This window comes from Cuculus canorus, chromosome 1, assembly GCF_017976375.1.
Source record: "Cuculus canorus isolate bCucCan1 chromosome 1, bCucCan1.pri, whole genome shotgun sequence".
Classification (NCBI taxonomy): Eukaryota; Metazoa; Chordata; class Aves; order Cuculiformes; family Cuculidae; genus Cuculus; species Cuculus canorus.
Window position 1 is genome coordinate 136,993,859 of NC_071401.1, and position 1,153,433 is coordinate 138,147,291.

The 1,153,433-nt window shown below is 39.4% G+C and overlaps 5 protein-coding genes across 29 annotated transcripts; 1 reads left to right on the forward strand and 4 right to left on the reverse strand.

Annotated features, from left to right (window-relative positions):
• Positions 1–237,076: 237,076 nt before the first annotated feature.
• On the reverse strand, positions 237,077–888,794 carry SOX5 (SRY-box transcription factor 5). Of its 19 annotated transcripts, XM_054078746.1 has the most exons (19): positions 887,583–887,671; positions 728,045–728,131; positions 693,648–693,710; positions 598,851–598,915; positions 580,641–580,801; positions 497,611–497,842; positions 463,728–463,938; positions 403,883–403,969; positions 390,158–390,330; positions 387,463–387,531; positions 342,043–342,166; positions 328,903–328,988; positions 299,760–299,906; positions 278,086–278,263; positions 273,086–273,258; positions 253,908–254,016; positions 252,877–253,050; positions 246,208–246,424; positions 237,077–242,853 (listed from the first exon to the last, which is right to left on the reverse strand). In XM_054078746.1, the coding sequence occupies exons 6-19, from the start codon at positions 497,839–497,841 to the stop codon at positions 242,550–242,552; spliced, it is 2,283 nt and encodes a 760-aa protein (XP_053934721.1). In that variant the 5' UTR covers position 497,842; positions 580,641–580,801; positions 598,851–598,915; positions 693,648–693,710; positions 728,045–728,131; positions 887,583–887,671; the 3' UTR covers positions 237,077–242,549. The 19 variants fall into 19 exon arrangements, with proteins under 19 accessions (XP_053934721.1, XP_053934711.1, XP_053934694.1 ...); XM_054078736.1 differs by lacking the exons at positions 598,851–598,915; positions 887,583–887,671 and adding an exon at positions 888,677–888,759; XM_054078719.1 differs by lacking the exon at positions 598,851–598,915.
• A 103,311-nt stretch (positions 888,795–992,105) lies between these two features.
• On the reverse strand, positions 992,106–1,058,746 carry BCAT1 (branched chain amino acid transaminase 1). 5 transcript variants are annotated; one of them, XM_054083407.1, is made up of 13 exons: positions 1,058,597–1,058,746; positions 1,047,085–1,047,303; positions 1,035,333–1,035,404; positions 1,018,870–1,019,070; positions 1,017,607–1,017,663; positions 1,015,440–1,015,550; positions 1,014,115–1,014,234; positions 1,011,683–1,011,846; positions 1,009,171–1,009,313; positions 1,003,095–1,003,180; positions 1,001,080–1,001,220; positions 999,472–999,546; positions 992,106–994,033 (listed from the first exon to the last, which is right to left on the reverse strand). In XM_054083407.1, the coding sequence occupies exons 2-13, from the start codon at positions 1,047,223–1,047,225 to the stop codon at positions 993,992–993,994; spliced, it is 1,353 nt and encodes a 450-aa protein (XP_053939382.1). In that variant the 5' UTR covers positions 1,047,226–1,047,303; positions 1,058,597–1,058,746; the 3' UTR covers positions 992,106–993,991. The 5 variants fall into 5 exon arrangements, with proteins under 5 accessions (XP_053939382.1, XP_053939394.1, XP_053939409.1 ...); XM_054083419.1 differs by lacking the exon at positions 1,058,597–1,058,746 and adding an exon at positions 1,054,104–1,054,291; XM_054083434.1 differs by lacking the exon at positions 1,047,085–1,047,303.
• Positions 1,058,747–1,065,919: 7,173 nt separating this feature from the next.
• On the reverse strand, positions 1,065,920–1,080,243 carry GOLT1B (golgi transport 1B). 2 transcript variants are annotated; one of them, XM_054055955.1, is made up of 6 exons: positions 1,080,108–1,080,243; positions 1,075,141–1,075,232; positions 1,073,231–1,073,409; positions 1,069,821–1,069,902; positions 1,068,837–1,068,870; positions 1,065,920–1,068,478 (listed from the first exon to the last, which is right to left on the reverse strand). In XM_054055955.1, the coding sequence occupies exons 1-5, from the start codon at positions 1,080,130–1,080,132 to the stop codon at positions 1,068,862–1,068,864; spliced, it is 387 nt and encodes a 128-aa protein (XP_053911930.1). In that variant the 5' UTR covers positions 1,080,133–1,080,243; the 3' UTR covers positions 1,065,920–1,068,478; positions 1,068,837–1,068,861. The 2 variants fall into 2 exon arrangements, with proteins under 2 accessions (XP_053911930.1, XP_053911928.1); XM_054055953.1 differs by lacking the exon at positions 1,068,837–1,068,870.
• Positions 1,080,244–1,080,417: 174 nt separating this feature from the next.
• On the forward strand, positions 1,080,418–1,096,663 carry RECQL (RecQ like helicase). Of its 2 annotated transcripts, XM_054066815.1 has the most exons (15): positions 1,080,418–1,080,730; positions 1,082,274–1,082,340; positions 1,083,559–1,083,756; positions 1,085,274–1,085,453; positions 1,086,305–1,086,411; positions 1,087,105–1,087,303; positions 1,088,425–1,088,591; positions 1,089,108–1,089,189; positions 1,090,139–1,090,287; positions 1,090,373–1,090,490; positions 1,092,079–1,092,217; positions 1,093,014–1,093,105; positions 1,095,289–1,095,508; positions 1,096,150–1,096,279; positions 1,096,468–1,096,663. In XM_054066815.1, the coding sequence occupies exons 2-15, from the start codon at positions 1,082,325–1,082,327 to the stop codon at positions 1,096,654–1,096,656; spliced, it is 1,986 nt and encodes a 661-aa protein (XP_053922790.1). In that variant the 5' UTR covers positions 1,080,418–1,080,730; positions 1,082,274–1,082,324; the 3' UTR covers positions 1,096,657–1,096,663. The 2 variants fall into 2 exon arrangements, with proteins under 2 accessions (XP_053922790.1, XP_053922800.1); XM_054066825.1 differs by lacking the exons at positions 1,092,079–1,092,217; positions 1,093,014–1,093,105.
• A 6,038-nt stretch (positions 1,096,664–1,102,701) lies between these two features.
• Positions 1,102,702–1,117,430, reverse strand: PYROXD1 (pyridine nucleotide-disulphide oxidoreductase domain 1). Its single transcript, XM_009560071.2, has 12 exons — positions 1,117,261–1,117,430; positions 1,116,084–1,116,164; positions 1,113,821–1,113,940; positions 1,112,315–1,112,443; positions 1,110,444–1,110,517; positions 1,109,280–1,109,440; positions 1,108,180–1,108,280; positions 1,106,752–1,106,881; positions 1,106,064–1,106,176; positions 1,103,890–1,104,012; positions 1,103,465–1,103,602; positions 1,102,702–1,102,961 (listed from the first exon to the last, which is right to left on the reverse strand). The coding sequence occupies exons 1-12, from the start codon at positions 1,117,339–1,117,341 to the stop codon at positions 1,102,713–1,102,715; spliced, it is 1,500 nt and encodes a 499-aa protein (XP_009558366.2). The 5' UTR covers positions 1,117,342–1,117,430; the 3' UTR covers positions 1,102,702–1,102,712.
• Between the last annotated feature and the right edge of the window lie 36,003 nt (positions 1,117,431–1,153,433).

The following is a 1,153,433-nucleotide window of genomic DNA, read 5'->3' on the forward strand; positions in this document are numbered from 1 at the left end:
GAGCAATTGTTAAACAGATCTCCTTATTATATATAATTACCTCACTGTCTAAGCAAGCAGTCACACAGAGCAGCTTAATTTTTCTTAAATTTAATTGAAATCTGACAGTATAGCAAACTCTTAGAACACGGTAACAAAAGGGCTTGGTATTCATAAAGTAATTTGTTGCTAATTTTGCTCAATGCTTTAAAAGGTTGCGGGAAGCAGGGGACCACAAAAGTGAATATACTGCTCTAAGCTGGGATTTTTATCACTTTCTAAATGACACAGTGAATGACAAGGAAAAGCTGCATGATAGTGGCTGAGTGGGTATTGATAGCTGCTGTAGCGTTAAATGATGCATTGGCACTGAAATATGGTGAAAGAACAAATCATCAGTGACTTTTTAATTTCATTCTTTCAGGGAAAAAAAACCCCACATCAAGAATTGCAAAACCTGAATTAGATTTGTTAAAAAAATTAGCTAAAGGAAACACGCAGCAGACAAGCCTGGTTGTGTGCCCACACTCTCTCACCCATAGCTGTAACAACACAATAGGCGAGGGGTTCTGAAAAGCACAAGAACAGTTTTGAGGAGATCCAAGTTGTGCTTTTCACAAACCTGACATGCTCTGGAACATGGCTGGGAAACTGCTGAAGGGAAAAAAAATCGAAAAACTGCATAGTAAGAGGACAGTATTCTTTCCACCCAAGTAAGTACACCTAGCTCTGGTGCATATATTGAAAAGCTAGAATTACATTTTTTTAAAAAAAAGCAGTCAGGAAAAATAGTTCCCTCTGATCTCTGCTGTCCAAACCAGACTGAATGCAATTCATGATGCATATGCCTAGTACATGCTACTCTGACAGTAGAGCAGTGAACTTGGAACCTCTCAGGACATGGCACAAGTATTTCTCCATTTCATGGTAATACACTTGGGTTGTGAGAAGTGTGACCAATTTAGTTGCTCTGTGGTTTAGGCAGCTTGCAACTCCTAACCCATGCCAACCAGATGCTACCAGTGCATGTGCTGGTGTTTGTGGGTCAGGTTTCCAAGTTGGCCAAGTTCAGCCCTGCAATTCGTCAACGGCACAAAATGTGCAGAAAATAGGTGGATCTAGATTTCTCTTTAAGCAGAGAGGGTCCAGGGACTTGTAAACAGCGTCAGCTAGGGGGACGGGCTGGACTGATGAGTGGTCTGGAAATTACTGACACTCTACACCCCTTGGCTGGCAGGGCTGAGCTCAGTTCCTGCTAAAACCACAGTGGTTGTGCTCCAAAAGTACGAAGAGTGTGGGATTAGAAAGGAGATGACCTCACTGATGAGACCTGGACTCCACCCTTCTTTCTCCATTGGGGGGTCATAGCTGCCATGTGAACTACTGCAAGCTCCCTGCATCTCTACATGGTCTGGACATGATGAGTGACCTCATTGGCTTCTTATTGCCTCTTATTTCACTTGTATTTTTTCACTCGTGCTTTTCATTTACCCATCCGATATTTTAATATTTGTAGTATTTCTTAAGCTACCCTTGAGTCCTATTATCAGCAAAAAAAGGGGAAACTAAGAATAGTTTTGCTTATACTACTAGGGTAGAGGTCAGTCTTTGGCAGCAAAGATGTTTGTACTAATAAAAAAATACTTTTTTCTTTTAAAAAAGCAACAAATCATGTCTCATATCTGCTAAACAAAATCAGAGTTTATTTGCAACACCCTCTGTCTAAGAAGGTCTGTTTCCTGGCAGACCTTTGAGGGGACATCACAGCTCACTGTGAGGATGGTCATAGACCACATGTAAGGAAGAGCCAAAAAAACCCCCACCAGCGCCTGTGTATTAGAGTGTTCCTTGGGGCAGCAGCTAGTGATACATCTGAAGGAGTCCAAGGAACAGCACTGATGCAATGTCCACACTCTTAGTAGCATCAGGCTGAGAGATGGAAATGCATATGTTCAAGCAGCATTAGAGCTGCTGCCTGTGCTCTGTGGAGTAGGACCATCGACACAACTTTGGAGCACACTCAGTCAACAGAAATATATGGAAAAAATGCATGGCAAGACAGGGAACAAATGTTGTGGCACAGCTATGACTAGAGAAAGGGATTTTAGAAATCCCTTGCTTCTATATGGTACCCTGCTTTAATTTGTCTCAACTAACCAATATCCTCACAACAGGAATTAAGGGTACATATCGATAAAGGTGAATGAGCACCTACAACTTGGGTAGGTCAATAAATCTTTCTTAAATAAATCACTAGATTTGCTTCAGTAGCATGTAGCAGCTCAGAAATAACATGCTTCACTTTGAAGACCTACACACTTAAGGCAGCCATTGACAACGCAGGAATGCGTGAACCGACTGCATCAATACAGAAATACTTAGCACACTTAGTCAAGTCAGTGTAGATCAGAGCAATGTCCTTTGCTCTGTCCTAACATATGTCCTTTCACACTTCTCCTGAGTTGTGAGGAAACCAGAGCTGAATTGTGACAGCAGCATACCTGTCTGAGAAACTAGGTGTGCATTCATATGAAACTTCCATCTTTTATTGGTTTTATATTTTTAAATAACTTTTTATACTGTATACAATCTTGTTCAAGCACTAAAAGGGATGTGGAGCAGATTCACCCTGAAGGTGAGGTGAATTTTTTGCCCCTTACTGTGCAGTTGTAAGGTGGCAGGTGTGTCTACCTGCAGTACCCTCAGTACCCTGCCTAAAGACACAAAGGGGTACAGCAGGTGTGACAACCAAGTGGAACATTTAAAAACAAGTGTGCCACCTTTCCTCATTTCCTACCAAATTCATCATCACAGGAATCTGTAACTGGCAAGTTCATCCAGTAAGCAAAACAAAAATGAGTCAAAACTGTTGGATGGCAGCACCACCATCTTGGCTCCAACCTGAAGAAGCCTTAACTCTAAATTTAAATAACCTCCCTCACTTTCTGGGAAAGAGGACAACAAAAAAGTAACATGTAAATTGGAAATGAAATACCCACACACTAGAGAGACACATTCACAGAGCTCAGAACCTGACACATAAAAGCATCAGGGCAAAGGGCTTCAGGTGGTGAGAGGGGCTCTGGGGGTTGAGTAACACAGGTGAGGATCATTAGAGACCACGACAGGGAGGGGTGAGGAAGGAGAGGTTTTATATAGTGTGGTCTCCCAGCTACCACCCCCAATTTATCTCTCTCTGGGTTTCCACCTGGAGTCTCCCTTAGAAAAGCCAATGTTATGGCTGTTTGTGTTAATCCTTGGCACACCTGAGAGCCAGCATTTCTCAGGTTCTTCTCCTGAGGACGGCGGTGCATGAGGCCAGCCTGCCTTGGCCTGAGTGAAGCGCCAGGGAGAAACAGCAGCGGGAGGCAGGCGTGTGTCAATCAGCAGCTGGCGTCGCGGTATCATTAGGCAGAAGAGGTTAAAAATAGGATTTTGCAATCTAGTGAGCGGAAATATCAACCAGATGGCAGAGGAAGGAAAGACATGCTATTCCCACCCTCTAGGTAAGGATTTCTGTTCAATCATTAGGTATCAGAAAGATGGAGAGTAAGAAGGCACCATGCAGCCCTGTGCTGGCAGGGCAGAGGTTCAGCAAGGTCCACTCCACAATCCTGAGCTCTCTGAGGGGGGTCAATGCCGGTCTGTCCTCTGTAGTGTGGCTCACAGGAGCTACTGTGTGCCTACTAAATGTTGTAATAGAGGTGTGAGATGCAGCAAGCAACTTCTGCCTGCTGGGGTGGGGTGTTGTGGCTGAGCAGAGCTGTATTGGGGGAGATAAGTGGCCTTGTTTTGCTTGCTTGGTGTCTGCCGATGTTGTGCTCAGGCGTGAGCATTTGGCTTTCACCTGAAGCACATGATTAGATTCTCAGCCAAATGCTAATAGGTCTGAAGTTGCTCAGGTCAGACACCTTTCATGTTGTGCACTAGCATGTCATGGAGAAAAGCTTGGCTGGGGAACCTCAGTGCCAGGTTTCATTTCACTGGCAGGATGAGCCTGTGGTCAACCAAACCAAGCTCAGGTCGGTCTTTGTGATACCAAATGGATGACAACTTATCCTGTGGCAAATAGATTAGCTGCTATTACTGGTGGTGATACTGGGGTATGTCCCCTCTCACTGGGAGGTGAGGGGTTTGTCCCATTCCACGTGCCAGCTAGGAAAGGCTACTGCTTTGTACTGGTTTGAACAGGTGTACGGCAGCCTAACTGCCTGCCTGAAATTAAACCTGCAACTGCTGCCACAGAGAGGGACAGGTCTTCTGTGCCCACTGCCCTTCTCCTTCCCTCTGCCCCCACTGCTGCTCTTAGCCCTGAGGCCTGCCTTCTCACCTGCAGTGTTTTTTGTTAAGCCAACAGAGAGAAGATCAAAAAAGCTGTCATGGGATGAGAGTCACATTCTTATCCAGCCTAATTTGTGCTTTAAATTAAAATTCTCAAGTGAAAACTTGGACCTAACATTTACCTAAAATAAATTATTGGAATAAGGAAGCACTTCATGCAATAGGAAGAGGTGAAAAAAGAAATTGCTATTTGTTAATTCTGTTATAGCGTGTTGTATCTCTACATCATTTGGACACTTCACTGTCACTTCCCTCCTCCCCCGGTATGAAATGACATAGCTGGTCATGTTGGGGAGTGCTGAAATGATGGGAGATGAGGCTTTTTTGGAACTTGTCAGTTGTGCAAAAGGGTCTTAGTCAGAAACAGCATGACAAATTAGCCTGCATTTTGAACATACTTCTTACAGCTTTCTTTCTCTTAGTTTATAATGGATTTGCTCTATACAAGTAAAGCTGTATAGTTGTATGTGAAAAGATGCTATGATGAAATGAGTGTTGCTTAATGGAATCAATAAAAAAAAATCTGATATTAATTTTCCAGCTACTATGATGGAAAATTGTGGAAGGAGGAGGGATCCTCTTGCAGATGGGCAAACCCTATGACTCCTGCAGTTATCCCCCACTTAAAAGCTATCAATTTAGAGCTGTCCTATGTATTGCCCTGTGAATTGAACAAGCCTTTTCAGTCTTTAATTAAGGGTGACAAACTCTTTGAACATCACAGCATTCATCTGTTCATGTGTGGAAAGCCTGGTGTAACAAAAGAATTTAATCAAACTACAAGCCTAATAAAGACTACATTGCCTGAACTAAATGATGTTATTGCTGCTGCAGCTCATAGTTTTACGTTTAAAAAAGCGGGTCAGAGTGTTCATTCATCTTGATTAGCAATGCCAACCTAATTACTTCTGGAGGAAACAGTAATTAGCTGAAGTCTCACCTCATTAATCATGACATTCTTCTAGCAGACTATTTTTATCTGATAAATGGCTTGGATTGGAACAAGGTGTATATTTGAATTCTAGTTAATTGTACACAGCTTGCTGCATAACATTTCACATTTTTATCATTTAACTGCTTCCTTCCTGTGAACCTCTCAGCCATTTTTGTAGGCTGTTCGTGTTGAATAAAAGGTGAATGGTCCACATAAGATATGTCAGCTTTAATTATGGACAGAATTAACTGAAGGTATGTTCCAGCAGCAGGGAAATGGTGAAGTCCCTGCCTGTGCAGGAGAGTAAAGGGATCTTTTCTCAGGCAGAAACTGGTTCACAGTTACTATTGTACGAAGGCTGATGCTGGTTATTCTTTTCAGAAGCCTGGGTCAGGACTTTTGATGGGGACTGATGACTAAACACATCGTTGCTCTTAAAGCCAAGATCTTGGAGATCTCTGCATTTAGGAACCTCAAAGTCAGTGCATCTGAATTGCTGGTCACTTCTGCCAGTATTGACTATTACATGGTTTCAGATTATGTACTTTTGAAATGTTAAGTTTTGTATTTATTATGCATTTATTAAAACCAATGAGGAAATACTGACTGGCCTTTTTTGGAGTAGGTTGTTTTTTGAAGAGTTGCTTTAAGCAACAGTCAGAGATGCTTCTTAATTTTGCAATGCATGATTGCCTTATTTGTATGAGGAGTAAAAACTGGAAAAGAGGAGAAGCCTGGAAACTGTAATTCCAGATTCAGTTTTCTAATAAAACTAACAGGTTCTAATTTTCTATGGAGGATGACTACGAGTGCATTAGTCTGGCAACATGAGATTTTCAGAGGTAGTAAAGTAAATGAATCTTTGGATGCTTGCTTCTAAAACCTATGCCCAGTGTATCCCTATCACTGGTCTACCATGAAAAAAGGTCCCCTGCATAAGGCAATGCTTTATTTATTTTTTTAATGGTGAAATAAAGGGTATATGTTTTCTTTGCCTACAATCTATCCTTTTTAATCTATCTTTTCATCTTTGTCAACCTGATACAATGGCAGAAGATTAACGAAGAAACACAGAAAAAATAGAAGTTGCTCTTTCATTTTTCATAACCAATACTGATAATTTTATACTTGGCATTAGTTGTATGCAATGCTTTACATTTTCAAGGCACACAAATGTTACCATCAGCTATTGATTTGGTTTGATTAAGTACAGAAATCTACTGTATTTTAGGAGTTGATGTGTTTTAGAAGTCGCTTACTCTTCCATAACCGAGTAAATTTACTCTTACTAATAGAAAGAGGAACTACTAGCTAATTCTGAATGCTTCCTGCAGGATCTTTAGCTATAGCTGCCTCACTGACTAAGCTGCAACCTAGCACCTGTTGGGGTACTGCTGGAACTTGCCAATAAGAAAACAAGTATTGTTGACAGTTCTTGAGAAACCATCAAATTATTTTCATTTTAATTGTTAAAAAAATACTCTGCACTTTCATGCAAATTTGTCTTAAAATAAGTTTTCTTTAGGTCTTCTTTCCTTGTCTTTCAACTACAAAAAGAAAATGGAAAACACAAGAGGAAAAAAATCCAGTGTCCCTATAATTAAACAAACTACCCTCCCCTAACACCCTGAAAAAAATATTGTAAGAGCATGTTCAATGCATGCTTTTTCCTCCTAGAAGAAGAATTTTGTGTAAGAGACAACTTTCATTCTAAAAAAATGTCAAATTACAGTCAGCTACCCACAGTCCTGATATAGCAATAAGATTCTTAACTTCTCTGGTAGAAGAATCCATGTTTTTTTGTAGATGTAAAATATCCGCAGAAAAGAGCTGTATTTGATGCATACATACACTACATCTAAGGCGCTTTTTGATATTAGAATTATTGATGTAAAAGTCTGTTTCAATAACTGGTATTGTTTCTAATCTTTAACTCTGTTATTAGGATCCAATATGCTCTTGGCTGATGCCTTTGATCGTAGGTTCCAGTTACAGTGTTATGCTAGAGGCAGTACTTGTCATGTGTTAGAAATGTAGGAGTTTTGTTAATCAGTATACACTTAAAAATTAACACAACCTTAGTAAATCTTTAATGAAAATTGTAGACTTATTTGCCTGCATATTATTTGTGTAGCTATCAGTAATGCCTCAACTTCAGCCATAGATCTCTTCTAGATGATTCTGCAGATCTGGAGAGAATTGCTTTCCAACTTCTAGTAGGTTAGAAGGAATTAATACATATTTTTTTAATATTTAAATGGTAGTTTTCTTCTGATATCTTGAAGGAATTTATAAAGAATCAGTTAAGCCACTCTTGCTGTTCTTCTGATGGATGTTGGCATTACCATGCCCAGCATAGAGAAGGAACTGAAACCTAAGCTGTTTAAGGACAATTTTCTCAAAAGGAGGTTAATGTACTTAGGGCTCAGAATAACCAACCTCGTCTGTATCTACAGATCAAAATCTCTGTCTATCTTAAATTTGAGATTTGTGACTTACCAAGTTGGTCAGGTGTAGAGCTGAGAGTAGAGTACTAAAGTCCTTGCTACAAACATTCTTTTCCAACCATGGAATACTGACTCAAACTCTCCTCTTGCTATAGCCCTCTCCACTTCCCGACTCTTTCTTTAGTCAAAGGTGATGTGGTATCCCAGTACAGCACTATTTCTTACCCTGAAATCCATGACAAAGGGATCTGAGCCTCAGTTGTGTTGTTTCATTGAGGAGTGCTGCAGAGAAGTGGGGAATGAGTGCCAGCTGTTTGGCTTCCTAGCCCTTGTGAGTTAGGTGAGAGGCAAGAGAGAAGGAATGAGACTGGACTTATAAACATAGGTAAGGGACCCAAGTGGTATAATTTCTCTCACTGTCTATTACCTCCTATGTCTGTCCTTCAGGCTAAAATTGACCATATGGCCATTAAGGGATTCCTGCAGGTGTTTGCTCTTTGTTGCTGAACAGAAAGTTAACAGAAACCAGAGCAAACTTTTGATCAGTTTCATTCTTTGTAACTATTATTCTTCTGTTTCATTTTGTTTTGGTTTTTTTTTTTTTTCCCTAGCAATGTAAGATGGACAAAATATGGTACTGTAAGCAAGTGGTTTGTGAGGAAAAATAAAAAAAAAAAATCACAGAATCACAGAATGAACTGAGTTGGAGGGGTCCCACAAGGATCATCAAGTCCAAATCCTATCCTTGCACAGCACAATGCCAAAATTTGCACCCCGTGTCTGAAGGTGTTGTCCAAATGCTTCTTGAATATTGTTAGGCTTGACACCGTGACTACTTGTGCCTCAGGGTGCCTGTTCCAGTGCTCCACCACCCTCTGAGTGAAGAACCTTTTCCTAATGTCCAACCTAACCTTCCCCTGATGCATCTTCCTGCCCCTCCCTTGGGTCCTATCATTGTTCACCAGAGAGAACAGCTCAGCTCCTTCTTCTTCCCTTGTGAGTAAGCAGTAAACCGCTATTAGGTCCCCCCTTGGTCTCTTCTTCTTCAGGCTGAAAAATCACAATGCAGAGGCAGGGTGACTGTGCATTAAAAGCATGGATGTCCTCCAGGTATAACTATGCATTGGCATGATGATAATCAGATTTCAGTATAAGACACTTTTCTGGAAAAGGCAAGTTATGTGATATTTCTGCTTCCCAAAGACGAACTTGTCTCCTAATTTTATATTGCTTTGAAGTTATCTAACCCACATGAGAAAATACACATAGTAAAACAGTTATTTAAAAAGTTTCTAACACATTTTAAAATAAAATCTAAGGCACAACCTTATGATTGAAAGTTTAAATCCTGCCCTAGCCAGTAAAAATAGATTAAAAAAATGTGAAACTATTTTAAGCACAGTGTTGGCTGTACTAGACAATTTTAGTTAGGTCTGTGTCTCAGTCTTGTCAGAGATTAGCATAGTCCAGAAGGCTGCAGTCAGTATGCCAAAAAATCATAACAGCAGGGGTGATAAAAAAAGTATTAAAAAATTAATAGAAAGCCCATGTCTATAAATAAAATAAGAGAGTAAACCTGTACCTGGAATCTAGAAGTAAGATAAAGATAAACCTTGGAAACTCGTCACAGATGAAAAATAGAAGAAACTCTCAAGGACAATATACAACCCTGTTGAATGCAGTGGGAATTCTGCCGCTTTCATCTTTTTGGCCAGGATTTTTTTCATACTGAATAGGCCCCCAGCTGGCACAAGCTGTGGCAGTTTGATGGTTTTCCATGAAATTATGACATGTTTTTAACAATGTAGAATGGACTCGGTTCAAGGCTTTGCACCTTCTGCAGCCCTTCATATCAATGTGAGGAACTTGGATCATTGAAAATTTTACAGGAGAAAGAAAAACTAAGATCTCCTTGTTGCTGTAATGGTTCTCACTGGCAAGAGAAAAAATACTAAGCTAAGTTTTGAGTGCTTTTTACTCTTACTTTTTCTTTTAATTTTCTATTTGGTTGCTTTTATGTACGGGATTTAAAAAACTAATTTGTGAAGAATTTGCAGGTGATCTCTGATGTTTTGTCAACCACTGATAGCATCTAAAATGAAAACACTGTCATACAGGAACATCCATGTTGTTGTAATAGCCTCATCTGTGAATAGAACCTCATGCTGTACAACTTGGGCATCCAATGTAGTCTGAGTTCCAAAGATTTTACAGTTACAACCCAAGAGAAGAGACATGAAAGCATCCAAAGAGTTTGCAAGGGCAGAAAACCTCAGTATCTATGAGCTTAGATTGACAGAGGCATCCGCTGAGTAAGAAGTAACTGATTTTTTACATAATGGCTTTTGAGAATATACAGCCGTTTGAAAAAAGAAATTTTTCAATGCAGTCTTGTGAAATCCTGAAGAGCTATTACGTCCCAGTTATGGTGGTACACCACTGTTCTGGGGATTGGTACAACTATTTCTTGTCAGGTGTCATTTGTCGAGGGCATCTTGATATACCACATGTGCCAAGGCAATCCTTGGTAACTGCTTCTCTTTTTAATAATATATCTTGGCTCTGGCTTCTTCTCTGTGAAGTCATATATATGTTTTCATTTTTTCTGGGAGAGGTAGAGGTAGTTCTTTCACTGCTCTAGATTTGTCTCGTATGCAAAATGTTTCTATATGTCTTCTCTTTTTCTAACTTAGAAGCACCTCAAAGCTACTGCCATACCATTTGAAGTCTGGCTTGATTTGGTTATTCTATTCATTTGTCGACAGTATACCGTAATTATTCTTTGCCCCAGGGGTTTGTTTGTACTGAGTCACTGAAGCTGAATAGCCCTTCCTTATGCATATTTTCTTTGCAGATATAATTTGCTCACTTGATTTATTAGTGTGTTTATGCTACTTATGTTTGATCTTGATTATAAAAAAGTGCTCATTGTTGCTTTGAGTTGTAGATAATGCCTGGCATCCATTAACCAGCTTAATTTAAAGTGTAATTTTAGACTGAATCTTGTAAATAGGTAGAAGAGGCGGTGTATGCTGAAGTGGTACAAGTGAACACCTTTTGCTTGGGATTTAACATGCTAGAAAATGTGCACAAGATCGGTACCCTCATGTCATTTGATTAGCTACTGCAAAATTGGTTGATGTTGACTCTGTGCCTGTGTTTGGACCATAAAAGCACTTGGAAGGACAGAAGATCTGAAGGTAACTTTAGTTTAATCAGTATACCCAGCAGCGCTACAGGGCTTTGCACTTGTTTAAACTGTTTTGCAAAAATTAGTCTGAGGCTGTGGTTTCATCTGTGGCAGTTTTGCTTGCATCTGCTAGAGGGAGGCCCCAGTGCTCACAGCCTCTGCTTTGCCTTTCTGCTGCAGCCGCTCCTAGTGATTTTGTGGTCCTGCCCTCTCCTCCCACTGCACCTGGGGCTCGTGAGAGCTTGCTAAACTGCAAAAGATTTTTTTTTTCCCAAAGTATTACAGTTTTCTGTTAGGTTAGTGACATACATTGGCTCCTGGTAGGGGTCTGGCAGGAAAAAAGAGGAGCAAAAATAAGGTTGATGTTCAGCATGTACAGTCTGGTGTATCTTTGTATACATCTGGTATAACCAAATCTGTGTGTGCAAGGCACATATGATTTTGAAGTGTCAATTTGATTTCAGGTAACAGTCAATAATCTCTTCTTGTTTTCATTTAAAATCTGGCTTAATTAAAATGGACGGAGTGTTCCCACAATGGGTACTTTTTCTAAGCTGTGTGTCTCTTTCAAATTCCCAGTATAAACAATCCTGTAAATAGCTAATTAAAGCCATCTGATTCTTGGTAGCTCAGTTACCTTTGCAGCATCGTTTAAATTTTTCTTCCCTTTAACTCAAGGAATTAAACTGCCTTAAATTCTTTCCTTGGTGAATGAGCCTTTACCAAAAAGACTTGTGGCACATTATTTGTCAAGAAGAAAAGACATCTCCTATTAAATTTCTATTCTAAATAAACTGTTCTTCATGACCTCACAAAATTGTGCCTTCAGTGGATGATGAACTTCAATTCAGCACAAGATACTTAAAATAATGCACTTGCAGTTCGTGGTCTTTCATTCCTCCTTTTCTATGAAAACCCTGCTTTTTATATTGTCATCAGCAGTAAGTACTGATGTCTATGGAGATATTTAGAACTAAAGATATGGCCCATTTTTTTTAGACCCATTTCACAAAGGAGTAAACTGAAACTCAAGTTTTAAAATAAATGTTGGAAGTGGAAAAAAACATGGTTCTGCCCCTTGGTTACTTCTTTTTAAACAAGAGAAAATGAACCTATTTTGCAACAATCTAACTGATAATGTTAGGACTACAGGGAGAAAATAGAAATACATTGAGGTAGCCGCAAAAGTCTAGATCGTACTGCTTAAGGGTACTTGTTGAGGCCTTGAAAGATGTGTGTTCTCGTTAGTATCTCTTTGGACCTGGAAGCACACCAGATTGATGTAAGCATGTTGGGGTTGAGCTAGTTGTGCAGGATTAATGCTGGTATTTCTGTCAAGAATTGAGCTCTCCTGGGTTATGTGACAGAGTTTAGTCAGTGAGACAAACCCCATATCCTTACTGGATGAATTTGAAAGAGAATGAAATAGAATATGGCATTTCGTTCTTTCCTAAGGTCTTGCTGCTCTGGCTGCCCTAGTTCCCATTGTCTTATGGCTTAAGGAAAGCAGGAAGAGCTCTAGTCTCCTGCCCCTTTGGAATGTGAGAACTGAGGTTGAAAAGGAGCAGAGTCTTCTCCATTTTATTTTAAGATCTTGGGAACTTCTGTGTGTTATTTCTGCGAAAGAAGAAACTTTTTTTTTTCCTCCAAAATAGTAAGATCACTGCTAATTACTCACTTGCAAATTCTGGACTGACATTGTAAATACTGGAACATTGTCATATAGAGTTTGCTTAAAATGACATAGAGGCCACTTATTATTGCAACGCATCCAGGAACCTGATAATTAACCCTCATTGTCTCAATGACACTTCCTAAAACCAACAACTGAGCCCAACACATTTTCAACAATGAAAGAAAGCTATTTGTGCTCTTTTATCACTTACCTCCTTTTAGAGAACAAAGCAAGGGATTGTTGCACTGTTTGCTATTAAGAGGGTTTATTCTGAAGCTGGAACAAAACCAACCCCAAAACAACAAGAGAGAAAATGTGTTCTGTTGGCCTTGGGTTTTCTTTAAACCCAAGGTGAATTTTGCTGGTGAAGGGAGCTGGTTGTGTGTAGGTGTAACAATTTATTGACACTTTAGGCAGGCAATAGTGGGAAAACAATATCAGCTGTCTGCAGGATTTAGAAATACCATAAATCACAGAATGATTGAGATTGGAAGGGACCTTAAACATTTTCTAATCCAGCCTCCATGCTCAAAGTCAAGCCAGCTGAAAGAGGTTGCTTCTTGTTTTGTCCAGTCAGATTTTGAATATCTCCAAGACTCTACAGCCCCTCTGGAAACTTCTTCAAGTGTTTGATGATCTTCTTGTCAGAGAAACAACAACAACAACAAAAGAATTTCTTATGTTTAAATGGAATTTCTTGTATTTTGTCATGCCCATTGCTTCTTGCTTTTTCACTGACTACTGTTGAGGAGAACATGGCTTGATTTTCTTTACTGACCTGGTCAGGTATTTACAGACACTGGTGCATGGAGTTATTTCTCCTCAGGTTCTGGAAGACTTTGCATTTTCCTTTGAACTTCATGGGGTTCCTCTCTGCCCCTTTCTTTCCTCATGAGGTCCCTCTGAATGGCACCACAACCATCTGGTCTATCAACTACTCCTACCAGTTCTACATCAACCACAATCTTGCTGAAGAGGCTAAACATTATTTGCCCCAGTCCTGACCACCCTGAGGCACAGGACTAGTGAATGGTCTCCGTTTGGACTTCGAGTTGTTGACTATGACCCCTTGAGCCCATCAGTTCATCCAGTTTTCAGTCCATCTCACTGTTCATTTTTGTTACCTGTACTTCATCAATTTGTTAAAAAAAATTATGGGAGATATTGAAATCTCTGTGGAGAAAATGACTTTCCTTCTTTTTCTTTCTGTGTATTCTTTCGCAAAAGGAAGAGTCTGTTTTCTATAAAATAGGGATGATCCACTTCATTTGGGTACTAAGATAGGAGTACTCGGGCTCTGAACAAACCAGTAGACCACTACTTTCTATGGCCATGTCAGGGGAATGTATGAGGTGGCTGCAAGAACAGAAACACACTACTTGGTAATGATCTAAAATTTTGTTCTTGAAGTGATTTGAAGATTTTTAGCCTGCAAGGCTTGTTCCCATTTCTCTCCCTCCACATACTTGCGTGGATCAGAGTTTCAGCTTAGACCAGCATCACAGATGCAGGTGAGCGGGACCCTGTGGCTGGTGTATACAACAGGCCACCTGATCAAGCAGAGCCTACCAATGAAGCCTTCTTCCTCCAGCTACAGGAGGCTTCACGCTCGCAAGCTGTCATTATACTGGGGGAGTTCAACCACCCTGACACATACTGCAATAGTAGCACAGCAAGCTGTAGGCAATCCAGGAGAGTCCTGGAGTCTGTTGAAGATAATTTCTTAACCCAGCTAACAGACCCCACCCACCCAAGGGGATGGAGTATTGGACTTGATGATCACCAATACAAGTGAGCTCATCAGTGGCATCAAGATCGGAGGCATCCTGAGCTACAGTGACCATACACTGGTTTAGTTCAAGGTCCTGAGGGATATGGAACAGGGGAGGAGTATAGTCAGGACCCTAGATTTCAGGAAAGTAGACTTCCAGCTCTTCAAGGAGTTACTCGTTGGGATATGGTTCTTGGGGGCAAGGGAGCAGAACAGAGCTGGCAAGTATTTAAGGATACTTTCCATAAATCACAAGAGCACTCAGTCCCCAGATGTAGGAAATCAGGCAGGGGAGAGACCAGCATGGCTGAAACCTGCTGGTCAAACTGAAGAGCAAGAGTGAACTGCACAGGCAATGCAAGCAGGGACAGGGATCCTGGGAAGAGTATAGGGACCTGCCTGGTTGTGTAGGGATGGGGTCAGGAATGCCAAAGGCCCAGTTGGAGCTGAACTTGGCAAGGAAAATGAAGACTAACAGGACGGTCTTCTACAGGTATGTCAATCAGAAGAGGAAGATTAAAGAGCATGTACCCCCACTAATGGATGAAAATGGTGACCTTGTGTCAACAGACGAAGAGAAGACTGAGGTACTCAACAACATTTTTACCTCAGTCTTCACTGACAACCACTCTTCTCACTCCTTTTGGGTCAATGGACAAGATGGGGACCAAGAGATAAAGCCCCTCCCACTGTAGGGGAGGATCAGGTTCTTGACTACCTGAGGAATCTGAACATATATAAATCTCTGGGACCTGATGAGATGCATCCTAGGGTTCTGAGGGAATTGGCTGATGTAGTTGCCAAGCTCCTCTCCATGATATTTGAAAAGTCATGGTAGTCAGGAGAAGTCCTTCATGACTGGAAGAACGGCAACATCATGCCCATTTTTAAAAAGGGTAGCAAAGATGACCCTGAGAACTACTAACCTGTCAGCCTCACCTCTGTGCCTGGGAAGATCATGGAACAGATCCTCCAAGAAGACATGCTAAAGCACATGGAGGTGATTAGTGGCAGCCAGCATCACTTCACCAGGGGCAAGTCCTATCTGACCAACTTAATGGTTTTCTATGATGGGGTAATCACATCAGTGGGCATGGGAAAACCAATGGATGTACTATATCTGGACTTCCGTAAAGACTTTGACATGGTCCCCCACAACATCCTTCTCTCTAAATGGGAGAGATACGAATTTGATGAGTGGACTGTTCAGTAGAGAAGTAATTGGTTGGGTGGTCATATTCAGAGAGTGTTGGTCAATGGCTTGACGTCCAGATGGAGATCTGTGACAAGTGATGTCCCTCAGGAGTCCGTACTGAGACCACTGTTCTTTAGTATCTTCATCAGTGATATTGACAGCGAGATCAAGTGCACCCTCAACAAGCTTGTAAATAACACTAAGCTGAGTGCTGCAGTTGACATGCTAGGAGGGCAAGATGTCATCCAGAGGGACCTGGACAAACTGGAGAAGTGGGCCTTTGTGAACTTCTTGAGATTCCAGAAGGCCAAGTGCAAGCAAGGTCCTACACCTGGGTCAGGGCAATCTGCAGTTTCAATACAGAATGTGGGATCATGTGATTGACAGTAGCCCTGTGGAGAAGGATGCGGGGTTGCTGATTGATGAGAAGCTTGACATGAGCTGGCAATGCGCGCTTGCAGCCCAGAAGGCCAAATGTATCCTGGGCTGCATCAAAAGAACTGTGGCCAGTAGGTCGAGGGAGGCGATTCTCTTCCTCTACTCCGCTCTGATGAGACCCCACCTGGAATATTATGTCCAGTTCTGTAATCCTCAACATAAGAAGGATATGGAAATGTTGGAATGGGTCCAGAAGAGGACTACAAAGATGATCAGAGGGCTGGAGCACCTCCCATACCAGGACAGGTTGAGAGAGTTTGGCTTGTTCAGCCTGGAGAAGAGAAGGCTCTGAGGAGACCTTATAGTGGCCTTCCAGTACCTGAAGAGGGTTCCAAGAAAGCTGTGGAGGGACTTTTTACAAGGGTATTTAGTGATAGGACAAGGGGCAATGGCTATAAACTGGAGAGGGGCAGATTTAGACTAGACATTAGGAGGAAATTCTTCATGATGAAGGTGGTCAGGCACTGGCGCAGGTTGCCCAAGGAAGTTGTGGGTGCCCCATCCCTGGAAGTTTTCAAGGCCAGGCTGGATGGGGTCTTGGGCAGCCTGAGCCAGTGGGCAGTGTCATTGCCCACGGCAGTGGGGTTGCAATTAGATGATCTTTAAGGTCGCCTCCAACTGAAACCGTTCTGTGGTTTTAAACTGCTATAAACTAGTGCAGCTACAAGCTTTCCAGTGAAACTACTTTTGATTTGCATCTGCAAAAGATGTGGCTTTCTTGGTTCAATGATACTACAGACTTCCTTTGTATGATTCCTATTTAAAGACTTTCTCCTGTATTTATAGCCAAAGGATTTGTTTTCTCAATGATATACACAAAAATGTATGGGCCAAATTCTGTCTTTATGTTACCTCACTGTGAATCACAGTCATTGTAGTGCTTTATTTGCTATCCAGCTATGTAGATGAAAAAGAGACCATGATCCTGTTTGTCCATAGAGTTTCCAGCATGGGCTTCTGCAAATATTTTTATAACCGGTGAGCATCTGCACATTGGTTTAGTAACCCTGACTACAGTGAAGCTATGCCTGTTTACATATATTTACACAAAATTTGTGTAAAGATTCTTAATATTGTTTTCTAAAAATAAGTGATTAGATTTTACAAGTAGATATGGAATAAATTAAGATCTTGTAAGTGGGAGCTCTGGGTTCTTTGAGAGAATCGTGTGATTAAACTCACTGGTATAAATTGTATTATCTATAAATTGTATGTAAGAGAAAGAGACACTTTTTCCGACAGTTCATATTCAACATAATTTTCCACTAAGGAGACTGCAGCAGCTTGCCAGAGTTGTCACACGCCTTGATGTCTTTGAACTTCTTCCTTGGAAGCTGCTGAAATCCTTCATGCAACTGCTCCACTTGGGCGTAGTCCAGGAAGAGCTTTCTCCAGCTGCTTTGGTTTATTATGTATCGGCTCCCAGAATTTGAGATCACAAGTCAAGCAAAAAGGCTAAATGTAGATGCATACAGAACAGCCGGCACTCTCTGAGTCTGTGTTCCAGGAAGCCCTCCTGACCTGTTCTCAATGCTAACGTTCCTCAAGTTGCTTTCAAGACCCCTGGGATTTTGGCTGTTGATGATAACAGGCCAACAAATGTCATGCTGCATTTATAGGACAAAGGGAAAGCAAGCAGTAAAACCCCTCCTTTTCTTCTGTATTCACTCTATGGGGAGGGGGGCCCATTCCATATATCCTCCCTTGCAAGCTGGCAATTAAGTGCTAAGGCTAAAATCTTGGGACTTAGCTTTCCACTTTCCTGTTTTCCTGAAGTCCAACACAGTGAGATACATCCATATTTGATGTAAAACTATCCCTGCTATTGCTTTTGGTCATAAATATCTATTTGTATGCTCTGGATAGTTTTTTGTTTTGCAGATTCAGGGCACTCAAGCTCATCAAAACTTTCTTATGGGAGAGAAGCTCCTTCTTTCAATTTGATAAGAAAACCAGTAAATTATTCCAATAGCACAACTGTCAAGTATAGAAATACAATTGAGGTAAATAACGTTTTCCGAGGTTAGAGTGGGCTCCCTATTGCTGTAGATATGGTATGATGGCTATACACCTCCAGACTCCTCCTGCCAATGCAGGAGGTATATTCTGCCAGGCTACAGTATCTTCCACCCTTCAGCCTCCAGGTATTGGCACTCGGGTCTGCCTCAGCTCTGCCATTCCAAATAGTCATTATTTAGTCTGGATTTTCTTTCTCTCTCTCCATCCCTGTTTCCTCCCTCTTCACCCTCCACTTGCTTTGCAGATGTGTTACGGGATCAACCAAGTGAAAACTAAATCATTGTGAGGGATGGTATTTGCTCTTCATTGCATCAGAAATCCTGAGGTAGTGTGGAGAAATGTAACGAAAAGGCTAAGGTTGAGATGGCTGTGTATCAGTGTGAGGGTACCAGATGGGAAATTGGGCAGGCAAAGATTCTACGAAGACGTGTGTTGATGGCTTGCAGGCTAGCAGCCCATTGAGGCCCCACCATACCTCCCTGCAGTTTCACAGAGCACCCAGCTGTGCTGGCCAAAAGCTGTGAACAAATCCCAATGACTTGCAGAGGTGAGACAGGATGAAGGCACGGATCATTGTCAGCTCAGTAAGGGTGCAAAAAGGCACAAACCCTGCATACACATGATTGCCCAACAAAGAAGAAACTTGGAGGTGTAAGGAGGGCTTGGTTTTCCTTGTCGTCCCTGGCAGTACGATGGATCCTGGACCTAATACCTGAAGACAAACATTGCTGTACGCAACAGCTGGATGGACTTGACACTGCCTACATCCTGGTGTTTCTGAGTGTTAGAGTCTGAAAGCAGTTTCATTTCAGTGTTTATAATTAAAAAACCCCAAACTTCCCTTCCTATGTTGCTGATACAATGTTGCAGCAGTATTTCTTACAAGATGAGGAACATTAGAAATGGATGATGTCAGGATTACAAAGCTCCAGGACTTCAGCCTAGTCCAGTCAAGTGTTCAGGCAGATGCCTCCTTTTGCAGAAGTGAATAATCCCAATTAATTAAGAGATCCTTAAGCGCTTTCCTGGAATGTGTCCTGCAGGATCAAACTCCCTCTCTTCTTGGAGCCCTGATTTGTTTTTTTTTTTTTCGTTTTATTCTATCTTTTATGATTCAAAATAATGCTTGAAAAACAGCTGCTGTGAAGACTTAAAGATCTTCTATAATTCACATGTTCTAAACTCAGCAATCTTAGGATACTTATGTTCTTTTACAAAGCAGGGGGAGGACATGCAAAAAAAGATGCTATTTAAAAAAAAAGACTTCAGAGGAAAAGGGAAAGTTTTATCCTTTCATAGCTCAGGAAAAATATGCCAGATTGTGCAGATAATCAAACATTGTACTCCCACTTTTTTTTTAAGAGATCAGAATGTGATTGTCTCTTTCAGTAACATCTCAACGCTTACAACTTGAAAAGCTATTGTCATGTTTTTATAAGTATCATGGGGAAGCTTAGGAGAGTTAACCTTAATTGTGTTTGTACAATTTATGTGAGATATTGTACTGGTTAATTATAATAAAGTCAGTTGTTCTTGTGCTCTTCAGTGAATGGTATTTTATGTGTAACTGACAGAGGGACGAGTAATGCATAATTCTTGCAAAAAAATCCCGTATTTTTATTGAGTGGAATTTGAGAACTTCATACATAGTGGGGTTTTCTTTGTTTAACTTTTCTTATAGTAAGTGAAGCAGGTCTGTCTTTGAGCAAATACTCTCTTTGGGAATGGTAGTACTTTCTCACTATACACAGAAGTTTTATATGGGATATTTCTCCATCTTAGTCTGAGCTACTAACTATTGCAGCTCTTCTGCATACAAGAGCCCACATACAAACTGCATGCCTACCACACATCCTAGTTTCCTATAGATCAGCTACAGTGCCTCTGGAAGGACTAAGCAGTACTGGCTCAGAAGAAAGAAGGTGAACAAGGTGTGATGGGGTATGGAAGAGATAGAGTGGGTGACTGCAGGTGATGCAAGTCCTGTGTTTGTGGGCATGCCCTCCAGTACTCAGGAAAGATACTTGCACTTCATGCTGGCAATGAAATATAGGCAAAGAAGCCTAAAGAACAGTAGAACAAGTCCTTTTTTATGTTCCTGAAATAGAGAGCTGCAAAACATACTATAATGGTAATCTTGGTTCTGGTGAAGTCAATGGGAGTTAGAACTCATTTTTGTCCTTTCTTTGTTCATGTCTGAAAATGCTTTCTTTGAGACGTATATAGGCACAGTTATGAGTCTGTTAAGGTAGCTCATACTGTTTAGCTCATTGCTAAAATACTCTAAATTCTCTTACTTTGCAGTCATTAAAGTACTGCCTATAATTTGGAAACTTGAACCTCTCTTCTGTAAGATACTTTCCCTCCTTTATTGCACCAATAGACTGCATTTTTATCTACTTGACAGTGATGATCAGGAGCAGAAGTGGGCATTTGAATGTAGCAGGTCAAAACTCAAACCCATCTTCTAGTTGTCCAGTGTATTTGTCCCAGTGAGCATGCAACACAGATCTGGCATCTAGGACCAATATAGAAAGACATCTTTCTATATCTGAAGCTGTTTTGTCACTTCTGATTTTGATACTTGCATCTTTAATCTGATCAAAAGAATTTGCCCTTGGGTAAATAATATCTTACTGCTAACTTATTCTTAGTGTCAACATTGCTTTTTTGTTTCTGATTGCAGTTGTTCAGCATCTTTTGTTACAATTATTTTTTTCTATGTGGTTGAATGCTTGTCTGGTAACTAATATCTCTCAAAACCCTATGGTAATGTAGATGTGCTAGCTATTGCTTTTTCTTCCCTATTTTACTTCACAAGATAAGGCCATCCCCCACATCTTTTTGCAAACTATGTTCAAAGCATGTGTGCTGCAGTGTGATTATATTTTTGAAATATTTTGCATTTATGAGAAACAACACAGACAAGTACACATTCTGAACATGTGAATACCCACAATTCTTCTGGTTTTGATGCCACAGGACTATGGTATCTTAGGGTCTCTATTGTAGTTTCACATTTTGTAGAAAAGACTTCAGACTTATGGGCTGTGTGTTTTTACTGAACTTCATATTTAGAGGATTGAAACACTTTTTTATCCTCTTTTAAATATTTTTAAACATAGATTAGTTAGATTGGAGATCTGTTTTATAATTATTCTACACTTATTTCCATACTCAGACCTTTTCCTGTACACTAAGACACAGCACAGGGATGGTTAATGTGTGTTTTTACTGTTGGCTTTGTTTTCTGAATAGTTTTTTTGTTTTATGTGCTGCTGTACCTTTAGACTGCAGCCGAACGATTCCAATACAAAAGCAAAAGCTATTTTTAAGGTTGGCTTGCTAGTATTTCTTTACATAGAATTTCCCGAGAGTAGGCATTTTGGACCTGTTTTTTTACATTTTCAAATAATTCAGGATGCACGTCAGAACATTTTTATGCCAATTGTGCAACAAAGGCTCTAAATTGTGGGATAGAAAGCTAACTCTGTTAATCTCTTTTACCATTCCCCTCTTTATTTTATAAAATTGGTTCACTTTTTCTCTCACCTTGGACACTGCTTTTACTTGTGCTTATGCAAGCAAGTCTCTTCTTCCATGTCGTTGGCAGAATAACTACAAAGTATAATGCTGCTGTGAATTAAGACAGTTGCTTCCAGGGAGGTATTTGTAGTGTTCCCTTGTTGTTGTCCTTCCTGATGAGACAGTCTTTGGGCCTGGAAGTTCTCCCTGTCCTTAGTGTGACTAGCTGCAAGAGAACCAACATCATGCACTGTATTTAGTTTAACAAAGTTCTTGGTATGTTTTCTATGTCATTGTTCCTCCTGTAACATATTTGTAATGTAAATCAGGAAATCAGAAGGACTGAAGAGTCCGCAAAGATGGCAGAGCTGCAGACCAGAAACAATGAGCAAAGCCCTGTGGGCGAGGCTTTGCAAGCCTTGGCTTTGTGCCCTTTCAGCATTCTTTAGGTAATAATAGAGAACGATGCTCATGTTTTGTGGCTACTTGGGAACCCAGGGGAAAAAAACATTACCAATGGATAGGACTAGAGTGGATAAAAAAAATTATTTTAGCTGAAACTAGTTGCAGTCAGTATTTAGCTTTTCTTTCTTGGCCTGAGACTAAAGGTATGGTCCTGTACATAAAATTTGCTTGTCTTATAGGTAAAACCCCCTTGTTTCATGCCTGTAGTAATAATGAATAATGTTCAGCTCCCTGGCTTGCAAAAATGTTATGCAAAACATTTCCTGTTTTCTGACTAGCTCTAGTTCAGAGCTTGGAGAAAGCTTTTGGCACTACTCATCTGAAGAATTCAAACAGATTCACAGCATGCTTTTGTGGCCTGCTTAATACACAGGGACTTGGAAGCGAAAGTGGGTGTAAACCAGGTTTTAGGGAACATGGCTTTACTAATTTTTCTCTGAGTATGTCACTGCTTATGTATTGTATTGATCACTGTTAGTGGTAGAACACTCTCAATTTCAAACAGCCATTTTCAGATATCTCTAGTCCATCTCCCCCTCAAAATAAAGAACATCCCGCTTCCCTCTCCCTCAAGTAATTTTGAAAATAAGATACCTAATCACTGAATGAGTGGAGTTATAGTATATTTATATATGTGCACCCTTAAAGAGTTCGTAATCTTGTCCTCTATCTCTATAAAGTTATTTTTCTTTTGAGATACAGTAATTCTACCCCTACTTGAGCCAGATACACAGAAAATCTCAGTCTCATGTGGAATGAAAATTTCCTTGCAGTGTATATTTCTAGAAGACAGCAGATGTTGGGAATGTGTTCTGTTAAAATTTTAGATGCATATTCAGGAGAGTAGGAATGTTCATGCTTGGTTCTGACCCACAGTCCATTCATTACAGGGTGCTGCCATGGCAGGGGAAGAACCAGACATTTCAGCATCAATTCCAGAAACTCCTAAAGAGACAATTGTTACATAGTCCAGCTTATAACAGACTATGTCTCTTCTTCCTTGCTTGTGAGTGATGGATAGCATAAACCACAAGACTTTACTTACTCATACTGGTTTTAACATCTGTGCCTCAGTAACACTCATGGCAATGAACTTTGCAGAATAATGAAGTATTTTCTTTTGCTTGCTTTACTGTCTGGGTGCTTTACCACACCAAAACAAACATGCGGTTCAGCCCCATGTAAGACTTGCAGATGTGACTCATTGAGATGCCTTTAGCTGTGGTGAACCAGAGGTGAGTTGTGAGGCTACCCACGTAGTTCAGAAGGCCAGAGAAAATAAGCTATTAAAAGCTTTCTAGGATAAGTATGAATCCTAGGCTGAACTTAAGCTTTGGAAACGATGCAGATCATATCAAGTTGAAAATGAAGATGGCAAATGTAGCTCAGGCCTCAACGAGGGCTATAGTACAGATTTCTGCAGCTGTGCTGTAGCTGATTGCAGGTTATTCCATTTGTGTAATTTTCTAACTTTATTACGTAGCTGACCTACCAAGCCTGAGCAACTAGTTAGAGTTGATGTATGGATCCTGCAAGTGGATTAGCAAAAAAAAAAAAGAAAGACTACACAGTAATTTCATTATATTGGATCAGAAGAGAGGATTGTATAGTGGATGTGCAGGGAAAACTGACACTGAAGGTGTAGGTTGCTGTGGCAGTGTTGTTCTTCCAGCTACCTCCCTTGTCAATTCTGCCACTGCAAAATCCCTGATGCTAATTTTTATAACAGTTAGAGAGGATAAATAGTTCAAAAGAGGTCTGGCATATTCCTCTTTATGCATCACTCCCAAATTTGGCCTCTTTAATCCATTTGAAGGGCTTTGATTTGTGAGGATGATTACTGCAGAGACCACCTCTTCTCCTGCAGAAACTACAAATCGTGTAGTTCACAAGATCTCTGTGCCTTGCTGTAGCTAAAATGGGGGAAGAAGGGGAATCTCTTTCATGAAATCTGCCAAAACTATTGCTACAACATGCTGTGACAGCCCTTCTCAGCTATACATACACACTGAGGACACAGGCTAATCCCATGAGTCACTCTGCCCTTTCTGGAAAGTTATCACCATTCTGTTCCATTTCAATCTTTATTAGTAACTCTCTTTATGATTTTAATTGTCTATTATTAGTGTTAGGACTATCAAAACTATGGGCACCCACACTAGCCTGCACTTTCCGTCAGAAAGGCCAGTGTAGGCAGAGAACTATCTTGTAAGATGTCTGAATACAAATAGCCCAAACCAGCCCTGCCCAGTTAGTGGTAAGGGTCCTCAGGGGGGCCTGGAGGATGTCCTAATGGTTTGGGCATCAGGCTAAATACAGTTGTTATGAGTTAGTGCTTAAGTGACAGACATGATGAATTATGAAGAATCAATGAAGAGAGCAGAGAGAACAAAAGTTCTTTACCGGAAAGGATAAAGCCTTGTCATCATTGCACAAATCATTCATGAAAACATTGCAAAGGAGGCGAGTTACTGTCCTTTAGGATGGTTTTCAGTAGTGTCTGTATATCTGTAAACAAATCTTGGAGGTTAGAGCATATAGATTCCTTTTAAGAGTAATGTAACCACAAGTGATATGTAAGAAATTATAATCCCTGTCAGAAGTTATAACCTATACCTCTGTCTCGTAAGAAGCCTCTGAGACCTGTAAAATTGTTTTCCAAATGTTGCATGAGAAAAATCATAAATCCGATGTGTTAAATGTGAGAAGACCACACTACAATTTAAAATTTTTTTAAAGTAATGTGTGGAGTTTTCCATATTTGCTCTTTGAACATGAGCTATTGCTATTCATAGTGGTTTTAGCATCTTCCCATTGTAACTTTCTGAAAATTGAGTGGCAGGGAGGAGTGTTTTGCAGTAACCTCCCTTATTCCCTCCCAAAAATCTTGCAGTGTTGCATGTTAAAAGAACTGAGACTTTAGGATGAACACCCCTGTGTAAGATTTGTTATAACATTGCAGAAATAGGCAACATTTCAAAGTCCTTTGAGATAAAAACTTTAAAAGTTCTTATTTTAGTGTAGATTCCTCCTAAGAGGATCCTCTATCCAGATAGGTATTATGTTTATTTTTTGATGGTATATTTTTGGTTATTAAAAAGCTGGTATTTTTCTAAGGTCATTATAGTCTGCTGTAGAAATGCTGACATTTTTCTAAGGTCGTTGTAGGCTGGTGTTTAAATGAAAACTTGGTGGCTGGCAGTGAAATGAACGTCAGGCAGCTGCCTGACTTCTGGCCACTTGGAAACACCACTCTTTCTACAATTATTTTTCATGCAACTCCCTATCTACGGGTGGGATTTACTTGACTTAATTTCAACTCTCCAGCATTGAGTCTAAGCTAGTTATCTGGAGTCCCTCTGTAGTTAGTGGAAAGAGATAAGCACTTCCAGACAGTGTTTTATCTCAGAAAGATGAGATAAATCAGCTTTTGGAGATGCATACCCCTCTCCATTGGCAACAGAGGAATCCTAGAGAGGTAGTTCAGACTAAATACCTATCTTTAGATGGCTGAAGTTAGGCAGGATGTTTACTGTATATCCCAGGTGTTGTTGAATTAGATGTTCTCCCTATAGACTGATAGTAAGGGTAACAGTGCCTCTAACCCAACACCTTGGCACACCATCAGCCTGCAGTGGTGCTTCAGGTCTTTCTGCAAAGGCTGTCTGGGCTGTGAGGCAGGCTGAAAGTCTAGCTATGAACAACAGCTAACACGAGGAAATGGAAGATGATCCCATTACTGCAGCACTGGTTTAGGGAAATGTGAGTTCCAACTCTACCATGCATTTCCAGTCTGACTTGGATCTTGTTTCCTTAACCCCCACATCACTACCTAGGCAGACAATACTATTTTCCCTCTCAGGGAGGAATGTTTGAGAATTAAGTCTCTGAGGTGCTAAGAGCCCACAAAACTGGGAACAGCGTAAGTAGTTGGAGAGGCAGAAGTAAGAGCATGGTGAGTGGACAGGAGCTATGTATTGCTAGCCCAGACTTTCAGTTACTTTTTTATATCAGAGATCACATCTTTATAGAAACAGGAACCATCCCCAACCCATTTATAGTGCAGCCCTGTGACAGCTAGACATTATTGACAGGCAAATGAAGAAACGATGACTTTGAAGATGCCTGTGATGGGAGACAGACCTGTTGACATCAGGCTGCTTGTTGCACTTTGCATCAGATCTCCAAACGCACCTGGGCATGCACCCCCTTGGCTATTGCTCTTCAATCCTCTGCTGATCTAGAGCCCAGTTATCACTGTGTATGCCACAGATGAGCATATTACCCTGAGAATTACTGCACAAGCACTGTTTCTCCGCTGAGAAAAATAAAGCACAGACTTCTTCTTAAGAATGTAATACAATCAGAACACGTAGAGAAATAAACGTATGACTATGTAAAGATTACTACTGTATATGTATCTGCTACTATTCAGTCTTATGGTTGGAAGATTATCAGCTCTATATCCCATGACATTATACAGTAGAAAGAAAATTTTCACACGTTATCTTTTCATGTATTCTTTTTATCATCTGGACCTCTGTAAGCCAATGAAGCTGCTGGAAACAGATACAGGTTTTTTTGCCATTTCTGTGTATCATTCTGTAGTCCCAGGAAATGGACAAAAAAGAAAAGAAAAACAAGAATGTTTTAAAGGCCACTCCTTAATTTTTACTAACATTAAAATGAGAGTAACAGCCGTGCAGACTATGAACACCCCCCCAAATCTACCATCTTGCAGTATAAAACAACATCTTTTACATCTCTGTACATAATTTAAGTGGTTCCTGAAAGGAGAAATTAAAGAGCTGTGGGTTTGGGTTTTTTAGGGGAGGAGCACTTGCAAAAGATTAAAGAATACTTAAAATCGAAACTGCCTAAAAGGCTGATTCTCATGCCATTTAAAGGTGAATTTCCAAAACCAATTTAATGTGAGACAGAAGCCCCTATTCACACTAAATAATTGTGGATTATAAAGATACAAAAAATGTCCATAAGGAAATTAGTAAATTCACTGTTAAATGCAATGTAAGAGCAATAAATACCTAACATGACTGGCATGAGGAATATGAAAAAATACTCTTACAGTCCAAACCTCTAGATTACACTAGTAATAGAGTTGTGATTTTGGCTAGTATGATTTCTTTGTAATTAAAGTACCTAAGAAATGTTAAATGTTGTTGAAGTCTGCACGATGTAATTCATTTTTCTTTGCACATTTTCTGTACCACAGCAGTGAGCACTTACGGGAAATCAAACCAGTAGCAGTGGGTAAAAATTCCCACTAGATGTCACTACTAACCTGGCAAAACCGGTGCCAATACTAAGCTTCTAGACAACATGCTATTAATTTATAATAAAAGGTATCTGACAGCTTTATTCTGATGAATTATGGGAATCCAAAGCATAATTCCAAGTCTTTGGTTTAGAAATTGTCATTGATTTTAATGTTCTTTGTAAAGTTGTGGCACGCAACAAATTTTCCTGCCAAAAGCTGTTAAATAAATAGTCATCCTTTGCTCCGAACAGTACATTGAACTTGTTAGAGTGATGAGCAGAACGAATTGATGGTTATCCATAAACCATTTATGACAGAATGCACAGCAGCAATTCAAACAATTATTGAATGCATTCATAACAGGGTTTTTTTTTTTTTTTTTAATTCTCAACTGAACTGAGGGGAACAGGCACAGGTAATACAGTAGCAATTCCACACCGTTCTTTGCCTGACACTTCGTCTTGAGTGACACATGGCTGGGGCTGCTGCAGAATTTCTGAGCAGCACATCTGCCTCCTCCCTGGAATTGTTTTATTTCCCAGCATAGTAGATCTGGCACAGGAAATGTGTACTTCTCACCCTCTGGATACAGACAGCTATTGTAAAGATGCGCTTATTTTCCTTTCTAAACATTAACTACAAACTCTTATATTTTCTTGAAAAGCTTAAAAAATGGATCTAATATTTGCAACTAATTTTAAACTTAATGCTATTCAAAATATACAGATTTATCGGTAGAATCAAAGCTGTGGAAACTGTACTTTCCCTTACGCAATGTCCATCATTAAATCCAACAACCACACCAAATTACCTTTGGGGTAAAAAACCCCAACAAATCACCAACAAACACATTTCCAAACCTTTGCCCTTATCCACATCTGAAGTGAGACCAAATTCCATTTAGAGATTTAAAAAGCTAGCAAAGTGTGCAAGCAGTTTGGACGTGGAAAGACCGAAAGACTGCTTGAAAAAACAAAAATCAGGTTGCTTATATGATCCTGCTAACCAAAAATAGAAAGTGGAGGTGCTAGAAAACTTGCAAGTAAGCCTGGTAAAGTTTGCAGCACCATTTTGTAGAGACAGGGACAGATCCCCAGATTACATAAATCAATATAGCTCAGACTTCGGGGAAAAAAATGGTTTACAGCAGCTGAACACAGGGAGCTAAGTATGTTTTATCAGTACACTGAAGCAGCATGTACACATACTGCTATGCTTGATTAAAGGAATTATAACCTTAAACTTTGAGATTTACACACCCCTGTTTTCAAAGATTGTGGCAAGATTTCAGTTCGTATGTACAAAACCAGAAGAAGCAAAGTTCTTGCTTGATATTTTTGCTTTTTGCAAAAGCAAAACTGAACAAAGAATTTCCTGGGTTCTGCTTAGCTATGGAACTGTCTTTTACAGATACACAACACCAGCCTTAAATTTGAATGTATTTTACCTGAGAGGTTGCCAAAATGTGAATAATATGTACCTATATTTTTAAAGGAAGTATAACAAAAAGGTGGGACTAGAAATAAAGAAACAATTAGAAAGTTTTTATAAAGCTGACTCCTACTGACAGCATCTCTGGAAGCATTGTGGTCTGACATATAAACACTGTGTTTACCAACATTTCAAAATGCAGCCTATAATCCATGTACACTGACAAACAGACAAATGTTTGAATACAGGCTACACAATGTGGCTCGTAGGTATGGACAGATGCCGACACACTTCAAAAGCTTTTAGTTGTATAGATTCAAAATACATTTGGATTTCAGTTCTGCCAAACTACAGCAGTGAGGGAGAAAGATTTGTCAGTATACATTTATGCAAATTTTTAGTGTATGGGAGGTTTTGGTAAATATGTTTAAAACAGAAGTTTTTCGAATGTACTGATACCAAAGGCTGCTTGCCTTTTCCTGGTGTGGATGCTATCTGTAGCCCGCAGAGGGTACCTCTGGGCACTGGAAAGTGCAGCAATGCCAGAAGAGGGGAGATGCTTTGTTGTTTTCAGGAACAGGGGGAAGGTTGCACTAACACTGAATGCTTTGCCAGTAATTCCTCTGCACTTGGGATTGCAACAGAGGGTAGGTTTGTGCAAACCCTTTCTAAAATCCCTGCAAGAAAATACAGCTGATTCTCACAATTTAACATCTGATAACTAAACAAACAGAACCTTCAAATCCTTAGACATCTAACCAACGTTAGCAAAATAAACAAACCCCACAAAGTAGACAGGTTGAGTGAGACATGATTTCTAGAATCAGAGTCTCTGAGGAGTACTTGGAAGTATTAGATCTCACTTCTCTGTGCAGCTTTTAAAGGAAACGGCTAGGGCAAGATTGGCTGGTGGTGTAAATCATCCTTGTTTCTTACAGACTAGTGGAGCTAGGATGATTTACTCCAGCTGAAGCTCTGGTTCCCTTGAATATTGTTAGATTTGTCTGGAAGTCTTTCAAGTTCATGGAAAAAAAAGCAATTAAAATCTTTCTATATATGTCTTTCCATTGCATGTGGAAAAAAGGAAAGAAAAAAAAATGAAAGGACCCTCTACCCCACTCTGCCCCCCCCTGAAAAAAACCCAACCCTGAAAAAATGTTCCACACAATTTTTATGGGACCTCTGAGGACCTTGAATTTTTAAGTAATCTTTTTTGATGATTTTAGACAGACCATTAAGCTGAGGATAAAAGTCCCTCTGTTCAATATCTGGATACATTAAGCATTAGGCTTAAAATTTACAGCTTTCATTTTGACAAGGAAAATGGCACGTTTGGTCTCAAGTGCTACCTTGAACTGTTTTTCAACATTAAGACAGGTTGTCAGTCCGAGGGGAGGAGGTCTGTGCACCAGTGGCAGCTGCTGCTGCTCTTGCTGTGTGTACATGCAGGGACAGAAAGATGCAGCATTGCTGCCCGTCAAGAGCTACAACTCGGGAATGCTTTGTTTTTTTAAAGAAAAAAACCCCACTTACGCTGATCTAGGGGAAGGCAGAAAGCAAATGGGTGTCACTTCTGAGTGCAAAATGAGTACTTCATCCAAATATTCGAAAGAATCAAAGACTGAGGAAGAAGGAAAATTGAGAATCATATTTCTGAGAAAGCTTTGGGGATTAGAATAATGAGGAGTTTGACTTCCAGCTTCCCTGGTGCTCTAATTCCAAAACTTTCTTTTACCAACATCCATGAGGATATTTTACCAAGAAGAAACCGCTTTAAATTTTATCCTCTGTCTGAAAAGGAGAAAGAAAAGCAGACACGTTTGTTGGAGGCATCTTCAGCTTGTTAACTGGGAAGATTCAGCAAGATCTGGTTAGGAATCCGAGAAGGGTACTTCCACTATTTTAATTCAAAGCATAACTATGTGCAGCTGGTTTTAATAGTATTTTGTATGAGAAGAAAAGCAGCCCAGGACATTCAGTAGTGGAGGATCACATTTGCTGTCTCTAGGCTTTTCTTTTTTCTAGGTTTACCAAGGCTAGCAGTTACTCCTGGTTTGGAGGATTACTACGGCCTTGAATAATCTCACTGATTACACTGAAAGGACAGAGAAGTAGTGACCATTTCATGTGATGGTAAACCTGTGCAGAATCATGTTGTTGGTTTTAGAAAGGCACAGGACTGTCTTGGTTAGAAACATCCCAAACTCACTTACAGGTGACAAGCCAGGCTTGCTGAACAACATCACAATAAGCAGTGCTGACTTTCTGTTTTAGTAAGGCAAGTTTGAAGCAAGTTTCTAAAAAGTTTAGTGAACTGGTGGTAATGGGTGAAAAGAAGAGACTACCACAAGATAAGATTAGCTTTTTGTTGCTTGGCTGATGTCAGTGAGTTTAAAGGAACAGAATTAAATCCATTGATTTAGCTTCACCTAAAAGTAAGTAGAAGGTTGTAAAGTAACTGTAGAAAAATGCCTGTAGGTTTTTCTCACGTGAGCAGAGCTACCAACAACTGCCAGCATGTATGTCTTGGTAATCGTCACAAAACCTAGAGCAAAAATCTTTGATAACCACAGTCAGAGTATCTCAGAAAGATCTGCAGTACCTACATCCTATCTAGCTGCAGGAGACAACACATGATCAGGCCATATAAAAGCAAGAAGCATATGACTGGATTGCTGGCATTAGTTTGGTCTTATTGTCTCTGTTTTTACTAACTTCAAGCATCTTGTGATATATCTGATACTTGAAAAGAAGGACAGCAAACAAAAGGAGTTGTTGCTTGTTTATTTGTTTTTAGTTTTTTTTCTTGGAGGCAGTGAAATATTAACACAGTGCAAGTACACTAGGCTGTTGTCTGCGATTCTTCACACAGTCAAGCGAGAGCTGACCTACCACCACAAATACAACTCACATGCTTTTCAGAGACATTAAAAAGGAAAATATCATCTCTGAAGTCACAAGAGAGCTGAGAAAGCAAGCAGTAACAGGGTCAATTAAACAGGCTTAATTACAATGGAACTTGTGAGCACTTGCCACCCTTTGGGGTTCAGGCTTGCAGCCTGATTCTGGATCACAGCTTGGGTCAAACTTACAAATACTTCCATGCAAAACTGTGATTTGATGATCAATAATTTAAAGTAAAGAAAGCTCTCACTCCGTTTCCTCTATTTCTAAAACTTGACAGAAAGTACTTAAATGATTTAAAGTCAGCTGGGCTTGATGAACTACTTCCTGGGATGGATGAAGTAGTCTTAGAACTGTCACTCTCTTGTCTTTGAGAGCTGGATGAGACACCAAAGTCTTGGGAAAGCTGCATGTTGTGTAAGTGTTAGCATGGGAGGAGAAAAAAAATGTTCAGCCATTTTTGTTCTGTTGTCTTTCTTTAACTTCCAGAAAAAATCTGCAACAAGTAACTAGTGAAACGCTGAGTAAGCACAGAGAAGCTAACAAGATGAATAGCCACCAAATGGATTTGTCAAGAACAAATAATGTCAAACCAATCCAATTTCCTTTTGGGAGAGGGTATCAGATCCTGTGGAAAAACGAAAAGCTGCAGATGTCATATTTTCATTTTTGTTAGGCTTTTGACACTGTGTCTTGTGACATTTTGATAAGTAAGCCAGGGAAACCTAATATGAAATTACTGTAGATCAGGCACAAAATCAATTAGAAAACAAAATGTGGGGAGTTTTCAGGGGTTTACTGTTAAAATAAAAGGGTGTATTGATGCTGTTCTACAGGAGTCTGTCCTGGGTTCAGGGCTATTCAGTATTTCAGTTGGAATTTTGGTAACAAAACAGAGACCATGCTTGTTAAATTCCCAGAGCACATGGTACTTGCAGAAACATTGGAGAACTGGATTAGAATAAAAAATAACCCTGATCAAAACAAGTTAAGTTCGAAAGAAATTAAATGCAGTTTAATAGCAAGAACTTACAAGTGTTACACTCGGGCTCATATGATTGGCTGCAGAATTTCAGGGTGGGGGGAAAAGCCTTTAATAGGAGTTCTGTAGAACAGGGTCTGAGATATATGGTAGAGCATGAGCCAAACATAAGTCAACATTGTCATGAAGTTGTAAAAAAGCAAATGTCACAGTGGGATGTATTAACAGGAGTATAGCCTACATGATGTATGAAATTTTCCTGCTTTATTTAGCATCAGTAAGACCTTAGCTTTAAGGCTTTATCTGCTTTTGTGTAGTGCAGTTCAACTAATACGTGGACTGACTGGAGGAAATCCAGAGAACAGTGATAGTGATTGGAGGTCCAGGAAATGTAACCTACAAATGAAGAGTAAGTGAATTTTCTTCAAAGATAAAGATGCAATGACAATTGTATGCAACTATATAAAGATCAGAGGGAGCATGTGGAAGAGGTTGTGGAAGCTGCATCATTCAGTCTCTTACAGAAAAGTTAGACAAACATCAGGAAATATACAGGAGGAGTAGATCCTGCCTTAGGAGAGTAAAAGGAGCAAGGTGACCCTGCAAGTTCTTTTCCATCTCTCTTAATCTGTAATTATTTGAAAGTGAGCATGGCATATTCAGGAAATTCAGAATCAGAGTAAAATAAAAAAAGGTCTCAAATATATGGAGAAAGAAGAATAAACTCTGAGCAAAATTGTGATGACCAAAGGTGTTCAGACAACGGCAGGGAAGGAAAGGGCAGTTTAAAGAGTGTTATCATGGCTTTAACTTAGTTGGAGTTTTCCAAGGTCAGCAAATATTTTGCCCTGTGTCAATGATTTCTGTAACTCAGGAGACAAAGGAATATTAGAGGTTTTTTTTTTTTTTCAAGAATTACACAGGTCTCATCGTGCTACCACTGCTGAATTCCTTTTCTGTTAATGCTATTTGAAATGTAACTAACCTTTTCTCTCCTGGGTGCAACCATTCTTCAGTATGAACCTGTATGTACAGTTTCTTTAATTTTTGCTAGGTAGAAGATACTTGTCTGACTTCAAAATACTAGTGTTATATGGAGGATGAAGCACGACTCATTTCTTTTTTTCTAAATGTTCTCCCACAAATAGTTGTAATTAACTTTTTCCTTTTAACATTCATGTTTCAGCTATATCTAAAAACTATGTTGTATCAATCTTTAATTTCTTTTTTTCCTTGATCTGTGAATTTTCATAGATCACATAGGAGCTAGCTTCTGGTCACTCTCACCCTAAACAGCAAGATTAGTGTGGAACATCTGATACATCCAACAGGAAAAGATACAGGAATGGGGCAAACCTATGCCTTTTCCCTCAGAATTACTTTGATAATTAGCTTCAGACCAGAATGAGGCATTTTTCTGTATCTATCTCTTCGTCAGGAACCCTTTCCTACTGCTTGCTGGAAATGTGCCAGCCTTTCATTTAAGCAGTTTCAAAAAGGGGTTAGACAAAAATGCGGGCATCAAACCTGTAAAGATACACAGCAGTAAATGGTCTGGGAAGTTCCTTCTAACATTGTTAATATAATAGTTGGGGGTGATGGGGGAGTGAAAGGAATGCGGGTGGCACAAGTGATCTGACTGGCATGTTCTTCCTAAACAACATCTACTCTTGCTGCTGTCCCAGCTTGAATCTTAGGCTGCATAGACTCCAGAGGGGCCCAGCAAAGCATTTCTTAGGCTCTCATGTCTCACCATCCTTGAACACTCAAGGGAGACCCTCCTTCCACTCTCACATTTCTCCAGCATGCAAGTTGCAGAATGGATAGGATAGCCACTGAGAATGGCTGAGTTCATCTGACTTCATATTAATCTATATTAACTGCTCTGGTGTATGCAACTGCCCTGACAAAGATGTGACAAGTACCAGGGCTTTCTGGCTGTTGAAACTTGATTAATTTTTTTTTTCATGAAAAGGGATGAGTAGGGGGAAGATGCTTTTATACTGCAGAGAGCACTAAGGTCATTGATGAACTGACCGAAACCACCCATTCCCTGTCCCTCTTGTGCTACTCAAGGGGAGTGGAGGTAGAAAACTGTTGTCAGACACACAGTCCCAGAAGATGTGCATCCCCAGCCAGTTAAAACTTATCACAGATCAAACATGACTGAGCACAGATGGGGTCCTGCTGCAGAGCTGATTTGAATCAATTCCCCCTCAGAGCTGCGAGTCTGTAGTCGGAAGCCTTCCCCTGGGACTGGAATACCATGCGAGGTAACTTCCCTGGGACTGAAAGCATTCACATCACATCAGGTGAGTGATTGTGGATATTTTAGGTCATTTTTCTAAAGCATTGTTAGCAAATCCTAGGAAATCTTCAGTCAGTTGTGTAGGAATATTCCCACCTGACATCCGAACTTGTGATTTACTTGTTTGTACGAGTGCTGAGTAGTTTCAGTTAGAATGAATCTTCATTTTCAGTGGCTGGTTGTCTTGTTTTGTGAGTGCCTCTGCAAATAGTGAAGACATGAAGGTGGGTTTCCTACAGCCCAGCAGCAGTGATGTGGCTATTAAATAGGTCCATGCTAAAGATTCAATACCCACAGGACTGTTAAATAAAAATATATATGTACATGTGCAAGCATTCAATTTTACTAGGCCCTAAAAAGCCCTTAATCTGTCTATGCCAATTGTCCTTGGTGGCTTGACGTGCTGTTTATGCTCTGTGGACAGTTCCAAGAATGGGACCTTCACATGAAATATATATGCTCTCTGGAAAAGTCTGGGGACTACAGCATTAGGTGGAAGCTTCACCGAGACAGTATTTCAGTCACGCCTAATTGGGTTTTTAGTTTACTTTTTAGTTTTTAGAAAACCTTTGGATTGACACATTTGATAGTGACAGAGATGGACCTCCTAGTTCACACGGCTAAAACACTGGGTGTCATTATGTAGCACTGATAAATCAGGGGAGCAGTGACATGTGAGATACACACATACAGAGGCTGACAATAATATTTCATTTCTAGAAAAAAACTTTAGGTCTGACAAATCTGTAGCTAAAAGTAGAATTTGGAATTTTTAGTTTCACACATTCAAATATCACAGAGTGGAAAATAATGTTGAGCAGTGTTGATACTCTTTGCTCTGCAACATTGGTCATGGGTCTGAGCTAAACTTTTATTATATGCAAGGACAGAAAAAAGAGGAAGCCTAGTCCAAGGAGGGTAATATTAAAAAAAAAAACCAAACCCTCCTAAACTCTGTTTTCAAAAGTGATTCAGGCACTCAGGAAGCTGTTCTCCTTTGAATTTCAACTCACTTTTGAAAGCGAGATGGAGATGGGCTATCATCTTTGAAAGTATGGCAGATGGTGGGAGTAAGCTCTTGCAGTCCCTTTGAAGACAAGTGTTTAGTTGTCTGGAAGTTTTATTTGCCATCCAATCCTAGACTGACACTTGCAGGAGAGTAAAATCAGAGAGAGTGTTAGCAGAGGAGCACAACTGAGGGCTCTAAATCACCAAAATCAGTGATGTAAAATAAGAAGTATGAGTAGTCGTTAATGTCCATCAACGTGTGCTTTACTGTTTGACAGTTTCATTCCAGCCAATATAAGACAAGTGATCCTTACAGGGAAAGGCAATGGGAGACTCTGGAAGAGGCTTCTAGATTCCCAAGGATATTTCATAGGGGAAGGTGAACCTGGAGAGAAAGCTAAGCAAAAACTAGCAGAAGTGATAAACTAAACAGGCTATGAGGTAGGCAGGATAATAAAATGCTGAGACCTGTTGGATCAGGATTTTTTTACTTGTGGTTTCAATCACAATATCTATTCCACACTGTAAAGGGAAGGAAAACAGAGGGGGAAATGACACAGAATAGACACAGAGGCAGTAAAGGAAAAACAGAGCCAGATTTTTCCAGAGAGGAGAACAGGAAGAAAGTGGAAAGATGGGACTTTGCTTAGTACTAATTGTATTGAGATGGAACCAGAATTCCAGAAAATTAAAAAGGAGGAGGAGAGAACTTGGAAGAAGAAAGGGTGCTTATGGGAACATCAAGAGGAGAAGAGCATGTATTTTGTATTGGAAATGTGTAGGTTAAAACAGCAGAGATATAACTCATTGAAACAGTCAATCCTTGTCTACCTTCACTAGGATTTAAACATGTCATTACACGTGCTTATAAACATCCTTCCTGTTTCCTATCATTGTTGTCTCTTCATTTGATGAAGTGAAATGCCATGAGTTTTCTGCAATTTGACCAACATCAGATTACTGAGGCCAGAAAATTAATATCTGTCTCACTTACAAACATGCCAGCTTGTCAGACTGCTATTACAGTAACCAGCATGAAACTGCTGCTTTTTAGGAGACTTGTTTGCTGTACAGTTCTGCAGCAACTCTGGGCATGACAATAGAAGGAATGGCACATACCTCTGTAACTTGCATTTGGGCAAAGATACCAACCTGAGCAAAGCATTTATCTGCTTTTCTGTGTGGCTTTACTTTTTTTTTTCTGATTTTGTTGAATACAATGTATTTTCACTTTGGACAGAAAGCTGGGGTCAGTTGGAGAAGTTTCAGTAGGCTGACCATCAGTGCTAAACAGCAAAGAGAAATTCACTTCAAAGCAAAATGCATTTTAATAAAAAAAATGAAGAGGAAGGAAATAAGGGACTTACCAGGGTCATAGAATGAGAGAAAGAGAAAAGTAGCTAGAGGAAGCAGTACTTTGTTTCTGGTGTTTTCGGTAGATAAATCCGAAGCGTGAGAAACTAAAGATTTTAGAGGTTGTGTCCTTAGTAAGTGGGAAATCATTATTACACAGGCTGAGCAGTTTGGAGCTGCAGTAAATGATGCAGGTCTCCATCTTGATGATGGTCTTAACTGCAAGTGATTATGTGAGAAGCAACCTCACATATTGTAACTAAATAAACTTTACAATATAATTCTAAGGGAATAGAAAAAGTGCTACGTATTTCACATATGTACGAATTGAGGAAATATGTTTATGTTGCCTATGGTCACAGAGTGATTCAGGCAACAGTCCTGAATGGAAACAGGTAACAGTAATTACTCTACGATCCTCTTCCAGTAACTAAGCAGCTCTGCCTCTCATGAGTGCTACATGGTTCTTCAAACAAATCTTGGTTTTGAATATTATAATGGGACTTTCAAAGAAATTTGCAGGAGTTAAACATTCATAATGCAAAGAAATTAAAAGACAGTGGCAGCTTTGAAATTCCAGCTCTGACTCCTAAAGATAGCAATTGTGTTATTTTTTAAAATGCTAATGGGGAGTTTGTGAATCTAGATATCACACCAGGATGTTAGACTATTAGAACCACTTGTTTGCCTCCAGTTCTGCCCAGTATAGCAAGATCATGGCTATTCGTTATCCTTTGTGAAGACCTTTCATTAGCTCAGCATTTCTTACATTGCATTAGTACTTTCATTGGGGATTTTCTTTGTGCTTTTCCTGATATTGGACCTTTAACGTTACCCTTCTTATTGCCTGAGTGACATGGGAGGTAGCTCTTCTGATGCAAATGATAGCAGGAAAGATAATAGCTTGTACTGCAAGGGATATATTTAGTGATTCAGAGGGTCTTTCCCAGATCAAGTTAGTGCCTTATCGGTGGGTGCAATGCAGACTAGCATTAACTATGTTTACAATGGCTTATATTGATATATTCAGAAGCTGGAGATTCCAGCTTTTCCATAAATGAAAAATGAGTCTGTTTGCTTTCTGGGCTAATGACATTGCTCCTAGAAGCACGGTTTACCTGAAGAAAGTCAGAAAAGGGAAGAAGTAGCTCCTGCAGGAACAATAAAAGATGGATGAGTGAAGAGGTGAGTGTCCTTTAATACAGAAAAGGCTCCTAGGTAGCCTTCTTTTTAAGGAATTAATAATTGCAAGGTAGTATACTTGCTGTGTGATGCAAAAGAGTTGGTGAGAGAACCTGCTGTTGTAAATGGGTTGTTGGCAGAAAGCTCCCTCTCCAGCACAAAAATTGTGTGGAGCAGGAGGAAGCAACAACTATGGACTTTGAAGGAGAACACAAAGGCTGCACTGTGGTAAGAAACAGCAAGCCTACCTGTACAAGTTCAACATTTGAGTGCTTTTCATCTTCTGTGCATGTAGCTGTCTTTTATGACACATTTATGACTCATTCTTCTAGGGTGCCAACATCTACACTAGTTGCTCCAAAATCTTGATTGAGACAGTTTTCCACATTATGTGACACCCCTACCTGCAGTAAATGTTACTAAATTTGGGCCCAGAAACTATAGACAGGTAGGTAACAAGTTTTGCAAGTGGGTTACAGGTCAGTCCTGGTATCATGTTGCCCAAGTTTCACCTCACTGTTTGGTGTAGCTTTCTCTTCCTTCTTTTTCCCTTGCATGTAAAATATTTAAGGGACTTTTTTTCTTCAAGCAGGTTGAACACTGCAATATCGTTTCTGTTCATGGACCAGTGAGCACTCCAGCTTGTCAGTATTCAAATTACTATCAAACTGTTTAGTACCTGTCTAATTAAAACAGAACTCAGTTGCTGATCTCTTCATGCTAAAGCAAATTAAATCCTAATAGGAAAAGTGATATATCACTTAGATCAAGAGAAAATGAATAATGATAACATAGCCACCTCTTTTGTACGTTTGTTTGGGTTTTTTTTTCCAGAAGTGGAGGAGGGGAATGGCAGGCAAGTCTGCTTTCAGATAAAAACATATGTACTGTTGCAATCTCCTACTATTCCTGGTACCAGCAATATCCCTGCATTCTACTGTAGAGAGATGGAAATTTCCATTGCTGAAGGGAAGCATAGTTCCAGACATGAAGCCTGGGGAGGGGAAAGGGAGGCAGCAAATAGAGGAAGAGAATACTGAGTAAGGGAAACATAACCTTAGAATGTTTTGAGCTGAATGGGAAGCTTTTGCGATTACTTTGTTGACTAAAGGAGGGCAAATGCTCTGTGGAAGTCCCCTAGGATCCTTTTGTTTGGTCCCACTAAATTGTTCCCAGTATCCTAGGGGAAAGGGCTGTCGTAGTCTGTCTGATACTCTTGGGTTATTGATAAAAATAGAATAGAGAGTATCTCCTTACTTTCAGTCTATTTGCATAGTTCTTCCTAGAGCAGAATGGTCTGTTCTTCTCCCGTCAACAAAGGGACCACTTGTCTTGGGGTATGAGACCTTCAATTCTTTTCCCTTCTTTTTACTTTTTTTTTTCCCTTCCCCTGACCCTTCCTCTCACTGAGTTGTAGCACACTTGCCTCTGGCTAGGAATATTAATGAGCATTTCTTTTCAAGAGCTTATGCAGATTCCACTCTGTGAATCAGCTGGCAAGGGGTGCTGTCCAAGCGACTTACTCAGAGTAGTGCCCAGGGGCAGAGCATATGAGTGCATGGCATGTCTCATTCCCTGGCCTGAGAATAAAAGGTCAAAGAATCAAATTTCAATGTGGGGTGCCTTGTACAGACAAGGGACCAGACAGAGCCCTTCATACAACAAAGGTTATTCAAATAACTATAATTTAGGAATGACTCCTAAAAATGTAAATTTGCATCAAGATGGGGAAATAAGTGGCTCAGGTGGTTCATTATTAACTGCATGAGCCTTTTTCTTCTGCTAGGGCAGATCTGCCGCAAGTCTTAAAAGACATTGAACATTAAAACTGTCCAAGTAGGGTTCACTATCAGGCATGAAATTAATTTAGTTGGCTAAATGGAAGTGCACTTTCCAGCAGAAGACTCTCAACCACATTGCATATATCCATTGTGGATAGACAAATGAACGCAGTCAATGAAAACTAAAAAATCCTGAGCAGACTACATCACAGAAATGGAGCACTCCATTTTCCTAGAGAAGATGTCTCATTTGACATGAGGGGTGTCAAAGCGACAGTATAAAGAAATGCACACTGCTTAGTAATTGAATACAAATTTCTCTCTGTTCTCTAGTGCATGAAGCCATGATTACTGTCCTCCTCTGGATGCTCCTGCAATCTTGGCCTTGATGATGGCGGTAGCTCAGAACATCGGTCTTTATGTTAGAGACCTTTTCTGAGATAGTGGATTCTGCTCACCACTCCCAGCTATGGCATAGGGCTGGCATCGTTCAGCTCCCAGTTGACACAAAAAGTCTGCAAGAACCGACATTCTGTGAAATAATTTTTAAAGTTGAGCCCAATCTGATTCTAAGTTACACGGTAGTTTGAGTTGTCTCTGGAAATGCTTCTCATTGGGGTACTTACCACTGAGGAGAGAAGTGAGCATCATTTGACTGCAAAAACATGGGTAACATTTTCCCTGTGTAAAGATAAGTCTAAACCAATCATGTGCTAAATTGAACCACCATCATTTACTTTGTCTAAAAAATAGAGACAAGATCATCGTTACAGTCAGCATTCTTGAAGGATTTACATGGTCTCATCTCATGTCCTAGACAGGATTATGACAAAAACGGTCACTCTTTTTGCAACACTTTGGTATTTTTAATTGTTGATCCCACTGAAAATGGAAATATATATGAAGAGTTATTTTTATACAGACAAGACTGCAGAAAAAATGTAATACTGAACTGCAACTACTGGAGTTTCTTTCATTTACATCTTCCCATCTGCCAGTATGGGTGAAATCCTATACAAACTTTGTTCTATTTCTGGGCCTGAGACATAAAGAACTCTCCAAATTGTGTAAGGTTTTCAGAAAGCCAATAGATACATTCTTCCTTTTCACTGTTAGAAACAAAGAAATGATGATTCAAAGAGTGCTGTACTTGGCAGACTGTGGAAAACTAAACTTTATTTTCCTTTTCTGCCACAGATTCCTACACAACTTTGAGTAATTTGCTTAATCTATATATATTGATGCAGCTCCTGCAAAATTAAAGTGATAGTATAAACAGGCGTGTTCTGAGAGTATGTATAAATGTTTTGCCAGGAATTGATTGAAATTACCAAGACACAGGCTTAAATTTAAGGAGATTTTTACTAATATGTTACTTGAAGCCCTATACTGAAACTAGCAAAATTCAAATTTATGTTGCTCAGTGAGTTAATTTTCCAACTGAAATATGAGTCATTACTTTAAAACTGGTATTATTTGGAAAGGTAAAAAGAGAACTCTGTGAAGCTTTTGTAGCCCAACCCTGGAAGCTATTGCCATCCATTGGGGTGACCATTCCCCAGGCGCATTTATACAAAACTACTTCACCTAAGGCTCACAGCACTTTTACAGCTAGCAGATTTTCTTCACTTCATGGCACAAATCCCATTTTAAGAGAACTGCCTCTCAAGTCCTTCCCTCTATTTCTGCATCATTCTATATGCTGGCAGCCCAGGGCACCTCTGATTTTGGGAACACTCACTCCAGAGTTCCTTCCTGGGCTTTGTACTTGCACTGGGGCCTGGCTGCCTTCCCTGCCTGCTTGCAGTAAAGGCTTTGCAGTTGGATGTTAGGGCTATATGGACATCCAGCTTTGCTAGGGCAAATATCTGGATGAATGACTTTTAAAATTTCTTTTCCTTGTATAGTCCTTGGCAAGTTACTTAGCTTCTCTTCTGTTTCTGCATTTGTAAAATTGAGGAAAAGTTTTCTCTTCACAGTATGTCACAGTGCCAGGATTTTCAACATGTTCTGCCATCCCCGTATTCTAGAAATTAAAATTTTTATTACCTTCAATACTTTAATAAAAGCTTACCAACTAGCCTGGATAGACACTGCTTTTAAAATATTAAATATTTCAAAATATTAAGTAGCAACCTCATGTGTGGAGGATAAGGCTTTTTAAATGCTTTTAGTGTTGCTTTAATGTTTTATTCTTCTGACTTTTGCAGGAGAAGAACTAAGCTAACATAAAGAACTGATTACTCTAAGGAAAAAGAGTTATTGGATTACTGCTATAGTGGAAAGTACAGGAAAAAACATGGGCAAAGTGACTAAAAAACATTGTAGGAGTTCAACGCAGCATGTAAACTTTAGATGTCTACTGTAGAGGTAGAGATTAAAAAAACAGTAGTTAGGCAATGGCAGAAATATCCTTCACGTAACTAGCCCTCTCCAGATCTGATTTTGTTCTTCTAGTACTTGAAAACCTTAACCTTCCTTCGCTTTCTTAAGAACATAATTCTCTAAGTAAAATGATTTCTTTGCTCCTACTGCAGATTCTCCACCCTACGATACAGTTACTCTTTGTGATGCACCAGGAGCACCCCAACTGAAAGGCACTTATGTAGGTGCTATGGATTTTAGCTGCCTGTGTAACATACCAGAATGGAATTACTCTAAAAATATTTCTGAACATGAAGCAGATTTCTTGTAACTGCTCATGACACTCTCGTCTCTGAAGTTATTGTTACTTTCTTCCATTTTACTGAAAAGCAGTAACAGGAAAATGGATCACTGTGATGTCTGGTAACATTTAGGAGTTGTATTTTATTTTGATTCACACCCTAATGCCAATTAATGTCAGTTGAATCATACAAGTTAGAGATGGAAAACACCTATTAGATAATGGCAGGGCATGACTGTTCCCCCAATAAATTCTCAAGTGCTTTGTCTCATCTAGTTTTAAATTACTCAAGCAATTGAGGTATCTCTAGGGAGGCTGCTCCACAGCCTAATATACCTTGTCATCATGAAATATTTCCTACTATTCAGACTAAGCTTTTCCTTTGCTTATTTTCATCATCTTGCTGTTAGTTCACCCCTTGCTCTTGCTAAACTACTCCCATTCCTGTCATGTGTTTACTCTTTTCAGACTCCAGTCCATAAATAAACATTCCTGTCTTTTTTTATTATACACTCATATACTCACCTACATTTTTTTCCTTTCATGTAATCTCATAACAGAGACTCTCTTGTCCTGGGACCTCTTTTTGATGTCAGGAACTCCAAACTGAAATGGTTATTCTAGGAGCAGTCTCATTAGTACTCTACATAGACAAACTACCATGGTTTGTGGTGATGGGCCATTTTGACTGACAATGGCATTTCTTGCACTCTCATCACTTCCGAACGTAGGCTATGGTCCAGTCGCCATTGGTCATATGCTTAAGTACTCTGATGCATTGTTGCTAGAAAGATACGAGGCAGAAAAGATATTTGAGAGTTTTATGGAGGAAGTAGGGTTGGCAACTCAAACTGTATAACCGAGGTGAGGAACATGATAGACATCCCTACAGCTCTTTCCACTGGAAAAACTCAAGCCATTTAAAACATAAATCTGATGAGGATGATTTCAAATGCTCTTATGAAAAAAATTAAACATTTGATACTAATTTATAGTTGAAAAAATAATTGTGTAGAGATCTCTGCCAGTGTTTGCAAAGAGACTACAAATATTGAGTGGCTAATGGTTTGCATGCTGACCTTGAATCAATTATTTCAGTTTGAACATCCAGAAGAATTTTGAAGTTTATCTGCCTGAGCAGATGAAGATGAGGAATGAGCAGATGAGGAAGGAGATTCAGTGCCAGATTAACCCTAAACTGTCTGTGTTATGCAACAGACAGTAATAATAAACCTACTTCTATTGCTGTAAGGCAGCCTCTCTTTGTAACACAGTTCGGCCACAGTCGTACAGCAGAATAGCTGTAACATATACAGGCCTCCATGCTGGCCATCTCTTTCTTCTGAGGGCTGTGTAATTCAGGAACTGGCTGCTTCACTTCTAAAGGCTTTGCTGAGCTCTCCTGCTGTACTTCATCCTCAGCTAGCAAGGCACACTTTTAATTCTTCGCTCTTAATTGTTTAAAATGCAGCCAACCTGCAGATCCAGGGCTGGAATACAGAACCGGTCATCTCTGTGATTAAATGAGGCTGTGGTTAGCCCCTGAAGTGACAGTTGAAGTTGAACAGCAGGTTAGGGCTAATTTTTATTAATCGTCCCTTTTATGTTTTTGTTAATGGAGCATAAAAGTTTGTGAGTCACATTCCTTAGTCCCTCAGATCCCAGGGAAGAGTAGTACTTAGACAGCTGATCTTTTTTAAAAAAAATCCAGAATAAAAAAAGAGTGATAAAAACTGCTTTTTACATCTTTTTTCATGGTAAGGAGGAGTGTTGTTCTGTCCTACTTTCTTTCTCTGTCTGTCTTTGTCTGCCTATCCTTAATTCTTTCTGAGTGAGCAAGTTTGTTTCAGTGCTGTACAAAAAGACTGGGTAAATGCCTATATGTATTGTGTACTAGTCTTTCTGCCTTTTAAGTATCTAAAAATCCTCTAAAGTTAACTTAGAAATGGCTGTTTATGTTAAGAAAAATGGAACTATAATGCTTTTCTTTTTCCTCTAACTTTTATTCCTAATAATGGCAGACAATTAGAGCATTTTATAAGGAGGGTCCCAAGTGCCCTTGTGGGCCGTCAGGCTGGAGCAGTGCTGTAAAGCCAAAAACCTGAATTGGCAGTGGTGCTGGGCTGCCGTCATGGAGGCTCCAAAGTCCTGCTGCAGACATTCAAGCCCAGGGCAAAAAAAGCAGCAGGGGGCTATGGGGAGCTGCTGCTCAATCCCTCAGTGGGAGATGGCTCCACAGGAGGGAAGTGGGGGAGCTGGGCTGAAGGAACTCTTGCCTTTTCTGGACAGCTGGTGGAGGAAATTCTGCTTTGAGACTGGGGATGGGAAAGAGTGAGAAAGGTCATGAACTTGTGTCATGAACCTATGTATGGAACGAATAGCATTTTGGCTTCTTGTCCTCTAAATGGAAGTTGGAAATTATCTGGAAAAGAGTGCATTTACAGCAAGAGGTGACTACCAGAGTTGAATGCTTACGGTTTACTTGGTGAAAGGAGAGAAAATGATTCTTCATTAATTTAAGTCTCTCTCTGAATGCAGGTATCTTCCTGCAGATCTTGAGAAACTTATGACAAATATAATGCTTTGCTCATTGCTGCAGTTAGTTTAGGAAGTGTTTAACAGGTCCCAACAATAGTAACTTCAGCAAAATGCAAAATTAATCAAGAACTGGAGGAGGTTTAAATAAAGTGAATGAGTTTTGGATTAATAACTACGCCTAGCTAACAACCCAAACCTAAAGCCATCTCTGGCCCCCGTAGATTTACTTAAAGCTGGTTTCTACGTTTCAAAATTCAAGGGTTTTAAATTACGTTTATTGGCCTGTTTTGGGATTCAGGCAGGTACAACTGTATGCAGTGTTGTTAACTTCAATAATGTAGTGTAAGTGGAGAAAGAATCCACTTAGTTGCCCATTCTTGGTTTGCACTTCACGTACTCTGAGTGCTGTGTGTAGGCTAGATCTAAATTCTGCATCAAGGCCCTCTTGTTCCTGAAGCACCCTGGGGAATTCTGTGATAAAGTGGGACTTCTGTGGCAGCTCAAATAAATTCAGGTGGAGTTCCTTTTTACTGAATTAAATATGCACATGAATAATACAATTGGTACAGTAATCCTTGTAGTTTACATTATCAAATGTAATGTGTTCCCTGCATTTTCAACATGCTGCAAAACTTTGTTATGATAATGTATGTCTGCATTGTAAAAGTTTTCAGCAGAAAAAAAACCCCAAGGCGCTGTGCAGGATACACTTTAGTTTCATTACACCCAGTTTGAGAAAATTTTGATTTTGGACACCTAGTACATGTCCTGTCACCCTCTTTCATTTGCTTTAGGCAAAAAGCCACTTCTCTGGGACTGCTTAAACTCATAAAGTCAAAATGTCCCATACTGTTCTTGAATGCTCAATACTGTGTCTTGAATCATTAGTTTTCTAGTTGTACCTGAAGGTGAAAATAGTTGGTACTGACATTTAAATAGCCATAGTTCACTTCTAGACCTAACATAGTCTGTATTTCGCAATTTTTTCAGAGATTGCTAACGCAATGCTATGTGGTGTAACACTGTATTACTTGATACCATAGGGACCCAAGCCAGAGTAGACCTTAATGCCAGGAGTAACCCATCTATAAATTCACTTCCTATGCAAAGGTTGTATGGAAAAGAGAAGTGATGAGGAACACAGTGACTTGTCCACAACTATAGTGGCAGAGTTGACTGCACAGAGCTAGTGGTTTCAGAGTCTTTCAACATGCAGTAGGGTGACATGTTCTCTCTTTAACTCCCCCACCCACCCTCTTTCTTTTTAAGTATAGATGATGTCTTTCACAATTACTTGGTTAGGGATAATTTTAGAACATGTTTTGCAATGTAAATTGCAAAATACATTGGAATATGCTTAAAAGTTATCAAAGTATGTCTGTGCTTTTCCTAGTGGGACAGATACTTAGCATTTACTGATCCTAGTGGGTGGCCATGTAATTAATGAAATCTTCCCAGGACTTCATAATGGAGCCTATAATTTTCTTTCCAGTTAATAAGAAAATGACTGAACTTATAAAAAGTTCAGCTGGAGACCTCTGGAGCTGAAAGCACAATTTTGAGTCTTCCTTTAAAGTAAGCATGAGTTTCAATGAAACACAAAGCAGAATATGTCAGTCTCAGCAATACAGTCAATGTTTTGCCTTGAAATTTTATATCATTAGACCAATGTAATTTTGGTCCTAATTCTTATGCCAGAGCAAAACACCCATTTAGGTTTCATTGCTCTATGTTTTCTGTTATCTTGGAAGATAAAGATATAGTCAGGTCCTATCATCTATCCTTCTTGATGAGAATAATAGTTTTTTTGGTGGACATGGTGCTCATGTAAACAAATCAGCCTCTTTTTATACTGCTATTTTAAATTTATCTTTAATAATTAGATTTAAATTTAGAGAATGAATACAGATGGAATGTTAAATTGTGTACACTCAAACAGAATGCAGGAAGAGAATATTGATTGACGTATATCTCATGGGTATCTGTATCAGAATACACCTTTCACAGTCAGGATGCTTGGGGTCCTACCTTGGTGTTGCTGTGAGTCACTGGCTCTGTACATACAGTTAGTTTAAGAAGAAGAAATCTTTGTTAATGGGAAGGCAAATTCATCTTTTGTGTCAGTGGGTGGAACTTCCTATGATTTCAGTGGGAGTGCCCCTTGCCTACACACGGGCGCATTTTCTCCTTGGGAAGGAAGTTCTGACACAGTTTCAAAAGTGGGTTTTACACTTAGTATAACATTTTTACACACATTTCCTAACATAAAAAGATGATAATAGGCGATGGTACAGGCAGGACTTGCTTACACAGATGCTATTGGTATTTTAGATGAAGAGTAGCACCTAGAACGCCAGATGTTGTTACTCATCCCTAGTGCTTGCCAAACTGTAATTCATATTACATTAGGGGCTACTGGTTATTTATTTTTTCAGCCCTCTAGAAGTCTAATTGACTATTCCTCCATCTCTTCTCCCTCCTCTACCCCCACTCTTTCTTTCCCTCATTTACTTTTCTTCCACCCATGTTAATACTCATTTTGGCCTAAAGCACAGAGAAATCCTACTGGCCATCCAGGGTTCAGGTGCCCTAGGCCAGAGCACACTAGTTTTGCTTAATGGTTAGTGATGGTATGCAAATAATTTCCCATTTTCCTGTTGAGAGGTGAGTGAGGGGAAAAGCTGAAAACCTTTGCCAAGAAGCTCTCTGTGGTGGATACTAAAATAAATCAGGTAGCAGATGTCCAATCTGAACTTTGGTGGATAATTAGCTGATTCAATATCCAAAAGAAGCAGGTAATTGTTGTGATTTGTGAATCCTCTGCCAGGGCAGATACTTTACAGCTTGCAGATATTTCTCTAATGAGGGAGGATATCGTGAGCTCTGAGCAGTAAAACACTGTTTTCTTAGTATTCAGAAAGAATGGCTGTTTTTTTTCTGTAGGGATGTTCTTGGCATAGACCATTCCTGTTCTTTTCTTTGTTATTTCTTGGAAGTCTTCTGAAAACTATTGATGCAGTATGCAAATTCAATGCAGGAAATGTAACGTTATATAAGTGTAATTGGCCTTTTATTCAAAGGCGTTTTTATTCCTCCTTGCATATTTTAGCCCTTTTTTAAAGTGAAAAAAAAAAGATCAAAATAAGAGAAAGAAAAGGATGATCTATAAACACAATTGTATATTCATTCCAAAAAAAGTGAAAGGAAGATGCTCAAAAGATCAGATTGAGGAATTAGAGAAACACTAATAAAAACAAAAATATAGATATCACTGGAAATGCAAAGAATGGGACTGTTTCAGGAAGAAACAAAGTGTGCCTGGTTGTTACCGTTCTAGGAGAACTAGACACAGAATGAAGAGAATGTAAAATAAGGGCAAAGCTGTAAAGGCACCTCTCTTCCCTTTTTCTTTTCAGTGTCATTTCATAAGTAGATGAGGGAGAGGAAGAAGTGAGGGGAAGGGGGCCAGGAATCCTAGCAACCAAAATGCTACAGATGCAAACACCTCAGAAATGTGCAACTGCTAGTGCAGTTGTTTAAGAGAGTAGGTTCACTACTTCCATTCCTGTGCTTAATAGAGCAGTGTATGCTCACAACTGCATCATGAGTCTTGTTTCCTCCACCTCCTAAAGCAGAAAGTTATTGTTTTCATGGTTGTAGTACTTTCATATACAGAGGTGCTTGCTCAGTTTGGGGAATTAGGACAAAAAACCATCCCAAACCCTAGAGGATATTGCTTGGATGTAGTTAGTTTGAAGAAACAGCTGGAGCAGCGCATGAGAGAAGAAAGCAGCATTTTGCAGTAGTCATTAGTATTTGAGTTATTTTTTATAGTAACTCAGGATTTCCTTTTCCTATCTAAATTATATGTATTTTCTTCCAGTTTCTTTTTTTTTTTTTGTGAACCTCTCCTTATTGTTTTCTTTGAAAACAAATGTTTGAACAGAATTCATAGTAACTCTGCTGAAATCAATGGACCTTCTCTGGTGTAAAAGATAAATTTCCTTTGCTCTTCATTGTCCCTGTTCAATTAACCTCATTTTTCACTGTCCACCCCAAACATGACCTTCCCTACTAAATTACTTCTTCCTTCTTTTTTTTTCATTCTTTCTGGTTTTTTTTTTTTCCCCTTCTCATCTTTTTCCAGTTAGTAAGTCTTCTTGTTACTGGCAACACAAATGGTAGGCCGCTGTTGGTTCCTTCCATTTGCCATCAGGAGGAACATTTCATGGCAGAACTTAAACCTGGCCAAACAACAAGACCACAAATGAAATCATGACCATCATAAACTCCAGTAACAGTGAAAGCGCCAGTTACCCGAAGCGATGGACTTGGAAGGAAAAACCTGAGACATAGCTCACCACTCCATTGCAGCTCGACTCATCTGGACTCTAAAATTTCTTTATTAGAGCCAGTATTTTAGTAACAGAGTAATAACGTCTACTGATTTGCAACTGCATAGAAGAAGCAGCTGAGCTGTATATACAGTGAAAATGGACACTGAAATTGTTGCTTAGTTTGAACAGGGTTCCACCTATACTAGTATAAGTGAAACAATGAGAGAAGATTTACATGCAAATAATTCCAGTTCAGTGTGAATGTTGATTTACTGAGGCTAATAAGAGTTCAGCAGATTGTAACAAAAAATAATGGAAGAAATTTCTTCTGGAATGACAAAACTGAAATCTGCTACAGGCCTTTTAAGGTCATGTAAGCAATGTTTGTCATATTGCTAAGACACTGACATAATCTCACAATCTGAATCCTAAAATTCCTCCTAGAACCCAACTCTGTTTCTCACTCATAACAATGCTTCTATATTCTCTAATTGCATAGAAGTACAAAAAGTACTTCAGCCATTTCACAAATTAATCCACATATTTAATGCAAACCACTTATCCAGGTTAAAAAAGATCTAAGCTACTGAGAGTATGATGTAGTAGTATTATATTATCTTTGAAAGGATGACTGATTCAAAGAAAATGAAGCATAGTCTTAGCTGAAATGCTTACTTTCCTCCAGTCTATTGCAAACAAACCTTTACCAAAAGCTGATTTTAGGAAAGTTGCATTTGAGAACAAAATGATGGTATTGTTAGAAGCTGTTTGTTCTCCTTGCATTCTTGACCCCTGTGCTTAAGGGTCTTCCATATGTCAGTCAGAAAAGGTTAAAAAACTATAGTATTTTTCCTAACAAAACACTGAAGTGATAATATTACAGAAAGAAACAGTATGGACAACATTAAAGTCTAACAGGACTAAGGAGAAAGGAGCAGAATGAAAACAGATTAAACCCTGGTGTGGATTCAGACTCAGTCATACTTTTGTCTTGTGACATGCCCACTGATAAAAGCCTCAGCTTTTCACTTTTTTCATCCTGAGTGGCTGGGAAAGAGAAGTTGTAAATTAACTGCAGCACAATTGACATCTGGAAGGCACAATGCCTCCCAAATTGGTTCGGTTGCTGGGAACTGTGAAATACTTGCGGCATTTAATTCAACCCTGGATTCAGCAAAGCAATTTTTAGAAAATGAGTGTAAAATTTTGGTTCATTTTTGACTTTTAGAATGCAGAAAACGAGAAAAAATAAGTTCTGTGTAAATACAGGGTATGCAGAATTAGGACTTGAAAAAGAAGGGGAGAAAAATATTTTTTCAGGGTTTTTTGTGTGTTATTTTTTCCCTAAAGGTGAATCTTTTCATCACTAATCTTCTATGAGGAAAATAGTTTTCAAACTGTGATCCACAAAACCACTTTAAGAGCATGAGCAGGATAGAATAGTTCAAGAGCAAGTAATAGAAAGCACAACACTTTTGTATCTGTGGGAGCTGAGAAGAAAAAATGGGGGTGTGAGTTGACAAACCCTCTGTTGACAAACCTTGCCAGCCAGCACAGACCGAGGATGCAAGGGGAAGCCAGAGCTCCGACACTAGGGAAAATCTCCCTGCTCCTCTGACTCACTTGTGGAGGAAGAAGTGTTTTTCCAACAGCCTTCTTGTTTTACTGGTTGTCACCCCCCACAAAATTTGTACTGAAAAACAAGACAAAACTGTGCTGTCATTTTCTCAGTTGCAAGCATGGATGGTGTCCAAACCAGGCACAAACCTTATTAAATTTTGTGTGTACCCATCGTCAAGCCTTAGTGCTGTTTCTAAAGCACTGACAACCTTTCTCATGTAGATTGTATCTTTGAAGTTGTAGTGTAACTGACAGATGTTTCTATGTACAAAGTTATTATGTGCATGATGAGCATGATTACTGCTAGGATACACTGTTTGCATTTTACAGTGCTATGTGTAGGATTTACAAAGCCCAGACTATGTCACATGTATCCAAAGTCCAAATAAATTTTGGTTTCTGTGTTCTTGAAGAAGACACTTTGACAATAGAAGAAACAATTGCTTAGAAACAGTATATACTTTCTAAAAGATGTGCTGACCTATGAAAGAATATATTTCTTAAAGTTTACACTGTTTTTACAATGCTTTTGATATTTTATGCAAGCTGTCATCTAATGGAAATAATGACCTCAGGGACATGTGTTTATCTTGGTTTTAGCCCACTTAAAATACATTTAGCCTTTAGCTTTTCCTTAGGCCAAAACCACATCAAATGGGCCAAAGATGGAATAAACACACACATACACTCCTGAGGTCATTATCACTTCATTGTAGTTTTGCAGAAGAAAAGGAAAACAAACTGTGTCTCTTTGCATTACTTCTGAGACTCGATATGCTCAAATGGTGGTGTATACACCATTTTATAAATGTTTTCTTTTCAGGGATGTGCTTTGCTTCTCTTTTTGCCCCTGCTGCATATTAATTGTAAACTCTTTTCTGTTAAAGCTTTGAATTGAACTTTAAAACATTGAAAAGCTGGAATTGCAGAAATTAGAGCTGTAGTTGCCAGAGTATAGTACTCGTAACTGGCATTCTCCATGAGCAGAGATTCACAGATGGAAATATTTTAAGAAGAGTTAACATTGAGAATCTACTCCTTATTTGAAGTGAGTCCTGGAACATTGGATCCGTAGGTCTTAGATGAAGTTATGTTTGTGAAACAGTTAATGAACTCCACACCCCAATGTTACTAGGGTTTACTGACCAGCACAATATATACAGACCAGTGCTGTTCTGCTCTCCAAATAATGCTAGTGGCAAACAAAACCTGCCAACTCACTGTGTGGAAAAACTTACATGTTTTTACTGAGCCCTATTTTTAACATGAATATTGCATAGCTTACTTCTGTCATGTTCTGGTATAGTGGCTGTAGACTACAAGGGATAAGAAAATTTTACTCATCTCTTCAGAAGCTTTAGTTCCCTTCCCAACCTTTAGTTAGGAAGAAGGAGGAAGACAGATTTTTGTCTGAAGCATGTGACTTAAAAACAAAGCCCCAAATAGCCATTCTGTTGATATTTTTTATTATTGGCAATTTAAAAAATAAGCTTAGTATAGTGAAGACTTCATCCTAAACACAAATGTTATTTGATCTCAACACTGTAAAATAGAGATTTTTGGTGGAAATTTTCAGACCTTGTCTCTGCAAAGCCATCCACCACAATCTGAACTACCATAGACTTTAATGGAAATTAATTTCAAAAGTGCTGGGCTTAAGCACACACTTAAGATTACCCATGTGTTTCTCTGTTTCAGAGGTTTAAAGATGAAAACGACATGGTGTGAATTCTGGGAAGAGAAGATGACCCTGGCAGATGTACTTTGAGTGGAAAGCATGTGTTTTGCGCACACACATGTATGTTAATAGGAAATGTTGGCGCTCTTGGTTGAGGCAAATTAAGGAACTCCAAAGCTCTGCGCTGCAGAGGACGGTAAATTACTGATTCATACACAGGCCTGCCAAGGGACCAAAAGCAGCTGGGAGGTGGAGACATCTCTCCAGGTAAAGCCTAGAAGCAGCACAGGGTGCTTGAAATCAGACTCCCCGCAAGGCTGCACCTACTGTAATCCCAGCAGCACTGGTGAAACACACCAGCTACCAGCAGTAGCAAATACATCAGTTGGTTTCCTTTGCTGATAACAGCTTAACAAAAAAGAAGGCTATAGTCGAAGGGGCAAGGTTTTACTAACACAGATGCCCGAACCAGATGTCTTTCCTCATCTGTACATGCAGACACAGCTGTTGTTCTTTCTTGTTGCTCTCATGGTAGATTTCAGGTGGTTCTTCTGGGCTTGAATCACTCTTTCTGGATGTTTTAGACTAGCAAGCTGTTTCCTGTGTTGCCTTAGCCTCAGCTGCCTGTCACTTCCTCCACTGATCAAATCGTAACCATAAAAATAATCCCTTCAGAGCTAATACCCACCCTGGTTAGAGGCCCTCATTTAATGTGGAATCTTCGAGTTGGTTGTAGAGATACTGGTATCAGGCAACATATTAATCTGTGGAGTACAGACAGTGGAGGCTGTTTGCAGTACAGTGCTTATCTGAAGGGGAGAAGACTTCCCCCAAGTGGACTTTTCCCTTCTAAAAACCAGGCAACACACTTTTGTAGTGGGTTTATGTGACAAAGTTTAGGTAGCGTTACAAAAACCTTGCCACATAAAACCACTACAATTTTTTAGTTTAAAAAATGAATCCATAATGTTGATATCACAATTTCACTGGTAGAGGACCTTCCCATTTGAGTAATAATATCTGACAAATTACATCAGTCAGGTTTGAAAAACGTCATACCCTGGCATGCAGCTGAGCAAACAAAATGGTCACCCTAACACCCTTTCCTCCTCCTGCCTCCCCCTAGAAGGGTGAAAAATGTAGAAAGGGAAGAAACAAACAGATACGTAAGGAGAAGCAAATAAAAGTACATGGCTGGAAGCCTTCCCTTCCTTCCCCAAAAGTTCCAGAATTCCTTGGGCACCCTGATCTAGTAGGATGTCACTGCCCATGGCAGGGGTGTTGGAACTAGATGATCTTTTAAAGTCCCTTCCAACCCAAACTATTCTATGATTCTACGAATTGCAGGGTCATGGCCCTTGCTGTTCAACATGGTGTCTGTATGGGGCAGCTCTTTCCCCTTCAGGCACCCCCTGCTCCCCAGCATGTTCCCTGAGCCCCCGCTCGCTGTGTGCACACCTAAGGCCAGTCTCCATCCCTCTGCTTTCCTCACCTTGCTTGATTGTATGTCTTTACATCCTCCCTCTTCCCTGGTTTCACTCTTCAAGGCTCCCTGTCCTGATTTTGCATCGGACAAGAAGAGGGCGGTGGCTGGGCAAGAGAGGGGAACAGGGATGCATCTTCCTGGAGGGCAGAAGGAGGGGGAGACTGTGGAGTGCAGACACAGCTGAGGAGAGGAACTGGGGACTCGCCCTGCAGAGCTGCTTGGAGCTGTGGGAGGGTTTGAAAACGTCTTTACACGTTGGACTCATTTTCATTTCCAAAATTCAGTGTTTCTGGCAGCACTTATTTTTAGTTTGAAGTTCTATTTAACAGTTTTTGAGATCGGGCAGTGTAGTAGTTTAGCAGCCCTTATGTGAAGGAGAGAAGGCTGCAGCTTCTGCACCACTTTTAATATTTGTTTACCATTTCAATTTTGTAGCAGGCCAACATTTAAATATTCTGTTTGCTGTCATTTTGACACCTTCCCTTTATTTGCTTATTTTTAATCTGTGAAAATGTAACACTCAGTGCTTGCTATTTAGAATCTGGGGATTAGAGCTGAATTTTCTTTGAGAGTAGAGTTGAATGTATCCAAAACGTCGGTGAAAAAACTGAGCTGGAGATAACAGGAAACCGTATCTTCTAAAGAGAGGTGACCAATCAATATTTTCTTACTTATAACCAAAATACATTTCAAAGAGAAAGACAAGTTAAAATTATTGTTATTCTATAATAATGAAAGGGTCTCCAAAACCACAAATAAGTAGATAATAGTTTTTGAATGCCAGGATTGTTTTGGGACTGATTGTTTCAGATTGGAGAATGAGTGGAAGTTCATTACGTTGTATTTATCTGAGCCATGTGGTGTGATTCCTCTGAGAGTTTTTTCTTAAAATAATTTGTTTTGATTTGAAAATGCCTCTTTCTTGTCTCAACCTTGATACATTATTTACACAGAACCATATAAAGCTTTGACAACAAAACATGAAACCACACATCATTACAATCCTGAATCTCAGTCCAAATGTTTGAAAGTATTTATGAGTTATAAAGCTTGGCAAAGTTTTATATTTGGTTACATGCTTCCAAGTCTGACCACATAACCTTTAGAAGGCGAAAATTAGTTTTCTTCATGATTTTTCAAAATCAAAATTCAAAATAAAATTCAGAAATGTGGCACCCACTAAAAAACTCAGAAGAAAATACCTACACAATTCCCTGGAATGATCTGAAAGCAGAATTATGCAGAACTGTGTTTGTGAGAAGTTAATGATAGGGTCTTTAAAGGCTACCAGATATATTTCCCTACAGGTAGTGAAAAACCTAGAAGATCATCTCTTTCATTATTTGTTTCAGTTTTTCTCAACATGTGTTTTTCTGTGGAAATCTGTACTATGTTATCACTTTTCTTTGATTTCACTGCTTTACAGCAGGTCACTATGGACCATCTCTGTCTTTGTTCAAAAAGCAAATGTCTCTTACATTCAAGAATTGTTATAACCTACATCTATCATATATGAACAAATGAATGTAAGTAAGCAAAGTAGAATGGTGTGGAAGGACTGAAATACCTGATAATAGGCTAGGTCATTGCCCAGCAATTATCTTGTATATGATATTTAATCATGGCTGCAAAGTTAGTAGGTATAAAATCTAGTTTTCAACCTTGCATAGAAAGTAGATCAGAATGGCAAAATTAGGATTCGGTCTGTTTAACTAAAAATATAATTTCTTCCTAGAGAAACCATATCCTGGTACACAGAAATGAATAGTCCTCTGTGGAAGGAAGATGGATGTTACCTGAAATTTTATGTTTTTTATGAAAACAATTTTTTACTGCTATAAGGGTTTCCATAAGGCCATGCACATCTTTAAGATCAGCTGGCACCTCTTATCTTCTTTAGGGATATGTCATCAAAGATTCACTTGGGGTTTTACCTGCATGGCCGCTATAGTGTTGACAGGATCTGTAAAGTTAGATCAGCTTGCTGGTTTAAAAATTTACCCTATTTTGTTTTAAACTGTGCTGTCTCATTACACAGAAATGAAGAGGATTTTTCTGATACCTTATTGAGATAGCAGATGTGGGGTTTTGTATGTTTTTATTTTTACTGCAGTTTCTTTTGATTAGCTGCCTATTCCTTGTTAAGCAATAATAGGAAAACATTTCTTCAGGGTTTTTTTTTTCTGCTCCAGTCTTCTCTGTGAAAGTACAAGAAGGAGAATTTTAAAGATCTGTCCTGTGAAACTGTTATCTCTTTGATTAACATTCAAAATTCTGTTGCTTGTTTTATCAAATTAATGTAACTTTGAAGAAAGGAAAAAGGCAATACTGATTTGTAATAATAGATTTTAATTAGGATGAGTGTTTGAGTCTCAGGAGTCTGTCCCGTGTGCGTTTTCAGATCTCTCATCCTCCCAATGTCAGAACTCTAATTACCACCCTTACAGATCAACTTGTATTTTGAAGATATCAGAAAATACATCATGAAAGATTCTTCTTTTTAATTGCATCTTTATACCCCCTGCTATATGGTTTCTATTGCCATCAATATTCCTCCACTGCTGTTTCTGTGTTTTTACTTGCTTTGTTATAGGTGAGCCTGTCGAGTTACACTTGGAAGTGGATCTGTGTTTAAAACTCTCTCTGTTCTCCCCAGCTTCCATCAGAATTTAAATTGTTGGACTCCCTGTGCAGTGCTTGGCATGTATGAGGCATTAGATCAATATAATCCAGCCTCAGCGGCGGCAGCAGCAGCCATCTCGGGGCATGGGACTCACCGCAGGTTATAGCTAACTCCTCAGGCGTGGCTGCTTCTTGCCTCTCATGGCAGCAGCCTGCATGGACAGCCTTCACTATGGCAGCAAGTACCAAAATCCTTGTCCTTCGGTCACCACTGTCAGTGCATTAGGAGAAGGGTAGGAAATGAAGGGTTGGTAATCTCCAACGAGAGAGCCAGCATGAACAAATACTGATCACGGACCCAAGAGTTTCTGTCCCAGGCCAGATGGGCTGGGGTCTGTCAGGGGGTTTCTCCCTCTGTTGTGCAGGCATACCTTTTGGAAGAACAAAGCATGAGTCTTGGATTCTTGAGACATTAATAGATTTTTCGCATCCTGAAAAAATGCTTTGGCCAACTGTTTTTTGGTGTCACTTCTTCCCTTTTCTCCCTTTCCCGTTCAGTGCCAGGCTTAGTGCCATGGTGCACTCTGAAAACCTTTCAGCACCAACAAAGACATTTAGTATTAACAGCTTTTGGTTGAGCTCTGAGTGAAAAAGAGTGTGGGTCAGCAGGGAATTGAAATTAAACTAATCTCTTCACATACCAAAGCAGAAACACCACAAAAATCCTGTTAAAGCCTAAATGCGTGGTATCAGCCCTGCCTTGCTCCCACTGCCTGATGGTTTTGCAGCTGCCTCCACCATCATAGGTAGACTTACTGTGCCTGTCAGAGTTGGTTCCCTCTGAGCAGGGAAGGTTGGATCATGAAGCTCTCCACTTCTGCTTATGTGGTGCTATTCACTGTCGGTCTATCATGTACAGTTAGCTGGCCTCAGAGCTAAGCGGGCAAGTCTTTTAATTCCTTGAGAGATTTTTAGGTCTGCATGTAGATTTAGTACCCTGTAAAGTCCATCTACTACAATGTCTGCATTAATTTTTTTTATATACCTCCTGCATCTTGGATCCATTGATAACGAGGTCCATTAGATGGAGAAACCCGTTATTTAACAGTCTTCACCTGAAGTCCAAAAGGTGAGATGATGAGAAATGATCTGTGAGATGTTCATCCTGCCTACTGTCACTAGTTTCAGAGTGAGATGTGAATTGAGATCAAGTCCCTTACTTCTTATGGGACTTCATACTTCATATAGCAAGAGTTTCAGCAGACTCAGAAGAGTAAGCCAAGGCTAAGCCACATTTATATTCAGCAGCACAAGAGACAAAATTAACAATGTCAATGAACTCTTAATTTCTTTTCAAAGGCTAATGAGATGTCTGAAAGAAGTGATATTATTGGCTTAATTGGATCCTTGTCTGCTGTGCTATGATCTGCAAAACTTGATGGTAACAAGGAGTATGCTGCCTATACAACAGAGCAGGATCCTGAACTCCTCAGTGGGCTCTACAACAGCGAGGTGGCCACATTCACTAACCTCCACTTGCAAAGGGCCAAAGCAACTACTGATTCAGTATCCTTGAACTTGTTTCCTGGTTAGAAGCCCTCAAACTATGGCTGAATGTCAGAAAAAGCATAATATTCATTTTCCAAACGTCATACTTCTTTTAGAAGCCTTGAATTTGGCTTGACAAAAGCTAAAAAATATTGTTACGATATTAGCCACTAGTAAATCCTGTGTGCAGAGTTTTTTTTTTGTTTTAGTTTCAACAGCTACATAAAGCAAATATAAGCATACTTCAAAAATCTTGAACTATACTATTGATCAACTTAATGGGGAAATAGGACATATACATTTAAGAGAAATAAAACAAGTTTTTAAAATGTAGAATTTCATGATAAATATTTAGATATTATACGTATTTCAAAATGCCTTGTGGAACATTATTTTGTGGTTAAACATTCAGCATATTTTGTGGGGTGTTATTTTGACTTTCAAATCTGATGTTAGTGAAATATTCATGATGTAATTTCAATATCTAAATAAGATTCTGGTGGATTTTAATTGCAAACTTGTTTATGAAAAGTCCTTTTTTCTACTGGAAAGACAGTTATAGAAGAATCATGTTAAAGGTGTCTGTTTTCTGTACAAAAAAAGTGCTGTGGGATCTTTTCCTGGATGATTAGCTGCAGGGAGGAAGGTGATGGCTGTGAGGCGTATGTTATGCGGCTGTATGTGCCTTGCTGATCAGTCCTCTGTGCAGCAGCCCTGACAGCTTGTAAATATCTACACAGCATCCCAAAAGGAAGAACCTGAAAATATAATAGAAAAGAGATCTAGAAAAGACTGTACAGATAAGCTTTGTTATTTAAGGTAGGCAAAGGTATTTATTTCATAGTGTATATATATATATATATATAAAATCTAACTAACGCAAATATACAATTTACAAAACCCCTTAGTAGTTTTCTTTCTGCAGAGTTTTTGACTGAATATATTTCTCAGATCAAGGGACTACTTAATGCTCCCTGAAATCAACAAGACTACAACGGACTTTTCCTAAGCATTGTCCTGTCTGCAGTAAACTCCTTAGAAAAAATGTTTGTCTTCCTTTAACATATGTTTTACTTTTCTCTGTTATAATCATCTAATATTTACAAAGCTTCTTATGTGCTTCACTGAGAGTTTGATCTTGTTATCTAGAGGCAAAGTTTGGCTTTTAATTACTGCACCATTTACCTACTGTAGTAATCTAGTAAACTAGAACAAGGACAGTTCTTTATATTTAATTCCTCATGTTGAAAATTATGACGGGGATCATTTTTCAATGCAGAGAAAGTAAAATATTATGGTTTTCTTAGGTTATTTCTGTCAGTCCATTACAAGTGCCTAAAAAGCAACCGGCAAAGTTTGAATTTACTTATTTTATTACATATTGAAATGTGGCATATCTTTCATTTGCTTTGGTTTCCTGACAGTCTGCATTTTCTGTGCCTTTAATGATATCACAGAACTGCCATGATAGTTAGATGCCTTTTGATTCATACTGAGTTTTCCTTTTTGTGTAGATCAATATGGTTATTAGAATATATTTTTCTTAACAGGGAATTTTGGGTTATTTTAATGGGGATTTTTGAATCCAACATCTTGGGGAGTTTGTTCTAGGAACTTTGGTTAACAGGGAAAGAGGATTGCACAGTTTTGGTGTCATGGTGATAATGTGATCTCAGCTATCCTATCTAGCCACTATGATGAAAACAACACATTAACTTTTTAAGTGCTGGAAACCCATAAGGGCTTTCTATTTCCAGTACTTTCTCATAGGCTGCTAAAAAGATAGAAGAGGAGGGAAGGAAATTGTCCACCCACGAAAATTAGGAACACTGAAAGGTCAGAGAGACTCAGGTAAAGTGCTGTTTTTTCACAGAAAGAAAGAAGGATTTAAAAAGCTTATTTTAGGGGAAAAGATTGTAAGAAGGACAGGAAATGGCGCGAGATTTGAATCTTGAGATAAGGTTGTAAGAGAAGATTAAAAAAATGGATAAAATGTCATAGGCAAGAAACAGCAATAAGGAAGTCTAATCTGCACTTCAGAATTGGCACAGTATAATCAATTCTATTTTGGTTGGCAGGAAAAGTCTGTATATTAACTTGCTCTGCTTTTTCATTTGAACTGGTTTCTACAAAGTGGCAGTGACCACATTGCTTTTCTTTACAAACATGTAATTTCTTCTTATACCCTGAACTGCATTATGATACAGGTGAACAGTTATTTACATGTGAACTTCTTGACACGTACTCTTGTTCTGTAAGAATACCTAGGCATGATCTTTTTATTAGATGATCTGTGATAATACACAATCCTTGGACTTTTGTCAGCAGAATTTTTAATTCTTACGACACTATGATTCAGATTTCCACATATCATTTGCAAATGAATGAATTTCAAATCTATGCAATAATTCCCCTAGCTTACATGAAGTCTGCATTTGGCACACAGAGGAAGTAGTCCACAGAATTCAGCAGACTTTGCATCATTTTTGGAGTGCTAATGAGGGCCCTGGAAATGTATATATCGCTATAAACACAGAAATACATATATGAACATAAGTACATATATTCATATGCATATATATGCATATGTACATATATATAGGGTTTTTAAGGATAATACTGACTTGCTACCTGGAGGATGTTATACATATTCCACTATATAACTTCTTCAGAGAAGTACTTTTTCGTAAGTAGGATTATTCAAGTCACTTACTGAAATGGCAATGCAGAACTGCTCAACATAAATTGAAAAATTGGCAGACTTTAGTAGCAGCATCTATGTGCACCTCCAGTCAATGTGGAAGAGAGGAGCTTTAAATTCTTGGCTTTAGAGGAAGTCAAAGGCTGTAGGTAGCATAGAAGTTTGCATTCAAGAAACGTTAATTAAAATTCACTGAATGAAAATTACAAGATGGATATTGAAAGTGTTCAAGGCATCTTGTTGTCCAAGTCAAACTTCATTCAATGGCCTCTGTTTTGAAGGGAAATAATTTACTTCATAACAAACGTGAGTAGAGATTCAGTAATGTGAATTGCTTAAATAATTTCACATTGTGAGCTGACGTAATAGCCTTATTTTGTAAACACCACTGAAGAAACAATTGACCAGCAGGATAAGGACATAAACAGCACTGAGCACGTCAAACATTCTCAATAAACTTTGTAAGTCTAGGAAGAAACCTCTGATTCGGGAATGAGCCAGGTATGTCTGAAGAGGTCAAAATAGAGAAAAAGAAGAGTTTAAAATCACAGGAAGGAGCAATATCCCTAGCACACATAGGTGAATGCTGAAGAATTGAAGACTTGACTTTAAGAAAACAACAGTGTAGTCTCCTCACAGAGCTTCAGAGCCTTTATTTTCTGCCAAGGTTGCTCTATTAGGTCTGTTCTTTGTGGAAGAATAAAACATCAGAGGTGCTTCCACTGAATGAGCAAATGACCTGATAAATACTGATACTATTTGTTATTTTATTGTAGTGTTCTGTGAGTGTCTTGTGGGATTACATCCTACCAGAGCTTTCAAATGAGGCATAAAAATTGCTACACTTTTGAACAAGAAGTTCGTGGGTAAATATTTATTATTTTAATGGTTGTAAGCATGAAGTCAAAGTCTTGAGTCTTTTAGGACATTGCTGAAATCTTCAGCACATCTCCAGAAGGCTAATGTGCATGTCAAATTCCTGAAGTCAAAAGGTGTGCTGAATACCAGACAAAACTTAATAGCTATGATAAGGCAATGTATATGCTTCACAATATTTCAGAAAGAAATATACTGCTAATACATACTGGACTTGATTCCATTCAGTTTTTCATTCCCCCACTAAGAAAAAGGAGATGCACTATTCTTTCTTATTAATCCTCCTTTCAAAAAAGTGTTTGTGTCTTCTGCAAAATTTCTTTGTCCCTTTACATTTTTTATTCACTGAAAAAAAGAACTTACTGCATTTAACTTAAGGAGTCAGAATTATGCATTGAGGTCAATGGAATTACAGAAAAGATGAACTTACCCATAATATGTTTGTAGCTTTTTCCTGTTATCCGATTTGATCATGTTGATAGGACCCATTTATAGATGTACTTGCTAAGTAAGAGGATATCCATAATTTTAGAGTCTTTATAAGAGGCAGATAAAGCTGTGTTTCAGATTTAAGCTTTTTCATCTTTGTAGTTTCTGCATTGAAATGTACCATCAAATGACTGTCCAATTAATTGATTTCAAAGTTCTCCTATTGGTAAGAAAACTTTCTACTTCTTGAAGTTACTTTGCTGTGTTGAGACTCTCAGAGGAAGTATGGAAAGGGGATGTTCCACAAAATCAGAGGTGGAGTGGAGATCTCCTGGTATTAAATGAAGTAAAGTACCTCAGTTTGGCTTGCTTTTTCCTACAGTGTAGGATATAACGCAGATGGTACTGGCCACTAACCAAACTGGCTGTTGCTTGAATCCCTCTGGCAGGTGCTGGTGGGGTATATCCAGGATAGTTTTCTTTCCTCCTCTTTTTCTCTTTTACATTCTGTTCCTTTTGCCCCTGCTCAACTGCTTTTTTTTTTTAGCAGAGCATGCCCAGCATAATTAGTAATATTGTTTGTGTCATGCCTAACCTTTTACTTTGATTAGATGTTTCATCTTTTGGAGGGTCTTATGTCTTTCCAGTGGCTTTACTTGGCAAATCTCACTGTCAAGATGACTGTATGTCATTATGTACCCACAGAATTCCTTACTTCTTCAGAAAAGGTCTGATGGGCATCTCTAAAACTCATCTACATAGGGAGCTGTGCTATGCCTAGAGAGTGCCATGAAATTCCAGCAAAGCTGGAGCTAAATTTTATGGTAGCTTTTCACTTTCAGGCTTTTAAAGAACTTGTTTCTAGACATTTTTTGTAACCTCTGACTATGTTATACTCTTTCCTCCTAGACTAATTAATAAGAATAATGTGGAGCTTTGGAAGTTATTTTCTATCTGGCCAAAATAGCTGGTGACATAGAGTCAGTGTATTTTCTTAGCATAATTGCCATATATTTAAAATGTAGGGAAGAGTCTGATCCTCTGAACAGAAGCAGCACATTCAGCTCACAGATGGTTTTCTTCTTGCCAAAGCCTCGGGCTAGGCATCTTATCCTAGCAGACCTAAACTGCCTATCTTGCCTTGTTTTCTCTCCAGAATCCATGCAGGCCATGTGAAAAAACAGCGTGTTTGGTGATTGTTCACATAGCAGTGTTTGAAGCTTGGGAAACTCAATTAGGTTTGCATTCTCTCCAATCCACAAGCTCATTCCCAGCATCAAGATTTTACCTGCTTATTCATTTACCTCTTCATTCAGATAGACCTACAATTTTGTCTGCTGCCAAAAAGACCTCAAAGTGCAAAAATTGTTTTATGTGACTATTCACCCCTTTAAGGAAGAAAAGAGACAGTTGGCACATTCAAGAGCACTTGATGTGTTGCCAGTATTTTTGCCTATATGACTTTTTGACCTACAAACCAACACAACATTAGTTGTTTTGAAATAAAAACCATCTCCATTCCAGAAAACTCTTGGCATTGTATCTTTATTTTATTCATTGTTTTATACTAACTTGGACTGTTTTACTTTTGTGACTTGGGAATTAATTTATCTGTTTGTTTCATTGTACAATGTCTAGGATACTGGAGAAGTGATAGATAAATATTATTGTTGTACATCTTTGTGTATTTCAGAGTGAAAACTTGAAGTTGCATTTGACAAAGAACTTTTTGTTCCTCCCTTTTATGCTCCTTGTTGGTATTTTCCATATATAGAATTTTGTTAGACCAGTGAACTCCTAGTTATAATACCAGCATTAGCAAGTTGTAAGAATAGTGACAGATGCAGATATCTTAGGATGAGATAACTAAGGTAAAATAAATCTTCTTCCAAAACTCGAACTAGGTTTTGAACTAGTAGTTTAGAAATGTGCATAAGAACATTGCCTTTGTTAGTGTGTACTTCAGAATCTCTGGGTAATGGTTGGAAGGGGAGAACACTTTTATTAGAGACATTTAGACCTCCTAAACTTAATATGCCTATGCATATAATCAGTGAGTTCTTGTATTATCAGTTATTTCCAGTTTTTTTTTCACTTACCTGCCCCCAGAAAAAGACACACTCCCCACCCCACCCCAATCTACTGTCTCTTAGCACTCTTTATCTAATCTCCTCATTCACTACAACTGAGTGCAACCTACTGGGGAAGCTGCAGAGGTGCTTGCTCTGGGAAAACTGGGAGTTGGGAGTAGGCGCTTCGACACCCAGTGCAGCTCTCAGGTGCTCCCTGAAGATCTTACATGAACACAAGTCAGAGCATGAATTAGTAAAAGTCTACTGAAGTTTTCTGATTGATTTTGTCAGACAAAACTTTAATTTCTCCAGCAGCAAACCTCCAGAAGTTACTGAAGCTTAGGTGTCATCAGTCAGCATTACACGTTGCCCTGTGGTCTCACAGTGCCCCATAGCTTAAGTGGCAGCTTTGCCAGGGATCACATTGATGAGTTCTCTATGGAGTCTCATCAGAAGGTATTCATTGCTTTATGTTTTTTTCTCCTGCAAACCACATGAATGAACCCCAAACTCAGCCTGGTTTTCACTTTCGTTAACTTGGAAAAGTTTTCAAGGTTGAATTAGCTAAAAATACTGACACCTAACATTACCTGGAACTAATTCATGCTGTTCATTTTACTGGTAACCAGGGGAGAGATACAGGGAAGTTATTGCCTTTCTGTTACACAATAATTCAGTGCAACTAGAAAATCTGCTATTTAGGAGATAATTTTAGCTTGCTGTTGAGGTTACAAGGCAATAAATGGCTCCTTGCTGTACCCTCAGAGTTTACCCAGCACATTTATGAGGCTATTTATTGCTCAGTGTGCTTAGAACCAAGTTAAATTATCACTACTGTATCAAATCTACATTTGAAAAAACCTCTTTTTTTTTCATTCATCCCTTCCTTTATTTCTTTTATTTCTCTTTCTTTGCCAGATATAGCAAAGAGCTCGCTTCCTTTGTATTACTTTTTCAAATAGAATTAAGCCAAATCATATTAAAAGAACAAAACATTTTGCATGTTAATTGCTACTGGATTTTATTAGTTCCTTGATTTTAATTGGTTAAAATTTTGTAGGTCTTTTTTTTCCTTGGGGAAAAATGTGCTCTTGCTACAATCAATTTTGTTAAAAGGATAATTAATTGCTTTAGTATATAAAGTGAAGTGGTTCACTTACTAAAATACTCTGTTTTGGATTATAACCAACTTATAAAAAACTGTTTATATGAAAATTGTTGAAACTTAAGATTCCTTTATGATAGTGGAAAATATTATTCTAACAGTCCTCATACCTTTGCTTTCTCTCGTTTTAGATAAACACTGACACAGTGTAGGCAGTGTTGGGATACTTTTTTAATTGTACTGATGCAAAAATTTTCTTTTATAGTTAGAAGGATAGTTTCTATATTTTTGTATACTGTGTGGTATCACCTGATAGAATTTGTGTAAGAGTACTTATGCTACTGTTTGCATACCACTCACATAGACAGTGGTTTTATGATTACAGTTTATTCAATATACCACAGATTTGCGCCTTATTTTACATGCCTTTTATGAGGGCTGCCTGCACATACATAGCTAGCATATCCAACTGATATCCAAAATATAACCAATTTTGACAGGTGTTATGGACAGCAGTCATGGGGCAAACTAGAAACTCTGTCCCAGCCACAGAGCTGAGTATGTGGTCTCTGCCATTCTCCGAGGCCAGAAGAGAGAACTGACAGTCAAGAATTCTGTGTTTTAGTTATGATTTACCTGCAAAGCTGGAGATCAGGACACCTGGAAAGCTGTACTTGACGAAAGCAGGGGTGCTAGCATCCATGGGAAGCAGAAGCAGAGGAAACCAGAAAGTGTGTAGCATTGAACAAGCCTTGTGGCCTGTGAGAAATCCAGCTGTAGTGTTCTGGCTCTTAGGTCCTGACTAATTTTCTCCTGGGCATATCAATGTCACTTCTAACAGAGTGCATCATACCTAACAAATCATGCCCTCCCTGAGGAGACTCTCTCCAGGGCTTTTTATTGACATCTGCATGTGGTGTATCCAACAGTGTTGTAGAGTTTCTTCCTGCTCTGAGGTTTCTTGTTAAGTGATCATGATGGGCATTAAAGCAGTGCCATGGCAGTATTGCAGTGCTTCATAAGTATGCTACCAAAGCTATCAGGTACAGGTAAGATCGCCATAATTGTATTGCTAGTCTCATGCTCTGCTCTGCCTCTGGCCAAACTCTCATTCATGGGCTTCTGTGTGCCTTCCCTTCCCTTCCCTTTCACTCTCTCTAGCCTTTCTCTGCCTCAGCCAGAATCCTTCCTCCTTCTCTTCAGCAACACCTTTCGGACTGAGAAGGGCTCTGAGGACATCCCTGGGCCCCAGGCAGTGGATGAGAAAGATTGCTGGTCTGAGATGGCAGGACCTGGGCACCAGATAAGTGAAAACCCAGGCAGCCATCATGGTGAGAAACCCTAAAAGGACTACAGACCCCTTAGTAAGGTCTCATGAACTTCTATGCAATGGGAACTCGTAAGAACTGTTTTGACGTCTTGTTCTCTTCCTTGCTTATCTGTAATGTTTCCTAATGTATTGATATTGTTAAAAATTAATCTGAGATCAGGCGTATCCCAGCCCAGGCTACCTTTCTCTGAAGGCAAAGATATTATGTTGGGTTTTATGATTTAATGAGTATTTTCACTTTTACGTGAAATTGAAAAAAATTTCCTTCTCCTCTTAACTCAGTTCACATCTGTAAGTGATTGCAATAAAGCAGCAGCTGAAACTTAGCCACCTTAGAAACTTCCAGCCCATATTAAAGCAGCTCTTAACTGAGTTGGATGATGCTGGTCCTGACTTTCGCAACATACTGCTGACATTCAGTAAGTACCGGAAACTAATTTGTAAAAATAGGTTCTTTTTTAAACTCTGGTATTTAAAGTAACACACTATTTATAATTACACATCAGGTGGAAACAAGAATCAAGTACAGAGTTTCAGATACTTACATGCAGAATATAGAAGGTCTTTCCAAGAGGATCTGATGATGACCTGTGTCTGTAACGCTTTCCCAATTTCCAGATGCTGTCTCTATTGTTACTTATGGTTACAGACATTTTCAAATGTGTGCATTTGTTTAGCTAAGACCATAGCGAGTTGATTTTAGTAAATTTGTCTTTGTAGTTTGCAGACTATGATAAGTGTGATTTAATTGTGAACACCATTGATGTGCCATTGGGAAATGTGAATATGTGTTGTCAAATACTTTAACCACTAAAGTCTCCACAGTCATCGATAATGTAAACTTTCTGTGTGGGAGGGCATTTGTGTCTGTATATAAAGGAGACTAACGGAGACCACAGCAAGGATGATATGTTGGCAGGTTATAACATCTCTATTTTAGTAACACTGACTGGCTAATACCAGACATACACTTCATAGTGTGCTCATGCAACATACACAGCTTTAATCACAGTATACGATTTGGAGACATGTGTTAGCAATTATATTATCTCATTAGACTGCAATATAACTTCGGCAACAGTTTGAGTTTATGTGAAAAGTATTTTTTTAAGGAAGTGAAGATATTCTGACTCGTGGATGATTCACTGAAGGGAACAGTGGCCTCTGTTTGTCATGGTTACTAACCCCAACTCTCCCATTTCTCCAGTCTCCTGGACTAAAAGGACTTCTCTTAAGACCTCAAGTATAAGATGAAGTAGTTTCTCATCTTATAAAGGTTGATGAAAAAAGAACGATATGGTTATTCAAGAAGACATATTCAATAATTGTTTTAAAGTTCTCCAGCAAGATCTTCCATAGACTTCCCAAATGGATGTCAAAAACTTGGAAAAATTAAAAAATTCTTCTTAGAAGCTCTTATTCTTTTACAGTAGTATTATAAAGAGGCACAAAAAGGAAAAGAGTGATTGCGATTTAGGAAGTACATTCAAAGAGTTTTATATGCAAGGTGAGGGTTGTTTTCAGAATTGTTAATAAAGATTTTGATGCAGCGAGATTGTTGTTTCTATTGTATAAGCAACAAGTTGGTGTTTCTTGGGTAGAAGTGCAATGGTCTTCATTCAGGGATGACTTTTAGGGTGATAGATCTCTCCTCATCAACCTCTTCAAGTTACTAGCGAAGGATAATGTTATTCTGGTGGTTGACTTCTTCAGCATAGGACTACCTCCTAAGAGTATTCTTTGGTTGGTGCTCAGGTAGTGTTGGTTTTTAACTCAATTATTGCAGTAGAGATGGAACATTCTTCATTGGTTCTAAAATGGAGTTGGCAGACAAGGGGGAGAGTCTGTTTCAGAAGGCATTTGAGCTCCTTCAGCGAGCCACAGATTCATATCCAGGCATCATTCCCATCAGGCACTATGTTATTAGCACCAAGACATATGTGTTAGTGTGGATCCTACTATGAACTCTATTGAAAGAGCAGCCTACTAACTGCTTATGGTAATCCACTGGTTTATATGGTGTTTTACAGAAGAGGAAAAGAGACCAAAGGCAGAGTCTCTGAACCAGTGTTTTAAAATATATCTAGTAGAGTGGCCTTGAATCCTTTTCTGTAACCATAAAGATTGGATCCTCATTTGCAGTAAGCTGATGTAGTTCTACTTTATGTGAGTTGCTTTACATCAGCCTTGCAGGATTCTATACTTTCTGCTTTTAAGAAGCGGGATATTATAAGATCTTTGGGTACATGGATCACCCAAAGAGTGAATAAAGATCTTCAGAATTGCCAACAGAGGGGCAGGCAGGGGAGCTGCTACAACTGTTGCGTACTGATTCTGTTTCCTTTCTTAAAAAATGGGTGTGATTAAGAGAGAGCATAATTGCATGAAGAGATTTAATAGCCAGCTGTGGCTGGGGAGGCTGCATTCCAGAACATAGGCATGGATTTTTGTCATGTCCCTGTACTCTGTAATTAAATTTTCATTGAATGACTGAGTCTGACTATTATAATGTAATCACTTACAGCTCTTGTGTGTAATTCATTAGAGCAATAATGAGTTTCAATGAACAGGCTCCCCACCAGTGATGAACTCTGAATGATTTCTATGATAAAAATTCATTTGGAAGGGTGGGAGATGTAAGACAAACCATGGTTTGCTCAAGCTCTGTGCACACCTATGTAAAATAGATACATCTCAGGCAAATGTAAAATATTGCAGCTTTTTGTGATGTCATTGGGAGAGGAGATTCTCAGCATACCAGAACTTTAAAATAAGAGATGTCTCAGCACTCAAGCTATTTACAGCTGTGCATATGTTACCTGTAAAGTTGTAGGAATATCTTTCAGCCTGTTACTGAGTCTGAGGTATAAGCAGCAACTATTTAGTGAGTATCTGTGGTGTCTACTCAGTTATCTTTCCTGAATAACGTGGTTTCTGCTTTTTGCGGGAGATGGGTTGTGGAGGTGGGGGGAAATATAAAAGAGCTTCCAGGAAGGCTACCAAATACTCCAATACAGACGTTTCAAAGTGTTCTTGTTACTGTATCTCCCAAAACCTAAACTATCGTGAGAAGTGTTTGCAAGAAGTGCAAATACCATATGTGCTATCTATCAGACAGAATCTGAACACTTGCTTGTAAGTGAGCATTGTGTCAACACTGGTGCTTTCAGAAGCTGAAGTATCTGCAGAGCTCTGTGCAAGAATCAGTAGTTTGTTTCAGGTTATCATTTCTTTTTTTTTGGACATTCATGAAATTCAGTTAAATGAAAACTATTATAACCACCTTTTTTTTTTTTTCATATCTACATTGCAGGAAACAGTCTTCAGTGCATTAAGATGATAATCTGTCAGCCTTGCTGGTGAAAATGAATTTGCCACAAGTTGCTGGACAACTTCTAGCAGAAGAATTTTATTCCAAGATTTCCTGAGTTGAACTGTTCTGCAGGAATGTTCAATGGAAAATGCCCGACAGTAACCACTTAAGTAGGCTGGCCAGCCTATCTTCCTGTCACAATTCTTTTATAAGAAAGCAAGATTTCCACCTACCTTGCAGCCCAGACTATAGGTTATCTTCAGATATTTAGGTAACAATTTCTCTGATGGACTCTACTGCTTACCAAGTGGACTGCCTTGCTTGTGGCTCCCCCCATCCTCCTGTCAGCTGGTGCCTGCCATCTAGATGAGGGAGCTGCCTGTTTTCCTTCTCCTGGTTTCTTTCCACCAGTTTCCCCAGGAGCTTTGTTACCTGGGTTCTACATTTTGTCAAATGTAGGGAGCTGAGCATCCTGCCAGCTGGGCAAACAGAAGCCAAAAAAATCTGAGAAGCATATTTCTTTTCAGATTGTTCCTACCTTGGGAACATTTTGGAATTTCCAAATTGAAACTGTCTTTGTAGGGGTAATGTTTTTTTGGCTTTTTTAGTGATTTTCATGAGTTGGGAGTTCCATTTTTATGCAATCTCTGTGGTTTAATTATTAATGCCTTGGCAACACAAACTTAAGAAAAGATCAAGAATTAAAACTACAAGAAGAGACAAATTTCTTCATCTGGTGTTCTTTGATTTTGCCCACAAAAATACAAATGAACAATTTTGTAAAACAGATGATGCTGCAGAAGATAATCTCTCTAATGTATTTTTAGATTTTTCTATGGAAAATGGGAGTTTTGTGCTCTGACAGTCTCGCAGCACAGATATCTCTCTTTCTAAGGCATTAGGAAGTCCCATAAGCCACTGAATGCAGACATTGGTCAAACACTATACATCGTTTAAGTTTTCTGATAGCTTATGTTTCAAGATGACAAAAAACCCTCATAACATAGTGCTTCCCATATTTGGAGGCAAAATAAATGATGGATAAAAGCTAGAATATCATACCCTGTACTTAGAGGGGCTGGATGAGTTCCCTGTGCTAGGATCTGTCCCCAAAATATTTAACTGGTTTCCTCGGTTAACTAATCTAAACCAGAGAGGGCATATTTTAAGTCTTCTGATTACAGTTTCCACTTAGACACTACTTCATTATGTCCTATTAGCGATTGCTAGCTTTTGGCACAAGATGGTGAACATCTAAGAAATGAAAGTCATGCTGATGCTTGTGTAGGAAAAGGAACTATGTTGCAGTCCACAAGACAGAGGAAAGGAAGCATTTGAGGTGACTTTTAAAAAACCTCTCTGTCCAAAAAAAACCATTTTGTTTGGATTTGACATGTGTGCTGGAAATTTTATGCTGCTACTTCCAAAAGGTAAGTTTCTAAAACTGGTAGCATTGGCACTGCAGCCAAGCTGGGACATTCCTTGTTACATATTCTGACAGATAAAGATGAATTGATCACTGAACTAGATGGTTGCCTAGGTGCAAGTAATCATGATCTAATTTTATTTGTTTTGTGCAAACACTATTATAGTCTTGGTGCTTTAAAAAGGCCAATTTCCCAAACCAGAAAACAATCATGAGCAAAATTGAGTGGGAGGAAAATTTTAAACACAAGAATGTGCATGATAATTAGGAATTGTTTAAGAATGCTTTATTAGATGCCAAAAACCCAGCTCTGCAATCAAGAAAGGTTTCTATAGCTGAAAAATATCCAGCTAAAAAGAGAGATGAAGACAATTACAACCCCCCTCTGAAAATGAAAAAAGAATGTTGAATTTGAATACATGAGCAGGCTAGTTAAGATGGCAAATCTGGAAAAAAATGAGGAAAAGTTGAATTGGATTTTGCCATTATGGAGTGAAATGAGTGCCTTATTACTGCCTGTCGGAATGATTGCGTGTAAGAAAATGTTTCCTCAATAATACCTGATGTTATTTTAATTTTGTTGTGTATTAATACAATGTAGCTCTGCTAATAACACAAAAATTATTGTAAGTATTTGACACAGTCTGCAGAAAAAATATAGCAAAAACTTAAAATAAATCATATTGAGTTAAATTAACTGCATCCATATTAAATTATTTGTATACTTATAAAATTGTCCCAAAAGGAATTATAAATAGGAATCACCATCTAAAGAATACTTTTATGAGTTTGTATTTGGTTAGCCAGTATCTTTTGTCTGGAAAACATAAAAAGAGCTCTTGGCTGGCATCATATTACAAGTGTTTGTGAAGCGAAAGGCTGTAATGGAAGCAGACAATCTAGACCTGTTACACTGAGGTCTAGATTGCTTGACATAATGGGCATATTTAAACAAATATACCTTTTAACACTGTGAGGTATATGTTCATTTGTCCAAAACTAATGTAAACCATGTTTACAGTTCAAGAGTTTGTATGCAGGATAGAACTGCAATAAGAAGTCTTTAGAATTAATATTGAAAAGTAAGTCCTAGTATGAAATTTGACTGAAGAGGACAAAATGATCTTTGTATGCATGTGCTGAAACTGTTATGTAGGAGCAGGAATGTAAAATTAACATTGTATTCAGAATTAGTGAGACTATTCAAAGAAAACTGTGAGCTGGAACACTAAAATAGGAAAAAAATCAAACAGTGGTCTGGATAACGTGCTTCTTAAACTTCAGAAGGTTATTTGAGACAAGTCTAGGAGTGATTGTTGGCTCTACACATCTGCGTAAGGAAAAGACTTCTAGCTGTTTAATCTAGTAAAACAAATCAAAATGACTTGACAAATGGTACTGCAAGATCTTCCCACCATTCTCATCAAAGCAGCTAGTAGGGACAATAATATAACAACTCACACACTTCTTTGATAGTGACAAAGCCTCATTATCTTACAGATATATGAATTGAAAATGTTAACATAGTGACTTTTCTCTGTCCTTCCCCACTTCAATCTTCTCCCATCTTTCAGTTGTCATATCCATTCGAACCTTGGTCTTGCAAGTAGGCAAGTAATTCATGCTAAATTCATGGGGGGTATTTGTACAAAGAGTTTGTCTCATGCATACTTAATAATATGACTGAGACTTAAGCCAACAAATCCCTTAAATATCTGTCCATGTTTTGTCAGGTAAAAAATCATCAAAGCCACCAGGTCTCTAGGCTTATATGCAAGGACTGAAGTGCATCATACTGGTGGTCCCTTCTAGTTCTTAAGAAGCTAGGAGGACAAAGATGCTTGCATAAAATTAATCACATATTTTAATGCTTTTCTGAATGTAAATAATGATCAGTTAAGGGATGCATTTGTCATTATTCAAACTTTATAGTGTTTCACGCATTTTTATGATTTTGCCATGAATCTTCAAGAAATAACAAGAAACAGAATATTCCATCTCTGTAGGGTGCTGATATGTTTATTTGAGACTGGTCAGATGTGATCTCCATTATTTTAGAAAACTATTGAAGCAGTTCCATAGGCCTAGGACTTTCTGATCTATTGACTGAAGAGAAAGCCAGAACTTTACTAAGAAAATTCAAGAAATGAGATAAGCACCCAAAAAACTTTTTTTGCACTTACTTCCTATAGACACTGTAAAACCAAAGAGCTGGGAACTAAAGCTTCATTTTAGGAATTCCTTCTTTAATTTCTGTGTCAAATAGATCTTTTGATAATGATCAGAGAGCTTTTAGGCTGTTTTATTTTCCTCTCAGATCAATGTAAGGTTTGCCTAGTGGTCAACTTTCTAAGCTATTGCACTTCCCATTTAAATGTGAACATAAAGATCATTACATTGCAATTGTCACACATCAGGGTTCCCTGATATTCTACCACCAGTTGAGATTTTAGAGATTTTTTGAGCTGTTCAGGAGTTGAAAAGAAACCCAAAGAAGTCATTTTATCTAGCTGAAGATAACTGATTTTTCCACAGGAAAGGTAAATGAAACGTGTGTATTTTGCATAATGAAACAGATGACAAACTGGGCAAACTGATCTATTAATGAGCTTCCTGTAAAGCAGGAATGCAGGAGAATGAGCAAGGAGCAGAAGGAATCACTCTGATCTTAAAATTTAACAACCACTTCTAATCAAACCATCTTCTGTGATATGGGACTTCTTCAACTCCCTCCAATGGTCAGGACTATTTGAATAAAAAAAGGTATAGTAACTTTAGAATGTAAATCTCATTACAAGCAACTTGTTCAGATATGCAATATTATTTGGAGGCAAACTTATCCATCAGATGCTAAAAGTTTTGTATGTTAGACATGGCCATTTGCAATGCTAAGAAACGCAGCCATGAAGCAATGAGTCTGGTTGAATTTGCCACACTAAATACTTCCGTTCCTTCCTTCTTTGAGTGCTTACTGTCTTTGTGACAGCCCTTTGTCATTTGGTTTACTATAATCTACCTCCAAAAAGCGCTGAAATGAATGAGGATCTTTCCCATTACTCAAATGGTCTTTCAGTCAGGCTGTATCATTTTAAATTGCAATCCTATCCTTTGCTGAGTGTTCTTATGGAAACTTGCTTAAATGCAGGTGCTGTTTTCTTTGGTCTGGTAGCATGGAGGACTGTGCCTTTCCTCCTGCGAAGGAAGTGCAAGACTGTCTTCAGCAGGGTACGTACGCGATCAGTGTTGCACAGTGAGCCTGTGGATTTGTCCTTGCAAACACACTATGCTGATGGAGCATCTGTACCCAGGTTTGCTATTTGTACTGCAGCCAGCCAGAGCAGCATGCTAGCTTTGATCCCTTTTGATTTCACTGTGAGCTGTCACTTCAAGAGGAGGAGTTTTCTGATAGACATATACTGATGGACAGTTATAAACTTTTTCTCATCTAGGTCCTGGGGTCTCTGGGAGCCTGCTGTGCTCTGTGCTACACAAATGCATGGTAAATGACAAATGTTGCCACAGAGAACTTTAAAGCCTTTAAATAGTCATGATGCTCCCATCGCTATGGTGTCCAGGCATCATCTAGAAAATAAGGCTATCAAGTTGATAAATCTAATACCGTGCTTTCCTTAAAGGAGTGGGGAGACCCGATATCTGGCAATTGCTGATATAGTAAAGTCCAAATACAGAGCATGCTGTTACTGGAATTACAGACAACACAGAGCTTTCTTTTTAGGATACAGTACAAGCAAATTAAATATCAAATAACAAAGCCTATAAGAAAGATCAACACCTTCAAAATACTTCCAATGCAAGAATTAAGAAAAGAAGAAAGAAGTCAGGTAATAATGTTTTTTTCCTTACAGCTACATGCTGTGTTGACTGCTGTTTTCACCCCAGGTGTGGCTGTATGAATCCTTCTTGAACATAATCTGGGTTTATATGGGCTGATATCTGATCTATATGTTAATGCTTTTATGTCTCTGTTTCATACATTGGTAAGATCTTCCACAAATACTTTGCAATAATTATAGCAGTACTAAATGACCCAGACTTCTCAATGACACCCAAGGCTGTACTCTACTCCACAAGCTTAGAAAGTCAAGAAAAGGTGGCTTATTCAGGGTCATTGAGCAACCACAAGCTCCTTTCTCCCTTTTCTCTGCAAGTGATGACGTTGGAGGGAGCAGGAGATGAGCCACGACTCTTCTAGGGAGCATGGAGTTCCTGTTGACCAGGACAGGATCCAAAGGGAGCAGGGATGGGTGGATAATTTTGGAGGTTAGTGATAGCAAAAACCAGGAAGCCCAGCTGTGTTTGATACTATACCTGTGCGGCAATGTGCTAGTGAATTTTGTTTTAAGATTTTTGCTGTTGGAAGTAGAGCTATACATATTCGCCTTTCTGTTTAGGAAGAAAAATAACAGTGAGAATAGTAGGGTGTGTTTATGAAACCATCCCTTTCTGGAGGTTTTACATAAGGTAAGAAGACAGGGCGGGGAGGTGGGGAAGGCTTTGGCTATTCCCAGATTGGTAATTCGGGAATTCTCATAGGAGGCAAAAAAAGACCCGAAGCAAACTGAAAGCTCATGTTCTGTCCTTAGAGCATGTTGAAAGCAAAGAAATGTCTTTCAAATTAAAAACAAACAACATATAGAGGATAAATCACAGATATCTCTACCTCCTGTACAATCATATATATACGTACCCTTAAATTCTATTATTAAGTATTTAGCTTAAAAAAACAATGCTGAAAGAGATATATAGGAGGTGGCCGCATTTAAAATCTGGATATGTTCCAGTCTTTTTAAAATACTACACTTCCTTTTCTTCTCTTAGCTTAGACAGTTTGCTTTCTTTACAAGTGCATAAAACCTTTGAATTAAAATTGAAACCATTATTAGATAAATAGGATGTGCTACACTCCACAATATTTTGAGGGCCAGATTCTAGAAAAGTGCAATGAAAAAAGAAAATTTTCCTTGCTAGTATTCTAATAATTCGGTGGTAAATCTTATATATTTATATAATATATATATATTTATATAAAATATAAAATATAAAATATAATATATATTTTGCAATATGGTGAGAAGCTGTGATAGGGAAAGGAGGGGACTTCATATCATATTAGTAGGAAAAAGTAGCTGCTTAAATGGACACAACATTTCAACTCATTTTTAGTTATTGGTTAAATTGTGAAGATGCAGTAAGTTTTGCTCCATGGTCCATTTTCCATCCAGAATATCATACCAGAAAAGAGGTGTAGGGTATGAATGGTTTCTAGTATTTAGAGGTTTTTTTTTCCTCTAGAGATTACATTTTTCCCAAAAGAAGGGTAAATAGCAATAACATCAACAACGATAATTTTAGGTGTTTTGCAGTACCCAATAACCATATATTGATTCTGTTAACAACTTTCCCTTTACAAGTGCAATACTGTGTTGGACAACTGGGGCTCCTGTACACTGCAGGGAAACACTAGCATCTTTACAAAACTGTGAAGGACATGATATTAGCTGATCAAGTCCAGGATTCATACTGATTTTAGTGTGGATTTGGAGAAATACTGTTTGTGATTGAAATGGACATTGTAACATCAATTAGCTGAACTTAGATTGGGTTTAGCCAGCAATGTGTTTAACATGTTTTTTCCATACTTGTAATAGCAAAGGCATGTTTGTATCATGTATATTGTCCTTATACAAAAGGGAATATATTCCCTGCTCAGTTGTCTTTCAGTATTTACTTCAGAAAACACACAGCCAACTAAGCAAATTTCAAAAAAGGTCAGCTTTTGATTTCCTTTACGTTTTAGTGGTGTGGGGGTTTTTTTGTTTGTTTTATTATTTATTTTTTTTTAAGTTTCCTTTAAGCTCCCACAGAAAATCAATTGAGTTTGGTCTCTTTTTTTTCTAGTGTGAATTTTATGTCTGCGCACTTACATGCGCTCAAATATTCTCATTAGAGAATTATTATTTTTAGAATTATAATGCAAATTGAATCTCAGATTGGTCTGAGCCTCCAGCATAGCTGCATATTAAATGAAATGCCTCAGCTTGCAGCACTGCATTTAAATGTATCTTATGCTTTATATGTGTTTAATTCTGCAACAGGGAAGACCTTGTTGCTTGAGGGTGAAAGGAAATCAATTTTTACAGTGATTCCTCTGTTAAAGACAGATGTATCAGAGGTCATTCTTGATCCATATGCTATGATTGTTTATTCATGGGGGGTAAGGTAGTTCTTAAGTTAGGAGAGAAATTTTCCATTAGGACTTAATGCAGCAGCTCAAGACATAAAAGCCTTATATCTTAGTGCACTCTGGGAAAGTGGGGAATTTAAGTCATTACAGAATCACAGCAAGGTCTTGGGGGCCTCTGTCACAATGACTTGGTGTCATCTGAGGTAAAATGGAAAGCAGTTGTCCAGAGGAAGAACAAAAGAAATGAAACTCCAGTTACCAATTTAGACTATTTACACAAAGACCCAACATTAATGGAAAGTGCAGATGAGGAACTCTAGCTCAGCTCAGCCTTTGAACCGCAGTGGGAGTAATTCTATTTTTAAAGTCTGGATTTTTCTTTTTTCTCTCTCATTCTTTCTTTAATCTTGTTGTTTTGTTTTTATGCTCACAGAAAAATGAAAAATAAAAAAGCTGCAACAAGTCTTTCCCATCTATTGGGAATCACACAGGTCATAGACCAAGGAACTATATTACTATATTATTGCTGAATCTTACCAAAATTAATTAAATAAGTACTTAAAATGGAATAAATAAGGTAGAACTTGCTATAAGGTTTCTAAAGAAGAAACCTTGCAGCTAGCAGTGACTTTGAAGTTTAACTACTTTTTTGGTTTTTTGTTATTATTATTATTCTGTGCTGATGTGCTGGCTTTCAGAGTCCATGACCTATGTGCAGTACCTTGAGGATGTCAGAGATCTGAGAGCCATTGTTGTGAATATGTTCATTAGGTATGAAGAAAAAGATACTGATCTACATGCAACAGAATGTAAACCTCTCCAGATTTTGTTGTTGTTGTTGCTAAAGACAGAGCAAAATAACAGTCCTGCACTGGCAAATCTCTATGCTTTGTTTTTGCAGAGTAAAATTAAATATATTTTTCTGTAAAATTCAGAAACCAACTGTATTTTTTCAGGGGTTGATGGCAATAATATTAAAAAACCATGTAAATAAAAAAAAACATACAAAAAGATAATGCTTCTAATCTTGTTCTTAGAAGTCTATCTCAAAACTAAAGCTGGGCCTTCTTGTTCTTTACATTTGCAATGACGCTTTTCAATATGCTTTGCAAATAATCAGTCTTGTACAGTCACTTATCTAGACAAGGTCCCTAGGTATAATCATGCAGGACTGCTGCTGGTATTTCTACTAATTTTCATGTAGTGCAACTGGCCTCATGACTCCCTTTTTGGTAGTCATAGTATGCATGTACTTGTAGAAAGCATGTGCCTCAAAAGACTTAAAATCTAAATGCATATGACAAACAGAGGGAGTATGATTATCCCTAGATTATAGCTATAAATGTGAGATACAGAGAAAGAAACATTCTCCCATGCAAAACAATGTATAAGATCACCACCCACAGTAGAATCATAGAATCATAGAATAGTTTGAGTTGGAAGGCCCCTTAAAGATTATCCAGTTCCAACCTCCCTGCCATGGGCAGGGACATCCCCACTGGATCAGGCTGCCCAAGGCCCCATCCAACCTGACCTTCAACACATCCAGGGATGGGGCATCCACAACTTTCCTGGGCAACCTCTTCCAGTGCCTCACCACTCTCATCATGAAGAAATTCTTCCTTATGTCTAGTCTAAACCTGCCCCTCTCCAGTTTATAGTCTTTGCCCTTCGTCCTATCACTATTTTGTAAAAAGTCCTTCCCCAGCTTTCTCGTAGGCCCCCTTCAGGTACTGTAATAGGTACTTAGGTATGTGTTCAGTTCACCTTGAGATAAATGGAAACTAGGTGCCATTCTAGTGTTTTTGACACTTAGGTACAGATCCAAGAACATATAAGGACAGAAAGAGGTCATTGTGCCCTGTATCTTGTATTAGCCACACAAGCTTACTCCTGGCTGTTTGAGCACCCTGCTTCCCAAACAAGCTACAGTTCATTGGTTTGGAGTGCTTTCAGCCAATTAAAGGAAATTTCCTTAAAGTTTTCAACTATGTGATATGCTTCATAAGCATTGATATTTGTATATCTGTCTAGCTCACTGTCTCCTAACTCCTTTGGATGTACTTATTTCTTGTGTTGCTCATTAAAGAAAAAATCCCATGCTCAATGTAAACAAATGAAGAGGAAGTGTGGGGCTTCGGTACAATTTTCTTGAACAGAAGGTAGGAAACATTGGTATTGATGCATTCCAGGACTTGCTAGCAAAGCACAACTAATTTTAGCAGCCAGAGATATTGATTTGATTAAAAATGGTTTAAGACTTGTAAATGTCACTGGAACTTAGCAAAATGAACATTATTAAATCCTTCTGGTGATGGGGAAAACTAACAAAGGGATTTGCAGTGGTTTCTGTAATTAATTGCTCTGTCATGATTTATATTAACTTACAGTACAACTCCATTAGCTCAGACCTGTCATCTCTGCTCAAGGAACCACCAAGTAATCACTACCACATTAAAGAATAAATTAGTTTTTGGCTTGGAGCCTAGTTGTAGAATGTTTCATTTGTGTCTGCTGTAGACATATGTACCTAATAAAGTTGGGAAGAATGAGTTGAAGTACGTGTATATCAGTGTCGACTGACTGTATTTCAGAGATGATATGATGAGCATTGTTCATTAGGCCTAATGGATGACTTAATTTCTATTGCTAGCCTCCTATTTTGGTGAACACCTTTTGATGAACTAAGAAGCAGGAGATGACTGAAAATAGGTAGGTCTCCCGAGATCCTCCTCCCTTCACATTCTGCGGCCTGTGGTTGTAGTAATAACTTCATATGGTTTTTGTTAACACTTCATTACCCCAGACTTGGATAAATTACAGTCCTGTTTCTTCCCCAGTTGCAGACACATGGGTGAAGCCAAAGTCTTAGCTACTACTTAGAGTAGATTAGGGGATTTGTGTGGTTCTATCAAATCACCTCTGACTTTGATAGTTTGAACATGTTTTAAGTGGTTTTTCTGTTTGTGTGTTATAGTTTGCGCAAGAAGTTTTTTTACATTTTCATGTATGATGTAATTGTCTTAGGAGTCTGCAAGCTAAGTCTTTAAGCAATTTATATATATATTTTTTTTCTTTTTCTCCCAGGCACTGGATAAACCCCCTCAGTATCCTTGAGGTGTATCAGTGCGCTGCTACGAAGGCAGCAGTGGCACTTTGAACATACAGCTGTCTGTTCAACTGAAGTGTCATGTGGTTAAACAAGCATTGTGGGCAGACCTCATGACTTGTGAATGTGCATCACGTGTAAATCCTCAAAGGGTTTGTCGTGCTCTTGAAGCTTTCAGTCTTTCAACTAGCTACTGAAATTCAAAATGTGTCCTTTATTAGCTTTGTTATTTGAACTAGCACATTATCCCCTCCCTTTAACCAGTAACGGAAGCCACACTGACAGGCTTGCTGGTTTTACTGTTTCTTAGTATTTATGGGGTGTTGCATGGGTCTCAGTTCTCCTCCCTGACCTCAGAGAGAATGTTACCTTTGGAGCCAAAATAAGGACCTGTGTGTCAAAACAGTAAGCAGGACATGCATTTGCTACCTAACGACAAATGCAACTAGGTCCTAGATGCTCTTATATCTAGAAGTTTGGACCTAGGTTGGACAAGAAGACCTAATATGCCTACAAGCAAGCCAGGCCCAAGAGAACTGACTAAATTAATACGCCAGGCTTAATATGTACAGACTTAGGAGTGGGAGACGAGTCAGCGTGGCAACAAAAGCAGAGGGAGTAAACTGACCAGACAGAAGAGATGTGGGCTATCAAATGGGTATTTGGATGAAGTGTCAAGGACACAACTGACAGATTGGAGTGATGTCGCATTCTTCCCAATCAGCTGCAACTTGAAATAGTTACAGCTGCAGTAGGGTCAGCTGCAGGACACGCATATACCAAGAGCGCTTCTAAAATATGCAGTGTTTTCACAGGTTCTACTGGACACTGATTATAGGTAATTTTAAACAATTATAAATTTTATATTAATGGTAATTTCCTAGCATCCCAGAAAAAAGCCAAAGCTGTGCTTGGCACTTTCACAGAAGTGGTCAGGGCACAGATTGTTGTGAGCCTTCCATCTGTTGATGCCAACACAAGGACAGGAAGGAGTGTGAGTTTCATACTTCCTTTCTACAGAGGGGTTTATGCCCCCCCACACACACTGTTTTCAGTAGATACCTACAGTAGAACTTAACTTTTATTTTAATCTGTGAGTTTATCAGATCTCTTGGCATGATGACTACTGTGCCTTTATTTGAATGCCGTAGCACAAGCATTAGGTTCAGTGGCAAGAGACACTGTCATTTGTAGTGTCCCAGACTGCTAATCTTTAAATATTGTTGCATCAGCCAGCTCTTTTCTACACATGCCATCATGACTGGCAGTGCCAATCTACTATTTATGTGGATTATGTTCAAACCATCTGTTTTAAAATAATAGTAATGATCTCTTGAATAGAAAAATGTATGTTGACGTAAAAGTACAGGGCAGTGCAGGAAAAGCATTACAAAATGGATGGACATTAATTTACAAATGTTCAGTGATGGAATAGATGTGTATCTATTAAGTAGTCCCAGGAGGAAGAGGAAAACAAGCCAATTACACCCCTCCTATTATTTTGTTGGAGACAACTTGGATCAGAGTTTGCTGCAGTGTTTGCAGACAAGCCTAGTTTTATTTTTCAGTTCAGATCTAGTGGGAGTTATTCAAATTAGAGCATTTGGGATCATAATCCCCCCAGAAAACTTGCGAAAAGTACAGATTACTATCCAAACTTTGTGGTTTGATCTTGCATTTCTTGTGCAAGTTTTGCCATGAAATGAGGTAGTGCTTTTGCAAAAACGTGGTGGAAACTGGAAGGTACAAAAATCTCAAGAGAATATCAGTTGTCAGGAGATATCAGTATGTCCTGAATTCAGTGGGAATAGGAAATCTGTGACAATAGCTTTTCTTTCAAAGATCGATCTAAGCCTCTATCTTTAAATCTAGTCTTCTAGACTTCTGGCTCAAATCCATCACAAAATATTTTAGCACTTCCCTTCCTTGTGCCAGGCAAAATCAGGCACTGTTGTCTAATTTGCATTTCCAAAGAACCTATAACTGCAGTCTGTACAGTGAGTGTTGAAGTGCAGAGACATACAAAACCAATTTGCTTTTAATTTTTTTTTTTTTTTACAAATCTCAGAGAATATCATGATCTAGTTTAGGTCAGTTCTTACTTTATGTGAACATACTGGTTTTTTAAGCAACAGGGTTCTTGGCTGTACTTTTCTATTGCTAAAGCTAGCTGTTTAAGTTTGGGAACATATTTGCCAAGTTAGTGTCCAATATAATCATAACAAGCCAAGGGGCTATACTCTCCTCTCTGATACCTTCCATTAACATCAGAACACTTCCTTACTTGAAGAGGGTCTAAATAGTGACCACCGGCTTTGTCTGTGGTAATTTATAGTCGTTTAGGTTGTTTGAAATAGAGGATGTACTTAAGTACGCCATGCCGCATAGCCCCCTCTGCTGCTGTGGTCATTTATGTTACTGGTGAAAGTTTCCTAAAGAGCAGGTTCCCAGAAGCCTGGGATCATTTGCTTACCTTTTTAACTCCTGTGACAGCACTGGGATAAGTGGTGGGTAGTAAGAGAAAGACAGGACCAACAAACACCTAGAGTTTATAGTAACCAGAGATGAGGTGTTTCTCCTCTCCATACTCTTATCTCTGCATTGCAATTATCTGTCACAGAAAGAAACCTCTCTTTGGAGGTTTAAGAGGTCAAAAGAGAGGTTTTTCTTTTGATAGATGGTTGCTTGTGAGGCTTGCTCCACTGTTATCTTCTTCCCTGCCAAGGTCTTCCTCTGTAGAAATGGTGGTGAAGATCACAGAAGTCTTGTAGCTGAGATCTGTGTAAGGTTCACAAGGATATCTGCACAGTTGTTTAGTGCTCTCTACAAATGGAGATGTGGCAAAATTTTAGATGAGTAGCTCTTGTGTTCAAGATTTCCTTCAAAATCATAAAGGTTGAGATTGAGCAAAATGACACATGAGACAGTGAAATGACTAACCCTACTGAAATGACAGCACCTTTGACCCCTAGCCGTAAGCAGAACCTCTCAGTAGGTGTCTTCATCTGTCTCTGTGTTAAGTCTTTTACACCACCTGACCCTTGGGAAAACCCCACAGCTTTCCAAATGTTCAGAAATACATAGATGCTGGTGCCTGTGTCTTTGCAAACAGTTACAAGTAAAAGAACATATAATCTTAGTTATAACCTCTTACACATTCATATTTTAGTATAAGTGGGAATGGTTCTTACAGGCAGAATAATTGATATTAATATTACCATTATAAATTATTATTCTGCAATCATTGCCTTTTAAGAATGGGCTGATGATTTATGTGTTTTATGTAAGTATAGGCTTCTTCTAATGCAAAGCAGTCAGTGAAAGTCAATCAGGTTTTGAACACGTAAATTTAATCACTCATCACGCAGTAATTGATAATCTCACCCATAAATATGCCATATTACCTATTCAAAGATGCAAACTACATATGCCAAATGAAATAGAATCCTCACTTACAGTTTAAAAAATTAATCAAGATTTAAAATATGTTTCTCAATGATCCTACAATCCAGTAAAATCCTTGGCTGTAACCTGACACCAGGTCTTTCTCACTCTAGAGATTGCTCATTAAAAGAGCTTAATAGATTTTGTTACATGAAACTGAAATTTATTATAGGTCTTGTTGATGCTTCTTTGCTTCCAAGACTAGTAGCCTGATAGCTCGAAGATGAAAATGTTGCCACTTGCCCAGAACTGTCTTCTATTTCAGTCTCTTCCTGAAATGACATGGTGTCTCCATGTTCTTCATTTTGCTTAATGAAATCAAGCTTGAGAAAGTAAAATGCATCTATCATCTCAGTTCATTACATTTGCCACCTCCTATTCCCCCAACTGTTTCTCCAGTCTTACTTCATGAGCAGAGATGATTTACTGTCATTAATTAACTATATGGATCTATTAAGTGTCTAAACTTGATCTGAGGATCCCAGCAGCTAGATAGCTTGGAGGCATGTGTGCATAGTTTCAGAGTAGCAGAACTAGAAGTGGTGCACCCACATGACTCAGCAGAGAGCATTTTAGAAAACTGTCATCAGCAGCAGAGTTGATTATTTTTACACTACACCATTTTGATACATCAACACGATTTCTGGTGCTCAGTTTGGCTCAGGGTCTTGTAAAACCTCCTATTGCACAGTCTGTGTAACCTTGCTACTTCTCAACTCCAACATCAGTCCATCTTCATGCTAGCACATCTTTCTGTAGGGGCTTGAACTAGGTACTGCCCAGACTGAAACATTGTTGCTGTGATTCATTCATTAGGTATTTCTATATGCTCAGTAACCTGATTTCTGGGGTGTCAGTACCTGTCAATTCTGGAAGACAGCAGGACTCTGCCAAAAAGGGCTATCAACCAAATTACAACAAACTCCTGTGGTCAAATGCTTAGATACCAGCATTTCCAAACTTTGAACTAAACAGAGGATAAAAGATGTAAATCATGCAGATGCTCCTGAGCTTTGGGGTGGTATTTCCGCAGTGTTCTAGCAGAGCCTGTCAGATCAGATATTTTTGGACTTGATCTTGGAAAAATGAACTTAAAAAAATATTATAGTAACCCAGGACAGAAGCCTAAAGCTAAAATAACTGGGAACACTGTGGCAAGGAGACCTTTTAATGGTGTGTTTTACATTGCTTTATATGGATAATCTTTGGCTGGTAGAGTACAAGGAAAAAAACTTGATGCTGAAAGGCATGTACAGAACCAAAGAACAGAATCTCTGCAGAGCAGCTCAGAACAAATGCTAAAAGTGCTTTGGCAAGTGATCGGGCAGTAAAGCCGTGGCAAAATTATATGAGATGATGTCTGGAAGACTGGAGCAAATGGGGAGAAGCTGTGCTCTTCCAAAGCAGCAGCAAACACAGACACAATGGTACTGGGAAAAAATCATAATACATTTGAGAGACTGTGGCTGCTTCTGCTGCATGGAAAATAGTAGCTGTCTGGGAAAGAGATCTGTTAGTGGAGAGTAAAGGGCAGGAGACTGAGAGAGTTGTAGCCAACAAAGATGAACTGACACATTATATTGTGGGAACTACTGAACTAAGCAGGCTGCAGCAGACGGGCAAACTGTTGATTAGGCTGCATCCAGGATACAGAAAGGAAAGTATAATTTTTTGGATAGAAGTAATGAACTGTATGCATTTCCTACTGAGTACTTGCTCTTGGCTACCTCTCTGTAAGAGAGATGGCGTGTACCATGGTTCCAGCAGCTCAGTTTTCCCCACTTAAACTCTGATCTGGTGGACCCCCACAGCGATGGCTTGGATCTGTAAGGAAATAGGCAAAACCGTCTGCTTCGGAAGTGTGATATGTGTGTGTGCACCAGCACCTCTGGGAACAGCTGATAGGAAAGATAGGAGTATCTTAGGAAAACGCACATGCAGTGTTGTAAACCTACTGCTTTCATTGTGATGTGCTACGCTTTCTTAATGTTTTTATTAAAAATGAACACACTCTTTACTAGCAGAAGAATTAAGGAATATATGCAACCGCTTTTTCTGGTATGTGGTATCACTAACTCTAGCAATTAAAGAGCTGCAAGTTAGAACTAGAAACTGGCCCACCTAAAATTTTCAAGGCTAGTTTAGAAGTAACAAGCATTTTCAGCATTGGATAGGTCAGGCTTTTTTGTGGTTTTTTTTCATGCATACTTTTGAACATACTTACAGATCACACTTGCAGTCTTTTGGTCTTTTTAAGGCTAAAAATTTAGCATGTAAAAGCCTGAAAGTATAGGTCCTTATATCATCTTTTGATGGCAGGACACAGAATTTGAAATTTTGCAACTTCAAAAGCATTGTCAGCAAAGCTTATGACCTTCCTGGGAGCGTTCCTGCCTGCATCTGCCACCCTTCCCCAAGATGCAGAGCTGACAGAGGGTGGTGGTGGATGGTTGAGCTCTGTCACATGGAGAGGGGCAGTCATGGCTGTGTCTCACCAGTTGATGTTTGTGAGCACCACAGAATCAGCACACAATCTTCTGCTGTGACCCTTGGTCCTGCATCTGTACCAGGCATCTTCTCCCCCATGCTGACAGACAGACAGATCACCGCATTGCGTAGCCTTCTTAGGAAAACAACAGAACTTCCAAAACCAAATTTTGGGCTTATTTTTTCCTTTTCCCTCTGTGTTACAGTAAGAATGAATGGACTCAACTGACTCATACTGTCTGTCCCCTTTACTGGCAGACATATAATTCTTGCAGGGCATTGTTCTGAGTCCTGAAAACTGGTGAAATGTCAGGTTTGTTTTCCTCTCAAGCACCAGAAAAAGCTTGTCCCTTTCTTGGTCTCACAGCCAGCACAGTAACAGTTTCTGCTGTCTCCGTGCTTCTGCTAGGTCAGTTTTTAACTGCGGTGCTCCCTTGCCAGGGTCAGGATGGCGCTTTCCCTTTGGCAACCCCTGACAGCAGGGCCTTCTCCCTCAGGCTGGCCTATGTCCCACTGGTGCCACCGCACAGCAGCTCCAGATGTGGGCAGAGGAGGTCAGGGAGGGGTTTCTGGGCAGAGACACCTGGCAGTGGTGTGTGCCTCCCTCCAGGGATCTGTGGGGGCGCACCATGGTTTGTGGCCAACCCTGCTGCTCGCTGGAGGACGCAGAGGAAGGATGAGGAGCCAGACGTGTGCCTCTGAGTCACCTCGTCCCCTGGGCTTCTCCAAGCCTGGCACAGCTTAGTCACCACTGCTCACCTGGAGCCGTACCCTGGCTCCCCTTGGCTGCTGGCGGCACCCACATCTGCTTTCCAGAGGAAGCCTCATGTCCTCACACCTTGGGGAGGGCAGTGGCATGACTGCAGTCCTCAGTGGGCAGCCCTCTGGGTTTGGTCACACTGGCACAAGTTTACCATAGCCAGGGGGTTCACTGGAGAAAGTTGAGGCCAAGACCTTCTGCCAGTGCCAGCCAGTGGGGTGCTGGGAGCCCATCCTGGACTGCCTGTGTGAATCCCCTATACATTGTGCTAAAAGCGTATCTCGTCAGGAAACTTGTAGCAAGCCGTGGGAGAATTTGGCACCAGGTACTGGAGTGGAAAATATTAACAGCCTGGAAGAAAGTCTGGCTTGTGCTGCTGCGGGGAAATCAGCAACTGGCGGGGGTACAATTAGTGTAGGAAACTCCTGATCTGCACTATGAGAGGGCTGCATTCATAGCGTTCGTCGGGATGGGAGTTATTGCAAAATAACGAAAGCTTTTGTGATCACCCGGAGACACTGGCTAGAGCCAAGTTGCAAAAGAGCACTACAGTAACTATTTCTCCAGTCGAAAAGAGTAACATTTAAAAAAAAACCAATCCAAATTAAACCAGAAAAAAAAAGAAAAGAAGAAAGGAGAAAAAAAAAAAGGAACAAAAGAAAAATAAAGGGAAAGCAAGACCAGCTCCACAAAGACGTCACCTTTAGAAAGCTGTGTTAGCAAAGTTGCATTGAAATGATCATGCTAAATGTAAAATACTGCTTCTCTTCTACCCTTGTCCTGCTCAGCACGTGCAGAAGGCAGATTTTCAGAGGTGTTGGTCCAAGTTTGCTCCTATTGAAGCCACGTGAAATCTTTGGAGTATTTTCTTCAAGGGGAAGTTACATCAACACAGGATGTTTTTAAAGAATCCCACTCAGAATCATTAGGATCATAAACCACCCATTAAAACATTTATGGCAGCAGTCTTCACTTAGCTCAGTGTGACAGTGACTGTGGTACTGCTAAATGTCCATCTGGTTGCGTTTGGTCTAGGACTCTGATCAAGCAGCTTGGCTGGATGTGACTGTGGCAGCAAAACACCTTCCCTCCCCAGCTATGTCCCCTGCCTCTGCAGGAGATCACCTCCACAGTGGCTGCTCTGGAAGAGGGGACCTTTTCTTTGCCCCTTCTCCTTGCACAGAATTAAAAGGAAGATTATGGCATTTTCCATTAACGAACTGGGCTGTGAGCTGTCATGGGTGAGTAGTATGTACCCTGCAGGCTCCTTAGTGACGGTTGACCTTTGGCAGGGGGTATGTCTGACAGTGATGGCAACTGCTTCATCTGCATCCAGTCCAAAAATAATTGTGTTTACTTTTTTCCTATGGTGCTGTGCAGACGAAGAAATCAGTGCTGTTCCTCTTCAATTCTGACCACCATCAGCAAACTGCTTCTTGGAGAGGGAGCAATGCAGAGTCAGACATTTGAACTTTCTGAAAAACTTCATCTGACTTAGAAACTCCAGGTGTGGCTTATTCTTTTCTCCCTCCAAGGCCAAATGCTATCAACATCCTAATGTCTTCAAAATATAGAAGTCAAATATTTGAGTTGCTTGGCTCTTTTTATTCTGTTAAACATCTGTTGCAGTTACTAAAGGTTTTGTTGGTTGTGGATGACTTCGTATGTTAATTTACAGATGATTCAAGACAAGAAGAGGTTTTAAAGTCCTCATGTGATCCAGTCATTTATGAGTGCTTTAGAAATGTCTTCAAAGCACGTACTGTCTTGGAATGCCAACCTACTGACATGGAAACATTGTTTCCACATATTGTTATAAAAGTCGCCCTCAAAAACGAGTCCCTGTTAAGAACTTTATTAAAAAAACCTCCAGGTTCTACATAGAAAGTCAATGAACGATGACATTTTAATGTTGCACTAGATACACAAAGTATACTTGAAAATTATGCTAAAGTTAAAGGCAAAAGCCCCAAACCCAAAATTGTTAGCAGGAAAGTTGGGATGTTGATCAGACAAAATTGTCTAACGATAATCACTCGATGTGCTAACTTTAACAGTATTTTGAATTCTAGCCTAATTAAGATTTTCTTAGGTAATGCTAATAGGCATTGTGCCAATAACTTCATTTATCTAACTGGAACACTGCAATTATCCAATGTAAGTTACACTCTTGCAACTTCAAATAGCAGCCTGAGGGATATGGCAAGCCTGGAGTGCTGCTGTACCCCAGTGACCACTGACTGCTAAGCCACCTACTTACGGATGGTTTGCATTTCCCTAGAGTCTGGAGCACAAATCAGCTGAAATCCAGGGATTAGGCAGGGAGTCAAGATGTGCAGACACTTTTGTCCTCTCTTTCATTTTGTGTGCAACGTATCCCACATCTAAAGGCCAGTCTTGCAGAGAAGGGGCAGGACCTGGATGGTACCCACCTCAGAGCCTCTGCAGCTTGTGGTTGATTCCTCTGGAAAATAAAGTTGTAGATACTAATTTTGCAGACATCTGTGTGGTGAATACATTACAGGCTTCCCAGCTGCTTGGGAGGCTGTCTACCAGCTGTGTGCTCTCACTTCTGCCGTCCTGCCTGGAGAGTCCAATGTGAATGCACTCCAGTCAGCCCCAGTGCAGACTCAGCAAGGTCAGTGCAAACTGTCCTCATCAGCAAATTAAACTAATCTGTCTAATTCTGTGCTGAAACAAATGAGAACTGCTCATAGATTCCCTGCCCTGGATCTGCTGTAGGGTTGGTCACCAGTGGAATAAAAATGGCAGCAAGCAGCAAAGAACCATTAATGTCTTGCCACTGACATTAATAAACTGGGCATATACCCACAGCCTAAGAAATCACTATATGGCAGCCAGTAGGTAGTGGTGACTCTCAGGTCTCTGAGTATACACAGTTTGATGTGGATTGTACCACCTGCGTCCTCTGCCTACCTCTTTGCAACCTTCCAGCCTCACATATCAAGAGAGTTGTTGGGGTCAGGAACAGATTCAGAGCTTCCTCTCTGCTCTCAGGCTGACAAATGTATAGATTAACTCAAATGTGTTTTCTTCACCAGCCACTCTTCTTCCCTTGCACAGAGATTATAGATCATGGTAGTGAAAAAGCAAGCTCCACTACTATTATTGATGAAGAGAATTTATGGATAAGGATCAGATTGTATTTTATTAATTCTGAATGATGCAAGGACCTGTCTGAATGTACCAGCAAATGCTCACACTTTTTTATCACACATTTTTGCAGATTCGAGGAGACTTTAATTAATTGATTTGGTCCAGTCCACAAGGCTGCCATGATCCAGGAATAACTCACACATATGGCTGATTGCATGAATGGATATAGTCTATTTGAATTTAACAGCAATATTTAATTTCTGTGCCCAGTCCTTTCCAAAGTGGTGCTTAACTTTGTTTTCATGCTAGCAGTTATGGACCAACAGATCAGCTGTAGTCTGGAGGTCAAATTCTAGGAATAATGATAAAATTTACTTATGACAGAATGAAAGGGAGGAAAGATTGTTTCTTCGAACAAAATTCACTGAACAACTGAGAATCAATACTAATTTAGACTTGAGGGGAGCGGGGTGGTAGAAAATAATCCTTGCAAAGAGTGACCATGAGTTGACAGAGCTTAAATTAAATGGCAGAATAAGTCAAGGCTCAAAGGTTCAGTTCAGGAGGACAAACTCTAATAAATGTAGTTTTTTAAATGAATTGGGCTGAGAAACTATGGATTTAAATACAGAAGAAATTTATATATGTTTTTAAGCCACACTTCAAAATAGGTTAAGGATTTGTATCTTGGCAAAAAAGGAAACATTATCTGACAAAAAGCATGCCCAAACTACATATAGAAATAAGCAAAAATCCTAAGAGGAATGAAAGAAAGGAGTGAATAGCAAAAAACCCTCTTTCTTAAAGTTCAGGAGTTATATTGATAAAGCAGGAATTGCCAGCTATCCTATGCTTTACAAAGAATATAAACCCAAATTTTTAGGGATTTTTTTCCTTCAGGTATATGAACAAGAAGAGACTAAGAAAAGACAAAACAGTATTACTCTACAGTAGGACGGGATAAAGATGAAAAAGAGACTAATGCCCCAGAAGGGGGAAAAGAATTGTCTTTTGCTATTAACATAATAATATTTAATATGGAAGGCAAAGATTTGTCAGCTAATAGAAACATAAGTGTAGAAATGAAAGCAAAGAATATTGCATGGAAGGTAACGACAAGGCTCAAAGAATTTAACCTGTTCAAGTTTTACAGTACCTGAAAAATTCCACTCCAGTGTTCTGAAGAAATGATGTCTGATTTCTCATGTGTTGTGGTGGAAACCACTGCCAAGTCAGGACAGTACTGTATGAAGAGAGAATAAAAATACACATACGTATACACACTTATACACAGATCTATTTACATACACATTTGTAATATACATATTTATTTAAGAGTAGTCAAAAAGAGTATCTGGACAATTATAAGCCTAGTTGTCTGGCATCAGTTGCAAGTCAGGCTTTAAAGCAAAGTTTGTAGAACAGAAAAAGGATGTGGGGTAAATTGAAAATGAGATAAAATACAACTTAGGTATAGAAAAATAGATTATGCCTGACTAAACTGATGGCTTGCTTTCGTAAAATGGTTGGTCTTACAAGTAAAAGAAAAGTGGTATATCCAAACTATCTGAACTGACAGTAAGCTGGGTGGAAGTGTCGATCTGCTGGAGGGTAGGGAGGCTCTCCAAAGGGATCTGAACAGGCTGAACCACTGGGCTGAGACCAATGGCATGAGGTTTACCAAGGCCATATGCCAGGTCCTGCACTTGGGGCACAACAACCCTATGCAGTGCTACAGAGTAGGAGAGGAGTGGCTAGAAAGCTGCACGGTGGAGAAGGACCTGGGGGTGTTGGTTGACAGCCAACTGAACATGAGCCAGCAGTGTGCCCAGGTGGCCAAGAAGGCCAATGGCATCTTGGCTTGTATCAGAAACAGTGTGGCCAGCAGGTCCAGAGAGATTATTCTTCCCCTGTACTCATCAGGGGAGGTTCAGGCTGGACATCAGAAAAAATTTTTCACAGAAAGGTTCATTGGGCACTGGAACAGGCTGCCCAGGGGGGTGGTGGAATCACCATCCCTGGTGGTATTTGAAAGACGGGTGGATGAGATACTCGGGGACACATTTTAGTGATTGATAGGAATGGTTGCACTCGATGATCCAGGAGGTCTTTTCCAAACTAGTGATTCTGTGATTCTATGACAGTGCTCCAGTAAGTAGATAATACTTCATTAAATTTTAATACTTTTTTCAACTAGACAAAGGAAGGTAAAGGAAAGAAATATAGATCAACACAATTTACTAAGAAATATACTACAGTAGGTTATAGCAATGGAGTAATGAATCTACTATAGCAGATATACAAAGGAGAGGCAGAGGCTGAAAGAAATTATTAATGCAGTTGCCTTACGAGTTTTGGGTTGATTAAATAATTTTGTTATAGAATTTGCAAAGAAACTTGTTGGTGGAAAAAAGTAAAGATCAGCAGAAATATCTTACAGCCAGAACTAGATCTTGATGTCTTATGTAGCGGTGATGGAATAAAATCTGAACACTAGAAAATGCATGATCATAAAGGGTGTTCTAGATGTCACCTGGAAATGACCACAGGTGACAAGCCACCTATATGAAGAGTTTATGGAAAAGGCAAATCTAGACATAACACACAGTAAAGGAGATATTTACCATAGGAACAATGAAGGATTTATGCCACCACAGAGTCTGTGGGCAATCCATCAGGAGCACCTTGCACTGTCCTGATAAAATTCTGGTCTCCTCTATTCCGGAAAGACTAACTCGAGCTGGAGGGGGTACTCAGGCAAACTGAGACTCTGTAACAGACAATTGTCTGTTTCACTTAGAAAAATGAAGGCCAGGAAGGGAGATCTTTATTATCAAGCAATCACATCAGGTAGCCCAATGGCAGGGGGAAGAAGGAACTTTTTAAACCAACACAAAATGTTGGCACAGAGGCAGGTGATATAAAATGACCATGACTAAGTGCTTCAAAGAAACACAAGGAGGACAAAGAAATGTAATCATGAGGCGGCTTGTAAGTATTAATAAACAGAAGCACCTGAAATTGCTGTTGTATTCAATGGTTGAGTCTGGTGGGTCTGACTGGAAGAGTGCAGTGTAGGGAAGCATGCAGCAGCTTGTCAAAGGATGGCCTACAGTCAAAATATCTTTTGAAAAAAAAAATTGATTTCTTTCCTGTCAGACAGTCTTTGTTTGAGGAAGCTCTTTTTTTCCTCCTTTGGCCAACCTAGCTAACCTAATTTTGGCCATTTCCTGTTATGTGAAAGAAATAAGTGGCAATGTAAATTTAGCACTTCATTAAGAAAAAAAACATAGACCTAGGTGTGATTTGGTAGATAAGACCAGGATGGACTGATTCCTGCACTTTTTTGTTTATTTTCATTTAAGATGTAAATATTTTAAGTAGGTGGTTTTGATTTATTTACCTTTTTTTAATTAAAAGAAAATTACAGCTAAAAGATGTTATAGCAATCATCTTCCTACAAAAGCAAAATATTGCAATGTAATTAAAAGGACTCCTCAAATTATAATTAGATTTGAAACTTAATTATGACTAGAATACTTTATCCCTATGCACAACTGACACCTTATTGATACATAACCTTTATTGTAATTTTATTACATTTCTGCTGAGATCTTAATCTATGGACTAAATAAGATCATCAGATTTCTATGAAGACTTAGATTTAGGTGACGAAAGCAATGTAATATTGTCTTCTATATATTATAGTCTGGTTCTTTATGGACCTATTTCCTTTGGATCAAATGCCTTGAACTTTATTTGTGCTTACCTCTTCCACAAAAAGAGAACTGGACCCTAGTGTTCAATAAATGCAATATTTTGCCTTCAGCTATGAACTAAAGAAAAAAAAAAAAAAAGGAATAAATGCTACCTGATCTGAAACTGGTTTATCTCCTTTTCCACCTAACCTTTCGCCATTTGGTTTGCTGCCTCCTGTGGCTAAATCTCGTTATGACAATGTGTCTGCATTTGCTCCACATGCATTTTTCTCAAGTGAATTCTTCCAAATCCATACTTTCTGTAACTGTCTCTCTAAATAAGGTCTTCATTTCAGTGTCAGACATATCTTCTTCTGGAAAGAGCAATGCAAGCTGTTGAGTAGGGCACTCTCATTGTTTTTTAGTTGTATTCTAATTTTGACCAGAATTTTATCCATATCAATGATTATTTTTCTGTTAGCAACTGGAGCAGAAATGAGGGACCTGGCAATCAGTCACACGTCCTGTTAAGAAAACCGAAAATACAGCACACAAGAATGTCTCTTCTTAAAAGTAAGACAGTCAGATTGAGGATCCCTTGATGTCAATAGCCCCAGAAGGGAAAAAACCTGTTCAGTGGAAGGGATTGTAGATCTCTGTATGTCTCTGGTTCTTCACTAAAAACTTACAACTTGTTTTAACATCCTTTTTCATCAGCTTTTGAGCTGATATTTAGTTTAATTTTGTAGGAGAGTTTGTTCATTTTAGTGGAATGTATTGTAAGTGCCTATTAAATAACATTCAGCTACGAATTTTGGAGTAAACAGGTGCGTATTCATTAGTAAACCACTAAAATCAAAATGTGCCTGCAAAATGTGGAGTAAAATAAGGCTGATAGGCTGCAATTTATAAGCCCTTCTCCCTATGTTAATTTTAGTACAGATTAACAGTACCCAAACACAGAAACCATGGCTGACCATCTGGATAGGTCATGAGTCGTATCATGTTCACTGGGTGGTACCTTGGAGCTTGTCCTTGTGAAGACATACAACTATGCAGAGTCTGGAAGGGTAGGCATAGCTATGGAGACATGGAAGTATGGTCCTCAGTGTGGAAACACACATGAATGGGAGCTGCCTACAGGGTATAACTCTTACTCATGTGCTTTTGCAAAAAATTGTGCCACTATTTCTACATTAGTCACTATCTGAGTGATAGTTAGTGAGAAAAGAACTCAGCATGTCGAATAGTAACTATTCAATCACACCCTTCAATTTGAAGTAAAACATACCACTATCTTTCTACTGTTATTCCCAGATACTAGTATTTCTTATGACTGCCGTAGACACTGACAGCTCAGTTAGTGTAAGACTTATGTGACATTAAATATAACATAAAATTGTTAATATGATTAACAAGTTGATAGTGTAATAATGTATTATAAAAAGAATTTCTTGCTAACTAGCATATGATTTTATTTTTTATTGCTTGTAGTTTTAGCATATTCTCTGTCAAATCTGGAGATACACGTATGGTAAGTGTGAATAGTTTGTATTTATTTCCATGTTTCTCTCATATTCAGATACGGGAAGGTAACTTTTCAATAATATCTGACTGTTTAACTGGTTTGAATAACATCATAAGGAGTTTCTCTTTTAACACTACTATTCAATGTTTCCCAGCTAGGCTAAACAATTAGCAATAAACATAAATTTTATATTCTTTTTGTCCAATCATATAGATGCAAGTGTAACATATAAGTGAAATATAGCTGTTTTCAGCGGAAGATCCAAAAGCATTTTAGGTAGATAGGTTACACTTTTGTTATCCTTATACAAATTTGGGAACATAAGACAAAGACCATCACCTGGCAGGTCCATGGAAGAAGTCCTATTGATTTCTAGGCTCTGCCTGAGTGCTCAGGACCAATGGTCTCTTGGGGTACTATTGTAATTTTCTGCTTAGGAACTACGGTGGTAATAGCCCTATTCCAGTATATCTGGGGCAATTATGAATTGCTGGAAAAAATACCCAAACCAGTTTCATATATAGTTGCACACAGAAAATAGTTAAGACAGTTATTAAGCCCAAGTAGAAAGAAACCAGAGGATGGTTGGCTAAAGAGCCATTAGGTCTTACAGTGAACCCTCTATGAGCCGCTGCAGAATAATTCCCAGGAATATATTCTCCATTACTGCACTTTGTCTAGGACTCAGCCTATTGAAAAACCCTTCAAATGTCTCATACTTTTCCTCACTGTCATGAAAAGTCACTGAGATAAAAGAGAAGTTGTCCTTCTCATTCCTTCATTTTTTTCTCTCGTGGATAGGTATCGGAATGAAACCCTGGATGAGACCTGAGCTTCCCATAGCTTTAACTCTGTCAGTTTGTCTGCTTCATGTGCAAGACCACCATCCCTCTGGGGAAATAACCTACCTTAAATAAGAGGGGTGACAGAAGGAGCAGTTGGGATGTGATTTTAAAGACAGTCTCATTTAAAAACTGGCAACTTGCTCCTCTGAGGAGAATGTGAATACATTGGGCCTGAGATACTTTTAGGTTATATTTTAGAAGGGTTATAAGATTTTAAAAACATAAAACTTCACATCATTCAGCTAAATGGATGGAAAGATGACAACAGTTGCTGTTATTACAAACTGACACAAATTAATTCATTTCAGTTTTAATGTCTCAATTATATTAGAGTGAAGTAGGTTATCAGCTTTTTAATTGGCTTTAAAATAAGTTTGAGTTGTTTTAAATTGTCATTATGTCATTCGAGTTTAGGTACTGATGTAAAAGGCCTTGTATACTTTCTACACTGAGTGCTTCAAGGTTACAAAATGGTTACATAATGTAATTCATAGGTACCCATGTTAATCTATTCACACTTGGATTAGTTTGGCTGGCCATCATAAATTCCCACGAATTTCTTTCTCTCTCAAACAATCTAGAAAGCAGAAGTAATGCAAATGTATTTTCAGTGACCAACCATTCTAAATATAAAATAGTGAACAGTGAAAAGTAATACACTCATTCAAAAGCCCCCAGAACACAGACTAAAATGGCTTTTTTCACAGTCTATTAATCAGACAGGATCAAATAACAAACACATTAATGAAAAATCAGTCAATGACAATTTGCAAACAGAAGAATGGATGACATTTATTGAACATATTCTTTGCAAAGCAGAGTCATCCCTGCTCTGCCTAGGGAACATGTAGGCCTGTGCATTCTATTCGACTGGACTCAAGGGCTCAGTCTAAAGTGTTAAATAGAACAGGTCATGATGCCAGTATAAATAGCCTTTGCACATGCTACCCATGAGATGTACCTAGATATTGACTGGGAGATGCTAGTGGGTCAAAGACAGTGTGCTAACAACAGAGCGTGTTGCCTGCTGGTACTCTGAGCATGCCTTTCCCCTGTTTTATTTCCTAGCAGAGATGCAGCCTTGGAAATGCTGGTGCAGTTCATTTCTGATTAGCAAGCTGTTCCTAATCACAAGCAGTTGATGCAGGATAAGGAGTTTATTTCTTCTCAACCCAGCCAGTGTCACTCAGTTAATCTTGCATTCCCCCATTCCCATATGAAGAGCACTTTTTTGAATAAGCAGAAAGAGTTGGTGGTTTAATCTTGCATTTTGCTTGTATACTTAGCTTGTATACTTAGCTTTACCTTTCCTTACAAAAAGCTCATGAAAATGTCATGTCAGTCATCTGAACTGCAGTGGAGAAACCGAGTCCACAAAAAAAGCAGCCACATTTCTCTCAGCCCACCTTCTAGTCTGCGTGTTAGCCACTGGGAACATTACCCTATGTTTCTTTAAATACCTTCTATAAGCTCTTCTCAAACCTGTTGCTGGATCATTATTATAATATCTACTTTCTAATTTGGGATAACCAACAATTTGAAATGATGCTATAGTAACTCTGTTATACTGCCCTAATTATAATCTATTTGTGTTTTCTCTGTTTTCTCCCAATTGCTCAAAAATTAATGAGCCTTCCTTTCAAAGATAATGTATTGACCCTATTTTAGTCATGGTTTTGGCCTGCTATATTGCTCTTTTCAAGGTAACCTTGATATTGTTATAGACATACATTATAATTTTTTTATGCTGGAACTATCTATATTGATTTGACTGTGCCCTTTGATCCAATAAATCATAACATATTGCTATCTAAGTTTCCCTCAATTTGGCTGAGTTAAACTACAGCAGAATGGTTCTCTGGCTACATTAGAGAGCAAACACCAGTCATTTTGTTTAATGGTGTTGAATCTGGGGTGAAAATGTTACATGCGAAGTTACCTCAGGAGCTAATTAGAGGGCTTTTACTTTTGCAGTTTTTATTAATGACTTGTCGAGGCTGTATAGTTCATGAAATATTCTGTACATCTACATGCTGATGATGTGACCTTGTACACAGTAAGAGCACAGATAAGGTATCAGACCTTGACTGTTCTAACTCAGAATTTATGGAGTGATTTTCACAATTTAAAGATATAGTTCTTTGCAGAAATAATTTGGCTTAGAATCTCAGTAAAACATAAAACATGTAATTAGAGCAGTTGTCTCTTATACTACAAACAGACCTAGGTGAACTGGTGTGGAAAATAATAAGATCTCCCTCACCTCAGAAAATAAATCAATCTCTGAAAAAGCCAAAGTTTTTCCCTGTTCTCAAAGGAAATATTGATAAATCTGGAAGGATCTATGTCTCAATGTTTCTAAATACTAGGTTCTTTGATATCTAGGAATGTCTGTCAGCCTGCTACAAAGATGGTAGTTACTACAGAATAAATCTCTAAATACAAAAGTTATTAAAACTTAGCAGTGCAGGGCTCAGGCTTATTTTTTTTCACAGGTTTAAAAATGTTTGAATTATTTAGTTTTGTGTCTAGTTGCTACTTGGGACAGGAACTGTAGTATGGGAATTGCAAAAGAAAGAAACCAATATCATATTGCACATGAACCTGAAAACAACCCATGCCCTGCTTATTGCAGGTTGGACTTTGGAATATGAGAGTCTCTGATGGTTTTTTTGTATTAAGCTTCTGTCTGTATGAGACCCCTTTTCTTCTCTCACTATTTGAACAGAGCACAAATGAGATGACCAGATCATATCCATGCTTACTAGTATAGTCAGAAAGTGATACACAGGTTGGCAAGGTGTAGGCTTTCAGCATGGACCCAGGTACAAGTGATGAGCAGCATGATAAAGGTAACATTGGTTCAAATTCAGCTCCAAAACATAATGCTGTCACCATAACAACTCAGTCAGGTTCAGCTGGACAGGATTGCTCTATGCCTTATATAAAATTTTGTTTTACGGCATTTAGGAGATATCCACTGAGAATGCAATCATTGGATATTTTGCTGTTGACTTTAAGGTTTCAATCCACTTGCTCAAACATAGCTGCTTAGTGCCATTTTAGGTATTCTGGTTTGTCCTGTTAGACCTCCACCTGTCCTTGCAGAGGCAGATAGGTCTCTTGTGTCATATCCTTCCCTATAATATCTTCAATAAGCCAGCGCATCTCAAAACAGCTGTGGCAACAGTGCAGTAGACCAAAACCAGCAATCTGTTATGAGAAGAGTTAAGAGGACCAAAATGCTGAAGTGCATATTGAAATAGATAAGGAGGAATAGTAAAAGGGATTGTTAGACTGGGTAGCCTTCCTGATTGATGCTTTTGAAATTGTAACTCCTCTTTTCATTGTTGCACAAATTACATCAGCCAAAGTTCAGCTGTGATTTAGCCCCACATTTGACCTGGCTCTATTTGCAATTGTAGCAGCAACTGTGACCATGCTCTAGAAAAGAGCCAAGCATATGCTTGCAAAGTTGTTTTCAAACCATTACAATTTAGCGTTTGGAGTTGTTTTTTTTTTTTTTAGTACAGAAATCCACAGTGACAGCATTATCAGTACTTGGCTATTCTGTTTGCGGAAATGCCAATGATTTGCAATGTTTACTTCATTATTGTTTTTAGACAGTAACGTTGGAAAAAGATCCTCAATAACAAAACCCATAGTATTTAATTCTTGGCCTAGGCTACGTGTACTGTACAAAGAACTATTGACCAATTGTGTAGGTACGTTACAATGATATATTTTTTGATTCCTGTGTTTGAGAATGATGCTTGGAGTTTCTAAGCTTGTTTTGCAAAACTCATAGGAATCTGGTTCATTCTTTAAATCTGCTGATGATCTTGTTCAAGAACAAATTATTTAACCATGCCAGGCTGATTCTTTCCTCTTTCTTTCTCCCTGTCTTCTTTTCCACTGCTCCTCTAATTTTTTCAGAGAGTTAAAAGCTTGCTTTACTAGCTTGCTTTACTACTACTTGCAGATTTTGTCTCTGAAATTGAACATGTGTACATTTTTCCTCAGGCATTCAGAACCTATGGTTGCATTTTCTGGCTAAACAATTTAGGAGAGTACATCTTTTAACATACTTTTCAGTTGGACTTGTAATCCAAAGACACTTTAGCAGTTCTGAGAACCGCGTTTGATAGTTGCTTGTACAAGCCTGTATTGCTGATGGAGGGAATTCTTTATTTAAAACCCAGTATGCCAGCTCACATCTTCTCTAGCTTATCAAGGGATGAATCACTTTCTCATTTTCCCCTGGCCACTTGGATTATGTAAAAAGTTATACTGCTTTACACAACTGCAGCCCAGGAATCATACTCTAGGCAGTTTTGAGGCTTAAACTGTCAGAGAAGAGGGAGACACCAGGCAGAAGTGCTGGAAGGTAGCACTTGTGGAATGAAAGAATGGAAGCCTAACAATTATCTCTTTCCCATTGACAAAAAGCTCATCCTCTAATATTTTCAAATTATTTAGCAACATTTGTTGAGACACATCATCCGCTTCTATCTAAACCCTCTCTCGTATCACAAGTGAAAGAATGTACTTCTGTTAATTGACATGATACAGGCCACACGTTGTAATGATATTGTGTGAATTTAGGACTACAACTAAGACTCAAACAATGGGAGCTCCAGTATAAAAAAGTTTTAGAAAGTTTTATTTATTCCAGGTGTTACCTGGTGCTATCCAGTCACATTGGCAGTACCACATCTCCAGAGCTTTAGAGGGTGAAAAATATTTACTCAGTTTCTCTTCTCCAGAGCTGTTACTACAAACAACAACCACAAAAGGTAGAAGGGAGGAAGAAAAGGAAAAAGTAAATTGAGGAAATGATTTAGATACTGAAGAAGAGGGGGAGTAAAAAACCTGAAGGAGAGAGAAAGCAAGATGAAACCGTGGAAGTCAAATACATGTTCAAAATTAATTTGAGTAGCGGGTGTAACAGTTGACCACTGAACAATGTGATAATGTATTATCAGCTCTTGAGAAGAGTGCTACATCTGTTGTAAGACAGGAGACAGACCAGTCTGCTTCAGGAACTGTGCATCTGGCTCTTCACATAAAAACATTTTCTTTATGTAGTACTGCTTCCTGTAGTTACTCAGTCCTTGGTAGTGAATCCTAGAAGTTCTGTTCTGGACAAAACTTCTAAATGCTAATTGGATGTATGAAAAAAGTAGGGTTTGTTCCAAACACAGTTCAATGTGTAAAGCTCCAAAAACATGATTAGGTTGCAGTGGTCCAACAAGTTGCCACGATGACTTGCTGCATACATACTTTTAGCTGTCATAATATAAACTCACTCTCTTAAACCCATTTCACTAAGGTTTAAGTTAATGCACCTTAATTTGCATGTGTGGTGGCTTAAAACTGTGCAAATGACTACTTTGACTCAGCTAACACGTGGTACTCATTAAGCTGTGGCAATTTGGTTATGCATCTGAGTCCAAGATGAGAGACAACATACGGCTGCAGACATAGCTGAGGGTATTTCAAGGAAACCAAAGGACAGTATCGGTCAGCATGGTAGACAGTGGTCTTGGTACACTATGAGTTTAACTATTGACAAGTTTTTCCAGATTTCAGAGAGGAAGAATGTGTTAAAAAGAAGTCTGAAGAAGAACGGAGAAATAATATTTATTTATGACCATGAAAACTTTTTCTTTTGAAGACTCTGAGGAGAACTTATGGGACAAGCCATGAAAGTGTTTGTTTGAAATTTTAGTAGACAAGAGAGAGGAGTAAACAACTCATTAATGAAGAAAAGCTGATAGGAAGTGTGAGTGAGATCAGCTATGAGGATCCTTTAAAATGACAAGTAGTTTTGTATTTGATATAATAGGGAAAGTATGCCAACAGAAGAAAATGAAAAGAGTGAAATAGTTAAAAGAAATGGGCTATAAAATAATTTTTGCCAGGCATATTCATAATGGACATGAGGATGATAGCTTTTGTCAAGGCCAGAGAAAAGGATGCTGCAGTAGTCAAGATGTGCACTGATTAGTGGATGGGAGGAGCTATGTGTTAGAGCTGTATGTAGAAAGAATCTACCAGATAGAGACCTAGCCTGAAGGGGTGGTTGTAGAGAGATATTCAGCTGTAGGATGAAGCATCTAATACAAGTAAGTTTACAGGTAAAGTACAGGTTTGTATTTATGTTGTCTGTCCTAACAATGCTAATAAATCATAGTTTAATATGCAACAGATAGGTTTTCCTGCTCAAACCTGAGTTCTGCCCCTGAGGTTTACCAGAAATAGAGCATGTTTATTTCTTTATTTTTTCCTTGTTTCCTCTGTGTTTATTACAAACATCTGTTTCTTCTTTTATCATAAATTACAAGGAACTTTTCTTTGTTGCTGCTCTTTTAATTTTATATCAATCACGTCGTGTTAATCATGCGATGTGCTAACTATCTTAAGTGTAACCCTTCTAGCCTGGGTGAGTTCAGGGTCACCTTTTGGTAGATGTAACATATACAAGAGCTATGAACTCATGCTCGCAGGGCATCTCCTCCCATCAAGCTCTTGTGTCATGGGTCTGGCAGAGTGCACAGGTCATGCTCTATGTATGTCACATACCGGTTGCTGCATGATAAAATGCAGTCAGACCAAGATAACTACAGGCACACACAGCCTACGTGCCACAGTTAGTACTTATCAGAAACTGGGAGAAAAGTCATGGTACACTGATTCTTTTAGGTGAGCGTGGGGCTGGAGTGGGGAGATATAAGGAGGAAGAGATGTGGGACAGAGAGAAAGAAAAGTTGAACTGGTGGACGGAGCTGTGAGGGTGTCAGAAGAGTCAGAAGAGATGGAGAGACATGAGGTTTTGAGTGGGGTGCCAGTTTGAGGTGAGAGGAGATAGGCCCTGGGTGGGGAAGCCCTGTCAAAAAAGGGCATTTGTTGGCTCCCAGATAAGAGAAAAGGAAACTAAAGCAATTTTAAGGAAATGGATTTCTGCCCTTAAACTGGCTTAGGACCCTGGTGGAACTGGGGAAGGAGAGATATACAAGCTGTGCCAGGACTGGGACAGCAGGATGCACTGTTGGGGTTCCACAGCTCTCGAGATCCTTTAGCCAAAAGTCAGACAAGGGACATTTTTAAGACAGCCCTCTGCACTTTTTGCTCTGAAGTTCTTCAGTGTGGGTAGTTACATAGATGCTTTTGCAAATGTCTCTGGATTTCATTTATAGGTCTTCGGAAGAAATCGTGTAAGGAGGCTCACACAGCATGTAGAGACTGATCATGAGTCCTAATCCACTTCCTGTGAAGCTCATCAATACTCACAAGGACCAGCCATCCCTTTTGGTTTGTTGTGCTAGTCACAAATGACTGGAGTGTTTTTAAACATTCAAGCTGTAACCTTCCCTTACTTCAGGAGCTAGAAACATGCAGAAATCATTCATAGCAGGACAGTTTGAGCAGGATAGGTTTTAGGTAGAACTGCTAACAAACTCATCTTCCTAGAGCTAGAATAAAAATACCACTATGTTCAGGGTAGGAACTAATTTCAGCACAAACATGGAAGTGCCATGCAACATTCAACACCACTGAAATTCTATGAAAATATGAAATGTAAAGAGCATCCTAAAATTACACAATTAAATGAAGCAATGATTTAGTTCTCTAGAATTGAATTCATAACAACAGACGCCAAGACCTGCTTATCCTTGATATGGGTTACTTTGCATGAGTCAGAGAAGGAGAATTTCAGCTGATGAGGGTGAAAACCTAACTGTAATAAACATAAAGAGGTGTAGGACTACTTATTTATAGACATGCATATTAGAAACGTGATAAAAAGTCTCAGTAGATACTCAGTAGACAGCCTTCAAACACCAAAAATGGCCAGCTCTAAGTTGTTTCTGAATTATGGCGAGCCCTAAGGACGGCCTAAACCAATTAACTTTTTTTTTTTACTCTTTTTATGTTTTAAAAATGACCAAAGAGATCTCTTTGAAAATATATTACCACCAAAAAGTGCTTCTAGAATTAAACCTTTTGTGAGAAGCTTCAGCCTGGAGCAAAATTTAATGGCTGAGCTATAAAGCACTGAAAACTTTCATGAAGGTGTTCATAAAGAAACACCAACTGACCCTGAACCCAAGGAGGTCTTGCAAGCTCCACTGTAATAAACACAGGGCCTAGTTAATTTTCACTTAAGGAGTGTATGACATTTGAGTAAGATGTGGTTACTTTATGTTCACTTGCAACACATATGTCCAATAGATATAAATGACGGAACGGTATACTGCAGTCGAGAGGTCTACTGTAAGTTACAGCTATTTCTAAATGAGGTTGTAAACTCTGTTACCCAGGGACATTGCTTTTTCTTGTGGCTGTAAGGTGCCTAGCATGACTGGACAACGAGACCTTTTTTATCTATGTTTCCTACCTCTATGCCTCCTCTATACTAGAAATTGTATGGGATACGTATACAGCTCATTTACAGAGCAGTTACATTAAAATATAAGAACTGCTGTTACACCTGCTTTCACTGCTTTAATGTTCATCCCATAGGTACTGCCAAAATATAGACCATACTATATAGCCTTACCTGATTACATGACTTAAGTTAAATGTAACATTTAAAAAAAAAAATCCATAATTTGGTTTAAATAGAAGTAACTGTATGCTCACTCACTCTCTCTAGAAACATGTGTGTTGTCTGTATGGAAATACTCTGTTCATGTGTTTCTCTACATTTAATAAAGGCATAAACACATGCAATGTGTGAGGCATGAATATGAGGCAGAAAATCCTTCATTGTTTGTAATCACTCAAATATCGTCCATACCTTTGTAACACATTTTCTTACACCTGTTTTTCTATTTTACTGCTATTAGTGGCTTCAGGATTACTATTTCATCTGGAAGAGAGGCAAAACTTATACTACATCATTGCCTCTTCTTGACCATTGAGGGATGCTCTTGCACTAACAAGACATCCGTGCAGAGACTTCAGTCACATCCTCTCCCTTCATCACCACCTCTCCCTCCCTCACCTCCTTCCTCTCCCCTTCCAACCTCAGCCACTGTTGGCCTTCAGGCTAGATCTCCCAGTGCAAGTGAAACAGAGCTTCAAAAATGATCCAATTTTTCAAGCATCCTATGTTTAAATTTAAATCCCGCATCTTAGCATTGGTCAGAATTCATTCCAAAACCAGACAGGAAACTGAAGGAAAGGCAGATATTTGACAAGAGCCATATTTAGGAAGCAGTTGCTTAAATGTGAAGATCAGTTATATTTTAACCATGAGTGAGAAGCACAAAAAGCATATTGCTTCCTCTATATGTGTTTGCAGAACACTTCTCTCTTCTTCACCTGCAATAATAGTATGTTCCTTTACACTCTGCCTCTACTTGGTTATCAGAAATGTATTGTGGGTCTAACAATAGTGCCTGTTTTCACAATACTTTGTGGAATAATGCCATCCATCCCCATGTATTCATTGGTTCATGAAGGTATTGATGAAAGGTGGGATAGATTTACTCAACTTTTCAGCATAATATTGCTATTGTTCACTGTTAGGGCATGCATGACGAATGGCCTTTAGTGTAAACAGCTCAGCCACTGAGCTTAGTGATTACTATGAGGGGTCTGTTTGAGGTGGGTATTTCTAGTTCTTTGATATATGACTCATTAAGCCCACTCTAAGTAAGTATTATTTACAGTGCCTGCTGTGCTGGTGGCTTGCATCTGAGTACTTGTATTTAATTTGAAAGGTATTTTGCCTACACTTAGAAGAAGTCTTTAAGTGCCTAAACCACACATATTTTTCATTATACACCATTGGCAGTGGAGTGAAAAGGAGCTGGGAGTTTCTTATAACAAGAGAAATGACCTTTTGTCTCTATAGGCTTCCCTTTCAAGTCACCTCCTGTCAACAGAAAGCAAACAGTAGGATAATAATCTCTTCTCAATTTCTCTAGCCTCTTGTCCTCCCTAAGATACACAGGTTGGGTTTGCGCCTTAGTGCTTGCCTTGCTAATAGGAGGCAGAACTCAGAAAGACGACTACACAGGTCCGTCATGGCCTAAGTTTATTACATATCTAAGTTCATATTAACTTCTATGCTTTGACACCCGCACTAAAAATGATCTAAATTACAGATTGCCATTTTTTCAATAGGTTGTGATTACACAGGACCATTGCTTTTACTCAGAAACAAAACTACTCAGATCATGATGGGGCTATAACAACAAAAGAATCCATTTAATTGGTGGCTTGTTGAAATACACTCCTCCACCTGTGATGTGATTGCTGTGGAGCAGAGCCCTCACCACTGACTTAATTCTCTTGAATAAATGGATAAATGGCATACCTAGTCACTTTTAATGGTGCACTTGTCTATATTTTATTCACAATGTTTAACAACTATGAATGAATGCCTGCTACAATAAACTTATTTGGCTGGCATATACTAGTTTCATGCTGCTACTTTACTCAATTACAGCTTTAACTTCGCCTTTGCGGTCACTATTTTTATAAATTTAAAAGGTCAGTGTCTAGGAGAGTGAGCAAAATAAGAAAAGAAAGGAAAATGGAATAGATGAAGACAAAGAGTAGAAATAATGTTAAGAGTTCTAGTTCCATTTCTCTCTGTCTTTCACTGTGGCCACGCTATCGGAGGTAGATTTGATCTTTTCATATAAGAGATAGATATTATTAATATTATTTTTATATACCAGTGTGAGCACTTCTATTATTATGATTTACTGTTACAACCGTACACAAAGGCCCCTGTTCAGGTAACATGGGAATAACTTGTTGAAACTTTGGTTAAGAACTCCTGTATATCTGAAAAATTTGTCAGCATGGATTAATTGTTCTTCAGGAGAATTGTTAGCCGTACAGAGCACACCGTTTGAAGGAACATTCAGAAGAGAAAGCCAGGAGGGAGAACCTTATGCTTAAAATAAGTTTATGGTCTTCTGCCTCAAAATCTACAAATTTTGAAGTTCTTTTGTAAGTTAAATTTTACATATCATTACTAACTTATGTTGCTTACATTTCAGCTGAAGTTAATGTAGGCTGCCACTGTTAAAAAGCAGTACTTGTTAACAAGAAGGAACAATTTTTTTTGCACAACAACTTCTGTGTAAGAACTACAAACAGGACACTGTGAGACTGTGTTGTGTTTGAGACCTGTCACTTGTTAAGTGCACATGCCAGTGGTCACTGGACTATCTCCACCTATCTGGGGGCTTTCCAGTGTCCTGAATTAATAGAGGGTGGATAAGACTGTATGAGACAGGTTTCCAGATTGCTTCGTCACAATAGAGTAGTACTTACGATCTTGATAGCCAGAAAAATTTAAAACAAGTCAGACAACATTTTTTTCATTGGAGTATGCTTAAACACATGCAAATTCAAAGCCTGCCCAAGGCTGAACTGTAAATTCTAATGGAGCCCAGGTAAGATTCTGGCTTGGATGTCTTTCTGAGATTTTTGTTCTTCTTTCATTTTGCCACTTCTGTGCTGTTTTCCTCATCAGTCTGCCTCTGAGTTAGGAACCCCAAACTTCCTAGGATCTGCAGCTCCTACTCATAGAAAAATATATGAGTTTTCTCAGTTTTGTTTCAAATCTGTGCAGAAAAGAAATGTTGACTTCTCAAATCCTACATGAACTAGACTTATTCTAATAATTTTGAATTATTAATCATCATAGGCAGAATACACATTTCTCAATGCTGTTGAAACAAAGGTTGGGATGTAAATCCATGAATCTATGAACAGTAGCAGCAGTATGTAACTATATCACAGTAATACCTAGGGACACAGTACTTCATTGTTTATCATGTTATAGCCTCTGTATACACAAAAGAAGTCTCTGTTGCAAGAATCATGCACGAAAAGTTTAAGGCAAGATTAGGGGATATATCTAAGGCAGGTAGACACAACAGATGTTTTAGAATTACTGCAGAGTAAACAATGTATATAAAATATTAGTTACTGGTAGAATATTAATTGAATATTCATATGGCCTGTGCTATGTAGTTTTCTCTGGCTTCTGGGTTGAAAAGTAGGTAAGTGGTGAAAGTACATAAAGATAATTCCTATTCATTAGCTATTGTGTCCATTTTATTAGACAGCAAGACACAAAGGAGGTTATGATGTGCAGAATAACAAAGAATCAGACTAGAGTATAACATTCAAGACTTGTGGTTTCTTGCTCTCACACCAAGATGCACCTCTGTTAAAGAATTTTCTTTGTGATTTCATATTTGATTGTCCAGGAACACTCAAAGGCACCTATGCTGCTGACTGCCAGAGTGTTAAGCAAACAAGAGAGGAGGTGATATTCCTTTTTGTGATCATCAGTAATAAATGGATGAGCTCTTCACTTCCGCTCTCTAGGAGAGCAAATGTAGTTATCACTGTTGGGGTTCATTTGGTTTGCAGGGGCAGTGGGGTCTTGTCATTCTGCCGTTTATTCTGAGTTCAGAATAGGCCCCATACCTGTTCTGTGATGGTCTGTAGTGGCAAAAGATCGGTGCTCGATAATCTTCAGTAGGACTTGATAACTCTGGGACCTTTTATAGTTCCTGTATTCCTAGTAGGTTTGTGTCTGCAGTTTCCTTGTGCTGCCAGAAAAGAGAAATCATTTTGTTCCCCTGCAAACAGTAATTCAGAACCCGTCTCTATGGTGGTTTGTGTCATTCTTTTACTTTACTTTTTCACGGCTTTCCCTTTTATTTTTGTTTTGCTACCACTGAATAATATGCAGCCCCACAGCTCTGGCACGGAGAACCTGATGAAAGTGAAGATATAAGAAAAATATTAGTGGCTGCACTCTTCATTGCAGAGGTAATGGCCATTGACATTAATGGGAATTATGTATGTGTGGAAGAGGAGTATGACCCCTTTACTTAATAGAGCCCTTAATATGTTTTAGTGAGCTGTGGTGGTGTTCTAAATATCATGAAACCCAAAGGAGACAGAGAAAACAGCCTCTGGCACTGATGAGCTGGATTCATTGCTCTGAGGTGGATGGCTTTTCAGGAATATCCCAGTTTCTCCTCCTCTGGTAATAGCTGTGCATGCACTATTCATTGCATGAAAGAGGAAAAGGTAAGGAGAGTGGACAGAAAATTGGGAAAGGAAATAAACAGTGATCTAAGTTGTCACATGTCAGACTGTCATGTAAAAACATTACAGTCTGAAATTCAGCATTATACTCTCACACACACGTATGTGTAATTTTACACGTGCAATATTTTTGTCTGCCTTTTATTCAAATTCTGGTCTAGCCTTGCGTACACTATGTTCTATTTTATGAAAGTAAAATGTGAAAATCTACTGATAAGCCAAAATAATAAAAACTTTATGGCATGTCAGGGCTATTTTTTATTATTATTTTTTAACCTTGATTGTGTTATAATAGTGAACATATGTATCCTTGGCCTTAATCACCTTGTGGAGTTAAAGTGTATATTCAACTTCATTTACATGACATATGATCTAATGCTGGAGAACAACAATACCATTGTTGTGCTAATTGAAAACTGTGAGCAGAGAGCCAGAAGAAACCACTGGTCTGATTGCTGAAGGTCCCAGGGAAAGGGATTTATTCCCACACCTGCAGTTGGTCCATAACACTAACATTGTTACCAACATCTGGGTCTAATCAGCACAGAGGCCTTGATATGCTGCTCCTGTGGCACATAAATTTAGCATTATATTCATTTTAAAGGCCCCCTCTTTCAGTTTTTTAAGGACAAGATAGATTCATGGCTCCACAGAGTCTAACAAAGTAGAAACCACAAACAGAGTAAGTTACTGCCAGGTTTCTTAGACCATACCTACCTAGTATATGTCACTTAAATAATGGAATTTTATGCTCAGTTCTGCTTTTCAAAAATACATTTCCTTAGAATGCAAAGTTCAGCTGAAAAACTATGTTTAATGTAAAAAGCAAACGCTCAGCCAATTTGCATATATCAGGTTTTATTGTGACATCTGAGCTATATCAGCCACAGGAATGGCTGCAAAACCAGTGATGGTCTGTGGTGCCATCTTCCTGTATGTGGCCTTGTGTATATGAAAGGCAGCGGGGTGCACAAAGTGAAGATGCTCATGGTACACCCTTGGGGGCTCAACTCGGTGATTCACGGTCCACTCCTTTCATACACAATAACCTGTGGTGCTCCTGAGCTGCAAGAGATGATCTTGTACATGGAGTGCTGCTTTGGCACACAAGAAGACTGATTCTCTCTTGCAACTCAGCTTCTGTGATTTACACATGAAAATACATCATGCCTTACTTTCAGGATTCTGAAAGTAATTTGCCTTATAGGCTACTGTGAAGACAAAACCCCATTCAAAAAGGTAACGAAAGTATCCAGAGCAAACAGAAATTTTACAGAGAGAGAGGGAAAAAAAGCCAGGCTGCTTAGGCCAAAGAGCAAATTTTAATTCTTCATTTGTTGAGGATAACCAGTTATTATTTTTGCTAATGCATCCCTTGGCTGTCTCTATAACTATCTAGCTAATTGGCTGTTTGCCTCTGTATCTTCGTGTATTTTCCTGGAAAGTCTATATAAACAATGGGACAGACACAGATAACATTACAGAAGATAGGTATTTTATTTCTGTCATTTTTCAATATCTACATATCATTAATATCTGTAAATGGTGAATATAATTACACAGAAAAAAATTTCTTAGCAGATCCAGAAATTCACGACTTTTGATCCTACCCCTGGCACTGATCTTTTGTAGCAGCAGGCAGTTGCTTTAACTGTTTCCTCTATTACCTATTGTGCCTTTTGGGGATAAATAATGGTATAAAGGGCTATTTACATAAGGTTTCAAGATATAAATGTGTATAATGGAGGCTTGACATTGTACCACTGACTAAAGCATAATTACATCAGTTGGCTGAAATGCAGGGGATTGTCTTGGGTCATCCTCCTGTCAAGAAGAATGTTCATTCCATGAGAAACCTGTTTAGTGTAAATGCACAAAATTTATATATTTTTTTTTTTTACCTCTGCAAACTTCTTGATACCAGTAGGACAGTGGAAGGGAGAGAAATTTCCTCTTTATTACTAATTAATCCAGGTGGAATTTTTAAACTGGGGAGTCGTAAGTTAAAATCAAAAGATGTCAATAGAGATTTTAACACACTGAGCCAGATTCTCAAGCACTATAAATTGGGGTAGTGCTATTACTTTTTGTAGAACTACATTTCACCCTAATTGAGAGGAAGGTGCATTATTTACAGCATGACTGCAAAATCTGTCATTTGATTTACCATAGAAATATATTCTGGCACTAGTAACCGGTTTTGGTAATATGCCAGTTTGCTGGCTTTGAAGGACTTCCAGTATCCAAAGAGGAATTTTATCACCCAGCATTGCCCCACCCCCATGCTCTGTTTCTGCAGATCCTCTGCAGATTTGCCCCATTTCCCTTCCAGCTGCATTGATCCATTGTCAGCTCCACTGTTGTTCAGCACAGTCCTGTGACCCCAAAGTCCATAGAGCTGCCAACTCTCACCTAATGTGAACAAGAATTGTGCTCAGGGGGTCAGGAACAGTATTTGGAAGAGAACCATGGACTAGGATTCTCGGAGGCATTCGATTAGTACCCTTCTTCATTCCTGTTTCATTTGCTGCTATGAGGGTGAATGCCTCCTGTACTGTGTTTCTGTACTCCTGACCAACTTTGTAACCTGAATGAGAAATTTGACTTTCAATACCTGTGGTCTAAGTACAGCTTCCACATGAATGAAAATCTCCCATGCTGCCAATGGAACGTGCATAGGAGGAAGAAATGAGATTGCAGTCTCTCGATTTCTATGCGAAGGACTCTCTCTGCAGCTGTTTTGGCTTTCAGACTGTTCTGCATTGCTATGTTATTGGAAGTGCTACTTAAATGAATTAAATGTTGATTATTATAATAATTGGTCAATTTTTGTAAGTTTTTCTTCATAAGTTGCACGTATAAATGCAAGGATTCTAGCAAAGTTAATAAAACCAAGGAAGTTAGAGTAATGCAATGTGCTGTGGGTTTGTTACCACCACACCTGAGCCACACAGAGATCTCACATTTGTATTCAATGTGGTAAAAATGGCATAAACACACAACCAGGTCACATAACTGTACAGACTCTCTGTGGACATCATAGTGTCTAGGCTTGTATTTCAAGTGCTTTACAGGCACATTACCAAGAGGTTATTATATTTGACTTCATTACATGTACTTCATGGTGATGTAAGTAAGATGCAACAGCTGTATTGGAAATTTAAGAGAAGAATAAAGCTATGGAGGAGGCACCTCATTTCATGTTTTTCAATCAGGGTGAAATTGGTGGTGCATCACAAGTAGAAAAAAAAGAGTTAAGTTTATGCCATTGGAACATCCTGATCATTCAGTCATATTTATTTTAATATGTGAAATGCAAAAAAAGATCAAATACAGATATGTTATTATTTTAATCATAATATCTTACTGCATTTTATGTAGTTCCTTCTAATGTGGTACCAGGAGATCTAATGAGCTGTTTAGGGTATTTTGCATTTCAAAGCATGACCTCCTAAAAATTAGGATGTGTCTTTCATTCAGGATCATTTTGCTGAAAAACAGCCAACTTTTCAAATATTAACATGTATTTGATGTGGAAAGGGACATTGGATGTATCACAACAAATTATTGTAAAATGCATCCATAAAATGTAGAAAAAGTCAACAAATGTTGCTCTGATACTTTCTCAAAGGACTTGTGATGGCAATATACAGCTAAGGCCCAGTTTTGCAATTCATAATATGACAGTCTGCTAGGCATAGTAGTATATCCATGTGGTGCTGACTGCAGACCTGAAGACAATCACCTGAGGTGTTTTCTAAAAATCATCATTTTTTTCATTATAATTAAATAAGCCAACATTTTTTTTCTCTTTATGAATCATTCATAAGCTGAGGCCAGTTTCTATGACTCTGTCTGTTATGTGCAATGGGTATAAAAAAGTTAATACAAAGGAATATCTGACTAGATGATGTTTGCAAGTTGTACGTTTCAATTGTCCAGTATAGCCAGATATTCAAACCAAACTGGAATCACTGCAGAATTGTTGCTGGTTTGTGTATATCATCCTTAGGTTAGAAATCCGCTGCTGAAACGGCCGCTGTCACATATTTGTCCTTGAAGATCAGAGCTCTGTTCTACATGACTCTGATGATTCACCTTAAACACACGTTTCTGCTTCTTTACCCTCAGTGAATGAACAAAACATGTTAAGGATCAAATTCAGAAACACGAAGAAAAAAGTTAAAGTTTTAGTGTCCAAGTAAGGCACTCAGTTTTTGCTAAGTACTGTGATGCTCATGCACCGAATTTCTCCAGATTTTTGAAAATCCTGGTTACACTACTGATTGTTGCAGCAGATAATTTTCGGACTTCAAACACTGCTGCAAAGAAAAGCAAATGACATAAGTTTTAGAAGTAAATGTTAAGAAGTATAAGTACGAGGCTAAATCAAATATTCAAATACATGCTCAGGCACAGTTTTTGCTGGTATTTACTCACTTCTAAACTTCTTGTAAAAAGGATATCTATATCTGTGTTCCATACAGCTTAATGTCCATTCTGTTTCAAGAGATTTTAAGATTCTTGTCTTGTGTACCACTATTTTATTAACTGGAGCAATACTTTTTCCTGAGTATTCCAACTGGTGTTTTTTTAATTCATGAAATGACAAATTGTCTTAATTTGCAGTGTCAGTCTTCTTCAAAATTCCATGCTTTGAAACTGTGCAGATGATTAAAGGCTGAAAGACCATAATGAATCAGATCTGCACTATATGATTTTTGCATTCCTCCCTTAGAAATGTGTATAATGTATAAATGATGGCTGATCTAATATATTGATAGGAACAGAAGAAAGCAAGTGTTTCCATGTGATAATAATTCTTAAGTATGTTTTGCAGTACCTCAAACAGCCCATGCATCAGAGCTTTCATTAGGGTGTATTATAGGAAATGTGGCATGATTTCATTGCCAACTTATTACGTAGCAGTTTTACTTGCGTCATATGCTTAATTACCACATTAAATCATGGTTTCTAAACATCACTTCACAGCAGGATCTTTCTCTGAAATCTTATCTTCTATTTTCTTTGACGATATAACCAATAGCATAAAGGTTTCCTCTTTTTCTCTTTCTAAACTAAATTCCAATTTTGTGTCTGTAATACTATCCCTGCCTAGTGCAGCAACTTACTACTTATACGAGAGCAGAAGGAAAAGTCTTTTTTTTCCCTTAAATGTGCATATTCCTGATGGAGCTTAAAAACTTCCATAAATCAATAAAGTAATTGCTGCATAATGACCTATTGTTGGTGAGCGTGCCCAGAATGATGTCATTGGGGGGTAATGGAGCTACTGAATCAAAAAAATGGCAGCTGTTTCCAATTTATTTGAGAGTCAGTTGGACAGAAAATTAAATAAACACATAGACAAGCAGGACAAGGGCAAGTCCTTGCATTATTCTTATGATAGTTTTAATTCAATCGTAGAAGTCAGCAGGCAGCTGATATTGTGGCCCAGAGTTTCTGTAATTGCCTCCTATCTCAGTCAGACTGCACATGCTCATTTCATCATTTTAAGCTTTTGTGACTCAGATTAAAAAAAAAAGACCAATGAAACAAAGATGAAACTTAGTTCTTTTTTTTTATTCCTGCCCTCCCCCCTCCCTTTGCAGCATAGCAGGCTATCTAAGAGACATATTAATAGAGAGAAATTTTCATTTCTTCTTCCCTCTGCCTCTACGGGGCCTCTACCCTCCTTTCCCTAGGATACGAAGGAGAGTTTTCCTTTTTTTTTTAATCACTCATATGTCCTTTGGGAAGCCCCCTAAAGTTTCATATTCACAGGGGAGAAAAAAAAAAATGCCACCCGGCTTCACACTCTCTTCTCCGCTGTGAATAACAGCTTTGATGTGCTCCTTTGAAGTTACTGGCTCAAGGCTGCATTAGGAGAGCATCAAATGCAGCCTTAGCACTGCATGTGGAAGCTGGTAGCATGTAGTGTTTGCACACCAGACTTGAGGGCATCTAACATGCTCATGGCAGCCAAATGAAAGCAAGGGAACACAACAGCAGGTTTCCATCACAACGTACTCTTTTCTTTTGCAGCCCTTATTCCCATTTCCTACTGACAATGCATTGAGAACTCAGCATCCTTGATATTTTCCAGTTCTTACAGCTTCTCAAGACACTCTTGCAGCCTTGCTATGGGTAATAGCGTTGGAACATCACATCCGACTTCAGTCAGACAAGGGCAAAATTTAAGTTTGGTTCTGTTTATCATTTCAGAGCAATATGGCTTGAAATCAGCTATTGTTGCACTACAATAATTAGAATGATTTCTTTGGACACTAAAAGAAGTTTGGGTCATTGATCAGCTATTTGTCTTATTGTAAGAACTGAAATATTTATTCCTTAGAATTTGGACTCTTAATATGACAGTCTTTGCATTTTTAAACCAAGTCTGGGTTTTTAAAATCCCTCTTCTTTCATAACCTACAGATGGATTTGTGTGTGTGTGTTTTCTGTGTCTGCATAACCAGACACTGTGAAGTTGGTGTTTGTCTCCAAGATGAAGAATTGCTTTTCCATATTTGTCATCACAGATCTCTTCAGATCAGACATCTCTTTGATCATTCTAACTGTGTTTTATATGCTTCGTAATTTCCTTGCTGAGTACCTTATGTTACATGTTACTTTATAAATCAATAAATAATACCAATAATTAAAAGAGTGTTCCATGGTAGGGAGCTAGATAAAAAAATAGGTTATTCCATTAACCTTTTACCTCTGGAGACAGGAATTTCAAATTTGTGTTAGGTCACAAGAGCAAATCATTTGGTCTCTCGTGAACTTTAGTCCACATCACTAACCACTGCATCACTTCTCACAGTCCCTGCTGATTGACAGCTTTAGTCTGGAAGAATAACAGAACATCTGCAGCTTGTAAGACTGAGATGCAATGGCAATGGCAGCACCTACACCTACTGTTACTTGTTCTGCACGAAACCATTTGTAAAAAAACCACAAACCCTCCAATGCCTGTTATCCTCACATACATCTTGAAGAAGTTAATCTAATATTTAATTATCAAAATTGTAACTGGTATAAGTAGGAAGTAACTTCTGCAAGTAGAAATGTTGGGGTTATTTTAGCCCTGTCCTACAAAGTAGCTCTCAGTGAGTGCAAAAAGTTTATCAAAAGAAAATTAAGCGGAAGTTGATGGTGTGTCATTGTATACCCAAGTGTAGGCAACATAAGTGTTGTTGAAAAACTGTCTGTTCCATTAAAAATCTGACTGATTACATGAACTAACAAACAGATCTTCAGATGATTATTACTGTCATCTCCTTTATTTCCAGTTCTGTCTTCCTCTATCAGTTATTGATGCAACTCCACTGAATATACTTTGAAGAGGTCTAAATGGCCAAATGAGTTCTAAATTAAATAAATACTGAACATTAACAATCAGATAATGTCACAGTGCAACAACATTTTTTTGTGAACTCCTTTGAGACCAGGAAAGCAAATTTTTAAGTAAAATCTCCGTTTTAAGATAGAAACTCACCTTAAAAATAGAAGTTAGCATGGATTTTTGAAGAATGGTTTTTATGCTAGAAAATCGGCATTTGTGTAATCTGCTTGCGTGTTGTACAAAAAAAAAAAAGAGTTAAAAATGTGAGTTTTCTCTTATTTATGCAATTTGAAAACAAAAGGGACTCAAATTCTGCTTTTTCTAATTAACAATAGAATTCTAAAAATCATAAAGATGGTAAAAATTCTATTTTTTGACTAAGACATTTTAGCCATAAACAGTACTTGTTGCCAACTCTCACTCTTTCTTGTTGTTTCTCGACTCTTTGTCCACTAAAATGTTTCTGTTCTGTGTTGTAGATGAAACTGTTTTTGTTAAATAAAAGTTTTTCTCCTATTTCAGGTCACTATCATTTAAAATAATATTTTAATTAAACTGGACCTTGTCAACTTGAACTTGATGATCTCAAAGGTCTTTTCCAACCTAATGTTTCTATGAGCTATATGTGTGAGTCATTACACATGGTACTTCCTGAGCTTCAAAAGTTTGTATGAAGTTTCTGGTTTTTTTTTAACTGGAATTACATGGGGGTTTTTTTATTAGTTTTATGTAAATTTAGTATCACAATTTCCTACTAAGAAATGCTCTAAGAAATGCAATATGTAGACATAGTCATGGTGGAGGTCTGTGAAACACTCTGGTATTTGAACAACTGCTTTCTCTCTTCTGTCTGAAGGTGAGACATTCATGCACCAAATAGAAGAGTCACACAGAATCACAGAATCACAGAATCACCAGGTTGGAAAGGACCCACTGGATCATAGAGTCCAACCATTCCTAACACTCCCTAAACCATGTCCCTAAGCACTTCATCCACCCGTTCCTTAAACACCTCCAGGGAAGGCAACTCGACCACCTCCCTGGGCAGCCTGTTCCAGTGCCCAATGACTCTTTCTGTGAAGAGTCAGGGTTAAATCCAGTTATAATTACTGCATGTGTCTGCAGGTAATGAAAAGGGAGAGATGGAGTGCTTTTTGTTGACACTTGCAAAAGGTGCCCTAGACTGGACTGCACATTTTTGTGTATGCTGCTTCTGCTGCTAGGATCTCACAGACCTTTCCACTGCTGATTCTTGGTGAATATTGGTATTTGCATTCCTGCAAACTGTTTTGTATCTGGGCAGGATTGTGCTTTGTTTTGAAAGTGGAAAATTGCTGAAATTTTATCATTTCAATACCTTCAGTGTCTTAACCCCTTCTTTCTACTTGTACTACTTATTTTGGAAGTATGACATTGGCTTGGGGTGGCTTTACAAGGATGCTATTTTATGGTTTATGTTGCTGGTCATCCTAACAATAATCTTAGCAGACATCAATCTTAGTAGGCTTAGTAGAGAAAATCAATAAAAACAGACTCTGTATGTTTTAATCCTCAGCATTGAAATGTTGTCTAGAATAGGGATACAAAGCTGTTTATGATGGAAATGGAGTCTGGGAATGTTGTGTGAGGTTTGAGTAAGGGCTAACAGGGAAGCTGAAGAAGGATATACTGAGAATCAAGTACAAAAGTTAATGTAGGACAATAATTTTTAGGGGTAGGAAAGCAAATGTGACTATAAACCTTGCCTGTTGTACCTCCACAAAATTCGTTTTCCTAAGAAAGCGTTGTGAATTTGCAAAAATTCAGTTTTCTCATGATGTTATCCAGTACAGTTTATGTGAAACATGCATCTCTTAGAGCAGAAAGGCATTTTTAGAAGAAATTTTTGCCTTTTTCCTTTAGATGGTCAGGTTCTATATAAGACTGAGAATTCTCTGGAAAATGGCTTAATAAGTGGGCTTTTATATTTTGACCACAGTTTTTGTGTTGTTCTGTGTCTTGTGATCTTCATTGCTGCAGAGGGATGCATCTATCACTTTGATTCAGAGGTCAAATTTCATTCATAGGGCTTTAAGCCAAGCTTTTGAAGACTAAGACTAAAGCATTAAATAGCCAGTAGGAACCAACCAAAGATGACAGGAGTCAATTGAAGTTGACAGGAGAACAGACTTGACATATCGTGTCACATGGAAAAAACAGGAAGCTCCTTCTTCCTGGAGAAAGTATGGAAAAAATACTCAGCTCCAGTTACGACACTGAACTAACTGAACAGTTACTGAACTGATAATAACCCAGCTAGAGAGCGATAATGTAAATGTCTCCCAGAGTTAGGTCTCAAGCCTTTGCACTCATCAACCTCATAGAAATATTCCTCTATACCTGACCTCCAGGCTTGGTAGAGTCAAATGTGCCCTGTGGCTTCAGACTCAAATGTCTTCAATAAAGACATTATTTTGGAGCTCTTCACAGCATTTTCCTTCTGAGAAGAGTGGTTTCAGTCTTGTGTAGATCCAGCTCTGTTTTGTGCCACCATCCAAACTTCATTGTCAGACCCTAAGGATGACAGGAACTTACTGATCACTCCCTTTGCATGTATTTTGGGCAGAAAGGAGAAACTGGAAATGGAGCAGTAATGAAGAAGTGTCTGGTGGGTGTAATTCTCTTTCAGAGAGTGCTTCTGACAGAAGCACAATCTGTTTCCCGTTGTGAAGAAGGTAGCTGTTTTTTGCTGGCTTTTGTCAGGAATGTGGGTGTATAGAGGACAGCTGTAATATTTTTCAGTATATTTCAGTATTTTTCAGTATATTTCAGTATTTTTGAAAGCTTCTTAAGCTGCTCATGAAACCTTTTAAGAGTAGCTTAATTTTCAGCTGAACCTGAAACAGGAAGAAAAGATATTCCTTCAGGAAGAAATCCAGTTAGGTAGTGATAAGCAGCTCTGCTGTACTCTTTTATAGTACCAATGCAGAAAAGGCATCTCAACATCACTGATTTCTATATTACTAAGCACTGGAAGTGAAGGCATGGAGATATTTTGACAGACCAGTGCTGGTGCTAGAGATCTTGCTCTTCTTCTCTCCTTGGTCCTCTCTACAGTTCCATTTAGGGCCTCTGCCTGGCAGTCCTTACCCTGGCCCTACAGCAGAACTGGCAGTGAGGATTCTACTACATTTTTCTGCTGTGCCCTCCCCATCGGGTCTGAGATATCCATGTACTTGAACAAAAGCTATACAGTTTGCTTTATTGCACCTATGGCTGCCTACAGCTGTTCTGCTCTGCTGCAACATATCCAGGAAGAGAGAGGTAATGGGGAGTTGGCTGGAGAGAGGGAATGGGAGATTTCTCCTTCAGGTCCTCCTCTGTCTTGCAGCAGAGAGGCTCAGCAGGTAGCACTCTTGATCCTCAGGAAGAACTGGAGGCAAGAGGAGGAGGCAGAGCAGCACACAGGAATATTTTTATAGTTATTACACTTTTGCATCTAATGTGGTTGGACATGTTGGCTTCACATCATGTATGCTCATTTTGTGGGCTGTTACCATTAATAAGGTGGAGAAAATTCACTAGTGACCACTGTCAGCATCAGTCAAAAACCAGGAAATCCCACCCATGTTGAGGAGAAATGAGGGTGAGGTGCAAGGTGGCATGAAGGAATAACAGAGTCGGACAGAATCACAGAAGGGTGAAGGTTGGTCATCTTGTCCAAACCCCATGGTCAAGCAGGGTCACTTCAACCTGATTTCCACCATCATGTCCAGTCAGGTTTTGAATATCACTAAGGATGGAGACTTCACCACATCCTTGGGCAATGTGTGCCAGTGCTCAGTCATCCTCACAGTAAACAAGTTAAAGAGGAATTAGAGACCATTTCTGCTTTCACATGCCATGGCATCACCAGGCGCACTGGAAGAGGCTTCTTGGGAAAAAGTGTGCTAAGCCAAAATCTCATGATGATGACAAGAAGCCAAGGATCTAAAGATTTTGTAAGAACCTCAGAGGAAAAGCCAAACTACAGGCAAGTCCCTGGGACCCTTATCCTGACAAAGACTCTGAAGCATCTGAGTTTCCAACTCAGCCCTGAGCCTGGAGTTGGTGAGGAGCTTCTGGATAGCTTTCTGCATGTCAGTAGTGTTTTCCTCTAGGTACATGCATCTAGGGGAACAGCTTCCCAATCATTCATGCATACAAGACTGGAATACCTGGCATGAAAATATTCAGCACAGTAACTGCATATGGCTAGAAAGCCATTGGAATGGAAATGGAACTCATTCATGGGTTTTAGCAGAAGCTTCCTGTAGGTCTTCAGTCTTAGATTTTTAGTTTCTTTATTTTAGGATTACAGGGTCTTTTCCATTACTGCAAAGAGGTTATATCTATAAAATTTGCTAGGCAAATAGAAGACATGTAATCAAGATGTAGCCAAGATAAGGAAGGTTTCAAAAACTGATACCAAGTTATCTTTATGGATAACTATGATGAACTCAAGCATACCATTTAAAGCCTTAAGTTCTGAGCTAAAAATAGTAAAATTTCCTTGAAAAAACATTTTAAGAGTAGTACTCTGTGTAATCACCCCGCATATGATACATCATCCTGGAGTTTCAAAAACTCTTTGCTTGAAATTTTAACAGCTCTGCTTAAGAAATGCTAAACAGCAAATACTCTTTCCAGAAATACCATCCACTGTAAACCTGTCAGACTATTACTTAGCTATTAACATTTCTAGATGAAATTGTAACAGTGCTGTTTAAAAGAATGCTGAATATCAGAAACATTTCACTAATACATAACAGATGGATACCATATCCAGAAATATTTATACTGTAAACCAAAGTGCTTAGCAGTTTTACACTGAGAGGTCAGAGATGGGCAGGAAACAGTTTTCCCATCCCACAAGAATTTTAGTTTTCATATTTTCCTACTCAGATGAATATACAGAATATTAAAGAAACTGGAGTTTCTCATAACAGAGCAAACAAGGATTAATTTTTCTAACTTTTAGGGTTTTTTTTTGCTTTTTAATCCAAGCACATTACACACTTATCTAGCTTATCCTCCACACGTTATGTCTTTGTTATTTAACACATCTTTCTTGGGTACAATCATCCTGCCCTGAGAAGGCTTCACATTCAACAGTTAATAGGTTTTCTTTTTCGTCTCTCTTTTCTTGACTGAAAACCATTTTCCTAGTAGGTTAAAAGAGTAAAAGAAAGTGTTAGAACAAAACTGTGACCTAACCGAAATACAGATTCCATATGTCACATACCTTTTATAACTCTCCATATGTGAGAATAACTGATTTTTCCATCCTGTTTACATGGCTGATTTCACTGTTGGACTTGGTCCTGGGTGTAACCTTTGTTTTTAAATAAATGAAGGCTGGGAAAACATCTAGCTGCTGATTTCCAAGCAATTATAAGTATGGGGAGGGGGACACTTGTATTTGGAAAATCTTTGCAAAGATGTGCTTTTTTTTTTTTCGTCTTGTATAATAGTTATACCCATGGCTTTAGCTGGCAGTCATGTTTCTATAAAAGGATGGAATGTGTTTCCAAACAATGTCTTAGTTCAAAATAGCTGGGCACTTCCTGTGAAATATAGCTACCACAGAAAAAAAGGACACTTTGTCTTCCATTTCAGAACTAGCAGACACCCAGCTAAAAGATTATGTCATAGGCCCTGACGATTTGGATGCAACAGAGAACAAACTATTATCTTGTATATATCTGTAATATGAGAAAGTACATTTTATGATTTTTTAATAACTATGAAGTAATATGTTTTCAGAAAATTTTGATTTGGTGTGATGGAAGCAGAAACCTTGTGTTAAAAAATGTTTCATACTTCTACTAGAAGAATATGATGTAGCCGAGATGTTATAGCAGTGGTTTTCTACCACCGGCAGCTTGTGCAAAGTATCTTTCCTGATTGACAAATCCATGTAAGAATAATGCACTGTGTTGATTTTTTTCCTTTTTGTTTGTGAATTGCCTTGGTGTTTTCCCCTCTAGATTTATGACTAGAGATTTTAATTAATTAAAGTATGAGCTCATGTAAATTTTAGTTCTTCTAAAAGAAAAATTTGTCTGTTGTAACTTTTCTGTTAATTAAAAGCTTTAAATCCAGATGGGAATCTTTATAAATATATCTATACTTTAACGCAGATATACATTCAGCTTCATTTATGCCTTCTATATTTTGATTCAAGAATCAGTAGATAAAATTATGGCCTATATTATTCAGACAGTCAGTCTAGTTTTCATCAATAACCCTAAAAAGTACCAAGATACATTAAGCCATTTTAAATTTTTGTGTAACCAGCTTGCCTTTATTAAATATTAATTATTTGTGCTGTTAATTAGTTTTAGGGATGCAATCTAGTTAATATTGTTCTCTAAACACTCTGATTTTTACATATTTTTTTCCAAAATACAATTTTGTCAGTGACAAGAATCAATTAAAATTACCAGGGAGTGTTTAGCGTTTGAAGCTAACAGCAAACCTGGATACATTCCTTCAATATCTGAAAAAAAATATTTCTAATTTTTTGAAAATCTTGAAATTAATCCTGTTCTTTGAATCCCCATATGCTAAAATTTCATTGAACTAGCAAACCCAAGAAATATTCTAAGTAAAGTTTTTTTAAAAGTCTACAAAAATACTTTTTTTGTCCAGGGAAAAAAAGCTCTTTGGAGACATTACTTTCCCACCACCACCCTGTAACACAGACATCTTTTTCAAAATTCTTTCTGATGACACTTAAAATTAAATTTAAATAGGTTTTTTTCCTCAGGTTGTCTTGCCACTGTAAGGACTGTTCTACAAAGTCAACCTACTGCGAAAAAAACAGTGGTAAAATTTTAAAGCTGAAAAGCTATTCCATAGTGGGGTTTTGGTTTGTTTGTTTTAAGTTATTATTTTAAATTTTATTAAGAGCTGCACACTCTTATGTCATAATAAATGTAACCCCCTTAAGAAATACTTAATTTCCTTTGATATACTTTAATCAGCTTTTTTTCCTGGTGGAGCGCAGTACCTCTGTCCACATGGGCTGATGATACAGGGTTGTTGTTTCACAGTAACAGCCAGGCAACAGTCGTTCCGGCTGTACGTTCACAGAGACATGCTCCTGATTACCATGCCTAAGAAGTCTTCTTAGCTATTGTTAAAACTGTGTCTGGTTTATTTTATCTAAAAATGAGACATAATTTCCTCCTACTGAGGGAAGCTTCCATTTTGTTTTGTCATTAATTATGACCTCTTCCTCCAGTTGTGTGTGGAATCTTTATGTGTGAGTGGGAAATGAGCCTTCTCAGTGAACTCTAAGCTTTACTAGCAAATTGTGGGTGTATTTTCTTCAGCCGCACAAAGTTTTTGCCCCATGGCTTGTTGGTCTTCTGCCTAACCTAGTTCGCCTATCTTAAATACTGTATCGTAACAGAAATATCACTGTATCATATTTCTTCCCTTACCGCACCCATTTGTTTGTCTCTGACATCTCCAACTCCCTTCAAGCGTGAGATCCTCAGGTCCCAGGCTGCAACCCTCCCTTCCTGCAGCTGGGGCAGTTGCCTCACCTGCCACTCCACTCTCCCCAAAGCTCACTCTTCCCCGATCACCTCTCTTTTCCCACAAGAGCCTTTTTAACCTCTTTATCTGTTGGTTTCCAGCACAGGGAGAACAGTCCGTGGTGGCTAGAGTAAGCAAGGACAGACATGGTTGTGTGTGCTTGTGACCTTAATGTTTTTTAGTAGGTTGGTCCTCTGTAGCTGATTGTGTTGTTTCCTTCCTTGATTTTTTCCCCTAGCTTTCTCTTAAGATACAAACATACATTTATACAAGGAAGTTTTACAATTATTTTCCCTACTTCCCTGGCAAAACATTAACAAAATGTTAACACAGCACTATCCATAAAATTGCCAATAGTTACAAGCTTTTAATCTGATGTAACAGATATTGGTCCTGCCAATTTTAGCTAATTTGCACTTTGCGTGTTTGCAGTATTTATGAGCGTGAGGAATGCTGTGCCATGCTTTTCTATCCCAACGGATAAGGCCCTGTGCTAAATCCATGCTGAAACACATGTCCATGTACTGTATCATGTTTGAATTGCTGAAAGAGATTTTCCTAGCTGTTCCTAGCCAGCCTTGTTACCTATGTTAATCTGGATGGTAGCCTAAGAATGTCTCATATTCTTAAATGTGGGTGACTTTTAAGGCAAATTTTCTTTGTGAATCAAGAATGAAGTGCACAATCTCTCTGAAGCAGCATGGATTGCTAATTTCTTTTTTTTTTAATGTATATATAGCTTTTCTCTCTTGCACTTGTGAGTTCATACACACAGAGATACTGTAAGCTTTTTGTAGTTAATAGGGCGCTTGGCATTTTTAAGCCTTCATCTTGACTAGACTAATTTGGGATTGTTTCTGTTTTACTTCTGTTGTAGTTTGGTAAGCATTTGAGTTTAGTTTAAGTGAAGTTTCTTGTGATTGTTCAGCACAAAGGATACCGCAGAAGCAACAGAAGAATGGCTGTACTAATTGAATAAATATACTTCTCCCTATGTTTTCCTCTTCAATGGTATTTTAAAAGAAGAGGGATAGAGAGCTTTGTGGATGCTATTTGGGCTGCATATTTTTGTTGTGCTCTCTTTCTACAATTTCTGTACTTACTGCATCAAAATATGTAACCAATGGAATCATCATGGAACATTGCCTATCTGTTATTGTATAGCTTGTTTTTAAACTAGAGAGAAATCACCACAGAGGCAGAAGAAGTGTATCAAGGTTGATGCTCTTTCTCAGGACATCTTTGTAGCAGGTCACTGTAATCTGACAGGAAAGTGCAAAGATTAAGTCTTTCTATAGCTCCCTAAGCGCCAGGATACAGTGTTTACTTATAACTTCAGAGTCCAGCAAACCAACCACAGGAGCCTTAGCAGGTTTGTGTTTCCGGTGCAACATAGGCAGCAAGGAGAATAAGTAAGTGGGCTCTTGCCAAGTAACTCAGAGGAGATAAGGACATACTAATGTGACTGCAGTGTATGAGATGTCACCTGAAACACCGTGTACAGGTGAGGTCGACCACATTTGAGAAAGGGGAACTCAATGCAAAGACACATTCAGAGAAGGGGCACCAGAAGAGAAGCAGAGAACCTATATTTTGAGAGGATACTAAAAATAATCTATCATTTTTAATCTATTGAAGAAATATCTGTGAACATATTAGGAACGCATATGCCAGGGAGGCAGAAGAGAGAGTTAAACTCAGTATCAAAACAAAAGATTAAATGCATTTAATCAGTCACAAAAACTGCAGGTAGTTAAAAGACAAAAGAATGTCCTCAAAAGTTAAATTATTATTGAGATTTTGAACAGCATTTCTAGAGTGGTAGGGGGAATAAAAATGGAACTGCTTGTAAAATGCAGTTCAGCCAATCTCTTTCTAAGAGATGATATGATGTGATTGCTTATGATAGTTGGATGGTTGTCTGGCCTTCATTCCGGAGGTCTCTTCCAATCTTATGTTTAAGGACACATTTCTATTTCATAGAAAAATGGTTCCTGTTGGAGTAATAGAACAAATGGAACTTTCACATTTATTGATAAATCCTGCAATTTTTATCCATGAATTGTTGGTCTATTGGAATAATGCTCTGAATATTATTAACTCTGATTAAAAATCATGTCCAAAACATTTATGACTAAGTGAGCACCTCTGGACTTCTTCTGACATCTGTCATACAGTTCTAGTCAGTTTTCTCATCTCAGCTTGTAAAGGAAGCCATTTTGAGTGAAGCTTGAAGTTGAATAATGGGCATAGAGAACTGCCAAGTGGATCTCTGGCCTTCCTTCTGAATCAGTAAAAAGTAAATGTTTAGCTGAACAAATGTTATCAATGGATCTGCAACTGCCAAGAAGGTACATTTCCAAGTAAAATATAAAATGAACTTCTGTATTTTTATGGTTATTAAAATTTATGGGGTGCTTGGAGATCCTACCAACCTGACCCTAATCTGTCATAGGTAATATTATTCTGCATATGTTCCTGTAGTTCCAACTATAACTTATTTTTCGTTGTTATTCTCCTAAGCCAACTGCTCTCAAGATTTTTTGGACAGGTGAGACAGTTCTCAGCCTTTATGACACCTCAAGTACTTACCTATATTAAACACACTTGTCAGTTTTAAATACCACTGAGGCAACTATGACTAGGTATGCTGCTTGTGTACCACTTATTAAGACTTTAAGAATCACTGTTAGAAAGCTATTGTGTTGTATTGCTGGAACTATTAAGAAACAAATCTTTTCTTTCACAAAGTGGCTCTAATTTGTGATTGACTACAGTAGCCAATGTTTTCATACAGTTAGTAATTTTTGTTATTTTTTGTATAAGAATACATATAATTTATGTTGCTTGTACTCGTGTTTATAAATCTGACGGTGCATAATTTTTATTGATGCTGTTGTTACAATTACATCATGCATATAAGGGGCATCTTTGGGATTGCTCACAAATAAAGTCTACTTCACCTGTGCACTTTCTTATTTTGGTAAGTAAGGCTATTTTTATGGCTTAGTACTGTTTTGTTCTCCAGCAGGCTGAGCATAACTGCATGAAGAAGAGTAAAGCACAGTTTGGTCCTCAGACCTTTGATGAGCTAAAAACACAGAATAGGGAAAGTTTCTTGCTTTAGTGAACAAGGCTTGTGAGAGTAGAGAATACTCAGTACCTATTTTAAAATGATCTTTTCCTGCCTATTTGAATAAGGCTTTGCCAAACACACCACTGCTAGAAATACTAGGCTATTGTAATACTAGAGCCTGTGGTCAGATGTAGAATTAATCTTCTGTCAACGCATTTAGACGGAGCAATTGTGTGTGATGCATGAGTGTATTTTCCCTGTCACAAAGTGTGAGGTCAAATCCTTGCCTGGCATAGTCAATTGCCTTGATTAGGTAGGGTTTGTGTGGTCCTCATGAAGGTGTGGTTGCATACTAGGGTCAGTCCCATTCAGTTGCAACTGAAGATCATAGCACTTGTAATACAAGTTATGTTATTAACTGTTATTAAGCAGCATGTGCCACAAAATAGTCACTGATGATTCAGACTGACACATGTATTTGATAGATTTACTCGTCTTTCTGTCCTTTTTCTTATTTAACAGATAATTTGTTGCAAAATACTGGTGTATGTACAGGAACCCACCCAGGAAGGGCGTATTGGACCTGGAGATGAGTCTGTGCCTGGTCAGGCTCTGAGTAACATGAAAAGATCCCTCAGGATGAGGGATGTTGCGTAAATACACGGTGTTAACACAGTACTAAGACTTGTCAAATTTACACTTCTAAGACAATAATGATGATAGTTTAAAAATAATGGTGAGTAGTATACGGCAAGTCTAACTTTTGTTTCCTAACCAGCATTTAAAATTGCATTGATTAGTAGGACGCTTATTTCTCAATGAGCATGATTTTTTTATTAAAGAAAAGACAATGCTGACTGAGGATAACCTACTTCCTGAAAGTTAATCATAGACCACCCAGTCATAGTTTGTACAAGGCCCAATTTACTGAGGAATGCCAGAATGTTATCTCTGGGGATTGTTGAAGAAGAAATTTGGTGCACCAGAGTCTGTTTGTTAAGTTATAGCACAAAAAGAAAAAAAAAATGGAAGCAAGGATGGTAAATTAATATTATTGTATTTAAACTATGATTCTCCATTGACTTTGTCAAAATCTTTTATGGGAAGTGCAGCATTACAAATAAAAATGCAGTCAGTAGAAAAAGCTACACTACCATGAGTACACCCATATGGCATGTTGCAGTACAGGCAAATACATAGATCTTACCGAAAAAAAGATCAGACCACAGAAGCTGAATGATACAACTGGCAAAGCTTATTCTTCTGTAGGGATATATACTAAGAACCAGCTATCCAAACAATGATGTTGCTGCAGATGTTTATGAGGTAATTGACAGTCATGATGCACAAATGCTACTTAAAGAGTATTACAGAGTAAGATGGAAGTGGCCTTTTTAACTCACACAGGACTGAAGCAGGGAAGCAGGCAGTACAAGAAGAACTGACAGGATTTGTTACTACTGCCTTTTGCTTTCATCTGTGGCTTCTCTAGTGAAATTTCATGAGGCTTCATGCTGCGGTAATGCTGAAAAAGAGCCAAAGAGGGTATTTATTATTTTGTTAGGAGATGATTTGAAGGTTGTTTGTTTGCTTGTTTGTTTATAAATAAAAAATTCATACATTTATGAAGGCCCACCCTGCCCAGACTGTCCCCAGTGGGCTGAGGAACAGCTTGCCTGCACGTGGCTTGCAGTAGGTTGGAGGCTCCCAACCCTGTCAAGTATCTGACAGTTTTCCCTGGAGCTGCTTTCTTCCATGCAGAGTATCCCCAACACGTTTCAGGCTATTTCACAGCCTGACAAATGGCTGGCTTGGAAAAGAAGCCTTTTGATTTCATGATAGAAGGTGGCATGATTTTTGGTTGATTTGGTTTTTGGTTTTTGGTCTGGTTGGCTTCTGTTTGTTTTTCCCTTCATATGTCAACAGCTGGCCAGGATTATAAAAAAAATTACCTTTTTGGGGTATAAATGTTTCCTGGAAAATTTGTACTCTGCAACTGTAATGTTGAAAATGTTATGAATGATGGAAAACAGGGGCTTCTATTGGAAACTCTTTGACAGCTTTAACTACAGCTGTCACTAACATCCCAGCTCTGACATATGGTCCTCTACTGTCACAAGAGCTGGTACTGCTGATGCAGTAATAATAGCCTATAAGCAACTGTATCCAATATCTCAGAGAATACCAATTACAGAACATCATCCTGTAAGTTTTGCAAGGTACGCTTCCCTTAAACCACAACACCAAATGAAAAAATCACCACACATGCCAAAAAACTCAATCCCCATTCCAGACTACACCTCTTCAGTCACTATCCAGTTCAAAACATTCATTACAAAGAATACAGCCAGCTCTACAACAGCACACACAGAATACACTGCTTGCTGCAATAATCTCTACCAAGGTTTTATTACTGCCCTGTGTGGATTTAAAAAAAAAAAAAAGAAAAAATAATCTGCAGCAGCAAACTTGCAGAACATAAGGATCAGTCTCATTAAGGAAGAAAGGGGAACTTTATGAAATGTATTTACAGAAAAAGAAGGCGAGAAAAGGAAGAAAAGAGTACTGTACTAACTCCACTAGGGAAATAAAAGTGACGACCGGCCTTATACCAACAGAAAAAGGCATAGAATTACTAGAAAAACAACTATAAAGACATCACAAATCAAACAGCATAGAGTTTTAAACATCAAAAACGCAGAAATTTTCATCTATTATTAATTATGATAAAAAATTCTATCTCAGAATATTTTACACAGCAGCTGTTGCCAAGAAAATCTACATCTTCTTGAGCTGAAAAACTCTAAAATCAGAAGGAAACCTTTGCATAGCCAGTGAAGATAGGGTAGATATTAACACAGTATTTCAATGTCTTCTTTCCATTTTCCAGTCAATTAAAAATAAAATATGAAAAACAAAACCTATTTTAATTTTATTTTGATCTTATTTAAATATTTAACTGGGCCCCAACATCCTGATGTCTAGTGTCTGTGAGTGCACGTGTTATAAAAATCCAGTAATCCTCTGAAATTGAGTTGTGGCTGTTAATCCATGTGGATTAGTAGTTCTAAAAAGTAATTTACCTGTTGTTTTTATCTTTTTCCTTGCAGTAAATTTGATTAGGTAGAGAACCACTTTTGAAGATTGTGTCAAAGGTAGGATACACCAGATTTGCTCCCTCCTGAAGCCTATTAGCACTGACTCTAGCAGCTAACCTACAATGACAAAATTGCTATCGTTATCTTCCTATTAATATATTTCTATATTTCCATAGATTTTAAAGACCTGGTCCAGTACTTAAATCCCTAAGTATAGAGGCTTGCCTACGTTTCCCTAAACAAGACTTTGATTTAGCATTGCATTTTGGATGACTTGTGACATTGGCCTCTATAATTCACTGTATCTCTTCACATGTTTTGTTGTGTGCTAATGTAGATTGCAAGTTCCTCAGAGTAGGAAGCACATCAGGTATTTGTGTGCTATATATATTGGCAACACTTAGGGAAATAAAATGGCTGTATTCCCTGTTTCTTCTCAAACCAAGAAAGAATGGAAGTAGCTGAAATTGAAATATATAAATATATAGCTGAAATGTGATGTTACCCTGTCCTTGTGTTTCACTGTGGACTAAAAGGATCAGTTTTAATGGTAGGAGATAGTATAGCCACCATGTGCACTCAGTGTCTGGCCTCTCATCGGGGAATTATTTACAGCCATTTAAGTGGCAAATTATAGTTCTTGAAAAATGATTAGTTCTTATTTATTTAGACAAAAGATAAGGCATACAAAAAGATTGTTAAAAACTAGCTTGATGAAACAGAATGCTCTATTTGATGGGTGGGAGGAGAGTTTTCAGGGGAAATACCAGTTATAGCAAACAGCAATAGCCAAGTCAGCTCTCATGGTTAGTATTTGTCAACAGTGTAACACATATGCATCAGTCAGGAAAGTCATCGAAGCTGTTCACTTGGAAGAATTGCAGTCTCTTGTTCTGGAAGCAGCAGCGAAATGACAACCTATAAAACGCTTGTAAAGAGTTGAAAGGAAACATTTCAGGCATTGCCTGGAAAACGTGTGACTGAGGCTGTGAGAATAATTGTGTTTTTTTCAGCTAGAGTGCCGAACCTAAAAATGAGGGAGAAAAAATAAGTTAGAGTCAAACCAAATGGAACTTCATTTTTTGTTTTTCTTGCCAAAATGGAAATCTGAAAACATTTATTTAGTGTAAAATGCAAACATACATTCCATTTAATCCAAAACAAAAAATGTTCACTTTGAAGCATGAGGAGGAAAAGTAAAGGAAATAAAGGGCTGGGATTTTCCAGGTTTTCAGAGGTGGCAGTGCTTTTTACCTAGCAGCTGGTATGGGAGATGTTATATATACACATAACTATTATTTGAAAAGCAACCGCCTAGCTCATTGTGTGACCTTAGTGCAGGGACAGAAAGCACAGGCTTTTGCAGGAGCAAAAAGGCTCTTTCCTGGGTGTCTTTGTGTCCCCAACAGAGTAGGCAGAATATAAGTTTCCTTCCACACATGATGTGAACCTCTGCATTCAGCAAATGCTTCTGCTTCACCTGGCTACCACCTCCTGTGAAAGCAGGTGTGCTCCACGCTTTGTGTGTGCAGCTCTTCCCTTTCATCTTACAGACTGTTTGGAGCAGGATGTTGAACACAGCTGCCTCAGCCATTAGGCCGAAAAGCATTTTTCTCTGTAGCTCTCTCTTGAGCCTTGTCACAGTGATTATTTAAACTCATTGTAATACTTCAGCTTCATGATAACACGGATTTAGAGACACTTCCCTGAATATCCTGTAGAGAGGTGGTGAGGGCACAGGCATATATGTTGGATCAAGATCTCTTTCAACTCTGTACGAGGGAGGGTGAGTTCTCAAGTGTGTTGTAGTTGTTTGTGACCTGCTCACATATTCAACGTATGTGCAATGAAACAAGCTGAATGAAACTTAGTTTGCAGGTACATGGTATCTGCACTGTGAGTTCAACATAATCTGGGATGTACACCAATATTTCTTTCCTGGAGTCACAGGAAGGGGCACAGGAGCTCTAGCAGAGGGCAAAAGTGCACACAGTGCACTCCCATTCTTCACTAAGGATCTAATTTGGTGCTCACTGGACCTTGTGCCATCACGGAGTATGGATGTAACCTCTGTTGGTCTCTAGTCCAACCTCCTGATCAAAGCAGGGTCAGCCCAGGCTGCTCAGAGCTTTATCCAGCTGGAATTTGAAAAACCCTGAGGACTGAGACTACATGGCCTCTTGGGCAGTCCCAGTGAGTGCAGCTTTCATGAGAAAGAATTTTTGCCTTATATCCAGTCCTAATCTCTTTTTCTTCAACTTAAGTCAGTTGTTTCTAATTCTCTCACCGTGTGCCACTGAAGATCTGGATCTGTCTTTTCAGTCAGCTCCCTATAGGTACAGATAGGCTGCTGTTATCTCTTTTGGTGGTAGTAGGAAGAAGGAAGTGTGTGTCACGTGTAACAGCCTGCGCATACCTGACATAGAAATTGATACGTATAAGAAAATTTTAACTTCTCTTCCTTAAAGTTCAAGCTCATGATTTTTGCTAGTAAGGCAGGAGGCTGACAGATTGGAGACACAAGAGAGAGAATACTCTTAATCCAATAGAGCGCCAGACTCTCTAGTGTTGATGTCCACAAGTGAAGCCACATTTTCAGAAGTCTTTTCCCCCAACACTTATTTTGTGAGATTTGTGGCCTTATTTGTAAGAAAACTTTGCCCTGTTTTCTTGGCTCTGTTGAGAATCTGACAACTTTTTCTGTTGATTTGTGGATGGATGCTCTTGAAAACCCATCCTAAGGAGACAGCTGAAAAACCTTGACTTCTGACTGATGTCAGGAAGATGAAACATATTTTATACAGAAATATAACTTGCAGTAAAGAGGTAGCAACAGCCTTTCCCTAGTGGGTCTAAGCTCCTGTTTCAATGCAGTCTTTAAGGAAGAATTCCACAGCTGTTGAGTTTCACAAACGAGAAGTTAAGGGCTGGATCATTTAACCCCTGGGCCCATTGTGAAATCACAGCTAAAGACAGAAGAATTGCAGTTCGACTTTTTCAGTGAGCTGCCCCACTTGAATGATGGATGCACTGAAGTCCAGGTAGAGTTTCCATTCAATTTAGTATGTCGACTTCATCCTTACCATCTATCTCTTAAACCTCTGGGGTTTTTTGTTGTTTTTTTTTTTGTTTGTTTGTTTGGGGTTTTTTTTCTGGTTGCAGTTCTTGGGTAACAAAGAATTTGACTGCATATTGGGTCAGATAAGTGTGGTCACATTTTTGTTCTATTATTCAGTGATCATGGAAACCTCCATTACATACATACATACATACATACATACAAAAAATTGCCTGAAACTCCAATAAATGGGCTGATAGGGACATGCTGCTTCAGAATGTGAAGTACCAGATTGTCTCCTAAACTTTTGAAAACAAAGTCCTACTACATTAAGCAAAAAATAATTTTGCTTCTCCTGCTAAACTATCACATGTTGTTAAATACACACCCATTTTAATGTATTCATCTTCCATAACCCATTGTTAGCCCTTCATACCCCACAAGGGGATATGTCTCAGACTTTAGGAAACAATGATCTGTTGTGACTCAACTGCTTAAGCCTTGTATTCATTATTTTCCGTTATACACTTAACTAGTGGGTATATATTTTTGCTTGGCATTAATCATAATTGAATAAATAGTAATTTATTCTGGGTTAACCCATAAAAACTTCAGTGGTTTGAGTGGCTTTCAGTAGGCATCTGAAACCTACTTATCACTGTAGGAAAGAGGAAAACGGGATCTGCAGATTATGCGTATAAAACTAGAACAGTCTGGATTGCAGCAGGAATGGAAATTTGAAAACTGGTTTGCTAATTCCTCCCACCCACATAGAAATGCATGGTTCTGCATCTTTTTTTTTTTTTTCCCTTAGAAAATGTATATAGAAATTTAGCTTTCTAAGAAGAAAGCTGATACTACCCCAGCTAAAGCCAGGACACCTTCTTTTTCCTAGGAGTGAGGCAAAGGGAAAATACAGAAAGAGAAGGGAAGAAAATTTCAAGAGGGGAAGACTTGGAAATAGGAATACAAAAATACTATGTAAAATGCTTTTCATATTTCAAATCTGACCTAACCAAGAAGCATTAGAAATGTCAGACATCAGTCTGTTCATGGGAAAATTCCCACTCAGTCTAAAGAGGAAGAAGCCTTACAAGTTTGAAGAGCACTAGAACAGATCCTGTCCTACCTCACTCTGTGAAATTCCATCACTACTGAAGTTGGCCCAGTTTCTTGATGGTAAACCAAAGCTTTCTGTCCTCTTATTGTTACATAGAAAGAAAAGATTGGAGTGGCTGTGAAATCGCCCATGCAAACTTTAGGTAAAACACTTTAGGGACTGGTTAAATGATTAGCCATTTAGCAACAGCAAGTTTGGGGCTTTTTACCTCTTCCAGTAGATTATTCTAATTCCAATATTCATGAATCCTGTCTTTATTCTTAGTATTTAGCACTGTTTTCTTTAGTGTCTGAAGACTATAAGGATCAGAGATCCAATCAACACAGTGCAGATTTGTAGCAAGTTACCTTGTTTCTTGTATGTAGATTGACAGGACAGTTTAGATTGTAAGGGATCCACAGAGCCCATGTAGTCCAATGTTCTGCTCAAGGCACTTCAATTTTGGTCAGGTTGCGCAGGGGCAAGCCCAACTGAGTTTTGAATATCTTGAAGGCTGGAAATCACACAACCTCTCTGGCCAGTTGTTCCTGTGTCTAGTCACTTTCATCTTGAAAAAGTTTTTCCTTAAGTCTGATGAGATTTTTCTATGTTCTACCTTGTGCCCAGTGTCTTTTGTTCTATCACAGCTGGGAAAATTTTTGATCATTTTTAAAATGGCTAGAATCACAAAATGGCTGTAGTAAAACCAGCATAGCTACCTCTTATCTAATGAGTCCTTCATATGAGATCAACTGAAAATCCTTTGCAATCTACAGCAAAACTTCTGTTAATCTCAGGAAGACTGAGATTTTGTTCAGCCACCTTTGTAGCAAACGCAAGTGTTTTTCTTTTTTGGATGGTATAATTTCTGAAGCATCAAAGTAGCTATGAAAAATGTGATGGATTCTAACTTTGTATTTTGACCCTTTTTCATCAGTGCATATACGAATATGAGTGAAAAAATTAGAAAGAAGCTGGTCTGAAATTCACTGCCCCTGGAAAATGCAACACACTAGTAGAAGATAAGTGTGTAGAAAGAGGAATTTTTGTTACATCTTTGACAGAGAATGAATGTGTCTCTCCCCGTTGTCATCATAAAAGGTACCTTTTCTTCACTGTAACTACTTCTGGGGTAGCTTTCAATTCTTTGTCATAACTGCCCTTACCATGCAGATGTGGCTTCATATACAAAGCAGGAGTCCTTAAATAATAGATTGTGCTGTGGAAAATTATTAAGAGAAAATCTAATTTGATTGGATTACTGTTTTGTCAAATATTTAAAAGACTTATTAGATCATTGAGCCATTCCCATTGCCAAGATACAATCCAATCCCAAGCAAAGAATGTCTCTGATTTTCAGATGAAAATGCCTTTGTAGGGACGAGCACTGTAGAAGTCCCTTTCACTTGGAAAGCCAGAGAGCCCCACAGGCTTGTAAGAGAAGAGGTCTCTAGAGTGAGAGAAGAGGAGATTGATGGCCATTGGGAAGCCTTTCGGCAGGTCAGTGAGGAGTGTGCATAAGTGTGCAAATAATGTCGCATCTGTCCCTGAGTGTTCCAGCATTCCCTTCTAGCAAGGCAAGACAGTCTTTGCATTGTAACGCATCTAATTTTTATCTTCACTTTCTTCCCATGCTCACCTACATTTTTCTAAGTCTTTGCTCAATTTTAAACTTCTTTTTTTAAAAAAAATCTTCCACTATGCAGCTGCTGGGCTTGTAAGCCCACTTCTACAGCTCCTTTTAATGAACCTATCCCCTTTTTGACTGGTCCTAGCCACAAAAACAAAGGAAGATGGGGGGAAGCAGACTTGTTGCTAAGCCTACTCCCCTGTTGCAGAAGTCTGATGTCTGGGGTATTAATCTTCATGTTCTTTTGATATGAGTAAGGATTATAGGTTGTTTTTCAATATTGTTTCTGGTTCATTAATATGTATGTTGTCTGTTGCTTTTTTCCCTTGCAGAACACCCTTTGAAGATACCTTTGTAGCCTCTCTTCTGCTCCAGGCCTAACTTTGACTTTTCTACTCTTCATTGCTTTCCTCTGCGTTTTGTGCTCTTACTCCATTACAGCCACTTGGCTGCTGCAGTCAAGGCTAAAGCATCATCCTGCTTTCCTTCCGAGGAGAAGTCTATGGCAACAGTACCTTCTGCTGCAACCTCTCTCTGTGTAGAAAGTTATGCTAGCCATGGCCAGGCAGCACAGAATAAGCCCTAGAAATAATGCTAATGTCTCAGATGGTGTCATGTTTTTTCACAGTCTCTCATACTGAGCAAGAATCAAGGATACAGTGTGGCAGCCAGGGCCAAAGGACCTGAGACCCCAGCTGCACTGATGGTTTAGGAAGCCAGATGACAACATGCAGTGGAGTTTTTGCAGAGTACATGAAACCTATTGCATCCATGCAGCATGGTTTACTTCTTGCGTGCGTAGCAGACTCCAAACAGCATATAAGTTAGTCCCTAGTCCCCCTGCTATGTGGCACAGTTCCTTCAGGACTCACACTCAGTGTGATAGCTAAGCCCCCCTGATTTCTGTGTTTGGCCCTGGTGAAGCAGGTGTCACTGAGCAGACTAAAACACGAGATCATCACTAGTAGATAGTAATGTATTTTAGGCATCCATGTTTCCCCCTGCAGCGAGTATTGGACGAACAATCCTTCATTAACTTCTAATGTCTGGTTGATGTTGTTTCTGCATACATTTAAATAGTTGTCCTACTGTACCCCATGAAAGGGCAAGACAATCACTATCTACTTTTAAAGGCTTTGTGTCATGAAAAGAACATCAGATTATTTGATTGCTATTTTTCTTTGGAATACACAGGCATCTATACCTTCTTTCATTGAATTTGTGTTTATTCATATGTTTTCATGTGCTTTGGGGTATTTCAGTGTTGTTGCTGATCACTTTTTTCCACCTGCCTTCTCTTCCTCTGTACCCTCTCCATATTTTTGTGGTATAGTTGGCAAAGCTGTGGGTTACACCCATGTTACATCTTGTTGTTTTTGTCATTTATTCACCAACTTAGCTCAGAGGAAGGATTTATTTTTCAGTAAAATATGGGGACTTTTTGTTTTTTGTCTTTTAATAATTTTATAGTTTTGTTGACTAAAGCACGAGAAAATTGAACGGCTTGTTCATGGTCACACAGTGAGTCATTTCTTCTGTCAAAATAAGGATCTGCCTAGAGCTGCCATAGTTTGCATCTCCTCATTCCAGCCATTAAAGAAACTCAGCTTTCTCCGAATTCGTCACAGATCTAAATGAAAGCTATTTTTTACATCACCTCTTTCTACGGCACCAAATAAATTGCACAGACATAGCTATTGACCACACTGTGTGGCAGACAATAGCAGTATGAAGCTCTGAGATAAAGCAGATGATTTTATTTCTTGGCCTCCAAAGAGTGGATTAATAAAGACCCATGAATCTCAACCCTTTGCTCCAGGATTCACGTGGGAGAAAAGTCTGGGACAGTGAAGGAAAAGGTTTGGAGAATCTCAAAGTTTTGCATTTATCCTACATTGTCACATCTTGTCACAGCCTGAGACCAGAGTTCCCACGCATAATGTGGCTGACAGCTGTTCTCTCCTCTCAGACCCATGGGTCAGGCTTTGGTGAGATGAGCCCTGAATGAAGAGGGAACTCACTAGTGATCACTGTTTCAGTATAAATAACATAACAGCAGATGAAAAGAACGAACATTGCCTGCAGAGATAGAAGCTCTGTAGAAACAGAATCTATGAGCTTATTGTTTTATAAAATAAACAGGGAAGACAGGTGGGAAACATTCCCAGTATTCCCACTACTCCATCACTTTACTGGCTGGGAATTCAGTCACAGAAAAAAAATAAAACTGTATTCAGGCATAAAGGCCTTCAACAAGAGGACATTTTTTTTTGCTGGTCTTTTCACTGACTTACAGGTAATCTGACTCTCTTTAGGGTCCTCCAGCAATTTTCTAGTGATGGTGTTGCTTTTGGTACAACCTGATAATATATTTGTCTTCCTTCATTAACTGTCACAGACTTTCTGACCCTCAGGGTTCCTCAAACCACAGCTTGACTGTGCCTGCTTCAGAGGAGTGGGATTATAGAAAGAATAGTTATCTCCAATTGGTGTAGTTGCTTGCCACTACCTCCAAAGGCTGCTGAGGCTGTCCGTGACAGAGCTAAGAGCTGAAACCACCAGCTCGGATTATAATTTCCAAGTGTAAACCCTAAAATAATTACATTTAACAATGAAAGCCAAAAAAAGCCCCAGGTGGAAAATAGTACCAATGTACCTTAGCTGTTCTTGTAGGCTGAAAAAAATTCAAAGTCTCTTCCATTACTCAAAGTCACATCTCTTGGTGGTGAAGAACTGTAGGCAGGGAGACAAAGAAATTAGAATATGTCAGGGAGTATAACAGAATTATCATGGGCCAAATGAAAGACTAGTTAAAGTCTTATTTACAGACCGTGTGTAACATTCAAATTTCACTTCATCTTTTTTAAGTCTTTTACTTACTAATTTTTTGAAAGGAAGACTAATTAAGAAAAGAATCCACTTGGCATCTTATTGGTTTTAAAATCTTTCTTCTTTACAGCTTTGCTCACTACTGTTTCCATAGTCTTTCAGAAATTTTACTTCAGTTTATTGAAGAGACTTCAGTTGCCTCAAACCTTTTCATTTTAGCTCATTTAAATATATCAGCCAGTTTCAAGACTTGATAAAGATGAATGCAATTAAGCTTAGAGGCCTCATAAATGTTAGGCAAAGAGCTTTTATTTTGAAAAGGCAGTGGAGCCAAATTAAAAGAATATCTGGTAACCTTCTGAAAATAAGCATATGGGAAATTCTGACGGTAATTAATTTTGTATGGGGATTATAATGACTTACATTTACATACAACAAGGAATGCTAAAGAATGCAACCAACTTTGTGCGTGTGAATGTACATTTGTGTGTGTATATGGATGTACTGCAATACTACAATGTGGAAGTGTATGATTTATCATTAAGATTGGTACTGAGTTTCCATTGTCTTTATCCACCCCTCTAATACCACAAAATAAATGAATACTAACAACCAAGTCAGTAGGCAAGCTAACCCCCGTGTGCAATTTTCCAGCCAAATGTGAGGTCAGCTGGAATGGCAGATCCTAAACTGTCATGTTCCATGTGATAATACCTCTGTAAAGTTGGCTTTTCAACACCAATCTCAAACCTCCCTGCAAGGCAGGACATTAGTATTTTACCAAAGGGAAACTACAACAGCAGAGGTAGAAACAGAACCTGTGACTTCTTGAGTCCAAGTCTGGTGTTCATAGTTGCCTGGGAAGCCATACTGCTCCCTAATACAAGCTTTCCCCAAGAGAAAAACAGTAGTCTGGTGGCTAGTTTTACCTTCTTTGCCACCTGAGAAGGAGGAAAAAGCAGCAAAGAGGTTCAGAGTGGGGAGAACAGTCTACTCTGTAGAGGACAGAGATCTCCATCATTGAACTTCATCAACAGAGGTTTGAGGAAATTCTTTAACTGAAGTCTGAGATGGAAAGCTGATTTCAGTACACTCTGATTTGTGAAGTCAAAGTATTTTTGAGAAGCAAACCATGAAATAGTGTTCATAAACAAGGGAAATGTCAGACACAGTAGACGTCATTTGATGGACATCTACCTTTATTTTGTTTTGTTTTTATTTTTAGGAAATAATATCTACAGCAGTTTGGTTAGGAGTAAACAGAATGACAGTGGTCTTATTTTTTGTTTTCTTTTGGAAATAAAGATCAGTTTTCTCAAGAAAAATATGCTTTTCTTTGGAGAACATCTGGTCAGAATTCATAATATAAAGTAATAATTAGGAAGACTTCTGCCCATTGGAAGCCATAATAGGACTGAGAGGTCTCACCGAACCTTGGTAGGAACATCTGTCCTTTGACAAGCCCAAAGATGATCATAAAGACCCAGAGTCTGACTTAGTGTTTATTTTTCCTTCCTTTTAGGCATTTCAAGTGGCTGATGATCCAGTCTTAGCTTGTTAAGGATAAAGCCTTACAGGGCTGTTTGGGGCCTGAAGAGCATCCTTAGGCTAAATTGCTATTCACTAGCTTTCACACAATTTGTTAAGCACATAGTATAATTATTATGGGAAGAGTAGTGGTACTGCTTAGCAACTACAGAAGGGAGGACTGAAAGCCAGATGTATGCTATTTTCTTTACTGTGCTGCTAAACAGCTCTGTGACTATGGATCAAATCAATGCTTTTCCACACCTCAAATTCTATAAGCCTGATTCTCCTGACATATGTAACAAACTTGCACCATTATCTCTGCAGTAGTACCAGTAAAATTACTTATCCTATCTTCTGTGAGTGTTTCAGAGCTTTTCAGGTACTGGTGCTGAAGGCATTGGCCCACTTTTACAGACACTCCCTGGAGTCCATGAATGCAAGGTACTATTGAGTTGATTTTTTGAGAGAAACACAACAGTAGTATGAAGTGTTAGGACTTTTTTATATTTGCTAATTGTCTGCTCATTTGCTTTAGCCTTGACTTGGCAATTTAGCAACTCAGTTTGTAACTGAGATGTGAAAACTTAGGGAGGGAGGTTGCTGGACCAGAGTGTGGAGCAGAGCTGACCTTGAATAAGACATGCCAGTTCTGCAGAGAGAATACAAACGAATTACACTGTATAATATGCAGAAAGGTCTTGAGGTCTCTCTCCTCTCTTTAAACATCAAAGATGGGATAATGTGTTTTCATCCTTTGACATTAAACATTCTGCTACAGTCTTGGCAAAGGTGGAGAATTGTCTCTGGGATCTGCTGCCACATGAGGTCATGGCGTCAAACAGTATGGCTGGATTTGAAAATGGAGAGGAATAATTTTGTGACGAGCAATGAAATGTGTAACTTCACACGCTAAAATAATGATAGGGTTGTAACCTGAATGCAGAGAGAGTCAGGGAACAATTTCCCTCTATGCCATTTGGAAGAACAGCACATGTAAGCTTGTGGGTTTGGGAGGTGAACAGGTGGGGTCACCTTGTCTTGAGGTAACAGATAAATCAGATTTGATGGAAAAGGCCACTTTAGGTTTCTGAGAATAGTGGTCTCAAAAGTGGGAAAGTGCGAAATAAGTTAGGTAAAGATTTGCTATTCAAATGTGTCTGGGGGAACAAATAAATTTTGTAAGAAAAGGAGAGTACTACAGGGAGGTGGACTGAAGACTGGCTTCCTTTCAGTGAATTTATAAAAACTTAAAAATGCTTTCTGTTAGAATGTTTGTTAGAAATCAGGAGGTGGAATTGAAATCTAAGCTTTACAAGTTTTATGGAAGAATTTGAGTTACATTATAACCAAGCAAGAGGAGCATGGAAAGACTGTTTTTTCAGGGAAGAATTAATACAAGGTGAGACAGAAGTGTGGAACTGGTACTTCAGGAAAGAATGGCGCTAGAAAGAAGATTGCTGCTCATTTTCATAGAGCTGTGGAGCTGTGTGCTAAATAAGCAATGGTGGCTCCATGAGGCACTTTGCTGTCCAAGAGAGTGTTTTGCCACTTAAGGCAGGGTGGTGGCTATGAGAGTGGGAGCAGACAGTGTTGATCTGTTGTTCCAAACCACATCCCAAGTGAAGTTTTTCTATTGTTTTCCTTCCAGACCTGTTGGCAACAGCTCTAGCTGCTTCATGCCTTGACTTAATAGCGATCACATCTCCTCTTTGTGCTCCAGTCAGTTTTTTTCCTGTCCAGTGGGACTTGGTACTAGATATTTTGTCGATGTGATAGTGTTACCATACATTCATAGGCCTTAATTTCTTGGAGGGCTGCCTCTGAGAGCTGTAACATTCTGTAATTGTTCAGCACACCTGTTTTCAAATACCTCAGTGTGAAACTATTTGTTTTTTCCTGTGAGAAGACTATAGTACAAGTTCTGTTAAGTCTTTGACACCTAGCCAAAAAATACACCATTCATTTAAACTTGAGCATTAAAGGCTCTATTCACACACCTACAAAAAAAAAAGGGTATTTCACACTTTTCCAGAATAATTTTTAATGGAAATGAGAGTACATTAAAAATATCACCTAGCCGAGCATTGCAATAGGTAGCTACGGGATGCTGTGCTGAAAGTGAATGCACAGAAGATGGAAGTTCTACATTATATATACAAAATAGTCATTCAATATAGCTTTACAAAAATTTGCAACATGAATTAAGAGGACAAAACAGCGATCTTAAGCCTTTGCCTGTACTCAGGGAGTACAAAGGAGAAGAAAGTACCTTTTGGTGACAACTTCTAGAACCACCAGAGGGGCTTATGATCTGAACAGGATCACACAGTATTACCTCTGTATCACAAAGTAGGTCTTCTTATACATGTTATAGGGGAGCAACAGCATTTCCACTAAGTGCCAGGCTTGCTGTGCATCTTACAGAGTCTTCCTTTTATACACCAGGGTTGCCTTGGAAAAGTTCAATGATAGATGAATCTATGCTTATGTGCATATTGAGAAGTTTTTAGATCCTCCCATGCAAAAGATTTCACTTAAACATAAGGTGGCTATTAGTAGTAGCAATACCCATGAAGTTATCGAGCCTTTTCAATATTCAACCATGCTGTTTTGTTTTATCACCTCCTAATATAACAGAAGAAAAACTGTATCTGAGAGCATTACAATTACAGTTCCCCCGCTGTTAGGCATGCTGATGGCCCAAGGGCAAAAAAGGGGTTAAACACACATCTATATTTGCTCTTTTAAAATGAAAAAAAAAAAGTGAGCTAATTGGCTACCAACATTACTTAATTGCAGGAGTTATTAGCTCAGCAGAAGCTAAACCAGGTTGCATTCAAAATGTGCTTGTTAAACACATGTACTTCTTCTGGCTGGGAGGATGACTATATGTCTATGATACATATTCATATGTGCCCTGAAGCTCATCCTCTTCCATACAGGAGGTGTCTTGTAAGCCATCCTAAACCCAGTTACTTCACCCTTAGGAAAGTATATTTTCCTCTCTGTTCAGAAAGCGTATTGATATTTCAGTCACTTCTTGAAGACATCAACAGTAAAAGGAATGAGAGATTGCAGACCTTCTGTCTTCCTAGAACATACACTCCACTGTTAGGTGCATAAAGAGCAAAATATATATACCACCACTTCAAGTGACCTTTCTTTTAGGTTGAGAACACGAGGAGAGGAGAGGAGAGGAGAGGAGAGGAGAGGAGAGGAGAGGAGAGGAGAGGAGAGGAGAGGAGAGGAGAGGAGAGGAGAATTTAAATTGAGTGTAACCAGTGCAGAGTTGAGCTTTAAAAGAGTTTGGATAGTATTTTGCGTTTCTCTCCATGAGGTTTTAGCTCAGATGATCACTACTTTAAAAATATCTGTATTGATAACAAGGTCATATCTTTTATAAGAAATTAGAGGGATGATCACAGGCTTGCATATGATATTGAGACTGATTTATTTTATGATACAAGAAGCTGGGGGCAGGGCAAATTTGAGACATCGTGCAATTATTTTTTTGACTAACCAAGGAGTCAAGCTCATGAAAAATGTAAGAGGAAACGAAATCAAAGGGCTCAGGGCAAAGTTTCCAAACAAGCCCAACAGTACTAACTGCACAGCTTATTTTGAATGGGTGCATTGCATGTGGCCACAGAATGCAATTTATTTTTCAAACCTAATTATTCTTTTGTTCCATTTTCCCACCTAGGAGAGACTCAGATGCTAATACAAGATGCATACTTTTTAAGACAAATGCACACTTTTTAAGACTAATGCACATATCCACTCTATTCTGCCATATTTTTTAACCCATGCTAAAATATTGTAAGGTTAGAAAATGCAAATTCATTCCAAATAGAATGCATTTCAAATACAAACTCATTCCAAATAGCATACATTTCACAGCAGTGTTCTTCAGGAACAGTCCCTACTGCAAATCTGCAGTAAGATGGAAGCCATTCAGCAGTGATTAAAGCCAGATATTGCATTTTGTAAAAGCATCCTGTGGCTCCTTCTACAAAGTCAGTGAGAAAGTGAGAAGAAAGCAGGAATCTCTTAGATACATCATGGCTCCAAATATTGCTGGATATATTTCCTGATCCTCTCTAATGTATACCTCTGTTTTCTAAATAAGAGCAAAAACTACAACTGGAAAGAATACAACTTTCTCAACAAACAAATAAAACTTCAGATTCTTTAATTGAAAAAAAAATAAAATTAAGACTCTTGAAAAAATTTGGCAGGAAGGTGGTGAAAGCTGAAGTCATTTGTTTAGTCCCAGAACAGGTATGGTACTGCTCCAAGAACGTACCTCATTTCTGAGCTGGAAGGACCACCTGTAGGAATTAAAGTGCACTTCAGGACCCAGGTCCATTCAGTCCTTGGCTTCCCTGCTGAGAGTTCCTATATGGGTGCCAGTGAGTGCCAGTCAAGCTAGTGGTTTTCATGATGTAGACAGGCATCCAGCAGGGACTTGACTGAATTAATATTTTTTAATAAAATTCTTCTGGTATATAAAACTCTACTAAAAACTCATAGTGCTATGCAATCATCAGCACTTCGAGTCTTAATGTGTCTGTGGAGAAGTCTGATGAAAATCTACCTGGTTGGGATCAAATGTTTTTCTATATACCTTTATCAGATGAAACTTATAAAACTTACATAAATGTAATACATTTTAACACTGAAACAGATAATTTCTTACACGAGGAAGGCCATTAAATCATCCTGCCATTAGCAAATGACAATATTTTCTGATACAGTGGAAGACAGAAAAAAAGATGAGACAATAGAGCAACTGGGAAGTAAAAAATTTTCTTTCCAAATCCTAAAACACTGAACATATGTCCTACAGCATGGACTTTGCTTGACTTCCATAAAAGATGAAAGTTATTTACCAAAAAATGCCTTCCTCTGCCGTGATATGCCGTTCAAAACTCTTCTAGTGTTCTACTCAATTAGATTAGCTTCCAGTAATCATAAAGAATAATACTCAGCCTTTTTCATCTTCAACTTATATAATAAAGAATTGTTCCTTTGAAACAATGTGTTGTAGATATTGTTATATGCAGGAGGGAAACTGAGGACTCTAAGTTGTTATTCCAGAGGGAAAAAATCATGAAGTAGTCAGAATTTCATGCTAATCTCTTTCCTCTAATTCTCTCTGAAAAGCGGTGATTAAAGCAACACAACAAGATTTGAGCATTTTACTGCAATGACACTGAATTCATTTAAATTCCATTGTTCCAACTGGATGTCTGTACGACTTCAGTCAGATCACCAAATTTAGCCCTGCTGGGAGCTTGTGCAACTCCCACATAAGTCACTGGGAGTTACGACTGGGTTATACCAGGCCTTGACTTGGCACTGAAAAAACATCCCTCATGATAATGAAGCAAACTGATTTAAAGTGAATGCTAAAAATTCCTGGCAAAGTAACATTTCTCTCCTCCTGCCAAGCGTCATCAACATTATTATTTTGGGTGGATTCAAACCTCTGAGAGCAGAGTTTTCCATTACACGCTCCTAATCGTTAAAAATTGGGCCTGCTATAATACTTGAGAACTAGTCTGTTTAGTTGTACTTGTTACCATAACACCAGGGTGAAATACTGCTTTTCTCTCAGCTGGTTAAGCCGCAGAATACAGTAGCAGCCATCCTAGCAGTGTCAAGGCATTAAATGGAGGCAAAGCAATCCACAGTCAACAGAATGAATGGAACAATTCACACTGTTGTACATAGATATAGAGGTTAAACCCAAACACATGAAAAAGTGATGCTGGAAGCACTTGGGAACAGCTGGGCTAGATGAATAACTCAATTGGATGCCATGAGGAACAAATTAAACAACTGACTGGAGACCAGGCTGCTCCTGTGACAGACACTTTAATCAGGAAGTCAAAAGCTGATTGACAAGATGAAAAGCTGGATGACATGAAAAATGGAAACAGAAGGAACAACACAAGAAAAGGGCACCCTGGGTCAGCATGCTGACAAAAATAATCAAGTACGACAGGCCATAATCCAATCTTCGAATGTTTGGCATGGTGCTAGTTATGAGAGTCTGCAGCCAAGAGGAAAGAAAACTATTATTAAGTGAAGGAAATTATCTGCCTTTCTAGAGCTCACTAGTATGTGTTCATCAGAGATTCTCTTTCTACCCACAATACATTATAAATACATACTAGAAACAGCTTATGTTGAACAATATGAAATAAAATTAAAATAAATCGTTTATGTAGAAGTGAAGTACCTTTGCAGCAATATTAAAATAAGACATTGCATTTTAAAAATCTACAGCTAGACAGGTGTTGACACTGAGTAGGTGTGAAAAGTGAAGACTCTCACAGTGTATAGGTTTTTTCCCTCCCTACAGCTGAATGTAAAATTACTGTTTCCAAGTTTTCTATAGGAACGCGTTCTGATTAATCTTTGAGACTGTCTGTGTTGAATGCTATATTTGCAAAATTGAGGGAAATTTCAAATGCCCCAATTTCCAGATGCTGCTACTTCTGGAAATGAGGTCACTTGGGAATATTGTTTTGCACACACGCTACCACATACCCCCCCTGTGCCCCCACTGTAGACTGTGTTAATTGCTGCAAGGGGTATATGAAAAGAGATTATGCTGTAAAGAAGGTAAATCCCAATGAGTTTATATGGATGTGAGAGGAGTATTGGGTGACAACTTCTGCATGACCTCTTACAAAATCAGGATGGAGAGAGCTTCCGTGAGGGAAACCTGGATCTTGAACTCTAATGCTGAAAATAGGGAGTGAGTTGGAAGGTTAGGTGGCCCTTGCAAGCAGGTACTCATGCACATGATTGTACACAAATGCTTGTATATATTGGCAAATAAAGAAGCATTAACCACAGCTGAGCACACCTTGCTAGGGTCTCTTTTATTGTTGCTTCAGCTTCTTGCTGAAGCTGTATGTTGTCTCCTAATTGAACCAATGATATAGTTTTTGTCACTGCAGTACACCTCCATTTCTTAAAGAATAATATTAAAACAATACTGTGAGTGTTAGGCTGAACATGGAGCACTTTCTTCCCAGAAGAAAGCTACCGGTAAAAAAACTCACCACCAACAAAAAAAAATGGTAAAAACGGAAAATTCTAAATTGGAGATTAAGATAAATCTTTTTCTTCTATCTGTTTCCCCTTTTCTCATGCGTGTCTCTGGGATTTTTGTATCTCTGCCTTTTCCTTTACTTCCCTCTCCTCAACACTGGTCTTCTAATTCAGTGACAGCATGGATGCAGAAACTTGCTTTGTCGGTTCCCTGTCTTTTATCCTAAACAACGCCAACAATCATCAGAACAACAAATTCCCTACTGATACTGAGCTGTGAACAGGTTAATGTTTACCACAAATAATGGCACAAAACTTACTGTAACTCCCAAAACTGTTGTTGAAATAGAAAAAACAGTGTTTCAAAGGGTGTGTTAGGTTAAACTATTTCCTTCTTTTAACTTTGTCTGCTCTTGCCCTGGCATCTGCCTTTGTGGTGTCTGTCTTTAAGGCTTTCTATTCTTGATTTTCCTGTAATGTGTTGCAGAGACAGGACATGCTGTGCTTTCTCCCCTCTAGGAACTTTGTATTTGTTCTTTTCTTGTTTTTCTGCTCTCTTACTTGAAGATAAAGGTCATCCTGACGGGAAGCATGGACTATGCTTGTTTCTGGTGTTGGTAGAACTTAGGATAAATGAGCTTTGCTCTTGATTTAAATCCTGGTAGACAGATGTTTCTGCATTAAAGAAATACTTGAGACAAGTATATCTTGTCTTGTCAAGAAATACTTGAGACAAGTATTTTTTCCTTTCTATGTGAAGAAACTGAAGTTTGTACAGGGAGTGAATAAGATGTTTGTCCCTACAAGCAGATCTCACAATGCACAGCCATAGTGTAGGAGAAGGGATTGTACTATATCTGCCCTGAATTAAATATGAGCAAGGTGAAATAAGACTACAGGAAGGCTCTTGAAAGCAGGGCTCATCGGCTTGTAGCATATCCTCATGAGACAAACCCAGCAGATCTTTCAACAAAATGTATATAAAATTATTTTAGCCAAGTATCTAGTAAGTCTACACTATAATAAAAAATATTCTAATGGCTGAATAGAAGGGAGGATGTCAACCTCCTTTCTCATACAGTTTCAGGGTTATGAGTCCTGTAGCCTGAATCAGCATGAAATTTGCATTTAAAAAAATTGAGGTGGGGGGTATGTGTGTGTTTGTGTCTATAGGTATGCATGCATATGTGCCTGGAAGGTAAGGAGAAAAGGTATTCATAAAGTTTTTCTCAAGATTCATCCAGGGTTCATTCACAAGAAAGAAAGGATGCTGACTATGATGAGTTCAGATTAACTCAGTTGGCTCTTTTTTTTAAGTTAAAATGAGCTCTTTTATATGGGCGCGACATTCCAGAATTTTTAGTTTATGAATAGTTTTATTGGATGAAAGTGAGTTTTTAGTATATGGTATTTTAAATTCCAAAGGAAAGGAGAGTTTTTATTAAATTTTGGTTTAGAGTATATTTACTAAAATGTAAGTTTTACATACTTTTATAAATAAGATGTATAAAGGGCTGTAGATCCAAGGACAAGCCAGGCTTAGTTCAGAACTGAAATCATGCCCGAATGCAGGATCAGGACCAGAGAAGTGACCTGGGGCTAGGAAACAAGCCAGTGCTGAAAGGACACAGGATCTTTGACTGGCTCAGATTAGCACCAAGTTTGTGACCAGCTGTGTTGCCAGCAGGCCACCAGTGTTCACACAATGAGCAGGTGAAAATGTGACGGTCAGGGAAGAGATGAAGTGTCAGAGCAGCACAGCCTTGCACATCTTTCCTTTGATTTACAGGTGTTAGGGACAGCATCACCAAGTCTAACTCAGCCAACGTGTAATGAAAAATGTTCAAGAGATCAACATTCACCAAAGTGCAAAAAGGATATTATACTCTACACACATATTTAGTGTGATTTTTTTAGGATCTCTTTTACATTTTGAAAAATAAGCATGGCACAGTAATCCATGTTAAGCAATGGATGGAGATCTTTTTGCAATGGAGTTGTTAAAGTTAGTTTTATGTAATCACGTTTAGTTACAAAAATTGTCTGCATCTATTTGACTGTCTATCTATAGATCTTTACTGACATTAGGCAGTGTTGTTAACATTAACCATGAAGGATGTAGAAAGACATATGTTTTTTCCCCCAGCAAAACACAGACATCTTTTTGTTAGATTGTATTCATAACACGTCTGATTCATAGCTCTCACACAGCTTAGAAATAAAATAGAGAAGTGTGTGTTCTCAAAGCTAAGGGAGATACATGTAGCCATTGCCTTAGATGTGGTTTGTTCAAGATCTCACCTTTACAATTTTTTAGAGCAAGTTACACTGCCTTTTTGATGAGACCTGGTAGCCAGACCCCAAGAAGTTTTAAGATTTCAGAGAGTAACAAATATTCAGTCACTGATTCTCATTTTGGTTCTTTAGTCCAGATACTCTGGCAGGAGCATCTTTTACTTCTTTTCTTCTGAGAACAGTCATTTGCAATCTGGCTACCATGACATCTGGCCTGGGTGCCTGCCATGGTGCTCTACACCACCATCCCAATCTCATATACACTAGATATCCCAGAATCTCTAAAAGGTGAGAACTTTTTGATATAAGCTCCCTTAACCAAAGCAGAGTAGGTACAAGGAAACAAAACTTGTAGATTTTACAGAATAATCATGTGTATCGCTTACTATGGGTTTGGTAATGCAAAAAATATATCCATGCTTATGCTTCACCACCCCTTGTCCTGTAACATGACAGAGTATTCTCTCTCTGCCTTTAGCTTCACATAGACTTGGAAGTCTGTTTTTATTCTGTTAACTTTTGTCTCTGTCTTGCACGGACTTTTGCCTGTGAGATATTTACTTAAAGCCATGCTTTCTACTCAATATCTCTGTGTGTTGTGCTCTTAGTAGCTATAAAAAAAATGCATTATAAATAATCCATTGTCCCAAGGGCTCTCCCTAATGACATTCAGTTCCTCCTGGTTTACCCATGTTTGTATGTCTATGCTGGGTCAAAGACTGGATAGTTTTTAGACTGACAACCTCATAATATCAACCATGATTCATAAGCTGTGTGATTACAGATACCCCTCCCTAAAATATTGCAATCACTATGAAATAATTTTGAAAAGCCTAGCAACATTATCACTTCGATTTTCCTCTGAACTCGTCCATCTGCTTATTAGCTAGACACAGATCTGCCTAACTTGAGAAATTAAATTAAAAAGAGGAAGTATGGTCCAGAATTTAGGACTCTGCTTGGTTTAATAGACTGGCCTTAAGGCAGGTAGCTTTGAGTTGGATGCAGAAGAGTTCAGGTAACACAGCATTCAATGCTTCTTCAGCGTAATGGCATTTACAGTCCTGCATTTTGTACCCAGACAGCCTGTGAAGCACTAGACTTCCAGCATATACTGTGGGAGGAGAGTTAGGTGTTTGAGGTTGAACACCACAAACGTCAACTCACAGAGCAAGGCTGTCTAGCAGGTACTGCTGAGGCGGAGCCATGGGGGTGAGAACACCATCCCTCTTCAGCTCAGTGGCACTGAACTCACAGAACTCTAACCACCAGATTATAGCAGACTGCAGGGCCTGAAAACCTCCTATCAAAAAATGTTTCACTTAATCTGGAATAATTAAATGTTAATTGGCCAGAAAAAATGATTGAAAGAATAAGTGTGACTTCATAGTCCAGTAATTATGGCACCCCATGAAGGTTAGAGGTAGAAATCTGGGTCCCAGTCCCTGCTTTTATGGCTATTCTGCATTTTCTTCACGTACATGTGTGTATATGTAATGTAAATTATGTTCATATAATACAGTATAATCTAATGATATAGCATTAAACAACCATTAAAGTAGGGAAAAAACTTAGGTCTTCTCCCTTGGGGAATGCTCTAATCACAGAGCAACAGTTATGCTTATTCTCTCAGTTGTACTCTCTTTGGACCAATGAATACTTCATTAATCTGAGCACACTGGAACCACTTGAAAAGAGGTTTGCGGCAGCCCTTCTCGTGTGTACAATATGGTCCCATGATTAGAGAACACCTAGTGGGAGATGTGGGTTCAGATCTTCCCACACAGGGGGTAGAACGAAATCTGAACCTACTAAAGCCTCTGTGGAAACCCCTAACTACTAAGTTTTAGGGTGTTTGGGGAAAGGTGAGACGGTCATTTTCTGGATCTTCCTTGGGGTTTGTGTGGGAGGGCTTTATCCCAGAGAAGTGCTCCAAAATGCCATCCCTATTCAAATCTCAAAGGGCAGGGCAAGGTGTCCTTCAGCTCTCAATTCCATAGCAGACCTGGCTACTTGCTGCTGTGGAAACTCAAAGTCCTGGGTAAGTCAGAGTTTCAAATACCTAGTAGGTCTGCTGGATAAAACATAAGCACTTTGCGTGCCTTTAAAATTGCATAAGGACTGGTAGCCAACAGGAGATTTTGTGGATAAAGACTTCATCATTCACAGAGGCAATGAGGCAAGATTTAAGCAGCTAAATCCTATTGAAAGTCTGCCATTATGCCATGGACAGACATTAATTTAGCAGACAACTGTGTGCTTTAACAAATTGGTATAATTTGTGTGTTTACTTTTTCCCTTTGCCAGTATTACTACCCTCATTAGTGTCTGTGAGCACTTCTTAAGCTGGAATAGGCAAAATTTAGCTTTTAGAGCTTTAAAAAGTGGTTTCAGATAGTATGTCTGAGCTTAAATGCCATAGGAAGTGTGAGCAACTAGTCAGCCAGTAGTAACTTATGGGCTTTGCGTGTTCAAGAGCACATGAGGCATGGTATTAAAACACAACTGAATCAGGGAGAAACCATTTGTCTAGAACCTTGTTATGTCTCTTAGTTCTTTGATTGCAGAACAGGGTAATAGATCTTTCTGGTTCCTTTTACTTTTGATAGGTGTTAGAATAAGTACACCGTGACTCTGAGACCAATCTGGAGGACAAAACATATAATACAGTTCAGGCTGGTGTTGAAGGAGAGTTTTTTTTTAATTGGGAATAGCTTTGTATTTTGTGGAAACTTGTGTCCTCCATATACAACACAGGCATCAGTAGGACAAGCTTTCTGCACCTAAATTTCCACTGTGGTTCAGAAGTTTAGTCTAGGAATCACTCCTGAGATGCTAAAAACAGTTCAGTACATCGCTGCTTCTACCACAGTGCCTGCTTATGGCCAACTGAGCTGCAGACAAGTGTCTAGTGAAACTGGGAACAAGGGAGCTGCTTGTTTCTGACGGGCTCCCAAGAACCACCAAATGGCTGAGACTTTCAGTCACTATGATCTACTACCAGTGAATGTGGAGAGGTTGTCTGGTAGAGCTGTTCTGGAAGAGCTTGCCCTGCATTTCTTCCAGAATAATGACTCTACCTGAATTGCTAAATATAGCAGAATGGATAAGTAGTCTTAACAACCCTGTAAAGTCAAGGTCCTAGATGAAAAAAAATCTCTCCCTCTCTGAATTTGCTTTGAATAGACTCATAGTCTCATTAAAATCAAGAAGCATGTGGCCATTGATTTCAGGGAAGGATCTGGTGTTTTGCCTATATTATGAACTAGCATCAGCAAAAATTCTGACTGATACAGAACAGTTACAGGAAATGTTACTGACTGTAAAAGAGTCCTGCATTATTTTAAGCACTTGCTGTGATTATTTTATAGTCTTTCAGTTTTAACTGGGACTGGCTGTAACATATGGCACAAGGCCGAGATAAGAAAAACTCCAAAGGTGATATGAATGCTAGCTTAAAGAGCTGTTTAGAAAGGCTACCTTTGTTACTATCCTTGCAACTTCACTGTACAAAGGGCTGCCTCATTCATGTTCTGCTTACAGCAGCTCAACAGGGAAACTTGTGTTTGTTTAAGTAAAAAATTTCAGAAATTATTTCTACTTTTAGAGGACTAACTTGAGATACATTGAGCCTTATTTTGAAAGGTGCTGAGACCTCATCAGTCCCCATTATTGCCTTTCAGTAGTGGGTGCTGAGACCCACAAGAGGCAATTGCTGCTTGAGCTCTTACCTCTGCACATACTGCTCCATTGTGACTTCTGAAAATTTTGAAAACAAACTGACAAATTAAAGAATCGCTCAATAAAATCAGGCCAAATTTACGTATTGTTTTACTCTCTGAAGTGTTCTGAGCATGCAAGGAAGTGGAACTACTTTGGTCCTGGCTCTGAAAATGAGTTTTTTAATTATCCATTGCAATGGAGTAGCCGTCTAACTATAAGAGAGAAAAGCAACAATACGTAGCTCAGGACAGTGAATATAAGATTTAAATTACAGAGGCAGTCACTGTAGGAAAGTGACGGAAATGACCTGAAGCGGAATTTTGGCCAGGACAGCTTAAGCTAACAGCTCTTTTCTTGTGAAAAAAAACCACAGGACTTATAATAACCATTGTTGGGAGGAGGGTGACGGGATGAAGTACTCATAATCTTATGTCTGTTCCAAATCAAGGCATATCCAGCCCTTTCAGCATTATGCTAGGGCAGTGGCTCAGTACTGACTCAGGCATTATGGCATCAATCAGCACTTTAGGCTTTATATGCCAGCCTGGCAGACAGCTCTCTCTTGCTTCAAACTGTCAACGGAAATACACGTTACTGAGCTTGAAAAGTTTTTTGCAGAAAATCACAAGTAGTGCAACACCCACTGGGAATGCAGCTTTACTACAAGATGTGGAGTACCAGCTTTGTTGGGCAAAGATACCGGGGCAGGTGCTGTAGCTGGGAATGGTGGCTGTGAGACATATACCTTCTCTGGTGACCACCTGACACTGCACCTATGATGTTTTTGTGACATTAGAAATATGTAGGGAGTGCTGGACTGGATCAGAGAATGTTTTGTCTCTCTGTCAAGACTGGAGAAGTGTTGCTGTCCTGGCTTCCAGAAGAAAACTTTTGTCAAACTTCTAGCTCAAGCCAAAGTTACGGCTTGTCAACACAGGCTGTTTCTGTATGCTTGTGAGAGAATATTTATGAAAACAACATTTCAGCAGTTTTGCAGTTATAGGATGGACAAAACAGTTACTTGAGCAGCTCAAGAAGCCTTCTGACCTTCAGCAGCTCTACAAAGTCTATTTATCTTTTGCTTTGTAACATCAATTATGTTCATCAAATAGTATGGAGGTCGTAAACGTTTTCTTAGTGTGAACCACTTTTACCAGACCAAAATGTACAAGCCACTTCCTCCCACAGCCGTTGTTTATATGGAAAATGGACATTAGGAAAGTATTTAAGGTATTTTCATCTGCCCTTTAATACAATTTAGAAGCTAGAAACAAAAAGCACTCTGTGGTCTAGGTGTATGATGATATGAGCTGATGCATAGCCATGCAGCTGCAAGTAGGCAGAAATGGCCAAGATCCTTGGGCAAGTTTTGCCTCCAGTTATTCACTAGCAAAGCAGTTTCCAAGCGGTGAGGCAGATCACCAGGGGAGTATGAGCACACTGCTGTGGGGGAGCAGGGCAGGACCCTGCTGCTGGGAAGATCTTGGGTCTCGCCCACAGCTCCGAGAGAGGGACCAGGGTGACGGCTCACCCAAGCAGCTCTGGAGGGTGTCGCCATAGCCTGGGTGGGTGTAATTGGTCTGGCTCGGCTCTGCAGATGCTATAGCAGACCACAGAACTGGCAAGAGTGGACAGGATCTTACGAAGACTCTGGGGAGGAGGGAAGAAGCAGTAGCAGTGACATCCCCAGAACGTTAGAGGAAAGGTAGAAGGCTGAAGCAAGCAACCCATGAAGATTTTTTGAAGTGAGGACTACCTACAGATTGCTCATCTGCACATAATTTACTTTGTGGAAGATTAGCTGTAGCAAAATCATGGGCATAATTGATCTGAATATATACATGGAGAAGAAAGACAAAAAATCCTAAAATGCTTTCCAAAGCTAAGAAACTGACTTCTGCATTTATCTGAATGAAACTACCCACTTCCACATCTTCCCTAACACTTCATCCTCTCTATAGTAAAACAGTAGAAGACACTAGAAGGGAGAAAAAGACCCAGCAGAAACTGAAAATGGGTATTACATTGGCAAATGTAATTACTCATGCTGGAACTGACTTGTAAGACCCATAAAGTGACTCATAAGGTGGTTTTTCCAATTCTCACCAGAGCAGCTTTGACATCCCTTTTACAAGGTGACAAGCTCCAGCTGCATTCTTTCACATCCCGGAACACTGTCGAAGGCAGTTAAAATTTTTAAGTTAGTTACTGATGAGTTGAGAGAAAAGATCAAAGTGATGACGGAGTAGTCCCAATAGCTCATTCAATATGTAGTCGTCTTCTTTGTTGTAGTTAAATCTTCTGAGTTTCGAGATCAGCTGTCTAAATTAGAGGAGGAGAAGCTTGTCTTTTTTTTGAATACATGTCAATACTTACAGAAGATGTAGGTGCATTTGTTTTTCTATTCTTCTCAAAAGCAGTAGTTCTAGCAGCCTGGCATTTATTCCACCCACATCAGATGTTACTGAGAGTATTGTCATGGTACTATTTAGGCTTCCTAAGAGAGTCCAAGGGATTTTGAATCACAAAAAGCTTGCAAGCAATGTTACCATTTGCTAAATTGCCAGCACCTCTCACTGTGACAGCAGATGTACCACAGGGTCTCCTGGATAGCAGCGTATGGGGGGAATGTGCTCAAACACACCTGCCTTATTGTTTATGATCATTTATTATAGGTACCACTGGTCTGTAACACAGTGCCTGAAGCAGCAAAGCTTCAATATCAAAATGGGCCTTCTAAGAGGAATGGAAAGTTTTAGCATCCAGAATTCACCTCTATGGTCCTTTTTCATTGAAGTCTTCTATCATTTTTAAATTTGAAGTGTTTTTTAAAGGAAATAAGTCTACTTTGCTTTCAAAATCAGAAGGATGAAAGTACTTAAAGTATGTCTTTTCTGGGGCTTTCCCTGACAATAACCCCCATAGAAGGGAAGCATGGTCTAGAGGTAGCTTTTATGTTAGAACAAGTACCTTGTTATTGTAAACTCTGGCAATGAAGTTATAGAAGTCGATCAACTTTTATCAAGCTGCAACAGCCCTTTCCATGGTTGTCTGAAAATGCGATCAACATCAGTTGGATGGGGAGGATGGGGTCACATATTCCAACAAGTTAAATTTGTCAGCCTGTAATGCACATAAATGACATAAAATATAATTGCTTTTCAATTTGGGCCCCTTCAGGCTTCATGTTGATTGAAGAAAAAAGAACCAGATGTTTCTTCAGCAGGAATCACAGAGGCAAGATAAATATTCTCTGGTCCATGACATTTTATAGAGTTTCCAAAAGAAACCAATTCATTATTTAATTATTGGGTGTGTTGATCGTGTAAAATATAATTGGCCCAGGGCAAATAGCAGTACAGTCCTGGGAGCTGGCTGACTAAGCTTGTATAATATACTTTTTGCCAACTTTTTTTCTGCTGTGAAAACATTGTAAGATGAATTAATGCTACTTAATCTTTCTTCCAGTGTTTCATAAATAAAAAAGGCCAGAAACACAGACTTTTCTCCTTTCCGATCACCACCTTGCACTGGCAAGTAACAGAAGAGCTAGTAGCAAGCATAAATATTGTGATAGGAAATGATAGCTTTGTTTAACTAACATCACTTTAAAGAAAAGGCAATCTGTTTAAGCCAGCCACATTTAATCCTCAGCTTTGTGAGGAATTCCTCATGGTATGGACAGCAAAGAACCAATTCTTTCCCTGTCAGCACCAGTGGGGTGGGTCTGGAAAAATGAACATTGTGCAAATCTGGGTAATTGATCTGATTGCACTGAGTTGAATTAGCAAGCTGATGTAGTGTTTTCCCTTATGATGTTTTATGAGCAAATATACAAGAAATAATATGTCATTTCATTAAATCAGTGCCTATTTCTTAAATAATATCCATTGCGTTCTAAGCTTTCTCTGTGTCTATGGATTTTCCTGCACTCACTCTGTGGTAGCTGTTTTCCTGTTAAGGGGCAGGAAGTAGTTGAAATGAAGACTGAAAGAAATTCGTGACTCATGTCCTCATGACTCTTCGATTCTAGCTTTCTTTTGTGCTTGTTCAGCAGCTTCTAATGTCTGGTAAAGGCACACTACTTCCACTGGGTTTGCTATGATCATACCTTCAGGCAGGTTGTGGGGTAAAGCCCACTTGTTCAAGCCTAGGGGAAAGAAAATGCAGAGAGAAAACAAACTGTGGTCTCTGCAGAAAACAGCTTCAGATTGTTGGAATCTTTTTTAACTCTTCATTCCAGACAGAAATCTTGTAAGTACTCTTTCTTTTCCTGGTTTGAGGTCAAATCTTTCCTTCACCTTTCTTGCAGTCTCTTCGCCAGACTCAGTGGTTCTTGCTGGATCCGATTTGTTCTGTAATAAGAAATGTGCAAAGCCACAGCCACTTGAAAATGAAACAGCAATCCCTACCAAGGAAAGGATTGCCTCGTGAGCCATCCTCCTGCCCCCAATGAAAGATGAAAACTGTTATCTGCCTGACTTTGCCTGCCCTGTGCCCATTCTTAAAATAACCTCATGGTTGAGTTCCACAGTCCTAAGCTGAACAAACTTCCCAGAAAGTCAGATCTATTTATTCATCGGTATCCAGAGCAAACTTGGGAGTTTTTTCTCAAAGGACTTCAGCCAGGAGGAGGTTGAAGGCAAGGGATTTAGACCAACTGGGAACGTAGATGCTCAGCTACACTCTGACGGCCACAACTGAGACACTCCAAATCCCAATTTAATGCTGGAATACACACCAATGCTGTTTTTTCCCAGCACCTGGAGTCACGGGCAGAGATTGCAGAGGATTAAGGCCTGCATTTTCTACTAGCTGATATAAATTTGCTCTGCAAATCTCATTGACAGGCACCTTGCTCTCCCCACCACTGCCATCAAGGAGCTAAATGCCCCCAGAGTAAGGGCAACCACAAGCTGGAGACACTAATGCTGAGCCTAAATCCCATTTGTGAAGTGAGTACTGATACCCTCAACCTACTGACATGCATTGTTTCTTCTCTTCATAACATGGGAGCCCCTTGACTACGAATTCTCAAGTAAAATGTTTTCAGTTTTGTCAAAATGTATTAAAAAATTAAGTTCTGTCTTTCACAAGACTGAACTTCACATCTAAAATAGCTTTTGATGGCCAGGCAAATCAAATGTTTCCACTGTTAGAGTTTTTTCAGAATGTATAAACAAGATGGAAACCTGCCTTCTAGATGGCTGAATTTTATTCTCCACCTAAAGTGGCTATCATTGACTACATCATGTGCAGCTATATTGAGGAAGGAACTGCTCTCCATTTCACCCTATATATCATCTTACGGCGACATTTTCTTAGCTGGGAATTGCTTGGTGATTTGCCAGCAGACAAATCAGTGCAGGAAGGGGATAAATTTATCACATTCATCCAGCTCTGGAGGTAAAACCCACATCTCAGTCAGAGTCCTGCTTGCATTAAGAACCTGCCTGTCCACTTGGTAAAAATGTTTCTGAGGAGCAAAGAATATGAGAATGGGGTGGAGACAAAAATATAATTCTTATTGCTATGGCTAATCTCCCTCCTTAAATTATAAGTCCAGCAGAAGATATTACTTATGAGTTTTGAGCAGTAGTTCATGGCACTGGGCCAATTTTCTTATTTCCTATATGTCCCTCTTCAGAAACATCAAAGAAATGGCACTGTGAATGCTAACTAAATGTCTCTCTGTACAACTGGACAGTAGGCATAGAGCCAGATAGAAATAATAGCTACCTGGAGTCATTTAACTGAAAATGAAAGTTACTTCAACCAGTCTGAGGATAAAGGAAAGGTATCAGGTTTAAAAACGGTCGGCAGTGTTACCGCTCACAAATAATACTTTTTCAGCCAGGCCTTGGTCTCTGAAATGCATTTAAGTTAAGAAAAAAGGGCAGTAGTCTGAAAGGGAATCTGCAGATCAATTTTTAACTTCACCTGGCCGACTGTCGAACACTTTATGGTGATTAAAATGATAACATTTAGTAATTAATGCTCCCAAGGGACTTTGCAAATGTTATTCGTTATTACTAGTCTTCTGCACAGTGGATAAAATATATTGTATCCAATTGGCATGCAATTACACTGAGGAAGAATAAAGTTCAGTGACTTGCAAGCAGGCATCTGATGATCCAACACCAGCTATATTTCTAGAAGGCAGAAATTCCAAGGCTTCATTACTGTTGGTGAAGTCTGCTACTATTAGCAGTTCTCTAATTATTTTACACAGTTTCATCATCTCCAGTGTCCAAATGTGGAAACTGAGGCTCTACGCAGGAGTAAGTCAGCTCTAAAATTGCTGTAGTCTAGCAATAGATCCAGGCCAGGAGCTGAGCGTGAGTTTCCCAGATCTCAGCTCAACATCCTGTCAGCTTTTCTTTTTGAAACTTCATTAGCTGACAGATTAATATACTTTTCTGGGTAAGTTCAGTGTACGAGATTTGCATGGTCTCAGCAAAGCTTTAAGTCTCGTGCTTTCATAGTAGTTGGAGAAGCAGTGATTTTCCAGTGGTTAAAAAGTTTATTTGCAAAACAGCCTGTTGGAAATAATGGTTCTGGTTCTACGGCTTGCTGCTGCTGGTATGCGGGTTAGCTGTGACCTTCCTGGCACCAGGGGAGTTTCATTGATGTACACTCACTGTAACACAGTCAGGGATCAGGCCCTGGTGCATTCAGTAAAACAAACTGATAACAACTACCAGATCGACATGGCCTCACTTGAACAAATTAAGCAAGGAATCTATTTAAACTGGGAATTAAAAGAAGCTATTAAAACATCCCCTCTGGTATTTTTATTTTGTTTACTCATGAGACCTGGCTCATGCCCCTCCAACTCACATTGAGTCCATATTTGGAGAATTCTGCACTCGTTAGCATACTTACGCTCAGGCACATTTTAGAGAGTTTTTTTTTGTATATAGAGTGCATTTTTCTTATTATTTTTCTTTTTTCTTAAACAATTTAAATCAGAAGTTTGCCCCTTTCATTTCACTTTCGTAACATGTCCAAAAAGGGATCTAACTGCTTTCTTCAATTACTTGAAGCTAGTGTTTCTTTTGTACTTCTTATTTCTTTCTGGCCACCACATCCCATCCTGTGTCTCCTCATGGAAGAAGTCCAAGCTGCCCAGGATGTTCTAGTGAAAGGGAGTCCCATGGGGCTGGGCAGTAGGTCTCCAGAGAGGGTGTTGGGAACCTTTTCATATTTCCAGGACTTTCTCTTCAGGCCCAAGAGGTGACTGTTGCTGGAGCCAGTGCACAGCAACAAGCCTCTCTCTGTAGGAGAAAGAAAAAAATAACAATCCCATGGGATTTTTTTCCTCTGGTGTGATGATGCCTTCTATAACTTCAGTGTTATGGCTATCAATGCCTAATGCCAGTCACTCCCATCTATTAAAGACACCACAAACATATTCAGACTGAATGGTCCACTGGGAGAGCCAATGGATCTTCAATTACAGGGAGAAGTAGGACAACTCCAGCAAGATGGAGCTGCTGACTTTTTCTTATTCACAAATACCGTTTAGCCTAGCAGTCAGAGCTTGCTCTCTGTCTGTAGAAATGCAGGAACTTCAAACCTACTGGCAAGGGGCTATAGGCAGCTGCCCCAACTTCTCATCCCTTTCATAGTCTAACTGCTAAAGAGACATAACCCTTTCTCCTTCTTCACTGTATTAAGATGGTCTCCCCTGGTCCTTATCTTGCATGAGGGGGCCAGTGATTGTGCCTCGCTCCAGGGCAGGGGTCCAAGTTCTGAGTTGGAAAGGTGTGTTACTGCCTGCTGCCTGGCCTGGGCAGCAACCCCAAAGAACCTCCTGGTGTAGCTGGGCTGTTGATACTGGGAAAAAGGAGAAAGGTGAGTGCCGTAACCAGCTACACTTCCCTGTTGTGTTTGTGGATAGGCTGCTCTCCCAGCTCCTTTGAAAATATTGTCTAAAGTGTCCCAGGTATTGCTGGAAGCAAAAATAGACGCCCAGATTTTTTACAACTATTCAGCTCAAAATTTTTGTCTCTAAGGAGGAGTATGTCCAACTGTCAGAAGAAAAATGATTTAAAAAATTTATTTATATTTTGAGAAAATTTAAGCTGTTAGGTAGGGAAGCTGTTCACTTAAGCTGTTCAATTACATGTGGGTACAAGTACAAGCAAACCACCTTATCCATATTGTTAGTGTAAGGTAGTATTAGCCTTAGTCCAAGTAAAGAATGTGTTTTAATAGATTTTATACCTAAGACTGTTACAGCCTAGACCGGTTATTTAATTTGGTACTTGCATGTTGTCGTTACAGTAGTCTCCAATTGTCTCACATTTTTCAGTATGTTTTCTGCTCATGTTTTTCTTGGTCAGCAGAAAGCACTTATCACTTCTCACAAGACTCATGCAGTTTCCCTTAACGCAGCCCTCTGCAGTCGAGAAGGAAAATGTCCACTGTATTACTGTTCTGCAGTTTGGGAGCAAAGATGGAGAAGTCACTCCATCTTTACAGGATGAAGCTGTATTCCCTGATGTTCATCACATTGTGAGTAGGAAGCTACTGGTTTTGCATGTATTTTACTGGAAATCCTATTGCATTGTGGGATGCACACAGCACACCACACAAATTATGAGGAGCTAAGGTAAGTGCTCCAAGCCCTTACTTTGTTTCCCTTTCCTTCGTCTTTTCACAAAGCTGCTCATACCTAGGTTTAGAAGAGTTCTTAGCTGTGTAGAGATGTCATGGATATCCAATGGAAATTAAGCTAAACACCAGTTCTCATGGTCTTCAGTGGGAGTTAGCTGTTTTCCTGGCCTGCTTTTTTTCCATAAATCTGGCTAGACAGCTATTTGTACTTTTAGGCATACATGGTATGTTAATTATAATCTAAATAACTTGGGCACTTTCATAACAATAAGAATTAGACAGATACTTTGAAAATGCTAGCTACTGACAGGTGAAAATAGACAAGCAGGCATATTGGTAAAGGTCAAAGTATTGTTACAAAATAGTATAACTGAATATTTCCACCTATGTAGTCAATGTGTCTTGAATGGTTTCACCAAAACTATTCCCTAAATTAATTTTGTAGAAGGTGAAGTATCTGTTCTCTGATTTTATGAGGCAACGACAACCTTTCTTTCATACTTCTGAAGTGTCATAATACAAATATTTTCCTGCTTGATGGAATTCAGAAGTACTGTTATGTTACAAATGTGGCTACTGCTATGGAAAGTCTTCCCACCAATCTCTGAGCAAAATTTCCCACATTTTTGAGGCTCATGCTGTGCCTCAGAGGCCTTTGCCAATATATAAAATATAAAATGTAGATTTGCATGATAAGGTGACCAAAAAAAAAAAAAATTGCTAGTAAGATCACTTACAGAGCTTTAGTACAGTAGAAAACTGATTTCAAAACAAAACTTCAACTAAGGATAAAAATAATTCTGCGAATAATACTTTATTTGCATGGGAAATATGCAAAATATCATCATGCAATTCTTAATCAACCAGAGAGCTGTCAGACATACAAAAATAAGTTAATTCTGCTGTTAATATTGCTGCATGTTATAAATATTAATTGAATGCCATTCAACATTAGTTTCATTATTGTTTAGTGACTGTTTTACCTCCCACCCTACATTTTAAATTGTCAAATAATTGGCTTTCTTTTGCTTAAGTCTGTTCTCATAAAGTGGATTTATGTGGAAAAGAAAGAAAAGATCAAATAAAATAACTGCAAGAATCAAATAATTGTGCTTCTAAACACACTGCAAGATTGCCCTTTTTACCTAAGTTTGATAAACCATGAAGCAAAGTTTTGGACTCCTGGCCAACCTCAGTCTGGCTCTAGGCATCTGTCTGCACTGAGGAGAGTGTACACCATCCTGTGCACCTACTGTGTATCATAGGCTCTCTGACCAAAATTCATGAAATGCCTGAAGAAAGCTGACAGACTGCCTGTGGGAGAAACTGTCTGGTTTTCTCATTAGCAAGAGCTAAAGGGTCTGTATCAGGACCTTTCATGTGGTAAAAAGAACTCATTAATTGCCTAATTTGGTAGTTGCTATTTATGTCATTATTTATTAATTCTAGATTCTGTCACTGCAGCAATTTCTAGTCTTAGTTAAATCAGTAAGTTAATAGTAAATTTTAAACTGCCTTGATTCACTATTGTTCTTTTGAATTTCTTCTAATTAAAATTAAACCCTAGCCCATTATAGGGTTCCTTCCCTGTTATTACGGGTGCATGTTTCTCTTTTTGTGTTACATCTCAGTGCTGTAGTGCAAATTTCTTCACACATATCAACGCTTTGTATTGAAACGGAAGGTGAGCTTGATACATACAAATGCACTTTGCAGACATGAAGATGAAGGTACTTAGACAGTAACCGCATGATAGTGGGCACCATACTGAGTCCATGCAGAACCCAGGAAAGAAACCAGAATACCAGCCCTTGCTGAACCAACATGTTTTCTTCGTCACTGGACTTTATTAGCTCCTCAGCCGATATAATCACATAGGCTAGCCTTGTACAGCCATAAACAACTTGGCTCTTATTTCAAGCACAGGCAAAACATCATGTTACAGGTTATGTGTGTTTTTTTAACACTGAGGAATCCAGTCATCACCTTGAAGAGTGGGTTACATTTGCACAGTTCTCCCATCAGGGATTATTAGATCTCTAGGGACTGAGCACAAAGTGCTGAAAAAGACTGGACAAGATTAAAACAACCTCATGTGAGCCAATCGGTGTGAGATGGTGCAAGAGTTGGAACACTGTCTTCAGCCCAGGAAACAAGCAGATAAGATGCTTTAGCCAAATACGTGATATTGAGCACCATACAAGAGTACCTAAATGAATACTTGGTAAAGACAGGTGATCTGAGAATGGACACTGAAACATATTTCACATAAAAAAATTCAGTGTTTTTTCCTTGACCTATTTTTTTCGTTCATCTTGGTTCTCCTATGATTATTATAAAACATGCAAGTAGCACAGGGACAAAGGCTAAGGATCCCCAGACTCAATGAACTGGGTTCTCTGGAAGAGCAGACAATCACTCTACATGAACTGTTTCAAAAATGCACCCAGAGTGCATTGCTGCTCTTAAAGTTAATAATCTTGCCTCATTTTCAGGCTAAAATTATTCAAGCCAGATTATAGCAACTTTTTACTGCACTGATTTTATCATTTACTTAATGAGCTCTTCTCTCTCCCAGTGTTTGTCCTCAGATGTAGGCAGAGAGTAGTCATCACCTTCACAGAATTATTTGGGAATGCAAAAAAAATTAAGAACTTAGTTTCTGTTCATATGATGTGCTCTTCATTTCTCTCATCTTCCTGGCAGTCTTTCTTTGCTTGTATTTTAGTTCATCTTGCATCTTTTTTCAATGCTTGTAATTTGGTTAATTTTATATCAGAAATAGTGTGACCAACAGGAGTAGGGAAGTGATCGTGCGCCTGTACTCTGTTGCCGGAGATGCACCTTGAAAATTGTGTTCAGTTTTAGGGCCCTAAACATAAGCAAGACATTGAGATGCTGGAGCATGTCCAGAGAAGGGCAACAAAGCTGATGAAGGTTCTGAAGAACACATCTTATGAGGAGCAGCTGAGGAAACTGTGGTTGTTTAGTCTGGAGAAAAGGAGGCTGAGGGGAGACCTTATTGCTCTCCACAACACAAGGAGGTTGTAGTGAGGTGGTTGTTGATCTCTTTTCCCAAGTGGCAAGTGATAGCAAAGAGGGAATGGCCTCAAGTTGTGCTAGGGGAGGTTTAGGATGGATATTAGGAAAAATTATTTCACCAAAATGGTTGTCTAGAATTGGAACATGCTGTCCAGGGAAGTGGTTGAGTCACCATCCCTAGAGGTATTTAAAAGATGTGTAGATGCGGTACTTAAGTAAGTGGTTTAGTGATGAACTTCGCAGTGTTAGGTTTATGGTTGGACTTGACAATCTTAAAGATCTTTCCCAACTTAAATAATTCTATGATTCTGTCTTTGCAATCTTTGATGTCCAAAAGATATGTTCTGTATTCCTTATGGAGCCTCAGCAATGCCTTCTAAGACGGCAATGATAATTCATTGTTTCTCCTGGAAACCCCTTCCCTGACACATTTAGTGATCACATTCACTGTCCATCACCTTGCACATGTTGTCAGTCTCAACCTGCTGATTTTCTTAGAAGCTGGGATAGTATTATGTGGTGAGACCTGCTGCTTTGTTACGGGGACGATAAAATCCAACATACTCTTTTTACACGATTTCCAAAGTTCGTCACAGTGACAGACTCTGGCATGATTTCAGACAGTCACTTTGTATTTCTTTAAGACAACACAGACTGAAATATACTTGGAAAGGTGAGCATAAGAGAAGGAAGAAGGAACACAGTTGATGCCTGTGTTGTGACCTGGTTAACAAATGTGACTTTTAAGAGAAACTGAGAGGTACAGAAATTGATGGTTATCTTCTCTCCTGAACTGTCATTCCTTGCCTGAATGACACACTGATTATTATTTTAAGCACAGATGGGCATGGATGACAGCTTCAGGGGGGACTGTGCAGTGCTAAGAGTAGAATATGTTGTGTGCATAGTGGTATTAGCATGGAAATGGAATGATGGAGGCGTAGTGCCTCCATCACTTCTGCTCTACATGAGCAAAGATACAGCAGTTTCAGAAAGATGTTTGAAACACATAGAGGTATTTCTTTTATATATATATCTATGTGTACATCTATTTGGCATTCACTGCATGACTGCCTGTATAGTGTGCCCAGTGGCTGCAAGAATTAAAAGTCCATGTGGCTGGCACATCTGCCTTTAACAAACTGAGGACTTTGTCTCCTTCTATTTGAAAATGGATAAAAACAAGAACAGGAACACTGTAGTTAAGGCAACAAAAATGAATACTTCAGGAGTGAAACTGTTCTTATCATGAGTTCTACCAAAGCATAATGCTACTTCATTGACATATTTTCCTATTCTTTTGCTCATGCTTCTTTCCTTTCGCATATAAATGGAGCACAAATTCAGCAGCCACCCTAGCCACCAGTATATTTGAACTTTGACTGACCAGTGCATGCTGAGCACTGAGACCTTCACCCATGAAAGATATACCCAGGTCAGTGTATATTAGTGTGTACCCATGAAGGTGCCAGGATGTTTCTTCTTGAGGATTCATGGAGAGATCCTGATTTGAAAGACATAGAATCATAGAATCACTGGGTTGGAAGGGACCCACTGGGTCATTGAGTCCAACCATTCCTAACATTCCCTAAACCATGCCCCTCAGCACCTCGTGCATGTAGGGATGAGGCTTGGGGGGAAGATGTCTGAGTTATCGTTAGTAAACAGCACTGAGAAATATATGGGCAACACAAAGCCCAGGAAGAAATTTAGTAAAGCTGCCAGTTATGTAGAACATGGAGCAGTGTGGATTTCAGTGGGACAAAAAGTCTGTTCCTGAGATTCTTTGTTTTCTCAAGGCTTCTGACCTTCCAAAAGTGAGGCATAGATATCACTTGCTGCTTCTTATTTTGCAGAGAAAGATATCGCACACACATGAAAGACATAGAAATCCCCAAATTGTCAGGAAAATCTACTAAATATAAATCAAAATACATTAAGATGCCTATTAAAACCTTATATGTGCTACTTATTGTAAAATTAGGTTTCTCTCAGATTTGAGGTGCTAGAGCTCTGCTTTTGCATGCGTTTACCCCCATACCATTAGCGCAAACCCCTCCAGATGAGCTGGTCTAAAGCTGAGCAAGCAGAACATGGCATGTATCCCAGCAAGGCCTGGCAAGGCTTGCAAAATGCCTCTTCCCTTTCTGAGGCAACTCGGGTGGGAATGCCTGGCTGCGAGACTCCCAAGACCCAGTGCCACAGCCTGCCCTTTTAAAGCATCAGGATGTGCCAGGCGCCTTTGCCTGATTGCTGTTCTCAGACACAAATATGCTGGGCACTGGACTGAGGTCCATAATTGGAGTCACGAAGGAAGAAAATTAAGAGTCCAGGAACCAGCTCAGAATGTTTTTCTTTGTGCAGATATATATCATTTATCTCCATTGCTTGTGGCAAGGGAGGGGGGAAAGCCATCATGGGATCAGCATTCAGTGACATGAAGCAACAAACAAAGAACCTTTTGAGGTTCTGGGAAACTCTATTCTTTCAACTCCCAACTAAGGACAATGAAATTTTATTTTGCTCTAGCTCTTTTTATTTCTTCCCATCACACACTTTTTAGCAATATTTGCAAAAACTTTGAGGCAATATTGCTACAAATACATATTTAAGATTTGATTACTCATTCTCATCCACTATCATGTGCCAGACACGCAGCCTACTCTGACAGATTACTGTTCTTAAAGTTGTTACAGGAAGGTTAAATAAAGTGTTACTTTTATGACACTGAATATCTTTAGGATGTTTTAGCTAAATCATAAGCTGTTTAGTGATGCCACAGATGTGCCAGGTATTAAAATCAAACCGTCAAAATGTCATCAGTCCTTTACTCAAGCTACAAGGTCTCTCATCTTTTGAGTGTCTACCATTTGTTGTACTACACCTCAGGAGCCTGTCTCTGCCACACTTCCTCTTGCACATTTAAGGACACAAGGCGTAATCAAAACATGACAAAACTGCTCCAATAGGAAGACTGACGTCTGAACTGAAGCCACTAAAAATCTTGATTTACCAAATTCCTGACTGCTGTGGTTATTAATCACAGGGTTCCCCTTTCAGGAGCCCTCTTCACTAATTTATTCCGCTTTTGAAGTCTCAGGAAAAGGCAGGTGCCATCCTAAAGTGGTAGCTAAGCATGTGTATATGTGTGTGTATATATATATATACGGATACATATATACACACACTACTGCAAAAAATAAATAAAAATAAAAGATGAGGCTTCCAAAACAAAAGCAGTACCATAAAAAGAACAATTGATGCTGCTGTCTTTATGTAAGCACAGGGAACATGCAGATTAAGAAGAGGAGGAAAGTTCAAAATCTTGGTCTTGTGTCATCGAGCTTATTTTTTAAAATACATCTGGAGGTGAACAGTGGGGTTGAATGAGAAACTTTGACATGTTCTTGGTGAAAATTTCATATTTAAATAGGAAAAAACCAGACTGAAACGTTTGCAGGTATTTTTGCCTTACTTGTTCTTGGTGTTAAAAAAACCCATAAATAAGTGTTTAGTCAACACACTTTAAGGGAAAAGAGAATTTTTCTTGAAATTATAGAAGCAAGAAATTACAATGCAAATACTCTAAGGAGTTTAAGGTCTCAACAAATTTTGCAAAGTAATTCAAGCATAAAGAAAACAAATATATTTTAAATATTTTGAAATCTTGATTTTTTTTTAGTATTGCAATCTATTTCTCAGCACATCTGAAATGTTTCAAGAGATGAAAGCATCTTATTTTTAAATCATATTCTCGTGCCAGCCTCTTTTTTCAAGACTTAAAGGAAAGCTGGGGCTGCATCTGGCCAGCTATTCAAAAAGCCATGTTATGAAGGTACTGATGAAAAAAGGAAAGATTTCATAGTGTTTTTATATACATTATTTTGAGAATATGAGAACAGCAGAAGAATTGTAAACATAGACTGCTGACATCTCCGCACCCGCTTTCAACCCCTTTCCCTTGATGTATTGCTGTGAAGTGGTACCAGTATGGATTAAAACCAGGTCAAAATAATTATTTGCCAGCTTTAACCTAATTACATGTGTTGTGCTGCCTTCAAATATTTGTGATTGACTCACAGTACTTTCCTTAGCCAAATAATATAGAAACACACTTTAAGTAAAAAGTTGAAACAAGTCACTTAGAGAAACACTTTCTACCTGCTGCACTGGTTACACCCAGATCTCTCATTAATGTTAATGCCAGTTGTGCAGCTAACATTTCACACCAGGCCCTGTAAATCTGCTTTTAAAACTCCAGAAAAGATAAAGATTGCCTCACTTTTACAGGACTTGCCAATTTAGAGCACTGAAGCAGAGCAAGTGTAATCATGCTTCGTGTTTCAGAGCAGAAGAAAATTGCTTCATGGCCTGGAGACAAGACTTTCCCCCCACAGGTATTGCACATTTGGGCTGCGACATTATGGGTTCCCTTCTGTGAAGTGCTAAGTACTGGAGTACTGGGCATCATGAAAACCACAATGGGCAGTTGAGATACCAAGGGAAAAGCCACATATTCTAAATAGTTGAAGGCTCATTTTTGTTGGTTTTCATGGTGAAATAATCCAAATAGTCTTTTGCCTGGCTATGGCCAGCTGTCCTGAGTCCCCCAGCACCCACCCCATTCATGGCAGGTGGCTGCTGAAGGTGGTGTGCCAGCTTAACTCATTACTCATGCACAAACCTACAAAAATCTTTTTAAATAGTATTTAACCGTTCTTCTCCCAGCCCAGAAAAACTATGTAGGTAGATAGGACTCCCCTCTCTCTTGCAAACCAGGAAACAGATTTCCACTGGGCGCAGTCTGGTGAGTTCTGTACGGAAGAGAAGGACCTGGGGGTGCTGGTTGACAGCCGACTGAACATGAGCCAGCAGTGTGCCCAGGTGGCCAAGAAGGCCAACGGCATCTTGGCTTGTATCAGAAATGGGGTCACCAGCAGGTCCAGGGAGGTTATTCTCCCTCTGTACTCGGCATTGGTGAGACCGCACCTCGAATACTGTGTTCAGTTCTGGGCCCCTCACCACAAGAAGGATGTTGAGGCTCTGGAGCGTGTCCAGAGAAGAGCAGCAAAGCTGGTGAAGGGGCTGGAGAACAAGTCTTACGAGGAGCGGCTGAGAGAGCTGGGGTTGTTTAGCCTGGAGAAGAGGAGGCTGAGGGGAGACCTTATTACTCTCTACAACTACCTGAAAGGAGATTGTGGAGAGGAGGGAGCTGGCCTCTTCTCCCGAGTGACAGGGGACAGGACAAGAGGGAATGGCCTGAAGCTCCATCAGGGGAGGTTCAGGTTGGATATCAGAAAAAAATTCTTCACAGTAAGAGTCATTGGGTACTGGAACAGGCTGCCCAGGGAGGTGGTTGAGTCGCCTTCCCTGGAGGTGTTTAAGGAACGGGTGGATGAAGTCCTGAGGGACATGGTTTAGGGAGTGCTAGGAATGGTTGGACTCGATGATCCAATGGGTCCTTTCCAACCTTGTGATTCTGTGATTCTGTGATTCTGTGATTCTGTAAGTGAATAATGACATCTGTATCACTATTGGAAACCTTTCCTAAATGAAGATGCTACAATATGGAAACTATTTCTGGTTAAATAATGGCTAATCTACTTGGCCATTATGTAATAACATCAGCACTCAAGTTGCTAGTAGCCCCAAAGAAATCAGATACCTGTTTTCACAAAGGATCTTTACATTTAAATAAAATTGAGGGAGAGAGAAAATCCAGTAATGGGGTGCTAACATTCAGTAGGAAACTGATGGATTCAACAAACTTACTGATTTTGAGATGCACAGGAGGTTCTGTCTGAACATCAGGAAACTTTTTCACTGTGTGGGTGACTGAGCACTGGAGCAGGTTGCCCAGTGAGATTGAGGAGTCTCCATCATTAGGCACATTCAAAAGCTGTTGGACACAGTCCTGGGCAACAGGCTCTAAGTGGCCCTGCTTGAACAATGTCGCTAAGCTAGATGACCTCTAGAGGTCCCTTCCAGCCTCAACCATTCTGTGATTCTATGTGTGTCATAGCACTGCTTAGATATTTCATTTTGACTTGCTTTCAGCTGGCGTACCTCTGTACATAGGGTAGGCTTTACTGACTTGAACTTCTCTTTGCTATTGCCATATTTATTATCTTTTACTTTGATTTAGCTGTAAAAATCCATGTTTAAAACAACTAAAATGCTGAAACACCAATGTGAAACTCCAGTTTATGGCAAAGAACTTCTGGTTTCTCTGCTTTTATTTATATTGCTCCCCCACTGAGTTTCTTGCCCACAGATCTTGTGAGCTTATGTTCAGTCTCACAGTTTTCCCAAACTAATTTAAAAAAAAAAAAAGTAAACAGAAAAAAAATCCAAATTCAGTTAACTTTGAAGTATAATCTGTTGTTTTTTTCAGAAGAGAAAAATAACGGTCTCATGCTCTAATGAAACGAAGATGCATATTCATAGCTACCATTACAATGACAAAAAAGAAGATCAGGAGAGATAAGGTTGCCGAAGCAGACATACTTTGTTATTTTAAGCAAATTTTCTCAATTTTCAGCAACTCACACAGCATTATTAGTAGAAAAAATTTAGCAAAACCCACATCTACAACAGATAATACTTAGATCTTTTCATCCAAAGCTATCAAAACACTTCAGAAAGGCAGGCTTTGTTACTACCACAACACAGATGAGGAAACCAAGGCATACAGTTTATGTGTCTTGATCTTGAGTGTAACATAAACTCAATCACAAACTGAAGAAACTTAGGCTTTATGTTTCCAGTCTACTTAGCTTATCTACATGGTGTAATTGTATTTACATGCTGACACTACTATGCAGATTTAGGGCTTGTTGAGTGTCTAACATAGTATATAATGATTACTAAATTATCTGCTGAATAACAAACAGTGGATACAATAATAAATGATAGTTAATTATGTGTAATAGATTTGATCATTTATGGCTACAGGATGTCAGTAATAAAAATAATTTTAAAAAGCTAATCAACTTCATCATCTCACAAACCAAAACATATTAGCTATCTATTACCTTCCTTTCATGTTTTGTTATTAATTTGCTATTGTTATCTTAATGCAGGACACAACATAACACAAACCCCATTCTATTCTATGTAGAAAATATCCTTGTATTTCAAGTAAGTACATGATTATTGACTCATACTAAACACTGGGATTTTTCTGCTGTTTTTCAGGGTAGAAGACTGAAATAAGAAAAAGATGTGTGTGAAAGGAGAAGCTGGAAAAAAGACAAGAACTACTAATGAGTGAATAAAACAAATGGGAAAAAATGTGAAATGTAGAATTTTATTATCATTTGGGCCACAAATCCAGCAGCTGGATTTGCACTTCTAATTCAGTCTTTCAGACTTCTTGGGCCAAAATTGTACTTACCTTAGAACATGCTTACACAAGTCATTAGAAACCCATCTTCTTGTAAGTGAGAAATTGGGTCTAAAAACTCTGTAGATTTTTAGGTCTCTCCAGTAAGCTGTCCAAAGCTGTCAGCCCAGTCATAAATTTGTGTCAAATGAGCAGTTGCCTTTCTACTTCTGCAGCAGTACACATTTTTGTTTAAATTCGGTATTGGTTTAATGAGGGTCTTTTCTCCTCTTTATTTTTTTCAACTGTCTGACAACATTTTTAACAGAATTTTTCAAACAAGACATCAAGTTAGCAGTAGTTTATAGTTAATATAACTAATACAGTGGTATGAATTTACCCAGAGAACTACCATTTTATGTTGAAGAACTCTGGTTGTCCATAAATGTTTCTAAATGAATTTAAGGGAGATCTATAAAAGAGTCAGCAACTAATAGTGTAGACCTGTCCTATATTGGCTTGAGTCACCTGATTAAGTAGCTTTTCACTTTAGTGTTTCAAGTGAAAAATGTATTGGTTAGAAAATTTGGACGGTTTTCCCATTTACGATAGAAATCCTATTAAAATGAATCAGCCATTCAATTTTAAAAAGCCTGATAAAAATTTAAATCATGAAAATGCTATGCTATATTAAAACTATCATTCAGTTAGCTCATTAATGAGATCAAAAGTTACCACTTTTTGTGACACTTGATCATTTGAAAACATGTCAAGAGCTAAAATAAAAGACCTTTCAAATGCAGCACATTTCTATGGAAATAGTCATATCCTAGCCAAACTTAATACCTTTTCTCTCAAACCAGTGCATTTGTCCAGAAAATAAAATGATGAATGGAACAGGAACTAATTCTTCACCCCAAAGCTGCAAGCACTCAGAACAACTAGTATATGGCCTGGAAGTTATACACAGTTTAACAGAAGTACATCTGGAGTACAATTCCTAATCAGCTCTGGTTTTACAAAGAGATTCAACTGCTCTTTCTCTTATATACCACACTGACTATCACAATGCCTGTGTGTAGTGGCCATCATTACAGGCGTATTAGGTGGTCTCACTATTTATGAGAAGCAAACAGAGGTGACTAATAACAATCTTCCTAATCAAATGGTAATAATAAATTCATACTTCATTGCTAAATACTTTATTTCTGTTATCAGTCTTCTGTTCTGCCATGTGTCTGTGAAAGTTTCACCCTATTCTCCATTTAAAATGCCTTCACTACTACAGAGAAATTTCTACTCCAGTTTGAAAAGTTCTTTCTTTGTAGATGAAGCAACAGCTAAAATGTGTTGCTTAAAATGTGCAATAGGTGCCAGACTTTGATCCAGATGATTATCAGCGTTGCACTGATGTGAATGCCTTTCAATGAAAGTCTAAACCAGACATTAATCTTTAGAGTGGGGCATTAGTTTGCAGTTTATTCTACTGTCAGTGAAGTACCATTTTGTCTGAAAGCAGTGTACATCATTGCCCTTGGGTTTGATTACTATATATGTTTACATTACTATGTATTTGTGAGGCAGAAGTAGGTTTCTTGGCAGCTAGGGTTCCCCAGACTTCAGTAACCCTGATAAAGGGGTATCATTTGCTGTCAGCCTGCCACCCTAGTTCCCTCTGTCTGCATGGTAAGAGGCAGAAGAAACACAAAAAGGGGGAAATTGGAGCCCATGGCAAAACCAGTGGGCCAGGAAAGCCAGGGGAGAAAATGGCCCTACGGTGGAGAGGAGGCAGGGTCATTTGGGGATACCTGCCCAGGAAGGTCAGTTCCTTTGTGTCAGACAGGCTTGGCATCTGTATCACTTGTAAGAAAATCTGATTCTTGTCCCCATTCCTTTGATCACAGTGTGGGGATGGAGCACCTTCCTGAGGTCCACCCCGTCAGTAGGAGCTGCAAGAAAGGTAATAAGGGAAGAGCAAGCTGTGGGGAGTCCCTCCATAAGCCAGAAGAACCCATTGCTGAGCTGCTAGGGTAAAAAGAGGGAAGCATGAAAGCAAATAGTGTAGCCCAATATCTGGGGTTTTCAATCTGTAGATAAATCTTTACTGTATTCTGTCCTAAGTATGAGGCGAAGCGTTATTCACTGTCTGCAGGGCATCCTGGGATTCTTCAAAGTAATGCTAAATATAAATTCCGGGAAGAATCACAGAGCGCTTATATAAAAACAACACGTGTGAAGAAAGAGTTCACATCCTAAAACCCCCCTAACAAACTACAAAATATTCTATAATTTTGACAAGAGGTTACTAAAAATCATACATTTGCCTCGGTTTCTCTCCAAACACCTTACAAAATCCAAACTTTGCAGCTGACTTATAAAATGCAAGCATGTATTGGAGCCATGTTGTTCAGTAGGTTTGTTTATCTTGGGTTCAGTTGATTTGTTGCAGAAATATGCTAGACTCTTAATCCCAGTAGGAAACTGAAACTGTGAGAAAGACAAAGTCTGGCTGACCCCCTACAAGAACAAGCAGCAAATCCTGCTGAGAAACAGCAGTAGCAAAAACAGAGGGTATTACCAGAGAGTTTTGTCTTGGAGGATGACAACTGTTTAAAAAATGCAATGACTGAAGGAGTAATTCTTCTACACCCTCCCACTTTGTCTGTATTAAGCATGTAACAAATGGTGAATTGAAATCTATACTGGTAATAGTGTCAATGAGGGATCAGGATTATACATGATACTTCCTCAATTTGTTATGCCTCATTAGCATTGTGGCTTATTGCAGAGAACGACACAGTTCCCAGGCATTCCCTCATGGCTTGTCCTGATGGATAATGGAAATAAAGAAAGGCAAGGCACGGGTGACACACTGCTCTCACGACATTTATCAGGGGCATAGTTAGCTGAGTTAGGTATGCTTCATGTTCTCCGTCAGAGTCACATATTGATCTGAATTAATTGTCGTGCTCAGTTGATACTTTTCCAAGGAGCACCCTATGTGGAAGGGGCCGTGGTGCTAATGAATACACAAGTTTATTCTCTGAAAGTATATTTATGGTGCCATGAGAAAAAGCAACAAGCATGGTTCTTTGCATCAGACATGCAAACTCCCCTCTGTTTAACCTGTTCATGCTGACCTGGTTTCACTAAAGGCAAAATCCTGCTGGCATGCAAATTAAATGGATATATTTGCCTTATCTAATTTTAAAATTTAAGAATGGCTAAATGATAATTTTAAAATATAGGGGTTTTTTGCCATTCACGTGGAATCCATAATTCATTTCTGTAGCATATCTTTGCCACAACTTGGCACACGAGCTAAAAAACAGCCTCAGTACATGTATTTTCACTCAGGAATCTTTGATTTCAAGTAAAATTGAAAATTTAGGAAGAAGTCAGGGACTGAAATCCTTCATCAAACAGAAAGATGCTGAACACTAACTCACGGTATGCTCACACCATTAATTAGGACCAGTCTTCTGCCCAAATGAGAACCTGAATTTTCTGACCACCCAGGCTGCTCTGATTGCTTCCCGAGAGAGTACCTCTGCTGGGAAACCCACCAGGAGCTGGTCTGGCCCTCTCGGGAGAGCACTATCAGCATTGCAGGGGAACTCTTGTGACCAATATATTGCACTTGTTGTCTCTTTCCACTCCCCACCTGAGATTAATGCCTGATGGCACAAGAGTTTCCCCTCCTCCACTCCTCTCCAACAAAACGTCAAAGAGTATACTATAAATTCTGTTCAGAGGGGTGTGGCTCCAGCTGCTGGGATCAGCTGGTAGGTAGCTTTAAAGTCATCTTGCCTCCTGTCTGCTACTTCTCTGATGAGAAGATTGGTTGTTTGCATCCGAATGCGATACTGGTTGCATCCTAGTTGCATCCTATTTCAGACATGCTCTTAGGGCTGGGCTAAACAAGCAGGTTAGAGGTGAAGGCCTTAAGGCTTCTGACTTTTAAAACATTAGTTCAGGTCACTATCATAGGCTTAAAAGCAAGCTAGGACAAGATTTTGTGTTCAAGTTCAGTACTTCTAATGCCAGTCCCAGGCAGAAGCAAGTCAAGCCACTGTCAGAAAACATCCTTTCCCTCCTTATGTTGTGGTGTATACTACTTTAATAACAAGTTACAAAGCAAAGAATTGAGATTTAGGAGAAAGTAAATCTTATCTGTACTCCTAAGATTTTTGTGAGAAATGGAACTTGAAGTTAGTAAGTGTTAAAATGAGTCAAAGGTGAAAAAAAAAAAAGACTTAAATGAACAGATTTGTAATTAATGTTAGTTACCAGTAGACATCTTGTAAGAGAAAGAAAATGGTGAGCAGTTTTTGGCTTTATGTGTTGAGAAAGCAAAAAGCAGACTGCTGTGAGATTCAGTCTGGAGCAATGGAAACCAACAAAAAGAAAAGAAAAACCCATTCATTGGCATGGAGCTTGTAAGGAAAAGAATTCAAGCAAATTGAATATATATGACCAGTGGATACACAAAGTATCTGCACTCAGGCTGGCCCACAGAATGTTTGTACAATAGGTAGAAATCTCTACTTTATCTAGATTTTCAATACTTAGAATTTCACTTCCACTTTTCATAGCGACCAAGAAAATTATGGTGTGTCCCTCTGATCTCAGTGAGATTTTAGCACTGATGATGTGAATGTCAGCACCTGTTCCATGTCTTGCATGAGGAAATATGAACACTAGGGAGAGCTGTACATTTCATTACGAACTGGGTTTCACTTCAGTGAAGCAAAGGTTTGGAGTCTGCAAAACACCATCAGTGAAGAAGGCTAGACCTAGAAGCTTAGTTAAAGCCATATGTGTATTTAATATCCAGCTGCTTGAGGGCTGAGCTGAACCTTAAGGAGACGAACAATCATAACTCTACAGAGGCGGTAGTGCTTCATTTTAGTGACCTGCATAGGTGAAGCTCAAGTATTGGGAGAGGCTTAAAGTGTAATAAAGCCACCTGTCCCATCAAACATCAGTTTTGCTGAAGCATCAAATTCTTGAAGTACTTTCAACAGTTCAGCTGATTACTCACACGAGGATTACAAACATTTTGATGTCAACAGTGCCTGCAACCCTGAATACATATGGAGATATTATTATTTCTGGGTGTAGAGTATTTGTACTCTTCCTTTCAAGACACCTTAAAGCTATACCTGAATGTTCGTGACAGTAAAACGCAGTTTCTTGGCACCAATCATAACCTGTGAGGTGGTCTGTCAGCAGCTGGGTTGTGCTTATATAATCCTAACTGTGAAATTTCAAAAAAGGTAATTAAAAGAACTCCAGCTAAAATCTGAAAATGTAGACAGTGAAAAATCTTTCTTGTGCTAGAATCATCATTCAAAGCCAGTTCTAAAAGTAGCAAGAATAGCATTAAATGTATATCTATATATCTTTTTAACCTTTATACAGACAGCAGGAGCACTGCAAACTAAATTTGCATTTCATAGTGGGAAACAAAACCATCCCACAAAGATATGATAAATCATCAGAGGAACAACGAGGTGCCCTGACACATGCATATGTTTTTCTAAAATCACACAGAATGAAGATATGAGACCCACAACCCAATCTCCATCTCAAAGGTTTATCAACTGTAACCAAGCCTGACTACATCAAGAGCAGGTTCACTGAAATTTGAAATACAGATTTGTTTTCAACAGTTATTCTCCATTCCTTTTTATTATTATTTTCTGGACAATTAGCTGACCTAGTTTTCAAATCACAAGAATTCTTAAGACAGTCTTTGTTATATAGGTGCAATAGCAACACAAATTTACTTCTAGTGATGTTTTGGTTACAGGGAGGGAACAAAGGCTGTCATTTCTGCAAAGCATGTCAAGTAAGAGGATTATTCATTCTCGTTCAACTTTGTTGACTTCCATGAATGTATAGCAGATGCAAGACTGGATAAGTAATTTTTTTAAAGTTAAACCAAAAGAAAAATTTCTATAGAAATGTTATTTTGACAGAAGAAGCAATTTCTGCAAAAGAAATATAGGCTGAAAAATTTCCATAGGAAAATTTCAATTCACATTTTAAAAGTCTTTTTTTTTTCCCTGTAGAAAACAAAAGCAAGACATTCCAGTTTGTTTGACCCAAGTTAGAGGACTAGGGGGTGGGCTGGGTTTGAAAACCAAGGCAGATTGTCTTAAATCAACTGACTTGGCATAAAACTGCATTTGCTACCAATATATTTACTTTTCCAATCATAGCTTCAGTCCCCCACTTCTTTTGGGCCAGCCTTCCCAGAAGACCACATATCCTATAAAGTAATAAATGGATTTCACTGACACATTGCTTGTCTACAAGATAATTAATTCTCAATAAGCGAGAATATGAATTTACAGTGTACTAGCTATGCTGCACTGACTCTCCATATGGACATCCTAATTGCATTGTGGCTTATTCTATCTAAAGCACATTAAGGATATAACTACACAGACTTGTTACTGGGAAGAAAGCGAGGATAAGACTTTACTACTCTCCTATGGCATTAGCTGCTATGATTGAATTGCCTTGGTGAGGTTTCATTTCTTGCAGCAATGTGAGAGAGCACTGAGTGTCCAAGCTGGACTTATTGCAAATTTTCTACTATGCTACAAATCCACATACTGACTTGCTTTTCCTTCTCTGGCATCTTCACTGAAGTGCTGATCTGTGCAACGCACCACACTCCAAATTTCTTACTTCCTCCGCGCACTTTGAATTCCCTCCTGTGTGGCAACATATGGAAGACAGACATCTATATAGCATCCCTTGTCAAGACTTAATTCTGTATGCATTCGCTTCCCAGTATTTTCGTTTTATCGGCAAGCGCTGAATGGGGGCTCTGTTCACTCCTAACACCTTTAGTCCTTACTGTGGTTTGATCACAGGCTTACAGAATTGTTTAGGTTGGGAAACACCTTTAAGATTGTCAAGTTCAACCATAAAAACAACACTGCCAAGTTCACTACTAAACCACATCCCTAAGCACCACATCTATGCATCTCTTATATAACTCAGGGGATGGTAATTCAACCGCTTCCCTGGGCAGCCTCTTCCATTTCTTGACAACCTTTTTGGTTAAGTAATTTTTCATAACATCTGTCACAAACCTCCCCTGGCACAACTTGAGGCTATTTCCTCTGATTCTATCACTTGTCACTTGGGAAAAGAGACCAACACTCACCTAGATACAACCTCCTTTCAGGCAGTTGTAGAGAGTGATAAAGTCTTCCCTCAGCCTCCCGTTCTCCAGACCAAACAACCCCAGTTCCTTCAGCTGCTTCCTGTAAGACTTGTTCTCCAGCCCCTTGACCAGCTTCGCTGCTCTTCTTTGCATATGTTCCAGCAGGTCAATATCTTTCCTGTAGTGAGAGGCCCGAAACAGTATTCAAGGTGTGACCTCATCAGTGCCAAGTACGGGGTGATGGTCACTTCCTTGCTCCTGCTGGCCACACTATTTCTGATACAAGTCAGGATGCTACTGGTTGCCTCGGCCACCTGGACACACTGCTGGCTCATATTCAGCTGGCTATCGATCAACACCCCCAGGTCCTTTTCCACTAGGTATCTTTCCAGCCATTTTTCCCCAAGCCTACAGCACTGCATAATACTGTTGTGTTCCAAATACAGGACCCAACACTTAGCCTTGTTGGACGTCACATAGATGGCCCTGGCCCATCAGTGCAGCCCATCCAGACCCCTCTGCAGTAGGTCTTTCCCTTCTTTCCCTTCAGCAGATCAACACTCCCAAACAACTTGGTGTATCTGCAAACTTACTGATGGAGGACTTGATCCCCTCATCCAGATCATTGATAATGATATTAAACAGAACTGGCCCCAACACTGAATCCCAACACTGAGTTCCAGGCTTTGCAGCTGCCTGTTTCCAGCCATGTTTAGGCCCGGAGGTGATAATTGTCAGTAGGTTTGGTAGGAGGCATGGACTCATCAAGCTCAGAACCTCCTCCACTTCAAGCACAGCTGTAGAAGCTCATGCTTCCAATTCAAGTTTATACTCTGACTCTTCTCTTCCTCCAGCAGTTGGTGTTTGGCTGTGTGATTTGTCTCTGCTGCTGAACCCACCTTACATCCCCACTCCTCTGAGGAGTGGGTAGAAGACGATCCCATAGGTGAATCCTGCTCATCCGTACCAGTCAGAATACTTGCAGTTATTACTGCGTTGTTGCAGCTTTTCATGTTTGGTGCATCAATTGGAAATCTCACTGGAGGATTTCTTGTGAGATTTCTGCAGAGTTTTCTGCAAGTGCTGGCTTGCACCCAGGACTAAATTATCCTGCTGGAGACTTGATTGCCTCTGAAACCTGGAGCTGCTATGACTGGAGAGATCAAAGGTATCAAAAAGACAGAAGCCTGTCTCCTTGCTGCCTTTGAAACAAATATTGTGAGTGAAGGAACAAAACCCACAGTTTTCTGAAGGTCTGCATCCACTCCCCTGCTTTCCTCTCCCCAAAACCTGGAGTCTCACCCCATCTCCAGGAACTGCCCACTGCTATTTAAACACCTCTTTCCCATATTCCATGAACACTTTCCTTTTTCATGCCTGGGCACATGTGATGTCCACAGTAGTACTGAGGCCTTCTCGCTCCCTGTTTTTCCCTGCCACTTAAGGGACAGTTGCTGTTGGATCAAGTTTGAAGCTCGCTTTGCCTGTACATGTGTTACCCTTTGTCTTGCTAGCCATTCCATGCCATTCCCAGCGTGCCATGAAAAGAGAAATGTTTGCTGTATCTGGCAGTCAGTGATCGCTTCTTTACCCCACTGCCGATTTTCACTATCTCACAATCTTTAAGACTTTTGACAGATTAGGCTGACAGTAGGTGACATGTTCAAAACTTATTGGGGAAAGACGTGGGGGTAGTGACAGACAAACAGATGAACAGATTCACATATGGGACAATGTGATAAGCCCCGTTTTCCTAGAAAATCAGACCAAAAGTTCCCAAGATTTTGTTCATTCCATGTGAGTTTCTTCATATATGCTAGAGACTTCCACAGGTTTGTGCTTACTTGCACAGTATTTTTATTTTTCAGCCAGGGATTATCATATCCTATCAATGTAGGGAAAATGGAAAAATTCCACAGCCAAATGTATTTACAGTGAGTAGTCATCCTAAACATGCAGTTATACCCAAGCAAATATTAATTTGCAAGCTGTTTTAAATCTAAAATTAGACCTGAAATTTAAACATGTATACATATCTATATAGGTAAAAAAATGTATCAATATGAATAGCATAAACCAGTATTTCCAAACTTTGGGACAGCAGCCTGGTATTGCAAAAATAATAAATAAATCTGCAGCCAAATTCCTCAGCATCAATTCATCTCAGATTTAGACCACCTAAAGCGTGCAGCACAATGCTGGGGACATTTGATCAGATGCAGTTATTTGATACAGCAAAGACATGTTATCAAATCTGACATTTTCTAATGTAAGGAGTTCCTTTTTGTTGAAATAGATTGTAAAACTGTTATTTTATGAGAATAATCTACATAGCGAATATTGACTTAGAAGTCAGGGTCTGAAGCAAGAGATTCTCAGATAAATTGAAATGGCTTTTTTTTTTTTCTTTCTCCCCCTTGCAAAATTTGGCTGTTCAGTTTTTCAGCCTGAGGAGAAAATAGGAGTCTCTAGGAATTAATTTCTAATGCGCTTGAAGAAATCTCTGTTCATGATTCATTCATAGAGAAAGAAATGTTGAAAACCTTTTTCCACATTGACTTGCAACTCCATTCATATTTATCAACCAGTTCTTAATCCATTTAATCCAGCCAGAGTGCCTGTGAAAAGGAGAGAGGTATGGTGTGAAATGTGACAGCCACCAGAGCAGCAGGAGGAATCTGTTATCTCATACCCATCCTTCCATGTCGCATTAGTTTTGTGGCTTCTTGCGCTCGGTGGGTTAGGCGCCTGCTTAGCAGTGGTTCCCAGGGAGCTTGTGTCTGTCTGCAGTCGCATCTCAGTGCTGCTTCCTCCACAGCTCCTCTGAGAGTTTTCTGCTACAGCTACCAAGGCAGTGTCAGGCATGGGACAGGTGGAGGGTGGGTGCTTGGAGGTGGGAAACATTTTCTTTAGCTAATTTGTTTTATTTACTCAACTTTGCTACTTCTCCTACGTTTTAACTTAGGAAGTCTAAGAGATTGGCTTTGTCTCTGTGGCTGTCCCATGACCTTTACAATGACACACCTGTACAGATCAGTTCAAAGGATGAGTTTGGTGCAAGCAAAGGTCAGCTGCAGATTTAGAATTCTGAAGATGCGTATATTTGAAGTTCTTGTGTTAATAATGTGTTTGAATCATGAGCCTTGTCTGAAGCTGTAATGCTGCTGTGCTCAGCTCTGTGCTTCGATGGCATTACAAGTTTCATTCTAGTCTCTTAACCACAGTCTGCAATTTTTTTGGCACTAAATGTGTGAACAAACTTGAGATTTGGTGGATTTTTTGGTGGAGAGATGAGCTTCACCATGTAAGAAAGGAAAAACTAAAAGTTATGCTTGTTAATAATAGAAACTCTATTAATTTGGGATGCTTGCTGTGGAGTTTTAAGATAAGTGTTAAATTCCCCAAGCTCGGAAAAAAAAAAAAAAAAGGACATATTCTACATATTCTCATCCATCCAGATTCTAGTCATGGCTGAAATCTGGAATTGGTAAAGGCTTATCACAATGGTACAGAATTGTTCCAAGGTACTGGCTTTGCCAGTCACACAAGCACAATACAGTGCAGGGGAAGAAGTCCTTACCATATTTTTGCGTTTGATTTGCCTGATACTCAGCCTCACAGCAGAGCTCTCTGTGACACCAAGGTTAACGCTCCCACCCTGCTTGCTCCTCTTATCTCTTTATTTCGATGGATTCCTTTGCTTTCCTGCTGCTGGTCCACTGAGAAGGAGAGGATGCTTGGATCCCTGGGCAGAGAGGGAAAGCTGTCGTTTTGTCTTCCCTCCATTCTCTGCCACAAAATTGGCCTAATTAGCAAAAGGAAAAAGGAGGTAAAAAGATGGGCTAAGGGGGGAGGTTATCAGGGCAGCCCAAGCTCAGCAAGGAGGGTGAAGAGAGCTGCACCTGGCAGGAACAGAGACATTTTATCTCCTGCTTGTTGGCAATCTCTCCTGAATTGCAGAGACTTAAAATTAAAACAGAGACTTCATTTCATGTGGGGGTGCAACATCTAATGCTGGTTTTATAGAATTATGTGTGAACACCACACAAATTTGCCTTCAGGCTTTTCTGTGGCCTCACACAGGCAGCTCTTTCCTCCTTATCTCTGCGCTTAGTTACTTATATTTTGCTAAACAACAAATTAGTATAACACTAACACACAGTCAACTCATTCCAGTGCACAACCAAATTTTGTTTTATATGTAAGCAAATGATACAGAGATGCTTGGAAATTTTCACTTGAGATGCTCTTCCGCCAGAAGGCTTAAGTGCAAACCACTGCTCACAGAGTAGAGGCAGACTGATTCCAGGTTCTCTTGACCTATTTCAATTAGCTAGCCTAATACAATCCCTCACTGAACATTTCTGATCTTCAAGGTGTTGTGTTTGCAAGAAAGCAATAGGGTCAAGAGGAGGTATGTTTGCTTGCCAGATTAAAGAAACTAATTAGATTAAAGGTTTTTTAGTACTTAAAAAAAAAGAAGTGGATCTTAGTTCCATATCAGGCTACAAAACATCAACATGGTGACCTCATTTAATTATTTCCCTCTTTCACACAGCTCCTAGATCCACGACACGTCTTGCATTTCATAGGGACAATGGAATACTTCAAAGACAAAAGAGGATATATAAAAAGAAAATACATAACTAATTAGATAACAAAGCTTTATTTAAAAAATGCTCAGAGGAAAACTAGTGAACTTTCCTTGAGTTATAACAGGAACTGTAAACTTTTAACTATGTACTTCCAAATCATACATCTACTCAGAATCTAGTCATTTATTCCATGAGCCAGCCTGGGTTGCATTGGGGTGGGTGGGTGTTAAAGTCCAAGTTAGATATGCGCATTTGTGTGGTTTACTGTACTTTTTTTAACATGTGGTACTATGCCTTTTTTATATATGTGGTTGCTTTTCTACTTTAATAGCTTTCCCAGGATGATTGCTGAAATTACAATTGTATACCACAATATCAATCATTCTGCATGTCTGCTACTAGTGCTTCTCCTTCCACAATACTGCTGAAATTTTTGTTCATAATGTACAAATTCATGCAGTTTTCATTACAGTTCTGAAGCAAAGATAGAGAAAGATGAAAAATAAGAAGGCACCAGTGAGTACCTTTCTGAGCATGCACATGGACAATATGTAATTCAAAGCATTAGTAAGACCCAGGTACAAATGTAGTGTCATTTTAAGGCATAAAATCATAGAGTAAATTTCTTCAATATTCAGGGTGTGGTTATGGCTGAAACTTATATGCTGGTGAAATACCACATATGTTATCAGCAATTCTGCAGCATAGCTATAAGGAAAAATCTTTTGCATATTATTACATCAAAAGAACAAAACAGCAGCTCTCTGATTCAGAAGACACTCCTAGGCAGTCACTGAGAAAAGCTCAGAGTAGAGGAATAACATATGAGGTGAATAGTATCATTTTCAGGGAAAAAAACCAACCACCCCAAAATATAACAAGTGCTTCAGACTAAGGACTTGTGAAGTGCTGGTAATACACTACACGGAGATTCAAAAGTGCAAAATGCTACTAGAAGATGATGACAGATCTTTGCTCTTGTCACCAAAGAGACAGTGACTGCAGCAAGTCATTATCACCCAAGTTGTTACTGTGAAGTGTAAACAAAACAAAAATAGCGATGCAGAAAATTGTAAGATTGTTAATCCAGATTCTAGGTGTTCAGAAACCAGTAACAGAAGAGTCAACTAAGAAGCACCTTCATCATAAACTGGAAGCAGAGTTTAGAAGTGTGCTATGTTTTACCATGAAAAGAAAAATCATCCTGTATCCAGACAGCTTGTGATAAACCTGACATGGATAACCTAGCACTAAAGACAGTCTAAAGCAGCCAATTCAAAAGAAAAATACCTTCAAGTGGTTCTGAGTAGAACAGCTTTACAGATGAGAGATGACATCAAAGTAGAAACTGTGAAAGATTTGTTGTCTTCTTGATGCTGAGAATTCAATCACGGTTCACTAATTATACCTATTTCAGTCACAGTCTCTCCTGCACAGCATTAGCAGAAGAAAGATTTAAGCCTATCAACCATAATACTTCATTCACTTGAAGTTCTACTGCCAAGTTTTAGTTTATGCAGTCACCTACTGAAAGAAATCCATCCACGAAAACACATTTTGCTGCTATTTGTTGTTCAGTCTTTAAGAGGCAATGTGGAGCTTAGTTGACTCTGATATGGCAAATATAAAAAGAAAGAGGCTGATACAGCCCTTTTTATCTATAAGCTAGGATCAGTCTCAGAAGAGGAGCTGGTGCAGTCACCATACATTGTCTGCCAATGTGTACGGTGTTCTGGCTTGTGATCATGCTGATAGACTTGAGAAGACAGTATACAGAGAAGATATATCACTCCTCCTCAGCCTCTATTCACTAGGTAACAGCAAGAAAAGTCCCCTGGGTAATGCTTTCAAGAGTAAATGAGAACAATTACCACTGCTCTGAGAGACAGTGGTGTCTGGTGAAGGACAAAGGATTGCAGAGCTTGAAGAGCCTGGTTTAGGTGCTTCGTTGCTCACGTACGAAAATAACATTTAGAGACTTTGAAATTACCTAAAAATGCTGTTTGTACATATATACTTTGTACATTGCTAGTCTACCATATACAAGTGAGTCTTCTGAGTATTTGCTTTTCATTTATCCCTCTCTGTCATAAATGTGGACAATTCTTGCTTTAAACTGGTTCCCCAACACTCCTTGGGGGAAAAGCCCACAGTGTATTAGATTATCGCGGATGCAATTATTAAAGTTACTCAGACTGAAATTTATAAAGAGATTTCCTATCAAAGCAAGGGTAGTTAGTAAGTACTATAATGGAGAAACATAACACAACTTGATAACTGCAATTCAACTAGATCATATTTTTAGATATTTAGGTTTCACTGAGGCTGAGCAGATGCTGAATGTGTACTTGCCCTCCATAAAGATAGTTGGATATGTACAGATAGTCTTATCTGGACAGGTTTTGTCTAATCGTCAACTGGTCAGCTAGCTTGCAAAACAATACAGATAGCCTGTAGATAGCTGTTGAAAGAACATAGAGAAGTAAGCATACACTGATTTCGAGAAGAGATTGTATTAATGACTTGTCTTCATGATGTTATGACCAATTGTCCAAATAGAAATTCTGAATGTTTCAGGCATCAATAATAAGAAAGTTATTAGTAAGAGCTCAGAAGAGGCACACATCTTCTGAGTAGACAGGAATTAATCTTGAAACTTGACTGTTGCTCAAAGGAGAGAATTAGAGATCAGAGAAGTACTGTCATGCCCATATAGATCCTGTTCCCTGAGTAACATGGAAAAGCTATGAAAAAACAAGCATGGCAACTTTAGAAACAGAGAAAAAACCAAAATGCAGACACTGCTGAAACGATACTCAGGCCATCTGTCTGCATTTCTGTGAAATGAATGGTTAATATGACATTTGCAGAGCATGTCCCGTTATTAACTCAACCTGGCATTGCAGAAAGCTACAGAACGAAGTCTCTTTTTATTATATCCCAGGAGATACCACAGGTCTGAGAGAAATACCAGAGGATCCATTGCAAGCTAATTTTAAGAATGTAAAGCTGGGCACAGCATCCAACAGGAGGAAATATTTGAGTAGGGCATCAGTAGTCAAGCCCTGTTGAATACTTTGTGAAGGAATGGCAGCAAAAAGACTGCAGAAATAAGCTGCACAACTAATGTTCTCCATTTCCCACAAGATCTGTACTCTATATGTACTCCATGTTTCAACTGCTGAGGATAAATAAAGCACAATCATTTCTGAAGACATTTTTTTGTTCTTCCACAGACGGGTTTATCTTGTTTGATACATGAGCAGGCTGGACCATGGGTATAACCAAGTTCTACTTCACTATATAGAACATAGTACAACATTGAAATAAATATCCAAAAGCTGTGCACACCTTTTCCGTAGTTTTAGTAGTCTTATCTATGAGAGAAAGCTGGGAGTCTTAAATAAGCTGTAAGGAGACTATAGTTATTAACAAATCTCTAAGCTTGGATAAACACAGGAGAAACAGATTTATTTCTGTAATTGAAAAATTGTGCTGTCTGTCTGTCCCTAAAAGGGCAACAAGCAATATCAGTGAATATTGTTACCAACATTTCATTGTCAGCTGGAGTTAAGCATTTTCCAGTCAGCTCCCGAACGTATAGACTCACTTTTCCAAAAGGCACTGTGCGTATACTATCAAGCAGGAATTGGAAAATAATTCCCTTCTCTGTCAACCTCCTTGTGTTGATCTCTGCAGCACTGGCCAGACAACTGATTCCAAAGGGAATCTGAACCATCCAAAGCTATCCTGAAGCGTAGTGAATGGAAGTCCATCCTGTCCATGTCACACCAAAGTATGCATAAATTGTGTGAATGACCCCAAGTACTTGTACTGTGCACTTAACAAAGCTGTACTAAAGCAGATTGAAGAAGAGCTCTACAAAGTTGAAGACTTGTAAATGAAGATTTAAGTGAGGAAGAAATCAGTACCTTTAGGAGTATATGTCTACTGTCTTGCATGTTCCTGACAGCACAGCTAGTATTCATAGACTCATAGAATCACTAGGTTGGAAAAAACCTTTGAGATCTTCAAGTGCCACCATACCTGTCCACTACTGAATCATATCCCTAGGCACTTCATCTATCCATGTTTTAAATACCTCCGGGGATGTTGACACAACCATCTACTTGGGCAGCCTGTTCCAGTGCTTAATAATGCTTTCTGTGAAGAAATTTTTCTTAATGTCTGATCTAAACCTCCTCTGTTGCAATTTGAGGCCACTACCTTTCATCCTACCACTTGTCACTTGGGAGAAAAGACCAACACCCACCTTGCTACAACCTCCTTTCAGGTAGGTTGTAGAGAGCAATAAGGTCTTCCCTCGGAATCTTCTTCTTTAGGTCTAACGACCCCAGTTCCCTCAGCTGCTCCTCATAAGACTTGTTCTCCAGCCCCTTCACCAGCCTTGTTGCTCTTCTCTGGACACACTTCAGGACCTCAATGTCTTTCCTATATTGAGGGGCCCAAAAACAGTATTCGAGGTGCGGCCTCACCAGTGCTGAGTAAGGGGGAGAATCGCTTCCCTGGTCCTGCTGGCCACATCGTTTCTGATACAGGCCAAGACTCTACTGGCCTTTTCGGCCACTTGGGCACACTGCTAGTTCATATTCAGCTGACTGTGAACCAACACTCCCAGGTTCTTCCCCACCAGGCAGCTTTCCAGCCATCCTTCACCAAGCCTGTAGCGCTGCACAGGGTTGTTGCGTCCCAAGTGCAGGATTCTGCACCTGACCCTGTTAAACCTCATCCCATTGGTCTCAGCCTGTTGGTCCAGCCTATTCAGATCCCCTTGGAGAGCCTCCCTGCCCTCCAGTAGATTGACAGTTCCTCTCAGTTTAGTGTCATCCGTGAACTAACTAAGGGTACATTCAATTGCTTTGTCCAGATCATTGATAAAGATAGTAAACAGGACTGGACCCAGCACTGAGCCCTGGAGACACTACTTGTGACCAGCCTAGAACTAGATTTAACTCCATTTACCACGTCTCTTTGGACTGGCCATTTGGCCAGTTTTTTACCCAGCATAGAGTATGCCTGTCCAGGCCAGTGGTAGCCAGTTTCTCAAGCAGAATCCTGTGAGAAACTGTCAAAAGCTTTACTGAAGTCCAAGTTCACTATATCCACAGCCTTTCTCTCGTCCATTAATCGGTCATCAGGTTAGTTTGGCAGGACCTGCCTTTCATAAACCTATGTTCACTGGTCCTGATCACGCAGTTGTCTTGTGTGCACTGTGTGATAGCACTCAAGATGACCAACTCCATGACCTTCCCTGGCACCGAGGTGGGACTTACAGGGCTGTATTTCTCTGGATCCTCCCTCTGGCCCTTCGTATAAATGGGCATAACATTTGTTAATCTCCAGTCAAGTGGAACTTGCCCACTCAGCCAGGACTGCTGGAAGATGATGGAAAGGGGTTTGGCAAGCACCTCCACCAGCACCCTTAATACCCTTGGGTGGATTCCACCTGGCCCCATAGACTTGTGAATGTCTAATTGGCTGAGCAGGTCTCTAACCATTTCCTTTTAGATCATTTGAGTTTTGTTCTGCTCCCTCTCCCTGTCTTCTGACTCATGAGGCTGACTAGCCAGGGAACATCTTACCTGACTACTAAAGACTGAGGCAAAGAAGGCATTAAGTACCTCAGCCTTACCCTCATCCTTTGTCATTCTTGTTGCCGCTCCATCCAGTAAAGAATGGAGATCTTCCTTGCCCCTTCTTTTGTTGTTGATATATTTGTAGAAACTTATGTTATCTTTCATTAAATCAGCCAATCTAAGTTCTAGTAGGGCTTTAGCCCTTCTGATTTTCTCTCTGCATGATCTCACTTCAACCTTGTAGTCCTTCCAAGATGCCCACCCCTTCTACCAAAGCTCATATACTTTTCTCTTTTTTCTGAGATTCACCAAGATCTCTCTACTCAACAAAGATGGTTTTCTCCCCTGATGGTTCGTTTTTCAGCACGTAGGGGTGGCCTGCTCTTGTGTTGCCAGGATTTCTTTCTTAAAGAGCATCCAGCCCCCTTGGAGTCCTTTGTCCTTTAGAACTGCCTTCACGGAACTTTATCAACCTGCCTTCTGAGCAGTCCGAAGTCTGCCCTCCAGAAGCCTAAGGTTGCCACTTTGCTGACACCCCTCTTACACTTACTTCTTCTAGCACTGAGAATTCTATCATCTCATGATCACTGTGCCCCAGCCGTACTCCAGCCATCACATCTCCCAGAAGGCCTTCTCTGTTCACAAACAACAGGTCCAGTGGGACCTTCCCTAGCTGGCTCACTCACCACTTGTTTCAGGAAATTGTCTTCTGTGCACTTCAGGAACCTCCTAGACTGTTCCCTCTCCACTGTATTGTACTTGCAGCAGACATCTGGAAAGCTGAAATCTCCCACAAGGACAAAGGCTAGCGAACAAGAGAGTTCTCCCAGTTGCTTGAATAATAACTCATCAGCCTCTTCTTCCTGGTTGGGTGGTCGATAATAGACTCCTACCACAATATCTGCCTTTTTGGGTGATCTGCTGACTTTTATCCATAGATAATTGCTCAAGGCAATTAAAACTCTCTCTGACACAGAGGGCTACTCCACTGCCTCTCCTTCCTTTTCTATCCTTTCTGAAGAGTTTATAGCCAGCCACAGCAGCACTCCAGTTACGCAAGTCATCCCACCACTTTTCTGTGATGGTGATTATAGCATAGTTTTCTTGCCTTACAGTAACTTCTAGTTCCTCCTGTTTGTTGCCCATGCTGCGTGCATTGGTGTAGATGCCCTTCAGCTGGGCTATAGGTCCCTCTGTGCTCTTGAGGGGAATAGTCTTAAATCTTAAGTGACTACTCAATGAATTTTCTAACCCGTCAGTAATCCTTACATCTGTGCTGCCATTTGAAGTGCTATCCCTCACTTCCTCTGAGGTGGCAGCCCAAAGGTCCTCACCAGCACACCATTACTCAGACACTGGAGTGCCATTCCCAGTCTTTTTTTATATCAAGCCTGGTTTTGTCCCCTGCCCTCTTCACATCTAGTTTGAAGCTCTAATGATGAGCCCTGCTGGCTTCTTGGTAAGTATCCTCTTGCACCTTGGGCAGAGGTGTACCCCATCCTTGGATAGCAAGCCTGGTGATGTGCAGGCCAACTTATGTTCAAAGAATGGAAAGATTTGCTCCTCACACCAGGTTTGGAGCTGGGTATTTATTTCCTACTCCTTCCCTCATCATTTCCTGTAGAAGGAATGACACACTGCCTGTGCACCCAATCCCTTCACCATTCATACCAAGTCCCTGAAGTCTCTTTTAATTGCCCTCAGGTTTCTTGCTGGTATTTCATTACCACCTACTTGGAAAAAGCTTCTATTAAGAAGGATTTGGTTTTTTTCCCTTCCTCTGCCTGTCTTCTTCTCCTTCTCCTGTATCTTGGACCAAGGAAAATTTCTTGGACATTTTGCCAAAACTGATGTTGTTTGATTTCAACACAAACTCCCTCACAATAAAACTCTGCCATGACTCATATCTCTCATGCCAGACTTGGGTGACTGGAGGCTTGGACAGTGCATGGAGCCAGGTGGCTGTGCCGTGCTTCAAGAGCCTGGCGCAGGCACTTTCAGTTCAAGAAAGGCCTGGATGTGTTTTTGTCCATTGCTCATTCAAAGGCCAGCAGTACCATCACTAACAGTACCCTATACTCCACTGCTCCTCAATGTCATATCATAGACTGCTAAAAATATTCCTGGTGATTCCTCTTGGATGAAACAATGAAGACATTTGCTCAAATTGAGTAGAATATTGAACATCTGCTTTCACATTTTAGAGAAGAACCCAAATCCATACTTTTAAACTTTCCAAAGATTTGTGATTTACTTCTAGTCACTGCAAACTTTGCTAGATTTGACAGCCAATCTAGTGATAAAATGATTGGTTGCTCCTTTTAGTACACTCCTGACTTAACTTGAGCAGTGTCTACAATTACTTACAAAAAGTAAGACAGAAATAAGAGATTTCTGCCAGATTATGACTGAAATCCTAAGTAATACAGAGCTCTGACCAGGCCAATTCAATGGCAACACCAGCAGTTTCAATTGTAACAGTGTTACCTGAGGAAGGAGTGCAGAAAAGGGACATTCCACATTCATTTCTAACCCTTAGTAACACTACTATGAATGAATTTTAAAACTACTGGAAATTTGGCTCAGAAGTAATAATGGGAACCCTGACAAATCTGAAGTTTTTTCACTAGGGATAGTTCACAGGCAAAATTATTTTAAAAGTAGTTTAATACTAGTAGGAATAGTCAAATACAGAAATTAAGATTTTTTTAAAATTATATTTAGTCTAATTCAAAACTTTTCATGTTTCTGTTAGATAATCCTTCAAATATTGTAAAGTATATCTTCCAGGAATTTCTTCAAATTTTGTCGTTCCCGAATCCAAAGGAATTTGAACTTTCTGGGGTTTATTTTGTATTTCTTTAAAAGTGAACTGTCTTACAGTCTAATGTATTATCATTGAAAAATGTGTTGCGAAGAAAAACAGTACTGAGTGGTGCTCTCCTCTAGTTACTTTCTCCAGCAGGTGGTGAGATTATTGTCTTCTGTAGCATTATCTACTATAAACTACAAATAACGCAGTTGTAACTTAATATGACATGAACATTAATGCTCTTTCCTGATGTTCTGATTTTTTTTTCCTTTTGATAATTGTGAGAGTAGGGGACAATAGAGTCAGGAGGACCAAGTTTAATTTAATAGCTACATAGCTGAGATACTTCCCTTCATGCATCATACATATGCACCTCATTATCCTACATAGTAGAATATTAACAGTGTACGTTATATGTTTTTACTACAGGGTCAAGAACTGAATGGAATATGGAATGATCTCAAATTAGGGTCCCTTGATGTATTTTCAAATTAAGGTTCCAGTGCTACAGATATTACGTCTGGGGTAACTTTCCTTTTGAAACCTTGAAGTCAATAGGATGACCTTTATGTCCACAGTTAGATATAGATTCAAATCCCAGAACTTCTGAACATGTCTAATTTGAAATTCCTGCACTTTTTGCGCTTTGAAAATGGGATATGAGCTTTTTGTTAAAATAATAATTATTTATAAGAACAGAGGAGGTTTTAAACGATTCAGCTCTCAGCACTTCAACACTAGATTTGGTACCAGAAACCACCAAATAACAATGTCAGTAAAAGCAGATAAAAGGATGCAGTAGGCAGATATAAGTATCTGTAAAACACCATCTCTCTCTCTCTCTCTCTCATTATACATACACACATATCTCAAATTCATGAAGGACATGTTCCAAATTACGTCCACAAAAGTAATTTACCAAGCTCCTATTTTAAATGATACAACTTTCTACTGAATCACAGCAAATGAACTGCAGAGTCAGGGACGTCCAAAGTAATCAAAGCTCTTTAAAAAATGTTGAAGAAAACTTAGCAACTTAAACATGCAGACAAGCAAATTCCTAGCTTCATTGTTTATGAAGGACAGAGTTGTGAAATTCTCCATAAAATACCAATGGAAATTAAAGTTGTAATAATTACATCAAGATTCATCATTAGTTACAATTGCTAACTTCATTCAAAGGCTATCATAAAGAATGTAAAGTCAAACATTAAAAAGCTGGGAGATGCAAGAATTAAGGCTGTCTGTGTAACCTCAGTTTAGCCCCCATAATGAACGCACTATGCAATGCAAGCTGCAATTATGTGATAATATATTATTTTCTGTAGGATCATTGCCTCATTCAGTTCATAGCAAGGATTAAGTACATGAGAAAACCAAAAGCAAGAGGATTTGAGAGCTTTCAGAGCTTGGACCTGCTTCAGTTGAACTCAATGACAATACTTTTCAAGATTTCACTCCAGAAATATTCTTGAACGGGACTGTTAATTTTGTTGTGGAAGTATGGCTAACAATAATTTGGAAAAAAATCAAAGACATTGAAGAGGAAAACTTCCCCAGCCTGCTACCCTTCCTCCTCCTGCTACGTTCCTGTCCCATCTGCTGGAGTTATTTGCCTCCTCAATATAACAATACAGAAAAAACAACTGGTTTGACATTGGGCCCACAGAGAAGGCAGAGGCTCCAGGGGAATTACAGGGGCACGCAGCTGGAGAAAGAGCTGCTGTTTCACCAGGCGAAGAGCTCCTATCACATCAGCAAGGAGCATGGATCCTCCCTCCCCATCAGCCGCTCCTTTCCCAAGGACTTTCTCCTGACAAGGTTTTCACATGCTCAGTTACGCCAAACATAAGTTTGTGTAGCTGCTGTCTATTGTTGCTGCCTCATCTTGCCACAGTAGGAATGAGCAGCTGGGGCCTGGAGCTAGGCTGTAACCTCTCTAAATAATAAAACAAATAGTCTACTCTGAAAAAAAAAAATTAAAAAATCTGCAGATTAATTACTATTTCTCACTGCTACTTTCAGCTACCATAGATTTCAGAACTGCAAGCTCAGAACTGCAAATATTGTTTCCACATTTCTCTTTGAGAAGAATACACCAGGACCATGGAGCCCCATGTGGCCCGTTGTCCTGCTCTAGTGAAGGTAGGACATGAGACCTGGCTGCTAAAAATAAATCCATCTTGTAAAGGGTGAATCTCGTCTAAAAAAGCAGAGTAGCATTTTTGAAAGAAGATAATGCTGTGAGCAGCTAGAGGTGAAGTTATGAACATAATCTGCTTGGATTATGAAGATTAAATGGCATTTGACATACTTCTGCATATTACACTGGCACATAAGGTCAGGAAGTGCAGGACGGAAAGTACTGTCCTTGTCTGCTTACAAAACAGTCCAGAGGCAGATTTCCCCGATTAAGAGTTGCAAGTTAATAATCCAAAGAAAGTGAGGGAGTGGAAAGGTGCATATTTATTCTGGTTGGTAAATTTGCCACGGTGGGTGGGAGACAGTAACTCACCATCTAAAGAACAGCTGGGGTGCCTCAACAACATGGTGTACTTACCTTGCAGGGGATGCTTGGGAATAAGAAAATTGTTCGTGAGGGTTTTGCCTCATGGTAATATGCTCAGGCTAGCAAATGCCATCTGGAAGGGCCATCACCAGTGGAGGTAGTGATGTCTGGTATAGAAGTGGCTGTAGTGTCCTTCCATCTGCACTGCCTCAATGAAGGGTGTTCATCTCTCCCCAGGCTACAGCAAATTTCTACCAGGCTGACTGCAAAGCTACTCAATGACTAAAATACCCTTACTCTTCACCTCCCACACTTTTGTTCATAGAATCATAGAATCACCAGGTTGGAAAGGACCCACTGGATCGAGTCCAACCATTCCCAACACTCCCTAAACCATGTCCCTAAGCACTTCATCCACCCATTCCTTAAACACCTCCAGGGAAGGCGACTCGACCACCTCCCTGGGCAGCCTGTTCCCGTGCCCGATGATTCTTCCCGTGAAAATTTTTTTCTGATATCCAGCCTGAACCTCCCTTGGCGGAGCTTGAGGCCATTCCCTCTTGTCCTGTCATCTGTCACTTGGGAGAAGAGGCCAGCTCCCTCCTCTCCACAACCTCCTTTCAGGTAGTTGTAGAGAGTAATAAGGTCTCCCCTCAGCCTCCTCTTCTCCAGGCTAAACAACCCCAGCTCTCTCAGCCGCTCCTCCAAGACTTGTTCTCCAGCCCAATCACCCAAAGCCTTTTTATTTCTCTCAAGATGGAGAGAAAGCTGCAGTGTAGGTTGTTGAGGTTAGTGGATTTCTTTGCATTCAGAGGAAAGGCAAATTATTTCAAGGGAGGAGAGGAGTTCTTGAAAGGCCCAGGGGGGTGGATCTTGAAAGGCCTGAACAAAAAAGTCATACCACTCCTACGTTTCACTGCCTCTATGCAAGTGGGATGTTACATACTTAGGAAAAGGGTCTGAAAGACAGATGCTGTATCTGCTATACAATTGCAAAGAGTTTTCCTACAACTGGATAGAAGAAAGCACCTTCGAATGACAGGAAGGATAACAAGAAATCAAGGAAAATTCAGGGAAAATACGGGGGGTATCAGAATTATTCTGGCAATTAAAAGACTCCTAGAAAGTGTGACCTATTTCCTGAGGGAAATTCAGTGTGACAGGCTACCCTCATCCTGGACCGATGCTCTTGCTGAGAGCCTCTGTCTCATGTGGCAGGCACAGGTCAGTGTTAAAAAGGGGAGCAGATCTGTAGGCTGCTGGACCACAAGAAAAGCTGGGGCAAAAAATTTCAAAGCAGAAGCTTTAAGATGGATTTGCCTTTAATCCTCAGACCAGCACAGGCAGAGAGAGGCAGCAAGAAGATGGCTCTCCAAGGCAGCACATAGGCACCTGGCAGGTTTTCAGAGGGTCTACGTCTCCCTGCTTTTCCCCTAGAGCATGCTGTAAGCTGGCAGATGCCCAGCTCTTGTGAAAAAATCAGGCTGCTTCTTTACAAGTGTAAGAAACCACCTTTAAGAGGCCATTTTTAGAAATCTGGCCTTTGTTTCTCCATCAGTTTTTCATTTCCTTGTACATCTTTAACTACAAACTATGTTTAACAGCAATAAGAAAAAAAATTCTTAGCAGTAGATGGGGATTTTTGCAGGATCATTTCAGTAACAACTATGTATAGTCCTAAACAGTATGAGGGCATGATTCAGTGATCCAAACAAACTTTTGGGTTGAGACCAGCTCTTAGAAATACTTTTTTGCTCTTTTTAGGAATAGAAAGAATCTATGTGTATATTATACTCAGGCTGAGGCTTGTGCTGCTTCTTGTTTGCTTTTCATAATGTTCATGCTTATTCACATTGTTATTGTATTCTTTCATCTTTGATAAACAGAATATTTTTTTAAAAGCCCTATGCTTCTTGTATCTGCAGTTCATGATTCCTTGTGAGTTGGCATAGCTCAAAGAACTGTAGTCTGAGTTGCTGACCTACCCCAGATCTGCTTGCTTTCTGGTTGCTGCTTGCATTTTTCAGTGGTAGGGAAGTGACAGTAATATATATAACCTGAGTTAACATGTAGCTTTTTCATTCTGCTCTGATAGTTGAGCTACCAAACAATGAGTGACAGGAAGCAAACAAAGCTAACAAAGAAAAGGAAAAAAAATAAAGAAGGCATGACATAAAGTAATAAGAAATGAAAAAAAATCAGAAATTCAGGAGAGAATAATAAAAGCAAATCCTAAAATAAATGGCAGGATTTGATTTTGCAGTGCTGGCTTACAGCCAGGTAACTGTCTGAAAAGTAAACCAAGTGAAGCAGATACACCTAAGTTAAAAATAATGTGTGTATTCTTTCGAGGGAAAGATGAACTAGAAGAAAATAAAAAGACCTATCAAGAAGGATAGAATTGTGTGACTTTAACCCCATCAGTTCCATGTAGGATAGAAAAGCTGCTTCTGTTTCTCCCTGCTACTTTTGAAAAAGGCACATTAGTGGTAGCATTAGAACAGTAGTATGTTGTGAAGAGACAGAGGAGTTGGAAACATTTGAAGTTGGATTCCACTTCCTTTTGTGCCCCTCTATGATTTATACAGAGTCATGTCCTCCCAGGCCCGCTCCAGTGATAAGTCCTCTGGTCCTCTTAATCTGGTCAACAGGCCTTGTGAAAACATTTCAGGAGGACAGATAAAAAAAGATCTGATCTTCCACAATTCAAGTATTTTCCTTCACATTCCTGAAAGCCCCATAAAACAAAATGTCTGCTGAAATGGATCCAGTCACCACTCTCCACTACATGGTTGAAATCAGAATCTGACCCATGACAGGGGAACCATTTCACAAGAAAAAGTGCTTTCTCAGCCGCAAGCTTTCAGTAGTAGCTTGTTTGGATTTTGGCACAAATATTCCAAGCCAATTCTAATTCTAATTCCTTCTGTCCCACAGGGATTTTATTTTTTTTACCCCTTGACTGGGAGCTATATTTCCATGACTACAATTCTTGAAATGTTTAAAAAGCATTCAAAATTAAATGGTCCCCATTACTTTTTTTTTTTTAGCAAAAGCCAATCCTAACATGATAGCCAAATCTAAAGCAACTTTTCTATGGCTGGGAGAATTCCTTTCCTCTAATCCCTGGAAGATGTGAATTTTGCTGCTATTACTGTCAGCTGTCAACTGATATGAGTGGACTGGTTGGAGGAAGCAGGCAAAGACGAATAAGGCATTCTTCAGTCATAAACTCATCCTCTATATACACATCAATAGAGATAGAAATCATCAGTTGCTGAGGAAAGGGAAGCTCCCACAAACATCCTTCGCACAGCAGGCTTTAGCTCTCATTTTCTGGGTGATGACAGGCCACAGTTTTGATGCACAATGAACACAAATCACAAATGAAGTCCCTCCCTGAAGGAGCCTTTACAAATACCCTTCTGCAATGAACGCTGCCTGTCACTATTCTTCACAGCAATAACAGAGGCCAAAAGAACTCTTACAGTCTTGTTAAGCTTATATGAAATAAAAGCTACTTATATGTCTCTGAAACCACTTCATAGTGAAGATGGGGAAACATTGACTTTTTTATGACTATCGCTGTATATATTTTTCGCTTATCTCAATGCAGATTCTCAGCATATCTGTGTATAAATAAAGGCAACCTATCCATTTCCCTTCCAGATTTCCAAGAAAAGTTACAAGCCAATTAGCTTTGTATCATAAGCTTTATTGGCAGCAGAAAGCCAGAATCACAGGAACATTTGGTTCCCAGGAATTTGGATCTCATAAGAGAGGGACAGTGCCAACACTAACCAGAGTGTCTGCCAGTTGTTGTTCTTCACAGCTACAGCTGGCTGCCATTTTCAGCAATGCTGTAGATTAAAGATCAATACCTGATCAGATTCACTTTGTAAGAGCATCAATGGGACAAAAGGCTCTTTATAAGAAAAAGAGATAACTGCCACTCAGTTGCCCTCTAAAGATAGAACTTACAGAGAGACGAGCAAAACTCCAGAACCTGAGGTGTGTGCTGAATTTGAAGGCAAGCTTGCAGGGTCCCTCTGGCAGATATCTGTAAGGTATAGATAATGAATGTATATTAACCCTTCAGAAACTAGATCATGTGGCTCTCATTAATGAATCCTGCACAATTTGCCTCCTTCTACCTTGATCTTGGGATCCTTTCTCCCTCCTCTTGTCTGATTTTCTCACAATATAAGAGTGAGGTTTCTGAGACTGTCATAGCCCCTGAAACACGTGAGAATGTTATCCTTGTAATAAGTACATCTCAATATTCCTCCTGTGCCGTCTCCCAGAATATACAAAATACTGACTAGGAATCCATATTTATGTCTCTAAAGCAGAAGGGCAAGGTTATAGCTTAGATACATGAAGTGCCCTTCTCCTTTTGCCTTCAGTGTCCCCAGCTATTGTCTGAACAGAGAAGCAGAAGAGAATGTTAAAGAAATACAAATGGCCTTTGTCTTGTTTAACATTTTGGGTCACTCTTTGTAACACCTTTATATGTAAGAAAGCATTCATCTTTGGACTGAGACCCCCCCAGCCTCACACTGATGGACTGATTTGAGTATTTCATCTGTGAAAAGGGGGTAGTAAGAGTTCTCCAACTCACCGGGATGTTGTAAGGGAAAAACCAAACAATGTACTTAGCATGCCCCGAACACAACTGTCTTGGTGTAAGGACCAAAGATTATTCGTGCTTGTGGATATTGTTGTTTGTTGACACAGCACTGATCCGAAAGGAAGCATTTCTGTTTGCTTCATAATTAATTTATTGCTAGACTCAGCTAAGACAATCCATCCAAGCGGTATCTGAGTTGTGCAGTTTAGTGTAGATTTTGGGAGGCCTTACTTGTCACTGTTTCAAGCTGGGTTACTTCAGCAGTTTCCAGGGAACTCTGTACTGTGGCTCCCTAAATCTCTCCTTGAGCAGCCAGGCCACAGGCATAGAGCAGAGAGCGGAAGAACTGTGCCATTTCCCAAACACAGTAATTGATTTAGCAGCAGTTTAAAACAATGTTGAGCATTGTCAAGGATGTTCCTTTGTGGTGCTAAATCAAGGTCTTCAAGATGGATTACATACTAACCACATACTATCTAAAAATCTCAAGGGCTGTTTACTGTTCAGCAATTTATGATAGCCTTGTTAGAGTACTGCATATCAGGCATCTCTAGAGTATGAGAGGAAACAGAGACAAATAGCATACAAACTATATTGAACAATTCATTACATTATATTGTCGAAACCTAAGCACAGCATGCAGATAACCCTTTTATGCATGCTGCCTTATTGAACAATAATCACTCTATAATGTTTCAGATATTTAAATCATATTTATAATCACACATTTTAATGCAACATCCCTCATAAAGTTCTCAAGGCATTTTACAGGATGCATAAAGCATGGAAAAATACAAAATTTTAAAATGCAGATTCACCTACCACAGGCCCTTGAGGCAGACTAATGAGGTAGATATACAAAAATCTAAGCTGACAGTTTAACTGTTTAAGTAGTGTATATAATAATTCAAATGCGTTTTAAGATATCCTTCGTTATAAACCTGTTCTTTAACTAAATATTTGGGCTAGGTTGTATAAGTGCTTATTTTCAGTTTACAATTATGGTGAGAAACAGCAACATTTTTTGGTTGCTTATTTAGAATCCTTAAAAGCTTTCATGAATACCAAGCTGAAAGATAAATTACCGGAGGAGGTTTCCAGTGTCTTTACTGAGCAGTACTGTATATATCAACAATTCTCCAAAGAGAACCAAAACTCTTGCATTGTCCCATGGCCCACAGGATCATGAGTCATGTCCTCAAAATGAGGACACTCCACTAGTGATATGCTATGTTGTCTGGAGCGCATCATCCCATGCTTCAGTTTCCCAGAGTATTTAGACAGATTTAATAACACTTTTGTTTCAAGCTTCTGATGCATATGTGCATATGTGTGCATGGAATATCCCATATTCTTGGTCACTGGTGCTATTCAGACAAGGCTCTAATTTGTCCTTTTCTAAAACAGCAGTTAAGAATGTTTTCCTGAACTGGAGACCAGCACAACCGGCACTACACTGGCCAAGTGAAATGTGAGGTCAAATGATGATCTTTTGGCACCCCACTGCAAACAGACACCTGAGGTGAACTTGGTTTGCCCAGTGGCATCTTAAGTCTTATTACAGAAGTGTTGTTCTTCCCATCATAGCAGGTAACAGCTAGACTAGTAAAAACCAAATTCCTTCTCTTTTATTTGCATTCTTTTTGGTAGACCAAAACTTCTAAAAATTGGAGTTAGGTTAATGAGCTGCCATGAAAAATTTTCTGTGCAATAACTGTGCTTCTCTCTGTAGAAAATTCTGGCAACTTTGTAGGGGTGTTATTTCTTTTTTTTTTTTATTTTAACATATTTCACTATGACCAGAAATATTTTTTAATATGTTGTAATGTGTAAAATGCGTGGGAGGGTTGAGATATTTTTCTTGATGGCACTGTGTGCATGTGTCTATATTCTCATGGCATATTTGTGGCTTGCATTCAAACTATAGATCAATTCTCATTTCTTTACCTCCAGACATTTCCCCCTTCTTTTAAGTTAGCACTTGAAAATAAGGATCAAATGGCAGGAAATTTTAAATAAAAATACGTGGTATTTTGATGTTTAAGGATCTCAAAAAGAGTACTTCATAGTTTGATGGGAGGTAATTAAGCAAATAGAAAACCAGAAGCCGAAAACCTTAAGGAAGAAACAAAGCAGACAGAGACCCTATGGTGGGAGAACAGCTGGCTAACCACAAAGTCTAGCGATAGGAGCAAATTTGAAGGATTCATGATTCTTAATGGTTTTTTTTTAAAGATTATAGTTCTACCTTTGCGAACCAGTTATGTTGTGAGAGATGACTAAGGAAGCCCAGTGAGTTACGGGACATCTGCTTTTGGCTAATGTTCCAAAGGACAGCACCCGGACAATGGATGGGAAGGCAGCAGCCAAGAGCAGCTGGTGTGGAAAAACCTGGTCAAAGCCTTAGTACATGCCCCTGAGTCAGGTGTGAAGTACAGTGGTCCAGCGTTATGCCACACAGCCACATTTTTATCTTGATCTTCAGCATGTACCTTGTTTCTTTTGGAAATGTCTGTGTCTAGAGTAACAGGAGAAATACAGCAGGAGTCACCGCTGTGCACAGAGGCCAGGCACACACAATCAGCTCCTTGCACTAGCTTTCTACAGGCTCTGTCAGGCTGATTGTCTAGGGAGACACTGTCTTTCACAGGGTAAAACTAAACCAGTCTGCTTTTTAGTGATGTCTTACATTTCTGATAGACAGCAGCCCTGACTTACAAGTTTTAACGGATCCCAGGCTCAGCAGGAGCCGGGATCCCCAGTCAGGGTCATAACTTGTATTTATGCCTCAGCCTTTGCCAAAGGTGGGATTATAACCTATCCTCATTCTTTCACTTCAAACGATGCTGCAGAGAAGAGTTTCATTATCCTTGCAAAGCTTCTATATTCAAACATATAGGAGAGAGAGGGAGAAAGGAAGCTGAATGGGAACTGACTTTTCTGGACTGTTTTGCTAACAATCAAGAAAGAACGCTCATACCCACAGGTCTCATTGGCTATGGAATGTATAAATGATGTGCTACAGACAGCAAAAAGGGCTAGAAGGACTGTTTCTGTGTCGGCGTGAAGGTACAATTGGAACTAAAACACAGGGCATCAGTCATCAGCAGGAACAAGTGCAAAGACAGTCTCAGTGACTTTCCACATCATTGTGCCGACACTTCCTCATTTCTGTCTGAGTAAAAAAAATACTGCCATTTTTAACACAAACCTATATTGAGCTTTCTTTCATACTTTTCTACGTGTTTTTGTTGTCTCTTTTCCTGTCTAGTCATAATTTTCACCAAAAACAACATGTGAGGATGAGTTTTATTTAGTGGCTTGAGCACATGGTAGATTATAGAACTGTAAGCAGAGACTGTCAGCCTTACCTAATGGAATAACAGATAGAGGGCGAGAATAATAGGTCCCTTGTCTGCTAGTCTATTAATAGAGGAACCATCAATATTGCAAAATGACTGGTAATAAGAATATTTTAAGGATGGGGGTGAATCTTGAAAATAAATGAACTTTCATTGCTAGCAGGATTGCTACGGCATAAATTAAATGTTTGAGAAACAGTTTGTTTGGTTGCCAGGCAGAAATATAATATCAAATGATAGTTATTGTTGTTATTTTTTATTATTCTGCTCTTTTAATGTTTAGTCATCCTTTTTTCCCTTTAGCATACATGTCCAAAAAATACATAGAACTTCTGACCTAGGAATATATTTATACAACATCACAAAGCTTTTCCATGGTAACAGGCCTTGTCAAGCTGTCACAAACACCATAATGACAGATTTCCAAGCAGTTCCCAAATAAACATGATCCTAGCATGTAAATGGAGAGAAACACTTTTTGTAAGAGACATGTAGTTCTGTGCTGTGGGCCCTGAGATAGAATGCAGGTAGAAGAGCTAAGAGCCAATATTGCACCATGAAAACCAGTAGGAGATTCAATATTCAGTGTAAGACTATGGACCATACATTTGCAAAACAAAGGAGAAGAAATTCTAGTTCTTGAGGCCTTTTGTTCACAAAACTTAACATGGAAACCTCAGTCAAAAGGGCTTCTTAAATGATTAAAATACCGTTTCTCTAAAGCTGAAGGACTGGATTCTGCTAAGCGAAGAACGACTTAGAATGAGAGCTGGCACTGGCTCTGGGATACAGAGAACTTCGAAAGTCCCAAATGAAGTCAAGTTGTTCAGGACTGGGCACTCTGATCTGAAAAATTATCTGGAAGTCACATTCTGCCTTTGACATGTTTTCTGCTTCTTGCTGAATTCCACTGAAGTCAGCAGAACTAGTAGGAATAAGGACTTTGGGAAAAATTTTGTTTAGAAATGAGCTGCATCTATGACTCATGAGAAGTGGGTTTAGCCTGTCCCTCCCCTCCATATTTTACAAGCACTTACATTTAAATAGGATGTCTCTTAAGGAGGCATTCTCTCATCCCCTATCAAAAAAGTACCTGGGCATCCCAAGTGAAAGCAGATGATGTCCTATGCGTTATTTTAACTTAATGATCATAACAGTTGAACTCTGATAGTATCTTTTTTTTGTACTATTGTACACATCTTCTTCCATCTGCCTTCTCAAAATACCCTCCAATAGGCTCGCCCTGCTGTTTTCCTCCCCTTACTCACTCTCAGCTTTATGCCTTCACTCCTGCTGCTTCCTAACATATTAAACAGTCTCCATGACCTCATCTGTCAAACGTTCTTTTATTCACATCCAAAAAATCTCCTAAAACCCACTTCTTCCAGTAAGCAAGATTTCTCCTTTTATCATTTATAATTCTGTCTGTCTTTTTTTTCTTCGTGTCTCTCTTTATTTTTCACGTTGTAACAGACAGAGCTGGTAGTATCATCAGTAGCTAAAATAGCCTGACATTTCCCATTACAAGATTTTTGGGTTTAGTTGCTTATAATTTTGCAGCTTTAAATTACTTGGACTGAATTTTTCCATGCCAGGTGTCTCAAGCAAAATTTTTCTGGAAAGTTTCAGCTAGACTGGTTTAGACAGTTCTGAAAATGCAATTAAGGAAAAATGCCATGGTTTAGCCATTTCAAAAAAATTCTTACAGGTTCTTTGTTCAAAAGCACTAGCAGGTCTATGTCGTGGTGTAAACTTTTCAAGGATTCAGTGCTTGTTTTTCTCCTGGGATCTACCTTTGTCTGTACCCCCAGAAAACTGTCAGTGTGTGTCCCTACCCCCCAAACCCTCACTTCAGCTCATGCTTAACAGAGAATTGTGATACCTTGGCAGCTAAATTCTTTAACACAGTAGGGTCTAGAGTGGAAAAAGTTAGGAAATTCCAGAATTAGAGTTGCTTTGGTAGCCTTAATTAAGCCTACATTTTGTGTGTAAACCTTAGCATAATATATTTAATTGCATGATCACATACAGATTTTTTTTCACCACTGGACCCAGCCTCATGCAGGGCATAGGATGGGCCCATGCAGCTCGTGGTGAGGAAGGGTTCATTTGTTTAATAGCTCTGCAAGTCAACCACTCAAGAAGAGAAGGCATGGGAATTAAGAAAGAGGAAAAAATGTTTGTATTTTGCATACTTGAATGTTTCCTAGAGATTTGGATGTTGCCTTTGTCCCTGCCAAAAGAGGGAAGATTTGAAGAGGTATTTTACTGGATAGCTCCATGGAAAATATTCAGTACCTACTGTTCAGCGAACAAACCAGGGATCTTAGAAAAACTGGAATCTGATCATGTATAATTTCTTTATATGTAAGGGCAATATGAAAGTACACACTTTAGAGAGGGCTGAATTAAAATTGCAGAGGCTTAGTATCTAGGGAATATATCTTGTGCTCTATCATTTTTAGCCTTCTTTTCAACTACAAAAGAAAAGTGTATTAAACTATTAAGCATCCACAGTAAGTTAGATTGGGACCCTACCCCTCCAATTTTGCACTTCTGGATGAGAATGTCACTAGTGGGGCAGCTTACACCTTGAATATCTGTGCACAAATAATTACCTTGTTTATCCTTGTTTAAAACAAACTGCCACAGCTGGTGTTCAGAAAGCAGTTCATCACAAACAGCAGATAACTTCAGCACGTTCACACAGAATTAAAAGGAGGAGGTATCAGGATATTACCAAAATTGAAACAAAAGTATCATTCTCATCTATGTAAATCCAGCTCTAGCAGTGGAAAGGGATTCTCAGGTTCTGTGCAAATGGTATTGCAAGGACTGTGGGATGGAGCCTTTTTGTGTAAATGTGAATCAGTGCTACGGACACAAAAATGTTCATTTCAATAAAACACTTGGTAAAACAACTAAAGAAGACCTATGGCACTGTAGCAGAGTTTTATCAAACTACAAAGTCTTTCAAGGTTTTCCATGAGGCCCTGGACATACTGCTTATGTAGTAAAAGAAAACAAAAACTAGTAATGTTTGGTAAGAGCAAGAGCTATATCTCAGTAGATACCAATTAATTGCCAAAAACTACTAAATACATGACAGAGGTTAATATAGCTCAGAGGGTTTTATTTCTAAAGCTCTTCTCTTTATCACATAATTTATTAGTCATACCCAGTTAGCACTTCCCTAGCAGTGAACCTGACATCATCACATTAAAAGCTGAGAGTAAAAAGGATAACTAACCAAACAACCAAGAAGAAATGTCTTCTATTTTAGAGAAAAGTAGCACAGAAAAAGCTTCTACATGGGTCAGTCTGCCAATGCACTGAAGTCAGCTCTTTGCTTTAAGATATGTGGATTGATGCACCACTCGCATTCATGTTTCTGTACACAGGAAGGCAGAAAATCACTGTGAATTGCGAAAAGGTAAACCTCATTCACAAAGGCAGAAGTTTTATGAACCCTTGAATTTATCTAATAAATATTTTCCCTGTACGTGTTTTCAAGGATTGATGACAAAAACAGTCTAAAATTATCCCCTGAAACTCCATCATAAAATTAACTCAGAGCTGCACATCTTTGCTGTGGAACAAAGATCCCTTATGAATGCTGGGTGTTTTGATAGAGTTGGTATTTTGTAAAGATTTTTTTTTCTTGCTGTGCTTAATATGAACTTTTATTGACCAAGCTTTTTTCTTGTCTGTTATGCTTGTTTTCCTGAATCTCTCCTAAGCAGTCTGAGAGCTCAGTATAAGCTCAGCAGTGCCCAAGACTGTAGTCTTCCACGGAGTTTTTAACTAGGTTAAACATGTTCACCCACCCTTGTTCTGAATTGCCATATGCCTGCAACTTCAAGTGAGCTTTGATGGATGTAGCTGTGAGAAGGCATTCCATAAAGAGTCTCAGCTCTTCTGTTCAGTTAATTCCCCACCAACGACCAAATTGTTTACCCACACAGCATTTTGCAGTTTTTGAGAATTTTTGATCAACTGCGCTGAAGTTCACAGAATTTTTGCTCATTGTTCCCAAAACAGGGACAAGAAGTAAAAATTTTATTAACTGTTCTTTACAGGCTACAAGACTGAGGTACAAAAAAATTAAAAGGTTTGTGCAGAGACGCAGTGAGTCATTTTTGCCGTCATCTTCCAGGATTTGTGACTTTCAGGATCAGTCTCTGGCTGCTACCTGATTGCATATTGCAACCTGTACTTGTTCTTTCATCATTTTAAACTGTTACACTGGGCAAGCATGGATTTTATTCCTGTACTTTTCCTCCCCAAAGATGACATAGAAGTGCGGTATCCTAATTCAGCTGTGACAAATGTTTGTTTGTGCAAGAGGACCCAAGATCATGGCAGTTACTCCAGAAGATTGTTTCACGGTGGATTATCACAGATGATGTCAAAAAAATGCTCTGAATCACACATGGGCCAAATTTCACGTAACTTCTCCTCTGGATGCTTCTGCCTGTCACATCATGTTTGTTATCACCTGTAGGTTAGCACCTAAAGGAAAATGGTGGCAACTACCATGTTTTGTTTGAGCGTTGCATGTGTATCAAGGAGGAGAAGAGCATGTGACCCAACTCATGTCTCTCCATCTGAGGTGGCTTATGTACAGACATTGCTTTATCTAAGGCGTGGAATATTTTTTCTGCCTGACACAGTCTTCATTTCAACAGATTTCAAGATAGTACAAGCCACATTTGTGCTGTGAGCTAGAAGTGCCAGGCTTTTCCCTGGGTAGATATTCTCTGGGAGATTTCTGTGATCCAGGCATCATTTCTGTTTCCTTATCTGGAACGCAGAACAGTCTGGAGATGCTGCACTTCCATGAAGCAGAAGAAATAAGTTATCAATGGCTTACCTTACACAAACTGTGTAGAAAGAGTCTTGACTTTAATGAATCAAGATAAAATATGAATAACTGAATGTCTAAGTCACTGGATGACCTACTATCTAATACTTGTGCTTCAACTTGCCAAAGCCCAGTATGCTATTACATAAATTTGAATGACCAGCTTAAAACTCACCTCTGCAAACCTGCAGATATTCATATTGTCCCCTCTCACAGGTCACAGATATCAAAGGATGTGAAGTTTCTATAGAACCTATTCAATGACCCTAGATAGTTCTTTAAACATGAATGCCTCTCCTCCTCATCTGTGAAGACGTTTCTTACATGGTTATAGGAAGGTTGATTGGACAGTCATGTTTTCCTTAACAGAGTGAATATTGTTAACAATGACAAAAGGCATCACAAAACACTGATGGGAGATGCTGTGCTGCTGAAGATGGCATTGTCTGTGCCATAAAACTAGAGCCCCACTAATAGATTGTCTGTACGCTGTTGTTTTGGCACATATTCTCCTAGAGCCTCATCTACCTGTGAGCTGCTGCCTTTTGCAATGTCTTTACGAATGAGACACCTGCTCCCTCTATTTGTGATTTTGTATCCTACATTGTTGTTTGGTTTCACCACATTCCTGCAAGCCACACTCCATAAATACAAACCAGTGTTCAGTCTTCAGCAGAGTCTGACTAGGTGAGTACCAAAATACACTCATGTATGATGGTGGGTCCACTCCTGCTCTCCTCTGTTTCCCCAGTCCCATGCTCACCTCATGGGGTGAGCTTGAACCAAGACTTTGGTGAAGTTCTGCAGCACTGTCAGGTCTACCTTCCCTTGCCCATCCAGTCCTGCTGCCTGCTGCAATTGATACAAGGTTTGGGATTTGTTTCTTGGATTTTCAAGCTAGTTTGCTGGTAGAAAGATGATTTTGAGGGGGTGAAGGTTGAGTACTTGTCTTTTTTTTTTCTTTTTCTTTCTTTTTTTTTTTTAAACAGGACCATTCTATGCCTCTGAAGCCTTCAAAGGACAGTCTGGTGGCCATGGTTAAGCAATGTGTCTCCCCGTTGGTGCTGCACATGAGCAGACAGTCTTCTTGCTGCCTAATCCAGGATGCTCTGTGGTCTATTTCCCAACCAATTTTAGAGTGGAAACCCCCACATTTTCTCATATTTCCAATGCATTCATCAGGAGAGGAGGTTCCATGCTAAACTTAAGCATGTGATGCAAGTGGGCACTGGCAGAAGATGTACATACCACAAGTGTAGTTTTTGAACAGCCAAAAATGACATACATTTCTTATTTTCTGTAACGGTCTGGGAAACCCACTAGTTACCTTAAAAACATATACGTGCATGATGTATTTTAGAGCAAATCAGCCTTCCCTATAAAGCCAGCTCAGAGAAATCTCCTTCCTACCTCCTTAACTGATGGAGCATTCTGCTTTCTGGATACTCCTGGAGCACGGTTGGAGGTGGACACTTCACTTATTCACAGGCCTCTTCTTCTTCTGTCCCTCTCCTGCCCTAGCAGGGTCCTGCAGGGCCCAAATCCCTGTGTGAGATTTGTCCTGTCCTGGGCCCTCCATCAGCAGGACTTGGGAAGGGGGTAAATGTGACAGGATGTGGGGGTCCTCTCACAGATAAGCAGCAGTGGGTACAGCTGGATACAGTCCTCCCCCAAGAGGACTTTGGCATGAAACACAGGCATAAAAAATAGCTAGGCTGGAGGCTCTATGCAGAAGAAACACATATTTATTATATATGTGCTTTACTGTAGAATTCCTTTTTATTAATGCTCAATACATTGACATTTACTGTGAGAATTCATGCTTCATAAACATAGAATTGTTCTGTTTTCTCAATTTGTGCCAGTTTCCTATAAATACAGAAATTAGGTAGTTATCCCTAAAGCTATTTCATAGAATTAAAAAATAGATAAACAAAGAATAGCAATGTAATTCAGTCATTAAAATTCAAAAAAAAAAAAAAGAAAAAAAACCAAACAAAAAATGTATCTGCCCATTATCCTTTTGATGAATCTGGCCTTTTGCCTCAAAACCACTACCAATTTCAGCTGGCATAAGAGAAACATTTCATGAATACTACCCAACGTTCACTGCACTGAACTGGAAATACTAGTCAATAACAGCTCATTATCATTATCCAGATGAGAGGCAAATTAAGCATGGGAACACTATGCTAACGCAATATTAAGTCGAAATGCAAAACAATAAAAGCAAGAAAAATTTGGGCTAAGACTCTCTACGCAACAACTTAAAGACTTATGACTGGATCTGAATCTGTATTTATCTTGCAAAGATATAGGTGGAGTACCAGATGTATTCCTACAGAATTTATCTTTTCCAAAGAATGTTGACTATTAAAATAAAAATGTTTTGCAGGAAAGATGGAACACAGTCAAAGCTCTGTCTAAAATTGGCCTTCTTCCTTGGTAATTTGTCTTCCCACCACTTAAGCAGCCCACTTGCATGGCCTGCTTCCTCAGATCGTATCAATCCCTCCGGCTAGTTATTTCTGAGATACTGTCAGTTTTGCACCTTAAAGACTCAGTAGAACTCATCTGCCATACCAACTTAGTTTTAAAAACTCTAATTCTTCAGTTTTTCAGGTGGTAGGAGAAGGACCCAGTTTGCAGCTCCCCACAATTTTTCCCTTCTGCTGCTTTGTTCCAGATTTTCCTCTACAATGATGTTTTGTGGTTAGAGAGCCCAAGTTTCAAAGTCTGAGTGTCCAACCTAAGCACACCAGGTAAGTCTGAACTTTGTGATCATTTTTCTTCATGATTTCAAGACCTAAGTTTGGAATAAGCGTGAAGCCAGCTTCCTTGAATATAAAATTTTTCAAATAGAGACTGCACCTCTTTCTACATGTTGTGTCAGAGCAGTAGCATCAGCACTCAAGGCAAATTCCTCATTTTCCCCTATGGGCTGCACATTGTTTTTGTTCATAGTGCAGCCATGGGGATTCCATGGGGAGACAGTTGGCCTAGATGACCCTCCTCAAATGTGTGTGACAAATGCTAGCATCGAAATTGTGGTTTCTAAGAAGACAAAATCCCACTCATGCACACAAATGAGTGGAAAGTCTATGATCCACATACACGGGAAAGTAATTTGTCCAAGGGGAGAATTCTAAACCTCATCCAGAGAAAAAACGTGCACCACACATAGCAAAACGCATGGACCTCACCATTGCTTTCTTCAACCCACTGATCTGCCCCAATTGCACCAAACTACCTGTTAATGTAGAGGTAGGTAGACTTACCCACGGCCAGAATCAAAACACTCTTGATAACACTGAATGCAATAATGTCAGCTATAACTGGGCTGAGGAAGGCAGAGAGCTTCAGTGCTCTTCTTGATTGATTATAATTTAGATAATTACATGTTATATTTTAGAGCCTTTCATCGATAAGCACAGATATTTTGCTTTGCAAAGTAGGGCTTATGGAGAAATTTAACCTTTACTGCACCAAGGCTGCTGGAAAGTTGAAGTGAGCCATGATTTAGTTAAGAAGGCAGGCTGGGCCCAAAGTAGAGGGGAAACATTTCATTTTCCTTGGCATCCGAAACATCACTGCCCTAAAAGAAATTACTCAACAATTTAGGACATGAAGGTTTGATTGGCAACAGGAGGGCTGTAGACAAAACTAGAAATTACTTGGACCCAGAGTCTAATAATCTTATACTTAAGAAAAATAATGAAATGTATACAAATTAAGTTAATTTGGATATGAGGCCACATTTTACAGAAGTGTAAATCATGTGAGGTCACAACTGGAGCTTTCTCAGGCAGAAATACCACACAATTATGAAAAAATATTAATCTACTCCCACGTCAATAACATTACTTCCCCTGGTCATAGGTGATTAGAATTCTGCCTGGGCACACATGTGTGCATGCATATATCCATGTCTTTTATAGGCAACTTAATTTTACTTCTGTCTGAGGAATTCAGTGAAAGGATAGATATCCAAATATTGGACCTGTTAATTCCAGTGTGGATATAACTGGTGTTTTTTTAGTCGGGATTTTGGTTCAAACTTGGTTTTATTTTAAATAAAATAAGCCAAAGGTAAAAAGGTCAACAGTACTTGTTTCACTTATGGCAAGTAAATGAAGCATTAATGTGGAAAAAACCCCTAGATTAACTATAGGGTGAATCTAAATAAAAAAGACAGTCAGTGCAAAAAATGACAACACGTCACTGTGGAAGATGAGAATCAATGCAGCTATTTTACATGACAGATTTTCTATTCAGACTAAATATATTCTGTCTTGAGCATATTGTGTATTGCCCTGACATCGTTTTGCCTTTATTCGCATACTGTGGTAATGCTATCTACAGCATATAGACTCCCATTGACAGCATTTTGCCTTTCCTCAAATCATAACATTGTCTATGCAGACATCCACTGACATTGTTTTGCCTGTATTTTCCTCTATAGACTCACAGTGACATTGTCTGGCGTTTCATTATGGTACATCTCAGCAGGATTCTGTAAGATTTTACACTGATCATTAAGTTGCACTCAGGCTCCGGAGCGGTCTATTAGAACTCCACTTCCTATTGAAGGACCACAAAATGGTGCTTTCTAGGGTATTTATAGGTTTCTTAGTTTTGAGTTGGCCAACGAAGTGGGTTCCAGATGAGGAACTGGAACTCAACCTCTGAATGAAGAGTATGGCCCCTCACCAACTGCCAGACTGCTCTGCCGAGTATTGCTTCAGGTGCTCTCTGCCATAATTTCTCCGCTGCCTGAATTACCGAAATACAAGTGCTGGCCAGGCCATCTGCCATAATACTGCTTTCATATCCCCAGATACAGAACAGGAAATTAGTAGGCAAATGAAAGCTGGTTTGGAAAGTGTTTGCATCTGGAGAGTCATACTGGTTCTCCTGTGCTTCCCTGGGGGAGCAAGGTGAGCTGGGACAGGTGGGTCTTGGTGAGGCTGGGGACTGCAGACTCCACCATGCTTTTCTCCTCTGCCAGACTGGTAGAGTCACTGTTGCAAGGTACAGACCCCTCAGATCAACAGGGCTCCTCTTTATCCAGCTCCATCAATACTGATTAGATTTCTTCTTTTGAATGTATACTTTTCCAGGTGCTTGAAAGAAAGCATTTTACTAATTTGGGAGGACTTTAATGATATAGTTAGTGTGACCATTGAAATTTTGCTACATAGATGGAGTTAATACATCGATAACCACGCTTTTTCTTATTTAATGACTTACAACTTTTATTGAACCACCTAAATGAACAAATTGCCAGCACAGACAGGGTTATACTAGTGAAACCATGGTCTCTGCTGACACATACACTGTGGGACATCATATCTTCTCCGAGCTGTCCAGGCACACACGTCCATGCAAATGTATGCAATATAGACCTTTTTTGACTCTGCAATAAGTGTGCAAAACATCTGAAACAAGAAATAAGATTAAGACTGTGGCGTGCCCATGTGTCTTGATATTTATGACATCACTGGAATCCTTTGTGCCATTCCCAGTGTAAATGAAGCAATGTGGAGAATGTGAATTTAGTGGATGCAATGCTGTATTGTCAGTTTGCCCCTTTTTTTGTTATTGTGTTATACATGTGAAGTATTATCATGGTTCGGAGATGTGTGTATCTATGGGTTAAAGAAAGCCTCAAATAATTTTATTTTGAGAAGAATTCTACGTTTTTTTAATGCATTCATTCTGTTTGGTAAACAGAAAACTGGTGTTGCTTCTTTTTATTTTCTCTAAGCAAGAAAGCCTTTCCAAGGTATAAAAATCATTTATCTGCTTCAGTCAAGATGATTTCCATACCAAGGCCATTGTCCCTGGAGTGAAACTGTGATTATGTGGAAAGTAATTGTGAGCGTGCATGTCTGTATATCTTTAAATAGTTTTCCGATAAAACTAATGCAAAGGCCCACAATGAATACAATGAAATGTGCTTTGCCTGTCTTTAAGAGCAGCATTAGTATCTACTTCATATTTTTATAAATTACTTTGCTATGTGAAATTTGTAACTGTCCATCGTTTGCTGAGCCACAATGGTCTTCATTATGCTGTAGACATTTTGCTCACATAAAGTGCAACACAATCCAAGGCACTGCCGTCATCAGTAGCAAAATAAAAACTTGTCATGTACAATACTGATGGCAAAATAGAAATGCTTGGAAAAGACAATTATCTATTGAAATATATAGTCCAGAGGGCAAATTTCATTCAACATATTTGACGATGAACACATAACATCTTTTATTGAGGCTGCCTTTCCAGTTCTCCTGGTGTCTTTGGATATCTCAGCATACGTGCAGGGCACTATTTCATCTGTTGGCCCAAATCCTGAGGCAGCATCAAGTGCCATTTCTCTGCAGAGTTTGCAGATGCAGTCACCTGGCACTGGTAAAGGACAGTGCCTGGTAATTGTGTTTTGCCTGACATAAACTTTTAATTACTAGTCTAAACTTCAAGTTAATATTAAATTTGTTTTGTTGTTGTTGTTTTCCTAAAACTGTTACTGTTAGCAAGATGGTGTACTTTTATTTCCTTTATTTCTTTTTCTAACATGCATTAGAAAGATTTTAAATGAACTTTTCAATACAGCAGCATGAAGACCAGATGAAGAAACATTGTACAGTAGTCACTTTTTTTTTTATATGAAGCCACATTTGACTGTGTCAGAAAATGATTAAAACAAAGTGAAACTGTCAGACATTAAATTGGGGTTTAATTTCTTTATGAGCTTTGTCTATCATCTGATTCGTAATTATTTTATTTCATACCCTCTTCTTATAAGAACTTGTCAAAAAGCTTTTGAAATCATAATAAGTAGGTTCATGGGGTCTTCTTTAGCCACAGTTTTATTAACCTTTTCAAAGAAGACAGAAAGCCTTTAAATTAAGCTGATCGGCAACCAGCTAATTTTTGTAGTGTCAGAAAATTGACTTCTGTAGTTTGGGCTATTCTTTTATATATAAACATTTAAAAAATAAAACTAAAATGGCTTTTAATGCAATCTGTGTTTACGAATACAAACTAACAAATTTGCATATTACTTTGTATTGTACTAATAGGCATTGCATTACGCTATATGAATGCTATATTAATCGATGCTATTCATCACTACAGCACTTACTGTGTAACCCAGAGGAAGAACAATTCTTGATTTTGCCAATACAGTAAAACTACCAAAGCTGTAATAAACTTTGGAGACACAAAAATACGAAAAACGTATTGAAAAGGTTTGCTTTGCTTGCTATGGCACTACATTAACCTGAATTCAGTATGCTATGTAAGAGAGGCATTTCCTACCTGTTTGGAAGATCCAGATGCATTTATATATAGGTCTTGGGAGAAAAATCTGCCCTTCAATCTTAGCTGTACCTGACACAACAGTGAAAAAAGTGGGAATGAAGTTGACTTTTGTCCTTTTCAGTTATATAAACATATACATACATATGTATATAATGTGTATATAGACATGTATATAAATGTACAATATCCTGTAGGTATATATCATATATATGTGTGCATACACACATATATAAAAACACATATGCAGACAATGCAGGTGTATAGTCAAGCGTCATTTAATCTTGCCGTTTTGTCTAACACTTGCAGCATAACTGCCAGAAGCTAAGTGCTCATAAACATCTTCCCCATTCTGGACCTGTTACTTTGCAAACCTTTTGTAATTATTCCCCAAAAAATTAAATTCAGGTGAAACCTGCTTTGAGCAGAGCAATGTCATATGGCTGTAGCCAGCTTAGCCTGAGATTTAAAGCAATGAGGTACTGAAAGTTTGCAATGAATCCCTAGCATCCACTAAGAGGGTTTATTCCTCCTTTGATGAAATGGAGAACAGGACAACAAGGTATGATTTGAAAATTTCTCAGCATACACATTTGTCGAAAATTTGACTGCTAACTGCAGCTGCACTTCCAGTGGTAGTCAGAAAAGCAAACTGAAGGAATAAAGAGCTATGCTAGGTGTAAAATTACCTCAATTATTAACATAGTCTTCAACCCACAGGTAAAACTTTAGCACTGCAACAATAATTTTGCATTGAAGCTCAGCCAGGATAGATTGAACTTGGGGCAAAAATTAGCTCAGATTAAGCTTAACAGGAAAACTGTACCATCATCGTTTTAAATTCAAGTGCTGGAGAAGCAACAATGGGCCAGGAGTAAGAGGTGAAATTTGGGTGTCACCGCATACTTGTGTGCAAAGCAAAAAAAAGATCATGAGGGTGAGAGGTGGACTTCATAATGTCACTTCTACAGCGAACCTCAATTTACCACTGCAAAGATAATTTAAAAAGAAATAAGGAACCAGACTTCTGTGTTTCCTTGTATTTCAGAACTAAAAATAAAATGAAAAAAATCCTAAAATCAGATTACCTCAGATAAGACTATGTTCAACTCACAGTAGCAATAGACAGAGGGAAACTTTGCACACAAATCCCCCAAAGAGCATGGATGTGATCTAAATCTATTTTATAATCCATGTTGTATTTTGACACTAGTATTGTTTCTGTGTTGTGGATTTTGAGCAAGCAATAGTTAAGCAGACTTCTCTGAAATTCAGCATGAACACAATTTAGATGCATATTTCTGCTGAAAATCTATGGTGGCAATGATATAACCTGACCTATTACCTTAATAATTTTATGTGCCCCACTATGCAATCCATGCACGGAATCACTAGCAACAATTACAGGAGCATTGGGTGAGACATAAAATGATGCACTGTGACAGCTAAATGGTAGTTTTGTTTGTTTGTCATCTTGAAGAAATTGAAAAAACAGGCTTTCCATTTTGTTTCTGCATAGAGAAAGTGTGACACTCATCATCTACTTGTATCCATGCTTTGACCTGGATCTTTAGCTGTGTAGTGGCTGCCTGACATGTTTGACATATCTCAGTACTGAAAATGGGCATTGGTTTTACTCTGTTGTTCTAAAGGTAATACTTCGTTGTAGTGACAGATAGTTCATAGATAGTTTTATTTGATGGCTTCCCACCAAATCTTTAATCTTACATCTGGAACACAAGATTACAAATACATATCTGGTACAATTTGCACTTATTTAGTTCTCAGCTGCTTAGTATGCTCCTGCTATTCTATCTAAAAATTTGAAGAAAATAATTAGAACAAAGTTATGCCACCTCTTCTACTTTCTATGAGTCTTCAAGAGTATTTAAAAAATACTCTTATCTTACTTCAGTTCACAAACTCAACTGCTTTTTTGTTACCTCATTCTATGGTCTCAGAACATTGTCATGCTTGAAAGACATGCAAGCTTCTTGACTCTAGCTGTCTACAGAAGCCAACCCTAGATGAAATGGGACAAACATATTTTTATTGAGTTTCATGGATGGTTGGAAGGATGACCCTATGTACGATATTTCTGGGAGATATCAGGCTTACTACTCAATATACCACCAAGTCATCTGCACAGATGCATTAGTTTTAGTGAGTCTGCAGAATGTCAGGCTTACCACACCACATGGGAGCAGCACTAAGTCTGCTACTTCTCTGACGTACCTGGCTTGCTGGAGAGGTGTAGGAGGGTGGCCTCACACACTTAAGACCTCTGAAAAGCCAGTGGAACAGTGGGAATAACTGTTCTGACAAACTGATGGACAGATGTATGAAACCCTCAAATTCTAACATCACAAATATTTGAAGTAAAAAAACACGACCAGAAAGCTCATCTGTGAGATAGCTCTGAACTCTATGGCACAGTCCTTTCACAAATTAAAAGCCATGGGTCCACATTTTGGGCTATCAAAATACTTTCGGCACCTTGAGCAAGCAGAAATTCTTACACCTCAGAATACCTTTATTAGAAAAGTATCTCGAAATATGTGCAAATATCCACTATTATTTTTAAATTACTTCAGTTTCTCCTCCTCTTTTGGCAAGAACACTTGTAGCAGATAAGGTTTTGGCATCTCCAGTGATAAAACACAGACTTTTTCTAATTCTGTTCAGCTCTACATTATATCATGAAGAATAAATTAATTTTGCAGCTCCAGATCAGAGATCAGATGAGCAGCAGAAAGATAACCACAGAATCTTTAGATCAAGAAATTCTTTTTCTTTAAATATGCACTCCATGAAAAATACAAATACTGCCCTCAGAATGGTAATTCATACTTATCCAGATGTCCTTATCTGCAGCAGAAAACATGATTGTCCTTCAAACCCTCACACTAGTTATTTACTCTGTGTTTTTTTATGGCCTGGGTCCTAGGACTGGAACAGTTGTAGAGTGGAGAGATTAGGTAGCCCGTGGGCAAGCACTCTTTGCATTTGCATTAAACAACAAGATAGAGCCTGAACTTCTCCAGGCACATCAGTGTGCATCAATTAACTTTGTTTCTCTAGTGTGAATGTTTGTTTAAATATCCTCAGCATCAGTAATGTTCCTTCTTGTGAACAAGCTTATGTAGGAAACAAAGTTATCCTTTACTTTTGTAGATATCGTGGTTGTCTTCATGGATCATACCAGAAAGCAAGGAAAAAATGCAGCCAATACATAAATAAATAATGATGAGAAAATCTGGCAAATAATAGCTGATTAATAAACAGAGGGATTTGTACTGCAGGTGCTGGGCGTGTAGCTTCCATGAGTACAGATGAGAAATGCATGTATGAATGTAGAACCGCCACTCTCCGGTGCTGATAGTCTTTCCAGACAGCTAATACAAATGTTTATCCCTCCAAAAGATACATTTTCTTTAGCTCTCTATCATAAATAAGTTCTAGACACACATTGCTCGATCTCCCTTCCAGAAAATATTTATTCCAAAGTGAGGGGATTTTGTTGCCTTTTTTTTAGGAGAAAAAAAAGGAAGAGGGGACAAATTTTTGGCTGTGGACCAATAACAGCAAGTGAGCTAAATTAATTTGAGAAACAAATTGTGTTAAGGGTGGGGAGCTGCTAGATAAGCAGTCATGGGAAGTCTATCTAGAGGGAGGACAAACGAGCACAACTTGACTTTCATGTAACCCTTAATCTATTTATAGGAGGAAGAATCGAGAAATGAAGTACCTCTCAACAGCAGTTTAAGTCAACAACTAAAATTAATTGCCTTCACTTTCAAACTACAGTACTTGTGCAGACTGCACATGAACAGCCAATTTCACACTCCTAGACTCTGGAAAAACGTTGACAAAACAGTCTCCTCTCAGAAATGCAGAAAAAGTCAGCCCTGCCTTTCCTAGCTTTTAATAAGCTCCCTGTTTGTCAAAGAGTGCAGAAAGTGATCTTGTTCTGCAGAGACAGGAGACCATCATTAAGATCTACACAGTTTAGCCTGTGCTTCTTGAGGATATAAAGTGCAAATATTTGCTTACATCAGTTTGTGAAGGTCATGTTGTGTACCAGTATAACACTGCACAGCTTACACCAGAGAAGCCCAGCAATGCCAGAAGAGTAGCTGAGCACATAACTTGGACCTCACTCATGGTGAAACAGCTCTTTTTTAACAAGGACAAACATGATTCCCATCCCACTTTTCTGACCTCCAGTGAGATGTCAGTGCACAGGACTACCCAACCTCTGCACCTAATCCTTACACTGCAGGGCCCTGACAGGCACTGGTGCAGACATTGTCAACTATGGGGCTCCAGCCCAGGCTTTGGGACAACAATCATTTGCCAGCTCCTGCAAGCTTCAGGGATGCTCAGGATAACCGCTGAGTGGTGCGTGGAACTGTGCTGCTGCCAGTCTTCCTTCACCTGAGCTCACCTACCTTGGGCCAGGCTGCAGCCCCTCACCGCCTCCCAGCCCTCAGTGCCCCAGCTGCACCTCAGCATCAAGCTGCAGGGCAAAGCATGGGTTCACATAAACAGTCTGTAAACTTGAATGGGTCTGTTAGTCCCACCGCTTTTGGTTGGACCTGATTTAACGAAAACAGGTTTGCACTGTAGAACCATTATTATTATTATTATTATAGACTGAAAGTTGGGATGGTTTTTAACTTTTTGGATTTTCCCCTCTTTGCAAAACTTGATAGTACATCCACTCACTGTCTGACTGCTCAGCCCACTGCTGCTGTGGGTATTTCTTATTCGTAACAGTACAACCCTCTTCCAAATCTTTTAGGTAGGAAACAGATGAACTAAAAGCCCAGTAGTCAGCAGACTGGGCCCTCGATGCTGCCACTTATTTGCTGCCTACCCTAAGCTGGGTCACTTAAAAGCTCTGTGCTTCATTTACTACACATGAACACTGAAGCTTGATCATGTCAGTACTGCTCTTGAGCCCAATTTTTACACTGCATGTGTTTATTTCTTCAGGCTGAGGAAACACAAGCTGGGCATAAAATAAGATCTTTTTTTCATTTGGCTCTTAAATGAGATCTTTTTGATGTACCCACAATCTGCAATTGGAAGAAAAATCTTGTCTGTCAGCCTTAGCCTACCTCAGATCTACTAAGTAACTCTTAAAATAAATGGTAGTAAACATGGAGTATGTATATGCTTATTTATATGCTGTGTTTATGAGAAGTTTTGAATTCCATCCCATTGTTTGTAAATATTCTATATAACTCATCTGTTTTTATGTATTAATTTGTATGTGTTCATTTATTTTTGGTAACAACCTGTTTTATGGAAATATTTTAATAAAAATCTGTGAACATGAGGAAAAGTAGAGCACAATACAGATGCACAAACAAACACTCGCTGCATGACTCCGAATAAAAAAAGTGTACATGGAATTCACACATCATCTAAATAGAGAAACATATAAAACAGTAAAGCAGAATGAATTGAGTGTGTAAAAAAAGGCTATAAAGGACCATCAGTGATTCTACTTTCCTTCTGGTCTGTCTGCCATGCCACAGAAAGAAAGTCTGGGGAGCCAGCAAGATAGAGGTGTGTGGGTAAGCACCTGCATAATGGGCAGCGAGCAGCCCAGCACCAGATCAGTCCAGCACCCAGATGTTTTGGAGGGTAGCACTGGGTGGAGAGAGGAGGTGGCATGGAGGTGATACCCTACTAGAACGCTACCCTGACATGGCAGCCTCACTGCGCTGCCGGTGCTGCTTCAGAGTGTCTTGATTCATCAGTTTGGCTGGGTTTAATACGGCTGTCACAATATTTCCAGACTCACTGGGCGTCATGTGTCTTTATTAAAGTTTGCTTAGCATTTTGAGATCCTTTAGCGAACTGTGCTAAATGCCAGGTGTTATTTTCACTTTTCCCCAGTCGTAGTTAATACAGTTGTCTGTTGTTTCACTGATTGCTACAGTTACTGCAGATATAAAAACGTGCTAAGTAATAAGGCTATCAATCAACCAATGCACAGAAAAGCTTAAGGGTTACTTAAAAAACTAGCAGACTGTTTTGCTTTTGCAGTGACTTAACCTGATCCAAGGGGAGAGGGGGCAGGTAGGAGTGAGCAGCATGCGAGGCTCACAGAGATGGCTTTACCCCGACACACAGTGTCCTGCCCTCGTCCTTGGACCTCGAGTTTGGATCAGGTCAGCTTCAACTCAGGCATTTAGTAGGAATCGTGCCTCCTTTCTGTCTCTGCCTATTCCTCACACTCATAAGGGATCCCTGTACAGCTCTTGGAAAGTATTGAAGGACAACAGAGGGTGTTCTGACCCAAAAGGAGCATTGGCTCTTTTTTGTTCATCTTCAGCAGCGCAACGTGGAAATCCCACTCCGGATTCTTCAAATCAAATCCTGTTGCCAAACTAAAGCTGGATGTGAATTCTGAAGCACTGACTCCTGTGGTTTTGACATTCCCTTTCCTGGCTCCAGTGCAATGGAGAAGACTCCACCTGGAGCTGAAATGGTTACAGGGGGAAGACATAAATGACCTTGAAATTTATAGCAAGGAGTGTTTAGGAACAGAAAACCAAATTTTGTTATGAAATGCCAGAGCTGTTTATGCTTCAAAGAGGATTTTTGACAAAGTTCCACATCCAAGGTTAATAATAATTTTATGGGCACAGGAGCCACAGAATAAGTAAAAAATTGGCTCAGAAATTAATGATGAAGAATTGGAAAACAAAGAAAAGAAGTGATATGAGATGAATTATAACAGGAGTAACTGTAAACTAGAAAATAATGCATGAAGATACAGAAGATTGCAATTACATCAAGGCTAATAGATAACATGATTTGAGTCCTTCAGCATGCTGGTTTGACATTAGTTCTGCGTGTGCCATGAAACACTGGAGGAAAAAAAAGGAAATGGAACAGTCAAGACTAAGGCTTTGGTCAGTTTAAGTATATATCTGATTAAAAAAAAAAAAAAACCAAAAAAAAGCTATTTGAACATTTGCCCAGACCTTCGAATGAACCCATCTGCAACTGCTTTGTGCAGTTAGGTAACATTTTTGTTTTGTTTTTCAATTCCTGGTTGATAAAAGAGGTGATAAATGAAGTGGTATACATCACTTGTGAACAGGGTTGTTCTGGCTGTTGTCATTAAATGGAGCAGAGCTGGAAGAGAAGAGGAATTGCCCAGCCACTGCTGCAGGGCTTGGGTAGCACCAGGTCACTTCCTTTTTTTCCCCAGATGGCATGCAAGAATGGGTCATCTGAGTAGTTTTACCTCCACTTAAACCACCAGCTGTGGACAGTCACACATCCAGCTCTTTGTGTCCCTCTTGCTACAATTCAGGTCCACCTGGAAAACTGAGCTAAAGTTCCTCTGTCCTATGCTGAAGAGCTGGGATAATGCAGTACTAGCTCTCAGTCTGGAACAAAAATCTACTGTGCAGTGATACACGCTTGCGGAAGAATGGCTTGAAAGCTGCCTGGCAGAGAAATCTGGTCAACAGCCAGCTCAACGTGAACCAGCAGCGTGCTCGGGTAGCCAAGAAGGCCAGTAGCATCTTGGCCTGTACCAGGAATGGCTTGACCAGCAGGGCCAGGGAAGTGATTCTGCCCCTGTACTCAGCACTGGTGAGGCTGCACCTAGAATACTGTATTTATTTTCGGGCCTCTCACTACAAGAAAGACATTGAGGTGCTCGAACGTGTCCAGAGAAGAGTGACAAAACTGGTGAAGGGCCTGGAGAACAAGCCTTACAAAGACGACTGAGGGAACTGGAGTTGTTTAGCCTGGAGAAGGGGAGGCTGAGGGGAGACTTTATTGCTCTCTGTAACTACCTAAAAGGAGGTTGTAAGGAGTTGAGTGCTGATCTCTTCAACCAAGTGATAGGTTAGCGGACAAGGGGGAATGACCTTAAGCTGCATCAGGGGAAGTTTAGATTGGGTATTAGCAAAAATTTCCTCTCAGAAAAGGTTATTAATCAATGGCACAGGCTACCTAGGGAGGTGGTTGAGTCACCATCCGTGGAGGGGTCTAAAAAGCAGGTAGATGAGGTGCTTGGGGATATGATTTACTATTAGACTGGTACAGTTGGAGTTGATGATCTTTAAGGTCTTTTCCAACCTAAGGATTCGATGATTCTACATCTGTAAGTATGGTCCCACTCAAAGTGGTACTGGAAACGTAGACGTCAATCATGACAGCATGAAATGGCTAGAAGAATAAAAGAAATTATGCTTTCCCATACAATGCTCAGGCCAGACAAACAGAGTCACTCTGGTTTGTTTCTAAGTCATGGTAACTTCTGGAGCAACATGATATTTTTGCATTGAAAAACTCTGTAGAACAAAAATGTTTCGTTTTAATGCAGAAGTAAACTTTTGGAAGATACCTGTTAGAAGGGCAGACTTGAAGACACAGAGAATGTTATATTTCTCTTTCTTTCTTTCTTTCTTTCTTTCTTTCTTTCTTTCTTTCTTTCTTTCTTTCTTTCTTTCTTCCTTCCTTCCTTCCTTCCTTTCTTCCTTCCTTTCTTTCTTTCTTTCTTTCTTTTTCTTTCTTTCTTTCTTTCTTTCTTTCTTTCTTTCTTTCTTTCTTTCTTTCTTTCTTTCTTTCTTCCTTCCTTCCTTTCTTTCTTCCTTCCTTTCTTTCTTCCTTCCTTTCTTTCTTCTTTCTTTCTTTCTTTCTTTCTTTCTTTCTTTCTTTCTTTCTTTCTTTCTTTCTTTCTTCCTTCCTTGCTTCCTTCCTTCCTTTCTTTCTTTCTTTCTTTCTTTCTTACTTTCTTTCTTTCTTTCTTTCTTTCTTTCTTTCTTTCTTTCTTTCTTTCTTTCTTTCTTTCCCCCAGAAGAATGTCTTGTAACGTACAGTTACCTTCAGCCAGCTTTCGCTTGGAAAATAATGTGACCTGCAGCATGTATCACTTACAGCAGGGTTAACCAGGAGTTACTCCACTGACATTAATACTTACATCGGTGTAAATCCCAAGTAAGTGAGGCCAGAGTGATTTCAGAGTAACAAAGAATGTGACAACAGCAGCTTTCAGCCGGTGCCTACTGGTGGCCCCTACCACATGGGCTTTCTGGAATCAAAGCCTAGTGTGTTTGAACCCATGTCGACTCAGACAGAAAAATAAAGCAGCCTTTCTAGTCTGCTTCTCAGCATAATAATGCTACTACAGTATTCCTCTAAGGTCTTCTGAGTAGCTGCATTTAATAATGCTTTACAGTAAGGTTCCATTTATAAACACTTCATTATTAATAAAGCATGGCAATTTGTAGCATGCATAAAAATTATTTATATTCATGTGCTAACCAAGCCCATAGATTTAATAATATTGACGTCTTATAACACGCGTTGTAACAGCTTGTCACAGCATCATCTGTTAAGCATTTCTTACTAATGCATTTCATACCATGCCTTATAATAATTTGTTAAAGGATGCAGCTGCATCTATTAAGCCTTTCATAAATATGAATAGCACATTTTCTAAAATGGCACCATATATTAAATTATTACTAAATAGTCTAACTGGAAACAGAATTTCTCTGCCTTGCTTCCCTTCTTTCCTTCTTTTTTCTCTCCTTTCCTCCACCCAGTCTGTCTGTCTGTCTGTCTCTCTGTCTCTTTCTTAGTTCAGCTAAAACTCCAGATTTCTCCTTAAGCTTGACAGGGAGCTGTTTCAGCTCAGTAGGGCTTCCTGTTCTGGAGTATCATAGAATACGGACACCTTAGTGTGAAAACAGCTTTGGGACAACTTTAAGAAACGGTGAAGTCCACTCACTAGGACCAATAAGAGATCCAGCTGTGAAAGGAAGAGAAGAACAACATATAAGTTTCTCATAGGTATGGGCTCACAACATGGTGCTAAGCCAGGCAGCAAATGAGCAAAGATGATAGCAGGGTTTCCCCTTTACTTCTCAGGCACCACCAGTGTTTAGTCTTTTTTTTTTTGACAGTAGTCACAGAATGATCTATTTTCATGCAGAAAATTAATATGGATTAAGAACGAATATAATAATAAATTGTCCTGTTGTCATGAAGGTCCAAATACAAAGGATGTGTTTGTGAATTTTCCCAGCAACAGAGGGCCTTGTAACTCACTGGAATGCAAGTGACAACAAGAACACAGTGGTATACTGGAGCAGGACCTTGTGCAGCTGTTAGAAGTTATCCAGGTTTATGAAAAGACATGTTTGCTTGTAAATGTGAGGCAAGTGGAGTTACAGAATCTATGAGCACAGGTTAAGTGCTAAACAGACACATCTGCCTTGAGACCCACGTGCATTCCTGGGACCTACCAACCATCTTGCTCCTGTTTGATGCTGCTGTCCTTTAGTGATTTTTATCCTCACCTGTCACAAAAATATGTTTCCTGATGGCTCTTAGACAGAAACTTCCACCCAAGTGACAGCTCCTTACCCTAGCTCTGACTTTGGTCCATTGACTCTTGTTCCTGATGAAACGTTGCTGAATGCTGTTATACAGCACTTGCTGATATTGCTATGCACACGTACACAAAATACCAGCTTATGCTTTGAAGCAGTTCATTTTTGCACTGTATTCTTTTTCAGGTAATAATTCTTTACTTCTTTTTTTTTTTTTTTTTCCTTTCTTCTGTGATATAATCTAAAAATGTGGCACCCTGCAATGTTATTAGAGATTAAATTCTTAATTATGAATTCCCTTGCTTTTGTGAGTTTGCCTCAGATCCTTAACAGTTTTAATGTCTTTTTTATGCGAATTTCCATGCTATTTTAATTCATTAGTCATGGGCTATCATTTTTCGATGTAATTACTGTAATTTCATCAAGTGACATAATTACAGTAAATACTTTGAGTAATTACTATGCATATGGAAAAAGATATCTGGAGGTATAATAATGTCATATAATAAAATATTTATGATGTGTAAAGAAAATTATGATGACATATTTACATCACGTAATGGCATGACAGCATTCCGTATTTATCTTGGGTGAGGATAATGACATAAAAATAAGTTTCAGTGACATCATCTGTTGGTAATGATTGCAAAGAACTGTGCAGCATCCAGGTATTGCAAATTCAATAACTGCCGCCTTTTAAAAATAAATAATCTTCTCCCACCCTCAGAGTAACCATGTAAAGCCAATGAGTTGATCTATTGCCAGCTGAGGTCAAAGGAAGGATTTATGCTGACATCAGATGGCACTGTGTTGGGCTTGGAGATTTTTCTGTGCAACCACCTGCCACTTCTTGCAACTGCAGGTAGAAGGGAGACATTTTTGAGCCAAGAAGAAAACTGGCTTGAAACACAGTTTAGAAAATGTTCAGACAGCATGAGGACTGTGCATACATGTATGCATGTGCGTGTGTGTGAATGAAATGATGGTTAGGTAGCAATGTTAAGAAGCTCTTCGAAGCTTGCAAGGCCAAGCCTTCTGCAGTTTGGAAATGTAAAATTTTACCAATACAGACTCAACGTGAAGTTTCACCTGCAAACTCTGCTGGGCATGGTTATGCAGGAGCAGAGTGACATCTCATTTCTACTACAGCAGACCTGCCTTGCTCAGGGGCTGCCTCCACTTAAGCGAGTGCTATACGGTAAAGGAGCTGCCTTTCATTTCTTGTGAGATCTCTGCCTCCTCTATTGCAGAGTGTGGTTACAATGGGATATGAGAAGCAAAGATATTCAATGGTGAAAGGATGAAGAAACAGCTGTGTGAATTCTCCTCCTATCTGGGTTATTCTGTACAAAAGAGTCAGAATTTCCCGCTGGTTCTATAGTCCACATTTTCTGTGGCTTAATCTGCCTGGTGAAAAGGCTTGAGGTAGCAAGGCCAAAGAAACCAGTCTGGCAATCTTAAACCACTCTAACCAACATGCAGTTTCAGGGCCTAGCCACGTGCATGCTTAAAATCGGTGAAGTTATTTGACCTTAAATTCAGTATGTCTTTGCTGTTCACCAACAAAGCTACGCTTATCCTACTCTCTGACTCTCCAGAGATCTGATGAAGACAGCAAACAGCTGAGAAGAATGCAAATAATGTAGTAGCGTGTGCCAAAAGGAGTCAATAGATCTGCCTTCACGGCAGGGCTTGCACAGTGAGCTGTGGCGAAGGCCAGGAGTTACGATTGCAGCAGTGGGTTCAAGGAAAACACTGGACCTGGGTCCGTACTGGAGTCGGTCTATCTTGTGCTATGTGCTGATCCAAGGCCCCAGGAAAAAGACAAGGCAAGTAATTATGCAGCTGGAGACTAGACCATAATACATATGCTCAAGAAAGCCTAAATCAGTTTGCGCAGATAGTCCAATTTATGGAGATTTGTATCTGTCACTTCAGGACTATCCTCACAGTATCATGTTTAGGGACACTGTACATGCCTAACGTGCATATAGCGCAGTGGTGTTTTATTTTACAATGGCTTGTTCTATGTGTATGCAGTCATGCCTTGCATGTGCTAAAGTTGCATATTTTCATCTCATTTATGTGGTAGTTGCATAGGAGATGACACCTTGGAACAAGTTACTTTGAGGATATGCATGTCACCTGGTGTGACATCCCGCTTATGCGTTGGTCCAGGATCTGTGAGCAGTCCACAAGACATTTTATGTTGATGATTACGAAAGTTTCATGGGGGCTGGAGGTATGCTAATAAAAGAACTCTTTACTGTAAACTATAGCAGCATTCATTTTCCTCTGTGTGTAATGACTTCCTGCTCTGCTGAGGGGAAGGAATCTTAGTGGGACCTTACTGTAAAGCAATATATTTCTCTAATCTGTAAGAGGCACCATAATGTTGGTGTTATCCTTTGTGCACCTGTGGATACTAATAAAATCACCTATGTCAAAAAGAAAAAGACCAAACCAAATTGGAAAAAAGAAGCAAAAAGAAGTTTTGGGGAGCAGAGTAATTCTTCAGGGAATCAGATGAAAACAGCATTGATGCTGTGCTGTAGATATTTGGGATTTGCCTCGTATAAGCATCAGGTCTTAGCAGTATTGTTCCATTTCACAGGAGAGGACCATAGGATCTAGATGCTGAAGTGAAAGCAAGCAAAAAAAGTCTGTGGATCTGATAGACCCTCAAAATCTGATAGACACTGACCTTCTGTGGCTTTAGCTTGATAAGTCTCAAAGCCATTATTATGACATACAGCAAATACCTGCAATCATGTAAATTTATGTATATGGATGTCATACATATGCACATGTACCATAAATATATGGCATTTCTGTTTGTGAACATTGACAAAACCAGACCCTTATTAGTTCTGGAAAATGAACCACTGCATTTACAAACTTGCAGAGGTTTTGAAAGGTGTTAATAAACTTCAGTGCACTGTAGACAATGTTAAATTGCTTGCCAAAGCCCCGGGCTACGTTGGTCTTGTAAAGCTTAAACCAGACCCTTGGAACTTGCAGACAAATCCAAAGACCAAAAAAAAAAAAGAGAAAAAGAAAAAAAAATTAGAAATCAGATGCTCAAGAGAAAATATTCTTGCCAGTAACATGACAGAGTCAAGTTAATTCAAAGTGATTCAAATAAGAAAGATGACTTTTTTTTTTTTCGGTAGGATATTGCTGGCCAGTTCTGCATCCTGAATCTGATTGACATATGATACTACTGTGCTGAATGAAGACATTTTGCACATGTTTTTGCTTTAAAGAGCAATTGCTAGGGGTAACACTGGTGAGTTACAACATGGAGACATGCCAAACTCTTCTGAATGAGAGTAGATTGCTGGCTATCTTGTGCTTCAAGGTTTGTAGGGCTGGGTGGATAATTAAGCATTCTTGACATTGCCATGTGGTCACATAATCTCAGAGGGCTGGAGAAATTAACATGGAAACTCAGGTTCCTACTGCGTGTGCTGTCCAGTCCCATAAATGGGGATTTCCATTGCAAGAAATTGAATAAATTCCACAGTTGACTTTATGGGAATATATTTGACTATTATTGAAACTTCACCACAAAATTTAGTATTTTGAAACAATTTTTGGACAAGGCATTTTTAACTTTTTAGAAATAACCAACTTTCTTCAATACAGCCTTTAAACTCATTCACCAACTCTGCCACAGAGATTTAGTACTTTTTAACAATCTATAGTTTTCAGAATTTAGTTTTCATTTATGTAGTTTTTTGAAAGGCTTTTCTGAATGAAAGTCCCACAAGGTGTTGATGCATTATTGAGAGCAATAACATTTTAGCTCATTAATTCTGAACTGCAGCCTGAGCCCGCAGAGGCAAGCATTGGTGGGAAAGTCCTTAAATCTCTGTCAGCAACTTTTGGGGTTTGTTTTTTTTTTTTTTTCATGTGCTTGGTTTTCTGCCACCAAGGTTGTTCTCCTGCTAGAGCACCTGTTCACACTTTTGAATAACTACATTTTTCCTCAGCCTGTACATTTAACATCAGATAGTTCAGCAACAAAATGCTTCCTAAGTTCTGTTTAAAACAGACCCAAGATAATTCTACTTGAATTTCCATCCTGTTAGGGCATATCACATGTTTCTTCCCAACTGAGAAAGAAGAATCTGAGTTTCCGAACCAGCCCTCTTGCTGAGAATTACATGACGTTAGAAGGGTGTGGGAGAAAATGATGCAAGCTAAACCAGCTAGCTTTAAATTCACCTGGCAAACTCGCTAATGTCAGAGACTGGTTAATCGAAGTTTCCAATGTTCAAAACGGAAATTTTCTAGCCTTTTCCAGCCACCAATTGTACCTTATATTAAACAACTCAAGGTTTAATTGAGTTCTGAATCCCTATTTTCAGCAATGGTTTTCCAACTTTAGGCCATTTAAATCCACATTACTCGTACTTGACCACTCTGCACATTCACGTGTGTTAGTACTTCCTCTAAGTTTTTGCCAGGTGGGGTAAATCAGGAGCTTTCCCCTGTGTAGCTGAGATCAGGCCATGGCCTAACATCTCCTAAAAACGATTTTCATCAGAGTACACAATATGTCAAAGCATCATGCCTTAATCCGGTAAGCACAGTGACAAGGCTCGTGATGTGACAAGGCAGATCAGTCGATGCTGTAGAAGTCTTGCCAGTAGTGGGTAACAGGGGAAATAAATGTGTTGGGGGTGAAGAAGAAATGGAGCATGGAGAAATAGAGCTACCCCCCCACATCTACCCCCACTATTGATGACTTGTACCCTCAGGGTGGGCATTGCCAAGAGATTGGAAAATATATATATGCACATTTTAACAGCACACAGTGCCCACCAGGCCATTAACACTTGCTTCTAGTCTTTTCCAAAGTGCAGTTTGTAACTAGCAACTACAACTTAAAGTAAAAAAGTCTAAACATCTATAATTGAAATAAGTCAGCGCTCTGTTTCCATAAACTTATAAAGTGGCACTGTGGGTTTTTTTCATATTGCCTTTCATGAAGGCATCTGCTTCCAGGCTGTATTAACAAAAAATGTTGTTTGACATATATCATCTCAGTAGACAGGTTGCCTAATCCATTTTATTGACAAATTGACTTATTATTTGATCAACTTGAATATAGTCTTCAAGATATATTTCTATTATTAAGAAGTAGATAGAACAGAGAATAATGTGTTTAGTCCATCATCGTCTTTCAGCTGTCATTTAAACACTGGTGTGTCTGTAAGAAAAGAAAAGAAAAGTTATACAGTTGTTTTGATCATTCTGTCAGAATTGTCTTTATTGTCTGTGGGGGAATTGCCTATGTAATTTTTTCTTCCTTGATACGATAATATATTGACCTCCCTCATTCAGTCAGAAGAAAGCAGGTTATGATGGTTCTACCCACCACCTACATGAAGTTTCGTATTCTATCAGAAGTGAAACAAAGCATATCCAGGAGCCAGAATCACTTATACTTCACTTCCCCTGCATTCTCTTTCAAAGGGACCTGGAAACAAAGTGAAGTTAAAAGGTTTTCCTTTTAAATAAGGAAATAAGAAGCAGTTTAAAAAACAAAAACAAATTTCTAGGTTGTTATATGACAGTCTTTTCATTAAAGGTGGGGGGTGGGTGTGTGTTGTTTGTTATGTTTATTTTTAAGACAATACCTTGCTCCTGAAAAGTTTCAAAGATGTAAAGAATATGAAAAACTTAAAATCTGGATCAATTTGGTTAACAAGGTAAATGTGACAGCTCTAAGACTGCTCAAACTGAATTAAAAAAATCATAGGTACTCAATACAACATGATACTATTTTCTTCATCTCATTTAGTTCAGTGGGTAAGTAGAGGGAAGAGGGAAGCAGAGGGAAAAGGGACATAGAGGAAAGTCTTACATGCTTTTGAGACACAAACTCAGGGTTTTTGATAAAAGAATGCTCCAAACAGAAACAGTTATGTTTGCAATCTGGAACCTTTAGGAGTTAGAGTAAATTTAGGCCTTGAGCTGTACCACCGTGGCCTTGGTTTAGCAAAGCACAGATCTGACTAATGGAAAAATGGCTGCAGGAAAAAAAATCCAAACCACCCACAATTTTCCCATCTTTGGGGTTTTTTTTCTTCCTGTTTTTTTTTAAACCGCAGACACTTAATGCCATGCTTGCCTGAGAGCTTTTTCCTGTAGCTAATAATACTTTGCACTGCTGTAGTGCCTTTAATCCAAAGATCTCAAAGTGCTTTGCGGGCATTAATGAATTAAGCCTTATAACACTCCTTTGAAGTAGGTATTATTATAGCAGTCTTAGAGATGGGCTGAGTAATTTTCCTGAAGTTGTAGAGCAAGTCTCTGACAGTCAGGAAGAGCCTGCTGAAGTCCTGTGTCTTAGCCGCTTCTCTAACCACCATGCCATTCTCCTAGACTAAGTCTCTTAAATAATTTTAATTTTAAATAATTACTTTGATTTACTTACTGTATTTAAGTCATATCTCTGTTAAATACAAGGAGAGGCATTGATTTATCCTTAGTGGGTTAGGCATTCAATGTCTGTGAAAGTTGTGCTGATAACGTGAAGTTAAACCGACACAAATCCCTGTGTGGGGATGCTCTTGTGGGGGGATAGGAGGAGCTTTCAAGGCTTAGTTTGAGCCCCTGTCTTCATGCACATACACTCTGTAATGTACAGCTACATCAGTGTGGCTGACACCCACCCTAGCCACCACAGCACCAGCGCAGCTGCCTGAAATTGCCAGTGTCATTTTCTGTGGGCAACAATCTGTACTGTAAATTGTCCACTATAAAGTTAGAATTGCACCTATACAAGTAGTTTAAATTAATTGTAATAGACCAGCTCTCCTTCCTTACACTGTTAACTAAGACTAAACACAGAGTCAGGAGTTAAACCTAGCTTAAAAACTCAGAAAGATGTTCAAACTGCAATTCAAACTTGAATTGCCACTCAAGGATGGTAGAATTTTAATTAAAACTAAAATTCATGCTTTTAGTTATAGTTTCAATTACATTTGTACCATTCTAGTGCTGTTAAGACCCAGCGCCACAAAAAGTCTCCCTGCTCGAAGTATTTCTGGATTTTGTGGAGCAGTATACATTTAACCTCTTCCTAGCTGAAATAGCCTTCACAAGTCAGGACAAGGGCAAGCCTGATATGCCAAAATAACTTCCAATGCTGCAATTACAGAAGCATCCACAAAAGAGGTTAATTTGTATAAACCAGCAAATAATCAAACCCGTAATCAATACATTTGTAATCTCATGTCAATCAGTTTGCTTTGAGTAGGTTAATAGGTGGAGAATAGCCATTCCTTGGTGCTATGATTACATGTCCTTCAGCCACACACTGCTGGTGTGGTGGCCACAGCTGAATTCGCTGGATGTGTGGTGTTCTGAGATGAATTGAGTCTGAGATGGAGAGGTCTCTAGGTGAGTTCTGGGTGCTCTACCCACTCCCTGAGCCCCAGGAACCTGCTGTGGCCTGACGAGGGGCTATGTAGGGGTATGTGCTTGGGCTGTAAGGCACCTGGTGTACAGGGTGCTGGAACCTGTGAGCTGACTGAACCTCACCATGAGATCAAGAGTGTAATAGTGTCTGCAAAGTTCGCACATTTACAGGCTGATGAGCTACAAATTCCAGGAGAGTCTGCAACACCTTTCAGATCAAATATATATATACAGGACAAAAACCCCTCACTGAAACCTCACAGTGTCTGCTAACGGCCAGACACTGTTTTTCCTGTCCTTGATATTAGCTTGCAAGCAGCCTCTGATTTCAGTGCGTGGCCGTCAGTGCTAGTGTAATACCAAGTGTAATACCAAGAGAGATGAGTGAAGGCATCCCGGGGACTGAAATTAGTTACTCCAACTATCTCAATCCCACTAGTCTCAGGAAGCAGATTACTTTGATAAATATGTTCAGAAGAATTTCGATACACTTTTAGTATGCACTTTCCACTGGTTGGCCCGACAGCCGCTGCCTGTTCTTCTCCCACATTGCTGTTCTACAGTATTGATGAATATTTATTAACTGAATGCTTATTGACAAGCTCCCGTGCACTCTTTCTCACTGACGCCAAAGTCACAGCACTGTGTTTCCTCATGAGGCGCATACGCTTTCCATAACCTTTCATGGCTTCTGTAGGGGGTCTTTTCACTTTCCTACACACATATAGCTCTGTATGTTACTTTCTTGGTAGGAATGCGCTAATTGTCACACGTCTTTCTTTTTAAAATAGATTAATGTCGTAATTATCCTCATTTTCTTCCTTCCTGGTACAGGCAATTGCTGGAATGCTTTAGCATTTTTTTTGAAAAAAAAAAACCCAAAATCCAAAACCCAACAAATAAAAACAATCAACAAAACAAACAACAAACCTAAAGAATAACCCCAACCCCAAAACTTGCCCAGGGAAAGAATTGTTAACACTTCCAAGTACAGAACATAAAATCACTTAAGCACTCTGAAAACCTTTTTTTTTATTTCAGCTGCACACTTAGGTTTGAACTAGTCTTAATTTCCTTTATTTGCAAAGCTCAGTCTTGTCCACACGTATTACAATTTAGGTATATCTTCAGCTTAGCTTTTCTTAGGGTCTCCTAGACATTTTTCCCCAACTGGTTTAGAGAACATTGTTGATCCTGGTAGGTACCAGCAGAACTACAGAAAAAAAAGATAACAGGAGAAATTGTGTGCCCCTCCATCATAGTGCAGGGCATTGGGAAGGCCTACAAGTTTTAGCCTGAAGAAAAGAAGGCTGAGGGAAGACCTTATCATTGTCTGCAACTGCCTGAAAGGAGGTGGTTGTTGGTGTCTTCTCCCAAGTGACAGGCAATAGGACAAGAGGAATTGGCTTCAAGTTGCGCTAGGGGAGATTCAGGTTAGATATCGGGAAAAATTTCTTTACCAAAAGGGTTCTCAAATACAGGCAGAGGCTGCCCAGGGAGGTGGTTGAGTCACCATCCCTGGAGGTATTTAAAAGACGGGTAGATAAGGTGCTCAGGGTTATGATTTAGCAGTGGAAAGGTACAGTTGGACTCAATGATCTCAAAGGTTTTTTCCAACCAAGCAATTCCATGGTTCTATTTTCAGTGATGCTTCAAGGATATCAGGCAGGCACTGTGGGCCATGCCAGAAAAGGCATAAGATAGCAGGGCTTTGGCCATGGTATTTGTTGTTTCAGTGTCATATTTGCTAAAAGGACAAAAAAATGAAATGTCTGTGTTGGCTGGGGTTGCAAGTAAAGTGTCAGTAGGTACTCTGAATTCAAACTGTAGCGCAATTTGATAATCACACTGCCCAGTATGGTCATGCCTGTTCCGCTGGACTTTCAGGTAGACAGGTTCTTCCTTTCTCACATGTGGATGACAGTAACAGATAGAGGGATTTTAAGAGGTTAAAGGATGCTGACATTTATTGGCCTGAGGACCCTATTAGATGGTTCTCCTGAGGTTCAGTTTGACTTCCACTCGAAAGGTTCCATAGAGGTGCTATAGGCTGTATCAGGAAGCTGCCTGAATAGACCTCTGGTTTGCTGATAGGATGTTTCAGATGCCACCTTGATCCCAGGAAGAGCACAGAGGACAACTTGGCAAGCAAGAGCAGTGTGGGCAGGTTTGTAGGACCTCCACCAGCTACCTCCTGCTTTCCCAAATATTGCCTTTTCCCTTTAGGAAATCTGGAACCATAGAATGGCATCTGTCAAGCCGTAGGCACTTGAGAGTAAGCACCCATCAGAATAACTTACTGTCAAAAACAGGTACAAATTCATTTCATCCCACTTCATGCCATATGCTGCTGTCAAAACTTCATGAACTGTTTAGGCAGCATGTTGGGACATTTTGACTAACTATGAGCAGAGCTGTTTTTTTCATAGTTTTGTGTCATCAGTGTTTATAATTGGGTATTTCCCTGAACTTGTTTTGGTCTCCAAACAGAAAAAAAAAAAAAGCTGTAGAAAGTGAACGTAACCTGGGAAGGTGGGCATGGGCCAAACCGTCCCCATTAATGAGATGCCTTGACTCTGGCCTGGAAATAGCATTGTTGTACGTTCTTCAGTAACCAACTTTTCCTTCTGAAATATTTAACACTGATATTTAATACTGATATTTTAAAGATGTGGTGATTTCCTCCCCCCTGTGATTTATGAAAACCTTGACTTTTGGAGAAGATTACCTTGCTCCTTGTGTCCAGGTGTTTTGTTCTACTGACACCAAAAATAACTAGCATGCCCTTCACTATAATAAGTGGGAAACAGACCACAGTATAGGTAAAGAACACATTTGCTGTTTTATTGGTGCCTTGCAGGGCAATAATACTGAAAAAGGGGAATGCAAAAGAAACAAACAAAAAAATGAAAACCAAAACCAAAAACCCAGGATGGTGGCAACCCACATTGTATTTTTTTAAAAGAGTACATCAACTCCTGTTTTTTTTATTTATTGTGGCATGAATGGTAACATAAAACCAAAACATGAAAATATACAACTTATATTACACTATGTGTTATGAACAAAATATAAATCTATAACTCTATGTTATATTTACATAATTATTTCTTTTATTAAATTTCAAGTGAGATGGTAGGTTGCACATACTTTGTTTTAAGCTCCAGGCATTTGATTGTCTCTATTTCTTTTCTATTTTCATTTCACTTGTAAAATCCAAAATGTTAGAAGGAGTAAGAGCTTTAGAGCCAATGGAGCTATATAAATACTGTTTCAGCAAACCAGTGACAAAAACACTGGGGAGTAGAGAAATCAGTCAGTAGAAAAAAACGAACTTGACATATTCTTCAATCTGGGAAACTGACAAGTTAAGATAAAGTAAAAAAACTGTAAATATAAACCAAGCTAAACAGCCAGCCCATGCCCTGTGAATTGAGGATACACTTGAATCCATATCTAGTGAGTTACTCACAGTTCTTTGCAAAGTTGAAGGTATGATTCTACCGAGAAGTGGGCAGACAAATATACTTCCTATCTGATACATCATGCCCTTAAACGTACAAGATAGATATCATATAGTTGCCATTCATTCTAGCAGATGAATTCTTGCTAAGTAAGGTCTACGTTTCCACGGAGTATAATTATTTTTGATGTTACGAATGTGATGTCAGAGGCTTCTTAGGGGACAATAACAGCTCATCTCTTTGGATTAAAAAGAAAAAGCTCTGAAAATGTGCTGTAAAAAGGTTAAAGACAATTTACTTTCTAAAAAATGATTTAATTAAAGAGAGAGTCTACTGCAGTAACCAAATCTTTGAAATAATGTCTTCGAAGAAAGAATTTCTTCCATATGCATTCGTAATAAGAGGATTTGGTTACAAAACTAATTAAATGCTATAATAATAGCTAGTGTTCTTTTCTGGGGGCCTGATTAATACAGCGGAACAGTTAAATAAAGATGTTAAATGCACTTAAAAATCCTATTTTACTAATATAAGGCATGAATAAATTGAAAAAGGATATACTCTGTGTTATTTAATTGAGCTTAGAAGCAAGTGTCTCAGGTTTTTTCTTCTTTCTTTTCCCCTTTTCCCCACTGCTGGTGTTCTTTTGCAAGCTCGAGAGATGCAGTGGTATAAGCTGCTCCCCCAATTTAGGAGGAGATGGCCTGCACGCCCTCCTCCGCAGCTCCCTAAGACCCTCCTTGCTCGCCAGGTTCCCAGGGAAGAGGGGAACAAAGCCTGCCTCAGCATAAGGGCCTCGATGTGCTTTTAGGTTAATACGATCCTAATCTCTTCTAACCTGTTTTTCCTACATGCTCCAGGGCACAGAACCCAGGAAAAAAAAAGAAACAAGACAAGAAGATCTTTTTTAGAAATGTATGCTTTGCTTTGTTTTGTTTTTCCTAAGAAATTAAGGAGGGACAAACAGGGCTTCATTTTCAAATCTGGTCTTCTACTGTCAAGGGATACATGGGTGCTCATCCTTGGACCAACAAAACACAGGCATTAAGTATTTTGCTGGTTCAAGACCCGAGAACCTTTTTTTTTTTTTTTTTTTTTTTGCCTTTTTTCTTTTTAATATTGCTGCATTGGTTTCAACCTCCAAATGAAGGACGTGGATAGTCTGCTAAAGCTACCCATTCAAAAAGCCTGACCAAACCCCAGGCTCTACTATAATCTCTCAGACAGAAATGTGTGCGGTAATAGAATTAGCATTCATCCGAGCCCTAGTCCAGGCCAAGACAGTGAGCAAAGCAGAACACTCCTGGAGAAGGTTCTGTCACGCAGTCCATGGTTGAAAGCAGAGCTTCGTCCTGCAGCCTGACACAGGCGCTCTTCTGGAGCAGGACCGACCCTGTTCATGGAGACAGGGCTGCCTCCAGGAGTGTCTCCTGCAGCATGGCCCATAGTGCAGGGCTCAAATTTGGTCCCATTGAAGTCAAAGGGCCTTTTCCCCATTGACTTCCCCGAGGCCGGCTTTGCAGCCCACGTGTCTAAGACTTGCTCCAATCACACCTGCCACAATGGCACCTACCTGGAGCTAAAACAAAGTATTCTGGTAGCCCAAAGTGACATAATTAAACCAGAGAATCTCTATAATGTGGTGGAAATCAAGCATCCAGCAAATGTGAGGTGAACCCACAAGAGTCAGAAGTAATTTGTTCACAAAGACAGGGAACAAATTTAAAAGTAAAAAAGAAAAAGGAGCAAATACCTGTTTTCACATTGTACATAATAATGATATAAAAACAATTGTCTATGTTTTTTTTTTATCCTTCTTATCCAAACAGAGTGCTTCAAAAAAATTGGCTCTAGATGACTGGTGTAATTAAATAACTAAAACGAGTGATGAGAGAGCAGAAGTTAATTAAGATTGAAAACAACATTCCCATTAATTCACTCCATCATAATAAACATCAGAAGTTGACATGGCTGGGGCCAAAATTAAAATAAAAGAAAGAGGAATGATGTGAGCAGAAGAAGAAGCAATTTGTTTTCATATGTATATATATATATATTTATATATATATAAAAAGGCAAGGTGGGGAGGGGTATCCATTTTAAATAGCCTAACAGCTTCATTTGCTGCACTGCCAAATTAGAACAGAATAAAATAAAGTTAAAAAAAGGGGGGGATAAAATAAATTATACATAATTTACTAATCTGGGAACAGCTGACCATCATTATTATTATTATTATAATTACCATTACAACACTAGCAAGAAGAGGCAGTTCAACTGAAAAAAAAAAAAAACCCAACACAGTCATAAAATACAAACAAAAAGAACCCTCTCTGACATGGAGGATAAGATCAGCTACTCCAAGCATAACTTCAGAGCAAATCTTTTGAGAGAGAGAAAACAGAAAAGAATTTTTTGAGGAGGAGGCGGAAATCAAAAAAGGGAAAACAGGAGAAAGTAAAACAGATGTTGCAGGGTAAAACTATCACACGTCCAAACTGCTCATCGGAGTATTGTCTTAAGTCTTCAATGGCATTTGCTCATTTGCTTTGCATGAGGTCTGCAGAAGTCAAGTTACACTTCAAGTGGGATTTCAAGAGGCAAAGACAGACCCCCTACATCCTTCATCCCAGTCTCTCCTCCCACCTGCCCCTTTCCGTTTGCACCTGGACTTAAATGGTCGATGGCATCAAGGGCTAAATTTGCCTAATAAAGGGACCATTTGCAGTATCACCAGCTACTGAAGACCATGGTTCTGGGATCTCACTGGCACTGAGATGCAGAGGGATACTTTTAACAGTTAAAGTGATGATAGCAACGACCCTCTTTCTAGGAGTAAGGATTTACCAGGGAGTAATAAGAATGTAAAGGTGGCATCCTTAGTTAGAAAAATGACTTGGAAGGCTTTTCTCTCAGTGGAACCCCAAAATTTTGCTTTCCAGGCTGGAGAGAGGAGCTCCTGGACAGCTACTGTTTGAAATTAGAAGTATCCTTTTTTGGTTGGTTGGTTGGTTTTGATCTAATGCTTCTGTCTTGCTACATGAACCTGGGTCCCCTCCTTCCACAGGAAGATCAGAGTGAAAAGATGAAAAGAGACTCTTTGATTCACTTATATTTTTTCTGAAATAAAATGTAACATTGTTACCTTATTCGAAATACAAGAGGCTAACTTCTGCTCAGGTATATGTCTGTGTAAATCCACATTCCTCATCAGGTTGCTGTTGCTCAAGGAAAGCAAAACTGCTCAGGCAACATAACTATGGGCTCTAAAATAACACTGAAAATATTATAGCCCAGGAGAACAATTCTTCACTTCTGAGAGGTATCGGCTAGGGAAACTCAGAACCACAAAAGTTCACGTTCTTATATGCCCACTTTGAATATGGAAATCTCTTTGTAGCTCTTAAGTCTTCCTTCCTACACAAACATCCCACTGATAAAAAAGGATATCTACAAGCACGAAGGAGGAAAAAATGTCAATTTAAAAAAAAAAACCTGCCTTTCGAATCAGAAATCAGTACTCAGCAACCCTGAAGGAACAAGTTCATTAGAACTGGACAGCCTGGTAACCTAATTACACCCATCGAGGAGGTAACACTGTCATTTGCCCTGTTCTGTGCTGAACAAATCATATTTTAGACAAGCCTTTTTTACGTGGTATACACTGCCACTTGAAGTGTAAATTAAAAGCAAAGGCTTATTACAGACCAAGTCATTTGGGAGGTGCGGGACTTCATTCTGGAACATGCTTTTTGCTCACAATAGTCCAATATTATTCTTATTTAGTACCATAAACACGCACACATGAAAATCCAAGATCATAAAATATTTTTTCTCTAAATTTCTTATGTCTCTCTCTCTCTCTCTCTCTCTCTCTCTTTTTTCACCTGAGAACGGCACCTACAGTTTCCTTTTAAAAGCAAAACAAAAACCAAAAATATATGTCTAATCTCACCAGCTGCTGGTATATCAGGTTCTTCAAGGGATTGTCTAAGATACAACAACACTGTCCTAACTTAAGACAGAGCAGGAAGCAAAAGAAGAAAAAAAAAAAAAAACCAAAACAAGAAGAGACGAACCAAAAAGAAAGCAAATTGGACTAGTTCAGCTCTTTAGTACAAATTTGGCACTTGCTCAAAGACTCAGTATGGTGTGCAACTGATGAAGAGAAGTCCTCTCTTTAAAGGAAATAATTGCTTGTTGGGGTTAACAGAAACAGACTCCCCACTTCCTTCCTTGCCAGCCACGCGCACAGGCACGCACACACACACACTTCTGACCCAGATTTGCCAGGGAGGAGGAGGAGGAGGAGGAGGCAGAGGGGGGTAAAAGGAATTTTATCTTTTTTCTTTCCTGTCAGGTGCATTACCAAAAAAAAAAATTATTTCTCTTTAAACTGTAGCACAAAACAACAAAACACATTCACAAGCCACTTGTTGGCACTGTGTACCTGAGTGAGAATTTCTAGAACATTGTAGAACAAACAGCCATAAAGTTTATTTGAAAAAAAAAAATAATAATAAAAGGTCGACGGGTAAGACTTCAGTGCTTGGGTATAGCAGCTGAATTACTGGCATTATTTTACCCATAGCTTATATCATCCTGTTGTTGTTGTCATCGTTGTCTTTGTTTCCTTTCCTCTGAGCCTTTTTTCTTCTGATGCAGGCTGATGTCTATTAGTCAGCTGATGTCCCAACTAGTTAAGACTAACAGTTAAAGTAACAGTCAGTGTATGAGAAAGTTAATGTGCTTGGCCACTGGCAAGAATAAACCAGGTGGGGCTTTATTTACTTTTTTCTTTTCTCCTTGAAGTCCTGTAGGTCACAAGATATTTAGACCCTGATCAGTTGGCTTGCCCCGCAATGTGATTTTCACTGTCACTGCCATAGTCTGCATCGGGGTCATCCTCTTCCTCATCATATTCATCGTAGATTTCTCCATTGACGTCATCGGTCTGCATCTCTTCCTTGATATGAGGCTCTTCACCTTTGATGCCGTAAGTGCTCTGGATGACGGGCATCCCAGGCTCCGGGCTGCTGGACACGCTTGAGTGCTCGGAGGGCAAATGTGGGGAAGGCATTCCTGCCATGGCAATGGCTCCTGGGTAAACTACGCCCGCGGTTGCAATGGGAATCTGTGCTTGTTGCCTGCCATGGAGAAAAAGTAAAAGGACGTTTGAATACTGGAAAGAGGAAAGGGAGGCCAAGTTCAACAGCACGTTTCAAGCCCATAGCATATGTCCTTGGGCATGCAGAGGAAGCTCATGGATGGCCCAAGCAAGACAACCCTTAAAATCAATATTCCAGACTCACCAACTTGAAATGAACATCAAGCCCAAACCAACTTCACTGATACAAAAACCTAATCCCTGTAAACACCTCTAGCTGTACCTGAAACACACAGCTTCAGCTTGCTTGCTTGTGATGCAAACTTCTTTACTGGGTAAACTGTGTGACCCCTGAGCTGCCAGACGAAAAGAAATGTCCTTTCCATTGTGGTCCAACTTAAAAAAAGTATTTTGAGACTCTTCCTTTAAAATAATCCAAGCTGCTGACAGTGCCAGACATAAAAGCAACACATTGCCAACAGGAAAAACACAGCTAGGACTAGGTATTTCACACAGGAATGGGGAGGTGCAGTGGGAAAGTACTAGTGGGTGAGGAGAACGCAAGGCAGGTCTCTCAAAGAGGCAATGTTTACTACATATTCACTCAGAGACCCATCTATTATTAGAGAGAGGAACAGTGGGCTTTCTGGGGCCGGCATGGGTTTATAGGATGATCACTAAGAACCTCATACTGGAAGGTGATAGTTTGCACAGTGAGAGGCACTTGTGAAAAGCAGAACCTTTGAAGGAAGATGGATAAAACTGGAAAAGGCAGACTTAAAACGGAAGCATGCATTATTTAAAAATAAATAAAAAGCAAGCAAACAACATGAGCATTTGAGAAAATCCTCTACAGGATGCCTTTATACAGCATCTAAGCCTTGGAAACCTGTCTGCAGTAATGAAAGAAGAATTATTCCAGGCCATAGAAATTCCCTTTGCATCAAGAACACTAGCTGTGTTATACCAGTGTTTGTTTCCCTGAGAAGCTTCAGGGTCCCAACAAGCCTAGAGGTTTAAAATTCATGCTCCTTTTGTTTCCTTGCTGCATGAAGTAATTCCATTGCAGTAATACTCTTCAGTACATGCTGCACATTGTAATGTCATCAGCGGTGTGTCCATCTGCACTGAAAAGCCTTGCCACAGGAGACAGGGCATAGTCTCTTGAGATGAACATTCTTAATTAAGAATGAAACCCTCCCCTGTTCCCCTGCGTGCCTGTGCCCTGGCTGTACAGTAAGCCTTGCACAGTACAGCGATCCTGAAAGACTTTCCTCTGCCAAACAGCTTTACATTTGTTTGGAATGGCTTGCTGCATTTTCAGCTACTTTCTGCCTGCCATTTGAGCAAGGCCGCCCTCCACACAGTCTTTATTTCTGTGTTTCTGAAGCCAGCAAAAGTTGTTTCAGCTGAAGATATAGCTCTTAAAGTAGGGAGTGGATCTTATTTGCATTTTATTCTTGATTCAATAGGAAAGCTTTTGTTTTCTCAAGTCAGCATTTCTGTAACAAGATTCAGCACACTTAAATTGCTTTTAATATTTAACAATACGAACACTTTGCACTTAAATGGTGCTTTTCAGAGTGCTTTTCAAATAGTTAATAATTTAAGAATAGTATTTTTCCACTTCTATAGGATGTCCACTTCAGAGGATCTCAAAGCAGTCCATAGATACTAATGTATTAGGTCTCTCAGCAGTGCAGTGAGGTGAGCTCACCACACTACTATTAAAGCTGACAAAAATGAGTCAGGGAAGCAGTAAGTCCAAGAGTTGCAAAAAATGCTCAGCCCTTCCTATTATGATGCCTTCAGCCAGGCCTTCAGCATGTCCAAGCAGCTGGCATGGGCACAGGTCTTGTAAATCCAGACACCTATTCTTGTGCCCAGGGCAGGGCTGTATTGATGTTTAGAAGTTTAGCCCCAAATGACCTGCACCGGATGCTGCAGCAGATGGGGAACTAAAACCAGGAATGCAACTGTAGTGCTGTGACCGCCAGCATCAAACACTGACCCCACTGCAGTCATTGGCCGCTTTGTCAATAACTTACATGAAGATTTCACTCCAGGTTCTTTGCTCTAATGCCCCAGTGCAAATTATCTCCAGAAATGTCTTGATTTCAATGTCAGCCTTGTTTGGAAAGCCAAATAATATGCAGAATGGTACAAGGTTAATTTTTTTTCCCCATGATGAAGCATGCATGTTAACCAGATAAGCTGTGTTTTGGGGGCTCTATTGCCACCTATTCTTTTTCCAGAAGGCTCCCCCTCCTCTTTTTTTAATCTCTTGATGCCAAATGTTGGCTGACTTCCCTGTGTTTGTTTCAGTGCTTACCACTGGGATCACTGGACCTGCCAGCGCCACAGGGTTAAGCAGCTCCAATTTCTCTGCTGAGCTGCTTATTATAACAATGCACACTGTAGCTGTTTAAAACACAGTCTGATGACACTTAACAGTTGCTGGACACATATTCTCTCCTTTATTGCTACTTCTGGCCATTAACTAGAGAGATGTGCCACTCAACTCAGTTAATATTAAAATTATTCCAAATTCAGACGAAACAGAACACAAATTCCATTATTTCTGAGGGTTGTTCTTGTTGCTGGCTTTGCTTCTTTCAAGACCATTGTGTAGCTTTCAATTTTCTGGAGTGAATACAAAAATACTGCAAAATATGTGATTACTTTTGATTCTTTTGATCTGCTGTAACCAAAACCAAGGAGTCTTTGCAGAAAAAGAATGCATGCTAGTTTTCCAGGCAGATTTTAATCTAATCATATCAAGCTGATCTACTATCTGTTTATAAGAACCAGTCTTCTTGAAATTTATGCTCAACACAAAGGATTTAGCTTACTGTACTGGAAGACACTCCCTATTAAGACAAATGCCATAATGATAAACAACACAGACTTAACTGAGCCAAGTCCATTTTCCAGCTCAAGTTCAGTATGTTCAGCAGTCCTTTTGCAGACCACTTGCTAGAGATTATAGTGAACGCAAACTTGTATTTTTGGCTTTTGGATCAAGAGGCACTACCATAGATTCATTCAGATATACTCTCCGAGGCCTATTAATAAAGTAAAACTTGTAAGGCATTATTAGAAGACTTATGTTTCATTGGAAAGTTGTAAGCTTTTTTTTTTCTTTTGCATGTTCAGAATGGAAATAATACAGTTGGCCAAAGCTGTGAGATAAGTACGTAGCAGAGCCAACAAAAAAATCCCTAACTGCCTAACTTCCTTCTGGAACACATTGTTTTAAATTGTAAGCTTCATATTCAGTTAGCAATACGTAATGCTATGGCAAATAAAATATAACATTTACCACACTGAATCAAGAATTCTTCCTGAATTTTTTTTTTGTTGAAATGAGCGGTAGATTTTAAAAGTCCCATACCCAACATTGAAATACTGTCTCATCTCCTGGCGTCTGTTGCGCATGATAGCCTTGTACTCGCCAATGCGTAACTTTTTGCCATCTACAAGGCAGGTACGCTTCGGCCTTGGCTTGTATTTGTAGTCTGGGTATTTCTCCAGGTGCTGCTTGCTGAGTCGGGCCTGCTCCTCATAGTATGGCTGCTTCTCTAGGTTTGTCATAGCTTTCCAGCGAGATCCTGTCATAAAAAAAAAAAAAAAAAACCAAAAGAGAGAGAAATGAGATTCTACTCATCCACAAACACTGAAAGGCAGAGAAACAAGTAGGTCACTCAGAACAAGACACCTACGGTCATATCGCTTTGGGCTGGGAATCTGTCAGAGCTTCTAGACAGAGGTCAGGTCTTGTTTGTATTTGACTGGTAAACCTCTCGGGTATAGCCAAGAAGCAGAGAGAGATGATATTGGGACTTTTGAGTCAGTATTTTACTGAAACTTATCTAAATTACAATGTCCTTCAGGTGAGATGTAAAACCATCACCCTGATAACGAGCAACCCCTGTCATTTCATTTTAGAAAATAAGGCAGGATATTTTAGTGGAATGGCCAAAGACCCCTTAGATACACAGAATATGCTCTGCTACATCTCCGCCACTTTCCTTTGGCCATAGGCCTGTTTTCACCTCCTGTTCTATAGGAAGCACCAGTCCCGTGTGCTGAGATCTGGTCACTATGCTCCACCACTGCCGGATCAAGGAATAAACTCTAGATATGAATGTGTCTACAGCTTAGTCTTTCATGATAAATACCACATCTTTCTGGCTTCGAGGTTTGTGAGAAGCAGAATATGAACTGATTGTAAATGCTATGCTGCTGGGTACAAGATCCTGAATAGACCCTGAAGCAATGCCTCTAAAAGCTATAAAGTATCCTGTATGTCTCAGTGAGGTTTTAATTCCAACCCAAGTCCTGGGGAACACTGCCAGCTCCAAGTTAAAAGAATTTAGTATGTGTCATGAAAGGAAGAACAATGGGATACTGGCACACCTCTCCACGGAGCCACACTACGGCTTCATTGCCGGCAGTCTTGCTTCTGACACTGCCTGTGTCACTGTGGATATTTGAGCTAGGGAAATAATGAAGACTATACAAATGTTTTCAAATACCTCCTGAAATTTCTAAACTAATATTTCTTAAAGGATATAATGTGGGAGCAGAAAGTAAAATTTCTCGAATCAGCTATTGTATTTTACTTTTCCATGAACTATAGAAATGCTTCAGGGTTAGATACATTTCAAATAACTGAAATGGTCCAAGCTATGAAACATGTGGCCTAGAAGGAAAACTTTATTGGAAAGCAGTCAATTTTCCCATTGGAAAAAAACCCCTTTGAATAGTTTCTCAATGTAATGGGTTCATAATGTCATATGTCACACTTGACTTCCTCTTGTTCTTCATTTTTTATGGTTACTCACACTGTACTTAGCTCACGCTATTACTCAGGCTGGTCTTAGCTCACTGTGCTCCTAAGACCGGCAATATAGGGAGTGCAGTTATCCTTTCCCACAAAAGAAAACAGTTTGGTTCCATCTAGAAAGTCCCCTTCTGATTATCAACACTATTTCCCCCACTGTCCTGTGAGTCTTTATTCCAAGCTATAGTTTGGACTTCTGGAGTGAAGGGCTAACAGTCTGGAAGAGCCTCACCTTACACCTAGAGATAATCAATTTGTAAATAATGATGTCTTTGTTCTGAAAAGGAGCAATGGACATCCCTTTCTTAGCAAAAACTACTTTGGAGTCAAAACCATAATTTTTCATGATGTTTACAACATATGACATGTAAAGCTCTTCCAGCTAGTTTCAGAATGGGAAACCGTTTATTTACACTGTTTTTAGCTTAGGTGCAGCACCATATTAGCGCGACTAGATGGTTTCTAGGATTTGGACTAAAACTCCTGCATGGCATTTCATATGTCATATACAGATAGGGATCTGTGGCAGGGCTCTGTGTTAGACAGGGCAGCAAACCCCCACAGCCAGAATCCTGGTCAGCAGCTTTGTCTCCTACAGAGAAACTATTCCAAGCTTTTTCTGGCAAAGAGAGTGGCTAGAAAAAGTGACATCAACTTTCCACATGTAGGACCTCCTAGATTTTGGGCTAAACGACAGTGTGATAAACGTGTAGAGGCTGCCAAAACACATAACGCCTACTAAAGCCATGTAGATGGCAACATAGATAGGGCCTGCGTTGAATGATGTTAAGAATTCAGGGTAAAGCATATAAGCTTTACTGAAGATGCTCAGAAATAGGTCTACTTTCAAACTGTAAGACACTGGCACACTGGCATTTTAGTGTATCAAGGAAATAATAAAATTGGTCTAAATCTAGAGTCCACTCATCACAGGCATGCTATAGTCCAAGTGGCTTAGAAAACAGCCCCAGCCTCATCTCCTGCTGATCAATCAGTTTTTACTTATGAATAATAAAGTTGAAAACCTCACTCTTTACAGAAATCTTGATGTTTGCTTTACATGTTGTGAGGGGACCTGCAATGTAGGAACTCATACATTCTAAGACAGATGGACAGAGAGAGAGGTACAAATTAACATCAGTTGTTGCAAAATCACCATGAAAATGTTCTATTCCAGCACAATTCCTCTTTCACTGTGCTAAGTAACTTGCTGCAATCCTAAAGTCATATCTGGGCAGGGAGATTCCTACCCCCCTCATGTGAAAAAAATCTGTAAATAGTGGGTGAAGTTAGGCAAAACCATAAGTCTTTGCAGGTTCAGGGCCATAAAAATGGAAATTTTCAGGGATAATATTTGTATATACAGTTACATGTACAATATTTACACATAAATGTCATTCGTTATGCTTTTTCTTCCTAAGCTGCAAACTCAATATAACAAGAATGCTGGCAATCTCACCTCTCTTCCTAGCAAATAACTGCCTTCTGCAGTGACACTTCCTCTTACTATGACTACCATTTTTACAAAATATATGAAATATAATTTAGTAGTATGTTTTGAAGTACCATAAATAGTGGCAGATAGGAATGGTTGGACTTGATGATCCAAGAGGTCTTTTCCAAACTAGTGATTCTATGATTCTAAATAATTAAACCAACAATGCTATCAAAATGATTTTTTAAGGAGGACACATTTTCTGATAATAAATCTTCATTTTATCATTTTCACTTTTTTTCTTACTTATATACAAAATCCAACCAGCTCTTTGATTGGTCTTAATCTGAAATTTTTTAAGTCTGAACAATATATAACTCTGATCTTTAAATTTGCACCCATAGGCAGGCTAAGCTATGAATGAGTATTGTCAATCAATGTACTAAAACTGGTTTAAAATACCTTGTATCCGGACAAAATATATTTGTCATAGCTTTATCTACCATTGTTTTACATGTCTATAAACATGGACAGACAGGCATAGGTACCTATGCACAGTGCCAAGCCCAACCACAAACAAGGAGCGACTGAAGAATCTTGAAAAATCTTTCTTTTTAAGGGAAGATTTACACTCTTGGGTGAGCTTTCTGTTCGCCATCTGTGTTAGAAAGCTTTGAGCGGGTCAAGTATGCCAGGCTTTTCTCCTCGACTACTAAAACAAAAACCCGTCCCCTTCCCTGGATGCATACATAATGACAAGCAGGATTCTCACATAATTCTCCCTGATCTGGTGGCTGAGGTATTTAGAAAATAAATGAGAAAATTCTAAGAGTTTGCAGCACCAAACATGGCTCCTACAGTGAGCTACAGAAGTTAGAGCTGTGCCCACACACGATGACTATTTGAATGGTTGTAGAGGGCCAGCTATTTTTTAGTCCAGGGCAGAAAAGAGATGTCCCCATGTGTGCCCTGGCACTTGTGTGTGGGCGCACACACGCCATGCCGTAGGTAGAATTAGGAGCCCTGCTTACCACTGATTTTAAGCCAAGTTTCTCTGACAAGAACTTTCAGCATTTTGTAATATTGCCTAACATTAGGCAACAGACTAATGTTAGACTGACATTTTTAATCCGAGTATCTGAATCAGGCTGATTTTACGTTTAAAAAATACATACACACAGAGAAACACTTGCACAGCTTACAGGTATGTGTGTAGGTATTCACACACATACAGAGCCATGAAGAATTCCTGAAGGCAATATCTAACTTCATGTTTTCCTATTCTCTTCAAGTAGATTTCTCATTGTAACTAATTAAAATATTTACAAAAATATCTAAACAATGTATTATTAAAATGATAGGGTCCAGCAGACCCATTTTAGCACTTTTTTAACAATTTACTAAAAAAAAAAATCATTATCCGCAAATTTAAGTTGCAATGAACAGATGGATGACAAACGTATGCACAGATGAATTTAGTGACAAATCCATGTATCTAATTTTTATGCTCAAAACATAATACCCCAGTGTCAAACATAATCCCTAGAGAATTCTAGTGCCGGGAAGGGCACCTCCTCTCATTTTACTATAAAAATGACCCTCGATCAGTGATGACTCCTTCCAAGCTACTCCCCATGACAATGAGCACTCTGACCTCAATGTGTAGCAGTCCTGCTAAATAAAGGGTGAGGAAAATTTGTGGCTTTCTAATAAAGAGACCCTAATATCTGGCTGAACTGTAAGCTTCTAGTTGCTCACCCTATGCCAGTTAACAGAGCTCCCTGCTGACTTCAAAAGACTGGCCTTTTGCAATTGAGGGAAGACCTTTGTAATGTTTCTGTCAAGAAAGACGATGTCAGGACACCCCTTTCCATTGCATAGGTGGAATAAAAAAATTAAATGTGATGCTGGAAAGAAATAGAAACATCATCTCGTTCTGCTTCAGAACTTGCTTTTCCCCATATCTGGCAGCAAAACAGAGAGTTTGGAGTCAGCTATACTGTCTGTCACCTCAACAGGATCTGTAATGAATTTGCACATTTTACTCCAACTACTGTATATCTAATCAGAAAAAGATGTCCCCATATCTCCCTGATCTAGCGCCAAATAGTAAAAGGTGATTCCTTATGTTAACAATTTCAGCAGAATGGCTTATTAAAACCAGATTTTAGGGTATTATAAAATGCTTAGAAGCCCTTTAAAATGTCAACCAGGATCCCCAGAGACTGCGTAAAATGTCAGCCCAGCTCAAGCGCCTGTTTTAAGCAGAATGAATTAGCAGCGTGCTGTCGGAGGTTGTTATCCAAAACAATCAGTTAAGAGGGAAAACATCAAGCTCTCTTTGTACTTTCTATATGAAAAGGGCCATTCAGAATGATCTTGTAGATTTCTGAAGCTGATTATTTAAGAACAGGTTTAACCAGGTCTACTCCCAATTTAGAAACAGACCAAAACTATTACTGCCCTGTCCTCAGTCTAATCATGTCATACACCTCTGACCAGTATAATCCCTTTTAACCAGTATAAGGTTATTTTGCCATCAACGTAACCAATTTAGCCATCTAATTCTGTTCCTATAACAAATCTAATAATCTCGTACCACCCTTTTAATCATGGGTTAATATCGTCACATCTGTGATCCACAGCCAATACATTCTGCCTCTCTGACCAATTTATCTCATTTCCACTTGCCCCCTGCTGACTTTTCATAAAACCACTCTAATCAAGCTAAACTTCAAACCTCTGACCAGTCTAAACTCAGCATATTTACCAGCCCTGCAGCTGGTTAATGCTGCCATTATAATTGCTCTGCATCTCTCAAGTTGTCTGCAAAACCAATGAGACCTGCAGCCCATGTCAACATGTTCCCTGCTTAAACTTTTACCCACTGACCTAAGGGATGCTCAGGACATGCAACACAGTCTTTAACAATAAAAACACAACATCTCTGATTTGGTTACAGAATCATTTTTTCTATAGAAGCGTAATTCATTGGCCTCAGAGATCCTCACTATTCACCTTCTGTATCATTCAGCACATCACAGAAGAGTACCTTAGGATAGAATGTAGTCCCCGGAACTTAAGCCAGGTATGAAAAGTTGGAAGACTATTGTATGAAATTGATGTTCATGACAAATATTGCTTGGGATGTGAAGAGCAGAGGATATTTGAATTAGTTCTGATATTTCTTTTTTTTGACTTCAGGATTCTTTTCAGAATATTTAGAATAAAAGCAGCTTGTGATAGAGATCATGTCTTAAAGGCAAATATAACAGGAACATAACAAAAATCCTTTTTAAACTCTCGATGTATAGAATAAGAGGATGTATTTTAGGATCTTTTCCCCATGGACATTGATTTGAACAGAAAGTGCTATGGCACAAATCAAACACTATGGTGTGCTACCCCTAGAATCTAGTCAGATAAAATATGTGGGCAAATAAATGATAGCAGTTGTTTTGTGCTTGTTCCACAGCACAATGAAATTTTGCGCAATGAAATTTTTTTATATTTGGGGTTTGTTTTTTCAGTTCATGTTTTCACTTGAAAACCCCCACCACAATCTCAATACTTACAAAGACACAAGAACATTTCAGGTTATGGTTAACATACTGCTGGGCAGCATGGTGGAAGCTTGCATCAATGTTGTCCTTAACGCAGTCATTAAGTAGCAAAATAAATATTCTAGATATGGTAATGCTGGTGTGCGAAGTGCTCAGCTCTATTCAGTCAGACATTCTTTGAGTGTTGCTACTGAAAGAAAAATGGTCTATCATTCTTACCTAGTATCTTGCTGATATTGGAGTTGTGCATATCAGGGAAGGCTTGAAGTATCTTCCTCCGTTCATCTTTAGCCCACACCATGAATGCATTCATTGGGCGCTTGATATGGGGCTCATTGCTACCACGCCCTCTGGATTCCCGATAAATTCTAGACTCTGAAACTCCTGCACTTCCTAAAGAGAAAGAGAAAAACATTCCCAGCTTGTGTTTCATTATGTAGCTTCCTCTGCCATTGGTAACCTACATTAAGTGCTGCACATTCACTGAATCAGTGATCACAACAGGTTAACGGTGTTTCTTCTTTTTACTGTAGGAAATACATTGTCTAGTTTCTAGCTATACTGATTCCATATCAAATAATATAGACTTACTGACGAGTTTGAATTGGGTTTTTTCCAACATAAAGGATTAAACAGCTTTTCTGAACCATCCTCTACTTAATAACATAAACCCAACACTTATCAATGTAGATTTTCTTTTCATTTTCTTCCTTTCTTGCTTACAGAATGCTGGTCATATTATGCTACCTATCTCCTACCTTTCTTGTCATGGGAAGGGCATTGATATATTAGGCATTTCTTCTTAAGCAATAGCAAATGAACATTTACGCAGCTGTCTATTTTTGTGCTTACCTCTTCGTAACAACAGAAGCAATAGCTGAGAAAGAAATCAACATTATGCTTAGTTCATCAAAGCTCCTACAGATGCAGAGTGTGCATCATATACAGATGATCAGGGCTATAATTCATGGACTCACTCTCCTTTATCCTACATCCTTTTGGCTCCTTTTACCATCAGAAACACATGCTTGGTCTAGTTTTGAGAAGTGCAGTGTACAAAAGAGAAAGTTAAAAATCACCTCTAGACATAAAACACCACGCGATGAATCATTTTTCCTGCCTTGTTTCATAACCAGTTATTGCTAACTGCTCTTAGTCCTCGCAGGCCTCCAAAGCACTTGGATTCTCCTCCAGATCCCATTGACATGCACACACAAACCTGGAAATAAGGATAAACTATTTGTACTGACCGTCAGAATCTCCACTCATGTTGAAATCCATCATTGCGTGGCTAAACTTCCCGTCTTCACTCTGTTTTACTGCCAGTTGCTGAGTCAGGGTCTCCAGTGTTGTTTTGTCCTATATGGGCAAGATGACAGGATTTGGATCAGGAAAATTATTAAACATCATAACTGCAAGGTTCATTGGTAATTCAAAAGGTGATAAGGAAGCTGGATAACAATTCACTCACAACAGTTTACTAAGCCAGGTATTTAAGAACACATAACAATATTTTTTCTGGAAAGGATATGGTTGCAGACTCTACCAAGACTTTTTTAAAACATGCTTATTAGCTACTGATGAGCAGACTTCATAGTGTTGAAAACATTGGTTTAGTTAGGCATGATAAAATTGGCTGTGCATCTGAAGAATACTTCAACCCTCTGTGTCCCTGGGACTGCAAAGCTGGACTGGGAGTTTAGATGATACATGCTCTTTTGGAATGTATTTATTGTTTTACTCCCTTTCCAGCCTGCAATCAAAGTGCAGACACATGGGTAACTTTACCCTTTCCTTTTTTTCAAAAGCAATATTTTACGAAGCAGTCCACAGGGGGGAGGGAAAAAAAAAATAAAAAAAAATCCAACCCTGCAGCTCAAACTTATTCAGGCCTTGGGAAAGGGTCAGGCTGAATTAAGCATGACACTTGGGCAGCAGTTTGTGTTCCTGTCCAGACTGTTTTGCCCAACCCTACTAACTCCCTGTCCGTCATTAATCCAGTCAGAACTATCTGTGAACCCTGGATTGCAACAGGCTAGTGCGTGCTGCCAATTAATCTGTCAGGCTGCAGTGGTGTCTAAAGACATTGCCAGAACAACATGCCAGGGCCATCAATTCCAATGTTCTCTTCAAAACACCTCACTTCCCCCTCAATTGTTTGACTTCACAAATACAAAGGTGCTCCGTTTTCCAACTGGTTTTGTTTTTCCAACAAATTTGACTCATAAACATTCTATCCTCCTGACAATCATATGTTTAAAAATAAATCCTTCAGGAAGGCAATGCTAACATTTCTAAATGTTAGGCACTGTGCCTTTTGCAAAACTAAGAAAATGACATGATACGGAATGATAATAAAGTAGATCCAGTTGAAAAAACTCTTTTGAGCTTCTATCTGAAAGAGAGATTGCTGTTTTGTTGCTCTGTTCCATTCCTGATGACTGGGAAAGATGAACAAACTTAAAAAACTTTCAGATTTCACATGGCAACTGGAGACTTTTACATCTATTCTATGTAGCCTAATAATGTCACTGGGTTGTATTATAGCATACTGTATTCTGTATACAGAAATGCTTCCTGCAATGTGATGTCCCTACATCTGCAATTCAAAGAACACTTCAAATTCATGTAAGTAATTTCACAAAGATTTTCTTGAGAGACTTAGAAATGAGACTAATCTGCTCAACTTCCTATGCTTGCAGAGTTTAGGGAACATGAGGTTAACTTTTCTACTCCTCACCTTGATTTTCATTTTGGATTCCTTTTGCAGTCCTAGTGCTCTGTCTATAACCAGGCACAGCACCACCCAAAGCATGCAAGATGAGTTATCCTCTTGGTTTTTGCAGGACAATCTCATGCAGCAGAATCAGCCCATCACTAGCAAAAGGGTATCTTTAACACTTCCAGGCACAGCAGATCCAGAAAACCTTGGAGAAGCTTCAAAGAAGCACCTGAACTATTCAGGCTTACAGCTTTACAAAACTCTTTGATCTACCAGTTTTAACTGAGCTCTCATTTCCAAAGCAGCCCATCAGCAGATAGAAGGTCAGGAATAAGTTGACTTTGTATCTCTTCCAAATGGATCTCAGATATATAATGCAAGTTAACACTTTTTCCTCAAAAAAAAATTATATATATATATATTTACTTACTAAATTCTATGTCATCTATATACATACAATCTATTATAATGCAAGTCAACTTCATAATGATAAGAGTTCAAAAATTTTTATGTCAATAACCATTTAAAAATGCTGTCACCAACATAAAATATAAAAAACCCATCTCCTCTTGCTGGGTTTATTACAGGGGAGGGGAGTTCACAGAATCACAGAATCACAGAATCACAAGGTTGGAAAGGACCCATTGGATCATCGAGTCCAACCGTTCCTAACACTCCCTAAACCATGTCCCTAAGTACTTCATCCACCCGTTCCTTAAACACCTCCAGGGAAGGCGACTCAACCACCTCCCTGGGCAGCCTGTTCCAGTAGCCAATGACTCTTACTGTGAAGAATTTTTTTCTGATATCCAACCTGAACCTCCCCTGACGGAGCTTCAGGCCATTCCCTCTAGTCCTGTCCCCTGTCACTTGGGAGAAGAGGCCAGCTCCCTCCTCTCCACAACCTCCTTTCAGGTAGTTGTAGAGAGTAATAAGGTCTCCCCTCAGCCTCCTCTTCTCCAGGCTAAACAACCCCAGCTCTCTCAGCCGCTCCTCATAAGACTTGTTCTCCAGCCCCCTCACCAGCTTTGTTGCTCTTCTCTGGACACGCTCCAGAGCCTCAACATCCTTCTTGTGGTGAGGGGCCCAGAACTGAACACAGTATTCGAGGTGCGGTCTCACCAGTGCCGAGTACAGAGGGAGAATAACCTCCCTGGACCTGCTGGTGACCCCATTTCTGATACAAGCCAAGATGCCGTTGGCCTTCTTGGCCACCTGGGCACACTGCTGGCTCATGTTCAGTCGGCTGTCAACCAGCACCCCCAGGTCCTTCTCTTCTGTGCAGCTCTCCAGCCATTCTTCCCCCAGTCTGTAGCGCTGCATAGGGTTGTTGTGCCCCAAGTGCAGGACCCGGCATTTGGTCTTGTTAAACCTCATCCCATTGGTCTCGGCCCAGCGGTCCAGCCTGTTCAGATCCCTTTGCAGAGCCTCCCTACCCTCCAGCAGGTCGACACTTCCTCCCAGCTTAGTGTCATCTGCAAACTTGCTGAGGGTGCACTCAATGCCTTCATCCAGGTCATTGATAAAGACATTGAACAGAGCTGGACCCAGTACTGAGCCCTGAGGAACTCCACTTGTGACTGGCCTCCAGCTGGAGTTAACTCCATTGACCACCACTCTCTGGGCCCGGCCATCCAACCAGTTTTCAACCCAGGAGAGTGTGCGCCTGTCCAGGCCAGAGGCTGACAGTTTCTGAAGCAGAATGCTGTGAGAAACTGTGTCAAAGGCTTTACTGAAGTCCAAGAAGACTACATCCACAGCCTTTCCCCCATCCAGTAGTTGAGTGATTTTGTCATAGAAGGTGATCAGGTTAGTTTGGCAAGATCTGCCTTTTGTAAACCCATGTTGACTGGGCCTGATCACCCGGTTCTCTTGCATGTGCTTCATGATAGCACTCAAGATTACCTGTTCCATGACTTTCCCTGGCACTGAGGTGAGACTGACAGGCCTGTAGTTCCCCGGATCCTCTCTGCAACCCTTCTTGTATATGGGCACAACATCAGCCAGCCTCCAGTCTAGTGGAACTTCCCCAGTCAGCCAGGACCTCTGGAAGATGATGGATAGGGGTTTGGAAAGGACATCCGCCAGTTCCTTCAATACTCTTGGGTGGATCCCATCCGGCCCCATAGACTTGTGGACGTCTAGCTGGGCAAGCAAGTCTCTAACCGCCTCCTCTTGGATCACGGGAGCCTCAATCTGCCCCTCTAACTCTTGGATTTGTAAACAGAAGGAACAACTTTCTTTGCTATTAAAGACTGAGGCGAAGAAGGCATTAAGTACTTCAGCCTTGTCCTTATCCCCTGTCACTGTTATTCCTTCTGCATCCACTAGAGACTGGATATTCTCCCTCGTCCTCCTTTTCCTGTTAATGTACTTGTAGAAAGACTTTTTGTTGTCTTTCACAGACTTAGCGAGTTTTAATTCTAGTTGGGCCTTGGCCCTCCTGATTTTTTCCCTGCACGATCTCACTTCGTCCCTGTAGTCCACCCAAGATGCCTGTCCTTTCCTCCAGAGCACATAGAGCTTCTTTTTCTTATTGACGCATCTTGAGATCACCCTGCTCCACCAAGCTGGCTTTTCCCCCCGCCGGCTCCTTTTCCGGAACACAGGGATGGCCTGCTCTTGAGCTGATAGGATTTCATTTTTCAAGAGCGCCCAACCCTCATGGGCTCCCTTGCCCTGAAGGACTGTTTCCCATGGGACTTTGCTAATCAACCTTCTGAACAGGCCAAAGTCTGCCCTCTGGAAGTTTAATGTGACTGCTTTGCTAACCCCCTTCTTAATCCCACCTAGAACTGAAAACCCTATCATCTCATGATCACTTAATCCCAGGCGTCCTCCAACCGTCAAATCCCCAACAAGACCTTCCCTATTCACAAACAGCAGGTCTAGGAAGGCACCCTCCCTTGTTGGTTCGCTAACCAGTTGTGCAAGGAAGTTGTCTTCGACGCACTCCAGGAACCTCCTAGACTGTTTCCTTTCTGCTGTATTGTACTCCCAGCAGACATCCGGAAAGTTAAAGTCTCCCACAAGGACAAGAGGCAGAGATTTAGAGACTGTCCCCAGCTGTTTATAGAAGAGTTCATCAGCTGCTTCTTCTTGGCTGGGTGGTCTGTAACAGACTCCTATCACAAAGTCCCCTTTCTTGTGGGCTCCTCTGATTTTAACCCATAGGCACTCGATCCCGTCCTCACCGTAATCCAGTTCGAAAGTTTCAAAGCACTCTTTGACATAGAGGGCTACCCCGCCTCCTTTCCTACCCTTCCTGTCCCGCCTGAAGAGTTTATATCCCAACATAGCTGTAGTCCAGTTATGTGAGTCATCCCACCACGTTTCTGTGATGGCAATGACATCATAGTCACCTTGCCCTACAACAGCTTCCAGCTCATCCTTCTTATTGCCCATGCTGCGTGCATTGGTGTAAATGCACTTCAGCTGGGCTGATGAACCTTCAGCCCTCATAAAGGGAAGAGAGTTTATTCTCGATTGACTGGTCCTTGGAATAACTAATTCCACAGACCCAGTTTTATCCTTACTGTCCCCACTTATACTCGCCCTCACTTGCCCTGTTGTGGTGTACTGGTGGTCCTCTCCAGCACACCATTTCTCAGCCGCCGGTTTCCCACTTCCAGGCTCATTCCCAACTAGCCTGGTCTCCTCCCCTTCCCCCTTCACATCTAGTTTAAAGCTCTATTTAAGAGCCTAACCAGATTTTTAGAGATAACTTTAGTTCCCCTTCGAGACAAGTATGACCCATCCCTAGTAAGAAAACCTGGGGGTGGGTGGGTCACCCCATGATCAAAGAAGCCAAAGCCTCTCTCCTCACACCAGGCTCGGAGCCAGGCATTAATCATCTGTACGTTCCTGACTTCCTGCTCCATATTCCTTAGTATTGGGATGGAGCTAAACACCACTTGCGCTCCAGAGCCCTCCATCATCTTCCCTAAATCCCTGAAGTCTCTTTTGATGGCTTTCAGCTTTCTGCGCTGTAAGTCATCATTGCCAATTTGAAATACTAAGAGGGGATAGTAATCCGTTTCCTTCACCAAGGAAGGGAGTTTTCTATTGATATCCCTCACTGAAGCCCCCGGCAAGCAGCAGACCTCCCTGTGGAGCGGGTCCGGTCTGCAGATGGGACCCTCCATTCCTTTAAGAAGGGAATCCCCTAAGACGATCACTCTCCTCTTTTTCTTGACAGAGGAGTTATTCCATTGCCGACTTTTCTTGAATCATGTATAAACCTCTTAGAGAAACAGAGCTGAAAGCACAAAGGGCACAGGCTTAACAGCTTTTTCTTTATGCAGTAAACGCAGCTGTTGAAGTCAGAGGCAGTTACATTCAGAACCACACTCTGCCGACATGATCTGATTGAGTCTTAAGGTCAGCGAACACTCTGGCATGCTGTCTGCAAGGTACACACTGGGTACAGCTCGTTTATCAGAGTTTGACTTAACAAGCCTACAGATGCTCCACTGCTATCCATCTTGGGCAAAGTTTAGCATTTTGAGGTACAGTCCCATTAGATGAAGTGAGAGAACTAAGAGGGGGCTATGAAGGAATGCCAGATGAGTGCTGACCTCCTGGGCTGCTCAGCCCCAACAACTGGAGGTGGCACTCTGGTGGGTTAGCATGGAGACTACCCTTTCAACACGGCGACAATTTACTTCCTGCTACTTAAACATGGAGAATGACACTATAATTCAATCAGCAACAATAAGGTGGCAGTTTAAAATAACTTCTGCATGACGTTGCTCTTGAAGCAGAGGAAGTCAAAATAGCCAGCTATACTTTTCTATGTTAAAAATGTTTAAGCTTAGAACGTAGTCAGGCAAGAAAAAGTCTAAGGCCTGCTCTTCGCTAAACCTCTTCAACAGCATTAGGAGAGCAGAAAGAGATCAACAACAGCCTGCGGAATGCGGAAGCCTGACTATATGTGAGTAGCGTTACGATTTCTTGCCCTACACTCTTCCCATTAAACACATGGCAGCTAATTTTCCCCAAACCTGATGAACAGAAATGCTTCCAAAATTACAAGATATTCCAAAGAGGCTAATTGGCATTCCCATGTTGTTTTGCTTGAAAGTATTCAGTTGATGACTTCTTGCTTTTTATTTGATGGAAGCATCTCTTTAACTTTCCTACCTTTCCTTCAGTTGATGGAGAAAGTATTCATGGAGCTCCAAAGAAACAAAGGAAAAAGAGTATCTTTTATTCCCTGATCCCAAATAAACTGGCAACCTGCTGACACTACTAACCCAGACTCCTCTCACAGAACCTATTTAAGATCTTCAAACAAAAGATCCAAACCACTTTCAAGTTTCTAGAAAAAGAGGATCTATTTATCACCATTAACTTCATTCAACAGCAAATTACACATTCTTAAAATGGCTACCACTCTGCTGTCTAGGATCAGCTGTGTAAACAGTAGCAAGCTGTCCTACCTTCCAGTGATAACAGGTGGAGTACACACGTTGGGTTCAGCTGCACACTTTAATAAAGCAATTCTGATACAGGAACCATAACTCAGGAGGCAGTGGTAGATTCCTGCACACTACACTGGACTACACCTTAAACTTAATTTATCGTTATATCAAGCTCTACATCCAATTGTCTTGCTAGGCAGAGAAAGAAATGGGGAAGAGAATTCAGCTGATGAAATCATACATACTTTCAGGTTTTTAAGCTACAAGAAAATAACTGAAGTGATAATTCCTTCATTTCAGACTTGCTCCACACCCAAAGTTATAAAATGCTCTTCATCCTATGAGCAATGCATGAGTAGCATCGATTGCAGCCTACAAGCAATGCTACTGGGAAGAACAGGCAAGGTTGGTCCAGACCCAGGGAAGCGATGCAAAGAATTGCTTGTGAAATCTGCTAAAAAACAGACTGCACGAAGCATAGAAAATAAATGGTAAGGAACAAGAAGAAACATAGAAATCTCTTACTAAAGACAAAGTGACTCCCTTTTGTCTGAATTTCTGAATTTTGGATCAGGCTGCAGAAGGCTGAAAGACATCTTACAAATATCTTTTTCCTCTACGAAGAACTTCAGCAGAGGTTGGGAAAAAATATCTTAATGGTCATTTCTATTGGATTGTAGGAGAGATTCTCTGTAGGGTCAAGAAAAGCTCTGTTGTCTGGATCATTTAAAATTATAATGGGCAAAACAGAGAAGATAATAATCTACAGAGCAATCAATCCCACAACAGCCCAATTGTTCAAAGTATAACCAGAGAGGTTCCATCAACAGCCACAATGTGATGAGAAGTTTCTGAAACTTTATTAATCAAAGAAAATAATCTGCTGGAGAAGATTGATTCATACCACAGCTCCTACCAATGCTCTAATTATATTTTAAAGAACAATGAAAAACACATACACACATGGAATGTGTCATGTAGAAAAAAAATATATAAAAAATGACTAAGCACCGCAAGTCAGACTCAGTTTTGTGGTCAGCTGCAAAAGTTACTTGGCTCTGTGTCATGGATATCTGTCATAGTTTAACAAAACATTGATCTAAAAATTACAAGAACTCGGTGGCAGTCTCTTTCATAGAAGAAACATAAAACAAGAAGAGTCAAAACATATGTAGAACAGCCTGATAATGTTTGCCAGAACTCCTCCCACTACTATACAAACACAAAGCAAAACCTTGGAAGGTTTGAGAAATGAAGACATTCCAATATATTTGCCTACTCCCCTCTGACCTTGCTGCTCGAATCTTGTGTTGGATCATGGTACCAATACTCAGGGTGCACCTGAGACCATGCACACGCCTTCACTTCTAAAGGACTCCACAGATCTTCCAGGATACTGTGAATGTTGGGCATATGGCAATGGAACCCTCCTCCCCCTCTTTGAGACATCCTTTTGGCTGAGGTATTTGGCAAACACTGACAGCACTCTGAACTCCATTAGAATTGTATTTTGGCAAGAGCTGTTTTTCCGATTGCATAATTCAAGGTTAGCAGTTTTACTGAAGCAGTCCACTCTTCACTCTTCTACTCCCCTAACCCTACCCCCATTTCCCCTGATACGAATATTTTTCCTCGCAGATTGATGCCTGCAGAGATACAGTCACTGTAGAATATCAGAGGAGGAGTGTTCAGGCACATCTCTTCACATTCTTGCTTTTCTTATTCCAAGTGAACTTGGAAGGCCAGGCAAAAAAAAATGCGTGTGCAGAGTAGCTGGAGAAATACAAACACGTTTACATACACACTGCAAGGAGAAACTTACTCATCAGTTCTTGCACCTAAGAATTACAAATACAACGATGGACAGAGTGTCTGCTACCTTTGTTCCCTTCAGCAGCAATAAGTAAAAAAGAAACAGATGGTTGCCTGTTATTGTCCTTTTTAGTGTCTCATTTCACCCCCTCCCTCTCCAAATGCAGTTTGGCCAGCTATTTACCATCCTGCTCTGCGGGAAAAATTCCCACATCTAAACTCTAAAGGTGGTATTTTCAAATAGATTGAGTTTTGATAAGCTTGTTTTGATCTTAGATTGTTGAGCAGCGCCTATGACACCAACTAATGTGGTCTGTGGTGCTGAGGCAAAGGTCTTCTCTCAGCAAGCCCAGTAAATATCAACCGTTCAGACACATTCCTTGGTCAATATGCAACAAATTTGAAGTATTAGGCAGATTATCTGTTTCACTATGAACCTGCGATGAAAGTTCACTTCTGTTTATGACAGAAAAACGTATTTAATTATCAGACACACTGGTGATGCCAGGTGTTATCCATTCAACACTACGATACTTTCCTTAACTTTCCAAAAAGGTGAAGAGCCTTATCTGACATGAGTGAAGATTTTGTAAAAGTAATCTTTCTGTGCATTTCCACTGCCTCTTGCAATAATAAACATCAGAATAGCTTGTGTTATAAAATCTTTATCCACAGTCTTTCAAAATGTGGAAAACATGAGACAGGTGGGCATTACGGATGACAAGAGACCAGGAAGAACTTAGAGGAATCACTGGCAATAGTGAGAAGTATGCCCAGAGGTTTGCACATGATGAATTATTTGCAGTCCAGGCTTTACTCCTGCATATTAATGCCATGGTACTACAAAACAGGTACTGTGCACACTGTCTATGCCTCAGTACAAACCATGTTACACTCCAGACTGTGTTACACTTATAACCACTGTAAGATAATTTCTGGCTCTTTTCTGAGGGTCTTCTATTTAGATTTAGGTTTCTCTGTGCAGCAGATGACATTGCCTAAGTGTTTTGCACTTATCAGTGAGTTTAGCCACAAAATTTCACAAAGAAAGGCAGCATTATTAACTCTATTTACCAGATGGGAAACTGAGTCACATATTAAGTGACTTGCCAAAGGTCCCTTATTAAGATTTACAGTTTTAGGAACTGAAGCTAGCACTCCTGAATGTTATCTAAAACTTATGACCTCAAGCTTACGGTTTCTTCGTGAGTGTGGAATTGTGACTTTTCCTGATGGCATATGTTACTATGGAAAGCAAAATAAAATAAAAATAAGAGCAGTTACAGATCCATCATTACAATGGACCTTGTTTAAGTAACACTTGCAGGGCTGTAAAACTCATAAAGAGCACATGCATGAAAAGATAAAATAGAGTGAGACTTTTCAAATGTTGAGTCAGTAATCGTTAAAACCCTTCTGGCTGCACAATTTTATCATCTTCTACTGTACTAATGAAAAGGGAAGAAACAACAAAGAAGAGTTTAAGCCTTCCAATTACATAAACGCTGTGGACCACCAAAGCAGATGAAAGATTACTTATAATGTCACAGCAATTTATCATTTGGGAGATTTTTTTTTTTTGTTGCATCAAAGTTGAGTATGAAGAAACAATCATTCACCACCCCCTCAGCTCTTTCAGTCTTGCTTATCTGAAATCTCTTTTTCAGGGAATAATCCACCCACAGAACCTAGAAGCAGCATTAGAAGCAAGAAAATAAAATAACATTCTTTATTTGTGGCTCTTCCTGATTTTATGGTACTTACAGAATTATTACATTGTCTTAACTGGGGCTACCACTGGTAAAATAACCACGTTTTGGTTTATGGCATATATTCAAATCCAGATTGGTTCATCCATATTGGTTCAATGCTGCCTGGAAATCATTTTATCCACTTTGTAACCTATACCAAGTGCTATATGGACTCAGTAGAGAGGTGCCCATGAAGTGTTATAGGGAAAACCCAAGATGGATCAAATAAGCCCAGAGATTGAACTACTCTCCTCTCAGGAACAGACACTCAGTAACAGGGAGAATGTGCTGGGATTTCTATAGTCATTTTCTTTGCTGAACATTGTGGACATAGGTCTTCAGTTTCCAAAGGCTCTCAAGTCAGTATCTTTCAAAGCACTGAAGACATGACAAAGTCCATCAAAATAAAAAGGGGGAAATCCTCAATAACTCAGCAGGCCTCTAACACTTTTTTTTAAATTCTTTCTTTGTGAAAGAATCCTCAGTAAAATACATTATTTGACTTGGAAACCAAGTGATGGGAAGTAGCAATTCTACATGAAATGAGGACACTAAGGTCCTCCTTTTCTTTGGTTGTGAACTCTAAGACAGTATACGTCAGGATTTTTAAATGCACGTATGGTGGGCCCAGTCTAATACTTTTGAGAAGAAATAAAAAGGAAAGCAAAAGCAAACCAGAATGATGAAACACTGCTTCCTTCCTACAAAAGTTTTATAGTGTGGACCTCAATGAGCTCCAGCTGTAATCTGCTGATTGCAAATAGGGTAAGAGTTACATGACCTAGTTTCTCATGTAGACCACAGTTGCTAACTTTGCATGACTTGTTCAGTTGCTGCACCTCAGTTTCCCCACCTAAACAGATGCAGATCATGACATTTTACCACCACTTCGAAGGGTTTTGACATTTCTGGATGAAATCTGCCATATACATTTCAATGAAGGATTTCACAGCAAGTCAGAAGGAGCTGCTACAACTGATCAGCAAGTCAAGGAAGTATTAATTAAGCCACAGAGATGCTACACCAAAAATGAAACAAGGTGAGAATCATAACCCATACAGGATATCCTGGGAGAGAGGGTCTACACACACCTAAAGAGAAAGTAAGAACAGAGTCTCTGCTTTCCTGGCCACTGTTTATTAAACAACAGGTGACTCAACTGCTCTGCAGCATTATAGCTATTTTGACCATTCTATTCTGGTTTCCTTTAGAAGGTATTAAAATTATGAAGGCTGCTCTATCTTTGCTTACATTTCTTCCAGACCTAATGAAGAAGTTGACGTGCTAGTTAGATTGTTTCCTAAGAAAGAAACCACAACATTTTCCCAGTCATGCAGTAAGGCTTAGCTTGTCTACTCCTCAGCATCAGCATCAATACAATTAAAAGTAAAGCTCTGCACCCCCAAAACATCCTAGCAGCTGTTTGCTACACAGCTAAATGAACACCCGCATACTAGGATAGTTAGAACAGGACAGTCTGATCCTCCAAGAGACTAAGCAGACACAATTCACAGATTAATCAGGCTCAGCCTCTATTACACTGAAGAGAGGTACTGCACTGATGCTGGTGCCCATGAATGTGCTGAAAGCCCTAGTAATTGGAGGCATGTAATTACATAAAAATAATAATAAAATCTCAGGAAGTAATTAGCTTTTGTAGCTGTAGGGCACAGCTCAGAACTTAAACCGAAAGACTCGAAAAGCTCAAAAGATATAACAAGAACTCCAAATCAATTGTACGTGGGGTTTTTTTCACAAGGAAGTTTATCCACCTTTATTAGGCTTAATGCAGTTTCCACTAAGATATACACAGATGCAGTCCTCCCTGAATCCACGCTAGCCTGTAAATGTTTCCAACCTTTGCCCCTCGGAGGGAGTGAAGTCTCATCCTGACTTCAGCACGTGCAAAGATCCAGGGTTCTCCCCTTGCCTCTTTGCCTGCTCCTCTCCTTGACTTCAATGGAAGTTTCAATGCACACATCTGTGAGAAGAATTTATCCTTCTCTCTGTATGTTTCATTTTTCATTAGCTAACCCTGCCCATGCATCTCTGCCATAACGATATACTGAAGACTCACACAGATGCTTCTTTTTTCTCTGAAAAATTTATCTGGGCATTTAATAGATGATGGTCAATCGGGGCCAGGGGGCAGGCATTTTAAAATAAAGCGCTAAAGCCCTTGAGGGAATTAAAAAAAAGCCCTATTGCAGAACTTCTCCTCCCATGCGTAGGCACTTGCTAACTGAGAGTAGTGGCACTGTGACAAAAGTAGCAAAACCAAAGGCAGGCTTTACTAAAAGAAAGGGGGGAGGGTAGTCTTCCACTGGCCATCTGTGAAAATAAGGCATGTGGCCATTAAATGCAGAGGCTGTAAATATAAATATACACAAGCGCCACAAAGCAAATGGCAAAAAAAAATATAGGAGGGGTGGGGTAGAGATAGGAAAAGGAAAAAGGAATAACCTTTCAGCTGAAGCAAATCAAAATGTTTAATGCTTAGCTACCAGTGCTGGGCAAAACCAATTTTGATCTTTGCAGTTTGCAAACTTGACACGTGGTTTTAATTAAATTTGATAAAAGTTTTAGGAGAAATGACAATGGATACAGTAGTCCTGTTGAACAGAGGACTCCTTGAACATGAATAATCCTGTTGAGCCTGCTGACTGGACTTACTGAAAGGCTGACATACAGGGTGATGGACGAGTGATGACATAATACCTGCTTGCCTTCTTGTGAGGCTTTTTGAAAACTGTCTGTTCTGTGTTGATAGTATTAACAAAGAGGACTGCAAACCATATGCAAGAATTTTTGTTAGCAAGGAACCTCAGTAAGACAAAATTAGGAAAAGGGTAGGGAAAAGGGTAACAAAAAGGGGACATACAGTTGTTAGGATAATGCGTTAACTTCTGCGTTGTGGGACTGTAACAGTCCATTGTCTGCAAGATACTCCCCAGTCCCCACATTGTATAATAATTAACCCAAACAGAACGATTTCTCCTCACACTTTGAGAAAGAAATATGACACTGATCATCTTTCCTAATATTTTACAGGTCAGTAAGGAATAGAGTGGACTACAAATTATAGGACATCTATATATTAGCAGTCTGCTGAACTTGGACGGCTAAGTGTGTGTGTATGTAATGTCTGTGGGTAATACAGTCTCTGCTAGTCACTAGGAATGCTAAAGTATTTTTCCAGTAAACTACTACAGAGATTATGAAAACAGGCAGGTTTCAACTTTTACAAAGTGATTTGGTTTATGATGTTAGCACTGCACCTCTGGATTTATTTCCAGCAGGTTTCTCCTGTTTGGGAAGCCTGACTCGTCCCAGGTCCCATTCCTCCCAGTTTTGCTCATTACAACTTATTGACTCCAGTCTGACCTACAGGCTGTCAGTGTCAGCAGCAAGCACAGGGTCAGAAGCTGTTTTACTGACCCTTTTCTTCTCCTCCCTGCTATTCTCTCCTCCATTTTTTTCTAGACTTTTTAGTTCATTAAGTAAAAAAATATTACTGAAGTAAAATTCTCTACTGCAAGAGAAATTTAAATCCCTTGTGTTAAACGAACTCCTCCTTATGCCTTTAGTAAAGTGAGCTCCAATGTTTTATTTCTCAAAGACAGCAGGATCTGCGGCTTTGAGACTCTTAATATCCTCCTCCTCCCCAAGGGGAGAGGTGGGACAGAATTAATTTTAGCTCAGTAGCTCACAGGAGTTTCTTAAGAGTTAATTCTGCTATTCTCATCCATCAGGCAGCCAGCGAGGCATCAGGAAGGAATGATGGATGTAAAATTATTACAGGGCTGCTACCCAATATACTTACTGCCATTTGTAACTAACACTGGAACTGACACACTTTTTTCATTATTAAACATCCACATTAAGTCAACATTGGTCACTGTCATTTCATGTTTGGCACTCTCTTAAGGGGAAGAGGGAGAGGTGGGGGTGTGAGTGAGGAGGAGGGGTGGGTGGGAAAGGGAGGAAAGGCATCCTGAACCCAGTGTTCCATAAGCATGACTAATAAATAGGCTCCTGCTTACAATGCTGGAGTAAATATTGCTACAAATAGCTCTTTAGTTACAGCCCAGCAGACAAGTACATGTCAGAGCCTTTTAAAAGGACACACTCCAAGTGATAACAGGGAGAACTTGTATTGCAGGTTAAGAAACACTTCAGCACTGGAGGTATATGTATTCAGATGCACTCATCTGAGAGTGCGCTATGACTGTGACTGTACACATCTGAAACGCTTGCATGGCTGTGTATACTTGCACAACTGCCCAGGTTGACAGCACCTTTAGCAGCAGGATTCAGAAACCGGTACCTGTGTTTGTATCAGTGTATACAGACACATGCTCAAATACCTCCTTGTGTGGCCCCTTCCTCCTTCTTTACAGTTATCAGAGTACACAGGCAAATGGTTGGGAGTCTGTCTATAGTCAGAAAAACACTGGCTAGCTCAGTGTGTGTTTGGGCTGTATATCTCTGAAAGGGTGCACTGTAGGCTTGTATGCATGCACACACATGCTGGCTCTTTGTGTTTGTGTACGTCTCCTTTGCAAAGGAACAGGCAGTTTTGGGGCCAAACAAATAGACCGGAGTCCACTTGCTGATGTTGTCCATTGTGGTGTTTGCACTAGAAGACAATCTGCGCTCTAAGGGACGTGAATAAAAGGTAACATTGTTTATGTATAGTACATATCAAGCTATAATTAACTGTAGATGACAATTACAAATAAAACCATGCTCTTAGGTTTCCAAGAAACCAGAAAAACATATACACACACTTCTCATTTATACGCAGAAATGTTTCCAAGAAAAGTAATGTAAAAATATGTTTTATTGCATTTGCAATTAAAATAGGTTTTAGTAAAATCCATGTTCATCGTGATGCTCATAGTTTTTACTGTAATCCTCTGAAAATCAAATCCCTCAAGATGGTCCACGTTGGATGCCCATAAAGTGACTCACCCAAATCACTCTAACCATTTTTAAAAAATCTTTTCTCATTTATGACTCCTTTTATACAGATCGCTCCAATTCCACAAAGTTTCTGTCTGACTACTGCTAAACAGCTGGCAGGTCTGTCCATCCACAGGGATCAACTCATCTGGGAACATGAGTCAGATAACAGGTTATGTACATACGTCAAGAAAAGCCTCAAAAGCTTTAAGAGACTCACAAAGGTGATTTCCAGCCCTGAGACTGCCCAGCTACCCCTGGGAGATAAATCCCTATGAGTCTAACGTATAGATACAGAACTGCGCAGAAACTACCTTCACTGGTAGACTGCAGCAGCAATTATTGCAACGTGAAATTCAACAGGTCTCAGAGAATCATAGGTCTCCACAACTACATTAGCCACTGCAGCAAAGGGAGGAAAATTTGGGATAGCCCCAGATGAGCATTTGTTGCCTATAAGGATTTAGATGACTACAGTAAAGAGAGTCTTTCTTCTGTATGTAACTGTAGACATATTGAACATTTTTAAGTATGAATATGCCCATGGACACACAGCTACATTAGGCTAGTCCTATTCTAATTCCATCCATCACCTCAAAATCTCCCTGTCAGGAAGCAATCAGTAAGCAAATGTAACATCCAAAAGTTCACGGGACTGCCTTTAAGTCCCCTGGCATTACCTTGAGCTTCTCTGAAGGAAACCCTAATGGTAACACTGCAGCATTCCATTTCTCACTAACACTTTCTCTTTTTCTTTCTCTTGAAAACAGGGAAAAGCAGAATAAAAATTATTTTTAAATGGCAACACTTGCCCTTTTCTCCAATCTTGGTACGAGAGAAAATTTTAGTCTTGGATCAAACAGACACAAACTTAAGAGGAGTTGGAGTGTTTGTCTGGATATGAACTTCACAGCTGGCTAGTCAGTGGATAGCCTAGATCATATATGGAAAAAGAGAACAAGTACCTAAACTTTACAGCCTATGTCTCATACTCTGTTGGGTCAAATGCAAGAGAAATCAGGAGAATCTACAAGATAAAAGGTACAACTTCGTAACTAGTGCTTAGTGGCTTAAGTGGTCACCCCAGCAACTCAAATGTAATTACAGTCTAGGAGAGCTCAGACTTCGCTCTATCCTTTCCTATCTCCACTTTTAAAATAAAAAAAAATAAAATAAAATAAAACAAAATAAAATAAATCAGTGTGCCCTGATAAAGTTTTGACATTTACGGTATCAACAATCCCAAGCCCTCCAGTTGCCTTAGAAAAATTTTCAATTGAGCAAACAATTTTTTCTTCCTGCTGCCTTGTAAAAGAACCCCTCTCTGCCCTCCACGAGCCCACCAGGAGGCATGAATTAGAGAGGAAAATAAACTTCAACAGGGATTGAGGGTGAGAAGTGAAAACAGAAGGGGTAAGGAGAATTCCAACAATAGGAAAGTAACAGAATAAAGTGAATGCAGATGGTTCCACTCCTGTTACTTAATCAAAAGGCTGTGCAGAGTCACTAGAGCCAGCACAAAGTCATGTGTTAGAACAACAGCTGATCTGTATTAAAGAAGATTAACTTGCAATGCCATGGTGGAGGGCCTGGGATTATTTTATGTACTTCCATTGCCGAACAAGCCGTCACTACAATTACTGCCCTCCGATGTGAATGACTGATCTGTAACCACAGCTAAACAGCATGCTGCTTAGGGGCCTGGGTGCTTCATGAAGATGAATTTCCATACCATCAAAGTGCTTTTAATGGGCTTCCTGATCCAACCACAAGGCCTGCTTTGCAAGTATATAGAACTCAGGATGAAGGCTTCCTGTCCAAAAGGATTTGGTCGGTTGTCACTTGACAATTCCCAGCCAGCACAAGGGAGGAGAGGGGGGAGATAGGTAGAGTTGTCTCTGCTTTGGAGGATTAAAAAAAAAAAAAAAAAAAAAAGAAAAAAAAAAGGGTACAGATGCTTTCTGAATGCAACCAACTGCTGTATCCACAGCTGAATTCAATGCGCTTAACAAATAACGGCAATTTAGCTATGCTTGCGAGGAATAGCTTGAGTCACTTTGCATTAGCATCTGGCTGAGTGTTAAAGTCATTTCTACATGGGGAGCAGAGAAAAGAAATTTCTGCTCCGAGCATCCTTTCAAGAATGCTTAAATATTTGAATATAAATTCCTTTGTGCTTGTGATCACTTCTTCTTATATCTGACACTCTGCTTTTCCCTCTTCCCTTCTGGTACTCTTCTATGTGAAATGCCGTGAACATGTTCCATCTCTCTCTTTCTTTACCTCTCCCCATACTCTTATTCCTCTAAGAGAGATGGTATGTATTGCCAAATACCTATTACACTGAACTCTTTTTTCCTTCCCCTTCCTCTCAAGAAAGTGCATGAAATTGGAGTCATTTCTACATCACTTACACCCAGCACAGGCTGATGAAAAAAGTACAGTAGGGAGAGACTCACATGTACATTTAACATTCATTACCCAGACTGCTGGCTTCTCACAACTTATTGATCAAACTCCATCTAAAAACAGGGAAAATGGAAAGCTATCCAAATTAGCAATCTGCTCATTCTGGACAATATTGTTTGAGTCACAAGCTTCCTAGGATGACTGACTTTCAAGTTTTTGCTAAATAACTGATCATTTTTATTCTTTCTATTTATCTGCCTCTCTCAGTGATTCACATGAGGCCTTTACAGTGAAAAGCCACTGGAAGTCGTTTCAATAATATTCAGTTTACACCAAATGCAACAATGGTCATCTTTGTTGTACTGCATGATGAAGGCTGTATCGCCTCAGAAAAAATTACAAGGGAAGAAAGGAATTGAGGACAAAGTCATGCTAAGTATATGATATCGGGATGCACACAAGAACTTGGATGTATCTCTTAGTTGGCAGTATTATAAGGACAGCTCACTACAAATGTGGCAGCAAAGACTGGCAGGTCTATTTATCCTCCATAAGCCACGAGAGTGCAGGAAAGACATCAGGTACTTCCAGAGAAAAGCAGCAAATGACAACCTCTTTGACATATGTGATGGAGACAAATTTTACTAGAGAATATTCATATTGTTGATATTTTGCATAGCACAGCTTTACAAGACAATTCAAAAGAAGATGATGGTAAGGTCCATACATTCTGCTGCCTCTAAGTTTCACTGCAAATATTTTGTGCAGTTTGTGTTGTCAATTCTCCATTTTTTCAATTTTGTTAAGTCATCTAACGTGACATGACAGTGCTACGTTGCAATGGTCACAAAATATCATATATGACAACCTCACAAGGCTAAATACCCAGAAGCTGAGCCCGAGCATCAGCAAAGCTTATGTTCCTAAAGAAGCTTGAATATTTTCAAATCCAGCTCATCTCACAAACACACATAAGCATTTCCATAAAGCAAGATTTCCACTTAGACCCAGAGATTTCCAAGATCACCTTCTCCTAACACATGTTGACAGGCTGGAACAGAGAATTAGTGGCCTCCAAAGTTCTCATGAGGGCTTTAATAATCTCTGCCTCCTCCCCACTCTCCTCTAAGGGTCTCCAGGTCTCTCTCTCATGTCATCTTTTGGTTGTGGTTTTGATTTTACTTTTTACTTTTTCTGAAGTAAACAACTATTCAGTATAAAAACGGGGAAGAAGAAAATAGAACAAGAAAAAGGAGGAGAAAAAAAAAGGAGGAAGAACTTATGTATCTGCGGGGAGAGCCAAATCCAATCTCTAATCCTTTACAGAAGGAGTCTTGGAAACTCACCTTCTCTGTCCTGCAGTTATTGAGACCCAGGCTATTGACAACGGCCACCTTCCCATCCAACACCTGTTGTTCCCTCCGAAGTTGCTCCTTCATCTGTCGGGCCTCCTGGATTGCCTTGGTAACAGCATCGTGGTCATTTAAATAACCTGACGATGTGATAGAAGAAAGGATATCTTAAAAAAAGAAAGTTACAAGAAAACACTTTAGCTTTCATCAATAGAATGCACCAACAGTTTATCATTATAAATGAGAAAGGGTTAAAAGGTAATGCCCAGAAACCCATCCATGCTTTGTAATTCTCTTATTATTACGATAGAGCCACCTGGATAGAAACCTCAGTGCCAAAATCATTGTCCTGATATTTGATCCCATTAGTTTCAATATTTCCCTGATGCTGCAGAGGTTAGCCCTGTGGTTTGCATGCAGCAGGATATAACCGGATAAGAGTTAGGGGAAGCTTTGATCATGCCAGCAATCCCAAACTCTTAAAAACATTTCATTCTTCCCCTTCTTAAAACTTGTGAATACATTAAAATAAACCACAGGTGGCGGTGGTTTGCTATAGATATGAAATGCATAATGCCTGGGAAGAGAAACCTCATCCACCGAATGCTCCCCACCACCACCTGTCATTCAGAAATGTATAAGAAACCACAGCTACATAGATCTACATTCCCACTCCTATTCATGCTGCTAATAGTAGGTCAAATGTCCACTGTTTTGCTGCAAATTCACAGCCTAGGGCTTAGCCTTAGTAGTCACTGAATTATTTCCTTTTAAAATGTTACAAGCATCACCGGCACAGCTAATACTATTTAATTTTATATGTGACACTTTGTCGGTTTTTTCCTTTAGCGTACTGTAGATTATACTTATTATGATCTGCATGTGATTTGTAGGATAGAATACTGATGGGTGACTCCAAGCCCCAGTCCATTTTTCAAACATTAAAGAAGAGGCTAATATCTATCAATCTCTCTCCCCTTCTCCACATCCCCACACGTGCATGCACGCACACACTTCTTTCTGTCTTTTAACTAGGGCATAAAAACGGCATAAAATGAATCCGTAATATGAAATTGCCCAGAAAAGGGACTTCTGTTTGTGACATGAGGCTAAATCTAACCAGATCCATTGGTGAATTGTGACAGATGGAGGGACTGTGAGACAGAAGGCAGGCACTAATCACACACAAAATGACCGGCTTGCCTCAACATGTTCCATGGATTCCAGCAAACTTTACACCCTAATCCATTTTTAGAACAAAAAACATCTGGGCCATAAATCCTCTAATCTGCCAAAACACGCTATTAAATCCCATGATTTGTTGAAAAACACTAAGATTAAAGAAAGGAAATATAAAATGGCTAACTGCCGTGTTAGGAAAGTGTTATTAATACTCTTTCTTTGTCTCAATTATGAATGTTCTGTTCCTAAAGAGCCTTGTCTAATCATGTCAGATTACACATCCTTGTTGTATTGCTAGACTCTTCTATCTGATCTGCTGATTGCCAAAAAACGTAGGACATTGTCTTGCTGCTTAAAACATTTCAGGGGAAGAAGCTGATGTCAGATTAGTTCAGTGCTGCACTGCTGTCAGGATTTTAGTTTAGTTTGTCGTTTTATTAGTGTTTTTTCAGACTGTAGACAGAATAGGACTGGCATTCCCATCCTCCTTGGCATGCAAAAACTGGAAAGAAAAGTTTCTGTGTGGTTTGACTGTTGTTAATTGTACTAACAGCTTTTGGGTAAATATCCAGGAACCCTGAGAGTTTTATATAAAATAACAACCCCCATTGCTTTTATCAAATGACCTAGTTCAGTAATTCCCAGCCAATGGAATTCTGGTAATTCCAGCTTTCCCAGCATAAGGCAGGATATAAGGATATAAGGCTGCACCAGCATAGTGCTTCCAGCTGGATTTTTTTTTTTTACCTCCATTTTATCAACTTGCTTGGTTTCTTCCCCACTTTGCATCTGTTACTGATCAAGCTTGCATGTAGTCAGAATAAATTAAAAAGGATGCAAACAAACAAACAAACAGTAGTATTAGTGCTGGTTGTGCTCTTGATTAGGCTAGGTAAATACTTTCAATCTGTAAAATACAGTCAAATTTGCCTAGGAGCTGGAATTCATGCCCTTCTCCAGATTATTTGGCTTTTCCTGAATACTGCTATCTTTGAGACAGTTTGGCACATGACAGTGAATAAAAGCAAGCACTCCTTATGTTTTTCAGTAGCTGCCAAGATGCTGGTGTGCAGGGAAATGATTAATATAGAAGCGAGTTGAATGTAAATTATTGTTGTTTAGGGTAGGTGGTGAATTATTGACAGAGAAGGGAACTGCATTACACAAAATGCACTTAGTTACAAGGATTGCCAAACTAGCATAGAGATGTTGCAGATAATGGCAAAGGGCAGAGAGAAGTTGTTTCTGTTTTTAGTACACGGACATATGCCTGTTCCCAAAAAGAAATGCTTGGATTTAAAGTCATACATGAAGCCATGACATTTGTGACTGCTCAGTCTGTAGCATAATTTGTAAGCTATAAGGATAGCTCTAGAAAAGGACTACATATCTCTATGCCCGAATGCAGCTATACTGTTAATCACAGGAGGCTGTAAGTTTACATCCTCCAAAGACAACTGAACAATACATGAGCATTTGTCCATGCCACGAGAACCAAGCAGCCTGAAGGACTGCTTTCAGAGAACATTTTTATTTTGAAATTAGTGGCACTAACAAGTGACAGATCAACTGCATCTCAGCAAGGTAGGCGGTGCACATCTAGGTCAGAAAACTTGTGTTTCTCTACCAGTTTTAGGGACCTTGGTCCTATTGCTAAAAATGCTACTAAATTTTTTTGTGGTGTAGCTCCTATTGAAGGGTGAGTTGAAATTGTGCGCACACTTCTGTAAGATCATCACACGGCTTTAACATGCTTACAAGTTTTATTTGCTGTAGCTTTGGTTGGATATGACCTAGCAGCTTGCAGGAAAAGATTGTAGAGTATTCACATAATCACAGAATGGTAGGAGTCTGGAGCCTTTTATTCTTCTATTCCTTCATTAAAGGACAGACCTTTGTTAGAAGTATGCAATGCCTGTCCAGTTCCTGCACCACAGTTAAAGACTGCTTATCTTATATATAGTATGCAGTGATACTGCTCAGCAACCTCAAAAAGTCACTTTCTATATTTGTAGCTGAGAGAGATACAGCAGTGAACGCTATGTCATTAACAATAACTTAAGTATGTTATCTTTTGCTCCACAGTTTTCCATGGTTTATTAATGGTATAACACATTAATTCTTCTTACAAGACTGACCTTTAAAGCTCCATTCATCCTCACAGCTTTTATCCAATTACATTATCACTCATTACAGGTACAGCATTTCAAAATCTGCATTTTGTTAAAAGAAGTAAATTGCAGGGGTCTCAAACCTATGAAAAATATCAGGTGTGTAGGGAAAGAAGACTGGAGAGAACAAGAGATGTCCTGCCACAGAGAAGTAGGTCAGATGCTTAACTTTACATCTAAATGTGATGCTCACTTCATGAAGGACAAAACAATGGATGTGAAGAAAATTGAAACTTGATGCATTGCACATAGAGAGCAGTGGGACCAAGCAAATTAAAGATGATAGATATTATTACCTACCACGGCTAAAGAGGGTAGGGTTAATAGTAATACATACACTAGCAATGAACTATGTGGTATTTACAAAATGTTCATAAAATTGTAACATGTCATACCAAATAAAGTGATTTTCTTTCCTAAAAGGCATAAAAATATATTCTTTTATATGTGTAACTCCTGTCAGCATTAGCAATAATCATGTATGCACAGTGGGACGGTAACATAGTGGCCCCTAGATCTGTTTTGATCGTTGGACTTAAATATGGGTCTTCATGGTTGTCTATATAGGTAGAATATGGATTACAGAAATCTTGGGAGAGATCTATAGAGACACACAAAAAAATTTTCCTGCATAGCACTGGGATATCACAGAAACAGCTTCTGATAGGTTTGACCTATGGTGTCTTTTGTTCTGTGTGCTATCTCTGAAAGTGGCCAGCCGGAGATGTTTTAGCAGGAACAAGACATATGGAAGCAAAGGTACAGCAATCTACAACAACTCCCTAAGCATAGTTTGATTTACATCCTGAAATTTTAATCCAGGTAATACTAATAAATAAATGTTAATATTTTATAATTTGTTAGCATTTAATAACAGTATTTTATAATAAATAAATATTCATAAATAAAATATTTCAGTTAGAAGGGTGAAGAATGGAGTGTGTCCACAGTTTACTTACACACAAGAAGAACAGTGCCTTTAACACATCATGCTTTGTCAAATCACCATTAGGACTGTTATTATTTAGATGGTCTTTAGGTAGAGAGGTAATTTTGACAGGAGGAAGAATTAACGCTATTTTGCGGAACAATGTTAAAGATGGCCAATCAAGACTTTTTTTGCAAGACAAAAGATCAAACTAGTTTTTTTTGAAAGAACTTGGTGATTATTTTGCTTATTAAAGCAACCAAAACTACCGCTCCATGCAGCTTTTCAGTGGACTAAACACTAAACCTGTAATTTTGCAAAAATGTATTGGCATATATAGACTTTTAACTTAAAAGGATTTTTTTTCAAAGTTTATGCATCACTTTTAGAAAACATAGTAGAATATCATGTGTCCTTAATGCCCACTATTAGACAAGTTGCTGTCTTTAATATGTGACGTTAAACAAACAGAATTTATTAACTGTTATTGATAGAGCAGTATCTGAAATAACACAGGTTTTTGTTTTCTGAGTCTGTAAAAGTTGATATTTCCCAAAATCATAGGTCTCTGGGAGTTTCTTCACTGATATCAACAAATGTAGCGCTATGTTATGGTCAAAGCATGACAGCTCATGCACCATGGCTGATAAATACCCACTTTCTAATAACATCTATTAATTGTTATAAGGAGTGGCAAATGAAACTGAGCTTACCTATTGTGTTAGATCTGGCTGAGGGACTAGTTAATGTTGCCGGCACAGAAGATTTTAGTGAACTGGCCCCACTATTTATTCTCAGAGTTGGCATATGAGGCGAGGTGGGTGATGTGGGAGACTTGCCATCAGATGTCTTGGGTTTGGCTGAAAGGTTCAGAGGCTGGGCTACTTCATCCTACAACAAGTAGAAGAGAAAAGAATGTTATTAAAAGAACTGCTGTTGGCACAACACTGTCAAAGCAAAGACAGTTGTTTTCAGCTCATATGAACTTCTAAACCAGAAAGGTTGTATCATACATATTAAGATCAAATGTGATACCAGTTTGTCATTCCAGTTTGGAACTGAGATGACTGATAAACTGGAAAATTAGCATAACATGATCAGAGAACATCCCCCATTTGCACGTTGTATGTAAGAATTTTCTCTGAAGAAATGATTCAAATATATCCTTCTATGATGGAAATGAAAAGCACGTTTACAGTTATATTTTATTGTCATTTTAAACTTGATATGGATGAAATTTATAAGAACTGAAGAGCGTTTTCACTTAAAATTCCACAACCACAAATCAAATTGGGCAAATGTGTTTGAGTGAATGGGCGTTCAGCTGGTGTTACAATAACCTGTATAATTCTGCATAAGCCCTTAGATGTTTTTTGGGGTGTGTGTTCTGTGGAGCTGGATTTCCAAGATTTCAGCAATTATTATTATGCAAAAATAGGGAAAATGGTGTGACATTTTTTTCAGGGTAACTGCAATTATTCCTAAACCTGGCTTCATTACACAGAGTAACAGATACGGCTATAAAACACATTAAAATACTAAGTAATTTATGTTTGTTTGACAACAAGGGGGAGAAAAAAGGGGGGGAGAAGAAGATTTTCCATAAGGGGGACATTTTAGAAATTATTTTAACGGACTTTTAAATAACCAGTATTAATGGATAAGGTATTAGGTCCAACCATCACACATTAGCGCATCTTTCCTCTAGCACTGTGATTAGGAAAGACATCCGTTACCTAGTGGGAGTGTTACAACACACAACTTAGGTTTCAGCTGTAGGCACTGAAGCAGCTGATTCTGATCTCCCCAGGTTCTAAGTACATTCACTGTTATTGAATTATTCCTGATTTACAATGATGCGAAGCTGACTGGAATTAGACTCATAATGTTTGCGTGTTTTACTGTTACCACTAAGGTATCTGTAACTACTATCTAATAATACTGATTCTTTTCCACAGAGGGTGGTGTGCTGCAGTAAAGAAGGAATTTTATAGTTGCCTATCACTTGTGGAAGCATGATGTAGATGTATGCATCCAAACACTGGACTCTTCCATCACCTAAAAGCAGCAAGCTTTGAGCAAAGCATATTTTATTATTTGATTATTTCTACACTTTTGTAATAGTTACGGTGAAAAATAAATTAAATCTTAGAAAACAAATGTATCGGGGACATTGTGGACAGAGCTATAATCCTTAAAGTGGTATTTAAGCTGTCCTAGATGCAACTTGTGCATAAAGTAAAGGGGGGAAATATCAATGCATACATGCACTTAAAAGCCTATATTCTGTATACTCAGAAGCCACTTAGAAGGCAGAGTTCTGCTGATCTTTTAGGAGACTTAACGCTCAGGGTTAAAAATGTTGCTCAGTTCAACCAGCATTTGCCATTTTAAGAAGGTATTTGTTATTTACAGAAGTACAAATCCACCTGTATTAGAATAAAATAGTTGAATGTATTAGCCAAATAAAAGGGGACTTGCTCTGCTGTTCCACCAATTTCAATTAAAAAACCCAAAACCACAACAGTGCAACTGTAATGTTGTAAAATCGGTAATGAGATAGTTGCATAAAAGTGTAAGTACAAACTAGCCAATGAACCAAACAAAGTGACCCTTTGCCAGACCAGGATCCCTGAAGAGTGAAGTGATCTCTTTGGAAGACGGTATCAAAAGCAATGCAAGCCTGCCCACACACTTGTTTCAGTTCAGTTCAAGACTGGTTAGTTTCCATGTATATTCAGTTCTTGTCCTCTGCTCTAAGCCACAACAAAAGGGGCTATTTAGTTTCTGATATAGTAGTCAAAGTTGCAGTGTGCTCTATGGCCACTGGAATCCCAACTGAAAGCAGCACTTCAGTTTATATGGAGAGAGCAACCAGACCCTGGTGGGAATAGCTCTCAGTCAGTGCAAAGTCATCTTGGATTCCAACCTGCATCCTCATGCTAAAATGATTTTTTTTTTTTTTGGTCTCGTCCTTTCAACTCAGTCCTTCAGCCATCCTGTCCCTATAAAGTTCACTACTTTCCCTTATCTCACTTCTTCTCCCTTTCCTCAGATCTTGTGTTCCCTTTTTTTTGATTGGTGTGAAGGCAAAGTCTTGTGCAAGACCACTACAGAACAGAACAGTGGTTTTGGTCTCATTTAATGTAAGTTAGAAATGATGGGGGTGTTTTTTTTCCATTGTAGGCATCCAGCAATGAAACTCTCTGCGCTGCAACTGTTCTTGGTAGTAAGAATGCTCTTCTTCATTCAAGTCAGCACAGCCTTGTCTGGAGCCAAGAAGGATAAGGCCTTGTGGAAATAATAGAAGTCGACAGTTCCAGAGTTGATAAATGTCATTTCAAATTGCCCCTTCATTCACTTTCATTGTGTGTTCAGGCTAATGGTAAATTAATCAGAGGTCACAGAAGCTTGGTTCTCATAAAGGAGGATAAGTAAACAATTTTCAGCTATTCTATGTATTTACAAAATGACATTACTTCACTGTTTGCTGTACATAACATTTTCACTTTTGCTATTTCAAAGAGCATTCTTAAACCCTCACCGGAAAACAAATACATTAAAAATTTAGTCAGAGAGTTTAGAAATCCTACGGTGGATCATCAGTTGATAATAATTTAAGTAATTTCCTTTACCACACTGGTCTACACTGATTTATTCCATGGGAGTCTAAAAAGTATCTAGGAGACAGATAATAATATACAATCGCGTTAAGGGTAAATATGACTGTTAGGGTCTTCAATCCTATACTCAGTGAGAAATTTTACTCTTTTTCCTATTTGCAGACATAAATTCAGAACTCTCTGCTTTTCCGGTTTAAATCAGGAACTGTACTGTCTTCGTTATTTATTTGCACCTGCATAACCATAAGGAGAATTAAGTGTTGGCCGACCTTTATTTGTAACTACAAAATCTCCCAGCTAACATTCTGCCACGTTATAGATTAGCAGGCTTCACTCTCAGTTATATCAAGGTTGTTTATAAGTGCAGCATGACAGCTAGGGCAAATAAGAGTAATAAAAAGAAATAAATAGACGTACCAGGTAGATGGTATCTTTTAACAGCCAGGAGATTTGATTTTATACAGTGGGATCACAGAATCTAGAACTGCTCCCTGCACTTAGTTTTTATTAGAGAGAGAGCTCAGTATTGATTGCTCCCTGCCTTTTTTTTGACATGCAGTTATTCTAAGATGCCATTGATAAGAGTTTTTTTTCAAGCGAGTATTTTTTAGAGTTAAACAAAGTCAAACACTTATTTATATAGCAGCCAAAGTGATTAATACTTAGACCAGAGGACATTAAGACCCAAAATGCTTGTAATAATATAAACACAGGTGTGATGAAAGTAAAATATGATCTTGGTTAAAGGTTATGAAATGCTTCCTTTAAAGTAGCACATTACATTTGTCTAACAAAACAAAACACGCACGTACAAATATAGAGAATAAAGCATAAACAAAAACACATGATGGAGAGCTAATAAAATGAAGTACCCACAGCAAAAGCAAAGCATTGGTAAAGAGATTCCCATAATCTGTATCCCAGCAGTATCAGAACAGTCACTGTTTTGGGGAGAGCTGGTGGCTTCCTTCCTGGGATTGGAAGACTGTCATTAACTGAAACTTAAGACCTTGGAGAACTTCAAATACTTGTTTTGCTCTAGATTTTTCTCCCAGCTGATCTCAAGACATATGAAGGAAGATGTAAGCACCTTCCACCTACACCAGAATTTGAGCCATAAACAACACATTCAAGAGTTCTATTTGGTATGTTCACTCACACTCACTCAATTTATATAATTTTGAGATTTCATACTTAAGCATCAGACATTGAAAATCCCCAAATGTAAGTGTCTGACAAGCAACATTTAAGCAGAAATACTGCTGGTAAGTTGAGTGTGCATCACATTGGTTTTATAAGGTTCGTATGGTCCTTTGAAAAGGCAAAATGCTAGGTAAAGAAAAAGTGTTTGTTAATATGTGAGGAAAGATGCAAGAAAGCGGAAAAGAAAGGATTTAGTCACAGTCATACAGTAACGTAGCAGCAGGTTTCAGATAGACCTAGGAATTCTGACTTGCAGTCACCAACGCTACAAACAGTTGGCTGAAACCAAAATTTCTGAATCTTTCAATAATGCTCTATTTACTTCCTCCTAAGATAAAAGATTAATTTATCTCTGTGGAGAATAGGTATCTAAAAGAAGGGAACAGAATCTGATTTTGAGAATGTCTCTAAATTGTTTATTCAAAATAGCACTATTTCAACACCAAAAGGTGAATAAAAGACTGCTAGCCTAGATGAATGAACCAGTCTCAGAGTAACAAGAAAAGTGGGGTAGTGGGTAAGAACCTAAACGATTCATTTGGGTTTATTAATCTCATTTCTTTTCATATACTTTAAAGATTAGTATACTATTAAAATACAGTAACACAATTATTGTACTGTCATTTGAATCCAAGTGCTGTATCCCACTGTGGTACATACTGAAGGTCCAGGTTGCACGGTTTATTACAAAACCATGAACTACTCTGTGCTCATCTGACTGGCAATACAAATGTGCCTAAATGACCTGGCATAAGCACAGCCTAGCACGCTCTACTAAAGAGGCTTTTCATGACCTTTGGGAACACATTTGCCACATCTTGCTGCCTATTTAAATGACCTTGACAGTATAAATTACAGCCAAATGAGTTAGAAATAAGAAGCTGGAGAGGGGGTTTCTAAAGGAATGCCTCTGCCACCTCACCAGAAACAAAGCCTCATTCCCCTACCCTGTTTCTGTTTCGTGGAGATCTTCATTTCAACAGAAATGCAAAATAGGGAGCTCTCACTGGCATGTCTAAGGCAGAAGACAATGATGCTATTGTTGCCTACTGAACAATACAGCCAGTCAGTGGCTTATCCAGGCTTATTCAGTCTTGTGCTCATCTAGAAATGTCTAACCGCTACATATTAGAAACTGAGGTGCAACGGCATATATGTAAAGAAAATCCTTCAGCATCACTGTCCATAAGACTACAGTTGTCCACACAGTCACACAAAGATACTGGCAGCTTCCTTCATATCCCCTCCCCTTCCTCTGAAGCTACTCAGGGTGAAATTATCAGTTGTGATAATAAGAAGCCGAGAGGTAAAGGCAGTTGTGAAACATGTTGTATAAATGAATCATGCTGCTGATATTATCCTCACTGATGAAATAATTGTATTAAATTAAGCAGGGATGTTCACATGACAGGATGGGTGAATTAGATAATGCTCATCTGCAGCTGTACCTCCTCCTGCCATATTCTCAAGTTTTGATTAAGAATAATGTCTCCCTTCCTGAAAAGGTGGAAATTTCTTTAACTACACAGAAAAGGAGAGGTAGCGATATAAACAGGCATCTTGGTTACAATATGATAAGAACCACAATAAAATTATTCTTCACATCAGAGTAATCAGTTTATCTTACTCTTGCTCAAGAGTTTCAGTGCCAAAAGCAGAAGGTACAAATAGACTTGTCAGAAAGGAAAAGGTACCAAAGACGATAGAGAGGGCAAATATTAGGAAGAAATGTCTTCTTTCTTTCTAATCCTGCAAAATACACAGACTTTTTCTTCAGTGATAGCTTCAGAAACATCTCAGTCTGAATTTCTGCCTATTATCTAGAGAAAATTTTTTTATGGCGTTGCTTTGCTGCCTAACTTTTCCTGAATGCATCACCCTCAGAAAGTAGACACTTTTTCTTGACTCACCCAATCAAAGTTCCTTCCAGTCCTTACTTGATAGTGCCCAAGTACTTGATAGTACTCTTATTCATTCGGCTCAAAACAAAGCAGGGAACTGAGCTGCCTTACGCTTGTGACAAGTATTATTTTAGTTCTCTCATCGGCTTTTTTTTTTTTTTTAGGGAACTATTCAACGAACAAATTGCTCCCAAATTCTGATTTATACACTGGGAGTATTCTTGTAGTCTCCATTCCTGTTCACAAGGAAAACTGGTGCAGGAACAAACCATCTAAATCTGTTTGTAGTACCAGGAACAGACAGGATTTTTTCCTGTCCTTTCTTACAATGCTAGGGGCTCTCAGTGAAGAAATTCTCTGGGGACTCTGTCCTCTCAGAAAGATCCCTAACATCTTCCCCTTTCGTTTTTCTTTATAGTAAGCCTAGCTGCCAGGCAAGAAGTCTGCAGTTACAAAGACTAATTTGCTGCCCTGGAAACCCCAAGCTTTGATTTTGTCTAGTCCACATGTCACTGTAAAATAAGAGAACTGCTGCGTGGTTTTCCTCTGTATTTAGCAGTGTTTTTTCCTGAAGTCGTACACAGGATTCACAAACAGATGTAGTCAAAACAAAAGAGAGGCATGCAAAATGACCTGTCTATAAACATGGAAGGCCCTAGGAGCTGGATGCCTTCCCCTCCTCCTCACAACCTTTTTATCCAATGCACAACATTAACTCTGTAGTATCGCTCTAGTCTGTGAGCCATAGATTACAGATGCTGAAATAACAGACGACCAAACACTAAACAAGTCTAGGATCATTTTAGTCCTCCAGCTAGCTCAGATATGGAAGAGCGTGGGCTGTTTCAGCTGCAGGGCAGCCTGAAAGCAGTGTCTGTGGAGAGAGCTATGTAACTTCTCCTCAAAGTCCAGATCCAACTATGACCTGGGGCAAAGGCCTTCATTTTGTGTTGCAATTAGTCATAACTCAGCACACGGAACCCTAAAAGCAACTCTTTTAAAAAGTGTTTAGGAAAGACAAGTGCTGCACTGGGACACATCCTTTGGGGTCTCGTGGAGCTCAAGGTAGGCTGTCTGGCCAACAGAATACACTAGGGCATGCAGCTTAGCAAAATGAGCAGACTGGTATGTGTTTACCCAAAACTCATTCATTTAGTACTCTCAAATCCTCAGAGTAGCATCCTCCAAACCATTCTTGCAGCTTCTGGCTGCCTTTGGACTGCCAAAACGCCCACCATCCTTGTGAAGTCTCCTGGTAATCTCCACAGACAAATAGCACAATATGTTTAAGGAAAGCAACTGGTATAAGATTTCTGGGCTATTTTTGCTTGATCGTGAGTTTTCAGTCACACCAACCTCTAGGGAAACCAGATGACTTACAGATGCTTATCCCAACTCAGATCCAATCTTCAAGCATTCATTTTCATCCATACAAAAGCAGCTGACTTACTCCTATTGTTGTTATTGCGCAGTTTGGGCATCTGCTTTTGTGTTAGACTGAAATAAGCAGAAGTGAGAGCTGCTCATCGCGCTGCTTAGGACCCAGTACGTGGATTTGTAGTACAGCATGAAGCAAAACTGCATGAACAAAGAGCTTTTAGCATTTGCTTGCACCTCATAATGAAAAATCTCCTTCTCATTCTGCATCTCCAAGTGAGTGAAAATTTGACTCAGTAGCCTCATTTACAAGAAAAACCGCCAGTGACACTTGTTCTGAGCAAATTCTGCCAGGTTTTGCTGAAATGAGAAGGGTCCATGTTGAGTAAAGAGACAACATGAGCCAATGCAGACAGACTGGCCACTTGGGATTCCGCTAGCCCATACTTTGTGCCAAACTTGGGTCCTGTTGTTAGCTTTTTGCTTCTAATAATTATTGTTCAGCTGTATTTCTCACATCACTGCTGTACCTATTTATTTGGTATAATGCTATTAATGAAGCAGTTCCCTAAGAAGGCTCAAGTCAGCTGCTAAGCAGGAAGAGTGACTTAGGCACAGGTCAGCAGGGACTGACACAGATATTGCAAATCTAGAGGAGGAAGACAACAACTGTTTTTTTCAGGCTTTTAACCAGGTAAATCACTTTACAAGAGGTAAAAAATATTAGGAAGTATCACAAAATTACGGGGGACAGGAGGTGAAAGGATTCTTCCCAGAAAGAAGGCTTTCTTCAAACTGCCCCTGCTGAACTAAAGTGAACTAAGGCAGTAAAGTGCAAGAGGGAAATAAAAATCACTTCTCCAGTGTACAACAGGTATATCAATTTATTAAACTTCAGCTTTTGCCTTATTTTACAAATGGGAAGAATACTGCACAAAATGCTACATTATTTGCCTAATCTCACACAGTGAGGTAACAGCTGAGTCATATGGAAAAACAGAGCAATTGTCACTTTTGCTCAGACCAATTTTTGGGTTTCCTTTTTTTTTTATTTTTTTGATATTGTACTGAACTTCCCAAAATGCCTGGTTGCTTCAACAAAAGTTGCAAGAAACGTTGTCAGTCAGTTTGATCTGTGGCATGTATTCCTGAACTTGTGCTGGGTAAAACTGGAATGGTCTGTGCCCTGAAGCATGACACCTTGTAGCTTGGGTCTTAGCTAGTTATCCTTTTAAATCCTTGCTACATAATTCTGTCTCACTAAAACCCAGAACTCTAAAACATGTGGTGTCATGTCCTCAATAATGTGCTCTCCCACCCATAACAAGGCTGTTTAAAACAGAAATAGATAGTAGACTGGATTTTGTTTGCTGCCTAAATTGAACTTGGAGTCACCACCTTCCAGTGAATAACCTCCAGGAAATGTTAAGCAGAATGAACAGCAATGAAAACAACAAAACCTGAAAGGATGGGGAAGGACTTGGAAGGAAATAAAACAAGGACCTGCATAGCCAAACAGCATTACAAACTGGTACATTTTAAATGAACAACAAGAAAACAGAAGCCACACTGATCAAAGCCTCCCACCTCCTCTCTGTGGTGGATGACACCTTCGCTGGGAGCACACCACCACCTCTAACCCCACACCTGCAAAAGGAATTAATTTCAAAAAGAATACAGACCAAAGCGTACCATATCAAAACAAATTAGCAACAGACCCCTCCTCCTGCTGTGGTCAGGCAGGAGAAGCAAAGATGCTGCATGGATTCTAAGATGCACAGGGAGGAAAAAAGACAAAACAAAGCCAAACCCCAGCTGTTGAAAACTTTAGAAGAAATAAGTCAAAAGAGCTTGAAAGAAAAGAGATTTCAAACAGCTTGGACAACTAGTAGTGGGCTAAGACTTTCCTTTTCAAAAACCACCTGTGCTTTCTCTGACTTTGGAAATCTCTGTGTAGTCTAGGTAGATTTTTCACGAAGAGAGGCAGCAATGTATGCAGCACTACAAATAAGTAGTGCGAAGATAACATGCACTGTTTTTATTTATAGATACATACAACTGTAAGAAAAATGTCAAAATATGTTTTGCAAGTGTAGATATGACCTGCTTGACAATTTGTTTTTCCAACTAATAGCTTTTCAAAGGGAAACTATCAACATAAAACTCATCTGTCTTTAATGCTTGTGTGCTATTAACAACATCTCAGATCACTGAAATCAAAATGATTTTACAACTCTGTCTTGCTGGATATTTTTTCATTTCACCTCCTTTTAGTAGTAAGATGAAATCTCATCAGCAGTTCCAGAAACTAGAGCAAGTTTAACGTACTGTAGGGAATGTTCAAAGCAAACACATGCTCCATCACCGAGTACAGCACTCATAGAAAATGAATTCATTTAATACTTACGCCCCACTCACATAGGTGGGGTTAACTACTTGAGCATACATGTGTTGGGAAAGGTCATTCCTTTTTCTACGCCACAGTCATGCTTTTTTTTTTTTATTGCTGATTCCTTGGGTCATACCAAAGAGACTCATGACTTTCCAACAGACTTTCTCTGTGAATTTGAATGAATCACTCATTATCTAATCTTCTGCACGGTCACATGACTTTGTAAAGTCATGTAAAATAGTGCCAAATATAAATTTTAGTGTCTTGCACAAGTGCAAATGGCTATAGAGAGTAAAGGGCCACCTATCTGTCTCAATTCTTTGCTTACAAAATTGGAGAAATTACCTCCTTTCATCTATGAAAAGGGTTTCTTCTACACAACGTGGGCATATATCATATATACATTTATTTAACTGCATGGGGACAACACTATTTACAACCCTTTAAGTTTAATATAACTATCCTAATGAACATATTAATCAACCATGATAATCATAATTCAAACAAAAATATATTACAGTTCCTTCTTTTTCTTTCTTGCTGTCAGTACTGAATGCCGACCACAAGCAGAACAGTGCTGAAGAAATACTCAGCCACCCCTTGGTGAATATACTTCAGACCCTGCTCCTGATTCACACCAGCAAAAATGAAATCACCGTCAGGACCGGTATCAGGGCCAAATTGCTGGCAGGCACAACGAACCACTAATTGCTGGATTCATTAGTAAGACTCATAGTTTGTCCCCATGAGATGCTGAACACTTTCAGCTCCTTTTAAAACCTAGCATCTTAGAAATTAAAATTAACAACTACAAACTAGTATTTCTGTTATACTGTAGAAACTCAGCATGAATCTGAAGTCAGATCACAAGAATGCCAAAAATCTATTATGTAAAATTAGGCAGATTTTTATCTACCATTTTCCTGTTAATTCTGGAGAACACGCATGCATCCATACACAATTGATATTCCATGCTGTTCCTCAAGACTAAACAATTGGTTAAAATAGTTTTTGTAAAGCTGAAAGAAGACAACTGCCTTAAAAAATACCTTTCAAATAGCCCCAGTATCACACTGTTAAGATTGGCCTATTCTTTTCAGACGTAAAACAAATGTCTATTTAAGAACACATCCAAGTGCATTTCCATCACTCAGCCAGAATACATTCACCTCCCAGAAGCTAACACTGTAAGAGACGGAAAGAGAGAGGGAGAGAGGGAGGAGACCTTTAGTCCACCTACTGGCTTCACTAAAGGCAATGAATTCAGCTCTAGCTCATTTCAAGTAGGTTCAATTGTGTCAAAGGTTACCCACAAGCTATTTCTTGATGATTTATAGCTGATGTCTACAGATCTCCTTTTATTTTAATGATGACTTCAATACAGACATTAAGACATTCTTTGTCTTCAGAGAAGTACATGAGAGAGAAGTTGACATCTTAAAAAAAAAAAATCCAAGAGGCTGATTGGCTATTTCTGAACAGGGCCAGCTCTGGGCAGTTTTTCTATCTTATCCAGAAGAAAAAGAGGGAGGGCAAAAGAAAAGCCCTCTTCATCCTTTTCTCCTGTATTAAAGCTGCTATGTTTTCACGACTTATTCTGGGCACAAATCCTAGAGCACTGACTCAACATGTATGTCACCAGTTAATTATGAACAAGACAGGACACTGGGATACTTGGTAAGCATAAGATAATTTTATCACTTCACCAGTAATAATATGTATTTATATAGCATTATTTTCCTCAGTGTGAGCCCAGAGCAATTTACAAAGTGAGTCTCAAATGATACTATCAGGGGAATCCTTCCACACAGCACTAAACTGTATTCATTTGGGGGTGAAGAACAACAGCACAAAAAAAGCAACAGTAATACATACTTCAATCACTTGAAATTGAAAATGTCATGCCAGTGAACCTCCTGAGAGTTGATCAAACACGAGATTATTTTAGCCTCAAAATTAGCCCATGCATGTGTGCACATGTGTCATTTGGGCAGATGAGGTCCGTGTGTATGTATGCCTGTTTGGCAATAATCATCTCTCTCACCAGCCAACCTCCATCAGGTTTGATCAAGTCCTCAAAAGTCCCACATCATTTGTGCAACATTTGAGCAATAGTAGAATACGGTAGGGGGATGTTCTAAGCTTCTGCCCTCAGCAGAAGACTCCAATGCCTACCCACAGTTTAACAAGCACCAAGGGATCCCCTGCAGGCAGCTATTCTACATGTCCAGCCAGAGTCCAAATGAAACTAGGCGTCACCACTCCTGATACTCTGGGAGCATCTTGCCCTTTTTATAACGAAGGCAGAAGAGAAATTAGCTATTCAGTTTGTTCTGTTCTGCAGGCCTCCGAATATCCGTGCTATTTTCTTGCTTAGGCTAGCAAAAATTATGAGGTTCTTGTATCCTTCACTTGCTAGCCCCACCGAACTTTAGGTGTTTGGTAAAATAGTGAATCTCCCAAGTACTACACCATCACATCATTCTGTCTATGAGCTGCAGTTCACTAGGAGGACTCATTTTGTGTAGAGAAATAACTGTTTCTAAGGCTGTAAAATTAAGAACTGTAAATCCAGACATGGAATTAAGTGGGAAATGGTCATGTAACACCATTTTAACTTTCGATATCATGAATGAAATGCTACTTGACACGCATTTCCTAGCCAAATGTACATGTTGATTTTTCCTGACCCCAAATGAGGTCTGTGCCTTTTATAGAGAAAGCTGGAAGCACAAGGTATCTGTACAATTATGATGAGTAATAAGGAAACAGAGATAAATGAATTCATTCCAGAGTTTTAATTGCGGATTCTCTTTTCAGTAGACATCAGAAAAAAGGATAGGACTACCCAAGAAGGGAAAGAAGATAATTTCAGAGAGGACTAGGAATATTGGAAACGGGCACAAAAGGGGGTCATTCTGATTCGCAAGCAAAGCAGAGAGAATAACCAAGTTTGTACTAGAAGGACTCAAGATTTACTGAGGCAAAGAAAGCTAATTTCAAATATTAACTTACAGCTGTAACCTGAAGTCTATACAGCTCTTAGCGTGGCTGAAGACAAAAATAATCACTGACCTAGAATAACTGCAGGCCTGAGAGCTCTACCTTCAGAAAGAAAGAAATTCACAAGAACCCAACCCAACAAAGTTACTCTCCAGAATTGCTATATACATGTGTTTTCTTCCTAATTGTACACTGAATTAAAACTGCTTTAGAACTACTGTCACTACATTACTCCCTTTTCCAGTACGCTGCTTCACAGTTTTCTCTGGAGCATTTTGGAAAGGAATAAATGTACCCCTGAAACTCAACTTTAAGTAGCTTTTTGTGCCAATCTTCCCATGGATATGTCATGTTGGGTTGTGTTTGTCACTATATAACTCCTGCTGTGTTCTGTTAGCTTGAAATCATGTAACACGATGTGGCTGATTCATGACGTGACATGTCACTGCCTGGCACGTCAGCTGAAAGCCTGTATGAACCCGTGTGCTACATCTCCATAAACTCATAGCTCCTAGAAATGGCCCCTTATTTTAAATCTACTAGCAGGTGCTGGCACATCCACTCAAAAAAGTTTAAGAAACACTAATAACTTACGAAATACCTGAAGTTATATTTTTTCTGTAACAAAGCTTTCTCTCCAGCGTTCCCATTAGAGAGAAGGTCTTCCCCGCCATGCACTCTGCATGTCAAGATACTGAGCAATCTTTTATCAAGGACTTTTTTCTTAACATTTTTTTTTTCCTCCCAGACATATCACTCATGGCATTAACTTATCTTTCCTTTAAAAGCACCAGAGAAAAATGTAGCAACTGAAATGAAACAAACTAAACTAATTCAACAGTACTAAAAGTGCACATTTGAATTCATAGTCTGGCTCCATTAGTGGATAAAGGCACATGATCAAGATCAAAATTTTAAGCTGGTTTCATATATTAATCCTGTCAAACTACATCAAAAACCCAAACCAGTTTATTGTGTCATCTTGCCCACCTCCTATGTTCTTTGGATGCTCTCAAATGTTGTTTCTGGATACTACTGAAGCACTTTTACTGGGAGATACTATGGTGAAAAGTCTAACTCTGCTGAGAAACATTTATGTCTTAGCAGAATTGCCAACATGAAGACTTCCATGATTTGAGAATGAAAATTAATTGCACTTGATTAAAACAGTAACACATAGATTCATTTTTTAGTGGCTTTCTACACCTTTCAGATGCACTTACACCAGTTTAAGTCTCAGCTTTTTCATTAAATAAGATTCTCACATATTCACATGACTCCAGGAGCTGGGACTTTTAAGGAAGCCATCCATTATAAAATTAAGTGATGTAGCCACACTGCTTTTTTGAAATGCGTGCACTCTAAAGTGACGATGCCCATATTTTTTTTCTGAAACCCTCTTTAGCCTGAGTTCCTTTTACACTAAATAATTCAAACTGCATCCTGTACAACAAATGTGGAGTTCTGAGAAACTTCAGTGAAAGATTTTGCCAATCACTTCATTTAACTCTATAGTCAATATTAAGATATAAGAAACTTGCCTTGCCAAGTCAATCTATGCACTTTCCTTTTGATTATTAACATGTGCCACAAAATACTGACGCACTTAAAGCCGAAGCTCTAAAAGGGAAAATTTAATTCCTGAAGTGAAGTAACTGGCTTCCTTCTAAATGGCACTGGTAGAATGAAAGTGCTCTGCTTCATTTCAAGCTATCTCCTAATACATGAAACCAGTATATAGCTACAGTACTATTATTTTGCAAAAGCCCGTAATCCTGGAATAAACACATACCTTGATTTAGAATCTAACAGCTCAGAGTCTAAAAAAACAAGCTTCTAGAATAAAGGGGTGATGACCCCCTTCCTTTAGAGGAATTTCATATAATGAAGAAATCTGGAAATTAATCTGATAATGGCATAACTGGCTAGTTTTGTTATCCATATTTAACTTAGAGCTAATATAGGAGCTTTAATATAGGAGTTAATATAGAGCTGTAGTCTTGCAGTGCTGTGAAAGATGCATACTGTGATACTTGGCAGCCCCTGGTGAAGAATGCGACATCCTAAGCTGAACTTCACGCATTTCTCCTCATGGCTGGTTCCTTTTCCAGAAAGAACCTTTCTTAAGTATTTTCCAACTCTCCCCAAAGAACAAGCCCACTCAAATATGAGGATGATCAATAAAAAACACTGCAACCAGAAAAATCTGATTTTCCTCTCTTTCATGATGCAGCTTTGGATTCTGAGCTCTCCTAAAGCTCTTTTACTGCTATTCTCAGGGCTGCGTGGCTATCTGGCAACATCAGCTCAACCGCCACCTTAGTGGCATTAAAAACACCTTGACACTGTTTTCTTGTTCGGGACTCTTCCCATCTCTTCTTCCAAAATGCTGCTTGTTCCCATTCAAGCTCTTTGTTCCAGGTGACACTAGCTGGGCAGTTTGGCCAGATTTCTGCAGAAGTTGGTGCTTAGGTATTTCTAGGTAGCAGAATAAGACACAGAGCAGAAATAAAATGTCAAGTCCTAGCACTCCTGAATGCCGAGGGATTCTGTAAGTGAACACAGCTTTAGTAGCTGCCTCTTGAAAGTAATAGTTCTTGGTGTAATACTTGGTCTTCAATATTAAGCAAATGCTGTGGATCATTTAACCAAAATTGAATGAAAACTACTACCTACTGCCCACCCCACCAACTTTCCCACTTAGGAAAGAGCGAGTGTTTTATTTATTCAAACCAGGTAAGGAAGGCACTAGCAGCAAGGAACAGTCGTGAACTACTAAGAAGCACACATTATGTGCTAGTCTTTATCACTTTGCTTTACATCGCTATTTTTCCCTATCTGATTTCTGAAGACCACTCTCTCAGAAATCCAGCAGTTTTGCTTAATTCATGTGTCTCACTTCTGTTTCATGATCACAGATTTCAGAGGGCTTCTTTTCCCCTCTTTTCTTTTCACTATGTTTTCTTCTGAGTTTTCATTATAAAAAGTGCCGACTGAGCCTGACAAGGGCTGACTGCCTGGCAACTCTGCATGAGAGACAGGTTCCTGCCAGAGAGACATGATAACAGGAAACAGAGCAGTGGAAAACATTCTAGAGCCCCTCCATATATTTAATTTATTTTGAGGAAAGTAGGGAGGAGTGGAAGGCAAGAACAATACTGTGAAAGCGTCTACCGCTGCTGCTGCTCTTTACATATCCCTATTAACATTGGTTTTATTGTTTGTAACAATCTATACTTTAGAAAAGAATGTTAAGAAGTTCTATTAATACACATCACTTAATTGCGCTCCAGTAAATGCTTTAAAAAGTCATTGTTTATATGCTTCGATATCACATATAGGAAGGAGAGCTAAGAAGAGGGAAATAGTCTCAAAGACTCTGTCACGAAGTCCACGTTTCACTAATTGGTATTAAAAGCATGTAAATCAAAGGAAAAATTTTTCCAGGTAAAGAAAGCTACAAGGTATCCATTAAGAATGGACACACGCACACTAAAGAAATAGCATAGCATGAAGTAACATAGTACAGATAAGGTAGATGAGGTCTCAGTTTACAGCTCCCTATGCATCACTGCATCCATACTATAAACTTTTCCGTCATTACCTTACAACTATTTCTAACCTATTTGATGAACTGACAAGGGGATTGGGAAATGCAAGCACTAAAAAATTTTTTGAATTTACTGCTTTATAATGTTCTAGTGTTGTTATTCTGGTGCTGAAAAGTCTAATAGATTAATTTACCAGGATTTTTTTAATCAGTGGCATATAAAGAATTGTGTCCAGCCTGAAAATTCTCATAAATAAGAGTCTTGCAAATCTTGGAGAGAAACCTTTTGTAAACACAGTCTCTATGTTTTAACAGGGATGGTGCATCTCACATCACCTTAATCACAGCTCTTGTTCTTCACTCTCAAATACCTGAGTACTCCCCTTAATGAAAATAAAAATGCCCTCATTTCCTGCTGCTTGGATAGGCATTCAGGAGCTGCTGCTTCAACAAATAAAAGAGGACAGCAATTGCCATTAGTATATGAGGCCTAACGTGCAATGGGTTAGTTTCAGACAGGTTCCTCTTCTCCTCCCTTCAGGGAGAAGAGTTTGGCCCCATCTAACACGAGCAGTTACACCCTTTAATCAACGTACAGAACCATGATCAGTCTTCCGAATCATACAACTATCCTGTTTGTAGCTTAAGTACTTCAGCGTTGTGCAGAACAATTATCTCATGTTTCCAAAAAATATTTCATATAACCAAATAAAAAGAACTGTTATGAAGAGGAAACACTAATATCCTTCTGCATTTGAATAGCAATGCATCTATCATCTGCAGAGCTGAAATTAAACACTTTCCTTTAACCAAAACCAGCAGTTCTGAGGGTACAAGGAAACTGTACATCTACTTATCAGATAGGTTTCTGCAACAGTCATAGCTTCAGATGGCAAGCAAGCTGATGCAACTATGTACATAATGGAGCTTAATGTTTTCCTCAAGATCTCCCCAGGATAATTTTTCACATCCTGTGCTATCATACAAAAGACAGAAATGAGTGGGAGTGAGAAGTGGAAGTTCTACTGGAGAATTTCTGGCCATTTTAAGGCAAATCTGTCCTGTGTTAGAGGGGCAAGCTCAAAGTCTTTGACTATAGGCGACATGAAAAATTTTCAATCTACTGTTCACTTTGATGATCAGAGGATCAGATAACATCAAAATAAAGTAGCATCTTTGGTAAAGGATTTAAGCTGATATATGTCTGGATATTGCAGCTGAGGAGAATCTGATCGTGTATATTCAACTGCTCGGTGCTGGTTTTGGCTTGTCTGAAATATATTTCCTTTCCTTGTCACAACTCCCAGGTGCTACTGCTGAGCAAATAGTAACATCACTGCCAGAAGTATTTGAAAAGAACAAAAAAAATTGATTTGGACAATCTGTGTACTGTTGCCATTGATGGAGACACAACTGTGAGTAGGGTTAGGGCTGAGGTCATAACAAGGTTAAAAGAAAAGTGCCCACGAATTCTCTCCTGTCACATTTCACACTGAACTGCTCTTGGTTTTCAGCAGACACTACAGACAATGCACTGTGCTCCATTAAATACAGGGAATCATTTAGCTACATTTACAAGCTACATTGAAATTCACTCCAGAATTACTGTACTTCAAAGGCTACATGGAAAGGGCTAGACTACTGCATCACACAGTCACTAGATGCTACATTTATACATGCAACATAAAAAACAAGGAACAAAGGCAGGAATGAATAGGGCCATGACTGTTTACAAGTGAGGATGATGTTGCTGTCCTTATTCAAGAGCATGACGCATCTCATCTGAAGTCAGTGAAGACTAGCTACCAGGTGAGAATTCTGGTAGCCTAGTAAAGGTCACCATTCAGATAAACATATTCTCTATAACATTGCTTCTTCCTATCTCCTGTGTGGCTTTGTACAAGCAAGAGGCTTTAAGTTAATCATAAAATGGACTGGCAGGTTATTCTGCCTACTCCTTATCTTCACCTGTGCATGTCCTCTCCTAATTAGCTGGGAGTGTGTAACCACCTCGAACACCCAACAGAGCAGCATGTGCAAGCATTTACAGGATCAAAAGCAAAATGTGCTTAAGACAGACTTTGGAAATCCAGCACAATTTGGCAAACTTCAAAGATAGTTGCCTTTCAAATGGGTTGTGGAGGAGGCCTTGGTAAATTTGAATGGTATGATTAGCATACCGGCTGTTTTTAAAACTGCTCAAGAAGAAGCTGTGTTAAAATCCATTTCCGCAAGACACACGCATTTTCTTTTGGACAGGCTCCACTAGCTCTGTTTCTTAAATCAGTTTTTCTGGCACAGATTTCTTCTTGGAAGAATGTACGACACCAGCTCAGTTTCCTAACCAAAACTTGACAGAATGTGTGCAGCACAGCATAATGGCATCTCTACTTTGTGGCTTCTTAAAAGTTACAGTATAGAAACCTAGGAATGAATTTGTCTATTGCAGGTCACATCTGTTAAAAGGCGAGTGAGACAAAGAGAAGATGCCAGGTTAGCCTGCCCAGCACAATGTTCAAACACTGGTGAGGGCCACTGATAAAAGGTTTGCCAAAACGGGAGTTGCCAAGGTCTTAGAGGAGTTTCAGGGATGTGTTCAAGTCTTACTAGATTTAAAGGATGATCCTTGGCAAACTCCCCCTGATGCTTTTCAGCATTTCTAGAGCCAACAGTTGTTCCATCTGCTGCTGAGGCTGACTTTGAAGAATCCTTGCAAAGAGCAGCACACTAACTTTAACACTATACAAGAGGGAAAAAAGCACAGCTTTTCAGAAGTGACCTAGATGTTTGCCAGTAGCTTGACACACTCTCAGGTAAGGCTGTCTCCTTGTCTCCAAACACTTCAGCGTATTACCAAAGCTGCGCCAGTGTAAACTGTGGCTGAAAATAGAGATTCAGCAAACAGCATCTATTGAAAGCTTGTCTAAGGCATTAACTGTTCATCTGTGGAGGTTTGACATACAGTAACAGTGAGAAAGACTACCGTGAACTAACTTCAAGAACCAAGTTGCTGCTGGGTATTTAAAACAAAAATAAAATTAAAAAATGGCTGTGAAACACAGACAGATTCTCCCTGACAACAGCTTAAATAAATAAATACATAAAAATTTTGTGAACACAATAAACTTTTGGAGCTATTAAACACAAACAAGCTTTGAAAAAGCAAAGGAAGGTCCACACAGACACAATGAAGGTGTTTAGCTTCAACACATAAGCTTCAGTTTCTGCCACTTTGACAGATCTGCCAGCCTGTGTTTTCTGAGCCAGACCATTGCGCTATTGTATAAGTTTTATTCTAATTACTGTAGGCTCTAAAAAGGTTTCTTTATCATTTAGTATTATAAATAATTGTGCTTCCAGGCTGGAGTTCAAAGCTCAGTATAGCATTCGCACACCACCACAGGCAGGTCAGGCGACCTTTTTCCAATTCTCCTTCTCTGGTGCTGAGGACAGACAAAGTGATATGTCTGTCATACGCCATTACCATTAGAACAGAATCTTGTTCTTTTATTACAACTGAACTCCGCCGGATTTCTCAGCAGGAATGCTAAGTGAAATCAATGTCTTGGATTTCCAGGCTGAGCTTGGAGGTCACAGCCACTCTATCATTTCTCAGCATTATCCTTTCTCTTTCTCCTGCTCTCTCTCTGAGCCTCCAACTGGCACACAGCAGATTGAAAACAGCATGCATCACAGGGCTCACGCTGCACAATTTTACAGCCTTTTGGAGCCCCCTTCCTTTCCTTGTGGCCCACTTTTTTTTTTTTTTTTTTTTTTTTCAGTTCACAAATAAGTTTTGCTTGTATCCTACAGAACAAGCCAAAGACACTGTAACACCTACAAATATGAAAAAGCAATAAAACACAAGGGAGAACAGAGCCGATCTTGACAGTTGCCAGTAAGACTGTTATGCTTGATATTACCAGTAGATAGGTTAGGCCTTCTAATTCCACAATTGCCACAAAATAAATACTGTATCCATTTAGAGCTCACCAGGCATTCTGCTTGTGCACTAGAGATCCAAAACCAACAACAGAACTTTAAGTGTAGTGGATCTAGAAAGCCGTTAGCCACACACAAAAAGCCCTTGTAAAACGCACAAAAATCTTTTGTTAACCATAGACATGATTTTTTGGAAACCCAAACCTATCATCAAGTGCTGCATGGCTTTGTGATTCCATGCTCTACAGTATATAAAAGAAGAGGTCAAGCCAAGGATAAACTTCGAGAAGTCAGAAAGTCTGCACAGAGGAGAGAAGAAAGAAAGCGTAGACCCAGAGCTTGATTCATTAACACAACAGCTACTGGTTCCACATCATCTATTTCATTCTTTGAAGATGTATCTCACTGAGCTGACAATGGTATTATTTATTTGTCTGGCTATTTATAATCTGTGCTGCTTTTACTGTTAGGGTAAAAAGAAGACACTACTGTCACTTCACAGAATCCTTTCTGACACGATAACGGACATAGACAGCATGCTAGAGGACGTTAAAAAGAAAGGACACATTTTTATCAAGTTTTTGCTGTCACCTAAACAGGACTGCAATTCCCCTGCATTCCTTAGCTAAATTCTTTCGAGTTGTTTTACAACAGCTAAGATGTGCCATTCATTTTGACTCGTCACTTTTGCTCAGCTGTGGCATATGCTGAGCACATCTTCTTCCACTGAACATATGTGTGTCTTTTTTCTCGTATAACTAGCCACATACTGGCAGCATTACACAGACATGACTAGAAGCTGCTAGCTTGACCTCATTTTTAAATGAGTATGGACCTAATTGCCCAGGTATGACCGAGATTACTCATCAGAGCCCACTGCGCGACAGACAGATTCCAGCCCTTTTCTATGACACAAGAGACATTGCTTCGGAGACCTGCTCCTCCACAAACTCTCACTGAACCCCAGGAAAGAATCTGGCCATGGATGAGATGCCCCACCACTTCCTGTCTGTTGTTGACACACTGCCTGATTCCGGTTTAGTGTTTTGAAAGGAAATGACAGCTATGGTCTGGAACAGGAGCTGGTCACATAAGCGGCAACATATTACTGAAGGTGGAAGAAACAGGAGTGTGATAGCTAAGACACTGCAAGGGAAACCACGGATCTTAGCCGAGGTGTTGTCTGTTACTGATGGCATGAATGAACCGTTTGGTGTTATTGTGCTGAGGTCCTCCCACAGGAAAAATGGCACAACAAATATCTTCCTGTTTCACGAAGCCATCCTGAGAACAAAGCTCCCTGCAACTGAAAGGCACATGATACCATGCACAGAAAAACCCACATGCAAGTACCCACATGGTCAGAAACGTAATGCTGCAGGGCCTGGTACAGTACCTTGCTTTTAGGTGGAGGGCTGTTTGTGCTCTTGTCTGTATGGATGCTGGTAGGCGATACAGCAGCACCAAGGTTACCCTGGGGTATGCCAGGTATCTTGCCTCCTGGAGACACTTGCATCGCAGCAAGTTGGGCAGCATACAACTGCTGTAAGAACAAACAAACAAAAAATGGGGGATGTGTGGGTAGAGAGAGAGAGGAGAGACATCATCAATAAATAAATATTTTTTCCAAAAGTTCTCCTACTGCAGATGACGTTTTTTATTTAGCACACTGGTATATTTCAAGACAAGAATTGTCATCTCAAATTTTGTGACTCATTCCTCAGGGGGAGAATGACAGACGTCACCATGAGAAATGTCCCAGCTTCCCTGTGTGTCCTGGGATTCAAAACAAGGAACAAAAGCTAATCTTCATGGTTTGCCTGAGCCACTAGGCAATCTTTCCTTTCCTGAGATGATGTAGATGTAACAACACCTCCAACAATAATATGCATTGACTCCTGTGAAATTCACAATGTTTGTTACAATGATCTCTGTGCTACTATTTTATGTTTCTTTATCTTACTTCCTATGTTTGCGTTGTCAACACAGGCTGTAATGTGTCTGGGACAGGGAGTATCAAAAATTTGTTTAGCACTTCCTGTGAAAGCCCACCCTCAGTTGGATCCTGGGGAACTGCTACAGTCAATAGAAACACATATCAACGGCAATGCACTGTCCATTAGCACCTAGCAGCTCCAACCAAGACTAAGAACCCTTTATGTGACAGATGCAAAGCAGATACATAGTGAGAATGTTTTTTTCCCTTCAAAACTAAACCAGCAAGACGCTTTAAACATATATTCAATTATTAGCACGTGAATACTTATTATCACAGTTATCTGTTTCAACACGACAGTAAGAGTTCAATGGATAGAAGTCAAAGCAGAGAGAAAACAGGTGAACTGGCAGAGCCTGGAAACTCCCTTGACCTCCAAATAAAAAGCAGAGAAAATAAACATGATGGGCAGGAAAAACAGCAGTTGTTGCTGCTTTGTTTATAGAGAGGAATTCAAGTGAAGCCAAATAAAAGTAAGATGCCTGAGAGAGCAGGTAATGCGGTAAAACAGGCTTTCCCTCCTTGTTCACAGTACCAGTTTCAAAGACTCATACTATGTATTATTTGTACTGTGCAGTGCATGTGTAATGTGTAACACTGAACAATGGTGCTCTCTGCCTACAAGTGCTAACAGAGCTTCTGAGATGCAACATGAAAAGAGATAACATGCAAGAACATGGAAGGAGGTGTGAAAAAAACAAAGGATCTTCAAAATGTCTACTCTAAGAAAGTCTTGTTAGTGGTACTTAGTTGTTTGCCATTGTTTTTTAGTTAATTGTACATGCTGATAAAAGAACAAAAGCCAGATTGGTGGGCAGAAAGAAATGCTAACCCGAACCAATAAGTTTGAAAGAGGAAAGTGAGGATTCATTACAGGAGCATTCCACATTTAGTTGCACAAAGGTTAGAAACACTGGTAACGAATTCAGAATACACAAGCTGTATAGCAAACACTAAACTTGATGAAATGGGTAAGTTTTACTGCCCTGTATCTCGGACAACCCCAGACGTTGTTCTGTGGTTCCCCACAGAAACTCTTCCCTTCACTGGTGCACAGTTCTAGCCCTTTCATGTAATTAAAAGTAACTAATTTCTGCTCTTTTAGGAGTAATCAGGCACCAAGTTCTCACTTCTTTCTTTTTCACTCTTTCTGTTCTTTACAGCCATTCTATTCTTTTTCAGTTTTTAATATTTTCTATTTCTTTTCTCTACATTGATCACTGCTTGTTCCTTACTTTTCTGTACTTAATCACCATTTATCCATCCCTTTCTGTTTAGCTGCCCTCTTTCCCTACCATCCATTCATTCATTCATTCATTCATCCATCCATTCCCTCCTTGCCTCTTCCTCTAATTTATTTATTCATTTATTCTACATGTTATCCCCAGTGAGTCTGAGCCAAATAGATGCAAATCAACTACAGATAAAAGTCATCAAAAACAATCCAGCCACAAATCAGTCACAGATTCAACTGCATGTATTTATCAGTTGAAGTTCATTTCCATTCATTCTTTCAAAAGATGACTAAATCCAGCAGGGAGAAAGGAACAAGGCTATGTGTGAACCAGGGAAGAACTGCAGCAGGCAGTTCAAGGAAAGCCAAGTGAGCTTTATGTATGAATTAATGTATCAGAAGGGCAACTGTTGTTTAAGAAATAGGATACATGGCTAGGGAGCAGCTCAAACATAATCAGACTCTAGTGACAACAGAGCAGATCTAGGGAAAGCTTTTCCTTTTCTTTTGCTCCCTATTGAAAGAAATGACAAAACAAATTGAAGCAATTATGGGAAAAAGACAAAACAAAGTCAAACGGCCATTAGGCAGGAAAGGTTCAAGCATGCTGCTAATCTATAGATTAGATATCAAGAGAACATGTCTAGTGCACAAGTAAGGTAAAAATAACAAAGTCAGTTTGGACACTTAGCAGTCCCGAACCAACTGGAGATCACTGACAACGCCATACAAGGACCAGTCTTTTGAGGACTGAGCCTCCTGGCAATTTCTGTGAGGCTTTGGGGAAGACTTTTCAAACAGGATCCTTACCCTGAAAAATGCAGAAATCTCTACCTTGGACATAGCTCTCAGCTTTCCGTTGAGGTCCAAAGAGTGAACAAAAAGCACTAAGCTGTATGAAATATATGCACAACATGTTGCCCAAGAATCTGTACCATTTTACACCTGTTCAGTGGTCACTGAGAAATGTGTTGGAAGTCATGGTTCCTCCTTCCAGTATTGTCATCAACCACCTTTTTGAAAATGCATGCAAAGCTGGTGATGACTGGCATGTAGAATGAATTCCCCTAAGCAAAAGCCCAGAAAAAGGGCATATTTTCACACGGCAAGTGTGATATATAGTATTTGAAACACCATATATTATTCTCAGTTCAAGGACAGAAATACCTCCAGAGACATCTATTACAAGACAGTGAAACATACAGTATAGTGTGGAGTAGTCTGGAAGGGAGGGTGGAAGAAAACCTGTAAAGCCTTCATTCACGCTTTGTACAAACTTATGTCCTTCTGCTATCAGATTCCACATCTCACCTCTCTTTAATTCATTTTGAGAATTAAAAACAAACATTAAATAAAATCTTATAAGAGGTTCCTTGTCAGGTACCCTCTCAAAAAGTTCCTTTCTGCAACACAAACCAACTATTCTACTGAAAAGCAACATCAGGCTCAGATCTAAAGTGAAAAACCTACATTATGAAACCACAAGATCCTGAATCCTGTTTAACCAGTAAGATCCCTCCTATATTTCCCTCCCATTTCAAAAAATGGACAGAAATACACAACACACAGCACGTGTCTTAAACTGTCCATATTTCTGAGCTTTGATGTTACTGAACTTGTCTGTTCATATTTAGGTTTTTTAGGACACGATGACCTTTAGCTTATACCCAAGGAAAGGGTAATGGTGTGACCAAGTGCTGTGACTCAAGACAGCTAAATGACAACAACTTTTGTATAGACAAACTGAACTCCCACAAAAGCACACTGCTACCCCTGCTTCCTCAATTGAGTTTCAGATTTTGAAACTGTATGAACTGGTCTCTGTTGAAATATTCAACTATCACCTAAAAAGTGCCTTGTACTTATCAGAGTAACGAAACCAAGACCTCAAAAAGTGCAATGAAAATGATGTAAAAATATAACACTGCTGTAATACACTGTTCTTGAGCCTTGTAACTATTACCTCAAAAAGAAACACCTCAAGCCACTTATGTTAACTTCAGCTAACCTAAGGGCTCAGTCCCAAATTCTAGCACTCGAAGAGGTTATACAAGACTTCCAATCTACAGGGTCTTGACTGGTTTATTGTGATCAGGGTACTCAGCTGAAATCAGTGAAGCAGTACTGCTTTAGACAACTTTATTTTTGCTATACATACTAAATAAAATAAGGGTATTATTCTGCATTTCATAAGATAGATAATATTGTTTCAAGATGGCAGAATTGAGCTTTGGAAAAAGCAATTAAAAAGTAACATCTATTGTTTGTTTATAACTAAATAACTATTTCAGCTCCCCTGCCCATGTGCAATATTGCATCCCTTGTTAATGTTTTCTCATTAACCTCTTACAAAAATCTGTATGAAGCAAAATCATCAGATCAAAAGCACAATATGATACCCTTTAAAACAAGCAGCAGGTATATTTATTTTTATAATGTTGCCTCTCTGTTTTTAAGGTATTAAACAAAAATTCCCCCTTCCCCCTAGGTCACCACCTAAACCATTTATAATTCTTCCAATATATTAAGCAGAAATATTCAGCAGAACTCTCCAAATGGACTAGCTCTAACAGCTCTTGGCTTGATGATTCTGTAGTACATCAACAGGAAAGCCTTAAGGTTAGACCGGCTTTGAAAACTTTCCCCTTGGGCATTGTTGTTACATGTTAACAATGCTCATTACTGCTTTGAGGGTACACTAAAAATGAATTCTTGTTCTATTAATTCAGAAAATGAGAATGAGATTTAATAGCAATTTTAAAAAGGGTTGAACAAAGTGTTAGCAATTACATAGGCACAGATAGTTGATTCAAGCACCTATAGGCATTTGGATTGTAGTATTATCTCTTAGTAAAATATTTTTATTAGCGAACAGTAGAGATTAAGAGTTGTTATTAAAAAAAAGAAACACAGAGAGATAGAGACAGGTGGCACTGGAAACCGAATCAGTTACCACAATAAATTTCTGGTATAAACTGGATTTTCAGTGGAGTTACCACAGCAATGAATTTTCAAATCATTCTGCTTAAACATCTGAACTGTTGACTAATCCAACACTTCAATTTCTTTGTCATTCTGAGACCCACCATTAAAAATACACACATGAATAACCCTCTTCTTCATTTTCTGCATAATCTGGAGGAAAAAATGGTATAAATTGAGTTTCATTCAGAACACATGAATTTAATTTTCTTTACTTCAAATTTTATGCCTGTATAAGGCATGCAAAGTGTTTGATTATGGCAGAAAGAATTAATTAATCTTAGATGTTCAGGTGCATATTTTATTTTTAAAAAGTCACAAGGAATTAGAAAGCAAAAAGAACTCAAATATTTTATATACATCCTACTGCAAGACAGGTTTTTAAAAGTATTGGCAACATAGGAAAAAAGATAACTATATAAATTAGAATTCAAGCTGCCCTCATCAGTGATTGGTAGCAATGCTTTCTAGATCTTCTATGAAAAAAAAATTTCATTTAGCTCTTCATTATCTATCTGACAGGTACAAATGCCAGTTTTCATCTTTTCTGTGTCCGAGTTTCCTTCAAAGACTGTTATTCGAACATTTCAAGGGGTCACACTAATCTATACATTCAAAACTTCAGCAAAGGCTTTAAAGGTCCATTTGTTTGCACCAACCAGGATATTTTCAGGAAACAAAGATAATATGTGAACACAAAGTCAATAAGCTCCTTTAAAACCTTGTCCAAAGAACCCATTGCAAGGTGAATTTCGCTCAGCTTCAGTGCCTGAGCTTGCTAGCTTTTACTTTAAGCTAATCTAAAATAACAACAATATAGCTCTAGATCCTGAAATTCTCTTAAGAGTATTTTATTTTATTTTATTTTGTTCTTTAGAAGTCTAAGCAGAGTTGGTAATTGCTACTGTTCTACCAACCGTATGCTTTTGTCACACCCATTTTCTAACCAAAATTGCCCTGGCTCCCACTGCTGAGACATGCATATGCACCACAGAGACTCTTTCAGGCAGGGGATGTTGCCTGAACTAGTGTTCCCTTTATTTACCAAATAAAAAATTGCAAACTGGATGAATTCCCCCCCAAAACTGTGGACCACACAGAGACTAGAGAAGATACACTAAATGTTGAAAAGCTACACTGTTCTCTCCTGTGCCCACAGGAACCAGCTAACTTCCTTTGCAAAATGCCATCTAAGCTTTGCTCTGCATTTAGCTTAAGGGAGGGAAACAGGTAAGTAAATCATAAATCAAGGGATGGTAATAAATATTTTAAAGTTAATTTAAAGCAAATTAATAGGTAAGTAAAATGCTGCTTTTAATCAGAGAACATTGTAACAATCGGAGGAACTGCCTAGACAAACGGTGGAGTTTGGCTCTTGATGTTTCAGATGTGTTTCTGGAAGGTGAACTTCAAACAAAGAGGTTATTATGCCCGCTAATATTTTACATCTTGTTTTGTCCAATTAGACAATCTAATAGTCTCTCTAGCCTTAAAAAAACCTGAGACAGAAAGAAACATTAAGAAAAACAAGTTCTCATTAGAAAAACTGTAAAGCATTCACAAACAGAACAAGGCTTCATTCACTTGCATGTAAGTTACAAGCACAGCCTTGTAACCGCCATCTCTCTCATATTAGGAAAAACATCACTTTTGGAATCAGTAACCACAAGTCTCCATAAAATACAATTTTGGTAGCTGATCTCTAGAGTTCCAGGCCCACAGTCCTTACTCCTTAGAATAATCCCACTGCAGTCAACAGGACCATTTTGCCTGTGCCAAGCTGAATGCACTACTTCTTTTCTCATTTGGAACTTCCACGGTATGACCAACTGGGGATCCCTGGCATTCAGAAATAAAGGTAGAGAGCAGGTCACTGAAATCTGAATCACACTTGAAATAATAAAGGCTTCTATCACTACTGCAGTACATGCAAAACAATGCTTGCTTTGCTTGTAAACCAGTGTATAAAGTACGACTTATGGCACCTCGTGAGTTTTCTTAGAAACTAATGGATTTTGACGGGTAGGATAATCATTTTAGCTAAATACAGTTACATTTGTATTCATAGTAGTTTCTGTGGGAAAGACATTACCCATAAGCACTATACAAAAGTTAAGAAACTCAGTTTTCCTTGAAAAGCAGTCTTTAATGCTGTCAATGGATAAATGCTACTCACATGTTAGCAAGGTGAGAATCAGCACCCATGACATCAACTGACCATTCCTAGTGACACAGGAAGACTGTAGGAAACTTCTGATTACAGCCTAGACCTCATGGCTCCTTTGTCCCATGCCTTAACAAGAAGGCAATCCTTCTACAGGATGTAACTGTAGGAACTTATCAATAGACACTTCCTATCAGAGGCTAATAAGATCTGTTAGTTTCTGTGATAAAATATCACTGTAAACTGTGTGTTTAAGATTGCCTGCTCTTTAAAAATGAAGAGTTTTTAACTGGAAAACTGCCCAAGTGGCCTACATATTCATACATACCATGTTCACACCATATGACAGTAATTGAAATAGAATGACTATATGGAATGCGTATTGGAGAGGAAACTTGATAATGTCTTCTGGAGAAAGCTTGTTGCATGAAATGTTGCAGATGCACAGCGTCCCCTTCAAGGAAAGTAATTAATAATGTACATATTTTTTAAAAGACATATCTAGCAACAATTTATTCCTATAGTTTGCTTGCTGTGCAGTACCAGAATACAACGTATTCTTGCTGGCATTAATATTATTTATTTTTACAGCAACAGAACTCCTTTTGTTAGGGAAAAGAAGATAAAAGAACTTCTTTAAAGAAAGACATACTTTTGACAGCATATTCCTTAAGGAGCACAAAGTAAGATGGGCAGTGATAATGTGGAAGACTAACAAACAACAGGGATATGTAACTTAAGCTGTTTTGTGAACTGTATTCCCCTTTATCACTGATTATTGTGTAATGTAGAATAGAGTGGACTATTCTGTAATGAAGATAAAGCGTCTCTACAAAGGTTCCACATGGAGACTTCTGTCCCAATACAGCTTTTTCAGATTAGAAACTTTAAATCAGAACAGTGGCACAGACATTATACTCTTGTAGGAAAAATCTCACTACCGCCTATTTGTTTACCATAAGTATGTTTCCCAAGAGCTTATTTTTTGATATATCATGATTTTTGGCAACTAGCTCAGAGTACCTGACTCCAGAAACTGTAATTTCCCATTTGAGAGAACAAAATTCTATGAGTGGCCATTTGACAAAATACTTATTTCATATTACATTGCTTTACTTGACTGGTACTGTATATAATCATTCATTGTTATCCACTAAGTGACTAGAGTAGTTAATAAGCAAACACTGCCAGGAGAATTACTGTAAATAAGGTTCTATATATTTCAGATTGCTGAGCTATAATTAAGGCATTTCACTATTTTATACACATCTCCTTAAGCGACTCTTTCTCCAGTTTTTATTTATAGATTTTCTGTTTGCATTTTAAGTTGTTGTATTCAACAGGGAATTAATTCAGGAAAACTCCAGGCCTGCTTTAGGACTGATACTGAATTAATTACTTCAAATCTGAATACTCTGTTTCTCCTGAAGTGCAGAGCTCATAGTAGAAAGATTAAGGTCAACAGCATTTCTTATTTTGAGAACATGAATTCGCTCACTTGAATGCTGATACAGTCTCAGGTTCTTATATCTTGATCACTGTAAGATTCCTCAGTGAGCTATCCCTTCCCTTCTCCAGGAATAAAGTAGTGAATTAGGCATTTTGCAGTATATGTGGACCGCAGCACACAGCCTGCTCTAGGAACTCTTTCGTGACAAGCTGTGATAAGAACAGAGTTCTGAAATACTGAAGTCTCTCCTTAAAGGTAGCAGAAGGATGATAATCACCTATCAGGAGCAACAGTGTTGTATTACCAAATTACAGTATGTGGCAGGAGACAAAAAATAAATCAAACAACAGAAAAAGATTAAAACATTTCACTTGGATATTTTCCCCAGTATAATTCCTAAAGCTCTCCCATAATTATATCTTCATTTATTAATTATGATATCAAACAGTGAAATGAGAAACATATTCTTTCTAGTCTGTTTCCCTCTTGAAATTGTGAATATTTCTGAACCTGAAGCACCATGCAATTGTATCTGTTGTCCTTGGAAGTATAAATTAACATTGTTCCTCAGTTATCTGATGCATACAGGAGCTCAGTGACATCTACTCAGTTCATTCATAAGCTTAATTTGCTCTTTGAAACAAGTTGTATCAGGTGGTCAAAAGGTCTGCATAAAGGAGTAGGAAACAGTGACAAACTTTTATTCCGTCATAAGCTTTCAAGACAGCTCACTTTTATGGGCTCAGCTACTCTCTTCCTGATTGGATAGAGAGGAAAGAATGTGATGTTTATGCCTTAAAGGGGAACTAAGGACTGCATTTGAGTTACTCCCCTTGTGCCAAGCCTCCCTGAAAAAAACATATAAAGGAGGAAGTAGAGGTATAAGAGTAATATTGGAAGGGAGGGACCCGTGATGGATAGACCATCCGGGCTGTAGAAGAAACAGTACTTATTCTGAGAACTAAACTAAACCAAACCAAATTGATTTCTAGAAGAGTTCTGAAGATACTTTTTCTTCTTCATTTTTTCCTTAGCAGGGAGCACTAATAGGATGTGACGACATCTTTATTCAGCTGCGGCAGTTATTTTATTTTATTCTATTTTATTTTATTTTATTTTCAGAGGTGGAGAAAGTAAAGCAAGTTTATTCTTTTTGTGGAGAAGAATGTCAGTCCTGCAGTGCCAGCTTTCCAGATTAAGGGTTTCTGTATTGCAGAAAACTTTCAAATAAGTTCTATCAGAGTTCAACAGCAATGCATTTACCTGTCATGTATATTTTATTTATGTTCACTGCCTTACAAGTTCATTACTCAAGTCCAGAAAGCTAGGAAGCCCTACTTCATCCTATGGAGTACACTGTGAAGTCATTGTATCAACACAGGGTACCAGTTCTGCTTCCCAGCAGCCTTCTCCTTCCTGTGATCTCTTTCCACAAGAGCAGAATACACAACAAGACCTGCAGAAAGCTCTAGTTCACACGTACTTTTCCTTTGGCTTCAAGACATATGGAATTCTCTTTTCATCTGAAACAGGGTGTTTGTGTTCTAGGTATTAGGACAAAACTTGTAGAAAAGGTTAATAAAACTTACTAGACTTGTAGGAAAACTGTAATTCCAACCAAGGACATAGAAATTAGATTTAGAACATTTTGAGCCTTACTGAATCAGAGCAACTCTCATCTGTGTTCCAAACCAGAAACTGAGTTTTGCTCTGGTCAGACTCCTCTTAATCTTCTCAATAGTACTATCCACTTTAAACTCACAGAAGTGCCTAAATTCAAACTAGTCCCATAGCTATAAGCTAAGTAACTTAGATGCTTCAAAAACCAAATGTATGTTTGTTGAACAGCGATGCCTGAGGTTAGGATATGGCAGGCTACAAAGAGGAGATGTTAGAGTAGGTGAAGGAGAATGCTATTGTTTCTTAATAAAATTGCTGAGGAGACTTGAGACAGCAGAAATGCACTCAATTAATTTCATTATTTTTGAGTTGATCAATTGTATAAATTCCCTCTCTAGTAAAATGAAGTAGGAGAAACAATTCAATAGCACTTCAATCTTTTTATTCTTTGATTTTGTGATAAAAATGGGTGTGGTCTCTAAAACTCCCCTTCCAATGGAGCCCATAAAACGCCAGAGAGACTGAAATCTCTGTGAAGCTCTGGCAAACTTCTCAGGAAATAACATAAGAAGCTGTTTTCTGTTTCATCTCATTATTTCCATGCTTATACTGATGTAATGGGAAGAGTGACACTTTGCATATTCCATCAGGACACATACAGAAGTTTAATTCTTAATTTTTAGAGAGTCTGTTCCCCCAAAAGTGGTCTCTGAGAACATCTGAAATCCCTCAGCATTCAGTTTCTGACTCTCACTACAATGAAACTGTAAATGCTAAGGTCCAGTGACACTGCATGGTCAGACTTCAGCCCACGCATGAAAAGCCTTAAATCTTGCCTGAAACTCATGCCAATATGCCTCTTTTGGCACAGGCTGTACTTGAGGTTTAAGAAGCTGTAGGCACAGTAAAATGACTGAAGGTTAAAGGGAATTACATCTTTAACTTTTATGTTTCTCATACACTATGCAACAGCCAAGCACAGGAAGTGTATATACGATGAAATTGGGAACTTCATATTCAGCTAAGAGGAATGTGATAAGTGCTTCCAGTTTTACCAATCCACATGTAACAAAGAGCTGCTAGAGCCTCATGTTCCCATATCAAGTGTGTTCTTTCTACTTCTTAATATCAAACTGATGAAGGGAAACACAACCTTCTCCATATCTCTCCACTGCCACCCTTCCCTCCTGATGAAAGCAGTTAAATCCCAGACTCTTTCAGCTTACCTGGGCTATGCTATGGAAGCATGCTCTCTCTCCTCTAACTCTACAGCATTATGCTCTGAACTTTAGATGGCATGAATGCAGAAATACCTATCTCTCAACTCCTGTTTTTCAGACAAAAAGGATGTCGTTCACTGGCAACAGAGCTGTAAGCTCTAACTCACTTCTTAAAGAACTCTACACAGCCACATATTCTACAACCAGTGACAGGCACTATCTTAACACTACTTAACTGTTAACAAGCTCTATAATCCATTAATTCATCTGATCCATCCATGACTACTTACTAAAGTTGATTTTCACAATTTTTTTGAGGCAATGTTTAATTTAAAAAAAAAAAAATTGAAAAAATTGTAGACTCCCCAGTGAAAACAGTGCTTTTTCAAAATGGTCCCCTTCATACTAATTTTTAGTATGGAATTTTTTATAACATAAATGTGGATCTGCTTGTCCAGAACTATTAAATCCTGAAATTAAAGTGCACACTTAGGATACATTTTTTGATTGTTAATAGTGTGGCTGGGTTATAAAAAGAGCTAATCCATATTTTAAATTGCTTATCTGGAAATTTGGATTAGGAGGAGAAAAAAACCCAGTAATTTTTATGTTTTAGAAAGCAGTCCCAAAACATTAAACTCTTCAATTCAAAACACCAGCCAAAATTGATGTGAAATCAAACTTTAAATTGCTTCTGGCTGAGTAGTTGTCTGTAAAGCAGAAAAGGTGGGAGTACCAAAGAGTTTGCAATGGAAATACCAAGAAGCTCTTAACTGTAGTCACAACAACAAGAGCTGCTATCATGAAATAATAACATTATCAAATCTTTGTTCATTACCTCATTCCTAATGCCACCTCATTTCACTTGAGTTACTTGGGTCTGATGATGGGGTTAATGAGTGAGGAGGTGTTTGAGTGGGTGTGAATTAGGGGTGCTGCTAAAATAAAAGCTATTTCAACAGTTCTGTGTTAAATATAGACTGAAGATCTGTAATTTTTTTTTTTTCAGGTAAAATACTCGCGTGTTCCAAGGCTAACACTGACTTTGGCAGAGCACAGATAATACCTAGATATATTCATGTTACACAGAGTATTCCTTTTCTAGTCCCGCCATTCTACCCACAAGACTAACACAGTACGAATGCTAACGCTATGATTTCCTGAGTTGAGAAGTTTTCCTCAAAAATTTGGATATTTACAGTGACCATGACAGAAAACATTGCTGATAGATTCTCTCCCCGCATCCCCGTACTCCACAAGCCATCTTCACATACTGCACAGCAATCCATTACAATATGTTCTAACATCTGCCTCCTCATATGATGTACGACCTGATTGACCCTTTTTATGCTGCTCCAAGACTAGCTGTTCATTACAGTGGGAGGGTGAACCGTACCCATTGCTTCTTCAGTAACTGGTAAATATATCCCCCCATTTCAGGAAAGATGGGGAATGTCAAGCAGGGACCCATCTCACTTCCCTCTATATAGCAATGATCCACTCCATACAATGCCTTCCTTTATCGCTAATTATGTGTCACATTTCAATCCAGACGAGGGAAGGTCTCTTGTGGGCCCTCCCATCTTTTGCTAATATATTAAACATTTCTGCCAATTAAATTTTTCCATGACAAGTAGTAACATTACCCAATGTTTGTGACTCCAGCGTGGGAAGCATGAATAATGCAAGAAACAGTACAGTCCTCCATTACGCAGGGACACATCTTGTTTTTGCCAAAGTCAGCAACTGTGAAATATCTTTCAACTTCTCCAGTTAATATCATGGCATAATATAAGCTTTTGGTCAAAGTGACCACATACACGACAATAAAAGCAACATCTAAGGTAACATCCTTCCCAATATCACAGGAATTAAATACAGAAAGCTCAAGTGACACAGGGAAGCAACACAATTTAGTGGTTACAACGTTGTCTGCATGGACTCCAACTCAGTGTTTTTCACAAATTCCAACCACTAGAGAAATATGAAAATGCTTGGCTTTGAGGCTTCATGTCCCACCAGCAATCACAGCAATATTCTGACTTTATTGTCTACTGTTACTGCATACTAACTGGGCAAATGAGAAAGGAGACAGAACCACAGTAGAAATGTGACACAAATTGCGGGTAAGTGCGGAATGAACCTGACTAGGTCTGAGCTAATCCCTCTCAGCTCCGTTCACAATAACTAGAATGGAACCTGCAACTTTAGGCCAGATGAATTATACATGCTAGGCATCTGTGGCTAAAGATGATTCTCATCTCACCATCCTGAGTATAAACCAGGAAAAAAAAAAAATCAGCTCGTCTGTGGTTAGCATGTCTATGTAATTTTTTAAATTTTGCGTTAGCAGCTGAATTTTTTTAAGTGAAATGTATGTCCTCTCTGAAGTTCATGAAGAATACACATTTTCATCTTTCTTGTTACACCATTAAGACGGAAAGTGACTTTGTCTTCATCGAAGTTGTACAACTAGCAAGGCATACAGCTACATTTTCAGCACAGAACACGTGGGAAAGGGCATATAACTCCCCCAAAGTTGCCTGCAAATTACTTTGGATTTGTGTAGAGAACATATATGTTAACATAAAGTAGAGTGTGAACCCAAGGAAAATGAAGACAAACACTGACAGCTGGCCAATCTTGCCCCTCTTTACTGTGTTTGCCTCAAATATAGTATGTTTGCAAGAATGTGTGAAATACTTCTGACAATAACAGTTATACTCCATTTAATTTTATCAAGCAAAGGAACATACAAACTATAATTCTCTTCAGAAGGATCTGATTTACTAAAATTGATGGAAAGATGCCAGCAAATTCCCAGGAGGAGTTAAGACTTACTCAATATCTTGCAAATTTTGGAACACGGGTTTCATTCTGATTTTTTTTTTGTCAGATGTCTAAGGTTACACTGATTTTATATAATAATTTCTTTTTAAATTTTGTCATCAATTTAATGTTCCAAAAAGAACCAGACCAATGCTTATACAATACATGGTATCTTTCTTCCAGCAGTGGGGTATTACTGCATTTCAGAAGGACACTGACCACCAACTACAATTTCTTTTTCCAATCAAGACAGGGTGTAGAAGAGGGAATCTTTGCCACCTGCATCCCAGCAGTGACCAGCAAAATACCCCTTTCATTCTCCTCTTAGTGAATTCTGAGAAAGAGATTCACACCATTAGGATATAATGGACATATGCTACACAGCTCATCCCCAGTTAAGTAAGACCAATTATGATAAGATAGAACTTTGTCCTTCAAATACACTTCTTTTATGCAACTCTAAGCCCTGTCCCCAATATTTAATATACTGCAAGCACAGAAAGGATCCACTGGAGCTTCCCATTGCAGAAATAAGAATTACGACTGGAGACAACAGTCATCCTGAAAGGCCTTTTGCTTCAATTTACTGTGTAGGAGGATTACACTGATTTAATGAGCTTAGAGTAAGCAATGTCCTAGAGGATGTACATCACAGATTTTTTTCCAGACTGAAAATATCTTACCTTCCAGTGTTGCTTATACTTAGTGTCATTGTCCAAACTGTCTCCCTTAAAATCATTGTTTTTATAGAAGACACCTACCAGTGTCATCACCGACAACTTTTTAGATTTTTAGCCCTCCTTGAAAATAAAGCTCTGTATAAACTGTAAATAGTTTTGACTAATGAGACTGGTAATAAGTTCGAAATGTTCAGGGGCAGTATAATGTGTACTAGCAGGATTACACAGCATTTGCAGACATGGGGGGGAACCACTTGTTTTAGACTTCCACAGTTAACTGTAACCTCTTTAAATTGAATTGCCGTTTCTGCAGTAGCAGAAGGAAGCAACCCCATAGATGATATCTATTCTCATTGGCCTAAAGGAAATCTAAGATGCTGTCAGCAGTATTATCCTTCCTCGCTCTCTTCCCTCTCTCCTCTGCTTGTCTTCCATATTCCGATGGCTGTTTATGAGCTCAGCTGTCATTCTTTGCACTGGGTAAAGATAGATGGGACACACCAACCCCAACCTAAGTGACCTTTGGATGTGACAAGATTTTTAGGTCAGTCCTGCTAAATGGAAGCCTTGGTGTATCGAGGCTTGCCTCAGGGTGAAATTTCCAGTGAATTTATTATCTCCCAATGCCCTTTGGACTGCTTCCCACCATCAAACACCATGGCAGCACTCGGAACAGGAAGAAATACATTAACTGGAATCTGATCGTTTTAAAAGGTTACAGCTGCCCAAATATAATTTAATTTCATACTTGCCCTTTGAGGGTTTGGTGTATATTTTCATTTTATGACTGCAAATGATAAAGCTCTTAAGATTCCAGGCAATAAAATGGAAAAGGGGGGAGAGTATTTTAAGGGTTATAAGTCTATTCAGTTCATAATCAATGAGCGAAGTGACAAATCAGCTTTTTTAAATCTAACATTTCCTCATTCCTTTCTACACTTGATCGTGAACAATACCTTTTACTGAAATCAAATCTGTAATGCCACCCAGTGTGAGATGAAGTAAATATCTGACATGCAAGCACCTACCTATCCTACACCCATTAAGGACCTTATTCAGAGCAGCAATAACGTGAAGTGAAATGAAGTTATCTGAACAAACCCATGCTAAATCAATCAATCAATTAAGAAAATATTTCAATTTAAACGTAACTCTTTTGAGTTTTCACTGGGTAGGCCATGGCTCATTTTAGAATCTCTTCTCTAACTTCTTCTATCTGACCTGAGGTCATGTATACAAGTTTATTTACCCATGCCCAGACAGTACGATAAAAATTCAGAGGGTACTCAACACTGACTTAGGGCAGCATTCAATTTGGTTAGAATTCCACACTTGTGCAATAATGAAATTCTACTGAAATGCTACATGGGATTTGAAATCCTACTACACAACACAAAATGCTAGGAAATTAGACTCATTCTTTTTCCCACTTCAAGTGAAAGCAAACAGCACACACTTAAACACAAGTTATCACACAATTGTGAGCTTGGCCAGCTTGGACTAGAGGTAGGAAACACTGAGTACTCACGTCTTTCACTGTATCCAATGAAAGCTGAGTTACCAAATGAGCATCACCTCACCATCAAACATTCTGGTACAATTTTGATGACTATTTCCTTTCCACAAAACAAATCACAGGAAAAATAAAACAGCTGTGGAAAGGAGGAAGGATTAAGTGTGAATGTTTTATATCCCATTTTCAAAGCCACCGTAAGAAATTAATTATTGCTGGGCTCCCAAATCCCTTCAGGCCTCTTTAAAAAACTTATCCAAACATGCACTGATATATATCATTCAAATTACTTTTGCCACCAATGTATTAGACCAGTGTATAACAGAAGCAAAGTTGCCATGATAATAGGAATGGGATGAGTAGGGTCAATTGGCCTAAACCAAACTATATTCCAAAGCAGTTATTGGTAACACAGCAGGGCAGCGGGTTAAACGTAAGCTATACATATGGGACATACTGTTTACCCTAAACATCAATAAGCCCTGAGTTTGTAAATATTGGAATACTGAACAAATACCAATGTAGAACTACTGTGGAGAAAGTAAGAGACATTTAAGGCCAATTTAACCTACCACAAAATGTACCACACCTATTAAGTGTTCATACCGTGAATTTTCTAATTTTCAGAAGTTCTGAGTTTAATGGTAAAATCAACACCAGAGCTAAAATAGGACTTCAGCCATGTTCTTTTGCCAAATACAGCTAGATCCATTTGGTTCCCTTAATGAAATAAATATGCTGCTGCATTCTATGGTAATGGTCCAAACCACTTTAATAACACTATCACAAGCTGTAATGTTTTGGTGCATTAACAGAAAACACACTGTTACAATTTGTAAAGAGTGTTTTGAGCCATGAAAGGGAATAGAAAAATGAGGAAAAGAAAGAGAAAAAACTTTGTTGCCAGATGCTATTTTCACACCTCAGCCATGGAGCAGAGCGTAACCTGTGGAGTGGATGCATCACCTTCAGAAGGGCAGAGAGCTGCTGACCTTGCTGCCCAGCTGTGTTGGGGGACAATTGGCCTTCCCTGACACAGCATCCATGGGGAGGCACACACGGATGATGCTTATCAGGCCCCGATGCATCAGGCAGGGGCCAGGTACCACTCTCGTAGCACTTTACATCCCTGAGGGACTAATCTAATCCCCTTCCACACTAACTGGCAGTACCAGTCCTCTTCGGGAGAAGCAGATACTGTACCTATAGGATGGAACTGAAAAAAGTCATTCAGCAGCAGTCCCCAAAGACAATTTGACTCCCTCAATATGCCACAAATAGATTGCCCCTGCCAGCCACCACTAGTACATCATGTGGTGCAGCTGTGGTGACTAAATCAAAGTACAGCTTGCAATACAGCTGGAAGAACCTGCTGTAATGCAGATCTTAAATAGAGAGAACCATCACTCTAAACAGCAAGATGCAGATACAGCTGGAAAATGCTTTTAAAAATTTCAGTTTGTTCTACCATGAGAGCCTTTGAAACTTGCTTGTTGCTTTCCTGTTGTATTGATAATCACAGGATATTGATTTCAAAGCTTCTCCCAAAGCTTAAAAACACACATAGACTTTAAAAAAATGTTTTTCTTTCTTGTGTATATGCTTTTTTTTTCCACTTTTTAGTTTGATTTGCCTGTTGTTCTATTGGACAAAGACAGCTTACACAGTAGCTTGCCGACAGCCCTGCTCTCTAGAATTCTGGAGTTCGTCAGTATATTAACAAACTAGCAGTATATTTCTGGCTGGGTAAGTTATCTGTGATGTGACCAGTCTCTATGGCTATGGGATAAGGAATGTAAATCCAGTAGTCTGTAATACTTTTGTCCTTAGCTATCTAACGGAGAGGAACAGAAGCAGATCAGTGGTAAAGATGGCAAAGAAATAAGGCAGTTAAGCAAAGTTAGAGGGCTACTTAAAAGCTAGTTGAGGAATTAGACTCAAACTTAAGAGGCCAGCAGAGCTTACGGGGGGTACAATTTTAAAAGATAGTCTTGAGAACAACTAGGAGCTACAGATACTCTTCCCTTCAATTTTCTTGTTCAGATTGATCTTAAAAAAGTCCACTGGAGTGGAAAACATTAAGAACCTCTGAAAGGAATTTGAGAAAACTGAGCCTAGGTATTTGGGATATAATTGTACTCAGAGACTTAACCTCAGGAACAGGTGTATGCTATCCAAGCACAACAGAGTAAGTTAGCTTAGCACTCTTGAAAGTTACAGCTGCAGATACTAAGGTATCTTCCATTGCATTAAGTTCAACTGATGACTAATTTAGAAAGAAAACAAATAGAACAAGCATCCGGACCTCAGTGTTTTGTTGTCTAATGCTTAGATCTACAGTATCTAGGTATTTCACAGTTACAAACTCTTCCTGCTATTAGCCTCCACTCATAAAAGATGCTCAGACGTCCTGGCTGGTGACAGTTAACCCTGGCAAGAAATCAGACATAAGAAAGACAGGCTGATAATAAGAGCACAAGAACTTCTAATGGCTTGCATTGCTCTTGCCATATGCATTTTATATCACTGGCCCATGATACTCTCCCCATGTACACATTTACTATGTTGCTTGTCTATTTCTATCCCATTCAACCTTGTCAATTGGAAATTACCTAAAACTTTGGAGAAAAAAAGAATGGTCATAAACAAGACTGTAGTAAGAAATAAAGCATAAACTGAAATTCTTACATGTTCATGTATTACACCAATCTGCATCTAACAGCAAACCATGTCATCTGACCTAGGTACAACAAAGATAGCAAGATTTCAAGGGAGAATTTCTTGTGTTTTGTGATATATGAAATGTAGTCATTTGATTTGTGGATCTAAAGGAGTAAGTGTGTGTCAGTAAGTAAGTAGTTTTGAGTAAGTCGGCTTTTCTCACTGCTGCTATTTGATATTTGTAGCATTGTTCCACAAGCTCTGAAGAGTGTGCAACTCAGTAGTTTGCGGTTTTTCTGTGTGTTTGTCTGTCATGACGTTCTGCTGAAGCACTGCAAATATACACTATTGACAGAGCTCAGCATGAAGACAATGAATCCCAAAAATATCCAGAAAAATTCACTAGCCTGACTTCAGCTTTCATGCTCTAGCAGAGGCCCATAACCCCCCAGTTTATGGCTTCCAAGCAAGTCGCCCTCACAGCCAGCCAAGACGCACTCGGTGTGGCTTCCCATTGCCACCACCCCTCCCAGACCGTTTGCTCAGGATTATACAACCTTATTTGCATAATTATATAATCTTCTTTTCAGCAACATCCCTCTGAAAAGAGCAAACAACATAATAGGAAAATCCATACTGTAAGCCAACTATTTCAAAACCCAGTGTCTGGAATGTGCAAAGGGCACAAAGTAGGAAAAAAAGATGTTCTTTTGGTTTTATGACCAGATTTTTCATACAGACCTGCCCAGGGAGAATTAAGTCCAAGCACACGTAAGCCATGAAACACCACATCCTGTTAAACCCGAATGCTTCATGGGTTTGCTCTGTTGCCAGTGTAGTGAGGGAAGCATCATTTCAGTTCTCTCAAGGTGTTTGTACAAACGTGGCTATTTAATTCTTTCCAACAGAGGCTACTTGGAGGCAGCTTTTAGACAACTTTCAGGTGTTTTACCCCCTTGATTAAGATTCTGGAAGACAGGTGTTGCTATTCTTGCTTTTTCGACACATGTTTTGTTCTGCAGCTACCTGAACTCATAACATTGACGTCACCATCCCAGCGATCTGAAGTCCCATCGCACAAAAGAATAAATAAAGTCTTAGCTGATATATTTGCCTCCACTCCTTGAGTTTGCTCTTCTTTCATACACTTCAGACTTTGTCCTAGACAGGATATTTTGTAAGTGAAGACTGTCATATTCTAATCTGCAAACAGGCTCTTCTGCTGGCTGCTAAAACTACTTATGATGTCAGTTAGTTCAGCAATATTCATCTAAAATTAATGCCTTATAAATAATCAAGGAGTAATCTGCTTCCGTCTGTCAGGCTAACCCCAAAAAGAAAGAAGTGCAACATTTTTGCGAGAGAAAAGAAATTAAGGATGACCTGACCTCACAAGTATGCTTGCCAGACAGTTATACACTCTTTCTTGCATGACCTATTTTTCCCTACTCACACTGCAGCGACATTTCAAACAAATAGCCAGTAATTTAGACTGCTTAAAACAGGGGGTTTGCCACCCAAACAAGACAGCAGGGCATCTTAATGGCTTTGTCAGGTTTCCAAAAGTTGTTAGTGACTTGTTATCCCTTTTCAAGTTGAAATAGAGCTCTATTGATCTAGCCCATAAAAGACAATGTCAAATGTCATGCTTTTCCAGAAATTACTGTACTGGGTATGGATCACAGCCTAATATTCTGTTGCTTATCACAGTGTAGGAATAGCCCATGTGAAGTACACTGAGTAAATACAGCTAGTACACCTAGTATTTTAGTTATAACACAAACATAAGGAATAACTTATAGTTAAAGAAACTATTTATAGATTAAGTAAGTCTTCCTATAGCCCCAGTTCCAATGCTGGAATATTTTCAATCTGCTTTTGAAAGATGGTCAAAACTATTGCCTATTAAATTCCTGTGAGATTTAGGGAACATCTGTTTCTACTACTAGAATCAGATTCTGTACCAGTTACGAAGAGCCACATCACGTGTCGTATGAACTACTTAACACCTGTGATTTTCAACCTTTTTGGTTTAAGAACTCCACAACCTCCTTAGTATAAACAAAGGCCAATGTATCATGATTTAACCTATCTACCACAGGTTAACTTTTCTGAGACACCTTTCAGACCCATTAGAAGTATTAATGGCCCACTAGCAGAAACTCACTGAGTTATACTACCATGAGACATTTAAGGTCTCTCTACAAGAAAAAGGCACAGAAATGGTCATCTTTTGCTAATTCAGAGAAGTCAGGAAGACAAGAGGAAGCTTGAGAGACCAAAAGACAAAGGAAAATGGCAACAACACAAGAGTTTAGGAGAGAGAAAAACAGAACAAATGTGTGTGTATGGAAAACAAAGCAAAGGACTGGGTTTCTTCATGCTGGGGCATATATGTAAAGAGACAACAATATGAAGCCAAAGGCTGGCAAATACAAAATAATGTGGAAAAGACACTGCTTGTGCTATTTCCATTGTCCAAATGTCAAATGCCTTCTGGGAACCCTGGGGGTAGGGTGAGGAGGAGTAATAGCTGTATAAACATCTTGTAACAGGTTCTTCCTAAAGAGGATTTCTCGAAAACTGCTAGGCTCTGATGCTAGCCCATATGGACTTGGGAAAGTCGAAGAAAAAGTTGGCTGCATTTTTTCCAGACTATTTGCATATGTTCTTTAGTATGCAGAATGTCTCTGTATGTAATTGAATTGTTGTTTTTGCCTCTATTAATACATATGCAAATGAGTCACTACTGCAGCTGTGCTGTATTAATTATATGTGTGCTTCTGTCTGTCTGCCCTGCAGGCTCGGGGTCGGAGGGAGGGGGAAGAGGGAATTCAGTCTCTTTAACCTACAAGAAAACTCACTCATGCAGACAGGTCTGCTAGCAAACAGCAGGCCTGAGTTACAACTGGAAGGAAGATACGTTGGTCATTTTTCAGTCTTTTTCATTTTTCATAGATATCGATGGAATCTGAAAGTTATGCAGAAAGGACTGTTAATCTAGATAAAATGAATACCCTACCACTGCTAATTATTTTCCCTGGAGAGCTGGGGAGGGACTTATAATCTGACAACCCACAGAGTAGCCATGATATCGTTTTACCAAGTATATTTATTGCCTGTAAATGTCCAATGTTCATATGTTCAGGCACTCATAGTGCTCAATAAAATATAAAGCATTAACATAAAGTCTGTCATAACGATTGTCTTTAATAAATTGATTGGATTCCAATAAAATGATGAGATCAAGCTTTTCATTCAAATCTATTTTGATAGAATATATTGAGTTTACCCATAACATTGTGTAAGATTATATCAAAGACAAGTATGAGCTATTTAGATGCCAACCAGGAAGCACATTTACCCACCATGAATAAGATTTATTTGAGCTGCTGTGTTTGTGGTTCACACTTTTACACAATCTATCACAATCTCCAGCTCTCAGCAGGTATCCAGAAAGTCAGTACTAGTTGCATCCTGGTGTTGTGAGGCTTGGTTTTGAGTTAATTGGGAGGAACTGTTTCCATTTAAAAACAGAAGGATTGCTCAAAAATGCTCTTGGCAATCAATAGCCACTCATCCCAAACATTACTTATACAGTTTAAGAAATATTTTGAAATTATCACTAAGACTTCATAATAAATAAGTCTTGGAAAATGCAAATTTTTGAAGACAATTTACCCAATACCTACATAAAGATTTCCACCCTGTTTAGATGATGATAGATTCAGTTACAGGAAGAGCACTGGGCTTCATTTTTCTAGCTGAAGAACTGGACGTTGGCCCTCAGTGATCTCTTAAAACTGCCATTTTGGCTACTCCTTTGTAGAACAGGTGGCAATATCTAGTGGTTGACACATTCACTTACAAAGCCAGAAACAAGTGGTGGACAGAAGTAGGGGTTACAGAATCTGCATGAATGTAGCAATTTCAAAACCAGTTTAAAAGGGCATCCAACAAAAAATGTATACATATTATGTTGTTTTATTATTCCTATTATTATCATTATTTGTGATGGCCATCAGAAACAGCACAGCAATACACTGAGCTAATGGCAGATGGACAACTGCCATCTTTTGATTATGCTAATGAGAAATGTTGCTTTTCAAGTACTTACCTTTTTTTTCCCCCAGATGTGCATGCTCACAGTGAAAAACTAATTCTACTTTTTTATGCTTAAGTGGATTGCATGAGTATTATATTATTGTAATTAAACTGTGCACTAATGATTCATTCCTTACAAATTAAGTGAGAGTTCTATTAATGAGAACAGGTAAAGTAGAAAAGCAAACAGCAAAAGGATACTGACTCTCATTGTTGAAAAGCCAGATGCCATTTAAAGGTAGGCGCTGCCCAGCAAATAGAAGGAATAATCTTGTACTGCAAAGAAATGGTTTACCTTCTTGTAGGAAAAGAACAGGTTATAGTAACATACCAAAGAGGTCATGAATGTGGATTACAGAGCAAGTGAATAGTGAATAAAGTATTGCCATCTTTTGGCTACATTCCACAGAGGCAATAAAAGGGATCAGAATTTTCTTCTCCATCAGAAATAATTCGTATGTCTTTGCAGCTCTGGCAAGGTGGCTTCCCAATACAAGGAAAGAATCAAGCTTTCAGTATTCAGATGTATCACTATAGTGTTCATACATTTTTTTCAGGGTCCACTTTCACAGATTTGAGGCATTGTAACACTGGAAGGCCAACTGCCTAATCTCGTTAAAAGTGGTTATGTCTATAATTATAGTAAGAAATCAGAAAAAGATATGTCAAAAAAAATTTAAATGTCCTTGACAACTAATGCATGAAAATATAGTGCCATCTCCTTAAGAGAGAGCAGAAGTTCTATCATCAGCAACACTTCAAATAAAACTCAAGGAGATACTTCAGAAAAATAACCTTAACTGGCAAGTGGAGAGATGTTCATCTCTGCAACAGTGCAGAAGCCAAAAGGAAGCAAGTGTGTAAGAAAAAAAGAATGGTATCTGACTGAGCAGGCAGTCCTCATGCTTGTTTTAGTTTCATAGGCAACAGATGTTTTATGTAATACTCATATGATCACTCAAACAGTCTATCTTCTGATCAGTCATTGTACGCTTGTTAAATAGCTCTAGCCTTTCTGCTTCCTTCAAGCAAAAAAAAAACCATAGAGACCACAGATGATTATGTGACCCTTAAAATACCTAGAAGTAAGGTTTTCTAAAAGAAAATTTGTAATGAGTCAGGCACCAAATAACAGGAAGGTGAACAACTTTGAGAAGCACTCAAACTCTGAATAGGTTTAGCTTTCCTGGAAAACTAGCCACTTATATGACTGCCTGCATGAGGCACAATTTCTTTTAAGAATGTTGTCCAGTCTATACACTAAAATATATTGCAAATGGTATGCCTCTTCCCACACTACTACAAACAAAACATTTGTAGAAACAAAAAGAAATTGGCCCAAATAAAGAAAAATGCAGACTAAAAAACTTGGCAAAAATTATTTTTCAGATATGCTTGAAGAATTAACCAGGATTCTTCAAATAGCAGGTACTTGGAACTGAGAGCCAGCTAAAATGCTTCCACGTTTTAGCGTTTTGACGGGTTTGGTCAAAATGTTGAACACAACCATCAATAATAACAATGCCTCATTTCATGCTAAGATGAAGAGGGAAGAAAGTTTGAAAGTCAGCACTCAGAACCTTTTGAGGTGTTTTTCCAATAGAGATGTTTGCAAGAAGTCTATATTACATAAGACTGCTACACTGTTTTGACAGGACAAAATGTCCATATAGTAACACTACACGGGCAGCTGTCACTACACATCCAGAAGTGCTTTTTGATATACGAGGTTCGACACAGAAAACCTAAGACTAACCCTATATCTTGGGAACCGAGGGTGGCAGAGGAGACAGAGAGATGTTTATAGAAAATGTTCCAAACTGTCACAGTGAGACAAGGCTCAACTCAATCTCTTCACTCAGTACAAGTGGATGTTTGTTAAAATACAGAAGTTTTCTTACCCTTGGTGGGAAACCGTTGGTGCGCACCAGCCCACAATTCTTTGAGTGTGAACCAGTTTTTAGTTAATAACATGACTGTGCTTGAGCACCCACCCTATTCATCAAACCCGGCTCCCTCTTCCCAAAGATCAAATTGGTGCTCAAAGGAATCCATTTCTTGTCAGCAAAAGATGTGAAAGCGAGAATGACTCAAACAGCCTTTCAGAAAACAATCTGTGGAATTGGTTCAAATGTTGGCAGTATCATATGCAGCTGTGTGTCAACTCAGAAGGGAACTATTTTAAAGGTGATCGTAGTCGATTTTCTGAATTTGTTAAATAAAAGGAGTTACAGGCAAAGTCTTAGTTTTTTTTGTGTCAGATCTCATAGTTACAGGTATATACAGCATTTGGATTACTGCCAATTAATCAGTTATCGTCACTATTTCATTATCAAATGAACAATCCAGGAGATCTGCACCATTCATGCTCCCAATAGTGCAGATTCCTCTCAATTTTCAAATTAGGCGATCAGGTCCTTTGTTTCCTAATGCTCAGAAAGTACTCAGGAATTATTTTTCTTCAGAAAAGAAACCATCAGGTATCATTTTGTACTGAATTTGGTCAGACTTCTGGAAACATCTACTTCATACTTGGTATGCCTACAATGACCGGTATTAAAACAATCACTTCACTTTGTGCAAAACTTGTTATACGGAGAAATTTAATTCCCTCATCCACTGAACCAACAGGAAAACATCATGTTCATATAAGGCATATAGCAGTACTTTCGATTCATTAGCCGTATTCATATTTGTTCTCATGCATTTGAAAGAGAATCACTATGCTGCATCACTCTTGAAGAACAAGACCATATGAAATTTACGGAGGTATAAACCAATATAAGAAAACTCTCGTGCTAACCAGGAAGGATTTTACTGCAATCCCTCCTGAATGAAGGGTTTATGACACTTCACACAATATTTGGGACTGAACCTTCTCATTAACAGAGGAAAGTTAAAACCTTTTTACAAATGGCATTTACGTCATTAAATGTGGGTATGGGTGAATATGCAAGGCTGATAAGTTAGCCGTTTATCAGGGCATGGGTTAAAACATACATCGTGTTAGTTCCAGCTTCTCCAACATGGCCCCATCCATCTACTGCTTTTATGACATCTAACAATGTAAGTTTCAGTTTCCATTCTCACTGAATCATTAGTCTCTCTGTGGATACTGGAAATAAAGGCAATCATGTATGGCTAATTGTGGTGGATATCAGATGACAGAATCTGTATACCCCAGTGACAACTCAAAGGCAAGGAGAGAAATGGAGGGTTTCCGATTACGAACCCATCAGTGCGAATCAACAAGGCATTTCAAAATGAGAGACTACATTTTCACTGACAGAGTATCTTTGCCACAGGAAAACAATCATGTGTTAGGAGTTCTATAAATACAGTGTGCATTTCATTTACGAAAATAAAATCCAATTTTGACATCCAGGGATAAAAAAGTACTTCCTGATGATCTCACAGTGCTCTACTAAAGCCATGCACTGACTTAAAAATTCTCTAATGAAATAACAAAGACATGTTTATCGCTATACAAACAAACAGGAGAAATTTCTTGGCTTTGTGTTCGCGAAGATAATGCTGTGTACCAAATTCTGCATCAAGTAACTAACTGAGTATTGTGTCAGGTTCTTTGATCTCCTCTGAAAACTACTGCTTTTAGTATACAAAGCCTGAAAGATGAGTGATAGGGAGGACAGAAAAAGAAGAAAAGAAGGAATACTGTACTTGTCTGCCCTTCTACTGTCTGATGATGACCAGATGACAGAGGGTTTGTATGGAACACTATAGTTATATGTAACGCAAGGGAATGTCTGAGGTGTAAAGAGCTCCTCCTGTAAGGAGATTGTAATGGCTGCACATTCGCACATTCACTCATGCTATTTGAAGGTGGTTTTGAACCAGTTCTTCATGACAAACATCATGAATATTTCTTTATGACTTCTCACCACTGAGCTACAATGGATGTCAACAGAGTTTAGAGAAGGTACAATCCTTCTAAACTAACAGCTATGCTAGATTCAGCTTCACTTGTTTTATCACAGGTAATAGTCCATTCTCAGTATTACATCATAACACCTTTCCCAAAGGACATCTAGCCTATCTGACTCTTCCAAATGGCACTAGAAATTAAGATGCATGTCTGATTCCTATTAGACAGGTTGCGCTAATAGCTAAAAATCACTGCTAAGTTTTGAAGAAAGATGACTTCAATTTTTGTCCAGCATATACATACCCTTCGAGATCAAGTCTGAAAGATCTGAAGGAGTCTACAGTTAGTAATTTGAACATCTCCCACTGACTGGCTGCCAAATTATCCCTTTAATTCCAGACTAAATTACATGTAGCAAAACAACAGAGGTGAATTTGGTCAATACTTTCATTTTCATGTTCTCCTTCTCAGGTCTTTGAGGTTTTCAAATTTTCCACACCAAGATCAATCTTAAGATATTTATGAAGTCAGTCACATTTGCGCAAAGCATACCTGTTTGTAAGGAAACTGTCATTGTGATAAATCCTATTTTAATCAGAATACTTCAGCCCACTGCACGCCAGAGATTCAGCCCAAAGCTGGTCCAAAAATGGAACTAAACCATCCTCCCAACTTACTGGAGCACTCATGCATTATTTCAGGACTAGCTTGAATGATCACAAAAATAAGGAGAACTAGACTCAAATCTCTATTTCCTCATTGCTAGCTAGTTCCACTTTTGTTTTTCCTTTCCGCCCCCCCTCCTTTCTTCCATATGTGTGTTCATGTGTGTTTGGCTATAATAAGCACTTTATCAATGCTGACATTACTCCCCAAAATTAATTTCAGAGGGATGACTTTTATGGCTCCCATGATTCTTAAGCCGCCTACGGTATTTGTAACTCACAGAATCAGAAACTAACACACAGACAGTGTAGCTTTTCATACAAAGGCACAATAGGAATGAATGTATTAACCTCTGTGGTGCATGGAATGTGTCAGCTTACACACTGGCAGCTATTTCTGTGAAACACAGCTAACTTCCGCTGGCTGTGTTAAAGTAAAAAAAAAACCTTCCCCAGAACTATGTCCCACGCTCTCGTATGCTGGCCAAACAACTGAAATATCTGATGTTGCAGTGTGTGTAGTTCATACTGATGCTGGCCAAAGTGAGTTTGAGAATGCATTTTACATGTACTGTTTATAAATGCTGAGCTTCTCCAAGCAGGTATAAAGCTCTGCTGTTCCATGTGACTTGGCAAATAACAATGAGCTGGGAGACAAATTAGCAATGGAGAGTATGAGATTTTTCTTTGTTTCTACAAAAGCGTGTCAGTCCAGATTTTGCAGAACTAGAGCTGATTTGGATCTTGATTTCATCTTAGTCCCAAATTTTATCTGGCTTCATACTGCCAGCAAAGCATACATGGCAGGTAAGAAAATTGAAACTGTGGACATCACATTTACTATTCCAATGACTTGAAGAAAATCTGCACTGCTATCATTAAGACCCATGGACACACTACTACCTCTAAAATTTAGAACAACAGTGGGAATTTTGAGTCAGATGCATCTGGCTAAAAAGCCTTCTCTAACACAGACTAAAAAAAAATTCTTTGGTACTTTTCCACCTGTTTTCTAACTGCTTACATTAAATTAAATATAATTGCTAATTATCTGCACTACAGCATTTCCTAAAATGTGCCCCACTGGAGGAGGGGCCAGTCATTGCTCCAAAGAGCTTACAGCTTAAAAGGATATAATCACGTTAAGTGACTTTTAAGCAGTTTAAAAGTGCTTGTCAGGACAGCTCTTTCTGCCTGACAATGTGTTTCCTTTTGCTGGTCTACACCTAGCCAGCTTTTACAGCCCGCACCAGAACTATCTAATCGAAAAGATGAGCGAACACATTGCTCTGTGGAAATTCAAAGTACAAAACTAAAAGTGGTTAAATTGACAATAAAGACACAAAAACGTAACAAAAAGTTCCCCCAAGGTAAAAGGAAAATGTATATGATTTGACGACTATTTTGCTTCAGATGCAGATTTTATGTGAAGGAAACAGCCCCTAAAACCTGTTAACTGCAGTGTTCAAATGGAGGAGAAAACTGTTGTTCATATTTACTTAACCTTTGCTTCTCCGGCATTGTTTGCGACTTACCTGCAGTTGGAGCGGACCTAAGCCTGGTGTTGCTGCGGCAGCAGCTGCCATGGTAGTTGGGATCAGCTGAACAGGGTAAGGGTCACCTAAGTAAGAGAATAATAGAGGCGTCAGCACCTTTTATCTACTCTCCACCTGCAAATTAAAGTCCTGCATTCACTCTTTCCAAAAGCCTTCTTTTGTGTGCCTTGTTGAGGCCTAATGAAAAGCTCTATTGTGCAGCCTTTTACTAACACTCTTTTCACAATTCTGGCTGAGAGAGGAATGTGAATAAAAGGCACAAGCAATTAAGGCGGAAACCTCATCCTTTTTCATGATGTATTTAGGGAAATGGAAAAAAAAGTGCACATTGATCAGAAGGCTGCAATTCAGAAAAAAAAAAAAAAAAGAAAGAGAAAAAAAGAAAGAAAGAAGATGGGGGTGGAGGAGAAGAAAAGGAAAACAGTACAACCTTGATAAGATCAGAGCATTAGAAAGGGACAAATTTACAAGATCGTCCAGAATATGAAGTTTACCAAACTCTGTGCACTGTTAGTAAACTGAGCCTCACATAGATCAGAAATGACACTTCCTCGACTACTGTGTTTTCTTTTAGGTGACAAAAAAAATCCCCTTGCTTTAGTTTCAGGGTTTGATCCCACAACAGGAAAAAGCATATGAAGTTAAGTAAATCAGATAAAAGCCTCTGAAATCCTGCTGCCAATTCCACTTCATGACTTGTAGATTCAATTTTGCTTCTAAGGCAAAACTTCTTCAATTTTAGTAAGGACTGCATTGTGCTGAATGAGAAATGGGACCCAGTAAAGGTTTAAGAAAAAGTTGCAGCTGTTTATAAAGGAAAATAGCCTGAGATGGCAAAAATCAAGATGGAGACAGACATGTTTTAATGTTACGAAGAACTTATTTTTGGTCACTCCTTACAAATCTGATTTGTTAAAATAAACTTCGTATTAGCCCATCAACAAAACTATTAAGAAAACTAGTAAAAATAATTAAAAAAAAATTACATGCATTACATTGCTTCCCCAAACAATAAAATGTTTAAGCACTTCCCACTCGAATAAGGATCACCAGAGCACTTCTTTAGGATCCTATGTTCTGGTAGTATGCATGATTTCTGTAGTATTAAAACAGCCACTTGAAATGAGACTACAGAAAAGGTGGAACACTTTAGCAGGAAAATCTACATAAATGTCCCTGTACGTTTCAGTAGAGCGATAGATTAAAAGTTTTCCTCCTTTATTGTGCCTTTTTGAGTGAACAAGGCCAAAAAAAAAACAAATTAAGAAGGCAATGCAGTCTGCTCTGTACAATCATTATTAGCTATTGTTGGATTACAGTTTATAACAGTAACAAGCCTAAGTTACAGGAAACAGAAAACAAAAGATAAGAAATTTATCTCAGTTTAAAAATGTTAGAAATAAGCTGTGTTAGTTTATACACGTTCAGGAAAAGGCTAACATTTACTTTTCCCTTTTATAAGGCAAGCTTCTTTGCAGAGATCAAGCATTTTGATCTCTTGTGAGGAATTAAATACCGTAACTTGCTCAAATCTAGGGCCAGAAAAAAACGTGGTCTGGCTGGCAAAGCATCTTAACAGATATTTAACTTAAATAAGTGTGCCTGCTTATATTTTAGAACATCTTAAATAATGCCCTGCTGACTGAAACTTCACAGTCTTTCAAAGTTGCCCAGACAAACAATGGGAATCCAAAGGTCTGCCCAGGCATCCCCATTCACGGATGTCTTTGCAAGAGCACCAGGCAACAACTTCTATATTTATTTATTTACTGCCAATGGGCAACAGATTTCCTGACTTGCTTGGGTGTTTTTCCCAGATGATGCCATTGTTTCACATCTACCAATTTTACTTGGCTTCAGCTGAAGCATTCACTTCCCATTCCATATCATAGATTGAAATAAAAATTTCTCTGACTTGAAATTTTCTCTAGAGTTATCTTTTGTCCCAAGCAGTGGGCCTTAAAAATGTGGAGACATGAAGAAGAAAGAGACAGTGGTCAAAGACTTGGGGTCAATGGTGTTCAGCTGCTTCCACACTACTAGTAGCTCAAAGGCTAATCCCAGTATCACTCTGAAAGAATCCTTTCTATAAAAGGGCATTTTGTTCAAAAACTAGACATGAAAGGATATAAAATTATTAATTTCTCAACTTCAAAGAAAAGAGCAACAGGAAAGTTTCTCAGTAGAATGCTGATTTTACATCCTATGAAAATTTTTAGTTAGGAATTATTTGTATTAAAACATACATATTAAAAAATTAACTTCCATGACTGTCCCATACTCCTCTCCGCACACGTATAAGCCTCAGATCATATTCCCACAACCTCACTAATCCATAAATCCACTATTCTCACCTTCCCAAAAAAGTCAGGCAGATTCTCATACCCTCATCTGTTGTGGTAATTTCTATCCTTTATAATTCATTTGGTTGATACATCAAGGAAATGCTTATGAGATAAGAACATACTGAAGTCCCCACGGCCATGTGCATACTCCATGGACATATGCATGGTCACAACCATTGGCTTTGGTAATGTCAGTAGTGCCTCTGGGACTCTTTAGAGAGATCACACTAGTAAGCAACTAATATGTTGCAATTACTAGTACTATATCAATACAAGTTAATGTAGATTTTCAGAATTCTATGGAAAAAACTCAAGTTCATCCTGAAAACAGAGTGTAGCAGTACAGAGCTAGGTTCTCCCATCTACCAGGTTGGGTTTTTATTAGTTTACTCTTTAAAGGGTTTTACATTCTTCCAGTGCCCCAAAATATTTTTAAAAAATGAACACAATAAAGAAAACTAAAAGGCTCCTAAAACCTATCATGAATCTTTTCATCGTTATGCTATCTTGTGCTGATGGTAGGGCTGCAGCAATTCTTTCTATAAAGAAAGTATACCCCGCCTGTGCTGCGACTCTTTCACCAGTGCTACTCATTCACAGTATATCCACATTACTGCTCCCACAGTACAGACACAGTAGCAGTGAAGAAGCTGGAGGAAGGTACAATAATGAGCAGACACACCATCACGGTTAGTGGTCTACTGTGTTTGCTTTTGCTGTAGGACAAATGTCTAACAAAAGGTTGCTCTGTCTGGAGGAACTTATTGTCCACAGGAGACAAAACACAAAAGTGCAAGGAATATACTCAAATGACATGCCATGTCCTGGGTTACTCAACGAGCCAGTGGAAGAGCCAAGATTAAAACTCACAGATACCTTTTCAGACAGTGCCCTTCCCAGGGATGAATCCAGTCCCTATAGCAATGAAGAGGCCAAGCACCCACACACTCACAGCAGATGGTGCAGGAGCAACTGCCGCCCTTCAAAATACGGAGACCTCAAGTCTCCTCTGATAAATATTTACCTGCTCATTCATTGCTGTTAATTTAAAATATGATCTTTCTACTGTCCTTAAATTCATTCCCATATGAACAGTATTAGTTAATTCTGGAGTCTGGGAAATTCATGTCTTAACTATTTCATTACTTCTTCAGTAAATGTCTTATTTTTAGACGTCAAAAGTCACCACAATTTTTTCCCAAGCTCCGGGGACACTCCAGGAATGTGAGATAAGTCATATAGTTACTAGAAAAATGATTATTTCCCAAGCCATTCATAAGTCATTCATCACTGAAAACACCAATAAATTCTCAAAAATTTACAAAATTCACTATTAATCTACTAATGCATGCAGGCAGGAGTGTACCTCCTTGCATCTTTCAGCTACCAAAAGAAACACTTTGTGCAGTCCTTTCATGTTTCACACTATCTCTTGTTATGTGTGGACTTATTCTTATAAACAAAGTATCACAGAGAAGTTTTGTTGTTGTTGCTTGTCTTTAGTGTACTATATGCTAAAATCTGGAGCAGCTCAAAGGACGACATTTTTATTGTGAGAAAAAAGTAAAAATTATTTCATATTCATATTCTGACATATTCTTCTCTAATATATACTTATTTCCCAGCTACTCAGTTACATCACTTTGAAAAACAGAATTATTCAATACTGACTACATGAAAAAAACCACAGAACACATATGTACCGGTGATATAGCACCTAAAGAAGTGAATGGGATATGTCAGCCTCGAGGAGCTGACGGGGGATATTAGAGCTATTGGTGCACACTGTGAGCAAAGAAGAGCATCGGGGGCTCAGGGCAGAAAGAAGGGAAGGCTGAACTCTCAATTCTGTGCCAATTCTTTATTTCTCCAACCTTCTTTTGGTCCATCTTCCACAAACATACCCAGAACGTCTTTCCTGATAATTTATGCGCTGCAACTTCTTTCAATTTCAAATCACACCTTCATCCTTGCCCAACATAATCTTTCAAGATCTTGCTTACAAGAGGATTTTTCATCAAGTACATTCACTTTTAAACCATTCTTTCTATGAACTCTCCCTATCATCCTCCAATGAAAACACTTTTCTGTGAAAGTAATTTGTGGTACAGAGCCAAGTGGACATCCTGTCCCAAAATGTAAAATAACCCTGTGTCTAGGAACCTGATTTTCAACTCACTAGCTAGCAAGCTCGTGGATATTAAAGGACTCTATACTCGTGGATATACAACAGTGGCTCTTAAACCATTTATATTTTGCAAAATTTTACCAAAGGAGCTTAGTAAGTTAAAAAACATTAAGATTTTTTTTCTTTTAAAAGAGAAAAGAAAGCATAGGAACTAACATTAAGTGTGTTGCACCATTCACCTAAACTCATAAGATGTTATCTGTATTCCTTTTTCTGTCACTCATCTCAATTATTCTCCTTCATGGTGTAATCCCCCCCTAGTGTCTTGTCTTGTCTCCTGACAGGCTGCAAGCTCTTCAGAGAAGACACAATTGTCTCACTTGCTATAAAATCAAGTTACATGCTAATGTAAAATTATAATGTTTTGACAGGATTTTTAAGTTGAACCTGATTAAATGAAACAACAGAACACTGATTTTTTTATCCTGAAATTTTCTTCTTCTTCAAAAAAAATGACACCAGAAGAGAAATAGGGGGTTTATTTCCCATGATTCTTTTAAACTTCTTGTTTTCATTCTACCTGTCTTTCAAGGACAGCATGTGAAAAAAGTTGCAGGTCATGGAAGGAGAAGAAAAAAAGAAAGCAGTGTGAAGAATATAAAGAGTAGGAAACAAAACCAAATTCTTAAATTATGATTTCCAAAAACCAGCATGCTAAACTAAATTCCATGAAAAATATTGGAATAAACATTTCCTTATAGTAGATTTTGTTGAATGAAATTAGATCCTACATTATCTTCCTCCCATTTTGACAAGCTCTAGAAAAAGCCACAATAATTTTACACTCAATTTATCGCTTAAATATATTTATAATGGATAGTTATAGCTGATGTCTAACTGACAGGTAAGTCACTGCATCTCTTCTCACCACTTATTCTCATCCTTATCACCACTTTCCTTTTTAATTCTTTTGGTGTGATGGTGGGCATGTTGTAAGAGTAATGGGAGGCTGTGAAAAACATGAGTGGTGTTCCCTGACTTCTGGCTCTAGGCATTAGGAATTTAGATATGAAAAAAGAGTATGAAGAAGATACCACCAGTGGCTTAGAAAAAAAAAATGCAAATAGGTTCCTTGATTTTATTTGAGGATAGTTCTGGGCAGCATTGACTGAGTGCTGCCTATAAGGGATTAGCCTATTTTGCATTTTAGAGAAACAATTCAGTCTACAGATGGGATGGCTTTGGAGGGACCTAAAAGCAGCCTTCCAGTTCCTAGGAGGACATGATCAACAAGACAGGGCCAGGCTCCTCATGACAGTACCTGGTTGGAGGAAAAGAGATAACGGACCATCAAGAGAGCATCAGATTTTCCCCATGAGGACAGACAGATGTTGAAACAGACTGTCAAAATAGTCTCTGTTCTTTGAGGTTTTCAAGCCCTGACTTCAAAAAGCCCTGAGTAACCTGGGCTTATCTCCTAGATGACCCTGTTTGGAGGAAGAGGTTGGACTACAGACTTTTGGAGATCCCTTCCAACCAGAACAGTCCTATGATTTCCAAGATGCCTGTTTGTTTTTTTTTAATACATCTGTTGAATAAATGACAGTTATTCAAAAGCTCTGAGTGCCAAGGAAAACCAATGTATTTCCACAGAGGTTTGTACATGATCATGAATTTAAAAACTGAGACTTTTATTTGGTTGCCTGACTATGAATAATAGTGCCGAAACACCAGACATCCTTTATGGCCTAGAAAATGAACTGAAAACATCAGCCTATTTTCACAGGTCTTCATTATTTTGCTTGTCTATTTTGTTTTTACTAGCATTGTTGTGAGAAGCCACTCACAGATCAGGGGCTATGGGATTCTTTCAGTTAGAAATAATCTTTAGTTGTGTTGTTATTTTTCGCAGCCTTGATGCCTTCCCTTGCATTTGGAGCATTAGAGAAGCGAGACATTCTCATGTATGCTAAAAGTCAAAGTTGTTACCAAAAATTCCTCCTTCTTGCTGTTTCTACCCACAATGCTATTACTCTTTTCTTATCCTGGGGGGAACATGAGGTTTTAGTCATATGCTCATTCTTTTCCATGGCATAAACAGTAGCCCTGAAAGATGACTAGCATCTTTATAAAGAAGCTACAGTATGTGGTCCTCACAACACATGGTTCCTATTTTTATCATTCTGATAAAAGCATAGCAATGTCAATTTTTTTTTGTTGTGATTTGGTGATTGTCAATGACCTGCATGTCAGCTGATACAGCTGACACAGTTAAATCAGAAATCAGCACTCAATTTCTTTAGAAGCCAGACACATGGACACTAAGCACAAGAAAAATTATAAGACAGTTCAAATGATACTCCATTAAACAATGAAACATGTGACTGACTAAAAAACAGAGATACATCAGCAAATTTCCCTGAGGAAGTTATGGTATTTAACTCCTAAACATTAATTTTATTGTACTGCATGAGGAACCAATTAACTGAGAGTTTCGTTTTTATCAGACATTGGAATTATCGTTCATCAGAATACGGACGAACAGTAAATTCAGCATATTTTAATTTTACTAGGCTTGGCTTGTTCTTCTCACCCATTTTTGTGGATTTTAAAAGGTAATTAGCTATTTCATCAATAACTTTGTGTGTGTTATTTTATTTAGAACATTTACAGCAGCAACGAGCTGATATGCAAGACACATACAATGTACCTATTGTATATTCAGATTTTTCCACTCCTAATTGGATATGGTTGAAATAGTGATTAAAGCACTTTCAGAAAACCTCGTGTTGATGACATCTGACTGGGAACACAATATAATTTGTTACAACAAATTGCCCACAGGGGAGAGGAGGAATGGGCAAAGAAATGCAATTCTTGTTTCCAAAATTTGGCGCATTTCCATGAAAATAATATAGGTATCAGCAAATAAAAAGCTACCTAGAAGGTTTCCTGAGAATTTGCGAATAACCTGAAAAATATATTTGGGGTAAATCCCACTTGCAGAAATACAGGCTTAGTCACTATTGTTTCCTGAGAAAAGAAAGCAAACCCTAAAAATCTCCATATAATTCAATTTCTTGCACACCTCAGTTTAGAAAATGAAGTATATTGTTCTTCATCCTCCAGAGAAGAAACCATCTGGAATTCAAAAGCTTCTATAATATCGAAAAACCTCAGCACCAACACAACATGATATCACCGTAAGTGGCTACTCAAAATTTCAATTCCTTTTTAGGGCTATCATCAAATACTTAAAGAAGTGATGGAGTGCAGTTTCCAAAATGAATTTTACCTAGCATCATTAATTGGGGAGGACCCATCTTCTTTACACACTTTGGGCCACTCTGCATCTTTTAGTGGAAAGCAAATTGTAAACAGTGCTACAAATATATAACCACAAAAGAAGAAAAGAAGCATGGGGAAGCATTCTGCCACTTAGATTTCTTGAAGAATACCAAATCCATTACTGTTCTCAGCTTAACTCCTTCTGACTTTTCTCTAAATGGTCCCCAGAAGGAGCCCCTTTTGCTTTCCCAAATCTATATTTCATTCCCTTTATTATCTCTTACATGGGAGAGACAATCATGTCTTAATATTCCACATACAGATCTATACATATGTGCATTAATAGAGGGATCACTCAACCTATGACCACAGAGTAGCCTCCTCTGAGGTGGATCTATACAGTTTTTAAAGGACACAATACGGAACTTCTTTCAATTACACTATTTTTATACTTTCAAAGCACTTCACAAATATTAATTAGCTCTAAATAAATTCTAATTATTTCTAAGAGTGGCCCTAGCAGATCTGTATCATCTGGTGTGAAATCTGACTTCAGTGAAGTCAACAGCAACAGCTCCTCAGATCTCAGCAAAGCTGACATTTCACTCACCATTGCTAAAATGCTGGGAGTTATGTATATTATCTAGCAAGTATCAGAGGTGGAGCTGAACTAGTAATAGCAGTAGTAATAAATGACAGTATTAAGGAATTCTGGCTGAAAAAAAAAAAGAAGGGTTAAATGACCTGCATAGCCTAAATGTGAGAGAAGCCTTGTCACCGTTTGGGAAATGCATTAATCGGGGTCTGTTTGGTTTCAACATCAGTTGAAATAGAAGGTGATCGCCTGCTGCTAAAACTAATTCATACACTTAGGATATTGGAGTTAACTCCTAATATCTGCTCATGCCACAGGTCACTATCTTAGTTAACACCCTGCCTTGAAACATCAGCTCGTTTTATAAAGAGATTTGTATAATACATCTATATAAATACAACTTATTATGTATATAGTAAAGTACATACAGGGAGGTTTGCATAAAACTAAAAATACTTAAATTCCAAATAGCACACAGAGAATAGATAATCAGGTACATAGCAAATAAGTAGATAACCAGCATTTTTTTTGTTAATCATGGACAATATAGTTCATCACACCCTGCCAACTTATTTTTCTTATGTGAAAAAAATGCATCAATTGTAAATAACGATATTAAATATTTCACACATCATGCAATTATATCTAGGTACAGAGGTTAAAAATCAACTGGAACCATAGATTATGAATGTTTTTCACACAGAGAAATGTAATTCTAATAGAAGTTTCTCCCTTTTTCTCTGCCAACTTTACTACCACACAATATGCCATAGAGAAAAAAGGGGAAGTGTCAACTTGTGTAAATTGTCCCTTATGTAATGCAAACCATCTGTTTAAAAAACAAAACAAAATGAAAAACCAAGGCACTACAAAGCATGATCTGCTGTGGAGAAAAAGAAAGAAAAGGAGATTTACTACATCAAATTGGAAGCCAAAGACCACGACCTGCCATGTAACCATGGAAAAAATATTTACCCCTCTCCTCCCTGTATTTACCCAAATCTTCAAAATATTTGGAGAAGTATAAGTAAAGAATTTGCTCTGCACATATTAGAGATTGATATTGTATTCTTTTAAGCATTTCAGCCATCTAGAATGTTTCCAATTAGGCAGGAACCCAAGCAGAGAAACCTCTTTGTTTTCAATAACATACAGAATAGCTCTCACACAGGGATGCCACCATTAGGTCAGAAGCTCCCGGAGTCCTCAGCCACTGGAATCTGGCAAAGTATAGGGGGGTAGAGTATCGATACACTCTTGCCCTGTTCTTCTACTCTATGTATCTGCCATGAGAGAAATCTAAATGGATCTCTGCTATCAACTGTTACGATTATTTTTGTGTTTTCTCTGTCAAATCCTTAGAAAAAGAAGCCTGTGTAGAGAAAAAAGTATTCCTCCTTTCCACAGCCTTTCTCCGAGTAAGTCATTAGTCCACTATGAAGCACTGGTTGAGGAAGCCTACCACATACACTCTCTGAAACTACTGAAAGACATCCATTTGAATTTCTGTTGCTCTAACCTGGAGAGGCGAGTCAGAAAGCATTGAATAAGTTAGATTGGTCTCATTATCTAGGCTGAATGAAAGAAAAATAGTATAACTAGGTATTAATAATTTTTTCTCTTTCACTGACCTCGAGGCTTGATCACACATTCTCTTCCAGCTGCAGCTGTGCTGGCTGAAGAGGCCACCATCTCCAGTCACAGCCCCCTTGCCAAAGGTTACCACTGCGACCAAGCTGCTTGTTTAATCACTTCCCAACATGTCTCCATTAAAATGAGCCAGCTCAGTTTAAGCAATTTTAACATAAAGTCCTTACTATCCCAGCCTGGACAGAAGCAAGTTAGGGAGGGAATGCTTAACCAAGAAGCTCGACCAGTATGTCAGAAGTTAGGGGCACAGTGATGAACAACTGGCAGAGACAGTTATCTCTTAAGCTACTTGGCCTACTGATAGAAGGCAACAAGTAATCCAATCATCAAGTGTGACCAATAGCACAACTGACTAGAGCTCTGCTGTGCCTTAAATCACATGCTACTGATTTTGAGACACTCTTTCAGAGATCTGACTTTTCAAAAGGGCAGGGCACATAACCATATTAATGTCCCTTTGAAGGTATCCCCAACCAGTTATCCGTAATCAAGGTACTCAGTATCATTAGCCAGTTATGAAAATATTGGCCATCACAACAACTCCCTCTTCTTTCTCCCACAAATTTTCAAATCTCTCTTTTACTGAGATACAGGATGTGGCAGTGGGGTTGGAACTAGATGATCTTTACGGTCCTTTCCCAATGAAATTAAATTGTTTGTGACTGGAACTGAATTGTCCCACAGAGATTTTTATTGTTCCCACATACAGATTGTTAAGGCTAGCAAATAATAGAATAATCACTAGAGAATTCCTACCAATCCGCCATACAACATAATTCTGAAAATCTATCATTCCACAATCTTTCAGAAAAAAAGGGCAGGTTTTCCAAAAGGACTGGGGAGATACAGAAGCAAGGTTCCATTTTCATAAGCTACATAAGCCAAATGTAAAACATGCAATGGCAGTGAGGTATAGATGCTGCTAATGGGATCTTCAGAAGTTCATATGATGGCCTTGCATACAGAAGCAAATGCAGTGAAAGGTAGGCATTTAAGGTGCTGAGAACAAATTAATCTGCCCTATGTTGTTCTGTTGCTGTGCTGTACTGATACCCACTTTAGCTCAGTTCAAGGTAGCAAAGGTGACTATAATAAAGTTTACAGTATAAACATTTGCTAAATATCCCTGAGACTTAGATCATAATGCCTTTATCAGTCTTCAAATGAATACTTAGTCTCCTAAGTCACTCACGTGCTTTAGAAAATTTTATCCAAAGCTCTTTGGTTTACAGTCTACCACATCTTTGCCAAGAGGACTGATACACAGAAGGGCAAGCAGAAAAGTGGGAGAAATATGTTTTAATGGCCTGTCAAAAACATTACTTGACGTGAACATGTTCTAGTTTTAAGACAGCTACGTTTTTCATTGCTACAAGCTTTCCAGGTGTAGCTAAATTCATATATGCTTTTTGTTTACACTAAACTGTGAGTGAAAAGAAAAAATCCTTTGGACTACTTATCACTTCTCCTCAGCTTCTCAGTCAAATTCAGTCGAACATGCCAGGGAACCACCAAACACAGAGCTGTCTTTTTCCACTGGCTTCTGCTCAGTCCTAGACCTTGGCATACTGTTAATTCCAAGCCTTCCTGCCAGGAGCAGCAGCAACTTTGCTCTTTTTTCTTTTTCATTTTCAAGGTTATACGAACAGGCAATGTCATACGTACTTCATGGATGTGATGCACAATACAGTCTTACACTTAATGTACATGCAGTAAAAAGAAGGGGAAAAAAAACCAACCTCAACTCTTTCTACCCTAACCAGACTTCATTAACATCGAACTAATTTGATCTGCCAGATATATCTAAAGGGGTGCTTTCCTGACCTTTTCCAGGCATACAGTCATGGTAGCATTCATATTCAATGTGGCTTTTAGTTAAACATTCTGTAATGTGAATCACTACTACTCCCATTTGAGAGAGACTGAGTGTGAAATCACTGGAAGAACTGAATGAGTCTATGCTTTGGCACTGGAGCTGCTGAGGGACGTGAAGTGTTTTGAACAATAATTTTTAGTAGTGGTCCCAGTCTGTAGAATATTAGGAAAAGGGATAGTGGCCAAAGAAACTCAAGTTCACATTTAAGTATTGCATCCACAATGTTACAGAAACTGAAAGAAATCTGAGGTTGTGGGCTAAGCCAGTTTAACTAAAGGAATCTTTTTATGTTCTAATTTTATGAAACTGCTGCAGCGACAAGTGCTGAATAACTCATAACAACTGCTGAATTCATGAGTTAGTCAGTGATACAGATGGATACACTGACATGGATGTAATAAAGCTAAACACCCGTGCTTGAGACAGACAATGGTAGAAAAAGCAAATCCTAGATAACTCAGTAGGAAACTGATGTTGGAAGAGTTATACAAGCACAAAAGCATGAAAACAAGTCTATGAAATCTATGCTCTAGTGAAATCTATTAATGGAAATGCAGTTCCTTGATTATTCCTTATCATCATTTTGACAGGAATATGGAATCCTATAGAAGGCTTAAATAAAAATTCCAAAAAAAAAAATCTGGGGAACGTAAAGAACAGTTCAAATCTTTCAAAGATTAAAAAAGTAGATGCTATATTTTTTAGTCTTAGGCTCTCATAAATACACTCATAGTTTGTGTTAGTCCATCAAACTGAAAGGCATATGCTATTTTTGATCTCTGTGCAGAACACCCATGGAGATTAATGTGAGTTCTGTGTGAAGAAAGAGACTAGAATAGGCCCTCAGTTCACAAATAGTAGCAGACTGCTTCAGGAAAAAGAAAAACATATTTTCTTACAACACTGTTGAAATTTTTACGGAAGTTTCAAATTGCTTCTGTTCAGATGTATGTACGTATGTGTGGTCATGAGCATGTTCACTTGTCAAAAAGATCTGTCAGAAAGAAGGTGCACAAATCTACTTGTTCTGTGGAATGTTTTGCTGTTACATTGAAACACATATTCCATCTGACAATCTTTTCTCACACAATAATCACTAACCTTCTATTTTACACTCATCTGTGCAAGCCATTGAAATGGCTTTGTCCATCAGGCTGGAGAGGTCATACTTTTATACACAATGGCATGAAATTGTGCCCTATACCCACTTTCAGCTAAAAAAATCTACAGGACTTACTGCATCCCGCTTTGTAGCTGAAACCAGGAGGAAGAAGGAATCCTTGCTGTGCAGCTGCTGCTAGGGTTCGTTGGTCTGGAGGGAATACAGGAATCATTAATGGAGGCAGCTGACCCTGGACCTGCTGAACAGGAGAGGGAAAATCAAACGTGGAATTTTTTCTGGGGAAAATGTCTGCTTACATGCAGACATCTTAGTTCTTATCTGAGAGGTCAGGTTTGAATATGCTCCTCCGTAACGGGGCGTTGCAGTAGCATCAACTATTCAGCCTCATCTTAATTACCAAAGCACTTTATAAGAACTACATCAATCCAAAATAAACCAAAAAATTCCACTAACGCATACCTATATCTCAATTAATGATTCCCCCCCCAGTCCATAATGCCTTACTTCTCCTTGCAAGGTGGGTTTTCCTTCTCTTTTATTGCACTCTGTAAAAATATCTTGGTCTCAGATAGTAGCTTTCACCCTGAGCCCAAACGCATAGACGCACGCACACAGAGTATGCGTGTGTATAACACATACAAATATGTGCATAAGCAGCGTACAGCATAATCAGTACTACTATTCTACCCACGTACACACAATTTTTCTTACATGTGAAGAGATCAAGTCTCTGAGATTGTAAGAAAAAAGCTGAAACATTTTATGCACAAATAAAACGCAGCTACGTCTGAAGTGTTTGCTGTTCAACTTTGCACAGCAACTGTACACAACCATGCAAGTCAGGAAACGGAAAATATTATATCGTAAGTGGATACTTCAAGGGACTTAAGACAAGCAGAAATTAGTCATCAAGACTAAAAGTTGGCCATGGCACAACATCTAATACTACTGCTTTCAGTTATGTCAGAGTTTTTAATTGCTAGAAATGGACATCATCTTTGTAAATTTCACACAGATGACAAAGAAAAAAGTTTGCTACATTAAAATGTTGAATGGAGCAAAACTGACTCATTCTTTAAGAGTTCATCTAGGTTTTTAATGGCACAGTAAAGCTGAGGCATCAGAGTTAGATATGTCATCAAAGACTAAAATTTAGTTTGTGGTCTGTAGCCTTAAGAAACAAGGAGAATCGGGGGGTTGATAGACAACTTTTTTTTTGGCCAGAGGCAGAAGAATGTGTTATTCTGTTCATTATTGCCTGCACAGCAGAACTGGCAAAAGAGAACATGTGCCAGCTCCTTGGCTGCCACAGTTCAGACTACAGCATCTTGACTTATTTTTATTTTAATTTCGTTTCCTAAAGATGTCTTGGTTCACCAAATACTGTTACAAGGCAGAAGACTGATACAGAATTTGGGATGGTAACCTCTTAATTTATGCCAAGACTTGTCAACACCTGTGTGGGTATGCTGATTGCATCTTTAGAGACTGAAACAATTTGCAAGGACGGGGTTCAAGAGCATTGTTGATGGGAAATTCTTGCAGTGCGAGATCAAGATTGGGACTGAAGGTCAGGTAGATATAGCTCCACTCACTGAACTAACTTGATCCATTTTTTATAGCTTCAGTATTCTCCCTCTTATTCTGATCCTGTAACTAGAAGACATACGTACTTTTAACTGCATTGCTGGAGAAAAAAAAACATATAAAATGTAATTTCCTCTCTATCCTCACTCAGTCACCCTAGAATTGTCCCATGTCTGTCTTTTCTTTATGTGTTTATTTTTTGTTTGTGTTGTTGTGATTTTTTTTTAATTTTCTTTTTTTTTTTTTTTTTTAAGACAAAGACAAAGTAACTGTATTCTTTTAGAACAAAAATGAACAGCCGTGTGGAATTTTTGCATAGTACTCTTCTTCGGCAAAAAGCCACAGAACTTTTTTTTTTAAATGGTTTCCAAGGATGAAAGTGACTTTGCCAAGCAAAGAAGCTTCAAAACAGGACTCAAAAACACTAATAGAAAGACAGATGGTTCTACTAAGAGCTTTGCTGCCAAAAAAAATGTTAAAAAAAAAGTGAAAAAAATGGAGTGATGTTATTGAAGCTGATTGCAAAGTTCTCTGATGACTGCAAATACTCTTGTCCCACTGCAAGTGTTAACTCTGCCTCCAGGGCTAATATAACTAAAGCACCACACACACACAAATTGTCATTGCCAAGCCCACAATGTAGCACAAGTCTGCACTTGATTCCAAGTGACTGCCAAACACACAAGCAAAACACCACACTGAAAAATTCCCATTTAGGAAAACATTTACCAGGAAAATGCCCTTTCTTCTTAACTCTGACTGCTGCGTGTCATTTTTTCAAATCACTGCTCCTCTTTATCTCTCCAAGGGGCCTTATACCTACTAATTTCAAATGACACAACCCCGGCTGCATTAAGGAGGTAAGAGCTATAGAGTGATGAGGATGGTTTGCATGGATACAGAAACAACGCAGTCAAAACAATGTGATTTTCATTCTAGGATGGAATGTATGTAGCACCAATCGGATAGTTACACTTCATTTTCTCCCAAAACCAAGTAAGTGCAAACATTAGTTTATTTTAATCCAATTACCTGACACAATACAATACAAATTATGAACTTTTCATTTTTATGGCTCATTTAACTACTACATCTTAACTTTTGTTATGTTTATTATCATTACCTAGAATTGCTAGGATACAAGTGCTTCAAGTGGCACAGAATACAGGCCCCCCTTCTGAGTGTTACATGAAAGGTATTTTCCCCTCTTTTTTTTTTTTAAGCTACTACTACATCAGTTACATCTCTCACAAATGTTTTTTGTTACATAGTTTACATACTTTCCAACCTTTTCTCAATGGCAACTTCTTGATACTGCATTTCTAATTTGAATATAACGGACTGCAAATCAGAGCTATTTTTCAGTGCTTCAATTTGTTCTGCTAATGGACATATATATATATGTGTCCACACAAAGAAATACATCTTTAACAATGTAAAAATGCATAAAGCTGTCAAGATTCTCCACTTGCCAGTCTCTCTATGTGATTACCTATTCTTAGTTGTAATTTCCTAAAGGTGAAGATTGTAGTCTAAATTCTCACAAAATTCCCGGTGGCTTTAATGGGCTACAATTTCCCCTTTACCTTCTTATGTAATTTATGATGTTAGTCTGGATGATACAAATATCATCTTCTAAAAGCCTATTTGTTCACTATGCATACTATTGTACAACGTCAGATGATCACACAGTTCTCCAATCTTTCTTTTAATTTGAACACCATCACCACATAGCAGATTAACCAGAAGCACTCTTGTTACTGCCTGACAAACTGTAGTGGCATGGTATGCACACAAAAGACATACGACATACATAAAATAACAAAGAAATTACTGAATGCTGTGAGAGCCATGATATTCTACACAATCAATTCACTAGTCAAGGAATTCATACTCTCATTCATGTATGTCTGACAAGTGGGGCAAGTATGAAGCCCTTGCTGCAATGCAAGACATAAACCAAACCTACTGACATTTAGTCTGTAAGAAATAACACAGACACAAAAGTTGAAACAGCCCAAGAAAATAAAGGTTCTCCAATTCATAATGATGACAGTTAAGTCATTTTCTGTAACAGCAAGGTATTTTAGGAGAGGAAGAAATTGCAACCAAGTTTAACCTAGAACCCAAACCAAAGGCAGGGACCCTTCATACTTGTCACTGAAAATCCAAAAAGGAGTTTAGCCCTAAAGAACCTATTAATGAAAAAAACAATACAAGCACCTGACAAGTAACTAACAGTTTATCTGCTGTCCAAGTGGGAAACTGAGGTATCCAGAGTTGCCTGTAGAGAATTTCAAATTTGGGAAGTACCTCACTGTATCTTAATTTGTTTCAGTGCCTTTGAAAAATCTGCCCTTAAATGACTTATCCTTATCAAAACAAATTTGTTAGTAAACTTGGAACCTACTCAAGTTGTTGAAGCCTGGGCCAGCATCTTCACAAATCTGTGTATATCCTTTATGATTTGACCACAACAAATCCAACTGCACAAAGACGTGCATTCAGTGCAGCCACAGCTAGATTCCCACCATTCTCAGCTTCCTCAGAATCGTAGTATTTCCGCCTAAATTCTGGTCTCCTACATACTTTTAGGAACATATTATGGTTACCACAGCTACCTAAGCACTAAGCAGTATGTTTTTAACAGCTACCCCTACTGTTTGACTAGCTCCTACTGTGACTTATATAAATTTAGACTGCAAACACTTTACAAATACAGTTCTACTCTATTTTCTGTAAAATGTCACGTATGCTTTGGGTCACTACAGAAATAACTACAAAGACAAAACAATTTAAGGAAACGTTAAGGCTGCAAAGTTAGGCATTCAAGGCTTAGGAAATGCCAGAATCAGGACAGCATGCATAACCTTATTTTGGTCCTTTATGCCCATGCATCCTTACAGTCTTTAAGTAAAAGTTCGCAGTTTCCCCCCTCATATGACTCTTGCTCAATCTAGCAGGCTTATAATATTGCTCAAGTAACATAAACCCATATCTTCAACAAAACCAAGCCCTTCACAGAGCAGCTGCTCTTAGTTTTATTTATTTTATCTTTACGCACTTTCACCAATTTCATTTCCACAGTTGCTCATTATATGTTTATTGGCATAAACTTTTATATAGGTTTTCCTCTCTCCAAGGTAAATTTCTCAATATATCTCCCAGCATCCGTATACAACACTTTCCATCGAAGTGCAAATACTGGTACCCACCTCTAGTTCTTCAGAAGCAATTCTATCCATTTTGTTGAGACTGGTGATAGAGTAACTCAGCGTGAATAAGAACAGGTGCTAAAAGCAACATCCCCTTCTATACAAAGTGACAAAACTCTGAGCAGTACTGCTTAGAAGATGCTGTTCAAGAGCTATATGAGCATCTTTGCTGAACTGATCTCTTTACGTGGCTTCTTCATGTAGATATGTGACTAATATTTATTTTCATTTGAGTTATTCTCAACTGCCTCAAAGAAGTTCAGATTTTACACTTCTAGAACAGTGGATATGTATGAATGATTATTTTAACTTCAAACTGCTGTATGAATATCTTCTTGCCTGTGACTTGTTTATAAGTTAAGCATCTCTTCTACTGTATACGAAAGAAGGTAATGTACATTTTACATGCCATAGCAAAAATCTATCCTTCAAAAATGACATGTTTAATTGCATCAGTCTCCCTTCCTCCAGAAACACTTGGCTCATGGTGGCACACACTATGCTGAAGGACCAGATTCTTTAATTAGCATATGTGTTGGCCATCTCCTTCTTTCTCTTTCTCACCCCCCCACGTCTATCTTAAGGGAAATAAAAATATATGTCCTCATATAACTACAATCTGCTATTTTCCCTTACAGTGACGTTTAAAATAAGAAAAGAAAATGTTGTTTTCCTCATTCTCTTCTCTACATAAGTTCCCTAAATTGACATTTGTGTCCTAAATCTATATGCCAGGGAGCCTTGCCTGTCCGGGTACTGCAATGATCACTCTCTGCTGGGTTTGAGGTGGTTTTCATGGGGTGCTTAGTGATTGCTTAAGAAGCAAAATGAGAACGTGGAAACCAAAGAGCAGAGACGCAGAGAGAAAGACACGATGATAGAGATAGCACACCCATTCCATTCTATGCTGTGATGACTGAACATTTTGCTTCCTCTGCTGAGGAGCTCACTCCTCTGACAGACATACTAGTAAAAAGGATTTTTTGAAGTTTTTTTTCCTTCCTCATTTCCACCTGAAAATTTTTCCACAGTGGATGATTTGGGCCCTAATTATTATTCCTCCCTTTGCTGCTTAAGAAGCTTCCAGAATTCATATCGGTACTTATCAAAGCTCATCCTGCCTGAACATCTTAGTTCACTCAATAGTAGCACCTCACTGTGCATAACTATCTGCAAACAGTGATACTGATTGTAGAAAAATACGCTCTCACAGTATCAATTTTTTAAGAACAAAAAAGGATACTTAAGGAGACACCCCACTCCATCCCCACCCTCTATTACAACTCTGATAGCACAGGAGAGCTCTATTTGGAGTGATAGTGTGGAAAAAAATTATTAGTTTGATGAAATATGGAGACAAACCTTGACAGGTAACAGTTGGCATGTATGCAACTTGGCTCATGGAGAACACAAGGAACAAACTTTCGGGAAAATTGAAACACATCTCAAAGAATTACATAAACATTTTTCACTTAAAAAAAGCAGTGTTTTTCAGACTGGAAACTTTCTGTCTTTGCTTATTCCTCTAAAACAATCAGGGTGTCACTACAAGCATCCATCTCAAATTCATCTCATTATAAGGTTTGCAAGTACTACTAAACGAACACATGCTTAACTTTTTAACTAAAGCACAAAGAAGCACCTTAAACTACCAAATACAGGCAGTAACTGTTTCCATATTGATAACTTGCTTCCAAAGGCTCCCCTCCTCCACTTCATACTACAGAACAAAATGCAGTGGTGAGAGACCTACACCTCAGCAGCACTTTGAAAGCCATAAGCCAAAAGGACCTTTTGCATTAAAGAACATCACTTGCATACTTTCAAGAGAAAAAAACAGTATTACTTATTAATTCACATAACTAAAATGAAGAACTTTAGAGCACTTCTTTTATATTTTATCTGGTACAGAAAAAATATTCAGAAGAGGGAAAAGCAGAAAGATGACTTTTTCCCATTTAGGATGACATGTAACAAGACATATTCATGCTCGTGTAACTTAGAACATAAGTTATCTAGTTACGTACAGGGCAATTCTGTCCCAAAGACATTTGAACAAATAACCCACCTGAAAAGGAAGAAGTACCTGAAATAAAAAGAACACAAACTGGAATTCATTTCAATATTCAGCTGTTTTAAGTCAAAAGCCTCAAGAGTTCATGTAGGAATGGCTGTTCCAGACTATACAACACCCCAGTGTGTGGCGTCCTCTGCTGAAAAGAGGAATTTCAAGGCAAACTATTGTAATTCATGTAACAGCTACACTGGAAGACTGAAGCATACTCTCAATCACTTTCTAATCACAGTTAGTTGCAGCTCAAGAGCAAAACTCAAAATAATTTGCTGTTTTTTTTTTTTTATAGAAGTAAAAGATTCATTGTTTGGTTGATAGAGCTGTTTGTTTCATGAAGAGGCTGAAGTTAGCAGAGGACACTAAATGGGCTTTTGACCAGAGTTTAGGCCAAACTGACTAATTTCACCTTCCTTAATACCCACACAAATACTATGTTTCTCAGGCCATAGCATCCAAGCACTAGGTGCCTTGTCTAAATGCTAGTACCCTTCCTAGAAAAATGAGCCAGGACTATAATGGAAAGCTGCCACAGACTTGTGGTTGTCAAAAATGCTGATTTATAAGGTACATTGTCCTCTATTTGTATGTTTGCTGGCTAACTTGCTCCTAAATATAACTCTCATATAGAAAGAGTTAATCTGCAAAGTCACTCCCTTCAAACTGAAAAATATATGAACTTACAATAATGACTGATGCTACCTCACAGCATATGATGGGAGCACACAGTTCCCAGATGCTTGGCTAATGCTTTTCCCAATGAGCTCTGGACCAGTGCTGATCGCTCTAGCAGTAAGCTATTCAGTGAAACATTTGTCAGTGAAAAGAAAACAGATGCGAGATTTCCTGATGTGCTTTAAAAGACAGCATGTAGGATAATTTCTTGAGCTGCACATGTGTACTGTTTTCTACAACTGGCTTCTGTATCATATATTGGTTCAGTTATTTAAATTATAATGAAATATAGCAGATTTTGTACATGCCATGAAGAATCAGAGACAAAAATAAGTATACTTCCCTTGTCTTTGTTCAAACCAGCCTTCCAGAAGTCACCTGTATACTTTTTCTTTGTGTTTTTCTACACTGTGTTTGAAGAGAATGAAGTGAGTGGGTTTTATGCATGTGTGCTAATTCAGCCCCCTTTCTTTTTTAAGCCACTTCTTTGGTATACCCAATGATCACATTTTACCAGATCGAAAGTCCTTTTGCAATGGTATCATGGTCTTCAGTTAAAAGAGCTCCGGAAAGAAGGTCCAGCATTAACTGCTGCTGCTGCCGAGGAAGCAGGAGAGAGCATATGAGGCAATTTGTGTCAGCTCTGTGTTACACAGGGGCCGTTTCTATATCAGGCTCTTAAAAACAGAGTGAAAGGTTTAACAGTCAAAGAGGTATGCAGACTCTAGAGGACAATCCCTCTAAGAACGCTTTTTGAAAAAAAAAACATATACAACACTGACTCTGCAAATCTTAACATTATTAATCAATGGGTAGACTATAAAAACAAAGAATAAGTAGGAACAGGGAGCAAGGCTCAGCACTAGTATAGGTTGTAGAGGAGACGGGGGGAAGAGAAATCATCCAAAACTGACTTTTCAAGAACTTCTGTGAATGTTGGAAGCCAACCGATTCAGGTAAAGAAATAAATTGTAGATTACGTGCTGTCACAGACAGCAAGCCTAGCTCCTTTTTGATAGAGGAATTCTTAGAGACAGAAGAAACGCCCCACTTTGCTATCTCTTCAGCCCCTTTGATGTGCCTTTGGGCTCATCCTAACACCAAAGCATTGTGGTGAATGTTTTCATGGAAAGGATGCAAGCAGGAATATAAAATGCTGGGGTATAAACCTGCCTGAGACAGTTTTTAGGTAGAGAGTGTAGCTAGAGCAAAGAAAGATTTATTGTAACTGTAGTTCTTACTCCTAGGTAACCAAAGTGATGAAGCTTTTGGGGTATGAATCTACTCACTAGTAAGATTTCATTGGTGCATTTTCCCCAAAAGATCAAGAAATAGAAAGCGAGAGCAAGGCTGATGCCATTACACTTGAGCAAGGCTGGCTGGTATTCTTTGTCATATAAAGTTATTCACAGACATCTGTGTTAAGGCTAGCTGCTACACTTTCCCCTTTACCCGCTGTTCCGAAGCAAAACTGTGAACCAAGAGTAATACTCAGCTCAAACACTGCTTGATGAAATGAGGGATCATAAAGTAAGAGAGGATGAAATATGAAGTAAGTGGGTATGCTGTGGTACTGTGGTGGATAGTAAGAGATTTGCAAGGCAAGCTCATCTCTCATCCTGGTCTTCCTTCGTCCCCATCATGGTAGGCATGGTAGGTACCAGTAATGGGAAGGGATAGCTCCCTAAAGCTTTCCTCTGTCCCTGAAGTGATGCCTCCCTCTCTAAAGCTCTTGCACTGCAGTATTGCCACAACCTGGCCTTCTATTTCAACACTTCCACTGCCACTCATAATGACTCACCTATGACACCTTGCTTGTAATGACTCCATACATAAATACAGTAGAATATTTAAGTCTCATCAACTAGTATGAAAAAATTCTACTTTCATAACCCTTAGTGCAGTAATCTCACTTACTCAAATTAGCTGACATGGAAGACAAGGAAATTATCAAATTCTGCCTTATAATAACTAATTCTTGTGGGTTTTGTGCCAATTTCCTTAATATTATTCAAGATAATATTATTATATAAAGAGGAAGGGGAAGTCTTTTAAAGAAACCCCTAAGTTCTCAAGATGTGTTTTTCATTCAGTATCTCTTTGACAAGGGGAACATCATTAATTAAAACAAACACAACAATGTTAAAGTGTGGGTGGTGGGCAAGAAACAAGGGTTATTTAATGTCATGTAGTAGGCAGAAATTCAAAACCCATTTGGCTGCTGAACAGTTCAATGGTATAAAGAAACATGAAAATCTTATCATCCACTAAAAACTGTACTATCTATAAAGAGAGAGAAAAAAACACAGAAAGGACTCAAAAAAAATCTACACTAAAAATCTGTACTTTCTCTTGGTTTCTTTAAATTGAAAGGTTGAGGAACGTAGTTAATAAAAACTTGTACTACCTAACACAGTACAGGAAAAGAAACTTTTCTGCATGGCCTGATCAGTGTAGACTTTGGCAGAATTAGGTATGCTCAGAAAATTTAAGTCCACTGATTAAATCTTTTGAATGCCCTCTCTTTTCCCCAATTTTATTATTATTAAATCAGTTACATGTTTCAGCACGTCTGGTCTCCAGTGACATCAGAGTACCAGTTGCTACAACAATTCAATTTAATTTTTTCCTGAAGACAATATTATTAGTAGCAGTAGTATCGATATTATTATTATCAATATTATTGTTATTATAATATACTGACCTTTATTGCTTTCTACATGATCTTAAAACTCCCTGCACTTAACCATAATGGACAAATGGCCAAGAAAACTAAGACCAAATGTTAGTAGAAACCTCTGTGGAAAACACATCTCTAGTACTGGATAGCCTCTAATTACTGCCCAGGGAAATGCACAATAAAGACCTCTTTTCAATCTTTCAGCTGTTCAGACTTGTTTCTGAGTATCCCTTTTGCCAGTGGAATTGTTTGTTAATGGAGTTTAGTTTTATCATCAAAAGTTAAATTTTAAAAGTGAAATGGATTCAAGTTACAGAAGAAAGAGTACTTTAAAAGATACATAACCACTATTCCATTCATGTCCTGATGCTTTTTTTCCCTTGTTACCAAAATCCTCATAGGAAAATGTTTTTCACAAGTTTTGTTTGGGAACATTTTTTGAATAGGACTGCAGACAGTCTCTCATTTTGTACCTACAATTTGGTGATAGCAATACAGCTAAAGCACAATTAACTGTAGATACAACGATAAAGTTTAGACATCTGATGAACTGATTTCTGTGTGCAGCCAGGTAGCCAGCTGTCCAAATCCCACAGCTTGTTACTGCACTGAATTGCAGGCACAAAAATTTCAATTGCCCTAAAAATTTTGTTGTTTTTTAATTTGTTGTCTCCTTCAGTTTTTTCTTGCCTTCCCCATCCTCCTTTATAATTAAAAGGATGAGAAAAAGCAACATAACAAAAAAAAAAAAAAAGGAAGACTAAATGCAATTGTTTCTTTAGCACTTCCACATATGGACTATACAATGGAGAAGAAAATTGTCGACCTCACAAGAGCACCTATCATCATAAATCAGTTTGTAATTTTACTGGTGGATTACAGCAATCGGACAAACATTTGCTGCCTGCCTTCCCTGTACAATGCTCTTTGAAACAGCTTGGCCCAAGATTCAGTTAGGTGTGGGAGTCCTACCTTCCTCGTAACTCCCAGACAATATAGGATTGGTATGCAGTGAGGAAAAATATAATAGCATTCACAAAGCAGAATATACACATAATATATGAAGTATAGGATCTCACAAGAGAGGGAAAAGTACAACATAATGAAAATGAATAATCTTTGGCTATTTTCTTCCTAGTCTGAAGTAGTTCTTGTGTGTACAATCTTTTTTTTTTGGCTTGACTGCCTTTAAATATACACATACCACACTCTTAGTTGAATTTTAAGCCACTATAGGTATTAGAGGACAATTTACATGTCATTTGCATTTTTTTTTCTGTGCCTGTGGTTTTGGTAAGTCTTCCAAACCTAATGACTGTTCTTTTGGCCAGCAACATAAATGCTGTAATCACACAATTATTGTGCTGGGAACAGTTTAATTCAGCATTTTGTTCTCAACCACAGAACAATTACTCAACAATTTTGGTTAACCATACTAGCTCACTGCCTGGAGAGGAAGCAGAATATTCAGAAGATCTATTGTCCTACATAAAGGCAGTCAGTAGATTTTTATCTAATACAACTTCCCAGCATCTCTTTGCTCTTTGGGGTACTTCCACTTACACCTAGTTAATGAAAATAAATTACTAGCAGCACACTGTATTAGCTTATTTATCTCTATCTGTTGAATGCTTTTAATTGCGCATTTGCATACTAAAGAGAAAGGTGGATGTGAGAGAGGGATAAAATAGAGCACTGTAAAAAGCTCCAAAACACTACAGTGATGTTATCCACCTATTCCATTTTAAGCATAAACCATGAACATTCAGGACTCACTTTTAAGTCCTACTCTTCAGCTACCCATTTCTCTTTAGCAATAAAAGGAATTTTTTGATCAGCTAATTTATTCCTAGTACTGTTCATAATGAAACACTGCTGGCTATAAAGTATTGTTGAGATCCCTTTAAGCACAATTTGAGACAAAGTACAGTTTTAATCCAGAACGCAGTCTCTGCGGCTGGATGCTTGGTGCAACTGAAAATCAGGGACTTACAGGTTTGCTAATGGAAATCAGCAATTTTATTTTATGCTTGTATGGGACAACTGCTGCCTCAATGTAATGGCGGGAACTGACGAACCTCATGGCTCTTATCATGTCACACAACCTGACACCACTTGATGCCACTGAGTTGGGTTCAAGGGAGAGCGTGAAAAGCCCTTGAGTAGTCTTCACTCACTCACTGCATAACTGAGGACGAGTAGATTTACTCGAATTCCCCAATATTTTTGCCAGATAAACAGTTGCACAAATCTTTACTGGAAGTGGCTTTCTTATTTAATTTAAGCACTAACATTTAACATACTTTGTGTGGTAGATCTGATGCACAATAAAGCAAATGAAAGTTCTGACATTTCAGTAAGAACAGCTTTAAGACAGTTTACTAAGTATCAAGAGTCTTACATATTTTCTGCTTCAAATTTCATTTCTGGAAGCATTTTACCTAGGCAAACATAAACATTTTAATAATTTCTTTTCCGCTTTTGTTTTTGTTTTGACTTGCCAGTCACAGGGAATATTTTCATTCAGAGCTGTGAATCTGAAAAGTACAACTCTGGCAATGCTGCTAAGTAAAATTAAACTAATTAAACAAAGCTGACTCAATAAACTCAGTTCTATAGCAAGAGAAATCAAAAAGGAAACCAGCAATAAACATGATGAAAACATAAAGTAATATTTGATTTTTTAAATGTCCTTGGCTTTGAAGTAGTAGTCAGCTCAGAAAAGGGACTTTGCAAGCATTATTTCCTTAAGGGCAAAATTTAACGTGTAGGAACTTCGTGTTAAGTCCTTGCTCTGCTGAAGGCAACACAAATTGACCTCAACGGTACTTGGCAGAAATAATTTAACTTTAAAAAGTAACTTTATTAAAAAAGAACAAACACAAGGCATCTATAAAGCAGAACACAGACTCAAATATCATCATCATCAGGATACTGAGTTATGATACTTCCTTTTTTTTTTGCTCCATTTCTGACATGAACAGTATGTCTCTTTGCATGAAGCCCTGTTTCAGCAGATTTTGAGAAAGACTTTGTCTCTCTTGAGAAGTGGGAGACATAGTGTGAACTACATTAAGGAAACAGAAGCCCTATGCAAGTTCTTTCCATTTCTTGGGCAATTGCTAAGGACTTCTTTAACCTCTGTATGTTAGAAAGGAAGTGGCTATACTTCATGATCCCACCACTGTGCTTCAGGCATCATGTCTCTTGGCTGCGCTTTTCAGGTGATACTGTTCTGCCTTGCTTCTGGACTGCAGTGACACTTAGGCAGGAGCTAAGCATTTAGGTGTTTATACCTGAGCCGTTTCGGGGTATGTATAGGAGAAATACAGAAAACTCTCAGATCAGATCTACATGTGCTAAGTATGTTTAGATGGTCCACCTCAGATCATATATCTGAACTAAGGCTCTTAGAGGGTTTGTCATGGCGGGACAGGCTGTGCTTATGAACTTAGGAAACTCTCCTGTGTCCCCCAAATTAGATCTTCCCAAAGGCTACCTAAGTCCTGTTATCAGACAGTAAATCCTCTTTTTTGCAACGACCGTAAGTCATCCCGATAAGAATTCTACAGAAAATTACTTTACCGAACAATGTTGCAACTATGCTAGAGGTCCTAATACTGCTCACACATTCTTTACAGGCAAGGAAATAAAAAGACAGCAGTGCTATACAACAACATGTTGCTTGTGTACGTGCATAGACATCATTAATGAAAAACAGCTGCATTCCTGCAGCCAAATGGTTTTGAATAAAACAATCATGGGGCTCCTTGGCACCTAAAGGAATGATTTAGGACATAAATTGCTGGCTTACCGAGTGGCCTTGAAACCTGTTATGTTTATACAAGCACATTAGCAATGCTTTAATACCCCATAACAAATCAGTAACTACAAATACGTCTAACATGTGGCACGGCAAATGAAAACCTATCTAAAGTCTTTGGGTATGATACTTTTCTCCAAAAAGAAAAGGATTATTTTAGCAGTTCAAACCCAAAATATTTTGCCAGTGAGTTTGTTCACTAAAATGTGATCCATTCTTAACACATCAGGTCCCTTTAAGACTAAAAGTCAGGGCTGTGTGCTCTGAGCCTTTTCATCAAGATGACTCATTTATTCATGGGAAGCATGGATTGTATGGCTGGCTTATGGCAGCACTCTAAATTAGTACTCACACAATGGAGAGCTTATACAATTGCAGTAGTCCATATCCAGTAAAACTGCCTTAGTTCCTTGAATAATGGGCCCTGCTAAGTCTCTATCAGTTCTGTAAGAACCTCTAAACAGCTGCACACAACACATGACCTGTGCCATCTTTACAATGCCTGCTAATCATAAAAGTAAGCTTTGGGAACTATTTCCTCTGCACCCTCACCATTGGACAGCATCAATCCCTTTTCTTTTTAGAGAACAAGGAGATTTTCCCCCCCCTTCTTTCTTACTTTTTTTTTTTTTCACCCCTTTCCAATCAGCTCTCCACTGATCATCCTTCACACTTTAGCCTCTGCCCCAGAATACTCCGGACAATAGTACTGATTCCATCTGTGCTCTCCATTAAAGCCCTCATAATCCTCCTCTGAACAGCTGGATGCTCAGACTCCACACACAGACACTCCTGTGGAACCGTTTGGCTACAATTACACTGAGGCTGTGCTTATTTCAAGTTCCTGCCTCCAAATGCCTTTTGTAGGTCCCCTAGGGCTGCACAGCAGAATGTCCTGATGCAACAAACTTAACAATATGTCAAGACAGATCCAGGCTGAGGCAACAATGTTGTCTTTAGTCACCTCAATGCCAAGCACCACTTAGAAGATATTTTTTAGATAAGCGACAATATTAATAACAAGCTTCAAACTCCCACCATGCAATTAAATAATCATGAACAAGCATCTTCAGTTAATCAAATGGTTTTGATACCTTTATTTTAATGTCAGAAGTGCAGTAATGCCTACATTTTGCTTAGAAGGCTTTCTCAAGAGCTGCAGTGGTCTGGCTCTCTCCCGGAAAGGCGTATATTGAAGAGAATGATCAATGTTTGTCATGGCTTGAAAGGACAGTGTTACTGAAGGAAAAGCAGGGCATACCCACAGGCTGGTCTAGCGGCATACCTTGGGTTTTCCAGGGACTTCACTTTCATCAGACTGAACCAGTGGAATAAGTCTCCATTACATCTCACTTCAGACAAGAAATACGCTAAATATGTATTCAGGAAAATGTGAGAATAAGTTAATGATTTTTACAAGAAGTCTATGCTGATATTCTAGTTAAAGTCAGTAGTGAGTCCTACAGATCTAAGTGCATCTAATATATTACAATGAGAGTGTATGTTTGTCTGCGTCTGTATACACACATGCATCATCTGTGCCATAAAAAGCTATAAACACACACATTTTTCCAGTAGATGTGTGTGCACACGTCTAACACACCACACAAGCAAATGAGGAAAGCTATCTATAAATCTCATTTCTAGTATTTATTTTTAAATGTAAATGTGTGTGTATGTGCACATGTACTGATATTTACACACACATATATATATATATATATACACACATACACACACAGAGTACCCATGAAACAGATGCCCCATACACAGGAGTCCCCACACATATGCAAGCATATAGGCACACACCATACAAGAGATGGCGTTACCCAAGGGAAAATTTAAAACAGAATGCAAACAGTGTTTATCACACACCTCTGACAGTTTCACTTGCACAGCATACACTCTCCTATCTGAACACGGACAGAAATGTATAACCCCAAATCTCTCACAAATGTATTTTCTCTGCAGCCAGTTGACACACACATGTCTTTTCCTTCCCAACTTTTCACTTTATATTACTAAGCTGCTGTATTACCCATACTCAGTGGAAGGCCAGAGGGACTTCTGAGCTTCTCTATTTTGTAACTCATAAGGGCTAATATAGTGTTTTTAATCAATAGAGAAGTGGAGGATTCAAAGGCTCCTAACATGGCCAACAGCATCTTTGTGAAGCCTTGAAAGAACTGAAGACATTATACTTCAACAGTAACATCACCTATGGAAAAGCTGTTGCAGGTGAGTTTTGTGGATTTACTTGACCTATGATATGAAACAGTTTTCCAGATAGAATGACAAAAAAAATCTACAATAATAAAAAAAATCTATAATAATAATTATACTAAAACACTCCAAATTTATGCAAGCTTTTTTTTAATATGCTGCTTTCATACAATACATTACAGCATAAGGTAGCATAAAGGTTTCACTGCTATTAGTTGAAGATATCAAGCATAATGCACAAGAGGCAAGTAGCACGCCTCTCCTGAACAAGACAATAACTCTCCCTACCATATCAGTCCAGTGCGTATTTACTGCTCTTCCACATGCACTATCTACAAGAACATAGGTAGGCTGTCCGCAGTTAAGACCAAGATCGGCTTTTTGTTGTAAACCCAAGAATTCAAGGTACATGGTTCAGAGCACAGGTAAATGCCTAGATTAGACACTTTTCGACTAGTTCTCCCCATCTCATCAGAGGTCATTTATCTCCCAAAGCTTTTACAGGTGGTCATCTGTCAAAACATACTTTCAGCTGAATTACAGGTGATTTGGCCAAGATCTTTTCATGATATGGGATTTAGAACTAGGTGCTAATGGTATTTTGAAAATTCTTCTAAGGCTCCTTCATGCCATATCACTGTGTCCTATAAACTTTTAATGAGGTTCATCCAAAAGACCGCAGCAAGATCTAGCGTAAGGAAAGGCATGTTTGGGAAGTAACTCTCAGGCACAGTAAGAACGTCAGAATAGTTTGTTAGACTCCAGCAGATTTTAAGGAGTGCCAAATACCTGAGGAGGAACTGAGCTTTCATTTAATAACAGTAATAGTTTTTTTATAAAAGTGTTCTCTCACAGTTTTCCTTGAGGAAAGTGCCTTAAAAATATAAACAAATTCCTAAGAGTTTTGTCACAGCATTTTTGCTGGATGTCTTTTCTTAATTGCTATTACATTGTTTTTTTTCTTGTCTGTCTTAATCACTTCTGGCAGATAGTCCCTGCTTCATCAGATGTAAAAGCCCTTGATAAAAAAACCTGCAACTGTCTTTTTTCTCACACCCACTGTTGAAATACACACAAATACTAACACTACCCAAGGAATTCCCAATTAGAGAATTACTCTCACCTCCAGTGGATTCAATAACTAGCTGTCAAACTCATAGTTATGAGAAAGGTGTGTAACTATAAATTTAAATTTGGGCATATAGAAGGAACAGTTAGGAAGAAAGAGCTACAATAATTGGCTTTCCTCTATCTTTATTTACTTGGCCTGAAATACTATGTAAAATTCTAGAAAACTAACTTGAAGCTCAACCTAACTGCCCCCAGAGGCTCTCCAGGTTGCCCTTTACACTGCTTTTAAAACTAGGGTTCCCAGCCACAGACAAGTAAGAGCTTCCCAGGTTCTTCAGTCATGTCCCACTTCAGTTCCTTGCATACAATACTACAATCTTGTTGCTAGGTGCCACAGCTATTTTCATAATCTTTTAAGTCTATCATGAAAGCAGAAAGCTACCAAGGTAGAAACTGAGCAGTGTCTGAGCAGTGACACCAGACTCTCTTAATGCAGGTATAAACTATAAAGTTCAAGTCTCAATCCAGATCTCCACAATTAATTCCAATCTGGCATTTAGTCTCAGTCTTTCATAAAAACAGGTGAAGGTCAACGTCCAAGAAAGTTGTAGCACAGTTTGAAGGTTTTGGTTCAAACCTTCTCTAGACATAAGGACAGTTTCTTTCTCTTCGATATGAACTGTTTATTAGATACAACACCCCATACTCTCTTGTTTCAAGTAAGCTGGAATCTCACCAGACAGTACATCAAACAATCACCTCCAGGGTGGCTGCTGAGAATAAGCTTCTAGAAATTATCTATAGTTTCTTTCCAACTGAAAACCATCCTCTGACCTACTAAATCACTGCTAGACTTACTTTACATGCTTTACTCATTTAATGCAGCCACTGACTGCATGAGCCATGTACCAGCAGCAGAATTTGGAGTTTTTTCTCTCCCACCTTCCCTGTATCACTTGTCTCCATAGCTCCAAATAACTTCAGGACAGGATAAACTCCCTGCCTCCCAAGCCCTGACCTTCGTATAATGTGGACTGGATATTGCAATACAGAGTCACAATTACAGTATTTTTACTAAACAATATTCTGATTTTTTAGCCCAAGAAATACCAGAAGAAAAAGTCTGTATATATAATCTATTATGGGTCAACTGAAAGTCTGTTTACTTCAGTTTTATTAAGAATTGCATTCAAACTTTTTATTGATATCACTGGAATTGTACTGAAGCAGAATTGCAGTAACATAGCAGGGGATCCAATCCAATGCTTTGAGGCTGTGAAATGAGATGTTGCAGGAAACAATATTTTTATTTCATGTAAATATTTTCTTTCAGTTTCAGATGTCCTGCTTTTCTCCCGTATGTATAGGTACAGAAAACCAGTTCATACTGACATTGGAAGGAAGTACACATGTACAGGAGAGGAGAAATTTAGTCTTTCCCGATAACGAAATAATCTTACTTAATTCATCCATGTTTTCTTTGATACTAAAACTAGCACAGAGAGAAATCCTAATGTTTTTAATGTGTAGACCAACAAGATAAAATGGGCAAATGACAGTTTTCCGAATGCATTTTTTCTAATAAAGGTAGCTAGAATACAACATGAAATAAACCTTTTACTTGCCATGTCAGGGTAGCTCAAACATTTATAGATTCAAAGCTTGTAGCTCATGGGCAGGTAGAAATAGATCTTTTCTTTCAACATGAACTGAATTCTTACATACAGAAGAAGTAGTCTCTTTCTACCGCTATAACAAATGTATGTGATTTCACATAGATTCACCTAACCTTGGACAAAAATAATTTCTTTAAGAACTTCACAAAAAGTCAGACCAGTTCACCAGATAGTGGAAAAGCATTTATGTCAAGTAAGACTACATGATGATCTGACACAGGACTCTCGAAAATCACAGCTGAAACCGTCAGTTCTATAATATCCCATGCTGTATAAACAACATTAACCAGGATCAGCCATCAATTGCCTTTGACTCCCATGTAGAGGTTCAGCCAGTATTCATAAATTCTTCATGCAAATCAAGGACAGTATTTTATCTTTAGAAGACACTGCCTTTCTCTGGGTTTTATGAGAATATGCACTATTCTAGAGTGTGAAAAAGGATCACTGAGAATTCTGGAAAGATGTAATAGACCAAATCCCATGAAATTTGTGTGTTTTAGGCTGCAAATCTGAATGATCTGATTTGCCGCACTTATGTTGAGCCCAGGACAAATCAGTGAATCCATCCATACAAAGCTCATTGAAGGCTTAGGACCATAGGCACTGAAAGCGCAGAGAAACAAAATCAACAGCAAGTATCCCCACCAGGCACTGAAAAGGCCAGGGAACTCCCAGTGGAAAGGTCTAAGGAGTGATGAAATAGGCAAGCAGCTAGAACTGGGTGGGGGAAGCAGGAAAATTAATATCCATTTTGGTAAATGACCTTGTAGCTGAAATTACAAATGAATTTACAATCCACTTAACAGAAAAGACCTCATCACAAGCTCTGAGAAATATTTTAGGAAAACCAGGAACTCTTTATAAACTTGCAATTGTCCATGAATAACCAATATGTGCCTGAATTCCTGAAAGGCTGAATCTTGTAAAGAGAACAAGATAGGCCCATATTAAAACTTTTAATGACTTTAGTTTAAAAAAAAAAAAAAAAGGGAAAAAAAAAGGTGGAACTTTGCAGCCAGCTGGCTCCATACCGAAAGCCAGGCTGCACAGCTTGAACTTAAAGCTATCTTAACATAATGAATAAGTGCCAATAATTAGCATATGTAGTGTGAACAGGTTTGCTGGCACAAGCAAGTGAAAAACTCCAAGGTAAAGTTATTATTAGGGAGTAATTAGCTCTGTGAAGTAAATGAGTGAAACAATAGCTGCCAGCACTGACAATATGGCTAACATCTGACTATGTGGAAGATAACATTGTAAAGTATTGCTCCCTGAGCTAGAATCTGTTAATAACCATATGTTAGTGTAATTAATGCAGAGTCTTTCTGACCTGTTGTCACATAAGAACAATACTTTCTTGGAAACATTCAAACAGGCAGCCCTACACTTGTGAATGGCAAAAAATAATTTGGGAAGTTGCTTACAAACACCTTTTCTACTGCATTTTTTAAAATAAGAACTAAAAAAATTAAACAGGAGGAAAAAAAATAAGAAAAAACCCCACTTATGAACAAATTGCTTTCAAAGTTGATGGCAAAGATTTCAAACCCTTGGATCAAGGTTTCCCATAACAACTAAATTAAAACCTAAAGAATACTCTTGCAATTTAGGGGTGCTTGTAATCCATTCCAGACCAAATTCTGTAATTTGATTGTTTATACGAGTGGCTTAAACCCTTTATCCAAAAAAATCCTTCAACTCTAGAGTGTTCAAATCTGAGACTGGGTTCTGAATTTTTTGGCTTGAACCCATTTCTAAATTGAATAGATCCCTCCAGGTGTCTGACATTCATCTGACATCCTGCCAAGGTCTTAATATATTACTACATAGGGAGGGTCTCCACTTGTGCCCCACATAGGACATTTTCACCTCCAAATGAGAGGATTCTGTGACTCCAAAGTGCAAGGCTACAAATACTTTCTCTTGAGAAGGTACCACAAATCACACACAGAACTTCTGAATTTTCATAATAAATGGCACTGATGCAATATTTTCCTCTCTTCATATCAAAAACTCGAAATGTTTTTAAAAGGTCTGGTAAATACAGTTTGCTCAATGAGCCTTACATAATTACTGTATTTTCAAGTCATTGTGCTGATGTAGTGTATCTTACAGAGTATGCATATTCCATGAAAAGCACCCTGTCTCTGAAGCTCTCTGGTACAAAAACTTTTGTAATTTAATTTGAACACATCTCTACCCCAATCGAGCATCTCATATGCACCTCCTTAGAGCACACACATACATTGGCTCATACATACAGCAACAGTTTTACAGAGAGGGCAAATTATGGTCATACATCCCAAAAGAATAGCCTCTATTTCCTAAAGAAAAAGATTAACAACTTTAAGAACCTGGCCATATTTAATTAGAATTAAAAAAAAACCAAAAAACAACTCTGAAATTTAATGCAAGCTTAGCTTGTTAGTACTTTCCTTTTCCCCTTTTTAGTGGGGCTGCTTAAATGCAGCTTAATGCTTCACAGGCTATTATGACCAGGCAAAGGAGCCCTACACGTTTGAGATCTCACACATTCATCTTCTCACTAAACATCTGTTTAAGGCTTGTGTGATCTACCTGTCAGCACCAGTGATCCATAAAGTGTTTGAACCTCCTGTCACAAACCTCAGTGCTGGTTTGATCAGAGGCTTTGTGCACACTAATCACTCCCTTTATCTTTTCTAATGTTAGGAGAAAAAAAAAAAATAAACCACAGCAAGGCTGTCTTCCAAACCTGACTGTAATTAATCTTTCCATGGGGGAACGTTCCCGGTTTGAAAAACCAAGATCTGATGGGCTGCTGCTCTTTTTCTGCAAGGGCCTTATTTTTCCTACCAGGCATCTTTACACTTGAGTGGTACCCTTTACAAAATACTTTAACTATATCCCAGTGACAGTGAAACAACCTTCAAGATCATCTTATGAATGAAACCACTGGTAACTTTGCTGAGAAAAAGAGTCCAATAAAAGGAGTCTGACAGACGCGTGTTTAAATGAGTCTCTCTTTTTAACTGCATGGGAAAAAAAGGGAATCAGAACAAGAACTGGTTCCCCTTTCATGTCTCTACTAAGCTGTTCTCTTCACTAATAATCCTACTGCTACCTTTCTTTTACTCAGCTGCACACAAACGTACTGAAAGCTGCAGGAGTTCCCAAGAGGGAACAGATATCATCAGGTGCTTTCTGGTTTTATTACAGCTTGCCTTTTGCCACTATTTGCTTTCTGTGGCATAAGGGGAATGAATGCTGTGCATGATAGAGACTACAACTCAAAGTGCACTTTCAATGACGCCCATACTGAATGAGAAAGGGACAAATAAGTTTAAATCTACTCACATCTTTTTTGATAAAGGAAACCTCCTTCACTCCTCAGCATTCAGGCATCAATAGAAACTTAAAAGTCTAGTGAGCAGACAGTAGGAAGCAGAGAGAAACTGATGCTGCGAAACCAAATGTGAGCTCATATTTCATAGCAATCCTCAACCCAAATAATGTCAAAAGCCTTGAACATACATGGACAGACCGATCCACTACTAGGCAAACAGAGTTCATTTAGATAATTACCTAACCAGAAGGAAGATTTTTAGGATTCCTGCAATAAAGCAGCAAATGATTGGTGGGAGGTGACTATCATGATCACAACGATGCCCCTTATTAGCCAAGGCTCTTTAACACAAACCTGTGTCACTCAAAACCACTAACTCTCATAATCCAGGTGAATTCAGAAAGGGAAGTAAGTGCAGTGAAGTGACTCTAGTAACATCATTATTTATTAGTTATGTTGTGAGAAATTGCTCTCTACAACTACCTGAAAGGAGGCTGCAGTGAGGCAGTCATTGGTCTCTTCTCCCAGGTGACTACTGACACAATGAGAGGAAATGGTCTCTAGTTGCACCGGGGGAGGTTTAGATTGGATACTAGGAAAAATTCTTTACTGAAAGAAGCGATGAAGCTGACAGACTGCCCAGGGAAGTAATGGAATTCCTAGAGGTTTTAAAGAAACATGTAGACGTGGCACTTTAGTACATGGTTTAGAAGGCATGGTGGCGTTGGGCTGACAGTTGGACTGGATGATTAATGATTCTATGATTCTATTGTTCTATTAATGACTTTAATGATTCTATGATTCTTTAAAGTTCAAAGGTCCAAAATCTGACTGTGTATGATCAAAGAGAGCTCTGCACATTTTTATATCTATTTTTAAAGACAAGATACGACAAGTGTGAAATATCCTAAGATAGAAAGGAATAAAAGTCTACCAGGATTATTTAGGGTACTGTATTTGGCTCCTGTCTAGATTTCATGGATTTGCTAATTGTCCGCGTCTAACACCACCACTACAATTAGAGGAATAATTTGGGCAATACTGAGGCTTGGACTATTCTGGAAAGGTTACTCTACACATTTGGGGCACTTTAGAACAAAGTGTAAGACCGGATAAGAAAAGCGAACAAACAGAACAATGAGGTGAGCATCACTAGCAGAACAGATCAGGATCAGAATGAACTAAGAAATAAAAAATACGAATAATGGATCTGTGAAGAACCTTGGAGAAACAACACTGAATTTTCATTTTGGTGTTATAGAAAATGAGGAGCTAATACCTAGGCTGAAGGAAGGAGTCAGGTCCAATAACACCAACAGAAGTGAAGGGATCACGGTAAGTGTTCGGGGAATGTCCTGCCAGGGAATCAGTGAGACAGTGGAAGTGTAATGACAACAGAAGACTCGGCAAACAAGTTGTAAGACTGACAAAGAAAACGTTTAGATTTTAGAAAAAAATCAAGAAGGTTTGGGACAGGAAACAGTGGAAGAAGGAATCCAAATGGTTTCTTGGAATACAAATCTTCTTCATGGGGAGGAAGATGATGTTGCTACCTATACTAAAGAACAGAAGAAGCAAAGAAACTTTGGGAAGACAGCTAGTGAGTTCATTTGAGGTTAGCGTCTCTGTTCAGGACTAATGTTCCCTCTACCTAGAGATTCAGGCACTTGAATTATAACTAATTTATCACCTTTCTTACTTGCTACCATGGAGAAACACCTGGTATTCCAGACTGGTGTCCTATATTGAAGCTTGACAGCTAACTGCCTATAGAATCCATCTACATTTGATAAATGACACAGGTCAGTGTCCAGATAAACTCTCTAGCATATAAAATTTGATTACAGAGTGAGGACAGGACTAAACTGGTATCTTATCCAGTACACAATCCTATTGATTTAAATCTAAATGTCATTGAGTAATTAAGAGTTCAGAAGGTCTGAGATTCTACAGAGTATATACTGTGATGTAAACATTATCTTGGGCATGGATAACACTACAACAATATTAAAGAACATCTGAACCATCCTATGTATTTCAAGGAAGATATATCAATTCTTTACAACGTCATTAAAAAGCAATAATTTAATTAATAGAAGGAGTTCTCTTCTATCTTCCTGCCTTATGCTTTCTAAACCTTATCCCAACTCATCATGGTATGATCATTATGCTTGACAAAAAAAGAATGACAGTCTTTGTTTAAGTAAAATAGGTTCTTCAGACATGATTTAGATCTTCCAGTTGGTCATGTCTAAGGAAAGACATGATCTTGTTTTGCTTAGCAATAAGAATCAGCTTTCTGTATTTTAACTTAAACACGAGTACTAATTCCTCCAACCTTCACCTTGCCATAGGTATAACAAGAGTAATGCTTATGCTCAATTATGTCCTGGGAAGTTAAAAATATGTATGTGCACACACACACTTGAAGACAACAGAGTTCTCTTGCTCAGTATTCTCTCAAATGCATTCTCCCAAGGTTTGTTGGCTTTAGAGGCGTACCTGCAAGCGCTTATCCAAAACTCACATCCAAGTTTGCACTCATTAATTTAAAGCCTGCTCCCCTGCACTTTTAAGTAGAACTGCCTGGGAGAGCTAGCTGAAACCTGGCCTGCAGAAGTACAAATAATCAGCCAAATAGTAGCAATAGTACAAAAAGAAGATACTTTCCCTGCAGGATTCAGTAGATACAGAAATTACAAATATCAGTCCCACCGATTTTGCCTTCTTCAGATCATTCACACCTTTTCCAGCCCTCTGCAATGGAAATAAACTCTGCAAGAAGGCGTTCAGCAGCACTATCATATGCATGAGAGGTATGAACCAAACTAACTCACTACAGCCTAAGGAAAAACAAAGCAAACCACGCTTGATACACCCTGAAAATTATTACAATTAAAATCACTTCTGTCCTGTTCATTTGCTGAATTGTCAATGTTGACTTACTTAGGTACTTACTGTACCTAATGTACATTAGGTACATACCTAAAATGTTTAGTATAGAGACATTAGCCCAGGTGAAAAAAACCCTGCATTTTGTTGGTGACATACACGTTTTTTTCAGTGGCTGCTATGAATAAAGCACCCATGAGTGAATTTCAAAAGGCTGGAAATTTCAGTAAACATCTAAGCCTCCTCTAAAATCAAACAGGCAGTCTACGAAGATCCCAATTTATTTCATATGTCTAGCTGCTTCTGACACCAACTGAACAAGAAATGAATTCTCATCCTGTTTTTCCTCTGAAGCCCAAGAGCACTTTCATCTCTCTCATGGTATATGAAGCTGCTGAGTAAAGTCAGTGTATGTTGTACAGTACCATAAGCAAACTGGAGAAATGCAGAGAAGAATGTTTGTTAGTATATATATATTGAGGAGAAGGCAAAGAGTGTACAAAGGAGATTAAAGAAAGTAACAACAACAACAAATACTCAGAGGCAGAAGTCTTGACCACTTGTCTTACTGAAATTTATTCACTCAAAATAAGGCCTGATAAAGAGAAAGGATTTTATTACTGCATTTAATTGGTGCTGTTAACAATTCCCTGCTTTCTAAGATTTCATGCTGAAGATGCTTATTGGTAAAAATCTTGGTCTTTCACTTAAAAAAAAAAAAAGTTTAAATGAAAATTCAAACAACAAGTTTTTATGCCTTAGCCTGTTTCTCACTCAATCTAAATATAGAATCTCTCATGTTTCCTATACAAATTCATAGAATCACAGAATACCAGGTTGGAAAGATCATCTGCTTCAATCCTTCTTGGCAAAAGCATGTTCTAGACTATATGGCTGAGCACTCTGTCCAGCTTAATGGGTAATCTACCATTTCCCTGGGGCTGAATGTTCTCATTGTGAAACATTCTCCTCTTAGATCCAATTGAAATCTTCCCAGGAGTAACTTGTACCCATTACCCCTCATCTTTGTCATATGACTCTATAAAAAGTGAGCCTCCCTCTTATTTTTACCCACCCTTTAATTACTGGAACATGGAGATAAGGTCTCCTCTAACACCTGTTTTCACAAGGCTGAACAAAGCCAGTTCTCAGGCTTTCTCCATAAGGCAGGCTTCTCAATCCTTTCATCATCTTTATGTCTGTCTCAACTCTTTTTGTACAGCTGGGACCAAAACTGAACACAGTATTCCAGGCGTGGCCTGACTGGCACTTGAGTAGAGTGGTATGATGACTTCTTTATCTCTGCTGGTGATGCCCTTGCTGATGCAACCCAGCATCCTGTTGGCTTTCTTTGCCATAGAGAGCAGCACGCTGGTTGCTCATATTGAGGTGCTTGTCCACCAGGACCCTTTCCATAGAGCTGCAACACAGCCAGGTAAATCCCAGCCTGCGCAACACTCCTGGCTTATATTTTCCCAGGTGCAAGACCTTACACTTTTCCCTGTTGAATTTCATAAGGTTCTTGTTAGCCCATTCTTCCAGCCTATCCAAGCTTTCCTGCAGAGTGGCTTTCCCTTCCAGTGTCCACTTCCCCACTCAGTTTAGTTTCATCAGCAAACGTCATCAGGGTACACTTTATGCCATCATCCAGATCATTTATTAAAGTATTAAACAGCGTTGGGCCCAATATGAATCCCTAGGGGACCCCACTAGTGAATGGCTGCCAGTTTGAAAAGGAGATATTTACCACCATCCTCCGAGCATGGCCTCTCAGCCAGTTCCCCACCCATCACACAGATCCCTTGTCTAGACTGTGACACATTAGTTTCTCTAGGAGGAGGCCGTGGGTAACTGATTCAAAAGTCTTGGAGAAATCTAGGTAGATGATGTCTACCGCTCACTGTCCATCAATCGAGCAGGTTCGTCATAGCAGGCAATCAGGTTTGTCAAGCACGATTTGTCCTTGGTGAATCCATGCTGACTTCTCCCAGTCACATGGGAAAGTATGTTTCAGTGACCATATTTTAATCTAAGAAAATCAGGTACTTCTATGAGTAGCAAGACAGGCATAGCTGTCTCGTGAAAACAGAGATGCCTACCCTATGAATACGTATTATCCATGGCAGCAGAAGAGTAGAAAAACTGCAGAAACTGCAAATAAACGTGGAAAAAAGGCAAAGCCCACTACAGCCCACTACATTCCTTCATTCTGAAGGGTTAACAGTTACAGTTAACAGTTTTACCTGCATCTGTGGTTGCCTTTTCTGATCAATATTTTCAGCTATATTTGGTAGAGACGAAATTACACAGTTCTCATGAAGAAGTATATGTTTCTTTCACTTGCAAAATTTAGAACTTTGACAAGGTCTATTGGCATTATTTCTCCACACACACTTTCTAAAACATCAGCTAGTGCCTTTTGCAAACAGTAATTTCTTGTCTGTCAAATATTGTATCCCTATCTAGAAAAGCAGGATATGGAGCAGGCAGAGAGGGACAAAACAGAAAGTATTGTGTCAACCCCAATAACCATTCCACAGGGCTGGAACAACTATTTCATTTGCCACTCAACAGCTTAAGTTCAAATAGGTGTTTAATTAACTCAAAGTGGCAGTCTAAATGTTTAGCCTGAAGCAGCCTGACAAAGAAAAAAGTAACTACTGCATTTGCAGATTTAGAGCACGAGGCACAAGGAAAAACTTCATTGCACAATGCAGAGAGTTCATATGACACAGGCATACAAAAGTGTAAAGATGGAACTCCCAACACAGCCAAGCTTCTGCTATTCCAAGAACTTCATGCAAGTATAAAGAGCCTAAAGGACAGAAATTGAGGACACTTATGGATAAAACCTTTTTCCCCAAAAATAAAATTTTACTGGACATGAAGTAACTGATTTCTTTTACTACAAATGTAGAAAGGCTAAATCTCAGAAAGCATTTTTATAAAAACACAAGTACAACATGTGCAGAGGAGGATGAACAGGACTATGGATTTTTAAAACTCAATCTAAAACTTCTTAATATTGGTTTAAGAAAGCACCGGGGCTCACAATCAGAGTCTCCTAACAGACGCTAGGCATCTTACTATGAAGATGGGAGAAACAAAAAGGGCAACATATGTCTTGCCTCCACTACTTGCCATCCTATTCAGTGGCAGAGGCACAGATTTAGACAGTCCTTCCTCTTCTTTCTTGGGAACTCAACAAGGGCCTACAACAAATTAGAAGGAAACGAATGCTCTGGCAGGTGACTAAGTATTTTGAGTATCTGACTTCCTGCTCATCACCCTGCAAAAAAAGGTATGTTCCTGGCTTGCAGTGATTGATACACAATGACTCTTACGATCAGATCATCCTCAAATATTTTCTGTTAAGGTATACTCAAAGCCTTGGCAATGCAATAATCCACCTCCCTCTTCAGTTTATTATATGAAAAGATGTCATACTGTGACTGTTTTAATCAGTGAACACACAAAGTGCCCAGCACCTGTCTTGGCTTTTATTATCATAATAATCCTGGTTTGCTGTTTTAATTCTAAAACATCAGCAACTCTTCCCTAGGTGAGCATGTGTTTACACCGCCCCTACTGTTGCCTTTGTGGTTTCATTATTAGCAAGCCATTAAATGAAAAACAGAAAAAGAAGAGGGAGAGAAGGGAAAAGCAGGCCTGAGGCATAGTCATTTGTGTCCATTAAAACAATAAGCTGGCCTTAGGTAACCAGAGCCCCGACACTGGCACAAAAGCAGGTTAAGTAACCAGAAACTGAAAAGAAAGCAAGTCAGTGAATGAACCACTCTGAGCTGGAGCAGATCAGTCCAGGACAAAACCCCCAAACAGGCATCCTAGTGACATTTAGCACAGCTTAGCACAGTCAGAATGAAATTAAAACCTAGCAGTGGGTAGGGTGAGGAGAGGGTTCATACATAATGACTGGTGAGTTCCTTACACTCTGATTTGTTTAGCTAGTTTTCATGGAATCATGGGATGCTTGAGAAAGAAATGTATGTGCTGACAAAGTCTTGGCTTTGTTACAATGAATGGATCTAGAAAAAATTAAACACAGAAAATGTTAAAAATGCAAGAAAAACTGTTTTCTCACCTTGAAGAGGTCAGAAATTGATCCTTACAAAGATTTCACCATTTATTCACTCACATTTTATTGGTGGATCAGATCAGAACTCTACTGATGAGATCCCAGGGAATGGCACCAACACAAATCTGACTCTGAAACTAACAGGGATTGTTTTCTGTGTGTTTCCCTGTCTCGTTCTCCCCCACACAACCACTGCAGTCCATATTTTATTTCACTGAAATGCAAAATTCTATAGAAAGTAAAAATGATGACAGAAGATAAAAACCTAGAAGGCTTGAATCTCTGATAACTCTGCACTTCAGTTCACATTTTGTCTTGTGGCCCACTGGGAGATGACTGGCAATCTGTGTTCTGTTCCTGGTTCTGGCAATAAGCTACAGCCTAACAATGTGCAAGCTGCTTCCCCTCTGTCCTCAATTCCCCTGGACTGAAAAGCAGAAAGAGAAAAGAGAAAAGAGAAGAAAAGAGAAGAAAAGAGAAGAAAAGAGAAGAAAAGAGAAGAAAAGAAAAGAGAAGAGAAGAAAAGAAAAGAGAAGAAAAGAAAAGAAAAGAAAAGAGAAGAAAAGAAAAGAAAAGAAAAGAAAAGAAAAGAAAAGAAAAGAAAAGAAAAGAAAAGAAAAGAAAAGAAAAGAAAAGAAAAAAAGAAAAGAAAAGAAAAGAAAAGAAAAGAAAAGAAAAGAAAAGAAAAGAAAAGAAAAGAAAAGAAAAGAAAAGAAAAGAAAAGAAAAGAAAAGAAAAGAAAAGAAAAGAAAAGAAAAGAAAAGAAAAGAAAAGAAAAAGAGAAAAGAAAAAAATTCCAAGATCCAGTGACGATGGTGCTACATAAGATCTGGATCATACACTAATATTAATATCTAATAGGCTGTGAAATTCAAGTAAAACTCAGTGATTAAATGTTATTTTGTAGAGCTCAGTAACCACAAGGGATGAAAAGGCAGAGAATCACACCTGGCAGTTATGAAATGGGAGATGATGCTTCCAGATCAAAGTTTCATGCACATGCAGTAACATTTGAATTTTCAGTCACTACAGTATTTTGACATCTCTTTCTACTATTTAATAGGCAGTAACAACAATTTATCATAGTTCCTCTAAGATATGTAAAACAAAAATAGCCAAGCATTGTGGGAAATCTGCATTGCCAAAGCTTTCAGAAATAATCTGAGTGAAGACAAATCATGAGTTCAAGAAAGTGTCCTTCATGTAAGTATTTCAGTTTCCTTCTGAAGCAGTAAGAACCTTAGAGATAAGGACCAAACTTCCAACTCTAATCTTTATTTCTAAAAAAAGGGATTGGGCAAATAGGCTCAACATCTTAAGGCCCACTTTTCCCAGGGACTGGATAGAATTAGATCTGAGTAGGTTTATCTCAATCGAACTAGGATATTTTTTTATTAAAAAAAATGGAAAAAAATCCATATTTTAACCAGCAAAGTTTAATCCCTTCTTTTCCTGTGAAAACTCAGATAAGTTTGATTTTGCGCCTCTCGCTGTCTCCATTTTCCAGGTATTATGTCATTGCACATTAGACTGTGTCAACACACCGTGACTTCGTCCCCGCTAATGCAAAACCTCAGAAAACATGGAGCCAGGAGATAATTTCAGAGCGCTTTTTTTTCTCTTTTTAATGTAACTCCCTATTTATCCTTCCATATTTCTGACATTTCCACTGAGTGATAGTCCCAAAACGAAGAAAATCAGTCTTTCGCATGCAAAGCCGTCTTAAAGCATACTGTTGAGTAGCAATCTTTCTGGGCAGGTGAGCTTCACACATGTCTCAAGAAGCATCGCTGTCTAGTGAAATCCAAGAACAGCTATGACAGGCTTCCAAGGGAGCCTCCTCAAGTTCTGTTGGGGGAAAGAAGGCTTAACCTTCTACAAAAGGGCACCTCCTGAAGGAATGGGGAGATGAAGTCTGAAAGGAAAATGGGTGTGAGGCTCTTAGAAAAGGTGCCCGTACTCTAACAAGAGCTGCCTGTGAGCTGAGCTTGCATGCCTGCATACAAGAAACCATTGCTTTCAGAATGTTTGTTTTTTAAAAACAATCTATATTTCATTTGTACTTATGTATTAAAACAGTGGCTCAAGTTTCTCGAAGATGAAAAAAAATTAATATAGAGAAGGAGCTGTGTGGAACTTGATAAAATTGTTACATCACAATGGTCTCTTCTGCATCTTAGTCATTTATTGTATCTCAAAGTGTCTCTAAATGCTCATCTTCTGATTTTATATTTTATACTAGCACAGGGAGTTTCAAGCCCCTGCCATCTATGTGTTAAGAAAAAAATAAAATAAAACTTCTCTAGTTTTGAGTCAATTAACACAATGAACTATGTTTATTGCATCAGGTAGCTAAACGCTGACAAAACCAGACAACACATTTTAAGAGAAACAACCAATTAGGAAACCATATTACACAGCATTATTAAAGTCCTATCTTCCACTGTTAACTACTGCATGCTCAAGCAAATGTCAACACGGGGGGATTAACATTTCTAAATTAAACACCCTTCAAACATGCTTTCTGACAGTTATCTTCATATTTTCCACAGATGCTGCCACTGCCACAAAGTTAGGCACTAAAATTCATACAATGCTAGTCTCACATCTAGGCTGTGCTGATACCCCCGTCACTGTAACTGCCGGCTGGTCTGCACCAGGAGGATAAAGAGATTTTATATAGAGAGGATCTCAGAGGCACTATCGACAAAATATGGGAAGTTCTAACAACTGATCGAAGCAACAGAAGATCATCAGCAGAAGATATGCCTCAGACTGAAAGCGAGTCTATCCATGCTTGTTCTCTAGATATGCATTATCTCTCCTAGATTTAAATGATGCAATTTATTCTACTTTTGCAGATTCACAGGGCAGCCTGTACAAATGTAGCGTTCTCCAAAGGTTTTGTTTACCCTGTAAATCATTACACCTATATTTTTGTATGTTTGGCACAGCTTCCAGGGCATCCATTACATCTTTTCTGACTAATGCCTATTTGTCTCTGTTCATCTCTGGGACTTCTAACCAATAAATGTCCAGGCATAAAGAGAAGGGCAAGAAAACAATGCATTACAGATGAGTAATATTTCGTTAGGATGACTGAACAGTGTGGGTCAATCGAGCTCTTAAAAAACACAGAACCATCCTTTGGCCCCTCTTTGGTTTGTACTGCTTCTCTGGCTGTCTCAACATCTAGAGAATCAAGACTATCATACTGGAGAGTGTGAAGTCCTATCCTAAACAAAAACTAGAAAGAATATTACATGTAAGTTACACAAGTTGGTAGCACGCAGTACTGATTCATACATACCCCTATGCCTATTACACACCTAAGCTCTTGCCACGGCTGACCAGACCTCCCCAAAGTATTTCCGTGTCTCAACCAGGAAACCCAGCGTTTTAGCACTGTATCTTCCTCAACAGCAGGTAAGAATGTGTGAAAGAAAGAAGTAAGATGTGCAGGAAAATATCTGTGCTACCTATAACCCACTGGACTGAGACCTGCTCCAGGAGACACAGTGCCCAGTTTTGAACTCTTAGTTCCCCTTTGACAAATCCTGAGGGAAGTTCTCCCAGCCATCTAATGATAATATTTGTGGAAGCAGCAACAGGAAATGCTGGGAAAAAGGTGAACCGGTTTTGCAGAAATGCTTTGCTCTTTTTAAACCATTCCTATGGCTGTACCCAGGCTCTGAGAGCAATGCAGTATCGGGAAGGTAAAAAAGGAATCAGTTCTGTGGTGACAGGAAAAAGGCAAACACACCCGTACTAAAAGAGAGACAGACTTCAGCAATGAGGGCAGAGGGATAGAGGGCATTTGTGCAAATACAGATTACATGTGCAATTCATTTAAAGGCAGTGGCATTTTTATCACAAAGAAGAGTTTAATCAAAGTCTCAAGAGATCTGCCATAAAGGAAGCCCTTGCCTTGCTGCCTTGGCTGTCTGAAAGAAACACCTGTTATGCACAACAAAAAAAAAGACAAAACAAACAATAGGTATAGAAGGGAGGCCATGGCTCAAACAATGTGAATCGGAGAAGCACAGTTTTCTCTAAATGAAGGGTTAGAATCCTATCAAATGAACAGCTGGGGAAAGCATAATTCTTCACATTTGCAGGGAAGTCGCACAGATTATATGATGGCAACAAATACAATATACATATCTAAGCTCTACTTCCTAGGCACCAGAAAGGACAGGAACCTTCTAAGATATCCCTGAGTGGAAGAATAAACTTGCTTTAGCTCAGCTCCAGGAAAAGATAGCCAGCTTTCAAAAGAACACAATGGACAATTTTCCTCCCATGAGGTCTTTGCAAGATTTTCTGCTAAGAAGATACTGAGCTCAAACAACCCTCAAAAAAGACGCAAAAAGCAAACTTGTGTTTTTAACAAATCCACCTCAATACATGGAGGGAACATGAAGAACACCTAAAACAGATGTTTTTCTTTTTAAATAAGAATTAATATTATTAACATAGAATACAGGATTTGATGTCAGTAAATTAATTACAATTCCTTTATTCTGATTATACTGAAAAGACAGGAGTTCTTAACTGTACAATAAGAAATAGTACAAGGGAATTGGATTTAAATAACACCTTGAAACTCATGATACAGAAAGCTAAAATTCTTGAAAAATAACATTTCAAATCTGCCTTTTTCTCAAGTAAAGAATACAGGAAACAGAGCATAATTCTAATTCTAGTCACTAGAATATATCAGCTTACCAAAATTTTACTTCCTAACACAATGGCAAAGAAACTGCTGGATCTATCCTGTATCTGGGGAGCTATCCTAACCAGGGAAACCTGCTGCCAGAACTAGGTTCCATGGAAGAGCAGAGGCAACCTTTATGGGTGTGTCCATAAAGAATCACAGAAGGGGAAAAGAAGGAAGATTCAAAGTTTTATTTCCTTGAAGTTTTCAATTTTCAAATTATTTGAGTACATTTCTGCTTATATGGTATCTTCCAGTGCATGCATCAGTCTGTCTGCATCGCTGAGAAGTACTGAGATCACCAACATATTGATCTAAACTAAGGATTGTCTCTATCTGCCATTATTTCAGCTGAAATGGCTTTAGCATGGCTGAAGAATTTATCAAGTCTTGAAGATCTAAGATCAACTGTAATTTGGTGAGAACTAATCTATGGCCCCCACATGGAAAACACTCCTATTCCTCCTTAAATCCCCTAGACATTAAAAACTGATGTCCAGAAAAGTAATTATGTTTGTAATTAGTATCTGAACTGGAACATTCCAAATGCATGCATGGAGATGTGTAACTATATGTGTATAAGGCATCTTACTTCTGTGTATGAGGTGAGAATGTAATCAATCAGCTATTTAATATATGCTTGCTTGTTCCTGAGCTACAAATTCTGACTGCAGGGTTAAAGAAACTAGAAGTGATGCTTAACTTCATCGTACGTTATTCTTAAGGATGTTAGGAACTTAAAACTCATTTACACATCGTATATAAAAAAGCCCCTTTTGCTGACACACTGCAGCTTAGTAATGCCTAAACCCCAGACAAGATTCTACACGCAGAGAGAAAGATAAGAAAACATATTCTCACCATACAGAGCTTTAAACGGTCAAATGCATAAACAGGCTTCCATCAAATACTCCAAGCAAGAGATTCGTTAAGTAAAAGATCTGTGGCTTTGAATTTTGTACCTTCAGCTTCGGTTTTCTTGCTAAAGCATGAAGAGTATGGTAAATTAGAAGGAAAAAATAGATTAGTGACAACTTGTGATTACAACTGATCTGGTCCCAATCCCCTTCCAAGGAGGACAGCAACAGAAAAAAAGTCTTCTCTATTTCGATGGAGAAAGGAGGAAGAAAGAAAACAGGATGCAGAAAGAGAAGGGCTTCATAGCATGGGCTCCTACCCACAACAGCCAAAGAACCGTTTACTCCTGCTACCAGGAGAACATAGAATTTTTCCTGTAACTCATGAGACATTCGGCATTATCTCTGATGCTGACATTTCAGGGTTCAAGCTGTGCTGACAATACACTATAGGTGGTTCGTATATCAGCACTGTGTGCTTTTATGGCCACCAAAACCACACAGAAACACAGTTAAAATAATTTAAATTTGGATGAAAAGTCAAGCACTCAAACATTAGGAAATGTCAGAATTAAGGCTGTCAACATAATTTTACTCTTGTGAGTACAGTCTACAATTATATTATCACATAATTCTGCTCCCCTGGGATACCATTTTTTATTCATTATGTATGACAGAGATACATGGGAATAAAATAAAGATACCTACCTACCCTAATCCTGGCACTTGTAACTTTCAAATGCTTTACTTTGTTACTTAACTAAAGTATTTTTTTGTATACAAGTTTCACAGCATACAAAAAAGTATAGAAATCTCTTAATCTTACCTGTTCAAATACATTGTAAATTGCTATCTATAAACTATTCTGCTGAAACTGTCCAAGTTTCATCTTTAGAATAATTTGCTGAACAGTCTCGCTATACTCTTTCAATGAAGTCAAAGCTGATTTTATAAACTACTTTATAATACATTCATTTTAAAATTAGTTTCCTCACTGTGTCAAATATTTATAAACTCAAAGTGCTGTGAATTAAATTTGTCCCATTCAATCATTATTATCACCTTTCATGTAAGTCTTCCTTTTAGTTTTTCTAACTTTATTATGTTTATCTTGGAACTTTAAATTCTTTAAGTTCTAAATAGAAGAAACTCTGACATATGCTTCTTATCCCCTTTAAAGCATATCTAGGACCAATTCGAACAAAAATCTGAAATGTTTCATCATAATTACGCACCCATTACACATTTTATTCAACTTTTGTATGTGGAAGTTGAACTTAAAAGGATACTATAAACAATACGTAAAATAAAGACAGCTGGTGTAAGATTCGTAACTATCCAGTTCACCTTTGCTCAAAAGAGACTGTACCTTTCCCTCTCTCCCAACTTCTAAGTCAAACTTCACTCACAATGCCCCTTCAATCACTGCCCTTCAAGTGATTAAACTGTTTTGATTTATTCTTCTTACAAATACCAAGCATAAGTAACTGCCCTCCACTGTAATTTATACAACACAATTCAGCAGCAGTTCAGTGACAGAGAGAAGAAAACAAGAATTAAACTGTTCCTCTTGGTCTCTTGCATGCTATTACCACCAATGGTGAGCTCATCTTATTACCTAAGCTATGCAGGGTAAAGCATCATCAACTTTTGGATGCCAGATGTCTGAGGAAAATCCCAGGTGGTGAAGATAGTGGTGTTGATTCAGTAGGTGGAACCACACTTTTCCCTGTGAATCATTTAAAGCCATTATTCCAGGAAAGAGTTTGAACTACTCTATTTTGAATGAGCCATCAACATGAAGTCGTGACCACTTAACACAGCAAGAGATGAATCAGAAAAGCAAGTCATTGCCAGTGGAAAAGGAATGATCCTCAATTTCTCCCTCGATATAGGTATGGGTGCCAGTAGCAACTTTCAAATACCAAAAATAACCTGTCTCTCAAGTATAGCTGCTCTGGTTAGAAAAGCAACCATGTTAGACAGAACAAGCTGGGGAGAATTACATGCCCAAATACAGTGCCTGGAATTGTAATAATAATGGTCCTTATATACCAATACACCCAGAGTAGCTAGGACAAGACGTGCAAACCTGGCAGCAGTCATGAGAACATCAGGTCAACAGTAAGTATCTCCTGTCCAAATTCCAGATTGGGAAATGACACGCTACTTGCATGTATCATCTTGTTCTCCCATGTTACATGAAGACCCACATTCCATCTCAACTCTAAGTATGATGTGTGCTTCTGTGTCTACTCAATGCAAGGATGGCTCTAACAGGTCAACTCCTACAATGCTTGCCTACAATGAAGGTTAAAACGTTGCCACCTCCAGTGGACGAGCCCAACCCTACACTGTCATTACAACTCTACTGGTGTCATTACAGAGTCAGTACAAGAAAACGTACCCTCACACCTCAGATCCTGCAGGTCAGGTGCTCTCTCAGGAATCTCATAACACAAGTATCACCAAATAGTATCACTAACAAGCACGTACCAAACAAAGTTCCATCTTCTAGTCACTCTGTGTATCACTAAAAAAATCACAGTAGCTCCTAAAGAACACTAAAAAACATTCTGTGAGCTTAGTTAATGCTAGGCAATCCCAAACATAGTTCATAATACTGAAGAGGAAATGAATGAGATCCAAATGTAGCTTAGAGTTTCATTTCCTTTGGGATTGTTCAGCATGTCATGTGCTATATAAACCAACTATTACTTGGCCAACAGAGGTGAAACACCCCAATTTAGAGAAATTACCAAAATGATTCACAGTTGTGAATTTTCAAATTTAGTTTTGTTCTGGGGATAAGATCCTACAGTAAATGCTCTCAAATTATGCAGCTATCTGAGTCATTTTGCAACTGGTGACCCTTAGAACGATGTTCTCGTTTTCAGAGCCAATGCGATGCCACACAGCGATTTGTCAGTTAAATTGAATCTTTGCCTCCAGATAGATAGATAAAGTTTATTTTGAAATGTCTCCTAGTGCCTCCGAGTCTGACTGATGTGAGATGTTATTTTGAACATGCCAAAGCATCTGAACGGCTCCAGTCCTTTCTTTTCAGCGCGCATTCCTTGATAAGTGGCAAAGCTTCCCACTTATCAGTCACTCAAAGTGACTGTGGCTGTCAGTTGTGTACAAAGCGCAATCAGTTTGGAAGCAGAGACACCAGCATTTTTCTTCTCAGCTTGAAGCAAACACGTTTTGACTGCTAGTCATTCAATTTTAAAGCATCTTCAATTAGGGGCGGATGAAGATATAAAGAAAACACATCCTAAACACCTCTGCCAGCCAGCAGTAAAAAATTTATTGTTATCTCCTGCTCTACCTTACTGCACAGGCAGCAGTAGCAGCCTTTTTTGGCTGCACAACAAAAGTGCTTATGACTACACACACTCCATACAGACACGATCACAGCCATAAGGAGTTCATGTTCATCTTCCCAAGCCACTTACACAAACTACCCTGGTACTTTCTGCTCCTGCACCTCTACTTCCCGCTGTGTAAACACCCGCACTGGTACAGGAAAGTGAACATAGCTCACATGCACAGAGGTACACCACTCCACACACTTTGAATGCAAGATACGCACACTCTATAGCCAATAAAATGCCAACCAAAACCATTAAAAAGACCGTGGAAATAATGACAAGGAGGAGAAAGAAAAGGCAGGGCTGGCAGAAAAGAGTTGATGTGGGAGAGTGTGGACAGCTGTGTAAGGAGGATTGCTCAGTACCACAGTGTTAGGGAGTTAGAAGTGGAAAGAAGTGGTAAAAGTTGTGGTGTGCATCAGAGAGATGCTGAAATTGGAGAGGGGATATGAAAACAAAAACCTGGGAGGAGAGATCTCTGAGAGAATGCTTGCCAAGGGGGATAAAGACCAAGATGAGGCCTTGAAGTACCATGTTGCCAGTTTACTGTAAAGACCTTATTTGACTGCTGGCATTTTTTCTTTGTCCTAGCTGCTGGATTATTTTGAGTGTTGCAGTGTTCTCTTTTGTTTTCTTTTTAATAAAAATAAGTTTCTGGCCCTCTCTTGTGATTGTATGAGAGAACTGGAAAACAGGAACACAGAAAGCTCACCAGCAAAAAGGAAATTAAGAAAAGATGCTAAAATTGCAAGAAAAACGTCATGAAGTTGAAAACAATCTCATAATTTCTGCACATTTGGGCTGGTAACACTGGAGAAAGCTTTTTTGTCAGCAAGCGCTGTTGCAATCATGTAGTTCAGCATAGGCAAAAGCTGATTCATCCGATCAAAACATGCCCTTGCAATTTCAGTTGTACAAATCCCAAGCAGATTCTCTTGTCTGCATTGATGCAACTACACCAGTCAGTAAATTTGGTTTGTATGAGAGCATAGGAAAGGCCTGAGACCGAATTATCTGTAGATGCTTGATCTGTAGGTAATCTCTGGATGCAAAAATGTGGTACATCAGTGCAAATATGTTGCTCTGCACAGAAGTAAGTGTTGATAAGTTTTTATGTAACTTAACTTTTACAGCAACAGAAGGAGGTGAAGGCCCATAGCTTACTCTAAAGTATGTGCAACATATTCTTAAGGTAAACACACATTATTTGCTGAACTTGAGAGGCTGGCAAGCAATTAGCTCATTCTGACTGCTAGTCTAGATTTTTCTATTTACTCCTCCCTTTCTCTCTTTCCTCCCTGAGCTCGTATCTTTTTCTTTTTTTGTGTGCGTGTGGTTTTCTGGGTTGTTTTTTTTGAATAATTAATTTCCCAGGGGCTTTTTCCTGCTCAAGGGACAGGCAAGTTATTCTGATAACTGATAGGACATCAGCTGCAGAGCTTTTGTGAGAAACAATTGTTTAGCCTCTTTGCCGACAACCTCAGTTGTTTGGGAAGAGGTTGCAAAGTCATGGGAAAGACTGCAGTGTGACTCCTTATTGGGGCTGTCTCACTAAATCCAGTATGCCCATGTTTATAAGTCGCAGGAAAACAGCTGCTCCTGACACATGATGAATTTGGACAAAATGTCCCCAATCCACAAGCCTGTTCGGTTTGACTATGCAGTCACAGCTTGTCATATCCACACTGGCAAAAAACCCAAAACAAAAAAACAAACCATCTCAGTGGACAGAGACTGTTCTTAAAACATTTTGCAGAGTGAGAAGGAAGATACTTTCTCACAGTTTCCTACTGGAGAAAGGTCTCATTAAACTCCCACTAATATGAATAAGAGCCTTTTCACTATGTTCAGTGGGAGCTGGATTGGGCCCTCACTTCAACAGCTTTATTGTCTACCAATGAAACCTTTTTGTCCTCATCTCTCTGTGATATGCAAAGACGACTCTAATTATGGAAGAACTAATACAGTTCTGCTGTGCTGGGGTTTGCAAAAGGGTCACAGCACCACGAAGCCTGTTCCGCTGTTACTGACTTCTTAGAAAATCAGAATTCCTAGGGAAAATGGTAATACATAAGCATCAGACATTACTAAATCTGTAACCAAGTACTTGTGTAGTGGTTGTTCATTTCTGTACCTCAAGTGAAGGATTAATCACCTGCAGCCCTTTAAAACCCACTAGAAAACTCTGGGTTACAGGCATCCAAGAAGCTGGAGACCAGGAAAAAAATTTCACAAGTCCTTGTAGTTGCACTGATGAGATACCAACAAGGCGAGGATTAAAGGTAAGGATCTCCATCCTCTTTATTATAGGCTGCAAGTACTGCAAGTATTTAGCCTGCATAGACTCTGCTGGAGTCAGCAGGAGACAGAAAATGAAGGGATGAGCTGTGTTGGAAGTACTCTTTAGAGTGCAAACTTGATGGGGCAGGGAACAAATCTTCACATTTCTTCACGTACTGTCAAACAGACTGTGTCTTCTCACAACAAGAAAGAGAAACTGGTACTTCTTACAACTAAATTTCATCTGAAATAGGTCAATCAAAATCTCAATGTTTTCTCAAAGATAACACAAACAGGCCTGAATGTAATTGAGCCAGTTCTAGATGACAGATGATTGCTCACCTGAGGAGTTGAAAAGCAATAATAAATCTAAACAACAACAACAAAAATTATCACCACAGATAACTGTGGGGCTAAATTATGACATCTGAAGCACTCTGGAAGAAGGTCTCTTTACCAATGTTTTGGAAGGCTGGAATCAACCCAGAGCCTCTTGGTGTTTGGAAAATTTTGACAATAACAACTGTGTCATTTCAAAACTTCGCACGTTAAGCTTAAGAAATATTTTTCTGAACTTCTGTGTAACTCAGAAACCAAATCCTTCTTTCCTCCCCCAAAATATAGCTACATCTTGAAAAACAGATCTGGCTACAAAAGGCAGTAACCATCCTGCAGGAAATTCCAAGTGTTCAGTATTTTATTACATTCCAAATTGGAACAACACCTTAAACCCCAGAACTTAATGAGAATGGGAATATTCTGATTTGCGAACATACTAGCACAAGCAGGCTTCTCCAACTATCAACACAACTCATGGGGAAAGGGACACAGTCAGCTGACAGTGGGTGGAGAGCATGGAAATCTGGACTCAGATTTGCAAGGGAAAGCCTTATTTCAAGTTGGGAGGACACCCAGGACAGCTGAGGTATTCAAGAAAGCCAGGAAGCCTTCAACTTAAAGTGGCACAGAATCTGGAGGGATGTGGTGCCCACACTCTTTGCCAGACAAACTGCTAAGGGTCTGCAAAGCTGGAGGCCACCGAGGCTTTTCTCCTGGGATCCTGGCCTCCTGACACATCTGCCAGGTGCTACCAGCCTCCAGAGTTGCCTGCACCATCTGGCCAGGCACTCGTCAGAAGTCATATCCCACCTGGCAGATGCACCTTTCTAGCTTTGCTTCAGAATTTAGTCAGGATCCTCACATTCTTCAGAGGTCTGAAATTTCTAACCAAAATCCCATTAGAACGTTTGCTGACAAGTCTCTAGCTCTGAACAAAAAAGAAAACCATCTTTTAAAACACACAGAGTCATCAAATGGCTGCTGGCAGGAATTACTCTCAAGTTTCAGATAGCACTGAGTTCTTGGGCTAAGTATGTCACCCAGAAAGAAACACAAATTAGTTACCAAGTACTGGCAGTATTAAACTAAGAAGTCAAACAAAACTGTGGTCCAAATGTTAAGAGACATTTTAAAGAAGTGCTGTTGCTTCTTGCTGCTTTGAGATCTTAGTTTTACATTATTGGCAACCTGAAGTGTTCCAAGATCTTGAGCTGGGCTCTCCAAAAAAAATTTTGACTAAAAATCAGAACAGTTTAAAAAACAACATTTGGCCTCCGTTTTGTTTGCCTTCTAATTTTGGAACTTGTAATGCTCATGGTTTCAGATTTTGCCTGGAAATCTCTGAGCTGGAAGTTTACATTTTGAAGAAATGAAAGCTGGCGTTTTTGTCATCACATGACTCGAAGAGCTGGGGCTTGAGGGAAAAACATAAAACATTCTTAGGCTTTCTACAATTCTTTACCACAATTTAGGCTGCAAAGTTGACCTATACTAATAACAGTGGCAAACTGAATATGAACTACTTTATGAATTTTAACAATCAAATTTCATTCTGAATATAGTTCAATTAAAGTGACATTTATCACTGAGCTTCAAAGCAAGCTATTCAATTGTCAGTCTCGGCTAAACTTTCTCTCTGAGCAAGTGGAAAGTGTAAACTGCACTACCCCATAAAATTTTGCACCTCAGAGACACCTCTCAAGGCAGAACACTGCATGCGGTCATTGCTCGTCCTAGAGACTAGCTCAGCATCATGAAATAAGAGCATCTAGCCTTCGAGTTTCTTTCACACTCTGCCCACCTACTGTAACAACTACAGAGCCCCAGACTTCGCCATGTTCTAGAGCAAGGAAAACAGGAAGTAGATTGAAGCCTCATGAAAGAAGATGAGGAGATCACCATGAAAGCTCCTCTGAGGCCCTGAAGGACAAACCTACATTTAGTTCAAGAATCTTCTGAGCCATACATGGTGTCTGCATGCTCTTCCCTCAGCCTGTTCTACAGCTGCAGATCAGTACACAATCTGACATCTTTGGGGCTGTTTACGCCCAGAGTTGACAGAACACAAATTGCAGTTTCATTTTTGGTAAGATAGCAAGACTGAGGTATGTGCAGGAGAGAAGACCCAAATACTCATCAGGCAGAAGAGATGGACTTGAAAAGACATAACGTCAATTAGAGACTCAAGTCCAGATACATTTTTCTAAGCTCAAGTAGGTAACACATCCTTCCTCAGCACCACAGAAGTGGCTAGTTTAATTGAGTTGTAGTCATACTCAGCACTTGCAGTCCTCTCAGGAGAGACATGCTGCAGTTTCTCTGTGCTTACGTATTATGTGTGTATCAGTCATTGTATGCTGGGATAAGGAGAGACTGTTTCCAAGTTAGCGCACTTAGAGAAAAAAGTCATAAATCATGGGGTCAGTCAGGTTGTGTTTTTTTTAACCATAGGATATTATGTTTTCAATACAATATTTCAATAGATTTTTTTCTGTGTAATAATTTATCTGGAATTATGGCAACTCTTACAAGCTTAGAAAAAATTGGCTCAAGGAAAATGAATCCTTTGTCATAAATAGGTTGTGTTCATAACTGCAGCCTAATCATTCAATTGCACATAAGTCAAATAGTTATCCAGACTTTGCAGGAATATTTCCCTGTCAATAAATCTAATGCTATTTAAAAACTCCAGGCCGATGTGACAGAGGCTTGTTAGATTAATTAGGGCAAGGTCAAAAAAGCTGAACTCACAGTTACATACATGTCACAGTTTTGTTTCACCTATCATAGCCTGACTGTAAACTCACAGACTATTTTAAATACAGGCATGTTAGAGTGACTTCACTATCTCCATTTATATAGATAAACAGATTTCTTCAGGAATTGCTTCTTCTCTCTGACATCAGTCAACTAAGCACACAATTAAGCAGAAATCTTTTGCTTTGTATTCACTGTCAATAAGGTGTTTTTGTTTTTTTTAATTTTCAAATGTTTTACCCTACCAGTAATAGACTGCAAACAGGGTTCATGAGACTACAAGACTCTACAGACCACAGAACTGTCAAGAGGCAGGTAGTATAATCAAAACTTTATTACAAACACATTATCTCTGTGGGAATGAGAGGACAGTATTGTCTCTCTGGCTCTTCAATTCTTGACCTTTATCATGTGACCATCCAAAAGGAGGGTGCTCTGAATCTGATGGGTTTTGTGTGAAGCAGACCCTGGAGGTTAAATTCTGACCTTGGCAAGGTCAATATTTCACCCGAAATCCCTTGAGACAGGCCTCCCAATCATTTCTTAGGCTTGCAGCTTGTATCAGATGGTAGCCAGCAGACTTTCATTTACTACTGACTTAGGTCAAACTTGGACCAGGGATCAAGAGATGAAAGGCTCCATATCTCATTATCAGTAATCAGTGTTCTCCACGACCCTAAACCCGACATACTTCATTCTTATCTACAAGACCTTAAAACTTAAAAGGGTTGGGGTCAAATTATGTTACTTCAATTTATTTTTATTCATTGCTTATAAAACAACTTCCTCTCTCACTGCCATAGCTGAATGATGAAAATGTAAATATTTTCCTTGTTATTGCAGAAGTTCTACTATTGTTTTTCTTTTAAAAGAAACGCTTAAAGTCCCATACACAAGCTTAAAGAAGAAAAAAAAAAAACAGAACAGAGGTCGAGGCCAAACCAAGCCTTACCAATTTCAGAATTATTTTCAGCAAAACACATCTTGTATATAGGTTGCCTTATAACAGAGGAGTGGACCTTCCCGAGTTTTTCATAGCTGCACAAGTCCTGATACTGACAGAATATCCTCTGAAACGGTAGAGACAGTTTTTCTTCTAGTTTGAAGCCATACAACTCCTCTCATTTTGCTGGAATTATGTTTTCGTAGATCATCAAGAGATAAAGCCCACAATTTCAGGCAAATAACTTCGAAACATTAAAAAGAAGGAAGGAAAATCTTGTTGTTACTGAGCAAACAGAACATAGCATCCGCTTCCTCAGTGTCTTGCAATGCTCTACACGTAACTGCATACTTAAACAGATAGCAATCTTATCATGATTCTAGATATCTATAAAATCTCAAACCCCTCAGTCAGTGGCATGAAAAGAAACTTGTGAGTACTTATGGGAAAAGCCAGCCTTTGACCAACTTCTCATTCAGAAAACAGTTCACCCAAACTATTGAAAATTTCCAGACTTTCAACACTTCGGGCAGAGGGAAGGAGAGACACATGATTACCAATCACTGAAGGGAATTGCTTCTGCAAAACCTCAAATGTAGAATTGCAGGAGATCCATTGCAATCCAGCTCTCTCTGGCAACATTTTTACCACACCTGATGTACAGCTTAAAGAGGATTTGGTCCTGCAAACCCTTGTTCACATAGCCAGTTCCTCTCAAGTTAGCTTGCTGATCCTATAGGAGCTATACAAGGTCTTCCAGAAACCAACCTTTTTTGCTTAATGACAGGTAACATCCTCATGTGTTTCCATAAATAAGGCGTAAGTCATCTGCAGAGATTCTTAAAGCAACTATGACAATAATGACTGAGGGAAAGCATGGGGAAACAGAAATGAGAGAACAGGGGCATCAATGGAGATGCAGTCTCTGACCTGGATCTGTTGCTGAAGGAGGTTAATTTTGTGTTGCTGCTGCAGGAGCTGCTGCTGTTGTCTTGCAATCTGTGGAGACATTACACAGAAGAAACATGAGATCATAGAATCATAGAATAGTTAAGATTGGAAGGGACCTTAAAGATCATCCCGTCCTTCCAGTGTGGCAACTGCACCACTCAGTTTGGTGTCATCTGCAAACTTGCTGAGGGTGCACTCAATCTCACTGTCAATATCATTGATAAAGATAGATATCATCGTTCCTGGAGTTGCTACACAGGAAGCTTCTACCCTACCTGGTTCTTTAAACTGCTTCTATTAAGCAGGTGGCAGCAGTCTGAACTGCTGCTGAAGCAAAGGGCTCCTGTTCAGGAGCAATTCTTAGCTAATACTAGAGTGAAAGGGAACCTTATGGAAGGTGCTGTGCTGTATATTAAGAGAAGGACTGACACAAAAATCCCTCCTCTCTCATTGTCTGAAATGACACTGCTTAAATTCCACTAAACTGAGCACTCATTTGCTCTAACTTCCTGGAGGAAGAACAATACTGGCAGAGAAACTGAAAAATAGTGGGAGAAGGCAGGAAAGGCAAAAAAAGTGGGATGGACCACAATAGTCTTACAATGTTTGACACCACCTATTCAAAAATTAAAAAAAAAAAAAAAAAAGAAATCTGACACCCAGGAGGAAGGTATCAGTGTGTGTATTTCCTTGATGCAGAAACAGACACAAAGAGACTGGAAGTGTGTTTGGAAAAATCACTGACTCTTCAACCTGTATATCGGCTGAAAGGAACTAAGGGGGTAGTGCAAGGTTACAGAGCTCAACACCGATACTGAGTTATGGAAGGAGTAGTTTTAGTCACCTCTCAAGTCATTTGTGTTTTCAATAAGGACTTCCATTCTCCATTAACTAAATGATCTGGAACCTCACTGCAGACACACTTCACATATAGTGAAGGAAAAAGCAGACAGAAATGGAACCATATCAGAGTTCAGAGAGGACTGATGGAGATAAACTATTACGTACCTCAAACTTAAAAAGTAAATTGAAAAACTTTCATTTGAATCATCAGAAAAGCTCTGCTTGTGTGAACAGCTAGCACAGCAGTACAAACATTAGAAGGAGTATTGCTCTCCCCATATGGTATTTGTACACATCTCAGGGTCAGATGGGACCTTATACACACTTACTGGGAGGAATTTTGTGCATTCTTCCCCTTAGGTATTTTCTTTCATTTCTACTATTAAACTATTAGCATGAGAAACACTCACTCATAGTTAACTCCACATCTTAAAGATTAAATAAGTGTTTTTGCTCTAGAGCTTTTTTTAAGCAACAAAACATAATTTTTAGTAATATATTTTTTGAGGTGTAATTATTTTAATTTCTACATAACACAGAATTATACACAATTTCTTAAATTAAAAGAAATCTTTGTTATCCTAATAATAATCCTGCAGGATTTCTCATTGACTTTTTCCAATCTCTCAATTTTCTTTTTCACAGTAGTGACTTTAAAAGGTAGGGCAAAGGAAATAGCTCCTGCAGGACGTATCCTCATGGAAGAAATTTGCAAATTCTACCTTCACATTTCTGTCTACCTTCTCCAGGTAAACAACAGTGTAACACAAATTCTCAAGTTAAATAGATAAGCCACTTCTGTTCTCCTCATGTGGGTTTTCAGGTGTGAGGCCTGAATCGTATTTAATATAATGTTTTTAAATAATCAGGGAAAAAAAGGATAATCAAGGCTAACATGTCTGAAAACATCATCAGTGGTTTAGAACCTTAAGAATTATTTGGTACAATACAAGCATTGAAGTACGACAACTATGACAGAAAAGAATTCAAAGAATTTAAAAGAATTTTGTGAGTTTCATAAAATTCACATAGCTGCAATTCTAGCATAGAAACTCAAATGACACTACAAGCTGTAATAAATTGTCAAGTGGACTAAAACGCTTTCACACAAAAGGTTTCAGGGTAGACTCCTGACAAAATTTTAAACCAGATGGCTAAGTATTCTCATGTTCAGGTACAAAAATGGACATGCATTTCTTTTAAACTTGGACAGTGCAAATATGTTAGAGAAGCCGTGTTCTAGCATAAAATATCACGTGTCTATGTGTGCATATTGGAACTGTTCATGTGTGAAAACACGTCTGCATTTTCAGTGGAGGGCATATTTGCAAGAGCTGAAAATCAAGTCTCTGCAGTGTAAGAGAAAAAAAAGTCACACTTGTTCACTGACTTTAATATTATTCTTCCCTACTTTTCTGCACAGTTGACAACCAAGCTTTTCATTTGTCATATTACAATCCAAATGCCGCATTTTGATCCTTTTATACCTATTCATTATCACTGAACTCAAGCAGCAGCACTGGAAGTTCATTCAGGAGGGCTGAATTTGTACTCTGACATGCCTTTATTTTTTTTAAATAAAACACTATTGGAAGATAGCACCTCCAAACCAGAAGGTGTATCTTTAAAAGACAAAGAGCACTATTTTTTATGTTGCAAATTAAAGCATTCTTCCAATATGTTTTTGTTCTAAATTCTTCACCTTAGAAAACAAATGGAAAAAAATTCTGGGTGGAGAGTACCTTGAGAAGTATCAGCCCAAAAAGATAAACTACTGGAAAGTTCTCCTATAAAATTATTTGAGTTGAAAGCCACTATAATAATAATTCACCTGTTCTTGCTGCTGCTTGGCCAGCTCCATTTGTTGGCGTTGTTTCTCAATCTGAGATGCAGCCAGTTTCTTCTGTTCATCATGAGCTGCTAGCAGCTGTTCTCGCAAACTGGTCAGCTGATTGATCATACCCATGAGCTGCCTTTCTTTCTCAGCGAGGCTTTCTGGAGTCCCTGGGCATCATATGGTGGGGAAAGAAAAAGGTAAAGAGAAGAGAGGAAATTTAGAGCTAGCTAGGTTTTTATTTTGCAGCTTCACTGTAAGCAAAGTAGAACCAAAGAGCAGCAGCATATTGCAATATACCACACATTAAGACCTGTCCATCTACAGGAAAATTAACCATGGAGGATAATTCTGCACGCAGGGTTTACTCTGGTGACCCCCTTCAACATTTCCTTGCCTTTTCATCTATCTTCCATTGCTTATTTATCAGATTAATAGTTTAAAAAATAATGCCTGTTTTGAAAGAATTTCAAATTTTAAACATTGTTTACATTTCATGGGAATCAAAATCAACACTGTCAGTTTTGAAAGACAACTGTATTTTTGTCAGAAACTTATGACAATGATACATCAATGCTTTGACGCTTACAGAAACCATAAGGTGCATATTAACATCCCTCTATAATTAAGGGGAAGCAGCGAAGTCTCCTGGGTGCTGGATACCTCTCCAGCTCCCCATACCCAGTTTTCTCCCTGTTACCAGCACAGAACAGCACACAACAGCAGTCAGGACGTTACCTGTTATATCATCTACAGCTGCCCCGAATAAGATGAAATGGTGACTGATGCCACTGATGACTATTTTTAAAGGCAAAAGTCTTGCATAAACACATCAGAAAAACTGAGTTAAACCCAACTCATCAACTCTCTCATTTGTACATCATTAGATGCTTTTTATAGGAGAGTTCAGGAGACACAGACAGAGGAATTGGCCACCTTGCTCTCTATAAACATTTTGTAAAAACTCTCCTTGTACCCAGAAGGATGGGGTTATAAAGGAAGGGGAGAAAAAAGGCCAAGAAGAATCAAAAGCTGTGAATCACACACTAAAACAAAAAATGGTACTATTAGTATATCCAGTATCATCTGACTTTGAATCTAGAAGACCAGAAAATAGGCATAGCAGCTAATCCTCAGATATCTCCAATACCACCACACCCTCTCATATGAGTCAGACCCTATGAAAACCTTTCTGAAAAAAGCTTTAGGAAAGGATTAAGGCTATCGGTTTCTATGCTTCCTCTGAAAATAGCTTGGTTTTGGGACAACCCTGCCACACAAACCTTTCTCAAACACAGGAAGTGTTCTTCTGACAATGTCACCAGTGCTCTCCAAGTGAAAAAAAAAAAAAAAGGAAGAAAAATTGGCGACTATGTTAAACATGTTCCTAGCCAACTATCAGTCAGACATGGAAAAGAGCTACTGGTAATAGCTCATTTAGTCTACCCCCCTGCCAGTGCAAGAATGTTCCCTGCAACACATTTACTACAGCTTTCTACATTTGATTGAAATGTCTGAAATGGTGAATCATCTACTGCTTTCTTTGCAAGGCCCACACCAAAGTCTTAGATGTGTTACTGTTAGGGCTCTTTGCTTGATAGTTTAATTTACATTCCCTTAATTTCAACTTTTTGCTCCCAAGCAGCATCCCATTTGCTACATCAGCCAAGTGCAAGCCCTTAAACACATTTGCAGACATCAATATATAACTGGGAAAACACAAAGAATCAACATTTTTCAAATAAGGGAAATGTAAGTTCATTAACTTCCTATTAAGACTCTGGAGATTTACGTGAAAATATTATCATCATCTAACAGAATATTCACAGATATAGTCTCCAAAAAAACTGTGGTGCAAGCTGGAAACTTGAGAAATGCACTGAAACAGAAACCACTGGACTTTAAGCATGTTCTTTTAAAAGCTGTGAGAAAGAATGGAAGCCAGTGCTAAAATACTAACACTGCTGAAGAAAACATTTTTAACTTATATTTTTTATTTCAAACATTGAAGACAGAGAACTGCTGTAAGTAATGCATTTGCCACCTGGCCATACAATTAATCAGAAATGTCTACTGCCACTCTTCATCATTCATTCATTTTTCCCTAGGAGAAATGGTGCAGTGTTTCCAAGTGGCACAGACGAATTATTCTAGAAAGCAGCCCCTTCTCTGTCCTGTTTGCGGCTAGCAAGTCAGTTTACTGCAATGTTCATTTAATGAATACTATCAGTATATGATACTGGCAGTATAACACGCCGGGCACACTGAAATATATGAAAACTAAATATTTTAATTATTTATTCAGCAGATATTTTATTCCAAACTTGGCTGGTATGTACAAGAGGGAGAGGAAAAAAGACCTAGAGAGAGTAGGAATGCACAGGACTGGCTTAGTCTTAAGGGAAGCAAAAAGAAATCACTGTCAAATAAACTGTTTGACAAATAACACTGACACACATCAAAGTTCTTCAGCCAGTACTGGTTCATCAATGTATTTTGAGCTCCTACAGTAGCTTTCAGTTGGGAATCAAAAAGCACTTTGTGAAGTTAAATTAATCGCCACCACACCTCTGAAAGGTGGAAAAATGTTTCCATATGTGTAAACTGACAGACAGAGGGGTCACAGAGTTAGTTACCAACAGCAGCAGAAAAAGAAATGTTGATAGGCAGCCTTGCAAAGCTCAGGCTGTGCTTCCCAAGAGAGCGAGCAGAACGCTCCCACGTGCTACTGCCCTGACCGCGACACCAAACAACTGCACAACCACAGGGCCATACACCTACTGCAGTTTCTTCTTTAATCTGATTACTTAGGAGAAAAAAAATCCTTCATCCCTGGGAAAACAACAAGTTTATTTAAATGGCAGGAACGAGAGGGAAGTCTGGATGAACTAGGAGCAAGCGGTCAGGGAAAGGAAGTGCCAGTGCAGACAGTGGAGTTGCAGGCACACCACAGCAGCACAGCTGGGGAAAAATCCACCAAACTCAATCTCTTCATTATCACTTAGTTTTTAAAAAACTTTGAGATGCCCAAAGGAAGTTCTTTATGTACTGACTTAGTGAGGACAATACATAATTCCTTATGGTTTACAAACTGAAGTGGAAGAAGTCTGACAAAAGGCAGCCTCCTTGCATTATATTTCTTGAGTAATTTCAGTTTGCTGATAAACAGAGAAGAACTCACCACTATCAACTTTTTGAAAAAAATCTTTTGTTGTAGGAAAAAACACCCTTTCCAATAACTTCAATAATAATTATAATTTCAATTCTTGAATGTATCATTCCTTGCAAAAGAAGTACTTAGGTAGCCATACTCTCAAGCGACCGGAAGAAAAGCAGAGCCAAGAGAGATCAGAAGTATGGGTCTACTGGGAGACAGTGAGCTTTGGGGTAGATTTCCCCTTGCCTTACCCACATATCCATGTAAGCCCCACTGATGATAAATAACAGATAGTTTTGAGGCTTCTTGCAGAAAACTGGTGGGTTGTAAAAGCATGAAAATTAAAAAGAAGAAAAATACTTGAATCAGACTGCCTTGATCATAATACAAAGTGTTTGCATTTAGTTTAAGTTTTGTATTTTTGTTACCCCTGTTACCTAGCACACCTTTTCTGTAATTTCTTTTGTGGAAATGGCCAACAAAACTGCCATTTCACAGTTGCCATTCATAAATTACTTAGTTTGCATAACAAATGAAGGCAAAATGATACTTGATGTTATTTATGTCATGGTGAGCAGAGAGCAACAGTTTGGTCACTCCCTAAGTACATTCAGTGATAGGAATTGTTTCCAGTGTATTAGAATGGCCTTCAGAGTCATAGCACCAGTTGCCATTTTTTTTATTTCTTTCTAGATGCTATAGACTGTGGGTAGGCAAGGATGGTGGACTTCTGTCCTGTCACCACTACGTTTTCTCTTAATCTGCATGAGATCTAAACCTTTATCATCATGTGAAATGCATTGGCAGCTAAGGGAATTCCACCTTAAGAATTCTGTAGCTTACAGAGCAGAGCTTGTCAATAGGTTGAGTAACTACAACACCAACCACATAAAGACAGTTGCTTAAATCATGTTACCTGGGAATTACTGAGCTACCCCTATGGCTGCGAACACTGCTAGAACTTCGGAGGCGGTGCAGACCTCACCGAGGGTAAGTCACCAGCCCCAGCAGCTACCTCCAGCCACTTTGTTACTAAATTCACTGTGAGCTGCTCCAAGTAATACAGAGTTGGGAATGGTTCTGGAGTTGGCCTGTGCTCTACAGACAGCATCTGTGTGACTGCAGTAATTTCACTCTAGCCATGCAGTGTGGCCGGGTGAAAAACAAGTGCCCATTATTGCAGTGCATGACTTGACAGTAAGCGAGACCACTTCACACACATATCAAGGGAGGAGTAAAAGAAGAGTGGCTTACATCAATGGCTGCTTCCAAAATTACTCTTAATTACTGTCAGATCCACAACAAATAGACATAGCATGTTTTTTATTTAACAAAGCTTTTAACCACCAGACCACCTGCCTTTCAGGAGATACCTGTAGGTGCTCATACTGTTCTCTCTGCACTCAACCACTGCAATGGCAAAATGTGGATTTTTCACAACTAACCAAAACAACTCAGGCAAGAGAGCATTAAAACAGACACTATGGGATGATACAGTGAATGGCTCAAGAAAAGATCCTTTCCAGATGCGTCAGCTAATTCTCTATCACCACAAAAAAAAAGATTTGGAAAGAAAAAAAAACATATTTGTGGATGCAACACTCAGAGCAGATGGCAATAAAAGAAGACTCAAATTAGTGGCATCCTGTATCGCCAAACCTAAACTTCATTTCAGATCAACACTATCCATAATAGTGTTTAAGTAGTAAAAGAAATTTACTCAAATGTGAAATAAATTATTACACATTCTTAGTTCTGATTCACAGTCTTAGACTGGCAGTGACAGTAACATTTTAATAAACATTAGAATGAAGACACCAATATGACCAAATGACACACTTAAAGTGAGAAAACGAACAGGAGAAACCTTGGCATATCCACCCAAAACAGAACCAAAGCAAAAAAAAAAAAGGCAGAGAAACTGCTTTTGCAATCAAAACAGTAAATACTTTATTATAATTTATTAAACAGAATGAGAATGTAAATGAGAAATTAGGAAAGCCAATATTTTCTTTAACAAGCATTTTAAGCTTTTGCTGTGAATGTTCAAGCAATGAGCATGTTTGCTTGCAGCCAGCCTACGGATCTGCTTGCAGCCACACGGCACCCAGCATATTCTGCAAGGGGCAGAGACATGGCAAGGCTCTCCTCAATCCCTCTGACATGTTTCAGTTAAACTGCTAGGAATGTTATCAATCAGTGGTGCTCACACGCACTCTCGCACCCATACAGAAGTGAAATTTATCCCCCGAGTCAGTTTACTATCGAAGTCATTACGTAAATAGCTTTTGAACTGTCAGCATCTGTCTTTCAAAGAAAAATCAAAGAAAACAATGTGTGAGTAACAAAGCCCGGAAGACACAATAATATCGTATTATGTTCATATCATTAACTATGGTTACGAAATAAAAAAAAAATTAAAAAATCCGCTTGTATCTACAAAGCTTTGAAAGAGAAGGGGAAAAAAAGGAAAATAAGAATATTTTTAAGTACTCTGTATTCAAATAATATTAAGATGTATAATATGAATTACAGCATGCAGTATAGAGCATTTTTTAATTTCAAAGAATTAGCTAATTCGTCCTCTCAAAGGCTATGGGCATGTAGAAAGTCAGTGGTATGCATTACTTATTTATATATGAGAAAACTGAGGTGTGAAGTCTTTAGAAACTTGCCTAAAGTCATTCTTAACTTTATGTGCTGTAAGACCTTTTATTGGTGGCCTCGCTAAAGTCACGAGCAGAACTATATCACTGAGGCCAAGAATTTCCCCACTGACGTTAACAGGGATACATATTACATAAATAATTAAACGTTTGCTTTACTTGGTTTGATACCAGGTACTGTTCTAGCTAAAGGGACTCTGCAAATGAAGCAGTTATTGATGCCGTCCAACAAACAAAGTGACAGAATCATGCTAGAACACAGTTTCTGTGTAACTTTGCTCTAACAACAGTGTGCTGAGGATGTAACTACAACCCATACACCAGCTAAAAAACTGAGTCATGTTCAAGCATTTCCTGCAGTGATGTGTTTTTTCAACTGAAAACCTGACAGTTTTCAATATAAAAATGTAAAGGAGCCAAGAAGGAGGTTTTTCAAACTGAACAGCGTATTAACTAAGCTTTTCTCATATAAATTAAACTCCTACTAGTAATAATAATATATCCAAAGAATAAATATCAGCCGTCCACAAAATAAGTATCTTTTCTTGAGATTTCACCCTCATCCCAGCCAACTATTTTTCTCCCCCCATCCCAGTTTTAATTTTACTCTGTCACATTAGAAATTCAAACCAAATATTACTTTGCTCAGTAAGGAAATAGGGAAATCAGGCCACCTAGTCATCTTCTACTTAAAAGCAAACTAATCTTTTTCATGCTCCCCCTAAAAAAAAAAAAAAAAAAAAAAGCCACAGAAAACCTGATAATAACTTTGAAGAGGAGTATTTTCCCCTTGCTGCACAGACGGCTGTGCTGCCGATGACACCTGAAGTTGTATATGTGAGGCAACGAGTAGCTGATGTTACGTGCCTTCAGGAAATGTAATCTGATAAACAGATCTAACCAGCTGAGGTAAGTTCAGAATTTAAACTTTTCTTTCCTCTGCCTTTGACCAGAAATGCCAAGTTTTTATGACCATGTGAAGAGTATGTATTTTAAATTGTATACTTGCTGGTACGTATTTGTGCATGGATGTGGGTATGCGCCTGTGCACGTGTGCAAAACTCCCTTGATGCTTCCCTAATCAATACTTCAGAGGGTGTTTTATTACGGACTTGCACATAGCTTTTCAGGCCAGTAAATCTTGGAGTTGTGAGGACATAAACATGTAAAAAGTGGCATTTTTCATTAAGCATTTAAGCCAACTTTACTACACAATGACTGCCATCACTTACAACTACCTACCTTGCTAAATTAAATTACTTCACCTGATTGATATGGAAAGTCAGCATAATAAAAGAAAACTTTCTGACTGCTTTTTACTCAGCAAGCCTCAACCACCAGAAAAAGAAAGGAGGAAAGAAAAAGCTCAGAACTGAAACTGACTTGTCCGTACCTAATGAATCTTCTGTTTGACAAATAAAAGTCCTTTTCAGAACAGCAGGCTAAAAGGAAATTATTTATTTCAGCATACAGACAGTCTTAATCTTTTAGGTTTCAGTGGAAGACTTTGCAGAATGAATAAAAACAAATGATGGACAATTACCATCTTTTGCCATTACTACCCTCAAAAATTAATATTCTGTGGGGACAAAAACTTAGCCGTCTGCTCTATAACAGACCAGCACATTACTATTTTGCAAGGCTGGAAAGAAGTTGTCAGTAAGTATTCTTTATTTGCTGTCAGAAAAAGTTTTGGTACAGTAGACTGCAAACAAAGCTTGGTATTCAACCAGGTTAGTTACTTATTGTCAAGGTTACAAAAGGAATAGACAACATTCGTATTGAGACTATTTCTCAAGAGGTTATTAATTGTTTTACTGTCTAGACAAGAAGCTAGAAGTAGGCTAGAGGCATAGCATTTGTTGCTGGAATTTCAGGAAGCAGCAGGAAAACCACTAAAATATATGTACGTGTATGTATATTTGCTTTGTTTTAACAAACTGGTAATTATAGCTCAGCAACATGCATCTCTATCAGCAGATCTTTCAGGTAATTTTAGTGCAAGGAAGAACTGGTTTAGGTCCCTTTTGTCACCCAACTCTCTGGAAAAGTTTTAAATATACTGTTTTGGCATCCATATGCTCAGACACAATAAAGCCATTGGCATTTGCTACTTTCTTTGGTTCAATTTTATTCTATTTTCTCTATTAATAATCACTTGTTAAAAATAAAAGTTTTTATTTTATTTAAATTGAAACAGATTTTTTCTTATCGACTTAAGAATCTTTATGTTAAAAAAAAATATAAATCCAGAACAGCCTGACTTTGGTGCCAACAAATTCACATTTTTCGCATTTTAGATGCTTTAACTTTAGATGCCCCAATCCTCCTTCCATCGATACTACTCTCAACTACCCTCATTCTAGGGTCAAATAGAAGCAGCTCCATCTAGTCACAATCTCCATTTCAGGCTTTCATTTGGCTTGAAAGAAGTTCTGCGTTGGTGTAGCTCACTTGGCACTGTCTACTTCTCTGCAGCCTGAGAGTATCATATTGCACAGTGATCAACCTCCACTATTTCGGCATCTGCCAAATTTCCTCTCAAAACTTAGGTTTCCCTGTGTGCCACTGGGCAGGTTCCCTACACCCCCGCCCAGCACTTCTGAAATATTAACAAAGGACCAAAGCTCACTGTCAGCATTTTGCTACTATTAAACACCCCCAAAAAATAAACACAGAGAAGAAGACACTAAGTGCGTTGCAATAAATATTGAATTTATCACAGTTAAGAGCTGACAACCAGACATATCTTGCCTCCTTCATTTCTGACTCTCTTACCCTCCTTCTCTCCCCACTCCGGATACAATACTATCCATAAAAAATAATACAAAACGTCCACATCTGACACCAGTTTGCAAACATTTTTGAACCATTAATTCGCAAATGCCAAATCACACAGTTGCTAAGAAAGTGTGCAGCTTTCACACATTTTCTGGGGATCTTTCCTTTATTAGTCAAAGGTTTAAACCTAGTGTATTCCCCACGAATAATCTCTCCCCTTTCCCCTCCCTCCTCCTGTCCACGTCTAAATGCAGAATCCCCAGCTTCCTCGTCTTCAGTTTACAGATTATGCGATCCAAAGTGTCACTCACTGGATTACTGCACATAACCTGAGCACTACCCGAAGCCTACTTGTCTTCAACTCGTCCAGCATTACTTAAATGGAATTATCCGTCACAATCCATATACCGAATCTGCATAGCCCACTTATCTCAAGATTCTGTGTGTCACCTACCAGATTATCCGTTTTAATCCATACATTGAATCTACATAACATATGTCTTTAATTCATGGGCTCTGATGAGCTATAGTATCGCTGAATGGATTATTTCTCTTTATCCATTATTGGCAGTCATAAAACCGTTCACTGCGTACTCTCTCACGCCCCATCTTCCGAACATATAAGCAAGATTAGTCTTCAGCAAACATAGCTCTATCATGCATCAAACACAGCTCGATATAACACCTGCACCGATACTTCATGTAACTTGGAACCCAGTTTCTCACACAAAACAAATCTCTGTGTTATCATGCATTAAAGATTAGGATTGGTAGGCTAATCTTGCTTTCAATTACACTCATAAAACTGTGGCTACTTCAGTACAGTCTTTGGAGTTACCAGATTTAAGTGGCTACAAGGAAAAGCTGAATTTATCCTAATGATGATCCCTTTCAAAGTGAGTGCAGAAAACACTTCACCTGAGTTGTTTAGGAACTAACCTGTACAATAGAGAAGGATATTCAAACAGAAAAAAATCAGGTTCAGGCTTGCCCAGTCTTTCTTCAGATTCAGGCACAGTCATTGTTAACAATGGCTTCACTTCAACAGAAAATCAACTCAGAAAGATTAGAAACAAAAATCAGTTTAGCCTTTTGTTCCACACGCCTATTCAAAATTAGTTAAGTGGGGAACATATAAAATATGTTTCATTATTTCCTGACAACTCTCGATAAGCAAGAGATGGACAAGATTAGCCAAAAGGCTTTGTGTACACCCAGGAAGTTTTAGAAACAATTTTCATTGTTTTCATTTCAGTTTTCATTTCATCATGGTGAAAGCTACCTCACTCACAACAGCGTTAGCATGACTGTGCACCTCATGATACACTTGGCCAACCCAGGTAGGGACGAGCATCGTTCCCTGAAGTCTGCTCAGAGGAAACCCAACACCAGTCAAACAGAAGTTTCATGTTAATTTTCTAAATATAGGGACGGCCACTGACATTGAAGGGTGTGGAAATAAGCTTTTTACACCTTTTTCTACCAACAGTCCACCCTACATGCTGCCTCTGTTGCATGGGTAACGCTGCTTTGGAGGAAAGAAACCACTTCCACCCTGCAATGCAGAGGTACCAAGGGGGTACCCTAAAAGAAGAAAGGGGTATTATTCTCCTTCCTGTAGATGATCAGTTTGAGACCTGAAGTTCCCTCTGCTCCACTGAATCCAATAAACTCCATTATCCATGAATAATCCAGAGACCTTTTGAGCACTGTTCTTGAATATGATGGATATAACTAAGTTTGAATAGGCTTTAAACAACTCAATATACGGTCTTACAGCTTGATTTTAAAATATTTTAATTTAATGGCATGCTTTGTGGGTTATACCATAAACTGACTTGCTTTGAACATAGTAAAAACTCCATGGTTTTCAAAACAAAATTTCTTGAGAAATCTCCAGTGCCAAACTTGTATTGTTTACTTAGCTCCACAGTACCTCTCTAAAAAAGAGCATTTGAGTTAAAACTTCTACAGATATGACAGGTTGTAGATTTTGCCACATTTTAAGAGTATTCCCCTTGCAGTACCTGTCAGTCAAGCCGCAGAATGAAATATGACATTTCCTTTTCCATTAGCAACTGGGCATATATAGATCATTCTAACTGTGATTTTGAAGTTTGCATCTAGACCTCAGCAGATACTCAGTGATGGTTCTCCCATTTCACAGACATGCAGATGAAGGGGGGGGGGGGGGAGATTAAAGTAGCTGCCTAAAGTAATTAAGCAAGTAAGAGGAACAACTGAATACAAAACACAAGAGTCTGGTGACTTCCAACCATTCACCAACTCCTCTATCTTTAATAAATTATTACTGCTTTCTAACTTAAAAGAAATAACACTAACAGAAAATGAAGTCTTCTGCTTCACCTCCCTTTCTTTTACTCCCTACCACAGAATAAAACTCCATAGTAATAACACAGACTTGGGCATTAACAATATGTAGCCTAGTGCTAAAGACTTTAGCACATGACGTACTAAAACTCCCCCAGATATAATGAAAAACACAATGAAATTTTGAACACTTGAATGGAAAAAGCTATTCAGTGCATAAGACAGTTGGGCAGTACAGCTTCTAGTGCTGTCCACATTCCAGGGTGTATTAATAATAAGACACTAGTTGTGCATGGTTTCCAAATATCACTAATACAGAAATGAAGAAAAAAAATGCAGCTGCCAAGCGAAATATAGAGAGAAGTTAATTAAAAAATGACAACTGGAAAACTTAATAACGCTACATTCCTACAGAAGGATAAAAAAATTTCCTAGCATAATATATGTGTTTGTACACACATACATGAGTATAAAACAGCTCAACTTGCACACCTTTCATGTTGCCTCACTAAATACAGCTGCAATACAGCCGAGCCATTGTTTGTTGGCCGCTCATAGCTGGCGGTGCCATGAAAACCGCATTCCTGGGCACTAAATAATCAGCCTGCCTGACCCCCCAAGAACCTGTAAGTCAAATTCATTTACCCCCAGAGGGCAATGCTCTATTGTATCCTCCCTCCCTTCTAGCCACCTAGGAACAATGGACAATAATTGCAACTGTCACGGCAGTCAGTAGGAAAAATAAACCAGTGCCTGTTTTCAGAGCTTACTGCCAAACCTGATCCAAACACCTAATAACCATGCCCCCAACCACAGAACCACAGTTGCACTAAAAAGGCTCAGATGTGAGGCTTTTGAACAGAGCCACAGAACAATAACTCGACTTGTGTTCAAAATATGAAGCTAAAAATCCAAAAATTAAAGCAAAGGAAACTGTTCTTTGAGGCTGTGCTGTTGCTCTCCCCTCCCTCCCTTTCCCCTCATCCATGCAAGGCTGAAAGGGGACTGTTGAATTTCTTTCGTGCAAGCATATAGCTGCTGCTGCACTTTCAAGTTTAACTTGCAAAAGGGAAAGAGGAAGGGAGAAAAAAGACTGCCCTCCAACAGAACAAGATCATAAGAACTGGAAACAGACTGCCTTCCCAGCACGCAGCGTGGAGTTGAAAGGCACAAGAGAACTGCTGGGACTTCTAGAGGCTCCAGCACATCAAGAGTTAAAGAGGCTCCATACAACATGCAAAAACTGCTGAAATACACACCCAAAAGCGAATATGAAAGCCGCCTGTGTACTTTGTGCCTGAAACTTCTTAAAGATTCATCAGCTCATGGCAGATGATGTTATTTTAAAACAATATGCTTTTACAAACCAGAACTAGCAGATAAGGCCAGTGGCTACCCTGCCTCTTTATGACCTGTTGCTTTACATACATGGAGTAAACGTGCTGAGTGGGAATAAAGAACCCAGGGTTTGGCCCTCTGCTATAATAATAATATCTCAGCCTGTTCGGGGCTGCAGCATTATATTCTGTTTTAAAGTTATTCTACATATGTAAAGAATATAGATTTTTGAATTACAGCCTCTTAGGGAGAAGCTACAGGAAACAAGTGGCATACTTTCCTACTTGTGTAAGTCAGTGGACTAGCGCAAACTAATGCTGGTGGCTTATCGGTGACAAACTGGAAGGCACATATAATTAAAATAACTCTGTCTTTCTACATGTACCAATACATTAACCCCTCAGAGCACATTATGTTGCATTCTTTACTGAACGCTGCCACCTCTTCTGCAGAAGGTCCTTAAGCCTGTTAGGTATGAGGTCTGTGAGCCTGCCTGAATGAAGATCTCTGTATCAGGGACAATATTAGTAAGGAAACAAACAAAAAATAATAGTGAGAAATGAAATCTAGTTTATAAACATAAAAGAAGGGTTTAATTTTAATCTCATTCTACTTTCATATTTCTAAAACAACACTGGCTTTGATATTGCTACTCCAGATGTACACTGATATAAATGGGAGAAGAATCGGAGTCACCATTTCTTTTCAAAGTGATAATGGCTGCTCTGGAAACTAAAATTTTTAATACACGTGCACTTTGAGTCAGCTCCTCGTCAAAACCACGGAGGAAGAACTATAAAAATATTAAATTACATGAAAACAAACAACTACAGGTCCTCTACAATGACCTCACGTATATAAAATGGGGAAACATCTTGCCAAAGCAGAAGCAACTGCTGCTGGAGAGTGGTCAAATTTTGTCATTTTCCTTCTGGAGTATGGTTTTAAAAGAACATGCGTTAGTGCACAGATGTTGTACGCTGTCTTTTAAAATCTGCACTGGCTAATTTTGGTACCTAGAGGTATCATTACACAAACTTTCCTCGTTTTTTTTCCTACATGCAGAAAAGTCAAAAAATCTATACCATCAAAATCTGTCCAAAAATTAGCAAGGACCCTCAGACATCTAAAGCTGAGCTCTGCTATACTATGATAATACATAAGCTTGTGTTTGACATGCGAATTTATTTTCTTTTCCAAGCCACAATAGGATGTGTCTTCTTATAACAGAGAATGATATATGCAACAAAAAATTTACGTAAGTTCATTCCCTTAGGGCAATTTCCAATTTTGTTTATTCATATTATCACAGATGGAGACTATACATTTCATTTAAGCCCCAAATTACGATGTTTCAAGGGGAGGGGAAGAGGAGCAAACAAAGTTCCATAAAGCCAGTGATATCTGTATATTCATTCTCAATTTGCTTTAGCACAGAAACAGCATTACCTTTTATTTCTCCAAAGTTCCCTGATCCCATGGCAAGAAGCTTGTCTTTCCAGTCCTTTGATAGTAGCTTTTCAATACTGGGAGTTTCTGAGTGAAGGGGGGGAAAAAAAATGTAAGCAAATCAACATGACTGTCTCCACAATAGAACTCATTAAAAGTCTATCTGCTAAAAATAAGGCCAACCCTATTCTGGGCCCCAGTTTGTAATGACTTCATCAACAAGCTGATAAGAGAGGAGAGAGAGGGAAAAAAAAAAAGGGGGGGGGATGTAGAAAAAAATTAGTAATGTGCTTTGTCACCTGCTGTTTCAAAACCATTAGCTTTTTCCTCTTGTGGAACAAAGCTCCGGTAATTCTGTATGACAATGGGCACATCTAAACCTGCAGTTCATTGTTTTTCAATTTGGTGAACAACTTGCTGCCTATAATGGATGCCTGACAATTTCTGGGTGTTAGTCTGCAGTCAAAAAATAATTATGTTGATAAAATGCAGAGTAAAGAGAGAGAGACAGAGAGAGAGAGAGAGACAGAGAGAGAGAGAAGCAAAGAATTAGCTCCTAAATCTGCTACATGTAATTATATCCCTCTGAGTGTTTACAATTACATCCACTTTATAATGTGTGTTTAAACATCGTGTGGTGGTAAGCATACTGTGGAAAGATTTTCCAGTAACACGCACATAATAAATAATAATAAAAAGTTGGGTATGAAAAAACCTTTAAAAGATTGCAAAATCCAGAGAGAGAAAAGGCACTGCCTAGAATGGAAACCCATTATTTGCTCATTTCAGATTCTATCACTTCCTTTAAAAATAAAGTAAAATAAAATATATTTGTTCAGTATTTTCAGGAAAAATACAGTGAGGGTGTGGATGGGTCTGATATTTATGTCCGTAACTCTTGTATCCTGACCTCTTTTTGTGTAGAATTTTAATGCATAAGTAAATATAAATGCTAATAAAATTCAGAGAACATTAAACTCAATTCCAAACAATGTAATTGTATATTCTTGTCAGCATTTAGATGGGTACACAATTACAATAGCTTTCAATCCCACGATTAGCACTGCATTCAGTTAGAAAATGGAGTGTACTAAAAGATAAGTGTCCCAGTATGCGCCATCTAAATAACAATACCCACACTTATTATCTGGATCTAAGACATATACTGCTATTCTCCACATTTGTGTTTATGTGTATTTGTATTTGTTCAGGCATTTGTTTACCCCCCACCAGGAGCATAAAGGGAGTACATGTTAACTTATCAAAGGGACCGTCTGGCCTAGAGACCATACAATTATTAGCAACTGGTTAATTTTCCCCACAGTAAAAAACATTATGAGCAACCTTCATTATCTTGTTTGGCTAATTCTGCCTCCTTTCTAGAAGACCCAACTTAAAGCTGGGAAGGAGGAGCGCTGCTACCTCGCACATTCGGGGCAGCTCTCAGCGTCGCCTTTTCCTCCCTCTCCGCAAAGCGTTTGTCGCACCCGAGGAACCGAAGGAGTCCAAACTCAGGTTAAACCATCCACAGGCAGTGTAATAAGAACGTATAAGTAATCACACTGACTACTCTTGCTTTACAACACCCCCCACACACACACAGACACAGCGCAGCAGCGACTCGCATCCCGTTCGCAGCAGAAGAGAGAGATGATGGGCTTCCCCCCCCCTCCCCGTAATATTTCCTACACTTCCACTTTTGTCCTATAGAGCCGTGTCCTCCCCGCTTTTTCGACAAGAAGGGTCGCTAACCGCGGGCTCTGTCACCCAGGATTGCAAGTTTTCTGTTCGAATAGCCTAAAACTGCAATTGAATCCTAACGAAATGGATGGGAGAAACTGCGCTGCAGGGAACATTTCCCTGTCGAGGATCAGGATGCGGAGATGCCGCCACGCTCCAGGCACTTGCAACAGCTCCTTCTGAAGTTTGTCCGTCCCCTGGCAGCACCCACGAAGGAAACCCGTTTTTCCAAACAAATAGGTCAAATGAACGCCTAGACCGATTGAACTGGTTTTTTTAATTATTTTTTTTTCCACCCTTCCCTGCGCTTTTCAAAAAAATTTCGAGTAGCGTGTAAACCGGGCAAAGCAAATGCGGTATTTGCAGTTGAGGGCTGTCAGTCATTAAAAGCTAACAAACCTTTGCAAAGCAGGAATGCGGCAGTAGAAATCCATTGTGAGCTGACAATGGGCTCTAGAGCCTCCAGGCACCAAAAGCAGCCCGCCTTACTTTTAAGTCTATTGTCAGCAAAGTCCACGACAAAGCTTTTCCCCTGCAGCTAGACAAAATATTCGCCGTGGTGCGCTCGTAAAGAAACAGAAGTCTTCTGTCTAACTTGCCGCGTTAAAGCAACAGTAGCCGCTCGCCGGGGCTGGCGGAGGGCCCCTCTGCCCGGGAAAAATGTAAAATCTAAAAATGTAAGATAAATGGAACATAAGAAGCCCTCCATCCCACCCCCCCTCGCCCTCCGCCCCGCGCCGGGAGCGCGTCCAGGCACCACAGCCGCGCCGGGACGCAGCCCGGGGTGACTTTAAAGGGGAAGGATGAGGAGGGATGGGGTGTGTGTGTAGGGGGGGCTTTGTAGACAAAACTCGCCCTGACTTTGTGCTGCGGAGCCCCCCGGCAGAAAGCCTGGCGTTCCCAAGGAGCGTCCCTGCAACCTGACTCCGCCGGTGATTCCGGGGGAAGCTGCGGCAAACGAGCGGGGAATAATGACGGCGGTGGATGGGCCGAGTATCAATGACTGAATTTCTGTGAGAATGGTAAAGATCTCAGTAGGAAATCATGATTAGAGATGTGAAAGGCCAAATGGCAAAATCCCAATAGTAACAATGCATCTGTTCATTAATGTGTGAATATGAGTAATATGAAAATTTAACACAATTATAAGCCCCTCAGCAATCCTGATGGTGTAAAATAGATTGTGGTGATCTAATCAGCATTTCCCCTGTTGAAATGCTGTATATTAACTATTTAAAACAATATTATATCGATTTTTTCCTCTTAAAAAAAATCCCATGTAATCATGTTTAATTGATGTACTAACTTAGTTTCAAACCTCTCTTGACTTGAACTGCGATTTTTACATAAGGCCTTCAACTGAATTTTGACTTGGAATCAGCAAATAATTCTCCTGCTAAGAAGTTAAAAAGAACTTTAATTCTGAAAGACAATAGCTTCCCCATCCCTATAGCTTTATGGAGCTAAAGAGCTGTATTATAGCTAGTTTAGTTCTATTATATACTGTGTTAACATATTGCACTTATTCGTATACTCAATCGATCACATTTCAATAGCTGCTTGTAAAATACATTATGCACCATATCTTGGAAGCAAACATTTATTATGCCATTTATGTACCCCATTAAAAAAAGATTTGAAATTTGCACATCTTAAATAAAAGTAACTGTTTAAAAGGTTACAACTGTGGAGCTTTCATGAATTATACAGAAACAGGGTTTTTTAGACTTCATTGGGAAGATGATGCTCTCTAATTAAGAAAAGAAATTTGTTTGTCAAGCACTTGTTCTCTGGATTCATTAGAAAGTCAGTAAAACTTCTAAAGCTTGCACATACAATGCACAGCTTGAGATTGGGAAAGGTGGCCTGCACACAGGAACTGCTATTCCTGATCCTTACTCCAACGCTTACTTCCTTCTTGGATTCACGAGAACAATGTTGCTACATCCAAACTCTGAACTATATTGTGGCAGATTTTGGATCTGCATCAGGACAACTAGGTATTATGATCATCTACATTTACATATTCAAAAAGCTATATGCGGTGCACTCTGCTGTGCACTATTCAGACTATTCAGAAGCTCTCCTAATTCCATTTTTGAGAGGAATACCGGATTAGCCCCACTTCTTCTGAGCCCCACTTGAGCTAAGAATGCCCCCCCTTACCTATTTGCAATGTAGGTCTTACCAAACACAGCACAGCATGAATACATCTACAAGAGACTTGTTCACAGGTTGTTTGTGAACAGTAATTCACTAATGTTTGGAAAACCTTTTCCTTCCAGAAACACTAGGAAAAGTGTTAAGTGTTGTTATAGAAGAGGATTAAGGGTAGAGCAGCAAAGACTGAGACGGAACTAATAACAAGGATCATTAAGAAAATGTTGACTGAATTAATAAACAAATTAATCCGCAAAAATTATTTCCACTTTCTCTATTCAGCACATCAGTTCTTTCTAGAAATATTTACGACACATTTTCTTTTTTCTTGTTTCCCCTTTGCCTCTGTTGCTTGCATATGCTTCTTCACATCACTGCGTATGGCAGTACCCACTGGTGAATGGCCCTCCGACTGTGCCAGCCATTGTGGCAGCCGCACACTGGCTCCTCCATGCCCCTTGGCCCCACCGCTCTCCCTCCTCCCCTCCCTTCTTCCCTCCCCTGCCAAACACCATCAAGACTGACTCCTTCTCCTACAACAATGAGACCTGGAGACTGATGCCAGCAGCCAGTCTTTCTTACGCAGGCCTTCAGTGCATGGAATTAAACCACTTTCTTGATAGTGTAATAGTCCTACCTTACGAGCTCTGATTTGCAGATACATGCACACGTGTACATCAGTACATGTTGGGTGCACATGTGTATACACTCTGGCAGTACTGGTAACCAAAGCATCTAAGTAAATTAACACAAACTTGCTTTTCGTACAACTTCTTGTATGCTAACAAGCAAGACACTGCCCTTCTACTCCTTGTATTTGATGTTCAAATCTAACTTCATTGACTTATTTTCTTAAAAGGCTTAAAGTTTTCACACCAAGCAAGGAGCAGTTTGTTTCCAGGAAGTGGCTGAGGCTACAAAGCCCTAGTAAGAGGCACCATTTTTAGCATTGTCTGGTAGACTTCTCTTTCATTTCAACTACTTCCAGAAGTTGAGTTATTTTTTGCAGGCATTGTAATTCCCCTTTGGGAGTGGCCTAACCCTACTCTCAATTCAGTGGCAGTGCAGATGTACCTGAACCTGCCTCGGCAGCCTTCCAAAAATATAGTCCCACAGCACAGCATTCCCTTCAGGCCTAACCTCTCCAGCAGTTCTTTTCAATCCATGCTCCAGGGTCACAGTCCTGAAAATCCACTTATAAAAGCTTAGAATGGTCTTCACTGCCAAATCTCTTCCTATTACCTCTTTCTGCTCCTGCTGATTATTTACTACAAGCAAACCTCAGTCTTAAGCAGCTGCCTGCTTCCAGAGAAAGGAACATAATTCCATCATGCTGCAATGAGGTGCAGGACTGGGGCCTCTCCATGAGACACTTTCCAGAAGAACCATATTTGAGGAAGAAAGAGAAAAGCAAAGCTCTGATGTTACAAAGAAGAGATAACAACAATGAAAGGGAAGGAGTATGAACGTTAAGCTGACCATAAGTTAGAGGAAAATATGAGCTCCAGAGCTTTTCCTTTGCCTGATGCCTGGGTATCTAAGCATGGAGGCTCTCTCAAGGAGATGTCCAAAGTACTGCCTCATCTGTAACTACTGTGAACAGCTCTTGTCCTGGGACGAAAGACTCCTTAGACCAAAGTAAAAGAAGGATGTTTGGCATCAGCAAGGATGATGACATGAAGTGCAGCAGAGTGGAGAGAAGCCAGGAGTTGCTCAATAACCCACCAGACCACGACACATTTCCTGCCAACACATGCCATTCCTAGAGGAAGAAGTATTTGGTCCACACAAATGATCGTGAATAAACTTCAGCATTGGCTGATATACCTTCCCCACTTCTGGCAAGCACTTTCCTTTATATTATGAAAGACTTGGCAAATACCCATCCATTATTCACCCTTTTCTTCTGCTGCCGTCATAAATATGTTACACCTGTTGGCCACAGTTCCACTCATCATTTCTACAACCCTCACCTGCTGATGCACTACCCCACTGGCATTCTGTTCTGGGTTCATGCACCACAACAAAACCTTTCTGGTTTAAATTGGGAAGCAAGATTAAGGACAGATTTCCACTCTTCCTTTAAAAGAGCAGGCAAGCACATACACAGATACAAGATATTTCTCTTTTTATGCATCCATTTTTTATTACGAAGGTCTTACCTACACAAAATCAGAAACAATTCATGGCAAAGAAAATAAAGCAACTATTATGAAGAAATGGTTGGTATCAGCAGGTTACACAGACATACAGCATCTGCATACACATATGGTTCTCCATCAACAGAATCATGCTTCTAGAGAACTACTTGCAGCTAGGCAAGACACTATGAATCATGAGCAGGCACAACACAGAATGTATTTAAATTTGGAAATCAAAGACCACACAACATACGTTTTTCTCTTGCCTTCCAGGAAGTACTGCAATTTTTCACCAGTCTAAAAGCATTTTAAACTTTTGGAGCAGACAATAGGAAACACCTCTATAAATGCAAATATTGTTTAAATGTAGGACATAGTTGCTCAGGTGTGATAAGCAAAAATGTGGTGCTAAGTACAATACTACCTGGGGCTCTCCTTACTGGACAGACAGTAGTGTCTTGTTGGGTTATTTGGTTTTTGTTTGGTTTGGGGTGTTGTTTTTTTGTGGGGTGGTTTGTTTGGGTTTTTTTAGTATAGAAAATGTGTTTTGGTCTTTGGGCACAAACTCGGAGCTGAACGAAATATTCAAGTTTTGATGAGATGGTAGGAAGCTATGGTGCTCTGGCCAGTACATCATAGTATGATACTTACTACACCACTCCATCACAACCACTGTGCAGAAAACAGCTGGGCTACATATGTCCATGAGTGGCTTCCAAACCTACTAAAAAGCTCCCTTCTCTGGCAGGGATAATCAGCCTTCCTGCTTTTGGAATCTCCAGTCCCACTCCAGCCACATGTTCACGTTAGGTCCCACAGCATTTTATTTTAGAGGACAAAATCAGCTTCTGTATCCACAGTGACTGCAGTTACTTGTGCTGCACAATGACATCAGGTTATCATAGTATTTTTGTTGCAGATACTAGCATAATTTTGTGTATGCTTTACAATACAACAGTTGTTTTTAAGTTGTTGGCTCTCTTTTGCAATACCCATCATGCTGCATTAATGAAGTATACACTATATGAATGATAAGACATTTTTATTGTGATTCCTGGCACAAGAGTACTGCTTCTTGTGCTAAAAAAAATAATTCCCATAGCCAAAAAAGGTTCCATAGCACAATAAATGAATTATTCACGATATTAAAATCAAAACTGGTAACCTATGAATGCAACTAAAAGCATGATTTTACTGTAGGTACAAATACACAGGCTGTTATTTTTACAACTGCTCACCAATGCATACTACCAGTCTTGCAAGAAAATTACCTAAAAACACAAGGAAGTTTATTAGGAAGAAAAGGTTAGAGTAGTCTTCAGATACACTACCAGTTGTTGAACTAATTATCCCTTAGGATGTAAGTGAGGAGCCAGCAAACCACAGCACAAGGCAGGAACACATGGCTAAGCAGGACAGAGGGAGGGCACAGGGACTCCTTAAGCTAAATTTGTGGCCAAAACAAGCATCTGATTCAACTACACCCTCAGGAACAGTCAGGCTATTGTCTGAAATTTTTATAGTTTCCATCACCTGAATGCACTGGCAGTTGCACCGTTAGCTGTGTACTTTTCAGGCTGTCTTGTTTCAAGAAATAGTCACCTGCTCCAGGAGCAGAGTCACACTCCAGATATGACACATACAATGCAAAGAAATCAAGCCTGTCATGTAATACCTTCTGCCAGTCCTTCAATCTCCCAGCAGCAGAGTCCATGTTCATTTTGGGGTTACACAGGCAACAGTCAAGGTTTTCTCAGCTCCCATCCTCTTTGCCGGTATACAGCTCCGGGGCAGAGTATACTTTCAGAATGTGAAGAACTCAGGTATTTCTAAGTCTGTCTGTCATACACTCTTATGGACAGACAATGTCTATGTCAGTAAAATACCATGAAGCCCTTCTGAGGTCTGCATATCCGACAAAACCACTTCTTTCATGAACACAGCATTGCATCAGGGAACAAGCCTGCATCCCCTCTCTCACCTCAAAACAACAAGGAATTCCAGCTCCATCTCTATTATTTCCAGCACACTAACTTGTAGAGTACATACTTGATTGCATTACACACCTTAGTGACAACAAACCCCATCAAGGCTACTAAGGGTATGTTGATGACCCTCTGAAAAATAACAACCCAGAGTTGCAAGCTGCTATGTGACAGTAGCCCCCTGTTCCACCATCGTGGGGGTGACATTCATATTTGTGTTCCAGGGCAGCTGGGCAGAGGCGTGCTCCACTCACGCCTTCCACATCAAGCCTGAAGCCACTGCTGGTTGCCTCAGATTTGCATGGAGCTGCGTTACTTGCAGGATACCCCCCAAACTGCTACACTTACTAATTATTCTGAGGAAGCACTGGAACAGTATAGTTTGCAGTCATTACTCAGTTATCCTCCATCTAAATCCTTGTCCTTGTAAATGCATAGGGGGATGTGGCCAGTCCTTACAGTGCAGAATGAAGCTAATCTCTGCCTTACCCATTCTGGGGCAGAGCAACTACATCCTCTGGAGGAGGACATGTAGAAACACGGTGAATGGCACTGGGTGCCATGCACAAGCCAATATATACTTTGTTACTGAAATTTATTGGGACTTGGTGCTTTGGATTCCCAAAGGCATTCAGAAGCATAAATCTCATTCTAGAAATGAATTAGGCTCTGACTTCGCCTTTGGAGATCCAGGCCAGTGAGTTGGCCGAAGAGCTGATCATGAACACATTCTGCCAAATGCGGCATTTCACTGGCACAGCTGGGGCTGGAACATCTTTTTCAGCATACAGAATCTTTGGAATGATCTCAAGTACCCTGCTACCACCATCTTCTTCACTCCCAATTAAGTTAATAGACAAGAAGGAAACAAGTTTATTTAACCATACCAAGCTTAAAAAATAAGCTAAATTTTAAAAGCATTCCCCATACCTTCCTCACATACAAAAATAATAACTGAAACTGAGTAACTCACTTTCAACCCCTTGAACAGCAACCTTTTCATTTGTTATTGATGTTACAATTATGCCAGTAGGAATCCTTATGAAAAGAAGGGAAACAGTAAAATAAAAAATATTCTCCGATGCATGAAAAAAAGGGAATTTTGTCTTAATCTGTGTTCTTCCACTTTCTAATGGCTCTTTAATTCCAGGCATCCCTAAATGAAAGAAGGAATTGATTTTCTCAGGAATGGTCCACCCAGCAAAAAAACTCTGTGTCAGTTGACAGAAGGAGGCACTATACCAAGCCCGAGCTTCACTGAAATTCTGAAACCACAAAGATGTTTTAATATTTCCAGAGACTATTTCAAGAGTAACAACATAAAAACAGAGACATCTGGAATTAAATACCATTAAATTTCACTTTAGTTTTATTTTTCTGTCTCAGCTGGACAGAGGTACTCCACTGAAATACATATACCTCTGTAATACAGTTTTGTATTAGTGCTACCAACAGAGCGGGTTTCTAATTAAGAGCCATATTATCTTGTTAATATTAGCAGAGGGCAATGTTTTTGGTCTGCTAATTTTTTATATCTTCATCACATCCTTAATAAGCAGGAGGCCCTAAAAAAAAGGATTCAGGAGGATGACCATACACCAGCTTTTTACAGGTATTGACACATCACAAAAGTTGTTCCAGAGAGATTCCATGGTTTATCCTGTGACACAAACGATCTTTTGCGCTGACCTGTCTCTTTTTAGATAATTAAATGCTTTCCAAAATAACGCCAAAGCAAAACCCCAAGACAGCCAAAAAGTATATAATCTAAATAATTGTAAAACATAAACTGAGAACTACAGTTTGGCTAGAATTTCAAGGAAATCATTCTGAAATTCAACAACTCCATTTCTCAAATCCTAAATTCAACAGCGACAATGTAACCCTTCGCACACAGTTACTAGAGCGCTTTTACCTGAAAATCTCAAAGCAACTTTTTAAAAAATGGGAAAAAAATGAGTCCTGAAGTGCTCATAATTTCCCTCAAAATGACAAAAGCAAGGACTATATGTGATGAAGGTGAGGAAACAATTTTCTAAATAGCCTATCTTTTCAGCGCTTGCTACAGCCATTATTTCCCACCACCAGAAAGTATGTAGCTCTGGCCTCCAGATGATCAGCTGCAAAGGGAGCTGTTGATACCTGGGGCCTCTCACCTCTCCACCTTCCTTACATGTCCTTATTCACTAACATAAGGGAGCAATAAAAAAAAAAAAAAAAAAAAACAAAGTTAAACAAGCACTCTTGTCATAAAGCCACAATTTCTGCAGTTGAAGCCTGGTTTGGGGTTTGAGGTTCTTTTGGCTAACTATCACTACTCTTGGAAATGGGCACACATGGGTCCTTTCTCCTCGCCAGGTGCCCCTGTGCACTCTGGGCTCCGACAGTGCCCATCTCCTCATGAGCGAGGGAACAGAGCCGGTGGTCTGGGGATGGGGAGGGAAGAGCCTCACTTCCAAAGGGTATGTCCTGCTGCAGCTGCATGGAAGTACACGTTACTGAAGTAATCATCGATTTCCACCCTCCTCCCCCATCCTCTGTTTTTTTTTTTCTTCTTTTTTTTTTTCTTTGACAGCTGTCTTCCTATCTTCCCAACAGGTGCTATTAGGCCTTGAACAATGGCGAAGGCTTTTAAGCCACTGCTGTTGATAAGTGAAAGGGAACAACAAATGGCTCGGTAGTGCTCTTCTCCCCGGGTCACTCAACCAATGGTAATAGTTATTATTTTTATTTATTAGCTCTGCGGCACTGTCTTCCATTGTACCTCATCCAACCTTTCCTTTCCGTGACAGCAAGGAGCTTTTTAACTTTTAATAAAAATGGGCGAGCGCTTAGCTCCTGAGCTGGCTCTTTCTGTAAAGTGCACAGCTAATGAATGTTGTCCATTTAGATCTGGATAATTTATGATGTCAGTGGAGCGGAGGTGGGGAGGGATGTATCCAGATATGACCATTAGTTACACTGCCAGGAGTGAGAGTAAGGAAAGGTGGAAGTTGGACAGAAGGAAGAGTCTCCCCCCACCCCTAGTATTTGTTTTTTTCAGGATAATTACAAGGTTAGGCAATAAATAAGACATTCCCTCTTCTGAGGTTAACATTTTTCTTTACCTTTCTTAGCATTTCACCGACTGCATTATCATCCTCTTCAGAGAACAATGGCAGAAAGAAGAAAAGTTAATTTTTCCTTAAATGAAACTGACTGTACCCACTTAAACGATGCACTCAGACCTGTTAACGCTAGGAGAAAAAAACATGTGAAATGCTTTCTGATCCTAATAACGCATACGTTCACATGCATTTTAGTATTTGAGGTTACTAAATTAATAAACCGTACATAAAAGACAAGCTCCATCAAATGCAAACCCAGTGTTGCCACTGTCCTGGCAAACTAGGAAAGTATGAAGGCAAATTCCACGTTCAAACAAAGTCAGTAAACCAGCAAGTAAGTCACCTGGAAGCACAAATACACTTGAAAGTTGAAAACGTAACTCCAAAAACCGTCAAAATATTGACATATCATGAAATTGGTTGGTTTCGAATCATGTTATCAATCCAACTGAAGTAAGAACATGTATATCTTTTGATCATCTGGACCTATTTATTTAAATTATAAGTTGACATAATTGTGTAGTGAAAGGGCTACAGTCATCAGATTGTCTGTGTACTTCCTAGTGTATATGTGTACTATTATAATTTGAACCTAATGATAACATTGAAAGAACCATAAAATACTCATTTGGAACGTTAATAAAACCACTAAAAGGATTTAAAAAATTGAAAACAGAAAACTAAAAAGGTTATTCCCCTGAAACAACCAAGAAAATGCACAGTAGGCTCAGATTTCTGTTCTCTTTAAAAATATGACAGACTGTTTTACCACTGGAAGTGAGAATTAAAGCACATACGCCTGATGCTAAACAACTACACATCCTGAACTCCTCTTGCACAACATATGTGAAAACAAAATCTCAACCACTGATTGCCAGATGCCAGAAATATATGAACAATAATAATAATAATAAAAGATGTATGCTATAAATCAAAGCTTCTGAAGTGCAGGTAGTTTCACAGTAAATCAGACTGCTAGTTGTGATGTAAATGGTATTTGCATGGAATCATTATGTCAAATTAAGTAGAAATTATTAAAGCTAATGTCATCTTTGGACCTGCTTAAAATAACCTTCCAAGATTTGCACACAGGCTTCTCCTCTGAAGTACAGCATTCCATCTGCCTTGACAACTTGTTCTGTTTGTTCTCACTTGTCTCCATTCATGGATTTTTTGGACTCTGTTATTTTCGGTGTAAATAGGGAGAGGAAATACATTGGGTTTCCTTTTGATCAAGCATTTTTCTTCCTGAGTTAGGGAATAACATCGAGATACATCTGTGGTTCAGCCATGTAACAGTTGTGACAGGTAATCCTCAAATAAGCAAAGAGAAATCAGAGAAAGTCTATTATGCATAGCTCTTTAACATAACAGTTCTAGACAAGGGGAAAGGAAAGTCAGAAAATAAAAGCAGAAAAGTCAAAGAGGGGAAAAGAGAGACAAAGAAAACAATGGTGAGAACAAGGAAAAGACCAGATTAAGAAAGGGGACTCATTTGTCAAAATCTATGAAGTGCTTATATTACACAATGCACTGAAGGAGTAGGAGAGTCAGGGCAACTGTAGCCACTCCCTTACTATTGAAAAGGGCCACAAACACTGAGCACCCCCATTCCCCAGTTCCCCAAAAGATAACTACAGCAGCCTGGGCAAATACTAAAGAGAGGAGGTAAAGAGCTGTAACATGAACTTCTGCTATCAGAGAAGACAAAAGGATTTAGATTCAAGCATAAACTCTGCCTTCAAATCATTCCCAGCATTCTAAAGGGACAAAATCTTATTTTCCTTTTTTTTTTTTTCCTATCAGAGAGGAATCTTACTCATACCCTGCAGTAGAACTTTTTCAGACCATTTTAGAAAACTTAGGCTTCCTCCATTAACCTCAAGATGATACAACTTCTTCTGCAAATAGTTGTCCAGTTCCACAAGAAAGATCATCTGCATTCAGGATGGCTTCATGAATCACCAAGGACCGGTAAGATGAATGCAGGGCAGGAACAGAATACCTTTCTAAGAATTAAGGTCGATCACTGAGCAGCTCTTTATACAATGATGACAATCAAGAGACATTATATTCTCCCTGGTAGAAAGAACACAGACCCCAGAAATATGGAGAATGTCAACATTTCCTCATATGAAGGGAAGTTTCTTTAAAACAAGAAACAGTCCCCTCACTTTTGTGCTACCAATCTCATCAACTGCCACCTAGAGTTCTTCTCCCACTCTATCCAACAAACTTGTCCTTGTTGCTCCAAGAGCCAATTTATTCTACTGAAAAACAAGGGAGGAGTAGGTGTACTCATCATCCCAGATTTTTCAAACTACCTGTTTGAGGAGCCTACCTCTAGTGCCTGGGGATGAATAAAATGAGGTCTTTTTCATAAACAAAACCAATTATTGTCTTTTTGCAATTCCTAAGCATTGGCCTGCATGATCACTTCAGTCAGAGAACTGCCAGCACTGCTGTGAAAAAAAAAATAAAATCAATCTAAGTCCATTGTCAACTGCACTCCAATTTGAACACTGACACATCTAAGTATGTTAATGAACTCCATCTGAATAATAACATTATCAAACTGTTACATGGAATTACAACTTTTGCAATTTAATTTTATGACTAACATTGACCTCTCATGTATGGCACCTACCTCTCTTTACAGACACAGTGCTCAACACTATGCAGTTTACACAGTTTTATTTCATGCCTAGTAAGAGATGTTTGGAAAAAGAACCACAAGTAATTCAGCTTTTCTTTTTCAACCTTGAGATAAAATTGGGACTTTTAAACCAACCTCTCCCAGAAAAAGATAGAGAAGTCTTTGAATAAATATATATTAAATGTTTCTCTGGTATTCAGGTACGAAGGAGAGTCATACCAAATACGTGCCAGTACGCCAACCACAGAAAAAGACCCAGAGTCAATATCAAAAGTGGGGTGGGGAAACAGAGGGATGTGGGGCTCCTGTGGAGTGAGGCAAATGACAAGGGCAAATTCCCAGATTGCTTGAGAACAGGGGGTCTGGGAAGGTGGGGTGTGGAGTAATTGCAGAATGGTGTAACAGGGAATTTAATAGATCAGAAAAGACTGAATGGATAACAGGCCCATTGTTCATAAAGTTCTCCTTTGTGACCAGGCTTTAAGAGAATGCCAGAGCAACAAATGACTTAATCCTGGGGGGATGCTATGGTGTAAATGAAAGCAGTCTATACCTTGAAAGCCAATGGAATAAATTTCTGTATCACATAACCACACTGATGACTGCAGCTTTCAGCAAAGTCTTAGGAGTTGCAATTGGCAAAACCCACACAATCATGCTCTCCCATGTGCCCCTATCCCTCTTCAATGGCAATTTCCAATGTATTTGGGGGGTGGAGGGGGAATAAACCACACGAATGACAAACAGACATCGTCAAATGCCATGTGAAATACAATGCTTACAGAGAAGAACAGAAGAGAAGAAATTATTCCGTGCAGGCTTCCCTTCTCTTCTAAGTTCTAACCACTGAACTAAGAGCCTCCTAGTTACATGAACACAACCATTAAGCACGACAGCACCAATTTACAGAGCTTCCCTCTCCCTCACTGAAGAAATGGAAGTGACTTAATAGACACTTGGTATAAAATGGAGGCTAACCTTCGAAATCTCTCACAGAGCATCATGTCTTTGGGAAACTTTCTCATTTGTTTGTGTATTTCTTGAGCCCTATTAAAGCAGATGATAAAGCCGGAGGGTCCCATCTAATTCCTGGTACATCAAAGAGAGCATCTTTCCAGTTATTTCAACGCAAGCTGAATGAGAAGTACAGAAAAGGCAGCCTAATTAAAAAAGTAAAGGTCACACTCTAGGGCATAATATAGAATATGTTATGTCCATCCTTGCAAGGATGGCAGGGTAGGTAGTGGAGAATGGAACAATGCTAAAAATGGCACCATCAGCTTTTAATTTAAATATAACAGAAGAGCTGGGATATTACTTATTGTATGATGTAGGGGTTAAGGAAAATATAAAATTACTGGTTTCATAACAAAGGTAGAAATATGCATTTCTGAAGCAACTACTATATTTCTTAACTGAAATAACAGATTCCTATTTGAAAAAAAATAAAATCTTGATCTCATTCTAATGTGGGCAGAGATGTGAAATGGAGAAATTTAATGCAACCATCCCAGAATCAAACTTCTTCCATATCTTTATGAAACATGGCCTCAAAATTTACAAATTCATACTATATCTAGATGAAACTTATTGGAGTGTTCTAAATTTGGCAACAGAAATTCTTTATTACTCAGAGAATCTCATGAAACAACTGATCGAGGAAAATTATTTTGCTTTCCAAGAATTCAGAGCTGAAGTACAGCTCAGCTGTGATTTGTGGTTTACTTTGTAGGCAGTGTGCTGTACTCTTATCCTTCTTCCCTCTTTTATTTACCTTTTGCTAGACAAAAAAGGAGCACCATAGGTGAGCATTACATTAGAGTACTATGCACAAAAGCTAGGCTTCTGCAAAGCCTTGATCTGAGTTTAATTGAAACACTTGTTTCTATGCATATTTCAGATACTTTTTGTAAGTTTAAAACATATAACAACAGCTATTACCACTTCGAACATTTCTAACTTGGAGAAAATAAAAGAATAAAAAGTTTGCTCCATCCTATTTAAATTACATTTGGGTAATTCGCTGTGGGGCTACTACAAATCCGTTAAGTCCACCAGTCTCTTAGCTACGTTAAATTAATGAGGCATCTCAAGCATTCACTGTTCTACAGAAGGGTGCAGACTCTCCAGTCGGACACCTACAACTCACTAAATTGGAAACACTGACCTAAGGGAGACATCAGTGCATTATCCTTGCAGACAATATTGCATTGTGATGTAAAACACAGATAATATTTGAAGGATTAAGAAGATGAGGTATATGTTGAGTGGATTTTTCAGCGTCAATAGGGATAGGCTTCAATGGATTCAGTGCAGTTCTCCTGACCACTAAATCATTCTAGTTTCACGAGCATGCAATACTACATCCTTCTTCATATAAACACCCCAAACACGAGAATTCCAAGAGTCCCTACTACTATGTGTTCCTGCTACTCCATACAATACTTCAATTAAGGCTGAGCTATGTTAACTATGATTATCAAAAAAATATATATTTCCATATGCTACTTTTCATCCACTGCTATAACTCTTCACTCCCGAAGCTGTGTTTATAATGAGACGGTGTGGTGTATTTTCCATTAAAAGCCTCGGCAGGAGTTTCTGTAGTTCTTCCCATGTATCACAAGTTCAATACTCTTTCTGCATTTGCCTCACAATAACCAGTCCATTTCCAAGTGATTAATTTTCTATTCTAAAATAACGCATTCCTTTCCCCTCTCATTTTGCTGGTGTGTTTTTTTTTTTCTTTTCTTACCAAAAGAAAAAAAATTCTTTTTCAATGACATCATGGTATAAAATTTTCAAAGCAGGTTTTAGCGGGAGATATGCAGATTGCTTTGAAAAGTTACCCTCATAAATAACAACAAAGTACTGAATTATCAAGGCTGTAACTCAGTCAAGAGGTGCCGTAACCATTTATATTATATGACCTCAGCAGAACCTCTTGATTGAATTGCAGCCTTTCATTAAATCGGGGACTCTGTATTATTTTCTCTGAACTAGAGTAAATCAGAATGGCAAAGAGATTAGCTCCCAAGCCCATCTCTTTGTGATCTAGAGGCATATAATTTTTAACCATTACTTTGATTTTATTTTGTAACTTTAAAAGATTGTGCATAATCTACTGTGCCAAGAACTCCTCTCTGAAGTGGCATAGTTTGATGACATGACAAAAGTAATACTGTGTAACCTAGGTACATGTAGAAACTACAGTGCTTGTAAAGAAGGAAGTTGCCACTTCTGAAAGCTGGAGAAAAGGGAGAAAAAAGGGAAAAGAGAAACTGTAGACTCATAGCATTTCAGACTCATTCACAAAAAGCTGGAAACCAGAAGGGACCATTAGCTCATCTAGGCTCATCTTCTATATATATTGCTGAATATTCATTATTTCATCAACCAAAATCAACCTTCTTCTTATTTATTTCTAACTACCATTTTACTAGAAGAGAAACAGCTGGCCTCTGAGTCAGGACATTCCATAAATATCTCCCTGCTTTTACTGGAAAGCTGTGTGTGTAAGGATGAGGTTGAGGGAACCAGGGTACTTGTAACACTCTCTCTGTTCATCTCCAGCTGGCTTACACAATGTTGCCTCCATAATACCAGAGAGAGCCTCTATACCAGCCATTCTCAAACAAACCCATAATGACAATGTCAACATTTATTAACTTTTTGTGGAGTGGGTCCATGCAGGAGCTCCTCTGCTCGTGCAAGTGGCCATTGCAGTGGGTCCACAAGAATCATATCTCTAGAGTGTGCTTTCCCAGGCTACTCAGTGTGGGCTGGGAGACAACGGCACATGCAGAGGTATTTTGAAGGGAACCAGGAGAACATTGCTCTGGATGTACAGTTTGTCTCTCGTAGTATTTAGGTGAATCCAGTTTTCCCCACGGTTCGTATCATACATTGGAAGAACATGGTGCTTTCCTTATTGGGCCATAACTTTTCAAAACATGCTTCAATTCTCCTTGCTGCTTGGACTTTGCCTCCTTTTTGAAGGCCCTACATTTAACTCAGTAAGAAAAAAGCTACAGTAAGTCCCTTTTCCTATTTTCTTATATTTGTGTAGCTGTTAGACATTTTGCAAAGGAGGGGAGTACCAGCCAGCCTTTCACAACAAAAGGGCTACTGTCACTGCGCCAGTCCCAGACATGGTGGAAACCAGCCCACAGGAAAAGGCCTGGCTCCAGTGTTAGGCCCCGGCCGAGTACAGTCACTGCATTCACTCAAATTGGCAACAGGTCCCAGTGTTCCTGGCTTTGAGCTGTGAACAAGGGTCGGGATTGAATAACCAATTATACAACCGCTGACTGAGTTTATCCAAGGTTTGCAAACTGCTATAATAGCCCAGTATTCACTGACTGTTTTATCCTTTTCCAGATATAGTGTCATATCTCCCCTTGTGTTCCATTTACATGTCACTTTATTACATACATCCATTAAAAAGGTTAATACAATGTCACAGTCAATGCCTAAATGTTGCCATTCAGTATCCTCGCTTTGCTCCCCCCAGTACATTTCTTATAGACGCATTTCTTTCTCTCCCCTCACCCGCACTCTCCTGCGCTCGCTCGCTTGCTCACGCGCTCACACACACACATACACACACGCACATGCTCTTTCCTGCTGCAAGTTAAATCAATTTGCTGTCAAGAATACAGAGCAGTGCATGAACAAAACGGTAGCCAAGAGTCAATAGAGTAAAAACTGCACGCCCCCTAAAGTTGTCAGTCGCGGTGAACATATTGTACGGCTAGTGATGAGAATAACCTTTAAAACTCTGAAAGTTCAGAAAATTACTTAAAATTGTAGACATTGTTGAGACTCTCTGAATCACCTGGGTCTCTTAAACTATCAGTAAAGTTCATTCACTAAAAAAGTCTTCTGAATGACTTTTCTTACTTTTGGATAAACGTTAAAACATACCTAAAATTGTTCTTTGGTTTTCAATGCTTCCCAACTTGACCCTACCTATAACCCAGACGTGTAGGAGGCTGGAAAAGACTGAAAAAAAATTAGAACCGAAATCCTGTACGTCTTCCTGTGAATGACTGATAGAGATCTTGCTTAAAGTCATGCGTAGTGGCTTTTTTTGGGGTAAAAGACTATTTCGTCTGATCAAATTGATCATCTCTGTATAGAAGTTTGTTTCTGAAAACAGCAAGAACAGAAAATTACTCAAAATCTACAGATTCACTTTTTTGAAATAAAGGGATTCCTGTTACTTTTTTTAACTTCTGTTTCCTACTGTCCTATTAATGCAAAATGGTATGAGAAACCAAAGACAAAATTTTACCTTTTGATCTCATATTACACACATATGAAAGCTGTTTGGTTCAGACTGGAGGTATTTTATCAGTGGTCAGACTGTACCTCCAGGCACACGCTCTTGTGAAGGGCTGTACAACAGCAACAAGGATCACTGCTGTTTGCCTATACAATATCACTGGGAGAAGGGTACAGCTTTTGAATTGAGCAGTATGGCAGGGGATCTCCAATGGTACCACAGTGAACCTACATTTCTTTCACAAATTACAATTTGATTCCTGATCACATGTAACTTCCTGATTTTCATGTAACTTCATGGCTTTTTACAGTTAGGAATAGGGCAGCCCAGACAAAAGACTTTGATCTTTATGGAAGAAAACCCTTGAAGATATTTCTTTTCCTCCACCTTCCTGTGTCTTGAGACTTCATCTTTTTGGTCCAAACCAATGCACTAAAGCACAACAAAACCACACATTTCTCTGACATGTCTGACCATGTGAGTCAATAGACATAGATTAAATGCTTTTTAAAAGACTACTTTTTAAGTGGAATTTACTTGTTTGTTTATGTATTACCACAGTCAAGAAAAAGTGCAGAAATATATGACTATCATCTAAACTGAAGGTTATATAAACTCATCATCATTATGTGAAGTCTTACTGCAACAATGGAAAATGGAAGATTTTTCCCAATATACCTTGCTTCAAAAGAACATGAAATACACTATTCATGTAAATTTTACACTAGTCCTAAGGCAAACAAACCCATTCAGTCAAGAGAAAGTCATTCATCATGGTAAGACTTTAAAAAAAAAAGTCTTACCTGATACCTACACAGAACACTGCATTTTGTGATACCAAAATGTGCTGCAGGGAGCTTAAATGATCTTACTTCTTCATTTCTCAGTTTGGGAGAAGTTAATGATATGAGAAGCTTTGTGATGCACTACTAGAGCAACACAGCAGCCCTGACATACTAAATGGAGAGACACCCCAAATTCACATAATTTCTCTGACCCTTAATAAAAACTGATAATCTTCAAGAAGAACTCAATTTAGGAGTCTAAACAAGAAATTTATAGCGAAAACCTATTTCCACTGAATTTCCACTTTCCTGTCTAAAAGCCTGTATGTGAAGTTCTTTCTTTCGTCCTTTTTTATGTCATGCCTTTTGAAACATGCACAATGCAACTGCCCACTTTTGCATCATAAAAGATCTGTAGGCACCACATTGTTCAGCTATCAGTAATAGACTCTTGATTGAGTTGGGCTCTGAATGACACATAGTAGCAGCAAATGATAAAAGAGAAACTAGAGAAAAACCCTCCCCACAATTTACTCCTAAACCAATTATCTGCAAGCTATATGCACCATGAAATTCTATTAGAAACAAATTATATTAGCACTGTTTATGAAAGCTATGGCAAGTTGTTATCCAAAGATGTGAATTACCTATGAACAGAAGAGAGGAATGGGACAATTATTCAAGCAAGTGGAGAAACTGGTATTTTTTCTTCTCCTACCTAATTGTTCTAAAGACAAAAAAAAAAAAAAAAAAGAGGCTAAATTTTGTTACTACAATTTCTTACAACTTCATAACCAGACTTTATAGTAATCTCACTAAACCTGAAGAAAAAAGCTTCAGAATTATTTAAAGAAAAGCAACTCAGCTGAGCTGCTTTCGAAAAGGACATTATCCAAACCCAGACAACTTCTTCCTGCTTATTCAAGCACAAAAAAAAAAAAAAAAAAAGAGAATGAGACTGGAATTTCTATGGCCAAAACCAAAACAACAAAACAGGACATGACACACCTTGGCAAGTACACAGGCTTTCAGACAGACCGTGATGCAAAACTGCATCGTATTTGGACAAACGCAACAAAGAAAGGTCTAACTTGAAAATATTGTTATAAAAAAATGTTATTTTCTCTGTCAGGAAATTTTGAAAGTGACAATTCCCACCTGTCACCTCTTTTAAGTCACACATTAGCATCCTGCAAATATCTGGAGCTCCGGATACCACATATGACACTCCCAGACACTGTTCTGTAGAAGGGCATACTACCTGTGTGATGTCTTGGTGTTATTTTAGCAATGTTGGGATCTCACACATCAGAAGATGGTATTTACAGCTCTGTTATGTACCTACAGCAGTCTGTGCTTCAGTATTGGAAGAAAAATGGTATTTCAAAAGATGCTGGGCCTCTCAAGTAAAACCATCCTATTACTAATTTGTGGAGCAGTGTTTTCACTCCACTGTTAGACAGCTTCTTGCAAACACTTCAGTTATGTCCAACAGCAGAAAGAGGACCTAGAACAATACTTACTGATTGCTAACTAATATTTTTTGTCTTAAAAGAGCTCTCTTGAATGATGAAAATGAACAATTCAGTTTTCACGAATTCAAACACTAATATACAAACATTACTAGGCCAGGCTGTCCCACAGTCCATAGACCTGAAAGAGTGGTGAACACTCTCGTGAGTGATCCAAGTACTTTGTTATGATACATAAAAAACACTTATATGTAATAGTTTTACTTCCTTCCAAATTCAGGGAGAAATTTTGACTGGGTAGTTTCAAACCTTTTAATCGCTTTTCCTTCCAAGACCCTATTGTGATCACACAAATAATTTTCATTAACAGTCCAAGTAAGATATTAATTAATATCTAGCTAGTCCATCCTTGACAGAAAAGAAAAATAAACCAGGATCTGATTTACTGACTCCTTGAAATGGATTCTTAGAGGAACTAAAGGAATTCAGAGATTAAAATGAACTGTATCTTATGGAAGTCATTCTTATGGTTACTCTGGAGTTATTCTATTTATAATTGTGCCTTTTGGTATCTGTGCTACTTCCCAGCCCTCATCAAAAGAGAAGTACAAAGAAGCAAGTGAGAGCAAATTTTTCCTCCCGTCAATTCTGATGGCTAGATGCCCTAATACAGCATGCTTTTATTTCTATTACAATTCATTTCTTATCCTGGTGTTAGGAATAATCACTTTTAAGGCATTTTCAGTAATTCTAGCTTGCTAATTGGTTATTTCAGAATCATATTATTATTACACTCAAGAATTGGAATGCTACTTCTTTCATCCCTTTGTTTTTAAAAAAACAAAGATATGAATTTCCACCTCTTCAATTTTGAGACAGCAGTGAAGAGCTGAATTACCAGTGGTTGGTAGATAGCTTCTTTTTCAAACACATATTTATCTGTGTTAGCTCCAAAATGATAGGGCTGTACAGAAGTAAAGATTCACTTGTTTCATGTTCCTAATCTTCTGCTGAATATGCCTTCATAACTTGACTATAAAGGGATGGATTTATTTAAATTTCATTTGTGATGTCTTGCAGATTTAAGAGCATTCCCAAATACATGAAATAGAAGAAAATCTTTGAAAACTTTTCTCTCTGAACATGCAATAGGTATTATAATGAAAGGGCCAGGAACAGTGAAACTTAAGAGAAATGTAACTTAAAGTCTATCAGAGTGGTAACATTTTAACCACCCTCAGTTGTATTTGTGTTGTTACATTTTCAAGTTATTTTCCCTTTACAAGAAACATAAACATAAGTTTCTTTGATATTTTAAACCCTGACTTGGAGACTGTTTTAACCTCCCTCCGTTCAAGTGTTAACTGACTAATAGCTCTGCAGCTGTAGAAGAAAACATCTCTCATCTCCCCCATGGTCCAGCACCTTCCATTTATGGTTAGAATGATTTCATTATATTTTACCACTGCTGGCTGCCATATTTTTCCCTTAGCTCTCTCCTCAGCCCACTGCTAACTATTATAAACCTTAGAAAGGATTTGGGAAGCTATCACCACTGAGCGAGAGCCAATCACCAAGGCAAGGGAAGCCTTCTTACCTAAACAAACCATTATCGGCTCATCTCATGTCTTTGTACTCCTTTTTTTGCTATTACCTCACGGGATTAACTTTTATCTTTAATCTCTGCTCTGGCCAACTGTCAGGGAGCCTAAGAGCTGCCCGTCTTTTAATCTGTGTGTAGTAATGCTGCTGTTACTAACAGATAACTGTGAAACAACATGGAGGGAAGGAAAACACACAAACACATAAGGGCTGATTGTTAAAAACTGCTGTGCTCCTACCTGAGAGTAAGATCACACATGATGTCCATATTGCATTCCCTTCATTGTCTCTTTCATGTTTTCCTTTTCAATCCAAACCCCACTGAAGTGCTTTAATTTGATGAATCTGTTCTTACTAACCAGTTTATCTGCAGTTCAACTCGACGTGGCCAGGTGTCTAGGACTCTGAGAAAACCCTTGCCTACTTGTAACTTTCCATTAAACAAACAAAAAAAGCCATCAGGATGGGGAGCATAACAGAAAATAAAAAAAAAGGAAAAGAACATTAATGTTCCTACTGGAAAGAGAGATATTCAAGGCTTCAAACAGTCAACATTTTAAAACTCGCCTTGAAATAAATATGCCTCTTACTGGGTGGCATGTTTTATCAGGCAGTCAGGCTTTACTTTACTTTAAGTTAATACTTTATAAGCTCCCCCCAATACTACGTTACACTATGTTGGGTAAAACAAGGGCAGGACCAAAAGAAAAACAAAGACTACTTAATTATGGCCAGGTGTGCAGGGAAGCAGTACTCATGGAATATGGGGTCTTGTGGGATTAGAACAGGGAGGTGAACCCTCATAAAAAACGGCTCTTGCAGGGGTGTCGGTGGCATTTTTTTTTTCAGAGTTTATTAAAAGCTTATTAAAGTCAAAGACAGGTCCTTTGATTTAAATCTAGTCCTTGAAAGAGTCTGAAAATCAATAGGGGAGAGAAATAAAGGAGGCATACCCAAAATACTCCGCAGGATAATTATGGATACAGTATTTTAAGGAAGGAGTTTTAAGGACAGAAAAGATAAAAATCTTACAAGGAATAGCAACAGCAATTAAACCAAGAGTGTTAGTGTTACAGACCTTATAGCAGCCGTCTGTTACCTGAAGGGGGCGTAAAAGAAAACTGGGGAAGGACTTTTTACAATTGCATGTAGCAACAGGATGAATGTCTATTGGAAGGGGGAAGATTTAAATTAGACATTAGGAAGAAATTCTTCACGATGAGGGTGGTGAGACACTGGAACAGGTTCCCTGGGGAAGCTGTCGATGCCCCCCTCCCTGGAAGTGTTCAAGGCCAGGTTGGACGGGGCTTTCAGCAGCCTGGTCTGGTGGGAGGTGTCCCTGCTCATGATAGGGGAGTTGGCGCTGGATGATCTGTAAAGTCCCTTCCAATCCAAACCATTCTGTGATTCTAGAAATGTACTTTAACTGTTGCAGTGCATATCTCCTAGGATTCCAGCTTAGTATCTTACTATGCCTCCAAAAACCTATAAAGCAAACTGCTACATTCCAATAACTCTCCTGATACGAAAACTTAAGAATTAGGCCTCGCACCACTCATTGAATAATCAGCAAAGTCAGACTCGGGGAAGCTGGGAGATGTAAACCAGCACATGTCAAAATTTCCTCCTGGCAGGTCCAAGACAATTGTTTTGAATGCTCTTACTCTGAGGGTCCCAATTAAAACAGATCAGGCAGTTCAGTATAGTGCTTTTCATCATTAGATCTCAGTGCTTTACAAAAGATGTCATTATCATTACAGTAGTAGTGTTGTATCTGCCCAGTCTATGGGTATGTGGCTGAAGTAAGATTTGTGGGGAAAAGCAGAGAACTTCAGTAAGATCAGCTGATATTGACAATGTTTGCTTGCCCGTGTCAAATCTGATGAAACTTTGTATGTCCTAATGGTTGTGCAATTTTCCAGCTTTAGCTCCAAAGACATCATTATTCCCAGGTGAGGAACAAAAGGCAGAAAAAGAAATTGCTAGCCCAAGGTCACCCAAGAAAGCCCAGTGGCAGAGCCAAGGTCTTCTATTCTAGAACTGAGCCAAGTGCCAAAATGATGAGGGCTTTCTGCTACTCCCTAGCACCTGGCTGAGTTGCACTTGGAAATGAATAAGAAGCCAATGAAGGTGTCAAAAAGCATGTCCAGTGTGGCCCCTGTGGCTAATGTCATCTAAAATAAATCAAAAAGGTATTCTGATGGAGTTATTTACTTCTTTGTAGTGTCTAAATTATCAGCCCTCTGTGCAATGGCTTCTAATACTTACAAAACACAGTGACAAGCACTACAGTGGAAGGATCCAGATACGAAAGGCAAGGCTGCAATCTTCCAGCCAAGCACTAACAAGAAAAGGGGATTTTTAGCTACTAAAGCCACGTGAAACTCCAAGAATAGATGACAGATCACAGACAGTCCCAAGCATGAACTTCTTGGCAAAGGAGAGAAAAACACCATCATAAATGAGGGAGAGGGACTGCAATCACACTTCATTACCCTTAAATCCTTTCTGAACGTGTGACACTACACACGCACCTGAACTGTTTTGTGGGGAGATTGTTCTTAACTTCATGCCATTTGGATAAAAAACTTTCTCAGTCCCAGCAGCCAGAGCTAGCTGTCCTTCCACTGGAACTCAAACTCTCTCTGACTCAAGCCAGCATTCCCTACAGTATTTTGAACTCTACTGAAGAACAGCAGGAAAAATATAAATTCATTTTCTCGTCCACCAATATGTTGATGACTTCTGTCTATATATTGTTTTTTTCATCACCTATTCTCCAAATGGTTTCCGAGCAATTCTGAACAGATGAGGAAATTCATAGTCACTCTTGCCAAATGAGCAAGCGACCACAATTGTCTGGCATTATTTAGAAAAGAAATAGAGGAGCACCCAAGAACAATACCATCCACCTTGGGAAGGGATCACAGATGACTTAACAATGTTTGCTCCTCAAGTATTAAAGGCTGCTGCTAGACCTAAACATGGACAATGCGGGTAAAATGACCCTCAAAAAGCAAGGCAAGTAGCATTCTCTCTCATTCCACATCCCTGATACTAAACTGAGAGAGACAGGAACATTTCAAGGAACCTAACTGTTCAAACTCCTGTCCCTCTCACCTGTTTCACCTGACAAGACGAAGTCTGAAGACTTGCTCTTTTTACTCTAATATGCTTATACTCAGCCCCAAAATACAGGATTTTTGCAAGCATTACAATATTTACTCCTCAGATCAGATCTGAAAATGAAAACAAATCACCACTGTATCCTCTCACTGCCACCTTTGAAATTCTTTATGCCACTGTCACTGTTGGTCTCCGATTTCATTTCATCAGAGTAAAAATCTACATCTGTTCTACATTTAAGAGACAACATTCACAGTTTTTCAGACTGCCAGCACCAAAAACTAACAACCAAGTTCTAATTGGTGACAGAGATGCGCCTACACTTGCTGCCCACTCCCACTAAAATAAGGAATCGGGGACACGAACACTAGCTTTGACCCAAGTGCCCAGATTAGCAACCTCCCACTTGCCCGCCCCTCAGAAATCAATATATTGCTGTGTTCAAAAATGGTTTGCTGAAAACTTCTCAGAAGCAGCCTGGAGAGGGTGATTATCTGAGGATCTTAAGTGAGGCTTTAATAAGGTTCTACTGTATACAGTACATCTAAAAAAAAGCCCACTAAAAATAACAATGAGAGGAGATGATTGCAGAGGATCTCACTCTCTCAGCATCATTTCTAGCTTGTGCCCACATGACTACAGTAAAGATATCTTGTCAGGCCATGAGGGCTTGACAGGTCTAATCAATAGCTGTTATTTTTTCACAAGTGCCAACAAAAGAAAAACATAATTTATGCCAAACAAGATGCTGCAAATAATTCATACTAACTGGACTGCCTAAAATTCCCCTCTGTCCTTCTGTTTTCAATTGCTTTTAACTTTGCAAACTTCGACTGTCCACACTAAAATGCTTAGCCTCCGAGCTAGGGAAAAAATGAAAACACAGGAGTAACAAGGGCAATATTACTTTCTTGCTAACTGACAGTTAAGCAGCCATTTCTAAACAGAATTTGCATTGGATTTTATTGTCTAACTTGCTTCAACAGTTTTGTAAAAGACAGCTACACTGCACGAGAATGCAACATTTTGTCAATTATAGATTAAATAAGTACAGACCTCTTTTAGTATTGTCTTTATAGAAAGTCAGAAGAACGCAGACAGCTGTGACACACCAGTATTTGCAACATATATCTTAATATTCTATATTCTTGTTAATCCCTGGGACTTCTAAGAGCCCTTTGAATGCACAAGGAGTAAATCTTATGGGTTGTTGAATTTTTTCTCTTCATAACTGCATACAAATATCACATAGCACTATAGCACTACAAGGGTCCTTCTAGGTCTGTCCCTCTGATACTAGTAGTCAGAATGTCATGTGATGTTTTTCCATTAACTTATGATAGAGCTCTTCTGTAAAAATAGTTGGGATTTTTTTTGCTCCAACATGCTGTTCCAGAACCCCATTGTTCTAATGATTAAAACCCTTCTATTTTCCAGATCACTTTAATTCATGGCCAATCCTGTTTTAGGGTCACTGCCATGTCCTGAACTTCTAAGTTAATCCAATGTGAAATTTGGCTTACCAAATAGGCAACAGTTGAGTCCACAGGCAGATTCGTCCTATATTTGCTTCGGAGCACACCTCCAGTGGCTGACAAACACCGCTTCCTAAAACTAAGCTCACCAGACACATTATCCCTTACAGAGGGAACACTGAGCAAAAAAAAAGCTAATGTAGCAACTGAAAGCTTATTAATAAAGAGAAGGCTCAGCTACATAATAAAATATTTCAGAAATAAACTCTCCACTGCCATTTGTCTGCTAAACCATGTCATGAACTGCGTATTCCAACTAAAACCAAAACAAATAGAAATTACAACTAATAACTGTTATTTACATTTTCACAGTAAAAGGCTGGTCTCTAGTCTCTGTCCTGTTTGGAGAACTTTTGATCTGGTACACAGCTGTCTAACAAGGCATGGGCAGCAATGTTCAGCATTTGTTTTTACCTAGTATTTATAACTGTAGTAACACAAAGGAAAGGTTGGATGCTGTCCCAAAACAAATGCATTCCAAAGATGCATTCCAAATCCTAAAAATGCAAGGTAAAAGCTAAAAAAAGAAATGCACAGGGCTTTTAGGCCACAGCCATTCTTAGGGGAGAAGATGGGTTCTGGGAGTTTGTTGAGGGAAGGTGGGACAACTAGTAAAATGTTCTGCATACAAAGATGAACAACAAGCAAAACTAAGGTGCAGTGAACTGAGGATAGAAGAAAGGTAGTCACTGGATTTTTATGAAAACTCCGTATTTCTGTAGCATTTTTACATAATTCTACTGCAACCAATCAGAAATATGCCAAAGAAATATCATGGTATCTGAAACATCTTCTTTCTTTTCTTTAGTGCTCAAATCTGGTCTCAAGTCATACAGACTTAGACCCCCTTGTATGTGAACTGTCGACAGAAACAATATTTTAGAGTGAGCCTGCAGTACTCTTGAGACACATTTGGAGAGGAAGTAGGCTTGCTCCATAGTGGAGTGAAAGGGAGAAACAGCAAACAGTTAATACAGAGAACTTGGGAGTGTGGCTCAAGTGTTACCTTAAGTCCTGAACTAACCTGACAGGACAGATGTACCTCAAATTTAGAAAGTAATTAGCTTGATCCTCATCTTGCGATGGCATAGCATGGCTCAAGGATGAGAGGAGTGATTCTGTCCCTGTACTCAGCACTGGTGAGGCGGCACCTCAAATATCATGTTCAGTTTTGGGCCCCTCACTATAAGAAAGACATTGAGGTACCGGAGCGTGTCCAGAGAAGAGCGAGGAACCTGGTGAGGGGGCTGAAGAACAAGTGTTATGAGAAGCGGCTGAGAGAACTGGGGTTGTTTAGCCTGGAGAAGAGCAGGCTGAGGGGAGACCTTATCATTCTCTACAACTACCTAAAAGGAGGTTGCGGAGAGGTGGGTGTTGGTCTCTTCTCCCAAGTGAAAGGCGATAGACCAAGACGAAATGGACTGTGTCAGGGTAAGTTTAGATCAGACACTAGGGAATATTTATTCACAGAAGGGGTTATTGGGCACTGGAACAGGCTGCCCAGGGAGGTGGTTAAGTCACCATCCCTGAAGGTGTTTAAAAAGCGGGTAGATGAAGTGCTTAGGGACATGGTTTAGTAGTGGATGGGTACAACTGGAACCGATGATCTCAAAGGTCTTTTCCAACCTAAGGTTTCTATGATTCTATGAACTCTAACAACATGCATATAAGAATACTTGAGGAAGAGAAATGAATTTTCACATAGAAACATTACTACCTCTGACTTTATTCCAACATGTAGCTATGCTGTTAGGATAAATCAATGCATGGTCTAATGCAGAAGCTTTTTACCATTCACTCCTAAGTTTATTCATTTCCAAAGGAGTTTGTTCTGTTCTTCTATACAAAATCTGCACACACACTTCCAATGGATTATTAATATTTACTACCAAGAATAAGGAAGCTACGACAAATAACACTAACCTGTACTTCTATTCCAACATGAAGAGCTTAATAAATATGACACGCTCAACCCTTGCAGTGCAGTAATAATCACCCCATGTGCACAAGAAGGGGAATGTATTTGGGGTTTTTTTTTTGGTAAAAGAAACATTTTCTTTTATAGATTTTTTTCATACCGTGAGACTTTAAAGGACATCACTAACTATGTATATAGGTATGCACAGGGAAAAAAACTTTCTACTCTTACAATGACTTCAAAGTTCAAGCAGGGGAAATAGAGCATATTGCTTTGAACAAGGAAGCATTTTAGAAAAAAAAATCTTGACAGAAAATATTCTTTTATGGCTTTGTGGAATTATTCTATCTCACTTGTAATGAAGTAAAAAACTCATAGAGATAGATAGGCAGGCAATCAATTAAACTCACAGATCAGCAATGGGCTGAGTATTCATTCAGTTCCCACCCAAACACTGAACCCTCTGTGAGAATTTCTCCTAGCAAGCAAAGCTTGCTCTTTGTCAGTTCCATTAAATACAATTAGCTGAGTGACAGATTTGTGTAGAAGAGCAGACTAGCATTATTAATGCAGAACTCTGAAGAATTCTTGTATCCATATCCTACTGTGTTGATTTCACCAAAGTCACTGTTAGAATCACAGGTTAATTTACCTATGGAGAAAATCAACTTTCAAAAGATGAAAAAAAGAAAATCGTATTTACAAACGTGCCAGCTTCAATTTCAAGGTCTACAAGATTGCAGAAAAATATAATAAAAACAGAGGATCAGTTCTTCCATTCTTTCAACATATATAGCAAATCAAATCTTCCAAATCTAGACAGTGCTATAGATATGTATGAGGATGAAAATAAGACAGATAACCACATACATTGAAGAACAGATAAGAATCATCAAATGCATTACCATAGTTTTGAACGATGACAAAAATTGCACTTGAGTGAGATATTACCCTCCAGCTTCATCACACTCCATGACACATTTAGTGTCAAGAGTAAAATTTATAGGATATTAAACTAAACAAAGCTATGTTTAAAGCAATGCTAATGTTACTTTGGTGTTTACACACAAGCCACCAGAAGTTTGCAAATTTAAACTTGACACATCGGCCTTAATCTGTTTTATAAACACAAATGGCAAAATTTGCACAGAGTGCATACATCTCGGGCGCAGCTTATAATTTTGTGTATGAGTTTCAACTTCAGCTTTTTACTTCCTTGTCCAGGTTGTTGTGCACTACAACCTTGTTTACTCTGACAAGATATTAAAATGTAAAACATTGCAGCAGTGAGGCTACCCAAAGGATCTAGGAACTTCTATGGCCAAGAATAATATTTGGGGGTATGTGTGTTAAGCTAAAACTGATCCAAGTCATATGTGTTAGACAAAGTGATTCCTTTCAAAGAACAGGTTGAATTTCCTCCCACTAACACAACACAGTGTATATATGTCTATGTAGGTGCATTAAGCATTTATTCTACTAACTTCCTTTCCCCTCCATTTATCTTCTTTAGATCTCTCCACTCATCTCCAGTTATTAGATATTACCAGAGACAAAAGACAATATGTGAAAGATAATGCAAACATGACAAATCTACTGTTTTCAAAATTAAAATAAATCCAACAAAGTCCTTCTTTTAATTGAGGAGCTGAAACAGGAATATTGCATATTTCAAAGTTAAACAGTTCAGTTTTTAATTCTTTAGCATTATCTACACCACCTGAAAATAGCTACCACCACTCTTCTTATTGCTGAGTATATGCAGATCCAATTCAGAAAGTCATTTAGCAAGTTCCTATTTCAAAATATTTCCTTAAATCCACCTTTGTAAAGCATGGCCTAAGTGCCTCCAGTTTAAGTGGATTTTATGCTAAGCTAATGCTGTCGTAAAAAGTGGTTTTTTTAAAACAAAAACATTGATGAAATCTGGTTATTACTGAAGTGGTGTGAAAAAGCACCATTCTAGTATTTCAAAATGTACCTCTTCTAAAAGTGTTCTATATTTGTGAAGAAAGATCTGAGGAATTTCAATAAACTCTCTTCAAAAAGCTAAATCTTAAGTCTCAAAATAAAAAAAAAATAAATTAAAGAAGAGAATAATTGCAAGGACAGGTTTTCCAGTCCATCATATTAGGAAGTGGGGCAAATTTTTCTTTATTTTGTTAAATACTCCCGGCTGTTGAGTCCAAATGGGACTACTGGAGTAAACAAGAGCAGAATTGGTATGTGCTATTTTTACTTATAATGCCATAGTTCAACTCTTGTTTCATTAACCAAACATCACAGACAAAAGGATTTTCTAAGAACACTGTGATCTACAACTAAAAGTAAGTCTGGTGTTAAATTATTCAATGTGCATTACTCTCTTCTCACTTAGATTCCAACCACACCAAAGACAGAAATACTAGAGTTGTTTTTTGTCACCTCTCACAAAAACTTGGTTAATTAGCGTAGCACAGAGCAATGACCCTAGTACACACGTGACAATATACACCCCCACACTAATTCATTATGCCACATTTAAAGATAATTAGGTGTGGGCCCAAGCTGCAAGGTTCAAATCTATATCTGGAAGTGTACTGTGTTGGCTAGAATATGGGAATGAGGTTGAGGTGATCCAAATTCAGGTTCCCACTCTATTCTGTCTACCAGCTCACATTTACAGTCAGATTACTTTTAGTCTATGGTCTCTGAGGCAAGAAATGCTTTTACAGTTTGCTGATACAAAACCTAGCCCACAGGATCCCAGTCTGAGTTTGCACCTCACAGGGTTACTGTACCTGGCATTAAATAAAAATACTGACAGTACTGGGCTTAGGTGACTTGTCTCTTCCATAAGAAAGAATACTGTAGACCTGAAACACTGCAATAGTCCACAATATATGCCATTACTGGCTAATTAGTAAAGTGACAAAACCACTTTTCTAGAATAGTGCTCATTTAAAGCATTTTTTAAAAGTAGAGATGTAACAATATTAGTTTTATTTTTCTAATATAAGTTGAAGACATGCAGGGCTGCACTTTGCTTGAAATAAATGCTACAGAACTATTAGAATGTAACATTTGAACATTTAAATTATGTGGGAGACCAAGTCCAGTTTTAAAGTAAAGCAGATAATCCTGGTTCTGACTTGCACTGAAAGCTGAAAGGGCTTCACTATGCCCATCAGCCTCATCTGAAAACCAGACAGCCTTTTAAATCATTAAACCCTTTCAAAAACTTAATCAACATCAACTTAGTTTTTTTTCCTTATCTGTGATGTTCTAGGTGTCTTTTATGAGTGGCTTTCCTTTCTTTCTTTTTTTTTTTTTTTTTTCTTTTCTTTGAAGGTAAAAACTAGCTGTTTGTATTATATTCTTTGTGCTCTCAGGTGGAAATGTTACTCTGCTACAAAGTGATGATGAGTTTTTCTGTGTCTGTATGGAGCAGCACCATGTCAACACAGTCCCAAAACATGCATGCGTCTGCACAACAACATCAGGAGACTGTAGGACTTCATAAGCTGCCCTGATGATTTAGTGTTCAAACAAGGCAGCATTCATACAGGAAACTAGCACTGTTCAATTTTCTTTCCCAGGGTTGCTCAAAAGGAGAAGGTGGCCATTCAACCTGTGGGATCCATTCCTTCCAGTATGGGCAGGATAAAGCAGATCAGACCTGGAAGTTTTGCCACTGGTAGATATTGAACAAAGAATACATAAGGCTCAACATATATGCCATTGCCTGACTTTTTGTAGTGCACAAATAGACAAAGACCAAACAAGACAAAAATTCTCAAGAAAAATCAAAACGAAATACTGAACCACTTGGGACATGCCGCTGGTTTAAAGTTTCCTTCTCCTGAAGCCATTCTAGAAAAAGATTCACTTTGGCATCCGAATCACTGAGATGGTGTTTAATAAATACACAAACAGAATACAAAATATTCCAGAAGAGAGAAGTGAGCTGTAGTAAGAAGAGTGTAATGTAATAGTCCGATACACAGTCTGAGCATAATCACATTAAAGAAACCTTGCAACCCTTCCAACCACCAAACTGTTAGGCATCTATACCAAACAGCACACCAAATTCCTTGTACTACAAGTCATTTGTCTGAATTCTGTCAAGCCAAAATTAGCTCATATTACTTACAACTAAAATGACACACTACCGTTCCATTCACAGTTTTCTTTCTCAAGGTCTTGCCTAGCACTTTATTTGTATTTATGTATTTTTACAAAGTGCAGTTGTCCAGAAATTGGCTCAGAATTCTACTGGCTGGAACTGGTCAGGTATGAAAATTTATGCACGGTATTATTTCTTAGTATTGCGTGTTATGTTTTAGCATCCCCCCTCAAGTCTGTCTACCTCACCAGATGAGCTCCCTCACAACAGGCTTTACACAGGTATAAAATACGATTACAATTACTCCATGAGCTATGCACTGGCCGAAGGCTCTGCCCCTGACACTGAGAAGGCCCTTTCAAAGAGGGGAAAAAGCTTAAACAGTCTGAAGGATATTGGAGCCTTTCACGCAGCACAATAGAGTTTCAGCAGGAGGTATTCTGGGGTTCTGATCCAAAGTTCACTGACCTCCACTGACTTCAGTAGGCTTAGACAATCACTAAATAAGATCACAGTTAGTAAATTTGGTTTTGCTGAATTCTTGAAAGTGTTGAAGAATTATGTTTTCCATTTTAATCACCCAGAAGTATCAAACTAATGCCAGGGTAATTTCAGGCAGCGAGGAGGAGAGCAACAAATGGGAGGATGTAATACAGTACCCCTAGCCTATTTTCTTCTTCCTCTTTTCTGCTGAGTTTGCCAACAAGTGTGCCAAATAGGCTGGATTGTTAAGGTTTTATTTAATATGGTTACTACTGTTAGTGCCATAAGCCAGCATGATGCCATCATTCAATGTGATACAATCAGTCTATGGCTCATCCGTTTCTTTGTCACCAATGACTCTAAAATACACAACGCCCCCCCCGCAAACCAACATAAAAAAACCTCTCCTAAAATACTCACTGTTCTGAAAAAAAGAAAGTCAATGCAACCAACTTCCTATGCCCCCTGGTAACTCAAGGACAGGTCAATTTTAATCTTCTCTGTTTCTTTTAACTCTACGAATAGTGAACAAATTACCTGAAATCACTTATCACAGAAGATAAAAGAAAATAATGTTCATGTTCACATGAACTGAAAAGAAAGAAATTATTTTTTGATTCTTAACTATTATTTCCTACAGGCAATCTGAACATGTCCCTCAAATATTAACTTCACATCAAAGTTTCCATGGAAAGGTAGAGTTAGGAAAGATGAAAACCTAGGAATCCAACCCAAAAGTCAGATGCTTTAGCGCTCACAGTGCAGGCTGGAGATAGGAGCATTAGCTGAACTGCTCTGGTTTCTGGAGTACTGCCAGCATAGCCTTTGGCTTTAAGGAGTCCGGGTGACTATGTCCCACAACTACTGTTTGATATGTGGGAGGGGAAGTTGTACCATGTTGAGTTTGCCCTGCAGGCGAACCTTAAAAGTCAAACTGCCTGCGTCATAATATTGTCTCATCATATCACACTGAAATGTCATGGCAGAATGCATTACACTGACTCTGAAAATACTTCTAGAGCCTTCATTTTCTCTTGGCCAAGATGATTTAGTCTGCTTGGTACAACGTGCATTTGCCACGCATATGTAGGGCAAATTCAAAGTTTAGAATTACAGTTACAATACATAATGGTTGGCTGGATGGGGGAAAGTCTGTTTAGTCTATTTATTTATAATTCCTTTTATGTCCAAGCTTGTTTCAAGGTATTTCAGGCTGAGTGGTTAAGGCTTAAGTTTGCCACAGATTTTTTGAAATGGAGCAGGTGCTGTCAGAGCTTGAATTAGGCCACGTAAGTTAGATACCTAGCAGTGTAAATATCCTTGTTAAAATATGGAAGAGAAATAGTAAGTCAGAATTTTTCCACAAAGTATCTTCATCTTCATCTTCATCTTCATCTTCATCTTCATCTTCATCTTCTAATATAGACTTCTATGCATCAGAGAAAGGGTTAAATGGCTTCTTCTGAACCACAGAAGCTGTTACTAATACTTCAGTTCAACATAATGGGAGTGGAGAAAAAGAGAATGTACAGGGAAGTTCTACAGGAAGGAACTCAGGTTTAGGAAAAACCTTGGAGCTAACTTTTTAAATTTACCATTAAATTTCTTTTAGCTAAGTTCAAAAAAGTGGGGAAGGAGTTCTGACTATAGATAGTCTGCAAATTGTTATACAGTTCTGGGGATACAATCAAAGTCAAATTCCGACATATTGTTTATATTTCCCGTATTTCACAGTTGCACGTGAGCTTTCTTGTTCACATGAATTTTCCTTCCACTCACACTCCTCCAGAGCACTAGTGAAGTTTTCTACCCAGGGCAGTTAATTAAGCCTCCTAAACCTATGTTCTAGGTACAATTTCTATAATTGAAAGAACATCAAAATGTTCTCAGTATGTTCAACATATAGATTTAAAAACAAAGATGTCACAACTTTATAAAGTACCAATGAAAGGAAGTAATTTATACAAGGGAACTGAACTATTGACTGGTTCTCTAACAGGAAAAAAAATAATGAACTGAATAGTGTTCATTACAAAAGATTAGGATTAGTCCTATACGGTTCATATAGTTAACTATCTCCCACCTCACTAGGATAACAGCCTGCGTTAGTATGACACAGTGACCAAAAAAGGAAGTAGCCCTGAAGCAGCCATGGACCTTGTCCTAACAAAAAACATGAACATCTTCTTGTAGGACAAACTGCAATATGACCTTGCAGCACACCAGCCACTCATTGATAACTGTACACCTGCTCATATTCCACAGTATACATGCTAAATTGTGAGTGATGCAAGAAGTCAATACTACATCAGTTTACAATTGGCCAAGACAAATCAGAGGGAATAACTAGAAATAGCTGACAAGTTGCAAATTCTTATCTTTAGTTTACTTCACAGTAACTTGTTCATGACCATACACTGAACTGCAGAAAAACGCAATAATTATTCATGAAACTTGTTTTAAAGTAGTTCCGCTCAACAGGGAAAAAAATGCACTTATTCTTCTAGTTTAGTATAAAAGTAGCTGCTCTAATTATTTTAAATTGAGCTGAAGTATTTAGAGTCACTGCTCTTATGGAGAAATAATTTATGGATAAATCCAGGGTTTTTGACTGTGGAAATAGGTGGACAGGAATGCGGTGGGAGAAAAGTGACTTACAATGATATGCTTTGTAGCTTCTTCATACCCTGAAAATAAAATCCACTTAAAAAGACAATATCCAAGACAGAAAACTATTTTTTAATTTGTCACATCAACTGGCTAGAAAACATTTAAGATTTTGGAAATTCCAAAGCAAAATTTAGAAGAAAATCACAAAGAAATATCATCTTTATTAGTGCACATTATGTGAGGTGAGATTTTTTTTTTTAATACTAACATTACAGTTACTGGCAAAGAAAACACAAATTAAGCATGGTCTCTGCCTCAAAGAGTTTATAATATATCAAGTTTTTGAAAAATAGTGTAACTATCAAGCTTTGCCTTTCCTATTCTTCACAGAAAATGCAGAAACAGACATTAGTTTACATTAGCTTCTTACAGGAACATAAACACATGCACATTTGTACACACAGAAATATAGAGTCCTAATCTTAGCTCTGCTGATTTGATTTGTGACAGCCCATATAAATATGCTTATCTCCTATGTTTTCCTGAAAGCACTGAAAAATGTCATCTTCCATGGCCTAGATGGACTCAGAGAAATCAAGACACACAACCACTGAGGAGCAGTCCACCTGGCAAGGAGCAAAATAGTTAACATCATCCAGGACAACCACCAAGAGTGGACAAAGAAATTTTTGTACAAAGGTACCTAAACAATCACTGTATTATTGAAAGTGAACCACCACCTCTTTCCTCACACTGGAACCAAATCATATTGGTATCACCGAAAGCAGGTGCAGCAATTTGAATGTGCTTGCTTTGAGGTATATCTATCAAAAGTAGTTGGCAATAGCTAGCAGGACAGAGAATTTTTTGCTTGCTTACTTGTGGAAGTTTTATCAATTTAAGCAATACATTTACCACTATAGCTTTGAATACAAATGAATATTTTTTTAAGCTTAGCTTATAATCCTTCCTAGGCAACAAACTAAACCAAAAATGTCATTCTTCGACCAAAATAAGAACAACCATGGGACATAGCAATTTTAGAATTGCACTTTTGGTTTTAGGAATATAGGAACTTCAGAAGCATAGCTTACTGTATATTTGGGTTAGAGGTCTGTAAGAATGGTCAAGAGCTGCATTTAATATCTCATCTAACAGAAACCACTGCTTAATTAAGAGCCTAGCAATATTCTGCACTATATTAACACTGCAGTGCACTTTACATAGTCAAGTCCTGTTCATATCAAATTTTCAGTATTATTTTTGCTACTACCATCACTTTTCTTGCTTGCCTTAGAGATGCTCATTCATGCTCGTCAAATCTACTTAATGGATGTTAATGAGATCTTTCACGAATACAAGTGGAAAGATCAGAAAAGAAGGTAAGAAGAAAGGAAAAATAAGATATAGAACTGAAAGATGAAAACTGAAAGAAAAGCCTAATAAATAACCAGAGCCTGTTTTTCCTCATGTTATACATTTTTTTCTGTCAATGGTGGAAAAAAAGTGATAAAGCGATTTTTCCTCTCCTCTCTTCCCAAAGAACAGACTTCAAGTAAATCTTCCTCTAACTACTCCAGTCACACAAGAAAGAAACAAACAGATGGACAAATGCTCTTATAAATATCACAGGTTCCTTGAGCTCTGGGCCATTAAAGGGCCACCTTGGTTGCTGAGGATCGGGACAGGTTTTACAAATACAGCAGCATGAGTATTTGTGTGCCTGCAGACTCCTCAGCAAGGCTAGAGCATTCCACAGCCCCCACCCTTTGTATGTGTGCTCTGTCTATCTTCTGAGAGATAATAGCGTATGTAGATATCTTTTACACCTTTGGATTGTCAAACATAAATCAGTTGGCCAAAACTACCAAATGCAAAGCCAAAGAAATTTAAATATTGACTCGAGTTGCAAAATTCAGATTTTGAATACCCTTAAATTTAGATGTTTAGGGTCAGGAGTTTAGATTCAGTCCCTCACCCAAGTAGAAGCCAGCTGAAAAATGTGCTTACCTGGTAACTCCCAGAATCATTGCTATGAATTGACAAAGTTTTACTACATACAGATAAGATTAATGGAACCTTTCAAGTTGCACAAAACCCTCAAAGGTTTGGAAGTACCTTTTAATTTTGGTAAGAAAAGTAGACACACATTTGCACTATGAAGTCACAGGGCTCTGATTCAGTCTCACTTCAATTTTACACACAGATAATTTCATTGGTGTCACTGGAATCACCTGTCTTTTAAAATAGTGCCATGCCAAAGAAGCTGTGTCTGAAAGTAAAAGAACTTGCAAAAGACAAAAACCAACAAGAACAATGTGTATAAATTAGCCTTTGCAGCATTAAGGTATAGTCCGTCTGCTTGTAAGAAATGCTGTACTTCTAACAGTATTTGACACCAAGTAGATGATGACAGCTTGTTGTAGAAGCTGGGACTAAAATGTCAGTTCTCCTGCTAAAGGTGATAGGGACAAGACTTGGAGATGGAAGAAGTAAGGAAGCAGCAGTCCACCTCAGGAACCATAAGCAATTCTGGCTTTGAAGTTCAATTGTTTTCCACTAATAGAGTATCTTTACCTGAATTATCAATCTCTTCAGTTTGTTTTTCAAAAAAAAGCAGTATTTTACAGAAAGTACTTGCTTTGAACTAATAACATTCCTGCCCAGTAGCACTTCATGTGAAATCAGAATTTTAGATTAATGTATTATTGATTTAATTCTTACACTAAATTGTTTTAAAAAGGAAATTATGCTAAACTTTACTGCAATGTCTGGTATACCACTGTAGCTACAGTATTTATCCATGCAGTATGAGATACACATCAGAATTCAAGATAAACAACCACAGCTCAGCATTAGTAGGAATAGTGGTTGTGTGTATGTATATAGGTATTTATGTAATTTGGTCCTACATATCCACAGCCTCCTGTGCACAGATGCACACTTCCCAACTAGTATTCCAGATTTTAATAGTAGATGGCACCTTCAATAACCATTTCACATTTAACTGAAAAATATGACAATTGTTTAGAAAAGGATAGGAAATTAGAGGAAGTTGCTTCATCTCCTTCTTAAATGGTAGCACTGTTTGAGAGAAAAGATAACAATGATGGGTCACCCAAAGACTGATGCATATGAATACAGTTATTTCATAAAGAATTCAAAATTTCTCTAGGAAGACATTAATGTGGGGGTCCTTCAAAAACAGCCACAACTGTACTGGAATTTAGGATGCTGCTCAGATAGCTGCAGTTCTGTAATGCAAGCTAAACATGCCAAAGCAGAGACACATTTTAAAGGCAGAAATGGGATCAGCGTTAGATGGTACTTCAGCATCTGGCACTTCCTTTCTATCTTTCATATAATTACTAAAGTTTCTGGCTTCTTCTCTTTTCTTAAATTATAAAATTCTTCATCAAAGTATAAAATGCAGAGTGAAATGAAAAGTATTGTTATTATTTGGGTAGTATTTCCTATTTTAATAAGTTTTTCTTGAAGAAATTAAAAAATAGAAGATAATTAAAATCTTAAGAAATGAGGTTTCAAATTTGAAGTCTTTGTTTCACTACAAGACGCAGAAACAGTGCCCTTATTTATGTAGGAAACAGAACATAAAGCATGATTCTTTAAGAATCCTATTTATTTGGCTACCTGACACTTGAAATCATCTATGTTCTACTCAGATAAAGATTACCTATAGCCACTTTTTAAGTACATCTTTTTTTTTTTTTACTAGAAACATGCAAAGGAATGCCTGAATAAACCTTTCCAGTGTTTTAAGGATGGCTTGCAACATAATTCAAGGGAGCAGTGTCAGTTCTATACCAGTTAAAAATCTGGCCAGACAGCTGAAATGAGTGGAAACCTTAAAGGCACAGAAAGCCTTCCTTGTCAGGATTCAGATCTGTGTAAGCCACAAGTGCTATCTGACTCTGAAGCACTGGTAATGGACTATAGATCCTGACCACATAGGAATAAGACACATTAGAGTGTGTCTACCAAAATCAATAACATGTATCCAATTTATTATTTTTCCCCCTACTGTTCTTAAGGCTATTGTATGTATATCATTAATCTAACAACAGAAAGGTATTTTAAATATTTTGATTGTGAGGTTCCTCCTGTTAATACTAGTTATGAAAATTAGATGTACATTGAGGCAAAAGGGAAAAAAGAGACTAGTGCTGCTAAAAAGGAGGCTTTATTTTTGGCAATAAAAATTTAAAGCCCCCCCTTCCTCCCTCCTAAACCCTCAGGTTGATTCATCTCTCATTCAAATTTAAAATACACTGAGAGGCTGCAACAAACCCACAGAAGATTGATATGCACTGCACTCCACACATCGTTTAGCTCTCTATTCTGAAGTCTGGCATGATGATGTTGGGTTTTGTGATATTATTATTTCAATATATAATAAACAGGGTCTGATATAAAAACAGTGCAATGCAAGTCCCCTTTAAAAAAAAAAAATACAAATTGTTACTATAGCGCTTTGAGAGAAAGGGAGCGAGAGATTCACAATGCAGGCTCAGAACTTGGCAACCTGTAAAAGTGCCCAGTCGAAAATTACTAACAGCTGGAGATGACAGTTGTTTTAACAGCTGAGCTGACAGGATTAATTTAAATGCACTGAAATCAAAAGTAGATAACACCTGTTTAGTCTTCCAGGGCCATTCAACAAGGTAGGCCAAAGGAAAAAACAGAGCCAGGGCTGTCTGTGTGAGCATGTGTGCATGCATGTACATATGTATGTACGTGCATGTGTGCATGCATGTGCATGCCTCCCCCTCCTTTTTTCTCTCTCCCTCCCTCCCTCCACGAAGGACAGAAGGACTTCAGAAAAGAATGACATACTTTTGAAGACTGGGTGTGCAGGGGAGATCAGGGGCTTGTCACACAATAACAGAGAGGCCAACCCCTGTCAGCTTGAAACATCTGGTTCCCATTGTGCCCACCCTCCTGCTCACCCTTCTTCCCCCTGCTCTTATCCGAGGTCTTTGACCCAAACCCAACAATGGATAAAGATCACCGGATTTTAAAGCTGCAGTTTCTCACTCCCGCATCCCAGCAATCCTCCTGGGTTAATTAATGCATTCTCTTTGAGCTCCGAGTCACTAAAGCTCCCACATGCTTCCTCCCACCCACCTCTTCCCCAAACTAAAAACAAAACAAAAAATTCCTCACCTTCTTGCCATGCCAAAGCTTGTAACTTGCATGTCCACAAAATAAATAAATAATTTCTACAAGACATATGAAGAAAAGCGTATGAAGTAGCAAGAAATCATTTAAGCGGCAGGCAAAGAGGGGATGATTTTATGTTTGCCTCTACGGTTATGATCATCTACTCCAGCGCATGTGCCAGGTGTCCTGCTCCATGAGGACTGGAAACCTGGAGGACCACAGCCTGATGTACTGGCACAGCCCTCTCTCCAGGCAAGAACACCAGGAGATTCAACAAGGAGAATTATCTAGTCTAGGAAAGGAGAATCTAGGAGTAGGTATGGAAAGCAAATCTCTTCCTAGTAGTACAACTACTGCACAAAGCTACAGAGCCAATTTTATGTTGCACAACAGCTCTACAGGCCCAACTATGCAGCTGCTCCACTTGCAGAAATTCCACTGAGGCAAAAGTGAGCTCTGCCTGTGAAGAAGCTACTGAAATCAGGCTGAAGGCTTCTAAACCCAACCTGCAATCTTGTTTCTGGTTAGAAAGACAAACAGGGCTGAGTTGTAACAGACACATATTTCTAGTCAGCTTGTTTCCTCAGACCTATGTCTAGTCCTTTCTTGTAAGAAAGACCACTGCCAGGCTGCATATCCCAAGCAGCAATTAAATTTTACCACTGCAAAGAAGTACACAGTTACTACCATCAATCAGGCTTTAAAAACACAGAACTTGGACACAGAGAATGAAGTTCATGTGGAAAATCTGTGGAAAAAGTACCCTGCAAAACAAAAAATGGAAAAAAATGTATTTTCTGACTCTGCTCTGTGTTTTCATCCACAGGACCGATCTTTCCTCCTTGTATTACTCCAGGGATGAAAAAAATAGCACTATAGTTGGTATGATGATGCTGTAGCTTTATGCTTCATACAAAAAAAGGCTGTGTTCAGATCTTCCTTCTTGTTCTACGACCCTTCAAGCAGGACTGAACTGATCACTTCAGCTAACTACAAGCCTATCCACCCCACTGTCATATCAATATCAAAGTATAGTTGGCACCTTCAGCTTTCAGAGCTGAAAAAAGAAAAAACGTGTTCCACAGAATGGTTCAGAAAATGTTTGATTCATTGATATCAAAAGTCAGGGAATCACAGATATTCCCAGTTACAGCATTAACACTTGCCAGAAAGAAAAAGAAAACCAACTACAGCAGCACTCTCTTTGCCACAAGTTTCAGTGTACTCAGCTTGTATTCTTTTTGCAGTTCCAGCTACTAAAGCTCCTACATGCTTCCTCCCACCTTCCTCTTCACCAAACAGCACGGAGCTTCATATAGGCTAATTCAAAGTGCCAAGAAAACCAGAACAATTCTTAACTGAACTGCATCTATATTTACTCATTTCAGAATCTCAAGTCCTGTTTTATCATTTCTTGCACAGGTAGAACTATTTGTGTAGACAAAAGTAAATATTAATGACAATTCTAACAGGAGAAAGAAAACCCAAAGACACCTCTCACACGTGTGGCCCTGTATGCAATGAGTTTAGGTAAAACCACAATCAGCACCGATTTACCTAAACAAGTTCAAATTAAGGTCTAAACTTGCCTTCACTTTGTTTAACAAGAAAATGCCAAGACACTTTAAAACTCAAGTCACGTGTACTTTTCTCTAGAGGGTATAGTTCAGATACTAAAATTAATTTTAATGAAGTTGTGGAATGTCTTTTGATGGACTGAGTTTTACTACCTCAATCTAGTGTTCATGTGAGGGGATGTGCTGCACTGCACTGTGTTGCCCATCTTGCCAGCATTGTATCCATGGCAGGAGAGCTATACTAAAAGACAGACACCAACACCAGTTCTCACCTGCTCCTGGGTAGGAAAGGGAAGAATTTCAGTCTAACGAAATATAAACCATTCTTACTTGATAAGGTATCGAACTTTTCCAACATAAGAACCTACAGATTCCCAATACATTACTAAAATATTGGGCTAATAGCAGAGGGCATTTTTCCCTGTTATTTTTCATGTCCACGAACCTCTGCATGTCTGGATTGTGGCCAAGTCTGGAAACAGAAGTGCCAAGGAACATGCGAGAGGCTGTTCTCCTGACAATTCCAATTTGGCTGGTTGCTGGAAGTGACAGAAATCCCTGGAGAAAACCAGCACTAATGATAGTTCACTGCCCAATATGCAGACACAAGATCCTTACTGTCTACCATAAAAAAAAAAAAAATCAGGAGATGTTTGAAAGATTCTCCAAAAATGGGAATAAAATTGAAACAACATGTATTTTAAAAAATAAAGAAATCTGCTACTCCTCACAAACACACACCAAATGAAGCAGCAGTGATATTTGTAGTAGCAGTAATAATGATGATGATGTCAGAGAGGCATGATAACCATTGGTTGTATTCATACTTCATTCTTACACATTTTTAAAATCTATCTGCACTTCTAAATCATTGATTTCCATTATTATTTACAGGAAAAAAAAATCTTGCTTTATCAAGGTTTGGTTTTTTTTTTTAAAGTTTTCAGTCTACTGGGCATGCGATGATAATTGCTGCTCTGTTCTGCTTAATGATAGAGTCCTTTCCCTGTACAAAATAAGAAGCAGTTTCTTCCCTGCTCTTTATTTCTTTACACAACGCAAAGGCTCAAAGAAGATAATTACAAACAATGCCTGAAGAATGGTTCAGTTAATGTTAATTTATACAACAAACTAATTACTACCAAATGGTAAAAAATCACATGTGGAAGTTCCTGTCTCCCACACACACAACTAAACCAGCAGCCATCTGTCTCAGCCTGGGAGCTCTCAGTGACAACTGAGGAAAGCAAGGCAAAGGATGAATCCAGATACACTGGCTGCTTCTTCTGACACACAATTATGGCATTTAAACACCAGGCTCTGTATGGTGATCTTAGCGGTGGCGTTTTTTATTTTTCCCTTTCATTTATAAAACAAACAAACAAAGTACTGGCATCTATAGATAGCTTTCTATTTAAATTTTATCCCAACCCCAAGAACTTAAGATAAGGTCTAAAATACCTTTCTCTATCAGCTATAATTCTTTCTCCAGCACTTCTTCACATTACTTTTCATAGTATTCCTAACAAACCACCTATCAGCAAGCATGAGGTGAGGCAGTCTTTGAGTTTGCTTACTGTATGTTTTAAAAACGTGCTTTTTTTGTTTCAACATTTTTTTTTCACAACCTGAGAAAGCAATTTTCTCCAAAACCTTGAAAAATCAAAGTCATTACAATTGTTAAACACTTTTATGGGATGCTCATTAAAAACTGACAGCGAGAAAATAGCTGGAGACAAACCCTGAAGCATTTGTTCAGTTTAAAGTCTCATTGAATTCAATGTAAGTGTTACTTTATTGAGGACTTCAATACCAGATCCTTTACATGGAAAGGACCTTGGTATTTTGACTGTTAATTATTCTCTGATTAGCTTGCATCTAGTGAAACAAACTAAACACAATATCATCCCCTAAAGTCTGTACAAAAAATCTCAACTCCAATATTCTTCTCTCCCTGTGAGATCAGAACTCCAACAGTCATCAAAGAAAGTGCTGTACATGAATAGGAGCAAAATATCAGAGTTTAGATTCACAGTACAGATTTCAGAGGAGAAGGTTTTTTCCCCTAACAATAAAATCTTACAAATCTTTCTATCTTCGAACATAAGGCAAAATTCTCATATTGCAGACTGGCCCCTATGCATCTTATATAGACTGCCCCCCCCCTTTATGTTTATATGGATCCCGCACCAGTGCTAAAGTGCAGCCTTACAACTTGATTAGAAAGAGACAAGCCAGGATAAGGTAAAGACTGAAGATCTTTTAGCAAAGACTAAATGTCTACGAACTTGCGTTTTTGAGTATTTATCTTTTTACAAAGAAAAAATGTTTCAGATGGCCTGAAATGATGACAGAAGAGGGACAAGTGTTACAGCAATATGAAACGAGGTCCCTGTAATCTTATATTCACAAAGTAGCAGTCATTATTTCTACATGGCAAGAACTGTATCTACAGTTTAAGTGGAGTAAACAAGAAGGGATCAGAAGAGAACCTACACAACCAAACAATAATGACTACCTATTCTTCATAATAAATAAAGAGAATTATGATAGATTAAAAAAAATATGGGGAAATGATCCTTGCATACAGCCAACAGCATAAAACTTCACATAATAAGATATATTCATTGAACTGAACAAGGAAGAAGCAATTTTCGTGTAGTTCAACCCTACTTTGCCTAATCTTTTTTTTTGCCATTAGGTGTCATCAAGAGCTGTTTTCTACGAAAGGAAACTTAGAATCCTTCATAAGAACTTCACTTTGTTTCACGATGCTTTCATTCCTTTTAGGTGCCAGTTACCAAAGATTAGCTACTGTTTAAGTCTGCATTCCTCTTTAAGAGGAAAGAGGGGAAGCGAAATCACAATCCCAGTACATCAAGAACTGGACTTTGCTGTAACAAGTGAACTTCGAGAGCTTTCAACAAGGAGTTGTGTGTGAAACAAACCACTGAGTGCCGTATCAGTGGGACAAAAAAAGGAAGAGCCATTCACTACAGCGTGCATTGCAGAAAAAACTGTATCTGAGGGGATGCTTTGGACATCTTGCAATCCTTAGGCTGTGACTGACGTCAGGCTCTTCCCTCCTCTTTCACCCCAAGTAGCCTCAAGCAGCTCTCACAGCCAAAAGTCTGCCTCTAATTTTAGTTCCTATTCCTGGCACATGTTGTGTCCTAGATCACTGAAAGCCTTGAATTAATACACTAAGACCCAGTATTAAGCTAAAGAACTGACAGCTTTATGGAAAGCATTCAGCCTGTGAGGAAAGCTACCGCAATAATGGACAATCCCAATGTCCTCTTCTACTAAGAACAAGTTTTTGCAAAAAAAAAAAAAGAAACTTATCAAACAAACAAATTCCCGGTAGTATTTTCCCTATCCCAAGATCAATAAGATTGCAGGTGTGCATCCTAAGGAAGAAGAGAAGATCTGAGAATACTACAGCACATCTCTTAACCCCCCTTGAAAAGCTATACTGAAAATATTAAAAAAAAGTCTCCCCATTTCATCATCCCACAATGGTGGCAGTTTATACAAATATGGAAAGTGTCTTAATTCCTCTCCCCTTGATGCTTTTTCACCTGTCTTTATGCCTACAGGGACCCATCTACTACAAGATCTGAAGCAGAGGAGTTAAAGAAATGGCCATACACTGCATCTCATTTGCCCCTGAAAATATTTAGAAATGTGGTGGCTGGTAGGTACAGTCTCATTCCTGGTGAACATTTACAATGTCCACTATAAGCAGGTCAACCACTAGCAACGACATGTGAGAAACAAAGGATGAAACAACTGGCAGCTGAAGTCTCTCGCACTCTAATGGCAGTTTCCTCCAAATTATATTTAAGGCATAAGGCCAGAAAAAAAAACAATAACCAACAAAAAAAGTTTACATTAGAAAAATCAGAAAAATATTGCAGTCTGGCAGTGTAAGAAAGCACCTCTAACCTCACTGCCTTTTTGTCTTCTGTGGGCCTCATTTAAAATACTGGTCATGCATATCCAATGAGTACTGTTTCCCTTTTCACTAACCAGTCTAGCAACAAAATACTAACAAAAATTATAATGTAATAACATGATCATCTCAAAAGGACTGTATTTTTTTATGCAGAAAGAACAGGTTACAGCCTAACCCCCTACACCATGTGTACTACTCATCTAATAATTTTATGGTTAGTTACAGAACGATTCCCAATGACAGCTCTTAATTCCTCTGAACTCAGATAGGATTGGCTTGGTCCAACTTGTAAAGGAAGAATGCATTTTGCCTGGATGTGCATCACATACTCCAAAGCTTCACAGGAGCTGTGAATCAATTAGATGACACAGCAAGAGGAAATGCATAAAAAAGACTTAAAATAAAATAATCTTCAGTGAAATGTCTCCATATTTAGTCAAACAGCATTGCTGATTAAGGCTGTACATGAGCTCAGTGTGGAATCTAGAATTGTTGCAGCTGAAAATCATTAGCGAAAGCCTGCTGTCCTCTAGTTTCATCTTCATATATTAATTTCACATAGGAGGAAAAGGAATTATTTGGAAATATGTTACTTTATTTAAGTCTAGTGTATAGACACCCCAGCAAAAATACATTAATGTACTTTACACTTTGTAAGAAGACAGTGATCTTACACGATTTGAGCAAATACGCAGTAACGACTACAGTTGAAGCCATTTTTCTGCTCAGTTGTTGAGCTTTTTGTGTTCCCCTTCCCCTCTGGTGCCTGACTCTGTGGGAGATAAGACGCTCAGTTACTGAAATGGGATATGTGTTGTGGGCAAAACAGAAAAGAGAAAAAAAGTTTAGCGAAAAAAAGACCAAGGATACATACAAAACTGAGAGTTTTTTTCTTCTTCCATGTAATTTTTGTTTCTTAACTATTTACCTTGAGATTGTATGGGCTAATCTACAGCACAAAACTAACGCAGCATTCCAAGCTGCACTGGAACAACAGGACACTTGGATAACCACTTCCAAGTCAGGAGAGACACTTTCCTTTCTGATAAAGTACTTAGACATCAGTTGTAACTTCAGGGGCATATAAATCTTTAGCCATGATCATTCTTGCTTGTTGGCAGAGCAATACAACAACTGGATTTGAGGGTTTTTTGGAGGTGGGAAGGAAAATTCCCCTTGGTCATACGGGTTGGGTCTTTGCAATTACACTTCCTAGACATTTAGAAAAGATTTATGAGTAATGTTCCACACACAACCAATTCCATGTATGGATGTAGCTGTCACCTCCCGTGCTTCTATCATATATTCAGATTCAAAAATTAAATTAATTATGGCTAAAAGGCTCAGATAAACAACTGAATTTTGTATCTTTCTTTGCATGTTGCGGTGTATGAACATGTGTCCTAAATTGCTCTTTTTCCCTGACAGGAAGTATCTGGCTCTCCATGACACACACTTGTAGCTCTCCTTCCTTGTGCTGTATGAACTAGTACTTCCTACACTCTCAAAAGGCAAGTCTGGGTGTTAATTAGTCATGCATTGTACTACCTAGATACAAGTATTTCACCATCAAGGAAATCTAAATTTGTAGCAATTAATGACTGCACAGACTTTGTTGTTGTTGTTGTTACGTTCAAGTTCACTTAATAATGCTCTTTCTAGGAACAGGCATAATCCCTGTGTATATAGGGATTAAAAAACCCCAATTCACGTTGCATTCTTAATAAATCCCATACTGGGTCAAATGTTGCCTTCTTAAAGCTCTTGACATGTTCAGCAAGGAGTTGTGAACTTACATCCAAGAGCAGAATATGGTCCACATTGTTCAGAAGTGTTTATTAACTCTCCCACACTCAGAAATAAATCAAGACGCAATTCCCCTCAAGCACAACGACCCATGGTTATATAATATAAATATAAACCATGCTGCTCACAACCAGGACACCAGGAATTCAACTTCAGTGGTATGGTTATCTCTTCCTCCCTTTGACTCCCACCAGTAAAAAGAAGAGGGTAGAAGGCAGGATGTGGCTTGCGCAGGACCGAAGGAGAATGCAAGCCAGCAGGAGCCACAAAAGGTGTGCTCATTCCCTCTTTTAAAAACATCAGAGTTGATATGTGCAGTGGTACATCTCATTCTCACTCTGTTTGCTTTGAAATGAATCTTTTTTCTACAAGTTGAATGTTCCTGCTTCCCAGCCCCCAACATCAATTCTTCCCTGCACAAATTTGGGAGCAACCACTCCTATTTACACTGTGTCGCAACCTCGTGTTGCCACCTGTCAATCAGAGCTCCATTTGTCTTCAGGAGCGTGAATAAAGAGGAAGGGGAAGGAAGAAAGCAAGAGGACCTCTGCATTGATAAAAAATGTTTGGGGCAGAAAGGAGGGGAGAGAAAGAGGGAGAGAGAGATGGAGATAGATTAGAGGGTAACAAAACTAGAGAGGAAGATAAACAGAGCCAAAAAGAAAAATGTCCTTTGTTCATTTAAATGGCTCTCTGCTCCCAAGCCCTCTGCATGACTAATGCCATGCTGTGGTGTGTAAACCTCTTGGGCACATAACACAAACAAAGCATAACTCGGCCTGAACAAACAAAGGCCTAAGCAACAGTGATTGAATTCATCTTAAAACAACAAATCAATTCTTCCCTATTAATGCCCTAAATACCAGCGTAGGAGCACTGTCCTGTTGTAATAAACAGCCATGTGTTCAATTACCGTCTGTTTTCCCAACTACTGCTCTCTTCAGTAATTACACCATGCAATGCATTCTACATTGACATTATATTAATGTGCTGGGAGGAGAGATCTTAAATACGAATTAAATCAAGGCTAAACATCCCAGAAAGCCTTACCAAGTTGAAAAAGTGCTAGCAGGGCATTCTTCAGCAGAAAGCACAGACTGATTTTTTCTCTTTATTCACGTTTTACTTTTATCCCCATGCTAAATAAATAAATTAAAACTCAAGCTTGATAGACATCTATTGCCCCAAAGACTGTTGTGGCAAACCTTTCATAAGCTCTCAAAATGTCCACTTCACCTGTAAAAGTCCGCTGCTCAGTAAGGAGCATTTCGTAAGTATCTGCTTATGTCAAATCAGCTAAACAGCTACAATAAAACTCCTTCAACAACAGACAGGTCACAACAAAGCGAGGCAAGAAAACCAAAGTAGAAAACTTTCTGGCCTGAGACAAATGCAGGAGAATAAAAGTTCAAGAAAAGATTTCTTACCCTTTTGCAGAACCGTCAAACAACTTCTATTGACTACTGAATAGCACACAGCAAACAGACCAAACAAAAGATATGATGAAAGACGTATTTACTTGTACAGGGTTCCTTCCCCCCACCTCAACCTTTCTTTCCATTTCATAAACACCCACACTGCACCGTTTGCTTTGTGTTGTTAAATAACCAATAGCAACCCAGATGAAATGGTGGAAGGGTTTCTATGATGCTGTCAAGCACCAGACAGATGCTTGGCAGTGTCAATATAGTTCTTTACATTTGGGTTGTGCCAAGGTTTGAAATGAAAAATACAGTAGGAATAATAATACTTTGAGAGAAGAGAGAGAAAGATGGCAACGAGTTAGTGCATGGACGTGCAATAAATTTTTAAACAAATGGAGTATCATCCTATCTGCTGGCTTGGGTATGCCAAATGTGTCTAACACTGGAAGTATGATAAACTTCCAAACTCTGTCTCAAAATAAAATGCCTCAGGTGCTGCAAAATTTTTGTGACTGAAGCTTGAGAAAACATAGAAATTTGCACATTTGGAGAAAAGAAAATTTTGAAAGCTTTTCTAACTAAAATATTATAGCTTACCCTCAAAACCACAGGGTGTAACATTCAGATACATTTAAGCATCTTTATAACAACTGCTCATTTGTCTTCCTGAGGTTATTAGACACAAAACCACCCCAGAAACCTTAACAGGTTTTGAAATTCATTTTCGTTTGAATAGTTTGATTTTTTTCATTTCAATTGCCAAACTAAGTCAGGGAAAAAGCTGTTTCCACCTGACCCAAAATGTTTTATCTAATCCTAATTGAAGTGTTTTCATTTCTCTTTCAGATTAATCATCTTAAACATCTAAAAACACAAAATATCCTTTCCAATGAAACATTTTGTCTAAAAATGTTGACCGTTCCAAATTTTCTACTACTTTTGGCTAAAATTAACTTGTTGAATTGCTAAATCGTATCAGTCCTTCATTTTTATTTAACAGGTTTTAGTGTTCCCCCCCAACTCTCCTTTACTCTGTTTTGAGAGCTTTTTGAATTTATACATTACAGTATAGACATCAAACACATATAGCAAGTTTTCTCCTGAGGCAACGTGGAAACCACAATACAATGCAACTATATGAGAAGAAAAGATGATGAAAAGAGCTCTGTCTTTTCTGTGCAGCTTATTTACAATGGTGAGATGTATATATTTGTGCAAAAATGGCAACGTTTAAACCACCTTAAAATATCAACATTAAACAAAAATGTAACTCTTAAATGTAAGCAACAGCTTCAAACTTAAGAGTGTTTTTACAAGGCTACTTCATTAGCTAAACAAGCAAGTGGGAGTTGCTGCAAATGTTGTTTCTTGCCATACTAGAGGCTTTCTCTTGCTTCTGGTAAACAGAAGACACAAGACAGCCTTGTGAATAGCTCATGGCACAGACTGAGATCTAAAGCTAATCAGACAGGATGATAGGTCATCTTAATCAACTTCAAAAAGCCAATCCACATGCTCATCCTAGCTCCCCTCCTTTCCTTCCCTGGTCGCTCTCTCACTCATTTGGCCATATTTTCCCCTTCCCCCGCCACTTGCTTCCCACAAATTGTGCTGTTACGAAAGAACGTGGGGAGCCCTTCAGGTCTCAGCATCCTGGGCGCAGGTGGTGGGGAAAACTTTGAAGTGAGCTCTCCACTAACTCTAGGGCTGGCTGTGCCTCTTCCATAAGCAGCTCTTATTAAAAAAAAGACCAAGTATCCACTAGAACAAAACCAAGCAGGCCTATTTAATTAGGGCAAATGCTTGATATTCACTTCTTCATGTTAAACCACACAGTCACACAAGCCTGGGAGGTCTGATTAATTTTAATATGCACGGCTGTGACAAGCGCCTCGGGGGTAAGAGAGAGGGAAAAAAAAATCCCACAAACCGTGCTAGCTCAACAAATAGGTTTCAGCTAAACGTTGTGTATGTTGCACAGATTAAGATGTTACTATTCAGCAAGGGCTTGAACCTTTAATATGAGGGACAAGAGGCCTGAGAAACAGGTGGCTCGCTCTTCACTCTTGAATAAATGACATCCCCAAAAGCTGTGGCACATAAGCATACATTAAGAGCTGGCACACTCCCTCATGTATATTTGTATATTATCAGTCTGGGTCAGAGGTCTCTCTAGCAGTGATCCAAGGACTGAAATGAAGCTCAGAAAGCTAACGGCTTTTCCAGAGCAGAGAGAATTTTCTTTTCTTTTCTTTTTTTTTTATTTTTTTGGAAAAAAAAAAAAGAGAGAGAGAAAAAAATGAAGGCAGACTTCAAATTCATCTATACTGGAATACACTGGGGACAACAGGAACATAAAAATGATCCAGGGCATGAAGTTTTGACCCAGGCCATCAAGTTTTGAAAACCCCTGTTGAAATCAATCACAGCTATTGAAGAGTCTGGGTACATGGGGAATTAGGGGCAGACAGGAGCCCAAATAATTATTTCAGTCTTGGTGAACCACTTATTTGCTGCACTGTAAACTACGGGAAGTGAGAGATCAAGCATTTTGCTTTGGCTGCTGCTTCCTGGAAGAAAATTTTAATTATTGAGATCCATCAGAGAAGGCTTTCATTCTAAAAGAGAGAGGGGGAGAAGAACTGCGTCTTTTCTCCAAAAGCACAAATTTCCTGAATCTCACTTGACCATAACGCCGTCTTCTATATTTAAGATGCTGCATCAGCACTCCAGATGCCTTTATCAAAAAAGAAAAGAAAAATTCAAAAGCTGCAAACCTTTGAGGATGTAAGCAAGAGAGACTTGGAAGGGAATCTAAGCAAATTTTGAAAACATCCACTGAAATAAAGTGTGACTATTCGGCTACACTATTAGGAAGAAAAACAAAAACTCAAGGTGACAAAATAATAAAGTTCATTCTGAGCAAGCAAGAGCTGGCAGGGCTTCAAACCAGGGTAACTCTCTTTTAGACCTAAAGAACTTGTTAATAAAGGTTTAAGCCACTGCAACATTTAGTAGTCCCACCCTTCACATAGACCTTTTTCATAAACTTCATCTTTTAATTTTTTTTAATTATTTCTTATTTTTATCAGCAGTATGTGAATGCACAATTCCATATGGCAGCGTCTTTGAAAGAAGTGCGTGGAAGTTTGTTGCTGGCTTACTCTACAAGAAAACACACATTTCCTGGTGACAGACTGCATAAATGAACATGGAACCACAAGGCACTTGAAGCATCCTTCCACTGCAGTAGAAGTGTATGAACAAAACTTAAAAGTACTCAACTGCAAAGTATCCTTATTTGTCCTTCAGTAGAACAGCATTACAAAGCCTCTTCAGCACACAGTTTGTCAAAGGGACAGCGAAGAACCAAATAAAAGAAATTCAAACCTCAGTCAATAAGAGTATCCTTAGGCTTTTCCTAAATCTGTTCACTTTATTTCTTCCTGTCTCATCAGATGTGATTTAAAAACAAGGGTCTGCATTTCAAAGGCCTCCCCTTTCTTGTGCCCATTAATGGTCTACTGTGGAGTTTATGGCTTAAGAAGAGGGAGACCTCTTGAATTCTTTACAAGATATGTTGATTAAAAGTTTGATAATATTAGCAGATATTCTGGGATCTTATTTCAACTAGAGAGCATGAATCCAACCTGGTTCTCTTTTATAGACTAGAGAACTGCTTAAACAACAGCCATTTAAATTACCACAAGAACAGGTGTTGTGATTTATAATGTAAACTTAAACATCAAACAAAAAAAGCCTTTGGAGAACATTCAGAAGACAAAAATCATGCCCGAGAGGCCTTTCTCATCCCTTTCTTTCCGACAAAGTAATTACTTACAGTATTGCAGCATACCATAATACATAAGGCTCTAGTACTCACATTGCCTGTTAAAGACTTGCAAACATATACTACCTGCTTTCTAATCGCGTGAAATTAATTACTCCTGCTCAGAAGATCTAAGGACAAGTAGATCGATATTTTGTAGTAGGAACAATATTAAACACTATATATACATAATTCTTGTGTGTGCATGTTTATATGCATATTTAGACATAAACATATAGAAAAAATACATGCACTTCATATATATCTGTGTACATGTATTTATACAAAATTGAAAGTATTCATTTAAACAGCAACCCAAATTGAGTTTCAGAGGTCAATATTACAGAATAATGAGACATGCAGACGAATGAGGGTACCCACATTGCACATGCTCACACACACAGTCTCTGTGGTCAGGCAGATGCTCCTATGACCCTTTATCCAGAATTCCTACAATTTCTGTACAATACTACAGATCTGGCCTCAAAAGGGACAGTACATAAGTTTGAAAGATAAACAGACAAACCTATTACTGCCAAACCTATACTGCCAAAATGGAAAAAAAAAAAAAGAAAAAGATTCATTCTTAATTAAAAGTTAAGAGATGCAAAGAGCTGGTGAGTACTCTGTTTTATTCTAAAAATAGGAGAGAATTTACTTGTTTGCTATTTTTTTCCAGAAGCCAAGCCATACATTTAGAAATGGCTACAACTGCTTTAAGTTGAGATTTAGATTTCCACAAGTACAAGCCATAAATTAAAATACAGCAATCCAATCCCATTAATAGTGCAAGAAAAAGCTAAGTGGCTGCTTTGGTCTTTGCTTTCATGAACTTGTGTCAAGCTCAGTGACTTCAAAGAGATTTCCATTTCATTTCTACAAATGAAGAGAACAGACAGACAGAGAGTCTCTGCCATCCTCTGATGCCTTAAGAAAACAAAAGAAAAACATGCCTGTATCTCATTCGCCTAATGATTTTAGCTGCAAAAGGAATCCCATGGTCGGCAGACGACCCTCAGGGCAAGGGCTTGAGGTCTGTCACAGTATATAAGGCTTCTCCAAACCCAGTCCATTATCTTCATTATTGTATACCAGGAATAAAAGGGGACTGACTCCCCTTCTGAAGTTCAAGTTAGAAAGGACAGAATGTTTCATGTAAAATAACATTGTGTGACTTCAGTAATAGGTTTATGCCTTTGGGGGCCTAATACTAAAGCTGCATGTAAGGATTTTCTGCAGAATTTGAGAGAAGAAAAATGAGCACTGTATTAGCAATGAGTTTTCCACAAGTTTTAGATTCACTGAAACACACTACGCCTCTGTATCAACATGACTCACTGTCAATCACATACTTTCATACACCAAGAGTAAAATGGCAAGTATGGGGGTTGGGGTAGGAGGAGAGCATGGAGTTTCAGAGCTAAGTACGGAAACCCTATGAAAATGAAACACATACACATACACAAGGAGGAAAAGAAAGTGACAACCTTTTGAGAGGTTCTCAGAATGAGCAGGTATCATGACTTCCTACATGAGACATTAATCAAGGACACATATACAACAAAACAACATGGCAACCATTTATATGAACAGCGGTGCTTTCCTTGTCATTGCACGTGTACATATATGTGCTTACATATATGTATACATACCTGTGTGTTTTCATGAACACTGAGCAGTATGTTTCATAACACTGTATAAATCCTTGTCCTTTACTGACAAAATTTACTTTGTATTAACTCTTACTCTCTAACAAACATAATTTAAGAAAACCGTTTACCTTGTATCAATAAAGTTTCTTAAAAACAGTCAGACCTGCTACAATATTTTGGACTATGTCACTTGTCCTCAAAACCCATTTAAGAAAAGTCCTTTTCCTGACCGATAGGAGGTCTGAATAGAGACCTGACCTGTCTACACTGCCTTTCTCTTTTTTCAGATTTTGAAGAAACCGACCATTTGAAAGAATGCTTTGAAATCACATTTCCCACAGTAATTCAGAAGACAATTTTAAACAATGAAAACAGAGCAAACACAGCCCATTGTGCAAATTAAATAATATATGAACTTTTGAGTAAAGAAATGGGAATCTGGCTCATATCTGGTCTGCGAAAGATTCACAGGAAATTGATTTAATTAAATCTCAGCTACTGGTGCAAATGTTTCCCTTTCTTACCCCCCAAAAATGAAGTATTGTATTATTGTTGACATACTACAGTAAAGCTTAAAGAAGACTCTTGGTCTTATCCTTCAAAGCTCCACAAACTAGTAAGACTAAACATACACAGTGATCATGCATTGCTGAACTACTACCTACATGTACTACCAAAGGTGTCCACTCATAACTTCTCTTATGGGGAAATTCATTTGACCTAGATAGGCAGAAAGAGTGGACTAACAAGAACATTATTAAGTCCAACTAGGGCAAGTGTAAGGTTTTTCATCTGGTAAAACATAATCCAGGAGGGCAGCACAGGATGGGAACTACCTGGCTGGGGAGCAGCTCTGTGGAAAGAGAGCTAGGGGCGCCGGTGGGCAACAAGCTCAGTATGTGGAAACAGCGTGCTGCTCTCTGTGGCAAAGAAAGCCAACAGGATGCCGGGTTGCATCAACAGGGGCATCACCAGCAGAGATAAAGAAGTCACCATTCCACACTACTCAGCACTTTTCAGGCCACATCTGGAATACTGCATTCAGTTTTTGCTCATGCTATATAAGAAAAGATTTAGACAGGTTGGAGAGGACCCAGAGAAGTGCCACGAAGATGATCAAAAGACTGCAAAGCCTGCCTTATGGAGAAAGACTGAGAGAACTGGGTTTGCTCAGCCTTGAGAAAAGACGGCTTAGGGAAGACCTTATCACCATGCTCTAGTATTTAAAGGGTGGGTAAAAAGAAAATGGAGACTCCCTTTTAATAAGCAATCACATGGAAAAGATGAGGGGTAACGGTAAAGTTACTCCTGGGGAGATTTCGATTGAACAAAAGAGAAAAACGTTTCACAAAGGGAACAATCAGCCATTGGAAGAATCTTGCCAGGGAAGTGGTGCATTGCCCAATATTGGACACTTATAAGATTCAGTTGCACAGGGTAGTGGGCCACCCAATTCAGACAGTACCTTTGCCAAGAAAGGTTGCATCTTTGAGATCCCTTCCAACCTGGTATTCTACGATTCTATGATTAATGTGCTAATTACCTGACTAGCAACCAATGATGACTGACAACTTTACTTCAGCACTGGGAAGAAGACATAACAATAAGTAGATTTTTCTGTTAGAGCTCAAACAGAAAAGACATTGCGCTTGCAGTAGAACACCTTTTAGGGAAAGAGATTCTTATATGCGGAGGATCTCTAAGAAGAGGTTTGCCATCTGCACCCAGAAATATAAAAAAATATAAAAACAATCATGTTGGCTGAAGGGAATGGGGAGGGAGATTTGTCAGAATGATGTATTTGTCCCTCACCATCTTTCAACGCTTTTATGCAAGTCCAATTTTCTTCCTAGCCAGCTCACCTCTCTGGCCTCTGTTTGTTTCATGTCCCATTTCCCATTCTCTTCTAACTTCTGAACTTTTGTTAGTTTGCTTTTAAGGAGAAAGAGGAAAAAATGCCCTCTTTCCTATTCATATATTTCTTGGATGGGGAGTAAGCAGAGACATGAATATGGCACCCTCATAATGATTTAACTAGGGCTTAATGAAATTTTCATCACAACCTGCTGTTCATTTTAATGGCCTTTGAAAGACAATAGAACAATGGCTAGAGGGAAGAAAAGATTTTCTGTTGCATGCATTTGCAAAGCCCAACATTCAGTTGCTCCCCCTCCTCTTTCTCCCAATCTCTTCACAAAGCTGTAGATCTTTTGTTTGTACTGTATATTTTCATTTTAGTAGAGCTGAGATAATGCACAGGCTCTGTAACCATTCTCTATCTGTGGCCTTTCCTTAATGGAGTCCGTGAAGGCTGTACAACCTCATACTCAACAGAGTATTTATACATTGTCATCCATCCCTGTTCTTTCCTCTGTCTAATATAAGAGTCTGGTCTCCTTCTCCCACATCACCCCACTCCAGATATAGGAAAAATCTTTCCCATTCAAAGCCACAAGGTAGGTCATGGCACTGACCACTAAGCCCATGCAAATGCAAAATGAAATGCTATATTATAGGTAATATTCAAAAAAAATGCTTAGACAAAGAATTTGTTTCCCAGCAGACCCTTAATGTGCACTCCAGTCAAGAAGACAAGACTAATTTAAACCCCTGTCATGCTCACGTATGTGATAGTGTGGCTGTGTTTGCATAAGTATTTTCATTCCAGTATGCAGGTTGTCCTAGCATTTTCTTGTATGTGCTGCAAATTTATGCTTCCACACTGAGGTGGGCTTCAAAGGCAATGCTTTTAAACATTTGAAATAGATTTCTACAACTGGATAGATGGGTATAAATGAAAATGAAGTCTTATTACTGTCCATTAGGGAATAAGGCTAAGAATGTTTACACAACATCAAGTGGCTCACGGTACCCTGGAAATCTAGCTGCAAATATGCATGCTGGATACCTATGGAGAACGTGGTGAGAACTTCATCTTCCAGTCAGGGGTTTGAATCTGCCCAAAGGCAGGCACTGAAAGTCTTACTTAAAGGAAAGCTGTACTGTGGCTTCTCAGAGGTGAGATGTTTGGTCTTAGCCTCAGCCCAGAGGGCACAAGTGGCATAGTCATCGACTGGACATACAGTCTTAAAAAGAAACTGAATCTCCAGAGATGATATCTATATGTCAAGTTTGCAACTTCCTGGCCAGACATAATGTACAGAAAACCTGCACTGTGTCTGTATGCATAGTACCTGCACTACAGCTAAGTAAATGATGACATGACAGGATGTGCCCCAGACAAAAGCTTTCATGAAGTCCATATTTAACTTCTTACCTTTCAAATAATGACATGTCTACCAGATAATTTCTCAAAAACATTGACATTGCTGACTACAATGCTTTTTGCTCTAGAAACGGGGAGGGAGGGGAGTAGTGCTGTAAATGACCCCCAGGCTATTAAAATTACAGCGCTCATTGTACCCATGTTGAGGAGGGCTGCTATGGCTATTGCAACTGCGAGTAAAAGACCGTTACATCAGACAAAGGCTCTTATTTGGGAAAAGCTAAAAATGTTAGCTATGATGGGATATTGCTGAAATTTATCTCTAATGTAGACAAGAAGTATGAGTTCTTTAGTTCAATTTTGCTAGCAAGAAAAAGCAAATGGAGCAGAAAATGGGAGGATTAAAAAGTATACGTATTCCAAAGAATCTGGAGAAAAGAAAACAAAATATAAAATTTTGGCCAGTTTCCCAGGCCTTACCTTCTGGCTCATTTTTGATGAGCTCTTCCATTTTTCTTTGCTTAAGGGTGTCTACAACATCCGCTAGGCTCCCTTTGCGCCTTTCAGGGGTTCCCAGGGCTGTGCTGGACAATGATTCTCCACTCTGACGCCCACCTTCTTCTGCCTTCAAGGGTGAGGTAGATGAGTTGTGCGGGGCAAATGAAGACATCACTTTATTGCCATCAACTTCCTGAAAGGGGAGAAAAGCAAGATGAAACATTTCTTTCTTTTCTTAAGGAAGAAAAAAATAAAGCTAGAAAGAAAGAACAATCCTTTGTTCTTTGAGTTCATCGCTGTTTCTTCTGTTGAAACCTTTAAAAAGGCATGCAATGCTTCAAAAACACCCAGAACAAAGCCTATCCATAAAGCATAAACCAAGATTAGAGCCAAAGTGAACAAAGATCAGCTTCCAAGAGAGAAACATAAGATACAGCTTTTCCCTAATTGAGAAGTGTCGTACTTATAGGTTTTCTAATAACAATGCTATTGATTGCCTTTAATTGTTTGTTCTTTTACAGGTTTCTTTCAACAATTTCTTCAATTTTTACAAGGACCATTAGCTTCCTAACTATATAACACATTTAATGCCTTGATGGCTAGTTGTTGTAAGAAATGAAATAGCAACCAAATATTAAATGCCCTTCATCACATGACTTATTTTAACTCATAGTGAAAGTAGTTCTCCCATCTATAAAGGATGAAGCAATTGTTTTGTGTCTCCCAATTCTCTTTCTATTCTCCTTTTCCACCTCTACATGACTTTCTTGTAGAGACAATGTTTTTCACAAAGGTGGTCCTAATGACTTTGACTGGCGGCACAATGGCAAAACTCTGTGACTTCCTGGAACATACACACAATCCTCGTCACGTAAGACTCTATAGAAGTCTACTCATTAATTTTAATGGAAACCAAAACTGGTTTCAGCATCTTCAAACTTGCCTTCATTAATGTGACAGCCTTCTCCCTCCATACCTCTTCCAACATAAAGCAATGCTCTCTGCATATATTCTTTTCTCCTTTTATGTTTCTTTTATACCCTACCCTTCTGTACACATCTTTGAAACCTTTTTTTTTTCCCTCACTGTTAACATATGTCATCTATACCTTGCAAAACTCAGGTCAACGTCTCCAAACAAAGCTTGCTGCAAACACGAGCTTTTATTTTGATCAGATTCTCCAGAGGTTTTGCTCCTTTTTCGTTATCCTATATTCTTACATTTTTGTATTCCAGATGTTTAATGATTCTTTCTGAAAAGATCACTGGACTGACTTGTGATCTGGGTTACAGACTTGGTTGAAAAATGCTTAGCAATTTGTAAATTGTTTTCATTTTATAGAGTGTGAAAGAGACACGTGCAGTTTTTAGTTATTTGTGTTATAATTTTGTTTTTCCTGAGTAATTTGTGTCTCCATTTGATAAACACCAATATTTCAGAAAAAAAGCATATTTTTGTAAATAGACCACAAACTGCTAAAATTTATCTCAATAAAATTTGAATCAAGCAACACAGAAGATAAGAAGTAGAGAATGTATTTGTTTTCACAGACTACTTAATTTTGGCAAAAGGATTACCTTTGGTTAAGAAAACTTTTAGTGCAAACAGTTTTGAGCAGCTTGAATGTGTTATACTAGTGAATAAATTCCCTAACAGAATCGGATTTAACTGAGATTACAATCTGGGCCATCATATGCCCCAAAAGCCAAACCCAGTGATGTTAATGAGAGACTTTCTACTGACGTCAATGAGCTCTTGACCAAGCCCTAAAAAATTTTCCGATTCTAGTCAACAGAAATGCTCCTTTTTTCCCCCTTGCAACTCCCTCCAGTTTTGTTCTGCACCTGGAAAATTACTAGTAGCTATCAGTGGATTTTAAAAATTATTTGGAGTGGAATCTAATTTTTTTCACATCTATAGAACTGAATAAACTGGTTTACAACACTTATCTAGATGAGCAAAATTGTTAAGTTCAGCATCAGTTCAGATTTTATCTAACATTCAAACCTATTATCACCAAGTGGCATTTTTTTTCCTACAGACAAGGCTAAAAAAAGGAAATATCTTGAAAGCTGAGCTCTTATCCACACTTCGAAGACAGATAAGCCAAATACTGCCCTTAGTTACAGTTCTTAAATCCATCTATGCCATCAATTATGTATAGGAACAGTATTGTTCCTAAGTTTACCAGGAATTAGTTTCTTGTTTTAATTCGAAAGTGAGCCCCAAAGACTCTCACTTCTGTTTCTGTGTGTCTCACACATTGGTCACAGGCACAAAGTACTTGCAACAGCTGCCTAAACCTCAGGAAACATCATTGCTGTTTCCTTGTACACTCTGGGTACATGCAAGCGTTCTTTTACATACAAATATATTTTGACTATAAAACAAGTTTGGCATAAGAAAAGAAGCATAAGAACACAAGGATTGAATGGTATGTAAGATAACACAAGGTGATCCTCAAAATTACAAAGTGCTTGGCATTTGAACCCCCAAGTATTTTAAAAACTACCAAAATTTCCCCGCCCTCTTTCTGGGGAAAAGGAAGTGTGAGGGGGAGAGGACAGGAGTGTAGTTTGTGGTTAAAGCATCGTGAAAAGACTCCAGATTGTCAATTATTTTTCCTTTTAAATGTTCTGTGCAACCATGGAAAAAGTCACTTTCGCTTCTGCACATCCATTTCCTACCTGTGAAACAGGCACAGTAGTAATTTTGTATATTTTAAAGGTCCTAGAATGATAAAATCCTTAATAAGACAGAGACTCCCTGATACTACAATGTTGGCTAAAAGCATTTATGTTGTATCAGAGTTAAGACAACTTCACAGCCAGACAAAAAAGGAAAGGGGAGGGTTCTTCTTAGATTTTTTTTAAAGATAAATTATATATTAAAACATACATCTAAGTAATCATTCCCAAAACAAAACGTTTCCTTAGACTGCTCTTGTTATGTGTGCATGTATGCAGTGTTTGCATCTCATATACATGGGCTATTTATACACTTGTGGGGCTTAAGATACACTCCACTTAATCAAAACACATATACAGTAGGGGAACAGCTGCAATCACATCTCAGTGGGCTAAATTATGGTACACCAGTGAATTATTCATTCAAAAAGATCTGTAGCAATCACACATTCATTGCGTGATTTGCAATCTAAGAGGAATCCTCTCCTTTCCGTACCAGCGGATGAGCGCACACATCAGCTACTGCTGTTGATGAGAGTTCTACATGTATCCCCTAGCACACCAGCTAGAGAATCTGCCTCGCCCACTTGTCCACGATCTTTTCATTCTGTCATTCAGAACAACAACCTGAAATGCTCAACTGTTATCTTGGCTTTTGCTTCAAATCTTTCTGGTTTTTTTTGTTCTTTCTCGTGTCATTATTGGAGAAAATGAAAAAGAACTTTCAATGGTCCTAGATTTTTACGTTAACCACGTAAAAAGAAAAGATACATTCCCATAAAATTCATGTCAATGGCTGAAGAAAGCTAAAAAACGTTTAGCAAAGAAACTCCTCTGACATTATGTATGAGAGTTTAACTATCCCCCTGAAAACACACAGATAAATCCTTAATGGCAAGAAAGATATGTCAACAACAGTTTAAAATTAATCCCCTGAGAAGGAAGTTCCCTCCCAACAAGTAAGATTTATCAGGTTTCTCTTTTTGAAAGGACAAATTCACATGGCTTCTTTTAGTTAACTGAGAAAAGCAACAGCGCTGTGAAGAGTAGTATTAAAGAACCCAAATATCTACTATTGACATTTAAAAAACGAAGTCTATCAAGCCACATGTAAGACATATCTCTCAGTCACCAAAACAGTAGAAAACCAGACACTCTTTTACAGGAGAATATTCTCTCTCAGCTACGTAACCATTTTACCTGTTCAAGTTTGATTACATTCCAGCCTCTGGCACTGTTAATCCTGGTAACAGTTTTATGCAGTTAGCAGCTGCTTCATGGATGGGGTTCTATTGTTCATTTGCATTGCGAATTGCTCTGCTAATGTGTGCTGGCACAACATTTCATCGAACTCCGAGCTAGGACTGTACTCACCAACACCTGATGCTGCAGCTTCTTCTTGCGTTCGCCACTTCGGAAAGGACCTACACAGATCCGGCTGAATCAAACATCCTAGGCACTTCCTCTCTACCACCACCAACACCACCAAAATAAAGGACCGCCCTACGTTTTGCGTCTTCTGCTTCTGTTCCAAGCTACAATCCACAGGAAGACTTGTTAATTTACAAGAAAATTGCCTACATAAGGCCAAACAGTTTTCCACCTATGGAGGAAATACCTCTTCCAAGGTTTAATGATAAAACAGGCTTCTGCCCTTTCAGGATGAGGTCAATAATCTTCCTTTGTTAATCTTGGGCAAGCTTTACTTAATCTAGCCCCCTTGTCACCTTTGTGATTGACAGGAAAAGTCATGTCACTGGACAATGGACTTATCCTTACTGAGCAATATCTTTTTTGAAGATTACACAATATTACCCTTGCTCTCATAAAAAGTGCAAACATCTTGCAGTTAAAAGAAACTATTCATTCCAACTGTATCTTTCAAATTGTGTCTGTTTCCAGGGTCCAACCAAGGCCTTATTTCAGTTCTATAAAGGACCAGCAAAATACTTCATGAAAAGAAACAGGTTGTACTTGGAGATTTCCAAAATGTCTCTCAGTGCTCTAAATAGAGCTCATCTTCTCCTGCCTCATATAGAGATGCACGTTATTCCTATCTGCAATTAAACTCAGACAGAAAACTCTGTTTCCGTGACATTAAAATTTTGTCCCAAACCAACTAATAATCGAAGCAGAAGAAAACTTAGTTCTAAGTCTGAAACTGTTAATTACCACCATATGGTATGCAAGGAGGCTTCATCTGCAGCAAAAAAAAATAAAAAATAAAAAAAAAATATGAGAAACAAGCTTCTGGCTTTGCAGCCCAAAACACCTGGGATAAAATACTCGTGTCTTTAAAATGCACATTGATATTGTCTGATTTTAAGAAGCCCACAATCCTAAAAGTCACCTAACAGGTTCTTTTTTCAAAGCTGGAATTTTGCCCATACTTTGCTCTTTTAGAATGTGTAACGAAGACGTGAAAGCAATTTTTTTTTTTCTCTGCTTTCTACATTAGGCATGTAGGCCTATCTATTTTATAGTCTCCATAGTGACCAGGAAGCTGGTAACAGTATGACATAAGACATAATCAGAAAACATAATATTTCACACTTCTGAAGACAACTGACTCCTAAGCAGATTAGTATGCTTTGCTATTTATTTTCATTTGTTTTACCTAATAAACTTTTAGGGAACTAATATCTATGTTTAAGTTTCAACACCATAGCTACTTCAAGTGAAAATCTGAAAGCTATAAAACCACTCCGAATGACCACAGGAGGTTCATCAGTGATTATAAGAAAAACAAACTTGACGTTTCCACTATTTTTAAGGCTCAGAAGAAATAAAAGATATACACAATATTCACAAACCTTTGCCTTAATTAATGTAATTAACTTACTTCAGGAGCTAAGTGCCACCAGCTTCTAAAAGGAATCATATCTTCAAACCACTTAAGCAATTTGGAAAAACCTCTTCTTCTACATTTTGTGTCATAGGGCCTATAGGGCAGATATTACCATAAACACATACAGTTTATGGTGGCTGTCAACCTGGCACCTTAAGGAAGTCAAAACACATATTCTTCAAGGCATCCTTGTGGACATGGTTCTTTTTGCACTTCAGAATTTCTTTGTGTTTATTTTATATTTCAAACAGATCTTTTGTCTATAAGTTTCCTTCATGGAGTAAAGTTGTTCTTCAGTGATGGAAAGGAATGATCCCAGGGAGATTTAAAAGAAAGAGAGGAGGATACAGTGAGAAAAAAAGGAGATAATGTAAAAGGGCACAGAGGGGGGGAAAAAAAGTGGAAGGGGATAAACCTACCATTACAAAATAAGAACTGACAAGAACACATTATCCAAGGACGGATAAAAAAGACATCAAAGGTTGTAACGTAAACAAACCTGGAAAGATGTACATCCACAGATTCTGCTTCTGCAATTAGATCCATGCAAACCAACAGCTATTCTTATAGCTATTCTTACTCTTTTCCTAGGACTGTGGTTTTAATAATGACAAAGAACTGAAATGTAACGGAGAGTGAAGAAGTTGATGAATAGATGTGAAGGGTCAGCTGAGGAGATCATCACAGCAGAGAATTAAGAATTTTATCTGAATTAGGTGGACTAAACACAGTAAATAGAAATGCATATGTTTTTCTTTTTACTACAGTCATACTATAGGCCAGCAAAATACACTCAAGGCAAATTTTTGTTTTGGCTTTACTAAGATGATGTATTCAGGACTCCATGATCCATATTCTGGAATAACTGCCAATTATTAGACTTACAGAAGCCTGACAGCTCTCCATCTATAATGAAATGTTCATACTTTGAATACTTTGGTTGGTATTGGATTTTTGGGGTTTTTTTTTCCAATCATTAATACCTCTTGTCCTTCAGGTTGTATTTATTTAACATTAAGTGATGTATATAACTAATAACCTCTTTTTGATGAAGCAGAGGATATACTGACAGAGATTTCAATGAGAAGACTAACAGGTATTTCCAGTGTTTGACTTCTGTGAACCTGGCTGAAAATGATTTGAAGTGCAAAAAGAAGACCATCTGCTCTATGAACACTGCTACATCAGACACTTCCCTTTCTTCTACCTCTTTCCTCCGCATGTAAAACTGAGACAATAACAAATATTTCCTACAGATTATGGCATTTTATATAATTGATGTAAAAAGCCTAGAGATTATTGGACAAAAGCCTCATAGCAGTTGTATTTTCATTTTTATTGATGCAATAAATACTCAGCTCTTACATTACTCTGTGGTGCACTACAGCCCAATCATCTGAAACAGGAAATTGGGAACTCTCTCATATATCAAGCACCACCCCACAATATCTGACAGCAGCACTGAAATGTACGTTGATTTTTTTCCAAATACCATGATAGTCAGCCGGCTGCCATAGCGGCATGAGCAAGAGAAAATTCCAAGCTTTTCCAGGGTTTGGAGATGAGCTGTAAGAAACTGTTGAGGTGTGTTCACACAAAAAGAATAACTTATAATCCTTTTTGCATTGGTTTCTAACTTTATCCTCTGTGATTTAAAGAACATAGGAGCAGATTTTTTTTAAGACTTAAAGTCTCTAAAGATCTAAGGACGTGCTAGTGGAATTTTTGAAAACACACAATAATATATATTCAGTTAATTCCCACCAATTTCATTATAGGTCCCTGAAAACAGAGTTTTAACAAGCACAGCATGACTGGCTAACTCTCTGTGCTTCTTGAACAGACCATTATCAGACTATCTACAGTACAGAGCACAATCTGATAACCAATGCTTTAAGACAAACATTTCTTCTCCTCTGACTATTCTGCATTCCAGCCCACCCCCAAACATACAGCACAAGTTTAGTATTTCTTACTACTTAGCCCTCATTTCTACTTGATTTACTACAAATAAAAATGATTATATGAGAACTGTGGCTCCATTTGCAGTTAAAAAAAAGTATGAGAATAAATTGTGAATGAAATTTTAGAACCTTTTTTATATTGGGTGTCTAACAGGGTTTTTAAAAAAATGTTTTCTTTTGTGCTGCAGATTTTGGGTTTATTTTTAACCCATCTCTTTCCCCCATTTCTTGCAATGAAGTGTTCCCCCACATGTAAAAGTAAATTGCAAATCTTTCTCGATAATAAAGATATTAAATATAGTAAAATAGTAACCAGTTTGTATGGGGCAAGTGTGGTTACTGACAGAATTCTTGACACTCATCCTTAGACCAGACCTCTTCTGCTGCTTCTTTCTCCATCAAAATTCAGTTTAAGAATGTAATTAGGATTACAACTATTTGCTCTCAAAATACTTAACAAACAAAACTGGCATTTGAGAACTCCTAATATGTTAGCTATAACCTGCAAAAACAAAGAACATGTTGTACTATAACAGCCTTGTTATCTTCATGCTAGTAATCTTCATGCTTAAAAATAATAAATAAAACTCTGCAAAAGCACTTTTAAGACTTTTATGATCTCTTCCCTGGGGGACTAAAGATCACCCTTAAGACCTTGCTAAACAAAAAGTAAGACTACTTATCAAAACAGCTCGGTAGTGTCTTCAGCATACGTTAAATCCTTCTAATAGTTTGGAAATCATGTGGCATAAAACGATTATCTTTGTGAAAACACAAGCTTACTAACCACACAGAACAACTCCGGTATTCTAAGTGTTATAAAACATATGTTGACTGTCAAAAACAGTTTCATCACCATGCTTTCTTACTATGAAACAAATCCATTGTCTGTGCTAACTCCTTGAAAGAATGGGAGAGGACAGTCTGAACAGGATTTAGTGATTCAACAAAAGGAATGCCAAAGGCTTGCAATGGCTCCAAGGCTGGTCCCAGCTACCAAGCTTTTGTATTACAATTCAATACAGTTTTCAGATGAGAATGAGATGTAAGATCATCTCCTCCGTTCTTCAGTAGCCTACAAAAAATTGGACGTAACAGACATACTTCACCTCATTACTTTGTCTGGATGGCTGAGATGAGGGTAAAGACAAGCCATGTATGATTTGTTCAAAACTGCATCCTGTGTGTTGAGGATGATTTGGAGGATATCTTGTCCAGAGAGAACAATCCTCCAGACTGGGGTACACGAGAAAATAAAATATCCTACCCCCGTAAGGGCCAAGGCTCATGTTCATACTTCTAATTCCCTCAAGGCAGTGTGATCATACCAAGTACTTAAAGAAGATACCTAAGCAAACGGCACACTCAGCCCTCTGGTGTGGTCCCAGTTTTTTCATTTGAGCTAGTAAAACATCTCAGACACACTCTGAGGTTTCCCATTCCCCCTACTAATACTCCACATAGTAAAAAAATAAAACCCTCATTGCCCTGAAACATTACCACATACTTGCTTCCTTTCAGTCCCAAACTCTTCTTATACAGCTTCTTCTACCAGTGCTCTGGACTACTCCTTTTCCATGTTAGAGCTTGTACCGTCCACATTTTTTGAACAGATAGCATATATTTACTTTGTTATTACTGGACCTTATTTAGCCTTTCCTCTTTCAGCATCCTCTCACAAATCCAACTCTGTAATCATTTGTTACTTGCATCTGAAATCCCTCCAGTTTGCTGACTTCTCTAACGTGGCCAGAATATAACACATTATTTCACATGTAATCTTAGCAGAGTTATGAGAAGAGGGACAATTACCTTCTTGTTACCGCCTTTTTTGCTGCCTTGCTGCATGACAAGCTCATATCTAATTTGTTTTAACACACCTAAATCTTTTTCAGCATTATTGTTTTCCAAGTGCCATACTCCCATTGATTATCTGAGTTTTGGATCACTTTATCCAGCTGTATCAGTTTGTAATTTTACATTTGATTATTTCCTGTCATGCAGTCTCCCCTTGATTCCTTTGATATTATGGTCCTATCCTCTCTGGCGCACCACTTGCAACTTTAATGAGTACATTGCAACTCACTTGTTCAAACTTCCCTAACAATGTATTTATTTCTCCTTGTTTTTAAAATGTTGCTACAGGCGCTCACTGTCCTATGAATCCTGTAACAAGAACTAGACAGCTTACACTAGGCAAAGGACTACCATAACCCAATTCCTTTCAGTCCATGTTTTTTTCCAACCATCTCAGACTAACTAACGCAAGACAGAGATGCTGCTACATAGCAAGGAAGCTCTGACAAGCCAGAGTAAGCAAAAAGGTACTATAAGGAGTGACACCTGAACAGAGTATGCTGCCCTAGGAATTTTATCCTCATTCCTACTGAAGGAATTCCTCTGACAATCTCTGCCATTTTCAAAGAAGGTACTCATCTTTTTTTGACATTCAGTACATCTGTCTCTTTGTACTAGTTAAACAAAATCAAACAACTTAAAGCATTACTGGTTTTCTTTTTTTTATAACTACAACCAGAAAATGTAGAATATCCAAACAAGATGCTTGAAACGTGATCTGAAGAAAGAACCTAGAAATGCATGCATACTTCTCAACTAAATTCCATGCAACTGCCAATATTCAACTCTTTTGGAATTATTTGTTCATTACACATTTGAAGATGTTAGCCCACACATTTAATACCAGGAATCTTGCACATCTACTACATGAAGGATAGGTATGTGGCTAAATCCACTACCCTTATAAAATAATCATGTTCTGCTTTATATATGTTGTATATTAATCATAAGCCTTCTCATTTCACACCTATTTATTTACTTTTACTATGTGTTTGCTCTCTTGCTTTTCAAAAGACTACAACTAGACTTACAGAATGTTAACTGTCATAATCATCCTTGCCTCCATAGAGATTAGTATCACTTTGGTTTTCTGAATGCAATCCTCTGGAACTTCTCATTTTCCAGAAGTGTCAGAAAACATTATTTTATTAAAATAGAACAGCTATATGAGAAATAGCTGCACTGCCTCCACTAGAGTCAACTGTAGCATAAGACATGACACCACATTTAGAATACGATTTTTTCAAAATTAATGTTATTGGTTCAGAAATATGTTTGTCTCATTCATTAATTTTTTAAATGCGTATCATCTAGCATGTGGGACTCATGGATCTGCTTTTATCTAAGTTTTTTCACCTGCTTTTTACAGACTTCACCAGTTACTTTCTGGTTACTACTTACTCTTACACTTCTTAAATAATGGCTACACAAACAATAATTTATAGGATTTTTCCAAGCAGTAACTGTTTTTGTTCTCTTTAACAGTTACTAAAAGACCTGTTTTCCCTCCAAAATTTCTTTCACCCGTTCTTTTCATTCTACCTTTTATAACTTGATTTTCCTTTTATCAATGACCATTCTACAATTTTAGTGTAGTAAGATTTGGTATAAAATTCTGGTATAAATCAAATTAATTTTCTCAACTTTGGAGGAAAGACTGCACAAGAAATAATAATGTTTATTAAAAAGGAAATATAAATATATATTCCGTGTTTATCAACACAGAATGAATACATTCACAGAAAATCAGTTCCACAGAAACTGTGTACAAAGTAGGACTCAATCTTATTTGGATCTCATGCACTTCAAACAGAGGATGGTGTTTGATCAGAAAATGCCAAATATATCAAAATAATTAATAAAAATTAATATGACAAAAGTCAATCCACATAACACTGATACATAGATGTAACATGTGTTAGAACTACTCAAAAATTTGCTAATTAACCCCTACAAAATCCATTTGTGATATTGCATATAGGGCAAACTAGGAAATGACATGAACTGACTTGCCAGGTTCCAAAGCAAGGTAATGGCAGATTACATTCGGCATACAAGAACCAATTCTCTGTTCACTCTTCCAGGTCTTAGTACATCTCAAATGGTAACATTATGTTCCGCTCAGAGGAGCAGCATGATATCATTTTATCATTTAAGTCCCATTCTAAAGCTCATTCAAGCAGAGTTTAAAAAAGATTTATAAAGCACACAGACCCCACGCACAGGAGCCAGTTTAGACTGTGGTTGAGTGATGCAAAAAAGCCAATAAATTCTGAACTATGACACATTCACAGTTGTTCTCACTCTGCAGATCATTCATTCTTTCTTCTGTTCCTTTAAACCACAGTCAGTAGCATACATTGCCTACTATGAGAAGACCTTTGTGATAAAATGATATCAAGGAATGTTGTGACACTCCTGATTAAGAAATACACAGTAAGCAAACTATACAGAAATGCTAATTTTCCTCTCCCTTTCCAATCACTTACCTAAATTATTCTGAGTAATACAAATTATCCTTATTAGCTTTAAGGCAGTTCATTCTTATTCTCTTACACCATTTTGTTAAAAGAAATCACATTTTCATTTAAATAATTTTAATAATTCAAAATAAATCAGCTGATTGTCTGCTATCTATTTTCCTTAACAATTAATTTTGTGCACCGTCGTATGCCATGTTCACAAACAAAGAAAAAAAACGCCAAAGAACATCTATTCTTATACAGTCATAGGCAACTATCTATCATCAGCAGAGGATGAATAACTTCTGCTGGAAATAGCCTTTCTTCTCCAAGCTCCTCTTTGAATCACTGATTTCTGAATATTCCCTGTAGCTTTCAGTCATCATGAAGTGATGCTGAAAAACCCACAGAATTGCCCAACCCTAACAAGACAGACACAATTTTCTCCACTTTAGCTGGAAAGAATGTAAGCCTACTTTGTGATGAGGAAGTATTGGTTGACTAACAGAGCACGGTTTTACAAAATCTGCCTTTTTCTGACCCTAAATTTATCAAGATTGAGTCTCAGGATGCGATCCAGCCAAGTATCGCTGTTCCTACCAGCACTGAGCTGATGTACAGAAGGCTTCTAACGAAAAGTTCTCTGTAATCCATTCATTATACTTAGCAACATCAAAGAGGGAAAAATAATTAAAAAGCTCCCATTGAGCACCAAGAGACCTTGAGCACAGACAAGAGTTGAACACAAAGACAGGGTTTTTGGTTATAAGAGTCATACACCTTCTTCAAATATACTTTTTTTAATTCTTATTAAAAAAAGAGTACAGTACACTTTGGAGAGTTTTCTTATTTTTCTTCCTTCAATTCTGGTATATGAGTGTCTACACTTAAGAGTATACCTATTTAAACATACTCAAAAGAGTTACATAAAATTTCTTGATTTAAGCTTTTCAATCTTCAGATGTACACACGTGTAGTGATTACATTATTTGAAAAAAAAATTATTCAATTATGTAAAGTAAGAGTTCAAATAACATGGGAATGGTATTATAAACAGGAACTACAGCAAGAGCTCGTTTTTACTGTACAAGGTACAAGCAGGCAAAAAGCTTATTTCTAGCATTTAAGACCAGTCCATCTGAAAGGCATCCAATCTTCCTTACAGCATTGTTGACAGTGTCGGAAGTTGCACTTACACATTTAGATAAAGCTTTTCTCAATTCCAACATGAATTGTATTTCTCTTATTCAAATATTACATAGTGTCTCATAACTTGACATTCAAAGAAACTTTTAGAAGTAGATGGCCAAAAGATGATGTCACAATGACACCATGTTGCAACGTCCGATATACCTGACCACCAAATGCTTTCTTGAGTAGTTAATGTAGTACACCATAGTCATGTTCAGGGTATTAATATTAGCAACAGTTATAACATGACCATTTTTTTTCTTTTATCAGTATTAACCAGTATTAATTGGGAAGCATGTTTGTGTTCTTCATAGAAATGAAAGGTACTTCTTTCCTTCCATCCATGTCTTATGTTAAAGAAAAATTTAAAATTTTGGAAGGAGATAGATACATAGTCTGTCAGCTGTCGTGTCTTTCAACCTGTTTTTACACAACTCTTCCATGACATCAGTTTCCCTTGATTACTTAGGAATCGGATTCTTAAAATAAGGAAGTCTTTACATTGTAGGTTCAAATATACCTCAAGCCTGTACAAATCAAGATACTGTTATCACACAAAGAGTTGGTAATGTGAAAAGATTAGATGATATACAAATCACAGGTACCCAAATCACCCAAGACATCATCTTCACGGGAGAAGAATAGGATTAAGAAGGCCAATAGAACAGAACAGGTATGCACAACTGTATTTTCAATGACTAAATGGAGAATTTCTGAGGACTGTCTAAACAACATCCTTTTGTAAACAAATTTCCATTAAGATATTACTTATAAGCCTAATTGTCCTGATACTTACTCTTCCCTAAAGAAGCTGGCCAGAAGAATGAATAATTAGCAAGAGTTTCAGAAGAACTCCATCTGCAAATTGCATTTACCTCCATAGGTTACTTTCAGTGAAAATGGGATCATTTGTTCAGAAGACTAAACTGTTCTGGAAATCTCACTTCCAAAACACATTTTATTTTAAGCTTTTGTGTGCAAGTTTATTAATTTCCATTGCAGCTATTATTCACTTAACTAAAAAGTGGAACATTCTTCCTTGGAGGTACAGAGTGAGTCGTGGTACCAGAGAGGTCAGCTTATGCTCAGTGTACACTTAATAAAATATGATCAGAATTAGCTATGAAAATTTCTCAGAAGAACGAGTAGTTTGCTATATGTTTTACCCTTTTGCTTAAGCACTGCTGAAAAGAAAAGAAACATTATTTTACAATATTCAGTGACGATACTAATGAAAATAAATGGGAAAATAGACAGTCACAAATATCTTTGGAAATTGCAAGCCATTCTTGTGACTGCAAGGGTTGCATTAACTTTAGACTGGCACAGATCAGTGTAAGTTCGCATGGAAGAATTTGTGTTCTGCTTCATCAAGAGATGAACCTCCAACAACGCATGGAAATAAACAGAACAGTGGCTTTAAAATGTCATCTTTATTCAACATATTTCCTCCTTGTTTATTTCCTAAGTCATAGCTATCTGCTTGCTTTATTGGCTACATTTTTTTAACAGCCATTAGTACTAAAGAGTCAATACAGCTACAAAAGAAGACACTGGACTCTGCTTTGCAGACATATCAACAAAATTGTCAGTTAAACACTATTTGCAAAATGTTTATTACTAGGGATGAGGAGAGGCAAAGAGGACACAGCTTTATTTTCAAACTCCAGGTTAAGTTAGCATTACAGGCAATTAATAAAATATCATATTTTTATGCAACTAAACTTAACCTCTAAAGCCACAGAAAGACAGAAAACATGGGACCCTTTAACGTCATTTTTACAGTCATTTATCTGACTATAACCACACTTTAAAGCATTAAGGTTAGCTGGTCATGAAGCATGAGCTACACTTCTGAGTAGCATGCGCCACATTTGACTTGAGAGTAAATAAGGGACTGACACTCCATTAACCTTCACAAGTACAATTATTTATCAAAACAGTTCAAAAGAGTACCCAACAGAGAACTGATAAATCTGGAAGTGAAAAACGAAACTGTAACAGAACAAACTGATCCTCTGCCAGTGATGAAGAGCTATTTCGTACCACGATTCCTGGGGCAAGTCCTCCTGTCAGATTTCTAACACAACTATCAATTTAAAAGGACTTAATTCACATTGGTTTTGACAAAACCTCAGAGCTTTTTTGTTCTTTTTTTATTTCCATCTTCTTTCTTGGAAATAATATATGCTAATATCCTAATATTTATAGGATATGCTAATATTTATAGGCATCTTAAAACACTTTCCTCAGAAACACACGCAGAAAACTCAGCAGAGTTGTGACATGTTTTTTCATATCTATTATTTTGTGCTTCAAGCTTCAGCACAAGTGCTGCACTTGTTCACAATATTCCTGTTTGGTGAGTTGACCATCATCCACCCACCACCATATAAACTTTATTTGTTTTATTACGGGACCTATGGTTGTCTATAACCATGTAGTCCTAATCACCTAAAACTTCTACAATATCCTAATGTTGCAAAATTCTCCCGAATTCCTCTCTGAAGCATGAGATTGAGCTGTTCATCGGTGACGGTCACCTGCCATCAATTACTTTGACGTTTGGACTGCAGTAGCACTCTGCACTTCCAAAAAAGGGGAACTTTCCTTAAAATCTTCTACCCAAAAGTGCCAGGAGGGAGAGTTGAAAGAAAACGGCTTCACTACATGAAGATACATTCGTGATCAACTGGAAATTTTACCCCATCACTGTCATCTCTTCTTGCACATTGGTTTTCCTTTAGCAGTAAAGCACACTCCTTTATTCCACTGTACCCTAGACTGATCTTCAGCATCTCTCTGACGTGCAGATGGTAAGAAATCACTAAGCATTTACCACTGGAGTTGTAGCTACCGCAGCAGAGCTCAAAAAAAAAGACATTGCTGTGCAGCAAACAGACTGAAAGTGTACACAGGACTTCAAATTATCCATCCTCTCTAGACCACTTAAAATGAACGCAAAGGCCTTTTGAGAATAAGGTACTTGACAAAAGCCTCCTTCTATTCTCTATCACAGCTTCAGCTGGATGGAGCAGCCCCAGTGTTCTTCCTAGTCTTTGCCCTCCCTTTATTTCACTGCTTTGTAAAAATGCATGAAGATTCATGAGCACAAACAGCTATGATTTCCAGATGGCTCATACATATACCTTCTTTCTGCTGGTCACAAGACACGAATCTCAAGATGTAAAAATAGAGAGACAAGGGAGAAAGACTCTCTTTAAGGGGAATGTGGGTTTTCTCTTATCAAGTAGCCCAAAACACAGTAAAAAGAGAATGCTGACTGATATCAAAGTCAATTTCTACTAAGTGTCTTCTAATAAAGTGGGAATATTGACTTGATAACTCCTTTTAACAGAGGATTTATTAAATCCATAAAACACAGAAAAGCACTATCCTCATTATATCAGTTACCTTATTCCAGCTTGTGCAAACAGTGGATTCCTAGATCATAAAAGGAAATCGATTTTGATTTTTAAATCTGTCACACACTTTACCATATAAGTATGAAAATAATTATGCTCAGAGGACTGAATACTTTTTAAACATGGCTCAGATAATTGAAATCATAAGGTCTGATGCTTATTTTCTTCCCCATTGACTTCCAGATCAAGTATCTTAAATTTAAAAATCTCTTCCCTGCTAACCCCTTGTCTTGGAAAGTCACTCTAGGACCTGAGACACAACATTTCTTCTTCCTCCTCCCTACCAAAAAAACCCTGTAGTGAGACATCACTGGTAATCCCTTTGATATGCAAGAGACACTATAATCCATTTTGCTATTCCGCAGCCATGCAGTCAAAGCTCTGCAAAGCAAAGCAGCCCCAAAATTTGTCTTCTGCCAGTGAAAGAAGCAAAAGCCAGTGGCACACAAAGCCTTCCTTCCATCAGAAAATTTAACCACAGCTAACTAAACAGATTAGTACCTGAGAATATTTAATTGCCAAGTTAATTGAACAAAACTATTCAGCACCGTTTATAAAACAATGACTGAGCCACCAGAGTTTTTCAGTAGTATCTCAGATGCACCTGCTGCAGACATCATTGGCATTAATGGAAAATCATCTGTTAAGCAGGAGACGTAGCTGTGAAAACGTGAATGTTTCCACTGCTACTAGTTTCCAGGAACCAAAATATGTTAGACACAAGAATTCCACATACCAAAAGACAAGATTGAGAAGAGGGGATGTGGTATCAGTCTTCAAATACAAAAACCATTTGCTGAATAGAGGAACTACATTTCTCTTGCTGCAGTGACTAAGACAAGGATTAATGAGCTAAAACCAAAGCAGAAAAGATTTGAGTTACACATTAGGAATAACTTTCTAATGGTAAAGAGAGCAATAACCTGGGACAGACAGACTGGTAGGCTGCAAGTCTTCTGCACTGAATAACTATAGAAAGTTAGACTACTATCTGATAGAAATTACCTTAGTACAGCTGATCCCTGGATTGAAACTAGGATTGGATGACCTCTCGCATTCTGTCTCAGCCCTACAATTCCATAAAGTGCAGGGCTCACATACACAGAGAAATAGATGGGCTCATTTGGTATGGGCTCTATCTATCTGTAAAGGACTTACTAAGCTGGATCGAGGTTTTTTGGTCGTGTTTGCTTTGGATTTTTTTTTTTTTCCCCAAATATATCAATAGGCTTGGGCCATTTTCCAAAGATGTGATTTGGTAAGTTTCAAGCCAAACCTCTCAAGCTTTACTCATGAGATAAGTGCTAAACAATGAGCCAGATTCATCAAGGCTTTATAGACTTACTTAAAAGAAAAAGAAACTGAATCAGCCAACTCATTTCAAGCCAAATCAGGCAGTTGAAAATCTATTCCTGAGATTTGGAAAATCTGTCTTTTTCAAAATTATTTTAAAAATATGTTTTGAGAGTCCCTCTTTTGCAAGGGCCTCAGGCAACTCTGTCAAGAATCTGGCTTTTTTTCCAGTCTGATTAGAAGCAGTATATTTCTCATGCCTACAGGAAATGGTTAAAGTAAGTGTGTTTGTATATACATATACACCTACGTATTTATACATATATACTTACATATATAAATAACATAAGGATTCAAGAATTTTCTGTCTACTGTTCGGTTATCAAAGCTATGGGTCTGCAAAAAGATTAATAACGAATTTGCTTCTTTACTAAAAGGAAAAGAAATCAATGGTAGTGCTGGACACCAATGTACTCTATTAATGTAAAAAGCTAAAAACCTGCTCTCAGGCAGGTTTATGAGACCTAGCTCATAAAATCCACAATACTTCTTATACTGCCCCTTAGAGTACTTCCTAGGGGAAGGTTAATTCCCATGTTTCTTCAGCTTTTGGTATCTCTACAAGAAGAACAATAATACCTGGGCCAAATGAGCTAATTTTTGTGTATACCCTACAGAAATCATAGCAGAATCAGTGTGTTTCAAACAAAACATTGAATAACTATTACTAGGAGAGAGGGGGACATAGGCCTGGTATTATCCAACCAGGATGGGCCATGGTGTAAACTGTGAATGGGAGGAAGCACATACTGCCTAGCACTGTACATCAATGCTGTTTCTAGCATCCCACATGTGACTCTTGAGCCAGAGAAAACCTGTGCCGAAAATGCTGTGCCTGGAAAAACGCTGTGGTGGGAATTTCTCGATTTCCTTGCAGAAGCACAGAGGAGGCCTCCACAATGTTCTTCCACACATCTTGTAAATTCTCTAGTAAATTCAACTTCAGGTGCTGAAAGTGGTTGGTGTGATAGTGATGAGCACAGACTTAGCCCTGCAGACCATTAGGTGGCTGCTCTTCTAGCACAATATCCAGCATTTACTGAAAATGTATATTTCAAAGCAACGAGAAAAGGTTCAAAACTCTGCAATGTTTTCTTCTTCTGTTTCATTCTTTTCAAGGGAACTATTTCTTCCAAGAATATGGAAAGACCATGTGACTTTGAACTGGAAAACCTGAAAGATCAGTAAGCCTACCTGCTAATGAGCAACTTGCTATTGAAATGAGCTCGTTAGCTTTCATTTTTACTGGCTGCTGATCGATTCATGAACCACTTACATAGCCTCTGTAAGCTGTACATTAATTACCAAATGCATTGATTTCTAAAAATAATAAATCAGGAAGTCAGCCCTTTCCATATCTCTAGTGTAAGTGCTTAGCTCAATGGCCTTCAAAATTCATCCAAAGAAAAAAATGATAACATCAGTGCTCACAGATACATTGTATCTCAAATGGTAAATATTCTACTGCAAAAATAAGCTTTGCTGGCATCTCAGAGAAGTGAGTAAAAGCCTGCATCTGAAAATGTTACATACAAAATGTACAATACAAAATGCACAGAATTTTGCATGAATCTGTGTAGGTGGCAGCTCAAGAAATTCACAGTAAGGAACAATTGCTACAGTAAGGAAAAAAAAAATCAGGCTAGATGATCTTAAAATCCTTTTCCATCTCACTACATTTCCATAACCTTCTTCATATGACAGAAGTAGTGGAAGTCCTACGGCATCCCGGAGTCAGTGCTCTAGTCAACTGATAACATCAACAACATAGGAACAGAACCTGCTAAAGACTAAAAGATTCAGCAAAGAAAGAGGTAGGAGAGGACTCCTTCACCCAAACATGCAGCCATAATGTTACCATTTTCAGCACAAGTGGCTACCTCTACTGCCAGGCTGGCCAAATGGACTTCACCTGGCTTCTCAACTGCTTATAAAAAAATACAGCAAAAATTAGTCTTTTGGACATGTATGCTTGCAAATTTCAAATCACTTCATAACACTGATTTGCAATAATTTGCCTCAGGTCATGCAGGCCTTGATCCAAAGCCTATTAAAGACAAAACAGTCTTTATATTGGCTTCAAAGAGCTTTAGATCGGACTCTCAATAAATCACTGCACAGAAACAGAAAAAACAGGAACAGAAAACCCGGTCTAAGTGAGAGATGTCATTCCCTCCTTCACTGCCTCGGTTTACTGAAAAAGACAAGAACATGAGGCTTATTTTTCCCATTCTTCTGTATGACACCAACAGCTCAAAGAAAGGGCTACATTCCTTTTCCCACTTAGCTGTATTTCTAGGATCATTATTTAATTCTAAAAATCCTCTGATACAATCTAACACAAAAGCCCAACTACATTTCAGTGGTAGCTTCATCACCTTGACCCTAAGTAATACCAGCACGAGAGCAGCTCACTGTACCAGCAGTGCCACTGGAGAGAGATATGTCAATGTGTGCCAGCTGAGGATGGTGCCAGAAGAGCTGGATAGCACGCTTGCTCCTGAATAACAGTAAGCTTAGGACTAAATGCAGTAACAATAAGGAGTTAAAATGTGCAGACCAGAGAACACTGCTTAATCCCAGTTTACTGAAAGGACATGTCATTTTTAGAAAGTTGTCCAAACAACTGTCTTAATATTCTACACCAAAGTGGCTATTAATCAAACAACAAAGGCCCAATTAACACATAGCTGTTGTCACCTTGATGTTAAAAGCTTCTCCCTTCCCCTCTGCTTTCTTTCTTTTTTTCTTTAATGTTACAACCTAACCCAAAAATGCCTAAGGGCCCTACAGGGAAAAAAAAAGACAAGATAGAGAGAGGGAGGGAGGGGGAGAGGGAGAGAAAGTGGGGAGGGGAGAAAGAGAGAGAGAGAGAGAGAGAGAGTCTTAAATACCATCTCTCCTCTAGGCAGCAATTTCCACAGATGAAGAGGTCACCACTGTTTAACAGTGTGCTGCCACGTTAATTTAGTATGACAAGATAAAGCAGTAATCTCTGCTCGAAGAGGCTGTAAACCGCCTGCTATCCAGGGACATGCTCGAGTCGATTTGCACTGTATATCACTTTATACAATTGCCGTGACAAAGCCCCCTGAGTTCCCTCATGTAAATCTCTCTCTCTCCCCCTCTCAACTTCCCTGCCAGTCAGACAGCATCGGATCTGCGGTAAGCTATGCAAACTTCATGTTTTATGCATGCCAATGGACCCAAAGCCCGCCCCCCCCCCCCAAGAGAAGATGTTTAGGACTTTGATAATCCATTGATCCCACTTCCATATCGGCTTGTATTTTTCAATCTGTCGTGTTAAGTTGTCAGAGAGGGCGATTAAACCGATGTTTCATGTTCCGAGATTTGCGTTCCTGGGAATGATAGTTTTCAAAGCCTTTCTTGCTAGGTTCTGCTTAAAGATTATCCCTAAGAAAGCTGATGTGAATATTATTACTGGCATAAACCTGGTAATAAAACCATAAAGTGTTTTAGGTAAAGACATTTTAGAGATATTCAGGGTTATAAACATAAGAGTTTAAAGCTGGATAGAATTTGGAGTGCTTAAAAAAAAAAAAAAGAAAGGAAAAAAAACTCTCTGTCAGGCCACGGAGTTTTCTCAGCATGAAGCAAAACAACGTATGTAAAAGGAAAAAGGGAACTCATATGTCTATGTAAAATAAATACAATTACAGAATCACAGAAGAGGACAGAGAACATTGACCTGTGTAGTTAGACGGGAATGAAAAGAAGACAGAGCATGTTGTAGTAGTGGTCATGATACCGCCTTGAATAAAATGCGGTGACAGCTATTTTGAGGAAACAGCTAGGAAAGTTGCCTGTATCTCCAATAGCCTGCACAGCTGAAAACATGGTCTTTTTGTTGGGAAAATAGGGTGATCTTTTTGCAATATGTTGCAACTCTCATATGCCATACTGCATCTCTAGAACATGCAAGTTTTAAATTATGTCTCCTCTCTATTTCACATTCAATTTGTGTCGTTTTCCTATGGCCTGCAGGCATGATACAAGCCATAGCACACAATATACCAAATACGGTGCCAAAATGTGAAACAGTGCACATGTATATATACCCACTTTCTGGATTAAACATAGATGAGGACATAAATAGAATTAAAACAAGCATAGCAGACAGGTTTTGTCAGAACAAGACTGGAACTTAAGCACAGTTTCTTAACTAATACTTATCTTCTAAACCTATGTACAGCATTTGGACTTGCCAGTACTACTATAAAAATGACCAAACAAGACTAAATCAAATCTTTCAGACACAACAGGTCACATACACTGTGTTCTCTTTAATTAATTAATTACATTTAATAATAAAATTGACATTCGTTGCTGCTGACAGCAAGAAGGACAACGCTTTATTAAGGGCAATAGTTTCTAATAATAATTGACAAATAATTCCCTACATTTAAAATAGAGCAAACCATCGGAATCAATGCATTTTTCAATATCAAAAGAATATTCTGAAAATAGCCTTTTAAAAGCATGTTGGATTGCTTCTGTCCTCTGATTCATGTTGTTAACCAACACATTTCAAATCGTACACGTAAGTGTAAAATTTATTATCTGTACTTAGCATTGCAGGCTGGATACACAACAAATCATTTTCTACTAGGGAATAACCAATTCTTAAAACCTCTCTTCTTAAAAAAGAAGTCTGCTGGAATATTCGCACATACACCAAAAAGAAAGATCAAACTGAATATGGTTACTTCTACAAAAATACAAGGGAATATTTGTACAGGAATGTGTGTTATTTCTTTAACTCCAGCTTGTACTGTGAATGGCATTACTCTCACCTAATTTTAGCCCCAAATTAGACATCTAGTCTAAACTAGTCATCAAGGATCCCTCTATAGTCAATAGACAAGCACTTTCAGAGGGCAATTCATCTTTCTTGTCTTACATGCTTATTTTAAGATCGGAAAGGTTGTTCTGGGAGGGTGGTTATCTTTTCCCATAAACTGTGAAGAGAGTCCAGACACCTAAGTTTTATGTGGCTAAACTTTGGTGAACCGAACTCAAATCCCACTGTTTGGCATTCAAGAATCTGCATCAGTATGGCAGCGCCAATAGACAACAGACCATCACGGATGAAGGGCAAGTATAATTTATATTGTACTAGCATATAAATAAAGCACAGAAAAGTGAATTGTGAGTGATAAATCAACAACTAGGAAGCTGGGTTACAGTCTAATTTCATCTAGTAAACTGAAAATTTGCCATTTTTGTTAATACATATCAAATCACAAGTACAGGTCCAACAATTGTTTACATATCAAATTACAAGTCCAACAACTGTTTGTGCTATTCTAAAGAGCAAAATAAAGATACAAGTTCTATGCATAAATTAGGATCTCAGTCAAATTAGTTTATCCACATGCAAAACTAGGGAATTCACTGTGGCCATGTGTCAATAAATTACCCAATACTAATGTTGACAGCTTCAAAATTAAAGCTATGTTCTCTGCCCAAAAGCTAAGTTTACACGGGGCACAAGCAAACAGGGAAAGTACATCATCTACCACAGTTGTATTCTTTACAGAGCTGAATCGCTCTATTTTCAATTCTGCTTCCAGATATATAAAATCGTGAAAACTGTTTTCCAACAGAATTTATCAAATTGGTTTAAAAGTAATTTAAAGAGGACTTATACCCACGTAACTATTGCCAATGAACAATCTGCTCCCCCTCACACTCTATGTGCATTAGACACATTAGTGTTAAGACAATAAAAAAATAAGAATAATTTTTAAAAGGTAGTTGTAGATTTTATAAGAGTAAAGAATATACCATGGACTCACACTAACATCAGCCAGACACAGGATACAAACTCAAATAAGTTCAGTGTTTTGAGCTCTGAGATGCAGAACGTTGTACACCCCCAACAGACCCTAAGCACTACATAGCAAATACTTATTTACAAAAAAGCAAATTCTCTGGCCAGGCAATTACCTCTCACTCAAGGGTATTTTCGTTGAAGCTATCTAGCTACTGATTTCTAAACTATAGGGATCAACAGCTGATTTTATCACCTCAAGCTCCAGTTGTAACCTACAAAGAAAAAAAGGCACTTCTAAGGTGCGATTTCTCTGACCTACTTAGAAGCTATGTTAGGACAAAAAGAATCACACACTGCTATTCCCTATTTACTTCCATTAACCATAAAGTTAAATCTAAAGTTATTAGCTTACCTCTGGACATACACTTCGTAAACATTTAGTCTGTCCAGTTCACCCTTGAAATCCCACCACAAAAGTGACATGATAATTGACATGATATCACATTATGTGTTAGTGACCATGTTTATAACTTCCTATATAAGAGAAAGTAAAAATGTTTTTACTGTTCCAACAGACTTATAAATCAACAAAAATTTACTATCCAGACTACTGTCACATACTATAAAAAACATGAATGATTTAACTGAAAATCAGACAAGAAACGAACTCTCTCCTACAGTCCTAAATCCACTAAGCTCTGCATTTCTACATGGTCATTTTCTGAAGACATACAGATTCTAGGCAGCTAGATGCTAACCTCAGCAAACACAATTGCCTTTGGACACAGATGGATCCAAACCTGAGCAACATTCCTGATTACCTGAGAAAGAGGGAAGTTTTACTTACAGTTTCAGAGATGAAACATACACTTTAAATTCAATTCAGAAATCAACGTAGAGGAGAGTCTTAAGCACAGATATTTTGTATAATTTCTGGCTAGCAATATTAATAAGCAATGCAAGATTCCACTTCTGACACGACTTACTATATAGATACACATACAATTTACCGCAGTAATTCAGACTTCAGAGGTCAGAAGGATTTTACCTTCTGCTATAATATTTCTTATTTTGTGTCATCAAACTCCAATGCTACAAAAAGCTACATGCAGAAGGAGTTATAGTCAGTGACCTCTCTATCCCTCCCTCTTGCTACCATCAGCATTAGGTTCCAATCAACCAGATTATTTTCAGGAACAGGGTCATAAGCTAAGCATTCTGGGGCAGGAATGTTTCTTTTTTCTGTCTCTATAAAAATAAATCATGCTCTTTGTACAACATAAATAAAGATAATAACAGTCTGATGTTGGATTTTATTGGTATATGTTTTGGACAATCTATATAATTTGCCTGTTGCCTGTACAAACTACAAAAAGTTAATCTTTGTAGCCCTTTTTGTCTTTGGGGCGGGTTCAGTTTTAAAAGCATTAAAAAAGGATGCTGAAGTGGACTATCTCCATGCATAACAGCAGCCTTGTTTATGCTGCTATGGCAAAAACTGTCCTTAGTTAAACAAGGCACAAACTCCCCTTAGTTATGTCCACCGGTTTATCTAGCAACACTAAATTCACATGATTCGTTTGGTCTACTCCTTTGCAAAGAGCAAAAATGCCTCATCTGGTCAGATAACTGCACCTAAACTGGAAAAAGGAACACAGAATTTAACAGCATTAAAGACAATTTGGAAATGAAGCTGGCCAATCCATTCAGGCAAGCTTGCTACCCTAGACATAATAGACTCTTTTCACTTAAAGTTTGTTTCCTCCATTTAATTTCTTGAAACACTTTGGAACATTGCTTGGTTCAGAAACATTGCCAGCATGTCAATCTTCTCCCTTAGAGAGGCTTCTTCTGCACATGCCTTAGGAGTTAACCCACCTATGTTAGATGTCCATGCTTAAGCAAACACATATTGAAATCTGTAGTCTGTTTTACCACAGGTCCTTCTCCAGCCACAAATCTCCAGAGAAAATTAATAAACCCCTTTATTACATTGGAGAAGGTGGTGATATTTCACTGATATACTCAAGACAAGAGGAAGTAGTTAGCTCCATGAAATAAAAAACTGGATGACATGACACTTTGTATGCTAGGAACTGCCTGAAGACACATTTTCATTACCACTCCAACCATCATTACTTTTGGTGAATCTGCAAAAGCACTAGCAGTGGCAAGAAAAAATAGTGAAAAGAAGCTGGCCGAGGTGCAGCCGAATCTAACTTTAGTTTGAATAACCTGAGGAAGCGTACTTAAAGACACAAGGCAAAAAACATGACAGAGTATTTTATGCAGCCATTAAAAGGGCAGAAAAGAAAGAAACATTTGAAATTGTTTCTGCAATGGGTAACATCCTAACTACAGACACAAACATTTGTTAGCGAGAGAAAAGACTGTAAAACATGACTGTGAGTACTGAATGTAGCAGAAGGTTCTGGCACTTTTAGGAGCCAGAGCTGATAATCACAGAGATTCCTTGCAACCCTGAAATTCAAGAAACCATGACCAATACTTCACAATGCATTTCAGTTCTGGCATATCGCTACTGAAAGTAAAGCTGCATATCAAAACCTAACCATACTCTACTTTATCGACATTCTGTCCAAGCAAATAGCACAATACTTTCTTTTACTGTGCAATGTCTTCATATGAGCTATTTACTGAAAGGCTTTAGAATGGATTAAATAATAAAAATCACTACATTAAATATGACTACAAGCAGCAGAAGAAAATGGGCAAGGCAGGAAAAGTTATTCAGAGGACAACTGCAAGCAGACAGAAAGTGATAGAGTATTATCGTTCTTATAAAGTTGGAAATAAAGAGAATTCTCATCTGCACTGAGAAGAAAGGTAGAAAGCCACACTAGCCTCTCGGAGGAAGTAGCGTGGATAGGAAAAGCGTATGCAGCAGAGGGAGACTATGTAGGGAAAACGTTCTGAAAGTTCTGAAATGAATGGACTACTATTGAAGCAAGAGTCAAGGTGGTGTGCAAAAGTAGAAGTTTGCACTACACAGGGTGAAAAATATAAACAACTTTGATTCCCACATGCCTTGCCTTGAGGCATGTGTGAGATGAGTGTATTAAAGTCTGGTATGCTGTACTCTATTCTGATAGTAGTTACACTGTCAGCCAAAGGCCACAAACTTCTTAGCAATGCAGAAACTTGGCCAAAGGAGATAACCTCATTGGTTAAAAGAGAAAGCACAGAAACTTTTACTGCTGTCTTCTCTTTCGAGAACCATGGAGAATTGGGTTTTTAATTGGCAGCAGAGTTGCTGTTTCACTACAATACCATAAAGACTCATAATGAAAGAAGAAAAGGCAGCATTTCAGAAAAATGTGGGCAGAGTACCACAGATGATGGACCTGGACTGGAGAAACTACAGCTACTGTTTGAGCTCTGGTACGATAGAGATACCACAGATACTACCTAGGTTATGCCACTGCTAGAAATTGACAGCTGAAAGCAAAAACTGTATCAAGAAATAGGAACACTTAATGTAGTCTCTTCACATTGTCACTATAAGCCAATCTTGCAATCTTGCAGTCCTGCTCGGGCTTTCTCCATACCCTAGTCTTCATCTTCATCAGTGCTCCTCAAATTGGTAGCTTCAAAATTTTCTTCCAAATCTTTGGTATTACCACCTATCTCCCTCTGGAAGATATTGTCCCAGTCTTCTGGGTATTGGCTGAAATGTACTTACCGCTGCAGGCACTTCCAATCCATGAAAGCTGCATGCACCACTAGGCTGACCCACCACAGATGACTCCAATGCACTATTTCCAGTAAAAACATTCAATTCTCAGTGAAATTACCTAGCCCATCTCAGTAAAAGTGCGTAATCCCAAACTGAGCTACTTACTGAATGCAGTCTGGATTGAGATGTTAATTTAGAATGAAACAACTGTGCCCACTGTGGATGTTCTAGGGCAGATTACTTTGCTTTGAAAGATAACCATGTTCTGGGTTTTTTGTTGGTTTTGTCAGTTTTTGTTTTGGTTTTTTTAAGGCTTATGTATTTTTTCTCATAGTGCACTTAAAAGTTCTTCTCTCTTTATCATAACCCAGACCATGTGGTTCAAATATTACCACTGACTGTGGGTTTTGTGGTTTTACCTATCTTTTTTCCTGCGGAACTTTTCAGCTATTCACTTGCATTAGATATTAATAGTATTTATCCAAGAAGCTTAAATGAAGATATTTTCCAGTGTGAAGTCAATGAATTTATTCCTAGGCATATAATCACTTGCAAACAATGGATACATACAGTTCCCAGCACTTCTATAAAACAAAGGTGTTTACTTTTCTGTTGATTATTTTCTGCTTAACTGCATTCAAATGAATCCATTAAAAACGTGACTGCTTCACAGTAAGAGGATCTTCAGCAAAAACAAACAACTGCTGTTTCCACTTCTCTTCATGGCCTTTAAAAACTACAGTCATCTGCACTCTGCATTTCAGGCAATTTATAAATTATAAGTCTGGTCTTGATTTGCTAATTTATTGTTTTAATTGTAGTTCTAACCTTCCTGCTCGGGGAAAAAAAAAGTGTTTTCCTACTTCATTACTTATTTATTGTTCCCTAACCAACCTTTGGACCTTTCAGAGTCCGATCGAAACACCAACAGGTCGCCTCAAACTTCACCCAGTCTTTCTGCCCATTGACTTCAGTTGTAATGATATATCCACTCTGGATCTCCATGGACATAGGTAAGAAAAACTCACAGTATTAACAGAGTGGTAAAACAAACCAAGGGAAGTCCCACGAACTAGCATATTTCTCCTAAACTGTACTATGGCTTTGATCCCTGCCTCACCTGAAGAATGAAAACACTCGTTTTGATTTATGTTCCCTACACAGAATCTGCACAACAAGTAGTTTGCAAGTAATTGCTAAATACTATAAACATTACCTACATCCATAGATGGGACAGGATTGGAGAGCTGGAAGAATAAAGATCACACGGAGGGCAGGCATGTTATAATAGCTTAAATGGAAGATATTCTGTAAGGCAGATACCAGAGGCACCAAAGCTTTTTCTGGCTCTGTCACGATGGGTTCTCAGTAACTGCCTGGAGTTTTCTAGGCTTTAGACTAAATGATACAGTAGGCCGCTTCTACAGCTTTTGATAGGTCCTGGTTGATTCTTCTTTATTTGTTCCCTTTACTAATAGACCACAGAGTCATCCTCTGAAATGGTGCAAATGTAAAGATTGAAAAGAACAAACTCGGATACAAGTCTGAAATTATACCTGAGGCAACTGCTTTCATGCGCTACTTTTGTGATGACACTTACAATGCGACGTTTGTAACTATGCAATTTCATCATCTTATAAATAACAATTTACCATTAAGAGAGGAAGGAAAGAACATCAAAAAAGACAAATGCAAACTTACCACCGTTTCTGCTTTGTTTTAATTGAACTAGTCTTGTTCAGATAAGCCTGTCTATCTCTTACAAAAACAACAGTTTATAGTTTAAACTGTGAAATTGTGTGCATGTGTGTGTGTCGTAATTATGATGCCTGCTAACAATTTCATACTGCCACATTGCACATATGGCTTCCAAGCTAGCTTTATCTGAATCTTTGTGAATCTATTCTCCGTGCTATTAAACTGAGCACATTCCACATCGTTCAAAAGTAATTACACTTTTGTCTAGAGTGTAGGAGACCGCTCTCCCCAAACAATGAAATTCTCATTATTAGAGCTGGCACAATAACGGCACTGGTGTTCACAACACTGTGCATTGTACCATCACAATAACTTATCCTAAGCTTGATGCACAAAGGTACACTGGAAATTAAAATTTCTCTAAAACCACTGTGGTGGTGTGGGTTTTTTTTAATAGGCATTCTTTAGCTCAGTATAATTAGAGTCCTATTTGACTTTTTAAAAAGCTATATACATTCAGATTTCCATTCTCTTCACAACTTCTGAATAGTAGCTAAGTGCTCTAGCTGCATGTTTTTCTTATCCAATACTATTCACATGCTGATGACCCCAGACCAACAGGTGAAGTGCAGGCCAGGATGTACGTGACAAGAGAATACAAATGCAGCAGTAAACAAGCTTTTATTCTGAGCAAGTGGAGGAAAGGGATGAAGCAACACGTTAGTAAGCTCTTTGACCAGTAGTATGGTCATTCTCAATATGAACACAATTTCTTAATATTATTCCCAAGTTAGAGGACTAACTTCATTCACCACAGAAATGCAACATTTTTTAGTGTGAATAAAGCTACTTAACAGTGCACTGTAATATTACCTATCAATTTAAAGCAGCACTGACAATGACTTCTAAATCTCACTGAAAGTGCAGGACAAATGTGGGCTAGCAGTGTGGTCACACAGTCTGAAACAACTGGGCAGTGGCAAAATTAAACCTGACTAGTTTGATCTTTTGTACAGAACTTTAATCTCATCCAGCATTTGACTGATATTCTACAGTTAAGAAGAATGGTCAAATCTGACCATAGCATAATATGCCTGGTATACCTCAATCACTGCTTTTAAACTTGATATCTCTTATTTTCAGAAATTAGTAGACAGACACCACTGGTGAGATCAGTGGTTTTGAGGGGTGGCAAAAACAATGCAGTAAGGCAGACAAATAAATAAAATAAGCACTCATAAATTAGATGAGCTAACAACTATCTGTGCTAGCCAAATATTGTAGCCTTAAATAGGTTTCTTCAAAAGATATTGACTTTTAGTTTAATCCTCAAGTGTTTCCGTGCTAAGCTTATGGCCTGCTACAAACATCCTTAGGGGACCCTCAGATAGATTACCGGTCAAGTTCATCTTGTATTTTCCTCTGAGCTTTGGGGTTAAGTCTGATAAATTATTGTTTCTTTTCTTATCAGAGGAAGAATTTTCCTACTTTCAGTAAGTATCTAGTTTCTTCTACCAAGAGGAAGACAGTTTGAGATAGAGTTGCCGCTGGCTTTCACAGAACCACAGAATGCTTGAGACTGGAAATGACCTCTGGAGGTCCTCTAGTCCAAAGCCCTGTTCAAGCAGGGTGACCAAAAGTCAGATATGCAGGACTGCGCCCAGACTACTTTTGAATGTCTCCAAGGATAGAGACCGCACAAACTGCCTGGCGAACCTCTTCCTGTGCTCAGTCACTCTCACAGTACAAAGTGTTTCCTGCTGTTCAGATAGAGCTTCCTGCATTTCACATTACACTAACCTTTCTCTGGCTGTAGTTCCAGCAGCCACAGAAATACCCAGTTCATTTTGATGGGAAGATGGGAGTTTGCAACTTTTTGGCAATTTTGGCTAGGTTTGAAGATTTTTTCCTAAGGATTTTGCTCTTTTTTTTTATAAACATCTACCCAGCATTTTGAGCTGTTTCTTTAAGTTGGCAGTTGTTAAAACTTGGTAAAGTGCAACAGGGTAAATTTTCAAAAGACTAAGTTGAGTAAACTGTTGAGTTATCACTCTGTTGCTATCAGCCCTTTACCTTAAGGTTCCTAGGATGTCCCAGCTGGCAGGACTTGTAAAAGGAAACACAGCTGGAAGCAACCTATGAAACAGAGGGTCAATTAGCACCTAGAAAAGTGAGGCCAATAAATTGATTCTCAAGACAGAATTTTTTTTTTCCTACTGTTCCTTCATGATGCAGTGCTGAGAGACAGAATATGAGAAGACAGGGATGGCTATGGGGACACGAGGAATTCAGCTACACAACCGACTGATAAGACAAAGCTGTGTAATTCCATACCTTTTCTGGATTCCTTGGTTATTGTTTTCTTCTGCTGAGATGGTTCCCTAAGCCAAATGAGTGTTGTACATGTAAACTAACACAGAAAGACCTCTCTGGATTCATACCATCTCTAAGAATCCCTTCAGAAAAGAGTCTTAGCCAACAAACATGCACAAAGCAGTACAGTTTAGAGGGGTGCAGCACAGTGATGCACTACATGATTTCAGACCAGTGTCTGATCCTGTCTTATTGGACACTGATTGGAGAGATCTGTGAAGGTGTACTGTGCTAAGGAGAGCATACGGCTGCAAAACGAGAACTCCATAGTCATTGCAGACTCAGTTCGTAAGTGTAGTAGTACAGGTGACAAGCTATTAAGACGTGGGAAGCACACTGCTGGAGCTTTATCAATAAAACTGTATTGGACCACACTGTGTGGTGGTGTGCGCGCATCTGCATACACCTAGATTTGCTTCCCAGAGATTATAAAATAGCACATGTCAATTTAAGCAGTACAAAAATGAACTCTGTAATTCTACCAAAGTGAATACCCTTTGGGAAAGAGTTTCACAACTGCTAATCACCCAAATTGAAGTCATCTAAAAGTTATCGAAGCACTAGGTTCAGTTACTTCCTTCTTATAACTACATACCACAACAGCAGAAGGAGTGATTAAGTATATATTACTCATTTACACTGATGACTTCCTTCTTTCTGGAGACACATAGGCTCCATCCTTTCTGACCAGCCTGGACGATGATTTTTATGAGACATTCCTCACTAAAAGAGAGACCTTACAAAAACGTCACATTCATATAAACTGGCAATTTTCTTAAATACGTATGAAGACTAAAACAGTTCCTACAACCCCCCAAACATGCTTCAGATAAGCCTGCAGCAGCTCCTTACTACATCAAAACTGTCTAAAACATGCAATAATTCAGTATCTTGTATTACAGAGGGATAGAACACACTATTTTGACATCACATTAAATACAGCCTTCATAGCAAGAAGTCACACTAAATGATTAGCTAAACTTCTCAGTCTTAAAACCTATAACTGAAAAAAGAAGTAAGTTAAAATCAGTTAAAGAGGAGTTAAGTGTTTCAGAGAGGTGTAGTTAAAATACTCCTGCTGGGCTCCTTAGAAGACAATGAGTTTTTATTTCATTACAGTCTGAATCTTCACTACTGGTGTTTATTACAAGTTTATCTATTGTCTTAAATGTTGCCAGAGCAACCCCTTATCTTCTTTCTTAAAACAGGCCAAAATAGAGCAAAGCTCACACACCAGTTACATACCCATACATCCTGTTGGCTGGAACTACGCATTAATGAATTACATCTCCATAAAACATACAATGAAAGATGAGAAGTAAACAAGCTAGAAAAACATAGTGACATGTCTGTCCATAAGTAACTTTTCTAATGATATTCCTTCTTCACAGAAATGGACTGGGATCACTTTGCCAAGGAGAGCAGCTTCACTGAATAGCCAGTGACTTGGTCCTATGAGAAATAATAATATCTAAGGTGTTTTACTTAGGGCTTGTTATATATGCATAATGAGCTGTAAAGGCTTAAATACCACTGTGGAGCTGTTGCAGCCTTTTATGAGAATACACTACCAACTATTTTGCAATGCCTTTCTAACAGACTTCAAATATGCAGTTTCATTAATTACCTTAATTTAAAGCAAAATTTTCACTGCCCTTGTCAAAGTCGGGGACTAGCAGAAAAGTTGCAGTCGATTTGTAAACAGATAAGAGCAGAGTGCATTCACAATAGACAGCTTTGTTGAGGTGCTCAAGACCAGGGGTTTCAAGGCCTTTCTCTGCACCTTCCAATCTTTAGAAAAATGTATCACAGTACTCTGTGTGAAGGGCCGAAACACGTCGTATTACAACAGAGATACTACGATACTAGAGAGGAATATGGCATTGCTTTCAGTTTGTCTGCTTTTAGATGAAGCCACTTCTGGATTTCCAGTGGGCTGCTAAATGTAATGAATTAAGTGCACAAAAAGGTGGGAATTCACAAATGAAAAAGTCGCACGCTGATTTGATTCTATAAACACAACAAACTTTCTTGTAGGTGTCTGCGGCATGTGAAATACACACATGAATTTTTAAAACCAGCAAAATCCGAAGTTGCTTTTTTACCATTTATACAGACTTTCATGTCTTACTATTGCATAAACTTGGCATTGGGGTGATATTTCAGATACCACGCCAAACATGACTCTCACTTAAGAGTGTTCCAAAACCATTTACTGTTTGCTGAACACACACACTGCAAATTCACATCGATGTAGCTAAAAAATGTTAGCACCCTAAATGCCAGCAGGCAAAGGTGAGGAAAAGTGGAGTCTGCACTGGAAGTCGTTTAGCATTTGTAGTGGAGGGTAAAGGCGGTCTAGCTAGGTCAAAGCTTTCACATTATTGTAGCATGTTCTGTACGTGTAACTGTGCATTGTATACTCCATAAAGTACAAATTTGGATGCCAAATTAACTGTAGAGGCAGAATTCAAAGAATGGATGTAAGCACAATAGACCATTAGCAAACCTACCATTGTGTTGTGCTGAGAAGTGGGAGTCCTACGGCCACAGTTCTCTTGCGTCAGCAGAGAAACTGGCTGAAATTCCTCAGAGTGAGGCTTGTTGGGAAAACTCACATGTAAGGGAAGGTGAAAGGCTGGGAGCCCGTCACTCTCCTCTTCTCCCACTTTCTGTCTGCTTGTCACCATGGCTACCTCTCCATCTGCTTCCCCATACGGAGAGGCTGGTCGCTTGGAAGACATCCTGGAAGGAACAAAAGAGGAGAAAATAATGAAACCTCCAAATAAATCCTTAATGCTGTCATTGTGTGGTTAGGGGCCATTGTAACAGAAATGCCTTTTTTTGTGCTGGCAGAGAGCAGGAAACCATCCAAATACCACTGCAATGCATACACAATTGGGAACAATGGCCAAGCAGGTAGCAACAGAACAGTGGCTTGTTTGTTGTGAGAATAATGCAGTAATATAGTACTCTCTTGTATTCTGGCTTCTTAAACATGAAAATTCACGTAAGAAGACTGTATAATGAAATGCAATTCCTTTTAAAACATACCCATCTGGTTTTGCATTTGCAAGAGACTATAAGAAGATGGAATATCTCCCGATACAAGCTATTGTCAACTCAGCTCTTAAGGAATAATCATCCACATGTATTTAACTGTAACTGATAAAAAAAATAAAGTAAAATAAAATAAACTTCAGCGTCAAAATATCTATGTTTATAAAACTTCACCCATGTGAAAAACAGAGTTTTTGGTCATGTTGCAAGAATCTTTTCAGGTTCACAGATCTGTGATAGTGAAGAAATTAAACATTTAGACATTCACAATCTAAGCTTTTGACAACACAAATTCAGGGTTGTACCAAGAGAATGAAGATTTGCTATCAAGCTATCCCATACATCCTACCTGTATAGCCAGATCAGGGAAAGATACTCTTAAATGTAATTTACGTCTGTATCTATACAGAAAATGATACACAACCATGATACATAGAGCACACATTGTAAAAATCACACAGAAATCTTGACTTAAAATTCAGGCCCACATTCCAAAATTTTTGAGACTGTCTGATAACATTGTTCTGTGTATATCTTCAACTTTTAGAAACACTGAAAGAATCCTTATGTCATCGGGAAATCTAGTTTTCATCTAAGCCAGGCACTACTGAGAATCTGACAAGACAATCCGAACCCAGAACACTTTTTCAGTCTGGTACTCAAAATAGATCGGTCCAGTTAAGTATCAAAAAGCAGAGGACTTCTGGGATTAATTACAGCAACATTGTTGAAAAAAAATCAGGGTATGGGCATAGATGGCATAATGGGACAATGTGCTAAGCAGGGGCATCTGTAACAAGGAGTGGAATGAGAAATTAGAAATCCTATAGGCATAGTTAAAATAAGAAAGCAAAGAGATAAACATTTCATTAAAAAAAAAAGAAGTTATGAACAAGGAAACTGAAGACTATTGTAGGTAAAAGTTGAAGAGGCAGGCTGAAATTATACTCCTCCTCCTCAAAAATCTGGTGTTTATGTTTCTAATTACCCCATTTTGATTTTCCACTTCACAGTTAAAGGACTGCATTTCAAAAGCCCAGCAGCCTCTTGAACCATGTGTGGGGCTGCTGTGAGGTGGAGCATGTCCATACGATTTGGCATATTGAGCACGAAATGGTTCTTAGCAGCAGTCAACTGGGTCTGAAAACAAACAGTAACTTTAAACAGCCCTTTGTTAGGACTTATTTTGTTTCTAATGATCTCATTTTGAGCTTTGCATTCTGAGCCAAGTTAGATTATATTTAAAAAAAAAACCCAACACAAACAAAAAAAAAAAACCTCAGACAAAAAATCCCTACCAGAGCCTATACTCCGCTGCACATTGCCTGTTCTGAACACCACCTATTGCCTGTAAATAGAGAAGCAATCTGTATTTTCTATTAATGTTTGACTTAGTCCAACAGACTAACACTTCATACATCCTACCTGAATTCTGTCTTCTAGGCTTTCCCACCTACGTGTCTGCAGTGAAGCATATGCATAAAGACAGAGATCACCAGATAGACTCTTACTGGCAGTTTTCTACTAGCCCACTAAATTCAGCATTTTACAGCTATGTTTGACGTGACAGATTCCAAGCTTTTCTTCTGCAGAAACCATGCAACTCCCTCCTGAAGTTAATGTGAATTATTCATATTCTGCATTGCACTGCACCAAGATACACATTCGCTATTGATTCCGAGTGTAACATTTTGGTTACTCATTTCAATACTGCCTTAGTAGAAGCCTGGGTTTGAAAATCAGCACTAAACAGTTGTCTCAAATTTGGCAAACAAAAAGGAAATGGCACAAAATCATTAAGTCAATTATTCCATGGTAATGTTCTATACTTTAGGACATTTATGTTTGATAAGATGACTGCAAATATTGTAAACCATCTTAAAACTCAACTACAATTCACTTTTAGAATACAGCGGAGAGAGAGGATGCCTTGCTTTATATTTAGTATTACACATTACATACACAAGTTGTGTTAAAAATTCCAATTGCTGTTAATCCAGAATAACCCAGATTCCGTCATATTGCTTCTCAAGGAGAGCTTGATTATCCTGTTGAAGTAAAGCTCTTCTGCTGACTTTATCAGCGAATATATGGTTTCCTCTGCTTTGTTCAGTTAGGGTGCTGAAGATCATCATCACATTCCGCTTGTCACTGTTTCCAACAGTGATGATACAATTTTCAGCAGGGAATTTATAAAAACAGGCAAGGAAGGCGATAGAGGTGATCTCCTCCACACACTAGCAGTAACAGATATAACTCTGTTTTGCATCTTAAATGAAAGCCTATGGGTTAAACTGTAGGCCAGCCTACAGTGATTCTAGAGAGGGAAGAAGAAACTTTTTCCTTTCCTTCCTTATGCACCTCTTATAGTGGTTTAAATTACAAGCCATGTTCTCATCATAATACTAGAAGGATAAGAAATTGCTAGAATAGTTAAGGTGGTGAAGTTACATATCTAACCTGCGTTAGTCTTCCAAGTGAATAGTACACACAAAGAAACGGATGCACAACCCTAGGTAAAGGTCACGCAGCTCAGACAACAACTGCTATTTGTTCAAGTGCCTCTGTCCGCAGCCAGCATCAGCTACGCATAATCTAGTCTTTCATAAATCTCATCATCCCCTTTAACATCAAACACAAACATCACAGTTTCACAGAAATTGCTTACTCCTTATGAACATCTGGGAAAATTCCTCAAGAAAATGCAAGACTTAAATAAATACATGAATCTCTATTCACTTTTGGAAATGTCTTCCAAAAGGACAGTAGCTATCAAAGCCCATAGCAGCAATGGATCAAATCACTGATAGGTCGAGGAGCAGAAAACAGCACGACTTAAGGTAAATTCACTCACAGATGGTTTTTCTCTTCATTTTTATTGGTCCCTCTTCTGAATCTGTAATGCTCCTACAATCCATATCCTCGAATTCTTTTCATACAGCTTCATTTTCTTACGGAGCTAACATCAGGTCTTAGATTTCATATCTGAGGTGCAAGTAGAATTCCCATTACAAACAATAAGGGAAACAGCTAAATTCTAAGTATCATTGTTACACAAAACTCAGCTCTTTTAAACAGATCTAGGTCTAACGAAGGACTGGAATTATGCCATCTTAGCAAAGGCCTGCAAAGATCCTGGATCTACGCTCAGTGATAATATGACCATTTACAACTTATGTGACTTCAAAATCTTTTATTTAAAATACTTTAATAGTAGAGTTTTATAAGGGTTTTCAATTACAACCCTTTGAAAGAAGGTTTACAATGAGAGGAAACTTTAGTTTCCTCAAACATCATCTTATGGATAGGATTAAATAAAAAAACCCAACAAAACCTCAAGATACAACTCTCAGAACAGTAGCATTACAGTGGACCAGATACTGAATCTGAAAGGTTATCTCTGCCGATGAAAACTGTTGCAACTTAAGACCTGCAAAAAGAGCATTTTAATGATTTAAATAATTTCCACTGAATTTAATAATTTCTACTGAATTTTAATAATTTCTACTGAATTTAAATAGCTAAACAGTAAGTTTTTTTAGACAACCTAAATCTGCAAAGTTCAGACACAGTGGGACACAGGCAGTACTTAGCCCAGTGTACAGAATACAGACACACTGGAGTTATGAAATGCATCCCCGTACTTTATTTTTATCAGTGGTTAGGACGGAAGTGAAGATTTCGTTCTGGTGATGAATACAATGCAACCCTATTTCTTGTAATGGGATTCTTTCTTCTGTTTTTGGAAAACCTTCTTAATATGCAGAAACTGCATTAAAAAACATGCCTCTCATTATATTTTCATTAAATAAATGCTATTCCTGGTAGCAAGAATTTTTTTTTTCAGGGAATAAAATCTCACTCTTGTAACTCGCTCTTATCTCACAAATATTTGATGTGATTCATCTTACAATAGCTTCTCCACTTACTTCTTTACTCCCCTTCAATTTATAACACTCTTTGCAGGCTTAAACTGATACCCAGTGCCTACTGATCTCAGTGGTTTTGGACTGACTTCAGCACGGCTGGATTTTCCCACTGGAGAGAGTAAGAGCTACACTACATCCACATGAATTGTTTCCTCATGCCATCTACAAGTATTGGTTCGACCTAAATAATTTCAGGCTACCAAATAACATTCTTTTGGGTTTTCTTCTCTTGACTTCAATGCCTCACAGAAGTGATCTTTCCACACCTCTGGTTTTTAATTATTATTATTTTTAACAGAGCATCATTTATGTGTCCCCTCTACATTTCCACTTGTTTATTGGTTTTGGTTCATTTAATACATGATGGTATCCCCAGAATAAATCTGAAATGTTATCCAGTATTCAAGGAGATAGTGCCCCCTAACACACAACTAGCATCCACCTCTATTTGATTGCTTATGCCATAAAATTTCAGAAATTCTATGTAATAAAACTCTAATCTTGCTGATACATTAAGCAAAATACCTCAGAAACATTTCAGATACCCACAAAAGCTTTTGGAAAAATGGCTTATCCGTGTCTTCGAAAGTGACAAACACAGATGTGTTGGGAGAAGAAGATATGAGGCCATAAATCTTAACTTGTTGGGAGTTAATTAAGGGATTCATCAATCACTACACAGCTCACTCCACACATACACACGCAAAATCCCATCAGCTGCCACAACCTACAGCAATCTACAGGTTAAAAACTCCCAAAGTCCCTCTGTTCTGACTATTTATAAATTACTTTGTATAATCTAGCATTAAGACCTGTAATTATAAAACAGCATTAAAATAGGCCTGCATAGTTATGGATAATTATAGTTGGTACACTTTTTAAAGAAATAAAAAGCTTTTCCATTCAAACACAGGCTTTGCCTTTTTGACAGCTCCAAGTCCACAGGATGTAGAGAGATGATTTAAATTGTATGTCAAAATTTTGACTGTGCAAGACTTTCTTTTTTTTCTCTTATCAAGAGAGGCATTGTTGTTTTCTCACCATAACTAGGCGTGACAGCGCCTGACTGGAGTCACATAGCCAGTTTCTGAATCGGCATGAAAACGTTCACCTCTTGAGTTCCCCCGGCAGCTATAAACTAAGTCTTTCTCATGGGTAGAATTTAAATCCCTCGGCCTCGTACATCGGAGACAGGCACAGAGCTGCATTCTGAAAAGATGCACAACAACAAGACAAGCAGATCTGATCCTCTAGCAGCAGTGTGGAGGGTCATTCCAACTACCAACAGCATCGGGAATTTAGTTGCTAACACGGCCCGATTCCAAACCAAATGCTATATGCTAAACCAGTCCCAGGAACTTCAATGGGATTCAGCTTGAGTCTCTTTCTGATGTAAAGGGATACTTCCCTGTAATTAAAGTACATGTTGGAAATCCGCAGACTCTGCTTGTCCACGGGGAATATTCATGATTACAGAGAGCAATGATATTACATGAATCTACTGTGTAAACATACACACGCATATATAGATGCACAAACACAAGCTTATCCAAAACATCAGCAATAAATCTGCCCCGTGCACGATTACATTTAGTACTAACAAAACGGTTTGTATTCCCAGTTTCATTGAAGCTATGATCTCTCTACAGACAGTCCAAGCAAAAGGCACTAGTTAATACTAATGACTGTCTCAATTCCATTTTGGCCCCAAATTCATTCTTTATTTATGTATACTGAATAACTAGTACCTTTAAAAAAAGCAGCTCTGTTCATTTTGACAGGATTACTTGTGTAATAAGGTATTACTCAACATGAGTAAGGGTGGCAGACTCCCACACTCTGTCCCACTGGGAACTGCAAGCCCAACTTGTTTCTACACATAACACTAAAAACAGACTTCACTTGGCAATATCTTTAATTCATTTACAGCCTGGTTTGGAATTCTTTACTGAAGTAATTTTATAATTTAAAAAAAAAAAAAAGGAAAAAAGAAAAAGAAACAAACATCTCTAATCTGCTAATCAATAAAAAATGTGCATGAAACGTGCTTCTCATCTGTCACTCACACTGAGATGGGATAATCTGCTAATTATTACTTTCTAAAATCATATCAATCAGACATCTTTTAAAATGCACATATGCTACAAATAAGTTGTGCTATTTGAAAAGGGTTTTGGTGTACAAGTCACTTTTGTTAATACAGATCAAGATCACTATGGCATAACCTGTGCAATATTTTTGTGCAGTTGTCTATTATTACAGCTGCCACAAACAATCCTATGGCTAAGGCCACACAATAATTTCCATTTCATCCAACTCATTTCCTCCCTTTTACTTTCCAAATTTCCTCCCTATTAACTTTAACAATTTTTTTTTTTTCAGTCTGCCAGTTTAGAAGATTCTGAATACAAAATGGACAGGGAATATGCCATTTCCTATCTATTTTAAAGTATAGTAAAGTATCAGTAGCTGGACTGATAAACTTGATATTCTCCATATTGTGGAAACTTTTTTTTTTCCAGAAAAGGCACTGTTAAAATCCCAGTGCTAAATGGTTTCATTTTGATAAGTTTTGAAACCCTCAAATATTACCGTTGTTTCAATAAAATGTTAACAAAAACCTGATTTTATTTTCTATTAGAAAAAAAGGACCAAAACCTTTTGTGCTCTGAAGTAAAAATTTATCAACTCAATTTTCCTGCAATTACAGGGAATTTATGTATGAAAAAGCGCTGTAAAAATCAAGTCTAAGAAAAATACATTTTGATAAAAAGTTAATGTTGAATGTTTCCAACAAGTGTTATATAAATATTTTCATTGACTTTTTGAAGCAGGTAACTGGAAAAGATTCTTTGTGCATGACTAAGTTTTTTAGTGAAAATACTCACTGAAACAAAACTGAAACAAATACTGAAACAAAGCCGGAAACAAATCAACATTCAACCAAAACAAAAGTTTTGAGGTGATGTAGGAACTCCTACCAAAATAATATGTTCTATTACTGCAAAGAGTATTACCTAATTCTTTCATAAGTCTCATAGAGGACTTTGCATTATTGTCCCTGTTTTGCATAGTAACTTGTACACCGTTAAGCAGCAACACTCAGTGATTTACCCAGACAACACACATTCAAAATCAGCTTTAGCAGGAGAACATGCATCGTGATTTTGTCTGGTACCTGTCACATTCATAAGTATTTGGTTTTCACTACCTGGTATCTCGACTAAAATAATCAAAAATTTAATTGTATGTTTAAACCAGAAACTACAGAATCAGATTTTACTTCTGCTGAAAACCACATTTCCCAAAGATCAAATTTCAAAACTTGGATTTTCTGAGAACTTCGCAAAACCAGAAGAGCCATATGTGAAAGTGTGGTTATGGTACAGGCAACATACAACCATAACGCTGTAGTGTCAAAGACGATGAGCATCTATCAGCACAAACTCTGAAACAGCAGGATGCAGTCACTGTTGATGTTTCAAGTAAACTGAGCCTGATCACTGGCTTCTATCATGCAAAAGACTCTGCTTGGATGATTTTGAATTAAATCCACAAGCTCATTTATTTTCCAGTTCATCTTCAAATTAACTCAGTCTTCCTTCATCCCCACCCCCAACCATTTAGAAATGTACCTCCCCTCACTCTTCAGCTTCTCATATATCTTGCTTTTTTACTTTTGATTATTGTTTCACTTCTGTCTTCATGTCACAATAGATATAGCAGAGTTTGGGGTTTATTTTCAGGTAAAGTTTTAGGAACTACTCACTGCTGAAAGTGTTATTGCAATCAGTATAACACTGGGTACTCATCACTTCTGCCTGCTGAAGTACAAAGAGGAATCCAGTAAATAGAGATTTCAGGCCTTGAAATTTCACCGTACAAACTAGTACTTGAAAATGACAGAAAAGAAGTCCATCAGTCTCCAGACACTGAATAGGAGAGCTGTGCTGCATGCTACAAGGAATTCATACATCACACAGACGTGCATACCTAATTTCCAATGACACTGAGTGAAATTAAGGCAAGGAGTTGAAACAACTTTAAAATTATGACACTTATGAATGACTTACTTATTACAAAGAACTCTGAGGAAGCACGGACTCATTCTGAAAAGTTAGCTAATACTAAAACTTTTGCAATTTAGGCAGCTTATTCTTGGTCATTCGTTGTCTTTGTCTAATCAAGCTGACGCATGATTTTCTTCAAGCATTATTAAATGATCAATTACTTTCAGTAGAATCAACATTACTAATAAGAATTCTCTCCCAAAAGACACCCAGATTTCAGTACAAGAAGTTATTCTTTTGCTTGGTATTTCTGTAAATTATGACACAGCTTTTCCCACTCTTCCAACAGGCTACTGCTCAGTAACAGGAATGTCAAAGAACTAACTATCCCACTTCAAGCCTCTCTCTCTTTACGCCTTTCTTTCCTTACTTACATTTTGAACTCAAAACTGGAATATATATATATAAAAAAAATTAACATTCCCTCACCAGAATTTGTGTATAATCATAAACAAACCGAAAACAAGGAGACACAAACATTAAAAGATAAAGTCTCTTTTTTTTCCCCCACTTCACTCTGGATTTCCATACTGGTAAGTTCAGAACAACAAATTTATATTGCACACCTGTTTGTTTGTAGTAAATGCACATATAGTTACACTTATAAAGTAATTTTCAATATACCCAGTGATATTTACGCATCAGAACTTACAGTATCGTTCTACCATTATTGTATAAGCTCTTGTTCCAACCATCACTTGTGTAGACATTTGCATCATGCCTATCACTTCACTAAAAAATGCAAATAAACATGGAAACACATAAGTACATACATCCATGCGCATACTATATGTTTCCTGGTAAAACTGATCATGGTAGTGAAGTATGTATGCATATCCATTCATAGATTGAACTTGCACTGCTGAAATATCGAGCCTCTAAATAACTTTAGCGGGAGCAGAATTAGGGCCTCAGAAAATCCCTGTGTACCTGTAAGAACTACAGGCACAGTGACATATTTCTTGTTTCTGTGTGTGCACGTGTATGAAAAAAATACATTTAGGCATAGCAATGCCTCTAACGGATGGAAACATTTTCTTTCCAACAGGTTAATTCCAGCTGCCTAGAATTTTTAACATTTTTTTTGTTCACAAGCATGTGTGTGCTCCCTCTTTTTGGAGGGTTTCTATATTACAGGTGCATTCCTGGCTGAGAAACAAATAATCCTGGAAAGCCTCAAAAAGAAAAATCAAACTGAACTTGAAGATAAAATGACAGGAAATAAACACATTATTGCCTATTATGTTAAAAAAAAAAAAAAACAACAAAAACCCAAACCACAAAAAAAATCTGAACATTTATAATGTCTAAGCAATTTGAGGTAGAATTTTCAAAGCTGAAAAGAGAGGCTTCAAGCCCCAGATGTTGCCTTTCAGAAACTAGTGAAAATTGCTGCCTTTGAAAAATGCTCTGAAATACAAATAAGAGTAAAACAAAAATTGTTTAAATAAAAATAATTTCAGTCATACATTCTGATATTCCAAAAGAGAATAAAAACTTTTTTTAACTGCTCAGGCATTTTTGCACATCTCCTACTTCAGATTACCCATAGAGTCATACCATCTCTGTTCTAACAGATAACCGCATGAGGGATAAAACAGAAAACTTTTACAACATGATGTGAGGGATCCTGCTTAACTCAATGTGCATATTGTACTGTGAAGTCTTCTTCAGTCATCTTGTGAAAGGTTGACAGTTGTTGCATTGTTTTCCCCAAATTTTATTCATACAACTGTAAGCATTAAAAATCTACATTAACAAATGTGTGGTGGAATCACCCATCATAGCACGTCTGTTCACTTGCAGTGGTATTGTACAAGCCACTTTCACTTCTCTAATATTCTGATTTCTGTTCAGTTTAAAGCACTACTGAAAGCTTCTCAAAACTCTTAACTTGCACATATTAACATCCTTCCTCACTGCTGTTAAGCACATGGAGGTAAGTGGATTGACTTCAGCTCACCACTACCTAAAATACAACTTTTTTTGGCTCTACCTGATTCAAGAAATGCCTGTCAATTTTTAAGAGGAAGAACAATCATAAATAGCTGATAATTACCCAGCTTAACAAACATTAACCCTAGAGATTTCTGAGCTGTTAGCTAAGAAAAATACAGCTATTAGTCATATAACAGATGTATACCCTTGCACAAACAAATGCAGATTGGTATGTGACATAAAAACAAATCCACAAATACAAAAATAAGAGACCATCATAAAGGCAACATACCTTTAGGGACATAAGGAGTCTCAAATTTTACTTTAGAAAGGCTGCAGTGGCAGGCATTGAAACACTGTCGCAAGAAGCTCTCCAGTTCAAAAATCTTTGTGAGTTGGGGCGAGGGGTGGAAAGGAGAAGAAAAACCCTGAAACCGTTATCTTTCTTTCTGGGGAAACTCAGAAGACGTCTGCCATTCACCCTTCCATAGGTAATTTGTACTACCTTCATGTTTGTTGTTCAAAACCGATTCCCATCCAGCTCCACAAAGACCCAGCTGTATAAACCAATGCTGTCAAAGAACACAGTTAAGGGATGGATAAAACAGGGAGGGGTGTCTAACATGCTGACCACTGACTAAGCTTGCAAGGATAAAGAAGCCTTGATGGAGAGAAGTAATCATCCATTGCTGTTTGTTTATTTTACCTCCTCCACCACATACTGGAACCTTTTTTGTTTTTTCCATTACCAAAACCATCCCCTACTGAGAGGCCTTTGTGATCTAAAAGGGGCAGAGCCCCTCTTTCTTAACACTGGTGAGTTTATGTAGGCAGATTCATTCAAACACATCTTAAAATAAACATTTGGCTCTTCTCTTATATCACAGTGTCCACAGACTGCCGTCAAACACACTTTAAAGAAATCACATTAAAATGCTCTTGCCTAGAACTTTTTTTTCTGAGACGTATTAAAATAATTTAGCAGGTTGAGGCACATATTGCCATGGAGGTCCAACTTCAAATCAGACCTATAGTAGTCTGAAAAAAATAAATATACATTATACTAAAGTAAACCTGGCTGCTATTGCCATAACAAGTGGTAAAACAGCTTTCTTGAAAAGGCTTCTTCCACCAAAACCCTTCTCCCAGCTGGGGATACTCCTAATTATATTATAAGTGAATCTGAATCCAGATGTTCAGATCTAAAATGTACGTCACGAGTATTACAAGGAAAATGACCACGGCACGGTGAACAAGACATTTAAAAGGCACCCCAGCCTTAAAGGGGGTGAGTACCTGCAGTTTCTTTCAAGCTTAAGAGCTGCAGGTGCTGAGCATCTTAGAAAATTAACTTATCTCATTAACAAAAATGAACAACCAAAGTTCCCTACTTCCCACTTCTTTTATTCTACACTCCTGACACATATCTCACTTTTTTGTTTTGCTAACTACATGGATTTCGCACTGAAAACAATTCAAGTATCAATCCCTATAATAAGGTAGTGCATGGTCAACAGAAAGTAGCTATAAAGCCTTCTGATGTATCTGAAGAAGATACTGAAAAGAACACTCCTCTATTGGAAGAGGATGCCTACTTATCCCATGGGCTACCTACTGCAATCCAAGGAACGGATTCAAGGAATGGACATTGAAAAAATTATAGAATCATTTGTAGCAGACATTAGTAAATATCTCCATATCACAGGCTGATCATCAGCTGGGTTTTCAAGGTTACCAGCTTGAATTGGATAAAAAATGCAACAAGAAAGATCCACTGTCCCATTTTTAATTTGAAAAAGGTAATAAATAGCTTTTGATTTGGGTAAGTAGTCATCTGGCAAGCTCTACATCTGTTTGAGTGCCACCTAGGATAGAGGATCTGTTGACTGACTGAAAAACATCACAGAAATGTAATTCTGCAGTGTAGCAACATCCTTTGGTATTGATCACTGCTGATGAAGCACAAACATGAAAACTACAACCAGGTAGTTTACTACTGAATACCTTCTCCACCTCAGGATGGGCTATGAAACCAAGATTAATAATTCAGAAGATGGCAACTTCCCACGTGACCCCATGTAATCTATTGAATCTTTCTGGCTCTCAGTTTTTCTATTTCTACATAAGAGATAAGAATGTTTAATTTCCCTTATAAAAAGCTCCACAAGCTCTGATTTTCTTCTTTCTAAAGAAAATATTTCACTAGTGATCACTGTGTTACTGGCTTGTATCATTAATTCACCTGATGGTTTTGTGCACACTGACACATAACCAAGGGCAAAAATTAAGTACTCAATTCAGCTACTAAGTTTCTTTACACAGTCCTGCCAACAGATCCTAAGAATCTTTTTTGTTGGTTTTTACCTATTGACTATATTTATGTAAAAAACTATTTATCCTTCTTTTCTCGTCAGTGATAATGCAGAAGAGGGGGAAAAAAACCCAACAAATCAGAAAATACACAACCAAAATCCCTCCCAAAACACCAAACCAAAACCCAACAAAAAGCCCTAAATCTGAAAGCAGCATTTAGCAGGAGAATATCACTGAATCCTTTTCACTAAACTGTCCAGTTCCACTGGATCTTCTTCTCTGTCCTTCACACAAGAAGAAACTCACCCCTTGCCAGGTAATGCCATGGTAATTTATAATTGCTGAGCACTTTTTACTCAGAAAGACTATTTTAAAGGAATCTCACATATTTCATCATGAAATACTGATGGGAACATCAGTACACAGATGAACCATTACATACGTCAGTTGGGTTCTTGTTTACCCACAGAACTGCCCAGTACTGGCATCCAAGTCAAAGTCAGAACTCTAACTCACCCTCTCACAGTGCATCAGGACCAACTTCGGACAGCAAGTCGCAAGCTCTGATTTCCAGTTTCCTGTTACTCAGTAGCTCTGATGATTATTCCTCAGTACAATGAAAAAAAGGCATACTGTACTCATCAAATGCACTATCAAGGTAACAACGGAAAGTTAAAACCAGCCCCCTTTCCAGCGTCTGCCATGGGTACCTAATGATAAAGGCATACTAAAAAGACACAACTCCCAAGACACAAGTCTCTAGAAAGGACACTTTCAGTGTTTACTATAACTTGTATCTAGTAATCCACTTCTTCATTCACAAATCAAAGCAAAGACCCTTCTGTTTAGTTTCTTCCTCTTCTAAATGGCGCACACAGGTTTACCGTAGTTTAAGCTTTGAAAATGTCAACCATGAAATAAAATCTCAAAAATACAAAACTAATGCTAGGCGAACATTTTTAACCAATAGCACCTTCTCATTCCACTAAACAACTCATGACATGGACAAAGCATACAGCTGTATGCAGGGATTCCTGGCTGACATTTCTAAGAGTCTGCAAAATCCTCTAGTAAAAGAACTCAACACACGTATAAAGGGGTTTTAACTTTCTCTCCTACTCTCTTCTCTATCCTTGCTTTAGCGGGGGAAGATCAGAAAGTACAGCTGTTACCAGGTCTTCACACCCCTAGCTCCCTCACGCCATGTGTCAGATTTACATAAAGATAATAAAGTGCCAAAAAACATGAAGTTTGTCTTGCTGTAAGAGATCTTCAAGTATGCTTCCAGCATTGATGTACCTATACACTTCTGAAAATATGACTAGGGGCCCGTCTACGTTTCTAAACACCTAAATACCTCTATGAACCTCATCCTACTTCTCTCCTCTTCTTTCCTTTACACGATTTACTAGACAGCTTTCTGTGCTTGCACTACTCTTTTCATCCTTAGAAGCACTTACAAATACTAATTACTCTTCATATATCCCCTCTGTGAAGTAAATAAGGATTATTATCCCCTCTGAAGTAAATACGGATTACTAACTCCTTGTTATAGGCTGCAAAAATACAGAAGAGGATTTTGAGCGGTCTGCACACCACAACGTCAAAAAAAGATATTGAAGCAAGGATTAAGATATAGAAGTTCTCCATCCCATGCTCTAGACTATGACAGTCTAAATCTTACCCTACTATTTGCAAATGATACTCTTAGCTCAATTGTTTCTATCCGCTGGCTGATGATCAAATATTTAATGTATGCCATAAAATGAAAATACGAACTCTACAGCAGTGCCTCTTATTTGTCATGCCCCATTACTTAGACTGGGTGGTAACATGTGCCCATATGATGGTTTTCAATTTTATTATAGTCTCTATTTGCTCACTCACTTAAGATGTTTAAAGAAGAGCTGTATGGATTATCAGACAGTCTGAGAAGTTCAGTTCAGAGCTCTTCAAACACATTCATTTTCATCTTATTAGCACAAGTAAAGTAAAAGCCTTAGGCAGGTAATTTACCATCCAGTTTATCCAAAGGGACTTCTAAAGGAAAAGTCAACCTTTGTAAATTGTTTGTGATAATCTCCAAATTGATCATTAATTATCAGCTGCTAGCAAGCGTTTCTTCCATCAGCAGCACTGTGAAAATAATGCATTTCACAGAAAATCCACCATTGTTGTTATTGCCACCTGTGTAATAAGTCATTATTTAAACCAGCAAAGTTACATGGCAGGCAGCAGCCTCACTAAGCAAATCCTGTCCAGCAGCTCCATTTTCCAGGCAGTTTAAAAGTTAGTTACCCACCAACAGGAACGTATTCATTATTAATGTCACATTTTACATTCTATACCTTCCTACATATAGTAGCAGTTACAATTAATTCAGACCCATTCAACTGCACTTAATAAAGCACATACTGTTTTGTACTGCCAGACTCCATCTGATGTACAGAAACTTCATTTTCCCTACTGCAATTTTCTGACTTCATTCTACTAGAAGTGAATGCTTACCATCTAACAGTAAAAATCTAAGATCTTTCCATGCTTTGATTGTAAAAATAAACCTGGGAAGAGATAGCTGTAAGCCAAGCAGATTTGTGTTTGCTACACCTGGGTCCATGTCACACAGAAAAAGAGGGGGCCCTTTTTGTACAAAGGGACTGCTCATCGAAATGCACTTGAATCTTGACATATAAGTTTTGACCAATGTTTTCCAGAACTTCTGGGCATGGTAGACTACACACCATTTTCAGAATTTTGGGCAATGCTATGACCAATCTATGACATCTGACATTCTCAATGTCCCTAATTTAACTCCACTGAACTTAATGGAGAGTTGCCAGTTAATGTGACTGAAGCAGCCCTGGATGTCACACACATTACACCTCCAGTGGGATCAAACACACCTGACAAATCACATTTGAAAAAACTATCTCACCAACCAGGACAGCAATAAACTTCAAGCTTGGAGACTATTTAATTGTGTATTGTCACGCACAGCATAGTTTAAGGAAACAAAGAATTAGAGAGAAGACACATGCAAGTGATGAAAGTGTTTAGAAATGCAGCATCCTTGGAAAAAGCTACAGCTTATGAAGCAAGTGATTGCATTTTTTTTTAATGGTCTGTGGGTAAAAAAAACAACCAAATAACACACCAACAGGTGAAGTGCCCATCACCACAGGCTGTAGGCAGATTACAGCAGCAGCTGAAGACGTCTACATTTGACAATGGCAGTCCCAGCAGCTCTGTAATGTACTTCTCTATTTTCATAATAGATGAAATGCAAGATAATTCTACATATGTGCAACCAGGTCATCTTTAACATACACACACACACTGAGTAAAAGAGTTTTGTTCACATTAAAGAAGAGTGGTTGTTCATTGGGTTCATGACCCAGGTCCATCGGCAGCAACTCCACACTGAGTCCTGATGATTCTGAATGCAATGGGATTAAAGTCATAAAGCTGGTAAAATGCAACAGTACCACAGCTGAAAGAAGAATCATCCCTCAAAGACAGTTTTGTTCAGGTTTTCTCAAATTCATGTAATTTAGGCTTAAAATTGTAGCACAGGATCTGTTTAAATAATGTATAAGAAAAGTCTAGTTCAAAGAGCAGGTAGCCTGAAATGGAATAGTCTCTTACAGAGAGATGAGACACAATTCCACTAAAAATGAAAGGAGTAGATGTATATTTTCTTCAGTGAGATGGTGCCAATGAACAGAGCCCTGCTCTTGAGGGAGCTTGAGCTTTAAATACTGCCATCTTCAGCAAAGAGAACAAAGGAATCCAAACTATTAAGGTGCAGTTGTGTTCTAGACAGGGATAATGTAAAATGACACCTCTTCACTAAACAGTCCCAAGCACTGGATGCACTGAGAGTCACTTACATATTTTTTTTTTCTTTCATGTTCTAATTTGAGCCCTCTTTACTACGACTTCTCCTTTTACAAGTCCTGCAGGACCAATTACTCAACAGGCCATCGAACAGCACTTCATTCTAGTCACACACCTTAGAACAATGTACTAATTGCACAATCAGGTTTAGCCACCTTGGGATCCACGTAACTTACTTCCAGGATCTATCCTTACCATAAGAGGCACAAAATAAACATTTTGCAGAAAGACTGGTACCTTCAGGAGATGAATTTAACCTGCAGAATTTGAATGTTGGTCACCATCGAAGAGCATGAGAAAATTCAGCCTGTCAGATCCTGAGCTAAACTTGTAGGGCTGAAATTTTTAAAAGAAAGGCACTAAAACATGCAAAACATTCCACAATTTAGGGAGAGAAAAATAAATCCTGTGGTGTCATTTGTAGCTAGTTCTTTTCAGTAGAACTACACTAAGACTCTCAGTAGATGCTTAATATTAAAAGCAAGACTTATCATCAGTAAACAATTTAATAACCCAATTATATAAGCAGTAACAATTCCTTGGCTGGTAATGAACAGTATGATATCAAAGTTGTAATCTCTTAAATAGAATCTTGGTTGATTTTCTGTACATGAGTAGTCCTGATTAATTCAATTGTGTCCTCAGTGTGTTTAGTGCCTGTGTAGATACAGGAGAAGAGAGTCTTGCAAAGGTCTCTCTGAGGATTGAGTGAGCTTTGAAATTCTAACTTGGGCAATGTTATATGAAATAGAATCCCGCTCACTTGCCAGGAAGCAATAAAAGCGAACTCAGTGAGACTGCTCATGTGAATACATCTTAGTAGAATCAGGGCCCGCTCCAGCCACAAGGGAGGATAAACTTAAATAAAGCATTTCAGTATAACCATTCTTTCAGCAGCCTTTAGTCTGTATTAGTAGCTAACATCTGAGGAAACGAAAGGTTTGCTGCTTGGCAATAGTGTGGTGTTAATGTAACACAATCTGTTAAATGAAAAAGCAAAATTAATTCCAATTTGGTGTCTTCGCATTTCACACTCCAGAGACTCTTAAGGACTGAATGAAAGACAAGGAGAGGTCAGAAAATTTAGTGAATTTTTCCAAATGGAATTGTCTCTTACTTTGCATTTCAGCTAATTAAGTCAAGACACAATCTGAGGGAAAAAATAAGAAAGGTGTCTTATTTATGTAGGTATTTCTTAACGTGTTCCTGGAACAGCATAAGAAATGTCTGTCTCTGACGATCTTCCACTGCCTACTTCCCCTCTTCCCCTTGTCCTCTCCACAAATTCAAATGTTTAGCCTTACTTCATCCTCACAGCAAGGAATGGATTAAGCAGAATTACTTACTGCTATGCCAATTAAGCAGGAATTAATTACAACTTTGTGGCCTGTCCCTCTAAGGTTGCAAGTCTGTCTACAAAAACAAATCTGAATGTAGCTAATTGGAGAGCTGCAAACACTCAGGAGGACACACATGGTAAGTTTTCCTCCTGCTATATTCAAACCACTGGCTGCAGTGATGTGAGTTAATGCAAGTTCTCTCCACGCAAAAGCGTTGCACAACTGACCTGTTGTACTCCTCAGTACTTCAATTTCCCAGACGTGTAAAAGGGGACAGGAATAATACCTATTTGTCAGCAGCACAGAGCAAGTTAATCTCTTAATATTTGTAAAGCCCCTTGAGATCTTAGCACAGAGGGCACAACAAAACTACAAAGTATTATCATCATTGTAATAAACTGGGGCATGTTCCAATTAAGCTGTTTCCAGTGAACTCTGTCCAGACTTTGACTTTATATGTCTTTGGCTTCTGGAGTTACAAATATACACTGTCCAAACCAAAAAATTGGAAAGCTACACAAGTCTTTTCTTCTTTAACAGACCATTTCTTTCTTATTTATTTTTTTCTGAAGAAGTGCTTTGCCATACCACCCACCACCCACGTTCAGTTCCAGGCTAATTATACTTTGAAAGACAACCAGCATAAAGATGATTGCAGCATGCTAAGTCAAGGGAAGGCCTAGTCAAATAAACAGGATAACTTCCCTTGGTCCGTCTCTCACCTTTTTTCCACTGCATGATGAATTCCAAAACCCATACAGCCATGCACCTTAGAAAAGACTAAAACAACCTTTGTTTCCCATTATTTTATTTTTCATCCTTTTTACCACTCCTGTACATTTCCAGCTGCACTCTCCACAGTCTATAAATAGCCAACTAAACCCTGGTGTCCAACCTGGTTACAGAACAAAAATGAAACAATTCCAAAGGACCTATTACTACTACTTAGGGGGGAAAAAAAAAAAAAAAAAAAAAGAAATCCAAGAACAAGAACCAAGAGCCCGGTGTCATGCTACCATACTTTACAATGCAAAAAGTAGGACAGAAGACAGCAACTAACTGTATCTCTGACACAAGTTTATCTACGCAAGTAGTCCCGTCCGTCCACTTCCCTCCCTTGCCATTCCTTCTCCTATTCTCTGTTTCATGCCACCACAAATCTGCGGATGCCCTGCAGATGAGCATTTCACAGTGAGACCACATGACCTCAAAGAGTTAAAAGATCCTCTTGACTTTAGCACCTTCTGAAGAGTGTGAGGAGGATGCCTAACCCTGCAAAGTTCTCAGCATTTCCAGCTGCCAATGATTCCAACAGAAACTCTGAGCACTGCATTTTGAGCTTTACAATATCAGGATGAGAAATTACTATTATTTCTTCTTGAATTTATTTGTGGTTACTTTCTATAAACTCATAACTTTTGAGTCTAAGTGCTCTGCTTTGTTAGTCTGGTACTACCTATTGCATTGTAAAAACACATTCCTGCACAAACAGAATAAGACCCTAAATATCTCTTTCTTGCACGGAAAAAAATGTAGTGCTGCATATTTGGACAAATTGCCATGTAAAGCATGAAAAGACAAACCCACAAAAAGTATCACACTGACTTGACTAAGACATCTTTAGAGATTTTTTGATATAACTGTTCTGAGATTGTTTTTCTTCTAGCCTAGCTTTTTTTTTTTTTTTAAAACACACCAAGAAGAGACAGTATTTACCTAAAGCAAAATATTTTGGTTCAATTCTTTGCCATTATTTATACTAATCCATTTTTCACATCTATATAGCTTATATCATTATTGACACAGCTATGCGAGTAATAACTCGTATCATGCCTTTATCTTTCTGTACACAACTCTCAAAGAAGAACAGGATAGTTTGGCCAAATGAATAATTATTAAGGGCATACTTTCAAAAACCAGAGATCAACTGTTCATCACAGTAATTGACTGTGGTCATTCATTACATCTCCGCGGCAGGTCCTGCTCTGCTTTATGGAATATATGTCATAACCACAGGCGTTATGAAAATACTTAAGTTTCACCTCTCTAAAAGATAAATACATTGAAGTAGTCTTTTGCAATGTATGATAAAAAGATGAAAACAGTCACAGATAAAAAGAGAATGAAGCAATCGACAGTGCTGTTTTGGTGATACAGTGACATATTGTTCTAATACAATTGTTTGGGTGTCTTGTTTCTCATACAATCTGAAACCACCACCGCTGCTCTCTTGCAATCAATTAGTCCTACTAAACCCTGAGAGCTTCTGGCTTGACTATGTGAACACAATGGAAGTCACCAAATACAGATGAAGCAGAGTTTTTGAACTGAACGACCCACATATCTAGTAGTCATACAAAATTGTCAAAATCGGATAACAAGCAGTTTTATACACCTAGAGCTTTGGAGTACCATGGCTATGATGTGTTGCTTTAATTCTATTCCTCTAATAAACAAACAAACAAACAAAAACAGTGACGACCCAAGTTTCCGGACTTAGTAATGTCCAATAACTAAAAAAGAATTAAAGAGGAAGTAAAAACAGGCTGTGCAAACGAAGAGGCAATCAGAAGTTCAAAAACTAATTTCAAACCTCTCTGCCAGCATAGCTGGGAATCCTGGGAACTTCAGCTGGGCAGGCTAAGCTTGTAAAGGGACAGTATGAATCTCTCTGCTTATTGTGCTGAGTGCCCTACCTCAAGATTAGATGCTGAGAGGAAAGAGTCTGTGATCTTCTTGCCTATCTAGATACTTACATAGCCTTCAGGGACTATACTATGTTACCTGCAAGGTATTATCTGTGTCCCACTACTTATTTTACAACAGGGTCCAGCAGCAACTTCATCTTTTAGATAATATTGCCCCTATTTCATAGGACAAAAATAAAATATACGTTCCATTTTGGATTATTAGCAATGTAAAATACATCCTACTACCACATGTTATCACATAATAGATATACTTAAAAAAAAAAAAAACTAAACTATACTGAAATGGCCCCAAACCTAATATTTAATTGATGTCATGTACACCCATTTCAGTTTTGCACAATTGCTTCTTCATTCCTGAAACATTAAATCAGTCTAAGGGGACTCCAAGCTATGCTGTATTTTCCATGTTTCACTTCAATAAAATATTACAAATACATTACCATGTATCTGGGATTTTTTCTGCAATCATCATAACAAACCAATGTTTTCATAATGTCGCCACAGACCACAGCTATTACCTCATACAAGAGCACAATGTTTTGGCAATTCAGTGCAAATAGCAGGAACAACTTCACCATCATCTTCCAAAATAGTTCTTTGAACACATTTCCCAAAAAACAGTAGCAACAAAAGCTCTGCCACTTCATTCCTTCCCTCCACCCTGCTCATGAATGAGAAGAAAGAAGTGAAACAAGCAGTGTCCTCTCCTGTTTCCTTGTTCTTAAGAGGCCCTGCGTGATAGTCATCCGCAGCTAAATCGGACTTAAGTCAACAGGAAACATTCCAAAATGTGGAGAAATTGCATACATTATTTAACCTGAACACTCCAGAACAAGGGTTAGGAAAAATGGACTAATATCTGCCTATATTACATGTTCTATCCAAGTTATGGGGAGGGCTAGGCAACACTTAAATTATACCAAAACCATGAAGAATACCTCATTTTAATGTGGAAATGACATTGTCAATTACAGTAGAAATGATGAAGATGAGGTGAAAATTCTTCTGTTCGGGTCCTGATTTTGTAGCAAGTAAAAATCTACAGTACTTCAAAAGAGTCAAAGCCACCCAGAGCCTAGCAGGGTGTGTTCAATCTACCATATTTCTCCTCAGACTTTATGCAAAACAGTTTCAAGGAACTTACTGTTAATAAGGATTAAACCTACTTAACTGAAGTATTTCCAGCGATCACATCACTATCAAGCCTGATCAATGGGTCTTGAAGTCCACAGCAGCAAGGCTGCACTTCTTATATATTCTAAATGTGACTATATTATTTGCATTCTGGATCGTTTCTCAGTGAAAACCAGTGCATGCAAAACGAATTCTACAATCCCACATCTTGTATACAAAGGGCATCACACATATCCTGTGATTTAAGCTATTCTCTTGAAATTATCTTAGTCTCACACAATCACACTTCAAACACCCCATATGTCCAGTTTGGTTATTCCTCCTTTGAAAAGCTAATAAATGTAATACTTCAATGCAACTGTATTTCATCTAAAAACAATTATCTGCAGCACTTTGTGCCAAGAAAAGCATCAATAGGAATCATTAACAACACTTCCACTTTATTTTCTCCTTGTCTAATGGGCCCAATCCAACATCCAAGTTAAGTCAATCAGAGTCTTACAATTGTTTTCAGTGGGAGCCGGACAGAGCCTTATTTGAATGTGAGGCTTCTGCAAAGAGACCGAATGACAAGCATAGCCTCTGTTTATTCACACAACGATACTGTAAATACAGAAGAATAACAAACTTCCCAAGATGTCCCTACTACCAGGAGCTGCAGAGAAGCCAGTAATAAAAGCTTTGGAGGTGAGGACAAACACTGCTCCCTGGACTAACCTGGTCCTTGCTCTCTTATCTATGACTACCAATAAGGTCATCAATCTTATTTGCTGAAAACCAGACCAACACAAGGCAGTTGGTATCTGGTGAAAAGCAACTTTTAGCTGTTACTCTTCTGAAATGTTTTTTAAAATGTAAAAAACAGAATATGAGACCGGGTGCCAGATCTACCCCTCCTGCTAAACAGGGCTATTTTCATCTCAAAGTAAAACCAAGTCATCAGCACAATAGTTCACAATTACGATGCACGCGTATTGCTTTATTGAACTCTACCTGATAAATGGGTCTAAAAAATGTAGATCAATTTATTTCAGGCTTTGATGTTTCCTACCAATGAAAACAAGGATGGAGAAAAACAAGCTCCAATTTTCTCCCCAAACCATCCTGGAAGTGAAATATTTCCAAACAGATTAGATACATGAGGCAAACTATTAAAAACATGCAATTGCCTCCGAATTCTAAAAGGACATACAAGTTTTTTGTACTAGCTGACTCACATGCAATTATTTCACACACAGTTTTTTATTTCTTCATGACAATTGCGCACTCTTCCTACACACATGTTCATCCATTACTCCTGCTTTCAGTGTCAAATATAACATCAGAATCTTTGAAAATACAGATGCTACATAGCCTTTGAAACGTACAAGACATCTTCATTCTGCAGACTTTCAAATCTGTACCCAGGGCTTCCTGGAAGGCACAAGCAGCACATAATGCTTCAAGGGATTTCCAAACTACTGTACTGACACGTACCTCACCTCATTTTCCCTCTTATACTGCAGCTAGACAGTTAAAGAAACCGGCAGGCTGATACTCTGTAGCCATTTGGCACCTGCATATTGTGAACTCATTTTATTTTGGATTATAACAGGCTACAAAGAAAGTTGAAGTTCAGCCTTTGAACCCAGTCACTCATTCCCAGCTTTAATGCAAATGCAGCTGGAACCTGATGGCAATACTGAAGTGGCCAAAAATCATGACACCGGATCTTTCAAGTATATCCTTCTCTGTGAACCATCGTCTCTCTGCCTCAAGCTTTTCATAAACTGGATGTCCAAACTTATAATAGAAAGGGTGACAAAACGCAGAAGTCTGTTTAAAACCAACAGCAAGAGACACAACTAGATACTTTAGTATTGAAAAGTGAGGGGCAGGAGGTGGGAAGAGCAAGATGTTTGTTCAGTCCTTATTAACGGCATGAGGGAACTTAGGCTTAACAGCGTAAATCAAACTAAACAGGTCAGAGACCTAGCTTGCAAGCAGCCAGTTTAATAAAAAGTGGGACAATTGGCAGTTTAAAACTATAGTTGCACTCTCAGACCCCATGCCTCCTCCTTTTCCCCTTACCCTCCCTCACACACCACCAACTGCCACCTCAAGTTTATCCTGCTATGCACTCACTCCAGAACCCACTTCCAACCACTGCGGATTGGAGGAATCTACAGAAAACAAACTGAGAGTAAGTATTACTATATTACCTAAAGGAAGGAGGAAGGCAAGCAAAGAAAAATGACCAAATTGTTGACATTGGTCAAGGAGACTTTCCCTTCTAAAATTTCCAAGAACATGAGGGCCAAATAGCAAACGTCTCATTACGAACCCACTCACAGTGTTTCTTACAGAATTTCTTCTCAACCTCCCTGAATGCAGGAACTTATTCTTCTGCAATCATTAACACTGAACAGCAGATAGGCTGCTATTCCCACTCCTGAAGAAACCCATTTCAAGGCTGGAAACATGAAGAACTGCTTCACTAATAAGATGGTTAAGTAACTTCAGGAGAGTTGCAATGGGAAGGCATGGTGATACGGTGGCTGGAGAAGTGGCTTGCTTGTTTTCCATCTGTATCACCACTTGAAGGGTCTCAGAAATGTCTTACGCTTAATAGGTCCACTGTTTAAAACCTCTAAGAATAACAGGGCTTCCCATAAAAATGTAGAAATAATGCCTGACTGCTTGTGGGGAGAAGGTGACAGGAGAAGAACTGAGGAAGGAACAGACAGGATGGGAATAATACAGAGGGCTGCAAGTCCGTTAGCTGGTTAGGGCTATAACCTTAATACTGTTAACATCTATTTTACAGGATTTTTTTTTTAAAGTTGGATTTTTGCTGTCCATACATCATGACTAATTTAAAACTATGCAGAAGCTTTTAAGTTTCCCGTATTATCATCATTTTATCCATAGAGATCCAATTCAATCTTTCTTTCACCACTCACATGTTCTCCAAAAAAAGACACTCATGCAAATAAAACATAATAGTTAAAAGCAGTACTTTCTCAAGACCATGTAACACAGAGAAAAAAGAAATCTTTATAAAATGAGAGCATAAATAACAATTAGTCCTTTTATTCACCCTCCTGACATCTCAGAAGCAAACAGTCCAGCCCTACTTTTAAATGACAATTACATTTATTGAGAAAAGCATCTAGCAACATTACGATCTGACACAAGCAGCTTTCTAGACACAGCAGCAAGGAACCTTTAGCCCTGTCCAAAGGTGTTAACAACGCGGTATTAACATGACACAGCACTAAATGCATGGCCAAACACAGAGACTTTGTTACATGCAGGAGGTTGCATTTTTGTCATCTTTTTCCAAACATGCACCTAAGGGAAAATACTATCAAACCCTTTCAAAAAAGAAAAGCAAAGAAGAAACATATTTTGTCCTGTGAATTTTAATGATAAGACTAGCAAAGACAAAGAAATAATAAATAAATTACTGACAAAAGAATGAAAGCTCCAACAATTTTCGATGTTTTGTACAGCACGTTTACTTCTGCTTAACCTATGAAGATTAAAACATGGACTGGTCAGAGACTCAAATGATTACATGCTCAAGTCTTCTCCTAACTTTCAAATTTTTTTCTTTATATTTTGTGAATAGGCTTCTACCAAAGATTCTAGTCATTCTCATTCACTCTAAACCTTTAAATAGATTAATTGCATCAAAATGATTGTATTATATGCCTGTAATTTATGCCATTAACTTTACTTTCCACCACTGCACTGCTAAAGGAAAACTGCAGTCCTGATTTCAAGCAGTAAATTCAGATCAAATGGGAAAGTGTTAAATTCAGAAAGGCTTTTGGTCCATTAACTTCCATGCTGATTTGACACGCTCTGCAGTGCTTGGGCAACAGACTCTGCTATACAACATATTCCTAAGCAAACAGTGCTTTGTGTCATAAACCATCTGGGGTGTCAGTTCTGAGGTCCACTCATCTAAACTCCTCTGATACACTTGGAAATGCTGAGGTGCAGAACAAAAACTTTTCTTCACCACAAAATACCTTTTGCAAGGGTAAGGAGATGCTGCCATTGGAAGAATGATGGAAGGCACAAAATTTTGGCTAAGGCAGTTGTTTTCATTATTCCACTGAAGAAAAACATTTGATACACAAGCTTTCTAAAAACACTATGTTTTTTCTAAGGTACCAATAAAAGCAATACCATTCCTAACCTGGACAGTGCTCTCTTTCATACCAGAGCCTATAGTTGCAAAGCTAAGTGCCAAGCAGATGGTTGAAATCTGTTTTGTATAAAAAGTGTGTGTGCACACGTGGTTTTTTTAGATTGAGTTCTTTGTATTCATATTCAGGCCTAGGTTCTAGCCATCAAAACACTGGCACTGAAGCAATCATTAGCAGCATTTTAGACAACTGGCAACTAAGGTATGCACAGTTCTCCACAAAATGTTCAGCTAATATCTCCCAGATGTATAATTAAGACAAAAGATCATCTTCTTAAATTGGTATCAGTGCTTTGGATGGCCTTTCAATAGACTGCACGTGTATGTAAAAAGCTATTTTATTTATCTTCTTTTTTAAATAATGTTCTAACTTCTATTACGCTCTGATTTTTTATAGCTGCTTTTAAAAACACAGGCTTCCATGTCAGACTCTACTCAATTATAACAGCTGCAACTTCATTCATCTTGTTTTCATCTTTCTACTAAATATCAAGAAGGGAATTCTATAAATCATAGTAAAAAGGCTCTGCCTTTCTTATTTGATAACCATTTTGTTCAGTTAAGAGGAAAATATAAGAGGCTACATCAGTCTGGGGGAATCTGCTCCAGATGAGGGCAGTGAGCCCTCCAAGAATCCACTGATGAATCTGCTGTGTTCCACCAGACAACCTATGGCAAGTCACCTCAGTTGCAGGCACTTCAGTCAACTCATTTGTAAATAGGCTGTTTGTTACCACAAACAGCAAAATCAGAAACGCTTAGCAGCATGGGGCTCTGCTGTCCGCCTGGGGTTCTCATGGAATCTGTGAACTGGTGACAATAATTTGCCTGGTAACAAATTAACAGAGGTCACACTTTTGACAACTGAGGTTATCAAACAAATGTATATTTGGAAGAGCACATTTTTATGTAGCGGTCTTGCTCAAGACCTTGGTGGCCACAACTGGGAATTACTACCTTAGGAAACACAGAGTTTCAAAACAAAGATTGATTTTGTGTACAGTGCCAAGTCCACTAAGGCCCAGATGTCAGCCCTGGCAGAATTCAGGTACATTTACATCACCGCTGTTTTGGTCACTCTGATCTGCCAGGGATACAAGTTTTTTTAGGAGGAACAGGTAGCTAATGTGTCTTAACACCAACACAGCACTTCTGAAATCCATAGATCTGCAGAAGCCTGCAGAAATCTCTCCTGATGCTTTAGAACATCTGGTGGTATTGCAACTGATGGAAGTTTGCTGCAGATTAAAGAAAATCAGGCTTCTGCTCAGTGATGTCCTTGTGAGTCACCGTTTCATGCCATTCTGGTTTACCGAGGTGAACATGTTTAGGACTGACTCTAAGCTTCAGTGCCACTGAATCCAAACATCCAGAATGAATGGGTACTTTTCTAAATGATGCCTTGACTAGTCCCATTACAAAATAAGTCTATGTGAACATGCTGTTGAAAAACTACTATTGAAACACTATGGAATATGCCTGATTATAACCCATTATCTTGAAAGTAGTTTCCCTCTTAAAAAGCTCATCAAAGAAAATATCTTAATAGCTCAGTCATAGTATTCTAGGTTAGAGAGATCTAATCCACCCAGGACTCATTGACTTATACTACGCACTGCTGAGGAAAGGGGTAGGAGCCACAACACAGAGACTAGATCTAAATCTGCCTGTAGACCTCAGTGCTTCAGCTCTACTCTTATTGAGCACAGAGTTGTGAACGAGAAAAAAAAAATACTAAAACAGATAAGAAGAACTTTTAACATGAATGAGAAAGTAATTACTCCCCTTTAATAAGTCTGTATCATTACCTTCACTTTGGATCTCTCTCACTCATTTAAAAAACAGATGTCAAATACACGTCCAAGAATCACAATGGTTTTTGTGCTCTGCAATGCAGTTTTTGCTTTTAAGCTAGTTAGTTTGTTCACTGTGGCTGCCTACATTGCTGCTTCCAGTGGAGTCTGTTCCTCACATTAATACTCTTTGTGTGAAGAATTTTTTTTTCCTGGACTCCCCCAGTACCTGGTCCTTTGGTTATAAAACATATGACAGGTCTTGTACCTATGGCTGAAAAAGTTAATTGTTCTCCAGGATGAAACTTTTATCTTACTCTTAGTAACACACATTGTCTCTCAATTTACTGCTTAAACACAGCAGGTGCTGCTCTAGTTCTCTTAACTTGATTCCAGGTAGGGAGTTAGTTTAGAAGCACACTCAGATAATTGGAGGGGCTAGAGACAGTGTTCCCTCATAGCCCCAACCACTGAAGCTGGGGTTGTAAATATTTCTGTACTTTGTATTATTAATTATAATCCAAAGTCCATACTTTACATATTTAAGTAATTTGAATATTATAGTTCATCTTGCTAGAATGAGACCTTTAGAAATTATAATTGGACAGACAGAAATCTGTAATTTGCCCTTATTAGGATCTCAAGAAGAAAAAGAAGAGTCTTGAGGTTAAAAAACAGGACTAGCAGTCGGTATCTCTACTTTTTATCCCCATCCTCGCAGATCGTTTTGTGACACCATCCCTCAGTTTTCTCATCTACAGATTGAGGCTTATCTTGCTTCTCAATCTAAAGAGCACTAAAATCTTCATGATTTGTATATTAATGCTTTCCAAATCCTCTGAATTCCTAATCAAAAGACTTTATAGGAAGTATGAATCTATTATTAATATTTATCAGTAGTTCTAACAGTAAAACAAGTTCTACATATATATGTGAAGAAAATATATATAGAGAGAATATACACACACATATTGCTCAATTTATAAATTCTAAAGCATGGCTTCAGGACTGAAATCTCATTCATGAAGCATGCTAGGGATCTCTTACCTACTCTCCATTTCTGAATTTTCCCCATACAAAGAAACATTGATATTATTCTAAGCTCTAAGCACAAAGGCTGCTCTGTGGAATGGAAAGAAACCTTCTTTTTTATGTTTGTACAGTGACAAGCATAATGGGGTCCTGATTCAGGATGCTTGCACTCTACAAAAACACACTAAATCAATGACATTAATACACATGAAGATTATCTATAAAAGAGAAGCATGGCATAATTTAGAACGGCATAGTATTTTTCCCCATACTTTGTGTAGTATTTCATACAAACACCATAGCATAATTTGGTTTCCCAAGTCATACAGTTAGTTTCAGAGTTTAGGCAATAACAGCAAAACTGAGCAAAATTTACAAAACATAAGCAAAGGATGAGAAATCCTTTCGTTGAGAAATTCTGCGAAATTCTAATCTCAGTTGCAAAATCAGAATCAACTCGATGTTCATAGAGAAAGAATCTATAGCCTGCTTTACAACACACTTCCCATAAATATCTACTTAAATCTCCAAAATCCATGAGCAAAAGATAAACCAAAGACTGAACCCGAGGACAGAGCTGTATTTTCTACATCCCTGTCATACGCAAACTCAAAAGCCTGGATATTTTTAACAGTCATGGAAAACGAACCTATTTGGCTTTACTCAGAAACTGCAGAAGGAAACTGTAGCAAAAGAATAACGTTGGATGTTCTGTTTTCATTTGATTTCACTTAGCCTTTCAGTTCTATTTCAGTTCTGTTTCATTTAGCCTATTTTTTTCAAAAAAATAATCATCGTGTTTTGGTGATTCACATTTCGCACCAGCACAGGAACAAGTCATGTAAATACAACACAACAAAATGACCCAGTTTGTTAAGAGACATGCCAAATGGGTTAGAACATCCTTCCCTCTGCCCTTACCAACCATCACCTTCCCACACATCTTATTTCTATCCAAAAAAGCCTCTGCTTCAGTGAGGCCACAGCATCAAAATTTAGGGAGAAAATCCTATAAATAGCATCTTGACTAGACCTTTGGAGAAAATGTTTTCAGTCCTGTTTTATGAAGTGAATGTAATGAGGCCGCTAAGGGAATTCTCTGAAAACAGAAGACTTCTCTACAGTTGAATACCGCATGAGCAGCCCTACAGCAACTCCCTCCTGGCACAAAGCTCTGCCAAAGTCCCTCAACCTTAACTCAGGCAGGCCACCCCAAAAGGTGAGAGGATGCCGCACACTTCACACCCTTCATTAAATGTTCTACACCCTTCATTAAATGTTCTCGCTCTTAAAACAAGGAATACCTCGAAATAATAAAAATTGATTGCAAAGACACACTTTGGTCTTTCCAACTGTGATGAATTTTGGTCACATCACACTCCATTAAAGCACAGTCTCTTTAGGATTAACAACAAACTGAAGATAATGCAACTTTGTGCAACCTAGTAAACAGACATACCAAGCGAACAAACATGAGCGCGTCTGTACACATGGGTACACACACTTCTGACACTTTCATAGGCTCACTTTAAATGGGCCGAAAAAGTTTAGTGAAATCTTTTCATGTAAGTATAGTAAAAAAAGGAGTAACAAAATTAAAAATTGTTCAGAAACACTAACATTTTCCTTACTCTTGGTCTTACACTATCTATTGAGTTGGCGGTGGCACATAACTCCAGCTCACTATCAGATACGTTGTCTCTGCCCATGCCCAACATGCAAGATGAATACATGAAACATAGGGCACTTTCTCCCTCCCACATCGCTATAAAAATCAAGAAAATTACAGGATCAGCACCAAAGAATCCATAAGGATGACAAACTGCATGGGATTCTCTTTACATAAACTACATTTTATCTCTAGAGCTACAAAAGGTTCATGAAGAACACTAGATATAGACAATAGTCTTAACTATGCAAGAATAGCACATACACCCCCCAACACGGAGTTCCTCACCACTAAAAAGAACTGTCATTATTCGGACAAGAAAATTAAATTTCTATTCACTCTGTTTATATTTTTGACCCCAAAAGTAACAGAATTATGTAAAGATTAGTAAGACAGAAACAAACCTGTAGTAATAAGACTATAATAAAACCACAATTAAAAATTAGCATTGTGGTAACATTTTATGATATATTTAGATTAAAGAGTACGCAGAGACTCACATCATAGGGAAAAAAAGCAAAACACAATGAAGACAGCCTATCTGAACTTGAGAAAGCACAAAAGCAGAAGTTCACGGTGAAACAAAATAAAATAATTACTATAGATCTCAAAGAGCAGTTGCCAATATGAATTTCTATACTTGGTCTTCTAAAAAAAAAAAAAAAAGGTACAAAAATGAAATCTGGAATACAAACCACAAATTTTAAAAATAGCAAATGTAATCACAATTTGAAAATTAAGAAACGTTATCTGATTAATCCCACAATACTTTTAAGAGAAACAAGGTCAAAACCATTTCAGACTTTCAAAATAAGACACAAGCTTTTCCTCATTTTCACTTCAACTCTCAGAATTCTAGAACTCAAAAATACTATCACCATGTTGGAATTCTTATTCTCTTACACAAGGCGACAAAAAACAAGTTGAAGAGAAGTGCCATGCCATATCAAATTAAGGAGTAGGAAAATGTTTGTAAATTTCTTTCATAAGAAACAAAAAACAAACGAACCCCCCTCCACGCCAATACCATGGGCAGCACCTCTAATACTCCTACGTTTCATATCAACATCTGATAACTTCAGCAGGCAGAACTCAACCTGTGTTTTCTGTTTAAAATTTCTGTTTTCCTTCTTTTTCTGTTTAAAAAACAAAGAAATAAATTTTGCTTCTATCACAAAAAAAAAAGACAGCTTCTCTGAACTACCACTGCACATCTCACAATTTCCATTCACTCCTTACATCCTTTTCAAGTACCACGGCACTTGCAAGCAGCGCTCACCAAAATTCTTCCAGAATCTTGTCTAAATATGCTCTCTCCCAACAACTACTGCGCACAGAACTTCACACTGTCACGAGGACATGTGGGCTCAGGAACAACTTTCAGAGACTCCTTGCTTCTCAGGCTGGCAAAGGCTGGTCTCAGTGCGGAGGTGACACGCGGCGTCTCTCAAGCAGAGGCTGTGGTGCGCAGGGCTCCCCGCTGCCTCCCTGGTAGCTGCAGGCAAGAGGCCAGCCCCAGCCCAAGGCAACACGTAAGCTCCTTGGACCAAGTCAGCCCCTCGGTAGGGTGTGGGAGAGATGGGACGCGTGGCAGACCACAGGCTAGCATCGTAACCCTCAGCAAAGGCGTGGGTGAAAACTTTATGGCCGCTGACAGCAGCGGGGTTTCGCCAGGGGGTCTCCAGGATGAGATGTGAAAGGTACAAGCACCATAAATCCCCATCAGGTACAGCACACACAATCACCGCCCAAAGCCGAATGCTCAAGAGAAAAAAATGTTACCCGTTTCAAAAGTTTGAGATGTAAGTTCTGGTTCAGGTAGTACAATAACGTGACAAGAATTTGCTTAATTTGCAGCAATAGTTTTTAACTTACCCAAACACAACATAATTTTACCTTTTGTAGGAAGTACAGGAGACTTCACGCATTTTCCAAGTTAGATAAAAATCCACAGATACTTTAAAAAGGAAAAGCGTGCTGCTTCTAAGGATATTACCTGTTAAACAAACTCCTTTCCCTCAGCACACATGTACTACAGCTACTGACTATGTGCTGTGAGCGCTTCTTTTCTCTTGACTACTGTATTGGAATTCACAGGCATTGAATATTTCCAAAGCGTTAAGGTACAACATGACAACGTGGGTTTCCTCCTACATTTATGAGTTAACTATGCTATAACCAGGCCTGAGCAAGAAATTGGTAATAAAAAGAAGGGAAAGGCAAGAGCATGCCAAACTGACTTCTGCAAGAGTTGTGAAGGCAGAAGTATCTGACACACAAACATGCTGGTATCCTATTTAACATTAAGAGATGATTTTTTTTCCCCTAAGTATAGTATGAGAAGCATGCAAAGAAACTATAAATCTACCTTGGGAGGAGGTACTCTTTTTCCCTGTCCAAATATTGTAAAAGTGTATTTTATACAGCAACAGATATATCACTTTACACAGATACATATGCCTGTCCTATCAGGGAGCTTCACGTTTAAGTAACTCAACCAGATACTATATGCCTCCCAAATGATAAAGCCATAAATGCTCGTTAAAAGCTCCCTGAGAAGTAGTAAATATTTTGCAAACGAGTTATATATTTAAATCCCTGGACAGCAAGAAAAAGAAAAACAATTCCTCTCGTACCTAAAGGTACCAATCAAACACACTATGCACATAAACATCGCAAGATGCTTGGTGGGAGAGCGTGTATGTGTTTGTGTGTGTTTTAATTAACTCCTTGAATGCATATGATGAGCCAGCCACCCAGAATTAGTAATGCCAAAACTCCCTATTTGATTCCAATGCAATGAATACAACAGTCAAATTGTGCGGGCTGGTGTGTCACTCATCAGTTCTCTCATTTGGGCTTTTGCCTTTCAAGTCTAGTTCACTATTTCAGCAACTGCTAAATTATTGAGATATTCATTAAAATCCATAATCTGTAACAGTCAATTTCTTCCTCACTAAGCATAAGCACAACAAATGAAATTAGTACACGCAGGACATTAATGAGTAGTCTGCAAACGCATTAATTCCTTCAGCCTTATCTCAGAGAAATAAAATTGTGTTACTTTTCATCACTGCAAAAAACCACTATCTGAAACTTTCAAATGGCACTGTATTCGTTCTTCAGGTCTCAGACCCCTAAACACAGAAACGTAAGCAAAAATAAAGACCTTTTCCCAAAGCACCTCGGTGGAAAAACTATTCAGTCCAATATTAAAGAAATCTCATTGTTTTCTTTTAAATGAAGGAATAATCATTCTTACTTCTACAGGTAGATTTTAGGAGAGTGAGACACCATTCTGAGCAAGCTGGCTAATAGAAAGGTATTATTCTTTCTCCAAAATTCTCAGCAAATGCAGCAGCAGAAGAAAGCTTTTAGGGTAACTTCAGCTAAGAAAAGCACTTAGGAATACGCAAAGTTTCCTTTTAGGAAAATGATTTCTCCGTTTGACAGTGTTGGTACAACCCCAAAATAAATTCAGTGGGAGTCTGAAATGACTCGTGCAGTGCAGCAGTGAAGCAGCTAAGTATATTTTTTTCCTCCCAGCAGAGGCTTGCTTTACATCCTTGAGCTTTTACTTTCTACAAGCTAGTCAGTAGCACAGAGAATGTTCTGATTGCACAAAACTGAAGACTATAAATGTTAAACTTGTCCTATTGTCCCCATCCCCACTGGTTCTCATCCACGCCTTTTGTCTTTTCTAGCTCTTCCTTTTTCCCTATGGAAGCGCTAACACAATCTTCTTGCACAAACTGCACATACCTCTTTACGTTGAACAGGCATGTTATTAACAACAACAACAAAACAAAAAAAAAGGAAAATAGGAAAAAAAAAAGGAAAAATTAAGAAAAAGAGACAGGGTGTAACTCTGTCCGGATGCCTAGCATAGCCTCTCTCTCAGTCTACAGAGAAATGTAAATATGCAGTAATTAATTTGGGTTTAAGAACATTCCACACACTAGGGACATTGTTAAGCAGTCACTTTATCTATTTTTCATTTATCGGATTTTATTAAGACATTAAAACTTTATGTTAGGCATTTCTGAGATTTTATCATTCTGTAAATTTCACAGATGTCTGCGATGGTTCTGGCCACATTATCTCCACCTTTTCCTCAACCAGGTAAACTTTCTTTCTATTGTGTCCATGTTTGTTATACTTAAGTATAGTGACCTGTTTAAAAACAAAAATAAAGAAAACCCGAACAACAAGAGAGCTACTCTTTTTGAAACCTTTGAAGTCAATTCAGAGTGCCACAGGTACATCACAAAGTACATCTCAGAAGTTATCCTTTCCCTGTGTAACAAACAGAGCAGATTCCAGTTATAATTTCTTCCTACAGTGTTTCTGCAAACATCATCCCCCTCAGCGTATGCATTCTGATGCTCCTCTCAATCAAGCAGCTGAACTGCCAGAAAAAGAAATAAAGACGTGCAAGTAACTTCTCAGGAAAGGACAAAAACCCTCACATTTCTGGTATGGTAATTAATTATACATGCTAATTCACAAAACCTACTGCAATTTACTAGTGATGCTGAATGAATTAATTAATGTTTATTCGTCTGACACCGAGGATCATTTTCATTCCAAGTGTGTACCATAAATGCCCCCTGATAATGGCCACAGACACGAGACAAGTTCCCTTGATACAGAACCCTTCAGCTAGGGTAGCTCAAAGTTTCTGAAACGTTTGCAGTTTACTGGGACACACTAAAACATTATGGGAAAGACGACAGGGAAAAAAGAATATCTCCTGAGATACATGCAGATGCTCCGAGATCTGAACTGCAAACAACTTTGCTTGATAAATCTTTACCTCCTTGTAATTTGCTATTCAAGTTTAAAAGGGAATAACTGGCAGATGGATAGTAATAACAAAACTGAAGTCGGTCATGCAGATACAAAATGCTGGACCCCAGAGGCTGCAGAAACGTGCTCCAAGAACTGTGTTTACTGACGATCTGAGAAAATAACCTGCCATAGATGCCTAAAAAACAATCATCTGTGCATCATGCATTTATCACACACGTAAACTCTGTGAGCATGTGTGTGTCTGAGGGACCGTGCCATCTGTGTGTAAGAGAAAGTGTGTCTTCATGTCCGTTTTCTGATAAATACATGCATATTACATGGACAGTATCTATCCTGTGTATGTGTGTGTAACTATAGTCAAACACACACAATGTAAACAAATGGTAATGATTAACAGAGATATTGGTTTGTATTACCAATTTCAACTGCAGAAGGAAAATGGTAAAAAAAAAAATAAATAAAAAAATTATATGTCCCGAGGTTCATTTTTACTGCTTCCCATTTCTACTGCATGCTACTATCTGCATAGCAAAAGGAGAGCAGTGTATTGATTATTTAGCTAGAATGTTTATAAGAGCAAAGCTGGGATCTCTGAAAATGAAATGCATGCCTAAGGGGCGGGGGGGGGAGAGGAAGTGTAGAGAAGCTCATTCTATTTCTAAGGAATATGTTCTGCCCAAAATTCTTTGTTTATATATAAAATTTATATAAATATATATTTATCGTGCAGAGAGACTTTAGATCTTAAAGAAAAAAAAGTCTCCCAACAGGGAAATGAAAGGACTTAAGTCTGCTTCGCAGCGTTTACATGTACTCTGTTGCTCACAAAGTTCAAAGAATAATCAAAGTCACTTGCTTATACATGTCTATGTATCATCTTCACAAAGTATATTAAATACTTGAATGTATTAATCGTATGAACAAGGCAAATCCACGATTGCGATGTTTGATCAAATTCAACACCAGAAACAGTAACGGTTTCCTCAGATAGTTGAACTAAGTTAATTCAATGCACGTAAACAAAACCGATTTTGTTCTATCATTGCAATAATAACAAATCAAAGAGAACTGCCAAGTATTCCAAGTAAGTCTGGAAAATTAATTGTATTAAAGACTACCTTGCAGCAGTCTAACCATGCCAATTCCACTTTCTAGTAACGAAGTGTTCTAGTTGCAGAACAAGGATTGAAAGCATTAAAGTAGTTCTTTCCTGCGTTTCCCAATTTTTTCTCCGATCTTCTAATTCAAGTGTTCTTTCCTGTCCTTTTTCTGCATGCGTGTTCCTCAGCCCACTTAAAATGTTTTTATCTTGCCTTCTTTTCTATGCCTTTACTATCAAATCCAGTAGGTTTGAACGAGGAACAGCTTGACTTAGCATATTTTTAACCAGCTGGTCTAGCACCTAGCTTGTATTGCATAGTCAGATACAACCAAATGTTTATACAGGAGGTAGCTTTCACGAAGATGAGAAAAACCTAAGTAATGCCCATCCTGGCGTTCTTTTATTTACCACTTAAAAAAATGAAAGTTTGGATTGTTTACTGCAGCCTCACAAGGGACTATTAATAACCTTTAAAAATGAAGCCGGAGGGAAGAGATGCCAGATCATCAATGGACGTATGTACAAGCCCCTGAGAAAAACGCTTCAAAACCTCTCAGGAGCTTGAGATCATAAGAAATAAGGGCTGAACTCTCGCAGGTCACAAGCCGTCGCCAGTGACAGCAAAAACTTAATTCCAGGCAGGGAACGCTCCTGCTTTGGGGCAGGGGGAGACGGATGCGCCTACGTCATACCGAAACCCCACTCGTCATACCCAAACCCCGCTCTTGACACTCTGCGAGAAAGGTGACTGCCAAAACTTAAAGGCAAGAGTTTCACTTTTTTCTTTCTTTTTCCTTTCTTCTTTCTATTTTCTTTCAATTTTTTTTTTTTCTCTTTTTCAGGCAGAAGGATGTTCTCCTGACGGAGGGCCGGGATGTTAACTTGCCTAAAAATACTCGCTCCTACTGGATCAACAAAAGGTCATGTGCTCGGCGGAGCGCCTTTCCCAAGTTTGACGGGAAGGCGAGGTTGGGAAGTTAAACCCCCCGCCTCGCCAAGCGACCGGGCATCCTCCGTCGCCGGGGGAGTCCCCGGGGCGGTGCTGCCGAGAAAGGCACCTCGCTCGGTGTCAGGGCAGGGAAGGAGGGAGAGAGGGAGGGAGCGCACGGCAGCGTCGGAACAAAGCTGCGCACCGCGGGGCTCGACAGCGCGGCGAGGGGCTCCCCCCAGCCGCTCCCCGCTCGAAAGCGGAGGGGGAGGATGAAGGAGAAGGGGGACGATGATGGAGAAGGGGAAGAATGATGGAGAAGGGGGGAGGATGATGGAGAAGGGAGAAGGATGAAGGAGAAGGGAGAAGGATGAAGGAGAAGGGAGGAGGATGAAGGAGAAGGGGGGGTCCGGGGGGCAGAGCATCTCCCCATCCTGCCTCCCAGAGCCGGAGTTGCGCGCCCCGTGTGAGCAGAGCAGCCGAGCCGCGCACACACGCGTGCTCATCGAAATTAATGATTTGGGGGGGGGAAGAGGGAGACAACAAACAAGCCGCAAAACAGAACAACAAAAAAAAAAATTAAAAAAAAAAGGGGGGGGGGGGGAGAAGACATACACACACCCCCCAAGGCAAAAGACAGCGCCCCCCTCAACCCCAAAAAACTCGACTCACCTTTCAAACTCCTGAGGTAAATCAGGGTCAGTTAGCATGCTGGAAAAGCACAATTTCCCTTTGTCACAGCAGCCACCTATGGTCGCCTCCAACTGAACCTGTCAAGTGAGTCCAAACCTTCTAAACCGATTGATTTTTCTCTCTCCCTGCCTCCCTCCCTCCCTCCCCTCCCCTCCCGCTCCCTCCCTCCCTCCCGGCTCGCTCGCTCGCTCTGAGCTAGGACTCCTTGACCAGGCTCTTAAAGGGGCAGCGCTCCTCGCCGCTCCCCCCGCCGAACCGCGCACCTCTGCCCGCTCCTAACCCGCTCGCCCGCCGGCGCCACGGGAGAAGGACTCAACTCCTTCAGTGTCCTAAAAAAAAAAAAAAAAAAGAAAAACCACGGGGGAGGGGGGGAATAACCAGAAAGGAGAAAAAAAAAAAAAAGCCCGACAATCCACCTAAACCGGCGAACCAGGAGCAAATCCCCTGCGCTGAGGAAGATCAGTGGAGAAAGAAGATAAAACAAGAGCAGACTGATTAAATTGAAACAGTTATCAACTCTCGGAGTTGAAATAAGGGAAGAAAAGATTAGACACATAAAAATGTTACCAAAGGCATCTGCGCTCCGGAGAATTTTCATTCCTTTCTCTCCCCCCTCCCTCTCGCTTTCCCTCTCCCTCTTTCTCTTTGGGGAGGGGAAGAAAAAAAAAAAAAACACCCCCACCACAGCACCCGGGACAACAATCGGGCATTGTTCTGAGGGAAGAAAAGCAACTTTGACAGATTGAAATATAGCAGAGGCCCCTTCAAGGAAACCTGTAAACAACTTGTCACTCACTCTGTCGGTCTCACTGTTAGCTCTTGCTTTCCACAAAGTGCTGCGAACCGTCCTGGCAACAAACCCAAAGTTTCCTCAGCTCCAAACTCCATCAAACAGCCCTGTTGTGTGCGAGGGAAAAGGTAGCCACATGCCAAAACAGCGGGCGCGCACACGCAAGCACAAACAACAACAAAAATAAACTTTCTGTCCGTCTGCTAGGGCTTTTCTGGGTTTCTTTTTGCCTCCCCCACCCCCGGGCGAGCAAGACGAGTCCCTCCACCGTGGATCTCCCTAATTTCCCCTGCCCAGCCAGCTCCTGATAACAAGGTGGACGAAGCGCGGCTGCAAAGCCTTGGCGCAGCCTCCGCGGCGCTTCCAATTATCTAGATAAAAATCTGGGCAGGCGAGGATGGCAGGCAGGTAATAGACCTTGGACACGCGGGGACAGCCCCGCAGCCCCAGCCTCGCATCCCGGCGACGGGCGATACCGGCTCCGCTTTGCCCCGTTGAGAAAGGGGGGCATCGGCCAGAGAACCCCGCGGGGAAATTCCCGTCCGAACCCCGGGGATTAGCCGGGGCTTCGGTGGAAGCGGAGCCTCCAATGTACCGGGAGTCCGCACGGCCCGTATCCAGCCTGGCACTGAGCTCGGGGGGCAGAGAGAAAAGAGAAAAAAACTGGTCTCCTTGTTCTTTAGCACAAACATGCACCCACCAGCCCACCACCCCGTATCTATATTCCATTCTTCACAGTTCCTCAGCCCTAATTCCCTTCTCTCTCTCTTTTTTATTCCCCCCTCCTTTAATTTGCAGCTGGACAACATTAAGGGCCTTTAAAAAACACGAGGTTTTGACCCCACAACAGTCTGATTAGGGCCACTGCCCCCTCTCTTCCCCTCTTACCCCTGCCTCCCTGCGACATGGAGAAGGCAAGTTTACTTTTTGAAATATATATACGTATTCACACAGAGCGTCCATAAAATCTTTAACATTTTTATGCCCATTGGCTTAAAAAGAAAAACAAATAGAAAAGCATATTATTTTTATTACTATCTAACAGCTACACTGTTTAATTCGCTCTTTTTCCCTGTCAATGCATATGTTATAAACCAGCAGGCTCAAACAGTCAGTCCAGCGTTGGCATAAAGGCATCATCAGCTAGAAGTCTGGGATGATCATTTTAATCACGAGTGGCAAACCCACTTGCCACTTATGCACATCATCCCCTACGGCCATTAGGCCATTCACGAAACAAAACGCCAAAGCTAAGTTTGCAATGGCTCCTTCACTGCAGTTCATATAAGAGGATCTGCGAAGGCTGCCTCCAGTCTGCCTTGCACCACCACAGCGCTCAGAGCGGAGTCGCATACAATCTGTCAAGTTCTGGCATGAGGTAGATCTAATGGCTCCTCACTGTGGGGCAGGATAAACTGACTTCCTTCAGTAGCCCCTAGCAAATAATATTTTCCACAGCGGTCCATTCATAGGAGTCTGACAAAACTAGTTAATATGTACAAGGATTTTTCATTTGTTATTTAGTAGCTAGCCCTTTTAGGACAGCTATGAAGTAGACACTGAAAAGGCAGCAGATGATTAAAAAGAACAATTCCAAATACTTTCTCTTTCATCTGAGGCTCTCAAACCATGTTAAGTCTCACATTACTCCTCTGCAGGTAATAAATATAATTAGGGCCGATTCCAAAACTTTATTTGTATTGAAAAGTATCTCGCTCCACAGGGGCTCCATTCAAATCTACAAATCTCTGTGTAGAGGAGGAGGCTACTTAGTAGGAGAATTTGGCCTCAAATAAGGAAACTGAGATGCAGGCAGGCTTAGTAGCTTGCCCAAGTTGACACAGTTAGCCAACTCCAGCAAAAGGATGAGAAACAAAGGTCCCATGTATCTCACAGTCAACAACAGTCCTGACGCTGCTGAAACATGTATATTTTAACTGTTTTTTCCCACAAAGGCATGATTTTTATGTCTACTATTTGGTTAAAACATACTTCATAGATGTATTCACATTTGTAGTGCCTCTTTTCTTGGTCTTTTATTTTCCCCTTGATGCACCACTGCCCATCCACAAATGCTGTTCCTTCTCTGCCACTTCTTGCTTTGCCTCCCCGTTCTCCTCACACTTGGCCTTGGGAGATGTTTGAGGAGAGAAGCCACTCAGAAGTCCCAGACAGAGGAAAATTAAGACTACCCTTTATTCAGAAAAATTTAAACAGTTTTGGCAGAAAAGGACTACCATATTTTGACTGCACATTAGCTCCAGTCAGCTCTCTAACTTCATAACCTTTTTTTCAGCTCAGCTCTGCTCCCCAACTGCCCTTCTTCTACCATGTTCTTCCCTTGTCTGTTCACAGATATTTACCCCTTCCTATATAATTTCTTATTTGAGCTTTTTCAGGGCAATGATATATACTCCTCCAAGCTGGTATTATGCCTAGCACAATGGGACTCCTTGGTTGCCAGCTCTCAGCTAATCTCATTTTAAAACAGAGCAATTACCATCCACGTAAAGAATTAATGGAAGAGGACATTAGGTAGACTAGGAAGAAGTACAAAGAAACATAATAAAAAGGGGGGAAAAAATCCCACAAAAATATTCAGGGGACCAAACAAAGGTAATTGAGCTGAGAAGGGGAGAGGAAATGGAAGAGAGGAAAGAAATAGAGATCACTCCCCTGAACCCTTCTGCCATGAACCCTTCTTTTTCCTTACATGTGTTTATGTTTACTCTTAACCCAAAATACACTTTGTACTCAGGTACCTATACTTCTTCCCAGTTTCCTTCATTTTTCATATTCTGCAACTACTAAGCTCCCTCTCCCAGCTGATTGGGAGGAAACAGACGTGTTCAAAAAAGACAAAATAAGTTACTATTACTATTGTAATAATATTGTATTACTGTATCATTTTACTATTATTATTGGATTAATTAATGGTCTATTGTACAGACATCAGTAAAATTATGATACTAAGTTCAACTGCAGTCGCAAGGGGGAGAAAAAGCAAGTTAAACGAATGGTTTGAGGGAATCACTGAAACCTTTCTACAAATTATTTCATGTTAACTTTAAGGCTTGTTTTTTAGAAACTGCCAGGACATATCACAAAGGCTGCTTTCACATCAGAAAGAGGAAGAACTGAGGAATTGTGATAAATAACCACTGACTGAGAATGAAGAAAATTTATGTAATATGCAACTGTCCAGTTTTTCTCCTGTCCTGAAACTTTTGATTAGCAATAGCAAGCCCTGACTCCCCTTTTTTCTTAGTGGGTCGTAGCTACAAAACCTACTTGCAGCGTGGGAGATCTATGTTTGGTTCTGTCAGCTGTCTTCACAAACTGAGAATTCGGGATATAAGTTCAAATATCTTCAACTGATGAGAAAAATGAAACCTCCTCCAGCAGTTCACTGAATCGGTATTTCTCTTGCTTTGCGTCTTTTAAGGAGTGCCCCAAACAATCAAGTCCAAGTAAACCAGGACAACTTGTATTGAACTAAACAAAAAAAAGCTTTTATTTTCATTTTGTTAAGGGAAACAAAAACTCCTATCTGAATTTTTGTGCTTAACTGATTTTTTGTTGCTATTGTGCTTCTCCAGTTCAAGAGGTGAACCAAAAAAATCAATTATCCACCCATCTCAAGTTAGAAATACCAGAACTCCGGAATATTGCACAGATAAGACTCCACGGGTCTTTATACAAGCATATTGGCAGAAGGAAGACCTTAAACGAAACATTTTTATTTTTTAAAAATCATTAAATGATAGCACTTCATCCTGGTGCGTTTGGCAGATGCTGCAATACAGTAAGTAAAGGAAGGGCTGGAAAAAAGAAGAGCTTTTTGGGTTTTGTTGTTTCCACTGTTGGTTTTAATAATAGAGACCTACGAAATCCAAGGAAATGTAAGATGTTCCACAGAATGATTTACTGGAAAATTCTCACAAAAAAATATGCAAAACTCTGAAGATCCTAAATGCATTTTCTTTTTTAGGCACACATCAAAAACAACTGCAGCATTAAGAATGTATCCATAAGATTTCTAAGAAAGGGTGTTTTGGAACAGGTTTCAAGAGAGCAGAGGGAGAATAGAGTGGGGTTGATGCATTTACTATGAAGAATATCTCCCAAATAATGAGTGCTTACTTCAGAGTATGGAAATGTTTAGCTACAATGCAGTTTGGATCATATGCTTAGGAACAGATTTTTCCTTTCAGTGTGCATGCCTAGCTGCCATTTCCATTAATGGGAATTAAGTACATGTGTCAAGAGAAGTTAACTCTTAGAAATATAACTAATCTATGCTTTTTTTAAAGAATGTAAATGCCACTTCAGGCATGTTCAGTGTTGGCAAAACTGAGTGCTGAATATAGTATAGCAAAATCTGAGAAGGAGAAGGCGGTCTGGAGGACTGAAATTTCTGTGCTATTTAGAGTTTTTCAATTTACCGAATTTCTTCAAGGAAAAGTAAAACTATCTCATTTGCAAGTGGGAAGCCCTCATTTATCAGCTATTTACTTGCAATTTCAGCAGGGGCCTGCCATCTGCAACCTTCCCTGTAAAAGAGAACTGACACTATCCTTAAGAAGAAATCTGAACCTTCATCTAAAATGTGAATTCAAACTTCCCTGAGGGTCACTAAATATTACAATAAAGGTCCTAATCATTTTTTAAAAGGAGGTCGGCACTCTTTGATCCTGTCCACTCTGCGTCACCCTGGGTGAAGGAACTTCAAAATTAATACAGATGTAAATTATAATATAAAAGGGGGTTTTAGAAATAAAATAGTATATATAAACACATTTAGACTTAAATTACATATATCTTTTTGGCAAGAAGTAACTTCTAATTATGAAAATGAAAAAAAATTAGGGAGAACACACATTCCTGGTTTTGTGTTATGTCCATTCCCCCTAGTTCCTTTATTTTGGGTACAGCTTGTTTTATGATTTCTCTATACTGTCAGTTAGCTACACGGTCTCTTTACTGTTTGTCTTAATAGCCGTGTTCTGCACAGCAGCAGCTTGAAAATTAAAACCAGTACAGATTAAAAAAAAAAAAAAAGTTAGAAAATAGAGAGCATATCCATGGGTAGGAACTGTGCTTGAAATTACTTAAGAAGCTAACTGGATTTCAAATTTACAGTTCCTCGTTAAGATTCTGAACATAAAATGTTACTAAAATAGGAACCTGGTGTACCGTCCCAACCAAAGCCCACAGCCTCCCCTTACCCACTGTCCCTGTACTCTGCCTTGATCCCGATTGGGATGATTCCTTTCTGAGTGGCAGGCCTGTTTACTGTCAGTGCCCATCCAGCCTCTCGGGTGACAATGCCAGCAGGAACGTTCCTCTTCAGTGTCACTTCCAATGACTGTTATGAACATGTAAATGCCTGCCGCAATATGCCCAACAACTAACTCATTTCATACAGATAACTAATTCCCATCAAATGGAAGTAATTCCCTTCTCTCCTGGTGTGTATGCGCACATGTAGGAGTGTTTGGTAGGAATCAAGTCTTTCAAAGAGGCAACTGAAGTTCTACAGCCAAACATAAGCTTCTGAGCCTAAGTATCATAATACAACTTCAATCTATCTGTAAAAGTAGATAATAATTGTTGAGTGTGATTCCAAGTGCTCTGAAATCGAGATCTTTCTGCTTAAGCTAGAGGGCCTCTCTGCATGGCTCTCATAATTCTTGAAGGTTTTATCACCAGACTCTCCTCACTTCCCCAATAACAATTTTGTCTCTTTTTTTTTAACTCATCCACTGAATGGGGGTAATCACATTTTGTTTCTGTGTTTCTAATCTGACTGCTTTTTTCTCTATAGCCTGTCCTGTGCACCAAGGACGCTAAGTTTAAAGCAGAGTTGCTTCCACTGTCTGAAGTAAAACAAGCATCGTGCAATTAAAAGTGCCAGGTTATTTTTGAATAACCCACACCACTCGGTCCTATGTGTTTTCTGAAGGCCTTCCAGCCTTCCTCTTGTGGTCATGAGGTTTGCTCTGGTGTTTGCAATCCAAATTTTCCACGCCCACAGGTACAGCTACTGTCTGCTTTTCTTCACTAGAAGCAGTTGTCTTGTAGTGCCGTTATGATCATATGTTACTCTTTTAGCATAGGGCTAGCAGACACCTTCAGCTCAACAGCTTGAGCTCTTCTGCAGTGGGCATGATACAAATACATACAGCTCATTTTGCAGTTGCCCTGCATTTTATATACTCCATTAGGTTAGAGGAAAAGTGAGAATATATAAATTACTTCCAAATAACATTACCATTTTCTAGTCACTTTTTACTGGAAGAGCAGTGAAGGATCAGGTCTTTTGTTAGAAATATCCTCTATCTAAACCAGTTCACAGTCTGTGATGGCAATTTGACAAAGAGCACCAAAAAGTAATTCTTACATTCTGTAAATTGCTTATCTATTTTATTCCATTTTACCCTGTATAATCATAAGAATTCACGTAACTGCTATCTCATAAATGTTTCAAAATATATAGAACCTGAAACATACGGTTTGTAAATTCAGAACAAATTCGTAAATGTATTCCCTTTCTACTGTACCACACACAGATTCCCTACATGACATATACAGTCTATGATAAGATTAATACAAATTAGTGTTTATTAAATGCACTCTACTGATATTTAACTTGTTATACATGTCACTGGGAAGATTAAGCTGTAAATTAAGCAATGATTCTAATGATGTTAAATGCATCTCCATAAGAGAAGGAGTTATAAAATGTTGCTATCTTAGCCTTGCACACTGAAACAGTGAGTATGTAAAGTTATATTTCATTTATAAAGTTAGAAAAGTATACCATACCCATTCATTTACTTTAATGGTCCTCTGATGCAGTTCTATGAGTGATTTTCCACTTTTGAGTCAAAGCAAAACTAATACCATTTGATTCTGTCAAAGCAAAAAGCTGAACTCCTGCTTCCAACACACAGACTCCAATTCAGCCACTATTACAAAGAAATAAATATGTAAGCGTGGTATAAAACAGACCAATGGCTTGTTGTTATTGCTATTTCTATGGAGTCTTAACTCTTGCTTCCCATCTCTTATTACATGAGACAGCTAGAGGCTAGAAACATTGCTGGGGTAGTATACTGAAGGTCCCTGGGGATGCTTCTGCACCTTGTACAGGGAAAAAACTGAAAAAATGCTGCTACAGTATTCTGAAACATAAGCATGGGAAAATCAGAATGTCTAGGGACACTCTTCAAAAGCCCTAATACAATCCAGATACAGGGTTGAGAACCTTCTACTACCACTTAGCTTGTAAACCAGACATATCTCCAACAGTTACCATTGAGGTATATGAGAATATAAAAAAAAAAAATCAGAAAGGAGATACAAAAAACCCACAGCAAACCAAACTGTAGTGAAATAGTCATTAAGATTAAAACAGAAATAATTTTCTCAGGAATGTTTATCAAAGAAAATTTATGTCATAAATTTTCCTCTGCCTGGAGAGGACCCAAAGCTTAGTGTCTCTTCTCTTGCCATATAAGATTGTACTGAATCCAGACTGAACATTTGGTCACTCGCTTTTCCCCTTAAATAACACTTTCTATTCTGATGTGGCTTTTGTTTTGTTTTACATAATTTAATTTCTCTTTCTTTGTTGATGCATTTTCCTTTTGTCATTATTTCAGAGCTGTGTAAAAGTAATTAGTGACACAATGCCAAGGACTGAACCTCACAAGCAACCTAAATATTTTGATTCACTGAGAATGCAGCCCATAATTTACAAAGTGCCTGACCTCTGTCCAATAAATAAAATAAAATAAATTAGATAACTTCTGCATGTTAGCAGCCTGAGGCATATGCAGAAAAAATGTAAAAATGCAGAAACAGTGAATGTCACCAAATCAGATATCAGAGATACTCTTTTGACACTTCTTCAAGAAACACGATCACACTGGTACATACCTTTTTAGCATTTGACCCCACGGGATCAATCCCGTCAACCATCTCTCCTGGTATTTGCATGTAGCCGCTGCCCTTTCTTGAGAGCAATGTGGTTCAAAAACTGGGCAAAGATTTCACATGTGAGAATGTCACAGGTGAACCTTGTTTTCTAATGAATTCTGAGCTAGCAATAGAATGGCAGCAGGTATCTCCAGAAGTGGAAATTGAGTGGAAAATAAAAGGCGACAGAGACACTTACCTTTTTTTTTTTCCTTAACTGTCTTTTTTTTTTTTTTCCTTTTTCAACTTCCCGTAAATTTCTCAGAGGGGTCCCAATACTGTAGTCAAAGTTAAAACCTTCTTTGCACAGTCAGGACAGGCCTTTGGCACAAAAGCAACTATAAAGAGATAAAGAGCTTTGCAACTACAATCTCAAAAATTATTGTGAGCCATGACACATGGGGCCACTAAAAGAGGCCCATGACGTTATCAGGGATTAATGTATAATTGCATGAAAAAGATGTATGTCATTTCATAAAAGAAAATTTTCTTATGGTAGTTTGAAAAATCACGACAGAATTTAAGCGAGACCTCTTCCTCAAGAAACACAGAAACTATAGCTTGCTTCAAAACAGGAGACAGTTCTTTACTATATTATGTACTAGAGTTTCAAAGCAAGGTGGGCTTAGACCAGACAAGAGCTCTATAAGGAGTGAGAGGGAAGTTTATTCCTGTCCCTCATCTCCTGGTGCTTCCTATAACTCTGTCATACGCGTTACTTCATACAACATTGGCCTAAGCATAAAGTGGCTTCAAATATAAATTAAATCAAATTTTATAAGACAGAAAAAAATCAATACATGAATAAGAAACCAGCAAGTACATGGACAAGTTTGTTACCATGAAGTACTGTCCAAGAGGCACTATGCCACCTGTACCTGTTGCTGGTAAGGCCATAACTTGAATACTGTGTCCAGTTTTGGGATCCTCACTACAAGAAAGACACTGAGCTTCTGGAGCGTGGGCAAAGAAGGGCAACAAAGCTGATGAAAGGTGTGGAGCACAAGTCTTATGAGGAGCAGCTGAGGCAGCTGGGGTTGTTTAGTCTGGAGAAGAGGAGGCTGAGGGGAGACCTTATCACTCTTTACAACTACCTGAAGGGATGTTGTAGTGAGGCACACATTGGTCCCTTCTCCCAAGTAACAAGCAATAGGACAAGAGGAAATGGCCTTAAGTTGCATGAGGGGAGGTATAGACTAGATATGAGGAAAAAATTACTTCACCAAAAGGGTTGTCAAGAATTGGAACAGGCTGTCTAGGGAAGTGGTTGGGTCACCATCCCTGGAGGTATTTACAAGATGTGCAGAAGTGGTGCTTAGGGACATGGTGGTGAACTTGGCAGTGTTAGGTTAATGACTGGACTTGATCTTAAAGGTGTTTTCCAACCTAAATGATTCTACGAGTCTAACATCCCTCTGAGAACCACAGCTGACTGGTGCCTAGCCACCCTTATTCAGAACTCATGGCTACACAGGCCAAGTTGGACAGACACAGCCTGACATGTTATAGAATCGCAACTGTCAGAGGTGTGGTCTGCAATGTCGGGGGGACAGCAATGTTTTTCATGGCTAACTCCAAAATCTTGTACTTTGAAATGTAGGGCAGAGATAAACATGTAAGTATCTTATTTTACTTCTCTGACATGGAAGTACTCTTGGAATCTGGACCAAAAGTGAATTACAAGTTGTTTCCTATTTTGTATTTGTTATTTTGCATTTGACTGAATGATAACTTGTTCTTGCCATAACTGAAAAAGTAAAAAGGAGGAACTGATCGTCTTTTCTTTTATTTCATAAACTTCTAATTTTATTATTAATCTTTCTTCTAAAAACTCTCTTAGCTTTTCATTCATACAGAAGTCTATTCGGTATGAAAATTTGCACTGCTTCTCTTTGAATTTCTTCTGGTTCTGATATATACATTGTTCAGGTAGTCTAACCCATAAAGAAATCAGTATTGCAGGAAAATGCTTGCTACTGACACATGCCGCTCTACTATTTTCAGCATTATTTCTTATTTCGTTTTCAACAGCTGAATCTTGTCTTTGGATCACTCCACCTAATATGATTAAGCGTTTCAGAAGGAAACACTGTTTAGCTTCTTTTCCCCTCTCAAGTGATCTGAGTTATGCTAGAATAGAGTAGTCGGCATCATCACATCCATTTTTTTCAGTCCAACATGCAATATTCTGCATTTGGAGAGCCATCCTGCACATCTTCCTGTAGAGAGTCCTCTACTATCTTCCCCAGCCCTGACTTGAATGATTCTGCCTCAGATGGAAATATTTCTGTATCACTGGGCAGGGTAATTTTCAATTCACTTATATATCTATATATCCGAAATGCCATCTACAACATTTAGACTTTGGATACCCCTGTGGTAGTTTTCCTACACCAAACACCAATAATACACTTTTAGTTTTGTCTTCTGTCCCTCTGAAGACTATCCAATTTTTGAAAGTACTCCTATCACTTTTATAATTGTCACTTGTGAAGGTCTTTTTCAAAAACTTTCTTTAAAGGAATAAAAAAAAATCTGATCATTGTCTTTTACTATTTGTTGACAAGCTCAAGGGATTATCATTAGACATCATTTTTCTTTACAAAAGCTATCCTGATGGATAGCTTTAGGAACACAATACTCATCTATATGTCTCCTAATTTTATTTTTTATTACTATCTCAACCAATTTATCAAGTAAGGAAAGAAAATTCATTAGACTAATTCTCAGCATCAATTCTACTCTTCAATTAAAGGGAAGCAGAAAGATTGCTTTCTCCAACCTTACAGGTTAGAAGCCAATATTAAAGAGAAGACTACATATTAAGTTAGCAGCCCTATTTGAGCTTACCATCAATTTCCAGCAGCACATTTTGACATGTCTAACTTTACCTGGTACTCTGTTGCTCTTCATTTGATGGGTTTAGCACCTACTTTTCCTTCACTTTTTTCTTTGACAGTATCTAATCCTTAATATTGCAAAAGAATTGCTACAGGTTAGATTTCCCTCTTAAGTCTTCTGTAAAAGAATATGACGAGGAAATAATTTGATTTCTCAGCAAACCCGTTATCCTCCTTACCTAGAATTCTGTGTTAAAATACTAAGGGAAAAAACTCCTCAACTGCTATTCTGTATAACTGAGGGAAACTGCTATTCTATATAACTGAGGGAAAAATTATTAACAAACTTGATGCAAAGAGCCTTTTAGAAAATATCTGAATTTACCCCTTGTAATTTCATCAGACCAACCCATCTTCAAGACACTATACTTGTTTTGGATGGGGTTATCTTGCATTTCTGCCTAGCAATAATCATTACATCCTCCAGTTTTAAGCCACGTTTATTTAAATAGCACACTTCCTTCTCTGATACTGCATGCTGGGCAATGCAAACCAAGTATTTCAGCAACTTGGAATCAAGACCATTCCCCAGAATTGGTAAACCCTCAGGAGTTGATAAGCTTTTACTGTACATTGATTTACTAAGGGAACCTATAAAATCACAGTCTGTCTTTGTCGAGAGAGGTACGAAATGTCATAATCTCTTTAAAGTGGAGAAGGAACTATAGCTTTCTGTACCAGGCAGCTGGGCCAGGCATTTTGTGAGATTAAGCCACCATGAAAGAGTTTTGAGTCTCTGCACATGGTTGAAGTAGCCCATATCAGGAATAGATAGTATTTTTTTTTTTTTAATAATGATCCAATTGCCATCACTTACAAGTCTGATTACAGAGTTTTGTGTGACTATTCTGCAAAGCTTGCATTATTTTCATACACAGGAGAGAAAGCACAAGAAACCAGGATGGAAATGTCTCAACATTAATCAAAACCTGACAGATTACTTTTTTTCTTTTAAAAACTAAATATTTCTTAAAAACCTTGGGAAGTATTTGCTTGCATTAGAATTTTAGCTGCAAAGACTGCTTTCATTGTTGGTAAGTATACATAGTCTCCCTACCACTCTTTCTGGTATCTATACAGGACCTGTAATGGGACCTATCCCTAACATATAGGGTATTCAACAAAAAAACTTAGTACTGTATTTTTAAAGGTTTCTACACACAAAATCTGTGAACCATGATGGTTGTTCATATGTGAATAGTCAACTATTAACACATCACAGTGAGTATAACACATGGAGAGGACTACAGCGAGCAACCCTCTTAGACTGTTGTCTGTTAGACTATTCAGATCTGCAGATTAACGAACACCAGGAATAACAGAAAGGAGACTCAACTCCATCTACATGGGCAGTACAGAGGCAACAGACCCATTACATGTGTTTAACTGGATCTCACATCATGTGGACAGTGAATCCCATGATCTTTGGCACATTAGCCTGATTGCACATAGTCATTCTGCATAAACCAGGAGCACCTGTCTAGGATTTTCAGATATTCAGCATCTGTTGCTGAAGAGTCAGATGTTGCCGAGCCATTTCTGCCTGTCCAAAAATCTCATAGATCATTGCACAAAGCAATAAGGCAGTAGATTATTACTGAAAGCCATAGCACGTTGCCCAATTCTTTACAGTTGGTATCTCTAGAGAAGCTTTCAGGAGTACCACATTCACCAAGTCAATTATGATATGGACGACAATGCCTTAGCAACACATGCAGGTTTTGTGGCATCATTCTAAACTGGAAATAGACACTAACCATTTCCATTCCCCATACCAGTGAGTAAAAGTTTCCTCATGTTCAGACTACGGACAGTTCTCGCTTCTGTGGATCTAAAATACATGTATATTATTTGAGGTCATCTCCCTAACAGTGTGATCATACTGCTTTATTCACAGGTAATCACAGTGTGATTGTTTGTTCAGTATTTAAATACACCAAGCTGAATGAAGTTTTCACAGAAAGCAGTCAGTTTGGGTACTGTGATCCATTTCAAACAGAAAAATACAAACATAACACAAATCATTGCCTTTATGAATATAAAGAATCTATAAAGTCGTCACTAGGTGGGTCCATAGCAATGGATTAGACTTTGAGAGATGTCACATGCAAAACATTAATGCTTAAAACAGATACAGTACAGACCAAAAGAGAGTCTGGAAACAGGAGATCAGAGTGGAATAGATTCTTTCCCTCAGCTGCAAAGCCATCAGGCGTTAAAACCAAAGGGCTGAGGGGCTGTATTTTGGACTGTCTGCCCATTCTTGTAGATTTGTTAGGAAAAGTATAATTCAGATTGTAACAGAAGTTACTTATGTTTTTGGGGCAAGCAAGTCCACATGATTGCATAAAAGCGGTATTTCTCCCTTCTATAGGAATAAGGTTGAAGATGAAGAAGGTATTTTCACAGACCCAAATCTCTGCATCCTCAAGCCAAAGGAAGAATGTTCCAAATTCATCCTTAAAAGCGTTTATTTGGGTCAGTGAGTGGAAAGGAAAGTGTCATTTCTTAAATTACTTTCCTCTTCAACTGCCATAAGAGGCGGGTGTGGGTTCCAGGCAGAAAACCCATTATTTTTGATCTGGTCACATTTATTCAGATCTAGCCAGACTTTAGCCAAGCAGGAAACTGCCTCAGCGTGGCCACCATGACAGCAAGGAAGGAAAAACAGGTATTTTCTTATTTCATCTAAGCAGAAGTTCCTATCAGAATACAAAAATGATGGAAAACGTGGGTGGATTATTTGGTTCCAGCTGGCTCTACATCACACAGTGAGAAAATGCCACGATCTTTGACAGGTTCATATTAGCAAAAATCAAGCAAAAGATTATGGGAAAGCTTCCCATTCCATTATCAAATAATTTGGGGGAGGGAGAAGGATGGGAGACTAGCAGTTTTTCTTTCTAAGCTTTCAGGAACTGTCTATTTTTATGACCCTTTTAGTGTTGAAAGCATTGTCTGAAATAAGGACTTGCCTCAAAGAATGTGAAAGCAAACCTATCGTTACACTATTCAGAAAATGTAAAGCAGGAAGAAATGAACCATTTCATCTGGTGGAGCTGCTACGTAGCAGGTCTAATTCACTGACTGGTGATAGGTGCCTGGGTCCGGGGGGGCACTGCCAGTCTTGACTGCCCCTGCCCACCCTTCGGGGCTCCCCTGACACTGTCCACATCCCAGGACCCCAGTTCTGCCCTCTGGGGCCATCAGCCCTTGCCCCAGTGGTGCTGCAGCAGGGCTGCACACAGGCTCCCAGCTCCCCACAGCTCTGCCCTGCCCTACCTGCCATGGGTCCACATCCTGGCCTGGCCTCAGCCTGGACCTGTGGAGGTGCCCCATGGCTGTGGCATGGCCACTCCAGTGCTCCCAGCTACCCTGCTCCTGGCTGCCCAGCCCCCAGGGAGCTGCTAGCCTCTGCTGGCACCCTGATGAGAAGCTCTACAACATCACCCTCCTGTAACACAACCAATAACCGAGTGCCAGTAACAAAACCTGCCCAATAATCTCCAGTACCTAAACCTAATAAAAAACAGCAACACAAGCACCTTCCCTACAGAGACAAGAGTGGGACCACACCATTCATACGTGAACACCCTGCTCCCTGTTACACATATAAGCTGTCTATATACTGTATAGAATTACGTGCCTTAAAAACTAGACAGAGACTTATCCACGGCAGTCAATAAGAAAGCAGTGGAGACAGTATTTAAATAATATCTCCTACTAGTGTTTGAATTAACTTCTACCGAGAGACCACTCCTTGCCCTCGGGCCCCACAATTCAACCAAATTTTCTACCTTTGCATCCTCCCAGGCCATTGCTTTCAGGAGGAGAGAAGGTACCACCTAGTTCCTCTGAACATCGTCAGAGGAGGAGAAAGGGAGGGTAGTGCCTACAGCTCTCTGTGCCTCACACATCTAACAGTTCAATGATTAAGAATGACTGACTTCACTGGGAAATGGAGAAGCTGGGGCCAGCCCTCCTCTGTCTAAAGGCTACAAATTCACACCCTGCTGTTCCTGAAGACTTACTCCAACTGCCAGGTATTAAAGCTGCAACTACCAACAAGTCAAATGCAGTAAGGCTCTCTAGAAGCCACTACAAGATGCAAAAAAATGGCTTTGACGATAAAGTTAAGTAGCACAGTGACGACCCACTAGCACAGCAAATAAGGTATGCAGCTGAGAAAATGGTCCTCCAGCTTCCAGACTACCTTCTATGGCCTCTTCCTTCAATTTACATTAAATGGCCATGGATGAAGTATTAAAATTGTTTCATTGCCTAATTCATTAAGTCAGGAGATAAATCTATCTCTACAGCCAAATTAGTTTTCTATTCTTTCTGGCCAGTTTGAACATTTCATTAAAAGCATTACAGATCACAGCTAGTCCCAGACTTTCTCACATTCTGGTGGTTGGGTCACTCTCCTCAAAGGTGGGAAATGTACATCTGGCCCCCTGCTTTGGCAAGAGGAAAGACTAACCCCCATAGAGCAGCATTTAATTTGTGGATCTGGAGAGATGTCCAATGAAGATACTTGCCATACTGCTCATTTCTACCAAAACAGCAGCACTTCTGAGTCCACTTTATTTTAAGTGAAGGATCTCATGCAGTTGGGAAGTTTTGACACAATCAGGGTAGACAGGAGCTAAGAAGAGGTTCTTGGGATCACGAGATTTCATTTAGGCACTTAAGCTCTGTCAGTGTTCACTTCAAACACTTGCAGATCTGAGCCTAAGTGCAGCTCCAATTAAAGAGAACAAGATATTTCCTATGTTAAGAAAATTGATGTGGTTGGAATAAAACTCCCAGACAGGAAAGAGGCTGGAAATACATGTAAACTCAAGAGTTTGAACCTGGTATTTAGCAATCACTTGGAATTAGTGATTTGTTTCCTAAAACCACATTTTTGCTACAACTTTAGTATCTGCTCAAGGCCATGCAAATGTTCAAAGAGTGGCAACAGTTAGTTTTTGTTAAGTATTGCTGTCAAACTGCACGAGGATATATGCAGAACTCATCACATGGTTTCTTCAGTACAGTTAAACAACGCACTCAGCCAAGACAACATAAGATAGCAGCACTGTGGTATGAGCTAAGTACTATTCTATCATCAGGACACTCTCTCAAACGAACACTCTAAAGACACTTAAGTAATTTTGGAGTAATTTCAACTATAAAATTAACCCTATTTTCAGCATGCATCACCAAAAAATATATATCATGTAATCTGTACATACAGAAAACTTAGTTGAGGTAAAGATGAGCTGCCTAATCGTTTGAAAAGGTGAATTTAGGGTAGGAATGCCCCAGTTTATAATGGCAGTGCTGGTCCAGCTCCTTTCAGATATTTAAGGTCTTGTCAACTCTATGATTAAGTATTCCAGCTCTAAAAAAAAGTTAGTATCTCTTTTGTGGGGCTTCCAAGAGAATCAGCTAGTTAATGTTTTAGTTTACAGTGCTCTCAAAACACAAAATACTGTGTAAGTGCACAGAATTGCTAAAAGATCTCATAGTAAATCTGGAATTTTCCTTTGGTGAAATGGTTGTCTCAACAGCCATGATTTCTCCCGCTGAGACGCTACTTTCTTTGAATCACTACTAGTATGCTATTAACTTCTCTAATAGATGGCAAGGATTTGTGGAAAGCAAGACAAAAGTTCAGAATAGAGGTGGATCTCAGTAGGGCTATATTCCACAGCTTTGTCTGGAGTCCTCTCATCAATCATCTGTTACTAAAAAGGCAGAGGTGATACAAGGGATGGAATACTACTTACTGGATGACCTGGAAGTGTTGTGAACATTCATTTGAGGAAAACTCAATGTTTGCTCATACTTAGTTTGTGTTTTTTTGGATTTATGGCTGTTCTGAAGAGATGAGGTTAATAGTAGTGGCTGTTGTAGCTGATAGGCTGTTTGTGGGGGTATTTGGATATTATTCAGTGGAGGATTTTGCTTTATATGCACGTCAAATATCCAAGATCTTGAGTAATGTTGATAAAACAGAAAAACCTTTATTGCAGATCTGATATATTTCATGTTAATAATGCTAGAAAAAAGCTTCTTATCTCATATTGTATACTATTTTCTTCTAATTAAGCCTGAAAAAAAGAAAAGTAGAGAAGAAGGCAAAAAGACGAACAAAACTCATAACTTTTTAAGTTCTTCAAAAAGGTTCTGTTCAAACAGCAGTTCAAAGTATAGTCTGGTTCTTATTTTATCCTGAGTTGGCTTATCTATCCACCATAAGGACTTCTTTAATTCCTGTAAAACAACTGTGTGTTCAGGAGAGTGTCTATTCTGAAAATGTTTCTATTCATAAAAACGGTCTTGCTGAATTCTAGCTCTCCAGTATGTTTGCAACTCAATGTGAGATTTACTGGCTGACAGATAAAAGATGTCTTTTTCAAGCACCAGTCCTGAACACTCAGTAAGGGATCGCAAAATCAATCTGGTTACCTAGTGGCTCATCCAGCAACAATAGGAATAGATAATTTGTTCACTGTCAACACGTGGACAACTCCATTGCCTTCACTGCCTTCGGTGGGGCTGTACAGTTTAGGCAGCCTTGCAGAGGAGCTACATTCAGACGCCTACTCCTGATGCACAAAACAAAGGAAATCTCATACCACTGCTCTCTGAAGCTGCCGCTTATACAGTGTGGAGCAGGGGTCGGCAACCTTCCAACGGTGATGTGCCAGATTGTAATTTTCTCTCCCAAATTAGAGTTTAAGAATGCTGGCAGGAACTTTGCAGGAGCCAACAGACGCTGCCTCTCAAAGAGGCAACATGCTGCCAATCAGCTGATTGGCAGTATCTTGCCTCTGTGTGAGGCAGGGGCTCTGGGTTCCCAGGGAATTAGGATCTCGGTAGGAGCTGGTACCTCTCAGAGATACCTCCTGCACTGGCCTTCCTATGTGCCATTCTAAATCTGCCCTATGGTATTGATACTACAAGTGGCCAGCTCCTAGCTTCTACCCTAAAAATCTGTACAGAATTCAAGGACATTCAAACTTGGGCACCAATTCTAGCATGGAGGCAAAGGACCAAAAATAAATGGCATTTAACTCTCCCTGAAGCTTGCAAAGTCATGGGAAATTATATGAACTTCCTCAGTCATGCAAGTTTATTCCCTATGAACACTGAGTTTTTGTTCATAGGGATATGGGCAATTCCAGTGCCCAAACACACACTTTAGGGAAAAACTCACTTAAAGTAATTACATGTGCCCTTGTACTTGCTTCAAATTCACAAACCTCTTTCACTTTAAGGATTCAACAAAAATTTTCAATTAGTCAGAGAAGAAATACACATAAAAGCAGCACACTGGTTAGGGCAGAAAGATACCTGCAAGCAGCTCTGCACATTTTAAAATGAAAAATACTTGAGAAAAGAAACTAATTGAGTTATTTGGCAAGGCAGTTATCTGACTATCCAAAGACTATCACCTCTATTTTTTCTTTCAAAAGTGATAAAAGGGGACAAGAGTTTTCCCACCTCTTTCAGGTTTTGAGTTAGTTGCTGTCATGTTTTGAAGGCACACAAATTGTGCATGTAAGCAGTGGCACTGCCATCAACCACAGTGAAGGGATGTGAGCACGGAAACATGCTCTCCTCAATTCTACACTTTCCTGCCAAACTGAGTAGCGATGCAATTGATAGAGTTGCCACTATGTCCTCTTTGGGGCATTTAAAAGCAGTGCTGGCTACTTCTTATCTTTCTGCTTGCTTTTCCATGCAGGCTGTGGTTCACAGTCTTCCTCTAGGAACAGCAGTGACTCCAACTTCTGTGCCACTGGCAGCACTTCACTGGCTTTAGTTCAGTAAATAGTCTAATTCTGCTGAGCTGGTAGCAGCTGAGATTGTTAGTGATATATCGTCCTAGCATTAAGCACACTGTCACCTGGCAGGATGATTGACTAGAGCCTGAATCTTGGCACAATAGTGTTTTGCAGTTAGTTTGGCGTTTCTTTATTAAGTTCAGGTTAGATTCACTTAAGGAATGCACTTGCCAGCTATGCTCTGTTTTCAACTTTATATCAATCATGATGATTAATGGTCTATTTACAAAGATATTAATAATGAAAGTCTTACCTTCTTTTCCCAGCCTAAAGTAAAACACACCTATCATTGTATTCTGTTGAAGCAAGCCAAATTCCATCAGAAACATTTTCAGACATCAGCATAGGATCTTTTCATACTCTGCACCAAAATCTTCTAAACATGAGTGCATATTTCTAAAAACTGACATTGTTAAAAAAATGACACTTCAGGTTTTTTGCTTTTTTCTCCTCTTCTCTTTGCCTCTACATGCCTCTAATTCAGTGAGCCATCTAGGAATAAACAAACTTGTGAACATCTGCCTTTATACTTATGCAATTGTCAAAACTGTGATAATGGTAGTGTCTAGGAACCTCAGCCACCAGTGGATGGTAGCTGCTACACTACCACAGAGACAATCATAGTTCCTGCCCCAGGCATTTTGCAAGTTATGAAACAAGAGGCAGCAGTTAGACTGGAGTACTATGGAAGCAATGAAATACATTTGCTCGAGATTGTTATATAGTGGTCTCACAGAGATCTTATCAAGCTTTCTTAGATATTAAGACAAACTATCAGTCTAGCTACAGTTTTAACATCTTCGTACATCTCATTGTCAAGCTTCGCAGATCTCCATTGTTTCGTGGTTTACTGCTTGGGAATGGCTCAACTGTACCATTTCACCTTCTGCAGTAACAGACTTTCATCCAGGGCTGTCACTGCTACTTTGAAAGCTGAGAGTACAGAGTGAAAGACGCAGCTGTGCTATGAAGCAGTTATGAAGTAAAGAAGTTATTAATCCCTACAAGCATATAAATCACTATGCCCAAATGTGGTACAGTTTCTCCAGTAGATTTTACTCACCATCTGAAATACGAATTTGTCTTGCTCAACCTCCCTTATGATATCCACAGCTATTTTTTTTTCTTAAGTAGCTAGGGCCAGATTCTAAAAAAATACTTTAAAATGTAACCAGAAGATCACTCTGTATTACAGAGACTGCTTACAGAAGTAGTGCTTAAGCACCTTTTAAAATCCCTGCTGACACTTTGATGAACCTCCCAGTGCCTAAACACCTTAGGCACCAACTCATCATGCTAAAATATTTGCTCGAAGCTTCCTCTGCTTCCCATAAACAGCTCAGTGCTTTGACAATAACAAACACTTTCTTCCTCAGTTAAATTCAGTAGCAGCCAAGTTCTCCCTTTAAGTATTTAATCTTATTGCCAAAGTATTCTTCTTGAAACCTTGATAAAGAGCCACTTAGCACTCAGAATTAAAATTTATGGGGAAGAAATCTCAGATGGGATTTGTCTCACCTATCATTACACATCTTCAGCATAGCCGTTAATATCCGAGTTAGGCTTCATTTGTAGTTAGTGGAGAGAAGAAGGGTCTCGCAGGACAGAATTAATTTGACCCATTCTAAATAACGACTATAGGATTTGGTGAGTTACATCTCAGAAGTGTCTCTATCTCTGCTTTGAACAGAAAGGAAGGACAGATAAGTAACTTCTGCCTTTAAGACATCTAAACTTAGGGGAGATGAATTGCACCACTGTGTCTGGAGGTTAAAACAGGATGTTGATAGTCCAGCTTTGTAAATGCCTTCCTTTCTGTCACTGACTCCAAACATAACCACCAGCAAGTCATTTAACTTCTCAATGTTTCAGTTTATGTATCTATAAAAAAAAAAGGTATGTTATAGTGCTATTATATTCTAGATCTCCTGCAGAATCAAAGCCATGCAAAACCAGCTCCTGAAAGTGTGTTGAGAACCTCAGAGGGAATATATTAAATAGGTGAAAACCATGGCGGGGGGGGGGGTGGGGGGTGGAACTAGATGATCTTTAAGGTCCCTTCCAACCCTAACTATTCTATGATTCTATGATTCTATATTAAAGACACTACTAAAGAACGGGAAAAACAACTGACAAGACTTGGAGCAAGGAATAAAAGAGCATAAATTCCACTCGCTGCACATAAACGTTGTGAATAGTCTATCTTACAAATTTTTAGCATGTTACATATGCTCTAGAGATCTAGTATTTCAAGGTGGATTTTCTGCACACCATGAGGAGAAGCAAAGAACTTGGTCAAACTGTCATGTAGAGTTACAGAGCGTATGCAAGTTAGGAGAGTTTATTGTCCTGTTAAGCCTTGCAACACTGTAAATGAAGCTCTTGTTGCAGGGTGCTAATCTTCTCAGAATTCTTACTAAAAATGGATGATTTCACGTGCTCCCAAACAGCCAGGGCATCAGTTCTTCATTTACTAAGCCCATGAGTATTGCTCCCAGCGCATTTTTGCAAACTTTTTGTAAAAAAAGAATGGGGAAAAAAATTAAGGGTTGAGATAGCCAATGCAGGGATTTTTCTTTCCCCCTTTTCCCACTTAAGAAAGTCAAAAGGAGACACATGCTTAAGTTATAAGCCAGGACAACACAGAAAATTTTGTTTCTGGATTTGGCACTCTCCCAGCCTATGTCTGGAAGTGAATGGTTAACGCTCCACACAGAGCCAGAGGTACTGTAAAGGAGGGAGGAACTGAGCTCCCAAGGTGATTATAGCTGAAAACATGACTCTAATGTCGGAAAATAATTCATATTTAAATAATTGATTATTATCTACAAAGTTATCATTATAATCATATTTATAATGAATGCATGTTTTACCAATTTGAAATAACCAAGTATTCTAATCTTAGCAATCTTAAAGAAAGTCTGTTAATGAGATAAGAATATTTTCCTCTCTGCATATGTATTAACTGCCTTTTTTTTTTTAGTTTAGAAAAGATGCTTGCAAATGAATTATTCGGGGATATGTTCTTGCAAAATCACCTGTGTGAGTGCAGGTAGTATCAGGAGGGAACACTGGTGGGAAGAATCTAGATAGCTGTAGGTTTTTAATTGTCCCTGATACTTCAGTTTGGTATGGTCTGTCCATTTAGTTCATCGTGCCTTTCCTTCAGTTCAATGGCCTTCCCATTCAATTCAATGATGTCATCATTTCTGTATTTCATTAGTGGCTGAGCCAAATCCCACTTTGTGAATACCTGTAAAGCATTTTCAACTCAAGACTGTGGGATACTTAGCATCCTTATTTTAGTGGGAATTGATGATGCTCTTAGAGGAGAACATCCTTTAACTTTCTTCAGTGCTATTTATTTTTCATTCTTCCCAGGCAGAGTATAACCTTTCATTTCAAATGAAACCTGTACTATAAACATCAACAGTGTAGTCACTTAGAAACCTATGCTCATACTGTGTTAGGTGCTAAGTTCCACCAAAATCAATGGAATTTAGGAATTTAAGTCTCTTTATGGATTGGAGATTTAATCTAATATAATGAATTCTAAGGCAGTATACTTTGAAACCAGCTGGCAAATATAGTCACCAGAGAATATTCCTGCTTACTTTATAAAAAGGGCCTAACATATTCTACATTTTATCTAGGGTTGATGAATCATTGTCAGCTTAGCATCATCATCTATACACTTACGATGAACAGATTTATATGTGGCAGACACCTTTCCCATGTGCAAACAACCTCACAGTTGTACCTGTATTCAGGACTCCTTTACCTGCTTCCCTGATAACATACATCAGTGCATGGAATTATACCCCTTCAGCTCACATTAGCAATGAGCACCAGTTCTTCCCATTACAAATCAAAAGGAGCATTGTGATATAGAGATCATCCTTACTTACTATCTGCCCAGTTAGGTGTGCTATGATGGATTTTCTGTTGTTTAATTTGAGGAATTCAATTTTATGAATGTATACAATTTTGAAGCATTTAGAAAGAACCTAAAAAACCTCTTTTGCCCATATTTGCAAGTTACACACAACTTGAAGTACCATCATTTTGCCACATCACAAAACACTGATTACCAGTAATAGATTGATCCTCCAGAAAAAGACAAGTTTTCTTGTTCCAATACTGCCATTGTTGAGAGACAAGTTCCCCTGCTAATCATAAGCAGCACTTGATGTTTCAATTAACACTAGTGAACATTATTTCTTCAAAGACTGTAAACTGAAACTGTATTTTACTTCTCTTAATCACATTGTTGTTCATTTGTGTATTTTAGCTTAAAGCAATAATTGAGATTAAACTTATGTTTGTCAAAATACCATGAGTTAAACTCTGGCTGCAGGTTACACATTGCCTGTGCAATTGCACATGTGTGTGCGAGAGAAATGGAAAAGCAGTGGGAAGTCTGGAAGCAGAGCCATTTCCAGTATCACAGCTATTCTTCCCTCCCCTATTTTATGAGCTCCTGGAGAGGGGAAGTCTGGGAACAGGCCTCCTCAAGAAGCAGCACTGCTATGGAGTCCAGAAGTACCAGGAAACGAAGCAGAAGCCCTGGGGTCTAATAAACAACAAGCAGTCTCTGTGGACTTTTATCCACTTAGAACGATTATTTTAACAGCATCCAAAAGGCTAGTGTATTATACTGATATGGGCTACGGTAGCAGGGGTTATGCCTTCGCCTCCACAGTGAGCATATGGAGAAGCAGTACACTTCAGTAAGGTCTATGGAGACAAAGAGAAGACATGTATTAGACATGTCTTAGGCTCACAGCCAATCCTTCTTCCAGCTTGGTAGGGAAGTCAGCTACTCCATACTTTCCTTCACTTCATAGTAATAAACTTCTACCATTTAGTTCTTCTGCAGCATAAAACAGTTGCTCACATGAAAAGCAGAATAATTTCAGTGTCCTGCAGTCTCAGCCCAAATACATCTTAGTGTCTGTTAATTGGTAGCTTGTCATCCCAGCCCTTTTCCTAAATAGTAATGCCCACCTTCAAATACCCTTAAGGTTGTCTTTGAAAATGAGTTCACATTGCTGCCATTGTTAGTTCAGAAGATCTATCCAGTTTAAGACATTTCAAGTTTATTAATTAAAAGGTGATCAAAAGTGACATTATCAAAGCCTGCATTAAATTGCTGTCTTTTTTTTTTTTATGATGGTTAGAGGTCCCCAAATGGAATTGAAAAGGCCACATGTGTTACAATTATTATTTTTAAGCAGACAACACTTTGTTATCATATACCAGATTCAAAGCTAGAGGCCGCAGTCAAACATACAAAAGAATAGCTTGCTTTTTTCTCTTTCAAATTATTGATATGTAAGAGAGAGGACAGAGTAATTGTCTAATCACTGGCATATTGCTTTAAATCTAATTCTCAGCACACACAGAGAAAACACAAATGGATAGAAAGGGCACTGAGGCATTTGAGTTGATTGATGGCAGGTCAGCGGCCAACGTACAATAGTTTAGATATAAAACGTAGGAAATTAAGAGCATCACATTCCAAAAGAATTATATGAAGCTGATCTCAACCAGAGAGATAGTTAATACTATTAAAAGGTGGAAATACTAGCCAATGTGCTCTCCCAGCTGGTGTGCAATACTATATAATGGATTGCACTGGGAAAGAAAAAGTAGGAAATTGAGCATGGGGTATATTTTTGCTACTCTTTAAAACTCTCACCTTGAAGCAATATTTGCTTATTTGAATGTATATCATGGTCCAGAAGTCGAGCCTTTCAATTAAAAAGAATGACAGTGTTACTCACAAGAAGCAGCCCCAATGGACTCAATAAACGCAGGCAAGCCATCCAGCTTTCAAGCTAAATTCATGTATATCCTAATAGCACAGGGTAAGACCATCTACACAGCAGGTAAATTCTTACATAGCAAATAACTTTTACCTACTTGACATGCGCAGTGCTCTACTAATCTGGCTGATCCCCTTGGTCTCAGTGAAAAGGCAGGAAGAAAGTCTCCGTGGTTATTACACTCTCTGAGGTTTCCTAACCACTTCATGTAATTAGTTCCAAGAAGTTTAAAACTGCCTTTCTTTCCTATTCCTGTGATATCCATTAGATTTTTAATGTAAATATTGCATGTTTGCAGATCACAAGAGACCATACAGCTGAACAGATTATAAAACACAGTAAAGTTTAGAACGACACATAGCAGACCAGTAGCAGACACTCCTGGAGGTTTATGAGGACTAGGAGTCCCCAGTTTTCTGGTTCCCCCTGTGGATTTCTATGTCAGAGTAGCATGAAGGAGTAATTATAAAGTTTTTAAGATATACTATTAGGCTCTGGTTTGAATCTATACTAGAGGAGAAAGTCACTGTCAACAGCTGGAGAGTGAGCAACTGACAGAAGAATCAACAGAGCTCTGGAAAACCTCTGGAAGTGCAGCTGGAATTGGGATCAATCACAGAGCTGTTCAAACTCACTGTGGGAATTTGGGGGATAATTTTTTTACATCATTTTTTTTTATGATGTAAGGTGTTACTGCTCAGGGCTGCAATCCTGGCTACTTTTTATATCCACATGAAAACGTGGTCTGCCAGGACAAGAGCACTGTTTCAATACTCAGATCTGAGAACTCATGTTTTAAGGGAGCTACAGGCTTTCATGCATTTATGACATGAGAGTTAAGAAGTTTCTTCAATTAATTCCTTGTGGAATCTGTTCATGTAGATGGAACCAATCTAGCCACTAACCAAAAAAGTGTACCAGAACCGCCCTTTGGTTGCCAGGCAGAAAAGGTCAGGCAGCTCACTGCCTGATCAAGTGGTTTATTATGACCTAATTGTATATTTAGATGTAAATGTTTTCTTTGGAGTTGTCTGTAGGGGCACAATCTGACTCTTCTTTTTTTCTGAGCTGAAATGAAATTATCCCTAAGTAACACACCAAAAGAGGTAGGAACTTGCAGTTGGCAGTGTTTAAGGATTAGTATTATCTATTGATATTATATTAATCTATCATTCCTCCCATTCAAATGATTAAAATCTTTTTTTCAGGACAGAGAAGAGAAATATTACTTGTACTGGAAATTAAGGTGTGACCCAGCCTTCAGCTCCTGCTTTTGCTCTTTTCTTGACAGTATCTAGCACAAATAACAGGACTAGGAGAAAGCTCAGCAAAGAATACCCTTAGACCAGGGAAATGTACCAAAGCAATGTATCACTCATTGGTTAACAACTTTGAGTAGTGATTCCAATAGGACTGTTGTTTGTTTGCAATATTTAGCAAATAATATTCAGGATTGGGACTGATAGTCCTGATTTTATCCAAGGAACTAGATGGGCCAAGGAATGAATCATACTGAGAACAACTTATTTGCCTATAGAAGAAATCCATCATAAAACCAGGGCATTTCTGTAATACAATGAGGCTGAACTTTGCTGCTGACTGTGGTGTAGCAGCTCCGTGAATGAACAGAGAATTTCAGTCCCTAGAGCTCCATTCATTAGACTGCACGAGTATTAGTGTTATTTCTTTGAAACAGAGGAAGAATGGGACTATTTCACAAGTATTATTGGCTCCATATACACGTAAAATATAATAGAACATATTTTAGTTGGAGATACCTGGCTACTAACAGGCAAGATTTATCATTAAAAATACATTACCGTCACCTAAAAAGTTCTGCCTTAACAAGTGAAGACTTGTTTTCATGAAGCCTGGAAGTTTAATAACCTCAAAAAGTTATCACAGATCAATAACATTATCTTCTATGTCAGCTAACCATTTCCCTATCTGTTTATAAAATAAAGCTTTTCTTAAGAGCACTGGGTCTCCATGCTGCAAGTTGCAGCAGTAGTCCCTAGATGCATAATTTTTCTTTTCAACCACAACTGCAGAGAAAGTAAATACTGTCAAATCAGTGTTCCAAACAGCCATCATGACAACTTCATCTCAGTACGTCAACATAGCAAGTGTTTCTCCAAGATGCCTCCATACACCAGATTCAATGACCCCAGAGCCAGAATAACCTTCAGCACTAGAAGCAGCTCTTCCTGCTGGCTAGATAAGAATAATAACAAAGAATGCCATTTCTTGGAGAGAATAAGGAAGACTGAAAGAACCAGTGAAAGAGGAAGAAGAATGGACATGCAGAGGGGAATGCTGGCAGGAGGCAAAATGGAAACACAGAAAGAGGTTAAAGTAAACCACAGCATGTGTAGATAGAAAGGGAGGACAGGACAAGTATTTGAGCTGTGAGTGACTGAGTTTAAACCCAAAGACGTGAAATTATCAGTCTCCTCTTTCATTCAGACTAGTAAGTACATGTAGCTCACTTCGCCATTCTGCTTCTGGGCAGGATTGACTTTCCCAGAGATCCCCTACACTACTTCCAGAGGCACCGGGGACATCCAAGATGACTTGACCCTCTTTGAGCAGTTGCCTCTCATATCAGGCCTGGTAGGGCTTCCCTTCCACACACCCCCCCCATTAGATTCCTGCAGCCACTCTGTAGTAACAGGCTGGCCACTGTAGGGCATGCATGATATGGAGGAAATAATGGAATGTGCCAGAAAGGAGTCAGGTAAAACTGTTACCTTTCTCTAGATGTACATTTAGAGATAGAATGTTAGGTAACTCCATTCATTCCTAGTCAAGAAAGTCCCTAGCTTGGAGCAAACTCTTGGCAATAAATCTACTGCAATAAATTTTTTTAAGTGCTACAGATGTGGAAAAGGCTCAATGATCAGAAAGCATTCCTGTTTTTTGTTTGGTAGATCCAAGGAGACAAGCTGTTATTTTATTGCACCGTGTAGATGCTCCCGCTTTAATGGACAAAATGTCTAGAACAATTGGACCACAAAGTGACATAAATCCCAACAGAACAAAAATATATCCATTACCTACGGTATGTCCAGAATCAATCTCTGTGAGGGATGATGATGGTATTGACCTGAGATCTGTCAGTACGTTTTCTTCTGAGAAGTCCCTAGTGCTTGTGGACAGAGCCCCTGTGGGGGTTATCTTGCATGTACACCAGTATGAACTGAATACTAAAAACTTGCCTTGCGTGTGTGCTTTTCTTAGCCAGATTATAACAATTAATGTCTCTTGAATTATTAGCCAGATAGAAGTTGGGATAAAAACAGGGCATCAAGGAAATGAATATATACAGTACAAAAAATCTGTACCACTAAGTCCTCAGTGATAGAGACGCTAAGCAAATCACTGTACAATGCAAGCCTTCTCACCTCCGTGCTCAGTCTACCTGGACAAACTCCAGTCAATATCTGAATAAATCTGGTAATCAAGATGGCAGCATAAAGGAATGAAAAGCTGAACAGGGTATAATCAACAACAGAAACCCATTCCTGCTTAATGCATTGTAACTTCTAATTATTAGAAAGACAATTGTGTTCATCTGGAATTAATATAATCAGGTTTTTTCAGATGGTGATTTGGTCTCTGAGGAAAATAGAAAGGAGTTATTGTATGTCTTTCAACAAAGGAAGATGCACCCAATCCGAGTGAAATAATTGCAAGTGGACTAACCATGCAGAACTGCCTTCAAACATGACATCACCACCCAAAGCCAAATCCAAGCCAAAGAATTAATTCACGTATAAAAGGAGAGTTCTGCTGCAGGGAAGAAAAACCTACAGAACACAAACCTTGTCATGTAGCCCAGTGCAATGTAGATGGAAGAATCACCCTTCTTGTTCCCCTGGACACTAACCAAAATACAGTCAGGAATTTTAGAACACTGCTGACTAATAGGATTAAAACCAGGTACATGAAATTTGAGAATGTCTCCTGACACTTAAGGCTGTCTTGCCAGTTTGTTCATCAAACAGGAGTGAAGCCATGATATAAGAAGCAATGTAACAAGCTGAACAACACAGCCCAGAGCCTCAATGTAATCTCTATCATTCTGTTGTTTTCTCATACACCCCAGAAAACTGAAAGCAGCTAAGCAGTCCACAATATAGTACTCAAAATAAATACATCTGCTGCCCTAGTTTTAAAAAATCAGAATCTCAGCTCTCCTTGAAAATAAAAGAGAAATTTAAAGCATGGTACTCTGCCTGCGACATATACTATTGCCAGGGCGGCTAGTACCTCACCCTCAAGAACCGTACAACAAAATCTTTCCCTGGCCAGGATCTTCAGTGCTCCAATCACATAGCTTGAGAGCCAAAGAGAAGAGAAACTCACAGACAGGAGATGGCAAAGTTCTCCCAGGAGTCCCACTGCTCTACCTCACATTAAGACAGGGTTGAGCAATTGTTGTAATCCTGGAGACACCTGGTAATGGTAGGCTTAGATTGCTTTCAGACCTTGTGATGGTGTACACTGGTGGCTGATCTCACAACACAGTTCAGGCTTGGAAGCCACACTTCAGTTTTTCAAGAATTAGTTGTTATCCAGCCTCATTCCGTTGAGTAGTATAGAATCTGGGGAATAGCAAGTCCCTTTGTGTTGCAATTCCTAAAACACTTTCAGTCTACCATAAAAGGTTTTTAAATTAAAACACTTGCCATGGACATTAGAACTCTTCATAATCAGCATAAACGTGTATAACTGTCTTAAAACCTTTTTCATGGACAAAGATGATTTTTACTTGGCATTCTACAGCCAAAGTTTTAGCATCATAACACTTTAGAGGATGGGACATGGCACATTACAGTGTCTGCTGTATTAAAAAAGGGTTTTTTAATAATTTTGTAGTATATCTGCAGGAGACTACTTTCAAGCTGGGACTATCACTGCATCAAATTGGAATAAATACATATTTTGCATGCTTATAAACACACACACACAAAGTACAAATATGCACACTGTGTACTTCTCTGTAAGAACTCAAAAGAATTTTTCAAGCAGCAGTTGATTAAGCATAGAAAATCACAGAAATGGACACAAATGTTCCATTATCCACTCTATAGTGGATCGAAGTGAGGTAAACCTCCAATAGAGAGTGAATCCTTGGGTCCCAGACTGCCAGTCCTCAGCCAAAAGCACACCCTGGCTTAGCTATAGGGCTTGCTTCTACCCCAGCACTCTCACAGAAGATCCTACAAAGCACTTCCTCATATTTAATCATGTAAGTACTCTAGACCTTGCAAGATCAAGCTTCAATGAAATATTTAAGAGACATGCATACAAAACCAAAGGTAACTGACATCAGGAATAACCAAGGAGTTTAAAAAAAAGTAGTTTAAAGGAAAGGAAATGTTCATAATGACATGAAGAGAAAAATCAGCTTCTAAGGGGGAAACAATTAGAAAAGAAAGTCACATGTTTTATATTTAAATCTGATAGATATATGCTCAAAATCTGAAATTGTGTACAATAAACATCATTGCAGAGGATGCATGGGTAGCTCAAAGAATAACATTTTCATGTTATTTTCACTGAAGTTGCAGTTGGAAGTGCTGAAGTAGCTTCACCTACAGCAGCACAAAGGTTGCTTGCTCCTGTTTACCAAGTCCCATATAGATCTCATCAAGCTACTGTTAATTTCAAGAGTGTTTTATCACAGCTGGGAAGAACTCATACCATAGAAACCTTGGCTTTACAAAAATAATGTTTTTTGAAGTATGCTAATTATTTTATAAGTATACAATGACTGAAAATACTTTAAAGGTAAACAGAAACAAGAGTGGTTTGAGGCTGTGGTTTAAAATTGAGGTGGGAGACCTTTCAGTAGAAGTATGCAAACATTTTCTGCACAGCTTTTGATGGATTAATACATTATGTTTCCTCTTCTTTTTTCCCCCACATAGAGTTGCATCAAAATTTAATGAGCAAGAAAATGTAAGGAAAAGGAAAAAATAGCTATTTATATCATTTAGATAACAAACATTTAGTGGCCATAAAAAATCCTGAAGTTCTCTTTATTACTATTTGCATTACATTAGCACTTCAAAATATAATGAACACTTTACAAACACGGAGATATAGACTATGTACTAATAAAAATTACTTTTGCAAAGACAATGAGGACCTGCATCTCCTTGCAAGACGTAACTTGTTGGGCTGGGTTTCTAGTCAACACATAGGGCTTTATTCACTGGTCAGCTGTGCAGCCAGACAAGTGACTTTTCTAATGGTACACAGCCAGTTTTATGGTATGGTTGTTTCTGTCATAGAAATGTATTAACTGAGATATGCAATGCCAGTTACAAAATATTCTTGAACCAGTTTGCTTTCCTTGTTTCATCCATGCTGTTGCAAGAGAGGAAAGCTCCCAAAGTCCCTGCATTTCTATAGACTACATAGGAATAAACTAATTTAAAAGCAAATTCCGACATTTTAGTGTATGGATTGCCATTCATTACTGAGGTTTCTTTGTCATTCCCAGCAGCCTTCTACTCCATTTCTGAATGCAAGGGCAAAACCATAAATAACAGAACAAGCTGCCCTCACAAGCTCAGGTGCTCCTCATACAGACCACCCTCTTGTTTGCCTCATACGGGACATCTCCCAAACTTTGCATAAAGTTAATCAGTTTGTGAGTGAGAGAGAAAGAAAATTATTACAGAGAAGATAATCTCATTCCATTGCTCATGTTGACTTTTCCAGACTAGTTATTAAATTTATTTGCATCATCTGGAACAAGGTACTGTTCAGTATGCTGGAAGCTCAGCAAGAATATAACCCAAGAAAAGAAAGGTTCAAACAGAAATTCACCCAGAAATTTTGACACATACTACTATAGGCATTGCTGTGCAACTACAATGCGCAAAACAGAATCCTGATGGACAAGTCATAATATATATAAGTACTGTTAGATCAGATCTGCCCAAAGATGGCACATTTGTTGGAAGACAGATGTCTCTGCTAATGCTTAAATGCACAAAAAGAGACAGAGATCACAAATTGGCCATGTGGTTTGTCTCTATCCATCCACTATTGCAGTCCCCTACTCTTCAGCAGCACCTGAAGGAAAATGGAACCAGAGCCACTGCTCAGACAAGATGATCTTCAATATCCAAACAACAGCCAACAAAAAAATTCAAGCTACACTACAGGGCATGTTTTCAGTACTTTTTTTCAGGATGATGCTTGGGGATTTAACTGCAAAAGTCCCATTATTAATAGAAGTCACACAGCTAAATCTCCATATACTACAGCCAAAATATCGCCTTACATTTCTCTCTGGTACCACTCCTGATCTATGCTGACAGTTCTCTCATCATGAATAACATTATGTCAGGCTGCCCAACGATTCCTGAAACTGTCAACAATGTTTAAAGTCAAGTTCTCCAAACTTTTTAAAACTTAATCATCTTCACTCTGAAAGCATAAAAGTTGAATGCAATAGAAAATGTGCAGATTCACAGCAAGTTTTATTGACTTGCTGGCCAAAGACTTCATCTAGCTGCTGAAACATTTACATACTACAAAGAACTGTCTATAGAAAGACTGTTCTTAAAGGCCAGAATATACATGAGATGGCAGAAAGAGTTGAGAAAGTATGAAGAATAGTGCATAGTGTACTTGATTTCTACGCTAAATTATCAAAGCCTTCAGTCAATCCAACGTCTACAACCAGTCTAGTTTGGGGAATTTCACAACACCATATACAAGCACAGCTGAGAAAGAAAAAGTATTGAGAAATTTCCATTTTCTTGTCTTTTGCTGTTTAAATCTGACTTACAATGTCACTTTTGAAAATGTGGAAGACCATCAATCCCTCTATTTCCCTTCATTTGTTTTTTTTTTAATTACTGGTCATCACTGAGATGAAAAGTTCCAGACTGAAAGCTTGAAGTAAAAGTAATCAATCTATGCAGGTCCACAGGGGGCTCTAGTAAAGAAAATATCACCGAACAATCTTATGAAAGGAAGCCAATGAACTTGACTTTTTTAAATGGCTCAATTTAAAAAAAATACATATATAAAATGTTTCAAATTGAGTGCCTGGTAAATCTTGTATATACTTTAAATGCCTATGTTTTACATTCTTTTTTGTTAATTTTGCACTCTGCTTTTGTTGTCTAGAAGGATCTTTTCAGCAAAAATTACATTAACTGTTACCCCAGACCTGCCAACTATTGACCTTCACACACCCAAGCACACAACTAAATATTAGCAGGATCAGGAGGAGAATAAAATCTCTAAAATGTGTACGAAACACACGCACATACAGCAATGAACAGTAAAAACATTTTTTCCCCTGCTGACTCAGTTATTCATTCTATGTGAATTATAGCAGGTGCCACATTCCGAAACAGGGGAAAAAAAAAATTGTAACTAGAGGATGGCTCTGTAAACCTGCTCAAAGAGAATCACTGTGGGAGGGGACTTAACAGAACATCATGAAATATCTCCTGCAAAATGCCTCAAATGACTGCTACTTTTCTGTTACTGATTATTTTTCTTTTTTTTTTTTTAAACTTCATAGTACGTCCATGAAAGCAAACCCTTTCTCCTGCCATCGTCCATCACGGGAAGTATACACATGTTGGTAAACAATAAGCAGGAAACAAAATCCTAGCAAGCTCACAGGAAAACCTGTTTAACTGCTTGAATTGTACAGCCAGACACTCAAGATCTCAGGACTAGATCCAAACTGAACTGACTTTCTGATTCTTCTGAGATCCACGCTTCATTATTCACAAATATTCCAATGTCTGTGCTTCTCTCAAAAGCTGCAACTGCTCAAACCCAGTGACCACATTAGATCACATTCATCTTCACTTTTAAAAGCTTGAGATTTAGTTCTAATGACCAGAACGCATCAGCTGAATGCATTTAAGTTTAGAAACACAAAGGCAAAGAAAAGGGGGTGCAGGATGTATTGGTTTATAACACCATGGCTGTTATACGAAGTTTTAGACATTTTGGGACCTAAGTTATGATTTATGAATAGCCATAGATGGCAACATTTCAACTTTATTCTGTGGACTGTTGAATGAAAGCATATTAATGAAGCAACCCATAAAAACTCCATGCACTTTATTGAAGTCCTCTTCAAAGATCTCTAACATATGTTTCATGAAGAAATAAAGGGTGTATCTGTCAGCTTCTCTCAAGAGCTAATAAAGAACAATTTCATTTGCAGAGGAACGCAAAATTATTCTGCTGGTTCGGTATTAACCTGGGAAACTCTTTATACCAAGGATATTTTCTCAAAATCTGTTTCTACTGGTGTTTTTCACTTTTGAAGGAGCAGAAAGGAGTTGAAGTAGAATGGAGAAACAGTCTCGCAGACTGCCCACATGGTAGGGCCTGTCTTAAAGAAAGCTCTTACCTGTAAGAAATTTCTTCAGTCATGAGAATCTAAACATAGCTCCCTGTTCACAGAGAAAATAAAAATGACACAAAAATAAAAAGTCCTCTCATGTTGGCACTGGCTAACCATGGATAAAAATAAAGTAAGGAAGAAGTAAAAGTGATCAGTGACTGCTTCCTTTAACTTCTTTTCAGTTGTCCCCAGTCAAGCCATTGATATGGTGTGGCTTAGAAAGGGATAAACCAATTGACTATCTACAGGTCATGTGATGTAGCACAGTGGTCTTTTATACTGAATTTGCTACCTAAATAAGAGAAGAAAGATTTTTTTCACTCTCTTTTCTTCCCCTTCTTTCTTTTTCTTTGTCAGAAAAGGGATAGCTGTGTTAGTGAGAGGGAGACAGAGCGGCAGAGAGGTAGTTTACTCATTAGCACCATGTTCTCTGATAGCCAACATGCACCAATAATTTTGGCAGCTCAGGGGATCCAGTCACAGTGTGCACCTTTCATGTTTGCCAATAACTGCACTGACACTCAACCCCATACAATGTAAATTGCCTCTACCAAACAGATACAAGATTTAACACTGTCCTGAAACTTGACTAAAATGTTTTTTGATCCAGCCTATATTGTTAAGTAAAACAACAATAACAAAGGGAATAACAATTAAATACATAGAAAAAAAGTTATTGATAGCAAGGGTGGTACAGCATTGGACCAAGTGCCCAGAAACTGAATAAGATCCTGAACAACCTGAACTATTTTCCACGTTCGCTGTCCTTTGAGCAAAGGGTTGGACCAGATGACTTTCAGAGGTTCTTTCCCACGTAAATTCTGACTCTATTTATGGTATAAACAGGCAAACAGTCTACTGCTAGCAGCTAGCTATGAGGCCACTTATGTGGCAGACTGGTTGCACATATGCAACACATTCTATTCTCCCAGGGAAATTTCTCATTTAGTTGATAGAGAAGGTAAAATAGCCTAAAGAAGTGCTAGAACAAGAAACATGAACTATTACATGTTGTTCTTCTGAGTTTTTCACATCTTCTCAAACTCCTGTATGAAAAATAGTTACCAATTCTTTACTATAGAATAACACAGAACTTGGTTCTTGCAATGATTATTCAGAAATTGTTTTGGTAAAAGAGTAGGTTTGCCAAGACATTCATTCAGGGGCTGCTTCAAGCTCTGCTGAATGTTTCTATCAACTTTTATGCAATCTGACATTCCCCAAAAGAACTGACAGTAATGGAGTGAAAACGCAGGCAAACTGTTACACAACACAGAAAAAAAGAGTTTAAAAAAATGGAGTTTAAGAGCTGAATTTCTTGAACTGGTTTTGATAAAGGACTGGCCTGAACAGAAACCCTTTGAGGAACTTTCAGACTAACAGCTCAAGGTGACAGTCTGTGTTGTTCCAAAATGCAACATGAAAGTGGTAATGTAAGGCTGCAGCAACGTTCCCTTCTGGGTTTTATTTTCTCAGATTTGATGGACCCATGCAGACTTTACACCAATTAGCAATAAAGACAAAAAGACCTTCCAGGGAAGCATCAGAGTCTCCAGAAATAAGGTCATGGCACTCCTCTCTGGAAATCTGTCTCCATCCCACTATCCAGGTTGGTGTTATGTGGGCAGTAGCCCACTGATGCCACAGCTTGCAAGACTGCAGGCTGCAACGCAGAGTATCTCACCCTCAACATCCCCAAAACATTAGCTGGCTTGGGCAGCAGGAATTCTCAGCTGTAAACTAGGTCTATCTAGACAAGCATATGTAATAGCATTGAAGACCTTAAAAACAATGCCAGGACACGTGGTTGACATGAGGTTCTTTTGCAGTTTCCTTCCTTGGAATAACAGATCTCCATTTTGAGAAAATGAAACTGATCCAAGTGTGTAGTTAGAAGTGCAGACATAGAAAGAGAATTCCTTGTTGTGATGACAGTGGTACAGAATTGCCAATAAATGCTCCAGCTTTTATATTGGTGCTGAAGCAGACACTGATCCTGAAATGTTCACAATTCTCCAGAAGGATCCTTCCATCTCTGTTGTTTCAGGACTCAGCAGAGCTCTTCATGCCTGGGGCACCCTGGAAACTTTTTCTGAAAAGCTTCTTTTTTGATTCTTGATTCCTTGTCTTCCGAGCCCAAGTGAAGTCTTATCAGACTGAAATGTACTCCTGTTTCTCCCTAGCAGACACTTAAAATGACATAGCATTGGCTTTATTTTTCTCTTTCCTTGATAATTCCTAGCTGGAGATAATGCTCTGTGGCGACTAAATGCATACATAGCACACCCCAGTAGGAGCAATACAACACTTTTTGTTCACATTACAATGTCTGTTTAACAAGTAATGGCCTCTGTCCACACTCCATCACTGTCAACCTTTTCCACAAGATGTAAGAATAGTGTAGGCCAACAGAAGTTATTAAATGCCCCTTTCCTGGTCATCTCTAAGAACAGGAGGGGTAACCCTAGAGTCTCTCCAAATTATAATGTAGTTCAAAATAACATCTTTCTCTAACTTGTTTTATGGACTCATGCTGGTTCTCTCTAATAATGGGTGAAGATTCCCCCCCTACAATTTTGGAGGGTTCTTAATGATTCCTTCAGAATGAACATTGCTACTTAAAATACAAAAAAATGCTATTTAAGAAGCTTGTAAAATATTCCTCTTCCTATCTTTATACTGCTAACAGTTTCTGCTTGCTACTACACTCCCCAAATTTTCCCCCAAACAGTACCAATTGTGTACGGAAAAGCACGGTCCCTTCTCTTTTTAGCACTCAAATAACATCTTTCCTTTACTGCCTCATCTTAACGTGATGCAGAATTACTGAGGACATTCTCCTCAGAGCTTGTAAAACGACAGCTAACACTGGGCTAATTGTCTGTGAGGTGACAACTGCTCCATCCAAATGTCTGCAAAACATCTCAGCGAGTCTCTTCAATTAACAAAGTCAAGTATGATTGATTTAATTTTCACTTGAGAGTTCTTCTCAGAAGAACTGGTTCAGGTGTACCCAATGAGGCAGTTATTGAAACAGAATATGTAAGGATTAAATGTACTGCATTTATGCAGAGCCCTGCATCCAAGCATCTCAAACTATTCGTAAGTCCTTAATTAATTAAGACTCAAGTTGTCCTCCGTGGTAGAGAAATATAGTTTTGCCTACTTTATAGGTCAAGTTCTGAGGCAGAAATATGCTGAATGAATTGGCCAAGATCCCACAGAAAGCACGTGGCAGAACTGGAAATTCAAATTACTTCAATTCCAAGAGTCCTCACACTCCCCAGATGAAAAAGTTGTCATATCTTCATTCATTCTTTCCTCCTGAATATTTGATTTCTTTTAACACGACTGTCATTTCCAGACGGAGGGAAAAACACACCGTTGCTGAAACAGCTCTTAGAAGCTTCTTTCAATGAAGAAAATACAAGAACAGTACTTCAGAGCAATGCAGAATAGGAGACTTAGGGTTGTTAACCTGATAACTTGTTCTGATTTTATCAGCACAGTCCAGGTTTGGAAAGCTCAGATAAGCTGAAATTGGTAACTTTGATATTTTTGTGACTTTATGTCATCATCCATAATGCTGCTAGGTAGCAAAACATTATATATGATGACATAACACCTGGAGAAAGCATTATGCTTATCAAAAGGCTGTGGGTTTAGCCAATTCAGTTCAAGAGCTCGTGAGCATTTCTGAGCTTTTAGCTAGGCTCTATCAGCTCTGGTTATTACCTCCGTCCTTTTTTCTGGCAAGCTGCTCCAAAATAAGAAGCAAATAATGTGACTGCATTGTCTACCCTATGCAAAAGCCAGGCAAGGGTTTAATAGTTAGATGCACAACAGGAAAGATACAGGTCACTGTTGTCTGTTAAACCATGACCTTGTGAAGGTAAGTGAAAAGAAATTAAAAAAAAAAGTCAGACTGCCCTGCCTTCACAGACCTCTGCCTTTTGTGTGAAGGCAGCTATAAAACATGTGTCAGAGAAGTCACAATACTGCTAACGAGAGACAGTGGAAGAAAAGTTGTCTCTCTCGCTCAGAAAAATCCCAGTACATCTACTGTAGACGCTCCAAGTCAGCGACTGTTTAGTCAGAAGTTTCAACCGGCTCCTTAAATTCACCATCTCGGGGTCCTTGCTGCTTAATAAAGACTACAGGGTGTTGAGAAGCACAGTATATTATTTCATTAAGTGCTTTTCGGGAGAAGGGGATTTAGAAGTAAAACTGCTGGCTTTGTGTGGCAAGGTTATGACCTTTGACAACTTTGGAGCTTATCTCTTTCATCTTCCCACTCCCCTGAGACCCCGAACTTGCGGAGGGATGGAAGTGGGTAAGTTGGGGCCAGACAGAGTCCAGCATTGTTGTGGGGCTGCCTCCTCTCCCTCTCCCTCTCTCCCTTTCTCTCTCTCTCTCCCTCTCTCTCTCGCTCTCTCTTTTTTTCCCCCTAAACAAAACAGATCTGAACTGAGCCAAGGAAACAAAAATGTATTGTTCCTCGCAGATGGAAGCGAGTGTCGCCTAGGTAACCAGATTAATCTCCTTTTTCTCTCCCTTCCTCTCTTGTAGTGCGGTAATCGGTGGGCTCTTTTCACAAAAAAGCCAGCCTCAAAGCTGGGGCTCTAACTAGGTTCCTAATTAGCTGCAATTTACAATGAAGACAACATGATGAGATAATAGAAATTTGCAAAATAATGACATACCTCAGCAAAATATTCCTCCTCCTAAGAACCATTTTTATACAAAAACAATAAAGAGGGCCCTTCTAAAGCAAAGCTGGAAAATGGTGGTGTATTATGTGACACAGAACATTATTGTTCGCCTCTTGTTCCCCCAATCAACAGCTTATTGTTTGGCATCTTAAATAAAAATGACTCAAATACAGGCCACATAATGATCTCCATTGCGCTAATACACTGTATATACAGAGTAGTCAAAAATGTACCCAAGCCAAGGCCAGTGGGGCTGATAAAGTACCAGAGCCCAGAAAGGTAATTTACAATACAATGCACTAACTATTATTACTGGTCTTAATCACACATATCTTTCTGATTTCTGTCAGGATGCGCTCTGACATCAAAAAAGGGCACCCAAACAGGGGGCAGCTAGTTAATGAAATATGATAGATTGCATTTGTTTTCATGTGGTGGTTAGCTCAAACGAAGCAGCCTCCAGACTGTTAGCCAACAGTCTTCTCTTGTGCGACATCAAAGGCTCCCATTGACGTGGGGAGAGGGAGGGTGCGGGAAGGGGGATCGTGGGGAGACAGCGCAGAGGGAGGAGCGCTGAGCAACTCAAAGGACCATTAAGCATAATCTCTACCTTATGGCCAAAAGCAGAAAGCAGAGAAATATAAGGGGCCAGAGCTGACCTGCTGCTGATTTCAAGAAGCAGGAGTGTCAGCACCTCCACACACAGTGGAAGAACAGCGCAGCCGATGTGCTGCCGTTGAAATTTGGCATTTTGCTGCACAAGGCTGACTTGTCATTGGAGACATGAGGAGTACATCCCTGCTGGAGCTGGATAGAGAGGAGAGTGAGGAGAGGAGTCAGGAAAGAGAGTTCAGGGCAGTTTTGATCTCAACAGAAATCTTTCATAAATAGCAACAGATTATCTAAAACTGTCAGGAATAACAGCGGTAGCAATGACAACATAAGTCATCCCTTATTTATTTGTGAACTCGTCACTGTTGACTGCTGCAGCTCCAGATATTCAAGAACTCCTGATCAACGGGTCGTCCCCTAAATGAGAGCAACTACAGCCACTTTGGGCAAGGATAGGAAAGCATTATCATATACCCTGACCCAGTCCTTTGGTTCCTCAGTATGGCAAGAAGCCTAACTTCCTTCACAGAGCAATTGAAAGGAATTACAAATGTCGTATTATAGAAAGAGCAAACCAACTGCTGAAAACCACTGACAGGTTACCTGGTTCTAGCTGTATGGCAAGGTCCTGCCAGACAGTTTACAATAAGGGCTGTCCATCCAAAGAAGCATTATAATACTGCTGCCATCTGTTTATACAACTTCTTTCATCTTGAAGGATCTCCAAGCACTTAAATGGTATTATAAGTCAGCTGAGGAGAGCTACAGAATACATTAATGATGAACATTATGCTATACAAGAACAAGGAGCAGATTTTAGAAGTGCCCCTAATATACACATTATACTGACCACTGCCATGAGATTTTAAACAGGAGACAGAAGAGACAGGACTTCGTTTTTTAAGATGTTATTCAAAACACACGAGAAACACACAGGGGTACCCATTCACCCTGAGCCCATTTGGAAGTGCAATGCGACACTTTTAAATCAATGGCAGTGAACCTGTAAACAATTATTAAAAAAAGAAGCATGTAAATTTAAGACACAGAACAACATTGACAGTAGGCTTCAATTCTGAAATTGTGTTTGCTATAAACAAACGTACCTTGGTCTGCAGACATTTCTAGGAAAAAAGAGAACAAGGTGGACAAATGTGAAGCATTCAGTCTTTAAATGGAAATAAATGACAATAAGTGATTGATGGTCAGATTCTGGTGTGTTTACTCATGGTTTATACTATTCCTTCCATGCAAAGTCTGATTCAGTAGGAGTATTTGCAGAATAGGTGTTAATCAGTGCAAGAGCATCAAAAATAGCTCTGAAAACCGAAGTTATGTGTAAGGTACTTGAACTGCCAGTAAGGCAGCCCTACTCCAATAAGTACTGAGCATCTTCTTATCCCATTGACTTCTTCCTGCACGGGAGCTGGCAATCTACCAGAAGTATCCTGACTGTCAAGATACAAGAAGTATCCTGACACACAGGATCAGGCAGCACTAGGAAAAGAGCAGGAAAGTTAAGAAAACTGCTTTGAACCTGTGAACCCAATTCAGTGGAAATCCTGTGTTGACATGACTGAACATGGAAAGAAATGGAGTCACTGGTGCTTCTTTGCAGCAGCCAAAGGCCAGACCTAAAGATTTATGTGTTAGTTTGGTTTTGTTTCCAGATTCTATATACATTTCTCTGGAAGACCAAATATACAGCCTTTTCTTTTAAGGCTCACCTAAAAAAACCAGACTCAGTTCACAATTTAGATTTCTAAACACAGAAATAAGCTTTTACCTGGAGCATTTTTCTCCCTTGGAGCATATACCCTACTTTTGCTTAATCTATCTAGAAGTTCTGTCATTGCATTCTTAGATAATCCTGCATGGAACAGCCACTGCGCATTGAAAAGCAGGAATGGTGTTGCTGTCCTATATATCCTATGCCAGAGTCAGAATGGCAGCTCTGTATCTGTGCAGCCAGGTATGATTAACACCAGCTTGCCACTTTACACAGAAACATTTGCTCTTCCAAGCAAGCGCTTCCTCCATCCATCCAGCTCCTTACAGAGCTCTACCTGATATTGCAGGCACATAACTCAAATTGAATTCAATGGGATATCTGTATATTCAGCAACTGAAGGTTTGGGACCTTAAATATTGACCTTTCTCTATAAAAAATCATACCCAATGTACCATACGGTACCCTGCACCATAGGAGGCCAAAACAATGGGCAATATGAATTCAGTCACACACACATTTTCTTTTTTTAAAAAAAGCTAACAGAACTATTTGTGTAAATAAATGTTGCAAGGCTGGGTGTCCAGTGCATTTTCTTTCCCTGGCTGGCACTGGCTGAATCATCCACCATGAATCCAACCGAGATCATCTACACTATTCCACTGGAATAGCACCTGCACCTTTGTGGCCCTGAACTGCTCTGACAATGCAAATTTACAAACAGCTTTTGAAACATGCCTTAGACATCCTTCAGTATGAGCAAAATCTGATGTGTGACACAACTGGCTCACCTTTATTTTATTATCATTATTACCACTCTTACGTTTTGGAGAGCTATGTCTCAACACATTTCTCTAGCATTTCTGATAGCCTTCAATCTTCCTGCATTTTCTACCTTTGAACAACTAGCAAACAGCAAGAAAAACTACATAAACAAATGGGTTCACGCAGGACACAAGAAAATCCATGAAGCTAACTTAAGTTTAATGTTCTTCAATTCTTTTCCTTCTTCCTCTACCCTTGCCCCTGCCCCCCAGGGGAGGTGTGAGGAATGGTTTAAATCAATAACCAAAGGTTTCAGTTTTACAAACCCTTGAGCCATTAATGCGCTGAGTCCTCAGTGCACCCATCATAACCTCCCCTCCCCCCCCCCCCCCCCCCCCCCCCCCCCCCCCCCCCCCCGTGCATACACCCACACACACACCCCCCACACCACACATATAAAAGAAATACTCCCAGCCTGGCATTAACAATGTTCGTTCAGTGCTTTTTACTTAAAGGAAGAAAACAATTAAGTGAAACCTTGAAGTAATCTCATTCTGCCTATTTAGCCTCTTCATCCCTCAATGTGTGGTTAGTAAGTGTTGCAATCAGGGGCTAAGGCCTGCTATCATTCGGCCTTAATTAAAAAAGACACAAGCAGTGGAGCTGTGAATTAGAAATGTAACAACGCACTACCCCTGATTAATTCGAGGCTCATGTTGGATTAATAACTCCAAACAAAGAACAAAAGGAAATTGTTATGCGAATTGCAGCCCTCCCAGGCCAGACAAAGGTCAAATCACAGGATTTCAATTTCATCCGGAGTCGCTTAATCAACTCCCTTGGAAGGAAGACCATATGCAGTCCTGAAAGCTACCCATTGTAGTCGTGTTGTCACTGGACCTGAGAGACAGCACAGAGATAATCCCAACTATTCCCCATCTTTTCTCCTTCTTGGCTGTTTCTTTATTTTCTTTTTAGTTTCTGTTTTCTTTTTAGTTTCTGTTTTCTTTTTTTCCTTTTATTTTCTTTTTTCTTCTTTTTTTTTTTTTTTTTTAATATAACAAAACCCCTTCATTAGGGCTAATGATTAAAGAATAAGGACACTACTTGTCAGAAAGCAGCTTTTGTGGCTGCTGCCCCATGGAAGCACCCCAGCTCTCGCTGCCCATGCAGCTGCAGAGGCAGCTCCTCATTTTAAGGGGGGTCTTCTCCAACTGCAGAAGCCACATACGGCTGTGTGTCAGCATCATGCAGTCACTGACAACGAACAGCATATTTGAGGTGGGGGGTAGAATAGGATGCATGGCACACATTGCATGCACTGCTTACACCTTAATACAGAGGTCTTGTGGGTACATCAGCTGAGGAAGTAGTATATTACTGTCCTGAAGACCTATCTCTGAATGAAATTAAGCCACAGAGAACAGAACTACATATTTTCTTGCTGTTCACCTCCAATGAAATGATGATGGAGGAAAACAGATCTCAATTTTCATGATCTAATATACATTGTACCTCCAGTAAGCAGACACAGAGTATGTCCCCCACTTCCACTGAATATGACTTCTCAAGTAACTTTTCACGGCAAGGCATTTGATACAGACTGCAGAGCTCATCCTATATAAAAAAAGGGAAAGCTCAGGTCTGCCTAGGAACCTAGTATGCCCAAGAACAAGTATACAAGCCTATAGAAATTGAAAAGGAGCAAGGATGAAGCTTGAGAGTGGGGATCTGCAACAAGGAGCTCATTCCCACCCCCACTAACTCCCTGACGGGTTCTGCCCATCAACCGAGTAATGTCAGTTTGCTGCACAGCTGTGTGCAGCTGGTCCAGCCTGGATGGTGCAGGTAGTCTCTTTCTCTCAGACAGATCCCTAGTGTTCACACACGACATTTCAAAAGACACTCTAGAATGTCTCAGGACTTTTTTTCTGGTTTATATATTCTCTAGCAGCAACACAGTTCAGGACCAAATTTACTTTTTCCAGGAACTGGCTCAAGAACAGAGCCAAGAGCCAATAACACTTCCCACCTTGCTGTAGACCTCTTGCTTAACTCAAACAAATCTCTCCTGATTCACATGGAAATGAGATACAAAGATTTAAGAAACAGTCCTTTTTTACTCTTAAATTTGGCGCCACACATTCCATGTGTGCATTCATTACTGTAGGATTGCTGACACAGGCATCACAGCTTTCTGACTTGATTTTGCCAAAAGAGATACCTTGAAGCTCAATAAAACTACCAAAAAAACTGGTACTGATACCAGTAGTTTCAAACCCTGAAGGCACCAATGAATAAGGGTTAGGATTCACACATCAAGACACCTTGGCAAATGCAGATTCTGTAGAAACCTCTTACCTGTGTTAGGCGCTGGAATGAAATTGCAGATCACTCAGTGAACTTAAAAGAAGATGCTGTTTTGACTTTCAGCTTGGGATCATCTCCACTCAATTCTGTCACAAACTACAACCGGTCCTCTTTCCAAGGGGCTGCTAACACACCTGCTGTCTCTGTATTAGCTGTTGAAGGGGAAGAAGTGATTTATGAATTGGCCCACTCTGAAGCCCTTTCCCACTCAGAAATATATGCCAGCTTTAAACACTAACCCTGTAAATGACTATTCAACTTCTCTGATGCTTTTCTCTTACATATCTGTTTGCTTTTACTTTACATATTGATTTCTTAGCATGCAACCAAAAATTTAGATGAAATACCTACCGTGCTATGGCAAGGGAGAGTCACATACTCAGAAACTCTTTTGCCTGTGTCACACCGAGTCATTAAATCCAAATTACATGGAATGCAAAATCTGTTAGACATAAATCCCTCACCACCTCCAAAATGTAGAGTATAATTTTTGAAATATGTTACTATTAGAAGCACAGTAGCAAATGATATTATGTGTGCTACCAGTTATTCTAGCTATTTCCACTCGTCAGTGCAAAAGTAAGATATAAGCTTTAACTGTGCAGCTCCAAAACTTTAGCCCACATACTGTAAAAAAGGCAACCTCTATGCACTTCTCAATAACAAGAAATAGGAGGACAAGCTTGTCTTTTTCCATTATTCCTATAACAAGTGCTATGGAGCAGTTCTTCATTTCCTTGTCCCAACAACACAATAACCTCTTCCAAAAACACTGATGCTTTATAATGAATTGTGAACCTGAAGTTATTATTCTTATTATTCTATGATACAAACCAAAAATTACTTGCATATAGACTTTGAGTAGAGTCAAAGACTTTATAGTGCTGGACTCCACTGTAAAAAATCTTCACTGGGAAACACTCTGTGCCTTTTGGGAAAGTGTCTACTGTTGGTGTTCACTTGTGTTACTGCTTTATGGCAAGAAAAGGGTTTGCTTCGATAAAATCCAAATGGACTCCCCTCAGACTGCATACCAACGTCCTACAACACTGTTTTACATGAAGCTTCCTCTTCTTGTGTCAGATGAATATAGAACTTTGGCTTTCATGTTTCTAGTTAAGCTTGCAGCCTTTAATCTAACAGGGGGAAAGACTGGCCCCATATTTCCACTGTATTCTAATTACCCAAGAACAAATACAAGATTTTCTTCAACAGATAGCACACACTCGTGAATTTTAGGCCCTCATTTCACAGCGCTGGTCCCCAGGCCCATGAAACATCATTACTCCTCTTAATACAGGATACGCATCTCTTACTGACCAGAGAATAGTGTGCAAATAAATGCTAGACAAGAACTAATGTGTCAAGAAAAAAAAACCAGCTCCGTATTTGGACGCTGTGGTGACCAGACACAGCCACTGCTATTGTAATACAAAAAAGGCACCTAAGATGTTTTTTTTCTGCTTTCTGCAGAAAGCAGCAGGGACAGGTAGATATTGAGGCATTTGCTCCACTTCCAACCCAAAGGCCAGCACAGGCCAGGTAGCCGGCAGCTCCTGTAGCTTACATCAGATGAAAATCAGCTACAAATCTGCTGAGGATGGTGAGGAGAACAAGTTATTTAAGTAGCTGCAGAACCAAACAGCCCCTATTGCGAAGTTCAGCACATGCATTCTGCATCGCTAAATCAAACTGCCCTTCTTTGTAGCTCCTGCATATGTTGCTGAGAAAAACAACTTCCAAGCAGCTAACTCTTGGCAGCTGACAGGCGCAGCCTTAAACCTTCCCCATACCACTTCCAGCACATCTGCCTACCCCTCTGATGCAGCTGTGCTGAGGCAGGTGGGAAGACAAGGCAAGCCCCAGTTAAGCTACACCCTGGACACAGCAGACTGCCCTGTACGTCCATGCAATCTCTCAAAATCAAAAGTGGCTTAGAGCCCATCCCATTCTCCATCCTTCTCTCAGATACTTGCAAAGACCAAAGGGGCCTATGAATTTATATAAATCCCAAAGCATCAAGAGCAGGCAAGCATTTTAAGCTGCCTTCAACTTGACTTGCTCTCTTCTTTTCAATATCCACCTCAAAGCTGTGTACCTGTTTCTTTAAGCAAATAAACCAACACATTTCTCTGATTTTACTTGACATTTTTTCCAGTCCTCTCCCTTCACTTAGAAGCTTCATCCGTCTTTTCCCTCCCACTCAAACAGGTCGCCTGTGAGAGATATTCTTCCTCTGCAGCTCCTACCAAGTGCGCAGTAGCTTTCATGTATCTATACCTCACTGACCCTTCAACTCTTTTAAAATCACAGATAAGAAACAACATTTTCTTATCTTGCTAAGAACAGGGAACACTTTTCACTTCTATTACAATATTACCCACAATATTATCCACTTCTATGAAGCAGACAAAGAAAAAAAAAAGCATAAATATGGTTGTTTTCTGCCAAATTCCAAGTAACAATTAGGATTACAGTTTTTCAGTGGGTAGCACTCCAAACCATACTGTAAGCAAGCAGCTGTGTCAAAAGATTAAACATGATGGGACACGCAGAGAAAACCAGTTATGTCAAGTGCATTTGTCTCTCTTCAAAAAATCCAACCCAACCAACCAAAAATAATGTGGGTTCTTCTATTCACTTTACCAAAATGCCACTTTGGTTAGAAAGACAAAATCAGAACACAGCAAATTAGGTTTTAATTCTGGATGTTTTTTCCAAAGAAGTCCAGCACCTTTGTTTAAGCTCAATTTAGCAGAGCTGCTGGGCAGCTACTGTGCTCTCTTTCAAAGGTAGCTGCTCCTCAGTACTGGCTGGCATTAAGCAGAGCAGGATACACAATCCTTATTCCCATAAAGGTGTTTAATATACATAATTAGTCCCAGTGATATAAATAGGAAAATATATATGGAAAAAAGGAGGGCAGGAGGATATTTACCTTTCTGCAATGAAACCACACAACAAATACATCTATCCAGCACACTGGAAGTTACTTTCCAAGGATCCCAAACAATAACTGCCAACATAGCTACATGGATTATGTATTCTTAGTTTATAGGAAAAAAATGGAGTAATCATAGAACACTTTGGCTTGGAAGGGACCTTATAATTCATCCAGTTCCAGCCTCCCTGCCATGGGCAGGGACATCTCCCCCTAGATCAGGCTGCTCATAGCTTCATCCAGCCTGATCTTGGACACCTCCAGAGACGGGACACCCATGACTTCTCTGGGCAACCTGTCCCAGTTCCTCACCACCCTCACAGTAATGTCTTGTATCTTTGGTAATATGACTATTGTCTGATTATTTTTTTTTAAGGAAGAAATAGGTTTAGTGAAAGTAATTTGTGGGAAAAAGTTTTTCCTACTTAAATAATTAAAATACAACAAATAAAAAAAAATATCAAGAAGATATCTCAGTTTTGACAAAATTTCCATGACAGCTTTGACATGCAGAAGAGAAGTCAGAGCAGCAAAAGAGGCTGGACCTCTGAAGCGGGCAGAACAGAAACTGAACCTGTTTCTACCAGTCCACCACTAAGACTGTAGGTGCTAGAGTCTTCCAGCTTCTGAGGAATTACTTTACGAAAGAATTATTTTTTTCAGTTTAGGCCAGCTTTAATCTTAACTGCAGGGATTTTCAATTACTGTTATAAATCCAGAAAAGCAGTAAAGTTTCTCCTTTAAGGTTATTAAAAATAAATTCCTTGTAAAACAATTATAGTTTCTATAGTTTTCTATTATAGTTTCACAAGGTGATCAGGAATCTTACCCAATTCTTTGTTACTATGATGAGGAACTACACAAAGGAGTAAGGCCAGAGCTTACCAATGTTGCCTAAAAAGAGAAAGCTTAGAAAGAGGTTCCAGAAGCTTGACAGAACCAGATCCCATGGAGCTTTATTTCACCATTGTCTTGTCTATTTATTTATTTATTTATTTATTGTGAAATCTGTCTCCTTTGCTTTGATGCCTTTGATTGAAAGGTATTGTGTAAGTGACTCACATTTGCACAGCTCAGAAACATAAGCACCAACAAAAGCCAAATCATACAATTTGGTATATTTGCTTGCTGACTAAACACTTTTTCTTAGATCTTTCTTTGCTTGGAGGGTAAATTGTTAGTTTCAAAGCTGAATGACTGCTTCACTAAGCTGGTAGCAGACTATTGTTATAGTGTGATAATTAAGGGATCTTAGTTCTTAAACAATGATGATAAAACAGAAATCCCTCTCCCTTTTTTCTGGTTTACCTTTAGAACTGAAATCAGAGCACACTAAATGAATAATAATTTGCACCTTCTGTGAGTGATAGAAGATTGAATCAAATTTTAACTAGACTTTATTCGTAAATCCCTCAGGATGACATAATTACTATTCAACACATACCTTAATTAGCTGTATACATCTATTTCATAGTATTTAACAGCTTTAAACATCTCTTATAGTCTGTTAAATGGATGTTTCATTCTTATAAAATTGAACATAATCCTGAATTTCCTAAACTGGAAGAAATTTGCTCACAGAAGTCAAGAAATTACCTAGGAGTTGCTGTCTCTATTGTGAAATAATTATCTTTTTTAGCATTTAAAATTTTGTTTCAAATTCACTAATTGAACAAAGAATTGATAATGCACTAATGTGAATTACTGTTGCTGCTGCTTCTTTCCTTTTGATGAGAAAAGATCAGAGTTGCACTGTTGGGTGAAAAAAAAAATTCTACTCAAACTTTTACACAGAATTTGAAATGAATACAAGCCAAGTTGGGACACAATTTCTTTTTCTAGTTTTGATTACAGTATGACCTTACCTCTAGAAAGCACTATTGCATTCATTGCCCCATCATCGATCTGAAACAGGCTGAAATTTGACAAGCCATACCTTCAGATGAAACTGAAGAATTAGTATTTGGGATCTTGATCCTCATCCTGTTTAAAAGCAGGTACTTGCTTATACACAAAGGCTGTTCTTAAAACTAATGGGCTCTGCAGAGCAACACAGCCCAGCTCATACACTGCAGGCTGCCTTAGCAAAGGCTGGGTGCCTATGCCACAAGCTGAGGATTGCCACCAGATCACAAGCACAACCTTCCCTAAAATGCTCCACTGCTTAATTTTGCTGACAACAAAAGTAAATGATGATGACAATGATTCTGTGCAGACACATATACACATGGTATGTTTTCATTATTTTGTCAAACTGCCCCAAGTGAGATTAAGACGTTTATTTAAACACTTATTTTATACTCATGTCATTCACTTTCTGTTCTTAAAATTTAATGCACAAACCGACTGGTTCTTCATAACAACTCATTGTTCCTGGAGCCAAATCTAAATGAAGATGCTCAACAAATGCAGAAACAACAGAGGCTGTGTCCACGGGAGAGGGGAAGGCAAAATTAGAAGCGCTCAGCTCTCCCAGCTCCCTTGGCTTCACTGGGACCAGAGAGAAAGCAAGAGCACCACAGCCAAGGAAAGGTGGTACTGTCAGGTTCCAGGACCTAAGAGCATGGGGAAAGGGCAAGACCATGAGGCAGGATGAGGCACACATCTGTGAGATAGGAGAAACTAATTGACTTGAGAAGAGGACTAATAATCTGAAGGATATTTTAGGTACCACCCAGTCTCCCAAATGTCATCAGACCAGTACTTAAAATTGTAAGATTTGCCATAAACAGTGATGCTTAGAAACAAAAAAGACCTTAAAACATACACAAATGTCTTTGACTGTATTTGAGATCCTTTTGCTTTTTATCTTTCTCTTACTTTCTTAGGGTGCCCTCATGTCGCATATTCAAGTTTTTCAGTTCATTGGAGTAAAAACTTGGTTTTACATAAGTGGGGACAGAGATTCTCACACATTCATGTAATCTCAGAACAGGGCTTTACAAGACACATTACATATTGTAGGCTTTAAGATAAAACTGTAGGCATGGTGTTGGGAAACTAATCTGTTTCATCACTAAAACAGCGTCGTGAAACAAAACAAAAATAAGCTTATTCAGTCAGAAATGCTTCTCATTTCATAGTTATGTTTCTTCCAGTGTGTATGGTGAAATTGTAAATTCCCAACCATTAAAAATTAAAAAGATAAGTATCACTCTTAAATACATAAACTTGACTCCATATCTTCCTCAGCAGATTTAGGGATGGAGAAAGAAAAAAAAAAAAAAGAGGTGGAGGAAGGGTATTTATGACGATATGCTTTATACCTTACCAGCACCTTCCCTTGCACCTAAGTTTCAGTCTAGCCTTGCTCTGGTCTCAGCTGTAGCAACATTCTCAACAAGAGAAAGTTAACTGGGTTCCCAGCTTTCCTGGAAACTGTACAGGCTATAGCCAACACCTACAAATCCACTGTAAGTACTGGAAACTTATTGGAAGTCAGTGCAGGCTGGGAGCAACAGGCTGCTCTGCTCCTATTGCGCGATCCTAAAAACAAACCAGGCTGCAATCTCCTGAGGCAGCATCTGTCCCTGTGCAGCCCCACAGGTTCCTCCCGGACAGCACACTGCCGGAACCTCATTTTGAGGCAACAAAAAGATGGACCTCATGTTGCTGCACTGCACAGCTATCTTCAAGTCATTACCCTGGAAAAGAGAAAAGCTATTTGTGCTCTCCACAGTGAACTTGCTCTTCTCGATTTTCCAAACATTACAGTGAAACTTTCCTGCCTGTTGTTTCGGTCATGTGTTTTGTACTGGAAAAACTGCAAATCACAGGGAGCAAAAATGCTGCCATATGTAATTACTGTGCAGCATTAGAATATTCCTGGATACCCTCTAATTACGTAGAGTGCTGTTGATATGCATATCAAAAAAAATCATATTGATTACTTACATATCATACTGGAAACAGAAGTAGTTTGAGCTCAGCCAGCTACCTAGGAAAAACTACAGGAGGCCAAAGAAGGATTTACAATTCTTTTCCGCTTAAATGACATAATCTGTGAGGAAACATGCATTTTGATGAACTGTATTATAGAAGAACATTGTGAGGGTTTGAAAAAGCATGATAGGAGATCCAGGCAGCACAGACATGCAATTTCAAGTGCCCTAAAAAGGATCGTAGTACCAGCTCACGTGGATCATGCACTACATTTGGTCCCCAACTGAATCCTACGGCCTTACAATACTTATGCTATATTCTTTATCATTTGCATTATATATTATTTGCATTGCAGTATCCCCAGGAAGGCCTCCAGGAAACCCAGTCAGAGTATTTTCATGTTTGGCTGATTAGTTTTGCATCTGCATAAAAATATTTGCCTTGTTGCCTTAAACCTTGACTTCAGTGAGGAAATGCACAAAAAGCAGGAAATAAATCTAATCTTTATGCTTTCTATCTCCAAATTAATAAAATGTTTAAATAATTAACTTATAATAATTAATGATTAAGTTAATGATATGAAGAATATCTTAAAGTTAACAGTTTGTCACATTTCTGAAAGCACTTCTAAGTTCTGCTGAAGCCCCAAGGGACTGAAAAACCTGTTGAGTGGAGAGTAGGGGCATCTGAGCCATCAACAGTCATTTCAAATTGAGTTAATATCTCTATGGAACACCTGACAATAAAAATCCGCTAAGGTTATACCTGCTGTGTTTGTCTGTGATTTCACCACAAAGACAACAGCACTTGCACGTGAAATCAATTATGTGGGTAATACATGGGGAAAAAAACTCTGACACATATGTATGTCTCCAGAAGAAAGAAAACTTGACAAAAAAAATCAGGTTTGCAGCATTGTTTTTCCTAATCACGAATTATTGTAAGCAGAGATATTGTCTCTATGTACTGCATGTTGGCACAGCCACAGTTCTTTCTTGTGTAAGTAATGTAGGATAGCATTATACAAATTGCAAATATGGCACTTAATTTTACTAAAGAAAACAACTGATGCAATAGCAGCTACAGCAAAAATAGGATGGTAAATAGGTTGATTTTTATCAAACACTTCCTTGGCACTTTCGATAGGTGATAAAGATACTTCATGGAAGCCACACACTCAGTAACTGCCTATGCTAGTTATGTCGATCGAACCAATTTCAACAGTGTCAAAGGAGACTTCACAATCCTAGAGTAGGAAACACAGATGCAACTAAGTCAGTTAAGTGATTTGGCTTTATTATTTCCTTAAGAAAATCTGAAAGAATTCCTGGACTTCGATTAATTTGGACCTATAACAAGATCATTGGATGGAGAAATCAGTCAAACATGGAAGAAAGAATGGAATAGATTAATTTCTCACCAGCCATTTACTTTGGTGCCCTTCAGCTGAGAGGCATTATGCTATTCTCAAAGAATTAAAAAAAGCTCCAAGTGGGAGTTGCCATGCAGTGCGAAAAAGTGAACGGCATATTTGGGATCTGGAAGGCAGAATATATCTGAAAAAATCTGAAAATTTATAGTCCTAAATCCCAAAGTACAGCAGATCTGTGCCCTGATTAGCTTACATTCATCCAAACCTTCTTCTGTGCCCTTCTGTGCTTAGATTAGGCTGTGCACACAACCTATTTTCTATTTATGCAACATCTGCTCTGCTCTGAGATTGCAAGCAAGAACATTTCCAGGCTCCAAAGCAGGATGAGATTACAGATTGGCAAACTGAGCTGGATAAAACAAGGCTGGAGCCACAAGATTTAGGTTCAACTCAGATTATTTAAGATTCCAAAAATGCCTCTATTTTGCTTTAACACAAGTTAAACTTTTATACCTCCCTGTGGTTTCCAGAAGGAAGGGAAACAGAGTGCTTAATTAGTAAAAGTTCATCTAGTGCTGTTCTCTCACATGACCAGAGTGCCAAATCTTGTGGATATCATGTGTAGTACCATAATTAAACTTCCATCCTTGATTATTCAGAACTTGGAGAGTCATCTAAGCCTTGTCATCCAGACACAGTGATGTCCTCTTATCACTGGAATGAAGAGGGGAGTCCAGGATGAAAGAGGATGTCCAAGCACGATGCTAGCATGAAAAGCACTCACTTTATGGGAATATTTCTGAGACAGAGAGGGGAAAGATGCTGCAGTGCTGCCGAAGCGAGGGGAGATGGTGGGGGCACTCATGCAGGATCCCATGGAGATGACCAGTTGAAAAGAAGAGAAAGGTGGGGGGGGTGAGCTCTTTTTTTCCTAAGGAGCAAATAGATGTTTTCTGGTAACAACTGTGGTAAATTAACACTGGTTCCTAAGAAAATCATCTCTGTGGGCAGCAATACCACGATTTTGTCTGCAGAAGTGACAGCCACTATGCGTGGAAGATCTAGTTTTCTTTTTTTTTCCTTTTTTTTTTTTTTATGTTAATAGCAACAGGCAGAAGATTAAACATTTGACCAAGATGACAACATCAGGGCTGACTGACAGGACCACAGAGCTTTTCTTGCCTTCCTGCTAGACTTGGAGTCACTGATTGCATCTCACACTCACAGGCACAGTACACATGAACCAAAGAGATGCTTTGCTATTGAACTGACAATTCAACAGTCCCACTGATACTCTGGGAATCCACAAGCTCACAAAAATACCCCACGCAAAGTCATGAGCTGGCTAGAAAGACAGCAGTTTACCAGTTTGATTATCCAAATACTTTCAGCTGGGTTCAGTGGAATAATAGTTCACTGATAGCCTTAAAAAAAAAATCCTCCAAAAAAAAAAAAAAATCCCTTTTTACTTGGCCATGATTGAGGGTTTTTTATTTCCTTGGAGGAGGCAGCAAGACAAGGAATGCCATTCAGCTAATAGGAACTGGCTGCATCAAAAAGCAGCCAGGATTTCTCCCTCTCCCCATTCTTCCCCTCCCCAACACAATGGACCTGAAAACAAAAGACAGATTATTAGGTTTAAGTATGTAGCCCATTCTCCACATACCCCTCCCCCCTTCCTCCCACCCCTTCTTCGGCGCATCTGGTAACCATGTGTGGCAAGTGCTAATGAAGACTTTCCTGAGCGAGCTACAATTAGTTCCGACTGCCGTTCGCCTCTCTCGGCTGTTCCGAGGATAAAAACCAACACAAACCAAAACAAAATCTTCCCTTCACTCTTCCTGAAGCCTTCCTCTCACCCTGGGATTCCCCCTCCTCATCATGCTGCTGAAATTAAACAAAAAAAAAAAAAAAAAACCAAAAAAACTATAGGCAAATACTTTCAGTCTCTCTCCTGCCTGATTTTTTTCTCTTTTCTCTCTCTTTTTTTTTTTTTTAAATCAGCATTTTATTCATTTTGATTGAACACGACAGGCAGGCAACAGTGCTTCTATGATCCTGTCTACAATAGAGAATTGTTAAACAGATGTCCATTTTTTTTTTTTCCTTCTAGCCTGGCAATATTACACACATAGCAGTTTTATCTGCTTGAGCAGATCAAATTTGTGTGTGTGTGTGTGTATGTACGCACGACCGTGTGTGTTGCCATTTGGAGTGATTAGAATAAGCCGCACAGAGGCAAGATGTATTTGTGCACAATTAAGCCCATCTCCAGACCGCACATTTTTGTTTACTCTTGGTCTCTTCTCCTCTCCCCAATCAAGATACTAATAGAGCTGTTTCAAGTTTCGACAAGGACCACATTAACTGCTGGTTTCCACATGAAACAGAATGCCAAACTGCAGCCTCTCCCCAAGATCTAAGCGGCAGCCTCCCTGTCCTCCTTTACATTTCTCTCTGAAACCACCATGGCCCTCCCCTTCGAAATTCCTAATGATTCCCCCAGTAGACACTCTCGGCACAACGGAAAGTTTCACAGTGTGAGACTTTACCTATTTTTTGTCATTTCCCTCAGCTGTGTCATGCAACAACCCCTACTTGAAAGTATGTTCCCACTAAACAAACAATCTGGATAATTGCTGTAGAAGTAATGATATCTGCATACATGATATTTCAATTATACCTTATTCATGCAGAAAAAAAAAAAAGGCTATGACCCTCCTATGCCTTTTGAACGGGCCTGTACATTGAAATGCAAAAAAAACTAAGTTCTAAAACCAGAACAAAGGCAAAATTGATTCTTTAGAAGGAGTTATTCTCTTAAAATACACACGTATCTACTTGCCAAATGATTTCTCAGAGAAGATGATAGGCTGGAGTAATGCAGGGAGGGAGGAACAAAAGGGATTTTAATCATGGTTCAGATTAAAGAGTTGTGTAACAATTGCTCTCCCTCCAGGCATATATACTGTATGCGCTCACTGTAAATGATCAGCATTTAAAGAAACAAAGTGCACCATGAAGCATTTAACATAAAGACAGCTGCATATACATTAACACTTTATTAATCAAAAGACACTGGGTATCGTTCTCAGTTGTGATCCCAGAAAACATCATGTATACATGCAGGACAGACAGTCAAAGCCAGGGAAGAATGTAGCTTCTCCCCTACCCCAATTTTAAGTACATAAAACACACCAAAACAATTTAAAAAAAAAGTGGGGAGAGGGGCAAGCAGGAGAGAACAAGATCTTTTCTAATCTGAGGGCCTCTTTTTGGGCAAAAAATATTGCTTCATCTCCGCATACTTTTGTTTTCTCCCCAGCAAGCAGGGAGTAGAGCAAAGCTGTTGCACTCCAAGCAATATTTTTCTATAAAATTTTACACTTTGAAAAAAAAGGCTAATTTTACTGGTAATGAATACCAGTAATAACTTAATGAGTCACCATAGTACACACTTTAAGGAGGAGCTGGTGCTAATGCGTGAATAATTATTGACACAATTAAGTGCCCAACACTGGGCCTGTTAAACTGCTTCTGGCATGTGAGGGCTCCTTAATGACTCTGCTGTATGGTACAATGACCCTAAAAGGTTTTAAAATGCAGAGTTCCCCTTTGCTACTGCAAGGGATCCTTGGATCTCAAATCCATTCCCTGCTAGATAACATTGAATTGCTGAGGATTTATGTCCCATGTGGGGTTTCACCCTGTTGCTGGGTTGAATAATAAGCTATTTACTGATTCAGTAAACAGTAAGCTCACCTTTTGACCTGCCTTGGTACAGACTGTCTGGTCTGTAACCCTGCCAGGGGCTTCCGCTTGCCTAATGGTTGCTCTGTGAGCTGAGGCTGCTGCTGGAAACCAGGCTGCTTCTTTCCCACTGGTGGCTCCAAAGCGCAGGACCCCAGCACTACACCAGCCATTGAATCCTCAATTTAGTGGCCAGAGTGGGGGGCAAAATTAATCCCCAGCTGACCTACAAAAACTTGCTTGAAGTTGAAAGAGAGTATCGGCACCAAAAAGTCACCAAGTGAAACATCTCCAAGCTGTTGTGGCATGCTGTACATCTAACAGACCCCACCACATGGGCACACGCATCCAGAGACACCCAAGCCCCATTGGCACGCACGCAGCTTCCCTCTCTATTTTGCAATGCATGTGAATGTACAGATGTCCAAATTAAACACAAACCAAATCTCAGGCCCCTCCACACATACCACACCTATCTCCGACAACTCCTGTAGTATTGCTGGAGATATTTGCAGGTTCCCAGCAGAGATACTTGCAAGGCAACATTATCATCAAGAAAGCCATAAAAAAGTCACCTCTGGCAAATAACTCTCAACTATGTTTCACAAGAAGGGTGTTCGCGTCTCTGAATGGATGGGGCTGTTTCTTTAAGTCGAAATGCCCTGCCAAGACGCCTCATCAGTTAGCTTGAGCAACACATGCACGCACACAAAAAATGACCTTTTTCTTCCTGTGATCCTGAACTCCCTCTGATCTTCCCCAAGCTATTCTAGCCTGTGCGTAGGTCCATTAGATAGGACAGATAGACAGATAGGCAAGCAGACAGACGGATCATAATATTTTACATTAAAATCTGTATAACTTGAGTACTGCATCTACGGTTTTATCACCAAGGGAGCCCCTCAGTCTGGGGTTAGTAAGAGTGTGTCTAAGCATGTAAAGCCATGGTCACATGCTGGCTGCAACTATAGTGTCTAAGAGACATGTGAAAGGAGAAAAGAGAGAACCTCCAGCACAGCACAACATTGCACTCCTGTTCCTGCCAACACGAAGGCACCATTAATGGGAGAGGTGGCAGCAAGAACAATTATAAGGAAGTGGACAATTAAGCAAGTTATAATCAAATTCTGCATGCAGCTACACAGTGAAAGATAGGATGGCAAACAGCTGGCTAGTCACCAACAGTGCATAAGTCTCCTGTGCTCCACAGCTGCTGCAACGGACGGTGGTGGAACACAATGTCACAAGGAGGAACGACAGACAGAGAGGCTGGACAGACAATGATTGCAACGGGCAGTCAGCAAAATCTCCCTACTCATGCCCCAGCTTTTCTTTCTGACCTTAGCAAAGCATTCAATTGCTCTGCATCTTCGCATCTGCAAAATGCAAATAAAGATGCTACCATCTTTGTAGGATGCTGTAGGTACATATTCACTTTAAAACAATGTGTTGTACTGTACGTAACAAACAAGAACAGGAAAACTTGATTGGCCTGAAAAGCACATATCATGAATTAGAAACTACTGAATGTACAGTCTAATGTTCTCTCACAAGAGAAGGCATGGAACAGAGATATATCTTCAAAAAGCTAAAAGTCTTCAGTCATTTCCATTTATCAGATAATTGGAGATATAAATCCCACTCCTTGTTCCTGACATAGGAACAAGGCCATAGACCAACATCAAGCATTCTAGGACCTGGAGCATAGCTACCAGGTAACTATGTCCCATGTGATGATACATTGCCATTGATGCCCTTCCCTCAGACTTCCCAACATGCAATGCTCTATCTGAAACAAAAGAAATAAGTATAAGTTGGGAAGAAGATTTGCAGCATGCATGATGAACTTCTGAAACTGTGCTTTGCAACAGCTCAGCAGTTTGTGTACCCATCCTGAGCATCCCCCCTCACTGATCTTTCAAGCTGTGCATCAGGCAGGTACTGGCGACTCCCTGTGACTACCCCTACGGGCAGCAACTGGGAAAGAGACCCCTATTCCCTTCCACTTAGGAGCCAGGCACCTATAAGTCTGGGTTTTACAGAAACTGAATTCCTTTCAAGGTTTTAGTGTGTTTTTAGTTACCCTTATAAAGGCAGTGAGTCAGAGATAAATCTAAGCACCTTCAGGACATAGTCAGGAGACAGATGGCCACAAATAATCTTCTCACCAAGAAAGGTCCTACAGTGCAATTGACAGTGACAGTACAATACACCTTCGAAACAATTTCTGCTTGTCCAAAAAAAACACGAACCAAAATAAAAATGCTGCATGAGCTATTTGAGGAAAAAAGTTGGGTTTTTTTTTTTGGTTCAAAGGCACAAAGATGATGCATGGCAAAGCAGTAGTGGGCTTTGACACTTGGAAATCAATGAGCTGCTAGTGGGAGTTCCACTCATAGCTATAACATGCCAGCTTAATGGTACCGGACCCTTCATAAATGGCTCTTGACCTCTTGTCCTAACTCACAGCAGAAGACAGCTGCTCTAACAAGAGCAGTTTTGCAAAGTCAGCTTGGGAGGGGCTGTGTGGTTTCATCAGAGCAGGATTTATCCACAGCCCCACTGAGCTGTCGTGTAGCTAGTACTGTGGAGACCCAGCCTTAGGTAATATCCAGGCTGCCCTTCCTTTTCTGTTACAAATAAAACGTGGAACAAAATATTGCCACATCCCATGACTATATTGACACGATAGGGACTTCAACCTCAATTTTGCTTTGTGTTTTTCAAATGGCTTTATTTATCTATAGGTAGAGCACATGTACTTTATCAATATGCTTAGGGCCTGATCCAGGGGCCAGCCATGTCGGTGGAGTCAATGAATGTATTGGGCATTGGGTTGCCTGAGGATGGGTCCCTCCTGATGGGCTGGCCTGTGGCTCAGCTGCAACAGGAGCAAGAGAACCCTGAGTCACTTGCAGAATTAGTCCCCCTAAAAGAAGAAAGAGGCGATGAATTTTTTATGACTTGCAGCACTAAATGTATGTTTAGAAGTCATCTGGTGTGAAAACTGCAGGGAAAAGGAATCAAACTTTAGGCTGTTGGTCATAGGTTTTTATAATGTGGAGCAGAAAAAAACAGACATTGTGTTTGCATTCTATTTCTAGGCCTTTTAAGCTGTAGCAGCATGAGTGGTATTTGCATCAGGAGTTACCATATATCATTGCAAGCAACATATGCATAGATGGAAAAAAGATGACGGCAGCAGCAGGTTCAGTGAAATCTCAGGATCTCTCTGTGATAGGGACCTGCTAAAGGTTTGGTTTTATTTAGCGTAGCTTAAAATGTCATTGGCATATGTGTTTCTCAATTAACACCAATTTAATACACTCCAGAAGTGTTCTATTCTGAGAGCAAGCTTCAGAGTTTACAAAGGATCTAACCTGACATTTCAGTACAGGATATCCAGTCCCATTTACAATCAGGAAAGCACATTCGGAAGGCTATATTTTTTTACTTTGACATTGTGCAATGTTACCTCTATCGATAAATACAAAAGTCAGAAAATCCTAGCAAATGGTGCTGTAGTATGGAAATCATGAATCACTCCAACCTCTGTGAGCCACTTATATCTTAGATGAAATGGTGTCTCACAGGAAATGAAGAGATTCAGCAAGTGGATGGTTGATTTTCCTTCTCAGTGCCTCACTGATGCTGTATGTTTTGCTAAACAACTTTTCAATTGACAAACTGCAACTAACCAATAAAACAAGTTATAAATATATTTTTTTAAAAAACAACAATCCACACACACAATGAGAAGTAGCCAATAATCCTGAAAACCACGGTCTTTCCATCAAAAATCTGAAAAGAGAAAGATTTACTGGTGATGGTTTTGTAAATGATAAATACAGATGTCCAAAAGGATCCCAGAAACTAACTACTGAAAAGATAAAGGATAATTTATTGACCAAAAGGATGAATAAAGAATAGGCAAGTATCATTTCACATGAACTTTACACAGACTATATGAATATCTGCAATCTATTTAGAAAGAGCACATGACATTATTAATATTGATTTTGGAATATACAATTCATTAGATGTAATGGGCAAAATTCAGCCCTGATGAAACTACTAACTTCAGAGAAACTGTACAAGACAGAAATATCTTTCTTCAGATCTAGTGAAGCGTTTATTCTGAAATCAATAACAAAACAGCATACATTCAAAAAAAAGAACCAACATTTAAAAAAAAAAAGGTTGAAAACAAGCATTTCAAAGTTTGGAAATACTTGTATTCAACTTGCTTATTAACTCTGTCTGTTGTGTGTCCATCCTCTGCACCAAAGAAGGGAATCTAGCCCAGGTTCTTGTAGTTTAGAAGTGTATCACAGGGCATCCACACAAGAGGGCAGAAGTGTGATTGAAGGGACAAAATGAATTTGGCTTTAACTGTCAGTGTTTGGCTTTGCAGTTTGCTTTAAACGTTGTTTTTGCATGAACTTCCCTCCTTTTCTAAAGGAAAAAAAAAGATAAAACCAAAATGTATTACATACAACCACTAAAGCTTTCCAAATCATACCTCCCTGGCAAGGTTTATCCTCTGCCCCTCTGCACAGAACTATACCATATGAGCTTCAGGGTATGAGCTGGAGTCTGAAGAAAATAATGTACGATCTCATCTGTAGCCAGGAGACTTCACCACTTTTTCTATTTCCCAGCTATTGCTGGGGAAACTCCAGCCAATGCCAGCTCAGGCACCGAGAGGAAGGGGAATTTGGATGTCTGTGGAGGAGGTTAGGAGAGCACATATTCCCTGTCCTGCTAGAGCTGCTCTGCCAGGCCTAAGGGTGCCTAGCTTGGTATGTGCTGCAGGAGCAGAGGTAGTTTCATACAAGCTGAGCTTGTATATAAGCTTGTATATGAGCTTGTAAATAATTTGGAAGAATCTTTCTTTGTAACAACATTCTCACCTACACACTGTCTAGAGCGTGTGTGTTTGTATATACCACTGTATATAAACACATCCTTGAATATACACAGTTAGATAGACTTCATCCTGAGCATGACTTGCCAGGAAACCTGGAAAATTCTGATAAATAATGAGTTAATATTCTAACAGATATGTGCATTCAAAATGAGAATTTAATAATGAATTTGATCAGGAATGCATGCTGACTACTGCTATAGGGAACACTGAAATTCAAAATCATTATACAAGATCTTCCTTCTTCTTAAAATCAGGGGAAATCTTGTGCTTCAGATTCTTCAGTTCTTGGCTCCAGCACAAGCCAAGAGTTTTTCATATTGTTTTGGTCCTTTGAAAGCTGAACTCAAAAGACAAAACTCACTCATCAGGCACCCAAGAGGGTATTTATACCACCTAACTTCAAGCACCTAACTGTTCATAGAGTTAACAGAGGTTCCTAGCACAGCTGTTCTGATGCTGCATTTAGATGAGTGAGCCTGCCTGCCTCTATTGACTGTACAGGTGGTTTTGGTTCCTAATTTAGGTACCTAATTTAGATGAAATTACGTGGTGTGATAATTTTGTCCTCAAAGCCTAATGAAGCACACATATATGCATGCTAGTCAGCCACAAGCTCACTCAATCCCAAATGGGTAGGGTCTGAGTTAAATTCAGGTTTTAGCTAAAAATGGGCCTAAGTAAGTCGAGCTCTAGATGCCCTCAAGCTCTAAGAATCAATGATCCTATTCTAGAGGCAAATTTCTCTGACCTTCCTATAACTGGAAATTTGGATTATTCTTTTACTAAAAGAATTTATAAATCCATTGTCTGAAAGTTCTTTATTTGGTTTACTCCAATAATATGGTAATGCTAACATCCCCATTTTTGAGCATTCAGTTATCATTACTGAACTGTTTTTACATTATACATTGTAAGTGGCCGAGAATATCAGAATATATCAGAAAAATATTGGATATCAGAAAAAAATTCTTTACAGTAAGAGTCATTGGGTACTGGAACAGGCTGCCCAAGGAGGTGGTCGAGTCGCCTTCCCTGGAGGTGTTTAAGGAACGGGTGGATGAAGTGCTTAGGGACATAGTTTAGGGAGTGTTAGGAATGGTTGGACTCGATGATCCAATGGGTCCTTTCCAACCTTGTGATTCTGTGATTCTGAGAAAATTACAAAAGTACAAATACTATGCCTGGCATTTGCATACTACTTCCCATTAAAGCATTACCTCCCTTTCTTCTGTCCTCCCTGCTCACAACACACAGTGGTGACAAATGAGCAGGCAACTATGTCCTGTTAAAGCTGTGAAGAAAATCCTACCATCTTGATGCACTTACCACATTGAACCAGGCAAAGAGCATGCCTCAGTGCAAGTTCTCCATCTGTGCTGGATGTACAGCACCTGAAAGGGTTAAGAGAGTGAGAGCTTTCAGAAATACCTAGAAACAAGTATACCTGCAGGGTGTGCTCAGTTTGTTTTGAAGATGTGTTGTTCTAACACAGTGGTTCACTGGTTGAATATATTGCTATTTGATATCCTGCTAGACAACTCTGTGGCTGGAGTTTTGTGTCAGATCAGTTAAGCTTTATGTCAGAATGTTCACTTCTGCAATGATCAAACCCTGGGCTTGTCTGCACAGGCAAGCCTACAGGACAGGCTGTGGTTGGACTGTACTGCGCAAGCCCTGCTGCATTCTCCCTTCCTGGGATGCCCAGGCAAGGGACAACTCCCTCCACACACCTGGGAGGATGCTCACCATCTCCACAGAGGAGAATGGAGCACGGAGACTTGTCGGCTACATGTTCACCCACTACTTCTCCTTATTTCTAGCCTCTGTTAGTCCCACTCCAAACAGCCTCTGCCCTTTCTGTCCTTCCATGATGCCTTCTGGGGGCTTTAATTTTTTATTATCTTTTTTCAATCAGAAGATAGATGTTATATGCTTTCCTCCAGTCAATGCCTAACCTCTTTCTCAGAAGACAGACAAGGAGCTCCATCCTGCCATGTCCTCTGCACCCATGTGACTTGAGTGCTGAAAATGGATAAATTTTCCTGGAGTCCTTCACAAATCTCCCCCTTTTGAACTGAATTCATCCAAACATGTTTTGTGATAGAAAGTCTTGCCTCTCCAGTACGTTGTCAAGACTAATTTTGATTCCTCAGCACATATAACTGTGGTGCTCAAATATTATCTTTGTCCATAATAAAACTGACTGCTCTTTGCTTCCTGCCTCTTCACCGCGAAGGACTTTTCTTCATATTCTAAAGTAACCACATTTTCCTAACAGCCTCCTGTGAGGGACTTCATACAAAGCCTTTCAGCACTTAAATAAATCATATACCCAGTTGTTCCCTGACCACTATTTTGCAAGCTCTTCTGAAGGCGGAGGAAAATCTAATTAGTTAATCTTTGCACAGTACTTTGAAGATGAAAAGTGCTATGTCTGTTTAAACATTCTTACACCACCTGGTGCATTGCTTTCGGTTCGGTCTCCCAAATTGATCAGGATCCAACCCTGGCCCCCATGGGAGCCATCCCAAAGAGCCTCGGCTGCCACCTGCGGTTTCTGCCTTGTTGGGATGCTCCTCAGATGACATCACTTTCCACACACACACATCAGTATCCTCCCAGAAGGGAAATAAAGTAACCCTCCAAATCCGAACTCAGTAGTTTGGCTGTGTACGACAGACCTTTTACTATAAATAAACACATGCTCAAAAACTCTCACTGTTTTGGGGACTGATCCTGAACCCTTTACCTTTACACTCATTAATGTTCAGTTGTATCAGCAGTGCTAGATGAAGAACTGGCTGTTGGGATAAAGGTGTCACAGTACAAAACCTACATGATTCTGAAATTCTCAGTGCTATGCAAACAATCATGAGAGTTACTAAAACACAAGAAAAGTAGCAACAACAACTAATCAGAGCATCTCCTCAGGTCTGGAAGCAAGTTTGGTGAAGAAAGAAGTCAGTCAGAGTAAGATCAGCTCTCTAATTTGCAACACAAAGGATCAATTAAATAAATGAATCAAAAGACAATTAATATCGTGCACAGTAGCAGGGAATTCAGATCCCCATTGTGCCACACATGCAATGGTTTTAAAAGCTGGCTAGACCCCACGTCATGTGGTTTTTATTGCCAAGGAGCTGGTATTATTTCTCTTTCATCCGATGCTTTTCATATTTGTTTTCTGTTTTTAAGCAAGGGTTGTGGTTGTTTCTAACCCATATGTCTCTAGTTGTGAGCCGCGTGGTTTGCCCCCTCTGTCTCTCATCATTGCTTTTGGCCCAGTTTCTTGACAGGAAATGTGAGATTTATTTTATCTGGCCTGAACTACATTGTTCCTTCCTGACTACTGGTGTTACTTCACTCCAAATAACAGGGCTTTGCGCTTACTGCCTGCACAAGGTTGAAGCCTGAGGGGAACAGGCATATTTAAAAGACATGCTGGGAGGAGGGGATAAGGCTTCAGGGCAAGAAAAGAGCATAAAAGGCAGAGAGGAGGAGAAATGGTAAGAAATTAAGATGTGATATAAAATGTTTTGGTTTGCAGAAGATCTCCAGTTTTCCTTCAGCCAGCACTAAGTTGAACTGCTGCTGTGGAATAACTTGGATACGGATTTAAGCCAAGCTAGTAAAACTAATGTTAACAATTGAAGTAGGACGTTGCCAGGTAATTTAGAAAATAAATTCAAAGAGAAAAACAGTTACCAATATTGATAAAAGAACTTCTAAATGTTGCTGAAGATTTTCGGCCTTTCTCTGGGGGCTCAGCAGAACAAGCAGTACAGAAACATGAAATAAATCTATGGTTAAGAGGAAAGCAAGCTGAACACAAACAAATACATAAATGCTGAAAACCAAACATCATTTTTTAGATTAATTACATTTGAGTTCCTCTCGTGCTTGTAGAAGGATTTGTAAATCTTTGCCTGGTGTCTTTAAGTACCTAGTAAATTAACTTATAAAAAGTGGCAAGATCTGTGCTGGGCATTGCAGCCCTGATGAAATCCACGGCACTCAAGCCACCCAAGAACAGAACGAACTTGCAGATGCCAAACTGCTTTTTGACGCATCAAAGGGCTAAAAAAGCTCCTATCTCTCCCTATATACCTGACCTAAAATGAATCTAAAGCAACAGAGCTAATTCTCCAGCCAGCAGAGGCACATATCTTGCCAGAAACCCAGCCCGCACTGCATTTACTTTGAGTGGGGAATGTAGCTTCGGCCTGTCCACTTACTTGCATTTATCCTTCAAACTGGACTGAAGTAAGCCGTTCACAGCTCCAGATAAGCAAAAGGGTAATGCGCTCTTTTGCCTAAAACACACCCAAATTATAGAATAAGTAACTTCTTCAGACTGAATATCTTAGGTTAATCTTGTATTTTGTTTTGTAAGACACTTCTGACAAAGCTATCCCCCACAGTGGTTTTTTTCCCATGATGGTTCAGGAGGAACTCAAATGCCTGCTGAAAGCCTGCAGTCACAAATTGGCTGCCAACCACCAAGACTATGGAGGCTCAAATATCCGTGGATAACTCTGCAAGTTCTGATGCTTTTGTGACTTTTTTTGTATATCAGCCAAACCAAATTATTCAGGATGGGGCTGGGGACCTGGAAGGAGAAGGGAAAGATGGTTCTTCAAACTGCCTGAATGGGCATTAACAGTAACACAAGTCAATAACAAAAAGCAGTCCACACTCCCTCGTGGAAGTCTTTTGCTACTTCAAACACTAAGACACATTACTGGGTTGTTTCTACATCCCTGCACCAAGCCCTAGCTAGTTCTGTGTGGTAGAGAAAGCCAGTGCTCTGACCTGTGGTGTTCTGATCTGCACAGATGAGATGCTGAACTACATCTCAGACCTCTGCTTCCCAAGCACCACATCACTCTCCCACACACAGCCAGCCAGCATCCTTGCACCTAAGGGAAAATGCTTTCCTGTACCAGATGGAAGTTGGTGTCTGGGGATGTAGTTCCCTGGCCCAGAAACACAAGGATTGTGCACACATGGATTCAAATATCTAATATACTTGGTCACAGCTCAGAGAAAGGTCTGAAAAATACTGTGACTGGTGCAAGGAAGGGCACGGGACCAGGTAGCTGCAAGCAGGGAGGAGCAGGACCTCACCTTTCAGCAGTAGGAGGTTATTACATTGGCTCAGCTGAACACTGAATTGTACCATTACATGACAAAGTAAATAGATAAGAATTCTCCTTTGCATTTTAGGGTGCAAATTTCTAGCTGAGATGTTGAGGCATCATTTTACCACAGCACGACACCAGCAACAGTCTGACTTCCTACTGCATGTTGAAGCTCCTCTCTTTTCCATGCCATTATTACCCCAGAATGCTTATCCTTATGAAACAGAGTCTCTTGGTGTCCTTGGCTTAAGAACACGTGATCAAGCCTTATGGTCCAGTTCTGTTTCATTTTTGCTGAGGTATGAAGAACCATAGAATCATAGAATAGTTTGGGTTGGAAGGGACCTTAAAGATCATCCAGTTCCAACCCCACTGCCATGGGCAGGGACACGTCCCACTAGATCAGGCTGCCCAAGGCCTCATCCAACCTGACTAAAGAGCTTATCAGATGATGAATGGCCATATAGTAAAAAAATAGATTAAAAATGTAATTAAGGTTGGCAAGAGCTTTTCAGTGGAGTGGTGAGGCAAATATGCCCCATGCCATCTTCCGGAAGCTCACCCCCTATGCTCCTAGAGCGGGAGGCTAAAACCTGTGAGTCGCCTTCAGCGGTGCTTTGTACCCTTCAGAGTCTACTTACTTCATTGCAATTAGGTTTAAGTGGTGTTTAGCATTCCACGATTGCCCTACTTTATGGTCCCTTCATTTTCGTAGCTTAAAAAATAGCGATGTTGCAACACTGTAGTGTTTCTGTTGTGATTGTCATGATGGAAGCACAGCCAATGCAATTTGCCCATGTTTTACTAACCGCCATCTGGCAGGGATATGGTGACATGCTAATCTTCACAGGACTTTTGTTTTTCAACTATCTGCTGGACAACTAAGGAGATCACCAGGCTGCTGGGATGAGTGCCAGATGGGAGGCAGGTATGTTTATGAGTTTAAGATTCTTATTTTCTTTCAGTGCTTTCACATGCTGTTCGTGGAGTGGCAGGAAAAGTGAAAAGGGGGGGAGGGGATGAGTCAGTGACTAGACTACAACTGTTCAAAATTACTTTGAAGTTCTGCAAAATGTGGTTCTTATCTTCTTATCTGGTGTTTGCTCACTTGGCCTTGAGGTCTGGATGGGTTTTTTGGGAGTTCTTCTTTCCAGTGCTTTGTCCAGTGCCCCTGCACTGATGGGCAAACAGTGTTGAATATGCAAACACTACTCGATAAAATGGCCAGTCTCCTCTCTGCCTCGTTCTTGCAGTTCTGGTGAGCTCTATGGTTATGGAAGGTCATATGCTGCCTCACCAGTAATTACAGGCAGCTGACATGGTGTTAGCACAGTGGCTAAATCTTGCACAGAAATCTTAGGCAGAGTTACAGCAGCTTTGGATCAAGAATGAGAGAAGGGTCTCTGCTCATCGACCTGGACTTCAAGGTTCTAAAATATCAAAAATTGTTGTGACGAGATGGAAATTGCGTCTTCCAGATTATAAATGCCTAAAGAACCCAAAGGATAATCAAAACTACATAACTACATATATAACTATATAACTATTTGAAGTTTACTAAAAAATCACACAAGAAAAAGCAGCAACTTCTTAACGGTGAAAGGACAACTGAGGACAGATGATGAAGCAGTCAGTAGATCACAGCTCCTCAAGTAAGCCAGATGGCAAGTTAACTGTCTACATTGTGCTCAGGGCTCAGCTACGTGGTACCTCTTAAGCTCCCTTCATAGCTCCTGTGTCTCTGGGTCTCGTTAGGAGGGCTCACCTTCTCACAGTGGGGCCAAATAATAGAGTCTAGTTTTAGCCACTGTAATGACTAACATTCGTAATGACTAACAAAGAGCTACAGCTGAAAACACAAGCTGCTATAGCTCAAACTAAACAGTCATGGCTCACCAGCTATGGCTGAAAGATTCATGTTCAGCTCAAATGTAGAGGAGTATCTATGGCACACTCTCACCAACATGTTACATTAACAGAGCTAAGTGCAATAAATCCTCATTACAGTAGGCTTCTCATAACAAAGATTTCTGATGAGGGGGATGGTTTGGAAGAACCCTGTATTGCATCAATTACGCAAAACAAACAACTCCTCACAAATTTCCCCCCAAAACAAAAACCAGAGCGCAAACAAACAAATGAAAAATCCCTTACCTGTCATGCTCAGGCTGGAAATGAACTCATGGTTATACTAGAGCGTGAAGTATACAACACGTACGCATACCTTCCCTTTCTTCCCTCACAATAGGTAAGGCAATTACTATGAAAATTATTTGCTTGATTATTAATTAAATATCTATAAATTCACACACTCCAGACAGTCTCTCTCTCAATAGGTCTTGGCATAAGGGAGCACACAGAATTTTGGCAACGAGCTGAGAGTGGAATAGGCGGCACAACCTAGGCATGCCCAAGCCTTCTTGACACAGGAACAGCTTCTCTTCCCTATGCCAGTGGTTCAGTCTGTGCCAGCTCCAATGCACACCCCCTTCCAGGAATGGCTCTCATCCATGCTGGCAAACAAAATGATAGAGAAGAAAATATGAAATTACTCTTCAAAATGTAAGTGGAAGGATGAGCATGGCGCCAAGTGAGAAGTATCCAAATGTGAGATCCCACACTGCTACATGTCAGTTGGAAAGATGACACACAGACAGAAAGTCAAGCAAACAGGTTTGTCCACAAAGGGAGGTAAAGGAGATCATTTGCATTTTGGATAATAAAATATTTAAAGCAGCACTGCACAAATTACAAATAAAAACACTAACTGCAGTCACCAGGAATGCAAGCACCCTATGTGGAAGCTGGCCAGCAGACCCCTTCATTAAATACAATATGATCAGAAGGAAATAGAAAAGTGGCTACAGACCTCTGAAGACCAGAAGGTAATGCAAGCCAATTGGTTATTCAGTTCTAATTAAGGGATCCAATAGTTGTTTTGGACTACTCACAGAAGACTAAAACTAGAGTTCAGGGTGAAGTAAAGTCTACTTTCTTTACCAATCTGTGACTGATTATAAGGGAGCAGCAAGTTCCAGATGGGTGGGAGTGCTTACAAAAAACCTGTGTTTTCCCAGAACTTACAATCTATGCTTTTAGTTTCCATGTATTGTAATGTTGCCACTTAATGTGACAAGCACAGCAGAACAAAGAAACGCGAAAACAACTTCACACCAAAATTTGAGGACTGAACAGGATATGCTTTCCCACTCAAAAAAAGAGGTAGTTCAGGCTTCTAATTTTAGCATCTTAGTCAAGACTGTACCTGATTTAGACTGTTCCCTGGGCCAGCCCTCAACTAACCCTAAGAAGCTGTTTAATTCTGTTGTGTAAAATATACATGCTTTTGGGGGCAGACGTCATGCATGCTTCTGTGCTATAGAAAAACCACCATGCAGATAATTCACTCTAGCTGTTATTTATTTGCAACTATCTGCTTTCAAGAGTTGCTATCATTTTTAAATGAACATTTGTTTTGCTTTTTAAATTCATCTTATTTATGTCCACATAACCACCCGGATTTATTATTGCTGGTGTGTAAATCACATGGAAGCATGAAAATCCCAACAGTTTGCGAAAAATGTAGTCCTTTTTGTATTATAATTGCAACTTCAAGAAACTGTTCATTTTTATATTCAGAAAAGGCAACATACTTTAGCACTGTGATTCCCGTTCTGTGCCTTTGCCCACCCTGTACCTAATCCCCACTGTCTTGGCACAGCAGTGGAAAAGCAGCAGGACCATGAGTAATGGTAAAAGCCTGGAACTTAGCAGCCTTAATTGATTCATATTCTGTGAAAAGAAAAAGAAAAGGTCTATGTTTGTATCCTTGCAGAGCTTCTAAGTAAACTCTGTTAGACTGACTATGTGCATTAGCCTCACCACTTTTTTGTGGCTCAGCAGAGCTAGGTAAGATAACCTAACACAACTTTCATCAACGAGGATCTCCCCAGGCAGCTGCTGTAAAAGGGTTAATGACTGATGTTTCCATTAAATCTGACCTACCTCTTAGTTTTGCAGTAGCCTGATATAATCCTTGGTTTGCACCTATTATTTGCATTGACAAATGGAGTTACTCCATAGCAAGTAATGCACAACCCTCACTCTAACAAAAGGTCAATTCATTTTAAATGGACGCACACAGAATTATTTCTGCTTACACTTAAAACAAACAAACCAGAGCAAAGCCTGCCTACGCACTGTGCTCCTACTTACCAAGAATTGAAAGCTCTGCATTCAGAACCTAATGGACGCAAAATACATCTGTAGGCATTTCTTCGAACAGAAATCAATACTATCACCTCGCAACTGCCAGCCAGGACGATATTCAGCCTCTCTGAGCTCTCCAATCCAAAATGTCGATCATTGTGGCTCTAAACTTTCAAAGACCAGTTACAGTCTTCTTTGCTGGTAATTCACAGTACAGTATGAAGAGCAGCAACAATAAAAAGCGCTTAAAACCCTTCTAGATGAAGCCATTCTTTTATGTACTTATTTTTAAATCTCAACACTGAATTTGTTTTTCATACAAAAAGATTGAGCACAGACATGTACAAGGATTGATTATAGATATGTATTACTTTGCTCTTTGGACATACTCAAAATCAGAACAGACTGGATAATGGGATAGGAGCTTATAATCCTAACAGAAAAGCACTAGGAATTGAACTAGCACTGCAGAACTCACCTTTATTATAAATATTAGCTGACTCTAACTCTGAAAGTCTCAGCTCAGAGACCAAATATGGGAAGTGGATTTACTTCTAGAAAGTCTTTCACCAGATCAGGATTGTGGCAGCGCTAGCTAGGCAGCACCTTTGTTCAGAAGGCACAGTGGAAAGATCCTGATGCTGAACAATACATCTTTTAATACTCTAGTATTTATTTACTAAATATGTTTTACCACAAGAGTTCAACACTTCCATTAATATCAGAAATAATTTTTAGAGATATAAAATATTAATTGCTCAGAAGCTGAAATTAGCATTCCACGTTTCTTAGGGATGTTCTTAGGAACTTTGTTATGCTTTTTTGACAGAAAAATAGTCTTCACTAAATCAAAATTTCTACAAGTAAATTTTGATTGTGCCAAAATACTCTAATGAAACTAAATATTTTGGGGCAAGGTCAATGCAATTTGAATAACTTTGGTAATTTTAAGCTACCTGCAAATAGCTATACCTGGTAGTATTTATCCTAAGGCATTTTTGCAAGCAATTGAGTCAGTTCTGGAGCAGTTAGCATAAAACTTATGAAGGGCAGGGGAAGTACAGGTGAAAAAGAACAAAATAATGCCTGCCTTTAAAGAAATAAAAATTGGGAGAATTATACACTTCAGTTAATACTCAATTCCGAGAAAACCAGAAAAAAAACCTTTTTGTAAGCACATATGTGGTATCAAGGAGACAAATAATACACATCAGTATCAATCAGTCAAGAAAATATCTTATTAAAGAAACCCCATTTCTTTCTGTTACTTACAATTCTGTGCAATGCACAGAAGTAGTAGTTACTTGGATTATGGTTCAGTTTTTGAAACTGTTGCTACCTTCACATAAATAAACTGTAAGGTATGCAAGACAAATGGTCTGTCTGCAGCTATCATAGGGCAGATAGGAGAACAATACACTATTACAAAGAATATGATGTTAATAGTTCATTTCTAAAATGGAAGAAAGCATAGAATGATGTTCTGCAACTATCTGCCCTAAATATGGTGCTACTCAATATTTTTGCTAACAACTTGGACGATGGAATGAAGAGTGTTCTTATGAAACCTGCACATAGCATCAAACCGACAGAGACTGTGAGTAGGAAGAGAGAATAGGAATTCAAAATGATCTTGAAAATTGAAGGAGCAGCCTGAAAAGGATGCATTCGGGACAAGAAGAAGTAACTATAATTAGGTAGCACAGTTAAGTGCATAAATGCAGGATTGGAAGCAACTGATTAGGGAGCAGTTCTCTGGAAAAAGAATGGGATGTTATAGTCAATTGCAAGTCAACAACATGATGATATCATGAAAAAGGCCAACATCACACTGGGATATGTATCACCATATGATACATGAAAGTATACGAAGAAAAATCTCTCACTCTGTTCATCACTGGTAAGACCTCTGTTGCGAACTATATCGGTGTACTTCTCTTGAAAAGAGATATGGTCTACCTGTAGATGTTTTCTAATTTCCCTACTAAAGTTAATGACTGTATATATGAACATTTTCTTTCTTATCCCTTACTTTAAATTGCTCTTCTCTTTCTGGGTTTATTAATACCAGATAAATCATAACTTCTTGATCTTGCTGGGTTAGAAAAATCAAATCCTTTATTGCTTTTCATTAAACAGACTCTCTCTTCCCCAGGTAATTTTTGTAGCTATTCTTCAACTAGTTCCAGTTTAAATTAATCTTTTTAAACATACACAAATGGAGCTGTACACAATATGCTATGTTCTTTGTACAATGTCTATCTTCACTTTTTTGATGGAAATACCAAATATGATACATCCTGCATTTTGCCTTTTTTCACATTGTCACATTTAATGTTTCAGAGTAAACTTATGATCATTTAAATGTCTAGGTGTCTCCCCCTCACTCTGAGGAAGGGAGATGACAAGGTATAGCAAACACTCTTGTCATGAGTCCTTAACCAAATGACATTGTTTATGCTGTAAAGTTTTATCTGACTCTTAATCCCTTGCTCCTCAAAGTCATCTAAGTTTTCATTATGGCATTCTGATCGTCCTCTAAAAAGATAATGCCTCTCAAATTTGTATTGTTGGTTTCTGTTTAAGACCAACTTTAAGTGCAATTAAAAGTCTTTCATTATTGGACCTTTTATTTAGTTAAATGAATGATGAAAATCATGGTGTAAATCACACTTTGTTCTTGCCTTCTTTTTTTTCTTTTCTTTTTTAAACAGAAGCCAACCATATGAAGATTTGAGTTAATAATTCCATAATCGTTATGTCCGAACCCTCTCACTGCTGAAAGACTGGTAGGTTGTTTATTCCTTTTAACCCCTGTGATAGGTTATATTGATTGAACATTTTCAAAGCTGACACTGCAAGGGAGAAAAAAAAAAGCTGAAAATTGCAGTTCCCAATCAGGCAACAGGTTTTGCCAAAGGTCAGCTCTTACTAGAGTTCACAGTTTTAAAACTTATACTATTTTCTCTCTAAACAACATGCAAGATACTATTCATGATCTGCTATGCCAGTGCTTTTCATAGTGCTATAAAACATACTCTTTTCTACATAATGGACTCCTCACAGGAGAAAAAAAGAAGGAAGGACTAATTTGTATTCAGAGCAGGGAGGGTGCAAATCTCACAAAATACTACATGCTGTTGTCAGCTTTCCATATATACAAAGGCTATAGTAATTATAAAAACAAATAATCAGACTTTAGAGTTGACTTTAGACATAAGAGTTGACTTAATCCTCGCTTAAGTACTGGAGATGTATAACTCTGAAGGCATAAATAAAGCTGGGTTCTGGCATTAAATTGACCTATTTCAGGACTTTAGGAGTAAAAGGTGGTAATTTGGGATTTAACAGTACTGATGCTGTTGCAAGAACATCAGCCAACAAACTTCACAGAGCCTGTGTCATACTTCAAGATTTAATATCCACCTACTAAGACTGATTAATTCCTCTTAGACCCTGAATGGGGAGGGCACTTCAGGACATACTTAAATGTATCTTTGTATAGGAAAGTAATTAAATGTGTACACAAACTAAAAGGGTATTTCTCTGAAATGGGGTCTCAGGTTTCTCAGAGCTAATGCTACTGTAGCCTGTCAAAAACTAGGCTTCTAGTACAAGTCTGGATGATGTGATTGTTGATTCATGAATACCAAACCTTTAAAAACATTGTCAACTGACCAGTTTCTTGATTATTTATTTACATGCACAGACACAGAGAAGTACAGTAACAGACACTTAAAATTTGTGTGTAATATATGAAAAAAAAATCATTCTGAAACTAAGAGTCAAAACATTCCTTGGTTTTAAATAAAAAAGAGAACTCTACACAAAATCATCTCTGGTTGTTATTGTATTTTTCAAATGAAGCGCACAGAGTCAGCAGAACTTGTGTAGTCAAGATTTCCTTGGTAAACATTAAGGTCCCTATTCCATTTGAGACATCATGTCATTACTACTAATGTCTTCTCCCACTGAAAAACTCCATTAGCTTTGGAAAGGATGACTGTTTTAACAGAAAACAAAGTGCTCTGAGAAAGAAACCCTCCTGAAAATGAGAGCATTCTCTCATTGCTGGCAGTGAATACAGACCAGTGTTGTATGCCCGTACCTCTGCAAGCTCCTGTAAAACCCCCAACTCGTTGAAGAGAACTCGGGCAACTATCTTCAGACAAGCTGCACGCATGCCCTCTTTGCCAGGGCTAAAGTCTCAACAACTGTGTATTATGTATGTTATATAAGTTATTCTCACACCTTTGTCCTGCCCCAGATAGGTCAGATAAGTCAGATAAGGAACTGTGCTAAATGTGGTGAATTGAAGGGGTTCTTGGAGACAGAAGCTGCAGGTCAATATATAGTTGCGGAAAAGCAGCTGAATTGGATAGTAAGATATGAGAGGAGCTGCAGAGGATCCCAATACTGTAAATGCAGATGGATTGTGCTGCAGATGTGGCATCAAGGTTATTGAAGTCCTATTTATCAGATTGTGCAAACATACAGCCACGTATAATTGTTTACAGCTCTGTCAGAGATACCTGAGGCTTAGGATCCTGCAAAACATGGAGCAAGAAAGGGTCTTTATTGACTGAACAAGCGGCGACCTGTTACTGAAAGTATTTGTTAGCACTTCCAACGTGATCGTGTGTCTTGAGCCACGATATGAAATAAAGAGCCCTTTCTGCTAAAGAAAATCCTTCTCTATCCCAGAATTCGTAATAACACTTTTTTCTATAGTTAGGATTCATTACATCCGGCTGTTTTTTTCCTTAACTTTTCTGGCTCACTTAGTTGCAAGGCTACATTCAGGGTGCTTTTGGCTCCTAGAGGGAATCGAGTTTTCCGTTATATTTTGAAACAGGAGTCAATGAAAGCTGATTATTTTGGTGATTTTTCATTACTTTGGTACATAGTCCCTTGCTTTGCTTTGCGGACTCAGTCTAGGGGTTATTTTAGGTGTCTCAGTGCTATCAAAGTACAAATTACTGTGCATGCTATTTGCTGACATTACAAGCTGTGATCTGGCATTGAAAGCAACTTAACTGAGCTGAGATAGTGGCATGTACTCTGTGACAGATTAGTGCACTGGCAAAAGGAAAAGCTCTTATTTAGGTAACACAGCAGGCTTTTGTCCATCATATAACATGCTAATTCAGTGACCTGAAACTGATGATTCCTTAGCAGCTAAGAAGAACTGCTAGCAACCTTCTGTCTCTACAGTGCTAACTTTTCCTTTCCAATCCCCTTCATCCTTTTCTCCTATCTCGATTCTTTGCAACATGAAAAGCATGGAAGCAAAAGTTAACATGCTTTAGCAGTCCCCACAGACTGCTTAAATAAACACTGTGATTGCAATTTAGACAATCTGGAGTCCATTCAATATTAAATCCTCATCCCAGGCTACAACTGCCAAACAAATAAAGGATTCATGGAGTACTTTACACTGTCATTTACTACCGCAACCATTGTCACTTGACAATCCAAAGGAGGAGCCTGTGAGGTCTAATACTGCACCAGCTACATCTGTCAACAAGAAGACAGAGCGCTCTGCTAAGCAAACAGGCTTGATCCTGCTTTACACAGTCTCCCTTTGTCTTGCCCCAGCTGAGCCTTCTATAATCTTCTCAGGCTATCTTCAGCAGCACAAGCAAGAACTTCTGCTGGAACCAGGAACACAAAAGATGCCTTTCTTCACCGCTGTGCACTGTTTAAATGTTTATGCCACTCCACCTCTGTCCCCCCACCTTTATCCCACATTCCCACCCACTGCACAACTGGAATGAACACACTGTATTATTTGCGACAGCAAATCATACCAGCGTTTGTCACATCAAATGGAGGAAAAATGAAATCATCTACAATAACATGATCGAAACAAAAACTTTGTAGGTTTGGTGTTGAAATCCACTAGATATTTCTCTCTCAGCTGAGAGTGTTTTCAGTTACTTATTCTGAAGCAGCACCCAAGTGAAGCTCCCATTGTGCTACTTTGAGCTGGTTTGGTTAGGGAGCTCCCATTTGTATCCTACAGAAAGCCACCAACATTAAAAATATTCACTACCTCCAAAAGTTGAAACCGCCCGGAGACATTTAGGTAAAAGTGATAAAGGCATTACTCTAGATGTTCAGGCTGGCAAATACTAACATTATAAGTCTTGCACTGAGTAGTAAATTTAATAGCTAGACATATTAAATAGTACATAGGCAGTGTCACCAGGTAAACTCACAGGAAACACTTCATCTAAAGGAAAATAAATGAATGCAAGATTTCCAGCTGTTTGGGTATCAGGAACTGCAATATTTATTCTGGAAGGAGCAAACAACAGACATAGTTGGATAGAAAGAACTCATCTGTTTTTCAACCACACTTAAAATAAAACTCAATTCGCCATTACCATGTCAAAAGCACTTGATAGATGTCAGGAATTTTGGGGAAATGCTAATGTATAAACCTTAACTTCCAATTACCCAGGTTAGAAGGGGCCTCACAGGACAAAATCCTTTATGAACATCTGTTAAAGCAACTATTAATGAAAAGTGGATTCCTCAACTTGACAAATTCACATTAACTGTGTCTGTGATTTGTTTTCCCCCCTTCACTTAGAGATGAGACTTCTTAATCTGCCATCTTGATCTGCTTCTGCCAGGGATTTGCCCCTGCACAACCACAAGCAAGATGGGTCCTGGCTTTGTTGGCAACGTTTTGTGGTGACTGCTTTATAACAAATGCAGAGGAGTATTTTCTTTAAAAAAAAAGAGCATTAACAAATCCCACCTTCTGGCTGCACCACCTCCAGCTGCCATCCCACCTGTGCCAGGGGACAAGTGGAGCCCACTGCCTGCACCAGAGGTCAGAGGGTGGCACTTCCCCAGCCCACACAGCATGCTGCACAGCATACTAATTTTCACCGTGCTACTTCTAAATCAGAGCCTTCACCTTATTTTGTTGCCACTTACTTTGCCAATTTCCTTTAAAAATATAGTTAAAAGGGATGCACAGCCCAGAGTCCCATTTAGATGACTAACTATCCGCCTTTACTCCACACCTTGGGGAATTAATGTTTTCTCCCCACATATATAATCACGCGTTTTGTTAGCAATCAGACTGATACAGTATGCAGGGCCTGACTGACAGAAAGATCTGTAGATCAGGGGCAGGGGGTGGGGTGGAGAGGAAAGAATTGCTAGGAGATATCTGATGTAAATGGGCCTGTGCCAGGAGTGAATCTAGCTAGTTAAATATATATTAAAATCTGAATATCTCTTTCAATCTCTCATTCATCCCTCCACAAAAAAGGAAGAAAGAAATTCCATTATCTCAATAGTATTTGCTGTCAGCAGCATTATTCTCCACTAGTAGGAGAGCCACACAGCTCTCCACTCCCCGACTATGAAGTATACCCCGAACTTTATATCCAATTCTGTTTAGCTGCATTTTGATTACAGTGTCTCTGCAGCAGCAACCGCTGCATTTTTTTTCCTCTGCCTATGAATGTGTATTGCTCCACACAAATGGATTTGACCCTTTATTGTACCCAAGCATCATTTCCTAACAAATAAATAATTCAGAATAACAATTTACTTCCGTTCCCCTCGTGTTGGCACACTAGCTTTTAAATCCTGTAAGCTTAAGGACATCAGAAATAACAAATTTTAAAGGCCAAGGTTACAATTCATATATATACTAAGGGCACATATACCACATTCATCGTAAGCTTTTTGCCTCCTCTGCACTTTGGTGTCCTGTCCCTCATTTGAGGTATTTGTCACACATTTTTTAAAGGCCTGTGTCACGCATGTGGCTCTTGGCAGGTTACAAGTTATAACCAGCAGCCTGCGTGACCCTTGCAAACCCACTTCTACCCCCATCCGATTTCTTTTCTTCTTGCTCTCCAAATACCATCTTGTCTGCCCCGCTGAGATATCGCAGAAATGTTCTTCATCAACATACAGTGTCATCTAACACATGGAGCCTGCCAAGTTTTCATGTTGTTATATCAGGAAAATATCCCTCAGGGGCAAAGGGAGAGGAAGAGGTCATTTTTCATCTATGGAAGAGTGAGTAACCCTTTTCCTTTGGGACTAAGAGGGTCTTAATTTAACAAACTTCCTTCCCTGTCACGCTGCCACTGCTCACTTGCAGACCACAACAAGCTAGGCAGCATGAGAGCCAGAGAATCAAGTGTATTTGCAGGAAAGTAGCAACTAAACTTGGCTTAGCATGCTGGAATTCAAAATAATTAAATGCAGAATGGGAGAGAAGCCAAAAGTATAGGAGTTTCCAGTGCAGAGGAGGGAAATTTGTCTGGTTTCCAGGTGCGATGAGCAGTCCTCAGAAGGCACTCATCAGTTCAAAGAAGAAAGCCCAAAATGTGGCTTCTTAGTCAAACTTTAGTCAAACTGTACAGACCTTTTGGATCTTCAAAAAGATTCAGACCTGGGGACCACTCAGAAACAGGCTTCTTCAGGGATAGTGTGTCTTCCATTTATTTATCTATCTATCTATCTATCTATCTATCTATCTATCTATCTTTAAAAAAGTTCCTTTGCTATTTTCCATTGTGGACAAATTTGCAATACCACAGGAAAGTTTTCCATGATAACCTAAACCTTTTTTTTTTTTTTTTTCCCCCTTGGGGTACTAGGCCAGAAAGGGATTCAATGGCTGAATGGATGTTCATTTTGGCTGTGGACATTTGCATTGAGATGGGTACTTTCTCTGCCATAAGGCTTAGGCTCTCCTCTTCTCAGCTAAATGCAAGGTAAATGAAGCCACAATACAACATAAAACTCCAGCGGCTTAATGAAAACTGGCTGCTGGTTGGTTTCATTGTCAGAGGTGTTTCTGATGACACCATGGACAAATCAAGCCCAGTGGTACGTAGGACATTTTGAGTGAAATGATGCTTGGCAGGTTTTTGAAATGAAACTACTGAAAACTGGGCCTACAGCCCAAACCCAACACAATTTCACAGAATTAAATCATGGGCTTACGCTAAGGTCCTATGATATGAACTCCTTATAAATCTACTGAGTGCAGACTGTATCTGAGACCAGAATGTGTTCACATTCCAGTACCGATATAGACAAAGAAAGAAGTGTTCCTCTTATTAAAGCTCTTCCCAAAACATTAGAAATTTAATTCAAATTATTAGTCCTGACAACCTTCAATCAGTCTGAGTCAAAAATTCTGCTCTTTTCAGCTCCAAGCCAGTTCTGCACTTGCGGCGGTATCGGTCCCTTATCTAAACCAAACTTCCGGCTTTACTCAGATTTGAAATTGTCCTCTTAGCTCATTTCTGTGACACAGACTTGTTTGATTTAGAGATGTTAGGCAATAATATCCTGCGAATACTTGCCACTAGTGACCTGTCTATAACAATGATAAGATAGAGCATGCAGAACTCTGCAGCCACTGCTTTTTTTCCTCGCCTTTCATCCAAGCCAGGTAGCAATCACCTGAGGTGGTTAATGCCATATTCCCTTAAATAGGACTACAGACAAATGGTTTTGTCTGGGTTTTTGTGTCCCTTATACAGGAACTGAAATGTTCCAGTGATCCTAAAAGTGACCAAAAAATTTGCAAAAAAAGATGTAAAGCCTTTAAGATTTTTTTTTTCCCTTCTGATTTTGAATGGTCTTCTGTAGCCTCAGAGATGATAAGGAGAGAAAGAAAGAAAAAAAGTAATCTGTCTATTAGAGATAGTCTGCAGTTCCTCAGTAACAAACTGTGCTTTCTGCCTCTCTAATTACACCTACGTAGACCTCATGGGACATGAAATGTCCTTCTCAGTCCTCAGAGTGGTACTAGTCATGTCTCGCTGAACACTAGATCAAGTCCGTGGGCATTAGTCTGCAGCTCCCTGGCCATGTTTGTATGCCAGGACCACTTCACTTTGATGCCTGCAGGTCTTAGCAACATGAGGAACTCTGACCAGCCAGTAAGTTAGAAAGAGTAACAGAATACCATCCTCCAGTTAAAGCATTTCTTTTTCTGCAAAGTACAGGGTAAAGGATAAAAAAACAGCGTAAGGAGCACATGTACAGATCTTACATATATCACTCAGCCTCCTTCTCCAATTCCTCTCTGTTCATGGAAGTATTTACAGCGTGAGAGAGGTTGATGGAGTGGCTAAAACAGTATGAAAGCATGTTTTTATTATTATTTTTTTTTTTCACCAAAACTTCCTCCTACCCTTCTGGCAACTTTTTTAGCCTTAGACAATCAGGAAAGAAAGCTAATAAGACAGTGAAAATACTCAAAGCCAGTTTTCTGGAAAGAATAACACAGCAATCAGATTCATGTTCTGTTGCACCTGCAGGCACATTTTGTTGAAGTGCAGCTTACTGAAAAGCTTGGCAGATCAGAGACCCTTGTTTTCCAGCTCATCATCATCTTCCCCTAAAATTATTTCACTGACTCCACTCAGAGTATTATCAAAATATCCAAACTGGTCTCTAGATGGAGTGGTAATACCCTCTGCTTTCTTTCACATTTTGTTTGCTTCTTGAGAATGACCCGTCATACCCACTTTGCCTTCACCACAGTAATTTCTATATGGGGAATGATTTTTTGGGCAGCTTCACACATCCTGAATTTAGTTTAATTTCCCAGTGTAATAGTCTCCTCCACCCATATGTTTGAGAGTTGCTGATACACTTAACATGAAGGTTCATCCAAAATTTGAATCCTGGACTTTGGACAGGTTCTCATTGCTAGTCCAAGATGTATCCACCATAACATAATAAAGAACCTCTTCCTTTTTTTTTTTTTTTTCAACCACAGCACTGGAGGAAAACAACAGCAAATATCTCTACTTTCAGTTACCCACCAGTTATTCCCACTGTGTAAAACCAGAGAGCGAAGCACATAAGGAGATGGAGTAATAGGATATGTCCTCCAAAGGCGTTGGAAGATGAGTACAAGGGCAGGAATGTGGCTGTACGTAATCCTCTTCTCACAATGGAACACCTAAGCAATCCATATTATTTTCATACTTTATGAGATGAACAAGTACCAGATTCTTGAAAAAAACCTCAACCCAACAAACAAACATCCTGAAATTTTCAGTCATATTCAGATGACAGAGGATCAGAAGATGTTGAGAGCTTCTGCTGCATACTCCTATGCAGAGGAAGGACCAAAACTTCCAGATTTTCCAGTCTGCCTAAAATCGCAACCTGTGCAGAAAGTGTTCTTCACCGTAGCACGGACTTTCTCACTTATTAAGGGGAAAAAAGACAGAGAATCCTTGCTTTCTTTTACATAAAGGACGTCTTTACTCTTTACTTATATTAAAGTAATCCCTTTGAAAAAGAGCTATTACACATCGAGTGTTAAAAGTTAACTATAGAAATTGGAAAAACAGTTCTCAGTTAGATTTCCTGAGTACTGGTAGCAGAAATTATCATGTTCCTGGTACACAAAATACAATATGCATGCTCAATTCTCATGAAATCTCACCTTTTAAAAAATATTTAATAAAACATCAAAGACTCCTATTACTTCAGAAATCCACACCAGATTCAAGCACTGATACGCAATTAAAAGAAAGAGCTAATTTCTGTAAGAAGATGCTCTACTTTTAAAGACATTTTTACATAAATGATACTTATTTCTTCCAAATTCAAACCGTAACTGTGTGTTAAGTGAAGAGTAAAATCTCTAGCTTGGCTTCAAAATGGCAATTTTAAGTCTTAATGACCTTCACATAGTACTTGGGAACATCACGTTAAACAGATAAGCCTTTGAAAATTTTAAAATGTGAGTAAGTAGGAAATATTTGAATAAGTAATTATGAAGGCTAAAGAGAAGAATGATATATATCATCACTAGATGATCACCAGAGAAATACATTAGATCTTGGAGGATCTTAAAAAGATGCAGGTTGCAGGTAGTAGCAGATGCATATATATAATTCTGAAAACTCCTATAAGGATAATGCTCACAGAACAGTAGTGTTAAAGCTTCTGAATCAGCAAAGTGCTTTTGTTTTGGCATAATTAACCATATGACATCCTGCTCAAGTCAACTGTCTCACTCAAGGAGTTCTCTCAAAAATAACTACACATATGCCATAAACAGATGTCAGTAGGGTCAATTCCATTTTTTTTTAATATACATCAATGTAAGTTTTTACATGCTATCTCTAAAGATTGAGGACCCAGCTAATATAAAGTATTTTGGAAATAAGAAAATAGTTCTTCACTGTTTGAATATGAAAAGCTGAGTACTTCAGAGCTGCCTGTGGAATTTTATATCTAAATTCCCATGTAATTTAAAAAAGGATGGTGACTTCAAATTCCCTAGGTGACTAGAAATTTCAGCCACAATTCGTAGAAAGTTAAAGTCAACACTGCTATCGTTTATTTTAAAGCACTGGGCACACTGCGATTTGTTAGACTTGCAAGTTGCAGGCTCCTTAAAATTAGACGTACTTGCATGATATCCTCATAAACTGGATTAAAAACCAAACCCTGCTGAACAACATTACCATTCATAATTTAAGGGTGAGAAGCAAAGAGATCCCTTTCCATCACAGTTCAAAGCAGAAACAAATATTTATTTCAGTCCACAAGCTACTGTTCTGCCGCAATAGCAGATAACAAAAAAAGTGTATCAAAAAAAGGTTCCACATTTCTCAGTTAGAGGGTCCTACGTATGGTTGGGTCATTTGGGGTTAACTAAATAAGGTTTTAAATGTGACCTCCAGGGATGTCTACGCCACACTACCTATCACGGTTTCCTGTCTGTGTTCTTATTTATTTATTCATTTCTGCAAACTTAAAACTGTTCTGAAAACAATGACTAGATTAAAAAAAAAAAAAAAAAAAAGAGGAGAAAGAAGAATGCTGTAGTTATTGTTAATCAGTGCCTCCCCACATGGAAAACAATGAGTTCCTACAATATTTATTTTGGGATGCAAAATATACAAAAACTCCTGAAAGAAGGACAATCTATTATCAGCTCATGTACTCAACCTTATGGTGAAAAATCACGTAGTTTTCTACATCATAAAACAAAGCCAAGCAGACAGAATTTCTCTAGTACCCTTAACAAGTTTTGAATGTCTTTACAGCATGGGCTTATATCTCCTATTCAAGGCCTGAGTTACAAATAAAGTTTGGTGTGGTTTTGGTAGTACAGATACAGCTGCATCGAGAGGGAGGATTATAAAAGAAAAACGTTCTCCTTAATTTTAAAATGTAATGGATTGATTTTTTTTTATACAGCTCACCTGCCTTTATTTAGTGAACTATGACACCAAATTATTTTATTATCTCATATTTCTTAAATTGCTGCCAAGAGTCAGACTCCATTTAGATGGTGGGAGCTGCACCTATTTACAACAACTAAGGAGTCTAATACTATTTTTAAAGAGACATGAATGAGCTTCACATGAAAAAGAATGTGAAGTAGTGAACATAAATATTGCATGTGAGGGCCTGGTTCTTCAATTTGAAGATGTAACAACAAAACTTTACTCACAATGCCAGTAATTAATAATTACAGAAGAACTAATTTCCATTCTACCTGGGCCAATACACTTCAACTTTGAGTCTGCAGAGAGTTTAAGCCAAAACCAAATCCAAATTTTGCCATTCTATTAATAATTATCATATTAATTCATTTTAACATTTACAGCAAACACAGCAGTATTGCTGAAAATCCTAATTACAGAATCAATAAAAACTGCAGCACAGTAATTGTCCCCCCTGTCTGAACCAAGTCATTCATGGCCTCTCCTACATAATCTCATTGGGTTGCTGAGTTCACCCCTCAGTCTCCTCTTCTAAATATCTGAGGATCATAGAGGTGAGGTCATTTCATCACTCCTTGGGAGGAAAGAAAAAAGAAAAAAAAAAAAAAGAAAAGAAAAAGGAGGGGAGGGAGAAAAGTGTCTGCTAAAATCTGACTTCATTTACTCTCCAAGACTGTTTTTTATTAAATATGTTTGACTGCTATCTCTAATTAAATGTAGAATTAATTTTGGCAAACTAACCACAGATGCAGTTTATGTTCAATTTTATCAGACAGATTTATTTATAAGCTGTCAACTTCTTGAAAGACTTCATTTTGGAGCAGTTTTAAATTGCTAACAGTAGCTGTAAATGGGGCTACTGTTCTCTGGAAGACTAAAGAAGAAGTATGCTATAAATGTCCATTCCATCTGCGAGGAATCATAAAACAATCACATTCCTTTATTTTTTTTCTCTCCCCCCCTTCTTCTTAGGACCTTTATTAAATTAGTTCAACTCAATTAAAAATAACTTCAAAAACATTTCAGGGCCCTTTGTTTCAGGGAATACTTGGAACTCTCTGCACGGAACGTCACCCTTTTAACTAATCCCTTTTGGGGAGTGGAGGAGAATAGTGGTATTGTGACTTCAGACAGTGCTTTCAAGGGTCTCTACTGTACCGAATTGAGGTCACTGCCAGACAATGCCCAACAGCCAATAGCCATTCAGGCGTTCTTCACAACTCTATCAAACGTGTCTTTCTTTCTCGCGCGCGCTTTCTCTCGTGGTAAAGTCACAGGACAATGGAGAAAGCCTCCAGCACCATTTATGGTCACCATATTTGCACATGACAAAGTCTATTCTTCCTGGTTTGCCAATTCCGCGGTAAAAAAGAATGAACTCTGGATAGATTTTCCCACCATTACAGTTGTTCAAACTTAGCTCAGATTAAAAAAAGAAAACTCTAAAAACAACAAAAAGCCCGTCTAAGAACAGTAAGTGCTGTTTGAGAGAGTAGCTACTCCAGTCCTTGCTATTTTGGTATATAGGGAGAAGCTGCAAAGACAAAGTGGAAGATTAAATATGCTACATTATAGCCTGCATATGTGTGGCTGAGAATATAGTTTAGTGCAAAATGGAAATGAAGGATAAAACAGAAGCTATTATTTTTCATTGTATGATTTGCCATTAGACGCGTTAGAAAACTCACTGTTTGAACAACAATGCAAAAGCTTGCTTGCATGATTTGGTTTTGCTTGGAAAGCTTTAACTGCTTCAACTGCAAACAACAACAGCAGCAAATCAATTACTGCACATTTGTGCTGGCTACTGCTGCTATTTCTGAAGATGCACCTCAGAAGTTTTACTCCTTCAACAGATGAGGATCAAAGAGAGACAGGGTGAGAACGTTGCACTAGATATGGCGAGCTTGCTGCCAGAAAGATTTTTATTTTAAATATGTGCGAGAGATAAAGTATTCTTCACAACCTAGAAAGATCTGAATGAAAATGTGCTGCTGTTTAAAAAGACTGCGTATAACCAGTACTTAACTTGATATTTGCACTGCCTAACCCGTGCACTTCCAAAACACACACATCTTTTTTTAGTTAATCAGAAATTGTGAACCCCCACTCCCCTGCCTGACAACAGGGAGTACAGCAACCTAACCTGCAGACAGTCAAATGCCATTAAACTCATCGTTAGAGAATAATTTCAGAGTATTCACCCTATAACAAGACAACTGGTTTTCTTCATTTCTATTTCTGACTCTTAAGGCAATTTTTTCCCTCCATTTTGCACCACGCTGTTTTCATGGCATTAAGCTGTTGCAGACTCCTTCCCCAAGAAATGACCCCCAGCACGACACAAATCCTGCTAGTGTTAGGAGCAGCTCGTGCACCAAAAAGAGCTTCACTTTGCCATCTCTGCCTCTCGCACTGCTGAAAGGCAGACAGCCATTGTGAGCAAACCTGAAAGCTGCATCTACCCATTCTCAAAAGGTCCAGCACGCAAAGGGCACAGTCAGCCATACCTACAATATACGGCCACTAAGGACCGTATAAAGAATTGACCGTGCAAAGAATTACAGATCAAGGGTTTCAACTAGATGGCTGGGGTTTTTTATTTTTTTTTTTTTCCCACCAGGATCAAATATACTTTAAGTAAATTATGATCCTAAGCCTCCCTGGAATGGTTATCTCAACGAACTAGCATGATGCTAGGGACCAAATTCTGCTTTCAATCACAAGGAAAACAAACAAGCACTTAATCCCAACCCACTTTAGGAAATCCCATAAGTATGGGCTTAATTTTAAGAACCTTCCCCCTTATGAATGTTCATCTGAATTAAAGACTCAACATATAATTCAAGCTGAAACCAATGGTGTATTAATGTCTAGGAGAATCTTGAGATCCATCAGGAATGAGTTATCTGGTAAACCTACATGAGATCTATGGATGAAAAGTACTATAGAATGATAAACCATATTGTTAATATAAAAAAAAATCCTATGGCATATTTTATTTAAACAGCAAAATGTATGTGTTGGAGTACTGACTCATGGGTTCCAGACATGTGGAAAAGACAGCCAATTTTTTTAATACCACAAAGTTACTTCCAAATTTGCTCCCCACATTTTTCTTGTAAGCAGACCCAGAAATGAGTGAGTCAGTACCATTAACACATTCTTGTTTGATAGAGTAAAAAACTATCTGATCATACTTTTGAGTGTCATCTATCAGCTGACAGCCGAAGGTTTCTGCCTAGAAATGGCAATCTATACTAAACCGCAAAAACGAAGTAAGAGGCCAGAAAAAGGACTTCTTGAAAGTCTGCTGGTCAGTTGCATTTCTTTTTGTGTTCTGAAAAAAAAAAAAGAAAAGAAAAAGAATACAAGAATACAAGACTAAAAAATCTATTTTGAAAATGTGACAGCACAGCATTTAACATGCATGTATTGTATTGAATCTGCCTTTAAAATTTCTTAGCTAGGTAAATGTATACTTAGGTGTTTTCTTAACATGTTTTGCCTGTGATTAGTCACTTTTCCATAATAAAAAATAGGATGATACCTTCAAAAGATGGACCATATACTCATTGGAAGCTTCATTTCTTGAGCCTCTATATTAAGTGTTCTTTTAAGCCACATAAAGGGTTTTTATTCTGTACCTAATGGGTAAGATGACTTTGAAATCTCTCCTGAACCCCAAAACATATGACAAACCCATAATTACTCAGTCCTACTCGTTGTGATCTATGCTTTTACTGGATCTAACATACTTATGGAAAAAGACCTCAACTCCAGCAGGTCTTAGAAGAAACTTCTGCTGCTATTGCTCCATCTAGCAATCAAGAAACCCACAGAAACAATGGAAAATACCCCACGGAAACAGATGGAGCACAACTCTAACCCCCCTATAAATGGGTATTTTTTCAGACACTGATCTAAAATATCACAGGAGGAATCTGAAAATATTTACTGAAAGTATGCCACCAGTCAGTCCTTTTACACTGAGCCCTGGCTCATAGCTCAGTCTATCCCTGCTTGTTACTCACAATGATCAAATGGAAGATAAGCTGACACCTCAAGAGGAGAGGTGTTTGTTTTCTTAGTAACTGCTAGTGCTGTACACACTCAGCCCTGAAGATGACTGCAGCCCTCCAGGTGACGGATCTCCTAGTTATGGCCTGACAAGCTGAAATGCTTAATTCTGGAAAAAAACTACTGTTGGGTGGGCTGAGGGAGTACCACTCTCAAAGAAACTGCTGAATCTACTGAATCTGATATTCGTTATTTTTATAATCAAAAGCTAATGTGAACCACATTCATATTCAAATCACATGTGTTTTAAAAAATGATGCAACAAATTAAAAACAATTACAAGTGAACTAAATAAAGTATACAGCCTCTCATCAAGACAGTAACTGTTTTTAGATCTCGGATTTAAATTTTCTTGTTTCAGACCCAACTCTTCTTTCCATTATGCGACAGCTCTTAACAAGTGGGCGGAGGCAGGAGCGAGAAGTCCAGCTTTGCCTTCTGGTAGGATATATACCTTTATCATTAATTTTGTTCACCACCTGAAGTGCATATCATTAACTTAGCAACACAACTGGCTGCTGAAACAAATGTCTGATTTGAGGGCACAGGTCATTGATGATCTTTAGGCCAAAATTTTTCATGTCTTTCTGTAGCTGCATATATGCAGCTAAATAAAGCATTGCTGGAAAAAAAAAAATTCTCCATCCTTTACAGCTCACATCCTACAGGTATTAGAAAGATTGAGAGTTAGGTGCTTGCACAGTTGTGTTTCTTTGAAGATGCTGGGGCAAGGCAGAAGCAAGGAAGGTTTCTTCTCTCCCTCTTGCCTTGTCTTAGAGGGAAAAAGCACTCCTTTTCTAGGGGCACAATGCAGGGGAGGAGGGAAAGGGGACACAAGAGAAGAGCCTGGACTGAGTATGCCTGTGCAGCTCCTGAGGTGTCCCCACCAGAAGCAGCACGCTGGTTAAGAAAGGAGATGACATTCAGACAAGTCCCTTGTGTGACGGAAAGAGATGTTTCTTGGTGTCTCAGACAGGACTGTGGACAGTTTGCTCAAAGAGGAGGAGTTGTAGCATTGCTAGACTTAAAGGAAGACTGCAGAAGAGAATCTAAACCACAAGGAGCCATTAGGCAGGAGAGGAATATTCATAAATCAGGTTTTCTATATCATTTAACTTCATTCCACTGAATGAAGTCAATTTTTATTGTCCTTTTAAACTTGGATTAGACTCAAGGGTTATGCCTTCAACGTTCTGGGATTCAGGAAGCTATCTTTCTGACATGCCCCTTATGGGGGAGGGGAAGGCAAAATATCCCACTGTTTTGCTTAAAACACAGTCAGCAAATTCTAACAGGATGTCAACCACCACCATGAAAGATAGATAGGCAGGCAAAATGATTGATGGATGTTTTTCAAACTGTCTACACACAATGTTAGTATAGTATGGAACACTGACAAACATTTAAAATCACACATGCACAATACAGACTGATACATGAACAAACTTATATTGTAAATTTAAACAACTATATTTTTTTCTCGGATGGGAAGATTTTATGAATGTCAAAGGGCAAATTTAGAAGAGCTTTTGGGTATGTAGGTCCACCAGCCAAGCTAGAACATGACTTGCAACTCTCCACAATTAGAAGGTAACAAAATTTAGTTTAAACTGCTTTTACTCAGAGTTTCAATACCTCGTAGTTGGGACAGGCTACCACACCCAGACACAGACCAACAATAACCTTCACTAGACATTAGTTCATCCTGGCAACCTGTTAAGTTGTAGCTAATCACTTTTATCTGAGGACTTAAACATTTGTGTATTCACAAATACATCCACACACTTGATGTTTTGGAGCCTGTCTCAGGGAGAATTAAGCTTTCACAAACATGCTTGATTTCAATGCTCCCTTGCACTAAAATCATCAGAGCTCCACAAGGGAGGCAGGATCAGCCTCTAGCTAATATATACAACTTCATCAGTTCATGTTTTTGAATCTTGAGGAGCTCTTTTTTTTTTTTTTTTGCTGCTGGATAACACAATGCAGTGGTTATCTCTGGTTTGATAGCATCCAATGAACTTTTGGACTCAGTTTTATCTTTCTGGAAAGCATCTATTACTGAAGACCTTATAAATATAAATTAATGTGATCTCCTGTAGAGAAAACACAAAATCATGAGTCCCCTTAATAACACAAAGAGGGATACCTGAACATAAGTATGAAGATATATTAGTGCTATGTTTTCTTTTTTATGAGAACAATTTAGTTTCCCCGTCCTTCCAGCCAGACTTGGCTTTGTGATATTGAGAAAGAAGAATCATATACTTTCAGAATGGCTGATAGTCTGCTTTAGGCATTACATCTGAAAGCAAATAAGCAGCAGCAAGGAAATTGACATTTAGAGAGAGAATAAATTACAGGACATTGAAATATCTGTACTAGAGCTGTAAAAAGGAGTGAAAAAAACTAAAGTTAAAAAAAATCACCTTATACTTGTGGTGGAGGCAAGAGAAGGGAAGAGGAAAGGGAGAAGAAAGTTTTGTTTTACACACCACGCCTAGTCTGAAAAAGACAAAATAACATACATGCAAAACACCACAAAGGCTTCAAAATCTGGTGCTTACAAGTTAGGACATATAAAATTACAACTGCCTATACAACTCTTATTTGGCCCCAACATGTAGATGAACAGCGATACAACAGTTTCATGACCAAAAATTATTTCTCTGCAAGGGTTGTCAGTTAGGTTGTGGATTGGGAGGTTGATTAATTTGTTGCAGACTGTGAAGGTTTGTTGTGACTAAGGTGAGCGATGGAAGGAAGGAAACAAAAGCTCATGTTAGCACACAGACAGGTGAATCTTCCTTGGGGGGGGGGTGGCTGGATCCTCTCCTTGCCACAGCCTACGTGAGGTCAACTGTGTAAATGAACTTTCCCAGGTACCCCTAATTCTGTCTTTCTCATTTTCTGGATGTGGGACTTTAAATGGATGAGCAGAACTATTGAGCACTCACGGCTGCAGCCTGAGTCATATGATGCATTACTCTGAACAGAAGTGCTAGATAAGGTTTGCTATTGAAAAAGAATGCATAAACCCAAATGATTTTTAGCATCTTAAATTGTCTTGGACACACCACATAAGCAAAATTTCTGCTCCCTAGTTTCCCCACCTGAAAAATGAAGATATCTCCTCTTTCTCAGCTTCCCAATACACCTATTGTGAGGATAAATTAAAAGTTTGTGATGTACTCAGGTATTCGCTTGAACAGTGCCATACAAAAGACTATGGGAAAATAAATAATTCTGTCTTCAGAGCAAGAATGATATGTGATTGAATGGTAGGTATAGTGCTCACACTGTACAATAAGGAATAATGCAACATTGAACAGTTGCTCGTTAATTGTCCATCTTTGTTCTATGTGGTCAATGAGGCTCTGTGTAAGAGAAATTGTACGTGATCATCTAAATGTTGACTGTATCATACATACAGATACAAGAACCCTGAAATGAAATTACACAGAAAACACAGCGTTGAGCAATGTAATTAGAGTGCTTGAATTTGCAAGGAATGTTATTTTAACACAGCTTTTGTGTGCACAATTTCCTCTGTTTTTCAAAAAAGGCAAGCGGTTTCACCATATTTAGAATGCTGCCAATAACATAGCCATCATCTGGCTCAGAACCTCCAGCTCCACCTCTGGCACCTCAACTTTTCTGCTTGTGGCAGTAACTGAGAGTGAAAACAAACTCAGACCTGTTTAGCTCTTTCACAGTAAGTCTTCCACCAAAGCTTCAGAGACACTTGATGTTAGCAAAAGAAGAGGATCCATTTCACGTTCCTGATAAAGGGTGCTTGTTCCATCCTCTTCCCTAAACACTCTCTACTTCATCTTACTCAACCTGTTCTTCATGTCTATTGATATTAACCCACAATCTTCACCATCCAAGACCAAATCTTTCCCTTTACTTCCAGCCCTCTGTCTCAGCATATCTCAAAAGCATATAACGTGGACATATACGGACACATAATCAAGGGCATGGCAAAAGCACAACCCCAACTCAGAGATGACCAACCACTTCGGAAATTCTGTCTTTGCTTTCTTAACGTGGAGTATTAAGATTATTTGAATAAAAGCCTTCCAGTTTCTCATTTTTTTTAAAAAAGTGGGTGATTTTATTTCATATCAGTCAATATAAGAACAGTAAACAAAAAAGAACAAGAGCGTGAAGTCAGACCAAAGATCCATCTTGCCCAGCATTTTCTCTATGAGAGTGACCAAATCAGATGTATAGGGAACAACAAATTTAAATAAATCAATAAATCTGCCTGATGCAGATATTCAACACCTTACAGTCTTACAACAGGAAGTGTTTGACAACTTAAAAAATATTTTTCTTCTGTAGCACCCTATAAATTTTAGTTACATTCACAAAATTCCACTGGAGAGATCATGATTTCTGAGACCAGATAATAACACATAATAGGAGAAAACAGATAGTTACTCAAGGAATATAACAACAATGCTTCTAGTACATCATTCACCCTTCCAGACTGTATTTTTTTTCTGCTTGTGAAAAAGATGCTGGTGAGAAGTTCACTTCTATCAAAACTTACATTCTTCCTCTCCAAGACATACAATCTTCCAGCTCAGTTTTCCAGCCCTGTATAATTTATGCAGACCTGGTTTTAAATAAAAAGGCCTGCTTGTCAAAGAATAAGTCCTTCTTGTAGTTTTGCATAATCTATACTTACATTGAAGATGCAAAGTCATCCACATTGGTAAAGCGTTACAATTGGAAACCTGAGCTACTCTCACTATTAGGTGGTTCCCAAAGGTTCCAGGTTTGGTTAACCTAGAATGATTGCTGACTAACCCAAGCCTACCCAGTAAAGTGGCACATTTTTCAACATTCACTACGAACTACTCAATCTTCTTTAAAATAAATCAAAATAAAAGATAAAAGAAATGGGGAGGGGGGAGAGAAACTATAGATAAAATAAAAACAGGGGGGTCATAGGAAAAATAAAGCACCTGAAGTCTCAGCAGAATTGTGAACTCTCCCCAACAGCTTCTCCTCCACAGCCACTTACATAAAGCACCTGACCTCCATGAGATATGTGGCAGCAGTGTTTGACACCGTGCTGGCCAGCGGAAGCCATGCAGTTTGTGTCTTCAAAGGAGAAATGGGTTAGAAATATTTGCAGAGAGGAGAAGAGGCTAAGTAGGACAAAGAGCAGATATGCGAAAGACAAGTGAGTCTACCAGCATCTCTTTGGCTGGTGACTTTGTGTTGTATGAAGGCTGTGGCCAACCTCATAAAGAAAATGTGAGAAACATCCCATGCAAAAGCAGACTTATGCTTTTTTTCCAGGTCCAATCCATGAGGCCTTCTGGTATATAGTACTGGGCTTTCCATAGGGTTTGGGCACTCAGGGTGTGGATGACCTATCCATGACCACAGTTCTTCCGCTGTCACACCACAGGGCTGCTGTGGATTCAAATTAGAGGACAATGAAAAGTATCAGCAGTTGAAGAGCAGCCCAAAAATCTGGGCTTTGAGCCTACCACAGGTTCCTGAACTGTTCTCTGTGCATCGGGAAATATTGGCCCTTATTTCAGGAAGCCAATACTGTCACCAGCATAACACCACTGAATTCCTTATCAAATTGTATCTATAAATATTTACCTGTGGTGGTAGCTGAGACGCTCTGTTTCATACAAGCAAGGTCTCAATAGCAACTTGTGCTAAATTTTTTTCAGACCAGGAAAAATGTCAGGCTCTTCTACCATGATCTGAATGAAGGTCCCCGGGGACTCCAAGAGTTTTGAGTCTGTGGCTTGCAATGCATCTTATGAAAAAGGAAAAAAGAATCATGTTGTATTTTATCAATGTTATTTTGATCACAGTGTTATTATTATGCTGCCGAACTGCAAACAATTAAACCAAAGGGAATGGACAAGGAGACAAACAGGAAATGAAGTAAGAGTAAAGATTATTTGTTGAAAACAGTAACAATGTCCTGGAGGAAGCAGTAGAAGAGTTATTAATTGGAGAACACCTCTTCACTCTCTAAATATGGGCTAGCAAAGTTTATTCTTTCCAGGACTGAACACAGGATCACAGGGGATAGTAAAAGTCCACAGTCTTAACAGATACAGCAGTTAAGCAGAGGAGACAGGAAAATGCTACTGAGGGGTGCTCTGCTTCTCTCAGGCAAGAAGCAGGGATTCTAGGTTGACCGAGGTTGATCCAAGACCTTCCATTTTTAACATTTTTCTCTGCTTGCAGTTCACCTGTCTGTGCAAAAACCAATGCTTTGCATTTAAAAAGCTGAGCCACTTTAAACAGAAACTGCAGTGGGAAATGGAAGAAATAGAGCAACATGTAAACAAGAGATTTCCTTGTTCAAAGAGATACCTAGACCTATCAGTGAAGGATGTACTAAAGAAAAACAAGTGTAGGTCTTTTTGTAAGACTGTGGAACAAGAAAACTTTGTCTCACAGTTTTTCCAGGAGCCTAAGCAAACTAGATTTATCTGTACAACAACAAAAACACGGAACAAAAAAATCCAGGCCTGATTTTTGTGGTTTTGTCCTATCCTTAAACACAAAGACATGTAATACCTGAACAACTTCCAGCTTTGCCCATACAAAACATGACATTTGTGATGTGAAAGGAAGTCCCAGGGGTTCAGCCAGGCACCTGAACTGAGTGAGTCAATCTTTTGAGGTCAGGTCTTCTCTTCCTCTCCCATGCCTTTGGTTGGTATTCTAAAACTATCAGAGTCTGTGAGATACCATCTATCTAACAGTGATTGTGGCCACCAACTTTCTCTTCTATAATCTCTCCCTGTTTTTCCTATGTAAGGGTCTTAAATGAAGTTTGTTCCAGACTATTAACCTATGACAGAAGACTGCAGAGATAAGATTTCACTGACATATAGAACAAAGAAAAAGAAAGGGTGTGAAAATTGCAATGACAAGGTTGCCTTGGTAGTTGGAGATGTATGAAATGAAATGAAATGAAATGAAATGAAATGAAATGAAATGAAATGAAATAAAATATCTGACAAATGCCTGGATAAGACAGGTAGGGCACTAATCACTTTGGCTGAGTCAATCAGAACTGTATTTAACAGAAAGCACAAAAGACTTAATTTACAGACCCAACTCCTTATCTGCACCGTCTAAAATTTATCCTATATTGTGCTGCTTTAAAGAATAAATTATATAAGCCCTGCTACAAAGACATATATTCTCAACTACAATGTTTCTAAAACAGGGAAAATAAATATTCCATTACACTGAAACCAATTCACATTCTCCCTCTAAGAGGAAAAGCTATGGCATCAGGAAAGCTACCTACGTAACAGCTAAACTGATCAAACCAGTCTCATGAGTTAGACAGGACCAAGCCATGTTTTGACTGTGTGCCAAAAATAATCCTTCATATTTGGCTGTGCAAAAAGTTTTCATGTATTCTAAAGTGAAGATGGTTTTCAGCTTAACACACCACAATTCTGCAGAAAAAGGAGGAGGACTGAAATCAGAGCCAGACTGAAGGGAGTTATTTTCATACTTGCTGTTGTTGAGCAGGAGCAAAACATTAAAAGCAAAACCCAGGAAAAAACTCTAACGGCTTGCACACAAATATCATCCTCTGTGGTGAGTTTTTACCAAAGTGCCTGTGGTAATGCCTAGTTTGACACCAACTTGGCTAAAATCTCAAGCTGTATTTCCTTCTGCGCAGTTTAACTTAATGCAACAACACACACACACAGAGCACAAACCCAGCAATATATTTCCTTCAAATTTTTGTGCCCTAACTCCTGGCCCAGTGAGTGCCATATTCCCTTTCTGCTGCAGAACAGACACAGGTTCAAAATTATCTCATTTACTAACTAGTTCCTTTCAAGCCTAGCTAGACACCTTGAGTACTGTGTTCAGTTCTGGGCCCCTCACCACAAGAAGGATGTTGAGGCTCTGGAGCGTGTCCAGAGAAGAGCAACGAAGCTGGTGAGGGGGCTGGAGAACAAGTCTTAGAAGTGGCTGAGAGAGCTGGGGTTGTTTAGCCTGGAGAAGAGGAGGCCGAGGTGAGACCTTATTGCTCTCTACAACTACCTGAAAGGAGATTGTGAAGAGGAAGGAGCTGGCCTCTTCTCCCAAGTGACAGAGGACAGGACAAGGGAGAATGGCCTGAAGCTCCGCCAGGGGAGGTTCAGGCTGGACATCAGGAAAAAGGGTCATTGGGCACTGGAACAGGCTGCCCATGGAGGTGGTTGAGTCACCATCCCTGGAGGTGTTTAAGGGATAGGTGGATGGGGTGCTGAGGAGCATGGTTTAGGGATTGTTAGGAATGGTTGGACTCGATGACCCAGTGGGTCCTTTCCAACCTAGTAATTCTAGGATTCTATGATTCTATGACACCACCCTCAGAGATACCTCCTCTGAGGAACACGTGCCAGGTGTGATGGGATGTTTCAGGGATTTGTGGTTCCCTCTAAGAGGCACCAAGATACCTGTACACATCTGCATCCTCAGAGTTTCAATGTAGTCAGACTCCTGCTCTATTTCATATTGTACATTCCAGGTTGTCATATAGCAAATATATGTAACTCCATGGAAAAGTATATGAAAGCAAAAAACAACAGAGAATCCACAAAGTGAACAGGAGAGAAGAAATACTGTACTGTTTGTTTTTGCTAGAATCCAGAACAGAGTCTCTCGCTTGGGATAAAAAAAAAAAAAAAGAAAAAAATCTAAATGAATGGGTCTTTTTTTCCATTGTTGTTTATGACCGTAATTTAGCAATGCATTTACTAGCCACTGTAATCATCAAGCAGGCCTTGACAATTAACAAAGAGACCATGAAAATGAAAGTAGTGAAATGGAAATGAATCACAGCTTCACCACAGCAGAAAACATCTTTTGGAAGAAAAACAGACTAGAATGAACACTACTCCAAGTAAATTACATATTAATTAAATGAATTAGCAGTGTTACTATTGTCCCACTTGGCTACTCACATGCATTTTACAAAAGGACTCTTGCAGCGTTATGAGTTTCTGTCTTTTCACCATATACTTGTGTAATGCCTGCTTCCCAAGTGGGATTCTTGTTTATAATATCTATGGGTGACAGCAAATCCTTCTATACATCCCACAGCAAATCAGCCTTACAGAGACAATCTCCAGCAGTTATTCTGATCAGTGCCCTTCTGTCATGCCAACCTATCCTATTTTTGGCAGAGGATTTGTTTGGTACTGCTTCCATACTGACAAGGGACAGGACAATACTTTAGGACAGACAAGGAGAGAATGATTTTCCCACTCTGTTTTGTGGACTCCCTTTTAGATCGCAGAAGTGAGCTGGACCAAAGACATGTAGGTACAGTATCTTCAAAGGCCTGATGTAAAGTTGGATTCTCAGTCTCATGCTCCACTGCAATTGTCAAGACTCCAAACTGTTCATCAACTTCCCAGGAAGTCAGAGGACCAATCTGAACAGCTGTACACGGATTTGAGGACCTACTTGTCCAGCAATTAAGAAAAAAAAAATCAAAATCCTCAGTTCTGAAAAGCAAAAGCACATCTCCCAAGTTTCCTTCCTCCCTCTGAATGAGCCTCCGCACATGACATACAGAGACTCCATAGCATCAAAGTACCATGATGGACATGCTTCATGTGCACTGAAGGTGGGCCAGTAATAAGAGGGCTACATCAGTGGTAAGACAGGGTAGGACCATGGGCTCCAGAAGTCAAAACTCTGGATGCAAGTGGTTTGCTGCCCCTGTAGTCTGCTGGCCATTTGATACAAAGCAAATGTTCTCAAAACAGAACTGCAGCTGTGGGTGAGCATGAGGCAAGAACTGATTACAGATCCAATGTTCAGTCCATGATAAAAACTGCATGTAGAGTTTTAGCTTTATATGCTTTCATTAGAAATTCATGCTGTATGGAACAAGAGTTATATAAAATCAAGTTCGATTTCAAGCATTCAAAATGGGCGTTGTATTCAGAAGGACTTTCTGCTTAAATACACAGGCACATCTCTATAAACTATGAAGTGGCAAAAAACCTTCTGAAATCTGCTAGTAAGACGCTGTGCATCATTGCTAAGGTGCCAAACAGATTCTTTGCAGTCTTTGAATATGGGAGTGTTTTATATTAAAGAATCTGACTTCAGGACCTTTATACATGACAAAAATCAGATGCTTAACAGGAATGACCTTAAAGAAAATGTAAGAAAACCTGAGGCCCTCGTATAAGCTGCAGCCCTATTTCCTTGGCATGCTGTCAACTACTTGTCAACAACAAAGGAAATATCAAACCACTATTGGGAGGCAAAGGAAATAAATACAACTGAATATATAACTTAGAATAAATTTTCAAGCACTGTGGCTTTGCAGTTGACAATTCTCAAAGGGAAATTGGCCTCCTGATGCTGAGGAAATGGGTGGTCCAATTACTAATCTGCTCAAATTATTTTCATTTCAAAATATTGTTAAAACAGCTGTCACAATGCAGCAAACATCTAGTATCAAATAACTTCCAGTGAAACCTCAGAAGCACGCAGATGTTCTCCCTAGAAGAGGCGTGAGGAGCCTTGCCCTTTCAGCTACATATCCTGCAAAAGAGGCTGACTGTGGATGAGCTCAAATCAAGGCAGAATGTACTGACCTACTGAACACTCAGTCCCAGTTTAAGCTGGGTCTTATGTTCTGTACTTTATTACAGCACAGAACACTTCTCCCTGTAGTCATGCTCTTGGCACAAATGAAGTCACAAATCACCATTGTTTAAAATTATTAAAAGTCTTTCTGCACGAGTATTATTAGTATTATTAGCTTTTTGATTAAATGAATAGTCTGCCATTTTTCAGCTACAGTCAAATAAATGAGACTCCAGATTCTGCTGGGAAAGGAAACCCCACACTGTCTCACTTGAATAGAAGGCATTTTTGGCTTCGCCTGTCAATTTTCAATTTTTTTTTTGACTTGATACAGAAAATTCAAATGCCTACAAATTAAAGTGGGAGCATAATGCATTAAAAGATTACTTGTGGGATGCTGACATTCAGATATGAACTTCACACCTTCACTTTATCCTCACGATGCAGCAAAATACAGTCCTACATCCTAAAACGCACCAAACTCCGAGAAAGCTCGTTAAAGCTTGTACTGTGCAGCTCAACACTGCTGTGTAGATTCTGCCTATTTCATACGAGGGAAATTTGTGTGTAGAGAAGTATTTGTTTTAAAACTTACTGAAGCCACGGTGGCGGTGTATTTTAAAAGGGACTGCATCTGTTTTTAGGTAACAGAACAGTGGCTAGGTGGATTATAATAGGGTCAGTCGATCTTTTATTCTTCAAGCTCAATTCTCAGATGAGGTTGACTGCAGCAGAAAGAACATTACCATCTTTCCTTCCAGGAACAACAAAATATTTAGCAGTATTTTAGATTGTTTTGTCTTCCTCTTAGACAACAAATACCAAGAACTGCCAAAGAAAGAGTATTTACATGACGGACAAAGTGATCTGAACTTCACGGACCAACTGACAAATTCTGTGTTTCTGTTTTACATTTCAATAGACAAAATGCTAAGGAAAGAAGCTATGTGCACTATATACAAAGCAATTCATGACCCCAAATGTAAATCTTGCTTCATCAGATAGTTTGGCTCTACGGTTAAAGTAACTATTTTTTTTCAGTGTTGTGAATGTGTTAGAATGATGTATTTCATATGTATAAATTACCTCCTGCCTTGTAAGGTTATCATGAAAATAAGATCTTGCTCCAACTCAAGCAAACCCAGAGATTAAGGAGACAACAACAACAAAGAATATCAGCCCTTCCATCTCCCTGTATAAACAGTTTGAACAGCCTCCTGCATTTCAAGGGTTCTTGTCACTGATGATCTTTAGGATCTTGTAGCCGAACTCTACACTTCAGCAATGAGGACATCCAGTGGCAATCACCAGTTAACTTACATGATTCAAGCACTTTCTGCAAATCTGATTCTGATATCTGAGACTATTTTTGTTTTATTTACACCTGCATGGGATGAATGATATCCCTTTTCTTGTTTGGTAACTGTTTTTCTCGAGTTAAATTGCCTATTGACTCTAGCCTGAAGCTAAGCAAAAAGGGCAGATAATACAGCAGAAGCCATTAAATAATGCATTTTTTTTGCCTATCATTAACATGAATACCAAGTGCAATTTCAGTCCCTAAAGAAAAGCCATAACAATTTCTAACATCAGCACACAGCAATTGCTGATGAAGACTGACTGCTCTAGCAGCAGTTCTTCTTTATAAAATACTTTATGCGTTAAAACACCTGGACAAAGCACAATTATTTTCTACAACAGCTGAACAGTGATTCTACTCCTGTTTTACAAAAGAGGAAACTAAGGCAGAAAGCTGAGGCTGCTTTGCCAGTCGAGGGCTGAAGCGGGTTTAGAAAGAAGGCTGAAGACTTCTTCCTGCGTCAAATACATCCCAGCCACAACTGCCTTGTTTGCTGAGTGACGATTGTGCTGTACTGAAACGGTGGAAGGTGAGGCTGGAAGGATGCATGCTTACATTTCTCAGTCTTTCTGGATATCCCAAGCAAATCCCCGCTTAGCGCTGTTGCTAGGATTGTTTTTAGCACAAGAAAGAAGTTTCCCATCGCAGGCAGGAGCGTTCCTTCCTCTGTACCAGCCTCGCTAATGGAGAGGAGAGAGTTTGGTCGCTCTGAAGCAGCCACCGCTCCAAAGGGTCCCCGAAGGGAGCCTCTGAAAAGAGTCAGCGCTTCTTTAACCTCACCGGAGGCGAGACCTTGATAGGAACGAAGGACAGAGCCGCGACTGCCGAGGGAAGAAAAGAATTGAAAACAATTAGCGTGTTGATGTCAGCTTAAAGAGGGTCACCGAGAGATCAGCTTTCCCTACATCTGTTCTTTAATTAAAAAGAGAAAGGTGGCGGTGTCCACTGCCCATCACTATGGTAACATCGAAATGCCACGCAGCTGGAAGGGGCTGCGGAGCGGGATGAGCCGGGAGCGGAGCAGGGACGGCCCCGCCGGAGGGAGCCGCAGCCCGAGAGCCGGGCAGGGGGAGAGGGGCTGCAGAGCCTTCCGGGGCGAAAGACACGAACTGGGCCGTCGGGAGAGGGGAGGAGAAAGAGGGGAGGATGAGGAGGGGTCTCGGAGTGCTTGGTTCACCCTCCGCCGGCTGCTGCCCTCCATCACCAGCAGCATGTTCGTGCTGCCCCTCCGACGGCTGCTCGTCCTCTCCCTTATCCTCTTAAGTCGCTACAAAAATATTTGCCGAAGCTATTGTTTGGTTTGTTCTAATAATAGTTATTATAGTATTCCTTCAATTAATTACAGACAGCTGCACTCCCTGTTTTTTCTAGTCCCTCTTGAAGTACTTGCGTTATCCTCACCAACAAGAGTTTTGTCCACAGAGAAGTAGGTCTTCCCCCCCCCCCCCCCCCCCCGTTTAATTCTTGCAGTAATTATTTGTGTGGTTGCATGCATCTTCTTCAAACGGTAGTAGTAAAGTAACAACACACAAATGATACCAGACCAAAATGATATATCAGTGCAATTAGAGTAAAAAATGTCTAATGCATTTTGAAAATTAACACACAGATCTGCAGTTGAGACCCCATCACATATTTTACCTTATAATTAAAAATGTCTAGGCATTTTATTCCTTGAAAACTATTTCTGTACATCATTTCTTCTCTCAGCTTGAGATCCGTCTGTATCAGAATCAACTATGCTACATGTATGTATCCAAAAATCTCCGGAGCCCTCACCATTTAGAGTCTGGGGACTCAAGGAATAGGAAATAAGATACACTGTATGCCAACTCAGCAAATATCCTTCCATTCTTGTATTTTCATACACAGTTTCAATGCCCTGCCTTTTAAATATGACAATAGATTAACAAAGTTATTGGGATGTATATTATCCTATATTATTATGTGAACAAAGCACAAATGATATTTCCTTCAAAAAAGTTTCTGTTAAAAGCCCCTATTACATCAGGAGCAGAATCATGAACAATTGAGTTAATGACTATGTAAAACACAAGAGACATTTTTAGTTAGGCAATGAAATGTCCTATTAACATATATGTTTTTAGTGAGCTATTTTAACTTGTACCTGGCTTCACTCAGCTTAGATCTCTTAGATCTCCTGGTGATTTATCTCTGGTGCTCTAACAACCTCTTGGATCTAATCCTGGATTAGTTCACATTTCTTAGCTAAGGATATTTAATGATTTAACTTTCAGCTTGCTTGTGTCACATTACATTTGAAACTAACCTTCCAAACAAATAAAGGTGCATCCAAAGGTGAAACATAATTTAGTGTGATAAATTTCTTTTTATCTGAAGAGCTGTGCTAGCTATAAACTATTGGTACTTTTCTGACTATGCACATGTAGGTACATTAATGACACTAAGCTAAACAATCTGATAATTGTAATCCATTGGCAAGGACTTAGCAAAGGCTCTCAATGGAGTTAAAACCTCAGTCCAGCTGAAACAGATTGCTTTTACACTTCATGTTACTTCAAGAGTCCTAGCTATTGCTTATGGAAATAGGAGAAGGCGTAGGGAAAAAAAACACAACACAACTTCTATTTGAGCAAATTAGATCACATTCAAGCTAAAAGAAAGAAAAAAATAATCTAGTTCCATTAACATCAACTGGAAAAACATCACAGTTTTCAGCAAGACTAGGAGTAAAGTATTTCCATTGGGGCGATATCTACAGTACTGTAAATGGAAATCCGGTGACTCTCTCAGTAGCTCTGGCATCATGTATCGGTAGTGTTGACCCTCTTTATACAATAACATAATCCCCTGTCCCGGTGGCCGTCCAGCTGCTGAGGCAGTATGATCTGTGAAGTTGATGGAAAAAATTATACCACAGCTTTCAGCACTTTGATCTCCCCACAAATATTGCTTGAAACAACTGAGCAAGCAGCTACAGGATGATCGTGAAAGAGCTCTGTTATCAGGAGGACATCAATGAAGCCTCATACGTACTCACACATTCCTATGTTTTTACAGTTCCTTTCCTGTCAAGCTCCCAAAACTGCAAATCATTAGTACTTTCCTGTCTACAAACTTGTAAATTAAAATGACTTTCAATACACATGTGAGCTCTAAACCACTGACATCTTATATAAAATGGTAACACAGGAACGACTGTGCCAGACCAGACCACAGATCTGTTCAGCTCAGCTCTGTCTTCTGCCTAACGCAGTGCCATGAGAATGTGGTAGGGGAGAATACAAAAACAGTGCCATCACAGGCTGGTTTTGTCTGGGATACAGTTATGTTTCTTCACAGTAGCTGGTATGGGTTGGATTTGTGCTGAAAACAGGGTTAATAATACAGAAATGTTTTTGTTATTGCTGAGCAGTCCTTATACAGAGTCAAGGTCTTTTCTGCTTCTCACACCACCCTGCCAGCAAGTAGACTTGGGGTGCACAAAACATTGGGAAAGGACACATCTGAGACAGCTGCTCCCAGCTAATCAAAGATATTCCATTGCGTACGATGTCATGGTCAGCAATAAAAAGCTCAGGGAAGAAAGAGGACAGGGAGGACATTCAGAGTGGTGGAGCCCTGCCTCCCTGGAGATGGCTGAACCCCTGCCTGCTTATGGGAAGTGGGGAATGAATTCCTTATTTTGCTTTGCTTGTGTGTGGCTTTTGCCCTACGTATTAAACTGTCTTTATCTTAGCCCCAAAATTTTCTCACTTTTACTCTTCTGATTCTCTTCCCCATCCCACGACAGGGAAGTGAGCAAGCGGCTGTGTGGTGATTAGGTGCCAGCTGGGTTTAAACCACGACAACAGGAGGGTGTATCCTCAGTGTATTCTCCTACCCTCCACCAACTTGCTGGTGGTTTTGTTGGTGTCCTTGATGTATTTTTCTTCCGTTAATTTGTCTAACCCTTTTTGATCCTTGCCAGTGCCCAAGACATCTCATGGCAATGAGATTGACAGTTTGACTGCACATTGCAAGTAAAAGCATTTCCACGTCTATGATGAACTGGATCCCTTTGCTGTCATCAGTTCTGTACTAGAAGAAAGCATAAACAAGCATTTCCACTTCACTTTCTCTGGAGCCATTCTTGCAGGCTTAAGGGTCTCATTCTACTTTTCCTCATGTGGAAGTCACTTTTCACAATTGATTTTTGTTGCCATCCTGTTTTACATCTATTTTTACTTTACAGGTGGGATGAGGAGAGAGAACAACCAAAACGGAACACAGCCTTTCATACATGGTTGAACCATGGATACAACACTAATGACATAATGATAGTGATAAAAATACAGTGTCATAACACTGTTCTCTCTTCCTTTCCTAATAACTTGTAGCACACTGCTTGTTTCATTCATTGGTACTAAGCACTGAGCTGACTCTCAAATGGCAAGCTAGTTTACAGTTCACCACTTTGCATGCAAAATTAGAATTATTTTTCCCATATGCACTACTTCAAAATTCATATACATGGATTTTTACCTGCAATTAGTTTTACTGACCAGTTACTCTCTAATGTGAGTGGGGGAGTTGGCTGATCACTTCTCAGGAATGGGATAGACATTGGTTTCTGGGTAGTAAGTAATTGCACTATGCGTTACTCACTTTGAATATTCTTTCTATTATTACTATTATTTATTTATGCTTCTCTTCCTTTGCTGTTCTGTTAAACTGTCTCTAATCCAACCTACAAGTTTTACATTTTCTTTCCAATTCTCCTTCCCATCCCGCCAAGGGGGAAGGAGTGAGTGAACAGCCACGTGGTACTTAGTTGCTGGCTATGGCTAAACCATAACACTTATTAGCAGCTGTAACCTTTCTTTCAATTTTTCTTTCCCAGACAACTTACAATACATTGAGCAACAGATATCTTAGCAGCACAAACATCCTATGAGACTACATCACTGGCTTCCTTACACTGTCAAAACCGTCTATTTATTACTGCTCTTTGTTTCCTACCCTTTAGCTAATTATTTATCCATAGAGACTCTTATTCCTTATCTCCTGACAGCTATTTTTTTCCCAGGAGCCTTTGGTGAGGAACCTGTTGCATACCTTTTCAAATCGAAGTAGATGATAACACCAGGATCTCTCCCTGACCCCCCTCAGAACTGCAGTAACCTGTGAAATAACTTCTGTTAACACACAATACATAAACTCTTCTGCTATATAACGTATTTATCTTTGTGTTTACAAATTCCATTATTCCTTGTTGTTTCTTCCAAAAGGTCTGTTCTGGTGTCTGTTTCCCCTTTGAATTCCTTTAGAGCTCATGGATAAATACCATCTGCTCCTAGCAATTTGATAGTCCACATTTTGATTTGTTCTGTCCTTCTCTACTGACAGTGGAAGTTAAGTCAGATCCCCTGACACATCCCTCACCCCTCATTTTCCCAGTAAAGAAGGGTTCTGGCAGACAACATCCAGAGTATTTTCTGTCAGCAGTACAAACAGATTTGTGTTCATATGATCATCCTCTACAGTCTCATCTGGTGCATCCCACACACACTTAGATAAACAGACAAGACCCTCCCCAATACTGACAAAACCATATCTGAGTGCAAAAAATCTGAGCCTTGACATAAAATTCAAATCTGAAAGTGACTCCTGTCTTCCAAACAAGCCAATCATGCTGTATGCAAGATACTGGCACTGGTCAGAAAAGCTTAAACCCCTGCACAGTTTGTCATGCAGATACCAGCTTGGTGCTTTGCGCCAGCTCTATTTTACAAAGTTCCTCCATTTTCAACAGAGCACCTACTGCAAAATAACACTTAGCAGACTGTGTATTAAAAAGCCATCCCACGCATATTTATAACTAATTTATTCTTCATTTCTTCTGTGTTGAATAACTAAATTACAACAGTGGCTCAGTAACCCCTTTTAGTTTAGGAAAGGGCAGCAGCTTCATTTGAGTAATATTTTAGCCCAATTAGTCCATTAGTCTCCAGTGGAGACCAGAGAAGAATGGAAACCAGTGAAACAAGAGTCCTGCAGGATTCCTTTTAAGTAACAGACCTCTGACTCATTGGATATCATCTGGCAGCCCTCATGATCCCTTCAAAGATATTTTGTATTTTCCAAGTGTTCCACAGAGACACTGAGCAGGCGTTTGCAAGGAAGAAGCGATGTAATAACGTAGGCTATTGTGGATAAACCTGTTTTATAAAATAGTTTCAAACTATTCACGTGTTGAAGTAGCTTCAAAAATCGGTGAGAATTTTGAATCCTACACTTTCCAAAACCCTACAGAGTGTGGGTTAATCTCAGAATACCACATTGTCTTTCGGCAATGATGTTGCCCAACTGGACTGGTCATGTATGGTTGTCCATTACATTTGCTATGTAATATGTAAGTGGCAGCTGTGAGGGAGTATAAATACAGATCTGAAGACTCAAAGAATCTGAGGGGCTTTTCTGGTCCTATATAACTGACTATCTGAAAATTAGCCCCTAGATTTAATCAATTACCCCTTCAATGAACAGAGAGAATGTACCTCCAAGGAAACAGGCATCTAAGATAGATAGTTCACTTCACGTATGCATCTGTATCTATTCATGATAAAACAAGTTTAAATGATGAGCTTAGCTCAGGCACCTAAAAGTGAAGTTGATGAAGTCAATGAGAGATGAATCCTACTTGATAAGTGACAACTGACATGTAGGTGGCAATCTGAAAATCTCCTCAGTTTTGTCACCTTACAGCACCATAAACACAAGAGCAATAATATTTTCTCTCTGTACAGGACAGAATTCAAAGTCCCTGGAAGCTGAGGAAAAGGCACTTATCATTCTCAGGAAGACTGCCTTGTAGCATTTTCATTAACCCCAAAGACTTCATGGATAAAAATCCTGCAGCCCAAATAATCCACTCTTGGAAAGCAACCTTAGGCCAATGTGTGCATTCATGTGTACATATGTAGTCTCACCTATGGCTGCAAGTTTAATACTCTGGGATTGCCCTTTATTCCTTTGTCACTTCTAAAAGAAAGAAAGTTCCTTCTGTATGCATTGGACTGCAGCCACACCTACATCACTACCAGTGCTGAACTAATTAATTCAAGGCTTGCTAGAATATGTACGCTACTTCAGCACAAGACATGCCTTAGCACAGGGTTGTTCTCCATTTTTATGTTAGATATGCAGTGCTTAAATGAGCAGTCACTGGCAAAAGACTGGCATTTCACAATAGAAATGAATTTTCAATTGGTCTCATGATTTATAGATATAATTTAATATTATGGCATATCTTTTCATGTGAACAAATGCAAAGTCTTTTGCAAATATATACAGCACATATACAACCACTGAAATAAAACTCTCAACTAGTGTAAGGAAGAAGAACTGTTAGTCTCCCCGCAAAAAATCATCATTGTTAAAATAAAATATCAGGCTGTCTGGTGTCAACGTATGAAAGATGGGACCCTGATTTTATAACTCTCATCGAGAAGAAACAGTAGTTGTAAGCTGCATGGTACTTAATTTATCTCTCCCATATGGATGAAAGGCTAAGCCTATTCGGCTGGGATGTAAATCTGGGGTTTTGATCGAGAGTTTATTTATGCCTCTAAAAATATAATTTCACTCCATTTTTTTGTATTTTTTTCTGAAGTTGTTGTTTGTCATTGCAAGCAATGAGATAATGAGCAATTCTACAAACAAAATCATTGTTATAAATTATTTTTAGGCATTCACAAGCCTGAACTACACACATGAAGTTTCTTCCCCGGCTTCCTGATGTTAAGTGACAGCATGAGAGGAAGAAGACACTCAGATTTCATCTCCAATTGGGCTAACAGCCACTGAATAGCAACTTTAAAGAACAAAACCACTAATCTAGCTCTGATCATCAGCCAGGGAGTGCAAGCCTCCACATATAAAGTACCTCTACGCACAGAATTGCTGCTTACTTTCCTCACAGATACAATGTGTAGGAAGGACAGCTTCCGTTTGAATTTCTTTAAGAGGTTGAAAAAGCTATGTCTGCCTCTGCCACTTGTATTGGCATAGAGAACCTGTTGTTTTACCATCCTTAAAATGATAAGATGTTATGCTTCTATGTCACTGTTTATCTTAAAGAAATGCAAAGCACTTTGCAGCACTTTACATAACGATGTATAAGTTATCATTGCACCAACATGCTGAGAATGCTGCTCTTTACTAGACCCTGACATACAAACAGAAAGAAAGAGGTAACCTTTTATTGTAGACAGAACGATAAGGTATACCGATTACAGTCTGGAAATTAAAATTGAACATTAAAATTAATAACTGGCACCACAGAAGCTGCAATGATCACAAAGAGAATCTACTATTTAATTGTATATAACTTATATTAATATTTATATTATTTAACAATAAACTTCTCATTTCCTTAGTGGCATATGCCAATAAGTACAAACTACACAAAAGCTTTATTTTCAATATTCTTTGTAGCTCTGTGGAAAGTGATTATGATTTTTTTTCCTTCTTGCAAAAGATTGCTTAATATTTTAATTCACATTTATAATGTTTTATTCCATGGAGAAGCCTTATCTTTCCTCTTAGGGTAACATAGACAACTACCTGCGCACCATCAGTATTGGGTCTTATGTACTTTCAGTTCATCTGAAAGCCCTTCAAAAGGGAAACCTGTCTATCCTGGAAACATCCTTTGGCCACTTGCTGCTGGTTAGTATTTCAGGAGATGTGGGTGTGGGGCTCCCAGCTCCTTCCAAGTATATTTCCCAATTTATGGCAACAAGTAACTGGACAAGACAATAGCAACACACTTTGATGAAGTTGTACATATATAACTTATATTATAACCCCTTGCATGCACAGAATGAATGTAAATACAAGGAACACAGATCGGCTGAAAAACGTTTCTTACAGGCATAAAAGCAATGCCTATATTTTATGTAATCCAAATTTCCATGGAGGTATCCAGTGCACTTGATAGAACACCAAAATGAAATCTGACCCCACAGGAACATGCGAGTCCTCATGTGCAAAGAGAGATAATGACCCAACCTGCACATTAGGTCGGCATGATGCAGAAGAATACGTTGGGTAAAAGAAATGAGTAGGCATATGCACATGCACATTAAGGCACACAAATTTGTATATCAATAAGGTTTTTAAAATTAGATTAATTTCTACACAATTAACAAGGCTGTTAAAAGATCTGCTTTACAGCTGCTGCCTCTGCCAGGAGATGATGACAACTAAGGAAATGAAAATCAAAGGAGGAAACAATTACAACAATACTCACTGAAACTATTTAGAGTTCTCTTAATAAGTCAGAGAAACAAGTAATTGAAAGAATTTATTTTATTGCTGATTAAGATAATAGTTAATTTAGGTCTTATTTTTAAAAAGACAGCAAGTTAACAAATCAGGTCTTTCATTCAAGTGCAAGTGCATTCTCCTTATGATATCCCAGAGCCCGAGGATTTAGAGGATGGGTGCTGGGAGAGAGCAAAGATGAGAAGGAGGTGGGACACATTCAGGGAGAAGGGCCAGCCAGAGAGATTAAAGTGCTGAAATACAATTTCATATAAAATATTAACTATTATTCTTTTATATCTAGCAGCACAACAATAACTATGCCTTGCTTTGCTACACTTTAAGTTATACTAGCCTTTTCCTGTTCTGCAACTGTCATAAAAACAGTATTGCCAAACATCTAAACCTATGGAGCAAAGAAAGTTTTTGAAATAATGTTATACATATTTTAAAAGCAGAAATATTGCCGGCATCTTCTTTAAACAACAACAACAAAAAAAATCATACATCCTTTTCCTTTAAGTTTTTAATGCCATTGTGTCATATCTGTAGACATTATAGTTGAGAGGTAAGGAAATGTAAAACAGTTAGAAAAATAACTTATCTGTGACTGCTGTTTCTTTGAAATGAAGTGGGGTAACCGAGCTAGTGGCTGAATTGCAAAAACTACAGGGGCCACTGCGAATTTTCTCTTAAATTTCAGATTATGTCCCGGTATCTTTTTTCTTTTTTTCTGAATACTGAAATAAAATAAAAGCTGAAATATAAACAGAATATGACAAGACTTTCAATTTTGATAAAGAAAGTTGGGACTAATAAAAAAAGATGAGTATGGGCTTTTAAACAGTATGTTATAACTTGATAGTGTTTTGGAAAACTCAGACATATAAAAGTTAATCACAAAAACACTGGCAAACTTGCCTTTGAAGGGGAAGGCAGCAAAAAATTACAGAACATCAGAGCTCGGAGGGAAAGGTAGAAAGAATTGTAAAAGGGATTAAGAAAGTGCATGACAACCATTCTCAAAGACCTGATCTGTGCTAACAAAACCATATCCTATGCTTTTGATGAGACACTCACAAATGATTTAGCAAGAGGTGCTTTTGAATTATACCAGTGCTTTTTTGCAATAAAATGTCTTTTTTTGAGTTTTCATTTGTATCTGCCCTAAGCTGAAAACATCTTTGCTAGAAAATAAGATGGAAAATAAGCAAAAACAGGTTGAAGGTATTTTTAAAGCAAAATTTCTCTAAAAAGGAATTTATTGCAAATGTTAGAAAAAAATGATTAAAATAAATTTAAGAAGTCAGGAAATACTAAATCTAAAGAATCAAATATAATGCCAAATAGGCTCCAGATTTATTTAAATGAAGATAATGTGGAATGGATTGCAATAGAGCCATGAAGCTTATAAAGGCTAAAGTTCTACCTTTACCTTCTGCTGAAATTCAGTGAGTTCACTGCTTTTTTCTTTTCATTTTAAAAAGCTGCTTCAGAGTATAAAAATGTCTGTCTTAAGCTGCATGTTAATTAACGTTCAGTCTAACTTTGACATATAAGCTTCAGCTAGTTTACAATTAATTGCACCGAGGTCTGTTCTCCAGTGTCAGTTAGCTGGCTTACTCCAAAACCTAAGGTCCCATCATACTCTGTAAAAAGGCATGATCCACAGAAGTCACTTTGCACCCTACGAAAGTGCAAAATTTACCCACCTCAGGGAGAACATAACGATTTATCTGGCTCTTACCATGAAATTAAAAAATAAAAATAAAGATTTTTTTCAAGACTAGGGAACTTCAGCACGGTGGGGAAGAATAATGAGGAAGCAAGACTAGAGAATGTTTTGCCAGATCTTCAACAATAAAACCTGATGGCAGGCACGCTGCAGTCCTAATTCACATCAGCACTGAACGTCTGTAATTTTGGAGGGAAGCAGCATGTTCCCCTTCTACATTGTACGCCAACAATGCTAAATCCCTAATGCAAAACTCTGTGGAGCAAATCTCCCATTGCTCTTGGCCATCCTGAATCTGGCATCAAGCTATTACTCAGTAGATGTCATCTTCAAGAAATATCTTTTGCCTTGAAGACATTTACATTTAACCAACATTCAGGTCCCATCTCTGAAACCAAATGCTGACATACAGCAAAATATCTCCATTTTCCCCCTGACAGGTATCCAAGAAAGAGGCAGGTATGTGATACACTAATACTTACACTGTGGCATCCACCCAGCAAGGAAAATGTCTTTTAAGTAAGTAAAAATATTACTGCATCCCACACACTTTCTGGTAATATCCTGAATCCTTCCCCTCTATTCCATAAAATTGTTAAGTTTGAAATTCCATTTCAAGTTGAAAACAACGTGAATCAAATGAATAGAGACTGGCTATCACTGAAGTCAGTGGAAAGACGTCACTGGACTTAACAAGGACTTCGATTAAAAGCAGATACAGGATGCTTACAGTGAGTGAATACATACGTAAGACAGACAAGCATAACCTGATCATAAACCTAAACCAGTACCCTTCGAAGAAATTACCTACTTGGGGCAAAGAAAATCAGGGAATGAAATCATTCTCAGTACCTCAAAACATCAAAGCACTGACAAGACACAAACACTGCATTCAAGGCTAAGAAAGTCTAAAATTAATAAACCATTATAGAGATGTTCGTGTGTGGTGGTTCTCTGACTGCCAGCACCGCCAGGCTGGCAGCTTCCTGCACCCCAGCACCTGTGCAACCCCAACAGCAGTCCAGGTCCTCAAGCATGAATACAGCACTTGTTTTTGCGTGGTTCTGCAGTACAGCACATCAATTGCAACATGCGGAGTTACTGCCCAGGGTGCTGCCCCAAGGACCATCACAGCTCCCGCTGCTTGTCTGCCCAGCATGGGGAAGTCAGCCTGAGGTCTGGGCATGCAGAGAGCACCTACTGAACACATGAGAAGCCACCTGCTGTGCCCCAGCGTAAAATGTCCTTTAGCTGGTGTGGGACACAGCTGGAGCACAGGAAGTATATTTAATGTAAATATATATATTGCATATATATATATATATATATATGTACACCCCAATTCAGATAAAACACACAGTAAACACTGCATGACAAGCTTTTCCATTTACCCAGGCATGTTTTCCCCAGTTTAGCCAAAGACAGGTCTTTATCAATTTAAGATAAAGCAGTTTTGGAGGGCCCACGGAAAGGAGCTTTATTTGATTTAGAGTCGGTATTTTAAAATCGGGTTTGACCACTTAGTGCAGCTTTCTGCCACCAACAAGGCCCACCTGGGCACAGAGACAAACTGGATGAATATTGGTGTGCTACCACTGGGCCTAACAAAGAAATCACAAAAGCTCCTGCTCATTACACTGCACGAAGCGTTGCCCCAGGAAAGAAACTGTAAGCCACAGAACATGTCGGTATACACCAATGCTTTTGTTGGGTCAAGACAATCAAGTAAAATAATTAGCAGCAAGGCACTGGATCTTCCTGCTCTTGGGAAGTGGTGCAGGTCTGCACGTTGTGTTCCCTGGAGAGGCTGCAACCATCAGGCACAAAGAAATTAGGAGCCAAGAAAAAAAAAAAAATAAAAGAAAATCCAACAACGTGAAGGATTTCTTTCAAAAATTTTGTACTGGGTAATTGTTTTATTAATTGTGAAATGAGAAGACATATTAAGCGCTGTGTGGCTTGGGAGTGAGAAATTCAAGAGTATCTCTCCTATTTATGGAGATAAAGAGGAGATGACTACGGTGTGAAATCAGGAGGAATAAGAAACTGGCTTCCCCTTTTAAGAGCAGCATCAATTAAACCCAGGGGAGGCGGGTGCAGTTTACTAGTTAATTAGTCCAGGGATGTGGTCCTTTCATGTGTAATTCAGAACAGGAACACCTGGTGTGCGGCACTTCAAAGCACGGAGGAGGAAAAAAGCCAAACAATGCAGGATAGGTCACAAAAGAAAGCAACAGCACAAGAACAAAAACTGTTTATATCTGACCTTCACCCTGCTGTAAATAAAGCAAGACGGTAGGCTCCCCTCCTCCTCGCCTGGGGAGAACAAACAGCTCTGGGCGCACTGGGGGAGTAGCAAAAAAAAAAGAGACGGAGAGGGGGAAGAGAGAGACACGGTGGTAACTAATTGTTTTACAACCTAATTAAAAGGAAAACAGACAGCAAGATATAGATAGGGATATAATGATTTTAATCACGTTCTGATATGCAGAACCAAAAAAGACGGAGAAGAGAAATGTGATCCGGGCAGTGCTGGGAGGCTGGTGGAAATGCTAACTATTGCCAAGGAACAGCAGGGTGGGTTTAGTGCACAGAAATTCTAACTGGGCCCGATTTTCAAGGTTGGTGAGTGGATAAAAATTTGGGTCAAGTTACAAGCTTCAAACTAGGAAGGAGCCAGGATGGTGCTTGATTCCTTGTATAAATAGGTGAAGATATACAGATCTGCTGCTCCAAACCCAGACTGAATTTTAGCAGTGTGCTCAAGTTTCTCAATCCCTTCCCATAACTGCTCTCGCACAGTGAAGTTCCTCTGTAGCATGCCTGAATCATGATGAAACTGGAAGCAGATGCACTGTGATAAAACCTTTACAGCGCTTTACCTCATCAAACACACTGCTACTCATTAAACGCCACACCCCAAAGAAGTAGGTGTTAGTTCTGTTTTACAAAAGGAAAACCAATAGACAAATTTTGCAGCCATAAGCCACAGAACAATCCGTAGCATGGATCAGGCATCTACCCAACCTCTTCAGCAAGTTTTCTGCTCAGTCAGCAAAACCACCAGAAGATGGCCAGACCTTGCTATACAAATAATATTTTATTGTGTGTCATCAGTACAGAAGTCTCCAAAGGGAATCACTCCAGAAGAGTACAAGTATGCATTTGACGATGTAAGACTCTCTCAGATAAGTCTCGTGACCTCCAAAAAGAAAATCTTCATTTTTGAATATATATTTGAACCAGATCCCTCAATTGTATTGGTGATTATTTTATTCAGTCATCACTAAGCTTGATCTAGCACAGTAAAGAAAGATGCTGTTATTTTCAAACACTGGACTGCAATTTGAGAAACATGATTTATTCCTTAATCTGCTGCTATCTTTCTGTGAGTCCTGAAGTAATTAAGCTCTCTGAGTCTCATTTTGCCATCTGTAAAAGAGAGAAGTGATGCGGAGAAACTGGGTTTGAGGAAAATGCCCCACAGAAGGGAGGCATTATTACATATAAAAGCTCACTTGCTTTTAAATAGCAATTTCTATATTTCGTGAACTATGGAGAACTATGAAACCCCCACATCTCATTCTAAACAATTGTCTGTTCCCCAAATCATTTAAACAAATTAGAAGAAGAAATGCAGCAACCAGGACCATTTTGCAAAACTTGCCCTTGTGAGATATGGTTCTGGATAAGACAACAAATAGCATTTGAAAGCTCTCTGGACATAATGCACCAAATAGCACCATGCTGATATGCGGAAGAGCATAAATGCCTTGTATGGCTGGTAGTTTTGGGAATAAAAGAAAAATAATCTGTCTCATCTCCCTTCTTTTCCTTTAGAAACAACACAATTTTTTTTCTTTTCGTAAGTAGAAAATGGCAACATGCATGAAAATACGCCTCAAAATGGGCTTGGTGATAGCTTGGAATTAATTAAATAAATACAATTAAGCACATTTGGTGATTTGCCTCTGCTTACTTCTTACTTTGCTCAGAGATATGGCATAGCAGTAGACATGTACGGATGGACGCGATGATCTCAAAGGTCTTTTCCAACCAAATGATTCTATGATTCTCTATCATTTACACTCAGGCTGGGGATCACAAATGTGGGACTGTTTTCTAGAATGATGATTGGAGAATGGCCTAGAGACCTCTCAAAGTGTTCCTCTTCACCCATGGAAAGGGCAAGCTCCTCTATTCTAAGGAAAATGTATGATATTTAATGAGCAGTGACCTCTCCAGAAACTGCAGTTGTCTTAATGAAACAAGACCATAATTCAAGCTGCCACCTAACAGGAGCTCAGTGCTGAAGGACATTTTGGGGGGTGAGGGGGCGTTTCTGGTTGGCTTGGATTTTTTTTTGGTGCATTTTTTAATTGTTTGATGGAGGACATTAGAATTGAAAAGAAATATCATTGACTGCAAGCCTCATGAGAGTAGTGGTAATACGATGAAATCTAAGCTGACTAAGTTATTATCAGATGAAGCCATTTGACAAAAAATCATGATTCTCCGAGGTAGATCTCTTCATATACTTTGATATATAACTCATATGCGCTGCAAGTGCATTGGAAGACCAAAATCAGTACAAAATTTGCCCATGAGACAGGCCCCTCTAAAATACCCCTGTAAAATTTGGTTGCCAGGGTGTTTTATGTACATCCTTAACATGAATGTGTTTATAGATCTATAAGGGGAATAGCTAAGAGCAGGTGCAAAGCAGTTGGTCAGCTCCAAGCTAAATGTAGTCTAAGTGTATTTGCAATCAAATAGCTCACAGATATCCTTGGCTAGTCCATGTGAACCAAGGGAAGTCATCACTAAATACTTAAGACTTAGCCCCATAGTGGTAGCCCAACATTTAATTCCAAAGAGGAGTAAAAGGAGAAGGAGAAAATAAAAGACAAGGGCAGTGAAAACTTAACACTCACAGGTCATGGGATATTATGAAGACCCAGGTTCCCACCAATTTTGGACTTCTTTAGGTGATTCTAGGTTAGGTAAGAAGTCAACCAGCTACAGAAATGAATGCTTATGTATGCTGTATATATTCTGCCTAGCCAATATATAAATATATCCAGCTGTTAAGACAGAATTGCAGCATTTATTTGCCTTTCTTTTTAAAATTATTTTCTGTTTCCAATTTGTAATTACAAGACTACTCTTAAGTCTTGCTAAATAAACCCAGACTTCGCCTTACCATTAAATTTGCCTCCTGTTGTGGTTCAAAATGAACTGGAAGAAAACTGACCATCTCTTAGTACTCTGTGCTTCTTGAATGCAGTGCCTCAGTATGGCATGAGAAGAAGAAGTTCTCAGGAAGAAAGAGGTCTGAGCACTGTTTTGTAAAAGCAGCAAAGAGTGAATAAAATGGCTGAGTGCCAGATGACAGCAGTTAGGAGAGGTTTCTCCAGAGCAGGAATAAACTGCAGCCTTTCGTGGAAGGAAAGAAAAACGAAGACCTGAAGGCATACCCCAAGAGTTCCATGCGTTCTTGCCAAGGAGTAATTCTTGCAAGTTAGATTTTTTGAGGCTATTTATTATGCTGGTGAAAGAGACACTTTCTCTTTGTGCAATGCTTGACTCGATGCAACGGGAAATAAAACTTTCACTCGTTAAAAAAAAAAAAAAAAAAGGAGGAAAAAAAAGAGACGTGATATCTTCACAGAGAAGTTTCAGCTTTTTTTTTTAATCTCTGGTCTGTCAAGACAGGATCCATCGGTTTTCTACATTTCTGTAACTCTGGGAAGTTAAAAGCTAGAAAATAAGCAATTTTGGGTACAATCTAGCTGGGCTGTTTTAGCATCTAACATTGATTAGATCAACTTGCAAACTGCCCATTCTCCCCATCGATTAACAGGGAGTTCTAACAACTATCTCAGAACAGAAGTCCACACTGTTGAGTTTGGAAGTAAGGCACCATGAGGTCAGGGCCGGTGAGGCCAGGACATACTGCTGAGGCTGATCTCTCAGGCTCATGGGCAAGCCTTGCAGGGAGTGGAACAACTCCCTAGGGAAGCACCCTGTGCTTTCGCTGTGCCAACTGGGAAGCATTTGCTTCACTACCATCCCTAACTTCAAAGCTTTTTGATAAGCCCATTATGCAGGTCTGAATTAAATAAGCGATATCCCAAGAGTTTGCAGTCTCTGGGTGTGAATCATTCCCAATGAAATTTAATTTACACTGGTCCCCTCTTACAAACATACTACCCCAGTGCCACTCACCCATACAGTACCCTAAAGCCCCAGACTCCCTAAAGACACTTGCTGGGATGGAACTATCAGCATTTTCTACTCTTCTCCAGCAGTTTCCAGGTCCCAGCCATCCCACTGTGCTGCAGTGGCTGTTAGCATTGTTCCACAGAACTGTTGCTGTCTTACCAGACCAAAGTGTCCACTAAATACAGAGGGACTCCTGAGACCTTGGAAGTTGAGTTATTCTTTGGCTTAAGGTAAATGTGAACAAAACCCAAGCACTCATGAACTCATGAGCTTTTGCACTACTTACTTAGCTTCACCAACAGCCCAGATTGCAACCAGGACATAAATCAGAGCTAGCACACTACATTTTGAAGAAATTAATATTTTCAAACTGTGGTATCTTCACATGCCAAGTACTCGCATCAACAAAACCTTCAGTGTCTTATAAGAAAGAGTGGCACCTTCTAAACCATTAGCACCCTTCTAGCTAGCGCAACTACGATAAGTCACTGGGAATAAAAGTAAGCCCAGTGCTGTTTTATTTGTGGCACTTCTATTTCCTTTAATGTGTGCCTGATAAAATGTTTTCTAAGCATTGCCTTTAGTATGTGTTTATCCCAAAGGGACCATTCCAGGAGGACAAAAAAAATGCAGCACCCACTACTGCCAGGTTTGCCTTCAAAGCCAAAATACACACTTCATTCACATGAATAAATTTTCTTTTTATCTAATACATCCAGTGATGCTTCAGGCTGGTGCTTGATGAACATGTCCTACCTTTCAGCAGAAACTCTGAAACAGAAGTTAAGTTAGCAAAGAACAAAGTTACCCTCATGAAAATATTTGTCACGAAAGCTCACATTTCAGCAAGAGGTGTGTTTTATTTTAAAATTTTCTCACTGAAAAAGACTACTAACTTTTTTGGGAGTCAGTCTCTAGAGACTAAGAGGTGCTAAGTGCCTTCGACTTGTTTTGGTGAGAAAGAGGACATATTTAAATAGCTCTGCTTGTGTGCAGCTAAAAGAAACATTTTCCCTCTACCTGTATCTTCATAAATGGGGGAAAATGTGAGATCAAAGAGTACCAAGAATTTTACTTCACTTTCAGCTTTAAGCATTTGCAAAGTAATGGAAAGAGCCCCTTCCTCAGTCTCAGACAGACCAAAATAATTGCCACCCCATCTCCTGATGCTAGGTCCACTGCTGCATGTGGGTCCCCAGCTAGAGAGCAGATTACACTCCCCACTCCTTTAAAGAGCACCCTGATAATATGCAGGGCTAAAATGTCAGAAGCTATTAGAAACTCTCAGACACACAATATATCTCCATCCCCACGTTTTCCCCTTACACTGTGCAACAACAGACAACAGGCATGCAAACTGCTCAGCTGCAACTGTTCCAAGTCGAATAATTACAACTTGTCAGAAAGAATTAATTTTCCCATTTCTCATAAAGATGTGTAAAAATTACCATGTTATTATACACTGACACTCTCTGGAGGCAGACACAAAATTTAATTTTGAATTCTTTCCGCATATTAAATTAAATCCATAAATAAGAGTTTAGGCATTCACTCGGAAGCATATGTTCATTGGGAGCGAAAGCCAACACGAGCCTGGCTGTAATGGTTGTTGTAATGTTTTAATAGCTCGCTTCTTCTAAGCACCAATAAATTTACATGATCATAACAGTCGTGGGCATACAAGAAGCCCATTACTGTCTGGGCACAGGCAGCAGCGTTAACAGGATGGAAAAATGGAAAGGGGGGGGGGAGAACTCTTAAATAAAATTAGGCAACTGCACTTGTCAGCTGCTCCATGATTGAATTTTTAATATTGTGGTCAATTGGTCAAAACAAATAATGGGATAAAATATTTTAATGTATTTAAAACCGGCTTCTGTGGTTAACAGAGTTTATCTATCTCTTTGTATATACGGCTTCAGACTTTGTCAGGCTGCGTTTCCATTCTCTGAACAACCAGACAGAAGGAAAGATCATGCTGGCATCCTTTCCCCCAGCTCCCACTGGCCAACGACACAGCACCTCAGAACTTGCCGCAGAGGCTGCAAAGGGCCTGGGCACAGCCATGCTTCTCCCCAGCACTGAGCCACATGGCCACAAAACACTTCCAGCTGATGCCAGCAGACGTTGACATAAAACGCATGGGTAGCGTGGATGGCAGTCAGTCCCACACACTTGGGGATGCTGGGGAGAGACATCAGCCCTGTGGGCAAGTGAAGAAGGAAGCCACGGCTTACCACCTCCTTTCATCGCACCAGGACAATCCCAGTGTAGCCCCATGGATTGATGCCAGACCTCACTGCAGGCTGGACTCATACAAAACTGACCTGTGTGTTTGCTTCCCTGGCCAAGACTGCCTTTGAGTTACACAAGCGTAGGCAAGCAGGGTATATCTCTGTTGCTCCCTCTTTTTTATATTTCTAATGATTTATCATTTAGATACATTCACAAGTGAAGTTGAGTTTCCCAACAGGGAATTTAAATGTAATAAAAAGGTTAGCTGTAAAGATGGGCTCCTGGAACTAGTGTTTAAATGTAGGCAATGAAAGATAACAGCTAACCTTATGGTCTGCTCAGATTAAACTACCTGACTCTGTCTCTGCCTTTCTTACACGTACAGTCACGTGGTTCTTCAAAACCTTAATTACTTTTTTAAAAAAAATCCCTGTTATCTCCAAGCCTCTGCTCAGTACCACCAAAAATTTGAGTGTGTGTGTGTGTGTGTGTGTGTGTGTGTACAGGACATATATGTGCACAGCTGCACACTGTTAATGAACCACACTGCAGGGTGGAAGGCAATCCAACTCCTCAAAAAACCTTGGTGTTACAAGTATTTGCACAATTTTCTTTCTTACCAGGACAGAAAAATAAGTTTTGTTCAAAATAAATTTTTGTTTAAAATAAATTTTGTGAGGAAAGCAGCACTGTGATCCTTACATGCAGGAAAACATACAGTCCTGGGCAGCCAAGCATGTACCAGCTGAAATCATTCAACATTTTTAAAACAGCACTAAAAACCCATCTCCCACTGAAGTCAACAGAAGACTTTCAGTGGCTGCTGTGGGAGTTAGACAGGTTCCTAAATTCCCAGTTATATGTCCAATACTTCACTGATTTCCAGACCCCCAGCCCCGAGTATTTAGGTCTGTGCAACTCACTGAGGGATAAGCCAGCCCTGAACCACGGCATAAGACCTGGCTGCCATGGCCACAGCAGGGAGGCAGTGTGAGCTCCAGCACTTATAGCTAGATCAGGCAAGAAGAGGCCAGCAGCCAGCAAAATGCAGGCATCCTTCTTCAATATTATCACGCAGGCTTTCACTTCTCAGAGAGAGTGAATCCAGCTGAGGTCAACTGTAAGCAAAAAAAAAAAAAAAAAAAAAGTGTTTTGAAATCTGCTAGGTGATTTACAGCATGCAAAACGAATTGAGGTTGTCAGTCTTATTTCCAGGAGATATCACCATAAATACTATCCCAAGCAAACTGCTACAGGTGATGCACACAATATCAAATAGACAGTGTGCTGCCTGGCTTGAGGATGCTCCCAGTGCTCAAATTTGCAAGAAATTCACTGCACCAAATTGAGTCTTTAATAATCAGAGATAATGGGATAGAGCAAAGGATAGCCCAGTAGTAGTAAAGCTGTTTTGGTAAGTTTTAAGAGGTTAAGAGGTTCACCAGCAAGCACTGATAGCTTTGTGTAGACTCCTCAGTTCAAAGTAGAGGTGATTCAGAAAATGAGTATGACAATAAAATTTAAATATAGTTCTTTGAAGTTGAGAAAAATTGGGGGTTTTCTGTGTTGCACTTTGACGTTGTCTGTATTTTCAGAGGAGACTGAATTCTGAAACCAAAACTTTGCAGGAGATTTTGACAGCGTCTTTTGGTGGTGTGGCAGTGCTAGTTATAAAAAAAGAAAAAGAGGCACCAATTTTTCACTTTTCATTGATTAATCTGATTCTTACTCAGAGAAGCAGTGATTGAAATCCTTGTCACCAACTGTGCAGCAGCTTCTCCAAAATGAATTTGAAACCTCAGTCTAGATCATAGTGGACAAAAAAAACACCCCACCCCACAACTCAACCCCCCCTAAAGCATTTGGTATTAATTGGCCATCCTTGCTGGTGGTCTCAGGACAGAAGCCGTGGGCATGGCAAATGAACAAGCTCCTGACCTTCTTCTGATCCTCTTCACGAGGGCTGAGACAATGACTGGGCTATGCACTGCCATTTCCTATTTAATTAAATGGCTAAATGGAAGATTTCCTCTGTGGCTAAATGGGAGGTTTCTTTTTCCAGTGCTGCTCTCAGTCTAGGAACTCTTCCAGTCACTTCAGCTGACTGTAACATTAAAAGGAAATAATTCCTCCTTTGGTTTTCCTAGCACAAAGGAAAGAATACTGCACCAGTACTGCAGCTCAATTTATGTAGAGAGAGATTTATATATGTCTTTCTATTTGCATCATTCTTTTCTTTTTAAAGGGACAACCCATGTCATTATTCCCTTTAAAATATATGATACTTGTACCTCTAATCCCACTGCAGAGAGAACTTCTTAAAGGTGAGGAAAAGTTGCTACCATGTAAGATGTACAAACTTCAGCTACCTGACGGTGATGATATATGCACATTATATAATACATACATGTGGAAAACAGCCTTGATGTGACAGCTAAGTCCCGAGGCATCGTAGTAGTCGCTCTGCGTTTGAAAGACAGCTTCTCTACCAAACCACTCAAACAGTAAAATGAACACAATATACTCTCCAGCTAGAACTATGCCCTTAAGCTTCAGTTGGAAGAGGAAAAGAAAACTTCTCATTGAAGTCTATTTTAATTAGGACTGCAGAGAACCAGTTTGAATGAAAGCCTGCCTTTTTTTTTTTCTCTTTTTTTACCTCCTTTTTTTCCTTTTTGAAACCAAGCTAGACTTTAAAAAATTCTTGGGTAGGGGTGAAAATCAAGTGAAAAGCTGAAGTAAACTTGCATTTGAAGGTCCTTTAGCTGAAGAAATTCCCCTTAAAAACTTGGATTTAGGGATGACAAAGAAAGGATGGGTTCTTATATTCAGTCTGCTTCTCCCATATGATCTGCAGACTGGCTCTGTCACAAAAGCTAGAAAACACTAAACAAGTTATACAGCATTTGCTTAACTGACAAAATATTCACTGATTATTACTGCCATTAGCCTGTTCTTTTTGATTTCCCTATGTATTTGTTTCTCAGCAATTTGGATGTTTAGTATCCTGACATGATGTGTCTCCAAAGCTTTGTCAGATGCTATCTTTCTAGATTAAATACATACAGAAGGATATGCTTTATATTTCCTAGTGACAAGTGCCTTGTTTAATGACGGACTTCCAGGAAGGTCATAGAAACTGCATCTGTCTGTGCATGCGATAACAGCTCTGTGGTACCTGACTGTCTCCGCTCATACTACATTTAATAATTATGAAAAGTTTGAATCACAGCACAAATAGCTGGAAAGTAGATGTTGTATACATCACGTTCACTCACCTGCCAGCTTTCATGGTTGTCTGGAATACGCCCAAATGATTCAAGCAAGGGTTTTTTTCCTATTTCCCTGACTGCTTGGTGTATCATCTTACCCCATGTGTCTCAGGGTCATATGCTGTTACTTTAAACACGTGGATCTTGGGTCAAAGATTTTGAGTTTGTTTCCTAGCAAGGGAAATACAAAGCCTATTTAAGCAGATGCAGAAATTATTTTAAAAAAGCAATGTTGCAGAATTCAGTACGGAGGCTAAACAAGAAAGCTTCAGTACCAATCCAGCACAGGCATAAGGAAACTGTAATCATATCTAATTAGAGTGAAAATAATGTTTCCCTTTGAAATGTTTAATTAGCTCTGTTTTATTACATAAACATTCTTGATGCAGAGCATACTGAGCTAGAAGAGTCTGATGAGTTAAACAGTGCAAAGTGCTTAGGCGCCCAGTGTGGGGCAAAACCTGACAAGGAGTGGCTGTTGTTACCAGATGTCTGGACCATCAGTGGAACCATGATGCTTGCTGCAAACAGCAGGCTATCATTTCAACCTTTGTTGCCTCTACTGAAGCCTCCCATCGTGCTTTCAATTTAACAGCATCACAAGGAGACAAAGAAATTTCTTACAATATGCCTTTCAGTTCAGAGACAAATCCCATTTAAACTTGTTCAACCTCTCATAACGTATTAGGTATTGTTGCCAGTCTGCATGTCCTCTGGCAACACACTACTTGTTCTGGAGGAGGGAAGCTTTTTCTTCCTCCACCGCCCTCCCTTTTCTGCCTTTTTTTTTTTTTTTTTTTTTTTTTAATTCTTGCCCTTCAGTTTGATAAAGCAAGACCAGATTTACTGGCAAACTTACAGCATGCTTGTCACAAGCTTGCAGCAAATTTAATTAACCTTATTACAAATATGGTTTTCTTGAAGATTACATCACAATCTGGTTTCACATTGCCTGCTGCTGATTCAACATATTCTGTGCTTTGGAGAATATGTTCATTTTCTGAAAAAGGTCAAAATGTTAAAATGTCTAAAACTTCACTATTTCTTCTGAATTCCTGTTCAAATGTTGTGGTATACCAACACTTTGTCTTATGAGCAGTGATGTTCTCTTTCCATGTGCCAGTTGCAGATAGGTTTACTTCACAATACAGTTTACATCCTTTAGCAACAGAGATAGCCACATGACAGAAAATTGGCTGCTAGTTTAACCCCTCATTAGTGCACTGGGACAAAAACACTAGAAATGAAGAACTAGAATGAGCTTTGCCCAAGAGGCTAGAGACAAAAAGAAGTTACCACTGCAATTTGGAATTTCAGCTGCATAAGGACTGAGTTAAAACGTTATTTTTGCCCAGGAATTCTGACAGTGAAGATGCATTAATTGGTTTAGATTAGTAAATAAATTAATAACTTTTTACAGTCAATATTTCTTTTGAAACCCTGAAGTTTTTGGTTAAAAGATTTTTTGGTCTCAGTTCCCAGAAACTGGAATAAGAAATGTCCTGTGACATAAAATGTTGGCATAAGATTTCTGTCAGCATTCTTCAGACTCTAAGGAGCTGGATAAATATCTCTTAATTGCTTCCTTGAATGATATCTGAACTTAGAACCTTTAACTAGTTGCATAGCCTGAGTCAGTCTCCTTGAAACTGTGCGCTCTGAGCTAAAACTCTGAGCGAAAGATGATTCCTTACATGTTTATTTTTTCATTTAGTGTCTAGGGTAGGAATGCCCTTGTCCATATTCATGTAATAACAAAGCGAGACTTCATAGGCTGAAATTCGGTTATGGTGTGGAAGGAAACAAAGGAAAAAAAGTCACAGCATCTGTCCTAAAATCCTCTTTAATAAAGCACAAAGAGAACAGAGGGTCTAAAACAAAGATACCTTTGCTAATTGCTAACTCTGTAATTCTATTAGCACACAGGTGTTATCAGATCAGCGTGCAGTGGATGCAAAAAAAGATTATGCAGGAAAAAACAAAGCAAACATTAGTACAATAGCAGTGATCTAAAACCTTGGCATATTCCATAATGTTATGTCTCCCACACGTCATACAGATAAGGTGGTTGACCAACACGGCACATGTGCATCAAAGACATTCCATGAAAAGCAGCTATGCTCTGGAGAAGACAATCTGCAATAGCAGAGTTACTAGTAGAGGGTCAAAACATGTGGCTATTGAGTATCAGCTTTTGTAGGATACCAAGGTGCTGACTCTCACATGACAAAGGATGCTTTTTGCATTTACATCTATGTGTACATAATATATATATTTGGTATTATTTTACTTTTATATGCTTAAACAGAGAGGTTTGAAAACTCAAGTGACAACACTCGTCAAAGAAAGACAAAAAAGGGTCTGCCTACCAAGGTCACTTTTTTCCCTGCAAGAGAAAAACAAAAGAAAACCAAGCAAAACTCTCCATTACATTCCAATAACCAAAACCTTTCACAGTTTTCTGCTAAACTTAATTAATCTGTAGGTCATTCTAACACTGCCATGCATGGAGGTTTTACTTCTTTTTATATTGATTCACTGCACAACTAACACAATATAAATATTAAATCTAAACAGAACTAAAGTCCTTGATTCTTTCAGGAATGTATATATCATTAGGAACACATTTTGAAACTTCCTGCAAAACATCCAAAGGACTCATTAAGAAATGGAGAAGCCAACTAAGGAAGAAGTTCTGCTGGGCCTGTTACTCTAGAAGAAGCAAGAAATGGTCGGGGATGGGAAAGTCAAGGGGAACCTCAGTCACAGTGACCACAACATGCAGTATTTTAAGCTTCACAGAGTGAGGAACCCATAGTAGAACCACTGCCTAAGACCCTAGGAGAGCAGATTTCAGCTTGTTCTGGGATTTGCTTGTCAGGATCCCAAGGAGACTGCCCTGGAAGGCAAAGGGACTCAAGAAGAGGTGCTTGATTTCTAAACCACAGCCTTCTCAAAATACAAATATTCTATTCCTATGTGCAGGAGGTCAGACAAAGGTGGCAGAAGGCCAGCATGGCTGAACAGAGAACTCCTCAGCTAGTTCAAACACAGTAAGTCTATAGATAATGGAAGAAGGTACACAGGACAAATAGAAACATTGCTTAAGCATGCGGTGTGGGAGTTAGATGTGTAAGAACTCAGCTGGAGATAAAATTAGCAAAGGATGTGAAAAGCAGTAAGAAGAGCTTCTATAAGTACCTTAGCAGCAAAAGAAAGGGTAAAGGAAGTATGATCCCACTGGTCAGAGGAGAAGGAGAACTCAGTGACTCTGGACATGGTAAAGATTGAAGTAGTCAACCCATTTTTTTTCCTCATTTTCACCGGTAAGATTTGCCCTCAGACTTCGCAGGTCTCCAAGCCTCCTAGCAGTATGTGAGTGTAAAGCAGTGCTCACCCAGTGCAGATGAAAGTCAAGTTCAAGATCATTTAAGGCAATGAGACACATACAGTATGACCAGACAAGCTCCACTGGATGGTGCTGGCTGATATTATAGCAAGGTCCTGCTGTATCAGGGCAACTGGACGAGTTTAATGGCAAGCTGAGCATAAGCTAGCATGGCCCTAGCAGCACAGCCAGCCAACAGTATCCTGGACTGTGCAAACAGGTGTGTCACCACCAGGCACCTATGTGACTCCACCTGGAGCACCGTGTCAATCTTCAGGCTTCACAGCACAAGATATTGATACACTGGAGAGAGTCTGGGTGAAGGGCTGCCAAGATGTCTGGGCACTGGAGCACACAGCATGCAAGGAGAGGCTCAGGGAATAAGGTCTGTTAAGCTTTTAGAAAAGAAAACAATGGGAAGCCTGGAGGTAGAGGTGCTGCTTATAACTTCCCAATGTGAGCAGAGAGAGAAGGTGAAGTCAGAGTTTTCTCAGAGCCACACAGAAATAGGACAAGAGGCACTGGAAGTGCCAGTCAGGTAAAAGGAAAAGATTTTTTTTGCCAGGAGGATAGTCATCTACACTAGCATCTGATCAAAGAGGTTGTGGAGTCTCCACCCTTGCAAACATTCAAAACCTGATGGGACACAGTGCTGAACAACCTGCTGGTTAGAACAGCCTAGAGGTTAGACAAGACTGTCACCAGAGATCTCTTCCAACCTAAATTATTCTCCAATTCTACAGTTGCATGAAATGTGAATCAGATTGGTCTGCTGCCACTTAAACAGATCCTGTAAATATTCCCTATTTAAGTGAATTGTTGTGTGTTCTTCGCACAGTTCCTAATAGCTCAAACATTCAGTGATTTACTGATTTACTTGGCATATATATATTTCTAATAAAGGTTAGATCATCTGATTATTTACTCATATGCTATCTCTCTTATACTGGTGCTGTACACCAAACAACCTGTTCAAAATGAGGTAACATAAACCTGCATACCAACCTAACACTTCCAAATAATTTACTGTTTCTTGCTTTTCATCCATGTGTTGACCTTGCAGGTTATATACCAAATCCCTTTATTTAGGAATCTGCACCTAAAAACTGGCAGCTCACCAAAGATTCTCTGCCACCCTCGCCCAATGCTTCCACCCCACCCACCCCAACATGCTGCTTTTTCTGAAAGCTCTTAAACGTCATAGGAGAGAATTTTGCTTTTTACAAGCATCAAATCCTGTTTAGATATATGGATGGTTTTGAGAAGAATTTTTACTGGAGTGAGTGCTTCTGGCTTTTCCCTTCATGGTCCCTGCAAATCCACGAAACTTAATGCAAACAGGATAGGAAGGTGTCTGGAAATCTGAGAGTATGTGGGAGTTCACTACATTAATTCTGCTTCCTCTATGGGACTTTCTGAGCCCTTCTTCCTTCTCCTTGCTCACTTCCAGGCAGCCTGACAGAGGGGAACAGGGCAGAGGAGAATGGAACCACACAAGATAAATTCACTGAAATAAGCAAGCACTACCCATATGTTTAGGGTTCTCCCTTCCCCCACTTTTTTGAGGAGCGCGTAGAGTGTGCAGGAAGGGACAAGGAAGGAGACTTTTTCTCTCCAATAATTCTCTATAGTGCTTTGGGGTGCTATAGAATGAAAGGTGCCATATATAAAGACTTGATATTGTTATAAAAACACTAACATTACACCCAAAAGAAATACTTCAAGATTTATAACATTTCTAAACTCTCAACTCTTGGGACACAGCTGGAGACCTTTAGATGACTTGCCCACTACTACTGTTACCAAAAATCCTAAGAGAAAAGACAAGACCGCTACTGATTGCATACAAAATAGCACAACCTGAAAGCTTTATAGCAGCTAGCTCTCTTCTCGCAGTTCTCCATGGACAAAACACCTGTTTATGCTGGCAACAAATGAAAAAACTAATTTATCTTCTCTAGTTGGTCCATGTATTATAACAGTACATAAGAGACCAGCACTGTTTTTTCTCAAAATTCTCAAATTGAGCTGAGCAGGGAACAGTTTTCACATTCTTGGGAAAAACTGTGCAGTTTCAAACTATTTTCCAGTTCTAGAATGGGACAATGACAGCACCATTAAAAGTGTGACATACCTGAGCAAAGAGATAAATCAAATGCATTGACACCAGTAGTTAAAGCATTCACTTTGACCATATGACAGAAGCTTAAAATTCCTACCATAATAGATTCAGATAAAGGTCTTTACCACAGTCTCTCACAGGCTGTATAAGCATGCTTCCCAACAGGCTACTGGGAGCATGTGCTGAGTCTCTTGGTCCCTCCTGTTACAGCCAGATAGCCAAACAAGTGAGAGATAAAGGCTGTGATCTGTTGTGAAGGAAAAGTGAGAAGCAAATCTGAAGTATGAATCAGGTAGGGTAAGAATTTAGTCAGATCAGTAAAGTCACAAGTGAGTTCTCATATGTACAAGTTAGAATAATTTTCAGATTTTTCTCATCTGGTTTTGATGAGAAAATAGAATCAGGATATAAAAAAATCCTTTAACCACAAAAGTGTCATTAAATTTTACATATTCCAACAAAAACATATTGTTTCATTAGAAAAATTCCAGAGGAAAATAATTTTTATAGTTGAAAAAAGTTGTGACTGGCTCTAAATTTTACCCTTAAACTGTGGTAGATATGGACACTGCAGTGATTATATCTGCACTCAGAGAATAAAGTGAAAGTGAAAATGGTTAGGGAGTAGGCAAGTCATCTTTCATAACTTGCTAAGAGCTAGTTGAAAAGAAGTTGGGGAAGAGATGAATTGGAATTTCCAGTGAGTATACATAGCAAATTCCAGAAGTATTATTCAATTTTGTAATTGTGGACTAGAAACAGGACTTTTTGGTTAAAGACCTCAGTTCATATTTTTTAAAAAAGTTACAATCATCTGAAGGGAGACAGGAAATCACACACAAAGACGGAATCTCTTGACAACGGCCAGCTAGGAAATCTGCACAAAATTCGTATCTTCTAAAACAGCAGAGTGCAATCTTGCAGCAGTATGAGCAACTGAATCTTTTCTAATAAAGGTAGTGGGATCATATGCCACCTGTCTCTTCTGCTGCATGACAGCTACCACCACTACAAGAAGTCATCCAGTCTGTAGCCCATCCCTAAAGTGGGGACGTGTACACAGCAAAGAGGAGCACGGGTCAGAAGAATGATCTTGTCAGGCTGCATGTGCCCCACAGACTATCGACTGGTTAACCCTGCTACGGACAAAGGAAAACTGTGTTTTGCAGTGCTCACTGATGTCTTCAGGGACAATGCCTCTAATAGCAGCTCTTCCATGATAAGTCAGTAGTTTGGGAAATGCTCCTTCCCCCCCGCCCCTACCATTACAGAGGCATTCTAAGTAAAACTTTCTCTAATTTCTTTTTCCACACCTGTATATAGCATAAACATGCATTTCTCCCATACTAATTTGGATGGAGCCAATACTTATGGCATTACTGTTAATTCAAGAAATGAGAACACAAAAATCTTGGCCAGTGCTCTCTCATTTGGTGCTCTCATGAGCCTTCTTTGAACAAAGCACCCTGAGTAGGAGAGGTTTGTAACACAGACCATGTAACAGGCCAATATCTACTAAAAGGATAACTCAAAAGAAGTGCATCACCATGCAGGTATCTTCAACAACTTTTCCAGATTATGGGAATAAACAGAAGTGATTGGATGGCTGTAGAGCATTGCTTTAGTGACATACGTTGCACAAAAAACCTAAAGCCTAAAATGGAAGGCTTTAAAATGGCAACAGAAAAGGTAATGATGAGGACTGCAAAGTTAGCCTCTCATAAATGAGGAAATACTGTTCTCTGTGCAACTGCATTTCATACTGTATAGATGGTGCATATCTACTCCAGGAACAAGGGGGAACTCTAAACAGTTTGAATATTTTCAACTACTACCACCTGGGAATGACATATCTGAGGTTTTGTTAGCTATTTGAACTAGGAGTGAAATGGCTTATGACCTATTGCCCTGAGAGACTGATCAGACAATAATATCACTGCTCTGCCATGTGCATGCTTTTGAGCAAGGTTTGTAAGAGAAGATGCACTGGAGGTTGATCTGCAAAAGCCTGGAAAACTCTAATTGAGGTAGAGGAGAAATAGTTTTGAAGAGATTTATAAATTATGTCGATTCCTACCATTCATAGCTTTATAATATAAACAACTAAAAAAAGTCGAAGAGGCACTTTACCCATCTTTAGATGGAGAAAATCCTTTTTACTTCCTTTCTTCACTTCCATTAGTGATTCCATCAAAAAAGCTAATCCAAATTTTCTCTAAAAATTTGATGATTATATTTTGACATTTCAACAAGAAAACTATCCCTCCAATGAAAATTGTCATTTTTTTAAAATGGATTCTCATTTCTATATTCACAAAAGTAACAGGAGTAGCAAAATTATTCAAATATGATGAAAAGGACTATTTTCATGGAATACATATGTAAACTGAGAGAGTTCTCTAAAAAGTGTTTTGTCAGGAAGATTTAATAGCTCCAAGGGAAAATCAGAGAATCATACAATGGTTTGAGTTGGAAGGGACATTAAAGACCAGATAGTTCCAATTCCCCTGCCATGGGCAGAGACATGTCCCACTAGACCAGGCTGCTCAAGGTACCATCCAACCTGGCCTTGAACACATCCCAGGATGGGGCATCCACAACTTCCCTGGGCAACCTGTTCCAGTCCCTCACCACCCTCATTGTGAAGAAATTCCTCTTTATGCCTACTCTAAATCTGCCCCTCTCCAGCTTAGCACCATTGCCCCTAGTCCTGTCACTACAAGGCGTTGTAAACAGTCCCTCCTCAGCTTTCTTGTAAGCCCCTTTCAGGTACTGGAAGGTCACTATAAGGTCTCCTTGGAGCCTCCCATCTCAAGTCTTCTGGTCCAGTTCTTCAAGATCATGAGATTTAAACAGAGTAAATAAAGGTTAGAAATCCATGAGATTACTATCTATTTATACTAGAGCTCAGTAATCTTGAGGCACTTCTTATTATCATGACAATTCCATCACCTGTGATTAATACTTTTGCAATTAATTCTAGTTCCATTTTGTGGAATAAAAATGTAACATCAGTATTACTTTTGCAATTTATCTTTCATTGCAAACTGATTCTAACATGCTCTTTAACAATATATCCGTTATTTATCATTATCAGCTGTACAATGAAATGAGCCACCCGTGGTGGGTGAACAGCTGAAGCACAACACAATGCATAAATGAAGTGGAGAGATAATGGAAATTTTGGCTGGCATTAAAGCATGACCTCAGTCTAACAGAACAGGTCAAGGATTTTTTAAATCCCCTGAGAACCAGAGTCTCAGCCTGAAATTCTGAGCACAGAGAAAACAAAACAGTTGAGTCACAATTGTAAAAGTAAACCATAGAGATGACTCACACTTGCAGGAATCTGGGTTTTGCTCCAAAGACCTTAGATCTTGCTTTATGATGAACTACCATAGCTTGACTCAAAAAAAAATGGAACTCAGTAAAATAAAATACTAATAAATAATTCCTAAACTGTACAATTGGTTTAAAAAAGTGGGAACAGTGATGATAATATTGCCTACATAAGTCCTTGATGTACAGGCCTTCCTACGACTGTGGCACATACCTTCATTTCTTGCTGATTTTAGCAGACCTCACACTTTAAAACCGCTACAAAAGCCATGGAGCAACTACATAATCACAGCAGTGGAAAGGGCTTGGATCAAGTGTTTCAGGAGTTACTCAGCTACAAGGACAGCATTCAGCCCTTGCCTTGGGAGACACCAGCTTTGTGATCATCAATACTGACAAACTCAACCATTTATTGCCTAAGAAGGATTTTTTTAAAGCTTTTTGTCTGTAATGTAGGCAAATGAGTTCTGCAAATATTCACTGGAGTCAGGCATGCTGTGAGCATCGTCTTAATGAGACCATAAGGATGCAAGCAGGAAGAGCTATTTCAGCAGGTCTAAAAGGTAATACCCAACAGATTTCTTAATTTCACCTAAGTGTAAGCGACTGAAAAGTAGAGGTAGAAAGCATTTAAAATGAGGAACGAAGCAATATTGTACCTGCCACCATAGATTTAAAGAAGGTAGGACAGCTTTCAAGAGCTGACTGAATCAAGTGATAAAGTGAAACAGGAATACCCAAAATAATTGCATGCTATACAGTTCCTTTTCTCTGTTCTAAACACTTTGCCGTTAAAACAGTTTTCACTGTTTAAGAAACAAACAATATTCCAAACTCTACTAAACTCTACATTTAATGTTTCTTAACAGGCAGAATATTATTTATTCCAGGAATCATATATGCTAGTTGGCACAACAAACAACTACATCAGTAAGTTCCTCTGAAGAATTTCTTAAAATTACAGATGTGAGATGCAGAATAATAAATCCATGCCAGTTCATCTGAAGACATCACAGAATCCCTTTCTGAATAATTTGGGCTGGAAGAGACCTCAGGTGGTCTCTAGTCTCAGCCTCCTGCACAAAGGCGGGTTACCTCTGACCAGGCTGCTCAGAGCTTTATCCTGTCAGGTCCTGAAAGGCGCTACAGTAGGTGACTGCACAGCCTCTCTAGGCAACCTGCCACACCATATGATTGCCCTGTATGAAGACATTTTTTCTGTGTCCAGTCTGAACTTCTGTTTTCCATCTGTGTTCACTGCCTTTTTTTCCTCCCACTATACTCCACCCTGAAGACTGTGCTCTGTCTTCTCAGTCCTCTCCCCACAGGACCAGGTAGACTGATGTTATAGACCTCTGAAACCATCTCCTTTCCAGGCTACGAATCAGCCCAGGTCCCTCAGCCTTTCCTCATAGGGCAGGTACCCAATAACCATCATGGCCCTCCACTGAACTCATGCCAGCTTGTCAATGACTTTTTTGTAGTGGGGATACAAAACTGGACATGGCATTCTGGGTATGATCTAGCTAAGCAGAAGGGACAATCCTTTGCTTCCCACAAGCTACTGGTCATGTCTGTGTTGATATAGCTCAGGAGGCTGCTGGCCTTCTCTGCTGCCAGGGCACTGCTGGCTCATGCCCAGTTCAGTGCCCACCAGGCTGCCCTTGCAGGCCTTGATGGTCCTTGCAAGTCTTGACTATGGATGAGCTTTGGCATTCCTGACACCATTCCTGTGAGCCCAGGAAATGTCTATTTGTCTATATGTCTAAGCTCCTTGTAACTCCCCAAATTTTATTTAACTACAGTTGATCAAAATTACTTCATGCTTTTACATGTACCTAAAGTAATCTTTTGGTAGAATTCAGGATTTAATGACATTATCTTCATGATAAATGTTAACAATTTTCTCAAAACCTTCCCAAAATCTCACTTACCTTTTAACCAAAATCAAAGGAAGGGAGGTAGTAGGGAGTGGAAATAAATTTGAGCTTTTATTTGCAAGATATTTTATTAACCAAGTTAGCTACTAACTTTGCGTTGTAATTCATAATGCAGTTATACTAGAGATTGTTTGCCATTCAATGATCTCAGGCAGTTTCCAACTAATGTGTTATGTGTTTTGCAGCAGGAGTACAGAGAGCAGGTAGGAGCATGGGTCTGGCACAAGGTCACACACCACAACTGTGGCCATGCCAGGCATGGGGCAAGGTGATGGTCTGCCAAGACCCAGTTCTGTGACTTAAAGACAACATCATCTTTTTTCCCGGGACTATAGCAGGACTTTGTTATAGAATATTCCAGTATAAGCAGAATTTTATTCAGGTTAATGACCTCAGATTCTCATCAATATCCTTCCATAATAGAGGAAGAATGACATCTTTGTGTCTCTACAACTAAGATCCCATTTATACTAAAACATACCAGATTACTACAGAGTCAAAATCTGCATGATGAAAAGAATATGCGTTTTCTTGGTGATTTAATAAAGAAAGGGAACTAGGTAAGGATTTTAGAGTTTGGTTTTTTTATTAAAAAAACCCATAAACCCAGAAACTTAATTTCTGAGAAATTTTAAAATATAAACCGAAAAACATAGAATTGACAGGTTGGAAAAGACCTCTGAGATCATCAAGTTCAACCATACCTATCTGCCACTAAACCAACATCCTTAAATACCTCATCTAGCCATCTTTTAAATACCTCTAGGGATGGTGACTCAACCACCTCCCTGGGCAGCCTGTTCATAGAATCATAGTAGTTATACAGTATGCAATACAAAATTTTGAAAGGCTGTAAAAGTGATGCAGTAAGCAATTCTTGCTCTAATATAGAGGGAGGAGAGCAGGCAGCTGTACTCTTTTCCCTGCAAGACTCATGCTGCATCCTTCCTGCTGGACCTGCTGGCCATTTCAACATGAGAACAACAACTGCCTAGGAAGGCTGCACCCCTACGAGAGTAATTGTCGAACTTGGGAGGGAAGAAACAATCTCATAGACAAATATTAGCTCCCTTTTAAATTCCGCAGAACTATTGTAAGCGTTCACACAACTGTGTGAAGTAGCAAGCAACAGCATGGAAGAACACCTTCATGAAGTGGCATTCACATTTTATGATCAAGTACATGAAACTTACCGTAATACTAAAGGCGTTGGCGATCCTTACAAAACATTTACAACCGAGTCTATTTCTCTAAGTTAATTAACTTGACTAGACTGAAAACAGAAAGCCAACACACAAATTATGCCAGATCAGTAACACAGCTTGCCTTTTAAGTGAAAGACAACAGCTACTTCTATTTACTCTTTTAAGCTATGGATAACTAATTAAAAATAAATTATTTCTGTTACTAATTTCAAATGGTAGAACCGTGTGATGATTTGTTTCAGAAAGGTTCTTCAACTCCTGCACTGTTGGACTCTACTTTGTTGACTTTAAATCACCACAACTGAAACCGAATCTAGTTGACACTGAAAACTTTTTACTCATTTAAAAATAATACATGCCTTGATCTTGGCACAACTAGGAGCTGTATAAACAGAAGAGCAGAAAATATTATTTTCTGAATTATAACCAACTTCTAAAAAAGTAAATCAAGTTCCTCAAAATCTAGCATTTTAAAAGTTTAAAACCTATGTAAAATGAAATCTCCTATTACTACTTAACAACCAGACAAAAGTAATTTAAATAACATATTGCTTCAATCAGGTCATCCCCCTTCCTATTTTAATTTGGGTTTTTTGGGGTGTTTTGCTTGGGTTTTTTTTATTGTTGTTTTAAAAAACATTTTCACTCTCAGTATAAGGTCAGTGTTGTCTAAATTCTCTCTCAAAGACAACATTTCCCTACAAGGCTACCAGTTACTAGGGAACACTCAGCCAACAACTTTGACGAAGTTACAGTAAATAAAACTTTTTGAAAGATGTTAGTAAGTTAAACCTGAGACCTGCCCAATAAACAGCTTTATTCCATCATTACACAGTCAATAAGTCTGCACTGAGTCCATTGCGGTTCTACGTTGTTACAAGCAACATTTTACCACTTGTTGCTTCACCTTCTGCTTGAGCTACTTATGCAGCATGTGAAAACAAATGCATAAGGAGGTTAACTAGGAGTAGACAAAAGACTGCAGAGCTCAATCAAGGCAGGCATGGATCACTGTCTTCTCAATAACATCTCTGTTCCCTCCCGCCCGCTGCCTATCACTGCCACCGCTGCACACACGCACGCACTCCAGCTTCGAGCCATAAATCTTACAAAGTCACTCAACTGACAGCCTAATAACATGAAAGAGGTATCTGCAAACAAGATGGTTTCAAACCACTGCTGCTGACCCTGAACAAATCAGGGCCCAGTTTCTTTCGCAGCCTGCGTTTCTCCCCTTCAATCACTTAACTGGGGAGATTGATGTGACACCGCAGAAATAAACTAAGCTCCCTCTTGTACACACTCTCTCTCCCTGGCTCTACTCCTTTCTGGCGTTCACTAATGATTAGATCTGTCTGTCCATATACAGCAAAAGTCCAATGCTCAGAGTCATTTGGGTATCAGAAATGCAGCTTCCCAACAACATCAAATAAAAATAGCCCCCACCACAGAAAACACGTCTTGCTATCTTTTGTGTGTTCATTCATTATTTAAGAATTTCTTCTTTTAAAAGAAATAAAAAAGCAAGCATAAAAAGACCAATACAACCCATCTTGGATGTAATGGTCTAAAACCTTGTGAAAACTTAATTGTGAATTGCATTCTTTAGGAATACTACCAGAATACTGTAGCATTTTGCACAAAGTCAGAGATGGGAGCACTTGTTTTAATCCCTCTGAAGCAATTTTATCTTCAACTTCTCTTTAAACCCATAGCAGTACCTGAAGCCCTCCTACCCTTTCAAACTGGTATAAGTGCACAATTAAGAAGTGACTTCAGCATGTGCCCCCTGGCCCCCTGCTCCCAAGAAGAAAAGACATCAAATGATTTAACGATGATTATGCTTTTTCATGGCTGAGAATGACCATCAATCCAGACATCATAAATCCCAGGCTAATAACTTCTTTGAAGCAGGTGAAAGGAAAATTAAATGGCTGGCATGAAAAGCAGCAGACATAGCCACCAAAACAACCAACTGATGAGCTGTTCCCTGCTACTTTGTTCATGGAGAGTTTTTCAGGATGCCATATAAAAAAATGGGAAAAGCAAGTAGAAATACACATATTTATTCATTAAAAATATTTTTGCACTCATAACATTTAAATGTTCGTATTACTACCTTTTTTTCCATTGTCTCACTAATTTTTTATGGAAGCTTACTAGACAAATAATTTGAAGACCAAGAACTTCATAAGCAGTGCTCATAACAGAAAAGCTAAACAAGAGAAGTCAAGAATTTAAAATATCACATTGACAGATTTCAGCCAGTTTCCTTCTTGCTTGCACCAAACCTTCCGGTTCTCATTCACTAGTGCAATTTTGTCGCATCTGCATAGCAGACAAATCTTGGTTTAGGTCAGCATTAAGTGGCTTTAATACCACATCTAGCAGCAACCCATCTGGCCTTCTCTCTAAGACAATCTGATGGCCACATTTTTAAGGACTGGACCTCAGAAAAGCACAGGAAAAAAACATTCCTAGAGATTGCTGTCACTGTGTTTTTCACAGCTGTCTGGACAAGGAAAAGGGCTAGCAGTGCAACCTTATAAAACAAAGTGAAACCTCAAAACTGATATTGGTGTCAACTTTTGGAAGGCCCAAATTTCCTGAGAAAAAGGGGAAGGGCCCAGCAGGTGACACCAAGCAACACAGGATGGTTCAAGTTGCACATTACTGAAGAGTGTTAGTGACATTATGTGGAGATCATGTAAACAGACCAACAGGAGTACTCAGTAGTGGCTAACCTCCTTACCAGGAAGAGTATGTGTACTTCTATTCATGCTGCCAAGCAATCGCAGTTGCCTAAAATGGATGGAAAGTTTCATGAGGCCAAATCTGTCTCATTTGTACTACTGGCATGTCATCAGTGGTCTCTCTGAAAAGCTTGTAGGCTAAAAGAAACCACAAGCTTAGATAAATGTATGTGTAACCAGCATTTGGAATAATATTTTATAAAACCTACCAGGAACCTCCAGGAGGCAATTTGGGATGGGAAGAGTTAGGTGGCCTGCAAAGGTCACAGAGGAAATAAACATTATGTGTCCAATGCATAAACATGATGTGTCCAATGCAGTCAGCTCCAGAAACAGCCTCTTACATCATTTAACATCATCTATGTACATAACTATCAAAGAGGGCTGCCTCTAGAAAACCATTTACATTTGTACTCCAGGAGTATGTAAGTGAGGAGAGAGATATTTAAAACCAGTCCAGAAGCCAGGGAAAGTACTTGCTGTGAAGTACAAGACCATGTTGTCAGCTTTTAGCTCCCAAATCTAAACATGAAAGTCAACACAACTGGAGAGGTATTGGGAAGATGTGATACGTTCATTTTTAATTGTTGGTTTCAGTCTTATATCTGAAAGCCTGATGTTTAGGGGCTGATATTGCTGAAGGCATAATTCTGGGAAGTTCTCTTTAGCTAATATGTCTTCTCCAGTAGCAGGTGACTGAGATGGCTCTCGTTGCTTCAACAAGGATCATACCAGACTGGAAATGCTGATTTAATATCTCCTGCTGAAATTTCACAAGAATAATATTGGTTACAAAGCTCATATAAAATATTGAAACCCCTAAATCTTGTGTCTGAACTGTGTGACATTTCCATTAAAAGGTTTACTAAATTTAGAGCTGATGTGATTTCTATGCAACCCTTATGCCTGGAGAGATTTGCACTTCACTATTCTGATGCAGGTTTGGAATATTTCTACTGATAAATATTTTAGAATCAAGAGTTTTATCATCTGTCTCTTTCCTTTTGCCTGTTAAGACAGAAATCACAACATATCAATAGTTTTTCATTAAAAGCAGTCAAACTTGCTCAGGTCCTTAGAATGTGAATTTGACCTGTTTATTTATATCCTCAGAGTTTTTTTCATGCTGCCTCAGCTGAGTTACGACTGAGTTTTCTGCCATTGCTAGCACATGTTACTACCCTCCCAGTTAGGGCAGACCGTGATATCTTTCCTACTTTCCTATATTGTCCTGAGGTTGTTTCTGCCCACCCTTCTCGCCAAAATACCCCAATGAATACAGCTATGAAGAAGGAAAAAAAAAATAAACCCAACCAAACCTGAAACCAAAACCAAAGGCATGGGCAGAAGAAGGTTCCAGTAGCTTCCTGTACACAAAAGCACAAAGGAAATAACTAAAGAACATATACTGTATGTGCAGCCTGCTGAGAATGCTATTTTTCAAATGTCCTCAGCCCACGATGGCCTATTTGCTGCTTTGAACTTATTTAATAACATTAAGCAAGAACACTTAACTATCTAAAAGAAGGATCAGTGGCATAAATCAGACATCATTTCACATATTTCAGGATCAAAGCTGTAAGGCAAAATGATTTGTGAGGACATTTGAACAGCTCTAATATATCACGGTTCCTTTTGAAGGATACTTAGGCATATTAGTTGCCCAAATGATGATTTCTTTGGTAGTTGTAGCCAAAAAGAAAAGAAAATTGAAACTTTTCATTCGTGAATTGGTTTCGTCTATAACCTTGATTTATATATAGCATCAAACAAAGCAGATGAAGAACACTGTGAATCTGAATTATCAAAATTAAAACCAGGAGAGTGAATTGATTTTTTGCAAACTATCAAGGCTAAGCAAAGTGACCAGCACAGAAATTGCATAATCAGTAGCCCATATGAGTTAATAGGATCTATATAATCAACGTTCCAGCTAACACTCCCATTTCATTCAAACTTGCTAAGACCTGTGGGGGTGGAGCATAGCCTACAATACTGTATGACATAAAGATAAGATAAGCACTAGCACTATTGGTCAATTTTAAAGCTTATTTGTCTTCATGAACATAACTGCTTGCCATGGTGCTTTGCCCAAGAAATGTCTCAGCTTAAAATTCTCTAGTGAGAAAGGCTGGACCAGATGATCTTTTGGGGACCTCCCAACCTGGGCTGTTCTGTAACTGTGAAAAACGGCAGTCGTAAAACCTCCCTACAAACTAACAGTTTTGACCAGAATCAAGGTTTTCAAGTGTGTAGGTGTTGGAGATGTACCCATAGAAAGGAAATTCCAACTTATTCTAACCCATTCCTCCCTGAGGCCACCCCAAAACACTCAAAAAATGGTCATGCCCTTCTTCGGACAGTTAATCTACAAAATACAAGTCAGACAGACTGCTTGTATCAGTTTCTGGAGCTGAACATGTGTTACCAACTTTCCTTGAAAATCCAAGATTATCTGTTATTCTCTCATCATGTTTCTGCACTGGTCTTCAGGCTTCAGAAAGAGCTAGTTACCAGGTTTTTTGAAAGGAGGAATAGCTAGGCTCACAGCTGAGGTACCACACTCAAGGTTTCCATTGCCATCAGTATCCCAATATTCCCAGGTTGCTTCAAACTCATCACCAGTTGGCTGCCTCATGCTAAATCAGTCCACATGATGAACATCCACTGTTCCTGAGAACAAAGATAAAGGCTATAGGAAAGGGCAATAGCACTGCTAAACCCAGGCACCAGAGCAGTCTTAGAAATCCGTGACCTCTAGTATGTGGAAGATGGGTTATCACTCAGTCTCAAATAAAAGCAACAAGGAGGAGGTAAGAAAACCAATGGAAAATTAATATTTTCGGAAAATGTGTTTAATGTTCAACAAATATAATAACATTTAATGCTTTGTAAAATCTGTTAAGCCAGAAAGTTATTTAAATTAGCAAGTCTAGATTCACAATTCTAATTCCCTGTGAAAAGGAATTCCATTTCATTGTAATAAAGTAATCCCCCTTCCTTCTCCCAAGACATGCATACATACACAACCTTACCATAAATAGCATTATTCAGTAATTACAGCAAAGAGGCAGGGTAAGGAATACCTATTCTTCCATGCTCTATATCCATTTGTATACAAAACCACTACATTCAGTTAAAACAGCTGAACATTTTTGCTAAAGAAAACTAAATACTCTTAGGTCTGACATTCTCAATAAACTAGTAGCAAGCTTCTGCAGAAAACATAGTTAATCAGAGCTTCTGTATTATCAATTTGAGAGTATTCTTACAGTTGCTTGCTCTATTTTTTCATGCTCCTCCTGTAAACTCTTTGACATTGAGGCCACATTTTTAGAACAATTATTAATCAATATGCACTGAAATCATAAGGAAGACTACTGTGAATTGTATGCAACTTGAATCAGGACCACACAGGCTTGTAATGTATTAGCCATTCATAAAAACACTTATGTATCCTTCTATGCATGCTTACAAGTACAGCCATGAAATCTGGACAACAGACCTGACAGGAAGTATTAATACAAAATACATCAGAAGAACAGGAGGTTGGTACAAACCCACAGTATCAATTTACAATCATCTGATAATTGCAGACATACACAACTATACCAATTTCATAACAAGCCCACTGGATCAGCACAAAGATCTCCCTAGTCCAAGCAGCATGCCTCGAACAGTGTTGGGTAGTGAACGGTCAGAGAGAACAAAGATACAGTATTACTCAATATACCTCCTACAAGCATGGAGGACTATCTGATATTGGAAATTCCTCAGCCACAGGTTACATTTCCATGCCTAATAGCATCCAATGGTTTCTGGCAAGAACATTTAATACTTACAGTATCTTGTAACAAAGGGTATGTCACAGTTTAGCTCTGACCAGGCTAATTTCAGCAGCTAAAACCGTACAGTTGGACTCTCAATTCCCTTTCCCCCACCCCAAGGAAAAGGAAAACAAGAGGAAAAAGACTTGTGGGTTGCAAACTAAAACTACAGCTTTAATGAAGTAATAATAAAAATGTTGAAAACAATTAGAAAGTAATAAAATATATACAAATATATGAGATTGTGCTCCCACCCCTCGATGACAATACGTCATCACAAATACGGTAAAGCAGACATGAGGGAATGTGTCTGCGGCTGGGAGGGAGCAGACTCAGGAACTGGATACAGGGATGGAAAAATCCAGGATCAGGAGCAACCAGACAGGTGAGGTCCTCACTGAACATTGGCCATCATAGAAGAGGGTGAGACCTTCATGGTCTCTCAGTTTTGTAATGTGTATGACATGTGTGGGATGGAATACTCTGTTGGTCTTTTTGGGGTTGCCTGCCCCTCCTTGCAGATGAGGCCCTTTCACCAGCTCGAGAGTCACCTTGGTTACTATAGGGATAAGATTGGACTTTCTGCATACCAGTGCCCCGTGTTATCACTTCTAGAGAGAAACTGTCTGAAAAACATGCAGTTTGCTTTCAGAAAATGAAGTGACTTAGGCGAGGCTGAGTTAGAGTTACAAAACTGATCCTACTTTAACTCAAACCACAACAGGGTACCACAGTAATATGAGAAAACCTTGCTCACCTAATAGTTCTACGTGTTTCTATATATAACACAAAGAAAATGACTCCTAAAGGAAATGAGGTATACAGAGAAACCTGATTTACATTTTTAATAAAACAAAAATACACCATTTTAGTAGTTGTTTAAATAGCAGCATTTGAAAAGGATTCACTTCCACAAATGCTATAGGATTGAACTCTGCCCTTTGCTAAGCATCATATCTGAAAAGGGCTTACAGTGGTAGAGATCTCAGCTGCATGTTTAAAATATGCCTGACATATGGGGAAACTTTCCACAGATTAAATGATACTGAAAATAATGACTAAACACTGAGTCAGAAAAAAGGAACAAGAAGATATAGGCACCCCCTCCATCCCTCCACTCAGCCACCCTAAGTAAGCTGATGTGTAAAAGAAAAGATAAATTGCACTATTCCATAGATTAGAAGAATTACAGAAAGGTCAGATATCTAGAAAGAGAAATGAAATGCTGAGAAAGAACTGAAAGAATGTTTAGATCTATGAGGGCAATTAATATTTTTTGTTACAATGACTCAGAAATGTAGGAAACTTAATTCTATCTGGAAATACAACTCTTTGGATTCAAGTAAAATACTGAAAGCCTCATAAGTTAGGTTTCGTTTCTTTTTTTAATGGGATTGGATTGGAAGACAGACTCTGACACTCTGCTACCTAATACCACAGCACATGAGCAGTGTCAGTTGGAAAGAATGTCTGGGAAGTAAAGTCCGTCAGAAAAGCATCTCTGTTTGAGAAACCAAATTATCCCATATGTAATGCTAATTGTTATGAATCAGGGCTCAGTGTAAAAAAAAGGTGGCCGAATCAGTCCTGAAAGCAATAAAGTGATATGATGTTCCAAGAACGAAATGGTAGCACTACTGAAAGCAATGGTATTTTTGTGTAGCTTCTAAAGGACATATTTTTTGACAGATTTTATAAGGTAGACATAGTAACAAAAAGGAAAGCACAAGAATTTTGGTATCTGAATACGATAACCACAGTAAATTAATTTGTTAGTGCTAACAATACAAACCTGGAGAGGGAGTTAGGCAAACATATCAGAAAATGTCCGAATCTTTGTAAATGCAGACAAAACTCAAAAATATTCTCAGCTGAAAAAAAAATTAAGAAATTTTAAGATCCCACCTTCAGTGGCCTGACGCCCAAGACTGAGGCTATGCTTGCACGGAGCCTTGAGCACCCCTGAGCCCCAGGCACCCATGGGGATGTGGCCTTGCCTTTGCAGTCAGTGCCACGGCAAAGTGGTGAGCGAGAGAAATAAGAGACTTACTAGATTGCTCAAAACAACAGTGGAGAAAGATGCTGTAGAGTACCATCAGGAAAGTGAGAAGACTGCAGAACCAGGAGAGGAGGATTTCTGACATCTGGAGCAGGGAAGATGATTAATTTGAGAAGGTAACCGGGGGGCTGTTACAGGGCAAATGGAGAATATGAGAAACTTGAACTGATAGTCTGGAAGAGCAAGATGAAGAGAGTATGAGCATCCACTGCATAGTGGAGACCAGAACCAATTTAGTGGGAAAAAAGGCACTTAGGCAAGAAGACCATTAACAGAATAGAAAGGCCATTAATTGACCAGTGGAAATAGGCAAGCAGGGACAACAGCTTAGGAAAAGCTTGCCTTCCCTAGCACTCTAACATTTCTCACTCTCTCCAAGGTGATGGGAGGGCAACAACTTGCAACTATATGCTTATAGGCAGAAAGGGGCAGAAATCAGTGCAGCTGGATGTGAGGTTCTCACAAGAACCACAACAAGAAGTTACTATGACGGACAGGGTGACATTTCTGTTTTTTCCCTACACACATATATAAATATTATTGAGGTTGCAAAGTAAAGAACTGAAAGACAGAACTGCGGGATTTAAGTTGACTGTGCAATCTTAATTCAGTTGTCTTGTGCATATGTATCATGATAGTCTATAAATATATCATACCAGTCTTTTTTTGTATAAAATGTCACCCGCAGAATAAATTCTGCTTGCTTAACAAACAGTCATTTCATATTTTGTTTATTTTCAGCATTTGTTGTAAAAGCCTGCCTTATTTACGCTACATTATTCTGACTCTTCTCTGAGAAAGCAACCCCTTTTTGGCTTTTCTGCAGTTTCCCATCAACAGAATTGTTATGCTATATCAAATACAGCAGTCTACCAACACGCATATCCAAAGGAGGACTAAATTAAGGCTGCACAAGTTACCTTAATTAGGCCACACTCCGTTCTCCTGCCTCCCCTAATTTCTCAGTACTTGTGCTTTCAGTCTTACTCGTGCAATCAGAATTGCCTTTTGTGGTTGATACCTGAACATCACTGCAATGCACCGAAGTCATGCCTTCTTTAGTTACTGTAAATTTCATTTAGGAGAAAAAATGTATTAAGCAATGAGAAATGTACATTATATCCTCCCAATCTACACATAATAGAACAAGTATCATGACTATCCAATGGCATAATAGTCTTCAGAGCACATACCTATAAAGAACTGAAAAAGAAGCACTGTGTTTGAGAGTTTAATGGTATAAACAGATTAGATGGAGAGTAAACTCAAGAACCTCCCACACTCCCTGCATGCTCCGAAATCCCCCAGAGCAGGTCACTGGCAGAACCAGGTCCCTGCAATCCCAACCGAGTGCCACCTCCCTGGGACTGTGCAGACTCCCTTTGAATTGCAGAATGAAACAAAACTAACATGTGAGGCTTTTGTGGAAAAATCAGGAATACAAATCAAAGTCTCCTTTATTTTAATGTATTAGTGGTACTAAAAATCACTTTCCATTCTGATGTACTGATATTAAACTTATCATTTTATCATTAAGATTATTGTTTTCCCTACACATTTGCAATAGCATCCATCATTATAGTATTGGAGAGCTTTCAACATCTTCATTTCAGTTAAATGAATTGCATAAATTCTCATCTTTCCAGAGAAGGCAAGAGGCACAGAGGATAAGAGGTTCTTAGCAGGGCTTCTGTAAAGTTAAAGATGTATAAAGATCTGTAGAGTTAAAAGATGCACAGACTTCGCCTAAATCTGATTCATTATCTGCAGTAAAAATCTTTACCAGCAAAGAGGAGTATGTAACTTTGGCTGGTTTTATGGATTTTAATTGATTTTTAATCTGCTGATGGTAGATTGTAAATAACTGCTCAAAGCACACACAAGTGCAAGTCAATAGGAAGTTTTATTAGTTTGCTTTCAGAGAATTATAGCAGTGATCGAAGGGCTCTGAAGCACGCAGAGGCCCACGACCTGAATGGTTTCTCTTCTCCTCAGAGGCTGTTTGAACACCACCTCCATAAGAGTCCAATTCAGCCAGAATTTACATTTGACTTCCGCACCACAGAAGCCTAGGATGTTTGCAAAGAAAGTGCTAACATTAAGTGCTATACATTTTTTTTGTAGAATAGGGCCCTAATTCATTGGCAAGACAGCCAGTAAAAGCTCTTGTATACAGCACACCTTGTCTATAAGTCATTTCACAGAGTTCCAGAAAAGGTTTGGAAACAAATCATCTTTTTTTTTTTTTTTTCTTTTCCTGTAGCAAAAGGGAAGGAAAGGGTTGTGCATGTGAAAATTTACTTTTTCCACTTCTTTTCATGCCTTTAAATGGTCTACTGTTTATAGTTTTATATAGGCACTCTCTGCAAATGTTCCAAATAACATATTCACATTTTTCTTCACATCAATTGTCTTGCTGACTTTCAGCTTGCACTGTCTGTATACAATGGAAAATTAGGACCCCCGAAATATTCTTCTCAGCTGGCACCCAAACCTTCTCCCTTTCCACATCCCCCTAACTTCATTCTGCTATTTGAGAAGTGGACAACAAATAAATCAAGTTTAAAACAGTTAAGCCAAGAAATGTCTTATTTTTACTGAATCCAGGCTACTAAAGCAGAAGAAAATGACTCCTTCAAAACCAGCACGGGCAACACCTTTGCTTCTGCCCCTCCTCCCCAGCAATGCATCCAGTGATAAACTGCTCACAGCAACACATCTATGCAACACCAACACCCTTGATGTTTTGGAGAAATCCTGAGAATAGTTATCTCATTATACACTCTTAGTTTTACAGCTTGGCACTAGCTATTTATGTGACTCATCCAGAACTGGAAAGTAAGAGAACAGTATACAGCAGTATACAGCAGAGCTGCAGTAGAACACACTGTCAGTTCCACCAGCCGGAGGCACTGAGGAGATTGCTTCAGTATCTTGCCTATAATTTGAACTGTCCAGAAAAGTATTTGCATACTTAAGAAGACAAAAAGAAAAAAAAAAAAAACCCAAAAAACAAACGCAACTTAAAAAAATCAAAAACATAGCCAAAAATAATAGTCAATTTTCTTAGATAACCAAAAAGTTGGTGAGGAGCATGGCACCACCACCTTCTGTTCATCTGCTCATATAAAGAAAAGGAGGGGAAGTTCTTCTCTTAAATTTAAAACACAGAAGCTCAACACAGGAGAATGAAAGGAAATAGCAAAATACATTCATGAAAACCACATGCATATGAAACTCAGGACCTTTCTTTTAGAGGACTTTGGCAATTACAAAACACATCCAGAAATCATTCACTTCACTGTCAATCCTTTAAATAGTCAACTCTACCCAATTCATGGATGCTATGCATTATCATATCTGTGGATTAACTGTGTAGTAGTGCAAAGATGGCTGAAGTTATGCAGTAGTGCTTATACCACTCACATAATCAGTGATAGAGTAAGTATCTCATTACACATCCCTTGATGTAGTGGAAGATGACATATTTTATCACACATTACAAAGGCATGGGATTCTTCTACACAAAAAGGAAATCATACCATCTAAGAAAAAGCACTAAATGGAAAAACAGAAGCTATTGAGATTAGAATATTAACCATTTTACCTTCTTTATCAAGACAAATGCATTACCTAATGATATAGAAAGACAGCATCTTGGTTTTGTGCCTAATTTGAGAAGAAAATATTTAACATAAAGAATATTTATGAAGATACATCTGGCCAAATTTCCATGAGTTTATCATGAGGGTCTTAGCATACTTCTAATGTGAACTGCAAAGAGAAACACCAGTGACGTCCTCACGTGCTTAGATTTGCCCTGTAGTACTTCTGGAGAATGTCTTTTTACTTGGTCATTGTTAATAGGTCTTTCACACAAAATTGAACCCACAGACTGCTCATTAAAGTATTTACTTGGGCAATTATCTTACACAGAATGATCAGTCAAGAAGTGTTATTTCTGACTTGTGAGTGGTTAGCAAATATTCAAGAGAAGAACACCACATGCAATGCCAACTGAGATATCTTCCAGGGAAATGCTGATTGTGCCAAAGTCCTCAACACTTTTAGGGATGGTTGCAGTTGTAAGGATCACCAGACAGCTGCCAAAACCCTCCCAGACAGCAAGTTCTTTGACCACTCATAAGAAAACCAAACTCTTGGGACAAAATAACATCCCAATGACATTCTGCATTATTTGACTGTCTCAGGCTAATTTTTTGGATGGATTAATATACACAAAGATGTGCTTCAGCAAGACAATTATTGTCTGTTCTGTTTTGACTACAAAATAAATGGTTAAATCCACTAGTCACTGGCTCATAAAACAATTTGTTGAAATAATGAATTCAAATATACTAATAGGATACAGAGGTACACCATTAATTGTTTAATCCATAGCTGCATAATACTGTGCTGAATTATTTTCCCCCCTTTTACCCCTGCTAGGAACTGACACAAGTACAATAATTAAAATAAATTTCAACACAACCATTTGGAAAATTGCCAATGTTTTCAAGAACTTATAATTTTCTTCCTCCCCTCTTTCCCCAAGATAAAATACAGTTTTGACATCTTGGTGAAAAACAGTTGCAAACTGTTACTTACAATTTAGGAAAAAAATCACTGTTTTAATCATGACCTTTCATCTGTCCTTGATTTGGAGGGAAAGGATGGGGGAAATTGGCCACTTACAGAAATAATCCTACTGGGCTTTCGTCTCACTGATTGACAGCCTCATGTGGCTAAACACATTCACAATTATATATAAAAACTACCCCTCAGAATGGCAGAACTTATCCTCCATCAAGTAAGATGTGCTTGGAGCAAGCATAGCTTTTAGTGGAGATGGTGAAAAAGACCGTTGAAATATGTGACAGATATCAATTCTTCTGTATTGTCCATCTCCAGCCATGCTTGACAAAAGAATACTTCCAATTATTATTTATGTAATGCCAAGAATAGCTAAATACTGGCCATATCATTATTACAAAAATGAAAAACACATTAATAAAAGCTAGTGCTGATAGTATGGTAATAATACATGCCAATAGGCTCTCTTCAGTTTAAGATTATATCTGAATATGGGCTATTTGAAGAAAAGTACAGCTACACTATTAGCTGCAGTGTCCTTACAGATGACAGATCACTTTGTGTTTGATGTTTAAGACTGTACAAAAACAATGCTTTGTTGGTATTTGTCTGATCTCACAAGGAACCAGTTCAATGAGTAAAACAGCAGAATATGCTTCACTGTTTCCCAAAGTCACTCTTCTGCCAACTTAACTTTCCAGCTGGTCTTGTGGTATGGCAGAAGAGCCTGGTGTTGGGTGAAAGGGAGCTACGGAAGCGTGTAGCCAGGGAAGAAGGCCCATGGAGCAGGGCTGCACCTTTCTTCCAGCAGCCTCCAGCAGTAGGTGTCTATAAGTGTATCACTGAACCACATGTCATAAAGGGACTTTGAATGACCTCTTACTCTGCTGCTAAAGCCTTCTGCAGCCTCTCCCCATGCCTTAAGTTCTCCTGGGGCAAAATAGGTGCATTGAACCACACAACCTTTCTAAAAGGCTCTGAGACTATTGAAACAACTAATCAGAATGCAAATAAAGCCCACCCAGGAAATGGCCAACCAGCTCCCTACTGTAGATGTTTCTATCACACACCACTCTGCAAGAAGCAGGGAGTGGATGCGTTGCAGAGGACAGCTTCTAAGCTGTGAAGGTGATTCGTGAATCAAGGAAAGGAGGAGACAGGAAAATATTTCAGACTCCTTCTCTAGACGCTTATTTCCAAAACTGAAATTCAAAATCAGAGCAATTTGACAGAAAATGCTGTGTAATCATCACACAAGCCCCAGTCACTTTGGAGGGGGGAAGACCCACTCTCTCTTTCCCCTTTGGTGGACCCCTTAAGCACTTCTGCTTCTGTACTTGAACCACACCCAAGTCACGAGTTGAGAGGACGCACAGGAGCTTCTCATATGTGTGCAAGCACACGTACCATCACAGGCTCTTCAAATGGGCTTTGTCTATCAGGCAATGCATTACTAATAACATTCCTACAAACACTTCTTTTCAGACAGCCAATATAAGGTATGAGTTTTACTGTATTGAAGCAGGCTCAGAAGTTTCACAAGCCTTCTGAGAAAAGGGTAGGGGTTTCCCCTCTCCCTCCTGCCGGCACACCACCTCCCAAAAGCAGAGGCATTGAGCCGAGCAATTTGGAACAGGACCCATGGCAGCAGATCGGCCCAGGCAGAAACAACGCTTGTCTGTCTAGGTAAGTTCCCTGCCAGCCTTCCCGCTAAAATTAGAAAACGGGCGACAGTACCTTGGCGCCTGTCACTTGCTGGAGACAAATCTTTAGCTCTTTCTGCAGCCAAGCGGTGGCATTTTGATTTCTGCTTGCCAGCTCCAAGTCACGGCACTACCTTGCTATCAGCCGGGCTCTTCAGCGGCAAGACCTCTGCCTAGTATCGGGTGCATGCTCTGCCCTCTACCTCGGCGCCATCTTCCTCCCCAAAGAGCAGAAACAGAAGAAAGCCAGGAGAGGGACAGTACATCTTGAAACAAGTAAACTTTCTAGAGGGGGACAACATTTTTCACTCACCACAGATTACAACTCCAACCTGGCTATGTCAAGAAGTAAATTCGGCTTGAACACAGGCATGCTCATAATTCACGCAGTTATATCAATATCACTTTTTGATTAAAAGATCTTAACCTCTTTCACATAGATCACAAACACTAAGCATCACAATATTCCTCTGACAGAGCAATGAATTATTGTGCCCACTTTTATTAAAAGTATTTAAGTTGATCTATTACCTATGTAAGTTACAGATATATCCTCCTGTCACAATCTCAAACACATTGATCCTCACAAATCTTCTCTGAAGGAGAGAAATGCTATTTTCTCCATTTTGGGTAATTGGAAACTCCGGCATAGACAGACTACGTCCAGATGTATATGATCTAAAAACCCACCTAATCCCTGGGCCTCCACTTTCAACTGGCTAGGCATTTCTAAAGGCTTAGAGACATCCAGTAAGAAAACACTAAGTTAGGGATTAGGTAGAATTTAGGTCTAAATTTGGGTTGGACACTGCCCTTAACGCACTTGAGTATCTTTCCTGCCGTACCTCCTTGCAGCCAAAGCATGCCATGGGGCTCTTGGCTAGAAACCGAGGCAGCAGCCAAGCATCACAAGGGACAAACCTACATGGGCTCAGTTGTACAATCAGGGCTTCAGGATGTCAAGTAAAAGCAGTAACCCTTCCCTTGGCCATAATTGAAACAGAAAATAAACAAATAACCATGATAGGAATAATAATGATAACAAATTTTCATTGAAATAAATTGCCCATCCTCTCAATTAAAGGCTTGATACAGAGATGTTACTTCTTCAAGGAAAAAAAAAATGTTTTTCTCCTTTAGTTCCTTCATCTTCCTCATAATCAACTATTCTGTGATCATTACAGAGGTTTACACTGTAGAAACAATGCTGAGATGGAGAAACATAGAAGCTAAATTTTTTATTTAATCATTGAAAGTTAAAAATCTCTTGGTTAAAAAAATTACGCCTCTGCTTTTTTTTTCAGATATATATGATTTGAGCACTTAATATTTGGCTATGTCTGCACATACATTATAAAGTCGCCACACTGTTGTGGTTATTATTGACAAACCTCTTCAAAGAATTGTGTTTTCTGTCACTGTGAAATGCAGCATATTTACACAAAACAGAAAATAAGAAGATGGTCCTCACCCTACTGTTTTAAGTCCACACTTTATCAAACTATCATTAGATTGTTATTGTACTATAAAAGGTTGGAAAACAAAATACTGCTCTCAAAATTATACAAAACCCATGGGGGTTTTTATATATATTCAGGTCTCATTTACCCTTATATTTGACACAAATGAAAATAAAACAGCATTTTAAGCTCCTGGAAATGACAATATCATGTTATCTAGATAAGTAACACAAAGCTATTATTGAAATTCTGATAGCATTTGCTTTACTAGTAAAGGAAAATTACCTGTAATGCATAGTTTAAATAATTACTTTTAAACAAAAGCTTCTTTTCTCCACCACTTATTTATCTTCTGAGACCAGCTCAGCAGGGCTATGTATTTTATTAAAATTGCCTTCAGACTGCTAATGGCGGGGTGTGTGTTAGCACAGCAGAAAGGATGGCCATTTGACTCCTGTCAAACGGGGACTCCTGTCCCTAATATTGAGAGTTCATCCAGATACTGAAGAGACAGAAGTCTGCTGTGCCTGTGAGTATGTCAGCAACACCTGGCTTCCTAATGGTAACTGGCAACAGCATTTCAAAATGATAGGTCAGACTTGAAGTGGAAATCTTATAATTCTGCATACAACAACAGCAGCAGCAATAATAGCCAATTCTGAAATCCCTTTTACTGACATTTCACTTGATATCAAGTCTCCCAATGGGAAATTATTTTGTAAGGTCTTGCCTCATATTTCTCTGTTCTCTTTCTCCCATGTTTAACTTTGGATGTTCCCTATGCCATATCAGGAAACGGTATAACAACTGTCAGCTACTCTGTGGTGAGTTTATGTGGCAGATAACCAACACAAATCATCCAGATAACTTTCCGGTAGATCTTGTTTCCTCTCAGAGGAAGCCACAGTCAAAATGCACTTTGATCCACAAAGCGTAGGCACTGAAACTTGAAGTCCTCCTTCCAGAGAACCCATGGAGCAAACACACACCTGCACCCATCGCTGCTGCTACAAGCCCTAGGCATGGATCTTACCTACGCCACAGGAACAATGGGTCCAGTTTGGTTTGGTCACTCATTTCCATGGCCACCAAGCCTTCCATGTGAAAGGCATGTGCATCTACATTTTCACATCCTTACATTAAGCAAATTCATTTGCTTGATTAAATCATTCAGTGCTTCTAGATGCTTACTTGTTCACATGGTTAAATTAATCTGTTTAACATCTTTTTCTTTAAAGTGATTAAAATTCTAGAAATGAGAAGTCATAGGTTTTCATATGAGCAAACACCACTAATTCTACTTACAGTTCAGAAATGAATTTGGTAAATAAGATAGTCTCTTTCCTTCATCGAACAGGTACCCTACTGGAAGCAGAAAAGGAGACAAAAACTTCCTGGAGTTTCATAAATAATTACGATATTGACCAAAGAGAGAAGGCAGGATTTGTCCTCTGCCTTGACCCTGTATTTCAGTGAAACTTAACAGCTCCAGAGAGCTGACATTTGCTGGAATTTTAACTTACTTTGAAGTGACACTTATGGAAAACCATGAAAAATGTTCACTAGCTGATTTTCACAGGTTTTGAGGTGCCCACACACCACGTCAGCTTCAGAAGGACACTTACTCGTCACCCCTGAAAAACAGCCCAGATGCACACTGCTTCTATGTAAGCTGAAACTATACCTCCCAGTAGAAAGCAACATTACTAAAGACACAGAGAAAGCAGGAAAGACAGATAAAGCTCATCTCCTTCTTTCCTAAATAAAGAGCATTACTATTCTCAGAAAAAAAAAAAAAAAAAAAAAAAGAACAAGAAATCAACACCCACACATAAGCATAAAAGCCAAAGAAAGGCAACATTTTTAAGAAAACCTGCCCCTCAGCTAGCCCAGCAACACCAGGGCTGGTTAGATCCTGCAGACCAGAACTGGAAACAGCAACAGGACTTCCTCATGGGAAGCATAAATGAAATACTTGAGCTTTTAACTCCTGATTCACTTATTCCCATTATCCAATTTTCAGAAAGAAAACTATGCACCTAGCACAAAGTGTACCCATATGCAGAACATACATAAAAAGCAACTTGTTCATGGGAGGAATTACTTATCTTCAGAGGCTATTTAGCGATGCCTTTTAACTGCGGGATTTTGTTGTTTGTTGTTTGGTTTTTTTTTTTTTAAAAAGTGTTTCTAAGTAACAAAATCATCCGCAAAAAAATGACCAGGAGCACTCTGACTTAAATTTAAGACATAAAAAAATCCAGCCACGTACACATAAAATTTGCTCTCACTCCTAAAAGGAAATCGGAAACAAGTGTGTAAACCACCAGATTAGAATTTCAGATTGTAGGTATTATTAGGTTTACAACATGTCTCCAAGACTGTAGTGCCACCTTCTCAGCTGCCCTGGCAACGCTGCACTTAGGAAGAGCTCACCTTCGATCAGTCATCTACTCTGCTGTTTCCTAGAGCCCCATGATTTTCATTGCTTATAATGTTTAGGCAAGAGATCACCAGCCATCCTACCTAATGTGATTCCCAAACCTATCAAGATTACTTAAGAGAAAAAAAGTCTGTTCTTGGTTGCACTGAAACTTTGTTTTAAAATAAAAAGGCAAACCAATATCTTCTGCTTGTCAGAACAGGACGTGAAAGGACATTTCATGCACTTTTTCTGGTGCACTCAGCTTTTTTAGTTATCATTTCCCATTTGGCCCCATTCTTATGGGTACAACAGTGAAGGATGCGCATGAATTTAACTTGTGTCATCTAGGAATGGTCATCCATGTGATTCTCAGCTATCTGAGCCACAGCTTGATGTAAAATGAAAGAATAAGAACCTTATCTTCCATCTCTTCAGTGCTATAAAATCATCCTAATTCCTTCTTAGGCAGCAGTTCTTGCAGTTGAAATCCACAAAGACAAAACAGTAATCACCCTTGCACATAAACTCTCCTTTAAAAATCACAATACAATTTAGGCTTGTTCTTTTGACATAAATATGATATTCTTTAGACCTGGTGGGTCTACTGATCAATCACATAGAGGTATCTACTCACAAGCCACTATTACAAACAAGCCTTAGTCACAAATTTTCACAAAAACTAGCACAAGCCAAATCAAAACTAAAGCCATCCATGCAAACAAAAGATTTAGATCTTAAAGTTCAGGATGACACAGAAAACAAATGCTGTGGAAGAACAGGAGTTTCCTCCCTCTCACAGTCACACTCAGAAATGCATGCAAATACTCTGAGCTTGCAATTTACCAATTTAGCAGTTGGTTTCATTTTGAGACCTTTTTGGAGGGGAAGTAATACAGTAACAGCAATTCCTCCCAACCCACTTCCCACTGTCACCACACAAACAGACTCAGATTCTCAGGTTGACCAAAATCATATCTGCAACAGAAAACAGGATTATAATGAGAATTTGCCTGAGAACATTTATATTATTTACCAAACTAGAAGCAAAATCTGAGGAAAGCGTACAACCTCAGATGAACTCCTTTTCATTGTTTCATAGAGCTACAATTTCCAGCCTACAACTGGTGTCCAAATTGCAGACTACAGATTTAATGTGCTTTACCACATCTTCATGTGGTTGAGTCACCATCCCTGGAGGTATTTAAAAGACAGGTGGATAAGATGCTCAGGGGCATGGTTTAGTGATTGATAGGAATGGTTGGACTCAATGATCCTGGAAGTCTTTTCCAACCTAGTGATTCTGTGATTCTGTGATTCACGGAGGATGTTTCCCAAACTCTACCAATACCTACTTTTTCTCATCAAAATCATATAGGGGGAAAAGTCATAAAAATTTATACCTTATTTGGGAAGAGGTGAAGTAATTTATTTCTCATGACTTTAAGACAACCTATTCAGAAAAAATACCAACATATCCCCTCTTTCAATCTCTGACTGCTTTTCAGTTTCATCAGTACGACAAGTTCTGCCACATGGCTCAAATTCTTTATAGCTTAATCTTCCTACTGTCTTCTTTTTAATGCAATGTTTAATTAAACTGCAGGGATAAACAAAGGTATATATACCTACATTTGTGTATATGTGAACATGCTGTACTTGACAGTTGTCTTCTCCACGCTTTCCATTTCACTTGTTACCACTTTAACTGCAAAGTCTTCGTAGCAGGATCCATGTCTTTATACCTTACTTGCATTTATAGTCCACATTTGATCACAGTTTATAGTAACAGAATGTTTATATGCTAAGGAGGTACAAGAAGAAATCGCTCACTATTCCTACTGTGCAGAAGGGCACATCTATGAAAATCAAAAGGAGCATGTGAAAAGATAAGTTTACAAACACTTGTGAGTTGCATGTATCCTAATCAAAGCACTGGAAACAGAGACTGAGCCTGATGAATTGTCTGAAGTTGCCATACTTCAAATGTCCTAGCAGACAACTAAACTGTAACTGAGCTTTAATACTAATCATATGATCCAGCACACACAGGGAGACAGCCTGTTGCATTACACTGGTTTGCTCCGAGATGATGTAACTTTACAGCAGAAACCAGATGACAATATTGGGTTTTGAAAAATTCAAGAAACCAAGAAAGAACTCACCAACTAAAATAAAATAACCAAACAGCAAATAAACAACTAAACCAAGAGGATATATTCTTCCATACCAAACAACACATCCCTAATCTTCTTCATGTACAGCTTGTTAGAGGTGTATTTGTGACATACACAGTGAAAACACAAGTCTTTCATTCCCAGAAAAAATTTACAACTAAAAAAATAATAATTTATTTTTACAATGCTATTATTTAGCTTGCATTGATGAGTTTTCTCATAAGTGCTAGGGACCAAATTATTTCAAATTAGAAAACTACTTATTCTTTTATCAGCCACAAATGTCTGTTGACCTCTGAGTTTGAGCCAAACTTGCTCTATGTGCCTGCAAACTCTCACTCACAGGAGTTACATTTTTCTCATATATGTGTTGCTAGAACTGTCTTCCAAAAAGCAGTCCAGTGCCGCTACACTGAGAGATATGTGAACGAGTAAGGGAGGCACTCGCTGCCCCACAGAGCTTAGTATCCCTATGTCAGACAAAGCATGACAGGTGGACCAAGCAGGGAATTTGCAATACTCATTTTGGTGTTACTATATCTTCTGGAACTCTGAATATTAAAATCTAAATGTATTCTTACACACTTGTAGGAAGGCAAGGAAATTCAAGGGTTCTTGCTCCGAATCATTATGAAAAAAAAGGCAGAGACGTAGAAATACATCAGTTATTCCTTGTTTGGGTAAGTTCTGTCTTCTAAGACAGCGTCACAGGGCCAAGTGCTGCAGTCTCATTCAGGCACGTCATGCGTATCAGTATCTTTGCCTCAGTAAGAACCCAAGAAAGGCTGCAGGACAATTTCTAAAATTGACTGGATCAGTAGCTACACCTGTTATTAAGAATACTTGACCTAAGCAATTAAACAACTACTTGCAGTTGTTCATACCCCGCCAATATTTTGCCATTTTGGCTGATTTATCTATGATGCATGACTGCCTCAGGTGAGCATTTTGGAAACAGTACAACTCTTTCAAAGAAAAAGGTTAAGGCATATTACACTTAAAATCCTTTGCACTCTTCCTCTGAAAAAAACTCCAGTGCTTCAAGCTTTGGAGGAAGGTTTGAAACCTGGCAGCCTGGCTGTGGCTTTTGTCCCTGAGAAAACTGTCTTTGGGAAACTGCATTTCTCTAACAATGAACACTTGGCTTTCCAAAGTCATTGTGCTTTCTGCACAGTTCCTATAGGAAAGCAAGTGTTACATTTTGACTATAGTGTATTTCACCTCCACCCCCTTTAAAAACCATGTAGAGCAGGAAATGAGACTGAAGTAACCAAATGAGTCTTCATAGAGAACTAGTGAAGTTACAGATGCCACACAAGTACCTTTGTAAAAGATTTCTTGAAATAACAGTAACATTAGCCCAGCTGTCCACACAACACAGTTTTCACCCTTGAACCAGGCAACTTTGTCCAAGTAGTTCACGGGTGCTGCCACCTACTAGACTATCTCAATTGTTTCCCAGCCTTTACTGCACTTCTCCTCAAGCTGCCCTCCCATGGTAGAGAAGCAGTTCTGCCCCACCACAGGTGAGGACCCAGCAAAGAGAAGCATCTGCCCATGGTTACACAGAAAGGCTGCAAAGGAACAGGGAACTCAGCCTGACTGTGCAGGTCCTGAGCCAGCATCGTCTCCCAGAGCTGAGCTAACCAATTGCCAATTTACATCAGCACTTCCAGAAATGCCTTGCCAGCAAGTAAGAAAACACACCTCTTACCTTCCAAGTCTCCCAGCTTAAATTCTCAGCTACTCTTCTTTTTATTTTCTTCAGCTTCCAACACTAAAGAGAAGAAAAAAATATATATATCAAAGGAAGAGCCATGACTATCTCATTCAAAACCTTTTTCATATTCACTATAATGTTTTATTCTGAGCAAAAATCACAAGGAAATAAGTGGTGTTTCTCCATTCATTTTTTCACAGAACTCAGTTTAGGCCCTTAGCAAAACTTTCCCTAAAATGCGAGAGCCTGAACCTGAGTGCAAGACCTGCGGCAGGAGGAGGAGAGGGGGGATCTTCTTAAAGGAAAAGTAAACTAAGAGAAGCAATGGGTATTACAGAAAAGATAGGGATTCGGATTCCAGTACAGCAAGGTTCTTATTCACAGAACTGTAGGAATACGTGTAACTTTAATTAGAATTCTCTACTCAGACAGGTGCAAACTCACACAGGAACTCTCAGGGTCTGCAGAAGAGAAAAAAAGGAGAGAGAGGAGCAAGTGAGAAACAGAGCCATGGTCAGCTGAAATTGATAGAAAGGCTGACTTTGGATCATACCAAAAGCAGCAGAATAAAAATAAATAAATAAATAAAAGTAGCAGCATAAACAGGAAGAATAAATGAGAAAGCAGATTACTAATTCCAAGAAATATTATTAGTGCAATTTAAGAATAGCTGGGGAATTGCAAGGGGAGGGGTATATTCTGCTCTTCGTGCTTATAAACCCTGGCTTGTTCCATCAAAATCAATGAAGTAGTTTTAGCTTTATATCAGAGTAACCAAGAACAAAATCAAATTAAGGAATACACAATAACTGGAGAAAACGCAAGCATTATTGAGCGTTCCAACACTGGGAGGCACTCAGATACTATAGTGCTGAAGGCCATGTTAGTAGATTGATTAAATGATTGATCCATCAGTAGGAGATTTATCCAATATAGGGAGGAAACAGAGAGCTCTAAGTCAAGACTACTAATCAGCTATTATTTATATTTTCTGCATGGTATAAACATACAAAGGAGATGCTTTAGAGAATTTGCTGTAATAATAATTATTACCAATTATTTCCCACTCTTGAGATTAGCTCTTTCACATTTCTTCAACATTTTAAAGGTGTTTTGTAAAAGTATTCTGAAAATAGTTTTTATAACAAAATCTCAGTATGTTCTCATTTAGATCATCTCTCCTTTGAGTCTTACAAACTGATACCAAATGCTACAAAAACTAAACCCGGAGACATTTATACTAGGAGGCACGCGTTATTTTTCTTGGATAAAAAACTGAGACTTTTTCTACACTTCATTGCCAGGCTTATCATGAGTTTTGTATATGACATTGTGAAAGTAGCAGTTCCTTTTCAACAGTTGCATGCTCCCACAAACACAGACTACTTTCTTTCAGACACCTACTTTCACTAATGCATTGCCATTCCTTATGTCATGTACACACTGTTTCTGTTCTAAAACCCACAAAACTTAATAAAAAATAAAGCTCTGACTTGAGTTAATATTTCTTATCTTTCATTTACTTCGTATTTCCTTCTAAAATTACAGTGATTATCACATTGTATCTAAGTTCTTACCACTGGGATTTCAAATGACTTGAACATTATCTGGTTTTGTTACAAATAAAAAAATTATTCCATCTACTTTCCCTTTCATTTCCATGTTTTGCCTGCAAAATCCACCCATTTCCAATGTTACCTTCAACAGAGCTACCCACATTTTGTGAAATCTCTGTCACCCACATATGCACACATTTTTTTCACTTCTTATTAGCTGGCCTACAGGCACAGAGAAGAGAAGGCTACTACTTGTAACCCAGGGAAAACTATTTAACCTCAACTTGTAGAGATTTATGCTTAAATAAGTGAAACAAGAGGTTCTATCTAGTTCCTGCTCCCATAGGTAGTTTTTGATGAATAATTGCAAGTTCAGCTCCTGGATTCCAACTAGTAATCAGGTAATTTAATGAAAAACACTGTTTTAATTTTTTTCTTTTTATTAAATTTACAAAAAGATAAAATAATTTTACAAATCCTTTTTAAGGGACAATATGGATTTCCCTTCAGAGAAGGTGATATCCTTGGCTACATAATTTTCTCACAGGATCTATCCAGATTTTTCAAAATGTAAGGCAACTTCAACCAGAACAAGAGGGAATCTTTCCTACAGTGCTGTGGAGCAGTAAGTGGAAAGCTACACTTCCTCTTACGGAAGGTGAATTTGTGTTTCATATGCAAGCATTAATAACAGTACTGGGTCAAACACAGCATGACACGCTAAACACTAACTTAGCATTCTTCTATTAGTTTGTATATCACTGAGAAGCAGAAAGACACGGGTCCTATTGCAAGGTCTAATGATCACAAGTGTCATTATCATTATACTTCAACTTATTTTTAAATACAGTTTCAGAAAGAAACATTTTTCTAGCATTTCCCTGGGAGCTATATACATTTTGATTCCCAACACTTGGCTGCAGTGGGATGAGAAAGGTATGATCCAAAACACTGTGAGAGGGAAACTTCACAAGGTTCCACCTGGATGTTTATTTGAGCCTGTTTGCTCAACTTTACTCATATATAGGCTTTTTACTATAATCTGATAAATTTAATACAGGTTAGTAAATAGGTCACCAGTGCATGTACTTATTGTCAAAAATTAGAGCTCAGTGTCTTGGGTGTAACAGCATTTGTACTTGAGAGTTATCATCTGCTGCATAGAGGAAATGGAGCAGAAAACTTTTAAGTTACAATTTCCCTTTTATTCCATCACCCCAAAATAAATAAATTAAGACATTCTGAAAGGCTTACAGTAAGACCCATGCAAAAATTTCACCACAAAATGTAAAAATCTCTCATGCTTCATTACAAATCTGAAAAACAAGAGAGTTTCTCAGCAAACAACTTTCACACAGTGATTAAGAGTGTTAAAACAGAAACTAAAGAAAAGCTCTGAGACTGAGAAAGAACTATGGTTTAAAGAAGAAATTATTTCAAGTAGAGCATTTTCATGTTTTGGCCAAAGCCAGAGAAAATTAATATTTTCAGAAACTGAAAGCCATCAAAATGGGCAAGAACTCTTGCAACCCCCAAAAAAAGAAAGTAATTTACATACTCTCTTGGACATCCACAAATTTACATTTAATAGCAATATATCTTTATTTTCACGTGTAAATAACTTGTCTCAATAGTTGAAAAAAAAATAATAATTTAAGAGAATTTCAGGGGTTCTGGAAATCTTTCTGAACAAGGCTAGAATTTATTATTCATTAGAAGAGAAACAACACTGAAAAAGCCACCTAATTAACCATCCTCAAAAACAGCATCCAGTTTTCTGGATCAATTTTTGTGGTTAGTGAGACTTTATGCTGAAAGTAGTCCCATCATTTCAGCAACGTCCCTCTCAGACAGTTCTGGGATTCTCATTTTTCTGTTTTCCAGATCCTAACTAGTGACCTCTCAAAGGCAGGGGCCGTCTTCATACAACTTGTCCATGAAGTACCTGCTGCAGTGGGTTTTCCTGTTCCTACCTGCAGTTTCTGGGTACTGGTATCTGAGATGCTACAGTAGAACACATTAACATCTCTCAAGCTTTCATCCCTTTCCTCAGCACTGACAATACACATTTAAGCAAAGAAAGAACAAAGCTGGACACTAAGAATCATAGAATCATCACAGTTGGAAAAAACCCTTAAGGATAACGGTTGCATTCAATGCTCTCACACTGCTAAGTTCACCACTAAACCACGTCCCTAAGCACCACATCTAAACATCTTTTAAATATCTCCAAGGATGGAGACTCAACCACTTCCCTGGGCAGCCTGTTCCAATGCTTAATAACCCTTTTGGTGAAGAAAAATTAACTTGAACCTACAAAACACTAGAAGAGCAGCTTGAGAGGAATAAACCACTCTGTTTATCTCAGCAAGGTGTTAACACTCAGGGGTTTAAACTATTTCAAGGCTGACATATGAAAAAAAAAAATAACAGGTTATACAAAGCACTATCTGACTTTTCCACTCTGATGTAGTAGGCACGTGGCATTTGAAAGATAAGCTGTTTAGCTCTGTACTATCTAACAAGAAACCAGCCTCACAGAGCCTAATGCAGTACAACAACTGCCCAAATGAGACAGGGATGAATTCAAATGGCTCAGATTTCAAAAATAACATCCCACTTGGACCACTTGCATGAGTGGAGCTGATTTTGTAGGCAACCTCAGGAGGGTCTTTACACCCTTTTCTACCCTCCTCTGCTCTCATCATAGCACTCATACAGAAAATTTCTTAAATCAGATATAGCAGAATTACTAATAATCCATTTGCACTCTGGGTGAGCTTGGCTAATGAATTCAAATGAAAGCAGAAGCAATCCACAGACTGACAGATTTTTAAATATCCTCATATTTTCTAGTAATGGTGTAATTGTAATTAATGTTTACTTTGTTGTGTATTTTATTGTTGAGTCTTTAAATTCCTCTGGGATCCCTTTGGGATATACAGCACCATATAAATGTAAGTTGTTATTATCAAATAGCAATCACTGGCCATTTAAATTATGCAATAGCTACCTGATTATCCTTAACCAAGTTAAAGATCTAATAAAAAATGATTATATATAATCTAAATTAAAGATTTTTTTCTGTAGTTCAGAGAACGTAAGGTTCTTTACATTGAGTATGCAACTGTCCTGCAACACTTGGAGCGTGATCCTGCAGTACTGAAATCAGTTAGGGTTTTGATCTTCCTTTCAATAGAGAGGTGATAAGATGCTTAGCAAACAGTTAAATATCTTGACAATGCTACCCTTCTGAAGCAGGAAGAGTAACATTTATTTTGTTTCCCAAAATCTTTTGATATTCATCCTTGTCTCTAGTATTGATCCTGAAGCATCTATAATGGTCATTTTGGCTGTATCACTAGTTATATATACACTGGATATTTGAGAAATTCTTTCAACGTAGCATAAATATCTCTGAGCTTAAACTAAGGCACTTAACCTGGTGGTGGTGCTGCCAATTGGGCACAGTGTAGAACACGAAGAATGAAACTGGCCCTTCTTCCCTACCTCCTCAGAAGTCAGAAGTCCCTACCTCCTCCTCTTCTGTCATACATCCACAGGGACACTGACTTCAAAATATTTACCCTTAGTCTTGCACATGAAATAATGCATGCGAGCATGACAGATACTTCCAGGACGCAATAAACTCTGGAAACACTGCTGTCAGATATACTTCAAACCCCCCAAATCACACTATCAGCGATAAGGTATGGTGACATTTTACACACAAACTTTTGTAGATTATTTACTAGGCTTTGAACTATTAGAAATCACATCTTCAAGCTTTGAATCCACTGGGGAAAGAACCAATTTAGCTGAAAGTCTAACATACAAAAAAATGACTCTGGGACTTAAGGTTAGAGAAAATCTTGCTTTTTCTCTCTCCTAATAAATACCAGGAGACCGGGGGATGGGGTGCAGGTGAAAACATGTCTTTTCTGGCTGACCTTTGCCAAGTCATTTCCCTTGCTTCAGGTTTCTCATATGTGGAACAGGGCTAATGGCATTAACCTCGTTACTGATGAATAGCATTGTAGATGGGTCTACATTGTATTTCAATAATAATAGATCATCTTGTGGACCTTTTCGTATCAATAAAAAAAAAATTCACTCCAGAGTCAATGACCTGTTGGCAAGTGATGACTAACCCAGCTTAAATTCAGCTGCACAGGTTAAGAACACAGTCAGCTCAGGATCCCTCTGGCAGAGATGGACAGACTACCCTACAGGTCATAAAGGCATAATGGGGGCTGAAACATCTTTTGCTGAAAAGCATCTCTGTGTGCTGAGTATAAAGGCAGGCTCAGGTGATGATCTTCAACATCTAGCGACCTCACAAGTGCCTAATGTTAGTTACAATGAACCTGGAGCCAGAATCTTGATTTTAATCAGTTCTGGATTCTTCTGAAATTTTCTTTAAAAAAAAACCAAAACAAAACAAATCTAGGGTTTGATCTGAACTTGCCTCCTTTTCTTGCTTTCCTCCAAAAATACTGTTTATTTAATTTGAGAAATTACAGTGGGTTGATTTTTTGGTGAAAAAGCTACTAAAACCCACTACCTTCAGAAAACAGCTTCAACAATTTGGCCCTGCCAAAACTATCAATATTTTCATTCAAAGCTAATATTTCATAGAATGGTTTCAGTTGCAATAGACCTTAAAGATCATGCAGTTCAACGCTCCTGCCATGGGCAGGGACACCTTCCACTAGATTAGGTTTCTCAAAGTTTCAACTAATGTAGCCTTGAACACCTCCAGGGCCAGGGCTTCTACAACTTCTCTGGGCAACCTGTATCAGTACTTCACCACCCCCACGGGAAAACATTTCTTCCTAATAGCTGATCTAAATCTCCCCTCTTTCAACATAAAACCATTACCCCTTATCCTATCACTACACTCCCTGATAAAGAGCCCCTCCCCAGCTTTTCTGTAGGACCCAATTCAAAACAAAAATGTTCAACTTTCACATAAAAACTGTTCATTTTTATTTTAAATGAAAATAACTGAAGTGAGGAGAGATTACATATTTTTGAGAAATGAATGTTAATTCTCTAAGATGCAGGCTAAGATCACACTAGTTGAAGATGCGTCTCTCCAGCGATGCAAATAATAACGATGATATGCCATAGACCTTTCACACACACTTAATGACTTCAGTGGCACTCAACCAATGTCCAGCAGCTGACAATAAGGGACCAGCCGCCGCTGAAACTGGGGCTCCCTTGTAGAAACCTCTGTATACATACAAAGCAAGACAGTCCTCACGATACAGTTTGTAATTTGAAAGGACAGCATAACCAAAAGATGAGAATTAGAGATTATTATTAAAGGTAGCATAAGAGTCTGGTGCAAAATGACAAGGAAATCTGCAGAAAAATAAGGCATGGATTTCTTCAGTTCTGATCTCCAAACTAATGCTTCCTTTCTTAAGGTGATTTCTTGCAGTCAGGATGGAAGTAAAAAATAAATAAATTAAGAATACCAGTATCGTTTAAGTGCAATACTCATGCACTAAAACTCCACCTATATTAGCTAACTTTGATTTTAAAGCATTACCCACTGATCTTTGCTGCTTCATGGAGCGTGCGGTCAGTAGGATTCTTCAGCTGCAGAAAGTGGTGGATGATTATATTTGTGTGCATGCACAGCCTTTCCCTGAAGCAGAAGTCCTCCATCTGCATTGAGACTGAGCCACCACAAAGTGCCATGTTTTACCTGACACGTCTCTCTATAACATGTCAGATGAGCATGAGGTGCTATCTATCAGTCAAGCCACAATACACCCTGACACACCAGTTAGTTGGAAGGAGTTGGAAGGCTAAGTCAGGGATGATGTCTTGAGGTGGGAAAAGGATCTGGGAGGTGCAGGGAGGAAAGAAGATGAGGACGGGGTGGTACAAGATCCATATTGTTGTTTCACTGGAAGGACACAGCATGTCATAGCGAATTACTGTTAATTTGCACCAGCAGTACAGTTAGATTGAGACCAGCAAGCGACGATGACAAATAGCACTTGCAGGATCACATAATGAGGGGGCAAGGCTGCTTCACTGGAGCCGCTTCACTCAATTAGTGTACAAGGCTTTTAATGCTGCTATGCACAACCAAAGCAATTTTGATTACTTAGAGTTAAGTCTCCATTTAGAATGAGGCAGAAGCTGAAACATTTTTTTTTCTTTTAATATAATTTATCTACAGAGCATTTGAATAGTAATAACCTATCTGAAAGCTAAGAAATATTAGCCTCTGTTTGTGCCTGTGTAATGCTGAAATATACTTTTTAAAATAAGTTCAAATAGTGTCTTTTCTAGCAAATAAACCCCAAAAACCCAGAGCATGCAATCAGCACTATGACAAAAGTAAGGGCCAAATTTTGCTTATTCACTGTAATTTAACTCTGAAACTTTGGAATGGGATTTTGGTAGAACAGCAAGAGTTTCATGACAGCACACTCCGAGCAGCAGTGTGATTTGCTGATGTCCTCTTGTGCTAGGTTTACAATTGATGATTTGATGGATGCCAAAGACCAAAACTGCATTAGCTCCTGAGTAGTATATAAAATTGTATTAGTTCTTTGTTTAATGCTGTTTTGGGATGGTTGATATTTAGGAAGTGTGATTTGATCTCAAGAAACTCACAAAACCTGAGCAAAGTCTATGAATGTTCATTAAATATTTCTGAGTTATCTCTGCCAGCTTAGGTCCAAACCTTGGTTTCCACTGTCTTTCAACAGTGGAGTTGTACAAATAACTGTGGCTTAAGGACACTTTTGCTGGGCAAAAGTGCTGCCAGCAGTTTAAAAGCAGATCTTGTGAATGAGATGATGCTGCCAAACAGTCCTTACTTTTGTGTCTTAGGGATTAAATTATTCACCAAGATCTGGAGGACCTGAATTTAAATTAAACATGATTTGAAGCAAGGATCTGTGTGTGCACTATATCCTAATATCTGACATAACCAGTGGTATGTCAACACCTACTTATCAGTCTTTCCAGCGGAAGCTCTGCATAAGCACTTACATATTCTTTGGCACAGGGAATGGACATTGGCTATCTGTTTTCAAGGGGATCAGCCTGCTTACGTATGTACAGAATTATTTTATTTCTCCCTCCATGATCATACACAAGGTCTGTCACAAAAAAAAAGCCTGAGACTAACCCTACAGCCCAGGAACGCAGAGCGGGAAGGGAGAGATAAAGAGAAGTTTATAGATTGTGTTCCAAACTGCCACACTGAGACGAGGCTCAAGTCAATCACTTCACTCAGTAAGAGTGGATGTGTATTCAAACAGAGATGTTTTCTTATCCTTGGTTGGAAAATATCAGTGTGCAAGAGTGAACAGTTACCTTCAGATTTCTTCTTCCGTGACAGAAACTTTTTGATTATTGACTGAGGCTTACAGTGAGGAGATCCCAAAGATCAAGTCAGTGCTCAAAGGAACCCAATTTTTGTTGGTAGATGTGAAAGAAAAATCAATGGAGATCACAGAATGGAGTACAGAATGGTTTGGGTTGGAAGTGACCTTAAAGATCATCTAGTTCCAACCCCCCTGCCATGGGCAGGGACACCTCCCACTAGATCAGGCTGCTCAAGGCCCCATCCAACCTGGCCTTGAACACCCCAGGGATGCAGTATCCACAACTTCCCTGGGCAACCTGTGCCAGTGCCTCACCACTCTTATCACGAAGAATTTCTTCCTGACGTCCAATCTAAATCTTCCTCTCTCTGATTTATAGCTATTCTTCCTCATCCCATCACTACATGCCCTTGTAAAAAGTCCCTCCCCAGCTTTCTTGTAGGCCTCCTTCAGGTACTGGAAGGCTGCTATAAGGTCTCCTTGGGGCCTCCTCCAGGCTGAACCACTTCAACTCTCTGTCTGTCCTCATTGCAGAGGCGCTCCAGCCCTCTGATCACCTTTGTAGCCCTCCTCTGGACCCGTTCCAGCAGTTCCATATCCTTCTTCTGTTGAGGATTCCAGAACTGGACACAGTACTTCAGGTGGGGTCTCACAATAGCGGAGTAGAGGGGCAGAATCACCTCCTTCAACTTGCTGGCCACAACAGGTCCTCACAGTTCCTCCTCCCACAACAGATCCTCAACAGTCTTTCAGAAAACCATCTGCAGAATTGCTTTGAACATGGGCAGCATCGCACACAGGTGTGTGTCAACTCTGAAGGGAACTATTTTAAAGTGATTTTCTTAATTTGTTAAATGAAAAGAGTTAGATGACAGTCTCGCTTTTTTTGTGTGTCAGACCTTGTATGCATGAGAGTGCATGTATATATGTAGACTAAGAATGGAAAATAAGAAGACTGAAGACTATCTTCAAGGTCCTTCTTCAATTTAGGAAGATAAAGGATCAGAACATGGATGTCCTATGTACCTGTGAGCAGTCCTCATCACAAGGCTGTATAGTTAGCGTGTCTTCTTGAAAATCCCAAGAAATTAGAATGCTTTGTTTCATATGTACTGAAATGAATCATTTTGATGTTCAGAATTTTATTTTCATCTATTTTGTCTGAAATTACTTATCAGATTTGAAACAAATTCTGAAGAACTTCAGCTGCTTAGAAACTGAATTTTTGGATGCATAAATTTGTTTCTGTGGAAAAAAAACCACTACCCAAATACACAACATTTCAGTACTTCATCAGGATTTCTTACCAGTGGGTGGAGGAGACTGGGTGGGTGATGTACAGTTCAGAGAAAGGGATTCCTTATCAAAGAATCAAAAGAGACTGTTTATCACCCAACACTTCTCCCTATATCTGATATAGCACAAAGCTGGGTTTTTCCACTGGCCTCTAAATCACCAGGTACTGCCCAGTTACTGTGGCAGGGTACCCAATCCAACAGACCAAATGTCTGATGCATTAAGGACATAGAGTGGATACAGGCTTTGCCTAAAGCAGAAAACCAGGAACATTTTAAACTGCTTCATTTCTCAGCTCCAGTACAGCTATGTATGTATAATTTATTTAAGATTTGACTCGGCAGGGTAGCTGCAAGCAATCAGCATATTGTTTTTGTGAAGGTTCCCCCCTATTGCCCCTTAGACAAATTTTAACTGTCAGTATATTGGCCTTTTGAATTTTTGTTTTCACAATACCATAAGCTATTTGAACATACATTATTATGTACTAATCATTGCTTGTCCGATTTTTTGAATCTTACAGGCAACAGAGAACAAGAAATATGATATAGTTAGAACTTCAAAGCAATGTTTCATTATCATTCAAACTGGGGCTCTTTTTTGCCTCTCTCACTATTTGGTTTTAGAGGTGAAAGGAAACCAGTTGCTTAAATTTTTCTTTCCAATTTCCACACACCTCCTCCCACTCTCAAAGGAGGGGCTTCATGATAATAGATAAGCTGATCTTGAGATCAATCACAGATAGAGATACATTTACTGTCCTCAGATAGTCATAGTATTGCTTACACACACATGAATTAAAGATTGCCTAAATCCTGCCTCTGAACATTTCCAAACTTTAAAAAGATAGAGATCTATATTTGAATTTCATATCTGTCTCATATCTCTATAGGGGGATGAACAAAAATACCCAATTCAATCACACCTGAACTCTATAAAACTGAATCTTTCAAGATTTTATGTGGACTTCAGTACATAACGAACCGCCCCTGAAAAACTAATGCAGAACAGCTCCATTCTGCACTCATTCTTATTCCTTTTCAGGAGTGCCTTTGTATGATTTAGCTTTGCTTTTGAAGTGGATTAAGCTAGACTCCATATGGCATTTTCAGTGGTGAAGCAAAGTGCCCACAACAGGAACTACTGCAGAACAGTATTGTGCTTCATTGCATAGCCAAACTTGTTTGATGATGACCTAATACAGGGTAAGCCTGAATAATATGCTTGGGTATAACAAGATGTTGGATGCTTGAGGAAAAAAATGACAGTGAAAAATTCTGTTTTACATTGTGCAAGTCATATTACTGTGGACATTCAGAATAGTTCCTTTATAAATTAAAATCCACTGACTGACCACATTGCATATTTCAAAACTTAAATCCCAGATTTGAAAATCCCTGTGCTGCAGGTGCACTGGGGTCAGCATCCCAGCCAGCACAAACAGGATCGGTGTGATGGACTGGCACTTTCCATGTAATAACTCTCCAGCCATTACTAGTGGGTCCTGGTTACTCCTTCTCATCCCTTCCCACTTCTTTTTTGACAAAGCAGTCCAGCCTGGACACAAGACAATTTTTATTACAATCCATTTAGTTCCATGCAAAAAAAAGAAAGTAAGCTCCTCCAAACAAAATTTAAAAAAAACAGATCAACAATATTTTTCACGTCTAACTCTGAAGCTATGAAAAAAAAAAAAGAAAAATAATTTAAACTTTCACACAATAGGAAAAGTTCATCCAAATGGAGTTATTGGTAGTGAAACAGAGAATAAGAAACTGAAAAGGTTAAGGATTTTCTGTATGGAAATGGTAACTCAAATACACACTCAGGGGGACAGTTATACATATGTTTTTGAACTAAAACTCTAACCTGGCATGATTAATTTTGGCCTTAGTTTTCTCAAAATATTGGAGTCCATATGGCACAAAGCAAATAATTTTACATTTTTATTTTAAACCCCTATGTGTTTTTCTTGTCTATTCCCTTCTCTTCCACCACACACACTGGCAGTCACTACCAATACGCCAAATGCCAAATCAACCCTGCAAGCTGGCTGGCACAAGCACTCTACAATACTGGCACATGCTTCCTTTTGCAGGGGGATTCTCTCTGAAGCCCAGTGGCACATCCAAGCATCCCTGCTTAGCAGCTGAGGACCCCGTCTATCCCAGTCACATCAGCAACAGGGTGCCTTGACTGTGAACGCACTGCCCATTTCATTATTTTTAAATCAAATAAATCAACAGCAGTTTGCATTGGTGCATCAATTCCCCCTCCCACCACAAAGACTCAGTCAGTGCTTTACAATATCTTTATAACCAGCAATGGAGAAGTATTGATGCTACGGAAAAAGATGCAAATCACTGCAAGGTGAGTAAGGACAGAAAAAAAGGCATCACTCAGGCAAGCTGAGCAAAGTCCTGCACCCACATTTGGCTCCACAGAACATAGATGCCCAAGTGGAGCAAAAGGATATCACTCCTTCACCTCAGTGAGCTGGAGGGAAACCAGGAACACAGAAGGCTTTGCTGATCCTGTCTGGATTCAAACTGGTATTTGAGGCTCCAACACTAAATGATTCCCTTTGAACCCCTTCCTGGTTTTGTTTGGTTTTGTTGTGTTTTTTTGTTCCCTTATGCACATAGCTCTAACCCATGGCACAAGTTTTATTTATTTTTATTTATATATTTAAAGATTTTAGTTAGATATTTATTCAGAGTCTAAGACAGCAGGCTCCTTAAATAAGCAGACAAGTACTATTTTTATTACAAAGACAGCATTGGGGAGTCAAACATGACGTACTGAGCCAAAGGTGCATACACCTTCTCCTACACTTATACAGTAAGTTCATGGCCAGGGGTGAATCCCACATCTCAGTGAGATACACATCCTCTGCAGCTACAGGAACTGTGCCCAGGATCTACAAGAAAGCCCGGAATGCAAGACCAAAACCCCTTTTTCACTCCCAGCAGAAAACGGCGAATTCCTCTTTTGTGACAGCCTGTTTCAAGGCAGCTTTGGAGCATTTCTGAGAAAGACCCATTTCTTGGGCTGCATTGTGTTGCAGTGTAGAGGCTAAAGGAGCCTCTGTGCAGACACCCTGCAGCCACAGTTGTTCAGAGGTCCCCACATCTGCTCAGCATCTGCACAGGAGCCCACGCACTGCTCTTCCCTTGAGATGTGGTGAGGAGCCCAGGGAAGCTGATGTGTATAGTAGTCAATGATGCTGAGGAGACTGCCTGCGAAGTTTGATTTTACCTAGAGCTCCTGAGGTTCTGGAGGCTCCCTGCTAGCATGTGTCACCTTGCTGCAGCTCAGCTGAGAACTGACCTAGGAACAGGTAAGCAATGTCTAATGATTTGACTGCTCCCTGCCACAGTGTAATGATCTATTGAGACCACTCGAACATAACAAAGCTAAAAACTTTCCTCTGTCACAGCCTCATGGACAAAGGGAAAAACTTTGGTCTCTTGTAGACCTACAATATATCCACAAGACACCGGGCTGTCTGCCTTTTCCCACATTACCAAGTTTCTGTTGGAGCAGCAACTCCACCTAACAAATGTAACTTTAACAACAGTAAAACAACCTAATAGCTTAGCATGCCAGGGGGCTAATGTGGTGGGCCATTTAACGCTGCACTAAATAGCCCTGGTTCGATTCTCACTGCCAAGTGCTGAACTGAGAATTGCAACTGCAGGAGCAGTTCCTAATTCATTAGTTAAAGGGGGTCATTGCTCATAGGGTGGGGAAGAAGGAGGGGAAGACGAAAGAAGGGGGGAAATACCAGACAACTCTAAACATTCAAAGTCAAAAGAAGGTTGCACTCCTGAGAGATGCAGTATTTAGCTGAAAGCCTGACAAAGCTCTGCAGCTGGGAGGCCTGTGGTGGTTTTACTCAACACTAAAAAAGTTGCCATAAGACACTTGTAACCTGTATAATAGGCTTGGTGGGAACAGGGAAGCTGGGAATGAAAGGAAGGTGAAAACATCTTGCTAATAACACTGCGGTTTCATTTCAACTGGCCCTCAAAACCGTGCACCATGCAGGCTGCCAGCACAGCAAAGCAGCAGCAAAACAAATAAACTGCCTTCCCATCTACCTCTTCTTAAAAACACAAGCCCCCAAAAGAAACCTCCTTGCAAAGGAGATCACTTAAAAACTTAAAATGATACAACAAAACAAGCTTAAATTTGCTATGCACCTCTGCGAACGGAAAGCTTTATTCTTGAATGTTAGAACCCTAAAAACAACCGTTTTCTCTAATTTCTGCCATCACTCAGATTGGCCTTGAATTACCTCCTGATAGGCCTCCCATGTGCTTGCAGATGAGAGAGTGTAATGGGGATCTGTTAATTAACTAGAAGCAAAGTTGCACGGTGGGGATCAAACACTGGATGCGTCCTAAAACTCCCACAGAGAAGATGAAATGCAGCGCAAACTTTAAAGACTTCCCGTCATTAGCCAAGACCTTGGCTGCTCCTGGCTCAGACCCCTCCTGTTTTGGAGAACAATGAGGACAATGATGGCAGAAATGAAATAGTGCAGCAAGGAACAAAGGAATTAGCTATTTACCCACAGAGAGGGAAAGGAAAAGAGGGGTGGGCGGAGGGGGAAGGGAACTTGCTTTTTTTCTAGGGTTTCTGTCTACTTTTAATTAATTTACAGCTGCCAGGGACTTGCACACTGAGCACGCCCAGGAGCGTGTTAGAGCACATGTTAGTACATGTAACATCTACTGTTTACTCCCAGGCAGGAAAGAGAAGGAGCTGGGGCAGAGGGGCAGTGAGGAAGGAGGAGAGGAAATCTTCCCTCTTTGCAGCCACTTGAAAGAGACTGGCAGAGAGAAGCAAAAGGTTATGCTGATCTCTAACTTCTATGAACCCACTTCCATGTGGGGTATTATTCTTTGAAAGAGCTCCAGGTAGGGTAGATTTCTATGGGCAAGACTTGCCCCAGGTAATGAAATGAAAAGGGAGGGCACTAGGATAGGAACACCCAGGTGAGGGTGCACCAACAGAAAATGAAGGGCCAGGTTTAACAGGCTTCCTTCAACATTCCCAGATGAATGGAGGAGCTCTCAGAGTGGAGACCTACAGCCAAACGCTGCTCTGTGGAGATACCCAGTTCTACTTTACCGTATTTCCAAAGCACTCACTCTGAGCTAGTAAGGCTGGCCTCACCGCAGGGCTAGTTGGGCCAAGCAGAGTGCTATATGGCCACAATGGCACTAGCAGCTATCTTCTTCGGTGGTTTCATAGATAAATACTGCCTCTGAATTCACTGAGCTGAACATCCAGCTATGGCTAAAACTACCCCTCAGACACAAGTGCATGGCACCGATGCAAGACAGGATTTATTAAAACATCTAAGCTGGCATTGTAAGCCTATATTTGAGAGACTGACTTAAGCACCAAATGATAATTTGTTTCATCTTACCTTTCATCTAAAAAAGGCTTCCTCAGATGGCTACTGTCGTTAAGTCTAAACCCTGGGTTGCAAAGCAGCATTGCATTTCCAGTGCAAGTCTAGAGGAAAAGGCACAGAGAAGTCCATTCAAGGAGACCCCTGCATTAAGACTCCACAACTCCACCTACAAAACCACCAGATGCCAGAGAATAAGGCAATGGGTGCAGCATGAGAAGCTGAAGGGAATAATTAATTCTGCTGGTAGGCGCTCTCTGAGTGTTTTCTCGGGCTTTTGTATCCCTTGGAAAAGGAACAGAAGAAACAGAGGCTTCACTGAAAAATATGAGTTTGCAGCTGATCAGTTTTATTCTCTGCCTAGGCGGTGGCCTTAGGCAGCAATGGTTTCAATCCGTATTTTGCACATCACTGCTTTTGGTAGGGAACAGGAATAGGAACAGAGGCTAAGGAGTCCTAAGGCTGGACGTGAGCCTCAAGTGACAATGAAGCATTTATAATGTTTTCTTGTTGCTCAGAAAAATAGAAGTGGGGGTGTCAGCCTCTTCCAAAGGTAAGATCAAACAATACTATTAAATATGTTTTAAAACTTAGAGGCATAAACATTCAGTTTCTAGGCTATCTGCTCAGAGAAATTGTTTCACAGTTCAGAAAAAGAGACAAAGTTGTCTAGACTTGCAGTTAACAAGACCAAAACAACAGTTATGAAGTCTATTGCATATCAGAAATGTTTGGCAATGCAGGAGAGAGGCACAGAAAATTTCCCTGACATGTGGTCCAGGGCACCAAGCTTGACTCATCATAGGATGAGGACAGAGAACAGTGGGGAAACATCCTTTGATATACTGTCATTAGTGTCTCAGAACTGTCCTAGATTAGCTAACTCCAGAGACGGGGAACAGACATAAGGTGAACTGAGGGCTGAGGGACTTTATATCCTGTTCGGATGTGTTACAAAGGCAGCTACACTTTCAGGGGGAAAGTGACATCTTCTTTTCCATGAGCATCTAATTCCAGTGCCTAATAGTTGAGTTTTCATGTAATGGACACTATTCTCAACTGTTGCCTACATATCAATCAATGCTAACTGAATTAATCTAAAATATCTATGAGTACAACTCTCTGCTCTTTCACTTTTCTCACTTCCAGCAGCTTTTGCTTCTTCCTCCAAGGACTGCTTCTCACTATTTGGAAAGCACTGCTGTCATGACTTCTGTGTGTGATTACACTGTCCTCTACCTCAACCTCTACTGTTCACATTTGGCAGCTGGACACATGCAATACCCATCTTGCCTTTGGTCAGCTGGAAAAGCTTGTGGCAAAGCTGAGAAACAAGTCTTAGGTCCGGATAAATATTACTGAGGTGATCTATTTCTCTTCACAAACAGGGTTCCTCCTGTGCCTGCATTTTAGCAACTGATATTTAGACTAGACATTAGGAGGAATTTCTTCACCATGAGAGTGGTGAGGCACTGGCACAGGTTACCCAGGGAAGCTGTGGATGCCCCATCCCTGGAGGTGTTCAAGGCCAGGTTGGATGGGGCCTTGGGCAGCCTGATCTAGTGGGATGTCCTTGCCCATGGCAAGGGGGGTGGAACTAGATGATCTTTAAGGCCCCTTCCAACCCAAACCATTCTATGATTCTATGATTTCCTTGTTTAAAGCTACTGGACTGATCCATGCAGGTGACTGTGACATTTGTGTGTGTGCAGGCACCATTTTCTCCATTCTTGTTGCACTGCTGAATCTCTGGTGATGCTGAGAGACACCATAAAGACCGAGGGATTGTAGGGATTGCATGAGCTGCTGCAGCAGTAAAGAGGTCACTTTGGGTCAGAGCTGAAGCACATTAAGAAGTCAGTCGGCGGTAAACCTGCTTACAACCATTGTCTTTTTGAGGAAGAGAGACATCATTGATTTCAAGAGCAAGCACAACCACCCCCCACTGCCCGAGTTAGAACCAAATCTTGCTCATCTTGTTTATCTGGGCAGATCTGCTTGGAATTTTACTTTTGAAATGGAAGAAAACCCTTCGAATTTTATAAAGAACATGAGAAAAAAAAGGGCTCAGTTAATTAGATTTGTTAAAACCCCAAGCAGAACTCACAGGAAAATTGCTTTAACACGGTGAAAATACATGACATTGATCCTTACAAAAAGGTCTGAAGTCCAAAGTAGTAGGAGCCAGGTTTCAAATTCTTTGCTTTTATGCACCTCTGACAGCAAAATGACTGTGTTAGCATAAATGATTTTTAAAAATCTGTTTTATTAATTCATTTGGCTTATACCACTGAGAGGAAATCATCGCATCACAAAATCTGCCAAAAGGTTCAGTTATTATTAGCCTCTAAGATGCAAGCTAATTGCTTTCTGTGTTTTTAACCAAAACCAGCTGAGATACTGAGGTTCACAAAAAGGATACTGCACATGCTCAGAAATTTGCCTGTCCTGAAGATTTTTAATTACACATTTGACATTAGTGTTCCCCAGTGTAATATCTGTGTTATTTGTTAAGCTTGAGTCTTAGAGAGACTTCAGCAAGCCTGTAACTCTCCACATGTCAATAGTCTTGCTGAAGTTAGAGGGACTATTCAGATGTATAAACAAGCGTGAACTTGCTAAGCCTTTGCAAAATCAGAGCCGCAGATTGTATCTCAGTGAACACTATAAACCTTGTCACAACTGCCTGAAATTAAATTAATTTTTAAAGAAATATATTTAACAGAAATTTTAATCTTTGGGTCTCTCTTGTCTTCTCTAAAAGTTTATGAAAACAGATATCCAGAGACTGAATACTGCACAATCCCATTAGTTTTCTACATCTCTTTCTTCCTTGAAGGTAGTTCAAACCTAGAAGTATTCCCAAAAAAGTAGAGTGCCTTGAGTTCTCCTACACCCCAGCAATGCCCTTCTGCCATCACGATTGCTTGAGATGACAGCATTCCAATACAGTGCATTGTGAAGAGAGCACACTCTGCTCCTGTTTATCCTGGAAGAAGGAGGAGGGTGAGCAATGCTCAACGCTAGGTCAAGGGCTGAAGTCAGCAAGTTGAGTGTTCTTAGAGTATGGTCAAACAAGCATCAGAGCAGGCTCAATCTAGAGGCACAGCTCTAGCTGACAGTTTTGTTTCATTTTTTTCCCCATGCAGGACAAATGCAAATGGTTTAATCCCGATCCAGTCCTTCTACTCTGATAGTTTATTTTTTGCAAGCATTTGTTAATAAAGAGCTGAAATTATCTGCATAAGCATGTAATACCTACAGAAAGACAGAAGACAAAACCCAAAATTGATACAATCAGCTTCTCCAGGGAAAGGCCCATCACTCCTATTTTTATGGGCATGTTCTTCAGCCTGATTACATCCTCCAAGAACCAGAGGACTATGCCTCGTTTCTCAGTATATGGACCTGCACAGCAAGGCTACCTGTTTGCTTGAGCAACATCAGAGAAATGAGTGGCACGAAAAGAAGTAACGAAAAGCAATTGTGCCTTATGAAACCAATAGTGTAAAGATCTCTTTCCACCTGTAATAGGCCATATTGCTAAAATGCAAGTCTTACCAATGCTGCTCTAAGTTTCCAAATTATTTCTTATTCCAGCCATGGCAGTTCACCCAAACCCAAGGAGCATGTTTTTCTGGGTGCTCCTTCTTCCACTCTCTGTCTTGAGGCAAAGCAATGCTATAAAGGCACCAATATCAGGATAGCATGCTGCATTTTCCCATAGCACAGAGATAGGCCTGAGCTTTTGTCTAAGTTTTTATATGACCCATATCAATCTTTTAGGTTTCAAAGAACTGGATGACAAACTTATAAGAACTGTACCTCTTGAAGTAAAATAATGCAAATTGCACTAGGGGTGAGAAAATATTGCCCTGTGAGAGAGGTCCAAATTTCAGGTTGGCACATAACGTCACCCTCAAAAAGCTTCTTTCAAGCCATTGTACCACCATGAAAAGTTTCTGTTTTGACAAATATAGTTTTTAACAAAAATATTTGTTTCCTGATCACACTAATGGATAATTCTGCTCATTGCATTGCTGTACATTTGCTTCAGCTACATGTGGGCCTGGAGCTAAGTATAGACTTCAGTTTTTGGAGTTGTCAGTGCCCACCACCTTGCCCTCTCTTAAGTGCAGAGCTGAACATACACATTAGCACCATGAATCAGCTATGTTATATGCATTACATGTATGGGGGACATACAATAGAGTACTGCATAACTCCAGTGACTTGTTCAGGAACTTAATTTTAGCCTGTGTCTCATTTTTATAGAGCTGCTGAAACTGAAAAAAAAACCCAAACCCCGAACCAAAACCAAAACAAAACCCAAACACTTACAAGCACAGGGAGAGACTATTAAAGGCAGAGGTCTCTCATATAAACACAACATGTGATCAGATAATACTGTCTGGATTAGCAGCTTTATAACCTAGCCAAGCCCCAGGGCTACAATTATCTGGTTGCATTAAACTGAAATCACCTGCAAAACCTCACAGTGAATAAGCCCTTGGAAGTGTCTAATCTGCTGTTTCACACTTGCAAGTGAAAGCAAAATTCAGTGATGGTGAAGACATGAACAAACATCAGAGTGCGAGACTTTCCAACTAATGGTTCTAATTTTGCTTCAAAAGGAAGATCTTTCCATTGCTTTTGCCTCTTGTTCCAAATACTTTGCAAATATAACATTATAATAAGCAAAGAATAAGGCAATAAAAGTCACAATAATAGCCTCTATCAATTTGCACCTGTATAAAACTTCTTTTCATTAGTTTTGATGCAGAAAATTAGTGAGGTCTATTCTAAGGCTGTAGGAGAAACCGGATTGGATGGACACTCCTCCAATTCCCTTTGGCCCCAACTGTGTCAAGAGTTTGGAGGTTCTCAAACCATATTGTGATTTTAAAGTCACCTTCCAAAATAATTTACTTGCTCAGGCTTCCACCATTTTCTCCTAGTCCTTCACCAAGTGCCACAGAAACAGTGAGCCTTTACCTGTCTAGTACCTGAGGTTTTTGCTTCATGAAACTTCTACAGCTTTGCAGTCTATCAAACAAACAAACAAACAATGCACAAATGAACAGTCATTTTAAACTCTCTGACCAGCTCTCATTTCAGGCATTCACTTCTGCCTATCTACAGTTCCATCTGATTATGGAGTTGGACATGATGAGCACATACCACCAGCTGTTTTACATTGAGTTTTACCAGGAGTTTTGCTAGAAGAAAACTATGAGTTCATGGAAAGAATTACACTTGGGTTACACTGATAAGGTGGAAATTACAGATAAGAAGCTCAAAATTGTGTGGTCGTGCAGGTTGCCTAAAAGATTGAGGCTACACTGCCCTAGAAATGGGGCATATAAGGAGCGACTTATGTTTCAGGACAGCTCATAGATAGTGAGCTATCTCTCAGCCCCCTACATATATGTGACTAAAAAGACTTCTCAAAAGAAAAAAATTATATAAATGTAAAATCATCCATAATGTCATGTGGACGGACACCTAACACTCATCAGGTAAAGGGGAGTGGTGTCATTTTGTTACATATCATAGTACAAGAAGCTCTGTTAAGAAGGTAATAAAAAGTCAATAATTACAAGGAAAGTGGCACTAGAGGAACTACACAGGTACTACTGCTTGGGAATTAACGGTACTATTTTTTACTGGTGATCTCTGCAAATCTCTAGCTCCTCTCGGCTGGAATAAGCAAGTGGGAAGAAACTTCTAACTAAATTAATTTTCACACGAAGTTTAGAGACAATCTGGAAGATGTTCTTTAAAAACTAACAATGAAATTTGAAATAACTTAAACAGAACTAATTGATTTTGGATTTTATCCACATTGGAAGCTATTTTCTGATATAGAGGTTGGGAGAAACGTTTAACATGGTTATGACTGGTAAATGCTACCACATTTTTATACTAAGACCATTTTTTTTTTCCTGAAAATTAATTTCTTGCCTGGAAAGGATTAAAATAATTTCCCTTTAAAGGAGGTTTCACTAGATTTCTGCTCTATCTATACTGCACCATCCAGTTGTGTATTTATGTCATGACTTGCAAAAGCTTTTCAAGGCACTACTAAATATGTTTTGAACAGATGGGGAAAGGTAACGCATGCCATTTTGTCAGCACAGACATACACTGATTCTGACGCAAAAAATGACATAGTAGTATATTGATTTTACATGCATTTCCATATGCTTAAATAGCTTTAGATTGTATCTTACTAAAGCATTTATTTTAAGATAACAAGACTATTTAAACTTAGTATTTTCCCATTTATCATCTTGTTATCAGAATCTATATTTAATTCTAAATATGGGTAGCTGGGTATGCAGAAAACAAAGGGGGGAATCAATCAACCTTCCCACTGCTAAACTTATTGAAAAAACAGGTAATTCCTAAACCATGAAAGGCCTCAAGAATGTGGGCCATCGTAGCTGCCTAGATGATTTTCTGGCTACTCCAACCACCTCATCTTCTTCACAGTCTTCAGAGTGCGGACACCTGCTTTCCTCAGATCCACACATTCAGATCCCATTTCTTACTCCCTAACTGAGCATTCCTATTTCCTTGCACTGGACGTTTGCTCCCTCAGAAAGGCAGAATAAGGTAATCTGTAATTTATAATCTCCTGAAAGGTTCAGGGCTTGCCCACAGAAGGGGTTGTCTGGAACAAATAACAGGTGCCTGTCACCACAGGGAAGAGCCACACTCCTGCTGCTGCAACAAGTTCCATCAGACCTATTTGTATGCATACTCCCAACTTTACCGGAAACAATAGTGTTTGTTGTTCTGTGCTTCTGCCAGGCACTTATTCAATTTTATTTCCTCTTCCACAGTACTACTCTTTCCCTTTTGCTCTCTATGTACTTCTGACATGAACTTCAGGAGGAAAATAACATATCTCATCTAGACTAGAAAGGAACTAACTCTATGGCTCAAATGCAGCTATGGCTCAGCAGGATACAGTTACGTCAACAGCATTATCCTCTGTTTAAAACAGAAGGAGTGATGTAGGCAGATGGGCTAACTAGTTCTAGCTAAGCTCGCCCTAACCATTACTCCCCCAGCCACCACTTCAAAGAGAAGGCAGCAACAGAGACGTGAGCCAGTGGGATCACAGTCTAGCAAAGAACACTATGGATTAGTTAAACCTGGTTAATTTTATTACTCAAGAAATTTACTACTAGATAAAAGAAATTTAGCATTTCAGAGGCTTGTAACTTGGGATCTGAGCTTTCCATTGAGACAGTGGGAAGAATATTTTTAATAAAAGTAAAACAACTTATTTTTTCTCTCAGCTTGGGGACAGATGAGACATTTTGGCTGAAAAAAATATAATCTTTTAATTATTTTTTTTTTTAAATGTCTGAGGCAAACACCCAAAATGGAAAATATCAGCCAAAGCTGAAATCATTTGGCAAAGATATAAACAGCTGAAATGAGTTTTAGGATGGAAAGCATCAAGCAATCTTCAATACAGACATAACTTCCCATGCTTCCTACTACCTACTTCCCTATGTTCCTGCAATGGTCAGGAGCAGTGGGTTCACCACCAGTACGTGCAGTCCTGCACAGAGAGAGAGCAGTCCCCTACTTATGGGGCAGGTTTCACCCACAGAGCTCCATGCTATATGATGCCACTGTAGTTCACACCATTTAAGTCAAAGAGGGATAATTATAGATGTACAGAAGTTTGTAACACCTTCCTATCTATGACACTAAATCAAACCTAAGGAAATTAACTAAGGTTGTATGCTATCAATATCCATGCTAGGAGCAAGAGCTTGACAATCGAGAACGTTCTTTTCCCAACACAAGTTCTTAAATAGCCATAAATATGTCAAGAGTTGTAAGAAAACCTCCTAAAAGGACATTTCCAAAGATACATAAAATGTTGCAGATACTAAGCCAACATCCATCCAGTAAATAGGAGTCCCATGGATGAAGATTAATTCTGGGGTATGGGAATCTTCCTTTCAACCACCTGATGCTGGATGCTATTGAAAAGGGGCTGCTGAGCTCAACAGACACTAGACACCAGTCAGCACAGCACAGCAGTCTGCGCAAACTATCCAGCAGCAGCCAAACATGAACTCCAGAGCCAGGAGTCAGCCTCCTGAGTCCCACCTTTATTTGCAACATGTATATACCTATTACAGGTTTGGGATAAAGAGTACGCTTCATTTTCACAAGTAATTGTTTGCCTTGGGCAAGTGTAGTTTTCAGTCACTGGAGGAAAAGATTTGCTTTGGTGAATTAAAATCATAGGGTTATTTCACTAGAAAGGCAAAGAAGCACAAAGGTAAAAAGATTAACAAGTAAATACTTTATCTTTTTTTCTCTTTTTAATACAGCGATATGATAGCTCCAGACCCTTATAAATATTAAATGAAATTTCACAATTTTTCATGGCTGAGTTTTGAACAGAAAAACATTTTGGGGTGCAAGCCAAATATTCTGTGTTAAAGAAAAAGGAATTTGAAAAAAAGCTGACCATAACCTGAGGCCTTGGCTCCAGCCAAGTGCCTGTTGTTATGAAAGCAAGGTGCTCCACACGATCTAATCATAGCACTAAACCTTGTTACAAGCCCTTTTACAGCTCCAATATCTGGGTTACATGGAAACACGCTGGAGAGCCTCCTTGTAGTATGAAATAAATGTCATTCTGACTGGCATCCTCTCTTCCAGCAAGTAATTTCTCTCTGCTGATAAATCGATACAGCAAAAACAAATGAGAGCGCACAATGGGCACATTGAGGATTACATTTTTATTCATTTCAGAGCCCCTGCAGCAGAGTTTTTTAAACACAATAGCAGAAAATGATGCACTTGAGCTGAAGGGGGGAGGCAAAAAGAGAGAGTGCCTAAGAAAGAAAGAGAACGAAAGAACGAAAGAACGAAAGAAAGAAAGAAAGGGAGGAAGAAGAATAACCTCAGCATCTAGAATACAAGTCTGGGTTTTGAAAAGTCTGAAGCTCAGGGTGGTTTTGTGTCCAGTGAGCGTTTAGTTTAGCTCATTCCTAAGTTCTTGCTATTTATTACAGCAACAACAATTTGCCCTTCTTCCTCCCCCCTTATTAAAATTTGATCCTATGTTTAGTTTCAATGAACATTTCTCACCTCTTCCATCACAGCAGCTGTACTCATACAAATGGAACTCTATCAGCACTGCCCACATCTATGATGTCTTGTACCAAAACGGTTATGTTAAAATGCATACAGTAGCTACAGCGGAGATGTAACTATACAAAAATGCAGTAAAACATCTAGACTTCTAGGTTTCAGCTCAGGAAACTAATCCAGTATCCAGTATGGTCAGAAGACACATTTTCAGTGACCTGTAGCAGGGTCCAACTCAGCTCCAAAGTAAATGAGACCCAGACTGGTAACTTTCAATTATACACGTGCCTTCGAAACTTAAGGTTTCAGTCTTTGCTGTTTATGGAGCAGAAGTAAAAAGAGCAAAACTGTTTTCTCCCTCAGAGCATTTGACCAAAGAGGGTGCAGCCAAAAATTTACTGAGATGCAAACCCAGAGGCAGGAGTCTAGGGTGTCAAGAAACTGCTTGGCAAGCCCAGACCTCAAGAGAAATTGAAGGGCCCGTCAGGACACCAGTAGTATTGGTGAAACTCTAAGGCTTTTGGTGTTCAGTTGCTGTTGGCAAAAGGCCAGACCTCAGCACATCTACAGGAGACCTACAAGCAGGACAGCTCAGGGTAAGACACTACATATTACAGTGTAACTCCAACTTGAACATGACTCATGACAAGGGTAGGAAATCCAGAGAGTATGCAGTCCTTGTCCCTGAAGAGTGACTACCAGCAAATGCAAGGAGGGCTTTCATTTCATCACTACGTGTCCACCAGGAACTGGACCAAGGTGACAAAACATTGCACATTTGCTGCCATGCGACTGCTGGTTTGTGGCCAATTTCAGCAGGGCCATGGTTTAGATTTGAACCAGCAACCTCAAGGTGAGGAGCTGTTGTATCTCATTACTAGTTCCCCATGCCTCATTAAATTTGCATTTATTTGGTTCTCTCTGTTAGTGGTTCCTACAATGACCAGCTAGAAATTACACAGAAATGTGCCTTTTTTCTTCCTTTTCACACTCTCCCCCCTTCCTTTTTTTTTAAAAAACCAAAAGGCTGTAACACAACAGCAACATAATGCAAAGTGAAATCCTTTTACAGCCCTGAGAAGGCCAAGATGTGTGCCCAATAAATGTAAGCAGACATGATATCCTTTATAATCACAGCAAGATGAAGATGTGAACTGAATAAATGCTTTAAAAACATCATAGATTCTATTAGATGTAAAAGATGGAAGCGTTAGGCACCTTTTAGCTCAACTTTCATTTAATTTACTGCTTGCTGTACTGTAGTCTAAAGGGAGTGAAAAAATCCTCTCTCTAATTTTTTTTTCCTTTTCATGAGCTGACCAAGGAGATGAAATCTGGGTACTTTAATTACCATTCAGAGCCAAAGGCCTGGCCTTTGATATGGAAATCCCACTTCAACTCCAGCTTGCTGCTGCCTTTCCCTGTCCCCTTCTCCTTCCAATCTCCCAACATGAATTTTAAGTAGTCTTGTCAACACCTGACCGTGAAAACTAACAGAAGCCTGTGCTGTTTAGTTGGTGCTCTCAGTAATTTTTTAATTTTATTTTAGTTTCTTTTTTAGGAGGGAGAGACCAGGGCAGAGAAGGCAGGTAAGAAATTGGACAAACCTAAGTGACTAGATCTCAGCGCCTTCTCATTCCTTGTCCTCACAGTGTATCCAAGCTGCATGCAGCAGCTCACATTAAAAGGGAAAAAAAAAAAGGGGGGCTGTTCGAGGAACGGATGAAAGCTGTCATGTACAGTTACCCTGTTATTGTCATCTGCCTGCTGCATGACTTCCAGCTTTGCTATAATTATTAATTGCACTTGTCAACTGTCATTAATTCCTCTTTAGCATCCCTGTCTTGGAGTAATTAGACAGAACAGCCTGACTGCACTCATTGTTTTGAGAGGCCCCTGAAAGAGCCCAATGGCTCTTCGGAGAGACAACCATCATTAATACAATAGAGCACCTCAGCATTAACCCTTTCAAAGGTGCAGAAAACAGAAGCCGTTGGCTCTCTCATTGCACAACTTCCAGTTGCTGGACCCCCGTTTCTGCATGACAGCTCCCATCCCATGACTTCGGAGCAGCTGGAGACTTCAGGTGTTTCAGCTTGAGATGCTTGAAGGATTTTCAAGAGTTTTCCAAAGGTAGGGACTTAGCATTCCTCTGCTGTCAGTTAAGACATTATACTGTGCCCAACTCTGAAGGGAAAGGCACAAAACACTGGACTGTTTCTAAACTTATCATCTTCACATTTTACCTCTTTCATCTAAGTTTATGGAGGTTCACTAAAAAACAGCTGTGGGATATCAGTATTCTTTGATGCTCACTCCCCCCCCTCACCTGAGGAAAGGGATAGAGTGCTGTTACTGCAGCTGCTGAGAACCTGGCCTGAGACCCCAAAGTCCAGCTTCGCTATCACTGCCCCAATGCTAGTCCTCCACATGAGACCCCCACAATATAGTTCCCCGACCATATTATGCAGTACACCTATCCCAAAAGTCTCAATTCCCAAATCCAGGAAACTCCACTGCTGTTACACAGATATAAGCAGCAACCACAATCTGCTTCATGCTTGGTCTTTACTTGGTGGCTGTCATGACAGTGTGTGGCAGAGAGTAGGACTAAGTTTACTCTCCCAGCTGTGCCATGCTAGAAAGCATAAAAGCTCAAAAGCTCATGTATATGGCAAAGGTAGAGTTAGAAGCCATAATTATGAGCATATAAGCAAGGAACAAAGCAATCAAGTGTGCTGATACCATGTTTGTATCACCAGTCTTGAGAACCAAACAACACTTTCCATTGGAAACATTAAACTGCTGCTGCTGAGGTGGGCAGGGGTGTGCAGTCTTCACTCTTTTAACTTCATTTACGCTCATGCCTGACTATATAATAGTGTTTTTTAAAAAAAATGGAGAGGAACTAGAGCAACTTGTTGCTGCAACAAGGAAATTGTCTCTTCAGTTCTACTTACTTTGCTGCTTAGTTTTACCTCTGCAGCTCATCCACTCTCTCTTCTAATCTTTTTCATTATAATGCTGAAATTCAAAGATGTCATATAAAAAAGGGAAACCAACCAGGCAATAGTCAGGTTTCATGTTACTGCTGCTTGGGGACACTCCAAGGAGGTCCCGGGCCACCAGACAGACCTGCCTGGGGGCTTGGGAAGACAGTGCAGCACAATCCCACTCTCAGTTCCACAGCTGGAAGGGAGCATAGATTTTTTGGTTTGATTGGTTGGTTGTTTTACCTCTCTAAAATCCCAGAAAAGACTCATATTCACATCAGGCAAGCAGTTTTTCCAAACGTGGTCACATGACATAAAATTTTCAGCAACAGAAATCCTTAAACGATGTATCTTAAATAGAACTATATATTCTGGTTTAAAAGTGAAACCAAGACTACTGAAAATAAAAAGGAACTTTCTTCTGTCTGCTAGCTTGACTGCAATGGAACTTTTTGAAAAGATTTTTTTTTTTTTCCATTACATTTTGCCTATTTTTTCAACACTTACCCACTGAGCCTATCAAAGCCACAAATTAATGAAGCAAATATACTCTAAAACAGTGTTTCAAAGTCATAAAATGTTGAAGAATTTTATTCAGAGCTTCACCTTCTTTGGATCTAGCTTAGGAGCTTGTGGTTTACTGAAATAAGAGAGAGCTTTGTATAAAGGCATGTGGAACGTATTTATAGTACATATAGAACCAGAAAAATCTTTCCTAGGCATATGCATCAGATTTTTGGCACTGTGCGTCCTGCATCAGAAATAAGAATTTCGCCATAGATCTGATCAGCAGCACTTCTTTGCCTTTCTCTACTGTGGCTATAGTCAAGCAATGAAAAAATTGGAGAGATTTTTTCAAAACAGGGCCCAGTTCATCACTGTGTTGAACACCTTCACTGAATAAATCCATTCTGCATTTTTTAAACATGGATTTCAGTGTCCCACAAAACTGGCCCTGTCTTTTAGAACAATTCAGTTGACAGCCAATCTTAGTGTTACTTTATTAGTGAGGAGGCCTGCTAAACCACCTTTAAATCGCACACCAGGCCAAACTTATCTAACAGCCAGATTTAATACAGTATACACATTTTATTACAAATTCTTCAATGGCTGGGGATACTAGCTCCTCAGGTAAATAAACCAAATAATTCTATTACATTTTGCTAATGCCAGATGTTTAATTCACTTTCTTACATGTGTATGCTCTCGGGACAGATGTAAACTAATCCTGATTGCTGGCAATGAAGGCACCCTAGGATAAAGCTGGCTGAATTCACTGATGATTTCAGGTCTTCAGTGTGATCTGCTGAGACATTTCTGGGATTCTGCCAGAAGCTATGGCATTAGCTCCGATTATTTCAAGAAGGTGAAAAACAATCGGTGGTTAACAGCCATTTCAGTGTGAATTCACGTGCTTTCTGCATTGAGCTTTTTGATGCACATTTGGGAAGCTTTGCCAGTCTAACAGTGCAACTCTGTGAACAGCTCTTTATCAAATTGATTTAGCTGCAAATTGTGTCATTCTTCTAACCCTTAATGCCTGACCATTGTACAGCAGGTACTTCTGAATCATCCTGAGCCTACATCTCCTCCTCCCTCCCCTTTACAGATCACAGTAGCTAAAACTGCAGCTATCAAGAGTAAAGCACATACAGTGTGTGCACAACCTTAAAAACACACCAATATCATTAGACACAATAAATTTTCTGTTCAGCAGTCTCTCCAATGAAGAGTGTTCAAGTGATGATTAACCAACAAGCTAAGTGTTCAGCTGCAATCTCAGCCCATTTTGAACAGTTTTTGCCCAAGGCAAACTAAAGCAGAAGATTAAACGGCCCCTCCCAAATGGAATAAAAACCTAGTTAAATGACCAACTTTGAAGTCATTATAGCAATAAGTAATATCTATATATACACATATATATTATATATATAAAGAAAGAAAAAAAAAGCCCCTCAGACAATCCTTCTCCAGAGGATTACTTTGACACTTTTGACTTCAGAGAGATTGAAACTGATTCTCCTAAGCAAGCTGCTTTAATCCAAATCAGAACTCACCTCTCCGCCAATCAGAAAGAAGCTTTTTCAAAAACTTATACTTCCTCATAGTTATACGGGCCTTAATCTTCTTGGAAACGGTTTTAGGTCATTATTCCAGGAGTTATTAGGTTGGAAAACAGCTTCTAGGCAAATGATGCTATTCACAAACCTTTTACACCAGAAATAATGGTTGGATTATTTCTGCCTCAAAAGTAGTCTTGAGGTCTGATTTCTGATTTTCTTTATATTTGGAGTTCCTGAAAAAAGATACAGCTACTTGCTGTTAAATAAATAAATAAATAAATTATTTAAATACAGAAAAGCAATTTTATAAGGACTGTAATGGCAGTAATGACAGCTAGTTTGGATTTTAAATGGAAGTAAAAAATCATGTTTTATCTTCTGACTTCCAATGCTCTTCTATGTTTCCAATGGCACCTGAATGCTTTGCTGTTTCCCCAAAATATCAGTTTCAAAGGGCTTTCACAGATCTTCATTTTGTTTTCCTCATGTCTTCTAAAGTGTTATTCCTTTTCCACATCCATTGGCATCCCACACCAATAGAGAGAAATAAAAGAAGCATCTTGAAGTTTGCTCCTTGCACAGCAGTCGAGAAAATGGTGACCACACATCCTTGAGTCTGGGAGTACACCCATTTCCAAGACCTTTGAAAGCGCTTGCTGTTTCCACCAAAATTTATGCTTTGCTTTCAGCTGCCAGTGCTCTGCTGACTACAGAGTCATTAGGCTGTAGTCACAGAGCCCACGGAACCAGTATCAGGTATTCTAAATACTCCTGTATTTTCAATTACAGTATTACCTATTCAACTTTTTATTTTTCTACCCTTGATCACAGGAAGTAGATTGGAAGTAGAGAGTTCAGTATCTTCCCCCACCCCAGACAGTTTCCTTCTTCTCTTTCCAAAAAATTACCATTATGTAACGTAGGACTTTTCAGTAAGAACAGACATTTAAAATAATCATTAACAACAAGCTGGTTTTCCTCATATTACATTTTCTGAATGCTTGCACAGACAACACCATCAAAAAGACATCACAAGGCCAGGCCAGGTTGGCTTTGCAATCCTGCCACAGTAGTGCTGTGCAGGTCTAAATCTCTGACATGTGAATCTAACAGAGATCGTGGAGTTGGCGCATACCCAAAGCAGCCCCAGGAACTGGGAGCCCACAGCATCATAAGCACTTCCACAAGTCCCTCCACAGCTCCTCTCTCTGTTTTTTAGCATCAGCAGAGTATACACAGACACCCTGAGAGTCCAGTCCAAAAGGTTCTCTTGAAAAGCTGGCCACGCCTCCATTTTGTAATGAAAGTCAAGCGTAGGAAGAAAAAAACTCTAACCACTGAGAACAAGAAGATAGAAATTAATCTGTGCTACACTGCAAACTTTGCTTCCTTCAAGGATATCAAATACTGACATTTCAATGGCGATTTTTGCTCAGGATTTACCTGTCACTTTTATATATATCCGTATATTCATGTCAAGTACCCACAATCTTCCTTTTCTCAAACATCTCAATTAAAAACTTAGGAAACTGCTTTCTGTAAACTAGTAGTTATTAGTAAACTCTTTTTTTATCAATTCTTACCCTGGAGACAGTAATTCTCTTCTTTGCAGGACAAGGGGGTCAGTGGGAGGTAAAACCTTCAGCATCACAAAACCTGCAGCACAAAGAGCCAGCAGCAGCAACCCTGACTAAATGCTTCACTGAGGAAGTGATATCAGAGAATCTGGTGGCCAGAGGATTCTGTGGTATCACTTTGTAAAGTATACTAAATATGTATTAATTTGCCTAGATTGCAACTTCATCATCATTGCTCAGGAAAAGTCTGAAAACCTACAGGAAAGGCCTTCTGAGGTAATCGAAAGCTAAAGAGATGTAACATAATTAAAAAGAATAAAAGAAAAAGAATTGTTGCATTTGTTCTCCTTAGTTATATTAGGAATAAAACCCAAAACTAATGTAATAATGTATCCCAGCAGTTCAAATCTTCCAATTTATGTAGAATGGATTATTACTTAGACAATCTGACCCTGGGCAAAACTTCCTCAGTTGAGAAGATTTACAATCTAATTATGCAGGAAGTTCTGCTGAGACAGTTTGGGTGCAATGGTCTTCTATTACATTAGCTTAGTTAAAATTGCTGCTCCTTCGCTTGTTTGGTGTACCAAGCACTCATATAGAAACACAAAACCTTTCATTCGCATCCTTTATTTCCCTTTAGTTTTTCTCACCATTACTGTACGTAGAAGCACTTGTTCTCAACTGCAAATAGCAGCATGGGGCTCAGGTTGTTAATAGCAAACTATGAGTTGCCTTTCAGGCTTTTGCTTTGGCCCTGGTTTAGAAACTGACTTTAAAAAGGACCATCAAAGTGCTTTTCATAATTTTTACAATGATAGTTGCTGGGTTATTGCTCCCTTCCCTTATTGCAAATGCCCCTATAGAAGGCCTGAAGCTGAAATCTGTTCCTATACACTTTCTTTTTCATCCTGCATGCACAAAACTAGTTTATTTTTGTAGAGTGGCTCAGAGATGTTTTGCTGCTGTCTCAGACACCTGAATATTTTTAGCAATATTTTTCATTAGATCAAAAAAGGTCCCTCAACACATAAAAAAATAGCTAGAGTGTTCTTTACAAGCCTGTAGAGGAGAAGAAGGAAAACTTGGGTCTAACATAACCCTAAGTATCTTTTTTTTCCCCTAGATATATCACAGTCTATTGATACTGTGAATATACAGACACGTCTTATATTAACATAGATGGAGAAATTGGTGCCTTTCTTTCTTTACAGTAAGTGTTTTGATTTCAAAAGGTCAGCGTATCACGTCATGGCCTTCAGTCTTGATAATTACCATGTGTAGTAATGCACATTTTTATCTACAGGTGGCAGACCTTTTAAAATCATCTTCAATCAAATTCGTTAGACATTTTTGTTGATAGCACCACCCACATTAAAAAGTAAGAATCTGCAGCATAAAGTTCTAATTAATACTGTTCAATTTAGAGGACAGACTTGTCAACAAAGTGGCTCAATTCTCAAAGGCTAGTGACCCCTCTCAGAATGAAAGCCTTAAAAAATAGTAATAATTAAAAAAAGAAATCAGTTACTCAGTATATGGTAAGCTTATTATTAAAAAAAAATCATTCAGCAACTCAGCAAAGGATTTCTTTTCTCTCTAAAGTAAAAGTTTCACTTCCTTTATTATTGAGCATGGGCTGGTAAATTAGTGATGTCTTCTTTGATAAGCTTACTTAGAAAAGGCAAAAATACAAGAATGTCACAACCGACTTCTGGCAGTTAGAAAGAGAAAAGCGAATCATAAAACTTTTTCATATCTAAATCAATCACTTTAAAATGCCATGATTTAGACTGTCATCTCATATGTGTGTCTAAGGCCTCACTCAGAATAGACCTCCACTCAGAAAACCACTGATTTAAGCCATAATATTATCAGTCAATCATATAATCCTGCATTCAGACTTAATCAGAAATTTTATCCAAACAAGAACAGTGGAATATCCCTTTGCATGTGGACAAAATGATACTGAAATTGAGAAGGCTGTCCCAGGGTTTCATCTGAGAATTGACATTGTCCTCGGTTACACTGGCTCTGGCTCACTACTACCTTCTGTATCTTTATTTCATTTCCACACATGAAAACTGGACAAAAGCGCAACCTGTCACTGTAGTTGCATTTAGAATACTGATGTGGTATCAACTTCCACTCCCCTTATAAAGGCAATAATTATACCAGAATGCTTGACTACGAGAGCAACGGAATCAAGTTAAGTGAAGCCTAACACCAGTACAAACTCATCCACTCAACAGCATTTGATGTATTCAACTCTAGATCCTGAAGTCCACAATAAGAAGATAAAAAACACACTACGAAATGGAGGTGCTTGTCTTTGAAACCTTAATTCTGCATTTACTATTCATGGCAGTCAGGTTAAGCACAAAGACTACTATAGGATGGAGCAGCCGTGGGATTACCTATATCCGAGTCTCCCGATAAGCCAAAAAAAACATTTACCTGTTCTCCATCCACTCTCCCTAACTGCAAGAAATGCCATTTTAGAAAGAATTTGTAAAAAATATAGTACTTGATCTATATATACTTACATATCAACACTAATAAAATATTATACATATATCCACGCTTTTATAATAATTTAGGGAAAACTCTTTATCTTGTCAGTAAATTTTAAAGAAAAAAACAAACAAAAAAAATCGTTAAAGTTATCTTTTGGGGCCTTTTGAATAGATTGAAATAGAACTGCAAAGCAGCTTGAATGAGTAACATTAAGTATAGACAAACTTAAAACATCTACACTGGGAATATGGACACTGGAGAATATCCTTATTTACTTGCTGATACACCCACTTCTCCCTGTCCTCCCCAATCCAAAAGAGTGGGTGAGAAAAATTGTGTACACTCATGTCTTTTGTGGTAACCTAGTAACCTCCTTTTTCTCCACAAGCTCTTCCTTCATACCACACTCTTCCATATTGCTAGTCCTTCAGAGTAATTGTCTTATGTCTTTATACATTTTTGTTTTCCTACCCAATGAAGAGGAGTTTGGGTTATTTTCAACCTTCAGAAGCTTGTAAACAGGATCAAACAGGAACCCAGTCATCAGCAAGAGGAAGGCTAGAAAAATAAAAGCAAATGTATATCAACAATTTTATTTTAAAAAGAAAATACATCCAAAACATGAAACAAAAGCATAGGCTCTGCTAGACATCCCCTTCCCTGTTCCTTTTCATTTAGTTCGTGAACTCTTTTTTGCAGAACAGAGGCTGGTGTAAATTAATGTGCGACCCAAAATATATCACATGGAAAAGCTGCCATCGAAATATGTAATAGCAAAGAAAAAAAAGGGAAAGAAATAAAAGTAGACATCATTAGAACTAAAGCGGCATCTCTTGTCGTGATAAATCAATACAAAGATCGAACTAGGAGAAAGATATGACTACATACTCCTGCTTGGTATTCAAACAGCTAACCTACACTCACCAATTCTGTTTTTATAACCCCAGTTTAACAGGCTTGTATGATTAGCCTGTTTCGCATGGTTAGTGGTGCAAGTGCAGCACTCAGAGGAAGAAGTCCTCTACATTTGCCTCTGCTCTCAGCTGTCACCCTGTGAGTAGAAGGGTTATTCATATGTTTGCTCTGTGACTTAGACCTCTGCCTTGAGGTTCTTTGAGCTGCACCTGAGCTTCCTACATGGGTGATGGAGTTGGCATCTCCCTCAGGCATGACACAGCCCAGAACTTCAAGGACTAACATTATACACAGTGACTAAACTAGAGAACTGTGTGTGGTGACAGGGCTACAACCTCACTGAGATCACAGAGACATGTTGGGACAGCTCACATGACAGGAATATTGTCATGGATGGCTATGTGCCTTTTAGAAAAGACAGGCCAGGAAGGCAAGGTGTTGGAGTCGCTCTTTATGTGAGGGAGCAACTGAAACGTATCGAGCTCAGCATAGGTGTGGATTTGAAATGAGTGGAGAGCTTATGGGTAAGAATTAAGGGGCAGACTAACATGGGTGACACTGTTGTAGGTCTTTACTACAGGCCACCTGATCAGGAAGAGAAGGTTGACAAGGCAGCTGGAAGTAGCCTCAAGACCACAGGCTCTCACAGGGGACCTCAACCCTAGGGGCAAGAAACAGCAAAGGAGGCAGGAGGCCTCCATGGATGAGCAGAAAAATTCAACTGGGAGAAAGAAGATTACAGAATGTGGAAAAAGGGACTGAGCACCTGAGAGGAATATAGGAACACTGTCAGAGTATGTCAGGATGCAACAAAGAAGGCTAAGACCCACTTGGCATTGTATCTGGCAAGAGATGTCAAAGACAAAAAGAAAGGCTTCAAGTACTTCAGTAGCAAAAGGAAGTCTAGGGAAAATGTGGGCCTGCTGCTGAGTGAGGTGGGTGCCCTTGTGACAGAGGATGTAGGGAAGGTGGAGTTACTGAATGCATTCTTTGCTTCAGTCTTTGCTGCTAAGGCTGGCCCTCAGGATTCCCAGACGCTGGAGGTAAGAGAGAAAGTTTGGAGAAAGGAAGACTCTCCCTTGGTTGAGGAGGATCAGGTTAGAGATCATTTAGACAAACTGGACACGCAGAAGTCCTTGGGCACTGATGGGATGCACTCATGAGTGCTGAGAGAGCTGGCAGATGTTATTACTAAGCTACTTTCCAATATCTTTGAAAGGTCATGGAGAACAGGACAGATGCCTGAGGACTGGAGAAAAGCAAATGTCACTCCAATCTTTGAAAATGGCAAGAAGGACAACCCAGGATATTTCAGGCCAGTCAGCCTGACTTCCATCCTTGGAAGGTGATGGAACAGCTCATCCTGGATGTCACCTCCTAGCATCTGGAGGAAAAGAACATTATCAGGAGCGGTCAACATGGATTCACCAAGGGGAAATCACGCTTGGCCAATCTGATAGCCTTCTATGATGACATGATTGTTTGGGTAGATGAGGAGAGTGGTGGATGTTGTCTACTTAGACTTTAACAAGGCTTTTGACACCGTCTCCCACAGCATCCTCATAGGTAAGATAAGGAAATGTGGGTTAAATGAGTGGACAGTGAGGTGGATTGAGAACTGGCTGAATGGCAAAGCTCAGAGGGTTGCCAACAGTGGTGTAGATTCTAGCTGGAAGCCTGTGGCCAGCGGTGTTCCCCAGGGGTCAGTACTGGGCCCAGTCTTGTTCAACATTTTCATCAATGACCTGGATGAGGGGAGAGAGTGTATCCTCAGCAAGTTTGCTGATGACACAAAACTGGGAGGAGTGGCTGATACATCAGAAGGTTGTGCTGCTATTCAGAGAGACCTGGACCAGCTAGAGAGTTGGGCAAAGATGAACCTAGTTAAATTCAACAAAGGAAAGTGTAGGGTTCTGCATCTAGGAGGGAAAAACCCCATGCACTAACACAGGTTAGAGGTTGGCCAGCTGGGAAGCAGCTTTGCAGAGAAGGACCTGGGAATCCTGGTGGACAGCAAGTTAACAATGAGCCAGCAATGTGCCCTCATGGCTAAGATGGCCAGTGGTATCTTGGCATCCATTAAGAAGAGTGTGGCCAGCAGGTCAAGGGAGGTTATGCTCCTCCTCTGCTCTACCCTACTGAGGCCTCATCTGGAGTACTATGCTCAGTTCTAGGCCCCGCAGCTCAAGAAAGACAAGGAACTATTGGAGAGAGTCCAGCGAAGGGACACAAAGATGATTAGGGAACTGGAGAATCTCTCTTACGAGGAAAGGCAAAGTGAGCTTGGTGTGTTTAGCCTGGAAAAGAGAAGACTGAGAGGGAACCTTATCAATGCTTATAAATACCTAAAGGATGGGTGTCAAAAGGAAGCGGTCAGACTCTTCTCAGTGGTGCCCAGTGACAGGACAAGGGGCAGCAGGCACAAACTGGAACACAGAAGTTCCACTTCAAAGTGTGGAAAACCATCTGTACTATGAGGTTGACAGAGTGCAGGAAAAGGCTGCCGAGAGAGGTTGTGGAGTCTCCTTCTCTGGAGATGTTCAGACCCCCCCGGACATGTTCCTGTGCGACCTGCTGTAGGTGAGCCTGCTTTGGCAGGGGGCTTGGACTAGATGATCTCCAGAGGTCCCTTCCAACCCCTACCATTCTGTGACTTCCCAAACCCCACCTTGTCCGCCACAGTTCAGGAGTGTGATGCACCTCTGATCAATCTCGGCACCTATTACAGTTGTGGCTGCTGCTGTTTTACCCCAAAGCTTTTAATAGAGAGAGGAGAAATGTTTTGTGGCATGAGGTGTACATGTATGGGATGCACAAGGTAGGAACTGGAACCCCTCTGCAAAGGCCTGTGACCTCAGTTGCATGGAAGAGCGCAACCAGGCTGTTTGCCCCAGGTGGCCATTCCTAGTCACAGGCTACCTGCTACCAGCTTTGTGTCTCAGTTTACCTGGTTGTAAAACTGGGAAAACAAGTTCTGTGTGACAAGTGCACATCAAAACAGTGATTTGAAAACAAAAAATCTCTAGAACTACTGCAATTTAGCTGCATCACATCAACACAGATGCATGAGCAACTCTGAAACCATACTTGTGATATACTCATCAAGTGCACACAAGCCAAAGTCCACACCATCTCAGATGTGAGGAGGCTGTCCTTTCAGTGAGGTTTTTCATCCCTAAGCTGTTACAATCTATTACTATAAATCTAGTCCAGATGAATAAAATCACTTGTACTATGAAACATATGTATAAATAAAAATTAATAGGAATTTATTTTATTTTTAAACAACAAAACACAGACTCAACCAAATTCTGAAATCAATAACCTCAACATATAAAACCAGGCACTTCCTCTACTCGTTTAACTTGAAGGACCCTTCGGAAAAGTCAAATCTACATGGAATACACAAAGCTTAATTAATTTGCTGAAGTAAAAATAAAAATTTGTTTTTAAAGGTAAAGCATCATCTAATTACAACTGTTTATTAACAAGAAGATGAGGCAATCCCTAGAAGATAATAGAGACTTCAGAAATCACTGTTCTTTGGTATGGGCCTGAGTGGAGTGACACAACCAGTGAAAAAAGGATCTGTTGCATGTGAAGAAACCTAGATCCTCCTCTGCAGTTACATTTCATCTAACTATGGTTTCCATGGGATGTACCTAGGGAAATTTATACTTTTAGCTATTTATTTGGCTTTCTTTCTATTTCTATATTATGTCCTATGATGTTTTGGTTTCTGCAGCAGTGGAGTTTGGTGAACATTATTTGGGAGGACTGCAAGGGCAGCATTCCAGAAGGAGGCAATAGCTCCATGTGCAGGAGTTAGATGCATGGAAAAGCACAAACAGGAGACCGAAGAAAGTCTTTCCAAAAACTGTCCCGATATGAAAGAAAATTTTACATATGGTGAAGTCTCAAACTGTACCACACATTCTTATCAAGACTTCTACAACATTATTATAGGAAAGTAATACATCATATAACATACAATATTTCCTATACTAAGTTTTATTGATTGCGTTTTACTAAAATGAGTTCATTTCTTTAAAACTTTGTCTGAATTTTGTAGTGGTGAAAACAGATAAATGCCTTCAAGACTAAAGTCCTGCCTCTGACCACAACCTCTACACCATCATCTCCATACAACCCGGCCTCAAAGAGGCTTTCACTGATGCCAGAAGTCTTTGTCCTGTTCAACCCTTTGACTCTTTACTAAGGCCATCAGGAAAATAAAGGTCCTTGTAGCTTTCCTGTGATGGTGACAGCATTAACTCATGAGAGGTTTGTTAGGAAGCAAACAGAGCAAAGTCCCAAAATGACTCTGATCAGCCCTTCCCCGGCACAGAATAGTAGCAGGACTTTCTGAAGGCACAGGGAAGAGGAGTGGGCAGAGGCCAGCCTCCATCTTCAGAAGGTGGACAGATCCACAGCTGTGGTGGGTGGGATCTCACCTAACTGGGCTGGGTATGCAGATAAGTCTACTTCATAATACAACGTAGCTTTTGCGAAGTAATACTGCCATCGCAAACACCTGCTGGATCTTTTTCATGGATTAAAAGTATAAAATAAAATCAAATGCCCAGCCCACCACACAGTGTGCACAGAAAACACAACCATTTACAGTCACTGTGACTCGCATCTCTCCACATTTCACCTGTGGGTTTGGTTAAATCTGCCTCCAGATATGCACGGTGGAGTGCACTACAGAGAACAGAATGAGAGAAACACCGAAATGTGAGGTTTTCTTCATATACTTTCATTTTCAAAAGAACTTCCTGAGGCTTACGCCTGTTAGTTCTTCACTCTTCAAGTCTTAAGTGTGCTCATTAAAGTCGAAGAGAATTAGTAGAGCAGCATAAAGAAAACTGTGTTGCTACTTCTTCTGCAGAGGAGGTTTTCAGGGTCTTGAGGTATATTCTGGCAAATATTAATCCACTCTTAAAAAAAATGAATGCATATAAGAACAAAAAACATAACTATTTTTGAAATGCTGTTGTCTTCAGAAAAGACCCTACCTCCTGCTTTCAAACTCTGAGTTCTCATTTCATGAGGCAAAACCTGATCCATATATGAGCCTTTCAGAACATTACTTTTGATGACATGAACCAAGAAGAATGAACCACAGGCTGGCTCTGGCTGCTTTTCCCACTCCAAAACAGTCAAAACTAGTCTAACAGAGTGTGTTTGGGGTTGGTTTTTTTTTTGTTTTTTTTTTTTTTTGTTTTGTGTCGTCTGTTTTTAAAGTCACTTTTCTGCCAGAAAAGTACCAGCCAGCTTGTGCAAGATTACCTCCTTAGTATCTACATGTTCGTATGGCTGAGGAATATAAGAGAAGTCTGGCGGGGTAGGGTGTGGGGCTTTTTCCTTTTTCTCTTTTTTTTTTAATCTATTTGCCAACCAGAGTCATTTATCCCCTATTAGATAAAGTATAATAGACTATACCGAAAGGGTCACTGGCCTTCCATTTAATGATATTGCCGGCACCAATCTACATTTTCCCGACAGTGTCCCTCAACACAGAATAAATGGCTGATCTCTTCACAATAACAGCTGATTTCTATTTATTAAGCTAAAAAGGTCACCATTTTCTACGGCTGGGCCGCCCTGCACTATTGATAATTTTATGCATAAACAAATGGCAAATTTGTGCCACATAAATATGCATTAGCAATTACTTTTTCCTCGGGCAACGCTCACCGCATGCAAATGTGTCCCTCACAGGGCCTGGTGGCTTTTGTTTTAGCTCTTGAACAGCTAAACAAAAGAGCACAATAAACAGTTTAAAAAATTGCCAATCAATAGGAAATGCAAATGCAAAGGTAAATGGCAAGAAACTTGCCCAAACAAATAAAACTAAAGCAAAAAGCAAAACAAAAATCATGCAAGGAAATAAATAAATATAAAGGACTATGTCTTCCCTCCCCACAGTCGTATCTTCAACTCTGGGTATTATTTCTTTTTGGTAAAGAGATAGCTCATGTGTTCTTCAAACAGCAACAGTGGAGCTGGTACTAACGCAGACCCCAGACAGGAACACCCAGAATGGACATACAGGTTGAGCATGTTAAGCTCATGTTAAGCATGACCCACACCCACATCTAGAGGAAGGAGGCAAAACAAGGAGGATGTCTGAAGACCCTTGTTTAGCTTTGCGTGATTGTACATTTCCATCAAAAATTTTTAAAGAAAAACTGCATGTGAAGGTATCGCTGAAAAAAAGATTAAGCATCTTTTGTAAACACTGATTTAGGATTTTATTACTGGAAGTACCCAGAAAATACCAACTTATCTGTGACTACATACAGACGTCTGTAGTAACAGCCTAATGAATGTTGTCACTTGATAAAGTTGAACTACATATAATTTCCTTTACCCCAGGGACAGAAAGCTTGATTTCCCCTTGTCTTATCCTTGGACTACTCATTTCCGACAGCAAACCGTAGTTGTACACAAGATGCAGGGATAATGGAAAAATCAGACCCAGACACTAAATTGGTATGAACATGGAAACCCAAACTGACAATTTTAGGAGAACTGATGATTGCTTTGAATTTTCCCCTTCAACAGAGAAGCTTCAGCGCTGCAAAGAACCGAGCGTGACACGTACCATGATTATTATCGTTTGTAGGCAGGCTATTACATGTGGACAAAGAATCCTGTTCAGTAATGCAGTAACAACACATTGTGCACAAACACATGCTAAGGCCAGCTGTATGACCCATCCAAGCAACCAGCTTTCCTTTCACATAACTTTCTCAGGCGGTAACTCTGTTTTCATGACGAGGATTAGAAAATTGAAAGGCATGAAATATAGCCATGAAAGTTGCCCCTCATTCTGCAAATGTTTATGTCAAAGACAAACTTAAAACATGTGGGCTTATCTTTTGGTCTAAAAAAAATTGATTATTTCAACATAAATTGAAGAGCTGATAATGCTTCAAGCATTTCCCAGACGAGGGACATAATACCGCAGATAATCCACATACACACATTTCTATGATGCTAATGTCCAAGGTTTTTATTTTTAACGAATGGCAATGTTCCTGTCAGTCTAAGCATTCAGCAGTGATCCTATATTTTGCCTACCCAATCAGCTGTCACAGAATGAAGATTTCACAGAATTCATTTCCATGAATTATACTAAAAATCAACAAGCTGATAAATACATTTTTTTTACTATTTAATTCAGGTAACTTCTTCCCTTCCAATTAATTTGGTTAAATTATTTCCTTTCAATTTCCCTGGGTTTGGCTTGGATAGTTTTATAACACCACTTTACTCTAGGACTTTTGTTTCTGATAGAAACCGATACAAGCTTTAACAGCTAAAGTGCCAGTGGTAATTGGTTTTAACCATTCTCATCCTAATAACACTTATACACATGGTCCAGTATGGTAGAAGCAACATCAAGCACAGGACAAGATACTCCCTCCAAAGCAAAAGTCCTCATTTTAGGCTTTCAGCCAAGAGCACTCCCACACCAGTAACACATTTCAGTCACAAATCCACAACTTTCAATTTCTCTAAATGATGAGAAGATAATCAATGCAACATGGTAAGTTACATAAGATATATAGAACGCCCTTGCCATCAACCTTTCTCTGCTCTGCTTTTTCTATTCTCATAAACAAATAAAATGGATATTGATATTATCTCCTCCTTGGGTTAAGTCAAGGCACATCCAACAATTGCTTATCCATAAGAAGGAGCATCCTTAGCTAAGACCCACTGCCTTCTGCAACTGGCCTCAGAGCTGCTGGGCAGCTGTTGTTCAGACATGCCCTTACAGTCAAGGGGTATCCACCTGACAGCATACACACTGCAAATCCCAAAGAGTTCAGAAATGACATATCACAAATTTGCATACCATTTTGTTAAGTTAAACGTGATTGAAAGACCCATGATTATACACAAAGTTCTCCTAAGGTCGACAACAGCGTAAAAAAGGCATGATCAGGTATGCTAAAGCAAGATCAAATAAATTGTTTAAATATCACTGCAAAGGTAGTTCTCACGAACCTCTCAGTGGCCAGTCTGCTGTCATTAACATAGTTAGAAAATCTGTAATAGGAAGAAAATTATTACTACATAAAATATTCCTGCAAAGAGATGCTGCCGCAGAATTGAAATGAAAAGATGTAGCTCAATCTGTTAATGCCCCTCCCACATGTGTGAATGTGATGATCAGTGGAGAATGAAATGACTGTTAAATCCCTGTTAACAAGTGTATTTTAAATAGTATACACGGATCCTTCTGTATTGGTACCACGTCTTAACAAACTTTGATGGGGCTATTCATGTTAATCCCCAAAACTAGCACTAGCACTATCAAAACAAAGCCTCCAAAGGAGATACCAAGAGATGGCCATTTTCTACAGCAGTGGGTGGAGTTGTTTTTGTGAGAAGTATGTAAGTATATCAAGAGGAGGAAACGGGAACAGAGTGGAAATTTTGTCGAATTCAAGCCCTTTTTCTCTCTCCCTATAAGCTTGACTTCTACTCTTCTTTTCTAATCCCCATTTGCAATGAATGTGATTGTCACTAATAGTTTAGTTTAAAGAATTTCTTTTCCTTAAAAAGAGAAGAGATATGAGCATTCACACAACTGCAGTCTTCATAGAAACATGCTTTTAATATCAGGGATTTCATTTTTCTTTCTGCTTTGTTTACACCTTTCCTGGAAAGCTTTAAAGCTAAAACATTCTGATGGAAGTATCCTATTTCTTACATGATCCCAAATGCAAGAGCAAGTTTCCTTAGGAACTTTAATACTGAACAGAGCCATCATCGATAGTGTCTAAATTCTTGATGTATATATTTTTATATGTTACACACTTGAAAAAAGATAGCTAGATGACAACACAGATGCTGGCACATCTGTATGATAGGCTTTTACAATGATTTAGTCATACAGCAATTCTTTCCTTGAAGCAATAGATAACACAGTATTAGAACATGACACACAAGTGCGCCACACTAACCTATAAGGATACTCAAAACAGACTAAAATCAGGAACTGCAGATTAATCCCACATATTTCCCCCCCAGACTAAGTATTAACACTTCAAGCTATGTTAATTCTAACACAGCTGAACCCCTCCTCTTTGATTCTCTGTTCTTCTCCCCTCACTTAATTTCTTCCAGTTGTTTTGAATTGGGAAACATAAAAAACTGTCAGCAGAAATTTAGCATGAATCAGTATCAGAAAATTAGTGTTTTTGTTAATTAAAGAAAATGCGATGTTTTTGTTCTTCCCATCTCCTCCTTCCTCTTCCCTTCCCACCACAACAATAACCAAAACGTGCCTCTGCAATCAATCTAGCCTCTGAAAAGCAAGCTGGATTTCTCTTCTTTCCTGCATTTTCACTACCAGTAATAGCTCCATGATTAAGACTCAGCTGACAGTTCTCATGCCACAGAAGCTGTAAAAAACCTAGCTCACTCCTCCAGTAGTTGAACTGGTCCTGGAGTGTGGGGGTGGGGGCTGGGTGTGGGTGAGGGGGAGACTTCCAGTCAGATATGGTTATCCGACCTGAAGACATCCACAATAAGTCAATGCTCTGTGCTCCAAGCTACAAAAACACGCATCCCAGGCAAGTACAGACTCTCAGCAGATAACAGATTTAAGTATTCCACTCAAAATAGTAAGAAAAATTCTGAAGGTTTCCATATGAACCCAGCAGAATTGACCAAATGTATCCATCTGTTCGCTTTCATATAAGCAATATGTATGCTGCCAGTATTGGACCTCTTCTAGGGCAGGGCCCTGGGACTTAAATTACATCTGCCACTTCCCTGGTTTACAGCAGCCTCATCAGCAAAGCATGAATTTTTTTAAAGCCTCAAAATAGCATCCTGAGGAAACACACAAGAAAATTACTATTTCTACATTTCCACCCTTTTCTACCTGATGACTTTGCCTCAGTACCTAATATTAATGTCAAATGTGATGTTCTGAGCTGAGAAACATGGAAGCACTTCAAGAAAGCCCTTTAGTGTCTCATTTCCATCTCCTTAGCTCAGAAGGGACTATCTCATAAGCAAATTTGAACACCTTCAAGCAACTCATGATGAGAGTATCCAGAATTGAATTAGTTACCTTGCCTCTATTAAAACTGGCAAAGCAGCAAATCCTCATCCTTCTTTGCAGTATATAATCACCAATACAACAGGCTGACTAGGACCTCCAAATATGGCTGCAACTTACGTAGCCCAAACTTGAATTACCATAGTTTAAGACAGATTATTTTTCAAAATTTATATTGCTGATAATGTTGCTTATTTCAGCGATGACAACTTTTTTTCAAGTGCAGCCATGAAAATCTGCTTCCTTGAATACAAAGCAGTATTTCTTACATTAGCAGCTGCAGTATCTGCAACCAGTCAGCACAGTCAGACTTGCAGTAAAAGGCAAGTCAATTTCAGAGTAATTCACTAAACCTCTGCGCTAGTCCTCTTCAGAGGACAGAATTCTTTCCAACCTATGCTGTAAAACTTCTGTTTGTGTAGTTTGCCTTTCTCCCCAAATACCTGCTCTAAGTATCAGCAGGAAGCACAGCGCTGCTGCTCAGACCTTTACCACCACTTCACTGGAAACGCCACACTCCTAATTGTGGTTGGCCTAACAGGATACATATTTCATACTAAGAAAATAAATGCAGCAGCCAATACCACCACAACAATGAGTATAAAAACTGAAAACCCAAACTACTTTGGCTAAACGCCTTACTATTAATGACCTGACCACACATCTTCTTAGGTCACCATGGTTATGAAGGGACTTCACTTAAACAATTCTTGGATGTCCTTCAAACATGATTGGGGGAATGAGACCCTTGTGATGTGGCCTTTGCTATCACCCACCTGAGCACAGTTCAAATCTGAGGAAGAGGAGGCTCTCAGTTTGCATATATGCAGAAAAGTCTTGCTGAAAATCAACATAGAAGATTGAACGGCCTGGTACATTGGGCATGCTCCATCCTACACAGCTCTGCATGGCATCCCTATCGTGCCAAGCTGCTTCAGTCCAAAGGCTTCACAAGCCTCTCCTCCAGCAGCTTTTCCTAGTCATCAGAAAGCTCCCAGGTGTTAGCAGTGGAAAGCAATAGCAAGACAGCAAAATCTCACGCCCCTCTGCTTGCTTCCAAATTGTAAAGACAGACAAAGCAACCTGACTCAATAAAAAGACCAAAAGCATAGAAAAGCAGCACTGAGGAAAAAGGAGCAGCAGGGGCTGGCAGGAACAGAGGAGTCAGAAGCGATGCATTGGTAAGAAAGATAAAATTAAGGTAGAGTGCCCGGCAGAACACACTGCCAGAGGGCGCTACATCCACAACCTGTAGTGAATACTGAATTTCTGACCGACTCAACCCACCTTCTGCTGTCCCCAACTACTAACAGATCTCTTAGTGGCCGGTACATGCAGCAGTAATAGCCTACTGCCAGCTCAGGTGGTACTGCTGTCCGCTGAGTATCTGTAGCGAACAGTCCTCTGATGACCTGACTGAAAGTGAAAGGGCAGTGGAGCTCCACAGGATAAGGTTCTTATTTCTCAGTTTTACATTATAAAAATTCTCTGGTTAAAGAGAGGCAGAATAAAAGTAAGCATTTGACAAAATACTATACTTAAGATTGTACAATTATTCCCAACTTAGCCATTGAAAGCATGGGCTAGAAATCGGTCTTTGTGCATATGCATTGCGATACTCTCTAATTACATGATCACATTCCAATTTTTTCTAGAAGGATATCACCCAAGAAGAACCAGCTCTGGGAATGAACATGAGCTGCATACTTAAAGACAGAGTTGCCTGCTGGACGATTAACTCATTCATTTTAGGTACTAGAACATAAAAATTGAAGGCGGCAGAGATTTGTAAGCCAAAGGAAGACAATTTTGCAGCAATCCAAAAAATCTTTGCAGGAAACCCTTATATGCCCCACTTTCTGACCTGATACACCTGAACATATACTTCTAGATGCCATATTTTGCAGTCAAGTGATGCTATAAAGTTACAAACAGTTATAATAAAGTGAAAATAACACTGAAAAATCAGATCTGACCCAGATACATTTAGAAGTTAGCTTCCCTTCACATCGAATGGAGACAGAAGGGTGCCTCTGAAGATTTGTAGGGAGAAATGTAGTCCAACAAAATTCTGCATATCCACAGACTGAACAGAGGCCTTCAGAGGATCGTTTTTGTGTAAGCTAGACACCTTTTTTCCTATCAAAATCATGGGAAACCAACAGAATAGTGTAAGTGCCTCTGTCTACCTGGGATCAACCACTCCAATGAAAGTCCCGTCCCCCTACTAGCCTACAGCCAGGCCAGCTTGGTGTCTGGCTTGCCACATGGCTCTTGCCTTCTGGATGCACAGCAGCTTTGCTTTGGAAGAAAGGTAAGAAATGCTTTTCCTCAGGGTTCCCCTTAGCCAGAAGGCAAGGGCACTTCTCTGGGGTATGTGGGTTCGAATACTTCCAGGTGGTGCATGAACTTGCAGACAAACAAATATATAGAACTAGGCAGAATTAAATGAACTGGATTGCTGCCAGGATTTATGTTGACTGTAGCTACATAGGTAGGATTTGAGTAAATTATTTTCTTTCCCTGCAAAAACTTTTTCCCCTTATCGATAAAATGGATAAAATGCCACCAAAACAGATGTAGGAATCAATATCTTTATGACATACAGATAATACAGAGGCCTATAGGAAGCTTTAATTTCCACATGTATTATTATAGCAATAATATTATGGAATGTCTTTGTTTAAGATGGGGTTTGAATGTATGCAGAATATGCCTGCCAAGGGGCCACACAAACAATAAGGATTAAAATAATAATACAGAATATTTTCTTATTCTGTCAGCACCATCGTTTCAGTGGTCTGATATGTGATGATGTAATTAAAGACTGTATCATAATGCATATGCACAAAGGGGCTGAATTAAGGTTGTGCAGGCAAATCTAATTCTGGCATTTCCTGTGCTTTGAGTGCCTGACTTCACAATCTTAGTGTTCATTTAACAAACAGTTTCTGTATGTAATACTATATATTATGTACACATGGCGGTAACATCTTCCATTTTGCTGCATATTCTGATTCTGTAAGGTACGTTTACACACATATGAACATACACATACTGCAAGAGCAGAACAATATGCAGTCATATTCTGGCCATTGCCCTCTTCCCCTTCTGCAGCATATGCTCACCATTATATTTACAATCAGCAAGAATAGGCTTCTCAGAGGTATCAGCAGTTAAAATGTTCTTTTACCTTTTACTTCTACATACATGGAGTACGTGTCAACACTTCCAGCTTATTACTCACTGCTAAAAACATTTTAAATAGCATCAACTGTGTATGAGCCATTTGTGGATCAGAGCACACGTGCACAAACACATGGAACTCTCACCCTGGGCCCTGAACGGAGGCTCCCCTTTTAAGGAGAACCTGCAGAGATGACCACTCCTTAGTGTTTTAAGAAGATAGGATTAGAGCAGACATCGCTTTTGGGCCTGTGATACACACAACTTTTCTGCCTGCTGTGGGTGCCTAAGACAACTTCGACTTCTAGGGCTGGATAAAGGACTGCTCTACACATGCGATACAAGGTGCTCTGTTAGTGCCAAGAGGCGGATGAACAGGATGGTGGTGTTGCACTGACAGTTGGACTGGATGATCTTAGACATTTTTTACCAACCTTCATGATTCTATGAACGGCTTGATTCATTGGCATAACTCCCATTGATTTAACTATAAGTATGACCAAATTTTTCCTTTTTACATGCTGTAGTTCAATTTGGTTTATTGGGAAAGTGCATTTTTTTCTCTCTCTTCTGATTTCAGTATTTTTTCCTACTTATTGAGCACAACTTTCTTCCCAGCCCTTAACAAACTGGCAGAAAGAGATCCATCAAGACACTTCACTGTGCTTTCTTGCTCCAACACAAATTGTTTTGTCTGCCAAGCTCTGGTCAGACGTTAGCATGTGCTTACCCAGTTACTGGATTTTCCAGCTTGCCACTGTATGCCCTTCCAGTTCTCACAGTATGGATTCCAATAACAACCTTGTGACACACAGGTAACTTTGCCAGCGAAGCCCAAAGGAAGATGCTTCATTTCCAGCCAGGAAAAGATGCATCAGCTCAGTGTGCATGTACCATTTATGCACCAGTCACTGTCCACTGCTTTACAACATTGTCGTTCACTAGATACCTTAAATATGTCTTTCAAAACAGAAGGAAAAAAACCCTCACAATTTTAAATGTTAACTACACGCTATGTTTTAATATACTTGCACTGGTCTACAGCTTTCATTACAGCTATAAGTGAAAAAATTCATCATTTGGTCGGGTTTCAGCATGCGTGCTCTCGTATCCAATAAATACTGCACTGTTAGACTGCATGAGGTAGGTAAGCGTGCCCTCACTGAGGGAAAAAAATCACCCTGGTTTGTACTAATGATAGCCACAGTGAACTCTGGGACTGAAATGATGGGAATTTCCTCTTGCACAGTTTCATAAAAACAATTCCGAGCACTCAAAGACACTAAAACCACCTTGAATCTGAGCTTCCCGAGAGGCAGTTTGCAGTCTCACACAGCTAACAGTCTAGATCCTTTCCTCCTCCTCACACCAGTTTTCTCTCTCAATTTCATAGAATGCAACCTACAGTTGTCCTAGAATTTCAGAAAGTGATAATTTTCTGTAGAGGTAGTTTATCTGACATTGGGCCTATAGCACAGGAGGGCACTTGTAGCTTCTAATCATCCTCTCCATCTGTTCACCATAAGCAATGTTGATCTTCAAATTACACAACCTACACAATCCTGAAAGTGTCTTTTACTTTCCGGTAGGACAATCTGCTCCTTCCCTTTCCCCATTTATTGCAATCTGCAGAATCCTTGCACTGCCACACATACAGAGAACGAGAACATATCAATCCACCCTAAATGACCTAGAAAGGCTGAATCAGTTAACCAAAATAGGCAGAAACGGCAGCTTTCCAGTAGACATACTCCCCCCTTGAAGTTACTTGTAAATCCCTTATTTTGAAAAGCAGACCCTGCAGTTAGACTCTGATTCTATATGTACGCGGTTTTAAACAATGCCAGAATTTTTAGGCGTCAGTGCCACTGCAGGGTCCAAAATACTGTTCCCCACAGTCTGCCCTGCAGCATTCCCTGAGCCAATCTGACCAATGCCGTCCAGTCCTGTTTCAGCCACGTAGCCTAAGAGCTGGCCTGGCTTGGCATCGCAACACCCACACACCTCCCTGGGCTCTGCAAGGTGTCTGCAACAGTATGGATGAGCAGGAGGGGTGACAAGCCACCTCACAGCACCGCGCTCCTTCTGCCCAGGAGACGACTGTTGCAAAGTAGAAATGTGATGAGTGAGGCTTCCAGGAAACAAAATGTGCAGCTGTGATGAGGAAGGAGAGAGCCCAGATGCTCTGATGTCTAACCATAGGTTCTTGCACAAGGTCAAACCAAATAGGAAGCAGTGAATGCACAGAGAAGAGGAAGAAAGAGCTACCCAGCCCTCCAAAACCTCAAATGACCCTTTTGTCTGAAAGATTTGGTAGGAATAGAGCATCTTGGGATATCTTCCTGGAGTAGAAATAGTGTGCATTCTGTTCTATCACTATGTGACTGCTGTCCATCACACCTATCCTGCTAGCAGCAATTGAAAACTGACCCATAAAGAACAGCATAAATATTGGTTCCCTGTCAGAAACACAATCACCACAGCATCTGGTTTCCATACTAGTATCACATACCCTGTTATGGCTTCAACACAGTGATCCTCAACTGAGGAGCTGAAGGCAAGATGTCATCTCCCACAGCAAACACTCTTCACCACCAACAATGACCCCTCTGGCCCACAGAGACAGTGGTGCATGATGCTACCTGTGACGTGCCACTTGTGCAGTATAGTCAGCCACAAGCAAGCAAAAGCAGGTGTCCACACTGATAAGCAGCAAAAGAAACTGCCAGATATGTTTTTGGTTGTTTTGTTTTGTTTGTTTGTTTGTTGGCTTTAATAATAGCAACAGAAAAAGACCACAAAAGAACAAAAAACTCTCAGAAAACAATGCAAACACTAAAACAGGTCCATCTGCCCTGCAGGCAAAAGATGCTCCACAATATTCTCAGTAACATAGGGTGCATTAGCCCAAGTAGGGACAGACAGGCTATTGGTGACACTTAGGGGCAGCAAGTGTATGGCTAAGTGGCTGCCATCACTTTGGCAGCTTTATCACACAGCAATATTGGTAACTAATTGTTGACTGTACACAACACAAGACTGTTGTTGATGTTGTTAGTACACAAGCCATCACATCTGCACTTTTCTTAAAGCTCCGTCTCTTGGATATCTTGGAATACTTGAGAATTCCACTTGCATTACATTTTAGTGGATCTCTATCCCTTCTGTTTCTGGGGACCACTGATATAAGCAGTATTTCCAACGTAAGGCCTAAAGTGAACGAAAAACGTAAGGATGTATTTTCTTTTCATTCAAACATTTAAAAATCAGTCTTAGATATTCTTTTTTAGGCTAGGCACTTTGCTTTTAAAAATTCTGGCCTAATATTACTAGAAAATGTCTCCACGTATTTGGGACTTCAGTCATAAACAACCAATGATACCAGGCATGAGTGCAAAGGGATGACTAGCAGTGTCTTAGCCCTACATCTGCCCCAGTCTGGCAAGCAGATATGAAAGCACGGCAGTATGACTTTTCCACAGCTCTCAACATCATTTGTTAACCATACTACAACATACTATTTGCAGCATCTTCTGCCTCACAAATCGAGTCTTTATGCACATATCCCTGCAAGAAACAAAACTTCCAACATACTTTGGCCTTGAGTAGATTTAGTCCAGTCTTCAGAGGCCTTATAGCCTTCTGACACCAGGCAGAGGCAGGGACCAAGCCGTATGCTATGCTACAGTCTCAGTGATTGAAGTCTCCAATTCAATCAACATAGTGATGAGTAAGGACTTGATGTTTTCCTTTCAAATGTTCGTATTGTTGTTATATATTAGATCTACCAGCTAATGTGCCTGCGGATCCTTGTAGATAACAACTGAATTTGGTTAGCATCAGGTTGGCAAACAAGCAACAACATAGAGCATACTTTTCATTATTCTTTGCTTCATATACATTGAGATGTTCACACACTTTATTTATGTGACCAAAGGTTACTAAACCACTCAAGTAGTTGTACAAAGCAATTCTGAATCAAGCAATTCAGTATCAAGATTTTCACATTGTCAAAGTAAGTTTTTTCCTTTTTAATATCAGAAGTGCTGAAATTCAAAACAGGTCAGGGTGGATTTAGTTTTCTGGGGTGTTAATTTTCAGGAGTAGCAAGTACCAACAGCTCCCATTGTCTTGAGAATGAGATATATGGGTACACCACATTTACCATGGTATCCTAAGTAGCAGTTTCTAACTGCTTGCAAGGCTGCACTGGAGCAATAGGAAAGAAAGAGGGTATTGACAAGCCTCAGCTATAAAGGAACAGGTTCCTGCACAACAAATTTTTCAGTCTTTTTCCTAGAAAGAGCTAATTGCAATTTTAAGACAGAATGGGGCGTTAACAAATGGACCTTGGTATAGGGATTATCTTCAAAGGACTAATTGATATTTATGATTTTAAGTTTCAAGAGGCAACATAGCTTTCACAGTGCCTAGGAAAGCTGACTTAGGTGATGATGTCACTGTGATGTGTCATATGTCTTACATTCCTTTATCTTCGTTCCAAACAATTCTGCAGTGAATATACCAATATTTGTGTGTCCTATGCCCAGCAGGGCCAAGCAGATATTGTCCACTGCCTTGTTGGGGACCATATCTTCTTCCTGCTAGTTCCAAACACATCCCACTCCAAGACCATTTTTATATTCAATATTTAGTCATTTGAATATGTTTATTCAAATGAAGAAAACTTACAACTCCAGAAACAATACTTTCTGCTGACAGACCATGTCACAGCACTCATAAGATTATTCTCTTTCAATATTCTTAGTTACATACAGAAACTCTAACAAGACTCAAAACCATAACCTACAAACATTCCTACATTGTTAGGCAGAGCCTAGTTTCCACTGCATATGGCCATATCTTATGCCCAGACTGTCAGCTCATCCCCTTTCAACTGGGTGAAGCAGCAGTAGAAGGAAGTAACAGGGCAGAAAACTGGGGGAAACAAATACTACTTTTTCCCCAAAGTAAGAACGTGAGCCTTAGGGCAGGAAGGAAACAGATATAAACAGTAGCAAGATGTGACAAAAGCTTAGAAATAAGTTTAAGAAGCTTGAATGTTGTTGTAACAGAAGCCAATGGAAGAAATTCATAATATCTTTACCATAGTGGGATGCCTCCATGTGTCAGCAATGTTGGTGGCAATATGATTAATATGCCAGGTACAAAAGAACAAGGAAGTGGGTTTCAGTGCGATTTTTAACTCAAGACCCTGGGGGGGAAGGAATTAGTTTGAGCCTGGAACAAATCTCTGGAAATTAATGATAAATCAGACAGAGGGGTCAATGTACTATAAGGTACACATCTAAAGCCATTATTTTATAACAGCTGATGGCAATAGCTCCTCAGGAGGGAAAAATAAAATGCTGATTTTACAGATATTCAGAGGGTGGGAATTAACACTCTAGGGAAAAAGAGCAGAGAAGACGGCAGGATACAAAGGTGCACCAAGATTTATTGGAAACCAGAGGGTAAATGTAAGCTAAGGGAAATGAACATTCAGAGCAGACAAAACAGACATTGTAAAGCACATTAATTAGACAGAATACTAAAGTACCCTCTATTAACAAAAATATTAAAAAACAAATTAAAAAAAAAGGAAGCTCACCAACAAAACCAAAAGCATCACTGCAGCCAAGAGTCAAGACGTACAGAGCAAGAAGCCCTGTGATCCCAATCACAGTTAAGCCATGCTGACTAGGTATTCCTCCCTGCCTTTTTCTAGTTCTGACTACCACTGGCTAGGTAATAGCAAGCTTAATACATCTAGATTTATGATTAAAGAGTACTTAGAAAAGATTGATTTGCCCTGCCCAACAGCAAACATGAATAGCCTAGAAAAAAAGAAATAAAGGGTTAGAAATCACATAGAGCACAAGACGTGAAAGGGGACAAAAGTGCTGGCCTTAGTGGCTTTTATTTGAAAAATAAGTCCACCCCCCAAACTTTGTATTACATGCCACTTTGTACCAGAGGCAGGATAATAAAACACTGTGTGGAGTGATATCAACATGAATCTTGCCCAAGGAAAAAAAAAATAATTGAATGCATAAACAAACTTTTCCATCCTTACATGTCTTGCATACTACACTCTTTAAATACACTCGTCAAGCCTAAGAAAACTTATGCGGAGCAGGTTAAAACACGTTCATAGGGCACCATACGCTATTATTTACTTGTCAAACAGCACATTCACTCAAGAGGGGTTGGCTTTCAGAGAACTCAGATAATATTCAATGTCAGGATCTAGTTCATAATAAATGGTATCTAAATGGAACAAGCCACTACACCACTAAGGATAAAAATCTCCTATTCAGTGCTAATCAAAATACATAAGAGGTGCTAAATCTTGACACCTGAAAGAGGGATTAATACGTTCCCTGAATACAGGCTCAAGAGTACTATCGCTGCCAGTGTCAGAGTCCAAAACTTCTCCATTCCTCCTCACGCAACAAGGACTGTGACAACCATCCTGATAGACTGACCTGCACTGACAGATGCCACACACAAATAAGTGGAAGATGTCAAGTATGTTCTACTAACCAGCTGTCCAGAAAATAAAATCTAGTTGCTCTGTTGACGGGAAGGCTCAGCCTCTCATTTACAGAGTGATCTTCAACTTCATTTTGAGAGAACACTGAGTAATGCTCAGCACACTCAGAGCTCTGCAATCCTCTACCTATCACATGCTGCAACTAACCAGGACTTCATCCTAAGCAGCTGTCAACTCAACATTTTTCAAGAGCAACAAATTCATTAAAATTGTATAATTACGGCCGAAACTTTCCAAGATATCTAGGACATTTAATCATAGAGCTTGGATTCAAAATTAACAAAGTCTCAAATATTCCAACCAGGTTTAAAATCCCAGACTACACATCTATATATTTGTCAAATGCCACAAATTATTCAGATTATTAAAAAGGTCTTATCCTTAAATTACTCTTCTACTTTTAGAATTCATCTGCCATAGTAACAAACTTCAAGTGAAGAGAATTCAGAAGAACGCAATTAAAATGAATGTACACATGCTACAATGAATTTTCAAGAGAGGTTACATGTTAAAAAGTAGATAGTGTTGGGAACATGTCAAAGGTAAACCAAAATAAAAATAAGTAAAAATCCCATTAAAACTCGGCAACACTCATAAGTACATGACAGCAGGATTATTATGGGCCACAAAGGACTTAAAGCACCAGATTCACTACAGTTGGCCCAAAGCACAGAACAAACACAAGTCAGAGTGTAGGAAAATAAAAAAAAGTTTATGACAATTTCTTCAAAATTTGCATCCAAATTACAACTTCCCAACAGATCTCCAGTTCCTCATGTCTTCTCTATTTTGTAAGAAACAAACTTCCTACAGTACAAAAGCCTGTTTTACCATTTTCCAACCACCAGGCACTAAAACTTACTGTTAGAAAATCCAGTGGTGGGTCTTATTGTTTATTTGCTCTTAAGTAGAAATCTTTATGTAAAACTTATTTGGAAAGGATAAGAGATATCTAAAGCAAGGTAGCATAAAATAAACTGGTAGTTTACCTGTAGCAGCTCAGGGGTATGTAAAGCATCAGGATAAATACAAGAGATGGAGCTTAGTGGGCAAAGCAATGGTGAGACTGCCAAAGATAAGTGAAAAAAATTATCACACAGTTTCTCTCGTTAATATCACCTATGTAGGGCATAGGATATGCACAGGAACAAAAAAAGGTTCCTCCCTCTCAGATTCTGCCCTCTGCAATTCCATAATATAACCAAATTTTACCATCCCCTGCTCATTACTGTTGTCACTATTAACAGCACACAAGCTGTACAGATGACATCAGTCTGGTATTCCAAGTACTCCTTAAGCAGGTTTTTCCCAGTGTAGAACAGGTTATATTACTTTGTCCCTTCCTCTCCCCTCCTTCTGTAGGGAGCCTTCATCTGAAACTAAATCTTAAATAGAAGCCACAAGCTTTTTATTGCAATCTGATTATCAATTTGCACCTCAGCAAAGGAAGGCTAGAACTCTATTGTCTTGTTAATTGTCAATTTGCATCTTTGAAAGGTGTTGTGTATTTTCTTCTTTTAGCGGGTTAGGACTAATTCTGTATGTTAACATATATGTGGGTGGTGTGGGTAAAAAAAAAAAACGTTTTCTTTAAGAATGCAGTTCATTTAAAGTGTGCTGCTTTATTTATTTGCTTTTCTGAAGTTGCATAATTTTCTTAGACAAATCTTGGTCATAAGTTAGTAGAGACTACCCTTCTTAAGAAAGGGCTCAAATGATAAAGCTCCTTTTCTACTAGATATTTATATAAACTCCTAAAAATTGCCTGCAAAAAAACAAAAGGGGGAAAAGTTCTAAATGAAAATATAGTTATACTTTCCAGTTACAAGGAACAACTGACAAAGAAGCTGGCAAACATTTCCTTTCAAAGGTAGCTGGAGAGTTGTAGAGATCATTCTTATGTTGATTTCACTTAAATAGGATACTGTTTTTAAGAAAAAGTATAGCTTTTAAAAGCACATATGTAAAAATAACACACAGTAAGTCAACCAACAGGCTCCAGAAAGTCCCTCAGACCCAGCCAGCTGCTCACCAGACTGATATAGACCTGGTTTTGCCATCTAACTGCATAAACAGGTCTGGGAGTTGAAGCAGCTTTGTATTCACTCTACTATTACTTCATATAGTGGCAACCATCCACCCATACATCTCCATCAGACTATAGCCTGACTGAGCCCAAGCTGTAAGCCTACCCATATCTGAATGATGCTTGCTTCTGCACTCAACCCTCCACACTGGCACTTAGGTCTAGCACAATCCTGTGAATGTCATTTTTCAGACTAGGCAACAATAAATCTTTTCTTGCATTTTATTTTGATTCCTGCAACGCCCTTTTCCTGCATTAAGGATACCAAATCGTCAACACTATAACTGTTAATTATTTTTCAAATCAGAACTGTTGGAGACATGAGCTTTTTGAATTCCACGTTGCAAATGAAGAGGTAGCCAAAGACACTCCTAATGAGTAGCAGCGCAGCCTTCATCTCGGTCACTAAGAATACATGTGAAACTTGTACCCTTGTGGTCCTGCAAGTCACCATTCACAGCAGAACTACATGGAAGAAATTTTTTAAATCCTCAAAGCTACAAAACTAGGCAAAGCCTGAAAAACACTGATGCACAAAATTATTCTGACTACTGCTTAAGTGACAAAAGCAAAGTGAAATTCCTGCTAAAATATCAGATAGCCATGAAGACAAACACTCTGGCTGAGATTACAGTCTATTCAAATATACAAAAATTAAATACAGTAACTACAGAAAGAGCTAGCAAGGCAGAAAGCCTTACTTTCAGACAAGTCCATGTATTATTACCATCTTCACCTAAAGCTGGGTAAAGGATAAGGAGTGAGAGGAAAATCGGAAAACTACACAGTGTCTTTATACACTCAGCAATGTTTCACTTGAGGTCATGATATTGTTATGTTAGGATTGACCAGTGTTAACTATTTGCCAGCAAGTGCTAAGGTTTTCAACTGTGGGTTAACAAAACAAAACAATAATATATATTTATATATTTACATATATATAGACCCTAATCCATTTTAAAACAAAAGATGAAACAAACTGAAAATTGTGATGACTGGATCTCTGGCTGAGCCACAGATCTCAGAGCAAGATCAAAAGGGAAGATTTCATGAAATTTCTATTACTAGCCCTACAAAGATGAATCCAAGATTTGATGGCAAAAGTATCTCAAACAATAGAGTTCCTTTAGCTCTGTGAACAATCACAAGTCCTGACCAGCTCTGATGGTTTACAACCTGCAAAATCTGTCAGTTGTGCTCTCACAACTTTAAGTTTGATTTCCAAAGAAATCTGGAAAGCAGGTTAAGAGGAACTGGAACCTTGAACATCTGTTAATACTGTATAAAGGAGAAGGAAAGTATTTTATTATCCACATTGGAAAACATTTTTAGTTTTACAGACTTCTCCCAGCAAGCTGAGACTTGTTATAATGCCCACCAGCTATATGTTTGTGAAGTTCAAGGACATTTATACCTATCACACCAGAAGAAATATATGTGTCCAAGAAACAGGAAGAGAAAGTGCCTCTGGCTTCAGAGAAGCCTCTGTAATCAAATCATACTATTTTGCATATAAAATCAAGTCCAAATGTTAAAGAACTGTGTAAATTTTAGTACTGGAGAATTGGCGGTGTGAGCAAAACACTAAACTTAATTCTGTTGAATCACTGGGAAAAAGAAAGTAAAAATAAAAAAAAACTCGAAGTCTTATTATACTCTTAAGTAAACTATCAAAAACAATTCCTGTAATCGGGGTTGAAATATTACAATAACTGATTCATGAAACTCCTAGAACTTCCTGGGTTTGTGTGACAGGAATGACAAAAGCAGCTTCCTGTGTAATATTTAGGGGAGAGCTGGGCTGAAGCCACAAAGATTAGGCTTAGACCTAGACTCCACCAGAGCATCAGGATTTGACTTACTTTTTTTTACTTTTCCAATTCCCAGTTGTAGAAAACTTAAGAAGTAGTGTGATACTGAAAGCCTTCTCCCAGACTTAAAAATAAATAAATAAATACGTAACACAGCCCTGTAACTGATAAACCAAATGACGTGAGCAGATCCAAGCAGACAATTTAGATAAAAAGGCCTCCTGCAGAGTTGACATCCTAGTTTGGCACTAAAGATTAGGAAGTAGTAGAGACTTTTTAATTCACATTGGCTCACCCATCCAACATAGGATGTGTGGCAAATAGTTTGAATTTATGCAAGAACAAGCTTTAATACATGAGACAGAACTGAGATTCGTTAAGGGTTTGAGACCATGGACACAGATTCAGAGACTCAAAAGCAGTTGTGCATGTAGGAATCCTGCAATCAATCTCGTGTGCTACTACAATGGCTGAAGATAGACAATGCTCTAACACATATGTACAAGAAACTGTACCTATTCACAAAGGTACAGTGGTCATCATTTTACAAGACATATCACATTTCAAATGCTCCACAGATCAATTCAGCATTTCCATTTAAGTACGTAGGAACACAGTTCCTGACTCAAAGGATAAGGTATAAAGAAAAGATATTAAAAAAAAATGTAATCTTGGCCTGATTGTTACACTTTTCCTTTCAAACAAAACCAAATAACTTCTTCAAACATCTCTCTCTGTTTCTTTTTTCTTCTCTTCTTCACCTCTCCAGACTAATTTCCATTGCATTTACTGTCCTCTGTGACTTACCTCAGCTCCACTCCAGCTCACAGAGCCTGCTGCATTCTCCACCCCCAGACCTGTTCTCCTGCAGTGTGTAACATTGCTTGGGAGACAGCACATCAGGTGGGTGCAGCCTCTGGGAAAATGATTTAACATATGGCAAACAAGAACATCGGACCAGATCACTTATTGGAAGAGTACCCAAAAGTCCTCTGAAAGATGAAATTCTTATTTCTTTTCAAAATCCAAGTAAGAAATTTCTAATAATTTCACTATGTCAAGAATCTTACCAGACCAAACAAACAGCAAATTTCCATTGTTATACTTCAGGTACCCAGTAGGGCTTGACAATAATTCTCCAAGCACCAGATCAAAAGATTAAATGTGGTAAAGCCTGAGAATTTTTATGAGGAGTGTTTTTAGAAGTGTATCAGCATACTGACAGATCAGAGACAGGAGAAGCACTTGACTCTGACCTCTGCAAAGCACAAGCTCTCTGGAGCAGAAACTTCCTCTCTCACGTGCACACTTCATACTACAGCAATATGCCAATCTTCCTGGCAGTGTAGTAACAATAATAAATAGGGAGGCAGGACTGAGCTTTTCTGCCAGAGAGTATTTGAGCCTAGTAAGGGGACAAAGATGAGAGAGGAAACTATAAGAACCATAGGATTTACAAAGACAAATACTCTGCTGCTCTGTCTGCAGCCCTGTTAACAGTGCATTGGCTTTAAATTGACAGAACTTTAATAAAAGTCATATCAGTGCAACAGTTCTATTGTAGCTCTTTCCTGGCCCAACCCATCAAACCCACATTGATCATGATGCCCAGTGGAACGAGACGTTTTCAAGATCTGACAGAAAGCATCTAGAACACCAGGACAATCAGACTACATTTTTTTCCTATTAATTTTTGTTCTCTGAAAAACTCAGTAAAACTTTACTCTGATTATATCCTCAGTTAAAAATATTAACTTCTGCTGGCATTAAAATAGTCTGTCAAAGCCAGTGGAAGGGCCTGCCAGAACATCACTTCCATCACTTCCTTTCAGAAGTGCATCAGTGTCCTGTTATTTAGTTTTCAAGTATTGTATTATACCCATGACCTACAGTTTTAAGCTCACTTCTAGCCAAACTCAACATCAGGAAATTTTCAGTTTATACTTCTGATACTTTCTTCTCTCAACTTCAGCCTAGTGCATCTCAATGGCAGCCTACAAATAGCAGCATTGCCACTCCTCTGCTATATTATCTTTTCTCTGCTTCAGAGAGAGATGCAGAAGCCCCATCCTAAACACCTGAGTGTTTGTCTGTCCTCTTCAAAGGTTGAGTCATAATCCAAAAATTCCTGTGTTATGCCAGGATTGGGAGACTAGTGCCATATACACAATTTTAAACATATCTCTGACTGCATCTATGCTGTCCTTTTTTCCCAGTTTTGGTGCATCTAATCTCTCAGTTATTTCTTTGATGTCATACACCCATTGCACATACTTCTTAGCTGAGGCCTCAATGATTTCACTTCCCTTTCCCAAATCAGTGACGTTCATTCAGAACCCTAAAATCTATACCATTGTTTCCTCTCCTCAACAACCGTAAGCCTCCTTTTTTTGTTCTTGTTCCTCTCAAATGCTTGTCCAATTATAATATTCCTTTCTTATTTAATCTGGCTATATATAATTGAGAAAAGCAGGAGGAAGAAAGGACAGAGAAAAAAAAGAGGAAGGTAAAAACCCATGTCCTGGAGACAGATCTCTCCCTGCTCTCTAGAGCACCAATTTCACCTCTCCACTTTCTACACCTGGAGACCTGCTGAGGGCTTGCAGGGCAGAATGTTTCCACTGGAGTTCATCTAAGGAACAATGAGCTTAAGCAGTTGTATTCAAATAGTATTAATGTTTTCAAATCTACTTCCTATTTTCCTACTGGAAACCCTGCCAAACGCTCTTCAACAGACACTAAAATAATTTGGATAGTTGATATGCAATCCAAATTTTTAGTGGAAAACTGCCAGATTCGACATCTGTGAGAAAGTGGGTAATTTTTATTATCCACAGAGAGCGTGCACTTGGTCCGATATTTTCTACCTCTGCACATCTTTTTCTGCTGGAACTGCTTTATGGGTTTACATGATCAATGGGCTGCCAAAAATGATTTAACCCCTTCATTGCTACCAGAATCCAAGACCCCACTGTCACTATTTTAACAGCATCCATCTAGTGGGAGGTATTTTAAAATACCTCTTCCCAACAGCAGGATGTTTTATCTGTTACCTTTGAACCCTCTAGTTACAGCAAATGCAGATTTGAGTTTTTTTTGAGGTAGTATCTTCCGATTGTTATTTGCCAAATACATGAAGGAGCCTAGTCTCTTGTAAGCAAAGGGTTAATTCCCTGCTTCCTCTCGTCCCTTCTCTTGCTTGAGAGAGGGTCTGTATGAGCAGCTGGTGGGGGAAGCCAGGATGGGAAAAGGCCTTTGGGAAAGTAGGTCTTCCTGCTGAGGACCCAGCCCAACCTCAGACTAGAAGGGTATTTTTTCTTGCATTCAGTTTTGCTTAGGACACCCCCTAATTTATTAAAGGCTATAAGTATTTGGTTCTGCCTTCACAACAGCTAACAGGTCAGATCCTCCAGACCACTGAGGTGCATGGAGTTATTCTCATTTGCACCAGCATACAACCCGTATGACTTAGAATTATAGAATGCTTTCGGTTGGAAAGAACTTTTACAGATCATCCAGTCCAATCCCCCTGCAAATCCAGGGCCATCTTCAACTAGACTAGGTTGCTTGGAGCCCCATCCAACCTCACCTTGAATGTTTCCAGGGATGGGACCTCAACGACCTCCTGAAAACTTGCTACCATCATCTTGTGATGAATTTCATTATATATTCCCCAACACTTCTGTCCTGCACCTTTCAACACTAAAAAGACCGAGCTGATCACTCGAATTCAAGTAAGCTACAGTAAAGACATGATCAAAACACGCTTGTAATTACTAACTCATATATACACATGCACAAATGTCACCTATATCTATATTACGCACACAGTTTAAAACATTTTTTGTTCTAGTCTGGTTGTGGAGTCCACCGTGGATAAGGCAGAGGAGCTCTGGTGTGCACGTGAAAACTTGTCACTGAGACATCCCCAGAAAGTCCTGGCTCCTGCCAGCTCCCTCTTCTTGCACTGGAGATTTCCGGAGGACCCAGCACATGCATTTTTAGGCCAAGTGGCAAAATATTTGGCAGTGGCAGCACCGGGACATAATTTATGCGTCAGCAACTGCAACAATTGACAAAACAAATAAGGAAGTTGAAGATTGGCTTTCTGGGTGGAGCGTGAAGAAACAAATTACAGGATGGAAACTCACTCCAGAAAATCTGCTCTAATCTGTATGTTGTTCTTTTGCTTGGCGTTTCAGGAGAAACGGAGTACTTTCAAGGGACCACTGACTTCTTACTAGGCAAACATAGGATGTGCTTAACACTGTATCTAGGATTTAGTCTTAATGTAAAGATATCAGCTTTTCCAAGAAAACTGATATATTACTATTTTCCTATTGCAGAAAATTATCCCTACATGTATCTGTATCAGAAATTCTAAAAGGTTTCCATCCAGTGTGTCTTTTTTTTTAAATCCATAAAATGTCTTTAAAAACCCAAAAATTACTTTCTTGGCAAACTTGTAAATCTTCTATGTTAGCAACTTTGGGATGCAGGCACAGCATCACAGTATTTCTCAAGAATTTCCAGTGCAGTGTGCAGTATTAGAGAGCTGGCAGGCAACTTCTCCAGAGTTTCCTTACTGATGAACTGCTCCTCCTCCAAGGAAGGCCCATGAGAGCTCTGAAACCTCTCTTTACTTTGGAATTAATAGCCGACAGAAGGGAGATGCCAAAATGCCACATTCTACATGGACAGTCCGTAATACTTAAATGCAACAATGCTTTCATTTCTTCCCTTTTGAAACCATATAATTGAGTATTACTACACAGACTATACCTCTAGGAAGACTGAAAAGTCTTTCAGAAACACAACAATTGTTCATGATGTTTCAGCAGTTACTTACATCCACTGCAGGTTAGCATACACCCTCAGCTCTTCCTTTACTGCCTTTTAATGAACACTCTCAAAAATCTTGTCTTTTTTTCCCAAATATGTCTTCACCCATACAAACAACTCCTCAGTTAACTTAGTTGAATCAGAAAGAAAATACTCAGCCCGTGTCTCCCAGCACAATCACAGTGAAACATATTCACAATGTCTATTGAGAAAAATTACATTTAATCACAATTCTTAGAGTATTTGCTTTTGGAGTGAGTGGTATCATCACAAAACTTTCTTTTATAAAACTGAAAAAAAACCCAAAATTCTGCCTTAGGAGTGTATAAATTGTAAGGTTTCAGAATAGTTTTGAATTTCATGGGAGTTAGCTGTTATGACTTTTTTTTTATTTTAATCCTAGGAACCAGCAGAAATGCCAGAAGAAAACCTGTAAAAAGCCACAGTTAAAGAAAACTGGGATTTGTGATGTTAGTCTTGCACTGATGGCAGTCACTTGTGTTTAATGATGAACCTCCTATATTTTTTTAAAGTATGTAACTGGTAAACAATATGACTTCAATATTGAAGCATAATTAATTACAAAATGGTTTTATTGCAGAATTGTTCTTTTACTTCTAAAAAAAGGCAAATAATTAAGAACAATGGAACATCAGTCTTGCACAGTTGGTATTTCTTTACTTCTGAATGCCTAACATTATTAGCTATAAAGATTACATCTGCCCCTTTCTGAAAACTGTAACACTTTAATTACACGATTACCTCCTTCTATATACTAAAATAGCATCTCCCTATGAACATCTCCACATGTAGAATCATATAATCTTATGCATTTAAATTAATTTTGCTTTTGTAATAGTCAAGTATGCACAAGCATGAGAGTTTAAATACATCACAGATAAATGTATTTGTGCATATATATATACACACACACACAGAGCATGTGTATATGATTAGCAAGAACTTCAGTTATATGAGCAACAAGCTGATCCACAATAATTACTTCTGCGCCCACACAGAGCTCCATTACCTTCAGGGATACTTCACATGATCTGTATTTTTATACTTTTAACAATACTTTTAAAATTACTTTAGCAGATATCATCATAGTCATACTACAGAAATAATGGAAAAGAACAGTAAGCATGATAAATACATCAGCTAGTAGGCAGTAGGCTGTAGAGTTCTGCAGAAAGATTATTACAGGCACAATGCCACAGATTTATTTATGGTTTAAAGCAGTGTATGTCATAAGCATACATAGTTTTAGTAGGTGGAGTCATCTGACCCAATCTGGCAGAGCTTTCGCATGGGAATGGCAAGGACTCCTCATTACCCATGAATTAATGCTTTTATTGGCAAAAAGTGTCTCCTATGTATATTCCTGAATGAGAACAATGTGAAGTAGTTTCCAGTGATTCATGTAAACTCTTTTTCCTTTTGAAAAACTGGCTGACTAACAGTCACTTCCTTTTCAAGTTCTGCTTCAGCTCTTCAGCCCTTCCAGCTATGCAAGCCTGCACATTGGGCTCATTTCTCCATTCTAGCAAAGAACCTCAATTCAGGGGTGAAACACAGTTATCATTTAATGCTGAGCTCCTGTCCTAGCTTAACATTGCAAGGTAACTCAAATCTGCATCACGATCATATGTAAAATTTAAATATGCAGATACAGTTATTGTGTCTATATTCAGATGGACATTAGTAATGCTACTACAGGTCTGAAATGAAGCATATGCTTTTTCAATGAACCATGGATTTCACGTCTTACTAGAAAGAAATGCTCATAGGCATCTCTACTCTCCTCAGCATGGCAATGGCTGACCCATCCAGTTCACATATCACTCAATCACCAGCTCTCCCTGCCCTAAGTCACTGGAAATCCCAAAACCAGGTTTTGAGCAGATACCGTTCTCTTAACCTGCTGCATCTCCTGAGACCATAGAGCATGGGGACATCATTGTACATGCACTAAAAAGGGTCTGTGACTTTGATTAAATTTGCATTAAAAAAAGCATTACTGTATTCTACTAGCATAATGTTTCTGAAGTTTGTGGATAGGGTTCAGGCTTTATTCTGTCAGTTGCCCATACAATGACAGATACAAATAAATAACAAGTCTTTCCAAGGGTGCTAAACCAGAGCACTACTAATAACAAGAAGAGTTCAGCCTGAGTCCCACTAAAAGGCATTAATATCTTATTTCTAAGGACAGGGCTGCTTCTGTGTCCACAAAAGCAGTCTCGTCCCCTTCTTCTCACTCTCCATAGTGAAAATCGTCCTTTCCATCCTTTGCTTTCCTCATTACATACCTGCCTTTGTAATTTTCCTTTGGCTTCCCTTCTCCATCACAGCAGGTATCTGCTGCTGTCATGACTTCCAAGGCTCCTCACTGCCTACTAACCACACCTATTAACCACATTTTCAAAAACGTACACCAGGTATGCCCCATAGCTCCTCTCATAACTAAAAACATCCTGTAGGACTTGACAAAGCTGCTAATTTATTCTCTTTCAAAACTCCTCTTACAATACTTCTCCATTGAAACTTCGACCATTAATATAATGTAATGTAATAAGAAAAACTAAAACATGCCAACTACCATTGTATCACTCTTTCGTTATTTTACCCATTTGTTTGTTTGACTTCAGGAAATTTTTACAGAAGTAAAACAGGCAAAACCGAGAACTACAGGATACAAGTGGCTTTTACTAGAATAATTAATAAGAGCCATATATTTTCATAGCATGTGCACAATACTATTACGACCATGCCATGCCAAAGGAAAAGATGTTTTTATCACACCCAATTCAAATTCATACCTTATGATGCTGCATGAAATGATAGCGGCTTTCCATGAAATGTTCTGGTCCCATCACTCTAGTGACATGAACAGGCAATGTCCAAAGCTTTACTCTGAATCAAACCTACATATCCTAAGGTTTTATTCCAACAGCCACACCCTGTCTCCATGCAGGCTCTGTTCTCTGTCTTGATGCACAAAGGGAGGGCTTTTTGTTGCTCAAGTCAAGACACAACTGATCTGTGTGTTCCCCACGGCGCCTGGACAGCTTCAGCCTCACCATTTATCCAGTTTGGGACACACGCTAACTGGGCTCCACACCTCCAAAGCACAGTTTGGAAGGTGCTTCATTCAGGTGTGTGCAAGCCAACTCCACCTCCCATAGCAGAACCATAAATTCTCTTGCTGCCAACCCCCGTGACTAACAAGGCAGTGAAAACAAAGTGTCATTTTTGACTAAAGTACAAGAATAGTTTGCATTATCCTCCTCTCCGCGGTTACTGAACCAAACAGTCTTTGATGTATTAAAAAAATTTTTTTTACTCTCATTCTGTTTCCATGCAATGAAAATAATACATAATATTGGCTTCGCCTTAAAAATACTTCTCTTATGAAAAGCATTCCATTTGCACTGACTTTAGTGGAAGGTGCGTGGGTATGTCAGAAGAATTAAGTCCCAAGACACTTATATCTCCCTGTATACATAATAGAGTAACAATTCAAACCTTGTTTGTTTAAAAGAAAAATTCCAGCTACAGACCATTTGTAAAACAACACAAGAAATTGTCTGAATCCCAACATCTCAAAGTCTGGACAAGCCAATGTTCAGTTTGGATCCCACTTCAGCAAAACACTCAACTTAAATATGACAGCAAGTCCTGCTGAAGTGCCTTACTGACTGTGGACCTAGGTACCACCAAAGTAAAATTAATACCATACAAGTCACTTTCTGCAACATACCAGGACATTCATTATCTCTACACATCTCCTTGTAGGGCTGGAGGGGAAAGGAGGTTTGAGTTGATGGAGGGATTTTGACATTTGTATCCAGGGGACCATTATGCCTCAGCACCCTGCTAATCTTTCCCAATTTTCCTTTCTTCTGCACTCCATAGCATCTTTGTTTCCTTCCATTTACCCTCCTCTCCACTTCCGCACCCCCCTTCCCCTCACTCTCTCTTGGTGGTCATTAACTAGGCTGACAGTTTGACAAGCTGAAATAAGGAAATAAAACACTTAAACATTGTTTCCTGATGTATGCATTCATCTCCTCTGCCAAACACAGATATTGAGGAGATACTTCACTCCTCCTGTCAGCTTGCTAAATTATAGCCCAGCTCTCGTAGCAACACAACTCAGGTCTTGTACATTCACTTGATCTGTCTTTCTATCAGAAGGCCACACAAGGGCCATTTCCATGTCTTTAGCAGGAACTTCTTATATTTATAATCTCAATACCACATTTTCATACGCCTAGGGTTGAATTTCCATTAAAAACAGAATCTCATGCTTCTTCTACTGATCATGCTCACATTATCATGACAGTTCCACTTCTTGCTTGGATTACAACGAAAGTACTTTGGGAATAAAATAAACTATATTGCATTAAACATTGTGTCATTCTCATAACGCATTACAGCGGCTGAGTAAACCAAAACCCAGTTTTGCTTTCACCAGGTTTTATTAGACTTTTTTTTATTTAAACATTTTCTTCTGGTTGACAGAAAACATGCTGCTGGAGACTAGAGGCATCCCACCCTTTATATAAAAAGCCACTGCCTACAGCATTGGCTTACAGGAGCCAATGCTATTCGGCTCCCCAGGGGAAAATTGCTGTGATACTGTCACTGCTCATTACCTCCAGTGGGTGTTGCTGTGAACAAGCCTATGGGAAAAGCTCATAAACATGTCCCACATCCAGACTTTGCCTGATCCATACAACCAGAAATGAAAGCTTGTTAAGAAACTAAATTATTGTACTTCTTTGCCTTTTATGACTGTCTTCCACACCAGAGAATTAGATAAATACAATCTGATAAACACAAGCGTTTCCTACTTTTTTTACACTTTGCTGGAGTAAGGCTGCAATGGAATCAAGCCTTCTCTGTGTAATTTCAGTAGCTCCCAAGGTCTATGTAGAGTAGTACAGTGCTGTGGCTGTAGCCTCTAAGGGATGCCTGACAGCTAATATCCATTGCAGAGCAGATCGATCTTATATCTTCACCACACCAAAATGAGTGAAAAGCTGTGACAAGCGATGTACTGAAATCCCAGATACACAACATTCCGTCTTGGAAAGTTATAAGTGTAACAATCAGAAATCAACCTGGAATATACTGTCACTCGTTTCCACTGGCAGATGGGGAAGGTTAGCTCAGGTTTCAGCTAGCAGGTGGAAATGCAGCAGAAGTAGGTTAGCACAATTTAGACCTTTGAAACAAATGAACTAAGATCCCTCTTTACGGTCCAGCATTATAAATCCTTGCAGAACTTTACATTCTTCCTTGCCTCCCACTTTCTCGTTATTTCAAATATCTATAATCATGACCCAAAGAAACAGTCTTTGAAGTAACTGTGTGGTTTCACCGACACGTAAATTTAATTGGAGATAGGATGAAAAAAAACAACAACAAAAATGTCCACAAGGAAAAGTCTATGCAAGTAATCCTGAGATTTCATTGTCCCTTTAAGCACTTTTTTCTCTGTTTGTAAGAGTTTCTATTAATCAGCAGCAAAAATTCAAATTCAATCACCCTAAAAACCTAGCAAAGCCCAAGTGGAAAAGTAATCCATTTGCTCATCTAGAGAAAGTAAGGACTTTGCCACAGCCTTCCAATATTGACTCTCCAAGAACAGCATTTCAACTGGTTACACCCATTCCATTATCCTCCAAAGACGTATTAATAGAAGCAGCAGCCTTGTTACGTGTTGCTATTTAACTGAGAGGTTTTGAATTTCATGAATGAAAACGAAATAAAATACCAATGAAGCAAGAGGAAATACAAGTTCCTTACCATTTCCTCCACATAAGTGTATAAGAGAAGCAGTCAACCAAAAACTGTTAACTCTTTACCAATAATACGCACAGAACTTCCTAAAACTATTTAAGATTGACTTTTTTTTTTTTATCATTGGAAGTCATAAAGAACTCCCAGCGCACAGTCGGAGGGCACCAATCTTTTTCCTCCATTGTTATTTCATACTGCAAGAGAAAAACGAGCCCCACCCACTTGAGATCAATGCAAATCCCATGATGTTTTTCAACAGTATCAGCTACTGATTATTGCATATTGCCAAATTCTCAGCTCAGCTACCTACTACTGCCTGAAATTTCTTCTTACTTTTCAGAGACGTCTATGTTTCATGCCACAATTCTTAGGACAGACTCTCTTCTTCTATCAATGGTCTTGCATTTCTGTCTCTAACTTACTGCCAGATTAATAAGAATCAAGAAGACTAAGGGACTGAAAAAGTATAAAATAAGGTTGCTTTTGCAAGTGTAGCTTTTCAGTACATATGAAAGATTTCTACATTTGGTTAAGTTTTTTAATTTATCACATAATACTGAATTTGTTTTTTTTTCTAAGTAGCCATCTTACTCTTCCATTATTTATTTATGGTGTTACTCTTACCCTTTTCCAATAAAAAATAATTTAAAAATTAGGATAATACCCTACTGAAAAACAATATAATTTATTATATTAAAACCAAAATTAAACTAAAGATGCATAAGAAATGGGGAAAAAAAACCCACCATTAAAATGTCAGTAGGAGTTTAATTTCCTTCTATAGTTTCTATACAACTAGCCTTGCTAATTTTCCTCAGTATATTTTTTTTTTTATTATTAGGGAAAAGTAAGAGAATATTACCATGTCATTCTCCTGAACTAATTCATCTTCATCTCTCAAGATTTACTCTTTGTGCTTTAGTTAAAAAGAGAAAGCCTCCTGTTATCACTAAACCCAGAAATATTTCTGGTTTGGAACCTGTATACCATAGGAGAGTATTTATTTGAAAGAGCGGACCCTTGCCTACGCTGGAAGTTGTAGGTGTGTGGTTATCAGTCATCTGAACTAGCATCCACAACAGAAAAGTCTGAACTTTTAAAGTACTACTATCTACCTTATTCAAGTAGTGCATTCACACTGCAGGTGAGGCAGCACTCACAGGGGTGTTCTGAAGCTTGCCGTTCCCCTGCACATACCTCATGCTTCTTTCCTCACACTGAATGTGACTGTTCTGCTACCATGAGAGGTCCACTAGGCAGGTTTGAAAACAGCACTATAAAGCTTGAGAACCATCAAAAAAAAATAAGTGGCAACCACCGAGAAGTTTTGGAGTGCAAAGCAACAAGGACAGCGTGTCTGCTGAGGACGCATGTTGAGCCTTAAGCTAGCGATACCATTCCACAGAAGGTTACGTGCCTTACTGCCACCTTCAAACTTCATCATCCAGACTTCCAGGACAGTAGATCCTTTACACATATATATACATATATACACATATATATTAATGTATGTTGTACAAAACAAGGCCTGCACATGTGCTGCAAGGAGGGTCTCCTGCCGGACTTCTGCACAACTTTCTTGCCTCTATGGGTATTAAAACATTTTTCTCAGTAGGGCAGGATTTCCTCCCCAAAGTTTGTGTGAAAACTCCTGTGTTTGTGTGCTTGTTTGTGTTTGCACATATAAGAATGTTGCTTTCTTAGAAATATTGTTGGATGTCAGCACCTTCAAGAAATTGCAAGTTGCTTCCTTCATAGCAGGTACTGTATCTGATTATGGTTACCGTGATTCTTCCACCTCCTTGCAGTGAGATGTATTTAAGAAGAATAATATTAAAATCTTGCATGCTTCTGCAAGATGCCATAAAACCTGCTTTAGGTTTAGACTTTAGATCTTAGCCTGAGATTCATTTTTACTCAAGGTTTCTCAAATGTCAGGTCCAGCAGTATGAAAGCTTCAAAAGTCAGTGTGAAGTGACATATGACTTTGAAAGTGACACCAAGTCATCCATTTCTCAAATTTTATTTACATACTAGATATCAACCTATGATTAACTTAAGTGGAAATAGAAGTAAATATTGAACAGTAAACAGAGAAAAATATGAAACTGGAGAAAAATACGAGACACTGGGTAAAACACAAATTAAAAATACATGCTTTTTGCATTCCTGTTTTAGGAAAGTATTTTCAGAGGCAAACAAATCAGATACAGCAGCTCTTCAGTCACCTGTAGGTTAATGAACCTGAGCTCAAGGATGAACAACTGCTACCACTGTGTTTCAATGGCAATGCAGAAAGGTAACAAAGTCGAGTGCAAGAAGAACGGAAAGTAGCAGGGAGCTTCTCCCATCATGAGGGTAAACTATTGCTCAGGATAGGGTCACGAGTGGGAAAGAGATTACAGCTGACCATAAGTGATCTTCCACAAGGTCACCTATCACCATGACAGGCACTGCAACATCAAAAGCTCTTGTGCAGTTGTCCCCAGCACAACTTGAGACCATTTCTTATTGTCCTATCACTAGTTACTTGGGAGAAGAGACCAACACCCACCTCACTACAACCTCCTTTAAGGCAGTTGTAAACAGTGATAAAGTTTCCCCTCAGCATCCTTTTCTCTAACCTAAACAGCCCCAGTTCCCTCAGCTGCCTATCACAAGACTTATTCTCCAGGCCCTTCATCAGCTTTCTGGACACAATCCAGCACCTCAATGTCCTTCTTGTAGTGAGGAGCCTAAAACTTAACACAGTATTCGAGGTGCACCTCACCAATGCTGAGTACAGAGGCACAATCACTTCCCTCATCCTGCTGGCCGTGCCATTTCTGATACGGGCCAAGATGCCATTTGGCTTCGTGGCCACTTGGGCACACTGCTGGTGTACATTCAGTTGGCTGTCAAGCAACACCTCCAGGTCCTTCCTTGCCAGGCAGCTATCCAGCCACTCTTTCCCAAGCCTGTAGCATTGTATGGGGATAATGTGTCCTGGGTGCAGGACCTGGCATTTGGCCTTCTTGAACCCCATACCGTTCGTTACAGCCCATGAAGTGGTACACTCCTCCCTGAGTGCACCAGCACCCACTGCCTGCAAATTAAGTTCTTACTTAAAACTACTATTTCTGGAAGTATGTTTCAGAGAATAACTAGGTAGGTATTTCCCTGTATTCTAGAAATAAAGTGTTCTCAACAAAGAAAAGGCCTCAGAAACACAAATTATTGTCCTTCCTATCCACCAAGTGGCAGTACCCTAAAAAAACCAAACTTGAAAACACTTCCATAGTGTCTCAGCAAAACTGTGACTTGTGTGCCATTTAAGATCTCGTTAGGAAGAGCTATGAGCAAACTTTTCAGCTTTTTTACAAACCAAAAGTTTTACAAATCAAATATTAATTTCAGAAAGAACCGTTCCTCGCAGCTAGTAATGCAAAAAAGGTCAGTATTCTCTCACTCTTGCAAAAATACTCTGCTCCATTATCAAGGCCAAATGAATTTTCAAAATCAAAATAAGTGAAATAAAACAAGGCTTTACAATGTCTGTTAAAGTTAGCCCTACATTTTTCAGCTAACACCAACAATTCACAGTATAATTCACAACTCCCACTATCCCCAAAATACCTGGGAGGACAAAACCATACAGCTGGGGCTGTAGGGTGGGATTAAAAAAAAAATAATAAAAAGACAAAGTCTCTGAAACTCATGGAACTGACATTTCTTCTCTGCAGTCCTGTGGAGAACGACTTGGGAGTGCTGATTGATGAGAAGCTTGATATGAGCTGGCAACATGCACTCACAGCCCAGAAGGCCAACCATATCCTGGGCTGCATCAAAAGAAGCGTGGCCAGCAGGGCGAGGGAAGTGATTCTGCCCCTCTATTCCTCTCTTGTGAGACCTCACCTGGAATGCTGTATCCAGTTCTAGAATCCTCAATATAAGAAGGATGTGGAACTGTTGGAATGGGTCCAGAGTGGGGCTACGAGGATGATCAGAGGGCTGGAACACCTCCTAGATGAAGACAAGCTGAGAAAGTTGGGGTTGTTCAGCCTGGAGAAGAGAAGGCTACAAAGGAGGCCTTATAGCGACCTTCCAGTACCTGAAGGGACTACAAGAAAGCTGAGGAGGGACGTTTTTTAAAGGCTTGTAGTGATAGGACTAGGACTAGGTATAAACTGGAGAGGGGCAGATTTAGACTAGACACTAGGAAGAATTTCTTCACAATGAGAGTGGTGAGACACTGGAGCAGGTTGCCCAGGGAAGCTGTGGATGCCCCATTCCTGGAGGTGTTCAAGGCCAGGCTGGATGGAGCCTTGGGCAGCCTGATCTAGTGGGATGTCCTTGCCCATGGCAGGGGGATTGGAACTAGATGATCTTTAAAGGTCTCTTCCAATACAAACTATTCTATGATTCCACGCACATACATTTCTTTCACTTATTTAGGACTCCCCTCAATTGTTTTTACTCCCTCTTTCCAGCTTACCCCTACTGCCTGTCTGCTCCTCCTTTTCTCCCACTTTTTATGCCAACGCTGTTCAGAATACTGCTTAGGATTGGAAAAAGCAAAATAGAACCAGTCAGCTCCTTCCTACTTCCTTCACATGATAAAAGTTTTGGATAGAGGGAAAAAACAAGCCTCCCCCCAGGTGAAGCCACCCAGTTTTCTCTACCAGACCTTGGAGATCATAGCAGACACTGAGGAGGATCTCTTTGCAGGTCAGTGCCTCTAGATATCTGCTACCTGGGGCAGGGTTGAGATCTTCTGACAGAAGAGATCTTCTGACAGAGATCTTCTGACACTGGGTTATCCCCAGTGTCAGAAGAGCTGCCGAATCCACCCTGGACACCCTGAGCAGAGCACATCTCTGCATGCTGTGCACTGGTTGTAAAATATATAAAAACCCAGAGAGGTATGAAAAAAAATAAAGAAGCTTCGTGCTCAGAAGCCTGTTTTTTATGTTCAGAAGTATTTAAATTAATGCATCTGATGGAGTAATGAGAACTGGGTAGAAGATTGTACTTCCCTCTGACGCTAGGATAATTAAAAGGGCAAGGTATTAACTAGCTTTGGAAAGAAAAGAGTTGTAGTGGTTGTTCTGGGGATTACAGTCCTGTCTTGATCCTACCTTCACTAATCATTGCATTTAGTCATTAGACACTTTGCCCATTCCCTGGTATCCACGTCAGCTGATTACTGTTTGCTGATCCAGTCTTCAGTCAGGATTTGAAACACAGGGATAGTGCTAAAATGCCCTTTAGAAAGGCCAGATAATGCCATTTCTGGTTTGTACTACAGGAAAGGAATTCTTTCACACATATTGGTGTCAACTACATTCTCATCATCTTTTTACGAACGTGCTCCTCACGCACAGTGCAATACTGCAGATCAGACTTATCTCTGTCAATCAAATATATATTTGCTTATTTTTTAAAATACCTGAGAAGACTGTTACTCCCTCCCCCCAGAAAAAAAATGATGCTGAATTAAACATTACATGATGGTTGCAAATACTAGCACACTGGATAAAAAGTATGTGTCACAGAATTATTATTGAGGAAACAAATAATATTAGTATACATCCATCTAGTTAATACATACCTTATTAGCATACATTTATCTGAGATAAAAAAACACACAAACATGCTATATATTATGCAAATCACATGCAGATCTCTTGATATTGTGAAATGTAGGTACTCCTTTCCATAGCCTCTATATACAATAGTATATCCAGAAGTAAACTGCTGCAGTATATGACACAACGTGAGGGTTGCGCCTAGCCCACAGGATAAAGGACAGACAGTATGAGAGGCCTATGTGCTACAAATTCAGCAGCTGGTTATGTATTTTATATAATGTAACTACTAGGAACAATATCATTTATGTCTTATGGTACTCTAAAACCAATCCAATTCATAAAATGCCTGTTGTGTTTGCAGACAAGAAACTATCATAAATCCTGAGCATTAAACAGAGTCAATAGATGAAAACCAACTTTCTCACAATATTTTGCATGCTGAGCTTAATGTGCTTATAAAGAAAGAACAGTTGCAAGAGAAGGCTCCCCTGAATTCAACTATTTACCGATGTTGCATATCGGTGACTGCAACAAGTCTTTAAGAAATTTAATCTTTCCTCATAATGAAAAGATATTCTTAAATTAACCTCAAAGCATGGCATGTATCCACAAATGTTACCATTTATTTAACATTACACTTTATTAATTACAGAAGAAGAGTGGAGGAAATATCCCATGCTAGGGAGAATCCCATTGCATACAACTTCTTGCCTGTCTTTTGCTCTGTTGACAGAAAAGGTAAGTCAGTGGGAAAGAACATGTGCTCATCCTTATCTGTCACCTTGGGTTAACAACTTGGGGAATGTCTTGGGAAATGAGTACAGCCATATGACTGCATACCCAAATATGCAATTTGTCTCCACACTGCCTGGAGTACTTGGATGCTGTCATGCACGACCAGCTTCTGCCTTTACCCGATTCATACAGATTAGTTGACTCCATTTCTGTTCCCCAGTGAGGTATCCAGAAGCCACCAACTCGCCCCAGCTTTCGCAAATACACAGCCATAGTGAAAACAGTGTTTCAAAAATGTTTTTTTTAATTTCAGCCCTTGGCCCAAATACAAGTTATTGAAACTCAGCCTGCAGTGGCACTGATCATCATGACCAGGTCAGCACTTGGGAAAGCTGGTCCTCCTGGGAACGGCTCCCAGAGAAGCAAAGGTCTGGCATCAGCACTGGCCAGGACAAAATATGTTGGGCACTTAATGGCAGCATTCTTCCTGATCACTAGTGGATGTAGTCAGAAAGATATTTGCCTCTACTATAGCTGTTTCCTGATATTTTCTCATTACACAATCTTAGTACATATTATTGTTAAGGGCTTGGTTCTGTTCTTCTGAGCAATTCAGGTATTATGTAAGCACCACTTTACTTAGAAACTCAAATTCACTGCTGGGCATAGACATCTTCTGTTCCAAGACTTCCTGCAGAAAGCTGCCCATGCATTCCCACAGCTTGCTCGACCATCACATCTTTTTAACAGTGGAGAGCTTATCAAGACAAGCTCTCTCATGAGATTTTAAATATTCTCTCTCTGTTTCCAGGCCAGAAACATTGCAAGCGAGGCTGTTCTTGCCTCACATTAGTATGACAGCTGCTCTCTTGGCCAGCATGCTGGACCAGACATCTCAAACTGAGAGCACGAGCAGCCACAGCTTAACGCAAAGAGCAGACACTCCCTTGTTTGGAGGCTCTAACAGCTCATCTCTTCCCTGATCAGCACAGAGGGTGGGACTTAAAACACACACTTTCCCCTGGGTGGTATTAGTTAACATATTAATCAGTTTTAATATTAGCACCTTTTCTTCGGTTCCTGAATAGCTCCAAATGGAGCAGTATGTGTTTAAGTGGAAGGTTCTGAGATTTGTTCTTAACCATATCTGTATTTCGACCACATCATAAAGATTCAAGATGTTGGCTTAAGCAAACCAGTTTACCCACTTCTTCTGATTTTACACTGTACTTCTCTGTAGCAAAGAAATATGTACTGTGAAGGTGAAGTGTTGCAATGGCAGTATGCGCATCGTCTAAGACGTAATGCTTGTGTTCCTGTTCAGGAATGGGACAAATGGCAGTGCACACGAATCAATTTTTGAGAAGCATCTCAAGTGGTAAGGACCAGGAACCACGAAAGACAAACTAGGGTCATGCTATCACTTCCCTGGTGACTACAACCCAACAATATGCAGAACTGGCTCCTCAGGATTCTTAGTGAAGAAATTTGTCACTTCCCCTCCCTAGCATATCATTTGTCTTTAACGCACACTGCTGATTTATCTTGCTCAGGGAACAGCCAAAAAAGCAACCTAGCTGATACCTCTGTACACTGTGGACATAATCGGAAGGCAAGGACATCCTGAGAACACCTTGCAAACTGTAGCAGACTACTATCCGAAAGCTGCTATTACGTACCTACCATTTGTAGGCTTTGTATTTTATAAAATGTTAGTTTTACAAAAATATAATTTTTTTAAGTTTTTAACATTTTCCAAAAGAGCTGGAAAAATTAGGAGCTCAGACTAGATGCTAACAGTCAGACTTAACATGCCTAGATGCCTCTGTCTGTCTCAGGTCAGGTTTTACTTTCTCAGTCTGTAATATTCATCCTTTTAATAGCAAATGATTAGCATCTGGAGACTGAAGAAAAGTTCATGTCATCCCAGATGCTACCTAATGTGACAATACAAGAAAAACAGGTGCAGAAGCCCTGCTTCTCAGTACATATTTGGCACATCTATATAGGCAAGTGCAAATGGACTCGACACTACCATTGTTTGTACTTTAACATGAGATTGAAAGGAAACAGATGCAGAGACAAACAAAAAAGAAAATCAGGATAAAAAAGAAATCTGCCTATGCTATTATATCTTTGGCAATTAATGCTAATAAAAATTTCTTTGTGAACTGATGAAACAATTTTTATTGAGGAAATAAAAAGTAAAGATGTGCTATGCTTACTAGACCACATAGCTCCCAGTCCAGTATCCTAACAACAGCCAGAACCTAACAGCTTGAAGTGTCAGGTATCAGGTATACTGCAGTTGTGTCACAGCCTATCATACAGGAAACTTCTTCCCAACTGTAAGCAACTAGTGGCTGGCATACATCATGAAACACACACCTTATAAATCTGTATCAAATGTAATATATGTAAATGTTTAATTCTTTCTTAATCTGGTCTGCCCCTAAAAGTACAGTATTCATCTATGTGAACCTCATTTTATTAGTGTTTCATATCTATACATATATAAAAGGGCAGTGAAAAGTCTTGCATGTTGTTACAAAATAAGAATTGTGCCAAATGTTCAACTCTACCTTGGATGATGTGGCAACATCATAAATATAATACAGCCTGAGTTGCTTTTTGTGCCAGTGATCAAACTGTTACAGGCCACACCAGTTTCTTCATATATATTTTATAGAAAAAGTGACAAATGCATTTTACCTCTTAGTAGTGAAATATCTATTTAAAACAGTATTTGTCAAACAGTACAGTATTAGTTTCAATATATTTCACTTAATATAAAATAACTTCATTCAGCTATTCCACTCTTTTTTCCAGTTGACTGATAAGCAGAGAGTACCTCTCCATTTAGCAATGCCTTTACACTGAATTTTCAGTCTTTATAGTGGGCACTAAGCTGCCTCACCCCTAGCAAACCCAAGAAGGAGGAATCCTAACTCGCATTTTTTGAGTTCTTCCCTGTTTTTCACTTTCCACTGAGGAGTACGTTTACTACAGTTCTGAGCAAATGCAATTTACTGTCCCCTAAATTTGATGGTTGCAGTAGGAAAAGGAAGATTTGGTGTCACCAATTTCTTTACAAAAGCAGCAGTGATTGGTACTAAGGCCATGAACCTGCCCACAGTATATTCATGCAAGCGATCTGGACAGTTCATGAAAAAGAAAGAGGACCAACAATCTCCAAATCCTGAGATACTTTCTCAAGTGACTGAAAAATACTTGCAAAATTATGACTTCCAGGAAAAGTACCAGCATCCTTTAGCAAATCTATTTGAACCATTTTAAACAGCTGGCCAGAGGTCCAGCCCAGAGGGCCCCCAAGAAAGGATACTGGGGTCCCTCCTGCTGGGAGCCGCTGGGAGCCACAGAATCATGAGTTAATGTGAGGCACTGCCACACAAAAAGGCAAAGCAACACTAAGCAGCTCAGGGATTGCCTCTGCAAGATGCATTGACCCCCAGCACCCATGTACTTTCAAAATATGCTTAGTTGTTGTCCCTTGGGTGCTTAACCTGTAATCTGGGGAATAGAAACACCACGTAGTACACCATCCTTGAAATATCACTATTTCCACTAAATCCTAGTGCTGTTCCTATCTTTCTTTCTGTCACAGTGAATCATCCCCCCATAAAAAAGAACAGCACCCAACCATGGGGCAGTAACAACCCATACTCTCAGCATTAATTTGCTGCAGTCTGCTTCCTGCTCAGCAGGTCACTCTTGCAGCTCCTCTCTAAAATAATTCACTCCCTCCCCACTTTCCATGGGGTTCTGGGTACCACTGTGCTTGACACATTTCAGACCTTTCTGAAATTTAGCTCCCTACTCACATTTACGTGTTATCTGACTTCAAGGATCCTCACTCTGTGCTGTTATTCTTGCATTGATGTCAGCAGTTGACTGAGAAATTAAATTATCATCATACTTCTGAAAATAAAGTTTAATTATAGGCAAGTGTGATGTATCTATAAATTATGATGATTATCAGAGTGAACAGCAGCATAACCAATAGCATTGAGCATATATCTGAATATTCTCACAGGGCAGGGTCCAAATCTCTGAAGTCAATGAAAATATTCCCGTTGATGTTAAAAGTTTTTGAACTTTAATTAAGAGACACAATGACTTCAAGTATTTACTGCAATTCAAATAAGTATGTTGTCATCATTTTTACTACTACTCATCATCATAATAAGACAGTTAAGTGCATTAATGATTCTTTGAATAAAGGTATTAAAATCAAGTAACAAATATAAACTAAGGCATATAGTAACATGGTAGTCTGGTACCTTGATATTCTGCCAATAAGCTTCTGCAACATTAGAAAGTTGCCCCAGCTCTTTAAGTAAGATTTTCCTATTTGTCTGTTTATACCAGAAAAATTGCAGTAGGAAAGAAGTCAATGAGATATTTAAAGTTTAAACATAGTCATGTCTTTTTTTTATTTTAATACAATTGCTGAATTAGAATAGCAGCTTTGTATTTTTATTTATTTGCTTATTTTTACAGTCTGACATTGCATTCCCATGTTGCTAGCAAAAACTTCTCCAGCTAAATAAATTCAGTTGAAATTTACTCTTGCTCTCTTTATTCCTCGAAACATAACTGATGTTTGCTGGACAAAGAAGAAAAAAAAAAAAAAAAGAAAGAACCCATCACATCCAAAGCAAGGATCTATCTTCTTATCTATCCTGCTTTAGTTAATGAGAAAATGTAACTGTGACTCCATTGAGAGAGAGAGGAAGAGAGGCAGAGCGCCTCTCTCTCTCTCAATAAACTGTTGCACATGGTAGGACTAATAGTGTACTGTCTCATAGCCATCATTAGGCTAGCTAGTAAGTAGTACATTATCTTTAGTTTTCTTTCTTTCTCCAGGGCACAGTCATGTAGTTACTGCTCCTCATTATCCTTGGAAGCTGTAAATTTAAGTGTAAACTCATTGTCTCTGCAGGGGTTGCAGGTGAGTAGTGTGTAATATCATTTACTCCATTTTCTCTACTGAATTTTGTAGAACTGTGTTTTTAAAAGATTCTCCTCCCCCCAAATCATCCTCACTAACCGCTAAGTGCTTGGCTCTGCTCTGTAACCTCTCTGGTTTGGCCAGAAAGATCACTTGCTGCATTCAAGGAACCCACATGTGTGTGGTCCTCAAAATGATGTGTGGCCACTACAGGATCTCATAATTTAAATGAGGGTGCTCCTGGGCAGTGGTGGGACAGCAGCCAGGAAGCTTCAGGCACCAGGGGAATTTATTCCATCCACTTTTATTACCAGTTGCTCCAACACTGCCTGCAGTTCCTCAATTATGGCTAGCAAGCCTACCTCAAAAGCTAACGAGGGAGGCATGTTCCTTCATGCTTATGGGAACAGCAAATACATCAAAAAAAAAGAAAATGGACCTTTTTATTGGTTCAGATGCCAACTCCGCATTAAGCTTGAAGCTTTCAGTTTAGCTTCTTTGCTTGCTCTTATTATTCAATTAATTTTTGTGGGTAGCCAGCAGAGACCCACATTAAAATATAAAATATGGAAGCAATTATGGCACTAGAACACAAGATGCAAAAATATACAAGGCCAGATCATGTCTAGTGGCTTAGGAAGGACTTACATGCCCTATCTGACCTGTCCACATCTACGCCACACAGAAGAAGGCTGGGAGGAAAGAGAAGTTGCACATCAAGCGCTGATCAATTCTAAGCAGGCTGGCAGAATAGAAGAGGGAAGAGATCCCAGCACCAACTAAGCAAACTTGAGGACAGATGTAAGCTGCTAACTAATACAACCAACGCTCTGTTGCAAGAAGCTGTCATTCTGTGAAAGGTTGAGATAATGACTAAGTATGGAAGATTTCACCTTTGAAATCACAACAGACTTTGGGAAGGAACAAACACCTCCTAATCTACAACCTGCAATGCAAGAGATGCAGATCAACTGCGGATAGAGCATGGTCTCCACCTCATGACCATCTAACTATACAATCTACCAAACCAGAAGTACCTGTATTCCTAGAAGAAGAGAATGACATGACAAAAGGCAACCCTTCTTCCTACCCTTTTAGGAGTCACAAATACTTGAATCAAAGGAAAACAGATGGTTTCAACTTTACACTTTATTCAGGAACAGGAATAAAATGCTAACCAGTACTTATGGGTATTCTAGTTCTCCCAAGCAAGATACACATCTACAGTCAGGATTGTGTTATGCTTTATACAACTGGTTTAAAAAAAAAAAAAAAAAAAAGTCATGGATGGTAACAGGACAGTAATAAGAAATCTTCAGAACAGAACAGAGGAGGGAATCAGAATTTCTGGTGATGTTGAAACATGGCAGCATTACAGGCATAATCAACTGGTGCTTATTTTGGGGAAGTCAAAAAAAATTTTGACTTTTTCACTGCTAATTCACCTATTTCAAAGTTATCATAAAATTAATTTCATTAATTTAGATACAACTCTATTTATAGGGATAAAAAAATCAGATTTAGTAATTGTCTCAGAAAAATCTATAAAGAATGAAAGTTTCATAGTTCTATTTTTGTGGTTTTAACTTGTACACACATTTTAACAGCAAAGAGATTTTGAAATTCATTTACTTAATGATAGTTCAGATAGTTTTAAAGGCTTATTCCTTTAGAGAGAGAAAGCACCGCAATAGGTATAAACATTGTCATTTCTCCATTTAAAAACATCCACAGGATCAACAGTACTGTATGAATATGCTCCTTTCGCAAACAATGTAAAATTTATTTAAAAAAAAAAATCTAAAAGATTACTCTTGCTTGCTTTTTTAAACAAAACTAATCAGGGCAGCATTAGTAGCAATTTTGATATTCAGCCTACCAAGTATTAACACTGTTACTAAATATACTGAGTAAATGTTATAAAGGCTGTGAAGCATCAATGTCAACCAAGGGGCATTAGGAAACACTCTCCTTAAAATGTAACTGACAGTGAATGACTTACCCTGTTCTATTGTCAAGCTCTGATAGTCTTCCATATTTAGCCAAACTGATGTGGTAAGCCTGGGAGAGCCTTATGTTTTGTAAATATTAATCCTTTAGTGGATTCACCGGATTACCTGTATTTTATCATTCAGCATAGCCCAGCTGTACTGCATTTGGCTGAAAACTGACATTGATAGTAAGGAAAAGACTTGGTAGCAATGCTGACTTCTTATCTAATATTTCCTTGTCTGGATTCAAACAAAGAAAAAAACGGCTGCTGGCCATATCAACTGGACAGATTACCAAGGGCAACCAAGAACTCAGTTATACCATAAAAACTGTCAATATAGCTTAGTTTCAAATTAGGTTCTCATAATCAACTCAATTCACCGTTCTAAGACCTCCTTAAAAGACTCCAAAATAATTAAATCACATTCTTGCCTGGGCTAAGACTTTCAAATTTAGTAACTAATTCCAATGTTAATTTCCAATTTTAACTAAATGTATCATAGCTGCACTTCTTAAACTTTGCATAATAACTTTGATGATTTCATATGCAAATCAAATCAATCAACAGGACAGTCCTGTGAAGCTATATATGTGTGTGCATATTTATGTGTATGACTTAAATCTAGAAGTCAGAACTCACTGATATTTATAATGTATATTTATAAACACAACCTGTTAGGGTTAAGATTGTTATTCTTAGAATTTTGCAATAAAATTTATTATTAACTATGTTAATGTAACACCAGTATTTTATTCTTAAGAATTTATAATGTATAGAAAAGAAATCAATAGATTACAAGAAAAAAATTTACAGTTCTTAAACACTAAACTTCATATCACTGCATGCAGAACAAATACAATAGTTCAGGTTAAGTACATCGTCAGACAAGTACTTTAGAAATGCAATGGATAAGGTTTTGGAAGGAACCAAGAATTTGACTGAAATTTGAGAAAGCATGAGTTCAGTCTGGTTTTCAGAGAGTGCTGAGAATCCCTCTGAAATCCAATTTCAGTCCACAAGCTTTCTCCCTACCACCATTTTAATGAAAGGACAGACGTTTTTCTGAACCTGTCTGGACCTTGAAATACAACAGGACCTACTAGGTTCCCACTAGAAGACTCACTGCTGAATCAATACCATGATATTGAAATTACAACCTTTTCTCATGATATATCAATACCCGTCTTTCAAGAAACGGATCAAGCAAACCATTAGCTAATTGAAACAACAGACACATGCCAAAAATTTGTAGCCTAGGCAGTAAATTTTACAAAAAAAAAAAAAAAATATTACAAAGCACTGTTCTGGTCCAAATCCATTGTTTTCCAACAAGCTTTAGGGTCCTAAATCATTCCCTAGTCATTTTTTAAATAGGATTTGGACTTATAAATAATACCCTGTCTTGAAAAATGTCATTCTTCATTCCTACATCAAATAATTCATCATCAATCAAACAGAAGTGAAAAAAAATACCACAAGTGTCCTGGGAGAAGTAGGATCACTGCTTGTAAGTACACTCCAGCTTACAGGTGCTTTAAAGAGTTGTGAACATGTGAAGCTCTATTACGTTTTTATAGCTTTCTTTAGCTGACACCACTATAGTTGTATTAAGAAAATTCACATTAATGTTATCAGGTCAAACAGGCATATATTGTGATGCCAAAACAGCACACAAACTAAAAAAATACCCTGCACAAGTCCATGTTATTCTCATCCCATACTGAGTGAGGTGCTCTGGGATAAACACCACATTGATGAACACAGCAGGGTGTCAATGCACCCAGGATAGAGAAGGCTGTGTGTTCATAAATGCAAGCATTTCCTAGACACTCATTCCATTAGATCTGATTGAGTACAGCACATTCTTAAAGAGACAAGCAATTATTATTCTGCTCAAAGGCATTATCGCCCTGTATCACAGCTCTTCTCAGGTTAAACAACTCAAATATACCAAAAGCACTGCCACTAGCCAGAAGCAGCAATGCTCAAACAAGCACAGCCCAAAAGTAACTTATCAAGGAAATCTGTCTATTCTGCTGGCAATAGGAGCTTAATGAATAATCATATATCCCAGGACTACTTCAGAATCACGTGCTGGAGTAGTAAAAATTGCCATCTTTCCTGAATTTTGTAGCATCAAAGGAAAAAAAAAAAAACCAAAAAAACCCCAAAACTAAAAAGAGCAGATACACAAACGCAAGGGTACTACTCCTTACTCCTGCCAACACACTGATAGAAAGCAGGGTGAAAGTCACAATCAGGAAAGCCACCACTCCAGGAAATAAACCAAGTGCCCTGAGAAGTTGGCTGGTTTATCCTCAGCGGACAATATTCCATTCACACTAGCACTTCAGTTCACACATGCTGAGACATGCTGGCAGTCCCAGATATAAGATAACTGTAGACTAATTTGTGGTCTGAGTACTTCTGTTCTCAGTGTTGCACTTGACATGGTTTCAGGACAGATGGGTGAGCTGAACCTTTGTTCACCACAAAGGACCTTCTAAGGATATCAGTCAACTACATTTTGGTTAAATTCTGGTGTTTTTATACCATGTTTTAAGGAAAAAGAAAGGGAAAGCCGCTATTTATCAACCATCTTTAGTGATATATTTTAATCACTACATTGGATGAAATCTCTCCATACTGTTTAGTTGCTGATCAAAAGCTGAACAGTGATCCTTCTTGGATGGACAGATGTATAAAACTCTTCTTCAAGGGCAGGCCTACTCAATGGCTGCAAAGGTCATGCATATAAAATCATTGCTTTGCCTCGGTCACTTTGCACCAAAGACTCAGCAGGTTTTCTTACAGGTCCTCATCTCACAGTGCAATTTCAGGAAACAGGGTTGGCAGGGAAGCCCTCCCTTTCCCTTGGCTCTCCTCTTGCACTCTACACACACTGACCCGCAAAACACAGCTCCATTTGGTGGCAGCAAATTTCACCTCCTTTATTCAAAACTAGACTTCAGAACTAAACGTGAGTGAAATATCTTGGTGGCTTTCTTGTATCTTCAGGGTATTAATTAAAATCCCTCATTTCTCAAATATCTTGTAACATCTATGCTTTGTTCTTTCAGGGGAAAACTCGTACCCAGATTTGACCACATCAAAGAACACAGACTCACTGCAAAGTTCAAAAGAGCACTGCTCCTGCTAGAGGAGGCAGCTCTCTTTGCACAATGCTTATAGAAAGCAATCAGAAATTGGGACTTCAGAGTTCTTACCCCAGCTCCACTTTCAAAATAGCTGCAGGGGAGAAAAGGAACAAACATCCATTAAAAATCCTGTGGTCTGGGTGCCACAGGGCATTTCTGAGAACTGCAGCTGCAAGTTTTCAGTGTCTTCTTGTGTATAGAGGGCAAGGCAATACTCTATCTTAGGGGGCACGAGAGTCTTGACATAATGCCTGCAGAGTGCTCTGAGGACCATGGATGAAAAGCGCTCTAGAAGGGCAAGTCTCATCTACTGCAAGTTCAACATCAGACTGTGCTTCTGACCCCTTTTAATCGGGAATATTTCTTTCTGTTATTATTTTAGGCAATGGTTAAGAAGAAGACCTTTTTAAAAATATATATAGCATAGAGAAAATCTGCAATTCAAATTGATATTTTTAATCTTAAAAGTATTTCGGTGGAGTGGAGTGAAAAATAGAAAGAAGAACAAGTCCCATAAATCTGTCACTTGCATAGCACATCACTCACAGCTTCCCCCAGCCCACTTAGGAGGAGAGCCATATAGCTTTAAAATGACTTCATTCCCATATTTACATATTTTTTAATAGGGCTATGATGAATCTCCTTCCGCTTGACTCCTATTTTGAGCTGTGATATTTTAATCTCCATTCTTGCTGCAACTTAGCAGATGAATGTTCAGTGTGACAGAGCTCAGAGGAAATAGTATAAATAAAGCAAAGTGGAGCTATGACATCTCACATTTTATAGCTTTTTTATTGTAGCCTAAGCATAAACAGAGCACAGCTGTGTTATACTTACTGCTGTGAGCACTCCCCCAGCTCCAACCCCCTACTGCTTTTAAAGAGACACTGCCCCTACTCAGGATCCTCTAGATACAAGCACTGCTGTTTGAGGCATCGCTAACAGAAGCAAAATGCCCCCCACCCATTGCTTCCCTTCCTTTGTTTTTACTTTTTCCTTCTTCGACTGATTTTCATCCTTGCTCTCCTTCCTCCTCGCCTCCCCAATTGGCACAGAATGTGACCTCACAGTCCCCAGTGTGTACACTCAGCCAGCACTGTGCTGCTGCCTACTGAAGGATGCCTTTCTTCCCTCGCTGTTACAACTTGCTCTCTTTAAGTACAGAGACACACACGCAGAGCACAGAAACAATTTGCAAAACCAACACTTTGATAAAAGACTTGTAACTAGCTGGGAGTACTCAAAATACTGCCATCTTTTAATGGTGGTATTTTACAGAAAGGGCTCTCACGTTTCTCATTGCTTCTTGACATTTATTTTTTTTTCCCCCTCAGAAGGCAGTTGAAAAGAAAGAAAGAACACACACCAACTTTACTACTGCCTATTTAAAAACAAACTATCACAATGAGTTCCTAGACAGCAAAGCCTCATTTCACCTCGGGAAGAGATACCACAATGGATCTCATCACAATCATGACCACATATTCAGCTGAAATAGCTCCTCTTTGAAGCTTTAGACAAGAAAATTGCAATGCACCTGGACACTTCCATTACTATAAAAAGATAAGGCCAAACTCAATAGCCAGCAATTTCCCCCATAAAGTCCAACAAAGCTGTTTATCTTTGTGGCACGTTGAAAAGTTTTACAGTTGCACTCCATGATCTTAAAGATTTTTTCCAACTTAAATGATTCTATAATAGTGCCCGCCCACCGCTAATTTCAGTGTTATAAACACAAACACATCTAACACGCAAGTGTGTAAGATTTCTTTCTGCTATTCATTTAAAACATATCAAGGCATTGCAATGGCTACACTGAGCTTGAAAACTGCATCCAACTTTCCCAAATATAGGGCCAAGGTACAAACTGGGAAGTTCTTTGCTCAAAGAGGACCATGTTGCATGTCTCATCCCACTAATTTATTACGAACAGCTTCAACGGGGAAGGAAGTTTCAGTAACCACCAATGCTAACCTACGAGCTGTCACTTAGTTCTTCTGGCCACTCTCTGCTCTCCCTCTATGCCCCACTGATCCTTGGAAGGATTTGCTACTTCACTGCTACCATAAACAAATTCTGCAGCTATTTTTCCCCTGTCTGAGCTTCAGTATAACCTGGAATAAAGCATCGAGCAATGTTCATGCAAGCAAAAGAAAGTGGTTAAAAATAGCAAAACAAAACTATGCTAGATATGCATCAACAATTGTATTTAAAAATTAAAAATAAATTTTAAAGGCCACCCACAGTATGCTGAAATTGTTTACATATGAGAACTTGATTAAACTAACAAGGTTTCAAAGTTGGGATCATGGGATTCTCAAGACTCCCCAAAGTCATTCCTCTACTCAACTCGTGGCTTACCAAGAAGATAAAGATCTGGTTAGGAAACTGCACTTTTGTCAGATGATTAGTAGAATTCTTTTGTTTTGTAAACAGATGATCACATCTCAAAAAAAACCCAAAAAAACAAAAAAAACCACAAAAAGTGATTTTTCATCAAGTTTCAAGTTTGTTTATCCCTGAAATATCCTGAGCTTTTCCAATTCTACTGTATACAACCTAGAACTTCTTTATGAAGTTACTGACAGGAGATCATACTGAACAGTTGCTTTGTGTGATGTTTGCACAGTAAATGACCTTAGACATTTTCGGAGGAGGGTAGAGGTTGTAAGGAAAAAACGTGTCTGCACTCATACTTAAGAGAATTCTCATCAGTCAGCGTCACTGTACCTAGGAGCTGCTACTGAAAGCCACTCACACCCAACAACATTTCATTTGCAAACTCTTCCAAAAGCTGGTCTGGGCAACATCTCGCCTCTCCTGGGACACACGACAGGTGGGAAGCCAGGAAGAGGATCTGGAAAGCTCTTGCTCAATGCCCTGCAGTGGGCTGGCAAGTCACCCCAATGCTAGAGGAAGCAAGGCTAGGAAGAAAATAGACTGACCTCAGACTCAGAAGCTCAATAGGGCCCAGTAAAGCCACCAACAGTAGGTTCCTACAGGCTTCCCACCACTGCCATTCATTTAGGTAGGAAGCAGATGTGTACTCCATGCTGACCACTAGACCAATTCCATTTAATAATATAGTCATCAAAATGCGCTCACTCTGAATGAGTGAAGACGGAAGAAGGTGGGCCATAAATTACTTTTTACTGGGAGAGGAAATAGACAGGAGAAGAGATAAGGAGGGGAAAAAGAATAATATAGCCACAAAAGAATACATTTTTCCCCACTACCTACCACCACATACCTCCTGTTAAATTTTTAACTACATTTTTTCAATTTCACACATGATGTCTTCCATAGCAATAGTCCCACCAACTTCACTTCCCTGTGGATAGCTCTTTTCAAAGAACTTTTCAAAGCTGCTGCAAAACTCAGGAAATACAGTGCCACTAAAAAATGGTCCTTGGAGTATTAGGACGAAAGAAAAAAAAAAAAAAAAGACATTGCAATGAAGCCTGGAAATTCAGACTGCCTTACAGCCCTTTATGCCTCCCTCATCCCACCTGGAAAAGATCCTGAAGATAGTCATGAACACTATATTAAGCACTTTTTGAATGAGAAGAGTGCGACAGCATTATGGTACAGATTTAATGACAACAGTGAGAACTGACCCCTTACGTGCAATAATAAACATAATTTCCGACAGGGATACTTAGTTTGGGAAGTCTAATCCAAGTCAAATAATCTGCAGCTAAAAATTAGACTGCCCCCTTGCCCTTTAGAATTGGCCTAATGTGAAATTATAATCAGTATGAGATAAAAGCCTCTATGAGCTTTCAATTAATACTGCTGACCCCAAATTTCTTTGCACAAACTTTCTGCTCATTTCAAAGAAGTTGGAAGTTTGATTAGCACAATCTAAAATGTCACAGAAATCTTTTAAAAAATATAGTCATGGCACATGCAATACAATATATCAACACAGGTACAGCAACATCAAGACATCACCAATTCATTCACAGGCTGATGCAATACTAAACAATGATGAAGTATCTCTCACTTACTGATTTTGAAGGGTAAATATGGCTAAGAACCCAGTTTCTAGAGAAAACTCCTTATGCCCTGAAAGACATTTCCCTCATAGGCCACTGCATCTCTTGCCGACAGCTTTCAGCCAAATCAAATGGAAGAGGCTGCAGGCAGGAGCTGTAGGGTACCTGCTCTGAAAAACAAAAAGAGGTAGCAATTGGCTTTTTTCCTCCTTCTTGTTTAGTTTTCAGTCACAACAAATGAATGAAATGAACCAAAGAAAAGAACTAAGCTGAGAAAAAACAAAGTAAAATTAGTAACAGGCTAACAGCATATACCCACTGCCTGGGGCAACATACGGCTGATGGATGATGACAGCCAACAGACGAATCCTCATTCCCTGTCTACTAAACAAATTAGTAATCTCATCAATATCATCACTACATTCACCTTCTGCAGCAGCTGCTGCTGCAGCACAACTGCTGTTAAGCTTTAGGGGAAAAGCCTGGCTTTGTCTTGCAGTTTGCCAAATACTGTGGACAGTCAGGGTTGCCACACTTGGGAAAATGTAATTAACCTGATAGTTCTTTTTTTTTTTTTTTAAACCTTGTTATATTTTAAAAAGCCCACAGAGCTGTGTGGTCACCTGCATGGAACACTCTGAAGTCCTAGTAATCTGCAGAACTACCACCTTCAGGTCCTTTCCAGCTGTCATAGTCTCTCCAATTAAAATCTAAGCACCTTAAGCTTGAAGAGGGCACCAGGGCTTCTCCTCAGATTTGGCTCTACACTTCACTTTCCTCATTCCTAAAGTTTCTCTCCTAAGTTGACTAAATCCCATGATTTTCAAAAATAAAGAGTGATTTTTTGATATCTAACACACATTTCTGCCCTGCCCCCAAACTGCTCTGAGCCCCATAGAGTATTGGCACTTCCAGTCCTGCGAAAAAGAGACAACACCATTCTCTTCACTTCCAAAACCCATCAGAAAAACAACGCAATTCAAACACTTAGCATTCCAGAAAGATCAAATTTCAACAGCACTCAACACAAATCACAGTAAGTCATTTGTTGTAAGAAGTCTGGATTACAAAGCATCCCAGCAAATGCCCCCAAATAACTACATCAAATTTTAATACCTTAAATAACCGATTTCAGCAAATATTCACTAGAAAACACCATGATTGTGTCAGAATTTTTCCATCTACGGAAAATCTTAAGTTGTTCACAGTAAGGGCTGATGATGAATCCTAAACTCAGTCTCTCTAGTTGTTAACAGCTGAAACCTTAACTGGATGTCAGGACCAGTGTATTTTCTTGAGGTCAGCTAAAACAACAGAATGTGTTTTCTCCTGTTTGCTTCCATAATTGACTTTATGAAAAATTCACAGTGGTTCTTTGTGCTGAAATGAAACATGCAACTTTCTTACGCATCCTCTAACAGCTGGCACTGGAGAACGTTCCTGGAACTCACTTAGACAATATTGTATTTATGTTCTAGTTCACTAATTCACATATGTAATAAAGATTTCAGGAATGAAACTTAAATACTGGAGTATCTTCATCAGCCACACTGAAATATTTCACCATCTTTAACCACAACAGTCCACAACTTAAATATTTTCCACAATTAAATATCTCGCTGCCTAAGTAGCTGAATACTTCTTCTCCTCTATAAGAAACCAAATAGAACTTTCAAACTCTTATCAGCTAACGACCGAAATTCAAATTTTGCTACTGCATGTGATCTTCTCATTCCTCTTGCCCAGTTTCTTGTGTTTTCTGGGCTTTTTTTTTTGTTGTTGTTTTTTGTGTGTGTCTTCTCCCTCCTTCCCCAGTTATTGAGCCATATCACAGGAATATTCCCTTTAGCACTTAATTGTCCACAGAAAATGTTCTATTGCTTCATAAACTCCATCACAATGAACATAATCCTTTAGTTAAGTGCCAATTAATTATTAAAAACATTCATTGAGGATTAACAATCATGAAATAGATACTTTCTATTATGTAGTTGTTAATCCTCAATAAATCTACTTGTAATAGACAGCATTTTAGTATGAGAGTTAGCCTACTTAATCTAATGCTTTATATATAATTAGATAATTATTGCATGTTAAAAAATACATTCATTAGGTTTAATAACTATGTAATAAGCATACATCTAATAGACAGATTAGTAATCCTCAGAAAAGGAGATTTTTAAATAATCACTTGTATTAGCATCCAAGAACTACTCTTCAGTACAAAGGCCAGCACGCTACAGCTTCCTTACCTATAAAAATGCAGGCCAAGAAAGGGTTAATGCTCCCTGATCCACATTCTTTTTGGGCCCCAGAATGAAAATCCTAAAGAAGTTCAGCTGCCTACAAGTCTCATATTCACTCAAAGCATCTGAGATCACACTCCTCCAGAAAGGAGTCCAGCCTTTCCTAATACCAACTGTGTGACATGACCAAATAGCACTCTTGTTTTCAAGACAGAGGACTTAGTCTAGAATGGATAAGCAAATCCAACAAGATTAATCTTTCTAAAATCAAAGAACTCACTGGGAATCCCAGTTCCTTGGAATAAGGCTAAATGCATATCCCGCTATACAGAGATGCACTTCTTGTTATTTTATTTTTCATACATACTTTTGGTAACTCCTTCAAATAAAGGCTATGAAGAGACAGGCATATCATGTTATTCATCTGGTACCTAATTCCAGTGAGGCACAGGCCAAAGGCCGATAGGCTTGCTGCCTGTTTCTATGGCTGGAACTATAGCACAAATAGCACCAAGTGGCCTTTTTAGGAAATAAGACTAATAAAGTGATCACCAGCCCCTCAGATGAAGTTGTAAGGGCTGTTTCATGACACAGTAAGAACATAAACTTATGTCCCACACCTCTGGACATCTATCGCTCCCAGCTTATAGTCAGCATCATTACCTAATAAAGGTAACTTGCAAGATGGTGTTTCAGATGACCCTTGAAGATCCCTATAGTCCTATTTCTGTCTTGTCTTTTTCCTGTGCACTTCAATGATGAGCTGATTTTAGTGACTGCTCTCTTTGAAGAGGTGTTAGTTCTTGAACCAATGCCAGTGCCTGGCATCTCAAGAATAGTAGACCTTGTTTTCTGATGGTGTAAGGAATACATCTGTAATTCTGTAAATCTGTGACTGCTTACACTCCCTTCTGGAAGCAAAAGTGAGGAAAAAGGAAAGATGGTAGTCAGACAGAATCAAAAAGCACAGATTTTGGCTACTATTTTAAGTCTTGTATTGACACCATAAGTGATCTGTGTTCCTTCTTTAAACTGAAGCTACAGTAGCTCAAAGTTAACTGCAGTATGTATAAAAAAAAAGTGTCACAGAAGTCCACTTAACTTGGCAACAGTAATTACTCTTTAATATGAAAAGAGAGCTGCTCAGGGCTTCAACTATGGGATTATACTCACTGGACCTCTCCTATTTTGATGCAGATATTAATTTTCTCCTCTTCAAAAACTTCCTAAATTTTAATTGTTAACATTCAGTAATAAAAGGTAGTAAATATTAAGTGATGCTACCCGTGCTAGCATGCTCTGAATTTTCAGAATAGCAAATGTTCGAACAAGATTTAAAAAAATTCTTTCAGGATAAGTAATTTTTTGTAAATTCTTCTGTTAGCTCAATGATGAGAAAAAACCTGTTTCCTCTTCAGTAGGTCAGAACTGTTGCCTCTCCTTTATGTGAAAGGAGGGCATGTATTTGTCTACATGATGGAGAACAAAACTGCATGGAAACACACTCAGTCCTGCCCTGTTTCTCAAGGCTAACTGCAGGGTCTGATTAAGATCTAGATACCCTACTGTCATACTGCTCAGCTTAACAGACCAGTGAGTTATCCCACATTTCCTTTCTATTTTTTAAGATACACATCTAATTTGAGGACTGAAAACCAGTAAAAAAACCCATCCTATGAAATTGCTAGTGAGTAATATCTCCTTGAGCAACCGTCAGCTTAACACAGCTGTCAAGAAAAGTGACTTTCCCAATAATACCCAAAGGGGAATTGATACCTAGACCTGCTGTTGTACAGTAGCCTGCCTGCCCAACAAAACAAGCGACTCTGCACAAACAGCAAACCTAGGGAAAGAGGGGAGGGAATGAGGAAAAAAGGGAATAACAAGGCTGCCAGAATGGCCAGGGGAGAAGGTACTCATGGCTGTGCCCATGCTGGTGCCTGGGCAACCCCTGCATCCATGGCAAGGGAGATGCAAGAAGCCACGTTACCTCTGTGAGCAAGGTCAGGCCCTCATAGCACCCACATCGGGGCAGAAAGAAGTAGCATTAACCTCTCCCAGGCTTACCTGTGGTAAGCATCAAACTACCTCAATTTCTCTCCAGCTCCTCTTTTCCCCCCAGTGAATGAATCATCCAGTGTTTTCCCAGTGAGGAGGTCTTCTTTTTTTAAAGATCTGACAACACAATGGCACAAAACCCCATGTGTTAGACAAAATAATTAAATAAATAAAAATCCTCCCTTCTCCTCACCAAAAGCAAAAAAAAACAGAGCAAGACTACAAGTCTGTGATACTGCTGGAATAAACAAAGTTGCATAATAGAGCAGAGGGAGAGGAGGAAGAGGCCAACCCTGTGATCCACAGACCTCTTTCCTCTGGGAAGAGCTCTCCAGACCAGAGCAGGGCCATAAGCACTTACTCCTGTAGAGGCAGTCCGCACAGATCCTAGGGAAAAAAGCTGGGCTGTGGACATCCCTTGTCAGTGTCTTGCAAGGCAAGCTGGAGCACAGTCCGCCCTTCCAGAGCATCACAACAACTCTGAGGTTCAAACAGCATCTTCAGACAGCAGCACTCAGCACAGAGGTCTGACCCAGGTGGCACATGGACCAGAGCCACAGCATGGACATGGGGCTGGGATCTCTGTCTCTGTGCAGCAGCTTCCCCTCTTCCAGGCCAAAAAGCAGGAGCTACTTGGAGCTGAGAGCATAAGGAAGGGGGAGGCTTATCAGTTACAGCTGTTTGAACGACTGGTAATTGCAGCTGGGGGTCCTTCATCTCATGTCATACAGAGTAGGAAAATGGGTCAGACATAATGCATTTGGTTAAGTATCTAAGCTGAAAAGGTACTATTTTCTTTTAAATTATATAGTCTTTACTGGAAGTAAGGTTACCGGTGCAAGGCTTTCTAGCTTTAAAATGAAACAGGGACATGCCCTCTGAGGGTCAGGCTTTCATTTGCGGATGTTAATTCTCAGCTGCCTGTTATTTGTCCTTCATTGTAGCCTCTGTCTTAGCTGGGCACGCTCCCGATTCCCTGCGATATCCAGACGGTCCATGTAAATAGTGTTTATGTTAAGGAAGTCATGTTCTGTGTGACTGGAGCACATAGAAACTGATGTTGTTGTCACTTTAGATTAAGCTCTCGTTTTAGCAAAGGAGGCAATTGGAGCAGGCAGCTGAGTGGCCGAATGAAATATTCGGCTCATTTCGTTTAAAGCTGCCCTCATCTCTATTGTTCAGGCTGGCAAGGCTGATTAACCCTTGCTGGTGCCACCACAACAACTGCTCACTCTCTGTCCCTCTGCTCAGCTCCTGCATGAAACCAAGGCCCCAAACGGTTGGGCAGATTTCAAAGGTCAGCAAAATGGTATTTGCTGATCTTTTTTCCAATTAGTGAACTTTAAGGAAAATAAAAATTAACCCTTCAGGCTTCCACCACTTTGTAGAGAAGAGGAAAACAGTACTTACCGAGGGTCAAAGATACTCTCTGTGCTTAATGCAGGCAAGAACACAGCTCCCATTAATCATAGCTCCTCAGCTAATTCCTCACACCTGTGAAAGTCCTCCTAACCTTGAGTTAACCCCAAGCATTTTAACAACTGCTGCTCTTGGAGGATCATAGGCTTAGTTGTTTTTTCTCAGAAGCTGTTGATAGCAAATAATACACCAAAATAAAAGTAAAGTCTAGGTAACAGAAAGCAACGGCTAACACTACTGGAAGTGTTCAGCTGCTGCTGCTGCCTTCAGCCAGCCTATGGCTGCCTAAAGCACTGCAGCCCAAGGCTTCAAACACTACTGCAACAGGGCTGCTCACCCACAGCTGTCCCACAACCTACTTTGTAAATGCCTTGATCACAGCATTGTCACTGCACTGGGCCAAGTGCAGTCTTTCCTCTTAGCAAACAATCTTAAGCAGTTTTCTACAGTGAGTGGTTTTTACAGAAGTAGCGAATGCTCAAGCAGGCAATGCCTGATATCCCCAAACGGAAGAAAGGTATTATTAAATGGTCTTCCTTTGGCTTGAATTACTGCTAAGCTTCTATTTATAAAAAGGCCTAATGCTGTTTCATGACAAGCATTTTCAAATCAAGCTCCACTTGTGCCAGCATCCGCTTGTGCCAGCATGAAGTGCTGTGTCACCTACTGCCTTACACTGAAAAGCCTGATGCTTCAGATAGCTCAGAAGCTCCCACCACAGGGCTTGGGTTGCTTAGCCCAAGACGGAATTAGAAATAAGACACATAATATTCTTGGGAGAAGTGTTAGTAACAGCTCTGAATGCTGTGAAGTAATACTATTATAAACTGCAATATTGAGAGTAATAGCATTTTATTTTTAATGGGAGATTCTTTGGTATTTTAAGACAACGGCTCAGGCACAGGTGACAAGTTTTCTTATATTCACAGTGATAAGTACTGTACCAATTTCTCCCTTTGATCTGTATTTTGTACTAAACTGCCAAAAGAAAAACATATATATTAAAAATATCAGTAGTTATACAAACAGTAGTCATGCTGACAACCACTAAAGTAACTCTGCTCTGGAGCAGCTGAAATCATAACTTCCCCTCCCCTTCAAGAGACTGAATTATGCATATATATTTGCCTCTTTCTGCTGCTAAGGCATTTCTCTAGGATACAATAGAATTGGGAAGTACTGATAAATGGATAAACTCCATAAAATAGTATTTATAATACCTAAATGACTAATTTCAAATAGCCTTGCAGCTACATTTTACTGTGACATTTTACAGCATAGTTCATATGAGAATAGTCTGTAACACCACTTACAGTAATTCTCTCTCTTGCACATACAGGATAAAATTCCAGCTTTACTGTAATAATTTCAATAGAGTCAACATCTCATCAGCTGCATGTTTGCTTTACTAGTTACCTGGATAAATATGCAGCTATCTATTAACAGCTTGTGAATGCAGATATTAGGAAGTTAACAGGAGAATGTAAACATTACACAGGATATCTTGGATGTAATTATTGTGCACACAGTTTATCTACTAGCACTTTTTTTCCTCATTTGGAAAATGGAAAATATACTTGGAAAAAATCTTGGAAAATATACTTACCTGACTCCAATATTCTATATATATGCTTAAAATTTAAGGCCCAATTCAAGAAGATCCTTGAATGCTGTTTAAATATATAAGGATCTTAGTATCTCCATCTAGAATATACATCTGTCATAATGAAACAAAGTAGTCCATATTATGATGAAACCTATTTCTTAGAAGACTTAATGTCTTAAATCTCAGAAGCAATGAATGAAATACCCCTTTTATTAATCTTTTTTCGATCCTTTCCTGAGCAAGAAGTCATGCAAGAAGCACACATACGTAGCTCAGCTCCCACAGTCAGCCTAAACACGAGTGGTTGTAAAACCAAGTTTATGTTATGCATCAGACCTATGTACTGGGAACAGTGAAGTGCTTGACATCTGCAGTTAGACAGTGGTGAACTGCAGCACACACACATCATGCTCATCTGCATAAACATCTATTTTCAGAATCGCCAGAGTTCAAACACTCCCAGATACTTTAAACTAGTTTAAAATCATCACCCCTTCGAAATATTAAGTCCAACAACTAAGTTACTCCCCAAAACTCAATTTTGGAAGTATTGCAGTTCCATATTTTCCCCTCTCTCTCTCCACTTTTTTAAATTTAAAAAAAAAATCACACCCATAATCATATTCTATTACATTGATATTTGACCCACCTGCACTGCCAAAAGACCCATATCTCAGGATGGGCAAGTGTGGAGATGAATGGCCTCTAAAGAGGAGGGGAAATAAGACAAACCCAAAACTCAAAAAGCTCCTGCAGAAAGCATGACTAATTCAAGAGGTAGCCCTCTCCCCAGTGGGATGCACGAGCTGGTCAGCAAGCCAGCATGGTGCTGCGGCACCGTGCAGACAGATGTGTTGGGTTCACCATAAGAGTCTCAGAGGTTCTAAGGATTGTGGTCATTAAAACTGCAGCACCTTTGAAGGAATCGAGTTATTAACTTCTGTGACCCCAGACAAATTTGAACCTGACTAACTGCAGATTTCTCTGAGGAATTAAGGCACATGTTTGTAAATTGCTTGGATATTCAGCGTGATGAAAGATGTCACATAAATGACAGTTATTAATATAATAATGGCAAATGGGTCAGGAGGAAGATTTCAGTACTGATTTAGGCTGTTGTTTTTATCCAAGATCAAATATTGGTCAAAGTTTGGATACTGATGTATCATAAATATGATATTCCCCTTTTTAAAACTGCAAATTCAGTCAGAATTAAAGGCTGTTTCTCTGTTTTAAAGAAAATCTTGGAACAAACTCTTAAGAAAGTTCAAATCAAAATGGTACTAACTGCTTATATTAGGTACAGTCTGAGATTAAAGATTTGAATTTGGGCTGTAATATTGTCATCTACTGAATCACTGCCAAATAAATCCCCCAGCAACATTTGTAAAGCCAGTTTTCCCAAGGCAATGAGAAAAAAGGCACCTGGGAGTGCGTGATGTCCCCATTGCTCAGAAAGATGCTGTAAAGATCTAAATTTAACTAACATTTTCTTAAAGAAAACAAATGGATAAAAGCAATCTGAAACATGCAACACAAGTGAAGTCTCCCATTACAAACCAAGTAGAGATCTTGTGTCCCTAGAGAGCATCTCACTGTCGTCCATGAAGATGCAGGACAAGCTCACCATCCCAACTCACTGATCTTAAACAAAGATCGTAGCTGTTACACCCTGATGTCATTAGCTTCATTATGACTGTTGCTTGGCCAAGTCCAACAACTATATATTAACGTACATAAATGAACATGTGCATCCACAGACACCAATATGTCTGCAATTCAAAGCACCCAGCAATCATTTACAGATTATTAACAGGCATCACTCCCCTCTTAGGTACTCAAGAAGCAGCCTTCTTCTAAATAGACTGTAACAACCAAGAAACAGCACCACTTCACAACAAGAAATGAAGCGAAATTGCTCCCAGATTTGAAGTCAAAGAAGGTATCAAAAGTAAACAGTATGTAATTACCCAAATGGCAGTTTGCCAGAACACAACACAAATTGCCTGAGCCAGTGGCTCCCAATTCAGAGGTGAAGGCCTTGACAACTGGGGTCACAAGCCTAACCAAAATGAAATCAGAGAAGCTGGGATCACAGACAGAAGTGCAACTCCTGGACCCAGAAGCAGGGTCAACAGGGAAAACTCTGGAAGCTGTTTAAAGGTAAAAGTTTGGCTCTTTATGTATTCAGACCGTTTCACATAGTTTATGAGAAAGAAAGTGGTAACTGGTTATACACACAGAGTGCACCTTTGTTCCACACTTCTCATGGAATGGTGATCCAAACTTACCAGCAGTTCGGTTACAAGTGAGTTTTTTGGTGGAGATGGGGTAAGGGAGGACGTGTCAAAAATCAAATACCGCAAAAGTGAACCTCACTCATCAAATGATAAAAATTAATTCCCAGATTGTAGTACAGTTACTGTAAAAATGAACTGCCAGATTACTACTGTTAAAGCTATTAACCCCTTCAATAGGTTCCCCCCATGTTAAAAAGAGAAAAATTCCACAAAAGACTAACATACTTATGCTAAAATCCAGGGTGATTCAGAAGGACATTTAAGAAGAGACTGCACTTAGCACCCTTGCTGTGACAAGGTGGGTTTTTGTGCTTATTGTATTTCTAGCAAACCATACAAGAAAGAAAGAGACACTTAAGATAGATGTTTCAGTCCAATTTAAACAATTTTGTAGGTCAAAACAAAACACTATGACCTCAAAAGTCCTCAGAAATCCTAAAGAGAAGTTCCCAAATTTTGTGACTACACCCAACCCTGAAAGCCATGCATCAGAATATAAGGAAATCTAAGGAATGCAGTTTTAGAGAACATTTCAGTAAGGCTTCAGTAACTTTTTAGTATATCCAGGCCAAATACAGAGTGAACCCGGGTCAGTTTCTGGGTTATGGTGGAAACTATGCAAGATGTGGTGGTTTCAGCTAAGTTTCGTTCTGGGGTTTGGGTTTTATTCAAAGCCTGAACTCTAAGGGAAACTAAAAGGACATGAAGCTATCCAACATGAAATGGAAATAAGTTTTGCATGAACACTGACAAGGAGGAGTTGGTTTTATGAAGCGAGGAAAAGAGCAGAAGTCCCAATCAACAAACAGACGTCAGGCTTAGAATTCACCATACTTATAATGCTAATTCTAATCTTCACTATTGCTGTCTCTTAGGAGTCATTCCTCATACTTCACCCAACTCAGAAATGTAAGGTCAAGAGAAGTTACTTTTCATTCATGAAGCCTTCATAGGACATTGCCCCATATCATCCATTAATGTTTTCAGTCAGGTGCTAGGATTAAAATCACAGCATTTTATTTATTCAGGTTTAAACCCATAAACACTTATACCTTCATATATATCTTTCTTTTGAGATGTACCCAGTATCATCATTCTTAACTACACACAAAAAAACAATGCATCATAAATCTATAATAACTTCTTCATTTGGTTTGCTGCATTGATTTTTGTCTGGTTAAATGTCTAAATTACTCCCACTTACAGGTTATCTACATGTGGACTGAGAGCTGAACCCATTTGAGAATTAGCTTTTAACAGCTGACCTGGTGCCTCAGCAAGTGTTTTGCACAGTCTCCTGGGAAAAAGCACATTCATGAGCAAGCCTGGACTCACAAACCTTAACCAGAAGAGGCCAAGTGCGTTAATACTTTTCACACAGCGAGTTCAACTGCCCTACTGCTACAACACTGCTCAGTGGCCAAGTGACAGAACAGCATTAAATATTATTTGCAGAGAGAGCCATCTGCCTGCCATCACATAGGAGGGTGAAATCACCTACCAGCAAGGGAGAACAGAAAGAGATGACAGAGTTTCAAATGATAAGTATAAAAGAACAAAAACCAGAAAATCCAGCAAAACCAGCAAAAAGTAAAACAAAGATTAATTATTTAGAGCTGCATCTAAGCTTACTATTGGATATATTAACATCTTATCCCAAATAATTATAGGGTTTTTCTATACCCTCACACTGCTGCCTTCTTATAAATTGCTATGTTGCGTAAAACACTGTGTATTTTTAATGCCCCTGTAGTATCTGAGCAATTATATGCATTATAGTTCTATATTTTCATATCATTGAGGAATGGCGGCTTCAATTCACCACCTCTGTGCTGATGACTCCCACATCTCATTCCCAACCAATCTTGTTCTACCTAAACACACATTTCAGCCAGTTTTGCTCCATCTCACAACTGTTAAAACCTTTGTCCGTCTGTTATTGAAGACTCAACAGTAGTGACTTCAGACACACTGATGGGACAGCGTTTCTTTTCACTTGCCTTTACAAACAGGCAGTCTATAAAATATCTAATGGAATAAATTGATATCTAGAATTAAGGTCAAAGGCATTAGAAAAGATCACAGAGTTCTTCTAGGCTCAGTATGTAAACTCCTCAACAAGTGACTTAGAAAAAATCATCAAGGTTTTAACAGAAAAAAACCCAAACAATGAAACACAGCTTTCCATCTTGATGGTCAAACTACCTACCAACAACTTCTGTTCATTGTAGACCAACACCAAATTTACACCCCCTACCTAGTAATGATTATCAAATCATATGTAAAAGCTTTAAGAGATCAACAGTAAATCAAATCAAGAAAAACAGCAATAAATTTAAGTACCCGCATAGATCCTACAGCTCCCTTCTCAGCTGCCATTGGCATTCCCCTCCATGCTGCCAGTGCACACACTCACTGAAAGCTCACCTGCTGCAGAGCCAGCTTTTATCGACCCCCTCACCTCCAATGCTGGCATTTAGCTAAATCAGTAATTCATAACTGCAGTCTTTGCTGCTCTGATTTTCCCCAGACTAGCAGAGGTAGCCTTGGAGGAGGGCAGTGATTTGTCAAAGGACCTTTGGAAGTCATGGAGTTAAAAGTAGTGAATGTGCAGCCAGTTGTAGAGGCATGTGAAGCTGGGGGAACCTTGGTCAGATATAAAATCAAACTGTGTTTTCTTTTCTCTATCACTCAGATTGGTTGTTAGCATGGAAATCATGGCTCCAGTCAGATGAGTAATGGTCATTCAGTAAAGAGCAAATGGGATATTCATAGAATCATAGAAACATAGAATCATAGAATAGTTTGGGTTGGAAGGGACCTTAAAGATCACCTAGTTCCAACCCCCCTGCCATGGGCAGGGACACATCCCACTAGATCAGGCTGCCCAAGGCCCCACCCAACCTGGCCTTGAACACTATTGGTATAGTAGGTTTTATTTCACCTATTAAACAGCACCACCATGGGATCTTCATCACTCCTTTAGCTGTGGCCGCACTGCAAGGATGTGTCACATATGCAATGGCAGAGCCAAGAGATGTTCCTGCCAATATAGTTATCCCACAGGTCTTCCACGCTGTGGAATACAGTGGCAGTACTAACCAAAACATGTAAGTAGTTGCTCAAATTTCAGTTCCTGCCTAAGGTACGGTTATTTTGTTCACTTATCAATTCTGCTATGCACAGCTTGCTTAGGAGTTCACCCTGTTCTCAACTTGTAACTGCAAAGGATGAAGAGACTCAATAAAGACTCGGAGGTTTTATTCAAATGGATATAAAGAGTGAATTTAAGCTTCACACTTCTTATCTAAATGGTCCAAAACTCCTTCTGGAGAAAAGAGAGAAAGAAGTCTAAAACTCTTTGGACTTTCACACAATTTTTCCAGCTCTCCCGTCTGTTACACAGACTAGACATTTTGCAGATTTCTTGGAGAACTTCCTGGCAACCACCAGCAATCACCAGGGCAGGATGCATATGTGTTAAACTGAAATCTTAAACAAAATCATCTTTTTGAGCTTCAAACATCTTTTTTCTTTTCTTTTCTTTTTTTTTTTCTTTTCACTGTGAATTCTGGAAAATGGTTCAGTATTATTTTGTTTCACTGCAGCTACTTTAGTCATGCTGCACCTTAGGAACAATGGTGCAGCAAAGGCTTAGGTGCTATCAAGTGGGTGTCTTACATGGCCCTTCTAGGAAGAAGGTCTTTTTTTCTAGACATCTTGTTACTTCTATTACAGTGAATTTTCTTTCGCAGCATGTTATTGTGATTCAGATACAAACTAAGATCACAATTCGTTTTTTTCAGCTAAACAGACAGACTCTTCCCGATTGTTAAGTCAAACAACCTGGGGTCCATGAGGTCAATGGCTCGGTTTGTTCCAGAGCAGTTAATCAAGCAAGAATTAATACACAGAGCATAGAAGAAATCATCAGTTAAGAGTCAATAAAAGGATTTCATCTCTTTGTGAATCCCTAATAGCTTAACAGCTTTCTCTTGGACGTATGGCAGGTACCAGGAAATGTGTAAGCGTGACCCCACATCACTGCTAACACATAGTTAGTTAGTGTTTTTATGTTCAAGGACGTTGTGGAAGTTCACAGCTTTCTCCAAGCTTTTCCTTTACAAATGATAGTGGCAGCATACATTTAGAGGGAATTATGGCAGCATAAGGCACGGACTAGTAGTAACTTGTATCACATAAATGCACTCCTTCACAGGCAGCACCTCACAACTGCTGCCCCAAGTAATAAAAAATACTTCACAATGTTGCAAAAGCTAGAGCATTATCAAAGTATATTTTTGTAAAATTACTCAGCATCATTTATAAACTTTTTATAAACTTTTTATTGATTCACAAAACAAATCACTTTAAAAGCCCTGATTAATTTATGGTTTTAATCAATAAATATGTTCTCAGTATGCTTTTATTCACCCAACAATACATAAGGAGGTAAAGAGTGAGGTAACATAACTTCCTTTAACTACCCATATTGTAGGTAGATTTTAGATATGCTTACATCTAACTTGTACTAAAGACAGAAAATGAGGAGAGATTAAGCTTCTCAGAGAAAGCCACAGAGGAAAATACTAACTTTGATGGCAGAAGACCTCAAGTGGTAACTCTGTGCCCATTCTGGCTGACTATACTCCTCCACTTCTCTTGGGAGTCACGCACTGAAAAAAAAGATCTGAAAGTGTTAACACTAAGTGTAATCAAAACCAGGCTTCAATACTGAGTGGGAGGGCAGTGAACAAAAAGAGGAGAAAGCAAGAGTCACTGTGAAGTCACTAGAAAGGAGACCGAGGGAGGCTCTAAAAAGAGTTTGAGATAGGAGTAACACACTGTAATTACTTGAAATTGAGCCACTAAATCTTGCTTTGCTTTCCAAAGTGACTTGCTGCCAGAGCAAGCCAAACTCTGGATTAGTGCAGTGATACATCTGTACACTTGACACGAACATAAAACTGGGAATGCTGAAGTCACTGGGAGTTATGAGTGCTCAGTACCTCCTAGACAATATCTATCATGAAACCAGGAGAGTGATTGCAGCATGTCTGGATATAACCACGCAAGTTTGAATCGAACTATCTCAGGGAACAATGGTGTTCACAGTGCAGAGATTGAGGCTTCAGAAGGCCTTTATGAGCAACTTTTCTCTCACAAGCAAAATTTCTACAACTATTATGCAAAGGAACTAAGACTCACAATGAAACAAGGCAATACCCACCGGCAATTCTATCTTAAATATTACCTCTAACAATTAGGGACAGACCAATTGCCTTCAGTTCCTCTAGCAGATCCAGAGGCTATCAGAGTCTCAAACTCAAAAAATGCTAAGCACTTCTCAATTCCTCTTCAAGGCCAACAACTGGCCATTAAGTAAACTTTAATAACTAATGGAAATCAAGAAAAATATAAGAAGCTGCTCAATAATTCTTTGCTAAAGGGAAAGAAGGATAAAAATAATTTATGTATATTCTCTCTGATCTTGCTGTAAAAATCTCAGGCAAAATACACAAATTAGTATTTTATTTAAAAGAAAGAGGGGACAAAAAGGTAATAATCATAGTTATTTGATTTAATTATTCCTAAAGGAATCCATAAGAGACTAGAAAGTATGTAAAACCCACCACTTCTGATCTGCTACCTGGGGAAAATAAAACACATTCTAGTAGGAAACATAGGTGAAAAAATAATGAAATTAGCATCTCCAAATTGTTTAAAAAAGGATCTTCAGTCTAAAGAGAATCAACAGTATAGCTTTCAGGATAGATAAATGGCTGCCTCAGGGATCTGTCTTACCTCTCCTTTTTTTTTTTTAAGTAATACCTTAATTTGCATAGTAATAACCCAATTATTGTAAGATTAGGTGACAGAAATCTCATTATTACTGTTCCTACAAAACAGTCGATATTCCATTCAGAACCTTTTAATGTTACACACCTTAAAACATAATTATTCCAATATATGCTCATTCATCTTTAATGCAATTTCTTTAATAATAATAAAAAAGACTCTTCCTGTAATTGTTAAGAGTTTTTTTGTTGAATGTATTAGTGTTGAAACATGATTTTCTTCGTACAGGCTGCTATAGAAACAAGCAAAACCAACCAACTGCTTAGGGGCATGCTCCCTCCCCTCTTCCCAAGAGGGAGTCCACCAAGAGGCCTGAAGCACATATGTTAAAATATGTTGCAACAACTCTCTCTCTCCATCTCCTCACTCCCTGTTTCTTCCCACGCTGAGAGCTGGTCACAAGGCAAGCTTGCAAACAAAATAAAACATATAGTAGCATCAGGAATCTAAGAGTTATTTGTGTTTAGGGCTTGCTGTTAGGAGGAGAGAGGGAAGGGTTGTGGTTTTAGGGCTGCAGGAAGAGAAAGCAAAGCGAGCACACAGAGGCAGGGGGCTTACCAACCACAGGCTTTCTCGGTTTCAATTACAAAGATAATAAATGTGATAAGTGGTCAGTTACCACATTAAAAGCAGAAAGGAAATATGGGAAGGAGATAGGGCTGGCTCAATCAGAAGACCACAGCACCACACGTGTTACACTTCAAAGGGATGTCATGAACAGTTAGAAGAGGGGAAGCAGCAGCTACTACTTCACCAGTTTGATTTATCTCAGTGTATGCAAGGTAAGGCTGGGGAGCTTTTTACAGGCAAATATTCTGTACTGCTCCTTCAAATCCAAGAGAGGCTGGAAACAACCAAGAGCTGGTACCATTGGGTATCTAGGCAGGAGCCTGTACAAAATAAGTTGCCAGTGCTTAGTGGCCAGTGCATTTCACAGTCTCTTACAAAGGCTGGGAAGAAAAGGATTGCATACAGCAACTCTATGGACAGTCTCCCTCCCAATCTGCACAGTGGCACTGTGGGAAAAGTTTGAGGAAACCATTCTTCACATAAACACACACATTCAGCTTACTTAGCTTTCAGGTGATCACTTAACCCACCATCACTAAAAGCAGTAAATACAAGATGCAGTTTTACAGAAGTTATTTACTGTTTAATTTTTGTGAAAGCCTTCTGTCAAAATGGCATGAAGAAGCAGTAATTTGGCCAAGTTCCGATTTTCAAAGTCCGTTACAATCACCAAGCCACTACAGGTCTGATTAAAAGGAAAAGTGTGCATAGCTGGAAACCATCCCTGGGTGGAAGAATTCCAGGGTTTTTGCAGGGTTGGGAACACAGTTTGCAGGTCTTGGGAGTTAAGCAGCCCACCTCCCACCCCCAGTCATGATGGGGATAAACACGAATTTGAACTGCAGGGCTGCCTCTTTTTGCTGCCCTGGATTTTGCAGAAGGGGAAAATAACATGTGCCAGTGCACAAAGCGAATGGGGAAATGACCATCCCTGGCACTGCACACAGGCCGGCATGGAGGATGAGCTCCAGTGTGGAATGGTTGGACCTTTCTCTGCAGATTTTGACCATTTGCCTAATAGTTCTGGTTTTGAAAAATTTCCAATTATACCACGTTCCACAGAATGCAAATTAAAATGACTGGTTTTACTTGAAAAAAAAATAAAATAAAGCAGTGAATATGCTAATGATTTTTCCTTACATTCTTATCATCTCATTTCATGCCTTTAAACAGAAAACCTTGTGAATCTTACTATGAAAATTATCAACAAAGAAGAAATAGCCTTCCATCTTACACCAAAACTTGGAGGGCTGAGTTTATACCATCCTGACCCAATCTGACTGAAATTGAAAACTTTTCCCCTTCCATTAATAGCTTTTCCAATTCAGCAGTTCAAAGCCGCAATCCCTTACAGCCTATGCAAGGATTTGGGATCATTTTATAAATCTGTGTGGCAAATGAACATGAAAGAGAAACTCTCCTTATGGCTGGGAACTATCCTTTGGGGGGAAAAATGTTATTAGGTTTTTAGAGAGCATTTGCAAGGGTAATTTGCACTACAGCATCTCTTTTTATTGGCCTTGCAAGAAAGTGTTGAAACAATTTGTCTTATCATATATATTCACTTTGAATAGGGACCTCATGTGAAATGCTCCTCTTGAAAGAAGAAACAATGGGTTTGAAAATCAACACTAAAAAGGATTGAGTGTGGCAATAATTTATTTCAACAAAGCAATGTTGAAAGTGAAGGGAGAAAGGAAAAAGGAATGGATAAATGAAAAGGGAAGGGAAAAGCTTTTGCTTTAGTCTGTCATAACTTAAGGAAGCTATGCCAAAGCTCCCAGTTTGGTCCAGTAATTTCACAGGTATTATAACAGGAGGGTAAATCGCTTCTCCTGGACATTATTTGTATTTCATTACCTCTTATGAATCCTCAACCAAACCCAGGGCCTCACCACGTGAGACTCTCCACAAACAAACAGTAAAGAAACACCTTTACCACTCCTAGACAATTCACAACACACAACTGTAAATCAGGATTATAATCACCTATAAAGGATGGCAGCACAGAATGGAGCATTTGATACAAGAAATACCTAAGTCAGTGGAAATCTTCCCCCTCTTTCAGTGTGCTTTGACTCATGGAAGAAGCAAAGCCACAGATTGCCCCCGAAAAAATAAGCTCTTCCACTGAACTGAGAGGGGATTTTATCCATGCTTAGAAATATCTAAGGGGTGGGTGCTAGGATGATGGGGCCAGACTCCTCCCAACAGTGCCCAACAACAGGACAAGGGGCAATGGGTACAAATTGGAACATAAGGAGTTCCACCTCAACATGAGGAGAAACTTCTTCACTGTGAGGGTGACACAGCACTGGAACTGTCTGCCCTGGGAGGCTGTGGAGTCTCTTTCTCTGGAGATACTTAGAACCTGGCTGAACGTGCCCCTATGCAACCTGCTGTAGGTGAACCTGCTTTAGCAGGAGGATTGGATGAGATGATCTCCAGAGGTCTCTTCCAACCTCAACCATTCCGTGATTCAGTGAAAACTCTGAGTCATCTCACCTTGCCCCACGGGATAGTTCTTCAGCACAGATGACTGAGCAAAGAGAATTGATCTCTTTTATGCTTCCATACAACAAAATGCAGACTGTGGTTCTCCAGTCCTGACAGTGACATTTCATTCTGCCTGGGCAAATGACTTCCATTTTAATGAAGGAAAAAAATTTTAGTTACATGAGTAGGAAACAGTAGTACCTTTGCAGTGAAGTTACATACCATTTGAAGTGGAAAACCAGGGAAAGTATTTCCTTCCAAATAAAATCAGAAACAAAACAATCTATGGAAGTGTAGCAAGAAATAATAAAATCAAAGGTTGCCAATTACATGTGTTTCTGATGCTGATTCTTCCCTACAGCAAAAATTCAATTTGCAAATGACAGCCTGGCAAGGCAGTTTGCTAGCGCAGATCCTTCCAAGTGATTTCTAATGTGGATAAGAGTCCATTTCTCACAGGCTAAAACAATACACTTGTTCAGTTGCTGCAATTTTTATATTTCCCATTTAAGTGCTGTATTGAGTACACTAACTAGAATTTACCCAGCAATTCTACTTGCTCTGACTTTTTCAATTAAATACATTTAAATTGAAAATATTTTTCAGTGGAAAATGGCTGGCTTCTGTAGCAAATTTTTCAAGCCCAGAACAATTGAGTTGAAGAAAACACACAAAAAAAACCCACCCCCAAAACACCATGCAGACCAGCAGGATGGGCACTCACTGAAGCCACGAGTTCAATCTCTGCTTCAGATGAGAGCCCTGAACCACAATTCCATTGTCTTGTGGGAGTACATTAACCTCTGGGCCATGAACTTTTTTAAAGTGAAAATTTCTGAAAGCTTCCTTTTTTTCACTCAGATTCAGAAATGAGACAAGAAAAGAGGGCTTTTGGAAAGGTTATTGAAAAGTACAATGGGCCACCACTTCAACTTTCACAAATCAACAGAGTGGCATTTAAATCAGTATAACCCTCTTGACTTTAACTTTCAGCTTGACCCAACAGAAACAGAAATGATGTAAGATTTTTATGTTCAATGAAAACCAAGAAGGGAAGCTGACCAGCAAAGGACAGCAATTAATTTCTTCAAAATTCTTGCCTAAGATAAGAAAAAGATGAAAAACTCCCAGACTGCACATTTGTCCATGCAAGGCTATAGACTCAAGTTCTATGTCAATTCTCACTGGGTCCTGAGACATTCTATTGTCCTGAGACACATCCTATTTGTGATAGCTTTTTCCTAACCCACCAGGACATTTCAGTCACATATAAAAAAAAGGCCAAAGTCTGCTTCACTTGCTCTTGACAGAATTGCCACTTGTTCACTCACAGTATTGAGGCAAGACTATTTGGCCTCATGTCATCAGCGTGGAAGGTAATGTATTTTATGCAGTAACACTCTCATCGATGTTAACTTCAGAGGTAGAACTTATCTCTTTCAAACTGACCCGTACAGGTAAATATAAAATAAACAAAAAATATTGCTCGGGTAATGTATAGGAAAAGACAGAGAGACTTAGTAAAACAAATAAACAACCTCTCCAACCACTGTACACATTTCTCACTGATGCTTTGGTCAGCACTATGTGCTATCATTAACTGAACAAAGCAATTTCTGGCAGCTTTGAACAGCAATTCAAGTCCAAAGCTTACTTAAAATTCATGTAAAAAGTCAAATTGAAGCATCAAAGCACATGACTATATTTTTTTACCAAGCCTGGGATATGCTGTTCTGACTGGATGAACTATTTCTTCCTATTATCATGGCCATCATCAAGACATAACATTTGGCTGTTCTGCAGTTCCTTGTAGTGTTTCCAAATGAAGATGCATCTTATGATAAAGATGTGGCAACCATACACGTGAGTCCATCTGCTTGCTGCCAGTGTAACATACTTGTTAAATATTGTATTAGCATTTAATTGTGACATAAACAGGCCTATGTTCAGCAAGTGCCTAGCTTTAAACATTTGAATAAGTGCTTACTAAAGTCCTTAAAGTTAGCCAGGCGTTTAAGTACCAAGCTGAATCAGGACCAAAGTCAGAATAAGTGTTGACATGGTATAACAGAAAGGCTTAATATTGAATGAATAATGAGACCAACACAAAGCTCATTTAGCTGAATTTCACTGCCATTAAGCTATCCACACACACATAATTCCTGGAGACATCTGATCCAATGGAACTCTTAGGTCAAGCAGAATGATTGTTCCCATCTATTTCAATGTGAAAACAAAATTATTGGTTTGTGAATAGAAAAATTCTCTCAAGAATAAAGCTGTTTGAGACTGACTTGTCCACACATACAACGAGGACTTAAATATTTATCTAAAAATCTGAACACAAAATTTACCTATGACCCTGGCAGATGTGTGATAAAAAAGTGGAGAAGAATTAACACCTCATTTAAATCTGCAAATGATTTGATAAAAATCTGGCTATCTTTCTACTGCATCTCCCTTCACAGATGACTTGTTTACAAAAACATACGAAAAAAAATCCCTTTTCATCAGATGTCTCAAAGAAAACTGAATAGTTGATGGAGGAGCCTGAGCTGTGACTATTCCAAATGTCCATGGGATATCTAAGACGTGTTGTAGTACTAACACTCTTTAAAATTAACTACACTCATGTGGCTGAGACACTAGATATCTAGGTTTGAATCACATGAAGACCAAGTTTTGATACAATATGTATTCCTACCAGTGTGTGGCTTACTTACGGTCTGGGGAGTCTGCCATCACATAGTGTGTCACTTTCCATAAAATAAAATCTGGGAATTATTGAAGCCATTGTCATTTCATATGACAAAAATATCAATTTTAAATGTGCCTTTAAAACATTTACCAGTCACGTGTGTCAAGAAACAAGAGATGAGGAATATTTCATGTGAGTAAAATGCAGATAAGTTAACTTGACAAGAACATGTATTCACTTAAGAACAGGATATGTCCCTCTTGGCATGGACATCATACTGTGCAGAGTCTCCAAGAATTTAATTAGAGCTTGTAATATACCTATTAACTACTGTATATTGAAACCCTTTGTAATTTTTTTTATTTTCTTCAATAGTGGGTGAAGAAAGAGAAATTATCATGGCGGGAAAAAAACAATGGCACAGGAAAACGAAAGGCATTAAAAGGTGTTCAGTGAGCTTTGTCAATTCTTTGTACCATCACTGACCTCACCTTGGACTCAACTACTTATGACACCTTCCCTGAGTTACATAAATGAAACAATAAAATCTGCTTTATTTTCGTTAGCTCTCCACAAATAATTCCAACTTGCTAAGGAAAATATTGCTGCTTCACAAAGTCAATGCGGTAAATTCTCCTAGTCTCTAAATAGGTATCTCCCACAACTTACCAACCATAAGAATTGTTGAGTTTATGCAGAAAATAAAAAGAATTCCAAACCTTGGCCCAAACAAAAACAAATCAGACATTTGAAATCACCAAAACCCCTTCCTTTTATAATGTACTTGTCTCTTAGGGCTCTGTTTGGCTTCCACAAATAACAACACAGAGTCTTGAGGAGATTTTCTAAATATTCTAGACCAAGTTAGGAAGCAGGGCTGATCCTAACCTGATCCTAACCCGAGATCCCTTTTCTCCTTTTCTCACACCAAAAGCATGGTCAAGTACAAGAGAAATTAAACTGTTCAACTACACATTGCATATGCTCCAGAAGGCATGTTTACTGATGCAGGGCAGAGGACAGGGTGAACTTGGTAAGGTAATAGGCCTATTAATCATCTCCTCTGCAAGTCAACACTGACTTTTGCAGATATTTAAGTTCAGCTTTAACCCCACAAACAATCAGCAAATCCTGAACACAGTCCTCTCCTTGGAACTCTTCAAAATTTCACATCTATGAAAACAATATCAAGACTCACTGGGTAACATACTGGACCCAGCATAAAAACATACACATGTATTATTCCAGCTCGATCCTTGTTTGGGTGGGTAATCTTAACGACTTCTGTTGTCATTTTGCCACCCATAAACCAGGAATAATAGTAACTTACCTCTTTGGTGAGGTACTTTAAAATCTGTGAGTAAAAAGCACTATGAAATAGCTGAATTTCACAATTAGGTCTACTATAGTCTAAGTAACATTTGGCAAATATAAAGAGAATATAAAAGCATCCAGGCTCTGATTTATTGTTACTTAGTTTCCGGGGGCAGTCTTTCAGACTATCTTTGCCTCCTTCGCCCCGCTGTACAAAATGTAAACTCAACATTACAGAGAACAAATGTTAGTATGTTCAGGATAAAGGCATCTATGAAGCATTTGCAGACAAGATGGTGAGACACACCACTGTGTAATGGGTTACTACATGTCAGCTGAGCGATAACTTTCTCTGTGGATGCTCTGAAGCTGTTGCAACTGCCTCTGAAAATCTTTTAAACTGTGACAACTCAATCGCTTCAAAAGTAGCTCCTGCCCAAGCTTTCAAAGCCAGAATCCTTACTGATTGTAGAGTCTTAATTTGTAACTCATCTGCTGGGGTGCATGTGATTCAGCTCTTACTTGTACTTTGAAATGACAGACATCATTGGTAGGTGAAGCAGGGATAGAGTTTAAAATGAAAATCCTACCCAGTTTCCCCATGTTGCTCCCTATGACTCTTGTCGTGTTTATTTGAAACTGGATTTCCCAGGGAAAGAAAAGTAAGCAGCATCAACAGGGAGAAGGACATCTGCTGCCAGTCCAACAGTGGTACAAGGGACCACCTGGTGCTCTCCCAAATGGCTCTTCCAACCAGCTGGACCCTCAGGGTGGGAGGACAAAAGCCCACAGGGACAGGCTTTCTGAGGGAAGCTGAACAAAACATTTGCAGCCTGAGTACAAGCACCATCTATACCTTTGACATTGTCAAGAGTGGGCAGGGCCTGTTCTCCTGCACAACATAGCTTGTAGCCCTATAGCTCAATGCTCTTTCTTCCCGCCACATAGGGCAGATGCGCCCCTGATGCCTCACGGGATGCCTCTGGTTGTTGCTGTCTCCAAAATGAGGCCCAGATACTGGCCGGGACTTTAGCCCTCTCCAAGGTCTCTTTTGTGAATCTCCACCTAACACACCTTTCCATGTGTTAAGACCTTTCCGTGTCTCCCATTATACAGCTGTTTCCCCCTTTGGAAAAAAAAAGCAAACAAAAGCCCCTCCTATGATATACAAAATGCGATGTACAGGAAGGTAATGTATATCTGATCTTGTCACCAGGGATCAGGACCAGTGCCATTTCCTTGCCTTTATGTCAAAAGCCAATCATCCCACCTCCTCCTCCCAGACATGCAAGTTCTTCAGCCTCTTCCTCATTACATAAGACACATGCATAATCCTTCTCCTCCCACAGAGCATCTCAAGAAACACAATCCTCCTCCTACCCCTCAATCACATGAAGTCTAATCCCAACATTTCTGACATTACCCTCTAAATAGCCATCAGTACAGTGAGAACAAACGGAATGAAGCACAAACCCTACACGTGCCTTAAACCTCATCCTCACAACTGATCATTTCAGTTTTCTACTCAGCCTCAGCCTTCATGTTCTGCTTCATACCTGCAACTGCGAAATTACTTTTCTATACAAATTCTGTCTCTGATTTTTCTTTTTTGTTTTCTTTTTTTTTTTTTTTAAGTGAGGATGAGAGGGAGACAGGGTGCTTTTATTAGCAACAGAGAATTTTGTTTTGTTTTGTCGGCATTATATGACAATATTTTACAGAGAAATTCATACTAAGTTCAGAGTAGAAGAATTTTCAAAGAAAATCTAGCACAAAGCATTGTGGGGAATGATATGGAAAGTTGACAAAATGATGATAAACAACGAAAAAAAGAAATAATTAAGTATGTTGAAACACTGTATCAGTATTTATCACATTGTTAGCTTTTCTTAGGGAAAATCCTTTGTCTACAGTTTCAGAAAGGGGATCTTAACCCAGGCTGTGGGAGCAGAATGCTGAATATATAATGCTTTTGAAACATTTTTTTTTTATATATATGTAAAAAAAAGGAAAATGGCAAATATGTCTGTATGAGATAAGGCTTTCAGAACAAAATATAATACATGGAAATCCTTCCTTTAAGTGCTTTGTGGTCTTGAGGAGGTAGGAAACTTTCAACAGTAGAGTTATAGTAAACACAAGTCCAAACAAGGTGTGAAAAATTGGGACGTAAGCAGAAACAAAAGCTCTGAAGAAAGCAGCAAGACGAAGTGAGAGGACTGAAGTCTTAAATGAACTTGGCTAATCTATGTACAGTTAGTTTAAAATCCATTTAAGAACTCAGTTGCAAATAAATAGAGAAGATCTATGCCCAGCATTTATGAAAAGTGGTAAGATAATGAAGTATAAGTAGAAAGCTGGGCACTCACAACCCTGAGCTCTAATTCCAGACGGACTACGTCAAACTGGTTAAGCCATACCATCTCGCAGACCAGTTCCCTTCACACCTAACATGTTGACAGTATTTTGCTCTCAAGTGTGCTATGAAGATGAATTAACTAAATTATATTAATTAAGGCTACTTCACTGTCCTCCAATTATTCTGTCAAGGCTCCTTCCTTGCATTGATGTCCACAAAGGCTATCTTGACTGCTGGGCAGATGGTGTATAAGATATCTGCCTATTATAAGTATGTCTACATTAGCAAGCAATTTGGTGCAATAGAGGCAGAGCAGTAGATCATAGAAATTGATACCAGGTTATCTACACCTATATTATCTGGGGCTCAGGTTTACTATCAACTAGATTCAGCCTCATGCTCTTTACTGAATCTTGTGCATAGTTCAAATTTGTTTCAAGCAACTAAGCATTGGTTTAGATCCTTGCATTCCCATCAGTGCCCAGAGCATCTGTGGTGTGTTTCTGAAAAGGAGCTTCTGCTTTATTTGCCTCTAGAGGAATCTAGTTCAACACAAATCAAAACCATTCTTTGAACCAATATGCTAAGTAAAAGAGACCAGGGAGATTTTCTTCCAACTACCTCCTTATCCATATCTTTTTCTTTCCTTTTAATCTTCAAGATATGTTAAAATTTTACATCATGTACAGTTTTGGTGGTGAAGCTACTTCTGAGTACATTTTACATGGACTCAGAAGGAGCTGTAATGGCACAAGTCAAAGTGCAAATAACTGAGGTGCAAAAGTGGAAAAAAGGACAACATCTGGTGCTAGACATTTTAAAGCAGTTTCACCACTGTAGTGTGAACTGGCTTGTAAACTAAAGACAGCAAACTTCTGGGATAGGACCTAACAATACACTACGTGACACTATGTTGAAGAATTACTTAGCTCAGAGACTGCACTACAAAATTATTCTTTTCAACAATAATGTATTTAAATATTAGTGTTAATTTATTATTCGATCTCTAACCATTAGTGTTAATAATTTGTCTTAATTTTTTGCTGGTGCATTTATCTTACAACCTATTATCCATCTGATCCATTTTGCAGAGTTTATCCTATCTGTTGAAGGAAGAGATACAGGATGGGGACGACGTGATTGAGAGCAGCCCTGAGGAGAAGGACTTGGAGATGCCAATTGATGAAAAGCATGACATGAGTGAGCAGTGTGTGCTCACAGCCCAGTAGACCAAATATATCCCGAGCTATGTCACAAGACGCATGGCCAGCAGGTCGAGGGAGGCGATTCTCCCCCTCTGCTCTTGTGAGACCCCACTTTGAGTATTGTGTCCAGTTTTGGAATCCTCAACATAAGATGTACATGGATGTACATGGAACTCCTGAAATGGGTCCAAAGGAGGCCTACAAAGATGATCAAAGGGCTGGAGCACCTCCCATACAAGGACAGGCTGAGAGAGTTGGGGTTGCTCAGTCTGGAGAACAGAAGTCTCCAAGAAGACTTTATAGTGACCTTCCAGTACCTGAAGGGGGCTACAAGAAAGCTGGGGAGCGACTTTTTACAAGGGCACGAAGTGATAGAACTAGGGGGAATGGCTTTAAACAGAGGGGGTAAGATTTAGATTAGCCATTAGAAAGAAATTCTGGACAATGAGGGTGGTGAGGCACTGTCACAGGTTGCCCAGGGAAGTTGTGGATGCCCCATCCCTGGAGGTGTTCAAGGCCAGGCTGGATTGGGCCTTGGGCAGCCTGATCTAGTGAGATGTCCCCGCCCGTGGCAGGGGGGCTGGAATTGGGTGATCTTTAAGGTCCCTTCCAACTCAAACTATTCTATGATTCTATGATATATAACTGTTTAGAGTACAGTTAGCTATGTTTTATTTTGTATATTAAACAATTATTTGGAGATTGACTGTATAAAAGACATTTGATATGAACAGTGTTGAGAGTGTTCAGTAAGTACAAAAAAGGATAACATCTTGATACAGGCCAAACAATATTGCAAATAGAAGATTTCAATTTTGTTGCTACTGTGTTTTTGTCTGCAAGAGGTGGAGCTTTCTATTCCTGTGGAGAAATCAGTCAGGAATCAATAAAAATGAGGAATATATTCATAAAGGTTACTTCAGACAGCAGGAAGCTAATCTACTTTGGTTACTCATAAGTAGCAAAGAGATAAAAGCTCATTCGAGGAACAATTCAGAGTACCTACGCTAAACACTGTCTCTGAATCACCTTCTACCCACATCATTCCCCACTGGGAGAGGAACAGATGAAAGACAGCCTTAGGTTAGCCTTTCTGAATAACCCTCGTTTGTGAATACCATTCCCATATACTATATTTCTTTAATCAGAGGTTTAAAATACATTGTTTTATTTTGAACTGTGAGTGCTTCCATTTTGGCAATCAAATCCCACTGAAATATTCCCAAATTCTAACATTTCATTTGGACTTGCCATTAAAAATGCTTCAGTAACTGATCTGAAGTTACTACAACCAGATTTAAATGCTACCTTGCTGTTATTACCTTGTAGTTAGTCCCTGTGTATAGGCATCCACATAATGAGGTTATGGCTAAATAATATTCTAATACCCTAGAAAAATACTGTTCTAATACCATATACCTTAAGCGCAGATATAAACGACAGTAAAATACTCATGGTGTGAGTGCAAAATTTCAAGATGTAGCTGGATATGCACAGTGCAAATGGCCAAGGAGGCAAATGACCAAGGAGCATCACAGCGAGCGTTCAGTCACAACCATATGGTATTGTGTACAAGCTGATGTGGCCACGTACAAAGACACATTCAGCTATGACCAAATCCTAGTTACTGTGGCCAGTAGGAACATCGAGAACTCATGCAGTCCTTCTCTCTCGCCCAAGTTTGACCAAATCTATCTGCACCATCCTAACTGATGAAGAGATGCTTCTGGTCCAGAGCTGTCTTCACATGTTCTTATTTTGAGCTCCCTAACACAAGTGACATACAATCCACCGCAGTGTCTTTGCAGCCACAGTGGTGTTATGCCTGAGTCTGTCTTCATTCATACAAAGTCCAGAGATGAGTGGCTCTGTGCTAACAGGGATCATTCAGCAAGCGTAGTGATAAGCAGACAGCAATACAACCCCTTTAAGTCCAGGAAATATTATTTTTCAGTTTGCTTTAGTTTTCGTGCTGAGTTCTTTTTGTAAAAACCAATAAATTATAATATTTAAAATGGTTATTAAATTAATCACTATTAATCTCCAAATGACCCAAGAAGTCTTAAAGACCAGAGAAATTTAAACTGTAAAGGTGTCTTTTAATTTTATGCTTCTAATCATCCTTGGCTTTTTGCTTCTAAATCAATGCAGCCTTGCTCATCATTTCTTGGGTTATCAAAATGAAATATTTTCAGAGACCAAAATCCTCGTGCGACCCAGAAACATCATTACTTTCCAAAAATATAATGACATGCTAACCTATTAATGCAAACCTGACGCTTTACATCATTTTCACTAAATCATATTGAAATGTTCCATTGTGACAATCCCATTGAACACTTTGCCAAACTTCCTTTATTAGAGACATTCACAAGAATGACACTTTCTATTAATTAGGTATTGAATAATCACCTCAATTTTTTTTTTTTTAAAAAAAAAAAACTAGCTTCGTTACTGGCTCTCCAGGGCACTGTTTTCTAATGTATATTTACCTTAAGTAACAGAGAGTCCAGTTGACTTCCATGTCTTCTGTGAGACTCTCAGCACAATACTGGTTTACTAAATATGAGTAAGAATCAAAAAATCCAGCCTTAGGTGTCCAGCTGTGTACTTCTCCCACAATGTATCAAAATTTCCCTCCTTTGAATTAATGTCAGAGCTGAGCTTTTAATGCATGGCCTTGGCTTGATTTATGAGTACATTTAAGGAATGTGAGGTCATTCAAGTAAGCAAACCAGCCAGGCTCCATGCAGCAGAGCAAACCAAAAACTTTAGGATAAAAATGTCACTGGATTTGCTTTGAAGAATGTACCAAATAATGTTTCTCAATTTTATTTAAAAATACATAAATAAAGCTATATTGTCATCTTTGTTAAACGCAGAACTATTTTAAGTGGCAGACAGAGATGCACCAGAGGACGTTTGTTTTTTTCCCCAGTTCTGTCCTCAGACAGCAGTACCCACAGTTGTAGCTACTTTATTTTTACCAGTCGAAAATTGACATAGAAGGGAAGGAGATTCTCTTGAAATTAAAAATTAATAAAACTTTGTCATTTATGTGATGCAAGACACCATTTGGAGCGGAAGACAGAAAGTCTTTCCATAAACCTAATACAATATGATTTTTAATGTTGCTGTCTGCAAGGCTTTAGTCAGATGACTGTTGTATAGAGACTGAAGAGACGTGTAATACACAAACTCCAATACATCATTTTATTGGCAGCTTCGGAAAAATCAGGGTTAATCTAAAAAGACCAAGGGGCAGACTAGAGGAAGTCTGTATTTATGGGCTCATTCTGCACTCAGTGAAGAATAAGAGACACAGTATGAAGGGAACATCAGTTTTTCACCTTCTTCAATTTACAGATATTTGAAGTATTCCAGTGAAGCGCAGAAACCTTACAGTAAATTTGCCTTAGTTTTTGCAACACTCTCATAAGATAACAGTCAGCATCTGCCAGTTTCCTGATAAATCAGCCATACTTGGTCAACCACTCTGGAGCTATACATTGCAATTCAGGGAGACAGTAGAAGAGGCCAAGACAACCGTATTTCTCCACGGACAAAGCACTGCAAAGGTACATACATATTTACACAGACCTAGTGTTCTCAAATATTGTGATTTTATAATGAGATTCATAACAGGTATTTCTCTTAAACATCTACTCTGCTTATTGGAGAATATCAGCTCCAATTTAACAAAGAAATGGAGCTACTAGCTCTGATGCTTAAATAATTCCACCCTTGAAAGCATAAACCCTGACAACTAAAACCCAAGAAAAACAGAGGGAGGGGATTTTTCTGCTTTTTTTTTAATCTTACAGTTTGTAAATGATTTTGCGGCCTGCTTCAACTAGTAATATTCACACAGATGGGTTAAATATCATTTTGCACTCTGAATTAACTTCCTTAAAATCTGTTCTGAAAGCCTTGTCACTCACCTGAGTAATCCTACTGGTTTTAAATGGTCCTCCATAAGTGACCATACTAGTCTACTTCTGCATGCTGCTGAGCGTTACGTAGGAGGTGCTGATACTCCCACATCCCTTTAAAAAGAAGATTAGGCACTAAGATAAGTGAAAACTTCTGTTCAAATTGGCTCAAATCCCTCGCCTATTTAAACTGGTGGCAGAACTCCCACTTACTTCAAAGGTCCAGGACAGGCACGCTGTATTAATTAGGACAGTACAAAAACTCTCATTACAAAACCGAAGCATGTGACGCTCACCTGATTCAAAATAAAACCAAAAAACAAAGTCTTGGATTTGCATCTTTGTGAACACTGGGCACTACAGGCTTCTGTGCAGAAGCCCCAGGGAATTTGGATTTTGAATCAAAAATAGGTAATAATGAGATACTTTTATTCATTACTCATTTGTTATAAGCTTGAAAGTAGGACCCTTTTACAGAATGTCTACATTTGTCCAAATTCATGTAAATGAGAATAAAACTTGACCAAACAGTAGGTCATACTTGCCACAGCTCCACTTACACTGAAGAGGGCTGGGAACTTTTAATTTTAAAGAAACTTTAGCCTTTTCATCACTCTCTGCAATTCAGTGTGATTCAACAGGAGCTCCTTTGGCACTTAAAGAGGCACCTTAGCACAATGCTAGCTATAAATCTAGCATTGCCACATCAAGCTCTTCTCATAGCAAAGTCCCAGCACAGGGCATATACACTTAATTTAATTTACCCTCTCATCTCATCCTCACTCCCTCCTAGAAGATGGTTAAATCAGGCTGGCCCATCTGAAAATAGCCTCTCTGGTACATCAATTAAACCCAAGAACTGCACTTTCCAGCAGCAATGCTCGCTCAGTCCTGACAGTGCAGGCAGCTGAGGTCAAACTTCTGCTCCCTGGACCAAGCAGCAGCACATTTACTCCACACCAAATTCAGCCTTTTTTTTTTTTGAAGCAATGGGGGAGCAAGCAAGATAATGTCAGGCTGAATATTTTTAATATTTATAATGAATAAAATTATATGCTTGGAATACAACCTTCAGCACAACAGCACTAAAACCTAAATTTTTATTTGGATTACATTCATGGTAATAACAAGTAATGTAGGGGTTTTTTTGTGACATATAGGTTAAAAAGTCTGTAACCTCTAATTTGACAGGAACTCTATTATCACTCTCTGGAAAATTAGACAAGATAGAATATTAAGACATCCAAAAACTGACACAAATAGAAAACTAGGTCTCTCCCTTGCTCCTCTTTCTTTAAACAGGGAAGATGATTATATGCTGTTTGACATTCCATTTTCAGGGCAACTAAAGAGATGCCGGGAGTCACACTTCATTTATTCTTCCAAATGCCACTGAAAAAAAATGTGTTGGTATTTGAAGGCACCATACTCCCACAAACAGCGGCCAGAACTAACCTTGTCTTCCTGATGGTTTCATTTGTGAAGTCCCTCAGTTTAGTTTCTTGAGATGAAATTAAAAATACCCTCATGGCTGAGTCTAAGGACTTGAAGCACACACACTACATGGTGGGCCAAAATTCCCCAGGGTGTAGCCTCACTGAATTCATTGTATTAGACAAGTCAAGGGGAAATATGTTCTTGTAGAGATTTCCAGCCTCAAGATATTTGGATTTGCTTAAGGTTAGCGTCTGAACTTTTATATAACTACTCAGACTGAACCTCAAGAAATTTTGAGGTTCATGATCAACTCTGAAAATTAGAGAGAAAGAAATTACTTTACTAACTCTTTCATGATACACAGCAAGATGCTTTCCTTTTCAGTGTGAATCAAACAATGTTTTATATCTTGTCATACCAGGGAACAAAGGCATAATGTTGAACACATTTCCTTAAACAAACAAACAAACAACCCCCCCCATGTTTTCGGTTGGAACTTTATCAATCCAAAAAAAGAATAAAGAAAATTTGATTTTTTTAAATCTACTCAAAGCTAAGACAAAAAATTAGCGTCATTAGTGAGTTTTTAGTCTGTTCTTACTCAGGCAAAAGTCCCACTGAAATGAAGCCAACATTACTTCAAAATCTGAATACTGTTTCATTCAGCTTTTCAGCACCAAGATGAAGCTTTAGTTACAACCATCTGTCATGGGTACAATTTCATAGCACTGATACCCATTTCTCTTAAATATAACCTTTCTTCATAAACTCTTTATCTATCTCTGGGGTATATATAAAGCTCAAAGAATACAAATTAAAAATCAGTATTTTCGCTATTATTGTACATTAACAATAACAGTACTTTGCACAGAAATAAAAATTTATCCCAGTTAGCTTAGCTAGGCTGAAATGCACACTACAATACGGTATCTTGAAGACAGAGATTAAGACTTGCTTTGGCATATCTTGAAAGAACGTATGAACCAAAGGGATGGTGGAGAAGGAGACGACATTGTATTTTAGGATCTCAGCACATTGTGAGAGTTCTCAAATGGCAGTTCCCTCCGCTACCATTAAAAATCCACTATACATGTATTATTGACTATTAGTAAGACAAAGTTTACAATATGCTGTCAACATGAAAATTATAGAGGACATGGGAAAAGGTTATTATAATTGTATCCAATAATAAAACATAATCATCTCTGAGAGCCTGCATTCCTCAATACCCAAATATTTCACACTGGCCTTGCTAATGTGTGACGAAGGGCTCAAAACTCTGGACAAAAGAAAGAAAAAGGGGTTGATGACAACTGAAATGAGGAAACAGCACAGTCTACTGGTTAAGACACTGAACTGGGTATCATGTCACATGCGGCTGCATTTCTAACTCAGCTACTGACACACTTTTTTTCCTCCAGCCAAGTATGTAGCCAGTCGGGCCAAGCTGAGGACCATACAAATGCCTGTGCAATTCAAAGTGTGGGCAGAGACTTTCACTCACACTCTGACCTGTCTGACTGGAATCCCTCCTGGTCCATATGGCCACCTCAACAGGATGATACACTAACTTAGTTCCATGACTTCGAAACTAGTCTGAACATGACCTTCCCTTCAGACATGCCCCTTACTAAAAAATAATAGGCCAAGGTCATGCCAGAAATTCCACGTTGCGGTTTTTTTTAAGTGCTACATTAACGGGTAGTTTTTATTTTCACACATAAAACCTTAAATAACGTATAATTCTTTCAGTGTACCCAGACCTGAAAGTCATCACCAATTACCCAAAACAAAACCCAGGAAAGATAGTTGTTAGCAGAAAGAAAACTTGTGACTTACAATATCTTGAAGATTTTTGACTTAAGACAGATTGTTTTACATCAGGCCATGATTTTCGAAGACTTAGAATCATTATACTGTTAATTAAACATTTTCTCAATCCTAAAAGTCTGCTTTTCATCTTCAGTGACAACACAATCCTAAGTGGTAGAACTTTTCTGGTTGGTCTTGGTTATTTGCAAGGAACATGGTTTTAAAACAATCCAGGTACTTCAAACTCCTGAAGATAAGCAGTAGCAAAAAACTAATCATGTACACACTGCTTCAATTTTAAAAGTACATAGAATTATAGAATGAGATTTCTGGGCACTGTGATGTCCTAGCTTTCTCTTCTCTTAAAATATAATAAATATAAGACAAAACATCCAGATATTTCTACTGGTAAAAATGAGGCAAATATTGCCCCCTGAAAATATCTCCACAACTGAAGGGAAGAAAACCAAGCAAGCCTATTCCTCTAGTGTAAACGGATTATTCCCTTGCCTAAAGTGATGAAGCTGTCTCTCCCTGTTGCACAAATATATAAAACAATATATCTTATCTATTTGCCAGGATACTGGGTAATGTCTCCAGGGCTGACTATCAGCTGGTTTAATTCTAAGACAGTTATACATTAGGCATAGGAGAGGGGAATTTGGTAAGTACTGTGAAGGGGGCATGAGAAGAAAATAGGTCAGATAGCTTACAAACATGCCAGAAACAGAGACTAATAGTTTTACTTTTTATTCTATAATAAAATTAATGTTGCCCCAGCAGCACGCTATATGGTACATCCATCTAATTTATTAAACAAACAAGAAGACAAAGGATTTGCTGAAGATAGTACTCCTGTGTATTTGTGAACTAGTTTCTTGAAATTAACAAAATGATGATAAATATAATTTAGTTTTTACTTTCTTCATTTTCACATGCAAACATGTAATATTACATATCAACAAGAACAAAATCTGCTAAACTGATTATGAAACTACCACTCTGATTTATTTATATGTTTAGTAACATCATTTTGCCTTTTGCCGGTTTCTTCACACAGTAAAAAGAAAGAGTAAAACAAGAGGAGATATGCACAATTTCACTCACCAGCATTTTACATTAAAACCCACAATGTGCACATAGTCTAGGCTGCATGTCCACACACAGAAAAGCAAACAGTGCAAAAAAACATGAAAGGGGAGAAAACATTGGACAACTCTGAACAAAAGCAATTTCAAGTACAAAGATTTGAGATCTTTTTAAATTCTTTGCAAGCAGAGAGGAAAATAGGTCTTTCAAAATGGGGACAAAGTGAAAAGGATTCTTTATAAACACAGACTCGAAGCTTTCAGACGTTAAAGACTCATATTATAGACTAGCATTGCAAACTCCCTCAAATCTTATCTCTAAATGCTTGAATTAATTTTTCCATTGTCACTGGGAATCGAGTTTACTTGGTCACTCAAATCTGTCCAATCCTTGCAAGATTTTGCAGCCTTTATTACAGTTTGTGGAAGCAGGTCTGCAGAAGGGGGCCTTTGGAACTATGTTTACAAGAGAAGGCAGAGGTAAAAAGCCCTACTGCAGCAGGGAGAGTCCTGCAGAGAGGAAACCCATCAAAAGATGCATTATGCTATTAACAATAAGGAAATAGCTCTATGGTCTCCTCTTATTTTTAATATTTATATTGGCTTGGTGCCCAAAACCCCTGGTAGTCCTCCTGCATCTCAAAATCTGGATAGAGCTTACAGGCTAAGTTAAGAAACTACAGGTAAAATATTTTTTCTCTAAAAATTCTATTTCTGGCATTTGAAAAAATTTCTTTTTCCCTGCTTTGCCTCACAGGCACAGTGGACTATTGTGTTGAGTTTAATATTCCCAAATTCATCAAAGATGCTGCAATGGCAGCATACTCACATGACGACAATAGCCAAGATATCAGTGTGATTCATATCTGCATGAAACTCACTCTTCAGTTCATAAAATTCCTCTTATCATTTTGCTAAGTTTGAGGTCTGCTGGAATCCAGAAGCTCAGTGAAAAACTAACAGCATGTATCTATTCTGGGGCTGAGCTAGAAGAAAAACTGAGTTCCACAGCTTTCCCCCAAAACAGTAACGCGTTCACTTTTATTTATAACTCTCACCCATGTTTGAAATTTTTGTGAACCTGGCCTGACATTCAAATTGGTAATTGAGCTTAAAACTAGAGAAGACTCCTCTCCTTTTATGCCTCTATACAAAGGCTTTGAAAAGGCTAATATGAAACAAAGATATTAATAGCGTAGCATGACATGAACACATGAATGTCACAAAGTAATTATTAAATTCTAAAAGGAAGACATAAATAGACAAAATCTACTATCAGTTGTTTCTGTTAAACAGGAAACAGAAAAAGGAAAAGATAAAGCCAGTGTTTATATGTTGGGGATTATAAAATGTTCTGAAATCTGCCGTATGACTTTGTCATGGGTGACACAGGGTTGTGAACACTTTCAAGGAGGTCCCATCAGACCTTGGAGCTAACGATCCTCTTTCAAATCTGTCTACTTCTTCCTTTTAATCTTCCTTTTTGTTGTTTATGCTTGAGAGAAAACAACAAGGAATGATGCTGTGGGAGAAATGCCAATACTCAGCTCCTGCTGAGATGAGAAAAAAAATTGTGTTGGAGCTGGAGCTGCTGAATCCTGCTCACTTTGTGCAAAGGAATTAAACAGTGTCTCCCTTCACTGATTAAATAGGGCAAATTTGGTGTATCTGGGTGAGAGAGTGTCTTTTACTGATAGGGTACTGTCAATACTCAAGATAAAATTATGTGGGTTTGAGGTAGAAAAGGATGTGTCAATTCAACTCCATTGCTGTTATAAGTAGCATCCATGGGAGATGGGAATTGCTCTATGCTAAGTGGTGAACCCCTCCACATTTGCCTCAGGGAGGCAAGGAAATGCAGCAGCTCCTTCAGCAGGAGCATCTTGATTGCTCAGACCATGAGTCACAAACAAGCTTTTGGGGCAATTAATTTATTTTTTTTTAAAAAAAAAGAAGGCCCTAAGGAATCACTCAAATAAATCTCTTTTGTCCATTTTTGAGCAAAGATTTGGTATACTGCATAAAATGGGATTTTCAGAATTTGGCTTTTAACTTTCTACACCTGTTTCAGGGTTTTTTTTGTGCACTGTTTATAACTGGAAAGATGACACAGGAGAGATATGAAAGAAGCTATTTGTTGTTCTCCCATTTGTGTCACAGAGTGTGGCTGAGTTCAGAAAACTGGTATTCCTACCACATGGCAAAACTGTCAAGAAGAGCAAGCACCAAATCCAATATTTAGTCTTAAATGCTATTTTCCTAAAAGAAACCCACTTCATAAATCACAACAAAAATTAACAATACCAACACCGATCATTTACAAACATCCTCAATCTCCTTTCACATGAAACCAAAACACCATGATCCATATTAAAGAACTAAAACCTAAAGTGCACAGAAGTCAAGTCTTTTCTCTTAATCTCATGCTTCACCCACAGTCCCACACTTCCTTTATCTCAAATACTTACTCAGATTTTAAGTAATTTTGAGGTTTGGAGCTTTAGAAACATTACTGTAGAAGAAATCACCTGCACCTGCATTTATACCCTAAGAATATTAACATTTTTCTGTTTAAAAGGAAAAATGATCACCATCATCTAAAATGGATGTCCTTCCCAAAGAAAGGAAAACAGAAAAAGTGATAGTAGTGTCTTGTCAGAATCATACAGGCATAAAATTGAGGACTAACTTTGCGTCTTGCAAACTCAGGCCAAGGTCATGAACAGGATCTTGATTTTTGGGGCACCCCTATGGGCCAGTGTCAGGGCTCAGGCTATGCTCATCTCCTCCTCCCCATTCGTGGCCATGGTGGGAATTTGCATAGCTAAACAAAAGTATTCAATAGCTGCTGGATTTCATGCTCAACTTTTCCCCTTCATCCTCAGTCCCACAGCAAGGCCACAGCAGAAAAGCAAGCAGCAGCATCCCACAGACCACCAGCTGGACCACTCCAAGTCACTCCAGCTTTCAGTTATTTTTTTCATCTTATTCAATGACATAGCAAGTTTCTCCCTTCTCTCCCTCCTTTTCTTCCTACTCCCCCTAGTTACTCATTAAACTTTTTGGAAGCAAACAGGAAAGGGAGTCAGCATAGCTGGGTGATGCACCTATTGTGCCGGCTGTCCCCCGCCTCTGGCAGTCAGCCCACTGGCAGTGTAAAACTCAGACAATGGAGCTACAGCTCACAGCCAAGTTACTTGCACCTTACCTGAATTGCCACTGAAGATCTGAACTTCAAGACTGCTGGGGCAAGTGGTATCCCTCCTCCATGATACACAGGGACACATGAGAAAGCATTTTCCCTTTGAAGTCCGTTCTCCAATTCAAGCCCTCTTCACTTGTGAACCATGCTGTAGAAGTAAAGATGTGCATCCCCAAGCATTTGTACCCTCCCACGCCTGGCCCTAACCACAAGCGATGGGAAGATGTCTCCATGAGAGGCTGGCCCTTATATTAGATTCTGCAAGTCATAGAGAAGAGAGCAGAAATAAGAAAAAGAGATTAAATACATTCCCCCTTTCTCACATATGTGCGAGTTATTTCTCCATGCCAGCCAATATACAGGCTTCAGAACTGGAGTTTTCTTCACACTACTTCAGTCCTCCTTTCCAAAAAGAAAGAGGCTTAATTTGAAGCTCAATTCAGTCTGGAAAGAAAAACAGTCCTTCAGCTACAAAGTCTTTCAAGCAGCTACAAAGTCTTTCAAGCTGCATGTAGTACTTTGGGTTTTCAGTTTTTCCTCCCATCATTTAGCTTGTGGCTGGACAAACATTTCTCTCCTTTGACCCTTCCAGGCCTCTGCCTTACCAATCCACTTGCTTGTACTCACATGCCTGCTTTAATAAGCCTTCCTTATATCCTTCTTTCCATACCAAGCTGCTATAATACTTCTGGTTTATTCATATTCTAATTTCCATCCAACTAATCAAACTTAGAAAACCAATGACAGAATTATTTTTGGCACTAGTAAGATCAAAACAAAGTTTCTCTATGTTTTCAAAAATGAATGTGATATATTTAAAAAAAAAACCAAACAAACAAATCCAAATGTAACTATAAGACCTTACCTTAAGCTTTCACCAAACTACGCAGGAGAAATCTTAACTCCAGTTATCATGCAATATGCAAATTTCAAGATGATATTTTACCTGATGTTGAAGCATGTGGCAGAAAACCTGGTTGTTAGCAAAAAAAGCCAGCTTGCTGGTAAGACTTGTGTGCCTGCTATTACAGAGAAATAGACAAAAGAGAGATCCTAGGTTCTGCAATACCTAAATGAACAGACCTAATTTATCTGAGTCCTTGACAGCACACACAGTACAGAGCAGAGGTCTTAGAGCACCAAGAGGGGGAAGTCTTTATAAATACAGCACAATTTTTGTACTTTTGTATTCTGCAGATGGGCAGTATCACTTTCAAAGGCAGAATTCTTTTGATTAACATGGAAGGACACCACAGTTGTGGGTTTATTTTGTCATTAATAAATGACAAACTTAAGCGATCCTTGCTTTGCCTGAGTCTTCCTTGGAGCCTCCCATCCCAATGCACTGCTGTTGTCCGTTTTACACTTGTTGCGTAATCAGCAAATACCAAACAAACTAGAAAAAGTCTGTCCAAAGAGGAACTCTCTGCACCCAGCTCACAGCAATTACCAGCCTCATGGAAGCCGGCAGGCAGTTATTTTACACCCTGCGGATAACAGAGATTTTGAAAAAGAGACAGCTGTCCTCCTTCCAGTATCGTTGCTAGTGTTGGAGGGTAGATTCATTTATCTGGGGGGGAGCATATGTCAGGAAGGAAAAGAGAAATAAATTCCTATTTTTTAATGCACTACAAAATCGTATGAGGAAGCTGCATGTTAGCACAGCTTCAAACTGTTGCTGCATTAGTTTTGCTTTTACTGTGGAACACCATGGGGTAAAACCTTATTCTTCCTCTGAAAAAAAAAACCCATCTGTATTGATATCAGAAAAGGGCGGGGGAAGAGAAATGACAACCACTGGCCTGCCCTTTAACCTTTCTAACAGAGCTGGTGGCCGCAATGAAGCTTAATCAATGCAATGGAAGTGACATTTCGCAGTCAAATCAAATTAAATGGAAATGAAAGGAAAATCTGAGGTCCAACCTAAAGGCTGTTCCCTCTTGCACCGAGGTCATTGCCATGGCAACTAAATGCTACAAATGTGTAGAGTAAATCCTTAACAAATCTGTAGAAAGCATGTCCAATTGAATATGATAGTTCCTGTCACTGTACTTTGTACCTCTGAAAAGAAAGGGAGAAAATAAAACAAAACACATCTTACAATCCGTGCAGCAGGAAAGAAGTTCTGCCAGAAACTACGTGGTGTAGAGGCGCACTTAATCTTTCTCTTCTGCTTGGACACGGAGAAACAGAACGGCTTTACTGTAAGACAGCAAGTGGGTAGCTATGGACAGAGACCGTATTAAGTGGATTATGGCATGGTGTGTTACATTTTTCAGTCTTGCTTCAACTGTAGGGCTAGTGACTGCAAAAACTTCCTTGTATCATTGCAAATGCATTTAAGCGTGGCTGAGAGCAATTCCTAGTGCAGATTGCCCACAGCTCTGATCATCCCACCCAGTTTCAGCACATACCTCCCTCATCCTTCTGCCTTTTTCTGGGGTGAGAAGGCTGTTTTCTTAGTGGGCTTTTGATGGCGAAGGACTGATCAGACACACTAAAAAAATCAGGGATGCTCCCACTTTTATGCGTGCAGCCCTTCCTTTGTACAACCCCAAGGTTCCCTGTGCAATAGAGCGGAAGCAGGGTGGGACCCCCAGCAAAGAGCTCCCACCCAGCTGCCTTCCAACTACCCATGGCACTCCCTGCGCACCCAGGCTGCTAAGAAAGGAGACGACAGCAACCCATTTTGCCCATACACACTCCAGCATCACAGGTGGCTCTCACTCCTGTTCCCTCTGTGTCAGTTCCGACCAACACACTCACAAACACCTCACCTCCACATGCCCCTGTAGACAATTAAAGATAATTACCAATTTCTACTGCCACTCATGGAGTATATTTCAGCCCTCAACCTAACAGCTTCTGACAATGAAGGGCAATTTAAGAACCACATCAAAATACAACAGTCTCACGCTCACTCTGGCGAGTGTCTATTTCACCTCAACATCTCCACGTCTGTAAGCAAAGAGAAAGGAGAGGGGGAGTGGGAGAGGCTGGGCGTGATGTCAAGCAAGATGTGGGATTTTTCTTTTTCTTGTGAGATGTAGAAGACTTCACATACTGGGCTGTGACCTTCCCCAAGCTTGTCACTTATCTGAGCTGCATAAGGTGGCAACCATTATCCTCTCCTTGAATGCAGTGAAGTTTTGATGCAGCTGTAGTGATGCAGTCACTGTGCATTACGGAAGATCTCAAGAGATTATATGCCTTGGGCCAGCACAGGCTGGGAGTATTGCAAATCTGATAGGAGGTGACATTTTCTACTCAAATACATATAGCCGCAGGACATCACACACCTTCCTGCATGAATAGCAATACACACTAATGAACTAATTTCTGGGGGGAAATTGTTACTTCTCCAGTGGGTGGGGGAGGAGACTACTCTGCCACTTCAACCAGAAGGGATTTTGGTTTTCTCGCAATCTTTTACTGTATTTTCGCCTTTTCAAAACAGCACTGCTTCACATAGCTATACTCAGCATCTCCAGACAAGGCCATCTAGTTGGGAGCAACGCGTGACGCATCCCACAAGATGTAGATGAAACCACATAGCAGCACACCAGGCTCGATGCTCCTCTGCAATGGAACAACTCAGAGTATGCATATGCCCCATCGCACCCACAGGCGAACCTCTATTATACGCAACGAAATAAATTTACTTTGAATTTACTTGGGTATCGTGTTCACTAAATACTGCCAGATAGTCTAGCTTAGGATAGTCCTGCCCTCCTTTTTATCACACACAACAGTGATATTTACAGATCATTTCACATTTCTTTCACCCTTTAAATGCCACGGTATGCTTCTGCTCTCTCACTCACTCCCATTAGTTGAAAATGCACTAAAAAAATTGGCTGGCAGTCCAGACAAGATGCTTATGCTTGAAGAGTTGAAGGGACAATTCATTGTAAAATATACTTTAGTTCTGACTAGAAACATAAAAGGCCAAGGAAAATTGCCTTTAAATTACCTCTATTGTGATCTTGCTTGAGTTTCCATGGAAAAATAAACTGAAAAAAATATTTCAGAGGACCAAGCAGATCAGGGAAGCAGTAAATTAATTTATGGAGAGGTGAGATACCAGTACAGAGCAGCAGGCTCAAGCACTGCATGACAAGACGTGCGTTCTTCCCATGCAAGTGGTTCTTAAAACTTTTCAGTGTCAAACTCACTTACCTCTGTGAACATCAACCCTAAATTTCACAGGACTTACAATCTAGATATCTAAGCACTTTTAAAGCAAGTATCTGTGAAATGCAGCCGGGATAGCACTCAGGTGAACAATGTCATTCACCTTCCATCAGGATATCTTATCACAGTATAATACAATATTTCACCCTTAGGTATTTTATCTTTGCTTTGGGTTAAAGAAAGAAAGAGGTTTGACAGAGAATGGAACATTACAGAACAGATACGAGGACAAAAAGAGTGAGGAAATGTGAACTGTGAAAGGCACTAACTACATAAAAAGATGAAACACTGGAAACAGAGACTGGTATGTCCAACAAATGAACATTACTTCTACTCAGTTGTTCTTATTGAAAAAACAACCAAAGTTCTGTAGGAAGTAACAGCTAATGATTGTCCTTCTAAGTGCTTTAGAATATGTAATAAAAACATTTAATAAAAGCTCACCTTTGTTATAGAATTCAGTATTAATAACAAATAAAACTTTGATAAATATTCCTTAATTTTTACATAAATATCTGTGGGATCTCACTTCATGTGTTTTGGTTTTGAGCTCACAAATTAAAGGAGCATTTAAAAAAGCAGAATCTGCAATGTGATGAGCAATTACAAGAAAATAAGGATTATAAAACAAGGATTTTTATGTATTTTTGCAATACTGTTTGATACATATTTTTCATGTTATTTCTTTTATATTATTTTTGAGATCTAACAACTGCTTTTAATAAGCAACTGTTATTGCAAACATATAATTATACTAGGCCACAATCCAACAAAGCACTTAGGGGCACAGATTAAAGACACTGAAAACAATGGGATTATTTATGTGCTTAAGGTTAAGCATCTGCTGAAGGACTCGGATGGATCAAGGCTCCATTTCTATTATATCTACAGAAAAAAATTATATATGTTAATTAAACCTAAAATATATGTAAATTAACTAGCACATGAAAAATAGCAATTGCATAGATTTTTATACTCCTATATAATTTGTAATAATAGAATATTCCAGTTAGTCAATATGAAGAAAAACTGCTAATATCAGCTGCTTCATCAAAAGGTGAAGAATTGCTGGAACTGAACATTTATGAAATAAATATGAAATAAATATGAAATAATATGAGACTTCCCTTCATAAACCATTGACTAAGTAGTCAATGTTAGTAGTAGTTAATGTTCTGAGGCATAATGGAAAAAAACAGAGAGACAGAAAGCATAGCTTATTTATCTTCAGACTTTAGTCATTCCTGTAAAAGCTTGATATGTTAAATTTCATTTTTAATAAAAATCAATTTAGTTTTATTAATCAGATCCACAAGTTATTTGCAGTTTCATCAAAAATTCTTCCTTGCTATTTTCACTGACCAGTATCTTGTTCTTGAATTAAGGATTAAACAGACCAAAGTGCTTGATTTCCATTCTCTCCAGAATTATTTATATTAACTGTACACTGTTCCTTATTCTTTCGTTCTTTATTAAAAAAAATCTACTCAAAAAACTTGCAAATAACATTTCTACTGTAAATTGCTATTTCATCTATATTGAACAATTTCAATAATACACCAGGTTTCACGGTATTTCAGTATCAAAAATCTAGTGAAGACCTCTTGATAAGGTGGAAAATTTTCCATTTTAATTGTTAGCCCTAGCAAGCTCTATCTGATATGCAAAGACAAATTATCATCTGAAAATGTCTTCTACCTGATGCTTCTTTTTCATTTAATGGTGTTAAAACAGAAAAAGAATCCTTCATTTCAATATAATGTTGTGACAGATCAAAACAAAAAACTTTCTAAAATTGTTTCTCCACTGGAAATCAAATTTCTTTCCTTTCTCTTAAATTTGGGAATTACAAGTGCAACAGTTCCAAAGATGTGAATCTATCAGAGCATTGCTAAAACTTCTAGTACTTTCAATCTATTTTCATATTCACTTTCTCCAGTTTTCTTTTTTTTTTTTTTCCCCTTGCAGGGAGTCTACACAGACTGTTTGTTCTATAGAACAAGCAGAATATTACAACCTTAGTCTTCCATAATAGGAAGCACATTTTCTTCAATATTTTTATATGAAATTGTGTGTGATTAAATACTCAAATATAAGAATGTGAAGAAGTACTAATTGTCTTACGTATTTAAATTAAATACGTAATTTATTTTTAATCCCCCTGACAGGGGACAGGACTAGAGGGAATGGCCTGAAGCTCCGTCAGGGGAGGTTCAGGTTGGATATCAGAAAAAAATTCTTCACAGTAAGAGTCATTGGGTACTGGAACAGGCTGCCCAGGGAGGTGGTCGAGTCGCCTTCCCTGGAGGTGTTTAAGGAACGGGTGTATGAAGTACTTAGGGACATGGTTTAGGGAGTGTTAGGAACGGTTGGACTCGATGATCCAATGGGTCCTTTCCAACCTTGTGATTCTGTGATTCTGTGATTCTGTGAAATGTGTACTTGGAGAATTATAACAAAGAGTTACACTCAGAGCAAAGTTTTAAATGAAAGCAAAACTCGTAAAATGGTCTGATCACACCTTCTTTTAATCAAATTTATGCCAGCTCACTGACTTTGCTTATGACTTGACTTCAGTTTTGATTTTCTCTATGCAAATAAGGATTTCACTTGAATCCTTCAATAACGACCAACAGATGAAAAGGCAGAGAAATAACGACATAACTGAATAATCACCTACTTTTAGAAATACTGGGTCAATTAGTCCTTATATCAGCATACAGAAGGAGTTAACATCAAAATAGCTAGCTAAGGACACAGCAGAAACTTCAGTGATGGGGATATGTGTATTCGAAGGAAAGTAAATTCTGGAAAATACACTACAGTTGCCAGTTCTCCGATTGTGAAAATAGTAGATGGTCTTCCAAGCAATGTACAGCTCTACATTTTGACTAGATCTAATTACTGTTTCAATGGCAATTAGAAGTTACCATACCAAATACAAATCCCAGACCTTTAAAAACTCTTAAATGAGCACCTTCACTTCAAAGGTAAGTCACAGTAAAAAAAAAAAAAAAAAGAAGGCACCCAGAATTCTCACTTATTAGTTAAAATCCCTTTATTTTTTAAATCTTTTTTTCATTTGCATGAAGAAGCTGTCATTCATACTAAGATGGCAGGACTACACATGTGATTTGAGATGGATGGGAGGCAAGCTATCAGCTTATCACCAATATTCTTAACTTTTTTCTTTCCAAAACAAATCAAGACTATGCTGATGGATTGTTGTGGACATCCATTTTTCCAGACATTATGAATGAATAATAAGCAGCAATGGAGGCAAGGAAAAAAACAAAGGAACTGCCCTTATTCTCATTTAAAGGGTTGAGAGAATATTCAGTCTCCTCACGGGGACAACTGCATTAGAGAGTTAGTGCTGAAACATCTGAATGTGATTAGAGAAGCGCATCTCGACTGTTTTGTATACCACAGATGTACTGTTTAATTAAGCCATCAAAAAAAAAAATTGAAGGAAAATGGAAAAAAGGGGGATACAAAAGAGAGGGAAACTTCTTCAGCAAGTTAAAGCACTCTTAATAAGTAACAACATGACATTAGTCATTAAGAAACAAGAACTCTAAATAATGCATTCAGAACCTATAGATCTAAACCAGAAGATAACAAAGCCTCATAAATCTGTTTGTTCATTAAGTTAAAAAAAGCTAGACTTTGTGTTGCTATCATGTCAGCTGGCACCAAACTGTACGCAATTTAGTGCAACTACAAAGTGAAACCCATAGTCTACAATGGCAGGGTTTTTGATCACGCTAATTAACAGCCATTTTGTTTAAAATAAACAGATACGACTCTAATTGCCTTTTTTACATAAGAAAGGGAAGATCTTAAAAGTGAAAGCATGCAAAAGGAAAGATCAGACAGTCGCCTTTCAGACTGATAAGCAAACTCTGTGTGAAATGAGCACAAATGAAGTTTGAGACACTCTCTGGACTGACAGCGGGAAGACAGCAAAGCAAGAGATGGAATGGTTTCCATAGGTGGAAAGGCTCGACCACTGCTCCTTCCACCATGAAAATATTGTCTTTTTAGATCCCTATTTTCTCTGGTCTCTCTATCTTGTAACCATCTGCCCACAAGGAGTTTCATCTTCTGCAGGGCCAAGTACGCGCCAGTGGCAGCCGATTTTGTGAAATCTACAGGTCACACAACAAGCCTGGTTAGCATCTCTATACAGAATCTAACAAGAAAATAAAATGTTGTTGAAAAGGGAGAAAGCAGAAAAAGATGCTCTGATCTCTGTGCCTGCACAAAACCCTGGCATGAGAAGAGCGGATAGACAGACTGTACAGCTCAGTTTGCCTGCTCCTAGGACACGCAGAAAGACCATTCAGGTCCCTGAAAAGTCCTGGTAAGTAACGTGCAAGGTAAGCGCTGGGACACAATCCAGTTCTCCATCTAACTTCACTGAGCCTGAAATGCAGCCTGGAGTTGCAGTGAAGACAATTTTTTTCAGTTTTTCATGTTTTTCATAAACGCCAGTTCCTTCTTTTAGACAAATTCCATTTATAATTTTTGAAACATAGCTTCAAAGTAGCTTTTTAAGGGCATTAACACATGTAACATTGCAGAGTAAGACAATGAAGAAAAACATCATTCTTTTTATATGGAAAAAGGTCCTTTGCCTTCTCCCCCACCAATGAAATTCATAACCCTTCCCCTGTCTCTTCTGCCCCCTCAACCCCAAAATCTTCTAGATGTTTTAGGCTGCAAACAAAGAATATCACTATTAAAAAATGCTCCCCTGCACTTCAAGTGTATGAGGTCCCCACACATCTCTCAGTAAGAAGTCCCCCGGTACAGCAACTTGCAGCATCATTAATTCATATGTGTAACAGCATGTTCTGACTCATCTATATGAGCTTTCACGATACTTCAGATATAAGGACAAGGTCCCTATTTTCAGGACATGCATGGACAACGTGTTCTCAGCATACTCAAAATATCATTTGAAGTTCCAAACTCACAGTGAATTGCTCCACTTAAGCACCACAGGCTTTTATGCCATCATGGTAATGGTACAGCAGGAGGCAGAGTTGTTTGCAGGAGCTGGTCAAAATTGTGGCAGGAGCTCTCATTGGAATAAGGGTGTGTTAAAAACCTCACCATTTTTCATTCCATCTGATGGGTAAACTTCTTCAACCTGCTTTTCCTAACGCTATGCACCACAGTTTGTATATTTAACACAACAAAATAAGTCCCACTTGAAATTGATCTGAAGGCTTGCACTGGACACACAATTTTCTCTGGGATGAAACAGAGAGAAGGAAGACTGTAACAGGTGTTAGCCACATTAATGAACAATCTCCTGCAAGAAGTTAAGATATTGCAGTGAGAAAAGTGACACAGAGCCGACAGCATGGATTACATCTTCTCAGTTATTTGCAGTCCCTCATATTGCTGAGACCACAAGAGTAAGTGACCATGGGCACCCTGGGATGAACAGGAAAGCCATACACAGATCTGCAGGGCGCAGGTGACCTAAAATTCCCTTAAGACACAACAGCAGCCTTCACATATAAAGATTTTCCCGTTTTCAGTTTAAACTCCAAAGTAAAAACTATCCTACATAAATTTCACAGAACTCAGCTTTCCAAAACCAGTTTTAAAAAGCACATTTTCAGTCTGCTTTAATGATAACAACATCAGAGAAGAACTTCATCACAAGAGCAATCTCCCTGGCCTTCAAATATTTTGTTAATATAACTCTGAACATCAGACGTATTCCCTATCAAAAACAAGCATCAGTATATACTGTAGGGGAATTTCATTACTATTGAAACAGTACGATGTATTGTGCTGCTGGCTGGGAATCTCAAACTGAATGGCTTCAGTTTTCAGATCAGCAACCAGAACTGAGTACAGCTGGGCTAATTCGATTTAGACAGAGCTATGTTGTTGGTTTTCAAACATCCAAAACCCCACAAAATAGTAAAACAGCAATGGTGGTGTTCCCTGAAAAGGGACAAGCAGAAAGATGCAGCAGCTTTCCAAGAAGCACAAACCAAGGTTGCCAAAATATGCCTACAAGAATTACACTGTGGGAAATAAGACATAAAAAGGAAAGTTACTCATAAGACAAGCTGGATGATAGCGTTCTCCCACTACGAGCATCACATCAGCAATCATATTGGAGCACCGCAAGTGATACATACATGCAGCTGGTTTATCACTGCACTATGGCCAAAGTGATACTTTCAAATTCAGACCATATATATGTATCAACAAGTTATGCACTGAGCGTTAAAGGCAGTAATTACTTTAGTACCACTATTGGTAAAATTTGTCACAATTTTCGTACCAAAAGATTACACACACAAGGAAACAGTAATTTGGCTTGCTTTTGGTTTGTATGAAAATTGTTTCAAACAGCTAAAATTACACACACAGCTCTTAATTTTCAAAGTAGCTATTTGACTTCTGAATCTAGAACCCATTAACTTTTCAATTTGATTTTAATTCCTCCAGCCTAAGTCACATTAGGCAATAAATAAATAAATATATGAATCCATCAAGATTTAGTTCTGCAAAACAAAACAGTATTTCATTTTACCTAAAAGGGCAATTTTAGCAAACATAACTGAGGCCCATAAAATAAACACAAAATAAGCACACAACCTTGCATATTCTCTCCTCTATGTGCACACGTGTGTGTCCTAACTCTTCTCTCTTCTATGTGATGTTTTAAGGGACAACTCTGCATTAAAATAAGATGTTAAATTCTCACAATCTATGACTAATATCAGCTGCATTGGTAATCAAGCTTTCAGCAGCAATTTTACACAGTGCAACAAATAAACAATTTGCCTCCAACGATCCCACTACCCCATTAACTATCACACTTCTTCCAAAGGACACATATCAATAACCCATCGTAACAAGCCTACTCTTCAAAATTAAGCTCTGAAAAAAAGGTATAGCAAATCTAAGCATTAAAAAATCTGAAAAAATCCTAAAGACTTTCCATTTGAAGAATTTAAACTCTGAAGTCTCAATTAAGTAGTACACTTTATTTTTGTTCTGTATTAGGTATAATCGTTAAAATCAAATTCATAATTTACCTTACCAAGTATGGCAGTAACTGGGAATATAAGCAAAAGTAGGACAAAAACAAAACAAACTAGAGGCAATCAATAAACAATAACGTATTGAGCCATGTGGTGGAACTTTTTCTATCCAAAAGGTTTTCAAAGATTCTTCTTATTACTGCAGATTTTTAAGAATCTCCATGGATTCTTAAAAAAAAATAAAAAAAATAGTAAAGCATATGTTTGGAACTTCGCAGAAATCCTATAGAGTATCACTGAATCTTTCATATTTAATGTTTTATTTAATGGATTTAGCTTTTATCCAAACCTAAAAGTAATAAATCATGTTTTCATTCCAATAATTAAATAAAAGGACTTTATTGAATGCAGAACAGTAAATGTGATATTATAAAGTTACATTGCACTACAATATTATCTCTGTCAGGTTTTACATCGTGACTGGAGAGACTGTGCCTATTTCTGTAATGGCCATTTTCATACTGTGCTTCAATAAATCCATCTGAGTGACACACGTATCATAGCACAGTTTCAGAAAGTGGCATAAAACTAAATTAGTGCACTGATTTCTGTCATGAGGAGAACCTATTTTCAGATCAGAACTACGGCTGGATACTTACTGAGCCATGATGATCTATAATATGTAAATTGTTAGTGCAGAGAGAGACAAGTACAGAAGGAATACTTCCCACCTATCCAGCTTGCATATCCTGTATTCTGAATTTGTTATAGAGAAAATACCTAAGTAATGGTATGGTATAAAGCCAAGTCATGCTACTTAGAGCAGAGTACAACTCTGCCCAGACTGGAAAAAAAAAAAAAGCCAAGTCATCACTGTTGGACTCTGTAAGCACCACACCATGGTATCTATCACACACGGATCCAGCTGCAGGGTACCTTTCTGTAGCTCTGATTATCTTCTTACTAATACAAATACTTCAGGACTACATTGCCACTTGCATTAGTGGAAGTTTACATTATTGTACTGGTGGTATTTGCTACCATAGTTTTTTCAGATACAGCATTCGGGCTGTATTTTCCACTGGGCATGAGTTTTTGGCATAGGACAAAAGAAAAGAAGCAGAGAGCTTCAAGTGTACATGCTAAACTCTTTCACAACAACAGTAGCAGGATCAGCAACAGAAGCAGGAGGTTTCATTTGCAAATGAAGACATTCAGATAAGAGTTATAGAAGAAGGATTTTCACTGTAAATCATCTAGTGGAGTTACATTTCAGCTCACAGCTATTGCTTAGTGAGCAGGCCTTTTTTAAGAAGGAACAATTCAGAAGCGAATCTTCAGTGAATTCCTTTGCAGATGAAGATCCTATCTTACACTGGGGAGCAGTGTCCTATCAAAATCTCATTCACATGCTCATATGCATGATGTAAAGGAAAGGGAAAACAGATGTCACTCCTCATAGTTGGATTCAGAAATATGTCTTTGAATCAAGTCCAAACTCCATACTTTAAAATAAGTTTAATCACTAGCAATTCCTCCTTAGCCTTTAGTGTTCAGAATTTCTAATATGCACTAACTAGATTCCTCTCCAGTAGTTCCTCTCTATTGTGCTTGCTAAAAAAGCATCACTTTTGCTCACAGTGTCCTTTCCACTTTATGGTTCTCTCCAGCAGCTTGAATTATTCAAATATATACCCTGATTGGCCTCCTGCTCTTCTGGAGATGCAACTTCTAGTAAGGCCAATCTGGTATGGAATTTTTGCTCTCATCACTCAGCCAAGTGAAAAAAAAAATGAATCTGAAAACAAAATTTCCCCCGTAAGCCATTCTTTTCTGAAGGAAAACATACACAGACACATACAGACACAAAAGAAATCAAAGAGTATAGTCAAGAAAGTGCTTCTTGTCAGGAATATATCTTTGGGGCCTCTTCTAGGTGGCTGCACAAGCATGGCAGATGGCTTCAAGACATACTTTGGAAGCAAAATTAATTTTTGTGAGGAGTAAAAGATTTAGTTTTGGGTTTTTTTACTCATTGCAACCATATAATATTTTCTTAAATGAAGAATACTTATCCCTCTTATTCATATCATTTGGATTAGAATGCCTAAACATTTTGGCATTTTAGATATTTTTCATATGGACTAAAAAAACTTAAATATGAACATGTAACAAGATTCATATCCTTAGATCATACCATCATAGAATAGAATTACCTTTTGTAGATTTTCAAGATCTCTGCCTCACACATTAACTTCAGTTAATAGAAATATCAAAATAATAAATACCTCCATCAGTGTGCATATATACATATATATATGCACTGACATGCATATATATGTTATAGTTAATAGAAATATCAAAATAATAAATACCTCCATCAGTGTGCATATATACATATATATATGCACTGACATGCATATACTATATACACACAGATTTCTTCAACATTCTTCCATGAGATGTTCACAAACTGCAGAAGCTGATTTGCATTTTAAAGATGCATTAAAATAGGCTTAATCACAGTGATCTAAAGCTCACCTCAACAGCACTTAGGTAAGTAAATTGAAAATTCATTCTTATAGCACTTCAGCACAATCTCAAAGGTCTCAGGAAGAGGTCTCAAACTCTCTCTCAGAAGAACCTGAACATGTAACACAGGAGGACTCTGCAGCATGTAAAGTCACTCATCAGTGCAGATCTTAATTTAGTTTCCATGCTTCTAGCATACATAGAAGTATACCTTTCGCTGGCATAAGCACAAGCATTGTTTCCTTAATGCACTTCTGGTCACATAGAAATATTTCTAATATAATACACTGAGACTGTACAGACTCTTCTTTATCTCATCCCATCCTTGTATTAAAACATTAAATATTTAATTCTGATGAAAATATTAATTGGAATTATATATTTATCTACCAGCTTGCAGAATTTTCATAGTGTCTCACGATTGAAAATGCAGGCATTTCCAAAGAGGAATCCAGGAAGCTGATCAACAGCACAAAACACTCTTACAAAACAGTTCACAACAAGAAATTAACACATTCAATATAATCTTTAAAAATGTCACCAACTGAAAAGACTGTGTATCTGACACTGTCCTCATCTCTGAAAGACACAAGAGGCTTTAAAAGTAAGCATCCTGAGGAATATAAAACACAGGCTACTTTATCATACATGGCTCTACTTCGGCAACTCGACCTCTGTTCAGCCTCCAACAGCATTTACATGCACCTAAAAATTCTATTCCACATTCTGCCCTTGAATGTGTACATGCAGCTCACACCGAAGTCAATGCGCCCATACAGCTGAGGCAGAATTCAACCTTATGTACTCGCTCATTATCAGAGAGATCAAGTCAGCTCTTTTGAAAACTTAGTAAGTCTTGAAACCACTGAAGAAAGTCTTCCTCCCCAGAAAGAGATTCCCCAACAAAAATGCAAAACTCATATTTCAGTCATTTCAGTGAAGCTCCTGCAAGAAAGAAAAATCAAAAGGAAGGTGCTACGATCATTTAGTTCATACTCATAAAGTATGTTACATAGTGCTGTGCCTTATATACAAATACATATATATATATGTATGCATGGGCCTCTTTTTCTGAGTGGGAGAGGCTGTATTGCAGTTGTAGTTAAAGTCTCAGTTGTGGAATTACTGACACCCACCAGCTACCTCAGACCCCTCATGCTTTCAAGCACCATTTATTGTAGGCAATATTTAAATGTGTGGTTTGGAAAAAGAGCAGCTTTATCTTCTTCGCACTAAAAATACTAATGAAGAGCTAAAAATCTTTCTTCTGGCTTCTCTTTCTCACTGTATTTATTTACTTCCTGTATTTATTTATTTGTTACTTTTATAGTTAAGCCAAAAAGGACAGTAACCTCTTACGAATCATGCAAGGTCAAACAAAAACTACAGGCCAAATCAGGTACAGAAAGGAGATGTTGTGATACCCTCATATGAGGGCATTTTAGACAGCAGGAGACAGGAATGTTAAGCTTTACATGGTGAAGACTAGACATGCAACTGGCTCCCTATTTATGCTCCCCCATATGTATCTCCCACCTTCAAAGTACTGGGCCATGGTTTCTCCCTCTCCGGGAAACCAAGTACAGCCCTGCCTGTGAACCTGGAAAAGTGGCAACAGGCAGGAGGCCACGGCACTGCACTGCAGCCAGAAAGCAGGTCCTCTTACGAAGCCTCATCTCCAGAGACATAAAACTCTGCAGCTGGGGCTTTGCGCTGTGCACACTCCCTTGACTGTGGAATGCAGAAAAGGCATATGATAATTGTCTGCCCTGTGACCTTAAGAGACAACTGCTCCCCTGCAAAGACAAGTTTCTCCTGCGTGGAGTGATGGTGCTGTGACGGGGCCCCTGGGATTCTTTCCAATACTGTTAAATTGAGATATTTGGAGCGTACAGCACCAGATGCTCACAGGTATCACTAAACACTGCTGTGGCTTGTAGATGCAGTGAAAGTCTAGTATCACCACATTACTTCTTTTCGAACACAAAAGCATAGATCACCATGGGGCATATGACATGTAGCTTCCTTGAAGTCTGTGGAATTAATATAATTTATGCTAGCTGTGGGTCTGTTTTGTTTTTGGGTTTTTTTTTTAATTATTAGAAAATGAGGTTCAAGTTGTAAGCATGATGATAACAGTAGTGCTAACATACTCTGCTTCTTAGAACTAAGTGGTGGCCTGTCATCTATAAACTAACAGGAGTATATAGAAACATCACCCTTTTGGAGCATACTGCAAGTTATGAATGAATTTTAAAAGCCTTCCACTTATAGTAAGCACTATATTTCTCTGTCAGCAGCTGCTTCGGAGGGCTCCAAGTTCAATGGAGACCTATTAGAAGATATGTTCCTGATCTCCAGCCTCAGCACTGCATTTCTCTGGCATAAAATCCATTGCAAAGTTCTAATAACTCAAACCCAAAGTTTAGATAACTGCGAAAATGGACATTGGGCCCAGAGCTTTCAATGCTCGACATCCAAATTTTGAACGGGGATCTTGGAGAGGTCTGCACAGGTACTTGAAGAAGGCACAGATTTTCAATTCCTCACTACTCTTAAGAGATCCCATTGTGCACATCTGCCTAATTATTCAAGATGCTGAAATCTCCACAAGTGAAAAGCTGGTTTTCAAATCTAGCCTCACTGCAGCTGTCAGATTCATTCAAAAAAAGGGCTAAGAACTGGAATTATCGGCCAAGGAGATGCCTTCAACTCATAATGCTTTCAGCACACGCTGAAAGTTTGTATCTCAACAGCACATAAAAGTTGTACCAATTTATCTGTACTGATATAGTTAAAGCTACATAGATCCATTCCAGTACGTCCACTAGTCTATTGCTCACCCTTTTGCAAGTACATACATGGTTGTACTCATTGTCTTCAAAACCACCATATCATTTCTCTAAGCTCTATATGTATTATAGAACCCTCAATAGCACCACAAGTACTCGCATCCCAAGTTCATAATGACATCACTTTCCTTAGGATTTACGCTGCATCACCCCACTAGTGACATATCAGAAATCCTTACCAGGAACTGTAATACAATACAAAAAGAATGTATGCCTTCATCATGTCAGAGATTAAGGTTGTGTCACAGGTAAGGAGTCAGAGTGAATTTGTATCTGGGCCGTTTCAGTGCCTTCCTCTCAAGTTCTTCTTTGAAAAAAAAAAAAAAAAGGCACTTTCTCTTCCATTCCTTAATGACATTTTTTGCTGGTTTTAAGTGCATCAGTCTTCTCCTGCCATGCCCCTTCAGTTACTTCTTGAAACAAGGACACACATTTCCAGTAAGGCCAAAGCAGAGAAGAGGCATGCGTGAGCCCAGCGCGTACCCTTCAACTTCCCTTTTCGGTGCAGATTCTGCACAGCTATTCTGGGACTGCCTGAGTCTTGCAGCAGTAAAGAATCAAACATTATGGGGAATCCCCTTTTGTCACTTTCATTATTCTGGCCAAAAAATTGGTGATGATGTGTCTTCTTAGACACGGTACTGGGCAGGAGGGTTTTCTTTATTTTAAGCATAGGCAGGAAATGAGTAATAGATTTCCTCTGCAGTTAAGCTGGGGCTTGAAACTTGCTGGATGACAGGGCTTTAGCCTCTCAATATCTCAACTAAATGGGGAATAGTAACTATCCTCGTTACTTTCATCACTTTTGGACATCTCAAGATAAAAAATATTAAATATCTGTGAGCCCCATGCTGTACCTCTGTATGGAATATCCTGATCTTGCCAGCTGGGAGATCGAGGCAAAGAGTGGTCTACAGAGACACATGAAGAGGATGGGAAGCCATTGCTTCCTCACACAATAGCTTCCCTACCATTTCCCACTATTATTAAAACCAGTTCTATTCCCCTACTGGTAGAAATGATGGGATTGCTTATATATAGAGAGAGAAAGACACACATAGCTTTGTTCAGAACAGGTCTAAACGCCCTTGTGACAAAATCCCCACCCAGCCACCTGCGCTTTGTTTACATTAGACCTCCTCCTACCATTAGTCCCACTGATGAAGCCACACAACTGTTAATAAAGTTTTAGTGGGTGAAGATGTTTTTGCAGGGAAAGCAGCTGTTAGCTGATAGCACCAGCTCATGTTTAAGACTCCTTTTTACCTGGATGACAGCAGCCCAATTTCTGTGTGTGTTTAACCTTCTAGAGATAACAACAATGATGGCTTTTTGCTGAACAGGGCTGAAGAGCCACACCAGCCAACTTCGCCATGTAGAAAATGAAGCAAAAAGAAAGAATTAAAGCTAAAGATGCCATCAACAAAAACAGACTGCACAAATTAGTAATTAACGTACTAAGGAGAACCAGACAGAAGAGAACAAATTTTCAAACAAATCCGAAAAAAAGTTGTTTCCATATCAGAGGAATTTGAAATGTCTACTGAACTAGTATCTTAATTCGATTTATGCAATGACTAATTAAAACCAAAATGTAATAAAATGCTACTGTAGAGCATCAGTTAATTCTGGAAGGACAGATTCTCTACCGTGACTCTCTCTACTATACACTCCCTGAGACAACACTCTCCTACACTGAAAGGTCACTTTGATGGCTTTGCAGTTCCTGCCACACACTTCTGTCTTTCTGTGTCCTTACTGCTTATGCCCATGCTGTTGTTGACTACTTTTATGACTTGACACCACATTTATAATTCAGGCAATGAGACTAAGTAATAATACTGTCATGTCATTTATTTCCAATTCAGCCACTTAAAATAAATCCTTTTTATTGAAATTAGGCAAAATATAGAACTTGGAAACATATTAGGCTGATTAACATTTTGATTTACTTCCTCTCAGAAGAGTAGTCCCGTTTTTGAACCTTTATAGCAATGGCGGCAGTCACATTTTCTCATTCTGTTTTTTTCTTCTCTGCTAACACAACCAAACTGGATCTGTGGGGACTGAATTTGCCCCATTTTCCTCAGAAGATCAACTCATGCCAGAAAACAGAGCTCCAACTTTTGCTAAGTATTTCTCCCGGATCTGCTTTCCTGCCACTGAATTCCTTTTCCTTGAATGCAAAATTTTAACACACTTCTAGTATTTCTACTAAACAAGCATTACCAGCTTTCAGCTTCTTCACATGTTTAACCAACCTCCTGAAGCCTCTCAGCTAACATAAATCTCCTGTTGACCCACAAATTTCGAACTTACCCTCTTGCTGCCGATATACCCGAACACTGGTTTACAAATGACAGTGAATCTCTGTAGGTCACGGGAGATTCTGGGGTCCAACTACCCTTGCTGTTTTCCATACAAGCACTTTTCGTTCCCTCCTTTCATAGCCCTCTTAGAAGGTGATTACATAGAAAAGTCACCTGTGTTAATATACCCTCTATATTTCTCTTATATTCAGTCTCTTTAAATAAGAAAATATGGGCATGCACACTGCTTGCCACCCACATCAATGCAGACTACGAGCACAGTCACTGCACAGGACACAGTGCCATGCCACGGCAGTTGTATGGCTTCTGGTGGTGAGAGGCACAAGAGGGAGACTGCTGCCAGACAACCAAGAGCAAAGGCATATCTACTGACCACTTGCATGTGCCAACACATTGGGACTCCAGTAAATTTAAAAGTTGTTGTTGTGTATACGTTCTGCACTGCTCTGAATGGCTGCAATGTGCAGAAGCAATAGAGAATCGGGTCTCTCCAGAAGCCCGTTTATAAAGTTTCACCATCTGCTCCGTGGCCACTAGCACAAGCAGGTGATCTATTTTCCTCTGAAAAGAAGAGTTGCTTCCCTTCTGCCCTCTTTCAGCTTCATGTATGCTTGCTGCATCATTACAGCTCAGACAACTCATAGGACTCCACTGTTGAGGTTGTCTCATTGTGCTTTTGCCCAATTCATGGACACAGTCCATACTCACATGGTTCCTCTTTTTCCTTAGTATTCTTGATATCGCTACTTGGTTTTACACACTCAGCCATTCAATACTTCTGAAAAAAATTGGTTCTTCCATTGGCAATGCCCCAAGTTGTGTTGGCTTTCTTGAGTTTTGACTTCAGTGGTTCCTTCTGCTCCAGGTCAGTTCAGAGGTGGAGCTGCCAACCTGCCATTCCTACAGTACTTTAAAGAGATATCCACTGTCCAAGCTGATGAATAAAAGCAGACGTCTTTTTTTTCTGTGTTTTCATCTATAAATCAAATTTCTAAATGTTTCTGTTATCCTTGTGCCTAAAGTTTCCTAATTTCTTAGTCATGAAGGAAATTAATTTTAATATACAAGACTTTATCTCTGCTTAGAACTTCCACAAGCTTTTCAAAACACAAAATTATTAGTGTCTTACCTATCATACCCAGCAACATCATACAAAATACAGGGCTTGAAATAACTCAACAGTGACCTATAAGAAAAGAAGAAATTCCAGATTTTGAAGTAAAATTACAGAGATGGAAAGCTGAATTTATTGAAGACATTCTAATGCAAAAATAATGTCTGCTGTACAAAAAAAACATTTCTAAGAAGAAATGACTCAGGCTCACGACCATTTATGTGGCTTGTGTTGTCCAAGCAAGAACAGAACAACAACATAATCCGTGAAATATCTGACACTGATCCCAATTTCACTAAATAAGTAGTAAAATACCCATTGACATCAGCAACATGGGATGAGGATTGACCAAATATGTCCTTAAAAATCAAGAGAGCAACACAGAAGCACTGACCTAATGTGGTAGTGGGGTGATAGTAAGGACAATGAAATGGTGTCCCTCGCCTGTGTAGCTACAGTATGCCTGCTTTGTAGCAGTTGGACCTTGGACGTATTAAACAATAACCATGTCTCTCTCTGTATACACTATGGCAGGGAAGGAGAGAGGGAGAGTGGAGTGAAAGTAAGGATCATTTTAATTTTTCCTTGTATTTTTTCTTGTAAAAAAATTTGCATAGCCTTGTCTACTTCAAAGAGCTCATTTGAAAATCCACATCTAAAACCCATTTAAAAAGAAAGTTAGAAATTACCAGTGAAGCAGAAATCCTCAGTCTTACCACCATGCTGGTGTTATTTCCCCGTTTGTACTGCTGACCCATGTCTTTTTTTTTTTTGCCTTCCCCCTTCTCACATTGTGAGTGCTTGGCTGTGGCTGCTAGTCAAACATATCCTCAAGGCTGCCACTGTTGTTCTATAAAAGAATGAACAATGGAAAGAGAGATCAGCAAAACCTGCCTCAGGGGTTCTGGGAGGGCCAGTAAGATGAGTACCATAATTAATTTTGAGTAAAATTTAAAAAAAATCCAACACCAAACAAAAACAAAAAACAAAAGAGATATTGAGGAACTGCCAGAGGTAATTTTTGGTTTCCAGTAGTCTTGTCTACTAAATAAACACAAGCTGGGATCCGTAAGCTGGGACCCAGACACACACAGTTGCAATGTCTGAAGAAAGATCGCTCAAAAAAATTTTCTAAGGGTGAATTCTCTCTTGGGGCTAAAGACCAGCATAAAAAAAAGCACACTCAATTTTTGTGATTTCTTATTACAAATCTAGCAGGGTCTTTTTCTTCAGTCTCTAGTTTCTGGAACCACCATAAGAGCATCAGTTTCCATTAAAAGAAAAAAATGCCGATGACCTGTAATTGTTTGCAGGATTATGCCTGTAATGTTCAGATGAAATTTAAGTAATAGAGGCCTCATGTTGTCCCTTTAGAAGTAAAATGACCTGAAAGTGTAGGTATTACTAAAGTCTTGTTTTTCAAAAGTACTTTCTTAAGTTCCACTAACTTTTACACTGTTGCATTTTCTTTTTTCCTCTGGTTCACTACATAATCTCAAGCAGCCAGAAACATTAGTAATTTCTAAAAATAGCCATTCTATCCTCCTTTCCAAATTTAGAAATACATGGCATTTCTCAGGAAAATGGAGAATTAAGGCATTCACTAAAATAAAGGTGGAGTGTCCTATTTTTGCCTTTTAGTCAGCTTTTTTTCTTCCTCTAAATTCTCCTTTACATCTTTGTATCCCTCATCTTCATTTCCTTGCTCCTGTTTTTACTCAGGGGAGTAACTGTCACTATTACTCGCATTGTCCAATTCTTTTCAATCTTCCCTCATATGCAGTTCATTCATCCCTTGTTTCCTTCCACTTCAAGTTCCTTCTCCCCAGCTCAGATTTTCCTAAATAAAACTGCCTCAGAGTTGCACACTTCTCCAGCTCTATTTAACTCCCACTTCAATGGGCATAAAAGGGCATAAACATATAGCCGGGGAAAAAAAGTTTAGACTATTACAGCTGATTAAAAAAAAAAAAAAGTATGACTAATTCATGTATTAAATAAGGTCAGACACAGTTGGCAGTTGGATGCAAAAGAAGAAACAAACAATTCTGGAGATGTAAAAGGGCTATTTCCACTTAAAGTATGTCAATTTTTCATTTCCAGAGGATTTGCTTAAAAATTCTTCACTTAAACACACCCAGAGCAAGGCTCCGAAGTATTTATGATCTTACACACAAAAGCTTTCATTTTTGATATTTTAAAATAAATTTTGTTCAGCTGAAACAAGAGATCTTCCCTTAAACCTCCAAAACCCTCTTCTCCAAAATGTTTTTATTTGATGTTAAATAACTGTAATCCTCAAAACAATGAGCAAATTGAAAAATCTATTTCTGTGTAAAGGGTTCTGGATCCCTTTGGGATGAAGACCACTGTATCAGCCCTAGAACTAATTAACCAACATTTAAGGAATGCTAAATGAGCCTCTGCATTACACATTACATCTTCCTACCTTCCAAACACTATTAATGTCAAGGCAACTGTATCCGTGACTCCAATGGATGACAAATGAATCTCCTTTTTCTAAATATTTCCTTGTCACCGTGCCATCCGTTGATCTACTATCTTCCCACCAGCAACATTCTCTCCCTCCTTCCAAGCATTTATTGCCTCTGTGATGGTGACATCTTTTCCATCATCCTCTCGACAATATTTACCCATCCCTGTGGAAGCATCTCCTAATGATTACCTCCTTTCTCTACCCTTTTAGGGAAGCCACAGCACTGTGTGAAAGACAGACAGTGCATCCCTACTCATCATTTTTCTCAGGTATCCCCCCCTCCCACACCAGCACACTGCAGATTTCCCCTCTTCCACCACCTTGCCTGGGCGTGGTGCTGAGATAGGCAGCTGGCCAAGCCATGACCTGAGCATCCTCAGCAGAAACCCTGGTGCTCCTACCCTCATACACTCTCAGGTCCTTCAACAAGTTTATGCTTTGGCAGCTAGCTTCCTAAAAATCCCGGCCTGGAAATCTTAAATCTGGAATAAAAATGAGCACAGAGAAAAGTACTGGCCCCTCATTTCCCTCAACAGAAGTCAATGTGCCACCATCCGTGCCTCCTACTTTTACTGATGTAAACTGAAATAATTTCACTTTTAATTTCCAGTCTCATTTCTCACTTCACATGCTACCAAAGCTCAGTCAAACAAAAGGTATACTTACCAACACCAGCTCTTAGCTGTTCATCCCTTTGACTCCTTTTCCTCTGCTCTTACAGCAGACCTGTCTGGTGATACTTGTTAGCTATCCCCTCCTTCCCTCACAGATTCCCTCCATCCAGCCCACTTCGAGCAGATGAGTACAAAATGCTGTCCCTGAACAGAAGGAAATTTACTGTATAGTCAGTAATTATCAGTGAATATTACCAATCCCACAGAGGGCAAAGAAATCTCTGTTACAAAATCAAAGCATGAAAGTGCAGTCCTCTGTGTAAAAGGGAGTGGGAAAGGTAACATTTCTAATTGAAAATTAAAGCAAGAAGCACGATACTAGCAATGTATATTTATTGTCTTAACATACCATTTGTCTTCTGGGCAAGTTACTAAAGGTCATTTGTTCTTCATGGCAAGTGTTGAAAATAGTTTATGTTGTGGGTCTAACTTAAAGGAACAATGTCAAAACCCTCAGGCCCAAAATGACCTTTTTATGCCAACACAGAGATCTAAATCTCTTACTGAGGATAGTGGTGATGTTTGCATTTCACTTGCTCCCCCTCCCCTCTCCTTCTAAACCTCTCTCCTTTTCACATGAAATAACTCACTACAGAAGACAGCACAGACTACAAAGTTAACCTGCCCACTCCACACCTTGCACAGCTCATCCCTTGCTCTGCCCATGCTGCCAGACACCCAAGACAAGCAGCTTGCTGATGTACTTGGTTCTCAAACCGTTCTCTAACCAAGGGGAAAGTAACATATTTGTGAGAGAGGCGAAAAGGTAGGGAAGGTATCAGACCTACCCTTGCCTCCCAGAAGAAAAGAAGCACTCGATGCCACGAAAGCAGGAGATGGTGACATGGTTGGTTCTTGTTTCAAAAATCTATAATGATGCTGTATTCCTGCCTAAACAGAGCCTCTTGGGGTCACATCTAGCTGTTTCTCTTAGAAGGGCCTGGCTGTAACAGGGGGAGGATTGGTGTTGATAATGTGCTACCAATGAAATAAAAAAATACACACATGTGTGATGGACACACAGAAAGACAGGCAGATATATAGATGGATTTGAACATGAAGTTTAAGGCTCTGAATGGCTGCAGAACGGCAAAACACCTGGACTCTCTTGTGATAATTTAATCCACAGTTCACCCTTACTGGTGCACAGATGTTGTCCCTTAAGTGTTAGTGCAAGATCAGTGTGGTGGCCTCCTGCTCCTGCTCAGTGTTATCACATTATCTTCAAGATTCTTTAGTCTGAGCATATTGTGAGCTCCTGCAGATGTGGGATGTGAAAAGACACTGAACAGCACTTTAAAAGAAGAATTATGATATATGCATCGTGGAACTGTAAACACCTTTTCACTTCCAAGGAGACAATCCTGCTGCTCTGGGTTAGACTGCACCACTGCTGCCTGCATTGCTGCCACTCTCTTCTGCAGGTGAAGAAAGACTGTTTCCATAGCCATCACTCCCACGCTTCTGAGCTACATCTGTGATTTCTGACATACGATACATCGCATATACGAGACATATGAGAGCACAGGGAACACGTCACATTCTCCTATGCCATACATCTCCCACAGGGCTCCATTTAGAAGATATGCCTTTTTCAGTCTGAACCATGAAAGGTGAACACCTCCTGCGAACTAATGCTAAGCAGGCTTAGCATAACCTTTCAGAATGCACTCAGCACTTTGCAGGATTTGAATGCAAAAGCCTCAGAAAGGCAAAGCTCATTTTCCTGAATTCCCAGCTCTGGCTGCCATTTGTGACAGACTTCACACATTTATGTGCTGCCCTGTCACATTTGGGTGGCAAAAAATGGCAAAGTATAGATGCCGTGACAAGTAGATGAGACATGTTTCTACTCTTTAGTGTTCTTAGGCTCAAATTTCCCTTCAACACATAGAGGAAGAGAAAAAAACCCTTGGGGCAGGCAGAAACAGTTTAAGTTTCTTGGTAATTGTTAAAAGGATTTAAAAAAAAAAAAATTAAAACATCATGAAATATAGAGCAACTTTGGCCTTTGTAAAATTCTACATGGAGACTTTCATAGGTGTAGGCTAATGAAACAAATAAAAATATGCACAGGTATATATTCTAATATATACATTTTATACATAGATCTTATGAGTGAATTTCCATATTAGATACATTAACTACACTAAAGAGTTTCCTGGATGCCTTTTTCCTTTTTCAGTTGGTTAGAAAGATTTGCAAAGAAAAATACTGGAACAATACAGATAAGGGTATGTCTCCTGATTATGGTTCAACAAATCTAGTATTTTTTTTCCTCGCTGTAAGGATCCAAAAGCAAACCAGTTACTTGCTATCTAACATGTACTCTTGGAAGGCCATGGGAAATCCGTCTATATTTAATATTAGTCATACACTTAAAAAAACCCCATGTGCTACAGTTGGGAGCGGGAGGTTTAAGCCATATCTGCATCAAGTTCTATACAGTCATGATTCCTGTTTCTATTTTGCATTTGGTGGCAAATATTAATGTTAAAGAGAAATACTCAGCTTACAGATGGGAAATCTCCCAGGGCTCCACAAAGGCTTTACAAGAGTAGTCACCATCAGACTTTTCAGGGTTCATTGGTTGGCTCACATATGTATGAAACATTGCCCTGTAAAATACATATAAACAAATAAACCTACACACACTGTTTGTTTCCTTTTTGCAATGGGTATACGCACTCTGATCAGTTAAAAGCAATTATTAACACACAAGAAGATTTAAAGTCAGAGTTACCACCTGAGTGGTATCCCCTTGACTCAGACATGTCACAGGATTTCCTTTACTAGGCAAATTACAAACTTCAGTAAACTCTGTCCTACACAGCTGTAGTTAACACCAAGCATCTATAAGTAACTCTGACCTTAATCAAGCTTCAGTATGGAAATTTTATTTCACCTTAATCTGCCGTGTGTGTTTCAAAGCAGAATGTCCAAGTCAAATCCAAGAGCTGAAAATAGGTTATTTTAAATTGTGAGATATTCAGTATTCTAGATGAAATGCTGGCTTCTTTGAATTCCACGGCAAATACCCCATTCACTTCAATACTGCCAAGATTTTTACCATGGAGAATAGCCTGGAATTCAGTTTGCAAAGGTGAAGCAATAAAGAGTCTGAATCAGCTCCCACTGAAGTCCACGGACAGACTCCTATTCATAGCAATGGAGTGGATCAGACTCTAAGCCCATTTTGGCAGAGCTAGGAGCCATACCGCCACAGATAGTGAAAGAATTGTTATAAATGCCAGACAGAATTAGGAAGTACAAGAACACCCAGTACTTTATACGGTGTTTTACAAGAAGTTCAAAGCTCTAAACTGGACATAAAGCTAAACAAATTGCAATTAGATTAAGAATCATTCATTTCAACTTATTAAAAACCCAAGCTAAGTTTTCCTGTAATACTTAAAGTAGGCAGAACAGAATAGCAATTTACTTTAATGTAAAAGTAAACCTGAGAGAGAGAAAGTGAGAGAGAGAGAGAAAGGCAGAAAGAGAATGATCTCAGTGCAGAAAAAGCCAAACCCATAGTTCAAAGAAGTAACCATGGCTTTCAGTGACGGCTCTACGATTTCATCTATGTTTTTAGCTTCTACCTCCATTGTAGTGAATCATGTAGAATCGAAATATGAAAAATGGTCATGACTAGATTAGAAAATATGATACACTATTGGCGTCACAATGAAAAATGTTTGTGATGTGGAACTAGGTTTCCCACTCTGGCCTATTAATTTAATCTAAAACACAGAAACAGCTATCAAGAATATTTCACATAGATTGGCTTTGCTTGTAAAGGTTTCCCTGTGGCAAAATAGACTATTCTGTTTTGTTACTTTGTGGGACTTGCCTTTTCATGATACTGGTGGAACTGCATTCAAACCTGAGCAAGCAAGTGGATGCATGCTTGGACTTTGTTTATTGTTTTTTATCCTATTCTCCCTAACAAGTTAATTGGTTTGAAACAATGCATTATAGAGAGCAATGGCTACAGTACACAGTTGACACATGATAACAATGAAATGAAAGGAAGAAAGACATGTGGAAGGAGGATGGGTTGAAGAACGACAGAGGAGCAAAACACTATGAGTACCAAGTCTATAATTTGTGTCTTATTAGGAAATAACACAATGTCTATGAAGATCTAACATGTATGTGCAAAGAATACTTCTTCCGGAACATGTTGTAAACAGCAAGTAAAGTCTTCCAGCTGGGATCAGTGTGCTGATTAAAGACCACAGAAGGACCATAAACGCAGAGCAACCTCCAGGATGGGGAAAACAGACATGCCACTTACCTTGTCTGCACTGAATAGCAGTACAATCCACACAGTCTTCTGCAGAAAGACCAATGAAAGGTGATCCCATCTGATATTAAGGCAGAGCAAAGACGTAGTACAAGGTAATTTTTCAGGGCTAGTGCTGCAGGTGGGAGTTAGGCTGTCAGTCCTCACATCAGCTTGAGAACATTTCACAGAACACCTCAGGCTGGGAGGGACCTGTAAGGATCATTAAATCCATGTCTCTGCTCCTTGCAGGACTACCTAAAACTAAATCACATGACTAAGAGCATCGTCCAGACGCCCCTTGAACTCTGACAGTCTTGGTGCTGTAGCCATTTCCCGGGGGAACCCGTTCCAGTAACCAACAACCATACTAGCCAAGAACCTTTTCATAATGTCCAATCTGAATTTCCTTTGACACATTGTAACAAAAGAGGAGGCTGTGAATACAATCTAGAGTTTTATTTTATTGTTTTACCCCTTTTGCTGCTGGCTTGGTCTCCAGATTTGTAATCAAAAACGTTACTCATTGCTTCATTAGATTAAAAGGACATGTTCTTTCTGTTAAGCTCATCCAACATTTTAAAGAAACTGTTGGTCAACCTGATAATTTTGATATTTTCACTTTCCTTAAAGGTAAGAAGTACATACAGAAGCATCAGTGCAGACAGAACTTTTGACAGCCTGAAGCATGTGAGAAGTGTAGAATCCCAGGAAGCCGGTACATTACCAACTCAGCTGAGAACTTCAAACAAATACCCAGCAATACGAAGTGCAACAACATATAAAGAAGTGTCCTCTGGCATGCTTTCATCAGCAGCCCCAGCTAAGGCAAGGGACAACTTTGTACCTTGATTTTCCATATTGACTCCCTAGAGAAAGAAGGCCACAAACCCAATTTCACACAAAAGAAATAACAGTACCCACTGCTACCTAGAGATGTAGGCGGCCAAGAATCCCATCTGAAGAATCCATCAAAGGAAAAAAAAATGAAAAATGTAGAACTCCAAAAAAGGAATGTACCACACTAACAAAGTCATCCAGAAAGGGCATAGGGGAAATTTAGACAGCTAAGAAGGAATCCAAAAAGCACATGTTTGGAGAGGTTAAAAAAGGAAAGTAAAAAAGAGCCAGTTTTCAATTAGATTTAAACACTGAAAACATTTCCTTTTCCCAGTGACAAAACAATTTTCAAGAAACATGTTAGTTTAACCATTTTGAGTTAAAAAAATGGCAAGAATGTGAGCAAGATTTTCAATTACAATTACTTGCAACGTCCGGTCAACATCCGGACCAGAAAGAAAGTTGAATGCGTTTTGTGTTCATTTTTCAGAACACTGATATCCAGCGAAGGCAAGGAAGGGTACTCTCTCATCTGCTAAGTGCACTTGGCAAAAACAAATGAAGACACGTAAACCAGAAAACTCCTCCAGTACATAATGGAAGAGGAAACGGTGAAAGAATAATCTGTTTATTTAGGGATCTGCAACTTTTGAGCAGCAATCTGGCAGCTGTTAATACTCACTGCTTATACTTGAGACTAACCTCTACTGTGGTAGTGGTGGATTGCATATGGGCTCATCCTTAGACTTCTAGGCTGGGGATTTCCAGGCATTCAGCCTGTGGCACAGTTCATCCGCCTCTGAGGTAAATGGAAGCTTTAGCATTGAATTCCATAGCAGCAGAGAGAAATCACGAGTGCTTTTAAATTTCCACCCCCTACTACAAAACAAGACCAAAAGCAGTCTCTGACAACTGCTCTCAAAAACTTAAGAAAAAAAGATGTCTGCATGAAACCACTGAAAGGGACTGGCCCAGGTTTTGGACTATTTCTTTGCTGAAACGATTGCCTAATCTGTCTTGAACAGCTCTGAGAGGACACTTCTGGAGACCTTCCAGACTTCCAGCACTACCTACAGTGGGATCTTATTATCAAGCATGGCTGGGAGAAATGAAAATTATGAAAAAATATGAAATGCAAGGGAGAGGAAATAAATGTGTGCTATGGAGGATCTCCCCACGTGTAGTTGCTACACATTATTCAGGTTTGAAACAGATCAAATTACTGGCTACCTGGACACACTGACTGAGCATCTGCTGAACAACCAGTGATATATCTGGAAGAAAGATTTATCTGAAGGTTGTTGATTTCAAATTGTATTGGTCAACTTTACTGCTTTTACACATAAGGAAGGGAAAACGGAAGAGGACTGTGTCACACATAAGCACTCCATCACACAGAATTGTTTTCTGAAGTCAAAACCAAAAGGAAATCAGGATAGATCCCAGCAGCAACAACAGTTATGCAACTCTTCCAGCTATATACATTTTCTTTTATCAGTCCTGTTTTCAAAACATACTTCTGCCATAACCAATGGGGGCAGAATGATTTTTAAATAATTAGAGGTAAGAAAGTAAATTCTAGGATGATGTTATCAAAATCAGTCACAGCCAATTTAGTTTTGCTGGCATGGAAGTCAGTGGAGATTTCAACACTGACTGCAGACACAGAGGAATTCAATTAATGGCAAGGACTTTAGACCAGTACACGAACACAATCAGAAGCACCCACCCTCCTTCGTAAGTAGTCCTACAGAAGTTAGCTGAGCTAACAGCAGAGCATAGTGCTACTCTCAGTCTGTATTTCAGTAGCACAACCTGGCTCTGAGTAAACAATACTAAGCAATAATTCTTTGTTAAGAATCCATTATACAGAAGGTTCCAAATACAAAAGGGAAAGAGAATGAAGTCTCTAAAAACATAGCCATTTACACTAGTGTACTGTTAAAATCACACCTAGTAAAACTGCATGAGTTAAGGTAAACAATAATAATAATAATAATCTGAATTAAACTAAATAAAATTTGTCAGAATGAAAAGAAAACAAATCCAAAGCCTTGACAGCAACATAAAACCAGAATTCTGCCCATTCCCTTCATAATGGCTTCTCTATTGAGCTTTGTTCTGACCTTTCATTACTTTCCCAACACTGAAGAATATTGCTTTTCAAAACTCTTCATGTCTTTTCTACTCCTGCCATTATTTCCACACCTATTGTTAAGTGCTCTTAGCCACTGTTGTTCCAAGGTGCACAGTAGTGTTGTTACCTTAAAAAAGAGGCATGAACATAGCTACTTTTTGAGAAAAAAAAAAAGATACATTTTCTTCTCTTCCTTCTAGAGACCAAAGACACATTTCGGTATAAAATCAAATGATAAAGTAACTAAATGTATAAATAATAGTTTAATAAATGTGCTGGGAGATTGAAAAGCATGAAATCAATTTCTTGCTGGAAGGGAGGCGACTCGAGTGAACTTAAAAAGACATTGTCCTGATCCTGTAATTGTTCCATGCTCAGAACATGTATTGAATTCAATGGGAGCTCCAAAACCAGATCAATTAGAGGATCAGAGTTGTTTGGGAAAGGCCTGCCCGTCACTTTGAGAAAACAAACTAGACAGACATTGGAAAATAATGTAAGCGCATAACTAGTCTACAAGATTAAACAAATGAGGCTATGCAAATCCTACAGCCCATAAAGAAGCAAACAAGGACATACAATCCTAATGGATGCCTTTTAAAACCAGGTCTTGCTCCCAGTGAAGAAGGGCTTTGTCACTAACGTAAGTGTGAACTTTAATACGAGTATGTCCAGGCTTCAGGAAGAATAGTCAAAGTGCTGACAGTAAGTTAGAGATACTAATTAATTTGCAATAATGTTTGAAACATACTGGATCAGCATACAGCCCAGCAGCTCTATGTACCAGCAGAAGGTCTGTCAGAGTACAATTTTGCCTCTAAGCAGAGGCAAAATTCTGGCTCCAGTACAGAGCAACTAAGACCAACACAGAAATTCTGCTTCCAGGCTTGCAGCTGGATCCTAGTGGACAGACCCCTGTGCTGCTGTGGAGCCCTGCTGATTTAAGTCGTGCAAAAGGACAGATACCTAAGTGCAAGATTTGGACCCTTAATTCCTAAGAAATTAAGAAAATTCCTAAGAGCTATTTTAAAATCGGGATTGTACAGGAGAATTTGTAAAATATTTAGTTTAGCTTTTTTTTTCTCCTGTTGTTTACAAATGGCATCCCTTATCCATATTTCCATGGTGCACAGTTAGTTTTGTGGATCAGTCTTACACCATAGGAGATTCTCATAAAGTCTCACCTAGTATTTTTGTTAAGGTCTCAGAGGACCGGTACTCATACCTGAGAATACTTTAGTACAACAGTAAGCAGCGTGATGTAGGATATTCAGCCTTTAGCCCATTTTAATGGGCTCTAATTTAAGCAGTCAAGATCTCAATTTGCTTTGTAATAACAGCTAGTTCTGCAAACATAATCCTAAAAATAAAAAATACATAATATTTAGCATATTGATTTGTTGGTTTTGGGCTTTTTGAAATGGAAGTACGTGTCATGGAATAGTTCAGAGCTATTTCAACTCCAAGTAGCAAGCTCTGACCATGAAGAGCATCAGAAGTTCAGCTTCACTTCCCAATTCTCACAGTCATATAAAACAGATTTCAAACGGACTTCCAGGTGTTGCATGAAGGGTCATGTGCAGTTAGAAAAAAAGACCACCCATTCCTTTTTCCAGCAATAATCAGGAACATATACGCAGGGACAGACTGTAGAAGAGAGTCACGTATAAGTTTATTCTTCCTCCTGTGTATCTTCCCAACTCCTTGCAACCTATAGCTCACAGACTTCCCGAGCACCTCAAGACACAGCCTCTAGGCTATATCTACACCTTTGTATTCAACAGCCCTGATGGACTTTTCATCCACCAACTTGTCTGATTGCTATCTACCACAGTTACACTTTAGGCCATCAATAAACTCCTGTGGCAAAGAGTTTCACCATTGTTTAGAAAAAGTACCACTCCATATTTAGCCCAAAGTGGATCCAATTAAACCTGTGCCATTCAAGACAGAATAAACTCCTCCATAATGGGGTTTGCCCAATGTTTTTGCCTTGTGTCAATGCAAAGTAGGCATTCACAGCTCCTGCTGGGCAGCTCCAAACACCACCACTGGTTTCAGTCTCAGTATATTCCCCATACACCACTAAGCTGTGGTAAGGGCAGTGATGTAGCACACATGAAGCCAGTTCACATATCCAGGATGGCTGCCTTCTCCAAGAAGTAACTTCTACAAACAAAATCCAAGTTTTTATCCAACTGACTGCCAAACAGAAAATTCCCTCCTCAAGCTAATTTAGACATTGCAGCTGGAAAAAAAAGAGCAACTGAGATATTTAAAAAGAGATGGTGAAGTCCCACAATCACTTCCATAGTATCATAAAAAAAATCAGCTTCATAGAGACCTCAGCAGGCCTCTGATCTAACTTTGTGCTCAAAGGAGAGTCAGCTGTCATCAAAGTCAGGACAGCCAGGAGCTAGTGCAAAAGCCAGCGTCTGCTAAAACTAAGTTTTCTCTTTCTCCCCTTGCCCCTTGGCTTGGTGTTCCTTCTACATCATTAGGACAATTGCTGATGCTTATGTAATAGGGTGCATCATTAAAAAAACTAACTAAACATGAGTTTGCAGCCAGATCAGTCCCTTGCTCTGGCTCCCCACACAACTGCCAAGCACTAGAAGAGATGCATGACTGCCCTATATTGTGACATCTCATTCTGGTGCCACTTTAAAGTAGCAGTTTGAGTCTTTCGCTTTGAGAACATTGATTCTAAGACAGATTACTAGTGAGCAAAATATGTTATGCCCTTCATTACTTTGTAGAAACCTTACAAGTTCCCAGTAAAAACTTAAGCCCCTGGACAAAAAATTGAAGCCTATGGAAAACCGGTTGCTTTTCCCAGCTACCATTCACAGGCACTTTGAAATAGTCCACAATCGTTCAGCACTCATTGAAAAGGCATGAAAAAAGAACTCCTGTAACAAGATCATACCTTGCTGAAATAAAAGAATTGGCAGAACTTCCCATCACATCCTCTGTGGACTGAGCCCCCTATTTTAAAAACGTTTGTCAGTGGTGTTAGTTCTAATTATTCTGTCTTAAAATGGACAATTTGGAAAGAACCTCTTTTGCCTTACTCCCATACTCAGAAGCGTGGGATATGTTTATATGCCATGCTGAAAAAAACACTCTGTGTTTCAGAGAGGGCATTAATGTGAAATGGTAAATGGTGCAAAGATCATTTGCTCATATTTACCTGTTTCTCTAACACAAGACACACAGTTAAATGGCATACAATGTATTTAAAATCAAAACACTTTTTCCAGAAACATAAGAAGATCCAGACACACTGTAACATACAATTAACTTGAGAAACTAGCTAAAAGAGCTTGGCAGGATTCGAAAAGATTAATACACGTGTGGAAGAAAACATTCATATTTGCATTCAAAATAAAGTCTCCTCCTATAAGTAAGTTAGACTATGCACTTCAGTTGTGGAATCTCTGCTCCACGAAGTCTCCGCTAAAGAGCCTGTTATTGCTCACCATCAGCCACAGAGTGTTTGTGAGAGTAAATGCAGGAAGCCCTCGGTCCTGGAGTGGGTTCACAGCCCTCACAGAGAGATGAGAGAGAACATGCCAAAGTGTCTTGGGCAGCTGGGGAGCTCTCTTTCAGGGTGCCCATTTGAGGTGTGGGGGCTGGAGCTCATGTGGCCAGGTTGTGTGGAGAAAATCCATACAACCATACCTTTATCTCTTTGGTGCCTAATCCTAAGTAGTGTTTGGCATGATCGGTGACCCAAGTAACCTGAATTAACTTTAAAATATGATCTACCTTCAAAGCTGGCCGTGTTTTTAGTGCGGGGTTAAGCCTTAAGCCCTCCAGAGGTCCCCTAAAATATTCTGTGATTCTATGAGCATCAAGAAACCATCAAGAAAATAATTATTAAAACCAAGAAACACAATGCACTGCACATGTTAATGCAGGGTAGTAGAGGGTTAATGATTGAAATGTTCATGAACCACTGCTGTATTTGAACCAAAATACTTCCACAAGAGGTATAATCTTAAAGCAAGTTCACAGGGTATTCATAGATATGTTAGAGACGTAACACAGGAGGGGAGATTAAAGATCACACAAACCAGCTTTGTAGCTCTTAATAACAAGTACCATTCACTGAGAAGAAAAAAAAGAATAACCTTTATTGTTTAAATAAGCATATTGGACAACAATTCTTTTCAATACTACCAGACACAGAGCCTTGGAAGAAAAACTAATCTAAAACTATGCACACTTCTTTTCTTCCTTCTGCCATCACCACTGCTTAATGGTGTGAATCTGGTTCTGACACAAGAAAAGAAGAGCAAAATCCCTTCAAAAAAACACAGTTGGAGTTTCATTTCTCTGAATTTGTATCCACCTTGATGAGTGGATTACAAACTCAAGCAAACTGAGCCTAAGGCTAATCAAAATGCAGTGGAAATGCAATACAGCTAACCATCACTGCTGTTCCCCTTACTACTTCTTTTCATTCTGCACTGAAGATAGGATTAAGCACCGGTGAGAAAGGGGAAAAAACCCAAACCTGTGACTATTTAAAGTATTACCTTCCAGTACAGCAATGTGCAGAGTATGTGAGCCTCTCAGAACGATTTACATTACCACCAGCAAAAGAAAAAGAGGAGAGAATAAAAGAGTGGAAGCAGAGTAGCAGAAGTAAAAATCTGGTATGCAATTGGGTCATCTGAAATGGATATCAAGTACTTTAGAATTTGAAATTATTAATATTTATTGTGCACATTTCTGAGGAAAAAAGAACATTAAAACAGTAAAAATAATTTCTCAGAGTATTAGCTTAAATCAACAGTTGTGTGCAATCTGTAGCAGAATAGATCTCAGCTGAAAGATCAGAATGAGGAAAACTTGAGGTACATGTGGCACAAGACCAGCAAAAGAAGATATAATGACGTATCTGTTAGGCAGGGAAGAGGATAAATCAAAATGTATGTGATAGAAACACACATAGTGTCAACAGTGGTCCAAGGAAGTTTTTTCCAGCCCTGACCTCAGTAATATTGAAGTTCCTTCAAAAAACTGATACTTTGTTCCTTCCTTTGAAGAAATGTTCCAAAACTGTAATTATCCGTCATCATCCCTAAGTAAATAAGTTAGGATAGTTAGAAAATAATAATAGGGCTGACCACTCACTGCTTGCACAGCTACAATTGTTTTCCTTTAATTTGCCTCATAAATTGAGCCTTAGGTCTTAGAGCCAATATCGAACTCCTCTGAACATAGTGGCACGCATTGTAAAGCAACATGCACTTTTGGAAGAGCAGAAGTGAAAACTGGCCAAAAAAATTTGCATTCGTCTCCCACACAGGCTCCATCTTTACCAACCTCCAAGCTACTCACCTTATTTCAGCTCCACTGTGCTCTGCATGAGACACACAGCTCAAGTCCTCCCACAACTACAATGATGAGGAGCAAAGAAGATGTAAGAAGGCTATAACTCTTCCGGGTCCCTTGGTTTTATCAACCAAGAGATGTACCTACCCTTCATCTGCTGCTCTGACACGAGTCCCACACATGCTGCTTGCTGCCGGCCTCACTGCTTTTGCCACCATGACAGCCAACACTGGGCATCCCCTGGTACCTCCCAGTGAGACAAGGGTGGGGGTCAAGGCCACAAATATTTTTTTTCCCCGATATTTAATTCTGAGGCAGACACCACTTGGCGTTCAACCCAAGCAACAGTACTTTTAGAATAGGTCAGATTACTCTTCCTCAGCTAAGAAACATGAGGACTTGGATGCAGGTTTCCTTCCCTCAATATTTTTTTGCCATTTTGGAAAGGGCTCTGCATCCAGCCCAGGCCACACACAAACCACGGTATTTTCCTATATGAATAAAAGGAGGATGAAACTTTGAAAGCAGTCATTAAATTATTAGTATATTGTTTTTCCCCACTCATAATTTATTAAAACATGAATTTCCACACCGTTCACTCATCGGTGACACATTCTGTCCCGAACACATTTCTGTGCGAGAAATGACAAAAAGAGCAACAGCAGCAGAACTTCCCCATGGCTTTTCTTTACATGCAGCCAGGGAAGAACCAGCATACAATCTTACAGCTACACAGGTGGTGATCTGAGACAAGGAAATTGCTGTCGCTAGCATTATTATGAAGCCAGCTGCCACCACGGGGATCTCAGGCAAAATGCAAGCAGCATTGCCTTCATAGCAACCGAGTGGTGACCAGCATACCAGGTGCTCTCGGGATCTACACAGAACAGAATATGCACCAAGTGCCTTCCCCCAGACGTTTGCCACTATTCGCTTGCTATGCCTCTGCATATCACCACTGTCAACATGGTGCAAAGTAGAAGGTAAAATAGGAAATCACAGCAGTTGTCCACATTCTATTAAAGCAAGGTATCATGAAAAATTCTGAATGATGGCAAAGAAAGAGTGAACAAAGTTCAGAAAGATATGCAAATCCATAATGAAGTTCCAGTCCATGACCTGTCCCACAGATTCAAAGATAACTATATAAGTTGAGGGCCTACCTCTGCTTAACCATATCATTGCCAACAACCCAGTGAAACCTGGTATATGAAAATCTGTAACGTGATATACTAGAATCACATGCTCTCAAGACTTATTAGGACATACTACATTCTAGTATCATATAATATAAACACTAGTACTCCATCCTTTTTTGAAAGCAAATTCTTTTTAGCTTTCCCTCATTTAGTAACAATCAGTGCTTACACTAAATTTAAGACAGACCAGAAAATCAGACTATCTATTAGACAAAATTGACTTTTAATGTTAAAATTATCAACTTGAAAACTTAAAAAGAGCCTTGAAGTGCAGCAACATGCTTCATTTTTGCTTTGGTTTGTGTGGTGCCTTTGAGGTGGTACAACTTTTTTTTTAAAAAGGCTCATTAAATCATTATGAAATATAATTACATAGTACTGAAAAGCTCTTTATTCCCCATAAGGTATCCACAGCAGTGTTAAATATTTTATCTTATTGCCAGCTTACTATAAAAATACTTTAACCTTTAGATGATCTGTTTTCAACATTTGATTGTTACCTACTGTGGTGCCAGGGTTTCCTTGTGCACCGCTTTTCCTTTCTAAACAATGTGCCTCAGACTTCACCTTAGCTCCTTCTGCTCTTTTCAGTGACATGAATGTAGGAAGATATTCTAATATCCTCCAAAGCCAACAGCCAACACAAAGGAGATGAATATGAGCCCCATCACTTTAAGGCTTTAGCTCCAACAATTTTAGTGAGTTTTTTTTTTTTTGTTTTAATTGGGCATTTTGGTTTAAATCCTACTTTCTGACTGATGAATTTTTCGATTAATGCAACTCATTTTCAGCTTGGTATTTTGCCTAGTTCCCTTCAAATTGAAGCAATTATAGAAAAAATTAAGTGCTCCAATAATTTTAAACCTCTTTACACTCTGCAATATTATCAGTGTACTTCACTTTTTTTTTTTTAAAGGTGCAAGCTCTTCAGGAATGCTTACTATTCAAGCAAGCACAGTCTATGAACTGATTAAATATTATCAGACAATTTAAAATCTTTATGAGAGCCTTGGCTTCCCGACACTAAAAGCAAATGCTGTGCTAAACTCAGATGATGCTATAACACATTATGTTCCAAACAAAAGAAATACCAAAATTATTTTTAAACAAAGACAATCTCAGGCTTTATATATACAAAAGCATAATAAACAGACTCTTCATGACTGAAATGTGAACTCTTTCTGCCCAGATCATGAGCCAATGAACTTAGGCCAAAGTGCTGCCAGACATACATGCAGACCACTGCATGCAAAGCCTCATCAACTTCCATGCTGGTACAAGTGAATCAGTAAAGGCCTTCCTCTTGCAAAACAATTTATGTGATTGGGGCTTTAATGAATATATATTTCACTTTGAAGAAAAATCTACCACAGGTAGACAGAAACACTCATCTGAGGAGCTGCAGAGGTTTGAAATTACTACCATCTTCACGGTACAGCAGCCAGACTTCTGCCACTCTTCCTGTGTCAGGAGTTCATATTTATGATTAAATGAACTCTGGAGCAGGAAGTTATCTCATCTTACACACTTAAACGCTATCCTAAAGTGTCCACTTTTACAAATCTACTGCACGATTTTAATCATAATTTTAGTGCTCTTTTCATGCAAGGTTTTCACAGTACATATAAAAATGATAAACCTACACACCGGAACCTTATTATTTCTTTCTACTAGAAGGAATTGAGGCAAAGAGAGAGTTTGTTCTGGCCAGTATTGTTAAAAGAATACCCCCCCTACCCCAAAAGATACTGAACATAGATCAATGAAACCAATGGTTTCAGTGTAAGGCTTGGCTTCTTCCCATATATTACACTGCATTTATAATTTAAAAAAATACTCTATTCGATATGACAGTGTATGACTACTGGAAAATAGGCTTACTACATCCTCTAACTTATCTATACTAAGACTATCTCTCACAAATTTTTAAGCCACTCAAAAACAGTAGCATAACTACAATATAACAGACTCTTGTGAACATCAAACATCTATTATTCCTTCCTTAAAGAAGGGGAAAAGCAGCACAGATTATCTTTTGTGGGGGTCCTATTAACTGCCACAAGAGCAGTTTGTAGGTTCAAGGGTAAGTTTTTGATTGCTCAACAAATGCCATTACATTCCACACAGATTTCTCCTGATTGACCTAAAAAGCAGTCCCCTGGAGATGGGGCAAAGGCTGATCAGCCTAATCATTTTTTTTTGTCCCACATACAACACTTTTTTCCCCCACATACCATGAGAACACAACTCAATTGCAGTATTCTGTCAGGCGGATGAAGTTTGCAGAAGTAACTTCAGGCCCTACACTCGTGCATCTGTCTCAATATGAATTCTCCACATTTAAACCCACCACCTATTGCCTAATCCAAAATCAGCTCTTCAGCTGTTAGGCAAATTGTTTTTAAGATGCATTTCAATAAATACTTAATGAATAACCTGTGAGAGGGAAAGAAAAAAAGGATGGCAAGAGAGGTAAAGATTACAAATCAGCATTTACAGTGGCATATTTTGTGTGTTCTCCCTGTATCCATTTTCAAATCTGTCTTCCCTGTTTTTGCCATTTGGAGTCATCTCTCATCCTCAAACTTAGCAGAGTGAAAGAGATTAGCTTCAGTACTAGGATAAGCAAGTCTTAGGTGTGAACAGCCCTTCCACACACACGTATCAGTCATTTTTGTCAGTGAATGTCAGACATGGATCAAGGGGGAGTAGATGATGCAGTGTAAAGGTCTCACCACGGATCAACCTGTTAAAATGCTGTAGGAAAATATGGGTTCTTTCTACATCCCATGCCAAATGCACGAATCCTCAAAGTAAGAAGGATATGGAGCTGTTGGAATGTGTCCAGAGGAGGGCTACAAAGATGATCAGAGGGCTGGAGCACCTCCCATATGAGGACAGGCTGAGAGAGTTGGGGTTGTTCAGCCTGGAGAAGAGAAGGCTCAGAGGAGACCTTACAGCGACCTTCCAGTACCTGAAGGGGCTACAAGAAAGCCAGGGAGGGACTGTTCACAAAGGCTTGTAGTGACAGGACTAGGGGCAATGGGTATAAACTGGAGAGGGGCAGATTTAGACTAGACATAAGGAGGAATTTCTTCACAATCAGAGTGGTTAGGCACTGTAACAGGCTGCCCAGGGAAGCTGTGGATGCTCCATCCCTGGAGATGTTCAAGGCCAGGTTGGATGGGGCCTTAGGCAGCCTGATCTAGTGAGAGGTGTACCTGTCCATGGCAGGGGGGTTGGAACTGGATGATCTTCAAGGTCCTTTCCAACCCAAACTATTCTGATTCTATGAACTTATGAGTGGTGTCGGGCTACAGGTGGACAACACAAACTGGAATCCAAAAGGCCAAACTCTTCTCATTCATAGCAAATCATCAGCTCATCAGCAGAACTGCTTTGGATTTCCTTGTGACAGATGGGTGCACTTTACTGATGACATCCTCTGGGAAAGAGAGCTGCTCAAAGTAGAAGTGTCATACTAAAATTTAGTCAAATCCATAACATTAATTAGCAGCAGTTAGAAGCCCCATAGATGTCCCCCCAAGAGCTGCCCTGACAGTTCTGTGGTTTCACAATCACAACAGGTCCTTCTTAAGTACTGTGTTCTCCTTCTTGATCTATGTAACACTCACAAAAATATGAGGGAAAACAATAAAACTGACCATACACAAGGGACAGGGTTATAAAAAAAGCACTTAACATAAGTCTCATTCTGCTCCCATTGACGTCAGCTACAAAATTCCCATTGCCTTCCTGAAAGCCAAGAGATGCCACTGAACACAACTTTTGAAAACAGCAATCCAAGAGCAGTCAAATGCAAAAAGACAGCAGACTGTCAGATTTTTCTTCTCCCTCCTGTTCCTTCTAATTACAGTTATATTTAACTGTACCCCATCATCTGCATTCTATTTCAGAGAGAGGGCCCCCAGGACCAAATGGAGAGGTCAAGGCTCTTTCCAAGTATGCTGAAACTGATGCTGTCACTCCAACCCAACTTTCTCATTTAGCCTTCAACTAGAACGTGGGTGTACACAGTTTATTTAGTTCATTTCTTATTTTATTCCTGCACTGAGATGCCCTGATCATCCATATTGCCAAAAAAACTAGTTTTCTCCTTGGCTCCCTTCTGGAATAAACTGTGAGGACCCTCCAAAGGGAAACAGGCTGATAGGAGAGTTCATCCTAGCATATAAGATGCACAAAGAGTATGTCAATGTGTAACCTTACTGGCAGACATCTCATCCTCTAACACCTACAACCAACCAACTCAAAACACAAAACATACAATCCAGTGAAATGTTATAAAAAAATCAACCCCCTATCAGTACTCTGTCATGCTATTTGCTAAGTATTTATGGCATTTTGAATTGCCAGAATTCAAAACATGCCACAAAACCACTCCAGGGATGCCACAAAACTATTCCAGGGACACCACAAAAATCAAGGAAAAGTACAGGCCCACAGCTTTGAAATATAGAAGTGGCTAGTTCAATACAGAGGGTGTTAGCTCTAAGCTTAAGAGACCCCCAAAGCTGGTGTGATGGCCAGGGGTCTCTGCCTGGCACAGCCCACACTTCAGTACAGATGCAGTCAGGTGGGGAAGGAGCTGCAGACTTAATATGGCAAAGTCTAGTCAATAATTACAGGTGGTGGTAAGAGGAACAGTGATAGCCTAGTTCAAACCAGGAAAAAAGTTCTTAACCATATGTACAAAATAGTGTCCCAAGTAGGTACTGAGTATTTTAACTGGCATTTTAGGTAGAAGCCTTATTTATCCTTCCAACTCTTCCATGATCCCAAATGCAGACAGCTTCACAAATGAAGCTATTTCATAGTAGTTTTGATTAGCCATCACATCCTCTTCAGGAGTCCTCAGCTGCCTCAAACAAATGGTAGCTCTAACACTCTAACAGTGTGAAAACATAGAATCATAGAATCACTAGGTTGGAAAGGACCCACTGGGTCATCAAGTCCAACCATTCCTAACAATGCCTAAACCATGCCCCTCAACACCTTGTCCACTCGTCCCTTAAACACCTCCCCGGGCAGCCTACTCCAGTGCCCAATGACCCTTTCCATGAAAATTTTTTTCCTGATGTCAAGCCTGAACTTCCCTTGGCGGAGCTTGAGGCCACTTCCCCTTGTCCTGTCCCCTGTCACTTGGGAGAAAAGGCCAGCTCCCTCCTCTCCACAACCTCCTTTCAGTACTTGTAGAGAGCAATAAGGTCTCCTCTCAGCCTCCTCTTCTCCAGGCTGAACAACCCCAGCTCTCTCAGCCGCTCCTCATAAGACTTGTTCTCCAGCCCCCTCACCAGCTTCATTGCTCTTCTCTGGACACGCTCCAGAGCCTCAACATCCTTCTTGTGGTGAAGGGCCCAGAACTGAACACAGTACTCAAGGTGCGGTCTCACCAGTGCTGAATACAGAGGGAGAATAACCTCACTGGACCTGCTGGTCACACCGTTTCTGATACAAGCCAAGATGCTATTGGCCTTCTTGGCCACCTGGGCACACTGCTGGCTCATGTTCAGTTGGCTGTCAACCAACACCCCCAGGTCCTTCTCCTCTAGGCAGCTTTCTAGCCAGACTTCTCCTAGTCTGTAGCACTGCATAGGGTTGTTACATGACAACATAGAGACATACACTGGTTGTCTTTCTGAAATAAAGAAGTGAAATCACATGAATTTACTTGCATTACTTAAACTACATGCCTGCTTTTACAAGACAAAGATAGTTCTTTTGCTCCAGAAACACAATTCTTTGGGTCAAAGCAGCCAGGGCATGCCTGATTTTGGAAGCATTTTTCATTATAATTAACAGCTGGCAATGAGAACTGACATCTAAGTCAGCTCTTAATGCTGACTTTTTAATTTACTGTCACAAAGCTCACTTAGATGAGACAAATCTGTCTTCCTTAGTTCATGTGTGCGCACCAACAAGAAAAGACACAGACGTAAAATTCTCCAAACCTTGTAGAGATCCTGCTGAAGCTGAGAGCAATGTGGAATGACACAGGCAGGACTGCAACAACTCTCATGTACTAATCTCTGTAATTAGCTAAGTGATCAGAACATCTTTCACATTGCCCTGCAGTTTCTTACAAGTTCTCTCTTGCTCAAAATAAAAATATGGGTAAGAAAAACTATGCTCATCTTTGGGAACATAAAGGACTAACTTTTATCCAGGCCAAATCTTTTCCCATGCTGACAGCTCAAACTTGATTTATTCATCGCTAGATCATTGAACTCCAAAACAAACCAAGGCCTAAAAAATATCTTTGCAGCAAGTACTTTTGGAAAACATTTTCCCCACTTCTCTCTCTCTTTTCCCTTCACTTCAAAAAACAGGTAGAAGAATGCTTGGAGAAATCACACATTATTTACATGCAGTATTATTTTATGAAATTTTTCAAGGTGTTAATTGAAAGGTTTAATGAATGTTAATCATCTGTCATTTTCATTGCCAATCTCCACTCTGCCATATGCTTAACTTTTACACCTGTACAGATTTTTCAACCAGTTCTTTTAAATTGTTTTACGTTTTCGGTGTAGTATTAGTATTAATATTTAGGAAACATGCCAGCTGCAACCAAGACTGCAATTGTCTGCATCTTATTGACTACATATAATATCTAGTCCCAACGAACTAGCTTTAATGCATCCTCACTGTACCACCATTATTTTTGAAATACTTGTATTAGTCCAGTATTTAAGGGAGATGCTGGACTGTCCCTCATGGAGACCAAAGTACTACACAGCATGGCTAATGCAGCACTCATAACATCTGCATAAGCCTCCCAATATATTGTCTCAATTTGTGTCCCTTGCATTCCTGCTGACTCCCACTCTAGATCACCAGTCAATTGATACAAACTCAAGCGGTCATGTTTCAGTTCTGTTCTCTTACAGTAATGTGAAGATTTGTTTCTGAAGGGACTGGACTGAGAAAGCACAAGCATGCAAGTTATGAGCTCTATTTTTGACTCGACTGCAAACATTCTGTGTGAACCAAGTCGCCCTAGGCACACATGGCACACATTTAAAATGGACATACCTAGTAGGCTCCTCATCTTTTACCCTTTTCAACATCCCCTTTACTCAGTAAAATAGGCTGATCTTCAAAACAAGACTCTTTATCTTGCAGACTTTAACCAGCAGTAATATATCAGTAATATTTATCATTGAGATTTAGAATTAAAATAACATAGAATTTCATAGAATCATAGAATCATTAGGTTGGAAAGGACCCACTGGATCATCAAGTCCAACCATTCCTAAGAATCCCTAAACCATGCTCCTCAGCACCTCATCCACCCATCCCTTAAACACCTCCAGGGAAGGTGACTCAACCCCCTCCCTGGGCAGCCTGTTCCAGTGCCCAATGACCCTTTCCATGAAGAATTTTTTCCTGATGTCCAGCCTGAACCTCCCCTGGCAGAGCTTGAGGCCATTTCCCCTTGTCCTGTCCCCTGTCACTTGGGAGAAGAGGCCAGATCCCTCCTCTCCACAACCTCCTTTCAGGTAGTTGTAGAGAGAAATAAGGTCTCCCCTCAGCCAAAGATGAATGAATGTAGCTCTAAACTCTTGGCTTTGCTTTTTCATCCATCACTAGAAAATGGTTTCAGTGCTACAACGAATCAGTGACATCAGAGCAGTATCACAGTTGCGAAACTGGCAAAAGTGAGACAATGGTGAAAAGCAAGTTTAGGATTGTAAACTCAGGGACAAATAAGAAGGCAGGCAGCTGTACATCTTGCAAATTGGGCTGTGGATGAGATGCAAGAGAGGCAAAGGAACAGCCTGGCACTGAGAGCAAGCCCAGGCGTGACTTAAAGATTTACCAGCAATCACCAGAAAAGGGGTGGGGGAATTTTGTTGTTATTCCTAGGAGAAATTTGTACATGCACAGAAAATGTTCAGAAAAACAGCAGAGAAAACTATTCCTGAGTAGTGTCCTATCAGAGACCTGAGTATTTTATATAGGTAACCAAACCCAGAATATAGACTATGCCTTATCCACGACGGGAGATGAAGAATCTTGTTGTTCTGCAGCTTTTGTAAAGAACAATATATGGAAGTAGGAGAAAAGGGTCTCTGCTCTTTGCCTTTCTAATGATATGAACAAATGAAGCAAAGACGAGTGGAAGGAGCCAAAATTAAAACACTGGTGAGGAATATTCTGAAGTCTTTAAAAGACTGTCAAAGGAACTGAACAATGCTCAGTACAGAAATTTGTGCATGTTTGCCCCTTTCCTTCAATTAAATTTTAGGGAAAATTATTCCTCTAATAATTTTATTTAAGCAGAAAGGACAATCTGATGGTGTTAACTTCCCTAAATGCGGTTCACCCTTTTCAGTATCCCTCCACTCCCAACTGTACTGAATGAGGATCAAGGATAAGAGAGGCACAATCTCACTTACTTTCTTTGGATATTACGCATCTCATGAAGCATCACAACACGAAAGATCTTATGTGTGAGAGGAATACACAACCTGAGACCCTTCATGGTGCCTGTATTCAAGGAAGTTATAAGGTTGCAAATACCTATGAGCAACTTCTATTGTCTTGGAATACTTGGAGTTTTCCTTAAAGCCCGAGCACTTCTGATGATAGGAAAATCTCAGCCTCATTTTTTAAAGTGCTGAATTTTACTGTTGCAAAGTTAAAGGCTGAGAACCAGGGCTAATAAAAAGGAAATTGGAATCTATTACTTTTAAAACCCCACAATGCATGAGGGTTCTGACAGTAGACTTTTTAACTCTGTGGATGGACAGAAATACTATGCAGATGATTTTGGACAAAGAGCAGAGAGAACGCCAGGAGGACAAAGTGTACAATAATACCAGCTAACTGGTAAGTCTGACTTTCCTCTGATGAACTGACTCACAAGTAAAAACCTGTAACTTCTCCATCTGTAAAATGGAACAATACAGTAGGCAACCCAGAGAGAACCCTTTAATATCTATCCATCCAAGCCAGTGTTTCTGTAGTGCAAATTGTAATAATGGTAACGCAGTACCTGTGGACTCTTGAATTGAAACCTAGTATAGAGGTACTCTGTTAGGCCAAACAATATCATGGTGGTACACAGATTAGTACAGGAAAAGAAAACTTCTATTGTCGTCCCTCATGAGTCCAGCTAATGTACAATGCTCGTCTTCTATGTACCCTAGTTCCCATTTAAACAGCTGTTCATTGAAGAAAGACTGTTTAAAATCATTGAGAAAGATAAAAGTACCTATTGCAAATATTAAATAAAACTGCTAGGAATTTCCTAGAAATTTCGCTAAACAGTAGGAAGCAAGTTCATTAGTTTCCACATCATAAACCTAATAACACTAACAAAACCTATGCTCATTGCACTACTACACGTCTTACAATACGAACTTAGATTGCTGAAAAGAAAAACAGATGGAGCAGATCTGCCAAATGATCCAGGTGTTGTGCATGCAGTGCTGGGGCCTGAACTGGGATGGACTAATCAGCACATTCTACTGACTTTCCAGAAGCAGCTTCCAGAGTATCAGAAGTGGAAATGAATTTGCATTTGCTCAACTGTAAATGGTATTCATGAGAATAAAAGAAAATCTCAGCAGCTAGGCTTATATATAGCATATTGGTGAATCTGAAAGAGGTATTTTAATATCTTGGGATTTTGAACATTCTTTATGTTCCTATTTTGTTGATTTGCAATGGGAACAAATGTGTTTTCACTGGTCTCAGATGCTTATGTCCAACTGGTGAGGTGGGTCAACAACATAAAGGCTGTGAGCATGCAGCAGAGACCAAGTTAATAATCTTTGATGCCTGTATTAGTTTGGGTTTATGCTGGAGCTTTCAGGGAGCAGCAAGGAGAAGCACCAGGGCTCCAGCAAGAGCTGGGGAGAAGAAGGAAGAGGAAAGAACAAGCAAAGAAACAAGCAACAGTAATACTAGCAACTAAGAGGAAAAGCTAGCTCTCTCCAACAGACGTAAAGCCACCATGCAACATATACAATAACGTTTGCTCTCAAAGCCAATGCTCCTTCTACAATTATTTCTCTTACTTTACATTACTACACTCTACAAAAGACTATTACTACACTACACGTAAATGAGGACTCCACTGCACTACATCTTATATAAAAGAAAAAAATAATTTGCTTCTATGCCTCAGACTTAAGCATCAGAAGCTGTCAATTGCTATATAAACAAAAAGAACAAGTTAACAGACATGGCATGCTGCAAAATACATCTATGGAGAAACAAATTTACGATTCTCAATTCACTTGTAAAAATTTTGATGAAAACCTGGTCATTTCTTTTGAACAGAAAGGCAATAAAATATTTCTATTTTAGGTGTTACTCTACTGACTCAACAGTCAGTTTTGGACCAAATGACAGCGTGCTTCTATTTTGCTTAGGCCACAGCAAAATCCTTCCTACCTCTATTGTATCGTCAGAGCACGTATGTATGAATTCTGCCTAAAGATAAGCTTGAAGAACTAATGGAAAAAAAGTAAATATGAATAATTCTTAGGATTTTAACTCATTTTATACCAGCTGTTTGCCTCTGGACTATATTTTGCCAAAACATTCTCCTGTGTTAAGCCTATGATAGGGAAAAATGTTTCAATCCCATGTAATATCAAGACTTTTTTGAGTGTTTTGATAAGCACTGGCTTTTCATCAAGTATTACAACATTTGCAAAAAACTTGACATAGTAAGTCACTTGATATCTTTCGTGTGTATTGTGTATATTTAGACTGAAGGAACCACAATTGCCAATCAAAAGCCAGGCTCCTGAGAGAAGGACATCACCATACCAACCGCTTCTTTGTAACCTGTAGAACCTTGCAGTTCTCCCTTGAATAAGGAAAGGGATGAAAGGCTGATATTCTCTATGTCTTCCTGAAGGTATATGGGGGCTTCTCCTCAAAAGGAAAGGATATGCAAAAGAAGCAACAATATCCTGGACTTTGCCTATTCGTTGTTTTCATGAGCAGGGTCTGGCAACTAGAATTATTTTATGGTTCACAAATTTGGAGACACTTCATAAAAATGATCCCTCAACAGATTCTGCACAAGGAAGATAAATCTTATACCTCCTTGGCTTTACTGCAAGCTGACCCCCCAAAAAATCCGAGTTTCTCACAAGAGGAGTATTTCCTATGCTATCAGCAGTGATGAGGTGCTGAAGGAGAAAATCTAAGTGGCCAGCTACTATAGAGGATTTCAAGGAGCATAATTTCTGCTGTTTCTGTGTAACAGATGAGGAAACTGAGGCAGAGATGTACTAAGGAACATGTATGGGCTACTCAGCGGATCATCAGCAAAGCTGAGACCAGACCAACCTAGGAAAAGAGAAAACGTAGGAGCTTCAATGCTTCAGATGACAGGAAGAGAATTAATTTTCTGATGTGGTGTTTTGTTGACTCTTTTGTCTTGTCATGTATAGCAGAAATAATGTTCATAGGAGTAGAGGAAACTCTCAGCAAACAACTCCTATAATTATTAAGCATCTCAGCTTCAATTTGATGTTTCTTCATCTGCCAACCTTCCACATCAACAATGATTTTTGTGAGCATTTGAGACAAAAAAAAATCACAGAATATCAGGCCAGACTTTAAAACACTTCTTAAACATGTTGGAAAAGTAAATTTAAAATGTCACTTAAGCTAAAAAGAGGAATAAGCCTGTCCATTGCTCTTATGCAATAATTAATTTTCATCATGGTCCTTATTATGCATTAGTTTTTATGGAGCAATGAAACATAACTACATGCTATTGTTTAAATACATTTGCTGCATATGCCAGAAGAGTAAAGGCTAGAAATGTGTGTAAAGGATAATTCAGCAAATGCAGCTAAATGTATTCTATATTACGGATCCATAATACAGAATGCAAATGATTCTGACTAAGCAGTCACAGGAGACAGTCTTTAGGGTGCATGCTGTGAATGTATATTATGAATAATGCATAAAACTTGGCTAAATCTTAATGAGTCCATTGACATCCTATGGGGTCCACAGGAGCTTCAGATCCCAAAGCATGTCAGTGGCACATTACTCTCCTCCCCCACTTCATTTAAAAAAATATTTTCTTAAAACAAAGGAAATTAAAACACAAAAGAAAAAAAAAACCTAGCTCCAATTTCACTCCCTCATGACCACAACTGCAGAGACAGCCACAAAGTCTGACTTCTTTCACCCCATTGTGCCTAGATCTTCTACACGAAAGCATGTAGGGTTGCATCAGGTGTGGGACACGAGTTGCGTTGCCTTCCCAAAGCAGTAAACTAAGGGGCTTCTCTACACACACAAGCAAGAGGATAAAAGGTGACAAGCACCCATATTACATTTTGTTTCCATCCTGCTCCCCTAACTCATACATTCTTTAAGTGCAATAATTAATGTAGAAGGAGACTGCAGGATACAGGAGGAAAAAACATGTATAGTTTACTAGTCAGCGCCACTCCAAAGGAGTAAGTTCACATGCTAAGGGACATTGGCAATGGGTGCAGTCATGCGGACTAAGAATCTGACCAAAGAGAAGTGCCTGGTATTTACAGCTTGTAACTACAAAAACGCAGTAAGAAAAAAAAATCCACTTCCTGAGTGAAACTGTAAGGCTGTACTCTTCTATCTGACTGTACAAGTATACCATATTTACTAGGAAAAATATGTGTTGGCATTGAGCCCCAGCTCCACTTAGAAGTGTGAAGATACGTTTTTGTACATCACGCACTTGGAAATAAATTAGTAGATTTTTCCTGTAGTATAAATACGGAGAAAAATAACTGATTAGGTTCTTGTTTATTGTAAGTCTTCAAAACTGTACAAATGTTAATTAATGAATTCTTCCAACACCCATGTGTGATGGTAAGTCTGCGTGTCCTTAAACACAAGAAAACTGAGGAACAAAAGGTCAAGAGACTTACCCAGCACACCAGAGCACTTCAGTGGCAGAGCAGGGCTGCAGCTCATGCTCTCCATGCTCTCTGCCATGCACTCTCTCATCCACTACACTCAGGATGGCAAATGCCAGTTTGCTTGAGGACCACTTTTGCACTCAACTACGTAACTGCAGGCCAAAGCCGATACAACTCTACGTGTGCAGGGCTGAAATCAGCTGAATAAATTTCATCACAGCCAACCTGGCTCTTCCCTCTCTGTTCCCAAAGCACCTAAGTCTGTACACATACAGACACACACAGCTCCAAGCTCAATCACTATATCTCCGACACGGATGTCCAACTGACCAGCCAGCATGCTGAGGCAGACCCGCATCTCTTGTCCTCTCCTCACCAGACCCCACTGCTGTGCCTCGTTAGACCATACACGGAAAACATGCCTACACTTATTATACCTGGGATTCCAGGTAAGCATTTTTCACCCCATCCACATTTTGGCACCTGAACCTGCCAGGCAAAAGCAACAGAAAACCTCTTTATTTCCCGAGACCAAGCAAAGACAACAGTTTTCCCAACAGGAACTGACCTCCTGCCCAAGGCAGGGGGTGGGGAAGGGGAGAAGGGGCAAGTGCCCACAGGCTGAGCAGGAGACAGGTTGTGAGGCAAAAAGGTCCTTCATCCCTGAGGGCATTCGCATGAGCAGGAAGAGGAGGACAGGTCTGAGACATATTCGATATAACCAAGTTTTGTACAAAAAGCAGCAAAACAGCAACTGACAGAAAATTAAGAAACACTAGTATTTTTTAGGTTTTGTTAAAATCTTCTTTCTCCCACATGTGCTTCCAATGGAAAATCGATACCAGGGAGGAAGAAAATACCTAGGTGCTGAGTAAGCATTTCTGATCTAAAAAAAAATAAAATATTGTTTTTTAAAAACCAGGTTTTGTTTTCCTTGTTTCTTCTTCTTACAACAACAAGAAGAAATCCAAATCCAATTTTTTGTATGTGAAAACGTTCAACGGGTCCTTGAAGAAAATAACTGATGAAAACAGTTCCACCACATCTACAGCAGAATCTGGCATGAAGAGTACAAAGAGAGAGCAGGGACACACACGTGCTGATCTTTGAGCACAGCTGCCCCTGTATTTAGGCAAGAACACACAATCTCATTGTACTCTATGACAATAGCCTCTTTTTATCAACAGGTGAAATTTCTGTCCAGTTACAAAACATAACTTTTTTTCTTGTTGATGTGTAAATTTGCCCCATATATGGAAACATATATATTTATACACACACACACATATATATATTCTAACCAAAAGCAAAGGCCAACCTTTCACAGAAACAATACTGTCAAACTATTTTACCTTTGCAACCCATACTGCTACTATTTATACTTACTGCTGCAGATATCAGCAATTGTTTCCTTGCCTCCTCAGCCCTCCTGGACACCATGAGAATAACAGAGAACAAAGTCTCTCAGTAGCACTTTCCTTCTCAGCAGGAAGCTCAAGCGTTTGTGATATCCATTTTGATACAAAACCTAAATTAGGCCTCTGGAAATAGGTAATGCATAAAAAGAAGCATTTTTGTGCCACAAGATTATTATTATAGGTTACTGTTAACCCTTGGGAGATGGAGGTGAGTCCTGCAGCTCCCCACTGAGTAGAATATTTGCTGAGAAATCACAGGCGCTACCTAAGCAGATATTTCAGGTGTGCTTCATGATAAAGAGAACGATCCGGTTGACCCATCATACTCTGATAGCTAGTTCGAGTGCAAAAGCACCGCCAGTTAAACAAAAACGATCAGCACAACATGCACATGCCGCAATCCTCTTGCGCTAACAGAAGATTTAAAGGAGGCTGGCTACAAGGACAACTGTGGAACTACTAATGCAGAGATGAAACAAAACAATCAGTACTATATTTAGGAACTACCATTCTGCCTCCTAGCTCCCTAAAATTCTTCCTTATTGCAAAGTTTACACTAGGTCACATGTTAGTAAAAAGAAACATATTGTTCAAAAAGGGCAAAGAAACCCAACTAAGACCTTTAAACAATTTGTAGTTTTCAAGTTTCAAATGAGTGCAAATGGGTTGGAAATCTGTGTGATTTATACCAGCTTTACAATTGTGAAACATAAAGTTATACAAATCATAAATTAACTTTTTTTCTTCAGAATCACCATCATCCTCAAGTTACGAAAACAGGTCCATAATTAAGATTCAGGGAACCACACTACTTTGCACTAAAGCTACACCAGTTTCTGTCGTGATACAAGTTGGCCCAGCATTATTCATTGCCTGACTTACCTCCTTAGCAAAACAAGTCATACCACAAATTCAATCTGTTATCTGACTACATGATTTAAATCAAGTTCAGATTATCCTAAGCACTCCTTTTTCCTTCAAACATACAGACTTCAAAAGGCTATGAACTGCGATCTTAAATGCAAAAGCAACGCCATGTCAGTAAGCTTTCCCTAAATGTAAATGACTATTTTAGTAAACTAAGGTCACCACTTGTTAAGCCTAAGAAAAATGGAGCCTTGCTGTAACCTGGAAGGCAAATTGGACCTCAGAGCCTCACAGATCCTTCCATTCAAATACCTGTGCAATTGTCTATCTGCAGGAATACAAAGGAGAAGCATTCAAATAACTCTGTGTACTAGCAAGGCAGGCTGAGGTTTTCCTAAGAAATTTTAAGATTTATAGCTCCTTCACTCAAATTGCCACTTACTTAGCAATCATTACACATCAAAAGGGAAGTCCCATGGAATAGATATTATATTGCATGCCAGTCTGACACTTCATGATGATCAGAGCACAAACTTCTGCACCCATATAGGCAACCTTTCCCATAAACATCCTCCTCTCAGCAGTACAGTTTGCATGAGTTACAACTCGCTCCCAAGAATAAGGAGCTTTCTGTTTGGCCTAGAGTTTTTTCTACAGTCCTGCAGAGACACGGGGAAGAAAAGAGGACAGAAGTCCTAGTTGCTGCTTCTCCACTCTAGCCATTAGGTTTGGCATGGCTTTTCCTAGACAGCCCTTTTTGGTCTAGCTGTTCTGACATCTGCACATTGCATTTGCCCTGTTGTGCAAGCCTGACTATTTCCTAAGAAATAAACAGAGATCACCAAGCTCACAATGCCTGACATAGAGTTCAGATTCAAGCTTCCCTAGGTAGCTTAGACCCTTCCTTTTCACTTGCAAATGTAAAGGGAACTCTGCAGGAGCCAAAGGGAAAAAGAAATCATCTTAATAAAGGAACAGGAAAGAAAAAATCTCCCTCACTCTCGCAAGTATTTTTTTTTTAAACAGCTGTTTGAATCATCCCTGCTTATAGACAGCTCCACTTTGTCAGCAATGGAAAAGCAATACAAGCCTTTTGTCATCTGATCCACACAAACATTTTGTAAATTAATGTGAGCAGTCTCCTCACTGGGCTCAGACAAAAGTTTACCCACACGCCTCTTAAAGTACGTACCTGATTTTGCCTTTGTCTGCTAAGTTCCTTTTGCAGCTGCATTCCCACGAAAATGTTTCTATGCCCGTTTTCCTCTGTCATTTCTGTAGTCTGCTCAGAGGTGGATTCATTGCTGGTTTTCAGCAGTTATATTTCTTCTTCAATTGATGCTTCTTTTATTTATTCTGAAGTTGCCAATGTAAAACAAACAGGAATACCACCCTTCTAAAATTACTACTATCCCACTGTCCTCCAATGTAACTCTAAAAAGAGGCAATATTCTCCAAAGCTATGAAGCATATACTGCCCTAAATTACATTGCAGTTGCTGCCCTGAGCTCACACATTTTTGAATAGGAAGGCTCCCAGGGATCTCTCTCTCCGTACAGACTGAATTTAAAATATTTTTAACCCAGACACTGAAGTGCCAGCCTAGCAGCCCTTCATGCTAATCCTAGCCTGGGTGGCTGTTCTTAAGGGAAAGCATTCAAAAATTGTAGCAGTGCATCAACTTTGACCCTTTTCACTTAAAACATGAGACTTTTTTTTTTTTTTAAGGGAAAAAAATTAGATTCCAGAGGGAATCACTGAACTCCGACCTGCTTAAAATTAGTTTTGTTTTAGTGCCTGCGTGGTGACTCAACAGGCCAGTTTTCCAGACACTTAAGACTTCTCTGCTCCTGAAGATTCCAGTTCAAGTCCTGGACTCGCTGCCTGGGGTCAGATAAGAACACTTTGTTTTATGGCTTCAAGCAGCGAATTCCCAGATCACCATATCCTTGCCAGATGCTGGCATGCCTGGTAATAAGCAGGGCTGTAACCAAGCTAATTATGTATATATTTTTTTTTTAATCTGTGAAGAGTTTTCCTTGCAATACATATGTTAGACCGAAAGAATTTCCCTTCAAAATTCAGCAGCCGAGAAATGTTTATATGGCTCTGATAAACATTTGATGATAAGCTGGATTCTTTTAGAGGGGGAGGGGGGAGATGTGTACTTTGGTCTTAACAGTGCAGCAAATAATTCTCAAATAGGGTCTGGCTGAGTGTATCCATCTCACTGGGAGTAACTGATTTGAATTTTTTAATCTGTCACAGGCATTACGAACACTAAATGAGTCACCATAGACTCCCATGTTGCAAAAAATAGCATCACAATGCTTCATTTGCTCTTCAACAAGACTTCAAGTCTAGTGCCTGGTATCAAAATGCCTTGTCAGATAAGAAATTAAAAAATCCCAGGAAATGAAACCCCAACACAGTCTTTGAGAAAATTATTTCATGCACAAGGTTAACACTGCTCAGCAAAACAAAACTCATCTGAGAAATAATTTTCCTCAATCTAAACAGAATTATTCTATTTAATGTTATTATTAATGCTGTTGCACATATTTCACATCTTTCATCAAAGAATCTCAAACAAATTCACAAACAGCTTCAGAAATCTCCTGTAAAGTGAGAGAGAACTATTATCTCCACTTATAAGTACTGAGGAATTAAAGCAAAAAGATGATAAGAAACATTGGACACAAGGCAATAAAGAGCCAGACCAAGAAACAGAACCTAGGTCCTGGTCCATATTAAATGGCATCTGTTAAATTTCCATCCATGTTTCACAGCGATTATGGAAAGAAAAGCTTTGCCAACATTTATAATCACTTATTTGACAGCTGCTAATCCAACGAACACGAAGGCAATTTATACACAGTGCCCTAATCTGCCTGTATTTGATCATGTATGAACACAGCCCATGTACTTGTTTCAATTTAATTCTGGGTTTTTCTTAGAAAGAATGTAGCTTTTTTCCCTTTTTCAGAAAGAAAATGAGCCACTAAAAGACAGAGTTCTAACACACAGTCATCAATATGCTATTATTAGAAATACAAAAAAATGTAAAGCAGTAATAACACAAACTGATGTACTCTGTTCCACGTCAACAAAATGATTGCCTTCTGTCCAGAAAGCCCTCCTTCAAACTATACAAGGAACCTCTCAAGACAGTTAACCCTGGCCTTATACCATAAGAGACACCAGTCAGGACAGCCAAAGGGAAAAGAAATTTTGTGACAATAGAAAATGACACCACTGTAGAAGTATCTTGAGGTATTTAACCTCAAGATCTGCACTCATCTGGTGACCACGGTTGCCACAGGACCTTGAAAATACCCAGCTAGTTTAAAAGTTGAGCCTGACAGGAGCCAATATTCTGAGCCATATTAAACTGTACTGTCTAAGGTAAAGAATTAGTGTATGGTGGTCCATGGTAAATGGCTGACATCTTGGTTTCTCTGCCTGAGAAAACCTACCAAAGAACCACCAGAGCATTTCCACCATTGAGCTTGAACTTGAGTGCGCTATTACAAACTACTACCATGCTTTCTCAGAGGAGAACTGTCACTGGATTGAAACAATGTGAGCTAACTAGGTTATTCATCACCTGCATAAAAATGATACTGTTCAGAGCTTTTTAGATACAATGGTGAAGGTGAAGAAGGCTTTCTTCACCGCCTACGCAGCCTGGGCTCCACTCTGCAAAACAAATCTAAGCCGCAGCCAGCCTCGATGTCAGACTTTTGCCAGCTGAGCTCCCTCTCACTTCCTCAGTTTCAGGTCATCTGAATACCTTGACAACCTGTGAGGATAAATCAAGCACAGAAGGTGTTTAGGAACTAAACATACACGTCAGGTGTTTCTATAAAACCTACACAAAGTTATATCAAAGCATCCCAAATTCCAAATCCTTTACAAATGTATCACACATTTTGCAAGTGGTGGGCAGTGACTTAAAACACAGACACACTGGTTATGAAAAATAAAAGGAGATGGAGTAAAACTGGGAGGAAAGCAGGAGAGAAAGCCCGTGCTGGCATTTTTTCCTCTGAAGGAGAGCTCAGTTGCATGAAGCTTCCCTTCACTGGGGTCTACTCTTTCAGAAGCTCCAACATTAAAGCACATAAAGTAACACATTAATATTAGTAATCACTGACCTCTTTATCTCCAGGACAGAAAGGACTGTTAGGACCTGCCAGTCAGGTCTCCTGCCTGATGCAAGAACCCCACCCAGCAATTCCCACAAAGTATCTGTAACTTCTGGTTTAGCACAAATCAACCGCCAGAGCCCATGCACAGCCCCTGCTGGAATGAAGGCCCTGGTCCTCATCTTGCATTGAGAGCATTTGTAACTGGACACGTTTTTGTATTCAGCTTGTCCACCTCCTCTCAGCCACACCAGCTCAGGACCAACATGCCAGCAGCGTGGTGAAGAGACCCATGATCATAAACCATTCCCACAGATGACACCTGGTTCTGTCACCAGATACATCGCACCGTTTGTTACGTGAAAACTGTTTGTGTTGCTGGTTGTTGTTTAAGAAATTATTTACACTGGCTCTTTGATTTTTCTCAGCACCAGCAAAAATAAAGCTCTAGTTCAGCAAAAGGCTTGCAGCAGTTCCCAGATTTTAGGCACTGAAGGAGGCTTGCTGGCTATGGTGGGACTAAAGTGCTTAAAGTCAGGCACATTCGTAACCACGTCAGAGCCAAAATCTCTCTGCAGAGCCATTCAAAATGCATCCAAAGCTTGTGCTTTGCTTCTGGAAACTTTATTCTCACTTTACATATAGTCAAAACCTGACAAGAGCTCACTGTCGGATTATGCAGGAAATCTGCAAGTTTCACCAAGGTGTGATCTTATGCTTTTTCACACATTATTGTATCATGCCGCGCCAGAACACTAACGTATGCACAGTTCTAAAATAGCTTGCATTATTACAGCCCAGTACGGAGAACAGCGCTGAAAAGCCAACACGCAGACCTCCAGAGATTTGCTCCTCCATTACTTGCAAACTGATAAGGGGTCACAATTCCTTTCTTACCAAGGCGAAAAAAATGTTAAAAAGGAAGAAACAAAACCAGCCAGACTCAGCATTCCAAAACATTCTTCCCTATTTCTTTCTCTTATAAATAAAACTATCAATTGTCAGATTTGTCTTTGGTCATGTTGAGGTTGGCGAATGGGATTTAATAACATTTAATTGACTTTCTATCAAGAAGGAAACATATTTTTCTTCTCTCAAATTTGAAACCGACACTTACTTTTTTTTTCTGTTGGCCTACTTTCTTTTAAGTTGCTTTTCAATTATTTATGAAAATGCAATAATGCATTACTTTGCTGTGCAAATGTTTAGAAGGAGATAGTGTCTTTCAAGCAAAAAAAAAAAACACAAAACCCCATACATAGTTATATAGGGGTTTGTTTAAAAGCGCGTTGCAGGTGACAGTTTATAAAAAACAATATCCTTTCATTTGCCCACACACACACATCCCCATTTTCTTTATACTGTGTGTTTGAGTTAATAAAAAGAAGTCCACAGCTCCACAGAAACACCCCACTCACTGCTCTCCAAAGCTGGAGCTGTTACAAACAAACAAAAGCTCTACATGGAAAACCGTACACGGGGCTGAACCAAAACCTATTAAGACACTGAAAAGACTCCACACTTTCTGAACAGAAAAAAGAGGGCAAAATCTTGTCCCACTAAATAAAGAAAACTAACAACAAAACTCTCGATGTTTCACTTAAGGTTTTTTTGAAAGGTGGTGTTTTTTCCCCTTTGAAACAGCTGGGTCTTGTAATCAGCTGTGTTCCCAAGTCCATCAAACACCAGTGAACACTGATTGCTGAACTTCCACAATTTTGGAAATCCCATGTGGATGCACACTTGAGTGGCTATAGCTTCCAAAGGCTCACCACCTCAGGGTTTTAGCATCAGTAGACTAAAATAAATAGCAAACAAACTGCCTTGACAGCATTGGGTACAAAGTGAGGTGCATAATGCTCACCTCCTCTGTCTTAAGCTCTACCCTCATAAGGGCAACTTTGGCCTTGTGGGAGGAGTCGCCCCTATTACAGTCAACGGTGAGATGGAAGTTCATTCTCTGCAGCATTTTCTGCAAGAGCCTCCCTCTCTCTATTGAGGGAGACATAAAGAAACAGCTTCACTACTTTAAAGCTACCCTTTGTCTGTAAACTATAAACAAACATCCTATATATAATCACATTACTGGTCCAGTATATCAAACTAGGAAAAAAGATCAGAAAGTATCATACAATGAACACAGACGTACTTAACAGCAACATAACAAACTGAAATACGATCAGAGAAAGACAATGCATTAAAACAAACCAAAAGCTGCATAGATGGGTTTTGGCACCTCCATCCATGAAGGTTTTCAAGCCTAAACTAGACAAAACCACCGCTGACCTGATCTGGTACTAGCACTGGTCCTGCCCATGCAGCAGAGCCCTTGAGGTCCAACCTGACCAATATATGTGGTGCTATGAAAGAAAACAAAACTGTACGAGAATGTAAGAGAAGCCTATCACTGCTACTATTAACCATTTAAAATGCCCTCAAAACTGAAATCCACACGAATCCTGCAGTCTCTAGAGCTCCTGAAAGATACCTCTCATACTCACTTGTTGCAGTCCATGCAGGCTTTCAGAACAATGTTTAACAAGGTCACTTAGGAAACTAAGTTTTTTCTTTTTTCCCTTCTTTAGAGTGACTCAGGCACCTAAATCACCCTGCAGGTCAATAGGGCACTGTCTGCACTACCTTCAGAAATGGGACTCTGGCTGCACTAAAATCTCACTTTTCTAACTAAATATTGCACTTGTGCAAACACTGATGTTTTGCTCAATTTAAATGAACTAAGTCACATTCCTAATGGTAAGCCTATAATCAAATATTGCTCTTAATCGGGGTCATAAACCACACCTCTACAATCACATGCCAACTCACATTTAAGTAAAATTAAACTGGAAAAAGAAAACACGGAAACATTTCTAAACATTTTTGACTTAGAAGGAGCAAGACTTACGGTGTTGAGATAAAAATTTTATAAAGCTGTTTAGTTATACAAGTAAATATTTTCCTTTTTCTTGTACATAAAACCACTGAATTTAAAACTAAGCAAATAAGAAGAAAAATCTTGCATTCTTAAAAATTTACAGTATTGTGCAATAGAATTTTTCTTCCATGTAGCTCCTACTGCTACTACTTTATGCTATATTTGTGTGCATTACAGTGGTGCTTGGGTATATAACTGCTGCTGCTATTTGCACTGCTGTAGCCACACATTTACCTTTAAGGATTAGAATCTCTTAGTTTCTCCATTTTCTATCCCATTTCAGCTTGCAGCTTCTCACTATGAGCCACTTCTGTAGCAACACAATGCATTAGTTATTAAAAGAACAGCAGGACATGTAGCGAAAGTCTGCCTGACTTTCATTCCCCCCCTACTCCTCATAAAAAACACACACATCGCTATCATTCAAAGACAACATTTCATACAAAGCAAGATATTAACTTACTGGCATTTTGTGGCTGAGGGAGGATGTCAGTCTCCACATAAAGTTCCCAACCACACACTTTAATTGTGTTAGTAATCTATTACACACGTGCTTATAGAATCACACTCAGAAGTGTTTTACAGAGTGGGCTCTGAATGTGTGCAAACCTGACCATCTTCCTCACCCCAGGAGGGGCTGCCTGCAGAACACATCCCGAGTCACACTGGGGAGGCACTGCACACATTTTTTTGGTGCTGCTTTCCTCTACGGCACTTTCCTGGCAGAGGGAGGCCTTCAGTTTCCAGAACTGTCAATTGTCTTTCAGAAGCACTAAATTCACATATACATATTTGTACATATTCAACAGCATTTACTCATTTGTAATCTCTCATGAGAATTAACATTATTCCTCTACAACTGCAAAACTACCATCATCCCATGCTAACTGCTACATACCTACGGCAACCCTGTTTATAGGAATGCCTCATTATATATAATTCCGAGTTTCAATTGGAAACGGTTCTACGGAAGTGACAAGTACTTCAGTATCTCTACTGCAGCGCTGTCTTTTCTGACTATCAGCAGGAGGCACAAAACTGGTCTCAGCAACAAGTTTCAGCGAGAGCTAAAAAACTCACCCTACATGTACAAATACTGACTGAGTAATCTACGCATGACTTGCAAACCTGAACTAATTAATTGTCCTACATTTGTTAATCTCAACCACAACGCACTTAATGCACCATGGTGCCGCTAAACAAACTCACATTCCCAAGAATCGGAACAAATAGTTTAGTTTTCTCAGAATCAGGCTGTCCTGCTTCTGGCAGCATACAATTACAAACATAAAATCAATCTGAAGCACAGCAAAGAGCAGAGTATCTTTTACTAAACACACTCTTCTTCCAGATTTGAATTCGCAAAGCAGAGTATTGCATTAACACATTCACTCTTCTGTAACTGAATATAAGCTTCTGATATAGTTTGCATACCCTTCATAGTAGATGCATTCAATTCATTATTAAAAAGAAGTGTAATTGACATATATATTGCATTACTTGTTATTATTTATGTATTTGCCTATATTCTAGCATGAGATGCATAATGTTTAATACCATGGCATCAGGAGCAAAATAATTTTATTGAAAACACGGTTGTATGTTATTGGATGAACACGTAAGGACAGTACGTGAAGAGCCACAATGGCTGCCTTTGCCTGGGAACCTCAATATCCCCAGATTCCTTCTGGAGCCAGAGGAGAAGCAAGGTCTCCACCAGAGTATGATTTGATGGATGAATCACTATTATAGAAGAGGCATTTCCTTTGTGTTTGTAAAGAATTCTTTAACACAGAAGTCAGTAGCTGCCTTTAATTCAGCCTGCTCTGAAATCGCTTGAAAACCATTCATTTTCTAATTTTCTTCTCTCCTCTAATAGTTTCTGCATTTTTCTCAGTACAAACATAGTCCATTAGGACTAATCTCCTGCTAGAAGGTCAGTTGTGACATTAAAATGGTGTTCCCAGCTACAAAAAGCAACTCTTCCGTTCATTGACCAAAGGTACTGACTTAGCCATGTAACAGGTATTTTTCCTTTTTTTTTAAATGAACTGTAAATTAACTTTTAGGTTCTTATTAAGTAAACATTTAATTGGTTTGCTGAGCATTACAGCTCTGTCCCCCACCCCCTTTCATTACATTCATAGACAAGGAGTTTATAGCAGCATAAAAGGTAGACTCCGTTATCCTAGTTTAGAAATTGAACCAGATTAATTAAACGTGTCTTTAGATTGACTGCTACAAAACACAGCATGGCACTCAGTCAAATTTAAACTCATTGTATTCACATATACCCTACAGAAACTGAAGATACTGCAAATTGTATTTACATATGCTTCAGGGTCCGCTCAGTGCTTCCATGCAGAGCAAGCTTAACTGAATTTTATAGCGTCCCAAAAAATGTGGGCAAAGCAACTTTGTAGAGCAAGAGCAGCTCTTACTGCCCAGCAAAGAATAGGCAACTTCATCATATTCCACCAGTTCTTTGCTGTCCTAGCCAACCTTCTAACCTGCCTAAGCCAAAAGCCAGTGCTGAAATCTGATTTTAAATTAAATGGAATATACTAAAACCATAGCAAGACCTTGAAGATAATTTTACTAATTCTCTACTATACCTTAAGCATCTTCCTAAGCTTTGACTAGCAAAGGCAAGTACCCTATATAGCAAATCTAAGCCTACTGAACAAGACATTGGCTTTCCCAAGACCCTTTAAACTCATTTCAAGTAAAACCCAAACCACTCTGCCAGCAACCAGGAGACTACAATGGAAATCACTCCTCTAAGGGATGTGGTTTTATTAGGGTTGTGTTCTGTAAACCCTGTGCTCCTTGTAGAAGCTACAAAATGTCATCTAATTGCAGTGGCCGGTTTGAACCTGCTCAGTTTCTCTCTGGACACGCTCACAAATGTAAAAGAATGGGTTTAAGTGTTCTGTGAGTGTCCTTTATCAGACTACTACAGTATTAATACAGTACAGACTTTCCCATGTATTTTAAGTATAACCATTCAAAGGATTCAAAACTCATACATAAATACATAATTTTAATAGTGTGAGATTTTTTTTCTTGAGGAGATTTTGCAGTAGTGAAGAATACTATCCTTATAAAACAACTTTGACCTGCGATTTTCAGGCAATTCATTTCCTTGAAATATAGGTAAATACTCTTTCTTTAGACAATAACCACAGAATACACTTTAGCTTTGTCACCAGGATTTTTTATTTAAAAGAACAACAGGAAATGGAGGAGGAAAAAAAAGGACTTCTGTTAAAGCACAATTCACTGAAGGGTCTTTTAGCTGGCAATTGTCAGCACAGCTCAGAGCCAATGGATCAAATTTAACTCTAAAAAGTGCTGATGGTTGTATGAGTCATCACAGTAGGAGCTGGCACTCTGGGCCACTCAAGTTCAATTTTTGGTGTTACCACAGGGTGTAGGAACTGGGATCTGGGTGAGCAAAAATTTACTCCATATTGGATGCACTGGGTAAAGTGGCATTCTTAAAATCACCAGCCTCCCAAGCAGCTAGCAAGCCAGCAGGAGGTTAGAAGGTAGAGAAAGTAATTGTCCTTTGTGCCTCTGAAAATAGCCAATATTAAAGGATCCTCTTAAGTATTACCTGAGTTTCAATCTATGCTTGCAGCTCAAAGGAAAAGAGAAGCTGGAGAAGTCAGAAAATAAAGCTGTCAGAAATATTAGAGGAGATCCTCCTCATGCTGTCATGAAGCATAGTCCTAGAAAAGTGTGCAACTAGAAAGGATGTGTGCTCTGCAAGGAACAAAAACTTGTTCAGATAATGTGCTTTGTGCATGTGCCTCAGTGTGTTCATGTGCTTGAAGAGGCAAGAGACATGGGGAAAAGAACTGCAAGAATAACAGTCTTACACTTATCTAGGACGTCCATCAGTCGAGCAAGCAGCACATGCACTCGAGCTGCTTTAACAGACTGTACAGAAGTCATCAGAAATCCACTTTATCTGTAGCCTCCACTCTCCACTCAATGCCCAAAGAAGGCGTGGCTGTAACACACTTAGCAGTAGGATGTGAATATGATGTTTTGGTCTTGACCTGAATGTTCTTACCTACTACTAAATATCACAAGGGGGAACACATTTCACTTCAAATTCCCCTAGTCCTAGTTTGGTCACCAATCTGAATGGAAATTTTCCTAACTGGGTCTAAGCATACAACAAAAAAATCCCCTAATTCTTCAGTCCCACCAAAGACGGGTTCATTCTTGTTTCTGACTCAAATTAATATGCTGTCTAAACCAAATCTGGATCTGAGCTTGACTGCGTAATAACATAGCACAAGTGATGAATTGGACCATCTCTAGCGTCTTGAAGAAATGAAGAATATAAGTGAAAAAGATTATAAAAACATAGGTTTACAGTGCAAGAGACTTCAAGGCTTTACAAGGGCCACTCCCAGGGTGCACGGCCCAGTTGCCCACTTCCTCACCAGCAACACTCCCAGTGCCTTCTGTGCAAGCATGGCTCTGCGCGTTTGGGGGACGTGCAAAAATCCTTATGTAGAAAACGGGGAATAAAACTTCTTTGCTAATAGGAAAAAAATCCTTATAATAATAATACTAATCTATTTATAATGGTCAAAAAAATATGACAGCTTACAACAGCGTCACAGCAGTGCTTTGGCAATATTTTAGCATACTGTTGTATTTTTAGAAGGACTGTTCATTTACTTTCTCCGAAATGCCGAAATTCTTATTTTTCAACAAATGGTCTATTTTTCTGGTGTATCCATATGCCAACATCACTGTGTTTCGTATCAGGGTAAGTACAAACTACAGGCAGAAACAAAGCTCCTGTACACACGTTGCATTACAGCAGCGCTGTCACAGATGCCAAGTCTCAATCTCCTCTTATGCTTTATGCAGCAATAGTTAGCTACACCACTTACAAACCTTCTTGGAACGCAGCGATGCATTTTCACAATGAGTAACAGAAAACTGCTGTTCCTTCAGCCTGAACACCAAAGAACTATCCCATTGTAAGCAATACATCTGACAGTTTAATGATATTGCTCAACCTAACTGGTTTTGGTAAGCAGCACCCTTGATAAAGGTGCAGCAAGATGTATGTTTAAGCACTTCTACATTTTCTCAGCACAGAGACATCAGTAGTGTGCCTTAAAATTTCAAAATTCATTAGCAAGCTACCTGCATACTGAGGTGAAAAACAGCAAACTGCCTGTTAACTGTCACCTGGCACTACAAGATCACGACAACGGTATGATCACAGTCCCTAAGAACCTTTACAGCTGGAGCTTCAACATGTACTGGCAAAATTGACATGCTTTTATTTTCTTTCTGAAAAGCATGCATTAGCTTCCACGGCTTACAAAAACTTCTACCAGGCTAAACTAAATACATGTGCACCCACATGTTAACTGAATTAACCCGAAACAGTCAATGCATCTCAAATGTCTATCTGTTTACTTAAGACACATGCAGCTTTCAAGTCTTGTGCTCCTCATAGTGTAACTCTCAACCAAAACAGTTTAAGTTCAATCAGAAAGCTCTGCTGCAGGATTTCCATGCATAATGGCCATGAGTTTATTGGGTTCTCATGTTCAAATCATGTCAGAATAGACATGCAATCTATTCACAAAATGCAACATATTCATGTCAGCCTCTCCCTCTTCAGCTGGAGAAATCTCGTAAAACAAACCTGGCTATAACCTGGCCAGATATTATAATTAAATAATAACAATAAAGAAAAAATCTCCCCTTGCAATCCCAGTATAATAGTTGTAAACAATGCATTTTTCAGGATGAATTAATATCGGAGGCAAGAATGTATTTTCCAGCACTGGGAAGGATTTGGAGGATATAAAAAGAGAAGATACAAGTAGCTGTTCTCAGGTAAGTTCCAGGTGATAAAACATTTTGGTGAAGAACTTTGTACTAGCTCCTCATTTACAAGAAGTTGCTTTTTAATCTCAGTGGCTCTGTTCAGCAAGGCTGTAGACAGTAAGCTGTATTTAAATTGGGTGAAGGAAAGATGGGACACATCATCTTACATTTCTAAAGCTGGAATCAAGCTTCCTTTTCTTTTTTTTCATGTGAACTAAAATTAATATTCCATTATTTGACAGAGATGGAGTAAAATACATCTCTCTTAAAAGAAAAAAAAAAAAAAGCAAAAATATTTCCTCCCTAATTTTAAGGATATCACTGGCTTTCCTTTTACAAGTTAAGCGGTAGCAATGATAACAAAAGCTACCTGTGCCAGTGTGCAATACTAGCCTCTCAAAGAAAACAGTTTTCATCAGACACAGTCCTCCTGGATGCCCCTACTCTATTATTGTTGTTGTTGATGATGATCGTGATGTCGAACGCCTACAAATCTCCCACGTGCCTATTTCGTTGGCCTGCTGGTTAAAAAAAAAAAAAAAAAAAAAAGCTAGAGGCCATTATTCATGAGCACTAAGAAAACAAATCACTCTTAGACCTACTCCTCTTGCAGATTCCCACACTTATTACCCAAAATCCCACAGCTTGCTATTGGTTCTACCCTTGACCAAAGTACAGGGCATGCCATCCCCAGGGAAAAGCCGATCACGTTCCTCCCGGCAAGCGGCTCCGGTTATTCCAGGACCGCAGTCGGGCTGGAATAAAGTCATTTAACTTTTCTGAGAAAGCAGAGCTTTCTCCCAGCCCCAGCGCCGAGACCAGCCCGGCCGGGAGAGCATTTTTCCCCCCTGACCCGTTTTTTTTTTTGTTTGTTTTTTTTTGTTCTGTTTTTTTTTTTTTTTTAAAGGAGAAAGCAGCAGAAAGGAGCGAACTGAGAGCCTTCAGCCCCTGACACGGAGTCACCTTTCTGCTCCGGGAGAAGCAAGGGACAGCAATACGGGTGCAGTCTGGTCCCGCTGTCCCCCTCCCCGGCGCCCCCCTTCTCTCCCCGAGCCCCCCGCGCCGCCCCGTCCCTGCGCGCTCCCCGGGCAGCGGCGGCGGCCGCCGCTTTGCACTCACGCACGGAGAGGCAAATTACAATAATTTAAAGCTTCCCGTCCTCCGGGCTCCCAAGGGCTGAGCCATGCCCAGGCAAGGGCTCGGAGCAGCGGCTCCCCCGGCACACCCGGCACGTTGCACCGCCCCCAGCCCCAGCAGCGGGAGGAGGAGGAAGGGGGGGGGGGGGGGGGCGTGACGAGTTGTGCCAAACTTCGGGAGGTGTGCGAGCGCCAGGGAGGGTGACAGTCTGCCCTGTCCCACCGGTGGCACCCACCAACACACGGACACATAGAGCTGCTCCTGGCCGGGCCACCCCCCCCCCTCCCCCCCCCGCCGCCCGGGAGCCCCGGGGAGCAGCAGCCGCAGCGAGGGAAGAAAGTTAAAACGGCGGCGTTCGCGCACCTACCCGCTGTCTGCAATGTCTCCTCCGGGCGCTAAGTGAGACACTGGCGGGGTGGGGAGAGGCAGAGGTGCGGGGAGGGACTGGGAGACGGGTGTTCGGTGATCTCTTCCTTTCTCTCCCCCCTCCTTCCCCCCCCCCCCCCCCTTCCCCCTTCTCTCAGTGTCTCTCAAGGACGAGGTGAAATCCCTTTGCTGGTCATGAGGCGGCTTCAGAGACAAACAACACAATGCGAGTGCAAATGACAAAAGGCAGCAACAACAAAAAAATAAATACCCAGGAGGGGGAGACTGGGAACAATGGGGGAAGAGAGGCTCGCCGCGCCTTGCCGCCGGCACCCCGGCAGGAGGAGGAGGAGGAGGAAGGCGGGGAGGGGGCTGCGAGGGGAGTACCCCCGGCGCTCAGGGGGTTCCTCTGATCAGCCTCGACCAGCATCGGGGCGGCTGGCGGTAAGTGATGCGCCCGCCGCCCCCGCGAACGGCCACCACCATCATCACAGAATAGTTTGGGTTGGAAGGGACCTTAAAGATCATCTAGTTCCAACCCCCTGCCATGGGCAGGGACATCCCACTAAATGCTCATCCTCAGTGTCCCTCGGGGAGGGAGGGGGGCGGCTGCCCGCCGGCTGAACGAGCGGTCCAAACCGGCAGGGAGTGGGCACCAAGCCCTTCCCACACCTTTCGCCCCCACTGCTCCACCCCCCACCCCCCTCCCCGGGAACTTCTTCACCGAGCGAGGCTGTCGTGGGTCCCGTGGACGTCGCTACCGGGTCCCTTCCCAAGAAGGAGTCCCCCCTCCTTCTCTTTGCTAAGAGTAAACACCCGGGAGCTGCTTCTCCGTGGGCGTGTGCTTGTCCGCTGGCACCTCCTGCACCGGCGCGACCGCACGCACAGCCGCCTCCTCCGCTCCTTCTCTTTAATTGCCGGGATTCCCGGCCGAGCGCAGGAAGCCGCGGAGGGGGGAGAGGCAGAAGTTTGGGGTCCCCCCGAGCCTTTCCCAGCGGCCGGCGACGCGACATCGCCCCGCGACTCCCCCAAAAGCCGCGGCGGGCGCGACGATGCCCGCTGTCCCCTCGGCGAATTGGGGTCCCGCGGGGTTACCTGGCACCGGGATGGCCCCCGCGGGGCCGGCAGGGTTCTCTCCGCGAACCGAGGCGGAGGGGAGAGCCCTCGCCGTGTCTCCGCTACTCGCAGGCGGGCGGGGAGGCAGCGATGCGCCCGGCTCCGCAGCCCGCCTCTGCCCTGGACCCCCCGGTCACCTCCTCCTTTTCTCCGCCAGCGTCCCCCCCGCCGCTCCTCGGGGCTGCGGACCCGCGCCTGGGACTGGTGGGAGGCTGAGGAAGGTGCGGGGGAAGTTGTGTTTTCCTCTCAGCAGCCGCTTGTTCTGCCTGTACTTAAACCAGCTGTTTTGGGAGCGAGTCCGTGTGCTGGCAGGGTGCGACGCGACCGGGAGGGACCGGGGGACCGGCGGCCGCAGCCCGGAGCCGGGAGAGTGTGGGGGGGGTGGGGGATGGAGGTGGAACGGGACGGACAGACGGACAAACAGACCGCCGCCGCTGCTAATTCGAATCACCAGGTTGGGAAAGACCTCTTGGATCATCGAGTCCAACCGTTCCTATCAATAAAGTCATGCTCTGCAAGTACCGGCTCTCTCCCGCTCCTGTTTACTTACGGGGTCTTTTATTTTCAATCGAGCGCTTTGCACACGTGGGTTTATGAAGCGGCGGCGAGACGGGGTTTGAGCCTGAGAGTGGGGAAAAACGCAGAGCTACGCACCCTCAGCCAAGCGGTTCAAAGAAGAGCAAGTTCGTTTTTTATTCATTTCCACGAGGGAAGTCTTATCTTCCACAAATATTTGATACTGGGACAAGTCCAATAATTAACAAGAACAATCAAACAATTTCACTCTGTTCCCGGGGATTTAAAAAGTCATCATCTGGAATTCATGAGCATTACAACCTTTTTTTTTTTTTTTCCGTACTTGGATGTGTTATTGTATATGATCTTTTCAGTGTGTGTGTCCCTAAGTGATTTTACCCTTTGATGCAAAAAGATGCAAACCATTAACAGCACAGATAAATTCACAACTGCTGATTCAGTGAGACTTCAGACCTCTCTGTGGGAGTGGAGAGAGAGGGTGGTAACCCTGATGGGAAAAGGAAGGTGGAGGGGAAAAGATAGAGGAATGTTTGTTTCTTGGCTTCTTCCCTACCTCTGTGGCAGGAACGCCCACAGGAGTCCTGTGGGTGGGATGGGAGCAGCACACATCTAACGCATTACTGCCTGGCATGATGCTGGCTGTAGCATCAGGCCTCCGAGTCAGCCCCTTGACTCCTCTTACCAGAGAAAAAAGCCAGACTGGGAGAGGAATGGGACTCCTGAGCTCTACAGCAGCATTTCTGAGCTGGGGTGGGCTTAAGGTGCGAGGGAGGACCCTTTTGTTGCCTGTCTGCAGTGTGCCAAGCAGGCCAGATGGGTAATGGCCCATGGTCCAGCCATATAAAAAACCAAAAAAAACCCCAAAAAAACCCAACCAAACAACCCTCAAATTGCCCAAACTTGCCTCATCTGGATCAAATTCAGATGTTTGGGAAAGCTGCCCACACACTGAATGCAAAGTTTCATCCTACTCTACACCAGTCACCAAATTCTGCACAAGTTCTCACACTGATCATCAAAGTCAGAATTCCTTGGTCCCCACCTGCTCACACAAACCCCAGTTCTTATGTCTAGCAACCCCCAGTACTGGCATGGATAATGAAATATGTTGGGCATGTAGCTCCACCCTGTCTTGGGTAATCTCAAGGCTAGGGACCCCCAGCCAGACTGGGCTAAGGCTGGCAGGGTTACATGTGTCCTCCCCACATCTTTCAGAGCTCTATTCTGCTGATACAATTCCCACCCATTTCATAAGCGCTGCCCCCCTCCTTCGCTTCTTGCTTTGTGCCAACTCCTCCTTATAATCATGCTGAAGTTCCTTGCAGTTCAACACAAGAAAGGAAATAAGGTGTTTCGGTCCAAAACTAAACTGGAGCAAAGAGAAAAAGCCAAATGCAGGTGCATTTTATTTAAGATCAAAAGCACAATGGTGTGAGATTGTATTATGCTCTCCACAGGAGCTGTATTTTTCTACTTCTACAATAGGATTAAGGTGTTCAGTAGAGAAGAGAATTACAAAAAAAGAGAAAGCCCCATTGGACTGGTACTAGCTGCATTTGAGTTTTTCCTGACTAATGAGGACATTTCATCCCTCAGGGACTCTATCATCCTATTTCCAAACACTTTTTAAAACAGTAATTGTGAATGCCAATAATAATTTTATTTTTTACTATTTCTTGCTGAAGACTCATTCTGCTGTATTTTTTTTATTTATTTAAAGGAAGGATGTTACATTTATGCATTGACTCATTTCAAAATTTTCAGTCAACCAAATAGTTTTTCGTAGAACCTTAAGACATCTCCTTATTTAGCTCTGTCTATTTGAGAGCACAGGATGTTGAATGTTAGTACACATGGGCTGGACACAGCTGGGAGCACAGCTTCAAGCCACTTTTCCACCCTGAATAACTAAAGAAAGCACAAAAGAAAATTCTGTGTGCAACTTAGCCAATGAAAGGTAGGCTGCTATGGAAAGATTGCTACCTATTTTAAATCTGAAATTTGCAAAGCTCTGGCTAGCTTTCAATTTCCCAAGACCAGGGATACATGGCTTGAGTCTGTTTCCGGTCTAGCTGCGTTCATGGAATGTGAATGTGTTTAAATGAAAGGTATCACTCCTCTTTACAGTGAGCAGTGTGCTCCTAGAAATCAATCTGTGCATACTTAGTGAATGTGGTTTATACATAGGTCTGCTTTCACTGAATTGCCCCCAGCCCTGCATCTGTAAGTTCTGCAATTACGTTTATTAGGCATGACTCCATAAGGAAAAAACTATGGGTAGATCTCTCTGCTTGCACAGAGCTGATCTGTCTTCAGTTCTCTCTGACTTCGTCCCTTCCTACCACTCTTCACAAGCTACAGCATGCAGCTTCTTTCCTCATCCTCCCAGAAAACCCAGAGAACTCCAGTTTTCTAGTACGTCAGGTATCACCACCATCATTTCCACAAGTAACAGCGTAAAATGGTACCTTTCTTGTATGGAAATGGTTTATTACCACCTTTCAGAGGTACAAATGACAGCATTGAAGAATAAAGCCCAAGTTCTATAAACTGACATTAGCCTTGTGCCAAAGTAATCCAATTATTGAGGTACTGCGATAACCTTAAAGCCATATCAAAATGAAGAAACCACTTAGGAACTCACAAACATCTGTTTTCACATCAGAGTGCATCAGCGTATGAACACTCTTATGTAGTCCCAATCAGTCAAAGAATCACTCTCATCTTTCACATTCAGAATGGCTTATCTGCTTTTCCATAACAAAATCAGGGTGATACTTGCACTGATTTCTGTTAGCAGGAAAAGCCTCTGTTAGTTCAATTGAAGCAATCTGCTTCTATGCAGGTCCCGTCTCCTTTCCCCCAGAGGCAATAGAGCATCCCAGCTATGATATTTCAAAGAGACATCCAAATAACATCCTAGGAAACATAAAGCATACTGCTGTTTTGTCCCCAAATAGAGCACTCTATCCAGTTTCTTGTTTGTTCATCAAACTAAATGACAGTCATGTATCAGCAGAGTAACTAATGGTCTTAAATGCAGTTTGGATACCGCATTTAGGTCCTATTAACTAAATAAGAATATATTTATTTTTAGTGGAAGGTGGTTACAAAATCTGAAAGAAACAGGAAATGTTGATTAAGTTAAATGTTGATTAGGTCTACTGTAATTTAAACTATTGCAGGCATATGGAACAATAAAAAGAAAAGGAAGCCAGCTGAAAAAGTTAAGATTCTTGCCTTTAGTTGTCCATGCTGAGCAAAACATAATATCACAAGAATCTGTGAACAGCTTTCAGTTTCAATAACGGGTAAAGGCCTCAGCAACAGTCATCTATCATGCTACCATTAGTAACTCTCAGATTTCGGTGAGATTACTCACATATATAAAAATAAGCATAATCTATCAGGACACACAGAGGAATAAAGACAGTCACAAGGATGGATTTAAGAAGCAGGCTGGAACTTCATTAACACAATATTTTCACATGTCAAGCAGTTAAGTGGGCACAGTGCAGGGATTACAAAGCTACAGTTTAGGGTATATCCTCCCTAATCTCTCTCTCAAATGAGCTCACGACTGAAGCCCAACCCTCAACCCTTCCCCAAGAAAAGGAAGAAGGACCTAAACCCCGCAACACTTCATTTAGATTTGCTTCTTTCCTAAGCACAAATCCAATTGTAAAGGTCGAGATTTCTTTTTCATTTCACTCCACACTGGACATGACCTAAAATTTTCCGTGAATTCCAGCAAATCAATAAATACGTATGTCATCGTATATTCCGTTTCCAAATCCAACTTTTCAGCCTACCCATGACTCCATGGTGCTACAAAGGCCATGAAAACATCCTATGCTTCCTCCAACTATACTCTAATAGCAGAACATACCTTTTTAGATACCGAAACAACTAATCGAGTGATAGCATCCCAAGACCAGAGTTTATATGCCTTGACACAGAGGGAGAAGAAATACTGTAGCTTAAGGCAGAGAGACTCTCAAAACCTAACTTCGCTCATGTGCCTACCAAAAGCCAGAGAACCAGTCAAGTATCCCAGCTGGCAGTCTCATGCATATGCTTTGTCTGCCTCCTTTCTTTCTTGGCTGTTTACTCCACCACCAGGTTAATTAATAGTGTTTTCCATGAAGCCTCCACTGGAGATGGAGGAAGCACTTGCAGGATGAGATACCATGTGGTGATGCTTACTTACATATAGAGACCACTAGGAATATGTACTTGCATGCCTCGGTGGGGGTTGCTTAGGACTAATTAGTCAGTGCAGACCATTAGGACAGTACTAGTGTGGTACGTCCAGACCCCCAAGTAATCCAAGTATGACAGCATGGTGCAGCATTGTGCACTGCGTGCACATTAAATTCAAGCAAAGTCTGCAATGTGAAGTTTAAAAAGTAATTAGGGATTTTGGGTGCTCTATGAGTGGAAGAAATTTTGGTGCCTCAGGTTGCACGGAGTTTTCCAAAAGCAGGTGTCTTTCATTTTTTTTAAATCTAGCCCCATTTTCTAAAACTAGTGATCAATTGAAAAAGGGAAGTAATCAAAATCATCTGTGACTTCTGAAAATAGAGACCAGTTCCTGTGAGTAAGTTTTAGCAGGACAGAACTTAGTGTCTTACCAGTAGCACAGGAACAGGGATTTGTAAATACTGTTTTATTAAGATTAGTATCTCTGCAGTGTTTCTTAAATCAAAACAAAAGAAAACAATGCTGTAGAAGGGTAGAAAAAAATGACTCAGTTTCCTGTCATTGCCAAAAGTCTGTAAATTTGAATATAACCAATCTTTGTGCAACAAGATGGAGTATTTTTTATATTTTAGGTGGAGCAATTAATGTTAAAATAAATCTGGAAAAAAATTGCATGATCCCATTTAAAATTTAGCACAGTTGCTGCAGGTTTATCGTCCAACACATATGCAGTAAAGAGTACCCTCAAAAAAGCAAACCTTCGTAACAAAGCCAAACCAAAATTTGGCTAAGAAGTAGCCAAATCCCCAGCCATAGGTACTGTTCTTACTGTTTACAAGAAAGTTTGTTCTGGTAATTTATGATCTTTGTTTGAAAAGTCATAGAGTCTGGACAGTTTTGGCTGCAACATTTTCCATGTAAAGTCCTTTTCTTGCACTACCATCATTCAGGGAGTAACATGGCTCCTAATATCACTAAATTACTATCATAAAAACAAAGAGGAGCGGAGGCTGCAATGCAATGAAATGTCACTTGTATTTCTAACAGGGCAATCATTGATTTAAAATTGGCATTGCAACTCCTTTTCTGAAGTGATTGCTAGGGTAGGTAAACAACACTTTAAACCAACTAGCAACCTGCTCATTTCTAAATATGTGTGTATTCTATTGCTCTGGAAGTAACCTTTAGTAATGCTTATAAGATAAGTGTCTAGCAGGCTCGTACATCTTTATATTTTACCTTTAAAGAAAACAAAAAGTCTTACGATTCTATACAAATACAGTTCCCTTAGGAACCTCATTCACCTCATATACCTGCTCATGTGGTTACAGGTATGCAGTGAAGGATAAGCAGTGCAAAATATTTTATATTCTACTTTGACAGTGTGTAGATATTCAGGCTGTTCACTACAAATGACTGCACAAGGTGAGAGGCACTAGAGAATCAGGCCCCAAAGATTTTCTATACTGGATCAGATCAGTGGTGCATTAAGTGTGTCACCTCACAGCTGGATGCTCCAAAATGAACCTAGCTATCTGCGTAGTACCGTAGGAACTGCTCTGGCAGTCAGGTTGCATCCAGGAGAGGAGGCTGGGGTTTATCTTTTATTTTCTTAGAGTATCTAATCAGAAGTGTCCTCATTTGCGATCAAATTGTTCAGACTTCCTTAACAATTAAACAAGAGTATCTGACTCTTGTTGTGAAATAGGGTGTAAGATATGACATCAGAAGTTATAAATAATAGCCTGAGGAGAAAAAAACACGGCAAACTCAAACACACTACTTTCTCACTATTTTCATATGCTTCTGTGGTACAAGAAAATAGTCCACAACATAAGAAACATATAATAAGCATGCCATAATTTACATCACGGTATTTTACTTTGCAGAGCTATTTTGTGGAACTTTACAGCTTCATATAATGATCCATTTAAGTTAGAAATGTAACTTAATATTACATAAACAATAATTATATACAATATGTCAATATCGTCTAGCTACGGGAAGTGCCAGATACCAGCAACGTGAAGTAGCAAAAATGTATAAACACACAAAGTTGTCTAAATCTTTTAGAGGTTTCGTATGCTGAGCCTCGGTGAGAATCTGAACACAGCTAATCAAGTCTTAGGCACATATATTCCTAAAACATTTCAAGATGCTGATTTCAGCATCCACAATATCCAAAGCCCTCTGTCTGTAGAAGAGCAAAACTTTTAGTGCATGTGTTAAATATGTCAATCCTTATTGTCACACAACTGATGCAACTATTCAAAAGCAATTACCTACCTGCTATCTGACTGAAAGTCAACAGCACTTATATGTGCCCGTAAACAGCTTCTCTGGAGCTCAACTTCAGTCACCAGAAGAAAACCCACAAAGAAGATGTATGTACATACAGTCACAAAGCCCCTCTTTTGCTACTGGCTTGTATACCATTTTTTAAAAGAGTCTTATTTCAACAATATTTTTAAACATATGCCTTAGGACTGGTGATCCAGTTTCCCCCAGTTCGCATAGCTTTTCAAGGAGAACACGTGTCCCAGCATCCATTCACTCTTAGTCATTCCGACACGTAAGATTTGAGTGCAAATCTTTTGCCAAAAAATGCTGGTCAGTCAGGAAAGTCTTCTTTATCCTTTTATTTTTGTTGTTATTCTGACAGAACTACTTCTCTCCAGACAAAATTAAATAGAGAGAAGAGTAAACTGATGATCTGTTTCTGGAAATGTTTATGTGGAGAACTGTTACAAACCTGAAATTTCACTAGTAAGAAACACAGATTTTGTTTTGGATAGGTCTAAATGGGCTTATTTTCTCTTCTGACCACGTAATTGAAACACCTGATTGTGTGTGGTCTTCTGCTGAAGGTGAAGAGCCCAGGACCTGCCATATGGCTGAGTAAAGGACTGTCTCAGCATTTGCTAGAATGCAGGACAAGCCCCTGGCAGTGCTCTGGGGTAGGGAAACCTGAGGTTTAGCCACCCACTGGCTCCGTTTTCAGGGTATTGTGCACAAAAGTTAAAGCAGGAAAGAAGACGGACCATAAGGATGGAATCAAGATCAACACAAAAAGTCATTTGGCTTTCTAGAAACTGTAGAAATGGATATATTAGGCATATAAAAATCCCTCATACAGAACTCTTTTTGGACCAGTTCGGGTACTCTGAATTAGTTGGATTGCTTTTTCCTTTTTTTTTAATCTGTTAACTAACTTCAAAATGAACTGAAAAGTTTGTAAAAAGCAGAAGGCCTTTAGTGTGGACTTTTGTTCAGAAAAAAAAAAAAAATCCGCACTAAATCTCTATTGTATTCATCCTCCAAGCCAGAAGCAGGGCTGGTATTTGTAAAGCCAGAGCAGGGATTAGAAGCCAGGCTTGCAGACAAAGCACAAATCCAAGGGTTCACAGCAAGGACTCTCCAACTATAATATTCCCGAGGTCCTTCTCACCCAGACACCAGCTGTTTATATGTGGAATATTTTTTCTTTTTCTTAGATTCATGCTGATACTTTAACAGTAAAGGCCTTCATGCAGCTGATTAATTAAATTTCCTTTTGGGGTAAGAAGGTTTTCAAAGACAAAAGCAACTTTAAGAAAACTAGTAGCCATAAGAAAGCAGAAACTGAGTTTTAATGGAGAAGAAAAGGGTCAACGGCAGGCCTGGGACAAGAGAAAGAGGCACCAAAGGAAGAATCACTGGAGCCCTGAACAGTATTAGTCGTGAAGAAGCAAGCTTTCATGCTGCTTATGGTTCTTAGGCTACTCTCTGCCTTTTGGAGCTTTGAAGAGCTCACCACTTCCAGGATGATTAAATAATTAGTATTTAGTTTATAGCAGGTAATAATGTTTTACTCAGGAACTGGTTACCTCTCTTGAAGCACTCAGGAGCTGGAAAAGCTATCTTTTCCTATTTCAGCATCCTTTGTTCAGAGTTACAGTCTATTTAGTTGCTGAATAGTTGAAATGACATTGAAATCTAATCACTGTCCTGTGTTACCTTCCTCTACAACCTATTCACCCCCCTCACCTGCTGTTTTCCTAAAAAGCAGCTCACTGATAAGTGGCAGGATTATCATTTGTATGGTGACATAGTTCATCAGAGAATAATGCACATAGATGAATGTTGTTTTCTGTAGCAGGAGGAATGACTGGTTTTGAACAGATTTATTCCACAGAGTTGATAAATGCAATCCTGCTTGTTACCGTAATTAACAAGCTTACATCTTTACCTCTCTTGGCATAATCAGTTCTCTGATGACCAATGCCCAGCCAGTGCCTGTGTAGGCATGCATGTGTGCATCTCTATCAGGCAACAAGTGTGCAACAGGGAGCTCAAGTTCACCCAGGTCCATGAAGCGTGTGAGCATCCTATGACCAAAAATATGCTCCAATGCATAATTCTGAGATTCGCAAATGTCTATCAGTAAAGGATATCAGATCAAAATGGGAGGAGAGAAAATGCTTAAGGTAAGCGTAGAGGAAAACCCATCGTAGGAAAGTAACTAACAGAACTCATGCCCACATGCAGCTGCATCTCTATCTCTGATTCCTGTGTAACCTGGAGCATCAGCTCCTTTGGCTTCAAAATCCTTTCTCTGAAAAATTAGAGCAGAAGTAGATGAAGCTATTTTAAAGATCCTTGGCTGGTTAGGAGATGTGTTGTATGAGTGCCAATTGATTATAACCCACTTCTGACAGATAGGGGAGGGAAAGATAGCGGACCAAAAAATATGTTCTTCTCAAACTGTAGCATTCATGAAAAATGTCACTGGCTGAAGGTGATTATCATCTTAGCAGCTGTGTTCAATGGGATATGTGATCACACAGGCAAAACAGCTAAAAGGTGCTTACTGGGCATTCCTCATGTGTGCTGTTTGCTACTGGTACTTTTAATCCTAAAATGTGAGGGGTTTTCCTGAAATGTCCCTGTAGGAAGGTGCTGTGGGCATTTTTAAGAGCTGCATTTCCACAGCTAATGTTGGGGCTACCTGGCAGTGTGACAGCTGGAGTTCCCACGTGCTTCTGCATCCAGTAACTCATTCCACATGCTTTATGCAACTGGGAGACTTCCACACAGGATAGATGGTGTTTTCCAGTGATGCAATACATAGATAAAATGTACTCACTATAACTTACTATAAACTAAACCTGTACGTGAAATCCTTGTACTGCAAAGGGTCAAACTATAGTTATTTTGTTTGGAATTTCTTTTTTAATGGAAGGTTCATAATTTTTCAGGGCTACAAAGTAAGTATACACATAGTCATGTGATATTTTGCTTTGCTATTAACATAGTATTTTTTACAGAAACAGGTGAAATAGACATATATCTGTCTGTGATCTGTAGAGTTTGCTGAGATTTAACTAGAACAATAGTTCTTTCATTTGTGATGAACCATATTTTTGGTTGGGAGCAGAGGGGAGGGAAGGAGGCAAGCAAGCAACTAAGAAAAAGCCTGAGAGAAAGTCTGGGCTGGCTGGCACACAAAAAAGCGTTTCCCAGAAAGCGTGGCCCTTCCTCCTCCCTAAGCCTGTTCCTCTGCCACACCCTGCTTGGCCTCCGCCCTGTAGCTTGAGAAGCTGCCTGGCATCTGTGTGGGCACCTGGGTACCTGCCCAGGGCTCGCTGCCACCGCATAAGCTTGGTGCACCCTCTCCTGCATACCTGGCAACAGACCAAAAAGCTATTCCACTCTTTAGCAAAGGTTTGTGGTTTGTTGTTTTGATTTAGTCTTTTTTTTCCCCCTCCGTGACTTGAATCCTTTCTTCAAGCCTTTGTTAGTTTCGCTTGGAATAACTCCAGGCGGCCCAGAAGACAAAACAATGTAATACTTAAAAAAACACAGTTAATTTGTGTGTCAATAAGGGTTCATGCACATACTCTGTGAAGGTAGTAGGCCATTTCTTTCAAAGCAATATCACTTCCATCTCTAACCTGCCACTTTACAACAAGGTATGACTGAGAAGATCATCTGCTGAGACAATGTAAAATCCCGTGTCTCTGAATTCATTATTAGTGTTAGTTAAGCAAGAAACAGAGTCAAATAAACAAGAAAGGACTTTGTATGTATACATACTGGAGGCTCCAGTCAACCCTTTGTATAGGGATAAATGACACTGTATACTTACAGACAATAGTAATGAAGCCTACAAAGTTGTTTAACCCTTGGTTCTTAACAGGCATAATTCTGGTTTCTTTTCAAGCTGAAGTGTTTATGAATTGAAATCCACATTATCACAACTGTCCAGGCCCCAGTGATCTCTTTCTGAAGCAAGTTACTCATTGCAGAAGCAAGTTCCTCCATATCGTTTTCTTAGAAGTTTGTTAAAAGACTTTCTCATAGCATTTGGGTTGCCAGTTTGAACTGGGTGGCAAATAAGAGGTGGCAAAGTATTTAGCACCTCAGAAATATAACAGATTGAAAATGAATACTTCTGCTTCATTTTGAACCCACTCAAACACAATGGATCTGTAAATTCATCCGAGACTTGGAAGTTGTTGGGGATTAATTCTGCTGAGACAAAATGATGTTCAGAGAAGAAAGAGAAGGCATTGAAATGAAAAATAAAGCACAATACAGAACAGAAATCTGTAACAGTGAAAAATAAAAAAGATAGATGGAAACTAAACAGAAAGATTTTTATCAAATACAAATTACAGAAACATACCTTTGGAAGTTCTGTTTCTATACATAGGATACACTTTAGTTTTCCTAGAAAACAAGCTACTACAAATTAATTATTGTATAAAGGAGAGGCTTTACATTACCCAGGAAAAAGTCAAAAGCCGCGTGAATTACTTCCACTCAGAAGTAATCCACAAAGGATCTGATTCTGCAAAGCAGTTGTCTGGGTAGAATTGCTGCTATACAAAGTGCCAAAGATATGGTGAGAGTCCATATGTGTGTAGATCACCCTGCCCAGGCGCAATCACAAGACGTGGGAAGTGGAAAAAAGTGAGGCTGAGTGCAGTCCATATCAGCAGCCTTAAAACTTAGAGGTACAAGTGTTCAGGTATCTGCTGATGGACATTAGGCTGTTCATATCCTTAGAATTCAGTAAATAAGTAGAAATACTGAGTAAATGACAGAAATATAAATTTGTATAGCAATTTTCCCACTCTCTCTGTGCTAGTTTCCACATCATCATAACTCCGCTGGCATGAATGCTTTGATTTCCAATTTACCGTATAAGAGGAAAGGCAATCAGGAAAGTTCATGTACTGACATACACTTAGAAACATGCATGCGTTGATACATCATACACAATTTCTCAAAGTAAATATGTAGTGATTAATTTAATATAAGAAATAATTGCAAACAGCATACTGGGTCATGGGTGACAAATCTAATCATTTACTGAGAGAAATATATGCAGAAATAAACAAGATATAGCTTATAACCAATGTGTGGGAAGTTAGCTATGATTCAGGCAAGCGTTCGGATTTCTTGTTTGTGGACAGAAGGTTGCAAATTTAAGCACTTAACAGACACCTCTCTAATTTCCTGGTAATTAATGATTTTTGTAATGGCTATTAAGGCCTCAAGTCCTAGTACTGTCAGCTCATTATTTTATTTATGAGTTAGCTGTATCCCTTAAAAATGTAGGTGGGCAAAAGGCAACTCCATCTTATCTTGGGGGTATTGTAGCGCTCTGAACTAGAGCGTGTAACCCCCTCTAGTGGAAAAAGTCAGAAAGTGGCTCTGAGGGATTGCCCACGGGAACACACGGGCCACCCCCGTTGCCTCTGCAACTGATAAATGAAAATCTCAGTGATCGCGCATCCCTTCAGATGCCTAGGGCTCGAAAAGATGCAGCGCCACTGATGTTCTACTGCAGGATGCAGGAAAGTGCTTGTAATAGAACAGAGTGAAATGAAGGAAATCAGGTTCAGGCCAAGCATCCTGTTTCACTCCAGTGAGAACACAATTAAGCTGAGCCACCCTAAGAAGTTTCCTTTTAATAAACAGCCACTTATATTACAAAGTCTTTTAGAAAGTGGATTCTGAAACAGTGCAATTAACAGAAAAAAAGGAATTAAAAAGATGGCAGGTACAAAATTAGCCTACCTACCTCAACTTCTTATGACACATTTTAACGGGATGCATTCCCATTCCAGAGAAGGGACCTATTTAGTTATTTGAATGGTCTTATTCTCCTCTACAAGTGGGAATGAACTGAAACATGTTATTGTTGCAAAGCGCTGTGGCTGCATGGTGGGAACACAGAACTGTGAGGCTCAGAGTCCTGAGCTAGCCAGGACTTCCGTCCTTATACAAGCCATTGGCTTTCTCCCATCTCGGTTTCCCCATCTTCAAACTAGTGAAAATACCCTTGGAGTTCCTCAAAGCTGAAGTGTGTACTCAGCAGCAAAGGAAAGTTAAGTATATATGCACAGCACAAGTATGTAAGCACACAGCTCTGGCCACCTGGGTTCCCAGGGTTCCCACCCTGGCATGCAGATGAAAACTGGCCTGGGTACACTAAGCAACGGCATCTTAGCTGAGTTCCCTGTCCTGGTCAGAAATTCTTGTACTTCAAAGAAAGCCACTCATTCAACAATATATCACCTCCATATCTAAATTAAAACAGGCAATAACTTTTTAGACACACTACAAAAGGGTCTCTGAACCTCCAAAAGAGATCATTTGTATTGGGGTGAGAACATGAAATATTTTTTTTTTCATTAGACAAAATGATAATTGTGAAAGAAAAAAATAAATCATTCTCTGCAAAGTAAGGTTAGTCATGATGTGCCTATGCACAATTCAAATTAAGTTGGGTTTGTACTATAGATGTAGGTTTCAATATAGACACTATATATATACTATAGACAGAGGATGCTGCCAACTTACCGCTGCAGGTTTCTTTCAGAAGGAGAAAAGTGAGGCTGAGCTCAGGTCTCCAGAAATTTCCTGAACCTTTTCCTGTTCCCTCTGCACAGCAGTGTGGATTTACTGAATTTTAGGGTGGGGTGATGGATCCAAATTGCCCATGCAAATGGCAATGTGCCATCATGGCCTGGAGCTGGACAGCTAGTTAGATGGGAAGACCAGAAAGCCTTATCCTCATTACTTTTTGGAAAGCTGAGGAGAAACAAAACAATTCTCCTTTCTGTGAATCTTGCTTGTGCTTTTCTTTTTTTTTCTCATGGAAACTGAGTGCAGCATTTTCCTTTAAGTTTTTTTTTAAAATCAAGTTCTTAACTTAGAAGATGAATATCAGCCATTAGCGTGGTAGATGTGTGTATATAATTCTATATTCTTCACTCAGTATGTAGCCTACAAACTCCTAACTGATTTACAAACTTTTCAAGTGCTATTTGCACCATTCTGTGACACATTAGTATGTACTACATACAGGATATTTTCATTTAAGTATTCATGTTTACAGGTAATTTTCCAGTATTGAGAAAATGTTGTAAAAGTAGAAGTGTGAAACAGTCGTACGATGCTAGAAAGTGTCATGTCGGATTCTAGAAAAGCTTCTCGGAATCAACACAGCTGGTCAGGAAATACCCCTGCTTGCAACTCACATTTAGTTAGCTTTTCAAAAATAGGGTTTTAAGAGGTTTCATTTTAATTTTTTAATGTCACAGCAGATTACAGTGCCTTACAGCAATCAATCCTTAAAACTGATTAATTCTGTGGATGTGCTAAAAGGTGTATTGCTATATAAAAAGAAGAGGAAAGGGATTTTACCACTTATTATTTCATGATTGAGAACTCCCCTCAGTTGAGTGCTTGCTGATTTGCAAGACAAAAAAATAAATGCTTACTTTCAACATGCACCTAGTTAAGTCCTAGTGGAAACCAATGGCTGAGAACTTCTCTCTACATGTTTGCATACAGCTGAATCTGTACCTTCAGAGCATTAATGTGCTGCTACTGAGATTTTCAAAGCAGCCTGTGAAATTCAGTGGGATTTTCACATGCAAGTCTCTACTCTATTTTGAGAAATAGAGAGTAAATGCAGGTGCAAATAAAGAGACTAATATAAATTCTAACTCACAGAACTAGTATAAAATAATTAGAAGTCATAGATCAAATGCTTGTTATCTAGTGTTTATGTGTTAGCAAAAAGGAGAGCTGTATGACTTCCTAAGTAACTTAAACAGCACACTGAAGAACTCACACTATGCTGGTGTCATTCCTTGTCTGCATTAAAAGAAAACCAATCATGTAGGAAATGACAGCTTGATCCTAGTAGCAGGTCCTTGCTCAATACTCTGTGAAAGATCAAAACAGCAAGGCAGTGCTTACTCCCTTCTCAAGGAATTCCTTCTGGGACTCAGAGCTGGCACCTGACTGCAGAAAATCACCAAGGTTCAATACCCAGTCCCACTTATACATCAGGCACTATGTTGTTTATTCACAGAACAAGCCGATTTTGTATCCAGATGCATTTTAGCACAATCAAACTTCCTATGTTTCCCACTGCTGTTACTTTAACTAGATTTTCCTGTGCTTGGAAGCTTGAATGTTTTGGCAGGCTTTACAAACAGAAGTGCAGGTTTTGACCTCCGGGCATTATCCAAGTCCACACCATACATTTATCAGCCTGAATGTAGTGTTAGCTTTATGGATGTTTCTGGTATTAATTCATGAAAGTTTCTAATCTGCCCAGTTCTCCTTTTGATCAGATGAGCACCTGTTAGTCTCAGGACTGGACAGCCCACGTTAAATGTTCACACATCAGTGCAAGCTCCAAGATCACCACAGGCAGTATAGCACACCTTAACTTTCTCACCTCCTATTACAAATCTGGTAGTCACACAAGGCTTGTATCAGCACTGAAAAACTGAGAAAAAAACAGGTCTCCAAATCTAAAAGTCACTGTGCTCAGCCACACACCAGCTGCCTTACTTTGCATCTAAAATGTGGCAGGTAACATCTATAAGGAGAGCTTCAGATCTAACAGAGATTATAAAATACAATGCCAGCATTGGTTGTTTTCAGAAAACACCATAGAGGACTTCTGATGCTGAAGGCTCTGCAACAATGTGTACAAAAATATATAAGTTTGTGCAACTCAGAGCACGTTTTATAAGATCTGATGTGCATACAGATGTATGTTTATAAAACTAAGGAAGTCTGTGTACGTGTGAGTGTTACACTGCAAGAAATTAGCTGCACAGGCTTGATTAGCATCTGCCCTGCTCCATCAAAGAACAACAGTTAACTTGGCTTCTTTCTTTGTCTAACCTCAGATGCACCAATTTGATGGAAAATATACAAATGTGAATCTAACACCTTCATCATTACAGCATTTTGGAATGGCTGTTCGTGTATGCAGCACATGACATGCTCACGACCACAGGTCTCAAAAGTTCAGCCTGTGACTTGACTCGATCAACCACTCCAGATGAACAGGATGCTTTGCTCTGAGGAGAGGTCCCTGGACTTCTGCAAGTGAAACATTTCAGTTTACTACATGGGATAATGTCTCTCTCTAGTGGCTAGGTACAGTCAGTAGAGTAGCCTGCTTTACTTGCAGTTTTGATGGCATTTTATAAACAATCACTGTTGTAGTCAAATTCTGTGCTAAAAGTTCCTGGTTTAAACACTTTATTGAGCACATCATCAACATGCAGTCCTGACTTCGCTAAACCAAATTAGCAGATGTTCATTTTGCAGGGATTGTTAGCTGTTTAATTTTACAGAAAGAATATTGTTTAGAAAGAGGTGAAAGTTGGTGAAAATACCCAGGGTTTGGGAATTTGTTTCTCGCGGTGTATACCTTAACCAAACTAAAGCTTTTGGCATTAGGAGTCTTGGGACACTTCTGAAATCTCAAGGATAGACAATGTTAAAGACAGAGGGCGAAAATAAGCTTTTTTCTCAGCTCCTGACATATTTCAACTTCTCATTCTCTTAAAACTCAACAGAAGGTCCAAGTGGGGGAAATTCTAATAAAAAAAGGGTGATATTAGAGTGTTAAGAAGCTGCTAACTTGATATAGGTTCTCTCTTCCTGTTTACTTGCTCACAAACAACAGTACAGTTCTGGTGATCAGTGACCAAAGGCCAGATTTTTAGAGATAATTGGATGCAAAAAAAAATAACGGTTAAACAACTAGAAAGGACTTCTGAAATTCTCTGTTGTGCACATGGAGAAAATTCCATTGAATACCTGCCCTTTTGAAAACCCGGCTATACATCCAGTTTTCTCAGAACAATAACTGACCTTTGCCATACTGATATGCAACAGTTGTTTCGTAAAAATAAAGTCAGGATTTCCATCCAGGCATTAGTTTCCAACTACCACCAGAGTCATCAGTGTTGATTGGTGTAGGAACATGTTACAGCAAGACACTAAGAGGAGGCTCATACTGCCACTGTCAAGGTTACAGATGTTATTAAGAGATTTCCATCTCTAAGGGTTGACTGTCTTGCATTAAGAGTCAGTAAAGCCTCAAGACTGAAAATCTCATAATGGTGTTTTTAAGCATGGCTATCCAGTGATACCCGCACAGGATATAAGTGAAATGCAGATGTGTTGCCAGAGCATCAATCCCTAAAACAGCAAGGCAGCTATGTTGGGTGGTGGAGCACCAAGACTTTGTGGACACACTGAGGTTTCTCTGTCACGACGATTGTCTCCCTCAGCACTCAGGTGGGGAGGGCAACAAGGTGGCAGCTGGGAACAAGCCTGTATTTTACCCTTGCTCTTCCCAATGCAGTACAAATTTGCTACAGTGAATGGGAAAGACAGGAATTGCAGGAGACAAAGAGGGGCTGGCTAGGAAAGGGGAAATGTTCTAGTGCTAGCAAAACCCCACTGCTCTTGCATATGGCTAAGCCAAGAATAAGGGAGACTTGGGGAAGGGAAACAGCAGGGAAAGCTCATCCACCAAATTATAAACAAGACAGTAATTGGGGCTGGAGAAATAATATCCTCGTTTTCTCCCAAGGCTGCAAACAAATCAGTGGCAGAAAAACAAGATATAAGATCTCTTTCCAGTTTTCCAGCCCCATTCTGCATTTCCTGGGCCATGCTAGTTTTTATTTAAGGCAAAACAAATAAACAAAACAAAACAAAAAAAAAGGGAAAAAAAAAAGGAAATCCTAATCTGAAATGAACTGTGGGTTTGATATTTGAAAACGAACACGTAGCTTGCTGTATCTTGTGGGCTCTGGCAATGCATTTATCTGGGGCAAACAAGCATTTTGCCAACTGCTGATCGCAGTGAAGTGGCAGAATTTGAACTTCTGCAACTGTCTGGAGTCTCCAGTCTATGCTGAAGCAATATCACACACAGGGCAGTTTGCTGACCATCTGACAAATCCAGGACTGTGTGACAAGGGCAGCCCTGACGCTGGAGAAGAATCAAGACTGTCCCCTCCTGCAGCAGGACAGTAGATGCACCCAGAGCACGGCCTGACTGCTGCTAACAAGGGTCTGTCCCACGCTCTGCAGGCTGAGCCCTGCCAAAGCTAATGGCACATTTCAGCAGGGAATAGGGCCCTGTGAATTGCAGCTGTACATGAATATTGATAATAGCCGCCAAACAGTTTTTCTTTCTGTATCTCCCATCCCAAGAGGGGTGAAATGCTTTCTCAGCAAGGGTGGGACAGTGCTTCCAGTGAGGCAGGAAGGGGAAAATTGCCTCCTGTTTCTGCTGCCTTTGGGCTCGCTATTGCTTATATGAAAACTAGTGGTGAAGCTGCCATTTACTTTAGAGAAGGCAGGATCAGACCCTCATTTTCCTGCCAGACAACACACCCTCATAATTATGTATTCACACCATATTTTGATAATGGTTCCTTACAGACTAATTAATATGAATGTTTAAGAAGTCTAGTTTTAATATGTTAGTACTGAACAAGAGACTGCAGTCCTGTGGGAGGTTACGCATATTTCCCACTGATGAGTACCTTAAATCTTAATGCACATGGAGAGAGGGGAGAATACAGAGCAAGATACAGATGCTTCTTTTACAGAATGGATTTTTTTATAATTAAAAATCAGGTTTTCTGAGAGCAGTGGCAAAGGTTATTTTTAGTTTCTAATAGACGTGTCTCTGTTTGAGGTCTAATAACATGCAAACTCTGAAGTTTTTCCTGACATCTAGGGGTGTGGATTCTCTGGCGACTAATAGAATCACAGAATCACACAGAATCACAGAATCACAAGGTTGGAAAGGACCCATTGGATCATCGAGTCCAACCATTCCTAACACTCCCTAAACCATGTCCCTAAGCACTTCATCCACCCGTTCCTTAAACACCTCCAGGGAAGGTGACTCGACCACCTCTCTGGGCAGCCTGTTCCAGGAGCCAACGACTCTTACTGTGAAGAATTTTTTTCTGATATCCAACCTGAACCTCCCCTGACGGAGCTTCAGGCCATTCCCTCTTGTCCTGTCCTCTGTCACTTGGGAGAAGAGGCAAGCTCCCTCCTCTCCACAACCTCCTTTCAGGTAGTTGTAGAGAGTAATAAGGTCTCCCCTCAGCCTCCTCTTCTCCAGGCTAAACAACCCCAGCTCTCTCAGCCGCTCCTCATAAGACTTGTTCTCCAGCCCCCTCACCAGCTTTGTTGCTCTTCTCTGGACACGCTCCAGAGCCTCAACATCCTTCTTGTGGTGAGGGAGTGCGAAGCCTTTGTGTCACCTCTCTCACCACAGCATTAACAGGGTCTTTTTCTACTATCCAGCCACCTGTGTTCCTAGAGGTTGCAGGGAGACAGAAACTTTGAAATTGCTATATTCCTACCAATTCTGGTTGATGGGCCCAAAAGATCCTGAAAGAGAAAAGAAGTATGAGCAGAGATTACCACTACACAAAACATATTTCCTTAGGAATGCAGCTTAAAAAACAGTTTTAAAATTAAAATATTTCTCTTTATTTAAAAAAAACAAACACACAACCAAACAATGAGAGCAATGGTAATGGAAATCAGTGCTACTAATCTGACTCACAGGGGTCTCATCATTAACAGGAACTGACTCATTGCATTTGTTAGAAACTGCCATGGTGCTGTTTTATCTGCCTTTTGTGTCGTGGAGCAGATCTGAGAAGACCAGAAGAGGCTTACCCCAAGTATAGACCATGATAGCAGGCATGGCTGGTCCTGTATAAGATGACTCAATTCCAGTGAAGAGGCACATTTGGCTTTTTAAATGATTTAAAATTATCCTGGATCTGAACACATATTACCATGAGAGATAAGGCATGGTGAAAGTCTTGGAGGTTACCACTGACAGCTGTATCAGCTCAAGTATAGTTGCGACCATCTGAGTGGTTTGGCTCACAGTGTTTATGCCACAGAGGTCTCCTCTGCTTCCTGCCACAGATGAAACAAAATGTATAGCTCAGGTTTTATTGTTTTTGCTATGCGAGGCAGAGTCTGCAATGTACATCTGAGCTACATGATGGGTTATAGATACATGGTACATGATACCTGCACATGGTACCTGAAAGACTGTCACAGTGCACTGTGGTTAAGGAGTATACCTTAATGCAAGGCACTTCTGAGAGTGAGATGCTACCAGGTGACACGCACCCTGGCCATCACTCCACCTCTCTCTTCCAGGTCAGCTTCTGCCTGGAACGCTGGTTATCCAACCATAGTGTGAGGGCCGGCCTCATCCGGTGCCGAGTATGCACGCATCCAGGATTCCAGTGCAAAAGAGTTTTAGAAAGATGGAGCCTGGAGGTGAGGACAGCATTATTTCTGATCCCTCTTACTCCTGATGCAGAAGTAGGGCTGAAGTCACAGTTAGTCATTTTTTCTAGTCCCTTTTAACATATGCTATTCTGTCCTTTGCAACAGCTGAAGACAGTGCAAGGACGTGTGAAGTTCCATGCGAGGGTTGTTTAAAAACAAACACACAGTGTACTCTGTTGCCAAATATTTGTGTTACTGAAGAAGTCAGGAGCCTTGGACATGGCTGAGAATCTATTGTTTGAGGTGCTACAAGAGCAGAACAAAAGGATGGTGTCTAATTAATAATAAAAAGAAAAGCCTAAATATAGCTCCAAAGACAAAAGATGAGGGAGTAAAAGAACTCAAAGACAAATATTTAACTTTATAAGCATAGCATAAGTCACCTAAGCACAGTCAAGTCTCTTTGTAGGCATCACCACAATGAATTATTTTAATCCGGAACTCGAGAAAGTTAAAGACATAATTATAAGGGTATTTCCCGGGAACTAAGGCTCTGTGAGACCACAGGAGGAACATGGGAAAAAACCAAGGTAAAGACAGTAGCATCATGAGCTGATCAGAAAGTCCATCTCACTGGTTGCAGTTTCCTGGCAGCTACACTGAAACCAATGAAAATCATCAAATACTTCCCTTATCTGACAGCCTGTGAAGTCAGTCAATGCCGAGAAAGTGCAAGTTCTGATATTGCATTCAGCTCACCTAGCAGGTAGTAGGCACTAACTCAGCAGCCCCTAGAGAAAGGGGAAGTGTCAAGTAAAAGTGGAAAATTAACTACTTTTCCCACCTCTCGAGGTAATCCTGGCAGATCAAAGCTGAAGCACAACAGAAGGCAGCTTGAAGAAATTTAAACTCCTTTACTACTTATCCTTACTTCTGCAGCTGAGATCTGGGTGGCTGGCAGAGAATTCCCCATGAACACCACTTCCCTTTGAAACATGTGCCCCCAGTTAATCTGAGGGAGTCCAGATCTGCAGACATTCTTAAAAGGTCCATCTTTTGAAGGGATATCTTTAGAAGGGCAATGCTGCCTGAAAAATGAAAGTTAATACAGCAATAAACCTTCCTTCAGCTTTTTGCTCTAGTCACGGAAGAATGATCTTCCGCCTAACATATGAAGTGGTATACAATTTCAAGCTCTCCCACCAATTTTCCACGTGCTTTAGGCAAAGCACAACTTTTCTTTGTACATTCCATTATATAGATATAGTTATTTAACCTATATATTATATTACATTTATGGTATATGTTTTATTCAGTTCATGCATTTCATAAACATGTTCATATACATTCTTCTCACCCATTGTCTTATCTATGTAACCCATAATTTCATAAGCTCCTACCATAAGGTTTTTCAAGTATATTTTGCTCTGGAATTGCCACTAAAAATGACAGCAGCTGCTCCTGGCTCTATGTTGTGACATGCCTCAAATCCCACCCTATCTATGGCTATAACACAGAACATTTAATCTCTATGAACTGTATGCTGAAGAAGAGGGATCTGTGCCTCATTCTGTTTCTCCTTTTCCCCAAAACAGAGTCCACCTCCACAGAACTGACCTACTTACCTCTTAACCCATAGCTCTGCAGTCAGAACTGATTAGCCTATCTAGAAGGAGGCCCTAGCCAGCAAATAGCAGAATTTGGAGCTGCTGTGCTTGCTGCGTGACACAACAGTAGAAGTGCCCGATTATTCATTTTATCCCATCCAAAAACTTGCCTGCCTTCAGACAGGTAACTGCAAATGAGCAAGTGCCAGATTCCAAGTCTATGTCCATAAAAGTAGTAGAAACTGCCTTTTTCCATTTATTCTTGTGGATTTTATACATGGCCAGGAGCAATAAGCATGGGTATATGAGGTACCCACTTGGGGTTGATAAGTTAAAGAAAATAAATTTTATAAATAAAACCAAAATTTTTCAAAAGGCCTGAGATTTTCAGGCGCATTTTAACAGCGTAGCTGAAGGTTACACAAAAAATACAATTTAGAAAACTGTCATGGGGACCAAGACAGAAGAAACTTTCCAAAGTCTTCGTGTAGAGGATGGAGTTCACCGTAATGCAACACTCATTTCAGAGACCTTCAGAGGATCTATTCATAGGGAATAATTTTGCCACAAGAGTATGTAAATTGAAAGGATTTTTTACTCTTCTCTTTCTCCTTCATTATAAAATAAAGGGACAAAGTGGAAGAAAATCACAGCTTCTGGGAGAATGCTTCAGGAAAGAGCAAAAAGGAGGTGACTTAAGCCTTTATTTTGCTTCCATGGACTGGCATTAGTCCATATTCTTTATGAAGAGTATGAGGTGCTCATATAACAGGGCTCTGACATAATAACGAAAGCTGCTACCCCTTTCGTCTCACACTTGCTTCTTTTTTGTGAAATATGATCTAAAATGAACACAACTTGAGACACAAAAAAGATCTTCTAGCAGAGGACATGTATAAAATGCTTTCCAGCAGGTATCTACTAGTATCATCTTCTTATTTCCTTGCAATTAAGGCCCAGATAGATAAAAGTACGTTAATATGTCAGAGGCAAAATTATGCTGAAGTTTTTGACTCGCAAAATACTGATGGCAGTGCGTATTTCGGCAGTTTAATAACTGAGAGGGGTATCAAGAAGTTCCTACTCTGTGCCAATACATGTCTGACTGCAAGGTGATCAGTGGACATATCTTTTCACAGTAAAATAGATCTCAATAGAATATTTACCAAAAGCAACACAGGTAAAGCAGTAGCAAGATACATTGCTTCTTGCATTTGTGTTATTCATCTAGTCTAGATAATATAGTCTGCATACTTAAAAGTGTTTAAGCATTAACTTACACCAATTTCAATGAAAAGTTAGCAGTGGGCCCAGGTGACCAAATTATACCTGTCCAATATTTCTCTTCAGGGCAACATGAAGTAGATTTAAGGACTTCATTCTGGGTCTCAAGACACGTAAAAAATGCTGCTACAAAGAAAACAAATCCTACAGAGAGAAGGGAAATTCTTTTTCATATTTATTGGTAGATAGATGTTTTACTTTTCAGTATATGTGTAAACTTTTTCTCCATTGCTTGAAAATTTTGTTTTCCTTTTTGCAGTAAAACAACAAATATACTATCATAGGCCATTACATCTAAAAATGTCTTGAAGGAGTTTGGTTTTTTTTGTTGTGGAATCACAAATATACAGAACAACAAGCAAAATCCCAGTCCTTTAAACTGGGAAAACAGTTTTCAGTAGTGCCCATCTCCAAGTAAAATGTCTTTGCTCCTGTCGTACTTTGCTGTTACCCATACCACAATCACTACCTGTAAGATTATTAGGCTGGCACCTCACAGAAATGATAAGCCAGTGAAAAAGAAAAAAACCCAAACACTATAACATTCAAAAGAATAAATTTCCTTCTAAGGAACAAGGTGGAGTGAACCTGTATTTGCTTTACATTGAGCTCGTACCTATTTTACGCGGCAAGGGATGTCTCTGTAAGTCAGCTATAACCATCACAGTTGTGTATCCACCTAACAAACACTGAGATTCCAATTAGATAAGAATTCTGAATAATACTGAAGTGTCACACTAATTAATTTTTATCTACACATACGCTAAAAATGGGCAGCCTTTTAGATAATGGCTGAACTAAATACCTTAAAGGCCTGTAATCCTGAATTGCATAACTATTTTTCTTCTTATGTCCTTTCCTTCTAGCAAGCAGTCTAATTTAAAGCACTCTTCTGTTTCAGCACTTACAAATCATTTGATGGTGAAACATTTAGATAAAATTCTAGGGTAGTGCATATATTACATCCCTGAAAAGGGTAGATTTTCATTTCACATGCACTTGTACTACAAGTACTGGCATTTTTTTGCTATCTCCATCTACATCTTGCTCACTAAAAACTTCCCTTTGGCTTCTCAAACAATAACATGTCTTCACAATCCCACAAAGTTTATAAATATATCCTCCTGAAGTTAAGGATATGGAAAATGAGGCATGCAAAATGGAAGGCATTCTTTCTGTCTGAAAACACTTATATGTACTGAATACATAATACTTTTACTAGACAACTCTCATTGAAGTGGGTTGGGTCATTCAGAAAGCACGTGTTTAACAGCTTGCAAGATGAAACTTGTATGAGGATATAGAGAAAATTAGTGGCAGTATGGGGAATGAAATCCATTTTTCCCCACTTTAATCATCTGTGACATTTTCTAAAACACTCCTTTGTTCTGTACAATGTAAATAATGACATAGGCATTTTTCAGATAATGCTGTATAATGTGCCAAAGTCCTTGAAATACTGGATATGGTACCTTAATATCCATCACCTCACCTAGGACAAGTTCAAGAACAGATGCGCTCCTATCTTTGTGTTTGCAGAATCTTTATTTAGCTCTGCATCTTTTTGTCCCCAATGACCTAAGTAAAATTAAATTGCAAAAAAAAGTTAGAAGCTAAATTGTTTTACTCTTAATGAACAGTAAAATTTAAAGTCTGAACTTGGAGAAAAATATACTCATAGAAAAGCAGATTTCATATGTAAATGCACAGAAGACTAAGGCAATTCTTTTTTTTTATTTATTTCTTCTTTTGCAGTTTGAATTGCCATTCTGTTTGTGGCTGCAGAGACACCATCCTGTCACAAATATCTTCCCCTTGAGAGATACCACAGTCAAATCTCTGGACACATGAATCAGTTTATTCTTTTAAATGTCTCTAGAAATTCTAATTCCTCAGGTTCAGTGTAATTGTTAGCCTTCAGAAGGTTCTTTTAAGCTCTTGTCATGGACTGAATTGCTTGGAAAAAATATGAACTGGTTCACTGGTTCAGGCTGAAGTAGACTCCCATGAGTACTCTGCCAGCTCTTTATGCAAGCTCTGGTTTTGAGAGCTGTTGACAAGCAGTTTGGACAATGTTCTGTCCTGTGATAATCCCATGAATTCCTGTTCTTCTGCTGAACATGCAGTGCTTTTGAATAAAAGCCGTTGCATCCTGGAGGACAGAAGCACAGTCCTAGCATGCAGTGCTGACCTTCACATCATGTAGCACTTACTGTGGCATTTGTATGTAATTCTTTTACGTGTAGCTACAAAAAATTGTTGCCGATAGTGCAGTTCATGTTATTTTTCCACTGACCTTACCTGCAGAGACTAAATATCATGCAATCTTTATACCAAATCTTATGTATTTCAAAATAAACACACTGGTAGTTCACAGGGATGCAAGTAGAATTTCTTCATTCATTGCGTCTAAGCATGAGCCCCAGCAAGCTTTGACAACAAGATAAAATTTAGCTGGTCATTATGCATCTATTGTCACTTGGACTAACGCTTCCCTTGCAAACACACTGGGGATCCCTACTTTGGTGAAAAGACTTGCCTGGTGTTTTGATATGTCTTCGTGCAGTCTCTTTCGCTGCATGAGTACACACCACCAAAAGACCTTTCCTGTAACATCTTTCAGGAATTCTGTGCATTTGTTTCAGAAATTATTGGCCAGCTATGTCATGCTGCACACAGACATGCATGCACACTCCTAAAGCAATCTGTTTGATTGTGCCTTTGTAAAACACAACGGATTTCTGTCCCCATAGGGTCAGAGTCCCAGAGAAAAAGGCCTGGGGAATATCTGTATTAATATATATATGGAAGTAAAATCTAGTCTATTGACTTACCTAAGAGAGGATAAACTATACCAAAAAGATGAACAGTCTTGATTTGCCTAATACCTTCAATAAACAGAAAAGTTGTATCTCTTTGGTTGCTCCAAGATGGGAAAAGGAACACATGTCCTAGCAGAAGCATATTTATATGCTGCTAGAGGAAAACTAGAAAGTGCAACAGACATTTTTTTCATTTAGAAAAAGTATAAAAAGCAAATGAGACATGGAGTGAAGTAGCAGAAAATATAGAGACCACTACCACCATCAACTCCTCAGGCACACAGAAATGCAGCAACAGCAAGTGAACCATATGGCTTCAAGGGTTTCCCTGAGGAGCGATATAGCAAATGCTGGAACTGGGGCACTGATGGGTACCCTGAGGAGATAAAGAACGTTAACATTTTCCTCACATAAATAGAAGTTGTGACAAAACAGAGACAACAATCCTTCTGTCTTTCCCAGTCTTCCCCTCCTAATTCAGGCTGTTAATCTTACATGCAAACAGTGTGTTTCATGTGCAATGATACTTCTGTTTTAAGAAGTAGTGAAATGGGTGCGGTTGTTGTTTGAAACACGCCAGGCACATCCACATGAGACCAGCATCTGTGGTACACAGATTCTTAAGTGGGGCACACAGAGCTGCAGGGAGAGGTTAGTGTAACACCATGACAATTCTGCTACACCAGGGCTCTGTTTGGCACCAAACTCCCCTCACAATTGTCACTGTGGGTTATGGTTGAGTCCTTGCTCCCATTGCACACCAGCGGTATTTACAAGAGCGTCCACTGTTTCAGTGGAGAATCTTTCTTGTTTCATTCACCCAGTCTCAAAGGCAGAGTTAGCATAACTCACATTTTATTTTCTAGTGTCAGACCTTGCAGGTACATCTGGACACAACTGCTAATAAATTTAGATGTAGTGTGCTGGGAAAAGTGTTGTCTTCCGATTGCATTTGCATCGCATCTGGAGGAATAAGAATAACCTAAAAAATATGAACATTTTCCTAACAATCCCTTTTATAGTCTTATAGTATGATATCACTGTGGATAAGCTTGCCTTTTCTGTGTAACCTTCTATATGACTGTACTTATGGCATCTTCTTGGAAAACTGAAAACAATTCTATTAAACATCAACATCTAAAAACATATTTATATATATTTTGCACTGTTATTGCAGTTTTACCCTATCTTGCTAGTAAAAGTTGCAGACCCTTTTCTCCTGATTTAAGGAGGAGGCTACAGTTTTAAGCAATGATGTACCAGTTTTCTAGATGCTGAGCTGCTAAGGTTGCTGGGCCATTAGTTATCCCAGTCAATTAATGCACATGGCCAGTAGCCAAAGCATGACTGACCTGCTTGATGCATATTTGGAGAAAGTGAATTGTTTATACTCACTGATTACAAATATAAACCTGTCATTATGAACAAGTCATATGCAGGGTTGAGGTAGAAAAGAAAAAAAGCCAAACCAACAAAAAAAACAACCAAGCAAGATCCACAGGTATTTTTGCAAACTTGCAATACACAGCGCAAATAAACAGATAAACATTCAGATCCCTGTCTGGATATATTTAGGAACAAGAGGCTGTTGTGTATAAGCCTTTTTGTGTGTTTGCCCTAAGAGCTCTCTTTGGTTCTCACTACTTTTTTGTTTGTTTTTTTTTATCACTTTCTCTTTTTTTCCTTTTTTTTTTATTTAATGAGAGTCTTGCCTAATGGTCAATTTGCTGGAAAAGATATGCTGCTCATAGTTTGCCATAAGAACAATTCTTTTTGCCTCCTTAGATTCATAAGCCTGGTATCTATCCATAGTGCCCCCACATACTTCACGTCCCAGTATAAGGGCAAAACGAATCAATTGACGGCACAGGTTAAATTCGTCATGAGCCATATTAGCAAGACTGCAGTCAGAAGGTCAACAGAAGTGTTCTTTCCCTTCTGCTTGGTATTTGTGAGACAGCTGGTGTGTGGTGTCTAGTTCTGGATACCAACACACTGTAGAGAATCAGCAGAGGGCCATCATGGCAGTCGGGCTGGAGCACCTGCCCAATGAGGAGAGGTTAAGGGAACTGGGCTTGGTCACCCTGGGGAAGAGACAGTTTTGGGGGTCCTAACAGCAGCCTGACTGGTCCTGCAGGGAGGTTACAAAGAAGTTTGAGCCCCATGCCTAGAGGTGTTTAAAGCTAGGTTGGATGGGGCCTTGGGCAGCCTCATCTAGTAGGAGGTGTCCCTGCCTATGGCAGGGGGGTTGGAACTAGATGATCTATAAGGTTGCTTCCAATCCAAACTATTCTATGATTCTGTGATTCATTCTGTGATGCACACAAAAAGAACTAGAGGCAATGGATAACAAGCTACAGCGAAGGAGACTCTGACTGGGCTAGATGAAAAAGAAAGATCTCCCCTCTGAGGGAGGTGCAGAACTGAAAAAACTGTAGAGGAGCAAAAGAAGCTCCATCCTTGTAGATTTTCAAAACTTAAATACAGCCCTGAAATCCCAATCAAGCTGGCCTTGCATTGAGTCAGAATTTAGACTAAATGACCTCCAGAGGTCCTTATGACCTGAATTGTTTGGATTCGTTAACTCAAACCTGCCCTGAGAAAATCAGTCCCAATTTCCACCCCACTAGGATGCAACAATGCCTACATCCTAGGCACTGCTTCTTTCTGTCTTACTAGTACATGGCATATGAATGACATCAAATGAACTATGACATCCTAGAAATTACAAGGTACTTATCACAGCATTATTAGTGCTATTTCAGAGTCACTGCATCTACATGCATTGAAATGTAATGCTCATGTTCCTCTAAGTAGATTTTTATCTTCATTCAGAATAAAATTACTGGGTAAGAAGGAAGGCAGGAATAGGAGAGTAGAGATTCTCTTTCCTGGTGACTGCAGGTGAAGATAACTCTGCTTTAAATAACTGTAGGATGGATAGTCAAAGTGCGTAAGCATGAGGGATATTCAGGGGTAGATCCAGCAACTAGTTATTCTAACCTGAATCAAATTAAAAAGGAGTCACAAATAGAAATTGAATTTCTGGAACTTCAGGAAATGGCCTTAATTTTTCTCATGTAACTTAAATTCGTTTATGCATAGAGGGGAAAAGCCAGTCTTGAGCGAGTCAAGTTGATTTTACTTTTACAAATACAAAGACTCAGCTAAAGAGGAAGGATGACCTTTGTTCGGTGAAAAAAACTTCAATACCTGTTATTCACTAACAGCGGGTGTCTTGCTAGCTTTTAAAACAGAAATCCTATTGTTATTTCCACTTGCTTTAATGATGACATTTTACTTCTAAGCTACTAAGTGTTTAGTCCCAGGAAATGAAAGTTCAGTACCTGCCCAGAATTTTGTACTGTGTCTTTTCTTGTGGGCCCTAAATGGTGAGAAGGTAATATTTTACTGCAAACTGAGGAAAAAAAAACAACAGAGGCCTAGTTCGCTAGGTGCACAGATTAGAACAAATACAACATCCTTAAATGCAGCAGCTCTGGGTTTGAGTTTGTGTGTAGCTTTGATTCTGAGAGCCTCACTGACTGTGAATTACATCCATCCTTATTCAAGTAAGTCCTCTTATTCTGCTACTGAACCCTATATTGAGCATAACAGAGCTTTTCACTCAAGGAGGGCTATTTGGTTTTGGTTTTACAGTCTTATTTTACAAATTAGATGACAGAATACGAAGTGCTTTTCTACCTTGACTCAGTTGCAGCATTTATGCACCACAGTATCAATGTGTAGTGTGGCACAGGATGATCCTGTGTGCTTGCTGATCATCAAGTAATGTACAAAAATACTTTCTCTGCATCCCTTTTACCCCAGCGTGCTTGGCAACCCCGACAGCTGCTTCTGCTTTGGCTGGAGTGTGGCAGGGATGTGACACACTCTGGTTCTGCTGGTACTACAAATAGCAGATTCCTGACAGGAAAATTGAGTTACATTATCTCTAATTACAGCCTCTGGAATTCCATGCCAGGCAAATGAGCTCTCAATGAGACTGGCTGCTGTTGCATGTGAGGGATCTGTTTCCCAGTCACCCAAACAGAAGTCAAGGTTTCTTGTCAGTGCTCATAAACCAGCAAATACCTAACTTGACTTAAGGGCAGCAAGGCAATCTATGTATCATGGCTCTCCTTTGTTACCTAGCTGGGAATTCTTTGCAGACATTTCCTAGACTTGTGACTGCAAACCCTTATACTACATTGCTTCTGTATGTCTACACAGAAACTTTTGCATAAACATACATCAGCATGGTTCCTGCATTTGCTTTGAAATACATCAGGCTTCATATCTTCAAGTATTTTGATGCTCCCTAGAAAGTCCCATTGTGCTATCCATTCTCCTCTACCAGATTGTCATGTACATATTTTAACTCTTCATTCCTTTGTAGATACTGCATTTCACATGTTTGAAGTCCAGGGATTTCCCACACTGGTATAATACCCCACAAAGAAAACCTAATTTGTCAACCTACTAAGGATCCTGGAATAACATGTTCCAGCATATGCTGACAATTTCAGACAAGGAATGTCAAAATCACCGTCTTACACCCTACAGGTACTATAAACAGTGACAACTTCTTACTTTATGGTACTTCAGAAATTGCAACACAGATACTGACAATACACAGAGTTTGCACTTCTGACAACCTGCATTCAGTACCATCCAGGAAACCAAAATCCATGCCTGGAAAACTATTATATAGGTTTTCTATTCCAGCACAATTTTAGCGTCTTGTAGAAAATATCACAAAACTGACTGCTGTAAGTGGATTGCTTTGTTGTAATTCTACTGCTGTTAGCATGACAATGAAAGTGTACCACTTTTTTATTGATATTTCAAAATAATTTCTTCCTTTGGACTTTGGATACAAAATACCACCTAGACTTCTTGGCCTGCTAAGGCTATTTGAGACTTTAAAGGGAGAAATGCTACTGCAGTATTGAAGTCTATGCCTAAATATTCTGCAAAATACAGGCCATAGCAAAGATGCTGGACAGAAAAAGGTACAGTCATAGATGAATAACAGTACAGTACAGTTTTAAAACTGACAAATAAGTACAGTTATGAGTAAGTACAGGTTTAAAACTGACAAATCCAAAGTAGTTTGAACTTTCCCAGGATCTGGACAAGACATTCATGAGGCATTTTAAGTATAAAAGTGCCAGTGAATAGAAGGGTGGGAGCTAGGATTTGGGTTTGCTGGGGTTTTTTGTTTGTTTGTTTTCAAAATCAGTTATGCAATTTCAAATAATTTCTATTCATTGCACTTAATAGACATCTTGCTGTCAGTTCCCCTCTTTCCTTGCTTTGTTTTTGGAATACATATATTTAAGTATCCCAGAAATAAAATATCTTTAGCACAGTTATCTTAGCTACCATGAGCTTGACAGATCAGAGAACAAGCTGAAGACCTTCTGAATTAAAACCAAGAGCTGTTACAACTCAGTGGAAAGAGCTCTGTCTCCTTAGTTGGGGCTGTAACAACTTATTAGATCAGTACATATGGTACCCTGGGAGTTTGATTACATGAGGCTGTCATGGTGAACACCACTGTCATTTTCAAGAAATACTCTGCACACGGACATTTTTCAGCAATATTCGTGCACAACTCCTTCAGCATTTCATAGCAGAGAATTTTTGCTCCTGAAGAAAGTAACAGTGTAAATACAACTGTCTGAGTACAGATGGGAATTAAGAAGATCATGAAAAAATGTGTTTCCTTTAAACAAGTTTTACCTGCCAGGAATCTTTAGTGAATAAATTAAAAGAAATCTTTCTTCAGTAATTCTTTCTCCCTAACCCCACACCCTGCCTCAGTTTAAAGGAACATTATTTTTTTTCCTCCTAAAAAGAAAAGACCAGTTTGTAAAACATAGCAGTAATACTTTAAAACTTAGAGGACAAAAAGATTGACATTTATGGCTAGTTTATCTCACTTATTTAAAACACAGCCTATTACTAATCTAGTCTATAGGGCAGAACTTTCTGTATAGATAACTCCTTCATGTGTCCATTTTCCAGCTCCTTCTTTAAAAGAAAATTTCCTGTCTTCTGATGGTTATATTGGTTTCACTTCAAATTTGAATTCTGATTTGTGTTTTCTAGACAAATGCTTGAATCCTTTAAAAAACATCTATCATGATCTAGTTACTTGTTCCTTTCCTAAGGACAGTAGGTTGAAAGCATACTGGCACTGTGCGTTGCACTGCTCACCACTTGCAGTTGTTTCAAGGACTACCTAATGGATAGTAGTGAAATGATGCTGTTAAATTTTACATTATCTTTTACAGTTTTATCAAACTATTTCCTGGCTACAGAAGAGTAAGTCAGGTTACAGAATTAGCGACCAAGATTGTAGAAAAAACAGCTATGATTGAAGCTTATTTTTTGTTGTTCTTTCAGTCCATAGTATTTGCGAATAGACAACAACATATTTAGGATTTTGAGGGTGTGTGGTTTGTACATTTATTAGTTTATTCAACACCATTCCCATGAGCACGTTTGAGAACATGCTATCCTAAATAACTTTGGAGAGATATTTCAGGAAATTTTCTTTATGTGACTGACTTTATTCTTCAAATATGATGCACTAAAGTAATTGTATATTAGCTTACTTGTGGTCTAATGTATTACGTATACTTCTTTCTGGAATGAAGCCTATATTTTCCTTCAGAAGCAGCTAGTTATGTTCTATCTGTATTCTTTTATAGAATAAAATGAAGTGGCATGTTCTGACAACACCATTCATGATTTTACCAGTATCTCCTTCTCATTTGCAACCCAGCACATTGAATTTGTTAAAATAGGTTCTCTTTTGTGCTGGAGGAAGACTTAGGTTCCATAACGCTAGTCAAGGAGAATTCAGCAGTGAAGGAAAACAAATCTTGAGCTCTTATCAGTTGCTTAATAGCAAGATGGACAATGCTAATTTGTTGAAACTATACAGAAAAATGATACTTTTTAGTTCTGAAAAAGTGCATAGACGCACTTTTAATATTTCATTCTACTTCTACCTACAAATGTCTTAGAATAAAGTATAAAAAAGAAGTAACAGGTGAATTTGTAAATAATCCTAGGCTGAAAAGTAGGTTTACAGTTTGCTCTGTCTTTTTTCCAGCTGCAATGGAGTGATGTCAAGAAGGAAAGACTTTTGTAACTACATCTTTTATCTGTGAGACAGATAAAAACCCCAACTCACTTCAGAGAGACAATTAGAACCCCTTGAAGTAAAAAAAAAAGCATAACAGGATAATTAGACTTTGCAGAATGTGGAACAAGATTAATGGAAAGATTTATAGAAGAAAATCTAGCCACCATCAACATAGTCTCACAGTCAACATTTATATGATCTATTTAGTAGACTTGTGGAAAATTCAGAATACCAAAGGAAAAGAGACCTGGATGGAAAGGCATTGAAAGCTGTTATCTGGGATGTGAAAGAAGAAGGAAGACACAATGAGGGGCAGGGAAGGGCAACACAACATACAGCTAGATGCTTCAAAGCTGCCATCACAAGTCAAGACACTGCCTGGCATTTGCCAAAGCCTGCAAACTGTGCAGGACACAAAGGTAACAAACACAGGGCCACTAGCTCTTATGAATTCTTTATGGAACCAACAGTTAAAACATCAGCTTACACCTTGCTAGATTTTCAGCCTACAAGCAAATGGGATTCTTGTAATTTTACACTGAATACAGGAACATAAGCCAATTACACATCATGATCTGGAAAAACGGACTGACAGACAAGTAGAAAGTGGTAAAATATGGTGCTTGCAGGTGAAGTCCTATCCCCATTAATTTTATGAGTGAATAAGCTGGAAGAGAAACAATTTGCAATACTACCAGGAGAGGAGCTGTTAAAAAACCTGACATTAAGCATTCAACAAGGTGCACTTATTAGAGGAACCTAAAACTAATAAATAGATGCTAGACTCAGACTTCTAAGGTGACTTGTTGGAAGAGAAAGTAAAAGCAATTAACCATCCTGTGGCTCAGATTGCTGGGAAAGACAGAGACTAAAAGGGAGAGCTGCATGTGTTCACTATGAGGAATGATAGAACAAATAGGAAGAACTGAGGAGGTAAATTCCCTGAAGATCACAGTAGGGGGAAAAATGAAACCTTTCATATACGCATAGGCCCCATAAGAATTATATAAATATACAAAAAAAAGGGCAACATTTTCTACTACCTACAAGGAGAAAAGCTTCTGAACAGCTGTCCAGTGCCAAATATTTTCCTACGCTGAAAATGTCAGCAAGGTTCTTGCAGGTGTCTTGGAAAAACAGAGCCTCCTTTTATGCAAACTCAGCATCCCCTTTGGGAGACTCCATTTCCACAGGCTGTGCTAGGGTTGTGTTTGGCACCTGAGGTGTTTCACAGGAAATGACAACAAGTTTTTGATGGTATAGAGGGTACTATACTCTAAATAAATGTTTTGGTATGATGGGGTGGAAGAAGGAGGAGTGCCTGTGGTAGAAGAGCTTCCATGCAGGTTCAGAAAGAGCTGCAGACCTGCTAGCCTAACACTAAAGAAAGAAAAGTGAATTCCTAAATGATCCTTAAATAAAAAGAAAAAGATCTCTAAGGAAAAGAAAGAAAATCCCTAAAGAAAATAAAAATAAAAGAAACATAAAAATTAGAATATACATGATGTGCAGAAGTACCCAGCAAGTCTGAAGTCCTCATCAAGATACCTGCCCCAAATACAAAAGGCAGTAAAATAATGTCTTGTAATGGTGAGCCTCCAAAGAAAATAGGTGTCTTCTCCAGTTTTGCAGACCCTTTGAGTCCCACCCCTCTGAGACATTAAGTGCAAAAGAAAATGAAGGGGAGATATGCAGCTGTTTAATGTACAGTACTGGCAGGGCAGATGTCTCAGAAAGAACAGAGAGAGAAGCCTCGTTTTTCTATGGCTACCTAGACAGAAATTGCTCCATAATCAGTTATGACTCATTTACCCCATCTTAATAGTAAAATATTACCATAGCATGAGTATGTAGCCTGTATAGAAGTATAAATTCTGCTGCTATCAATTCAATTAATTTACTCTTGCAGAAAAAATGGACTGGCAAATTACAACCTACCATACTGGCATTTCACAAATGAGCAAGTGTGTACAGGTGATTTCTGGAACATTTCCAAAGAGGGAAGCACTGCTACAATACAGAGTTGAGAGATTATACATATAAAAAGAATCCTGCACATTGCCAAGTCTGGGAAAAACTTTGCTTTTGTTAAAGTAAATATTTAATTTTAAGAATGAAAGATGGATGTTCAAACAGGACAAATACACCTGGGCCCCTGAGAATGTAGGAGTGTCTGTGTGCCTGGAGGAAGGAGAGGACAACCAGAAACTAAGGTGGGACAGATATCCAGTAGCTGGATGGCACAAAAATTTCATGCTGGCTCTACTCTTCAAGAAGGCCTTTTGGGCAAGGGGTCCTCTGGATTTTCCAAGACTACAAGAACCTGTCTGAAAATCTTGACTTTCTAAGTATCACTGCAGCTTAGTAGTATTGGGTTTAAAAAACTAGGATTGCAATAAAACATGGGCAAGACTACTGAATACACTCAAAGAAAAGGGGAGATTATGTGTAGCAATCTAAGCAACAATGCAAAAGCATGTGTAATTTGGCTTCTCAGTGTTTCCTGTTTATACTATGTCTACATAGAAGGTGTTGGATGCAACTGGGAATATCAAACCCAGAACACTATAGCTGCAGGTAGGGTAATTTTCTTCTATAGATATACATTGTTTCCTTGTAGTTGAAACTCAACACGCATACCTATCAATACTTTAATGTGTGCATCTGTGTGGATTCCCTTACAAACCACACTTTCTGTCAAAAGCATTTGATATGACTGACTTGTGACATTTAAGATAAATGTTCTGAAAGATCTTAATTTCTTTAGTTAGATAAATTTGACTCTTTACTATCTACATATTTGGATTGTGTATATGAAATCAATGGCTTTAAGTGATTTTTCCCTATAGCTAGCTCTTATTCTGCTCTAACAAAAGCTATAAAAGGGTTTTCTGTTAACATCAACAGGTGCAGAACAAACTCCTTTTGAGCACCACTCAGGAAATCACCTGTTCAGCTTCTGCTCCCAAATTCGTTTGGATTATATTTTCTAAGCATCAATGAAGATTGATTCTTATTTGCACATGGGCACCAAAACCATACCATGACAACTCTTGGCATTTGCCTCTGTGTAAGGTCAAAACTTACACCAAATGTTGATTTTAAGTTTCTACTTTGTTATCATTGCATCATGGGGCTATTTGTGTGTTAAGAAGATAGGTATACACAGTTGGAGAAGTGATGTAACTTCTTCTAGATAGGACAATGTTCTGTGGTTATATCTATATTAGTAAGAGTAGCATTGCCTGGGAACCTTCCCAAGCCTAGGAATGTGATCATCTCTGCTGTTAAGCCAAAAGAGTGGTGTTTTCAGCCCATGCCAACTGGCAGTCCTCCAGGCAATTCCTGGCCACAGACTGGGAGTTAGAATGGACCATGGACCTTTCCCAAGAGGCACTTTGCATACAGACATCCTGGTTTTGGAAGCTAAGGGAAGCACGGACAGTATCTGTTATCTGCCAGGTGGTCAGAGTGCCCAAGTACTAGCAGATAAATGCAACCCAGAATTATAGACATAGGTTTTGTGTCCTTAGGGACCACTTACTTCAATGTGAAAAGATAAATATAAATCTACAACACTGTTCTGAGTTCTAATGATTTAAAATGCATTTCTGCACCAGTTTGCTGTAACTCAGAATCATTATAAGCTTATCATTCCTCCTCTTTATTAATTTATTATTTAAAAATATGAGCCCAAAACTAACCACATCATCTACTTTTATTGGCTTAAGTGAGTAATTTTTCAGCTTCGAGTTAAAATCAAGGGGAGAATCAATATGGGCATCGCTGTAATTGAAAACCAGTGGGTGATAATTCTGTACTGAAAACAAGATAATAAGAATAGAGATGAAACACTGGCAGGGGAAAAGAAGAAGAGATTAGAGATACGATCTCAATTAAATATCAGCTATTATTAACATTATATTAAAAACTTCCCCGTGTTCTTTTCATAGGCTGTATATTTTTCTTTTTTTCCCTCTAATAGATGTTAAAGGAAAGAATAAATGAAATTATATGAAAATATTATAAAACAAATTCAGACAGAATCAATCAAGTGTGTCCTTAACTAGTAATTTATTCCTAATATCAATGAATAGCCCCCAAAACATGAATATTTAAATCCAAGTCTTCTTTTTTACTACTCTATTTAGATAGTCTTCCCTTCTACCTCCAACTAACAATTCTAGCAATAAGGAATTATCTTCCCATTTCTCACAATGAAAGACACAATGAAAGAAAAAAAGCAATAATTCAGCTTTACTCCTCTACTCCTCATTTCTAGCAGGCCTGCTGGTTCCAGCTTTGGACTTAAATACTCAGGAGAAAGGAAGAATTCATTCTCTGAATAAATGGCTAGCAAGCCAACAGAACTATTCTGTCTCTGGTTTAATCTGTATTTCAAACAACCTAGTGATACCTGTTCAAGAGATAACCCATTTTGCTTTCATATGTTTCATATTCGAAGCCATTCTAAAGGTTGGGGCTTCTAAAAGCTCACTGAGAACAGATGATGATGAGTCCTGAAAATTAATTTTATTCAAATAAAAATATAAAATGAAAAAGAAATAAAATTAGAAACCTGCCTCCACAATGAACACTATCATTCAGCTTTTAATTAGTAAACTTCTCAAGAAAGAAGAAAGTCATATATTTCACACTTTTACTACTACATGCAACATAAGAGGAAGGCAAAGAAAAGAATAATTCCATTATTTAACGAGCGAGGACAGCAAACAGTGGATGACAAAATAACTCACACTGAAATAACCAAAGGCTTATTAGCAGCACTGTTAAATTTCAACTGTTTTACAAACGGTTTGTAAATCCTTCTGAAGGGCAGAAATTTTGGTTATAAAGTGCCTTTCATTTACAGGCGGCTCCAGGTGCCTTAGTGATAGTTCAGTATAATGACATCAGCAGACTCTGCTCTTGCAAGAACAGTTTGTCATTCAGTCCCAAGCAGGAGAACAATTCCCCAAATCCCTGTCTAGCCACACTGCCTACCCAGATATTGTATGGGTTACAGTGGAAAATGCAGATATTGTTCTCTCCTTTTGTGCCTTTGCACATGTATAGAGACCAAGAGGAATTTGCTCATACCGTGCTTGCCAGGGGAACCATAGGCAGGCAGGGGGAAGTAAACTGCACCTTTTTTATGTTTTCTCTGGATTGAGAGAGGAGAATGAGCCAGTATTGTGACTGAGACACGATTCTTTGTCAGCATGCCTCCTGGGACAGTACAATGGCATATCGTCCCACATGCAGGACTCAGCCTACAGACACAGAGGCTAGACTTCAGCAGGAACGGTCATTAAATAAGACAATAGTGGTATCAATATATCTGAATATGCTCTTAGGTGCTATATAAAGAAAATAATCTCTCAAATGGAGTTCAGAATTTTAAAACATACGGTACGTATTACTGATTTTAATTATAGATTCTTTGAAGTCTCTTTCAGTCACTTAGGTAATCTGTGAATAGAATACTAGAGACTTATCACTTTGAATATTACTGACAAGACTGCTATTAAAAGTGCAATCAGCTTTTTAATTTTTACAAGTAGTGTCAAAATGATTTAAGAGTATTTGAATTTATGAGAGTTACCTTTACTCTTCCTGCTACAACAATGACACAAAGTCAGGTGTCGCACTATTACCAGGGGAAAAAGTGACTGAGCCAGTCATGAAAAGAGCAATGTGTTGCTAGAGAAAACTCATGTTAAAGTTCTGAGCGTACCTAGGGTAAGCAAAATATTTGTAGTAACTTAGTTGAGCACTACTGTGTAGCCTTGCAGAGATAATTAAAATACTACACCTTCTCCGTAAACAAGCTGATCTCCTAATATTAACTATGGTGTAGTTGTAGCCATGATAGTCCAAGCACCCAAGCAGATGCAATTTGCAGGATGAGGTATCTCTTTTTGGCTCAACGAATACCACTGTCAAGTCTACAAGCTTTTGTTCAGTTGAGCACACATCACAGTTCAGACTCATCACAAAAACCTTGTTTTGAATTTTTGCAAAAAAAAAATGGCCACAGAGCTGAAAAGATGAGTATTCCCTTTGACGCAGAGAGTCATAGAATCAAGAACCCATGCAAAGCTCAGAGATACTATTTCACTTCCATCTAACTCTTTGCTAATGGATAGGGGTACACTGAAAACTGCAAAGATTTCTTCAGATTATCTCACCAGTAGCAAATAGTCCTTTCAAAAATTGCCACTGAAATTCATGCCATGTCACTGCAGGAGTATCCTCAGTGCCTTTATCCCCACAATGTCTACTGAGGCACAGAGGAATATTTCTTCTTTCTGCAAGTGGAAAATAGAGGTTTGAATTGACATTGTTGTTTACACCTAAAAACAACACAAGTTACCTGTGAGACAGAATCTAGAGTCATTAATGATTTGTTCCATTCTGGGGAAAGGGCTACAATTTCAGGTGCTCTGTGGGAGTCCCTCAGACAAGATCTGCTTGCACCTGGAGGATGCTGCTTTGCACACACTGCACTATGTGCAAAGCACAGAGCTGAGTGGTCACAACCAGCTGGTGCCTCCTCCACTGCTGCCCTCTGCAACTACAGCCACAGAGCAGCAGGACACAAGCGATTTCTTCAGATGAAATGGACTCACATTATTTTCCTTGTTGCACACACAAACTACCCGAACATGTTTCTTCTACACTTCAATACTTGGTGAAAATTCTTTTTTTTTCAACATTCTGTATCAAAATTTCTCTATCAATGTAAAGCTCTCCTCTGAACAGCTTTTACTGTAGTTTACATGAAAAGTATCCTTATAAGTAATTTCCTAAAGGGTGTTTTAATAATCACTTGCTAGATAATTACTGGTTGCAGCAGGACAATTGTGGTAAATCATGGGCATGAGGAACCAATCTCTAAGGCTTCCCAGTAGTTTCTACTCATGCTAATGATGTCTGACTGTATTAGCCCTTTCTTAACTGTTTATAAACATACATAAATATTACATTATAAAATAAATTTTTTGCTGACAGAGTAGTATTAAATAAAGGTGCAATGTTTTAGAGCTTTTCCTAGTAGAGAGATCTCATTAGTGTGAGTACCATTGTAATTAGATAAAGAAGTTTGTGTTGATACAGCTTTCTCGTCCACATTTTACCTCTGAAAACTGGAATAAGTAATACAGGCAATAAGTTCTTTAACTAATAACACTATAGGCACAGTAACATCTTTTTCAGGTAAGACTAGCTTTCATATGTACCCACAAAGAGATAAAGTATATTCGCATCAGAAAAATCACTCGTGGCCTACAAAACTACAGTGCACTACAATGTCTCCAACAATTAATTTCAGTGTGTACTCAGATGCTTTGGAGTCAGGCAGATCATTACTGACATATACCCTCAGGAAAATCAAGAAAATGAAACTTATTTCAATAATCTTACCTTGCACAGCCCTCCCCCCCTTTTTAATTGGAAGGTTTTAAAGTGATATTGGTTGTTTTTAAATGCCTAATTATCTTTATATAAATGGCACAATATCATCCTTGATGTGCTGTGCTTTGTGCCCTGTGCTGTTTATTATTTTGCATTACAATTATCATGCAAAGCATAGAAGGTGACTTTAAGCAGCTCATTTGAAGTTTTCTTTTCTTAAACACAATATCTTTTTGAGGCTATTTACATAGATATTTATCTCCCAGTTTTAAGAAAAATCAGCCCAATTATAACTACACAAAAGTTTTTATTATGGGTTTAATCTTGAAATGTAAATGGGCCATTGTAAAATCCATGCTGAAATTTTAATTTGTGTTTTTATTTGTGTCTGTGGATTAACAAACCATCCTGCACTGAAATTAATTATACAGATACACAAAATATAAGTGATAGCAGAGCACATGTGGCAAAATAGCTCAGAGGTTTGAAGAACTGGAAGTTCTTTTGACCTGTATGTCATGGCTACTGAAAATAAATGCATGTCTACTGCCCAAACAGAAAAAAAAACCCCAATCTTGTGCAGTGGATATGTATTCCATTTAAGGTTGCTTTTGGTTACCATGGCTATGATAGCCTTAATATTGTAGGCTCACAGCAAGGTTGCAATTAGTATTTGGATTTAGAAGAGGGAAGATAATGATTTCATATCGAAACTTCTCGCTTAATACTCTTACGGACATAAAACAGCTTGTGGGTTTCAAATTAGCTATTCCTATGCTAAGAAAACAAAATGAAAGAAAAGTATTGTGTTATTTGTCTTTGAACTTGGTACTTCATGGAGTAATATGGCCTGGCATCTTCAGAACTCAGCTACAGTTCGTTTATACACGTGTGCATATATGCATGCATACACGTGTATAGAAACACTTACCATCACATGATGAAAGTTTATAATTGATTCATTTCCTTTGTCATAATTCTGTCATGAAATACTTGACGTTCCAGGAAGTGTCTTTACCTGGTTCTTGCTAATCCCTGCTCTTAAACGCTAGGGCACTTCCTAGAAGTATCCTGGTTCAAGGTACTAGAGTTTGAAAACAGTCCTCCAAGTAGCAAGCCTGCATCTCTCACACAAAAGTGGATTCAGTTGACTCATACTGACAATTTTAATCTTATTCTGTCGGCACACTGCTGTACAAGTTGAGAATAAGCTCTCATGGAGAAGAAAAGACCTAATATTTCTAATGGGAGCCTTAAGTAGACCCTTCAGTTAAAACTGTTTTACTTTACTCTTTAAACAACTACCACTACTTACCCTTAATTATTGGGAAGGTTTGTTTTCTGGTGCTTGCATTACAAGCTGTTATTTTCACATTCATCCATTCTTCTGGGTTTTTCTCTTCATAACAGAGCTTACAGTAGTACTAATTCTGCCATCTTTGACAGCAGTCATACTTTAAACTTCAGATGAAAGGACAAGGAAACTGTTGAGGACAACTACATGAAGAATCACCCAAAAGGGAAACATCTCCCTGTTTCTGTCAATTTGTGCTTAGATTTCATCTTCACAATGCTGAGTGCAACTCTCCATGGTTCTGTTTTAAATCTTTTAATCTTCCCAACCCTTTAAATATACCCACTTCTGTTTTTCAAAATCCATTAAAATTCAGGACTCATAGTTTTCCCTATCAGTTGGCTATGTTATGTTAAAACTAGACTTTCCTTTTCTCCTTTTTAATATATTAAAAAAGAAGTAGTAGGTTTGCTCAGAATATTAGCAAGAAAAAGAAAGCAGTCTGTTAATCTTCCCATATAATTTTAAATCTTTGTCATCTTGCACCTTGCTTATTTTCCTTCCAAACTGAACACTAAGGGAAAGGATTTTGAATTCTGAGTGGGTCTGGCAGCAGAAGTCTTATGCCTATACCATTACTGTAGTAGTTGTGCTTGGCTGTGATCGATAGAGCTTGTGGTTGTGGTTGAGCTTGATTCATGTCTAGCTCTCTGTAAGGATTTATTATAAACAGCACAACGCCAAAAGCAAAATCTGACCATGCACACTTCTGGACAAATTAAAGTGTAAACCGCATCATTTTTTCAGGAAAAAAACCTCACTTAATTTTAATTGTTTTAGCAGTTCTGTTCTGGTACACATGGGCCTTAATTTTCTTCTCCCCCTCCTCCAAAAAGTAATAATAAAAACCAAACCAAACCAAAAAAAAGCAACAAAACGAAAACTAAAATACCAGTACACATCTCCAGTGCAAAACAGCAACAATGAAAAAATGAGATATTACTATGGCCCTTGAAATCCAGGTAACCAACAGTCCACAGGTTTCTGTGGTGCTCTGACTGCTGGAGTCATATATACGTAGGGCACAATTTAGAGTTGGCTCTAAATTAATTGAAGAGTATACATGTGATTTAGCACTAGTAAATTCATGGAAGACACATATCCTGAGGACATATCAGCAATTCCTTCTCTACAACTGGGTCCCCACTACAAGCTGGAGGAATATGCTGGAGCTATTCAACTTGCGTGCAGACCTCTGGGATCCCATCTCAGCTGTTCCCAATGTTTACTCTCGTCAGTTCTTGAAACACTATGATGTGAGGAGGTCTTGCTTTTAAGTGACCAGTTATGATGTCCCACAAGAAAGGAACAAATACTCTAAATCTTTTTCTCCAGATCATCGATTTGTCTTCATCTTGTATGACTCATCATTCCCCACCTTTTCACATCATAGTTTTTCTCTCACGCTCTTGGAAAGGAGTCCTCGGGTCCCAGATCTAATGGTCAGCTCCGTCATACATTTTATATCTGCCTGCAGGAAGCTCTTGCCACTGCCCCTGCACTAAATTTTATGGAACTGGCACTTCTCAGAGGTCATCTTGGAGGAAACGTCACAGGTAGATGTATATCAATTTGAGCAGGAGGAAGGGAGTGGGAGAAAGAGTAAATCTTGCTGGATTTCATTAAAGATGTTTTGTGGAGCACAGAAATATGCTCAGGCTTGCTGTGACCTCAATAAACAGATGCTGCTGGCAGTATGGATGCAGAACAGACCCTAGCTGAGGTTGTAAACCCCACCTGAGAATCACAGTAGACACCTGGGCTCTCCCTGGTACTTGCTGTATGTTACTGAGGAAGAGGACATGAAAGCTGTCTGTCTGAGCACTCCCTTATTTGAGCACAACCTTACAAATACCTTGTTCCTGGAAAAAAAAAATGTAAAAGCAACTGCTTATATATTTCTGTTAGATGCTATGAGCAGAAGCTTCTGGCAAGTCCTGCCCAAAGCTGTTGATGTCTTCCTTTCCTCGTGAGAGGCTTTGAAACTCTTTTCTAGACATCTTATTTTTCTACTCACTGCACCTCATAGTAAGTAACACCATTGCTTTAACTTTTGCTTTGTCCAGCTTGAAACAAAACGTAGCTATGCAGCAGCCTTGACTGGATAAACAGCTGGATTTCTCCTGCTGTGTACAGTAGCTGACAAGCAGTGGCCACCTATTTAACTCCTGCAGTCAAAAAGGGGCTTGTCCTGCACACTTGCCATTTTCCAGGGATCACCAAATTTGGATCCTTTGTCCACTGTTACCTTTTATCTGTTGATGCTTCCAGACACTTAATAGCACTGGTTTCGGGGTAGCTGCCCACGCTGGGAATACTAATTGTTGCTGATGGTGACCTTATTGCATCAGCAAATTCTAATTCCTCTTATGTGGCCTCCTCCTATTCAGGCAATTTCATTTCAAATGGACTTTTCTTCCACATTTTCTACAAATGTCATCGGGCCTGTGATTCCTGGGAAACAGTCTCTCTCATCTGACCCATGGGACACAGAGGCATAGTCAGAACTTGGGCTGCTTCCAATTTACATTCCCCCCCCCCCCCCCAATCCACATCGCTAGCAATTGTTTTTTTTTTTTTAAATACTGCATCTGGTATAAACGAGTCACCCAGAGGCTGGAAATGAACAGCTGATGCTTGTCAAAAAGATGCATAGTCTGATCCACAGGTTATCACTATCTTTGATTCAATCAGCTGTGCTTGTCTCCAAATATGATTCTTCCCATGGCTTGCACTAGGCACAGGTCCTTATCTGCCTCCACCAGGGCCAAGTTTAGATTTGGCATAGCAGATTCTCCCTCACTTGAGCTATGTCCAAGGTACATGATAGAATGAAAGCCTTCATAAACAGTCTCCTCAAGGCTGTTCCTCCCCCCACTACCATCTGATTTGCTATCTTCCCCATTTTTTTAAGAGAGCAAATCTTCCCTCTGTCTCATTAGGAATGATTATGAAAATACAAACCACACACACACATGTGTGCAACACAATAAACCCCACAGATGAACAATTTCTTATATATTTATTTATTTATATTTTTAGAAAAAGAATGCCTATAAGACCCAAAATCTGCAGTGGGAAATTATTGGTAAAGATGCTCTGGTCACCACCTAACAGACACTGCCAGATACTAATACTTTCTTATCAGTTTAGTCATTTACAGAGAAAGAAAAGCTCAGAGCCCATCCACTGCCCTCAGATTCCAGGTTTTTTTCTGCACAGCTAGTAAATCTTTCCTCAACCAAATACAATTCTACCATTTTAAATCTACTTTTACCAGATGCAGGACTTATCTGTGGATTTCAAAGAGTGATTGAAACATTGCAAATAACAATGCCTTTTCCTCCTCTAACTTTGTTAGGCAAAATGCAAAAGATCCATGTCAGGACAAAACAGGTAACAGGACTGTTTTCCTTGGGGAGAAGCTCTCTGTGCGGCTCTGTGCACGTTAGTAGGTGTATGCCTAATAACCTGACTCTCAGACGAGTGAGCATCATAATTTAGGAAAGTAAATATTGAAGATGTGTACAACATCTCATGTCTAGTCCTTTAAGCTCTAAAGATGACATTGAATTCTAATTAATGCAGGGTCATCTGCCTGAATTTTCAGATACAGAACTGGAGATGAAGGAATCTGGCTCCCTACCTACTACCAAAGCAGACCTACTTTCTTCTAGTTTTTCAGGTGAACTCTGGGCAAAAATTATGGGAGTGGAGCTCAAAAAACTCAAACCAACCAACCCATAACAAGTTTCCCTTTTGTCTCTACTGGCATTGTAATAGTGTTAGATATCTATGTCAAATTCTTGCACAAAAATTCTTCGCTTTCAGCACAAAGGAATATTTATTGCAATTATTTGGCAAAATAACTTTGGAAAAACAAATAGCTGAAAGAAAACTTTGATATATTTGCAGACATTTTATGAAACAAAAGGAAACATAAATTCTTTGATTAAATCATACATAATGAATTATTCATTCAGCCCTTTTCTGAGTTAATCAGCTAACACAAGGTGATAAAATAACTTTAGAAAAAAAATGAAAACAAAACTTAGGGAGCTGTAAGAAAGTAAGCAGAATCTGAAATGTGAACCAGAATAGAACATACATAATGAGATAATAAGGATTCCTTTTAAGACAGGGGTAAAGAGTCAAAGCCAGTACACCTTCTGAACAAAAAACAACAAATTCATCAAATTCATCTTTCATGACCTTGATCATGTTGATTCCAAATGAGAAGGCATTTGCTGGGAACACGCGAGAAAGCTAAGCTATCTGAAGTTGTTCTGAGAGTCATCATACCTGCGCTATGCTCACAGCCACTGCAAAAGAGCCTGTTTAGAGTCTGGAGAGCCCAGACTCAACCCCTGGATCCTGCCTTCTGAATTCAGCTCTCATACTGATTAGTGGACTCAGAGCAGAATGTCCCATCTGCCTTACTGGAAGGTACAGTTGGACTGAAAAAAACCCAAGAAACATGCTTTGAGCTAATCATAGTCTTTCAGGGCAGTGAACCAACACCACTGGACCAGAGAAGGAGCAAGTCTTGCTTACTCATTGTGGGAGAAGAGCAGACCCAAACCTCCTCAGTTCACCAGCACACACGCAGAACTGAGACAAATAGGAGTAGCTACTGTTAAAATCTGTTCCAAAAAAGGGGAAAAAACACAACTAACCACTGTTTATCAGAAGTGTGGAACCTGTTAATGTGAGAACACTGGAGAAAGAAAAGGTGTAAATTTTTACACATTTAACAGCTTGGCCCCAGAACGTAGAGAAGACTTCAACCCAAGTTTTTGCCAAAGCAGGCATTTACTCATATAGCCACATGCAAGTCCTTGAGGTGGGTACTCATCACAGGGCTACTAAGGTTCTAGCAACACTCTGCATAGCATAGTCTCGTGCAACACAGCAAAACCTATGCACCATTTAGATCAAGGCTGCATTGACTCCTGGTCAGGGCAGGAAATCATTCACAGTACTCCATGGGTTCCGTTTTTGAAAGTTTAGAGCAGCACAGCACAATAAGAGCCCTCTCCATCACCCTTTGACATACTTCTGCAAGCCAACCCTTGCTACCGAGCAATGACACAGGAGCTTTAATCGAGACATGACTCCCCACAAGCCTGATTTCACCATTTGTAGTTTCCCCACCCCTTATCACATTAGCGATAAGATCCCACATAAGTGCAATGCCCGTTACATCAGCATATAATTTCCTTTTCAGAAAAGCCCTTGTTCATCAACACAAATAATAGTAATAAGATATATATAGTTGAAGTTTGATATACTAAAAGTATGCACAAAATCTCAAGGTAAATGTAAATTTTTCTCATTTTATCAATGCACAAAAAGTATTACATATGGATTTAGCACTTCATGTAGTCATATTTCTTTAAAAAAATCCCACACTTCCATGGAATTTACCATATTGGTGAATATTTATCAAGAATGTTCTGTGATTTTTCCAGACTCCTTTTCCCTTGACCCCTAAATGTCTCAGCTTGAACTTGCATGAAATCTATGCATACAAAAATATAAAGAGACTCCAAAACCAGAAAGAGAAGTGACATTTGGAATTCCAACCTGCTGAGAAATATTTACTCTTACTTCACTTGACTTAAAAGTAGCTGAAGGGAGTTACTCTGAACAGTAATTTTATGCCTTGTAAAAGCTATCAAAGTTGCACACAGATGAATTTTACAGAGACTCAAAGGAATGCTCACACTTCTTGGCAGGTGAGTTAAGCCTGTGGCACTGTCTGGAGACAAGGTTGCAAGGGTGAATCGAGTGGTCCTGAAGATCCAAATCTTCACATGAATTTAAACATTTTCTCAGCATCTGTATTCCCCAAGCCACAAGTGTGCTTTTGTTGGTTAAACCTTTCAAAATGCTAATGCTTTCTGAATGGCTACAGCTCTAAATCCTGTGGTGCCCAAATGAGCTCCAACACAAGCTAGTCCACATACCTAACTCATCCTGTTTGTGGGCTAAGCGAAGGCAGGTGATTCCTCTCAGTAAGGTATTAGCCTAAGACACAGAGTATTATTTCCGGACATCAGGCAGGAAAGAGCAAATGTGACAAAGATCCACACCTACTTTTTTAAAAAAAACAACCAGCAACAAAACCTACAGTTCTCTACTAAGTTCAATTTCTACAAGATGCAAATACAAATTACTACACTGATGCAAACACAGTACATAGCAATGAAGAAGCAAGCCTTGGAAAAAAAGATAATATGACCCATGCTTTTCTGTAAGCAGACTATTTGAATATGTTTTCACTTTAAAGTCCTATCTCCTGTTACTGCTAATCCCCCCAACCCCAAGGAAGCAACTTTTAGTTGCTAGAAATGGATTTGAGTGCACTTACTGTGAGATGCCATGAATAACACCGTCAGAAATTATATACTTCCCTGCCACCTTTGACCTTCAGAGTTTTGGCTTTTCAACTTATGTTGCAATAGTTTCTTTTATCTGATGCAGCATTATTTTGCACTTTATTTCTCTGCTGATTTCCAGAGGTGAAAATTAACGTGTAGCAAGAGAAATAAAATAAATATAGGTCAATATATGAAGTGGATGACTTAGTAAGAACTTCATAATAAAATCTGAAGGCCAAGATTTAAAAAAAAAACAAAAACAAACCAAAAACAGATGGAAATCAGATTTTTTCATGGATGCTAGTTATTGTATGAAATTACCACTGTAATGCCTGCAGTCAGTTCTAACCTTGAGTTTACTTTAGAAATAAATAGATAATAACAAGCCAAAAAAAAAAAGACCTACATGAATGTCTTTATTTAATATAACTGCTCCCTTATAAGAGGTGGGTGGACAGCAATAAGTTTTCAGGGAGGCTGAACTAAAAAATAGTACTCTTGAAAGTTGTGATTCTAATCATCATGGTGTTAAAGAATTAAATGGGTCACTGAAGACCCTTCATAATTAGATGACTGACTCCCAGTAATATCCACAGGAATTCCAGGACCAAACGGCAGCATGAATTAATAGGAAGTGTTTCTCAAAAATCCCCTTTTCATTTTCTAAGATGTCAGCCAGGCGCTCCTATGCCCAGCAGTACTGCAGATGGTTTGGTTGTTCTTCATAAATATTAATTAATTTGAAGATTATAGTTAGTTCTACAATGGCATTATATGCAACAATCACATATCAGAAAAGGGAAAACTATGATTCTTCAGTTTTGCTGCAAAAATGTTCCACTCATGACAACACCAGAAGTGAGTCAAACACCTTACTGCAGGGGCCACCATTCGTACTCAGGGCAGAAAAAGGAGCATGGCTTGGCTCAGCAGGCTTGAAGCTCCTAGTCACCACCAGCTCCTTCCTTTCTCTTATCTTAATTGAAGTAGGGAGGGGGCTGCACCATTGCCTGAATGTTAACTGGCAACAAGCCATGCAGGTTGGGTCTCCGCTGCATGAAGTAGGGGAAAGCCTGATGAGATTCCTCATCAGTCAGAGCTTTGAACTGCATCTTCTCAGAGCATTTCTGTATAGTGAGCTCCCTAAAGATGACCAAATAGAAAAAAAAAAAAAGCAAAATTTAATTAGATTATATACTAATTAGCTGGCTCCAAATGGAGAAAACTCAAAAGAGGTTAGGTAAAGCAGAACAGAAATAAAAAAGGTTTATACCCAAGTCTTTCCCTGTTAGTTAAATCCTTGCAAGTAGGTCATTGCTTCCAAGCATGGATTCAAACAAATTAATGGCTCTGCTTTGTAGCTAACTACATAGGTGCTGCAATGCCCTCTGGTGCCTAGAAAACACTCAATCTCACCTCGAGAGACCTGTCTGTGTGTTTTACACCATGATCTCTACAGCAATCTCTTTGCCCTGTGAGAATCAGTCTCAAGCTACCACTCCTCACTCTCCCCTTACTTCCACTTTATCACTGTGGGCTGGAAACTTCTCCCCACCATCACGAGCTGGTTGCCCTAAAAGGAACAGTCCCACCTGAGCCACTAGTAGCATAAAGGATAAAAATACCAGCTAGATTAAAAAAAAAAAAAAAAAAAAAAAGCCAGATATTGCCCATTAAGTCTTTATTCTACACTCTTTTTAAACATCTTTCTGTCTCTGTGATAGCTGGTTTGAGCCCATCCCTAACGCACACAGCCACCCATATGTATTCACCAGACCTGAGATCATTGCTCTGACATGCTTCTAGTGCAAACCACTTGTTTCTGCCTTTAAGTTAGTGCTTTATTTCTCTGCCAACCATCTTTGCTTCCATTTGAAGAAGTTGCATCTGAGAAAAGAAAGGACTTGGCAAACAGTAATAAAAAAAGCGCTTGGCCACAGCTTCCTCCTGGGTGCCCAACAATATAGTTAAGCCATGACCCACAGTTGTGAAGCACAATTTTTCTCCTCCATCTGGCCACGCTAGAAACTACCATCAGAAATCAGGGAGCTCCCTCTCACTTCACTAACACCTTATTGCCCACTCTGTTCTTGTCTAGTCCCTTGTATGTAAGGGTGTCAACCACATAAAATGGAAATGAAGGCTGGAGATTATCGGCTCTCCAAGTACACTAAAGTAGATTCTTCACTAAATCTCACAGTAAAGTCACAGAGAATACAGAATCTGAGTCTTCACTGAGACAAACTTGAAAGTTTTCAACAAGTTCTGAATCTTAGTTTCCTTCTGAAAACAAGAAATTAATTCAGCTGTACAAAACAGTCAGTAGCTTCTGAATTTGAGTGGGATTTGAAGAGTTCTCAATTGTTTCTTCTTCCTCTGTATGGTTAAATCCAGGCATTTAGATTTGGATCTCTCTCCTTCTAGAGAGGTATTTTAAACAGTGGTCATGTCTGTTATGGCATATGGATGCAGAACTACAGTGGAAGCTAAGCTGAGGAAAGGGGTACTTGATTTTCTTTTTGAAACGTTGCACATTTTCCCATAATTAAAAAGTCATTTATAACACTGGAGACTTGGTCTCACATGTCCAAATTGCACCTAATTACCGAAATGTAGTTAGTTACTCTCTGAGAAAAGAGCTTATAATGTATTGGATTGAAACACAGCAGCTCCAAATAGCAGCAGTAGAGAGGGATGCAGAGTGCAAATATTGGAAATACTGTAGAGCTTCCAAATGCTTGGCATTAAAAAAAAATATTGCCACATGGAACAGCAATATAAATCTTCCTGTTTATAAGTTAAAATACAAATTCTTTCAAAGTTGCTTGCAACTTTCCTAAGAGCACTGGAGGAAACTGAATAGGACAGTCCTATCAAGATCACATCTTTTTTGCAGGATGGCATTGAGAAGGGCAGCTGCCACAGATGGGTTTTGTTTCAATGCCCTCCAAGGAGCTCTGTGGATCCACCTTCCCTTGTTGGATTGTCTATATTGGCTTTGTAGAGGGATTGCAATGCTCTAATTGAAGGGAAAGCATTGAAGTACTTCTGGTGATGACACTGAATATTAGACTATAAAGAGAAAGAGAGCAAGCTGGAAGAGACCTGCCCTCTAGTATCAGTTTTCCATTTCCTTATCTATATAACTGACTGTGACAAAGAAGGTTTGGATTATATGTTTTCTTATCTGCTACTCAAATACTTTCTGTAGTGTGCTGAGATTCCATCATGATTATACAATTGTAATGTTCATGCTCTTGTAAACTACATAATAGAGATATCTTATGTTGATGCTCATCTTCTTGTCATAGGTTTTCTGTCTTTACATAGGCTGAGGTTCATAATCATAGCAAGTGAATTATTCTGGAATACACTAGGTTGACAGAGGAATTCTTCCTGACCTGAACTATTGTATTTTTTTGAAAAAGCAAAGAGAGGTAAACCAAAACCTACTCTGAATTCTGCAATGTAATGCAGAAATTTGCCTTCAGATAGCCTGAAAAGTTGAACTACACTTGCATAAAAAAATTGCTCATCCAAGTAGAGATCCAAGGTCTATTAAAAGAACCTTGGAAGTCACACAATTGAAGCCACTGGATGACAAAAAGGGAAAGGGAAACAGAATCATAGAATCATAGAATCATAGAATCATAGAATCACAGAATCACAACGTTGGAAATAAAAAGGGTCTGTCCCTGTGTGGGTAGAGGGAGTTGTTTAAACTGTTCCAGGGCATTTAGAATACTTTTCAACAAATGCGTTTCTCCAACACATCCTAAGCAGATACCTAAAAAGGCAGCTATTTTAACTAGAAACAGAGAGACTGGTTCTAGCTTCTTCGTTTGCCAACTGCAGTATATGGCCTCTAATCACACAAGACAGACTAGAACAAAAATAAAGGGCTCTAGGTGGCCTGTTTTCTGCAAATACTAGCATAGATGGCATGATGAAGGCAGACTGGAACTCTGGACAACCTGTGTGAGTGTATTTTAATATCACAGCATCCTTTAATTTCTTTTGGGAGAGCTCCTTAAGCCCTGTCTTTAACCCAGAACACAAAAGACAGAACATTACTTAGCTTTTTACATATTTATTTCCTATCTTTCTTTTTCCACTGAACTTTACAAGACTATACCAGAATCTAGATTGCCAATTCTAATACAAAATTAGTGTGAAATAATTTTCAACCTCCTCGTTTAAACTTACAAAAATAGATAAAGGATGAGAGTAAAGGCAAAGAAACTATTTTCACCCTCTGGTGTGAGAGTTGCTAGGTCATAAGGATAACAATTATTTTGGTACTTGCAAACACAGAAAAGGTAAGTACCATGTATCACCAAGTGTGGGGCTTGTAACAAAAGCCACTCTTTGGTATAGCAGAAGAAGAAAGCTTCTGATGATGCACTTCATAGCATCTTTTTCCTAATACAGAAGAGACCCAGTTACTGTGATGCTATTTTTACTATCAGAAGTGCTTAATCTATTTGTTTGAAAGATAAAATAAAATGTGTAAGCTATTTGTCTCAGTGTCATCCCACAGAAGCCATCTCTTTGAGTACTTGAACAACTACACTCCCTGAACTTCCTGAGTGGGAATTTAAACAGAATAAGTGGGAGAACTGGCAGCAGGATCAACAGCAAAAAACTGGCATGTGAGGATTAAGTTTTTTCAGTACTTTTGGTGCAGTGTCTTCTGGGTTTTCTTGTAAAAATAAACAGAGGAGATACAGACACATCAGAAGGTATCAGAGCAAGGCTTACCCCACTAGAAAGGAATGTTTTGTCATTCTAGTTGTAGCTGGATTATACAATGGAAAGTGTGGAGTATATAACTTTCTAGTCAAAGTTGTGATTTGCTAAACTAGCATCCATTTAGTTTTCCAAGATAACAGAAATACTCCTAGAAAACTAGTTCTAAACCTGCTTCTCTCCTTGCTCAGATTTATACTAGCTGAGCTGTCCAGTTGGCTGACCTGGGATATGAACATCCAGAGAAGGATGCTTCTTCTCAAGAAGCTTCTGCTTCTTTATATTCTCAAATATAAGCAAAATCTCCATGTAGTTAAGTATTATTTATTTAAATTCTCTCCAGTGAGGGACTTTTTTTTTTTTTTGAACTAGGCAACTTTCTCAACATCATCCATGAGTTACAAACATTGATATAAGGAGTTAGCAATAATCTTGAAGAAGGTTGTAAGACTAGAAACAAAGTATTCATCATTTCAGCACTATGCATGTGACTTTTAATCACCAAAATACACAATGATCCTAATTTTCTAGAAGAAAATCCCATAGGGAATCAGCTATTAATTAGCTAGTAGGAGAAAACTATACTTCTTCAAATATGTAGTGCTCACTTTAAACCCAGGAAAATTTTAGAAGTGTTTATTTACCTTTGCCTTTCAGATATCAGAACACAGCCACATTTCTGATGGGTTACAGGTTTTGTACATCTCTGGCACCACATTTGGGAAGGCTTGGAGGGGATGCTGCTCCTCTAGTAAACGGTTTTAACCCTATATGGGTTAAATTTTACAGGGAGAATGCTGCCTGTCATTTATTTGGGAACAAATTTTAATGTATCTTGAAAGAATAGGATTTGACCTGGCTATGATAGAGTGAAGATCGGCCACTCTGTATGTAGAGGGCTTTGAATGGGTACAGAGCATCTGCCCAGTGTCCTGCAGGATCAGAGCCTTGGGACCTAAGAGCTATGAAGCAGTTTCACAACTTTACCCTGCAGGTATTCATGTTTACTTTTCAGCCTTTTTCTATGTGCACTTAAAATTTTCACTTTCCAAAGAAACCACAGAACAAGCCTCATTCAAAACTCCTTACTTTTCACTTGGAAAATTAAGAGCTAGGCCTAAGTGTACCAGCAACTACAGGCTAAGCAAATACCGTCCTGTTTGTAGATATCAACTTGAACCGGACCCTTTTTGCTTTGAAGCCATGTGCTGCACAGCTTTACCACTTCCTAGGCATGTTTCATAGTAAGTTATTTAAATTTCTCATTAAAATTTGGAGAAACAAAATTAAATGTCAAAGTCTGCATCTTATCTCATTTGCAATGTTGCACTGAGTTTATTTTTAAAGCCTTGCAACCAAGGAACCAAAAGAATGCCATGTTCTCTTCAAAGCACATATAAAGTGCACATATTAAAAAAAAAAATTCTGACTTGTCTCCAACCAAGGATTATTTCCTGACAAAGTTAGCAAGAGACTTCAATATTCCAAGAATTGTTCAGTTTAGAAGGAGAAAGTGACTAAAAGAAATAAATTAAAAATAACCCATCAAAGGTCACTCTCCATTTTTCACTTCTAGATTGGAGCCTTTAACGCTTTTTTCTGCTACACCTATGCGGTGCAGCAGCAATTAGTATATAATTCTGCAGGAAACTGGTTCCTCAGACCATATATGGCACTAAAAAACCTCACTGCTGGACACTGGTGCTTAGAATTTGTTGAGTTTTTAGTATTGATTGTGTTTATCTTTAAAAAGTTTACCATTGCATTTAAGAAGTGTCCCTGCAAGACTCAATATTTGTCCTTACAAGACACCTGTATAGCAACAGTAATGCACAAAACATCTGAAGTAGCCATTTGGGTACTTAAAAATTATACTTCAGGACAGGAGACATTTAAAAAAAAATTTAATAATTTTGAGTGTTCACTGCTTTTGTCTTAGGAACAAGGAAAGATAACTCGATTTTCCAGAGAAGTCTGTCTCACAGGCATTACCTGAATGTTTATGGCAAGACTAAGAGCACAGAGGTATGAGCATTTGCTCCAAGTGACTAACTAGGGAGTGGGGATTCATCTTCAGCACTACACAATCCAGACCTCCAGCAAGCCAAGCAAGCATTCCCTTTGAACCCAAAAGCCATCTGAGCAAAGCTTTGCAGAGGCTAACATTTCAATAAAATGATGTATGTGATAAAGTTTTGCTTCCCCAAAGTACTCCAGATGGCTCTCTTGGGAAGCATTAAAGGGATGAAAAGACGTAACGCTCCTAGGAGGTGGAGGATCCATAGGAGAGATAGGCGCCTTTTCCCTTTTCCTCTACCAAGTGACGTGACTGGTGCCACAGTATCAGAAATGCTGCAGAGCCTCGTAACTCCCACTCCTGTGTTTTAACTGGCACATACCATTTAAAGATTAGGCTCCCTTCAAGGCCTTTCCTTTTGTAGTGCACAATTTAGTCATGAGTATCCACTAAATCTAGTGTGTCAGTTTGAGATAGAACAGCCAGGGTTCTGCAAATTTCTTTTTCAAACAACTTAAGGCTGTGCTCCTAAAGGACTGACAGTCTGTAGCATTAAAGAAGCTTCTCTACCCTAATCAACTTTGTGAAAATCCAAAGAAACATATTCCTGTTTAACTTTGACCAAGGGCTTTGAGCTTCATGTGATGAATAGTTTCCAACTCCCACTGCAGTTACAGACAAGAAAAAAACAGTTAGAAAAATAGCTTTATAGACCTGTCACACTAATCTTATCATTTTCATATATTGCAGTTGAATTCAAAATAGATTTCAACACAGCCTGTTGGGAACTTGACTATAAAACTCTTTTTTTTTCTGAAAGAAATTCCTTAATTGATTTTTTAGGGAGGGGGGAGAAAAAAAAAAGAGAAGCAGAGCCTTTGTCCTGCCATGCAGACCTTCTCTTTTTAAAGCTTTATTTCTCCATCTCTCTTTGCAAAAACAATACATTCATTCACACCAGGAGTTAAGAAATATATTATTTATTGTAGTCAGGAGTTCCTTTCTCAGTATCCTGGATATGAGCTCATGCCATATCAACAACCAACAATAGCTATTGTTCCTGGAGTTTTAAGGAAGTTTCTGTACCCTGTTTCCTGAACACAGTATGTAAACTAATACATACAAAAAAAGGTGTTTCATATTATTCCAGGTACATTGGGCCCCCTCCATGTCCGCCTGCTAGGAATCTTTTTCCCAGAGTCGGAAGAGTAAATGTATACTTGTGTTTACCCATTTGTAAATGGGAACAGGCATTTCCATCACAATCAATATGGAAGCAGAAGCCAAAGAAACATAACAATGTGTTTAATTTGAAAGAGCACTTTCTAACTCTTGGCTATTAAAACTGGCTGCCCTGATGGGCTAGTTCCTCAGGTAAATCACCACTGCTATAGCGTGCTTGATTAATAGGGCTAAAAACCTCCAGCTTCATACACATCAGAAAGGCTGGTGCTTGTTATCATGTAACAGCAGAATCTCTCAGCAAGGTAGGTGTTGACTTAACTGAGTGACTGAGCTGTGACACATTTCTCCACTAAATCCTCAGGCCTAATAATCATATACATGTAGATATATACCTAAAACATGTATGGTTTGTTCTGCATAAAATTTATCATTGTGACAGCAAGATGGGGTGAACATGTCTAGGGTGCACAGAAAACACATGGACCTCCTTAGAATGCAAAACCAGAGTATTCTAACATGACCAAACAGGGCAGACCTGTCTTGCAATTTTAATTCTTGCAACGCTACTGCCTTGCAATACTACATATTTCTGCCAGTGAAGGTAAGATCTGTTAGATTTTTCTTCACTGTTAATTTTTGTCGTCTGCTGAAGGACGAGGCATCCATTTGCACCAGTGTACCTACAGGTAGTAGAGGTTGCTATAATTTACTCATCCTCCCAAAACGCTAGCCAGTCCTCAGGCCAAACATATTAGGAGTATTTCTGCGGGTCATGGTAAATACTTGCAATCTCAATTCAGGTCTGACAAGATTTACTACATGCAAAGCTATGGAAATTGCTCTGTGCAGTCTTCAGACCTCCGTACCTCCAACAGTTAGCCACACCACAGTAACAGACTCTTAGAAGGGCTGAGGTGGGAAAACACCTCTCAAGATCATCTCACCCAATCTCCTTGCTCAAGCAAGGTTACCTACAGCATGTTGTCCTTGACCATGTCAAGCTGTGTTTTGAATATCTCCAGAGAAGGAGGCTCAACAGTCTTTCTGGGCACCGCATTCTAGCGTTCAATTGCCTGCACATTAAAAAAAGTATTTTCTTATGTTGAAGTGGAATTTCCTGTGTTGCATTTTGTGCCCAATGCGTCTTTTCTGTCACCATGCATAGCTGGGAAGAGTCTGGTTCCAGTTTACTGAAGGAAAGAAGATGCTGATTTTACTGGTATGGTTCTGCTATAAACACATGCATTTCCTCAGTCTTCTGGAGCTCTGCCTCCTCATGTGAGATGCCACAGAAACATCCACTGGAAAAAACTTCACATCCCAGAGACTCCATTATATCAGTCCTGGTTATGGTGCTGCTGGCACACTGCAATGAGCACAGATCATAAGAAGAATAGAAAAATATCCCACAGTGTTAGGCTAAGCAGAACACGATAGATGCAAGTCCCTTTTGGTGACATTCCTATCTTTACTTCACAGAAGTTCACCCAGACCTCTCCTTTCAGGTACCAGTTATCACGGTAACCCCCAGCCCTCAGTCCTCCCAGTTTAATCACTGTCTCATTTACAATGCAACACCCTAGGAAAAGAGTCTGTTTTCTGGTGAGGACTGATGACCATGATCTGAACCTTGAAATGGGACAAGAAATAAAGACATGATAAAGACATTAACAATGTATGGTTTAATATATCAAGGCTGGGCAAGCCAATTACGAATGAGTAGAAAGTAAGCTAAATCTTTTCCCACAACCCTAATCCTTTCTGTAGGATTTGGAAGAGAATAAAAATCTGCTACTGCTTTAAAAGTTACTTTCATGGTCATTTTTATACTTTTATACTAACTCTCATGCTCCTGCCAGGAGCACAAATTAAAGTGCTGAAATACCCTGCAGTCTTTCCTGTGAGATTTACAGACTAATTTTACACATCTAACAAGTATGAATTATTGGGATAGGATTCTAATAAGCTTCTAATTTGAGAGTATCTTTCTAAATCCAATATGAGTTCTTTACTATTTGAATTTCCTTCAGCCCTATGGAAGCCACAACGTATTGTTGTGCTTTTACTGCACATCCTGTTTAAGGGTTTAGTGCTGGCTCTTAGATCTTTTATTTCCAGGCAATCTGTTCAATCACTAAGAGTGTCCAATTGACTCCTCTAACTACTGCTATTCCCAGAGCATGAAACCATAACTGTACTTGGAGTGAGGGCAGGCAGATATATGTACAGCCCAGTGAAGTCTGGGATGTTTTGTCTGTACTTCAGCTGCACTTTCATTTAAGAGTTCAGAGAACTTTAATAACAGTCCACTGGTGAGAAGAAAAGAGGAAAGGCAATGAACAAAGGGAGAATCAAAAAGGAATGTGATACCATGTCTCGCAGCTAGCAGCTTCTTCAGTCCTGTAACACGTGATTCCCTCTCAAACACCCAAGCTGGAAGCACTATGGATGGGACTGTAGTCCCTAGAAAATTCCAGGAAAGATATTTTATCATAAAAACTGACTCTTCCCAGTGTCTAAATTATCCCTGGGATCTCCCTAGTCCTCCTATAAAATTGGAAGAACAAAAGGTGACTTAAAGCCCACTCTATCCTTGAACTGAACTTAGTTTTAGCTCATCAGGCTACTGCTGAATTTTAAATTAAACATTTAATTGTCCATTTTCTCATTCCACTCAAAAGTAGAAGGAAAAAATCATCAGTATTAATAATCAAAACCTACACAAAGGGGAAGTTTAATACATATATATGAATTGTGCCCTTGTAGACAAGGTTGCTGCTATCAATTGCTCTCTGGAAATGAATAACGTATTAACCTTCTGATCATCATCAGCTATGATTTTACTCTGCATGTGTCATGAATTCTGTTTCCAAAGTCAGTGGGGACCTGATCCTGCAAACATTTTGGAATATTTTAAGTTTCGACTCTAAATATATGTTACTTAACCCCCATGATTCTATCTTAATTGGGAATAACTTTAATGGAGTAGCTTTTAATGGTGTATCTGCAAATGTGGGTGTTTGTGGTATTACTGTGTATGTCTGAAAAAATATCTGTGTTAATTTAGATATTTCTCAAGCTAACAGTTGAAGTTAAGGAAAAATATTTAAAAAATATGAAATGCAAAGAAAAAATACTAGTCCTTGTCTTTCTTAATGCATCCTTTTCACTGTAGGTTTTAAGTAACAAAAACCTTAATCTTATTAACTTAAAATCATGTCTCTTTTTTGTCATTTAGCAAAATCTTTTAGAAGCCTAAACTTAGAAACCATATTTTTACATAGGCTTTGAAAAGCAACATCTAAAAACATTGCAAAGGAAAGAGGTTAATGAATAAGTGACTTCCCCATTTTTGCTCTGGTTCCACAAGCCTGACCACCATGCACAGACAAACATACACACACACACATTTAAGGACTGAGTGGCAGCTGAAAGCAGCTATTCCATGCAAGCAACATTATAACAAAACCTATAGAAAAGACGACTTCAAGTTCAGTAGAGCTTTGGGCTTAGAAAGGCATTTTAAAATATTTTCCATTCAGCTATTAATATTGTATTAGAAAAATAATAGTTTTAGCTCAAATTCCCATGTTTCAAAGCTCACACAGCTCTAACACTGAGGTTATCTTGTTTGGCATGAGAACAGCTCATGTCTAAATTAAAGCTGGAAGCTTAGAAGTGACATAAACAGGCCTTTTTCTATAAAGATAAAAGGCTAAGCTTTAAAGAATTTTATATTTATAGATAAACGTTTCCATAGTAATCATTACAGTGAAACTTGCTGGTGTCAGCAATCCTTTGCATACAAAAATGGCTTATATTCAAATTAGTAGGAATCATAGAATCAGATCCCAGCTGGTACCTGAAAGAAGGGCTTACAGCGAAAGTACAAGTAGGGCTCTCTGGGGTGGGCAATTGCCCTCATTTTAGTGACTTCTTTGCTCCTTTCTGCCCCATGTGCCACTACAATGAACAGAAGATATGTGGTAAGAAGCAACTTTGCAGTGTATAAAAACAATTTAGGTGACTAAGTGACCCTTTCCATCTCTAATTTTTAAGTGGCAATGACATAAATACAGACAAATTAAAAGCATAAGAAAGGCAACAAGCAGAACGCTGGGTCAGGTGAAAGTCATATACTTTTCCCCTTACCTATTCCCTGCATTTGGATTCTTTTACAATACAGTACAAATTCAATCCCTCTTTTGGGAAGCTGTCCATTTCATGTTACTTAGGTTGAAATCTCTTTCCTATAGCCCTTAGGGAAGCAGAAGAATGCCCATAGTGCTCAGCAGAGGTCTATAAAAGAATTGACCCACTGATGAGCCTTGCTGGATCAGGACTGCCTTCTTATTACATTCCCTGCAACAGGCAGACTATCATTTGCAATGATGGAAGCTATTTAAAGCAACAAGGCTACAATAATCATGTAAGATAAGACTCAAACTGCATGTTTCTGGAGGTTTCTGCAATGCCCCGAAGTCAATTAGGTTTTAATTAAAAAAAAAAAAAAAAAAAAAAAAAGTTACATGAAGGCTTTCAGTCTATGAATTTTTAAAGCTTCACAAGTTAATTAAACAGAGGAAGGAAAATATCACACTCCCTTTTTTACAGGTGGCAAGATGAAGAAGGAGAGAGGTGAGGTGACTTACTCAGGGACAACGTGGTAAGTCAGTAGTGCCTGGCACAAAACCAAGCCTCCTCACTCTGAGATTACATCCTACTCACTCCTTGAAGTCTTGAAGAAGGGAAAAGAAAAATAGCTAAGAGAGCTGTTCAGCTTTGAAATGAGAACACTGTGTGTGTGAGCCCACAGGCGTATGAACATATGCCATGAGAGAGATGCAAGTAATATTCCCTGATCAGCAATAATAAAAACATCCCTCCTCCACCTTTTTTCTTTAAAGAAAAAAGAAAGACAAATCAGGGAGGGAGGTAAGTCTGAGTGGTTTGCAATTAATATACAAATGTTTCCATTGTAATCAGCGCACTAATACCTGTCACTGTCAGAACCAGCACCTATTTCCAGAGAGGGCTCACTCGCTGTTTCTCTTGGCACATGATACTTTGACACTAACAAGAGATTGTTTTCATAAGGTGCTCCATGTGCATATTCAATAGCCATTTTACCCAGGTTTTTACGATATCTTTGGAGATGTAGATCCAGTTGTTTGGCTCCCGCAAAGCCACTGAAGTCTGGGACTCAGCTGGCAGAAAAGTAGCCTCCAATAAATAATGAAACTCTTTTGGACGGGGAAATGTTTGTGTTAACACCTAGCAGAAGGGAGGGAGTGGGGCTGGGAAGAGTGGCTGCACTTCAAAGAGGTTGCCCCTGGCAGGCTCAGGCCACTGCTGCCTGTGGTTGGCAAGCTTTGCTGGAGCGATGGCTGCCTTGGCTGCGAGCATCTCTGAGGAGCTCAACAGAACAGCTCGTGCCTGGCCCTTGTTCTCAGGTGCTGTCATGGAGAATTAGAGCTTGTGTTAAGTAGGGAACGAGATGGGAAATGCTAAGAAAGGAGAGGGACTGTGCTCTGCTGATCAGCGCTTTTGCAGGCTTGATGTAGCAGCAGCCCCTTGTCTCTTTGCTTCTACTCTCAGTTGAATTACTTCTTTTTTACCGTGTGCTCTGCTACACTGGCTCCATCACTTGCAAGACTCTCTTTCAAAACAGTTATGCTTAAATCTGGTTTGGTATGCTCAATATATAGCTTACATTTTCATCCTAGCCAGAAGTATCTCAGTGGAAATCTGTATAGCAGGCTACCCCATCCAAATACTAGTTTTTCCTATGATACATTCAGCAGCAAACCCGAGGCATTGCTTCTTCCCTCTGCTCATTATCTGCCCTGTGTAAGAATCAAAGCCCAAAGGCAGGGTACTATTGCAGGGCAATAGTAATACTTACAAATCTGACCTGAACCAAGATCTAGGGAAGTCAGTGGTCTTTGAATCAAGCTCTACCGCTAAACAGCAATGTTAATTATATTTTTTGCATTTCTGCAGCACATGCTATCCCAGCATGGAATGTTTTACAGCAACAGTTAAGACCCATAGGTTTCTGGTGTGGAAGAAGGAGAGCCGTTTTATAGAAGATGAACACATGCTAAGGCAGAACTTTTGCTGTGTGCTGCTTGGGAGATTGTAAATAGAAATCTGAGAACTCTGTCCTTGCCATACTTCTACTCTAAGTATCCATCTATAATCCACGGTAGATGTCAAAGCGATTCTCTCTGAAGCCATTCCCTGCTAACACACGGATTCTGGGAACTACCTATCTTTCTGGCTGTAGCTATGGGTATATTGTCTGCCCACACCAACAGCTTCCAAATTCATACCTCAGATGCAACTGCACACCACCTCTGTGAATATATGCAGTTACACCTGTAATTTTAAAAATTAATGTCTGTTTGCCAGCCATTATTTATCACACAGTAGGGTTTGATAGACCACTGTTCCCTCTCAATTGCTTTGAACAGGAAATAAGTGCAATGACTTGCCCTGCCTGTTGGCAAATAATGGGTTTTGCATTGTTGCAGTACTTCTGTGTGTGTGCCAGAGGAACATAAGTCTGGAGAAGATCACTCACTTTAGTTAAATACTCTGAGATTCCACTCGAATCTCTTGTTATTGTGAATTTTATGAAATAAATTCTGCACTGAAATTCTTCATGTGTGGTCTCAATGGAAGTTATCTTACATTATAGAAAGCCCGAGAGATAGTCTGCTTAGACATTTCATGTTGCGAGAGTAGGATGGAAAATGCTTTTGCTGTAAGTTTCAAATGTCATTTTTTTATACAAATGGCCAAAATTAGAAACTTCAAACACAGTTTCCTTCAGTTTTTATAGCTCCTATTGCAAAAACAAAGTCTGAGGCAAATTTGCCAAGGGGTTTTTGAATGACCACATTTGCAGATGCTGATTATAAAAAAATATGCCATCCACATTCCAGAATATTTCAGGACTCTCAGACAACATTGCAAGGGATTTAAATGGACTCATTTCAACACTGTCTTCTGGTGAGGCAATGCTTAATTAGGGACAGGATAACAAAATGTTCGACTTTTCTGAAATGCCATTTTAAATTATTTGAATTAGAGTTGAGCCAATATATAACTTCATGCAGCACTTCATAGTGGCAGAAATGCCAAGAGTGTCCCACTCTAATACAAGGAGAAGTGCAATTCCCCCGTATATTCTTTCTGTTTCTTGATTTTTCCAGCTCCTTCTTTTTCCTTCCCATGAATTGCCTTGTCGCCCCCACCATCCTCCTTCACCTTCCCACACAGATCCTTTTTTGTAAGTAACTGTGGAACGTTCCAGCTAAGCTGTGAGTTAATGCAGTGCGATAGAGGGAGAGGCAACATCAGGGAGTCAGAGATTTGAAAAGTTAAGGGCTGAGTCTCTGGCTTCAGTTCAATCGATAATCGCTGTGCATCTGGCCCAATGTTTCTCCTGCACAATTAACTCAGCCACATTGCGCATACCTTGTTTTTTAGATCAATCTACAAAAAGTAAATTTACTGTTTGCAACACTGAGTCCTGATTGTGCAGGGTAGTGAAAAAAAGTCTCACTGATATCAATACAGCCAAAGAAATATTCGGTACAATGGACCCAAATAGACCCTGGGTTACAAAGGTTTAATTTGCAATGCACCTTCAGATTAGCTAACAGTTGCAGTAGGAGATTTTTTCCCCTTGTATGACAACTTCAGGCCCCATTGGCAAGAAAATGTTCATAGCCAGCGAGGCTGAAAACTAGGCAAATAATATCAAAATGAACAGTGCAGAACAAGTGGTGCTGGGCTGCTTTGTTTGTTGCTGTTTTGAGAAACCATCTAATTAGAGAAGGACCAGGCACTGCCTGAGTGCCATGATAGCTGCTGTCTCAGTAGTTCCTGTAACTGTGGAATAATCTCAGATGGAAAATAAGTAGCTTTCTCCCATCTCAGAAATGACAACAACTCTTACAGAAGGCACAGGTACTTTGGTATGGAGGTGCTTTTTGCTGCTCCAGGTTATGCCCCCATCTTCACAGAGCAGGCTAAACCAGCATAGATAATGTTGGAAGTGCTGGCTTTTCCTTACCTTACTGATCTACAAGTCAAAGCAAACCACAATAAACTTTCAGCATGGCTAAAATTAAGGTAGTACAATTATTTGCACCCAGAAGAACCTGACCAAGTTTCAAAATACAGCAATTTGTCAAAATGTTTCCCTGCCAGCTCCAAGCCCTACCCCATGCCGTTGAAACTGAGCCAGCCAGAAGTCAGCAAGGCTGGAGACTTCAGTTAGTTGACATCTACATCATGCATAATTTCATACCCAGTGTTGTTAACTTCATTGGCTATTGTGATCCGTGATGGTACCTACCTTCTCTTCTTATCTACCAGCTCAAGGCAAAAGCTACATAAACCTCTGCAATTTTAATCCAAAAGCAGGCTGAAGGAGATTTCCCAATTCTAGCTTGAAGTACTAAAAAAATTACACATACATACATACATCTTGGTTCTGACTTTCTTCTGTTAGTTTCCTCCTTTCCATTTCCCCACATCAATTCTACCACAAAGGCAAAGGTACGGTTCACCTGACTTTCCACATTCCATGAGACTGCCTGTATACTGGAATCAGATGTCATCTGGTATCAAACACAATACATGTTCTAATGTTCTTTCATCTGAATTTGCTCCTCATTAAATGTTCCTGTACACATTGCAAAGTCACGCAGAAGGATGGAGAAAAAGAAAACAAGCAGTGAAGTTTATGCCAGGAGTGATCTTTTACTTTGCTGATGGAAGCAAATGCATTTTTTCTCTCATTTCATTCTACCTGAATGAACCCTTCCTACATGTTCTTGAGATAATTATTCATTAAATTACAAATGTAAGTAAAATTTATGATAACAAAGTAAAGCACTTCAAATAAAAAAGTCAAAACATTTCTTTTTGAAATACAAAATTTCAATTTTTTTGACAGATTTGTGAATTTGTTTCTTCTGGAGCTAAATATACTGAGCTGGTAAGAAGTTTCACTGCAAAAATTCTGCCTGGCTCTGAAGAGAAGTGTTTTTATTTGTGTCTGCATTTTTGCATGGGAAAAGGGGCATTTAGAAAGCTAGGACAATGCTTAAAGCTGCCAGCATTGCCTCTCTGGATTGCCAATGTTGGCCACTGTCAGCTGCCTGCCTGGAATCATTTTGCTGTGGATCATATAACCTCCTAGCATCACTGTCAGGGTCCCCAAGGCGCAGAGGTCAAGAGCTCTGTGCAAGCATGAGACATTGTTCATACTCAGTCAGTAGCAGCAATGTTCAAGCAGAAAAGGAAAAACGTTTACGGACTTGAGTAATAGTCTAGCAAATCCCCATTAGATTCTTTTCTCTTCTTCCTCTAATAAATGAAACCAAACAGAAACTAATCTTGATCACCATGTGTTCAGGGTCATGGGGCACTTTCTCAGCTGGAGCACAGCAGAGCTTTCCTGGCTTTCAGATGATGCTGATTTACACAAGTGAAGCACATGGCCCAGGGTTTATGTTACACATCCAAAATCCCATATAGACTTAATTTTGCTTTTCAAAGCCTACAGAAGTCCACAAATTAACACCTTTTACCATTATTCACTTTGAGTTTGTCAGTTTTTCTACAGTAATCGATTAACAGTTGTTTCAAACTTAGGGTTTATCTTTTGTTGGTGGGTATATTTATGACACACGGTTACATCTACAAGAATACATTAAAAGTTTTTTTAATAACTTGGAACTACAAAGGCAAACTAGAGCTTTGCAGTTGCTATAATTTCTAATGTCAGTATGAGACTACATTTACAAAAATCAAGCAAGAGAATTCTGTTTTCTGCAATTAAAACAATCCAGGTTAAACCTTTAAAGAAACCAAGACAACACATGTAACTTTGATGTAAACTTTTGAAATGTTCAGAAATATTAATAGACTGCCATGCATAAAACTTTTACCTGTTTTACCATGATTAACTTCTTTTTCCTGAGAGAGAATGCTGTTTCGTATATAGCATCCAGTTGAACAAAGAAGAAACAAAGCCTGAACTGTGTGCTCCGGGCACCAGAATCTAATGCAACTCACTTTCATCTCAGTGTAGCTTATCTAGTAGACAGACCCAATGAAGGCATGAATTCCTAAGGATAAGTTATATTATACGGCATGTGGCTGGATTCAGACAACTCAACAGTGATGAAATTGCCTTCTCTTCCAGAGTTTTACTTGCTTTTAAACAAAAAAATTCCCAAATGGAATTAGTCTGTCAGTATAATCTTTACCATAGTTAGACATAGTGCAAGGAAAGGATACAAATATGTAATCTACGGACCAGCCTGCATGTCAAACTAGGCAAATGTGGCTGTATTTACACATATATACATAAAACACACATGACCTGAGGGAGGCTATCTTCAATGACACAGGATTGCGACTCAGGAAAACAGAATTCTATTCCCAGCCTTGCCACTGAATTCTTCTGTGACTTGAAGTAACGTGTAATATCTTAGTTTCTCATTCACTTACGTAGACAAAACGGTCCTTTGGGGGCAAGGGCTGTCTTCACTGCGTGTTTGTACATTGCCTAAGGAAAATAGCTCTGATGTGACTTGCAATTTTGTCATGTCACAAATAAGTTATTGATAGTTCTTTTTTGTTAATGCTAAAAGTGGATCATGATGACAGCAATGTTGGGCAAATACTATAATTAAGGAACAACGTGTTTCTAGTTTCATTTTCTCCTGTTGTAATAAATACTGCAGACACTTGTCTTACAGTACTAGTTCAAAGCATTCCAGGCTGCAGAGAGCTACTTTTCTCTTTGGTGAATATCAATGTAATATATGCTGGTATTTTATAAAGGCTTTCTTCAGACATGCAGAAATTTGAGAAAAAATTCATCAACACCTTTTCTCCAACTGCCAACGCAAAGCTGTGGCTGGGAAATGTGAAATATTCTGTAGCAGCTAGGGAACAGAGGACCTAACTGGGGAAAGCAATCAAAACTGCATGGCAGTGCACAGACTAGAAAGTCCATGCCTGATTCACAGCAGACAGCAGACAGTTTTCATCTAGGTTGCATTTGAGTCAAGTGATGTTATTTTAATATTTCTTCTGGAAAGGTAGCAACTTCATTAAATGCGACACTGCACATTATCCACCATCACTCTCGTCATCGTCCTCTAGGATACACCCACACCCCCATACTACAGAAAGATGCAGAGCCAAAGACCCTTGTTTCCCCTTAACTACCAAGAAGAGACCAAGAGCTACTTTCCATGTTCTGTGTCATAACTATTTACCTCACAGACCTCTGCTTTTATATATGTGTTTTAATTTCCTATAATCCCAGCTCATACCATAATTATATGGAATTCCATTTATTCTATTTGTTCTATTTTAAAAGGGATGATGTCATCTGTGCTGGAAACTATGACCTGATTGAAAGTACTGAAATGCTGCAATGTCTCAGACACAGCTCTGGCACATGAAGAAGTATAACTAAACTCTTCTGCAGACATTTGATCTCTTGCTATGAAAAGGGATATTGTGCTTCCTCCGTTTAACAGTATTCTCTGTCCACTGTGAAAAGAACCCTGTTTTCACTTTTCTTTCCTTTAAGTTTAGCATTTTTTTTCTACTCTAAATAGGATTGCAAATTAAGCTTCGGCATGTATACACAGAGTCTAGATATTACTGACTGCTGTGAACTAAGGGATGCCAATGTCAGATCTCATAGACTCATTAACCAACCGATTCAATCAGTACCAGTGAATCTAATGCTTCCAGGACTATATACAGTACAACCACTCCACAGTTGCAAACCATTTTTGGTCATGAGTAACAGATCAGCAGAAGGCAAGGCACCATGTTAATCCAGTCAACAGTCATTGCTTATAGCTATCTACAAAAATTCCAGTAGTCATGCGAACTCTGCCCTTCTCAGCATAAGGTCACCAATTACAGATACCATGTCTTTATTTACCGTAAATCTATGTCCCTTGCAAACTCTAACATGGTTCTGGTTAGAAGGGTCATCTTAGTCTAGACTCTTATGTGTATAAACCTGGGTTCATGCAACACGAGCTATAATTAAGTATATTGTGCTGTAAAATAATTCAGCAAAGTTAACGATCTCATGCTATATAGTTGCTACAGAATTAGCTCAACTTGCCTACTCATCTCTAGAGCTAGGCAAGCTTAAGTGAGAATAGCCATACTGAAAAATACTACTTGAGTTTCTGCAGGGTTAGCAACAGATGAGGTGTATGAACTACAGCAAATTCCCCCTCTTTTCCACAACAAACCAGACAACTCATATTAGGAGTTAAGGAGTTTTTTGTGTCAGAAAGATTCATGTTAGGGGCAATACTCTTGTTGCTGCTTCAGTGAAAACAGACCCTTAGTGATTTCTGTATCAAATGCCTTCAACTTAACGGTACTGAACAAGATCTCGAAATGCTCATTACGTACCTGCCTTTGATCCCATGAAAACTGATGGGATGGGGGAAATCTCTCATTGCACGTAGCAGAAGCAGACTAAAGACGATGGGAATATTTCTTTTTATAAATCTCAACAACAGATTTTTTTAACAAGATATAAGCTCTACAAAGAGTGGCTGTATACTGGTAGCTGAGTTATTTTTGTCCTGTATGTGGCTACTGGCAATAACATTTTCCAGTGTGGTGTGGACCTGTGGTCAGGCAGAGCAGGGCTGTGGGGAGCTGCAAACCTGACCTGCTGCAGCACAGCTGGGGCAGCAACTGATGGCCCCAGAAGGTGGAAATGGGGTCCTGGGCTGGAGGCTGGAGGAATGGAGTCTGGGCAGGGCTCCTTGTGGCCCGGTCACTAACACAGTGAAAAGGACAAATAAACCGCCCTAACTTATGATCTTTTGCAAGGGTACGAATAATGTCCTCAGAGAAAGGTATAACCCCTTCTATTTTAATGTTATCAACAACTCAGTCCCCTGACCCTTCCTCAATACAACTGTACATCTTTAGCTAGCCATAAGATTTCTGTTGATGCTTCTATGATAGAAGACTGATTTTTTTTGCTAGCCACTATTTTTAATAGCATGCTCTTTCCTTAAAAAGAATCTGAACTTTGTTGAAACCAAAAGGTTTTGAGTATTTTAGCCACAAATATTTTTGAGGTTACCTGTACTAGTCTACACATTTCCCTACATTTTCTACTGCTAATGGAATCTTGTGGCACAAAAAACCCACCCCTTCACTATACATTCTCTCCTTCTTTCACTTCACAATACATTATTCAGTCATTGCTCTTTGATGTGCCTTTCTCTTGGGATTTTCAAAGCAAATCATTTTCCAAAGTATGATGACACTTAGCAGAAGGTGAGCACCTAACTTCAGTGGACCTCACTGAGCATTCAGGCTCCAGCTCTAATACTGAAAAGGCATGTGCCATCTGTGACCTAGAGACTGACATCTTTTGTGGTGTTTAGTCCTATCAGAGATATGTGATAGGTGGAAGAAACCTGTCCACTGGAAAAATGTGACATGTAACGCATATATCTTTAGGCTTTTTTCTATCAGAAAATCTTATGTCATCTTTGGACATAAAATAAGTATCAGTTAATACAATCAAAATAACATAATACACATTGGCTGTGCAACTTCTGCTTCACGCTTGCAGAGTCATTCTTCTGGTCTTTGAACACTATATCTCAGTGTGTTACTGTGAGATGGTTGCTCTTGTGAAACAGCCTTCAGAAACTGTTAGAGTGCCTTCAGTGTGAAGGGATTTGTTTTGCTTTGGTAGAGAAAACTGTTTTCCGTAAGCTGAAGCCTTGTGGCCAGGCAGTTTCTTAACCAAGAAGAGAACTAGCATCTGGTTCCCACTCAGGGAAATAATCAGTCAAAGTAAAAGGACATTTTCACTGTCCATCTGTAGAAAGGGGAAACAAATGTCCTAATCAGTAAACTCGTAAGTAAAAAAAAAAAAAAGTGGGCGAGGAACACTTTCAAAGACAGCTCAGGCAGACTTTGTGAGCCCAGAGAGTGAATGGGTGTATGGCAAGAATCTGGCACCCAAAACATCCAAAAGGCCAAGTCCAGGGACAAAATCAGGCTTTCCTGGGAACTTATGCCCAGCTGCTCAGCTTGAACTTCTAGCAACACACCTGAAGTACTTTACTTAAAATTTAGATATCAATGACAGAAGGTATTTCCAGAGCAGTTTTGTATGATCCAGATTTCCTTCAAACTAAAATCACAGTTCAGCTTCCCATGAGCACTGGAGAAAAGGAGCAGAAATAGTTCAATGCTAGCTGAAATATACTCATCTCCTCATTATGAATATGAACCTATGAGCTGTGAATTCCTAATTGAAGCTTGATAAATCTAATGAATAGATTTCCTGGTTTTTTTGTTTTTTTTTTTTTTTGCCAAGAGTCTAACATTCTACTTGATTAAGAAAGTTCCTCTCTTTGCTTACATCTTTGCAATATCTAGTCTTCCAGACTGTTACAGCAACACTGTGTCAAATCACTTTACTCATTTTAGTGTAAGAGCTTCTCCATGAGTGCCTTGTTTCCTCCAGTGTCCAGGACGTCTTTGAGAACCTCTCAAATGTTCTCCAGGAAGCAGTTTCCCAGCTCTTGCAGCTACCCCTGATTATACCATCCTTATCTCACTCCCGATATAATGATGCAGCAGGCATCCCAGCTATGTCCCTCTTACTGCTAATGGCTGTGAGGCAGGTTGGGAAGTAGCATGCCCATTTTTGACAGCCACCCATCATAGTTCACCTGGTATCCTGCAATGGAGATTGCACAGGCATTGCCTGAAGATCTCTAACTCTGTAACTCAAATATCTATTGAGAAGGAACATGTGTCCTCATAGCTGAGAACACATTCATTAGATCTTTCCAGTAGTCTGCTGCTATAATATGGTTTTTGCAATCCAGAGCATAGAGCCAAAAAAACTTCCCAGGAGTACATTTTTCCTGCTAACCAGGCAGAGCATCATGTAGCTCTCCATGAGGAAAAAGCAATAGCCAAGTCTGCTCACGAAGGATGCTTTGGATTCAGTTCTGCTGAAGACTTTATAGCTCACTGAGCTGGAAAACCATAACGACCTCTCTGAATTTCACTGGCATTCATCCCATATGATGTTTGACTCCCTCAAACCAGCAAAAAAGATAATTGTAAAGGCAGATATTTTCTGATGTCTCTCTAAATCCCATGTTGCACATGTTGCTGTACTCCATCTATGTCCACATGAATGGCTAAGGGACCACATTTCTTTAGAACAGACAATCCCAAGAAAATATGAGCAAAAAACTGCAGTGGGTCAGACGACCTGGCTCACTATCCTGTCTCCAGCCGTGGCCATAAGAGGATGCCTGGAAAAGAGTATAAAAAATAGAGGAAAAAAAAAGATATTTCTCAAAAATACTCTCTCAACTTCCAACAATTTCTTACTGAGAAACTTCCTGCTCTGATGAAAGCATGTACACCACACTCTGCATGTCTTCTCTGCACAGTATAAAGCCAGCAATGAGCCTAACAGTTTGACCTTTCCAGTTCTTAAAGCAATCAAGTAGGACTCCATGTAAGTGTGCTCTTACCAAAGTCTTTCCATACATAGCTGGCTTTCCTACAGTCGCACTACTGACTGTTAGCACGAGATGCTGAAGGGCAGAACCATTCCACCTCCACTGCTGTTTGTAGTTATCCCTACCATAAGTCATCCTTCAAAAGGAAAGAAAGAAACTGCATCAGGAGAAGGGAAAGGATGTTAAGTCCTCCAATTTCCCTCCCTTTTCAGGAACGATGTGGCAATCAGGTTGTCTCTGCCCAGAAATACCAAGAAGTAATTAATAACATTTATTATTCCTAGGTGTTTTTCCACTGTCCAAGAAAAGCCGCTAGCTAGCTGCTCTTGAAAAGTGCATATGTAAAAAAAATATCATCAAACCAAGAAAAATGCTTAGTATCTAATCTGGACATAAAAAGGCACTCTAAAATTTTCATCGAAATCTACTGTAAATGCTTCATTTGTCTTGATATTTGGACTGTCACGATAAAGTTTAAGCTGCATTTATTGTGCACTTGATGACTAGATGAAGAGAAAGAAGACACATGACACTCTTTGATTGGCTCCAATGACCAAGTTTCTGGTGCAGAAGGCCCAAAGAAGAAGAAGAAATTAAAAGTCACTTTGGTTAAAAATTCACATATCCTAGTCTGGAATTAATTTCCTATGAATGGTTATTAAGCTTCAACTCCATGGGTGTTTATGAAAAGAGTACAGAGTGAACAAACTCTGGCAGGGTGGATTACAGTTTCAAATGAGTATTAGCCATCCTTTTAACAGCATTCATTAAACTCTGTTGTAAAGTATTAATCATGAAGGCCTCTAAGATATGTCTTTAGTTCAATAACAAAATTAACTCATTAATTGATGATGGAATGTACTTATCTTTAGATTAAAATACAATATTCCAAATAATATTGTAATGGCTATTATATTCTTTTAAAAATTTGTTGCACCATTTAGAGGCACTTCAGTAACCATGTTATTTTAGGATACAAAGGGCTACAGAGCATTGCCCACTCTGAATAGTCCTCTGAATGGGGCCTTTGTTTTGTGTGCTGTTTTGGTAGGAAATGGTTGCTATTTAGGTCTCCAAGAGGGAATATAAAACTACTCACCTAATCAAACAGACCAGTAAATACAGCAGTTAATCTGACAACTTCAAATTCCTGAATTGGATTTGCAGAAACAATTTAACAAAAACAATCATTTAAAGCCTGCATTAATCATCCACCTTGGGTTACTAAGATGCATATTTTGTTTTAATTATTGCAAACTTGTGGTTCTAAGTGACATTTCTAGCAGTTGGATGTTTTATTAAAAGCAAAAAGAAGGAAAAGGTACTGTTAATTTTTTACATCAACAGAGTTGTAAAGTAAAAGCCATGTTATCGTATGTATAGGAAGATAGACTTATCATAAGTCTATCAACTCAAACAAATGTAACTGTCCTAAGTATTCTGGATAAAGGGAATACAATTACATGTGAACTAAATCAGCTATTATTCTCCATGGTGGCAAAATGTTCCTTTCTGAGCAACCTTGCATGATAATTGTGAACCTAGAAGTATGGCTTGTTTTGCTTGAATTATTAACATGTCTACAATAGCTTCATAGTTACCTTGAACAGGTTCAGTGGACACTTCAGAAACAACAGGGAGAAAGGGAAAATCACATGAAACATGCAGTGAATATTTCCACCTGGCACTTTGCACAACACAGAACAGCGCTTTAAAACAACAACAGAGATAGGCTTTCTTATTTGGATATAGTCAAATATAAAGACATAACTACTATATTTGTGCCTTGTGCCTCTCTGAACAAGAGCAATAGCAAACTTTTGCTTGTCCATTCTTGCTGCATTACAAGGCAGTTTGGCCAAAGCCGGCTGTTTTTAAAACATTACACAAACTCTTTCTTCCCTCTTTAAAAAAAAAAAAAAAAAAATCCTGGCTTTTAAAAGAGCCATTGTCACTTCTAGCTGAATGTTTATTTTACTGTTTCCAGCACAGCAGAGGGCATTCCACCTATAAAGAGCAATTATATAGGACTGGGACAATTTGAATACTCTAATCAATGCTAGTTAAAGAGCAGATAAATAAACTTTTATAGTTCCAGGGCTCCTACCCTCCATGGAAATTATTGTTAATTTATTGAATCAATAATCTTGGAACAATAAATTATAATGCCTTTTGTTTTACTAAACCCATCTTGCAGCATGTCTAAAAAGCAAAGCTTTATAAATATTGCAGCAGGCTAGGGGGACATTTCCTACCAAGGCTTTGTGTCTGCCCTGTTATGCAAAAGATTAAATTGTAAAAGCAACCAAAAAAAAACTCAAAACAGCCAAACCAAAAAAACCCTTGAAGGTGCAGAAACACTGAAAAAAAAAATCCCCTTAAATACAGAAACTGCCTGGGTTGTAACTCAGCCCTGTTTGAGTCTATATTCTTTAACTCTTTCGTTCCTTGTGATAACTTTATCGATTTATTTTTGCATAATGTGGAAAACCCTAGATTTATAAAATCTGACTCAGATGCTTTAAAACACAAAACCAGAGACTGATCTCTACTACAGCATAATTTTGCCATAGCTCTATCAACTTCAGTAGCACAATTCTCGATCTACATCAATACAACAGTGACCAGAGATTTACCCAACAACTGAAAAGGTATTTTCTTTATAAGCAATTTCACTCCATTTCAATTTCACCTATTGCAAGGAACCCACATCTTTGGCTTTTAAGGAGGAAGAGTAACACAATCAACCTTATTATGGTCCGAACCATGCGAAAATATGCCATGCATCTGTAGCTCACTGATTCCAGTTTGTATCAATTCAATAAGACAATCAAATATCTTCTTGTGAGGAACTGGCAGTTTCTCTTTACCTTTTCCAGAAAAAGATGAGTTGGAGCTGGACTGCTCACTGTTCTAATGAGAACAGTTTCAGGACAGGAACAGATACACAGCAGAGTCTGTTCTTCACTTTGAATAGCTCGTTGTTCTGGAGTAAGGAAAGGACTTATCTAGTGGTAATGAGAACATTCCCCTTGAATTTAATGCGTCAAAATTTCATCCCAGTTCTTTTTGAATAGTTACTGTCAAAGTTTCAACACTGGGACACTTATTGATGAGAATTAGCCTTTCAGTAAGGTGTAAATTAGCTTAGTTGAGTAGGAAATAATGATTCTACACAGATTTAGAACAACTGAGCATTTAGCTCAAAACGGTTAATTCTGTATCTTCTCTTAAGAAAAAAAACTGCATGAGTTGCTATCTTGCTTCTGATCTCCTATTTTTGATGATTTTTGAAGCTGGAGACACAGCCCCTAGCTTATGTAAGCTTTGCTTATTACACAATGTGCTAAACATAAGTAAAAGTAGGCTGAATCATATGGGGATGCAAACCTGGCCAAAACCCCCAGAAATCTCTGAGGTGGGTGTGAGGAAAATCAGCTGCTGTAATTATGATGGTCGTTGTGGGGGATAAGGGGGCAGCCAGATTTGGCTGACTTTGAAGCAGTACTTTTTGATTTACACACAGGGAGTGTATTCTGACTTGTCTTCAGATTGTTAATTTTTAACTCTTTCTGTTTGCAAGGTTGACAGTGCCCAGACGAGAAGCATCACTTCAAATTCTGCCTACATCACCAGACAGCATGCATCCACAGATAATTTTTAAATTACTCTTTAAGTCACTGTCAGGCTGTGACCATTTTCTGTTGGTACTTCTAATCCAGTTCACCACTGCTTTTTTCTGCAGTTTACCATGAGCCTCTAGTATACTGCAGCTTGAAGCTTTGTGGCATCATGCCTTTTTATCCCCATACCACATAATTTTCAGTCCTTTTATCGTGACTTATCCCATCAAACACAAAGGAAGAATTCCTGTGGAAGATTCTTACCTTGCATCTGGCACACACACCTGTATTTTTGACAAAGTTATACCCTTAGCCTTAAGAATTTCTTATGGTGCTGAACTTGGCTCATGAAGTCTGGGACATTTCAGGAATATTTGAATGAAAGAAACTGCATTATGAAAGCCATTTTGAGCAGCATCAGCATCTATTATTTTGGGACTTGACACAGCATCATTAAAATCTACAGGCATTTTATCATTGATTTAATCAAGAAGAGGAAGCCCAAAGTTGAAATGCTGCATCCAAATTATAAATATCTATCTTTTCTTTTTTTTAATCAGATGTGTAGGACAACGCATGCTTGCAGCGATATCTGTAGATAAGAATTCACAAGACAAATGGTGGTCCAAAGCTACTATTCTAAGCTTTCCCTGTACTGCAGATTAAGCTCCTCTTCCCTCTCTGCAGCAACCGTATACAATTATCTTCTCTCTAACAGCATCCCAAAAGCAGATGTAATTAGGGATCTTTGGAGCCAACATATGCATATCTTAATTACAGAACCAATATGGGATAGTATTTGTTCCAACATTTACCATTAAAAAAAAAAGTGTCATGGACATCTAACTTAAGAGATAGTTATTTTTATGCTAAGTTTGATTAGTTTGTACTCAGCTAAACGGGTCACTCTAAATACGATGCTGAACTGCTGAATTGTTACCAGCGGAGAGGAAGAGCATGCAGCACCCATTCTAGCAATACCAGGAGAAGACCGAAGACAATTTTTTTTACCACACTGCCCACTAAATGATCATTTAAAAACAAAGTCAGCATTTAAATATTACTGGATCAGAACTGTTCATATACTCATAGCTTCTGTAAGTTGCTAATTCAGATGCAATGTAAGGGAGAAGCAAATCCTTAACCTGCATAATTCAATTAACCATTTGAGTTTCAAAAATATTTCCAGCAATTTAGTTAGCCATAGCAACTCACAAGAAAGGAAAAACAACGAAAAAGAGTTCCTGAGTTGCCAAGATGCCAAACTTTTCTCATGAGTCAAGAAAATAAAAATAGACATCATAGGGTATTGAAACATTACATATATTCATGTGATTGGATCAATATTTATAAGCAAAACAAAATATGGAGAATACTGGATGTGTAACTATTTACTGCTTACAGCATCTGTACATTTTTTCTTTGAGCTGTCATCAACAACTTCTCTGGATCTCTTTTGCATCCTATATTTTCTGCAGGGGAAAGGACGTCTTCATGCCATGGGATAATGTCTGCAGAAAAAGGCAGAGGAAGAAGAAATGGTTTGTTTTCAGTCTTTAGTCTGAGACTAATCTCTTCATTCTCCATTTCTCCTTGTGAAATTAGAAAATATTGACACTTAGTTTCCTCAACAAGTGGTGTTTGTAAGCATTACTATTCCACAGTAATCACATGCTTCACAAATGCCTTGCAAATTAAACGAACCATTTTTACAAATAAAGTGCAGTTCTGCACAACAGTTATTTTTGATAGGAGTGAGTGAACAATAATCACACCCCTAGCTGATTCTTTCTTGGAATAAAAGACAACTTTGCAATCGATAGTTCCAATCTCCTTATTTGTTTTCCAGTTCAAACTCTTTACTCTCTACTTCTCATCATATTTCATACCTTCCTTAATCTAGATGCTTTTGTAACGCTTTGCTTGCTTCAAATTTTTAATGCCACTTGTCACAGATGACCTGTGCCTCCTTAGGGATGCTGAATATCACATATCTATCTTTACTGGTAGAAAGATCAAGTCTTTTGGATTTCTAAGTGGGCTGCACTAGAATGACGTTCACCAGTTGATATGACACAGGTATTGGTACATTTCTTGAATCCTGCTTTAATTCAATGTTATGCTGTTGAGGACAATTCAACTCCTTCAGTTAAGAGACAAACCAGTGAGTGCTCTGAATCTATCTTGATTTTTTGTCTCAGGAAAGTTATACTGACAATTTTGCCAGCCTTGAAGCCCAGATAACCACCTGACCAAGAATAGTTTTTCGATTTCTTTCCATCTGAAGAAGAGCAATTGCCTGACAGCTTTCCATGAGGAAAAGACTGATACTTAGAAAGATCCCCTCTGTCATTCAGGTGGTCAAGATCAAGTAAAGTGGGCAGTATTAAGCTTTCCTTCTTTTAAAATACCTTCCAATTAGTAATATGGGTTTTGTTGTGTTTTCTTTTTTCTGACTGGATTAAGAAAAGTTTTGTGTTATGGAAATTGTATGAGGTCACTTGGATTATTGCTACCCACATTCTACCAGAGCACTTGCTGAGAAAACAGTAATCATCAAGGCTTGGGACATTTCACCTCAAGATCAGTGGCTAGTCAAAACAAATGGACAATTGTAAAACATAATAAACAAAGCGGATGGGACAAGGATAATTAAGAAAACCAATGTATTAAGTCCCAAGATATATAACATAGATATCTGTTGTTAATGGTATTACAGAACAAGAGTAAAATACAAAAAATATACTGCAGGTTTTAATATTTGTGAAGTTCTGGATAAAGAACAACATTATTTTCTCCACCTACTTTATGCCACACATGCCAGTCAACATATGACTGAAGAAGCAGACGGAAGAACTTGCAAAAGGTCACCTACCATTACTGACAAAACCACAAATGAATGTCAGGGGTGCAAACTTGCATCTGAAATCAGATGATAATAGCAATAGTCCCCACCAAATGCTTAGCATTTTGCATTTCCAAAAGCACAGGCAAATCAGAATTAAATACTGTAATACTGTGACTGATAGCTTAAAAAATGATGGATAAATGTCCAGTAAGCGAATCTCACTGCTCAGAGGGCAAGTTGCCAACACGTCTGCATGCAGACTAGGAAAAGCAGAGGAAGACCTGCAAGAGAGTATTTGATGGAAATGTGATTTCTCCAGCAACAGGGTATAACTGCAGCAATGGCAAGAGCACTTTTGACTGCATTCTAGTTCATTGGCAGTTCTTAATCAAAGCCTCAGAGCATTATTGAAATAGGAGCATTAAATAATACCAGGCTTTAAATAATACTAAACAATTGTTGTCCCAGTAGAAGGACAACTATGATTACAAATTATTTCCTTCCAACTGTGAGGGCAATGCGTGTCCCTCAAGGGCCAAACATTTCACTCTTGACTGACCTGGTGGGCTTATTTATGTAAACAGATCATATCCAGCATAGGACTGTGTCTGAGTGCTGCCTAGACATTTTTAATTGGATGACAACAGTGGTCCTCTTCTCATCTTGCCACCTTGACTGGCAGAAGGAATAGTTTGATTATTTTGGAGACCATTTTTCTATAGATAATGTTTGTCTGTATGACTATCCTGCGCGTTTCTCTGATCTGGGTGTTGTATACCTACTTTGAAACTTGTAAGTATCAAATGAACGAGGAAAGACTTCAGCCCAGTGTAGGTGTTTTGCATCGGACCAGAATGTAAGGGGACTGATGCCAGACAGTGCTCTGTCAGTGGGATCCCGAATTTACATTGCACTCACAATAAAATCTCTCTCCTTCAGGTGCCTTTTTCATAATTCAGGTGAAAAGAAGATCCTGTGGCATGTTGGATCATATAAAGACAGATGATCTTCAGGGACATCATCAGTTGTTTACTTGTTAGGACTGAGAACTAAGCAAGAAAGTGCACTAAAGCCAGATGTCCCTCTTGCCCTTTTTTCCAAGCAGATAGGTCAAGATATTCTTCATTTGATTTACCAGTCAAAGAAGTTTTACAGGGTCAGCTCAATTTCAGGAGTAGTATGGATCCCTGGTGTAGTGAGATTGTGAAAGCCATCAAAGGGATAGTACACCAGCATGTTTTTCAGTTTCCTGTTAACACTGTTTCAGCCTTGAGCAGATTTCAATCATTGCTTGCTAAGAAGCGAGGGTTGGGGTGGCAGAGGGAAGGAGCCATTTCCAATGGGGCTTTCCCCTTGGCTCAAAAAGGCTTCTCCCCATTGGGATGGGGTGACCCTGTGGCACACCTGACTATCCTGATCTGTCCCCCATACTCCCACCTCTTCACTTCAGTTTTCAGAGCAGACAAGGAGCAGATGTACACTCCTCCTCGAGCTGCATCCAGCCTGTCTCCAAAACACTGCTATGCCTGCATACAGTAAGCTCTCTCCAGTCAGACATGCCAAAAGCGGGAGGTAGGCAGGAATTCTGGACGTGCATGAGCACTCAGAACAGGCGAGGGGGCTTTGCTGCCTCCTTCCCAGCTGTGCCCTGGCCAACAGCAGCCCCAACCCTAGCCCAAATTATCCATCTCAACATGTCAACATTCCTCTCTAAACCACCAGCCAAGGTCTGTTTTCTAATACAGCCTTATGTAACGGGAGAAAGGGAAGAGGGCAAAGAAGTAAGAGCTCATGGTGATATTTCTTGCTTAATATTATTGTGTTAATTCCTTGTTTGTCCAGCAGCTGAATCATCTGTGCCTCCTCTGGGACATGGCTCCAGCTGCTGTGAAACCCAGTGGCGAAGGCAGAACTGATTAACTGTGGGCTCCCCTGCTGCTGAATCCAGCCAGCAAGCCATGTATGGGCCATTTCCCCAGCAAAATTTGCCTGTTTATTGAAAATTATAGATGGATTTCCTCCTCCCTCCTCCTCCCTCCCTGACACAATAAAGTCTCCCATAGCCAGGATGCTCTTTGGTACTAGGAAGAGCAACAGAGGTACCGTAAGTGTGTAGGGTGAGTGAGGAAGAGTGATATGGCTCACACCTATGGTCTGCGAGGCGTATGCTTGAAACTGTCAAGAGAAGAGCCCCAAAGGAGGCCTGTTAAATCTAGATGGCCTGGAGAGTGATACAGCACATAGTCTCGAATGACTGATCATTTGACAGACACAGAGGCCACAAGCGGTTGGCATTAGGACACACTGAGTCCAGTTGCTAAGTGCAGATGACTTGACCAGATTGCTCTGCACTGAAAAACAAAACAAAACCTTACAGACTGCTGCTTGATGACTATTACATAGCCTCTTCTTTCCTTCACAGGAGGAAAAAAATCCAATTGTTTTCCTTCAGCTTCTACAGCTGGTGGTATAGCAAGCTTCCTTACCAGATGCAGGCTGCACACAGACAACAGTGACCTGTGCTGGTCAAACTGGAGATCAGGGACTGCTCTGTTACTGGGCTATTCAAGAGGACCCTTTTTATTGCTACAGGTAGATCAGAGATTGTTTTGAAATCTGACTGATCCATTGACACAATTGCCCAGAAGAGGCCTTTGAAATACGCAGCCTACTGCTTTTTAAGGATGGAGAGGCGAGCAGTAGCCTCAGATCAGAAGGGTTACTGTCACTTTTTGACAGTCATTATTTTCAGCTACCTAATATTTAATGGGACCAAATGTCAGGTCAGGAATGCAGCCACCCATGTGAGAGGACTCCACAGTCACCAAAGACAGTTTTACGGTTCCTTATGGTAGGCAAGTAATGAAGACCCAGGCCAGGAAAATCAGCAAAGATAGCAGGGTAATAAAGCTGATTGCAATGTTTTGTCCTGAAGGATGTTTTGGTACTAAAAACACCTCACTTTTTTAATTTAAAAACATGAGCATTTTGCAAATGACTTCTCCTCTTTAAGGATTCTTCAGTTTCTCTGTTTGAAGCAGCTTTGTTGACTGGTCGATTTCCTCCCTTTTCGTTTTTTATATTCTTCATATTTTCTTTTTTTTTTCCCAGTTTTGTACTGAAAATAAAGAACATAAGAAGAGGCTGGGGGGACAATTATTTGTCAGCTGAAATTGACAAATATCTCTTCTATTTTTTTTTTTTTGTTTTAAAAAGCATTAAAAAAATGACGAAATAAACGTGGGGAAAACAACCAAATTTCAGCCAGCTCTGCTTTGGAGAAAACGATTGAAACAGCATACGAACAAACTAGTACACTCCTCAAAGCTGACAGAAGACCCTTTCCGAAGTAGAGCATAACTCTCGCTTTTTAATAACAAAGACTGACAGAGATTGGCTGTTGATGCTCAGCCTTCTCAGTGCAGTGCAAGCCGGTCATGAGCACAAGCACAGGATAAAGTTCAGTGTTTCTAAATCTCTACACTGAAGGCAATTGTTTCATATATGCACTAGGCCAATATATCATAACGCAATTTGTACAACCAAAATACTTTTAAAAAAAGAAGTATTTTTTCTGTGTGATTATAGATGATGACAGCACTGGCTGCTCTTCAGGTAGGCGGGAAACACCACAGCATCCTGCACATGGGGCCATGTCTGATTGAAATGACCAGGAAAACTGAGGAATCCATATAGCATCAGGCCTCAAAGTCCAACATCCCATCGCTCAGATGACGCACAGCAGATTGTTGAACCAAGATGACCTGATTGTGCATCTGAAGTATCGCATTCAAAGCTAAATCAGGGTTCAGGCTCTGATTCTAATGCACTGAAATCACATAGCCAAGCAGCTGGAAGTCCAATCCAACAGTAATGTTCATGATACTTATTATGTCCCTAGAGATAACAATCTGCAAGACCTATAACAGGCAAAAGGAAAAGTGAGGTGCCTGTCTCAGAAAGCCAAATCTAATTTCATGGCAAGACAATAGGAGACCACAAAGAACCCCTTACAAGAAAAAAAAGCATGGCTGGAAAAGAGGGATTGGGAACTAATAATTTCTATTCACATCCTTGGTGTGACTTTGTGATTCTTGGACATCTTAGCTTCTCTAACACACTTATGTGTTTTCCAAAGGAGAACAAAATCTTAAATCTTACAGTTATTTGTTAATGTTTGCAAAGCTCTTTTAACTAGAAGGAAAATGTGTGCTAACACTACTGAAGCACAAAGGGACCATAATAAAGCCTAGCTGACTGCTCAGGGTTCCCCTACTGCAACACAGTCTGTGGTGGGTGCAGGTGGCTCTTTTCACACCTTTGGCCCCTGGCATTGACAAAATGCCACCTGCGGAATCTCTGAACATTTCTGGAACATCTCGAATGCCAGTTGCATTCGAGCAGTTGGTGCAGATGCCTCTCTAACACCTGAGACACAGAACAAGCCACCAACAGCTCCAGATACATGGCAAGTATAGCAGTGGCATGGCAATTTCTCAGTTCTTAGGCTGAACACAATCAGGCAGTGCTGAAGTCGAAAGGCAGTAATTTTAAAGTGCTCTAGTCACAGACAGTTCTGCATAATAGGGACAGAAGAGTCCAAGTTCATCTCTACTGGATCTGTGGTAGAGGTCCTTTGTTTTTTGTATGGAATGAAGGTAAATATTTTATTCACAAGACCTTTTAATAGTGCTGTGGCCACAGGAAATTGAGAAGTTTAAACAGAGGCCAACAGGAAAAGCAAAGTGTGACATGTTGTATTACTTATTCAAAGTCAATGAAGACTGGGAACAACAGTTCTATACAAAGGACTGTTTATATCAACCAATGCAAAATTTTAAATTTCCTGCATGAGTCATTTTTTTGGTATCTTTTTGTCCTATTTGTAACTCTCCCCTGGACTGAAAAACATAGGCACCATCATGTTAAAAATATTTTTTCCTTTTTAAAGAAATCTTAATAAATCGAGATCCCTGTAATGCATCACCATGCTTCACCACTAGCATGCCAGACACCAAGAGCTGAAGCCAAATGGTCAAGTTAAGGAATGGGTTTGTAAGTTATCTGGGGCTGTGAAAAATAAGAGACTTGGTAGCTCTGAAAAATAGTTTAATGGCATACAGTTGCCCTGACTTAAAGTTGCCACCTTTGGGAACATTTAGCAGTTTTACACACTGAACTGTTGAGCATCCAAACACACCAACCCAGCTCTAGCAAGGATGGAGTGAGTTCTGCCTTTCTGAAAACCAGCCTCCGCACTGCATTGGTCTCTGCACTCACACAACGCTTGTCTTCTCCCTGAGCACTGAAAGCAAACAAAGCAACACCCAGAGGATTTCTGTGGTACCTATTTGGTGTGGAAGGGACCTCAAGAGAGTACTTCTGACAGGCAAGCAACACAAAATTGTCCAGGAAAATGAATCTCGCCCCTTTATTCATAGACTACAGGTCTACATCAAGGTGCTACATTCGCCCCCAAAAAGCACCATAGAGAATTCATGTGCTTAGGCTAATGGCTTTTAAAGAAAATCAGGGTTCTTGCCACACAGTACAATGAAAATGTATGGTTTTCTTCTTAAACACATTTTAGCTTTTGTGAGTCTGTGTGAAAAGAGTCCATTATTAAGCCCAAGTTATTTAACCAATATTGGAAATGCCCCCGCCCTTTTGTTAATTTGCTTGGCTTGGTGCACACACAGCATTTGTTTTATATCATATGTGGAACTTACTTTAAAAAGTCTGCAGGTTTCAAATTCCTCCGCTTTTGATAGATGTACTGTATGTACTGTTAGGTTTAAAAAAATGTTACAGGTGGCTGCTATTTTTCCCAATTCAGTCCACAAAAGCCCCTTTATTAAAAGAAGTCCTTAATGAAAAAGAAAAGTAGAGCTACTGTAAGTGAGGTTGCAAAGATCTCTGGTGGAAATATTTGGTGTTTACATTTTGTCGAACTATTTATACTGTGGACACATACTACACTAAAGGCTCTCTTTTCCCTGCATAATAGAAATCCTTGTGACTGAATTCTACATACTTGGTATGGTTTACATTTTTTTATCCAGCCTTACCACATTTTATTCCACCCTGCTCTATACACAAGTTTGTGTGTCTTAACAGAGCTGTATAATAGCAACACCTTCTGGAAAAAGGGAGACACTGGAGAATCATTTCTTCATCTAGCAGCTTGTTGCACTCACCAGCCAGCATACATTACTAAGGCAGAAGTTCAGAATAATAATTAGGATCGATCACTAACTATATGTGCATTTATTGCTTCATTTAGCAGTAACTGAAAACACTGTGCTTTTTAATAACTCTTTCAGAGTCTTTTTGTTCTGAGTACTTTTAACAGTTAAACTTTAGTATTTTAATTCATCAGATTTATGGGTGTAAGTCTGTCTTCTGTACACCCTTTGTCTGATCATATGAAAAAGTGAAGTGCCTGCTGCTCAGTGGCAGCAGCTACCTTTTCCCCTCTCAGAACAGCACAAGCTGCCAGTGAGAAGACCAGTGTTTCCAAACCCTGCTGCCTGCACCAAAGCTCCTGAGACCACAGACCAGCAACCAAAATGCAATGGCCTACATGTAACATCAGTTGATTATGAAAGTCTCACAGTCTTAGACAAAGTACCACAGCCTTCCCAGTGTCTTTGTAAGCAAGCCTCTGCCAATTAAGAGCCTTTCACGTTGGGGCTTTTAAAATTTTGCCAAACAGGACAGGCAACACATCTGCATGTTTCTACAAGACAGCTTTGCAAGCATTAGTAGGAAGCAGTGTGTTGGTGGCAGGGGGCCTCCTTTAACTGTTTTTAGTGTCAAACTATGTCAATATTTTCTTTTTCAAAGTACTGAGATACAATCGTACTAGTAGTAGCCATAAATAAATAAATAATGGGGAAAATAATAATACCACCACCTCTGATTAGGTCTTTGAGGATAGCTGCAACCCATCATTTTCACACCACTCCTGTAAGGTGAGTACTCCTAGAAGAACAGGGAGAGAGAACTGAAATCCTTGTTGAAATATTCTATTGAGGGACATGCAAGATTTCTGGTTTTGCTTTTCATTTTCAAATGGTCTCTAAGCAAAATTTACTTGTTTTCTTTGCTTTGATGCTATGTTTCTGTAGCTTCTATGCCTGATTCACATCTTTGGTCAGGATTTTATTTTGTGGGCTACTCCTTTCTTTCTGCACAGCCTTACTTGTGTTGGCTCTATCACTGCCAGCTCCTGCCCACATAATAAAGAAGCCAGTGTGCTGCTAAGTTTGCGTGCAATGCAGCCATCATCCACGAGACACTCTAACTTTACTCACTCCATTGTGCAAAGCTGCTCTGAAGACAAGCTTCTGAGAAATGCAGAAAGAGATTTGACCTGTGTTGGAAGAAAAAGAAAGCACTGGAAGTTATGTCCAGGTGTGTCTGGGTCAGGAAAACTGTTTAGTAGAAGAAGTTTGTGAATGGTCTTCATGACATGTCTCATTTTGGCAAAGCATTCGAGGACTAGCAGTACCCCAACTTCCTAACATCATGCAGTACGTAGCCCTCCCAACTAACCATGGCAAACACAGCCCCTCTCTGCTCCATCTCTCTCTAAGTAACATTGTCTGTACCTTAAAAAACAGGGATCTTGGGCATGATCCTGCATGAAGGCAGACTGTGCAACGTTAAGAAATCCGTGAGGGGGCTGCATGCAGCGTGGCCAGGTGAGGATAGCTAACCAAGCAGTACAGAGGAGGCCATATGGCACCAGCTGTGCTCTGGCTTCCAGCAGGACAGCCTCTCTCTTATGAATTTCCACAGCATGCATGAGAGTGAGTCACTATTGCAATAAGCTGTCCTGTCCTTTTCCTCGCCTACACCTGTCACCTTTGGGATGTTGGGCTATCACAGAAAAGAAAAAGCTAGTGTGATGAAAACTGCAAGCACTGAGCCCCAAGCTGTGGAGATGCTCCCCAGAGAAAATGAGGACAAAATTCAGTAAGGAAGCCTCTTCCCTCTCCCTTCTGCTTCATGTGGAAAACGACTTATGTCTGCTCCCCACACCTGTAAGCGCCAAGAACTATGGGGTGATGAGCCAGCAGGACCACGGGAAAGTTGTTGAAGCCCTTCTCTCTGGTCCTGCCAGCACAGCCTCCCCCAAAATGACACAGCTCAAATGTGTCCCCTGCGCTGGGGAATGGGTTAATCCCAGGACAAGGGGAGTTTTTCACAAACCACCAACCAGACTGAGAATCTCTAGTGAGATTTTAACACGTCTGGCCTGGGATCCTCAGTCGCTGATAATGACAGGCATTACCTGACCTAGCCAGCAAGAGGATCGCGATAGCTGTTCTCAAGAATTTGCAAATCGTTCTCCAGTTCCTGGCTCCTTCCCTTTGACTATCTTGGCAGTCTGTTCTGGCAGCCAGACTATCTCACCTAAGACTTCTCCAGCTGGTGAAGCATCTTGGCGCTCCTGCCTCTCTATGCCCACACACTTTCATCAACTTCAGCAGTAACCCTTTTAAGTGTTATCTTGCAGGCCTAATTACTTCAAATACGTTTTCTGGCTCATGGAGTTGGACAGGTGGAAATTTAGCGCCATCTATTGCTAAATAATAAAACACTGGTTGGGTAAGAATACGAGGAAGGCACTTTCCTGACGGGAGCCTTCGCTGTAGGATTCCTGCAATTCAGCAGAAGCATCCCCACGGCTGCCAGAAAATCTTCGACTTTGAAGGGGTGGTTAAAGTCTCACAGTTTTGTAGAAAATACATCTGTAAGTCTGGGGTGTGACCCTAGCAAATGTCTTCAACCTGGAAATAGTCTGAGAACCAGTTTTCTTGTAAGATTTGTAAAATTTCCTAGTTAAAGTTTGTTCTGAAATAGGATCACATCTTTTTCTCTTCCTGTTACCGTACTGATACTTTGTTAACAATTCCCTAAGTTGTATACCTACCTCAGGCAAACTGTAAAGCTGGTTTCTTTATTCACAGTTTGTAGGCTCCAACCCTTGGTAACACTGGCTGTACCCTCTTTCTGACTGTGAGCAAATAAAGTCAAAGAAGCAAGTAATCTCGAAGGCTAGTGGCACCCCCGTGAGCTCAGCTGCAGATGAGGAACACCCCAAGAACCCAAGAAGAACACTGAGCAGTCAGCATTCCTGGTTAGTGGGGTGAGAATTGTGTTTCTGAATAGACAGTAGTGAAGCTGAAGGTTATATTCTTGTCAATGGTGTTGGGACTTATTACTGCATGGGATTAAATAATTTACAAATGTATATACCTAATGAGACAAGTACCCTGAAAAATCCCATCAAGACACAAAGGCCACAGAGCAGAATGTGTTGATTTGTACAACAGGAGCAAAAGCTGTGCCTTTTTGCAGTTCCATATACAACATTTTAATACATCTGAAGCGATATGCATTAGTTGCATGACGTGTTAGCACCAGATGTTCATGCTGTTAATCCTGCTTCTCACCATAAGCAACTACTGATATTTCAACCTTTTCCACAAAAAGGCAAGGGCTGTTGGTGGTGATGATGATTAAAGTTCATAGGATAGATGGGTAGACATCTGAAAAAAAGTTATTAAGTCGAAGTACCACTATACACGACATGCAAAGATCAGAAGCATGTTGTCTAACTCTGTGATGTTTCCAACAGATGTGGGTGCAAAGATTTCTGAGAAAAGGAGAGGCAAGAGATGACAAAAAAATAAAAAAAGGTGAGCAACACAGCATCAAGGTGTCTGCAGACAAAGTTAGGACATCTTGAAACTGTTAGAAAAATTACCTGATAGAGTGTAAGCAGCTGTCTGTGTTCTATTGCAAGCTCCATAATACCTAGAACACTTTTTTAAAAGCTCTACATGCTGTAGACAAGAAAATAAATTAATCTTTTTTTTTAGAACATATGGTGGAGAGGAGAGGTGGAATATGTGTATCAGGCAGTTTAAAAATAGTAAAGTCAAGATAGAGACACAAATGTTATTTTGTAAAATATACTCAGGATTTTTAAGGCTGTCTTGAAGGGTTGCAAGACCTGACTCATGATTTTGGGTTAGGCTATAATATTAATTCTTAAAAGTCAGCATAAATTGTGTAGTCAGCATGCTAATGACCTCTTACTTCTTATAAATGAAGACACGGAAGAGTGGACAACAAGTCAAAATGAAAATTAAATAACTCAAATTCAGCAGTGTTCTAGGGAATCCGCTGCTCCCTCAATTTAATATACTGTAGCCCAGATGATTTCTCACTGCTATCCAGAAGCTAGCAGACCACTTTTATTTCCCACTATGTGTTTGGAGAACAGAATCTGGTTCACATGACCCTGCTACTGACTCCGACCTGACAGTCTTGCCTTTGACTTTCTATTTTATCCCTATATCCCTACCTTGCTCCCCTGAGCCTAACATTAGCAGTGACAGCAACCAGGTTCTCCTGCCAACATTGCCAGGAGGAGAGAAGGGGACACTAAAACTATTATCACCAGATCTGTCCCATTGACTTTAATTTAGAGCATTATATAAAGGACAAGGCAAGACAGACTGTCGGTAGGGGAAAATTTTCCCAGATGTGTTAGAGGCTGCTGCTTCTACTCAGCAAATCAGTGGCAGTCCTTAAACAGAATGTCCAGCATGATGAAGAGATGGTGAAGCAGAGGAGCATGTGCCTGACAGGAAACCTACGCACTCACTCAGCTCTGGCACATGGTAGGTACAGCCAGTGTACAAAACCATTTGGTCTACCCATCACCTCTCTTGGAGTCAAGAACAGAGTGTTCAGGAGCAGTAACGCTGCCCTGTGTCTGCTGAGGGCATACTCCCACCAGGAGAATTAAACTGCACAAGACAGCATGAAGACTCAAAGGTGAATGGCAGGCTGAAAATCAAATAGCAAAGAATTAAAAATTACTTTACTATGGATCTGAATACTCCTGGCAATAATCTGGAGCATATTAATGGAAAAGTAAAGAATGGGACATAAGAAACTAAATTTGTAAGGTAGTGCTGATGGGATGATGACAATGATAACTGTGGCCCATATTTAGGTAGGTTCTCCAAAATCCTCCCCTTCATACATTATTTTAACATAAGAGGGATTTCATATCAGTTTTTGTTTGGCTTGAAAGAAACTTACAGTACTATAGCTTTCAAAGAAGTACAAAATTAATTAATACAGTTGTGTTTCTTGGCAGGACTGATAGTCTATTTCAACATGAAACTTCCTCTATCTCTGTTGGTATTTGGGGGGGGTTGCTGTTCCTTTTTTTTTTTTTTTTTTTTTTTTAATTTGAGGGCAGGTTGTTGGATAGCAGGGGAAAGGTAGGATGATTTTTGTCTGGAGGGTTGACCTATTTGATCCTGGACTAGATTTAAAGCTGGGAAGTTAACTAGAACAGGATCAAATATCCCAATCTATTAGCAAACTTCTCATATCAGGTAAATAAGTGGTTATAGGTTATAGTAAAAAAGGTTACAAGCTACCTTCAGAAGAAGGCAGTACTCAAATCTGTTCCTATAAGTAAAGTGGTAGAAGCAGTTATGGGTGAAGGAGGGATATTCTAGTTTAAAACAAACCATGTTACATTGCAAAAGCTCTACAGAAGCCTGTTCTAACTCACACAAGCTCCCATGGCTGTCAAGAAAACACCGAAGACCTGAGTCGCCTGGGATCAGTAAGTTTAAAGGCAATCTGTTCTTCCTGAGCTAGGAGAGTCCTGTGAGACTATGACTCCATTCCAAACTTCTGCAAGCAGCAATGCCAACTAGGAGCATGGTGAATTGTGATTTCCCCAGCATAGCTGTGCCAACGAAAGCCCCAAATGATGCTGGTTTTCTAGCAAAAATGTGCTTTTCCTTGTATAAATTTCCCCTTGCAGGGCTGTGGTCAGGTATGGTCTTAATGCATAAACAAAAACTGCATCTTCACTGATAGACCAACAGTTTTATGTCTGCACTGATAAAAGGCAGCTAAGCACAGATGTAACAGTATATCACACTTAGGCTGTAAGCTGGACTAGAGGTTGATTATGTACAGCAAGTCTAAAAATCCATTCCTACCTTACAAAGTCTATACTGTTCTCTTTCCCTGTGCTGTGGCTACTCAAAGGAAGCCATTGTGAACTGAAAATACGCAAGGCATATATTTTTCTTTTGTGCATGAAGAACAACACTTCTCACATTCCCTATAGTTTTCAGCAGAGTGAAGAACTGCACATATCCCTCAATGGACATCTTTCTTCAGGTAGGAAGAAAAATCCGATCAGGCATCTTGAGTTAAGAGAATAATTTGCCTGGAAAGATAAAATTGTGATAAACAACCTAGAGTCATTCTGCCAGTGGAAATCACAGGGGTCACAACCTGATTGCTGGAGACAAGGCAGGTTTTAGGCGCAAGCTAAATGAAGAAAAGTTGGAAGCTCTGTGTTTTATCAGGGAATGAATGTTCCTGCAGTTCAGGCATTCAAAAATCGCATTAACCTGGAAAAGCCAAAGCAGGGACAAGATACAGACATTAGCGTAATACATACTGACTACAGAGGCTCCAGGGCAGATGTCAGCTCTTACTTCTGCAGTGGAGGTCATGGAAGAATCTTTTTGGTACTTCTTTTTTTCTTTTGCTTTCAAACCAGTACTACAGAGTGCATTTAAGCAGCAAAAAAATAGTTCACTTGTGGGCAAGAAGGGAGACAAAACATGTCCTCTGTGTCTCAGCCGGCTTACCTCATCTTGTACACCCCAAAAATTTTCTGGTCAGCTAAATAAATGTGCTGCCGCACAAAAAAAGCCAGAAGGCAGCTGCAGAATAACCTCATTGTGGAGGGAACTTGACTGCAGGTACAGCAAGCAGAACCAGCCTGACTGCATCCTGCTCTGGCCTGGCCAGGCAAGAGTCTACAATGCTCAGTTTTTCACTAACATGCACACGCATCGAAGAGTTCTTGCATCTATGAACTGCACACATAGCCAAGCAGTTTTGGAGCAGAAAAATCTTGCTTAAGGCACTGAACTGCAAATCAAGTCCATCTTCTCTTTCCTAAGCAATAACCAATGGATTGTTGTTTTCCACAGATGGCTGTGGGGTTTCCTGGTTATGTGGGCTTGGGTCAAGGTCACACAAGAAACCACAGTAAGTGCTTCAAGTCTCACCTATGTGGATTCTTTTACTCTGTGTTGCTTAGTAACATAAAAGGAACTTTATATTTGCAACACAGGCGGTCCTCTATTAAGAAAACTATGTATACTAAAAACATGGCCACTAAACACGTCAGCACAGAAACTTGACTTTCTTGTGCAGTCTCCAAAGTCCTTCCTCTTGCAACTTGCTTGTGTCCCTCCTCTGAGGTCTGGATTGTGTTTGGTCCCCATGCACAAAGGAGAAAGGGCTGAAGTTTCAGGTGGCCAGGCACTCTTTTGGGAAAACATGGCATTGTGCCTAGATCTTTCTTGTTGATAGAATTAATTTGCTTTTGAACACTTCTAATCCCAGAAAATATCACCTGGGCTTCAGAATGGGATATTTAAAAAATATGGACTCTTGCAGGATTTGGTGAAAATGAGCTGGATGTTTATTTGTTTAAACCAGAATCAATACCATAGACTGGCAAGGCCTTGAATTATAGAAGGTTTGGCCATGCATAAGCTTGATTTTCTTGCATTTAAATGTCACTGTCAAGTGTAGGCAATGTTCCAGCTTGTGAAGTTTCACTGAAACTGGAAGCAACACTGAACTTGGCAGATATGCAATTGTAAGGTTTAATTGAAAGAGTAAGCATGCTGTTGCAAATTAATGTGGAAAATGCAGCTATGGTGGAATCTGTCTTTGGGCCTTTATGGCCCTCCATTGCCCATTGGTCATACAGCTTGTCATGCATTTATCCTCACCAAAGTCTCTCATTTTACTATTAGCCACCTTTTACAGCTGGAAAATAGGAGGTGGGAGAGTTACCTGCCTTGCTCAAAGACACAAAAAAGAATTGATCAAGGGTAACTGCTAATCTTTTCTTCCTTTCCAGATTGCTTATAATTTTTCCCTAATGAAAAATAATTTCTTATCTGATAAACTTACATTACACACTGCAGAGGAAACCAAGAGGAGCAGTGTCTTCTAAAATAAATCGTTATAAACCAGCATGGCTTTAGCAATTTACTGTAATTGCAGTTTGATTTTCAGTTTTCCTGTGAAAGATCTCAGACTTGTCATCTTATGACTAAATGAAAATGTGATTGCTAAAACATTCTTGGTTGATTACTGGTGACCTATGGGTCATAATTTTCTTTCTTCCCTGAAAATTTCTCATTTTTTAAAATAAAAACCATATAGTTTTCTGTCTATCAGCTCTACACAAGCACAAAATTAATTTTTCTGACAATATATATTTTATCAGGAAAAAAAAAGGTTGAAGCCAGTTAAACAAATGTACAGCTAATGAATTTGGCCCTGAACTTCATATATGACTTGATGAGAGTTTCACCGAGTCAAACATTGTTGGCTATCCCTCACGCTATTCAAATTGCAGTAACAGATAATAAAGCCTTGTTCATGTCACTTGCTCTTTCCAGGAAAAAGTTGCCACAAAGAGGCTGTGAGATTTGGCAGAGATGCGTACATTTCAGAAAATAAAGTTTGTGTTTAAATGTGATCTTACCCTGTAAAATATGGGGAATTTCCCTCTTGTCAGCCCGAATTTTGGCCTTATTGATATCTCTCTTAACTTTTGAGTTGATGTTACCTTAGTACTGGAAAAGCTTTTCAATATCACACATATGCAAAAATGGGGGAAAAGTACAGATGTTGATAATGTGGGTTCTTTTTTTTTTCAAGTGTGAAAAGAAATGTGGAACAATTCTGCTTTGTGCTGCTTGGATGTAGCATCGTGTAGACTAACAAAGGGAATCCTTCCAAGGTTCTCTGTGAGTTATACTACTGTAACAGGTAATATCAAGCTCTTAAGATTCACCTTAGTAGAGGTAAGGAGTTGCAAGGTAGGAACTCAATAATATTTACGGTTCAGAAACAGAGCAGCCATCGGACCTAAAAAATCTGCTGATTGGTTATGGCTGAAATGTTTAATGCCAGTATCAGTTACAAGGCTTCCACGCACATACAGTTAAAGAAGCCTCTGTCTAAGCTGACAGACTGTAGTCTGGTCTCCCTGAAACAACAACCACAAAAAATATGCCTTGTCTCTTTGGAGATGTCCACAAAGGACAAAGTGCACCAACATTTTGGATCTCACCAGATTCTTCTCATGTGAACAAAAATACAGGCAATCAATTTAGGCAATGTTGTTTCCTTAGCTTGTTTCTTTGTTAAAAGGAAGATCTGATTCAGGAATATGATGGGACCAAAGAGCAAAAGGTTGATTCCTTGCTCAAGAATCCTCAAGTGTGCCATGCAAGTAAAATCTACATTCCCAAAACTGTTTCTTTGCTCCTTCAGAAAAGCAGATGCAAAACTATCTTGCCCCGCTCTCCACCTTAACACACACAGAGGCTACAAATTCTGCAATCTAAAAAGTCCTTGGCACAGTCATGGACAAATCTGAATATCTGTGGATTAAGGACTTATCTGATAGCAGCTTATTAGCACTTCCCAGCCTACCGTTATCACCAATGGTAGATGAAGATACATAAATAGAGCAAGAGAAAACACAATTTCTCTTAGAAAAGAGACAACGTATCATGAACAACCACCTCTTGTCTCACCTTCACAATCCTCATAGCAACTTTGCAAGCCCACATAACAATGTGAAGATTGCCACCACCTGACAGCTAAGCAGGTATTTTGGTTACACCAAACCCAGCACAGATTTGGTCTCTCCTCATCAGCCAATTACTGACCCTCTGAAGAAAACTGATTGGCAGCAGGGATCAGGGAGGATTTTTAACCTCGAGTTTAACTCAAATTTAACCCTTTTCCTCAAAAGCTATAAAAAAATTTCACCTGCAAAAAAGAGGGAACAGCAAAGGGAACCTGTGCAATGAGCTATGCTTAGTAGTTCGTATGTGTAGAAGTGCATTTTTGAGACAGGAATATAAGCAACTAACAAACCGCTCAAGTTTTCTCTTACTTAGCATGATATAAGTAAGGAGAGGCTCTGTGGTGGAGGTAGGGAATGATGCCAAGTTTATAAGCATTTAGGAACACTGTGAGTCTTAGTTGGTAAGATCCAGAACAATGAGGTGGTCAGAATCCCATTCAAAGAGGTAAAAGATACTTGGGACAGTAGTCTGATCTGTGGTATTTGTCTTCAATTTTTTACGCAATGAGATTTCCTAAAGAGATGGGAGAATTTTTCACTGTCTTTGCTCTAATCAGTTGAGTTGTCAGCCTTTCTCTTACGATAAAGATTCAAAATCTTTGTAAGTTCCTTTCTTTCCCAACTTGGGACCTCAGGGTAAATGAAATATTACAGTCTTTGCTGAGACACAAGGCTTGTATGAACTAAAAGAAGGGGGGAAAAAAAATCCATGAATTCAGCAATGACTTAAGCAAGATCTGGTGCATAAAAGTTTAAGAGCCATAATAAAAGTGGCTAGCACGTTGGACACGTTCACATCCTAGCATTTCATACAGGTGTGACTTCTCAACTGGCTTCAACTCCTTAAAAACTCTGCAATGGCTAAAAGAGCAGTCCTGCTCTTCCTGTGTGTGGTATCTGTGCATACGTTTCTCTCTTTTTGTGGTGAAGCGGTGATCTGGTCACTCTGCAACTGTTCTAGTACCAGTGGTGGCACAAAAGGAAAGTCATGGACAGCAGATGGAAATAGGAAGAGTGGACCTGTTCCCTTCATCATGCTTGGAGTATAAAAGTAATCTCAAGTTACAGTCTGAGCTTATATCAGTTGAATTGGAAGTTTTAGCCGAAATTAGTGTTTCCACGGGCTCTGCTTAGTGATGATCTATGTAAACTTCACCTAAAATCCAGGTGAGTCACAGTCCTAGTTTTCAGCTCAGGTGTGGTACACTAGATGAACTTCAGCCCTGTGAGAATGAAAATCAGGAAAGCTCTGGCTGTTTTCATGTGACATTATTTCTGGTACTGGCAGCCTCCAGGCACATATTTAATTTGTATACCTGTAAGGGATGGGTATAAATTCACCACCCTCACACATACAAGCCTGCAAAGCACATACTTCCATATCATGACAGCTTCAGCTGCAGAGGCTCCATCTAGACTGGGGTTTCACCTACATTTGCGTTTGGGCAAACACAGAGAGGTCCTTGAATGCATACTGTATACTGAAGAGGACTGGCCTGCTCGCTGAGCATTTAAGCAATACTTGCTTCTTCTATATTACTGCATATCAAATCAATATTGACTTGATCAGCCTTTTGTTTGAAAGGCATACATCTTGTGGACTATGAATATGCATAAGTACCTTATACATGCAATTGTTATCTCAATCTGTACGAAGAAAATTTGAAGCATTTCATTATTAAGTCCCTTTGATAATATGTAGAGTGTCTAAAATTAAAGTGTGGGTCCATTTTACACAGTCTGTGGTTAGAACTGAGTCATTTTAAACATTTAGGGGGTTGCTTATCCTTTAAGTTAGGTATTTATCTCAAAAATACTGAGTTTGGTTAGGGTATTTTCTTTGTATATGAATTTTCTTGACTTTGCTCAAAAAAATGTTAGCTTATAGTGCCATCAAAGTAAAGGATAAATGCTTCTGTATCACTGAGCATGAATTAACCAAAGTTGAAACTTTGAAAAGAATTATTCCATGAGCAAGATGAGGAAAAAAAAGTATAAAACAGAAGTCATTCTAAAATCACTTCAGAAGAATATAATTCCCCTGAATGACCCAAAACAACTTACATGAGTTAAGAAACAGTTTTGTCTTATACGACCTGGCAGTGACAATGCGCAGAACTTAGCATCCTAAATCTTCACAGATAGAACATAAAACCACCTGCAGGTGAAGCAGGACAAACCTTTTCTTACCTGGCATTATAAATAATTCCCTCTGGAGAGAGAGAAGTGCATACCTTCCACATGCTTGTATTTGCTTTTCCAAATTCCTCTTTGGAAAAGCATCTAGAACAACAAAGGTGCTACTACAGAAAATTTTGCCAGGATCTTGGCAAAAAATCACCACTGTAATGCCACAATATCAGAACACTGAGCAGAAGGACAGGAAGAAGAAAAACTGAAATTCAACATTCAAAACCGGTATATCTAATTCTAGTATTGACTACCTATATGAGAATCCTCTACTTTTTTCCTTGCCCTGTTTACATATACAGAATGCGGCTTTCTGTTCTGCTTTGTCCTCCTTCGTAATATTTTAAAATACTTTTTGTCACACCAACGTTACAAGACTGTATCCCAGGCTGGAGTCCTCAGAATTGATGCTCTCCGTCCCCAAGAACAGAGTGATGGTGGTACTATTGAAAAAAGTTCTTTATTGAACAGAACTGTTGCCAGCTACTGAAATGTTTTAAAAGGGATGAAAAAAGGGGTCTTATAAGTATTGTTAAGAGGCACGGATCTGGTTAGCTGGCTTTAGCACACTCAGCACCTTGTAGGATTAGTCCTTAAATTATTACTACTTAGGATAAGAAAGTGTTGAATGCTGTCTTAATGAAGCTGAAGTTAAGAGTTCCAGTTAAGAAAGGTTCCCTTAGGATGAAAACAGAGAGGCCAAAATACAGGAATAAAGTCTGATTCTGACATGTTAGGCTCATTCTTCTTCCAGTAATTAACAAATCTTAGTACTCACCTGTCCGCAGCTTCTTTAAAGTGTCCTGTATTCATGCCAGATTTCTCTGAAATCATTGAGAACCAAACCAGATGGAAAATTTACCCTGATGTGTACTTTACTGCAGCATGGATCATTACGACCTTTAATCACACTATTCCCTGCACTGGAAAGGGGGAATACGTCAAGTATTTTGGTAAATACAGCTACTACACATGGCAAATGTCAAGATTTTAATGACACTTTTCAGTGCTTTCCATCTTCAAAGGACTTTCCGTTGGTTGACATAGTTTAGAGTAATGACCATTCAAAACTGCCCTGTGATGTAAGTACTCAAAGTACGAAGTTGTTTTCTGGCTTTCTTCTCTCCCTTTAGTTCATTGCCCAAACCCCTCAGAACAGGGCCTGTATTCAATCACTGCTACATAGTCCTGGCATGTTAAAAGTCGTTTCATGACAAGATGGTTAGCGGGTAGGTAGTTTTGCTGCTTGATTTGTCCAGGATTTTACAGTAAGTGAAATATCTGGCTCCGCCTCCATGTCTGCCAGTGTTAAGGGTCCATTCTTCCCTCTGAGTGTTATATCCTGAGACATAACTGGAAGCCAGAAGGCAGAGTACGGGCTTCGCATTTTGACTACAGAGTTAACTTATCTCTCACCACTAGCATCTTGCTCTGCTGTTCTTAAATGCAACACTTTGTTTGGTAATACTTTTTCCTTTTAATCCAGCTTCAAGAATGTATTTCATAACAGTTTCCAGCTATGGGATAATTATGCTTAGTTAGCTGTACTCAACAATGATGATTTCATAACATACCACAAACAGGTGCCCATTAAATTCTTTTATTGCAGACAGAAACATTGCATAATTACAGATTTGATGAGGAAAACTGCAAATAGTACAGACCATTTCTACTGCCAGCAAAATACAGTTATTACAGGATTTATAGACATACAAATATAAAGTGTTTCCTTCATGCCAGATGGTCTGTATGTAACAATGCCATTAGGAGTACTTAATTGTGCTTCTGCAAAATCTTTAGAGAAGAATGAGGTAGAGTTTTCTTTAGTTTATCCTGTACTTTTTCACACATCTGTCTTTTACTGCTTTTATATGCTCAGATCCTTGTAAAATACCCAGTTAACTATAACATTTGAGAAAACAGAGACTCTTCAGAGGTGTTTACTTCTCCCTTTTTGAGTTGCTAATTTCCCACTGTCTATATGTTACAATTCCAATAACTACTACTGCACCCTTCTAAATGCTTCAAACGCCAGGTAGCTTGGGACATGTGCCTTTCCGAATTAACTGCTTTGAAAGAAATTGTTTGCAAATAGCTTCAGATATAACTCTTATTTGTCTCCATCATGGCAAAGAACCTTTTAAATTCTGTCATTCTTTACTATAGTGGCCGAGCTAGAGTCCAAGCCATCTCTTTAGGAGGAGTGAATAGATTCACTCTTTGTCAACATCCTCGACTATGGAATAAAGTTATTGATAAATTGTCTCCTACTTGCAGTTCTAGTCATCTACTGGGACATTAGGAAATAAGTATAAGTTATGGGAATAAAATAGGCTACTGACCTATGGAATACCATTTCTCACTGTTAGGTGAACGCAAGTATCACCTATTTGTTTTCAGCTAGTATTTTATTGTTTTGTGACACATGAAAGTGTTTTGCAGGTTTCAGTTAAGATACTAGGGCCTCAGTTAGGAAAATGTAGGCACAGATGTAAATATTTAAGCAACTGAATAAGACCATTCTTAAATAAAAACAGCAACCTACCAACCTGCTAGACATCTGGCATACCTGGCCAGTCCCTGTTTTGAACTGTATGAGAATGGTAATGACATTCTTCTAACCTTCTGTCTTGACAGGCTAATGGCTAATTTTTGCTTTACTTTTGCTCTGGCATTTGCTGCAAGCACTTAGTACTTATTAAGAATCTGAGAGTGCACTAGTAGGGTACAGTAGAGGAAAAAAACCTGTTTTTCAACTGAAGAGGTCACAATTCTAATGGTGACCAAATCATAATGAAGAGAAGATTTGGCATGCATGAAGAAAGCGATTATATAAAGAATAAGAATGTTTGCCTTTTTCTGATAACCTACCAAGACATGAGTTTAAGACAATAGTTCAGTGATATTGAATTAGAATTCAAAATGAAAAGCAAAATTTTTATAAAAAGGTGCAAAATTTCAAAGATTCCATCTTCATATCTTGATCACTTTGATCATAAATTGAAAGAAAATCTGTTCTTGCAAGATAGTACTGCCTAAGACAACTTCTGGACTCCTCCATTTCATACTTAAATGATTGCTCTAAGCCTGACAGAATCAAGTCCTATGAAGAGTTAGCAATTTTAAGAGAACCAGCTCTGAGAAACTTTCTCAACTCTTGCTTAGAAAAAAATCCACGACACTTATTTTATCTACTATTCCCTGCATCACTCTTTGGTAAAACCCAAAAATTATCAGTGTTGGAAAACCATTTGGAACACCGTAGTTAATTACTTACACAAATTTATCTTCTCTTTATCTACTTTAACTTTATCAGCAAATATTTTAAAGACTCTAAAATTCTGCATTAAAGTCTTAAATCCTCCTTAAGTTCTTCCTATGAACATAAAAGTTAAGATTCTTTTTTTAAAGCATGGCATGAAAATTCAGGATTGTTGTAAATATTACACACAATAAATTAAGTTGCCAGATAAGCAGACAGTATAAAGTCATGTTCAGAGACAGCAACAAGAATCTAGCTATGTTGTCAGTACTAGTGAATTTAAACACCATTATTTTTAGTAAATTTGGATGTGGTTAACCTTGCTAGCGCTGTCAATTATATTTATTTCTATCTGAGCTACGAATTAACATTTTTTTTTCCAAATGTAAGGCCTGACTATTCTAATTCAGTACTGGTCCACCTCTGCTAAGCCCTAAAGTACTTGACTAGCTCAAGGTAGTGGAGAAGTTAGTTTTGTTTATGGATTTGGCGACGTATTTTTCAGCTATACTATAGATGGCATTCAGACTTTGAATAATCAGGGAAAATGTCCTGGAATTCCCACTAATAACCATACCATCATGCTTAAAGAAAGGCATGGATAGAAGGATTGCTACAACAAAAAAATTCACCATTTCAATACCAATACTCTATTTTGCTATTACAACTAAAAAGAGAAATACTTACAAGGAACCTACTGGTTTAGGACCTATGAATTATTTTTCCAGATCTTGAGGATAGTGTTGAAACACATCTTTTTTACACCTCTCAACTGCTAAATATTGCAGTTCAGAAAAGTCAAGATTGATAATGAGGCCTGTATCAGTGCTACATGACAAAGTGTACTTCTAGAATAGTTGTAATCTAATGGCTCTACATTGAGAGGTACAATGCTTCCTTCAAGCACGAGTTTTAAATAAGATAGCACTGTTTGAGAGGTAGAAGTGAATTCTCTTTTCAAGAACTTTCTGTATACTCATTTATATTCTGAAATATATATTTTATTTATGCATCCATACAGCAAACCTTAAATATAGTTCTCATTCAAATAATATTTTCCTTCCACATAATCAAGATACTTCCACTCAAAAGAAATCTCTGAAATACTAGTCTTCACAGGTTATCTTTCTCTACTGCTTAAAGATCTTTCTGGAGATCTTATTTGATCAGTAATAAAATAACTGTTTATGCAAAAGTTGGAGTACAGTTAAAAGAGGTATAGGTGGTAGTACCACTACTTTACACACACAAAAAGGCTAGGTAATTTGCCCAGGGTCACCAAGTCATTGGCAGTCTGTTCAGGCATTACCTGTGCAGATGGTATAAGTGCGATTCTGATCCCTGAACAGCCACAAGATGAACTGTCTCTACTACTAAAAGCAAAAAGAAGGCAAAATCTGCTTAAATGGTCACTTTTAGATATGAGACTAAGTGGCATCATGATAAAGGATGCTGGGGAAATGAGACTGCAAATCTGTGAGGAAGGCAGAGAAAGACAGCAAGGAACAGCCCACCTTGGGGTACGCTCAGCCATCATTTACACCTGCTCACCTCGCACTATAGAAGCCTGCCTCTACAACATTAAAATTTACCATCAGTAGGATCAATCCCATGCAGACAGAGCCAATATGCCATAGTCTGGCAGGCTATGCTACCATCTCTGTGTTTCATAGCAAGGCCCTATCGACAGACAGTTCATACTAAGCAATCTGTTGAGATTATGCAGATTGTTCTGGAGAGGCCATTGAATTCAAGAATGTTCCTCCTCTAGCTAGGTGGCTAAGAGATCAGTTCCAACTTTTTTTTTTCTGCCTACCTCCCTGGAATACCATGTATTAGACATACGTTTCAAATAACTTACACTACAAACTACTCTGTCAAATACGATATTTTTCCAAATTGTCAGTCTTCAGACCTGAGGAAACGTAAATATCATATAACTATGAAATAAGTATACAGGAGAGGATTATTTCTAGCTCTCTGTTGAATTATGGAACCCTAAATAGTTTATCTACAAAGAGGAGTGCAGGACAACTGCTTTTTGGCTTGAGATAGTTGAAGAGGTGTAAACAATGGCTGGACACAGAGATTTCTCACTATCTTTGCCTTATTAGACTTCCCTTCTATATTAAAAAAAAAAAAAATCATGTTTGCATTGCACTGCTACAGACTGAACAGATTATTTATTCTAAGCAGAAACCTTTATTAGCATTCTCATCAGAATCTATCGCTGTAATTTTTCAGTGATTTTGCCCTCACTGCTGATAAGAAACTAGTTAAGTAGTGCCAGTAGCTGAAGCCATAACTTTTGGCGTCAGAACAGCTTGTATGAAATGCCAGTTTAATGAAAAGTTCTCTCAATTCAAGGACTTCTTTCCTATGCATGAATCATACTCACCAAACTGAAAATTAAGGACATGCTTAATACTGAAAATAATAATCAGAAGACTGAAGGGGAGAAGAAAGAACATACAAAAATTAGAGTTCATTATAATAAAGTACCAGTATTTGTAAAACATAAGCATGTGAAAGGCTGAATCTCATTTGATCAACCCAATTAAACATTAAATAATTGCAGACAATTATGCAAATATCACACAACAATATTAATTTGTTGATCTTTTTTGAACAGTCTCAAATTCTCCTAATGTTAGACTATCTTATGTCTTAAATGATCAATTAGCAGAACCATAACTAAGTGATGAAGAATGGATAATTGCCTAGTTATGATGTACCAAACTCTTTCTATGTAAATCTCTTGCAATTAAACAAATAGGGCACAAGGAGAAAAGATGTGCAGATGTTCTTTTACAGTCTATTATTAGCTCAGGAATACTACAGTTCCCTCCTAAATTTTACAGGCAAAAATAGGGGGAATGTATACCAAATACTATTATTTACACATATTATTTCTTGCCTTTGGTTAACAGGATAAAAAAGCAGTTGCAGAATGCAGGGTAGGATGGAATGCGTCGGAAGAATTTCCTGTATTATACTGATCCATCTGTTCACTTATTTATGTTGTAAAGTTTAAAATCTAGAACCTATTCATCTGTATCCCATCTGGAAACAAACATAACTTTGAGTTGACATAGCCAGAGTAGAGCAATTAACCAAGATGTTAAAGCCAACACACAGATGCTACATGTTTTCATTCTTTTCTGCTAGAAAAGACTACACATTTCTGTGGGTCATTCCAGTTTTGACTCTTATAGTTTTGAAGTCTCCATCAGCTCAAAACGTGCAGTAAAAGGAAAGGTGTCTCTCTGTCTCAGGAAACAGCGCAAAGCCACAGTAAATGAAAATGCCTGGTTTCCTCACATAAATCACTTGCACCTAATTTAAGAAGAGTTTTACACAACTTTTAGGTTTACACTACAGTAAAATAATTTTTCTAGCTTGTCCTTATTCATTCTGAGTAGTGAGCAGATTACTGCTGGTATACTGATTCCTTCATGGGGATTTTTGATATACGATACCTGTCAACTCTATCAACATCCTGAAATGCTAAGGTATCATGCAACCACTCTGCCATGCATCTGAAGTTAGATATTTCCACTTTTCCTTTTGCTGTTGAATCTAAGATGAACATAAAGAGACAGGTTAGATAGTTCAGTAACAGGAAGCCATATGTGGTTGCTTGTTACGTGTTCTTTAGAGAGCTCCATGCCACACTCTAGTTAAAAGGCACTCTTTAGTTACGATACTTGTCTCATTGGATAAAACTCTCTACCCCATGTTGCATCTTGACATATTGCCCATGTTAATTCTTCCACCCATGTAGTTAAATTACAAAGAAAGACTACCAGCAGTTTGTAATACATGGTAAGATACAAAACGAAGACCAGACCAATGATTCGTATTCAAATGTTCAGAAAAGCAGACACACAATACTATTGCTACTGTAAGTGGAATAACATCTTGTGCTTGCAGTTGTATTCTAAAAAGAAAACTATCCAACAAGTTTAAGAATGGTTACATTGTCTGAGAGAACCTTCAACTGTTCTTCATTAAAAGATCAGATTTGACTGCAGTAAAAGATAGCAAAAGTCACAATTTGAGGGAGGGAAAGTTAGTGATGCCTAAGTAGAGGTTTTCTTTAAAATCTGATAAAAAATAAACAGGAAAGCCATAAGGCTACTTTTTAGCAGTTGCATAAGGCATGGATGGTCTCTTAGAAATTATATTTCCCCTTTTGAAACTATGTTAAATATTGCCAGTAACTACAGAGGACTTAAAAAGTATGGGAGAGATACTGTTGGTTCTTAAAAAAATAAAGTGCTAAATATTTCCCTTAATACTGGTGCATCTCTACCACAAACTATGGCAATAAATGTTTCAGGTTTATTTCTTATAGGACTCCCTTAGTGTCAATAAAGTTCCACTAGTATTACACTGAAGTAGCACTTTGGAACACTGATACAGATATGGTGATTCTTTTTGGCAAGAGATACCTTAAAGCTGTTTGACAAAGCTGTGTGCAAAAAGAGAAAGCTAATAAATATTGCAATATAACTGTTAGTGAACATTTGCAGATGTTATTTCCCTAACAATGGGCTACATGCTCTATATTCCAAATAATATGAAGACTGCATATGAGAGACTAGCACTATTTGAAGAAATGTGTACTTAATCAGACCACAACCAGAGTTTGAATGAACCTCTTTCCTTCTTGTGTTAGGTATTTTCTATTGTCAACATAGCCTGTTCCTTAACAAGTGGGCTCTGTTAAGGTACACATGTATCATTGCAGGCTGGATACATCTCACAAGAAATGGTAATGGGGATAAGAAAAACATTTTACTGATCTAAATTATGTGACTGAACGTTGAAAGAAATCCCTTAAAACAAAGGTGAGGTTGCTCTGAGGTTCAACTTTCACAACTACAGCTGTCTAATCTTATTTTCTAGACATTCACTCAGAAGGCAACACTGTGTCCACGGCACCCAGCTCTGTGCTAGGCCAAACAAAGGGTGATTTTTTTGTCTCTCCAGGGTCTAGCCTGGCCCTGTAAATCATGTATGGAAGTATGTATTCAGCTATTAGAGAGGCATGCACTGATCAAGCAGCCACCGCATATTCCTGTGGAGGGAAAGGCAGCAGGCTACCAGCGAGCATATTGTAGGCTAGATTGACTCTGGAGAATTTTGGCCTAAAGGACAGAGCTGTTATTTGATAGAGTACGCATGAGAGGATCTAGAGGGCTATGCAAATCCAAGAATCTCCCATATAAGCAGACTATGGAAGGAAAGAATGTATGGCTAAACTTAGTTTTTTCCCAAACGCGGAGCAAAAGGCAGAATAATGTCAACAGTACCCTGTGGCCAACTAACAGGCAACATCTTTGTGTTAGATGACAATGTGCTCTGCTGATGATAGCAGTTAAAACAAACCAAACAAACTGAAGAGCAGTTGAAGAGCATTTTACAAGTTTTCAGACTGTACATAAGACAAAAGGAGGCACTAAGAAAACCATTAGGAAAGTTCTATTGCTAACATTTAGCACCTCTACTAAGAAGACAAGCTTCTACTAACAGATTACAGTAGAAATCAAAATGATTGTGTTCATATTCACCGGATTGTGGAAACAATCATTCTGGGGAGCAAATTGGTACAGAAACTATGCTACGCACAGGCAGCTACAAAAGTTGTCATTATCCATGTCTGTTCTGTCTGGAGGGTCTGAACTCTTCCACATTCATGACACCAGCATTGCCCAATCACTGTCTTCTCTTCCATACTGAAACAAAGGAAAAAAAGGAGCTTAAAAATAAAAGTTAAAGGTAACAGTGTATAGTTATGATAACTTCTTATGTCTATTGTCAGAAAGATTCCTATCTCCCACTTTGACAGTATTTTACTTTGCTTCTGTCTTTGATGTGAGCAAAGCCTACAGGCAGCTAGAAGCTTTATCCATCTTCCAATAAGTAGGCTAGGAAAGGGCGATACTGATACTCACTAGAGACGATACAGAACAGTCCTGCTTCACTAGAGCTTTCCATCAATTTAATACAGTTATTCCCTGAGGTCAGTTCACTAATTCATTCATAAGTATGTCCCTGCTCAGGCTCCAATATACAAACACATTTGGTGTTATTTCTTTTTATTTTCAACATGGCTTTTCATTACAGCATTCTGGTTGAATGTGAAATAAAACCACCACAAATACCACAGAGTACAATTACATAGAACAGTAACCTAAATAAAATAAGTCAGCTTTCCATACACAAACCAAGAGGATCACCAGGCAAAAACGAAGGCAACCTCCCCTTTCCAGGGGATGATACAGTCCCAAGGCTGCACTTTTGGTTGTTAAATTGGCTCCATGTTCTAAAACTCCCACAGAGAACCCCAAAAAGGCACACAAGACTCAAGTATGTAAGTAAAGTAAAGGTAGACAGACTAGCAGCAGGTATAAGTTAGGAGCCCTTTCCCTCATAGTACCATGTTCAGGGAGCTTGAAAACAATTTTCACTGAGAAATAAAGGCTGGTTTCAGTGACTTTATATAGGCTGAAATGACCACTTGATGGTCATTTCTCCAGAGAGAATAAAAGGAAGTTCCTCCAAGTTCTGCATCAACAGGAAAGGAGATAAAGAGACATTAAAGCAGGGAAAAGGCAACAGCTCCAAATCAGGCTGAGCCAGAAAAAACACACTTGTGGATCCACAGAGGAATTATGTTTAGTTTGCTTGTGTTTGACTCTCTACTCTAGCAGGTAAAGCCCCTAAATTACCTTCTTATCTATCACACCTACTTTTTCTTTCTATTACTAATTCTGTCCTGCCGTCTGTGATGTTGTTGACTAAACACTGGTATGGTGCTACACATGACCTTAGATGAATTACTTGTTCAAAGGATTTCCAGTTTAAATTCCCAGATGCCACTGTGGTTGCCTTGGGAACTCTAACCAAAGAAAAGCAGATGTATCATTAGTTTATCATTAGTTTAACCACAAAACCACTGGACTACCCTAATGTGAAGCAATTAGGGGCCAAAGGGAGAAAAAAAAAGAGATGTTTTTGACCCTCAAATCACTGCTTCTCAAAGAAAAAGTGGCATACTCACCTCCCTCAAATCAGAAAGCAAACAAAGGCCAGGGGATTATTTTGAAGTTCTGCTGGCTTTAGGTAGTAGTATCATGTAATATTCTCATGCTAACTTGAGAAATTGCAAGGGCAGTTCTGAGTTGCCACTTGGCTGTGTTTTGAACATGCTTCCAGAATTAAAGGGGGGAATGAAGATGCTGTACCATAACGAAGATGCTTTCGTACAGAAATAAAAGCAGATTTATCTTCCTTTTCTGATTCTGACAAAGACTTTGTGACCATCAGCTAGTCAATCCCACCTCTCTTTTTCCTCCCACAGGTCCTGCTTTGTAAAAATCAACATGTCCATTCCATTCTCCTGCCCTGCTTGTTTTCCACTGGCCTACTAATTTAGAGATTAAGGCAGCTTTGAGGAAGATTTTACCTAAATGTCTGTTCACTGATGTCTTGACTGCAGTGTTTAAACTTATTTTATATCCTGTATTACAAATAATGTATCTTACACTCTCCATCCTTCCCTTCCAAGTTGCAGCCTGATCTTCACTTTAAAGGGTATAGCAAAAGCTTGTTTATTCTCGAAGTGTGAAATGCAAACACACAAAAGACATCTGAGTGGTATTTCAGTGAGTGTATTCCCAGAGAAAAGAATCTCCTCTCTAAATTTCCTGACTCAAGTGGTTACAGAAGACAATGTACTATGACCAATTCATTCATAAGCATACCATTACTGCATACAATGTAAATTATTTAATTTAAAATCTTTATCAGACTTTGGTGTTCATGATTTCCCCTTAGTGACAGAAAGGGAAACGTATATCGCAGTGCTACTACTGTCTCTCTCAATTGGCATGAGAAATGGAATCAGTTCTGCTCATGAGTTTCCAATTTGTCACTCTAGCTCTAGTTCCACTGAACAGCTGTTCAAATCCAAAGAAATCCTGTTGAACATAGAATACTTGCAAAAGAACAATGAGCAGCACACAACACAATATGGACTTGGAAACACAATAATGATGATAATCTGAAAATTTTAAACAAGCATGTATTGTACACAAGGGAATCCATATAAAGATATTAGATATGGAGCCTGCATATGTCTTGGTCACAGGCTCAAATGCAGGACCATGCTGGTGCCAAGAATTTTTACTTTTTTACAAATGTCCTTTGTCTAACTGGACACCTTGCCCTAGTTCAGGCAACAGCACAGCACAGAAACTAAAGCTGCATTTGGCTGTAATTTCCATTGCATTTTATTCTTCTGAACTTGAACATTCTTTGGAGTAACAGCCTCAAACTGTACAAATGATATGATGATAGTCCAATGTTACTGCAAAGAGATCTCTTCCCTCCTGCTAGAATATATAAAAGACTGTTGCAAAAGATCCTGAAAACTCTCCTGACAATTTAAGGATATTATATATTTCATATTTTGTGTTGCAGTATTGTTTTCTGTATAACAACCTGAGGTCCATTTGAATATGGGCTCATCTCTCCATAGACAGGGAAGTGCACAAACACAATGAGCAACCACTGACAAACACTTAGAGGGGAAGCAGCTATCATACTCTTTAAAACCATGTTTCTAATGATGAAGTGTTCTAAATCTCCTAGCTTTTTTTAAAAAGGAATTAAAAAAAAACAGAAGTAAGCATATATATAACAGTCCAGCATTTCCAGAGTGGAAAAGTGCATGTAATTAATGAACACGTGGTATTTACATAGCTGAAAGGTGAAAAGGTCTATATGCATAATTCTAAAGTGAAAAAGTCCAGGAAAGATTACTGTTACAAGCAATTTACACTTTTTCAGCCTCTTCCTGAGCCTTGACGGGGGAGGAAGCCCCAGGGAACAGGCTGGATAAAAGCTTCTTAATAATCCACTCCCTATCTGTTGGCCAAGGGAGAAAGACACATATTCCAGTGCTGTTTTCTGAATCAGAATTCTGGATTTCACATGCCATTCTTATAGAAAAGGTGCTTGCTTGTCTCATAACACAAACTGTTAAGTGGTACCTATCCTTACAAGCAACACTCAACAAGGAGACAGATCTGGTCTCAATTCTTTCTGATGCTGAGCTTTTCCATGACTGCAATTAGAAGTGATCAGTGGAGACTCAAACTGACCACATCTTGTTGCAGGCCCTAACACATATTTCATCACCAAGAAATGAGAAGGTAATACTGGAGTTACATGAGTGCTTTTAGACCTAAAGATGTCTTAAAGACTTGACATACTAACAAGATGGCTTTATTACAGAGCAGAGCACTATGGAAATGATGAAAAGTGTATCAATAAAATCAGCTTCTAGTCTGGACATACAACAACAAGAAAAATAAAGTGATGAATATCAACAGTTATACTAGATAGGTGTAACAGGCACTTGAGATGAGAAGGACAAAATGAAACTGTGTTATGTAGTGGGATTCTGGAGAAAGGTTACTGTATTCTTGTACAGTAAGATGATAAAAATGTTGCATATAACTGACACGGGAACTTGAAATAGTGAACCTCTCCTTCCCCTCAACAAATAATAAAATCTAGAACCAAAGGTGACTATGCGTCTTTCTAGCTATCTGTCCTGCATTTTGAAGACAAAGACTCAGGTCCCGAGCCATTACAGTTCCTACAGCTGAAACAATAGAAACGTAATGGGGAGTGTCTATTCTTGCCTCCATGAAAGTTGGCTCGGCCACCAACACGAAGATATCAGAATATCAGGAAATCTTTCCTCCTGGAGTTGCAGCCAGAAATGTCCAATGCTATTCTAGAGAACAAGAGATGCCGATCACGTCATCCTTCTAGAGAAAATAGTCAAGAGGTCTTGTTGCATCATTTTAGCTGCCAGTCAATGCAGAGGAAGTAGTTATTCTGGAGAACAGCAGCTGTGAATGGTGAAAATATGTAGACAAACAAGAGTACAGAAGAACCACTAAAATGACTTGACTTCCCCTATGTAAATATTGCTCCACCCTACTTGAATTAAGCAGTGAAGAAACCCCACAACGAATAAGAAATGGATTTAAACTTGGACTGCCATACAGCTAAAATACTGAATAAGTAACATTACATAAATGAACATTATTTTAGATGGGTCAACATATGACAGCAGACTGAAATTCATGAGTAGTTTTTGTTTGGGGTCTAATTAGAAGAGCACTGGGTCAGGTTGTTTCTACACATTAGTATAGGGCCTGTAAAATAGAAAGAAATATCAATTTGAAGACTTTCTTAAAAAGTTATTGTTTTCTGTGATACATACAGTTGCTAAGTGGTGCAGTACATCTCACAAGCTTTTAAGAATATTCTTAGTTCAGGGCTTACTGGCAGGATGATAAAAATTTTAGTAGCAGATGTAGAACCTCTTGAGCCAAAAGCTAAGAATGTAGAACAGTAACCCTCAGACTTGATTTGAAGAAATAATGACAATACTTTCAAGCAGCTGCTATCAGATCTTAAATAAAGAGGCTTGTAACCTGCCAAGACCTACTCTTATTTCCAAATTCACACCACCATAAATAAGGGAAAGAAAACAGACAACTAAAATAAGAAAGGCCATCATGTTCTGCTCATCTATTTGAACTGAAAGGTTTTCGACTCCTACGCTCAGACATCGAGGTCAAGTGCAGACTCCAAATAGACTTTGATATTTACCTAATCACAAAGGACTTTTTTAGAACAAGAAGCAATCATGTGATTGGAAAGATGCTGAGAAACAGAAATGGCCATCAGCTGGCTGCATGCAGTGAGAGCTGACTGCATCACCCGTCTCTTTATTGATTAGCCTACACTTGTGATCATGGTTATTAAGATGCTTCATCTATTTTCCCCCTAGAAAATGAAACAATAACAACTGTAGTGGACTTCACTGATAATGAAAACTAATGTCTTATATCTCTCATCTAGCTTCCAAGATGAACAGGGGAAAAACATATCACTTTCCATCCATATCATACTTTCTCAAGGAAAAAAAATGAAAACAAAAAAATTGGTAGAATAACCATGCCAAACAAAACAGCCTAAATTATTATATAATAGTGCTTATAGCAACACTATTAAAGACTAATTTCTGATGTTTTCAAATTTTCACCTTTTATTATTTTATCTGGTTAATGAAGCAGAAGCACCTTACCTGAATATCAGTCAGCTTATTCAGGAAACGAGTTGTTAATTGAGGTCCATTCTCCATAGTTGGTATGTGCAAATGCTGACATTGAATAAAGAAGAGATAACAGAAATAGAGTTAGAAAGAATAACATACTGTAATAATTATATATATATGTGAATATCTTAGAGTTGCCAAGAATTTTAATAAATATTTATCAAGATTCCTAGCACTTCGTACAATTAGGCAAGCACTGTTGTAATGATTTTATAGGAGGACATGCTGAACCAGTGAAAAGTTAGATTTACTGAATTGTTATACTGTTTTTAAACAAAGGCTAATCTAAGCCTTCCAAAAGATCTGTCCAAAATGGAAGTTAAATCGTACAGGCAAGAGCAGAAACACTATACATAGTATTTAATTTCAAATACAACAAGTGCATTTATAGTACTTATCAACACTCAGCACCTTGATGTTTCCAATATTATCTTAGCATCTGATAACATCAATGTATTCGATACTGGCTGCCTTGGCAGCCAAGAAGGCAAAACTCTTTCTGGGGTGCACCAAACACAAACAGCTGGTCAAAAGATGTGATTATCCTGCTGTATTCAGCATTGGTGTGGCCTCACTGTGAATACTGCGTCCTATTCTAGGTCACACATTCTAAAATGGATGTGAAGGTCCCTGAATATATCCAGAAGAGGGCAACAAAGCTAGTAAAAGCGCTGGAAGGAATGTCCTGTGAGGAGTGGCTAAGGATTTTGGACTTGTCTAGTTTGGATAAAAGGAGGTTGAGGGGTGATCTTATTGCTCTCTGCAGCTTCCTGAGGAGGGGAAGTGGAAAAAGAGGTGCTGAACACTTCTCCCTGGTGTCCAGTGATAGGACACGTGGATCTGGTTCAAACCTTCGTCAGCGAGGTCTGGACATTAGGAAACACTTTTTTACTGAGAGGTGGTCAAATACTGGAAGAGGTTTCCTAGAGAGGTGTTCGACATCCTAAGCCTGCTTTGATTTCAAGAGTCATTTGCACAATGTCCTTAACTTGGTTTAACTTCTGGTCAGCCCTGAATTGGTCAGGCAGTTGAACTAGATGATCATTGTAGGTCACTCCCAACTGTGAAAGTCCTATCCTATTCAGTTCTATTCTATGTATTTCACCTTATTAATTCAAGAAGTATCACCTAACAGACATTTACTGTACTTGTCCTATTTAATGGAACAAAGCACATCCATATATACAGTTGGAACAATTTAACTTTCTGAACTAACTTTGTGCTGGCTAAATAGCATCAGGTCAGCTAAACAGGCTGAATGCCTGTGCATTTCTACCTGTGCAGGAGAAATCTCCTTTTGGTTTTTTTTTTGTTGTTTTGGGGTTTTTTCCCTCCTCCTTTTCCCAGGAACTGTGATTTTATGATTTTAATTATTAAAAATTCCCAGAAGATGAGAGAAAAAGTTTTCTTCTGATAACACAGTAGTAACTCACTTGGGAAACAACATACTGACACTGTTCATCTTTCCAGCGCTCCTTTTCTATCTCACCTGTTTTTTTACTTCAGCTACAATTAATTATGATAAAATTCTGATGAAAGAAGAAAAAAAGGATGGCAGAGAAAGAGACATTTTCTTACCTTGCCTTTATATAAAATTTTAGAGATAGGACATACAATGCAAGCTGTTCCAGCACCGAACATCTCCTTTACTCTGTTCTCTTCCAAGGCAACTGTCAGGTCACTCATGGTGATGTATCGCTCAGACACTTTAAAGTCTCCCTGCACAAGAAGAATCAACCATAGAAATTGTAAGAAGTTTAAAAATCGTTTGTATTTTTGTTTTCCATGTTGAAACATCTCTAACAGAGCTGTTAGCCTAATTGCAACCAGTCAAGTTTTGGCCGTGATCTTGTAATCAATCTTTTCAGGTCTCCCAGTATCACATAAGATAGACTCTAATTAAAAGAAGGACCTCCAATAGAGCTGGTGGTTTGCCAGATGCAATGCTGGTAGCTAAGTGGCACCTCCTTCTGCTTTGGTACATAATATCAATATTGCACTAGGGAATAAAACAGCAGAATTTGTCATGGGTTACGTGACACAGGAGCAGACTACTGCTAGAGTTTGTACAAAACTTAATTAGGAGAGCTTTGCATCCCACTCTCGAGCAATGCCTAAGCAAAATACATTCTGTTAATTCCACCTGTAATGCCACTTAGATGCAATACATTTCTTTAATCCCTGGTGAAAATTTGCACTGTAGCCTGCACACAGCTGTCACATACAAATATTAACTGTACTAAGGGTATGAGGAAAGCAATTCACACTGGACAGTTTTAACACAAGAATTGTTTTATTTCCTACAAGTGTTGAAGAATGCATAGCAAGCGATTGAAAGGATATGTTTAAAGAACAATAATAAACGTAAAGCTTTGAAGTTTTTATTTCATGCATTTATGTGGGCTTTGTTGTTCTATCAGACCAAACTAAAGCTTAGACCTTGTTTTAAATGCAATATTTTTAACATGGGACAGATATGCTCAGGACAGCAGAAACCATGATTAGCTCTGGACAGGATAGTAGTTGGAGAGAGAGGTAGGGACAATTTGTAAGCAGAGGTTCAGATGGATTAGGGAATGGAGGTCAGGAAGAAGAGAACAGCCTTTGTGAGGGCAAAAGATACCTAATTGTTCAAGAGGGCTCAGGTGAGAGTCTGATATCTCAAACAAGCATGATAAACTGGGAATATCTGCTTTGTAAAGAAGATGGGACTGAGAAGTGTCCATACTTACCTGCACTAGGAGAGTACCAATATGGATAAAGATGCATAAGAGATCTGTGCAAGTCAAAAAGTGGCACATATTCGCCACGAAGAACATGTCTCTTCGCTACAAATTAGATTTCAGTGATATAACTGTGAACTGTATTCCACGATGTCTTTCAGCGTCAGGTGCTTGGAAGCTGAGTTAATACTAGGGGGAAAGTATCACAAATGCCCATACTATTCCTATTACTCCTCCGCAGGCATAAGCCTTGCCAAAACTAGTAGACAGGATATTAGGTTTGATGAGCCTTTGGCTGTATAGTATTCTTATCCAAGGAGCAATAAATCCTTTGAAACACAGTACAGGCCGAGTGAACAATTTGCTGCATTTCAAGATCTGAGGCAGTCCCAAGTGTCCAAATAAGTACTTGGGTGGCTACATTATAGAACCGGAATCTGAAAGCAGACAGATGACTTCAAGAGTGCGGCTGGATTTCAGGCTGCATGCTAGTTACGAGAAACAAAGGTGGAAGCATGAGAACTGAGTGGAGAAACAGGGTGGTGATGACTGAAGTATAGTTGCAGTCATGCACAGTAATTCTTTGTTTCCTTGCTTTAGGTCTCTGGTACCAGTGGACTAATGAGAATTTTCTTGTTAAATACTACGCAGAGCTACTTCAACAAGCTTGGTATTGTTCTACGTGACAGGTGTCGGCATTCTGATGATGTTGTCGGGAATCTAAGAATTAACATGCCTTTAGTTCTAATTTAGGTTGAGGGATTTGACCAGATCAGTTAAACTTCGAGATACTGAGTACCAGGCATGCTTAATGTCATCAACGTTACACATGATAGTGGAAATCTTTACTGCCAAGTTCAAAACACTCACCCAGTTGCGTGCCAGATCCAAAATGCTTTGTCTTGTCACTCCTGGAAGGATGATGCCATCTAAAGGTGGGGTTGCCAGTTCATTTTCTGTCAAACAGAACAAACAGAAACACTAGTTGAAAAACAGTGAAACAAAAATAATGTTTACACCAAACATGAAAATTAAAAAGCAGTCCAATGATATCAGAACTGTTCCCTACTCAGTTAGAATCACTTATCAGAGTTCTATTAGACCACAAGTTACACAAATTCAACTCCAATAAATTGGTGTTGAGTGTTTGGAATCTTTTGAGTAGACTTCAGTGGGTGGGGAGGAAACACATTTAATACATTCATAAATACATAGTGAAAGCCTAGTAATAGACTTTATTCCTCAGTGTATTATGGATTCACTGTATAACTACCCGTAACCATTGAATGTCTGAGTCTTCAAATTCAGAATAGAGAGGCACACGGGAAAGCCATGCCTAAACATCCCAGGGCAGACCATGACTTCCCCTGAACTGATTCACTTAATTTCAGAGTATGGTGTTCGGTATACCTACTTCTTCGTATTAATATGAAATGTCTATTTGAAATTTTGAGGCTCATTTGCTGAACAAGAAAGGCATTGGAAACACTGACAAATGCATCTTGAGAGGAGACTTCCTTAATAATCTTTGGTCTTAATCTAGACATTGGGTTTTTTTCCCCTAATTTTCTTTTCACAAAAAAGAGTAGTCTTAATGAAATTTTAAAAGTACAAAAAAAATCAAGTTGTTCAACTAGTTTAGTTTGTTGGCTTGTTTTTCTTGTTTTCTTTTGAAAAGGAATATTCGGATAAATGCTCATCTACCACAACTAATGAAATGGTGGATAAATGGTCATCCATACTTGGTAAATACATAGAAGTTTGTATGTAAAATCAGAGTTAATCTTTTTCATTTTAAACCATCACTTTCATTTCAAGCTGTCACATAACATAGTCAGTGGTTTCTATTATCAGAGAATACCGAGCATTTACTGTTTCAGACAGCTAGACACTTTAAAGACAGCCTCAAATTTGCACTGAGAAGTGAAGATATCCATGATCTCTCAGTAACACTCTTCATATTTTTTTTTCTAAAAATTTTCTCTCATTGTAATTGCTGCTCACTGTCCATTCTCTTGGGAAACGTCTGTTACCTTTCAATGCAGCCCCCTGGATCAATTTATTTGGACTAGAAGTTTTTCCTGCTTATACTTCCACGTTCCTTTTATGAGAATCCACACAGACATAGGTAATAAATTTAAACTGCCATGACAAAATGTATTAAAAAGTTATCCTAGAACTGGCTATATACTCTGCTCTGGTTTGACTAAGCAGTATTGCCATTCCCTAACCTATGCCAGACTCTTCAGTACAAAAGTGGTCTCTTCTTTCCTATATAGTAGGGAACAATAGCTTTCCTTTGTTTGGAGTCTATGTAGCACCACACTTAATCATGATGTCTGTCTGGTTCTAATTGTGGCACAACTACAAAAACAAGAGGACTTAAAAACTTCCCATGAGCTACAAGGTTCATCTGATTCTGAACACTGAAAACCTGATACTCTGCATTTGTGACCCAGTCATATACAAGTGCTCCCATTTCTCTAACAGAAAACAAATAATGTGGATCTTAATTCCAAAGATTGTGACTACACACCAGATAATGTTCTCTGTTTGCTGATTTTGCCACAGATCTTGGCCAGGACCTGTTTAAGCTCAACAACATGTATTAATTGATTTGAGCTAGTTTGAAAAGTTGCCAGGCCAAACCAGCCACCAAACTGCACTGAGCAGACAGGACATGGGAGTCTCAAAATGTTTCAAACAGCCTGCTCTGTAGAATTTTGTCAAGTATACATACGATGCCTACCAGCCTGGGGCCACCAAGGAACATCTGCTCCCCTGGTATCCGGCAGAGATGATAACGCTATACAACATGGCATGCCAAAAAGCTTTTCTCTGTGAACTGATGCCAAACCAGGCTCCATGTGATATCAGTTTGTCCACCTCCAAAAAAACAGACTGTGAGCTCACAGACTCCATTTGCCTTCTGAATTACTAAAAGCCTTAAAATGTATGGTAGCAGAAAGGTCATGAAGGCATTTGAAGGAAATCGTCAGGGTTTCTCTTCATTTGACTGCTGTTATTGTTATAGTAGTAGCACTATCATTCCAATGTCCCATTACACCAGGCATGGCATAGGCATGCTATAACAACAGAATTCCATCAGAGTGTTTGAAAGGATTTTTAAAATGAGGTTTAGAATATTACACACCTTCAATTTTCACATACCTGTCTTTATGAACACGTAGCAGATACTAGTACTAGTCATACTATAACAATGCTGAGAAATTCACCAAAACCTATTTCAAAAAACTAATAACAGATACCAAGAGAATTTTAGGGTCAAGGAAAATCCAGGAAACCCTGATTTCACTATTATTAACTGGTGACCTCCTCTCCCAGTTTGTTCTGGACCTTTCTATTTCTTCCGCTTTATTTCTCTCAGGCTTTTCTTCCACTCTCTCCTCACGCAATCACTCTGCCATCACATCTCTATTTATTTTCTTCAATTGTTTTCCCCTCCTTTTCTTTGTCTTGTCTGTCACCTCATCTACCTGCTGCTCTACCCTCCATTCTATTGCTATGGCTGTCTATAGTAGAAGGTATGACCCTTATTTTGTTGGTACTCTGCTTGTATAATATACTTGTACAGCACAAATAATCCTCCACCTACAGAACACTAAGCAAACTTGCTTCATATTTTACCTAACTGTTCCATAGAATCTTTTAACTTACTTATTTCTTAATTTACATCAGCTATTTAGAAATGGGCACTCTTAATCCCCATTTTAATAACAGCACAAAAATATTAAGCGATATCTGAATGCTATTCACAATTTCTTAACATTAAAGCTAGAAGTAGACTCAGATGGCTCCAAATCATTCTGAAGAAACTGAAGTTCTGGAAAGTGCATGCAGATTTCATAGTCAGCAACCTTGAAGTTGGACATACACTTAAATTTTAAGGTTTACATAATGCCTAGCCTATATTCTAGGCAGAAGAACAGATATGATTAGCAGAAATTATTTTCAATGTTAACAGCTTCCTGAGATTATTATGTGCTCTGAAGACATAGCTGGAAGGGACAGTAGGGTGCCCAAAATTTTCACTTCGTGAGCATAAATTGTAAACAGTATTTAATGAATGAAATATCCAACTCCTGGCAGCACAGCTGTTCTTTAAGTCTAGGCTTTACCAGGCTGGGCCTCTGATTTGTTATACACCTAGAAGTGCAGTTCAGACTACCCTGCAGTGACCTCTGAAACACACAAAAAAGGGCATGTTCCTTTTGATGATCTTTTTGTTAGATCACTCTCTCAGCTGGAGGATTTGCATAACAAAACAGAATTAGAGCCTAAGAAAGTATCCTTTGTGAAGTGACAGAACATAAAGGTAAACACTTTTTAAATCACAGTGTAAAGCTATAGGCAGGTATGCAATGACACACATCGGCAGCAATAGTGATTCTCAACCAAAAATGTGATAAAATAAACATTAAGACACCAGGAGACAGCAAATGCTCCGATGATGCTAATGACGTTGTTGTGTGAAATGGCAGGTTTGCCAGTTTACAGTTAGCTTGGGTGGCATGAATTACAAGTTGTTTGCTACAGCCACCTCACAATAGTACTATTCAGTAGTGCACTGGTAACACAGTGATTGGCAGATCTTTGGAACAGTATGGTGCTGCAGCTGGATAATTCCAGCATATTCCTGGTTTAAGTACAATGAGAACATTGAATTCTAATTAAGTTTCCCCTTCAGTGTCCTTTCCCTGGGCAGAAAAAGCCAAAATCTATTTTTGTGTGTCTCCAGAGAAGTTACACAAGGCTTGATTTTGGCCATCTAACTACACTGATGAATCTACTGCTACTATAATAACAGTAATAACAACATTTCTCATACTTATAGTTTAACTTGCAACACTTCGCAGACTCTTTCAACACTAAGGGAGTGTTATTCCTCTTCTTACAAAAGATTTTGAAGAAGAGTAAGTAATGGGACTGGAGAAGAAAGTGAGGTAGCTGGATTCCCCTTTACTCTACACTATACAAAGCACACTGCTGTCCCCACTACTGAGCACTGTCAGAAAAATGTCAAATTTTTAAGGGTACTTATGGCACTATAATGAAATCAGAGTCTGAACCCTGCACCTGTGTGTACTCAAAAATTCAGTAACAATTTTCATGGAGGGCCAGCATACACAGAAGTCAGGAGGTATCCTTTTCTTCATCTACCTATATATTGGCTTAATTCAGAGCCATGCAGTCTTTCAAACCACTTCTCAGTGCAGAAATGGTATCACTTCTCAAGCACCGAATACTTTCATTCACAATGTTTTTGAGATGCCTAAATATATGGCTGCTCATTAACTAGATAGTTTTCTAATCAGCACGTACATTGCTCAGTGATGGTTACAAAGAGGTAAAAAGGCTTCATAGAATCATAAAATAGTTAAGGTTGGAAGGGACCTTAAAGATCATCTAGTTCCAACCCCTCTGCCATGGGCAGGGACTTCCCACTAGATCAGGCTGACGAAGGCCCCATACAGCCTGGCCTTGAACACCTCCAGGGATGGGGCATCCATAACTTCCCTTGGCAACCTGTTCCAGTGTCTCACCATACTCATGGTGAAGAAAATCTTCCTAATGTCTAGTCTAAATCTGTCCTCTCCAGTTTGTACCCGTTCCCCCTCATCCTATCACCACAAGCCTTTGTGAATGGCCTCTCTCCAGCTTTCCTGTAAGCCCTCTTCTGGTACTGGAAGTTTGCTATAACACCTCCTCTGAGCCTTCTCTTCTCCAGACTGAACAAGCCCAACTCTCTCAGCCTGTCCTTGTAGGGAAGGTGCTCCAGCCCTCTGATCATCTTTGTAGCTTCAAGAATGACAGTATACCTTTAAAGCATCACTGGAGCATTAGTGATGTGGGATGCTGATTGGCATGTTTCTCTCTCTCTGTGTCCACTGAACAGAACTTCAAATTCTTCAAAGAAAGAACCAAGTTGTTTGTCCACTGGATGCTGAAATACTTTTGATTATGTTTCAGGAACATTTAATTTGCCAGAAAGTGGGAACCATTCATACCCAAAGCCAGAGTCTGAAGGGTTACACAGTTACAAGTTCTTTTTTGCATGTCTGTGCTGTTTCTGATCCAAAGCTTCCTTCAAGATCAAGTATGCTCCTAGACTTGACAGTAAACCTGCAGTATGACCTTGTGTTTTGCTGGACTATATCTTTCTAAGCACATGGACTGGCCCAACAGTTAAGTGTGTTATCAGTTGGTAGTACTCATAGCTGCTCCAGAATCACAGAATTATGGAATCATGGAGTCATAGAATCATAGAATATTTAGGGTTGGAAGGAACTTTAAAGATCACCTAGTTCCAACCCTCCTGCTGTGGGCAGGGACATGTCCCACTAGATCAGGTTGCGCAAGGCTCCATACAATCTGACCTTGAACACCTCCAGGGATTGGACATCCAGAGCTTCCCTGGGAAACCTGTTCCAGTGCCTCACCACTCTCTTAGTGAATAAATTCTTCCTTATGTCTAGTCTAAATCTGCCCCTCTGCAGTTTATGCCCATTGCCCCCAATCCTATCACTACAAGCCTTTGTAAAAAGTCCCTCTGCAGCTTTCTTCTAGCCCCTTCAGGTATTGGAAGGTCGTTATAAGATCTCCTCGGAGCCTTCTCTTCTCCAGGCTGAACAAACCCAACTCTTTCAGCCTGTTCTCGCATGGAAGGTGCTCCAGCCCTCTGATCATCTTTGTAGCCCTCCTCTGGACCCATTCCAACAGTTCCATATCTGTCTTATGTTGAATCTCTGCCTTCACAATGGTATAACTGTCACCTATCAGTTTTCAGAAGAGAATAGACATTTCTTTGTTAAATAATCTTCATTAAAAAGTTTATGATCTGCACTCTAACAAACATTTTGTGGCTTACAGTCCCAACTGTAACTTTGTAACTCTGTTAAATTTTTCATGTTTTGTGTTACTATACCTCCATCTTCATTTATCCAGTAGAGAAACAGATTCATCGTTCCAACCTCAGTTATTTGGTGATCTTCTCCATAAAGCCACAAAACCTGCTGGCAGCCAAACTCCAGGGCTTCTTGCTGGGCATAAATAGAAGAACCATAATTCCTTCCAGAAACAAAAAAGAAAGGGCAAACAGTTATGAGTATCTGGTTGAGTATTTTCTCGTTTCTAGGCAAGGTTTTGTGCACATCTACCTCATGACTAGGTGCTCTCCACAGGCACTGCTTGTCCCTAGAATGTTTTCATTGAAAGTACTCTACCAGTGTTCTACTAGATCATTTGCATCTACAACCCAAAAACTTTGAAGCGCTAAACAGCATCAATAGTTCAAACATATCTATACAAATTGTCTTAAAAAAACCTCTTGCTCCACTTTCTGGAAAATCTAGTCATTGCAATTAGACACCTTAGGAAAGCATTTATATTTATTTAGCAGTTGCCATCCTGGAGAGAGAGCAATAATTCCATTCAGCTCATGGTTTTTAAAAAAAAAAAAAAGCAAACCAAAAACATCTACCTTATCTCATATATGTCAGATGAACCTCTTGGAACACAAAAATCACCAGAAGCAAGTTAATTCTTTCCTAGTAAAAGACTATCACAGAATTAGTAGCTTCAGAGGCTGCAGATGGGCCTTAATGAATTCCATATACTTGAAAAGCAACTGTTTTCCTAAAATGCTGCCTTCAGAGTGAATCTGACTGAATACTACTTGTTTACACTGTAACTGCTCTGAGGCAGGGGCAGAAATCCCTTTCACTTCTGATGTTCAATAACCATCATGACCAAAAGTCAGCAGCTCCAAAGTGCTGACTGCACCGGAGTTAATTTCTCACCTCTGGGCCCAAATCAAGTCAGTAATGACTCCAGACTCTTCCTTTTCTTAACTCATAGCTGATGTATGAAGGATTCACAGGAAACAATTCATACATTTTTAGAACTAAACAAAAACTCAGGAAAAGTTCTCAGAACATCAGACTGAATGAAGGAAATGTAGTGCTACAAACTAGAGGAAGAGTGGCTAGAAAGCTGCACGGAGGAGAAGGACCTGGGGGTAATGGTTGACAACCGACTGAACATGAGCCAGCAGTGTGCCCAGGTGGCCAAGAAGGCCAATGGCATCCTGGCTTGTATCAGAAACGGTGTGACCAGCAGGTCCAGGGAGGTTATTCTCCCTCTGTACTCGGCACTGGTGAGACCGCACCTTGAGTACTGTGTTCAGTTCTGGGCCCCTCACCACAAGAAGGATGTTGACGCTCTGGAGCGTGTCCAGAGAAGAGCAACAAAGCTGGTGAGGGGGCTGGAGAACAAGTCTTATGAGGAGCGGCTGAGAGAGCTGGGGTTGTTTAGCCTGGAGAAGAGGAGGCTGAGGGGAGACTTTATTGCTCTCTACAACTACCTGAAAGGAGGTTGTGAAGAGGAGGGAGGTGGCCTCTTCTCCCAAGTGACAGGGGACAGGACAAGAGGGAATGGCCTCAAGCTCCGCCAGGGGAGGTTCAGGCTGGATATCAGTAAAAAATTTTTCACGGAAAGAGTCATCAGGCACTGGAACAGGCTGCCCAGGGAAGTGGTCTAGTCACCTTCCCTGGAGGTGTTTAAGGAATGGGTGGATGAAGTGCTTAGGGGCATGATTTAGGGAGTGTTAGGAATGGTTGGACTCGATGATCCGGTGGGTCCTTTCCAACCTGGTCATTCCATGATTCTATGATTCTGTGAAAGCTGTTTTCTTGCCCGGTGATTATTCTACTAGCTCAGCTGAGATTACTTGACAACTACTAACTTTCAGCCTAGAAAAATAAATTCCCAGGTAGAGACAAATTATGATCTTAAAGGTATTTTCCACCCTAAATGATCCTGTGAGTCACTTATTTAGACACATCCAAGTTGCTTGCTCCAGTCAAGTCCCAAGCAGTTTCAGTCTACAAGTCGAGTACTTGGACAGTGACAATTACGTGTCTACCTAACTTGTGCTTTGGCCTAGTTCAGCAGAAAACTGGCAGACTACGGTCAAGTCAATGCAGATAATTGTCTCACACTTTCTCTGAAATACTTCTACTGCCATGGCTAACTGCAGATGGCTTGTTAGGACAGCCTGCCAAGGAAGGAGGTCGACAGTCTTTGCCGCTCACTGCCCACTTGGCAGCAGGCTGCTATACCGAATGATGCATCACAGAAGTGATACCTTTAGTGTCAAATTCTGCACAGCCAAAGTGTTACATGGACACCTTCCAGGTCCAGTTTATCAGCTTGAAATGCTGAAAAATTGCGTCTGCAAATATTCCACTCTGCTATATTATATGCAACTGAATTGTACAAATAATATTTGCAAAGTACGATTTGGAAATATTTGTTATAGTACATTATTTGTTTAACTGCTACATTTAATGCCTCTACTTCCACTGGATTAGAGACTTCATTAAATACCAAATATCCTTTGTGACCTATGCAGAAGATGCAGAATTATGTTTTCTTACCCTCCCAGTTTGCAGTCCCCCGTTCCTCCTTTCCAAGCTCTTACATATTTTGGATCTGCCCATAAGGATATTGGATTAAAGCTTCCACTTGCAAAGTAAGGGCCCACAGGGCTCAGTATGACGTACAGTAGGGCTTTAGTTGGCTTCTTCACTCCAAGGGAAGGCTGAAAATAAGGAATGTAAACAAAACAAAAAATACTGAGATAAAATATTTATATAATATTATGCCAATAATATATAAATAGCATACTAGTATCCTAAATATAAAATATGTTAAATAATATAAATATTCATGTAATATTTATACTAAGAAAAAATGCTCGTATAACTATCCCATCCAAGAAATATAACAATTCTAGGTTTATATACTGTCACTATTCATTTACATTATACGTTACTCTATTCTCCTCAAATAGTTTCAAGCTTCTGAGAATTCAGAAATTATATTATCAAGATACCATATAATTATATGAATTAATCACAGCAGAAGCCTACACAGCCTTCTTTGGGGGAGGAGTAGCAAGGACCACTGCTAGCAATAACAACAGTGGAGGAATGCAGTCAGCTGCATTAGTGATGAGAATTAGCCAATGACACTTAAAAGTGGCATGGGTAGAGTCGAATAGTGTTTTGTGAATGGTTGTGTGACAAGCTAAAATGATTTGCCTGCTGGAAATGGTTTACAGGAGCACAGGAGATAACCCAGAATGTGTGCCCTCCCTTCTCCCCCCCCTCCCCAGCTCTCACGAGAGATTGCACTTTAAAAATCATCACCATCAATACTTGAAGGTAGAGATGAAAAGTCTGGCACTGGTCAAAGTCTGATTCCTGTGGCAGGATACTCAACTTAACTATATGTTTATTCACAAAGTTCTGTACCGACCACAGAATCACAGAATGATTGAGATTGGAAGGCATCTATGGAGATCACCTTGTCCATACGCCCCGCCGAAGCAGGGCTACATAAAACTGGTTGCCCATGGTCTTAAGGATCTTCTATGCAACTGATAGAGTTTCTATTTTCTCTCCACTCTGAGAAACCAGTCTTGTAAAAAGAACAAGCTCATGCTTGGTTCCTGAGATTAGGTCTCCACAGAAAAAAAAAGTTGTTGAACTTAAATCTTCAGGAACACAGTTCTAAGAAAAACACTGTGCACAAAGCACGTGAAACTAAATTGGGAGGTGGGAGGGAAAAATCACAGGATAATAATGGAATGACTGGAAAATTCGAATAAGTCTTCCTCAGGTTCTGAGAGGGTATTTTCATTTCTGTGTACTTTACTCCTTCTGCAAAACTTCTAACAAGATTAACTAAATGAGATCTTGATGTTTTTCCTGATTCTTACATAATCATCCAAAAGAGTGTGCTGACTGGGTTTCCTAATGGTGCTGATTCACAAAACACTAGCAGGACATGCAATGTGAAGACAATATATGCAATTATGGAAAGGCCAGTGTGTTGGCTAACCTGAAACAAAGCTCAACAACAACAAAAAAATAATTCCCCAAGATGGGGGGGAAATAACTTTTTAATATTAATACTTTACAGTCACCGTGTGGAAATCCTTCCATCTGAAAATCTGCAACTCATTTACAAGCATTAAATTAATGGAGTCCTAGAAGACATGTGAAATGTATAATGGTCATGTGTGGTATAACCTACAGATGCGGATATTGCAGAGGAGTAACTTGCCTAGTGGAGAACCACACATTCTTTAGCTTCTTTGTCCTGTGCTCTACCATTTAAGTTTTCTTTCTTGCCACTACTAAAAAAAAGTTTTAACTAAAACAAACTTTCTGTTTCTAATTCCCTTTATAAATCCACACAAAACTCACAAAGTACACACACAGAAACGCACAACAGTACCTAGTTAATGAAGAGCCACTTATAAGGTCAGATTTATCTGTGTTCAAGAATAAATTGACACAAGTTGCTGCTGTAATTTCTATTAAAGGCTGCTCTCGGAAGAGCCATCTTAATGTACTGGGAAGGATCTCCCCAAACCCCCGCGCTGAGGTAAGGATGGCGGTATGAGACAAAAATCACAAAATGTACACAGAAAATTTCTGTTCCCTCACATTTTCTCTGAATTATTAGCATTTTAAAGGCATACATTATAACGTCACTAATAACTATCCTGTTAGCACAAAACATAAGTTAATTTAAATTTTGCCGTTACCACTCAGAATAGTTAATTCGAAGTTTGCTTTCTGTGATCTGAACCAAGGTAGCCACTAGGTGGTGGTGTGGTCAACATAAAATTGTGAAGCGGAGCCCCAGGTGACTAACTCAGAAGTAAAAACAAGTTGCCCCTGAAACGTATACTGTTGTTTAGTGACTGCTGCTTATTTCTCTGTATGGATGGAGGCTTTTGCCATACTGCTTGTGATTAAATACACAACAGTTAAGAGGGGAAAAAACTGTTTCACACCTCAGTTCCAATTAAGGTAGGACGGATATACAGGCTGGCAGAAGTTGAGTATGGGACCCACTCCTTTTCCACTTCCACAAGCTTCCGGATGCACTCTAACAGTTCATTCTGGTCAAAACACTGGGAAGGAAAGCAAAGGGAGAAAAGCAAATGGATAAATACAGTCTGAACACTCTTTGGGCTTTATAGATCCATATGCTAAGAGGAATGCTTTGTCAGGATATGTAACAGTGACAGTCCATAGAGGTTCATAGGACTACATCATAGAATCATAGAATCAATCATAGAATAGTTAGGGTTGGAAGGGACATTAAAGATTGTCTAGTTCCAACCCCTATGCCATGGGCACGAACATCCCACTAAATCATGTTGCCAAAGACCTCATCCAATCTGGCCTTGAACACCTCCAGGGACAGGGCATCCAGAACTTCAACCTGTTCCAGTGTCTCACTACTCCCATGGTGAAGAAATTCTTCCTAATGTCCAGTCTAAATCTGCCCCTTTCTAGTTTATACCTGTTCCCCCTCGTCCTATCACCACAAGCCTTTGTGACTAGACCACAAACTTTTATGAATCATCTTCCTTGAGTTTATTTCTTATAAAGTACAAGATCCCATGGTCTTTGCCACTGTGTCTTTTTATACAGTATCCTGAATGCCCTTCTGCTGCTACAAAGAATACTCCTGAGAGAGTGAATAGGAATCACTGACCCTTCTCGCCTCCAAAGCACATGGAGAGAACTACCTAGTGCAGCCAGCACCTTCACTTTGACATGTCACAAGTTATGGTGCCACCTCTTCTGCATAAGAATTCTCTGCATTTTATCTCCAAGGAGCCCACCAAGTCTTCCAGTTTTAAAAAGTTGCAAAATCGTTGTAGTAATAAGCCTGAGAGGAAATTTACTGACCAACCCACAACTGCTAAAAGCAGTGTTAAGTTGCTAGCATGACCAAAAATGAAGACACTCAGAGACTAATGGGACTGATTGAAGTGGAAAGAAGAAAAGGAAGAACATCAGCACCAGCACAATTTCATCAGATGTCTGCATGTGAATACCTGCGGAACAGCGCTTATCCCTCAGAAATAGACTGCATACATCTGAGGCAGTAGGGATACAACAAAGAAAGCAGAACACTGCTGTGTTTTAAAAGCAAAATGCATTTTAAACAGTTCACTGAATAAGAGCTCCTAGTGAAGTTTAACTAAACTGTTCAAGAGTTGAGTATTTGATAAATGTTGTGCTTACTGTAAAGTTCCAAAGACTTGCACTCTGAAAATGAAAATATACTCTGACTTAAGAGGGATAGAATGCATTGGCTACATACTGGCAGAGTTGCTCGTCTTGCTGATCGCACCATCCTGTCCATGTTGAGGGTTGGCCGGAACAGGCGGATTTTGCCATCTACTCCTCGATAAGCCTTCATTCCTTCAAACAACTATCAAGCCAAAAAGGAGGGAAAAGAAATCAAATAATAATTGAGACATGTTATCTCACAATGATCGGTGCAAAAGCAGAACACACCCTTTAGAAATAAAAGAACTTCACTTTCCTGCTCACAGTACTCAAAGCATAAATGCTAACTAGATAATACTTGCAACACACTCCTGTGAGGTAGTATTATGAAGATTATATTAGAAAAACAACCTGCCTATGCTTCAGATACACTTCTCCATCAGTGGACTTACTGATAACTATCTTTTTCTTTTGTAATTTGGTTACAACAATTAAAATTTGTAGCATGTGTTTGACTTAACTGTTCCCTCACATCCTGAGGCTGAGCCAGAAGAGTATTCTCCTTTACAGAAAAGGCCTAGAGAATTTGATTATGTATGTAAATCATTTTTAGGACTCTGTCCAAAATTCGTTTTGGTAGGAAGCATAGAATAAAGTAATTGAGGGAACTGTTGCAGTTCTTGCTGCAGTTGTAGCAAAGTCTTGGTTGCTTATTTGCCCCGTATACCCCTACATTGTGGAAGGGGGAAAGGGGGCTTAGCTAGCATGAGAGACAGATGCATTAGCCTTACAACTAGAGGAAGAATCCATGAAAATATTTTATCTATGCTTTACAGGAAACATAATTAGTCATAACTATCCCATCAAACTGTAGAATTTGGATGACATGTTTACAATCAGTTTACCAGAAACCCTCATCCCACCAGTGCCCTCCCAGCAGAATGTTCTACTGCATCTTCTAACCATAGCACATGCCCACAAAATGTCCTTAGCTATTTTCAGTTACAGATTGATAAATTCTAGTTACAGTTATAGACAGAAAATGCATTTATTATTTAAGCTCACATTAATATATACATGTATGAAGCTGCTACTTCAATTAAGTACTAAAGGATCACTAATGCTAACAGACAAGAGTTCAGATTATTACAATTCAATTTCTAAAGCATTTCTTTGCACATTAAATTTCAGTATAAGTTCTATGAATTTAACTTCATCACTGCTGTCAGTCTCCTCACTCTTCTACTCTTGACTTTTCCACAAAAAAATGGCTGGAAATATATTGTGTGGTTGGAAGTCTATATATGTCCAAGTTTTATGTAGAAAAAAGGAATCCTATGTTTGTGCACAAGTAATTCTAGTGGAATACACAAGGTTTCATTATTATTAAATGTTGTATAATTTTCCCATAAGGATCAGTGAAATGCAATGTTTAGAACACTTTTGTGCAATCCTGTGACAGCGCTAGGTCCTTTCACATGACAAATTTTAATTGCGTTGTAACTGGGTTGCAGGAATCCCAGCAATCTTCCTTAGGCTTTACGCCAGCTATGTAGCAGAACTAGAATTAGAATCCAGAACTTTTTGCCTTCAAAATTTATCTTACTCCTATGACAATGCTAACTTTATTAAAAGCTTTTTATGCATGTTTGAAAAATAAACTCTTCCTAGGATAGACACTGTAACTACAAGAAAAAAAAAAATCTATCTTTAATAAAAGATGGCATAGCTGGTGATATGCTTGATAATTTGATATGATTTTTGTAAGGTCAGTTACTAACTAATACCACATTTTGTAACGCTACTTTCTTATCACAGAATATTTGTTTCCCCCCACCCTTCTCCCAAACACATTCACAGAACTTTTAATGAGAGGGAAGAGGAAGGAATGTTACTACTAAGATATGATCAATAGCTTGAGAGAAGAATCACATCATTACTGAAACACAAGGCCTTCTCAAGCTGTTAAAACTTTTTTCTCCAAAAAGAAATACTTTTAACCTTCCAGAGCTCAGTAAAACCTTCACTCATTAAAAAAGGAGACAGTGATGTGTTCCAGAAATGCTCAACTTGAATAAAAGCAACTGCTGTAGTTGCTTGATGGCTGGTTGCTATAGTGGTGTGCAAACAGTACTCTGACATCTGTACATCACAGGAGCTGGATCTGGAGTGCAGCAGATCCAGACTATCACACTGCATCATGAAGGGCAAGGAGAAAGGGGAGGGAATGCCAAATTCATCATTTTTACTATACCCACTGTGTATTCATTGAGCCACAGCATTGGCACCAGATTCTCCTCTGTCTGTCCTCTTGGCTAGAGGAAACGTGTTGCAATAAGGGTAAAAGAATAAAAAAATGGAAAAAAATAAGAGCATGTTCATATTAGTAATGATTTCACACTGGGCCAGAGGCCGAGCATTAAAGCAATATGCTACTAAGAGTGAAACATAGATTTGGGACCCCAGCGTGGTTTCTTACTTCTTGGGCAGATCAAGAACTGCAGCCTTAGTCACAGGGACCTGTTGTAATTTGCACAGGACCTTTGGAGGTTTAGTAACTAGACTGGAAAAAAAAGAGCAATGACAATAAAAATGGTGAAGGCAGGAGCTAAAGGACAACAAACAGGGAAAAGCTTGATCTTTCCCTTGTATTAGTGGTTAAAATTAAAAAATAAAAAATAATACCGAAAAAAAAAACCCCACAAACCAAAACCAGAAAACAAATAATAAAAGAAGCACAAGCAACTCCACTAACTTCAGCAGAGACACTGCCGTCTACCCAGAAGTGGGAGGAGATTCAGGCATACGTGCATTTCAGCATACGTGCCCTACTGAGGCTCTCACACAGATGTGAGTAAGGCCAAAGCTGCTCTGGAGACACAAAAGGTAATTTTAAACAGTAAGCAGCTAAGCACGGAAACTGTTAACCACGCTGGTTTCCGACTTAACATTTCACTTTCCGAAGTTCCTTGCTTAAATACACTTCCATATGCTAGATGCCTCAGATCTAGTAAGGAGCTCTCCAGACTTCTTGGAAGCCACAAACAAGCATCAGTCTAGTCTGTCCTGCAATCCAAGCAGTGAACCTTTAAGACAGCTTAAAATAACTCTTATGAAATGCATGTTCAGTCCCCAAATTAATGCTGCTCTTGGAATCTCACATGCTCTTATTCTGTGCTTCATCAGGTTACATCAGAGACAGTACTTAGACCAATCCACAGTCGGTGGACTAGACTGCTTTCTCAAATGAATTTGTCACCACACAAGAAAGGACTCACCTTCACTAGGCTGGCAAGTTAAGAGAGCTGGAATCCACAAACCAGAGCTGCTTCTGAGTTATACCAATATAAACACAACCCTGTCGTAAATAATGGAATTATTCTGGGAGGACATCACTTAACAAAACAAAATGTAACTCAGTACTAATAAACTTAAGACAGTAATAGTCCTTATATTCCAGAGCTCTAGCTTCAAGAGCTAATGAAACAAAATAGCATTTTCCAAATCAATTCAGTACTCACTTCTATAGCATAATGCAGAGATGAGGAGGCTGGATGCAACGAAAGGTTCTCAAGTGGCTTAATCAAAGGTTTCTCCCATCCTGAAGCCAAGGACCATTCAATTGTCAGCATATTATCAGTGAACACAGTTCCAAATACCAAACCACTGGGGTCTGGTTTTTCCTTGAAAGTTGTAGATGGGGTGATAATCAAGTCTGAAGCCTGAAGGAACATGAAGACAAGAATGAAGTGTATGAAAATAATTAAGTCAGACTGATTTAAAAATAAATCTGCATCAGTGAACATGGACAAATGCAATATTTTATCTGCGAGGACATTTAATGACAGAATGGCTAAAGGCAGCTACTTCTAAAAGTTGGCAAAACAGTCATACTATTTATGCACATAAACACACAGTGCTGCTTATACCAGAAGTAGCTGCATCTTGTGAAGAACTGTTAAGTGGAGAAAGCAGTAAAAGGTGTAAAACAAAAAAACTAGCAGATGAAAACAACTTGGACATTGAGAGTAATACGTTCCAGAAACACCCAACTGCTGTACCTCAGAACATAAGCTGATCATCAGAAATTAATCCCCCTCACAACTAAGCAGATATATTACACTGATATTCCTTTAATGCATAAAACCAGCGTGAGAGATCAGAGCCAGCAGTCAGGAAATTACTTGGGTCACACTAACTTGTTCTTTCACATTCATATTTTTCTAGAAAGACTCTTGAAAGATTGGCAAAGAAGTTTCCTTGCATAATACACTGTAGAGACCTTCTCTTACAAGCTCTGACTAGCTGCAGAAACACAGTGTAGTTTTTTGTACTGTGTTTGGCTGAGAAGGAGTTAATTTTCTTTAGAGTAGCTCATACAGTATGAATCATCCTAAAGAAAGGCACAGGAAGAATGAAAGCAGAACCACTGGCGTGTCACTCCCCCTTTATACACAGATAGGAGCTAAACAAGCAGAGAGGGCTATGAAGTGGGCAGAGTCTTGATCCTCCCTCTCCATTCCCTTTCTACGTAATCTGAGCATTTAAACTGCACTGGTCAGAGAGGTAAGAATTCAAGAAAGCACAGTATTTGAAGCTACATTTTCTTTTCTAGCATGACTCAGAAAGCATTGACCCTTATTACAGACCCCAAAGTGAAACCTTACTCCTATATGTCAGGTACATACAGAACAGACTGGAACACAGGTAGTTCAGACTATTGTTCAAATAATTTGTATGTGCACTAAAAAGGTGGTTCTGAAAGAGATATCTTTGACTTTTCAGATGCAGTACATATTTTCAAAATGAGAAAAATCAGACCTAAGGTTTTGAAAAAAACATCTACATTCCTGTCCTTATAAAAAACCTGCCTTTCAAGATGTCTTTCATGAACAACGGCCTGGTTTTTATTGATTGGTTGGTTTTGGTTTGGGTTGGTTGGGTTGGGGTTTTTTTGGCCTAATGGTTTAGATATGAAATTAACTTAGAGTTGGAGCACATCAATAACTAAAAGTTTGTTTCAAATGATCTCCAGCTATAGGGCTTGTCTAGATATTACAGTGCATTAGTCTGGTTGAACTAATACATAATCTGATGAAACACCAATTACTGTTCTTAACTCTTTAGAGTACCCTTTATCCTGCTGACAGTGAATATGCCAAAGTGAAAAGCACTACTTAATGATATCCTGAAAATGAAAATGTATTTTAATGAACAACCTCTTATCATGCGCTTTGGAAAAAAAGATATCACAGAAGAACATGGTTCAAAATAAAAAGCAACAAAGGCGTGTTTGCAATTATCCACAATGCAAGACTCATATTAGGAAAACACTTATGGAGGAGCAGGATGTCAGTGGGGCTCAAGCAAGGATGTAGAATGCAGTTATATCCTTGTTTTTATCTCTGGACAAGATCACAGCTTCTAAAGAACTGACAGCAGTATTAACAGCTCTCTCCGAAGTCAACGCTTCTGTCTCATCTCAGGCCATTTTTATTAAAGTAGTTATCTTTACAATAAACTGGCCTGGGGACCTGAATTATCACATGGAGTCTCACCCCCTAGAGTTCTCATCAGTGTGCAGATTACTGCTTTTATGCTTCAGTTTGCCACTTTGTAGTAGAACACCTAGTTGAAAGGCTATAAGACAGTTTACTAAGCTCATTTGGGTTAATTTTAAACTGGCTTTTCTCACAGGTCCACAAGCATATGTAGCAATAGCAGTGAGCTGCAGCCACAAGTGAAGAAGCATGCACGCTTGGGAGCATTTGGGCTTTCTCTGACTCAGTTTTGCCACCAAGATATTTCTACAGATTTGGAGAGGTTGGGTTCAAGAGAGCCTTAAACAGAATCTCTGTTGTGTGAATGATAATTTTATAAAGCTATGCAAATCAAAGACAAGCACACTGTTATGCTCTAACAGTCAACAGAAAGAGGGTCCAAGATCCCCAGTCACTCCTGTGCTAGCTTATTAGAGACAAGAGCTGGGCCAAATAGTCACCCCCGCAAATTCAATAAAATGGGTACTCCTGTTTGACAGGCAGTCACATGGCAGTTTCTGTGGCTAAGAGCAATAGCCCATACTACTTAGGATTAGGAACCTTCTGCAGTCACAAACAGAAATCATTGAACTAGATTCCAGCTTGAGTCACTTGAAGGCAGAAAGTCTGGAGAACCAGGCAGCTACGATGACTATTTAGAAAGGAAGCAAATAGTTTCTGGACCACAGACCTTTCTGGAGCTGTGCACTACAAACAAGGAGCCTGCAGGCTGTTTCTCACCTCCTTCAGCATTTAGGGAAACTAACTTTCATTCAGTCATTTTGCAAACATCTGACACAACAATATCAGATATAACACTTCATTCATAGTGCTTCCTTCAAACAACAGTAGGAGCACTCCCCAGAAGATCTCAATTATAGGCTAAACTGCACAGACTAGTAGAGACACAATCATTAAATAGGCAAAAAAGGCAATTCTCCTGATCTTTACAATTCTGTTAAGTTCTTAGAAAATGCATTTAAGATTTTCTTTTTGCCATTACTTTAAGATCTTTTAAGGCTCTTCCCCTTTATTAATTCTATTGTAATTTTCTCCCTTTTTTTACCGTACAGAAAGTAGTGCAAGTTAACAGTGTGCAAAACCACCTGAATCTTTCAGAATACCAGTGGGTTTTTTTATGACAAGACACCACCAAGCGCTGCAATACGTTCAACCTTTTTTCTCCATGGAGGGAGATGGAGGGGGAGTCAGGGGAGTCAGAGAACTCATCCTTGGAGTGTTCTCTCCAGGTGTGGTCTGCAGCATGAAGTATTGGCAGCATACCCAAACCTATTCCAGGCCCCCGCGTGATAAGACACCCTACATAACACCTTACGTGACCGACAGACTCTTTTGGCTTGACTTGCCTTGCCCCAAAGTCCTGCCCCAGCATTTTGCGGTGCTGTTCAAACAGCACCGGTAGGAGGTATATTAGACACTTAAAAGAACCCACACAAAGCAAGCAGAGTAAGGCCAGGTGACTAATGCCAGGAGCTGATTAAATATCAGTGCATATTTCTTTAATATCACTCATTCAAAAATTATCGCAGTGCTACTATGGGATCACCTATGACCTTTACAAACGGCAATTTATTTCTTTCCTTTGTCAATAGCCCTGAAAGCAGTATTAACGATGCATTAGGGGTTGGCATTAACATCCATCTAGAACGTTACTGTTTGTACTGTCAATACAAAGGGCAATTTTCAGCCAGGTTTGTGTTTTGCTTGCTCTGTTTATCAACATGCTTTCCAGCACCTTCTGAGCTGTTGCCTAATAAAACCATTAAACTGGAAGGAAAACCGGTAAATGCGGGGACGATAAGGGAGATAAAGAAACAAACAGATGCAGCACACCATCTATTCAGTGCAGGTATTTGGTCCCTGTTGCTTAAAGTAAAATGACAAAGGTGTAGTTTCAGCTCTGCAAACTCTGCAGGTCACAGAAGTACAGTATGTACAAGATACATATGCCTAGGTCCCAGATAAAGGACTCCGGTGAGAAATAGGAAGAACCGTATTGCCCTGCCTGTAGTAGGCAAGAGCAAGTGGTGGGGAAGTCAACTTGATATCCCTGATTTCCAGGGCTTATATATCAACACTACACATACAAACAGCCACTCTCTCAACCAAATGCACTTCTTTGAATAGCCCCCGGTCTGAAAAGCGCTCGCTGATTCCAACGTAACTGCTTCCAAAGTGAAGCTTTACCCAGCCCAAGCAAAGAAGATATGTTGTGACCTCCTGAAAATAAAATTCATCATTTGATCAAAACAGATCTTGTCAATTATGAGCTAGTTCAAATGAAAAGTGACATGCTGGTCAGTGTCAATTTTAACCAAAGCTGTAGCAAGACATTCTGGTGCCCCTAGCCAAGATGTCAGCTTAATGCTTATTCTACACAGCCTTTGCAATACCCTCAAGTGGATTTGGAGCTGACAACAGCCTCGGGCCAGAGCTGTTACTGCCATTACTGCATTCCTACCTTATTTACCCTAGTGAGCTGACTCAGGTAGGTGCAGGTAGCAAGTGCATATTTTATCCTACTTTTTCCATCAAGGTTTGCCAATGCCTTCCCAAACGATCATTGGCTGCAGTTATTTTCACGGCACTGAAACTACTAGGTCATAAGCAGTAGGTTGGGCAGCTGTAACAGGTATAATTCATTTGACATACCCAAACTTTTCTAAACACTGTGCTAGGCCAAATATTTTTATCACTTCAGTAGAAACAGAACTGGCAGCCTCAGCTGTGACACAGCTTACAAGTTAGCTAACTGTAAGAGCAAGTTTCAGCAGAGATCCTCAAGATATTAGCATCCATTCAGTAAGACTGACTGTAATCTATTCTGATGAAATAAGTAACCTCCCTGACTTCTCGTCAAGGTGATTCATTCAAGATCACAAAGCAACTGCAACTGTTATTTTTTATTATTTATGCTGAGTTTGTAAGCATATCCTAGGAAAGATCAGGGCCTTCTGACGCAATAACAGTCAGAAGTTTAAACAAAATTGAAGAGTTTTCTTTGCTCTTGCTCCTGCGAACAATCAAGTGTGATTGCAGTAGCAGTGCAAGTTTTGAGAAGGAGACAGATTACAAGGAGTGTCAGGAACTACTGTAAAGGGGAAAGGTAACAAAGCTTAGCCAGGAGGAGCTGGAGACAAAGGACGCTGAGACTAGACAGAATTGCTTTGAGGAGGGCCTCAGGAATGAGGATACAGTTTTCCAGCTGTTCAGTCCTTATGTCTGTGGCACCCTCATCATTGCTTTTGGGTCCTCCCCAGCACACACACCTCTGTCTCGGGAAGCCATTATTTCTGCTGGAGCAGCTACTTTCTCCCCACACCACCTTCTGCCTGACCTCCTGGGCCTGAGGCTCCTCCTATATGACAGACTGAGGAGTGGTAAGCAACTAGGTTGAAGATACTAACTAGCCTGAAGAAAGTGGCTTGTTAATTCACCTTTGGAAGTTGAAACCCTCCCTTCTCTTAAACAATTTTTCAGACTTGCAGCCAATGAGCCAGCTACAACCTTTCTCCGGCATCTCATTCAGCTCCTTTGCTTTCCAGATGTTGAGCTGCAGGTTGCAGAGGATTTCTTCCATTTTCTTGATGAACTGAGCAGTAATCTTAGCTGGCTGGAGAAGCTCATCCCTTAGATACCCCAGCCCAGCAGCCTCACACGGCAGGGTTTGGGCTACTAGATGTTGTACATAATTGCTCCTGTAGAGCATCTACTACCAACAGCCCACAGGGAATTGCAACCTGATCCAGGAAGAACACTCACTGCATAGGCCAACTTTCCATAGGCAGACATCATGAATCATGCTTAATAGCTATTACTGCACGTGAAAAAAAGGTTGTGCCAAACTATTACTAAACTCTGAGAGGAACTGGGACTGACATGCCAGCTCCTCCGACGGTAGCATCCGAGCAGACAGCAGCAGTGTTAGGCTGTGCAACTGTAGGAAAAAACAGTATGGAAGCTGTGTGTGATGTTAAGGCAGCTGGTACTTTTCCTCTCCATTAGGACAGAATAAACAATCACCTCTTCTGCCTATTCCTAGCCCCTGCCTTAGAAACAGAAATGCTCAGTACTGCTTCAGTAGGTGAAACCAACTTCAACCTCTTCTAGCAGGGATTAACATTTGTCTAGTTCATCTGACTTCCTACCTCTCAGCTCTGTCTACTAAGCATTACTGACACCGCAGCAGCACCTACCTGAGTGAAAAAGAGATTTATGTGCTGCAGGCCTTGGATAAACCAAGGTATGTTGTTTTGTTTCTTTTCTCATTTCTGCCCTCTTTGGAAAAGACTACTAGTTTTCTGGTGCAGAGAGCATTGTTTTCCGTATAAGGATTGTATTGCTCTAATCACAACAACAAAGTCTATAGTAGAAAAAATAAGAACAATGAAAGCTCTATCAACTTAAAACAGAATAAGAGTTACATAAGTTCTTAGAACTCTATTGCTAGCTTGTAAGCAAAAGAAATAATGTTATTGTAAGCTATTGCATAATCCCTTTATCATCATTACTATTTTAAATTTACAGCAGAGCCTGAGGCTTGAGAATGGAAAGTGTGCCAAGATATAACAAGATTTGAGTAGGAAGAAAGCCCTAATCACCTTATTATTAAAAACAAAAAACAAACAAACAAACAAACAAAAAAAAACTTAGAGAGAAAATATAAGAGACTATCTTCTGCAACCCCAGTGAGAATATCCAGAAATCTTTCAACATAAAGCTTCCCTGAGACTTCATCTAAGTATATGTTAGCACACATAGCTGGACTGGGGCCTGGAATGATTGCGTCAGGTTGACTGTGTGCTGGATAATAAACCACAGAACAAATGACAAAGCAAAAGGGAGTCAAGGCTCTGAATCAGTTGTGAAGCAGTCATGAAAGCAACGCAGGACATGTCTGGAAGGACTTTGTCTAGTCCATCCTCTGTAAGGCATCCACCTAAACTATTCAAACTAGATACTTATCAAATTTTGTCAAACCAAAGAATGAGTTTCTGCTACACTCTGCAAGCAATGAGAAGTAAAGGAGAAGGCCACAACGTATTGTTGGCTTCTTTAATCTTTCCCCTGACCTGACAGGTACTTCATCCCGGATGCAGAAATGTTTGATTTGGAGTAGCAGGCAGGGAAGTAAACGTGTTCTGACAAGACAACAGATAACAAGTTGGAATTGACAAAAACTTCTTGCCTCAGAGTATGGAAAGGGCATGCAGGGCAGCAGCACAGCTCAAAATACAGTCTGAAGCACTCAAAATGCACCAGAAGGGAAATAAAGAATTAGGAAAACTACAGTCTAGCTAGACTGTAGAGAAAGCATTGAAGAAATCAATCTCACCCTTCAAAACACTCAAGGAAATGGTCAATGCATAACATCACTGATTTCAATGACAAAATAAAAATTTTAAGAGTTTTTCCATATGCACCAAAATGTTGCCATGCACTGACTCTAGTTGATTTGATCCAAAGCCCTGTTAAGTTAATCAAGATCCCTTCCTCCACTTTTGTAGGAATTTGAATTGTAAGGGAGGCAAAACTATCTGAATCTTTATAGCCTCACCCATTTCTACTGCTTCAGGAAAATTAAATGGACTTGTAATATTTTTGGGATTTTTTTATGTCCCTTACTCATTTGTCTGTTCTCTACCGACACGAGTTTCAGAAGCTATATATTTTTGAAGTTCAGAAAGATGACAGAATGGGGTTGCTAGAGATCCTAAGGAAACCTTGTACCTGTTATTAAGGAAATCTTAAGGAAAATATCTATTTGATTTTAGTGAGGTCCATCTCCTCTACTCCAGCTAAGGGTATTTTCAGATTTATTAAAAACAGTCATCTCACACCTCATCTATCAAAGAATTATATAAAACATTTGAAATATGAATCCCTCTTCAAAATATACACAATTCTGTATATATATAAATACACATTATTACATTTTGGTCAAATAAACTATTTCTGTTCGCAAACAGCTATTCCAGTTAACTATGTGGGGTGATCAGAATGTGTGAACAGGGAAGGTGTATAAGCAGGTTTTAACACAGTCATTGCACTGGACTAAAAAACACATTGCTGTAGCTCACTGTTACTGCTGGTCTAATTAGTGAACTAAAAATCTTCTTTGGCCATGCAGCTGCACTTCATGTCTGCAATGTACATATAAATGGGCTTTTGATTAAAAGAAGCAATTCCATGTAGGGAATCACAGACTGCAATTCTATAATAGCCCAATTCCTTGTACAGAAAGTCATCTCACAGACTTATACTTAAACATTTCCATAAACACAAAATTAGGAACATTCTTTACTAATGGAACACATTAACTAGTTTCCCTATTCACATGATTCACTATTAGTACATACTGCATCTTCTCAAAAGATCTGACAGGTTGGTTAATGCAATTCCCGATGCTGTGCAGCTCCTTCCCTCTCATCCACTGTATTTCTGCAGTGTAGCATAAACAGAGCGTTCCATTTTTAGAAAGAGTTTGCCTGGGAGAAGGTTTGAGCCTAACACAAGCTGAGGGCTTACACTGGCCTGTGACACACAACTGGAATGGAGAGATCTGTGACATTTTACCAATACCACATTTTTGTACAGCTATGTAATGTTTTAGATATTCAAATAACACTGTATAAAAACAAAACTTAAAAATTTGGTCCACAAAGATTTAAAAAACTCCTGCCTCCTGGTTGGGGAAACAAATTCTATTTCACATGAAGAAACTGAAACAAAAAAAATGAGATATTGATATATAATTTTTGTATATCATCAGAACCTTTCTAAAAAGAAAAAAGTAGCTGTATTGAAGGAAGAAATTAAATGAAAACCTAAATTTCAGACCAACAAGTTGGTCTGAAATATTTTGCCTAAGTAGCCTGGTCAGTCACAGACATGTTACGTGGAAGAGCCAAGAATAGACTAGTAATCTCACATGTCCAAGTCCTGAGCAGCTGCAATTAAATCTTCTTACCCTGATTTTAATAAGCTTGCAGAGATGCAGGGAAGTGGATTCATGGAATGAAGGCATTCCAAATTTATCATTTCATGTGGAACTTCGAAAACTTCTGGGAATATAAAATGCTTCTGTGAAACAAATGTATTACATAGAGGTTATGAAAATAATTTCAAACATTCAGTTAACCATGCTTGCCTTTTTCTCTTATCCGATCTCCCTCCCACACTGGTGGATCGATGATAAAGTTACAAGGTGCCATGAGTTTCTGCCACTGAAACTGCCACATTTTGCCAGTTAATTCAATTCATTACTTTCTTAGAAATGGGGACTAAATATGGGATTAAATAAAACTTCCACCTCTCTAAGCTGTTAGCTCATGAGAATTAGGATACAGAGATCATTTCAAAAGCAGGCAAAAAAGCCAACAGAATCCTATGGTAAAAACCCTTACATTGCCTTCCTTATTGCAGTTGCTATTCATGTGTGTTCAGCAAAGAAAACATTTCATATCAAACCTGGGGACTTGAAATCACAATGACATTAAAATTTAAGAATTCGTAGAAATAGGTATGGACATCATGGGTTTTGTAAGTAGTGGAGTCAGATAGTTTACTTTGGAAATCATTGGCTGGTGCTAAAGCCCATTTTTAAAGTCATTCTTCATGTTGGAAACAATTAATCTAGAAAATTGTGCAAGTCAAATGAAATTTCCAAAATTCAATACAATATCACTGCTCTTAGAGACACTAACTGTATCTTAAGGTCCTAGTTAAAAAGAAGATAAAGCTTCACTTTGTACTATAAATCAACTCAGCCCAACTGCCTCTGGCTGTTTTTCTAGCATATTCCTTTTATCTCGGATAAAAGCTTCCATTATTTGCTGAAGACAATTAGCTTTATTTGCAAATCCTACAGCTTCAGATAACAGGACAATCAGTTTCTCTACTGCAACTTAGAAAACCTATTTGCTAAAAGCCTGCAACTACTTGAAGGCTATTACCTGCTTGAAGAGAAACACTGAACTCCTTGCCATCAAGCTAAAACCAAAGAGAGCTGCCACAGATCTCAACAGTGACAATATAGATGGACGCTTGATGGCATGAGAAACATCCTTCAGACTGTTGGGAAATCATCCCTTAGCATATCATGGAAGACTCATGGTGAATTGTTTTCACAGTGCTAAGAACTTGTTGCTCAGTAGCATTTCTTGGTTACCATGATCCTGAAGCACTGGCACCACTGCTGCAACTCTGTGGTAACAAGCTTGATTTAGAAACACTGATGTGCCAAGTAGAGCCATCAACAATACTAAGCTGCATTAACATACCCTCCCCTCCATCAGTGCATGCAAGTTGCATGTTCTTCAGGAAAGCCACTTTCTCCTAGAAATTAACAACCACTGAAACATTTATTAACGCATACTGGGCTTTGTTTTGTCTCTCTCTCATCAAAACAGGATGCTCAACTATAAGCACACTGTGTGTTGATCATTACTGTGACCTAGACCCATACTTTCCTGATAACTGAAATGAAAGCAGCAGATGTGTGAGTCAGTCTTGCCCAGCTATTATTAGTAATATTAAGAAGAATTTATGCAATGTCTGTGTGGATGCAGAACACCACAGAAACCACTCAGCACTCAATCTTCTCTGTGCTGTAGCTGGTTTCCCTCTTGGCAGGTGAAGAGGAGGGAATGGATTTGATTGTAAATCACCTGAAGCAATTCTGCAGCATGCACACACCCTGCTAGGAGGCATAATCAAGTGACATGAAGGCGCTGCAACCTAATAATATTATTACTTACTAATATTCTTTGATTCAACATATGCCAAAAAGCAAATCACTTTATTGCTATTGATGGAAAGCTAGAGTGAACAGATTCATCTGAAATTTAGTTAAAAGCAGAATGAACTTTTCTAGAGCAGTGCCCAGTCCACAAATGTTAAATCCTGTTATGACAGCAGAACTGGCCTATAGCTTGGCATCCTGATCTAGTGGCTATAGCTATACACTTCCATGGAAGTGATATGGAGTAGACAATGACAAATTGAGAACAAGCTGAAGAGGAAGAGGTGTGAAAATATATAAACCATGTAAACAGCTTTATATTTGCTAGCCTCGAAAATAACGGGGTTGTTACAATGCATATATGTCCTCATTCCAAAACTATATTGGTGCTTCCTTGATCCGTACGCTCTAAGCATGTCAGAAACTTCACCTACTGTTCATATAAGATGGAGAGGGGCTCTTTAACAGGGGAGTAGAGTGACAGAATGAGGAGTAACAGTTTTAAGCTGGAAGAAGGGAGATTTAGACTAGATATGAGGAAGAAATTTTTTACTGTGAAGGTGGCGAGGCACTGGCACAGGTTGCCCAGAGAAGTCGTGAATGCCCCATCCCTGGAGGTGTTCAAGGCCAGCTTGGATGACACTTTGAGGACCCTCATCTAGCTGACGGAGTCCCTGCCCATGGCAGGGGGGATTGGAACTGGACGGTCTTTAATGTCCCTTCCAACCCAAACCATTCTATAATATAAAATGAAAACACAGGAGACGTGCTATGTAATTTCAAAAGTCAAGGTTTGGAACTTTCACCATCTAACTCTAATGTCGTGCCAATGTGATACAGTCAATTAGTCCAGATTTTAAAAAGGTGTTTTGAAAAATCATATCTTTCTGTATTTTATACTTTTTAATCTTTGCATTGGAAAGGAAAGAAGAAAATTTGATGAAGAAAAAATTTTCTTCTTCAAAAAGATGGAGTTGGAAATTGTTTATGCCTTATCTCTGTTAGCAACTTTTTCACAAATATTAGTAAAATAGTTTTCTATAATAAAGCTTAAAACTGCCTAACATCTCAAAATGGATTGATCTCACTCCCAGTTTCCAGAGTAAGGAATCCTATATCCCACTATATTTGCCACAAATTATAGACGCACTTTAGTTTCATTAATATAAACATGGTAATTAATCACAGTAATATAGTTTCATTACTGTAAACATATAAAATACAATAACATCAGGGTTTCCTTTGAAGGACTGTTTTGAAAACAGGTATATCTTTCTCCACAGGAAAAAAAAAATGGAATTTTTTCCAACTCATCCTAACACACACTATATAACAAGTAATGCTGCATCCTGCAGTAACATCTAACCTACATCTTAACTGCATAGATTGGCCCTGTAATACTACCTTACTTATAATTTCAGTGTTTCCATGGTAAGATATAGACCTGTTCTTTATCTTTAATGCTATTGCATTACTTGTTAAGAACATGAAACAAGGCAGAGAATCAGAATCAGAATAGTTTTGCATAGAGCCAATCAAGTTCACAGTCATTTCATGCAAAGGCTACGTGTTTTGAAACATGTAACTAAAAGTCCACTTACAAGTAACAACTACACTTGTGTGAGGAGATTTTCAAGAACCATAAAGCTTTCACTGGTTATCTCTGTCTGAACCACAAATTGGAAATGAATTTTCAGTTTATTCACACTTCATCCAGAGGTAAAAATTATCAGAGCCTTTGGCTATTTATTTGCAAGTTATACCTATAGTGTGGAAATAATGTCTATGTTCTAATTTGTACAATACTTAGCGGAATGTCACCGAGTTCACAGCACGGGCTCTAAATTATTAGAGTGATGCAAGAAACAAATACTAAACCATACATCATTACAGAATATTCATTATACCAAACATCTCACACAGACAGGTGTGAGCTAGCTTCAAACTGGGAGCCATGTAAACATATTAGCATAGCACTGTATTCAGTCTAGCAAGTCCAAGATCTCAACGGGATTGTTAATTTGAGAACAGCACTGCACTAACCTGAACATTTAGCCTCCAGTCTGCCACGGGCTGACATCCCACTGGCCTGGAGCCTGGGAAGGTTGGGTCTGTCTGCAGAAGACCACGCAGAAATGCTCACAGTTACGTAGAGTAACATGAGGAGCCATTAGGGATCTGAACAGGCAGGACTGCTGGGCTGAGACTAATGGCATGAGGTTTAACAAGGCCAAATGCCGGGTCCTGCACTTGGACAACAACCCTTTGCAGTGCTACAGACTGGGGGAAGAGTGGCTAGAAAGCTGCTTAGAGGAGAAGAACCTGGGGGTGTTGGTTGACAGCCGACTGAACATGAGCCAGTAGTGTGCCCAGGTGGCCAAGAAGGCCAATGGCATCTTGGCTTGTATCAGAAACGGTGTGGCCAGCAGATCCAGGGAGGTTATTCTCCCTCTGTACTCGGCACTGGTGAGACCGCACCTTGAGTACTGTGTTCAGTTCTGGGCCCCTCACCACAAGAAGGATGTTGAGGCTCTGGAGCGTGTACAGAATGAACACATTAAAGAAATGACCAGATTTTTAATCATAAATATTAAGTGTCTTAGACATAACTGTGTGCTATTTCATGGTATTACTGGATAAAAAAAGATATGCATAAGAGCAACACCAGAGAAATGTTTCTTATTTCAGCAGCGGTACAGATGATGACTGCACTTTCCGTTACTGGTTCCACACTTCTCTTCTAGAGATCCAATGCTGCCAATAGTGAAAAACTACAAGTATAACCCCTTAGGATATGGTCACAGCCGGTTATTTAAATAAATAAATAAATAAATAAATGCATTCAACGGGGGAAGGAGGAAGATTCCATGCTAATGAAACAGAGCTGGAGATTTCAAATTTTCTACAATATGGGAAACTCTAGCATAATCACTATTTCCTTCAACATTTCTTCTGTATTCTAAGATCACTGGTCTTGTGTCAAGTCTAAATGAAATTCATTATCTTTTCAATCACAGATCTGTCAGGATTAGATTTTTAACTAAGAAGCAGATCAAATTAAGGTAGTTCGGTAGCAGTTAAAATGAACAAAGTGCCAATGGTGACCTATTGACTTAAGAGAAGCCAATGAGAATCCAAAGCAGCAAGCAGCAGGCAGAGGAGCTTACAGCTTGCCTAGAAGCTGTAGGTAGCATTTACTCATTCTGTCCCAGTATACAGGAACTATCTGATGTCACCTTTGCAAGTCAGGCAGAAATTGCAGTAAAATTCAGAGTCATACCCCACCTAAAAAGCACAGCACTACATTCTAAAAAGAAATGTCTTCAGAGGGCTAATCTGGCATTGAAATATTTGGTATCATCCTCTCTAAGCAATAAGTTTTATGTAAGCATAACCAAAAACATACCCTGTTTTCTACGTTCCCACAATCTTGGATTAATAAGGTTACTGACACAAAATTGCAGCTTTCTTCAGCACGGTCAGCCTGATGGGTCACCTTGATTCCTTTGAAATATTATCAGATATAGTTTCATAACTGTGAAATTTCCTAGAATGAATCAGGCTACTTTATTTGTCATTATCTGGTGTTATTTTTTCCTTATTTTTTTTTTTTTAATTTGACAATAAAGTTAAAGAGACTGCAAATAATTATTATAAAGCATGACAATGTAATCAGTACCTGTTTTCCTGTTGTAACTTTCATACACACTCTCCCAACAGTACAATATTTTTTAAAAAAACTGTACCCCTTTCTGGTGACTGCAGCTAATCTTCAGAAACAGAACCATAAGGCAGGAATGGACTTTTAAATTAGATTTCAGCCTGAGCCAGCTGTTTTTTTTCTTGCATTATTCCCTTTATGACCATCTGTTCCACCTGTTAATATATTTTTCTCCTCACACAGACTCTCCACTACAATGATTTGGGCATTCTGGCTGACATACAAGCATCAAAACGAAGGTATCTGGATTAAATCCAACTTTGTGCCACCCAATATTTAGAGCTTTGGTAAGGCAACTGTTTGACTGCTGATAATTAAATCTGCCTTAAGTCTGCTTTAGTTTATGCCCAGTTCATCTAGTGATTCACAAACTCTGACAGAGTTTGTTGCCACTACATCTTCCTTCTGAACTATGTGAGTGAGTGGAAGGAAATAGTACAGCGCTGTTACACCAAACTCCTCTCTGTAAAGCAATTTTTGTTTTTAAATGTACTAGCACACTCTACTGAATGAATCTACTGAGATCTGTCTTGTCTATTTATAACTAAATGGGAATTAACAAAACAACTCTGCAATCCACACATGTGTATTCTTAGGGTTTCAAAACTGGTTGCATGTCTATTTTGTCAAAATTTTCCAATCAGACTTGGTGGCTGAGAAGTCATCCTATATCTTCCTTCTTTGACAGAATTGCCAGAGAGACACAATGCAAAGAAACGAGGAAGGAAATAACTGGAAAGAGCTGTAGTCATGTACTCTCAAGAATTCTTTGCTGTTTTCAATGAGACCAGCATCAGAATAAATCTCGTCAAGGAGTCCAACACATTTTCTGCTGCATTTATTTTCCACATCTGGTTAAAGCCTGGCAACTAAAAGGGAAATAACTACTTAAGCATAGTTCAGAAGACTGCATAGCAGTGACACTGCCCAAAATATCAGGAAGAACATGAAATTATAATGATACACTTTGTAACTACCATCTCATGTACTGCTGACAATAGTCAGCAATAACAGGAAAGGAACTGCTGAGAAAGCACAAGTGAGTTCACTTTTTAAAACACGTTCAAAATATAGATGAGGCTTTTTAAAGATTGTAAAGCAGGGAGAGGGGGAAAAAGGTGTCACACAGCAGTGTGACATAAGGAATAAGGGCAAAAGAAGTATAAAAGAGGCAGAAAAAAAAAGACATTAGGACAGAAGGTAGAATTCTAAGAAGAACATGCTGATAGGCTTCACATTTGCAACAGAAAATTAAAATTTGACATCTGTGTCCGGACAGCGTTTAAAATGAGCTCTTAGTTATTAGCACTGCATCCAGGAAGAGGCAGAAGAGTGATATCTTAACTAAGCTCAGTTCTAAGCAAAAGATTAAAGAAAAAAATAGAGGGATTCAATTTCATGTCAGTTGCTGGCAGCTGCTCAGCATTCCTTAATATCATAGCCCTGTTTGCTTATTGAGTGCTGATAATGTGCCAGAGCTGTGGTGTGCTTTGGAGTCCTTCTGAGATACTTAGCTCTGCAACTTTGAGACCAGATGGAAAAACCTACTTTTGAACACCATCCTTAATGCTGCAGCTTAACAAATAATACAGTAGACTTTGTTTGGAGAAAATCTTAATGGAGGAATCAATCTTTATTTCTATTGCTTTTGAAGCAGTCAAGAGCTAAAAATAAAATTACCTATACCATTTCAATTTTTGCTAAATGCCTATTAACCTTTTAGCTTGTAACTGAAACAGTAATAAATTAAAGTTCTTCTTGTAACATTCTTGATTTCTACATTGAAAACATTTTCATCAAATGAACTTCAGAATTATTTACAGGATTATAACATTCAAGCACGTCAGTGGCTATGAGCTACAACAGCTATGAGCACAACAATCACTACCATATTATGGATGTGAACTGGCACCATCTACTGAAATGCTTCAGACACTCTTTTTTTAACAAAGAGCATACCTTGAAAGATTCAGTCACATGCTTTGCTGTTTCTCCTGAACATCCTCCAGACGCGCATTCATTCTGACAGCCCTAGAAGAAATAAAAACAGAGGACATCAAATTCAGTGCACACCGCACAAAAGTTGATACATATTCAGTTAATTCTTTTTATGAACAGATTGTATTGAATGATTGCTCAGACTTTGTCATCAGTAAGTATACCAGCAAGAACTCTTTGGTAGTTTCTTAGCACAACTTTCCACCTTCTAGGTTTTTAGTTTTACTTGAGATACACTATTTTACATATCTGCATTTCAGGGCTTTTAGAGGAGAGACAATGTCTTAAATTAGATTATTGCTCTGAAGTATGGAAGAGTATGGACAACACTCACAAGTCTTTCATTCAAAGCTGAAAAAACAAATCGTGTTTTTACACAATTCAGTCAGATCCCAGTTTTGCTACAAAAGCACCCCTCTAGCAAATCTCCTTTTGCTTTTCCTCAGAGAAGCCTGATTGGACAGAACAGAAGGAAAAGAAAAAAAAAAATTCTTATTGTCAAATTTTTCATTAAACAGTGATAAGGAATGCCCACCTATACAAATATATAATCAGAACATTTTGAATTATCTGCCGCATTGAACTAAGGGTTCTGCCACTGACCATGCTAGAAAGGAACTGAAAGAAAAGGAGTGATAGTTCTAGGCACCCTTCTGTTCAGCATCAGAAGGATAGCACAGACAGGTGCAAGACATTTACCTAAAAGCAAGATCCACAGCATCAGGCTAGCATCTTTGTGGCCCTTCTTGCACTAGCTAGACCTTCCTTGCCAATGGCCAGTAAATGCATATTATATCCAACAGGATGGAGCAAAGTAGACAAACACAGCCCTGACAGCATTTCTTGTTTCTGAGCAGCCTTTAAGGAAAAGCTCGTAAAGTGAAGTGAGGGCAGAGGTCTGGCAGAGGGAGGAAAGTGTTAGGAGCAAGACTGTGTGGGGAATGATCCATGAAGGGGATGGCTAACAGGCTGGCTTAAGGGAAGCACAGCTGGCAAGAAGGAGAGAATGGTAGAAGGGGTGGCTAGCTCCTGAGATGAGGCCAGGCATGGGTGTGCATGGGGAAACAGGCTGGTCGGAGGGCCTGTCTAAGGGGGTGAAGGAAAGACAGAGGCACTAAGGGGTGTTGTTGTCAGGGCTGACAGGCAAGGGGATTTCAGCCTTACAAGGGAAAAGCCCCAGCAGGAGCCTGCACTGTCTGCTCATCATTTGACAGCTGCCTCCCACCCTGTCACCCCTCAGCCTTGCTGCATCTTGGGTGGGAAGTCCCAGCCAAGTGAGAAAGCCCCAGATGAAAGGTATAATCCCCTGAAAGAAAGAGGTGCACTGGAAACCCTTTATGGTCAACCCGAGATCCCTGCCTCAAGCTCTTAAGCAGGGAGCAGCCCTCAGCCTACAAAGAGAGCTGCATGCAGGGTGGGTGGCAATGCCAGAGAGACGTCAATCACCACAGTCCTGAAGCAGCCAACAAACTGGGACAGAACTGGGGCTGCACGGTTCATGGACTGTGAAGGAAAAAAAACAAAACCCAGTATCCTTAGTGTTTGGTTCCCTCCTTGCTTTTTCTCATTGTTCCTCTTTGTTTCTAACCCTCTACAGCAAGACATGCAATCACAGCTACAGGCTCATTCCCGTCAACTAAAAGAGGATCTGCCAAGAGAAATCCCTTTACGATGTACCAATATTCTGTGCCCTAAAACTTTATTAAATATATGTTTTATTTGTGTTAAAGTATAGGGGTTTTTACTCAAGAAAGACAAGTCTTTTTGGTAGAGTATTCAATAGCATTCAGCCTCAGACTCTAGCGGGACTGAAGCATTACCCGAACTGAGGGACAGTCTGAACTAAGCACTGTACAATAAGTCCTTGCTTCCCTTGTAATTCTCCAAATACTTGCAAATTCAGTGGTAAAATACCAGATGGCCTTCATGACATCATCATTTTGTAATGGTTAAGTATTCTGCAGATGAACTAAGCCAACTGATTTTTCTTTGCACTGCAGTGAATTAGGATGGAGAGCGGGACGGCTACCAGCTAACAGGATGGTAAATGCCAGCTGTGAAGCAAGAATTTCTCAAGCAGCTCCAGCTCCACTGATGGCTTTTGTCTAATATCTAATATGCAAAGTTGAATTTTCAAATAATAATTACTGGTGACAGCCATTACTAACAAACACTCAACTGTTACACTTCAGTTTCTTCCCATCCCTGCTTTATGAAGTTGACCTAAAGCAAGTACTGGCGTCAATACAGAGAAGGTCTGAAGCTGGATGTATTTAATATTCCTTTTTGTGATCTTTCAAAAGATACAAAACTTATCTGTGGATTTTAAGTGTGGATCACCTACAGGAACAGCCTCTAGGGGCTCAATCATGTTGCCTTTCAGTCCAAGGTTCCCACTGAACTCAATGAAGTCAACAGTCATTTTTTGAGGTGTATGCCATGGGGTAAGTCCTGTTCTCCACAAAGTCATTATGTTTTACAGATTTAACCCATATTTAAAGGAAGTAGCTAACTGCCTTTGTTAACCACACTGAGATTAAATTGAATTAAGCCCTCAGCAATAGAAAGGTATTACCACAATTACTTCCTAATTGATGAAGTCATATTTTAATGGTTCCGTAGCTTTCAAATCTGAAACATGCTGTTAAATGCAATAGGGAAAATTACTCCCTGGTTTAGTGCCAACATTGCCAAGGGAAATAAAGCAAGCATAAATTTACCCTTTGTGTTTAATAATATGGTAGATTTTAAACTGCATCCACTAAAACACTGATGTTATCCTAAAGATACTTTTCAGCCACTGGGTCAACATCTCAAAAGTCACTTAAGTCTGTATCAAGTATCTATCCTATTACACAAGCATGACAGTATTTCCTATGTGCAGGCTCTACATCTATGAGCTAACAATATTTTCTTTATGGTGTATGTACTACTTTTCCTAAACTGGAAAGAGGACAGTATTCCACAATTTTCCTTCAAAAGTTTTGAAATTGCAAATTGATTTTATCATTACCATAAAGACTGTATGAAAAAAAAAAAGTGTAAATCATTACACTAGATTAAATTTTGTTAGGAAATAGGTTTTATATGTCATTTGTATCACTGAGACAAACTACCAAAATAAATAAATCTGGTGATAAGTAATTCTGTATTTACTTTCATAGAAGGTCTCAATGCTAATATAATTGTTGGAAATCCTTTAGCATGTACAAAGGTAATCACAATATACTCAGTTGGACAACAGTGTTCCCCCACATTAGCACTTATTTCAAATCTAACTCTTATATAAAGTAGAGGTATGCCTTAGCGGGGATTAGTCTCCTTCCATCCCATAAAGGACCATTGAGTAACAACCAGCAATTTTGGAAATTTTATACTTAACAGTTGTCGGATGCATTTCTGCTAGAACTTTCCCAAACCTGAACATTCAGCTTCTGCATTTGGTCCTGTGATTGCATCAGACATATGTATTTGCAGCATCTTTTAGCCTCAGGATGCCCCAATAAATGGTCCTTGGCTTTCTTCGCTATCTTTGGCACACCTCCTTTGACTGTTATTCTGCCACAAGCATGAGACTTTGTATCCAAAGTGTTGGCTTGCAAGAGCACCCAATCAACTTTACTATTACCATTTTGCCATGCCTCTAGTCATCCTCATCTTTTAGGGAATTCTTCTGCATGATCAGTTGATGTGAAACTGTTGGAGAGAGTCCAGAGGAGGCCACAAATAAGATTAGAGGGCAGGAGCACCTCCCATATGAGGATAAGCTGAGAGAGTTGGTTTTTTTCAGCCTGGAGAAGAGAAGGCCCTGGGGAGACCTTACAGCAGCTTTCCAGTACTTAAAGGGGCCTACAGGAAACCTGGGGATAGGCTCTTTATCAGGGAGCACAGGAACAGGATGAGGGGGAGTGGTTTTAAACTGAAAAAGAGGAGATTTAGATGGGGTATTAGGAATAAATATTGTCCTGTGAGGGTGCTGAGGCACTGTAGCAGGTTGCTCAGAAAAGTCATGGAAACTCCAACCCTGGAGGTGTTCAGGGACAGGCTGGATGGGGCTTTGAGCAGCCGCATCCAGTGGAATGTGCCCCTGCTCCTGCAAGAGGAATCGAACTTGATGATCTTTAAGGTCCCTTCCAAGCCAAACTATTCTATGATTCTATGATCTCACAGCTTTTTCAAATCAGAGTACCTACCTCTTTCAGGAAGTTAGATCACTCTTCCTTCAGCTGAAAAGATCATCTGTTACAAAAATAGGCCCATCTCCTTCCTAAACTCCCTAGACTTCCTAGACTACACAAGTCTGCCTTAATTTTTCCCGTGCCCTCACACTGGGTGGCTTTTGAGACACAGTGGTAGCACCAATGTCTTTGTTCTCATTTGGGATTATCTGTTCTATAAACTGTGATTCTACCAGATCCTTTGTCAAACTGCTGTTCTTAGGTTTTAGCTACACACTATAACATAAGCTCATCCTCAGTTATGAAACAGGAACTGAAGATTATTAGAAGCTTCATCACCATAAACTTAAGCTGCAAACTATACTTTACCTATGATGTATAATATTTAATTAAATAAAAATGGCAACAGTTCTCGAAAAAAAATTTGCAGTTACGTCTATATGCCCTGCACTTTTTCACACTTTTTCAAAGAAATCCAATTCTTTAATCTGTTCTTTGCCCACTTAATTGTCCCTGTTGTTTTATAACTCTTCTCACCACTGGGGAACAGAAAACTTCCCCTAGTAGAAGGTAGAAGTAAAGAAACATAGCGCAAGCAATTAATACAGAGTTCACTCTTTGAGCTAGGAAATTCATATTGGCTGCTTTGCAAAACAACTCAAGATCTGCCGTTCCGCAAAATCCTTAGTTATCTTTTTGGTTTCACTAGTGCATGCTTATCCAAGTCAGCCCCCAGACAACTCTGATGTCTACACTCTGAGCAAGAATATCATCAGTGCCCTGGCTAGAGGACTACCAGCTACAGAGAACATTTGAAAACCCAGTTTCATGCCCACAAAAGAACTGTAGACAGTGCTTTATTGGCAGGCATTGGATACTAATGAAGGACAAGGACCTAAAGAAGCAAATAAGCCAGATACACAGCTATGGCTATGTATAGTTCTTTATACTGAGGCAACCTCACCTCCGGCTTAGAAACTTAGAACCAAGACTACTTTGTACCAGTTACCAGACCCTAGCAAAGATGCAGTGAGAGTTTTCTCTCAGTCAGAAGTCATATGAAAAACAGTTTTCAATTAAGAAAGTCCTTTCCGAGACATTTTTCCAACCTAAAAGAGTGTCTTACTGCTTTTTCCTGTGCTTGCTTCTGGCTACTAAGCATCTAAGAAATATTTCATGCTCTAATTTATACTGGAAGGATAATCAAATTAGAATATTTATCAGATACCAGGAATCTAGCAGATCAACAAATTCAATATATGACTTATAGTATGGTACTGCTTAGGGGTGAGACAAATGAAGTGAATGATGACAGGTACTTCAGCATTGAAAGCCATACAAATCAGAGTTGCCTTTCTGTTCTAGGTATTAAAAAAAAAAAAAAGAGTCTAAAATGCATAAATGCCACATATTCTGTGTATAGCTACAGTCAAATAAAACATTTCCATGACTTCAAAACAGCTTTCATCTGCCCTTAGGAAATGTTAATACAATTTGGCAGCCACAACACATAAAAAATGAATTTGCAGAAAAAAGCAGTAATGATGTTCATAGATTTAAAAAAAAAAAAATCCACACACTGTCAGACTGAGAGAAAAATTCTGAATATTGCTGTAGGGCTGAGTCGTATGATACTATTTTTAGTATCAACTAAAAAGTTATTTACTTAACAACATTTATGAAAGACTTTCAGAACTCAGGAAGCTCATTTATGGAATCTAATATGTTTACCTCAGCTCTCATAGGAGTAGTTGCGTGATATTAAAATATTTTAATATTCTCTTTATATTGCATGTATGTGAACATGAACATACACATATGTATGTGTCACCATGCAAGTGTCACCAAGTATATTCATTGGGTTGGGTCACCAACATGATAGCACGACAGTCAACCTTCTTTTAAATCACCTCTTTTCAAAACCAAGACAGAAAAGAAGACTAATTCTGAAGTTGTGTTTCTAACCACTTATCAAGCCAAACAGAGACGTTTGAGATATCTTTACTTGTTAGGTTGGACCACTCTCCATGTAGTGGCTTGCCAGTCTTCGATAATGAATTCAAAGAACATGTGCAGCACAAATCCCAGAGCAGTTCCAAGGGTATATACGTCAAAGTATGCACAGATCAGCACTGGGGGGAAAAAAAACAACAAAAAAAACCAAAAGCCCACCCCAAAACCCAATAAAAACAAACACCAAAAAAACGCACCCAAGGGAAAAACCAGATAATTTGTCATACACAGTTTCAGTGCTTAGCTTTTTACTTAGTTCACCAAAAATCCTCATTTGTGTTGATTTCTGCACTTCCTATAAATTACTTTAAGACTACTCTTACCTAACACATATTTGCCTTGATGCCTTCTCAGCTGGACATTGTCACCTTATTGTGTCTGCTTGTTCAACCTTGAGCTGGCACTAATGCTGGTTAAACACTGAGACAGCTTAAGAACAGTATGCCATAAAGACAAATACAAGGAAATTAGCATAGCAGAAAAAGAAAGGTCCCACATTACTTAGTGATAATTTTGCATCACAGTGAAAGCATCAGGGCTTAGGACATACAAGCAAGAAATCTGCATTGCATAAAGTAAGGATGAATTTAAATTGATTACGATTAAATTACTCCAAAACACTGTGCAGGCACTTATGTTCTGGCTCAAGCAGTTTATTTGGTTTAATTCAAAACAATTTAAGTAGTTTGAATAAAAAGTATTTATTATTCTCTTGAAACTGTTTTTATTATGTTTAAATAAAAGACAATTCAGATTATATGAGCACAACTTAATGGTTAGAAAAAGCTTAAAACACAGAACATATAGAAATCAGCTAGTCCATCCAAGATACATATTTTGTAACATTTACAGTTATATCAGGCTCTAAAAGCAGACAAAGTTTGTTTCATGAGATTAAATAAATGCAGGACAATGTTGCTAAAGTCAAGTCACTGGAATTAGCACTCAGTGAGAAATGTCTCTAGGAAATAATGCAAATTTTTTTACTCAGTTCTTAAATTAATATTTGAATGAGTTCAGTAATGCCTAACTTGTTGTACAAGAAAGCTTGTACCATGTCACCTGAAAGGTAGCAAGGCTAAGTAAGATGGCTACTTCTGAAATCGAAGAACATATTCTTGACAAACTGGATTATCAAGAAGGCAAGAAGGAAGAAAAGAGTTCACCAGAAACAGAAAACAGATTAATTTGTTGTAACTAACTCGAAAGAAAACCTGACCAGGGATCTATTCGGTTTGAGGCTAAAATTATTCTGCCAGGTATTCTAGAAAATTTACAATGTGATCTGCGAATTACACTCATACAACGTGGAGTCTTAGGTGTGATCCCTCCCAGTTGAAAAATATTGAAAACCCACCACCAGCTCCATCCAATACAGGACATTAAAGCAGCTGTACATCTCTGTATGCTGCCCCTTTATTCAAAAGTTAGTTCTGTCTTAACACACTTCCTGCACAACCATACAATTCTCCTTCCTAGTTTTTCTATAAGAAACAGGCAAGTACTCTAAAGAAATCCTCTTCATCAATGATCTCCAAAAGCAATGTGCTTTAACCTTGATTTCTAAGCCCACTGTTCTTGTTTGTCTTCCTATGAACCTTTTGTTGCTCTGTCACTCCCCACTGCCTTTCTTCTGTCTTTACCTTCTTGCTCAGTTCACTGACTCTTCCCCTTTTATTGAGGCAAACAGCCTCGTGCTATTAGGGGAACAGGCAGATGACCTAATGGAGCTCTTCCATCTCTAACTCCTATGAACAGTGTCTGTAAGTGCCTCTTTTGTTGGTTTGTTTGTCTGCTCTAGCATTAATTAGGTTTTAACAAGTGCATTGTTTGCTAGAATGGGATGAAGAAAAACATGTTAAAGCAACCAGCTGGATCTAGTTGACCTATAAATTCATCCGCCTGTTTTCTAAGTAGATAGTATCTCGTGGCTATGTGATACGGTTATCGCTCAAACAAAACGAACGAGAATTCTGAAAGTCAACATGAGTTTATTGTGTTTAGGCACAGTTCTCACTAATGTGTGATCTTTTACATCAAACTGGTGACCAGGGTATAAATGCTATGACATACTTCCCCCTACCACTGTAAGAGGCTTTGATGTTAACCACAAGGAAGTCTGTGTTCATTACATTTTCTTTAACATTTCTCTTTACTCATGTATCCTACAATGCAGGTACTAAATTAACACTTTAGATTATAGAGTAAGGCTAACTAGAACTTTGGGATAATTTTTTAACTGCACTTATGGCCAGCAAAGATGAGCCTAAGCACAATAAAAAATATTCTGCTTATTTTCCTCAAGGAATCGTTTATACTGGCTATATTTTTTACCCTGAAACAGCTGTACTGGTAGAGTACAAATCTGATTTATAGGTGCATAAGATATAGCTTACAATTTATTTGTGAAATTCCTTGATGATGGAAACCACATAAAGATTCTGCAGCTGATGACCAAGGCAAGTGGCTTGATGCACTTATCAAATAATGTGAATAACATGAAAGCATACACAGCAGAAACAGATAAAATCATTGTCTGAGGAGTTACTGCGGGTTTAGAACTGGGTGTAGACAATTTAATGCAGGAGACCAAAGCTTCTGCAGTTTGCAAATAAATCATTGTAGACTCCTAGTGGAAAAAAAAACACCAAGCCACAGCAGAGGTGGTGATGGATTCCAAAATGAGAACTGACAAGCCTAAAGAAAAGAGCTAGATGACAAAACCTGAATTTAAAGACATACTCCTGTTTGCAACCTCCCTCACAACTACAGTGGAATCAGAAAAACCACAGGGTCAGCCCTGAATCACTGGCCTGTTAAGGGGTCATTTGTAGCTATTCTCAGAGTGCTTAGACCGTGTCCCATTAAGTCCATTTTGCACTAGAATAAAGGTTTACATAAGACGCTGGGCAATGATGAATCAGACACTGAAAACAAAAGCTCTTGGGGGGGGGGGAGAGCAATTGGAGGAGAAAGGAGTTACTTTTTTCACCATAAGTCCTGTATACAGTCCCTGTAGAGATTATAAAACAGTAACTTACACAGCTGGCTCTCAAATAACACTAAGTACAATAAAACATTATGTGGCTGTGCATGTGGTTGCTGGTGTGTAAAGGGCAGATATATGCTGGTTTGATATCACTGCTAGGTCCGATAACTTTGCACGGCTTATTTAATTCATCACTCAGTATCAAATGCCATTGGTGCAAAAGCATAAGAAGCATGACTTTTCTGTCTTGTGTTAGGCTCCTAACGCAGTTACTGCCTGTTCTCTGCTTTCCAAGCAGTTTGTTTAGCTGTTAAGTGTCCAACAGATGAAGCTGATAAAGCATGGCAGCATCGTTCTCACCTGGGGATCTGAATGGGGTAAATGCTGCAGATACACTGCCTGGCTAGTCAGAGGGCTATTATTTATAAACGTGCTTCTCCACTATATTGTTTTGGTTTTTTTCAAATGGCTGAGAAAGGTCCCTATTTTTCTTTTGCAGGAAAAAAAACATACACACCTATTCTGCCTGGACATTTGGCCACAATGCTGAAGAAGGACACAGACCTGTGCTCTCAAGGGTTACGGTGAATTGAGTCTCTTTAAACAGGTGATGTAAGCCAGGGTAGGGAAAAAAAAACCCAAACAACCAAACAAAAAATAATTAGAAACACAGCAAGCTTTTTTCAGAGGTGCCGCAAATACTGTGTTTTCTCTTGAATTCTGATGGTGAGCTAGTCTGTATGACGCTTGCAGTTACTTTACTGTTTGTTTCAGATAAGGAACTGAGAGCTTCATTATCTACAAGCTTTAAACAAATATTCTCACTGTAATACCTGGAAGTCTTAAAAATTAATACTGGCTCTACAGACATAACACCTAAATGAAGGAACACATGAATATTTGTCTCTTCTGCAGACAGGAAATTTAGGCATAGGTTGTCCCATTGGCATACTTCACTCTGGTTGGCAGATGTTTCAGAGAATTTACTGGGAGATGCCAGAACAGGAACTAAATCTACAGCTCCTCTTCCTTAAAGAGACATATCCATCAGATCTATTACAGTTCTTCTCAAGGAAGAAGAACAATTATACATGATTGATGTGGTTTCGGCAGTGCTCTCTACTCACAGCTATGCCCTACACAAGCTTCTTGCGTAACAGCATGCAGAAAATGGCTGTAGAAGACTTGCCTATACTAGCTCCAGTGGGTTTTAAACCTGGCATAATTGGTTTGAACTAGCAGGATCTCTCTCCCTGGCTTTTACCAAAGACTGGGTTATATCCTTGTGACGTGTCTTTGGCTGTATGTTCAAATGCTGCATTAATTTTATTTAACTGGACACAATTCAACAGAGCAGAAAGGAAACTGAAGCTTTCCTCTTGATGTAAAGGGCACCAGGTACAAAGCTAACCTGCAGAGAAAATCCTTGGGACCTGTTTCAAGACAGCACGTACAATAATGCTTGCGTTCTTGTGCAAATTAACAACAAACTACAGAGAGAGGCAACATATCTGCATGATAAACATCCACTTCAGAATATGGTAGGAACTTGTCTTGCTTTACAGTCTTTACAAGTTTCAGTGGCTGCAACAAAATGTTGTAAACATAATCCACCACACCAAGCAAATGTAAATAATCCCGTGGAAACTTACTAACAAGCCAAGAAAAACAGAGCACAACTTCAGTGTCACTGTAACAGTGTCACCCATAACATCCTTGGGGGTGGAAAACCATGAAGATAACAGTCATAAGAAGCTTCCTTTCTTGATGATGCCCGCTCAAAAGAGGTAAAGTATTTTAAATAAGTGACAAAGCAAGATAAACCACCTACTCAGTATATATTCAGCTGTGTAACGACTCTAAGACAGGGAAAAATCATGTATTATAACACCCCAAAATTCTGGAATTGCATTAAAGCTACCCTATGCATCCTTTCTAAATATCCTGCGAGCAAGCCCTTCACCTGAAATCCCCTCTCATTTGTTGACAGTGCCCAGAGCAAACTGGATTCCGCCCAGGGAATCTGAGAGTGAAATAGCACTCAGCACATTAAAAGTGGCCTTGAAAAAGTATGGTAACAGATGAAGTATTTGTAGAGGTGTCAGCATCAAAAATGCACTACGCACGCAAAGCAAACAGAGGCCCTTTGCCAAAATTATATCATGGTAAAAGGTCATCACAAATCAAGAGTGATACAGTCTCTATTAAAAAAATGATAACTTTGAAATGCTAAGAACTGGCACTAGTAATGGAGATAATAAACAGGCCTATGACATGTAATGTAGGCTTGTGTTCTTACAGTTCAACATCTGTATCAACGATCAACCAACCCTCTCCAGCTCAATAAATCTAAATTGACAAACAACTTATTTATAACACCCTCGTGAACCAAGAGTTTTGCCCACGGTCAACCCGCATGAATATCAATGCTCTTCACTATCTCTGCCATTTCTGAATTTATGAAGATACTCTTAAGCATCTTAAAATGGTTTAGAATTGGATCTGATTTGTCTACAGTTGAAATTCAGCTCACCTGGAAAAGGCAGGATGAAACATTAATTTTATATGTATTTTGCAAGAAATGTTTTGCCCAATTGTCATGATGAAAACGTTGCTGGCTACAGCAAAACCACTTAAAAGAAGATCTAAAGGGAAACAATTGCAAATGCAGCATTTTCGGCTTAATGGAGAACCAGATAGGAATACTGATGTTACCGAACGTCTGTCTTCAGGTGTCAAGAGCAGAGTCAACCTGTAAACGCCAAAAATAATTTCTGAAATGGTGTTGAAAGACAAAGGTTAATGCCAAAAAATTAAGATATTCTAATGGTACAGACATTCGTCAATATTAGAAAAATTATAGACTACAGAACTTGTCTTTCTATTTATAAAGCACTGTGTAATGCAGAGGATGAAGCCTGGGCCATGGATCAGGCCACAGCACAGCATCAACTTTAGAAAAAAAGGACAGCAGTTAGAAGAATATAGGAAGAAGAAAAACTGAACTGAACTAAATACAGCCAAACAACCAAATGGACTTCCTTTATGGTTACAGAAACAAATCACTTCCAGGTATGGGAAACTTTGTTTTATTTGCCTCCCAAACTGCACTTCTGTTGGTACTGACAGATGATTTGGTTTAAGAAAGAGACTGCAGCTAAGTTCCCATGCACATATAAATGGATTACAGCATATCCAACCACCATACTTGCTTAAAAAACAAGTACTGATGATGGATAAATGCCTCAAATACATGAGCATGTGAATAAAATGGTGTTTCTTCTGTGTGCATCATGCATGTATATATGCAAATGTGGCAAAGATTTTACCTATGTAGCCACTGTATGCTATAAAACTCCATGCTCTAACTCCTACTTCAAGTTGTGTAAGGAATAAACTTGGCCCACATCACACTTTTATACTAGTACACAGTTATTCTTTTTTATAGCTCCTACCCCCTGTACTTCAGGCAATACTTTCTAGCAATTAGGAAGGGATGGTTTTTTGTTTGTAAGTAGGCAATGCTACAGGACAGGGCAGAATTCAGAAGGACTTGAAGGTCTGACTTTTAACACTAGCACTGATAGTGACCTTGGTAATATGATAATCTTAATAAATCTTGATGTTCTGTTCTCAAAAATGATTATGGTACTTCCAAATGTTTTAAGGATAGAGATCCAATTAAAAAAAAAAAAAATTACTTATGCTTTTATTCGTTCAGGATCAACAACATACCCTCTCTACCTGTTTCCTCAAATTTTAAAATCAAGGATGTAAAAACCTGCATCATGCATTTTCTAATAAACTTACTTAACAACAAGACTGTTAAATATGTAGAGGATACTGCAAGTATTAAAATTTACTATAAAGATTTTTCCATACATTGTTTTTATTAAGAAATTCTTTTATTTTACTGGATGGTGAGAAACTCAATGCATTAGCAGAAATTATACTATTACTGTTGATTTTAAGTGGACTTGATGTGATATGCAGTTGCATAAAACCTTTTTTCCTTATACCCAGTCTGAATCATTTTTGTTTCAATTTATGCCACTGCCTCTTGTCCTCCTACAATACATCATTGCTGAGTCTGGCTCCATCTCCTTGATTTTCCTCTAGATTTTGGAAAGCTGCTGTCACATCACCCCTAAGCCTCCTTTTCTCCAGATGGAACAAATTCAGTTCCCTTAGCCTCTCAGTGTCAAAGTTTAAAAAAAGTTAATTCTTAGTAAGAGTAACACAAATTCAAACATTCATTACAGAAATGAGGACCCCTGAGAAAACAGTCTGAATAAAATTAAACAAGTGGACATGACTTGTGTAGCACTGATCTCTCTGAATGCTGGTGGAAATTAATACAATTAGAATCCTGTGGAATTAAATTTTATTCATATACCAGGAAAAACAATATATTTTCTGTGTGTACTAAGAGTGTCTTTATCAAATACTGTGTGAAATGCTGTACTAGGCAAGCTGAATTAGTAATCACTGTGTACCTACTGAGAAGTCATATGGTACGCTTCATTAATGCATCAGGTATACTCAAAAACAAAACTTGGAACACACTGTAGACCTCAAGGGAAGAAAGTAAATGAGTAACTCTTTTGGAAGGGTATCATGACATTAGTCTGTAAAAACAATAATAAATCATGGGCCAAGATGAAGAAAAGACAGACTGGTAAAACTTCTTGATCATTTTCAAGACAGATTCATTTATTAAGTTCATGTCAATTCTTTTTGACCATTTGATATACATATCAAAGGGCAACATTAGCCCTTTCCATAAGCATAACACTGGATTTTCTTCTGCAGTAGCATATGGTAATATTTGCTAAATTGCCCTTCTACAACATGTGCTCTATTTTATGAGGTAATATTGCTTGTCCCTTCAATGTATAAAGTTGTAAAGTAATGAAATGGTTTCCAAGGTAAATGGGACCACCTATTCTCTTCATCCTATGCAAGAATTGGAGGCATCAAGTTGCAAGCATGTAAGCGACCATAAATAAAAAATAACTTATGCCTGAGTATAACTGAAATGCAGACATTCAAGAGGAAGGCTGTGCATTTAATCTCTACATTACAGCCATCGTGGCACTTGGATAGCTGCAATTTGTTACAGAATCATAGAATGTTTTGGGTTGGAAGGGACCTTAAAGATCATCCAGCTCTAGCCTCCCTGCCATGGGCACAGACACCTCCCACTAAATCGGGTCACTCAAGGCCCCATCCAGCCTTGCCTTGAACACTTCCAGGGATGGGGCATCCACTACCTCCCTGGGCAACCTGTACCAGTGCCTCACCCTCACTGCTTAATTATGTCTAGTCTAGCCTTATAAAGCCATTCCCCCTTGTCCTACTACTACATGCCTTCATAAAAAGTCCCTTCCCGGCTTTCTTCTAGGCCCCCTTCAGGTACTGGAAGGTCACTACAAGGTCACCCTGGAACCTTCTCCAGGCTGAAGAGCCCCAAATCTCTCAGCCTGTCCTTATAGCAGAGGTGCTCCAGACCTCTGATCATTTTTGTGGCCCTGTTCCAGCAGTTTCATGTCCTTCTTATATTGAGGATTCCATAACTAGATACAAAACTCCAGGCAGGGTCTCACAAGCCCAGAACAGAGGGGCAGAATCACCTCTCTCAACCTGCTGGCCACGCTTCTTTTGATACAGTCCAGGATATGGTTGACCTTCTGGGTTACAAGCATGCGTTGCCAGCTCATGTTGAGCTTCACATCAACCAGCACTCCCAAGTCCTGCTCTGCAGGGCTGCTCTCAATCACGTGGTGCCCCATCCCGTATTGAAACTGTGGATTGCTCACAGGTGCAGGACCTTGCACCTGGCTTTGCTGAGCCTCATAAGGTTTGCACAAGACCACTTCTTCAGTTTGTCCAGGTCCCTCTGGATGACATCCCATCCTTCCAGTGTGGCAGCTGCACCGCTCGGCTTGGTGTCATCTGCAAACTTGCTGAGGGTGCACTCAATCTCACTGTCTACATTACTGATGAAGATACTAAACAGCACTCTTCCCAGCTCTCCATCTGGACTTTGAGCCATTGACCACTACTCTCTGAATATGACCATCCAACCTATTTCTTACCCGCTGAAGAGTCCACCCATCAAATTCGTATCTCTCTAATTTAGAGAGAAGGGTGTTGTGGGGGACCGTGTCAAAGGCTTTACAGAAGTCCAGATAGATCACATCTGTTGGTTACCCCATCATAGAAAGCCACTAGACTGGTCATACAGGACTTGCCCCTGGTGAAGCCACGCTAGCTCCTATTAATCACCTCCCTGCCCCCCATGTACTTTAGCGCAGTTTCTATGAGGATCTGTTCCATGATCCTCTTCCCGGGCACAGAGGTAAGGCCAACAGGTTGTTTTTTCTCAGGTCATCTTTGCTACCCTCTTTAAAAATGGGCACAGCATTACTCTTCTTCCAGTCACCAGGGAATTCCCCGGACTGCCATGATTTTTCAAACGTCATGGACAGTGTCTTGGCAAAATCAAAAGCCACAATCAGTATTAAGTGGCTTCAGCTCATAGAAGTCTCCGATGACCTTGTTTAGTACTGTAGAGTACATGTTACTCTAGTGACAAGAAGATGCCAAGCCTCTTGCGCATTACCTAAGAAGGCTAATTGTACTAATTTTCCAAGCAGAATTTACCCCTTGGCTCATACATTCTAACACTGAAGGTCCTGCTGTCAAATCTACTAATAATCTGCTGTGTGCTGTACTTTCAGCTAGAAATATTCATTTAAGAAAATGGTATAACATAATGGAGCACTGTGTACAGCTCTGGAGCCCTCAGCACAGGATAGACATGGACCTGCTGGAGCAGGTCCAGAGGAGGGCCACAAAAATGATCAGAGGGATGCAACACCTCTCCTATGAGGAAAGACTGAGAGAGCTGGGTTTGTTCAGCCAGGAGAAGAGCAGGCTCCAGGGAGACCTTATTGTGTCCTTTCACTGCTTAAAGGAGTCTTATAAGAAAAATGAGACCAAACTTTTCAGCAGGGTGTGCTGTAGGCCTAGGAGTAATAGCTTTACATGAAAAGACAGTGGATTTAGACTCAATATAGGGATGACATTTTTTACAATGAGGGTGGTGAAACGTTGGCACATGTTGCCCAGAGAGGTGGTAGAAGCCCTGTCCCTGGAAGCATTCAAGGTCAGGTTGAACCAGGCTCCAAGCAACCTGATCGAGTTGAGGATGTCTTTGCTCACCGCAAATGACCTTTAAATGTCCCTTCCAACCCAAATCATTCTATGATTCTATGAAGTAATGAAAATAACATCTGTTCCAATTCTTTAGCATGTCCACACCACATAAATTGTTTTCAAATGGCTCAACAAATTCAGAATAAACGAGTGCTTACACAATGAACGAGTTGATTTACCTCTTTTCCTAGCATTGCCCTCTCAGGGATAAAGTCATTACTAGTGAATGCCATCTGATTTTCATCTATCAAATTAAACCAAGGATATGGCCTATGGACTAGCTTAGCAAGAGGTCAATTTTGTCAAAGCTACCTAATGATTTTGCAATCTTCTTTATTATCTATGACTTTGCAGCAGATTTTGATACTCAGTTTCCATGGGCAAAATCAGAATATCCACTGGATCACAGAGTTCTTGGAGTGCTAGGCCTAACAAATAGTGCAGCAGGTGGACAAGGCAAGGCTGCAGAAACCAGAGGCATAATTCATTTCTTAAACATAACATTCCTTTAAACAGACCTGAAAGAGCAAGTTGAGGTTGGGCTGGAATTGGTTCAAGGAGAAAGAGAGTTTTGTGACTGAAAGAAGGAACTGATGAAGGAGGAGATGAAAGGATAAGGAGCTGTAATAATGCTGCTGCTTCATAATACCTTCATAAATTTATTGGAGTTTGCATAACTATGATGTTGATCTAATGGTAATTCTCTCCACTTTCGATACATGCTCTACAAACACACAGTGACAGCTATAACCCTGAAGAGCTTACAGTCTGAAAAGATGAGGCAAATAAAGGGTAAAGGACTCAGACACAACTCACTTGCCCAAGGCTACACCACTTGAAAGTGACAAGAGTGCATTTCTACTGCTGTAGCTATTGCTTATGCTGTCTTTTCTACAGGAAAAATACAAACCTAGATTTTGTACAAGTGCAAAGATCTCAATTGGATATCAGCACTGCTTTAGGCAAACGGGCAGGTAGATCTACAGCTTGCCTGCTACTTTTTTTTTGTATGGGCATGCCAGAGCATTACTGCCAGGGGCTGGATAACACCTCAGAGACCTGAGTCATGTTGTCTTTCCTAAACACCCAACAAGCATATCAAAAGTGATAGAGAGCATGACAGTCTGTCTTACTCCTTGACAAACTTGCACTCTGTCCCTAAGCATTCTGGCTGGGGCAGCTGCTTGATTATTTTCCCTGAGCAGTTTCAGATCATTTTTCTGTCACTCTTGGGTTGCAGAAAGTGCAAACAGGACTAATTAGAGCCTCCTGCAAGCCCTCCTGTGCACTCACCCATTCTAGCCCTGCCATCATCAGTAGCACCTGCATCACTGCTAGACCCACTCAGAAGACAGTCATGTCGATGAGAACTAGTACAGGATGAGAGTAATACTTGTCATCAGCGGCAGAGAAGAGCTGGAGAAACACTTGCCAGTCACATACCTGTTGTGCTCCTATTCCATCTGTTATAGTTACCCAAGGAAAGCAAATAACTCAGTCTTGTTTTTCCTCAGCTGTTAACTTTGGCATCAGGCTGCAGCTGTGAAGTTCACAGTCAGCCCAGCAGACCTTCAAAACCCAACAATTATTCCCAGTGCAGCTGTTCCACAGGGTATAAAGTTGTTCTGATGTTCCCTTAGTCTAAACGAAAAGCACCCACGCTATCTCTATGCCCTTTGTCTTGACAAGGAAGACCTCCTTTTAATCCCCAGATCAGCCTCACTAAGCAGAAGAACATAAACATTTATAAAAGGATAGTTCCTACAGATGCTCATTGCTCACAATAGCGTTCACTGCCAACGATTCTTCTTCCATTATTTCTGAAATTACTCAAAACCTCTAAATACATGCTACTGGGTTTTACCCATAGTCTATTTTAGTACAACGGCAGGCGTACGACCTATAATAAACTCATAGGCATAAAAAGGCACGATGGAGATCATACGCTTTGCAGCTTTTTCTTTTTAATCATTAGGAGTCCCACGTTACAAACAAACAGTAGGAAATCCCCCCTCCCAGAAGGCATTATACACCTTCCCTTCCCCCATCCTTCTCCCTCCTGACCCATTATTTCTTTTCCACACACGCTGTCTGCAATGAAAGAGCATGAGAAGAGGTAGAACCACACACATCCTGCTTCTGAATCTCAAACAATAAATCTCTCAGGGACGTAAAGCAAAGCACAAATGACAAACAAGGGCACTAAAATCTGCGAATACAAATCACTAAACTACCGCTCTCCTCGCCTGCCAAGGAGAAGTCCCCTCGCTCCTCCGCACCCACCGCAGGATGGACGAGGGCATTCTGGCAGGGAAACCCACGCGGCTTTACCTTCATCATGCTGGCAACCGGGGTTTATTTCCCCTGCGGCGGCAGAGTGGGCTTTTCCTTTGGGGCAGCGCTCGTCCTGGAGCCGCCGGGTGCGGTTGCGGCGGGGATGTGGATGATGTGGATGCTGCTGATGCTGCTGCTGCTGCCGCCGCTCGCGGGCTCCGATTGCATCAGCGGGCGAGGGCGGTGCGCGGGCCGGGGAGAGCGGCGAAGGGGCTGCGGGACGCCCCGCCTCGCTGGGGCCGGCGGGCACGCACACCCCCTGCTGCCCACCCGCTCCCGGGAAAGCCGCCTCAGCCCAGGGTGAGGCTGGAGAACAAGTCTTACGAGGAGCGGCTGAGGGAACTGGGGTTGTTTAGCCTGGAGAAGAGTAGGCTGAGGGGAGACCTTATTGCTCTCTACAACTACCTGGAAGGAGATTGTAGAGAGGTGGGTGCTGGACTCTTCTCACAAGTGACAGGTGATAGGACAAGGGGGAATGGCCTCAAGCTGCACCAGGGGAGGTTCAGACTAGATATCAGGGAAAAAATTTCACGGAAAGGGTCATCAGGCACTGGCAGAGGCTGCCCAGGGAGGGGGTTGAGTCACTATCCCTGGAGGTATTTAAAAAGGGAGGTATCCCTGGGCAGACGAGGTGCTCAGGAACATGGTTTAGTGGCAGATAGGAATGGTTGGACTCAATGATCCAAGAGGTCTTTTCCAATCTGGTGATTCTGTGATTCTATGATTCTCTGGAGGGGCTCAGCCCACCACCACCACCCGCACCGTTCTGCTGAGGCAGCTCAGCGTGCAGGGTCAGCTGTAGCTGGAACACATCATGTGCTGTGCCCAGCAAATGGGGACAATTCAATGCTTTTACCGACATTTATGCTGAGGTAAACACGTTCTTCTTACCCCTCTCCCTAGACAAGCATTGAGAAACTCGTTTTCAGTCTCTGAGTCATTTCCTCCATCTTGCGTCCAAGTTGTCTGACACACCAAACACCTCACGGTGCATCCCTCCCATTGCTAGCAAGCCATTCAGCTCTCAGGCTGCCAACCCTGCCCCTGCACAGCTTGTGCCAAGTCCTTCAGCACTGGGAAGGAAGACAGGAGGGGCCCACACAGCCCCTTTTATTTGGAGCCAGCTGGAACTGCCAGATGTTTCACAATGGGGCTCTGCATCCTCCTGCTGTTATCCAGTGCCTAGTCCATGCTGAAGTCCACGTAGTTACACTTCCACAGCTCTCCATACCTCAACTGGCCATCTAAGAGCCAACTGGCACATGCCGCTGTGTCTCTGATTTCTGCACGTAGATATCCAGAAGGCAGGTGACCAGCACCTGAACACTGTGACAGCAACACCAAGTGTATGGAAGAGTAATGAAGCTGGTGAAGGGGCTGGAGAACAAGTCTTACGAGGAGCGGCTGAGGAAACTGGTGTTGTTTAGCCTGGAGAAGAGGAGGCTGAGGGGAAACCTTATTGCTCTCTACAGCTACCTGAAAGGAGATTGTAGAGAGGAGGGTGCCAGACTCTTCTCCCAAGTGACAGGTGGTAGGACAAGGGGGGATGGCCTCAAGCTGCACCAGGGGAGTTTCAGACTGGATATCAGAAAAAAATTTTCACAGAAAGGGTCATCAGCACTAGAACCGGCTGCCCAGGGAGGTGTTGAGTCACCATCCCTGGAGGTATTTAAAAGATGGGCAGACGAGGTGCTCAGGGACATTGTTTAGTGGCAGATAAGAATGGATGGACTCAATAATCTAGAGGTCTTTTCCAAACTAGCAATTCTATGATTCTATGAAGCTGTTATACCAAGCATATTAGAACAAACAATATTAAGAAGACCAAATGTTCCAAGCAAGACACACAGGGTGATGAATGTGTGAGAAGGCCAGGATGGAAAAAACACCTGGGAATAAGTGAACTGGAGATATGACTTAAAACAGTCATGAGAGCATAGAATAGACAAACCCAAAATATCCTGTTTGTCTGAAGTTCAGAAGCTGAGGAACTGCATAAAGATCTGCCTGAATGAGAGAAGCCAGTAGTAGTAGGAGTAGTAGTACTTTCTTAATTTGGCTCCTGTATGCCGTGTTGATGAAAAGAATATGCTTAGAGAAAACTGATGTCTGTGCCTCCTTCCTCGCCACAGAAGACAAGAGAATAAATATCAGAGGCCAATCTACTTCTACCAGTGCTGCTGCCAGTGAAACTGTGCAGTAGTAGTACTGCAAACTCAGGAAATTTCAAGAGAAAATCCCAGTGTAACCACAGTATAGTGTTCACAATGTTCTTACTTTCATATTTAGTGACTTTACGGTTGAGTCTTTTTTTTTTCTTTACTACCTTTTTTGTAAATGTTTTCCCTTTCTGATCTGCTTGAGTGCAGTTGTAAGAAGCTGTTTCATCTAAATGTTACTGTCAAAAATGTCAGGTTTTGCTTTTGTGATGTACATGAATTATATATATACGTCATATTATGTTATGTTTCTTGTGTAGTACCAGAGATTGGTTATATAAACATAAACAGATCTCTGTTCCTGCCACTCTTCAGCAAGGTAAGAAAGTGCTGATTAATAGAATGACAAAGATTGGCATTCCAAAGAAACATGCGTAAATAATGCTACTCAAAATGAAGGTTCATGTCAACAACAATGTTGTAAGTGGCTATTTTGGAGGGAAGAAAGATGCAGCAAAAAAGAGGAGGCAGAGAAGGCAGCAAAGAAGCATCAGACATATACAATTCATCATCAGTGGACTACTACTCAGTGTTCCTGAGAGAAATTCAATCCATTCAAGATGAGTTATCTTCAGATTACAACCACAACGTAGGGTCAGGCCAAAGGTCCACTTAATTCAATATCCTCTCTCTAACAGCCGGCAGTAACGATGCCTCCAGGAGAGTTACAAGAAAAGAATAGGCATGCAGAGGCACTTTCCTAATCCACTCTTTTTTTGCCTCAAGGAGTTCCGATCGCAGTGATTTCCTGAAAGCTGGATTATTTAGGTTTAACAGTTCTTTCTGGATTTTTGTTCTATTGATTTCAATTTGGTATCTATAAGATGTTGTGTTAATGAGTTAGTCAATTTAGCTCTGTTCTGTGGGAAACAGATAATTTTTTTTATTTTGAACTTGACACTTGAAAATTTCACATCACTCTCTGTTCTTCTGAAATTGTGAGACTAAACACAAATTAAAACAAAATGTTCATCCCCTCTATGTCATTTGTACTTTTACTGACTATTGTTGAATCCTTTGTCATCCATCTCCTTTTTCCAGATGAAAAGTTCTAATCTTTTTAGTTTTAATACAAGAACAGTTCCATACACCTGATCATCTTTGTTTTAGGATGGGGACATGAATTACACCAAACTCTCAAAATGCAAGTCACCATATTTGCTTTTAATTTGCTTTTTTTCCCCTGTTCCTTTTCCTAGTAATGCCTGGTATTCTTCCTGATTTGACTATTCCTGAGCACTAAATTGAACTGATATTTTTGCAAACAATCTAAGTCCAAGATTTTTCTCCTGAAAGGTAACAGGTCATTCAGAGCCCATCACTGTTTACATTAATTTAGCAATTTTTTTCTTTTTTTTTCTCTTTTTCTGTGTTCATCATTTGATGCTTGCAGACACTATTACATGTTAGTTTGACAACCGTGTACTTAATTTCATAAGGTCCTGCAGCTCTTAGCAGATAGTTCTAGTTTGGCTGAATTGTTTAACACTATTAGCCTGAAGGTTTTAATCTCATCAGAAAACTTTTTGTATTTGCCTCCATTTCCCTACCATTTTCTTAATAGCACAGATTCTCTCTCTTTATTGTGTTTCTTATCTTTTAACTCATTAATGAGAGCAAGTATAAAAGCACCTTTCTCACTGGAGCTTATTTTCTACCTTTCGCAAGGAACTTGTCAGGTCTCTTGGAAATCCAAATAAACCATATCAATTGGATCTCTACTGCCTGTTTGTTCACTGAATCCTTCTAAAACATTTCTAGATAGGCAGGTCAGGATTCCCTTTTAGAAATGCCATGCTGAATGTGCTCCTCTATGTGATATTTATCCATATATCTTTTTTCATTCCTTATTACAGGCTCTACAGTTTCTCTACACCTACTTAAGTATCCTGAATCTCACTAGAACAAAAGCAATTTGAATGTAGTTTTACTGTTTCCAGACCTCAATTTGCCAATCTAATTGGCACTGTGCTGTGAGCCCTTTTTCTCTGTAAGTTATTTGTATCATGCTCCACCATAGGGATATATTTCAAGTTATCCTTAATCTACAGCCATCTATTGAGGTATAGAGAAGAATCCATAGCCAGGGCATAACTTAGAAGAAGGAAAGGGAAAAGATAAATGTTATCTGAATTACAGAGGATTTGCGCAAAGTTCTCTAGGATATATATTAAAAATGAGATTTTTTTAATTGATAGACAAGCTGGCCCTAAATTTGCAAATAAAAAACAGAGAAAGTTGACCAGAACTCAGAGAACCCACAGAACGTACCTCAAAACTTGTATGCTGCTGGAACACCCTGAAAACTGAAACTGCCATAAGTAAATGCATCATACAGACATATTTCTGCAATGTTGGCTTGTATTGCCTCCGTCTAGTTCCACTCCTTATAGAACACTCCAGAAGTCATAATGCAAGGGACATTGACTTAACTGTTACTGATTCAAACACTTTTATTGATCCACTAATAATATTTAATTTTCATAAAACAGGCTATTGTTCATTTCTGTGCTAGATTTTCCATTAACAGAGAGCACTATGTGATTGCTTGACAGCACTGTTAAACTTTATACGTTTTAATGAGTAAGTTTTTCACAGATATGAACAAATTAGGTAATTTATATGCTTTGAGTCCAAAGTGTTCCTACAAGTTCTAGAGATTCGCTAAGTGAGTGGGACCTGTGATAGCTGAGGCCCTAGGGGCGGATTATGTTTGAAGAGCGGCCACAAAAAACACTGATTATTATGTTCCATTCCTTTTGTTGCTCTGCATGGAAGCTGTGCAGAAGAGTACAGCATTCCTTCTGCTTGCTGTGGACTTGTGAGTGGAATTCTTGCAGAAGACCAAAGGGAATTCAATCGTACTCATTATCCAAACCAGAACTGAATAAACTGACATTTTAACCACAGAAATATAAGGATTTACTGATGGGAAAATGAAAAGTCTCTATGATATAAAGCCAAATGGGAAATTTTAAGAGAGGCATCTTGTGCAAATTCATCATTCTACAAGGAATGAAGGGCAGAAGCCCATAGTTTGATGCACTTTTAAAGGCTTCCTCTTATAACACCAGTCTGTATAAAGAGTGAAGGTGTGTAGAAATCAGATTAAAAGAAAACTGGGATTCTGAGATTTTTTTTTCCTCCTGAAATGTAGTGAAAACTTCCTGTAGTAAAACGTGGAGAAAGCAATTCTGGTATCATTTTGACAAAATCAGAGGTCTTGATGCATGATTTTGATCTTTTAATATTTTCAAGGCTTCTTGGAAGAGAAGCCCTTTGGAAATGTCTTCCAAAGCTATTTAAAAAGAAGTATCTCTTCCAAAAATATCAGAATGTTATGTTTTGATCTTTCTCAAATACTTTGCTTCTCCCTAGCTTTTGTACTAAAAATCAATCTTAGTTTCTGCAGCTGCATGAACGTGCATCAGCACAAATATTTAAAATAAGGAAACATCAGCTTTCATCTTAAACATTCTTCAAGGAAAGCCTGTGATTGATTTCAGTCACAAAACTAAAACTCTTCAAAACAATTAAGAAGGTAATTGCAGGTCATGGTTTCCATATAGCTTGCTTGCAGAACGGGGAATACTGTTGTGGAAAGATTTTAAAGTGAAAGAAAGAAAAACCTTTGGATGAGAATTAGGTTGGTGTTGTAGAAATTTCCTAACAGAGGAAGCAAAGAAGTATTATGCAAATATTATGTGTATATATGTGTTCATATATGTACAAAATATTAAGGTAAGATAATTTTTTAAATTATTTTTTATTTCAGAGGAGGACAGACAATTAAACTCTTGTCATTTTCTGCTATAACTGAGAAGCCGAAACAGTAAGTGTTATACACAGAAAGTGATGGTTCCACTAACTAGAGCTCAGTTTGGAGCAGGAGAATAAACAAGATTCTTTGTAAAAACAGAAAAACAAAGGCACAGTGTCCTCTCTCTTAGTCCCAAGCACATATCACCTCACAGAAGTACTCAAGTGAGATACAAGGTTTCAGGGGATGTTATTTTCAGAGAAGTAAGATCTTTTTTTCTGGCAGCGCCTTCTCCTGGTGCTCATTTCCAGATTCATGTCTTTTTTCCACCTCCTTGGACACACCAGCTCCACTGTGTGTGGGCTTTGCTGTAAAATGGATGAATACAGTGATCTGGGTTTAAAAAACACCAGATAAAAAGCATGGGAGTGGGAAGTAATTGTTGTAGATGCTAATGGGTGGGAATTGCCTAAGCTGACATCCTCACAAAGAAGTAGACTGCATAGTCGCACTCTCGGAAAGAAACAGTAGAAAACCGGAGTGTGAGAGAAGATAAAGGGGAAAGCAGCCACAGAACACCTGACAAGCAAGAAAACACTAGGAGAAAGGCAGAAAGAAAAAGGTCTGCATGTGCAAGGACAACTAGAGACAAATAAACACACCACATTGCTCTTTTATTCCCACCCACTAGGGGAAACAACATTTTCCTACATTCTTCCTAAATAAGCACTTTGTGAATGTGTCACTTATTTCTACCCTGAAAGGCATGAAAAACATTATGGTCTGGGAATTAACCAAGATCAGACTTTGTTTCCAACATTTCTTTCAGATTTCTATTTCCTAGCCACTCACCTCTCCTCTCCTTTCTTCACAGCCTTGTTGGCAACCTGGGCCCTCTTCCCATAGGCTTTTTTTCCAGAAGGTTCTGGGCAGCTGCCACTGCCATTCACCTCACAGCCCTGCCAGACTGGAGGCAGATTCCTTTGCATTGCACAAGGTGAAGTGTCAGTCACGCTTAAAAAGCACTGCTGTCAGAAGGCATTTAAAATGAGTTTATGTGCACCAGAGGTGGGAAGTGGGGGCACAGAGAGATGCTACAGGTCAGAGTAAACCGCAGAGCCTCCCTTGGCCAGCTCCAGATGGCTTTAACACCTGGACTGTGTGAATCATGAGTTCTCATCACAGTCAACCCACTCCTTCACCTTTTGAGGGAAGCATGATGATTCCTCTCCATTCCTTTTTCCCCACCCAGGGTAACTCCCAAGATTTCATAAATACTTCTTTCTCCTCTGCTTAGGCTTGCTTCACAACTGGAAAGAAACATAACAGAAGGGAAATACTTGATATTTTGGGCTGTTGGTGTTTTGTTTGGGTTTTTGGGGTGCAATTTGAGGATGAAACTCCAAGTAAGTTAGACAGCTAATGATAAAAGCCTTCATCTAGGCCACTTAGAAGACTCACTGATACACTGCATGGTTTCAATAGGAAAACTAAATCAGTATACTTTTAAAGACTGACCTAATGTGAGTGGTGTAAAAACTTTTGGGCCACAAATGCCATTTACTACAAAGCAGTAAAACTCAATTGTAGAAATTCCCAGTTTCAATACAGGATGGGGGATGATGTGATTGAGAGCAGCCCTGCAGAGAAGGACTTGGGGGTGCTGGTTCATGGGAAGCTCAACATGAGCCGCAAATGTGTGCTCACAGCCCAGAAAGCCAACTGTATCCTGCGCTGCATCAAAAGAAGCATGGCCAGAATCTCCATCGAAGGAGGCGATTCTGCCCCTCTATTCCTCTCTTGTGAGACTTCATCTGGAATACTGTATTCAGTTCTGGAATCCTCAAAATAAGGAGATGGAGCTGTTGGAACAGGTCTAGAAGAGGGCTACAAAGATGGTTGGAGGGCTGAAGCACCTTCCCTATGAGGACAAGCTGGGAGAGTTGGGCCTGTTCAGCCTGGAGAAGAGAAGGCTTCAAGATCTTATAGTGACATGCCAGTACCTGAGGGGGTTACAAGAAAGCTGGGAAGGGACTGTTTAGAAAGGTTTGTAGTGATAGTACTAGGGGCAATGAGTATAAACTGGAGAGGGGCTGATTTGGACTAGACATAAGGAGGAATTTCTTCACTATGAGGGTGGTGAGGCACTGGCACAGGTTGCCCAGGGAAGTTGTGGATGCCCCATCCCTGAAGGTGTTCAAGGCCAGGCTGGATGGGGCCTTGGACAGCCTGATCTAGTGGGATGTGTCGCTGCCCATGGGAGGGCGTTGGAACTAGATGATCCTTAAGGTCCCTTCCAACCCAATCTACTCTATGATTGTATGAAATCAACCCAAACTATTCTATGATTCTATGAAATCAATGTGAATTCTTCATTTCTCAGATGTTACTGCAAGATCTTCTGAGTGCCTGGACGAAAGGAGGCAGGAAGGCAGCTGGGCTGTGGCAAGTGTAAAGCCCACTTCCCCCGTCCCCAAATTATAACATTGGCTGCTTCAAACCCTGCCTGCCAAGAGAGGGGCCAGCATTTTGGCACAAACTGCTCTCTATGAAAAACTCAACATCTGCTTCATATTTTAGAGTCACATTGCAGCTCCCCAGACTAAATTAAACCAAGCTTAAAAGGATTCCAAAACCCCACAACACAAGTTTTCAAGACCTTTTATTTGGTCTCCCTGACCAAATCCCAAACCCTTGGCTCACTACCTTGCTGATTTGAAAAGAAGATGATGAAAACTATCTTTTCCCCTTGACCACATGAGGTGGCATCACTTGACCACTTGAGTCCCCGGCTCTGCAGGTGGAACCCCCTTGGCTGCCTCAGGGACCTCAGGCTCCGAGCTGGGGCTCGAACGGAGCCGGCAGATCCCCTGCACCTCCCTTCCTCGAGGCGCCCCCTGGTGGCCACGGGAGCCCCGCGACTCGATGGCCGCAGCTCCAAGTGGTCGCAGAGGCGCCGAAAAGGGGAAAAGAAAGAGCTTGTGGGTCGCCGAAGCCTTGGCCGTGGTCAGTTACACTTTAAACTAGATGTTGCAGGAGCCCAGTTCTCGGTTATAAACATGTTGGCTCCTCGATCTTAATGAGATCTATGAGGTCTGACACAAAAACCTCTGAGACTAACCCTATTGCTCCAGAACCAAGAGTGGGAGGCGAGAGACAAAGAGATGGCTCTTGAACATGTTCTAACCTTTCACAGCACGACAAAGCTTAACTCGATCACTCAGTACAAGTGGAAGTGTGTTCAACCATAGTTGCTTTCTCACCCTTTGTCAGAAGATGTTGGCACATGCCAGCCCACAACCACTTTGTGGATCACTGTTTGGCTCATAACAACATCTCTGTGCTTGAGCACCCACCCTATTCGCCAGACGTGGCTCCCTCTTCCCGAAGATCAAGTTGATCCTCAGAGAAACACATTCTTTTGTCAGAAGAAGACGTGAAAGCAAACATGACACAGATCTTCAACAGCCTTTCAGAAAATGGTCTGCAGAACTGCTTTGAACATTGGCAGCACCATGTGGAGCTGTGTGACAACTCAGAAGGTAACATAAAGTGAGTGTAGCTGATTTCTTAATTTGTTAAATAAAAAGAGTTACAGGCACAGTCTCTTTCTTCTGTTGTTGTGTCGGACCCTTGTACACCCCTGACCAAACACAGTAGGTTAAATAAACGCTCTTGGTTTTTTTGGTGAAGAAATTCTTGTGATTTAAGTAGTAGCTGGAGTATTGTTTCCAGTTCTGGAATCCTCAACATAAGAAGGAGGTGTAACTGTTGGAATGGGTTCAGAGTGGGGATACAAGGATGATCAGAGGGCTGGAGCACCTGGACAGGCTGAGAGAGTTGGGGTTGTTCAGCCTGAAGAAAAGAAGGCTCCAGGGATACCTTATAGCAACCTTCCAGTACCTGAAGGGGCTACAAGAAAGCCAGGGAGGGACTTTTTACAAAGGCTTGTAGCGATAGGACTAGGGGCAATGGATGTAAACTGGAGAGAGGCAGATTTAGACTAGACATAAGGAGGAATTTCTTCACCAGGAGAGTGGTGATGTACTGGAACAGGTTGCCCAGAGAAGTTGTGGATGCCCCATCCTTGGGGGTGTTCAAGGCCTTGGGTTGGAACTAGATGATCTTTAAGATCCCTTCTAACCCTAGCTATTCTATGATTCTATGGTAAGTCAGCTACAAACCCAATGCTTTCCATGAGCTTTCAGCATCATACGTGATACGATACTTCAAACCTATGTATTTTTACAGGAGATCCAATCCATTTCCCAGCAAAGTGGTACTAGTACTCCAATGAAAAATAGTATCTGCTAGAAAACATGCAGGAACACACATGCTTTTCAGCAAGTATATACCTGCAGACATGCATTACTTCAGCAGGTATATACCTGCAGACATGCATTACTTCAGCAGGTAAGCTAAACCATTAATGAGTTGTAAAAAACATATGAATGTATATATATGAATAGATCTTGAGCAATATCCTAAATTACCATTCATAACAGAGTTTGAGATAATTAATTCCACACCAAATTACTCCTGCACTTTTCTGTAAATCGTTATATACTTGAGGATGCTTTAGCACTAATTAGCACTAAAATTAGGCTTGGCGAGGGATTACAGCAGCTGCAGAATCTCTTTGTTGGACTGATTATGACATCCAAGTCTTCTGAAAGATGCTTTAATATGCCAAGTCCAATACCAGAGGGGTAAAGCTCAGAACAAATGGCCTGCAAAGACCAAATTCTGCTGGGTAAGTAAGTCTGGTAATGGCATACTAGTGCTGTCATAGCTGGTAAGTGCAATCTGAAGGGTAGAAGTAACAGCCAAAGTAAGCGAGGATGTGGCAGGCAGAGAAATAGACAGGAGTCCAAGGGTAAGAAGTGATGTCTGAAGAGACAGCAGGGGATATACACACACTTGGTTTAGGGATGTGGATTCCACTTTCCAGCCTGATAATCAAGTAAACCAGAAAGACAACTGGACCACTCTGTACCTTGAAATCTGGCAAGGTAACAATTATAAAGTAATCTGATAAAACCTTGCCTTTGACGTCTACTGCAGGCACACAATAACTTTCTTTACTACCTTTTTGACTCAGACTCTAAGCTACAGTGGAATTATGTTGTGAGCAATAACAAAGTCAAAGTGTTCCTGGTTAATAAATGGCAACTGTTCACTGAGAGTAACTGGCCATGATCTACATACAGATTAACATTATTCCTCTCACAATTTAACAAAAATAACTAGATGTACCTGGGATTTCCTTTCCTTTTAAATTATAAAGTGATAGTTCTTTGGAATTCTTAGGATAGAATCAACATCAGTAAAAGCTGAGAGGCTGAAACTTCAGTCAAAACAAGTTTTTAGGGCATTAATGAGCATTTTGCACCAACAAAGCACCTCACCAACCAGTGGAAACCCGTGCTTTGGTGTTCTACTTCCTCTGTTAAGATCCTAACAGTGGGCAGCAAGCTTGCAGAGCACCACAGAACAGTAATATTTTCTCAGAAAGACAGACGAGGAGGTAGTTTAACAAACTACTTCCCATGTAAGTGTTATTTCCATGTTTTGTTGTGATGTGTTGGAAACTGGAATCTGAATAACTAGGGAGATACTGATGTAAAAGGTTTACTGAAAAAAAAAAAAAGAGGAAACTTTTCCATTTAAGATTAATCAAAGACTATTTACTACGAAAGTCACACCAGCGTAAGATAGCCAACGAGTAACAGCATGCACTCCCTAACCTTTGGAAAGGAAAACTTGTCAAAACGTATTCTTAAAACGTGCATGTAAAGAGACACAAAGACAAATTATAGAAAAAGGTACCCATTTATTCAAGGTATGACAAGGATATTTACAGTATTCATTTGCTCAGAGTAAGATCCATCCTCATGATTTTTAAAGCAGCGATTAGAAATTACATTTAAAAGGTGAAATGTTCCAAGCATGTTTCTGTAAAGATACTTTTACAATGACAGAAACACTTTAAGGCTAAGTCATTTTGACCTTTGCTGCCACTCACATTTATCCTGGCAAAACTGTCTCAAAGACAACATTACCTTGAGGGACAAAGACTATGCTAAATTCAACATACAAATTTGTTCCCTCAGAAGCTTTTCACAACAATTCACATCTGACAGAAATTGACTTTTGATTTAAAACAATGAATTAAATGGAAGTGATATGAACTGCCTATATCCTGGCATTTCAGAGGGCAAAAGATCTTATACAGCAACATATTAATCACCTCTGAAAGATATCATCAGCTTTCTTGTTGATGAAGGTACTTCAGCTTAACAAGCAATTTGCTTTCAGTCAGAGCTCCACAGTCTAAGGGTGGAATCCACGTTTCACATCACTTTTCAAAAGATAGGAACAACAACAAAAAAAATCTCCCGGTAGCTGACATCTAATATAAATGATGAATGCTGTCTGCTTTAAACAGTACTTGATTCCCACAGTACAAACTAGTGCTCTACCAAAGCAAGCAAGAGTCTGCTAAAATGCTGTAGTGCTATTCTATAGTAATTTTAAACACACAACAGATCTATGGGAGCAGTTAAAATTGGTTTATCTCTTGAGGTAGAAGCCACAAGTCATTTAGTCCCACCTGTAAACTATAATACACATTGTCAGGCAAATATAGCCATTTTTTTTCCATTTATAAAATAAAAACGCTGATTTTTCAGATGCTATTCTTTTTAAATATAACAGCATTTTTTTTTTCACTGAATCATTTTGTGCCTGTTAGAGAAGGAAGTGAATTAAACATTGAGAATCGTAGATTGTGGCTATTTAGACAGTTTTAATGAAAATAAAACACGTCTTACATAAATAAACTTAATAGCAACTTCCAAAAGGATTGGTAGGTAAGGATTGTTCTTAACTTCAAAGTTATTTAGGAAAATACCAATTTTAACTAGATAATAAAGAAAAAAAAAAGTAATTAGACCTTTAAGACTACATAGCTACTTGAAATGCTACCATTGCATTTTGGTAGTTTTTTTTAGCATTAAGTTGAAGGGAAAAGGTAAACACAACAGAAACTCCCAAAGCCTGCACAAACACCATTTACTTAATGATTATGTTTTGTTTGGTGAGGACACTATGTAACTAAGTCTATTGAAAGTGCACAATCTTTAACATTCCAATAGAAACAGAAACATGACCCTTGCATTAGTAGGAGGTGTTTATTCCACCTTAGCTAAGAATCTCTGCAACAGCAAGGTTGTTGCTGTGACCGACAGCCACTTAAAACTTATTTGAAAATAACCCAAGCAACGTTACAAAACATATGGAGATTGGCACTTGATCTTTAGTTAGCCCCATTAGTTCAATTTTCTCCCCAGAGACTCACATACACAGAACTTTGTTTTCATTTTATTACTGTAAAAAATAAGTCAATTTATAGTTCCAGAGTAAACAAAGAAACCTTAGCTTTAACCTATTTAAAAACAAAGGTTCAAATTTTGATAAGATACATTTCACAGGGTTCATGTCAGCACCTTAATCAAACGCATTTTTCTTGTGAACTAAGCACATTTCACAAAGTTTTCATATTAGTGACAAGGGGCTACATTCTCACCACGGAGAACAAACTGGAAGGAGTGCAAGTCAGTCTCCAGAGTTTCCTGTTGAGCTCTACATGTTCAGAACCAACATTTAAGACTGAAGTTATTAAAGATTGACCTTTTTGCATATTCCGAAACAGAAGGCAAATACAATCAACTTACATTTGGCTTTGAAACATTAAGATAACAATGTTTTATTTCAGCCACATATTTACAAAAATGTTTACAGCAGAACCGTGTAGGGCTTCCTTTTTCTTGTCATAATAACCTTTAAGATGAATAGTCATCTCAACCTTCATGCAAAGATGCATCTCTTGTTAAACAAGAATTTTTCTAGGGTATTTTTTTTGCACTCTGAGGATAGCAAGCAGAGGGCCGGCTAAGTCTGGATCACCCTTAAAAATGTAGGCCTGTTTGCTCTACTGCACCTTCAAAATAAGGAGGCAGAGTACAGGCACCATTAATTCCACAAGGGTTCATTGCCTCTAGCATGTTTTCCAAAACCAAGAAAGAGTCTTGAACATTTGTAACATGGGTTATTCCATGACTTTCACCTCTTCAATTTAGTTCCTGAACTCTGGAGTTACTTTCCTAGAAGAGTACTTGCTGAGCTTCTTTTCTAATGTATATTGTTGACTATACATTTTAAATTAAACTGTTATGTAAAGAATGTAACAAGCTTTTCCTTTGTACACAACTTAATCTTTGTGCTGAGTATTCTTCAAAAGGATTTTATAAATAATACAATAAGTTTAGAATCGGTCTTCTTCCCTCTTGTCATTATACCATGTTGTTGCTTTCTCCGACTTTATCTACAAGCTGCAGAAAAGGAGACAAAAAGGTTTTAAGCTGCATGACATTTATGTACAGTGAAGTTACTCTTAAATATTACTTGCTACTTGCACAGTTAGTATGCAACTGAAAATGAGAGTCAAGTAGTACTCACCGCGGTCTCATGATTTGAGTTTGTGAAAATTAAAAAAATCTTACATTGCAATTGTGTTTCTGCATGACATGTTTTTCTCATATAGACATTAAGAGTGCAACATGAAGATGCAACAGAATGAGAAAGGAAATAGAAGAATGCAGATAACACCGCTAGCTTAATGATTAAAACAAAACAATACAGTATCAGCCACACATGCATTAGTAGACCAAGTAAGATATTTCAACTGACCATTACTGTGGGTTCTCTTCTGAGCCTACGTAGGCTTTGAATAAAACATTAACAATTATCTTTTTAAAACAAGATTTACCCCATTATGATCAAATTAAATGTGACTAAGTAAGATCAATTGACAAATGAAACATTCAATTGATCATAAATTATGAGCCAGAACTTGGCCCAAGATTGGAACATATGATCTCGAACACTAATTTTTAAAAAGCAGACTGTACACATCCAAGTTATGCCCCCTATTAATTTTTTAGTAGTAGCTACTAGAACCGTTGCTTTCAAAACTAGGGTTAAAAATGCTTGTGTTAAGATACACACAGAAATCAGCACAGTAAAAGTAGTTGACTGAAACACCCTAGATTCTATCTTTCTGGCACCTTTTAATTGTCTTCAAATCCCTAGCTATTTGGTTAAGAAAATGGAAAACTGCATTTGAAAAAATAAAAATCTTAGTAAACAGCAAGACTAGTTTGGTGCAGGCGACCTTAATTAATATATCTGATGAATGATTATGCATCATGAACGTTTTTGGACTAACCATACAAGCTTCAACTCAACACCGAACTAAACTGCGTTTACAGGTCCCTTTCATAAATATATCTCCCTACTATACAAAGAACAGTCTCCTCATCACATGGACGAAAGAGGCACATGATTTGCCTATCTGGCTACCTATGGCCCATGGGGAAGCAGGAAGCAGAACCCCAGTGCACCGAGTCACAATCCAGGGCTCTTTCACTTCACAACACGCAAGCAGTGCCAGCTTCTGCAAAAGTTTCCTTTTGTTCCTTTTACATCTAGAAGTCTCTCACGGGGAGTGAAGGTGATCCGTATGGTTCAAGAACTATACGGGGACACATTCAAAGTCACTACTCGAAAGATTTACTTGCTTTCTTTCTGATGCATTTCTACTATGACTACTATAACAATGGACTAAAAAAACACTACAAGCTTCAAATTTGGCATGAAGTAGTGAACACTTACCGAGCTTATACCAGGTAAATTCAAGAGATATCCAAGAACTGGAACTCTTCTAATAAAGCCAACCACCACAGGAAAGAACCCCCTTTAGGTAAGATATCAGAAGACTGTATTAGTTTTTATAATAAAACTATTCTCATAATGCTATAAAATGAAGAAGCAACAAGGTTTGGTTTTTTTTTTTTTAAACCAAGATTTTATGTAATCTTGTAGCTTGTTAGCAGCATATTAATTTTACAAACTATATCAACATCCACTGAGCAGAGAAGGGAGAAAACCAGGAAATAAACTTTTTTTTTTTAATTTGACTTAATTTTCTTTATAGCTTTCAACCTCCGTCAGCTCTTCAAAAAGCAAAGAATACTCAACTTGGTCAACAGAACTGATGCTCCCAACTGATTTCTCAAAATTATCACACATTTTGAGATAATTTATTTTCACATTATAGGAAATATATTCTTGCAATACCCAATGTAAAACCAACTGAAGTTAATTGAGTAATTCCCTTTGAAACCATATATAGTACTCTTTATGTTAGATAAAGAAAATTAACCATGAAGAGTTGTCTCTTCACTTATTTGACTATTTTAAGTCAAGTCGGGGACTTGAATCATGAGCCAGGGGATGTTGTCACGCAGAGCTGCGATGGTGATAGCCCATCTGCTATGATGATTGGATAGCCCCCTGCACTGTCCAATTTATCTCTGCAGCAGGGAAGTACCTCAGCTGTTTGCAGTCAATCGCAGCAATTCAGCTGGTGGAGGCATTCTGAGTTGTCTTATTGAGTTATACATACTCTACATAGAATAAGGATTAACGTGTAATGAGACCTCAGCCACACTGAAACAGTGATGTTTCACAAGCTATCATCCTCTCTGCTACACTCTTAAGAACTATTTTCCTGAAGATTTTTTTTTTTTTCCCAAAGACTACATCATTTCAGTCATCCAGTAAATTGAGATGGAGAGCACACAAATCACTTGTAATACATTAAAACAACTAGTGTAGCCAAGAATAAGGAATAGTCAGGACAAGAAGTGTGGTATTATTAGCCATAACTTTGGATGCTTGTAATCTGAACACGGCTCCAAAAGCAGCTGAGAATACAAGAGATACTGTCCCATAACAGCCTTCTCCCATGAATGCAATCTCAGCATGTGAAAGTAAGGCAAAAGACTTGTGGAAACATGTTAAATAAAGACAAGACAGGAAAGGCATTCCAGGTTTAAAACAGACTAAAATAATAATAATTATCTGTGTGTCTCACTTCAGTCAGACATATCTGTAAAAAATAAATTTTTGCAATCCTGTCATTTATTTAAGTGTTCTTGGTCACCAGTACCTGCTTTGGAGATGTCAGTGGCTCTGCAATTACTGCTACAGGGCATATGAAAGGCAACTGTATAAAACTAGTCTAGATAGGGAAGACAATGGTCTACAAGGAAAGATTACAGAGGGATGTGAACATCTAGTGGAGCTGGTTTAGTGGTCTAAAAAACCAAGAGATTGATTTTCAGAAAAAATACAATACAGTGGTTCTTAGTTGGAGTTGAAGCAAAGTTACTAGGAGCGCTAAATCGCTCTTGATCAATATTAATGTTTTCCATATAAAAGTCTTGGTAATCTACATGACTAGAAGCACTTGAACACAAAGAGATGCCCATCCTCACAACATAGTGCCATAACAAATCCAAAGGTGCATAAGTTGATCTCTTGGTCCTAAGAAAAATACGTACTTAAGAAATCAATGATAACCAGGGAAGTTTTCTGTTACACATACAGACAGCAGGATCCTGATGAAACATATAAAATGAAGCTTGAGATAAGGCTTCATTTTTAACTTCTTCAGAAATTAGCAAGTTGCCAAAAACACTATACTGGCCAAAATGAACAAAACTGAAGCAAAACAGAAAGCTTTGTTTGAAATACAATTCTAGCTAACACTACAGCAAGGAATTTAGATTCTAAGAATTATAAAACACTAGAAAACATGGTCTAGAGATGTTTTAAAATAAAACAGATCAGATAAACATCCACATCTGGAATTATCTATTCCTTGTTGATACTCTTCTGGCTAAGTGATAGTCCTAGTGACCTAGGGACTACCGACCTTCTATAATACCCTTCAACATTATTTTACCCTGCTACCCCTTGGCTAGCACCAACAGATAACCTATAATGGTATTTATTTAGACATAGTAATTTGTAATTCTTTTGAGTCCTTTTTGAGGACACAGTCTACTTGCTTTGTGCTAGTTGATTAAACCCAAGTGCTACATGCAAGAAGCGAAAACTTATTCAGTAAAATACTGTGATTTTCAAAACACTTGTAGTGATACAAAGTTCAGAGGAATACAGAGTAGAACAATAAGAAGCATATACAAAATTAATTTTCAGAAATGACACTGTCTCCAGTAGCAGCCAAGTTAAGATTTCTTCAAAAATAAGTATTTTCTCTAAACTAAATACCACATTAACATAAAACTTTACTGAGTGGAGGAAAAGGAATGCCATGAGAGCAGTGGTTTGATTTTGATTAACAAGAACTGTACTACTTATACAGCAGCTGAACATTGAAAATATTTTAGGGGTGTGTTAGAACATTAATAGGCATTCAGGGAATGGTCTTCACCTGAAAAGATGTCGAAGACAATTAATAGCCTCCCTTCTTACCCATTAGTGTATTTTGTACTTTGTGATATACTGAAGCATGGAACGTTAACCATGGAAATCAAGATAAAATACAGGGATACAGGCTGTAAGAAGTCAAATCCTTTCACCATTACAATTGCATTTAGGAAGATGTTAAATGACACATTGTAAAAACTATAGTATGTATCACGATTGCTGTTCAAAAGCCAAGAATTTTCATATTTCTGTAACTCGAACCAGATAAGGCTAACAAAACCCAACAGTTCTATCTATACTAGGGCACAAATGTAACAAAAATCACAGAAAACATCTTTTCACTGGGCTACCACAATAATGGAATGGTAAGACTACAAACCTAGGACATTTGTAACAAAGTATTTTGCTCCATTTGTCAAAGAAAAGAAGAAACTCCCCACTCAAAACATACTAAGTATCCAAGTTGCTTTCTTTTGTGAGGGATTTAAATTTTGCACTGCTAACAATTTGATCTCCCAGACATTTTGAAGCTTTACAATTCTTTGGTTAGACTTAAACATCATTACAATGTCAGTTTGGTATATGCCTCACAAGCACTAGCAGATTAAAGTCTTAGAAAAATATTCACCAACTTCCCACTTCTTGCAAATGTAAATCGACAACTTTGTATAAAGTCTATCAAAAGTGAACATTTAAAGGATGCTGCTTTGTCAGCAGCAACTCTAATCAAATACATTTATTCCTAGATACACCAATACAGAAAGGTACTTTGAATCAAGTCTTACCTGAATAATAGGAAGAACCCATAAATTTCAAGGATCATTCCTATTAAAGGCCAACCAATGAGAACTATGAGCACACCACCCAGGAAAAAGCCCGTTGCTTTCATTTTGTGTTTTTGAAAGAAGAACCTAAATGTTCTTTCTAAACCGATAACAAAAGACAAGCCAGCCACAAATAAAACCTAGAAAAGAAAAAACAAAACAACCAAATAAAGAAAATAGCTAATTATATTCCTATGTTTAAGATGTAAACATCTAGATATTCTAAAAAAAATAGACTGCATTTCTTGCACTAGTTCTTTTGGGTGTTAAAAGATAGATGGGGAGAAGGAATTTACTAGTGATTCTTTTGTCAACTCCATTTTAGAAGCGTTTGCAGCTAGCATTCAAAACTTTTCTGTGTTGTCTGCCCTATAATATAAGCACACATTATCCACAAGCAGTGCTGAAGCTTACTGCCACAAAGGTGATACCAAAGCTTCCTTAAAACTGAGAACAGACAGGTTACAAAAGCACTTCTGGTTCTGAACCACAGACATCTTAAATAGCTTGTACTGATCTACTAAACAGTACAAAGCCAAAAAGGGAAAACAGTTGAAGAGCATTATCACTTATCTCACCGTATATAGTCTTTCAACTGCTTATGAGTACCAGTACAGACTGACCACTATCATAGTAGTCCCAATTAATTACCACTACTTTTAGTGTCCTTCAGCAACACAACTTGTAATTATTGCAGCTTGTAAGCACACATCTGGGCAACATTTTCGCTGAAAATGGGATAGGATCTCAAATTGTATCTATAATTTTGAGTAAAACCTAAGTTTCACATTATTTAATAAACAAACCACTTTACTACCACCTTTCTGATATAACTTCTTTTAAAAAGTTTCCTATAAGGATACAGTACCTTTTCTTGCACTACCTTTGGTTATCACAAAGCCTGTCACTGTCTCTTCCTATCTATGTTTTCATCATTTTCCCTAAACAGGGATCTTGTATTTCCATCATACATTAGGAAAAGAAAAAATATGCATTATTCTAGTTTTCAGTCTTCTACTATACAACTTGGTTCAGATGGTGCAGAACAATGTTTCAACTAACACATCCAAATTCAAATACATGCTATAAAATTTTTCATTGAGTGAGTCTCAGCATTCGACTCTGCTGCCACAGAACAAAACAGATCAGTTTTGACCACAAACTTTTAGGCATCAGGAAAGGACAATGTGAACCTCCACCAGGCTGTGCTCTCGGCAGGTTGGCAAAGCTGAGACGAGCAGAGGCACAGAGATTATCACATTCAGAAAACAGCCTGTCATTTTATATTTGCTTTGGATTCAAAATTTTGTGTACTAGAACTAGGATTTAATTTTTATCCTGCTTTAAGTGAAAGGTAAAACTGAAGATATTAGACTCCTCTACTAAGAACGGCAAGTGGCTCTTCTAAACCCAGACTATCAGTAATTCACACTTCTTTCTTTCCTCAAAAAGCATGGCAAAGCCACATTTGCTAGAGCATACAGAACACTATGCTTATCCAAAAGGATACTTAAAATTAACAGTTATCTTACAGGACCACAAAAAATAAAACCTTAGAAATGATAGGTGATATAAAATCTTATTTGCAGCAGCATTCTGCAACAAGCTGCTTATTCTCTGACCAATATACTGCAGGCCTTACCTGGAGGTATAACACAAATTTATGCAAGCTACTCTAACTTTAATCAGGAAAAATTATTCACTCATGTCACTGAGCATAACTCTTCCTTTATGCCAAACTGCCACAGTATTTTTGTGATGCAGTTTCAAATTCATAACATATTGGTTTATAGTTAGCTTATTTTTAATACATTGCATACTTAATTCTAAGCAGTGCAGAACTGAAGACTAAATAAATGCCAGGCACTTACATTTCCAATAGCCAAAAGAGCTTTGTCAAAGAAGAGTATCATCCCAAAGAAAAGAAAAAACACTCCAAAGCCTGTTAGTCCCATTCCAATCTCTGCAAAAGAAACAAATTTAGGCATGTAACAAAACATGGTACCAGGAAAAACCTCGTGCAAAAAAATCGTGACAAAAATAGCACATCCAATCTACAGATGTTCTAAATTTACAGAAAAATTCATTCTATATTATCACCAGCTGAAACCAATTACTTCAGTAACAGAGATCCAAGGAAGTTGTTTATCAAAAAAATACATATTTAGAACTATATACTGAAATAGGATGAAACAAAAAAAGCATACATGCGTATACACATACAAAGACATCTCTTTTGATTTACTGCTAGCATGGAGGAAAGGACTATTTTGTGAACAGATAATGAAACTTTGTTTTGCATTTGCAACTTTTATTCCATTGTGTTTACCACCGTAACGCAAGTACGTTGGCCCCTTCCATCCCTCTGAGACCTCACATTCCATGTTCTACAATCTTGCACAGCAGTCCCACTTACTTGCCCCAACTTCTGGACTCAACACAACTCACAGTAATGCTGTAGGCTACTTCCAAGTTACACAAATGCTGACAACTATTAAACACTAGCCTGCGGCTGCAGTCAGGTGCTAGTTTTCACAAAACTAGTAGACACTAAATATATTTGCATTCTGCCTGTCCACAAAGGTTGCTCAAGAAATATTTGGAAGGCAGGAGTAGGATGGAAGATTTGTTTGACTGAGAAACTCGGCCAGAAATGCTAAGCTATGTTTAAAGCTACCATTTGACAATAGCTTCCGAGGTATCTTGAACACCGTACTCAGAGACACTTTAAAGATTAAGCCTCTAAAGCTTTCATTTGACTCTTGCACAGACTGCATAGGAGAGAAATAATGGAAATCACAGCAATACAGCTGCAAAAATCTTTGCATTCATGCACACTTATCCTTACGTTATTGCTATCCCTGTGACCAGAGAATTTGGAAGTCTACGGAATACACACATACAAAAAAAAAAAAAAGCTAGCAAAACTAGCCGTAATACTACAGACAGGCTGGCAGCCCAGTTTGTGTCTCTCCACATATAGACATAATTTGAAGACCCAGGAGTTTTTTATAGTCTAGCTATAAACAAACAACCCCACCCACACTATCACAGCCTTCATCACTGTTAGCCAGATCTACCTAAATGTATTTTAGTTGCACTTTTGACTGCAATGTAGACCTAGTTGATGGTTTACTGTTGCTTGAATAGCTCAGGAGTAACAGAACATTATTCTGCCTATTTCAGATTTTCCCTTTGGTTATTAAAAAAAAAATTTCAAAACAGAGCAAAGAGATCTGTTACAGCAACATTCAACTTCCCCAATTCCTCCAAGGGCTCATCTTTCAGCACGGTTGCAGACCACATGGTGTTAAATCTGTAGTTCTACAATACCGTCTGCCACTTTAAAATGCACATAGCAAAAGTTTAACCACCCAGAATTAAAACTACTACGTAATCTGCTATAACTGACTTGATGCAGACATTTTCAATACTTGTTTACAATGAAAAATGGAATTGCAAATTATATTTTCAATGAATCTGCTGACTGAAAGCAACATAACAATTGCAATCTGCCCTTTTCTCTAGTACTCTTTACTTTAGAAGAGCAGAAACAATCTGTATTCTGGAAGGAAGACATTTGGAGGCAGGACTCCAAAGGAATTACCAGCTGCCAATAAGATAAATATGCAATCACGGGAACCGAATATTTATTCCTCCCGCAGACAATGCACAAAGTAGGGATGTAGCAAGGCGGCAGAGGCCAACTCCCAACAGCTGCTGCAATTACTACTCTGACACTTCTCCTGTACTTATTTGAAACATGTTTGTTATCACCTACTCCTACAACAGATTCCTATTCACTTTAGAAGTCAACAACATTTTCTGGTTAGAGGAGGGAAAAGAAAAAAGGAACACTATTCCCTCATCCCAAAATTACTGCTGAAAGAACATGAATAGTCCAGGACTGCTATTCTCTGTTGCCAGTATCTCAATAAGAGTTACTACTGACTTGATTCCTATCAGAATTTGCAAAGATAATTGACTAGCATTCTCCGGTGAAAGAGAATGAAACTACTGACATGTTGTACACGATCTGCAATAATGAACTAGGAATTTCTATACAGGGTGTGAACTATGTTTAAACTCTTTCTTCTGCGCCAGAAGAGCCTTCTCATATTACTCAAATACAATATTTCAACTCCTGGAAATGCAAAACCACATATTAACACGTGACATTTACTCTGGATTTTTAAAAATTATTATGATTTACTGAGTGGAGGGAGCAACGCTTTCTCAATGCTTCTGCAGAAATCCCATAAGCCATGCAAGAGTACTGCAGTACTGTATCAAAAAAGCTTAGTAAATACGAATACTTAAAATTAAGCTACGTTGCTAGTAAAAGTTATGGGAAGACAATGCATATTCCCCAATCTTTTGTGTTCAAAATAAGAATGGAATTGTGCACTATAGGCTCTCAGAAGACAAAAGTTAATGCAGTTTTTAGGTCATGAAAAGTTTCACGTTTTAAGAATTATTTGCTAGCAGTATTTTTTAGTATTGAAAAGTTGATGTGTTTGGGAGAAAAACCAAGCACATTCTTTTGCAATTATAGATTTGTCATTCCATTCAATGAATAATTTAACAAACATTTTAAGGGGCTGCAAATTTAATTTCCCAAATATCAACCAGTCCAGTGGTCCTCTCCAGATATTTATCATGCTACTCCACTACTGATTCTATAGTATCTTCCAGACAATCATGAGTTTAAAAGCATCATATGAAATATCTTCAACATTTCAGAAAAATAGTGGAAAAAAATAAAAATTGAGCTCCACAGTATTTTACTCACTACTCTTGGCTCGACAGCTAAAACCACAGTCAGCATTGGAGTTAGCCAAAGGTCCCAAACGAGGAACTAAGAAAAGGAAAAATTAGATCTACTCTTTCTGAAGAGTGGTTCCCCCCGCCCAATGAATATTATGGGCACGAGGATAGAGCAGTGGGGAAAAAAGCAAAGCCCACAAGTTTTTAATCAATCAGAAATCTTAAAAATTAACCCCAGTGGTTATTATCCATCCCATTAACAGAGTGTGGCACCTGAATCTCTCAGGAGATCACTGAACTTGAATGGCACTACCCTGCTTTTCTGCCAATCTTCATCCTTGGCCATAACTGGCTCTACAATACCTTTGCATCCAGCATCCTGCTATCCAGGTAAAGTTAGTTCTTTCATTTTTCTTTTCTACATCTTTCACGCTTACCCTCCTTCATAACTGACACTATGGTGTTTATTATTTATTTCCCTTTATAGTAACCATCCCAGACATGTATCATACGTTAGATGTTAATATAAATTGAAAACCTCAGTTTTTCACCTTACACTTTTAACTCCCATGAGCCTCTTTGATTTCTTTGTATTTTCCCTTTCAGTATCCAAGTGTTTAAGTATTCTAAATATTTCTATTCAGTGAGAACAAAACTATGGTCGCACATAAGTACTTCTATTTTGACTACAGATTGAGTGTCTGGCCCTCATCGTAAGACCCTCAGTATCACCCACAAACCTTTAGCTCGACGGCAGCAAGTTAAAAGAAACATAGTAAAGCCAACAACACGCAATTCCGTGAGCCCAAACTACCCCTGACCACATGGCGGCATACCAGAAGACTTTAATTGCTACTTTTGTTTACAGTTCAGCTTTCATTCATTCCAGCCAACAAAGGGCGAGTGCCCGGCTCTGGGACTGAGGGGGGCAGGAGCACCCTGTGCTGCTCCATCCCCACCATCACACAGCAACCCCCACCAATGATCACCTCTACCGCACCATCTCCGTCACCCCCACATGCATCACCCAACCACCCCCCCATCACCATCAATCCCCACCCCCATTCACCACCACCCTACACCACCACTCCCCCATCCATCAACATCACCCCCCCACCAATCCCTACTACCGCCTCATCAACCTTCCCAGTACCACCAACCCCCCCAACACCACCGCCCCTACTCCCCACCATTAACCCCTCTCACCCATTCACCACCATCATGCCCCTCAGATCACCATCATTCCCCACCCCCTCACTGCCCCCCTAGAATCACTCCCCCGACCAATACCACCAAACCCCATCACCACCACTACACCATAATGTCCCTCATTCACCACCATCATCCCCCTACAGCACCACTCCCCCTACTCATCACCATTACCCCCCACTACCCCCTCCACCATCACCCCCCCAATACTCCCCCCATCACCACCAACCTCCCCATCATCCATTCACCACCGTCCAATACCCACCAACTCCCTCCATCACCACCACCACCCCCCGCAATCGCCCCCCACCCCCATTCACCACCACTATTTGGGGGGTTGGAACTAAATGATCTTTAAGGTCCCTTCCAACCTAAACTATTCTATGATTGTGTGAGTCCCCTACGCCACCACTCCTCCCACCCATCACCCCCATCAATACCACTAAGCCCCCCCTTCACCCCCACACCCATTCACCACCATTACCTCTTCCACACCCATCATCCGATCCCCCCTAATATCACCACCCCCCCATTACCACCACCCCCCCAAAAACACCCCCCACCCCCCAATACCACCAACTCCCCTATCACCACCACCCTCTTCCCCCCACCATTACCCCCCTCCCCATCAACCCCACCCCCTCCCCATCACTCCTTCGCCACAGACCCCCCACTCCCCACCATCCCCCGCCGACTCCCCATCACCTCCTCCCACCAAGCCATCCCCCACCCCAACACCCCCCAGGCCACTAACAGCCCCTCCCTGTCACTCCCCCAGCCCTCCCCATCGCCCCGCCTCCCCCAGCCGCGCTCCAGCCGTTCTTCCCCGCTTGATCCCGGTGGCGATGAGGGCAGTGCTTACTCTGGGTATCCGAGAGGGAGATCATGGTGGCGGCGGGCTCGGGGCAGAGAAGCAGCAGCAACAGAGGCGGCAGCAGCAGCTGCGACGGCCACGTCTTCCGGAAACACGCAGCCGCCTCGCGCCGCCGCCGGGTGAGAGCGCGCCGCTGATTGGAGGGAGCGGCGCCAATCCGCGCCCGCTTTGTTCGCGAGGCTCCGCCCCCTGGCGGCACCGCCCAGCATCCCTCGCAGCGGCGCCGCTGATTGGCCGAGAGGTACGCCCTCGCGCCCGCCCCCTGGCGGCGATTGGCTGCGCGGGGCCGGCAGCGGAAGCGAGGAGGGTGATGGAGGGGCCGCTGTGACAGCATCTCCCTGCGGCCGCTGTGGCTTCTCTTCGCTATCCTAACCCCCCCCACCCCCGCCTTCTCTTAATCAGCTGCGTTTGTTTTAGGGTGGTTTCTCAGGGTGTTATGGCTGGGTGGGGGACTTCTTTACCTGCCACTAAAGTGATGCGCCGTGCTTATGCAATTATTGTTGGATCTGTCCTCTAATTCTAAAGGTTCTCGGTTTGATAATGTGCTGTTAACATCACTGTCTTCTTAGAGTCGGGACTGAAGAGCTTTAATTTGGAGAACGGGAGAGGAGGTGGGTAAGAAAGCTTCCAGTATTGGGGCTTAAAATACAGCATTAGGGCTTAAAATCCAGCACTGGGGCTTAAAATCCAGCACTGGGGCTTGATTCTAGCATTGGGGCTTAAAATCCAGCATGGGATTTAAATCTGTTCAGGGTGGGCTGGAAGTGATGCTGGTTGTTAACCTGTTTGTTCTAGGCATGGCCAGTGTGTATCTGCTTAGAGGTCTCGTTTTTCCACACCCCTAGCAGGCTAGCTAGAAAAAAGTTTTAGCGGGATAATGTAACAGGAACCCAGCTGGTTGTACAGGAGGGTAAAACTGCCTAATGGGCAAGATGCTTCCATTTGTCTTTTGTCCAATGTGATTTTTAAGAGTTCATCTTTAAGTTTCTCAAGAGCTGTATTTTTCTTTAGGAATCAAATGCTAATTGAGGGTCTTTGTGGTATACAGTGAGTTATAAGGTATGCTGCTTTAGCTATAAGGAGCTAAATTAAGGACTTGTGGAGCTCTAGTAGCATATAGGGAAATGTTTCCTGAGCTGTCAGCTGTGGCATTTGTGAGGATGGTGTTTACTGGAGGGAATAGAAGTAGCCTATTGCATTTATGGTGTCTTTGTTCCATACCTACTGATTTTTCTGGATGTCCCTATTTGCTTTCTATTTTGAGAGGGCTAATAATTTATTGAATCACAGGATAGTTAGGGTTGGAAGTGACCTTAAAGATCATCTAGTTCCAACCCCCCTGCCATGGGCAGGGATATCCCACTAGATCAGGCTGCCCAAGGCCCCATCCAACCTGGCCCTGAACACCTCCAGGGAGAGGGCATCCAGAACTTGCATTGGCAACCTGTTCCAGAGATGTTTGTGCAAGTGACAGGTGGTATAAACACAGAACAGTGTAACGCAAGTTATGTGGATGACCTGGATACTGCTGAGTTATCTTATACAATAACTAACTTCTTTCTAAAGTATGCGCTCTTAATATATTTTTAATTATAACCTTTTCTGGCAAATTCAGTGTTTTATTCAAACATTTTTTCATACGTATATTTTCCACGAGTTTGTAGGAATGCATGAAAATATTTGATGTGTTACTTATAGCGAGGGTCCGCTGAATTTGTTTCCTTTAACCTCCCCTTAGATTTGGCCCCCGTGTATATAGTAAGTAGTTCAGAATTCAGCAAGGGTGAAAGAATATCAAGTTTCCTGAGTTTTGGATTGTTAGGATATAATGTAACAAAGAGTGTTGTTGAAAAAGTTAGCCTCTTGCCTTCATCTTCCTGCTGATCTAGTCAAAAACATTTCCCTTTCTTTGAACCAAGCTACCTTCTTTCTTTCTCCCAGAAGAATCTCTAGGTAACATGATGGCTACTTTTCTAAGGGCACAATATAATTTCTTCAAACTTTATGTAAAAGTTTTTTTAAGAGATGAGGAGTACTTAAAAATGTTAACATCTTCTATATTAGTGAAGAATCTTTTGCAGGATGTTTCTTAGTTCAGAACGATAACTTATGAAATAAGTTTTGTTTGTTTGTTTGTTTTCTTCTTATTGACAGTTGCTTGGTTAAATAAGGTCTCCAAAGGATAACATTCTCTAATCTCCAAAGATGGCAGCTGTTGCAGGTAATCCAAAATTAGTATTCAATATGTTCATTTTGCTGTCTTTTAGCTAACAGACACAAATTGACTGAAGTTATTGACTGTTACTTATATGAATTTAATGTATGCAGAAAAGAGTTTGTGAAGTCTAAGTTGTTATAATTAAAATTTTAAGAAAAAGTTGATTTACTGGCTAACATTGTTTCCTAGATAAAAAACAAAACAAACCCAGGATTGTCAGGGAAATTATCAGTTTTCAATATTTTTAAAATATACTTCATATTTTAAGGTACTCTTTCCTGCTGACTAACAGTGAGTTTTTAGGAAGTCATATGTCACCATTTTGTGACATTTGTAATTATTTTATCTTTTTCCATATCAGTCATTTTTGCTCCCATGAGCAGATTATCATATCTGCTATGCTTGGACCAAAATCTCTTATTCTGTAGGGCTGGAGATAGGAAGACATTTCTTTTTATGCTTTTTTTAACCTGGCTTTGAAAAAGTGGTACACATTTAGCATGCTCTGGTACATGTTAATTATTCTTTTAAAACCAGAGGACAGGATTCTAGAACATAATTCATAATTCACACAGGTGTTTGCAAAAGCTTTTATCTTGTGTGTTCAAACCGTGATGTTCAGTACAGCCTCTGGTTCTGAATAAAAGGTAGATCTGGGTGCATGAAAAGTAGCTTTCTTCAGAAGACCTTTACTTGCTTCTCACATGTAAATGCCTTCTACTAAACATGTTCTAATGTGCTCACCTTGGAATAGGCTGGAGTACTCCCTGTCTTCATTATAACACTTGAAGCTTTTATGTCGGGGCAGATGCAGTATGCTTTTCACTGCTTAACATGCATGTCTAGAAAAGAAGATAATTTCAAGTGTTTCTTTGAAGAGGTGCTGCTTTTGAGCAGCTGGATTGTAATATGTTTTCTCTGTTAATCAATGCAGGCAGTGGTAGTGTTGCATATCTGTCATACACCGTATCAGAGACGACAACTTCCAGTATACCTGCATACGTATGACCTTCTCGTATAAGAAATACATTGTTAAGCACTGCTAAGTATTTTTCCATAGCATATAAAATAATAGGTACTGCACTCTTATCAGTGGGCCTGTCAGGCTGTCTGTTTCTCTAAATGCTTTTTGTTTGTGTTGAGTTTTGATTGTTCTCAACCAAATGGGATTAGCAGTTTAATGTAGTCTCTATTCTGCCTTCACCTTGCTTTTTCCTTCAGTGCTAGAGGAGGTACTGGCTTCCATTGAAAATGAGCTGCAGGCAGTGGAGATGCAGATTCAGGAGCTTGTGGATAAACAGCAGGAGCTTATTCAAAAGAAGATGAGGGTAAAGAATCTGATTAAAGAGTCCTCAGGAGACTTGGAGGCAGGCGGAAGTAAAGACACCAAAACCTCAGCTGAGTCGTGGAACAAAAAAGGTTTGTAGAGTCAAATTCAAATATTCTAACATAAACATAAACTAATTCAGTGAGGAAAAAATTGTTCTTTTAGGGTTTTATTCGGCTAATGATATTTTCCTGTTTCATTTTGTTCAGCTGAGTTACCTCACATCTATATTACACAAGCTAATGTTGTGCTTAACTCCCTGGACGTTCCTAAAGCTCTTCTGGGCAGAATTATCACAAGAATGGCTTGTTATAACTACTGTTTTTCCTTTCTTGTTGCAGAGTCACAACTTGATTTGATTTGCCGTAAGAATCCCAGAGTAAATCTGGATATATTGTAGTACTTATATTGACTGTTTATTTTTGTTATAATAATTACTCTGGATATTTTCAGGATTTGATAATAATAGTCTTGTATTCTCAAAGTTACTTCTTGCTGCCTTTGTGTTTCTTCTCGCATGAGTGGGCAGGACATTGGTTGTATCCGTCATGGGTTATGTAGTCTCATTGTCTTACTAAATTATGCAAATTAGATGGATGCTGACTGCCTAAAGTAATGTGGAATATATTAGTATGGTAGGGGTAGTCCAAGTGGCAAGTGCACCATGATGGTATGAAGGTTGCTGATTTGTGTGTCCTGGATGTTGTCCAGCTATGTGTTGAATAAGAACAGTAGCTAAATTTGGTCTGAATATAAAGCTCACTGAAGTCAGTGGGAGGCTTTTGCACGTTTCAGAGCACCTTGGATTTTAGCTATGATCTCTGTAAATTAAGAAGCAATGTCACCTCAAGTCCCAAAGTTAAATCTTGCATTGCATGTGGTGTATTCTAGAGTTCCCACAGTTTTTCTGTGTTTTAATTTTAATAATATGAAAATGATTAATATGCTTCCTAGTGCATTTGAAATTTAAGTTTTTATGGTATTATCTCTTTAAATGATGCAGTTGTTAGCTCTGTATTGAACAGAAGAAAAAAAGCTACTGTAAACATGTCAGGGTGATTATTTTGGGGGAGATTAAACTTCCCATCCCCCTCTTTTATTAAATGTTGCTTATCTCTGGAATAGGTGGAAAAAAATGTAGCCCAGTCTTCATTATACTATTTGTAATCATTGCATTTCTATTTGAACAGCTTAGTATTGGGACTGTTGTAGGACTCAGTGTCTGGTTTTGTTTATTTTCAGAGTGGGCTTCTCATTTTCATTTAATTTTTGAGCAACCAGTTAACTTGATCGTGATTTCAGATCCTCATCTGTTTGTGAGTCTTTAGCATTAGTTCACATTGATGTGCAATGAGAGTTTTTAATCTGGAGGTGGATTGTCTTTACGTTTCATAGGGTTTTCAAAGGTCTGCCTTAGAAATTATTTTATACAGACTTGTGCTGCGTGTAGCTTTTTGCGTGCCATTATTGAATCTTTTGTATGCTTTTCCAGATCTAAAATGGTATTGGTCCCAGATTTAGTTATTGTATATGTAAGTTGCCCTTCCCTTCCTTCTTATATTTTAACAAACTTAGTTATGAAATGTATTTGATTTTTTTCACTTAACAGACTTTCCATGGTATGAGAAGATAAAAACTGAGCTGCAGAATACGTTTAAACTCCAGAAGTTTAGGTCCTTGCAGCTTGAAACAGTAAATGCTGCAATGGCGGGAGAGGATATATTTCTCGTCATGCCTACAGGTGGTGGAAAGAGCCTTTGCTACCAGTTACCGGCTGTCTGTTCTGATGGTATGTAAAGGAAGAAAAGGTCATATGTGAATAAATGGTTTAGTTTTTCCCTATTATAGTCATTTGGAGAATGAATATTATATTGGTGTGTAATATCATGATATAGGCAAAAAGGAACAAAGATATGAGAGAAGAATTTATTAGAAATATTTGCTTCACTCTTCCTTTATTTTTCTTTTAAAGAGCAATAGCAGCTTTAAAATAGATATGCTTTTAGATGTGACTTAGATTTAGATAATTTTTCTAGATTCCTTTCAATTATTAAACACCAAAATAACTTTTTAAAAAATTAGTTGTTTTTTTTCTCTTTTATTTCAATAAACTGACTGTAAATTATTAAAGTATGGATACTTTTTATGTGTCTGTTCCACTCTAAAGTTTCAGCTTCACATTGTTTGAGAGAGACTTTGCGTATTTGTTTTTAAAATAAGTATCCAGTTTTAGTTTTTAAGCATTTTTTTTAAAAATAAGTCATCCAGTTACATGCAAGTTCACTTATTTACAAAGATGAAATTTATCAATACCTAGCATTGCTTTATTTGTGTTGTAAATTGGTACCTAAGGACACAGATGTGAATCCAATTTTTTTTTTTTTGTTTGGTATATCAGTCCTTTTTCTTGCAGCTCAGTTGTTTGTGGTCTAGATTCTCGGAGTAGGCGTATGTCACAGGCAGCTGATCAGAAATATGTATGGCCTAGCACTCACTCACCAGCTCAGTAGAAGGACTGTGTATGAAGCTTAAGCTCACGTTTGGCAGTTCTGTCAGAACAGGGCTGATGCATTAATGAAAGGTATTAGAGGAGATATTTGTGATAAGTGAATTGTTCAGTTTGCACAATGATTGTTACAGGTTTCACGCTCGTGATATGTCCTTTGATATCGCTTATGGAAGATCAACTTATGGTTTTGGAACAGCTTGGTGTTTCTGCAACTTTATTAAATGCCTCAAGCAGTAAGGTATGCTTACCTGCCAAGTCTTCATAGTTTTTGTGGTGTACGTGCCAGCGTCTTCCCTCTGTCTATGTTATTTATCAATATTGAATCAATGGCAGAGTTTTATCAGCTAATGCCATTCTGTCAACAGTATCTTGCAAGCTACATGCTGTGACAGGGATCATATGAATTAGTATCTTGCATTCTTGTTTTAATGGCAAGAACTCATGCAAGTTAACACCTTCCATGGAATGAATAGATTTCATTGGGCTGTTTAGAGGATGTGAAGTGCTTTGGGCTGGTGTGTGTTGTAGATTTTTACTCAGCTTCTAGAAGAAGACCGGAGTAGGTGGTTTTTGTCTACTAGTTACAATTGTGTGAAAAAAAATATTTTACACTTATAGTATCACAGGCATGTTTGTTACATTACAGTTTTTTGTTAGAATACTGACACCACATGATGAAGCAAAGACAAATATTCTATACTTTGCTTTTCCAAAATTCTGTGAAAGATTTTCCAAGTATTAAAATCAACATTTTATATATAGTCATCTTCTGCAAAGGCTTATAGTAGTAGTAAATATTATGTAAGTTTATCAGTCTCTGTTAATTATCCCTGATGAATTGTTAATAACCTCTTAAGAATCTTGGCACTAAGTAACTTCTGTGTGTTGTCCTAGTTCGTTAGCCCCTGATTTCTCCTTTTGTTTTGAACAGGAACATGTGAAGTGGGTTCATACCGAAATGCTAAACAGGAATTCACAACTGAAACTCCTATACGTAACCCCGGAGAAGATTGCAAAAAGCAAAATGTTTATGTCAAAGCTAGAGAAAGCTTATCAAGCAGGGTGTCTTGCTCGCATTGCTGTAGACGAGGTCCATTGCTGTAGTCAATGGGGCCATGACTTCAGGCCTGGTATGCTCAGTAGAAATTGAGTTTGCAATGTTATTCATCAATAAATAAGTTGGGTCTGAAATAAAGCCAAGTGCTTTCTTCATGTGTCAAGTAAATACAGTATGGCAAGTACCTGTGTTGGCTCAAGGACTTAAATTCACAAATGACTGTATCCTTGTCCAGGAGCTGAGTTCAGGCGCATGGGGACAATTTCGATGTAGATCTTTGCCTTCAGTATCCTGAAAAACTCTTGATTATTTTAATTGGAGCTTAGTAAAATGAAAGTTCTTGGCTGCTATCTTTAATACGGACAATGCAGTCATCTTTAATCTACTGCTACATGCAAAAGTGTCATTCTGTACACTGTTATGTAACACTTTGGGTGGCAGATTTTGTAGATTTGTGAGATCTATTTTAATTGCTTCTAAGGCAAATTTAAACAAATGCCCTTGACATGCAGGGAAGGAAGTGTGCTTCAGTTTGTTCCCTATCTTGTCAGTTGTAGAAGACTATTACTGGCTAGTTATTGATTCTTTGCCTTTGAAAGAAAGCTGATGTGGAGTAATAGTAACTGTAAGGTCAACCTTTGCAGTTTTGTTAAAAAGCAGTGTCTGAGCAGAGTGCCATGCCAGTTAGACAGGCAACGTAGAATTTGGATATGTACCTCTAGCTGCATTTCTGTTCTAAGGCTGCAAGTGATCGCCTGCACTGAGCCTTTAAAATCTTTCCTTAGTACAGTTTGGTCTAAGTATCCAAATTCCACGTTGCTTGTTTTCTGATGAAGCTGTGTTTACTGGAAAGCTATTTGTAAAACCAGACCTGCAAAATAACCTGAATGTTGGTTAATGTGATGCCACTTATGTTTTTGTAACTTTTTAAGAACTTCTATTTCAATATGTTTTGCTTTCTGAATTGTGGTCACTTTTATAAATCAGTTAGAGAAAGCATTTATTTTGATAAGTGTAACCTTGCTTTTACTTCACTTGGATGTGTAAATGAATTCTGTGGTAAATTGATCAGTAATAATGCCTATTACAGTATTATCCCATTGAATGTTATCAACTTTAATATTTTTTTTTTTTAACTTTGGATCTATGATATGAGAAATCTTTTTCTTTCCCTCTTTTTGTTTTCTTGCTTAGACTACAAGTCTCTTGGTATCTTGAAAAGACAGTTTCCCAATGTTCCCTTGATTGGATTGACAGCAACTGCTACAAATCATGTTTTAAAAGACGCTCAGAAGATTTTGCATGTTCAGAAGTGCATTACTTTTACTGCATCTTTCAACCGGCCCAATCTTTACTATGAGGTATGTCCTTTTGCCTCTTTGTTTGACTGCATCGCAGTCATGCCATGTTCTGTAAGTTACAGTTGATGTATGTTAGAACAGGTTTGCAGTTATACATTTTAATAACAAATAGCTTTCCAGCTGAATGATGGTGTTATTCTGTGACCTCATCCTGCTGAACTTGATATCATCTCAAGGAGAACTTAGGCTGCTCTGTCTTTGAGGGCAAGGCTTAGTAGATAGGACTAGTTGCAGGGGGGATATAGGTATTAGCCTCGGACTTCTTCCAAATTATTGTGAAATATATCATATGATTGGAAGAAGTTTTGAGTTACTATGTTGTACCGTATTTTCAGTTTGACCACAGCTGCTTTTTTTGTTAATGGAAAAACTTCAGTTAAATGGCAGAATAGTTCTATTTATTGTACTGGAAGAATTAGAATAATAGGTTTCTTGACAGATAGCATGCCCACTTGAAGAACTAACTCTCTGTCATATGTTTGTTATTATATATTATTTTTATTTATTATTTTTGAGGTTCGGCATAAGCCTTCAAACAATGAAGATTTCATTGAGGACATAGTTAAGCTCATTAATGGAAGATACAAAGGACTCTCAGGTAAAAAGTATTAAAAAAAAAAGTTATTTTTTTAATCTTAAGCATTACAAGGATGTTTTCAAGTGCTTCTGAAATGTTTAAAGACATTCTACTTCACTGTATATTAAACATCTAGCATTAAAAGAAATGAAATTTAATAAGATCCATACCTTAAGTAGTTACTCTTTTTGGTTATTACTGTTTAAATATCTTTAAAGTTTACTTATCTTCTGAAGTACTGAAATACAAAGTTAATGTATATAGAACAATGCTTATGCCATTTGGTATCTATGTCTCAGGATACTTATGGTCTTTAACACTACTTTTTCATGTTTGCTCGTAAGACTCATTTATTATTCAGTGCCCAGAATGGGTATGTGATGGGGTGAATTGCACTTTGTGATGAATGCAGAACTGTAAATGTTGGATTTTGTGTAATCAATAAATTATGTAGTGCAAATAAAAGAGGAGAGCCATATTATAAAGGCAACAAAACCCAGTTTCCCAGAACAGCAGTCTGTCCCTGTCTCTGCTGCGGAACTTCATGACTGTGATTAGCAGCTCCACGAGTATAAAATGTGCGAAGATGATTACAAGTTGTGTGGGTTTGTGTGTAATCCTTAATTTAGCCCAGGCTGACTAATGACAAAAAGCAGATTTATTTGAAATCTCAGGTGAGGCGTCATAGATATCATGAAGTATGTATAGGTACCCCTTTACATAAGCATTCATAAGCATTGTCCTCCTTGAAAATTAATAGGGTACGTCCATGATTATGTGGATTGGCACCCATATTTTCTCTTTTGAAATTCCTTGAATGGCTACCAGTGCTGCACACTGAATAAGCAGAGAGATAACTTACTGTTATTTATTTATTTATTTTTAAAATTACTTAAGACCAACTTCAAACATTTTATTCTTGGGGATTTTTTGATTTTAAGACGTTAAGGCCTCTTTCACTTCTGCGCAGGAATCGTTTACTGTTTTTCTCAGAAGGATTCTGAGCAAGTTACGGTGAGTTTACAGAAACTGGGAATCAAGGCAGGGACTTACCATGCAAACATGGATGCTAAATATAAGACCAAAGTTCATAAAGGATGGGCAGCAAATCAAATCCAGGTAAAGCACATTCTTTTCATAGATGTATGTCTCATTTGAACAAATTTTATTTTGGTACCTTGATGGTTTCTTAATCTTATTTCAGGTTGTAGTTGCAACTGTTGCTTTTGGCATGGGGATTGATAAACCTGATGTGAGGTTTGTAATTCATCATTCTATGAGCAAATCCATGGAGAACTATTACCAAGAGAGTGGACGTGCAGGTATTGTGGGGAATGGCTTTTACCAAGTAGCCATTTACATCTGTTAAACCAATGAAACTGTACTTTGATTTCAGCCAGTTGTGCAGAGTGTCTTGTCTTTGAGGCAGGTGCTAAAGGATGTAATGCCATTCTTCAACTCTAAAGAGGCTTTAAAGCCAATATAAACTACATTCATAATCTCATGCCTCTGCATTGCATAGCAAAGAACAGCTGGGTACCTAGCCCTTTACTCAGTGGTTTTAATTACTTTATTTTTTTTTAATTACTTTATTTTTGTGACATCTGTTTTTTAATTTCATAACATAACATTGATTGATTTGTTTTTTGGGTTTTTTTTTTTGCTTTGCATAAGAAATAGAATGTTGATTTGCTCAGTTGTCTCTAGATTATGTCTAAAGCTGTATAATTTTCAGTCACCACAGAAATACAAGTAGGATGGGGAGTCTGGAGTAGGGAATTAAGGGTTGATCGGTGTATAGCAGCACTAAATAGCTGTTATGACTTAAAAAAAAGGGAGTTGTGTGGGTTTGGTTTGGATTTTTTTTGACCTTGTGCGTCATTATTTTTTCAAAGACAGATTTGAATCGATGCAGAGGAAAGATTTTTAAGGACCCTGAGGGGCAATCGATTGAGGTTTTAACTTTGCCTATATGACAGAAATTTGTGTTAACGTTGGCCTAAGAAATACAGCAATAGTCAAAGTTTGTGGAAGCTGGCATGTGCTAATGCTAGAACCTGTCTACTTCTTGATAGTGCTGGACGTAACAAGGAGTGTAAATGTTAAACTGGTGAGACAAAGGTCTTATAGGTGCTGAAATAGGTGTTTCACAATGTTTATCAACTTGGAATGATTCAAGCAAGCTTTTCTGTTTCTTTTTCATGACTCAATTTAAATGAGATTGTTCTGTGGGAGTAGGGGTTGTTTAGGTGCTGAACATACTGCTTAGCTTATGAAGCATTCCTTTTCCTCCTTTATTGCTCATCCAAGTGAAGTACTTCCTTTCTGTTATAAGTTAAACTTCTTAACAGTTTAGGGGCTTTAGGCATTTTCTGCTCTCTGGAGCTTGTAGACAGCAGGAGGAAGGAAAAGATGGTTTAAGTTCAGCTATAGAAGGTGCAACTGGCTTTAAATGGAATATTTTGTTAAATCATACTGAATTCTCTCTTTATTTCTTAACGTTAATTTGTAGTAAGTTATTTGAAGCTTACAATGTCTCTTGATCAAGTAAGTGTTGGACTTCAAGATGTATTCGTCTAGGATTTTCCAAGAGATGTTAGGGCCAGAAAACAGTGACTTTGTGTGGACACTAATACTTTATTTTAGTTCTTAGAGAGTCAAAAGTCTTCATTGTGTAGTATTTGCGGTTTGTTTTATTCTTTAGTCATAGAAGACTATTCTAAATCTTTAATATTTCTAGTCTGTATGATCCTGTATTCTGTTGACCAGCATGTTATATTTGATATTCTGTTAGTTGTGCATTCTCTATAAGGGCTGCAGAAGCCCATGCAGATTAGAGCAAAATTTGTACTGGAAAATGCTATGCTTAAAGTAAATATCTTCTAAATTTTTTGGTTTAATGCATTGCAGGTAGAGATGACCAAAAAGCTGACTGCATATTGTATTATGGTTTTGGAGATATATTCAGAATCAGCTCAATGGTAGTGATGGAAAATGTAGGGCAAGAAAAACTGTATGATATGGTGTCTTACTGCCAGGATATGAACAAGTAAGTTACTGTGGTAGCTTGGTTGCTTATTTTTTAAATTGGCTAATTTTGTTGGATTTTTTTAGAGAGCATTTGAAAAAAAACAAACAAAACCACCCACAAAAACAGCAAAACAAAACCCCACAATGCTATAGAAGCACTACTGTTGTAACAGGCTCTTGAGTTTGGAGTTTGTGGTTTGGCTGCTTAATACACTTACTCTTGCACAAAACTGAATGTTAGTGTGTTGCTTGCCAGCTTCAGGATAAAGTTCTGGAAGCAGTTATGCTGAGATGAAATATCCATCAACAAACACTATTTGGATTTCAAATCCCATTCAGAGCAAAAACTGGAATGCATTGTTTTTTACTCCTAAGATACCAGCGTTTCGTAGCCATGCAGGAATCCTCATGTGTTTAATGTTTCATCTGCTGCACTATGCTGTATGGAATGCTTAATGGAAAACACTTGTGTCTGTTGTGGACAACTTGTGAATTCAGTATAGCCATTGTTGGCCTCAGTCAAAGAATTAGTTTGTATTCTTACGAATTTTCATTCTATTGAAATTGCAGATGACACTTACTTTCCTGCTTTAACCGAATTATTCCTACAGTAGTGTTTATTACCACTGAAAGCAACTAGTTACTCCTGTTAGTGTAACCAACAGGGAATACTGCATTGCTGTATTTGCTTTCTGATTTTTGCTCATTTTGAGGTATGAGCTGACCCAAGAGATCTTTTTTGCCACTTTGGTGATTTATGACACAGGTGTATATGCTTACAGTCTGTAGTCCCTCTTTGCTCTCTGTTCCTTCAGATGTCGCCGGGTCCTCATAGCCCATCATTTTGATGAAGTATGGGATTCTGCAAACTGCAACAAAATGTGTGATAACTGCTGTAGAGAGAACTGTAAGTGAATTGTTTCTACAAAAAAGGACAGAAATCATGGAGAAAGTTGACTAAAAGAAATACCTAGTTTAGAGAAACTGTGAACAACTTCTGTAAAGCAAGCTCATAATACTGCCTGTTTCCAAGGTACACATTCTGTTATGAACATCTGTGTTCAGTGGCTTAGTGTTGACAGATTCGGGGTGTTTAGCAGGACACCTCCTAGTTTGGGTGTTTGCCTGTGGCCAAACGCTGGTATCTTTCAGGCTCAGCAGTTCATCTGTTCCCACAGGTGAAGCTGGAGCAAGGGAAAAATTGGTTACCTGTGTTAAAAAGATTCCGGTATGTGTCAGGTTTTGTTTCAGGATTTTTGGGGGACTAGAACTTTTATTTTGAGAAGGAGCTTCTTGTTCGTTACACGCTAAACTCTTTACACTTAGGTGCTGAGTAGACACGGTTTGCACATGCTGTCTTGCAACTTGCCTGGTAAAACCTCTGAGGATTTTAGTGCGATGTGCTGATGAGACGTGTGCTAGCACTGTGCATGACAGTTGTGCAGAACAATTGAGCACACCAATTCAGGATTTTCCTGTGCATTACCTGTCTGTCCTGTGTGCATGCTTCCTTTGGAAGGAAGCTGGGATCATAAGTGGGAAGGCATATGGGTCATACGTAGAGGGAACTTCGGAGATGAACTGAAACAAGACCTGCTGCATGGTAAAGGAGGATTGTTTCAGTAGAACATGGTTCTGGAACATAACTTCTTTTGCTGCTTTGCCCACTAACATCCTGGGCAGTGCTCTGTAGCTGCCTTAAACTGTGCTTTCATGGGTGATCATTGGCTGCTTTAATGGTCATCTTTGGTACCCACCCAGATAGCCCTAAGTCTCTGAATATGCACAAAGTATCTGTTGCTGCACTTACCAAGTGAGAGCTGTGGTTTAGATGTAGGAAATACCATATAAAGCTTGAAAGCTCTGAGGAGAGTGCTGAGAAATAGTTGGTCTTGGGCATCGCTTACCTGGACAAACAAAACCACCTTAAATTTCTCTGAGGACTGGGTGAATTGCAGTAAGTGGAAAATACCATCTCCTCATACCTCATCTCTTGCAAAGCATTTGGATAAAGTAGTGATCAGCACTTGAAAAACTTAGGAACAACTGTGTGTTCAAAACTGTTCTTATAACTAGACTTTGTTTCCCTGCATATTTTTCTGGGGGGTAAAGTAGACAAAACAAAGACGTTTAACTTCTTTTTTTTCTTTATGCAGTTAGTTATGGCTATTTAATAAAAATCTAGCAAAATCATGCAAGTAAAAACATCTTGTTGCTTTCTAGTTGGAAATGGGCTTAGTTGAAATTTATACTGGGGTCGGAGGTTGAGAAGAGTATGGAATGGCTTGTACCCAAGACTTACAGGAGCCATGTGATGAAGTGTAGTTGAAATATGTCCTGTTTACTGCTGGTTTACCAGCAAGGTAAACAGCAAGCAAGGTCTGAGGTCTATGTAAGCAAGGTCTGAGGAAGCCTAGCAGTAGAACTAGTTTTTCAGTACTGTTAATTCTTAGTATTGGAGGAGGCAGTTTGGGTAGTTCTATGACGTGATATGATCATGCAGTAGAAGCATGATCATTGTGTACTATATGGATATACTAGTGTTCGGAATAATTATTCACAAGGAAGCTAATTCATGTAATGAAATTAATACTTTTTTTCTGTCTTATTTTGTCCATAAGTGTCTTAAGAGAAGAAAGGTCTTGCTTATATTCTTCAATTACACTTTGCTCCCTAATAATTCCATAATAAATATTATGGGCGAGGAAAAAGAATCCAGCTGTAGAGTAATGTAGTATCTGTCTTACAAGTTTTATGACTTGTAAGTACTTCTTTGAAATAATTTGACTGTTTCTAATGTTAAATATATGTAAAAATATTTGCAGAATTAGAGTTGTAATAATGAAGTATTAACAGAAAGGTAAATTTAAGATTGAGTACAAATATATCCTAATTTGATGGAGGGAAAGTTACAGCTTTATTTGATAAATTATAGTTTAAAAACAAACATTACTATTAGATATCTATATCTATGTGCCATTTAAATGTATAAAAGTGCATATATATGTATACACTTAATATGCATATGGGTACTATTAAAATGACTATAAATAACTTGCTATTTTAAATGTTACTTCACTTTATTTGTAGCATATGAGAAAATGGATATAACAGGATACTGCAGAGATCTAGTTAAGATACTTGAGCAAGCTGAAAACATGAGCGAAAAACTCACCCCGCTGAAATTAATCGATGCATGGTCTGGGAAAGGTGTATCAAAATTCAGGGTGGCTGAAGTTACTCCACCAAAACACCCTCGAGAGGAACTGGAGAGAATTATTGCCCATTTACTGCTGCAGCAGTATCTGAAGTATGTAACAGGACTGGTTCTTTTTTTTTTTTTAACATCTAGTAATGTTTTTTCTTTACTCTTATGTTACCTCTGTTTAGAATGAATGAATACATTCTGTAGTCAATGGTTAATACAGCTGATAGGATTTCCCATAATAAATTGAAGTCAGGACAGGTAATGGGGAAAGTTAGTGTGGAAAGTGGTACTCAAATTTTAAAAAAGCATAGTGGAAAATAAATACAGTGCTTCTCTTGTAACCTGGGTGTTTGTGTGCTATGTGTTTCGTCTTTTCATATAGTTTTAGAACTTCCAAGAATATGTATAAATTAAATATTTAACCTTTTTATTTTTGTCTTAAATTTTTTGGCATCTGTTTGTGCAGCTGACTTTTTATACTCTTAAGAGTGAGCCGGTTACTTATTACATCTTTTTTCCTCATTTTCCTCCACGTATTCCAACAGAATGACATGTCTGTAAAGTTCCACACACTGAACTATGTTGTGTTGGCCAATCTTGCTATAAATTAAGTGAAATTGAATAGATAAAGCAGAATCAAACTGCTACTAGAAACATGTATCAGAAGGGTTAAGGTACCCACTTTTCCCCTGCATAGTCTAGCCTGCCTTTCTTCTCTTTTAACACTGATTTGATTTATGCAGGGAAGACTTCAGCTTCACGGCATTTGCTACAATATCCTACATAAAGATAGGACCAAAAGCAGGTCTGCTGAAAAATGAGGCACACGTCATCACTCTACAAGGGATAACAAACAAGAAAAGTGTTCACAAGGTATTTATATTTTATATTTTTCCACTGTACTTTATTTTAATAGTTTGTTATGTGGTCAATATATTTTTTTGAAGTAATGCAGTCTACAGGATTTAAAATAGACTTCATTATCTTCTCTCTTGTGTGGGAACACTGAGAAAGAAGGAAAACAATGCTAGAATTTTAATACAATTGTTTATTACTTACAGAACAAACTGTCTCAGTCTTCGAATCCGAAAGGAAACAGAGACAATGCTCAAGCAATTTCAAAGATTGCACAAGATTCAGCAGGGAAGAAGTCACAGGAACTTAAACGGCCTAACTCTGGTGCTAACTTAAAAGCAAAGAAGCTTAAGCTTCAGGCAAGTGGAGATGACCAATTGGTAGTTCTTGACTGAGTTTCAGAGACTACGCGTTTGCTTCTCCATGTACAATGCAGTGTGTAAGTTCTGTTTGTGTTTTAGTAATGGTAATTTTTTGGCACTTTTTTAAATAAAAAACAAACAGGAAACAAGTATCTTTAAAACTCTCAAATCTGGACAGTGTCTAGTTTGAGGGAAAAATGCTTCATATCAAAACAACTGCTGTGTATTGTTATGATACCGCAATGACTAAAAAGTGTAAGTAACAACTGTGTTGCCTTTTTAAGTGTTTTGGAAGCGTCATGTGTAGTAACACACAGACTGTAAAGGGCTTCGAGAGATCATCTAGTCGACCCTCCTACTCAAAGCAGGTCCAGTTGGAACAAGGTGCTCAGGTCTATGTCCAGTGTAAGTTTTGACTGTCCCCAAGGATGGAGGTTCCACAACCCCTCTCAGCACCTGTTCCACTGTTTGAGCACCTTCATGGCCAAAAGAGAAAAAAGGACATTTCTTAGAACTAATTATGATCTCCTGTGTTGCAATGTGTCTGCCTCTTGTCATACCACTGTGTTCTTCCTGAGAAGTCTGGCCTCATCGCTGCTGTGCACTTCCATTAGGTAGTTGAAGACAACAGCAATATCACAACAATCACCCCTCCTCTCTGCTGGCTTTCTCCTGTTTTAAGCTGGAAGAAATCCAGTTCTGTTTCTCCTTTCTAAGCCGCTGCTTCTCCTCTCTGAGCACCTAGGCAGCTTGGTAGCCCTGTGCTATACTGAATCCAGTGTATTGCTGTGTTTCTTTTACTGGGAACTGCAGAACTTAACCCAGCACTCTTGCTGTAATATCACAAGTGCTGAATATCCAGGAAGAGTCTTTTCTCAGAATTGCTGGTTAGAGTCTTGCTAGTAGTCTGCTGAGCAGTTGGTAGTCTGTGGTGCACACTGCTGATTCATTATCTCCTGGGAACCTGGGTCCTTTTCTGCAAAGCTGCTTTCCACCAGCCTGTCCTGTTGCCTAGTGTTCTTCTGTCCCAGGTGCAGGACTTTGCTTTCGCTTTTAACTTGGAGGTTGCTGTCAGCCTATGTGCCCAGCCAATCTAGGTAGCTCTTCTAACTTTAGTATTATCTGCAATCTGGCTGGAGCACACTCCATCCCTTGTAGTGAAGAACCAAAATTGTATTGGCCCCAGTACTGATCTGTGAGCATTGCCACTAGTAAATGGCCACCAGCTGGACTTTGTTCACAGGCCCCAACTCTTTGAATCAGGTAGTCTAGATAACTTTCTACCTATCTTGCTGTCCATTTATCCAGTCCATATCTCACTGATATTCCTCACAAGGAAATTACAGGAGATCATGTCAAAAGCCTTCCTGAAATCAAGTTATACATCATCCATTGCTACTCCCTTATTCACACAGGTAGTTCTCGGTCAGTGTGGTTGGTCAGGTATGCTTTGCTTCTGGTAGATCTAGTCAGCTGTTCCAGATCGCCTCCATGTGTCTGAAAATGGCTTCTGGGAGTATTTGCTCATTAAGTTTCCTGGGGACCAAGGTGAAGCTTACTGTCACATAACTTCTTAGACCCTCCTTTTTGAAGATGAGGGAGCTATTTGCATTTTTTCACTTCCAGGAACCTCCCACTCTCAAAGTCCTTTCAGAAATGATAGCAGTCTTGCACTGACCTCCCTTAGCTTCCTCAGCATCCCTGTGCAGCCCACCTAGTCCTGTGGATCTGTGCATGGCCAACTGGCTCAAGTGATCTGTAACTCCACCTTCCTCTGCTGCTTTACTCTCAGACGGTTAATAGGCTCACAGAGCTGGGAGGTCTGAGGAAAAACCTTGCTGGTGGAAATGGGGCAAAAAATGAGAGTACCTCAATCTTTTCCATGTCCTGTGTCACTAGTTCCCCTACCTCTCTGACCAGTGGGACCATACTTTCCTTTTTGCTGCTAAGGTACTCAGAGAAGCTCTGCTCACTGCCTTACACATCTTTGCTAGTTCCACCTCCACCTGAGTTCTTACATTTCTATGTCCTTCCCTGTGTGGTCAGGCACTGTCTCTGTTCTGCCTCTCCTCTACCTTCTGCCTCCTTTTTGTCTTTGAGCTAGCTGAGTTCTTTCTTCACCTGTGCTGACCTTCTGACATGCTTGCTCAACCTTTTGCACAAAGGAGTACACCATTTGTATTTTGAGGAGGTTGTGTTTTAAATGTAGCAGCAATTCTTGAGCTCCTTTGCCTTCCAGGGCAGTCTCCCTGGGATCCTGACAAGATTCCAAACAAGCTGAAATCTGGTCTCCGGGGGTTTGTTCTACTCTGTCTTCCTCACTTCCGTCACGTTTAAAATTCTGAATTAGTCACTGAGCAAGACCTGGGCATCCAAACCTGTCAAAGTGTCCGAATCAGGTTGGCAGTGAGGGCCTGTGTCCCCACAGAAGGGATTCTGTGGTAACTCTCATGTTCCTTTTCTTCATTCTGTGAACACTTGGCTCAGGTTCAGCGGGCATCGATGCATACCTTGGTGAAGTTAATCATTCTTGTCTTTCTCAGGGCACTGTATCTATTCTGCCTCTGCAGAACTGCAGGTGGAAAAGGAGGACTCTAGCATTGCTGGAAGCAAGAGGTTTCCAGCCTTCCCTCCTGTGGGAGTCTGCATCCAGGCTTCTGTGAGGGCAGTCTCAAGGCTTTCTCTCATTTGCAGCACAAGGTGCAGGTTTTCCTTAGATATGCAGTCTCTATGAAGACCCTGTCAACCTCCAGTTCCTCTTCCTGGCTGCTACACAGGCTGCTCCCCTCCTCCTGCAGCTCCTTCACCCAGCAGCTCAGCCCTCGAGCACAGCACAACTCCCACTGTTGAGGCTGCTGTCACCAGCCTCACGGAGAGCCATCAGGCATCTGGGCTGCCGCAGCACCATTCCTCTGGAGCAGTGGCTGCGTCAAAGCCTCTGTTGTGCCAGTGGTGGTTGCTCCAGCCCAGGTGGACGCTACTATCACTGCATTTTTGAGCTGAGAGCATATTTGAGAACTTGAGTGCACTTTAGAGAAGAATTCTAACAGAGCCTTGTTACAACATTGAGCTACTTTTGACTTGTAGGGATATTTCATGAAATGTTTTATGTATTTATCCCTTTAAAATGCCTGTTGCTCTTACAAGTGGATTTCTCTAGCTTGTTACTCAAACAGAAAATTGCTACTTCTGTGCTTTTCAGAAGTACCTGAATTCATAATTAAAATCAACAATTTTTCTTGATGTCAGCTGTTCCCTTTGTAAAAGTTCCATTGTACTTGGGAAATACAGAAACCCTTCTCTCCCAGGATACAGGTGACATGGTTATGCTATTTATTAAAAAGAATCTTTAAACCACATGAAAGTGACAAATACAAGCGTGTGTATTCTTTTCCTTACCCCTCAGGGTCCTGGATTTCCCTTCTAATTTCTTCTTTACTATAAAGTGATGTATATTGACCCCTTAATTCCAGAAGTGTAAAATGCTATTAGGTAAACTCAGTAACCAGGAAATTACCCTTATTATTAACTCCTTTGATCTCAATGTAGAACAAATTACTTCCCCTCTCTCACATTATTCAAGAAGATAGGAAAGCAACACTACTGCCATCTTAATATTTACATTTGACTGATTACATAATAATGGCAAGTTCATTTTTATACAGTAAGTAGACTAGAGGAAAGTGATACTCTTTTTTTCAAACAAGCATCAAGCCATATAGCTTTGCAGTGTTCTACATACAGAAAACACAGAATCACAGGACAGCCTGTGAAGGTGGGAAGGAACCTGAAAAGATCATCCGGTCCAGCCTCCTGTGGGAAAGAGACACCAAGTGAGATTACTTAGTCATATTTTGAAAACATCCAGTGATGAGGACTCTGCCCTTGCCCTGTGAAGGTTATACCAGATGGTTCTCATTGTAAACAGTTCCTTTTTTATGTTAAACCTGGAGGAGTGCTTGATGAATTTAGAACAACTGAGGTTTTCCAGTACAAGCAACTATTAGGGTATGTTAAAAGCTTCAGTTCTTTTGCAGTGGAGAGCTTAATATAAGCTTTTTTCCATTACTTCTCTGAGTCAAGAAATATTTATGGTTATCTAATCAACGTTCTCTGAAATTGAATATTTAAAGTGCAGCAGCACTGTGATTTGCTCGGGCCTACACTTTCTGCATTGTGTAATTAAGTGCCATAAAGTCTTTTTCTTTCCATGCCTGACCCAACTTGTAACGCAGGACTCTACCTCTTGCTAGCTGAACTGCAGCTATAGCACAGTAAAAGTCACCATCTCTTTCCTCAGCAATCTTTAGGGACTGAACAAAAGCTTCAGGTACAGACTTTTTCTGCCTCCCATTTCAGCAGGGAGAATGTTTAACTGTATGTGAAGTAGAAATATGTACTTGTTGACTTCCTGATGAACATCAGTTTCCAGAAACAAGTAATTGTGCTGCCAGAGTGGTAAAAACCCAACAGCTACTGTGGACCTCATTCTTTGCTTAGGCACACATGGGGTTCAATGATACCTTTGATTTTTTTTTCAGCAGTGAATGAGCACTAGTGCAAGTCCAAACTTGTTATAAACTTAAGTTCTGGTAGGTTTCATTTTGGACACCCCCACATCCAACATTCAGATGTATACCAACTTAAATAGGAACCAAACATGACGTAACATGTTCTTCATTTTTCTGGTCAGAATCTTGTCAGTAACTAAAGCTTAGTATTTCACCCATTATTTAACTGAAACCTTTGCCAAAAGTAGAATTAATTCATTTAATTAAACAGTCGTTTAATCTGGAGTGATTTTTGCTGAGAAAAGTCTCAATATCTACTGCCAGCTTTGCATTTAGTTCCCAGTTTGGACCCAAAGAAACAGCATCTCGGAGCAGCAATTGTAGAACAAAACCAAAAGCCAGTCTGAAACAACCTATGGTAATAGACAGCACTATGGAATACAGAGAGGACATCCTGTATCACCTACCCTATGAAGTGCATAGAGCAGCCCGCTCCACAGGCTCCTGCCAGGGCAGACTACTAGAAGTGACATCCACCAGTGCTGTTGTGTTAGCTTTTCCTTGGAGTGCTCTGCACCCCAATCCTGCTGAAGATTAGACAAGAAGGCACCAGGGCAGCTCAGCCACAATACTTGAACACCTGAAGTGCTGAGCAGTAAAAAAGCTGCTTTCAACTGACATCTCATCCTGGCTTTCATTATTCAAAGTTTCTGTGTTCTGTACTTGTGCCAAGTAGAAAATACATTTAATTTAAAAATAAACTTTAGGGAGGGGAACAGAAAAGGCATCCATTTTGCCATATATTTGCAGACCACATTCCAGGTAGTGAGAGCTCTGAGCATCCTGTGCCCTAAAGATACCCTCCATCAATCTGAGCCAGCTTAACAGAGATGGTACGGTTAGCTGCAACGGGAGTCTTGAAATCCACGGCAAGTGCCCACACGTCTGAGCAGCGTAGGGGTGCTGCTGCAATAGTAACACACTGCATGACTGCGTTGTAAATCTTCACCTGAGCAAGTGGTTTTGGGGAATGGGGGCTTGCCCACCATACCCAATACTCACATGGCGCAAGTCTGGAGGTGGCTTTAGCAGATAAGGCAGCACCATCCCATCAAGGCATCCCAGCTCACAAGGGTGGGTTACTGATTGAGATGAGAAATGTGTGGCAGTAAGCCATGGGGAAACTGGGCTCTGGTAACCATGGTAGGTGAATTATGCATGGTTTTTGGGGAAGAAGCCACGGGGCAGGTACAGGATTTAACATTACTCTTTAAAAGTGACGGCTACTTCAATTCGAGTGAGTGGAGTGCTATCTTAGCAGCCTGCTGAAGCCCACATTTTAAGACTGTTATAGCCCTGTTCTCATACGCTCATCTAATCTAGACAAAAACACTTTTGCCAACACCAATCCACTTGCTTTTGTTGCTGCATTTCTACACTGATTAATTTAATTTGCTGGTCAGTATTTTGACAAGACCAGCACAAAACCTTAATAAGGCATTGCATTTCTCTCTCATGTCTGGTAATCCCAAGGAAACAGTTTTATAAGACGTGTTATTCAGTGTCAAAATTTTTTGTTCAATCAAAATAATCTTCTATGTCAATATCTGGATTCAGAAGATCTTCACCATAGGCTGAAAGATCCATTTGATTTAAAATTAAGTTTTCAAAGGTTTCTTCCAAGTCCGTTTCACCAATGAGCACAGCTCCCATCATTCGGCCATTCTGCATCACCACTTTAACATACTCCTGTCCCTTGGTACATCTCAGCATCAGTTCATGGTCTAAACCCAGGCCCTGAGCATTGTACTTTCCCAAAACCACCACCTAACAGAAGAAAAAAGAAAAAGCACTCGTAAGATCATTGCAGTGACTTTTGCTGGTTTCAGTTCTAAGCTTCTGAAGACTGATGTGAACAGGGAAAAGTCTGTCCCTACTAGGGAACCTCCTGCCTTTGTTAGCTTTCAAACTGAACTATTTTTCAAACCCACAACAGAATTAGAAATCTTACTTTGAAATATCATACATAAAACCTGATTACGAACCAGTTACCATTATGAACGGTGTTGAATTTATCCATGAACAGAAGCTTCATGAAATGGAATATACACACTGATGCAAAATTTGTCATATTACCGACCTTAAGTGGTGAGTATCTGTAAAGATCTTTGCCCTTTTCAGTTTCAGCATTCCAAGTTAGTATGAGTGGAGAAAATCTAAACTTCAGATTAACTACTACAGAGAAAACTTTTGTCCATATTATATAAAGAATATAAGCAAACAATATGTTTTACTCGGTGGTTAAAGACTATTACGACTATTTACTTTACCTTGTAGTTGAAAAATTTTGTAACGTGAGCAAAAAGTTCAAAGCTGAAATCCATATCAATCGATTCTCCCAAGGTATCTGCTGCCATGCATTTTGCTGCATACCATCCCATCTGCCTAGCTTGAGTCCACAGTCTCATCTAAAAAAAATATAAAGGTTTGAAAACACAGCTACATGTCACTGCAGAGATCAACACTCACTGTTCTCAATGTATACTATGTATTTTCATTGTATTTGGAAAGGCTGAACAGCTTGGCTTTCAGCCACACAGATAAAATTATCTGTCATCAACACACTCAGGTATATCTACTCGTTCACTACTTTCTGCTTCGATTAAGCTTTCTTTTCTCCCATCTGTGTAATAGCATGCAATTTACTTTGTTGATTAGACTGCTGCTGAGCGCACAATCCTATGATTTCATTTACCTGATGCCACACTGGACTAGGTTCCCACGATGCCGTGCAGATATCTCCAGCTGCATATATATCTGGCAGGGATGTGTGCATGTGTTTATCTACTTTAAGACCTCCGTCTTCACCTACAGCAAACTAAAGTATTTGCACTGATCAGCAATTAGAAAATAATTTAAATGAATTAATTCAACTTCACCCATGTGAAGCAGTCATCTCACTTGCTAATTTTTAATGGCAGATGCCTAAAAAGAATTCAGTAAATTCATTATTCTGCTTAACCAAAACATTTGAAGATATTAAATTATATGAATAAATCGTATGGAAATCTATCAAGATGATCTTCTGGATGCCATGTAGAACAAAGAACAAGATCATTCAGTGTATACAATTAATGGCTATTCACTCTCCCATCTAATCTGACTTGATTAGAAAAGACTGAGAACTGCAAGGGAAACATTGTTCAAACCTCACACTCTCAAGACTCCCTCATCTTCAAGGGAAGAAAACTTGGAGTTTTCTCCAAGAGTGCTACAATGAACTATTTTTCACAACTGCTCACATATAAAAGTGTTATTTTTCCACATTATGCCATCCTGCCCCAGCAAAATTTTTCCTAAATCTTATCAAACCCAGAACCTTTCAAGTAATCAAAGACAAAATTAGCCTACAAAAGCACAATTCCTAGTAATCACTGCATTCTTTTCTCAACAGGTTTAAGAGCAGATCAGTGTTGCATTTGACAAGCGACTTTCACATGTTCTTTAAAATACTTCAAACAGTGTATTAAAAAAATAGCATCGCATACTGAATTATTTAACATTAGACTATCTACAGTAGCACAACCTCCAAAAAAGCATCAATCATTATTTCTAGAACACAGCATAGGTTTTTAAAATATCTTACTGATACCCAGGCAGGGAAGTAACAGAGTTTGCAAAATTTCCAATCATACTATGTGTTAAAGGGACAAGTTTTGTATTTTCGCCAAGAAAATAACACTGCAAATACCTAATTCCTAATCTAACTTTATAGTGTAGGCCTTGAAAAATTTTGTCTCAATTATGAAAACACACATCTGATGTTATCTCCTGCTTTATTCAGGCAGTAATGATTTACTTCCTAATGAGAAGGAACTGTAAAACACCAAATACTCTAAGATACTGGTTTGGGTTGAGATAGAGTTCACTTTCTCCATATTAGCTCGTAGGGGTGATGTTTGGGGTCTGTGATGATAACACAGGGGTGTTAGTTGTTGCTGAGCAGTGTCTACCAGCATGAAGGCCTTTCTTGTTCCTCACACTGCCCTGCCAGCAGTCAGTAGTTAGGCTGGAGGTACACAAGAAATTGGAAGGGGACCCAGCTGGCGCAGCTGACTCTCACTGACCAAAGGGATACCCCACGCCATATGATGCTGTGCTCTGCAGAAAAAGCTGACCGGAAGGAGGAGGAAGGGAGGATGTTCATAATGAATGATGCTTGTCCTTTCAAGTTACCATTACATATGATAAGCCCTGCTTTCCTAAAAACGGCTAAACATGCCCTTGTGAATGGGCAGTAGTGAACAAATTACTGGCTTTGCTTGCATGCACAGCTCTTGCTTGCCCTCAATTGTCTTTATCTCAACCCACGACTTTTCTCACTTTTACCCTTCTGACTCTCTTTCCCCATCCCACTGCCAGGAGAAACCAAGCTGCTGTGTGGTGCTTAGCTGCCAGCCGGGGTTAAACCAGACACATAACATGGAGGCAGAATCATCTCAGGGCCGGAATATTCACATGACAATTACAAACTCTGTAATCATCATCCATGGTCAGTCAAAGTGTGACTTCCATCACTTTTTCAGATGAAGAACATTGGAAATAACTGCTTCCTTCCCAGGAGAAAATTTTAAGACTGATAAGAATATGGTGCAGAAATAAAACAAATAATATTTCAAATTTTTGCCACATGAACCAATTGTACAAATGTTTTTCGCTCCTTGATCTTAACAGTGTATCGGTACATGTAACTAGTAGCAATATAATATGACAAGAAAAGCACAGGTATTTCTGGTATCAGCAATTTTGAAATATCCAAAACCTTTCACAATCAATACTTCATGTCAGAAGCACAAACCAGCTGAAAAAGCTTATTTCACCTTACTTAAAATAAAAAGCTTAAACTTCAAAAGAAATGGGTATACTTACATTATTGCCATCAAGAAATGGTTTAACATTTGGCACAACTCCAGTTGCACTGACAATGAAATCGCATCCATAAATTTTTCCATTAGTTAATTCCACATAAACTGGCCATAGCACTGAAAAAGGGGAAAAGTTTGCCCTGAGAACATAACCAACAGAAGTTATTTTATTAATAACATTTTACTACAAGACACGATTTGAAAAGAAGAAAGAATATCTTTTGAGATACCTAATTGATTAGGTAGGTAAAACCAAATATATATATATATAAAAAGAAAATATTACCGATAACATTTCTTACATTCATTAAGGACAAGAAAAAATACATTTTGGACCCTAGCTCTAAGTCTCACTATGAACTTTCTCTGGAATTTTCCTAAATCAAAGCTCTCATTTTTAAGGGGAAAATTCTGTGATTTTATTGATATGTCACACGGAGGGAATGTTTCGCATACAGGATTTCAGTGACTTTGTGGAAAAAAAGAGTCCAATGCATAATATTTTGCCATTTAATTGTAGCCTGTAAATGAAATTCTCGACTATAATAAATTGTTAAAGCTCCATTTAATTTATAAAGATAAAATATTTGTTTTCCAAATCTGTATTTGCTCTAAAATAACAAGCAAGATCAAAAACACTCCAGCACTGCTTTATCTTCAAACACTTATTTCTAATCAGCACTGGCACCTACCCTCATCTGGTTCTACATTTTTCTCTTCCTTAGGAAAAGTCAAAGAAGTCCGTTGCAGTTGTATAAATTCTTGCTGTAAGTATATTTTCTTTACTTCACAGAGTATTTCAATATGTACTTTATGAGAAAACTAAAGAAAGATTGACAGAATTATAAACATAATGATTAGCAATAACAATCTTTTTAATGGCAAACATACCTCCACCTGAATTGATACGTTACCAAACTGGGGGTGATGGAGGGGGAAACAAAAACCAAAACTGCAAAAAATCCCAAAATCCTCTGTATGTTAGCTGAGTTGCCATGCTTTTTCCCTTTTTTTTAGCACAGATCTAACCACAGCAAATGGCAATTTACCTTTACCAACGGTGTCTCTTTTTCAGGAGACACCTGATATTCCTTGAAATATCACGACAATTTATATTTTTCTGGCATGCCAGAAAACATATTCAAGTTCCCCATACTTTACAGGAAGGGAATTCAGAACTTATCACAATAGAAGATGAGTAAATCCATCTTTTCTATCTGTCAGGGTTTCAAATCCTTCATTTTTCTATCACTAATTAAATTCTGATAACAACGTTTATGTTCTAAATGCTGTAAAAAGAAAAAGAAAACATCCTGTTCTTTCAACCACTTACTTCAACTGTAAGCTTGAGACAGAAATTGGAAAGTTACCTGTCTCTAAATTATTTTATGGATTCGGTCCTTGAACAGATTTATTCTCTACTACACACATGTATTTCCACAGCCTCCGACAGCCAAAACACCACCAATTAATCTGCTTAATATCCTAAAGATCGTTTAGCTGGTATTGTAAAGCCATTTATGTAGAATCTAAGACTGATCACCTTTGAAAGGCCTTTTTTTTTTCCTCTAAATGACTGTAATGGATGCAAACACCTAACAGCTAAAAAATTAATAAATAAAAACCTGATACAGAACAATGAAATATGAGGATTTTTACTTTATTTCAAACATGAATGAAACACTTCATACTGCTCATCATCATATTTCATCATCTGCTGTGACAGCAGACTGACGTTCCCTGTACCTCTGTACAAATCCTACTGTCTTGTTTTTCACAGAAGAAAACTTATGGCAGCTAAAATTAGAACAATAGAAGTACTACTGCTTCTGGGTAAAGCCAGGACTGACACTAGTCCTACAGAAATATGCAAACCAAGATTTACATTTCAATATAAAGAGCAAATTGCTAAAACTATGCCAGTGGATCTGATCAGCTACCTTGTTCTTCAAGCAGAAAATTACTTTATTTGGATTAACATATATTCCTGCTCAATTCTGACAGAACAGGAAAATCAGTTTTTATTTATCTAATAATCGTGAATGTGACATTTCATGTTCCGTCACCCTTAACTGCTTAAAGCAAGTTAAACAAATGTGTAAATGAGATTATGACTATACCTCTTTAGTCCCTTTAAGATGTAAGCCCTCATGCCAATCAGGGCCTAAGGCACTGCCCAGTTTGTCAGACGCTGCTGCAAGTCTTTCTTTTTCCTCATTTCCTGAAGGAAAGAGATGAAGAATACCAGATTTAACATGCATACTTCATTGTCTGCAGAATTCAGAATGAGGATTCTCAGTTAAGAGAGATATGATCTGGTTGCCAAAGGGGAAAACAAATACGTGTAACATCCCCAAAACCATTAATATGTGGACAAAATCAGACCCCAAACCATTATTTTTAACACCTTTCAACTTCATGCATTTCATTACTTCACTCATCTCCATAACCACCATGCCACTGTTAGGTGCCTGCACGGAAACCAATGCCCAACAGCTCTAGAGTTCTGGAGACCCATGGTAGACTTAACTGCTTAATATCAATGCTAATATTTAAATCTATATCCATCTGCTAGCAAATGTGCATCATCCCCTCCTTTGCACAAGTGCAAATTCTAACATACCATGATACATTTGAAGAACCTTGGGTGCCATTTTGTGATGTTCAGGTTGACTCCTACAATTTATTCTTCCAACCTGAAGTCTAGAACAATTCTCTTCTTTTTGTTAATATTTTGGTCATATATATGTTTGTGTAATATTTGTTCATGCAGTTCTAGTTAACTGGTGTGATTCAGACTGCAGTTTCACTGCATCTGTAATAGTATTCTGTGAGGTTTCATCCGGTCCTCCCGTATCTTACTAGGGGAGAGCCCCTTCCTACATAATGCTGACATAATTCAGAACAAACATTAAAATATTACAGAAAATAGAGCAGGTTCTTCAGCAGATGGAATGCAGGAAATAATATGTAAACTTGGTGCAGCTAGAAAGATAAGCCCTTTTTTTACGGTTTTTAGTAACTATTACATGCTGTTACCTGTCTACATAAGTTCTGGATGGGTTTTTATATCACTTTTCTATTTATACATTTTTAAATAAGGAAATGCTATTAATAATAACAATAAACCTTATTTATGACCTGCTAAATTAACTGATCTTAGGACTATCTTTAATATCACATGATGCTGCTGTGGAGTTAGGAGACTGAAACACCATACCTTCTGTTGTATACTTGGTTCTTTTACATTCAATTGGAGTTTCTCTGTTTTCAGCAGTTAGCTTTTGAATAAGAAATTCAGCTGCTCCTGCATCAAAAAAAGTGTTCCCAATGGCTTTGTCTTTGATAGCCCAGATTACTTCGCAGCCTTGAATTTCATACCTGTGGACATTTAAACAGTGGATAGAGTGACAGACTACCCAAAAGAGATCTGACTTTTAGCAACACAACTAGAAGCGTGCCAGAAGCTAGAAATAAGGATCCAAAATTTTAAGCCTAACAAATCCACTGCTGTTTCTAAATATTCACAGAAGGAACAAGTTAAAAGAAAATCTCTTCCAAGCTGATAGGTCATACTTTCTTAGCAGCACAACCTCACTTGAACTGGGGCAGAGGGTGAGGGGAGGCAGGTAAAATTATTATTAAAAATAGCAATAATAACATTAAATAATAAACAACAAGATTATCGTTATCATAATTATTATCAATATAGCAATCATGATTATTAATTCATTGTTCCAGACAATGAAAAAAAATGTGCTTTTTTGCCAGACTCCACTGCTAAGGTATTCGGATCTTGTTTGTACCACCTGGAACATGAACTGGTAAGAGACGTGCAGAGGACAATATAGGGAAAGTGAAAAAGTGATTCTGTGCAACACAAAACCTGACTATATAATTGAAAAATACAGGTGTTTCTGTACTCCAGCAGACTGCAGGACCACATGGTTCAATATTCTACCTGTTACAAAGGGCAAGTCAGCCACTTCAAAAGCTCCATCAAACTAAGTTAGGCTGGGTGGAAGATAAGCTGCCTCTCTATCTCTCTCAGATCTTCTGTCTCCAGAAGTCAGGCAAGTTTTATAACTTAATATATTCTTAACAGTCTTAACAGAAACCCTTGCTGGTGTCAAATTAGGAAAAAAAGCTGTATAATATTGATATCTATGTGTCAAAGCTGCTTCTGAAGCTTGCTGAATTTTATGTGACAGTAGGTGCCACTCCACTGTGAAAAAGTTATTTTAATAACTTTTGCCACTAAATGCTCTAAGAGCTACAATTTTATAAGGCAACCTTCTCCCAGACACATGCACGCTAGATTTAACATAGCATTGTTAAAGATTTTATTTGCACACATATCTTTAAAACTTAGTTGTTTACTTACACTAATTCAAGTGCAATCCCACCATTTCCTACCACTACTATTCTCTGAGATTGAGCTAAATTCTTCTGAAAAGCCTGCATTAAGAAAGGAAAAAAGTCAATTACAATTTTGATCAGTATGAGGGAGCACACTATCAAATCCTTTTCAATATTTTCTTGCTGTCTTAGTCTTCTTAATCTGATTTTCTCAGACTACTGATAGGCATTGTCTTATACTAAGATCTGTTACACAAGCCAATGAAACCTGAAAGTTCATTAAGGGAGGAATTTATTGATACAGCCTTCCAAGTGTCAAATTGAGACAGGAGAAGTTACATTATTACATTTATGCCAATTTGACAGAGCCCTTAATGGATTCCACGAGACTTTTCTTGGATTAGCTTTGTGATATCTATTAGCAGATTTATCACAACTTGAATAACTTTCACAGAATTTGCATAACATTAAAAAGGCAAAGACAAAGAAATCCAGGAATTTAAAAATTACTGATGAAAACCCAGGAATTAAAAAAAAAAAATTGTAGTAAAGCAAAGAACCAACTTTTTTTGTGCAAGAAACTTGCAGAAATAAACAAGTCTAAAATCCATCTGAGTGGTGAGAGAAATCAAAAAAATACAACCCAGATACTATTTTTAAGATCATAATATAACCATTTCAAGTATTTTCTTTCAAAAGAATCAAGAATAATAGAATAATTCCAATTACACAAAAATCTGTTCACCCATGCTTCCATTTTACCTTACTTCTATCAGAGAACCTAACTGAAAGACCATGAAAATTGCAGACCTTTAATCCCTTCAGAGAAGGATACTAAGTTATATCAGAGGTGACTAGAAAATGCAACTAGTCACCATCAAAAACCAAACAAAAAACCCAGAAAAAAGTATTTTCAGTCTCACCCAAAGTTCAACATCAGTTTCAACAAATAATATCCCAGTCTACTATTTCCCAGTGGCCAACAGCAGATGCACAAGACCATCAGAAGATGACAAGCACATGACAGTACTATGCTGAAACACCCTCGCAAGTTCTAGACAACACTGGTGCCACTCAGGTAGCATCTTTCCCTTCAATTTAGACAAGAGAAATTTATCAAGGGCTACCTTTTTTTTTTTTTTCCTACGATTTTTCTTCCCTCTTTTTTTATCTTTTTTTTTTTTTTTTAAACTCAGGTAGTTTAGTATTCAAAACAACCAACAATGTCATAATTTCACTTCAGTTTGCTCGAAACAGTAACTCCTTTTTTATTGTCAACATAAAACTTCATCTGATTATGGAGAAGCACTGTTTGCTTTCACTCTGCCTCCTCTAATTCTAAAAAGCTACAGGAGTGAAACCTCAATTTCTGCTTCCAAGCTGAAGTTTCAGTTTTAAGTCATTCCTCATCTGAGAATTTTTCCTCATCTGTGACTATAAATGTAACTCTTTTCTGTACAATGAAGAGGAAGACCTGGAAACAGAACTAGAACAGTAGAACTAGGAAAAAGTGTCCTTTCCTAACTTTTTGCTGTAAGAAGTAACCCTTTGTATCAAGCACCAGATACACCTTCCCAGAGAAGTTTCTACCCATGCCTACTTCCCGTTTGTGTTTTCAGATTGGCTCCTGCCTGGAGGGTAAAAGAATACCATTTATTCTAGATTAAGAGGTCAGAAATGTTGTGTGTGAGCTATCTATAAACGTAATTTAGTGACTAATTAATTTCTTAAATGGTATTTTAAGGCTACTTATCTGCTACTGAAAGTCTTCCTAGTCAAGGATATGGAATAACAAGCATCGTCTGAGGTTTATCCATTTTACTCTGCAATAATTTTTACTACTTTGTATCAGAAGCAGGACTGTATTACACATTTAGAAATCCAAATCACACTTACCTTCGCACTGTCAGTATCCCGAATTCCTAACACATACGGATTTCCTTCAACAATTAATTTTGGTTTTGCTCCAGCACAGAGGCAAAGTTTTTCATACATATATTCTTTCCCATCTTCAGTTAAAATTTTCTGTTAAAAATTAAGAGGAAAAAAAAAAATGACATCTAAGAGAACATCAGCTTTTTTTTTTTTTTCTTTGCTGTCATGGTATTTTGCAGATATCAGATACTGTAACTGGCTTCTTAAAGAGTGACCCTTCATACTCTCATTGATTGTGTGCCATGCACTCACCACAGACTTAAAAAGTCTGAATTTTAGACATTACATAACAGATAAAATCAGAAGTGCACACAATGCACTCAAAGAAAAATTAAATATACACTTTACCACTTGGTGGCACTCTGTACTCACTAGCTATGCTAAAACAATCAGTTTCCTATGCGTCTCCACCCCAGCAACGGACACAGACCTATGCACTACTAGCAATTACATATCTCATTAAAAAAATTTCAAGGGTAGACCTGTGGTAATTTAACTAGACACAGCCTAGAACACAGTTCAAAAAGACCACAAATTCTGTTCTTTGCTAAAGAAAAAGGGCAGGCAGTAAACAAGCCACCATGTTCTGCAACAAGCAATACTTAAAATTTAACATTTTATGATCATATTTGTTGTCTTCCAAACTATAAGCTAAACAGTTTACAGTGATTTTGTACAGATAGTTTTTTGAGAGAGAGGCAAAAGACCCTCCAAATCCATATAAATGATATATTCATGTTCACAGAGACATACCTAAGCTAAACCAACATTATAATAATGATACAAAAATATAATTTGATTCAGAATATTAGCAGAACTATTATCTAACTGGAATAATCTCTCTGTGAGTTAAAATAAGCAAATCCAGTTTGGGATCTGAATGGGAGTTTCTGATAAATGCTGAACTGAAAAAAATGCAAACACAGATACTAACAAGGATCTATGTGCTGCTCAATGCTCATACTTGCAACATTTCCTGCTAAAAAGAAAGAAGAAAAGCTGGAAATGTTGGTTCTTTCAAGAATTTTTTTGTAATCATAAAGTTGTTAATATTTTCGTCTCTGTAGCAAGAGGCAGTAACTCAGCAGAGAACGTTCCAATCATGAGTTACAGGAATTTTGACACCTGTATTGATATTGGTTTAATTGACTGGTAGCTCTGCCATTTCAATCAGTTGTTCAATGCAGTACCTCTAAGGTGTCAAACACTTAAAAACACAGCTTCTTAATTAACAAGTAGTTTTTGATGTACAACTGTGTCCCCTACATATACTTCTACTTGAACAATACTGTAAGTGATAAGTGAAATTAAAGTTAGGAAGTACTGTCTTGAAATTTACTTAACACTTTATAACGAGAATGTTCTTCAACAGAACATCATGCCCTAAATATTCACCTATTTTCTTCGATTATTTTTTAAAATAATTTGAAAAACCATGTAAAAGAAAAAGAGAAACCATTAGCTTACATGTTCGTCACTTTTCAGTTGTTTTACTCCAGACTGTATAACTTTAATATTGTGATATCGTTTTTCTAATATGGAACTTGGTTGCTCTTCTACATCAAATTCCTCAAGTGTTTTGGAGACCTGTAGGTAGAACCAAGGTATTAAAAGATATGAATAATTTATTCACCCCTTTTTCTAAAGCTTGTAACAAAATACTTTATGTTCATTTCCAGTAAAGCAGTCACAACATAAAGCCCATATTGTCGCAAAACATGTTACTGCTAAAAGATCATTTTTATATACAGAATCTTTTCATGCCTATACCTGGTAAAGAGTTATAGTAGCACAGAGAATTTTAATTCTAAAACTAGTGATTAAGCAAAAATGGATAACACTGATGGCTGCTTTAACTGCTCTATGTTTTATACCACATGCAGCTTATATTATTAGAGTTGGCAACACTGCTTTTTAACTTACCTGATGCAGTGTTAAGACTCTATATTTTTGTTTGTTGTAATTTTGATGAAATAACTCAATGATGTTCTCCCATGCAAGCATCTTCCTCTCCCCAGTACTTCGGGAATAAACATTCGGGGTCAAAATAGCCTAGAGAATTATGGGAACACTCTTTTGTCTCAAATAAGTATTTTCATTCTATTTATAAAAAAAAAAATCTGGTGGTAGTTTCTTCAAAACCCTAATGATCTAAAATCATCTTGATGCAGGCAGTTGGTCCTTATGTCAGGAGAAGTGCTTACTGTGGTTCAGCTAGTAAGCAGGACACGTAAGACAAGTGTTTTGGTAAAACAGATTCAAGATCATCTCAAAGCATTTACTCAGTTAGCATCTCATCCATGGTCACCATCTGATACTTCAGAGACTGGGGCTGGAGCAAACCAGAACTTGGAAAACATTAAAGTAAGTTATGTTTATTTGGGGTTTCTTCCAGAAGGGAGGAAGCTGCATCAGAACATCCACGTCTTCTACTTTATAGAATACTCAAGGAGTCTGGAACACAGTGAGGAACCAGAAGCCACACCATGCTTGCAATTCAGAAAGGAATTAAGATACTGATGTCCAAAACTTCAAATACAAGTAGCTATTCCCTTACTACTCAGATACCAAACTTCTGCCGATGTGGTTACAAGCTTACATCTCTGCAACATCTAAGTGCCTTTCCTGGATACTGACAACCCTACTGTCAACACTCCCAAAGTCAGAAGATACTCTTCAGTTGGGTATTCCTCTACTAGTCTCACACAGGCAGCTCAGTCTCAGCTATGTTCTGAGCATCCCATTAGCCGTAGACAAAAAACACAGAGCAAAAGGAAAGAGGTTCTGACAGATGCTTACAGACACTAAATGCAAAGCTGCTGTTCAAATCTCTCTACGCTTTATTTACCCCCTGTAGTGATTTGCATCAGGCATTCATACTCCAGAAGAATTATGTTAAAACTGGGCTGTCAGATAAACTGCCAAGTGGGCTTTCTTTACTTGTTATGACATATGCCTCGCCTGTTAGATACCATGTTTTAGAAAATGAGTCATGAATATAAATGCCAGGTGGAAGACCAGCTCTGGATGTCTTCACTTTGCCTGACAGGTAAAACCTAAGCTCTTACTGACTGGCAGCTTTGCATCTTGAGTTCTGTGAAATCCAAGTGTTTCCATGCCCTACAGTAGAATTTAAAGTTCCCTCAAAGTGGGAAAAAGAGCGGTTCCTTCCAGGATCTGAGTACCTCTGCAAAACTACCTTAATGAACCTATTAGACAGAAATCTGAATTCACACATGGCTTTTATTTTCTTTTTCAAACCAGTAGGAAAGAGGTCGTGGAATGACCAGCTGCTAAAGACACAGAAGATGAAGACAACTTTGCAGAAGGCTATCCCTTTTTTTGTAACTTGTCAGAAGTCTGGTTTTGCCCAAAACTCAAACACACTACTGTATATGAGAACTACTAGCAAGACTAACTTCCTCCAGTAATTTATTCCAAAGATATCATTTCAGTGCTTAAAATGGAGCTTCAGTAACTTAGCTAACACTTCAACTACATAAGCACCCAGTTTTATCTTTGCTTAAATGTTGGGAATATATTCACCAGTTACTAATGATTATGAATCACTGTAAAATATCTCATCAGTCCTACTAACAACACTACAGTCCCACTAATGTGAAAACAAGTTCAAAGTCGTAAGCATTTTCAGAATTAGGTTCTAAATTATGTGTACATATACAAACTGCTGAAGAGGTCTCACCATAAGAAAAATCTGAGTCTCTCTTACCTGTTTGAAATTCGTTACAGCTTTTATAACTGGAGAAGCTGTTATTAACAAAATGTCTTCTGATGGAAATTCCATGGCCAGCTTGCAAAGAAACAGAAATCATGATGAATGAATACAGCCATCGATACATTTTGACTTTAAGACAATAAAATTACTGGTGAAAAGGACTAAGTGTTACTAAATGACTTCAGTCTTCTAGAATCCTATTGGATAAACACTACTGCAAGATTATGTAAGAATAATGACTGAAATGAACAGAATTTGGAGACCCAAAATTTTAATTAATTCACACACAAATATTTCTTCAAGAGGAATAACGCATGCAGTACTTCTTCAAGCTTCTGACCTCCTTATGTGGCATACAGAATGTCAGCTTTGTCAGGTTACAAAGTTTTAATCCTCTTTGTATGAAGTGGTCATATGCCCTCATCAGGTTATTTATGCATAATTAGTGCATAACTACTTATAATTAGTGCATACATTAGAATACTTAAGCCATTACTATATAAACCTAATAAACCGTTTTTACAGAAGTTCCGAAGTTGACCCTGAAAGCATCTGTGGTTTTGAGCGCCCACGAACACCTAAGTGGCCCCAGCAGCCGGTGTCACCCAGGCCGTGGCCTGCCGAGCTCAATGTGGGCAGGCCCGACACGCGCACATTACAACAGCGCCACGGGGCCGCGGAGACTCCAGCGAGAGCCCAGACACCGACCTCCAGCCTTATCAGCTGCCACAGAAGCAAAGAATGGTTTGGCTTGGAAGGGGCATTAAAGCCCATCTAGTTCCAAGCCCCCTGCGTTGGGCAGGGGCACCTCCTACTAGACCAGGGGCACCTCCTACTAGACCAGGCTGCCCAAGGCCCCATCCAACCTGGCCTTGAACACCTCCAGGGATGGGGCATCCACATCTTCCGTGGGCAACCTGTGCCAGTGCCTCACCACTCTCATCGTGAAGAATTTCTTTCTAATGTCTAGTCCAAGTCTTCCCCCGTCCAACATAAAGCCACTGCCCCTCATCCTATCACTCCTATCCATGCCCTTGTGAAACAGTCCCTCCTCAGCTTTCGTGCAGCCTCTTCAGGTAAGAGGCCTGCTCTGGCCTCTTTCACACAGTGCCCGGACCCTCCCCAGCCGCGGGGGGAGGAAGGCGGCCCAGGCGCCGCTCCCACCCCTCACCTTCTCGGCGCAGGTGACCCCCGCGATGCCTCCGCCCACCACCGCGAACCGAGTCCGCGGAACGACGGGGGCGGCTGCCATTTTCACGCTGGCGACGTAGAGGAGGAGGGAAAAAGAACCGCACACGGCCAAGCCCTCACTGCTCGCCTACGGAGAGCCCTTGGCCGCCGCGGCCTACGGCGCGCGGGAGCGGCCAAACTTCCTCCGCAGCGCCACACCGCGTCTCTGCCGTCCCTCCTTCTCTGCCTCGAACCCGCCCCAAACAGTGGGGCTTGGTCTGGTGGATTTTGTGGGTTGTTTTTATTTTTGTCTTTTGTTGCTGGTTTTGCTTCGGTTTGCGGTTTTTTTTTTTTTTGTTGTATTTGCTTGTTTGTTTTGGGGATTTTTTTTGTTTTTGGTTTTTTTTTTTTTTTTTGTTTTGGTTTTTTTTTTTGTTTTGTTGTTTGGGTTTTGCGGTTTTTTTGGGTTTTTTTTTTTGTTGGGTATTTTTTCTTTTTTTTGGTTTTTGTTTTGTTTTGTTTTCTTTTTGGGGTTTTTTGTTTGTTTTGTTTTTTGTTATTTTTTTTCAAGATTTTTTTAATTACTTTTAAAAAATGTTTATTTATTTCCTTATTTTAAATCTGAAGTTTGCTTTCTGCCCTTGCCGGGGCAAGGACTTCCTGAGCCTGAATGCTGGAGGGTATTTGATGTACTTTGTCAAGAGGCCAAAGAGTACAGATAGCAAATAGATATGATAAAGATTAAAGGAAAAAAAAAAACAAGAAGAAACAAACACTCCCACATTCATTCGTCAAGCGGAAGTCAGGAAAAAGAATCACGAATCTGGGAGAGACTGCATTTTCCCCATGCCTCCCCCTCTCCCATCAGTTTTGGACACAATACTAAAAGTATAGAATCATGGAATCTTTAAGGCTGGAAGAGACCTCTAGGATCATCAAGTCCAACCAGCAGCCCAACACCACCCTGCTTAGTAAGCCATGTCTTGAAGCTCCACATCTATATGTTGTTTGAACTCCTCCAGGGATGAAGACTCCACCACTGCCCTGGGCAGCCTCTGCCAGTGCTTCGCCACTCTTTCATTAAACAATTTTTTCCCAATATCCAATCTAAACCTCCCCTGGCAGAACTTGATGCCATTTTCTCTTGTCCTATCACTTGTTACTTGGGAGAACTACATATCTGAAAGTCATCTCACAACTGTTAAAACTGATTCCAGATTTCCTTCATAACTGGGTTATGGATCCATTTGCTTTTAAAAAATTCCTCCCTTGATAAAATCATAGAATTATTCAGAGACCACGGTGCAAAGAAAAACACTCATGTTTCTCAGACGCTTCTCTCCCTACCTGTAATCCTCTTTTCACATGGTGCATTGCACTTGGTGCATCCCTGTGAGGTGTCTGTTGTGCTGTGCAAGGGTTTGATGGTGGTGAATCTTCAGTTTTCTCTTCTGTCATGTCAGTGAATGACTTGGTTGGGTTTTTTGGGTTTTTTTTTTTTGAGACAAGGATAAAAGGTATGTTATTGTAACACAAGAAATGTGTCAAAGTAAGGAGATAAATTGATATGTGATAAACTGCCCAGCAAAACCTACAGTTTAATATAAGCTGCTCAGAATGAGTTCAAGTGTTTGCAGTCTTGTTTACCTTAGCATTTTCAGTGTATTAGCATATTAGTATGATTTTCATTCAAAAACTAACCTTCAATGCTTTTTTTTCCCTCTTGGAGCGAGGGATAAGCTATAAAACATAAAACTGCTAATTGCCTGCGCCACCAAAAGTGACGCTGTTTTATGGCTGATGCCTTTTCAGATATTCCTGTTGCTATAGGGACATCAATCACAGTTTTCAAAACAGTCACTTCCTGATGGTAGTTAAGTATAAATGCTTTCATTTTATCCTTTTTTTTTTTTTTTTTTTTTCTAAGAAGTAGCTTCTTCTCCTAACATTGAAGGTAATTTCCAGTCCAGACAATTGCTGGCCTTTTTGGTCATAAACTAAATTCTGTTCTCTGAACACATCCCATTCCACTGTAAATTACCTGAGTAAATGGCCTGAGCTAAACATTGCAAGAAATTGGATAGACTTGCATCATCAAGTAAAAGAATACTTTTCAAGGATTTTGTTCTGCAGTTTATGATAAATGATGGGATAAATTCTCATTTTACTTAAGAGTATTTGCTTGTGCAAACTAAGAGAAGTTGTTACTGCCTTCAATCACAAAAAAAAAAATGCAAAAAGGCATTTTGTACACAATGGGGCAAATTAAGACTGTGAAAATAGTTGCTCACAATTATGGCATACTTTCTTAGTTCCTAATTGACTGCAAGGAGATGATAAGCACAGATCTGTAAAAACATTTTCAGATTAATAACATTTAATTTGTGTAGGGGATGTAATGAACTTGACTTTGATATCAGTAACCCATTGCAAATTCACTCCTGACTCCCCTTACCAAGCTTAGTGCATATGCAATGGAAAGGAGTAGCACAGGATGTGACTATGCCAGTAGACGGTAGTCATTAAGTAGGTTTTATTCTTCATTAATATTAAACAAGAACTCTTAATGTTCTCTAAGGAATTCTGAAAATCGCTACTCACCCTTTCAGGTGCCTAGGTCACTCATATCATGTGTGCATAACCTTCAGTGTGTGACTTTGCTTATCTGGCACTCACAATCTAAATATAAATGTGAATGTCATAACCACCCCAAACCTCATTAGCCAAATCCTTGCAGCAGTGCATAGATCGAGTGGGTATTGACCTCGGGAAGTCCTCTCAGAAATTCTGGAAGAAATCCACTTGTCCCTAAGCACAATCATTTTTCCGTGAAAAAAAAGGACACATCCAGTTACAGATTGACTGGGTCTCTGCTACCATGTGTCCTCTGTGCTTTGGCACACAGCAAGGTCTGCTAGATCATGGCTCTGTTGTGAAAAGCCAACAGCACTGCCTGCCAGTGGTGGTGCACTTTGCATTTCTATCATCCTTTCTTTTTTACAAGTGTGTTTGGGTATCTCTGGTATCGTTAGGCCTTTGTTGATTTGGGCTGAGATGGTAGATTTTGTCTGGGAATATGAGTAATGTATCACTCACGAATACTGAATTAAAGTGCAGAATATGACAATAAAGCCTTCATAGTGTACGTACTATAAGGAATTGTTTTTCTTTCACTATCTTCCATTCCTCAAGCAGATGGAAAAATTGTTCAGACAGTGAAAGCAGAGGAAGGCAAGAGGTGCCTGATCTACCAATTGAATGGTAAAGATGAACTGAAAATTACACACTACTTGCTTGGCCTTTGGAAGGGAATCAGAGAAGTGATAAAGCCTTAAAAGAGCACAAAACATTTTACAGGCTGAGTGACATTAAAGATTCCAAGAAGATTTTTTTGTCAGTTAGCACTTAGTTCACATAAAGATAGAAGACATAATGCTAACATTGTGGTTAATCTGAATGATTTTTAAAACTAAAGACTTGCTTCTGGAGAAATACCTGAATGTTTTGGCAGCAGGAGGTGCTGATTCATTATGATTCCAAAAAGAAAAGCACTCAGACTCTGTAAAGTATCACTTCAAATGACATTTATCGGAGCTAACACTAACAAAAAAGAGGATAGTATGGTGATGTGGTTTGAGCTCAAGTAGAATCAGTAATCAGTTTTCTAACTCTAGCTAAGTCTTGTCTAAGTCACTTCATTTTCTGAAAAGTTAACTGCATGTTTTTCAGACATTGTTTCTCTCTAGCAGTGATAACACGGAGCACTGGTCTGCAGAAAGGCCAATGCTTATTCCAATAATAATGAAGGCCATCCTCAAGCTGTAAGTTAAAGAGGTGAAAAAGGTCACATCTGCAGGGAGGGGTGGACAGGACAGGTGATCCCAAACTGACCAACAGTGTGTCACATCCCATGTATGTCATACTTGGTATAAACTTGAGAGATCACTGGAGTCACACTCTCTTCTGTGATAGCCAACATCCCGTGAAGACTTCATCTCTCTTCTTTCCCCCTGATCCTGGATCTGCACCTGCCAGAAGGGATGCTGCCTCCCAGGAGGTAATAAAGGGTCCACAAAGAAGGCAATGTGACGAGCAACCCAGCTGAAATGCCTTTATACAAATGTACAAAGCGTGGATAACAATCAGGAGGAGCTGGAAGCTACTGTGCTACTAGACAGCTATGATCTAGTTGCCATCATGGAAACGTGGTAGGATGAATCCCATGACTGGAGTGTGGCTATTGACAGGCTCTTCAGAAGGGAGGGGTGGAGGCACTGCCCTGTATCTCAGGAAAGGGATAGAATGTGAAGAGCTGTCTTTCAAGAGTAGCCACGAACAGGTTGAAAGCTTGTGGGTAAAAATAAAAGTCTGAGGCAGCAAAAGGAACCTTGTGGTTGGTGTATGCTACAGGCTACCTGATCAAGCAGAGCCTACTGATGAAGCCTTCTTCCTCCAGCTACAGGAGGCTTCACGCTTCCAAGCTGTCATTATACTGGGGGACTTCAACCACCCTGACATATGCTGGAATAGTAGCACAGCAAGCTCTAGGCAAACCAGGAGACTCATGGAGTGCATTGAAGGTAATTTCTTAATTCTTTAACTTAATTCTTATGATGCAATACTGGACCTGATGGTCACTAATACAAGTAAGCTCATCAGTGACCATTAGGATTGGAGGCAGCCTGGTCTGCAGTGATCGTGCACAGGTGTAGTTCAAGAGTATGGGATAAGCAAGGAGTATAGTCAGGACCCTAAATTTCAGGAAAGCAGCCTTCCAGCTCTTCAAGGAGTTAGTTAGTAGGACACCCTGAGACATGGTTCTTGGGGACAAGGGAGCAGAACAGAACTGGCCAATATTTAAGGATGCTTTTCATAAAGTGCAAGACTGCTCAGTCCCCATATGTAGAAAATCAGGCAAGAAAGGGAAGAGGCCAGTGTGGCTGAGTTGAGACCTGCTGGTCAAACTCAAGAACAAGAGGGAACTGCACAGGCAGTGCAAGCAAGGACAGGGAACCTGGGAAGTATACAGGGACACTGCCTGTTAGTGTAGGGATGGTTCAGCTGAGCTGAACTTGGCAAGGGAAGTGAAGACTACCAGGAAGGCTTCTACAGGTACATCAATCAGAAGAGGATGGTTAATGATAATGTACCCCTATTGATGGTTGGGAATGGTAATCTCGTATGAACAGACGAGGAGAAGGCTGAGGTACTCAACAACTTTTTTGCCTCAGTCTTCATTGATAACCGCTCTCCTCACTCCTCCTGGGTCAATGGACGAGGGGGGGAAACCCCCTCCCAGTGTAGAGGAGGATCAAGTTTGTGACCACCTGAGGAACCTGAAGATATATAAATCTATGGGACTTGATGAGATGCATCCCAGAGTCCCGAAGGAATTGGCTGATGTGGTTGCCAAGCCACTTTCCATAACTTTTGAAAAGTCCTGGTAGTCAGGAGACTACCATAAGGGAGAATTTCTTCACCATGAGAATGGTGAGGCCCTGTAACAGGTTGCTCAGGGAAGTTGTGGATGCCCCATCCCTGGAATTGTTCAAGGCGATGTTGGATAGGGCCTTGATCTAGTGGGAGGTGTCCCTGTGCATTTTAGAGGGGTTGGAATTAGATGATCTTTAATGTTCCTTCGAACTCAAATAGTTCTATGATTCTCTGATTCTATGATCTGTGCATTCCTGAATCCAGTTCCTGGGTGTAGCTTCCTCCACTCGCCTGCTCTGTGCCTGCTCTGCAGCATTTGTGGTGGTATATAGTCATTGAGGGTTGGGGACGTGATTTCTTTTATTTGCATATATTTAATTATTGTCTTTATTTTTTTATTATTATTACTACTATTTTATTAAAGCTATTTTAGTTTAGTTTCCAATCTGCAAGTCTTTTCCTCTCATTTCGCTTTCCCCTTTCTCTGGGGGTAGGGGAAAAGGGACTTGGGAATCCATCTGCTCATTTTTAGTTGCCAAAATTGGCTGGGTTGGGGATAAGACATGACAGTTTCTTGGTGCCTGATGTATGGGCCCTGAATTGGACCAAACCAAACCCTGACATATGGATGATGGCTGCCAGGACTGATGCAGCCACCCAGGCAGAGCCTCAGTGGGCACATGCAGCCACCCAGACATTGGGGGTCTGCCCTCTGTCTCAGGAAGGGGATAAAATGTGAAGAGCTGTCATTGAAGAGTATCCAGGAACAGGCCAAAAGCTTGTTTGGAAGGCCACTTGATCAAGGAGAGACAACTGATGAAGTCTTCTTCTTCCAGCTACAGAAGACTTCACGCTCGCAAGCTCTCATCCTACTCAGGGACTTCAACCACCCTAACATATGCTGGAAAATGAGCACAGCAAGCTGTAGGCAATCCAGGAGACTCCTGGAGTGCATTGAGGATAATTTATTAGTTTAACTGAGACCCCCACCCAAGGAGATGCAATACTTGACCTTATCAGTGACTGATCAGTGAACTCATCAGTGACATTAGGATCGGTGGCAGCCTGGGCTGCAGTGATCATGCACTTGTGGAGTTCCTGGTCCAGAGGGATATGGGACAGGTGAGGAGTGTAGTCAGTACAATAAATTTCAGGAAAGCCGGCTTCCAGCTCTTCAAGGAATTACTTGCTAGGACCCCCTGGGACATGGTCCTCCGAGACAAGGGAGTGGAACAGAGCTGGAAAATATTTAAGGAAGCTTTCCATAAAACACAAGAGCGCTCACTCCCCGTATGTAGAAAATCAGGCAGGAAAGGGAAGAGACCGGTGTGGCTGAGACCCTGTGTAAGGAAGAAGTCAGGAAAGCCAAGGCACAGCTGGAGCTGAACTTGGCAAGGGAAGTAAAGACTAACAAGAACGACTTCTACAGGTACATCAATCAAAAGAGGAAGGTCAAAGAGAACGTACCCCCACTGATGGTTGCAAATGGGGATCATGTATCAACAGGTGAGAAGGCTGAGGTACTTAACAATTTTTTGCCTCAGTCTTCACTGATAACTGCTCTCCTCACCCCTCCTGGGTTATGGGACAGCAATATGGTGACCAGAGAGGTAAACCCCTTCCCACAGTAGAGGAGGATCAGGTTCGTGAACACCTGAGGAACCTGAACATCTATAATTCTATGGGACCTGGGAGATGCATCCCAGAGTCCTGAGGGAATTGGCAAATGTGGTTGCCAAGCCACTCTCCATGATATTTGAAAAGTCATGGGAGTCAGGGGAAGTCCCTGGTGACTGGAAGGAAGGTAACATTATGCCCATTTTTAAAAAGCGTAGAAAAGACAACCCTGAGAACTACCAACCTGTCAGCCTTCCCTCTGTGCCTGGGAAGATCATGGAACAGATCCTCCTAGAAGCTATGCTAAAGCACATGGAGGGCAGGGAGGTGACTAATAGCAGCCAGCATGGCTTCACCAAGGGCAAGTCCTGTCTGACCAACTTGGTGGCTGTCTATGATGGGGTAACCGCAGCAGTGGACACGGGTGAAACGATGGATGTGATCTATCTAGACGTCTGTAAAGCCTTTGACACACTCCCCCACAACATCCTTCTCTCTAACTTGGAGAGAGATGGATTTGATGGGTGGACAGTACGTGGATAAGAAAGTGATTGAATGGTCGTATTCAAAGAATAGAGGTCAATGGCTCAAAGTCCAGATGGAGATCCATGATGAGTGGTGTCCCTCAGGGGTCTGTACTGGGACCGGTGCTGTTCAATATCTTTATCAATGACATTGACAACAAGATTGAGTGCACCCTCAGCAAGTTTGCGGATGACACCAAGCTGAGTGGTGTAGTGACCACACCGGAAGGACGGGATGTCATCCAGAGGGACCTGGACAGACTGGAGAAATGGGCCTGTGAGAACCTCATGTGGTTCAACAAGGCCTGAGTCGGGGCAATCCCTGTTTTCAGTACACCATGGTGGATGACGTGCTTGAAAGCAGCCCTGCAGAGAGGGGCTTGGGGGTGCTGGTTGATGAGAAGCTGGACATGAGCCAGCAACGTGCGCTTGCAAACCAGAAGGCCAACCGTATCCTGGGCTGCATCAAAAGAAGTGTGGCCATCAGGTCAAGGGAAGTGATTCTGCCCCTCTATTCCTCTCTTGTGACACCTCATCTGGAATACTTTGTCCAGTTCTGGAATCCTCAAAGTAAGAAGCATATGGAGCTGTTGGAATGGATCCGGAGGAGGGCTACAAAGATGATTGGAGGGCTGGAGCAACTTCCCTATGAGGACAGGCTGAGAGAATTGGGCTTGTTCAGCCTGGAAAAGAGAAGGCTCAGTGGAGACCTTATAGCTGCCTTACAGTACCTGAAGGGGGCCTACAAGAAAGCTGGAGAGGGGCTATTCATAAAGGCTTGTGGTGATAGGATGTAGGTGAACAGGTATAAACTGGAGAGGGGCAGATTTAGACTAGTCATTAGGAAGAATTTCCTCACCATTAGCTCGGTGAGACACTGGAACAGGTTGCCAAGGGAAGTTATGGATGTCCCATCCCTGGAAGTGTTCAAGGCAAGGCTGGATGGGGCCTTGAGCATCCTGATTTAGTAGGATGTGGTATTGGATCTAGAAGATCTTTAAGGTCCCTTCCTGTGGGCATTAAAGTTTCCACTGCCGCGTGTATGCCATTGCAAGTGGCCGATGCTTTGGCATACCTGTGGCTGAGGCCCTGAATCTTGCTAGTGAGTTTAAGACCTTGGAATCGTTAAGTCCGAGCAGAAAAGCAAAACATGAAGATAAGGACCACATCTGCAGCATTAGTAATTGGTCAATGGAAATTCACTGGGGTAGCTGTTAAAAACACAGTCCATGCTTTAATTGCGACACCTTCCATCCCTAACTATTCTATGATTCTAAAGCTTCATTCCCTGGTAAGACCTACAGATTATTATCCTCTGCTAGTGTTCTGAATAGGCAATAATGATATCCAGAGGAGGAAGCTGAGGGTAATTAAGAGGGACTTCAGGGCTCTGGGGAGAATGGTGAAGGGGGCTGGGGCACAAGTGGTGTCTACCTCCATTCCAACAGCAAGGAACAAAGGGAGAGATCAAGAAAATTAACACATGTCTCCAAACCTGGTGTGAGGTTTGGAGTTTTGCGTTTTTTGATCATGGGCTTGCCTATGCACCTTCAGGCTTTCTTACCAGGGATGGGACATGCTTGTCTCTTAGGGGCATAAAAGTCCTCACCGAAAATCTAGCAGGGCTCATAAATAGAGCCCTGGGATGGGGCATGCTTGTCTCCTAGGGGCATAAAAGTCCTCACCGAAAATCTAGCAGGGCTCATAAATAGAGCTTTAAACTAGATGTGAAGGGGGAGGGGGATGAATCCAGGCTAGTCAGGAGTGAGCCTGGAAACGGCACTCCAGTGCCTGAGAGGCTGTGTACCGGCAAGGACCTCCAGTATATCAACTCAGAGCGAGTGGGGGTGAGTACATCTAGTGATGGAAAAGATGTAATTGGCACTGATGGGTTAGATAATCCAAGTACCAGTCATTTGGGAATGAGCTCTATTCCCTTTATTAGAGCAGAGGGATTAACAGCCCAGCTGAAGTGCATCTACATCAATGCACACAGCATGGGCAATAAACAGGAGGAATTGGAAGCTATATGTTGGAGAGTGCTTTGATACCCTTGAGCTTGATTATGGTGATTACAGGATTGCGTGTCTGTGGGTAAAAATCAGAGGAACCTACAAAAAGGCAGATATTGTGATGAGAGTCTGTTACAGACCACCCAGCCAAGAAGGAGCAGCTGACGAGCTCATCTATAAACAACTGGAAGAAGTCTCAAGATTGCTAGCTCTTATCCTTGTGGGAGACTTTAATCTACCGGATATCTGCTGGAAATACAATACAGCAGAGAGGAAGCAGTCTAGGAGGTTCCTGGAGTGTGTGGATGACAACTTCCTAACACAACTGGTGAGTGAGCCAACAAGGGAAGGCACCCTCCTGGACCTGCTTTTGTGAACAGAGAAGGCCCTGTGGGGGATGTGACGGCTGGAGGACACCTGGGACAGAGAGATCATGAGATGTTAAAATTCTCATTTCTAGGTGAAGTGAGGAGGGGTGTAGCAGAATGGCCACGTTAAACTTCCAGAGGGCAGACTTTGGACTTTTAAGAGGGCTGGTTGATAAAGTCCTATGGGAGACAGTCCTTAAAGGCAAGGGAGCCCACGAATGCTGGGTACTCTTCAAGAAGGAAATCCTGGCAGCGCAGGAGGAAGCTGTCCCCATGTTCCGGAAAATGAGCTGGTGGGGAAAAAAAACAGCTTGGTTGAGCAGAGAGATATGGGTGGACATCAAAAAGAAAAGGAATGTCTATGAACTTTGGAAGAAGGGGCAGGCATCTTGGGTGGACTACAGGGAGGAAGTGAGATCATGCAGAGGAAAAATCAGGGGGGCTAAAGTCCAACTAGAGTTCAGATTGGCTAAGTTGGTGAAAGATAACAAAAAATCTTTCTATACATACATTAACAATAAAAGGAGGACTAGGGAGAATATTCAGTCCTGATTGGAGGAACAACAATGACAGAGGATGAGGACAAGGCTGAGGTACTTAATGCCTTCTTTGTCTCAGTCTTTAATAGTAAGGCATGTTGTTCTCTCTGTGTACATATCCAGCAGTTAGAGGAGCAGAACAAAGCTCCCACGATCCAAGAGGAAGTGGTGAGAGACGTGCTTGGCCAATTAGACACTTACAAGTCTATGGGCCGGAAGGGATCCACCTGAGGGTATTGAGGGGGCTGGCAGACGTGCTTGCCAAACCCCTTTCCATCATCTTCCAGTAGTCCTGGCTGACAGGGGAAGTTCCACTTGACTGGAGGCTGGCAGATGTTATACCTATCTACAAGAAGGTTGCAGGGAGGATCCAGGAAACTACAGGTCTGTCAGTCTGACCTCATTGTCAGGGAAAGTCATGGAACAGGTAATCTTGAGTGCTATCATGAAGCACATGCAAGAGAACTGGTGATCAGGCCCAGTCAACATGGGTTCGTGAAAGGCAGGTCTTGCCAAACTAACCTGATCGCCTTCTATGACAAAAGTGACCTGCCTACTGGATGAGGGAAAGGCTGTGGATATAGTCTTCTTGGACTTCAGTAAAGCCTTTAACACAGTTTCTCACACCATTCTGCTTCAGAAACTGTCAGCCTCTGGCCTGGACAGGCGCACACTCTCCTGGGTTGAAAACTGCTTGGATGGCCGGGCCCAGAGAGTGGTGGTAAATGGAGTTAACTCCAGCTGGAGGCCGTTCACAAGTGGTGACCCCCAGGGCTCAGTGCTGGGTCCAGTCCTGTTCAATGTCTTTATCAATGACCTGGATGAAGACATTGAGTGCACCTTTAGCAAGTTTGCAGATGACACTAATCTGGGTGGAAGCGTGGATCTGCTGGAGAGTAGGGAGGCTCTGCAAAGGGATCTGAACAGGCTGGACCTCTGGGCTGAGACCAATGGCATGAGGTTTAACAAGGCCAAATGCCAGGTCCTGCACTTGGGGCATAACAATCCTATGCAGTGCTACAGACTAGGGGAAGAGTGGCTAGAAAGCTGCCTGGTGGAGAAGGACCTGGGGATGTTAGTTGACGGCTGACTGGACATGAGCCAGCAGTGTGCCCAGGTGGCCAAGAAGGCCAATGGCATCTTGGCTTGGTAATGATGCCAATGGCATTTTGGCACCTTATCAGAAACAGTGTGGCCAGCAGGTCCAGGGTGGTTGTCCTCCCCCTGTACTATGCACTGCTCAAGTCTGCACCTCAAATACTGTGTTCAATTCTAGGCCCCTCGCTAAAAGAACGATGTCGAGGCTCTGGACCGTATCCAGAGAAGAGCAATGAAGCTGGTGAAGGGGATGGAGAACAATTCTTAAGAGGAGTGGCTGAGAGAGCTGGGGTTGTTTAGCCTGGAGAAGAGGAGGCTGAGGGGAGATCTTATTGCTCTCTACAACTACCTGAAAGGATGTTGTACAGGGTTGAGTGCTGGCCTCTTCTCCCAAGTGACAGGTAGGTGATAGGACAAGGGAGAATGGCCTCAAGCTGTGCCGGGGTAGTTCAGACTGGATATCAGAAAAAAAATTTATACAGAAAGGATCACTGGGCACTGGAAAAGCTGCCCAGGGAGGGGGTTGTGTCATTATCCTTGGAGGTATTTAAGAGATGAGTAGACATGGTGCTCAGGGATATGGTGTAGTGGCAGATTGGAATGGTTGGACTCAGTGATCAAAGAGGTCTTTTGCAACATGGTGATTCTATGATTCTGTAATCACACATCCCTGCAGACACTGGGAGGACTGAGATGTGCAGCACTGGATGGATCTCCAATGAGGCATCAGCACTGTGGTCTTTTGATCTCTGACAGGATTTTATTACAAGAAAACATTTCTATTCATCATTTCTACCGTCATACAAAAAGGATGTTCACATGAGAACTTGCTGATGCACTTTTGAGTGAAGGCCATGCAGGTGATGTATTTGCCAGTACTTAGTGGAGGGTGATGACAGACTCCTTGTTACAATCAGCTGGCTAAGATCACCCCATGGCCAAGGGATGTGTGCATCACACCATGGCCTGAACGCCAGGATGTATGTGCAAGCACTGTACAGCACAACACAGGCTTGGGCCAATCCAGGTCATGTGTTTTGTGGATCACTAACTCCTCGATGTACAATAATCTTCCGGTCAGGATGACTAACTTCTCCCACTTGATCCACATACAGTTGACCTTTCCTACAGTTACCATAGGTTGCAGATTATACCAGTAATATTTTTTTTTATGACTAATAGAAAGATTATTTTACCAAAAAACGTTACTGAAATTAAAAATACAAAAGTAATAAAACAAATATTGATTGTGAGAAGTGTGGCATAGCGGTCATCTTGGAGCTGTCTTGAGTTGTCTTGACATCAGGTTCCACCTGTAGTCCCATATACGGCGAGACACGGTGGTACAAATTTCACTGAACAGTCCAGTTTTGTGATATAGCAGATGAAGAGGAGTTTTGGTGCTGCTGGAAGGCAGAGGTGTCTGTCACTTCATGTTCACTGATGTATAGCATGCAGAGATCAAAAGCAATATTGTGAGGCTCCACATAGCAGTTCTGAGTGAGATAAAAAAAATAGGGTTTTTTTTTCACATACAGCAGAAGTTCAGACATGCAATGAACTGTATCTGCTTGCTCCTTTAGGATTAAGTGTTTGTTTCCTGTCCATGTGTCCCATGTGCAGGAATGAGTTTCCCTTGAAGAGTCTGGTGTTCACAGCCACTTCTGACTCCTGAGGGGTCATTAGGCTCTGTCAACATCCTGGACTGTACCTCAAAGTGCTGATGTCCCAGCAGAAGATGCTAGGATAGGAGACATGTAAATAGTAGGAGACATGTAATAGTAAAGCATGCTTTACTATTCTAATTCTTTATAACGTGTAACAGCACTGTTGGCAAGTTATGGACAGTGTGAGGGGAGAGCCATGCATGCATCTGCTCTTTTGACAAGGCACTGGTCTATTCCACTAGATCAGCTCTTCTGGGGTGATAAGTATATGATATACCCTGTGTCCTTGATGCTCAGCCACGCACTGTTGGACCATCTGGTTTCTAAAACAAGAAGCATTGTCTGACTAGATGCAGGCAGATGGACCTATCCATGGGCCTTGCAGTATCCCTCTCTGATGTGCAGCTGGGAACACAGCAACCTAGCTGGTATATATATATCTATGATCATCAATATGTTTTATAATCCCATCACTTTTAGTAAAGGTCCAATATAATCTGTTTGTCTGGTATGACCAATAACCAAAATCTGACCACACCAGAATCTGCTCATAAGGCCACCGAGGTAACTTTTTAGCTTTCAGTATTACACAAAACGCTTATGTGTGTACTAAGCAAGGGTTTCCTCATCAGGAAATGAGCACCACAAGACAGAGCATCAGGAGATAAAGTAACAATCCTAACCTGAGAGGGCAGAATTGCTGCAGCATTGTGCTTCCTCTCTTCCCCAACACCTTGGGTGACATGAGCATCAATTTGTAAAACCCACAGGTCTGAATTCCCCTATTTTTTTTGCATTCTGCTTTCATAAGTACTGACTCCACAATGGTTTCCCGTGTACTGTCCAGTTGTCCATTTGTCACTTACTAACCCATATGGCTCACCCCTCACACACTGCCCACCTCTCTGTACTTGTATTGCCTCTCCTTCCCTCTTTGCCAGAGACTCCAAGGTGCTATATCATCACCTGATTCTGGAACTTACAAAGATTTGTGGGGTTGACTAGGACCTAACACAACAACTTGGGAGGCACTGTGTTTAGCCTGTTTAAAAGTGCCTTTTTCATCATCACCCCATACAAACTGGTTCTTCTGTTTTGTTAGATTATTTAGGGTATTTTGGCCCAGGAGAACGCTTACTCTTTTTGGAGCCCAACAAGAAAAGCACTAACACTCTAAGGAGGAATTAATAACCTGAAACAGGTAATTGCAAGTTATAAAATCTTATGTTCTGTCTGATGCTGGGGACCCTGAGAAGATATAGGATCAGATGGACTTCTGGCCAGGACATCACATATATATATATTTATACATATACGTATGGAAAATTTAAGTACATATAAAGGAGTGTAAAAACATTTATATAATTTTTATTTATACCTAGATACACTTTATATATGCATATTCATATAAGTATATGTATATATGCATATAGGTAAAGATATATAGGATACTTTTTAGACATATATTGGTAAAAGTGTTGGTATAAAAAGTCCTTTAATAATTAAATGAATAGTTGACATTTAAATGCCCAATAGAAAGGAATTGAATAAAAGCAAAAATTGGTCTTGCCCCGGCTCCCCCGTCTGCTTCACAAAGCTACTGACCAGGTTTTAGCATGGCTGGCGGGAGGAAAAATCAAGATGGCAAATAGAATCACAAGGGTAGGTGACACAGACAAGTTAGAATGTACCTGGAGGCTACAGACCCATTCCTTGTGGGTGTGACCTGTGCAACAGAGAGACCAGCCCTGGAAAGAGGACCAAGAGGCCCCTTGACCCAGTCCCAGCCCATCAGCATGGCCATGCAGCATAACTGGGACAAACTCTGGGCTTCGTACAGTACTGCAAGGCACAGACAACACTGTGGAAAACCAGAACAGAATACCAGCTTCAGAAGAATGTGCATGTTGGGTCAACAAATCAATGCTCCACAAGCACTTCCCAATAAAACTACATGAAGCGAAAGAACCAGGCAGTGGACCTGTGGGTCAGAAACTGAGAGAAGTTTCACACAGAGTGTGAGGAGCAGTGGAGACCTCCTTTTGCTGACAGTTGTTTGGGGATCTCATATCTGCAAGACCATTATGGTGCATACGCTTGTGCTGAATGTGTTACCTTGTCCTTAGAGCAATTCTGCAAATAAAAGGCAGAAGGAAGAACACACAACCAAGACAGCCCTGTTAGACCATGATTACTGCAGAAGCAACAAGACCCAGGATTTAGGACATATCCTGCAGACCTGTAATCTTAGAGACCACAGCTACTGCAAGAAGAGCCAGGAGAGCAGTATGAGCAATGGAGGTGTTGCAGAGCTGAAAGACTATGATTGTTTTCAGGCAGACGGGAGTTAATAATAAGGGCTAGTGGTGCTGTTAGTTCTGGGGCCTGGACCAGATCCTTCTAGGAGGCATGTCCAAACATACAAAAGACAGGGAGGTGATTAGAGACAGCCAACATGGTTTCAACCAAGGCTAATTGTGCCTGACTCATCTCATGGCCTTCAATGATGGAGTGACTGCATCAGTGGACCAGGGAATAACACAGATGTGATCTACCTAGACTTCTGTAAGGCCTTTGATACAATCTCCCCCAACATTCTTGTCACTAAATTGGAGAGTTATGACAGTGGGTTTGACAGAGGGACTGTTAGATGAATAAGGAACTGGCTGAATGGCCACATCCAAAGAATTATAGTTAATGACTCATTTCTCAAGTGGAAGCCAGTAATGAGTGGGGGGATCATGGTTGATGAGTATGTAGTGGATAGTGTAGGACCTGAGCATGGTATAGAGAAAGAAGAATAGAGGGGGACTGGTTTCCAAGACAGATGTTGCTCGGACACTGGGTGATCCACTTGTGGGAGATTGTAAGTGATTTTCCTTCTGTTGCTTGGGTTTTCTGCCCCCCTTACCTTGACCTACTAAACTGTCTTTATCTTGGCTGATGAGTTTTCAAACTTTTGATTTTCCTACTTCCTCCCCATCTCACTTGCAGTCTGGTTTAGGGAGTGAAGGAGGAGCTGTGTAGATGTTGGTTGCTGGCCCGAGTTAGCCCTGCATGAAGATAAATGCCATTTGTTCATATGACAAAGCAGCCCATGACGAATAGATACATTACTACGACCCGGTTCAGTGGCAGACATGGTAAGTGCTGCAGCCAGGCACTAGATCGAGGTGAAGGGGTGCTTGCCAGAGTGAGGGAAGCCCAGGAACCGTGGAGGGAGCCCAGTGGGTGGAAGCCCAGGCTTGTACAAGGCGGCTGATGTGGGAGGGATGTTGGTCCTGGAACTGGCCACAGGACATTTAAATGGTTTTCAGGGAGCACTGCAAACTGGAGCACCACAAACAGAAGCACACATCAGGGATAGGCTCATCAGAGGGGTGGTCTTGAACAGTTTGCGAGATCAGTTCGCGAAGGAAGGGCACACAGGGAGGGTGCAGTCTCTGTGCTCAGGAGATGAGTTTGGTCAGTGAGAGGAAGCTCAGCCATGGTGCCCACCTGGGGGAAGGTTGCATCCTCCACACCTGCCAGAAGGGACACGTCAGTCCAGACTGAGCTCCTAGGAAAGCACGCAGCCATCCAGGTCTCAGGCTTCATGGAGTGCCACAAGCTTGCACTGGAAACAGAGGCCAGTAAGGAAACTTCCCAACCTGGTGAGAACAACTGACTATTACCCATTACTGCTCCTCCATGTGGGAGGAGATGAAGCAGCTCTAAGAAGCCCAAGGGGGATTAAAAGTGATTTTCAGGCCTTGGGATGGCTAGTGAGAGAATCTGGGGCCCAGGTGATTATTTCTTCCTTCCTCCCAGTTACAGGTGGTGACATAGCACAGCTCAGACAGGTCCAGTGTATACATGGCTCCGTGGCTGGTGTCACCGCAATAACTTCAAGTTTTTTGATAATGGGATGGCCTACATGGCATCAGGGTTACAGGCTTCAGATAGGAGCCACCTTTCTCAGAGGGGGGGAGGTTCTTTGCCCAGGAGCTTGCAGGGCTTGTAGAAAGGGCTGTAAACTAGATATGAAGGGGGAGAAGGATAACATCGAGCTAGCCCTTAACAAGAGGTGGAAAGATGAGTGTCAGGGGTCAGGTGTTAGGGTAAAAATTAAAGATGGAAGAACCAACAGGAACGTTGTAGTTGGTGTATAATATAGGCCACCTGATCAAGGAGAGACAACTGATGAAGTTTTCCAGCTACAGGAGGCTTTGCGCTTGCCAGCTCTCATCCCACTCAGGGACTTCAACCACTTCGACATATGCTGGAAAAGTAGCATGACAAGCTGTACGCAACCCAGGAGACTCCTGGAGTGCATTGAGGATAACTTCTTAGTCCAACTGATAGAAACCCCCACCCGAGGAGATGCAATACTGGACCTTATGGTCACCAATACAAGTGACCATTAGGATCAGAGGAAGCTTGGCCTGCAGTGACCCTGCACTGGTGGAGTTCCAGGTCCAGAGGGATGTGGGTCAAGTGAGGAGTACAGTCAGGACACTAAATTTCAGGAAAGCAGACTTCCAGCTCTTCAAGGAATTACTTGGTAGTAAGACTGAGTTGAAGGAACTGCAAAGGCAGTGCAAGCAGGGACAGGTAGCCTGGGACGTGTATAGAGATGCTGCCTGGTTGTGTAGGGATGAAGTCAGGAAGCCCAAGGCACAGCTGGAGCTGAACTTGGCAAGGGAAGTAAAGACTAACAAGAAGGACTTCTACAGGTACATCAATCAAAAGAGGAAGGTCAAAGAGAACATACCCCCACTGATGGTTGGAAATGGAGATCACGTATCAACAGATAAGGAGAAGGCTGAGGTACTAATCAACTTTTTTTGCCTCAGTCTTCACCGATAACTGCTCTCCTCACCCGTCCCAGGACATGGGACAGCAATATGGTGACCAGAGAGGTAAACCCCTTCCCACAGTAGAGGAGGATCAGGTTCGTGAACACCTGAGGAACCTGAACATCTATAATTCTATGGGACCTGAGGAGATGCATCCCAGAGTCCTGAGGGAATTGGCAAATGTGGTTGCCAAGCCACTCTCCATGATATTTGAAAAGTCATGGGAGTCAGGGGAAGTCCCTGGTGACTGGAAGGAAGGTAACATTATGCCCATTTTTAAAAAGCGTAGAAAAGACAACCCTGAGAACTACCAACCTGTCAGCCTTCCCTCTGTGCCTGGGAAGATCATGGAACAGATCCTCCTAGAAGCTATGCTAAAGCACATGGAGGGCAGGGAGGTGACTAATAGCAGCCAGCATGGCTTCACCAAGGGCAAGTCCTGTCTGACCAACTTGGTGGCTGTCTATGATGGGGTAACCGCAGCAGTGGACACGGGTGAAACGATGGATGTGATCTATCTAGATGTCTGTAAAGCCTTTGACACACTCCCCCACAACATCCTTCTCTCTAACTTGGAGAGAGATGGATTTGATGGGTGGACAGTACGGTGGATAAGAAAGTGGTTGGATGGTCATATTCAAAGAATAGAGGTCAATGGCTCAAAGTCCAGATGGAGATCCATGATGAGTGGTGTCCCTCAGGGGTCTGTACTGGGACCGGTGCTGTTCAATATCTTTATCAATGACATTGACAACAAGATTGAGTGCACCCTCAGCAAGTTTGCGGATGACACCAAGCTGAGTGGTGTAGTGACCACACCGGAAGGACGGGATGTCATCCAGAGGGACCTGGACAGACTGGAGAAATGGGCCTGTGAGAACCTCATGAGGTTCAACAAGGCCAAGTGTACAGTCCTGCACCTGGGTCAGGGCAATCCCTGTTTTCAGTACATGATGGTGGATGACGTGCTTGAGAGCAGCCCTGCAGAGAAGGACTTGGGGGTGCTGGTTGATGAGAAGCTTGACATGAGCTGGCAACGTGTGCTCAGAGCCCAGAAGGCCAACCGTATCCTGGGCTGCATCAAAAGAAGCATGGCCAGCAGGTCGAAGGAGGTCTATTCCTCTCTGTGAGACCTCATGTGAGCACAGTGACCCAGAGCACGATGAAGAGGAGCGTGGCAAAGAGGTGCGGGGTACGTTAATGTAATGGGGCAGTTTGAGCGACAATTCAAGCAGGCAGGGTGAGCAGAGAGGGTGCAGAGAGGGGCTGGAGGCCGGCCAGAAGGACCATGGACCATGGTGGCTACCTGGCAGAAGATTAAAACTGCTCCATGTGCTGCAGCAAGCAGGATAGATATTGCCACCCAGGCAGCTCCCCAGAGCCTAGGCTGTAGGCAGTGCCCCCCTCCTACAACAGCTCACACCTCTGGCACTGGCTCCACTTGTGGAAGCTGTGTTCACGTACGGGAACTTCTTTGTATGGTGACAGAGCTGAGGGAGGAGGTGAATAGACTAAGGACCATCAGGGAATGTGAGAGGGAGATAGATCACTGGAGCACTGTCCTCTCAAAAACTCAGCAGGCTGCTGGAGTTAGTGCAGCTGAGCACGGCGACTGGGAGCGCGGCGAAGAGGAGCGAGGCACGTTATTACAAAGGGGCAGTTTGAGCGGCAGTTCGAGCAGACAGGGAGAGCAGGAAGTGCTCAGGGAGAGGCTGGTGGCGGATCAGACAGGGCAGCTGACCATGGTGGCTACCAGACAGAAGATTAAAACTGCTCCAGGAGCAGCAGCGAACAGGATGGATGTTGCCACCCAGACAGAGCCTCAGTGGGTCCATGCACCCACTCAGACCCTGGGATGTAGGCAGTGCTCCCCTCCCACACCAGCCCGTGCCTCTGGTACCGGCTACACTTGTGGGAGCTGTGCGCGAGTGGGAGAACTCCTTCACATGGTGGCAGAGCTGAGGGAGGAGGAGAACAGATTAAGGACCATCAGGGAACCTGAGAGGGACACAGATCTTTGGAGCAGTGCCCTCACACAAACCCAGCAGGCTGCTGGAGCCAGTGCGGCGGAGCACCTCGATCCTACAATCTGTGAGGCAGGGGGAACAAGAGATGGGGGATGGCAGCAAGTTCCTGTCCGGCGCAGGAAACCTGCTCCCCTCACCCGGACAACTAACCCCCAGATAGCCCTCAGAAATCAATATGAAGCGCTGCAGGAGAAACCTATCCCCCAGGAAGAAGAAGATGGTCCCCACAGCCTAGAAACATTCCCTAGGCTCCAGCATCCTCACAGGGCCCTAAAAACATCCTCTGTCAAGAAAAAGAGGAGAGTGATCGTCTTAGGGGACTCCCTTCTTAAGGGAATGGAGGGTCCCATCTGCAGACCGGACCCGCTCCACAGGGAGGTCTGCTGCTTGCCGGGGGCATCAGTGAGGGATATCAATAGAAAACTCCCTTCCTTGGTGAAGGAAATGGATTACTATCCCCTTTTAGTATTTCAAATTGGCAATGATGACTTACAGCGCAGAAAGCTGAAAGCCATCAAAAGAGACTTAAGGGCTTTAGGGAAGATGATGGAGGGCTCTGGAGCGCAAGTGGTGTTTAGCTCCATCCCAATACTAAGGAATATGGAACAGGAGGTCAGGAACAAACAGCTGATTAATGCCTGGCTCCGAGCCTGGTGTGAGGAGAGAGGCTTTGGCTTCTTTGATCATGGGGTGACCCACCCACCCCCAGGTTTTCTTACTAGGGATGGGTCATGCTTGTCTCCAAGGGGGACTAAAGTTATCTCTAAAAATCTAGTTAGGCTCTTAAATAGAGCTTTAAACTAGATGTGAAGGGGGAAGGGGAGGAGACCAGGCTAGTTGGGAATGAGCCTGGAAGTGGGAAACCGGTGGCTGAGAAATGGTGTGCTGGAGAAGACCACCAGTACACCACAACAGGGCAAGTGAGGGCGAGTACAAGTGGGGACAGTAAGGATGAAACTGGGTCTGTGGAATTAGTTATTCCAAGGACCAGTCAATCGAGAATGATTGAGAATCTCTTCCCTTTACGAGGGCTGAAGGTTCATCAGCCCAGCTGAAGTGCATATACACCAATGCACGCAGCATGGGCAATAAGAAGGATGAGCTGGAAGATGTTGTAGGGCAAGGTGACTACGATGTCATCGCCATCACAGAAACGTGGTGGGATGACTCACATAACTGGACTACAGCTATGTTAGGATATAAACTCTTCAGGCGGGACAGGAAGGGTAGGAAAGGAGGCGGGGTAGCCCTCTATGTTAAAGAGTGCTTTGATACTCTTGAACTGGATTACGGTGAGGATGGGACCGAGTGCCTATGGGTTAAAATCAGAGGAGCCCACAAGAAGTCGGACTTTGTGATAGGAGTCTGTTACAGACCACCCAGCCAAGAAGAAGCAGCTGATGAGCTCTTCTATAAACAGCTGGGGACAGTCTCTAAATCTCTGCCTCTTGTCCTTGTGGGAGACTTTAACTTTCCGGATGTCTGCTGGGAGTACAATATAGCAGAAAGGAAACAGTCTAGGAGGTTCCTGGAGTGCATGGAAGACAACTTCCTTGCACAACTGGTTAGTGAACCAACAAGGGAGGGTGCCTTCCTAGACCTGCTGTTTGTGAATAGAGAAGGTCTTGTTGGGGATTTGATGGTTGGAGGACGCCTTGGACTAAGCGATCATGAGATGATAGGGTTTTCAGTTCTAGGTGGGATTAAGAAGGGGGCTAGCAAAACAGTCACATTAAACTTCTAGAGGGCAGACTTTGGCCTGTTCAGAAGGTTGATTAGCAAAGTCCCATGGGAAACAGTCCTTCAGGGCAAGGCAGCCCACGAGGGCTGGGCGCTCTTGAAAAATGAAATCCTAGCAGCTCAAGAGCAGGCCATCCCTGTGTTCCGGAAAAGGACCCGGCGGGGGGAAAAGCCAGCTTGGTGGAGCAGGGAGATCTCAAGATGCGTCAATAATAAGAAGAAGCTCTATGTGCTTTGGAGGAAAGGACAGGCATCTTGGGTGGACTACAGGGAGGAAGTGAGATGGTGCAGGGAAAAAAATCAGGAGGGCCAAGGCCCAACTAGAATTAAAACTCGCTAAGTCTGTGAAAGACAACAAAAAGTCTTTCTACAAGTACATTAACAGGAAAAGGGGGACGAGGGAGAATATCCAGTCTCTATTGGATGCAGAAGGAATAACAGGGACAGGGGATAAGGACAAGGCTGAGGTACTTAATGCCTTCTTCGCCTCAGTCTTTAATAGCAAAGAAAGTTGTTCCTTCTGTTTACAAATCCAAGAGTTAGAGGGGCAGATTGAGGCTCCCGTGATCCCAGAGGAGGCGGTTAGCGACTTGCTTGCCCAGCTAGACATCCACAAGTCTATGGGGTCGGATGGGTTCCACCCAAGAGTATTGAAGGAGCTGGCGGATGTCCTTTCCAAACCCCTATTCATCATCTTCCAGAGGTCCTGGCTGACTGGGGAAGTTCCACTAGACTGGAGGCTGGCTGATGTTGTGCCCATCTACAAGAAGGGTTGCAGAGAGGATCCGGGGAACTACAGGCCTGTCAGTCTCACCTCAGTGCCAGGCAAAGTCATGGAACAGGTAATCTTGAGTGCTATCATGAAGCACATGCAAGAGAACCGGGTGATCAGGCCCAGTCAACACGGGTTTACAAAAGGCAGATCTTGCCAAACTAACCTGATCACCTTCTATGACAAAATCACTCGACTACTGGATGGGGGAAAGGATGTGGATGTAGTCTTCTTGGACTTCAGTAAAGCCTTTGACACAGTTTCTCACAGCATTCTGCTTCAGAAACTGTCTGCCTCTGGCCTGTGTGGGTACCTTAAAGGCCGGACTGATCATTGCTGTGTACATATACCAAATGTAACTGCAGACATAGAATATGATATCTCACAGCTCGGGAAAATAGAAAGGTAGGCTGAAAGAGAAAAGGAGATAATTGGTCACAATTGGATTGGGGAACTCTTTAATGGATTAGGAATCCATCTTACTGGCTAGATTCAATCCCTGCTTAAAGCACTGTTCACCTTCTTGCTTATCTTTCTTGCAATGTGTCTGGTATACCTGTGTATCCAAAAGGAAATTGTTCGTAAAAACAATTGGAAGCACAGAATCATTGGAACCATCACACGAGAATATCCACAACACCCAACACCCCTGCTGATTTACCAGGAAACAGTTATGTAAATGAAAATACTTGCAGAAAAATGAAGTATTTTCAAAGTGGGGAAATGTTGGAAAACGTTAATTTAGCTGAAGAATCAGGGCTCAATTAAAATAAGATTAAAATCATAGGTTATATATATTGTATTTAGCATTTGATATATATTGTGTTTAGCATTTAATTTTGTTGATCGTTATAGTTAAGTATGCGCAGACTTTGTGTCTGTCTCTGCAGACAGTAACGGTTTTCTCACAAACGACATATAACCTTCACAAGTACATGGTATTAGGGAGTGCTTAGAAAGTATGTACTAACAACCTTATCCGAGCAGAGCCTATGCTTTTACTAACAACCTTATCTGAGCACAGCCTACGTTTGTGAAGGCCAGGAGCATACCAAGGGTAGTCAAGTGAAGATGAAATACTGGTGTCCACACAAATGATGAGACAATCCTCAAATACATATGCATGAGGAAATGATGTAATCTGTTGAACATACATTAGATTGCGAAACACTTAAGGGTTAAATTGCAGACGCGCCGTGATCGTCTTTGGAACCAGATTTGGGTACATACCCCTGGTTCCCGGGGCCTCGAAATAAAGCACCACATATAACCCTCCTGGAATGGTTATGTGTTTGTCTCTACGCTAACAGTTTTGGCGACCCAGATGGGACCTCGTGGGCATCGCTGAGGTGGCTCGCGCATCGATCTCGCTCCAGCTGGCACCGAGTGATTCTCGGGGAGCCATCGACCGCGACCGACCTCCACTGCCCCCGACAGACCAGGGATACTGGTAAGACACGGTGCTTTACCGGGAATGGTACCATTTTCTGTGGTCTGGTAAAAGCCTGCCTGTTAGACGCGGCAAAAGCTACGCTTGGTTGGGCTATGGAGCTCCAGAGGGAAGCCTAGGCGCCGTCCGTAAGACAGTAGCGAAAGCTCTGCAGGTTCGGCAGCCGTGGTCTGGTTTTGTATTTTCAGTAATCTGTATTATTCGTTAAGTGGAATTTTGTTTGGTTTTTGTTGTTTGGTGTTGGTGTGGACTGTTATAAAATGCCGCCGATACCCAGGTCATCACCGTTAGGGTGGATTTTGATGCATTGGAAAGAGGGGCGGTTTGGGCAAGACATGCGAAAAAGGAAATTGGTTGAGTATTGTAATGTATGGTGGACACAGTATAATTTAGAGGACCAAGTGTGTTGGCCAGAAAATGGAACTTTAGATTCTAATACCATCCTACAATTGATGTTATTTTGTAAGCGCAAGGGCAAATGGGATGAAGTACCATATGTAGAATTGTGGGACAGGATCTGTTTGGCTTCAAGAAACCCTCAGCACGGATCAGTTGATAAAAGCGGACCTGCTGGAGCTTGTAGGCCACAGGCCCTGGGAGGGAGTGAAATAAGAACTTTGTGTAGCAGGAACAAAGAGTGCTGGCCTTGCAAAGAATGCGGATCTTGATCACGGGTGCTTGTTGTTGAATAGCAAGAAACTGTCGCTAAGTAAGGCAAATGTTCCAGGCAGAAGATTAAAACTGCTCCAGGAGCAGCAGCCAACAGGATGGATGTTGCCACCCAGACAGAGCCTCAGTGGGTCCATGCACCCACTCAGACCCTGGGATGTAGGCAGTGCTCCCCTCCCACACCAGCCCGTGCCTCTGGTACCGGCTACACTTGTGGGAGCTGTGCGCGAGTGGGAGAACTCCTTCACATGGTGGCAGAGCTGAGGGAGGAGGAGAACAGATTAAGGACCATCAGGGAACCTGAGAGGGACACAGATCTTTGGAGCAGTGCCCTCACACAAACCCAGCAGGCTGCTGGAGCCAGTGCAGCGGAGCACCTCGATCCTACAATCTGTGAGGCAGGGGGAACAAGAGATGGGGGATGGCAGCAAGTTCCTGTCCGGCGCAGGAAACCTGCTCCCCTCACCCGGACAACTAACCCCCAGATAGCCCTCAGAAATCAATATGAAGCGCTGCAGGAGAAACCTATCCCCCAGGAAGAAGAAGATGGTCCCCACAGCCTAGAAACATTCCCTAGGCTCCAGCATCCTCACAGGGCCCTAAAAACATCCTCTGTCAAGAAAAAGAGGAGAGTGATCGTCTTAGGGGACTCCCTTCTTAAGGGAATGGAGGGTCCCATCTGCAGACCGGACCCGCTCCACAGGGAGGTCTGCTGCTTGCCGGGGGCATCAGTGAGGGATATCAATAGAAAACTCCCTTCCTTGGTGAAGGAAATGGATTACTATCCCCTTTTAGTATTTCAAATTGGCAATGATGACTTACAGCGCAGAAAGCTGAAAGCCATCAAAAGAGACTTAAGGGCTTTAGGGAAGATGATGGAGGGCTCTGGAGCGCAAGTGGTGTTTAGCTCCATCCCAATACTAAGGAATATGGAACAGGAGGTCAGGAACAAACAGCTGATTAATGCCTGGCTCCGAGCCTGGTGTGAGGAGAGAGGCTTTGGCTTCTTTGATCATGGGGTGACCCACCCACCCCCAGGTTTTCTTACTAGGGATGGGTCATGCTTGTCTCCAAGGGGGACTAAAGTTATCTCTAAAAATCTAGTTAGGCTCTTAAATAGAGCTTTAAACTAGATGTGAAGGGGGAAGGGGAGGAGACCAGGCTAGTTGGGAATGAGCCTGGAAGTGGGAAACCGGTGGCTGAGAAATGGTGTGCTGGAGAAGACCACCAGTACACCACAACAGGGCAAGTGAGGGCGAGTACAAGTGGGGACAGTAAGGATGAAACTGGGTCTGTGGAATTAGTTATTCCAAGGACCAGTCAATCGAGAATGATTGAGAATCTCTTCCCTTTACGAGGGCTGAAGGTTCATCAGCCCAGCTGAAGTGCATATACACCAATGCACGCAGCATGGGCAATAAGAAGGATGAGCTGGAAGATGTTGTAGGGCAAGGTGACTACGATGTCATCGCCATCACAGAAACGTGGTGGGATGACTCACATAACTGGACTACAGCTATGTTAGGATATAAACTCTTCAGGCGGGACAGGAAGGGTAGGAAAGGAGGCGGGGTAGCCCTCTATGTTAAAGAGTGCTTTGATACTCTTGAACTGGATTACGGTGAGGATGGGACCGAGTGCCTATGGGTTAAAATCAGAGGAGCCCACAAGAAGTCGGACTTTGTGATAGGAGTCTGTTACAGACCACCCAGCCAAGAAGAAGCAGCTGATGAGCTCTTCTATAAACAGCTGGGGACAGTCTCTAAATCTCTGCCTCTTGTCCTTGTGGGAGACTTTAACTTTCCGGATGTCTGCTGGGAGTACAATATAGCAGAAAGGAAACAGTCTAGGAGGTTCCTGGAGTGCATGGAAGACAACTTCCTTGCACAACTGGTTAGTGAACCAACAAGGGAGGGTGCCTTCCTAGACCTGCTGTTTGTGAATAGAGAAGGTCTTGTTGGGGATTTGATGGTTGGAGGACGCCTTGGACTAAGCGATCATGAGATGATAGGGTTTTCAGTTCTAGGTGGGATTAAGAAGGGGGCTAGCAAAACAGTCACATTAAACTTCTAGAGGGCAGACTTTGGCCTGTTCAGAAGGTTGATTAGCAAAGTCCCATGGGAAACAGTCCTTCAGGGCAAGGCAGCCCACGAGGGCTGGGCGCTCTTGAAAAATGAAATCCTAGCAGCTCAAGAGCAGGCCATCCCTGTGTTCCGGAAAAGGACCCGGCGGGGGGAAAAGCCAGCTTGGTGGAGCAGGGAGATCTCAAGATGCGTCAATAATAAGAAGAAGCTCTATGTGCTTTGGAGGAAAGGACAGGCATCTTGGGTGGACTACAGGGAGGAAGTGAGATGGTGCAGGGAAAAAATCAGGAGGGCCAAGGCCCAACTAGAATTAAAACTCGCTAAGTCTGTGAAAGACAACAAAAAGTCTTTCTACAAGTACATTAACAGGAAAAGGGGGACGAGGGAGAATATCCAGTCTCTATTGGATGCAGAAGGAATAACAGGGACAGGGGATAAGGACAAGGCTGAGGTACTTAATGCCTTCTTCGCCTCAGTCTTTAATAGCAAAGAAAGTTGTTCCTTCTGTTTACAAATCCAAGAGTTAGAGGGGCAGATTGAGGCTCCCGTGATCCCAGAGGAGGCGGTTAGCGACTTGCTTGCCCAGCTAGACATCCACAAGTCTATGGGGTCGGATGGGTTCCACCCAAGAGTATTGAAGGAGCTGGCGGATGTCCTTTCCAAACCCCTATTCATCATCTTCCAGAGGTCCTGGCTGACTGGGGAAGTTCCACTAGACTGGAGGCTGGCTGATGTTGTGCCCATCTACAAGAAGGGTTGCAGAGAGGATCCGGGGAACTACAGGCCTGTCAGTCTCACCTCAGTGCCAGGCAAAGTCATGGAACAGGTAATCTTGAGTGCTATCATGAAGCACATGCAAGAGAACCGGGTGATCAGGCCCAGTCAACACGGGTTTACAAAAGGCAGATCTTGCCAAACTAACCTGATCACCTTCTATGACAAAATCACTCGACTACTGGATGGGGGAAAGGATGTGGATGTAGTCTTCTTGGACTTCAGTAAAGCCTTTGACACAGTTTCTCACAGCATTCTGCTTCAGAAACTGTCTGCCTCTGGCCTGTGTGGGTACCTTAAAGGCCGGACTGATCATTGCTGTGTACATATACCAAATGTAACTGCAGACATAGAATATGATATCTCACAGCTCGGGAAAATAGAAAGGTAGGCTGAAAGAGAAAAGGAGATAATTGGTCACAATTGGATTGGGGAACTCTTTAATGGATTAGGAATCCATCTTACTGGCTAGATTCAATCCCTGCTTAAAGCACTGTTCACCTTCTTGCTTATCTTTCTTGCAATGTGTCTGGTATACCTGTGTATCCAAAAGGAAATTGTTCGTAAAAACAATTGGAAGCACAGAATCATTGGAACCATCACACGAGAATATCCACAACACCCAACACCCCTGCTGATTTACCAGGAAACAGTTATGTAAATGAAAATACTTGCAGAAAAATGAAGTATTTTCAAAGTGGGGAAATGTTGGAAAACGTTAATTTAGCTGAAGAATCAGGGCTCAATTAAAATAAGATTAAAATCATAGGTTATATATATTGTATTTAGCATTTGATATATATTGTGTTTAGCATTTAATTTTGTTGATCGTTATAGTTAAGTATGCGCAGACTTTGTGTCTGTCTCTGCAGACAGTAACGGTTTTCTCACAAACGACATATAACCTTCACAAGTACATGGTATTAGGGAGTGCTTAGAAAGTATGTACTAACAACCTTATCCGAGCAGAGCCTATGCTTTTACTAACAACCTTATCTGAGCACAGCCTACGTTTGTGAAGGCCAGGAGCATACCAAGGGTAGTCAAGTGAAGATGAAATGCTGGTGTCCACACAAATGATGAGACAATCCTCAAATACATATGCATGAGGAAATGATGTAATCTGTTGAACATACATTAGATTGCAAAACACTTAAGGGTTAAATTGCAGACGCGCCGTGATGGTCTTTGGAACCAGATTTGGGTACATACCCCTGGTTCCCGGGGCCTCGAAATAAAGCACCACATATAACCCTCCTGGAATGGTTATGTGTTTGTCTCTACGCTAACAGTTTTGGCGACCCAGATGGGACCTCGTGGGCATCGCTGAGGTGGCTCGCGCATCGATCTCGCTCCAGCTGGCACCGAGTGATTCTCGGGGAGCCATCGACCGCGACCGACCTCCACTGCCCCCGACAGACCAGGGATACTGGTAAGACACGGTGCTTTACCGGGAATGGTACCATTTTCTGTGGTCTGGTAAAAGCCTGCCTGTTAGACGCGGCAAAAGCTACGCTTGGTTGGGCTATGGAGCTCCAGAGGGAAGCCTAGGCGCCGTCCGTAAGACAGTAGCGAAAGCTCTGCAGGTTCGGCAGCCGTGGTCTGGTTTTGTATTTTCAGTAATCTGTATTATTCGTTAAGTGGAATTTTGTTTGGTTTTTGTTGTTTGGTGTTGGTGTGGACTGTTATAAAATGCCGCCGATACCCAGGTCATCACCGTTAGGGTGGATTTTGATGCATTGGAAAGAGGGGCGGTTTGGGCAAGACATGCGAAAAAGGAAATTGGTTGAGTATTGTAATGTATGGTGGACACAGTATAATTTAGAGGACCAAGTGTGTTGGCCAGAAAATGGAACTTTAGATTCTAATACCATCCTACAATTGATGTTATTTTGTAAGCGCAAGGGCAAATGGGATGAAGTACCATATGTAGAATTGTGGGACAGGATCTGTTTGGCTTCAAGAAACCCTCAGCACGGATCAGTTGATAAAAGCGGACCTGCTGGAGCTTGTAGGCCACAGGCCCTGGGAGGGAGTGAAATAAGAACTTTGTGTAGCAGGAACAAAGAGTGCTGGCCTTGCAAAGAATGCGGATCTTGATCACGGGTGCTTGTTGTTGAATAGCAAGAAACTGTCGCTAAGTAAGGCAAATGTTCCAGGCAGAAGATTAAAACTGCTCCAGGAGCAGCAGCCAACAGGATGGATGTTGCCACCCAGACAGAGCCTCAGTGGGTCCATGCACCCACTCAGACCCTGGGATGTAGGCAGTGCTCCCCTCCCACACCAGCCCGTGCCTCTGGTACCGGCTACACTTGTGGGAGCTGTGCGCGAGTGGGAGAACTCCTTCACATGGTGGCAGAGCTGAGGGAGGAGGAGAACAGATTAAGGACCATCAGGGAACCTGAGAGGGACACAGATCTTTGGAGCAGTGCCCTCACACAAACCCAGCAGGCTGCTGGAGCCAGTGCAGCGGAGCACCTCGATCCTACAATCTGTGAGGCAGGGGGAACAAGAGATGGGGGATGGCAGCAAGTTCCTGTCCGGCGCAGGAAACCTGCTCCCCTCACCCGGACAACTAACCCCCAGATAGCCCTCAGAAATCAATATGAAGCGCTGCAGGAGAAACCTATCCCCCAGGAAGAAGAAGATGGTCCCCACAGCCTAGAAACATTCCCTAGGCTCCAGCATCCTCACAGGGCCCTAAAAACATCCTCTGTCAAGAAAAAGAGGAGAGTGATCGTCTTAGGGGACTCCCTTCTTAAGGGAATGGAGGGTCCCATCTGCAGACCGGACCCGCTCCACAGGGAGGTCTGCTGCTTGCCGGGGGCATCAGTGAGGGATATCAATAGAAAACTCCCTTCCTTGGTGAAGGAAATGGATTACTATCCCCTTTTAGTATTTCAAATTGGCAATGATGACTTACAGCGCAGAAAGCTGAAAGCCATCAAAAGAGACTTAAGGGCTTTAGGGAAGATGATGGAGGGCTCTGGAGCGCAAGTGGTGTTTAGCTCCATCCCAATACTAAGGAATATGGAACAGGAGGTCAGGAACAAACAGCTGATTAATGCCTGGCTCCGAGCCTGGTGTGAGGAGAGAGGCTTTGGCTTCTTTGATCATGGGGTGACCCACCCACCCCCAGGTTTTCTTACTAGGGATGGGTCATGCTTGTCTCCAAGGGGGACTAAAGTTATCTCTAAAAATCTAGTTAGGCTCTTAAATAGAGCTTTAAACTAGATGTGAAGGGGGAAGGGGAGGAGACCAGGCTAGTTGGGAATGAGCCTGGAAGTGGGAAACCGGTGGCTGAGAAATGGTGTGCTGGAGAAGACCACCAGTACACCACAACAGGGCAAGTGAGGGCGAGTACAAGTGGGGACAGTAAGGATGAAACTGGGTCTGTGGAATTAGTTATTCCAAGGACCAGTCAATCGAGAATAAACTCTCTTCCCTTTACGAGGGCTGAAGGTTCATCAGCCCAGCTGAAGTGCATTTACACCAATGCACGCAGCACGGGCAATAAGAAGGATGAGCTGGAAGCTGTTGTAGGGCAAGGTGACTATGATGTTATCGCCATCACAGAAACGTGGTGGGATGACTCACATAACTGGACTACAGCTATGTTAGGATATAAACTCTTCAGGCGGGACAGGAAGGGTAGGAAAGGAGGCGGGGTAGCCCTCTATGTTAAAGAGTGCTTTGATACTCTTGAACTGGATTACGGTGAGGATGGGACCGAGTGCCTATGGGTTAAAATCAGAGGAGCCCACAAGAAGTCGGACTTTGTGATAGGAGTCTGTTACAGACCACCCAGCCAAGAAGAAGCAGCTGATGAGCTCTTCTATAAACAGCTGGGGACAGTCTCTAAATCTCTGCCTCTTGTCCTTGTGGGAGACTTTAACTTTCCGGATGTCTGCTGGGAGTACAATATAGCAGAAAGGAAACAGTCTAGGAGGTTCCTGGAGTGCATGGAAGACAACTTCCTTGCACAACTGGTTAGTGAACCAACAAGGGAGGGTGCCTTCCTAGACCTGCTGTTTGTGAATAGAGAAGGTCTTGTTGGGGATTTGATGGTTGGAGGACGCCTTGGACTAAGCGATCATGAGATGATAGGGTTTTCAGTTCTAGGTGGGATTAAGAAGGGGGCTAGCAAAACAGTCACATTAAACTTCTAGAGGGCAGACTTTGGCCTGTTCAGAAGGTTGATTAGCAAAGTCCCATGGGAAACAGTCCTTCAGGGCAAGGCAGCCCACGAGGGCTGGGCGCTCTTGAAAAATGAAATCCTAGCAGCTCAAGAGCAGGCCATCCCTGTGTTCCGGAAAAGGACCCGGCGGGGGGAAAAGCCAGCTTGGTGGAGCAGGGAGATCTCAAGATGCGTCAATAATAAGAAGAAGCTCTATGTGCTTTGGAGGAAAGGACAGGCATCTTGGGTGGACTACAGGGAGGAAGTGAGATGGTGCAGGGAAAAAATCAGGAGGGCCAAGGCCCAACTAGAATTAAAACTCGCTAAGTCTGTGAAAGACAACAAAAAGTCTTTCTACAAGTACATTAACAGGAAAAGGGGGACGAGGGAGAATATCCAGTCTCTATTGGATGCAGAAGGAATAACAGGGACAGGGGATAAGGACAAGGCTGAGGTACTTAATGCCTTCTTCGCCTCAGTCTTTAATAGCAAAGAAAGTTGTTCCTTCTGTTTACAAATCCAAGAGTTAGAGGGGCAGATTGAGGCTCCCGTGATCCCAGAGGAGGCGGTTAGCGACTTGCTTGCCCAGCTAGACATCCACAAGTCTATGGGGTCGGATGGGTTCCACCCAAGAGTATTGAAGGAGCTGGCGGATGTCCTTTCCAAACCCCTATTCATCATCTTCCAGAGGTCCTGGCTGACTGGGGAAGTTCCACTAGACTGGAGGCTGGCTGATGTTGTGCCCATCTACAAGAAGGGTTGCAGAGAGGATCCGGGGAACTACAGGCCTGTCAGTCTCACCTCAGTGCCAGGCAAAGTCATGGAACAGGTAATCTTGAGTGCTATCATGAAGCACATGCAAGAGAACCGGGTGATCAGGCCCAGTCAACACGGGTTTACAAAAGGCAGATCTTGCCAAACTAACCTGATCACCTTCTATGACAAAATCACTCGACTACTGGATGGGGGAAAGGATGTGGATGTAGTCTTCTTGGACTTCAGTAAAGCCTTTGACACAGTTTCTCACAGCATTCTGCTTCAGAAACTGTCTGCCTCTGGCCTGTGTGGGTACCTTAAAGGCCGGACTGATCATTGCTGTGTACATATACCAAATGTAACTGCAGACATAGAATATGGTATCTCACAGCTCGGGAAAATAGAAAGGTAGGCTGAAAGAGAAAAGGAGATAATTGGTCACAATTGGATTGGGGAACTCTTTAATGGATTAGGAATCCATCTTACTGGCTAGATTCAATCCCTGCTTAAAGCACTGTTCACCTTCTTGCTTATCTTTCTTGCAATGTGTCTGGTATACCTGTGTATCCAAAAGGAAATTGTTCGTAAAAACAATTGGAAGCACAGAATCATTGGAACCATCACACGAGAATATCCACAACACCCAACACCCCTGCTGATTTACCAGGAAACAGTTATGTAAATGAAAATACTTGCAGAAAAATGAAGTATTTTCAAAGTGGGGAAATGTTGGAAAACGTTAATTTAGCTGAAGAATCAGGGCTCAATTAAAATAAGATTAAAATCATAGGTTATATATATTGTATTTAGCATTTGATATATATTGTGTTTAGCATTTAATTTTGTTGATCGTTATAGTTAAGTATGCGCAGACTTTGTGTCTGTCTCTGCAGACAGTAACGGTTTTCTCACAAACGACATATAACCTTCACAAGTACATGGTATTAGGGAGTGCTTAGAAAGTATGTACTAACAACCTTATCCGAGCAGAGCCTATGCTTTTACTAACAACCTTATCTGAGCACAGCCTACGTTTGTGAAGGCCAGGAGCATACCAAGGGTAGTCAAGTGAAGATGAAATGCTGGTGTCCACACAAATGATGAGACAATCCTCAAATACATATGCATGAGGAAATGATGTAATCTGTTGAACATACATTAGATTGCAAAACACTTAAGGGTTAAATTGCAGACGCGCCGTGATGGTCTTTGGAACCAGATTTGGGTACATACCCCTGGTTCCCGGGGCCTCGAAATAAAGCACCACATATAACCCTCCTGGAATGGTTATGTGTTTGTCTCTACGCTAACAGTTTTGGCGACCCAGATGGGACCTCGTGGGCATCGCTGAGGTGGCTCGCGCATCGATCTCGCTCCAGCTGGCACCGAGTGATTCTCGGGGAGCCATCGACCGCGACCGACCTCCACTGCCCCCGACAGACCAGGGATACTGGTAAGACACGGTGCTTTACCGGGAATGGTACCATTTTCTGTGGTCTGGTAAAAGCCTGCCTGTTAGACGCGGCAAAAGCTACGCTTGGTTGGGCTATGGAGCTCCAGAGGGAAGCCTAGGCGCCGTCCGTAAGACAGTAGCGAAAGCTCTGCAGGTTCGGCAGCCGTGGTCTGGTTTTGTATTTTCAGTAATCTGTATTATTCGTTAAGTGGAATTTTGTTTGGTTTTTTGTTGTTTGGTGTTGGTGTGGACTGTTATAAAATGCCGCCGATACCCAGGTCATCACCGTTAGGGTGGATTTTGATGCATTGGAAAGAGGGGCGGTTTGGGCAAGACATGCGAAAAAGGAAATTGGTTGAGTATTGTAATGTATGGTGGACACAGTATAATTTAGAGGACCAAGTGTGTTGGCCAGAAAATGGAACTTTAGATTCTAATACCATCCTACAATTGATGTTATTTTGTAAGCGCAAGGGCAAATGGGATGAAGTACCATATGTAGAATTGTGGGACAGGATCTGTTTGGCTTCAAGAAACCCTCAGCACGGATCAGTTGATAAAAGCGGACCTGCTGGAGCTTGTAGGCCACAGGCCCTGGGAGGGAGTGAAATAAGAACTTTGTGTAGCAGGAACAAAGAGTGCTGGCCTTGCAAAGAATGCGGATCTTGATCACGGGTGCTTGTTGTTGAATAGCAAGAAACTGTCGCTAAGTAAGGCAAATGTTCCAGGCAGAAGATTAAAACTGCTCCAGGAGCAGCAGCCAACAGGATGGATGTTGCCACCCAGACAGAGCCTCAGTGGGTCCATGCACCCACTCAGACCCTGGGATGTAGGCAGTGCTCCCCTCCCACACCAGCCCGTGCCTCTGGTACCGGCTACACTTGTGGGAGCTGTGCGCGAGTGGGAGAACTCCTTCACATGGTGGCAGAGCTGAGGGAGGAGGAGAACAGATTAAGGACCATCAGGGAACCTGAGAGGGACACAGATCTTTGGAGCAGTGCCCTCACACAAACCCAGCAGGCTGCTGGAGCCAGTGCAGCGGAGCACCTCGATCCTACAATCTGTGAGGCAGGGGGAACAAGAGATGGGGGATGGCAGCAAGTTCCTGTCCGGCGCAGGAAACCTGCTCCCCTCACCCGGACAACTAACCCCCAGATAGCCCTCAGAAATCAATATGAAGCGCTGCAGGAGAAACCTATCCCCCAGGAAGAAGAAGATGGTCCCCACAGCCTAGAAACATTCCCTAGGCTCCAGCATCCTCACAGGGCCCTAAAAACATCCTCTGTCAAGAAAAAGAGGAGAGTGATCGTCTTAGGGGACTCCCTTCTTAAGGGAATGGAGGGTCCCATCTGCAGACCGGACCCGCTCCACAGGGAGGTCTGCTGCTTGCCGGGGGCATCAGTGAGGGATATCAATAGAAAACTCCCTTCCTTGGTGAAGGAAATGGATTACTATCCCCTTTTAGTATTTCAAATTGGCAATGATGACTTACAGCGCAGAAAGCTGAAAGCCATCAAAAGAGACTTAAGGGCTTTAGGGAAGATGATGGAGGGCTCTGGAGCGCAAGTGGTGTTTAGCTCCATCCCAATACTAAGGAATATGGAACAGGAGGTCAGGAACAAACAGCTGATTAATGCCTGGCTCCGAGCCTGGTGTGAGGAGAGAGGCTTTGGCTTCTTTGATCATGGGGTGACCCACCCACCCCCAGGTTTTCTTACTAGGGATGGGTCATGCTTGTCTCCAAGGGGGACTAAAGTTATCTCTAAAAATCTAGTTAGGCTCTTAAATAGAGCTTTAAACTAGATGTGAAGGGGGAAGGGGAGGAGACCAGGCTAGTTGGGAATGAGCCTGGAAGTGGGAAACCGGTGGCTGAGAAATGGTGTGCTGGAGAAGACCACCAGTACACCACAACAGGGCAAGTGAGGGCGAGTACAAGTGGGGACAGTAAGGATGAAACTGGGTCTGTGGAATTAGTTATTCCAAGGACCAGTCAATCGAGAATAAACTCTCTTCCCTTTACGAGGGCTGAAGGTTCATCAGCCCAGCTGAAGTGCATTTACACCAATGCACGCAGCACGGGCAATAAGAAGGATGAGCTGGAAGCTGTTGTAGGGCAAGGTGACTATGATGTTATCGCCATCACAGAAACGTGGTGGGATGACTCACATAACTGGAC

Bases quoted from the DNA above. Each gene is read 5' to 3' on its own strand.
- BCAT1 (XM_054083407.1), bottom strand. From the start codon at position 1,047,225: ATGCTGCATTTGCAATTGTTTCCCTTTAGATCTTCTTTTAAGTGGTTT. The intron at 1,014,235-1,015,439 runs GTATGTAGCCAA...TTTCCTTCCCAG, and splicing joins CAAGACGAGCAACTCTGCCA to TGTTTTGACCAGAATGAACT. The intron at 999,547-1,001,079 runs GTAAGAAAATGT...ATTCAATGTCAG, and splicing joins AAATTTTATATAAAGGCAAG to CATTTGCACATACCAACTAT.
- PYROXD1 (XM_009560071.2), bottom strand. From the start codon at position 1,117,341: ATGGCAGCCGCCCCCGTCGTTCCGCGGACTCGGTTCGCGGTGGTGGGC. The intron at 1,108,281-1,109,279 runs GTATGGTGTTTC...TCTTTCCTTCAG, and splicing joins AACCAAGTATACAACAGAAG to GAAATGAGGAAAAAGAAAGA. The intron at 1,106,882-1,108,179 runs GTATAGTCATAA...ATCTTTCTTTAG, and splicing joins ATCTTAAAGGGACTAAAGAG to TTTTCTCATAAAGTACATAT.
- SOX5 (XM_054078678.1), bottom strand. From the start codon at position 535,733: ATGCTAACTGACCCTGATTTACCTCAGGAGTTTGAAAG. The intron at 403,970-463,727 runs GTAAGGCCTGGG...CCCTTCACTCAG, and splicing joins CATCAAAAATGAGCCAGAAG to AAACTCCCAGTATTGAAAAG. The intron at 246,425-252,876 runs GTAAGAATGATA...TTTTTATGACAG, and splicing joins CAATATCAGCAAGATACTAG to GATCTCGCTGGAAAGCTATG.
- GOLT1B (XM_054055953.1), bottom strand. From the start codon at position 1,080,132: ATGATCTCCCTCTCGGATACCCAGA. The intron at 1,069,903-1,073,230 runs GTAAGACTTGAT...TCTTACCTAAAG, and splicing joins GGGTTCTTCCTATTATTCAG to GGGGTTCTTTCCTGTGGTGG. The intron at 1,068,479-1,069,820 runs GTAAGTGTTCAC...CCTTTTCTGCAG, and splicing joins ATTTACCTGGTATAAGCTCG to CTTGTAGATAAAGTCGGAGA.
- RECQL (XM_054066815.1), top strand. The intron at 1,088,592-1,089,107 runs GTATGTCCTTTT...ATTATTTTTGAG, and splicing joins GGCCCAATCTTTACTATGAG to GTTCGGCATAAGCCTTCAAA. The intron at 1,092,218-1,093,013 runs GTAAGTTACTGT...CTGTTCCTTCAG, and splicing joins TACTGCCAGGATATGAACAA to ATGTCGCCGGGTCCTCATAG.